This window comes from Artibeus jamaicensis, unplaced genomic scaffold (assembly GCF_021234435.1).
Source record: "Artibeus jamaicensis isolate MK-2021 breed Jamaican fruit bat unplaced genomic scaffold, CSHL_Jam_final contig_864, whole genome shotgun sequence".
Classification (NCBI taxonomy): domain Eukaryota; kingdom Metazoa; phylum Chordata; class Mammalia; order Chiroptera; family Phyllostomidae; genus Artibeus; species Artibeus jamaicensis.
The window spans coordinates 1-1,002,889 of NW_026521992.1; the positions used below are offsets into that span (position 1 = coordinate 1).

Consider the following 1,002,889-nt stretch of genomic DNA (forward strand, 5'->3'; position numbering starts at 1 on the left):
CCCTTAGTTCTCGTCCCTGTGTCCTTCATATTTGTTCCTTCAAATCCCTCCCCCTTTTTCCCCCTTAAATTCCCTTCCCTCTCCCCTCTGGCCACTGTCCCCTTGTTCTCCATTTCAGTGTCTTTGTTTTTATTCTACTTGCTTATTTGTTTTGTTGTTTAGCTTCCTGTTAAAGGTGAGATCACATGGTATTTGTCTTTCAACACCTGGCCTATTTCACTCAGCATAATGCTTTCCAGTTCCATCCATGTTGTTGCAAAGGGTAGTAGCTCCTTCTTTCTCTCTGCTGCATAGAATTCCATTGTGTATATGTACCACAATTTTTTGATCCATTCATTTACTGATGGGCACCTAGGTTGCTTCCAACTCTTGGCTATTGTAAATTGTGCTGCTATGAACATTGTGGTGCATAGGTTCTTTGAAATTGATGTTTTAGGATTCTTAGGATATAACCTAGCAGTGGAATTGCTGGGTCAAAAGGCAGGTCGATTTTTATTTTTCTGAGAAAATTCCATACTGTTTTCCATAATGGTTGTACCAGTCTGCAGTCCCACCAACAGTGAACTAAGGACCCCTTTTCCCTATAACCTCTCCAACATTTGTTGTTTGTTGCTCTGTTTATGATAGCCATCCTGACCGGTGTAAAGTGGTATCTCATCATGGTTTTAATTTGCATCTCTCTGATAGCTAACGATATTGAGCATCTCTTCATGTGTCTGGATATTCTGTATGTCCTCCTTGGAGAAGTGTCTGTTCAAGTCCTTTTCCCATTTTTTAATTGGGTTAGATATCTTCTTAGAGTGGAGTTGTGTAAGTTCTTTGTATATTTTGAAGATTAAACCTTTGTCTGAGGTATCCTTGGCAAATATGTTTTCCCATACAGTTGGTTGTCTTTTAAATTTAATACTGTTTTCTTTAGCCATGCAGAAGCTTTTTATTTTGATGAGATCCCATTTGTTTATTCTTTCCTTTATATTCCTTGCTCTAGGGGACATATCAGTAAAAATGTTGCTGCGTGAAATGTCTGAGATTTTCTTGCCGATGTTCTCCTCTAGGACTTTAATGGTGTCACGGCTTATATTTAAGTCTTTTATCCACCTTGAATTCATTTTGGTGTATGGTGTAAGTTTGTGCTCAAGTTTCATTTTTTTGCACGTAGCTGTCCAGTTCTCCCAACACCATTTGTTGAAGAGGCTATCTTTACTCCATTTTATGTTACTGCCCCCTTTGTCGAATATTAATTGACTGTAGAGAGTGGGTTAATTTCTGGGCTCTCTGTTCTGTTCCATTGGTCTGTGTGCCTGTTTTTATGCCAGTACCAGGCTGTTTTGATTACAGTGGCCTTGTAATACAGTTTGATATCAGGTATTGTGATCCCTCCTACTTTGTTCTTCTTTCTCAAAATTGCAGCTGCTATTCAGGGGTCGTTTATGGTTCCATATAAATTTTTGAAGTGTTTGTTCTATGTCTGTGAAATATGCCATTGGTACTTTAATAGGTATTGCATTGAATCTGTATATTGCTTTGGGTAGTATGGACATTTTGATGATGTTAATTCTTCCAGTCCATGAACAAGGTATATGTTTCCATTTGTTTGTGTCTTCCTTGATTTCTTTCTTCAGTGCTGTATAGTTTTCTGCATACAGGTCTTTTACCTCCTTGGTTAGGTTTATTCCCAGATATTTTATTTTTCTTTTTGCTATATTGAATGGGATTTTTCCCTTGATTTCTGCTTCTGCTGATTCATTGTTAGTATACAAAAATGCCTTTGATTTCTGGATATTGACTTTGTATCCTGCTGTTTTGCCAAATTCATTACTTAGTTCGAGCAGTTTTTTGGTATAGTCTATAGGATTTTCCATGTACACTATCATGTCATCTGCAAACAGTGATAGTTTTGCTTCCTCCTTTCCTATTTGGATGCCTTTTATTTCCTTTTCTTGCCTGATCGCTGTGGCAAAAACTTCCAAAACTGTATTGAATAGAAGTGGTGAAAGTGGACATCCTTGTCTTGTTCCTGATCTTAGTGGAAAAGCTTTTAATTTTTGCCCATTGAGTATAACATTGGCTGTAGGTCTCTCATATATGGCCTTTATTATATTGAGGAATGCTCCCTGTATTCCCATTTTGCTGAGTGTTTTTTATCATAAATGGGTGTTGTACATTATCAAAAGCTTTTTCTGCGTCTATTGATATGATCATGTGGTTTTTGTCTTTGCTTTTGTTTATGTGATGTATTACATTTACTGATTTGCGAATGTTAAACCATCCTTGCATCCCTGGGATGAATCCCACTTGGACATGGTGTATGATCTTTTGGATATATTGTTGGATGCGATTTGCCAATATTTTGTTGAGGATTTTAGGGTCTATGTTCATCAGCGATATTGGCCTAAAGTTTTCTTTCTTTGTTGTGTCTCTATCTGGTTTTGGAATTAGGATGATGCTGGCTTCATAAAAAGAATTTGGGAGCTTTTCATCCTTCTGGATTTTTTGGAATAGTCTGTGAAGAATAGGGGTTAGCTCTTCCTTAATGCTTTGTAGAATTCTCCTGTGAAACCATGTGGTCCAGGGCTTTTGTGTGAGGGAAGTTTTTTGATTACTGCTTCAATTTCTTTTGTGGTTATTGATGTGTTCAGATTTTTTGTTTCTTTTTCATTAAGTTTTGGAAGATTATATTTTTCTAGAAATGTGTCCATTTCCCCTAGGTTTTCAAATTTCTTGGCATACAGTTCGTCATAGTAATTTCTTACAATCCCTTCTATTTCTGTGGTATCGGTTTTACTCTCTCCTCTTTCATTTCTGGTTGTGTTTATTTGTGTCCTCTCTCTTCTTTTCTTGATGAGCCTACTTAAAGGCTTGTCTATTTTGTTTATCTTTTCAAAGAACCAGCTCCTGCATTCATTGATCCTTAGGATTGTGCTTCTAGTCTCTATGTCATTTAGTTCTGCTCTAGTCTTGGTTATTTCCTTTCCTCTGCTTGCTCTGGGCTGTCTTTGTTGTTGTTCCTCGAGTTCTTGCAGGCATAGGGTTAGGTTGTTTGTTTGAAATGTTTCTATCTTCTTTAGGTAGGCCTGTATTGCTATGAACTTCCCTCTCGGGACTGCCTTTGCTGTGTCCCATAAGTTTTGGGTTGTTGTGAGTTCATTTTCATTTGTTTCCAGAAACTTTTTGATTTTTTCCCTAATTTCATTCTTGACCCATTCGTTGTTTAATAGCATATTATTCAGTCTCTATGATTTTTGGTGCTTTGGTTTTTTTCCTTTGGGGTTGGTTTTCAATTTCAGTCCCTTGTGGTCAGAGAAAACGCTTGGTATGATTTCAATTTCCTTGAATTTTTTGAGGCTCGTTTTGTGTCCTATCATGTGGTCTATTTTTGAAAATGTTCCATGTGTGTCTGCAAAGAATGTGTATTTAGCTTCTTTGGGATTAAGCTTCTCTATATATATCAGTTAAGTCCATTTCCTCTGGGGTGTTGTTTAATGCCCCAATATCTTTGTTTATATTTTGTTTGGAAGATCTGTCCTTTTTTGATGGTGGGGTGTTAAAATCCCCTACTATAATTGTGTTTCTGTCTATATCTTTCTTGAAGTCCTGTAAGATTTTCTTGATATATTTGGGTGCTCCTATGTTTGGTGCATATATATTTACGATGTTAATGTCTTCTTGGTGGATTCTTCCCTCGAGTATTATGCAGTGACCTTCTTGGTCTCTCTTTATGGCCCTCTTTTTGCAGTCTATTTTGTCTGATATGAGAATTGCTACCCCAGCTTTTTTCCTTGTCCTTTTGCTTGGTAAATTTGTTTCCAGCCCTTCACTTTTAGTCTGTGAAGGTCTTTTGTCCTGAGGTGGGTCTCTTGTAGGCAGCATATGCGTGGGTCATGCTGTCTTATCCATTCAGCTATTCTGTGTCTTTTGATTGGAGCATTTAATTCATTTACGTTTAAGGTTATTATTGATAGGTACTTATTCATTGCCATTTTTGTACTTGTGTTCCTCTCTGTCTGTCTCTTTTCCTTCCTTTCCTTAAAGCAGACCTTTTAGTATTTCTTGTAGGACTGGTTTGGTGGAGGCGTATTCTTTTAGGCTTCTTTTGTCTGGAAAGCTCCTTATTTGGCCTTCTCTCTTGATTGAGAGCCTTGCTGGGTAAAGTAGCCTTGGTTGTAGGCCTCTGGTTCTCATTACTTGGAATATTTCTTGCCATTCTCTTCTTGCTTGGAGTGTTTCCACTGAGAAGTCATTAGCTAACCTTATTGGGACTCCCTTGTATCTTACTTCTTTTTTCTCCCTTGCTGCCTTTAAGATTCTCTCTTTGTCTTGGAATTTTGCCATTTTGATGATGATGTGTCTTGAAGTGGGCCTCCTTGGGTTCCTCTTGATTGGGACTCTCTGTGATTCCTGGATTTGCGTGACTTTTTCTCTCATCAAATTAGGGAAATTTTCTCTCATTACTCTTTCAAATATGTTTTCTATCCCTTGTTCTTCTTCTTCTCCTTCTGATATTCCTATTATTCGGATATTATTACGTTTCACATTGTCTTGCATTTCTCTTAATCCCTCTTCATTCTTTCTGAGTTTCTTTTTATTTTCCTGTTCTTTCTGTGAGATGCTTTCTACTTTGTCCTCCAGCTCGCTAATCCTATCCTCCGCCTTATCTATTCTACTTTTGAAACTTTCTACTGTGTTCTTCAATTCAGAAATCATATTCTTCATTTCCTCTTGTCCCTTGCTGATAATTTCTATTTCCTTTTTCATGTTGATATAGTTTGCGGTGAGATCATTGTAGCTACCCTGTAGTTTCTGGTAGCTCATTGTGAGCTCTTTGAACTTCGTGATAACCAGTGCTTTGGATTCACTATCTGAGAGTTGATTAGCCTCTATTTCATCTAACATTCTTTCTGAAGCCTTAGCTTTTTCTTTCATTTGGGGATTGTTTCTTTGTCTTCCCATTGTTTGTGAGAGTCTTCTTGTTAGCCTCAGCTTCTAAAATTGATCTGTTTTGACACCCTGGGTTTATGTTGTAAACCTCTGTGGTATAATACCTGTGAATTTCAGTGGTATAGACTGCTTCAGGTATCTTGATGTTCTCCCTTTCCACCTAGTCCTTTTATCGTGTATGTGTAATCAGTTGTAGGAGGAAGCAAAATGGTTTATGACAGCAGAATAGTTTTTTATGATATTTACAGTCACAGCTGGTAGAGAAGAGATAGGCGATCTTTAGGCTATATATAGTGTTACCCGTATTCTTCAGCCCCACTTGCCACTTTTACGAGAGGATGGACAAAAGATAAGCCTCTTGTTGGGGAGGGAAGGGTTTTTAGTTGGAACTAGAAAGCAGTGAGGTTTCAGACGGTCAGATTTTGAGGTAAGGTGAGTGTAAGGAACAGTAAATAGGTGTAGTGTGTGAGCAAATAGAGTTAATCACTACAGTGATAGAATTCAGGGACCTGTACAATGGGCTAAGATCTGGAGAGGTGTTGTGAAGTATTTACTGTTGTATAGATCAGCTGTTATTTACACTAATATTATAGCAGCACTCATATAACAAACTCTATGTGATCTGTCTGAGTAGGGGGTATAGAGGTTTAGGTAGTGTGCTAAAGGAAAACAAGTGGCATGGAGTATAGAGAATTAGCAAAGCACTGTAGAGGAAAGAATAGGGGGAGCCTGTCTAATTAGATAATATAACTACTCAAGACTGAGAAGCCTCTACAGAAAGAGGAGGAATGCAGAGATATTATTAAAATATAAAAGAAGCGAGAATAATGAAAAAATATGCAACTCTTTCGTGGCTTCTCTGCTATAGGAAGGTGAAATTTGTCTCTCTGTCTCTACTGTTGAGATGCCCCCTCTTTGGGTCCCATTCTGGTCCTTTCATAGTTCCTATTTGTTTGTGTTTCTTATGGGTAAAATAAAACGAAGCCACAAAGAAACAATCAAACAGAAAGGCAGGAGGAGGGAGGCGAAAGCGATGAGCTTAAGAGGAAAGGAAGAAGGATTAAAATGGAAAAAGAAAGGAGAGGAACAAAGTATAGAAAGATAGAGTGATAAAATTAAAAATATATAAGATTACTAAACAAACGCACAAAAAAGTTACTAAAAAAAGGGAAAAAAGAAAAAAAAGAACCCCCCCAAACAAACATACAAACAATAACAACAACAAAAAACAATAACAACAACAATATCAACAACAGAGAAACCCTTCCCTTATTGGTTTCAAACTGTCCAGGCTGGTGTTTCTGGTTGCAGCAGAATCTCTGTGTGGGCTGGGATGCCGGCGCAAGTGCGCGTACCAGCCAGGCTGCCAGATTGGGTGTGGGCGCTCGCACACTCACCAAGATGCTTGGGTCCCACGGATTCTGGTAGGGTCCTTCCCAGTCCTGTGACAGGACTCAGCCGCTTGTGTGCCTCTGCACATCGGCCAGTTGAAAACCGGCAGGGTGCTTCCCAGTCCTGTGGTGAGTCCCCAAATGCCTCCGCTTTCCCCCTGGCTCACTGCAAGGCCGGGTGGGAAGCAAGCCAAGCTGTCCTGGCAGGAGAACACCTCAGTCCACTTTCAAAAGAAAACCAGAACTCTCCAGACAGCCTGCCTCTCAGTCCAGCCCAGTCTCTAGCGAGACCAGTGAGGCCAATGCATCTCTCAGTTCTCCCAGGCTTGCGACCACAGAGTTTGCAGTCGAACCGGGCCCTGTGTCTTTGTGACCCTCCCTGATAATGCAAGCAGGCAAGCAGACAGGTCTCTGCCCGGTGTTGTCCAGTTTTGCTTATACGGGGAGCGGGGGAGCTGGTGGCCAATGGGGCTGCTCGGTGCCCAGGCTCCTGTGGTAGACACCTCTGGTGTTGGTCTCAGACCAGTGGCTCTGGTCCCTGGCCGTAGAGGCAGCACTGGGGCCACCTGGTGGGGGGGGGGGCGCCGGCCCCTGCTGCCACTTTGTCTTTACTCCGGTCCCCAAGACCCCACTGACCTGCTGCTTTCTGGTGTTTCAGTGTCCGTCACAATCTCTGTTCTTTTAATTTCACAAATGCTGGATAACCGATGGATTAGTGCGCTGCTTCTCTATAGATCTGCCAGGATTTTCACCCATGAGTACGGGAGCTAGAATCCACTTTGTGCTACTCTGTCGCCATCGTCCCAGCACCTCAATGATTAATTTCTGAAGATAGGATCTCTGATTGTGGCTTTGAACTGACTCACTTCAGGTGCGTCCTCACTCTGCCGCCCTCAGGGAGCAGAGTGGTCTGGTCTTTAGACTCCCAAGCTAATGTCATTTTCATCAGAATCTTAATACATTGTGAGATAGATTGATTAGGAGGATGCTTTACTCTTAGTTGAAAACATGTTCTCACCCTAGTGTGCCCAGAAATTTGGGTTATAAGGCCTTGACTTGAAACCAGTAAAAGCTTACAGCTACAGTCTTTTGGAGATTAGGGTTTTTATAAAACAGAATCAGTGTTGGAGATGTGATAAACATAAACCAGAATAAAGCATGAACCTACTAAAAAAAACTTAGAAGGGGTGTGTATGTTTGTTTTAAGAGTAGAAATAACTCCTGAGAACATGTATATTGTGATGTGTTCAACATGAAGGTCTCTTCAACCTTTTCGTCTCTGTCCCAGAGCTGGCCCTGGCTCCCTGCTTCCTGCATGGGGCTGCTAGTCCTGGCCCCTTCATGGGACACATCTCCAGACACTCCAGCCAACTCTTGCTTTCCTCCCCGAAACCACTGGTTGTCTTCTGAACCAGTTTGTTTGTTTCAGCAGATGCTCCCATTTCCCTCACTAGATTTTAAGTTCCTTGAGAGCAGTGCCATCTTGTTTTTCTGTATTACTCATTTTTTCAAGTAAGGTGGTGAATGTATACTAGAAGTCTTATAAATATTATGTTTTTTATTTGCTCTCAGAAATATATTTTGTATTCTAAGGCTTACGGTAGGCTCAATTACATTTAACTAGTTCTTCATTTTCTTCATCATATCAAAATTCCTACACTGTTAACCCACAATGAAGTGTGTATTATGAAGGAGAGAGGTTGCCTTAAGTATGAGTTTTACCTCAGTACATTTAATTTGTCTAATTACTAGTGTGTGTATTTATGTACGAGTGTGTATTTAAGTTTGACATTTGATTTTTCCTAATTATCCTTGGTGACTTGTTATAAATGTGATTCAGAATATCCTGTAGTATCAGGAAAGAAAGGAAGGAACACAGAAAGGCTTAGTTAATCCAAAACCTCTGTACGGGTATACTGCGATGTGATTGCTATCCCATAACAACAGAATGTTTAAGTTCTCTAAATTAATAACATGTACACAGCCCTGGCTGCGTAGCTTAGTTTGTTAGAGTGTCATCTACAATATGTCAAGGTTGCAGGTGTGATCTCCCATCAGGACCCAAACAAGAGGCAACCAATGAATGCATAAATGCATGGAATAACTAACTGATGTTTCTCTGTCTCTCTCCCTTTCCCTCCCTGTCTCTGAAATCAATAAATAAAAAATAAAAATAACATTCACAGATCTTCCAGATATTAACAATACAAATGTATACACTTTTTTATCATACCCTATATATAAACACAGAGGGAGAACATGAATCCTGAGAGGGGGTAATTACAAAGCTGTGTTTCTGTATCTGATGGATAACTACAATCAGTAAGCTTACTTACAGGATTTGATATGATACTGAGAACACAGGGGTTAATCCAAGGTAATGTAAAAATGAAAGACTTTTATTAATAGGCAGTAATTTGTTAGAATTAGAGAATAGGGCAGTAAAGAATAGGTGAAAATTTTGTCAACTACTTACTCTGGGTCAAGCACTATTCTTTATGTGCAATCTTATTCATCTTTACTTCCATACATGAAGTGAATGCTGTTGTATATATTCTACTTTATAGAAGAGGAAACTGAGCCTTTGAAAAAAGTCAGTAGTAACCTGAGGCAAGTCTGGGTCTGACCCCGTGCCTTTGGATACTGTGAGGGATGTAGAGCACCGTCCACATAAGGTGCATGTGGAAAGGCAGGCATCTGGTTTTCTAAACATCCATTCTGCCTGTGTCCATGGTAGACACTACCCCAGATATCTCAGAACCTAGAAGCAAGTATAGTAGCCCCCCCCCTTATCTGTCGTTTTGCTTTTCATGGTCTCAATGACCTACAGTCAATTATGGCCTGGAAATACTAAATGGAAAATTCTGGAAACAAACAATTTATAAGTTTTAAATTGTGCACCTTTCTGAGTAGCATGATAAAATTTTGCACTATCCTTCTCCTGCAACTTGAATTGTAAATCATCCTTTTGTCCAGCATCTCTACCCTGTATATATCCCCTGCCCATTTGTCACTTAGATAACCCTCTAGGTTTATCAGATCAACTGAGGTGGTATTGTAGTGCTTATGTTGAAGTAACTCTTATTTTACTTAATAATGGACCCAAAGCACAAAAATTGTGGTGCTGGCAATCCAGATATGCCAAATAGAAGCCATAAAGTGCTTCTTCAAGTGAAAATGTATGTATGTACGTATGTATGTATGTATGTACGTATGTATGTATGTATAGGAAAATATAATAGATACGGGTTTGGTGCTATCTGTGGTTTCAGGCACTCAGTGGGGATCCTGGACTGTAACCCCACAGACAAAGAATATTATAGCTATGCTAGGCTGTTGACTCCTGTTTCTGTGAAGAAAACTGAACACCGATTTCTGAGGAAAATTGAACCAGAATAGAAAGTGCCCTTAAATTTTACTGACTTTCAAGAAGTGTTTTAAGCAAGAAGAATTTCCACCTTTTTTTCCCTAAGAAATGCTCCGTAGCATTTTCCCCGGGAAGAACAGAATGTACATTAACTTCCCTTTAGAGAATTGTTCGTTCTTCTTTGGAAATCTGGTCTTAAACATTGGTGGACTTCATATCTAATTCTTCTCTCATTAGAATTTCCTACCCTAATCCTAATCCCCTCAGAGATTTTATTACATTGGTTGGTGGCATTAGCCTGTCTAAAGCTGGATGAGACAGAAGTTAGAGAATGGACTTTCAAGGTTAGGAAGCTAAGTAACCGGAAGAACCAGTTTGTCAACTTGCATCATCCTGGGAATGGAAACAAAATCATTCTACAGGGTGGGATATAAAAGACTGCAGTGAGCCCCTGTTCTGTTTTTTTCTTTTTCCATTTTGATCATGTCCTGAATACAGTGAGTGTTAACTCTCTTGGTGAGAAGCTGTGATAATGTTTACATTGTCACCTGGCATGTTTATTTGAACATTTATCACAAAAATTGTGGGCAAGTTTTACCCTTCTGGCTTAATTACCTGAGGCTACATCAACCTGAAAACATTTAAAAGGTAAAGGGGCCTGAGACTTCAGGAACAGCCTCTCATTATTTTATTACTTTAAAAATTTGTAATTCTTGTATTATCTTTTAATACTGATAATCATAATAAATTTTCCCTATTTGGAAACTTGATAGCATGTAGGGAATAAACTTCACTTGCTGGTTTTACATAACATATATGAATATGAACATATTATATATGTGTGTTACATATATAAATATGTAATATTTTGTATTACACATAGAAAATCTATATTTTATATTATATATATAAATATTATAAAATATTCTTCCACAATATTTAGGAATATAGTATAGTATTTTATAAATTTTAAATTTAGTTGCATTTTTTAAACATAGCTACTCTTCATGCTAGGCCACCAGAGCAGAGACGTGGGATTCCTCTGTGGGATCATGAGAGGGCACCACTCATGACAGAAAACACGTGTTTCTCTTGAGTGTTGGCTGGGTGCCCACTTTCAGTGACTTGTGCTCTGTTTCTCATACTATAATTCTTTATAAAAAAGAACTTTATATATTGACATGGCATGAAATAAAAGCCATTATTGGAAATTTGTTTCTTAATAAGACTCAAAGCTACATTTCTTTATTTTTAGTGTGAATACATGTTTTTTAGGTTATATCATTGGACTGTGAAATAGAAATTACATTCTTTAAATAGTAAAGCAAATATGCAATTTAAAATAACCTTGCCTTTTTTTTAAAGCAGCACAAAGAAAAGGTACTAATTTTTACTCAGTTATCTTTTATTTTCTTTTATTGCATGGTACATATAAACACAATTCTTGAATGAGTAATCCATTGATTAATTTCAAAATATTTTATTAAAAAAATGCCAATGAAATCAGTTAAAGTGTTAAAAGGCAAGAAAACTTGTAATAATCAGGCAGCACACATTGAAACATAATAAATCTGTTATAATTTAAGCAAATTTCAGGTATACTAGTATTATAATAGGAATATCTTTCTCTTAAAAGTAGCATATTAATCGAAATGCCATAAATGTAATATTTCATAATACTTCGAGGGTTTCCACTTGCTAAAGATTTTCTAATATTAATTTTTTTGGAAAATGAGTGAATTTTAAAAATAAGCACTGTTCTTTATGTTTATAAACTTATTTGTTGTATACTGTATTATTCGTTCTTAGTGTGAAAGACACTTGCATTTACTTTATTATCAAATCAGACAATCTTTGTTAAATGTGCAGTCATTTTTAACTGACGCAGTTGATCAGCTAATATTCTTCATTACTTCTGTAAAACATGCTGATTAATGTATATTCCATGCTGAACACAGTAAAATTGTATGTCTAGAAGAGTCAATTGTGTATGTCCTCAACCCTGTTCATGCTGATTGTATTTGTACTTCAATTAATTAAAAACTTACCCTACAAGAAAATTAATGAAAGTAAGTAGGGGATAAAAGAGTTGTCCTATAAAAGCTTAGATGAATCCTTTTGAAAGACTAAAGGTGAGCTGCTATAGGGAAAAAAATGCTATTGCACTAAGGTAAGCAAGCCAGCTGAGAATTAGAAAAGAATTAGAGGAAACATTAAACTGTGAAAATGAGCAAAAGCAAAAATGGTTGAGGTTTATTCAGGACAGATGAGTGCTCTCATCAGCTGACCTGTTATTCTGAGAAAAAATTTTGGCCAAACATTACATCAGAGAAATGATATATACTTAGATCACTTACATTCAAAATAAATTATTTCACTTATTTATTTTTCTTTAACTCTTATTTTGAAACTTGTTTTCAGTTAACCAGAAAACTATTCCTTAAGGTTGAATGAAGCCTTCTACTCTACTAATTATTATTCAATATTCAGTATATATTTGCTTCATAGATTATATTTCAGTTTACATAGTGTATGTCTATGTAAAACTTTTGCCAGCTATTTCAAACAGATACATATCTTCTGTCCTGTGAAAGTAAATAGAGAAAAGAATTTGTTTTTCCCTAAAACTCTGTAAAAATTTTTGGGGTTAAACTTTGGAGTAGTTCTGCATAAATAATATGTTCTTAGGTAAAACTCAATGAGTATTTAATTAAACGTTAAATACTTAATTGAAATAAAAACCAGTTTTTAACTTTATTATGTAAAATTTAAATGTAAAAACCCACCTATTTGACAATGTTTGCTGGGAACAGTTCAGTGTCAGGTGCATTTTTGTGCCTGTGGTCTAACCATGTTGCAGTTCCACTTGTGTGACCTAACAATTCCAGGAAAAGCCTGTTTAGAAATGAAATGGACCCATGACCCACCTGTTTTATCAAAATGGTCAGCTTTGGTTTTCTTTTGTTTGGATCACTTCTAGTCCTGAAAAAATAAAGGACTTTTTGAGAAACCATTTAGAAATAAAGCCATTTTTAGTGGTAGGATACTGAAATGCCTCTTCATTGTTGCAAAGCATTATAAGCACAAATGCTAAACATAAACCATATAGTCTCAAAGGCACTGATTGCTTGAGCTGTCTTCTCTGCCACTATGAAATGCTGCTTATTTAGGCCATCAGACCAATGATAATTTATTATACAACAGAGATAATGACCAACCCATGGTGCTGTTCTCTTCTGGATGTATAACACCTGTGGAAATTGAAAGAAAACTCCATCTGGTGAATGTAGAGGAATAGACTGTTCAGCTACTCAGATAATCCTAAGAGGGTAGTGTCTCCTTTATGAATTTGCTAGATCCAGGGTCTGGCCTTAGGTTTGAAGAACTCAGGTTTTGTGAGCTTACCAGGAATGGGTCTCTCCCAAATAAGAATCATATTGGGATTCTATTTGCAATGAGAAAATAAGATAGACTTAAAAGAACTGGGTGCCTGCTACCTTTGGCCAGAACAGCTTTTCATTGTTGGCAAGTTCTTGGAGAACCCATCATAATCACCCGGTTCTTGATAGGCCTGGAAGCAAGGATGGATTGTACTGGAAGATTTCAGTGTCTTTTGTAAAAATAAGCCCAGGTTTTAAACTTGGGCTATGTTAACATTAACAGAGGTGTAGTCTTGTCCCTGCCTATGTCCTCTACATACTGATCAGCGCTGCAGGCCCCAGTACTATCCCATAGAGCTTGGAGTCTAGAGACGAGGCATCTTGGGCACACATTGAGGCTCTATAAGAGTATGAGATGGGGGATTAGATCAGGTCTGGGATCCTTGAGGATTTAACACCCATTGGAGACCAGAAGAAAGATTGGGGTTACTCACATTGAACGAGGGGCAAAGAGCAGGGCAGGGAGAGATCCCTTTGTGTAGAGGTCCTGAGGTGAGGAGGAGAAGATTTCTGAGGATGGGAGAAGGCCAGTGCTGAGACTGACATGAGGGAGAGTGGGCAGGGCTGCAGAGGCAAGCCAGTGCCTGTTACCCACCTGGATGTCCCTGTGCTCTGCCCTGCCTTGCCTGCTCGGCACTCCATTTCCTCATTGGCTGCCCATGTGCCCAGCTGACGGCTGCTGTCCTTCAAATGTCCCTTTTCATTAGAGGGGTTCCAAATCAGATATGTCAGTAGCCAGAGTCGTCAGTGACACAGTCTTTGTTTTCAGGTTTGAACTTTCTTTGCGTAGAATTTGGCCATGAGTGAGTGGGGTATTGAATCAGAAGGCACGTCCCAGCTGCTACGTCACAGCAGCAAGAACTGTTTCTCTGTTCCGATGATGAAGGTGCCATCAGCATTTCTTCATTCTTCAGCCTTCCTATGGAATAAGTTTTTTTTTTTTATGCAAGTAGATTTTAGATGGGCTGCCTTTTCAATCCACAGTAAAATATTTTTGGTGGAGGGGGAAACATAGCTTTAGTTGCACCTGAGATCCTTGTTAGAATGGCCTCATGCATCCATTGTCTGAGTAGGACACACCTGTGTTCCCCTACAGGCCATGTGCAACTAGGGGCTGGGGCATCACCCTTCTTGTCCTTTGGCCTTGATGGATATTTCTGGGGTTTGCCTTGAGGCTCTTCATGGATAACAGGGTAACAACAGTGGCTCAACATGGTCTTCCCTTGGATGAATTTCTTTAAAAGGTTATTTTATCTTTGTGATCCATCATGTTGAACTGTAAAGTTTTTAACTTGCAGGTGGCAGCCTCATTTGTTCCACCTCACAGTTCTCAGGCTTCCCTTCTTTTAATGGCAGGGTTATGTCCTCACCTTCATCTTCTCCTTGCCGGTTGTGGTATCCTCTTGATCCTCCAGTTTCTGTCTTGAAACAGAACTGATCAGGTAATGCCTTATTTATAGATGTTACTGGCTCCTTACTGCTCAGAAAATAAAGGTATATTTTCTTTGGCTGGAAGCCTTCCAAAGGTGGTATTTAACATTTATGTTGATTTAAACATACTTACTGTTATATATTAGCACTTCTGCTTATTAACATCAGTTTTCTAATCTGTAAAATGGAAAGTTCCAAATTTTTCCAGGCTCATTGTAAAGCTCATACAACATAATATATTAAAAACAAGTCCACTGAAATGTTTGGGGATAAATGTAAATATTCTGCTTTTTTCAAGGCTTTTCTAGTGACACCACCTTTCTGTGGTTCTGACTTCATCTGCACTTGTCCCGCACACCCTAGTGACTTCTCCTTCCCAGAGGAGGCTGGAAACTTTAGCTTGTTCGTTTTTCATTACCTGACTTTGTGTTTCACTACATGTACCTCTCAGCTGAGTGCCTTCCTCTGCCCTCCCTGTGCGTAACTCTTTACTTCTCCTTTAGGTGGCAGCCCCCAAGTCATCTTCTCTGTCACACCTGAGCAGGACTGACAGCTTTTCCCGTGGTGCGCTAAGAGTGTATGGCTGGTGATTCTAGGCTGGCACTGGCCTCTTCATTACACTGTGGCAGTTATTCGCATGTCCTTGGTGGATTGAGAGCTCTTCTGAGTGGCCTTGTGTTTTCTTCATTCTTGCTTTCTCTAAGTTGGGGTGTTTTGGGGAGTTCTCTGTTCGCATGTTCTTAGGAGTAGTGAGGACATCCTTGAAGGGGAGAATGGCACAAATGGAGGAGTAATAGACTTCTGTTCATTCTTTATAATGTAATTGCTAGAATTCTTGTGCTTTTTACTATGTCTTGTATCATGAATACTTTCTGGACCACAGCAAGCCCCCTCTCTTTTTTAATGATCTTTTCTATTTTTTAAAACAATTTATTGTTGTTCAATTATAGTTGTCCCATTTTTCCCCTATTACTCTCCAATGCAAGCCCTTTTTATCTTAAGCAACTTGGTTGTGAGACAATACCAAGGATGGATAAAATAAATTTAGGGTACCATTTTCTTCCATATTTACAGAAATAATTTTTAATTCAGAATTTATTTTAAAATGCACATTGAGGGGAAATAGTTATCCTTAAAGCAGCCAAGCAAAGGATATGTGAAATATGAATCAGCAGCTCTGGTTGGTGTGGCTCAGTGGATTGAGTGTGCCAGCCTGTGAACTGAAAGGTTACCAGTTCAAATTCCAGTCGGGGCACATGCCTTAGGCTGTAGGCCAGGTCCTCAGTTGGGGGATGCGTGAGAGTCAATCAGTTGATGTGTCTCTTGCACATCAATTTTTCTTTCTCTCTCTTTCTTCCTCCCTTCTCCTCTGCCTAAAAATAAATAAATAAAATCTTAAAAAAAAAGAAATGTGAGTCAGTAGTTTCCTGTCACATGCAAGAGTGATATTGAAAAACAATCTTACAGGGTAAATTTAGATTATTTCTCTGATGTGTCAAAATAAAATCTGGGCTAAAAATTTTGAGTTAGATTTTTTTATTTTTTATTTTTTTAAAGAGAGGGAGAGAAGCATCAGTGTGTGGTTGCCTCTCATGCGTCCCCTGGTGGGAACTGGCCTGCAACCCAGGCATGTGCCCCAACTGGGATCCAAACCTCGACCCTCTGGTTCGCAGGCCCACACTCAATCCACTGAGTCACACCAGTCAGGGCTTGAGTTAGATTTTTAACTATTTCTATCACTAATATGCTGATAGTTCTGGGCTTCTCCCTTACTTTCTGTAAAAGTTAGGGTGAGCAGATTATAGGTAAAATGTCAGTACCCTCAGGCAGCATTTCAGATAAAGGTTCATTCTAGGGAAGGGATGTTTTTCATAGACTATGAGAGGACCCATGAAATCCTGAAGATACAGTCTTTTACATGATATTAAAATCTTGATTCCATTTTAATTTTAGCTTAGTAAACACACCTGGTGTAGTAAGAAGTACCTTTGATTTATAAGGCTGCCTCATATGTCCTGGCCATGCTACTAGCCTTGCCTTTTTTGAGCCTGTCTCCTAATAGATTGGAATCTGGCAAATGGTGTAAAACGCTTGCTTCACTGACTTCAAAGAATGGTTCAGGTGTTCACATAGATCAGTCGTTCTCAGACTTTAAAGTGCATCAGAATGACTAGGAGAGCTTGTTAAAACAGATTTCTGGGCTCCATTCCCCAAATTAAGGTGATGCCTAATAATTTGCATTTCTAATGGGTTCTCAGGACATACTGATTTTGCTGGTCTGTGGATAACCATTGGCATAGATAGGTATGTTGAAATTTTTATAAGCCAATTTTCTATGATATTGTAAGAATAAAATATGGATTTTAATTTCCCTAAGTTAGCCCTATACTTCTTTATGAATAGAAGGGTAAAAGTGCTTAAGCCAAATCATCAACTGTGTCTGGAACTAATGATTATGTTGGTTGATGAAATTTGTAATGAGAAAAACTTCTTGTTTGTATATTCTGGCCCTTACTGAAACAGCATAGAAGTTTTGAATTCACCTAAGCAATATTTTTTATGTTTTTTTGGCAAGAAGACTTAGACATTAATAGAAAACTCAGCTATCTTAGTATAAAAATATTAATTTTTGGAATAAAGATTAGCTGCAATGGGTGACGTTGTTTACTCATATTTGTAACCTGCTAATATGTCCTTAATACTAGAAAGCAGACTCTTTGTATATAAAGTACCACAGTGTTATAGAGATTAATGATCCAGACTGGGCTGAAACACCTTAGAGCATCGTGTTTATTCATCCACTATTTGAAGCAGAAAAAGTTGAAGGGACATAATGAAAACAACAACAACACACGAGTGTTTTTAACAAATGGTCCTGGGGCAGGCGGACATCTACATGCCAAAAAATGAATGTAGACACAAACTTTATAGCTTTTGAAAAATAACTCAAAATGAGTCATATACCTAAAGTAAATTGCAAAACTATAAAACTCCCAGAAGATACCATAGGATAAAATTTAGGTGACCTGGGTCTCTCACTGTCTCACTGTCTTAACCATAGTCTCTCAGTAATATATTGATAGTTCTGGAAATTATAGCAGGATGAGGGTTTGGAGACACTTTTTCAGATACAACACCAAAAACATGATCCATGAAAAGAAATGGATAGGTCGGACTTTACGAAACTTAAAAACTTCTGCAAAAAGTATTCTCAAAAGCAAAAAAAAAATCTTAAAAGAATGTCAATACAAGCCACAGACTAGGGGGGAATTTTTGCAAAACACGTATCTGATAAAGGATTAATATTCAAAGTATACAAGGAACTTTTAAAACTCAATACAAAAGCAAACTATCCTATGAAAAAGTTGGTAAAATATCTTGAGAGATGCCTCACCATGGAATATATTCAGATGGTGTAAATAAGCATATGAAAAGATGTTTGAGCAATGTATTATATAATTTGCAAATTAAAACAGCAAAAGTACCATCATATACCTATCAAAATGGCTAAAATCCCAAACACTGACAACCCTGAAGGCTGTCAAGGATATGGAGCAACTGGAATTCTCACATGTTGCTGGTAGGAATGCACCGTGGTACAGCCACTGTGGAAGATAGCCTGGCAGTTTTCTACAGAGCAGAGCATATTCTTATCAAATGGTCCACCATTTGTGCTCCTTGGTACGAGCTGAAAACTTATGTTCATACAAAACTTGCACATGACTGTTTATAGCAGCTTTATTTATAACTGCCCCAAATTGGAAACAACCAAGATGCTCTGCAATAGATGAATGGATAAACAAACTGTTATACATCTGTGCTGTGGAATATTATTCAGCAATAAAAAGAAATGAGCTTTTCAACCACAAAAAGACACGGAGGAGTCCTAAATGCACTTTTCTAGGTAAAAGAAGACTGTCTGTAAAGTCTATGTACTATGTGATTCCAACTAATGACATTTTGGAAAAGGCAAACCTATAGAGACAATAAAAAGATCAATAATTCCTCACACCCTTTGAGACAATTACTATTCACCTTGAAAAAAATAATAAAAGTGTTGGTGAGGATGCAAAGAAATTGGAACCCCTGTGCACTGAGTGGGAATTTAAATGGCATAGCCATTACGGGAAATAGTATGGTGGTTCCTCATAAAGCTAAATATAGAATTACCGTGTAATGCAGCAATCCCACTTCTGGCTACATACTAAAAAGAATTGAAATCAGGGTCTCGGCAGTGTTGCGACTGCAACACCTGTGTCTCCCCACTGGGATTTATGGACTATTCCTACCCCTGGTGAACTTCTTGGGCCAGAGTTTCCTTCAGATTTAAGGATGAAGGTGAGAAGAAATAAAATACAGGTCCCAAGCTTTAGGAAGTTGCTTAAAACTAGTAAAGTCAAACTTGGAAACAAGCTAAAAATAAACAATTTAAACAACAAGAAAATCTCAAGAAGTACCAAAAAGATCAGAGGAAACCAAGGCAAGCTGTAATAAGAAACCCATTCTCCTGGAGGACCCAAAGGAAAAGGATTCCCTGGTCAGATAAAAGGATTGAGAGGGAAGAGGAGGAAGAAGAGGAAGCCCTTCCTTTAGTTATGATGGATGAAGATGACTTACAGTTAATGAAGGATTTAGGACAAAAAACATCTTTTCTAAAGAGAGATCTTTCTTCTAGTGAGCCTGTTCATGTCAAAAAAATGAAAGCATGAGCATATTATAGATAAATATGAAAAAATACAAAGGTCTCTGCAAAATGTATGACAAGGAATTGATTGACCTGCTTTCTATCAAAGATAGAAGTGCTGTAATCCCACAGAGCAGGGACAAGCCAGTTACTGACACTAACCAAGAAGAAGAGGATCCAAAAGGAGATGGAACCTGAGGAAGAGATTATTGAAGATCCTGTTAGAGAGTGCACCATAGAAGAACATTTAATTGAGAGAAAAAAGAAAATATGGGAGGAGAAACTTCATATTGCTGCCTTAGCTTGTACTATTTTATTAGATCCAGAAAATAATGTTAAAAATGGAAAGAATTACATTCAGTGCTGATGGAACAGGATCCTATTGTGGCTGTTACTGTTTGAAAGCTGGTGATAGTTTTTCTGATGGAATTATTTAAAGATACTACACCTTCATATAAAATCTGACCCCTAACAGAAGCAGAAAAATCTACCAAATTCTGCAAAGAAACCCAAAAGTTAAGAGAATTAGAAGAAGGCCTTTTTAGGTAATATAAACTTTATTTGGAAATTTTGGAGCAAATGGTTAAAGACTGGAAGCAAGAGAAGCTGAATAAAAGTCATATAGTTTCCTTAAAAGCACACAAAGTATTGGCCAAAGTGGCTGTGAAGAGCCTGTGTGAGCCGTTGGTGGCACTACCTCACTTCAGCTTTCACAACAACATCGTTGTGCTGATTGTCCTTCTCATGAATGGCATGTCAAAACTGGTATATCTGACATGTGCTGTGAGGCAGTAAAGAAACTTTTTAAACAAGATAAATTAGACCGAGCATCCCTTGAAATAATTGATTTCTGGTTTTTTGAAGGGCAGAAATTATGACATTAGGCCAGAGATGTTAAAAACATTTGTGTGCCTAAGAATCAAGGAAATAGAAATGAAAAAAGATACAGAGGACATTAATAAACTGAAAAAGTTCACTAAAAACATGCAAAAGTTCCTTTTTCAAGGAAAAGAGAAAGTGTCAAGAATGTAGAGAATGTGGAAAAAAGCAGAAGAGAAACTAGAGTGTGAGCTTCAGGAGGCAGAAGCTGCAGAAAGTACTGAGAAAAAAATTGCACATGGAAGCTTCAAGTATCGTTTTTGTAGTCTACTTCAGAATATTAAAAAAGACTCAGAGGTCACTTCTTCTGCCAGCAGTTCTGGAAGGTCTTGTCAAGTTTGCACACCTTATAAATGTGGAATTTTTTGATGATTTATTAGTAGTTCTACATAACCTCATTGACTCTGGTAACCTAAGCTATCAAGAAAGTCTTCATTGTGTGCAGATTGCTTTTCATATTCTTTCTGAGCAGAGTGATGTTCTGAATATTGATCCAGTGAAATTCTATAAACATGTTACAAAACACTGTTCAAGTTACATGCAGTTGCTACCCGTGTAGGGGATTGAGATTGTGCTCCAGTGCCTTGATGTCATGCTAAGTGCAGAAAGCACTTTTCTCAGCAGTGAGCCCTTGCCTTCATCAAGTGCCTCTGTACCCTTTTTCTTCATGTTCTTCCAAATTCAAGCATTGGCATTTTAGCAACTAATAGAATGTTAGTGCATACTTTCCCCAAGACAGATCTGTTGCTTGACAAAGAATCTCAGGGAAGTGGGGTTTTCCTTCCTGAGCTGGATGACCCTAAGTAATAGGTTTGTCCTATTACTTAGTACTCAGAACTGTAAATACTCAGAACACTGCTGTTTTGGGAACTGCATGCAGTACTGTGACATTTGTATCCCATAGAGCAGAGATTTGCAGCTCACCTCATCGCTGGAGCCCTTTTGGAAGGCTCTGAAGCACTCCAACCAGAGTTGAGCTGAAGTCTACTGTAGAACTTTTTGAGGCTTATAGCATTGCAGCAATGACATTTAATCCTCCTGTTGAAACTTCAAGCCCCACCCCCATCCCACCAAAAGATAAAGTTTTGCAAGGGGGTTCCTTTTTTTAAAAAAGATTTTATTTATTTATTTTTAGAGAGAGGGGAAGAGAATGAGAAAGAGAAGGAGAGAAATATCAGTGTGTGCAACCCAGGCATGTGCCCTGACTGGGAATTGAACTGGCAGCCCTTTGGTTCGTCATCCATGCTCAATCCACTGAGCTATACCAGCCAGGGTGGGGATTCATTTTTGAAATAAAGATTTAAATCAAGTAAACAAAAGACTGCAATGAAGTTGTTAGTCATTTGCCTTTCGATTTCACCAAACACTTTAAACCATCACTGCAGTAGTAGAAGAAGGAAGAGCCAGTGGACTTTCCTGTACATTAGAGTATTTGTGCAGATGCACATAAAGATAATATTTCACTTATGACCTTCTCTTTTTTTACAAGCAAAACCTCCTGAGAAAATTAACAGAGGAGGAATTACCCTTTGCATGGCACAGGATTGTGTCCTAATTATGAAAATGTCCTTTCATTCAGAAAGGATAATCAAAAGCCTTTTCTTCCCCTTATATTTGGAAACTTCTTTTTTAATGATGTTACCTTTTAAAGATTTAATATACCTTATTTTGGGGGTTATAAGATGCACCCCCCAAATTTGGGATGAAATTGGGGGTGCATCCAAATGTAGCTTACCTTGCTTGCTTTGGGGGGCTGGTGGTAGAGCGGGGTCACAGGTTATGAAATATTTTACCACATTTTTTGCTTCAATTTTTTTCTGATTTTCCTTTAAAACCTTAGGTGTGTCTCATCGTCTGGTGCATCTTATAGTCCTAAAAAAATGGTACAAGTTAACTAATTTAGCCTTTGGAAAAAAAGAATGAGTGTTCATTATGGCTACTTTCAAAGAAAGTTTGTCATTCTAGTCTCTCAGAAGTTCTTCACATTTTCTGACATGCTCTGGAGGGTGATAAGGGAAGAATAACTCCAGGGTGGAAAAAACCCAGCCCCAGGTCATACTATTCTGTTTTAAGGATAGAGGGTAGCCAGTGAAGGTCTTCTTTTCCTGTACATGTAGAATGCCATACCAATGGCATATTTCATGGATCTAGAACAAATATTTCAAACATTTATACGGAATAGAAAGAGACCTCAAATAGCCTCAGCAATCTTGAAAAAGAAGAACAAAGTAGGAGAGATCATAATACAAAATATCAAACAATGCTGCAAGGCCATTATAATCAAAACAGTCTGGTGGTGGCATAAGAAGAGACACACAGATCAATGGAACAGAATAGAGAGCCCAGAAATAAATCCAAGTCTCTATGGTCAATTAATATTTGATAAAGGGGGCATGAGCATACAATGGATAAAGATAGCTTCTTCAATAAATAGTGTTGGGAGAACTGGACTGGTGCGTGTAAGAAAATAAAACTTGACCACCAACTTATAGCATATACCAGAATGAACTCAAAATGGATAAAATAATTAAGTTGTGACACCATAAAAGTCCTAGAGGAAAACAGACAGGAAAACTTCAGATGTACCATGCAGCAATATTTTTGCTACTATATCTCCTAGGGCAAGGGAAGTAAAAGAAAAACAAATTGGGCTACATCAAACTAAAAAGCTTTTGCACAGCTAAACAAATGATCATCAAAATGAAAAGGGAACCAACTGTATGGGAGAACATATTTGCCAGTGATACATTGGACACAGGTTTGATCTACAAAATATATTAATTAAGAACTCATACGGCTCAACACCAGGAAGACAAACAATCCAATTAAAAAATGGGAAAAGGATCTGACTAGACACTGCTCCAGGGAGGACATACAGATGGCCCATAGATGTATGAAAAGTTGCTCAACATTACTAGCCACCAGAGAGATGCTAATTAAAACCACAATGAGATATCACCTCATATGTGTCAGAATGGCCATCATTAATAAATCAACAAACAAGTGCTGTTGAGTATGTGGAGAAAAGAGAACCCTAGTGCATTTTTGGTGGGAATTCAAAATTTCCTTAAAAAACAAAAAATGGGACTGCCTTTTGACCCAGAGATTCTGCTGCTGGAAATATACCCTGAGAGTCCCAAATCACAAATTCAAAACAACTTACGCACCTCTATTTTCATAGCAGCACTATTTACAATAGCCATGTGCTAAAAACAGCCTAAGTGCCCATCAGTAAATGAGTGGATCAGAAAACTCTGGTACTTTTACACAGTGGAATACTACGCAGCAGAAAGAAGGAAGGAACTCCTGCTTTTTGTGACATCGTGGATAGAACTGGAGAATATTATGGTAAGTGAAATAAGCCAGGTGAAAAACAAATGCCACATGTTCTCACCTACAAGAATGATTTTTTAAAAGATTTTATTTATTTATCTTTAGAGGGGAAGGGAAGGAGAGAGGGAGAGAAACATCAATGTATGGTTGCCTTTCGTGCATCCCCTGCTGGGAACTGGCCTGCAGGGAACTGGCCTGCAACCCTGGTATGTGTCCTGACTGGGAATGGAACCACGATTGTCTTGTTCGCAGGCCCGTGCTCAATCCACTGAGCTACACCAGCCAGGTTCTCACCTACAAGAATTATTTAATTAACAAAATTAACTAACCAACAAACTAGAACTACAGGCATGGAAACATGGAACAGACTCAAATTGACCAGAGGGGAGAGGAGAGGGGGATAACAGTGGAAAGAGAGGGGTGGGACTAGGCAAAGAATGTGTATGAATGACCAACAGACATGGATAACAGTGTGGGGCTTGACTGTGGGAATGGGGGGGTGTGGTGGGTGGAGGAGGACAAAGGGGAAATTGGAACAACTCTAATAGAATAACAATAAAAATGATTTAATAAAAAAAGAAATCAGGGTCTCAAAGAAATATTTGTTTTCCATTTTTATAGCAACAATATTTATAATAGATGAATGGATAAATAAAAATATGGTATGTGTATATGTATATGTGTGCATGCATGTGTGTGTATAGAAGGAAATTCTAACATGTGCTGCAATGTGAATGAACCTTGAAAACATTGTACTAATAAGCCAGATCCCCCAAAATAAATACTATGTGATACCACTTATATGAGGTACCCAAAGTAGTCAGTTTCATTGAGACACAAAATGGTGGTTGCTAGGGGCTGTGGGAAAGATGGGAGGAATGGGGAGTTAGTGTTTAATGGTTACGGAGTTTCAGTTTTGAAAGATGAATCAAATTCAGGAGATTAGTTGCATAACAGTGTGAATGTACTTAACACTATAGAACTGTACACTTAAAATGGTTATGTTATGTATATTTGACCACAATTTAAGGAAAGAGAAAAAGATCAGTGGTTGCTAGGGGTTGAGGTGGGGGATGCATAGATGGAGTTCCGTAGATATTCAGGGCACCGAAGCTGCCCAAGGGAGAATCCGCGTTATTACACATTTGACAAAACCGGTAGAACTGTACAACACAAAGCTGAACCTCATTGTAAACTACAGACTTAGTTAATAATAAGGTATTGGTATTAGTTCATCACTTGTAACAAATGTGCTTGTACCAATGCATAATGTTGATAATAAGGGAAACTGAGTTTGGAGAAAGGGAGAGGAAAGCAGTGGGAACTCTGTACTTTCTGCTCAGTTTTTCTATAGACATAAACCTGCACTAAAAAAATAAAGTCTATTAGTTAACAAACAAACAAACAAACAAACAAACACTGACAAAACGTATGGGGCTAAAGAACTCAGTATTTCAACTGGGACGGAAGTAGTATCACTAATATCAACTGCCTGGGGTTATTGAATTATTAATACTTAATAAACGTTCTCTCTTCCCCATCCCACCTTCTCCACCACTACATACATCCCTATTAAAGAATTCAGCATCACACTGGAAAGAGGACAAAGGCCCTGTTTTTAGCTGACGTGTTAAACAGGGACATATATTGACGAAAATATATTGGTGGCTCTGCATGAAGAATGTTTTTGGAGGTAGGTTGCTTTGGAGGGGCTCCATCTCTTTCTTGCCCCCTTTTTTTCAGGAGTGATTGGTGGCACTTCTGTAGTTCTTCTGAGAGGACTAGGAATGTTTCTGTATTTATGGAGGGGATTCATTTGTGCTAATAGTTTTCTCTGAAACCTTAAAACTCATCCTGCTGAGGGGTAGTCAGCTTGTAGTAGCGACAAATTTATCTTGAGCGTTTTGAGCTTCTTTTCATGGGCTTTTCCCACCTTTCACTACTCTAAGGTGGGTGTGGACTATATGAAGCAGAGACAACTCAATTTTTCTTTCATTTCCCTTGGGAATCCCTCCGCTTCTTGTTAGCCACCTATTTTCAGATAAGGGATGAGTCTTTTGCTGAAATTTGGATTCTTAATTGAACAAACGATTGAGATAGCTATGTCCCTATCTATCTACTTGTCCTTTAAAAGCTGCTTAAAATCATCATACTTCCCCTCTGATTTTAGCATTTGCCAAATGGTGAGCAGGGTGTGGAGGCCAGGAGTCCTGTGTGCTGCTATTTCTGGATTTCCTGGTGACAGCAGCCAGGTTACCGTGAAGCCCCTAAACTGACAGTTTAGGGCAGGCTTGCTATTGCCGCAGGCAGTCAGGGACTGCAGGCCTCTCCCTCCTCCTGACTTAGGACGTTCATTCCTCCTGAGGTGGCGTGTCCTGTCTGATGATAGATTGAGGGAGACAGGCAGCACATGGGCAGACAAACTCCCTGTCCAGGCATTTGGTGCCATTTAACAGTTTCCTTGTGCTCTTGACATTTTCATTTCCCTCCTTCACCTCGCTCATCACTAACTGTTTGCATCTTTTTTTCTCTACACCACAGTAATACAAAATGACAGACTACACATATGAGCTCCATTATTCATTTCATATGCTCTATTCTAGTCAGATTACACAGTGGGTTTTACACGTGCTGAGCCAGGAGAGGGGCATTAGGATTTTAATTGTGCACAGGCATTGTGCAGGCGTTGTTCAAGATGGACTGAAATTTTCATGGAGTTGCTGCTCAAAGCGGTGGCAAAATGAAATGTATTTCAGGCATGATTAAAGAGGCTTGCCCTGTGTATCAGGAAGCCTCTTTCCGAGGAAAGAACAATGAAGATTTTTAGTCCCTTTGGGAAGGGTACCCTGACGTTTGCTATTCATTGTCAAATGCTGTTTGGGGCTGTGAGGCAACTCAAATGTAGCCACACAGACTTTGCCTCTTTATCTCCAGAGCCACCTGAAGGAGTCCTGAGAATCTATTTAAAATCTTGAGACCTCCTTAAAAATTGTAGCTTCCTTTCGTGAGACAAAGTGGAGCAAAAGTAGGTTTACAGTTGTATGTCAAACACAGTTTATTCTGGTATTATTTCCATATGAACAACTGTAAACCTACTCTTTCCCCACCCTGTATATTTACTTAACAAACTAAGCGCAGAGGGCAGCGGAGTGCTCAGTGACTGATGCAGATACTTTTTAAGGATTTCACCTTAGGACTGAGTTTGAATCAGCTGGCTTCTTTACTTTCTGTTTCCACATTTGTAATCTCTAGTTACATTAGGAACTGCATGCTTAGGCTGTTTAATCTATATTGAATGCTTGCTTTCTGCTCCTTATAAAGTGTTTTTGTTGGTGGGATAGGAGTTGAGACATGAATCCCTGACATGGCTTACAGAGAAAGGGCTCTGCACAATGTCTTACTTACGTAGTAGGTGCTCAGTTTATTATTCGGTTGACTCAGTGAACAGCAGAGGGCATGAGAATTGCTGTTTATGTCATAATGAAGTTTTCCTGTTAAATAGACTGAATAGTGAATATGAGCAGACACTGAATCTTCTTTTTCTGCTGGCTGCCCTGCTTTGGCTTCTCGGAGTGCTTTTGTGTTGCTCTCCTCTCTGGCCTCATCTGCTTCCCTTCTCCTCATTCTTTATGCTTCTGTCACACTGATGACATTTCCAATCTTGTTTCTGCCTCATGGTCTTTGCACTTCCTATCCATCTGCTTTACTTTTTTCAACAGAAGCTACTCCATTTTACTAAACTTTTGGTTTATTTGTTTGCCTCCTGCCAAAGTGTAAGTCTATAAATTCATGAATCTTTTTGATGTGTATTCTCTCCTCTGAATTCACATCTGTATTCCCAGGGTCTACAACAATGCATGAAACTTAGGGAAATTAATAAACATTTATTGACTAAGGGAATATATGGTGGCTGTCCCTGGCACCCCATCCACAGCATAACCTTCTCCATATTCTTTTTCTGCACAAGCCCTTCACTACAATCTGATGTTATCTTATCCATTTATTTGTTTCCTTAATTATCACCCCTGTCCTTTCTCCAAGTGAAAAGAAAGCTCCAAGTGAGGAAAGGTCTTATTTACCTTACTTAACTGATGTTCTAGAACCTACAGCAATTCCTGGCAGATAGCTGCTCAGTCAGTAAACAGCAGGATTGTACAGGGACAAGCAGAATTCTTAAGTACAACACTTAGATCAGCTTCCCTAAACACCTGGAGATCTGTCCTCACCAGGGCCAGGACTTGAGGAGAGTCTCAGCTTTGTGCTCCCCTCAAAGAGTGCCCACTGGTTTTCTGAGACCACCACCAGGCACACTTTGTAACATGCTCCTGCCAGCTTGCTGGCAAGATGAGTTCACTGGGCAGCAGGAGGAGTGTGTACGGGAGAATGAGAGTCTTTGCACAGGGCAGAGGGATGGACAGGTGAAGTGAAAGATCTCTTTAAGAAAGCATTGATGCTTGGCAACAAAATTTTATTTTTAAAAAGTGATTTTCCTTTTCATGAGAAATGACATTTAGCATCTATCTTCATTTAGTTTTCTGACACTCAGAATATTCATAATGCCAGCTAATGCAACACCAATGTGGCTTTCAGGAGCTCCCATTACAGATGTGGTTCAGTTTCTGAATTCCACTAAGAGTAAAGAAGACCCGAGGTTGGCAGTTAGTTCTGTCTCTTGCATTGGCTGCATCTGTGGGCCATTTGTACTGCTCATGTGGGATTCTTGCCAGTGAGTTTGCTGCTGTAAAGATCTTGGCCCTGAGTTCTCAGTGGCGAAAAATTGGGAAGAGTCTTTGGGAAGGTAGTGACAATGAATGTGCCAAGAAAAGAAGAAATCTGTCTCTAGCCAGTCTCCAGGCTAGTAAATGGAAACGTGATCCACATTTGGTCAGGAGAATATCTTTCACCCAACCATTCGTAACAATGAAGTCATAGATAAAAACAAGCTGGGTGGTTCAGAAGGATCCAGTGATGCTGCAGAAAGGTGAGCATGTTTCTGCTACAGAATTGTAGCTCCTACTACATGGAAAACCACGTACACTGCCAGCATTTGGTACTCCTAGTAGACTCCTGGTTTATACCTTCTTTGTCCTGACTGGGTAACTACTGAGTGACATCTGACGTATCATGGAAAGAGCCTGAATAATCATCTTTACTAACACGAGTGGTTTTCTTTGCAAGTGGCAGGATCGTTTGCCAAGCACATTCATATATATAATCTTAATAAAATATTAATGCTAAGGGCCATGTCTTGTTCATATTTGCATCTCTTTTAATGACCTGGAATATGTCTTTGCACCTAGTAGGTACTATGTCCATCTTTGCAAAATAAGTGCATTATGCCCTCTGCTTCTCACAGCAGGCCTATGTGGTGCGCATGGTGGTCACAGGCCATGGCATTGTTTTCTGAGGGACAGTTGGCTGCCCAGGGAGGGGAGGGCAGTCCTGCATGCTGCTGTCTTTCCAGAATGACCAGACCACTAATGGCTGTGGGGGAAAACCCCACTCTTCCAGAGCACACTGGCTGCCAGCAGGTTTACACTCTCCAACTATTTACCCCTCAGTATTTTATTATTATTATTTAAATTTTTATTGTATTTTAGAAAGAGGGGAAGGGAGAAAGAAAGGGAGAGAAATATTGACTGATTGCTTTCTGCAAGCACCTCAGTGGGGACCCAGCTTAGAGCCTACCATCCATGCGGGTCCTCTGGCCTGGAAACAGATGTGTGACCTTTTGGTTTGCAGTGTGATGCCCAACCAACTGAGCCACTCCAACCAGGGCTACCCCTCAGTATTTTAAACTAGTAAAATTTTCCTGTAGTGGTGACTGCTTATTTGTAGCCCCAACTAAAGGTAACATTTCATCAGAATGGGACATTTCAGTTCATTGAGTCAATATTTATTGGGCAAGAATTGTGTGTGAGATACTATTCTAGGTGTTGGGGATACAGAAAGGAGCAAAACACCCTCAAAATCGCTGTCTTCACAGGTCATGTGTGTGCTCTTATGTGGGTATATGGTGAGGGGAGGAGTCAAAAGACAAATAGCTAAGTAAGTGTGTTAGTTATCTTTTGCTGAACAGCTAGCCACCCCCAAACTGAGCAAATTAAAAGCATAGTAACTATTGCTTTTGGTCAGGAATCTGCAGTTAGGACAGGGCTCAGTGGGGGAAGGCTCATCTTGGTTTCATGTGGCATCAGCTGGGGCAATTCATGTGAAGGCGGGAGCAGGCCCAATGCACAGTGAAAGTAAGAGGCCTCTTGTTTGACAAGTAGAAAAAGTGCTGTTGAGGGTATTAAAATACAGGACATTTTCCTTCATTCTGTGGTCCTTTTCTCAATATGTCATGTGTCTTTATTTGCTTTGTATTGACGGGTTCCCTTGAACTTGGGGATATTTGCTGGGCAATGCAGATCATCACTGGCACCTGGGGTCCTGGCTTGCAACTCTGCACAAGTAGCCCACCAGCTGTCAGCCCCAAGACAGATGCTCTGTGCCCAGTCAGGGGTGCCACCCTGACCTGCAGTGGACTAGAAACTGTCAAGGGAGGGCAACCTTCATGACGGATGTGCTTGGCACCTGGATTTGGGGTAGATGAGGGCTTGCCCACATGGAGTCCCTTGAGCCATTGCTGCCAGCTCAGGATGGGGAAAGCCACATTGTACCCTGAAACACCACAGGATTCCCTCCCTGTGTTTGCACCCAGGCTTCTGCCTGGGACAGAGGAGGCAGTGGTCACTGAGCCAGGGTGGGTAGGGAAGCTAGGCACTGGGGATGTGGGACCATACAGGAACCAAGGCTCCAAGTGGCTGGTGCCTGTTCCATTGTCTCATCCAGCTTCAGGTACAGAATCTAACTTCAAAGGTAAAATTGTTAGGAATTTCAAGACTTTGACCACAGATCTGAACCCCAAATTAAGCCTTTGTGAGCACAGGGCCTTATGGGGCCACTCTGGCCCCACATATATGGCCCTGTGCTTGAAGAGGTGCTTCCAGGTGACTCACTCCTATTGCAAGCAGGTTGACGCTGGCTCTGGGTTGGGAGCTCAGTCCAGGCTAAGATGGGTGGAGAGAGAATTGGCTTTCCTCTCTATGGGCCTCTTTATGTGGCCTGGTTTTCCCTGTAGCCTAGAAGCTTGATTCTAAGAAGGAGTGTCCCCAGAAAGTTATGCAGAAGCTGCATTGCATTTCATGCTCTAGCTTTGGGAATTGCATGGAGTCACTTCCACTGTACTGGATTAGTGGAGGCGATCACAAAGGCCCACCCAGGTTCAGGGGAGAGCATATAGACTCTTGTTTTGGGAGTGGCAAGTTTCTAGAGGAACATGTGGGTCTGGACATATTGCTGGAGCTGTATTTTTAGAAAACATAATCTGCCACTCTAAGTTAGTATAGAGATGGGGACAAGTGCTATGGGAAAAAAAATCAGAGAAAGGCAAAAAAGGAACACTGGTGAAGATGAGATGGTTTCAGACGTGAAATACTGTGGTCAGGTCATGCCCCCTGACATTTGATGAAAGTTAGAAAGGGAGCCATGTAGGTAGTTGGGGAAGCAGTGTCTAGGCAGAAGAGTGAGCCTGTCTGGAGTGAGTCGTGAAAGCAGAGCAGCAGAAGCAAATGAGAGTGAAGGAGAGTCATGGGAGAAGGGTTCAGAAAGGAACAGGGCCCAGGTTTAGTAGGGTGCTGGAAGGCTTCTACTTGACTGTGGGAAGCCGTTGGAAGTTTTTGAGCCATAGTGTCAAATGATCTGACTCACTTTTTTAAAAGATCACTCTAACTGCATTTTGTGGACTAGACTGTAGCAGGACAAGGTGGAAACAGGGTGACTGACCCATTGGGAAGTTACTGAAATAGGCAGTGTAAGAATTTTAGTTGGCTTGGACCTGGTGATAGGTAATGAGGACCAATCAGTCTCTGGATATATTTTGTAAAGATAGAGTGAGTAGGATTTGCTGAAAGGTGACATTTGAGTTGGGAGGGGACAGGTCAAGACTGACTACGAAGTTTTTGACCTGAGCAACTGGATTGATGATGTTGCCATTAACAGAGATGTTGAAGACTGTGGGAGGAACAAACAGGTTTGGGACATGGGGTATGATGAGGAATTTCAAGCTTGTCTTGGGCATTCTAAGTTTGAGGTGACAAAGACATCCAAGTCAGGATGTTAAGGTTGAAACTGGATATGTAGGCTGGTGGCTGCAGAAGAGGTCTAGCTCAGACATAAAAATTTTGAAGTTGTTACCAAGATATTAATAAGAGACTGAATATATTTACTGGGAAGAGTCCCTGCATGTATAATTTGCCATCGAGGTGGAATATTCCTTTTACATTTAGATGGACGATTAAGTAGGTGTTATTATCACATTTTCTCAGCCTCTATCAGCCAGACAACCAATTTTCCTTCTAAGGAGTGGAAGTGCATGTATTGCTTTGTAGAAATCTCAGGCACAATCTGTTTTTGAGATATTGTATAATTTATGGTTTAGTTTAGCTTATCTGTATTTTTCATGATTCTGAATCTGTTCGGATTTTCATGTAAGTGGCTGCTTTATGTGTGTTTTATTTATTAACTTGCACATTTGTTTAGGCATTTCATAGTAGAACTCCACTCCAGTTTCAATAGTGTTTCAAAATTGGGAGACCAAATTATGCCCATACTGTCTTCCAGTGGTCCACTGCTTTTTGAAGGTGTCGTGATTCAAAAGAGCACTTAAATTAGGATATTTGGAGCTATTTCCTCAAGTCAGTATGCTTACCCTACAAATGATCGAATCAGAATTTATAGAATAAATGCATTTAAATTTGGTTAATATTCTATGACTCATAGGTGGCAAATACTCTATTAGATTTAAAAATGAGGTATATTGTTGTATGGCAAAATGACAGGATGTGTTTTGATCTTAGGAGAAAGACACGCCACAAAATATTTTAAAGACATATTATTAAAATAACATTTTATGAAATAATGTTTTAATTAAGAAAAATAAGAGGTAAAGCTATTAATGAAAGTTTTGGTAAAAAAATTTATTCCTGGGTTTAACATTTCTTTCCTTCCCTTCTACTCTTTTCCCCTTAACCCCCTGTATATATGCTTTATCTCCCTATTTATTCCTGTCTTCCCTTCTCTTCCTTTATCTTCTCTTCCCTTCCTTCCCCAGAGCAAAGGCCCGGATTCTTGTTTGCAGGGGTAAATTGAAAAGCAGATGGAAAGGAAAACCCAAGCTAGATCTGTAGTAACACTCACATCTGTGTTAGTCTCGCCTTTTACCATAATTGAACCTGAAGAGAGCAGAGTTAGCAGGGTGCTTTGGCTTGGATAGACACTGGGCAGCCCGATGCTTTGGCTATCAGTTCTGTTTTAGTTTAATGAAGGGAAGGGCTCCAGTGACCAGAGGATCTTCACAACATTTTGTGCCAATACTCAGGCTATCATACAGATCTAATTCCACTTCCTGTAGTTATAGGCTGAGTCTTCTGAAACCCACCAGCTCGTTTGGTCCTGGTCTCATCATGTCTCAGTCCCATTTCTCAGGAACACAGCCTTCAGATGAGGACCCTAGTGTTTTTGGCACAGAATGCTTGTTTTATTTATCCCCCCGATCAAACTCCCCCACTATTTTCAATATAGACAATTTGCATAGTGGTACACAAAGGGCTTGTAAATATTACTGCATTTCGAGGTTCCATGGCAGTCATCAGACATTTTGAGGGGGGCGGGGTGCTGGGCAGAGTGGATAGGAACATATTAAAGGGAAGCCAAATTCAGGGACTAATGGTTTTATTTTAGGAATGACCTGGGAGGCTGATAGGGGTACCTAGTTTGCAGTGCTAGGCCATAGTTCAAGTGCACATTAATTGCTTCATATTGAAGACATTTTCAGTAAATAATACTAGGGACCAACTTATTAATATGCTCAGCTGAGAGGAAATTAAGAAGAGTTACTTGACTGATAATGATGCCAAACAGTTTCAGGTGTTAGGATTCATTAAGACTATGTGTTGTCTCTCACCATACCATTTACATGTTGTCAGGTATTTCAAATTAATCACAAGCATAATTAATAGTTGTAGTAATTAGATTGCCATTTTATAATGATCTTCAGTGTAACAGAGAACATGAAACAGCAAGAAAAATGAGGAGGCCCACTTATTCTCTGCAGTTAAGGTTCTTCACAATGTGAGACTTACCAAAACAGGTCACCTCTAAGGATTAATGAATTGGTGCTGCTTTGTTTATTGGTTTACTATAGCAGCAAAAAGTGAGGACAATTTTAATGTGAAGTGGAACTCTTCTACGGCCTTGAGTCCCAAACCACCAAAACGGAATTGTTTTAAGAGGATAATATTGTAACTATGATTTTAGTTGAAATGTAGACTACTTCTGATAACTGCAAATATATGGTTTTATATGCCTTAAAAACTTGAGTTAAGGGTCAGTATGTATAATCTAAAAATAAAAGGAATTTTGGCGTTTTAGAGCTTTAATGAATCATTGAACATATTTCAGGTAGATTTTTACATAGCATTTTTAATAGCTCTTGTTAACCTGAGAGACACATTTGGTTAACTATCCACAGGCTGATAGGAAACACGTTTGCACGGAAGTCCATTGTAAGCCATGGTTTGCCCTGGAATGATTTCAAATAATTGCATAATGAGGGCAAAGTTGTGGGACTACATATAAACTGGATGCTACTTAATAAATTATTAATGGTAGCCCAGAGATATAATTATTCAGTGAAATGGGAACTAAAATTAGTTCTGTGTTAATGTTTATTTATACTGTTAATTTTTTCCTTTACATGCTCCCATGCCTTGAGTCCTGCTCAAAGGCAACCTAAAGGCAATCCACACAAAATGTTGAGTCAGGTTGGAATTACCAGGGTCAATTTTGTTCATTTTTTTTCTCTTTCTGTTGTTGTAAGTTGTTTGCTTTTAGAGAAAGCATTTCTTTCACGTGAAAAGGAAAGCCAAACTTGTGAAAGCAGTCCTTTGTCAGAGGACAAGAGCAGTGAGGAGCTCGCTCCAGGCATGTGTGTGGACACTGGGCCCCACACCCGGTCTTGAGTGAACAGTTGGAAAGACACCTTTTCGTGTCCTGGCAATGTGTGCTTCACCCTCTTCTTCCACTTCACTGCTGGTAACCTTTCCCTCACACCAGATCAGAAACTGCGATTCCTATTCTTTTTTAATTTCTTTGTTGTTGTTTTGCTTTCAATTGCAACAGTTTTTAACACATTTTAGTTAAATAGTTCCTGCTTCTACCCTTGACCCCCACTGTGTCCGCAACAAGAGGCAGGGTGATTCCTTCAAAGCAGATGTCAGAGCAAATCATTCCTCTGCTCAAAACCTACCAGCAGGTTCTCGTCTCAGAGTGAATGAAGTCCTCACAATGACCTTGAGTCCTGCCCTGTCTGGCCCTGTCACCTCTGTGTCCTCTTGTCAGTTTACCCCTCGTCCAGCCATGCTCCTCACTTAGGTCCCTGCCGCCACAGCCCCGTTGCAGGATGCTGGTCTGCCCACCTCCTCATTCTGGAAGGTCTTCCTGCCCTCTCAGTGAGGCTGTACTGGGTGCCCTATACAACTGCTTGCTCTGTGCACCCCCAGTTCCAGGCCTTCCCTTCCCTTTCCTGGCTCTGCTTTTCTTTGCTCAGCACTTGCCACCTTTGAGAACGCTGTGCAATTCACCTTTCTTTTATGTTCCTTGTTTCTCTTCTGTCTACCTATTTGAACAGGGGATCTTTTTTCTGTGTTTTTGGTTCAACAATGTGTGCCAAATACCTTATAACAACACCAGGCACATAGTAGGAGCTCTGTAAATAGTTGTTGAATGTATGAATGAGTGTCTGTGTATCCTGAAACTGTTCCAAGAAAATGCTATGTCTGTTTTCCTCAAGGTATGTTAGAGATTGCCCATGTGCCATGCTGTGAATGTTCAATGACCAACATGAGTTTCCAATTATCGTGGAAACCCAGGGAAGCAAGGGCAGGAAGATGGGAAGCAATTGAAGCAGTGGAGAGCTTTAGTAGGTTTAGGGCTAGAATTCAACAAACCGTTTTCCTACCCCTTCATGGTGATCATTCCTCTGTCTGGTGGTAGTGCTAACAGGGAGTGCACACATGTGGGCAGCCTGATGTGTGTTGAAGTCCTGCTGTGTGTTTAACCTGAGAGAGTTTCATGAATTCCTACAGGTACCTGTCTATTCACATGCCTCTTTGGATTCAGAATTTCTAGAGCAGTGGTGATCACTGGAGCTTAACTGATCTAAGTGTACGATTGCTTCTTGAGAGACCAGGTTATGGTTTGCTTGGAAACTTTTCACAGGGAGAAGCACTGAAGTAGAGGAAATTGGGGGAGAGTTAAATGCCAGAGATAAGGTTAATGCAATGGGCTGAATCTTTTGTTTCAACAACCCTCCTGATTGAATGCTTTGCTGTTCCCTCTCACTGCCACACTCACAGGAGAGAGGTAGGGAGAGAATGCATGCTGTCTTACATCTGTGTTTAACCTGATAGTTGGCTGAATTGCCTCATAGACCACACCAACATTAGTCTGTAACACCACACTGTCCAATAGAAATACAATGTGAACCATAATTGTAATTTAACATTTTCAAGTAGCCACATTTTAAAAGTAAAACATCTTAATATAACTTAATTACATATTTTAATGTATTCCATTTAACCTAAATATCCAAAATAGTATTATTATTATTTCAACCTGTCATCAATATAAAATCTATTAATGAGATATTTTACATTTTTTTAAAAACTACACTTTCAAAATTTGTTATGTATTTTACACTTACGTCACAATTTGGAATAGCCACCTTTCAATTGCTCAGTAGCCATATGTGTCTGGTGGCTACTGCACTAGAAAGTGCAGCTAATTTATAAAAAGTTGGTAATACAATGGAAAGCTTCCTATGTATAGGTTTTCTTCCTTTCTCCTTCCCTCTCTGTTAAAGCTTACTTTGATTCAAAGTATATTTTTGACCTGTAAATTATGTTGTAGCATACTTGATGTTATAAAGTCAGACTATGGAACACAGAAAATGTGTATTACTCAAAGATGATCATGAACATAGTTATTAGTTATGACAATAATATTTTCTCATAATAATTGGTGAATCAAGTAGCAAAGTTACATTCAATAGAAGAAAAGAACTGGGATCTGTATAAACATTCATGTAGCAGTCTGATAAAGTTTCCATTGTGGATGAAAAAGGGGCCACACACTGAACCTGACAAAGTCATGGAGACCTGCATGGTTTCTAACTCAGAGAGCTCAAACAATCACATAGGATGGTCTGAACAAAACACGACTAACTGAAAGCAGGGCACGACGAGTAGTTACGTTGTAGGCCTGTAACTTTCTTGACAAAAGTCAGTCTTTAAGTGAGCCTGTCTATTTTCTTTTGTACCTAACCTAACTTTTTTCCCCAAAATCATTTATATTTATTTATTTTTTACTTTAAATAATTTTTATTTTTCAAATATAGTTGACATACAATATTATATTAGTTTCAGGTGTACACCCCAGTGACTAGACATTGTAAGTAAATCATCATCCTGATAGATCTTGTACTCATCTGACACCAGGCACACCTTTGAAATGTCAGAGTAATTTCTTTTTCCAGCCCCCACAGGGCATGGCCACTGCCCCAGAGCCCTAGGCCATAGAAACCCTCATTGTTATCTTGTGCCCTCAAATAATACCTCTATGTACTTTAAATATCCACTATCCTGTACCTACCAATGTCAGAGAAGTGTGTATTTCTCTGTTTTACTTCTTATCCAGTCCTAGACATTTCCCCTCTTTGCTTTCTCCTGACCCTTTAATCTACCACCAATGGATTTCATGTAACCCTCCTTATGTTTCCTCCTTTGATTCTAATCTAATGTATAAAATAAGCTCCCAAACTGCCATGTTTTGGAGCATTTTCTCAGTTCGTTGAGATTTTGTTTCCTTGGCAATCGTTGCCAGTTTGCCTCAATTAAACATAAAAATTCTCTACTGGTTTGGACGTTTCTTACATTGATGCTTTTGCTACATGAGACTTGGTCTGGCTTAGGGGTTTATGTACTGTTGCTCTTTTGTATATCACAATTTAGCTAAGGTTCATACAAAGTAGTTATATATCTTGGACCTCTTCTAAGGAATTTTAACTACTGACACCCTCAAATAAATTCTGAATATTCTAAGGATGTTTGTGATATGGCAGGTAACTTGATTGATTATGAAAGATGACTGGAAGTGATTAATAAGATGAAGAAGGTAGCTCTTCAGCTCAGAAATAAGTAGCATTGCATTTTTGTTCCTAAACTTCCAAGCAAAACAAAGGTAACAGCCTTTAGAATCAAAACAAACAAAAATGTTGCTTAAACTCGTTACAGTAAAATTAAAACCTTTTTATGATGGAACGAATCCCCCAGGCTCAGCTGCCTTTAACAGCAGGTCTTTTACTTCATTCTCTTCTGTAAACACTTTGCTGTCCCTCGTGATGTTTTCCACCCCCCACCCCAACTCAGAGAGACAAGTAATTATATACACACCAGTTAAATGCCTGGCAAAGTCTCCGGGCAAAACTGAGTTGACTTGTGTGGAACTGAATTTAAAAGTACTGGATGGAACATTGCTCCAGTCTCTGACGACGTGTCAGGTTGCATTTCCTGCCTGGCCGGTGTTAGCAGGAGGTGTGCCCTGGTCCGAGGGCGGCTTGGCCTGCCTCTCCCCCTCCCTCCTGACTACTGCCTGCCTGCAGCTCTGGAGGGCCGATGGTCTAGCAGTTCTTCATTTTGCCACTCTCAGAAAAAAAATGTATATAATTTAACCTAACTAAAATTTGTATTTCTTTTATTCCCAGGTAACTTTTTTTAAATGAAGAAAGTTCATTATACAATAGAGGAGTGTTTTTATTTGTTGTGTTAAGGAATGTATAATAATATGGAATATAAAACAATAATCATTTCTAAAATATTCTCTCAAAATAAAGTAAATGGAATTGGAGAAAGTCAGTGATCATTTGTCATTTGTAAGTCACAGAAATGTGTAATTGGCCATCATAGTTGATCTTGGTTTGCATTTGAGGTGGTAATAGCTGGAGCAGGGAGAGGGGCACAGGATTTGGGGGTAGAAGAGAAAACGAGACTTTTTAAGTCTTTTATCATTATGTTTTATCCTTACCAGGGGACATGCTCATTGACTTTAGAGAGGAGGAAGGGGGGGGAATCAGTCAATTGCCTTTCACATGCACCCCGACTAGGGACTGAACCCATAACCTAGGCACACGCACTAACTGGGAATTGAACCCATGACCCTTGGTTCATGAGACCATGCTCAACAAACTGAGCTACACTGGCCAGAGCTTTTAAACGTCTTTTAAAAGCTCATATACTTTCTTCAGTTTTCATTCTTTTTCCTTGATTTGAAAAGGAAATAAGCAAATAAAACACTTAAAACATAAATGGAGAGTGGAGAGGGGAAAATGGAGATAACTGTACTTGAACAACAATAAAAAACATAAGTGGAGACAAGATTAGAATTTTATACAGTAACCTCTTCTGTGGCTGGTACACAAGGGGTAGAGTTTATAAAAGCTTCATTCATACTTAGCAAGGTTGAGAGAGGAAGGTGGTCAGCTATAATAAATATTGTTAGTTTTTGAATGTAATTTCTCAGGGAAAAACCTCCCTCCTAAAGCACTCAGCCTGAATTTATTCAGAACTAAGTTAAATGAAAAGTAATCCTTGGCATTGGTAAGAATTGGTAAATTATGATTTTTTTCAGGTATGTCTTTCAAGGACCTGTTTTTTAAATGGCAGTTCACAAGCTCAACGAGTGTTGGCCTCCATGGTTACTGAAGTGGGCAAACCGCTGCCTTATGGGGATTGTTAATAAGTAGAAAGCGAGATGCATATTTGTGATTTTTGCATAAGGCAACAGTGAAACATAGACAAAAATAATAATTTGTCTTTTATAAAAGAGCACCAGTCTTCGGAATGGTAACTTGAAGGGTAAGCCATTTTTCTCATAGTTTAATCAACTTAGTAAGACTTGTGAGATAGTTAGTATTTGGTCTTTACAGAAAAATAATGTTTATTGGCCTTAGTTTAAACTGTTTTAAAATTAAACAAAGATGTATTTAAAGAAGGTGAAGTAAATCATTCAGTTTTTCTGCCCTGAAGCCCCCAAAAGGAATAAAAAGAATGAAACACAAAGAAGGAAATGCTGTCTTCTGTTAAACAGCTACATCCTCAAACCCCAAACTATAAGGAATACCTGCCAAATGTTATCTTGGGACCAAAGGAGAGAAGATGCTGTGAGTGTACGCAGCACTCAAAACTGGGATGGATACAGATTTCTCAGGTGGTCAGGCCTATAGAAATTAAATGGCTTCACCGAAACGGTGGTGACTTTCTGTCTCAAGTCTACCATGCATCACAGAAAAGTTGAATCAAAATCCCAAGAAGATGGTAAGGAATTTGATGCCAAACACAGGTAGAAGGATTACCCCAAGCTGGAGGGAATGGCAGAAGCACTTTCAGGGAAAGGCATACATTTGAAGATGGGAGCTGAAGGGTTCCCTGCCGTGGCTTCTGTTTCTCCTGTGCAGGGGCGGGAGGTGGGACAGTGTGTGGGAGTTTGGGAGGAAAATGGGAAGGCACAGAGAGGAGAGGAGCAAATGCGTGGCCCTCTTCGTGGAGAAGGAGAGAGAACGCTGCGGAGGAAACAAAAGGAAGGCAGGGCAGCGTTGAGGGGGCTGAGGTTTGAGATCCTAATTTTATAGAGGCGGTTCTTTTCCTTACTAAGTATGGATGAGGGGGATGTGAAGTTTTCCATCAAGTGTAGAGAAGTTGCTAGTGAGGTTCTTGTACACATCATGGAGAATCGGTCACTGGTAGAAGTAAAATAAGTAAATAAAGATAATGAATTAGATTAAATTCTGTCTATATCTGTTGGGTAGACTCTTCATTCTGGTTTTTTGTAGAGATGGAGAAATGAAGCCAAACATGGTTATTTTGCTAAAGTAGCAAAGAGATGACTCTTAGTCTTAGTAGTTACAAACACAAACAGGAAGTGCTAAAGGCCTTAGCTGTCTCCCTAAAGCAGCGATTTTCAACCTTTTTCATCTCATGGCACACGTAAACTAATCACTGAAATTCTGCCACACTCCAAAAATACCTATGTGTTTGCTGATCTGACAAAAATAGGTACAAAAATTTTGATTCACACTGGATGGCTATTTTTCTATTGGCTATTGCGACTTTTTATATGACAGTTTGAGAGAAAAGAAGTCAGTCCCCCTGACTAAACATTCGGGTAATGAATGTTTTAGAAATTCTCGAGGCACACTGTGTGTGCCTCTTGTAGCACTCACCAGCTGAAAATTGCTCCCCAAAGTGATGCATTTGTCCCAGATCTGGTGTGGGACTGCAGTAAAGGGAGGTGCGTGTTGACATGGTTATCGTTAAGTGTGGAAACAATGTGCAGGCTCACTTTGCATTTTGGAATACAATTTAATCATCTTGGAGGAAAATATAAACTAAATCAGTTTTAATAGAATAATTTTACTTTGTAAATACTGGAAGTAGAGGTTTCTTCTTTTTGGGTGTTATTGGTGAGGTCCTTGGATTAGAGGTTTGTATTATAGGTTAAGGCCTTGATCTTTTAGTGTTCTAAAAACCCCATTTCAGTTGTGCGGACAGTTTGTGTTTTAAATCATCTCACGTAACTTGCTGGAAGCTGAAATCAGTGCTGAGTGCATTGTGATGTTTTACGGGGAAACTGAACAGTGTGTGATGGCCTCTCACCCAGAGGGCCGTCTGTAAGAACACTGGGGCTTAAATTCAGGAAGAGCCTATTGAGAGATCAAAAATGTACCTAAAAATAAAATCCTAAGTGTCCAGTGTAAGTTATCTCTGGAAGTTTACTCATGTCCAGAGTTCCCTTTGTTCCATCACTGAGGATGGGATGAGCACTGACTGCTTGGACAAGTTTTCAGAACTGTTTCCTGACCCTCTTTACTTGGTGAAGAGTTACTGGCGCCACTTACCCTGCGTTTGACCCTTGTTCACACACTAACCCTTGTGGATTAGTCAGTGGTATGTGAAACTTGGCAGTTGATGGGGGAAGTATTGTTTACTATTTCATTCAACATATTTTTAAATGTGAAATTGCTATTCACGTGGCACTGTGCTAGGCATCAAGGAATAAATTATGTGCTAGGCGTAATTCAGACTTGGATCTTGTTCTCAAGAAGTAAATTCTAAGATTTTATAAGCTCAGGGTGGCATACATTTGTCTCGACTTACTTTTTCAGTATTTCCATAGCATTCTTTTTTTTTTTAAAATATTTTATTTATTTATCTTTAGAGGGGAAGGGAAGGAGAGAGGGAGAGAAACACCAATGTATGGTTGCCTTTTGTGCGTCCCCTGCTGGGAACTGGCCTGCAGGGAACTGGTTTGCAACCCAGGCATGTGCCCTGACTGGGAATTCCATAGCATTCTTGTCTATTGACAAACAGAAATTAGTGTTGCAATTGTTGGAAAAATTCATTAGTCACTTCTGCAGTGACAGGTGAGTAAACTGATAACATTTTGGTCAACTTGGAGACCCGGCATTAAGGGAAAAGTTTGGTGACTGCCGATCAGTTTCAGCTGCGGCTACGTAGTCGCCTGTTTCTAATGCTTTGCTGAGCTTGAACTGCCTGCCTCGTCCTTGTCCTTGAGCCGGGTTTACACTGTAGCCAGCTTACAGTTGTCAACTGTGAAAGATTAATATGTAGCCAAAATCACTACTATTTGTTTTTATAACTAAACTGTCATCCCCCCTCACTAAAATTTCATGTCCCAAAACAGTTGATTTATGTCTCATCTGGGAAAGTTTTCCGTCAGCTGGAAGATGATTATTCTAGCCTAGAGTATGTAAAGGATTAGTGTTAAGAAACCACTGAAGTCTAATTTTACTGTGCAGATCTTATTGACAGTCAATGGACTGATTTGAATGTGGCAGATTATTTAAAAGCTAGAACAGTGTAAACGAGATGATTTTTGTTAAGTCCTGCAACTATGAAAATACTTTTTAGAAAGTACTTTTTTAGTTCTTTGAGAGACGCTTATAAGTCTTTAATACTCATTTTCTTTGATTTGCAGATTCACCTGTGAAGTCACTGATAAGCCATGTCTAGGCTTATAAATTATTATAAATTTAAATTGTAATATAAATTATTTGGGAATTTAATTCGGTATTTAAAGAGGGGCATTTTCTCTTAATTTTATTACAAACAACACTTTTTATAGGCAGATTACACCTAACAGCTTATTCATTCCAAGTGCCCTTCTCTTTTCCTCTTAAAATGAATATTATTTCCAATCTGATAAAGTAGTTGTGTAAAACCTACTGTTCCTTCCAGAGTTGCTTTGAGGCAGCCAGTGATTACACATTCCTTATAGTTTATGAAAACCCACCAGACACTTCTCTGAACATGAGCTCTTAGAACTGTTTGGGAATTAATGAATGGATCGTGTAAGGGAACTACTTTACTTTTTCTGTGGTAATAATGGTTATTTGCAGCTAAAAATGACGAGTGGTAACTGGTTTGACAGTTGTGTGTTTCAGCAGCTATAGCCAAACAGCAAGTTTCAATATCTGCATGTAGGGCTGGCGACCCTCCAGAACATGTTTTTTCACTTCTCTTTAGCAAGAGAAGCAGACAGACCACAATTTCAAAGTGAGTTCATGAGAGCTGCTTTCCCAAGAAGGCCTTTATTTCTCTGGTTGATTAATAATATCTTACTATGCCCCTTAGACATTAATTCTGTTAAGACAGAGGCCGCATGGTTTCTGGTGTGGTAGAGTTGTTGGCACGTGTCACTTAGCCCATTTCAGAGTAATGGGCTCAGTAGTAACGGGTTTACTAATTCAGAATAAACCCAAAGTGCACCCCCAGATGATCAAGCCCACGGCTTCCCGCGTGCTCACTCCCTGAGCGCCACGTTCTCCCTTTGGAGTCCTGTCCTGCCATTTCTCCTGCCCCAAACGCTCTGCCTCTTACTCCTAGATCTCTGAATGCTTCACCTCACACTTCCTATGTCCCTAACATGTCTTATTTCTCCAGCGGGACTCATCACTCAACCTACTACATATCTACCTATGTATTTATTTGTTTTCTGTTCGCCCCAAGCAGAATGTGACCTCCACAAAGGGTCTCTCTGCTCCTTGCTGTTGTATCCCTGGTGCCTGGGTGTATGGCAGGCACTTGCTGAGGAGCCAAGGGAGTAAATGAAGGAGCAGAAGTACTCGGTGTATTTGTGAGATGCCCTGGGGAGGATGTGGTACTTGTGGTGTCTACATGTAGAATGACTGAAGGCATTGGCCCTTAGAAAGCAGATGGTGATTATAGTGGATAAAGGAAGACACTCATTCCTGCCAAGGGGCCACTGTGAGGAAAGGGGGTGGTTAGCCAGTCATGGCCCAATGCTCATGGATAGGGTCACTCTATATCTGTTTAATTGGGATAGTCTCGGCATACACCTTTTTCTACAGCCTAGTACTTAGCAGTATCCTCTTTCATTCTCAGAATTTTCCCTGGTTGGATAATAAAATATGTGAAAATGTATGGTTATCCTACTTAAGAGATTTGACTGCATTCAGCGATGTAATTCTGTGTATGAGACCGGAAAGTGGGAAGCACTAAGAGAAGCAACTTTGGGGGCACAAGCATGGTGCCTGCTTTACTGGACATGGCTTTAAGGGAATGGGATGGTCCTTCAAAGAACCACTGAGCATGTGTGGTTCTGGACCAGCTAATGTGATTGTACTGTCTGTCAAGTCGTGTTGAAGTGGACTCAGTAGTGACTCAAGAAAGATAATGATCTGGGGAGATTCCAGACTGTCTGCATGGCCCATGGAAGCCCCCCCCCAACTCCCTCACTTTACTCCATCCTTCAAGCCTCTGCCCTGCCAGCTTCAGCTGTGGGGCCTGGGGCAATTTGGCAGTGGTAGTAGGAGTAGGTGTGCCGATAGGACACTGTGACACTAAGTGAAGAAACTAAGATATGACTAGGAATATCCTGAGTTTGAGGAACAGTTAATATCAGGTAGATATTTAAAAAGAATATCAAATGGACCATGTTTCTTACAGGCAGCAGTTAATGATATTTAACTAAAAATTATATCTGTGTATATTCATGTGTAATAAATGTAGTAAGTCAATCTAAACTTTATCCTATAGCTTTCAACTGTTCTTATTTTTATTACAAAAATAATTCAAGCTTGCTGTTAGAAGTGTTAAGACTTCTTTTCTTTTTAACCTAGCCTTCTTGAGGTTTATGTCTGCTACATACTTTTTAAGCTTATGCAATAGTATATAAATCTGTACCTATACATAAATCCACCTCTCTTTTTATTTTACAGATATGGTATTATGTCATACCCAATAATTAGAGTCATTTTCACTCAGCACTTCAAAACGTGTTTGCTGGTCAATATGTATTGATCTCCTTCATTTTCTTAATTGCAGAGTAATATTTTATAGGTGGGTATGCCATAAGTTATTCAGCCATATCCCCCATGGTACTTCCAGGCTATTCTCATTTTTTTTTACTATTATGAATACTTTTTACACAAAAGTGATTTGTACGTATCAACCCATAAATGTCAATGCCTTTTCCCCCAAGGAACAGACTCCTGAGAGCAGGATTGCTGAATCAAAGGGCGTGTGCATTTTAAATTCTAATTGTCATCCCCAGGTACTTTCTCCAAGGACATACAGCTCATCCTCCCTGTGGCAACGCACCGCATGCCTGTGTCCTCAGACCTTCGTGGCAGTGGGTGCTCAAAGTTTAAAAATTGTTCTAGTCCTTTAGGTAAAACAATGAGGTCACTTCTACTTTTGCCCTTTACTTTTGAGTATGTATTTTGTCATGTATTTGTTGCAGTCAGCACCCCAAACGTATGTAGCACTTGCTAACTGGTGGTGTTCACACAATAAAATTCAGACAATTAGGAATATATACTGTTCAAATTTCTCAAAAATTGATTCCATCTTTCGACTCTATTTTCTGTTAACTTGTTTCATACATAAGGTACTTTTGTATATGTCCAGGTTTGATTTCTAAGTATGGCTAATAAGGAACTTTTAGATCAGGGTTCATAATTATGAGTATTTTCAGTTTCTCAGAGATCTCTGTATGAAGCATTCCGAGCTTTATAGTGAATTATAACTGTCTAGGAGATTTTATGTGCCTAAAAGTGATATGAAAGGGTCAAAGACCTTAATAGACATTTCACCAAAGAAGATACAGAGATGACAAATAAGCATGTGGAAAGATTCTTCACATCGTATTGTCATGGGGGTAATGCACATTAAAAAAACAAAAGTGAACTGCCACTGGACACCTGTTAGAACGGCCAAAACCCAAAACCCCGACAACACCGCGTGCTGGTGAAGATGTGGAACAACAGCAACTCGCACTGATTGGTGATGGGAAAGCAAAATGGTGGCATTTCGTACAAACCTGAATGTACTCTCACCGTATGGTCTAGCAATAACGCTCCTTTGTATATACTCAAAGGAGCAAAAAACTTACAATCAAAAACCTATCCATATATATTTATAGCAGCTTCACTCATATTCACCCAAACTTAAAAGCAACCAAGATATCATATCTTCAGTAAGTGAACAGTAGGTGACTGGATAAACTGTGGTACTCTGCCCTCCAGACACTGGCCTGTTACTCAGAGCTTAAAAGAAATGAGCCATTAGGAGACACAGGGGAAACTTAAATTTATATTACTTAATGAAAGAAGCTAATATGAAAAAGCTATGTACTGTATGACTTCAACTATATGACATTTTGGTAAAGGCAAAACTATGAAGTCAGTGAAATAATTACAGTGGTTTCCAGGGGTGGTGGAGGGAGGGATGGACAGGCAGAGCACAGAGACTTTTTAGGGCAGTGCAACTATTCTGTGTGATATAATGATGGGTACATGTTGTACTTTTGTGCAAACCCATAGAATGTAGAACACCAGGATTGGGTCCTAATGTAAACCGCGGACTCTGGGTGGTGACGATGTGTCGGTGAGGGCTCCTCAGTTGGGACACATGTGCCGCTGTGGTGGGGGATGTAGATAATGTGCCAGGTTAGAAGTGGGTGAGGGCAGGGGGTAGATGGGAACCCTTGCACCTTGTTTTCATTTTGCTGTAAACCTAAAGCTGCTCCAAAGAAATAAGATCTTTTTTTTTTTTTAAAAGATTTTATTTATTTATCTTTAGAGGGGAAGGGAGGGAGAGAAGGAGAGAAACATCAATGTATGGTTGCCTTCATGCGTCCCCTCGGAACTGCCTGCAGGGAACCAGCCCCCCTCTCCCCCTATCCACTACTACACCAGCCAGGGTAGAAATAAGATCTTTGATTAAAAAACACAACAGTGTGGAAGACTGGGATCCATTAATTTGTCGTCTAATTCTTAAGTTAATAGTTAACTTGAGAATAGACTTTTTTACCCATGTTGAAGTATAATTCAGTAGAAACTATAAATTTTAAATATTTCAAGTCTGAATGGAGCAAATGTGATGGAGACAGGCACATTAACGAGCAGTGGTGCACTCCGGCAGTGTGTGATTCTGCACTGTGACAGTGGCATTTCTGTCCCTTACGCCAAAGGCAGCTATATACATAGCAGCTTGCTTATAGTAATGTGCTGTATTGATGGTGGCAGGCTTCTGACTCCATGGGTCTTCGTGTATTGTGGAAACTTCATTGACTGATGCTCAAAATGTTGCAGCACAAAATAAAAATACATTGTTGTCTGGTAGCGAATTGTGTTACTAAACCTCATGCTTGTGAGAGAGGACATTTTCTAGTATAGGTAGGAAAAATGTTCCCATGTGTTAAAACTGTTGTGTACTTTGTCCAAATGTGCATACACAAGGGACTAATGTATGGGGCAAATGTTTCTGTACTGCTCTACCTGGGGAATTTCCATGTTTGCTTGCATTGGCAATACTGAAGATACCATTTCTTTTACAACTTCATAGTGTAATACTATCTAAAAATAAGGACATGTATCGTTCTCTTTGGTCCTCACACCCTACATTCACCATAACCTCATCTCACTGGGTGCTGTGTGGGGTATCATCTTTCATCTGCCACCCCCTAAAAATAGCCACCCTTGATTTCAAGTCTGCCTTGGGTGACTGGCTCAGTCCATACAGAATCTGTCTGGCCCCAGGAGGGGTAACTGTGTCCGGTGTTGTCTGCTGGATGCAGACAGGCATGTTTGGATCCTGGAATCCACCATGGGAGGTTTGACGGAGTCAAGTGGGAATGTGTGTGGGCGGAGTGCAGAGGTCATTTGTGAGCTCAGAGCAGTGGTTGGACACTGTGCTATAGAAATCCCTTAACTTGAAGTTATTTTGTAGAAAAAGGAATTTAGCTTGAGGGTTTTTTTATTCTTCCCACTTTTGTGACAGGTTGTTTTTTTTAAATGTGAATCTCAGAATGGTCTGAATAATAATGGACCAACTTAAAGAGCTTTTCTTATCAACTGTTGTACATTATCTCATTTAATCCTCAGATAAGTATGAGTAGGTACTCACATTATCCTTTTTGTTTTTAAAGAAATTGAGATTTAGTATGTTTAAAGTAGCTGGCCAAGGTTAAGCATAGCTAGAAAGTAGAGGGTCTGTCTACCTATAAAGCCCACATTTATAGGACTTTGCTAAAAGCAGTTTCTCTTAATGAGCAATTTTGTAATTGTTGTTTAATGGGTGTGTGGAACCCACTGGCATATGCCATTAAGTTATCTCCTTATAATTTTGTTTTTAGCATCAGTTTGTTGATGCATTTCTCTGCCCACTACTTTCTCACTCCCTGTGTTTTGGAATTAAAGTACTGTTACATTCCTAAGAAGAATCCTTATTTGTGTTCTGCTGGTTTAACTACTAAAATGTTGCTAATTTGCATTGCCTGCTAGATAGTTGCAGCCATATTACTTGCCACATTACCTACTTGATTCTTGATTACTGGTACTTTCCCCTTAATAACAACTCTGAAGATTTCACATTTATTTTACAGTATTTAAAATTTGTCCTTTATTTACTAAAAAATGGTCCTTTCATACCAGTGGCTGGAGATGAGTATTTTGTGGTTTAATCGGGCAGATGTGTAGGGATGGGGGAGCTGGAAGAGCAGCTCCCAGAAATCTCCCTTGCTTATTCCTCATGTGTTGATAATGGATGTGCAGGAAAGTTTGTGAATATAACAGAGCAAAACATTTGTTCGAGCTGGCACTTATAACTGTGCCTGGCACCTAGTTAGTATTACGGAAAGGCATTATGTGTGTTCGTTCATTTCACCTCTACCGCTCCAGGTGGTTACTAGTATTACGAGCTGCATTGTCCAGAAGAGGAAGCTGAGATTATTTATGTATGGTTCTCCAGGCCAGGTGGTTCATAAGTGGCAGAGGTGAAGTTCCAATTCAGTTGATCAAATTCTTGAGTCCCAGTGTGTATCTATAGGCTAGATTTTAACCTTATTCTGGTTCATGTGTATTTACATAGTCTGGTTGGAGGGTGTCTCAGCTAGTGCTATTTCAAGGGAGTGCCTGATAAGGTATATGAAACATCATAATTGAGAAACTAGCATTTAGAAACATACTAACTGGCAATTTTATTTAGAATAATTTGACTATGGGTTGGTTCTATGCCATTATGATTATAAATGTTCTTGGAAAAATATATATTAAAAAATAATAGCCTTAAGTTTCACTAGTTCTGTTCCCTGACTTGTATTAGTCTATGCCTGATCTATTCCAGCCTTCTCAGGATTAATGGCCAGTTGTTACGTGATTGGCAGTGTCTGCTTGGTTTGCACTGGGTGGTAGAAAGCATTGCAACCGCTCTGTGAGAAACGCCAAAACAACAAGACCCACTGTGGTGTAATTGCAGGGTAACTGAAATAGAGATCTCTTCAGGTTTGTTTTAAAATGTAGCTTACAATTAGACATTTATTTATTGATAAGAAATCACAGATTTTTAAGGTTCACATATAACTTGCTTAAAGGGCTCTGGGGAAGTGGTTTAGAGTCTTTCATTTTAAATGGCACTGCAGACTACCTTTTTCTCCTACCTCAGGCATTGTGAGGTGTGAATTTTGTGGCCCAAGTGCCCTGGGACTCAAGCCTGCTCTGGATTTCTTTAGCATCCTTGGGGCTTGGTGCCTATGCAGGACTTTTTGGCTATGTGTAATTCAGAATAAATTTAACAGTAAAAGCCCAGTTTAGACAACTGTATGTTCCTCGTTTGCTTTTGCCTACTGCTTGTAACTTTGAGCTTCTATGTAACCTAATGTCTGTGGGGATTAATTTCTCCTTCTGTGAAATGCGGGTGCACTCATTGCCACCAGGATTGTTGGCATGTTAAATGGAAACTCTGGTGACATCCCTGGTACTGAATCTTCATTAATTGTTTCTCTCCATTCATCTCCTTCAGTGACAACTAAGAAGATCCTATTGGGCAGGTGAGGTTGGTAGTGGAACTTGGAGAATAATGTGCGAAAGACACCCTCTTTTCCATAGGAAGAGACGTAAATTTCTTTGTGTGAGAAGTAATTTCAGCTAAGTTTCTTGACTGAGGGATGTATTTGCTTTTTGTTATTGCCTAACTGTTCTTCACAGATTTAGCAGATTAAGACAACACTCAAGAGTTCTAAATTAGAAAGCAGGGCTGACTCGCTATGCTCAGGGATAAAATCACAAGGCTAAAATCAAGGTGTGCCTTGGCTGAGCACTTATATGGGGGCTTCTGGGGAAGAATTCACATCCAGGCTCATTCTGGTTGCTGGCAGAACCCAGTCCTTTGAGTTCCCCATAGCCTTGCTGGTGTTCAGCAGGGGGTCCCATGCTGCTTCCCTTAGGCTATCTACATTCCTTCTTCTGGCCTATCTTCAGGGCCAGCAAGGGCTCCTTCAGTCAAATCTCCCTGACTTCCTCTTTTGCCATCAGCCTGAAACTGCTCTCTACTTCTGAGAGCTCGAGAGATACTGGATCCAGAGACTAGAATGCCCGACTCTTAAGGCAACTCTGCCATATAACAACGTGGCAAAATCATTCTGTCATAATCATAACTGTGCATATAATGGTAAGCACAAAAATGAACATAATTACAGGAGTGATACATTTTTAGAATTCCATCAGCCCTTAGGGATATCCCAGAATGCCTCCAAGTGTCCCTGGCTCCGTGCGAACCCTGTTAGACAAGTCCAAGCCTACACCATTATTTGGTGGCCCAGCAGACATCTTATGTTAGTACGGATGGCTAATTTCATTCGATTTCAAGAAATTTGTGGGCAGAAATTTTAGTTGTAGTGTGATCATCATAGTTTCATGCCTCGAAGGGTGTTAGAGGTTCCTAAAGATTATAGTAAACATATTAGAGAAGGAGAAAATATTGTTCAAGGTTTTTAGAACTGCTTTTATCTAGACTCTTAATGTGTCTTACTGATCAATTTATTGTGGGAATGAGTCTGTGAAATTGGGTCACTTGGGGTTCCTATAAACATTATTGCGATTATAGGTCATAAATTGGGAGGTTTATTATATTAATGGACAAAAGTAGCATTATTATGTTGGTCAGTTACCAAATCCTAGGGAGACATAGCAACATCAAAACAAAAAGTAATTCTCCTAAGACTATTGATATTTTTTAAGTTTACCTGCTAAGGATTCCTCAGGACCACCACACAAGGTCAGGTAATTATTCATTTCTGGGAAGAGGACCTGATGTTCATTACTTTATCATAGAGGTAATCTCACAAAAGGGCACTTGTATCAGTTAGAGTTCTTTGGATGCAAGCAATAAAATTGAAATACAGTTAATTTAAAGCAGAAATGGAATTTATTGTAAGGACATCAGAAAGCACACAGAATCCAGTGGCAGGCCAGAAAGCTGGGCTCATGTAAAAATCAGGAGAGATCAGGCATACTTTCAGAGAGCAAGGTTTATTACCTATCTACAGCCCCATCTTCTCAGGATGTGCTGCAGGAGCAAGGCAGAATTCTTTTCTCTTTCTGGCAACATACTAATCAAGACTCAAAGCCCAGAAGACACCATCCCATGGACCTTTCTCCAGAAAGGCAGGAACCCCAAATCTGTACCCTTGGATAGAGGAATACATACATACCTTCAAAGGACTCAGGGTGCAGTGACCAAGCAAGGAGGCAGTCGAAGCTGGGGAACACCCTAAAACCTTCACCCTAGAAACTGCTTAAAATGCTTTCTTAAAATCTATTTTAAAAAACTGTATTGGGTGGTGATTTACAAAACACACTTCTGCCTTAAACAAAATAGTCTTTTATGTTACACAGTTGCTCAAGTCATAGAAATCCAGTAGTCCCCAGGTGGGAAAGTTAAATTGGGATATTTCAGGCACATCCCCTTATTTGCATAGTATCAAAGAAATCCTTTGACTAGGTGGATAAAAAGGGTCCACTAGCATATCACAGTGAAACCTGTGGCAAAAAAAAAAATCTGCCAGCAAATAACACAGGACTATAAAGCATTGTTTGTTGTCCTACGCTCACGTTAACTGATTATTTGTAAAATGAATACAAACTACAAAAATAATCCTCATTTTATTTGTTGCACAATAATAGCTTTTAAAACAAACATTTGTGTCTAACATGAAAAACCCTCTGTATCTGAAAATTTATGGGTAAGTGATCATGTTGTAATAGCATTGTATCAAAAGCTGCTTTTCTTTATAAACCCCTGTATTTAATCCCTCCAACCATCCAACAAGCTACATGCTTCCCTGGGAATTAATTTAAGACTGAAGATAAAAATAAAATAAAATAAGAGGCCAAAGTTAATGACATCAAAGAGAAAGCTCTTGAAAGATGTAATAGTTTCAAAAAGATTTTAACCAAAAGATTTGTTTTTATAAAACAAATATAAGCTGCTCTAGAAAGAATTGGTATAAAATAAGATTACTGCGTCTGACTTATTCAAATGACTTTTTGTCATTTTTAACCTCAACTAATCTTGTAGTAAAGTTTCAATGTGTGCATTGGAAATAACACTGGCCAGTTTTATAATTAGATTATAAAAAGTATCTTAAATATTAATGATATAATTTTGACAAGAGCAAATCATTGCTTTTGATAGCATACAATTTTTATTCTTAAAACATGAGACTTCTTAATGGATATACAGGCAAAAGTGGGTTTGTGAGTGAGTTAGATAAAATCTAAGATTTAATTATATTTTGGCAAGGAAATAAAATAATGGCATACAACTACCAGGGAAAATAAAAAATAATACTTTTGGTGAATGTTCTTCATTTTAAATACAAACCTTTTCATGTAAGGAGTTGCACCTATAGTAGAATCGAAGCAACACATTATTTATACATTTAATCTTATTTTGATTTACTCTGATTTATTTGATATCAACTGCCTGTTAGATGATAATTTAAAAATTTGCTGCAATTGCGTTAGGAGATTTTCCTAGTGATAATTTTATTCCCTAGGATAATTTACCTTTCTATTTAAAATGCACATCTAAACATGATAGTGTGTATAGAGGCAACAGAAGATGTTTGTGTTCATGTAGCATGACAATTTTCTAAATGGACATCGGTACTATGTTTCATATTTTATGGCTATGAAGATGGACTGAAATAACTTTTACTACATGTACCTTCTGTGTCTTTGTATAGTATAAACAAGGAGATGTAAGAATTTAAAACATAAAAATATTCCCTAGAAGTGCCTTCATGGGGGCAAACTGAGACTGACATCACACTTTGTTAGCTCTCGCATGTACTCCAGTTTGAGCTACTTCTCTGGCACAGTATCACTGGAAAAGCTGTGTTTGGCTTTTTTCCTGGGAAGATGCCCAGGATTGTTTTTTTCTGAGAATCTATGATGTTGTGTTTCTGAATCGGAGCCTCACACATGAGAGAGAAGCCCTTTTCTGCTTATGGCTGTGGTTTCCTGCAGCAAGCTTTATTCCCCAGGGGGGAAATGCCAGAGAAATCCTCAGGTGTACCCTCACTAGGAAAAAGGAGAGGAAATGATGGAAAATCTTCAAAGGAAAGATGGGAGTAGAAAAATAGTGGTAATCCTTCCAAAGTCTCTGGGAATAATGTTACCCCAAGCTTCTGTGGATGCTTGAAATGTACAAATTTACATCTCATTCCATGTGTGTATAGTTTAAAGCATGATGAATTATACATGAAGTTTATAGATGATATTTAGTTTATAAAAGCTTAATCTTGTCTCTCATTTTTTTTTGCATGTGGCTAGCTAGGTAATCAGGAATTTATCATCTGATGTTTTTCCTCACACTCCAAAGCCCTTCGTTCAAGAGGGGTGCGGATACTGATCACATACAGAATCCAACACGAGGGCGGAATTCCGCTGATATCCCTTTGCGTAGGGAGAAGGAAAGGTTACTGAATGAACTAGCCATGGAGACATTGAGCTATAATAACTTTTCTTCATCCCTTGTTGCCATTGTATTGCACTTTCAAAAGGTGTGAAGTTACCAGAAACGTGCCATGGTAAGCTTTAAAATGCAAAGGGATCTTGTAAACAAAACAGGACCATAACTGGGCCATTTAAATGGAGAACTGAAGCTCTTAAGTTGGAGACAGAGAGACACAGACGCCAAGCCTAAGATGGTTACAACTTTACTCGGTATGCAGTGACTCAGTTTGTCTACTCATAGATTGTTCATAATAGAGATTCCCCCGTCTTTACTTCCAGTATTTATAGGCACACTTTTAACTCGGAGTTTTAATATATTAGTAGAATATAATGGGTTACTTAAAATTTCTGAGGTGCTACAGTAAACTATTTTTTTTAATTTAAGAAACTGAATGTAAAATGTTCTCAATATAACACAAGGGAGAAATATTGTTAGGTAAGTTAAGCATTCTAGAAACATCTGAGGACATGATAGAGTGGTATTAAGGTTCTAGAAGAACATTTTTATTATTCAAAATAATTCCTGAATAGTTTAACTTTTAAATACATGGTAATAAAAATATGATGCTAATAATGTATTACAAAGAAAATAATGCCAGTGAGGAATCACAGAGGAAAGCCTTATACTTCCAAGTGGAATGAACCCAGCAAATGCTGATTCCAGGAGGGTATGATGAAAACAGTTACTTTGTTTTAGGGGTAAGGAAGACTGTTACAGAGGAAGGCAGCCGCTTGTCACCTTTATCCTAAAAGAAAATGTTATATGGTTTCAAGTAAACTTAAATAAAATGTATGTACTCATCAGGTATTTAAATAGAGAAATTTTAAAACAAAGAATGTGATATTTAGCTTCTTAAATGTTGATAATTTGAAGCTGAAATAATTGTTGCATTATGTAGATTTAATACAAAATAAGGTGTGTATAACATCTGATGTCTATTAATCTTCCTTTGCTAAAAAAAGTATATAGATATATTAAAGGACACAAACTTGTACATAATTGTCAGAAAAGTTGGTAAATAATTGTTTTAAAAAATTGTGTATGTGTATATATTCTCACAAAGTAAGCCCAATATGATTTTGTTGGAGTATTTTCTGACTTCCAGCTAAAGTCAAAGCAGGTTCAGTAATAGTGCTTGTACTTTCACTGCTTTTTCTACAATCTTCTTGATAAATCTAAACATGTAGACATAGAAGAGGTCTCATGTTATCTTGGGCCTGTTTGACTCACCTTGGAAAGTCCCAGGGAATGGAGGGTGCACGTTAAGTGTACTGAGGATTGTGGTCATCTCATTTATATAGTACAGATCATAAAACAGGAAAACATTCCAGGGAAAAATATGACACCAAACTCTCTCTTTTAATTGTTCGTGCTGTCATCTTCTGTAAGCCTAAAGCACTATTTTATAATTCTCAGTGTGAATAAAATAAAATGATCAGAGTAATTTTCCTGTTTAAAGGTGAGCAATTGACATGGTATGGATTTTTATGTAACTATTATTGGGCTGGCCAAAAAGTTTGTTTAGTTTTTCCCATAAAATAAAAGACACATTTTTTTTCATTTTCATCAATACTTTATTGATTTGAACAGTTTGAATATGTCAGCTATCTCCTGTGTGGTATAACGTTGATTGTTCTTAGTTAATGCCTCAGTTTGATCATCATCAACTTCAACTGGTCTACCTGACCATGAAGAATCGTCCAGTGAGAATTTCCAGCACAAAACTTTGCAAACCATTTCTGGCATGTTAGATCAGTCACAGCACCTTCTCCACACACTTTACAAATCTTTTTTGTGTGTGTTTCAGTTGTGGTTTTATCTGTCATGAAATAATAGAGCATAATATGCTAAAAATGTGTTTTTTCTTCAATCTCCAGTATTAAAATGGTTATACAAAAATTAATCAATTTTAATGTTTTTTAAATGCATGCTGTGATAGCTGTCACAACACAATCTAACAAAATTGTTTCAATGAAGTTAAAGACAACTAAGTGCTCCTACAGCCATATTATGGGGGAAAAAACGAAGGAACTCTTTGCCAGTTCATTACATTTACATGAATCAGGCTTTAGTGAGCCAGTGTGTTATTAAATTGTTAAATTAATCTCTGTCTTATTTTATTTAAATTTTGCTATATATGTTCAGTTTTGGTGAGTACTGCTCATGGAGAAATAATAGATGCCAAAAAAGAACAGCAAATTAAAAGAAAATTAATTTAGTTTTTAAAGGGAAAAATTATTTTCCCTATTCATTCCACTGATGGACCCAGCATGACTGAATTCAGTTCTACTTTCAGTGGGATTCAGAAACTCTATGTTTGTTGACTAGACACTGACCAGTTTCCATCTTTTATTATTACCAAGTGATGAAGCAGTGGTTATACAAAGTGCAAAGAGCTTGAGGGGATGAATGAAAAAGGTGAAGGGAATAAAAAGTACAAATTGGTAGTTAAATAGTCATGGGGATGTAAAGTACAGCACAGGAAATATAGTCAATATTCTGATAATTATGTATCGTGTCAGATGGATATGAGACTCATTGGGGTGATCACTTAGTAAGTTATATAATGTCTAATTACTGGGGTATACACATGAAACTAATATAATATATTTTAAAAAGTTCAAGAACCTGAGAGGTCATGAGAGAACTTATGAAGCAGGAATGGTGAAATATAAAAATACTTTAATTGCATTTGTAGGCAATAGGCTTTGAGTTGAGGGAAAAAATGGCTTATATACTTACCTAATCTTCATAACAGCCCATGTTTTATAGATAAGGAAACAATTTGACCCGGGATTAAAAGTATGGGAAATCTGAACTTGACCCAGATGGTCCCACTCTGCACCCCATGCTCACAGCAAGCACATAGCTTGGTGCCTCTTCATGCACTTTGAGAATACACTCCATATTGTTTCCTTGTGGCAATCAGCAAAGGAGACTGACACAGACCAGCAACGCTGACGTGCACAATTCTCCCTTGAGGGAATTGAGTGAGCCACGCCAATGTAAAGCTGAAATTTAATGATCTATAGAAACTTTTATGGACTGATATCAGGAAACAAGCAATCTGTGATTCCTGCTGTGTGAATTTACTTTCTTTATCAATTGATGTCCCTGGCTTTATTCTTATTTATTGAACTCATTAAAGTTTTGATTAGTACTAAGTACCTTTTAAGTTTTAAAGTAATATTTTAGTTCATATTGGTGGTGTATACTCAGTCAGCACTTTTATTGAAAAATGTGCGTTCCTAAAGAGGCTTTCTTTACCTTGAAGGTTGTAAATCATCACACTGCAAAGAGCCCTGTTAAATTATTGTCAAATATCTTTAACAAATACCTAATTGTTAATTATCTTTAACATTCAGGTTTGGTAGGTTTGTGCACTATATGAAGAGACTATTGTATCGACACTTTGTTGGTCAAATATCAGCAGAAATCAAAGGGAGGGAGTCATGTGCCAAATGGATAAAGATCTTTTATTAATAGCTATAGAAATTAATGTCATTCAGTAGCAAACCCTGAATTGTGATAGATGGACTAGAATGACAAAGGCTGCTGGAGGCTAGACCTCTCTGTGTTCCCATCTGGAAAAGCACAAGGTAAGTACACGTAGATTTAAATGGCCTTCTGGTCACAGGCAGACAGCCCTCAGTGTGAAGCAGAAGACTGCGTTTTTGTGAATAATTTGTTTGTTAGTGGTTTGTAATGATTTATGTAGAAAACCATGTTTTAAACCGTCATTAGGCTCTGAGGCCAGTTCCCAAAGTGCATATAAAACCACTGTGTATTCTTCCATTGCTCTGCCTTATCAGTTATTATCTTACTCTATTTTGTGCATCACATTATACCTGCCTTTATTTTTTGATGTTGCTTACTGGGCTGAGAGTTCCTTATGAACAGGGATGGTGTGTCTTTGAAAGCACTCCAGCCTGTTTGGGCACAGGTGATTTAGTATAGGGTTTTTTCTGTTTTGTTTTGTTTTGGTGAATGAAAGTATAAGCTTTAATTGGTTCTAGGGAACTCCATGTCTAAGTGCTTTCAAGAAAGAAGTCTATTCAGAATTCCAAGTCTGGATGCCAGGAAATACCCCTGGCAACAGGAAATAGGTAAATTGAGGAATGTCCACAAGCAGTGTAGCTCAGAATTTTAAAATTATGTTTCTTACCTAAACTTCATTCATTCTTCTGGCCTTGGTAAAACCCTTTAGGAAAAGTCTGTGACTTCTTTAGCTGCATAGTGATCAGAAATAAAGTGTTTGTACTGGGCTTCAGGACAGGCCTTCTTCAAGTCTACAATTTTTTCTAATCCAAAGGGAAATTGAATTATGATTATATGTTGAGTTGTTTTCTGGAATTTTAATGGAATGTGAATAATGCTATTACAGTGATTCTCAAAGTTCTAGTTCTGTGACCCAGGAAAATATTTACCCTTTTTTACTTTGGAAAAAATATTTCTTAGATGTCACATCTCAACTGATTAATTTATTTTATTTATTTAATTTTATTATAAACTGATATAAAAATTTTTTATTTGACTTAAAAATTTAACTTAGACAATATATATCATTGGCATAAACCTGTGATATTTTTGTTTAATTTGGAAATTTCCTCCACAACATCCCTCAACTTCTTTTTTTCTTCATAATTCTAATTTTTAAATTAAATTATTGGGGTAACATTTGTTAATAACATAAGTTTCAGATGTATAATTCTGTAACGCTTAATCTGTTTTAGGTGTACAGTTCCATAATACATCATTTGTATAAATTTAGATAGCACTGAATTTTGTGATGTTGACAAATATTTACAATGGAAATAAGAATTATACCCAGATCATAATTTTCTATGCAATTCCCCTATTTGAGAAAGTGGACTCCATGAATAATTCCAGCAGGACTATAGGACCATTCTAGACACACCAGTGTGTATGTCTGTCCTCTGTTTAAGAAACATTTACACTATGGAAAATGTATAATGATGGTTCAGACACAAAGAAATAGTTGTTGGCATTAAGGAATAACAATAAAAATTTTAAAGAAAATGTAAAGTTTTTTTATCTTGTTTACACAAATGCAATTTTTCTGTATCTTGCTTTTTGTTACTTTAAGGCTGTAATATGATTAATTCATTTAAAAAAGAAAATTGTTCAGTAAATGTTTTCCTTATATATTTTTGTATTTTTAAGACCCCTAATTACTTCACCAACTTCTATATAGGGGAAATATAAAACCAGAGCACTTTTTGTTTGGACATATTGGAAGCAAAAGTTCTAAAATGTTTGTGTAGAACATATGGGAAACAAAATGGGGACCTTTTTGAGCAGTGCTATAAATAGAAACTTGAATCGGGTTATATGTTTATATTTAGAGATTTGGGTCTCTGTTAGACTGGACACCTTTTTGATTGCACTGCAAGCCCCGTAAGGAGAGACCTTGTCTTAATTTTTTTTAACCCATGTGACTTTCACAGCGCCTCACACATACAGTAATACAAACTATGTTTGTGGAATGAATGAATTATGAAAAATGAATGCATGTTAAATACCATCCGTGTTAAGTAATTTTGCCTCCTCTTTCTGGGATACTGTACCTTATGCAGTCCTAACTATACAGGCATACCTCAAAAGATATTGTAGGTTCAGTTCTGGATGACCACAATAAAGTGAGTATTGCAATGAAGTCAGTCACACAAATTTTTTGGTTTCCCAGTGCATATAAATCATGTTTACACTATAGTCTAACAAGTGAGATAGCATTAGGTCTAAAAAACAATATGCTTGTATTTTTAATTATTTTTAAATGAATTGTTATTTTTCAGTTTCAGTTGGCATGCAATATTATACTAGTTTTAGGTGTACACCCCAGTGATTAGGCATTATTTAACTCACTAAGTGAATTTTTCATTGCTAAAAACTGCTAGCTGTCATCTGAGCCTTTTGGAAGTTATAATTCTTTGGTGATGGAAGATTCTACCTTCAATTTGTTTAAAAACAAAAAACAAAAAACACAGTGTCTTTGGAGCACAACAGGGCAAAGTACAGTGAAATGAGGGATGCCTGTATTCAGATCCATCATAGTACCTTTGATTAAGCTTGAAGGGTATTAAATAGTTTTTAAACATCAGAGTGTTTTTTTAAAATTTTTTTATTGATTATGCTGTTACAGTTGTTCTATTCCCCCTTTCATTCCCTTCCACCCTACCCCCCCATCCCCACCATTACCCCCCCTTTAGTTTATGACCATGTGTCTCAATTCCTTTAGATTCTATATTTCCCATGCTATTCTTGCCCCCCCATCTATTTTCTATCTACTGTCTATGCTACTTATTTTCTGTACCTTCTCCCCCCTTCTCCTCCTCCCACTCCCCTGTTGCTAACCCTCCTTGAGATCTTCATTTCTATGTTTCCACTCCTGATCTAGCTGTCCTTTTAGTTTGCTTTTGTTTTAGGTGTGGTTGTTAATAACTGTGAGTTTGTTGTCCTTTCACTGTTCATGTTTCTTTAACTTCTTTTTCTTAGATAAGTCCCTTTAACATTTCATATAATAAGGGCTTGGTGATGATGAACTCCTTCAATTTGATCTTATCTGAGAAGCACCTTATCTGTCCTTCCATTCTAAATGAAAGTTTTGCTGGATAGAGCAATCTTGGTTGTAGGTCTTTGGATTTCATGACTTGGAATACCTCTTTCCAGCCCCTTCTTGCCTGCAAGGTCTCTTTTGAGAAATCAGTTGACAGTCTGATGGGGACTTCTTTGTAGGTGGCTGTCCCCTTAGCTCTTGCTGCTTCTAGGATTCTCTCCTTCATTTTAATTTTGGCTAATGTAATGATGATGTGCCTTGGTGTGTTCCTTCTTGGGTCCAACTTCTTTGGGACTCTCTGAGCTTCCTGGATTTCCTGGAAGTCTATTTCCCTTTGCCAGATTGGGGAAATTCTCCTTTATTATTTGTTCAAATAAGTTTTCCACTGGTGGCTGTGCTTTTTCCCCCTTCTGGTACCCCTATAATTCGGATGTTGGAGCGTTTAAAGATGTCCTGGAGGTTCCTAAGACTCTCCTCATTTCTTTGAATTCTTGCTTCTTGACTCTTTTCTGTTTGGCCATTATTTGCTTTCTTCTGTTCCATTCCATTGATTTGAGTCCCAGTTTCCTTTTCATTGCTATTGGTGTCCTGTGCAATTCCCTTCATTTCAATTAGTTTCGCCTTCATATATTTGTCTAATTTGTGGCTATAATCAACCAGTTCTGTGAGGATCCTGATGACCAGTGTTTTAAACTGTGCGTCTGAGAGTTTTGCTATTTCTTCATCGCTTAGATCTATGGGGTCTGGGTCTTTGAGATCTTCTTGCGACATTTTTGGTCTGTTCTGGCCCTTTAAGTGTGAGAAGTGGTGCCTTGGACTCCCAGGTCGCTGGGTTATGACACTGCATGTGGAGGTGGGGTCAGAGCGGGGAAATGGCGACCCCCTCTGCAGTTTCTCACAGCTCGGTGAGGATTAGTGTCTTAGGTGGTTCACCTGGGCCGGGCCACTCAGAGTCGCTGGGTTATGACGCTGCATGTGGAGGTGGGGTCAGAGCGGGGAAATGGCGGCGCCCTCCACAGCCACTGACCCCGGGGACCCACCGGGCCCCGGTCCAACCGCCAGCTTCCTCGCCTGTCCGCCCACGCACAAATGCTCGACCACAGTCAACATGCAGCACCGCTCCCCCGCTGTCTCCCCAGTGGTCGCTCGCCTGGTGGCTCGCTCGGTCGCTCACTAGGTCCAACCCTGCGCCTGGATTCCGCGCGTCTGGATTCCGTGCCTGAGTCTGGCTGACCGAGTCCTCCTGTGCAACCCCTCACCAGCCGCTGGTTTCGCCCCTTACCGGTCAGGCTGAAGAATTTGTTGTTAACGGACTTCCGAAAAGTTCAATTTTCCGTGTTCTGGCTGTGTTTTCTGTTGCTGAGATTTAGTTATCTCTAAACTTGGTTGTGTGAGAAGGCACGGCACATCCACCTATGCCTCCATCTTGGCGGAAGTCAATAAACATCAGATTGTTAATAGTTGAACATTAATGAGAGCAGAAAATCTATTGCTGTAATAGCATTTTATTTTTTATTAAGATTATTTTTAGTATATAACTCATTACTTTATTTTTTCTTGTTTTTTAAAAATATTTTTTCATTACTATTTAGTCCCCTTATATTGCCTTTCCCCCAGCAATCACCTCACTGTTGTCCATGAGTCCTTTTTCCTTTTTGCTTGATCCCTTCACCCCCCTAACCTCTCCTTGCCCACTAACTGTCATCTGCTCTCTATCTATGAGTCTGTCTCTATTTTGCTTGTTAGTTCAGTTAGTTCATTAGGTTCCACATAGGAGTGAAATCACATGGTATTTGTTTTTCTCTGACTGGCTTATTTCACTTAGCATAATATTATTCAGGTCCATTTAAGCGTTGCAAAGGGTAAAATTTTCTTCTTTTTTACAGCCGAGTAGAATTCCATTGTGTAAATGTCCCACAGTTGTTTTATCCACTCATCTATTGATGACTACTTGGGCTGCTTCCATAACATGGCAATTGTATATAATGCGCCAGTGAGTGTAGGGGTGTTTATGGTCTCTTCTTTAGAATTAGTGTCTTGAGTTCCTTTGCTTATATTCCCATAAGCGGAATCACTGGGTCAAAAGACAGACATTTTTAATTTTTTGAGGTATCTCTATACTGCTTTCCACAGTGGATGCACTAATCTCTATACCCTCCAGCAGTGCAAAAAGGTTCCCTGTTCTCAAAGGCCTCACCAGCACTTGTTGTTTGTTGATTTATTGATGACAGCCATTCTGACAGGTGTGAGATGGTATCGTTGTGGTTTTAATTTTCATTTCTCTGATGAGTAGTGATGTTAAGCATCTTTTCATATGTCTATTGGCCATCTGAATATCCTCTGTGGACAAGTGTCTATTCAGGTCCTTTGCCCATTTTTTATTTGGGTTTTTTTTTTTTTTGGTATTGAGTTTTGTAAGTACTTTATAAATTTTGGATATTAACCCGTTATCAGTTGTTTCTGAGACTGTGTTCTCCCATTCTGTAGGTTGTCTTTTTATTTTTTGTTGGTGATTTCCTTTGCTGTGCAAAACTTTTTAGTTTGATGTAGTCCCATTTATTTACTTTTTCTTTTATTTCCCTTGCCTGGGGAGATATATGTGATAAAAAATTTCTATGAGCAGCGTCTGAGATTTTGCTGTTTTTGTTTTTTTCTAGCATTTTGTTTTAATGCTTTATGTCTAACATTTAAGTGTTTGATACATTTTGAATTTATTCTTGTGTGTGGTATAAGAAGGTGGTCTGGTTTCAAGACCACCAACATTTTCATTTTGAATGATAATGTGGAACAGTTGGGTAGTTAGAAACTTTCAGGGGATTTGTGAGTTCAACCATACTTATTCCTGTGTTTCACACATGGGTTTCCCGGATGGGTGCAACTAGTTTTATCAGCTCTATCGCACTCTATTTTTGCTGACTAAAAACCAAGTCATCTAGGTATTCTAATGATATCAGGAACAAGCTCTAACTGTGTCCACCAAAATACACAGGTTATTGGATGATTGGAAAGAAATGCAGTGACTCCAGATACATCATTATGCATAGTATGCGTACATAAGAGATTTGAGTGGGAGGAGATACAGTTATCCTTCCTTGATTAACTTGCCAGTAAGAAAGAGAGTTGCAGGGCAAAACCCTGAAAGTTATAGAGGAACCTGAAAAAAATAAGACTTTCTGGAATTAGTATGCTTATATTTTGGGATTAGTTTTTCTGTAGTATTGAGTTCATACCAACATCTTATCAGATACATGTTGCCTAGTATAAATTCTAGAACTAGTGTGAATCCTCTGAATGCTCACTCTGAGCATAGGCTAGGAGAACTGTGCTGGCGGGCAGAGGTGAGCTGCAGCTTGCTTTGACATTGCTTATTTTATTTTTATGTGAGGGAAACTAGTGCTCTGCATGAATGTATTTTCACAAAAGTTTTAATAGCTAACATTGAGAGGTACCCTTCACATGCATGATCTCATTCCACGTCCCATGGACTGTGTGAAGGTGGGAGCTGTTACCATCCTCTATTACATGTGCCTCATTTTTGGGGGGTAACTTTTCCACAGACTCCTAGTTATTAATATGGGGTGGAACTGGGGTTGAAAACCAAGCAGTCTGATCCCAAAGACTAACCTTCCTACTATTTAATAGTGCCCTTCTGTTCTAGGAATATTAAAAAGGCAATGAACAGAAATAAATAGAAATATATAGCTTTAAAATTGGAAAATATTTAACTAAATTCACTCCTGCCAAAAAGATATTGACTGTCTACCATGTGAAATGCTTCATGCAAAATATAAAGATGAATCCCACATGAGGCTTTTTGCTCAGGGAGTGAGTAGAGGATAATAGAGGCAATTTAAAATATCCGTAATGAACTCTAATTCAACGTGGAAAATGGGTGCTTTGTAAAGAAGAAAGTAACTGTACCTAAGGACCATGTAGGAAGGAGTCGTAGAGTAAGTGGATTTGTACTGGGCTCTGGAAGACCAGACGGCTATCAGAGATGCAGGCTCTAGGTCGGAGTGGGGCTGGGGATGGAGATTGAGCTTCAGGAGATGGGGACAAGTATGAATACATACAGAGGAAGGGAGAAATGGAATTGGTGTTTTTAAAAATGAGAAGTGTAATTTGAATAATAATGTGTTATGGAGAGAGATTTGATGGGGCCAGGTCTTAGAAAGTATTAGGCTGTGGGGTGTCACAGAAAGCCTTGGGGCTGAGATGTTTCAGGCATGACTGGTTTCTGCTGCACCAACCTAGTGGTCAAGCACAGGACAAGCAATCACAGAAGTATAGTAGTTTGCATTCTGGAGGCGTGGTCTTCCCGAAGCACATAATGTCCTTTGTGTTGTCACTTTCCCTAAAATTCAAGCACTCATGTGCCCCAGAGCATGGGGGTCGGGTATGTGCATTCTAGTCTTAACACATTTCATTATCTCATGTTTCTGAAATCACTTTCCATTATTGATGGTATGTAATGGTGATTCTTCTTATTAAAAAATAATGCTTTGGAAAACACTTTGATCAGGTGTGGACAGTTAATAGTAGCAAGCACAGGGAAGTCATTTCTTTCAAAGCAATAATATTAAATATAAAGAGAAGGAATAGGATATAAGAATATATTCATGAAAGGTTACAGTGCTTTTACAGAATGTGGATAAATAAGTTTACAACAGTGTTTTTTTAAAGTTGAGATTAAAACATAAACCCTTAAAGGAAGCAGCAACAAAGCTTTATTGAAGGCTTACTGAGAGCAGCCGTTGTGCTAAGTTTTTCCTAAGTATCGTCTCAGTTAATCCTGACAGTAGCCTGAGTTGGAGGGGTTGTTATTATCCCAGTTCTGCAGAGGAGGAGTCAGATGCTTAGATCATTTTAGTGACTTCACCAGTGTGAAGTAACTGCTACCCGGTGGCAGAGTGGAGGTTTGCACTCAGGTCAGCCTCACTCCAGAGGCTGCTGCTCTGTTAGGCTTCCCTTGTATCAGTGTGGAGTCAGAGCTCATCATGTTAGTAGAACGCATTAGCAAGACATACAAACCAAAAAGGACTCATTGTCTTTTTGGTTATTCCTGACATAAAAATGTAATTACAGTGTCAGGTGGGTTTGTGTTTACATGAGTGTGAGGAAGCATGTGGCATGGATTTCTTTCAGCCCACAAAGGTGGGCTGCCACTCAGTCATTCCTACTACTGCAATGTGTGCCAGTCAGTGGCTCTTTATGCTTAAGTGGGGTGTGCAGACACTGCTAGGGTGGCTGCCCCGCCATGCGGTCGTTTCCGAACACGCAGTGCATTCAGCAGTGCATGCTATTCAGTAAGTTCATAGCAATTTACTTGATCTTCTGTGCATCGCCATTCAATTTTAAACCCTTGCCTGTCTTTGATATGGAATTGTTTATTTTTTATTTACTTGGTATTTCTTGGTTAGATTTTATTTATATCTGAGGACTTTTATGTAGAATTAGCTGGTCTGACATTTGGGTTCTGGCAAGTTAATAGAATAGTGGGGTCAGTGCCATGCTGCTTATTATGGCAGTTAAGTTGCCTGACCCACAGTTTGTGGCTAACTACCCATCAGAGTGTAGTCTTCACTTTATACCTTCAGTGGAGCAAATGGGTTTTGACAGGAATATTGACATTGCTCTCATGATGGTTTGAAGATGAGCAGGTAAATATATTGCTTATGATCCTTAATATAAAACTAGTTCTTATAAAAGGTCCTTTCTCAGTGCCGTGATGACACTGATGGCATTGCTCATCTTCCAGTATTCTGATGTCAGCAATCATTTGCTATCAGTTTAAGCATTTTACTGGTTACTGTTGGCTTTTTAGCATGATCATTTAAAAACTCCCAAAGATAGGGTTGATTATTCCTCACCAAATGGATTCATTTTATTGTGAAGAAAACTGCATTAGTTGTATCACTCACTAGTTACGACTTTTCAGGGTTTTTCTTAAAAAACCCTGAAAATTTCTTATGACAATTTGATTTCTTAAATTGTCATAACTTGTTCTGACAGTTATAGATCTATTATGACTTAGTTCACTTCTCAATGTGATCACACCGAAGTATTTTAGCAAATTAGGTCTTTGGAAAATGAAAACATTCACGTGTTTTTTTCTGATTCTGACAATACTGTTAAAAGTTTAGCACATGGTATCTCATTTATACTTTTCCTAGAAAAAGATTTCCAGAATAGATTTCTTTTCATACACAGGAGTCTGTTGTATCTTGCCCACAGATAGTTGTTTGAATCAGATCTGCCATTTTCTGGCATGTTTTGAAATAGTAATGCATTGGAATGTGTAAATGTTTCATTAACAGCAAAGGTACAAAATGTACCATATAAGAATCATTTGAAAAGTTCTACTGCATCTCTGTTTTCATAGTTACCAGTTCACGCTGGTCATCTTATTTCTGGGTCTTTGTTTATGAACATTTCTATGCAGTGACTGTTCATGGGGCTGTCTTAACTGAGCAGGCTTTATGTTTGCAGATGATCCATGGAAACACAAACAAGGAATGTAGCATCAGTATTTCATTCCTAAAGCTGAGTGATGGCAGGCATAATTACCGAGACTAACATCTGGAGTGGTTTATTAAAGGGAATCCTGCCAAGATTGTTAGCATATACCGAACAGCATTATCCATATGTGCTGTTTTATCACTACTGAATGTCGGTGTATTAGTATGAAGGGAAATGAATACGGTCTAGCAAAAAATCACCACTGACACATTATCTTTCTAGAGCTGATTTTTGTTTAGCTTGACAGAGCAGTTTGCTACTGATTTTCAAGATCCTGAACTCACCCATCTGGAGAGTTTCTAGATAGAAAGGTACCTGGTTATTTGGTCTTGCCAGAATTAAAATGCACCCTTCATTAAATTCCTGCTAAGTTCTTGTTTTTTTTTTAATGTTCTCCAAATCCTAGAAATGAGAAGTTGTTAACAAATAAAAAGATAATAGATACTGAGGGCCTACTATGTGTTCAGTCTTGTTGAAAGGTTGGTACACACAATTGAATTTAATAGGGATCGTGTCCAGTAGGGTGATAAAAGAACACTATGGTGCAATTTTCAAATTTCTTGGAGTAGTACTGAATTACTGTTCACCGTTTTCCTTAGTAGACATCTCTGCAATTGAATAGAGGATATTAAGTCAGCACATTGGTCCTCATGAAATATGAGTTTCTATTCTTAGGAATACTGTAATTCTAATAAGGTTGCAATTCAGTTTATTTAAATAGTAATCTAGACAGCTACCCCACCCTGGCATATTGTTTTCCTTAGGCAGGAGTAGAAGGTAGAAGGCCCTTCTGCATCCCAAACATAGGAATAGGGGCAAAGACCTGGATCTTCAGGAATCGTAGTTGGGTAGTCTTGGATGGAATGGAGAAAAAAAGGCATTTCCAGAAATGCATCTGGTTTCTTCTCTGTACCAGTCCCTGCCAAGTGCTGAAGACAAAATAAGTAAGAACATCATTACCCTTTAGTTTTGTTGAAATGTGGGTGACTGATTGTGTTAATAAAGAGTATTTGCAAATGGTTCCCGAGGTGTGTGGTGGAGGTACATGCAGGTACAGTGGGGCCGCTGTGGAAGAGATGTGCGATTTAATGTGCTTGTTAGACAAATTGAAGTTGTCTGCCACAAAACCCCATCATTTCCCTTTGAAACAAGGGCAGCAAACTCTCTCCCAACCCCCCCAGGTGGTCCGTTGTTCCTTCAACCTGTGCAGATGCTCCCTTTACAAAGTCAGAACTGAGAACAAGTCCCCCTTCCCCCAGGAGTCCTGCTGCCTCCCCCGTTCTCATCTCCTCGTGGCTACTCCCTTCCAGCTGCAAGTCGGGGCAGCCCCCTCACTGCCTGGGCCTTTGAAGTCATCTCTAACTGGTCTTTTGCGTTCAGTCTGTGTTTGTTCCAGGCTGACTGCCATACTGCCATCATGTGTGCAGTGCCCATGTCACCGTGTACAGAAAACCCGCTTCTCAGGAAGACCCATTGACTTTCTGCCATTCCTTTCATAGTCTGACAACAGGCCACTGATGTTCACCCTCTGTGACCTGCCTGAAGCCTTTCATTCACCTGGAGGGCTCTTCCCCTTTGGTGAATTCATTCAAAATGAAGGCCAGGGCTGCACGTTTCAGCTTCTAGGCGACAGAGTCCCCTCCTTTATAGTCTCTAGTACTTTCTGCCTCCCATGATATTCTGTGAGCTCCTTCAGGACAGGGATTTGTTTCACATGTTGAAGGTGTGCAGCCAGTGTGTGTAGAGTAAATGTGTGGTTGAGGTGCTGATTGAACTTTTTTTTGAAGGAGGAGTAAGATTTATCAGTGATGAATATGCATTCACTATAAGACAAATTTAGTAAGATCCCTCACTTTTTAAAAAGGTGTTTTAGCAGAATAGACTTCCTGCCAGTAGATTGAAAAGTGGGTCACAGGTTATCCCTGAAGGGAGACATGGGAGGTTTGGCACTGTTGTGTCTGTGAAAAATTACAAGTGTCTGTCTTAAATGCATGCAGTTTTTAAAAAGTCAGTTATATAACAGTGTTGATTTGAAGTTTTTTACTCATTCTTGGATATTTGGCTTATTTGATTTCCAGACATTTTTTAAAAAATTTCTATTCAGCTGTTTTCGAATGCATCAATAATCAAAGCCTTAGTGGTTTCCATACACGTACACATATGTGTATATGTGTGTGTGTATAGAGGTTCATAGTCAGTAAAAGCATACATAATGATTGCTGTGCTTTTGGTATGTAACTCTGTAGCAGGAGAAGTTTGCTAAGATCATCTGACCTCAGGTGTCATCCTGAAGATACAAATGCACAATTAAAGAAGAACTAAGTCAAGATTTAAAGCTTGTGGTAATTGGGGCATAAGAAGTTATGGGCATTTTGCAGTACCCAACAATGGGCATCGTTTCTGCCTTCCTTTTGGACTTCATGCTCTTTCCTTCCCCTTGCCACCTCCTCCCCTTCTCTCTTCTTTACTTGACCCTGACAGTGGTCTGCCCCATCCCCAGTGTTGTCTGTTGATGCCTAGTAAGATGATAGCTGAGAGGACTCTGGCTCAGCAGTCAAGTCTGACCAGAAACAATGCTGCTTGCAGGAGGACTTCAGAAAGCTCACTATTGACTACTTACGGACATACAGATCAATGACTGTGGAATGTTGGAATGTGTCCAGGGAAACCAGAACACCAAATAAGACTATATCTACCACTGAATGTTTGTTCTTGGAGTAGGTTTGTGGAAGGGGGTTTATTTTTTTGTTTTTGCATTGAGAGTAAGTTTGAACATCATCCGACCTTTTGATGTTTATTTGTGTTTCTTATTTTGAATGTCTTTTGCCCATTTTCTATGTGGCTTCTTTGATTTTAGTAAAAGAAAGAACATTAGGATTTCTTACAAAAGGACAAGTTGCTTGGTATATCCTTTATAATCATAAGTAGCTAGTTACATGAGGTGACTGGAGCAAAGTGTCACCTGGAATGGCTGAGGATAAAATAGGATTTTTGAATTGTCTGAATATTCTTCTTTGTTGATGTTTAGAAGTCAATTGTAGAACTTTGGTGGAAAATATGTTCATATTCTGCCTTTCCTGCTTCTACTTCTACCTAGAAATATACTGTGTAGTGCTTTATAAGATGTGTCCCATATTCTGTGTTAACTCTAGTTTAGCGAAAAACAGAGAAAAAATGGAGTTTGTATTTGAGTGGAAAATCTTCTACAACTACTTCTGTCTTTAGCAATAACTGGACATGTGGCTTAGAAAATCACTTAACATTTTTGAGTTCAGTTTTTCTCTTTTATTGGAGAGGGTCGAATGTATTAGTAGGTGAACTTCAGCGTCCTTGCCACTGCAATATTCTATTGGTGTGTTCAGACATAGTGATCCCGAAAGTTAATACCCTATCTATTGACTTTTCCAGTATTCTATCGAGAATTACTTCAGCACTAAAATATGGGAGAATATGCCGTTTAAAAGTGTTTTTGATTATTTATATCCAGCTGCTTTATTCAGCTCTTGAGTTGGCTTTCAGAAAGCACAGTACAGTAAGATTTTTACATAAAGTAAATATCTGGGCTAAGGAAATATAAATTAAACAGTGGATTAAGAATATATATATTTGGTAGTATATCCAACTTCTACAATATCATATTGAGAGCCTTAATTATAACCAAATAATGTTTTCCAGTCTGTATTTAGCTATGCATCAACTCAGTGGATGATTCATAAAGAGTACAATTGACAGCTAGTAAAACCCTTACAAAAATGAATCAGCTTTTAACTTCATATTAAATTATCCCTTTCTAAAAGACTGAAAACTATAATCAAGTTCTTTCTGTGTAATTTGCTATAGATTACTGCTTTAAGAGAATAACATCCTTTGTTAAAACAGGCTTTTCTATTATTGGCTGACGGTGTCCCCTTCTTCTACTGAATTAAAGCTTTCAACCTGCTGTTAGATGCCCTGAGCTTTTCACCTGAACATTTTTATAATGAGAGCATAATGAATGTTGAAACTTGTATAGATTATTTAAAATAGACTCAGATTAGCTCTCCATTGATGCTTTGACCTCCAGAGAGAGAAGAGAAACAAGCTCCTTAGTACAGAGAAAAATTTTTACCAAATGCGTTACAGCTAAACTGTGCAGGTGAAGTCTATAGTCTTTCACGGCTAGTTTTTCTTTATTTGTTGGGAGCACTTATTAGATGAGCAAGTAAAATGTACATTTTTTATGTCTGTTATGTATTATAAACACTAAAAACAATATAATATTATTATATAGAAGAATTAGCAACTTAAAATTGCTCATTTATTGATTTATCTAAAATAATACTAAGCTTTTTATATTAACATTCTGGAGATAGAGTGTTGAAAAATGCAGCCAAGGTTTGTGCCTTCATGGAGTGTATGGAATTATGATCCAGACCTTTATTGTAATTCTTTTTATAGATGCTCAGAAGGCCTTTAACAAAATTTAGCACCTATTCCTGACTTTTAAAAAAACACCCAATAAAACAGGAATTGGTGAAGAGTTCTTTAACATTAGCTGAAATATTCAGACTGCAGAAATAAGGTCAGCATTTTACTTAATGCTGAAATATGAGAAGACTCCCCTAGTCCCAAAATGAGGCAGGGATGACACCATTCTCACTTCTGTTTAGCTTTATATTGGAGGTGTGCATCAATGAAATCAGACAAGGAAAGATAATTAGAAACATAAGAATTTTGCAAGAGGAAGTAAAACAATCTCATTGCAGGTGATACCTGGAAAATCCAAAGAATCACTGAGAAAACTAAAACAATAAAATAATTCAATAAAGTACTGGGATATAAAATTAACTTAGAAAATCAAACAGAAAATGAAATTGAATGAAAAATTCTATTTATGACAGCAACAACAATAATAATAAGAAAATAAAACACTTGGGAGTAAAATTAAGTGTATATGTACCAAATCTGTATAAGAAAAATTCTAAACCTTTCCTGGAAAATCTAAAAGCAGACTTGAAGAAATGGGTAGTGATAGCCTGTTCTTGGATAGGATGACTCAACCTCATAGAGGTGTCATTGATTCTCAAATTAATTTAATGTACCTGTAAAAGTGACAAGTTTTTACTTTGAGCTTGGCAGTTTGATTCTAATATTCATATAGTAAATAAACATGCAAGAATGGAGAAGGATCATAGGGTACTTAATTTTTCTGATATTCACACTCTAGAACCTCAGGGATGACATAATGTGACTAATACACCGGTTGTCTTTTGGAGGAAAAGTAGTCTGGAAATAGACCCAAGCACACATGGGAATTCAGTATAATGAAAGGGGACTTTCAGATCAGTGGGAAAAGGTAGACATTTAAAAAAATTAGTATACTTTATTTTTAATAGTGGTAAAATATTTATAACCATTTTAGGTATACATTTTAGTAGTGTTAAGTACTTTTACATTGTTGAACAATGAATATCCAGAACTCTTTTCATCTTGCAAAACTGAAACTCTGTAACCATCAAACTTTAATGTCCCATTTCTCCCATCCGTCCCCCAGCCCCGGCACCTACCATTCAACTTTCTGTCTCTATGAATTTGACTAGTCTAGGTAATAATTCATGTAAGTGGAGTCATGCAATATTTGTTCTTCTGTGTCTTGTTTATTTCACTTGGCATAATATGCCCAAGGTTCATTCCTGATACACATTTTAGCATGTATCAGAATTTCCTTCCTCTTTAAGGCTAAATAAAACTCTATTGTATTTATATGCCACATTTCGTTTATCCATTTAGCCATAACTTGCATCACTTCTGCCTGTTAGCTATTGTGAGTAATGCTGCAGTGAACATGAATGGAAAAAATTTTTCTCTTTGAGACCTTGATTTCAATTTTTGAGGGTATATGCCTAGACATGGAATTGCCAAGTCATATGGTAAACTCTCTTTTTATTTTTTTAGAATCCACCATACTGTTTTCCACAGTAGCCACACCATTTTACATTTCTACCAGCAATGGACAAATGTTATGATTCCTCTACCTCATAACCAGTACTTGTTAAATTTTTAAGAGGAGGCATATTTATGGGCATGAAGTGGTATCTCATTGTGGTTTTGACTTGCATTTCCCTGATTAGAGATGTTTAACATCTTTTCATGTGCTTAATGGCCATTGGTATATTTTCTCTGGGGAAATGTCTATTAAAGTTGTTTTGTTTTATGAATTCTTTATATAGTCTACATATTAACCCCTTATTAGATTTATGATTTGAAATTTTTTTCATTTTTTGTATTGATTTTTGTGCCTTAATCCACAGAAATTTTAAATCTTGAAGCAGTCTAGTTTATCTATTTTTTCTTTTGTTTCCTATGTTTTTGATGTCTATCCAAGAAGTCATTGCCAAATTGACACATTTTGTTGGCAAAGCTGAGGCAAAGCAGGCCCTTGTGTACATTGCTGGTGTGGGTGGGTGCAAGATGACCCCCACCTTGTGGCGAGAGACTTGGCAAAGTTTAAGAGAATCACCGTAGCTGGCTCTGTCCATACTCCTCACTTCCCTCTGATCTTTCAGTATACTCTGTGGTTTTCTGCCTCGAACCTTGGAAGTTTCTTCTGCCCACTATCATGGCAAGCTGGAAATGCCCGGGAATTAACATTATCTGGGTGAAGCTCTCAACCAATGTCTCTTGAGCATTGGTATAATTCCTCAAATGGAATAACTGATGTAATTCCCCAAAGGTTGCACCATTGCACCATTGCTTAGCATTACTCCGCAGCATTAAGCTCCTGTCTCCATTAGCAGCAGGCTGGGTATAGCATCCTTTCTTGCCTGGATTTTCTCCCTGTGTCACCAGTGCTCCTTGCATTTCTCAAGTAGACACTTGGGATTGCATCCTGGTCACAAGATCTCCTTTTGAAGAAACCAAACTAAGATTATGCCACCTGGGTCTAAAATTTTACCCTGAAAATGCATCTCTCCCAAAATAAAAAACATACACTCAAGATTACTCATTGTAGCATTATTTTAAACAATAAAATGGAATCAAATTAAATGCCCAATCCTAGAAGACTGACTGAGTCTGCAAAACAAAATATTGTATAGGTGTTAGAAGTAAATCTAAATGTCACTTTGGACTGCTGTGGTGTGGCTTCCAGGTTATAGTGATAAGAGAAAAGAGAAAGTAATTAAAGAGAATATGTATTTTCTACCTTCTATGAAGGAAAGACAAAGGAAAAGAAAAAATGTATATCTATGTTCTATTTTAATATAAACACTGGAAGGATAAACCATTAATTATTACACACAATTACTTTGGAAGATAGGTGGAAAAAATCAGAATGGGATTCAGATTTCTCTTAGTGTATCTTCTACTCCTGGCCAAGATGAAATAACAGAAACTGGATTTATCCTTCTATTTGAAACACCCCCTACCCTCAAAAAAGAGAAAATACAAAAGTGCAACAGAAATAATACAAAAATACCAAAAAACAACAGAACGAATCAATGGTTTCAAGACATGGACAAATAACAACAAACTACAGTGGTCTCCGAGGGAGAGAGCAAACAAAAATGACAAGCCTTATGATTGCTTCTGCTTCTTCTCGGGGAGAATTTCCAGACCACAGTGCAAGTAAGGGCAGCCTAGGCAGAGCACAGTGGAGTCCCTGAGTTGAGAGAGAGTCTGAGGACACTTAAGGTGGTACAGCTTCTAGCACAGTGCACCGGATAGGAGAGGGCTGCCCAGAAGGAGGACCCTGGAGATGCACAGTGTGCCTGGAATGTGCAGCAGTTCAGCACACACAGGTGAGGAAACTAGCCCAGGAAAGGAACCAGCAGGAAGCATTGGAGGGAACAGTGCCTGAAGTGCAGAAACAGGACCATTCCCATCAACTGAGAAACCGGCTAGACTCAGGAGTGGGGAATCATTAACCCTAGGCCAATCTGGATTTCAGACCTCCTAACAAGTCAATCAAGCAAAATCTGAAAGGGTCAAACTGTCCAAGTAATTTAACTGTGTTCCAGAACAGAAGGTCTATGGCAATATTTATACAGTTTTGAGTTTTGATGTTTTAAACATTCAACTTTAAACTTAAATGAAGAGGAATGAGAAAAGCAAACCAGAATATTGAAATCAAGGAAATGAACCTAATGACAACATAAATACACAGAAAAAAAGGCTAAATCAGGTAATTTTTTGGCTTCATACACCACAAAACTGCTAAGGAATCTTGAACTCTCCTTATTGGTATTTATGCAGACATTCTGAACTATACTTGTGTGCCATTAGATAGAGTAAATGAGCACATTCATTGATGTTGTTGAGAACTAGGGTTGTCACTTTAGGATAGGGAAGATAAGAATGTGGAATGAGAGGGGAGAGGGAAGGGAACTTAAGGGGAAAAAGGGGGAGGGATTTTGAGGAACAAGTATGAAAGACATAGAGAGGAGGACTGGGGGGGGGATGGGAGGGAGGGGGGAGACCGGGGGGGGGCGGGTGGGATGGGAGAAATAGATAAAAAAAAAATGTACTTGAAAAGTAACTAAATAAAATTTAATATTAAAAAAAAAAAGAATGTGGAATGAGTAGATTATGGTATGTTAGAAAGCTACTCTGAGATTATCAAATCAATGCATAATATGAAAATATTGAGGAATTTTGAATTGTCTAAAGCAGTATACATTACAGCTTCCTTATATATACCTTCTAATGATCGAAATTGAAATTAGTGTTCTGTGACTCAAGGCTCTACTCCTGTGATCACGCCAAGTGATCTGTTTCTGAATTCATTGATTTACCTATATATTTCCTGTTTATTTTCAGTAAAATCAATAAAATATTTTCATTGATTGCCTGATTATTTTTGTGAAACTTATTCTAATGTATCCTCTATTATATTATAGTAATTTATTTCTTAGTTAAAAATTTTAATCGTGGTATAAATTTCTGAAAGACAAAAACTGTGACCCTCCAAGGATCTGGTACTGGGCTTTGCACAAAGCTGTTACTCAGTACATACCTGCTGAATGGAAAGTAGTAACACTCTTCTGCTTTTTATCGCTTCATTCTTCTATACAGTAGTATGATATTTAGAAGGATTTCTTCTCCTTATATATTTTCTGTGTTAATCATCATGGTGTAGGAATTGCTTATAAAAACATAACCATGATGGTTTCTGTTTTTGGAAAAGTGACTTTAACTATTTTTCCCACTTCTAATTTTAAAACAAAAAATTGAAAGCAACATTGACCCAGTAAAACCTGATTTAAATTAGATCAAGCTGGTAAAAAACCTGGCCCTCGACAAGCAGTGACTGTCATAAAAAGAAGACGACCATTTACACCATCATCACACCTGTAGACCTGCACTGTGTTTTTCCTGCAGCGTGATTTTCCACAAGGATCAATTACTTGACCTTCACTGCAAAGATATTTGAGAATCTAGCTATGAAATTTTATTATTTAACTTCATTATGGATACATAGGACACATATAATTTCCAGTGGTCAGACATATACACTCAAATAAACTTAATAGTGAGACTGAAGGCAGCTTAGTGTTCAATTCAAAACAGGGAGATTAGCCAAGAATAAGAAAATAGTATAAAAGTTTATTGGATGCTCCTGGTATATACATATATTTGGAATAAACTTTAAAATTTGTAGGGTGATGGGACTCTGGCTTTTAATATAATTTTTACTTTAAGTTATAGGTAATTATAGTATTGCTATTGAAGAATAAGTATTGAATTAAAATGTGCAGGTTCTTAATTTTTCATGTACTTATCAGTTACATAGACTGGTGGTATTTTAGAGTTACATTTGACCCTGGATTTCAAAAGATCCAAAGATTTATCTCTACTGCAGGCGTTCCATCTATGGCAGTGGCAGCTGGTTCAGAAGCTTATTCAGCTTCTCCCCGAACTTGCAGTCTTCAGCAGTGAGACAGCTCATTCTGGTTATTGGCCCCATCTAAGTGATGGATTGTGACACTTTATTCTGCCCACAGATTTACCTCTCTCATTCTTTTAAACATTGATGTTTAGGTCTGCCTTCTGAAATGATAGTGTCAGGGTTTTTTCTTATTTTTAACAACTTAATTGATATTTAAATCACACATGCCACAATTTACTGACTTACAATGTACAATTCAGTGTTTTTTATATATCCACCATTGTACAACCATTGCTACAATCTAATTTTAGAGTATTTTCATTACTCATTTCTGAATTCATGAGCAAGCAATTTCATTTCCACCCCTAGCTCTAGCCCTAGGCAATTACTAATCTTTCTTCTGTCTCTTTTGATTTGCTTACTCTGGAAAGTTTATATCAATGGAATCACAGGGTCTTTTGCGACTGGATTTTTTTCATGTGGCCTATGCTTTCAAGGTTTATTCATGTTGTAGTATGTGTCAGTACTTCAGTCCTTTTTATAGCTTTATAATAGTCCTTTGCATGGATATACCACATTTACATATCCATTAATCAATTAATGGAAATCTAGATTGTTCCCTCTTTTTGTCTTTGTGAATGTTATGAACACTCATGCACAAGATTTTGTGTGGATGTATGTTTTTATTTCTCTTAGTTATATACATAGGAGTTGAATTCCTAGGTCATATGGTAACTCTATGTTTAAGTTTTTGACGAACTGCCAGACTTGTCTGAAGAGGCTATGTCATTTTCATTCCCACTAGCTTTGGTAAGGGTTCCACTTTCTCCACACCCTTGACAGTTCTTGTTATTGTCCACCCTAATGGGTGTGAAGGGATACTTACTGTGGATTTGACTTGTATATCCCTAATGACTAACAATGTTGAGTACCTTATGTATGTTGGCCATTTGTAATCTTCTAAGGATTATTTCTTTAGATCTTTTGCCCATTTTGAGTTATTTCTTACTGAGTTTTAAGAGTTCTTTAGATATTATGGTTCTAAGTCTCTCATCAGAGTGAAAATACTTTTATTCTGTGGGTCGTTGAGAGTATCATATAAATTTAATTTTTTAGCCCATATAACCCAATTGTTTAAGGATTACTATTATGTGACTTGCACAGTGTCTAGAACATAGTGGTACATGCCTGGTACCTAAAAGGTCTACAGTAGAGATTTTATAGGTAAATGAATTACGTATCTTTACCTACATTCTCAGCCTGCCAATCATAGTATATCTTATTTCTCAGTTGAGTCTTATATTCTGCCATCTGTTAATCTCTCACTAAGAGTGGGGTTGGCCTTTCTCAGGAAGTCTGCTGATTGCCGTTGTGCCTGACTGAGGAGTGGTGCTCTAACTTGAATCTAATGCAGCATCATGGAGGTGGGCACGCTGGGGCCATCACATCCTTTAACTTGACACTACTTTTCGATTTGCTCAGCCTAAGGTTTCATGACTCTTTAAAGCAACTCTGTTGTTTTCAAATAAATGAACTATAATATTCTATCTTGGAATAGTGGATCTAAGCAACACATAATTGTGCCTTTAGTTTAAGGAGAATCTGTACACAAGTGAAGAACAGAGGAAATCAGTCTTGACTCCAGTTCATGTTAAAAGACCGAAGCTTCTCAGTACCCAGTTATATATAATTCACAAGTAGGATAAAGTGGTTTATTTTTCATTTTGTTTTGATTTTGTTGTTTGGGTTTTTGGTGGTGCTATTTTATTTATTTTTTATTGTTTATGTTATTTCAGTTGTCTCCACATTTTCTCCCCTTTGCCCACCTCCACCCAGGCCCTGCTCTCCTCCTGCCTTTCCCTTAGGCCATCCCTATACCTTTGTTCATGTCTGTGGTTCATGCATATATTTGATTGTTTTATTTTTAATGAAAAGCTTCCTGTCAGTTAGAGAGGTGAAACAGTGGAATGGGTGACTTGAAAAGTACTAAACTCCTTACCATTGGTAGTATTTAGGTACAGTCTGGTTGAACACTGGAATACGATAAAAGGGACTCTCGACTGGAAATGACTGAGTAAATCTTAAGATCAACCTCTTTCTCCTCTAATTCTTTTATATGCCAAAGATACATATGAGAAAAATCAGTTCTTTCTGTGTTTGCATGCATTCTGAGATTGTATTTTCAATTTAGGTTTTTTAATTAGATGCTTTTAACTTTAAAATACTGCTATGTTCCTTACTTAGTGATTGTGCTGTATAAGGAAAATATGCTGTCTTTAGTATTAGTCCTTTATGAATTTAAAAGTACAATCAGATAAATTTTTGCTTAGTTGTGTATTCTCACAATTTTTTTGGTCATTAAGTTTCACAGCTGTATTTAGTAAAGTCTGTTGAAAGACAGCCAAGTAGCTGGGGGTTTTTTTGCAAGCCTATGGCATGTCATATTTGAGTTTATGTTGGAAAGCTGTTTTGCAGTCATAGAAGTCCAACCAAACAGCCAAATTACCATTTCTCCCCAATTTGGATATAAGAAGTATGTGTTTGGCTTTTGTTTCTAGATAACTTGAGAATGGATGAATAGGTTTTCCTGTGTGCTGTGTTAAGACAATTACAATTTTGCAGCAAATCCAAATGTGAGAAAATTAACCCCAAAGAATTATGTTAAGTGGTTGAAAAATATCTGTTACTTAGGATCATCTTTTGTGGGCCAGGTGTTTTACAAATGTTATCTCACTTAATCCCCAAAATAGCACTGTGGGTATTACAGTCATTTCTATGTTAGAGGCACTAAAATCAAGGGCATCAAAGTTTAGGTTGGTTTTGGTCAAGGTAGAGACATTAGGTAAGTATGAATAACAAATTTGGGATTAGAACTCAAATCTTCTCTTCAGCCTCAGGCCTTTCCTTTTAAGGTGTCTGCAAGTTCTTGTAGTTTCAATTATTTTGTTCCATAATATGAGCTGCTACTTAACATTAAGATATCTTGATATTTAGGAATATTATTCCCAAATTATATTACAGTATTTCAGTATGCTTAATATTGTGCTTTTTCATGGCTACCTAACATACAAAATATCAGCACTTCTGTATTTTAGTTGACGAAAACAGAAATAATTCACTTCTGTCCTGTACTATTTGTGAACCCTACCCAAATTTAAATAAATATTCAAAGAGTAACAAAAACTGAAGGATCATGAAGAAACCTTCTTAGTTACTTTGAAAATTGATTTACCTCCAACTCTGTTTATGAGATATTCCTGAACAAAATGCTTTAACTTTTGTTGTACATCAGAGAAATTGAGAAATGTTCCCCACTTATGGCTTAATTTTTGTTTTCAGAGGATTTTGCAAGGATGTTAGTGAATCCCTAGGGCAAGGAATGAGGAATGAAGTGAAGATCATCAGGGTGGAATGTAGAATCATGCTTAAGGCTAGGCCCTGGATGGAACATCATCTCTTCCCCTGTTTTCCCTTTATACTTCATTTTTAAAGATTATTTATTTATCTGTTTGTTTGTTTGTTTGTTTTTAGAGATAGGGGAAAGGAGGGAGAAAGAAAGGGAGAGAAAAAAATCAATGTGTGGTCACCTCTCACATGCCTCCTACTGGAGACCTGGCCTGCAACCCAGGCATGTGCCCTGACTGGGAATCTGTCTGGAGACTCGCTGGTTCATAGGCCCACATTTAATCCACTGAGCCACCGAGCCAGGGCCTGTTTTCCCCTTATACTTTAATTTTCTGCTCCAAGCAGAACTTCTACCATATTTAAAAACACCATTTATTTTGTAGTAACTCTAAAAGAAAAACAATTGTAGCCCTGACCAGTGTGGCTCAGTTGGTTGGGTGTTATTCCACAAAGCTAAAGGTCCTTGGTTCGATTCTCAGTCAGGGTACATGCCTGGGTCATGGGCTTGGTTCCTGGTCTGAGCACATATGAGGGGCAACTGATCAATATTTCTCTTTTGCATCAGTGTTTCTCTCCCTCTCTTTCTCTCTCCCTTACCCTCTCTCTGAAAATAAGTAAATAAAATCTTAAAAAATAAATGTAAAAGATTCAAAAGAATACAGTCAAGGGAGAGTTCTTCTCAGAAGGAATTTGTAGCATTCACTGAAGTTAAAGCAATTAGTAATGGTCTTGGGACTCTTAGTTTTTCTTTTCATGCTCTCTGTTTTAAAACCGCTCTTAGGTGTTTTTCCTTATTATCCCAAAGTAGACACTTGAAAATTACTTAAGTTACTATCCTTATTAGCTGCCTCGATGCCTTAAACACCTCTGACTTCAAGGATTTTTAAAACCTCTAACCTTGTAGAACCATATAAAGCTAAGGTAAATTTAAATCCTAGGCTCAATTTTCTCTTAAAGGTAACATAATGATTGTAAATAAAGATTTTAGGCATTCTGTGTTGTTGAAGTTTTCTCTAGTACATAATGAAATGTTTATACTCCACGAGTGAAAAAATATATGTAAAGGCATTTAATGTAAATATATTAAATGCCTTCCACATTTATAGTATTTATAGAAAAAATCTGCTTTGACCCTAAGTCTTAATTATGTCTGAAATCTTACTGTGACATTGTCTTTAGATTGTGCAGGTGTGGGGGCCTCATTATTATAATTACTTGGCACTTATTTAATAAGACCTATTTTGTAAGGACCAAGATGGACTTTTGTAAATAAATGTGAACTCCAAGTTAATATGCCAAAACATGTAACTTTAAAGAAACTTTACTGCCAGCTTATTGAGAGAGTGTCACTGTGACATGATTGATGCTGACAGTGTGCCTTGTTGTGCCCACTTGTTCTCCTCTGAGCATTTGTTTACAAACTATTTATGCTGAAATGTGATGCATAGACTATCTTCTTAGCCTTTTGAGTGTTTAACTGCCAGTCATTTCTATATTAGTTATATTACCTCCCAAGTTATAAATTTTTTATTTTCATGGGGAAGTAAACAGGTATCTATATTATCTTAAACCACACATAATTAAAAACATAAAGACAGAATAACAAAAATCTTTTTGTTACCTAAAGTCCAAATGATTATTTTTGGATTACCTACAGTGTAGCTGCTTTGTATCACTCTTCATTCACATTTACATCAGTTAATTAAATTATCTGTGATTGTATCACTCAGGAAACAGGGTGTATAAAATTACTGTATCAGTGTGCCATAGCAAATAAATTCTTTCCCTACAGGCAAATGATTGTGGATCCAGAAGCATTTATTTCCTGTGGTGGGGCAGGGAGAGGATTGCTTAGGAAGCTTAGTTAAAGTCCCAAGTAATCCAAACTTGTTGAGAGAATTTTGCCTCACTGGCATGTTGGTTGCGCTTCAGGTCGCATACAACACTGAGGGGCTTACTCTGTGAGGTTTCCGGCCAACCCCTTTCTCATAATTATGGAGTGTTGCATTGGCCCAATGGATGCAGGTTTAGATTGGAAGCAGTTGTGATTGGAAGCTCTCGATAAAGACAGGGAGTTCAGACACACAGTCTGCCTGGAAGTTCAGCAGTGAACATCACTCATCTATCATAATTTAACAAATGGAAAAGATGGAGACAACCTGCCATCCATCACATCTATTTTACTATACTCCAGAGTGGATTAAAATGTATTTAACAACTCTTATCTTATCTTATAGGATTTACACTTTAAAACAGAGTAACAACATTTCTTCATCAAGATTTTGCTTCCTGTTTATCTATTTCAGATTTTGAAGTTTGTTCCAAAACATCTGATATTTAATAAATTCTTTTCAAAGTCTTTATGATCCTTAATATCCCCCCAATTTTTTAACAGTAACAATGAATATCAACTCAGTAGAATAGCAATGAAAATGTATTCTTATGATACAATGTTATAAAAATAGTAGCTTATTTTTAAATACAAACTTTCTGAATTGAAATAAACTTAGTTTGCATTCAAAGTATTAATTTGGAGCCTTTTAATGAAGTTTATGTGATATTATTTTAAGACTTTGAAATCCTAGAGTTAGAAAAGCTGCTAAAGTTTACAGCTAAAAACCAAGAAAACTGGTTCCTAAGAGAAAATTGACTGTCACAAAAAAAGTCACCTCAATTTTTCATAGTATAGTAATACCCCTTATTTGTGGTTTCACTTTCTGTGATTTACCTCAGTTCACAAAAATATTAAATGGAAAATTCCAGAAATAAACAACTTGTAGATTTCAGATGCATTCTGAGTGGTGTGATGAAATCTGCACCATCGCCCCATTCCACCCAGGACACGAATCATCCGTTTGTCCAGTGTCTCTGCAATGTACATGCTCCTGGCTCCTTACTCACTTAGTGGCCATCTTGGTTATCACATATCTTAGTGTTTCATTCAAGTAATCCATGTTTTACTTACTAATGGCTCCAAAGTACCCTACCCTAGGGGCTTAGTTGTTTGCAGTGTTTTCCATGGACCAAAAGATTGCTGATTCAATCCCTGGTAGGGGTGCATATTGGGAGGCAATAGATTGATGTTTCTTTCTCTCTCTCTTCCCACCTGATCTCTCTCTACAATTAGTAAAAATAAAAAATATCCTTGGGTAAAGATAAGAACAAGTAAATAATAACAATAATAGCAGCAAAGCACAAGATTAGTGATTGCTGGTGATTCAGATATACCAAGTAGAAGCCATAAAGTGCTTCCTTTAAGGGAAAAGGTGAAATTCTCAGCTTAATATGGAAAGAAAAGTAATCATATGCTGAGATTGCTAGCATCTAAGGTAAGAACGAATCTTCTATCTGAAATTGTGAAAAAGGAAAAAGAGATTTTACTAGTTTTGTTGTTATACTTCAGGCTGTAAAAGTTACCGCAATAGTGCTTGGCAAGTGTTTAGTTAAGATGGAAAAGGCATTAAATTTGTGGGTGGAAGACATGAACAGAAAATGTGTTTTGACTGAGGGCATTGTCTTGTGCCAGAAAACACTGAGCCTGTAGGAAGACTTCAGCAAGGCATCCCCTGGAACTGGCGAAATGAAGCCATTTATTGCAAGTAAGGGGATGTTACTGAGAGAGAAGGAGGCCATATGCACATAACTTTTATTACAGTAAATTGTTATACTTGTTCTATTTTTTATTATTGTTATTCTCTGTGCCTAACTTATAAATTACACTTTATTATAAGTATGCATGTATTCAGAAAAATAAAGATTATATAAGGTTTAGATACTTATATGATCTTTCAGGCATACACTGGGGTCTTCAACCATACCCCCTGTAGATAAGCAGGGACTACTGTCGTGCTAGTTTGAGAAGGCAGGGTTCCTGACTCCCAGAAACAGCTTTTCTTTCCATCCCCATGGTACATTTTTGAATGTTGATTCTAATCTACATGGGTTGGATTCTGGAACCTCAAGTCGTGTCAGTGTTTTGGGGGATTTAAAGGCAAGAGGAAGGATGATCATGGTGAGAGTAATAATATAACTGACTCTTAGAGTCTGATGCCATCAATTTTGAGTCAAGAGATGAAGTATGTGGGGTAAAGTAAGAGAAAGAGATTACTGTCTTTTCTTGCTTCTCTTAAGCTTTCTCAATACTTGTGAGCTGATGAAAAATTCGTCCATGAATTTTGCTAATAGAGTTGCTATGCTTTGTCATCTCGGATAATTTCTGCATCTGCAGAGGCAAAGACTAAATACTTAAGTTTTCTTTTTGAAGAACAAGAAAATGCAGTAAGAAAATGTTTTAGAACATCTTCATGGAAATTATTGTTATACAATGTTATTTATTACTTGTGATTGGATTCAGCCCACAGTGATAAAAAACACAAAATAAGAATGAATGTAAGTAGAGTTTTATTTCTTTCTCTCAAGTAAAATGACTGAAGAGATAAGTAGAACACAACTAATGTGGTAGGTTCTTTCTTTTTTTCTTTCCTTTCTCTACCTTTCTGATGTGGTAACTCAAGGTTAAATATGGCTGTTCAAGATCCAGCTATCACATTCTAATTTCAGGTCGCATGAAGGAGTAAGTAATGAAGAAGAGCAACAGGGGGAGGGGAAGCATCTTGTTTCATCTGGCATGTAAGGTGTTTTCTAGAAGCAACCACATAATACTTTCACTTATATTTTATTTTCATTGCTCAATATTTAGTTATGAGAATACTTCTTGCTGCAAGGAAGCCTGGAAAATGTATACTGATTTTGGAAAATGTAGTTTATATTCTAGGTGTCAAGGAGTTCAACTAAATTGAGATTGCATTGCTATATTTGATTTTGATAAATTGCAGTACTTGAATTTGAAGGTTTAGTCAGGCATTTTTTAAGCTGAAATGCATTTATTTATCTAAGGTGGAGCACAAAATCTCCCCAAATACATCTCTATGATTATAGGCATGACAATTAAAATTGGTAAGCAAATCAGAATAAGAGAGAAGCTGTTAAATTTGAACTGCTATATGAGGAAGGACCCTAAAAAAACCCCTGGAATTTATTTATTAAAAATGCATATTTATTCTTACATGTTTAAATTTCAGTCACCTTAATTTTTTTATTGTTGCTCATTACATTTGGCCCCATTTTTGCCCCATATTACTTAAATTTCAGTCACCTTCAAAGTACTCTCCCCTTGATGCAATATACCCTTCAAGACATTTTTTCCACTGTTCAAAAAACAGTTTTTGAACTCATCAGTTTTGATGCTTTTTAGTGCTTCTACCATTTTTTGTTTCACCTTTTCTCCATCAGCAAAATCTTTCCTTTTGAGAACATTTTTTATCTGTGGAAATAAAAAAGAGTCTCTCAGGTGAGACTGGGTGAATAGGGAGGGTGGGGCAGTGGGGTCATGCTACTTTGGTAAAGAAAAAACTGCTGAACACTCAGTGGGGCATGAGTAGGTGCACTTGTAAATTACCCATCATGAAATGAGCAAACACATTGAAAGTTTTCAGAAAAAAAATCACTGAAACCTAATGCAGCCTCTCACCACAACACCAGCTGGTACACTGATACAGGTGGGTTCCTAGAACACTCACCTAGCAGAAGAATCCAGTACCACAAGGGTCCTACCCTCCAGAAGATAATTCTGTTTTTTGGGGTCCCCCTTGTATATAGAGAAATATGTGGTATCCAGAATAATTATAATTAGTAGAAGCTTTATCCTAGACCTAGCTGATGACTTCATAATTAAGATGGGGGTTTTCTTTAGAAAAGAAACCCCTGTTTTAGTTACAAATATACACACCTACTCCCTCATGAAAAGGACTTTTATAAATGTAGTGCTTTTTTTTAACATTTGGGCTTAAAACATTTTTAATTGAATTTATTGTGGTGATATTGATAAAAATTATGTAGGCGTGTCCCTTTTCATATTGGCATACGTTTGGGCTGCCCTGTGGAGACGGCACTATTTGTGTGCTGTAGTTCTGTTAAGGGTCTCACTGCTGACCGCCCCCTCCATCCCACATTCTCTCTGTGATAAAGTCCATGTCTGTAACCAGTGCATTCTTCCTTGACCACTCTTTTTTTTTCTCATGGGCCTAAAGAATGCAAGTACTTTGCAAATGCCCCTAGAGCCTTCTATCAAGGCCATATCGTTTTGGGGCACCTGTACTTTTCAGTTGTCTTTGATGTCTGTTATTTGAAATGAATGGTAGAATTCATTGAGATGTCACTTTGGGGAGAATTTCCAGGTCTGTGCTCTCTGCCATAGCCCGTTACTAAATAGACTTATGTACACAAGATACAGGGCTTTCAACAGAGTAGAGGAAGAATCTCCGTGAGGCTCTGGTTTGTTATGGAGTGTATCCTCAGGCATCTCTTCTCCCCAAACAGACCCTTGTTTTCTCTTCCGCTCTTTTCATACATGGCCTTTCGAATATACCTTTGGCCTCTGTGGTAGCCTTAACCCAGCTGCTCCTTGAGAGGTGATTCTGAGCAGCTCAAACCAGTAGGGAATATTACTTCTTTAATCTCCTTAATCCTTAGAAACTCCTGGGAACATACTCACAGTGTGGATTCTTGTGTCCTGTACCTGAACCACTGAATCAGAATCTCTGGGTATAAATCTTATAGGCTGGTTCCCAACAAGCTTTTCTTTTCTTTTTAATTTTTTAAATTTTGTTGTTCAAGTACAGCCTTCTGCCTTCTACTCCCATCCCAGCCTGTCCCCCCAGCCTTCCCCACCTCACTCCCATTTCTATCCCTGCCTTGTTTTTGCCCATGAGTCCTTTATACTTGTAAACCCTTCCCCTCTTCTCCTGAAATTCCCTCCCCTCTCCCCAACAAGCTTTTCCAGGGCTCCTCAGGCAGCCGGTTTCCTGCCGCATTTAGGAATCTTTGCGCTATAATATAGGAGTTAGATAAAACCCCCAAGCACCACCCCCCAAAAAGGAAAAAAAAGCTTTCTACAATAAACAGTTCACACCTGTGGAAGGCTCAGAACTCCCAATCTTATGTCCCATATGAACATCCAAGTCAAATGAGGCCCAGTTCAGCTTTGTATTAATCCTACCAAAGTCTTCTGTGAGCTATCTGTGCAGATGGGCCCGAGAATAAATGATTAGTGTTAATTTCAAGTACCATGAAAGACAGATGCTGGGTGCCCCTGAATCAGTTGTGTCAGGGGCAGCCTTTCCTAGGGAAAGGCTTCCATAGGAAAATAGGAACAGAGTTTGCAAATGAGGCTGCAGTACAAATGCAGTGCATTTGCTCACGTTCTGTGATATTTCAGCTTTAATTAGGTGTTGGCTTATCTAATATAAATCTGTGATATGTTTATATAATTGTAATTTTTATATACTTAAGTGTTTAATTTTATAAGTCACTACTAGTGTCTTAAGTACTAAGTCAAGAGTATCACTGTAATCCTGTGAACAGATAAAAATTTGGGGGAGAGGGTGGGCAAACCTGGATTCTCATAGAGATAATCTTTAAAATTGATCGAAATTACAGTTTTCTTAAGTGATATAGACTGCAGATCTATCAAATGTATTAATTAGAAAAGGAGAGGAGATTGTATGGGATTTTACTACTGCTTGAAAAAGCCTATTGTCATTAGTGTTCTGAGAGGTTTTAAGACATCGTTCGAGTTCAGTTGAAATTAGTCTGTGGTAGCCCCATTGGTATCCTCGGGAAGAAAATTCTCTGAAGTGTGATGGTTCCAAATTCATTAGGACAGAAATTACCTGTCTTCCTTTGGGTATTTATTTTTGCTTTGGCTGAGGCTATCTGAGCTGCAATATCACGTGGTAGCATAGACACCTACAGTTTCATGGCAAGGACCACAAACTCAAATGACTTCTTAGGTGAGGGACGGGTAACATTAGGGAGTGAGGCAGGCCGAGCATAAGAGGGGCTGCTGCTGCTCAGGTGGGAATGAGGTCCCAGTTTTGTCAGATCTTCTGAGTTTTCATAAAAACCCCAAGTCTGGAAGTTTTAAAAAGAAGTTTTCCCATCTCTTTATGCTGTCAATAACTCAGATGAAATAAAATACAGATCATTGGGTGTTCAGCACTATGTGAGTAAAATGAAACTTGAATGTGGCCTTTAGGCCCCTGTTTCCTGTCTCTCTGTCTTGTGCTATCAAGTTTAGCTTGACCCCACAGATTAGACGAGACTCCAGACCTCATATTCAGCCAGTGTACACCCGGTTTTTAAAATGTTAACATACCTGTGGATTTGTTGATACGCAGCCACTGCCTTGTTCTGGTGCTCCCGTGTGGGATTGACACTGGGGCCTGCGCCAGTCCCTTCTCTGCCAGCCCCCAGCCCAAGTACTCTTTTGGTTAATGTGGACCCAGACCCTGAAGGGGACATGGCTTTCCCAGTGGGATGGCAGTCAGATTCATCAAAAGGCAAACCCCTGGTGCCCAATAGGTCTTCTGCTCTCCCAACCCCAAATGATGGCTGTGGCTGGCCACTGGCATATGTCAGTGTCACCCTCGTATGGCCAGTCTTAGGCACTGTCATGTCCCTAGTAACCACGTGCATAAAATATTTTGGGTTTCACTCTGCTTTCTTCAATGCATGCTTCTAAAAATTGCTCTCAATATACAGGGTCTGGCACAAATAACGCCCCCTTTTTTATTATAAAATCATAAGCATGTAATTCTGTAACATAACACTGTCACACTCAAGCACACCATATGACATTTTAGGTGAAATGTTCAAATTAAAACTATAAAGTATTATACCCATGTTATTACCTTACCAACCACACTCAAGCAGGCTACTTCTGTCAGACCCTGAATTTTGCCCTTTACTTAGAATAATCCTTTTCCGTGGACTCATAGTTCTGTTTTTGTTTGTTTGCCTTTCTGTTGATTAGTAGACCATTTTCCTTTTGCTTTCTCACTCTTCATCCTTACGAATTAGTGGAGAATGCACAACTTATCGTCTTAACAAGTAACTACGATTTTCCTCATTTGTCTTGTCCCATGTCCTCCCCTTTGTGATCTTACCACGCTTTCTAGTCCAGCCACAGGCTGCTTGTGACAGTTCTCCTGCCCTTGCTTGCAGTGTCCTGGGCTTTGCTTCTGTTGCTTCCTGTTTAGAAAGTTCTTCCTGCTTCTACCACCTACATGCTACTCTGGTCAAATCAACTTTGGTTTTCTGTAACCATAGGTAAAGTCTCTTCCCTGAATTTTTAAAGGAAGAGTCTCCATCTGAATGTCTTTCAGAGAATTTACCACTTTATATGGCCTCTCCTGTTATTGACACAAATGAGAAAAAGTCTTTTTTCTCTTAAATGAAGGCTATACTTTCTGATATAGTAGCTGTTAATACATTTGGCTATTCAAGTTTAAACAAATAAAAATTAGGTAAAGTTGAAAATTTAGTTTCTCAGTCACACTAGACATGTTTCTTGTGTTCAATAGCCCCATGTGGCTGGTTGATCCAGTACTGGACAACTCTGAACATTTTCATCATTGGAGAAGGTTCTATAAAACAGGGCTACTCTTTGGTCTGTGAATGCTTAGATTGGTTTCTCCACCCCATCCTGAGCTCCAAGAATGAAGTATCATGTCTCTAGCCATCCCTATGTTTAGTGGGACTGCAGAAGATGGGGTAAAAGTACACGTCCAGCTGCCTAGCTTTGTGAACTGGAGCAAGGCCCTGACCTCTCCTAGCCTCAGTTCTTTGTTGTAGACCTCTCTGCCTAGTTTTAGGAATTGTATCTCTACCCTTTGTAGCTAATGGCGAGAGACGACCTCTGGTTTGCCAGCCACAGGAGACAAAGCCTGTCTGGTAGCAAACGCTGCCTCAGTTCCTCTCCCAGCCCCCAAGTTGGTTGGAAGTCAATGACAGGTAAGACCCCTCACAGCAGGGGCAACCTAAGCCAGACTCAATAACTTGGAGGCCTTCATGGAAGGACTGGGGGGGTTGGGCTGCAACAAAGGGATAGACCTTCCCCCCCCCCCCCCCCACACACACACACACAGCTTGACAAAGCTCGAGTCCCCATGTTCTCTGGGAGAAGGCTTCCTGGCTCTAATCCCCTTAAGCCTGAATACCTGATGGGGAGAGGTACAGCTCCTTGCCTGGCCAGAGTGTGCCCTGGGGAAAAATCTGGCACCACAAAGACTTGCCGATAAACCTGTGAAATCTGCTCTGCTAAGAGTGCTTTCATTCATATGATAAAGGTCCAAGAGGAAATGAGTATGTCTCCCAAAGTTTCTGCAACTCTCTTTCTGACAGACACTCACTCAGACTGAAACCCTCAGATTTCTTTGAAATGTTACCTACTGTTTGATCCTTGCTGCCCTGTATTCCTGTGTATTACAACCCAATAAAAGGCTGTGGAAGAGGGCGCTCGAGGACTTTTTCTCCTCGGAGAAACTGGCCGCTGCTGGCCTCTGTCTCCCCTGAGAAACTGGCCACAGCCCACTCCTCCATCCCCAAGCAGATCTCAGCATGTCTCCCCATATTTATTCACTCACACGTGTCCGTGGCACCGGGGGACCTCGCGAAAGAAGTCGCCCCCACAGTTCTTCATTAGTAAATGGGAGTAATCGTAATATATATAATGCACTGCAGTATTAGTATAAAGTGAGATGTTTCATAAAAAGTTCACAGCATAGTGGTGGCCATACAATGGGTAATTAGTGAATGTTCTTTGCATACACTACATGTTCGGTGGGCATCACTTCTAGGGGGCACACCTCCCCACCTTGGTTGTACTCAGGCTGGCACAAGGAGGTGGGCAGCCATCTGCCCAAGGTGGGCCACCTTATAGCCCAAGGGTGGCACTTAGTTTTATTGGGGGCATTCTGCAGCTGCCATACCTAATTTCAGGTATGTGTAGCAAATATTTTTTGTTGCCACTGAGAAAGGGCTCCCAGACTGGAGCATTTTAAAACATTCACAGCAAGAAACTAATTTTCTTGTGCCCAGTTTCCCTTGTGATTTCTAATGAAATGTTATATTTGTCAGTCACTAATATTTTCAGTTAATGAAAATGTACAGGAATAGCTTTGTTTTTCCCATATGGCTTCTGTGAAGCACTGAAGGTGGGCATTTTTGACAAAACTGTTATAACTCTTAATAAGTGGCTTGACCTTTAAAGCTGAGGAAACTAAATCTTAAGGGTTTTCATCTCATAAATTGCCTGTGCCTCTGATTAGATTGGTTTCATCTTTCAGGGTTCTATTCTGAAAGTAACCAACAATTCCTTAAGTCTAATGAAACCTTCTCTTTGGCTTAGCCTCTATAGATGCAGGGGAAATCAGCCTTTTTGTCCTGTAATTGCTTTCCTCAGTTCTCTAAGGCAACAGCCAAATTATAAATCCCAGGGGAGGAAGTTTTCCTGTAGGGAAGTTCCTGTTTACAGGAATGACTGTACACCCATTTATCAAGAGCAATTCTTATTCTGATGTGCTACCTTCTATTCCTCCCGGTTCTGTAAAAAGCATGACATCTTTTAGAACCTGATTACCTATATCATTAACACATTGTTCCCCACTGAAGTTTCCTAGAGCTTGAAAGCAATGGGTAGATATCTTTAAATATCTAAAACTAAGGGAGTCCTTCATACAGTTTTCATTTTCTCATTTTTAAGGCACTGTAGACATTTAAGGCAGAATTTCTTTTGAGTTGCAGTGAGTGAAAATCATGTTGGCTATTCTCAATAACTTTAAGGAAAAGTTCTCATGCAGAATTTTGGATATATGGATGCAGAATTGGGTTTTTAATTTCTTTTCTTATATGGTGCATAGGCTCCTGCAGTTTTCTCAGTCAGATTGTGGAAAATAGTTGAGTCACTGTATTTTTCCTATCCAGTGATATATCTTTTTATTCATCAGTTCACCTATTCCAGCTGTCTATTTACCATTTATAAAGGCACTGTATTAAGAAATTAGATGGATAAGGAGATGTATTTGTATTTTGAGAAATGTAGTTCTGTCTTTGTAAAGAACTTTTTGGTTTGAAGGAGACCCTGAGATTCTGTCTAGCAGGTCACAGTTCAGGCACTTAACACGAGTCTGAAGCATAGTTGAATTTTATAATAAATAGAGTCCTGGGAAATGGCCAGAAGTAGATTATAGTAAGCCTCAATTTATAAAATTGTGAATTTCTACCAAATTTGAAATTTGACTTTAAACTTGGAAATCAAACTGCATTGCTTTATATAGAATATTTGTCCATTACAGCACTAGTCCCAATGGTTTTATGTGCTTTTCTTGATTTAACTCTGATTAAAATGTGGTGAAATTGAAACCAGTCAAACTGAGGCCCATCGACTTGGTGCCTTGATGCATGACACAACAATTTGTGTTGGAAGAAACAGATTTTATTAATAGGGTTCCAACCTCAGGAGGGGCTGCTGAGAGCACTCCTGTTTAGAGCCCTCCTCTTCCACCCTCCCACGAGACGCAGCACTTCCCTTGTTCCCCACCAGGCTATAAGGGAAAATCACACCCTGAAGTCCCCCATTTCCTTATCCGTCCTCAAGCTGGCCGTGCAGACAGGACTCCATCCCCCTGGGAGTGTGCACTTGTGGGCTTCAGAGTCGCCGTCCTCCTGCAGCAGCTCCTCCTTCAGCCTCAGGATCTGGGGTGTGTTGTCCTCCAACTCCATGTAGTGGTTCAGGAAAACATACGCCGTGTTATCCTGGATCATGGTGGAGTCTAGGGAAGCACATGTCCCAAGACAGTGACTTCTCTGTGTGTCCTTCAGAGAAGCAGAAATCTATAGCTCAACATTCCCAGTCACAGTTCAGTTCAGCTCCAAGCAGGTCTCATGAATCTGTGGTTAGGCAGGACCCCGCCCAGCTCCATCAGCTCTCTCCTCACACCCTTTCCTCCTAAATGGCTTCTTCCTCCCCTCTTTCAGCCCTCAGGATAGAATTCCTCCTTACTACCCCAGGCTGCATGGCAGAATCCCCTTCTCTCTCAGCCCACTCTCATTATAAATGCTTGGCCCAGAACTTCCTATGTGACTTCATATCTGGCCACTCCTATAATGTGCTTTTGCCAGTTCCCCTATATCTTTTACCTTCTTCTGGTTATCATCTTTAGTCAGGGCAAGAGTCGCTGTGACCCAGGGGCATCCAGGGTGGGCATCCATCTCCCCTGGCTATCTCACGAGTTATGATACACCCTTAAAGTCACATACATCTTTTTCCTGGGGCAGCAGCACAGCTATTAACTTGCTATGGTTATGCAAAGTATCTTAAGTGCTGGATGTTCACTTACTCCTTTCTCCAGTGCAGGTTTGTGGGGAATATTCTCCCTTTTCAGGCGACTCTCACTCTGCACCCCATTATAAAACCAGTGATCATATTCCCATTGGACTAATAAGGAAGGGAGGGTGCAAATACTGGCTCTGTCCAGATGGTATCCAGCCATGTATTATGAAAAACAGACATTTATTAAATAAGAAATAAGATATGAGAAACATTGTACATAGGACAATGATGCTTTAGTCTCCTTCAAATTAGGCACCTTAGGACCTCACACAGTTCTCCCAATTGCCATTGGCTACCCCATCATATTTTCCTGAATCTCATCAACAGTCTGAAATCTCTTCCCTTTCAAAGTGATTTTAGTTTTGGGAAAAGCCAGAAATTGCAGTGTGCCTCAAATCTGGGCTGTAGGGGGGCTGAGTAACCTGGGTGATTTGATGTTTTGCCAAAAAACTCTGCACAAGGTGTGGTACATGAGCAAGTGGTAGTCATGATAAAGCTGCCAGTCACCAGTTGCTCATAGCTGCAGCCTTCTTAATTGTCCTAATAGTTTCCACTAAGAAATGTTCAAGCTTATCACAAAATAGGATGCAGATCTGTTGCTCAACTTGATCAGTCATTTTGAACACAACGACCACACAATACACATGCTCATTTAACAGTGTCTCCTGCTCCCACTGACTAATATAGAAAAGTCACTGTTCATGGACATTCCAGTCCACTCTCCTTGGCTGCCAGGTTACATTGATGTCACACAAACTGTTCTTGTTATATTAACAATGGCTGGAGGGGAATGAAGGGGGGAATAGAACAACTGTAACAGCATAATCAATAAAAAAATTAATTAAAAAAAAACAATGGCTGGACTTTTTCTGGACAGGCTTCTCATATGGTACTTAATATGTTCAACTGTCACCCAACCATAAACATTCAAACCTAGGTCACAGTTATTAGAGCCCAGTGCTTAGCTAAACCTTATCTTGTAGTGAGTAGAAAGGTAAAGGGTCCAAATATCTGATTCCATATTACCACCTTGTATGGCCACTGATTATCTCCTAAGTTTTCTTTGCCTAATTTTATCACCTAGAATAGTGGGAGTTGTTACACTTGTGTTATCAAATGTCATACGCTATGTGAAAATGTCATAGAAGAATGCATATGAAAATACATGGTGCAATGTTTTATGCTCTGTAAGTGAAAGTTAATGTTTTTATGCTTATTTTTATCACATTTTTAAGTGGATTCTTTCAGAACAGTCTAAGACATTCTTGTGTCCTAGCTAATGTCAGTGAGTTGTCAGTTTGCTCCCTAGTGTTTACAGGGTGATTACTGTGGAATGTTAGAGTGATAGAGAGAGAGACAATTGCTTGAAAATTTTTGAATGATATTAGATTCTTTTTAAGAAAAGGGAAAGCCTGGCTAAAACCTTATATTTTAACAAACTAGAAAAATGAAATTCCTGACAAATTTAAAAATAGATGTAGGTCTTTATCACTTTAGGACTAAGTATTTAGCTGGTTACTGTCAATGAATTTTACCTTGAATATTTTGGACATAAGACAAAAAAGGGGGACTTGTATATGTAGTATAAATTATCCCTTACATATGTGTCAATTTGTGAGCTAGTTTATACAGAAACTCATGCTTTTCACTTAAATTGTAGATTAAGAATATCCATAGAAGCTATTAAAATTAATAATACTTTTGTTTATATAAAAGCAGGAATACATTATTGAATAGCTCTTATTCTGGGCTTAGTATGTTCTTATCTGAGTGGCTTCATGAGTATTTTGAAATAACTGTAAAACTCGTCAGACAAATGGCAATGATTACCATGAAATCAGGCTCTGACTTAGATTTCTCTGCAATTAGTGGGAAAGCATCACTCTTGGATTTATGTTATTTAGATTGACTGGGAAAATCCGTTTTAAAGCCTAAACCAGACTATCTACTTTGAAGAATTACTCAATAGAGCCTCTTTAAAAGGTCTTGTGAAAAATAAGTAAAATCAGGTTTGAAAATATCAGGCCCCATTTGTCTGTAGATTTGGGGTTCAAAAAGGCCATAGTGTGGAGAATACCAGATTCTGTTGCAAAAGAGTAATCAGTGTATTTGTTTTTCTTTAAGACATAAAGATATAATAGTTATTCACAATGAATATTGCATGCTAAGGTTTTTGTCCTAGGGCATTTAAGGCTGATAGAAAAATGAATTGGCAGGTGAAAAAAAAGTTCAGTTATTCTGTAAAGAAGTATGTCTTTATGATGAATAGAGTAGGTGTGAGGTGGGGTCATTATCAAACATATTTTTTAGAAAATATTACATAAAAGTAAAATCTTGCATCCTACCCTTTATCCCCTGCCCTCCCAATGCTTTTACATAGTTCTGTGACTGAGAAAACTGGGGCACAGCCAGCTGGTGCCTTTACATATGACCAGCTGTCATATGTAATTGTTATTGTATGTAATATGTGTTATATGTTATATAACACGTACAACACGTATGTTATATGTATGTAATTGTTACATACTAACAATTAGTATTAAAGGAAACAGGTTTTTATTAATAGGATTCCGTCCTTGGGGATGAGAGGGTGAGAGCACTTCTGCTCAGAGCCCCCCTTCTCCACTCTCCCATGAGACCTAGAACTTCCCTTGCTTCCCAAAAGGTTGCAGGCCAAAACCATGCCCAGAAGTTCCCCATGTCCTTACCTTTCCATCAGCCAGTCACACAAACAGATCTCCATCCCCTCTGGAATGCACACATGTGGGTTTCAGAGTCACCATCCTCTTGCAGCAGCAGCTCTCCTTCAGGATCTGGGTTGCACTATTCCCAGTCTCCATGTAGTGGTCTGGGAAAATATGTGCCATGTTACACTGGATCATGATGATATCCAGAGAGACACATGTCCCCAGAGAGTGGCTTCTCTGGATGTCCTTCAGAGAAGCAGAAGTCTTCAACTTAGCACTTCTGGTCACAGTTCAGCTCCAAGCATCTTTCACAAATTTGGTTGACCAGACAGGTCCCTGCACCTCCATCAGCTCTACTGGTAGACCTTCTCTCACTGCAGAACTGGTCGCTCTCTTTTTGCCTTTCAGACCTGCTGACGGACCTTCTCTCCCACTCCAGACCTCATGGCTCCTCTGTCTTCTCTTTTTGCCTGCCCTAATTTAAATGCTCGGTCCAGAACTTCCTGCATGACCTCATATCCAGCCCTTCCTGTAGTGTGGTAGTGTCTGCCATTTTAGCCAGTTCCCCAGTGTCTTTTACCTTCTTTTGACTGCCATCTTTAGTCAAGGCAAAAACTCCCAGTGATGCACAGGGATCTGGGGTGGACATGCTCCCCTAAGGTTATGTCGCCAGCCGGTGAATGTTTTCGGTCAGGTACACAATTCGCCCTGGGCATCAGCCGTCTTCCCTTCAGGAAGACACAGCTATTAACTTGCCATTGTGCAGTGTATCTTGAATGCTGTATCAGCCTTTCTTCCATTCCCCTAATTAAGGATTCTGGGGGTTAATCTCTATACCCCATTACAGTTCTATTTTCCTCTGTAAAACTTAGACTTATGTAACTGTTTTATTTATGATGTTTATGTTTACATTCTCTTTCATCTATTAAAATACATCTCAAGTGCCTAGAACAGTAGTTGGCATGTATTAGGTAATAGATAAATATTTTTTGAGTGAGTAAATGAACCAAAAGTCAGGATCTTTGTCTTTGTGGTCTTCAGATTATTTGCCTAAAAAATGAGTACTATATTAGACACTCCCCCAACATTTTTCCAGAGCAACTATGAAGATAATTATGATAGACATTATCTTATTTTTAATTGAGATGTTAGTGCATCTCCAAATGTCATTTGTTTGAAGTTCACATTTATTTATTTTCCCATAGGAAAAAAACCAAAAGCTAAGTGTATTTTGATTCCAAACTCCAGTAGAAAGACCTTTGGAATGATGGAATTTTGAAGTCAGAATACTAGCTCTAAACCCGAGCATGCCATTTTTTTGTGTCTCTCTATCACTTAGGTTGTATTAAGGATCAAATCAGAGAAAGTATAATCAATAGTGATAAAAATTCTGCTCTGAATAGATTTCAGCTCTTAATTCTATTAAACTGGGCTCAAATCCTGACTTAGTATTAGTTTACTAGTCAAGTTTACTAGTTCACCAGTTGATGACAATAGTACTAAGTTTTTTAGGCCAACTCTTTTGCTGAGAACAGTTGTAGAACTATTTGAAGTCATCAGAGACCTGCTAAAGAGTAGTTGCATGATCCAGAAAGCCCAGAGCTGTGAGACTGTCTCAGCCCCCAGCTTGTGCTTTGATAATTGGCAGTAGATATCAAAACCCAGAAATTTCAATAAGATTACAGGGCTGGAGGTAGGGCAACTGGATTGGATCTCTGGGTCTGACGAAGAGAAGGTAAATACCCCAGGCTTCAGAACCACAGCAGTTACACCTTAGGTGTTAGGGTGACTAGGAAGTAGGCCAGCTCAGATCAGCTCAGTCTCTGACTGGATTAAGGCAGTCTGGAATTGCCAGTATCCCAAGACCATCTGCTTGTCAGAAACCCATCAGAAATAACCAGGCTTATGGAGAGATGGCAGAACTATGACCAAAAACCAAGGGAAATACAGACAGTAAAACTATCTGCAGGGTTATCTTGAAAAAGGAGTTGAGATGTATGTGCTTTAAAACAAAACTATGTTGTAACATGTTAGAAGAATTAAAAAAGACAAGTTTGATAATTTTGATGTTTGTTACTAGAAATTCTAAAGCTTAATAGTACAGTAGCTAAAACTAAAAACTCAATAGATGATTTAAGCACACGAAGAGAAACTTAGTGAAATGAAGACAGTGTAAAATGTCCAAACTAATGCTAAGAGAGAAGAAAAGGTGAAAAATAAGGAAAAGAGCCAAAGAGAAATGTGGTCGTGATGGGTACATGTATATTACCACCAGTTTAGAAGCCCAGAAATGTCTGAAGAGGTGGTACCTGAGAATTTCCAAAATTGCTACAAGATATCAGGCAGATTTGAGAAAATTACAAACTGCAACAAGATAAACTCAAAGGATGTTGTACCTACACACATCGTGGTCAAATTGCTCAAAATTAAAGACAAAGGGAAAATGCTGGAAGCAGCCAGAGAAAAAAATGATAATGATATTCAGAGAAGCAGCAGTAAGATTTTGAGTTGACTTCTCAACAGAAACAGTGGCATCCGGAAGACAGTGACATGATATTTTGAAGTTCTATAAGAATTCTGCCAATTTTGAATTCTATATCCAGTGGGGATCATGAAGACACAATCCAGATATATTCAAACATCTACAAATTTATCACCCCACTAAATTCTTTAGAGCCCTCAACAGAATACCCAAAGAACCATAGTTTAAGTAGAACCTGACCACCTTGTACAGTGATCTTTCTGTAAACTTACGTGCTTAGAGTTCCGATTGGATATGCCTAGAACATCTTTTCCCTCTACCTTTTCACCCCATTACAACCTTGACAGTAGGATGAAACCCCCTTTCCATATTTCTTTTACCAGCTTTCTAATGAATGTCTTGCATTGCCATCCTGTAGGGCGTGAGGATAGAAGGAGGTACAAAGGCACTAGGGGCTGTATATGTATACTCAAGGGAGAGAGGGAAGATAATGAAGACCTCTATGGATCCAGGGTTTCTTAAAGGCAGACATGAGTCTTCAGTTGCCAGAGCTTCCTGTGACTAGTAGTGCTGAATTGAACAGCCTGGGTCTAGACAATGTACTGTGTGTGTAAGTGCTGTGCACAACTTTCACCCAGTGTCTTCAGAGGAGAGACACTCACCTCCCCCCTCCATCCTCTTCTGTATGTAATTTGAATATGCTGGAAGGAGCCCCATATCAACAGTGAGGATCAAGGCTACCACTTTGGACTGTGGAACCAAGGGCTGGAGGGATTTGAGTTCTCTGGAAACATTGTGGAATACAGCTGCCATATGAGCCCCAGGCTACTTACACAAACTTCATTTTGGGGGAAAGAAGTACTCCCATGTCTTGTTTAACCCACTGACAGTTGAGTTTTTCTGCCCTTTTTTATTAATTTAATCCTAATTAATACAGGAGGCAAAAGCCAAATATAATTTGCCAGCATCATCAGTGATGGTGATACATTAATACTTACTAGCACCCAAATCCTTGCTGTTACCATTAAAATGAATCACTCTGCAAGCAGGGGCAGACTTCTTGACTTAGGGAGCCCCAGCTTCCTAGTCCAGTGATTGGAGACAGTGCCATGAAGGAAGCCCTTTTTCTCCATCCCCACTGGAAGCAACCCTCAACACTGATGACATGTCCTGGAAATGTCTCTTCAGTAAAAAGTTCAGAAGTAATTTGCCAGTGTTTCTCTCAGGGTTAATTTTAGAATTCCTCAGTTGGTCTAAGTTTGCTTAGGATGAGACCACTTGCATTTGAGGAGCAATTTCACTTAGTGTGACATGCTTTGAAGTCTGGTAGCCATTCCAGTATTTGCTTTTAGGGTTATTTGCTGTAATAGGCCCCCCAAGTGGCCTTGGTAAGAACCAGGGAACTAAGGAACAGGACCGGGATGTGGTCAGTTGATTTGGAAAGGGAGTCTGTGGGAGGAGCACAGTGGTTCTCCCCACCCTGCCCTCACTGCAGCACCACTTTAGCTGGCAGAGTTACCGCCTGCTGTTTCTGTTGGCAGCACTGCTGCAGGCTGTGTGTGTTAAAAACCACCATTTTTTTGTCAAGCTGTTTTGACAGGGATTTGGTCTTTAAATAGTAATTGCTCATTAATTGCATTTCTCTCTACAACCCAAAACCTCCCTTGGTCTCCTTGTATACTTTGGAATATCCAGAGATGTAAACCAATGCATTTTTATTTTCTACTGAGATTATGGTTGTTACATAAAAATAAAATAAAATAAAATAAACTTTTTTGGGACCATGTGGGAAAAATGCATGGTGCAGTTGGTCTTGGAGCCCTATTAAGTGTAATTATAGTCTGACCCCATTTTCTTGTAATAGCCTGAGCCCTCCTAATGAGGTTGCATATGGTTTGTGCTTATGGGGTCGTGGGCAGAAAGATGGGCTTGCTGGGAGATTCACTAACTTTAATGATGATTTACCTGAATCAAGCACTTTGTCATTTATAGAGCATGGACATATATTCTCAATCCCCATGTTAGGAATATTTAAAAAACTATTTTCAGAAATCCCCAGGGTTAAACTGTTCTGTTTTCAAGTGAAGTTGTTTGCTTTGTAAGGCCAGATATTCTTTGCTTTGTCAAGCATTTAAAAAATTCATTTAAAGCAAGTTGGATAAAAGCCTGTGTTTGCAGATGGCTTAAGAAGCTTGCTATCTAGTGTTAAAATGACAGTTAATGTCGGTTAACTGCTGCTTTTTTGACTTCTTAAGCAAGATTCCTTATCCACTTTAGGTTTTAAGACCTGGTATTCTACTTGATAAGGGTTTCCATACAAATTCCCAAATACATAATATCTTTCTAGGTTATGCTAAGAAAATTGGAATTACAGGATAGTTTTGTGACTAAAGGACATTATTCTCAGTTATCATTTTAATAACTGTAAAAGGAAATACCATGAGTATAAGTTTTGTTCTGATGAAGCTAAATTTAAATTTATCCTTTGTTCACTTTTACATTCTGATTTAGTTATTCACTCATTCATTCATTCACTCATTCATAAACATTAAAATGATTCCTAAGCCTGCTTGTTATGGGCTATTTTTAAACATAACATCTTTTTTATAAAGATTTTATTTATTTTATTTTTAGATCAAGGGGAAGGGAAGGAGAGAGAGAGGGAGAGAAATATCAATGTGTGGTTACTTCTGACATGCCCCGTACTGGGGACCTGTGCCCCACACATGTGCTCTGACTGGGAATCAAATTGGCAACCCTTTGGTTCGCAGGCTGGCATTCAGTCCACTGAGCTACACCAGCCAGGGGTAAACATAACATCTTTTATTTTGCCAAGTTGTCATCAAAAATACTTTACAGATTTAACCCTTTCTCCTGATTTTGAAGCTTCCTATGTGTTCATTTGTGATAGCTAGTCTTTTTCTTCTTCTGGTTCATACTGTGCAGCTGCAAATTTAATACTGTTCTTTGCTCCAGAATGGGTCTTTATGGGCCATTATCGCGAATCAAACTTTTTCTGTTTGGCATTTCAGATGCTCTGACACTAATTATTGCTATTTTTATCTCGCCTGTGCCACACCCCACGTCATCCTACCCACTCGTTGGTCACATCTCACACAAGTCTTTTCTGCACAGATCTGGATGATATTGTGCTATCTCGTGAGCACTTTATTTTTTCTGGTTTCTTCAGTTTAGACAAGTGCGTATCTACCTAGAATTGCCTCCCCTAAGCCTCTGTCTCCAGCAAAACTGAACTCTTGGCATCACTGAGACTTGAAATATCCAGGGTTGAGCATCCAAGGCCTGAAATGATAAGATGGAAGCAAGTCTCCTCAGAATACAGACAAAGGTAGTTTCTTCTTGGTGCCTATGGTGAAGCAGAACTCTCCAGCCTGTGTGAAGTCCTCCCAAATGGGTTTCAGGTGTTACTTCACGCCCTGGAAGGGCAGAGACTGGGCTTATTACCCTTGACCCCAGTGACATGTATAGATATTTGCTTTCTCGTGTTCTGTGATGTGAGGTGAGGAAGGCTGGATGCCTGGCACTGAAGGCTAATATCAGTTTGTGTTCAACTTACCTTTCCAAATGGATCTGCGCACCCCAAGAATGTCTGTGCTCCTTGACTTACACTTGTCCTCACACTTTTGAGATGAATCTGACATTGCTAATTGTCTGCTGGATGTATCTAACGTCATCTTCCATGAGCACCACTCCTGACTCATTTAGTCTCATAAATAGCCCAAAATGTTAGAGTCACACTGGACTTTTCATTATGCCTCCAGCCCTAGATTTAACATGGTGGGGTTTTCATTCCCACTGATACTCACTTCTGTTCCTTTCTATTCATTGCCACTGCAATCATATGCCCTATTGTCTCTGCTACTCCAGGTAAGTGATTTCATGGCCTGGGGTCTTGATTTTCTCATTTAAAAATAAAGGGAATCAGGAATAAGTTTTTTTCACATGTAATTTTGCAATCAAACCAGTGTCTGAAAAGACAACTTTTTATTCATAAGTTCTTTCGATAGAAAACATATTTGTTCCAAACCACAGTTTCTTCATTTGTGAAGTACATATGTACTTTTTCCCTGATAGAGTTGCTCTGCTCTGAACGTGAAGTGAGATCTGTCTTTGCAGTGTCACTTGTACAGTGCTAAGCACCAAGGGCACTTCTGGTAGATACACCAACTATTGCAAAAGCCTCTAACCTGGTCATTTCACTCTCTAGTACATGATTCTTCCTCTGTGAAGAACTTCCTCACAACTGCCTCTCCAGCTATTAGTCACCTTTACTTAACTTTTTTATACTTTACACTGAATAAATAATCACAAGTTTATTGTATGCCATCCATGTGAAGTATAGTTTCATTGGGAGTGTTGGGGAAACTTCATTGCTTGGGGTGGGCTTGGCTGACCAGTGACACCGTCATTGAGGTGGTGAGAGCTTAGGGTTTTAGGAGTATGATCTGTGATAAGATGCTTGAAGAGTATTCAGGGAGGAAGGACATGTAAAGAAATGTGAAAACCCTTGGAGTAACAATTGTGACGTAGGCCAGGACAGCAAAAGGCCACTATGTTAGTCGTGGTTTTCCAGTCTGTCTGTCTGTATGTCTGTCTGTCTATCTAGAGATTTATTGTGAGGAATTGCCTCACACAATTATATAGTTTGACAAGCTCCATGATCTATCATCTGCAAGTTGGTGACCTCAGAAAACTGGTGGTATATTTCTGAAAATGGGAGGGTCAAATGTGTAAATCCCATTCTGTAGGCAGGAAAAGATTGAAGTTCTAGCTCAGCAGTAAGGTACAGACAGAAAATTCTTTGTTCCTCCACTTTGTTGTCCTATTCAGGCCCTCAGTGGATTGGATGATACCCACTCACATCTTCTCTACTCAGTCTACTGATTCAGATGCTAGTCTCTTCCAGAAACACACTCATAGATGCACCCACAGGTAATGTTTAACCAAATATCTGGGCACCCTGACATCCAGTGAGGCTGACCCATTAAATCACAGCCAAGTACAGTTGCCTCCAGGAGTGGTAGTGTTCTCTCACTTCTTTGAACTCGTTTGTCATATATTATCCTTTGAACAGAGCACCACATCTTCAAGATTATAAACCTTTCAAATAGAGACTGATGAAGTGTGCTTCGTTTCCAACATTTATAAAGAAGTCCAGTCCTGTCAACTAGGTAGTAGATTCTGGACATCGACCATTGAGCTCCATGACAGCAGACACTGTGTTGACCACCATATCCCAACACTCAATACACAGAGCTCACACACTCGGTGTTCATGCATATTTGCTGAATGAATGACTTTTCTGTCTAGCATTTACCAAGCCTAATAGCCTGTTTAAAAATTACTCTCCTCCTTCTTCCTCCCCTACAGCTTTCACACATATACATTTATAATGAAATGAATTAAATGTTCTTTTTTTGTTTTCACCTTTTAATGAACATCTTATCCTGTGAGGATTAGCCAAGTTTCCTGCCCAAACTAATAAATCGAGGTGAATTGTGCTGAATACATTTCTGCTTTTTTCTGGATTTTATAATCTGCTGTCATTCTGGCAATTTATGCTTAGATTGTATGACATTTTAGAAAAGTATATATTATAGGCCTTGAGTGCTTTTTTTAAAAATATTTCTGTGATTTCTGCAAGTAAGAACATGGCAGTAATAGTTAATTTTAGATTTTATTTATGCTTGGCATGCACTCGTGAGCCATGGAAAAGATACTCAGTGAAAACTCCACTCAGATGTCCTTTAGCTTCTTAGTTGCAGCCACTTGACAAATAATTTGTTTTATGTATTTATTAATTACTTTGATTGATGCTCTTGGCTTACAACCTGTTATGTTTATTTCTGTATGTATTCTTAGCTGTCTAACCTCTCTTGAAAGTAAAAAGTCATTTAAGAGTCTAATGATTGGGAAGAAGTAGAATCTGGAAAGGTTATTTATGATGGAAAAGACATTGAGAGCAGTCTTACAGTCTTTGGTTTAGTGGATTATTGAAGCCAATTTGGAAGGGGATACAGAAGTGTGATTGAGCATGTTTGAAAAAATCAGTAATTTTGTAAAACATCCATTAAGAAGTAGACAGTAATCTCTGTATCTTATCCATTATTTGTGAAAGGAAAAATTATTGAGGTGGATATGTTTTGAAAGCAGGCATATCTGAATTTTGAGTGCTAGTTACTGTTATTACCTTGGTTCTGTAATCTTGAGAAACTTATCTGTGCAGGCTTTGGTTTGCTCATCCGTTAAATGAGCACAGTACTTCTACATGATCAAGTTTTATGTATGAGTGTTAAGTGAGGTATGTTAAGTAACTGCTACATAGCTGATGATTAATAAGAATCAAATTCCCTTCTCATTTCCTGTAAGTAATATAACCAGAGTTTAAATCAACAAACTGTTCATATACTACAACAGACTAGACTTGCCATACTGCCTTTAAGAAGATTCAAATGGTTAAATTTGCTTCTCTTTAAAAATACCATTTTGGGGGGACTTCTGGTCAAGATAGTGGCATAGGTAAGCATGGCTCACCTCTTTGCACACCAATCAAAATTACAACTAAACTACAGAACAATCATCATTCAGAACTATCAGAAATCAAGGTAGTGGAAGTGCTTACAACTATGGAATTAAAGAAGAAACTACATAGAAACTGGTAGGAGGGGCTGAGACACAGAAGGGGTCTGTACATACCCACATATGTCAGATAGAAACCAGAAAGGATATCTCAGGAGCAGGAGGTCTCCGCCCCACAGGAGGCTCCCCAGCCCAGGGTCACAGTACCAGGAAGATAACTACCCATAACTTCTCACTGTAAAACCAGTGAGGATTGAGGCTGTGGAAGACAGAAACCACTGGATTCTCAGGCAGTTTCTATGAAAGGGCCCATGTACAGACTTACTCAGACTCACTCCCTCTGTGCTCCAGTGTGAGGCAACAGATTGAAAGGCACCAGAGACATATGGGGAGGAACTGAATTGTCTAGCATCAGGTTGAAAGCTGGGGTCAGGAACAGGCCACTGTTTTTTTCCTAAGCCCTCCCCACATACAGCCACAGAGCTGGCAAGGAGTTGCCATGTATGACACTATCAACCTGGCTCACACTGTTTGCCCCACCCTGATGATTCCCTGAGGCTTGGCCCCACCCAACTTTTGGGCCCACCTAAGCTGTTCCTAGTGGCTTTTCCATACAAATCACTTGTCTTGGCCCATGCTTCAGATTTTCCTAAATCATCTCAAACAAGCAGCATCTGGCTTCAGTGAGGCCCATCCCTCTTACTAAGTTGCCCCAGACCTGGCACTCACAGCAGCTGGCCTTAGTTTTCAGCTTGGCCTTGCCTGTGTACCTCCAAGCTCATCTCAAGTAGCAGCCATCTGCAGATCACTTTGTAGCTCATTCTGTGTGACCTAGGACAGAACACAGTCAGTGTCTGACTTTGGATGTGCCAATAGCAAAGAAGGCTCAAGTACAAGAGGAGGGTGTACTCAACCCACATGAATGGCATGCCTGGATTACCCAGCTTGCGTAATAGGGAAGGTTGTGCCACTGGACCCTACAGGACACCTGCTACATTAGGCCACTCTACCAAGCCTAGGAGATATAACAGCTCTACCTAATACATACAAATAAACACAGGAAGGCTGCCAAAATGAGGAAGCATGGCTCAAATGAAAAAACAGAATAACACTCCAGAAGAAGAACTAAACAAAATGGACAAAAGCAATCTACTAGATGCAGAGTTCAAAACACTGGTTATAAGGATGCTTAATGAACTTAGTGAGAACCTCAACAGCCTAAAAAAGATCCAGCAAGAAACAAAGGATACACTGATTGACATAAAGAACAATTTATAGGGAATAAACAGTAGATGGATAATGCTGAAAATAAAATCAGCAATCTGAATTATAAGGAAGCAGAAACCAACCATTCAGAACAATAAGAAGGAGAAATAATAAAAAAAATAAGGATAGTGTAAAGAGTTTCTGGGTCAACTTCAAGTGTACCAACATTCACATTATTGCGTGCCAGAAGGAGAAGAGAGAAAGAAATTGGAAACCTATCTGAAAAAAATGATAGAAAACTTCCCTAACTTGGTGAAGGAAATAGACTGACAAGTCCAGAAAGTACAGAAAGTCCGAAACAAGATGAATGAAAAGAGATCCACACTAAGACACATCATAATTAAAATGTCAGAGGTTAAATACTGAGAATTGTAAAAGCAGAAGAGAAAAGCAGTTAGTTACCTATAAAGGAGCTCCCATAAGACTGTCAGCCAATTTTTCAAAAGAAACTTTTCAGGCTAGAAGGGATTGGCAAGAAATATTCTAAGTGATTAAAATCAAGAACCCACAGCCAAGGTTATTCTACCCAGCAAAGCTATCATTTAGAATCAAAGGGCAGATAAAATGCTTCCCAGACAAGAAAAAGCTAAAGGAGTTCGTCATCATCAAATCAGTATTATAAGAAATGTTAAAGGTTCTTTAAGAGGAAGAAGACGTAAAATATGAACAATAAAATGCCAATAAATACATGTCAACTAACAATTGATTCTAAAAAACAAAATAAACAAAGAGAATAGGAACAGAAATCATAGATAGGAAGTTTTGATGATTACCAGATTGGGGGTGGAGTGGGTAATGGGCAAAAACAGTAAAGGGATTAAGGAGTACAAATTGGTAGTTACAGAATAGTCTTGAGGATGTAAAGTACAGCAGTGCAACATAGGGAATAGAGTAGCCCAGGAATATATATGTGTGAGACATGGACATGGACAGTGGTGCAGGGATTGCCTGAGGGAGTGGGGATGCAAATGGGGACAAACTGGGACAACTGTAATAGCATAAACAATAAAATATAATCTAAAAAAATTAAAATGCCATTTTTTTCATGTTCATGTCATTTTGTTTTGGCTGTGTTTGCTAAATTTTTGGTGGAATCATACCATTTTCTGTTGGCTTCATTTATAATTCTATTTTCTTTTTGGCTGTATGCCTGCTGTTTCATTTTGAGACCCGTTACACTGTTGGGTTTTTGGATTTACTAACCTTTTTTTCCTTCTTCTCTTTGGCCTACTTCCTCCTATTTAGTTTTGGCATTACTAACTTAATGTGTGTGCTATAAGTCTACTCAATACATTTTTAACAGTGCAATATTCTTTTTTATTTTTTTAAATTACAAGCTTGTATTTCAAATATGTGAAAATGCTTTAGAACTTGTTGGATATATATTAGTTCACATTTTAAATCTTAATGAGGACTGTGTAGTTGTGTTTTAGTTTTCTGTTTCTTCTTTATCCTTTTCATCATACTCTTTATAGTTTTTGTGATCAGTGAATGATTATTAAGGGTCCTAATTTGTATAGCACTGTGTTGGATCTTTCATGGATCAGTTTAAAGAGACCCTGTGCATTCAGTGCCCCTTCCACCACCACTCACCATTCTGTGTGCATATTTCAGGCAGAATTTTATAGCATACAACTTATCATTTCTAGGTGTTTGAATCTAAAACAAACATGGACACATAGTCCAGGCACATATTTGAATGAGAGAGTACAAATAGTAAACAAATAGACATGAGCATCCTTTGCCATAGATTAGACTTTTAGCTCTCAAGATGTTACCTCCCTTTACTGTTTCATTTTCTTTTAAGTGTTGAAATGGTCAGGCTCCTTTCCACATTGCCTGAAATAATTGCTAGGCAGTTGTGCTGCTTGACACTGTTGCAACAAGTCCTTTCATATGGACTGGCAGTTGCACTACCTGTGATAATATTTTTGCAGCAGTGTTGCTTTATTCTTTCCACAGTCTGTTCTCTTGAGAAATAATCAGCAGGAGTGGACAGCACATGGTTCAGGGAATCTTGGGACAGGTTGGAGGCAGGAGACCTCCCTCTCTCTGTGAAGGCCAAAGAGAGATGGGGAGTCCCTCTGTCTTACTCCTGGCAGCTGTAATGTGGATCTGTGACTACAAGTAGCCAGAACTAGAAGCTTAATGCTGGAAATGTGAACCTTGAGGGAATGAGCAGTGGGGTTAGAGATGATTCACTGTGTGGCTTTGACAGAGGGCAGGGTGACAAGAACATCCAGTGTTCCTAAGCACACTGCTCCTGTGGCCTCACCCTGTCTGTGTCTGTCCTTTCTAGGTCACTGCCAGAGCATGGTTCTCTCATACACCACTTATTAGCTACCCTCCTGATGAATTATTCTTCTATGTAAATAGACCACTGCATACCCTGTGATATTTGGAGCCAGAAATCTAAAGATAATAATAATCAGATAAACCAAACAACTAGTAGCAGGAACATGCACCTCTACAGGAAGGGGAAGAATTACAGTGAAAAAGAAACAGACAAATCAGAGATTGGCCTGGAAAAAAAGACCAACCACGAAGAGCCAGGGTAGATCTACTCAGGGTGAGACTGGAAGGTCAGGGCTGGAAGTTAGAGGACACACAAAGAAGAGAACAAGCTTGGTTTTTCCTTTGAGGAGTTGGATGTTGTGATATGTGCAATCAGCATGGCTATTTTTCCTAGTGAGGAGGAGGACCAGAAGTGAAAAGAGGAGGAGGAAAGCGGCAGCACATCCTTTCAGAGTACATTTAAGGATGGTCTTCCTGCTGCTGCTCAGAAGAGCACGAATGGCCCAGACGGAGGGGTAATTGAACTGCTTAGTAGCTGATTGAATTTGGGTCCAAAGCAAAAATAGGATTTGAAGACAGTGCAAGAATTTTATTCTGTGCACTGTGTGCCATTTGGTTTTTCAACTGACTCAAAATAAAATGAGATGAAAATAATCTGCCTCCATATTCTGTTTCTTTTCTTAAATATTGTTGGCCCAGTGTGTGACCAAGACTTCTGTATGGAAATTGTGCTTCCAAAAAAAGATAGTATACAACAATTATATTTGTGTTCCTCTGCACATTTTTAAATTTTTTTGCACTGGGTTCTTTCCAATTATCTGCCACCCTCTGTGTGGGAAACTGAGGTAAGGGTTTAAAAAGTACTGAGTTTTAAGCCAAGAGGCTGCTACGGTCACATTCTTTTCAATGCAAACCTTGCTTTCCCTCTCTCATTTCACTTTTGCAGAATTTTGTTCATTTTAGATTCTTTGTAAGAGTTGTCCTCATTTCCTCTGTTCCTATCAGACCCCTGTATTTCCTTGTGCTATTTGGCCAGACACCATCGTTTTCATCTTACTGGGTGGAACAGTAGATGCTGTTCCAGCTTAGATATTAATTTCCTTTCTAGTACAGTGGTTCTGAGCTGGAGCGCATTAGCATTTCTTTTTAATTTTGAAAGGAAATTTGATCTCTCAGCACGCTGCCACAGTGTCTGTGTTTTCTTGATGAATCATTGTGGCTGCTTTCAGTGTAAGGTCAGGTTTCTGCTGCAAATAGAAAAGCAAACAAGCAGTTAATTCATTGCATCCTTGTATTTTCCTGTACATAGGCCCATCGCAGTATTATCTCTCTCAGTGCTTTTGCTTAGCATGCTTTCATTTGTAAAGGCTTGATTTGTTTGGCAAAATTCTTAGTAGTTGGTTCTAGGAGTAAATTTTCCCTGGTATCTATTTGAGAAAATAAATTTCATCCATGCTTTTTAAAAATTAACTTATTTTTGTTGTCATCAAATCTTGATTTAATATTTGTGCTTTTCTACACAGTAGTGTTAAGATATCAATGCTGTTTGGGGATAAATTTCAAGGATGATCTCTAACCTGCCCATTTTAGTAAAAAGATGCAGTTCACTTAAGTAGTAGACATGCAAGCAGTATCTACAGAATAGTCATCTTACTGTAATTATGTATAACAATTAGATTGTAAGAAAAGCATGCCTCCTAGGGGTTAGGAAATCTAGGGTCAAGTTCCACCTCTGCTGTCATCTGCCTCTGTACTGTAAGCAACTCTGACCAGCTTTTTTACTGTTTTCCTTGTCTATAAGATGGAAAGACATTTTTGCCCTACTCTTTTACCAGACTGTTTTGGATGGCCGTTTGGAATCTTGACTGTGGTAGTGTGGTAATCCCACCCTTGCCCAGGGTGGGCCACAGCCTGGGATTATATTGCTCTGGCTTGCCTTCACATCCTGGTCTCCAGCCCTCCTTTATTATTATTCCTAACTGCAGTGAGGTTTGATTCCGTGCATACATAGTAGCTTTCTCACAATGTGCACTCTCCCCTCTGTGTTTATGTTCTCTGGAATCTCTGTATCTGCCCCTTAAGACTTAACCTGTGTCCCCAGCCACACCTTAAACTCCTTTTCCCCTAGGAATTCCCTCCTGTTCCTTCTAATATGCAGTAGCTCCTTAGTAATCTTTGATACTACATTACCTTGTCATCACATGGCTGAATTATATAGTTGGTCACATACATGTCCTGTATTGCTAACTAGATTAAAACCCTGTGTTTTAGCATCTATGTAGATCTGTAGATCTGTCGATTTGGCTGTCCTCGTGTAGATCTGGATTATGGGATGCTGACCGACATGCCTTCAATCAATCAGACTAAAGCCCCAGCCTCAGTTTTTCAACTTGCATACTACTTTGGATAATCTCTGTTCCCATGTACAAGTGCAAGTTGGACTATCATCCTGTCTTACTAGAAACAGTAAGAGAATGGTCAGTCTGGGCAGCCAGGCACCAGGCATTTCTTCTGTGATAACATCTGTGTTCTCACCACATAGTCAGGAAGACCAGTGCACCAACGCACGCTGCCCAGAGGTAGAATAGGGATAATCTTACTCATGTGAGAATTATGGGCATTCTGGGAAGTACTAATAAAGAGGAGAGTGAGTACATTCTGTGAAAATGGGTCTTAATGGATGAGTGAGCCAGAATTCGCTGGGGAGTGGAGTGGGGAATGCCTCCAGTTAATGCAGGAACCTGCTGTACAGGTGAGCCCGGAGAGGTTGTGATGTTTGGAACCCCATGTGCAGATCATGTGAGAAGTGACCTTGAAGATGCCCTCTGATCATGTAGAAGTGACCTTGAAGAGCTTGGTTTCCTCAGGAGAGAGGGAAATGGGTGCCAGAGGAGCATGTGTTTCTGAACCAGCTGATGCCATGAAAGGCTAGGAATATGGCCATAACAGAGCATCTTACCTGCCCAGCAGCAGAAACACTAGGAAGCGATCTAAAATTCAGAACCACACTCCCATTCCCAACAACGCTGATTCCATATGTGTAGAGTAGCGTTCAGGGCCTGCTTTAAGAAATCATCTGGGTGATTTTGGCACAGGTGGTCAGTGAACTGCCCTTTGAATAAGTTCTGAATTATCCCTAAGAGTTTTGTAAACCCAAGGAATTATAAAATCTGTATGTTATCTATTTGTCGTGGGGAGACACATCATCAATGCTCTGTTCAGAGTCTCAAAAGGATCTATGAATTCTCAAAAGTATATAAATCACTGAGTAAAAGAAAAGCATGTAGAACAGAATGAGGATAGTGCTATGGCAGGAATACTGGAGAACAGTAATCTTTAAAGAACCGTTTTTTGATGAAGGGAAAGTTGGTGTTTTCAGGAGCCCTGTTGTAAACACATTAGAAAAGTGAAGTCTTGCCACTCAGTTTATGAGTTAGAATTTATGTTTGTGTTAATATCTCAATGGTTAAAGGAGATAGTATAATGTTTGGTGGATCTAGACATTTAACAATTTATCTTCTATAGTTTTTTTGTTGAACAAGTTTTTTTTTTTCTGACCTAATTAAATCTTTTGATTTCCCCTGGGTTTCATTTTTTAATTTTGAAGTTAGCAATATATAAAAGTTCAGTATAATGAAGGTCTATATTGAGAATTATCAGTAATGGTGTCACATTTTGCTCTCCTGTGGTTAAGGCCATGTCTGCATTTCTATGATAGATATTTTATGAAATTTATGGAGGAAAATATGGTCTTGCTGCAACTTAGTTTTTACTCACAGCTCAAGAACTTTCGTGTCAGTCAAGCATACTGCCAAAAAGTGATGCCTGCTCCCTCTTTTTCCCCTCAACCCAGGAAAAAGTTAGCATATTTTTATACTGGCAAATTCAGCACCGCAAATGGGGTGCAGTAACTCTGGAGGAGGGCACTGATCAGAGATGTGTTTCCCAGCATGGCTGAGGCGGAGCATCCTCTGGGAGCCTTGGCTCGTTCAACAGTGGGGTTTGGCTCCCAGAGTTCCACATTTGTTTTTTAGCTTAAACATTATAGAATTAACCAGGGTATGAAGTTTTCCCTAGGCAAATTTCTGGACCCATGAACTGTTACTATTTCTTAAGCCTAGTTAATATTATGTTTATCCACAAGGGTTTATTCTCAATTCACAGGTACCCAGTGCTAGGCTAGATATTGTTAAAAGTAAGTATTCAGCTGGCTAAGGGCCAACAATAAGCTCACTGAAGGACCATTCTGTAAGAAAGAGGGATCCAGGCCTTCTATAATCAAGTGTACAGTTATATACTCAGATGATTGAAACCAACTTTATGGAGACACTTTGATTAACCCCAGTAACCACAGCTTCTTACAAAAAGTCAGCCATATGGGGAGAAACACCTTCATGAGAAGCAATGCTGTCTACTCTCCAGGCATATTATGAAATCATTGAATTTGATGTTTTCTTATTTTGAAACTGTTTCCCATCAACCTTTCCTATTCCGGGTGTTTTAAAGTTATTTTTTTTGTTATATAATATGTTTTTATTTTTATTTATTTATTTTAATTTTATTTAGTTATTTTTCAAGTACAGTTTTTTTTGTCTATTTCTCCCATCCCAGCCTCCCCCACCCCTTGCTCCCCACCTCCCTCCCATTTCCACCCCCCTTAGTTCTTGTCCCTGTGTCCTTCCTATTTGTTCCTCCAAATACCTCCCCCTTTTTCCCCTTAACTTCCCTTCCCTCTCCCCTCTGGTCACTGTCCCCTTGTTCTCTATTTCAGTGTCTTTGTTTTTTTTTTTTCTGCTTGCTTGTTTGTTTTGTTGTTTAGCTTGAACAGACACTTCTCCAAGGAGGACATACATAAGATGCTGAGACACATGAAGAGATGCTCAATATCGTTAGCTATCAGAGAGATGCAAATTAAAACCACAATGAGATACCACTTTACACCAGTCAGGATGGCTGTCATAAACAAAGCAACAAACAACAAATGTTGGAGAGGTTGTGGGGAAAAGGGGTCCTTAGTTCACTGTTGGTGGGATTGCAGACTGGTACAACCATTATGGAAAACAGTATGGAATTTTCTCAGAAAAATAAAAATCAACCTGCCTTTTGACCCAACAATCCCACTGCTAGGATTATATCCTAAGAATCCTAAAACATCAATATCAAAGAACCTATGCACCACAGTGTTCATAGCAGCACAATTTACAATAGCCAAGAGTTGGAAGCAACCTAGGTGCTGGTCAGTAAATGAATGGATCAAAAATTGTGGTACATATACACAATGGAATTCTATGCAGCAGAGAGAAAGAAAGAGCTACCATCTTTTGCAACAACATGGATGGAACTGGAAAGCGTTATGCTGAGTGAAATAGGCCAGGTGCTGAAAGACAAATACTATATGATCTCACCTTTAAAGTTATTTTTTATCAAAATAAGAACTATCTCATATCTAGTTATTTGTACTTGTGTATTGCTTGCATGGGTCTGTACATTATAGCTCTAAAATGTTTTGGAGTGGAAGTGGCTAGACGACTGATTATATGAATCCATATTAATACAGTTTTTTGAGTTTTATATTTTGATCCTCTTTGTATATACTAAAAAATGTAAATTGATTCAAATGGTTGTTAATGTTAGTAAACAGATGCTGAGGAGGGTGGTGGGTTTAGAAGAGTCCTTCTGAAATTGTGTTAGATGCTCTCAAAGAGTGTTCTGGCAAATTTGAAGTAACATTGAATTGAATGTTAGGACTGATTGTCCCAGCTTGCATAGGATCGGTAACAGTGGGTGCCCAGTCTCGTGATTTTTGTTGCCCGCTCCTCCTAGGACAGGTACCGTTGAGCCAGTGTTCCTGTCAATAGGGTTCCTTCTACCTCCTTACTGTGTCTTCCTCAGCCTTCTTTTCTCTCTTTAACATTGAGCTCAACCATCATTTTTGCTTGTTTTATTTAAGTTTTATATTATAATCAGTCTCCCCAAACCATATATCTGATACTGAACACACTGAAACCATTATATTCCTTATAAACAATTATTGTACTTAAGAGAAGGGAAATATAACAGAATGTATAATCTTAAAATGGAAATATTACCTTAGAGATCACCTAGACCTGAAGCTGTCAAACATTGTTAAATAATAACTTTTTGTGGTACAAGTCCTTTTTTTTTGCTCGAGGAACCCCAACATTTAAATGAGAGTTGAACACATCAGATTGAAGTAGGGTTTTAGGAAGGCCAGCAGGGGGCTCACCTTTACTATCTGAGGGTATCTGAGGGTTCTAAGGATCAGTCTGAACAACTCAGTTTGGAAAACCAATGATCTATCTCATTCATTCATGCTCTTTTATATAAATCAGGAACTGAAAATCAGAAAGAGAAGGGCACCAACATTTACCTATTTACTATATAGATAGTGGATAAATAGGTAGGGATGTAGGTAGGTAGATCAGTGGGTAGTATAATATATTAATATTTAATATATGTATATGTATAAACATACACATATGCAAGTCTTTAATCCTTATAATATTCTAGAAGATAGATGGTTTTACAGAGAAGTGGATGAGGAAAACTTTTGAGTTGATAGAGTTGGGACTCACTGTCGGCGTTTTGATGGCAAATCACATTTTTTCCGTCATATCTTCACAGTTGTCAGCTGGTTGCCTTGCCCTACTCCACACACGGGAAGGGGCGGGACTGGGTTCCAGACCGTCTGCTTCCTGCCTTGCGGTTGTTCCCTCAGACCACACGTTCTCTTTAGTGAGTGGCAACATAGCACTTTCCAAAAAACTGAGAAAACGCTCAGTTAGAAAAGGAAGGACGTTCTAGTTGTATTGACCTTGAGAAGGGTTCATTTTCTTAGTTCCCCATTTTTTAATAATTGATTGGTCATGTCAGATGATTGGAAGGAAAGCCAATTTATAAAAATTTTGTGCTATATAAATACTGCTCTTAGCTTGGAGAATTTTGCATGAAATCCAGCTTCCTAATTCAAAATATCATATGATAAATTATTTATCCTCAAAGTATACTTTCTTTATGACCTGAGAATTGAAGTTTGACATTGATAAGTATTCACTATTTTTTATGCTTCATAAATTTGAAAGATATATGATATGTAATCATTAACATTCTTTTCACATTTGGAACATAAAATCAAACACAAACAACTGAGACATTAAAACACAGTTCTACTGTGATACACAGAAAATATGTATGCTTTGGTTGACTTATGCTGAGGTCTGCCAAATAACAGCCTTATTATGCAGATTCTTAGAATAACAGGCCATGGATAGCTTAGATTCTTGCCTCTGGTTGCTGACACTCTGGGTTTTTGTTTGTTTGTTTTGTTTTGCTTTTAATCTGGACCATTTACAGACAAATTTTCAGGATTTTTTTCTTCTTGGTGCCTATGTTATTTTTCACATTTCTTCCTTGAACTCCTTCCTTTCCTCCTCTGTGTCTCCTCTGACTCCCTCCCCCTTGTTCCTCGGGCATTATGCCTGAGGCATTATGTCTGGCACTAAATGAGTAGGGGGAGGAAAGGTGATGACTGTGAGTCAGATGAAAAAGGCAAGATTTACTCTAGAATCAGAATTTTTTCTTCCCTTAGTATAGCCAGAGTGGTTAGTGAATAGAGTTCATTAGTCCTTTTTATTCAGTGCTGTTTTCTAACAAAGATAGAGTGGTAAACTGTTTTCATTATTATCTTTATATAAAACACTTTACAGTAGGTACTTAATGAGCAGCAGCACCTTTATAGGGCTGGGGATAGATAGGCGAAAGGAACATTGTCCAGGCGCTAGGAGCTCGTGGTGCAGCAAAAAAGACAGCATGCCCACACTCATAGTAAGGTGGGAGGTGATAAGAACATCTAGAAGCCCTATGTATTTTGCAGTGATAGTACAAAGGAAGTAGTGATCGACTTTTCCTGTGAAAAGGAATCAGCAACAGGTACCCAGGAGAGGTGGCATGTGAGCTGGGATTTGCCAGCCAGACTGTGGGGTGGGGGTGCAGGGACGGCACAGGCAGACATGTGGCATGTGGGCAGCATGGTTTGGGGGTGAATCTACAGATGGTCAGGAAGTACCAAAATATACTATAAGAGGGCAGTGGTGCCAAGTAATTAAAGAAGTAGACAGGGATCAAATCAGGAAAACTTCATGTCATAGAATAATATTTGAACATTATCCCATGGGTAGTGAGGAGCTGATGAATAGTCCTAAGTAGGGAGAAACTATTTTCAGCTGTGTGTTTTGTAAAATGTCAATTTTTATTACTGTGTAGGAAACACTGGAGAGAACAGAATGTAGAGTGATGGAGTGGGTCAAGTTCAATGAGGACATGACATGAAACTCAAACTGTGATATTGCTGGGAATAGGAAACTGATAGGAGACCCATTTAGGAAGTTGTTGGTGGGGTGAGTAAGGGGTTGAATGGAGAGGTGGTGAACTACCAGGTTTTTGGCTTGAGCCTCTGGTTTGTGGTGCTGTCCATCAATATAGGCAACATTGATAAAGAGATCCTATCATTTTAATTTCCTGTTTCAGATAGTATGCACCACACACAGGTGTAGCTCTATTTGAAGTTCATCATCTTGAAAAAGTGAGTACACTTTTACATTCACCAAGTTCAGCCATCACCACCAACCTGGGAAATAGGTAATAAGCATTACAAAAGAGTCATATCTTTTATAGGGCATTAATTCTCAGGTATTTGCTTTCATTCAAATTTGCCCCCTGAAAATCTTTTAGGGAACTGTCGTGTTGAATACCAGCATACTGTTTCTCAAAAAAATTCAGGTCTTTAAACTTGAGAGGCATGCTGAACCCAATGAAATGTGCACATTGAGAGAGGCATGAAGGAAGAAGGAACGGTGACTGACAGGTTGGAGTGGGAGGTACCAGTTCATCCCTTTCGTTTCTCAGTTGCAGCTCACTGGGGCATTTGCTCGTTAGGCTCCTGGACGAAATGAAAGACTTCCTTCCATTGTCATTGTTGAAATCATGTATATTAATTGCACTGATGATATGATACATGCATATTTCCTTTTCATATTTCATATTTCATATTTCCTTCAAGGAGCAAGGCACACAATCTGTGATTCGTCCAAAGATAGAATAGCTAGCCGACAGATCTAGGACTTAATGTACCTAGTTCTCAGATTCCAATTAAGTACAGTCACCCTTACAAGTTACCAATTTTTTGTTGTAGAATAAGTACTCCGAATGATAGGAAATGAGAATGAATGTTTTACCAAGAGGATATAGAAAATTACATTTAATTTTTTTATAATTTGATTCTATCAATGAATGTGATATGTAGAAGAATTGTTCATTGAGGGGAATGCACCTAGCTGCGTTTAGGTTAATCAGCACCCAGTGAAAACAAACGATTGGCTGGCTGTCATAAGCTGAAGAGCATGGCTTTGCTCTGCGGCATATTGGTTGGTTCAGGAGTTTATTTTATCAGCTGTCCCAAATAATGGTTTTATGCTAATAAAATCATCAGAAGATGGATTTTTGTAAATCATACCAAGCTGGCGGGTGTGCTACTGGGCATAAAATGAAAATCTTTTTTTTTAAATTACTTTTTTGAGTATTCTGACTCACAACCAGGATTGTTTTCTACCCAGGGTATCTCTCCTTGTAGTAGTTCAACTTGGATAAAAATTACAGTTGGAGAGTTTCTTAGAATGAAGTTACATCATGGAACACTCTGATCAAGCAGTAGTATTCTGTTGCCCTTATTCACCTGAGAGATATTTATGACTAAAAAGAGTTATTTAGAGCAGCGGTTCCCAACCTTTTTGGCACCGGGAACCGATTTTGTGGAAGACAATTTTTCCACAGAGCTGGGGTTCAGGGATGATTTAGGGATGATCCAGGTGCTTTCCATTCAAGTTCACCTCCTGCTGTGAGGCCAGGCTCCTAACAGGCCTGGAGGCTGGGGACCCCTGGTTTAGAGTAGTAATTTCCAAAGGCTTTTTCCAGGCCCTTTTAGGAGTATAGTACAATCTGTTGATGTATGGAAAAAATATATGAATATCAATTCATATTTACATTCTAGTTTGTCCTTTTAAAGATCAATTTTATGTATATCTGTAATAATCTGCATGCATAGAGTACTACATTATATAATTTATAAATGAACATACTATGGTTGTACCTTTTAAAAACTTGGTTCCTTCTTTAAAATGTTTGAAACTACCCATCTAGAGCACTTCTAAAAATAGGTCAATGATTACATTATTCTGGGAACTTTTTTAAAACCACAGATTCCTGTGGCTGCTCCCAAAAGATTCTGGTTAAATGGGTCAGTGTAGAATGGCACCTATCAAACATTAGTATGCACTGCAAAATCACCTGTAGATCTGGCTTGTCAAAACTCAGATTGCTAAACACCCCCCCTCCCCAGAGCTTCTGATTCAGTAGTTGAGGGTTCGGACCTGATAATTTGCATTTCTAGTATGTTCCTAGGTGATACTGCTGGTTCATCTTGAGAGCCACCTGTCCGTTGTGAGACTCAGGACACAGGCCTGTCTCTGAGATCAGTAGGTAAATACTGATATAGATTTGATCATCTACTCTCCTCAACAGTTCTCGCAGATATTCTGTCATTTTGTTTCCCATTTTTACTCCTCTTGTTATGATAGAAGCAAACATCTGTTTTTCACACTGTAGTTTTCAATATTGGTGTGGAGGGTAAGAGCGTGGGTGTTATATTCAAGCAGATGCAGACTTACAGGGAATACATATGAGTGGTTTAACTCAATCCTGTAGCAACAGTATGAGTACTTATTTGTACATGGAAAACCGAGACAGGTCCCTAATCATTTTGCTATATTCATGTGATGTATAGGAATAGAAGTAAAAATATTATCCATTAAAAATAGATTTTTTTAAGTCAATATAAATATGGCTATTAGCTATAATCAGGTCTTTTTTTAAATCAGGAATCAATAGATTGTTATAAAATGAAGTACCCAGTAAGTATAAAAGCCCCAGAAACTTTAAGAACAAGCCAACTCATTTTCCTTGAACTATATAAAATATGTGCACTGGCAAATAGCACTTTTACAATAGCGCATAACATTAGGCATTTAAATGCCTGTGCAGTGTGTAAAAACTGCTTGCTAGATTAAATTATGTGGAAGAGCATTTCTATAATGCTTAGTGTCTGATTCACTAACCATCACTGGGGTGCTCAAAGTTGAAGAGGCATTATATACTTCCATTGTTTGGCAGGCAATGAAATGTAGATTTCACTGGGATTGATTTATAAGAAGAAAGCAGTGGCTTTGCTGTATTGGTGCTGGTTTGTACTTTTTAACTCTTAAAACAATAATGTATATTATAGCTCACTTTCTGTTTACCCTTTGAAATGTGTAGATTATTGCCTTTTATCTCACTGTTTTAAGATTGAAATAAATGGATAGGGCCACCTGAGATTACATGTATTTTAGGAAAATGGAACATATAATAACATCAAATCTTTTGGGGGGTACTTTAGCACTAGTTTTTGATCTGCCCTGTCTGTAGAGAGACACATTTAATACTTTATGCATTTGATAAAGGCTGTCTTAAATGGGGTCATTCTGTATTTAGAATAAATGAGAAATATGTTCCAGAAATCTCCTCAAGGAGTATTACAGTCTTTTTACAAAATAGCTTTAAATGGACTGTAATTATAACAAGAAGAACCATTGCTAGAGTATGTAAGTCAATTTAACCTGTTAAAGTTGGAACTCAGAATGCATTGTATTTTAAAAATAATTTTGTGAAATTAACATTTGATTGTCCTCCACTGACTTTTTAGAATCAGGGCCTTATTTGCAATGCAATTCATATGACAACCAGTACGTAAATAGTGCATGTTGGTTTTTACTTACTTTATAAAGGTGGGTTAAGGGTGATACTGTGTAGGCTGGAAAGAGTGATGAATTTTGGACACAGACCTCAGTTCAACTGCTGGCTTTATGCCTAATTCAGTATGACTTTAGGCAAGGTATTTGACTACTCCAAATGGCCATTTGTAAAAATAGGGTGTATCAATCAAGGTCCAATTAGAAAACAGAAACCACATGATAATTTCAACAGGAAAAGTTTATTATAAAGAATAATTAACAATGGATTAGAATATAAGAAATTGGCTAGTATGAAGTGACTTGAGCTCTAAAGAATAAAGGAATAGCAGATGTGAGGAGCAGCTACTGCTTCAGTCAGTACAGGAGAGCTCAAAGGAGGAGATCCTTCTACAGCCGAGATCCCAGGCATGACTGTGGCTCAGTGGGTGACACAGGTCACTGTGGGGACACACTGATAACAATATGGAAGAAATGTGCCCTCTAAGGTGGCTGGGAAAGCTGTACCTTTCCCAGGTACAGCTGTACCTTTGGAGGTGCTACAGCATCCACTGAGAGGGAAGCTGCTCTCTGCCGGCCACCGCACACCAGAGCAGTGGAGCGCTGGGAAGACCTGCACATTGCGAGCCTTGTGCTAGAGAAGCCTTGAGTGTTGAGGAGACTTCAAGGGAGGCCTGACAGCCCACTCCTTCTCCCTGCAATGCCTCTCCAGAACTGTCTACTGTCAAAGCTTAACATCTTAACGACAGGGACAGGAAAATTACAGGGCCTGGACACATTTTTTGCAGAGCAAGCAAAGAAATGTGAATTTAGAGCTGAGGGAATATGTTGATAACTGGCACAAAGAATATTGATTGGGTTTTAAAAAAGATTTTGTTTATTTATTTATTTATTTTAAGAGAGAGGGGAAGGGAGGGAGAGTGAGAGAAACATCTATGTGTGGTTGCCTCTTGTGTGCCCCCTAGTGGGGACCTTACTGTGACCCAGGCATGTGCCCTGTCTGGGAATCGAACTGGTGGCTCTTTGGCTCCACAGGTCAGCACTCAATCCACTGAGCCATACACCAGCCAGTGCAGAACATTGATTCTTGCCCTTAGATTTTTTAAGATTAAGTAATATATGTAAACATTTGCATGGTTTTTGTTATGTAACTCGTTCTTTGAATCAGACATACTGGTTGTGAGCAATAAATGGAATGATTACTATATATTGCCTTAATCAGAATCTGGCTGGCACATAACAGATATTCACGAAGTGGTAGCTGTTAATGCCAGAGAACCTTGTAAATCACAGATTGTACTCTGACTGCCTTAGTAGGACTTTCACATTAGCAGTATTGGTTGGTAACTTCAAGCTGAATAAATTGCACTAGGTAACGGATCTAACCACAAATCTTAGAGACCACAGGTAACACTATTTGAAGGACTGCGAAGTCAGAATAGATCTAGACTCACCTTTTACAAACATACAAACATAGATCAGACAGAAATGAAAAAAAATCAGTGTATGCTAAGCCAGTATAGATAAATTTGGTTTGTAAAATGTACATATGCATTTCCTGGGTCAAGGAAGTGGGTCATAAAAATTTTTTAAGTACTGCTTTAAATGGTGTCCTCTAATCTTCTATTTGTTTTACTTTATCTTCTCTCCATGCCTGGGACTTCAGTAGGATATAGAGTGGTCATAAGAAAGATCTTAAAGGTTTTCCTTGGGGGAAATGTGGACCATCCTCTCTTTTTATAACTTCAGTGTTAATTATGTCATACTATTCTTGGATCTACTGAATAATTCTCTGCTACTGTAATACAAGGAGAAAGATAAATTCCCTCCAATATGCAAATGACAATATTTTATTTTCATAAATGAAGAATGACCTTTATAGACAACTAGCCTTACTATCTAATTATTGCCAGGAAAAAAAGAGTTCAACTTTTCTAAAGTAAAAGCTATAATTTGTGAGCACTTCATTAACATTTAACTGGCTTATACTTTTCAACAATAAGAAAACATTAACATGTTCAGTGATTTAGTCACATTTATTTGTCACTGATTCATTTTGGAATACATGCAGGTAGGGCTGGATGTTTTGTGAGGTTATATTAAAACTGTTTTCATTGTTAAATGGATACCACATTATATATCTTTAAATTTTTTTCAGGCCAAATTATTGCAGCCAAATTCTGCATAAAATTTTGGGGAGGGAATTCATTACTCATTTTTCTAAAAAGCATTGATTGGGAGCCTGTCATGTATCAATTCTAGGGAATACCAAGATGACTAAGATTCAGTTATAATCAAAATTACCTTTCAGCAGAATTCCTATCCTGCCTATAGGTTTACATATACCTGTTCTTTCAAAATCTTAAGTTTTCATGAAAAAATATCTGGCCTACCCCATTTCATCTACTTTCAAAAGCACATGGCTCTATGCTTCAGCAATAGCATAGACCAGTTGCATTTTTAGTTGGGGAGTAAATACATGAACTATAGCAGCCCCCTAAGACTTTGTTGGGAGAAACAATATTCATAAATGCCATTTTGAGGGATGTTACAGTTTTAATCTTAGAATGCACTGAACTCTCACAAAATCAAGTTTATTGAATTAAACTTGGATGGCGTGCTATCACATCACGTTACTAAATTAGGCCCTAAAACCTATTACTCTGTTCGGGTAGATGCTGTCGAGGGCTCTGTTCAGCAACTTATGTTGATTGTTTCTTACCAGGGTCCTGGGAAGATAGTTCTCTCTGGATTAGGAGTAGTTATGTTTGTTTTCTTTCTTATTTTTTTTTGTCCTTACCTGAGGACATTTTTTTCATTGCTTTCAGAGACAGAAAGAGAATGAGAGAGACATTGATTGGTGTCCTCCCGCATGCACCCCAACCAGGGATCGTGCACGCCTGGACTGGGGGGTCACACCCACAACCTAGATATGCGCCCTGTCTGGAATCAAAGCCCTAGCAGTTTGGTTATGGGATGATGCTCCAACGAACTGAGCCACCCTGGCCAGGGTGGTTGTGTCTTTTGGACTTTTAGCTTGGAACATACTATCACATAGTGTTAGGAATATGGGCTTTCAAAACAGGATGCCTGGGTTCCGATTGCTCCTTATTATCTTCCAGCTTTGAGACCCTGTGTAAGCTGTGTAATCTCTGTGCCTTAGTTTCTTTTCTTTCATTTCTTTCTTTGCTTCAAATAGTATTTGTTCAATACTTATGATTATTACCAAATGACATTTTGATTCTAGGTTTTGTTCTTTTAAGAGTGCTAGTGCCCCCAGAGCTCCTATGTCCTTCACCTGCCAAGAGTAAAACCCTAAATCTTGTTAATTTAGCAAAATTTCTTCTGCTTAGGCCTGGTCAATCAAGATACTTTCCTGAATAAGAGGATCCTTAATCCCAAGATGAAATAGGCCTCTTCATTATAAGGCATGCAAAATTATTGTCATGTTTTGTTGCAAATAGGTTTCTCCCCCTTTTTCTTCTTCTAATGTATCTTCATCATATATTTTATTATTTTATTAATTGAATTTATTAGGGTGACAGTGCTTTGCAAAACCATGCAGGTTTCAGCTGCACAACTCATTAAAACATCATCTGCACACTGCATTAGGTTCCCATGGCCCCACGCAAAGTCGCTTTCCATCGCCATTTTCCCACTGTCTCCGACCTCCAGCTCCCTGCATCCTCTTTCCCTCTGGCTATCACCACACTGTTGTGTGTGTGTCTGTGTTATGTATATGTGTTTTTTCTTTGCTAATCCCTTCACCTTCTTTTATCTATTCCCTCTTCCCCCCTCTCCTTTGACAGCTGTCAGTCTGTTCCATGTATCCATGCCTCTGTTTCTATTTTGTTCATCAGTTTATCTTCTCCATTAAATCCCACATATAAGTGAGATCATATGGTATTTGTCTTCCTCTGACTGGCTTATTTCTTTTCGTATAATAATCTTCAGTTCCATCCATGCTGTTGCAAAGGGTAAGATTTCATTCATTTTTATGGCCAAGTTATTCCACTGTGTAAATGCACCACTGTTTTTTATTCACTCATCTGATGATGGGCACTTGAGCTATCACCAAATCTTGGCTATTGTAAATAACCCTGAAGTGAACATAGGGGTGCATATATTCTTTTGAATTAGTATTTTGGTATTCTTGGGACATATTCCCAGAAGTGGAATTGCTGGGCCATGAGGCAGTTACACTTTTAATTTTTTGAGGAAACTCCATACTGTTTTCTATAGTGGCTGCGCCAGTCTGCATTCCCACCAACAGTGCACTAGGGTTCCCTTTTCTCCACATCCTCACCATCACTTCTTGTTTGTTGATTTATTGATGATAGGCATTTTGACAGGTGTGAGGTGATATCTCAGTATAGTTTTAATTTGCATCTCTCTGATGATTAGTAACATTGAGCGTCTTTTCATATTTCTACTGGTTATCTGTATGTCCTCTTTGGATAAGTGTCTATTCAGGTCCTTTGCTCATTTCTTAAGTTGGATCGTTTGTCTTTCTGGTGTTGAGTTGTGTAAGTTCTTCATACATTTTGGAGAGTAACTTCTTATTAGATATATTGCTGGCAAATAAGTTTTTCCATTCAATGGGTTCCCTTTTCATTTTGTCGATGGTTTCCTTTGCTATGCAAAAGCTTTTCAGTTTTATATAGTCCAGTTTGTTTATTTTTTCTTTTGTCTCCCTTGCTCGAGGGGATAAATAAGCAAAAATATTTCTAAAAGAGATGTCTGAGATTTTACTGCCTAAAGTTTTACTCTCTATATTTTCTTCTAGGATTTTAAACAACTTTCTTTTAAAGATTTTATTTGTTTATTTTTATTTTTTCTGTAATTTTGAAAGGATCTTATTCATTTATCTTTAGAGGAGAAGGGAAGGAGAGAGGGAGAGAAATATCAATGTATGGTTGCCTCTGGTGTGTCCCCTGCCAGGAACTGGCCTGCAACCCAGGCATGTGCCCTGACTGGGAATCGAACCTCAATCCTTTGGTTCCCAGGCCCACACTCACTCCACTAAGCCACACCAGCCAGGGCTCATCTAGGATTTTTATGGTTTTGCAACTTACATTTCAAACTTTTATTTATTTTGAGTTTATTCTTGTGTATGGTGTAAGTTGGTAGTTTATTTTCATTTATTTTGTATATATCTGTCCAGTGTTCCCAACACCATTTATTGAACAGACTGTTTTTGCTCCACCGTATGTGTCTGAGTTTCTGTATCTGTAAAATGAAGATCATAGTATCTATCTTCTATGGTTGACATCAGGATTAAACTACCTTATGTGGTTAACATCACGATTAAACAAATCCTTAGTAAATATTAGCCCCTAATCGTAGTTTTAATATTAATATTATTATCTCATAGATACTGTGAATTATATAATCAATCATATTTTTCTCTTTGCCCTGGCTACCCCAAACTCGAAGTGAAATTTGTGGCTAACTTCCAGTTAATGAACCTGGTGGCATTTTTTATTACTTGGTTGTGAAGGTTGAGTCCTCCCTATATTCCTGGTATAATGTCATTCTTACTTTTTTATTTGCTCACCTTTCTTGCTTTTTAACTTTAACTTATTTTTAATATTTGTTCTGTTATGTCACTGTGTAGCAGAGAGCATCCTGGAATAGGCCGTGCAGTCATCATTCCAGTACAGAGGTCACCATTATTGTTGACTGCCTGAGAATTTGACATTCACTGATACTTCCTTTTGCGTAACAGTTCAGTATTCACTCAGCACATTGTAGTGTGTTGCATTCACATTTTGCTAAGGAAAAGTCTTTCCTAAGGACCGATGGAGGAGTGTGAGTACATACACGTGCGTGAGTGTGTGTGAGAGAGAGAATATGAATGATGCAGCCACTGCCCCACCCTTCTTTCATCACCTTTTCTCCACCTTATATATGACTTGGTATGGAGGCTTGAATTCCCTCCATAAAAGAGAAATAATTTACTTTAATTTGACAGAGAAATATAGTCCATCCATGAGCTGTTGGGCATCAGTCCAAGTAAGACAATTCAGTGCAAACCTTGTCAAGCCCGCTGCTGATCGCATTCCTGTGTGTGATGGCAAACTGTCCGTGTTATTCTGAAAGCCAGGAAGAGTTACTTTCGGAAATACTCATTCATTTCAGTGAGTTTCAGCAGACTTTGCTTCCTTATCATATTCTCACTGGCCCCACAGCATTTACAAAAACCTGGCCAGCACTCTGTTCTTTGCTCCCACATGCTCCACAGAGGAGCCCACAGGAGTGTGCTGCAGGAATGCTTGGCTCTCTTTACCTTTGTATGAAATACGCTTTGAAACTTCCAATTATATATTCCAACTATTTGCAATGAAATGAACTCATAAGAGTAATTTCTGCATGAGGTATATATGGTAAGAAGGATTTAAGAACTAATGATAAGTGATATGGTTAAATGTGCTTGACATTGTGTTGCACTAACTTTACATTTGCTGTGTGACTGAATGATTAGAAATACCACACGAGATGCATGTTATTTTCATTTTACAAGTAGAGAAATCAGAGTTCAGAGTGCCAAGCGATTTGTCTACAGTCACAAAGCCAGGAGAGGAAGGATGGGGATGTGCCAGGCATTTGCCCCTGGAACACATTCACTTCCACCAGCACACACACAGAGCTGCTTTAAAACCCCAAAGTTTAATTTGCTCACTCTCAAATTGGTTATTTCAATTCTGATATCTTTTACCTTAATCTCATCTCATTTAGCTCAATAAACCACCTTTGCTATTTTAGGGTCTCTCATCTGTTGGATGAATGCCAGTAGATCTGAAAATCGGTATACAGGGGGATATAGCTTAAGGCAATAGGAAATTCATAGTCTGTCCCATTTTTTAGTGGTTTGATAACCATACATGGGTCCAGAAAGAACAATATCATACTTTTTATGTGTCCTTTCAAGTGATAAAAATAGCTGCATGTAGTTGGAAAATTATATCCCTGCACCAGCATTGCTTAGTTTTCGGAGTTGCTGTCAGCTGTGCATTTCTTCCCTTTATATTTGGTTGTATCTGCAGAGCCAAGAGTTGCTCCATAAACCAGATCTTTGACCAGCCTTGAGTTGTTTTGTGGGTGCCTACAGCTCTTTCTCACTGTTGAAGATTTCACTGCAGGACTTCCATCAACACGTTATCTGTGTTTTCATGGAGCGGGCTCCTTCTCTGTCAAAATTCATGGTTATTTTCTTGAACATTATTAGTGTTACCCGATGTTTGGATTTATTGCTACAGTACAGAAGCTGTTTTCTATATCAAATCTAGGGTTTGCAACCAAGGGAAAATATTTTTCATACATGTTTACATAGTCTTCTAACATTTCTTACCCCAAATTGGAAAGTTGTTAGTATTATGTCCTTTAAACAAATCCACTATGTTTCTTTGAACTTGTTAAAACTGAGTGAAAGGGAAGTTTAAATTACCACTTACTGTCAAGCTGAAATACTGACTTGATGCTGTATTTTTGTAGTGTGTTTCTGTTCCCAGGGGATTGTTTAATTGACCGGTTCTGTTAAGTGTGTTACAGAAGACAGTATCCAAAGCTGCTAATTTCACCGTCATGCCTGGAGCTACCAACTAAGAGAAAGTTAGAAAGCTGGAAGAGGCCTTTTAAAAGGGTCTGAGGTCCCTTGACTCTGCCCTTTCCAACAGTAATCAGTGATTTGGAGGAAGATACAGGAAGCATGCTTATCAAATTAGCAGATGACCCAAGTCTTAGGAAGAATGGCTAACACCTGAATGACAAAATCAGGATTCTAAAAACTCTCAACAGGATGGAGTGATGCACTGAAAACAGGAGATGGGGTTTAGTGAAGATAAATGCATGTCCTATGTTTGCATTCAGAAAGTCACTTACCTACACAGGAGAGGAGAAGTGGCTCAATGGCAGTGATGGGAATTCTAGGCTCATATGGGGATGGGGGGTCAAGCTCCTAGAAGCTCAGAAGGTACCAGCACTGTCCTCAGACTGCTAAAAGAGCATGAGGTCCAGGGGAGTAGCCAGATGAATTTAGTTCTTGAAGTCCTTCTTTAGGAAAAGTGCTGATAAACCTGTGAGTATTTAGAGAACACCTGCCAGGATGGTGTCTTCGTGCATTCCAGTAGGACGAAATGGGGGGAGAAAAGCATGTTTTGCCTGGAGAAGTGAAGACTTAGAGCATGACAACTCTTTCCAAATAATCACCTTTCCTGTGTAAGAGCTGAATTTTTTTTACTATTTCTTCAGGGGGTAGAGCTAAGATAAATGAGTAGACATTTAAAAAAGCAGAGTTTGGGCCTTCATAAAGGGGGATGGTTCACATGGTAGAGATGCTTTTTAAAATTCTAAGTGCCTCACCTGTTCATAGCTGTCTGTTTGTCTGGAAGGTTGTAGAACTGACATAAGCATTTGGATGGCAGTTGGCCAGGTGACCTCCAACATCTGTTTGACCTGAGGTTGCGCAGTTGCTCTTTTACTTATCTTCTTGCTGCCAGGGCATACATTGCAGAGGTAGTGTAATATGCTCATATTTTTGTGTGTTCTTTACTAAAACCCTTAATTTTTACCATTGGCGAGTAATTATAATTCATATAATTAATAGCATTTTACATAATGGATAGCAGAGTTTTCATAATACACTGTAATTGATATGGTCAGTGTAATATTTATTTTTGAACTGTGAAACACTGGGGGAAAGATTTAATACTATAAGAATTCAAGGAAACAGGAGACATTTAAGGATGTAGGTTGGGACTCAAACTCATCAGGGTGCCACAGGACGCTGAAATAGCTGAATTTCTTTGTATGTGCTGCATTTTATTTTATTCTTTTTAAAAAAATTAAGTAGCCTCATTTCTAGCACCAAAATTTAGCAGATGTTTACCATGTTTCGTTTTTAATTTATAATTTCTTCTTGCCTTTAAAAAGTGTGGACAATAAGCAAATTTATAATCTCTTTTAATTTTGAGAACCCAAATATCTAAAGTATTAATATAAAACCAGTTTCTAAGTTTGATTTAGAATAATCCTTAGAAAAATATATTGCAGTTAATGTCCATGATCTCTGTGCATTTTGTTTCCCTACAATTATGCCAGGGTTGTGCTGAAAACATTTCTCTTTTAATTTGGGGGGCCAAATTATAATGGCTTTTTTATTGAAAATACATTGAACATTTTGGGTCGTTCTATTAAAGTTTTGAACACAAGATCAATTATTTCAAATTCCTATGAATCTGGAAAATATGAATTATAAATTTGCTTAGGTATTACTTTGAATTGGATTTTACAAATATTGGTTCTTCGTGGTGAACAGTATAATACAGTAGTCAAGACATGGTTAATACCAGGCTAGTGCTTAGCAAGGGTACAGTAGGCTCAAGTTCCACTTTCCAGAACAAAGGTCAAATCGAATTTAGTTAGCATCAAGTAAGTTTATGGTTACTTGTCGTCATCATAGATTTTTCCAGAGATTTGGTGTTATTTACATTACTTTTCATTTTATTACATTTTAGGAGGTTGCCTCTTTGATGAGCCATATAGCACCTGTGGATATAAACAAGCTGAAGATGATGACTTCAACTGGGAGCAGGTGAACACCTTGACCAAACCAACTTTTGATCCATGGATGCCATCAGGTTTGCATTTAGTTCTGAGGTTTTTCTTGTTGTTTGATCAAAAGTTCACAAGAGTCTTAATCACAGTAAATATTCACTGGGTATTGGTTGATGAGTAAGGGTGTTGGTCTTTGAGTGTGGCGGTCAAGGGCAGATTAATGAAAATGCTACTACAGTTAAGAGGACCAGTTACAAAGATTACTTTGTCTCTCTTTCTTTAGAGACTAATTAAACATTACTTCCTTTACATCTGAATACACCTGAGCTAGATCAATGGGTATTTCCCAAGTAATCCTTTCCCAAACAGCAAATACAGGAACTAAATTGATGTCTCTGCTGGCAGGTGTGTTTAGTGAATAGCACTCTAGGTGGGGAATTGAAATTACAAAATCTCAGCCACAAATTGGAGACCTTGGGGAGTAATTTAAAACTGTCCTCAGGGGCTCACCTGGCACCTGGCAGATCTGGGAGGATGCCAGTGATCTGGAAAGCATTCTGCAGGCAAAATGATGATGCACACATGTGGATACCCTTACCCCTGTATAAGTGCTTAGTAAATTTTTTGATGAATAAAGGACATTTTGTTCCACTGAAGACCAGCAAGAGTTGTACCTTATACTCAGAAGGAAGAGTAAGAAGATGATGGTTAGTGATTTCGAATTACATTGGAGCTTGATCATTTTAATGGACACCCTGTTCAGGATGGAGTGTTGGACATTTTTTTAAAATTTTAGATTTGCAGATTCATTTTATAAATGGGGTGAAGAATGTGCCCCATTCTGTATTCAGATTGTAAAATATGTTATTCTGATTTGGATTTTGGGTAAAATATTTTTGTACATTTTAGTGATTGTAAAGTTCTCTATTAATTCACCGAAATGTAGCAATAATTATATTCAGTAATTTTGTAAAGGTAGCTTTAAACATGAAATAGAGTCCACTGTTGTTCTTGACTAAGCTTTAACAGTTACGATACCCACCATGTTCTTGTCATCTCTTTCTCACATTCAGTTCCTTAAAATTTCAAAGAAAGGGACATTGAGCTCTTTATGGATTTACCGAACTCCAAAACCTTTCTAGCTCTTCGTTACCTACCATGGCTGACAATCTCCGGTTTTTTTGGTCTCTCTTTTCTTCTTGTGCATATGTGCGCTTTTTGAATATGACTTGTGTTTAAATCAGTGGTAGTTTAGTTGTTTTTTTCTCAGGTTCCAGTTCCTGCTTTTGTTCTTGTCGGCCATGGGGAAAGGAAAAAAGATCAGAACAGTGCTCCCCTACCGAGCTCTGCTTTTCCAAACAGGCTTTTCACCCTGAAGGCCTTTCAATCAGTGTCCACTGTTCTCTCCGGAGGATCCAGCCCGCACCCAGAGAGGCAGGAGATGGATGAGGCTGTGCTCCTGAGAAGGGTACTCAGATTTAGTCCTTACAGATTTCTCCACAAGAGTTCACACAGGCTTTCTTTACTGTCTTCTAATTTGGAGAACAATTTGTAATTTTTCATGTTAGGTAGTTGATTTTATTATTGCAGTCCTTTAGATCAGAGCCTGACTTGGAAAAATTGGCTTTTACACAAGACCCCCATATTGCAATATCTTCTTCAGCTTCCACTGGTTCTGTTTTTGTTAGACGATTACAAAATTCCTCTTGTAAAGGAAGGGAAAGATTCGCTTCTCATCACCATCTTGCACTTTTCTTCCTATGATGTCCCATAATGCAATATCAAGGCCAAGTTGTCCAAGTTTTAAATACAGGAAGGATGGGACCCTAGCAGAGGCCATTACAAAAATGGTATTAAAGATAAAAAACCAATTATATTCTGAAACAATCAGTTGGGTAATTGGGGGAACAGAGGGGAAGCAATTTTCCAAATCTGGACTCTGAAGGCTCTCTGGCTTGTGGAAGAATGAAGTAAGGGTATTTAGATGTTATACTTAAATTTACTCTTATCTGTTGACTCATAGAATAGGCTTTTGTAGCTTAGTATCTCTTAATGTTACATATCTCTGAATTCTAACACTTTTTCAGTTCCGTATCATTTCTGGTAGTTGCAGATGGTGTGCCTTCAGCCCCTACTCCCGAACAGGTTGTAAGTCATTGTTGGGATGTGCGGGTGGTTTGGATCTCAGCAGGAAGACGGGGAGAGATGAGTGGTCCAGTTTCTCTACCTCTCTGTACCTGCAGGCATGGCCCAGATAAAACACATTTTAGTTGAAATGTGATAATTGTTCCATTGATAATTATTCCATAGGATTAAATTTTTGCCTTAATATAGAACTTCAAATGCTAGTATTTTTCCTTAAACAAAGTTTAGACATTAAAAATTTTTTGAGCCCTAATATTTGGTAATCATGATGCTAATTACTGTGGAGTATGAAGTATTATAAGAAATTATTCTTTCTCCCTCAGAACTTACCTGCTTGGGAAAAAAGTTACAAAAATGCAATTAGTGAACAATCTGAAATGGCATATAGTCTTATATATACACACAATATATATACTATATATAATATATTATACATACCATATAATAAATATATAAACATTTAATATTTTATATAAAATACATTATTTATTATGTATTTTACATATTATAAATCATATATATTATATATACATACTATATATATTATATATATGGCTTAAAGTGTTCTAAGAGCTGTCTTCCTACCATAAGCCCAATATGCTATAAAGGATATGAACTGGTGCCTAGCTGACCTATGCACCTAAAGTGAGAAGTTAATTCTCAATGAAATATCATTGTTAGAAGTAAGTAAATATCATCTTACAAATTAGCATACGGTATCCTAAGGTATGAATTTTAAACTGAGTTTTCGTAATGTGTATATAGTCTTGAGTTTTAAATAATATTAGGTTCAAGGGGTTCTCCTATTCCTTCTCCTTCTTTCCTCTCATCTTTTTCCTCCTTCCTTTCCATCAATATATAAATATATATAACACAATTTATTCATTTCCAAAACACACTCCAAAGGTGGTCCTTTTACATTAAAACAGAAACTATTTTTATGAATTTCTCAGGATAAACAGGTGGCAAAGTCAAATACCAGTGTAACTCTTTGAGGTTAATATTTTAAACCTTTATGTAAAATATTATTGGATTTGTTCTTGCACATGTATTTGTACTTGGTCTCACATATGTAGGCTGGTTCCGTGGTGCCTTGGACCAAGGACTGGCAAGCTGTGTCCCGAAGAGCACATCCAGCCTGCTGCCAGTTTATGTATGGCTTGCAAATTAAGCATGGTATTTACATTTTTGAATGGTTGAAAAATCTAAATAATGATAATATTTTGTGACACATGAAATTTAGACTTCAGTATCCATAAGCAACATTTTATTGGCACACAGCCATACCCCTTTGTGAAACGTCGTCTGTGGCTGGTGTTAAGCTCCCGCAGCAGAGTGCGTAGTTGCAGCAGACGCGGCAGTGTCCACGAAGCCGGGTATTTTCTGTCTGGCTCTTTACAGGAAAACTGTTAACCTCTGTCTTAAACCATTGTGGCACCAGCACATATATGTTGCTTTGGACTCTTCATGTATATTGTTACTGTTTTCTATACTTATATTGATTATTAACACGCAAACATTATTTCACATTTTGCCTCACTTTCATATTGTATGTTTTGCAAACATTGGGCTATTAAAATCAGTAAGAAAAAACATGATGATTAGGATTTTCTCTTTTGCATAAATTTGCTATCTATTAAAAGCATCGTGATTTTCTTTATTGTTTTAGTAACATAATTCCTATTGAAACTATTGTGATTCTAAGAATCAATCTTATCAAGATGAATTTAACAATTATGACAGTGAGACTAAAATTTTTATACTAATTTTTAAATTTATTCTAATTAAAATTTTACTTTTACTGTCTACTTTGAAATAGGAATTCCAGTGTGTAGGGTTTTTTTCTTTATCTTCCTGTGTGAGGTTAGTTTTAGCCACATTTTAAGAATTTAAATTCAGTCTGGAGCTTTATACAAGCTCACTGGATAACTACTCTGAGGCTGTGACATTGGCTCTGGAAATGCATATACAGGGCAGATAAATTCCAAACCATTTACATTTCTGTATTTGAAGTCAACATTTATGTTGTAGGTTATACTTTTTCAGCTAGGTTTGAATCATGCAGTTTTTCTGATGGTGAAACTATGCCATACCTGGTTAATTTACAATTAATTGATCTCCATCAGTGGGGGGGGGCTTTCTTACATTTTTTCATAAGGATTACCACTTTGAGCACAGAAACCCTTGATGTAGTAACCAGTTAACAACCAGGTACATTTCGTTAGTGCCGGCTCATGCTGGCACTTTATGTATTATACTATACATATTAATTATCAGATTAGATTTTATGACACAAAAACACCTACATACTTTGACAATGGTTGATTTTTTAACATTCTCAAGTTATTTACTTAGATCAGTTAAAAGATTTTTATCTTACAAAATTATGGATACTTCCAAATTCAAAACCTAGTGTAATAAAATCAATAGTTTCCTACATAATAAGGCCTGTCACCTTACTCTACATGACATATGGAAAAGAAGGCAGACTTCAAAATGACGTTATTCTAAACTTGACTGTTGTATTGACATTCCTGAACCCTTGACAGAACTTAATTCAATGCTCATTTACTGAGAAGTTCTGATATATCTGATTTTGCTCCAGACTATAGGAAACTTACAGTCTGGTACAAAGGGCATCCTTGTATCCTCAACAAACAGCATTTGTACAACTTAGTATGTTTTCAGAATGAGAACAGAAAGTGCACAGGTCATGCATCCAGGGGGCTTACAGTCTAGTGAGAAAGATAGATGTTAGCCCAGTGAGACCCATGTCAGACTGAAATGTATAGAAATGAATGTATAGAAATGTAAGATAATAAGTTTGTTATGATATGGTTGGTGTTTTTCCATTATATTAAACTATGGTGATATCACTTATTTGTCATGATATGATTGATATTTTTATATTTTATTAAACTATAATGGTAACCGAGTGTTTGGTTCTATAAAATGGATATTTTACAAGTCCCATGGCTTATGTACAAGAATATGTGACTGTGTTTTATATTTAAAAATAAACAATAAGTTTACTTATAATATAAAAATATAAAATAGCTTATGGCCAGAAGCATTTGATACCCATAAAATTGATATTTATTTCTGCCTACATGGTCCCCTTAAGATATCATGCCTCTAAAATGGCTATAATTAAGTGAATTTGGATCCTAGTGCTGGGAAAATGAAACATTGTGCTTTTCTGCTAGCATAGCATGTGTCTAGAGGAAGCTCATTTAGCCTCCCACATCTGAGCTTTACATATTGCAAATTGGGAATGGTGTTGTCTCTGATCCTTATGGAAATGGTATGACTAAGGGTTGGATCATCTCTCTGGGAGGCCATATGAAAGGCAGAGAGAGGGAGGTGCTGGGATAGAAGAGCACTAAGCACTCTTAGTATGATGACCCAGAAAGTGGAAAAAAATGACTGTCTGTGTTCTTGTAGAGTCAGTGTCACATTTGGGAAAATGATGGATTGACAGACAGAGGAGTTGAAGTTTTCTCTTTGGGTGCATCCATCATGCATATTCCTCCTTGTAGGGAAGATTTCCCTACTTATTTATACTTTGGGGCTTATATAGGGCTTACTGACTGAAGAAAAGGCTAATAAAAAAGGCTTGAAAAGATAGTTTCCCTACTTAAATTTCAATGCGTAACTAGTGAGTAACATTTTTGGCACAGAATATTCAGACAGTTGTCTAATTACCTCATTCATGCTTAGAATTTTGTCACCATTCAACAAATATTTATTAAACACCTGTTATGTGACAGGCACCGGTGGAGATTCTTAGCACTCATCACTGAGTGAACCAGATAGGATCCCCTCCCTGGCGCACTGCATGTTCTCAGTGTGGTGAGATTGTCCTTGGATTGCCAAAAAATTATATCCTTTAAGAACATGTTTTCCCTCATTTTTAATGACTTTCTGGAAATGAATACTTAAAAAGTAATACAAAATTTAGTTCATCAGACCCAGCACAGTATAGCATCAAATTCAGCTTTCCAGTATACTTTACCTTTTTTAAAAAGAGCAAAAAACATCTAGATTGCACAGTGTAGCACCTTATGGTCATGCTCCTTTATAAACTAAAGTAATCTGGTACATATAAGTGGCTTCTAGCAGTTGACAGAGTTTGCTTTTTTGCTGTGTATCATTTGATCCTCATGGTGACTGTGGGAGACTGGGTGGCATTACCTCTCTTTTATACCTTAGGAGACTAAAGATCAGAGGGATTAAACTTGTCTCAGGCTTCTAGGTAAGAGAAACAGCCCCTGTTTGTTGTTCTTCTGAGCACCATAGAGTGATCTTCCCACGTGGGCACATCATCTGCAAAGGGGGTTGGTCTCCATCCCAGGTGGCAACTCTCTGGATCTTGAAATGCGCAGGAATGGTAGTCGGGGCTGCTGGCCCAGCCCGGGTCAGATGCCTGCTCTCTTGTTTCACAGCTATTGCCCTTGAGCAAGCTCTGAACCTCTCACCGTCTCAGGCTCCTCATCCATTAACCATCAATGTATATAATGTTAGTAATCTATGTTTGTGGAGTGATGGAGCTGCAGTAGTAGAGTCTCTACCTGCCTGCCAATTCTGTCCTGTAGAGGAGACAGACAGTCAGGTAATATGCAGAGAGACATGTAATGCAGTTGTGGACAGGCTAAGGGCTGTGAAGAAAGCCTGAATCAGGATAAGGGCTTAACAAGTGATGGGAGCGGTAGACAGGAACAGGCTCTCTGAGCAGAGACTGGCATCCAGTCAGGGACAAGTTGGCCATAGAGGCTGAGTTATTGGGGTGGAGGGAAGAGTAGGTACAAAGACTGAGGCAGGGATGAGCACTCCTGAGGGAGTAGGGTGGTGGTCAGTGAAAGCTATAGGAAGGTGTTAGAACCTGCCTTGTAGGGTTGTGACCGGGTGAGACAAAAGAATCCACTTTAGGAACTTAGCCTTGGACCTGGCCCAGTGTTCAGGAAATGTCTTCCTTTTATTACCGAGTAAGCTGCAGAGTAATTTGGTATGAATTCATCTTTTAGCTTATTTTGTACTCTCTGTGGGGTCTAATTATTTTTTCTTTCAAATGATACCAAATAAGAAACAGAATATATAGATCTTTATATAATATTTGAATGGATTAAAAAAGCAAGCTGAAAGAAGTCTATTAAAGCACCAATAATTTTTGTCATCACAGTAGGATTTGGGATAACTGTCTTACATTTCTATTTTAAATATTTTTTATGATAAAGCACAACTTTATAATGAAAACTAACACTTAAAATTTGGGGGAAGTCATTGAATTTGGCGTGATTTTAGTTTATTTTTGGTATTTCCAGTCACTGAAATCAGGAATGGAAAACAGTTTAGCTGCCCTTCAGTATTTCATTCAGGTGTCCCACACGTAATGAGGGGCCGCCAGACATGCAGCTGTCAGACAGTCCCTCACGCATGCTGTCCCTCACGACATCTCCCTCACACGACTCTGCCGAGGCTTAGACTGGGTTTCCAGTTAGCTTTTAAACAGAGAATGCTGAGACACAGTGAAAAAAATTGAACTAGAATTGTATTCTGTCAGCAGTTTCTAAGGTAAAAAATTTAGAAAAATAACTATAGGTGATAATAAAAGATTCATTTTGGATGAGTTCTTAATTAAACAGCACACGGGTCTGGATAGCCTCATTTAACATAGTCTAAATAATTTGTTCCACTCAAAGGTAAAAACGTAACAAAATTTACCCTCTTTAATTATTTTTAAATGTACAGTTCAATGACATTCAGTACATTCATATTGTTGTACAACCATCTCTACCATCCATCTCTAGAACTTTTCTTCCCAAACTGAAACTCTGTACCCATTAAACACTAATTACCCATTCTCCATTTTCTCCTTTATAAGCTGGGAAACTGGATTTCAGCATTTTGATGCTCTTATATGCATACACATGAATCTCACATGAATCAGTGATTTGTGTTGGAGGAAACAAGTTTTTATTAACAGGGTTCCCACCTTGGTGCTGAGGGCACTCCTGCTCACAGTCTCTCTGCCACGAGACCCAGAACTTCCCTTGCTCCCCAAAAGGCTACAAGCCAAAACCAGTCCTAGAAGCTCCCCAGGTCCTTACCTGTCCTTCTCTGCCCTTAAGCCAGCCACACAAACAGATCTGCATCCTCTCTGGAATGTGCCCTTGTGGGTTCCAGACTCACCATCCTGTCAGAGCAGCTTTCTCCTTCAGGATCTGGGGTGCTCTGTTATCAGCTTGTCTATGTAGTGGTCCAGGAACCATGTGCCATGCTACACTGGATCATGGTGTCTCAGACGCTGGACACCATGATCCCAGGGTATGGGCTTCCAGGAGTTGGCTCCCATCCTCTGTGGGCTCTGAGCCCCTGGTGGGTCCTGCATCTCCTGGTCTTACAAGCACTCCCGTTCATGTGGGGAGCCCAGAACTTCCAAATGCCAAAAGCCCAGATGGAAAGAGCTTGCACCAAGCATCAAATTCCTGTATCAAGAGCCTCTGTACCAAGAGAGTGACGTCCTTCAGAAATGCGGAAGTCTACAGCTCAGGACTCCTGGTCACAGTTCAGCTCCAACCATCTCTCACAAGTTTGTATGTACCAGCCTGAGCCATTCTCACAGCATCAGTTTCTCTCCTCTGCAGCTGCCTTTACTCCAGCCATCTGCTCACCAGTGAGTCTGTGTGTTTAGCTAGGCAGGTCCCTGGCAGCCAACTCTGTCACTGTCTTCTGTGTGGGAAGGGCTCTGAGGATGTTTCCAACAGGTCTCCAAGACCTCCAGCCCTTCAGAGAGACGCAAAGACAGACTTCATGTTGTTCTGGTGTGTTCCAGTTTTAAAGGCTTGGCTCAGAACTTCCTGCTTGGACAAACACCCAGCTCTTCCTATGGTATGTTAGTGTCTGCCATTTTTGTCAGCTCCCTAGTGTCTTTGACCCTCTTTCTGCTGCCATCTTTAGTCAGGGCAAGTGTTCCCAGCCAAGCACCCACAGGCAACTAGGGTGAGCGTCCAGCCCCTACAGCTCACGCACAAGGCTCTATATGAGCTCCCCCCCTGGCCCCCGGCTATGTTATGAGTCACTCTGCCAGAGCACTTTCTCACAGTCACGTACACAGTTTGCCCTAGGCAGTGGCCTTCTTCTGTAGCTCTCTCCTTTAAGAAGTTAATCTTGTTGAGACCAGCTGCTAATCTTCCTTCATTATGTAATGTGCCTCAAACATTTTGCTTTCTGCTCTTTGGGCATCCTTCCCTGCCCGCCTCTGCCTTCTTGAAGGATTTGGGAGGGATGGTGGGGTTCCCCTGATTTCCATGAACCCATGCTCTGGCCTACCGTGTTACACCATCCTCTGGTAACCATCACTCTACTTTCTCTCTCTGAATTTGACCTCTCTAGGTACCCCCATATAAGTGAGTTTGTACAGTGTTTGTCCTTTTGTATCTGGCTTATTTTACTTGTCATGTTTTCAGTGATTCAGTTTTTACATGCAAAAACTTTCAAGATCAGGGCATTTTTTAAAGCATCTTGATTTTCAATAGTTAAGTGTTTCAATGGGGCCAGTATATTATGTATGACAACTTATTTCAATAGTTTATATTCAGTGTCCAAAATATGCTCTTAAATTTGTTCTTATTTCCTGTCTTGGCTGATCGAAAACTGTTACAAAAAGAACAGTGGCTAAACTATTTTTAAATATTTGCTAAAAAGTATACAAATGAGCCTGTATATATAAATACATGTTTTTTAAATGGGTTTATTTCTTGCTTAATTTCCCGTAGAATTGTACAAGGACATCATAAGAGTAATGTGAGGTCCAGTAATGGAATAAACAGGCTGGTCAATCATGACAACATTGTAATCTCTCAGAATCTGAGTTGAGGAGGAGGTGATAAGTGCAAGAGGCAAGGTCCAGGGTTCTGGGATGATGTAGTTCTTACAGTGAGCCAGAGAAAATGGCACAGCACTCACATATCCAGGATTTGGCCGGCACTCACATATCCTGCATTCTGACTATTATTCCCCTAGTGCAAGGCACCTCCAGCTGCGTGGGCCTGGTCAAGTTGTTGGAATGGAGAAACGCCCTTTGGCAATAAAAGTCAAGAGAGGGGACACTGGGTTTTGATATAAACCTTGGAAAGTCTTACAGTCTTCTAAGCACAAATTTCTCCTTGGATTGCAGAAGGGTTGGGTGGGATGATTTGAAGATGATTTCTTTAAAGACCACAGAGCCTAAGGCTGAAAAAGACTTGTCACTTGGGTCTGGGGCTGCCCAGTAGCAGCCTGTCTTTATGGAGGGTAGGATCCGGGGCCAGATGAGTTTTGGATGACCACTGATAGTAACAGCTTGCATAGCCAATGGCAGACTAATGGGGGCATTAAAGCTACCCTCGCACAGACACCCACATGGGGAAGGCCTTAGAAATATTGTGTGGCCTCAGGCTCCTGTTCCCCATTCTCCTGCTTGAGTCAGGCCAAGTCCCCACAGGCCCAGGCTCCTCTTTAAGCACCTTCAGGACTTTCCTTATTCCAAGAAATGGGAGAGCTGAATAAATTAAAATAAGAAATGGTTAATTCTGGGTTATTTTTTCACCTAAAGTTGGAGAAGAACTCAAAGTCCATTTTGAGAGCCCCAGCTGTTGTGAGGCACTGGATACGTGTGTTCCAGACACTGGTGGTGTGGTGGTGAACTGCCTTCAGTCTTGCAGGAAGGAGACATACGAGCGGTGTGGCCATTGCTCTGGTGGGGCCAGGCTGCTGCCCAGGCGGAGACTAGTGGGCGAGGACCAGTGGAAGGCCTCTTGGAGAAGGGGCTCCTGATAGGGCCCATGGCAGTATGAGGACAGAGCCAGAGCAGGTGGGCATGCCAGGAAGAAGGAGGGAGCGTCCTGTGTTCTGAGACAGTGAGTGGAGGGTGGCAGAGCACACGGTCTGACAGGGCTGCTCAGAAAGCTGCTGAGATCAGGAACTACAAACGCCCACCGCAGACTGGGGAGGGGGTGAGGTGGAGAGACGAGCTGGAGGAGAGACTCTCCCCAGGCCCCAAGGGTGTGAAGCCAGGAGGTTCTGACTGTTGATATCTGGCAAAGAGAGGGGGAAAAAAGGAATTATTTGACCGTGTATGCATAAAGAAAAATTCAAAGTTTCTCATGAAAGGGTCTCAGGAAAAGAGATATAAGGAAATTTGGTTAGTAAATAAATGCCACAAAGCATATGAATACATAGGAGAATGCCCTTGTCATTAGGAGATTAATGCTCAATTATTTAGTGGTAAGTTCCTGGATGATTGTACAGAAAAAAAAGTGTGTATGTGTGTGTTGAGAGAAAGTATGTGTGTACAAATGTGATGTTAACGATTGTTAAGTCTAGGGTAAGTATATATAACATTTATTAAACTAGTTTTTCAACTTCTCTATAGTTTTGAAACTAAGCAAAATTTGCTATATATGTAGGAAAACAAAAGACACGTGACTGAGGTACACCAACGTCATGCCATGCCACTGCAGTTCTTATCTATGGGTGCATTTTAGGCAAAATGCCATCCTGTCAAATCACATTGAAAATATTTACATTTAAAAACCTGGGTTGAGCCATGTCTTTCCTTTCTGAGCACATTGGGATGATTCCTCGGTCTTTGCTGGAGAGCTTTAGTGAAGCCGATGGACCGAGTTACAGTGACTGACTTCAGGGATATAATTTTAGGACTTTCTAAAATAGGACAAATGCTTCCTGCTATGGTCCTATGCCTCAGTGGGTGTATCAAGTATAAAGATCTTTAACTATTGGTAGATATTTTGGTGACTAACGGAAACTTTGTAAGAAGATCCATAAGGAATTATTAAATTTTATATTTGGGTCCATGCATACATTCATTCATATTCAGTGTAAATTAATATAGAAAAAATCATATAGACTTTCTTGGCAAACTCCATGAAATGATTGTGCAGATTGTTATTTTAAATAATTGGCCCCTAATGCATAGACTGATACTTTATTCTAGGAGATTTGTGATAAATTATATCTCAGTAATATTTAAAAGCTTAAGTGGTTGAAAGGGAAATAAATATGTCTATTTGATTAACTGTCAGCTGGACAGTCATAAAGCCTCTCTGCCGGGGGGCAGATGAATGGAGACAAGTGATCATGTTGTGGGCGAGTGTGCAAATCAGATGTGCGGTGCCGCGTGTGAATGTAGTGGCACTCTCACCGACGTCTGTTTTTCAGCTGACCTGTTCTTATTTGTATGTTAGGTTGTCTTGATAGTGGGCTGTTTTTAATTTCCTTTTTCTGGTTCCTTTCAGGGAACTTGAGACATCATTTGTATTTATTCTGTTACCCATAGAAAATGTACTAAATATTGAAATCCTTGGCATAAGACTAGGAGACAGGGTTTGATCCATTGCTATTTAAAGCAAATATCAATCAATGAGGATTCTGGAAATTATGAAATTTCTCTTTAGTCATGGTGCTCCCTCTTTTTGTCTCCATGGAACGTGACACCTGGCCTGTTAAACACACATTTTATGAAATGGGTGTCACCTCCTCAATTGTATTCTATAAGCACAGCGTGTCTTAGTTCCTCCTGATGGTCCTGGCTCTGTGAAGTGACAGGCTGCAATTTGCAAGCAGGACAGACACTGAGTTCAAGACAAGTGACCTTTCTAACACAGCGATCAATGCTTGTTGTTTGGAAAACACAATGATACAGTTTGTATTTTTTAGCAAATAGGTCACTGGGGTCAGCCCATCATTGACACGTGAATTTGCTACTTGGGCTAGATGACTCAGTTCTGACAGGAATGTTAACTTATTTGAGTTGATCTGGTTCTTGCTCTTATAAAAGGGTATTGGACATTTGTTAATTTGTAAATTATTAGAAATAATTGGTTTTACCCATCAGTCAAACAAAGGCTTTTAGAAAGTGCATTTTGAACAGTAGTGCTACTATATACTAGCTTTGACAAGAGTTTACCATAATATATTTTGTTCATATTTTATTAGTCTTAATTGTTTTGAAAACAAATTTTAAATATGTGAATTTGCACATGTCATATTTAAATACTGTCTCTCCACATGTTTCCAAAAATGTATATTGTGAGGCCCCATGAATATATTATCATGAGGGTGAATAACTTTTGGAAAAGATGCTGGGAAGAGATTAGCTGACCAAGGAGACAGCCTTTGTGGAAGTTTTCACCTTCTAGAAACATGGGAGGATTGTGTCCCTTTTGGTGGAGATGTGGCCATTCCTGATCTGGCTGGCAAAATGTGAGTAGAAGTGGCATGTGTCACTGTCAGGCAGCAGCTTCTACGGCCAGGTCCCCATGTTCTCTTCCCTTTTTCCTGCCTCAATGTGGAAGCACTGAGATGCTTTTTTTTTAGCCTAATTACCTGAGTGAGGAAAGTTGAACTTACTTCTCTAGACCCTGCCCCCAACACACACACACACACACACACACACACACACACACACACAGCTGACTGCAGGGGCATGTATGTGCCTGAATGAGTGAGAGAGAAAGCTCTTTGTGTTATGTCAGGTTTGAGGTGGGGGGTTGTTTGATGAATGGTTCTCAAGCACTTTGTTCTTAGGATTCTGTTACACTCTTGCAACAATATTTTGAAACATCCTAAGAACTTTTGTTCATGTGGGTGATGTCTATTTATATATTCTGGATTAGAAATTAAAATGGGTCATCAAGAAACATGTGTAAAGGACCCATGGACAAAGCCAAGGGAGGAAATGATTGACAGTGGGAAATGGGGGTGGGTGGGTGGGGGAAGGAGTGGTAGGAAAATGGAGACAACTGTACTTGAACAATGATAAAAGTTAATTAATTAATTAAAAAAATTAAAATTTGAGAAGAGAATACATAAGCATTTATTCCACTAGCCATCAAAGCAGTGATATATACCTATTAGTAATTGATAGTGAAATGGGAATAATAAAGTTAAATCATGTCATACTGTTACCATGAAAATAGTTTTGACCTTGTACACTCCCTGAAAAGTCTTGGAGATTTCAGGGGTTCTTAGAAGACACTTTGAAAACCACTGACCTAGACCTTCTTAAATGATATGTCTATGTTGATTTACAATTAAAGGCTTGGAGGAGTCAAGAAAAAAATAAAGAAGGGACAAAAATTTTTGGAAATATTGCAAAAAGGATGTGTCTGAGTATTATAATTCACTTTTATTTTTGTATAAAGATAATGTAAATAATGCATTCCTATTGTTGAAAGCTATTTCTTTTTTATACTAATAAATACCTATTTTAAACAAAATAATATATATATAAAGTTGTATAAAGTCAGATAACTGTGAATATTACCAACTCTGTAGGGGTTGAGTTTATTAAATCTCATGCTCCAGAAAAAGAATGAAAATAGGATTCATGTTCATTTGTGTCAAATTGTTTGGGTGTAGGCTTTTTGGACAGCAGGGGTTTGGATACAGTAAATTATCTAAATTTATTCATAGATGGTTGAGCCTTTATAAATTCATTCACTAGTGTTGCTTCTGAGACTTTTAACTGTGGAATTGTCATATGTATATTATCATGATAAAGTAATTTCAAACCCTTTTATTATGAAGTGTATAGTGACAAAATGACATAAAGATGACTGAACCCTATTCAGGGAGACTTGGAAATTGTGCTTGATAGAAATTGCATATGAAGTGATAACAAACCCTGTAGGTGAACTTACCATTCACATTATCTTCCTTCAATAGCCCTATTATGTGAGATACATTTATTTCTAATGATATGAGTTCCAACAGAATTTGCTAGTATTTGAAAGACACACTAGATAAACATTTTCTGAGTCCGACGTCACTATAGCCATGGAAAGGGTTACCAGGGGAATCTGGCAATTTTTGTAAATTTGTCCAACCATTATAGATAGTTAATACTTAAGCTTGAGGAAGAAGAAAGAAGTATATGACCTTTCTAGCTCTTTCTAATGCTCGGAACTTTTCTCCTTTTTCAGTAAACACTTATAAAGCACCTGCTGTGGGTAGGCAGTTTTTTATCCTGAGAGATAAAGAACATCACAGATGATCTAAATACAAAGAGGTGATGCTTACTTGGTAGAACAAGCATTAAAATAAAATAATGCACTGAAAGGGAAAAAAGAAAATGAAATTCATGAAGTGACAGATTCACTAAGGCTTAATTTCATCTACTAATTGCTTATCCATTATGGTGGCTTTTGAAGCCTGGGGCTCACTTTAGAAAGTCCTTGTTATTTGCAGACCCCCGCTAGCTGAAAACACTTCAGCTTCCTAAGAAGATTTGATAGATGTAATCAAGAGTCTGAAGTAGCCATCTGCCCGTTGGCTGTTGCTGACATCCACAGCTTCCCCAGGAGGCTGAAGATGCATCCTTCTCCTTTCTCAAGTAAAATTGTATGGAGCGAGGGGCTGCCTTCAGTCAGAGAGAAAGAGAGTTATGTCCTTTTTAAAAAACTGATTAATCTTGATTGTTTTTCCACTACCATTTAGAGTATGTCTTTATAAAACATCTCTACTTGGTTCATACATTTTTACACTGACCCCGAAAAGAGAAGTGGCATGTAAGTTGGTTCATTTAAACTTTTAAGTAACAAAAGTATATAGTTGGGACTGGTATGGCCAAATTTTCTTTAAATTAGATAGTATTTTCTTTTCTTATTTAATTTTTCTTTAATATTTTTAAATATATATATTTTTAAAGTCTTATTTATTTTATTTTTGGAGAGAGGGGGAGGGAGGGAGATAGGAAACAAAACATCAGTGTGTGGATGCCTCTTGCATGCCCCGCGCAGGGAACATGGTCTGCAACCCAGGCATGTGCCCTGACTGGGAATTGAATCCGTGACCCTTTAGTTTGTAGGCCAGTACTCAGTCCACTGAGCCACACCAGCCAGGGCTTTAATATTTATTTTTAACAAGCATTAAGCTAAATTTCTAATCTGAGTAATTTTTTCAGTCCCCCAGATTTGCTGTTCTATTGGATGCTGAGTCTCCGCCCCAGGTGACATTGCTCTACCTTAATTAAGATGCAATGTCAAGTTTTTGCAGATGACCTAATAAATATGCCCTCTGCACTCTCCTCCTCCTCCCCTGTGGCCCGTTTAAGGGTTCTTAGTTATTCTTGCATTCATGAGGTCTTTATCATTAGTAACCTTCCCTAGTAGGTAAGAACAATATTTTCTTTGACGACATATCTGCTACAAAGGAAAGAGCAGAGAACCTCCTGAGCTCCAAGGCAAGCAGATTTCTATCCAATATGATCATTTCACAGGCCACAGCCTCCCCGTGTTATGATTCTGAGTAACTCCCAGAGGTCAGATCTTTGTCAGCCACAGATTTTCTGAGGTCAGTGGAAGGAGTAGAGAGAGGCTATCTATCCTCATTTGCCTGTTTACATGCCCATTCAAACAAAGAAGGAAGTTTTCTTTTCTTGTTCTTTAGCTTAATTGATTGGAGTGACATTGGCTAATAAAATTATATAGGTTTTAGGTGTACAGTTCTATAATACACCATCTGTACATTGCATTGTGTGTTCACAACTCCATGTTAAGTCTCCTTCCATCACTATTTATCCCTCTTTACCCTCTTCTACCTTTCTCCTCCTCTCTCTCCCTCTGGTAATCCCCATACTGTTGTCTATGTCTATGAGGTTTCTTATTTTGTGTAGTCCCTTCAGCCTTTTTTTAACCCCAACCACCCTCCTTTTTGATAGCTGCCAATTGTGGGGGCGACTTTCCTCGCAAGTCCCCTGTGTGTCATGGATGAAAGCAAACACTACCAAGACATGATCTGCTTGGGGAGGAAAGGTGGCTGATCCCTCAAAGGGGAAGGGCCAAGAGCCTTCTACTCAAGGGGCTTTTATTCAGTTCGTTTGCATAAGAATACAGGTAAGGATCAAACAATAAATAGCATTCAAAGAACTATGAGGGCTTATTCTCAGTCAGGGTCAGATAGCTAACGAGCCATAAAACTTTGAGAAACCAACTTCTTGCTTGGACCCTTATCATTTAAATGAGAGCATTCTAAACAAAGCAGGTTTCACAGGGTTTTTACATATTCTTTCTTATGCCTGATTTACCCCCATACCCGTCCTTTCCAGCACAGGGCTACACTGCCTCCCCCATCATTGGTTTTTAGGTTTAACTGGATTAGAACCAGGAAGTACTTCTCCCAGATGGAAATGGGGACTCAGGCTATGTCAGAATAGCTGGGGGGCAAGGGTCCATCACTCCCTCTTTGTCAAAGACCCCCGAGTCCTTCCATGATGGCCTCCCAAGTGATCGTGTCTGGCTTAGGTTGCCCCTTTTTGAGGGGTTGTACCTGCCATGGACATCGACCATACTTTGGAGGCAGGGGAAGAAGCAGAAGCAGTGCTTGCTGCCAGAGACAAGCTTTGTCTCCTGTGGCCCGAATTCTGCAGGTCTCTCACTTAGCCATGGGGTGGGCAGTTACAATTCCTGAAACCAGGCAGGGCAGTTTCCAATAGCCAATGTGTTCTCTGTATCTATGAGTCTGTTTCTATTTTGTCTGTTAGTTTATTTTCTTCATTAGATTCCACATATGAGTGAAATCATATGGCATTTGTCTTTTTCTGACTGGCTTACTTCACTTAGCATAATGTTCTCCAGGCCCATCCATGCTGTTGCAAAAGGTAAGATTTCCTTCTTTTTTATTTTTTATAGCTGAGTAGTATTCCATTGTATAAATAAATGTACCACAGCTTTTTTATCTACTCATCAACTGATGGGAACTTGGGTTGCTTCCATAGCTTGACTGTTGTAAATAATGCTGCAATGAACATAGGGGTACATACATTCTTTCAAATTAGTGTTTCAGATTTCTTTGGATGTATTTCCAGAAGTGAAGTTGCTGAGTTCTAAGGCAGTTCCACTTTTAATTTTTTTGAGGTAACTCCATACTGTTTTCCACAGTGGCTGCACCAGTCTGCATTTCTACCGAGGGAACCAGTGTGCATTCCCTCCTGAATGCAGGAGGGTCCCCTTTTCTCCACATCCTTGACAACAGTGGTTGTTTGTTGATTTATTGATGACAGCCACTCTAACAGGTGTGGTGATATCTTATTGTGGTTTTAATTTGCATCTTTAATCTGTTCTTTAATGATATTGAGCATCTTTTCATCTGTCTATTGGCCATGTGTATACCCTCTTTGGAAAAGTGTCTATTCACACCCTTTGCCCATTTTTAAATTGGATTATTTGTTTCTTTTGGTATTGAGTTGCATAAGTTCTCTATAAATTTTGGCTAATAATGCCTTATCAGATATATCATTGGTAAATATCTTTTCCCATTCTGTGGGTTGTCTTTTCATTTTGTTGATGGTTTCCTTTGCTGTGCAAAATCTTTTTAGTTTGATATAGTCCCATTTGTTTATTTTTTCTTTTATTTTCTTTGCCTGAGTAGATGTATCAAAAAAATATTGCTAGGAGAAATGTCTGAGATTCAACTGCCTTCATTTTCTTCTAGAATTTTGTGGATTTGAGTCTAACATTTAAGTCTTTAACCTGTTTTTAGTTTATTCTTATATATGATGCAAGAAAGTGGTGTAATTTATTTTTGCAGGTATATATGTCCAATTTTCCAGTACCATTTATTGAATACACTGTCTTTACCCTATTATGTATTTTTGCCTCCTTTGTCAAATATTAATTGACCATAGAGGCATGAGTTTATTTCTGGGTTCTCTGTTCTGTTCCATTGGTCTATGTGTCTGTTCTTATGCCACTGCCATGATCTTTTGATTAGTATGGCCTTGTAGCATAGTTTGATATCAAATAGCATGATTCCTCCACTGTGTCCTGATTTATCAAAATTGCTATGGCTATTTGGGGTCTTTTGTGGTTCCATATAAATTTTTGGAATGCTTGTTCTATTTTTGTGAAATATACTGTCAGTATCTTGATAGGAATTGTGTTGAATCTATGGATTGCTTTGAGTAGTATGGACATTTTAATGATGTTAATTCTTCCTATCCATGAACCAAAGAGGAAGATTTTAAAGCAGTTTTAGTTTCAACATGTCTTCTGATACAAGTGATTTTTTTCTTCCTTGGTTAACTTATACCATTAAGTTCAGGTGAGGTAAAGAAGAGAGCTCTAAGACTTCATCCTTTGAATTCAACAAAATTTTTCAAAATATTAATTGTTGTGAAACCCTTTAGAGGCACAATGAATGTGATGATGACTTTTTGTCTTTAAAGAGTGCCATCTTTAAAAAGTTCGGTTATTTGACTAAAATAAGTTTTGAGAGTTAACTTTAACTTAATGATATTTTGATATAAAAGTCAGTGAAGAATTAATCCATAGCTGGTAAATCTTAACACACCTAAAGCCTTTCTCAAGCTTTATATTATTAGACTATATCCTAATATTTCTATAAAACAGGTAGTCTCTTACCTTAACGCTGAAAAGATAATTTCCCAGATATAGCAGAGATATATGAGTATATGTTTCTACTTAATTTAGTAAAGTAAATATTATTGAATAAATGTCAGCTTTTCCAGGGAAATCATTTTATATAACCTCTATGGATAATATATTTGTTAAAAAATCAATACTAAGAGTAAACAGATTTTTAATACAACTGAGGGAACTTCCTGGTAAACCAATATGCCAGCCCATGAGTTAAAGCTATTGATACCAGTAGGTCTTTACAGATGACTTCATCATAATTTTTGTAGATGATTCTTCATAGTGGTCTAATGTGATATATCAACTCAGTTTTAACTGAGTACCTTCGGCCTGGTACAGTGGTTTATTGTAGAGGTATGTAAAGACTATTTGGGCTTCTCCTTCTATAGAGAAAAACTCCAGAGGGTGCTGAGCCCATGACGGTCTTTGTTTTCTTGCCTTCTTTTTTTCTGTTCAGTGCTCTTTAGTTTGTGCCCCTCCTGTCTACCATCCCTCTGACAACACCGGTGCTCAACTTCTGGGGCCCCTACCTCTCATTCTATGGGCCTGCATTTCTCAAACTGTTGGTGCCCACTGATTATATGACTGATGCATGATACATTTTTAAAAGGTCACTTACATATTTTAAAATAATATTTGAAGGGTTGTTTTTGAAATCAACAAAAAGAATAAAAATGGTTTCTTTACCATGAAAGAATTTTTTTAAATTTTTATTTTGAAGTTATCTACATAGCTGGCCCACGGGATTTCTTCCTGCAGTGTATGTGTGCAAGGACCACCTCAAGGAGCATCTCACATTTGAAAGCTGGAAGCATATTTATTGCAACTTGGAGATAGTACTAAATAGATTCCCAAACCAAAATTTGGTTGCATTCTTTAGCTTTAGAAAACACCTTTTTATTCTACCAAAGTATTAGGGTATGAGCTCTAAGTATATGTCCAATAGGAAGTTAGCTGTTGGCATACTTACTAAGCGATTCCTGTCTTCAGCACCTCCTACCTTTGGGACCTTTTTCAAGTTAGTTGACCCCTCTGAGCTTCAGTGTCTTCATTTGTAAAATGTTGAGGACATTATTCGTGTCATAATGTTGTTGTAAGAATTAAATGAGAGAGAATGTATACAGAGCTTATAACAATGTCTGATGCAGGGCTCAGCTACATGCTGTCTCCTTTTCTGGGGTGTGCTTTTGGTGATGGATTGAGGAATAGAAAGATTTTTCAAATGTTTTTCTCCTAAAAGCTTTACATTTGTTCTTGTCCTAAAAGTCTGACATTTAGGTTCAGGATCCATTCAAATTAACTGTTACATATGGTTATGCAAACTTACCCGGAGGTAAGGCTCTAAGTTTATTATTACTACCATTTTACACATTTATATCCAAAAGTCCCAATCCCCTGTGTTGAAAAGACCACCTGTTGTGCAGTGAATTATGTCGCCCACCCACAAATCCATATGTTAAACTCTGAACCCCTACTTGTAACTGTATTTGGAGATTAGGCCTTTAAGGAGGTGCTTAAGTTAAGTTGAGGTCATTAGGGTGGGCTGTTGTCCAGCGTGACTGGTGTCTTCAAAGGAAGAGGTAGGGACACCAGCGGTGTGCATGTACAAGGGCAAGGCCACATGAAGACGTGGTGAGAAGAGGGCCATCTGCAAGCCAAAGACAGAGGACTCACAATAAAGCAGCACTGCTGGCACCTTCATCTCAGATTTCCCAACTCAGACTGCAAGAAATGTTTTCCTGTTGTTGAAGGCTCCCAGTTCATGGTATTTTTAATGGCACTTCTAGCAAACTAATACACTGTCTTTTTCCCATTGAATTATCATGGCATCTACGTGGGTTTATTTTTATCTCCCAGTTGTAGAGTGACAAGTGGTTCAACATACTGAGTATGTTGCTGAAATGCATGAGTTGAACTGGCCTCATGGAGTCATAGAGTGTCTTTACTAGCATTATCTCTGACCAGCCAGAACATTTCATGATGGCAAGCAGTTCTCTTTCTCCATGCCCAGTGTGCTGAAAATTTAGCTAGAATTTGGTGATTTCCCCATCCTCACTCTTTCATTTAACAGTGACTCAAGATCAGGAGATTTATGATGTTGAGTCTGCACAGTGTATCATGGGGTGAGGGTGGCAGGATTACAGGACCATGGGCCCAAGCCTGTCTCACACTGGGACTGTCAACATTATCTTTAAAAAAATAAACTTTATGCATAGAGACATCTGAACAATATTGAACATAGAATGTGTTCATCATATGGCCAAATTTATGTCTCATTGCTGGATCACACTGCTTATAGTATATCAGAAATTAGTATATTTTATCTATTTTATTATCTTATGAATAACATAACTACAATGCATTATAATATTTTATAATGTATTATAATATTGTTCATACATTAAGCATGTAATATAACACCATTTTAAAAAGTTATCTTGGTATCTCTGCATTTTTAATATAGTAATATAACGTAATGCCAGAGATCTCAAAAATAGCATTGGCATTGAACTATTTGATCCTGACATGCACTGTGCCAACTGTTGCCCGTGAGTAAATCAGGGAGTGGAGTGGTAGCCAGATGCAGCTCTGAACTCCTTTGATGCAAGCCTGGCCAGGGTGCCAGGAAGACAGCCTCAGTGCACTTTTCCACATCTACATCATGCCTTCTAAACAAGCCTCAGATGCATTAAGGAAAATTCTCTGTTCCTGTCAAAACACCAAAAGCTGTAGAGCAATTCTCCCTTCTAACCCCACCTGTTCTAAGAGCTGTTTCACAGATTGCATTCAGTGGTTATCTGGCAGGTATGGTGGAAAGCAAATCTCATTCCCTAGACTTTGATTTTCTTTTTCTTTTTTTTACTTTTTATTGAATTTATTGGGGTGATATTGGTTAATAAAACTATAGGGCTCAGTTTTTCATCGACATTGTTTTTTGATATTAGATTGATGGCCAGAATGCCACTGATGTAGGAATTCTTCCAGAAGAATCTTTGTTCTTCCTGTGCTTAATATGGTTCGTCAACCTGGCTTCAGGAAGGTCTCAAAGTGTGATTTGTACATTCTTTTTTCCTTGGAGAACAATTTTGAATGATGCCTCTGTGACTGAGGGCCTTCTTTTACTTTCATGACAACATTTTTTTTAGGTTTATAAAAGAAATTAATGTACTTGTTCTGGAAATACCTATTGGATTACTCAAAGATGCCACTTGGAAAATTTTGCAAAGTTTTTGTTGTGCTACTGTTAAAGTTTTGGTGATAGTTCACCTCCTGGGAACTAGAGGTAAGTACATTGCACACAGAACAAGTCAAACCTGACTTTTAGATACTCATTATCTTTCTTCCTATCTGCACTTAATCTGTTTTGACAAATTGTATAAAACCGTCATTCTTTTAGATGTTCTTATACCAGCACATCCTAGCTTACATTGTACATTTGCACTATGGTTTTGTTCACCAAGATGTTACTATTTTCAACTATAAATTTTGTTATTGTTTTTGTCACTACTTTTACTCTTAATAAAAACTTTTGAAGCCTGGATGCATTATTGCAAATTGGTCTATAGTACCATACAATAGTAACAAAGATGATAGATTTAACAGATGTGATCAGTGGCATGATGATAATGTAATGGCATATTAACTCATATGAGATGCAGACTTTGCTGAACTTAGCAGAGAGGATCTGGCACAGCACTTGTGGGCACAGGTACATGTGGTAGTCATTCAAGTCTGAGGCAGGACTGTAGATCAGGTACAGGTCCCTTTGAGTTTAGAGGGAGGAAGAACATGCACACGCATGACCTTTCAGATTAAGCAGAGTCATCCATGCCTATGTGTACTCTGACCACCAAGTTTAGAAAGGCTGGGTGGGAGCTGACTAATCTAGGTGAAGGGAAGCCAGAGCTCACTGCACTTCTTAAAGGAAGTCCTATCAAGGACGCTGGTGTCACCCACCAATGGAGTTTCTCTGATGCCCTGGACCATTTGCAGGAGAGGAGATCAGACCAAAGGCCTCTGCCTTTCATGGAGCTAATATGTGCAGCTTATTTCAGCAGTGTCCAGACATGTCTGGATGCTGTTTTCACCCTCCAGTCAAATCAGAGTATCCAAATCCAGACCCCCATCAGTGTTACCATAAAACAGTGGCCAGGCTTTCCTACCTGGTGACCATCTCAAGGGACTGTTGTTACTGAGCCTGAGAATGCCACCCCCAAGGGCTATGTTCCTGTGATTCCCTCTGGATGTACTTCCATAGCACATATATTACTTTCAGGAACCAAGTAGATATTAGTGTCCTAACAGGATAAACTGTAAACAGCATCATTATTCTTCTATTTCAAATATATGAAATGTACATAAATAGCTTCAGCCCCCTTTCTTCTGCTATTGACATGTCATCCATGGGTCACTTTGGCGGGTCACTCACTGGGGATCTCCAGTTGAGTTCAATGCTTCATGAGGCCAACTGTCAAGAACAGAAGTGCTATCACTCATCTCCCTGACCTTTTCCTGACCTGAGTCACTGGATTTTACGCTCTTTAAAAGGACTATAGAATGCCTCATACTCGTGTTGAGTGTCCAAGGCTGGGCTTTAAGCACTGCAGGTGGCCTTCTCCCTTCAGTCCCTCCTGCCTGGCCTAAAGTGCTTGCAGGTACCTGTCCTCACCTGTGTCCAAAACCTTTGGTACTCAAGACACCTCTACTGTGAAGTCCCCTCTCCTCTCATGATGTCCATAGATACTTGCTTTGTGTGCTCTGTGCTCCTGCTGCTTCTTCTGGAGATTTCTATGGTGTTGTCCTTCTGTCTTTGTTGTCTGTGATGTTCCCACATCTGATGTGGTCTTTACCTAAGATCCAGGGTGCCCTTCCACTCAGAGAAGCCTCATCATTTGGCCTTTTGTTTTGTTTGTTTAGCACACAGTGGTCCTCTGTAATTGAAGATGACAGCTTTGAGAAGAGTTAATTATGTACATCATCCACAGTGGCTCATCAGCTTCTGAGATGTATGTGAACTGTGGTAGGTTTTGGGCTCTTGTCTGGTACCTTGGAAAATACTGAATGGAGCATAACCCTCACTTCCTTTGGCCTCCAAACCTGAGTGAGCACCACCAAGGTGAATGCATACAATCTCAAGTTCAGCAGAATCCCTGGGACTTAAACTTCTAGAAGCCTGCTTTTTTTCCTGGCAAGGGTCTAGTGGCTCCTGCAATATGCTGGGCAGCCCGGTGGGTTTGTTAACCAAAGTCTTGGAAGTGGTAATTCCAGCAGGGTCAATGGCTGCTGTTGCCACAGCTGTCAGTGCTGCCATTGACAAGAACTCCCTCTGACTGAGTAATCTCAGCATTGTCATGGGGGCTTGATTTTGACATTGCTGTCTGCCTTACCTGCAGATGCCTGGTGCTACTTTCACGGAACCAGGTGTGGACTCCCCCATTCAGTTTAGGACTCTAGTTAGGTTCATAAATAGGCCTCCCTGTTCTTTTTTGCTGCTTATATTTACCCTAGGGTTAGAACTCTCATACTTGAGTGACAGAAATGCATGAATTTGTGATGTACAATCTTAGCATATATAAGGGGAAATAAAACACCCATGATGGTTGGTAGTTAAAAAAATCATGGGGGTTGGTTGTACAACAATGTAGATATATTTAACACCACTGGGCTGTACACTTGAAAATGGTTAAGATGGTAAATTTTATGTTTTTAATTTGTTCATTTTAAAAAATCACTTCAAAGTATCTTCTAGGCTTCTCATGGTTAGTGATGAATTAGAATTCAGAAACACATTTATTAATCATCTCAGTGGGCTAAAAGTTGGTTCTCCAAAACCAGTCAATCAATATGCATTTTAAAAGTTCATTTTTATACCATTTTCTCATAATAATGTCAATAGTTGATTAGTAAGGATTTATGAGATAACCATAATAGATAATGTAATATTCTATAAATATTCTTCATTGTTTTTTTATCACCAGTAAGCTTCTGGTTTTCACTTATAAGTATTTAGTCTATACGAGTATTTCCTTTGTAATCAGACATATTTTTAGCAGCCAGCTAGACAGATAATCAAAACTCAAGATGTTCAACATTGAACTTAAGTTCATGTCTTGACTTTGCAAGTCTCTAGTAAATTTACTAAAAACACCTCAGGTTCAAGACAACAAAATAATTAAAAATTAATATTTCAAGTATTCATTTTTTGTTTCAATGTATGAAATTAGAAGAATGTGGTTAAGAGCTTTGGAAATATTTTCTTATAGTGTTTTTTTTTCTTGTGTTTACATTCTAGTATTACTTTCATATTGGGCAAACTATATTAACAGTGTTGTGCAGTCCCCACCGCTATCTACTTCCAGAACATTCTTATCACCCCAAATGGAAATTGTATTTACTATGCAGTCACTTCTTCCCTGCGCTACCTCACCCCCTGCTCCTTTCTGTGTGTATGGAGTTGCCTATTTTGTACATTTCATACAAATAAATAGTATTACTTTTAAAACAAAATTTAGTCTTTAGACAGTTAAACTTGTGCATTTTTTTGTGGTTGTGATATTTTTACAAAATCTGATGTCCAGCAACCTTGGATTAGTTATACTCTGCATTTTAGAAGACTTTAAAGCCATTAAATTGGCTTTTTTTATTGACTTTTAAACTGTTTATAACATTAACTAAGGGAAAGGTCAGATTACAAAATCAGATTACAAAAACCCATGGTATAATTGCATTCTGCAAAAATACAGGAGCATAGACAGTGTCTAGAAAGATAGTTAAGGTAGTTGAGTTTTCTTTATGATCTTTTTATAGGTCCCTATTTTCCGATTTGAGAAAACATTTGTTTAAATGAGAAATAAAGACTTATCTCTTGCCTTAATCATTACTAAAATGATTAATGTAAGACTTCATGGTGTTTTAGAAATCTAACAGAAGTCCATTAATACTCTTCTAATTAATTATGTTAGACAAAACTTCATTGCCCATACAAGCTTGAGAATGAAAATATTGCAAGTGCATTAGCACTGAACCTCCTCAGTCTATCCTCACAGAATGCAGTGGTGGCAAAATCAGTGTTTCAATTTTTAGAAATGTTTTTAAAATTGATGTGTAGATTAACTTGAATAATGTAATTCTTAGAAAAGGGCAGACAACTCAACCAAGCAGTAAAATAGGGGAGTTGGATTAGATATTTAAACATCTTTAATTCTGCAGTGATGTGGGGTAGTAATTTTAATGCTTATGTTACCTATTTTTTCTGACTATAAAAAAGGCATCTAAATGTGCGCCTTATACCATAGTTCATAAACCTGCCAAAATGATTAAATTAAAAGAAAAATTAGTCTACAAAACTATTAAATGATCCCTTTATGTTACCATAATGCAAATGCAACATATTTTCAGAGATGTATTTAAGATGAGAAATTCATTTTAGTCTGGAACTTATGTTCATTATCTGTCTTTAAGCTTATTTCATATATTCTCAGATTCACGACAGTGTTAGTATTGAATAAATACTAACCATGCCTGTCTTAGGCTAATTTAAATTGATGATGTGTAGCATTCTGCTGTGAATTATTTTCAGCATATAATATTTAGTAATGATGATAGTAAGATCAGATATACTTCATGTTTTCCATGTCTTCACATTCTGTGCCTGGTTTGCCGAAGACCTGGCATATCAGCTACTTGGTAGTCACGTGCTGCCCATAATCACACTTGTATGATCACTCAATAATATTTTATGCATGTTTTAACTATTTTAAATTTCTAGGTATTTTTGAAAAGAAAAAGGATGCACTATCCAAGGTGCCTTGGTGTGGGATCTCACCAACAGAGCCTACATATTTATGTCATTCATGGAAGTTTTGGTTTTGTAAGGCATTTATATTGTGAAGTATAGTTAGGATACGGTGAGCAAAATATCAATATACAATTAAATAGTTGTGATGCTAATCTCTTTTTAGCCATCATCCAGGTCAAGAAAGAGAACCTTGCCCATACTGAAGAAACCCCAGCTATCTTTTTCCAATTGTAACTGGCTTCCTCTCCCCAGAGGTAACCAGTATTTTGACTTTTACATTAATAACTTCATTGCTTTTGTAAAAATAATTTTAATACTTATGAATACACTAGTGATCTTCAGCTTTGCCTACTTTCGAACTTTATCAGAAGCATAGTCCTATATTAGCTTGTATCTTAGTTCTTTTTCTAAATATGGTTTTAAATTTCAAGAACATTGTGACTAACTATAGTTAATTTACATTGCTTAGTGATTTTTCTGTATGTATATATTTCATTTTGTTTATACATTTACTCTTGCTGGACATTCAGATTATTTTTGTTTATATTTTGCCATGGAAAAATGCTGCTTATGGATATTCTTATATATGTATCCTCATGAACATACATTGTAAAGATTGGAAATGAGTATTGGGTATGTGTGACTGCTACGTTATATTGACACTTACAAATATTTTAAAAGATGGTTATACTGATTTATGCTCCCAGTAACAGTGTATGAGAGTTGCTGTAGTGCCTCATCTTTTTAATGCTAGGTACTGTCAATGAAAATTGTCAACATAAATTACAAAAATGACAGGTGCTCCATAGAATTTCATTGTGGTTGAAATTTGCATTTCCTTTATTACTAATTATTTGAATGCAATTTGATGCTTACAGCCATTTGTAGTTCCTTTTTTGTGGTTCTGTTTCTCATTGAATTATACTAGTCCTTTAAATGTTTTCCATAAGTCCTTTGTTAGTTGTGCATTAATTACTATTTTGTGGCTTGTTTTTTACTCTCTTCATGGTGTCTTTTAATGAATAGAAGTCTTACCTTAGGCAAATATTAATTTTTTCTTTTATGGTTAAATGTTTTCTCTATTACTTAAGAAACCCTTCTATATACCAAGGTCTGGTAGATATTCTATATTATCTTATAGAATCTTTTAATATTTTTCTCTCAGTTTTGTTGTTTAGTTTACTTACACTTTATTTTTGTGCTTGATATGAGTTAAAGGGTATTTCCCCCCTCCTTTTCTTTCTTCCTCTCTCCCTCCCTTCTTTTCTCTTTTCTTTCTGTCCTTCCTGGAACTTCTAGTACGCCCCATTATTTAAAAGACCATTCTTTTCCCTCTGTTCTGCAGTGCTGCCTTTGCTATGAATCAGCATGAGCTTATACCTATGCTCACATGTAGTTACACATCTGGGCTCCCCATTGTGATTATTGGTCAGCCTTACCTTCCCTGCACCGGTAAGGACAGTCTTGACTCTCAAAATTGTGTGTTTGTTTCTATATGTGCTACAAGTCCCACCTTGTCCTTTTCCAAGTACTTAGAGAGTATTTTAGATATTATTTTAGGCATATTTCTTAAGCCAGCTTGTCAAGTTCTACAAAAGTACTTGCTGAGATTTTGATTAAGATTATTTTAAATCTGTAGATCAGTTTGGGAAATATTTAAAATCTTAAATATATCATGTCTTTTAATCATTGAATACTATATGATACCTCCATTTATGTAGACCTTGTCTATTTTTGCTCAGTAAAGTTTTATAATGTACCTTGAGAAGCAGGCCTTGAACATCTTTGGTTCTAAGTACTTGATATTTTTAATGTTGTTATCAATGTTGTATTTAAAAAATTCATTTTTAATTATTTCTGATACATAGAAATATGTTTCTTTTCATATGTTGACCTTGATTCCACTTACCTTGTTAGATTCACTTATTAATTCTGAGGTTTTCTGTATTTTTTTAAAAATATTTTCTATATTCATAGTGACCTTACCTTGCTCACAGTAGCCTTATCTTTCCTTTTAAAAGGAAAGACTGGAACGTATCTTCATTAGCCATTGTGAAAGCGGTGGTCATGAGGAAACAGGCCAATGGCAGTATCTGTGAATATGAGATGAGCTACCCGACTCTAAATCATAAGTGCGAGGCATGTTTGGATTAGGACATTTTACAAATACCAGTCTAACTAGATCCTAATCAATAAAATTGTCCTAATTACCTCAAGCTCTTCGATCATGCATATTATCGATATGATGATAAACTGTTTAAATCCAATATTTAAAACATTAAATTCTCCCCACCCCTAGTTGGTAGTAGTTACATTCAGTAGGCAGGGTAGCCTACAAGCATATACAAAACCTGTTACAGTGCCACCCAACAGAGCCTCTGTGGTGGTGGAAATGTTTGCTCTCTGTGCTGTTGAATGTGGTAGCCACTAGCCATGTGGTTTTCAGGCACTTGAAATCTGGCTAGTAAAACTGAGGAATTAATTTTTTCTTTTAATTCATTAAAGTTTAAATGTATATAGATAGATGTGGCTAATGGTTACTGATTAACAGTATAATAGAGAACCTACATTTAAAAGTATTCTTTTTCTTTCCTTCTCTTAAGTCTGACACCTGTTCTTTCTACTTGACTGTCAGGATGGTGCTTTCTTCTACCTTTTTCAGTTCTCCTAAACTTCATTTGTTGGCCCCTGTCTCCTGAGGACTCTCACCATGGGCAGCTGGCTACCCATTTCTGCTTATGGTCTGACATCTGTGTGACAGCCCACTACTATTATTACAGATGTGCAAATATTTAATCTTTATTTCAATTTGTAAAGACTGAACTAATCTGAGTCCTTGATTGCCATTGATGTCATTTCTGAACCCAGGCACATTGTAAATCGAGTTCTGCCTATCATAAGAAAGCTAATCTATTTGAGTTCTACAGAAAGTACTATAGCTCTTTACTGATTCATTGGTTCATTCATTGATTATGTTATTCATTCACTAAAATAATTATTTTTTAAAAGATTTTATTTATTTATTTTTAGAAAGGGAAGGGAAGGAGAGAGGTAGGGAAATATCAATGCGTGGTTACCTCTCACATACCCCATGCTGGGAACATGTCCCACAACCCAGACATGTGCTCTGTCTAGGAATTGAACTATGACCTTTTGGTTTGCAGGCCCATGCTCAATCCACTGAGCTACACTAGCCAGAGCCACTCAAATAATTGTTGACAAACTATTATGTATCAGGCACTCTGCTACATAATGCATGTTCAAGAAGAAGCAAAAAGGAAGTTACAGTTTATAGACAAGTATAGAGGTAATTCCAGTTGTGTAATAGCAGAATTATGGAAAACAAATAGCAGGAGTGCAGGGTAGTATGAAGGATATCTAATGTAGGGTGCTCACACAATGCTTGAGAGAGAGAATGATACCTAATCTGAGATCTGAAGGATGGTTAGGATTCATGGTGAGAGGATGGGGGAAGGAAGAATATTTTAGACAGATATATTAGTGTCCTGTTGTTGCTGTAGTAAATTACTGTAGATTTAGTGGCTTAAAATAAGAAAATTTATGTTACGGTTGTGGAGGTCCAAAACCCCAAAATGGACTTCATTGGGATAAAGTCAGAGTGTGAGCAGGGCAGCATAAATTATGGAGGCTCTAGAGGAGAATTCATTTCCTTACTTTCCCCATCTTCTAGAGATTGATTTCTTTCTTTGGCTTGTGGTTTCTTCCTCCATCTTCAAAGCTAGTAGACTGGCATCTTCACATCTCTAACTATGGCCTCCTGCCTGCTCTGCAGCTTGTAAGGGCTTTTATGAGGGCATTGGGCCCACTGGATAATCCAGGATAATCTTCTGTCTCCAAGTCAGCTGATCAACCTTAACTCAAACCGTAACCTCAATTCCTTTTTTCTATGTGATTTAACATATTCACACAGCCTAGGGATTAGGGGTTCTTGGGAATAGGTCATGGACATAATTGGGGGATGAAGGGGGCATTATTCTGTCTACCACAGAAAAGAACAGTGTATTTCAAGAGCTAAAATTCAGAAAGACTAAAAGCATAGCACATGGAGGAACAATACAAGATAAGGGACCAAAGGGTGAAGCCATTAAAATGTAATTGAATTTCATCATAAGGAAATTGGGACACCATTAAAAATGAAATAATTAGATGTGAGTTACTGAAAATTTCCTCTACCTGCACTGGGAACACTTAACTGATAACACAGTGTACTTTATTAACTATAAATTGAATTTTATAAATTTAGAATTATCAACTTAATTTGAACTATGAAATATTGAGGAAAAATGAATATTCTTATATATAGGCAGAACACCAAAATGCAGTTCTGAGAAAGAATTTCATGGCAGGCTATTAGGAATATTGATCAATATTTAAATTAGGACTCTCCCATCTTGTGAATACCTATCACAGGTAGATTCAAACTAAGAGAAGGATTTTTTGGTTTACATAAATGAAAATTTCAAGGGTAATCCTTCAGAAATAGCTGGGATCAGGGGTTCAAATAATGGCAGCCCTGCTTCTCTTCATGTTGCCTTTATCATCTGTCCAAGAGGCTTCCCTTATTGTGAAGACAGTAAGGGAACCAGTCCAACTAGAACTCTTGGCTGTAAACCCCCTGGATCAGTCACCTCAGCACCAAGAGGGGCCAGGAGTTTAGGTAGAAGTTCTAGAATTGAGCCCCACTGAATCCCATTTTCATTCCCAAAATAGCCATTGTGGCCAAGGACATGCGATATATGAATTGGACAGGCCAGAGTAATAGTTGTTTAATCTGGTATTTAGGAAATGATACTTAGAAAACTTGCTTCTGAAAATAACAGTTTGTTATGAGAGTTGGGCTGGGCTTTGTAGCCAAATTTCAGTTAAAACTGCTCAGACCAATCTAAATTTCTTTGTTATACGTCATCATCAGTATGGATCTGAACTCTATCATGTTATTACAGGTCTGTGATTGGTCTCTATAGATTAACCCAGATTTGCAGTCTTAGAATGTCATGTATATTCTGCAAAATTATCACTTAAAATAAGCATAAAGGCTTTTGGTAATTAATATCATTTGCTCGACTTTGAAACTGGAAATATTTTATTAGACTTCATATCAAAATTAAATAAAATCATTCTTTTTTTTTTTAGATCACATTCCTCTCTTAAGCAACTGTCTCTTTCAGGGTGGACTGTAAGTTCTTGGTGGGAAGAAAGTGTGGCTTATGTTTACTGTACAAAGTACGTACAGAAACGAGTGCTAATCTTTATAAAAGGTAGATGCTCAGTAAATTTAGTATAAGGATGATAAAAGAGTTTTGAGGGTAGATGGGAAACTTGTCTTTTCTTTAAGATGGCAGAACCAGTCGATGCGAGTAGCCCCTTTACTCCTATTCAAAGGAAATACTAGAAAAAAATGCCAAAACTTCAATATTAAAAGTATTTAAAAAATACATACTCAGGCTCAGTACCAAGAAAGTGAAATCTTCGAGTGAAGATTTGCCACAAATGAAGAAGAAAACTAGGGGATGACTTGAGCAGATATGTGATGTAGGGTCTAGAGTGTAAACCTTGGGCTGCAGGCTGCATGCCTAGTGGTGCACTGGAAGTGGGTTAAGCTGGGGCAGGAAGATCCCTCTTATAAACTCTTAACTCAGTCCATGTTGGAAATTGGACCCCCAGTTTGCCCTTTCATGTTTGATGAGCAAAATTTCATTGTGTAGAAGCTCCAAGGTTAGAAACTAACATAAACTTTGGTCTGCCAATTATAGTGTACCCGCTAATGCCTCCATATCTCCAAGACGCTCGTGAGACCTCCAAGGGAAAAACAGATTCTGAATTATTATGAGCTCTCAGGTGGATATTATGAACACATCTAAAAATCCACTGTCATGAGGTATACTCAGCAGAGACAACAAGATCAAACTAACCAGTTAGAGATAATAAAAAGTAAATAATACAATCTTCAAAGAACTATAAGGGCATTAAAAATAAATTACAGAGTAATATTCGGGGAAGGAAAATCTAGAAACAAAAATAAAACCATTAGAAATTTTTAAATATTTAACATTTTTTTCAAGAGCAGACCAAATATAGTAAAGAGGGGATTGGTGTATCCCAAGACAGATTTGAGTCCACATTAGTATTGGTCTGTGCAGAACTGGGCTGTACTTGGAGATGGGGCTACACAATAGATAAATGGTGCTGCCTGGGGGTATTCATTCTTTGCTTATTCACTCCCTTGTTCAGAGGACCTAAGGCATTTATTTGATAGGCAAGGTTCAGATAGACTTTTTTTGCCCCTTTTCCTTTAAATGTAGGTGACATTATTTTTATTTCCTATGGATATGGAGGTGAAGTTGTAAAGCTTGTTCATAAGGAATAAGGGCTACCATGTTGGTAAGATGATGTGGCACCCAGAATTGTTCCAGTGATGGAGGGATGAGATGGAACACAAGGGCTTTCCGGAGAACTGAATGTTATTTTCTTTTCTATTATTTTTTCCTTTTACCTTGACTGCAGTATTCTTTGCCAAGTGTTGTTTACTGCCCTTACAAGTCTTTCCTCCTTCACTGGCTGCAGGTGGTATCTACTTCATCTCAGGTACCTAGGGAGTACCCTTGTTGGGAGTGCCTTGGACAGGCACGCCCATCATGAGATAAACACTTTTCTTCCAGTAGTCTCAACTTTTCCTCCTCTGGTAAACTCAAGTCTGCTACCAGGTGTTTGTCTCTTCACAGTTTCCAGTTTTCAAAGGAGAAATTGTTGATGGTGTCATTGTTTTTCTTGTAGCGCTAAGAGTAGATTTTGTAAAAAAATATCTGTAGACATGTCTTTTTAGGAAAGATTGTTTCCTTTTATACAGCTTATGGAACATTGGCAGCAAAAATGAAAAAATGAAAAATCAAACTTTTGTAAGTTGACTAAAGTTTAGTGAAACATAGGATATTAGGCAGTCCTTTAATACTTTCTCACCTTAAACTTAAACAAACAAACAAACAAAAAACCCCTGATACTGTAGGCTTTTAAATGCTTGTTTGCTACCTACACACATATCTGATCTCCCCACACATTTTATTCATCCCACCATCAAAAATTTGTGGATATCCAGTTAAAGTGATTATTTATATATTAAAAAGGCATCGGTGCCTGCAAATTAGTTACATTTGTTTTTTTAGTATAATTCTAGTTATTTTTGTAATTTTAATAGACAAGAAACTGCCCTAGTGAACAAAAAGTGCACCATACATTGAGAGATGAAAACAAACAGCACAATCTGCTGAGATTCTGAACATTGATTTTCAGTGATTTTATGTTTAAGGAAATAGGTATAAATATTTGAGTATATGTAATTTCTTGACTTAATTTTTACATTTGACTGCATATGGGTGGTGGCTATGCAGTTTTACTATTTTTTAGATGGGCAGTATAGGTTTTGTCTCCCATAATTGTACTGGAGGTACAGGCATGGCCTTTTATTTTTTTTATCTCAGATTTCTAGCACTTTTTGTAAGTTTAAAGATTGGCTGCACAACAATGTGCATATGCTTGACCATAATGAAAATGCCGAAGATGGGAATTTTTGTGTTATGTATGCTTTTCCATAATAAATAATAAAAATATCAAAAAGATAAAAAAGAAAGCTTAAAGTAGTAAGTCTTTTCAGCTACCCTAGAAAAAGATGTGTTGTCATGCATCCCAACACCTCATGCATATTCATAACACACTGAAATCTGTCTGTCATGTGGCCTGGGAGGAGCTGGAGCAAAGGCATTTCCAAAACCTCATATTTGCTAGTATTTCTTCCTTCATTTCTATTTTATTAAATCTGTGAACTAGAAACAAAATTGACAGAGTGGAATTTAATTTTCCTGTTTTATGTCTTTTCACACTCCCTGAAAGAATTAGAGATGTGTGATGAAGTAATTCAAAAGCAGACAACAGAAGGCAGAGAGGAGAAGCCTAGAGAGTAGGTGTACTGGCCTGGGAGGCCACCACCCTGGACCACAGCAGAAAGGGATTTGGTACTGCTTCGAGGGGAAATGGAGCCCCTTCACAGGAGCACAAGGAAAGTGTCCCAGGGACCCATATGGAAAGCAGAGTCATATGGTAAGATTTATTTGGGTGGAAGGCTGCCCCTGTGTCCCATCTCCATTTGTCCATCCATGGAAAAGGTCCAACCATGTCTTCAGCAAAGCCAAAACAAAGGCCAGTGTTCATAGTTTCTTTGTCATATTAAGGCTTGGATCTTTGGAGCCTGCAAGTGGCTGCCAAATGGTTTCAGTCCCCATTCAAGTTGTATTCCAGGCTTAGCTTGTGTTCCAGGCTGTGCTATGCTGCTGTGCCGCAGTGTCAGCTAGAGCCATGTTGTTGTGGAGAGAGAATGCGTGAGTGCAGAGGGTAAATGCAAGGGCGAGCACTAGTCACAGAGCAAGAGAGAGAGCTTCTTACTCTCTGGGATTACATTATCTTGGGAAGGACCAAGGACCAGGAGCTTTTTTCAAAATAACCAATTGACTTCCAAGCTTTTGCAGGCTTCTTATGGGTCTGCCCATTAGTTAGACTGACAGTCCTCTGTGATCAAGCACCCCCCCCCCCATTTTGGCTTCTGTTGCTCTTGTACTTAACCTCTCCCCCCAGTAATCCATTACCAGTGTGGGTAGTGGAGGGGGGTAAATCCTTGGAAGGGCAATGCTGTGGTCCCCTGGAGTGTGTGAAGCTGTAGTTTCCTAGTGAAGCAAACAAAATTATGCTCCCTGGTTGAGTATGCTCAATAATATCCAACTCCCTTTGCTCCCTCCTTATTAATAATTAGCTATCTATAGGAACAGTGCCAGTGACAGAATACATCACTGTTCATTGGGAGATTCTAAGCAGTGATTTCTGGACAAAAATTTAACCACATGTAGAAAATAGAGCCTGCATCTCTCAAGAAAACTCTACCTTTATGATGTTTCTTTGGATGCATTTAGTAGAAAATGAGCCTGAATATGGTGACGTACTTCAGGTATTTTTCCTACTCTGCTCAATCTTACTGTTTGACAAAGGACTGAATTATTGAAATTATATGTATAATATCAGAAGATTTCAGAAGATCAGAAGATTTTGATCAGTAGGATATACGATTAAACTAAAAATTTTAAAAGGAGAATTTTTTAATACAGGGTATTTTTTTAGCTTTGTGAGTACTATGTTGTAATTGTCTTCTAAGTTTTCTTCAAAATGTAAATCTCTAATATTCTATAATATTAAAAGTGAATATAAACTGAGTACAAGGATATTCACTTCTAGTTCATAGTATTTTCCTAATTGGAAGAAGTGGAAACAATACTGAGACTCCCATATTTAAATAATAATAGTAATAATAACAATAATAGTTGTCACTTATGGATATCTGCTCTAAATTTGACTGGTGTTAATCTTTGCCCTTGCATTTACTTCTTAGTAATCATTAGACAATAAAGGAACCTGGAACTTAGGAGGTGAACCCGTAGTCTTTAGTCCACAGAGCTGGCAAATGGCAAGGCTTCTAACTTTCTCTGAGTTCAGCCTCCTGGAATTATCTGTGTTCTCTGGGGTACCTGTGAGATGGGAATGAGTGAGAGAGCAAAGTCCTTCCCAAGTAGGCCTGGATTCAAGTTTGTGCTCCGGAGCTTGGGCATGTTACTAAGTTTCTTTGTGCTCATTTCCCATCTCTAAATAGCAGTGCCTGCTTCTTAATTAGAGTGCACTGAGTCAAAATGAGCTGTAAAGGGTAACCAGGCACCTAGGAAACACTCTCTTCTGTGGCCAGCTGCTAGCACCCACTGGCTCTTGGCCCCACTGGCACCACTCCTGGGTCAGGCAGAGTGCAGGGTGCACAAAAGTGGGTTTTTGTCTGGAGCTCCTCTATTCTAGATGCAGCCACTTTACTTCTGTTGTTACACACCCATGTCCTTGTGCCCACGTCCACAGTTCCTTGCCTCCAGTCCTACATCCTTCCCTTCTTCACCTTCCCACCATAAACCATCCCTTTTGTGACTAAATACTCTGGGAAAGATGAGTGCATGTTAGTTTTGCAATGAAGGTAAGTTTTACTAGAGCCCTTGGTAGAATTTCTGTCTTTCCCTTAGAGTTTAGAATGGAAGGGGAGTGCGTATCACAGGCAGAGGAAAGGGTGAGGGTTAGAACAGAAGGAAGCAGCCTAAGGCTACTAGCCATGCATTTCCTAGGAAAACCTCAAAGCTGTGGGCTGGCTTTAGGTGTAGACCTGCCACAGTACATTTTTGGCAGCAAGTTTTCCAGAGAGAGTCAGTAGTCCTGAGCTTTGGACATGGTGACTTTGGAATTACAGAAGACAGGTGGAGTCTGGACAACCAGCTGGAATCAGAAATATCTATTCTTGAGAATCTGTAGGAGCAAAAGACCCCGCCACATACTTACTCCCTTTCTTACCCCATCTGGCTTTCCTTGGTTCTGGCCCCTATTCCTCTGGGCCTTAAAAGCTGCCCTTGGGAAAGTTGGAGTAGAGGTATGGGTAGGCCTCCAATATGTAAGACAAACTGCGTTTCTCCTAGTGGAATTGTAACCTATTATAGTAGTTAGGTTCAGTAGTATGCTTGTTACAGTGCTAACCAGGGAGTCACAGTATGCTGTGTTGACTCATTACGAATAGCCTGGGGATGCAAATTAGTTGAAGTATGTAGTTTCCACAAGAACATTCATTATGATTCTAGATAGCCTGCTTACAAATAGATTTCTTGAGCAGCTGGTTTGTTGCACTTGACTCAAAAAACATTAGAGGTGCAATGGAAATAGTGTGAACTAAGTGACTTACTAGCCTGAAAGACATCTATTTAATATTGTGTGTGCACACAAGTGTGAAAGAGAGAGAGAAAGAGGCAGAGGAAACGAGGGAGAGATTGTGATTTGAACAGACACTTGGAAGGTACAGTCTCTGGAGTTTGGTGGAGGGCATTAAATTTGTGGACTGACTAGCAAAATTGCTAAAGTCCGTACCTTAATAAAATGCATTGTACTTGTCAAGCCTGTCTTACATGAAATAGGCTTCAATTAGAGGGTTTAGTTTATTTAGCAGGTTTTTTTCCAATTTAAAATGTATAGGTTTTTTACCAAATCAGACTCCATTTTTCAATACCTATAGTAGTTTCTGCTTTTTGAGTTGATATTAATTTAACTTCATTTTGAATTATTAAAATCAACAGTTATGTGTGGTTTATATTTTTCCTGAAAAATTGAATGCTTACTTGCTCTAGTGTATATTCCATGCAGTGATTTTTTTTCAGTCAATATTGGGCCAGTTGCCACAAGTCATGTTGCAGCATAGGCAACCGGTGTGTGTCCTGTAATGATCATCAGGAAAATGAAGTATGCAAACATCAGTGAGGTTTCCTAAACAGGAGGAGAGGAGCAGAGGAGAGGCAAGCATAACTCCATAAAGTATCCACCACCAGTGACAGCAAGCCCGGAAATGGTGTCCATGAAAGCCACCCTCTTTCAGAGCACAGGAAATGTCTCCCCGAGGCAGGAGCGATTGGCCCTGATTGTACATATTCAGAGAGGGGGCTTTGCGTTGGCTTTGCAGAGGATGCAGGAAAGACTCAAAGTCACGATGTCTGTGCCCTGGCTGCAGAACAAGCTGCTGCTGCAAAATGAGGTCCCAGAGCCAAAGGCAGGGGCACAGGGGCTGGCTTCTCTGTGGTGCTGTTACACCAGCCAGGCCTATTGTGGAACTTCATGTCCATCAGTTATAATCTGCATTTTGAACACTTGAAAGAGTGCCTGCCTATAGCCAGGGCTTCTGGGTGATTTTTGCACATTCATGGCAGTGTCTGTTTTCTGAGAGACCCCAGATTAAGATCTGGGATTACTTTTTATAAAATAAAGTTCCAGGGTAAGTCATTTGGGTAAATGTCAACACTAGTTCGTACAGCTTCTGTGTGATTGTTTTTGTCCATCAAGCACCTTGCTCACTGATTCATAAACAAGAAAAAAATGAATTAAATCCAGATTCAATTTAGTGTATTCTCATTAGCAGTCCTGTCTCTGTGATAACATTGTGAGGTAAATGAGGCCCTACTGAGTGACTTGAGATTTCTTCAGTCCTAGCTCCTCTATGGTCATCTTTCACATTCTTTAAGGCTTGCTTTTTGTGTTATTTTAGCTTTTCTAGTGACTTTTAACCTTTTTAAAAATTATTTTAATGAGGTTGTAGGTTCTGTTCAGTCCATTGTGTGCTGTCCTTGCTCTTTCTTTTACTGCGTCTTTTCCATAAACAGGAGCATTTCTTGTCAGTCACCTTTTCTCTTTCCAGTTACAGTAGCCAGAGGTGGCCCATTAATATTTGTGGGACCACAGGTGAAGGATGATCATTCACAGTGGGAAGTGAGCCTGTTCGATCTCACACTCCGTGGGTTTAATGCAAGAGAGGCATGATCTGCCCCAGGAATCTCCTGCAGCTCTTTATAAAATGCTGGGCTCTTCCTCTTCCCCAGGGGGAGAACACTATGGATTGTCCTGGCACTGTGTGCAACTGACACTCTGCAAAACAGTGTGGGAGAGCTGTGTAATCTGTCCAGAATTTGAAATATCCAGTTACCAACTTACTACTGAATGTTCAAAACAGAGACTTGAAAAGGGTTTTTTTTTTCCTTTTACAGTGATACTTGTTCAAAGTACACTTGCTTATAAAGGAGAAATTGGGTCTAGATGGTCTAGCTCTTTGAAGAGTGAGTTTAAGTATCACTGCACAGAGTGTGAATGGGGTGTGAAATGAGAAAGCACAGCAGGAGCGCAGAGGTGCATGGCAAAACTTGTCAGCCTGAGGTTGGACTGAAGCAGAGAGAAGGGTGTTTCTAAAACTTGATGGATTTTATTTGTGCTGTTCATGTACAATACAGCTAAAAAGGTTTTAGCCACCTCTTTCTATGAGACATTATACTGATGAATTAATCCCGGTGACTTACATGCGATTGTAGATTATACCTATTTTGGTGCGAGTTCCCTCTCAGAGTCTCTTACTCGACTTCCCCATAAAGTAATCATATGCCAAAACCAGGTTCCCATGGCTTTGCATGGACATGAAAGTAGCAGGGAGTAAGGGCAGAGAGAGAAGGAGAGAGAGAAATAGGAAACGATAATGATATCTGTATGCAAAATAATATCCTGGAATATGGTAATTGGTTTTGTTTCTAAATATAAATAAATAATTGAATTAAAAATTAAAACAAAAGGTATTTTTCCCCGAAAGTTTAGGCCAAAAACATGGGCGTGCACTGTGTACAAGAGCACAGTATATAGGGCAAAATATGGTAGCTTCTCGGACCATTCTTTGGCTCTGTCTTGTAGATTACTGATACATTCTTCAGCTGTATCCCTTTTTCCTATTTAGATAGAACATTGTATTTTTCATTTCAAAAATATTCATTTAAATATTTTCAAAATATTTAGCACTTTTTTACTGCTACTTCTATTTGTTTTTGTTTACTGCTTCTCTATCTTGGTGTTTGTTTTCTTCAAATGTTTAATAATTTGTGGGTTTCTGTGCATTTCTGTACTTGAAGTTTGATACTGCCCAATTCATAAAGCAGTATTTGTTTTCATCTATTTTTCTCCAGAAATTTTGGGGATGGGTACTGGGAAGGGCACTTGGTAGCTGCTGTGCAGATCCCTGTACCTCCAGGGTGTGGGCAGCCTCTGTGGCAAACTTGCTAAGACCTGCCATGTGCATGCATTGTGCCTGGTGGGCTTCACATCCTTGAAGGTGCCCCGGGTTGCATAAGTACCATCTTAAAATTATGGTTTTGTGTTACATCAAAACAAAAGGACACCTTTTGGGGGATCCTGAGACAGGCCTTGAAAAATGGATGATGAGGGAGTGCAATTCAAGTGTAGGCAACTAAATGGACAGAAGCAAAACCTGCATCATCTAGTTTGCCAGAGAGGGATAATAATATTGATGATGATGATGATGATGATGTAATAGTGACGGTGGCAAATGAAATCAGTTGAGATGTGTGTCTGACACAGAGAAGCTTTCTTACTTCACACTGTACCACCATTTATCCAATCACTGAAGATGGAAATCAGTATTTCCAGCTTCTTCTCTGCCCTCATCCAGGCAGATAGCAGTTCCTGTACTTTCTTCTTCCTAAATATATTTCATATTTCTTCACTTTTCTCTATTCCCATTTCTGTCACGCTTGTCTTGGTCATTAGTGAAATAGTTACTAAATTATATTTTTGTTCTGTGAAGACAGGAAAATAGATTGTGGAGTAAAGTAATACCTTTGGTTGGGGTCATATTTCTGTCTTATTGATCGTGAGTTTTCTTCATAGCAATGACCAGTTTGTGGTTAGAAATAGAGGTCTAGTATCTGAGAAAAACTTAAGAGCAAAGCTAGTATGTATAGAAGAGACTATAGTTTAAAGTGTGGGAATAGACCTAACGCTTGAAGGGAAAATCAGTGAAGAGAAGTAAAATGAAATTTTTGTACAAAACCAAAGAAAACTAGATATAAGGGAGCATCTGCTTGTGGACTGTGCTACCCTGTTTGAAGGATGTCAGTGTATAGTAGGTTCTCTTCTTTTGAAGGAGTTCTAGTTTAACAGGGGATATAAGACATGCCTGAATGAAAATTTCATTAACACTGACTACTGCACAGTGAGAGGTATGAACTTTGGGGTCCCAAGTTATGTTCTGCAACATTTAATCACTTCATCAAAGCCAGAGCATTTTGGGGCAAAATGGTTTGACACTTTCTTTACTCTAGGATTTTCCAAAGTTAATTCATCTGAATATATACAATGCTTCCACCCCCCTCAAAGAACTCCTCATTTAGTGGCATCCTGCAAATTTTGATGTGTATTTTGATTTTTGCTCAGATCAAAACACTTTATAATTTCCCTTTTGATTTTTTTAGCACTAGGTTATTTCAAAGTGTATTAGTATACTAGAAACATACAAATATTTAATTATTTTCCAGGTATCTTTATATTATTGATTACAAATTTAACTACGTGGTGGTCAGAAAATATTTTGGTATTTTTGAGTCCTCTTTAAATTTATTTAGGTTTAATTATAAACTGGAATACATGCTATTTTGGCAAATGTTCTGTTTGTATTTGGAAAGAACATGTATATTGGAGTTATTGGGCATAGTGCCCTCTAAATGTCAATTAGGTCATTGATTAATAATGTTTTTAAAATCTTATTTATTAATACTGATTTTCTGCCTACTTGTTTTGTTAATTATTGGGGAAGACATATTGAAATTGTGATTGCTAATGTGGATTTGTTTATATCTCCTTGTAGGACTACCAGTTTTTGCTTTATATATTTGGAAGCTCTGTTATGGGGTACAAAAATGTTTAAGGTTGCTATATTTTCTTGATGAGCTGGCCATTTTATCATTATGAAATAACTTCCTTTATCCCTGCTAATAATATTTCATATTCTGAAATCTGTTTTATAGCCAGTGTAGCTTTCTTTTGATTAGTATTAGTTATATACTAATGTAGCCAATTATATAATTATATATTTTTCACCCTTTTATTTTAACCTGCTTCTATCTTTGTATTTGAGGTACATTTCTTGTATGCATTATGTATTTGGCAGCTGCTTTTTTAAAAATCAAATCTGGTACTGTTTTTTAATGACTATATTTAGACCATTTACATTTAATGTAATTATTTATATGGGTACATTTAAATTTACCATCTTGTTGATTTCTCTTTGTTCCATGTATTTTTTTGTTGACTTTCTTTTTTTTTTTTGCATTCTATTATATTGAGTATTTTTTATTATTCTTCTTTGGCCTCATTAGCTATAACTCTCATAGTATTGATACACATAATTATTATAGGCTGCCTTCAAGTGATAGTATAGCACTTTAAGTACAGAAATAGAGCCTTCAGTGGTGATCTTCCATTTCTCTTCCTGTAGCCTTGTACTGTTACTATCATACCTTTTACTTTTACATCTTTTGTAAACTCCAGAGTACATTGTTATTACTTATATTATACAGTTTTCTTTAAAGAGATTTAATAGGAAAAGTATTTAATATTTATTCTTGTTATGACATTTTTTAAAGATTTTATTTACCTTTAGAGAGGAAAGGAAGGAGAGAGGGAGAGAAATATCAATGTATAGCTGCCTCTCATGAGTCCCCTGCTGGGAACTTGCCTGCAACCCAGGCATGTGCCCTGACTGGGAATCGAACCGTGGTTGCTTGGTTCCCAGGCCCGCGCTCAATCCACTGAGCTACACTAGCCAGGGCTTTAATATTTATTCTTATAGTTACCATTTCTGGTGCTATTCTGTCCTATATGAATATTCATTTTTTCCACCCTGTATCTTTTTTTTTTCTGCAAAAAGTACTTTATCTTTCAGAGTTCGTAGTTGTGGGTAATGAGTACTTTTAGCTTTTGTATGTCTGAAAGTGTTTTATTTTGCCTTCATTATTTTTGAAAACTATTTTTGCTGGATGTGGATTTCTAGCTTCACAGGTTTTCCTCAGTATTTTAAATATGCTGCTCTACTGTCTTCTCTCTTGTAGTGCATTTGATGGCAAGTCAGCTTTCATCTTTTTTAGCTCTCCATAAGTATTATCTGATCTTTTCCTCTGGCTGCTTTTAAGATTTCTCCTGCTAACCACTTATTTGATGCAGCGTGATTATGATGTACCTTAGCGTGGTTTTTATCTTTTTTTCAGATTTCTTGTGCTTGAGGTTCATGAGTTTTGGGGGGTCCCTGAGTTTTTAGTTTTTATTAAATTTGAAAGCTTTTGCCATTATTTTTTTAAAATTAATTTTCTGCCTGTCCCTCTTTCTCTTCTTCCTTGGAGACCCCAGGTATATATTTATAGGCCTCTTGAAGTTGTTCCACATGTCATGGGTGCTCTGTTAATTTTTTTAAATCTCTTTTCTGGCTATGTTTTATTTTGGGTAACATCCATTGTTATGTTCTCAAGTTCACTGATCTTTTATTCTGCAATGTCTATTTGTAATTATTCTAGTCCAGTGTAGTATTCATGTCACATTGTGGGATTTAGCTCTGAAAGGTCTCCTTGTTTTCTTTAAGTGTCTTCCATGTCTCTACTTAACTTTTTGAACATGCATAGTTATAATAACTATTTTAATATCCTTGTCAATTAGTTCCATTATCTATATAAGTTCTGGGTTCACGTGAACTGATTGATTTATCACCTCATTATGGGTCCTATTTTGTTTGTTTGTATGGTTGGTAACTTTTGATCGGATGCCAGACATTGACTGGATGTGTTATGTCAAAACCAGTTGATCCTTTTACATCTTGCTTTTAAGATTAGTTAGGCAGACTTGAGCAGTGCACAGTCCAGAGCTAATTATTCCCCACCAGAGAAGCAAGACTCTGTTGAGTACTCATGATACTCTGAATTAAGAGTTTTTTTTTCCAGAATGGCTAGTGGAAACATGTGCTATTCCTGGCCCCATGTGGACATTGTCATCTCTAATCCTTTTGGGTAATTCCTTTTCCAGACTTAGGTAGTTTTCTTATGTGCTTGTGCTGACGAGTACGTCACACTTCAGGGGAAAGCTCTGCAGGTTTCCAGAGCTCTGTGTGTTTACAGATCACTCGTCTCCAGCACTCTGTCCTGCAAGCTGTAGCCAATTCACCTCTAAATTTTTTCTGCTTAGTCCCTTCAACCCAGGGATTCTGCTGGGGCTCTGCCTGAGTTTTCCTTACTTGTTCAAAGCAGGCAGACTCTCTCAAGTGAGTAGGCTGGGGTAATTTTAGGGTTCAACTCATTTGTTTCCCGTTTTTTAAGGATCCAGTGTCCTGTAAACTGTTATTTTGTATATGTTGTCTGCATTTTGTTTGTTTCACATGAAATGGTAAATGTAGCTGATGTTTTTCCATTGGTGTGGCAAGCAGAGTTTCCCCTTTGCAGTGTTTTTCAGATTTTGAACATAGAGCCGTTTTTCCAAAGAGTGTCTAATTGGACCAGCATTGACTTTCAAAAATGCCAATGTAGTAAGAGAGAAACTTGTGTTCTGTTACTAGAGGAGTATACCTCTGATGCGGTAGTCCTTAGAAGCTGGGGAATTACAGTTGGCATGGCATGGAGGGTTGACAGAGATCCTCTAGTCTCACTGTCTTCAACTAGAAGAATTCTTTAAATTTGAGTATACTCCTCTCATGCACTTATAAACTAACATGCAAAGTTTTCTTTCATATGATTATGTTGAAATATGTATAAAGGATCTAATTTTCAGTAAATAATAAATATCAACATTCTAACATGTTATAATTATTCTCTAACATATATCAACTGGAATCTAAATAGCATAGTAATTTGAGGCCCATATTTCTCATTTTTAATTATGAGGAAGTTATTCTTTAACATTTAGAAATTTTATATTATTCCTCTTTCTTCTGGGTATCATAATTTCATTCTCGTTTCCTCACTGAATTTGTTTCTGATGTCATGTGTTTGCTTCTTTGACACATTTATCCACATCTAAAATAAACATATGAATTAAATTAATGCTTTAAAAGTTTTCTCATATTTTAAAATCAAGTTTGTCTGGTTTGAGTTAGCATTGTAGTTATCAGCAGGACATGGTGGATCCAAACAACATAAATATATAAAGGACTGGTAAATAATGTTTCAGCAGAATGATTGAAATTTTATTTGAAATACATCTCTTTGAGAAGAGAGGGTATTTTATTTTTTCTAGTTAGTTTATTTACCTGTGGGTGATAATTATTTATTTCTAGAATAAAACCATATGAATAGATCATATTGATAATGCAAGGTAAAGTTGACATTAAGGAAACACTCAGGGGTACTGCCTAAAAAGTTATGTATTGTGTGAAATAACTATGTAAACGTAATGACATCTGATTTCTATACTTAATATATTTGAAGTTTTATGAATGTCAGAGGCAACTGCACTTTCTGTATGGGGCAGATAGACAACAGAGCATTAGGTACCAATTTGGGCTGTTTTTGTACTACCTCTGCTCATTTTTAACAATGAGCCTAAACTTGTACAGTGGGTAAAATATAAATATGTTTTTTTATTATAACAAAAGTATTCCTAGCTTTGTGAAGGATTTTAATTGACTCAGTTTATGAAATGATTTCTCTGCTGTTTTTCACATCTACTCTGTGAAACAATACACACCTGCATAGAGATACACCCTGCCTACCCTGTTGTCCTAGAACAGGATGATGGATAGAAGTATCCCTGGTAGGATCATTGGGGTCACGTTGTAAAACTGGACTTGTCTTTGCACCATGTGATTCTCAGAAGTAGAGGAATTTGGGCCCAGGTCCAGGGTGGCCTGCCCTGTGCTTCTCTGTGCGGTATTAGTCACACGGCTGGTTTTCACTTGGAGTGAGTTGCCAGGAAGCCAGGAGGGATGGAGGCTACAGATCCAAATACTTTAAGGATGAAAAGGCTGCATGCCAGAAAAGAATGCTCTGCCTGGCAGGTGGTATGTGTAGAAAGGGGTGTCTGTCCTTAACCCCACACCACCCAATCAAATAGGCTGTGGGATGTTGTAAGTTATTCACTCATTCCCCTGGAGCTAAATTTACTTGCTTTTATCTTGCCCAATACTGTCTTTGGAGGGAGCTTTTAACTACAGGTGTCAGGAGCTTAATTTCTAGGGAATGTGATTTCATACAACACTTTCTTACAACTTAGATATTTTTTAAGAGACAGGGTGAAAAGTAGAAGAAAGAGTAAGGAAAGCATTACCAATTGACCAGATCTGGGTATTATTGCTTCCAGGTGAAAGCTTTAAAATTCACCCAAGCACCTTCACTTCCTCTACTTTATTCAGCCATTCAAGAGCAGTTTTTACTTCATCCTAAGATAGATTTTTTTGTGCCTTATCCTTCCAGCACAGAATGACATCCTAGTCCAGCAGTCCCCAACCTTTTTGGCATCAGGGACTGGTTTTGTGGAAGACAGTTTTTCCAAGGACATGGGGCGGGTGAGGGGAGACATGAGGCGGAGCTCAGGCTATAAGGTGAGTGAAGCTTCACTTACTTGCCTGCTGCTCACCAGCTATTGTGCACCCAGTTCCTAACAGGCCACGGCACCAGTCCATGGCCAGGGGTTGGGTCCCTTGTCCTAGTCCCTATGGCACTTAGTTGAACCATTGTACCTCTTGTCTTCACACACTGTTCTTTGGGTTCTATCTCTCTTTGTATCCACCTCAGAACCTGGCACACAGTGCATTCTGGGAGAGAATAAAGCATCCTAAGCTCTTCTGAAACCTTACTTATATTTAGTAGCTATGATATCTTGCAGGCAGTTATCTGCTCTCTGGTCCAAGTTTCTGTACCCCAAAATGGAAACAATAGTAAACTCTACACACACAATTGTGGCCAAAATTAAATGCCTTTGAAGTACTTACCTGGTGCCTGTGCCAGTGAATGCTTGATTAACATTAACTGCTGTTGCTACTGTTTTGGCTGGAGTGACTGCAGGAATGTGCACGTGTGCAGTTGCTGTCATCGTGCTAGAGTATGAAGACAGTAAGCAGACCTCCTGCCCACAAGGAAGTCATGTTCCAGTAGAGTGACACACAGAAGCTCATGGCAAAAGCACAGCAGGGTGAAAGGCTTCTATTAGGAACCCAGGAAGATTCAGGAATGAAAGGTTTAATTTATTTTATTTTTTAAATTATTTTATTGTTGTTCAAGTACAGTTGTCTGCATTTACCCCTCTAGCTGATTTTAATGTTAGGGTTGAAGAAGTATCTCAGGAGAGACAAGGCCTGGCAGAGATTTGAGGAAAGAATACCAAAGTTTTCCAGACAGCAAGGTAAATAGGGAGAGTCTGTGAGTAGGATTTCAAGTGGTTTAGTGCTTCTGAGGTGTGACATTGAGAAGGGGACAGAGATTGCAAAGGCGAGGAGAGGGGATTAGAGGGGGAAGCCCCTCCAGAAAAGGCGGTGGCTCTAGTCCCTGAAGGGTTCTGTAAAGCAGAGGGTCATAGTCAAATATTGATTTGTGAAAACAAATAACACGAGTAACCATCTCTGTTCATGAAGAACATTGTCAGTTTATGCTTACCACTCTACCTTAAATTAGGGTGAACCTCTGCAGGATCTTTCTGCAAGAGAACTGGCGGGTTTCCTACAGGATCCTCTGGTACGTTCACCTGCCCTCACTAAACCCACGAAGTTGACCACATCCACGGTCGTCTAGTCTCTGTGCTGCATGGTCACAGGAAGTGTTCTCCTCTAGAACGACCTCTTGGAGCCCTGCGGCAGGCAGTGTGTCTCCAGGTGTCCCTCTGTGTCCCTCCTGCTATCTCTCTCCGGGTGAGCTCTGCTGTGCTGCCACCACCCCTCTGGTGCAGGCCTGCGTGGTTTGTAGTGAAATACCTGGATTTAAGCTGTGCCAGCTCACTCATGCCAGTCTTTAGTTGGTATCACTGACTAAACCAAAGGTAGTTATCTTAGAATTCAGCCTCTGCTTCTTCAGATGGTAACCCCAAAGTTACTCACTCTACACAGTTAAATGTTCTTTGCTTGTATTTTCACGTGATCCCTGAGGAAGGAACACTTAGAAACTGTCTGCAACAAACACTGATATTGAATGCCGAGGAAATTATGATGACAGAGTCCCCAGGTTTCCTGGTGGAAAGTGGCTCCTTTAGGGCGTCCCCCAGGTTCAAGAGTTCCATCCCTGGGGAGCCCTGCCACCTCTGAGCAGAGTTTCCCCTCTGAAGACTCCAGACGTCTCACATTGCCAGGCTGCTAGTCCTTTGGGCGCAGCCGCCATCAGTGACTTCTGCTGTGACGGCCACTGTGGCCTGTGGGGATGGGCAAGTGCTTTCCCTTTGTCTCCTCAGTCTCAAGTGTCAGTCAGGCCCTTCCTGCTGAGTTTCAGCAGTCTGCCTTTGCCAGAGGTTCAGCTGCAGTGGAGGGAAGCGCAACGTGGAAATCATGCAGCCTGTCAGGTCCTACCTTCAAATCCCATCAGGTTGGCGCTTGGATTAAAAGTTCTCCCAGAATTTATATTTTGAAGCCCAAGCACCAATCTGATGGTACTTGAAGGTAGGACCTCTGGAAGATAGTCAGTTTTGGGTGACTTCCTGAATTGGAGCTCCCATGAGATTTGTGCCTCTATAAGATGAAAGGAGAAGAGCTTGCTCAGGAGTTCTCTCTCTCTCTCTCTTTCTCTCCCTCTCCCCTCCTCTCCCTGCCTCCTTCCCTTTTTCTGTCATGTGAGGATGCAGCAAGAAGTCTTTGGTCCCTCTGTGTACCAGGAAGAGTCCCATTAGGAACCGAATTGCCTGGCACCTTGATCTTGGACTTCAGAGCCTTCACACCTGTGAGAAATAAATGCCTGTTGGTTAAGCCACCCAGTCTGTGGTGTTTTTGTTATAGCGGCTTGAGACAGATACTCATGGGGTGGTATCCAGCAGGCAGTTGTGAATTCAAGCTGGACCAAAGGGGCTCCAGTCCTTGACCCTCCAGTCCAGCCTGCTAGGTGGATTAGTTTGTGTCACCTCTTGCATTGGGCCACTCCAGAACTACAGCAATAAAGTCCTTCCGTCTCTGACAACCAGTCCCCACTCCTGGGCCACTTCCACTTTACCTCTTAGACAAATTCCCATCTCCCACGCAGGCCTCATGTGGTTCCTCATTCTGTTTCCGTGAGACCGAGCTGTGGTTGTTCTTCCAGCACTACCTAGACCTTGCTGAGGGTCTGGCCCACTTTCCTGTGAGCACTTGTGTGTGTACTATCAATTGTCAGAATAAGCTGTCGCAGAGGTGTCTAACCTGTGGCCCCGGTGGCCCAGGATGGCTATGAATGTGGCCCAACACAAAATCATAAATTTACTTAAAATATTATGAGATTTTTTGTGTGATTATGTGTCGCAATGTGTTTAATGTGTGGCCCAAGACAACTCTTCTTCTTCCAATGTGGCCCAGAGACATCAAAAGGTCTCCCACTCTGATAGGCGAAGCAGAATTCAGACTGTTCACAAGGCAGTGGCATTTGGAGAGTCACTTCCCAGTCATGGTGGAGGCACATGAGCAACCCCATGTTGGTTTAATGGTCATCGCCAACCAGCCCAAGAGCATTTGCAAGCTGTTGTATATTTGTGATCATGGTTGTTTTGCTTTGATTTTGCTGAATAACATTCTCTGTCTTTGAGAGATGAGATCCTTTAGTGTGTTCTTTTTAATCACTTTTATTGCTCATATCTTTCTCCATAACTTTCAGGGTTTTCTTCTTTTTCTCCTCACCCTCTCTCTATTTTTTATCTTATCTTTTTCTTTCTGTAACTGGTAAAATAGTCCTATCATGAAGGTAGATTTTAAAATATAATTGCACTTTTTATTTTTCTATTCAATTATTGAGGTTAAAAGCTTTGTCTTGCCATTTCTAATAAAACAAAACTTAACCTCTAATACTCTCTCACTCTTGGGATGCGGTGAAAGGAGAAGAACCTCATTGCCCAGAATGCTTTCTCCATGCTATCTTAGAGCATGGTAGGCACAGCCTGTCAGGGGAGTGGCCTATGACCCCTCGGAAGCTTGCAGGGGAGGGTTGAGCTGTTCAGGACGGCTCTGGCTGCTTACTGAATCTCCTGGGTGCAACTTGATCACTACTGTGCTTTCTGAACTTTAGTAAAAGTAACGTCTTTTTGTTTTTAAGATTTGGTGCCATTGGTCTTTCTCTTGCTTCCTTTGGTATGAGGCTTGCTGTCATATCACATGCAGTGACCATGAGTACTGCTGGGACTAGAGTCTCTGCCCAGCTATTAACTAAGGAAATTGGCTAGGAGCCAGGATGCTTCACTAAATGTCATTCCTAGTTTAGCAGTATTTTATCCTGAAGAGAATAGAGGCTAAAAGCCTTGTTCCCAAACTATGTGCCAAAGCACCCTGAAGCAGACTTACAGGGGTGTGGTGGGATGTTTATATTTTCAAAGGAAACACAGCGATGTCAGCTGGACACCAGGCAAACAACTACTCCTAAGTTGTCTAGACTTAGCTATTTACTAAACAGAATAGTTACCTGTTATTTCGGCCTAGGGATACCATTGGTGTTGGGAAGGGTGAAACATTGAAACACTAACAGTACCATGACCAGAGAGAGCTTGAGAGCTTCTGCTCTTTAGCATCTTTAGAACTAGATGTTTGTGAGCAATGGTGGAGTGGTAGGGAAGAAGGCAAGAAAAGAGAAGAAAATGCAAATTTGGAAGTTGGGTAATTGGGTCAAAATGACTCAAATTTAAAAGACTCCCAGGTTGGCTAGTAGCCACTGATCTCTGTAGCACTCTGAATGGGAGACTTCTTGCATTTTATCTGATATGCAAGTTCTGATGTCCTACTCCTCCCAGTCACCAGTACCCTAAACCCAACCCATGAAGCATTTTGCCTCTTTATGCTTACCCCAATACTTGTGCATTCACAAATATGTATTCGACAACACCTGTGCGAAGGAGCGGGCAATACAGCAGTAAAACAGATGAAAGTTCCTCGTGCCTTAAACCTTATATTTTTCTGGAATAATATCAAGTAGGTTACAGCTGGTACTCACTATGTGCCAGGTTCCAAATTCCAAAAATTCTGCTTTTATTAATTCATTTAATCCTCACAAAACTTGTTCCATAAGTGTAATTGTTATTGCCATCTATATGTGTCTGACATAATGGTAACTCTCAGACACCTTGCTGCTCCCACACACTAGATCGTCATCAATTTGATATCAGCCAGGCATAAGAGCAACATTTAGAATCTAGATAACACAGGGCTCCCTTCATCCAGACACACGTTTCACTAGGTGATGCTCTGATAGGGTGATGCGAGCCTGTTCTGTATTAGCCCACAGCAAACTATGTGCTTTACAGTGTCTGCATGTATTCTGATCTCCGTGTGTAAGATTTCTATTTCAGACTTAATGGAAACTCCATTAGCAAAATGTTAAGCCTTTCTGTGGGCATGGCCCCTATTATGTGCCTTTCTAGGACTTGTTCTTAACACCACATGCTGTGGTGGATTAAAAATGGCAGTGCCACCCAAGCTCTTTTCTGATTATAACAAAGAGGGGCTCACTTGCAAGCTATGCTGTCCAGGGAAGTCAAGTGCTGTGACTTCAGAAATATAACCTGGACGTATTAAATGGCCTCTCTCCATTCGTTGCTGGGCTCAGTTGTTTCCTTGCAAAGCAGAAGTCAGTAGAAACTCATGAAATTAAAGATGTTGAATAGTTAGTGGTTATATCAAGTGAAATTTCCACTTAATAAAAAAGCTTATATTGTTATTCTCTTTCCCAATAATGAAAGTAATACTTGCCCATCATGGAAAATACAGAACATTGTTAAACAAAATAAAAGTAAATTTAACCATACCATCCAAAGAAAACAGCTCTTTACTTTTTGGCATATTTGTTTTAGTCTTTCTCTGGGCATAGATATGCTTACATTTCTTTAGCAAAACCCTACTGATCATTGCCTGTGTGCATGGCATTGTGGTTACCGTTCAGTGCAAAATAGAATGTTCCCCGTTAATACAGGTATAAGGAAGGCAAATTATTATCTTCTTAATCTCAAAAGCAAACAAACCCATTACTTCTCCTCAACCATACATCCCCCTTGGGTTTCTTCTCACAGCTGTGGAACCGATTTCATTAAAAATGGCTGTGTCTTGTAGCCCTTCTGAATTTTTTTATTAAAACTCACCTAATGGAAGAGGCAAAAGAAAATGTGTCCCATTTTGACCCCTTTGCTCTGGCACTCCCCTCAGCTGTGCTCTGGTTTGCAAGTTTCTGGAAAAGGATTCTTTGAGGTTAGGGACTCTGGTCTACCCATCTTTTTACCCTTGGAAAGTAGTAAGTGATCAACATGTTTGCAGCTCCTTCCTGCTAGAACCTTGCTCCAGGGCATCAGTGATTTTGGTCAGACATAATCTCTGAGCACCAAGCATGGTGTAAACTTTAACAACAGAAGATAAAGGGGAATTCCTCCCTGCCCCTCACAGAGCATTTAGGGAATCTGCTTGCCTCTTCATCAGGCCCCCTCTGCACTGTCGTGCTGGTACAGTTCTCATTTCCCCCATGAACCTGTGCCCACAACAGTGTACGCATATCCATAGTGGACATGTGTGTCCTGAGATTGTCAAGAAGCATGGTTTTCTCCTGATTATGGACATTATCAATTACTTGTCAAAAAGTCAGGAGAAATATCTGCTTGTATTGTACAGGGTGCTGTACCAGATGCTTCAGGAGTTTCAGAGGGCCAGATAGAGCCCATGTCCACTGGCAGTTTATAATACAGCAGGGTGATAGTGGCTGGCATGTCCTGCAGGAAGATCGGAATCATTTGGGAATTTTTAAAAATATTGTGTGTATAAATATGTGCACATGTGTATAATGTGTATACTTGGTCCCACCTCACACTTACTAAAGTCAAATGTGTGTAGGAATCTGGAGTTTTAAAAGCTTCTTGTGTGGTTCTGATAGTAACCAGGTTTACAAACTACTGAGTTAGAATTCTTAAACCAAGAAAATTTTGTCAGAAGGGATATTGAAATCTGAAGGCCACAGAACTGTAAAGCCTTTAAAGCAGAGCCAAATCTTACCCTCCCACTAAGCGCAGAGTCTGGTCTAGGTCCTGTCTTCCTTGCACTGGAAAGGCACTTTGTTCGTGGATGCTGTTGAACTGGGCTGACGGCGATAGAAGTGCTCAATGCCACACATCTGTCGGCAAGGATGCAGTTTTTTTAGACTGAATAAGAAACTGGAAAGACTGCGGCGAAAGGGATTATTCCAATATAATGGAGAAACTGTTTTGAAAGCCATACAGGGAAACCGGATTGTGGAACCAGCCCTGCTGCTACTACAGTTGATAAATCGTGTATGCTGATGGTACATAGTATTCTTCAAAGGATAAATGAAGTAATGGGGGTAAAAAACATTTGTAAAAGAAAAACTTGTTCCACAAATGGATGATGGCATTCTCTAAGTATTTCCATAAAGAACCACTTTTCATCTCTTTGTTGCCTGGCCTCCAGCGAGTCCCAGCAGTGCTGCGGTGCAGCTGCGTCCCACAGCACCAGAGAAACGCGGTGACTGTGAAGACCAAATTGTATTTTGAAACCAAACTGAAATGACTTTCCAATTGTCTGCCATTTGGATTATCTGAACCATTTTTATCATAAATAATGAAAACCTGAATATAGATGATAATAATAGTGATATCTTTGTGACAATGTGTATGGTTCAAATCACTTCTATGCTGAGAAGAACAGACAAAATAACATATATAAATGTTAGAGACATTTATTTTTGTGCATAATATTTTCAGGAAACCTGAAAGCCTGAATACATAATAATTATATATTTGCCTGCCTTAAAATTCAAGATGATACTCTTTTCACATTCAAGATAACAATAGATACATATTTCATTTCTGGGAAAATACTAGTATATTCTGCCTTAGCTAACCAAGGTATTTGTATTCCAGAGATAGGTGGCTGAAACTAGATTGCTAATGTAAAATGGCATTTCATGTCATAGGTTTGTAGATATGTGGAATATTAATTGAATAATTATATGTATAAGTAATCACTACATGTGTTTGTGTTATTTTATTGAAATTTTAAAATCATGGCTATGAGATAACCCTTAAAGATACCTTAAGTGAATGTGCTATGTAAATCTCAGAGTATCAGAAAGAATCCGCAAGATGATTTGCAAGGCCCTTCAGCAGATGTAACTGTGGGCCTCATGAAGTGGAACTCCCATTTGGTTATAGAAAGGAAGAAGGAAGACTTCCATGTGGCATTTCTAAAAGTTTTCTGTTTAGTGGAAACCACACTGCTCCTTATGGGGACAGCACTGCCTAATCAGCGTCCTTCTGCCCCTAATGATTGGTTCAGAGCGAGAACCTGACTTTGATATTGCAGGTCTGTGTAACCCCGTCTCCCTGACCATTATTATGTATTAGAGACAGAGTTCACCCAGTAAGAGCGAATCATGAGACTTACGTCATCCTTGCTGGGAGGAGGTATGCTCTGTTTCCCATGGGCCTTGAACACGCAGGATTCATACAGGCCCATTGCCGCTGCCAACTGTCCTGGCTGAGACGAAGGCCACCGTTGGAGGGCAGTGCTGCTGGATGGAGACTTGAGTCACGGCATCATCTGAAGCCTTCTTTCACTCTGCACCTGAGAGCATTTTTATCCTGCATCTTTTAATTATATGAGGAAATATATTTCCCTTTTGGATTAGCCTAGTTTGATTGAGTTTTCTTTCACTATGGAACAGAACAGACTCTGAATTTTGTTTGTTTGTGAGATAGGTTTTAGAGTTTATTTTGAATTTCTCATCTCACTACTTTAAAGTACAGTGATAGGAATTATAAGGAATTTGCTTGAATATATTTTATCAAGTCCCAGAATAACCTGTAGGTAGACTTGTGATATAAGGTGGGGAGAATTCAAGTTTCTTAAAAGTTCTGGACAATCACAATCTCCAATGTTACTACACTTTGTTTTAAGGAAAATACATATTGCTTTCATTTTCAACAAGGGCTAGATTGCAGTTGTCAACTATTGATTATCTTTACTGGGAATTAAACAGTGTTCTTAATTATTGTCAAAGGTTATTTATATTTTACTTTGAAATAAAGCCCTTGAGCAGCAAGTCTACTTTCCTTATCATACTAGTTTTATAACATCACAAAATTATATTTATTTTCTGAACATTTTAATTCATTGTGCAGGCAGGATCACTGGCTGACAGAGAAAAACTTTCTGAGTTTTAAATTTTGTTCAAGATACTTTGCAAGGAAAAATTATACATGTGATTGAAGAAATAAATTAAATTTCTTATTAGAAGACACATAGATCTGTGTATGGTCATTAGGCAAATTCTTACTTTGATGGTTTCAAATTCTGAAGCTCTTGGGGAAGATGCCTGGGAGCAGTGAGAATCACTGTGTAGATCTTTCTCTGGAAGTTGCCAAAAGAAAGTAATCCAGATTACTGTCTGTCCGGCTGTGTGCTACAAAGGCCATTGGCAATGTGTCTATTATTTTCAGGCAGGATTAGCTTCCTGTTCAAACTTCAGATCTTGCTGTGGCAAGAAATTGACAAACGGTCAGAACTGTGCCTTTAGTGACATGCCTCTGTGATGTTATGTTTTGTTCAAATGAAAAAATTGGCTTTATGTAGTAGGAAAGCCATTAGAAGCATATGGTGTAACAGTTGGCAATTTGTTTGTTTGGTGTTTTTTTTTTTGGAATTCCAGAAGCTGCTACTCTCTGGCTTTGACATGCCCTTGAAAGGCCAAGATGCTTTGGTCAACCCACTTGTCATGTTGAACTTAATATACATTTTATTGGGACTTTTGTCATATAAGACAGGCTTTCACTTCATTTTTACATTTTTAAATTGAGCTGAGATGAAAGGACAGGATGCAATTTGTAATGTATCACAATGAAAGTAATTGGAGAAGCTACATGCAGAAGTCAGGCTCATTATTTCATAGTCACATGACATTATTAAGTTCCTTGAGCCGAATTCTTTCATAAGAGAAGGAATTTCTGTCAACACTGAAGCTGCTGGCAAATTGTAAGTGGTCATAATGTAACCAAAATTGTATAATTCAAAAGAGGTATAGGGGCTATTCCGAAGCTTCTATTCTGCTTAATGCTTCATTACAAGAACAAAATGGGTGTATTTCTAACTTTAGGTCAGACAGAGTAGGGCATTTGGGACTCGAATCATTGTCTAATGAAAGGCATGGTCAGCACTTGATTATTCAGAGAGCAATTTGTAGATTGTCTAGCACCAGAGTTGCTTAAAATACTCTGGCATTAGTATAATCATGAAAATAGCCAGTTGCCTAGAAGGGGAAGTGACTTAATGCTGTTGATGCTATGAATGGCTTTTGCTAAATGACTTGAGAATTCTATAGGATGCCAAATTGACTGGTAGATTCAGAATGTTTGTAAGATGAGTCCCTTGACTTAGGAGTGGGAATTTAGAAAAGAGTAGACCTAAAATCTACTTAACTTACACTTTGAAATTCCTGTTCTTTGGACATAGAAGGATGACATTTGCACTGTTTCTTTTTTTTTACCCTTTACTATCCTAGGTTAATTTAAACTGTTTTTGATGTTACCCAAGTGTATACTACTTAAGCTTTCTAGAACCTGAGAAAGGAGTCACTATAATGAGTGTTTAACACTTAATAATTAGCATATATGGAGCTCTTAGTCCCGCATTGTGCTAAGCACTTACAGGTATTGTTTCACTTAAGACACACAAAGACCTGATACTAGGTCATCTTGGCTAATGTCAGCTTGGCTGGGTGCCCGATTGTTGGGTCAAACACCAATCTAGATTCAGCTGTGAAGATAATTTTAGAAGTGGTTAACATTTAAATCAGGGGACTTTGAATAAAGATTACCATTTAAATCAGTAGACCTTGAGTGACAGGTCTCCATAGGATGCTGAGCCTCATTTAATCCATTGAAGGCCTTAAAAAACTAGGCTGTCCTGAATAAGGAATTCTCCTCACCACTGCCACAGAGAAACCCTGCCTGAGTGTCCAGCCTGCTGCCCTGCGGGATTTGGGCTTACCAGTCCCCACAGTCGCATGAGACAGTTCCTTAAAATTTCTCTCCAAAATATGTTATTATCAAACCAATAGATAGTTCTGGTTTTGCCTCTCTGGAGAACTCTGACTCATACAGCCACAGTTCATAAATGAAAACCATGAGATTGAAACCTAGATTTTTAGACTCGGGCTCAGACTTTTTACTATTAAGCATTCTTGCCTCTTAAAAACAAACAATGGTAATGAAAAAAATGCAATAAAAATAAGTGAAAAACAACAACAACAATTATTATTAAAAACCCTAATGTGACTTTTGTTTCAACTGGCTTTCTCTTTTCCCAAGTCTCTTTGTTGTTACTGACAGTTTTTGCTGTTACTGAGCTAAGCCGAGGCCTTTTTGACGATTGGTATTATAGTGGATCACAGGTACTTCTTGTTAAGACTGTGCGTTCTTTGATTTCCCTTATACAAAGTTTCTTTAGGACATATGAATAAATATTCCTGTGTATTTTTAGAATTTATTATAGGTGTTTTAGGGGAAGACCTACTCCAAGCCTACCAATAGATTATCAGTGTCATCATTAGCACTAATTCAAACATGTAATGAACTGGTGTTTCCCAAACCTGCTGGAATAGGTAATTTTCTGAACTTAACACTGTGCAAGGCATAAGAAACATTTACACTTTCATTTTACATCACAGTGAGAGGTAAATGTCTCTGGAAACTAATCTCACATTAGTGTGTAGGATGTCTCTTAGGGGCTCCTCTTGGAGTCAAAGTCTGGGGAGGGGAAGGAAGCCATTCTCTCTGTGTCCAGTTCTAAGATACAGTTTTAACAAAGTCCTCATATGACTCCGTCTGAAGCCTCTGCCATTCCTCCTGAAATATCTGATGATCTGATGGCCTTTCATAGTTGTCGTGAGTTGGGGTGAGGAGGCTGCCTTCATACCCCAGTGTTGACCTGTCGTTGGATGTGGTTTACCCTACATGAGGTGGCTCTTCAGCTAAGGCAGTCCTGGGGGCTGACAGCTGATGAGCAGCAGTGTTTGGGGCAACAGGGCAATATGTCTTCAGTTCCAAAGGTAGAAAGGGATCTGGATAGCACATCACAGTATTCACTACACACATCTAAAGTGGCATAATTTGGAGGAAGACAACACAAATTATTTGTATGTGATGTGGTAGATCTCTCGTGAATTAGAACACATAATCTTTCTGGTTGACTTACTTATACTAATAAATCAAGGAATAATGGTTTTATACATCATGCAGTGAATAAAACAATGACTTTTCTATGAGAATAATATATAACTAGATATGCTTTTGACTGTTTTTCTATATTTTCCAAAACTAGTAAAAACTTTTTGTCTGGGAAGTGAGTGTATCATCTGTAGCAACCACTGCCCTTTGCTGTGCTCTCATGCTTCAGTCTGAGACCGGGAGCCTCTCACACGTGTTTGTCGTCTGCCACAGTGACCTGTACCCGGTATGATCATTATCCTTATAGGTTGCCGTTGGTTTTCAGGTCTTTGTCCCACAATGGACTATAAGGCTGGGACCATGTTTTATTAATCCCATGTTATTTGCATAGCAAAATGTGACATTCTTGAAGGCACTCACTGAATGCTTAGTGACTGACTCCTGCTTGCTGTTCCCTATGATAAAGTTTTATCTTTCTTCTTGTCTTTGGGACTTCACTCAGCTATTCTTATAAGTTGTCTGTTCCTAAATCTAATCCCTAATCTTACTGGGCTTTATGGACCTGTATCTGATAATGGTCCTTCTTCCAAATACTTTCATTTTTCCTTATTTCTACCATATTTTATCTGACCTCAGGGACTTTCTGGATAACTTGCCCTCCACTCAATCTCTCTACCTATTTCAGAGTATCACTTTATTTTCTAGAATGGAGCAATGAAGCACGTCTAAACTAACAGCCTTTGGAAGGCCCCTTAGAATTTAATATGTAGCTGCTTGTCCAATAGTTGCTTCTTGATTGACAGAGTGCTATATAAAGTGGGACATAGAAGGGTATTCTAATCAACTAGCTTGGTTGTAGTTTCCAAAACTCACATTTAGCTTAATCATAAAAGATAATTTACTGGCTTGAATAGTTGGTGGAGGGTGACAGCTGGATCCAGGGTCTGCCAGCCAGGCCCTCTCTGCCTTTTGATACCTCAGCTTACTTCTCCCTGTGCTGTGGCTTCATTCTCAGACAAGGTGCTCCCTATAGCATGAGAGATGACTAATGACAACCTCAGCTTAGCTTTCTACAACTCAAAATTGAAATGGAAAAAGGACCTCCTTTCTTCCTTTCAGCATCCATATTACACATTTCATGGGAAGGTCATGTACCCAAATCTAAATGATGCACTCACCACTAATTCCCACTAGGGGATAGGGAATTCTCAACTGCCAGCCTCGGGCATCTACTCATCTTGATTGACGGATTGACCCAGACTCTGTGCAGGTGGAAAGTCCTCTCAAAGGAGGGAACATTGGGTAAACACAAGTATCCTATGTCCCTGAAGAGGCAGAGCAGCTAGTCATGTATAGAGGGAGAGTTCAAGAAAGAAGTAAACAAAGCACAAAATAGACAAAAGCTTCACATCACAGGTCCATAAGATCAATGACTTAATGAGTCAGAATTTGCACCCAAAATACATTAACTTTCTAAATATGTTCACACAGGGTGGTTTCATAGTCATACTGTGTTTATCTTTCATGTGAGTTGGTTTCCTTCCATTACCTCTCCTCTTGGCAACATGCCCAGCCTATAGGAGGCATTACATCATGGTCTGCTGGAGTAAGCTGCAGCCAGAGTATCAAGGCTTTTATTTGCATCCTTACTGAAATAAGTGGAGTATTTCAGAGTAAGATTGGCCAGGCATCTCCGAGAGATTTTTGTCTTTCTGTAGTCAGATGAAACAGTATGAAAATGCTTTATTTAGTTTAACGGTGCAGGCAGGCTATCTCGCTATTGATAAACCTTACTCATGCAGTCAAAGGCAAACCAGCATACTGCACAAAGAAAAAAGGTGTGGTTTACTATCTTTGTTTTCATTAAGTTCTGAATGACAAGGAATTGCTTACAAATGAAATTTGCTTTGGAGTGTTCCCACCTTATACCATAGGAATAAACACACTGTTTCTAAAATGAAATGTTTCCATTTTCTTTTAAAACTGTGGTGATTTATTGTGTGAAGGAGCACATTAAGTCCTGGAAGTTAAATAACTTTCATTTATTTATGTGGTAATTTCCTTATATTCAATAAATAAATTATCGAGTATGATTTAGCCTTGATTCTGGTTTAGAAATTTGAAAGTTCTTTCCCTCTCCAGTGCCACAGGGGAGCATGTGGCTGGTTCGCTTGATCTGAGATGGCATCTGCCTCATTAATATATATATATTTTTTTGGAAACATTGCACCCAGAATGATTTTGACTTTCCCTTTTTTTCCTCTGTGAAATGAATTTTTCTCTAGCGGCCAATTGTTATGGCTTGCTCATTTCATTTTGGGTGAAAACCATATGTCTGTGATTACAGACAAAGAGTCTTATGGATTTCAGTAAGGATACAGAGTGTTTCAGGTTGTCAAGAAAGTACTCATCTCACGGATAAGTCTGGTGCGTGTTTTAATGAATTTCTCTCCCTGCCTCCCTCATGTACCCCATGCTCACTTTCTGCCTTTGCAGTCTTTATTAAGCAAAGAGAGTAAATCCTAGATCAGTCTGTTTTAGATGTAAGTAGTTGAAATATCCAGATTCAGTATAAATATACTCTAGCTCCTACTCTTGAGTAGGCAGTAAAAGTCTGTGCTGTCTGATTCATGCTCTAGGCATGCTGGTACCAACTATACCAACTACAAGGTGGTTTTTGAGCATTCAGTCTGTCTTGGTATAAATGAAATGAATTGAATTGAGTTGTCTTTTACTCTATTTCTTTGTGGCTATGATACGTAGACTTTTTAAACGTACCTTAAAATAATGAAGTGCCAGTGAAAACTGTGGAGAAATAACTTAAAAGAACAGACTGGCTACACTTCAGAAATCAGGCATTGAAACATGCCTTTACTTGGCAAAGATCAAAAGAAAGTGTGAGAATGAGAAGTGATAGGCTCAAGAGAGAAACTTCCAGGGTAAGCCATGGAACTGTCTTTAGGAGGACATGGTATGCAAAATACTACTAACATTAATATTTATTCTCATCATCATTATCATAAAAATTTGCGAAGCTTATTGAGGTTTTACCACATATAGTAGGATGTACTCTCCTAAATAATATACTTTCATGTGTTTTATTTATATCCTCACAGCTACCTATGGCATAAGTACTAAAATTATCCCCATTTGACAAACAGTGAAATTGATGCACTTCAGTTGGTTGAGTTACTATGAAACCATAGAAAGTAGCTCACTGTGGCTGAGTTACTTTCTAAGGTCTAACAGCTGAGATTTGAATCCATCGTATGTGGATAGTTCATCTACCCTTGCATCATCTTGAATAAGAACTTGCATTATATATGCATATTTATAATAACTTTGTACCGAGATACATTTAAAATTATATGTAATTTGGGAGAAAATGAAATGGCAATGTAAGACTCTGAGGTTTGTTCATGAGCTGTTAAATAACAGTGTAGGGATTCCATTTCCAGCAGTGGCCAATTAGCTTGTTTAGGATCATTGTTCATTTAGAACAACTAGATTGTCTGGAAGGGACAAAGGATATCAGTTTGAAAGTGTTAAGCTTGCTAAGGTACAACATGAATCTGTGGGGTTACTATCCCAGACAGAAGGCAGCCCAAAAAGAGGAGCTCAGTCTTTGGTGGAGCTTTTCCTTCAGGCATTTACTAAGTCCGAAGTGTCATCTCGGATCCTGAGCAGTGAACTGGACCTTGGAGAAGACCATGACACTCAGGAATCCAGGTCCTGCCAAAGAAGAGGGTTCCTGGGAAACAACTCAAGCTTTCCATGGGGATCTCAAAGAGTACACAGAAGAAGTAAGAGTGAACCTGGAAGAGACCAGTTCTCACAGTGATTGAAACCCTGGAATAATCTCTTCTTAACCAATTCATCTCCCGGAAACAAAAGCAAATCCTCCCTGGAGGATGGTAACATCAATTGCAGCCTCAGATGTTCTCTATAATTTGTCATTTACACTGTTACGTGATTAAAATAACCAGGTAGTCCAAAAACACAGGATTTAACTGAAAATCAATAGGATAAAAAACCATAACAATAGTAATACTTAGGTGATCCAGACATTGGAGTATTTTAACTTTAATATGATGTTAATCAAAGAAATTTAATATATTCTGAAATTCAGAAAGGGAAAAAGGATGGAAAACACAAGATTTAAGAAGTGGAAGGTCTAGTTTATGTAATTGAAGTTCCAGAAAGAAGACAAATAAAGGGGCAAGTGTAATATTTGAAGAGCTAATGATGGAAGTTTGTCCAAACTTGACAAACAGCATCAAGCTACAAGTGTGAAGATGATTTATGAACCTAAGCAAGACACATGCAAGGAAAGTATAAGCACACTGTAGCCAAAGTGCTAAAAACCAAAGACAAGAAAAAGTCTTAAAACTAGCCAGAGAGGAAACATATGTCATCTTTAAAAGAACAATAATATGATGGATAGCTGCTTCCCAACAAAAATTACAGAAGCTAGCCCTGGCTGGTGTGGCTCAGTGGACCGAGTGCTGACTTGTGAACCAAAGGGTTGCTGATTCAATTCCCAGTCAGGGCACATGTCTGGGTTGTGAGCCAGGTCCCCAGTTAGGGGGACACAAAAGGCAACCACACATTGATGTTTCTCTCCTCTTTCTCCCTCCCTTCTCCTTTTTCTAAAAATAAATAAATAAAATCTTTTAAAAAGTGACAGGAGCTAAAAGTCAGTGGATTGATATATTCAAAGTATGGAAAATATTTACCAAGTTAAAGTGATGATAAAACAAAGTTATTTTTAAACAAGAAGAGGCCTAGGAAATTGATTACCAGCACAACTGCACTAAAGGAATGCTAAAGGGAGTACATTAGGCAAAAGAAAAATGATCCTAGATAAAGCATGAGGATGCAAGAAGAAATGAGGAATAATGGCAAGGATAAATATAGATAAAAACTGTGAAAAATAAAAATAGTAGTACCTGTTGGGGTCTCACCTAGAAATTTAACATGCATGACAGCAGTGGCACAAAAATCAGGAGTTTAAAGTGTTTTAAGTTTCTTGAGTTTTTAGGAGGTATTATCAGTGCAAGTTGATCCTGAACTTCAATAATTCACGGAGCCATATCATAATCTCTAGGATACTAATGAAAAGATTACAGAAAAAGGTGTAAATAATAAGCTATTGGCATGAAAATTCAAATAATAAAAACACTCAGCCCAGGAGGGAACAGTAAAGGGGAGAAAAAGAAACAAAGAACAGGTGGCTTGATAGAATGTGTAAGCCCAAATATACCTACAGTTATACTATATATACACAGAGTACAGCTCCACTTCCAAGACAGAGACTGTCAGATTGGATAAAAAGGACAGGGAGGGAAAAGCCTATTTGGTGCTATGAATCTTAAATATAAAGATAAAGAAACTGTGAAGATAAACAGTTGCAGCCCCTAAGTCTAAGAAAATCTGTCATACTAAACTGAAATCAAAAAAGTTAAGGCAAGAAGCATTGGTACCAATAGGGAACTTCATACTGCTAAATGATTCCATATAACAGGAAAATAGTACCCTTCGAAATGTTACCTACCTGAAAGCATAACTTCAAAATTTGTAAAAGACAGCATATTACCTAATACTCTGGCAGCTTGACTGATGCGAATAGAATTTGCCAAAGGCCGTATAGATAGCTGTCAGGGTATTGGGAAAATACTGATACTGATCCATCGTTCTGTAGCTTTCACATTCAGCCTATACTGGTGTCATTCCTTTCCACACTTTGTTTCAAAGAGTGATGTGTTCTGTCACCTCACTTGTGTAGCTGAGGGAATGGAACATAGAGATCCGTGTCGGTGGGAGAGAACAGACTTGGTCTGCCTTATGCAGGGGTTGAAGTTGATGCTAGGGTGAGACACACCTGGAAGCTTCAGGTAAAGTCAAGAATTAGTAATAAAACTGTTTGCTTTTGTGCCTTTAGTGGAAGTCTTACCAGTAGTACATTGAATCTAGAAGTAAAAAGCTAAAGCATCCAAGGTGAGTGGGAATCCCACTTTCCTTCCTTCTTTGGTATTTCACACAGTGCATCAAAATATGTCAAGAAAATAGCACTGGACTTCTGAATCTTGACTTCATTTTGTTTCCCATATTCCAGTTATTCATTGCCTGATGAAACATCTTACTAGATGTGATGGCAACATGTATGGCCTTTGGAAAGAAAAATAGGACTTGAAAATAAGTGTTCTTTGAAAGAGATTAAAGTAATATTCTTTACCAAAATGATTCTCATTAGAACTGCTGTTGTCCACCAAGACAAAACAGTTTCCACCAGGGAGCAGTTTTTCTTCTAATCAGGTTCACAGCTTTGAACGTCAATGAGAACTGATTTTGTAAATTGTTAGTCAGTGGGATTATGTTTTCAGTCTGGTTGTCTTTTCATTTGAAGAAGCCTAGCTAATGAGAGCAGGTGTTGGAGAGAAAATGAGCCATAAAATTCTCTTTCTCTGGCTGTTGGACCTAGACTGCTGAATTGGCCATTTGTTAGGATGCATTTCAGGATTTCCCCCTGACAGTCCACAAAACTGAAAGTATAAACAGCAATATTTGTTTTTATGTATCCTGGAAGAATGAAGGAACATAATTCCTTTAGCTAAAGAAGTAATTCATATAGTTGCTTTTAAAGAAATGGTTGTCTACAATTTTTCATTAATTATCATTCTTTTACTATGCGACCTCTGGTTTTTATTGCTGACATATAGGAGGAATAAGAGCATATTAAGGAAAGAATTCTATGAACTTTCAATTCTGGTCTCATGCTTTCTTTTTCCTCTCTTGGCTGAAGTAGAAATAATGAGGATCTAGTATGTTTTCCCTTTATACTTCAGCATAGGTTCTTCTTCACTTTCATAAAAATCAAGTGAATTTTCCATGTAATATCTTGACAGGTCTTGTCAAAAAAACTTAGTGTGAAAATGGTAATGGAGCCTAATTTCATTTTACTTGAAATGCACTATAGAAGAAAAGTTAGTAGTAGAAGATATTTGTAACTTCATGAAACAGCAGGTATCAGAACAGAAATAATCTTTGATTCACTTGCTAACCTTAAAATACTATTTAAAGATGAGTCTGATATCTAGGAGTGCACATATGAGATTGTTAGCCTTTGATTACCTCTGAGACATGTATTTAAAGGTTTGCAAGAATGGGAGACTTTTTATTTTTACTCTTCGAACTTGGGAAATGATAGAATTTTTTACACCGATAAGTAATTTTTAAGAAGGGGTTTTTTAATGACCCAGAAGTGTTCTTTGTAAACATTGTATTATTAAATAAGGAGCGTTCAGGAGAAGCATCATTTCTTATTGCTTCATTCAGCAGACCAGACTTTTGATCTTTGTTTGACAGATTTGTTTCCAAGGCAGTAATTTTCAATAACCATTTACGTACATGTCCTTGGAGGTGACGTAGGAATATCCCTTGCCTTCAAGCACAAGTGTACCCACCAACTGCCCTAGGCAGATGAGCATTTTATGCTGAAAAGTTTTCAGGGGAGAATTTTTAGCATTGTCTGCTATGAGGATATTCTGGAATATTCTTGTGCCATAATATAAGCCATTTTTCCCCTTCTTCTCTTAGTGGAGAAAGAGAAGATCTGGTTACTTGTCTCTGTGTACATAGCCTCTTAAAAGTATTAGAATGCTATGCATTAAGGTTCTCACTTAAAGTTCAGTTGTACTGAGCAGTGTTCTAGACATTATATGACATGCTTGGCAAATGATAATTAGTGAGACATGGTCTCCTGTAGTGCTGTAGGCATGGGGCTTAGAGTTAGCGGCTTGGGCAATGCTGCCTCATCCATACCTCCACTTAGCACCCCTCTGTTTTATGGGATTACTCCCTACCTACAAAGGTCCCCTTGTTTCTTTTACTTTTGTGTCTTTCATACTTGGCAGTGAAGTGGGACCCACACAAGGAGGGAAGGTGGCCATGATGTGGTCCTAGTCACAGATACTCAGACACTGGCTTTCCTTTGTATCCCACATCCATGTGGCCAAGTAACGTAGGGGAACATACTTCCTCATTGTACCATTTATAAAATGGAAATAATAATACTGAACTCACTTTGAAGTTTCCTGTGAGTTTTTGTCAGTAAAGTGAGAATAGATCAGCTTCTCAGTAACCAAGTTCTCAAAAGAGTTACATAAAGTTAAATTCCAATTTATTACTTTGCAATGATAAAAAATATAACCATCTATCAGAATACTAGGCTTGTGTGGCTAACAGATTAACTACTGGGAGAGATATTGATGTAATTTAGGAACACAAATCATAGTAAGGAGAATTAGTGACATATTTCAAATATTTAACATTGTCTAGGAATGTGGCCAAAGCAGCACCCCCACAGTGAGTAGGTCACAGTAGAAAAAGTACTGTGGAAAGTACTCTTGGAACTCAGATGCACCTGGGTTTGGATACTACTGGCCTTGGTGAGTAAGAGTAAGTTACTCACTATTTCTCAGCTTCTGCAAAACAGGTATATTATAGCATTGACTCCAGTCAGATTTTCCTCGCCTTTGCTCCTAATATTGTGTTTTTTGTTTTTGTTTTTGTTTTTTTTGAGAACCTGTGCATTCGGGTTACTTTCACAGTTCCTCTGCACTTTCCTTCTCATCTTTCAAGCTCAGGTGCCATCTCTTTCTGGGAAATGCTTCTTGACTCCTGCTGAGAGAATTAGTGGCTGGCTTCTCTCTGCTGTGGGAGATCAGCCAAGGTCTCCGTGCTGCAGAGCAGTGTAGAGACCCAAGGCGGATGGCTGACAGATGCTAATACTTAATAGGCAGGCCAAGCCCAATTTGAAGGGTCTCCTGTGTCATGCCTAATACATTGGACTCCATCTTGTAAGCAACTGAGAAACTAGATTTTTAAACCTCAAAATAAACTAACCAAATTGAATTTTTAAAAATTGAGTTAAAATTTTGTTAAAATAGTATCCTGGATCTGCTAGGCACTGTGACCTAATAATCATACTAACAGGTACACTTACAACTGGGACACCAGCTTCAAGAATCCTGCCTGGAGTAAATCTTCATGTAACAGTATAATATTATGATTACAACAAATACATGATTAATTCACCGAAAGAAAAATTAGACTCTACCTGTGTTTACATTTCAGGTCGGGGTTTCTCTGGCTAGAAAAGGGGGCCTTCAACAGCAAAGCTCTGTCACATTCTACCTGCCCGCCCTTCTCTACCTGCTCGTATTACTTCTCCAGTAGTATGACTGATATTTGGCTTATTTGTAGCTGTTGCTGCAGTTAGCTTTTCTGTTCCAATATAGCACTAGAACAGTGACCTGCAATATAGTCATTGGAGGCATGGACCGGAATAAATCTAAGATTACTTCATACTGTTCATTCCTTAAAGAGCTACGGATAGAGATGGAGAAGCAGATGATGAGACCCTCACAAAAGTGGAACTTTTAACTGCTACTAGAAAAGGAAGAGTAGAAGAATCTTCCTTTTGAATCTCTAACTTTTCATGGTATAAGGCTGCTTTTGCTTGTCCCTGAGTATTCCAGCAATCAATTCAAAGCCAACTAAGCTTAAATTCATTTCAGATCATATTAAGAATTTAAATCTTGATGTAGACTTCACTTTTCTTATCAAATAGGTTAAATAAAGGTGATTTTAAGGGTAGATAACATTTTGAAGAAGTACAGGATTCCACCACCAATGCTAATTTGAAATGCAGCACTTACAAACTATAGAATTAAATTCTGGCATCAAAATCTATTTTTATTGTGATGGGAGTTACCAGTGTAATATCTGTGTAAAATACTTAGCACAATGTCTGGAAATCTTTTGGAGAGAAATCTTGAAGTAAGAATAGGAACCACAGCTATCATAAAGGGGAATCACATGATCCTTGTCAGTCAGCCCCATGTGTGCCATACACTAAAGAATGTGACATTGTTTCTGAGCACCTATTAGGTGCTAGATGGTGCTAGATGTTAAGATGATGAGGATATCCATGAACAAGCCCTCCAGGAGCTGACATCCCAGTGGATAGCTGGCCAATCAATCTTCAGACAAGAGAGGAACAATTCATGGTTGAATTTACTTGTTTACTCTAATCATATGACTGCTTAAAAATACTGCATCCTTTGTTTACAGAAGGGAGTCCCTGAGCAGTTAGTGAATTCTGAAGTCTTGCTCCAGACTGCAGGAAATGTGAAATCCAGGCATACAAGTGAAGTTTGAGCAGTTTCACTTAGTTCAGAATTCTAATGATGCAAATCCAGGCAGAACACCTCCACTACGTTCTCCATTGTGTAAATCTTGAAAATTAATTCCATATAAAGGTGAAGCCAAGTGTTTAATGTCTGTTAGATCTATATATATGCATAGATATATGTGATAATACATTAATGTGCACAGTGTGCTGGACCCAGTAGTTGATGCATCTTCCAGGAACTTCCTAGCCATACATAGTTTTTCTGCTTTGGTTTGCGCCTGGAGAACAGGTTTCTACTGTGCTTCTTTTTATTTTATTTATTTTTTATTTTTAATATATTTTTTATTTTACTGATTATATCATTACATTTGTTCTATTTCCCCCCTTCATTCCCCTCCACCCTACACACCCCTCCCCCACCATCCCCCCTTTAGTTCATGAACCTGTGTCTCAAGTTCTTTAGATTCTATGTTTCCCCTACTATTCTTACCCTCCCCCCTATCTATTTTCTATCTACTGTCTATGCTACTTATTTTCTGTACCTTCTTCCCCCTTCTCCTTCTCCCACTCCCCTGTTGCTAAACCTCCATGTGATCTTCTATGGATCACTTCTGATCTAGCTGTCCTCTTAGTTTGTTTTTGTTTTAGGGGTGGTTGTTAATAACTGAGTTTGCTGTCCTTTCACTGTTCATGTTTTTTATCTTCTTTTTCTTAGATAAGTCCCTTTAACCTTTCATATAATAAGGGCTTGGTGATGATGAACTCCTTGAATTTGATCTTATCTGAGAAGTACTTTATCTGTCCTTCCATTCTAAATGAAAGTTTTGCTGGATAGAGTAATCTTGGATGTAGGTCTTTGGATTTCATGCCTTGGAAGACTTCTTTCCATCCCTTTCTTGCCTGTAAGGTCTCTTTTGAGAAATCAGCTGACAGTCTAATGGGAACTCCTTTGTGACTGTCCCCTTATCTCTTGCTGCTTCTAGAATTCTCTCCTTCATTTTAATCTTGGCTAATGTAATCATGATGTGCCTTGGTGTGTTTCTTCTTGGATCCAACTTCTTTGGGACTCTCTGAGCTTCCTGGATTTCCTGGAAGTCTATTTCCTTTGCCAGAATGGGGAAGTTCTCTTTTATTATGTGTTCAAATAAGGTTTCCACTCGTGACTGTTCCTCTTCCCCTTCTGGTACTCCTATAATTCAGATGTTGGAGCATTTAAAGATGTCCTGGAGGTTCCTAAACCTCTCCTCATTTTTTTGAATTCTTGTTTCTTCATATTTTTCTGTTTGGTCAGTTTTTCCTTTCTTCTGGTCTGCTCCCTTGATTTGAGTCCCAGTTTCCTTTCCATCACTATTAGTTCCCTGTGCATTTCCCTTCATTTCAATTAGTTTAGCCTTCATATGTTCCTCTAATTTGTGACTAAAATCAACCAGTTCTGTGAGGATCCTGATCACCAGTGTTTTGAACTGTGCATCTGAAAGTTTGGCTATTTCTTCATTGCTTAGATTTATGGGCTCTAGGGCTCTGAGTTGTTCTTGAGCCATGTTTTAATCTGTTTGTGCCTGTTATGTATGAAAAGAGGCGCTGTAGATGTTCACCAGGGTGGGCAACCCAGGTTGCTGGTTTGTGACAGTGTATGTGGGGGCGGGGTCAGAGAGGGAGCAATGGTGGTCTTCTCTGCTTACCTGGTCCACCTCACCGCTCTCCCCCGTTTGTTTATCTGAGAGCAAACGTGCGAGCCTGCCGCCCTGCTCCAGGGCCTGCGGTCTGTGTCAATGTTCGTGTCTTCACTGGTTTAGCTGTGTGCAAATGTGCGACCACAGACAGCCAGCCGCCTTGCACCTTCCCCAGGTCCTTCTGTAGCTACCCTGCACCTGGGATTTGTGCCCTCTGCAGAGCCCAGGTCAGGGGATCTTTTTTGCCCGACCTGCTCCGCTGCTGGCTTCGCCCCTCTCACAGGTTTAGCTGAGCGGTTATTGTTTTCGGACTTCGTATTGTTTGATTTTCTGTAGTTTGATTACGTTTATTGTTGTTAACATTTTGTTGTTTTTAGATTTGGTTGTGCGAGGAAGCAAAGTGTTTCCACCTACGCCTCCGTCTTGGTGGAAGTCTCTACTGTGCTTCTTCAAAGTGGCAGCCATGTCACTATGGTGACTCTGCTCAGCCAGCTAGGCCTGCTAGTATGCCTGTCCACACTCTGATGTCACTTGTGATCAGGAACGAGCTTTCTTATGTCACACACCAGGGCTTGCCTGTGTGGCTGAGAGTCAGTGCTCCCGAGACCCCTTGACACTCCTTGTACCTTTGATCCTGGCCACTCCTTTGGTGGGACTTGGCCAACAGAAGAGCTGAGGACCAATCAGAAATACAGTGGGCATGCCCATGAGGGAAACCTTGTCCATTGGAGGAGACAAGAGCTAGTGAATAAATTCTTTCTCCATGGCACTCCATGGCAGACTCTCCACTACTCAATATACTGTGCTCATGAGAACTCTTTCCAGGTCAGCAACAGCTCCCTTCTCTTTACTCTCGCTGGCCTGCGTTTCCCCCTTATGCCTGCTTTCTCACTACCCTTCACATGGAAGCCTTCCTGGCTTCCTAAGCCTTTCTAAGGCCCTGTTTTTGAGGGAACCCTGGACAAAGTGGAGGTGGAGGACTCGTGGAGTTGAGATTCACCTTTGAGAAGTTTATGGAGAATTTTCTCACTCTTGTTGAACTGTGAACATTTCTATCATATAGCTTAGGTTTTCTTCTTTTTTAAGATTTTATTTATTCATTTTTTAAAGGAGAAGGGAGGGATAAAGAGTGGGAGAGAAACACCCCCTGGCCCACAACCCAGGCACATGCTCTGACTGGAAATTGAACCAACGACCCCTTGCTTCACAGGCCTACACTCAATCCTCTGAGCCATACCAGCCAGGGCAGATTTTTTTCTTTTACTTTGGAAGAGAAAAAGCAGAGTCAGGTGCACAGATGATTTTAAGTGCTCAGCGACAGCAAAAGAGGTGTCTGTCTTATCCAGCTTCACATTATAGGCAAAGTACCTAGTACACATGACTTGGGAAACCCAACTGCTAAAGTCATACAGCTTGTGAGCCTATCCAGACCAGCATCAGACCTGCTCAGCCTCTTTCCCCAACCAGTTATCCATTTTGTCACTCTGGAATGCTTATATCTTAGCAGAAATAAGGTTTACCCAGCTCTGGAATGCTTATATCTTAGCAGAAATAAGGTTTACCCAATATTCAGGGAAATTATCTAAAGTATATTCTGTAGAGGAATAATTATATTTGACACATAAGGATCTGTGATTTGTACCAAAGTTGCAAATGGATTGTGATGCACTTAACCATGGTACAGGCCTACTCTTTATCTCAATGGCCATTCTTTATTTTATAGGCTATCTCTGGTTCCTACCCTTGCTACTTCAAAGGAATTAAGCTGACCAGGACTCTCAGTTGTGTTCCACTTGAATCTTTTTTCTTGTTAATGTTTGGCTCAGGTAGCAAACACATCCTTTACAAATATCTCCTCTGAGAAGGAAGCTGTTTCTGATCTGACCTTCCAATTACATCCCTCCTCAATTACTCCCTCCTATGTGCTTCCCTATGCATTTTACGTTCACACTGGTTTCTTAGTCATGCCTTAAACACACCTGCATTCCCTGATAGGATGCAACTAAGGCCCAGGTCCCTAGCTTTTTGTCTAGACGATTAAGAAATGCATTCTGAGTGACTGAATGTATGGTTTCTTAGCCTTTCAGCCTTCCCTACAAATTTGTTTAAACTGAAGGTTTGCAGTTTTATAAATGCCCTAAAAATTTTATGCTTTGTGCTTTTAAGTTTCTGCTTATAAAGTAAATAGAATAATGACTAAAATGAAACATACTCAGTATTTATAGTAATATGAAAACCTAGTGAGATTAACAATTATTCACTGATAATTTTCACATCTTTAATATTTGAATGCAATCTGGGTTATTGCAGCAGAGCTTGCAAGTGACAGTGTAATATTTTTAAATATTTATATGTGCACCTAATAAGCATTTTCTACACCTTATTTTGGATAAATTGAAGTGAGGCTAAAAACTCTGTAAAACATTCACAAAACAAATCTAAAACTATCACATTATGAAGGCTTCTGCTAAACAAACTGATGTGTTGAGAGGTTGGATTCTCCTTTTGAGGATGTGGTACATTTTGATGAAGACACGACACAATGAGGCATACACACCTAGATCCTCTGGTGCAGCAGTCTCCAGCCTTTTTGGCACCAGGGACCGTTTTCATGGAAGACAGTTTTTCCATGGACAATGTAGGGGGGAGGATGGTTTGGCGATGATTTAAGCACATTACATTCAAACTCACCACCTACTGTGAGGCCCAGTTCCTAACAGGCACAGGCTGGTCCTGGTCCATGGCCCGGAGGGTGGGGACCCCTCTTCTAGTGGACAGAGAATCTACATATAAAGGTCTTCTATCTTTTACTTGTAACAATGTACACCCTTCTTCCACAGAGGAGATGGTAGGATGGATGGAGACTGTTTGGTGTGCGTGTGTGTCTGTGTGAGATGAACTGGGCACTTTTGCTGGGTCTAGATCTGCTAAGACTATTAATGCTGTCCTTATGATATTAGAATACAGTCTAAGTGCACTTACTCAGTAAATGTGACTAAGTCTCTGAATAATTTCATGTTCATTTGGCTATAAGAGGAAAAGATTCCCCTTTCATTAAATATAGAATCATGATATGCCTAGCCACAGGCCTTGGTGTACAATTGGCCTGGATAAATTGCCTGGGGCTTAGGGAGGCCTGTGACCTCTTGAAGTATATTAAGTTATCAAAAGCCCCCGAAGTAGAAAGTGGCCAGAAAAAAATGAATCATGCACATGCGTACCTGTTCAAGGAGATTTCTATGGAAACTGTTCAGCTTCCTACAGTCATACTTATCTTTTTGTCACTCGGTTTGTAATGGGGAAAAGTTTAGCATAGCATTAGGCATCAGAATTTCACCACCTGTTTATGTAAGTGCTTGTGGGTTTGAAATGGTTTTATATGGGTAGATATATGATGAGGCTTTATGTTGTTTTAGATTTTTAAGCTACCCTAGGTAAGAAATTATACTTACTTCCTAAAATGGCCAGTAAGGAGCAATTGTTAAACCAATGGCTTTTTTAGGAGTTCTGATTTCTCTGAGCATGTTCTCATGCAAATATTTATTGCATGCATTCTATGGTTTAAGTACAACTGATATTTTGGTTATCCTACAACTGGTAACATTTCATGGCTATGATTTTATGAACTCTTTTACTTAAAATCTCACAGACAAGAGAAATTGTTTCTAACTCTTGATTTACTTATGTCATAATTATTTGACTTCTCTACTAGTTGTATATATCTATACATACACACTTAAGGGAGACTTCGGATTATTATCCTAATATCCAGGCCCAGATTTGTTCAGGGTTGTATGATAACTTTGCGACAAGCTGGGCCTGGAACAGAGGGATGTGGGTTTCAGCTGATTATGGTTTTAGCACTACCCATGGCTAGGGAACAAGCTAAGAGACTTCAATGTCATTCATTCAGTGATTTCTCCACCTGTCCTATATTCTTGGCAATGTGGCCAATAGAGATGGTGAAAGACAAGTCCTGTGCCTTTAAGGCATACAGACAAGCAATGTGAGATGGTAAGTGCTAGTGAGGGCTGTTGTGGGAACTGTGTGGTGCCAAGTGGGAAGAAAAGATGACCCATAAGACTCCATGAGAATCATCCAGAGGGTGCTGTAAGGAAAGAATAGGCATTCTTCAGCAGTATTAGGGTAGAACTGGAAGAAGGAACAAGATATACATGGCTTTGGAGGTGTAGCATGTTAGGTAATGACAAAGAGTTTTTGTTGATGGAACAGAACATGTGAAGGAGGACTAGCAGAAGCTGGAGCTAGGTTGGGAAAATAGAATACTGTACAAAAGGTGCTTCTTTTTTCTTTGTTCATTCATCTCAAGCATAAATAACTTTTCTATCTATATGAAGTGGAAATATGTTTGGCCCTTCAGCTGAGTTTTAAAGGAAGAGAGTTTGTCTCACATAGAACAAGAAGAATGTTGCAGAATGATGTGTGCAAAATCTTGTAGACGTGTGAGCAGGACACTTGGGGAATACTGCAGTGGTTCATATTGTAACTTGAGGAGAATGAATGGCCACAGAAAAATAGGAGCTAGGAAAGAGGGCCTGCTTATTACATACTAACACCAACTCTCTAACGCCAGCCAGGTACCCTACAATTAAGTTCACACTGGCTCTGACTTCCCCAAGTTAGCACAGACTCACAGATTAGGGGCAAAATCCTTTGATTCCGACACCAGCGACCCACAGTTTTAACATCAGATCCCACAGGTAAAAAAACCAATCCACCCCCCAAAAAGACTGGCTTTAACTCAGAGACTAGCTGTAAGTAGGGTCCCCAGGTCACCTACATTTGTGTTCAACTTGGCTACAAACTTGAGGACTCCCAGGATCCCTCTTTAGGTTCAGTAATTCTTAGAATGACTCACAGAACACACACACACATACACACACAGTTGTTCTTACAATTAGTTTTATTATGAAGGATATAACTCAGGAAAAGCCAAATGAAAAAGTGCTAGGGCAACGTTTGGGGGCAATGTGGGGGACTTCCATGTCCTGTGCTCGTAGGATCCAGCATGCCACTTCCAAGCACATCACTGTGTTTAGCAACTGGGAAGCTCCAGTGAGCTTTGGTGTCCAGACTTTTAATGGAGGTTTTGTTACATACGAAGGACTGATTAAACCATTGGCTGTGAGATTGAACTCAGTTGCCAATCTCTCTGAAAACATCAACCCTTTAGTCAGGTGGTTTGCTGTTCTGGTGACCAGCCTCCATCTAGAACCTATCTAGGGGTCCCTCCCTGAGTCAACTCATTAATATCACAAACACACTGCTGTCAGGAAATTCTAAGAGTTTTTGAAGCTCTGTACCAAGAACCAGGGACAGAGACCAGGTATATTATTTTATCATATCAATGATAAACTGTAGGTGCCATTCTATAACAGTCTATATGCTCAGTGTAAAGATGGTCTATGCATTTGCCAACAAAAATGTTAGCATTTTATATGTTAGTGGTTAACAGATTACTCCAAAATGAAATGTGCAGAGTCTTTCAATAAAACCTTCCCAGTCAAAAGTTATGATGGAAAAAGCAAATGGTATTTCTTGGCATTCTTTTTTAATAAAAGTAATATATGCTCTAAATCCAGTTTAAGATTGGATTTATGACTTTATTTCCTTAAAGAATAAAGCAGCCACCCTGTCTGGCATTCTTTAATTTGTTGATAGGAAGTAAGTTGCTTTTCATCAGGAGTTTTCACCCTGTGTCTGGGACTCTTTTAAATGTCAGATTTTAGCAACCTCCAGCATTTTGATATCAGTAATGGAGCATTTATAGGCAACTCTTGGGACCAGATGACTTGCAGCAATCTAGAAGGGAGAATAAACTTTTACTTTGAGCCTTTTGTCTAGAGCTCTTCAAAGCACGATGAAACTAGTTAATACTCCATATTCTATTTAGTAAGTTAGTTTTCAGTAGGAAACTTTCTGGACACCCTTGTGAGGTTGTTTGTCTGGGTGAGTCCCCAAGAACTAAAAGGACTCATGAGCAGCTGGAGGACCTCTGGGCCCATGAATGTCAGCTGACTTGGTATCAGACCGTGTGCAGTTGTTCAATATGTTCCTAGTTAGAGCTAACATCAGGAATATTCTAAAAGCTAAGGGTTTAGTGTCTTCCCAAGGACTAGAGATTGGGCCATGTGCAGGTTAATCTTTGCCATGTCATCATGAAAGCTAATGTCCTCGGATTGAAAGGGAAACCGAAGTTGAAATGACAATACAGCTTGGCTATCCTTAGCATGAAGTTTGTCTGGAGAATTTTCAAGATGGCTGACAATGGACCTTCTTTATTACCAGGAGTTGTTTCACCACTTGTAGATGAAAATCATCCCGAACTCTACTGGACATAAATCATTCTGAAGTCTTATGCTTTGCAGAGCATAAGCTGATGTGTTGGTAGTCAGTGAAGGTCCTTGTGAAGAATTACAAAGGTTTTCTTATTAGTACTGCTTCAGAGTAGTGGCATACATGTATGTACCCACAACTGTGGTGCTTGACTTGTCTCGACTGTCTTTTATATTTTATAGTGTCTTACCTTTTGGCAGCTCAGTTTCCTCATTGTCGTTTGCTTTTAGTAATCCCTTCCTTTCTTGTACATTTTTGAAGATTCAGAAACCAGGTAACTTGATTTTTGTGTGTATGTGAAGTAGTCATCTGATTCATCTGATTAAGTTAATGGACTTGGGAAATTCCGTTTGGCTGTTCAGGGGATTTGTGTTTGTTATGTTTTGTTTCTGGTTTATTTGTTTTGGGTTTTTTTCTGTGTACTTATTCTCTAGGACTTAACTCTTCATGTTGCTGCTAAATAACTGAATTCTAAACAGATAGTACCCCATCCTCTTACTTCTTTATTTCACTGCCTACCAACAAATATTCAGTCTGATAGATAACTAAATATTAAACAAACTGATTTTTATTTTAAAATATTACAAAAATGTTATTTTTTTCTGAACAACTTTTAAGTATTCTTTGTTGCTAGTTCAGTTTTCTCCTCTGAGTGTGGAAGTAATTTCACCTAATGAAAAGGTTTAAAGATGCTCTCTAAAATGCCCTCTGGAAGAACTGCATCTCTGGCAGTTAACTCTCACGGGGGTAAAGTAGCTTTCAAACCCCTCACAGTTATGGTTAGTTTTAAAGTATCTGACCTGTTTGTGTGCCAAGTGGGAGTTCAACTCCCTGGAAGACCACTTATGGCAGCAGTGCAGCTCTTGAAAGAAGTTTTATAAAAGCAAATCATCAAGCTGTAAAGTATAAAGCATTTTAATAGTTCTGGAAGAGCTCAGTTGGTCTCCTAGACATACTGTGATTCCTAAAGCAGCTGTTGGAAGTGCTGCTCTTCATGCAGTCAAATCACCTCTCGATTTCAGTTGTCGAGGACTGGTTAATCCTTCTAAAGTTTGCACAGTGAATAAAGCAAAGCACAAGTATTCCTCCATCCTTGTATTTGTGTGGGGCTTTAAAATTTCTCAGTGACAGACCAGTTTACTTCTTAATTTACCCTGATAATAATTCTAAAGTTGCATTAACTTCTCTTTTCTGCAGTGCTTCTCTTAGTGCTTCTGTAGGTCTCTGACATACACTTCTAACTTTGTATTCTAATTTTTTGATTATGTGGTGCTTACCCTGCTAGACTTGAAGCATCTGCAGGACTATGAACCTGTCTACTGTGTGGGAGCTCTGCCTGCAGGGCCCCCCCCCCCAGCTGCCACAGGTGAGAGTAAGTCTACCAAGACATGATCTGCTTGGGGAAGAAAGATGGCCAATCTCTCAAAGGAGAAGGGCCAAGAGCCTTTTCCTTTAATGGGCTTTTATTGGGTTCAATTTGCAAGGAATATAGGTAAAGCTCATAGATCATTGTCAAGCAGTAAGGATCAAACAATGCATAATGTATAAAGAACTACCAGAGCTTATTCTGAGTCAGGGTCTGATAGCTAAAGGACTATAAAACTTTGGGGAAACAAACTCATTTCATGCTTAGACCCTTATCAGAAAACTGAGGGCATTCTTAGCAAAGCAGGTTTCATAGGATTTTATGCATTCTTTCTTAGGCCTGATCACCCCGAGGAACCCACCCTTTCCAGCACAGGGCTGCATCACCCTCTGTCATTGTTTCAGTCTTAAGTCAGGCAGAGGAAGTAAGGCAATCAAGAGATTAGGAGACTTCACGTAGAGAGAATGAGGACTCAGGCTATGTCAAAGCTGAGGGGCGAGGGTCTATCACCCCCTTTTGCTGTAGCCCCTTGTGACCATGCCTGTCTTAGGCCATCCCTCCCTTGAGGAATCTTACCTGTCATTGCCTAACCAGTCAGGCTTGGGGCCAAGTAGGGTGAAGTAAAGGGGGCAGAGTCAGTGCCCCTGACAGGGAGATAAGCTTTATCTCATTAGTGGCTTAGGGTCCTAAGATCTCTCACTCAGCCTTAGCCATGGGGGGTTACAGCTTCTGAAACCAGGCAGGGCAGTTCCCAACAGACTACATTATGCCCAATGGGTCTGTTACCTCATAAATGTTTTCTGAATAAACAAATGATAAACCCCTAATCCATTTTCCTTCCACTGCTGGCCTGACTAATTACTCATCCTGGGAGACTCAGCCTACAGATCACTTCCTCCAAAGAGTCATCAGTGACATCCGCCTCCCTGAGCTAGCTTTAGTGCCCCTTCTCTATGCCCTAAGTGACTGTTGGAATAGCTCTATCACTGCTCACACCATTACAGTGTAATTACAGGCATACCTCACTAGAATTAAGATGGGGCTTGAGTCTTACTCAATTTTGAATCATTGGTGCCTGCAGCAGTCCCTGGCACACAGTAGTCACTCCATACATGTTTACAGATTTAAGCTATAAGAGAAGATAAGGATGTAATTATAGGCTGATAAGACCGTGAATGACTTGCTTAGAAATTTGGAATGTATCATGGAGGTACTTGCAAAATACATACAGTTACTCTTTCTTCCTAATGTGTTAATTATATAAATGATAAAGAAGAATTAGTGAAAAAATAACCCTACCAGTAAGATATATAAAGTGATTTTAAAATACATTCATTGCCATTTCTTGTTTCTAATGCATAAAGGGTACTTAATTCAGCAGCTAAGTGAGTGCCTGCCATATGCCAAGTAGCGTGCCAGATTGGGGGTATAGAAGTACATAAAATATTTACTGTGCTGCTTTTTTGTCAGGTAGAATTCAGTTGCCAGAATAATACTGAATCACTGTTCTTCTTCATCATTTCAGCTGAAAATCATATTGGACACCATCAGCTTCCTAGCCTTTCAGTATCTATTTAGACATAAAATTATTCAGTTGTAACTCGACATCTCCCTTTTATTTTTCCTCACTTCTCCAATATCACTGCCCTAGATTGGTCTACAAGTCCTAATATTCCCCTTGTGTGTTAACATAAAAAATTATATGATTATGCATTTATACTTATATTGCCTTGTAGTTCTATTCAGTATGTTTTTGTCTACATGGTCTGTTCTTCATGAGGATTGAGAGCAATGCTTTGTATGAGTTATTCACCAAAATGTTGGTTAAATGAAAGAGAAATTAGTGTTTGTTAAAAATACCTGCAATGATCAGTATATTTTTTTCTACACTTCTTCCCATTTCATTACTGGCAGCCATGAATGTTTTAATTGTATAGTAATGAATGTTGGGAATGATGCTGGTGGTGTCTCCTGACAAAAACACGTGAAAGGAGCGGTCCTTGCTGAGGAAGAAAACGCAGTTCACTTAGCACCACCAAGCGCCTCTACAATTCATCCCAAACGTTTCTAGCCCCCAGGTTACACAACACTGAGAGGGGGATGTTTGTCTTCTCTAGGCTTGTGTAAGCTATGGGAATAGGACATCTGTTTTTCAATAATTTGACCTTAAATTGCACTTTTTAAAGAGAAGCCACATGAGTGTTACATCATTTTACTGCATTAGTAATCAACAAGAATTAACGATATCCTCTGGGCTTCTGGAGAGATCCAGGAGTTGATCTGACTGTTTATACTATATTAAATGTCTCATTTAAAATTCATGTTTTTCAGTGACCTTGGTAGTTTTTAAAGAAATAGATTTATTCTAATCTTCTTATCTTGTATGTTGTCACTAACTATTTTGTTTACTTGAGATAAAATAACAAAACTAACTTTGGTTCCACACTGTTGTCTTAAGCATGGTGGGTTTCAATTTTTTATTCTTAATAGAATAGCTCTGTAATTGAGAATAAACTAATTTTTAAGAAGTTGTAATTCAAAGCTGAATATGACCCTAATAGCTTCTAGTGTATTTTTTGTTCCTCTATTTTTAATGTTCTCTAGAGAGTATATTCCACAAATATTTGATTATCTGCCTTTGTGATGTGTTATGAAATCTTGATTATATGTTGGGTTATAACATTAACCCTAGAATGAGGTTGATTGGATTAAACTTCTATTTTTCTGTGTGACTTTGGGGAAGATTTTTAACCCTTTTTTGAAATGATCATATTACATTTCCCAGTGGGTTCTTAAGGTAGATCAAATAAAGGAAGAGAAATAAAGCACTTAATAGAGAGTGGCACATAGCAGATAGTTAGTAAAGGTGCAGTGACAGCAACAGCACTACTGACATGCACAGGAAGTCATAATGGTGGGCCATGCTTGGAGCAGAGAAGGTTGAGCGACCGCTTCCTCTAAGCTCACACCCACTTTCACACTTCCCCATCTGCTATTTTCTGAAGTCACTGGACCACTTTGTGTGAACCACTGACCATTTATCATTGATGTGACTGTGTCTTGGCCAGAAGTGGCATTACTCCTCATATTAGTACTCGGTATATTTATCTATTAAACTACTTTAAAGTGTTAAATAATTTTGTAACTACAATTAACAGCTTTCACAATCACCATGAATTATTATATCATTTTACTCTTGTAATTAAAAAGTACATTCATAATTCAATGGACTCAGTAAATTTTTAACATTTAATCACATTAGATTTTTCACCCTTAGTTGACTCTAGAATGATAATGTATAGTATCTGAAAATTAGTCTTCATATATTTAAATAAATGCAAATAACATACCTGGTTTGGATTACTGGCCTTGTTATGCTGAATAGATATGGATATCAGTAGCCTTCATAATTACATTATTATTGATACATATAACTATAGGGTTTCCAGAAATTACCTAGATGTGGGCATTCAACTATTTCTCTTTCCTAAAGCTAAGGCCAAATACATTTGGATAACAACCAGCACCAAATCTTAACTTTGACACATGCTACAATGTGCCAGGCAGTCTTCTAAGAAGCGTTCTGCAGTAGCCTCTTTGAAATGGGCACAATTTTATACCCACTTTCAATAAATACCTGTGTCAAGAAGCAAAAACAGGCTGCCTGGCGGCAGAGCCCCGCTCTCCTCACTGGGCTCCAGGAGCCTGTGTCCTGCCCCCCACCACGATGCGTGCTCCCCCACTCTCATCCTTGGAGCCCTCAGATCTTTCAAAGTAGGCATTCTTCTTTTATTATCTGACAGGTGAATTGATACGTTTTAGAGTGATTTGTAGGTGAGATTACTGTCCCAGCCTACTGTAGAGTGGCAAAGAGCATGATTCTCTTTATGGTCTTTACTATTAAGTGCTGTAATGAATTGTCATGCTTCCCTCTCGAACGCATGAAGGAATTTTGCCACAACCTCACAAATGTTTGGTTTTGAAAGTTTTAGATATTTAAGAAATGTACTCATGTTTAAAACTATACCTGATGTTTGCTTTAATTTAAATGACTTGATTTAGTGGTGAAGGTGAATATTTTCCCAAGCATCTCTTTACTAATTGTATGCTCGTTAACACAAATTGCCTTTTCAGACCATTTGCTAATTATTTATTTGTATCTTGAATCATTTTCTGATTAACTAATCCAATAGATTCCTTAAATTCTAGACTACTTTGAACATTAATAAATTTGATGCTGTATTATATCATTAATTTAATATAGGGATCAGTTTAGTTTCCCTTACTGATTAACCTTGTTTTCTTTTATATAAAATAAAAACTTGGTCATTTTACTTTTTTTATTTTTTGATTACAGTTGACATTCAATGTTATATTAGTTTCAGGTATACAGCACGGTGCTTAGACATTTATATAATTTATGAAGTGATCCAAGTAAGTCTAGTACCCCTGCTGACCCCATATATAATTAGTATTACAATATTATGGATTATATTCCCTATGTTGTACTTTACTGCCCATGACTATTTCTTAACTGCCAATTTGTAATTCGTGATCTGTTCTCCTTTGTCACCCAGCCCCCAACCTCCCTCTCACCTGGCAACCATCAGTTTGCTCTCCATGAGTCTGTTTCTGTTTTTTTTGTTTGTTTGTTTTTTTAGATTTCACATATAAGTGAAACTATATAGTATTTGTTCTTCTCTGTCTGACTTATTTTACTTAGCATAATTCCCTCTGGTTCCATCCGTGTTGTTGCAGATGGTAATATTTCATTCTTTTTTATGGCCAGGTAATATTTCATTGTATATATGTATTACAGCTTTTTTCTTTTAATCATCTGATCTACTGGTAGGTGCTTTGGTTACTTCTATATCTTGGCTATTGTAAATAATACTGCAATGAACACAGGGGTGCATATATATATATATATATATTTGAATTAGTGTTTTCAATTTCCTCAAATAAAGACCCTAAACTGGGATTGCTAATTCATATAATAATTTTATTTTATTTTTTAAATTTATTTTTTAAATTTTATTTATTTTTAGGGAGAGGAGAAGGGAGGGAGAAAGAGAGGGAGAGAAATATCAGTGTGTGGTTGGCTCTCCCATGGCCCCCACTGGGGACCTGGCTCACAACCCAGGCATATGCCCTGACTGGGTATCAAACTGGCAACCCTTTGGATCACAGCCAGGGCATAATTTCATTTTTAATTTTGTGAGGAAAGTCCATACTACTTTCCACCGTGGCTGCACCACTGCATGCCTCCAATAGTGCAGGAGGGTTCTACTTTCTCCACATCCTCTCCAACACGTGTTGTTTGTTGATTTATTCACGGTAGTCATTCTAACAGGTATGAGCTGATATCTCACTGTGTTTTTTTTTAATATTCATTTCTCTGATGATTAGTGACATTGAGTATCTTTTCCTATGTCTGTTAGCCATCTACATGCTTCTTTGGAGAAGTGTCTTTCAGGTCCTCTGATCATTTTTTAATCAGATCATTTATCTTTTTGTGCTACATTGTGTGAGTTTCTTGTATATTTGGGGTATTAACACCTTACTGGATGTGTCATTGGCAAATATCTTCTCCCATTTAGTTGATTGTCTTTTTGTTTTGTTGATGGTTTTCTTTTCTATGCAAAAGCTTTTTAGGTTAATCTAGTCCCATTTATATATTTTTCTTTGTTTTCCTTGCTCGAGGAGACACACCTAAAAATACTGATGAGCATCCATTTATGATTACAACTCTCGGCAAAGTGGTACTGTTGCAGAACGAGAGGTCGGAGGGGGGGCAATACAATATTTGGCCCACCTACGGATGCCAAATATTGCTACATAACAGGGGCCCCTCCCAAGGACATAATACTGAAATCTACTGGGCTCTTCTGTCCGCTGCCAATTGGAAAGACATCTCTCAATGCCAGAGATTTGTGAAAAGGAAACAATGTTTATTTAATGCTATTTAGGCTTAATGCCTCCACTAAAATATCAAAGTCCTTTAGGGTATACACCTACACCCACACAGCTCCCTTCTCCCACTGTCCCAACTCCGGGTACCGTAAATCAGGAAAAGAGCACACGTCTGTGTTTTAGGCTGATGGCACCATCAGCTGTATCACCATGTAGGCAGGATCTCTCCAGTTAATCCAAAAATCATATGGCACCTTCTCCCGGTCCACTGGCAAGAGTTCTTTCTTCCAAGTTCTAGTCAAAGTCTCTCCTGCTTTCCAGGCCCCGAGGCCAAAGGGGGCACACCAAAGCCACGTGGGCCTCTTCTACCAAAGCTGCAGGGGTCCGCACTCCACCAAAAGCATGTGACTTTCTTCTTCACCTGGCTGCAGGGATCTCCATTCTGGCAAAGCTGCGTGGTTTTTCCCTTTCACCTGGAAAGAGGGGGTCCACACTCTGCCAAAAATACATGGCTCCCTCTTTCACCTCACCAAGAGGGGACCCTCACTCTGCTGAAACCGCGTGGCTCTCTCACTCAATGGCTGCTGTGTCTGGCTTTTAAATCCTCGCACCCATCTACCTCTGTACCCCTATTTCCGACTCCTCCCCAAATCAGTTACACCTGCCAGTATTTCTGTATTATTACAAATTTACTAGGCTGCCGTCATTAGTCTGGGCAGGTATGGCCCCATGTCCTAGAGCCAATCTTCTCTAAGCTCCCACGCAGGCGCTATAACTTGGGGGACCTGCCCCCAGGTACATCTTGGGGGAAGTGACTTCATCCCCCTAGCTCCAAGCCTGGCCACAGCCATTTAACATATCCAAGTGACCTGCCAAAGGCTATAGATATGTTAAAAGACAATGCCACGGATTAGCTGCAAGGCTATGGCTGTACAAAACAGCCCTGCATGTTCCTGTTCCATGCATCCCTTCCCCCCAACTCACACCTGTGGGGGGAGGGAGGGGTGAGGACATCTTATATGTCTCTCCATTATTCCTATACACTTTGAATTCTGGGCACCATTCCAAATCTTTTTTGGGGGCCCCCCGGCTGTACCCTGTAACAGTACTAAAGGGAACATACCTCAACATAATAAGACCAAATATGACAAACCCATACCTAACACCGTATGCAACAGTGAAAAGCTAAAAATTGTTTCCTTAAGATCAGGAATGAAACAAGGATGTTCACTCTTACCATTTCTGTTCAACATAGAATTGGAAATCCTAGCCACACAGTCAGACAGGAAAATGAAATAAAAATTATGCAAATTGGAAAGACATGATGCTGTATATAGAGAACCCCAAAGAGTCCACAAAAAAACTGTGAGAACTGAAAATGAATTCAGTGAAGTAGCAGGATACAAAATTAATACTCAAAACTTGGTTGCATTTTTATATACCAGTAACAAACTATCAAGAAAAGAAATTAATAAAATAACCTAATTCATTTCTGATAATTCCTTCTTTCCGCATTTTGACCCAGGAGTGCAACCTCTGTGTGGCTCTGGCTTCTGACCCCAGCCAGGCTCATGGAACATTATAAGCAAAATTTGTGATTTCTTCCTCAGAGATATGGGTAGCTCGCAATTAGGAACATTAACAGAACCCTTGGAGTTTTTAGAAGAAATTATTATATTTATTTATTGATTGATTGATTATTTCTACTATGGTTTATTTTTTTCCTCTTTTTTATTTTTTTCATTGTTGTTCAAGTTGTTTACATTTTCCCACCACTACTTTCCTCCACCCACCCTCACTCCTTCCCCCCTTTGGCTTTGTCCATGGGTCCTTTATACGTGTTCCTTGACAACCCTTCACCTTCTTTCCCCCATTATCACCCTCCCCCCTCCTCTCTGGTTACTGTCAGTTTGTTCATTATTTCAATGTCTCTGCTTATATTTCGCTTGCTTGTTTGTTTTGTTGATTAGGTTCCACTTATAGGTGAGATTGTATGGTGTTTGTCTCTCACTGCCTGGCTCATTTCACTCAGTATAACAGGGCACCACTGTTTTGTTTTTGCTAAGCTGAAAAATGTCTAAGTGATACACTATTAAAATGTTTAAATTTGGTTTATACTTTATATAGAAGCTAAATATATAATTTTTCAATGCAAGATATAGTTTAGCTGGTAGACTATCACCAGTTATATATGTGAAGAAGAAATCATCTCGAAATCAACAGTAATTTAGGAAAAAAATAAGCGGAAGCTTATGTTGTGATGACTTGTGTCATTCTGAGATTTAGAACAAAATGAACCAGTTCCTAAAGATGCCAAGCAATAAAAATTCTGACATAGGAAATTAATCAGTCTCTTAAGAATGTTTTAAGCATTCTACCTGTCACTCTCCATTGTTGTACTTGTGGCTCATTTCCTAAGATACAGTCATTAGTGTCATCAGAGAGTTAAAAGAATGTGTTTGCTTTACTCTGTTTATTCTTTACTTATGAATTATAAAACACACAGTATTCTTCAGCTAAGTCACTGAAGCTGTTTGTTGAGATGACGCACTGTCATGTAGTTAGTTCTCACGAAAGCTTCATTTTTCTTATGAAAGGAGAGCACGTTATTTTTCTCAATGGAGCCCCCAGGGTTTCTTCAGTTTTCCATGAATCTCTTCATTTCTTCTTCGTCTCATATAACTGTGTCACAAAACTCTTTTTGAAGAGTTATTAGTTGACACTTCTAAAATCACAAATTTTATAATACTTCAGGTTGTAGTTATGTAAATGTTGCTAAATTTAATGGATCTGACTTGTTAATTTTGTGATATTTTCTATCTGTGCTGAACACAGAATATTTGAAATCCAGCTAATCGGTGAGGTTCTTGCTAGAGGAATTGGTCCAAGTTTTACTGTGTTCTCAAAATGCTCAGCACATGTGGACACTCAGATGAGCCCTGCCATGGCTAAAAGTGATTAGTTAAGTTGAATGAATCTGTTTTGGCCAGTTCAGTATTTTTGTGAATAATAAATAATGAAAATAACCATTCAGTTATGCTGTGAGTCACTAAATTGACAGAGGTAATTTAATGTAAATGTCTTACAGAAAGAATTTTATGAACATTTCAGGTATACAAACTGTGCTTGTTAATAATTTTATAGCACTTAGATTGATGCAGAATTTCCTCCAGAAGAGCAGAATTCATGTACTAACTGGTATGACTTGTAGAAAGTCCTATGTCAGATGAACCCATCAACTCTCTCCCAGTGAGAGCTCCAGCTGGACTCTAGGAGTAAAGTGTTCGAGAATGATGCTCATTTTTTGTCTTCCTACTATATTTTCGGGAGCATAGTAGGAACAAGGCAGAAATTAGTACAGCTAACAAAGGGTCTTGCCTGGTAATTGAGAATGCACAAGAAAGACAAGAAGCCATAGGGCAAAATAGAAAGGGTCATAGGACATTTAGATGAAGAGACAGAATTTTTATTAGAGTTTTATTCTCTAGTGATTGCAAAATAAGTATTGTTTGTGGTAGGGTGAAGTTTTTGAAAGGGACACAGAAGAGGCATTAGTTTAGGAAGGATGTGTGACATCTGGTCCACAGAATGTCAGTGTGGCTCTGGAGACAGCTGTTTGTTAAGGCTGAAACGGGTGCTAATAAGTATTTTTAAAGTGATGATGGCACCTCCCTGCAGAAGCTTTGTTCCCTTTGAGCTTTGGTGCCTGAGTTCATTTATTTCTCCACAGGTTTCATCTTCCCTGTTTCATGAGATCTTTCATCAGAAAATACATATTTTTAGGACCATTGTTACTACTGCCTGAGGGAGCAGGAGGAGGGACGAAACCTGGTATCTTGGGGGGGTTATTGTTGTTTTTTTTAAAAATTTATTTAATTGTTGTTCAAGTACAGTTTTCTGTCTTTTACTCCCATCCCAGCCCATGCCCCCAGTGCTCCCCACCTCCCTCCCATTTCCACCCCCCTTAGTTGTTGTCCATGTGTCCTTTATACTAGTTCCTGTAAATCCTTCCCCTTTTCCCCTGAAATTCCCTCCCCTCTGGTCACTGTCAGGCTGTTCTCTATTTCAGTATCTTTGGTTATATTTTGCTTGCTTGTTTGTTTTGTTGTTTAGCTTCCTGTTAAAGGTGAGGTCATATGGTATTTGTCTTTCACACCTGGCTTATTTCACTCAGCATGGTATCTTGTTATTTGAGGGATGAGATCAGTTTGAAATTATGAATTAAAAATGAAAAGCTTTCTTACCAAGGGGGCAGAGCACACATTAGATCTCATTGGTTTGGGTTATTGGGGAGGAGTTGCAGTATATGGCCTTAAACCACTCATGGGCTGTGGAATCAATTGGGGGTTGCACCCAGCATTCATTTACTTATTAATGTTGCAAAATGAAATAGGGTAGAACAGGGAATATGGATATCATACAGGTGCACATGGTAAGAAGTATAGTAACACATTTTTTCATGAAAGTTTGTGTCTGAATATGTGGGTAAGTGTTATGTATGCACATATAACATACATGTATATTGAGTTGCAAGATACAATACATTTGGTATTATACGGACAAACTACTTGAAAAATATTGGTTTTAGAGAATTGCATTTGGAGCTTATATGTAAAAAATTCAAATTCCCTTTCCTTTATCAAATACTGTCATTGGGACTCTTTGGTGAGTTAATTTTTCTCTATGTTTCTTCAGGTCATTCTTGTCTGGGAGAGTTAATGAGATGGAGTATATGGAGCACCTGGCCTAGGCACAGGGTGACACAGTTTACCTTCCTGTGTTTTCCCCTTTTCCTTAAACACAGCCAAGCTGTGCCGTGATTCTGTGTGCCCTGGCCTACTGAGCTCTCTCCCTTTTCTCCTTGCCTGGAAGCCAGTTCTTTGCTGAATTCAGAGTCTCAGTGCTGTCATTGCACTCACTCACCATGGTCAAGTTTGCCTCTTCTCTGTTTGTCCACTTGCTTCTTATACGTCATCTTTATTTTCTTCTCCCACTTTCTATCATAGCCAAAGGCCTTGGCTTTATAGCCATTAGTGTTTGGTTAAGAAATAGAGTTCCTTTATTTTACATTTGTTTCTTTCAATTAACCTGTCTCAATGTTTCTCTTATACTGTTAAGAAAAAAATATGTATTTGAGTGCCAAGAATGCCATACCTTTGTAACTTTAAGGCTATGCCACTCAGTGTGGTCTGCAGATGAGAAGTGGTCCATAACCAGTACAGAAATTGAGAGTAACTCTTTAGAAATTTTTAGAGTAATTTGACAGAGTAATTTTATGTTTATTTAATCTAATAACAAATTTGTGCTTGCATTTTACATGTATTTTATTTCCTTTTTCTAAAAAAAATCTATGTTTATTGTGCTTTATATAAGATTGATCTGAGATGTATCAGAAATTTAAAAAACTGCTCCTTCATCATAGATTGTTTGAAAAGCACTGCTCTAGATACAAGTGGTATATTTCACTGGGTTAGAAGAAGCACATGTGAACATGTAAACTAGAGTCGGATATCTAATAGCAGAGAGGGAACTTGCAAACTCTGTATGTGGCTTTTGGATCTTGAGTTCATAAATGTGAAGGTCATAGAGGGAAAAATGAAGATGAAACAGCCAAAGGGAGTGAAATGATCTGTGTGCTTTTATCAAAACTAAGAGGCTTAAAAGGTGAATTTTATAATGGCCTTAAAATTCATAAAATGCTGCTTCTCTTCCAGCCAAAGTACTTAATAACACACATAATTCTTTCTTCCTGCTGGAGGATGGAAAACACTCCCTTTGTTGTTGTTGTATGCACAAGGTTTCTCCAATGTAGGAAGAGAATTCATACAATTTCCTTAGCCTTTAAAAAGCTAGAGCCTCTACCGCACCAGTACAAACGTCAGTGGTGGGATAGAAGGGAATAACTAATTACACGTACTAATTGCTGCTGTTGCAAACAGTGACAGAAGTAGTCTAGTCAAAAGCACTTGCCAGTGGATGTGATTAAGCTGAATTTAATTCACCCAAAGATTCAAGAATCTGAATATTGCATGTTCTCTTAGCAGAGTTTTTATTTTTAAAAAGATGAAAATAATTATTCTTAACAACCGTCCCAGTTTTTATGGAAAGACTGCCCTTTTGGAAGCCCACTCCATTATGTGGACCTTTCTCATTTGCCCGAGATGTTATCTTCTCTTCTTCCATACTAGTGATCAAAACACAAACAGAATTTCTGAGGTAATTTGAATTCTGATTTCTTTTATTTATTTGCCCAGTTGGATTGTTTTTTTGTAGGGGGAAAAACGTTGAGGTAAGGAAATACTTACCAAGGGAGACCAAATTACTCTTTGAGAATTCATTTCCTCACAGTCAAAACATTGAAGTGGAAGGTGAAAATTAAATATTCAGCCATATAGGGATATTTTAAAAACCAGACTTAATCTAAAATTGAATATAAATGTTTTGAATTTTTAAAACATCCATCTGGTGAGTTGACTTTACTTTCATAGCAAATTGGTGATAAATTCAAACAATTAAAAGGTATCTCTTCCCTCCCACCTCCTATTCTTTATGCACAACAATGAATTTACCTGAGGATTCTAGGTTGCTAGATTATGCTAACCATAAATGTTCATACTTTCTTCTGTAAACTCACTATAAGAGAATGTGCACTTATGTCAGAAAATGCTATTGGCTGAAATGTTACATCCTATACTTTAAAACCATGAAATAAATTTTCATGGTCACACTGAAATAAAGCTTCCCTTCCCAAAGCTTAAATGTAGGGGCAAAATTGAGATAAATAATCAGTTAATTCAGTCTTGTAATACTTTAATACCAGTGGTATGCTCTCATCAAGAAAAGAAACTTAAAAAGTATCACTTGGGTGAAATGAGATAAGATCAGGAAGGCTGGGAAATGAATAGATGGCCATCGATAGAGCTAACTGCTAAGGGATTGCAGAAAATTTAGAGAATTCATGCACTTAGGAGATGTGGGGAAACAAAATAATCATAATGATAATCACAAATGGTATTTGAGCTTATGCTACATGGTAAATATTGTCCAGGTACCTCTATAAGCATTGATTGTGGGAACTGCATAGAAATACCAATTTGGAGACTCTGGAGGAATAAAAAAGGAGGCCGTCTCAGGGAAACATCCCCAGGAACAGATTTACAGTGAAGAGAGACTTTTCCTCTAAGAAGTCGTGTGTGTGGACATCAGAGTGAGGCTCAGTTGGTTTCTGGACAGTGGGAAGAAGGATAACTTGCCCGTGAGTGTGGAGGCAGCCCAGATGGATTGCTTTCTGAGGGCTAGAACAAGTAAAGGAGGAAGACAGTGTAGGTAGAGCAGACCTTTCCACCAATACTACACACATGTAATTGGAACATCTCTGACTAATTTCACAAAGTCACACACAATGATAGATCTTGTTTGAAAAATGGGATTGGAACAGACCACTCACAGTCTATGCAGTTCTGCAGCCATAGAACCAGTAACAACTGTAATCAAATCAAAACACAGACCCTGTAACTCCCACCTGGCATTTAGAATCCCGGTAAATCCATCTTAGCCCTGTACCCTAGGGCCCCAGCCTCCTGCTCCTTACTAACAGGTCCTCGAAGTCATTCCCTTCTAATGGAGACCACCTTCTCTGCCAACTTAAAAACACGACCCAGGGCTTGTCTTCATCAGTCCATGTTCTTTCCTTTTACACTCAGAAGGTGCGCAGAAGATCCATAGCTCCTTTAGCTGTTCCTGCAGTTTCCCAGACAGCTTAAGAGGGAAGAAAGAGGCACGGCTCTAGAAAACACTAAACTTCTTGCCACTTTTTAGACTAACCAAAGACAATCTGGCAGGATCTTGAGCTTTGTTTAATAGCTATCGAATACCCTTTTATTTAAGAAAAATTGCCCCTGATCACTGTAAAACTTTAATGTCCAAAAAAATAAAATCACACCTGAACCAAAGAGACTACTGTGTTATCTGCATGTCACTCCGAGTTTTGCTAATCCTATTTGAGCTAATCTGCATTACAGAAGCATGCCATGTAACAAAAGAGACTGAATTCTGGCTCAAAAGGGAAAAAAAGAAAAATGGAATATAAAAATTAGAACCATTTGCATATGTAACTTAGAATGTCTCATTTACCTTAACATAAATAATTCTGTATATTTTCCCCCACCTGGTGTGGTTCAGTGAATTGAGTGCTGTCTTGTGAATCAGGGTGTGACTGGTTCAATTCCCAGTCAGGTCACATGTCTGGATTGTGGGCCAGGTCCTCAGTTGGGGACACGCAAGAGGCAACCACACACTGATGTTTCTATCCCCCTCTTTCTCCTTCTTTTACTCCTCTCTAAAAATAAATAAATAAAATCTATTTTTAAAAAGAATTATCTATATTTTTAGCAGCTCAAAAGGCTGACAGAGCATTTTGTGCTGGGATGGAGCATTGAAGTATTAGAGGATAGATAAACAGTATTTTAGGGAATTTTGGTAATTTCCTGAACAGTATGGTAGGAAGTTACTAAGTTTATACCAATGTGTGAAAAGGGACTCATCTGTTTCAGCTTCACTTAAGCATCCAAACTAGACTTCACAGGACTTGGGAAGCACAGACTTTTGCCATTCTTCACATATTGTCATGTTTGCCACCCATGGTCACTCAAGTTTAATTGATAGAAACACTGCAAGAAATGATATTGCCAGTGCAGCAACACTAAATTTAGGTCTTGGGGATTCAGAGTTGGCCTGAAGGCCGTGCCATGCCTCAGTGTACAGGGTAGCTATATGGTAGGTAACAGAGGCCCACATGACTGAATATGGGGAAAAAACTGCTTGTTTTACTAAGAGCTGTCAAGTGCAATTTTAACTAATGTTATAAACACCAAAAGCCTGTTTTAGTAGTCTTATGGAGTTGGTCAAGCTTTTTTTTTTTACATTTTGTAGTATTTGGCTAACCCAAGTCATTTCAATGGAATTCTCTTACCACTTGTTCCATTTCTCTGTCCCCAACTCTTTCTAAAATCACATTTTAGTTTTTCCTTATTACTGGAATAAATGTTCCATGGATAACCCTTCCCTTGTGGCTTGGCTTTCATATTACACGTAGATAACATTCATCTCTTGAAAAATTGTTCCATTTTCAAATAGCTGCCATAATTTCCCTCTACTGTTGGGTAGGGGGTGGTTTTTTCATATATGGTCAGACAGCACACAAAGAAGCACGGGGTTGTTGGACTATAGCAGGATGAGAAATGGGCTGAAACTCAGACGCCCAAAGTTCTGGTTTTGCCACTAGCTCATCCTAAAGTCTGGACAGGCTGCTTCCTAATCGCTCTGTGAGACAGTTCCTATTTATGTTAAATGGTGTTAACACTAGCTCACCTCATATAGTGACACTGTGAAGGGGACAGCCATAAGCAAACACATTAATTTAGAAGGAACACACCAAGGTACATCATCATTACATTAGCCAAGATTAAAATGAATAAGAGAATCCTAGAAGCAGCAAGAGATAAGGGGAAAGTCACCGACAACGGAGTTCCCATCAGACTATCAGCTGATTTCTCAAAAGAGACCTTGCAGGCAAGAAGGGGCTGGAAAGAAGTATTCTAAGCCATGAAATCCAAAGTCCTACATCTCTCCAGCAAAGCTTTCATTTAGAATGGAAAGACAGATAAAGTGCTTCTCAGATAAAGTCAAATTCAAGGAGTTTATCATCACCAAGCCCTTATTATATGAAATATTAAAGGGACTTATCTAAGAAAAAGAAGATAAAAAAATATGAACAGTGAAAGGACACCAAACTCGCAGTTAGTAACAACCACACCTAAAACAAAAGCAAACTAAGAGGACAGCTAGATCAGGAGCAGAACCATAGAAATGGAGATCACATGAAGGGTTAGCAACAGGGGAGTGGGAGGAGGATAAGGGGGGAGAAGGTATAGAGAATAAGCAGCATAGACAGTAGGTAGAAAATAGATAGGGGGAGGGCAAGAATAGTATGGGAAATACAGAATCTAAAGAACTTGTGAAATATGGACATGAACTAAAGGGGGGGATGGTGGGGAAGGGGGTGTGTGGGATGGAGGGGAATGAAGAAAGGACAACTATAATGGCATAATCAATAAAGTATTTTTAAGTGAAACAAAAAAAAAAAAAGAAAGAAATTACCTATGTGTGTGTTCTATTTAGTCCTGATAATCCTCTGGGAAAAGTGGTCTCCTTTTGTTGTTTAGGAAATTAGACCCTATAGACAAGATAAAAATTCCACAGTTTTTCTAGTGTTATGTATTTATGTATGTATGTTTATACATATGCTTGATGTAAACTAAATATATATGGGTGTGTGTATATACACATGCACACACAAATATACATACATATACCTCCTTGAAAATTATGGTTCATAAGAGTTTTAAAAGGAATAGTCAAGGGTAATAGTCTCCTCACCTACTACAAATCATTATTTCAACCTGAGTAGTATCTTGTTTGTCATCTTTATACTCCAGGTTTAGCTGTTCCACAGCAGAGTCAGTACATTTTTCTCTCTGCTGAAGAGGAGTTATAATGACATATTTTCCCTCTCATTTTAGAACACTTTGATTTTATCTTTACAAGGTATATAAAATTCATATAATTATTTTACTTGCAATTTCTGTGGATCTTAAACTTGGGGATGATCAAAGGGACACAATTAATGTCAGAATATCTGGTAAGCTTGACTCCACACGGAAATGCTTCTATGGGCGGGTTAGTGCCATGATGTAAAGACAGGAAAAAGCTCCGGATGCTTTTGAAAATGACCATCCTCCAGTTGGAGCAAAGCTTCTTTAGTATGCCCAGTCATGAAAACACCCCCACTGTCAAGAAGCCAGCTGTTACAACAGTGGAGGAGGGGTGGTGGGACTGAAGTGCAAGAATTTTATTATATTGACCATGAGGAACAGCATAGGGCTAATAAAGCTTTCTAAGATTCCACAAATCGGACCAATCTGTTATCTTTCTCTAGGTCATGTGAGAATCTGAAAGTGGATCTGACTGGCAGATGATGGTACCATTATAATATAATGCTCTTCAATAGAACTTTCTGAGATAATGGAACGGTATGATAGTTCTGCTGCCCAATATGGGACAACTAGCCACATGTGGTGATTGAATACTTTAAATGTGGTTAGTGTGACTGAGGAACTAAACTTTTAATGTTATGGAATTTTAATTAATTTTAATTTAAATAGCCACCTTTGGCTAGTGACTACCAGATTGTTCAGTGCCTGCCTGCCAATTATGCATATTTCTGTTGCTTAGGAGACTAATCACCGTGACACCAAAGGAATTTCCCATTCACTGATCTTGAGAATATTTTGGGGTGAAAGTGTATGACAGAAAGGGGATTTTCAAAGCCTAAGTATGTGTGGAATTTCAAGATCAACCCATATAATGATGGTGCCTTTTCAGCAGTGACGAGAAAGTTGTATTTCAGATTGTGACTCTTCTTTTTCTTTTCCCAGGTTCTTTCATGTTGGTGAACACATCTGGGAGATCTGAGGGGCAGAGAACCCAGCTCCTCTTACCACAGCTTAAAGAAAATGATACTCACTGCATTGATTTTCACTATTTTATATCCAGCAAGAGTAATTCTGCTCCTGGGTTACTCAATGTCTACGTGAAGGTCAATAATGGGCCTTTGGGGAATCCTATCTGGAATATATCTGGAGACCCAACACGTACATGGAACAGGGCAGAACTGGCCATTAGTACTTTTTGGCCCAACTTCTATCAGGTATGCTCTTTGTTTTCATTTCATGTTGTGATACACCCTCTAATTTCTAAAAATCTAGTTTTCTGTTGTATAAACAGAATGTGTAAGAAGTGTTGATATTTTTTATACCAATGTAAGGAAAGTTTCACTATTTGAAAGCAAGTGTATTTAGGATTTTTTTGTAATATTACCTTTAGAAAGTAGTAAAAGACACAATTCAAATTTGTTTATGTGTATATTGTTATTAGAAAAAAGAAGCAGTAACCTTGCTGCAGGGTAGGAAGTGCTATCTGCAAGGATATTTTACTTTCTATATTAAGTAAGCAAAAATCTCGGCCAGGGAGTCCTCGCACTTCATTCTAAAAGAACAAGCCCCTTCTTCCATCAATGGATCTCAGGAGTAGATGAGTCATTAAGAAGTGAGCCCTTGTGGACTCAGCTCCCACCACATAAGCAATGGGAAGAAAATACCTCATGTAGGCTGTCCTTGCTGCAGTCATTGGAAATATTCTCTTGAGACCCACACTGCCCACTCTGAGTTCTCACTTAAACTAACAAAGGAGGAGGTCCAAGAGAATTAAGAAGTGGTACAAAAGAAATCTTGCTGTCACATTCTGATTGTTGGAGAGTTCCTGTAATGCAAAAGCATCCTGACTTGGGGTTAAAGGTGGAAAATTAGTGACAGTGGCATTTGGTGCTCTTTTTCCTTTTGTCCACAGCACCTTTAAAAACAACTTGATTTTTAAAAACAACTCAATTTCTAGCTAAAAGGACACATTAAGAGGATTGTGATAGTTTGCTTTCTCTTAATTCCTTTGGCTCACTCAGGAGCCAAATGGAACATGTTTCAAACCAAGGTCATCTCACCTCTTGTGTTTAATTGAGGTGCTCAGCTAGTCAGGGAATGGAAAAATGGGTCTTCTTCAGGACTGCTTGCAGTCTGAAGGGTGTGAATGGCGCCCAGGAATCTATTCTACAGGTTTGATGTTTATTAGGAAGAGGCTTCAATGGGAGTAAATGGGCTCTAAGTTCCTTGCTTTATTTATTTTTGTACCCTCATACCTATACAACATCTGGTATTTAATGAGTGATAAGTGTTTCTTAAGTGGAAATGAAGGGGTAGTGAAAGCTGTAATTCACATGTAAGTTGTTTTAAATCTTTATTTAATAGAGTATACTTTGGCAATATATTTTAAAGGTGATGAATTTTAGACATATCTAAGTTTAGTGATCTATTGTTAGGAATTCATCCTATGGAAACAGTGAAAAGTGGTTGCAAATAATTAACTACAAGGGTATTCATGGCAGTTTACTTATAATAATTGAAAAATTAGAAACAGTATTATTTCTAATAGTAGATGATTAGTTAATATATGCTACCTCAATAAAAAATTATTTTGTAACTATTAAAAATAATTTTGTGGAGGACCATTTCATGATGAATTTAAACTTATGTTGTTAAGTAAAAAAAAATTTGTATAAAGCCATATGTTAAATCCCATTCTTTAAATATATATTGTACAGTATATGCTGAAATAAATATATTTAAAAATGCTATCTCCCCAGCTAGTGATTTGATTTTTTTCTTTCTTTCATCTGCCATATTCTGAAATTTCCACAATGTACATGTCTTGTTTTTACTTATGAAATAAAAAAGAGTAAAAACTATTTTTTTCTTCCAGAGGAAAATATTCTATTTAATGAATAACCTTATTTTTGTATGTCTGTGGTATAATTCCAAAATATGGCCTCCGGGGGGGAAGTTTCGTCTTTCATAGATTAAAATGGAAGCAGGGGAAGTGGGTTTGGTGAGCCTAGGCTTCAAAGGGCTTTTGTATGGTAGACTAGGCTTAGAAGCTGAGTGTTTTTAGAAACTTCTTTTGGAGGAGACTTTCCAAAAGGAGATAAGGGGTAGTACTGTTACATTCCTACCACTGGCCCTCTGGAACTTGCACTGAACTCCTTCTTAGGCATGTGCTGGGTAGAGGCCAGTAGAACACAATTGTAGACAATGTCAGAGGGTATGTCCTGCTTGCCTGTACCCTGATTTGCTCCCCTTTCTTTTTGGTGAGGGCGCTCTTTCTGGCTTACAGATGACTGCTTCCTCATCTTCTCCTGTGCTCATACGGCCTTTCCTCCACGTGTGGGAAGAGAGAGTGTGTCCAGGTCTCTCTTCCTCTTACTATACATACACTAATCTCATTATGAGGGCTCCATGTTCATGACCTCATACAAACTTAATTACCTCCTAAAGTTTCATCTCAAAATACCATCACATTGGGGTTTATGGTTTAACACATAAATTTGGGGAGGTGGTTACCACACGCAGTCCACAGCAGCCTTTAATACAGCTAACTCAGACCATCAAAATTAAAGGAATGATTTAATTTATGAAGTCTTAGATTAGCCTTTCAGAAGGAATGATCAACTATATTAAAAGAAAGGTAGTACTATATAGCAAACCATTGTCATTTTCTTTTTTTAAGATTTTATTTATTTATCTTCAGAGGGAAAGGGAAGGAGAGAGGGAGAGAAATATCAATGTATGGTTGCTTCTGGTGCATCCCCTGCTGGGAACTGGCCTGGAACCCAGGCATGTGCCCTGACTGGGAATCGAACTGCGGTTTTTTGGTTCATAGGCCCACGTTCAATCCACTGAGCTATACCAGCCAGGGCCCATTGTCATTTTCAATAAATTCTTTTTTATTGATCTCTTTTTTATTGTTTTTTATTACAGTTATCCCCATTTTCCCCCATTACTCTCCCCTGCCCTACCCAACCTCTACCTCCCACATTCAGTACTCCCCCCTGCTTTGTGTCCTTTATACACATTCCTTGGCTTGACCCTTCCCCTTTTTTCCCCTATTATCCCCCTCTCCCCTCCCCTCTGGTCACTGTCAGTTTGTTCTTATTTCCGTGTCTCTGGTTCTGTTTTGCTCACTTGTTTTGTTAATTAGGTTCCACTTACATGTGAGATCATATGGTACTTGTCTTTCACTACCTGGCTTATTTCACTTAGCAGAATGCTCTATAGTTCCATCCATACTGATGTGAAGGGTAGGAGTTCTTTCTTTCTGCTGCATAGTATTCCATTGTGTAAAAGTACCACATTTTATTGATCCACTCATTTACTGATGGGCACTTAGGTTGCTTTCAGCACTTGGCTATTGTAAATAATGGAGATTTGAACACTGGGATACATAGGTTCCTTTGAACTGGTGTTTCAGGATTCTTAGGGTATAATTGCAGCAGTGGAATTACTGTGTCAAAAGGCAGTTCCATTTGCACTTATTTTAGGAAATTCTGTTTTCCACAGTGGCTTCACCAGTCTACATTTCTACTAACAATGGACTAGGGTTCCCTTTTCTCGATAACCTCACCAGCACTTGCTGTTTACTGATTTGTTTATCATGGCCATTCTGACCAGTGTGAAGTGGTATCTTATTGTGGTTTTAATTTGCATCTCTATGATGGCTAGTGATGCTGAGCATCTTTTTACATGCCTCTGGGCCATGTACATACCCCTTGGAGAAGTATCTGTTCAGCTCCTTTGCCCGGTTTTTAAATTGGGTTACTTGTCTTCCTGGAGTGGAGTTGTGTGAGTTCTTTATATATTTTGGAAATCAAACCCTTGTCTGAGGTATCATTCACAAATATATTTCCCATACGGTTGGTTCCCTTTCCACTTCACTGATGTTTTCCTTAGCTGTGCAGAAGCCTTTTAATCTGATGAAGTCCCATCTCATTATTCTTTCCTCTATATCAGTTGCTCTTAGGCTTATATTGGTGAAAATATTGCTGTATGGAATATCTGAGATTTTCCTGTCTCTAGAATTTTTATGTTGTCATAACTTATATTTAAGTCTTTTTATCCATCTTGAGTTTATTTTTGTGTATGGTGTAAGTTGGTGGTTGAGTTGCACTTCTTTGCATGTAGCTATCCAGTTCTCCCAACACCATTTGTTAAAGAGGCTACTTTTACTCCATTGTATGCTCCTGCCCCCTTTGTCAAATATTAATTGACCACAGAGAAATGGATTTATTTCTGTTCTCTCTATTCTGTTCCATTGATCTATATGTCTATACCTATGCCAACACCAGACTGTTTTGATTACCGTGGCCTTGTAATATAGTTTGATATCAGGTATTGTGATCCCTCCTACTTTTTTCTTCTTTCTCAAAATCGTTGAAGTTATTGGGGTCATTCAGAGTTCCATATAAATTTTTGAAATGTTTTTTCTATATCTGTGGAATATGTCATTGATATTTTAATAGGGATTGTGTTGAATCTATAAATTGCTTTGGGTAGTATGTACATTTTGATGATATTAATTCTTCTAATCCATGAACACAGTATACCCTTCCATTTGTTTGTCTTCCTTAATTTCTGTCTTCAGTGTTGTGTAGTTTTCTGAGTATAGCTCTTTTACCTTCTTGGTTAGGTTTATTTCTAGGTACTTTATTTTTCTTGTTGCTGTAGCAAATGGGATTTTTTTTCTAATTTTTGTTTCTGATATTTCATTGTTGGTGCACAAAAGTGTCTTCAATTTCTGAATATTGACTTTTTACCACACTGTTTTGCCAAATTCACTTATTAGGTTGAGTAGTTTTTTGGTGGAGTCTATAGGGTTTTCTATATACACTGTCATGTCATCTGCAAACAGTGACACCTTTACTTCCTCCTTTCCAATTTGGATGCTTTTTTTTTTTGGTCTGGTCACTGTGGCTAGAACTTGCAATTCTATATTGAATAGAATTGGTGAAAGCAAACACCCTTGTCTTATTCCTGATCTTAGTGAGAAAGCTTTTAGTTTTTGCCCATTGAGTATGATGTTGGCTGTAGATTTCTTGTATATGACCTTTATTATGTTGAGGAATACTCCCTCTACTCCTACTTTGCTGAGTGTTTTTATCATAAATGGGTACAATACCTTATCAGATGATTTTTCTGCATCTATTGGTATGATCATGTGATTTTTGACTTTCCTTTTATTTATGTGATGTATTACGTTTTTTGATTTGGGAATATTGTACCATCCTTGCATCCCTGGTATGAGTACCACTTGATCATGCTGTATGACCTTTTTAATGTATTGCTGGGTGAAGCTTTCCAATATTTTGAGGATTTTAGTCTATGAACATTTTATTGAACTATTTTGTCTATGTTCATCAGAGATATTGGCCTGTAGTTTCTTTTTTTGTTATTGTATCTTTATCTGGCTTTGGGATTAGGATGATGCTGTCCTCATAAAAAGTGTTTTGGAGTCCTCTATCTTCTTGGATTTTTTGGAATAGTTTGAGAAGGATAGGGGTTAGCTCTTCCTAAAATGTTTTGTAAAATTCTCCTGTGAAACCATATGGTCCAGGGCTTTTGTGTGCCAGAAGTTTTTTGATTACTGCTTCAGTTTCACTACCTATTTCCAGTCTGTTCAGGCCTTCTGCTTCTTTATTCAGTTTTGAAAGATTATACATTTCTAGAAACTTATCCATTTTCTGTAGGTTTTCAAATTTTTTGGCATATAGTTATTCATAGTAATTTCTTATAAGCCTTTGTATTTCTGTGGTTTCAGTTGTAATTTCTCCTCTTTCATTTCTGATTTTATTTATTTGGGTCCTCTCTCTTTTTTTCTTGATAAGTCTGGTTAAAGGCTTGTCAATTTTGTTTATCTTTTCAAAGAACCAGCTCCTAGATTTTTTTGATCCTTTGAGTTGATCTTTAGTCCCTTTGTCTTAATCTGCTCTGATCTAGATTATTTCCTTCCTTCTACTCTGGGCTTTGTTTGTTGTTGTTTCTCCAGTTCTTGTAGCTGTAGGGTTAGGTTGTTTATTTGAATTTTTTCTGCCTTTTTTTAGTCAGGCCTGTATCACTATGAACTTCCCTCTCAGGACTGCCTTCTCTGTGTTTCATAGGTTTTGGACTCTTGTGAGCTCATTTTCATTTATTTCCAGAAACTTTTTGATTTCATCCTTGATCTCATTATTAATACAGTCATTGTTTAATAGCATGCTATTCAGGGTCTATGAATTTCAATGTTTTTGAGTGTTTTCCTTGAGGTTGGTTTCTAGTTTCAAGCCCTTGTGGTCTGAGAAAATTCTCGATGTGATTTTAATATTATTGAATTTGATAAGGCTTGTTTTGTGTCCAGTCATATAGCCTATCTTTGAAAATGTTCCGTGTACATTTGAAAAGAATGTGTATTTTGCTTCTTAGGGATGAAAGGTTACTGATCTCTTTTGAATAAAGTATTCTGTTTCCTAATTGTGAACTGTGACCCTAACCTGCAAGTCCTCCCACTTCCCTCTGACTTCTGTCACACTACTGGGCAGCCCATGATTTATCATATTGAACTAGAACTTAATTCTCATTCTAGATTTTTGTTTCAGTGGGTGATTCATTAGAAATAGCTTCATGCTTTGAATTTAAAGGTAGATTTGTAGAGACTCTTTAATATAGTGTTGTAAGTGTTGCAGAACCTGGTGATCAACATTTTTAAAAGGTTTGGATCCACTAAAAATGTACTTGTTCATTTAATTTTTGAGCACTTCAACCAAGCAGCCTTTAAAGTTTTAAAAGCATAGTTAAGATAGTACTTACCTTGTATTTTCCCTTTATCTGCTGAGTAGTAAACATACTGAAGTCATTACCCTAATAGTAATGTAAGCTGTTAGGTAAATGTAAATGGCACTCTAGATGATAAAAGAGAGATGTCAGCAGGAAACTTACAAACTCTGAGCAATAGGTCTTAAAATCATCATATGAGACCTGAATGATGTTCCCCAGTTGGTTTGAGAAAGACAAGCTATAATAACAGAGCTGAAAAAGGAAAACACCTACCAAATCCAATTTCCACCCCTGGCCTAACATATCACCAAAACATGAAATGGTTAGAAAAAAGTCAGAAACACCCCTGTTTAGGTTGCAGGCTGATTAATGTGTATCTCTCACACATCGATGTTTCTTTCTCTCTCTTTCTCCTTCCTTTCCCCTCTCTCTATAAATAAATAAATAAAATCTTTTTTAAAAGTCAGAAACATAAATTTTCTGTGTTCAAAAGCACCACCCTGGGGAGGGGCTCCCCTGCTGCACCCCTCAGTCCCCCGCCTGTGAGGCTGGAGCACCCTTACTGAGGTGTGAACATGCATGAGTCTGCCTGCCTTTGAATTCATTCCCCATATAGATTTTTCTATAAGGAGTTCTGCACTAGCCTGAGTAAGTCTATTTTATGTGACTATTATATTTCTAATTGCAAGATATTAAAAAATGTATTTTTCTGGTATCACATGTGCATGTGTGTCTGTGTGACATCTTCCCCTGTGAACAGGGCTCATCAAAGTTAATATCCAAATGGCACATGCTTAGGACATAGATAGGCCACTTTTGAGCCCAAAGGCTGAGGACACAACATCTAAAGGAGGCAATACCCTTGAGAAACCACCTCCCATTGCACAGGGAGTCAGCTTAATCCAGATATCACCCATATGTTGATATTGAGGTCAAAATGTACATTATAGAGATCTAAGAGTTAATATAAAATGAACAGATACTTAAAATACTAGTATGTTAATTTATATTCATACAGCACTTTTCTAAAACATGTGCTTTGCACTTTTTAGAGTAGTTTTGATATGATCAATGAACTAACTCCTTTAAAGGAATTTCATATTGTTTGAAAATGGGCAGCATCATAGTGTCGTAAAAGAACATATGCTTTAGGTCAGACAGACCTGGATTTGGATATCAGCCCTGTTTGCTTATAAACTCAGGCATCTGATATAAACTTACTGGAACTTCCCTAATTACAGGACTAAATATAAAGGCTGTGCAGGGCATAAAGATGAAGGAAAAAGCTAGGGTCTCAATAAATGTTGGTCATTTATTGAGATTAAGATTTGTGGAAGACAGTAAAAGGAATCAACTATTAGTTGAGTGGTGTATCACACCTTAAGTGTGTTTCACGGAATGAGAAAAGGTGTTCAGTGCAAAAGAGTGTCAGGAACAAATCATTTAGTGAAACACTGAGTGGAGTGAGGTAAACCAAGTTCCTTTGCTCCACAACATTCTGGAAGTACTATCATGCAAAAATGTGAGGTGTGGTTTCTGAGGGTTCACAGTGTCAGCCTTTCTGGACTCTGACTTCACCTTGAGGAGCAAGTGCTCAGGGCAACACAGGATTTCTGTTCTGGGTTTTTCCCTCTCTGCTGTCCCTCACCTGCCTGTGTTTTTGTCAAAAATATTGATTTCTCTCTCAGGTTTGGCTGCAAACTACTGAGTGGTTTTTACCTTGGTCAGAATATGAGGTTTGTAATTGTTCAATTTAGGAATGTTTTCAGTGAAACTGGACACAACCACCCTGTGTACTTGCTGTAATCTTAGTGGTATGTTTTGGGCATCTTTTCATTTTGTAGTGTTTCCCCCAGTGCTGTCTTTATTATGCATTTACAGTTTCAAAACACATTTCTTAAAATGTTCTTGGCACAGTCGTTATTTTATGTAGCTTTCCTTATTTATAGGAATGTATTCTACAGGTACAAATCACAATGGTAACCTGCACAGAATACAGCTAATTGCAGGTTAATTACTATTCATTAAAACATAAATTGTCAACTACCTAGTGATTAACACGTATTTAATTCCTTAATTAATGTTTGTCCTAATTACAGCCACTTACAACCTGCCCCTCTGCTGGGTGGCAGCAGTGGGAAGTGAGAAGTACCTGCTACCTGCTTACAACAGGCACCTGGGCTGTAGCACCTGCTTCCTTTGATTTAGACATTGACTTCCTGCCATTTTAACAATAATATTTTACTCTTGCACCCTCTTACTTATTCTGTTCATTTATTTTTTAAAAAAGGGATGCTGCTTCTTCCTCTCCTCTTTACTCTGGGCCCCACAAGTTTCCAGAGGCCAGCCATCCCTCAGCTTGTCCGGGTTACTATTCCTGAATGCTCCTGGAGAGGCTCCTGGAATCCCACAGTCCCTGTCTTTCTCTCTGCCTTGGAGTGTGGTTATTCTGAATCCACTCAGGCCAGGAAGGCAGTGACCTTTAATGTAAAATGGCTGCTCTACAGAGAGAAAAGTGCAGAGATGGCCTTGAAATCTCTTCCCACAGGCCTCTCAGTAAAGGGGCTGGGCTTTGGGCTGGTGGGCAGTGACAAAAGGGACTGTGAAGGATTAAGTCATGGAATGATGAGAGTCTTCTTGTTTCTCTAGAACCTCCCTGTTAAAACAAATTTCTTAGATGTACTGAAGGTCCTGGGAGAAGAAGAGGAGTGCATTCCAGCTGAGCCCTGCTCAGAGCCTCTGTGCAGGGAGAACATGCCCTTTGGTGGAGGCTAAAGCCAGATTTGCCCTTGACCATTCTGACATCTTTCCTGGTAAATGAGGTGTTGAGGGAATAGTCAACCTTTACTCATTCAATAGCCACCTTGGTTTCTTTGCTGTGTTTGCCTGTAGCTCACTTATTTTTCTAAGCATCACTAAATCCACCCTGACAGAAATCAGCTCCTCACACGTTTGCTGCTCAGAGACCGTTTTAGATCTGAATAGGTGAGTGTTTTCCAAATTGTGTTCCACAAATCCTAGCAATATTGAAACACATTAGTTGACAAAATGGAAAGAAGCACTGATTTCAACAAAGCTGAACATACTCTGTGCTGCAAGCCATTTTGGAGTCAGGGTGTGTTTCCAAATCTCCAGGAGGGACAAATGGCAAGTACAAGTGCCCAGGTAGAGTTTTGGGCAACAATTTAGGCTTTTACAGAGCATCTCTTGAGTCTAGTGTTCCCCGGAGTGTACTTGGGAAATACCAATATGTACAAATAGAAAAATACAATGTTCCCCAACTCCATAAATTTCTTAGCTTATGGCCCTTATTCCAAGTGCAAGACAATTGAATTGCCTCCCTCCTCAAGGCTGACATTGGGAATTAGATGTGGCAGTGAAATACAACTCTGTCTCAAGCAGGAAAGCTATTCTAAGCAGTTGCTCCTGTGCTCTGCATTTTTGTGCTTTAAAAAAGATAAATAGTATGTTTTAAAAACTCAGTGGGGACACAGCAAGCTGCCCATTAGCATGGACCCTGAGCTGCATTTAGAAAGCAGACTGATTCACGTGATGGTTTTTGTCTTCTAAGACAAGAGTTTTAAAAATGTATGTATTTAAAATTTATCAGGAGTTGAAACATAGAAATGAAGATCTCAAGGAGGGTTAGCAACAGGGGAGTGGGAGGAGGAAAAGGGGGGAGAAGGTACAGAAAATAAGTAGCATAGACAGTAGATAGAAAATAGGGGGAGGGCAAGAATAGTATGGGAAATATAGAATCTAAAGAACTTGAGACACATGGTCATAAACTAAAGGGGGGTAATGGTGGAGACGGGGGGTAGGGTGGAGGGGAATGAAGGGGGGAATAGAACAACTGTAATGGCATAATCAATAAAAAATAAATTAAAAAATTAAGTGTGAAAAAAATTTTAACCTCATCTCTAAGTTTTATTCTCAGCTTATACTTATTTGATGATCAAGAATAAGTATGTCTTCTGGGTACACTTCTTTATTTGTGTTACTTCTGGCTTATCAGCACTTTTGCTGTTTTTCCCCCACTCTACCCTATTTTCATTCCATGTTCCATTTTATAGAATGGGTAGTTAAGCTATGATTGAAAAACTTGAAAAGAACATTAGCATTTGTCAAAATTCAAAGGGAAAACAAAAAATAAAAGTGAGAAAGTCATGTTTATTGGTCAAAAAGAAAAAAAAAGATGAAGTCATTGAAGAATGCCTTTACCTTTGGGAAAGTGGCAGGTTTTTATTTACTTTGATAACATGTCCATATAAACCAATGATTCAGTATTTTATTTCTGATTTTTTAAGGTCACACAGTTTGTGGATTTGCTTTGGCTGTTTATCATTATAGAAACATTTCTCTTACTGTATATGTTTTTGTTTCTTATTTAACTCATTTGGGGAAAAAGCATCGGTTTTTATAAATGGGTATGATCTACTTTAACTATTTATTTAAATAAAAACCAGAAAGGATATACTAGGTTATATATGGGGGGACAGATATATACCATTTAATCCCCTTTGTTCTAAGGAATTGACAGAAGACTTCCACCAACACATTTTCCATGATGAGTCCTTGTATTGATAAGCAGCCTTCTTCTCTCACACATAGCAAGGGAAAGTGGCAGCAAGGAAAGCTAATTTTACTCTTCACTGAAGCAGGGAGGACCGTAGATGCTGCAGCGTTAAACGGCTTCCTCTCTCCTGTTGGGCAGGCATCCGAGGATAGCACGATGTCAAAGCCCTCAGGGGCCAGCATCCAGGATGGTTTCTACTGAGCAATGAAAGAGTCAGTGGTTAACTGGTTGATTCTGTCAACAAAAGAATGCCCAGACATTTAGAAAGCTTTATAAGAGTTTTGTTTGAGCCAAAATTTTAAGGATATACCTGGAAACAAAATTTCAACAGATTGAGAGGGTGCTCCAGAGAATGACAGTTTTGCAGTTCCTTTCATGTATTTAGAATCAAAGAAGAAAATGTAAGGAGGGTACCTGTAGTTCTTTGGTGGGTTATTAAGGAGATAGGAGAAAGCAAAGTGAAAAATCTCTAGGACTGAATAAAAGGAGAAATGGAAAAACACATACTTCTTTTATATTGGTGAGTACAGGACAGTAATTAACATTTATTGCACATAGAGGTGTTAAATGCAGGCAACAAACTTAAAAGAAGGGGTTCTGTGGTCTTGTGCTCATGTGCCTGTGGTTGTGCCTTTGAGAGGCCTAACAAAGAGAAGTGTTCTGGTATTTTAAAGGTGTGTTTTGTCAGATGTGTAAGACTAGTGGGCAAGGCTCGCTGAAGGTAAAGGTGGACATTGCTAAGGAAGCTGCAGGCCTGGGATGGCTGCCCAGTTAGGGGTTTGTGACCGGACTGTCCTGTGTGGTTACTTTTACTCACTGAGTTTGTCAGGCCTGCCATGTCTTTCTCTCCCCGGGCTTGTTGGGTTCATCACGTAGCCCCGTTTTCATTCACATTTCCTACCTGAGAGCAAATGGCTTTTCCCAAACACCATGTGGATACAGCATCTTGTCTCCTGAGATGTTATCATGTGAGTGAGTGAATGGATATTGATCCTCTCAATTCTACATTTCTTTACATCCTGTGGCTAAAAACACTATCTGGGAACCATCAGCACAACTAAGTATTGAGTCCTTCCTTGAGTCTTTCCTGTGTTCAAGTACTTGATAAAAACAGGGATTCAGTGAACTAAAACATGCTTATACCATAGGTTCTCATTACCCTCAGTTGTTATGTTCTGTATCGCAACAGCCACTGGACTAATGAACACTAAATTGTTGCTTCTGTGGGAGATACAAAGCTAGTTCTGCAAACCTTCAGTCAAACATTTTCATCAAGCAATCAGTACTAACCTTATTTTATGTGAGGTTCTCCTAAAGACACTTTATTTAATTAATATATATTGTTGATTCTTAACATTGAATACAGCCAACAACACTATGGCTCATGCCTGAATGAAGTTTATCTAACACATTTTCTCCATAAAGCACATTATAGTGTTCTTTCACTTAGGAACGCTGCATAGCACTTCAACACTGCACATGCGGCCATTATAAACAGTGACATGACCCATAAAAGGCAGACAGTGTAAGCAATGTGGCATCACACAGACTGGAATAAGGACACTTGTTTACAAGAGCTGAAACAAGAAGGCAGAGCGTTGCCTTGTTCAACCTCGGTTGGGAAGAGTGTGTTGCACAGCTCAAATTTTTGACACTGTATACTCATTCACAAATGACCATGAAAGCTTTCCAAGTGTTGATTTGGGAGTTTCAAAATATTAGTGAGCAGTCAAATTCACAAATACAAAATCTTCAAATAGTGAGGATTAATTATATTTCCTATCAAGCCAGATGCAAAAAAAGGTTTTGCAAGATTGAATATTGTGTTGTGGCAAAACTATTCCAGAATAAGATGGGATGACTTTGTGATTCTGTCATACGGAGCCACTACTTTAGTTTTCACTTTACAAACTTAGTCGAGGTAGTTCTCCCTTATCTGTAGTTTCACTTTCTGAGACTTCAGTTACCTGTTACCCATGGTGAACTGCATTCTCAGAATATCAAATGGGATATTCCAGAACCAGACAATTTATAAGTTTTAAATAGCGTACACTTCTGAGTAGCGTGATGAAATCTGCAAATGTGCCCCTTGGCCCCACCTGGGACATGAGTCGTCCCTCTGTCCAGTGTGTCCATGTCCAAGACGCTCCCTGCTAGTCACAGAGGAGCCATCTCAGTTGTTAGGTCAGTTATCAGAAAGAGAGACCACATTCAACTTTCTTATCTTTAATTATTGTTGTTAACCACTTACTGTGCCTAATTTATAAAGTAAACTTTATCGTAGGTGTGTATGTAGAGGACAAAAGGTACACAGCGTTCAGCATTATCCACAGTTTCAGGCATCCACTGGGGGTCTTGGAATATATCCCTTGTTAGGAGGAGGGGAACTACTGTAATCACGTTAGGCTTGGCTACAGAGCAGGGACATTTTTTCTAAAAATGTTTGTATTTTAGTTAAAACAAAACCATTTAACTGGAATCTCACTAATGCCAGAGAATATTGTGTAGATGAGATCTAAGCAGGGATCAGGTTTCAATAGTCAAGTGTTACAAATTTTTAGCAGTGAAGGTTTTTATAGAAGCTTTGGCTGCTAAATGAGTGGGTTTTGTTTTATTTACATTTAATTTATTTTACACAGTGTTTTGAGGTTTATAAGATAATTCGTTTCTATGACTTTCTTTTGGTATATTGCAATTATGCTTTTTAAAAAAATGGTACTACACATTTAAGTGGGCATTTAAAATAGGACCTGTGTAATGCAGTCGAAACAAGCCATGCAAGCCAGGGTTTCTTCTCCCTGCCATTGCTGCATACAGGATTCTCACACTCAGTGACAGGCATGTTATTTTTGGCTGTGACAGACTATTGCTATTGACAAACACTTTCTTGTTATCCGGAGTAATGGCAGTTTGTTGGTGAGCCAAGCATGAGCTTTCTCTTAAAGCAGGAGTCTGAACAGTAAATATTTCAGGCTTTGTAAGCCACACGGCCTCGGTGTCAACCTTTGGCTCTGCTGTTGTGTGCATGTCATCATCGACAATGGGTAAATGAATGAGCATGGCTGTGTTTCCACAGAGCCTTATTTACGGGCATGGGATTCGAATTTCATAAAATTCACATGTATCACAAAGTGTTATTCTCTTCTTTTTGATGTTCTCCTACCAATTGAGAACCATAAAAACCATGTTTAGTTTGTGGGCAATAAAAAACAGAAGTCGGTGCAGATTTGGTCCATTGGCTATAGTTTGCTGACCCTTGTCTTAAAATTTATGTTGTTAAAACTGTCATATAACCATTCCTTGCATCTACATTTCTAGGTCATACAGATGGCTACTACATTTCTTACTAAATCTGAAAGTAAAAAAATTAGAATATGAATATATACACACATGCACACACATATATGCATTAAAGAATGTATATATTTGTGTATATGCATGGTTGTGTATTTTATATGTATGCATGTATATATACTCTACATATCTAGATCCTCCTATACCTCCTAGGTCAGACACTTTGGTAACATGAAAAATCCAAACTTGGAAGTAAGATAGACCTAGAATTACACCCTGACTGTAATGTGCTAATTGTATGACTTCAGAAAAATTACTTAACCTTTCTGAATCAGCCTACTCATCCTTAAAAGGGAATTAATATTACTACCTCATACGGTTGACTGGGAAAAATTAGATCATATATACAAAAGGTATTTGGGACATGATGTATACAATATATAAGGGTTTTTGAGTTGAATTTTTTCAAAAGAAAATACTTTGTGCAGCACCCTCAGGAGACCCACGCCTCACTTCTAATACAGATTTCCAATGTATTCTGTTCTGTTTGATAAGCACGGCCACGTCCCAAGTCACTTTGTTACACCTTTCTTTTGTCCTTTTTCCTTTTTCCATCAGTGTTCTAGTGTTATTGTTTCCTCTGACCTCAATCTTTTTGGCCCTAGATGCCGGCATTTTCAGACATTCCGAGGACTCCCACTGGGTTCTGCGTGCACTTGTACCTCACTAGAGCAATACCTGTACTTTCAATAGAGTAGTCTCTTATTTGACCAAAGACAAAAATGTTTTTACTTTTGAAGCTTTCTTGGTAAGTACACTGGCTAGAAAAAAGTACGAAATGCAAAACGTGCCACATAACAAAAGGTCAGGATGCAGAAACCTTTTTATGGGATGCTGAAATCTGTTTTTAAGAAAGCTACTTCAGATACGCCTCATCTTTTGAGCTGCATGTTTTAACTCTCTTGTTTGTTGAAAACAACAAAGTAAATTTCTTAATGGCAAGATGTTAAAATCAAGTTAGTAGTCAATGTAAGATTGTTCTACAGCACTTAAACTCAGATCTCTTCATTTAATCATCTTTATTTCAAAATAGCAAACTTGTCAGTACAAATGATACTTTTTGTAGTATGTGTTGAAACATTTATATACTAAATTATTAACTTGATGAAGAAACTAATAAAACTTGTACTAATAATTCCCTAATTGAAATTGCTAAGAAAGAGCTGGGAAATGGTCTTTTGAAAACCTTGCTTTAATTTTTTGAAGAAATATTGAAATTATTGCTTCAAACTTGTAACCTTCTTATGTAAAAACACCTAAATATGTCACATAAAATTTTGTTATATATAAGTATATACGTCATGCTTGTGTGTAGACACACACACACAAACATGTCTATAAAAATTGTTTTTCTATTTTTGTTTCTACATTTAGCTGTAAGTTAGTGCTAGCAACTCACATTGCAGAAGTTTACATTTAAAAGAGTTTAAAGAACTAAAAAGCATAGTCAGTTGTTCTCTTAATGCATTTGTAATTAGATGCTGTCTTTCTTTGCTTCTTGGTATTTCTGTTGGAGGACTAAGGGGAGCTAAAATAGTTTCAGAAATAAGCCAGTGTTTAATTCTTTTAAAAAAAATTTTATCGTTGTTCAATTATTGTTGTCCTCATTTCTCCCCCAATTGAATGCTTGTTCAATTACTGTTGTCCCCATTTCTCCTGCCCTACCCACTTCCAGCCTTCTACTTTCAGTCCTCCCTCCACCCCCATTGTCTTTTTCCATGGGTCCTTTATACATGTTCCTTGACTTAACCCTTTCCTTTCTTCCCCTTTTATCCTCCTTCCCCACCCCTCTGTCAGTTTGTTCTTTATTTCCATGTCTCTGGTTCTGTTTTGCTCACTTGTTTGTTTTGCTGATTACGTTCCACTCATAGGTGAGATCATATGGTGTTTGTCTTCCACTGCCTGGCTTATTTCACTCAGCAAAATACTCTCCAGTTCCATCCATACTGTCACGAAGGGTAGAAGCTCCTTCTTTCTTTCTACTGTGTGTATTCCACTGTGTAAATGTACCATAGTTTTTTGATCCACTCATTTACTGATGGGCACTTAGGCTGTTTTCAGCACTTGGCTATTGTAAATAATGCTGTTAGGAACATTGGGGGATATAAGTTCTGCATATGTCTAATTCTTTCAAGGAGGCCTCATTGTTGAGTATCTTGCTGGGAAATTTGGAGTGCTTGTTGCAAAGTTTCTCTCTACTCTAGTAGGGACACTGCTTAAGTCCTTGCTTTGACATGTATGAGTTTATGCTAACAGGTCGGGAAATTAGGCTGAAGGTTGTATTGGCTACATGATAGACTTCCTGGTCGGTCTGGGAAGGAGGAGGGACTCCTGCAGTCCTGTGGTGGAGAGGGAGCACGGTCATGTGAGTTTGTAGTTGTCCCCATCTGTCATTTGGCTATTGTTTTCTTCTTCTATTCTTCCATTTTCTCACCAACTGAAGTATTCCTTATTTTTTCACCTACTAAAGCTTAAATTTCATAATATCATCTAATATTTTGAATCTTCCTAGAGCATATAGTAAATATTCTATAAATATTTAGATAATAAGATTCAGAATCTTTGATCACTGAGTGATGGACAAAAAAAGAGATTTTAAGGTGGCTTTCCTTGGTCTCTAATTTCTTCCCCTCCCTCCTCTGTCTCTCTTTTTCTTTGGTAGGGCCATGGTCCCATGTTGCTCTAAATAAAATAGTGTGCATTAAATGAGCACATATCAGCTTCAAAAAATAGATCTACATGAGCATGTGTTACATGTATGCTGTAAAGATTATTCCATTTTTATGAGAAGCTTTAGCCCCTACAGTTGATAAAGTAAAAATATAACTTTCTATAAGAAGGACAACTTTAATGGGGAAAGGGGCCTTCATCTGTTCTGTTTATGATCTGTTCCAAGTGCTTATCTCAATGCCTAGAATGGGGATGATACTTGGTGGAACCATGGTTTGAATGAATGAAATGGAGGGAGGTTGGGAAGAATGAAAGGAGGACAGATGAGAGGAAGGAATGATGGGTAAATGTTTCCAGGTTCAGCTTTCAAAATACCTTTTTCATGATCAGGGTAATGTTGTTCTTGGGTAGCTGGTAGTCGTGGACATCAGTCTATGAAGTGGCCACTCTGACCATGACAGTGGGCCTGTTCCTGCGCAGCCTCCTGTTGCTGACCCCGGCCAGGCAGCCTATGACTCTTTCCAGAGGCCCCTGTTTTCAGGAAGTTTTTTATTCTCTGCTGCTCTCAATGCTCATCAACTGTTTGTCTCCACAACTGTCCTCTTATAGACTACATTTGTAGAAATATCTCACATTTAGGAATATCCCTGCATGTCTTTCTTCCTGGGTATTGTCAGTGAACAATATATAATAAATTTATGAACAGGACAAAGTTTTATTTCTGTTCTCCCACTGGTCATCTTCCTAGTGTGTTTTGTATTTCAGTTTGAATACAATGTGGTATCCAGTCTAGCAGGTGTATCTGCGGTAACTGCTCATCTAGGAGGCCCCTGGAACACTTCCATGTGCGGCTCTGCTGATTGCTTTCTCTAATTACTCATCTGCTGCACAAACAGATAGTGCTAGGGTTGATGTGTTCATTCAGGCAACACGTACTAGCAAAAACATCATGATATTTGGAATCAGAAAGATTGGGTTTTAAAGTTATGTCTATGATACACTCACTGCATATTCTTGAACAATTAATTACTTTGTATTTAAATCTCTTTGTTCTTGAAATAGTTCATTCCTGAGGGATTTTTGCATGAACTAATAAAATAAAATAATGGTGTGATATCTGTTTGTTGTATATATTGTATTATGTAAATAGTAACTTATAGTTACTTTTTAAATTGCAGTTTTTATGGAGATAATTGTGGAGTCTGGTACAGTGGTATAGATTCCTGTGTATACTTTTGCCCAGTTTCCTCTAATGGTAACAATGTGCTAATTTAATGTGTGTAATATGACAACCAGAAATACTGACGTTGTTGAAATCTATGAAACTTTCTCAGATTTCTCCATCTAACCTGTATTTGTGCATGCATATTTAGTTTTTAGTTTTGTGTGTGTGTTTAGTTTTATATAATTGTTTTCACTTTTTTATTGTTGTAAAATACAAATACATAAAATATATTATTTTAAGTTGTCTTAAATACATTCATACATAATATTGTACAACTGCTGCCACCATCCATCTCCCAAACTCTTTTCATTTTATAAACTGAAACTGTAAAATGGTAACATCCTAATCCCCCTTTCCCTTAGTTCCCAACACCCACCATTCTATCTTTGTCATTATGAATTTGACTACTCTGGGTCCCTCATATAAATGGGATCATATAGTCATTGCTCTTCTGTGACTGGCTTGTTTCACTTAGCATGATGTCCTCAAGATTCATTCATGTTGCAGCATGTGTCAAAATTTCCTTCTTTTTTAAAACTGAACAGTATTCCATTGTATGTATGTACCATCTTTTCCTTCTTCATTCATCCTTTGATGGACACTTGGGTTGTTCCCATGTTTTATCTATTGTGAATCATGCTGCTATGAACTGTACAATTGTATTACTGAGTAGGCGTATAACTACTGCCACAGTGAAGGTCTTAATGGTTCCAACATCATGAAGATTGTCTGTTTTGTTCTTTTGTAACCACACTCATCTCCCTCCTTCTCCCTCCACCCCTCACCCCTAGCCATCAGTAATCTGCCCTCCCTTTCTAAAATGTTGACATTACATAAACAGAATCATGTAGTAAGTAATCTTTCGTGATTGGCTTTTTCATTCAGCATAATTCTTTGGAGATTCATGCAAGTTTTGGGGTATGTCAATAGTTCCTTTCATTGCTGAATAGTGTTCCATGCTACAGATGTGCCATAGTCTGTTAAATCATTTACCATTTGGGTGACATCTGGGCGGTTTCCAGTTCAGGACTGCTATGAATAAAACTTCTGTAAACATCTGTGTGCAGGTTTTATATGAATGAAAATTTTATTTCTGTAGGAGTGCAATTGCCAGGTCATATTTTAAGACTTACCAACTTCATATTGCCTAGGCCATGGTCTTCCCAGTGATATGGTTTCCTTCCGTGTATGTATGGGGGTTAAAATAATGTCATATGGAGTTTTTTTTTACTCATACCCTGACAATGGACACCTTTAGATAGTCATGTTGAGAAAATTGCTAACCTTCTTACTTTTTTTCTCCTTTAGCTTCAATTTCTCTGAAGATGCTCTACCGTCTCAGAAATGCCATTTATTCTAAGATCCCCAGAGCATGTTGCCCCTCTTCTCTTGTCCAGCTTTTCCCATGATCAAGCAGTTGCTACAGCCCCTCTGATTTCACCACTGCAGAGATTTTTATATCATTCCCCTCTGCCATCTGAACTTCAGCCTTAGCATAGCCTTTTCTCTATATTATTAATAACAGTGCCTTTTCCGGAATCTTCTCTGTGAGTAGAGCCTTGGTAGCCTGGTCAGAGCATATCTTCATAGCTGTAGGTCCAAATTCTCCTCTTCACAGCCGTGGTCATATTCACCGTGGAGTTCTGCACATGCCCTGGAAGGAGCCTTACTGTCTTCACGCTGTGCTGGATGACAGTGCAGTGTGAAAAGAGTAAGGCACAAATGCTGCCTCCTCGTGAGAGGGCCTGTTGGTGTATGTTCTTACAGCGTTCTGTACTTTTCTTCCATAGCACTTATGGTGGCTTTTAAATTTTACTTGTTTAAAACCGAAGGTCCCACCTGGCTCAGTCTGGTCATAGAGTCCACTCAAAGGAGTTGACCAGGAGTATGTTACCTGAAAGCCTCCAGCAGTGACTTTGAGCCTATGTCTGCCAGTGATCAGCTGTAAACCACGGTGCCCCCTCCTTCCTTCGTAGGTTCTTGAGGGGGGTGCTATGCTGACCCACCCATTCACATTCACCTCCCTGAAAACAGGGTGTGGGTCTTACTTATCTTGGTAATCTTGGAACCTAGAGCATTGTCCAGATATTAGGTGTTCCCTTAATGTTTGTTGGAACTATGAATGAATGAATGAGTGAAACTACCTATCTCTCTTTTGGAGACATTTGGTAAAAGTCTGACAAAATAAGTGAATGATGTAAATTTTCTTCTTAATTTTCCAGGTGATTTTTGAAGTAATAACTTCTGGACATCAAGGCTACCTTGCTATTGATGAAGTGAAGGTGTTAGGACATCCATGTAGTAAGTTCTCTTAACCTTTAAACATTCGGGTACGTTGTTGGGGGAATACTTACCTTACAGACTAAGAGAAGACACAAAAACCTGGGGAGCAGTACTCCTGCTGAGAGAGTTCCCTGACAAGTCTCTAGGTGTTGCTTTGCCAGCCCAGAAAGCCCCAAACTTGTATTCTATGTGCTATGTCATCAAATTTATCTCAGTGTCTTTAAAATGAAAATCAGGAACACAGACTACTAGAGTACTTTGATATGCTCACACATCCTTGTGAAGACTTTTGGATTTCCCTTTTGAATAGTAGCACAATTTTGACATTGAGAATCTGTGCATTTTTGTCCTAATTCTACTATGATTCTGGCATAGTTCCAAACAATATAGCCCAAGCAGGCCTGGGATCTGGTGAATGTAAGAAATCGACCCAAACCACCTGGGGACCCCAGCAATGAATGGCCTGTTCTTCATCTTTTACAAGTTAGTTCTTTAAAAGAAAGTCCAATGAGTGATAACACACACTATTGTTTTTACCACCCCATATGAACGAATAGCTATTAATACTTTGCTATATTTGCAACTGAACTCTGTCCTTAAATCAATAAAATACTGCGAATTGCCAGCCCCACTCCTCCCTCACATCCCCAAGGGCCACCACAGTGGTGAGGTTGCTGCTGCCCCTCTCTATCTGGGAGGTTTCTAGTCCACAAGCTGCAGAAACAGATGTAGCTGATTTAGGAGAAAAGCTTTGCGTTGACAGGGAATTGGATGGCAAAAATATCACTGGGAACATTGGTGATCTGTGCTCAGATGATGGGCAGGAACTGGAAGGAGGTTCTGCAGGTACAACCGTGGTGACTGATATGCCAGACAGCTGCCCATGAGGACAGGGTGCTTCCGCCTGCTCCTCTGGCCCCCTGACCTTTGCAGAGTGTCCCTAGCCACCTGCCCGAACATTTGTCACTGTCCCTGTGCCTTTGTACCCTCAGTCTTTGGCACAAAACCCTGAGTGGGATTGTCAGGGTGAACAAGCTAAATCATGTGCTCATTCTCCTGCTAGCCAAACAGTTATCTAGAAAAGGAAACTGGCTTTTACAGCTTCTATCATGGGAGCCATGCCTAGAATTTACCAAGAAATATACAGGGGGGAATTTCCCAGTCCCAGAATAGAGGTTTGGGAGCTGAGCAACCAGCAAGCTGCATGTGTGCGTGTGTGCCTGCATGCATGTGCACTGTCTCTCACACTCACTGTGTATTCATAAAAAGAAAGAAAGTACTGCTTACTGTTTGTAAATTCCACTGAATGGTATCCAATGGTACAAATTGCTCTATTCTTTCCCCCCATTTGGCATTACATGTTTTAGGTTAATCTATGATATTTTGTCATATCAATGTAATACATTTTATTTTTTTATTCTTCTAAAAACATTTATCCCCCCCCCCAGTTTTTCCCCAGCAGACAAACACTGCTGCAGTGAACATCTGTGTGCACCTCTCTGGGTGCTGTGTGTGAGAGCAGGGTTTGTTCTTAGAAGCAGAATTGCTGGGGTGTAGGGTAGAAACGGTTTTAGTTTTACTAGATGCTGCAGAATTGCTAAGAAAAGTGTCTGAGCCAGTTATAGTCCCACCAGCAATGAATGGAAGCTTTATTTTCCCAATATTCTTGCCCAAAATTGATGTCAGACTTTAAATCTTTGACCAGCTGAGAGATGGAAGCTTACTTTATTTTTAGGCTCCCTGGCATTAAAGAGAAACTGGCTAGTTCAGACATCCCAGGATCTCTGATGATGGTCCAACCAAAATCCACAAAAGAAAGATTATATCTAAATGGTATTAGAAATATAAACACTGCTTTTATTGCATGGATTGACTAGATCATGAGATCATTCCTTGTACTAGTTCCTGAGAAGCCCTGTGTGGTAATGTGGGTATCACGATAGTCATCTGATTCCATCCACAGGGGTTTTACTCTCTCTGCAACCTTTACCTGGTTACAACACTGAACTTCAAGCACAGAAACCATCTTGCTCATTGCTGTGGCAGACATCACTTTTATAATACTTTGCATTTGCCTTTTTTTGTGTCACCAAGACCAGTGAGTTCAAGAAGAATTTGTGCCCCCTTGCCTTTATAAAAAAAAGTTAGAAAAATAAACAATTCTGTACCAAATTAAAACACCAGGAAAAATTTAGTTGCTCATAATTACCTGAGTTGATGGCTAAATCCTTGGAGTAATAGCCTTGGGCTTAGAGGACACACATGGGGTGTTCTAATGTGCAAAAACATTGCCTCTGACTCACCTCTTACCAGGAAGTAAAAATCCGAGACAGCACTAGTGAATGCCTACTATGTGCTCAGTGCTCCCTGTTTCTCAGAGCAAATCTGCCACAAGGCAGATGTTATTGCTGCCCAGGGAGCAGATGCAGTAGCCAAGGTCAAGTTTTGCACAGGTCTTTTTGATAATGAACCCTGACTTTCTTCTATATCTGACCGCTGGCCAACAAAATAACTCTTAAGTGTAGCTTCTCCTATTCCTTAGGCTTTGAGTCTCTCCCTTCAGTCATATGAAAAGATTTAATATGTCCTTCTTTCAGAGCCTTCCTGAAATGCGTCTCCTGCAGTTTTGTTCATTCCTTCCAAGCCCAACTGCTTATGGTCATATAAAGGTGTTTATGGTCTCTCCTTTGGAGAATACTGGGCTAATACCTAATTGGCTTTGCACACTGCTGTTAGGAGACACAGAATTGCAAAGTGTGCTCTGTACCAAGGTGAAGTATGGTACAATAGCATTTTGAACTGTAAGCTCTAAATGGCTTTCATGATAGCCCTTCTGTATTTTTTTTATGATCTCTAAGTTTATGGGGAAAACATGCAAATAAAGATTTTAAAGAAAGCAATACTTTGGTCATTAAACGGAGTACTTTACAGGTAATATTTTAAGGAATTTCCTATCAAGGTTTATAAATAAAAATCCTTATTTCATATCCAAAACTTTCCTTTTCAGAAGATACAAACTGCTGAACTTTATTTATTTCACTCTAAGGACTCCTGTTTGGATTCATGTAGGTTTATGAGTAAACGTTACAACATTTTTAAAAAGTATCTGTCCTGTCATGAATATGTTGCTCATTAAATCGATTCTAGTCTAGTGACAGATGCGGGATCAGCTTGGAAATGCAGAAATGGCCACGCAGACCGCAGTTCTCTGGCTTCAGACCACTTCTAATGAACATAGATAATTTTTGTGTTTGGTATGCAAACTAAAAATATATTTTGAATTTCGTTCAATAATCCTAGTAGGAGAAACTGAAGAAGCATTTTATCAGCTTCATACTGCTGTTTCCTATTTTTAAGTAGGTTATAAACTATAAATATATGGGTATTTCTATTGTTACCTGTGGTGCTGATGTGTATTTTTATGTCTGTTAAACCATTCAGCATTTTAACGGATTTATTGAAATATAATTCACATATCATACAATTTACCAATTTAAAGTAATCTATTTAATGGTTTTTAGTCTATTTGCAGAGTTGTGTAACCAATCCCATGATCAATTTTTGAACATTTTCATCACCCCAAAAGAACACCTATACCCATTAACAGTCATTCTCCTTTGCCCCGGCCCTACCCCAGCCTGAGCCACCCACCAATCTACTTCCGTCCGTCTTCATATTTCATGTAAGTGCAGTCAGACAATATGCAGCCCCTTTGTCTGTCTTCTTTTGTTTACATAACATTTCCTGTTTCATCCATGCTGTGGAGTGTGTCAGTACATCATTCTTTCTCAAAGCTGGGCAATATTCTGTTGTATGATATACCACCTTTTCTTTATTCATTTATGAATTGATTGTCATTCCAGTTGTTTCCAGCTTTTTACTATTATAAATAATGCTCTAAGAACATTTATGTGCTGACTTTTACTTGACATTCATTTTTAGTTCTCTTTTGTATACTTAGGAGTAGAATTACTGGGTTACCTGGTAACTTTTTAAAAATACTTTGAAGTCCCTTTATTTTTTTTTACTGTAGACACTATTACAGATGTCCCCCATTTTCTCCCACTTTGCTCCACCCCCCCTGGCTTTTACCGCATTATTGTCTGTGTCCACGGGCTGTGCATATATGCATCCTTGGAGATTATTATGCTGAGCAAAAAAAGCCAGTCAAAAAAAGACGAATACCATATGATCTCACTCATATGTGGGATCTAATTAACAAAATAAACTTAAGAGCAAAGTAAAACCAGAGACCTGAATACATGGAACAGACTGACAGATCTCAGAAGGGAGGGGTTGGGGGTGACGAAGAGATCACCTGGGAACTTCCATGTTTAGCACTTTAAGGAAATGCATATTGCTTTTCAAATCACCCGTACCCTTTACATTCCGAAGAGCAGAGTATGAGGGTTCCAGTTTCTTCATATTCTTGCCAATATTTGTTATTATCTGTCAACTTTATCATGGCCATCCTAGTGGATTTGAAGTGGTAGCTCTTTGTGGTTTTGATTCTTTAATTGCTAGTGATGTTCAGTATCTTTTTATATGTGCTTTTTGGCTACCTGTATACCTTTTATAACTATTCAGATCTTTTTCTATTTTTAATTGATTTATTCATTTTTTTATTATTGAGGGTTTTTTAAAAGATTTTATTTATTTATTTTTAGAGAGAGGGGAAGGGTAACAGAGAAATATCTTACCAGTTTCCTCTCCCACACTGCCAACTGGGGACCTGACCTGAAACTCAGCTGTGTGTGCTGACTGGGAATCGAACCAGTGATCTTTGGTTCACAGTCTAGCACTCAATCTACTGAGCCACACCAGCCAGGCATTATTATTGAGCTTTAAGAGTTTTTATAATATATCTGGTTATAAGTTCCTTATCAGATATATATAATTTGAAGATATTTTTCTCCAATCTGTGGTTTATTTTCTTCAATTTTTTTGATGACAGCATTTGTAGCACGGAGTTTTTAAGTTTGATCAAGTCCCATTTTCTATTTCTTTCTTTTGTCACTTGGGCCACTTCTGTCATTTGTTGTTATAAATAAGAATGTTTTACTACTATAATTTATGCTAAGAGTTTTATAGTTTCAACTCTTACATATAGGTCTCTAGTCTATTTTGGGTTAATATTTGTGTATGATAGAAGGATATGGTGTAACTATTTTTTTTTTGCATGTGGATATCCAATTATTCGAGAATCATTTGTTGAAAAACTCTTCTTTCCTCATGAATTGCTATGGCATCTTTGTTGAAAATCAGCTTAATGAAATTATAAAGGTTTATTTCTAGACACCCATTTTATTCCATTGATCAATTTGTTCTCCTAATACCACACTGTCTTAATTCTTTTAGCTTTATCATGAATTCTCTATTGGGATCTGTGAATCCTTCTACTTCATTTTTTAATTCAATATTGCTTTGTCTGTTCTAGATCCCTTGCATTTTCTTACATTTCTTAGGATGAACTTGTCAATTTCAGCAAAAAAAAAATCTAGATGATGTACTGACAGTGACTGCCTTGAATCTCTTGATCACTTTGAGTCAGAGCCTATGTCATCTTTATTTATTGAATTTTTTAGAAAGAGATAGATAAGCATCAGTTTGTTTTTCCACTTATTTATGCATTCATTGGTTGTTTCTTTATGTGCACTGACCTAGGATCGAACTTGCAACCTTACTGTAACAGGACAGTGCTCTATCCACTTGAGCTACCTGCCAAGGGCTGGGAGCTGTGTCACCTTAAAAATAGTAGCTGTCTTTTTCTCTTTTTTTAATCATTTTTTTGTTGTTCAAATACAGCTGTCTCATTTTCCCACTATCTCTTTCCTCTGCCCCACCCACCTCCATCTTCCACCCTCAGCCCTTACCCCCTTTGGCTTTGTCCATGGGTCCTTTATACATGTTCCTGGATGACCCTTTCTCTTCTTTCCCCTGTTATTTCCCTCCTCCACCCCTCTGGTTATTGTCAGTTTGTTCTTAATTTCAATGTCTCTGCTTATACTTTGCTTGTTTTTTTGTTTTGTTGATTGGGTTCCACTCATAGGTGAGATCATATGGTATTTGTCTTTCACTGCCTGGTTTCACTTAGCATAATGCTCTCCAGTTCCCTCCATGCCGTCATGAAGTGTAGGAGCTCCTTCTTTCTTTCTGCTGCATAGTATTCCATTGTGTTAATGTACCACAGTTGTTTACACTTGGTCTTAGCCAAAAGGCTGAGAAGCAATGTACCACCATTTTTTGATCCACTCATTTACTGATGGGCATCTAGGCTGCTTCCAGCACTTGACTATTGTAAATTTTACTGCTATGAACATTGGGGTGCATATATTCTTTTGAATTAGTGTTTCAGGATTCTTAGGGTATAGTCTTAGTATTGGTATTGCTGGGTCAAAAGGCAGTTCCGCTTTTACTTTTTTGAGGAAATTCCATATTGTTTTCCACAGTGGCTATATCAGTCTCCATTCCCACCAACAATGTACTATCCCTATTAAAATACCAATGACATATTTCACAGATATAGAACAAACATTTCAAAATTTTATATAGAACTATAAATGATCCCATATACCTGAAGCAATTTTGAGAAAGAAGAACAAAATAGGAGGGATCACCATACCTGACATCAAACTATATTATAAGTCCACAGTAATCAAAACAGTCTGGTCCTGGCATAATTACAGACACATAGATCATTGGAATAGAATAGAGAGCCCAGAACTGAAAATAGTGGCTGTTCTTATCCGTGAACATGGAATGTCTTTCCTTTTGTTCTGGTCTTTTAAAAATATCTAGTTTTCAGGGTACAAGTTGTATACGTTTTTCCTTAAATTTGTTCCTAAGTATGGAACTGTTTTCTTAATTTCATTTTTGGGTTTATTGCAAATGCATAGAAATACAGTTTATTTTTTATATTGATCATATACCCTGAGACCTTGTTGAACTTATTTATTACATAATCTAGTTGTTTTTCTTAGATCCTTAGGAATTTCTATATATAAGACTGTCTCATCTTTAGTAAAGATAGTTTTACATTCTATTTTTTAATCCAAGTGTCTTTTATTCTTTTTCTTGCAAAATTTCTATGGCTAGAATCTCTAGTATAATCCTAAGTGGAAGTGGAAAGAATAAATATCTTTGTCTTGTTCTTGATCTTAGGAGGAAATCTTCCAGTCTTTTACTGTTAAGTATGTTGTTAGCTGTGGGTTGGATTATTTGTAGATGCTCATTATCAGAAGGGACATTCTCTCTTTTTCTTCTATTGTTGAGTGTTTTTTGTTGTTATTTTGTTTTGTTTATCATGAGAAAGTGTTGAATTTTAGAAAACTTCTTTTCTTTAGCAAAAAAGTACATAGCTTGTACCCTCAAAACTGCATACGTAGGAGAGGAAAAACTTTTCCTCAACCCTCTTCGGATCCCTGGCTAGGTATGAAACTTAAATTGACAAAGACAGATTAACAGAAGAATAAACATGCACATTTATTTAATATACCATTTTCATGATTCTGGAGCCTTACTATGGAATGAAGACCTGAAGAGACAATTACACCTGAATATTTTTATGCTAGGTTTGATGAAAAGTGGAGAGTTGAGGAGAAATATGATAGGTTAAAAAATATGAGGTAAGTGTAGTAAACTGAAGGAAACTTGGCAAGGCATGCTTGTTTAGATTCTTTTCCTAGTCCTTCTGTCTTTGGAGATAAGGGAGAACACTTTTTCCACTGAGAGTTTTATGGCTTGTTTCAGGAGAGAAGGGTAGAGGAAGGTCAGAGTTTGCTTCTTGCTTCTACTATTTTACTCTAACACCTTCAGCTTAAAATATTCAGTATACCGTGGTGCCATATTTTGGGGTCGTGTGTTCTCAATACCATCTTCTATTGGATTATCATGTGGTTTTGTCTTTTATTCTATTGGTGAGGTATATTATATTGATTGATTTTTGGATGTTTAATCAACCCAGTATTCTTTGCATGAATCCCACTTAGTTATGGTATATAATCTTTGTATATGTTGTAATATAACACACTAAATAAAAATTATTTGCATATATGATGCCTTGATTTCTAAAATCTAAAGATTACACAGAATCAAATTTTACTATTTTTCTGCCAATTTAAAAACATAATAATATAAAATGGTGGTGGAAGGAGACTTAACTTGAGGTGCTGAATACACAATGCAATATACAGATGTTTCATAAAATGTACACCTGAAACCTATTTAATTTTATTAACCAATGTTACCACAATAAATTTAATAAAAAATAAAAAACATAATATAATAAAAAGGGTTAAAAAAACCTTTGTTCCATATTGTATAAAGTGAGTACAAAATACAAAACTATTCTGTATTGCTAGTTTGCAGTATGAAATGTCACCAGTTTCTTTCAAATTTAAGAAATGTTGTATTAAAATGTGGTTCAAAATAATTTTTATTTTATAAAACAATTAATTTTTTATTTATTGATTTACTTGAATGCCTAAACATTGCTTGCTTACTCCCAAATTTAGATTGTGTGTGTTACAGGCATTAAACAATGTGACTAAAGTAAGAATAATAGTGTGTTATGAATTATGTTCTGTTGAAGAAATGTAGATCCATGTGCTTTGGTTGAGAGATGCATAGGACTCAGAACTGACATTTCATTTTTTAATTTCTACATTTAAAAATGTAGAAACTTGGGGTTTTCTCCAAAGAAATGTCATTCTTCTTTAATATACAGGTGACTTATAAAACTTTTCTATGATACAAATGTTAAATCTATTTTTCCTCTTGAAAAATTGTTCCATTAAGATCCATTTTAAATTTCAAGCAAAAAATAATACTTTTTTGTCCCGAATCATGTTAAGAGCAAGACTTAAATCTTCTGTATTTATTTGGCTCCATACCTTAGATTCACATAATGAGATAATAATAACACTTTCCTCACAGGGTAAATACAGGGATTAAATGAATTAATGCATAAGAAAGAATTTAGAGCACTGCTTAATACATTCTAAGAGCTCATTACTTATTATTATTATTATTATTGTTATTATTAGGCACTACATCTGGACAGGCCCACTAGAATGAGTCAGCTGTAGATTGCAACCCGAAGTAGCTAAATTGATTGACTTATTAAATGGAGTAGCTTATCAGTGTCCATTTTTAAATTTTTTTTAAAAATGGTTTTTGCAGCTGTTGTTTTTCTTATTTGTGATGATATGCAACACAAATAGAAACATTGGCTATTTATTCTGGCATTTGGGCATGTCTCCAGCTCATTTCAACCTATGCCATCACAGCAAAATATAAATAAAAATAAAAAGGAGTTAGCACATAGTCCTCTTTTGTTTCACTTCAGTTTGCACTTTGATCTCACGAATTACTGTTCTCTGATTTTTGTAATTGATTTTAAAGAGAGAGAGGAAGTGGAGGAGGGAATTGAGAGAGATTGATCAAGAGAGATTTGTTGTTCCACTTATTTATGCATTCATTGGTTGTTTCTCAGATGTGCCCTGACTGGGGATCAAAACCACAATGTTGGCGTATCCAGAGGACTCTCTAACCAGCTGAGCAACTTGGCCAGGGCTCAGATTTTTGTTGTTGGTATTTTGATGCAGGCTTTGAAGAATCAATAAGATGAGACATTTAGCAAAAGATTTGCATTTTGTTCAATGAAAATTCCCAACTTTGGGATCAAAGGCTGATTTGAGATAACTTAATATCTCAAAACATCCATTGTTTGCAAAATTGTTTTCTTTGTAACAAGCAACAAAATATGTTAGAAAAGAGAAAGTAGGAGAGGTATACTAAAAAACTATTTGAAATTCATGGAAGATAGTTTTTAGAACTCCTGCAGATTTTAGAAGAAAGCTGTCACAGCATTTTGAAAGGGTATCCAAGAGACAAATGGGCCTATGAATTTGGAAAGAGCATTTTTCTTTTTGAATATGGGATAGATTGAAATTTTCTACTCTTAACAGTACCCTACCTGGTGTTACAATTAAGGTAGTTTGGCAGGGTACAGAGCATACAGCTCAGCATGGGATTGAAATTTTTCTGGCTGTAGAGCTTTTTTTCTTGGGATCTTTTCCAGTTTCCAGTGATAAATCAAGTCTTTTAAATAGTAATGAATATTTCTTAGGGTAAGTACCGGGCCTGGCATATGCCTTCCCTACATCATCTTATGTAATCTTTATCCCAACTCTTTGAATAGGTACTTTTTGAATTGCATTTTACAAATTTTAGAAAATCACTAATTAGGAACTTTTGCTTTTATTCAGAGATGGTAATGGGACGAAGTATTGAATCTTGAACACACATGTGCTAAAATCCAAATTTAAAATATTGTCAGTCTTAATCTACTTCCCAACTGAAAACAATTGTGGGATTTACTGCACTAGACAGGGAGGATCCAGGCACTCTAAAACTGGAAAAGTTATATAGGCTTTTAACATTTATTTTTAAAAAAACTTAAAATTCCATTAGTAGAAATTCCGACTCTCATATTCTTCAAGGAAATTGATCTGGAAAATAGAATCCTGCAGCTCCTTTGTCTTATTCATCCTGGTGGATGAGTTACCAGCTTCCATTCAGGTCAAATAATACTCTTTCATTTGAAAAGGGTAATTTGATTATATAAGTGTTTATGCTTAATATGTTTGTATGCCTTCATCTGGTTTCCATTTGAGGTGGAGTTTTTTTATTATCTCAGCCAGATAATTTTTTCCACCAGTTTTTTCTCAACTAAGCAACACTATTTCCCAAAGCAAAACAGTTGGTCATTTACACAAAAGGGCCCTCCACAAAACACAATTTGGGCATAGATATAAGTTCCTGAGGCCATGACCCTCACTGTACAAGGAATATGCATTTGCATTTTTTGAGAAAGCCATATTGAAGATCTAAAGGAAAAGTGTTAACTTTCATCCTGTGCAATGTCTTTATTAAGAATGAGGTGAATACAGAAAGACTATAACACAATCATATCTTTGGACTCCAAATTAATAATGCTAGTTATATCGCAACACAACCCCCCTGAAGACAGTAAGTGTTAGGAGATTACATTGCTAAATGAGTTTTGCTGCATCTTTCACCTGTGGTCCAGGGAGCCACTGTGAGAAACAGGGCCCTTGGGAAGCAGTCTATCCAGGGCAGGCTTTCAGCACATGAACAGACTGACAGCAAAACCAGTGACAATCCTGAATTTCAAGTTATCCACTATTATTAACTTAGCTGATAGAGCATATATATTTCATAAATTTATCAAAAAAGTTTATCAAACTTTTTTGTTCCCAACTGAAAACAATTGGGATTTTTTATATTGATCATATATCCTGAGACCTTGTTGAACTTATTTATTATGTAATCTAGTTGGTTTTTTTAGATCCTTAGGAATTTCTATAAGACTGTCTCATCTTTAATAAAGATAGTTTTATGTTCTATTTTTTAATCCAAGTGTCTTTCATTCTTTTTCTTGCATAATTTCTATAGCTAGGCACTACGTCTGGACAGGCCCACTAGAATGAGTCAGCTGTAGGTTGTAACCCTAAGTAGCTAAATTGATTGATTTATTAAATGGAGTAGCTTATCAGTGTCCATTTTTAAATTTTTTAAAAAATGGTTTTGGGCAGTCGTTTTTCTTATTTGTGATGATATGCTACACAAATAGAAACACTGGCTATTTATTCTGGCATTTGGGCATGTCTCCAGTTCATTTCTACCTATGCCATCACAGCAAAATGTAAATAAAAATAAAAAGGGTGCAGCCTCTTTCAACCAAACTCAGGAGAAAGAGAACTAGGGCTGGGGGATCAACTAGGGCTGTGTCCTCCTGCCACAAAAAAAAAAAAATAAAACAGTTATAGAAATTAATTCATAACATTATTGAGCAGGTGGTAAGAATGTTACCAAACAAGAGGTCTGAGGGGGGACAATACTTGGCCCACCTAGGGATGCCAAAAACTGCTACAGAACAGGGGTCTCTCCCAAGGACAGAATACCAATATCTACTGGGCTCTTCTGTCCGCTACCAATTGGAAAGATATCTCTCAATGCCAGAGATTTGTAAAAAGGAAAGGAAAGGTTTATTTAATGTTGTTCAGGTCTAACACCTCCACTAAAATATCAAAGTCCTTTAGGGTATACACCTACACCCACACAGCGCTCCCTTCTCCCACTGTCCCAACTCCGGGTACCGTAAATCAGGAAAAGAGCACACGTCTGTGTTTCAGGCTGCTGGTATTGTCAGCTGTGTCAGGTATGATCTCTAGTTAATCCAAAGTACTGTGGTACCCGCTCATGGTCCACTGGCAAAAGTTCTTTGTACCCGGTTCCAGTCAAAGTCTCTCCTGCTTTCCAGGCCATGCGGCCAAAGGGGCATCCCAAAGCTGCATGGGCCTCTTCTACCAAAGCTGCAGGGGTTCACGCTCCACCAAAAGCATGTGGCTTTCTTCTTCACCTGGCTGCAGGGATCTCCATTCTGGAAAAGCTGCGTGGTTTTCCCTTTCACCTGGGAGAGAGGGGGTCTGCACTCTGCCAAAACTATGTGGCTCCCTCTTTCACCTGGCCAAGAGGAGACCCTCACTCTGCTGAAACCGTGTGGCTCTCTCCTACATGACTGCAGGGGTCTTCACTCTGCCCCAAACCGAGTGACTCTGTCTTCACCTGGCCAAGAGGGGACCCTTACTTTGCTGAAAGGGCGTGGCTTTCTCTTTCATTGGCTGCAGGGGTCTGCACTCTGGCCAAAACCTCATGGTCCCTCCCCCTTCAACTCGGCAAGAGGGGGTCTTAACTCAGCAGAGACCGTGTGGCTCTCTCCTACATGACTGCAGGGGTCCTCACTCTGCTCCAAACCGTGTGGCTCTCCCCTCACCTGGGCAGTTATCCCCTCATGTCCTGGAGCCAGTCTTTTCCAAGCTCTCACACAGGCGCTCTCACTCAGGGGCGCAGCCCCCAGTTACATCCTGGGTAGAAGCCACTCCCTTTTCCCTGGCTCAAAAGTTGGCCACAGCTATTTAATGTATCTATGAAACCAGTTAAAGGTTGTAGATATGTTAAATAATCATTCCAGAGGTTAGCTGCAAAACTGTTGCTATGCAAAACAGCTCTCAATGGCCCTGGCTCTATTTGTCTCTTCCCCCTTGGGTGGGCAGTGAGGACATCTTATATGTCTCTCCAACATTCCTATACACTTTGAATTCTGGACACCATTCCAAATCTTTTTTTGCCCCCCCTTGGCCGCACCCTGTATCAAGAAGAGCCTCTTATGTACCCTGCTGGTAGAAATGCAAATTGTTATATGCTTTAAGGAAAGCAGTTTGGCAATTTGTGTCAAAAGTCTTTTTAAAATACCTATTTTTGGTTTTAGTAATTTGTTTTCTAAATTTTATCCAAAGGAAAAAACAAAAAGTCTATGGGACAATTTAATTATGAAAACTTTCATCTTGGTATTGTTACCGAACAACAAGAGATCCGAGGGAGGGGCAATACAATATTTGGCCCACCTAGGGATGCCCAAAACTGCTATACAACAGGGGCCCCTCCCGAAAACAAAATACTAAAATCTACTGGGCCCTTCTGTCCACCGCCAATTGGAAAGACATCTCTTAATGCCAGAGATTTGTGAAAAGGAAACAAAATGTTTATTTAATGCTATTCAGGCCTAATGCCACCACTAAAATATCAAAGTCCTTTAGGGTATACACCTATACCCACACAGCGCTCCCTTCTCCCACTGTCCCAACTCCGGGTACTGTAAATCAGGAAAAGAGCACACGTCCCTTTTTCAGGCCGCTGGCACCGTCAGCTGTGTCACTGTGCAGGATCTCGAGTTAATCCAAAGTACCGTGGTACCCTCTCATGGTCCACTGGCAAGAGTCCTTTGTACCCAGTTCCAGTCAAAGTCTCTCCTTCTTTCCAGGCCACGCGGCCAAAGGGAGCACCCCAAAGCCGCGTGGGCCTCTTCTACCAAAGCTGCAGGAGTCCGCACTCCACCAAAAGCATGTGGCTTTCTTCTTCACCTGGCTGCAGGGATCTCCATTCTGGCAAAGCTGCGTGGTTTTTCCCTTTCACCTGGGAAAGAGGGGGGTCCGCACCCTGCCAAAACCACGTGGCTCCCTCTTTCCCCTCACCAAGAGGGGGTCCTCACTCTGCTGAAACCGCGTGGCTCTCTCCCATCTGGCCAAGCGGGGACCCTTCATGTCCTGGAGCCAGTCTTTTCCAAGCTCCCACCCAGGCCTTTCTCACTCAGGAGTACAGCCCCTAGTTCCATCTTGAGTCCCCCCTAGTTCCATCCTCCGACCCTGCTAGTCCCTTCTTCCTGGCTCCAAACTTGGCCACTGCTATTTAACATATCTATGAAACCAGTTAAAGGTTATAGATATGTTAAATAATCATTCCAGAGGTTAGCTGCAAAACTGTTGCTATGCAAAACAGCTCTCAATGGCCTGGCTCCATTCATCTCTTCCCCCTGGAGGGGGGGGTGCGGTGAGGACATCTTATATGTCTCTCCAATATTTCTATACATTTTGAATTCTGGACACTTTTCTAAATCTTTTTTTGGGGGCCCCCCTGGCTGCACCCTGTATCAGTATTATGTGTAAGAAACTTCGGGTTCAGTAGTGTAAGAATGTCTCAGTAAACTCCTCTATGTCCATATAATGTAGGCCAGGATTTCTCAGCCTTGACACTGTTGACATTTGGAGTCTGGTAGTTCCTTTTTGTGGGTGCTGCCCTGTGCCTTGCAGGATGTTTAACACCATCCCTGGCCTCCTCTTGAGCACTAGATACCAATGGAGCCCCTACCTTCCCCACCCTTGTTGTGACAACCAAAAATGCCTCCAGGACATGGCCAAATGTTCCCTGGGGGGCGACATTGCCTCTGATTGAGGACCAATGATGTACCTCAGGCAGAATTTCAAAACAGTTTTAAATGAATATTTAACAAGGGAAAATACCGAATATCTTGTTAAATCTTTTAAAAGGGTGCATAGTTGCTACAAAAATGTGAAAAATATCAATAGACCAATTTAGAGGATATAAAGTTTTCTTTAATGACAAAGGATTGCTCTGATGGTTCTCTGCAAAGTCAGACACTCCCATCAGATCTCTCAAACAGTCCTGACTAGCACAGCCACCCATGAGCCCACATGAAAGGATTCTACCAGGTGCGGGAAGCTTTCCTTTTTGGTTCCAATTCTAAAAATACCAATGGGGTATTTTTAGTTTACCCCATCCCCCACCCCACCATTCCTATCCCATTTTCAGCTGTTTTAGGAATTAGGCTTTTTATCTGCCTGCTCACCGAGTATAAATAAATAATACATGTTATTTTATTATAATATCTATTTCTGAATTCACTCTGAGCCTAGACACACCAAATTTTAATTTCCCAACCTCCCTCAAGAGGCCCAAGCTTTAGGTCAACATGCTATGTGTCCTCTCAGCTGGTTAACAGGTGTAGGATCCCTTCCATTAAAAAAAAAATAAGTGTGCAGAAATATGTGCATATTTTAAAAGTTGCTTCTTAGAAATAAATTCATATATGATTAAAAAATTAAGTACTTCTTACCCTGGCCTGGTGACTCAGTCCGTTGGAGTGTTGTCCAGTACAGCGGAAAGTTGTGGGTTTGATTCTTGGTCAGCAGGAGCGTACCTAGGTTGCAGGTTCAGTCCATGATCAGGGCACACATGGGAGGCAACCAATCAATTCTCTCTCTCTCTCTCTCTCTCCCTCTTTCAAATCAATGAACATATCCTCAGTGAAGATTTTTAAAAATTAAGTACTTGTCTATTTTTAATGTTTATTATTGAAAATATTTTAAAAGAAAAAAACTATTTAAATCACAAATCTTAGGAAAAAGAATTAAACTGATTTGAAATATCTTGGACAGGTTTTATTAGTCCTGTCAGTAGGAGGAATATGTAAATGAAGATAGTCTAGGTAAGTTGTTTGAGGAAGTCATTCAGGTTTTGGGGGAAAGTAAATTATTTCTCAGATAGTTCAGAAACATTCTATGTAATATTTTTAAAGGAAAAGAAACTACATGAGTAGTCCACTTTTGTTCTTCCAAAATAAGTTTCCTGACATACTTGATAAGCAGTGAACTTAAAATTTTCAAGAAATGAATTCATTTTCTCTCAACGATTTTAGTCCATGGGAAACTCACTCTTGATGTTACAAACTAAGTATATTTTAGCTTTTCCCATGTGCCCCTCAGAAAGTGTGGGAGGTTTTCAAGGGGTGGAAATCTGAATTAGCAGGAAAGGAAAGGTAACTACAGGAAAGAAAACCTACATCTACAGGAAAAGAGGTGGGTGCAGAGTTCAGTTGTTTCCACAGCATCTTGGTGATCCTTCTGGTGGAGGAAAGTTCAGAGAACTCATTCGTAATGCATAAGAAAAGCAAGAGGGATTTTGAGAATTATGGCAGCCTGAGAGTTGGGGGATAAGAAGGAAGAAGAGGGAATCATAAGTGGGATATAGGGTAAGAAGTCAAGGCCTAAGACATACATGAAGAGCGCATAGAGATTTTGCAATCGATTTTTAGGAGAGACTTTTAATTTTTAATTTTCAGTAACTTAACTGTGAGGGATATACTAGAGTCGATGCCGAAAATATTCAACAACTTTTCAGCACAGACGTAACCTGGATTTAGCCAAATGGGGGTGAAACTGCAGAAGAGCAGCCTTAGTTGTGACATCTCTTTAACCCAAGTTATAATGAAAATGACTACACACCCAGACACCTGTGTTAGAGATGCAACTTCACCTGCAGCCAGAGGCAAGAAGAATTAGGAGACTGTGAGATGGACAGGAAAGGGCAACGTAGGTGAGATGTTGTGCTGAGTATTCGGGATAATCTAAGCCACAGGCATGAGCAGGCTGCCTCACTAGCCAGCTCATACCATGTCTGCCAGTCTAAGGGTTAGGAAATCCTTCTTTACCTCTAGGGGAACATGCCTCTCCATAGTTCTTGCATGCTATATCCATCTCACAAATTGGAAGTCAGCTCCTGTACTCCCCTGCCCTACCAATCGCCCCTACCCTTGCCTTATGTCCCAGTTTTTTCTTCATTAGACTGAAAGGTCTGCTTTAAAAAAACCTGCTCCTGATAGGACAAGAGTACCCTGTAGTATTTATCACTCTCTGACCACAACTGGCTTGTCAGCTTTCATCTTGGTGACTCCAGCAATGGACTGTGGCTCTAGGACACAGCTGACCATGTGGGCTGTAGTGGCTGTTGTTTTCCTTGGTCTGGCTGCCCTTTGCCTGGAGTGCAGCATGATGTCAGGTTTGACTTTGGAGGGGCCTGTCTGCCCTTGCAGGGCCACACAATTGTCTTCAGTGGCTCCAAGACTTCTAATAATCAAGAATTTACCTTGTTGCTGGCAGGAGTGTAGCCCACTGAGACTTTCACGGGTTCCTTGTTTCTGGGAGCATCAAACATGTTTTCTGTTTCATTATGTTTTTACTAGAGCACTGAGGATATGACTTGGGGAGTTCTCACTCTTCCCTGGATTGTTGACTCTATGGAGACAGAGGCATCTACCAGGGAGGACACACATTCTACAAAGGGAAATGATCCAAGTTCTAGTTCTGGGACAAATCCACGTTTACAGGAGGAGCACAAAGAATGGACAAAGGAAAAAGCTGCAGGAAAATGATTTGGAAAGGAAAAATTTAGAAGTTTTTTGGGAAGTTTTGAAAAATGATCAGAGTGGCTGAAAGCATGCCTCATCATTGCGAAATGAGAAATGAGAAGAGGAGTTTCCATAGAGGGGTGGAAGCTTTGAGAGTAAGTGGGATATCCCTTAGGAAGCAGACCACTGGTGGCTCAGGATGGTCGGAAGGAAATGGACCTGGCAGCTCCTTGAGGAGTCACAGTGAAAGCTACTGTGTGTCCTGAAAGACTGCAGACCATACGCCACTCCAGTCAGCGCCTTAGAATTCACATGAAGTAGCTAAAACCTACCTTCATGCAAGTGCCCTGGTGAACACAGGAGTTCCACTTCCATCCTTTCTCTTTTTCTTTTTCTTTTTCCTAATGGTGTGTACATATTGTAGTTCAGTGTCCATGTGGCTAGGGGTAATGTGCTTAGAATTACAGGGGAAAACCATTTGAAAAAGTTCCCAGTTGATGACATTTGTACTATAATGAACATATTGTATTGAATTAGAAGAATAAGAATACTCAGTTTTGTATGAATTTCCTGGACAAGAAAAGAACTTTTCAGCTTCTGATGTAATCCTATTAACTTAGTCAGATCTGAAATCCTTTTTTAAAAATAGGTTCTCTCTCTTTTTAAATACTTTATTTATTTTTAGAGAGAGGAGAAGGGAGGGAGGGAGAAAGAGAGAAACATCAATGTGTGGTTGCTTCTCACGTGGCCCCCAGTGGGGACTGGCCCACAACCCAGGCATGTGCCCTGACTGGGAATCGAACTGGCGACCCTTTGGTTCACAGCCCGCACTCAATCCACTGAACTACACCAGCCAGGGAAAAATCTCAAATTCTTAATGATTTCTATTAATTTGGGGAATCTGTGATGTAGGTAAGTGTACAATAGTAATTGTCACAAGTTTTTGTGTAGTGAACTTTGCTCATTTGCATCAGAGCTGATGAAGGAGAGTAGAATTCTAAAGAAACTGAAATCACAAGTGCAGTTGACCCTTGTACCATGGAGCTTGGAACTGTGTGAGTCTGCTTATACACAGATTTTATGCATTTTTTATGATTTTCTTAATATTTTCTATTCTATAGCTTACTTTATTATAAGAGTACATATATAATACATATAACATACAAAATAAGTGTTAATGTACTGTTTACCTTATTGGTAAGCTTTCTGGTCAACAGTAGGCTATTAGTAGTTAAGTCATGGGGGAATCAAAAGCTCTATGTGGCCCTGATCCATGTGACTTGGTTGGGCATCATCCTGCAGAGCAAAGGGTCACCAGTTCGATTCCCAGTCAGTGCACAAGCCTAGGTTGGTTGTGGGTTCGGTCCCCAGACAAGTCCTGTGAGAAAGGCAACTGGTCAGTGTTTCTCTCTCACACCAGTGTTTCTCTCCCTCTCTTTCTCCTTCCCTTCCCTCTCTCTAAAAATAAATAAATAAAAGTTTTAAAAAAGCTGTAGAGGATTTTCAGCCAATGTCACCACAATAAATTTAATAACTAAAAAACTGTGGGTTTTTGACTGGGGGTCAGCACCCCTAAATCTGTGTTCAAGGGTCAACTGTAAACAATTTTCAAGGGTATATGTGTAAGTTTATTAATGTTAAATAATATGAATCCAGTTAAATTATGGTATTGAGTGTCAGCTATCTGGAGGCATTAATATTAAGTGCTATTTACTGCACATACAAGTGATTAAAACAGCAGTGAGTGTCACCCCAGTTACTCCAACTGGGATGTCACCCCAGGAACAGCAGTCCCTCCTTAGCCACAGTTTTATGCTCTGCAGTGTCAGTTACCTGTGGTCAACTGTGGTCCAAAAATATTACATGGAAAATTTCAGAAATAAACAGTTCATGAGTTTTAGATTGTGCGCCATTCTGAGTGGCACGACAGAGTCCCTCACAGTTCCGCCGGGCCCACCTGGGGTGGTCGTCGTAACCACACTTTACATCCTGTTACTTTTTAGTCACTTAGCAGCCATGTCCTTATCAGATCAGTCATTGGATATTTTGAGAGAAAGAAAGACCACATTCACAAAACTTTTATTTATTACAATACGTTGTTATAATTATCCTTATATTATTATAGTTGTTGTTAATCTCGTACTGTGCCTAACTTATAAATTGAACTTTTTCCTAGGTATGTATGTATAATAAAAACATAGAATACATACGATTCAGTAGTATCTGTGGTATCAGGAACCCACCGGATGTCTAGGAATGTACCCCCCCGACTAATGAAGGCGAACTACAGTATATGAGACAGAGGATATGTAATACTGGAAAGGTCTAACAACAAGATAAGAGAATCCATGGAGGCTTCATGAAGAAATAGCATTTACAAAGGGCCTTGAAAGAAGTTAAAACCCCAGCCATCAGACAGGGAGCCCCTGGCAGTGGGCTGAAGGGCGTGGGAATGGCCGACCCAGGGCGGTGAGCCTTGCTGAGGCAGTATGGCTCCGGGGCCATGGGTGGGTGGCCCTGTGGGCCTTGCTGAGGCAGGGTGGGCTGTGGAACTGGGTGAGCAGAGTCTGCACTCTGTTTCTGATACTCACTAGCCAAGTACCTCCAAGTTCCCTGTCCCCATATGTAAAATGGAAAAAATACCTACTTCATAGGACACTTGTGATTATTCAGTGGAAGAGTGTCTGGCACAGAAATGCTCAAAAGTGTCCCCGTTTTATTTTTTGAGGAAATTCCATACTGTTTTCCACAGTGGCTGCACCAGTCCGCATTCCCACCAACAGTGCACTAGGGTTCCCTTTTCTCCACATCCTCTCCAACACTTGTTGTTTGTTGATTTATGATGGGCATCCTGACCAGTGTAAAGTGGTATCTCATTGTGGTTTTAGTTTGTGTCTCTCTAATGGCTAGTGATGCTGAGCATCTTTTTGTATGCCTATGGGCCCTCCATATGTCCTCCTTGGAGAAATGCCTATTCTGCCTTTTGATCCAGTGGTTCCACTGCTGGGACTATATCCTAAGAATCCTTTTGTACACCCCATGTTCATAGCGGTGCTGTTTACAATAATAGCCAAGATTTGAAAATAGCCTAAGTGCCCATTAGTAGATAAGTGGGTGAAAAAAACTATGTATATTTACACAATGGAATATTACGCAGCAGAGAGAAGGAAATCCTACCTTTCGTGACAGAGTGGTTGAAACTGGACACTATTATGCTAATTAAAATAAGCTAGTCGGTGAAAGACAAATACCATATGGTCTCACTACTAAGAAGAATTTTAATGAACAAAATAAAGTAATGAACAAAACAGAACCAGAGCCACAGAACCATAGAACAGACTGACAGCTGCCAGAGGGGAGGAGAGAGTGGGGACTGACTGAAAGAAGGTGAGGGGACCAGTCAAAGAACATGTATGGAGGACCCCTGGGCAAGGATAATGGTGAGGGGACTGATTTTGGAATTCGGGGCTGGGTGGAGGGTGGCAAAGGAAGAAAAATGGGATAACTTGAATGGTGTATATAATAAAATATTTTTAAAGAGATGCTCATTTGCTAAAAACGGTTGGTCTTTTAGCTTTTTGAGAACAGAAAATAGAAAAGAAATTTGATTTAGGGACTTTTTACAAAGATGTATGAAAACCATAGAATCATGTTATTCTTGCCCAAGGGTAATTTGATTAAGTTAGTAAAAATTAGTTCACAAGGTTTTAAATTAATATATTAGTATTACAAACAGTGACCTGTAGTTACACTGCTTTTTAAGAAGTTCTTTGGGGTATTTTGCATGCTAAGCATCAAGAATACATTGTCTGAATTATTAGTGATCTCCAAATTAGTAATGGGGCTTTCCTGTGTCTTGTTCATATTAAAATTCATTTTTTCTTTGTTCTTGGTTAGTAACCCACTTCCATTCCTAATTATGTTCTTCACAGGCTGATATTAGTGCTCGTTTATCATCTTTGGGTACCTAGTAATTGGGCACAATTCTTTGAAATTGTTAACACATGACCTAAAGATATGCTGGCTGTGAGGGAAAGCTGGCATGCCATAGCGATATTCTAGTGGTTGTCAAGCTTTATCCATCATTCCCAGAAAATACTGTCATCCTGTTGTCTCCATTTTATACTCCCTACCCTTTTCTGTCCCCGCCCCTTTTACTCTTTCACAGGATCATCACTGTGATAGAGAACTTTTTTCTTAAAAGTAGAAGTTTCCAAAAAATTTAATTCCCAACCTACTATTCCAGTTACCTGACACATGTTTTCAATGTGCTTTAGAAACTGGCCTATGATTCTCAGAATTAACTTTTATTTAAACAGCTATCTTTGTGGACAATGTATGTAGGAGACTTAATGCTTTTCAGCATTTGGAATCATTATTTCTTCTTGAATGGGAAATACAGTCAGCAAAACCACCATGGTATGGCAGTCCCAGCACAATTTCAGAGCCTGTCTATAGGGATAGTGTTTTTGGTGGCTGGGGAATATTATACTAGTTATGCTGCATACCAATTAGTTGTATTGAAATATATATTTTGCACAGCTCTGTACTTGGCTTAAAAAGTTTCCTTGACAACATCATTTAACTTCTTACTGTTCTTTTCATGTTGCTAGTATAAATATCTAATATGTTTTTGTTCAAAACATCAATTAGGCTTCAGTATAATCTTTATTAATACAGATCTGTTATTACAAGAAGACTGCCGAGCTGTGATAATTTGCACAGCAGGAACAATAAAATATCTTCTTTCTGTTTGGTTCCATCCCAGAACACTGGGTTTTTTATTATTCTTTTTTATAGAGAACACCAAAGCCTTCCACGATCTCTTTTACAATCATAATGAAATCTTTAAAGCTCTGATAAGCAAAAGCATTATTTTGTTCAAAGGTAAACAAAATGGAAAGGCCCAAAATTGCAGATAGAGTCAAAGAGACACAAATTAGGTAAAGGTCTCCACTTTTAATATCTTTCTTTGTTTTTCTCCATGTAGCCAGGACCCCCCACTTCCTGCGAATTCAGAACGTGGAAGTGAATGCTGGCCAGTTTGCCACCTTCCAGTGCAATGCCATCGGCAAGACCATGGCAGGGGACAGGCTCTGGCTGCAGGTACAGTAACTCGTTTTCATCAATTTATTGAAAGTCCAGTGGGAAGAATACACGCCCTCAGGGAGGGGCCCAGTGGATGCTGTGGGTAGTTTTCCTGGTTCCTTTCTTTGTTTACTGAGTGGCCAGATTACTAAGAGCTTTTAGGTAACCTTGTTATTGTTCGTTACAGACCTTAGTTTGAATTTGTTTTTTTCCCTTTACTTCTGCTTAGGCATTTTGCTTTGAAGAGCTGATTGTCAAATTACTTTAAGAGCAGTATATTAAAGCACAAAATAGTACCCTTCCCCTACTCTTCTTTTAGAGAAAAATTCAAAGATTCTCTTTCTCTCTTTCACACACACATGCTTATAGGCCTTTTTATCAGTTGAATTTACACAGCAATAAGCCTAAACTTAGAAAATTAATACACATCTTTTACCTTTGAGAATTTTAAGTAGATGTTCTTAGGGTGATCATAATTTACATGTTTTACAATCTTTCAAATATCTCCATATGTGTTTTGCATGGCAAATAATTTCAAAGTTAGATCCATGGTCTGAATAATTCTGACAGAATGAGTGACCTACACCCTCTAACCAGAGTGCTACCCACTTCTTTAGCCTCTAAGTTTCATTTCCTCTCCCACAGAATTCTCCAATTTTGTTCTTGTTTCTTCATTTCAAGCATTGATCTTCTTCAGCCTGCTCGTTCTTCACCCTGAGTATTGTTGACTTTCCCTCTCTTTCCTTATAGATCCTATAGTTGGTTTTATTTTGATTTGGTTAATTATTTACTTACTGCATTTGCTACTGAACTGCTCCATGGTTTAACCCATCTGTGAATCTTTTCCACTTCACCTTCACTTCCGCTTCCTGCATGCTAACTTTTCCTCCCTACGCATCACCTCTCCAACTCTACTATACCTCTTCTTTTGCTGTGTTATAATGATTATGAGGTGTCACATTGGCATGATGCGCTACAATTTTCAAATCCCTTCTCTCTTTTCATCATTGCAACTGAAATAAATGGCCATTTTTCATCCTTTGTTTCCAGAGAAAAAAGGAAGGTGGCCAAATGGGCTGTACAAGATTAGTCAGTGAGGTGTTAGCAGATGGGAACACACTCTGGAGCAGGGTTCTGAGACAGAATTGGGCCTCCGCACAATTCCTCACCTTCTTCTTTGATGTCACTCTCTTTTCTTGTGTCCTGCTGTCCCTGTGCATGTCCTCTTGCCCAAGGAAGGAGAAATGTATGTATGCAGAGGACTGAACTAATATCTACCAAATTCATCTTTACTGTTCCCTTTTTTCTAAAAATTGTATAATTGCTACTTTAAAAGCTCTTGCAGTGTGTGAAAACTGTGTGTGACTCTATTCCTCAGTATTCAACTTTTTTCTTTTATCCCACTTTCCAATTATTTCAGATTTTTGATGTTAGTGATTGAGAATTATTTTTTTGGTGGTTATTTGATATTAAATTTTATCAAGATTATCTATCTATGATAATTGATGAGACATTTTAATTGGCATTTTCACAATCCATGTCATCTTTGATTTATCTCTAGAAATGTTCATTTTTCATGGAAAAATTTTTTGTTCCTGATATTTGTATTAAGATTACTTGAAAAAATACAATAGTAAGTCCAAACTGTCTCCTCAACAGTCTTAGATATTCCCAAGAGTTTATAGGCAAGTTGAGGATTCAATTTGTTTTTTATGTTTTTACAAATATCTTGGACTTAGGGTGCTCATGCTTAAACTTAAACTTGAGCATTTCCTTGGGCATTATAGATGTTTATTTCCTCTTACAAAGTGGGAGACTATTTTAAAGAAAATTCCTCGTGTCATAGGGAGAAAGCTGCTACTTTGGGAAAAAATGGAGTCTAAGTGCAGAGTTTTCTACCCCGACTCCACTCCTCCACATGGAGAGTTTCGCTCATTTTTTAATGTCTGGTCTATACCAGGATTCTGATTTAATTGGTCTGAGTTAGAGCCCTGCCTTCAGTACTTTGTTAAATTATTCCCAGGTGACTCTAACGTGTGTCCAGGGTTGACAATCATTAGTATGAACCAAAGTGCAACACATGTTCCAAGTTAAGGAAAGTGAAAGGCAGACATAAGTTAATAACTGGTACCTGTATTCGGTAGCCTCCTTCTGAATTTCTCATGTACGGGGGTCTCTCTTGCTTTTGTTCTATCAAATTTGATTATTTGCATTGGTAGTTTTTTTATCCTCACACAAGGATATGCATATTGATTTTAGAGAGGAGGGAAGGAAGGGAGAGAGAGGGAGAGAGGCATCATTGTGAAAGAGACACATCGATTGGTTGCCTCTTGTACATACCCCCATCCGGTACCAAACCTACAACCCAGGTAAGTGCCCTGACTGGGAATGGAACCTGTGTCTTATTAGTGTATGGGATGAAAGACCAACTGAGCCATACCAGCCAGGGCTGGTAAATTGTTTTTACAGTCCATTCAATAACATGGTTCTTTATCTGTTGCCCAGTCCATTTTTTTCCCTTGTTACCATTATAGACTGCATAGTGCCCTGCAGATTTCCACATGGCTGTACCCAGAACGGGATGACAAAGATAGAACTGTTGTGACTTTGAAATTCTGAGTGAAGCTTGGTTTGTCCTGGACTTTATATTATGCTATTTGGTTTGTGAATTTTTGTGAGGTTAAAATAACTTTACTGTTAAATATTTCCTGTGGTTGGATAGTCAATTTGTGGAGACATATTTTTATTAGCTGATGAAATAAGACTAGCATCTTTTACTTGCAATAATTATTTCTATTAACCTGTATGTGAGGAGAGACTTCCGCTAGTCATGAAGATTTGCAGCAGCTGATGGTTTTGCAGAGCCCTCCCCCCTCTTGTGCTGTGGCCTAGTCCTTTGCCTCAAGCTATTCTGTATATGTTGTAGAGAGAAGCAAAGAGCAGTTCTGTCTTGTCTAGAGGTATAACTATGGGCATTTCTTCCTTATTATGCTAATGCTATAGCAGTTTCAAAAATTCTTTCTTGCATATAAACTCATTTGGATCCTGAAAATAATTCTGAAATCTAGGCACAAAAATGAATTTAAAAAAATTTTTAGATTTTTGTATAATATGAATCTTCCCAATAGTAAGTCAAGATTTAGAAATTACTAATACATCTTCATTTGAGGAACATCAATGATTTGGAGCACCACCATTTGCAATAATTTGTGTTACTTGTGTTACCATCTTTTGAATTCTATCTACCATATGCATTTTGCATAGGGTTTCATATGTCTATCACATGGTCTTATCATTCTTCCATAGATGAAGAGGTTGAGGGGCAGCATTGTCCAGGGTCACAAAGGTGAATAGCATAGCTGGTAATAGTACACCTCTGTGTCTTCACTGTTTCTTTACTGCTGATTAATTCCACTCTACCTTACCATCTTCTCATACCCCAGTACTGAGGAGACAATATGCACTTGCCACTTAGTTACAAAAATTTGGATGTGACTGATATTACATGATTAACAGCAAGGAGCTGTCCTGAACAAGATTTAAAAAGTCCAAATGTATTTCATGTACATATTGAGCCACACCTAAGAAAAATGGCCAATGGTTAGGTTTTTTAAAATTTTATTTGATTAGAGAGAGAAACATCAATTTGTTATTCCACTTATTTATGCATTCATATGTTGATTCTTGTATGTGCTGCAACCTTGGCATGTCGAAACAGCATTCTAACCAACTGTGCTAACTGTCCAGGGCCTGGTTTGATTGTTTTAAAATATAGATTAAATATGATCACTGTCAGCACTGTCAGAGTCTTTCACAGAAATATAACACAAGTAAATCTGATGATGACACTAATGAAGAAATGTTTATGATTAACAGATGTGTCCCATCTGCTTACATTTTCTTCATTGTATCTATGGCCACACAGGTTATTGCTAATGCAGAAACAGTTTTTCCAGACAACAAAATAAAACATAGTTCATGGACATCTATTATTATAGCTGCAAAGTACTTCAGACACCTTGCAGACAATGTTCAGTAGAAAACAGCATCTACAAAACTTTTTATTGTACAGAACAGATGTGAAACGGATTTGTTGAAGATCCTTGCTCTATGCTTGCTGTCAGGTACTGCAGTCTCTGCATACAACACTGATGTAATCGGGGGAGATAGTCAGATGAGATGTATTTGTAAATGCATTCAATCACCCAAAACATGACCATATTTTTTGTTATATTAACCTTCTATTATTTGTAAAGCTTATATTTTGAAAATATTTTAGAGTATATTTGCATGCATGTATCTATATTACTGAGAAGAGAAAATGGAATTGAAGATGAAATGAGACTAATGTCCTTCAGTTGCAATAATGGTTTCTGTTAACCTGTATGTAAGACAGGAATTCCACTAGTAATGAAGATTTGTAGCAGGTGATGGTTTCACAGAGTATTTAAATTTTATTTTTCTACATAGATCTGTCTAGAAAAAGTCTTGCCATTGGTAATATAACCAGAATGGTTTGCGTGACATCAGTGTAACTTGACAGGCAAGGAGAATGGACTGGAATGTGCATGTGTGAACAATAGTCAGTGATGGTGGCAGACATTAGACAGTGAGAGTGAGCATGTGTACTGTGTGGTCATCACATTCAAAATGACTGGGCGAGTACAGCAATTAATCTGCATAAAATTTTACATTAAGTTTGAACAATCCTCTGCAGAAACTATGTGGATGATTCAGAAGGTTTTCACAGATGGATCAATGAGTGCAGCACAAATAAAAGTGTAGCACAAAGCTTCAAAGATGATTGAGAATCTGTTGAAAGTGATCCATGTCCTGGAAGGCCTGCAATAAGCAGAACTGAGAATGTTGAAAGTGTACAGGCTGCAATCAACAGAGAAAGGCGTCTGAGAGAGCAAGAACTAGAAGCTGATATGGGGATTCCAAAAACTTTGTCTGGGATTTTGACACAGGATCTTGGCATGAAATATGTAATGGCAAAATTCATTCTGTGCCTTGTGCAACCAGAGCAGAAGGTACATTGTGCTGCAGTCTCTAATGACTTGATTCAAACCTCTACTAATGAACGAGATTAAAGAAGTTCATAACCAGAGATGAATGCTGGGTCTACAGCCATGATCCAGAAACAAAGGCCCAGTCATCCCACTGGAAGTCACCTGATTCTCCATGCCTGAAGAAGGCCCAGTGAAGTCTCAGCAAGATCTAGACCATGTTAACCATATTAACTGTGTTTTTTTTTATTGGGAAGGTATTGTGCATCAAGAGTATGCCTCTCCAGGCCAAACAATCAATATGGAGTACTACCTCAATGTTCTTCCTTGATTGAGAGATGCAATAACATGAAAATGGCCATAGTTATGGGCAACTGGTGATTAGAAGCTTCATCACAACAACACACCAGCTCATGCATCACATCTCATGCAGAGATTTTTGGTGAAACATCAAACCATCCAGGTGACTCAGCCCCTCTACAGCCCAGATTTGGCACCCTGTGACTCCTGACTTTTCCCAAAATTAAAATCACCATTGGAAGGGAAGAGATTTTAGACCATTGACGAGATTCAGAAAAATATGACAGAGCAGCTAATGGCAACCAGGAGAACTGTGTGAGGTCCTAAGGTGCCTACTTTGAAGGGGACTGAGGGGTCATTTTCCTGTGTACAACATTTCTTGTATCTTGTACCTTGAACAAATGTCTCTAAGTTTCATATTATGTGGCTGGATACTTACTGGACAGGCCTCCCCATACTTTTTTTCCTTGAGAATTAATATTTATAATACCTCTTTCAGTCTTTCAATAAGTAAAGATGATCTCCAAGGGAAGTGTTGATGTTTGTAAATCTAAAGATGGCTTGTGCACATTCTTTTCCAGGGATGGTAGGCACCTTTGGGGCGTTTTTTAATTTCTACCATTTAATTCACTTTTGATACATTGCAGAGGCTCCTCCATTCATTACTCCTAGTGTCTTAGTCATCTTGGGATGCTATAACAAACTACCATAGATCGACTGGGTGACTTAAACAACAGACACATACTTCTCACACTTTTGGAGACTGAAAGTGCAAGATCAAGGTGCCAGCATGCATTATGGGATTCTTGGTGAGGGCCACTCCCTGGTTTGCAGGCAGCCATATTTCTTGCTGTATTCTTAGGGAAAGAGGGAGGGGGGAGAGGGAAAGGAGGGAGGGGAGGCAGGGAGAGAGAGAGATAAAGATCTGGACATGTCATGCCGCATAAGTACACTAATCCCTTCATGGGAGAGCTCCACTCTAATCTAAACCTAATTATCTACCAATGCCTTACTTCCAATGCCATGATATTGGGCATTAGGGTTCATCATTATATGAATTTGAATTTGGGGGGAATATAAATATTTGGTCTGTGGCACTCAGCTACAACATCAAACTCAGAATTGGGTGAGAAATGAAAGTGGTTCAGCCTCCAGGACAAATGGCAGAAGCAAGGAAGAAATGAAGGGGGAAATGCCTTTTCAACAGTACATGAATGGCATCTTTGTTCAAGCTGGGGATTTACATGGGCTGTTTGGGTGAATAGCAGCTGGTGAAGGAAACCTGGAAAATAATATTTTTTATTATGAAGCACTATTATTATTAAATGGCTTACTTTTTAGAATCACAAAATTATGTAACATCTGAGTTTGGAACAGTCTTTAAACTAAATTCCTCATTTTATTAATGAGAAGACAGAAGCCCAGAAAAAACAGGAAACTTTAACACAGTCATATATTATGTATTTATCATGATACTTATTTGCTGGTGAACATAAATTATAATATAAATATCTTTGCTTATTTACAAATTAGTAAATTTTGTCACTTGGACAGTTTTCTTCTGATTAACCTTTTTTCTACTGATTAACTTTGTGTCTCAAGTAAAATTGGCCTTTGGTCCACATATTCTCAGATTTACTGTGAAAGTATGTGATAACTTTAGAATCATCATAATAAAATATACTTGAGTTATACTCTTTTAGAAGACAGCTTGGTATTTATTAGAAGTAAGGCATAGATTTGATTTCATAACATGCATCAATTTGTAGAAATAGAAAAGGGAATCAGATGACATTACTGTGAAGTACCATCAAAAACAGTGGTTACACAGCAAGGATGGAACTGGAAAGCATTACGCTAAGCAAAATAAGCCAGGTGTTGAAAGACAAATACCATATGATCTTACCTTTAACAGGAAGCTAAACAACAAAACAAACAAATGAGCAAAATAAAAACAAAGACACTGAAATAGAGAACAGGGGGTAAGTGACCAGAGGGTACAGGGGAGGGGATTTCAGGGAAAAGGGGAAGGATTTATAGGAACTAGTATAAAGGACACATGGACAACAACTAAGGGGGGTGGAAATGGGAGGGAGGTGGGGAGCACTTGGGAGTGGGCTGGGATGGGAGTAAAAGACAGAAAACTGTACTTGAACAATAATTAAGTTAAAAAAAAAACAGGGCTTGCAACACAGCATCTAGAATACTGCCTGCCATACAATAAACCCTCAGTAAATTCCTGTTCATGGCACTCGGCCTATTGACTGACTGAAAAAAATTATGTGTCTCCTTCAGGTGACTCTCCAGGGCCCATGTTAGACCAGGAAAACAGGCACAAACTCTGTCTTTCTGGGATGATTGCTTTAGGTTCATTTTCAGAGGGATAGTCTTTGATGAGAAGAGGGACATAGAGAACCTAGTGGCACCTCATGCTATTTCAGAATATATAGCAAATTTCCCTCAAAGCCAGGGGAATTTTAGAAGGAAATGCAATCAACGTATCACCTTTCCAAGGCCTTCACTTCATGTACCCCTTTCCTAGGCACTTTCATTCTCTGTTGTAAAATTTTGTTCTTTAGTTTCCTGTCTAAAAAAATTTTTGTCATAGGACCTCAGTGAATACACCCTATGAAGCACAATCCATTTGAGTTCTCACCATGACAATAGACCTGCATCGCAGCAACTGATGAATAAAACCCACCCCACTCACTTGGTTTGTATGACACGTAGTTCAGGATGAGCTCTCAATTTGGGAAGCTTCGTTTTTTGAAAATAATATTCACTTAGGATCAAAAGTTTTTAGTTGTTGGTTCAGAGATTTTTTTCATTTGAGAATTTGATATATAATTCTACTTAATGGTATTAAATTACCCAATTGTAAAAAAAAATGTTTTTTACCAGCCTAATAAATTTCTCATATTTTTTTCTGAGCTCAGATAATTTTAGGGCTGTTTTTTGAGAGCAAAGGGAAAATCTTGATATTTTGTAACTTAAAATGATTTTCATAAGAATAGGTCTTCTGACCTAGAGAATATTGCACATAAATGATTAAATTATAAACTTTTGTAACATCATTTACATTACTGACTTCAGTAGGTGTGTTTGAAATAAAATAATTACAACTGCGTTTTCTGAATACTGCTGTGTGCCAGGTACTCCACTAGGCTAGGTTATAAATCAGGCATTTTGTTAAAGATTTTATTTATTTATTTTTAGAGAGAGGGGAATGGAGGGAGAGAGGGAGAGAAACATCAGTGTGTGGTTACCTCTTGTGCACCCCCTACTGGAGACCTGACCTGCAACCCTAGACTGGGTTGCGTGTGCCCTAGACTGGGAATCAAACCAGCAACTCTTGGGTTCTTAGGCCGGCACTCAGTCCACTGAACCACACCAGCCAGGGAACAATTTTTTTTTCCTGAACTGATCCTTAGGAGAACTCTCTTATACACCCATTTAGAGAAGAAACCGAGGCTCGAGCGGTTTCAGTGATTTTTTTTTCCTAGTAACCCGTTGCTGAGATTTCAACCAGGACATTAAGTCCAGAATCTACATTCTTAACCATGCCATCTCTTGCACAGTACAAAGACACAGGTATTTCCTCATGGATTCATAAACCTCATGTATTGATTTAAGTGATAATTTTTGTCAGAATTTAAAATTAAAGTTATATTCACATGTGTGGAATTTTTCCTTGGCTTTGTTTTAAGGAATATGTACATTTAGTCAACCTTTCTTGGTGACTTTTAGTTTCATTTATAGATATGATGAGAGGAAAAAAATCACAACTGTATATGAGAACAATTTTGCTATTAGATATAAAAGCTACAAAATGATTTGGAAAGGAGTAAAATTATGGTTCCCTGGGCAAGCTTAACTTGGGTATTTTATACCATATATACTAAAGCATAAATTTAACATCACTTATCATCACGGAAAATACCAGGAATGCATAAAAAGGACTGTCTACGGTTGCTATAGGAACCATTTGCTCCTTAAAATTGAGTTGTTGAAATCACATCCATTATTGTTTTAGTTTATTAAATATATATATGTATTATATATATGTAAGAAAATATTGAACATTCATACTAATGCCATCAAAAGCCTTGAAGCATGTATTTTAATTTGGTATGATTTTGAATTACCTAAATTTAAAGGTACAGACTTATTGTATATTGATGAAACAGTATGGCATGCTTAGGGAGATTCTTGGAGAAATTAATATATTTTACTTTGTGATATTACCTAATTTAGTCAAAAGAGATACAAGCAGCTGGTGTTTTGAGCAGGATGCACTAGGTAAAGCTGGAGCAGCAGTGGATTTCTCCTCCATGGGAATCTGAATTTCTCGAGGAAAATCGCGGGTCAGGGTGGTTCAGTTTGGAGAGCAGAAGAGAAACATATCAACTAATTTTAAGGACTGCTTTCTTTGGACTCAAGAACCACCAAAGCATTTATTCTGTTTCTTTTCTTGTTTTATCAAAAGACTCATTTGTTTTTCTTGCTTCCAAGCCTGCACAGCTCTATGCTAAGAAAGAGAATGGAATCTGTGCTTCAGAGTTCCGTACTGAGGCTGAGGGTACTAACACTCTGCCTGTTCTGTCTCCTTTTAGTTCCCCAGACCTTGCAGAAAGGGTCCTGGAAAGTTTGGACACTGTTAGGATCTGCAGGTTTTTCCTTGGCCAGGAGGTTTATGTATCTTCCTTAGGTGTGGTTGGAAAGTCCTAGAAGATTTTCATTCTGCTGCTAGTCTGGAATTATGTGCCAAAAATAGAGTGAGGAAAATTTACTCAGGTCCTTCCTTGATATGGAAAGAAAGTTTGACAACTTTTGATGGGTTTTAATATCAAAAATTTTTTCAGGACTGTACAAGTAGAATGAAAACAAGCCATGCTGCGTTTACTCCCAGTGTGACCCAGTGTGCGACGGGATCATAGAAATCTCTGTGTGGCACACAGCGATGGCCAGGACGTGTCCACAGTGGATTGTCTGTGTTATACAAAGTGATGTCCTCTAAGCACAAAGGCAAAGTGACAAATTGATATTGATTCTGTTTCCTCTTAGCATCTGAAAGCTGATTATTACTTTCATTCAAGAAATGTATATTATATACATTCTGTATGCTGGGTATGTAATTGTTACTTATTACTAAAAATGTTGCTACAACCCTGGCCGGTGTAGCTCAGTGGATTGAGCCCAGGCCTGCAAACCAAAGGATCGCGGTTCCATTCCCAGTCCGGGCACATGCCTGGGTTGCAGGTCAGTTCCCAGCAGGGGACACATGAGAGGCAACCATACATTGATATTTCTCTCCCTCTCTCCTTCCCTTCCCCTCTAAAGATAAATAAATAAAATCTTTTTTAAAAAATGTCACTACAGAATAAGGCTGCTACCCCTGGGATATGGTTGCTTTGCCAAACTGTATTTTCTCTTCTACTCTGGTGGTACCTTTACCATACAAATGGCTATATTCTTAGACAGAATGGTTCTCTGATTCATGTAGCACTGGACTATGTATAAGCCAGCAGCAAAACCATCTCTTTTCCTAGAGAAATCACCGTGGTTAAAATAATCATTCAAAAATACAAAAATGGGTGGTTACTTTCTAATTGCATCTTTGAAGAAAACTTTCCTTTTACTTTTATTATAGAAACTGTAAATTCATTCAGAGGTAGAAGAATAATATACTGAACTTAACATGTTAAACATCCAACTTCACCAACTAACAATACATGGCCAGTTGCTTCATCTGTATTTCCACCTGCTTCCCCCCTGATTATTTTGGAACAGTCTCATTCATCTTATCATTTAACTTGTAAATGTTTCTATGAAACACAGGTCGGCAAACTTTTTCTGTAAAGGACCAGACAGCAAATTTTGCAGGCCAGTGGGCTTTGTCTCAGCTATTCAATCCTTCCATGTAGCAAGAAAGTCCCAGACAGCCTACAAAGAGAGTGTGACTGTGTTCATTATAGCTTTATCTATGGACACTGAAGTCCAAATTTCATAGAAGTTTGATTGTCACAAAATACTATTATTCTTTTGATTTTTTCTAGTAGTTAAAAATATATAAATTGTTCTTAGCTTGCAAACTGTACAAAACAAGGGTGGGAGGTAGATTTAGCCTCAGGCCCTGCTCTAAAAAATAAGAGCCCTTAAAATAATAGTAATAATCACTATGTAAACCCTAAAATACAGTCAGTGTTCACATTTACTTGACTGTCTTATAACTTTATTTATTTTAGCAGATTATTTGAATTATCATTGCAATAAAGTTTATACTTTACAAAGTATAAACCCTGATCCCCTAAGTCCTTATTATCTTAGTTTCTACACCCATTTACCTCTATTTATGGTGGCTGTTTTTGCTGAAACTATGTTTGTCCTGTGCATATCTTGAGTTTTGCTCATTACCTTCCAGTAGTGTCATTTAATGTGTTCTTTTGGCTAGTATTGTGTTTCTATCAAATTGTGTTTCTTTCTGTGATCCTATCAACCATTGATGATTATTCCTAGGTTTATTCATTCATTAAGGGTTGGGTTGCAGACTGCCTCTATTATGTCAGTCCTTTGCTTAGTGCCTAGAGTACTTTTAAAAAAGAAGAACTCTTTCATATCAACTGTTTAGTACCCTGACATATAAATCATAAAAAGAAGATGGCATAAATACTTGATACTTTAAAGGTCTTTTTTAGTAAGTTTCCAAAATAATGACATAGCTCACCAACATCACCTAAAAGTTACCAAGGTTATATTAGTATTAGTGTTGTTATTTTTATTGTCATCATCATCAAGTTGACCATTTAAACACATTTGATGTGTTTTGATCCATCATATATATTATCTTCACTGCTGCTCAAATCTTCTGCCCCCAAACAGTGGGGCTTACTCAGGGTGAGTGGCTTTTGCTCTGGGCCATGTCAGATGGCTTTCTTGCTTTCTGGTGCAACAATATATTCTAGGCTTATATTTTCAGATTTTCCACCTTAATGACCTAGAATCAGCCATTTCTTCATGGAGTCATGATTGTTTTTTAGTGGGAACTGGTAACCAGGAATTACAGTCTGACCACAGAGATACTCATTACTGCTATTTGATGTTTCTGAATCTTTCCATGAGACAGAGCTAGGATATGTGCCTATGTACACACACACAGATTTAAAAATAAAATGCATGTCTCGAGATCATTATGACAATTATAATACAAATTCAGAACTACGAGGCTTTTAGCCTTCATTGTCTGGCATCTTTATCCTTTTTCCATTACGTTTCCAGAAAAAATTGTGTGTTTTCAGACATATTGACTGGGAAAAAGTGATGTTCTTAGCTGGCCATGTTTATGATTAGCTTAGTCTTTTAGATCATGAATGATTACACAGGCACTACCATCTTACTCATGTAGAAGTGCTGTGATTATAGTTCTGAAATAAATAGGGTCAAGTCCTTGCCTTCCACACCCAAACGTGTAGCCCAAAAGGAAATGTGAGTATTAGGCTCCCCAGTATGATGTGCCTGGGTTAATTCAGTCAACAGTTGGGTATTTGATTTTAAGACTAAAGAACTTCTAATTTTATTGGTATTTATAATGACTACATTTATTATGTATATACTACATTTTTGGAAGAATTGATAAATAAAATCAAAACATAAGTTGCTTAAATAATATTCAAGTACTACAAATATATAATTAAATGAACCATGTCTAAATATCAGAATGAGGTTCTAAATTTCTATAATCAAAATTTTTTACTCAGATATTCCTGTAAGACTTTTATATGTTCAAATAATTTATCATTTTGGATAGCTGCATATTACTTGGCAAACTATATATCCATTAGCTAACTGAAGTATACTCATGAATATTCAGGGTCTGGCAGAAGTAACGGCAGCTTGAGTGTGGTCAGTAGGGTAACAATATGGGTGTATAACTTACAGTTTTTAATTAGAACATTTCATATGGTGTACTTGAATGCGATATTGTTATGTTACAGAATTACATGCTTATGATTTTCTAATAAAAGATTGTGTAATACAATAGGGATGTTATTTGTGCCAGACCCTGTATATTTATAATATATAATAATATTAGTATGAACTCCTGGTTCTAGTATTCCAAATTGATAAATATTTGTGTTAGCTTAGCTATAGCCTTAGAAATCTAAGGTTGGCACTATCTTATTTTTTATTAAAGTAAATATATATGGGTTCCAGAAAGTAGATTTGTTGAGGTATTCAATAATTATTATATTTAGATTATATGAAATGTTTTAAACAAAATTATTTCAGGCTCTGCTGATATTATTAGTAACCCGAGTGTTAAGAATTTCCATCAGTATCTTACAAATGAGCATATTTGAAAGTGAGATAATAGAGGCTATTTTCCCTATTTAATAAATGAGAGCTCAGTTTAATCCCCATCTGTATGGCTAAGGAAGGGTGGCTGGTCCGTACATCCTCTAAGCTTGTGCTCTCAGAAGGGCTACAAAATGCCTGGAATTGATTAATTTGCTCCAATTGCTGCTAACTACCTAGACCTCAATTTTTTTTCAATCATTGCTATGATTATTTTGAAACTATTTCTGAAAGACTTAATATGCATCTTTTTGCTAGTAAATTACTGTTCATTTAGAAGTCCTAGCATTAGTCCACTACATAAAGAAGGCTCCAAGTCTGAGTTAAATAACTTTAAGTATTTTTTCTAGCTTGCTCAAATTGAAATACATGCATGTTTAAAGATACTGTTGTTTATAAAAAGCTGTATTTAACCCACCAAGGTCATTTTCTCTCAGATTATAGCCATTAGGGTGGTTTCATTAAGCTAACAGAAAATGGGTCAGCAATTTTTTTTTTAACAACTATGGCCATTCAAGTGCCATGCTCTTCACTGAGCGTGAGTTTCTTTTTCCTCGACAGTTGGGGAGTTAGGCTCTCTCTCCCAGGGAACTAATACTGTAAAGAACAATACGAATGCCCCTCCTTGGCGATTTTTCACTGTCCTGCTGTAATGATATTAAGAACATAGAACTCTTTGCCCTGGCTATGTGGTTCAGTGGATTGAACACCAGCCCATGAACCAAAGGGTTGCTGGTTCGATTTCCAGTAGGGCACAGGCCTGGGTTGTAGGCCAGGTCCCCAGTAGGGGTCATGCGAGAGGCAACCGCACATTGATGTTTCTTTCCCTCTCTTTCTCCTTCCCTTCCCCTCTGTCTAAAACTAAATTTATATATATATATATATATATATATATATTTAAAAAGAACATAGAGCTCCAGTCCTTGGCAGGACTGTTCTAACTCTGTAAAAAGTGAGAGAAAACTGGTAGATAAATTTGCTTTCTCTACCTAAGTGTATATCTTCCTCATTTTGTTCTGCAAGAATAACAAAACATTTCCTTGTAGGTTCCTAGATGCTCTAGAGTATACTGGAGGTTCTGAACACATTGCCCTCTCTGGTCACCACTGTCATGTGGAAAGGCACACAGGGAAAGAGACCTATGTGTCTTTCATACCTCCTTGCATCAGAGGACACTGGCTGGCCACTGTTCCCCATACATCCCTGTTTAATTCTGACCTGAGGGAGTGTATCTGGGGACCAAAAGTCATCTTAAAAATCATCTTGTTCAGTCATCCATTCAGTGCCTAAATCTGTTTTAATATTACGACCAACCCTTCCTAAGATGTACCAGGCATGGTTTTCATGCCAGAGAAACAGCAATAAAAAACGTGGCAACGATCCCTGCATTTGCGGGACTTCTTCCAGTAAGGGGAAGTAAACAATGGCCATGACGAGGAAGCACATAGAATTCAATGTTAGCAAGTGATCAGTTGCATTTAGGGGAAGCTATTCAGGAGATAGGGGATAAGCAGTGGCATGAAGGATCAGGTTTCAGTTTTAAATCTGGGGTCTGGGTAGGCTTCACTGACTGGAAGGAGATGAAGGGGAGTCAACTGTGGGGATAAGTTAAGGAGAACATTAATGGAGAAGGAGGAAGAGGAGGAGGAAGACAGAGGATTCCAAGGAGGAGTGTATGTACTTGGGTGGTTAAAGAGAGGAGTAGGGTATGGCTGGAGCTGAAATATGGAGAGGAGTTGGGGAGTTCACGGCAGAGGGGTGTGTCAGAGTGTGTGTACCGGGGAAACAGTGGTGGTGTGTGCCGGTGGGTAGGACTGGTTGTGTACATTCTTAGAGATCACTCTTTTATTCCCAAAGCTAAAAACTGAAAAATTTTTACATATAATTTATAGCAAAACCTGCCTATTTTTATAATTCATTTATTGACAAATCATGGGCTGAACTGATATGAAGCTATTAATGACCTTTGATTTTTCCTCCTTATAGTCAATATTCATATCTTTTGATGCAGAAATATCAATATGTCTGGTAATAGGGTGCTGACTCAGTCTCTCCTAAGGGAATCACACAATAAATAATATACATAACTTTTAAAAATTAAAAACCTATCTGAATTCTGAGCCCCATTTTACCTCCAGAGTTTCAGATAAGTGATAGGGCCCCATGGCCATGACATGCACGTGCAGTTCTCATTTTACACTCCTTGTGTTTTAATATTGGAAGACAGATGTGCTCTCCCTCTTGAGTCAGCTGTTTCTAGGCACTGAGCATCTCTTCACCTGTGGAGAAGAGGAGTTCTCCAGTGTCCTGTTCATGTTCTTCTGAGCAGGACTTCTTCTCGTATGCTCCTTAGAAAGTGGGGTGCCAGGAACATACTGCTCTCTTCTGGGGGTGTCTCCATCTCTCTAGTTAATTTCTTTCTATTAACAAAACTGAAAATTGAATTAGGTTTTTAAAATATCCACTTTCCAATCTTCATATATCTTTGCACGATAAAGGTACTCCTAAGTCACTTCTCCAGTTACCTAGTTGTAAAATCTGACTTTATAAGGAGGAAGTGCACGATTGATTTACATTTACTTAGAATGATGTTTACATTGCTAATTTCAATTCATTGTTAGGCTTTGTTGAAGTCTTTTTCTTTTATTCTGTTTTATTCATGGATGGGCTGGTTCATTGTCACTGTACATTTCACAAACACAGTGAAGACTTTGTCCAAGGTACTGATAGGTATGCTGGAGGAATCAAGGAAATGACCTGTGCCTAAGCTCCAGAAACATACTCCCACCCCGACTCTGACAAGCAGCCATGTGACCAGGTGGCTCACAGGTTTCTTCTGGTGCATCAGACTTGCCTGGCATTTGTCCCCTATTGCTCTCCTCTTGTCCACAATGATATCATAGCGATCTGTCTGATGTCTTGCCAACAGTCCTAAATGCAGTATCTTCCTCCTTTTGTAAATAAATGCTCAAGAGACAGGATTTGACACTAAACAAGTGAGGGGTGAGATCTCTCTCTCCACTCAGTGCTCTGAGGACATTCTCTTCTTTCTCCTCCATTAACCCACCTATGGATTACTTCATTATGCATGTTATCTGATAATGACTTTTGAACTGATATAGAATACAAAGTTACTTTTGGACCTAACACATTTTTCAGCATCGAGAAATAAGGGGACTATTTTGAAAGTGTGAATGTCAGGATTTCAAAGGAAAAGAATGAGTATTGTTCAGGGACTGGCTCTCCTCGTGTGATTTAAGTCCCGTCTAGTGTTTAGGCTGTCAGTCTGCTCCCATTCCTGGGCCTCCCCCCACCTGTGTCTCTTCTGTCTTCCAGCCTTCACTCTGCCCTGCTCCCCCTCCCTCCTGTGGCTTATCCAGTACATCTCCATTCCTTTGCGCCTTTGCTTCTCTGCTGTTTCCTCCCTCTTTTCTACTTTGTATGTTTCACTTTTTCCTCCTTTTCCCTCTTATTCTTTCATTCTTCCAACCATTCTCCTGCTGTTCCCCTGCTTTTTTATACTTTCGTGGTTTGTCCTCTGCTCATTTCATTCATCTTACATGAGCCTCAGTGATTGCCAGTCTTTTGGCAGCTCTGCTAGATCTCATTTTCAAACTGGGAATCTCTACTTGTCTGAAATTGCTGGTAATGACACAAATTTAACTGATATATGTCAGATTGATTAATCTTATAGATATTTAAATATTGTTATGCATACTAATTCTAAGTATACATTTAGTAGTGCTATATGCTTTTCAGTTAATTATCTCAGCACACTTAATCTTACTTACTTTGGTTTATATATTCCATTTTTAGAAATATTCACTTATGGATATTGAAGGTGTGAATTTCAAGGAATATCTTTGTCTTGTGGAAAGAGGCCAGTGTAGACTGCATCTAGGAAAATTATAGGGAATTTATCATTCTTGAAAATGTTAAAAATGAGTTCATTTAATTTTAATATGTGATATAATAAGAGAATAACTGACCCCTTTATAGTGTATAAGCAATGCAGTACCACCAAAAAACAAAATTTCTTCTGAACGTTTGATCTTTTACCCAAGGTAAGGTGTTTTTTCTTCCTATTATATGATGTTTGGGAAATATTAGTAAGAAAAGGTCAATTATTTAGACCAGTTTTCTGTCTCGTTTGATCTGTTTGTAATATTTCAAAAGATTTGGAAACTAAGTTGATTTTAGGAACTATTTGGTCTCTCATTAAAAAACACAATTTGGGCCTGTGAATCAGACAATCGCGGTTCGATTCCCAGTCAGGCACATACCTGGATTGCAGGCCAGTTCCCAGCAGGGGATCCACGAGAGGCAACTGTACATCGATATTTCTCTCCCTCTCTCCTTCCCTTCCCCTCTAAAGATGCTCAGAGAATTGATTGAGTCCAGTCACAAAATGAAGGAAGAAATGAAGGCTACACAAAGCGAAATAAACAAAAATATATAGGAAACCAACTGTGAAGGGAAGGAAACCAGTACTCAAATCAATGGTTTGGAACAAAAGGAAGAAAGAAGCATCCAACCAGAACAGAATGAAGAAACAAGAATTCAAAAAAGGAGAGGTTTGGGAACCTCTGGGGCAATTTTAAGCATTCCAATATCCAAGTCACAGGGATGTGGGAAGGAAAAGAGGAAGAGCAAGAAATTGAAAACATATTTGAACAAATGATGAAGGAAAACTTCCCCAATCTGACAAGGGAAATAGACTTCCAGAAAGTCCAGGAGGCTTAGAGAGTCCCAAAGAAATTGGACCTAAGGAGTACCACACCAAGGGATATCATAATTACACTACCCAAGATTAAAGATAAGGAGAGCATCTTAAAAGCAGAAAGAGAAAAGGAGACAGTTATCTACAACAGAGTTCCTATTAGACTTTCAGCTGATTTCTCAGAAGAAACCATTCAGTCAATAAGGGACTAGAAAGAAGTATTTGAAGTCATGAAATGCAAGGACCTGCATCCAAGATTAGTCTATCCAGCAAAGTTATCGTTTAGAATAGAAGGGCAGATAAAGTGCTTCCCAGATAAGGTCAAGTTAAAGAAGTTCATTATTACCAAGCTCTTATTATATGGAATGTTAAGAACTTATCTAGGAAATAGAAGATCAAAAACTATGAACAGTAAAATGACAACAAACTTACAACTGTCAACAACTGAACCTAAAAAATAAAAACAAGTAAACAACTAGAACAGGAACATAATCACAGAACTGTAGATCACATGGAGGGTTATCAGTGGTGGGGGGATAGAATGGAAGGAAAAGGTACAGGGAATAAGAAACATAATAGGTGGGCACAAAATAGGGAGTGGTTAAGAATACTATAGGAAATGAAGAAGCCAAAGAACTTATATGTACAACCATGGACATGAACTAAGGAGGGGGATGCTGGAGGGTAAGGGGATGGTGCAGGGAGTAGGGAGATAAATGGGAGAAAAGAATTGGGACAACTGTAATAGCATAATCAATAAAATATACTTTCAAAATAAAATTAAAAGCTTAAAAAGATGTAATTCTTGTGAATAGCTACTAACTCACTATAGAGCCTTTTATATTATTCATCAAAAACTTTAAACATATTTATTCTCTTTCACTTAATAATTTTAGGAAATGGGGATTGTCCTTAAATCATTTATAATAGTGAAAATGTAGATAATTTAAATGTATAGCAATAGAGAAATAGTTACATAAATAATGGCTATAGCCCTAAAGTAGGAAACATTAAAAGCATGTTTTTTTAAACATTTTCCATGCTATGGAAAATTCTACAAATGTCACAAGAAACTTAAGAAGATAAAACTTCATGTGCACTTTGGACCACTATTTCAAGTTTTATTTAAAGTAAAATAATATAACCCTGGCTGGTGTGGCTCAGTGGATTGAGCACCAGCCTGTAAACCAAAGGGTCGGCAGTTCAATTCTCAATCAGGGCACATGCCTGGGTTGCAGGCCAGGTCCCCAGTAGGGGTGTGCGAGAGGCAACCACACATTGATGTTTCTCTCCCTCCCTCCCTCCCCTCTGTCTGAAAATAAATAAATAAAATATTTAAAAAAATAATATGTAACAGAAAAATAAAACTAAAATACCGCAAAGTTTTTATTTCTGTATGATGAGCTTATGTAGTTTTTCTACATGTTCATATTTGTATTTTCTGTATTTATAAAACAAGTTTCTATAATATTTGAATTTGAAAGTCACTCTTTATTTTCCTGAAGCACATACTTTGTGCATGTTTTCAACTGGGTGGGGTGTACCTGTTATGTTGTAGATGTCTGTACCACTCTGCTATCTGGATTCTGTATTTGTTCCACTCCACCTGGTTGACTAGAGCTTTTCTCCCTTGCATTTCGCTTTTGAGCCTACTAGGACGTATCACATTTGCTTTGTGTCTCTCATGGTATTTTCCATTCAGCTCACCAAGTACATTTTACCTCTTCTTTCAAAAAATTTTCCTCCTGCACTCGAGTTATTTTAAGGTAGTCTTCAAACATAGGTGCAAAAGCTGCATTTATGCTGCTGAATTGTTTTAATATACGTAACATGAAATTTACCATTTTGATCTTTTTACGTGTAAAATGCAGTGGCATTAAATACATTCACAAAGTTGGATAACTGTTTCACTATTATTTATGAAACTTCTCATCACATGAAACAAAAACCATTAAGAAATAACTTCCCTTCCTGCTCTTCCCTGGGCCTGATAACCACCATTCTACTCCCTGTCTCTATGAAGTTGCCAATTCTGGATACCTCATATAAGGAGAATCGTACCATATTTGCCTTTTTATGGCTGGTTTATTTCACTTAACATTGTCAAGGTTTCATTTGTGTTGTAGCCTATGTCATGATATCCTTCCTTTTTAAGGCTAAATGATATTCCATTGTATGTATAAACCACAATTTGTTTATCCATTGATTCCTCCATGGGCACGTGGGGTGTTGACCACCTTTTGGCTCTTGTGAGTAATGCTGCTGTGAACACTGACATTCTGTTTGAGTCTCTGTTTTTAATTCTTTTAGGTCATATCTAGGAGTAAAATTACTGACTACATGATAATTCTATGTTTAACTTTTTGAGGAATTGCTAAACTTTTTCCTCCAGTAACTGCATCATTTTACATCTCCACCAGGAACACACAAGGGTTCCAGTTGCTGTATGTCCTTGCCAACACTTGTTATTTTTTTTCTTTCTTTCTTTAATTTTTTTTACAATAGCCATCCTACTGGACATGAAGTGGTATCTTACTGTGATTTACATTTGCATTTCCCTGTTGATTAATGATGTTGAGCATCTTTTCATGTGCTTATTGGTCATTTGTTACTTTTTTAAGGCAAGTGTCTACTTAAGTCATTTGCCCATTTTAAAATTGGAATGTTTGGGGGGGGGTTTGTTTGTTTTTATTATTATTGAGTTGTAGGATTTGTTTATGTATTCAAGATATTAATCCTTTGTCAAATGAATAATTTGTAGGTATCCTACTCTTGTCTTTTCACTCTCCGAATAGTGTCCTTTGATGCACAGTAGGTTTTTTTTTGATGATTCTAGTTTATATCTTTTTTCTTTTGTTGCCTATGATTTTGGTATTATATTTAAGAAATCAATTACAAATTCAAGGTCATGAATATTTCTCCCCTACATTTTCTTCTAAGAAATTTTTAGTTTTAGACTTTAATTTTTTTCATTTATTCAATTTTGAGTTACTTTTTGTATGTGGTAAAAGATAAAGGGCCAGCTTCATCATTTTGCATGTGAATATATTGTTTTCCCGCCACCACTTGTTGAAAAGCCTACTGTTGCCTCATTGAATGGCCTTGGCACCCTTGTTGGAAATCCACTGACCACACATCTGGGGGTTTGTTTGGGGGTTTTTATTCTGTTACATTGGTCTGTGTCTGTCCTTATGTCAGCAGCACACTATACTGTTGTTTACTGTAGCTTCCTAGTAAGTTTTGAAGTTGAGAAGTGAGTCTTCCAACTTTTGTTTTGGCCACAGTGATAACTTTGGAATAGAATTCTTGCTAGCCAATAAGACCTAAACTGGCCTTAAATATTTGTACTGTAGGTCTGACAAATCAGGACATATGACTACAACACTGCAAAAAAACATTTCAGTCAAAACAGACTACATAGAGGGAACTTCCGCCAAGATGGAGGCATAGGTGGATGTGCCGTGCCTTCTCACACAACCAAGATTAGAGAAAACTAAATATTAGCAACAGAAAACACAGCCAGAACACGGAAAATTGAACTTTTCGGAAGTCCGTTAACAACAAACTCTTCAGCCTGACCAGTAAGGGGCGAAACCAGCGGCTGGTGAACCGGGATTGCACAGGAAGTCTCGGTCAGCCGGACTCAGGCGCGGAATCCAGACGCTGGGAATCCAGGCGCAGGGTTGGACCTAGTGAGCGACCGAGCGAGCCACCAAGCGAGTGACCGCGGGGGAGACAGCGGGGGAGCGGTGCTGCGTGTTGACTGTGGTCGCGCATTTGTGCACGCGTGGACAGGCGAGGGAGTGGGCGGTTGGACCCGGCAGGCCGGTCCCGCGGCAAGCGGCAGTGGAGGGCGCCGCCATTTCCCTGCTCTGACCCCACCTCCACATGCAGCGTCATAACCCAGCGACTCTGAGTGGCCCGGCCCAGGTGAACCACCTAAGACGCTAATCCTCACCCAGCTGTGAGAAACAGCAGAGGGGGTCGCCATTTCCCCGCTCTGACCACACCCCCACATACAGCGTCACAACCCAGCGACCTGGGAGTCCAAGGCACCGCTTCTCACATTTAAAGGGCCAGAACAGACCAAAAATGTCGCAAGATCTCAAAGCCCCAGAGCCCATAAATCTAAGCCATGAAGAAATAGCAAAACTCTCAGACGCACAGTTTAAAACACTGGTGATCAGGATCCTCACAGAACTGGTTGATTATACCGACAAATTAGACAAATATATGAAGGCGAAACTAATTGAAATGAATGGAATTGCACAGGACACCAATAGCAATGAAAAGGAAACTGGGACTCAAATCAATGGAGTGGACCAGAAGAAAGCAAATAATGGCCAAACAGAAAAGAGTCAAGAAGCAAGAATTCAAAGAAATGAGGAGAGTCTTAGGAACCTCCAGGACATCTTTAAACACTCCAACATCCGAATTATAGGGGTACCAGAAGGGGGAAAGGCACAGCCACCAGTGGAAAACTTATTTGAACAAATAATAAAGGAGAATTTCCCCAATCTGGCAAAGGAAATAGACTTCCAGGAAATCCAGGAAGCTCAGAGAGTCCCAAAGAAGTTGGACCCAAGAAGGAACACACCAAGGCACATCATAATTACATTAGCCAAAATTAAAATGAAGGAGAGAATCCTAGAAGCAGCAAGAGCTAAGGGGACAGTCACCTACAAAGGAGTTCCCATCAGACTGTCAGCGGATTTCTCAAAAGAGACCTTACAGGCAAGAAGGGGCTGGAAAGAGGTATTCCAAGTCATGAAATCCAAAGACCTACAACCAAGATTGCTCTATCCAGCAAAACTTTCATTTAGAATGGAAGGACAGATAAGGTGCTTCTCAGGTAAGATCAAATTCAAGGAGTTCATCATCACCAAGCCCTTATTATATGAAATGTTAAAGGGACTTATCTAAGAAAAAGAAGTTAAAGAAACATGAACAGTGAAAGGACAACAAACTCACAGTTATTAACAACCACACCTAAAACAAAAGCAAACTAAAAGGACAGCTAGATCAGGAGTGGAAGCATAGAAATGAAGATCTCAAGGAGGGTTAGCAACAGGGGAGCGGGAGGAGGAGAAGGGGGGAGAAGGTACAGAAAATAAGTAGCATAGACAGTAGATAAAAAATAGATGGGGGGGGCAAGAATAGCATGGGAAATATAGAATCTAAAGGAATTGAGACACATGGTCATAAACTAAAGGGGGGTAATGGTGGGGATGGGGGGGCAGGGTGGAGGGGAATGAAGGGGGGAAATAGAACAACTGTAACAGCATAATCAATAAAAAAATTTTTAAATAATTATAAAAAAAACAGACTACATAGAACACAAGGGTTCCATGAGATTTTCATGGAGCTTAAAAATTCCTATCATTTAGTGATGTCATAGCCATCATAATGTTGCATAATACATTACTCATGTATTTGTGGTGATGCCGGCATAAACAGATCTTCTGCTCTGCCGGTCTTTAAAAGAATAGCACATACAATTACGTACAGTATACGTTTGATAATGACAATAAATGACTATATTACTGGTTTATGTATTTACTTTTCTATGTTTTAATCATTATTTTAGCATCTATTCTTCCTACTCTTAAAAAAAGTTTGCAGTATAATGGTATGTGGTGTTACACCAGCAGCTGCCCCATACAGCATGAGTTTCCAGTGGCTCTCAGTTGCATTGTTCTCTTTTATGCCCAATTTAATCGCGTGTTGTTTTATAAATTTAGAGTAGCCTAAGTGTAAAGTGTTCATAAAGTCCACAATAGTGTACAGTAATGTCCCTGGCCTTCACATTCACTCATCACTCACTGACTCACCAAAGGTAAGTTCTAGTCCTGCAAACTCCATTCAGCGAAAGTACCCTATATAGGTGCATTATTATTTTATCTTTTACACTGTGTTCTTACTGTGCCTTTCCTATATTTAGATATACAAGTATTACCATTGCGTTACAATGGCATACAGTATTCAGTACAGTAACATGTTGTGCAGGCTTATATGTAGGAGCAATAGGCTGTACAGTGTAGCCTAGGTGTGTAGTAGGCTATACTATCCAGGTTTGTTTAAGTGCACTCTATGAGGGGGGACCCCCAAAATAGAATTTATTTATAAAAAATTGTTTCTTTAGTCTAACATTTAAAAATTTCAGCCACCCTCAAAGTACTCTTCATTCGATGCAATACACCTATTGAGACATTTTTTCCACTGCTCAAAACATTTTTTGAATGTGTCGATTTTGATGCCTCTTAGTGCTTCTGCCGTTTTTTGTTTCACCAGTTCCACATCTGCAAAATGTTTATCTTTGAAGACTTTTTTCAGCTGGGGAAACAAAGAAACAAAAACGTCACTCAGGGAGAGAGCAGTGAATAGGGAGGGTGGGGCATGGGGGTCATGCCATTTTTGTCAAAAACTGCTGAATACTCAGTGTGGTGTGGGCAGGTGCATTTGTAAGTCACCCAGCATGTAATGGGCAAATGCAATGAAAGAGTCTTCAAAAAAATTTCACTGAAGCTAAATGCAGCCTCTCACAACAACACTGGCTGATACACTGATACATATGGGTTCCTAGAACACTCATCTAATGGGGGAAACCTATACTACAAGGGGCCTGCCCTCCAGAAGATAATTTTGGTTTTTTGGGGGGGTCTTCCCTGGTGTGATGTTCTCACAAAGATGAAATTGCCTAGTGAGACATTTCTCAGAATGTATCCCTGGTATTAAGTAATGCACTTAATTTTACATCTTTGTAAACTCCCAGCTTTTTCATTAACCCGACGGTCATTGTATTAGTGTGCTATTGCTGCTATAACAAATTACCACAAATTTAGTAACTTCATTATCTTACAGATCTAGAGGTGAGAAGTACTAAAAATGGTGATGGTAGGACTGGTTTCTTCTGGAAGCTATAGAGGAGAATCCGTTCCATGACTTTTACAGTTTCTAGACACCTTCTTCGTAACTTTGCTAAGGGTCTGTTTCTCGGTCTTCAAACTGATCACTCCAACCTTTGTTTCTGTGGTCACATCTTCTGTATCTGACCCCCCTATCTTCCTCTTACATTATTATGGTGTTGGACCCCTCCCCCCGGTTCACCTAGCTTAGTCTTCCCATCTCCAGATCCTTATTTTAATGACCTCTACAAGCTCCCTTTTGCTGTGTAAGGGAACACATCCACAGGTTACAGGAACTAAGGAACAGACATCTTTGACGGCCGTTATTCTGTCTACTGCAACCACTGCGAGTGGGCAATGTTGTTGACTGAAGGACACAACAAAACTTCTAAAATATCCTTTTAGGGCAGACCTTGGCCTGCACCACCTGGGAAACCCCAGGGCCAATGCACCCAGTGGACAGCTATAGACCATGTCAGAGAACCACTACCCTGCCCCTGCACAGCTGATCCTCCACAGAGGGTGGAGGTAGGTGGTCAGTGGTCACAGCCAGTCCTTGCAGCTGGCTGGTTTGGGTAAATCCCTCCTATTGATCTCCAAATAGCAACCAAGACTCAACTACAAGAGGAGGGTGTACTCAGCTCACACAAAGGGCACACCTCGAATACCCAGCTTGGGTGATAGGGGAGGCTGTGCCACTGGAAACTACAGAACAGACTACCAAGACACAGAGTCAAAGCAGCTCTACCTAATACACAGAAACAAACACAGAGAGGCTGCCAAAACGAGGAGACTAAGAAACTAGACCCAAGTGAAAGAACAGATCAAAACTCCAGAAAAAGAGCTCAATGAATTGAGATAAGCAATCTATCAGATGCAGAGTTCAAAACACTGTTTATAAGGATGCTCAAGAAACTTAGTGAGGACCTCAGCAGTATAAAAAAGACCCAGTCAGAAATGAAGAATACACTAATTGAAATAAAGAACAATTTACATTGAGTAGGCCAGGGGAGAGTTACGAGGGGGAAATGGGGACAACTGTAATTGAACAACAATAATTTTTTTAAACCGACAAAAAAGAGCAATTTATAGGAAAACAACAGTAGAATGGCTGAAGCCAAGAATCAAATCAATAATTTAGAACATAAGGAACCAAAAAGCAACCACATAGAACAAGAAGTAAAAAGAATCCAAAACAATGAGGATACTATAAACAGATTCTGGGGCAACTTTAACAGCCTCATAGGGGTGCCAGAAGGATAAGAGAAAGAATAAGAAATTGGAAATCTACCTAAAAAAATACTGAAAGAAAAATTCCCTGATCTGGTGAAAGAAATAGACATGCAAGTCCAGGAAACGCATAAAGTCCCAATTATGATGAATGTAAAGAGGCCCACTCCAAGACACATCATTATTAAGATAATGATGCCAAAGGTAAAGATAAAAAGAGACTCTTAAAAGCAAGAGCAAAGAAGTTAGTTCCTGGAAGGTTGCCAGATGGGAGAGTTCAGGGAGAGAATGGGTGAAGAGGTGAGGGGATTAAGAAGTACAAATAGGTAGGCACAGAATAGCCATGGGGATGTAAGATACAGAATAGGAAATGGAGTAGCCAAAAAACTTATATGCATGACCCATGGACATGAACAATGGTGGGGGGATTGCCCGAGGGAGAAGGGGGACAAAGGGAAAAAAATCAGGACAACTATAATAGCATAATCAATAAAATATAGTTTAAAAATAAAATACATTTTTCCCTATTGGTCACCCTTGTAAATCAAGATTAGTGGTCCAGTTTTAGGGTCCTGGGTATAAATCTGTTAATTTAACAACCTTGTATTTCTAGTCTACCTATGGAACATTTTTCACACTGAGGCTATTATTCCTAATTCAGCAAATAATTACTGGGTTCTATTTCTTGTGCACCCATGTAATGAGCTAGCTATGTTTCTTGACTTGTGGATGTTATAGTGTGCTAGAAGAGAAAGATACTGATTTTTTGTTGATTTCATGTTGTTAATATCTTCTTTTTTTTGCTTTTCCCCCCTCAGGTTTATTGAGGTATAATCGACATATAACAGTGTTCTATTTTAAGGTGTACAATTTGGTAATTTATTTTTTTTTTCAGTTTAATTCCTTTTCTTTGTATTTAGTTATTTTTCAAGTACATTTTTCTGTCTATTTCTCCCATCCCAGCCCACCCTGCCCCGTGCTCCCCACCTCCCTCTCATTTCCACCCCCCTTAGTTCTTGTCCCTGTGTCCTTTATACTTGTTCCTCTAAATCCCTCCCCTTTTTTCCCCTTAAATTCCCTCTCCTCTTCCCTCTGGTCGCTGTCCCCCTGTTCTCTATTTCAGTGTCTTTGTTTTTATTTTGCTTGCTTGTTTGTTTTGTTGCTTGTTTTTGTTCATTTTGTTAATATCTTTAGAATTCTTTCCTTCTCCTATCTTGTCTCTATTTTGGTCATTTGTTACTATGATTTCTGAAAAATACATAACAAGTGTCCCCTGATATCAGTTGGGCTGCCACACTCTTTCCTTCAGTCCATTACCATACCCATAGATGTGTTCATGTCACCCTTTTGCCTAAAGTTCTTCCTTCCCTGGCATCAGTATAAATGATAATGATCAATATGTCATATTACTGGTGTGTTCTATATTGTGTTTATCTTTCTAGCCTTATCATCTGCCATTCCTAGAAATGTTTTTGCTCTAGCCACGTGGAATAAATTTTCTTTTCCCCATAGTTCCTTGCTGTCTTGGCTTTTGACCGTTGCAGAGTTCTCCTCTGTCTCTAGGCTTCATTTCTCCTCTGTCAGTGCCTGAGAATCTCCCATTAATCTTCAAGCCTGGCCTAAGTAGCTTTTCTGCAAAACCAGTTCTTATACCCCTTCTGCAAGGCCCCCTTTTCTAGGGTTTACTGTGTTAGTCAGTTTATTGCTATGTGCTGTAATGATTGCCTTACTCATCTGTTTTTCTAACAAGACTCTAAATTCAGTTAAGGGATTGTTCTTTCACTCCATGCTCCCTATATAGTAACTGACTGTGTGCCTCATAAATTTTTTTTACTAAATGTTGGTTGAATGAGTGCTTGGATCACTTATATCTGAATGATTTGATAGAAAATGACCTGCATATTTGAACAAGATTTATGAGTTGTCATGGATCCTAAATTAAAATGATTGCTAGTTAGCACTTGGTTGCTCCTTCCTATATATACTAATTGCTCTTTAAGAAGCTGAATCTAACTTTCTCTGTGATTAAATACATGAGATTTAAAAATACATTTATTCCTTAGAGTTCATGTCACTTATTAGAATAGTGTAGAGTTTTTAGTTTGAAGTGTTTTTTTTTTATTTTAAAGGAGAAACCTATGGTATAAAGATAAAAACTATGAAGTAATACTCCTTTCAACATATGTGTAAATTCAAAACAGAGCTTTTTGTAAACTTGAATGTCCTCAGTAGACCCTGGAATATTTGTAAGTGATTAATAAATATATAATTTAAAATTCTTTTGAATGAGAATTTTTTAGATAGGCTTATTCTATTATAAAAAATATCACAGGATTACTATAGAAGTATATTCTTACAAGATTCATGCCACCAGTAAGTAAGTCTTTTTTGTTATTGTTGTTGTTATGAATAATAAAAATACAGATATGAAATCTGCCTTTCTTTAGGGCTTATTTTTTTCCTCAAAGCTGGAGGTTAGTTTTTTTCCAATTTGAAAAGAGACCAATTTAATTTTTTTTGAGTGGTGATCTAATATTACTCCTACTGTTACCAAACAAAGTGGGATTCAGCTGCTTGCTGCCAGACACAAGCACAACACCTTAATTGGTGGGGAAGGAAAAAGGTTTTCATTAACAGAGTGCTCAATTTTGGGGAGGTAAGGACTATCCAGCTCTAAGCCATTCTCTTCTGCAAAACAAAGAAATCCTTGAGTTCCCAAAAAGACTGAAATTCAAGCCCATGCCTAGAGACACTCCCTCCACTCTTACCTGCCTTTTGGAGCCTGAGGCTGCTACACAGAGTGGTATCCACCTCTCCAGCTCCAGGCTCTCTCTACCTCTGGAGTGCACACTTGTGAAGCCAGCATCTCCATTGTCCTGCTGCAGCTTCCTGCCTCTCCTGGGGCCAGAGCACACTGCCAGATGACTACAGCGGGTCATGGTAGGTAGGGGCCCTGTTCATCGGGCTCCAGTGTCTATGCTGACTGTGTCCCCGGAGCTGGCAAACTTTCCTGGTCCACATGTCTGTGTGCTGCTCTCAGAGTGAGAGAATGGGAGCAATTCAAGATCCATGCACTGTGTAGCATGGGGTCTCAATGGTGAGGTGCTAATTTTCTGTGGGTTGCCACTGGCAAGGTGTGTGTCCCCCACAGATCTGCTCCTGACCATACTGGAAGGGCAAAGCAAGAGTCGTGAGCATGGCCTGCGTCTACTGGGTCCTGCGAAGACCCAATCACCCGCCTCTGACTGGGTGGGATGAAGGGAATGCAAAAAGGGTCAAGTTTCTGTGTGCCTTACATTTTAAATCTTTCACCCCCAAATCCCACATGAGACAGAAGTGTCCAGATTCCCAGCCAGTCGCAGCTGGTGTCCACTGCAGACATCAACCTGCTCAGCGTCTTTGCCCCTCCTCTGGTTACCATGATCCAGAAGCTGGTAAGGGGCACAGTGACTCTGCCCAGGGGACAGTATTGCCATGCTCACCTTTACAATACACTGTGTCATGACCTTTTCAGCCCATGCAGGCTCCGTGCAAGCGGTGTCTTGAGCTTACCCTTCCCTGGGGTTTGGAAGCCTGTCACATGGTGTAGGTTACGATTTCATCCGCCACCTTAGGCACTTCCCGACCCCTCTCTGGTATCCCTCCCCTGTGCTCAGTGTTTTGGCCAGACCTCTCTGTTACACTACTAGTAGAATTATATTATTTATGTATCTGGGGGAGAGGATGGGAGACTGAATGTATAGAATACAGAAAGGAATGATGTAATTAATAATGCTAGATACTGTTTTGTTTTTCTAACTTCTCCATACCCTCTTCAGTCCAAATTTAGGGGATAGACATCAAATATATACGGCATATATATAACTTCAGATTCTGATTTACGACTTTTTAAGCTGTTAACAAAGCTGTTTTGACGGGTAATACTTAAGATGATGTTAGTGGAACTCTTCTTCCCCACTCCTGATGTTTCCTTCCCTCTGGCAGGAACTTTACTAGTGCAGCACTCCTGATGTCTTTTCTCTGCCAAGCAGGAGCTGCCTGGGAAGGAAGCTCTGAGCATGCACAGCCCAACCCCTTCTTTGGGAGCTAACTCCCTATTTAAACCTGTTCCTCCATCCTGTGAGTTTTACAGCAGCTCCCAACATACAGAAGGCTTTGTGATTTTCTAGTGCAGCCTGTGACTATGTAGGTGAGTCTTTTTAATTCTGTGCTTCAGTATTAGCCAAAAGATTGCTAACTGCACATCAGCCATATTCTGCAGCATCAGTAAAAAGGTGGTATTTTGACAGTCTGTCTGCCTTTCTCCTCGAACTCGTGTGTGGTGTTAGTCAGTATACCAGTGTCCTAGCATACATCTTTAAGTTCTCACAACAGCGTGAAAGTAAGTGGGATCATTTTCTCACTGCAGATGAGCAAAGGGAGGTTGTAGGAAGGTAAATCACTTTGAAGTTAGGTTTGACACCTGGTAATTTTTACTCCTAAAAATGTGTCCATTAGGATACACTGTCAAGGAAAATACCACAGATAAAAGCTTTTATGGGTTTTGCATTATATATATCACCAAGGAATACAGATGAAATTTATTGTTTTGTAGACAGTATTTTAGGAACTATAAATGCAAGCATTGTAATATAGCCTGCAAGTCCATGAATGCACAGGTGCTCGCCTCCCTCCTCAGTTCTGCCAGCTGTCTTAAGCATCCAAGTCCTTCATCTCTTTTTAACACTTGGGCTTCCTGTCCTATTTCCTCTGATGAGAATGCACCTTTTCCACCCTCCCCCTCTACCTGGTTAGCTTCTAGTCTCACTCCCAGAGTCACTTCCTCTAACTGACCTCACATTGCCACCATCTCTAAAGTTGGTCCACATTGTGATTTCTGCCAGCCACCTGATCGGTCCACTCGCCACTGTAGCCAGTATTTGTGGCCTATACATCTCACTAAGTGAAACTCCATGAGCACATCAACCATTTTTCTTTTGTTCACTGTTGTGAGCCTTTTGTCCTAACACACTGACAGCTTGGGGTTGGCACCCCAAACTGGTTGCTAGGTGAGTAAATGGATATTCTGTTTGGCATCATGCATTGGCCTTAAGGTCTTTGCTCATTGTTTTCTACTTAATACTTGCAAATAACATTTTAAACATAGCCTCTTTCCTGATATTTATAAAAAGTACAGAACTCAAATCTGTAAATTTCTTTTTGGGCTTTAAACTATAGAAAGCATAGAGTCGATGATTTCCAGGTGTGCAAACTACTTACTTCATGTATCAGGGATAATATAAGACAAAGCTGCCCCAGTTGTGGAACCTGTGTTATGTGCTCCTGCACTATGGTGTAGTGAGAGGGACCGCTCTTTGCGTTTCAGTGTCATTGTGCTTGGATTTTGTAACTCATATATTCAGGAGGAATATCATAAAGCTTGGATTTGTCTTTGACACCTACTCAGTAGGGAATATGTTAGTGCCTACTTACATTTTTAATGTAGTTCTTGATAAGTTGTTTATTGTTCATATATAAAATAAGGTCAGTAGTAGAGTAGTGTATGAGTTAATTTTATTTCCTAGTCAAGCATGAAAACGAGGATAAGGTGTTATAAAAAGATCAAATGTTGATAGTTTGGGACCAAAATAAAGAATTTTTCCGTATGCTTTTTCTCTTCTGTTAATCTAACATAACATAATTAATGTCTTGAAGGGGAAAAACCAAGACATTTCTACACACTTAATTTTGCATCCCTCAATCTTGAAATTGTTGATTGCAGCAGAATTTCAGTTTCCTGGACAGCTGTTCTGGAACAACTGCCCACGTGTAATAAACAACTGAACCAAGATCTGTATGGAAATAACATTGATGAGGTGTTGTCAAGTGTCTTACTGTTTCACTGTGACAGCTGATATTGTTTTTTTTGTCTTCCCCACCCCCATTTATGCAGGGTATTGATGTACGAGATGCTCCTCTAAAGGAAATAAAGGTGACCAGTCCCCGGCGATTCATAGCTTCATTTAATGTCGTAAATACGACAAAACGAGATGCCGGGAAGTACCGCTGCATGATTCGCACGGAAGGAGGTGTTGGGATATCAAACTATGCAGAGTTGGTAGTTAAAGGTATTTAATGTATTTTTATATCCCAGACTAGTCTATTAAAATTGATATGTTACATGATTATGAGTTCATTATTTGCTTAAAGCTCAAACTTATCCTTGTCTATTTCTGAGCAGTAGTTTAGTGGCAGTCTATATTGATGTATTACATTTTAAGTACAAATTTTGTATGTGAGCATTATTTTTGAAAAATATATTTTGCTTATGCTGGTTTAGTTGCATACAAAGCAACAAATGTGCTCTTGGCAAGTTCTTCTTCCAACTCTATATACAGAGATTATAACCTATAAATTTTTTTAAGGAATGAAAATTTTTTACTGATAGAAAATCACTTAAAATGCAAATATTCACCAGCCAGGGTGTTTATGATATCAGGGTGGGTAATAAAATGAGGCACTGTCAGTATAAAAGTGCTCACACAAGTCATATTAGTAATTCTGAGTTAATATTTATAATGTTGTGATTAAAGTTCTATTACTAGATTTGGCATGACTGAAAAATTGAGCCATTATATTAGGGAAGGTTGTAGATAGGGAAAAAAAGGGGGGGAGTAAGTTTTCTTTACCTGTTTTATTGTGTGTTTTGCAGGGTGAGGGTTATGTGTGTGAGCAGAGTCGTTTATCATATTAAACTGCCAAAGCAAGTCTCGGTCCCAGACAGAATAATTTGGACTTTTAGATGTACTGTGAGGTGTTTTTAGAGAACTTGTGGCAGGCCACTGCTCTTTCGTCTTGGCAGAACAGAATGATGCCAATTTTTTAACTCTTTCCCTTGCTAGATATGGGACATAAAAGTCATCTCTTTTAGATGAGCTATTTCTTTTGTCAGCAAATTTCTGTGTAGGCAGTTTTAAATACTTCAGGGTTCAAACCCCAGCACTAGCTCTGTGGGTGTGGGCCAGTACCCTCTCTGTGCTTCTGTTTCCCCATGTGCAAGGTAGAAATAATAGTATTACCTATCCCATAGGTCTGTCAGGAGGATAAATGCAAGAAGTATATGAGTAGCACATTGAACTGTATACCTAGTAAGCAGTCAGCACCTGTTCGTGCTGTGATGGGAAGGAGGGGCGGACATGGTGATTCCTACTCTTTGCTCCAGTACATTAGTTATTTGGGAATGCATGTCAGCACAACCTCTCCAAATTTTAAAAAATGTAAATGCCTGCCCACCCATTCTCCCCTCCCTCACCACACCCATATTGAATCAGAAGCTTGGGGGACATAGTCTGTTATCAAATCTATAGGTAATCTGGGCATGTGCTTCCATGGCGGAATCACTGCTGCCAATGCCAGTCACGTCTGGCTTTTGAAAGAAAATGTTGATCAGTGAGCCTTCCTCAAGCAGTGTTCTGTGTCAGGAAGTGCACGTCAAACTATCTGCTTGAAAATCCATTTGCCATATCAGATCCATATGTATTTTTCTAGTGAATCTTTAGCTTGTCTAGCTAGTGTTTGAGTTTAGGTTTGGTATCTATAAGGAACCTGAAACTTTTCATAGGTGTGCTCAGCAGACCCTGCCAGAGTTCTCAGAAGAGAGGAGTATTGGTGTAGAAAGTGGACACTGTTTACCAACAAATCCAGTAGAGCAGCCTCAGTGTTCCCACAGCTGAGTTCCTTATTATCATCATTATTATATAATCTTCATCGTGGTGTAGTTCCTTGTGGTTTTTCTGAGTTATGTTTGCTGTATGAGCTTCGCTGTAACCAGCCAGTGTCTGGGTTCTTGAGGCATCGCGCTTCAGGATCAGTATGATGCAAATCAATTCATTTCTCTAAAAATTGCCACTGTGGGCAAGTTAATTTCTTGGGAGTTACAAGTGAACTAAAAATGTCTTGTCTGGCAGAACAAGCATAAACACAAGAATGAGTGGTTTCCTATTCACCCATATGCAACATGTTTTACTTTCTTATGACAGCGTAGTGGTACCACAGCTCATTGTGATAAAAGTATCCAGGCTCTTCTTTCTGTTGCTGCACACCACCAAAGCCAGTGACAATTGGCTTGAAGTCACAGCCCAAATATGAATCTTGACTTTTCCTCCATTTAGAATTTTATAGCCATATTTAGAATACATTTTATTTTAAAATGAGATAACATACTGGATTCTACTCATTCAATAATTACTTTGAGATGATTACTTTAAAATATACAATAACATTTTTAGGCCACCTGTATTTATTTAACAGTTTGTTATATGCATGTATTATTTACAGCTCTAGTTTTTTCAATGGGAAAAACTAAACTCCATAAAGTTTATAGCTTTCTTATAGCTACACACTGATTTGGTGCTAGCTTTCCAAGTGAAATGCAGGTCATTTTTTGTAACTCTTACTCTGATCTTATTGATGTCTACCATTTCTTTCTTTCCCTTCTTTTTTATTGCATGTATTGGAGTGACATTGGTTGATATAATTGTGTATGTTTCAGGTATGTAATTCTCTAATAAATCATCTGTAGTCACCTCCTTCTACCTCAATTTACCCTCCCATACCTTCTTTAACCTCCCCCAATGTCCTTTCACTTTCACTTGAATTAAATATTTTAAATTGCTCTTTATCACTTAGTATAGATTTTTCTCCCTTCTTTCCTTTCAGGAAAATGTATCTAAATTTAAATATTGACTTATTTTTGTGCTGGTGCTTTTAGCAGCCCACAGTTTCTTTTGAATATCCGTCTCAATTATGTCCAGGTTCTAGTTGAATCCCTGGCTTGATTTAACATAGATGGTTCTTTTCTTAATAGGGAATTAATTCTCAGGACAAACAAGCACTGAAGATATATCTATTTTAGGATATGGATAATGATATCCCAAATGAACTGGTGTACTCACTAACCTCTGTGCCCTTGCCCCTGAGTTATATTTTGAATGGCAGTTTAGCAATCCTTGCTAGCATTTTGCAGCTTCTGTGTAATTAACTGCTCTTTCGGTCTAGCTGCATGAACGCCTTAGGATGCACCATAAAAGGCCCATTCCATGTCTTGGTTCAAGGGATCACCCTCATGAAATAAATTAATGTTGAATCATTATGAGTTGAGTCAGAACTATTTAAAAAATGAACAGTCAGCACAAAATTGTAGTTTACAAACAATAGGAATAATATTTTAGTAAATTACACTAAATTTGTATTACCTTAAATAAAACGAATCCTTTAGTGTTTTATTTTGATTCCCAAGCTACTTTAGAAAGTCAGAATGATTTATCTTACCCTGAATAGAGAAAAGATCAAAGACTACCGCCACCCCAACAAAGGGATGTTGCTGGCATTTTAGCCAGTCTGGGTATCAGGGTCAGGGTCAGATGGTACTGGCTGCCCTGAGGTCCTGTTCAGCAAGAAACATGACCATCACCAATTAGTTGCATGTGCCACTGACAGAAACTGTATCGTGTAAGCCAGTGTAAGCATAGTGGGACATAGCAGGCTCTGTTTTCCATGCATTCACATGAGCTAAATGAGGACTTTAAAAAACAAACAACAAATAGGCACAAACCACTGCAGAAATATTCTTGAAAAAATTCATTGGATCTTACTTTTCTTTTCAGATGGAGATTCATTAAGATAGACACATGTTATTTTGTACACTTACCTCCTTTCCTGATATAATGTGTTGTTCCTCTCACAATGACATTGGCATATAAAATGCTTCATTTCCTGTCTGAAGAGCCATTCAACCAGCTCCTCAAAAGTATATTGGGAATACTATTTAAAACAAGATTATCTATCTCTCCCTTCTCTTCTCAATGATCTGGAAAAAGAATTGGTCTCAGGTTTTAAACAATGAGAGACTTTCTTGGGTTGTAAAGAGTGTTTGCTGTTGATTATTTAGAATTTTATCAAGCTGGACATAGCCTGTGCTTTGCTTTCTTTCTATTCACTAATTTATTCTTTTTTTAATTTTATTTAATTATTTTTCAAGTACAGTATTCTATTTCTCCCATCCCAGCCCACCCCACCCCGTGCTCCCCACCTCCCTCCCATTTCCACCCCCCTTAGTTCTCGTCCCTGTGTCCTTTACACTTGTTCCTCTAAATCCCTCCCCTTTCTCCCCTTAAATTCCCTCCCCTCTCCCCTGTGGTCACTGTCCCCCTGTTTTCTATTTCAGTGTCTTTGTTTTTATTTTGCTTGCTTGTTTGTTTTGTTGTTTAGCTTCTTGTTAAAGGTGAGATCATGAAGAGATGCTCAATATCGCTAGCCATCAGAGAGATGCAAATTAAAACCACAATGAGATACCACTTTACACCAGTCAGGATGGCTATCATAAACAAAGCAACAAACAACAAATGTTGGAGAGGTTGTGGGGAAAACGGGACCCTAGTTCACTGTTGGTTGGATTGCAGACTGGTACAACCATTATGGAAAACAGTATGGAATTTTCTCAGAATAAATAAAAATCGACCTGCCTTTTGACCCAGCAATTCCACTGCTAGGATTATATCCTAAGAACCCTGAAACACCAATCTCAAAGAACCTATGCACCCAATGTTCATAGCAGCACAATTTACAATAGCCAAGAGTTGGAAGCAACCTAGGTGCCTGTCAGTAAATGAATGGATCAAAAAATTGTGGTACATATACACAATGGAATTCTATGCAGCAAAGAGAAAGAAGGAGCTCCTACCCTTTGCAACAGCAAGGATGGAACCGGAAAGCATTATGCTGAGTGAAATAAGCCAAGTGTTGAAAGACAGATACCATATGATCTATTCACTAATTTAATATGACTCGTTAATGGAAGTGCCCTGAACAGCACGGGTGGTGGACTTAATTATCCAGACTGCTTGCTTCTCCTGAAGCTAAATGAGTCCATTGTGATAGTTTTTTGGGAAATGAGTCTTCCTGGATATGCATTTATAATTAGATAAACTATAATTTTGGCCACATCTTTAAAGTGATTATGTCTGGGATATAAATATAAGGAAACTAAATCTAATGATATAACTACCACCTTTGATGATTTCAAAGACGTTTTTTTCTGACACTTTTTCAATAAGTAGATTGACAATAGAGTGCTTCCTAGAGCTTAAACACTACCATGTGAGGGAATTTTAAAGTTACTTTTAGTGAAAAAAACAGTCCTTTGAAGTCTGTGTAGCTGTCTGAGAAAAAGGAGTGGTATTTTAAAACAAATTGGAGGTATACCTACTTTAGTAAGCTTAGGTTTTTTAAATGGTTTACTTCACACATTTGAATGTTGTCAATGCCTATATCTCAGTGTATTTTCATTAATAACATAACAAAACCATTCTAATCAATTTATTCCAGAAATGTTAATGTATTCTATATTTTAATAATTGATTTGCACTTAGCTCTTTCAAAACTGAAGAGCAGAGTGTCTGACAGATGGTTCTTGGGTTTACTTTTCAGAACCACCTGTACCAATCGCCCCCCCTCAGCTGGCCTCAGTGGGGGCGACCTATCTGTGGATACAACTCAATGCCAACTCCATCAACGGGGACGGACCCATTGTCGCCCGAGAGGTGGAATATTGCACAGCAAGTGGGAGCTGGAATGACCGGCAGCCAGTGGATTCCACGAGTTATAAGATTGGGCACCTCGATCCAGATACAGAGTACGAGATCAGTGTGCTCCTCACCAGGCCAGGGGAGGGCGGCACTGGATCTCCTGGGCCAGCCCTCAGAACAAGAACGAAGTGTGCGGGTGAGTATGGGAAACTTGGGACTACTTGTCATTGTCTTTCTGGGCATGGACCTGAAGCATTGGTGTTCATCAGGTGGCTAACACACTCCCCCAGCTCTGGCCGCCTCCTGTAAGGGAGCAATTAATTCCCTTCTCCTGTGAACAGTAGCCCAACAGCCTGTGTACTTTGGTACCTCGAGGCTTGGTGTCTCTCAGGCAGCTCCCACCCCTTTGTCCCCTATTCTTTATTTACACCTTCCTGTGAATATCACAGAGTTCAAGTGGAAATTACCCCAAAATGTGACAGAATGATCTGCTTTAATGATGTCTGTTCACAGGTCAGATCCTTTCATCCTGGTCCCTTTCTTTTATGTTCACAGTCGATGTGCTCATAGCCTGGAGGAGCTTTGGAATAATGGATTTCATCTAAGAGATAGCTTTAAAGCTGTGTTTCTATTGATGGATATTTAATGGAGGGCTGCTTGCCAATGACATGGAGCCCATTTGTAAAATAAGCAAGGGTGATTTGTGGACTGCATGCAGTCTTTAAGTTTAGATTATATAGTTCTAATTAACTGCTGAACTCACTCTGCAGCTTAAATAAAAGTAGGGAGAGAAATTCTGAGTCTCATAAAAATTAAAACCTGACCTTAACTCCCACTAGAGAGTATAGTGTTGTTTCTATAAAGCTCCTTTTTGGCCAGAAGTAGAGAAGAATAGTATATTGGGATACTGAAGTATTCTTGTATCATTTAAATAAAGACTCCTTTATTGAATTGTGGGTTCAAGTGAAGAGATTCCGTAACTTTCTATGGAGTTAATTGATTCTTCAGAAAGCATTATTTAAGAAGGTACATGTCAATATGTTTCATTTCTTTTTTAAGTTTTAAAAGTACTGAGTGCAGCCTGACCCTGTTAGGTAGGAAAAATGATTAAACATCAACAGTTGGAGATATTTCATTTTTTTCTTTATAATTGGGAGTGTACTGCTTTCACAAGTTCAAAACTCATGAGGAAAAAATCTGTTTAGGTTTTTTTTTAAGTTTTTGTTAGGGGAACAAGTAGCGTTTTCATCTGGGGACACATGGCGGGCCTGTTTTAGCTGGTCTGCACGCGTTGCCCGTGTCCACACCTGCGTGCACAGGTCACTGTCCGGGCAGGGTCTCTGGAATGTGGACTGCTGTGCGGACCGCTAGTCCCCACAGTCGTGATTGGCAGTTCCTAGGAGGAAGGTGTTTGACAACCCTTTCTCCTCCTCACTTCTGTAAGTCGTGTCATTTCCTTGCTCTTTTTAGTTGAATAAATTTCTCTTCCTTTTTGTGAAATAATTTATGTTATCATCTGTTGCAATGCACACAATAGGTTAGGGGAACACTGCACATACCATTTTACAATCTACGGATTGCTTTCAAATCTGTGACTTATTTCATAACTGCCTTGTGGAGTCTCCAGGGCAGATATTGTGATCCCCTGATTGTGGTGAGATGAAGCCTGTATGATCTCTGTCCTTCTCTGAGCATGCTCTGTAAGCAACACATTTAGTATCGTTTTACTCCAGTGTTACTTTGAGGAATCCTGTCTGGGGCCTGCCAATATACAGGCACACAAGCGGGCACACTCTTTCTCTCTCTTTCTCTCCCCTCAAAAGAAGGTTAGAATTCTATTTCATAAACTGGAGAGAGCATATAATGTTTCTTTCTAGTCACTAACAACCCCACATACTTTTATGTTTCTAGTTCTGTTCTTTTTATATATTTTGTCTTTTCTCTTGGTTTGTTGCCTGTACATTTCAGCTGTTGATGCAGTTACTCTATACATTTTCCCTGAATACAGTGCATATATTTCTTGTTTTCCAGAATCCTCTGTTATTGTTGCACCATGTATAAATATATAAATCTCAAAGAGACAGTGAACCTTTATAGTAGCTCGATAGCCTTTTTTTAAACATCAAAACCAATTCTGAACCGAAATTTGCATGTCAGCACTATGCCTTGAAAGATTAAGCCTCACTTAAGCAAGGAGCCCAGGGGTGAGGCACTCTCTTCCCCTTGCCATTTGTGACCTGCCTTTGACAGTGTGTCACGCACTGGCATTAAATGTTTTTGAAATCGCTGTAGTTGAACAAGTCAGTCTTAGGGAATGTTAGTTAAGTGAATCAAAGCAAGAAATAAGAGGTGGAGTCATGGTATGTGGGTGAGGAAAGTGAAGTCAAACAGGACTTTTCACTGTCAGGAGAAATATAGTTTCACCCTCTCTTGACCTGAGGCTTTTGAGAAAACGCAAAGCTGAGACAGGTGACTGCTGTTGGTGAGCAGTGGGACACCGTGGAGAGCAGACTCAGTCACAAGGAAGAAGACAGCTGTTGCAAAGTAGAGACTGAAAAATTGGATAGTGGTCTCAGATGGTTTGTGAGCCCTAAGGGTTCATAAAGAGCAAGGCATGGGTTTCATAAGCTGGGAGGGACTCTAAGCATTCTTGCAAGATTGATGGAAAATGTCTTTGGCCAGTTTGAACCAATGGATGAGTCTATTAGGGTGCTATGTAGGAGGAATAATTCCACATCCATCTGGTATGGTTTAAAAAGCTGAGAATACTAGTATGGAATTAGAATAATAAAATCTAGCAACAACATATATAAAAAAAACTGATTCAGGGCTTGCTTAAATGCATATGAATCTATAATATTATTCATATTGTATTAATTATTCTATAATGCTATTGCCTCACCCCCTCCCCAGAAAAAAAATCTAATATAACCCTAGGTTGCATTAAAAAAAAAGCAAAATGCTCATGTTGAAGGAGGTGATAGCTTTATTCTATGAGTTCTAGTTAGCCTCCCTAAAACTATTGCATTTATTTCTGTTCCTGCATTTTAAGAAAGTACAAAATAGATGGTGCTCAGGGCATAGGACCCAGAAGAACAGAGGTTCTGGAACCTTGCTCAACCAGTGAGCAGCGATGGAAAGAAATGAGAAAGGTAATAGAGAAGAGCATTGTCTATGCAAATTTGTCAAGGCTGAATCGTGAATAGTGAGTTTCTGATGGCTTCTTCATTCCAGCAGAGCCTGACAGTGTAGAAGGGGATTTCTATACTTAGCAGAGGATTGAGCTGGTTGAACCTGAAGAATCTCAGCATGAAGATTCTATGATTAATGTGTTGTTCCCTTTCTAATGTGATGACCCATCATATGTTTCTTCCCTCATACTCTGAGTTTCACTTTATGTTATTTTTGTCCAAGTACCTCAGAATCATGCTTGTCAATCCCTGCTTTGCAGGCCAGGGAAGGTTTACAAGCAGCTGAGCAAATGGGGAAAAGTAGTGAATATTTAATACTGCTAAATAGATTAAATTTTAAGAAATTACTTTTATTCTGAGATACCCTGTCTGGGATTAGTGTGAAAATATCCTTTTGTGCAATGATGATGTCCAAGTACTAGAACCAGAGTCAGCAGGTGAGAACAGAGGCTCTGGGACCTGGCTTCCCAGATTGAGTTCTAGCCTTGCTGGGCTATATGTATGGCCTGGGAACACTGCACACCTTTTCTGGACTTCTGTTGCCTTATCTATAAAACAGGGGTGGTAACAATAATAATATGTGTCTTGTAGTCTGGCCATGACACCTTAATAAGCTGATGGAAATAAGGTGCCTTGAAGAGAACCTTACATATAGCAAGCAGTCAATGCAAGTTAACTGTCATTTAAATTTTTAAAAAATTCTTTAACATTTTAAATCAAAAGAGTTATGTGTTGGCAACCTCATTTCATTGCCCAAGATGTTTTATAAATATTACCTGTCTGCAAATCTGAGCACTACTGTTTTATAATATGGGCTAGTAGAATTTCCAGCAGTTAAGTATTCCATTCATGAGAGGTGTTATTCTCTTGTGGGTCTTTTAAAATCAAATCTGTTTTTTAATTTTTTTGACAAGATTTCTTTTCATTTCTGTGCTGAACCAATGAGATCTGTCGTATAATGTTTTTAGTGACACCTATGAAAATGTATTTCACTTTTTACATTAAAATGGCAACATCATTATTTATTGTTCTCTGCACAGTGGAATTGATTTTCATGTGTAGTTAGTAGATGCTGTCTCATTACCTGCTCTGATTTCATTCAAGAATTTTATTGGAGCATACCTCCAGAGTTCTTGCTTCTTATGCATCTGAAAATTATTTTCAAATACATGCACAAGCTCCCCCCATTCAACCTTGATCAAATCACTTAGCTTTTCTTGTTCTACCTCCTCATCTTTAAACAAGGATAGTGACAACTACCCTGTCAGAGTGCTTTTGGAGATTAGGTTAGATATTATCTATAAAGATATTTTACAAATTATAAAAGTGCTCTAGCTATATGGGGTATTTTTTAATGATTTATAGTCAGGATCTAGTTTCAGGAATTAAACACATATCCAGTTATTTCCCAACTTTGTAGTTCAGCTATAGTTGAGTAACCTCAGAGAGTTGGAATTACTTTAGTATTCAGTTACGCCAAATGCAATTTAGTTCATGTTTTCTATTATACCTCATATTCTTATGATTATGTGCAGCCTGTGTATCACAAGCCATTAAGTGGTAGCTACTTGAAAAAGAAAAACGGGAGGTGCAGTTAGATTAATTTTCACAGTGGACTTTTTATGTGTTTTATTTTGGGATATTGCTTTTTATGTATCCTAGTTATTGTTTAACTGTGGTTAAGTGGCTTGCTAATAACTGGCCCCAGGAGTTAAAGAAGGGGGATGATAAACTAATGACTTAACGATTAAGACTGTTGAGAGTGAAAAAAACTAAACCGAAATGTGTTTTTTTAGAATTACTGTAACCAAAAAGCTTTGAAAAAAAGAATGATTATACCTTTTTAAAATTTATTCATAAAATATTTATTGAACACCCATATTTGCAAGAACCATTTCCAGGTCCTAAGGGTACAACAAGAAGACAAGATCCTGCGTTCAAAACTGATAAATTTGGGAGTATTGGAGGGAGGAAATATACAGGCAATAAACAAGACTGTACACATGGGTATATAATACGATCAGTGCCATGAGGAAAAATAGAGAGATGGAAAGTGAGCAGGCAGGAGACTTTTTCAAGGTTATTTAAAAATTTTTAATTGTAGTAAAATATACTGTCTTAGCTATTTCTAAGTGTTAAGTTCAATAATATTAATTACATTCAACCAATCTCTAGCATTTTTTTTTATCTTGCAGAACTGAAACTCTGCACCCATACTAACTCCCCATGTCCCCTTCCCGGGCTCTGTCGACCACCACTCTGTTTTCTGTCTCTGTGAGTGTAACTGCTCCAGGTACCACAAATAAGTCGGATCATACAGAAGGTGCCCTTTTGTGTCCAGCATATTCTAGTTAGCATTACGTCCTCAAGGTTCATTCATGTTATAGCGTGTGTGATTGCACCTTTTTAATTACTTTTAAAATTGTGTTACATATACTTAGTTTGTGGGATTCTTTGTAAACTATATTGGGAATTTAAGCACCAACATTAGCTTTCAATTAAATTTATTAATTCTCAACATTTAAAAATTCTTTACCTTTATGACTTAAGGAAATCTCACCTACTAAGGCAGGCAGTATGGCTGTGTTGCCAGAGAGCCAGCGTGCAGCACCTGGAAGTTCTGTGTCAGAGTGTATAGCCATCCCACCCCTGGGCAGCTTCTGGTCATCAAGAATAAAGAGTGATGTAAGAAATTAGAGGAATTTATAAATAATATGCCATTCTTTTAAACTAGTAAGAGTGAGAGAATTTAATACCTATTTGCAGAGGTATGTATTTTTTATTATATGCCTAATTAGAACCTTTTACATAACTGTAATAAAAACTTCAAATGTGTGTTACATTAAAATTCATTTTTGTTCTCAGTTGTTTTGATAACATGCAGTTATAGACATTTTATCTGTGATTCTTTTAGTGACATGAGAGATGGGACATATTTTTCATCTACTTCCAATCAGTCCACCTTTCAATTCTCCTTGGTCTGAGAGAGACAGAGTCTGTGCCAACCCATTATGTATATTTTCCTATATCATCAGTTCTTGTATCCAACATAGTAGTTGTACTGTTTAGCTAGAACAGATATATCTGTGTAGCCCTCTTATGTCCTTGCCATGCACTTTGTTGAACACATACATATATGAGCAGGGGATCGGCTGATCAGAGGTCCTTCAGGGCAGAGGCCCAGCATCCTTGCCTATGGAAAGGTCCCACTAACTACAAGGTTCAAGTTCTGTGTTGTCTTACCATATACCCTGCTAATGCCTCTTAGTACAGTTTGTATAGCAGCGCACTCTTTCCTACCAGGCCCATTCTAAATTTCGTGAGATTTAGTTTAATATCGGTTTTTTAATTTTAATTCACCCTATTTTTGAAATGTGACACTGGAGTGACTCATTTTAAATACGCCTGACTGTGAGTCACATATGGGAAATGAGGAGTGAATAGGTTTCTTGGCAAGGTGGCTTTACATGGAGCCCAAATTGCATGATGCCTGCATTCCACCAAAAGCTGACCTGTGTTTGTTTATTTATTATTTTTAGTCCCTCTTGTGGAAGAAAAAGAAACAGTCTGGTTGGAATGGGGCTGATCTGAAATTATTCACTACCAAAACCAGATTTGTTTTCTTCCTAAATCAAAGATGGTCAGATGTATCTTTTCTTGACAAATCTGCTACCAGCAATGCAATATGTATTTGGACTTACACAGCTGGCCCATATGCATTTGGGAAGTTGGAAACTGGTCTAAGATCTAACAATGGCTGTTATTCAGAACGAAGGACCTCATTGAATGGAACGTACTGTATTTTGCTGTGTATCATGCATACCCACATTTTGATCCCAACTTTCAGGAAAAAAAACTTTTGTTTTAATTTTGAATCAATTTTTAATATTTATATTTGGATACTTGTCTTTTGTATTATAAATGAATTTTAATATTTTTAACATGTTATGGTATAAGAAATTTTATGTAATGAATAACTACAAAACACAAGAACAGATACAAGGTACTTCAGGTACTACCCATGTATATATAATATGCACCCTTGTTTTTTCCTCAAAGATTTGAGCAAAAATGCATGCATTATATACAGCAAAATACAGGGTAATTTATTTTTGATACAATTTGTTGACCAGGGAAAAAAGTTAAAGTGTCCTAGTTCTAAAATAGCTCTGCCAAAGTGCAGTATGTTTTCAATGCATTTCCAACACATCAAACCATTAAGAACCTTTTAAAACTATAAACATTAGGAGGGCATGAAAAGTATCTTCCCTACTATACTATAGAGGTAAAGACATCCCATTGGGCAGCATTGCCTTTGGGCAGAGGACAAGAACACAGTAGCAATGCGGCACTTTTTTCATTATAATACATGTTCCTCATGCCCCAGAGGCTTTGTGATACCCGAACCTCAAATCCAGCTGCCTTTAAACATTGAGCCAGCACCTTCCCCAGTCCGAACCCTGAGGTCACATGGAGAAATCCTGTGTGAGAGGCTTAGAAGTGCCTGAACCAGTGTCATCCCAATACATTCAATAAAAGGTAAAGAACCCAAAATTAAAAAGACCAGACAAATGGACATGGTTGCTTTTAGAGTTGCCCATTGACTCTTAGAGTGCATGATAGTTCTTAGAAAGGTGTCGAGCAGGGTCCTTGGCTTTGAAGAATAAGCATATTAACAGTCCTTCTAGGCCTGATCTGGAAGGCTCATAGGCAGCTTTCTGTGGAACTATGAATAAGCCGAGGAGTTTGAGAAAATTAAGAGCAGGATCTAGAAATTATCAGTGGCCTCTGATGGGTCATTTAATGCTGGGGAAAAAAATCACAAAACTGCTCTGGGCCACATTTTAGACAGTATGAGGCAAAAGTAGGTTTACAGTTTCTCTTATGGAAAATGATACAGTAATTAATAAATAATACAAAAATAAACTCTGTGTTTCACATACTCACAGCTGTAAACCTTTTTCCCCACCCTGTACGTCTATCAATTTGGAGCTTGAGCAAATCCCTTGTTCTAGTGCTGTGATTCTGTCACTCTCTGTCAAAGGGGTTTTTCTATCACAGTGAAGCATCACCATTATCAGTATTAGTCCCTCACTGAGTACCAGCTACAGGCTGTTCAGCGCAGTCCTAAGGCCACTGACATGCTTAGGGGTGCCCACGCCTCCCATGGCAGTGTTTTCTAGAAGAAGGACAACACTCACTACATCCTTGCAGTTTTTAAAGAGACCCAAAATCATCTAAATGTTCCCCCAAATCTCATATATTTAGCCAAAAAAGTATTATGAATTAAACTATTAAATTTTTATTAGATCAAATACCCTCACTCCTTATCAAATGTATGAGGCAGTAAAGTTGTATTTTATGGTCTCTATGTGAGCATTTATAATTCCCTGGGGTGCCCTGTATAATCAGTATGCACTGCATACTTGTGTTTTTTTAGGAAACTTGCAGTATGATGACCATTCTAAATTATCATAGAAGTTTGTACTTTTATCACAGCCTTTGTGAATATTTTGGACATATTTAGAAAAGATAAATGGCTAACTTCCTTCACTTTAAAGTCTGATTCTCTTGGGCTGAGTGCTGGTTCTGACATTAGTATCTAGAAAGTACCTCAACAAATTACTTAAATGTCCTGAATCTAAGTTTTCTAATAATTCCAATAAGTTTTCTACTAATACTAGCACCTTCTTTACAGCACTGCTGGGAGTATTAAATGTGCTAAGCCATGAAAAGTGGTTAGCAGACTACTTTGTTTACCTGATGGACACTGAATTTTAAATAGACTTGCTAGCAAATTCTGATTCATTTATAAATTTAATAAACCTGTTACAGCTGAGGATACTACTATGGCATAATCTCCCAATTGAACTGTTAAGCTGAGTAGATTGTGTTTTGTTTGACACACACACATCAAGTTGCAGTTTGTCCTAAATCATAAATTTTTTTAAAAACATGTATGTTATAGAGCTAATGTCAAGAAAATGATTATAAGTTTAGAATGTGGGAGAACTAGGTGGCAAAGAAAACAGAATGTGAATGTGTTCTTTAACTGTAAGACCTTGTTATTCTGTGACAGAGGACATATTACAATTGTTAGCAACTTGGTGAATATTTTTGACAGTTTAATGCTTTCAGGAGCACTGTCCCACACCCTGATACCTCTAAGTCTGTCCAGAACATACAAAGCTTGACAACCACAGTTTGATTTGAGCAGCAAGGCAGCCTATAGGATAAGACCAAGATGTCTTGGGGGCACATCTTTCCTTTTGCTCATTTACCTACAGATCTCAAGAAGGCAGAGGTCTTACTGCATGAGGTGGATAATGAGGTGGTGATGCTGTACACCTAAGAATTGAAATACACAGGTAAAATCTTCCACTGGGAGGGCTGCTTCTGAGACAGGCTTGTATTCTGTGTCCCTGATCCAAGAGCAAAAGACGTAGTTTCCGAATGGCCTTTGTCTTGAGAACATATTAGAAAAAATTCACTCACTCTTAACCAGCAAGGTATGCTGTTTGTCCCTGGAATCTCAAATGCAGCATGTCCAAAACCAATTGTATGAATTGGGAAGCAGAATTTTTATCGTTGATCTCACACATCCTGTGTGCTTCCATCCATTACTCCATAAGCATACTCAGATTTATTTTGTTATCAAGCCTTCTCTCAGCTTATTTGTCCCCATTACATGGACAGAGAACTCATCTGAACACATGTAGTGACATGTGGCCTCCAAGTAGAACTTGCCTACTTCATATGTGAGGATAATGCTGTTAATGTTCTTAAAACTAAATTTATAAGAAGTAAAATGGGGCCCTGGCTGGCGTAGCTCAGTGGACTGAGCGCGGGCCTGTGAACCAGAGTATCGCGGTTCGATTCCCAGTCAGGGCACATGCCTGGGTTGCAGGCCAGTTCCCAGCAGGGAGCACATGAGAGGCAACCATACACTGATATTTCTCTCCCACTCTTTCTCCTTCCCTTCCCCTCTCTCAAAAAAAATAAATAAATAAAATATTAAAAAAAAAAGAAGTAAAATGAATGAGAGCTAAAACCTCCAGAGTAGTAACAACAGATTTTAAAAGGTTGATATGTCAAATTTTTAGTTTATAAAGGTTAACCATGTTCCTTGGTTTGCATAATACTTTCTATAAATTAATTTTTAAAATATAAAGAACTGACGAGTCTAGTATCTATCAGAAAAAATTACAATAAATAGGAAGCTTTAAAAATGAATCATGCATATAAATGAAATTAAAACTACAAATACAAGAAATTTTATTTTGAAGTATCATTATTCCTATTATTAAAATAAGAAAGGTAATAACACTGTTTGATATAAAAATTACTGATCTTTCATCCATGTTATTACCTTTGTAGAATGAGTAGTATAACTAATATAACTGTTCAGGTAAAATATTTCTATTGACCAAATAGCAGTATTTCTATCATATAGATCTAGACAAGAGACAGTAAACCATGATTATACTGTAATTGGCATTGAAAACCCTTTCTAGTGTGAATAATCAGCAGAGAACATACAAGTGTTAAAATATATTTCCATTAAATATTATATATTGTTACTTCACTGTTCTTTAGATAGAGTATATGGCCCTTAATTTGAATCATGAATTTATCATAACATTTGTTTTGTTAATATTTATTTCTTGGTGATGATCCATTTTAATTACTGAAATCAGAGATGCTATATGAGGCAAAAATGCAGAAACATATGATGTAGTACTTATTAGAAGATTCCCTTATCTTTCTCCAGTTTCTTTCCTGGAGATAATACGTAGGCACTTATCCTTCTGTGTCTCTTTCTATGCCCATTTAGATATATCACTGTTGATATATCCCAGATCTGTGCCTAACTAGTTATAACAATGAGATCACATTGTATATACTATTCTGTAAATTTATTTTACATCTCTTGATATTCTCTGAACATCTCTCTAGTTGCTATAGTCTAGAGCAAAATACACAGATTTAACTCATTTTTAGTAGTAGCTGTTTATTATTCTGGAATATCTATACCCTAATTATTCAGCCCTCCTTTTTTTTTTTTGATGGATAGGTTCTTGTTATTTTCTATTGAAAATAATATATCAATAAATATCTATAAATATATTTCTTTCTATTAAAATAGTATATTTCTATAGGTTATAGTTTTGAGGTAGAATTGGTGAGCCAAAGGGAAGTGCATTTAATGTTATTTTTTTAATTTTTAAAAACTTTAATGAATTGAGTTTAGAGAGAGGGATAAAGGGAAGAAGAGAGAAAGAAAGGAGGGAGCAGAGAGGGACAAACAGAGAAATGGCATTTGGTTGTTTCACTTATTTATACATTTATTGGTTCATTCATATATATGTCCTGACTGAGATCAAACCTACAACTGTGGGTATTGGTACTATACTCTAACCATGCTAGTTACCTGGCTAGGGCCACATTTAAGATTTTAGTAGATGATACTTTCCAGAAGGCTAGCAAGTTAAATTCCATCAGCAAGACCTGAGAACATTAGTTTCCAAACATGTTTTTGAGCATTGAATATTAATGCTTGTTTAAAATTGTTGCCAGTTTATTGGTTTAGAAATGCTATGTTACTTTTTTAATTTGCATTTTACTTTTTTTCATTTGTTTATTGACTTTTCATATTTTTCACCATCAGATTATATGTTCTATCCTTAGGATGCCTTTTCAATTTGTAGGAGTGGTTTATATTAGTAGGCTTATTTGTCTGTCATATGCTTTATAAGTATTTTCCCTCATTTTACCATTTGCCTTTTTATTTTATTCATGGTACACTTTGTTAAAAAGAATTGGTTACATTTCATAGTTAAATTTATCAATCATATCCTTTAGGGCTACCCATATATATTAATATAGGATAAAAGTTTCATTACAATTTAAATCAATCTATTCTAGGTAGATGGCCGGATATGCAGTAGCATTTGCTAATTAAACCTTTGTCCTTCCTTGTCGCTTTTCATTTTCCAGTCTTGTTTTTGAAGGTATTTTTCAACATGTTCTTTGACTATTTTTAAAGAGTTTATTTTTTTTCCTCTTAGGTCTTTAGTCAGTGAAATTTTGGTCAACAGTCTTGTGGGGAGTCTACAGGGCTGGGAAGCCCTCTGGGAAAGGTTTTGTTCATTCCGTAAAGATGAACAAACAAAAATGGCCTTTTCTCAGCTCCGCCAGGGGGCGGTGCGTGGCGTGGTGTCCAGGAGTCAGCAGGCCTCCCGTGCCCACAAGGAAGCCATTTAAAACGGCAGCAGTGTAAGAGCTGATTAGACATAACCGAATTAAAATACCTTCACACCTAATCTTGGCTCGCTTCATTTTATTCATCTATTAATGTAGTCAACAAATATTTATTGAGACTATTAGTTGAGAGTTTCTCTCCTAGGCTTTGGGAATACAGTGGTGCGTAAAACAAATGAGTTTCCTGGCCTCGTGGACATCGCGTTCTAGTTTATATTTCTCCATTCTTTTGCAATGTTGTACAGATGTACATGAAGCAAAGCTTGAAGAGTTTTGTAAAGGACCGTAAGGGAGGAAGTTTTAACAGTAAACATAAACATTAGGGCAGCCTTTACAAATAAGTTGTTTTAACCAGGATGTTTTAGACTGCAAGTCTCTATAAAATCAGTTCATACAGACTAAACAATAAGGGAATTTATTACATGTAGTAACAGGAAGTTCACGGATAAGTCACAATTTACAGTTTGTTGATCCATTTTAGTGGCTCCATAACATTATGAGAGACATGAGTTCTTTCTGAATCTTGCCTGGATTGGCTTTACCTCAAGGCTGATCCTCTTCATAGTCATAAGGTGGCCTTTAGAAGCAACTAGAAAAACGTACTTTGCTCAAACCTGACAGAAGGGAGAGAGAAACGTTTTCTCAATCCTCAAATGTAACTCCTTTCTTTCAGTTTGTTAGGCCAATTAAGTACCAGTAATAATAACTGGGAAATGTTTGTGAACTGATTGACTTAATGCCCTTATTCTCAAACTTGACTGTGCTGCTGTGATGTCAGTTTACATCAGAATCACCTGCGAGGCTTGGTAAGCGATAGATTGCTGGGTCCCACCCCAGAGTTCATGATTTAATAGGTTTGGGGTTGGGCTCAGAAAATTATATTTCTAAAAAATTTCCAAGTGACGCTGATGCTGCTGGTTAGGAATTCCTGATGTGGAGTAATAACGATGCATCCTTGCACTACAAACCTGTTAGAATGGCCAAACTCTAGAACACTAACATCCTTGCTGGTGAGTTAGTATAGCACAGGAACTCATTTATTGCCACAGACATGTGAAAAAGTACATTCACTTATCAAGACAGCTTGGCATATTAAAAAGTGAAAGAAGTCAATCTGAAAAAGCTACATATGTATAATTCCAACTGTATGAGATTCTGGAAAAGGCAAAACTATACAGGCAGTGAAAAAGACCAGCAATTGCTACAGGGGAGGGAAAGAAAGATGAATAAGCAGAACACAGAGGATTTTTAGGGCAGTGAAAATACTCTATATGATATAATGATGGATACCTGCCATTATACATTTAAGCAAGCCCATCGGCTGTACATCACCTAGAGTGAACCCTAGTGTAAACTGTGGACTCTGGGTGATGATGGTGTGTCCGTGTAGGTTTCTCAGTTGTAACACATGCACCATTCTGGTGGGGGATGTCAATAATGGAGGGAATTTTTTGAGGGATGGGGGTATAAAGGAAATCTTTGTACTTTTCTGCTCAATTTTTCTGTGAACCTGAACCTGCTCAGTGAAAAACAGTGTACCCTTGTGCCTACAGATGGGATCAGCTGCCTCTGACCTACCAGGTCTGAAGAACTAAATAGCTAAATGAAATCAGGGATTTGGGGAGCTACTGGGAAAGAAGAGAGGAGAATAAATGCTGCATAAGAATTAACAGTTTCTCCTTTTGTTTTTTTTTTTTTTTTTTAGCAGTGGAAAATTGATTTATTTTTTTTCAATCTTTTATATATATATATTTTTAATTTTATTTAGTTATTTTTCAAGTACAGTTTTTTGTCTATTTTTCCCATCCCAGCCTCCCCCTGCCCCTTGCTCCCCCCCCCCTCCCATTTCCTCCCCCCCCTTAGTTCTCGTCCCTGTGTCCTTCCCATTTGTTCCTCCAAATCCCTCCCCCTTTTTCCCCTTAACTTCCCTTCCTTCTCCCCTCTGGTCACTATCCCCTTGTTCTCTATTTCAGTGTCTTTGTTTTTTTGGGGTTTTTTTTTTTCTGCTTACTTGTTTGTTTTGTTGTTTAGCTTCCTGTTAAAGGTGAGATCATATGGTATTTGTCTTTCAGCACCTGGCCTATTTCACTCAGCATAATGCTTTCCAGTTCCATCCATGTTGTTGCAAAGGGTAGTAGCTCCTTCTTTCTCTCTGCAGCATAGAATTCCATTGTGTATATGTACCACAATTTTTGGATCCATTCATTTACTGATGGGCACCTAGGTTGCTTCCAACTCTTGGCTATTGTAAATTGTGCTGCTATGAACATTGTGGTGCATAGGTTCTTTGATATTGATGTTTTAGGATTCTTAGGATATAATCCTAGCAGTGGAATTGCTGGGTCAAAAGGCAGGTCGATTTTTATTTTTCTGAGAAAAATCCATACTGTTGATATGAATTGAATGTAGTACTTGTAGTCAAATTATTATTGAGAAATTGTATAAAGTCTTTCTAATTTTGAGTAAATGTGTTCCCAATTAAGCACTTATATGAGTCAAAACTGAGATCTTCAAAGAACCTTAGTCTTCATTTTTAAAAACCCTTGATTTTAGTAGAGATACTAGAAAAATTTACTATAGGGATTCATTGAAAATCCATTCTTCGTATTCAGCACAGATCTAACCTTGAATGCAGTTACAGTGAGAGAAATATATAATGCCTGAATTGCTAGAGAACATTGGGACGCGGTTCTTCATGGGCCTCTCATACTTTGGCACATTTTGCCTGCAGAAGCGCTGATGGCCTTGGTTCTGGTGCTTGTATAGTGAACAGCCTTGGAAAACAGGAATAGTGCTTCCCACTGGAGCAGAGGACAAGCTGTCTTAGAGTTTGGTATGATATAATAAAGATAACATCTCTCTGGAACGAAAGGCAGACAGGTTTGTTTACACCCATAGTAAAAGATTTGGATTTCCTAAACTCACAGTTCTTCATATGCGGCACAAATGTATGCCATTCGCCACATGGAACTTTAGGGGCAGAGGGAACCAACAGCAACTCAAGCTCATGCTACTTGCTGTGTTGTTAGTCCTTTGTCTCTGACCTATGAGTCTCACATCTCCTTCCAATATTCTTGAATCTACAGCAGGTAACTTGTTAATTTGAAAGTTGGGTAAAATCTCAGACCCTTCACAGTTCTTGACAGAATATACTTACAAGGAAGAAATTGAGTGTTTATAATTTCACCTGACTCCTACATTTTCTTGACTGAGAAGTTGAGACCTCGATAACTGGAGTGAGTTACAGCACTAGTCTATTTTCACAAGTGCACTGCCATTCTTTGACACAGCACACAGATAGTCTGTTTGCACAGCAGGTGCACAGGGAATATATTTGCACAAGTGCACAGCCAGTCTACTTACACAAATGTACAGCAGGTATTTTCATAAGTGCACACCCAGTCCGTTTACATGGGTGCATTCACAAGTGCCCTGTGAGTATGGGAGCACAGCGAGCTCTCATAGCCAGCACTTTCTCAGGGTGCTTTGTGCTTTGCCTCACTACAAAAATTCTCTCTGAGTAAAGCCTATAGCCTTGATTTAGAGTTGATTTAAGGATGTGTTTAAGCATAAGAACTTCTCATTTTAAGATAAAACCAGATAAAATTGACATAAATTGAGAGGGGTAGTTGGTTGTATATAGCATACAGATATAACCTGATGAGGCTATATCAGCCCGAGGAGATACTTGGAAGAATGAGAGATAATTATCTGTCAGAGTCATTTAGTTGTAGCTCTGCTAAGTACCATGTGCGATTAGTTCACCTTCTCTATTATTTCTAGATTTGTGTTTGCTTATTGCTCCAATTCTGAGTCTAGGTGTCGGTTCATTTTAAATTACAAAGTGGAATTCTACTTGACCACCAGATATTAATATGCCTCTAGCTAAAAGGATATGCAGACTTAGGAAGGTGCCACATTGACTGCTTTGTTTTTGGTTGTGCTCCCACATTAGCAAGTCCATCCTGCTCACTTACTAGGTGTACATTGATAACTTTTTTTTTGTTTTGACACACTAGCATATATCTTTTTCTCTTTAAAAATAATTTCTAGTACTGTGAAATTGGAACTCTTTTTACATCTGTTATTGACTATTTTTAAAAGTATATTTTATTGCTTATGCTATTAGTTGTCCCAGTTTTTCCCCCTTTGCCTCCCTCTACCTGCTAGCCCCATTTCCTCCAACAGTCCCCTCTCTTAGTTCATGTCTATGGGTCATGCGTATAAGTTCTTTGGCTTCTCCATTTCTTATATTGTTCTTAACATCCCTACCAATTTGTACTTTTAAAATCCTGCATCTTTTCCCCCATTCTCCCCCTTCCCTGTCCCAGTTGAGAATCCTCCAATGATCTCCATATCTATGCCTGTTGTTACCATATCTATGCTTGTTCTGGTAACAAGTGTAGATATGCTTACTATTTCTTGTCTGCATATCTATGTTCCTGTTCTGCTTGTTGGCTTTGTTTGTTTTTTATATTCAGTTGTTAATAGTTGTGAGTTTGTTGCCAGTTAATGTTCATAGTTTTTATCTTCTTTGTCTTATATAGTTCCCTTTAACATTTTATATAATAAGGGCTTGGTGATGATGAATTCCTTTAGTTTTACCTTGTCTGGGAAGCACTTTATCTGCCCTTCCATTCTAAATGATAACTTTGCTGGATAGAGTAACCTGAGTTATAGGTCCTTGCTTTTCATCACTTTGAATATTTCTTGACAGTCCCTTCTAGCCTGCAAAGTTTGAAGAAATCAGCTGACAGTCTTATGAGCATTCCATCGTAGGTAACTCTGCTTTTCTTTTGTTGCTTTTAAGATTCTATCTTTATCTTTAACCTCTGGCATTTTAATTATGATGTGTCTTGGTGTGGTCCTCTTTGAGTCCATCTTGTTTGGAATTCTCTGTGCTTCCTGGACTTGTATGTCTATTTCCTTCTCCAAATTAGGGAAGTTTTCTTTATTATTTCTTCAAATAAGTTTTCAATTTCTTGCTCTTCCTCTTCTTCTTCTGGCATCCCTATGATCTGGATGTTGGTACATTTGAAGATGTCCCAGAGGCTCCTTATTCTATTCTTGGTTTTTTAATGCTTTTTTTCTTCCTTGTGGGTTCCCTGTACACTTTATTTTACTTAATGCAGCCTTCATTTCTGCCTGGGTCTTTTTTATGCTTGTTGCAGTAACCAATGATTACTTTGAGCATCCTGAAAGCCAGTGTTTTGAACTCTGCATCTAATAGGTTGCTTGTCTCCATTTCATTCAGTTTTTTGCCTGGAGTTTTATTTTGTTCTTTCATTTGGGCTTTATTTCTTTGTCTCCTCGATTTCGCAACCTCCCCGTGTTTGTTTTTGTGTATTAGGTAGAGCTGCTTTGAATCCCTGTCTTAGTAGTGTGGCCTTTTGTAGAAGAGGTACCTGTAAATTGTGTGAGGCAGAGCCCTCGGTAATCAGCAGTGCAGAGTAACCCATTTCACTGTTCTGTGGCTCTGTATGGGAGAGGGCTCAGAAAGTGGACAGTTCTGCCTGGCCTCTGGAAATTGCCCTGGAGGAAGCTGTCTTTTGGCACTTGCCCTGTTGCCAGTGACCTCACTTTCTCGTCATATGCCACTTGTGGCCTTCTAGCTGTTGCTCTGGAGCTCAATCCCAGAGAGGGTGGGTCTGTGTGAGTCCTAAATGGATTGTGGGCCCTTTTAGAGAAGTCTCTTGAGAATCCCACAGTTTCTTCTAGCACCCCACCCCTCCTTGGGTTTTATAGTCAAGATATGGGGACATATCTTCCTGGCACTGGAACCCTTGCCTGGGTGGTCTGCTTTGGGGCTGGGATCACTCACTCCCAAGGTACCCCTCCTGATTTTTATCCAACACACATGAATGTGGGACTGCCTGTTCTGCCTCTTCTCTGTGCCTCCCCCTGCCTCTCTGCGCCTCTCTGAATCTCTGCCCCTCCTACCCATCTGGATAAATGTGGCTTCTTTAAATCCGTGGTTGTTGAACCTTCATATAGCTCAATATTCTGATGAATCTGGGTGATACTTGTTTTGCAGTGTAGTTGTAATTTTTGCTGTAGTTGTGCGTGGCGGTAAAGTAAGTTTACCTATGCCTCCGCCTTGACCATGTGAAATCATAACTCTTCTGTATTTTATCCATATTATATCTGACCCATATATAGCATACCAATCATATGTCAGCTTTAATTATTAAAAAGGTTTCTATCATAATAGTAATGTTCAGATATTGTTATGAAAGGTTTGTGAGCAGGTGACAGAGTATTCTCTCATATCAATTCCAATACTATTTCATAATTTTTTGAAAACAAAGACACTTCTTTTCACCCTTCGAATTGCCTATAGCAACTTTTGAAAAATAGTGCTTTGGCATGGAAACTAACAGAACATGCATGGTTCTACCTCAACACCTGTGTTTTCACTCAGCCATATGTCCATGTCAAAGAAAATTGAATGTTCCCTAGGTGACCTGTCTGTAAGCTGGGCCTTTAATTTCATTGTGGCTATTGAAGCTCTCACTGCAGCCAAAGTGAAAAAGGGTGGGCAGAGAAATGATTTCTACAGATGATCTGTATCCAGCGAACAGAGGAAATCATTGACCTTCCAGTGTAGGTTCCTTTTCTGGCCACCTTTGTCTAACCCTGTCTGAGTAAATAAAACACACAAGCATCCCATTCTAGGGTAGAATACTGGATTTCTACGGATGATTTTTAAAGAAAGCAGCAATGTAGTTTAGTCTGTATATAAAAGTATTGAGGGTTTAGGAAGCAGAAATTCCAAGTTAGCAATGTATAATTCCTCCTGACGAGTTCCGCAGTTAAGCGCCTTTGGAAACATTTTAATAATGGGTTTAGAGGTGAGCCAAAGCTGTTCTTTTGGACAAACTATGTATCTAAGGTGTTTCAGTTGAGACACATTGGTAACATGTTATGTGTTGTATCTATTAGTCCAAATTAAAAATAATTTAAGTTAAACTTTTTTTCCTAAAGAGAGTATAGAGCACATAATATATTTGCATTACTTTTCTTTATTCAGCAGTTTATGCTCAGAAACTGATGTGTTTTTAAATAATTAATAGCAGAATTGAAATATAAATTAAGAAATCAGAGTGGGAAACCATAGGCTCCAGTGTCTTGGTATTGTGGTTAATGTCCCCTTGTCCCCTTGAAGTCTCGTGCCAGTGTGGAGGGCACATTGGAGAGACTGTGATGGGCTGCACTGGCCTTTCAACTGAAGCAGCTTTGGATCCATTTCCTCATTCTGACTGAGGAGGACTGAGTGGTCCACAGCAGGCTCAGCCACACCCTGGGTCTGACTGCTCCCAGGGTGTGCTCTTGTCCTCAGCCCAACGCAGAGGGGGCTCCAGGTGTTGTCCACTAGGCCTACTGCTGCCTTAAGCATGCTGTCTCCTGGACATCTTATTTAGTTTACCTGGGTATCTCTAACTCCTCACTCCTAAACGGCAATTGAGCGTCTTCCCCTGATAGCCTTCCCTGCCTCATGCCCCCAAGAAAAGCATTTGTCTTCTAGTGCCCTTTAGCTAAATAAATATTTCCACAAACTTCCCAGTCCTTCCAGCCAGAAACATATGACTCACCCTTGACTCTTTTCACTACTCCACTCCCTACTGCATCAGTCACTGAATCCTGCCCATTCTGTTTCCCAGATGCCTCAGTGTTTAACAAATGTATCTGCAATGCCATGCCCTAGCCTCAGCCACCCACCATGGTTCACTGTACATCCTTCTAGCTCACCGCCCCAAATTCCTCTTGCTGCCCTCCAGAGTTTCTCTGTCCTACAGAGAGAGATCTTTTCGAAATGCAAATGAAGCAAAAAGACCACAAAATACGGACTCCTTCCCATGCAGCTGCTCCTGGTACTTGTCCCCTCCGCTGATTCCCTTTCCAGCACCACTGTTCTCACAGTCTGACATGCCAGCTATGGACTGGGTGTGTCAGTCTGTCTCCCTCCAGTAGAACATAAGTTGCAGGAGGGAAGAGCTTTTGTCTGTCCGTTTGCAATGCCAGGGCCATGGAAGGTCTCCCTTTCCATCAGCTCTCCACACCAGTGCCTTTGCTGACTCAGCTTCAACTGTATTGCATTTCTTTCACTTTCTTCAACCCAAGCTTCTTCCTAAGAAACACCTTGAAGGTGCTGTCTCCCTGCCACTGCGCACTCCCATTCTTGACCCTGCATTCCTCTTCCTTACGTCCCTGCTGAAAGATCCCTGCCTCGTGCAGGTTTCCCTAAACTGCCATCAATGCCAGGCATGTTATTCTGACATGCTCTGTCATACCTCCATGCCTTTTCACATGCTGTTCCTTGAACACAAGGCAAGAGAACCATGTGTTCCCTTGTAGTTACTTTTGAATGTCAGATCTCTCTGCTACACTGGAAGCCTTAAATTTTCAGGAATAATGTTTGTCTCATTCATAGATGTACATGAGCGTCTGCCCAATATAGGCTCTTGACAAATATTTGGTGAATGAAACCATGTCACTAAGAATTTGTATTAGCATCCAAGAAGCAGTGAATGTTGGGGTTTTTTTTCCTCAAAGGAGCCACTGTGGCATAGTCTAATATGTACCTCTCAGAATCCTTGACTTACCTGCCTGATAGGCCAGCTGGAAGCCTCCACCTTCCAGGCATGCTCCTGGGCAGGGTCATGGAACAGTACTAAAGCACAAACAAGTACTAAGGATACAGGCAGCTCTCTGGGAGTTGTTGGAATCAGGGGGCATTGGGAAGGCCTGTTAGGGTCATGCTATTCAGGACTCAATACTCCTGGCCAGTTCCTGCTCCACCAGTTTACATTTCAGTCACGTGGGACCTCCTCTGTTTTCCTGAGCACATTATTCTGGCATTCTCTGTCGTACCTCCATGCCTTTTCACATGCTGCTCCCTTTCTCAAAATCTTCTTTCCTCCTCTTTTCAGGAAGTGTGTAAAGGAACTGTGAGGCTTTGTCTTATTTACCACACAAAATGAACGCCCTGTCTCCTATCCTACCATCACTTTGAACAGATCTTTTTTTTTTTATTCTTGCTTTCAGGAGACTTTATTTTATTTTATTTTTTAATTGTTGTTCAAGTATAGTTTTCTGCCTTTTACTCCCATCCCAGCCCACTCCCCAGCCCTCCCCACCTTCCTCCTGTTTTCACCCCCGCCCTTGTTTTTGTCTGTGTGTCCTTTATACTTGTTCCTATAAACCCTTCCCCTTTTTCCCTGAAATTCCCTCCCCTCTTCCCTCTGGTCAATGTCTGCCTATTCTCTATTTCAGTGTCTTTAGTTATATTTTGCTTGTTTGTTTATTTTGTTGATTAGGTTCCTGTTAAAGGTGAGATCATATGGTCTTTCACCACCTGGCTTATTTCACTTAGCATAATGCTCTCCAGTTCCATCCATGATGTCGCAAAGAGGTCTTTCTTTCTTTCTGCTGCATAGAATTTCATTGTGTAAATGTACCATAGCTTTTTAAAATATATTTTATTGATTATGCCATTACATTTGTTCTATTCTCCCCCTTCATTCCCCTCCACCCTGCACACCCCATCCCCCACCATTCCCCCCTTTAGTTTATGACCACGTGTCTCAAGTTCTTTGCATTCTATATTTCCCATACTATTCTTGCCCTCCCCCTATCTATTTTCTATCTACCATCTGTGCTACTTATTTTCTATACCTTCTCCCCCCTTATCCTTCTCCCATTCCCTTGTAGCTAACCCTCCATGTGATCTTCATTTCTATGGTCACTGATCTAGCTGTCCTCTTAGTTTGCTTTTGTTTTAGGTGTGGTTGTTAATTGTGAGTTTGCTGTCCTTTCAGTGTTCATGTTTTTTTATCTTCTTTTTCTTAGATAAGTCACCTAAGAGGGATAAGTCCCTCTTAGGTAAGTTCAATTTTTTGTGGTTTGGCTGCGTTTTTGTTGCTAAAACTTTGTTGTTTTTAAACTTGGTTGTGCAAGAAGGCACAGGGTTTCCACCTATTCCTCCATCTTGGCAGAAGTCCTATACCATAGTTTTTTGATCCATTCATTTTGAACAGATCTTTTTAATGGCATTTGTCTCATATACTCTGAAGATGGTTTCTGTCTCTAGCTCCATCATTAGGCTATAAGACAAGGAAACAAAAACATGGATACTCTGTATTTCATGTGCACCAGTGTCAGGCACATGCTAAGGGTCAGATATGTTTTTGACATTTAGAGAATTGCTCCTAGTTCTGTCTGGGTCAGGCTACTTTCTCCCTTTAACACATTTTCCAGACATCTTTGCCACCAGCCTTCTTGGAGAAAATAACGTGTGGAAGGTCATTATCAAGTTATCTCAGCACTTATTTAATATGTGTTTAGCTGCATTACTGTCACATAAAAATGTGTGGTAGTAAAATAAAGTAATTAAACTGTCAATAAAAGTTCCACTTGTACTCAGTATTTAATGCTAAAGAGCAAAAGACATTTCAGACTTTCATCTATAATAATAAATTGACATTATCAAAGTTGGTAGGCAGTCACTTTGCCTTGAAATATTATTAACTTGATGAATAAAAATTACATTGTTAGAATATAGTGTAATCCAAAAGCAGTGTGTTTCAGTGTTCCACATGGAATGGTTCCCAAATAAAGTCCAGACATGAAGTAGCCCTGGGCCACATGTCCACCCTAGTGCTTTTAAACAAAGAAAGGGCAGTGTTGACTGCTCACCAGCAATTAGTCATTGAAGAATCAAGAAAAATGAACAATGCCCACAGTGACACCATCATTAGCACATATAATTTATAAAGTACTGCCACATCTATTTTCTCATCTGATCTCCAAAATGTTTGGGAGAAAGATAACAGTATCATCTTCCAAATCAAGAAGGTGAGGTTCTGAGATGTTAAAGGGATATTCAAAGGTCACACAGAACTGAGGTACAGTTCTACTTGTGTCTGAGTCCAAATCCAGTTCCTTCTGTCACGGTATGTTACTTCGTTGCTAGGCAACTAAAAGTGGTACAGCTTTTGGACTAATTCAAATTGATACAAATGTAGAATATATTTAGAAAATCTACAATCATGATTACTAATCAAAGAGCAAATCCGTGATGTGTTCAGGGGCTGAGTGGACTCAGAATAGTTGTAGTCCTAACCACCATCTAAGGGGGAAGATGCGGAAGGCAAATGAAAGTTCCTTAAGAGTGGGGATGCAGGCCCAAAGCCTTAGACCCACTGTTCCTGACAGTAAATCTTTCAGATTCACAAGAAAGAAAACCTTTATTTCAAAATTATGTTTTGAACTTTAAAGATAAAAGAAAAGCTAAGACCTAGTGCTCAAATAGATGAACTAAGAACATATTTGAAAAATTCTAGAGAGCTTCACAGAATTTGAAATGAATGTGATAACAGGTTCCCTATAGTTCAAGTCTTCAGTTCTGTCTTACAGGGTATAAACACACAAATCAAAGACTTTTGTGGGGTTTTTGAAATGTGTTTTCATTTTCTCAGGGAAGATAAAAACAGATTTCTTACTTTTATGTGTACCTGATTGCTGAGGAATATTTTCTAGTCTGTGCTTCAGGTCCATTCTTCGACCACAGAGAAACACAGTAGCACTTATCCAAATCTGCAATTGGCCAGCTATCCCCTGGGCAGTGTTTCACATCACCTCCATGTGCCAGAAAAAGTGAGCACTGTTCTGGGGGAGGTAGGATGTTCAGGCCCAACACTGGGAACAGTGGACACACATCCCCAACCAAAGTCCCTGCGTGGAGGTGCTCTGATTTGTTAGAGATTGAGAGTGGGCAGGCACTGGAATTAACTCAGCATCAGTAAGTTAAGTGGATACTGGAATAGTCCAAATTGAGCAAACATTTTAACCTTGGGAAATATCTTTAAACACAGTAATTTATAGTGGTGTTCTGAATTAGTGTTTTGGGCAAAATCGTATTCTCCCAGAATTTATATATTGAAATTCTAAACACCAGTCCTCAAAAATGACTGTATTTGGAGATGGGGTCTTAAAAGAAGTAATTAAGGTAAAATGAGTCCAGTAGGTTGAGCCCTGATCCAATATGGCTGATATCCTTGTAAAAATCGGAAATGAGGACACAGAGAGAAGACAGTGTGAGGACACAAGGGAAGACAGCCATCTACAAGCCAAGGAGAGAGGCCTCAAGAGAAACCAACCCTGCTATTACCATGATCTTAGACTTTTCTGCCTCCTGGATGGTGGTAAATTTCTGCTGTTTAAGCCCCCCAGGCTGTGGCATGTTCCTCCAGCAGCCCTAGAAAACTAATCCCACAGTTGTTAACGCTAACATACAACTGACAGCTAACCAAGCTCTTCAAGCTATGACTGTACCCCAAATCTATCTTTATTTCTCTACTCCCCACAGTGCAGTTCTTAAGAAACACGTTAAAGTTTATATTAACACTTGCTAGGTTGTGTGCAAATATGATTTTATAGGGATTATTTTTACATTGTTAGAAACAGACTCAGTTGAGTTTATGTAAGTTGAAGCTGGCTTAGCCATTGGCAAAGGAACAAGTAGAGAAAAATCTTTACTAATTGTTGTTAAACTATTAATAGCATACTATCTCTCATCAAAACAGTTACTGTATAATAGATGTCAGAATCAGTGTTTGGTTCCCAAGCCATCCTTCCACTGTTTAACAACTGGACTGCAGTGAGTGGAGGGCAGACCAACAGCCAGAAGTGCCAGGGACGCTCTGGGGAGCAAAGGGTGAGGAGCGGTGAGAACCAGGTCTCCAGGACACAGTGAGGGCTGCTGTTCATTTAGAGGGTGAAGTTTTGATTTCTGTTTTACATGGCTTATAAAAACCTATGAAAAGTGAATACATTTAAAGCTCTCAATATCATGCTATCTAATTGTGAAACATATTAAATATTGCAAACAAAATTTTCAGAGTCAGCATTGTTATGATTCATTTGTTTTTGTTCATAGTGCTTATTGAATTATTTTGAAATTTTAAGTAAACAAAAACTTTTCAGTTATCCTTGATGTCCTTAAAAAGCAAGTATGTATCAATACTTGAAAATAAAATAAAAATGATTTACAGTAATCCGAAATTTTTGGTAAAATAAATGTAATCCATTAGTGTATTACATGAAAAAAACGAATAGAACCTTTTTATTTTTGATTAAAAGAAAAGTCATAGGAGTCCCTAGTGAGGTCCTAAATTTTTTACTAAGTATGCATAACAATAGTTATCATCTGAATCATTTGTAAATACACAATTAACTGTTGTCATATATACTCACAATGTTGTATAAGCATCACCACTAATCTATGCTGAAAACATTTTCAAATAAAATTCTGTACCTATTAAACAATAATTCCCATCCACCCCAACTCCTGGTAACCTTTATTCTCCAGGGTCGGGCAGGAGTAATGCCTGCTTGAGTGTGATTGGTAGGGTTATAATATGGGTGTAATAATTTATAGTTTTAATTTGAACTTTTCATCTAAAATGTCATGGTATTCTTGAGTGTGATATTGTTATGTTACAACATTACTTGCTTATGATTTTGTAATAAAAATGGGTCATTATTTGTACCAGACCCTATATTTTCTATCTCTTTGAATTTGCCTCTTCTAGGTACTTCATATAAGTAGAACCATACAATATTTCCCTTTATGTATTTGACTTATTTCACTAAGCATGATATTTAAAAATTCATCCATGTTGTAGTATATGTCAATTTCATTCATTTTTATGGCTAAATATTTCATTGTATATATAGATCATATTTTGTTAATCATTCATCTATTGATAGACGTCTGAGCTATTTTCAAAGCTGCTATGAACATTCATATAATAATATCCATTAAAATTCTAAGGGATTTCGATACAAGTTGGATTTGGGCCCCACCACATCTTAGGTTGAAGGTGAAGTTCAGTGGAAGCATGGGGAAAATCACAGAGAAAATAACTACTGCTAACACCTAAAGGTTAGAGAAAATGGCTACTTTTCTTAGATGTCTATATATACCTCACCTATTATATTAATATGTATTCAACAAATATTTTTTAGATTTACATAAGTTGAAAGTTCACTTGATATTATTTATCAGTTATTATTATATATTTTAATAGTAGGTAATGTTTGGGTGAGCCAATTTTGTAAAGTAATTGGTCTAATAGATCAAGTGGAGTAAATGTTTAAACATGAAGGAGGTGGCACAGTTTCTGTGGACTGAGAAACCTGCTTTGGATTCTGGCTCTGCCCCTCACCTTCATGGACAGCCTTGAGCAAAGGCCAGTAAATGATGATTCTCAGGCCAAAGCCAGGCTGCCTCCTCATTCTATAAGGCCTAAGAACCATATAATGGTTAAAAAATTCAAAAGGAAAATGATATTTTGTGACACATGGAATTATATAAAGTCAACTTCAGTTCTCATATACAAAGCTTTGTTAGAACATAAATCCACTCATTCCTTTACTTACTGTCTGACTGTTTTTGCATTTGCAAAGTTGTTTTGATGGAGACTGCCCTGCAAAGCCTAAAATATTTACTCACTGGCCATGTGCAGAAAAAGTTTGCCAAGCCCTGACCTTGAACAAGTTGTTAAACCAGTCTAGGCCTTAGTTTCCTAATCCATCAAATGGAATTAAGAATAATTCCTCCTCACTGGGATCCCGCAAAGCCTGATAAGATGGGGAATGTTATCAACATCGGTATAGTCTGGATCATAGCAGACACACAACTACCCCTAAGAGGAATTTTGTTTTGTGGTTTTTGAGTTTATTAAATACAGTGACTATTAACACAGACCTGAGAGATCAATGTGATTAATGTAGCTAACTTACCCTAACTGCAAGCAAAGTAATAGTAAAAAAGAAATGAATGCCTCTAGTAAACAGCACGATTGTCCTGGACCATGGGCAGTGTGCCCCAGGCCAGAGGGCTCAACTGAAATCTGTGCTTGTCTTGCTTACTTATTACTCTTCTCCCTAAACTAACCCATCTTGATCCATCTTATTTTTACAATGCATATCAATGTTCACTTTTTAAAGTTTAAGAAGTGAAACATTCTCCTTGTGCCTGACTTCAGTCACTAAGAAGCACTTCTCTATCTTCTTACCTCCTGTGAGAAGGAGCAGGCTTCTCTCCACCCATTGTGCATGTGTGTCCCTTCACTGCATCCTGCTGGGTCATCTCCTATCATCTTGTTGACTTCAGTCTTCCACCATATTCACTCAGTTCTTCTTGGTCAACATTTCTTTAAACTTCAGTTTGTTGAGGTATGATTGACATAAAAAATTGTAAGATATTTAAAGTATACATTGCGATAATTTGCTATGTGTATATATTGTGAAAGGATACCCCCACCTAGTTACTTAACACAGTCATTACCTCATGAATTAACCTTTTCTCCCCAGTTAGAACATTTAAATTTTACTGTTAGCAAATTTCAGTTATTCAGTGCAGTGTTATCAACTATAGCCACTGTGTTTTACGTTAGACCTTCAGATCTGAATCCTCATAGAGTTGAAATTTTCTATGCTTCTCCCTGATTTCCCCATCCCCCCACCCCATGGAAACCATTTTTCTACTCTCTGTTTCTATGAGTTTGACTTTTTTTTTAAGATCCTCATGTAAGGGATATCATGCAGTATTTGTCTTTCTGTCTGGCTTTTTTCACTTAGGATAATTCCCTCAAATCCCACTCATGTTGTTGCACGGGAGAATGACCTTTCTAATGGCACGATAACATTTAGTTGTGTAGGTACACACCGTATCTTCTTTATCTAAAGTTTGTTGGTGAACGTTTAGGTTGTTTCCATATCTTGACCATTGTGAATGATGCTGCAGAACATGTTAGAGTGCAGGTATCTCTTTGATATCCTGTTTGTACTTCTTTTGGATAAATACCCCAAAGTAGAATTGCTGGATCAAATGGTAGTTCTATTTATACTTTTTTGAGGAAATTCCATACTGTTTTCCATTGTGGCTGCACCAATTTACATTTTTACCTATAATGCCAACATTTATTTTTATCTTTTTGATACTGGCTATTCTAACACATGGAAAGTGATACCTCACTGTGATTTTGATTTGCATGTCCCTGATGATAGTGATGTTGAACACCTTTTCATATATCCGTTGGCCATTTGTATGTCATTCCACAATTTTAATGTTGCATTCATTCACTCTCACCTTTCTGTAAGGTTATATTTTATGCTTTGAATATGTAAGCCACATTTCTACGTTATGTACCTGCCACTCTCTACTTAATCTTCACTTTTCCTCCACAGGCCTCACTACTCTCTCTTCCTTCAGGCAGCTCTTCTAAGTCTTCTCTAACTTTCAAGATCATGTTTTCTTCTGATCTTACCTTTTCTGAATATGTACCTTTCACATTTATCCTGACACTAACCATCATTCAAATGCACCAGTGTCTTTGCATTTTAACAGTGTGAAGTATTGTGTATGTGTGTGATTTTATGTATGATACAAGTGTTTTGTTGATTTTTTTTAGATCTATTTATTTGTAGCCAATTTAATTGAGATTATAGTCTCCTCATAAGGAGAGGACATAGTTGATTTTCTTTTAATAATGTCACATATAGATTGCTGTCTGGTAAATGGTTTCAATGATGGTATTTTTGTAATAAACTATTATAATAATTAAAATTAATATAAAATGTACATCTAAAATATTTTAGTATTAAAAGCTTCAGTTGCATTATTTATTTTTAGGATTCAGTAATTCTTGTAGAGGGTTGACAATGCTGACTAGCACTGACTCACAGGTATGAAACGTTATCCTTCTGTCCTTGAAGAAAAAGCACAGGAGGCTCCCAGGCAGGCAGACTGCACTGATCACCCAGACAGAGGAGTGCCTTCTCCCTTCACAGCACCTCTTTATAAGTTGTATATCCCCTCAAGAATATGCTCTGTGTTCATGTCAGCCCAGTCCCATGTATATAAATGATGGTGGGACCTTGGGGGGAGGGGGGTGGGTAGATTGCAAGAAGCTTGTCTCAGTGTGCCAGGTTTTACAGGTGACAGGGTGTGTTTAATGGTTTCTTACATGAATGATTTTTGTAGCTAATGGAGGCCTTGTGGAAATGATTAAGATTAAGCTTCTCGTTTGCTTGAAGCTTACCAGCCCTGTATAATTGAGTGTAATTCAGCGGAATCAGTAAATTTATATTCTTACAGTTCATATCAATATGTTCTTGAGAATGAAAAAAATGAATGAATGAGGTTCCCAATTTACTTTTCCACTTGTGCCCTGACCTTAGGGAGAATATCCTGAAAGCATTGGGGAATTTTTTTTAAATCCTCTTCGAAAACCCTTCTCACATCACCCACTATTAAAGTTAAACACCATGCTCAGCGGTCACCATTCTTAAGTGAGGAATTACGTAAAATAGAAGATGTAGGTTTTATTTTAGTAACACAGTGCTTTTAACCACCTGAGGATTGTGGTGACATTGGCAGTAGTGTTAATGGAATGACTATTCTTTGTGCCTAGAAAATGGCCCATGACTGGGAGGGAGGGAGGAAGGGAATGATGGAAGGAAGCAAGGGAGAGAGAAAGGATACAGAGGCAAATCTAAGGCAAACTACACAAGTAATTATTTAAGAAAAACAGAAATATTTTTGCAAGGCAATTGCACATAACAGAATCCCAGGGTCTTAATTTCATTAACATCTTTGAAACAAATAATTTCCCTTAAAGAAAAAAAAAGCAGCTGTACCCGGCAGATTTATATTTTTTTGTAGCAACCCATTCTCAAAATTTTATGGGAAACATCTTTGGTTTGGTTCATTTTTAAACTAAAAAATATCAAATGCCTGATTTAGGAGAGCTTATTTCTGTTAACTGTTTTGATATTAAAACTTCTGTTAATAGCCCTTGTGCTTTCTGATTCCCAGAAAAACATGACCGGTGAAGGTTAAAAAGGCTCCTAACTTAAGGGATGTGTGTAGGAAATTCATAACTTGTAGGGGTTAATAGGAAAGAACCCACCATGGGATGTATGGGTGATATTTTAGATTCTCAGGATCAACAACTTTTATCTATCTATCCACCTCTCTATCTGTCTATCAGTTTATGACATTACAGATGTCCCCCGTTTTCCCCCTTAGCCCACCTCCACCCAGCTGCCATCACAGCACCTCCCCCAGGCTAACACCTGCGCTTTGTGTCCATGGGCTGCGTATGCATGTTCTTTGGCTAATCTCTTCACCTTCTCTTATCATCTTCCCCCACTGTCCCTTCCCTTTGCTCTCTATCAGTCTGTTCCATGTGTCCATGCTTCTGGTTCTATTTTGTTCATCAGTTTATCTTGTCCGTTAAATTCCACATATAAGTGAGATCATATGATATTGATCTTTCTCTGACTGGCTTATTTTGCTTAGCATAGTAATCCCCTTTTTACAAGTATGATGCTTGGCCAAATGTCTGGTCATCCCATGGCCCAGTCAAGTTGAAACAAAATTAACCATCACAAGCCCTGGCCAGGTGGCTCAGCTGGATGGAGCATCATCCCGTGCACCAAAAGGCTGTGGTATGATCGCCGGTCAGGGCACATAAGGAAGGCAACCAGTCGGTGTTTCTCTTTCATATAAATGTTTCTCTCTCTCTCTCTCTCATTCTCTCTCAAATCAATAAACACATCCTCAGGTAAGAATTTAAAAAAATTAAACATCATAATTGTGAATGCCAGAAATTTAACTTGTAGTTACCTGAAAATGTGCTGTATTTCAACAAAAGTTCATGAGATAAACTACTAGCAAATATATTTATTAAAGTGACATGTGTATGTTATTAATCCAGTTCATTTGTTTATACCACTGTCTTTGGTTTATTATGGTCTTACTATGTATTGTTAAGAAATAACACAATTAGAGTTTTACAAGTATATTTGACTAATAGAAATCTCATTTCTTGGGAGATCCTCACCTCATTTCACATTTTTATGCAAAAATTTACAAAACCTTTCGAAGCAAAGATATGATCACCCTTTATAATTGAGCTGGGAATAGGATCCTTAGGAATGAACACTCATGTTTATGAACATTAGTCTATTGTGGGTCTTAGACCAGGTTCAATAGAAACATAGAGGTGTTCCTTACACAGGCCGTCTCATCCATTGCAATCCATGCACTGTGAAGCCACAGGAAAAGGGAAGAAAACAGTCAGTTCTGGATGGCAATGTAAGCTAAATGTACACATACAGGAAGTCAACGGAGTTGGCTTTCACGATTGTTAATGTTTCTTTGTGCTTGTCCAAAGACTTATTTACCTTCTCCAGTTGTGGCAGGCACTTGAATAAACTATTCAAGTTGGAACACAGCAAATGACTTCAAGAGATATGAAAAATGGTGGTTGGGATAAATTGGTGAAACATTGTGGGCACCTAGGAAAAAGAACAGCATTTCCAAAATGTTTAGTGAAAAATGGCATTTTAGAGCAAACTGAAAATATGTTCTGAGGCAGAAGCGTGAGCAGCCGAAGCTTTGAAAGAGAGCAGACTAATGTACTTGATCCAGCATGTGCTTGAAATAATCTGCCAGGCAGTTACATCCATTGCTCACTACCTTTGACAGGACTGCTGTGTGGATGAATCATCAAAACTCTGCTGAGCAGGGCTGGCACTTTTCATCCTGTGTCCTCTACTAGGGAATACAGTTGTGAACCTCTCAGAATTCCCTGCTTATGCCTCCAGGTGCTGGTGCCTTTGCTGCTGAAACTGCTTGAATAATTTCTACCACCTTCTCAGTTTTAAGTGGTCATCATCACTGACCAAAACCATAGTGAAATTGTGTGTGTATGTGTTTGTGTGTGTGTGGGGGGGAGTGGCCTGATAGGTTTGCAGGAAGTTCTGCTGGAGATGAACAAAAGCTACTGAGACATTGGACTCAGGCTAACAGTTTCCTGGTGAGAAGTCTGGATGAAAGGTGTGGGTTTTGATTTGCCTCTCTACCAGCTTTTATACACACATGACATTCTTACTTCAGAGGACTATCCTCGGATATATATTCTAAGATTAGGAATAATTATAAAATGACTCCAAGAATCCAGTAGTCAAGTTTCTTTGCTCATAAACCTTATGACCCGTTCTGGACCTGGAGGGTATTATGCTAAGTGGAATAAGTCCGTCAGAAAAAGACAAATTTATATTATCTCATTTACATGTGGAACCTAAAGAATAGTTTAGATGAATAAAACAGAAATGGACTCATAGATAAAGAACTGACTCATGGTTGCCAGAGGGGAAGGGGTTTGCTGGACTCAGTGAAAAACATGAAGGGATTTGGAAGTACATACTGGAAGTTACAAAACAGTACATATTGGAAGTTACAAAATAGTCATGGGGATTTAAAGCACAACATAAGAAATATAGTCAGTAGTACTGTAATAACTCTGTGTGGTATCTGGCAGATACTGGAAATAGCAGGGGGAAAACTTCATAAAGTATAAGATTATCTAACCACTATTCTGTACATGCGACACAAGTACCAGATAATATTGAATGTAAATTACAATAGAAAAACATTAAATAAATTGTCCTTATGTGTTGTTTAAAAAAACTATGACCCATTCTGTGCACTGATATTTTTCAAAGAAAAGTTGTCAGCGTCCCAGTTGATTGCCCTTCTTTGCTGAGGTCCCGCAGCAGGTTGGCCTGATGAAGTTGGCTTCTTTCCAAAGGCCCTGCCAGGCATTTGGAAAACCTACAGGTAGAAGGCTTTAAGACTGGCCTTTCTCGTCAAACAATATTCTGCTAATGTTAACACATAGTTATGTCTCTTTAGCGCAAAGTTTACTGTCAGCACCTCCTGTGCGTTGTAATTGATGCTTTCCTTTGGTTTCCTTGGGCAGTTCTGCATCAGCTAATGTCATTAAAATTCAGAATTTAAACAGTTATTGTTAAATGTTGGAACTGCTACTGATTATTTGGCCATCAATAAACCAAATGGGATGAGATAGTAGAAGAATTGCAGGCTAATCTATTTACTCACATTCAAATTGCATTTAGATTTACGAAGCCCTACCCCAAGGCAGAAACTCCGCACACCTGGAATACGTGGCTAGTAGACATTTAGGTGTCTGGATGCTGAGTGTGTATGTGTATGTATGTATGTATGTATGTATATATATACACACACACACACAGTTTCTGTCCTTTTTTCTTAATTGAGCTTGGTTTCTAAAAACCTTGATAACATTGAAAAGTAGATATTCAGAAGGAAATTAATATCCTGCTCTCAGGGTGATACATTTAGGTAGCACAGTGAGTAACTCCTTACTAGTTATGATTTGACCTAAAATATGCTAACTCATTAGCAGCTATCAGCGCCCATTATTGATTAAGGAAAAGTCAAAGCCACTGGCAGAAAATACACAACATCATTGGATGCTTGGCATGGGGTGAAAAATGCTGGTAAGAAAGATCAGTGAGTCTGGGAGAAGCTAGGCATAGTTGTTTCTCAGTACTTGTGAGGACCAGCTGTATGTCAGGGGTTCTCAAAGTCTGATCTCTAGACCAGCAGCATCAGCAATGTGTTATAACTTTCTGAGAATGCAAATTCTCAGGCCCCAGCTCGGATGTGTTCAATCAGAAACTCTGGGTAGTGGGACCCAACGATCATGTTTCAGCAAGCCCTTATGGTGATTCCGATGTGTTTTAAAGTTCCAGAGCCAATAACTAATCATCTCCCAAAGGGCATAAAGTGAATTTCTCTTCTATCTTCCCATGGTCACAGTCCTCAGGCTGAGAGGGGGTTAGACATGCTGATACATCTCCGCTCACTAAAATGACATGCAACTCAAGGTACTGAAAGTTTTGAGAAGTAGTTATTTTAAAATTCCAAGTTTTCCTCTTCTATGAAAAACTGGAACATTAAAGAATGCTCTAAACATTCTCTCTTAGGACCAAAAATAAAATAAAATATACAGAACAGCCTACTGTTTGTTTTTGTGCCATATGACCCAGAGTGCTTCCTACTTTGCCATGGTTGGGAGAAAGAGTCGACAAAGTGGGAATCCCATTTCAGGTTTAGATGACAGAACATTCTGCAGATTATGGACAGAGAAGGATGCTTCTCAGAGCACATGGTTTCCACACTTGCAGAGGATGTTTTCCAAGCCTTTTTAACATCTGCTGAATGAAGGAAGGGTCAGCCCCTTTCCTCATGCCATCTTGAAGTTGTGGGGCCAAAGCAAGATTTTAACTTTGCAAAACAGTATAGCCTTGGCTCAAAGCCCTAAATTGAATCTCTGGATATTAATTACATTATATACATTAAAGATTTTAAGAGATGGTGTATTTCTTTGTTGTATATAATTGCACTGTTAGTTTATAAGCTTCATTCAATACTGCGTAGATGTCATTTCTTAATTAGGCTCTCCTGTGCTGCCTCTGGCCTTCTGCCTGTGACCACTCTATTTAAGGAAACTTAGAGAAGACAGAGAAATATTCCCTTTCCTTTTCTTCTCTATAGGAGCACCAAGTCCAGTTACTCATTTTCTGCAAGATGCTCCAAGAGTACTCAAGAGTGCTCAATTAATAGTCTGGCAAAGGGGAGCTGAGTGAATTCTTTCAGCCATGAAAAGCACTTGTTTTAACTTTCCTGGTGGTTGGGTGTTGCCAGGACAGAAGGTACAGACTTCTTGAAAGAAATGGAAATTCTTTCTTCATGGACTGACCTATTAGCCTCCATAAACCCTTATGGTTTGGGGGAGAGAGTGACAGAAGGGAAATCTCAGCTCTGCACTGAATTTCTCTAATCCAGATTATTTTCTTGGCTTTGAGGGTGAACTGAGGATTGATTTGAAGTCTAATAGTGATTTGGGCTTTAAATTGAAAGCAACCCTCATTTTAAATGAGGGTTGAGAAATTGCATGTTGGATAAGCCCCTTGTTTTAAAATAACAAAAGAAATCCCAAAAAATGTAAATTTGCAGTTTGTGGATTTTTTCCAGTTTTTATGTAAATTGTGTGTGTGTGTGTGCCTGCCATTTGAGTAGTCTGTCTTGTAGGGAATTACAGAGAAAAATTGCTTAGACATTCATATTGATAATATTCGGCACTAGTTAGCATATTTTGACTGGCTGTTTGCCTGCCTCTCTGGTGGACTTTAAAGAAAGAAAAGATAATTTAACAGGCTTGGAACTGAGTGATGCAAAGATAAGATGGGTGTGGGCCTGAGTTAGCAGCCTCTGCAGCCCCTGACAATTCAGTTTAGAAAATGGCTGACCTCTTGCACAACAGAAGAAAGTTTTAACAAGCAAAAGACTATAGCACCAGGAAAAGAAAAGATACTCGGACAGCTAATTACCATGGATTTCACAAAACTGGAAAGAACTGTAAGGAGAGCTCATGGCTTAGGGCTTAAGTCAGAATAAACAGAAACATAAAGAAAATCAGTCCCCATTCTACTTTTATAGAAAACTTGAATTTGTTTTTTATTTACTTAAGGTTTGGATTTGTCGATATCTCTTTTCTCTCAAATGGTTCCCACTCATCCTTGCATTTCAGTGAAGAATATTTTTCAGTGCATTTAAGTAATGACAAAATTTGCATTTCTGTGGACTCCAGCTGTCTGGTTATGTAAATGATAAGCATACCCTATAGTGTATTTTCCAAAAGTGCTTTTGTAGCTTGTATAGCTGAGTATTAAATTTATTCCTGGGCTTGTTTAAAGAATTGTCCTTTGGGCGTGGCTGGTGAACTGTTGCATGGAAATATAATACCTAAAGGCAGGGAAACATGGCTGTGGAAAAGGTATATCTCAACCAAGAAATCCCCATTGATAATCAAGTCAGTTGTGTTATAAACAATCCAAACCATTCAGAAATCCTCTCCAGTAGAACTACCTGACTTCGTAGCTGCATCTCCAGAACAGTTTCATGTACTGTGTCTCTGTTTTTATCCCATTAAAAAATGAAACAGTTTTACTTTGGACAAAGTCGAGTCTCTGGGAGGTTTTTCTTTTCTGGCCTTAGGCTTCTGATGCACAAATATGACTTTACTTTGATACATGGCTATAATACATTAAAATGCTTTTGCATAAGTAATCCTATCTAATGCCAGAGCAATAGTTGAAGTGACATCATTTCCATTTTACAGACGGGTAAACCTCAGTTCAGCAAACTTAAGATAAAACTGGAATTTTATAGCAAGTGGACAGCAGGACACACGTTTGCATCCAAGACTCCTACCCCCTCCTCCACCAGCATTTGTCTTTGTAGGCAAGTGCTGTTTTGTCACCTCAGGGGTTGCCTTTCCCATTTCGGGAAACTAGGACTTTCCATGGTGTTCTCTTCCTTCCTCCCTCCAATTACAGTTCCCAATAATTTTGTTATTATTATGTTATTGTTATTGCTATTTTACAGCTGAAACTCGTTTATATTTAAACACTACCTCAATCCATCTCTTGTATTTTAAGCCTTTTAAATTCTAATTATGGAATAAGTGGCTTTTTTTCTTATTAAAAGTTATTTTATGAGTGACAGTGCATCAGCCTGTATTGGAGATGGGGATATTCTTCAGAGAGTCGCCAGAATCACTCTGGATCTATGGAGCTTGACCTAATTTATTTGGTGTTAGGGTGACTTAGAGGAATGTGAGGCAAAAGGGTTTGTGATCTCCTTCCGATGGTTGCCCGTGGCTGCTGAAAGCCCAGTGGACGGTTTGTGGGAGCAGATGAACTGGAGATCATCTGAACTAGCTCCTGCTAGGCCCGCTGCCAGCCAGCATACGTATATGTGTATTTCGATCGCCAATTAGAAAAATCTAGTTTTACGTGGCTAACAGCTACTGCTGTGTGAATTACTAGCTCATGTCCTTTGTCTCAAACAAACATTCATAAATATTTTGAAGAGGTATCAGGGAAGTTTAAACTTACTCACAAAACTTTATCTTAAGGATAATAGTTGTACAAGTCATGCAAAAAAAGAAAAAGAAGCTCATAGCCAGGATCAGTGATTGTATGAGAGGCACATGAGTTGCCATGGTCCTGTTGGAATAATAAATATTTAACAGGAAACATTTGCATAATATGAGTTTTCCTGCCTGGCCTTTCTATACTTGATTAATTACAAAGTGTTTTGGAAAGTCCTTGCATCAAAAACATCATTGTAAATATAGGTCCAAAGACAATTTCTGTCCTAGTTCTTTGTCTCATCTCTTATCCTTCCTGAGGACGGAATCTGGTATCTTTCTGGCCCTGTTTCCAGAAGATGAGAGTTAAATCTAGAAGGATCCTTTTTCCCCTAAAATCACGGCAGCCCTGGACAAAGTCCGCTCACTCTGGTGTTCTGAGTCCTCGGCAGGGAAGTACCTGGCTTCCTGAATCACACCAAACAGTGTCCCAGTTCTGGTTCTTGACCTTCGTTATTGTCATCCAGAACACCCAATCATGTCCTCAAGAGATGGGCCAGAAATAGTACCTGGGAAAAAGTGTTTTTTGTATCAGTTCTTGCTTCTTAATGTGGATTTTAATGTAGATATTCTCTGAAAAGTCATCCCACCCTATATGAGGTTGTTTGAAGTCCTACTGAGGGGAACTCACCTCAGATAACAAATATATATATAATACTATGTATTATATATATTATATATTAGTAGTAGTATTATATATATTATATATATGTGTATATATATATAATGCGTGTGTATATATACACAATTCTTTTCATTTCACTTCTCTATCAGGTAATTTTCAACTTTACACAAACTGGATCCTAATCTCTCCATCCCCAAATTAAACAATATCACTCCAAGTGAATGACTATATTAAATTCTGTAAGACCCAATGCAATGAACTGAACGAAAATGTATTTGTCTGTCTATCTCCTTTACAGTTACTCTAGTAAGATTCTGACTTGCATGTTCTGAGTCTCAGGGGTCAGACCCAGGACTCCACATGATCACAAGTGGGAGTGAACTTTATGATGAGGCAGGTTTGGATAATGGAACTTGTTTCTTGAACAAACATTTGTTACCTAAATAATACCTGGAATTTTACCTACTACCTTGTGCCTCTCACAGTACTTTTCTCTAATACTAGAACATTTTTCAATAAATCAAATAATTACCATATTTTGCCACTTATAATGTACATTTTTTGCCCAAATTTTTGAGAGAAAAATAAGGATATACATTATACATGGGTAGCACCTGAAATACCTTGTATCTGTTCTTGTGTTTTGTAATTATTTGCTATATAAAATTTCTTATACCATATGTTCAAAACTAAATACTAAAATTCATTTATAATACAAAAAAACAAGTATCTAAATAAAAATAAATAAATAATTGAATTGAAAAATTAAAATGAAAGACTTTCTTTCTGAAAGTTTGGGCCAAAACATGAATGTACATTATACATTCCAAAATACAGTAGTCAACCTCTTTTTCAAGGGGTATTAAAAAACAAGTTCGGACTTGTAGCCAAGATATACTTTGCCTCCTCACACAAACCAAAAGAAGGACAGCAACAAATTTAAAAGCAAAAAATAATCAGAACTGCCAGAAAATCGAACTGTATGAAAGTCCAACAAACAAGGAGTTAAAGAAACATTCACCCAGACCAGCAAGAAATTGAAAACTTATTTGAACAAATAATGAAGGAGAATTTTTCCAATCTGGCAAAGGAAATAGACTTCCAGGAAGTCGAGAGTCCCAAAGAACATTACCCGAAATTAAAGATAAGGGGAGAATCTTAAAAGCAGCAAGAGAAAAGGAGATGGTTACCTACAAAGGAGTTCCCATTAGACTGTCAGCTGATTTATCAAAAGAAACCTTACAGGCAAGAAGGGGCTCGAAAGAAGTATTCCAAGTCACGAAAGGCAAGGACCTACATCCAAGATTACTCTATCCAGCAAAGTTATCATTTAGAATGGAAGGGCAGATAAAGTGCTTCCCAGATAAGGTCAAGTTAAAGGAGTTCATCATCATCAAGCCCATATTATATGAAATGTTAAAGGGACTTATCTAAGAAAAAGATAAAAATATGAACAGTAAAATGACAACAAACTCACCACTATCAACAACTAAACCTAAAAAAACAACCAAAAACTAACCAAGCAAACAGCTAGAACAGGAACAGAATCACAGAAATGGGGATCACATGGATGGTTATCAGTGGGGAAGGGGGGGGGAGAATAAAGTGGGAAGCTACAGGGAATAACAAGCATAAATTGTAGGTAGAAAATAGACAGGGGGAGGTTAAGAATGGTATAGGGAATCTAGAACCCGAAGAACTTATATGTATGACCCATGGATATGAACTAAGGAGGGGGAATGCTGGTGGGAGGTGGGTACAAGGCAGAGGGGAATAAAGGAAAAAAAAGGGACCACTGTAATAGCATAATCAATGAAATATATTAAAAAATAAAATGGCTGCATAAAAATTCAAAAAAAAACAACACAGCAAATTTGAGTAACTTGCCTATGGGTGCTTCCAGAAAGCCATCAGGTGGGGACAATTTCCAAAGGGTGCTCCTTGACCAGTGTTCATCCTGATTTAACAAGTAGGAACAAAACTGCAACTGATCAAATATTTGAGACCCTGTGCTTGAGGCCTGCTATTGTGGAGGGTGAAACAACCTAACAGGATAAAAGACTGGTGTGGACCCAGTGTTTGAGATTCAGTAGTAAATCTGCCGTGGCCACCAAGTCTTAGTTCTAAAAATTGAAATGTTAACATTGAATGGGAAACTAGATATTAAATTACTTTGTACATTGTGATTGTTTCTGGTAGTAGATTCTTATCTAATAGGTAAAGGTGTCAGAAGAATAATTGATCCTGATCCTTTTTATTCATTTAAATTCCTCTAGGTAACTAACTGCCTTCGATGCCTGGGATGCCAGGTGCCTTCCTCTTGTGTGGCTGTCCTCACTTTTAAGGTGACAGCACATTTTTGCCTATTCTTTAGGGCCCATTTAATACCTAAGAAACATTTTGGTGGAAATTACCCCTGCACTACACATGAAGTATTTGCAGTTGGACTGTTTGAAGAATAGGATATCAACTGAAGTGGCACTGTGTTAGACACAGTGCCTGCCTGATCACATGCTAATGCAGCTGCCCTGCTACCGGCCAATCTCAGCACCCCGCCCGGTGAAATTGCAGCGTATCAGATGTGTACAGTGGGAGGTCGGCAGTTCAGGTCTGTACTTCACAGAATAAATTTCTGAAAATCAATATGTAGCAGCTGACAAGACTAACTATGGGAAAATTAAAGGCTGACAAAGAAGGTTGGTGAAAGATTACATCTTTCAGCTTAAAAATCTTAAAATAAAACCCCCCTTTTTGTTTTGTGTTTTTAAATAAAACACCTTTACTTATTGTTTTTAGAAATAGACCATTAAAGAGTCAAAGAAGAAAGTCTTTTCTATCCTAGCACTTGAATATCGTGGTTCAAAACTTAAATAACAAGTAATGTTACTTCTTTGCATTTTGGGTGTTTTAGGGTTGAATAATGTGGTTGGTTGGCAGAGAAAAAACTAATGGATTTTTCTGTTTGACTCCACAAAGCTTTGGATGTGAATGTTGTTTTTTCTTTCCTCTGAAGTTTTGGAGGCTCCACAAAGAAGTGCTGTTCTTAGAAGCTACTTCTTGGTACTCAACTCCATAGAAAGGAGCAAATGCCTGGACACCTGCACTGACATCACTCCCTTCCCTGCAGTAGTTTCTGTGCTTATATTCGGCAGGCACTGGGAATATGAGAAGATATAAGAGCTAAATTCTACTCACTCAGACTTTAGAGTCTAGAGGAAAAGCAGAGTAAAAATTAAATGCTTAATAAGAATGGAAGGAGGGTTCACATCAAATGGATGAATGGTGGTGTTCCACACACAGGGTTGGGCACCAGCCCTTCACTGGACGTGCTTAGGTCGGCAACGGCTGCAGGAGAAGGCTTCCCAGAGGATTTGGAACTTAGGCTGAATTGTGAAAGGCAGGCAATGCTTGGAGAGGTATGGGCCAGGTAAATGGAGGGGAGGAAGCAAGGGTATTTCAAACAAATGTCTACTATAGCCTTCCTTATTCATAAACTGATCTTGTGCACTAGATGAGACTTCATGCTGAAATGTGTGCAATAAATATTAACTGTTGCTTTGAAGAATAGTGGTTTAAAGATGAGATAGGAGATAATGAATAAAGCAATTGCATTACCTTTTTTATTTTTAAATCCTGGAGTCTGAGTCAGTTCTTACTCTAGTTAGAATCCTGATTTTGTTGCAAAGTAGTTTAAATAATGCTTGAAGCATCACTTTTTCTTCTGTGTAAAGTATGTCAGTTGAACTAAATGATATATACTGTGACTCTCACTTCAAGATACAGCAAATTTACTTTGCTATAATAAGTTAGGGAAACTGGTACGGAAGATAATAGAATTAAACTGTTTTGTCAATTCTTTTTCTGATTTACATTTTTTTCATTTAAAGTGTAATTTGCACTTGAATACAAACTTACTTTACCTTCCTACTAATAGTAAAATACTAAATTATTTAAGAGTTAAATTTTAAGAACAGGTAGATTAGAGTTGGCTGGGTATTTCTTATATGCAAGAATCTGTCCCATCCTGAAACAAAGAAAGTAGGAAATCAGAGAGTGTCTACTTTTATAACAGATGTCACATCTGCAATAACATGTGATGCAGAGATAGGACATTCCATACTAAGTGACTTTTTAGTGTCAGTTCATTATTTCATTCATGATTCCTATTGTTTTTCTTGTTCTCTATTCTATTACCAAATTAATTTTCCTTGGTAAAGTTACTTCCTGCCCAAAGTCCTTTAGTGACTTTTGCCCAGGCTAGATTAAAAAGTATGAGTCTTTCTTGTCTGGGTTCATGTTTTGTTTTCAGTGTTATTGTTTACTATTTTCCTTTATAGAATTTCTGTTCCTACTAATGTAGTTGACTCACATACCTCAAATACGTCCCATTTTTTTCATACCATTCCAGTTTTGTTGTCAGCCATCTCAAGGCCTAGTGAAGCTCTCTCCTTTACAAAAAACTCAGCTCAAGAAAGTAGACTCACCATGGTAAGAGCAGGAACTGAGGAAACATACTAACATGTTTGTATTGTGAGCCTCACAAGGTTGGTGGCAACATGTGAACTGGGCAAACAAACACAGAGGCTCAGAGAACTTAAAGATTCATCAAAAACAGGGAGAGCCTGAGACCAGAGAGGGTAAGATCTAATTGAAGATGTTGGTGGCAACATACTTTGAGACTGGAATTATCCTGAAATGGAAGGTCAAAAAGAAGGGGCAGAAAGGGGCTTGGGATTCTTAGAGCCAGATTACCTCCTGATGTGGCTCATAGAGATTCAAGTACATGTGTTACAGACTATAGGAGGTGAAGGGCAAGAGAAAGCTGTGAGCTAAATGTGAGGCTGTGGGAAGATGTTTGGATGCCATGGAGGTAATTTGGCCACAGTACCTCAAATTAAATGGTGTTTTTAAAAAACCCTTCATAAGAGGCATTGAAAAGCCCAACCAGAGATCCTTTTCAATATTTCAGAATATTAGAAGGAGGAAAATGCATTTGGATTTCAGAATATCTAGATGACAATAAAAGGAGTATCTGCTCCCAATAGAACTGGCTATCCAGCACAGACGAGGGGGATGTTGGGGCCTGTGGAGCAAGACCAGACTTGATTTGGGTTGAAATTGTTCAAGGAGAGACAGGAGGGAGTAGAGCATGGATCGGATCATGTGTGCTCAGCTTGGAAGGTAGATGGTTCTTCCATCTTAACTTTCAAATGCAAAGGCAAACTTTAGCTGTCAGAAAAAGTATTACAGGTGATGGGCAGGACTTTTGGTGGCTAATGACTCAGCTGGAATATTAGTTACAAATTTAAAGTACCATATTGTAACACAACTAAGAATTAACATTAACTGTTGGTTTTCAAAGGGATACCTCCTGTGCTTTTAAAAGGAAGAATATAGCCCTGGCTGGTGTAGCTCAGTGGATTGAGCGCGGGCCTGCGAACCAGACAATCACAGTTCGAATCCCAGTCAGGGCACATACCGGCGTTGCAGGCAGGTTCCCTGCAGGCCAGTTCCCAGCAGGGGATGCACAAAAGGCAACCTTACATTGATGTTTCTCTCCCTCTCTCCTTCCCTTCCCCTCTAAAGATAAATAAATAAAATTTAAAAAAATAATAATAATAAAAGGAAGAATATACATTTATTAGCACTTAAAGGCTTTTGAGTAAAATGACCAAATGATAAGAATTGGCATAAAACGTAGTGTTTTCTGCTACATTTTTCTTTCTCATATTTCAGTCCTCCCTTCCTTGGCGAAGAAAATCAGGATTTACTGTTGCTCTGGTTTCCTTTCCTGTATTTGTGCTAACTCTCTAGTGGATCAGTCTAGTAAGATCATGGTTGCCCTGGGTGAGGAGACAGGCCTGTGAGATAACAGTAATCTGTGCACTTTACAGCACTATAGTGAATTCTCACCTCCTTCAAAACAGTAATTAGACCTTTGGTAGTTAAGTTGTGTAGACACATAGTTTTCTTTATTGATTCCATACAACTCTGGGAAATAGTACGTCTGCTTTTATTTCAAACTTAAGAGTTATTTTAGAAGTACTTTCTTTTGTTTGTTTCCTGAAACTCTAAAGGACATCCATTTCTGTGATAGATTGACGGTGTCTAGAATGGTTATTGTGCTCCCACCAGTTGTCCCTCTGGCATTCCACAGCCTTCCAGTTACATCTTTGTTCTTTACAAGAGCACCTTCGTCATATTTGGAAGTGCTCTCAGTTAACAGAGGGAATCGTGATTCATTGAATGTTGTGTCTTTCAAATAAAGTATGTTTTTTTTTGTTTTGCCCAGAGTGTGCATGAGTGGGAAACACATGAAGGAGCTGGACTACTCAAGGATGAATGGGGGAGTCTTTCAGCTGCTCCTTAGGGATGGGGAGGGTGAAGGTATGCATGCCATTCTTAGTGTGTTTGTGTTTATAAGGACTGGTTCAGTGTTCAACAGCATGAGCACCTTCAGAAAGCAGTATTAAAGTAGTATTAAATAATAGAATACTTTGGTTTGTAGCAACCAGAATCCTCGATTTCAGTCCCTTTTAATTTAGAAAACACTGTCCTCTGTGGCACCTCTCTTTGTCGGCCCCTCTGACAGACAAGTGATGTTAGTGTAGGAATAATGGATTAGATGAAATGGGTACATATTCATTTGAAGGAGAAAATGCATTTGGGCTTCTAATAGTTTTTCTACAGTTTCAAAGATACAAAACTGTAGGAGTTATATCACTCCACTTATGGATATTATACTTCTTAGCTTTAAAAATTTAGGCCTTTCTTGAAAAGAGTACAAATATATGTTTTAGGCTCAGAGTTCTTTTACATCCATTAGTGAAAATTATATCTAAACATGTCTTGCTGAAATTGAAGATTTCATCATAAACAAATTCAAGTTAAAATGGAAAAAAACTTAAGGTATTCAGTATCACTTCCAGTTTTTCTTCTTTAACACAGGCAGTATAAGAATGAGATTTTATTCTGGTGTAGATGATTTAATTAGATTTTGAAGGAATTAGGTACCTTTTTTCTGTTAGAATATAAGAAATTAGTATTGGGCTGATTTTTTTTAATTAAAAAAACTTACCTGTCACCAGGAATTTAGATAAGCTTTTAAAAATATGTAAAAATCCAGGGATTCAGTATTTATAATAATTAAGCAATCTTTTGACTAAAATTTTTTTTTCATATTTTGTCATAGCAAAGACTTTTTTCTGAAGAGATGACATTCTCCTGGATTAGTGAATTGTTAAAAAGAACTTCATTTTTTGTGTGTTTTCTTTCTTAAAGAAAGCAAACACTTGTGTATCCACATGCTTAAAGAACAAAGAACAAGCATTATAGTATAATTAGAATTGTTAGCATAATCGCCTTTATGGGTATATTATTCTTCAGTTGTTTACTGCTAAATGAAATGTAAAACTGTATATTAAACTAAAGAATAATGCACAAAATAGATCTAAATACAAGGAAAATTATGTTTTATCTGGAAAGTTGTAGATTGGTCTACATTAAGAATAAATTAAGAAAAATATGTATACACACGCCTATATACACATATGTCTGTGTGAGCGGGAGGGGTGTGTATATGTGCATCACATATACACACAAGACTTACTATATACACACCCAGTACACTGAAACAAGTCTATACATAGTGTCAAAATTTGTGTTGAAAAAACGAATTTATTCTTTGTAGTAGCTCTTCCTTTTGGTTGCATTCTAGTAATGCATTATTGAGAACCCAGAGGAGGTTTGTCAATTACAGAATTTATTTTTCTTGCTTCAGTATTTATATGGTGCCTCAGAGAAGAGATCTTGCTCATCTCTGCCCCTCACTTTGATGTTTGATGTTATTGGGGCTTATCAGCTCAACTTATTCTTGATGAACTCCCTGAATTTCAGAAGTTGTCCTTTTCAGTGAGTCCACACTTATGCAAGTAGTGGAGGGAGCCCATCACTGACTCAATCTTAGCACAAAAGCTCTTCCCAGTTCTAACAACGACAAGTACAAGGGTCGCAGACTGTCCAACACTGACCCCAGTGTCTGCCCTAACAGGAAGGCTCTCTCCAGAGAACAAGTACAAGACAAAATGAAAAGTTGCTCTTACAGTAGTTCTGCAGTTAGGTTATTTCATCTTATTTTGAAGATGGCAGAAAATAAATATGCTTCTGAAACATCTATTTTTAAGGAAGTCCCCTTCTCATTTGAAGTTCTTCATATTCAATTCAAAATGTGAAGCATAACTTCAAATTCAACAGGTAAAAGTCCCTAACCCTTTGAGTAACACAGTAGGACTTTAATCTCTGGCCTTCTGACCACTGTCATTGACAAACTAGCTTAGTTTGATTGTTTACTTCATTTAGTATGATACTTTTTAAATTAATTTAAACTAAAACTTTCCCATGGGATCTGTGACAAGAATGCTTACATGATTAAGTGACAGAGAAGGAAATTATCTTTATATAGATGTCCCTAAGCTCTGAAAGGATTATTATCTATTGTTTTAAAGATAAGTATAGAATTGAGAAGAATTTAAGGCCTTTTAAATTAGAATTATAATAGAAAATGTCACCCCTTCCCCTAAAAAAACCTCACAAATTTTTAGGAGCCCAGAGATAGGAAAAATTTTGAATTTACTAGAATTACTCTCAGAATGAATGCTAAGGTTAGTTGGACAAGCCGCTGAGATGGATGAGACCTGAAAGTATAATCAAGTAACCTAAGGTGGTACCTGGAATGCCATCTGAGACATACAGCTGATTAACTGAGATCCCTTATTGTGCAGTGTAAACACTGAAATGAGATTTTGAAGTAAACTTGAGATGGTCGTGAAATGCTGTTATTAGGAAAAGAAACAATTGTGGGTGGGGTGGGAAGACAGGGAAAGAAAACTAGAACTATACTGATGGATGAAAGAAAACAATTCCTTCTATAAGCAAATTCTGGAGCATCAAAAAGGTACTGATTTCTGCATTTGGTGGGTATAGGGTAAAACAGAAACTAAAGATATGGTCACAGAAGCTAGAGAACAAGAAGAAAATTGCCAACAGGGTTACTTAGACAAAGAACATGTAGTTAATGTAGCTGTTGATAGTATTTGATCACTAAAAATGTACACTAATTTTTAAAAGAATATTTCTGTCCACATAAATAATCTGAAGGTGATCACACATTTTAAACAGAGTGTATGTGAGAGCTTTAAGTAATGATTCTGCCTCTCTTCATTTTCTTCTGTCTATGTTGCTATCTAGTATTCATGGATTTGTAGATATGGTTACGTTCTGTTCCCAGCATTTATAGTCACCATAGTAGTTGTGGTAAAGTGCTTGCAAGTTCATTGCATAAAACTCATGTATACAAGTGTTTTTGTTACATTCATCTGTAAGTTAGATACCAGTTGGGTAGCTCTATTTCCTACTGATTTCTGGAGTATTCGCTTTAAGCATGTTTTTAATTGAGATGAATCAAATACTAAGGTCTGTCCAGGAAAAGTCCAGCCACTGTTAATATGACAACAGTTTACCCAATATCCATGTAACCTGGTAGTCAAGGGGAGTGGACTGGAGTGTGCATGTGTGAACAATGATGAATTCACTGTACTAGTCAGTGGGGACAGTAGATGCTGTTGAGGGAACATGTGTACTGTGTGCCTGTCACATTCAAAATGAGCAAGTAGAGCAATGAATCTGCATCAAATTTTGAGGTAAGCTTGAACTGTCTGCGGAAACTATTTGGGTGATTCAGAAGGCTTTCAGGGATGATGCAGTGCGTGCAGCACAAACAAAAGTGTGGCACAAACACTTCAGTGATGCTCAAGAATCTGTTGAAAGTGATCCATATTCCGCAAGGCCCGAAATACCTGAGAATATTGAATGCGTATAGGCTGTAATCGATAAAGATTGATGACTGACAGTTGGAGAACTAGAAGTTGATCTGGAGTTTCCAAAAACTTCTGTGTCTGAGATTTTAACACAGAATCTTGGCACAAAACATGTCATGGCAAAGTTTGTTCTGTGGCTTCTGATACCAGAGCAGAAGGAACATTGTACTGCAGTTGCTAATGACATGATTCAAACCTCCTACCAATGAACCAGATTTCCTGAAGAGGTCATAATTTTGAAAGGGACTGAGGCATCATTGTCCTAGGTACAGTGTTTCCTGTTCCATTTATCTTCAATAAATATCCCAATTCGTCATATTACATGACTGGATACTTTCTGGAGAGACTGTGTATGTTATCAGATTGACAGTGATTCATTATTTCAAATGCTTTAAATAGTATATGCCATTTCATATTACAAAAGTACATACACATGTAGGTATGCTACTTCATACTTATACAGCAAAACACAATTTACAAAGCATATTTTGAATTATGTTCCAGGGTAGGGAAAACAGGTTCCCAGCTACAGGGGTTATTAATCTATTTTATAGTGAAGTAACTGAAGTGGGTGGTATCACCTTTTTAAGACTAGGCCCAAACACTTTATAGCTCAAGGGATTTCTGCACTGTATTTGCCAAACATTCATGGTCCAGGTATTAGAAATAAATATGGAAATGTACAGAGGTAAGTACAGAGCTAAAGCAAATCCTGTCCCACCTCCCAAGGAGCTCACAACCTTAGAAAAAAAATGGGCATATAAGCTTTTAGGTAGCAAACTGGAAATGCTGGATTAATAAGGGAAGCACCACAATGCTATTTAACCCAGGAGGAGGCGATGTTCTAGCCCAAAGTGTGCCAGCAAAGGTGGACCTCAGAAGTTACACATTTGTCAAACCTTAAAGGAGAATTAAGATCCATCTTGGTAGAGGAGAAAAGCAGGAGAGTGTGGAGGCTGCTGAAGGAAGGGTGTTCATGGGGACACAGGGGTTAAGATACTTCTTAAATTTTATTTCAATTTTGAACTGGTCAGGTGACTCCGTGAAGTGAAATGGATGTGTCATGTGCTGGGAGTTTACAGCCTGACCTTTCATGTGTGTGTGCTTCTGAAGTCATTTTTATTTTTGCTAAGAGACCAGTTTAAAAATAACTTCTTGATGAAAATAAAACTAAAATAAGAGGCTGATAATTAATAATATTAGGAATAATTGAGAAATCTATAGGCGCCTTTTTAAATGGCAGCTTTTGTATTTGCTATGCATTTGTAAAAGGAAGCAATAGCATTTTGAACCCAGAGACACAGTTTGTTTTATGGTTTTGTCATGCTCCGCAGTTGTCACAGAGCATTAGACTTGTCCTCTGGGCAGAAGTAGACATCTGCTACTGATGAATAGGAAAGGAAACATTTATCAGAATGACATTGTTTTTAAAGAATTCTTTAAGGAAAAAATAATTAACCTACATTATTAGGGGATTGACTCCTTAAAGAGAGCAAAAATGTTTGAGTGTAAATTGATTGAGAAATTAATTTTTTTCTCATGTAAAATTGTTGTGACATGTTAAAAATAATTTGTGTAATTATAGAAGGAAATTGGATTTCCTTTCAACCTTTATATATGAATGTGTGGTCTTAAGATTGAACATATACCAAATATTAGGCTAGAAACTGAATGATGATTCAGAGTAGTATAGTTGACATTTGGTTTCATTAAAGATTGATAGCAGCATGGCCTTGTGTGTTTTACCATATCCCAAAAAGCAAGATTTAGTGGCTAGGTCTCTGGATTATGTATTAGGTGGCAAGACTTCTAGTCCCAACTGCCACTCACTCGCTGACATTCCTGCTCACCAATGCTCACTGTAATTTTCCCATCCGTAATAACCATAGTAATAACATCAAAAGCCAATGTACCCAGATCAATGGAAAAGATGAATAAGGTAATATCTGTGACAGGCTTTAGGCTTCTTAGAAAACTACTGAATACAAACACAACAGAAAGGCTTCCAGAGAACATGTTATCAATTCTCTTCACTCTTCTCAGGAGGACCACATGTAAACCCTGCTATACAGTGTGAATCCCATTTGCAAACATGAGTTACTGAAGGAGGAAGAAGTGCAGTGGGGAGCAAAGTGGATTGATTTTGCTGCTCATTATTTGGGTGACTTTGGACAAGTTACTTAATTTGACAGTCTGTTTCGTGCTTTATAATTAGAGATTCCATGCATTGTTCAGACTTGTGAGAATTAAATGAGTTGATTTATTATACTGTTTAGTCGCCTTCACAATCAGAAAAGCCTGTCTAAATTTCTCTCAAGTTTTGGCTCATGTGGAATAGAAAGCATTATTACCCTATATCTTTGAGAAAATGGCATAGTAGATGAGAGGATGCTTTGCTCATATTTTTTAAGATTTTATTTATTTATCTTTAGTGGGGGAGGGAAGGAGAGAGGGAGAGAAATATCAATGTATGGTTGCTTCTCATGTGTCCCCTGCTGGGAACTGGCCTGCAACCCAGACATGTGTCCTGACTGGGAATCGAACTGTGATGCTTTGGTTCCCAGGCTCACGCTCAATCCACTGAGCTACACCAGCCAGGACTTCCATATTTCTAATTCAGTCATTATTTCTAGTAATTTCACCATCCCTAGTCATTCAATATTTTTAAACTGTGCAACAGTGGAAAAGAAAGCACTTTTTGTCCTACCTCCTGTTTCTTGTTGCTCGTTGATTGACACTGGAATTAAATGAGGGTTAGAGGTCATGTCTTATTTTTGTAAAATCAACTTAAAGTTCATTATATATCTAAATGTTGAGCGGTTGAGATTGTTCTCATGAGTTAAATATCTGAAAATCAAAGTAACTAAAGAAAAGATCACCCTAAGAAACTTGATGATTATTTTATAAGGAGGCATTATTCCTGGTTCCAATAATGTAGGATAACAAGAATTAACACCTTAAAAAACCTGGTCAAGAAAGTCTTGAAGATAAGTTTTAATATATATGTTGACACTGATCCGCATTAGCTGTTTTTATTGAAGCATCTGTGGCAAAATGTACCCGATGTATCTGTGCTCATCACTCTCCAGTTAATAAAAGCCCACCGCACCCATCCTTTGTTTCAAGCATACAACAAAGTCATCCCAATCCCTCGTCCAAAAAACCTTCATTTAATTTGAAAAACACATGTGATTCTCATTGTTTGAAGATTCACATGTCTTTATGGAATGAAAAAGGAGAGAGTCTTCTCAGTGTTTTTATAAACTATGAGTCTCAAGGCTAATGCATGTGATTAAAAGAATTTTCCTAGTCCCTTGAATATTCAAAATTTGAGGGGGGAAAAGTCTAAGACTTACAATATGCTCCACATTATGCTTTTTTAAAAAATGGCATTTTAGCAGGATGAAAATACTTTCAAAAATATTTATAGATCCCATGAGAATTTTTAAAAATATTTTAGAACATGGAGCATTCTCTGTGCTACACAGAGTTTGGGGTGTCTTTGCCTAATCAGCTGAATTCTTGGTCTCCTAGTACTTGGTGTGTTGGCAGCCCAATTATGGTATATTTATACTATGCTGTGCACTATTCTGTCAGAGTTTTTTCCTCCAGTCTTGCTAGACTTTTTTGTGTAGTGGTGGTATTAAAAGAAAAAGATGACAATCAGCCAACACAGTAAACACCCATTTTGCATATTGTTTCTGTGCAGCAGATAAGCTCAGAATCTGAATGTGCTCAACAAAGTGCTATTTGGAATAGTTCTATATAGGACTCTGATTTTTTTAAAGCTCTGGCACTTGTGATCACCAACACTTCCTGGGCACAGTCCCAGTGCCATTCTCTGAGCCTTTGGTTTCCAGCGCAGTAATGGGACTTGGTTGTAGTTGGATACATTCTGATAATAAATGTATAGAGATCCTAGCCAGAAACACCTGTCAGCAGATCTCAGAGGAAGGTTGTTAGAGGCCAACAGTCTTCCAAGAAGCAATACCTAGTTACCGTCTTGCAACATGCTGGTGGGAATATTGCATTGGGCAATAAGAAATGCTTACTTTCTGTGCATGGTGATGGCTAAGCACTTCTGACTTAGGCCTTGGTGGATATGAGGAGGCTGCTTCAAGCACAGCTGTGGTGTCATAGTTGAGCTGCTTTGTTTCTGTGACAGAAACAAAGTGATACATACTTAAGCATAAAAGAGATAGAGATGGTAAGACTACAGACATGGTAAGGAGGGCTGTAACCCGGTCTGAAATGTAAACCAGAACTCTCTGCCTTGCATTTGCGCTTCCCATCTCCAGTTTCCTCCTCTCTCTAAAGCCCCATATCCTGCCCTGTGGGTCAGGTGAAAGGTTAAAAGGGTCTCCAGAGCTCCCAAGTGGTGCTCCCAGGGACAGGGAGGTTTTAACTAAAATTACTTCTGAGACTTAACTTCTGTCGATGAAACAACCGGTTAAAAAGACTAATTGTGAGTTGGGCAAAAACTCCTACAGCCGTCCTCATATGCTGATAGGTCGCTCCTGGTATTTCTCATTCTTCCACTCCACTTCCACTAAACATAAGCAGGAGCTGAGTACTGAGCTATTTGGGGCAGCAATTCAGAAAAAGCATAGAATTCTTTTCTGTTACTACTGACTTGCTCGTTGCTCTCCATGCATAATCCTTATCATTTCACAGCTCATGGCACATCTCTCGAATCTGAATCTTGAAGGTACCTTTAAAGATCATCTTCTCATCTCAGCCTTCTGCCAAAACCCATAACAAGTGTCCACTCACCACTACTGAAGGACATGTGTGTATGAGGAGGAAGTTCACACATTATGAAGTTAGTAACACTTAAGCAACTCTTTTTTATTTTTTATATCTGCACCCAAAGATACGTTTGTTGATTTTAGAGAAAGGAACGAGAAAAGGGTGAGGTGCAGGTAGAGAGAGAGAGAGAATGAGAGAAAAACATTGTTCAGTTGCCTCCCATACATGCCCTGACCGGGGTTCGAACACACAACTTAGGCATATGCCCTGAATGGGAATTAAACCCACAACCTTTTGATATATGTTTCAATGCTCCAACCAACTGAGCCACCTGGCCAGGACCTCTTAGGCAGCTCTTTCTAAGTTCATTTCTCTGCAGCTTCCCCCCAAGGCCTGCACTTTCTCTCTGGGACAATATGAAATCAATTGTGCCCTTCAGTTATATGAGTGAAATTCAAATCCCTTAATATGTAAGAAGTTACTGTCGTTCACTTAAAGGTAGTTAAATGCCTATAGTTCACTGGGTATTGTGTAAGTGCTTGGATGTAAAATGTTTGACAGACATTCAGAAAAGAAACTGACAAGTTCCTGAGGGAGTGGGAGATAACAGAAGATAAGTGGCAGTTTTCCATAATGTCTGTCTCAGGAAGATTGGCCATCTTTAATCTCTTATAGAGTCATCCTCTTACTCAGAGATAGCCAGCAACTTACAAAGTCTTTGGCAAAGAAATAGGAGTCAGAATATGAAAGTCTAACACAGGAATGTAGGGTCTGCTCTGTGGGACAATGGAAAACTAGGGCCAGGTGTCATGAAAATGAGACTGTCTGTGAGGATGAGGCAGGACACCCCAGCCAAGGGGCGAAGGAAGGAAAAGTGAGAGGAAAGGGATAGATGGCCTTGGAGAAATGGGTAAATTGAAGAAACTGAAGGTTCTGTCAAGTTTCAGTTTGGAAGGGACATTAATTCCAAGTAATAATAAAGTACCTATATGAACTCAGGAGCACGAATTGCTGAAATCATGCACTGATGTAAAAGACATAGAGTATCTTCTGATTGGTTACAAGATAGACTGTATTATTATCTATATTTAGCTAAAGATAATAATAGGCATAGTTTTATTTTAAGTGAAGCTGGTGTACACGTTTGCATTCACAATTTGACAAAGAATTTTATTCTAAGAAACTACTAAATTTTTTATAGTTCATTGCAGTAAATTGGTATATAAATGAGCATTAGAGCTCATTTTAGAGAATTCTGGTATTTTTCTCAGAATTGAATGAAGTGATGTGAGGAGAGTCTTATTAAATGAGAAACTCAAGGGAAATAACATAATAAAGATGACAACATCGGTCATTCCCAAGTTCAGTGCCCCTCACAAAAAGACCAACTAGCCACTATCCATAGACAAGACATCACTGTGAAAATCCCAATCCCAGAACCCCAGGGGTGAGGCTGAGGCAACCCCTGGGAAAGAGAGACCCAGAGAACCACATAAAAGGACTAAGGGGAGTGACTCCACTCTTACTGCGACACCCCTCTCCAGGCCAACACCTGCCATACCCAGAGGGCCCTGCCTGCACTACGGTTTCTATGGTGGGATAAACAGAACCAGGTGGACATCCAGCTTCCCCAGTATGATGGACTGCTTTCCGGGAGACCCACTGAAGTCTCACCTCCCAAACATCATTGGGGCAGTTGCTGGAGCTTGACCCCTGGGTATCAGATAGACTTGGAGAAAGGGGACTGGAGTAATAGCAAACAGCAATCAGTTCTTAGCAGACTATATTCCTGATTACAGTGGCACCCAAGCAGAGATGCCAGCCACTGGCTACACCCACCTGCAGAGATGAGTTGGTGGCCTTATCTTCCAGGTAGCTCAGTGCTGCCTGATTTGGATCCCCAGCCAATGCACCATAGCAGTCATGAAGTATATACGAAGTCTGACCCCACCCCCCAGGCAAGGAGTCAAGCTAGCAGCCCTGCCCCAAGTCATTGGCACTGCATTTTAAAAACTTTAATGGATAATGAATAAAGTGAATAATTGATCATTAGTTATTTACCAATTTATAATGGTAAATTATCAGAATACACACACCCATATGCACACATATGCACATCTACAAGTGAACTGTTTTCAGACTTTTTTCATCAAGGGATTGAGAGCCAAGTCGGTCATCAATATGACTGCTTCAGCTTATTATGTTTATTGATAAATGAGGTAGATTTAAGTGATTTTTCAACCCCCAGGAGGCACTCCAGTGTGCTACAAGAATTGTTAAAATACAGAATACCTGACTGTTTAATCAGAGGCACTGACCTCTTTTCTTCTTAGATTGTCAAATTTAAAAAATTACAACAGCCAACACAACAATAGCCATCTGTGTGAATGTATCAAAATGCTTCAGAATTTTAGTCATTGGTTCATGCATGCCATGAAATGGAAATGGTTAAAAATCACTAGCCTAGATGCATGCCTTTATGTTGACACTGTGGATCCATATTTTTAAAAAATGTGGAAGAGACTGTACTTTGCCCTTAGGAAATCTCATGTCAGTCTTGTGTACTTTAAGGGCGGAAATGATTTTTCATATCTGATAAATGATGAGCTCTGTTTTTGTTTATTTCTTTGTTTTTGTTCTGCCTCTTTTTAGCATTAGTGATCTTATTCATTGATTTGAGCATTGCTGATTTTCCTTTCATTTCAGGTAAATATTTTAATGAAATATTTAAATATCAGAAATCTGACAGTGTTACCTTTTGGTTGATCTCCACTAATTAGTTTCAGCTGGGGCCTGATAGAATTGTTCACAGTTTTGGCAATCACTCTAATTGTCCCATGGCTGTGGGCATTTCCACCAAAGATAACTGTGAGTCTAGAATATGGTGGCAGTTTCATGGCTGACAGGCAAGGTTGTCATCTGCTTTGTCATCCAAACCCCAGTATGTTTGGCCAATAATAATAATGCCAGAAGAATGGACTGACTCCCAGGACTACCTGTTGTAAACCAGGGCATATGAGCACTCTACTTAGAGATAATCATCTTTCTGCGCAAAGTCCTTAATTATTCATGATTTCACAAATCATTTACACTTCTCAAAACAGGAAAACTGCATTCTACTTTCCATATAAAACTATGGGGTAGAAGTGGCAGGTTTTAATATAAGGCAAATGTACTCACTAAAGGAGGATATTCATTTAACAAACATTTTGTGTTTGTTATGTTAGTATTCCATATAATATGCAATACTTTACAATCACATAAACATAAGGCAATGAGTTATTTCACCAACTGGTACTAGTTTAGGAAAGGCACTTTGTTTGGGAAAATGCCTTGGAAAACTGCTTGGTATGACAACAGAACCTAAGACCTTGGGTTTTCAGGTACCAAGGAAACAAAGATAGCTGAACCATGCCAAATAAAGACAAAATTTGAAGATGAGAGGAGTGAAAGGAGATAGGGTTAAGCTTCAGGGTAAAAAAGGGCCAAAGACCCTTTTTTCTTCAAAAGCCCTTTTTTAATTTTTAGATATCTATTGCATGGACCTGTCCTAAAGTCTTTCCTGTTCACTTCCTGAGAACTTCAGTAATATCTGCTGCACATGTAAATGCCAATGAGAGAGAGATTTTCAAGGGAGTACAAGGAGAAAAGCGTTGTTCAGTGAATGGCTGTGCAGCACTCGTGCACTTGGAAACAGTCACAAGCCTCATCAACAGAAGGAAGTTATCAAGAGCTCAGAGCTGAAAGGAAGAGAAAATACATTACTCCTTCCTCAAGAATTCTTAGAGAAATTGCTAGCCACAGACACAGGGCACCCTCAGACTAAGGCACAGGGCTGAAGACAATTTCTTTGGCATTGAAGAGGCAGGGTAGCTCAGCTCACTTCTGAGTTACAAGTTCATATGATGTTTTTGCCCACTTGGATGGTGGGTACAGTCTGAGAACAGCGTGGCCATCGTGGGGGGTGAAGAGGGAAGGCAGTGCAGATGCTATGGAACACTGACTTCTTCTTCTGTTTGCTTAGCCATATGCAAGACCTCAAATCCTTTCCCAATGCTTCTTGATGTGTGTCAGAACTCTAAACTGAATGGTACATATGAGTTAAAATAACTCTTGTGAGGTATCATTGGCAAATATATTTTCCCATACAGTTGGTTGTCTTGCTAATTTAATACTGTTTTCTTTAGCCACGCAGAAGCTTTTTATTTTGATGAGATCCCATTTGTTTATTCTTTCCTTTATATTCCTTGCTCTAGGGGACATATCAGTAAAAATGTTGCTGCGTGAAATATCTGAGATTTTCTTGCCGATGTTTTCCTCTAGAACTTTAATAGTGGCTTATATTTAAGTCTTTTATCCACCTTGAATTTATTTTGGTGTATGGTGTAAGTCGATGCTCAAGTTTCATATTTTTGCACATAGCTGTCACAGTTCTCCCAACACCATTTGTTGAAGAGGCTATCTTTACTCCATTTTATGTTATTGCCCCCTTTGTCAAATATTAATTGACTGTAGAGAGTTGGGTTGATTTCTGGGCTCTCTGTTCTGTTCCATTGGTCTATGTGCCTGTTTGTATGCCAGTACCATGCTGTTTTGATTACAGTGGCCTTGTAATACAGTTTGATATCAGGTATTGTGATCCCTCCTACTTTGTTCTTCTTTCTCAAAAGTGCAGCTGCTATTCGGGGCTCGTTTATGGTTCCATATAAATTTTTGAAGTGTTTGTTCTATGTCTGTGAAATATGCCATTGGTACTTTAATAGGTATTGCATTGAATCTGTCAATTGCTTTGGGTAGTATGGACATTTTGATGATGTTAATTCTTCCAATCCTTGAACAAGGTATATGTTTCCATGTGTTTGTGTCTTCCCTGAAATCTCCAAAATATACAAAGAACTTACATGACTCCACTCTAAGAAGACACCCAACCCAATTAAAAAATGGGAAAAGGACTTGAACAAACACTTCTCCAAGGAGGACATACAGAACATTCAGAGACACATGAAGAGATGCTCAATATCGTTAGCTATCAGAGAGATGCAAATTAAAACCACAATGAGATACCACTTTACACCGGTCAGAATGGCTATCATAAATAAAGCAACAAACAACAAATGTTGGAGAGGTTCTGGAGAAAAGGGGTCCTTAGTTCACTGTTGGTGGGATTGCAGACTGGTACAACCATTATGGAAAACAGTATGGCATTTTCTCAAAAATAAAAATCAACCTGCCTTTTGACCCAGAAATTCCACTGCTAGGATTATATCCTAAGAATCCTAAAACATCAATATCAAAGAACCTATGCACCACAATGTTCATAGCAGCACAATTTACAATAGCCAAGAGTTGGAAGCAACCTAGGTGCCCGACAGTAAATGAATGGATCCAAAAATTGTGGTACATATACACAATGGAATTCTATGCAGCAGAGAGAAAGAAGGAGCTACTACCATGTTGTTTGCAACAACATGGATGGAACTGGAAAGCATTATGCTGAGTGAAATAGGCCAGGTGTTGAAAGACAAATACCATATGATCTCACCTTTAACAGGAAGCTAAACAACAAAACAAACAAGCAAGCAGAATAAAAACAAAGACACTGAAATAGAGAACAAGGGGACAGTGACCAGAGGGGAGAGGGAAGGGAATTTAAGGGGGAGGGGGGAGGGATTTGGAGGAACAAATGAGAAGGACACAGGGATGAGAGCTGGGGGGGTGGAGATGGGAGGGAAGTGGGGAGCACGGGATGGGGGGGCTGGGATGGGAGAAATAAACAAAAAACTGTACTTGAAAAATAACTAAATGAAAAAAAATTAAAAAATAAAATAACTTGTGAGTATAGTGTAGTGATATACAAATATATTAAATACAAAAAAAACAGGATAAAAACTCATACATTAAGCATCTCAAGAGAGGTAAAGGGAACAATAATAGTAATTATGTTTACTTAATTTCATTCTAACTTCCTAATATATGGAGTATATATAACCAGTATTTCAAATTTCCAAATTTGGGCATACTTAAAGCATGTCATTTAAAAATACAACTTATAGCCTTTATTGAGTGTCTTATATCATAAGGTACTAAACTCCTGATGCTGATAACATATCCATAAACCAACTATATCTCCTGTCAAAGGAACTCCTTAAAATATAGGTACCAAAGGCTCCAAATTATTGCTGGTTATTAGTGCAGAAATAGATAATCATTGGTATCAATTTATAGTCTTCTGTAATGTGCGTATGAAATAAAGAGCCTTTGCCTGATTTTGCTAATACTCATTTCTTCATCCAAAAAAAATTTACTTCTAACAAATCACTATAAAATTTATTAAAGTTGATTAAGTTTTGATCAACACATTTAAGCATTAGTTTTTAAATATTTGACTGACACATAATTCAATCTTTTATTATCCTAGTATAAATTAGATGATTATATTGTGTTCCTAGTTACATCAATTTTTACTTGAGAGATGGCTTGATAATTAATTCTGTTATATTCTAGAATGAGAAAATTTATCTCTTAAGAAAATGGAAGTCCCTGCAGCTTTGACATATTAGAGTTATTAAGATTTTACATTCCTCTGGAATATATTTTGTATGGAAATGTGTAAACTTGTGAGGTAATTACCTTTGTAAATCATTTTGAAATTTCTATTTAATCAGGTTCTGCACACTTCTGCTAACACTTCAGAGTCAAATAGATGTGTATAAAATATCTATTTATTAGTCAAACACTGAAGAGATTTCCCATTAGCAAAATAAAACAAAACAACAACAACATAATCTAAGCAACCTAAACAGGAAGGAATTTAACCTATGAAAGTTTGATTTTAAAAGGGCAGCATAATTTTGAATTAGTATAGAAGAATCAACAAAGCAAAACCAAGGAAGAAGTGATAGGTTTGCACCAGTTTTAGAACTGTTGGCTAGACACAAAAACAAGTCTTTAAAAACTACAAATAAAAAATGGCATTATCTTTGGGTTCCTTTCCCTCTGTTTATCACTCCTTTTACCTCAAGCCCCATTGTCTCTTATCTTTCCCTTTCCACCCCCTCCCTTCCTCTGATCTTTTACCACAGCTCTGTACTTGGTCGTCTTTATGCTTCTTGGCAAGGCCATTCGCTCTTTGTAAACACCTTATAGTCTGATTATCCATCCTGGCTACCATTCTTTCATGCATAGATCCCTCATCTTTTCACCTATTTTTTCTTCTTAACAAGGACCAAGTAGATTCTAGCATAATGACCTTAGTATCACTACAGGAAAACTTATTAAATACATGTAGCTACAACATGTGCGTTTTATATTTATAAGTAGCACCTTCAACCTGTTTTTAATTCATAGGCATGATCAGTATGACTTACTTGTCCAGAACTTGCCCCTAAAATCTATATGTACACTATTGTCCATGCTACCTCCTACAACCCTACTTAGCAGTTCCCTTAATAAAATATGGGAGAGAGGGAGAACAATTGTTTTCGTTCGAGCACCAGGCAGGCTACGAAATTTTGAGGCGCTCAATCCACTGAGCTACACCAGCCAGGGCACTAAATTATTCTTGAATTAAACTAATATTTATTGAGAACTTTCTATATCAAATACTGGACTTAAGAGTCATTGCAGTAATCTAAGCGAAAGTTGGTAGCTTTGTCTGTGGTATTAGAAATGGAGATGGTGAAAAATTGATTAATTCAAAAGATATTTAGGAGATAAAACACAGAACTTGATGAGGTATTGCCTCCAAGGGGCAGAAAGGAGGGACACAAGTAAGGTATCAAAAATAACTTCTCCATTTCTAACATATTCAACTAGTTAAATGGCAGTAAAATTTACCCAGAGGTTATGATAGAGGAACACAAAGTGTACAAAAGAGATCAGGAATGTAGTCAGAAAATGAGCCCCCTTCACCATTACATCTTTTAATGGTTTAGCAATTACATCTCAAATGCTGGCATGATCAATACAATTCAATTCATGATCTCTGATTTTTAGTTGTAGAACATTGTAATCCAGCTAAATCCTCCAGGAAATGAGAGTGAAATCCTGTTTTCTTCTTTTCCCCAATGCCCTGGACTGGGCCTTCATTATACAGAGGGTTAGTCTGTATTTCCCAAAAGGCATATGAAGTTACTTCTTATCTGGTCCTTCCTCTGAAGTGGAGGAAAACATACGGTTTCCTCCACTTCAAGTTCACCTCTACCTTCTTGACATGTTTGCCCTGCTTGGAGGGCCCGTCTCAGCCGTGCATGACTGGCTGTCATCCGTCTGCTGTCCTCCTAGCTCCCGTGTCACCAGCACATCCTTCGGGAAGCTCTCCTCGCACTGACCCCCTACCACTATTTTCTCAAACCCACATTAAGAAATTATTCATTTCTTACCTGTGTTCTCTCATACCTTGAATATATTTTTATTATTATCCTGATAGACCATTTTATAATTCTTACTAGTTTCTATGTAAGCCTTCACCACTGAATGTGAGCTTCTTGAGTGGAAAGATTATTTCTCCTTCAGTTTGTATCCCCAGCATCAATATAGTGCCTGGCACACAGTAGACCCTCAGTAAATATTTGTTGAATTGAATATTTTTCTTTTTATGTCTTTCTTATGTCTAAGGGATGAAGGTCAAACTCTGCTACAGCCTTTGGTGATCTGATCTCACCTGTCGTTGAGCCAGCCTGTCCACATGGCCTTGGCCCTTGACCCAGACACATCCATTCCACTTGAAGCTTTTGCTAATGATGTCATCTCCTTGCCTCAAATGCGTTTCTTCTTTCTCCCCACCTATTAAATAATTCAGACCAGTCTCTCATTTGAAGATCCCAGCTACCACAGTATTCAAAAAGTATATAGCCAACATCAGCCTGTGTGGTGTGTCTTCTCAGAACCTCAGAGAAGAAATCGTATCACCTTTGTACCATGCAGTGTGGCCATTATGTGCCATCTTCATTAGGTTCATAGCCACCACAAAAATAACAAATTTTTTTAGTAATAAGTGTTATATCTTATTTTTTGTTTTATTCCCAGCAATACTGAATACAGTATTGGGCTTAATTATGTGAGTAATCAGTAATTATTTCTATAAGAAAATAGAATAGAAAGATATTTGGGGACCTAGAACCTGGTACACTAGCTTCCCAAAGTCACTTCTGAATAAGTGCCCAATAATTCTTCCCTTGTCATGTTGCCTTAAAGTGAGAATTACTCAAAACCACACATATAGGATACTTTATATTATGTTAGTGATGTTTCCACAGTGCACATTCTTAGAGAACAGGTTAGCATGCCAACCCTGGGGTTCTCTTAAAGCTTGTCTATTTTATATTATAAATTTTGAAATATTACACCTTTCAATTACATTACCAAAAACTTTTTCTCTGTGTCTCTTCTGTGTAGAACAGAGTGAATTCCAGTGCGAGATCTTCCTTCTCAAAAAGTATGGATATTACTGCCAACCTTATGAGTAATGCAAGGACAATATGAGGTGACTCAAGTGAAATTCTTAATATAGTAACTAACACCTATTCCTCAATGTATTATTGTTGAATGATGAATGAGATCATTAAATCTAGGTAACACTCTATATTATAGTTTTATACATAAAGTGATAAATTCTGTGTCGTAAGATTTTGCAACAGAATATTTATCCTTAAGCTTTGAATAAATGACCTGCGACTCCCCACTCTTTTGTTCCTAAATTGCAACATGGAATACGTGCAATTTCTTTCTGTTTTGGATCTCTTTACTTTGGATTCCTTCCTTGGAAAACAGTGGCCATTTCATCTGATCTTTGAGAAACTTCATCAAGCAATTAATATTTATTTCTCTTAAAATTTTTTCATAAGTTGCAAGTTGTGTAGGCTGTTCAGTAGTTAACATTTTACTTAATACATTCTGATCACATTCTTAAATCTTCACCCACTCAGAGATCACTGACATAACCTGCTAAAAATTAAGGCTGTAAATTTTCAGGTAGGGATTTCAGTGTTACTGCAATCAATACTTTGCAGATAGCGCTAACAGTTTTTTCTATGAAATATGTTGGCCTGTGAGTGGAAAATCAATGCCTGGGAATGAAAAACAGGTGTCAAGTTTGATAGCAACATCATGGGTTTGATGTTTGGAGACCAGAGGGTTCTGTCAACAAACATAGCAGTAATTCTGTCAGATGCAATATGCGTGGAATTAATGAAAATGCCAGAAACAAAACAGTCTGGACAGCAAGCCAGTTCTGCAAAAAAAGTTGGGGCAAAAAATGTGTCTTCCTCTTGCATCTGAAGTGAATGCATCACAGAAAGACAGCATGGTGCAGTTGAAACGGAGCCACATTTACAGTGCTGTGGCCCCCAATTCCAAGAGGGAACATAAGCAAAGGAGTAATAGGTGGCCTTGCCATCAGAGGGACTGCAGAAAGCGTCCAGCTGATTGATATGTCTGCCAGATCTTCGCTGGTATCTACCACAGAGACACTGATTATTGGATTTAGGGTGTGCCCACAAATCCAGAGTGATTTCTTCAGTTTTTGATTTGTAACTAATCCATAAAGACCCTTTTTCCAAATTAGGTCATATTCACAGGTTTGGGGACATAGACATTTATATTTAGGGCTTTCCATTCAATCCAACACAGCACACCACTTGGTCCCAAAACATTCACACCCATCCCAGGTGCAAAATATATTTGTCTTAACATCCTCAAAAGTCTCAACCCATTCAAATTTTAAAAATAAGATTTGCAGGACTTCCTCACCCTTCGAATATGGCAGGATACCCCTGGGTGGCAGAAGGATAGAAATTATTTTCACTGACTTCAAAGGGAAAAAATGGGTTGATTCGAGGAGGCTTTGTGACACAGGGGAAAGAGTATTCTATACTTAACATTTGTCCCAAACAAACCAGCTGCCTTGAGGCAATGCATGCTGAGACAGAAAGATTTTTAAGAGGTATTCATGCATTGGGTAGGAAGTAGTATGAAACTGTCCCTAGTTCCTTTTCAGTGCTAAACAGTGGGAAGCCAGGCCGTAAGTGGACGATATCCTTTTGTAACTAGCTTCTCTAACTTTATACTTGCCTATAGGATGGAGGAACTAGCTAAGCTGGGAAAATGGTAAATGAAAAACAGTTTTGAAGTGACTTTATTATTCTCAGTGCTTAATGCAATTAGTTTGTGTGGACAGAATGTACATAATTTGTTGGCACTCAGATATACAGAAATTAAAAGTTACACTTTCTCAGAGTTATTAACAACTGTGGAAAGATGGAACACCCGTTCACATGGAAGAATTAGGCACTTCTCTCAGGCATTGTCTGACCTTTGCTTATTTCTTCCACTGTTCCCTGAGCTTCAGCAACACTGAAGAGACATTTGGGTGGCTCACCAGAGTGCAGGTTTCGCATGGGTATGTCTAAACTGACTATGCACTCTCCCGTTTCAAAGATTTCCACGTTGCAACTGACAATGTAAATGTGGCTCTCCTGTCTCCTCTGTTTGCAGTGCTGCAACTCGATAATGCAGAGGAAGTTAAGTTGCCCTCCGTGGGGTGTTAAAAAGTGCCGAGGTCTGTGCTTGATGATCCTTCTCTGAACTGGCATTGTGAGCTCCTTGTTTTATTAAGAACACATACCTACAAAAGAGAGTGAGACTTCCAGCCAGATAAGTGATCTGAAAAAATATGGACATTGTGGATAAGTAAAAAAATGAAATTGAATAAAACCCTCCTAGAATAAGGGAAAAGTCCCATTTTTAGAGCTGTCTTCTGAGAATAGATGAAGGATTTTTTGAAATTGGTGTGCTTTTGTGTGCTGTGCCTCTCCCACACTCAGTGCCTTCATTAGTTAGAATCACCAAATTACTGTCTCATCTGCTTAACAGAAAATAAATTTCTTACATCTTTATTAATTTTCCAGGCTCTCAGAAGGTACTTACGAGGAAAAATGTTTTGTGCCTCAGATAATGGTTTCTTTAGGTGTTTGAAAATTTCTTCATTGCTTTTTAGGTGTGTTTTTACTGTTTAATCACTGAAGCAGCATACGGTCATTTTTCTACTGATGATTCAACATTGTAAGTGCAAGAAGTCTATATTTAGTTAACTGCAGTTATTGAAAAGTGTCCATTCCCTTGATTTATTAAATTTCTCATTTTGAGAAATGAGTTAAATGTATATGTGAAAAAAGAAGTTTGAATTCTCCACCCTTGTAAGTGCACCTTCTCTAACGTAATAGCTTCACAAATATTTTTAGGTTCTAATTCTCTGGTTATTTTTTTTAATCCAATTCAGATTCATAAAATTTTAAAATAGGTTATGTTTTCTTCAGTCCGTTATGGGGAGGGCTTTTTAAAAACTGGTTGTGAACTTGGCAGTGGTGCCCTCCTAGTCTGAGGAAGAGGGCATCTGGAGTAGTGCCTGGCCCCCAGAAGTGCCTGGGATGGTCCTAATGCCAGAACTGTGTTGTTGGCTCAAGGTCACTGACATTTGCCTGCTAATAGTTTTGGATTTCTTTTCCCCATTATGTATCACCGTTGAAAAAGCATGATTCTACTTCTGAAGTTCTTACTGTGTTCTGGCTGATGTCATAGACTCTGAGCTCCTTGTATTCCTCATAATTCAATGATACAATACATGCTCATTCACCATTCATTGAGTGACTGAAGATTTTCCCGAAATACCACTTGGGAATCTTTAGAACAGAATGAGATGGATGTCTACCTCTATCTCCTACCAGACTCTGATGACATCTCTGGGATTTAAAAATAAGTTTAATTTGTCATGTTAATCAAATTGTCATTGGTTTTAGCAGGAGGGAAACAGCTGTGTGGATAGAAGGGAGGAAGGAGCCCAAACGGTTTTGAAAATATACAGTAGCGTTCTGCTTTCTCCCCCCTGTGCCATTAGCTCCTTGGATGTTTAGTGGGTAGCCATATTTCTGATCACAATATCGTCACAGTGTTGGTAGTGTTTATGGTAGCCATTTACAGCCTCCTGATTTTTGCCATGCAAGTCTTCCTCTCTAATTTGAGTTCTGAGAAACTGTGAAGTGACCAACATTAAGCACATAGCCAGAATTAGGGCATTTGCTAGAGTTATTTCTAGCAATATAACACATGGTTAAAAACATGTCTTCAGAATGTTTTAAGAAGGTCTTAATATTAATAAATACCTGGAACTACTTTTTGCAGTTTTTTACTAGAATTATGTTAGAGAAAGCCTGATATATTTTATGATTTCATGCAACTCAGAAGTAATTACCAAATTCATAACTCTGTAAGTAGCATATTTTAATACCTACATTATTAGAACACACCAGATTTATTGTCTAGAAGCCAGCCTTTGAAGTGAATAAAATGCAATTGTCAGTGTTGAAAATACCCATTATATCTTGTATATTATTTTGTATGCATATAAACTATCATGAGGAACTGAAGCCTTCTAAGAAGTTGTGGGAACTTTTAAGAATTACTGTATTTCTCTCCACAATAATTTGATACTTATTTAATGCTGCTTCCTTATTTAAATTAAAGGACAATTTATTTTAATATTATATTTCCACAAAGTTGTAAGTGTAATTTTATAATCATTCCTTGTACATTTAGTTAATAATTTTGCTAAAAATGTGTATGTATACTTAGAATACTATTTGGAACATAAGTATGCAAAATGCAAGCTATCATCTTTAATGTTATGATTTAAAATGCGGTATTTGATACATGGTTAGATCCATATTTATTTTTTCAGGACAGAAGATATTCAGAAAGAGCAGGCAATTGAGATGAAGCTAAAGAAGGCTTCGAGGCTTTGAAATGATTGAAAGCACTTTTCCTATGGTGTGGATACCCACACCGGTCAAAAATAATAATTGAAGCCCTCAATTAAAGAAAAAACTTTTGGGGTGATTTCAAAGTGAATATGTTACAAATTGATAGAACATTAGGGTTAGTAATTTAGATCTTTTTCATTCATAGATTTACAGAAGAAGTAAAAATTTTCATGAGGTGAAAACAATGAAACCTTTTTCAGTGGGAAATTTCCCCGTAAGCTGAGAGCTGGATGCATGCATTGTGGGTCCATCTCCCCAGCCTGACCACTCGCTCCCCCACGTACAGCTTTCTCAGGCTCTGGTATCTCTTGCATCTCCCCAACACAATTCAACATCCTCTTGCCCTAAGAGCCCTAATGAGTGATGATGTGGTGTCTTTGCTACTCACAGCTGTCACTTTTTAAAATTTCAGGCTCATGAATGACCGACCCATCCAAAGCTTCCAGATTTCAACAATAACTCAAGACAGTGTGTTTCAGCTTATGAAAAGTGGGCAGATGCTGGCTGGCATGCTTTATCTGACAGCACCTTGCTGCCTTCATTCTCACCCAAAGAACATTCCCATTCAGAATTATTTTTGTACTTGGGTGCTTCCTTAGTTCCAGAGCCAGCTACTCCTGAATGCTGTATTGTAGCTCTGTACAATTAAGTATTATGGTTGCACTGGGCTAACAGTATGTGTGCTATTATTAAAATAGCAAGTCAACCAAAGGCTGACTTGGAGTTGAAGGAATAAGATATAGTTCAAGGTCATTGGTAGTGATAGGATGTAGAAGAATCACAGGCTTTTGGAAAACAATGATATGTATTATTTATATGGGGAGATGTAGAAAGAATATGATTCAGTCAGAAATTAAAAGGAAATTTCATTTGTTACCTTTTAATCTCAAGTCTCTCTATGTTCACATCATCCTCTATTCTGTCTCGTTTCCATGTGTTTAAAACAGTTAATGCATAACTACTTGGTAGGAGAGTGGTTTCTGTTCATTCTAGGCCAGAATGCACTGAGCAGTTCGAAGTTTGTTTCACTAGTTGATCTGGAGAATATTGTTCACTTATCAGTTTTTGCATTTTAAAGTTAATTTTACAAAGTTAATTTCGTTCTACATTCCTTAATTCAGGTTGATTACATGTATCAGACTGTATCAATTTTGAAAAAAATTAACTCTGCTATATGGCCATGTAGCGTTAATTGATGGCATCTTTAGCATGGATTTATATGGCCACGCAGTCTTGTCACTTTGGTTCAGTCCTATCTTAAATTCTTAATTTACTTAACATTTTGGGGGATAATGACTTAGAATTCATGCTATTTGTTAGCAGCAATAGACTGTAGTGGTAGCAAGCCTGCTACATCTTCTTTAGGCTAATGTATGAAAGAGCAGACCCACTTATTTTTGTAAAGCATTATAAACAACATGTGTGCCTGTGCTTTCATGGAAAGGATAAAGCTGCTAAAACCTGAGAAGATTTATACCAAGGCTTATCATCCTACCAGTTGATTTTCGTGGCAACCTTAAAAGCTTAAACTGAGAGATTAAAGTATTGGTCAGGTGTGGACCATGGATTGGCTTAAATAATGCCTTGAAAATCAGTTTGCTCTTTCAGCTCTTTGGTGTATATAGAGACACATTTGACACTTGGTAGGGTTTTGCATTTAATAACAAGCATCATAAGTCATGACCTTGATGAATTTGTCTGCATCAGAATGCCCTTTGTGTGAACAAATCAACATAGCCAAGCATATTTGTCATTACTGATACAGTGTGGTTATATTTGTGCCTTACAGAATGTGTAAGCTGAAGTTCTGCATTGTGTTTACACAGCAATTGAACCCAAGACCTCTTATGAAGATCCCATCATGATACTGTCTTTAAGTCCAAATGTGGCTGGGATCCTGAACCTCTGCATTACAGCTCCTTGGCTTGGGTTGAAGAGTGTTGTCAGCCTAGTTACTTTTTGTTGACTTAGATACATAATATAGCACTTGGGGTGCATTTGGGGCAAATTGTCACTGACATACGGTGAAGTGAAAAATATATGTCTGTACTCTTTTATCTTTCATTTAACAGCAAGACACATGTTCCCTTCACGCAAAGGAAAGAAAATCACAAGAATCCATGCTTGTCTCTCGTTAGAACTCTCTAGAATTAGCTTGTCATGAAATGCAAAACTAATGTGCAGTTGTAAAAACTGCTGCCAGCTTTTCCTCACTGCTGCCTGATGGCAAAGTAGACTTGGAAATGAAAGGGGTTATTATAAAGTGATTACTGAATAGCTAGGTATGTCATTTTAAACAAGCAGCTAAAATCTCTCTCCTAGACATCCAGGCTGCAGTCTTGTTTTGTATCATTCATATTTAAGACATGATTTTGATTGTGGAGGAGTAATCAAGCACTAGGGGTAATTTAAGAAGAAAAAATATGCTGGATGATATTTTCTTTCATTCCTTATTAAAATACATTAGAATTTAAATGAGGCATTCTTTAAAATGTATAACTATTAATATGTATCAAATATAAAAATCCAAATACCAGTTGGCTGTTCTTGTTCACAGCTGAAAATTCTTCACTTGACTAAAAACGTATTTATCTTCTTTTAAAATTCTATGAAAATCTATTACAAAATAATGTATTGAAAATGGCATATATCAAAGAATGAATGGCTTAAAAATTATAACTCTTAATATCTTATTACTGTCAGTTTCATCTGGGAGGGCAGATGCCTTGAATAATCTTTAAAAAAACACATAAAATCAAAGTAAATGAAGTTCAGCTAATGTGATCTTCTCATTATTCCTCTCTTCTTTTAAAATGCTTTTCCTTGAAACAACCATCTATGCCAGTGGGTTGGACAGTCACATAACCTCCACATCTTCCACCCTGACCATGAGCTTTACATTTATTTTAAGTGGCATGCCAGGTATCCCTTTGTAGATATTGCACAAGCAGCATAGAGTCCAGTACATCTCTGTCCAAGCTCTTCTCTCTTTGTGCTATGGCTTGGCAAGACTGTCTTCAGTTTGAGCCATGTTTCCATTCTTTTCCTGTCCTTTGCCCCACCCTCCACTGACCATCTAATCAACCACATCCCGTGATTTGTGTCTCTAAGACATTTCTCACATTGTCAAATTTCCTGGTACAGGCTTAGTTTGCCATCGCCAACACAGTCATCCTGTGAGAACCTCCAGCTCTGACACCTTTCCTCCAGGCTTTCTCCTTTCCCATATGTCCCCCTGCTGCTGGCAGGTCGGTCACCTGTGTCTGCCTCACCAGCTCATCAGATCTCCTCTCTGCATTGCTAGGGCCACTTGAGCCCATGTGTATTCCTAATCCTGTACTGTGTCCAGAACCTTTACTGACCTCATTCAGGGGAGATTTGAAGAGGGCATGAAACTCAGTATGTAGTCATTTTGCTTCCTGCTGCCTTATAATTTTCTTTTATCCCACTAATAACTGAGAGAATTAAATGCCAATTTATATACCATGCCAACCACCTAGGTGCCCATCTATTGCAATACCTGACCTTTTTCCTTATTAATATGCCTATTATTGTGTCTTTCAATGCCTAGGACCTTGCTAGTTGTTGATAGCATTTCCTAATGCTAACCTGACATGACACCACTGTCTCAGTCTGCTGAATAGACTGATCACACATGTGGTGTGATCGCGCGACATTGTGACATCACTGATTTGGTTCACTGTTCCTGGAATAGTTCTTCTGTCGCTCTGTTATTTGGTTCCATGGTAATGTTTCTTATAATATATACTTTACTATTCTTGTTTACTTTAGAAATAAGTATTGCTGATTTTTTATTATATATTTAGTTTGGGGTTTGAGGTGGTTTTTTTTTAGTTTTTTTCACATCATTGTGTTCAGGGAATGCTTCTTTTCTAGTCTTTATGTTTCCATGACTAGTAAAGGACCTTCTCTCCAGCCCCACCTTCTTTTGCCCTCTATCAAAGCTAAACAAAGCCAGACACTAGTTAAAGTGGTAAAGTCAGATATTAATCAATAGTAATTATTGAAGTAGGGAAAAGAATTCAGTGTGAACTGAACTCAACTTTTATTTGTATAGAAGTGACTGGGCATTTTAAAGGGAGAATGACGGAGTAAGAAAGAGGCAAGTGGGGGGCTTAGTAGAGTCAGGGAGGTGAAAATCAGAGAAAACTGGAAGGGTGTGTTGGTCCAAATGAAATCCATCTGGTGCTTGTCAAATTTAGGCTCCTCCCCTCCCAGCAGAGGCTGTGAGACAAGGATGCTATTCGCTAAAACAAACAGTGCTTTGGGCAGCAAGGACTTTTCTCAGGCAGACACTGTAAGGGAGACTAGGGTCACCTAGGGGTGAGACATTGAGCCATTAGAAACTGTGTTAATATTTGTTCAAGTCTTTATTGATCAAGGTTGAGGTCTAGTTGAGAAAGGGCTCAGAGGAGCCTGGCTAGAGTTTGGCTCAGGAGAGAATGTTCATCACTTCTCACTCCTTCCCTTGTGAAGAGCAGTGAATTATTGGATTGATGACATTTGAAAAAGGAAGTGAGGATATTTGATCAACTTCTTGTCATTGTCATCAGGACAAAAATGTTCTTTTCTACAACCACAGATAGGTTGTACAGATAGGTTGTAGAACCTAGGTGAGGTTAGAGAGCGCTTGGATCTCATAGTGAATAAATGGTGACATGTAAATTTAATTTTTAAAGAATGGATTCAGCCCTGGCTAGTGTGACTTAGTGGATACAGCACTGGACTGTGGAGCAAAGGGTCACCAGTTCGATTCCCAGTCAGGGCACATGCCTGGGTTGTGGGCCAAATCTCTAGTAGGGGGTGTGCAAGAGGCAACCACACATTGAGGTGTCTCCTCTTTTCTTTCTTCCTCCCTTTCTCTCTAAAACTAAATAAATAAAAGATTTCTAAAAAAGATAAAGAAACAATTAATTCACTATACAACCGCAGTCATCAAGGTGGTGTGGTATTGGCATGAGGATAGGCATATCAAGGAAATAGAAAGTTTAGAAATAAGGTTTTATGTTTATGGTCAGCTGATGTTTAAAGAGTGCCAAAATCATTCAATGGGAAAAGAATACTATTTTCAACATATGGTGCTGAGGCAACTGGACATTCACATGTAAGAGAGTGAAGTTGTACACCTTTCCTATTATATCATTTGCAAAAAATTTTTCAAAGTGGATACTATGCCTCAATATTAGAGCTAAATTATAAAACTCTCAGAAGAAAACGGAGGTATAAATCTTTGTGACTTTGGATTAGTCAATGGTGGTTTTAGGTATGACACTAAAAGTACAGGTGAAAACAGCAGGTAAACTGAACATAATTAAATTTAAGGTATTTGTGCTTCAAAGAACACTATAAAGAAAATGAAAAGACAGAGCACAGAATTGGAAAAAGTTTTTTCAAATCATGTATCTAATAAAGGACTGGCATCTAGAATATTTAAAGAACTCTTACAACTTCATAATGAAAAGGCAAATAACCCAATTTAAAATGGGCAGAGGATTTGAGTAGCTCTTTCTCTAAAGAAGGTATACAAATAACTAATAAGCACAGGAAGAGATGCTTAACATCATTAGATATTAGAGAACTGAAAACCAAAACCATGATATGATACTACTTCACACCCACTAGGATTGCTGTAACAAAAAGATAAAATAAAACTTTTTTAAACCCAAAGAAGTTAACAAGTGTTGACAGGGATGTAGGGAAAGTGGATCCCTAATATACATGGTGAGGCAGAGTAGATTTACAGTTGTTCATCTGGGAATATAATACAATAATAAATGATAATACAAAAGTAAATTCTGTGTTTCACATACAACTGTAAAACTACTCTTGCCCCACCCTGTACTGCTGGTGGGAGTGTAAAGTGGTGCAGACACCATGGAAGCAGTCTCACAGCTCTCAGATGGTTAGACATAGACTTACCAAATGACCCAGCAATTCCCTCTCCTAGCCTTCCCTCACCAACCAAGAATATACTTAAACTACACTGACCTTGTGGCTCAGTTGTTTGGGCATCATCCTGCAAAGGAAAAGGTCCCTGGTTTGATTCCTGGGTCAGGGCACTTATGAGAGGCAACCAATCAATATTTCTCTCTCACATCTATGATTCTCTCCCTGTGTTTCTCCCTCCCTTCCCCTCAGATAGACAGATGAGAACTTGTGCATGAGTGTTCAGGGAAGCTTTATTCACAATAGCCAAATAGTGGAAACAACCTACAGTTCCTACCGTACCTATCAACTGATGAATAGGTTTATTTTTTTTAAAAGGCCATGTATCTATACCATGAAATATTATTTGGCAACAAAAAGGAGTGAAGCACTGATATATGCTATAGCCTGGATGAGCTTTAGAAATATCATGCTCAGTAAAAGGAAGCCAGTTACAGAAGACCATGTATTTGCCCTGGCCAGTGGGGCTCATTACTTGGGCTTTGTTCTGTGAAGCAACGGGTCATCAGTTCAATTCTCCATCAGGGCACATGCCTGGGTTGCAGGTTCAGTCGCCCTGGTCACAGCAGGTGCATGAGGCAATCGATCAATATTTCTCTTCCGCTCCTTCCCTCCCTTCCCCTCTTCATAAAAGTAAGTAAATAAAATCTTTTTTTAAAAAAAGACCACATGTTGTATATTTTCAGTTATGTGAAATGTTCAGAATAGGCAAATCAATAGAGATGGGAGAAGATTAATGGGCACCCAGGGCTGGAGGTTGTGTTACTGATGGGCAGTGGGAGCGACTGTTGAAGCACATGGAGCCTCCATTAGGGGGAATGGAAGTCTTTTCAATGTAGATTGTGGTTGCACATCTCTGTGAATGTACTAAAAACATTGAATTGTACAATTTAAGTGGTTAAATTTTGTGACAAGTGAATTAGAGCTCAAAAAGGATGTTAGAAAAAAAGAGCTTAAATAAGGAACAGTAAGAATGAATGCAATAGAAAGCCACAGATGTCTTTTTCTTCAATCATTTTTATCAGTAATGAACCTGACAGTATGATCTTTACTTGTCTGGTCCCTAAGTCTCATTTGAAAACAGGAAAGGGAAGGCAGACTGTCAGGTATTGGCCTTCCAACACCTCAGACAAATTTATGTATAGCTGAGAATACCTTATCTCATATCTTATCTCAATCTTGTCTCTATCTTGCATATGTATTTTCTATTATATCCACTTTGTATCTAGACTCATTTTTTTTAATTTGGTTCCCAAATTAGTGTGGGGGAACAGTTGGAAAGTATTTATTACTACCCCTCCAAGACCCCCAGTCTGTGCAGCTATTGGTCCTCCATGACATGGTTTCCTTGCTCAAATCTGTTTTTCATAGATACCATTTATTGTATTTTTTTAACCTGCCCCCCCTAGAGATCTAGTTTTCAGGACCCAGAACTTCCCAATATTTTCAGTGATGTCAGTTGACTTTGTCAAGTTGTTACAGTCACAGAATTGATGTGATAATATTAAACAGCTGTGCTCAAAATCGAGCTCCCAGGACCACCAAATCAAAGCTAAATATCACCTGCCCCTTACCCTGTCCAGGTACCTCAGACCCACATGTGTTCCTGGTACAGGTTAGTAGGAAGTGAAAAAGTGTCTGGAAATGCATGAGAATGAGCAGCAAATGAAAGACAGGTTATTTTTAATTTTGAAAAACAATTCACTAAGAATTTATCTTCAGAAAGGATGATAATACCATATTTTCCTGTTTATTATATCAAAAACCCATTAGAATTATCTGTGATCCTCATGAAAATGTCTAATTTTCAAAATATATAAATTGAGTATTTTATTTTTAAAAAATATACTTTTTATTGATTATGCTATTACAGTTGTCCTATTTTTTTCTTCCCCTTATTCCCCTCCACCCTGCACCTCCCTCCCACCAGCATTCCCCAAATTTAGTTCATGTCCATGGGTTTTACATATAAGTTCTTTGGCTTCTCCATTTCCTATACTATTCTTAACCTCCCCTTCTCTATTTTGTACCTATCATTTATGCTTCTTATTTACTGTACCTTTCCCCCATTCTTCCCTCTCTCTCTCCCTGCTGATAACCCTCCATGTGATCTCCAGTTCTGTGAATCTGTTCCTGTTTTAGTTGTTTGCTCACTTCATTTTTGTTTTTTGGATTCAGTTGTTGATAGTTATGAATTTATTGTGGTTTTACTGTTTATATTTTTATCTTCTTCTTTTTATTAGATGCGTCCTTGTAGCATTTCATATTATAAGGGCTTGGTGAGGATGAACCCCTTTAACTTGACCTTATCTGGGAAGCACTTTATCTGCCCTTCTATTCTAAATAATAGCTTTTCTGCATAGAGTAAATATTCCAAGCCTTTAATGACTTGGAATATTTCTTTTCAGCCCCTACTTGCCTGTAAGATTTCTTTTGAGAAATCAGCAGATAGTCTTATGGGAACTCCTTTGTAGGCAACTGTCTCCTTTTCTCTTGCTGCTTTTAAGATTTTTTCCTTCTGTTTAATTATGGCTAATGTAATGATGTGCCTTGGTGTGTGCTTCCTTGTGTCAGCTTCTCTGGGACTCGCTGGGTTTCCTGGACTTCCTGGAAGTTTATTTTCTTCACCAGATTGGGGAAATTCTCCCTCATTATTTGTTCAAATAAGTTTCTAATTTCATGCCCTTCCTTTTCTCCTGGCACTGCTATGATTTGGATGTTAGAATGTTTAAAGTTGTCCCAGTGGTTCCTAAGCCTCTCCTCATTTTTTTGAATTCTTGTTTCTCATTCTGTTCTGGTTGAGTGTTTATTTCTTCCTTCTGCTCCAAATTGTTCATTTGAGTCCCAGTTTTCCTCCTGTCACTGCTGGTCCCCTGAATATTTTCCTTTATTTCACTCAATATAGCCTTCACTTTTTCCTCTGTTTTGTAACTATACTCCACCATTTCTGTGAGCATCCTGATTACCAGTGTTTTGAACTCTGCATCTGATAGGTTAGGTTGGCTATCTCTTCATTGCTTAGTTGTATATTTTTCTGGAGGTTTGATCTGTTCTTTCATTTGGGCCATATTTTGTCTCAGTGCTCCTGATACGCAGTAAGTGGCAGAGCCCTAGGTATTCACCAGGGCAGGGCAACTCAGTTGGCTGTGTTGTGGTGCTGTGTGTGGGGGAGGGGTCAGAGAGAGAACAGTGCCTCTTGCTCAGCTCTCCGCCAGCTTTCAGTCACCTCTTCCGCTACCCATAGCAAATCGGGCCCTTCTGGTGCTAATTTCCAGGTGGGTGGTTTTGTGTACATTCCAGGACCCCGTGAGTCTCTCCAATAAACTCTCCTGTGAGGCTGAGAGTTTCTCCTGCCACCTCAACCCCCACAAGCTTTTCCAGTCAGAGGTTTTGAGGCTTTATTTTCCTGAACTGAGGGAAATAAAGCCCAGATCACCCTGGGCTGGGCAGTCTATCTCATTCCCCGTGAGACAAACTTGTTCCTCCCAGTTTATCTGCACATGAATGTGGAACTGCCCTCTTTGCCAGCTGCCTTCTCTCTTGTTGCGGTCTTCCAGCCACCACCTTGTCACAAGTCCTCTCAACCCTGGTTGCCCATCTCCACCCCTCCTACCAGTCTGAATGCGTATTTCTTCTTTAACTCCTTGGTTGTCAGACTTCCCTACAGTTTGATTTTCTGGCCATTCTGATTGTCTTTTGTTTTTAAATTTGTTGTTGTCCTTTTTTTGGTTGTGTTAGTAGGCAAAGTGTGTCTACCTATGCCTCCATCTTGGCCAGAAGTCCAAATTATGAGTATTTTAAACTGAACTGAGCACTAGGTAGCACATGAAGGATATATATACCTTATTAAGATTATTCAATATATTCCATAGTTTTTAAGCCATTTATAAGCAATATTTAATTAATTATACTTGTTGGTAATTTTTTTAAAGTTTCTATGGCAAATAAGCAGAATTAAAAATGAAAGAAATGTATATCAATGAACTGCAATTTATTTTCACAAGTTGAGTAAGTAGTTGGCTGTTATAATAATCCTTATTTGTGATAGTCCTATTATTTTATTCAAGAAAATGATAACTGAAATATACAGCCCTGATTGGTGTAGCTCAGTGGATTGAGCATGGGCTGTGAACCAAAGGGTTGCTAGTTCAATTCCCAGTCAGGGCACATGCCTGGGTTGCAGACCAGGTCCCCAGTGAGGACCACATGAGAGGCAACCACATACTGATGTTTCTCTCCCCCTCTTTCTCCCTCCCTTCCCACTGTCTAAAATAAATAAATAAAATCTTTAAAAAAAAAAGTTTGAAAAAAACAAAAGTTAGTACCAAACAACCTAAGAACAAAAGTGTGCTGTATTATATCAATCACTTAGTGCACTTTTCCAGGTGGTAAATTAATAGCCTATTTGTGTACATGTTTGTAATTCAAGGAGTCTTTACTTGATGGGAGAACGGTGGTCTCCAGATCACATGGGGGGCTTTATAAAGCTTTGCTTTTCCCCAATCCCTAACCCCCACCACTACCCTCCCCAAGATAGCTGATTGTCAGGATCCAGGGAGGTGGGAGCAGTGAGGTCAATGCATGAAGTGGCAAGGGTTCTCTGGGGGGCTTGCAGCCCCACCCCTCCAGATGTTTGTGGGCTGCAGAGATGAGGATCTCTAGAACTTTTGCCAATTGAATGTTATGAAATCTGGAGAGAAAAGTTAATTTGAAAGAAAAGATTGGGGTAGTTATTCATAAATTAATATAATAAACTACCCTTCAAGGGATATGGAGCAGATAGATTGATGGGCCACTAAGAGTGCTGAAATGAAAAATGAATGTGAATCAGTATATGTTCAAAAAATGATTGATTTTTCTGGAGTCTAGAAAAACAACAAAAAATTCATATCGCTCTTTCATTTTTTAAATCAGAAAATTGAGCATTCTCATATTACCTTAATATTTGAGAGGGTTAGAAAAATAATATAGCAAAATCAGAAAGGTGGGAAAGTGGAGTTGATCCCACACAAAACTACTTTTAGGGTAAATTAACTCTAAACCTGTACTAATTTAATAGCAAAATATGGAGATAATTCAATAGAGAAGTAAACTACTCTTGACAAAAGACCAAGCCTTTTTTTCAATTGCTTATTGTTTCAGGAAATAAAAAATATCAAGTTTGTACCTTTGTTTTTTCCTTATCTTTTTGAAATAAAAGAAACTGGCTCATAATAGACATCTGTCTCCTGATATTGAAATTCTCAGTGGGATTCTGGCAACATGCTATTTGTCCCTCTAGAACTGCATTCTCTACCCTTTCATTCTTCCACTTGCCTAGAAGACGTGAAAGATGGAAAACTTGGGTTTTAAATACAAACTTATCAATCATATGCAATTTTAAATTAAGGAAAGCTCTTTTTTAAACAAGTTGTTGATAAAAACACAGAAGAGTAATTATAGTATAGTGATCAACTTAACATAGTTGAGTGCGGTCTGAAGCAAAACCATTTGCCCAGACTCATAGTCAACTTCAAACAGAAACTGTTCAATGATAAGATCATTATAAATATCAAAATAGGAGTCTCTAAACAGATAAAAATGTTAAATAAGATTTATATGTTTAGTGTTCATTAGAGAGAATGGTTACTATAAGTAAAGCTAAATTGTATTTGATTTGCTTTTATCCAACACTGATCACATGATTTCTCTAACAAAGAGTGAATGGTTTGAATGCTCTTTTGCTCCGGGTAAAATATCAGATCCAAACTTCCAAGGTTTTTGTGGGTAGCACAGCTCCATGAGGGTTAGAAAAGGTCAAAACCCATTCTAATCCAATTTCTGACACTTCTGAACAACTCCGTGGAAATCATTTTGCCTCTTCCTATGTTATATGGTCTGAAATAAATATCAAGGAAATCTTTTACTGCAGACTCATTTTCATCTCATACAACAGTTTTCTTGTAAAGTTCATCTATAGGATGAATTGCAATTTGTTCATCCCAGTGCTTTGAAACAACTGAAGGTTCTAATTTTGCTGTATAGCTGTAGTGTTCCTTCTACAGTGATGACCTTTACACTTTGGAAATGTCACCAAGGAACTCAGGCAAAAACAGACCATTCCAGTGGTTAGTAGAAACCACATTTGACTTCTTTAAAGAGATAAGTAAAAGTGATATAAGTCACAACACAGAATTTGGAAATGCTTCCCATATAAAATGGGTAAATACTGGAGAATATGAGCTATTTCCTGAATTGACTTAGGAGAACAAGGGAATTGAGCTAGATGCTTGATATTTATTATTCTATGTTACTATCCTTTCAGTAAATGTGTTGATTAGCAGATGTAAACATCTTCTAAAGCATTCATAATAGGTATGGTATCACTATTCAATGAACTTCTACTGACACAGTAAATCTTATGGAAACGTAATCAAAATATGGGCATCAGGATTTTAACCATGTGGGTCTATGAAAGTCTCTCTGAGTTTTTATTGTAACTAATAAGAAACAGTCATAAAAGATTGATTTTGAACCCATATGAACAGAAATTAAAAGCTACTTTGGGGCAGATGAAAGGTGACTATTTCTTCATGTGTGTGGGTCAATGAGAGCAGAGAGATTAATTTTGGAGGGCCAGCTGTACCTGGGACACAGCAGATAGAGACACTTGACTGGGGCAGAAAGTAAGAATGATTGTGATCTGCTTGATAGTTGTGATTTACTAATGGAAATATTTTTTATTTGATTTGTATAAGGAGGCAACATTTTTTTTAAAAAGGAGGCAACAATTAAAAGTCCTTCGATTCAAATGAATGTCACATAAGAAAGTCATTCTCACAGCAGCATGAGGGACTTATAAGAATAGGGAGGAGTTGCTAGAACTGGCACCTTCATGAAAATGCAATTTAAGTACTTTACATGTATATGTGAATATTGAAGTCTAGCAAATGAGTAAATGGCATTAGGTTGTTTAAAAAAATCCATCTACCTCTGTCAGCGTGCTTACCTCACAGCACATTTACTTCCAAAGTGATTTATCCAAAGTTTTGAAATTGTTCATTAAAAATGTCTCTCTTAAGAGTTTTTAGCATGTGCCAACATATACATTTTTATATACATATTATGTTATTATATAACTATTATGTGTAATATACATATATAGCTTTCCACCTGAGGCAACACCCCAAAAAGCAGAATAATCTTCTGACAGGTGAAATCCTTGTAGTACAGGCTTCCCCTACTAGTTGAGTGTTCTGGGAACCCATCTGTATTAGTGTACCAGCTGGCATTGTTGTGAGAGGTTGCATTCGGCTTCAGTGAATTTTTGGGGAAGAGTCTTCCAACACATTTGCCTATTCCATGATGGGTGATTTACAAGTGCACCTGCCCACATCATGCCCTACATTGCACCAGGTGTAGGGACCCCCATGCCCTACACCACCATTCACCTGATCTCACCCCATACAAGTTTTTTTTGTTTCTCTTGATGAAAAAAATCCTCAAAGGGAAAAGTTTTGTCAACATGGAAGAGGTAAAACAAAAAATGGCAGAAGCATAATAAGGCATCAAAGTCGATGAATTCAAAAACTGTTTTGAGTAGACGAAAAAAATGTCTCCATAGGTGTATTCCATCAGATGGAGAGTACTTTGAAGGTGACCGAAGTTTAAACATGTAAGAATAAATACACCACTTTTTGTAAGTATTTCAGGGTTTTTTGTGTCCCCTCTTGTATATATTTCTGATATTTGTGTGTGTATCAGTGTGTGTATGTGATATACTTTCTACCTGATCTACCTGGATCATGCATTGCAGACACATACAATGCCCACTCATAGCATAAGCCTCATAGATTTTCACTTGTATTGTGGCATTTTTCCAGGTGATAAGGGGCACTCTTTCTAACCACATTATAAAGATACCACATGGGCTTGCCATGGCCTTGCAGTTGCCTTCCTTGTGCCCTTCCCCTCCTGGCATGAGCACCCTGAGTTCCATTTTGGAGCTTGCTGTAGAATAGAAGAAATCGAATAAAAGAAAATGAGGTTCAGAAGTTTGGACTGTGGTAGGGGAGCAATAACTGTATCTGAGTGTCAGAGCCAGGCTGAGCACCAGGCCCTGCTCAGCCCTCAGGATCCCAGTGGGTCCCTGTGGTGTAAAGCCTATTACATCTGGTGAAAAGAGGGTTTTCAAATGCTTTTTAAAGTCTACACCCATATGTGGGTGTAGATCCATGCAATTAAGTCTTTAATGAGATATTATTTTCTTCCCTTAAGTCTGGCTGGTAAGTGAGCATTGTCTTTCTCTCATAAGAACTGAAGGTAGACTGTTCTTCAGGAAGGAAATTGCAAAGTGCCAACAGTGTTTCTGAGATTGTCATGCCTTTCCTATAAAAACCTTTTTTGAAGTTATTGTGTAATATTTGCATTAAACAGGAGAATATGTCATTATATATATTGTACATAAATTGTGCAGCATAACAATAATTGACTCCTCAGCTTAAAAATAGAACATTCTTAAAAACTTTGAATTTAACTACATGCTTCTTACCCTATATTCCTCTCCCTCTAGGATAGAGGTAACCAGTGTCCTGAGTTTTCCCCTAATTTTCTTCTGCTCTTCTCTCAGTTTGTTCTTGAAATAGTTTTATCACATATGTATATATTCTTAAACAATTTTCTTTTGCCTGGTTCTCAGTTTTTTAAATTGTGTTATAGTCTTTGAGTTTTTCATTTAATTTTGTGATTCTAAGATTCATTATTGCTTTATTTATTTTCACTGTAGGATAATTTTTGGACTATATTTTCTGGTCAGCAGATATTTGGGTAGGCTCCACACAATTCTTTCTTACTCTTTTGTCAACAATGCTGCTAAGGACACTTCTGTATGTCCTTACGCCCCAGGGAAGATTTCTCTAGGAAGGTGTTTTCAAACTCTTGTACTGTACCAGGAAATATATTTTACATTGTGACATAATTATGAGTATTTATGTATCCTAAAACAAAAAATGCACAACATAATTTTCACATTTTGACCTAAAATTGCATTCTAATGTTTTCTTTCTATCCTTTTTCTTTGAAACAATGCTAGTCTAAGACCCAGTCTGCACTCTGAAAGAAAAAAAAACACTCTTCCGAGTCATATTCTCAAATGTTAATGTGCAAATACAGATTCTGCTTCAGGATATCAGAGATGGAACCTGGAATTCTGCATTTCTAATAAGCTTCCAGGCTGTGCCCCTGCTGCTGGTGTGAGAGAGAACCTGGCTTTGAGTAGCAGGTTTTAGGCTTTCTCTCCCAAAATTTTCTGGTGGTAAGAATCACTTGGATTGCTTCTTAAAAATGCCAATTCTGTGGCATCAATAGCGGACCAACAAATCAGAATCTCTTTGGAAAAGGCCCAGGGAGCTTAATATTTGGAAAGTCTTCCAAATTACTCTTATCATTAAAGTTTGAAAGTACCGTTCAAGGATATATATAACTGCTGGGTTGTAGGGCATTCAAATGTTTATCTTACAAGATGATACCAAATGTTTCCTTTTGGGGCTGAACCACTTCACACTCTTATTAGAGAAGTATATACGTAATACTTTGCATTCACCTACATCTTACCAACTGATAATTGTATATCAGACTTCTTAACTTTTGCTAATTTGATTTGTATAAAGTGGAGCCAACTATGACCTTAAGTTGCATTTCCCACATTAATGTTAATCATAAGCATATTTTCATATGTTTAGTGTCTATTTCTCCTCTTCTGTGAAATGCCTATTCTTAGATTTCACCCACTTTTCTTTTGAATTCTCACCTTTTTCTTGTGATTTGTAGATAATGTGTATACAAGCTCTGTCCAGAAGGCATCCAGCCATGTACTATGAAAAATAGAGACATTTATTGAAGAAGATGCAAGATACAAGAAACATTGTACATGGGACAATGACACCTCAGTCCCCTTCAAAGTAGGCACCTTGGACCTCACACAATTCTCCCAGTCACCATCAGCTGCCCTGTCATATTTTCTTTAAATCTCATCAATGGTCCAAAATCACTTCCCTTCCAAAGGTGAAGAGATTTTTAGTTTTGGAAAAGCCAGAAGTCACAGGGTACCAAATCTAGGCTGTAGGTGGGATGAATCACCTGAGTGCTTTGATGTTTCCAAAAAAAAAAACTCTGCACGAGACATGATGCATAAGCAGACATGCGTCCTGATGAAACTGCCTACCACCAGTTGCCCATAGCCAAGGCCTTCTGAATCATTTGAATAGTTTCCACAGAAGAATGTTCAAGCTTAATGCGAAATTTGATGCAGATTTGTTGCTATTCTTGCTCAGACATTTTGAATGAGACAGCCACATGCTCACTCAATGGCGTCTACCACCCCCTGTGACTAAGTACAGTGAAGTCATTGTTCACACATACACATACCAGTCCACTTACCTTGGCTAGCAAGTTACATTAAGGTCGCATTAATAATGGCTGGACTTTTCCTGGACAGACCTCTTGTATATTCTAGATACCTTTCCTTTGTTAAGTGGTTGCTAGTGTCTCATGCCCTGTGACTTGCCTTTTTACTTTTCAATAAATGTCAATTTATATCTTTTATCCTTATTCTATTTAGTTACTTTGCTTTTCCTTCCAAAAATAAACTTATGTCTTAGTTTTTCACTTTATTTATAGTACAACTTAATAAATGTATGTTCTTAATTTTAATGTAGTATAAATCATCAAGCTTTCCATTGAAACTTGGTGCTTTTTGTTTCTTATTTTTTAAATACTTTCTTACCCTAAAATCAAAAAATAATCCCCCACATACTTTGGTAAAAGTTTTAAATTTGTTTTTACATGTTTGTGTCTTTAATTCAGTAGGAATTGATTTTTGTGTGAAGCACAGAGTAGGAATCCACCTGCCCTCTCTTTTCCCATCTGAATGCACAGTGCCCCCAGCACCATTTGTGTTTTCTCTAGGAGTCAGAATCAGAATTTCCACTTCTGTCACGTACTAGCTTTCTCTTTTGCTGCTGTGTTTATTCTTTTCAACAATACTATACAGTTTAGTTACTATAGTTTTTTTAATAACTCTTGCCTTCTGATAGGGCAAGTTTCTGCACTTCATTTTTCTTCTTTTTTTTAATTTATATTTTTATTGTTGTTCAATTACAGTTGTCTCCATTTTTCCCCTACCCACCCCCACCTTCCACATTCAGTCCTCCCCTTACCCCGTTGTCTTTGTCCATGGGTCCTTTAGGAATGTCATGACTAGCCTCTGTTCTTCATTTATTTTAGAATCAACTTACCATGCTTTTCAAAACTTTAATTAGATTTGACTGACATTGTGTTGATTTCCTACATTACCTTGGGAAGAACTGATACCTTCATAATATTGAATCTTCCTATTGGTGACCATGGTATAGCTCTCCAGTTACGTCAATCCTCACTAATGCTTTTGAATAAATTTTTGAATTAATTTTTATTCTCTTGTAAGATTTATTCCTGAGAGCCTTATACATTTGGTCATGTTGCGAATAGTATTTTTTAATTAGCATTTTAGTTTAGTACTCATATGTATAGAAATACAAAGGATTTTTATATCAATCCCATACTCAACCACCTTGCTAAACATTTACTGTTTCTTGTCATTTGTAGATCCTGGAGGTGCACTAAGACATTCACAATGTCTGTGTATAATTAGAATTTTTTTCTTCCTTTTTGCTTCTTATAACTTTTATATCCTGCTACACTGGCTAGAACCTCCAGGAAAATACTCACATGCTTTTGTTGCTTCTTAATGTACCACCATTAAAAACAGTGTTTGCTGATAAGGTTTGTGAAATTTCATTCTAGTCTTAATTTCCAAGAAGTTTTTATATGAGGAATGGACATTTTAACAAATGCTTTTTCTGCATCTGTTGAAACAATCATGTTTTTTTTAAATTTTATGAATGCGATGAATTACATTTATATGTTTTTTAATGTTAAACCATCCTAATTAAGTTAACTTGGTCATGCAATAGTATCACTTTTATATATACATGGCTGGATTTGACTGTTTTATTTGGAATTTACTCATTGAAGCTTGTGAATGAAATATGTTGTTTACACATTATTTTTGTTTGACTTTGTATTAAGATATAAATTGCTTTATATATTTTAACTCTAAGTTAATGGTGCATAAAAATTTACAATTATTGTAACTTCTTGATAAATTGAACATTTTATCATCATTAATGATTCTCTGTGTTCCTTCATGTAACTACTTTGTTTTTCTTCTAGTTAATTTTTGTCTCCTATTTTTTTATATGCTTTTACTTTCAACTTTCCATGTATAGCCTGGTCTGCCTATATTGCTTTTATTGTCAATAGTTTAATTTTGTATTATTTTTAAAACCTCTCAATTTATACATTATTAATATTTTACAAATGTTTTTGCTTATCATTTCTCCTAGTATCTGAGACCTTCTTTCAAATATCTTTTTTCTTTATGAAATTTCTCCTTTATGGTAGGTTATTAATAGTAAACTCACCCAGTTTTAGTTCCTTGAAACCAACTTTCTTTCACCTTTATTTATTGAAAAATTTTTTTGCATATACAATTCTTATTCATTATACATGTTTTCTCTCAGCACTTTTGATATGTCATTCCCCTGTTTTCTGCATTCTGTGGTTGCTAATGAGAAACCTTCTTTTAATCTAATTGCCATCACTTTGTCAGTGATGCATCTTTTCTGTCCAGGTGCTTTTAATGTCTCTTTGGTTTTATCTCCTGTTGGCCACACTATATCCAAGTAAGGCCTTAATTTTTTACTTATTCTTCTTTGTATATGTTATACTCTTTGTATCTTTAATTGATATCTTCTGTCACTCCTGGAAATTCCTCAGGCATTATCTATTCAGGTAGTACCTCACCTCTATCATCTTTGTTCTCCTCCTGGAATGCCAATTAGAGATGAGTTAGATCCTCAGATTCTATTCTCTATCTTTCTTTTCTTTTTTGCTTTGCTCTTTCTAGTTCTCTATGGTGCATTCTAGATAATTTCCTCTATTCTATCTTCTAGTTTATTCATTCTCTCCTAAGCTGTGTCTAATTTTGCCATCTTTATCCATCCATTATGGTTTTTCTACATTAAAAAATTTTAATCCTAAAGGTTAAATTTAGTTTTTAATAGACCTGGTTATTTTTCATACTGGCATATACTGTTTTGTGATACATTTTTAAATTATATATTCTGCATCTGATGATTTGGGTATCTAAATCTGCTCTTTCATATTTCTGCTTACTCTTATTCATGGTAATTTGTTTTCTGGTGGCATTGGTGATCTCTACTAATGAATTTGTATTTTGCTGGTCTTTATTTTTAAATGAAGGTCTCTTAATTTAGGAATGATTTTGTTCAAGGGTTGTGTTTTTGTCTGCTGAGATCTAGGAAAAAGGACAGTACTTACTGTGGATGCTTAGACACTTCAAGTACAACATCTGGTATTAACCTGGGAACATCAGGTTTAGCTTCCCCATGCTGCCCCTGACCCAAAGGACAGTGTTGAGATTGGAGAGCTATCAGTTGAGCTTGTACTTTGTTTTAGACAAGGAATAAGATATAAGGTACCACTGGCAAGATATCCCATCTTGTGCAATAAAATAATTATCGTAGGCAAAAGCTAGTTCTTTTAAAGTGGAGAGTCAGTCCTTCATGGTAAATGATATGTATGCTATTTTGCTGTAACCAAAAATATTAATAATTGTTCTAGAGATATATTAACCATCGATTTCTTAATTTATCTAATTCTTTTTGATAAGTCAATTTTCTATTTTATTTTGCTTTGATAATGACACATAATGATGTAATATGATGAGTGGTTATTGGAAGAGATTCTTTTTTATTTAAGATTTTATTTACTTATTTTTTAGAGGAAAAAGAGGGAGAGAAACATGAATGTGTGGTTGCCTCTCATGTACCCCCATCTAGGGACTTTGCCCCTCAAGCCAGCCATTTGCCCTTGACTGGGAATTGAACCAGTGACCCTTTGATCACAGACTGCCGTTCAATCCACTGAGCCACAGCAGCCAGGGCAGATTGTTAATGTAAACACTTGGTAAATAGTTTCTATGGCTGAGGAAAGAAATAGGCCTGTACATAGTACATTTTTATTTAAAAAGTTATGTCAAATAAATGATGCCATTCATCAAATGATACCACATTAGACTTTGTTTATGTACATTTTGCTGAAACCAGTACCAAAATAAGAGATCTGCCCTCAAAAACTGATATTAGCTTAGAGTCTTGAAATAAAATCTCTTTGGGGAAAAAGGAACATCTGAACATTGTTTTCCTTTTGGAGACCAATCTGATATTATCTAGAGCACTTAGAGATGTACAAACTGTAAAAGCCAGTAGTCTTACTTTTTGTATTTACCCAAGGGAAACTATAGCCAAGAGGATTTCATTGTGTACTATTTGTAACAGAGAAAAAGTAGGCTCACCCTATCTGTTTCTCAGTAGTGGAATGAAAAGTAAATTATGGTTCATATATTAATGGCATTTTATATACCAGTTAAAATCATAAGATCTCCCTTTTGACCTAAACTAGATGGAACAAAATACAGAGCCCAGAAATAAACCCATGTCACTGTGGTCAATTAATATTTGACAAAGGGGGCAGGAACATAAAATGGAGTAAACATAGTCTCTTCAATAAATGGTGTTGGAGATCTGAACATCTACCTGCAAAAAAAAATGAAACAACCACCAACTGACACCATACACAAAAATAAATTCAAGGTGAGAAAAGACGTAAATATAAGTCGTGATACAATAAAAACCCTAGAGGAGAACATTGGCAGGAAAATCTCAGGTATTCCACACAGCAATATTTTCACCAATACCTGCCCTAGGGCAAGAAATAGAAAAGAAAGAATAAAGAAATAGAAATAACATCAAATAAAAAAGCCTCTTCATAGCTCGAGAAACATCAACCAAACACAAAGAAAACCAACTGTATGAGAGAACATATATGCCAATGATATATTAGACAAGGAGTTGATCCTGAAATACATGAAGAACTCACACAACTTCACACCAGCAAGACAAACAATCCAATTAAATATTGGGCAAAGGACCTGAACAGACACTTTCCAAGGAGGACATACAGAGGGCCCACACACACATTAAAATGCTCAGCATCACTAGCCATCAGAGAGATGCAAATTAAAACCACAATGAAATACTACTTCACACCAGTCAGAATAGCCATCATAAACAAAGCAACAAACAAGTGTTGGAGAGGATGCACAGAAAGGGGAACCCTAGTGCACTGTTGGTGGGAATGTAGACTTTTGCAGCCACTGTGGAAAATAGTATGGAGGACCCTCAGAAAACTAACAATAGAACTGCCTTTTGATCCTGCAATTCCACTGCTGGGATTATACCCTAAGAATCCTGAAACACCAACCCAAAAGAACCTATGCACCCCAATGTCCATAGCAGCATAATTTACAATAGCCAAGTGCTGAAAACAATGTAAGTGCCCATCAGTAAATGAGTATATCAAAAAAACTGGTACTTTTACACAGTGAAATACTATGCAGCAGAAAGGAGCTCCTACCCTTTGCAACAGCATGGACAGGACTGGAGAACATTCTGCTAAGTGAAATAAGCCAGGTGGTAAAAGACAAATACCATATGATCTCACCTATCAGTGGAATCTGGAAAAAAAAAAGACTTGGTGAAATTATCCTGAAACTAGGAACCTTGGATGACTACCCTGAGGCCTAAAAATGTATTCTTTTATTATATTTTTAAATGTACACACCAAAGTAAACACAGCTTTTGTACACACTGTTCTTGCAGGGTCACCTAGCACTGCTACAGAATGCTTCCTGCAGGGTGTCACTCACTGCTCCTGTTCAGAGTGCACAGGCAGCCTTATTCTCTGTCCTGAGAGGGTCTGCGTTCTCACCAAAGTGTGTATCTTAGACATTTTGTTACGTAAATAATTTTTTACATTTCCCACAAAATGCGAATAGGAATTCTAGCTTCTCCTGTGATCAAATTAAAATGATCAATATAATTGACCTATGGATATTTCATTTCACAAAATCATGAGGTAGTAGGTTATTTACCCACTACACCAAGTTAAACTTATACCAAGTGCAAACCAGCTCTTGTAAAACCTGAAAAACATTGTAAAGAATATGTCTATCATAACTGAAGAAAACAATGTAGAATATCTGATTCTCTATAAGGCTTGGCATTCCTGCAGTTTCATTTTCCATCTTTTAAACTAGTACGATTTTTGAAATTCAGTTTGTTATTTAGGAAGAAATTATTCTTTGGTATAGGATTGTGTGACATAGTTAAGAGAAAAGAGACTCTTCAAGTACTTTCTTATTCTAATTATGATACAATATAAAAACTATTAATGCACTATCTGTGAAAAGTAATTTGGTAAAAGGGACTATTCAAATTCATATAATTTTATGACAAGTTTTAATTTATTCAACTATATCACAGGTATATGCATGCCTCTATAGGGTGGCATAAATTAAGAATTGGTATATTCAGAATTTTCAACTTCAATGACAAAGGGCACTTTTTAAACCCTGGAATAAATTAACTAACTCAAAAATGATAGTTTTTCCACTTAAAAACAGTGCCATCATGTACCTGGAATTCAATTTCTTGATGCTTAGGAACATTGAACTATTTGGTAGGCTAGGATAATATTAGTTAATCAGGTCTTCGCTTTGAATTAATGGAATCGTGAAGTAAACTAAGCTATTACTTTATTATTTTGTCACCTTCTTTTGTGTAGCTGGCAAAGCAGAAATACGGTAGCTGCAGGTGCCAAAGGGGGTTCACCATTCTGGTGGGTATTCCTATTATTGTAATAGACCTCCAGATAATTCATGAAGATGGAGAAAAGAGAAAACTCTTAGCAGAAGCATTGGTTGTAATCTGTGTTTTTGATTATCAATGACAGGATCCTAAAAATTAGACCCAGATATCTCACAGATTCTAAAATTGAGTTTCTGGGCGGGGGCGGGGGGGAGCACTGTGTATTAGTAACAGAAGGTAAAAGTGCAGAGAAATGAGCTGTGAATTGAACCTGCAATGGAAATTGGTCCTATCAGTCAGTTTCTTCTCTGATTCATAGAAAAACAGGGAATGAATGTAGAAGGAGCCAGGATCACTGATTTAAAAGGATGCTAAAGGGCTGGAGGCTAGAACCCAGCTTGCTGGTCCTTCAGGTCAGGACTGCAGCTGTCAGATTTATCTGCTTGAAACCTGGCTCAAACTGGCAGAAAGAGAATGGAATGAAAAATGCTGCCAGCCAACAGGGTAAGAACTCTCTGACTAAGCTTCGGGAGCAACAGCCATTGTATTCCTTTGAAAGGATGTTCTAGTCTCTTATCCTAAGTCATTGGGCCCAGTAGATGGGGCCTGTCACTATGCCCATTCCAGTGTGGGCCCAGGGTGTGAGTGTGAACAGACATGGCCTTGCAGTCCACTCAGGTCCTTTTAGCATCTTTAGTATTGTGAGGAAAGAGAAGCAAATACTCTACAAGTAGTGGTCCTGTGAATATAATTTATTACTCTGTTATCTAACTCAAAAAGATTTATTTTCCACACACAGAATAGTAGTTAACAGTATACCAAGTTGTTTTTTTGTTTTGGTTTTTGGTTTTTTTGGCACTCCATATTCTTTATTTAAATTGTTGTTCAGGTACAGTTTTCTGCCTTATCCCCCCACCCCAGCCAAACAACCTAGCCCTCCCCACCTCCTTCCCCTGTTACCACCCCCTCCCTGTTATTGTCCATGTGTCCTTTATAATTGTTCCTGCAAACCCTTCACCCTTTTCCCCTGAAATTCTCTCCCCTCCCCCCTCTGGTCACTGTCAGCCTGTTCTCAATTTCAATGTCTTTGGTTACATTTTGCTTTTTTGTTTGTTTTATTGATTAGGTTCCTGTTAAAGGTGAGATCATATGGTATTTGTCTTTCACCACCAGGCTTATTTTGCTTAGCATAATGCTTTCCAGTTCCATCCATGCTGTCACAGAGGATAGGAGTTCCTTTTTTCTTTCTGCTGCATAGAATTCATTGTGTAAATGTACCATAGTTTTTGGATCCATTCATTTACTGATGGGCACCTGGGTTGCTTCCAGCAATTGGCTATTGTAAATTGTGCTGCTATGAACATTGGGGTACATAGGTTCTTTTGGATTGGTGTTTCAGGGTTCTTAGGATATAATCCTAGCAGTGGAATTGCAGGGTCAAAAGGCAGTTCCATTTTTAGTTTTCTGAAGAAATTCCATACTGTTTTCCATAGTGGTTGTACCAGTCTGCAATCCCACCAACAGTGCACTAGGGATCCCTTTTCTCCACAACCTTTCCAACACTTGTTGTTTGTTGCTTTGTTTATGATGGCCATTCTGACCTGCGTGAGGTGGTATCTCATTGTGGTTTTAATTTGCATCTCTGATAGCTAGCAATACTGAGCATCTTTTCATCTCGACCCTCTGTATGTCCTCCTTGGAGAAGTGTCTGTTCAAGTCCTTTGCCCACTTTTTAATTGGGTTGCTTGTCTTCTTAGAGTGGAGTCGTCTAAATTCTTTGTACATTTTGGAAATTAAACCCTTGTCTGAGGTATCATTGGCAAATATGTTTTCCCATATGGTTGGTTATCTTTGTATTTTAATACTGTTTTCTTTAGCCACGCAGAAGCTTTGTACTTTGATGAGATCTCGTTTGTTTATTCTTTCCTTTATGTCCCTTGCTCTAGGGGACATATCAGTAAAAATGTTGCTGCATGAAATATCTGAGATTTTCCTACCTATATTCTCCTCTAGGACTTTAATGGTGTATTGACTTATATTTAAATCTTTTATCCACATTGAATTTATTTTTGTGTATGGGTTAAATAGGTGCTTGAGTTTCATTTTTTTGCATGTAGCTGTCCAGCTCTCCCAGCACCATTTGTTGAAAAGGCTATTTTTACTTCATTTTATGCTTCTTCCCCCTTTGTTGAAAATTAATTGACTGTAGAGACTTGAGTTTACTTCTGGGCTCTCCGCTTAATTCCATTGGTTTATGTGCCTGTTTTTATGCCACTACCAGGCTGTTTTGATTACAGTGGTCTTGTAATACCATTTGGTATCAGGTATTATGATCCCTTCTACTTTGCCCTTCTTTCTCCAAATTTCGGCAGCTATTTGGGGTCATTTATGGTTCCATATAAATTTTTGAAGTATTCGTTCTATGTCTGTGAAATATGCCATTGGTACCTTTGTAGGTTTTGCATTGAATCTATAAATTGCTTTGGGTGGTACGGACATTTTGATGATGTTAATTCTTCCAATCCATGAACACGGTATATGTTTCCATTTGTTTTTGTTTTCTTTGATTTCTTTCTTCAGTGTTGGTTAGTTTCCTGAGTACAGGTCTTTCACCTCCTTTGTTACGTTTATTCCTAGGTATTTTATTTTTCTTATATGAAATGGGATTTTTTCTTTGATTTCTGCTACTGATGTTTCACTCTTGGTATACAAATATGCCATTGATTTCTGGACATTGATTCTGTGTCCCACTGTTATGCCAAATTCCTTTATTATGTCAAACAGTTTTTTTGCAGAGTCTATAGGGTTTACCATGTACACTATCATGTCATCTGTAAACAATAACAGTTTTGTTTCCTCCTTTCTGATTTGGATGCCTTTTATTTCCTTTTCTTGTCTGATTGCTGTGATTAAAATTTCCAATACTATGTTGAATAGAAGTGGGGCATGTAAACAACCTTGTTTTCTTCCTTATCTTAATGGGAAAGATTTTAGTTTTTGCCCATTGAATATGATATTGTCTGTAAGTCTCTCGTGTATGGCCTTTATTATGTTGAGGAATGCTCCCTGTGTTCCCACACTGCTGTGTTTTTATCATAAATGGGTTCTGGACCTTATCAAATGCTTTTTCCACATCTATTGATATGATAATGCGATTTTTGTCTTTGCTTTTGTTTATGTAATGTATTACATTTATTGATTTGCAAATATTGCACCATCCTTGCATTCCTAGGATGAATCCCCATTAGTCATGTTGTATGATCTTTTTAATGTATTGCTGGATGCAGTTTGCCAATATTTTGTAAAGGATTTTAGTTAGACACTAAAATCAATTATATTGGCCTGAAGTTTTATTTCTTCGTTGTGTCTTTATCTGGTTTTTGGATTAGGATGATGCTGGCTTCATAAAAAGAGTTTGGGAATCTTCCATCATTTTGGATTTTTTGGAATAGTCTGTGAAGGATAGGGGTTAGCTCTTCCTTAAATGCTTTGTAGAATTCTCCTGTGAAACCATCTGGTCCAGGGCTTTTGTGTATAAGGAGTTTTTTAATTACTGCTTCAATTTCATCTGCTGTTCTTGGTCTGTTCAGGCTTTCTGCTTCTTCTTCACTGAGTTTTGGAAGATTATATTTCTCTAGAAATTTGTCCATTTCACTTAGGTTTTCAAATTTCTTGGCATATAGTTCTTCATAGTAATTTCTTGCAATCCTTTCTATTTCTGTGGTATCAGTTGTAATCTCTCCCCTTTCATTTCTCATTGTGTTTATTTGGGTCCTCTCTCTTCTTTTCTTGATGACCCTACTTAAAAGCTTGTCAATTTAGTTTTTCTTTTCAAAGAACCAGCTCCTGGATTCACTGATCCTTAGAATTGTGCTTTTAGTCTCTATGTCATTTAGTTCTGCTCAGATCTTGGTTATTTCCTTCCTTGTACTTGCTCTGGGCTGTCTTTGTTGTTGTTCCTCGAATTCTTGTAGGCATAGGGTAAGGTTGTTTATTTGAAATGTTTCTATCTTTTTTTAGGTAGATCTGTATTGCTATGAACTTCCCTGTCAGGGCTGCCTTCACCTGTGTCCCATAAGTTTTGGGTTGTTGTGAGTTCATTTTGTTTGTTTCCAGAAACTTTTTGATTTCTTCCCTAATTTCATTCTTGACCCATTCATTGTTTAATAACATACCATTCAGTCTCCGTGATTTTGGGTGCTTTGGGTTTCTTCTTTGGGGTTGGTTTCCAATTTCAGTCCCTTGTGGTCGAGAAGATGCTTGGTATGATTTCAATTTTCTTGAATTTGTTGAGGCTCTTTTTGTGTCCTATCATATGGTCTATCTTTGGCAGTGTACCATGTGCATTTGAAAAGAATGTGTATTTAGCTTCTTTGGGATGAAGGGCTCTATATATTATCAGTTAAGTCCATTTCATCTAGGGTGTTATTTAATGCCGCAATATCTTTGTCGATATTTTGTTTGGAAGATCTGTCCATTTTTGATAGTGGGGTGTTAAAATATTCTACTATAATTGTGTTGCTGTCAGTATCTTTCTTGAAGTCCTCCAAGATTTTCTTTATGTATTTGGGTGCTGCTATGTTGGGTGCATGTATATTTACAATGCTTATGTCTTCTTGGTGGATTCTTTCCTTGAGTATTATGAAGTGACCTTGTGGGTCTCTCTTTATGGCCCTGTTTTTTCAAAGTCTCTTTTGTCTGATATGAGTATTGCTACTTCAACTTTTTTTCCTGACCATTTGCTTGGGAAATTTGTTTTCAGCCCTTCATTTTCAGTCTGTGTAGGTCTTTTGTCCTGAGGTGGGTTTCTTGTAGGCAGCATATGTGTGGGTCATGCTTTCTTATCCATTCAGCTATTCTGTGTCTTATGATTGGAGCATTTAATCCATTTATATTTAAGGTTATTATTGATAGGTACTTATTTATTGCCATTTTTGTGCATGTGTTATTCTCTGTCTCTTTCTTTTCCTTCTTTTCCTTAAAGCAGTTCCTTCAGCATCTTTTACAGAGCTGGTATGTTGGAGGTATAGTCTTTTAGACTTCTTTTGTCTTGGAAGCTCTTTATTTGGCCTTGTATCTTGATTGAGAGCCTTGATGGGTAAAGTAGCCTTGGTTGCAGGCCTCTGGTTCTCATTACTTGGAATATTTCTTGCCATTCTCTTCTTCTTGGAGCATTTCCTTTGAGAAGTAAGTAGCTAACCTTATTGGGACTCCCTTGTATGTTACTTCCTGTTTCTCCCTTGCTGTGTCTAAAATTCTCTCTTTGTCTTGGAATTTTGCCATTTTAAGTATGATGTGTCTTGAAGTGGGCCTCTTTGGGTTTCTCTTGATTGGGACCCTCTGTGTTTCCTGGATTCATGTGACTTTTTCTTTCATCAAATTAGTGAAGTTTTCCATCATTACTTTTTCGAATAGGTTTTCTATCCCTTTCTTTTCTTCTTCTCTTTCTGGTATTCCTATTATACGGATATTATTACATTTCATATTGTCTTGCATTTCTCTTAATCCCTTTTCATTCTTTCTGAGCCTCTTTTTCTTTTCTTGCTCTTTCTGGGTGTGTTTTTCTAATTTGTCCTCCAACTCGCTGTTCCAATCCTCTGCTTCATTGATCCTCGTTTTGATTCCTTCCACTGTGTTCTTCAGTTCAGAAATTATGTTCATTTCCTCTTGGCCCTTGTTGATAGTTTCTGTTTCATTTTTCAGGTTCATATGGTTTTCAGTGAGTTTGTTGTAGTTTTCATGTAGTTTCTGGTAATTCACTGTGAGCTCATTGAGCTTCCTGATAACCAGTGCTCTGAACGCAATATCTGATAGTTGACTTGCCTCTATTTCATTTGGCATTGTTTCTGAGGCTTCCTCCTTTCCTTTCATTTGGGGATTGTTTCTTTGTCTTCCCATTGTTTGCTTCTTACATTGATCTGTTCTGACTCCCTGGGTTTCTGGTGTGAACTTCTATGGTAGAAGATCTGTGAGATTCAGTGCTACAATCTCTTTAATCTTCTTAGCTTGCTGGTCTTCAGCTGACATTTATGTTGGCTGTCTGTATGTCTTTGTGTTTTGATTGTTGTTGGATCTTTCTTTGGTGGGTCCCTCCCTCCAGCTGGTTAACTGAGGGTCATTCCATTCACCACTTTTTGTATGCTGTTGTACAGGTGTGGACAGGTTGTGTTGAAGCTGGTTCTTCTGTGTGTACAAGGTTTCGAGCCTTCTCTCTCACTCTTGCTCAGTCATTTGTTCTGGGTAACTTCTCCACCATTTAGTTGTATTTCCAGATGATCCTGGATTGAGATTAGTGTGGTGTCTACTCTCTCCTTCACCTTCTTCTGTTGTTACCTGTTGGTGGTTCCTTTGTTGGTGGGTTTCCTCTTCCAGCAAGTGTCCTGGTGTTCACAGCTCCCACCTTGCAAGTGTTCTGGAGTAGCAAAGTGAAATTTGTCTCACTGTCTCAGTTCTTGGGATGACCTCTCTTTGGGTCTTACTCTAGTCTTTTCACAGCTCCAGGTTTTATTGTCTCACCTGTGGGAAAAGAAGGAAAAAGGTGGGGGAGGAAGAAGGAATAAAAGAAGGAAAGGAAGGAAGGAAGAAGGAGTAAAAAAGAGAGAAAAATAAAGAAAGGAAGAAGGAATTTAAAAAAGAAAGAAAGATGAATAAAGGAAGAAAGAAGGAAGTTTAAAAATTAAATTAAAAAAGAAGAGAGGGAAAAGGAATAAAAAAGGAAAGGAAGGAAGAAAGGAAAAAGGAATTAAAAAGAAAGAAGGAAAGAAAGGAAGAAGGCATTTGAAGGGAAAAAACCCCTTTGATGGCTTTAAACTGGTCAGGCCAGTTCTGCTGGTCTTCCTGGCTGTGGCAGGCTGAGGAGGAATTGCTTTCCCTCTTCTCTTTTCCTGAGCCACACTCTTCGCTGTTTTCTAGCCTCCAGCCCAATTCCTCAATTCGCTCTCAGGTCCCCAGTGCCCTTCTACACCCAGCCAAGGCCTTGAATCCACCAGTTGCACTGTTTTTGAGGTGCACCAATTAGGGGCAGCTCACACACCACCTTCATGCTCTTTGCTGTCCTAGATGTTAGGGACTCTCAGTGCCCCTTTAGGGTAGTTTAGCTCCCCCAGAGTCAAGTCTTTCAGAGGACTGCTGAATCCACTAGCCATGCAGCTCCCCCCTGTGGGGCGTTTCCACCTTCTAGAAAGGCAGTAGCCCTGCAGGGCTATGGGCCCAGGGGTCGGGTGGGAAGTGCTCCTTACCTGGTGCTTCAGGCATGGGTGCAGGTGGGCAGCCAATGGCAGCCAGTCAGGTGCACACAGTCTCTGGGGGCTGCAGGGTAGGGGCACAGAAGTTGGGTGGCTGTTCCGGAGAATTCCCCGAACTCCCACCGAGTGCCTCTTTTTCTTTTTGAAAAATTTCTCCTATTCCCAGCCCACTGGTCCAAACAAGCACCTGGTCACGCACAGAGCCCAGTCTGGCTCTCTCCCAAGAATTCTGCGGCAGAACCAGCAAGCACCAGGCCTGGAGCTACAGTCACCCTTATCGCCCCCCGCTGGTCCCTGGGACCTTATTGTCTGTCCTTAAGCACTCTCCTTACCATCTGATTTTTCAATGTTCTCTACAATTTTTGGTCTCCAATCTTCATAAATGCTGGGATACCTTTGGCTGTTCTCTCTTTTCCTCAGAAGAACTGCTAGGTGTTTCACCCATGTGCAGAGGCAAGTGGACTCTGCTCCCACCTGTCTTGCTGGCATCTTCCCGACAGTATGTATTCTCCCAGAAATGCAGTATGAGCTATAATCAGCCTACTGAAATTACACATTTCTGATTATGAAGTTGCCATTCATTTCCTACAGTATAATATACTTCTGCAATGATGCCCCTCAAAGTTTTCAGTGATCAGTGGTATAACTCACTAGAGTAAATGTCCCTGCGGAACACCTCGTTCACATTTAGCAGCATACTAATAGAAACAGTTCCAGCAGAAACACTGAAGATACAAGTACTGTAAAACACTAACTGTGGATGTAACTATTATAAACCATTGCTGGATCAGAGCTCAATTTTGTACAATGACAAAATAAAAGGAAAAAAGAAGGAATGAAATCAGGCCATTTGCTAAGGATGGATGAGTTGAAAGGATTGTCACATTCCCTTAGTCACTGGACTCAACCTGTCAGTGTTATCACCAAAGGAAGATATTATTGCAGGTACTTGATTCTCTATTAAGCATTTGACTGATGGGTGAAGTGTTTAGGCATCTGAGTCAATGAAGAACTTATTGCCCCTGCCATGTTGATATTGATATATTAGTAGGTAGAACAGTACTATATCCTAGACGAAGGCCCCTTAAGGCCACAAAGGAGATACTCTGTTTGGAAAAGCTTCGGTAACATGGTTTATTTTAGTTAGAAAGTAGAAGCCAGTGAGCACAAGCCTCTTTTCATCTGAGATGTAAACCTCATATACACAGCCTCTTTCTCAAATCTGTTAATTACCACTCATGACAATTGGGACTCTGGAACCTTGATCACAGAGATGGTTGTTTTGTGCTAAGTTTGGCTGTTGTGCTCAGCAAATTTATGGGAAGTTTGAAACATAATTTCACCATGATGGAATTCCAGCAGGTAATAATAAAGAGGAAGAAAGTAGGCTTTTTAAGAAAACAATAAGTAGACAGGTAGAACCTTTGTGTTTTTTTTTTAAATCCTGGGGCCTAGTTCATGTGTATATTCTCTTGGCTAAGAAATACTGAAATGATATAGGCTTATTTGTACAGTGAAAAGTAGTTTTCTATTGAAATTAAGTTAGAACTGCATTGCTTGTTTAAACTAATATTTGAAGCACTTAGTCATTTTATTATTAGTAAGTAAAATTGATGAGAAGCTTGGGGAAATGCTTAAGAATAGTCCTTGCGGAGACTTGTGGTTAATAAGAAAAGGGGCAAAGAGATGCATACTAATCTGTTTATGTATTAGGGATCTGGAGCTTATTAAAAGTTTTTACAAACTAATGAAGCATTATATAAAATTAGACATTTCCTCTACAGTGTGAAGTCTATAGACTGGGGAAAAAACCTTCAATGTTATTGCTAAATAATTTATGATATGTTCCCTAACACTAGTAACTTAAGTATAAAAAATTGTTTATAAAAAGGAATATTCCATTAGAATGCCACTCAAGTTTTTCTCTCTCATTCTTGGTTTCTAGAATTATTACAAGATGGAGTAGCATGAATAATCATTATTAACTGCATTTTTTAAATTTTATTGATTATGCCATTACATTTGTTCTATTCCCCCCCTCCATTCCCCTCCACCCTGCACACCCCTCCCCCACCATTCCCCCCTTTAGTTCATGAACAGGTGTCTCAAGTTCTTTAGATTCTATATATTAACTGCATTTTATGGTCTAAGCAGATATCTGGCCAATTAATCTCAACTACTATATAAAACACCAAAACATTATTTCACTTTGAACGTTTTCATTTTTTGGAGGTCTCAGGGAAAGTGGATGGTTTCAAGTTCTCTCTAGGTCCTAAATGATGAGATAATATGTAATGTATACTACACAAATGCAAATCAAGAAATGAATATCAGTAATTATCCGGACAAATATCTAGTCACTGCAAAGTGTAGATAGGTCGGGTTGTCTGGGACAGCTGAGCTGGGGAACATGGCCGGGGACCCCTCTTCTGTGGAATTAGGAGAAGGAAGAAGGATTGTTTCCAGCATTTTTAACCCAAGAGTAATATACATGGGATACTTAGTACATTCTGTGATCATGTTTTAGGTGTCTTTAACGTTCCTAATTTCTCTTTATCTTATTTTCTTCATTTTTGGTAGAGACTGTGCAGTAGAGTTGAGGTTGCATGTGTTTACTTGTCAGATGGAGAGGAATTCAAGTGCCACAGTCACATCTTGATCCTCATCAAACTATTGAACTAATGTTGGCCACAACTTTTTTTCATCTGTATATTGGAAAAAATAGTACTTAATCCTCAGGATTGTTTTGAGGAATAGAGAATATATATAAAGGGACTTACACATTCTGTAAGTGCACATACAATAAATGGTAGTTATTTCTCAAGTTTTCATGCTTATTTTCTTTTATCAGTTGTAGATCACTTACAATTCATATATGATAACCACAATTCAGGAAAAGAAAAACCAAAATATATAGGTCAAATGTATTTATGAGTATACCAAAGCAAATCATTTTCGATTATGTTCTCCCAAAACCCAGGAAAAGTAAACTTTTTAGAAACGTCTGTAGCATATAGTGCTCAATAAATATTATGTATTTAGTATTATTATATTTTCATTATCATTTCACAAACAAGTTTAAGCTTTCTCTGTATACTTTCTTTTAAACCATTCAAAATGTTTATATTCTCTGAATGTCATTTAAGTTTCTAAGCTTGAAACTCTATATCTAGAGCTCAGGCTAAGGGATAATAATGCTAAGACATTGTGAGGGATAGGAAAGAAATATTTTAGCATTGATTGTATGGAATCATATACGAATGAAATCTCAAAAAGACCTGGAGTTCTGCTCAAAAGTTTATGCTTCTTCATCAGAAGTTTATGCACAATATTATTTCATGGTGGATTCTCAAGCTTTTACTCTTATGTTTCCCAACTATATAACTATAAATTAATTTTCAAAGATATATATCCTCTCATTAAAATTGGTTTTCTCACTCATATGTGGGATAGAAAACTGAAAGCAGCAAATGAACAAACAAGAAAAAGAAACAAAAATATACAGACACATAACAGTATGGTGGTTACCAGAGGGGAGTGGGGTGGAGAATAGTAAAGGATAAAGGGGATCAAATATATGCATTGGGTGGTGGCCACACAGTGCAGCATACAAATGATGTGTCATAGAATTGTATACTTGAAACCTATATAATTTTTTAACCAATGTCACCCTAATACATTTAATTTTTTTAAAAGATTGGTTTCTTATATTAGAGACCAGGGGAAAAGAGGCTTAAATAAAAACATTTTATTTCTCTCTAATGAAAAATTTGGAAGTGGGCAATTCAAAGCTGGTATGGCAACTCAGATATCAGGAACTGTAGCACCTTCTTCATTTTTGCCTTCCATTCTTAATACATAAGAGTCTCATGTTTCATCGTGGCTGCATAAGCAACAGGTATCCTATCCTCAATTTAGCTAATAGAAAGGAAGACCGAACAAAGATGGTGAACCCCTTCTTTATAAGGACACCTCCCAGAACCTGTTCTTGACTTCTCACCTTTTCTGTCCTTCACCAGAACTTAGGCACATGGCCACATCTCACTGCAGAAGAGCCTGCACATCTTATTTAGTCTTTATTCTGGGTAGCCTTATGTCCTGGTGAAATTTACAGATTTTATTATTCCCGAAGATGAGGAGACCAGATATGAGGGACAAGTAGGACTCATTGTGATATCTGGGCTTTACCAAAGCTTTTAAAATTCTTTTCTCTTAAGCTTCCTTTCTTCTTCTTTTCTTTTGTAAATAGATCCAATGCGGGGGCCAAGAAAACTGGAAGTAGTAGAAGTCAAATCTCGACAAATCACTATCCGCTGGGAGCCATTTGGCTATAATGTAACTCGTTGCCATAGTTACAATCTCACAGTCCACTACTGTTACCAAGTTGGAGGACAGGAACAGGTGCGAGAAGAAGTGAGCTGGGACACAGATAATTCACACCCTCAACATACGATCACTAACCTCTCACCGTATACCAATGTTAGTGTGAAACTCATCCTCATGAATCCTGAGGGGAGGAAGGAAAGTCAAGAACTGATAGTACAGACGGATGAAGATCGTGAGTACTTGTTTTAAACGTTCTTTTCAGATTGTATTTTTTTAATTTATTGTATTTTTTCCATTACCATTTAATCCCCTTATGCTCCCTCCCCCCTGAAAATATGTTTATGTGAAATCTGTATCCTTTCAAAAAAGCAGCTTTTTAACCTGAGATCTTTATAATGAAACTGGAAGGAAGAACTATTTACTATGTTGAGTAATAAAATGAAAGTATGTATCTTTGCTTTTGAGGACACTGATTAAAAATAGTATGGAGAATAAAGATGTAGAATTTTATTTGAATTCATATTATGAGTCATATAGTTACTTGTCTGTGTATAATAATTCTATATTGCTCTAAATAGTTTTTGGTTCAAGTTTTATTATCATGTTGGACTGAAGACTTATTATTTTGGGTGCTAGATCATTTTTATGAAATGTTTATTTTAATATATTTAAAGGAGTATCTGAAATATTTTTCATAGTTCGGATAAAAATCCAGCTGAAAATAGAGGCTGCCCTTACTTTTCAGTGCAGTGCTGAGAAAACAACTCATTAGGTTTGCGGTCATGAAATAGATCATCTTTTCTCATAGGAACAGTATTATAATTGGGTATTACCTTAATAGACAAAATTTAGCAAATAAACTACACACATTACCATGACTCATCAATAAAAGTAAATATACAATTGCAATTAATCTCTAAAATAATTTTAAAAAGTGAAATTACATCTCAAATCTGATAGCATGGATATAAACGTATTTTTATGTGGATTATACAGGGGATATACAATCATGTACTCGCACAGCATGTAAAATGCAGTGGAAGTGTATCATATATTTGACCTAAAATTCATTTGACAGGCATCAGTGTATGTCTCCAATGAACTTGGAAAGCTCATAAAATAAATGTACTTACTTATTCTTGGGGATAAAATGTACATGTTTAATTTTTTTGTTTCTTCATGTAGCGGATTATGGTATTTGATCATTGATTATAACAAATTAAATATTTGTAACACTTTATTATTTCATTTGAAGAGCTAACAAATTATTTTAAGTATTTGTTGTATTGCCTGTACAATACCATGTATATTGCTCAAGAAGAAAAGCATGGAAATAGCCAAAGTAAGTGAGGGACTCACCGCACATCCTTCTGTTTTGTTTTGTTTTGTTTGGTTTGGTTTTGTTTTGTTTTTCTTGTATTCATTTAAAGTCCTTCCATGCTTAAAATAGTTGGTTGCTGTCAAATAGTTGTTTTGCTACAATTATTTTTGTTTAGGAGTATTAGTTTTATAGTAGTTAGGGCTGAGACTGGAAACCCTATCTCTGTTTCTTCCAACTCTTCCTCATCTTGCAGGAAATAAGAATGAAGGTGTCAGTATTGTCAACAGGTTATCCCTCAACCCTTTCTCCCCTGCATTTCAATGTTTAATTTGATTCTGACTCCTATTATACCTACTTCCATGATATTAGACTGTTCTTTTCTCTCAACTTCTACAGTATATATATATATATATATATATATATATATATATATATATATATATATATATATATATATTCAGATTCTCATTATTTTATACTGAAATTTCTGTAATAGTTCCTACCCTTTCTTTTCAGTTCCAGCTTTTCCCCATTCTAATATCACCTTACTCACTCACTAAACTAATCATTAAAACATATTTGCATCATGTCACTCTCTCCACAAGAATCTTCAATGACTCTTTATCCAGTTCTTGACTTCCAAGGTCTTCTGTGTTCTTGACTTATACTCTAAAACTAAAAACTTTCTCCATTGCAGCTCATTCTGCAAAAATGTCACCTCAGCATCTGTCCTTTATGCCACACTTGTTATATCCCTGGCTCCTCGTCATCTCCTGTTGTCATCCACCACCTGCCCTTCTACCTGGCTGCCTTTCAATTCCATCTCCTCCACTACCCTCGAAAGATCTCAGGTTTCAAGTCCTTCATAAAGCTGTCTCCAACTCTTCCAGCCCTACTTTTCTCTCATCCTTCAGACCTTTTTTGCATTTATTTGGTCTTTAAATCTCTGAGCCTTAATTTCCTCATCTGGAAGGTTGAGAATAACTATAATAATCAGGCATATTAGGGTTAGAAGCAATTTACATAGACAGCTTTTGTAGCTGCCAGATAGGGTTCATTAGTTGATGAGTATACTTATTGTTGTAATAATTCAAAGCAGCTAATCATGTCCCTTCCTTGTTCTCTCCTTGTTATATACAATATTTTTCTCTTAACTATAAACTACTTGAGAGAAGAAGCCATCTGTTTTTCTTTTATAGCAATATACATAACATAGAGTAAGTAATAAATGCTCAAAGATTTTTATTAGTCTTTAAATAAAACAATAAAGATTGTTGATAATCATTTAATTTATATTTTAATCAACAGTAATGTTTTAATCAATGAGAGAAGGTTATATATGCAGTCATTTCTAGAGATGAGCAGATATATCTTTCTGAAGCATAAAACCACTCAATATGTTTAGGTTTCAAATTGAGAACAAACATGAGCTAGAAATGGAATGACTTAGTTTTTTGTTTGTTTAAATGATCTTGCTAGTCTCTGAACTTAGGACATGTATTATTTGCCACATAAAAATATATTATTTTTATAGCACATTGGCATCTTGTTAATTAGAAAAACTTTTTATTTTTAGTTTTTTTATTGTTCTTCCTCTCACCACTCATCTCCACCTTCCACTCTCTATCCCATTCCCCATTGGCTTTGTCCATGAGTCCTTTATGCATGTTCCTTGACTACCTTTCTCCTTTCCCTGTTATTTTTCTCCCCCACCTCTGGTTACTGTCAGTGTGTTCTTTTGTTTTCTTTTTTCCTTTTTTATCTTTTTTTATTGTTGTTCAAGTACAATTGTCTTCATTTTTTTACCACCACTCCCCGCCTCACCCCAGCCATTCCCATCTCCCACCCCTTTTTGGCTTTGTCCATGTATCCTTTATACATGTTCCTCATGACACATCCTCCTTCCCTCCCACTATCCCCTCCCCCTCCTTTCTGGTTACTATCACTTTGTTCTTTATTTCAATGTTTCTGGTTATGTTTTTCGTGCTTGTTTATTTTGTTGATTAGGTTCCACTTAAAGATGAGATCATATGGTATTTCACTTTCTCAGCCTGGCTTACTTCACTTAGCATAATGCTCTCAAGATCCGTCCATGCTGTCAGGAAGAGTACGAGCTCCTTCTTTCTTTCTGCTGCGTAGTACTCCACTCAGTTTGTTCTTTATTTCAGTGTCTCTGGCTATAGAAAAACTTTTATTTCAAACTATGTTTCCTAACAACAACCACAACAAAAATACTGGAAAAAATATAGAGAAAAGAATAATGTAAATAGAATAATTGTCAACAATACTGTATTTGAAGAGAAAAGAATGGTGTGGTCACTACTTATATACCAACATTGTCAATTTTATTTTTATTTTTTAATATATTTTATTGATTATGCTATTAGAGTTGTCCCATTCCCCCCCTTTATTCCCCTCTTCCCTGCACACCCCTCTCCCACCAGCATTCCCCACCTTAGTTCATTTCCATGGGTTGTACATTTAAGTTCTTTGGCTTCTCCATTTCCCATACTATTCTTAATCTCTCCCTGTCTGTTTTCTACCTACCATGTATGCTACTTATTCCTTGTACTTTTTCCTCCATTCTTCCCCCTCTCTCCCCCTGTTGATAACCCTCCATGTGATCTTCAGTTCTGTGAATTTGTTCCTGCTCTAGTTGTTTGTTTTTCTTTTTCTTTTTGTTTTAGGTTCAGTGGTTGATAGTTCTGAGTTTGTTATCATTTTACTCTTCATATTTTTATCTTCTTTTTCTTAGATAAATCCCTTTAACATTTCATGTAATAAGGGCTAGGTGATGATGAACTCCTTTAACTTGACCTAATCTGAGAAGTACTTTATCATTCTAAGTGATAGCTTTGTTGGATAGAGTAATCTTGGATGTAGGTCCTTACCTATCATGCCTTGCAATACTTCTTTCCAGCCCCTTCTTGCCTTTAAGATTTCTTTTGACAAATCAGTGGATAGTCTTATGGGAGCTACGTTGTAGGAAACTCTCTCCTTTTCTCTTGCAGCTTTTAAGATTCTCTCCTTATCTTTAATCTTAGGTAATGTAGTTATGATGTGCCTTGGTTGTGCTTCCTGAATCCAACTTCTTTGGGACACTGAGCTTCCTGAACTTTCTGGAAGCCTATTTCCTTGGCCAGACTGGGGAAGTTACCCTTCATTATGTTATCAAATAAGTTTTCAAATTCTTGCTCTTCCTTTTCTCCTTCTGACACCCCTATCATTCACACGTTGGAATGTTTAAAGTTGTGGCAGTAGTCCCTAAGCCTCTCCTCATTTTTTCTGAATTCTTATTTCTTCATTCTGTCTGGTTGACTATTTATTTCTTTCTTCTTCTCCAAACTGTTCATTTGAGTTCCAGTTTCTTTCCCATCACTGTTGGTTCCCTGTACATTTTTCTTTATTTCACTTTGCATAGCCTTCACTTCATCCTCTATTTTGCAACCATACTCAACCATTTCTATGAGTATCCTGATTACTAGTTGTTGTGTTTTTTTTTACTTCTGCATCTGATAGGTTAACTGTCTCTTTATCACTTATTTCTATTTTTGGAGCTTTGATCTGTTTTTTCATTTTGGGCCATAATTTTTTTTTTGTCTTGGCACAGCTATTATGTTGTAAGGGGCAGAGCCCTTGGTATTAGCCAGGGCGGGGCAACCCACTTGGTAGTTTTGTGGTGATGTATGTTGGGGAGGGGTCAGAGAGGGAACAATGCCACCTGCTGGGCTCTCAGTTAACTTCAGTCACTTCCTTTGCTACCCACAAGCAAATTGGACCCTTATGGTGCTGATTCCTGGGTGAGTGGGCTTGTGTACCTTATAACCTTGTAGACCTCTAACCAATGAACCAGTGAACTAACCACTGAGGCTAGGAGTTTCAGGGCTAGGAGTAACAGAGGCTAACCAGTAAACTCTCCTGTGAGGCTAGGAGTTTCTATCACTGCCACAACCCCAACAGGTTTTTACAGTCAGAAGTTTTGAGGTTTTATTTCCCTGTGCTGGAATGCTTGGTCATGCAATCTGTTTTGCTCCCCAGTTGTGTCTCTTGGTTTATCTGCATGCAAATGTTGGACCTCCTGGTCTGAAAGCCACTGCCTTGCTGTAAGCCCTCTCTCACCTGGCTGCCTGTCTCTACCCCTCCTACCAATCTGAATGAATTTTTGTTCTTTAACTCCTTGATTGTTGGACTTCCATACAGATCGATTTTCTGGCAGTTCTGGTTATTTTTTGTTTTTAAGTTTGTAGGTGACCTTCTATTGGTTGTGTAAGGAGGAAAAGTATATCTGCCTTTGCCTCCATCTTGGCCAAAAGTTTCCAACATTGTGAATTTTATTATAGTATAGTATTTTTATTGAAATATTATTTATTTCATGAGAAAGTTTATAGAATAGATTTATTTTTATTACCATTTAGGGTATCACAAAGCAGAATAAGGCTCACTTCCAAAAACTTAGGTCTTAGGACCAAATATCCCAAATCCTGAAATCCTAGAACTTTTAAAATAGGTAATAGACTTAAGTTCCCATGAGGTACCATATTCTCCCTAAGAGTTCTTTCCTAATCCAAGATCATGAATATTTATACCTATGTTTTCTTCTAAGAGTTTTGTAGTTTTAACTCTTACATTTAGCTCTTTAATTTTGATATATTTTTTATACATGGTATGTAGTAAGAATCCAACTTCATGTTTCTATATGTGGATATCCAATTGTTAAACACCACTTGTTGAAACATTAGTCTCTCCCCACTGAATTTTCCTGGCACCCTTGATAAAAATCAATTGACTGCAAGGTAGAATTTTATTTTTGTACCTTCAATTCTATTCCACTGATCTATAGGTCAGTTCTTAGGCTAATAACACAATGTCGTGATCCTGTAGCTTTATAGTAACTTTTGAAATCCAGAACTGTGAGTTCTTCCCAACTACTTTTTCATTATTCTCACCATTACAAACAATTTTGACCATGATCCCCAAATATATGTACATTTGTAAGTAGTATTTTTATACTGGTTTATAAATAGGGTCAAAACACTAATATACTGAATCATGTATAAAATAAATCATACTTAATATTGAATTTATATAAAGATGAGATAAACATATCTTTAATGTTAAATGTTATTTTTTAGAAGGTTGGCAAGTAAGTTTCTATCTTACCTTATGTCTATTAGATTTTCTTATAAAAGAGTCAAAAGGTGTTATAATTTTAGGTTTTAAAGAAACGGCATCAAACTTTCCCATATCTCTTATATTATAAATAAATAAATAAATATTTTAAATATCTATATCAAATATTTATAAAGCTTCTAGTTAGTGTATATATTTTTCCATGTGTTGTTTTTCTTCTTTTTTAATTTTAATTGTTGTTCAAGTACAGTTTTCTGCCTTTTACCCCCATCCTAGCCCACCCCCAAATCCTCCCCACCTCCCTCTCATTTCCACCCCCCCTTGTTATTGTCCACGTGTCCCCCATACTTGTTCCTGCAGACCCTTCACCCTTTTTCCCTAAAATTCCCTCCCCTCTCTCCTCTGGACACTGTCAGCCTGTTCTCAATATCAGTGTCTTTGGTTATATTTTTCTTGTTTGCATGTTTTGTTGATTAGGTTCCTGTTAAAGGTGAGATCATATGGTATTTGTCTTTCACCACCAGGCTTATTTTGCTTAGCATAATGCTTTCCAGTTCCATCCATGCTGTCACAGAGGATAGGAGCTCCTTTTTTCTTTCTGCTGCATAGAATTCATTATGTAAATGTACCATAGTTTTTGGATCCATTCATTTACTGATGGGCACCTGGGTTGCTTCCAGCAATTGGCTATTGTAAATTGTGCTGCTATGAATATTGGGTTGCATAGGTACTTTTGGATTGGTGTTTCAGGGTTCTTAGGATATAATCCTAGCAGTGGAATTGCAGGGTCAAAAGGCAGTTCCATTTTTAGTTTTCTGAAGAAATTCCATACTGTTTTCCATAGTGGTTGTACCAGTCTGCAGTCCCACCAACAGTATACTAGGGATCCCTTTTCTCCACAACCTTTCCAACACTTGTTGTTTGTTGCTTTGTTTATGATGGCCATTCTGACCTGCATGAGGTGGTATCTCATTGTGGTTTTAATTTGCATCTCTCTGATAGCTAGCGATATTGAGCATCTTCTCATGTATCTCTGGACCCTCTGTATGTCCTCCTTGGAGAAGTGTCTGCTCAAGTCTTTTGCCCATTTTTTAATTGAGTTGCTTGTCTTCTTAAAATTGAGTCATATGAGTTCTTTGTACATTTTGGAAATTAAACCCTTGTCTGAGGTATCATTGGCAAATATGTTTTTTCATATGGTTGGTTATCTTTGTATTTTAATACTGTTTTCTTTAGCCATGCAGAAGCTTTTGATTTTGATGAGATCCCATTTGTTTATTCTTTCCTTTATGTCCCTTGCTCTAGGGGACATAGAAGTAAAAATGTTGCTGCATGGAATATCTGAGGTTTTCCTGCCAATGTTCTCCTCTAGGACTTTAATGGTATCAAGACTTATATTTAAATCTTTTATCCACCTTGAATTTATTTTTGTGTATGGTTTAAATGGGTGCTTGAGTTTCATTTTTTTGCATGTAGCTGTCCAGCTCTCCCAGCACCATTTGTTGAAGAGGCTATTTTTACTACATTCTATGTTGCTGCCCCCTTTGTCGAATATTAATTGCCCATAGAGAGTTGGGTTTATTTCTGGGCTCTTTGTTCTTTTCCATTGGTCTGTCTGTTTTTATGCCAGTATCAGACTGTTTTGATTACAGTTGCCTTGTAATATAGTTTGGTATCAGGTATTGTGATCCCTCCTACTTTGTTCTTTCTCAAAATTGCAGCAGCTATTTGGGGTCATTTATGGTTCCCTATAAATTTTTGAGGTACTTGTTCTATGCGAAATATTCCATTGGTACTTTAATAGGTATTTCATTGAATCTGTAAATTGTTTTGTTTAGTATGGACATTTTGATGATGTTAATTCTTCTAATCCATAGCACAGTATATGTTTCCATTTGTTTGTATCTTCCTTGATTTCTTTCTTCAGTGTTGGGTAATTTTCTGAGTACAGGTCTTTTACCTCCTTTGTTAGGTTTATTCCTAGGTAGTTTATTTTTCTTATTGCTATATCAAATGTGATTTCTTTCCTGATATCTGCTTTTGATGTTTCATTGTTGGTATACAAAAATGCCTGTGAGTTCTGCATATTGACTTTGTAACTCGCTGTTTTGCAAAATTCATTTATTAGGCCAAGCAGTTTTTTGGAATAATCTATAGGATTTTCTATGTACAAGATCATGTCATCTGCAAACAATGACAGTTTTGTTTCTTACCTTCTGATATGAATGCCTTTTACTTTATTTTCTTGTCTGATTGCTGTGGCTAAAACTTCCAGTACTTTGTTGAATAGAAATGGTGCATGTGGACAACGTTGTCTTGTTCCTGATCTTAGTGGAAATGATTTTAGTTTGATTCAGTGTAAATTTTAATGATACATTCATAAAAGTACAGTAGGTCATCTATATTCTTGGACATGCTTTTGTCACTCATGTTATACTTGTCATTTATTTTCAATCATTTTGCATTTTATTGTTTTAATATTAAAAGGAAATAATTCATTAAACTGATTGGTTTATCTCAATTTTATTAGTTTTATTTTAAAATGCTTCTAGTTTGACATCCTAGTAGTATATGTTTCCTGGAACATATGTACAAGAACATTACTAGAGACTATTCCTGGAGATTGGGTTATTGGATTGTATGATACATGCTTCTTTAACTTTACTTAAATACAGCCATTATTTTCTAAAGTGGCTGTACCGATTTATGCTCTCACAAGCAATGTGTGGGAGTTCTCATTGCTCTACAGCCTTCTTTGTTTGTTTTTGAAGAATTAAAAAGTTTATTTAAAAGTCGATTTCTGAGTTTCATCTAATTGATTCAAACCTTAAAGAAAAAATGAGAGAATTTTGTTTCTTTATAGGAAAGTGTAGTCAAATGGTTTTGAATTTTAGATTTTTTAAAGAAAATTAAGTATATCTATGTATTATTAAAATCTTATGCTTCAATAAAGAGTTAAAAATCTATCAAGTCTAGAAATACCTTTTTTTTGCTTTGTTTATTAATCATATATTGATTTCTTTTTTCCCCTTCTAGTGCCAGGTGCTGTTCCTACTGAATCCATTCAAGGAAGCACCTTTGAAGAGAAGATATTTCTTCAGTGGCGAGAACCAATTCAAACATATGGTGTCATCACTTTATATGAGGTAGTTCATGCATTCGTTAGTCACTTAATTTTTGTTATATTTTCTATGGCAGCTAGACTATCTAGTATTTAAAAATTCATAATAGCATCATGTCTTTTAAGAAGTTTAATACTTTGAACAGTTATAATGGTGACTGTGTAGGAGAAAAAATAAAAAATGAGGTTTTGAATTATGTGTATTTTCAGTACGCATATTTATAATGATTCAGATGTTTCCAGATTATATATTATACATAAAGATACAAGGTAATATACTTTTCAATCTTTATTAAAAACAATAAGTATTTTGAAGTATACATTGATTAGGAGGCAACCACAGAATCCTATTCTTGCTGAGTATAAAGTAGTTTACTACTGAATTATAGAAGAATGCCGATTATTCAATTAGGAAAGTCAATAGATCTTGTCTCAGAAGTAACAATAGAATAATGTCTTTTGGTTTCTTAGTATTAGGAAAACATATGTTAGACATCTGTGACATAGTTTGTCTACTGAGGCATAGCAAATAGTTGAATGATAGATAACAAAGAAGAATTTGATGAATTGTTCAAGGAAGAAAATAATAGCAATAATGGGGTGACAGTCATCCTCACATCTGTATGAGCATCATTTTGCGGTGCTTATTGTCATAGAAACAAGAAGGTGCATTTTTTTAAGCAAGCATTTATCTGAATGCAAATTCAACAAATTATATGTTGTTAGGTTTCTAAAACTCACGACAGCTATGTCTGTGGCATCTCTGCTTGAATACCTCTTAGAACTACTGACAATAGCCTGAGCAGATTAGCTGTCAGACAGTAATTGCTGCTAACCCCCTTTCCTGACCCTCCTAGCCTCACATTGACTTTGCCTCATACCTTTTGAAAATTGGTATTGAAATGCAAAAAAATTGCTAATTGAAAGCCAAACAAAGTAAGGTAAGAGATGAAAGAGCTATCATGTTAAGTTATATATGCTTCATTGTAAAAGAATCAATGTTATGGAAATTTATGTCTTAAAAGAGTTAAGTTTTATAATTAAATCAGACAAGTTCATACTTTTTTTCTCCGTGAACAGAATCCTTTTCTTTAACATTTTTGACCCATGACCATTTTTTGGTCTCAGTTTTGGGAATTCTTGCCATCACGAATAACTGGGTTTTTGGTTTTTTTTTTTTACCAGAAAAGATACAGTCTTTGAAGTCAACTTAAGTTCCAAGAAATAAATTCACCTCTCCAAGGGCTGCATGTTGGTATCTAGACAGACAGAAAGAAATATCCAGATTCTTTCTTTCTGATCCCACTGAAATATATCTTTGTGTAATAAAGTAACTTTAATGTGGGAACAATAGGAATAATAATTCAAAAGAAGACCCCATTAATCTCTCTGCTTCAGCAGCCAGGATCTCCCAGCTGAACACTGATCTGAATGTTCCTACAATGCATTGAGGGATGTGTGGAAATGTCATCAATCAGAGTTTTCAAAATCAGATGTAGGCTAGTAAAGCAGGTTGTTTCATTTTTCTAGACACCAAAGAGAAAATGTCAAATATGTGTACCAGGCTTAAGTAATTAAATATAAGTTTTCTGACCACCAAATTTTTCTTTCCCTTTTGTCCATGTTTTTTTAGAAATAGGAAGGAGGGAGTTCCAGTTTTCTCAAGGTAGGCCTTAGATGGGGTCTCAGGAGGGAGCTGTTCTTTAGGGAAGAAGCACTGCTTACTGTGATTCACTCAGCCTGTGTCAAAGTCAGCGATAGACAGAGCTTCCTCCTGGAGCCAAGCACTGATGTTGAACCAGACTCGGTTCCCTCTCTGGATGGCTACAGCCTCCTGAGACAGACATCATGTTAAGGAAATAGAAGAGTAACCCAAAGGGAAGCAGGGACCTTAGGAACAGTGTATTATGTCATAGAAACACATTTGCCTACAGGTAAAAACTGGAAGGAGAGCTAAATGATCATAGTTGGAAAGAAGCTTAGCAATAAATGACACAGGTGTTTCTTTGGCAGGGAGCCCACTTAGTGTTTGAAGGGGAGAAGAAAAACAGACTGAATGGTATAGATGTTAAAAATGAATATGCTATAAACTTAGGTTATTCTCAAGTTCTCTCTTTACTTACCAACCATTAGTAAGTGAAAAATGCTGACATTGTCATTTTTCCCAGGAGTTATAGCAATTAACAGCATTAAAGCATTCTCCTGGCCGTATTCTTTGTCCTCTCCTTTGTGTTCCTGTGATGTCCACCTTCAACATCTCAAACTAGGCTTTCCTTTCCCTTCTCCTTGCCTTTCTTCTACCTCCAACCCCTCTCATAGCTTACATCCTGATCACCCACTTAATTTTATCAGTTATCTTCTAAAACCTTGACTGATAATTATGTTCTTCCTTGATAGCTATCAAAATTTTTATTTTTATGAAATTACAATTGTAATATTGATCTCTGAAGGGAGCAATAAAATATCCTTGCTTCCCAATTTCACTTTTCAGAGGTAACTACTGTTAACAACTGTATGCTCTTGCAAAATTATACCAGGTAGAAATTACAGTGTAAGTTTTCATTTATAAATATAGATTGGCTAAAATTTAATGAATGTTAGTAAACCAGCATTTCATTACAAAAATAATATGCTGTGCCCTGGCTGGTGTAGCTCAGTGGATTGAGCATGGGCCTGTGAACCAGACAATTGCGGTTCGATTCCCGGTCAAGGCACATTCCTGTGTTGCAGGCCAGTTCCCTGCAGGCCAATTCCCAGCAGCGGACGCACGAAAGGCAAACATACATTGATGTTTCTCTCCCTCTCTCCTTCCCTTTCCCTCTAAAAGATAAATAAATAAAATTTTTAAAAAATAAAATAAAATAATATGCTGTGTAAGAACCCCACCTCACATCATACCAAAAAAATGCCACATACATTCAGGATCTAAACACAAAAATTAAACTGTAAGAAAACATGGATGACATTTTTGTAATACAGTCAAACCTTGAACAGCAGAGGGTTGAGGCACTAACCCCCCACACAGTCAGAAATCGACATGTAAATTTTGACTCTCCCAAAACGTAAGTCTTCCCTTGGTATCCACAGGGGATTGGTTCTAGCACCATTGTGGACCCCAAAACCCTGAGATGCTCAAGTCCCGTATATAAAATGATGTCAAACAATGTATACAGTTAGCCCTCTACATCTGTGGATTCGCAATCTACCTCAGATCAAAACTACTGTTTTTAATCTTTGGTTGATTGAATCCATGGATGAGGAACCTGTACATACAGTGGACCAACTATATATTTATTGACAAATATCCACATGTAAGAGAACCCATGCAGTCAAACCCATTACCAAGGGTCAACTGTTTATCTTTCTGTGTTTGACGTAAAACCCATTAAGTCTTTTCAAAAGATTGACAAACTTGTTTACATAAGAATTTAAACTTCTGAATAATGAAAGATAGCATGAAGAAAGTCTAAACACAAACATAAGACTTGGGGAAATTATTTTCAACATTTATAGCAGTCAACAGGCTGGTGGCTATCACATATGGACTTGATGTAGATTTAATAAAACAATAGACAAAACACTCCATTAGAAAAAATAAAGAGGAGGAAACTCATAGGAAAAAATCCAAATGGCATGTAAGTACATGAAAATATATCTTCTCAACCTTACTAATGATAGAGAAATGAAGTAAGTGTTACAAAAAGTTTAAACTGTAAAGATCAAGTATTAGGCAGCAGCTTGGGGAAATGTATTTCTGCATAAACTGTTGATGGGAGCATAGCACTTTGCAACCTCTTATATAGTATCTCATCAAAATTTGAACATTGCATATCATATCAAGCTTATTTCTAGATGTTTGTCAATCAGTATTACTCCCGAATATGCAGGGGTATATTTCCAGCCATTTTCATTATAATTCACACAGCTCTTGGTTGACTAGGGAGAAAACTCCAAACTCCTGGTCATGGGAGTAATACATCAACCAGTTTGTTTTTTAATTCGGTGTGTGTAAGGTGTTGGAAGAAGACAAAAGTACAGAAAATACTGCCCTTTCCTACTACAAGTAACAGTTCTAACAGCAACTAACTATAGAGAGAATGAAATTAGTGCCGAATGTAAATCAGTTTAACATGTGAATAGAGTATAGAGTGGAGTGTTTAGAGTGGAATGTTTGCTTGGGCCCAGAGTAAAGCAGAATGTCTGTCTGGACTTCCTAGCTGAGTGGGGCACTGATGGATCAAGAGTTGAAGAAAGGCGCTTCAAGGTCCAGCACATGGGTAACTGGGCTCAGTTAGTTCATCACTGTTGACTGAGATAGGTAGTAGTGTGGAAAGAAGTAGAATTTAGAGGCCACGTTACAAATTTTCATTGTAGTATCCAAGGTCTTCTGTGATCTAATGCCAATTTATATTTATTACTGCAACTCCCATTATTTTTCTCCTGGAATTTAATAAGTGTGTCTATGGGATTTTTTTTTCTCCAAAACCCTTCAGAATTATCACAGCATCTTGCTTTTACTTAATACAGCAGTCCCCCCTTATCTACAATGAGTACATTTCAAACATCCCCAGTGGATGCCTAAAAACATGGATAGCACCCAACCGTACATATACTGTGTTTTTTCCTATGCATCACACCTTTTCACATAAAGGAAGCACCTTAAGGCTTCTCTGGCACACCTGATCGCCAGTATCACTCCTGTGCTGTGAGTAAGGGTGACTTGAACACAGGCACTGCAGTCCCTCAACAGTCAATCAGATAACTGGGATGGCTGACTGAGTAGTGGCTAAGCAGGGTGTGCGTACAGCGGGGAGACCCTGCACGGAGGGAAGATTCATGTCCCCAGACGGGATGAAGCAGGACAGTTTATATTTCATCACACTTCTTAGAACAGCATGCAGTTTAAAACTTATGAATTATTTCTGGATTTTTCCATTTAATATTTTCAGACTATGCTTGACCCTGGGTAATGAAACTGCAGGAAGAAAAACTCCTCTGTTACCCACCCCCCACCAATATTCTTTAGCTTAGCACCCCTGTCTATTTCTTCTATAGAACTTGGTGTTTTAAAATTAATTTACTTATTATCTTTTTACCCATCTGCACTCACCCCAGATTCTCAGTTACCTGAGGGCAGGGCCCATGCCCACCTGCTGACCACAGCGCTCCCAGAATGTGTGCTAAGCGCGTCAGTATGTGAACAGAGTGAGTGGAGCTGCAGAAGGAAACAGGACAGAGATAACCCTATGGTGTTGCAGGCAGACAAAAGTTAGTGAGCAAAAGCAGTCAGAAAAGCCCAGTACCTGTTTGTAGCAGAGTAACCAGGACAGAAGGTAATATAATGTCATCATGTCAAGTATTCAGAAATAAGTTTGGGGAAGATGTAGGCAGGTCTTAAACACAAAGTTGGGGAGTCTGGACTTTGTCTGAAATACAAGTACATTCGTGTCTCATTAAAGTGTTTAACGAGGCAGTAAAATGAAGATTAACCTAGCCCTGGTGGGCAGTGCTAGTGCTGATTTGAAGTACACTGTCTCATAATTATTGAATTGCTTCTCTCCTTCCCTCAGACTGTTACCTCCTCCAGGGCAGGTATCGTGTCTGAATCACCATATGAGACCCTAGCTCAGAGCACAGTGCCTGGGGCATAGGAAGCATGCAGTTAACAAAGGAGTAAATGAACTGAGCACACAGCAGGACAGTACTCAAGTTCCAGCCACAGCAGCTGTGCGGTAGATGTGGTCTTGTCTCTTGACTCAGAGTAACCTTGTGAGGGAAACTTGCCAGAGGGTTAACAACAGATGCACAGCCTGGCTCTGAGAGTGCCAGTCATCGCAGGGATTAATATATATAGCAAACGTTTTCTTGCCAAAGCTTAGTTGACTCAATCTAAATATTCTTTCAGAGAGGTCTCCTTAATTATAACGATATGGTATAAACAAAGAAGAAAGAATGTCAATTATCACTTCATATAATAACAGTGTTAGTGTTCTTGCACGTAAATTATATGTAAGTTTGCCTATTTAAAAGCAAGGGAAGTGTTCAGTTTTCTAATTTAAAACTTTTGAATATTTCACATTTAAAAATTATGTCATTACAATTGGTAGAAGTTAGTAATCACCTCTAAAATTGTATGCTCTTGAATAGTTGATGAACTGCTTATAGTGAAATTCTTTTAAAATTCATTTAAAAGGCACCTACATCATATTTATGTTCACACATTCCAGACCCCCCAGCATGCTTTGAACACCTGTCATGTGGCAAATATGGGGAAAGCTGCTGGAGTCTCACTGTTCAAAGTGGCAGCTCCTACTCACAAGTGGCAATTTAAATTTTAGTTAATTTAAATTATATTAAATTACATTTTAAGTTCCACAGTCTCACTAGTCACATTTCGAGTGCCACAAAGCCACTCGTGGCTAGTGGCTACCATATTCCAATAGTGCAGAACAGAACATATCCATCATGAGAGAAAGTTCTATTGGACAGCTATAAATAAAAGATGTAAATACGACCCAGCATGAGGACTAGTCACAGCATCAGGAACTACTGACACTGTCTAGGATTTATTTTTGGAGCAGATATCTTTGTCCACAGTGGTAAAAACACTAAAAGTATACTCGTTTCCAAGAGACGGTAATCTGCTCAGTGCTAAATCAAACTGTGGCCACTACATGTGAGATGAGGCCTTACCCTTGTCAGGTTCTTATCTATTTGAGCTCATTGCATATTTTATTATTTTGTTTGAAACCAGCTGTAATGTGGTTTTCCAAAATGACATTTTGAAGACAAACAACTTCAAGGTATTAGCTTCAACCTAAACTCATCCTTTATGTTCTAATCTACTGGCTTTAAGTTCCTCTGTCTTTAAAAGTAATAACTCATAACAGTTTTGGCTGAGTTCCTGTGCCCCTTCACTGGATCTAGGATTTGAAGAGTCTAAGTGAAAATGAGAGCTTATCATAAAGTGTGTAACAGTGCATTCACCAAGGGGGTTTATTGGATAAAGATGCAATCCTGAACTATCTGCTTCAGATACTTAGTCACATTCTTATTCTCTTGCAGATCACCTACAAAGCAGTCAGTTCCTTTGACCCAGAAATAGACTTATCTAATCAAAGTGGAAGAGTTTCAAAACTGGGAAATGAAACCCACTTTCTGTTTTTTGGACTGTACCCGGGGACAACATACTCCTTTACCATCCGAGCCAGCACAGCTAAGGGGTTTGGACCTCCAGCAACAAATCAGTTCACCACCAAAATATCAGGTATTTCATCAGAGTTACATCTTTTACCAAAAGTGGCATTTTGTACTTTTTTGTTCCCATTGTCAGGTATGCAGAGCTCACCCAGATTTATACATTATATTCAGATGAATACTTTCAGATGTCTGAATATCAGAATTATGGAATTAAATGAAATATTACAAATATTATAGCTTGGGAGCTTAAGGCCCTTCCATATTAAGAAGTAGCCACTGTTTCAACAGTTTGTGTTGGAGCACTTGGACATGAGCAGAAGGTTCTGTTCTGCTCACTGTTACCCCCTTCACAGTCCCGATTACCAGAACAACACTGTTGAAACAACCTCTGTAATGATTCATAAATGATTGAGTGCACAACAGAAAGACAGCATTATATAGAGTTCAGTGCCAGAAGGATCAGCCAGCCTTCTCTGGGACCTTCACCATCAGTAGTTTCCTGTTCTAAAGAGAAAGGCGACTACAGGAGAGTTGCACCAGGCACTTATAGCCTCTAGCTTTTTGCTTGTACAGACTCAATTACACCATCCAACAAAAGATATCATTTGAGAAATATTTCTGGGCATATGCAACTGTGCAGAAAATTTCTTTGTGCTTTAGACTAGAGGAAATGGAGTTGCCATCTGGTGTGGGATATGTAACAGCACTAAACACATTCCATGGACATTTTCTTTTTCCATTTTTCCCCCATGGGTATGAGTAAGGGAAGTATTTGACTTTGGGCTTAATTGTTTTGGTTGGGGGTAGATGAACAGAAGGCGGGTGAGGGAGGTGGTAACTTAGTCAGGGGTAGCTATGTAATATTTAGCCTGATTTCATAGATATTGTCCCTCATTCCTAGTTTTACAAGTTTTGTTTGGAAATGAAGGAAAGAAAATAAAACTAAAGTAATGTAAGTGTTTTACTAGACTTTGAAGGAGGAAGGCTTGGAATTTTGTTTTTAAGCAATTATAACTTAAATGGAATTTTTTCATTGTGTAAAATTTGATTTATGAGCATAAACTTGACTTGAAGTTTAATACACACCTGATCCTTGATATGAAGCATTAGGTTATAAGAACAATGGAGATTTGGGAAAGAGGAAGAAGTCCTTGGGACGTTAGAAAAATGACATAGGGTACAGATGAGTGACCTGAGAGGCTCCTGGACTTGGATTCTGAAAGTATGGGTTCTGGTTACAATTTTCTATGTACTTCCTCTCTGATTTTAATCAAGTGAATTTACTCCCCGATATGTATTAAGATGACAGTATCTGGCGCAAGGATTTATCATGGAGATTTAAAGAGGAAATGTGTATTAATGTCTACTCCTCCAGGGCCCCTTTTATTTGTAATTTTCTCCTGTGATTACCATATTTCAAAAGATTATTATCTTAAAGGATCTGTTCTTTCAGAAAAACAATTCATTTTTACTATTTTTATTAAATAAAAATTCTGGTCGATATAGGCCTGAGCACTGTGCGCCCACCAGGTTCATACAACCCTATCCAAAAGCAAAGATAGTTGACATTTTAATTAGCCTAAACAGCCTAAATTAGCCTATTACATCAAGAATAAATGTGTAATTTTTATAGTTCAAAAAAATTGCAATTTATGGGCCCCTACTTTCTATGTTCATGGATCTCAGATAATTACACTCTATACAAAATGTAATTCTGTATTATGAATTTGAGTTGATTTTTAATGGAACTGGAGTTAATTTTTAATGCTGAGAAAATTCAATAAATGGAACTGAGATCTAGCCCATGTCTTTTACATAAAATCTTTTTATATATCAGAGATTTTAAAAACTATATTCGTAGAAAGATCTCTAGTGTTCTCATCAGGTTCCTGTAACCTGTGGGTCATAAAGAGACCTTGTGCCCTCTCACATCCCAGCCTTTATTAAACGATTTCCCTCATCCATGGTGGTGACAGAATTACCCGAGAGCTCTGTTGTTGTCTTCTCACAGTAAGAATTAACCATCCAGAAAGCAAGTAATGCCGTGAAATGGCCTTGGAAATAGGATTCACATTGGAAAACTAACATTTATAGAATTGTATTTTCTGGGCTCTCTTTATATATTGTTTTGAATTTTTATAATAGTCATAGAGGATAATTTCTCCTATTTTAAAGATGAGTAAACTAAAAGTTCCTCAAATAATGTGCTGAAGCTCTTATGCTGCTTAAAACACAGCACAACAAAAAGTCAAACCCATGACTTTCTTATTTCAATTCCCATATCTTTCCCACTTTGTGCTTTTCATGCCAGCCCACCAGTGGTCACTGATTTCAGCACGCCTCTCTGGCTCCTACCACCCCCCTCAAATCCCTCGACGGATCTTTGCCACACACACACACACACACACACACACACACACACACCCAACCTAGATGGAAGAACTGTAAAGTTCAGTTTTATGATCCCACTAATTATTTCTTAAATATAGCTTTAAAGTATGTTTTTGAAGAAAAGAACACAAATTATAAGTGTACAACTCAGTAGATTTTCACAAGCTCACTACAGCAAGAATCCAAACAAAAACTCCAAAAACAGAATATTACTAACACCTCACAAGATTTGCTCCTGCTCTCTCCCAACTTTGATCTTTGAGATCAAAGAAGACAGCATATACTAGTCTTAGCAGTTGTCCCTGATATTTTGTGTAGGGTATGTGCACAAAGGCTGCTCATGCTCTGGTGATATCTGCAGTTTAATCAAAATGCACTGTGTTCCTAATGTTCTTTATTAAAGAAAGTAGACAGAAAACTGAAACGATAAACCGGAAATAATGAGTCTCCATTCTTATGCATTTTCCCCCAGCACCCTCTATGCCGACTTATGAACTTGAGACCCCTTTGAATCAGACTGACAATACAGTGACAGTCATGCTGAAGCCTGCACACAGCCGAGGCGCACCTGTCAGGTACTGAGCAGGGAAGGGGTGGGCTGGCTCTACAGAGATGAAAACTGAAATCAAATTGGTTAATTTCTCGACTGTGTTTTCTGGGGATTTGCTACAAACCTCAGTCAGCATGTAAATCCATATCTTTATTAATTCTAATTAAAAGAAATGATTAAGGAAAAGGGAAGTGCTTTGATGTGGGGTGATCAAGTATTGTGTAGAGTTTGATTCTGAATGTAAGCGGGTTGATCTTTGAAGATAAGGAACAAAGCCCCAGTGTGTGAGAGGTGGCTTTACTTCTCCAAGGTAATCACCTGCTGCAGTTTACCCAAGGGCACCTGACATTTTTAGCCTGAGTTCTCTTCTTTAAGTGGACCTTGTGTTCATTTGTTTGTGTGCCTTGGGTTTAAATTTGGTTAACTTTCATAAATTGCCTAATTTCTCAGTTAAATATGTGGTGCATTTTTTTAAAGTAGACCAGTGATTTTCAACTGCTGTGCCACAAAATTTTTTTAAGTTTTTAGTATATGACTATTATTTAGTCAGGGGCACTGACCTCTTTTCCCTTAGATTGTCAAATTTTTGAAAATGACAACAGCCAACACAACAATAGCCATCATAGTGTGAATGAATCAAAATTATACCTATTTCTTGTCATATTGGCAAAAATATATAATTTCTCGATGTGCCATAGAATTTTAGTAATTAGTTTATGAGTACCACGAGATGAAAAAGGTTGAAAATCACTGCAATACACAATTGGAAAGAACATTGTGAAGTCTTTATTTGAACAGATTTAAGTTTATTGCCAGCATGTAGGTCTCATTTCTTATTCCATGATGATTTATATAGCTAGGAAATTACAAAGTGTAACTTTTACAGTGAATGAATAAAATAAATTTATTCTTCCTAGGAAGGAGCAAAGGAATGCCTGAATAACTCTTGAATATGAACTTGTCATAAGCTCATTAATCTGTATAAATGAAAGTTCTACTTGTTTCAGAGGAACTTAGATATTGTGTGCCATCAGAATTGATTCCCTTCAAAATAATATATTACTTTCAATAACATATTCAAAGGAAACATTTACATTCACAATTAAGGCTATATGGGGTTTGTTTCCACATTTCTTTTGTGGATTTTTGTTTCATTAACCTTTTGGACCCTGGCTCTTTTTTAACACATTTTCACGACAGTATCCTGCAGTGCTCAGCTGGACTTCTGTATCTCTGATGAGATGAACACAAAGTTTAGTCTACACAGTGAAAACAGAATGGCACTAGTTGACGGTGAAGTCAAATTAGGGTGGAATTACAGAAATTTATACCTGAAAAATCTACAAAATTACATGAAACAATTTTTTATTTGCTTCGTTGACTCCTCAATGTGATCGCTCACATAAAGGATTTAGGATTGCCGTTCATGAGTGCAGTTTGTGAAAACACCATGAAATGTGTAAAAGCTCTATTCCAGATTTCAGATATTACTTCTGTTAGAAAAGAAGTAATCCTTTTCTCACTCCACAAGGCTCAGTTATTGTTCAATGAAAATTGAAGCTCTGACCATGGCCTTGAGGAAAAAACATCATTTTTTTCCTGACCAATTTAACAGTTGCCCAGACTCAGCAGTAGTGGGCCATTAGGACAGGAGTCGGTTTTCTACAGTAGAAGCACCAGGATGAATGAAAGGGCAGAGGTCGCTCAGTGTTAGGTGCCTCCACAGCGAAATCCTGGAGATGCTGAAACCCTAACCGGTTGTTCCTCCAAGTAGGCAGATATTCCCTATTCTACTTTATTCTTATGTAAAATCATTTTACACGTTTTTCTCTTCTTGTTGCATTGTTTCTTCAAAGATTTTTCTTTCCGTTCTTTGTTTAGATCATTCCAAGTCTAAGTTTTCAAGTAATATTCCTTTGGGCATCCACATTAACCCTCTTCCCAATCCTCTTTCCCTTGTCTTCTTAAACTGTCCCTTTACTGTTCATATTTTCTATCATTGGTGTTGCTAAAGCATAATTTTATTGTTTTTATTTATCCTTTCTAGCTGTTTTCAGAGACTTTGAAGACTTACTAGTTCATTAATTATAGATATCCTCAGACTTCTTACTCTTATGTCTATAAAAATACAGATTCAGACACTTGTCAGAGTGTCCAAACTACATAGCATGCACCACAGGTCTTACATCATTTCATCAGACCCAACTCTCTGCCTCTGCTAAGATTTCAGTTCAGGTTGTCACATCCACTTTCACAATTGTCATAGTGCCCTATGTTTCAAGTTAGCACTGGTCTGCTTTGATGAAACATCATCTTGTTATTAGCTAAACATTCCTTGAATTTGACAGGGTCACTTTGCAGTCTGCCTCTCTGTATTTTCATCCACAAGGTTTGCATCTTGAAGTTAATAAATGTACTATTTATGTTCATTGTCTAAATCCATAATACTAGAATGAATTTCATTTCTTGTGGGGCACCATTCAGTAAGCATCACAGGGAAATCCACTATGAACACCACCTTTAGTGGAAGGATGCTTGTCTTTTTTTTTTAGATTTTATTTATTTATTTTTAGAGGGGTAGGGAGAGAGAAAGAAAGGGAGAGAAACATCAATGTGTGGTTGCCTCTTGCACTCCCCTTACTGGGGACCTGGCCCACAACCCAGCATGTGCCCTGACTGGGAATCGAACCAATGACCATTTGCTTAACACACCAGCACTTAATCCACTGAGCCACACCAGCCAGGGCAAGGATGTTTATTTTAAATGCATAAATTTTATTGCACAAATTTGAGAGTAAATTATTTCAATCTCATCTATCAAAAGATTTTTTTTACAGAAAAGTAAGTACAGGGTAGGGCAAAAGTAGCTTTACAGTTTTTTGTATGAAAAAAGACACAGGCTATGATTATTCCAGTAGTTTTAGTAACTCTGTGTTCCACGTACTCACAACTGTGAACCTACTTTTGCAAACCTGTATTCTCTTCCATGAATTAATGATTGTAGGACAACATAATGGGACTGATTATGTGTTGAGTATATGGAATACCAATATATCTAGAAAGACTAGTTTGGGAAAAAAAAGTCCATAATACTCTCAAACTAAATAAGATGTATGAAAATTTTCTATTTCATTTGGTGTTTAGAGAAATAAGAATGCTGATTAGGGAATCATAGAGACCTAAAATATAAAGCCATAGTGTATATTAAAACATTTGAATACATCTGGAGGATTGCAAAATGCACATGTAATCAAACTGCAATACAAGAAAGCTTTTTCCAAATGATAAGATAAATGCTAGAACAAAGAGTAGAAATGGAAGTGAACATCTGTTTGCTTTTTTGGGTTCTTTTTTTTTACAGTTTTTTTTGTGTGTGTTCAAAAATACTGTCATGTGATTTCCAAAACCCATTTTTTCAAATGATTTGATTTTTTAAAATACATATTCATTGGTGTTGAAAATGCAGTCATACTTCATTTATGGACTTCACTAAGCAAGGTGGTTGCATATTGATTCCACTACAAGCACTCAGCTTTTGTTAATGCAGATTCGTGAAATCGCACTAAACTCAGAGTGTAAATAATTGTTGTCTTTTGATTGATCAACACGTCAGCTCTGTAACATAAAATTATTTAAATTCTAAAGTGGGCAGGGAGAACACAGATTTCATCATTCCAGCTGGTAAACTAGCACCTGGGACAGAACTTTAATATATGTTCATAGGATCAATTTTTTCTTTAATAAGACATATAAAAGCTTAATTTTATTCTACTCATTTAGAATCACCTCTTTTCTCTCTCTTCTTTCCACTATTCATTACATGCAGACACAACATGGCAGTAAAAACCCTTGTAATTTGCTAGTAAAAGAGTAACTTTAAATAAAGAATGAATTTTACACAAACTTTACCCAACAAAAATTCTCTCTGTGAATTTATTCTTGATGTATATATATTCTTTCTACTGCCTGCAACATCTCATTAATAATGTATTATACTTTCTGTTCATTTATAAGCTTGAGACTTAATCACATTTTTGAGCCTTAGGTGATGGTGTTTTCAAAAGACTCTCATTTTAAATCTACCAACATTGTTGCTTTAATTTGTTCATAAATATTTTGTAGCTACATGTCTTCTTAATTAAAACTCAGTGCTTGACTATATTGATTAATTAAGCATTCTCATATTTATTTCAGTGAAATGTTAAAAGATTAAGTTCTTATTTTTTGATTTATTCATTCAGGAGATATTATTAAATGGGGCAAGCATCTAGTACAGTTGTCTGTCCCAGGAATGGAAAGTGAGCAGCAGTCACATCAACAAGCCAGACATTAAAACCGATGGCTAAACACATGAATGTAACCTTAATTTATGGTAGCCACTGTGTTGTTTTTCTAATAAAGGTAGCCCCAGTTATTTTAATATTGTGCTTATATTGTCATTGGTAACTTATCATACTATGGTTGTCCTTACAACCAAATGCTTGCTTCCTCAGTGGTTATATTTCAAAAACAATTTCTGAATAATTTTTGTAGCTGAGAATCAGGACAGCAAATAGGAACCTTACTACATTATGAATAGGGAAGAAAGGAGGGCATAAGGAATGGAAGAAATATTTTGCCTTTTGTAAGGTTGTGTTCTAGTTAAGTAAGATTTCAAATGAGATAAATATTTCCTATTATGTCAAGCAAAAATATTTTATTCATATAAGACACTTATGATTTAAAAAAGACTTGTCTCCTATAATAAATACAGTTTTGTACACAAATCAAGAATTGTTTTTTATATAGTATGTCCAGAATTTTATTAAATGAATTTTGCCTTGAATTTATTATTGTAACAGCCTTTGAAAATGTCTGCTGTTTTCATTTACCCCTCTATATCATTTTTTCCTTATTCTGCTTTTCCTCTTGTAGTTAACTAGGACAATGTCAGCACATATTAAAGCCTCATTATTAAATTCTAATACCTGATTTACTCAAAGTACTAATCAAATATCTTTGTAACAAATTAGAAAATTAAGAACGTGTTAAAGGATACTATTTTTTCTCATTATCAGGTTCTTTGTGCTTGGAAAAATCCAATACTGTGTTCTTAGAACAAGGTGAAGAACAAATTTTCATTCCACTGAGGATAAATAGGCAGTAAAGAAATTGTATTTAGCTCTGGCTGGTGTGGCTCAGTGGACTGAGTGCCAAGCCAGACTGTGAAGCAAAGGGCCACCTGTTCAATTCCCAGTCAGGGCACTTGCCTGGGTTGTGGGCCAGGTCTCCAGTTGGGGGATCATGAGAGGCAACCACACATTGATGTTTCTCTCCTTCTCTTTCTCCCTCCTTTCCCCTCTCTCTAAAAATAGATAAATAAAATATTTTTTAAAAGAAAAGAAATTGTATTTTCTTTAAGGTGATTTGTCACACTTCCTAAAACTGTTTGATCCTGGAGCTATACGGGAAGTAAAACTTTTTCTCCTTGTGGTCCATCAGCCTGCACTCATGCACCTACCTGGTTATCACACAACAGTTTTTGTTAGAAGGACTCAGCATGAGACTGGGAACCAGGGTGTCTGTGAAGTGTTGCACCTCTGAGGGGACAGTGAAACAAATCTTTTGCAATAAAAGCAAGGAAAGAAATTATTGTTAATGAAAGGTAGAGATAATCGTACATTTTGATTTAAGAAGCTTTCTATACTAGGAATTATAATTGTTGGCATATGATTGAATATGTTTTGGAAGTTTGATGTTATAAAGTATGGACCAATTTTTTTCTTAAATCAGCAATAATCTTTAATATGGTCTACCACCTGTAAGTCCAAGGAAAAACTTGTTCACTCCATCAACAACACCTTCTTGGACATACCATTCTCTTTTGCTTTGTACAAGGAGCCTCTGACTATATCAACATTAGAGGGTTCTTGTGAAGATTATATGATGTCATATTTTTAAAAACACTTTAAATCACACTCCACACATACCAAGTACTATATAAGTGTTTCTTCTTGTGTAGCATTCTTCAGACCATGTCAATAGGTGGTTTATGTTGTTTTTTTCCAAAGGACCAGCTCTGGTCCTCTAACTTTTCCCTTTTGTGTGTTTCATTTTATTATTTTATTCAAATCAAATATCATGAAAAATAAATTAATGACTTAAAATTTTTATCAATAAAATCATAAACAGAAATCCTGTAAATTCTGATACCTTCACTGCATTTTAATTTTTTATTGCATGTGGGTACATTTACTTATGCATTTCCAAGGCTTTAGGAACTTTCTCAATACCTCAATTCTGTAAAACACTCTTTGAAAAAGTTACTTGTAGACCTCTGGTCAAGATGGTGGTATAGGTAAATGTGGTACTTACATCCTGCCACAACTTTATCAAAATACAGCTAAACTACAGAACAGCCATCATTCAGAACCTCCTGAAATCTGGCTGCATGGAAGTCCTACAACTAGGGAATTACAATAATAAAAAGGAAGCCACATTTACACTGGTAGGAGGGGCAGAGACACAGAACAGGCTGGTGTCACACCTAAGGGTGTCAGATGAAAATCAGGAGGGATATCACTGCTGGAGAGGTCCCCGTAAGGATCAAGGGGTCCCCGCCCCACTCGGGGCTCCCATTCCCAGGGTTCCAGTGTTGGGAAGACAAGTTCCCATAACTTCTGGCTATAAAAATCAGCAGGAATTGAAAATGAGTGAGCTAGAGGGTTTCTGGCGTCCCCAGACAGTTCCTCTTAAAGGGCCCACACGTGAACTTACTCTGATTGACTTCTTCTGAGCTTCAGCACTGAGATAGCAGCTCCAAAGGTACCAAGGACATGTGGGGAGGAACTGAATTGTCTAGCACTGGCAAGAGCTGGGGAGGCAGCTTTCACAGGCAGAAGTGCTGGCAGAGTCCATTGTTCTTTTGCTGAGTTCTCCCCCCACAGCAGGCAAGCACCATATCTGAGTCTCCATTAACCTGGATATCATTGTTTACATCTCCCTGGTGATTTCCTGAAACCCCTCCCCACCAAACTTGCAGGCCCACCCAAGGTGTTTCCAGTGGCTTTTCCTTACTAAAGGCCTGTCTTGGCTCAAGCTTCAGTCTTTTAAAAAATCTCTCAGGGTGTTTCCTAAAATCTTTCAGACAAGCAGCATCTGGTCTCTGCATAACCCATACCTCCTACTAAGTGGCCCCAGGCCCAGCACTAGCAGTAGCCATCCTTGTTTTGCAGCTTGTCCTCTCTTGGACACCTTTCAAGCCCAGCAGATATAGTAGTCATCTTCATATCTCTCCGTAGCTGGTGTCAGGTGGCCCCAGGCAGGACACAGACAGTGTTGACCTTGTACCTCCAGAGACCCAGGCCAGTGCACCTGGTGGACAGCTTCAGACCACACAGACTATATCCCTACCACCACCATAAGCCACACACTCAGGGGCAGACTCAGTGAGCACCAAACCTCTACCAAAGCAAGTCCTGCTCCACAGGGTCAAATCCAGCCCAGCCACTCCTCTGCTGTAGTTGTAGCCGGTCCCCTCAGCTAATTGGTTTGGGGGTTAATCCCTCCTGGTGACACCAACAGCAATCAAGGCTCAACAACAACAGGACAGTGTACATTGCCCACAGAGGGCTGCACCTGGAGCACCTAGCTCAGGTGACTGGGGAGGTTGCACCACTGGGCCTTACAGAACACCTACTACACAAGGCCAGTCTACCAAGTCTGGGAGACATAGCAGCTCGACCTGATGCATAGAAACAAACACAGGGAGACAGCCAGAATGCAGAGACAAAGACATCGGTCCCAAGTGAAATACATTAGAATTGATGCATAATTTCCAGACCTAAACAGTACTCTCCTCTAAATTGATTAGAAACTCCTGAATCTATCAATAATTAATAACCAAGATCACTATGGCCCAAATTAAGAGATAGTGTCAGGTGTCATGTGTAACCTTTTAGACAGGCAGAATCTCTATTTGGCATATTCTAATGAGGAAACTAATTTAATATTGAAATAATTAAGTAACATAATTTGTGAATATAACTTTATTTTTAATTGATTAATTTTATTGTTCTTGTTGACACTAGTACAGATGTACCCCATTTTCCCCCTCTTTTCCCACCTCCACCCCCACCACCACCCATCACCACACTGTTGTCTGTGTCCATGGGCGATACATACATGTTCTTTAGCTAGTCTCTCCACCTTCTTTAATCCAGACTCTCCCACAGAGTCTGGATAACTTTAAATCCAGAGTCTGGATTTGACCCTGTGGAGCAGGACTTGCTTTGGTAGGGGTTTGATGCTCACTGAGTCTGCCCCGGAGTGTGTGGCTTATGGTGGTAGTAGGGATGTAGTCTGTGTGGTCTGAAGCCGTCCACCATTTAACTTCAAAATGAGCCACATGAGTAGGGACAGAACATTCTCTTTGAAGTTAAACTTTATTTCAAATTCCAGCTCTCTCAGCCACTCGCTATGTGACTGATGACTGGTTCAGATTTCCTTACATGTCTGAGCCTTAAGTTCCTCATCTTTCCGAAGCAGAGATAATACCGTATTATGTAATGAAGTTCCTGGGATTACATTTACTATATACTCAATAGGGTCCGAGCACTGCCTGAGCACTGAGGGTGCAGAGGAGCTTGTTAAGGCAGTGAATAAGCCATTTCAAGGTAAGGGGAAAATGTAAGGAAGATCAGCACAGTGGCAGCAGCGCAGGATGGACCCATACGGGCAGGGCACGGGGCGGGGTTAATGGAGGCACAGCCTGCAGGTCTCTTTCCTTTCTTTCATTTCCATTGCGCCCAGTCTAGATATAGCCAACTCTTAGGCCTTGAAGGGAAGGGTCTGATAAATTCCAAATGCTAATTTTCATTAGAAGCAGGATTTAGAGAAATCAAAATCATTTACTTTTTTTAGAAGACAAAAAGAGAATGTATTTACTAATCAAAGTGATTGATGATATTAACTGTTTAAAGTACTGTTCAAGTGAATACTAGAACACTAGTCTACTTATCAATCCCTCTGATAATGTATTTGAAATCACAAATTATATGAGTATTCGCAGTAAACATATGGCATTAGTTGTCCCTCTTGCTCAAAAGAACCATCTGGACCTTTCTCTTTCTGTTCCTCTCTGCCTTCCTTTTACTGCATTACCCTCGCCACTTTGCCTGGATCCTGTGCCAGTCACTTTTGTCGTGACTGTTGCATGTGTTGGGGCATGTGTGCAATGGCTATTGAGTGGATGTGGCAGGGTGTTTACTTACTGAAGGCCAGAGGACGAAGCCGCCTTTCAGCTCATTAAGGAATGCCACCGGTACACTCAGTGGATGCTTGTGGCTAATTCTTGACTGGGAACAGGGAAGAACCACGTTTTTGGTCACACTATTTTTCGTTCCTGCCATGCCCAAAGGAACCCATGCTTGTTGCTGAAAAGATAAATGTCTGGAATTGGAACTAGAGATTATGTGAGCGCCCTTGAGCGTCATTTACAGTAGTGGCCATCCATTCTGCACCTCTGCCTCCCTGGAGTCAAGCAGGTAGAGCTGGGCACTCCCTCTTCACACTGACCAGCAGCCCAGACGCCACCCATTGGGAGGGAGGTGGACGCAGGAGTTGATTTAATTTTCCATTGACAATAGAAGAAGTTACAGGCTGTCTCTTCCCTGCCCCCCCATCTCTGTTAATGTTAACAGTGAAATAATTTTAAAGCAGTTTCCATTTTAAACACAGAGCACCAAAAAGTTGCAAATGCCTTGAACTGAACAACGTATTGCCTCATGACTCTCAAAGCTGTTCTGCCATTTTCTCTCAGGAACTGCTGCTGGGTCTTCCTGATCACAATTATTGATTCCAGGGACTTCACAGGATTAGTTTCTAGAGATGTTCCAGGCTAAGACTGATAGCCTTTGGGAGAGAGGATCTTGGGAATTTTGACAAAGACTAACTGATTTGACTATACAAATACCTCATTTCACTTTTTTAAGGTGTTAAAATCACATGTATACACAAGAAAAGATTAAAAATTCTAAGAGACTAATGAAATCACCTGTGGGGAAGGTAGTGAAAGCTAACGGACTGTGCTGCTTAGAGGCACAACTGTTTAGCGCCAAGGAACAACTCAGAGAGGATCTGACCGCTTGCCCCAGGTTACACTGCTTCTTGATTCTGTTTTGGGTGGAGGGCAGTCATATAATGAACTCTGTTTTATGTCCTTCTCTTCAGCAGAACATTTTCTCAATCAGCACTTACGAATATATTCAAGCTCTGTCCAAAAGGGTCCAGCCATGTAGTATGAAAAACAGACACTTATTGAATAGATACAGGAACATTATACATAGGACAATGCCTTGGTCACCTTCAAAATAGGCACCTTGGGACCTCACACAGTTTTCTCAATTGTGACCAGCTGTCCTGTCATATTTTCCTGAATCTCATTGACTATCTGACTGTTCCCTTTCAAATGTGATTTTAGTTTCAGGAAAGGTCAGAAATTTCAGAGCACCAAATTTGAGCTCTATGAGAGCTGAGTCACCTGGGTGATTGGATGTTTTGCCAAAAAATCTCTGCATAAGACGTGATACATGAGTGGGCATATTGTTGTGGTGAAGCTGCCAATCAGCAGTTGCCCGTAGCTGCAGCCTTCTGAATCATCTGAATAGTTTCTGTGGAGGAATGTTCAAGCTTACTGCAAAATCTGATGCAGATTCATTGCTCTACTCACTCATTCATTGCTTTTCATCACTCAGTCATTTTGAATGCGACAGCCACACAGTACACATGCTCCTTCAGTGGCATCTACTGCCCCCACTGAGTAGTAGAGTGAAGTCGTCATTGTTCGTGCATGCATATTCCAGTCCACTCTCTTCAGCTGCCAGGTTACATCAGTGTCACACAAACCATTCTCCTTATATAACAATAGCCAGACTTTTTCCAGACAGACCTCAGACAATGTAATTATTTATGATGAGAGCACATAAATGCTGATTGGCCTCAAGTTTCATTAGCGATTAAGTGTTATATATATATTTATGTTTATATTATACATATAGATTATTATATTACCCATGTGATGGTTATGTGTATTAGTTTTCAGTTGTTTAATTGAATTAATACTCTTATCTTTCAACCTGTAAGTAGTAAACAAGTTAGGAGGGGATGTCAGCTTTTTTCATGTAACCATATCCCTTTTGAGTTGTTCTCTATTCCTAGTTCTTTCACTTCTCCACTTTTACCTAAACGTGTTTTCCTCTCCAGAGTCAGTGGTTTTCCTGCTCAGTGAGAAGTGGTAAGAGCCCTATGCAGTTATGAGAATTGCATTAAAATTCTTTTTTTTATAATATTGAAAAATCCTATAGGAAATTTTAGGGTCGACATTTGGCTATTACTCACTCATTCTTCTTGATTCATTCACCTAACACCCATTGAATACTTTTCTGTTTAAGTCACTGTGCGGGGATGGTGGTTAGTGCTGCGTAGAAAAGTCCAGGTACTCTAGCAAAATACAACACAGGGCTGAAATCTCAACAAGGGCATCAGGGTGTGCTATTTAAGCTGAAATCCAAAGGAGAAGTAGAAAGTAGCCACTTAGGAGCTGGAACACAGGGATAGGTCCCCCAAGGAGAGCAGCAACCTATAGAAAAGCCTAAAATAATAAAGTGAAGAGGTAAACAGTGGTTATCCTAATAAATACAATTAAAAAAACATATACATAATAAATGAGTTTTGACCAGCACTCAAGGACGTTAATTAGATTTATGCATTTAATGCTGAAACTGAGGATTTTCCTGGGTTAACAATTTTGTGAAGTTATGTAAATTTAATAGTAAAAGCAAAATGATTTTTATAATTTAGTGTCTGATTATCATTCAGTACCTCAAACCTAATTGAGTGTGCAATAAATGTTTATTGAATTGAGCCCATTCATTTTCTTAGCAGACATAATTATCACTGAAACTTTAACAGATAAGAAGCTAAAGGTCTGTAAGTGCCTTTTAACTAGTCAGAATATCAGGAACAAGAAGGACTTTAAATTCGTATTTTCATCCCTAAATAAAAGTTAAATACATTGACCCTTCCATATAATACATATGCATAAAAGATACCCTGCCTTTGTTTATTTTGTTAAGTGAGAAGATAAATTCAGAAAGACTTCTTCAAATAAGCCATTGCTACAAATGCAGATTCTGCCGGGAAGGTGACAGGACCTTGCACACCTGCACTGACTCCGGTGAAGACTGACATTGCTCCTCACCTCTGTGGGTCACTAACCACACCCCATTTTGTCCTTTAATTTTCTTCACCTCCATTGCTGCCTTAGTTCATGCTTTTGCTTTTTCAGCACTCCAGTCTATGCTCCACACTGGGGCAGCAGGGATCTTTCATTGTACTTAATAATTTATCAGTTATACTCTTGCCCTCAGGGTAAATCCAGGCTGCTTCCTCTGTAATGGAGGTGTCCATCATCTAGTTACTTCCTGGGCCAGCCTCTCCTTCAAGCCATCTGTCAGCTGTGATCATGTAAATATATACCGAGTACTGAGAATATGCCTGGTTGCATTCTGTTTCCTTAGCATGCAGCCTTCTCTTTTCTTCCTGCCTCCCCCCAACACACATAACACACGCATACTCAAACACATACACACACTCTTCTCTCACTTACTGTGACCCTCCCAGGCGTAGCCCTGATTCCCTGGAGAGCCTTCTCTGGCCTTGCTGCTCCTCTGGCCCACCTCAGACTTACTGGCCTCTCTGTGTGCTGATGGCCTCTCCTACTAAACTGACAGCCCCTTTAGGGCAAGGACTGCCCTCTGTGATTGAACCTCTGTATTCCAACCCTGGTTCTGTCCTGGACACAGCCATCGATTCATGTTTTGCTTTGTTTTTAAAGAAATAATTGGATGGTAAAAGGATTTTTAATGGGACAAAGATGTAATTGGATTTTAATTTAGGTCAGTCATTGGGGCAGGGACAAGAAAGAAGTGAATGGATTCCAGTGAATCCATTCCAGGGACAAGAAAGAACTGAATCTGTGGCTTCCAGGTGGAAGGTTAATGGGTCATTATAGGTGGGGACTGCAAGGCTGTATCCCACACAAACCCAGGGTCCTGGTGGGGAAGAGGCTTACAGGTACTTAGTTCTATGGTGTTCTCTTCAAATGACTGAAATTTACCTCCAATGAGTGGAATCTTACCTCCCTGCTGTAAATAATTAATTCACGAGACTTCATCTTTTGTGGTGTCACAAATTAAAAGAACACAGAGCATGGACCAGAAGCCTCGGGCTGGCCTTTAGGCTGTGTTATGGACTCTTGTGTGACATGGGGCCACGCTGAGGACTCTGAGTCTTTCCTCATCTCTGTAATGAGAGTTCCGCATGCAGTCCACACGCCTCCCAATGCTGTCGGCGAGACTGACACAAGTGCAAGTTCTTTGTAAACTAAAGTGTTAAAAAAAGGGGGGCAGCCCTGGGTGGTGCAGCTCAGTGGATTGAGCAAGGGCCTGTGAAGCAAAGGGTTGCCAGTTCGATTCTCAGGACACATGCCTGGGTTGCAGGCCAGGTCCCCAGTGGGGGACACATGAGAGGCAACCACACATTGATGTTTCTCTCCCTTTCTTTCTTCTTCCCATCCCCTCTCTCTAAAAATAAATAAAATAAAGTATTTTAAAAATACTTTATATAAAAATACTTTATATAAAAATAAATAAATATTTTTAAAAGGGCAAAACTAATATCATAATTTGCTTAGCAAAACATGTTGACCATATTGCTATTCAGTCTTCATTCCCTTTATTCCTTGGGTTTTGTAATGTGCTTACAATGTCTAATTATTACTGCCCTTTAACTTATGCCAACACGCTGCGATCCTCATCACTTAAATAGTAACTCATATGTTGACAGTAATTTTATGGAAGCTGTAAGAAAGGTGTGTTTGCTACTAATATTGTCTATTCTGTAAAACCATCAAAATCTTAGAAGATCTTTTGTTTCATCAAAACAGCATGGAGGTGAGAAGGCATTGTTGGTTCAGGTAATTACAAATAATAGCTCTATTCTGGAAAGAAAGGTACAGAGATGTTAAGGCCATAAACATGCAACCAGCCACAATGTGGAGTGTGGTGATCTTGGGTTTAAATCCTGGCCCTTACTTGCTCTGAAACCTTGTACAAGTTTTGTAACTCTTTGAGTCTCATTCTCCTAATCACATAGATGTGAATAACACTAATGTCTACCTCAGAGGAGAGAATTAATGAGGTGTAAGCAAAGCTCTCTCTCAGGACAGCATCCAGCACAGGTGTTATCTGCTCAGTGTAGGAAACCTTTCCTATTTATTGTTGACGCTACTCCAACCTGTGATGATGGCAATGGCATGTAATACCATGTGTCTCTTTTCTTCCATCCATGTCTGCGGAAATTTTCCACGTTCTAGTACAATATTTCTGAACCTCAGTTATAATCTTCTGAGCAGTTTGTGTAGAGGAATAATAACTATGATAATAAAAAATAGTCGTTGTTTCTTAGATTGAGTAGCTATAATGTGCCAGGCAGGCCCATGATTGTTTTTTTTTATGAAATGGTTTGTAGCCATGCAGACTCGATCCCCTAGTCAGTTGCCAGGATCCCTGGGCACAGATGAGTGAACTGAGGTCTGGGCAGTAAACAGACACGCTTGCTCTCACCTCGCTGCTGTGCTCTCTGTGCAACACTAGGCAGCGCCCTCCTGGGATGCCCCACACCCCCGCGGCTCACGGACATCTCTGCCACAGACTCTCTTTGGAACCAAGGTAGTCGCACCTTCCTTTGCACGTACAGGCCATTCTGAGAATCTAAACTAGACTTTCTTCGGTAGTCCAACTCCATTACAGAGTCTGCTTAATGTTTAGGAGTGAATTTTTGAGTGCTTGAAGAACTTGGATTAAACAAAGTTGTTTTAGTATATTGGACTATTTTTATCCAATTAATCAGTCTTTCTGTTGTTGTTTTTTATATGTATGTTCTGTTTTTCTTCACCCTTTTTAACAGTCTGCAGAGAGTCAAGAAAGATAAAACCAGTTGTTTTTAAATGCTTATTAGTAGCTTTTTAATTGTCCCCTCTTACTTTTTGAACAAATGCAAACTGTAGGAACCTCTTAAATCTTTTCGGTTAAATATTCCTTTGTCAACAGTTCTTTAACCATTTGGAAAGGTTCTATCCATGACTAAAATTGTTTAAAGAAAGGATTTCTAAATATCTGACTTCCAACCTAAAATTTTTCCGTTCTCATTGGGGTACACACAATCACAAAAACCAAAACATCATTCCGTGGTGAAACTTCAGTTTTACATTACTACATTGATTTGGGTTTTTTTATTACTTATTGTAGCCGAATTGCTACAATGTGTATTAACAAAAGGTGCTGAATTTCTTATTACCACCACCACCACCCTTCCCCTACTTGATTTTAGGTGAATTTTATTGCATTAAAAAATAATACTCTGATTCCTTAACTGCCAGGAAACAAAGATCATTTTTATTAATGTCGCTTCCAGGATGATCATGTCAGTCATCTCTTTGAAATTTCATTTTGGAAACTAAGTTTTTTCTGCAAGACCCTTCAAAAGAAGCTTTAAAAATGGAAGATAATAATAATAGACTAGATGTATTTGAGCTTTTATACAATGAAACTTAACTATTCCTCAAACTCCATTTCAAACTTGCTTTTGTGCATGAAAATATGGTGCATAGCTTTTCTGCCCTGATTTTTCAAAAAAAAAAAACCCCAACAGGTTTTTTTCAATATAGTGTCCTCTGAAGGATTTGATGCATAAGGTCAGAGTGTCAACTCATTCCCAGGCCTCTGTGGCAGGGTCACGGGGAGCACAGGCCCGTACTCAGGGTGCCAGCCAGGCCCTCTGTGCAGAAAGCTGAGCATCCAGGCTGTCTGTGGGTGGGGGAGGCAGAGCATGGCCAAATTCTACCCCCAACACCTCCACCACTTCCAAAAATAATGAAACACATCTACAATATTTTGATTTGACCTTAATAATTACAGTGGGTATCAAATGAAATGCTACAATTGAGAAACTATGGATCTTTGTATGGAGAAGTGATCACAGAAGGTAGAAAGAACAGCTCTCAATTTACCTGACAGATTTGGTGACAGACAGAGGGAGACAGAGACCAGGACTCTGTATCAAGGCCTCCATTCTTGCTCCTCACCTCAGGCTCACAGGCAGTGGTGGGAGTCAAGACAACTCACCCTCGTTGTCATGCCCTCCGTTGTAGTTCTGCCAGGGGTGGGGCAGTAGGGAAATCATGAGGGAAACCTTACGAGTCTAGGGTTCCTTTTAGAGTCATCCAGGGGACTCTTGGCCTACCTGCTAGGACTTCCTCAGGTACCTGAGCTGAAGTCCCACCCATGACATTCAGTCTTCTCTATTGATAAAGTGTCCTCCTGGGTTCTTAGAAGCTCAGCTATTTTAGTGAGTCGTCTGGAAAAATGTGGGTACTTCGGTGGAGTTTTGTTTGCACGAAGGGTTGGAGTCAGCAGAGGCTGCATTGGGAATCTAAAGACATCTTTAATTTGGGGAGACAATTGGTGGCTGTAGGCAGTGCAGGAGCATCCTTCAGATGTTACTGACCAGAGGAATGTCCTATGGGCACTAAGTTCAGCACAGATGTCCTCAAGGAAGCAGATGCTACAAGAGATTTTGAGTAGACATTGACGTTCCTCCCCTGTGTTCCCTTACACGTTGTACAATCCCTTACCAGATCCCCATCACAGTAGTTCTTTGTTTGAGTGACCTCTTTCTAACTCCCTTACCCTGGGCGCCTCAAGAGCAAGGGTAGTCTAGGCCTAACTCTTGTTTTTACTCTTCCCCTAAGACTGGCACAGGGCTTGACACCTGAAGAATACTTACTTGAGAGTGCAATAATGGAGGAAACATGAATGACATGTTTCTAATGTTCATTTGTTGATCTTACAGCTTGCCTGATCTCATAACAGCAGTTATGAAATATTAGACCTGAAAAAGGCCTTAGATGTCAGTCAGCGATTTGGCAGCAAAGCTGGAACCAGTTGCTGGTGGTGTACGACTCCTGGGTCAGCGTTCCATCCGCAGCACCTGCTTTGGTGCACCTGCCTCTTTGATGGTGGCGTTTGCATTAGCTCACCCTGTGTGCAGTACCACAACCTGTAGGAACTGCAAGATTCTGAATTAACACAAACATATAATAATTAAGATATTTAATGTGGCTTTCATAGTATTCCATTTCTCTTTTTATTCAAATCACTACAGCTATTTAAGAGAAAATATTTTAATAATAGTAACTGACCTTGAATTACAATTTTATAGTCATGCTTATGAAATTGTGATGAATAAATTATACATAATGAGTGAAATAAAATGCAAAGAAAAATGTCTTCATTTGTTAAGAAGGGGAGAAATCACTCTTAAAGATGTTTTGTCTAGGACTAATTTACTAGAAATTTGGTCCCTGTTGTGAAGATTAATAGCAGGTGGACTTTTACAGAGTTTCTCAGCCTGTGTCTCATGTTCTAGTTCTTTTATTATCACAAACCTCCATGAGCAGATGATTGTTTCTTCCTGCCCTTCACTCACAATATAGAGCTGTAATTGAGTTCATATTTCTCACCCAACCTTTCAGCTGTAATTAATACTTTATTGTATCAGATTTTAACACCAACTAGCCGAGCAGCAGGATATTGGCCTGCATTCTCAGGCATGCTTCACATGCACACATGCATGTGCACACACACGTGCACACAGAACAGTAGTAATTTACAGCTGCTAGGCAAGCTCCTTGTGCTGCATTATTGCTGAGAGAACATAAAATATATTTGTGGTGCCCTGCAAATATTCCACAGCAGTTAATGGCTAATCTCAGCTAGAACAAAGCAGGACAAAGAGAAATGACTATTGCAAACTAGGATATGCAATCCCACAGACCTGTTTACACTGTGTATGCGGTGCAGTGCCCTCGGTGTGTGTAAAACTAGTCATCAGTCCTCTTGTATGATTCCATGAGTGCGACCCTGCTAGATCAGCAAGTCTCAGTGCCAGTGTTACCCAAAGGATCTAAGGAATCTTAGTTGTGATGAGTAGTGTGTGAACGTATTGAACTAACCTTTTCAAAAATTTTATTGTATTTTTCCATTCCCATTTAGCCCCCTTATACTCCCTCCCCTGTGACACAATCACCACACTGTTGCTCTTCTTAGTTCAATTGTACCAGGTTTTATGTACTAACAGGGTGTCATTTCAGTAAATGCTGACAGGTTTAGGAAAAGGATGTGACTGAACACAGAACAAGAAGAAAATAAATTCTGTGTTGTTCCATGGCAATAAACTTCCATTGCATATATATTTTACATGCTTTCCATATAATTTATATCATTTATTATTTCATATATAATTGCATATATATTTTACATGCTTTCCACATAATTTATACTTTCATTTTCTCTTGTCCCCAAATATTAATCTTCAAGAATGAAGATATTGACACTGACATCTATTTTTTATACACTTAAAATACGTGGTTTTTACCAAAAATTGCAAATTAAGATAATGGTCACTATTTGGTACCATGAAATGAACAATATTCTAAGTACTTGAAATAATCAGAAGTGCCAACATTAAAGGGTTAGCAAAAGCAACAATGAAGTGATTGTTATTCTTCTCCTTCATTCCTTTCCTTGTTCTGTTATCCAGTTGGGTAGCCATCCAATAGTTTATGCTGACAAGAAGTGGAATAAATAGATAAGAAAAATGGCATACAACTAAGGGTTTAATCTGGAAATGAACTAGGGAAAAAATGTTAAAGTCAACTTCAAATCTGCCACAGGCTTTACCTCAGTCTTCAAAGTTTGAAAAGACCAAAACATTTTATCACATTTGAACTTTCAAGTTTAACAAAGTACATGAAAGATGTTCTTTTCTAGGTTATACTTCATGTGCTATTCTATATAAATGCAGACTTCTTTTTCTCCTTGTAAAAAGCCTGAGAATTTTGTTGGAGAAAAGCATGGCATAAATCAAACTTTAAATTAAATTTCATTCCATAAGAAAGTTATGATATAGTGATGTCACATTTTTGGCAGGTTCATCTTCACTATGGAGTGTGCCTTCTTATTGCAAATGCCCTGGGGAGATTTCACGTTACCCTAAATTCAAAAACAATGAAACGAGGTGTGTCTTTAATAAACAATGGAAGAATAAGTAATACATTAAAAGCATAGTAGAGTTTAATTCAGCTAACCAAGGTAGAAATGTCTGCTTGATTTTCCTTTCTTAAGGATTTTTAAAAATCATTTTTAAGAAAAAATATTCAAACAGTGAGATTTTCAAAGCTACTTTTGATATGACAGTTGTGGTTGGGAAGATAATATGAAATTCATTAGTGAAATGATGTTATTTGAACAAATGAAAAACATGTCTATCATAGATCTGGTAAGGTACTGCTGACCTAGGTGCCAATGATGTGTTAATTTCCATCAAGAAGATGGCAGTTTGTGGCAGTTGGTCAGCAGATAGAATTTAGCTATTTTTCATTAGCACTTGGACTTTGATAAAGGGGAATAGAAAAGAACTGCTTGACCTTTCAGTGCTTAAATTATTAAAGAGCAAATAGATTTGAGGCCTGGGTGCTTGCAAATCTAATTTGTCTTGTGGAGCAAAGATGAAAAGACATTTTGAGTTTGAAATTGCTCTAGTCAGCTTAGATTTTCCTTTAATACATCTGAAGATGAGTAGATGGTAGCCATTTAAAAAGTAATGTATCTGGAATAAAGTATATAGTGTAACATATCAGCTGGCTAAAATGGAGACCTATTGCAGGATCATTTAATTCTCAAAGTTTCATCTAATTCTCATGAAACTGTTGTTTGGAAAAATTAATTTTTCATCCACAGTCAAATGGTATTTAAATTACAACACAACATTTTCTTACATTAGAGAATGTCAGATATTATGTTGCTCTAGTTAAAGTAGGACAGTGGCTGTCACATAGCAGGTGCTCAAAAATATTTAGGTAATAAATTAGTAAATGGACACACCACATGACACACGTAACAGCAAAGTTGGGGAAAAACAGGATGGAAAGTGAGAGATGGAGGTGAGTGAGGAGGGTGGAGAACGCAGATGCACAGCTTTTGATACTCTCAAGGTTCATTATCTAATTGTAGGTCATCTAGGATAAATTTACAACCATGTCAGCATCCTCTTACCATGAAACTTTTTTCATGGTAATTTTTTCCTCTATTAGTTTTTTGGTAATCAGGAAATGAATATGAAATAAACTTAGTATTAAATTTCAGTAAAGCAATATATGCTTGCGAATACCAGTGTATTTCCTCCACACTACTACATATAATATGTAGAGAATAGAAATTACTTCTTGATCATATTATGCTTTCAAAAATATGTACTTTATGGCCCCTTCATTCTAAGTGTCATGACAGAAGAAATGACTAAATAATAGCCCTCCTCTTTACATAAAACATATTTTTGTGAGTTTGGAGCAGAACAAAAGTACACCAAAAGTGGGGAACAGATTGTAAGCCCCTGTGAGAGGGTCTCAGTCTTTTTCATGAGGTAAGGTCTTCTGTTGAGAGTGATAAAGAAATTGGTGTGTTGGGGAGAACAGCATTTAAATAACAAGCTAGGGTTCAGGCCAACATGAAGTAATAAAGGAAAAAGATGTTTTTAGTAAGAAAATCCAAGATCTTGGCAGTTGGACAGTCCAGAAGTGGCTTTCCTAACCTTTTATCTAGCAGAGTTAGAATCAGGAGGGAGCTCCTTCAGGTTGAGAAGTGGGCGATCAGTGTCCTCCATGCCATCGATAAGGAGGCTTCTGGGAGAGATCAGGAGTTGGAGAGGACACTAGCCAGTTGCTAATGTCACAGCAGAATCTAGGAGTGTCCTAACTGGAAATCATTAATGTCACATGAATACAGATGGGAAAAAAAATTTAAGTCAAAGATATAATTACCATCTGTAGTTCTTGTGATGCAATAAATGAGAAAGAATCTTCACACTATACTCAAAATGAATCGATTATGGGGAAGTAGATGGAGACTGGTTTGTGTGTTGGTTGTGTTTGCATTAGCAAGTGAAGATGCCTATGGTGCAGACATTTCACATGAATGTCCTCACGAGGAATTTTTAACATGTGATGATAGTACTGTCTTTCTGATGGTTGAGATGCCTTCTGCTACTTAATTAGCTTTGTGCCCCAGAAAGAATGAGCATTTCACCTCTGAACCTCAGTTTTCTCATCAGCAAAATGGAAAAATAAAACCTGCATATGCAAGGCACCCGGCCTAGCTTCCCTACATAGAGTAATTCCTGTAATTTTCCCCATGTAGCTTCATATTTCCACTTTGTATAGTTTATGGACTTTCCAAAAGTTGTTTTTAAAGTGAAATTTTGGAAATCATGTCATAGAGCAAATAAATTGGAAAAGCTGACTGATAGGAGGAGGCTAATGTTAAAAATTATTTCTTTTAATAAAGAATCTCTTGGCAAGGCAGTTGATTTCTTTGCTGTATCTCTTTTGTGATAGTAGTTCTTATATGCTAAATAAAATTATGAATAAAAATAAAAGAGCATTAAAGAGATCCATCTAATTCTCTCATAACAAAGGAAAAAATAAGAAACAAAGAAATTAATTTAGAACCTCTGTTTTTTGAAGGATTAGGATTAGAGCCTAGATTGATGCACATGCCTACTGCCTTCCACCCCTATTAAAGGCATTTCAATAGAAAAGTCACACTTCTTCAGTGTTGTTTGTGTTCATTGGCATACTGATTAAAAGTCTTCATAGATCAGCTCTCATCTGTGGTAGTACTATGGTCTTTTGCTTTTTAAAAAAATATATTTTATTGATTATGCCATTACACTTGTCCCATTCCCCCCTTCATTCCCCTCCCCCCTGCACACCCCTCCCCCACCATTCCTCCCTTTCATTTATGTACATGTGTCACAAGTTCTTTAGATTCTATATTTCCCATACTATTCTTGCCCTTTCCCCTATTTTCTACCTACCATCTATGCTACTTATTCTCTGTACCTTCTCCCCCTTTCTCCTCCTCACACTCTCCTGTTGCTAACCCTCCATGTGATCTCCATTTTTATGGTCCTGCTCCTGATCTAGCTGTCCTCTTAGTTTGCTTTTGTTTCAGATGTGGTTGTTAGAGTTTGCTGTCCTTTCACTGTTCATATTTTTTATCTTTTTTTTTAGATAAGTCCTTTTAACATTTCATATAATAAGGGCTCAGTGATGATGAACTCCTTGAATTTGACCTTATCTGAGAAGTACTTTATCTGTCCTTCCATTCTAAATGAAAGCTTTGCTGGATAGAGCAATCTTGGATGTAGGTCTTTGGCTTTCATGACTTGGAATACTTCTTTCCAGCCCCTTCTTACTTGTAAGGTCTCTTTTGAGAAATCAGCTGACAGTCTGATGGGAACTCCTTTGTAGGTGACTATCCCCTTATCTCTTGCTTCTTCTAGGATTCTTTCCTTCATTTTAATCTTGGCTAATGTAATTATGATGTGGCTTGGTGTGTTCCTTCTTGGGTCCAACTTCTTCGGGACTCTCTGAGCTTCCTGGATTACCTGGAAGGCTATTTCCTTTGCCGGATTGGGGAAGTTCTCCTTTATTATTTGTTCAAAGAAGTTTCCCACTTAGGGCTATTCTTCCCCTTCTGGTATCCCTATAATTCAGATGTTGGAATGTTTAAAGAGGTCCTGGAGGTTTCATAGCCTCTCCTCATTTTTTTGAATTCTTGTTTCTTCATTCTTTTCTGTTTGGTCATTTTCATCTTCTTTCTGGTCCACTCCATTGATTTGAGTTCCAGTTTTCTTTCCATCACTATTGGTTTCGTGTACATTTCCCTTCATTTCAATTAGTTTAGCCTTCATTTGTTCTTCTAATTTGGGACTAAAATCAACCAGTTCTCTGAGGATCCTGATCACCAGTGTTTTGAACTGTGCATCTGAAAGGTTAGCTATCTCTTGGTTGCTTAGATTTATTGGCTCTGGGGCTTTGAGCTCTTTTTCTGCTTGAGCCATAATGTTTTGGTCAGGTCACACCTATTACGTACAAGGGGCAGAGCCTTAGGTGTTCACCAAGGTGGGACAACCCAGTTGCTGGTTTTTGACGCTGTAAGTGGGGGCAGGGTCAGAGAGGGGCAATGGTGTTTGTTCAGCTCTCTCAGATTTCTGTCCCCTCTACCGCTTCCCACAAGCAAATTGGGCCCTTCTGGCGCTGGTTCCCAGGTGTGTGGGCCTGTGCACCCTCCAGAACCCTGTGAGTCTCTCCAACAAACTCTCTGTGAACCGGGGAGAGCACCTCAACCCCAAAAGTCTTTCCAATTGGTGCTTTCAGGCTCTAATTCCTGTTGCTAGGTCCCTGGCCTGAGCGGTCTGTCTCGCTGCTGCTCCTTCACTTGGTTTATCTGCACGCGAATGTGTGACTGTGGTCAGCCAGCCACCTTCCGCCCATTGCCACCCCACACTTGGGATCCACCAACTGCCGCCTGGGCTCCCAAGCTCCTGGGTGCGTCCTTCTGATCTTTCCTGCCCAACCTGCTCCACCGCTGACTCCGCCTCTCTTACTGGTCTGGATGAATGGTGTGTCATTGTCAGACTTCCATGCAGTTCAATTTTCTGTTTTTGGCTGCGTTTTTGTTACTAAAACTTTGTTGTTTTTAAACTTGGTTGTGCAAGGAGGCACAGTGTTTCCACCTACGCCTCCATCTTGGCCAGAAGTCTGGTCTTTTGCTTTGACCATGACCCCGTATTCATGCTCTTCTATAACCCAATACTTTTGTTAATATTTGCTGCATATCCAGAATTTGGCAGTTTAGAACAACCTTTCTATTTTGTCATGATTTTGTGGGCCAGCAAAAGATTGGCTAAGATTTTTTTGCCTGGCATCTTCAATGGCTGCCATCACCTGAAGGCTCAGCTGTGTAGCCTTCCAATATGGCACATGCACATGCCTGTCAGTGATGTTGGCTGTTGGCTGGGAACTATGGCACATGTCTGCATGTGGCCTCTCTAGCATGGCCAGTTCAGGCTTTTTTTCCTAGCTAGCTTCCCTGGGAAACCAGGCTGAAGATGCATGGCCTTCTGTGATCTACACATTGTTCCTCTGTTACATTTTGTTGGCTGAATGTAATCATTAAGGTAGACCAACCTCATTCTTAAGGGGAGAAATTTCAAAGAATTTTGCACATATATTTTAAAATAGCTACTTCTGACTGTAGCTGTAAGAAGTCAGGAAGAAGAGGGCTAGAACTCAAAGTCCATGTTACCTCCATCATGTTCCTTTCACGTTGGCTCTATCATAGAGTAAGAACTCTACCACATTTGGTAGACCCTTGTACATGACCATAAGTCTCTGATGTTAAGAAGTAAGAGTTGTATTTCTTTTTAAGTTTACATCACTGCTCAGAATTCTCTTTAGTATTACACCATAAACCTGCTGGACTACCTGTCTACTGAGCAATCATTGCAATGTTCTACGACAATTGATTTTTGTTTAAACAGAATTATCAATACAAACTGAACAGAAGCTGGATTACATTACACTAACACGCTAAGTAGTTGAAGTCTTAGAAATAGCTGATTTCGCTGAGTGCAAATTCAGAGTACACACAGACAGGAGCCCCAGGCTGGCGGGCCTGGTACCCAATTCTGAGCAACTCTAGAATTACAGCGGTGTTTGGAGGAGAAACAGTGCTTTTTGACGTAGTAAGAAAAAGATGCATCTCACTGCAGGACTTTCAGTCTAATCTGGGTTCAGTTTTTGAAAGCTGTCATCAAAGTTTAGTTTTTCTCAATATTAGAAACTATTTTTTAACAAAACTGTACAAAATATAGCAAATGTATATATCTTAGTAAATAACAAAGTCTGTCTCTTTAAGATTTCTTTTACTCTCCTCAGGTTACTTCAGAATTCAAAGACATTGGAGGAGTGGGAGGGGAGGTGGGAGGTCCACTCCATAGGGACATCATGCTGTGCAGCATCTTTGAAGGATGATCATTTCCCATCTTATCTTTATATGTAATTGAATTAGAATTGTTCAGAATTTACTCCTAGGAATTTCTTATAACTCCAAGGCCTTGGCTTTTGAAATCCAATCCTGTTTCCCTGCTTTTCTTATGCCATCTCTTTCCACTGACTGAATATGGTGAAGGGGAAAGGAGTATGAGGAAACATCAAATATACCATGTTCATATATTGGAAGAATCGGTATCAATAAAATGTCCATAGTACCCAAAGCAATCTATAAATTAAATGTAATTCCTATTAAAATACTAATGGTATATTTCACAGATCTAGAACAAATACTGCAAAAATTTATATGGAACCAAAAAAGACTCCAAATACCTTCGGCAATCTTGAAAAAGAAGAACCAAGATGGAGGAATCACAACACCTGATATCAAACTATACTACAGGGTCACTATAATCAAAATAGTTTGGTTCCGGCATAAGAACAGACACATAGATTAATGGAACAGAATAGAGAGCCCAGAAATAAACCCATGTCTCTAAGTCAATTAATATTTGTCAAAGGGGGCACGAGCATACAGTGGAGTAAAAAATAGCCTTTTCAATAAATGGTGCTGGTAGAACTGGATTGGTACATGCAAAACAATGAAACTAGAACATCCACTTACAGCATACACCAGAAGAAACTCAAAATGGATAAAAGACTTAAATATGAGTCATAATACTGTGAAACTCTTAGCATAAAAGATAGGCAGTAAAATTTCAGATATCCCACATAGCAATATTTTTTAGAGATATATCTCCTAGCAAGGAAAATAAAGGAAAAAATAAACAAATGGGAATACATCAAACTAAAAAGCTTCTGCATGGCTAAAGAAGTCATTATCAAAATGAAAAGAGAACCAATCATATGGGAAAACATACTTGCAAATGATAGATCAGACAAGGGTTTGATCTCCAAAATATATAAAGAACTCAAACAACACCAAGAAGACAAACAGTCCAATTAAAAAATGGGCAAAAGACCTGAATAAACACTTCTCCAAGGAGGACATACAGGTGGCTCATGGACATGTGAAAAAGTGCTCAGCATCACTAGCCATCAGAGAGATGCAAATTAAAACCACAATGAGCTATCACCTCACACCTGTCAGAATGGCCATCATTAATAAATCAAACAACAAGTGCTGGCAAGGCTGTGGAAAAAGGGAAACAAACCCAAGTGCACTGTTGGCGGAAATGCAGACTGGTGCAGCCACTATGGAAAACAATGTGGAGTTCCCTCAGAAAACTAAAAATGGAACTACTTTTTGACCAGGCATTCCCACTGCTGGGATTATACCCTAAGTATCCCAAACACCAATTCAAAAGGACTTATGCACCCCTATGTTCATAGTAGCTCTGTGTACAATAGTCAAGTGTTGAAAACAGTCTGAGTGCCCATCAGATGAGTGAATGAAAAAACTGTGCTACATTTATACAATGGAGTAGTATTGCACAGCAGGAAAAAGAAAGAATTCCAACCTTTTGCAACAGCATGATTGAAACTGGAAACTGTTATGCTAAGTGAAATAAGCCAGTTAGTGAAAGACAAAGACCATATGATCTCACCTATAAGTGAAACCTAATCAACAAAACAAAAAAATGAGCAAAATCAATCCAGAGGCATAGAATCATAGAATAGACTGACAGTGGTAAGAGGAGAGGAGGGAACTGACTATTTCAAAGAGGATGAAGAGAATAGTCCAAGAACATATAAGAAGGACCCATGGACATTGACAATGGTGTAAAGACTGACTATGGAACAGAGGAGGGCTGAGTGGAAGGGGCCAAAGGGAAAAAATTGGGACAACTGTAACAGCATAAATAATAATAAAAAATAAAATCTATTATATCAAAAAAATATCAAAGTCAAATCTTACTTAACGTGAGTCATTACTCATTGTATTTTGTGGCCTGTTAAAGCTTTACATGTATTTGTACAAATGTCATAGAAGAAAGTAATACATTGCCTTTTTAAAATTTATAGTTAGTATAATTTTATTTATTACATAAACTGTTAATTGTCTACAAATTCATCTTCAATTTCATTTGAGAAAAATATTATTTTAGTGTTCTACTCCCATAAATAGCAAAGATTGCTATATAAAACTTTTGTAATTATGTGAATATTATTTCCTCAAAAAATTGTATTTTGGAGGATGAGAGAGCTCTGTGACAGGTTCGGCACTTTGCCTCTGTCATTGAGCAAGTGTCTTGTGAGTGTATATTATGTACTAAGCGCCTACTGTTGACTAATCCAGTGTATTCTTTGTTTTGGATACCCTTTATGTCCATGCAACTGCAGGCAAAGGGCATCGGCTCAGTTATCATAAAATATCACTGATAATCCTTTTTCTTCTAGTGTCTACCAAATAGTTGTTGAGGAAGAAAGTCCTCGAAGAACAAAAAAGACAACAGAAATCTTGAAGTGCTACCCAGTGCCAATACACTTCCAGAATGCTTCCATCCTGAACTCACAGTACTACTTCGCTGCCGAATTCCCAGCAAACAGCCTGCAGGCGGCTCAGCCTTTTACTGTCGGTGATAACAAGACATACAATGGATACTGGAACACTCCCCTTCTCCCTCATAAAAGCTACAGAATTTATTTTCAAGCCGCTAGTAGAGCCAATGGGGTAAGTCTTATAGATGGCCGTCTTATAGATGGCTGTTTACTTAGGCTATTTAAGGTTATTAATGGAAACATAGATTAAATAAGAAAGTAGTAAGAAATAGTCATTCTTTTGTGTGGTTTTTTACTTGGAACAAGTGTGGTATTTTTTCTCTTTTGAAAATTATATACACCTAGAGGAATTTATGGAAAGAAATGAATATATTCATATTTGTTTTGGTGGAAAGACTATATTGTCAATATGATGGTTTTTATTTTCAGTTTTTACTTGTTACCAAAAGTTGGCTAGTAACTCTGCTTAGCTTACTGTTTTACAGGAAAAGACTATAGCTACCACACATACATTCAGCTCATTTAAAATATTGTGAGATTCACAACATCTGTCTTTTCAGCATATTCTGTCCCATTTCTTTGTTTCCACAAGAGTTTATGCTTCCTATAACTGTGACTAAATTAGCTATCTTTTTTCTTCAAAGAGAAAACAGCTTTAGAAAGACGGGATGTTAACAAAATAAAAACTATCGAATCATTCCTAATTTTTTTCCCTATTCTGTTCAGACCAACCCAGAACTCTGATAAGATAGCATCATATCCTTAGAAGGGCAGGTTTTCCCAACACAACAGTGGTTTGCCTCCTTCATGGCATGCATCTGGGTGTCATTAGTAACTTGACTTTTACCGGCGAGAAGGGAGGAAATCTTGGACAAAATGTGTCTGCCTGGCAGCCCCTGGCCTCCTTCTACCAACCCTTACTTGCTACCTGTGAAGGCACATTTTGTGTTCAGCTCCTCACTTCTAATCTGCTCCGGAAATGCCCACCACCACTGGTACTGGAAGCTGGAAGGTGCATCTGGGCTTAATTCAAGGAGTAGCCGTCAGGTGATTAACGCCCCACTTGGAGCAATTCGACCTTTCCTTATCAGTATTTAAACAGAACTGCAGATACTTTTGTCTTAAATAAAACATGAATAGTGATTTTCCCCCTCTTTATTTGACACAGGAAACCAAAATAGACTGTGTTCGAGTGGCCACAAAAGGTAGGTTGAAACTGTGGGATGTTCTCCTGACTTGTCCTTTAAGACTTTAGAGGGTATTTAAAACTTCTTGAAATATTAACTTCATTGATGTGAGTGGGTGTGTGTGTGTATGTATGTATGCCGCAGGATCTAATGTCAGCTAACATTGGCAGTTAAAATCAACGTTGACATACTTTTAAAAATATGTCATATTGCTCTGTTCCAAGCAGTTTTCAATGGTTATCTTTTTTAAAATTCTTTTAAAATAAAATTTTATATGATCTCAGCATAGATTTTTGAAACCATAGTACCACACAGCGCTCCTGTAGCTGGTGTGCATTCACATACAAAGTAGTTCCATGGTCCACATGTTTTGTTTCATTTTTTAACTGATAATGTGTGTGTCTCTTTGAACCCGGTAATCAGGTGGTGTTGTGGAACCTATTTCCCAGGCCAGTTCAAATATGCGCTCGAGAGTGAGCTATAGAAATGGCTGGGCAAGCCGCTGGGCTCACCACACAACGGCCCCTAAACAAGAAAGCGCACCGTGTGCGCCAAGCTCTCAGGTCATCCTGTCAACTTTGTAGTGTGATTCCAGCCCTCACGTGTGGAAGTGTATGAGAAAAAGGTTTGAGAAGTGTAAAATAGCGCATTGAAACAAGGCATTATAAATTAACACTTGTAGCTAAATACACTCCTTCCAACACGGGAGTAACCGTGCACACTGAGCAAGTTCTGTGTGGTTTAATTTCGATGCGATGGTAAAAAGGCGTCATGGGGTCTGTGGCACCAGGTTTGATCAGGTCAGAGGCAGTGGTCTCTCCATGGGATCTGTGGGATATAAACACCTTGCTTTCATTGTGTAACTGTCAGGTGCCAGGATTTCAATATATCGTGGATGACCATCTGCATTTTCAAAATTCTCATTGAACTCTTTTTATGAAGATACATGAACTTCATATTCAGATTGCTTGACAAATATTTCTTGGTTTCATGTTATGTGCCAGGCAGTGTGTGAGGTATTCACCTCATTTGTATTTTGTCCTATGGGCTCATAATTTTATTTCCAAGAATCAATTTATGTTGATTTTAAAACACTCCATCTTCATGTATTATACCTGATTAGTGCTTTTACTTATAGGGATAAATTAATAATAAATGAAATTAAAGATATCAATGAGTTTTGTAAACTGTAATATGCTATTAACTACTAATTATTACAGTATTATGAGGCCCTTGAATGAGATATTGATGTTCTTAGACCTTCAGGTCATCGCCCCTGTTCAGATTGCTTTATTGAATTCTACATATTGTTGAAGTCTCTAAAGTAAATCCAGTTCCAAGTGCCTAATTTGTAATGCCTTATGTTTAACATCACAGCTAAAAATCACTTTCATACATGTGTTCTCACTTATTTCCTTAACATTACTGTGAGAAAGGAGACAGGTACTGCTATTGTTATTCTTAAGATGAGGAAAATGCATATTTTGGGAGACAGACTGACTTACCAAGGTCCCTCAGCTACTAATCCTCAGGCCCAGGCTTGACCTCAAGCGTTCAAACTCCTCTCGGGTGTTTGTCACTCCTGGCTGTCACCCAGAGGAAGCTCTCTCCAGTTAGAGTATTGCACAGCGTAGGTGTCTGTTTTCCTCTTCGTTAGAATTAAGTCACTGCCCAGTTTATTCTAAAAACAGTGAAATATCTGTCAGCATGTTTATTTACATACTCAAATAATTATACAATATAAATAGCACACTAGTAAATAGGGAAATCTGACGTTTGCTGTTTTCACAATAGAATGAATTAGATAGTGATTTGGATCATTTTCTTCCAACAGCTAGATTTAATCAATATTGTAATTTGTTTTTAATTCACCAAAGGATGATTAAGCAATCAGATGACCTGATTGACTATTCCCCACTCATATTTTCTGAGTCATTTGCAAACATTTACACAGCAACAAACTCTATCCAAATAACCTCTTTAAGGGTAAGAGGGGAACAAATTTTAATATTCATTACATAGCATGGTAATTTCTATTCATAAAATCCTAATGCAGAAGGAAACTACACTGTCCGTACCGTTTTATTTTGTTAATTTCTGCATGTGCATGTGCAGGGGCAGAGACCGCCCTTCACAGCACAGTTGGATGCTTTACCACCTTTACAATCACGATGCTTTTCCTCACCCACACTAAGCTTTCTTTCTGCAGTGGGGGAAGCATTTCCGTCTTGACTACTTAGTCATAACAGAGAAATAGTCAGGTCTAATAACTTTATTGGTGCCATATAGTACAGAGGTTTGAAATTTAAAGGAGTTCAAACATCCTGACTTTTTTGCCACATACTGCTGACAGTGTGGTGGCTTAATTGGATTTCCAGACACTGAACCATTTTCCTAAGCAATGTTTTGAATTTATAAAGATTTCAGTGTTCTCATGACAACTATGGACAGGTATCTTTACATAAAATGTTTGGAGGTGGGTATTTTTTTCATAAGGAACTAATTTGTAATTCCAAGTACATCTCTTAAAGATATATTTCATATTATTTATAAATTTAATGTTTTGCTTATTTAACCATATTCCAAGGGTATATTTTGACACTAATCATCTCAAATATAAAGCCTCATAAAAATAGACACAGGCCAAAGCCTAAGGTATGTTATTTCATATTGTTAGTGTGGGGGATTGCCTGTATTTTTATGTATCCTCCTTGACTTTACACACCTAGTTTCCTCATAGATGTATGTCACGGTATTTTTGCTGTTTACTTAGGCAAGCTCACAACAGAATTCTGTCTCCCGAGGTAAGATATGACGACACCATTCAATGGCCACAGACATGAGCTTGGCTGTACCCTCCCAATCACAGGCTTCTTCTTTATCTCTACAGTGCAGTGAATAGTAACTTCTAGTTATTCTTAAATTCTCCTAACTTTAAAAAAATTTTAATCACATTCACATTTTTATAGTTGAATCTTTTCAAGACCACTTGGTCCAACTGTGTCTTGGCGATCAGTACTTGTGTTTTCTTTAACTCTGACATACCTTACAGCTGCCTTGTGGTAACTGGTAGGGTTGAAATGCTTTTTATGCTAGTTTTGGAGTACTTTGTCATTGATCAGTTCTAAACTGACAGGGTCCACTTAAAAATCCATGTTGCTTATTAAATGAGATATATTCATTCCAAATAATATAACAATCAGTTTAAAATGTTTACTTTTCACCAGTCACAATATTTTCCATACCATGATGCCAGCTGTGTTTCTCCTTGACAATATAGCCATTTGGGAGTTTTCTTATTATACATTTATTTTAAAAATTAATGTTAATCATAGTGTGTTCTATAAGATTTCCAAGCACAAATACATAAATATATCACCTTTTAAATTTGGAGGTTTTCAGTTCATAAAGGTTTTGAGGATTGTTGGGGGTTTTGTTTGTTTACTTTTTTTCGTATGAGGATTAGAATCATATAATTCATTCCTTTCCTCGCTAAGATTTGGCTAATCTCATTGTAGCTAGAAATTAAAACAAAAACTGCATGATAACATATGCTAAATTCATTTCAAACATGTTATAGTAGTTAGACCATAAACCTTAAACAAAAAGAAAACAAATCATTATTCTAATAGCATATTTTAAGGCAAATTTTCTATACAAAATTTCACTGTTTTGACATTTAGTGTCTCATTGAACTTACGTTTGTACTGGAATGTGCACATGTGTTCTGGGAGATCCTCAGGAAACTTTGAAGGGTTTCCATTGTTCTGATATGGTTTCTGACTATATTCAGAAATTTGAGTGTTTCTTTTTTTAATCACTATGCTCTATGAGAAATTTCTCTTTTTTTCTGTTCACCATTTTCTTTTTAAAAAATAGCATCCTTTCTAAGCTGCAATGCTACAGAATGAAAGTACTCTGACAAAACAACTGAAAAGAATATCTCAACATAAACCTATGAATTCCTTTTAATTTCTCATGTTCAATGCAAGAGAAAACAAATTGTGTAGTGAGACCACTCACATATGCTAATCTGCCATCACTGAGCTATGGATTTAGAAATGGAAACATAACTATGATATAGATTTGTCATTCAGCATTTTATGGTGACAATATTTTCTTTTCTTGATCTGAAATAGTCTTTATAATGTACATCATGAGTACACTAGGGCCCCTAGGAAGCTCCTAAATGAAAAAAAAAAGACCTTTTTTTTTAAATTCTTAAAAGACCTTTTTTTAAGAACTTTTTCAGCCCTACATATTGCCCAAATTTACTTGACACAAATTCATTTTTAAAGGAACACTGGAGTCATGTAAAACTTAGTTGAACAAATACCGGTTCATCAAATTCCAGAAGATCCCACTGCATGCAACTCAGATGGCACTTGGGAAGTCTGGTTCCTGGAATGCATTCTTCACTTTTCCCTGCATACCTTTGTGCCTAAGGGAGACCCGAAGTTGATAAAGCACAGGATTGGAATTTCTGACTTTATTTGACCAAATTTAGTGATTTTGTCTTTAATGCATTTCTACTGATGTTTTAAGACAGAGGACAGCAAATAATTTTTATGTAAAAGGCACATTGTAAACATTGTAAATATTTTAGACTTTGTGAGCCAGATGGTCTCTTTCATGACTACTCAGCTCTGACATTGCTGTGCAAGAGTAGCCACCAACACAGTGTAAACAAACAAGCACAACTGCGCCAATAAAACTTTAGTTGCAAAAGCAGGCAGGAGGCTAGCTGACCGCTATTTTTAGGTAATGAAGTTTTTTACTTGTAACTAGAAATAATAATCACAATTGAACACTTTACAATACAGAATGTAAACATCATATAGAAACCCTTCCTGATATCTGTAATGTGCTTTTTTATGGGAGTTTTGAGCCTCAGCTTTCAGTGAGCCTTCCTTTTAGTTGTGAATACATGTCTACCCATCTTAGCCATTTTCAAGTAACATTTTAGTCATTTTGTTTTACATCTTTCAGTATTGTATAGTTGCTCTGTTTTTGTATAAGACAATATAATGCTTCAAAAGTATGACAGGTACAATTTTCCTAAAACAAAAAATACATATAGGAATGTTGGCTGAATAACTAGTCTATGACCATGCAAATGTTGTATGTATGTATAAGCTTGAAATTGGTACCAACTTTGTAATGAGTCTGACAAATAGCATTTTACTGTTCACAATTTATTATATCAGCATGCAAAATTGCATACCATATCATATCAAGAAAATTATCTTTGTAATACCCTGGGAGTTCTCTGTTTTCTGACCCAACTGTTAGCTTATTCATCTAACTTAGCAAGACTAGAAAGTTTTCATTAATAATGTGGAAAAGACAATTATACCACTTTAAACCCAGTTGTTGCAGTTGTCTAGTTACAAGGAGCAGCACTGTTTGAACGGTACAGGGGGATATTTCAAAATATTATGCAGCAGCAGTTTTGGGTTTAATTGTCTGCAGATGGTAGATGATCTATTTTCCTTACTCGCTGCCACATTTCTAATAGCACCCAGGCTGTTCCCTGTAAATTAGCAATCTTTCATGTAAGCCTGTCCTTAATTTTTCAGTATTTTTTTCTTTGCATCATTTTCCAGCTGTATCATGTTAGAACTGATGTTTTAATGTTCTATTTTTTTAAATATCTGTGTGTCATAAATGTTAACCATTTAAACATAACTACTGAGCTCTATAGCCAAACCAGAAGCCCACCCCGTCCACTTCAGGAATCTAAATTATGTCTGTGGTCACATGTTAACCAAGACAGCTGTAGCAAAGGCAGTGGTTACTTTTAATTTTTCTCAGTAATGCTTTCAGATGCATTTTTTCATTCCCTTAATGTGACAAAATGAGGTTCCTAATAGAAATGTTCTACATGAAATTTAGTTATCAGAGAGGTTTTCTACATAAAAAAAAATCTTAGTGAAAAAAGATAATGTTCTTCACAAAGACCATTTTTGCAAGAAGAGAAAATATTGTGACTTGAGCAGCAGAATTTGAACTAACCGAATAAATTTTGAAAGCCTATAGTTTTGATGATCAGAATTAGCAATGAATCTTTACACATCATACTCAATAGCTATTGGAAACATTGTTCAGTCTAGAGCCTTGTCCAGGACTAATGTGTTTGTTTTCACTTTTTTCTTCAGTTGATCTAGCCAGAATTTCAGCTAAAGCTTATTATGACTGTGTCATAGTTAGAAATCTAACTGCCTGACTAAAGCTTGTTTAAGGAAAAAGAATTTAGAAAATTCAACACCTTGCTATGGTTTTTTTCCTTCTCTTTTTGTTGTTGTTGGAACAAAGTTGAGACAATGTGATATACTGACCGAGATTCTCCTTGCTAGCCTAGCTTCAGTCTGGCTTTTTCTTCCCTCATGCATGCTGACCTGGGAATCTTCCTTTGCCATAGCTGCGATAATCGTGACTCAGCTTACAACACCTTACATTCGCATCGCCCCTGCCGCAGGCGACGACCAACTGACAGGTCAGATGTTCAAGTATAGATGAGTCATCTTGCCCATTTCCTGCTCATTTTTTCTCAGCTTCCTTTCCCCTCTACATTTCCTCCTTTGCTTAAGACTTGTTTACAATGTTTCAGATTCTTGGTACAGACCTGTGCCCGCATTAAATGAAGTGATGTGCTTGGCCTCTTCTCTGTGCACATTTATATCCATGCATAAGCACAACTCCACTGCATGTTTCCATTGTGTGTTTGTCTGTTGGTGTGTTCCTTTCTGGCCTAATGTTATATAGAAATGAAATTTGCTGGATTTGCAATGGCAATGACATCAAACAGGATTTCCAACAAAATCCATAAAGATGGATTCACAGTAATCTAAATTAAGCTAAAAAGGTGTCGTGATTTGAGGGTGAAAGAGGTTTATTTTTCACCTTGTAGGATCTAGTTTGCACACAGTTAGCAATACACTGAGCCTGTCTGCCAATGTTATAAATTGAAACCACTGAACACTGTTTGGGGGGTGCTGTTCTAATAGTTTTTCATGTACATACAACTGGAGCAGGACTGATTACATTCCTTTTAGATCCTTGTTTCAAAGCAAAGTATTTATATGAAGCAGTGGCACATCTGCAAGTCAAATGCATTGAATAATTTAGGGAAGTTTTTAAAAATCCACATGGCTTAGAGTCATGGATTTGAACTGTGTTCTTCTTTATACCAAGAGAAAGTAGCTTGTCCATCCATACTCCCCTTAAAGGCCGTCCGTAGAAACTCATCTAGGAAAAGAGTCCAGTAAATGACTCCAAATTGAAGGTGAGTGGTCAGAAAACCCCAAAAGACAAACTTTTGTCCTGCAACAAAAGCAAGCCATTGTCAAGGTTTCTAACATAATTACAAGGACATGACTGAAATTCAGGTTTCCAAAGGATTGCTGATGTCATAGTTTCGTTGCACGTAGTATAAGCATGATTAAAGCTGAGTAATAAACAGAACGGCTTTCCATAAAATTTCTACTCCAGTTGTTTTGTATGTATGAAATTAAGGAACATACCCCTTTTCCGACATTTTGGCACAAAAAAGTAAAGCTTAACTCATGGCAAAATTTCATGAGTGTTTAGGTTGTTCCATGAGATTATTTTGAAAAGTAATGCAACTGAGACTCAGACAAATTATAGACTAATCTTTGTAAGGTAAAGAAATGTAGGCTATTCCACTTCTTTCTCTGCTGGAATTCTCTACATATTTTCAGTCCTCTGTTTCGGGCCTACAAGCTATAAACGTGTTATTAACAGTTTTGATTCCCTAGCTTTTAAGTTTGTTTTAAGCATATTTCTTTTACTGATTGAAGTTCTGCTTGTTACAGGCCCTCTCTTACCCTGAACTTCTGAAATGTTTTTCCCAACAGAGGTACTTAAGGGATAGTGTCTTTCTTACATAAATCCTCCCCTTTAAAACCTTTATATTTCAGGACTGGCCCCTGGCACTGTGTAGAGTTAGGTGTCGACCTTGTAGGTAATCTGGGACCCTCCAACAAGTCTGAGCTAGCACCAGTTTTGCCAGGCAATCATTAAAAAATGGATTGCCCCCACTATCATAAAATGAGTATTTATGGGAAATGTAGTTAAATAGCCTCTTTCTCAGGCCTTACCTTCAGATTAAGCATGCTATTATGAGACATGAAGTAAGTAGAACTTCTGAATATAGCTTCTCTCAAAGTTGCATGATTAGGAAGAAACCTCGTAAATTAGCCTCCTACATAAGGCTTTCAGATTCAGTGTGTGTTGTGATTTTGGAGCTAGTCTGTGAAGGACACATAGCTGAAGTAGATGGCTGTCGTTCCTTTAAAGGCTGCAGATGAGCTCCATCATTTACTTTGGTTTATTAGGAATTAAAATGATCAAGTGTCAGAAAAAGCCTCAAAAACCAGGGAAAAACTACTTTTGTTCTTTTTTCAGTATTTACTGATTGTTTTAATGGTGGTTAATCTGGTTAATCTTATCCAGATAAATTCAAACTCAAGTAATATTTCTTTTGCATTTTCCATGTGCATCAGCCATCAGCTTTGATAACAGTAACACTGTCTTTTTAAATAGATTTATTTATGAGTCATACTGCAAACTTGAGAATTCATTCATTCAATCACTGATTTGTATTTATGGAGCACCTTCTGTGTGCCTGGTATAGGTCTTCTAACTCTGATAAAGAGTTTCACTTTGTGGTTGCCCAGACTCTTGCCATCAAGCAGATTTGTGTCTGTAACATCAAAACCTACATGTACACATGCTCATATGAATGAAAATTTTTTATAATACTTGTCATTTAGCAATTAAGAAAAGACAGCAGTTATGCAGCTAATGGGGGGGTGGAATATATTTCCAAACCTTTCCCATTGTGTCGAGCAGCTTAAAAACAGTCAGTGGGACAGGTCTGAGCATTCGAAACCTATAACCCATCGGACAGTTGGGTCCTTCCCAAAGCAGGAGGCACATGAGAGAGAGGTGCAGAAGTGTCTTCAGCAATTTGTTTATTTTTTAAATTGTGCTGATATCACACTCTGACAAACGCTGTTTGGGGCTATACTTATTTACACTAGGAAGCTTTGATAAGATAGTGAATCCCCTGTAGTTCTTTTGTCTCACAGTGCAGTATGTGCTGGTTAGGTTCTCCTTGCTATAGATGGGACCTCCCTTTCTTGTCTAATGCCAGACAAAAGTAAGCACCCTGGTAAGCTGACCCCAGGACTGTGCTGGACACAACAAAAAGTGTTCTAAATATTGGCTGAATTCACTGAATGAATGCAGCTCAAGACTGCAGAAGGCTAGTGTGTTTGGTTAAGAGGTCTTGTCATTGCACTGGGGCGTGTTTCCTAAACTAGTTTGTCTTCAGTCAATGGTAAGAACATATCATCACCCAATTCACACACACACACACACACACACACACACATATACACAGGTAAATTTAGCAGAAGAAGAATCTTTAGATATTATATTACCTATTCGCTTATAGATGAACTCCAATTTGTTCTCTTTTGTTACATCTTATTCTAATCCATCTTTAGAAAAAGTCTAACAACCAACTAAATTGATTCATTCCCCACTAATGGGCATGAACCCAGGTTTTCAAAATGCCTTACTAAACCACTAGATTTAGAGGATGATGAAGGGGAACAGAATATATAATTGGCATAAAAGTCCTATCTACCTCAAAAATCTCACTCTCAAGAGCACACAGAAAATTCTGGAAACTGGAAATGCTCTGGTTTCTACTTCATTCTTTTTATTTTGTTATTAATTGCATTTAATATAGAACTGCCTTGGGAAGAAAATTAAAAGATGTACATGCTAGAAATTTCTAGCTAGGCTGTTAGGATTTCTAGTTAATTTTATAAATATGTCTGGCTATTTATTTTATATTAAGATATTTCTATTTATGATCTGATAACCTAGCCAGCTCAGAGATGCTGTGATGAATGATTTCCTAAACAAACTTATCATCTGTTTTGGTTAACCTATACATCTAATCTGATAAAATCTGTATCCCAGAGTATTTATAAACAAAGTTACTCCTTGGGCTCAAGTACAAATCAGATATATCAAAGCATGCAGAATTACTTGCTAGATATAATTAGTACTTTAAAAATAAATAAATAGCCAACAATTATTATTCCCATATAGAGTTTCAAGTTTGGAGAAAGATACAAGGAGCATATGTCTGTACTGTCAGAGATAAACACAGCCAGATGTTGGTTAAAGTGGGGAAAAGAGGTTTTATTCACTAACTGCTGACAGTAGGTGATGGCGCTGAGCTTCACTCTGAGTGTATAGTGACTGGGCATTTTCACCAGAGAATGAAGGAGAAGAGGGCTGGCAAACAGGGACTTCATGGAGTCAGGGAAGGGAAGTACACAGAGAGCTAAAAGGGCGTGTTGATGTGTGTGAAATCCATCCAAGTTTGCGAACTGGCCCTCACTGAAGACAGGCGCTCGTGTGCCACGGAGGCTGGGGGACGGGACCTATCAGTGCAACAGGCAGTTCTGGGGGCAGCAAGGACTTTTCTCAGGCAGACACTAGGGAGACTAGGGTCACCTAGGGTGAGACATTGAGCCGTTAGAAACTGTGTTAATATTTGTTCAAGTCTTTATTGATCAAGGTTGAGGTCTAGTTGAGAAAGGGCTCAGAGGAGCCTGGCTAGAGTTTGGTCAAAGAGATAATTTTCATCACTTCTCATGCCTTCTTTTGTGAAGAGCAGAGAGCTATCGGACTGATGACATTTGAAAAAGGAAGTGAGGATATTTGATCAACTTCTTGTCATTGTCCTCAGGACACACATTTTCTTTTGTGTCAAAAAGGGCTCCAAAGAGCCTGACTAGTTTGATTGCAAAGAGAAGCTTTGTCAGCACGAAAAAAACTATTATGAAAAAAAAAATCCCAAGGAATGTCTTTTTCTTCTTAATGTGACCCTTAAACAAATACAGAGCTTTTTCGTATAAAATCTAAAGCACAGAAGTCACTGCAGTGCATCCCACTGAGGAGGACAAGCAACCGCAGTATTTGCAGAAAACTTTCGTGTTCTGGGTGCCGTGCTAGAGACTTCCACACGTTCCCTCATAGACTCTTCACGTCAGCCACCTGAGAGAGTCACTTCCCTGAGAAAAGGAAACGACACCTGCATGGGCCCAGAGGTCTGATAATTCAGTTAAGGGACAGATAGAAATCTGATTCCAGGCTTTGCAGCTTGAGCCCCGTGGTCCTTCCACCTCAGTGTCTGTTTGAGCATCCACCCCCCTTTTTGCCCTCAGTCTCCCCCCTCCTCCTGGGCCGTCCAGGCCCACCCAGTCCTGACAACCTATGCAGCCCTTTCGGGTGGGTTCTCACGAACACCTGGGCCCCTCGGCTCCTGCCCGCTTGCCTTCCACCACACATCCTGCTGATCCTCAGCCCTGAGAAAACCCCATCACCTGCCTTCTGAGCTCCTGTTGCCAGACTTCCAGTCACTGCTGGAGAAATGGCAGAAATAGGCACGTCAAGTCTACTGAGGGACATGCTTTGTCTCCCGCCCCAGGTACTGTCTCAGCCTGTGGGGCAGGAGGCGGTGGTACTTGGGAAGGCAAGAGCTCCAAACCCTTCACTCCACAAACGCTCATTCATCACTTGCCATGTCGTACGGACCGCCATAAGTAGAAGTCCGATACAGTGACTGGCCCAGTGGTTCTCAAACAGTGCTCTGTGGGTTCCATGGAAAAGCCTCAGGACTATTTTTCATCCAAATCCCAGCCATGCCACTGACCAGCAGAATGCCTTTGGGCAAGTTGTTTTGCCACTCCACACCTCAGTCTGCTCATCTGTGAAATGGGAACTGTATTTTTACACTCAAAAAGTTGTCAAGATAAAAATGAACAAATAAAATACTTAGTAAGCCCTTGATAAATGTTAGATATTAGTGTTTTCTTACCTTTATTAATTATGGGGAGAATGCAGACTCTTTTATTTCTTTTTTAAAAGATTGTATTTATTTATCTTTAGAGGGGAAGGGAAGGAGAGAGGGAGAGAAATATCAATGTATGGTTGCTTCTCATGCGTCCCCTGCTGGGAGCTGGCCTGCAACCCAGGAATGTGCCCTGATTGGGAATCAAACCACAGTTGTTTGGTTCCTAGGCCCATGCTTAATCCACTGAGCTACACCATCCAGGGCCGACTCTTTTAGTTCTTCATTGAGTAACTGAGCACATACCACCTGAGTGCCTGCTGTATGCTAGACCCTGCACTCGACTCTGGGAGTATCTTAGAAATACTGAAAAAGTTCACGCTATGTCCACACTCATCTAATCCATGTTCTGAACCTTCCACAGCTTTCTCTCTCTGTATGTAAAAATATACAAACATATACATACACAATTTTTTCACTACCATTTGTATACTTAACTATGCAACTTACATTTTTCACTTACTGTGCCATAGATTCTCCTTCAAGCCAACACATAACACTCTAAGGAATTCATTGTAATACTTGACTATTGTTTCTCTGTAAATTATGGATACATATTAGGATCTATTTACCCAGACTTTTGTTAATGGGCATTACATCAGTTTTTTTTCCTACTAACAACAGACTGGAATAAACAGCCTTCTATATATGTTCTTTCTGTTAGAACTTTTGTTTCTGAATTATTCCCAAATGTGAGTCAAAGGGCAAGTTTGTTTCTTTATGGAACTGAGCAGATCACCTTCCTGAGAAACTGCAGCAGTCCGTGCTCCCACTAGTGTCTGTTAAGTGTCCCTCGCCCACAGCTCCACCTGCCCAAGACGTTCACAGCCTGGTGTGTCCTGTACCAGGTGACAGTGATACTCTAATGTCCTTTACCAAAGGCGAGGATCTTTGCTTGTGTCTATTAGCTACTTACATTTCTTCTTCCATAGCTCTTCATAGGTATACCTGCCAATCACTGTTCTTTTGACTTTATTATCTTTTGACATAAAGATGTTTTCATTTTTAGATAATCAAATATGTTCCCATTTTCCTCTTTTTTTCCAAGGTTTTTAATTGGAGAAGTACTTCACATATTTCAGGTTATTCAGCCATTACCCTGATTTGTTGCTCTTGAATCCTTCTAAAGTTACCACTGATATGGAATGGAGTGTTGCCAGGAAAGATCTAGCGTTTTTTCCAGATAAACAAGTTAGGCCACTCTAATTATTAAGTGAACAATTATTTTCTCATACAATGTAAATGCCATATTATCACATTTAAGTTCTTACATTTAAATCTGTATGGTCCTCTTTGTCTTTTCCCAGGCTATTATCATAATCTGATAACACTGATTTGCATGATAAGACTAGAATTCTCTCCTAATCGTTTGACAAAAATTCCTCACCACTTCTGTTTCCAGGTCTACGTATCAGTCCTTATAGTGGCCTTAAATGACTGGCCCCCTCTTACCTTTTTGAGTCCTCTCCTCTGCTTCTGCCTCACTACACACTCGTCACCCTGACCTGCCTGTTCTTTGGACGCCTCAGCCAGGCTCCTACCTCCAGCTTTGGCTCCTGTTTTTCCTTTGTTTGGGATCGTCTTCCCCAAAGAAGACCGTGCACTTGACTGACGTCCTCCTACAGTCTGTGCTCAGATCTACCCTCTCACTGAAGTCTGCCTTGAGAACTTACCCTTCTCAGCAGCGCAGCCTCGCCGTCCCTTCCATGCACCGCTGCTTGCCCCTTGTCGATGGCACTTTTACCCTCTGTGCTTACTTGTTACATTTGCTACTGTCTTTCTCCTCCTCCTAGAATAGACACCTCCTTAGAGCAGGAATCTTCATCTGCTGAGTTCTGCTATATCCAGGCACCAAGAAGGTAGCCCAGTCAGTGCACCCTAGGCAAAAAATGCCCCTGAGATAATAAAATTTATACATTATCATAACTGTGTAAAACCTGATAAATTTCTCCATTTATTCCTATCTTGTGAGATGACTTCTAATACAAAGTTAGAGTTTTTATATAAGCCTCTCTTGTCAGGTCTCCCTTCAAAACATATTCCAGGTTCAATGACGTCTTGCTCTCTCACAGCCACCACCCCAGCTTAGACCCCTGCAGAAACATTTTAGCTGGTTTCTGATTTACTCTTGCGGCTTTCTATTAATTCATTTGCCAAAGAGCAGCTGGATTGAGCTTTCCAAAACCGAAGTCTGGTTCCCTCACTCCTCTTCTTAAAGCCCCCAACATAGCTTTCTACTGCACTTAGAATCAATTCCAAACTTCCAGTCACAGCAGAAAGGGCCTGCACCATCCCTGTTCTTGCACTCGGTCCTCAGCTCACATCACTCTCACTCTCGGCGATATCTTCTTACTGTTTCTCCAGATCCCCACACCAGCTCACGTGCCAGATGCTTGCCTTTGCCGTTCCCTCCGACCAAAACCTCCTCCCCCCAGACTCCATGTGACCAGCTCCTTCCCAACAGTCAGGATTTTGCACTGAGGTCGTGTTCTCAGAGAGACCTACCTAGCCCTCAGTGCTTGCAGGGTGGTGGCCTTGTCAGCTCCCCAGGCACTGTCTAGCCCACCACTCTGCCTCTTTCTGAAGTTCCCTGATGACTTTATGTTTGCCTCCCAGAACGCGGTTGGAACAGGCTTTGTCCATCTTATTCCCAATGCAGCCCCTTAGGTACCCAGCAGGTACTCAGCATTATTTAGTGAGTAATGAACATTTGATTATCTTTCTTGCTAAATTTATTCTTAGATATTTTATAGCTTTTATCACTATGATGAGATTAATTTTAACTCAATTGTTCCAGACAGTGGCCTACCCACTTACACCAACTTTATCTGTGTTCTGCTCCCACTCCCAGACCGCGTCTGCTCACCCCTCATCCTACACCTGTCAAACCCAGTCAGTGGGTCCTTGGGACTCCCTGTGAGCAACAAGCTGTGACAGGGCTAAATGCAGATTGGTGATATTTGTCCTTCTGTGGGCCTCGGGCTCTCTCTTTGTAAGATGAACACATAAGTTAAGTCAGGTCTTAGTGACAATGAGTAGCTCAGACAACTGGAGGTAGTTTGGAGATGGTAGGATTGTTCTCTGGACTTTCGCTCAGTTGGTGGTGGGAACAGCCAGTGCAGAGGTCCCATGGTGGGAAGTAGCATGCCCAAGAATAAAGAACCACACGAAGGCTGTCGTGGCAAAAAGGGTGCCTGGGGAGTGGTCAGGGTGTGCAAGCAGAAGGAGGCCGACATTAAAGACATCAGTCTTGATCCCAAGAGCAGCAGGCAGCAGTTGAGCGGTTTTTCAAGAGTGGCAGACAGGTTCAAGTATGAACTATGTACTCCAGACGTACCAGAAGCATTGGAGGGGAGATGCAAGAGGCCAAAAGACTGAAGTAAAATTAAGAAATGGAGGGTGGTCCCCCAGAGTGAATGGACAAGAATAGAAGAGCTGAAAGCTAGGAAATTAATGCAGTTGAAGTACTGGCCCCAGGTTATCAATAATATACAATCAGCATGGAAGAGCACATGATAGGGAATTTAAGGCACAGGTTCAGCATATCAAAGGCCACTTTGAGTACCTTAGAGATGGAATGACTTTATTCAACCTCTTGCCTAAGATATCTGCTTCATTTATTTTGAGAGCTATTTCCTGGAGTGGACATATGAGTCAAAAATGACAAAGAGCATAAATGGTAAGACTCAGCCATATTGACTGAATATATGGGCACTGAGATAAAATCTCACCACTTCAGCTGCAGTTATATTTTGCCCTTTCAGTAGTTCAGTGACTAGACCCATAAGGTTTTGCATTAGACATTGTTCATTGTGTCTACTATGAAATAAGTATAGAAATATTTTATCTACTACTACAGGGGTCATATTTTTCATGTCTTTATACTTTTTACAACCTGCCATTCAGCCCTTAATGCTTGAAAGGTACTTAGAGGCCAGCAATAATTTTCCAATACAATGAATTCATTTATAAAAAGATAAAATTGCCTTAAAGGTACGGACTAATTTCCACACCACTTTTTTAAAAAAGTAACACACAGGAGCTCCCAAGTGTGACAGCCTTCAGGAAGAGTGGGGCTGCAGGAGGTGCAGCAGGACCGTGCCACCAAGTCTGGGGTCCACCCCCCCATCAGACCCTGTAGGAAGTGCAGAGGTCCTGCAGTGGGAAGTAAGAAGAAAGTGCTGATAGAAATACAAGTGACCTCTCAATCTTTGAAATATTTAGCTGCAGGGAGCTATACTCCACAGTGCTATGCAAGGTTCGTTGTCCCTGCTCTAGGCGGGAAGTGTTCAGGGTTCACTCGGCCATCCTGTGTGTGAAGAGTTTCTCGTGTCCTTGAAGACCTCTGTCTGTAATTATCAGCTGTGTTAAGAGATGAAAACTCAGAGATGTATAACTGGTGCTCTTTGCTCTCAAGGAACTCACGTCTGTCATCTTTGTTAAGACCAACACAAACAGCTCAATAAATATTTCACTTCTCAGATGCACCAGCATCATGAACTGTTTGTAGCAAGTGCATGATGAAGCTAACAGAAATGTAGCCACGCTCTCAAATGTCACATCCATGTGACACCAGAGTCACTTTCAGTGTCAGGAGCTTTGATTTGACTTTTTAAGAGAATTTTATTTAAAAAATAAGGGAAGAAAATCCTGCCTTTAGTCTTCCTTATAAGTAATAATGGCCAGCTCTTCATTTAAGCGGATAATCAGTTTATTGGAAATAGTGGCTGAATTGGAACTACCATTTTCCAACTATGTACCCTGGTTTTTCAAATGCAGTATTACATAAAGACAGGATTAGCAATTCATGTGCCCCAACATGGCATTTCTTATTAAGCAGTAAACAGGAAGGTATCAGTGCTATGTATTTTGGTCATGTAGGCCCATATAGAAAGATGGTGTGAGGAGAATTTGGTTTAATTTCCTATAAAGGTTGCTTGAGGATTCTAATGTTTCCTTCTCAGCTAGAAAGAATGTAAAGTGAGGGGAAATTTTTATTCTTCCTGCAACACCAGCTGAATGCATTTTAATGGGCTGTACTGTCACTTGTGATTTATTGCCCTTTTTTTGTTCTTTTATGCGTTATATTTGTCATTTTGCTGTGGCAGTTTCATCTATAAAACAGTATAGTTACAAGAAAACGGTGAGAGGATGTGGGACTGCCACAGGAGATTCTGTCTGTTTTCCATTGTCACTTTTTGGAAGGAGATACTGAGTCAAATGTCAAGCATTTGGTTTCAGAAATAATGTATTTTAAAAGATGTGTACGCACTGAAAAATATTGTTTTCTATTTTTAATACATACTTCAGGATTTTTGTGTAAAAATTTTTTTAATTAAGACAGCCTTTTGATTTTTCAATTTTTTTTGTGTTTTCTCTATCAGCAGTGTGGTAAGGGAAAATGAAATGATGTATCTAAGCATAGAGGTTTGTGGCTTGCAAAGCGTAAATTGAAATTTTGTATTGTAAGAAATCTACCTTTTTTGTTAATAATCTGGTACATGGCCAAAAATAATGTTCAAACTAAAGATCTGAGCTCAAAATAGACCAAGGTTTCAGTAAAAGATGAAAAATACTGGGAAGAGAAAATGACTGTAGTCTAAAAAATAGCTTAAGATTTTTGTATGAAAGAATTTATACTAATGAGTTTAATCATTTTGACTTTTCTGTAAGGCAATATATTGTTTCAATATTATAATGAAATTGAATTTTTGCATTTTCAATATTAGTAAGCATGGAAAAAACATGGGTATTTGTAAAATATTTATTAAAACTGAGTGACAATATCATTTCACTTCTCTTTACCCCAATGGCTAGTTTGAAACTCCACCCTACTGTTGATAGGTAACCAGTTATGATATTTTGGGTTTTATCCCTTTACTTGCTTTAAAAAACTGTTACTGCAATTTAGGATAGAAGGTGAGTTTGTAAGCAAAGGGCCCTGTTGTACTTTATGATATTTGGTTGAGTTTGAACTAGTCTCTCTTATAAATAAGTATTTTTAGAATACTGTAAAATACTTAGTATTTATAAGAATTGTTTTTAAGTATTTATGGGCATGATCTAGTATATTTAATCAAAATGGAAAGGAAATAAGAATTTTCTTCATTATCTTAACTCAGCCAGATGTTGAAAAGGAGCAGATCATGAAAATATCAAGGGTAGATCTAGCATAAATGAAATTCCTTTTTGAAAAAAAGAATTCTTATCTCAAATACATTACTAACCTTATAAATGAATCAGGGGGAAATCAGGGCCAGTGAGTGAAAAGAGAGAAAACAGTTGTTTTGATGAAAGCACCTCATTTTGCTTGCCCTTCTGACAGTATCAGAGTCCAAACTTTTTCATCATTGTCTCCAGTGTGCTGAGAGGAGGGCCCAAAGATTGTTAAAAGACTGACTTCTAAAATTCTAGCCTGTTCGAATTACATAACCTGTCTCCTTGCCACCCCGACTCTTCGGGGACATGCTGCTTTTAAAATTATCACTGTTTTTAATGTGAGGGGAACTGGGACTTGGCTTTCGATGGCTGCTTCATTCACAAGCCATGGCGTTTCTAGCTTAGCTACCATGTGTGACCTCTGTCTCCCTGGGAGGGCTGTCCTAAGGGCAAGGGGAAGAGAGAGGTGGCTCTCTGATGTGAAACTGCCGTTCCTGCCCACCTGCTTTCCTGTCCCCTGTGCTTGTCAGACTGGAGTCCAGGCCTTCAAGAAGGGAGTATCACTCTCCTTGACGAAAATCATTTTAAATGTTATTTTTATTAAAAATCAATATATTGTGAAATAAAATGCAGCATTTGCCTGCTTTATTTAAAAAGCTCAGACAAAAGACTTAAAAGAAGTTTCAATCTAGTGGTAGGCCACTTGGGATAAACCTCAGTTTGGTGTGGCCTGACTTCTGCCCTTAGAGGGACAAATGACCAGCTCTTAGGGGAAGGGAAGTTTATACTCCAGATCATTTTCTGAACCACATGGCACACTTCCTAGGGCAGTTCTCAAATATGTCAGACAGGAACCTGGGCCTAAGGAATCTCCGCACCAAATTTTAATGGGTGGCTTACATGGACATTGGATCTCAGGACACATAATTTAGAAAGCATTTACTTTAGAGAGAAGGTAATGAGTTCAAGTCCAGACCCTTGGGAAGCTGTCTTAAACTCTCAAGTTCAGCTTCCATATCTGTAAAATAGGGAAAATAGTATTTATTAATTTCATAGTGGGCAGTGGGAGAATGAATACAGTAATGTATATGTATATGTATATGTATATGTATATGTATATGTATATTGAATTCACATAAAGCTAGCCCAGGCTAAAGGCAGAAGTTGGAAATGGCAGTTGCTGGTAACTTTTTGGTGGTTTTGTTGTTGTTATTCTAATGGAGGATTGCTTTATACAGGGCCACCGCCAGTCCCAAGTTTGAATGCCACAGCCCTCCAAAGAGGTGCAGTGTTGAATTTCTGGGAGAATGAATAGATTTCTAGATGCTACAGAGGGTATTACTTATATGAACACAGTGTGGATGGCACGGTCTCCAGGAGCACAGGGGCATGGGAGCAATATTATTATTCTCTCATATGTCAGAGCCTGTAATGAGTCCCCCACAGATAATATTTTCCATTTGCCAGTCTTGGGGACATAAACAGCGGCAGCATGACCCAGGCTATTTATTATCTTGCTACTGGCAGTGATGGTGATGATGATAATGATGAAAAAAGTTACTGCCTTTTCAAAGACAACTACTTTATTCGAAGGACTGTGTAACCTATTCTGTGCCTCCTGTAGCCTAGGACAGGGAATGAAGTCCTGGCTCCCTTTGTTATCCTGGCTCTTTGGGGTTCCTTTGTTCCTCACTATCCTTGGTTTAAATGTGGACACCCTTCTTTGTGTTGGTCCTTCAGGAACATCACTTCTCAAGGGAACTGAAAAGGATGCTCTTTAATAGAACTCTGTTATGAAAGATTATACATTATCTCATTAAATAACTTTTTCAGACACTGGTTATGTAGTTGGAAAACACGGAGTGGTTTGTGAGGGGATGAGATGCATCACATGTTTTCATTTGGGAGAGTAAAAACCATCTCTGAGAAACTGGCTTTGAAAGTGAGCCTGGCACCTGCTAGGCCAGATAAATGACATCTGCTCGGCCCGTCTATCAGTGTCTCTGATGAGCTTTCCCATCTACTCTAGTAAAGATCCAAGCAGTCCATCACTTCGGCCATGTAATTGATGTTCAGTTTGATAGCTATAGTTCACTTATTGGTATTGCTCATGATGCAACTACAAATTATGGTTTATTATTGATAATAACAACGTATTCTTCATGTTGAAGCTCTAGTAAAAACACATTTCAGCAGACCAATTTTTGTCCAGGAATTTGCCTAGGTGCTGTCTTATTTACTCAAGATTATTAACCAGTGTGGTGGGTTCCTCTGTGTTTTCGAAAAATTTCTTTACCTAATTGTGCATATTTATGTATAAATGTGCATGCACATGGGTAAAGGTCACATAAGAGGGAGTTACATGTCCCTTTTGACTACTTTAGGGGTTTAATAAAGGTATTTTTTCAGATTTCTACCTTATTTCTTCTGTGAGTAACAAGGAACTTAGAGCATTCTTAGCAGGGTCCTAAAAATGATGTAATTATTTTATTAAATGAAATCATTCTAAATAATTTGAATCCTGTTAGCATTATCTTAGTAGAAGTTTCTCCTTTTTGCTTTCTAAAAAGCCCTAGATCACTGGAATTACTCTGCAGCAAAAACTCTAGTTACTTTAGCGACTTCTAAACAAATTTCACATATGATCATGAAAGCTGGTCTCTAGCCACTTAATTGTTCCAGGTATTGAGTTCATAACACTTTATCCTTGATGGATACTCACTTCCTGTCTCTCTGATACGTGCCCAGTTAACTTTCTCGTCATCGATAGATGTATATTACACCACAGCGGTGCTGAAAATATAATAGCATTTCACCACTAGTATTTACTTGTATGTTCCTTCTTTCCATTAATCTCATTTTACCACTGATGAAAACTTGGTCAGTACGTTTGTTGGGGAAGACTTTTATGTGTCCTCAACACACTGAGAACCCCCCCTGTGTGCACTGTCTCACGGTGCGTTCAGTGGGGCCAGGGCTCGCACGTTGCCCTCCTTCCTCCACATCTTGTCCTGATGCCCGTGCCAGGGGCCTCTCCTCTCAGTAACCCCCTTGCTGAATACTGGGGGTTCGTGGAGGAAAGTCCACAAAATAGAACCTGTTGTCTTTACTTTTCACTTCTCCTTTTTCTTTCCCTCTATACCCATTTCCCCGTCTGAGAGCTTTAACATAAATGGAAAATGAAGAGTTAGGCTCTGTAAAGTGTGCAAATGAGAAAGACAGAAAATTTAAATGGGATTTATTGTGAGAAATCTTTGATTCAGCAAACGTGTTTCTGCATGCACTGTGGACACATTATCAGGTACGAAGCCGGTCACGTGAGGGCCAAAAGTAAAGCCAGCTTTTTCCCAAGGGACTTACGTCAGTATAGGATATCAGGAATTTATGAAAATAACTGAACTCAGGACTGAAAATAGTAAGTTCTGTACGAGGGGGGTGAAACAAGGCGCTGTAGCACTCCAGTAGGAAAGAGAATACTTCTAAAAAAACAGTCAGGAACAGTGTTTGAGCTAGGTGCGCTTTGAAGAGTGATGCTATTTAAATCTGCAAAAAAAAGTGAGTAGGGGAGTGCTTCCATGCCGAAGGAGCAGCAGGAGCAAAGGCCCTGGGAAGGAGAGATGTTGGATGAATGAGGTAAATTGACCGTTTTCAGTGGGTTGAAACATAGGCAGGTGAAGGAGGACAAGCAAAAAGTGAGGAAAGTGGTGGAGCCAGCTCATGGAAGACCTTGATTGTCTTTTGAAATAAGCATTAGAAAACTATCGTTTGTTTGTTTGTTTGTTTGTTTGTTTGTTTAAATGAAAGAGTGACCTGATTAGAGCTATTCTTTAAGATCAGCAGGGCTGCAGTAAAAGAGACTGGAGGTGATGTCCACTTGAGAGCCAAGTACAAAAGTCCTGAAGAGAAGTAAACAGGCTCGCGGCAGTGGGAACGGAGAAGGGATGAAGAAAGAATAGCATTTTTTGACTTTAGAGTTTGGGCAGGGAGGTGAATCTGTCTGTCAGGTGACTACTCTCTACCCCAAGGATAGAATGAATAAACCTCCTTTGTAGCATATTTCATTTCCATGTGCTCAGGGTCAAAATGTTCTTTATGTACAAGAAAAATTTATTTACATGCTCTGGCTTTTATTGCCTACCTAATGTATTCTGAGCACTATGGAGACAGGGAAGAGATGCAGCTTTTCTCAATAAGAACTAGAACTCCTGTTCTTTAAGCCTCTGTATGTATGTTCAAAAATATTCTAAGTTCATACACAGATCACTCATGATAATTGTCCTCTTTATAAATGCCTCCTACGTGTCTTAAGACATTCATTCAGTAAAGATTTACTGAGTGACCACTATGTCAAAGCATTGTGTTAATAGCAAGATGTCAAAGGTGGACAAGAAATAGACCTTACTCTTGAAAACCTCCAGTGGAAGACAGTATCAGGGACCTGCTGGGCTTGTCCTTGGATAGATAAATGACCTCAATTTCTTTTTTTTATAGCTTTTTTTCTGCCCTTAGATCATTTGTATTTCTTTTCTTTGATTCCTTTTAGCATTTCTACTTTGAGCAGCCTTTTATACCCTGGAAGGACTATTATGTGCGTGTCCCTCCTCTAGTACATTTCCAAGCCACATTGACTACACTGCTGGGCCTTTCTTTTCTGCACTCAGGCCCAGGAAGTCCTTTGTCTTATGTCTTATTTCTTCCAGGATTTTAATTTCCTTATTACATTGTCCTGTGCTTCTGTTTGGTTGATTGGTTAGGCTCTCCTCTTTACAGCTAACCAAGATGATTTTAAACTTGAGCCTTGTCTTCCAAAGTCTTGACAGTAATCACCCAGGTTTACTGAATTACTGGAGAAAGTTGTGATACACTGAAACAAGAGTGGGCTTCACAGACACTCCCAGGCCCAGAGTGCAGCCCCTCACTCTCCTCCTCACTGACTGAGAAGGGAACCTACTCATCCTCCCTGCTTCTGCTGCCCCAGTCTCCTCATTTGTAAAATGGTGTTAAATAAAAGTTGTGTAAGATATCTGGCTTACAAAGTAGATCTTCTAAAATGTCAGCCTTGTTCTTATATAACTTAGTGGTATCTGGGCAATTAGTCAATATGCTTTAAATCCCTTTACAATTAAATAAATCTTCTGATCTTCACATATTGTGGGTGATTATAAAAGTAGGGTTTTATTCCACCAGGTTTGCCTCCCGCTTGTGTAAAGATACTTAAAATGGTGCAGTGGAAGAAATTAACTAACTAATAATATATGAGAATGTGTTTTAAAAACAAGAACCCAATTAAATAGTATTTTTCCATTTGCCATTGTCTGGAAAAAAGTCCTCACAGATTTTTAGGAGCAATGGTTCTTTTTTTAGATTTTAAGTTTTCAATTACAGTTGGCATATATTGTTATATTAGTTCCAGGTGTACACCCCTATGATTATAGACATTATATAACTTACTAAGTGATCATCTCAGTAAATTTCATACCAGTCTGACACCATACACTGTTATTAGAGTGTTGTTGACTGTATTCCTTACTCTGTAATTTATATCCCCAGGACTATTCTGTAACAAACTATTTGTACTTTTTAATCCCCTCACCTTTTTCACCTATCCTCACTAACCCCCTTCCATCTGGCAGCCATCAAAACATTCTCTGTGTCTATGAGTCTGTCACTGTTCTGCTTATTTGTTCATTTTGTTTTTTAGGTTCAGTTGTTGATAGATATGTATTTATTGCCATTTTATTGGTCATATTCTTTACCTTTTTCATATTCTTCTTAAAGAGGACCCTTTAACATTTCATATACTATTGGTTTGGTGGTGATCAACTCCTTTAGCTTTTCTTGTCTGAGAATCTCTTTATCTGTGATCTTGGTTGTAGGTCCTTGCTTTTTATCACTTTGAATATTTCTTGCCAATCCCTTCTAGCCTGCAAAGTTTCTGTTGAGAAATCAGCTGGTAGTTGACTCCCTCATAAATAACTGACTGCTATTTCTCTTGCTACTTTTTAGAGTTCTCTTTTTGTCTTTAACCTTGGGGTTTTAATTATGATATGTATTGTTGTGGGCCTTATTAGGTTCATCTTGTTTGAGACTCTGTGGTTCTGGTCTGGTATGTCTGTTTTCTTCACCAAGTGAAGGACATTTTCTGTCATTATTTTTTAAATAGGTTTTCAATTTTCTGTTGTCTCTCTTCTTCTGGCAGCCCCAGGATGCAAAGGTTGGTACACTTGACGTTCTTCCAGAGGCTTCTCATATCTTCATGTTTTGGGATTCTTTATTCTTTTTGCTGTTTTGATTGGGTGTTTTTGCTTCTTTATATTCCAAATTACTCACTTGATTCTCAGCTTCATCTCCTCTACTGTTGATTCCATGGAAATCACTCTTTATTTCAGTTAGTGTATCTTCATTTCTGACTGGTCCTTTTTTATACTGTTGAAGTTCTTACTAAGTCCACTTAAGATCCTTATAACCAGACTTTTGAACTCTGCCTCTAGTAGGTTGCTTAACTCCATTTTATTTAGTTCTTATTTTGGATTTGTCCTGTTCTTTCATTTGGGCCATGTTTGTTTGTTTTCACCTTTTGGCAGCATCTCTGTGTTTGATTTTTTTCTATTAGGTAAGAGTTGCTGTGTCTCTCAGGCTTGATAGAGTGGCCCAATATAGTAGGTATCCTAAAGCTTCCAGTGGCACATCCTCCCCTATCACCCAAGCTGGGCACTTGAGGTGCACACACCCCATGTGGGCTGTGTACACCCTTCTCTTGTAGTTGAGCCTTAATTGCTGTTGGCATATCAGTTGGAGGGATTTACCCTCAAGCCTGTCAGTGGCAACAACTGGCTGCAACCACTAACCTCTGACCACCATGGAGGATCATCTGTGCAGGAGCCTATCCCACAGAGCAGGATTTATTTCAACATGGCTCTGGTGCCTGCGAGTTAGCCCCTTCAGTGTATCACTTGTGGAGGTGGTTGGGTGATGGTGCTTTAACATGGGAGATGCCCAGTGCTGGCTCTGGGGCCTCCTGGGAGGTGCAGGCCAAGGTCAGCCACTACCTGTGCTCTGCCCAGGGCTACCTGGTATAAGCTACAAAGTGATCTGCAGATGGCTGGCACTTGCACTGGGCTTAGAGGTGCCCAGGTGAGGCCAAGCTGTGAACCAAGGCCAGCTACTGCTAGTGCTTAGCCGGTGACCACCTAGTGGGAGGTACAGGGCACGGTACAGGTACTGCTTGTGTGAGAGATTTTAGGAAAATCTAAGATATGACCCAAGATGGGCCATTAGTATGGAAAAACCACTGAAAACAGCTTGGATGGGCCCAGAAGTTTAGTGGGGTAGAGCCTCAGGGAATCATCAGGGCAGGGCAGACAGTATGAACTAGGTCAGTGGAGTCTCAGATCTGGGTGCCTGCCAGCTCTGGCTCTTTGGGCGAGGGCTCATCAAAGAAACAATGGCGTCTCTAGCACTTCTGTCTGGGAGAAAGCCGTCCCACTCCAAGCTGTCACCTTAGTGCCAGATGATTCAGTTCTTCCATGTACATCTCAGGTGTCTTTCAAGCTGCTGTCCCAGTGCTGGAGCTCAGAGGGAGTGAGTCTGAGTAAGTCAGTGCTCAGGCCCTATAAGAGGAACTGCCTGGGACTCTAGCAGCCCCAGGTCTCAATCAGACACAATCCCTGCTGGGTTTTAATCAAACTTATGGGGACTTCTCTACATGGCACTGGAACCCTGGGCTGAGGGCCCTGGGACCCCTCTTTCCTCAGGGGTGACCTCTGCAACCAAGACATCCCTCCCAATCTTTATCCACTACATGTGGATGTGGGACCAAATTGTTCAGCATCTTCACCCCTCCTACCAGTCTCAGTGCGGCTTCTTATTTATTTATTTTTAAAATTTATTTTAAAGAGAGAGAAAGGGGGAGAGAGATAGAAACATTAATGTGAGGGAAAAACATTAATTGGTTGCTTACTGTATACACCCCAACTGGGGATGGAACCCATGACCTAGGTATGTGCTGGGTTATCTATAACTGGATATAGAATGGGCTACTTTCTGACATATGGAATGGCATTTCAGTGAACTGAGCCACTTAGCCAGGGTTCAGTGGGGCTTCTTGTTTAATTTCCTAATTGTAGAACTTCCATTCAACTCCATTTCAGGCAGTTCTAAATGATAGTGGTTCTGTATTTTAGTTGTAATTTTGATATTAGCAATGGTTCTTGAGTTGAATTTTTCTTTGCAATGTGTAGAGAATCATCTAAGGTGACATACATAGGTTCCTGGGTCTTACCTCAGACCCCAGAGCTGGAGTCAGTGGGAAACCCAGCTGTCTGCTATTTCAAAAATTCTCCCCATGATTCTTAAAGTCCCTTTCATTGGAGAACCTCTGTTCTAGAACAGAATGACACAATCAATATAAGCCTTGTTTATTAAAGAATTTCATTGAGGAAAAATTATATGTTTACTAAATGAGAATCAGTGGGTTATATGGCCCCACTCTCTCCTAAGACCCTGGGAATCCTCCGTGCATTTCTAAGGGCCACCTTCTGTGCACGTAGCTTATTGGCCTGGGAGACACGTCACGCTTCTGCATGCATTTTGCTAGACTACAATACATTTTTTTTTGAAACTCAGAAATACTGATTCTTCTAGTGAGCACAAAATTTATTAGGTATCTCTCCTTACTTTCTGATAAGACAGTGAATGGCATATTTCAGGCAGCAGACAAAGCCACCAGGGTTTTTTACAAACAGCTGCTACTTTGTTCGGGATGCTGTGGTGATTCTTTCTCCCACGGGAAGGATTTTTGAGAGCTAAACATAAGCTAGACTATGATCCAAAGGCACAAAATCTGGAAGAAAATTTGAGGGGCAATGGTTTTTATGTTAATGCCTTCAAACTTAGTTTCAGACAAACTTAGAAATGACCACTATTATGGAGCATCCTCAGAAACATCTACTCCCATTCCCTATATTGATTATTCACTTTCTATTAAAGGTGAACACAGTTGATACCGTATTACTGACAAGTTACTCTGTCATGTTATTACTTGACCACGATTTAAGAAATGCAAATGGAAAACATAAAGCTATTTCATCAGAATAGTAATAGCACTAGTCATTCTCTTGAAACATTTAGCACCCAGATAGTAAGTGATAAGGCTTGGACAGATCACCTTTACCAACAGGGTATTGGCCACATCAATAAAGGAGAAAATTAATTGTCATGAAATTAGAACAAAAATTAAAAAGTAGACTAATTTTTTAGAGATGGCATATATCAAACAATCCACTATCTCAGTTTTATGTGAAAAAATATGTTTCTGATTATTAAGTCATACATGCTTTGCATGTCCTACAGTGGAAATTAGAGAAGGAAAAATGATAAATTCAAAAGCATAATCAGGTCACAAATAATACATAAAGTGTGACTGTAGATTATTCCAGCAGTAGTGATTGACTTGCATTCTAAGAAAGAAAAACAATGAATAGACAAAAAACTGTACTTGAAAAATAACTAAATAAAATTATTAAAAGAAAAAAAGAAAAACAATGATATATAAGTTAAATGAAAAATTTCAGAGATGTTTCACAATTATGTATAATGTTGAGGTCCAAGTGAAAAACCTAAACACAGACTGCAAAGAATTCAAAATCTCTGAACATCAAGACATGAATGAACTGTCTCACAGTAATGTTTAAAACCAGGGCATTTCTATTTTTAAGAAAAAAAATCTTCTTCTGGAAAAGGTAAAAAATAAAAACGTATGAAAATAACTCCCTATTCTATAAAGTCATAAAAATGCTATTACAGAGTGTCTGAGCCTCCTTTTTTTTGTCTGTCCTCGACATCCCTGGCTTCCCCTCTCTCACCCTCAGAGTCACCTCTTGACCCACCACTGCATTAAGATTCACACCGTGTCTAAGGCTTCCTTAAATGAAATTTTACAGTATCTTTTGGGAGCAGTAATCTTTGAGGCACACTTGGAAGAACAACGTTTTCATATATTTCCACAGCTTCCAATTTATTTTCTACTTTACTCTCATGTCTCATTTCATTTTCTCAAACCTCCCAGTTTCTCTTTTCAGCAGTACCTGTGGTTGCTGTCCCCACCGTTTTTCTCTCTTTCCCCCCCATGTACCAGAAGTGATATTCTGGTATTTGTTTTGCCCCTGAAGCATTTAGCACACAGTGATATGAAGTATATTGTTGCTTGGATTCCGTTCAAGCATTGAACCAAAACACATTGCTCCCAGCAGGAGCCAGCCGTGTATTTCCATAAACGGCACCAACATCCACCCAGTCCCTCACACTGAGACCTGAGCGCACCTTTGTGCAGCCATTGGGGTGCCTTCTGTGAGTCCTTTTTGTCCTTTCAGTTCCTGTCACCCTCTTAGATGAGACATTGGAGGCTCCTGGCCTAGAAAAAGCAGTAGCCTTCCCGTGGCTCTCTGAATGTCCCTTCTTTTCTTTCCTCAGTCAGCCTGGGTTGCATTCCCATTTATTCTCAGGGCACTGTCCCATTATCTTCAGTGGCATCTCATTTCTTAAATCTAGTACAGGCTGTTCTAGCTGGCAAGCAATGCCCATCACCCCATAAGCTTCCGTTTCTCAAGGTCTCTCTACTACTTCCCCACCTGCCCCAAGCTATACAAGAACATTATCACAAAGATCTCTTTGTGCTTCCTACCACCCTCTCTCGGTTCATGAAGTATCCTTCCCACCCATCTATTGGAGTCCTCACCATCCTTCAAGTGCATTCGTGTTGTGACCTCTGACAAGGAGCCTTTCCTAGTCTCACTTTCCCCTCTTCCCCAGCTGGGTTCTCTAGCTCTTCTATGCACTTCATGTGGCTCCTTGTCTTGTGTACTGAAGGATGAGGGTGTCGAGTCTTCTCATCTTGAATTTTCTTGGGGAACCTAGTTACTGTGCCCTGAGCATAAAAAGTACTCAGTAACAAGCTGTTAATTTGAAGACTGCTGAAAACCAAGACCAGTCATGTCATGTGAACAGGACTGCTGGAGCAGATGTCCTTTTTAGGAAAGCTTCTACCCTAATTTGACCACTGATCACTCCCCACTCACCTTTAGGCTGTAATTCTGAATAATATCGCCTTATGCCTTTTTTCCTCCTCTTTTCCTTCTACAACCTGGTTGTGAGGAGTGAGGAAAGGGCCTAGAGCCCTATGTTCCTGGATAAACCCACAGTCCCTACCCCATTCTTCACATCTAACCATCACTATCTGCTTTGAGATCATTAGGGTTCATCTCATTGTGCCCCTTTTCTCAAGATGCCCAGGTGTGTAGTTCCTTCTTCTTCCCGACCTTGACCCCCTACCACTCTGCATAGCCCTATCTCCTTCACCTCTCTCCACCTCTCAAAGCCCTTCTGTGTCCTCTGAGACTCAAGATCAGTCATCAGCAAATCCCATTCATCAGCAGCCTTGTTGGTTCACTTTCCAACTGTCTTAGGCAGCTATTTCAAAACTTTTCTTCTTTTCTTTATTACAGAATGTCATTTATGTAATTTAAAAAACACAAGCATACAAAAGGTATTTTACAAGGCTTCATGCATACACATTCCAGGACCTATATCCAATATAGAGTGTGGACCCAGGACAAGGACTAGGGAGAGGAAAGGATGCAGGCAGCAGGATTAAAGAGCAAAGGGAAGAAATTAAAGTGAAAAGAATAAGAAAAGGAGAGGCCTTGCATGGGCCAACAGAGAATGTGCTATACTCTGAAGAACAGTAAATAACATCTAAGATCCTTTACAAAAGCAAAAGTCAGATCTGAGTCAAGGCAGACGCACAGCTCACTAGGCACCATGCAGTGTGTCTCGCATGCTTGGAGCATATTGGGGGCTGGGGTTGGTGATTAATACTCAACAAAACAATGGAGGGAGGGCAGTGGGTGGATCCCCAAGTTTCCCACACTTCCTTCCTCATCCACAGTCACACCTGATCTTCTTGATCACTTTATCACTTGGAAAATGGAGCAATCAAAAGACATCACTCAAATGTTCCTTTGCCAGACCACAACGTTTACTCATTCTCAAGCCTTTGTGCCCATGTGCTTGTCCTTCCTGTTCCTCCAGGTAAAATATCTGTCCTGTGACTGCAGCCAGAGCCATCTTTTGTAGCAGGGGCCCATTCCCGTCTGCCCTTCAAGAACATTGTTCCAGCATCATCAACTTTCCCCTCTCCATTGAATCATAAACATTAGCATTCAAAGATGCCCTAATTTCTTCCATCTTGGAAGGAAGGAAGGAAGGAAGGAAGGAAGGAAGGAAGGAAGGAAGGAAGGAAGGAAGGAAGGAAGGAAGGAAGGAAGGAAGGAAGGAAGGAAGGAAGGAAGGAAGGAAGGAAGGAGGAGGAAGGAAGGAAGGAAGGAAGGAAGGAAGGAAGGAAGGAAGGAAGGAAGGAAGGAAGGAAGGAAGGAAGGAAGGAAGGAAGGAGTTCTTTTATCCCCACATTCCTCTCTGGAGCCTCCACATTGCTGCTCTTTGTCTGTATTCACACTGACTTCCTCCTCGCTGATTTCCCTCATTTGGCAGGGAAATGCTCCTGCCTCATGAAGGTCAATCTCAGTCAGTCTCTCTCTCTCTTCACTTCCAAAGTCTCATGCAGTCTCATAGCCTTAAATACCATCTTCTTGCTGACAACCCCAAAACATATGCTGCAGACTTTGGTATCTTCCTTTTATTTCCAACTGCCTACTTGCTATCTCCTGTGAATGTCTAATATTTCTAAAGTAACTTGTCCCAAACCAAATTCCTAATTTCCCCACCTACTTCTCAGATCTCTACATTTCAGTAAAAGACAACTCCATCTTTCTAGTTATTCATGCTGGAAACCTGGATATTATACCTACATCCACTTCATGGGCAAATGTATCTCAAGTCTATCTCATGTCTTATCCCCTCCATTGCCACCATCTTATCCCAAAGCATCTCGTCTCTTGTATAGATTATAGCAATAGCCTCAAAACTTGTATTCCTGTTTCTACTATTGACCCCCACAGAGAGGCTGTTCTGAAAACTGCGGCCAGTGCGATCCTGTTAAAACATAAGCCAGATCACACACTCCTCCACCCAGAATCTTCCCACAGCTCCCATGTCCTGCAGAGAAAAAGCAAAGTCTTTCTAGTGATTTACAGAGGTACCCCCTCCTCTGACACTTCTCCCATCACTTTCCCTGGCTTGCGGCTCTCCAGTCACACCTCGGTATTCCACAGTCTCATCTTGGACGTTTGGCTTTTTCTTCCCGCTGTCTAGAGTGCCCCTTCCTGAATGCCAGTATGTTTCACTCACGCTCCTCTTTCAGGTCTCGGCTCAAGTCTATGTTCTCAATAATCCCCCATCTCAGATCATAATAGCAACTGCCTGCCCTCACGGCCCCCACTGCCTAGTGCCTGTTTCCCGATAGCACCCACCACCCATTTGCATCCTGCCCAGGGTATTTGTTTACATCTGAGTCTGTCTTTCCTCACGAGAATGTAACTTCTGTGAGGACAGAGGTTTTTATCTTACCCACGAGTTCACCGCCATATTGCTAAAAGAGTTTATGGAACATACCTGGGTATTCAATAAACACTTGTTGAATAAGTGAAGAAAATTGCTGATTTTCCCCTGTATCCAAGGATAGCATTGTACTGGTCACCCTTAAGCAGAGATTCTGTCTCCTTCATGCTTCCTTACCTCCCTCTTCCTTCCCTTTAGGAAGGCTTCCCATTGCCTCAAGGTGAGACTGCCCCAGTGCTGTGGCAGGAGGGTGACTAGCTGCAGGCTGCACTGATGGCTCCACGGCCTTCTGGGTTTGCACCCTTACATCTTCTGGGAAATTTGGAGCAGACAGTTCGGTAGTCAAAATTGGACTCAAACCTCAAGCCACTGGCTGAGTCCCTCATGCTCTCAGCCTGGCATGCTGCTGTTATTGAACTTAACATCGAACAAAGGGCCAAGGCTGACTGTTTCCTGCCAAAATGAAAACCAGCCAAATACTTATGGGATGACCAGGTTTTTTTGAGATTCTTCACATTAGACGTTATATTTGAAACCTTAGATAATTCAGGTTCACTGGAATACCACTCTTTTTTAAAAAACTTTTTAGCATCAAAACAAAACAAAAAACCCAGAGCTTTACTAGGAGTGAGTAGAGTGGGTATCTGTGAAGATTATGTTCCATAATTTTAGCAGCCTCTCCTCCTCAATATTGTGGAGATATTTAGTTTATTCATCATTTTAATAAATATGTTTAAGCCTAAATGATGCCTTTTGTTAAATGTATACACTTGAATTTATTTTCTTTAAATGGACTTAAATATGCAGTAAACTCTAAACAGAATGCACAGCAGAAGAGGAAAAAATATCTTTCCATGAAAAATCACAATATATAATGCCCCCCGCCCCACAAAAGAATAAAGTCATGCCATTAGAAACCTGGCAAGAAAATATAAGACAGAGGGGCGACTATTATGAAAACAACTCTTTTGCCAAGCAATTTGTAAATTATACTGTGAAATTTAGAGAGATTTTTTGGTGGGGAGGGAACAAGCTATCACTTGCAACCATATTCTGTCACTAGATCGTCCTCTGTCTGAGGCTGGCTGACAGCTCCCAAGCACATGTTTCCACAGAAACAAAGTGGAGAAAAGAGCATCCTGTGGAAGGAGAACATGCAGATGTCCATGTCGGGAAGGGCCGGAGGGCAGAGCGGGCAGACTTTGTCTAGTGAACCTGGAATAAATGACACACACCTCCCTGAGGTTCTCTCAGGGCCATGATTCATTTCACCCCACGTGTTCATGACTCCCCAGAGTAGCCAGAGTAGCTCAACCCAGACATCCAAATCAGTCCCTTCATTCAGGGACCGCTCCCTGTGGCAGGCAAAGTGCAGGGTGGCTCGCAGCACCAAGCAGCCCTTCTAGCCCTTTTTTAGCCCCCCCCCCACCATCTTGTATGACTGCCACCCTAATTACATTGCAGCTGAGTCCTGCAGAGATAGAACATTTCATTTTCTTGACCTGCAATGTGAAATGAGTTGAAAGTAAGTGCTAAAGAATATAATACTAATGTTACATTGGCTGCGTAGCGATGTGCTTGCCTGCTTCCTAAGGGAAATGAAAGGCCGTGGAGGTGATCTCTTTTCCTAACCCAGAGTCGTGCAGAGCCATTCGCCAGTCCTCACCCAGCACGAGGAAGGCTGAAGGAACACGTCAACTAGGCGCCTGACTCACAGAAGCAAACACGTGACTGTGGTCAGGATGCATTCTGATTGGGTGTCTACAATGCATGGCTTCCGGCCATGTTCTCTTTTTATATTCAAGTTTTTTAGGCTAAACTAGGTTTTCCAAAAAAATGTTTTTTCCCAAGTAGTATATTTACTAGCATAATTTAGTTATGAGAAAACTCAGTGTCATTTATGTATTTGGAGAGTTTACAATCTATAACTAGTGAAATATATGGAATTGCTCACTATATGCCAACACTTAGAAAAATAAAGCCAATTTTATTTTATTTTTTAAGTCAAGATTTTTTTCATTAGATAGAAAAATCAAAATTAGAAACATCTTCAGTTTTGCAAACTTGAAATATGTTATTTTTACATGGATTACTTTTTTTTTACTTTTCATTCATTTTTTATAACATATACATTTTATCTTCAAAATTTTCCTAGCAATTTATTTAATCTGACAGTGTCCTCCAAATCTACCACTTGGTTGTATGTTCCAGTGGCATATTGGAGTAGTATACTTAAGGTGTAATTACAATAAAAGTAGTAAACATTAATATTTTTAAGATTTATCTGGACAATATCACTGATGTGAGGGTTATTCATTCAAACAAAATAGCAGGACATCCTCCTGAAGTTGTCAGAAATAAAAATGACCTGTGAAGGGTCCAGAGGGGTTTGTTTTAACAACTTGTGATTTTTACATCACCGCTTCCATTGCAGTTGTGGCTTTGATTGGAGTGTGCACACAGAGGAAATATGCAGGGGATCATGGCCCTCTATGGGACCTCCTTCTCCATGTGGTGGCCACAGCTGTGTCCTGGCTGCAGAGTCACCTGTGCAATCTTAGTGTGAATGCTTTTGGAAAGAAACATTGTTAGTTTGTTCCCAATGCAAACAGATGAAGAGCTTGACGCTCTCAATTTCTCTGAGATGGCTCATCTTAGACTAAACCTCCTATAGACATGATAGTGGTGAAGTTTTTCAAGAACCAGATGAAGCATGAAAGGGTACAAAGGGGTGGTACCAACATTCAGTTTTAATTACATTTTTGCCAACAAAAACAAGAGGAAAATTTTAAGGGGAGAAACTTAAACATAGTTTTCCTCCTTTCAAGTGACTTGATGGCTCAGATGCTGAGCACTATCTCACTCCGATTAAAAAGGTCAAAGCCCTTTTAAGAATTGATTCTATTGAGTGAATCGACACTACCTTCCTAATATTTTTCGTCTTGAGCTCATTTAGCAGAGGAAATGGATATTTCATCAGACGTTGCTGTGACATTCCATCACATTATGCCATGAACAGGACAAATGGCGTTGTGGAAATGGGAAAGCCAGAGAGCTGGGACAGCCGCCCCTCCAAGGCTCTGCTTATCTCATTTAAACAGATATTAAATGTGGTGCCAGTAGTGTGATCATCAGCTGCTTCCTACTTTGTATAAATTGCTTACAAGGAGTCTTTTTGCCTACCAGATGTGACCTAGATTTAGATTTCCAAAGGCAGGGGGAAAAAATCTCTTGTGTTAAAAACAGTTGCTGGTAAAATGCATGGTAAATGAGCTTATCTCACTTTTCCAGGTGTTTGGGTTAATATGTTATGGAATTACTGCTTCATTTATGAAAAATAATTGAGAAAAATGTCCCCGCAAATCAAATTTGGATAAAAGCTTCGGGTAGGTATTGTGTTAGCAAGTTTTAGAATGGCAGAAAGAGCAGGGAGCCAATAGAGATAATAAAAATATAAAAAACTGTGTTTGAGAAGAGTCTCTTATAAAGGGGTCAGTTATGTGTGTGCCATCCAACTCATGCTGTAATTTAGTGAAATATTGAAGAACAGTGGGAACAATTAGAGTCCTTTCAGTGCATATGAACGCTGTAGGGAGAGTCAAAGCTTGTCTGTCTGTGGGCTCTGACAAGTCTTACTACTCTCTTACATGCAGCAGAAAAATTTTTTAATGTAACATCTTTATTCTCACTCACCCATTTTCTTTTTCATTTCCTTTCCTCTTTAGGAGCTGCTACTCCAAAACCCGTCCCAGAACCTGAGAAACAAACAGATCATACAGTTAAAATTGCTGGAGTCCTTGCTGGCATCTTGCTGTTCGTTATTATATTTCTTGGAGTTGTGTTGGTGATGAAGAAAAGGTGAGCTCCTGGCTATTGCCAAAGATGTGGTTCTACCCATTGTTGCCAAGTTGCTTAATGTGTGTGAAAATATCCAGTTACTGAAGTGGCTTTGATGATTAAGACACATCTGTGACTCAGTTGACATTTTCTCATCACGTGGCACTCAAGGTTATGGGATAAAAGTTAAAGTAAATGGTTGTTGTTTTGTATGAGTATGCAGAGTAAATCATCCAAGATAACAAAAATTGTGTGTTTTTCCACAAGTCAGTGCATAAAGCTCTGCAGAATCTTTAAAAACATTTTATTCACCAGGAAATTTTTCGTACTTATTACTGACATGCTAACACACTTGGTATTCTTGGTGATCCGAGAAAGAAGCCTTCCTTCTCATGATAACAAAGATAATGAAGCTGTTCCTTTCTACTTGTCGTACATCCTCTATTCCTTTCTCTGTCTTTATCACCCATCATTTGATCACTATTGTTTTTAATTTTGTTCCTTTCCATTTCACTTCTCCATACCTCTTTATGCTTTTATCTTCTTTTTTAGCTATTTATCTCTATTTCTTTCTCCCTCCATGTATCTTTGTTTTTCGTTTTCTATTTTACTTCTGTCTCACCTCTCATATATTTTTCTCCTGGAGTTACTTCATCTCTTCCCACTTTGATGTCTATATAGACATCTTATCTTTGATGCCAGTGGTGTGTACAGTTGTTTTTCAGTACGATTCTATATAAATTCTAAGCATCACTCGACCCTTCCATGCCTGCATACTAAAACTGAACATTTTGGAGACATTTATTTGAAGCTGTGGGAATACGTGGAGTTTTGTGTGACCTGGCAAGCAGTTACCCTGTGACCTCAGCTAAGCATTAACTGGTCCTCCAAGGGTCAGTTCTGCCAGGTTAACTCATTGTTCTACCTGGGTCTCTCAGGTAGTCATGGAGGCTGTGTGATAAAGTATGCACTGGAAGATATTGCTTACGGTATCATATGGTCTTGATACAATTTCTGACTAAATACCAATGACTCATAACATTTACATGATTATTTACTAGATAATAATCTCACAGCATCTGCCAATTCTGTATTTAGTTTTTTTGGAATATAGAATATGCTCTCTGTACGGCAAATTTGCCAATACACTAATGCCCATAAATACAAAACTTTGATGATTCAGACCTGAACAGTAACGTGGTATAACTGTTGTATTTAATGGAAATTCTTAAAAGTTAAAATTTTTCAGGGTTTTTCTCCCAAATTTAAATTTATATTTTAAAGTTTTATTTTTAAACAGAATAGTTAAAACATGATATTAATCGTGGATAAGTTGCTGGAGTGTTTTTGATATGTAATAAGCTATGTTGTTCGGTTACAAGGAACACTGAATATATTTTTATTGAGGTGTAATTGACATATAACATTCTGTAGTTTCAGTTGTAAAAGCATACAGTGGGAAATGATTATCTAGTTAACACCTGTCACCAATTACATAGTTACAAAAATTTTTTTTCTGGTCATGAGGACTTCTGAGATCTGTTCTCTTAGCAGTTCTCAGCTATGCAGTGCAACATTATTAACCTAAGTCACCATGCTGTTCATCTCCTCCCCACAACTCATTGTAGCCAGAAGATTATACCTTTTGACCTCCTTCACCCATTTTAGCCGCCTCCTAATCCCTAGTAGAACACTGAATTCAGGCTGGGAATCCCTAGATCTGTATTTTAACTAGCTTTGTGAATCTGAATTTCTCTAGGCCTCAGTTTCCCTATTTGTAAATCAAAGAGATTTGTACTACATGACCTCTAAAATCCCTCTTATTTGTAAAGTGAGGGATTTGTACTAGATGATCTTTGAAGTTCCAGTTTTCAAATATTGTGTAGCAGGGTATGGTAACAGCCCTATGCATTTGCTGTTCTAGAAGTACAGTGTATTTCTGTATTTCATTATGTAAACATACCCAGTGTCTCTTCCAAAAGCTCTCTTTGTTCAGTCAGCTCGAGTCTAGGATGTCAGTTGATGAGTGGTTTATCTCTCAGCCACGTTTCCCACCGCCACATAGCAGGCACTCGACTAAAAGTGGGGAGCAATGGGGAAATGAAAAGAGAGAAAGAAATAGAGGGAAGGAAATGACTTACCTCAGGTGTGGATTAAAATAGTACTAGTCATTTTGCTGATTAGAGCCTAATGCTAATCCAGCTTTGAATTACTGTTCTGTAAGGGCTTGTTTCTTCTTCCCACAGCACAGAGTCAGCCAATGCAAACATGTGCCATGGGCCTTAAAGACAGACTGGGCCCAAGGGAAAGTGTGGGTGAAACAAATTCATTAATATTTCTTGAAATACAATGGGAAGTCCACTCTGCTGAGGAAGAGTCAGTAGTTACTGTCCGTGTTTCTCAGCAGGCCAGACAGGAAAAAGGAACAGCAAATTTTATTGGGAGGCATTTTCAATTATCAGCTTAACTAAGATTGTGTTATCTTCTGTAAGAAATAGTTGCTGAATGTAGGCCTGTGGGGGAACGTGGCAAATCTGTTCAATTCATACTAACTCGTGGAATTCTTTTATATCTAGGCAATAATTACTAAAAACTGAAATGACCATCAGTTATATTTGGCTAGAATGTTTTATAAACCTGTCACAGGTGAATGACTAGCTGTTGATTTATTTATGAATATTAATCCATTTGAGCCTTGTCTGGGCTCATTTGAAATCTTCTTTTCCTTAAAAACTGTTAAAAACCTTTACATTCATTTTTTTATTCCCTAATTAAAGCAATTTCTTATTATTTTTGTCTGTCCTAAAAACATGCACTGTTTTGAGGGTGCAATGTTTCAATGCCACAGGTGTTAAAAAAGGGGATGAGACAACTATAAAATAGAAGTTCTGTACATGACAAAACATTCTCAAAACTAATGTAAAATAAATTAAATAGGAGATACCTATTTATCATGTTTCATCCATGTATAATTAATAACATAGTGTGTACAATATTAAATACATTGTGTAAATTAAAATACCTGCATTTTCAACATTTTTCATAAGGAATAATTTATCTCAATAACGTGTCTGACAGAATTTAGCATACGGGCACCGTCAATTTTATCCTGATTAATTATATTTACTATTGTTCCTAAAATTGCTATAGATTTTTTAGAAATTTGAGAAAATTTATATTAATTACAGTAAAATTCCTGTCTTGGCCATTGTGCTAAACAGAATTACAGAAGTTATGGCTCTATGGAAATAATTAAAGAGGTATGCATTCTTGATCAAAATAGCAAATGTTAGGTATTTGACTGCATAAGCACTTGTTATAGGTAAATATAACTATTTCAGTCCTGAAGTACTATACCTCTACCTCCCTTCTATAACATATTTTAATAGATGTACATTTGTCATTAAATGCAAGTGCATCATATGTAATTAAATATTTGATTATATTTAAACAATACTAATGCCTCCAAGAAAAAAAAATCTCAATGAAAACAGGAAGTATTTCCGAAGACATCATGAAACAAAAAGGATAAAAGAAAATTTGACAAAATCCCTATTTTCAAAGAGATGCCTGTAGCGGGTGGCTGGAGGCAAGATGACATTCACTGTAGTCCCCTTATTATTTAGACTGTGTATACTTAGTATGCGTCCATATTAGCCAGATGCTGAGACTTTTCTAGTCGAGCTCAGGCTTTGGCACCTATGAATGAGGCAGGAAATATGTACACACAAATGGATGTGGATATGTCGTTCTAATCTGCAAACCAGCTTATACTTTTCAGTTTTCTAGATGTTGATAAGATGGGCTTGTTGTGCAGGGGTGAGTGAAACCAACTGACCACTTTACGGCCTCCTCTGACTTCATATGGCTACCCTGTTAGCCCCTGCATGAGCCACCATTTCTGGATTCAACCTAATGGGTTATTTATGTTTTATAAAGGACTTTTTGGAAACTCTTTATAAGAAAGATTTTATTTTTAAAAAGGTGTGTAAAGAATATGGGCTCCAATTTTTTCATTTTATAGAAGAAAAATGTTAGAGAATGCTAAGGGGTAGCCACCTGGCCTTTGGAATCCTACAAACCAGGTTAGAATGCCAGCTTCTACACTAGATGAGTTACTTAATCTCTCTGAACTCAGTTTGCAAGTGTGAAATCTTTTGATAATGTGTCCTTCCTGAGGGGAGCACGAACATTAAATGTGATGACTCATAAGCATAGTGGGTGCTTGATAAATAATAGCTTAAGAGCATTATTGAGGGTTGGGAAGTTCAAGGTGACACAGGTAGTAAGTATGTGCAGAGTCCTGGATAAATTCATGTATGTCTGATTGTTAACCACCTTGCTACACTAGTCGCTCCTTAAAGCCCAGAGATGCCTGTTGCTCCATAACATTCAAATGCTCTGTAATCATGAGTGGGAAACACCATGTAGTCATCAGCTTGTTTCAGTTCACTGTTGCTGTACGTCTGCAAATACTTGAAACTCTGCCAGCATGTTTCAATCTTCTTTTTTAGCTTTCATTGGAGAATTAGCTAAATAAAAGTGTTTCTACTTCCTTCATTTTTTTCTCTTTTTTTAATTTTTTTTATTTTATTGATTATGCCATTACAGTTCTTCTATTCCCTCCCTTCATTCCCCTCCACCCTGCACCCCACCACCCCCCCATTCCCCCCCTTTAGTTTATGACCATGTGTTTCAAGTCCTTTAGATTCGATATTTCCCATACTATTCTTGCCCTCCCCCCTATCTATTTTCTACCTACTGTCTATGCTACTTATTTTCTGTACCTTCTCCCCCCTTCTCCTCCTCCCACTCTCCTGTTGCTAACCCTGCATGAGATCTTCATTTCTATGTTTCCGCTCCTAATCTGGTTGTCCTCTTAGTTTGCTTTTGTTTTAGGTATGGTTGTTAATAACTGTGAGTTTGCTGTCCTTTCACTGTTCATCTTTTTTATCTTCTTTTTCTTAGATAAGTCCCTTTAACATTTCATATAGTAAGGGCGTGGTGATGATGAACTCCTTGAATTTAATCTTATCTGAGAAGCATTTTATCTGTCCACTTCCTTCTTTACAAAAGTATTTTTAAAACTTTTCAAATATGTATATTTTGTGCATTCTTTGAATCGTAAGTTTATTTCTGATAATTCACAGTGGTGAAGATCCTGTATCCTTGTCTGGTTTAGTGAATGAGAGAACTTTGTGAAAGTTCCTGTGAGCTGTGAATCACGGGAGGCTGTGCTCTTCCCCTTCCTCCTCAGAGACCAATGCTAGAGTCTGGGAGCCGTGGAGGTAGGAGAGGGAGCCCTGGTGACCACTGCTGGCAGGCACACCCTGGCTCTGTCACTTACTAGCTGTGTGACCTTGGGCAAGGTACTTAGTTTTGTCTCCCTCATTTTCCCTAAGTGTACTAGGGCATCATGATAGCATTTACTCCATAAGAGTGTTAGGAGATGAAAACAAGTTGTTACCATTGAAGTGCTGACCCTGATAGATATTAACTCTGTTATTAACACCTGTAATATGTCACTTTAACATATGATCTGTAGCCGACTCCAGTTTCAGGGGCCATTGTGTACATGCCTCAGTGTCTTTGTTTCCATACTCAGAGGAGCAAGCACAAGGAACTGCTTCTCCAGAGTGAGTACACCTCTCCTTGCCCGTGGAGACCAGAGGTCTGTAATTATGAGAACAGCTAGGAACAGGTGCCTGGAGTCAGACAGTTCACTGTCCCCATCACTTGCAGCCATACCTTGGGAAGGTGCTAAAGCTGAAAGCATGAAGGAGAACTGCTCTTTGGCCACACTCACCCCGCAGTGCTCCTGATGCAGAGGCTCCTTCTCAGGCCAGGGAATGGCTGTAATATGGAAAAATATTCCCTGCAGAGAAGTAAACCAAAGTCCTCTACCATCCACGGGGGCTTCCTCTAGGCCCCCATTTTTTTGAGTGAGCATGGCCTTGACATTCACCTCAAATATATACTTCGGTGCATCAAAATCCATCTGACTCAGGCCCAGTAAGGGGCAAGTCTGACTCCTGGGGTCAGAACAAAAGGACAGCATTACTCTCTTCAGAGTGCTTAATAGTCTCATGCATTTATAGGGACTCCCTGAGCCTGTCTGAGATCACCAACTATCCCAACTGCAAGAGGCCTCCAGGGCCTCTGGGGTATGGACCCAGTTGCCATATGACCAGGCACCAGCCCCAAACTTGCTGGGCTGTCACCGGCCAATTCAATGTACAATTGTCCTACTGATTTCTGTTTTTCATGCCCTTTAACTTTCCAACACCGTTCATTTTTATCCTATATCTGTTAGCATAATGTATTAAAATGTTCTTTCGGTGTTTCTTATCTCTGAAGTTCGAGTATAACAGTATGTACAAAGGTGTTGAGGGGGGTTGCATATTTACCACTAAAATCAGTGGCTCTCCACACTTGACGTCTGCGAATGGTATGTGTCGACATTCCCAACTTAGCCCCACCTGGGCTGTTCCTGTTCTCTAAAGGGTGTATATCTCTATTCATGTTGACATGACTTCACTGGCTACAGGGTTGGGCAAAGTCAGCTTACAGTTGTGAGTACACAAAATGAGAGTTTATTCTTGTACTATTACTTATAACTTAGTTTATTTATTTATTTATTTACTTACTTACTTACTTATTTATTTTTAGATAGGGGAAGGAAGGGAGAAAAAGAGGGAAAGAAAGCTCAATGTGTGGTTGCCTCTACTGCGCCCCCTACTGGAGACCTGACCCACAACCCAGGCATGTGCCCTGGCTGGGAACTGAACCAGCGACTCTGTTCACAGGCTAGCACTCAGTCCGTTCAGCCACACCAGCCAGGGCTATTCTTGTATTATTATTTATTAATTATTGTATTATCTTTCGATTCAAACAACTGTAAACCTTCTTGTGCCCCACGTGTAGTTCGTAGAGTGGGAAATACCCAGGGCCTGAAAACTAGCAATGTTGCTTTACTTGAGATCATTGTCTAAACCTGTCTTCTTACTTTAGTGAATCCAGGAGTTCAAATGTGACAGTATAATTTATTCAATTCTCACTACTTTTGTATTATGAGTGAAACATTAATGAAAAATACATAAATTATAGGGTGAAAAATATACTTTCCAGCAGAAGTAACGCCTGCTTGAACGTGATTGGTCAGGTAATATTATGGGTGTAATAATTTAGTTTTAATTTGAACATTTCGCGTAAAATGTTAGATGGTGTGATTGACTGAGATATTTACATAATTACATGCTCATGATTTTGTAATAAAAGATTTTGTGATAAAAAAGGGGTGTTATCTATGCTGGACCCTGCATGTACGAATTTCTACCTGACTTCCCTGGGCAAGGTTCATGATCCTTCTTCTGCTAGCAAATCTACATTTCTGTTTAACAAGACAAGGAATTGTATGTGAAATCTTCAACTTAGGTTCATTTATAGAAAGTCACATAAAATTCATTTTAAAAACAAGGGACTGGAGCTACTGCGTTAATTAAGGGAGGTGTACTTTGTTTTGGTAGATCTCCGCACTACAAGATGCGACACTGTATTAAATCACCTACCAACTGGAACAGGGAGGAGTCATTATTGCCCACTGTCCTCCCAGGGCATACCTTCGAAAGTCAGTAATGCTTCACCAGGTCTACTGGATGTCATTTTTGTTATTTTCATATATACTATTTTCTCATTGGCACTGCTGTGGTGAAACTAAAATGAAGTTATTTTTATGAGTTTCACTGAAACAAGTAAAAATTGACTCATTTAATAAGTTCAGCATACTTCTATTGTTTGTAAAAACAACACAAAACAAAAAATGGACAAAAATGTAGCCCAGGATATCCTATTTAAGAATGGCCCATTTTCTCTCTCCTGCACACACATAGGCATGAATACGACTCTGTGAAGTTAATTATGTTCTTAAGTGGCATGAAGCAGCACCTGCCTGAATAGCAGAATTCCAATTTGGATCCAGATATGTGGTACTTTCCTTACTTACCCCTTGATTACAGAGCTCACAGGACACTCTCCTTGCATTCAGGCTCTTGAATTATTTGGCTACCACCTGTATTTTCTGTTAAATTATAGCGTGTTAAGGGCTGCAACATGATTGTTTTTAATCATCTTTCACTCCCAACTTCCCACACCTAATACAGTGCTTTGCCCGGAGTAGATGTGTAGTATGTTTAATAATTAAAGACAAAAGATACTTCTTTAATGCAAGCCATTGAGTGCAACATTGGACCACTACATTTCAAATTACTTTGGCTGTTTATTTAGAGGGATATAAATTTTTATAATATCATAAGATATCTTACTAATTTTTCTAAAGTGCAGGAATTCTGGTGGACAGGTTCTCTATTTCAAAGAGTATAATTTTTGAAAGTTGTATTCATTAAGTTTTTAAGTTGAAATATTAAACTAGCTTAAATGAGTTAAATTTAGATATAGCTTAGTTAAAAGAAAAATATGCTTAGAACTATCATTAACTTAAATTATCATTTATTTTTAAAACTCCTTTGAATCTTTTTTATATACTCTGTTGTGTGTTTTTCACAAGCAACATCAAATTAGATAAAAATTGTTATATTCAAAAAATGAATAGCCTCAGAATGAAATTTTCTTTATGCTATGAGCATTGGTCCTAAATAAACTAAAACATCCAGTGTTTCGGCTCTTGCATTCAGGTGGTTTACAATGGAAATGTTCAGGCTGACGCCTGGCTGTGCCAGGGCTCTTGGTAATTCATCCAGGTCTTCTCATTTCTAGGCCAGACCACTAATAGGTCTCTCCCTGAATCCTTGCATGAAATTTTTCCACTGAGTGTGTGTGTTTGATAAGAATTTATGATAAACATTAGTTCATTGTTCTTTTGTTAGAAAGAAAATATTAATAGAAACAAAATCAGGAAAAGCTATATGCTGAACAGCCTAGTGTAAGTGTATAGTTATTGGGAGCTATCAGAAATATCCTTTGTCTTTTTACCTGCTTTGTCTAAAAGCCTGCAGGTTGTGGGTTTGGAGTCAGCAGTGAGTCTTTGAAGAAACTGGCAGTTCCTCAAAGAGAATGGTCAGCTATTCATGCCTAATTGTTAGGTACAGTGTTACCCTTTACTAAAGGGAGGGAGGAAATATCAGAAATATGTCACAATCTTAAAAATGAAGTAGCAAATAGTGTTAACTGAAATTCTTAAATCAATGGCTGTCATTGGGGAAAGGTATTGCCCACTTAGAGGGCACTTGAGAGTGCCTAAGGGAATCTTACTGAAAATTGATTTATCGTAATTATGTCTGTGGATTGCATAGTTTTGTTGCCCCAGTAGTCAAGATTTTTTCTTTTCTAACTTGTCAAGCTAGGGTTGACTCAGAATTCTGTCCCTAAAAGCCATCATAAGAGCCATAATCAGAACTCTCTATAGACCCAGTAAAGATGATCCAGCTGATTAAAGGGGAAGCCCTGGTGAAGAGTCTGTCTTGAGAAGGCATCTGTTGTTAAAGTTCGGTCAGGTATACTCCATCATCATTGATCTCCCTGTCCCCACCCACACAGGAAAGCAAGGACCTTGATTTATTTTAATAAATTGTCTATTTTTTTATCACTGGCAACTAACCAGTTTTTAAATGGTGTGTTGGCCACACAAAATGGGTACCTAGTGACCAATTTGTGATTCCTAATTCTAGTTTAAAATAAACCAAACAGAAGACATGTAAATGATGACATTTTAAAATTCTTTTATCACCTACATGTTTCTGGCTATAAATATTGTCTCATACCAGAAAAGACAATAGACTCTCTTTGCTTAATCTTCCTTCCTACCCAGGTGTTCTTGGTACTATGATGCTATCAAACAGAAAAACTGGCCTGCAGGTTACTTTAAGAATAGGTAGTTCCTACTTAGAAATACATGATGACCCAAGCTTCACTTATCCTGGTGTTGATGTTGCTGGGCAGTTTGGGTTATGTGTTCTTCCAGTTCACCGGTGAGCCCATCCCTGCTTTCTACGCTGACTCCCGATCTCTCCCTAATCGCTACTGACTCCTGAATCTCTCCATAATCCAGGTTGGAACCTCTGGACTCCAGATGAGCCTCAGATAGTAACTATATCTATAAGAGTGCTCTCCTCATAAGATTAACATTACATTTTTAAAATTCTGTTCACATTAATCATATTTCTGGTCTTTTAAGACAGTTCCTCCACTGTAGGAAAGAGTACTAGGCTGCCCCCTGGCAGTGTTCATCTTTGGGGGTGGACTCTAGGTGGACCCTGGCCCACACAAGCGTGGCCAGCCTTCCTGAGGTGACTTGCTGATGGGTGGTGCCCTGTTGACCAAGTCACAGCCCTGAGTGCTGCAGGTCCTCCTGCTGCTTATTCCAATGCAGGACATAAAACCAGGAAACCTGGAGGTGGTGTGAGAACAGTCTGTTTGCTAACAAAGTGGCTGTTGATTTCTGTGTGGTGGCTTTGAGAAGGAGAGAAATTTATCAATCTGCTGTAACCTGAGAATAACCAGATAGTATATTTTTCTATATATCCTTTAGACTCTGCTCTAACATACACACACACACACACACACACACACACACACACACACACCCCTTTATAAGAATTCAAATTTAAACAATCTCCTGAAATGCCCCAGGGTCTAATCCATAGCTTGGTGACCTCACTTGGTCTTGACATCAGCTACAGTTATGAAAATGTTCTGTCAATTTTGCTGAAGTGAATACTGGAGCCCTGTGAGCACATCTAACAGACCAGACACCACAGCCTTGCCACCCTCTCAGCAACATCTAGCATCCTCTCAGGAGCCCACAGAAGCCCAGGAGCCACTGCCCAGCCTCCCCACAGCCCCCTCCCCAGGGCCAGGCCAACCTACTTTCATTCTTTGGCAGGAAATTGCTCAGGTGCGTGAGCTGCACAGGCTTCCCTTCAAGAGCAATTTAATTTTCTGCTGTCCTAGTTGCTGGGCTGGTGCCTGGACTTAAATGACCCATCCATTTGGATCTTCAAACAGCTTCTAACTCTTGTCCCAAAACTCATCCTAAATCCTAAAATTGTGGGATATTTTTATAACCTGGAACTTGGAGGTGCTAGCCTGATTCTCTACACCTTGCCTACCTCTAGAGTCAGTCTAGCATAGTGAATGTTCCCTCAAGTAGCTACACACTTGTCCGTGTTGCAATGTCAAGGTCTAGGCACTGTCACCCCATAATTAGTCTGAGTGCCCCTCTGCTGTCCAGAGCTGATACCCAGGGCATAGTGATTCTCCCAAGGGAAACCTGCCAAACACAGAGCCCAGGAACAGAACATGAGTAAGTGGGTTTTGTTCTGTGTACGTTTTTACTTTTTTTTATTTCACTTTTTCCTTTACCATTTATGCCCCTTTTACCCCCTGTTGTCCATGTCCATGAGTCCTTTTTCCTTTTTGCTCAAACCCTCCGCCCCTTGACTACCCCCTGACCACCCCCTATAGCTGTATTCCTGCTCTCTACCTATGAGTCTGTCTCATGTTTGCTTTTTAGTTCAGTTTTTCATTAGATTCCACATATGCGTAAATTCATATGGTATTTGTCTTTCTCTGACTGACTTATTTCACTTAGCATAATGTTCTCTAGGTCCATCCATGCTGTCACAAAGGCTAAATTTCGTCTTTTTATAGCTGAGTTGTATTCCATTGTGTAAATGCCCCATAGTTGCTTTATCCTCTCACCTATGATGGACGTTTGGGCTGCCTCCATATTTTGGGGATTGTAAATAATGCTGCAGTGAACATAGGGATGATTTTTTCAAATCAGTGGTTTTGGTTCCTTTGAATATATTCCCAGAAGTGAGATTGCTGGGTCAAAAGGCAGTTCCATTTTTAATCTTTTGAGTTATCTCCATACTGCTTTCCATAGTGACTGCACCCATCAACACTGCATTCCCACCAACAGTGCAAAAGGCTCCCCTTTCTCCACATCCTTGCTGGCAGTTGTTTGTTGATTTATTGATGATAGCCATTCTGACAGGGGTGAGATGGTATCTCACTGTGGTTCTCATTTGCATTTCTGATGATTAGTGACGTTGAGCATCTTTTCATATGTCTGTTGGCCATCTGTATGTCCTCTTTGAAGAAGTGTCTCTTCAGGTCCTTTACCCATTTTTTAAATTGGGTTGTTTGTTTTGTTTTAAGAATTTTTTTAAATTTTTAAAAGATTTTATTTATTTATCTTTTAGAGGGGAAGGGAAGGAGAGAGGGAGAGAAATGTCAATGTATGGTGTCCTCTCATGCGTCCCTGCCAGGAACTGGTCTACATCCCAGGCATGTGCCCTGACTGGGAATTGAATCGCAGTTCTTTGGTACACAGGCCTGCGCTCAATCCACTGAGTTACACCAGCCAGGGCAGGTTGTTTGTTTTTTTAGTGTTGAGTTTTATAAGTTCTTTATCTCTTAAGATTTACTGGAAGTTCTAGACACAGCAGTCAGACAAGAAGAAGAAATAAAAGGCATCCAAATTGGAAAGGAAGAAGTAAAACTGTCTTTATCTGCTGATCACATAATACTGTACATAGAGATCCCTAAAGATTCCATCAAGAAACTACTAGAATTGATTAATGAACTCGGCAAAGTAGCAGGATACAGAATTGATATCCAGAAATCAGTTACATTTTCATATGCCAATCATGAACTATCAGAAGGGGAAATTAGGAAAACAATCCCATTTATAATTGCTGCAAAAAATAATAAAATACCTAGGAATAAATCTAACCAAGGATGTAAAAGACCTGTACTCATAAAATTTTACGACACTGAAGAAATAAATTGAATAGGATACAAGTAAGTGGAAGCACATGCTGTGTTCATGGATCGGAAGAATGAACATCATTAAAATATCCATACCACCCAAAGCAATGAACAGATTCAGTACAATTCCAACAAGATACCAATGGCATTTTCACAGAACTAGAACAAATATTTGAAAAATTTATTTTATATGAAACCACAAAAGGCCCCGCATAGCAACAGTGATCCTTAGAAAGAAGAACAAAGTTGGAGGGATCACACTACCTAATATGAAACTATACTGTAAGGCCATATTAATCAAAACAACATGGTACTGGCATAAAAACAGATGTGTAAATCAATGGAACAGTATAGACGGCCCAGAAATAAACCCACATCTTTTTAGTCAATTACTATTCTACAAAGGAAGCAAGCACATACAATGGGCTAAAGACAGTTTATTCAATAAATGGGGTTGGAAATGGATGGACACAGGCAGAAAAGTTAAATTATACCACTTTCTCACACTACACACAGAATAAATTCAAAATGGATTAAAGACTTAAATGTTAGACCTGAAAACCATAACAGTCCTAGAAGAAAACATAGGTAGTAAAATCTCAGATAGTGCTTGGACATTTTACTTGATACATCTCCTCAGGCAAGGGAAACAAAAGAAAAATAAGCACATGGGACTACCTCAAACTGAAAAGCATTTGCACAGCAAAGGAAAACCATTGACAAAGTAAAACAACAACCCACAGAATGGAAGAACATATTTGCCAATATATCTAACAAAGAGTTAGTTACTTTTATGATTGACACTGATGTAAGTAAAGAACAACAGCAACACAACTGAACCAAAGTTAGAAAGTCATTAAGTAAAATGGTAATTCATTATGTGGGGAAGAAGCTAACTCTAGGTAAAATATGGTTGATTAATGAGCATCATTAACAAGTTCACAGTTTCAAAGGTCAAAATTGTAGATCTGATTATGTATAATGCAATACTCTCCATGGATGTTCAGGTCCTCTTCCTAACTCAGAAAGTTAAAAGACATTACCAACAATTATCTTAACACTGTGTGTTCTATGACTTATAATATTTTGAGTCCTCAAAATATATTTTAATTACTATTCTGACCACTGCATTAGCTTTGTGATTTTTCAGTTCAAATTGAAGTTACTCAGCAATCATTTCTCTTTTAGATGTTACACTGCTAATTTTAGTGATAATAAGTAAAGAAGTTACAACAATTAAACTGGAGCGCCAAACAAATTATGAACAAGCTAAGCTAAGGTAATTGAAATAACCATATGGAAGATCTGTAAATTAAGAGAGAAACTAAGTAGAGTATCAGAAAACTAATTAAAGTAGATTTTTGGTTTTTAAACTGTTGTTTATTGTAATTGTCTTAAGGAGCCCACTGGAGGAGGCTTTGTTAGTCAAGAAGTCTCCTACTTAGTTAATTTTTCTGATTTGGCAAACACAATATATTAAATTTATTTGTCTGGCAACACACAATACCTTTTTAGGTGTTTATGAAGTGAAAAACATACAAAACTGGGACCCAGAAATACAGCACTACTGTCTTTATTTACGTAAATGTCTTTCTCAGTATCTACCCAAATGAACTGAAAGCAGGGTCTTTGAGAGATATTGTGTATACCAGTGTTCATAGCAGCATCGCTCACAACAACCAAAAGGGGGGCAGGCAACAAAATGGATCAACAAAATGGGATCTATATATGCAATGGAACACTATTTAGCCTTAAAAATGAAGGAAATTCTGACACATGCTATAACATAGATGAACCTTGAGGACATTATACTATGGGAAATACGCCAGTCACAGAATGACAAATACTATCTATAGGGACCTAGAGTAGTCAGATTCATCAATGGAGAACAGCAGAGGCTGAGGAATGTTGGAATGGAAGCTTTTAATTCAGGAAGAGCTTGGGAACATGACAGATTCTGGAGATGGATAGTGGAGATCATTGTCACTGAACTGTACACCTAAAAATGGTTGTTAATAAATTTTGTCATGTATATTTTAAAGTTTTTTAAAAAATGTTAGTATTGGTGGGCAGGATGATGTTTAGACAGGTTTTGAACACTTACTACTGCCCTCATCATTGTAATCAGTGGTCAGCCCCAGAGCCTTGGACCAGCCTATGATAATTGTAGACTTGCCTCATAGCGGAGTGTTTGTCTTTCAGACTGTTAGGCCTGGGCTGGCTAGGAGAGTGACTCTGTCCAGCAAGAGAGTACTAATGAGATTGGGACATGTTTACCTAGGCTCTGAGGGCTACAGAAATATGGGTTGGCCTAAAGGTTCATTTGATTTTGTCCATAAGATGGCTCTGGTAGCATTTAGTTGTCTTTAGCGTCATTCAAAACAGTTTTGTTAGATTGTATTGTGACAGCTGTCATATCAGCATGCTTTTTAAAAAACGTATCAAAATTTGTGTAGCCATTTTAATATTGAAAATGGAAGAAAATACACAACATTTGGCATTGTGCTTTATTATTTTAAGGAAGGTCAGAATGCAACTGAAACACAGAAGAAAGAGTTGTACAGTATATAAAGAAGGTTATGTGACTGATCGAATGTGTCAGAAGTGGTTTGCGAAGTTTCACGCTGAAGACTTCTTGCTGGATGGTGCTCTGCAGTCAGGTAGACAGTTAAAGTTGATACCAATCACACTGAAACATTAATTGAGAACAATCAGCATTACGCCATGCAGGGGTAGCGGACATGCTCAAAATATCCAATCAAGCATTGAAAATCATTTGCACCAGCCTGGTCATGTTCATCACTTTGATGTTTGGGTTCCACATAAGTTAGATTAAAAAAAAAACCCTTCTTGAACATATATCCACATGTACTTCTCTTCTAAAACATAATGAAAACATTCCATTATTAAAATAAATTATGACCAGTGATAAATTAAAAAGTAGATACCTTGAAAATTGTGGCATGGGGGAGGTCATGGGGCAAGTAAAATGAACCATCACCAACCCCAACAAATGCTGCTCTTCATCCAAAGAAGGTGATGTTGTGTATATGGGGGGATTGGGAGGGAGTCCTCCACTATGAGCTCCTTCCAGAAAACCAAACAATTAATTCCAATAAGTACTGCTCCCAATTAGAGCAACTGAAAGCAGCACTTGATGAAAAGTGTTGGGAATTAGTCAACAGAAAATGTATAATCTTCCATCAGGATAATGCAAGACTGCATGTTTCTTTGATGACCAGGCAAAAACTGTCACAGCTCGGCCAGGAAGTTCTGTTTCATCCACCGTATTCACCAGATATCGCACCTTCAGATTGCCATTTTTGTCAGTCATTACAAAGTTTTCTCAGTGGAAAAATTTTCTGGAAACTGTAAAAGGCACCTGGAACAGTTCTTTGCTCTAAAAGATAAAAAGTTTTAGGAAGATGAAATTATGAAGTTGCCTGAAAGATGGCAGAAGTTAAAAACAGCGAATATGTACTTCAGTCAAGTTATTGCTGAAAATGAAACATGTCTTTTATTTTTACTTAAAGACCAAACTAACTTTTTGGCCAGTGCGTACATCGAGCCACATTTGAAGCTTGCAGTCTAAAGTATTCCAGCATTGTTCCCGACAAGGGTGACAGTGTGCACACCAAACCGACTCCAAAAAGCTCCTCCTCGGTCGTTACCATAATACTCTGAAACAAGGCAGGATGGCCATCTGCCTGGAACCAGTGAAGCGTGTGTGCTCACGGATACTAGTGATGCATGCGCTTCAGTCATAAGTGAAGAAAACAATGTGTTCTGCTGCATTATTTCTACACTTCAGTATGTGAAGCCAGTAGCTTTCTCAGCTGTCAATTTCTTATTTTCTTTACCAATAACAGTAACTGTGGCACAGATCATCTACAAACAGGGTACAAGTGTGTCCAGCATCGCGGTGCTTTAAATGAAATGCCCATGCTACCACATGGAGGCCTCAGAGGGTATGCAGCTAGTCTTATGGGTTTGATTTTTTTTTTTAATTAAAAAAATTGAATTCAGTATATGCCCCCTTAAGCTTAACATGAGAGAAACCCCAGCTTCAATTGGTGGATTCTAAGTTATTCTCCGGGCTGCCTGTTTCAGAGTGGCCTTTCTATACAGAGCAGACTTGGTGGCCCTGAGTTGAGTGGAAACTCTTTGCGGGCAGGAACCATGGCTTAATCATCTTTGTCCCTCACATTTCTAACCCAAACTACATAGCTGTTTGTAGATCATTGAGTAGCTGAATCAGTAAACAGCCCGTCTTACCGCATGCGGGTCCCTGTGCTCTTCCCATTAGCTGCTAACAGAGGCTTGGCTGCCCCCAGACTAGTTGGCTTCATGTCATTACTGAGGCAAGGACCAAGTCTTCTCACCAAACCTCTTCGCCTGAACTGAAGGCTTCTTCTTGTAATTAGAGTCATCACGTGGAGGACAGTATCCTATGAATAGAGCTTGCCACACTATCCTATTTGAGGCACTGTGTGTTTATATACATTATGTATAGCATTTGTAAGAAGCTTCTTACAGAGCCCCTCTTTCCTCCAAATAAGGTAATTAACCAAAAGGATGATAATGACTAAAAAAAGAATAAAGCAAGATTTACCTTGAATAATCTAAATGACTAATTAAACATCCATGAATGAATGTGAACTGAGTCTTCTAAATGGTCTTTCCACTTGTATTGTTTATTTTTTAATAGTGATGATGATGATGATGATGATGATAACTTGTGTGTAAGCATTTGCCTCATTAGGCACTGTTCTAAGTTTTTTACCAGTGTTATCACAGTTAGGCCTTGTAACAACTTTATCACATATGTACTGAGACCCTGTTTTTACAATCAAGGTATCTGAGACAGAGAGAAGTAAACTGTTTAAAAAACACAGTCAGTAAGCGACAGCCAAGGTGAGCCAGCTTACCTCCAGAGCTACAACTCTGGACCAGTATGGTTCTTTAGTTGAAATGTAATAGAAATAGAAAAAAAAAGACAGCTACAGTACCTACCCATTAGCTGGAAAGTAGCCACAAGAAAACCCCATGACCTATATTGTAACCAGCATTCCCATAGACTTCACCTCACACATTTTACGAAAGAAGAAAAAGTGTACCCTGTGTGAAGGAGGAGCCCTGCCATGCCAGGCAGGCGGTCTGCACACTGCTGCCGGACACCAGCTCTGCTCCCTCAAGGGCAAGAAACAGAGAGGGCCCCTGGGCAACTCAGCTCTTTCGAAGTCTGACAAACCAAGAATCTCTAATGAATGGCCACCTTTATGCATAAATGATTTTCAAGCCCTATGGCACATACACACATTGTAAAAATCAAGTTAGTTTGGCAGCCCCTCTTACCCAGAATGCAATGAACACTTGATTTTCATTCCTCTCCTAACACTGTATGGCATTAGGCCCTTGACTCCGACAAACAGAGCCTGTTGTTGCAAAGCCAGGCTTGCTGCTTCCCAACGTTGCCCTGATCAGCTGGGCTCACCTTTGTGACTCAGAAGTCCATAATTAATACACTGTTTCCAACTCACAGAAAAGACTGTGCCTTGAAACTCCAGCTGTGTTCTCATTTCTTCCACACTCACTTGTCTGAGTCTGAGAGGAGAATGTAAGGCCGCCAGTCTTTGCATGGAACATATGCCCTGCATTTCATCATTGCTGTGCCTTCGTGGGACTAAGGAGGAGGAGGAGATTGCTTGTTTGGTGGGGAGCAGGTGTGGTTCGAAGGCAAGAAGTCTAGTGCCCAGAGTGAAAAGATGCCAAGCAGTGTGTGATTTGGACTTTAGCAACAAGATATAGGCTCTGAACAGGGGACCTGCAAACCCTTCCTTCAGAAACACATAGGGTTTGACATGCATTTGTGGTATCTGGAAGACTTGGGGGAGAGAAATGCGGGTCAGCAGCTCTTGTTTCTTTTCGTCTCTGCTGGCATAGTGTGGCATCTTATACTGAGGTAAATATTACCTTCCATTGATGTAGGGAAATGGACGTGAAGCTTTTAAAGTGATAGCCAGGCTCTGGCCAGGTAGCTCAGTTGTCTGGCACGTCATCCCCATGTGCCAAAGTTGAGGGTTTAATCCCAAGTCAGAGAATCAACCAGTGAATGTATAAATAAATGGAGCAAATCAATGTTTCTCTCTCTCCTCCTTCCCTCTCTCTAAAAAACAAATAACTAAATAATAAATAAAATGATTTATACCTTGCCATTCTGGCTAGCATTAGGCCTGTAGACTGCTTTTCATACCAGCTTCCCACCCTTGCTGGCACATTCCCGGTTGTAAGCATTTCCCATTCATAGTATCTTCTGCTTCACAGAAGTGGTCTCTGCTCTCAGCTTCGAACAGCACTGAGGATGTTTCTAGCACTCAGCTAAAAATATTTGCTGGCATCTGTATGCGTTTTTCATCTTTTTTAACATTATTTCACAGTATTAATCTTTAGCCTTAATCTGGTAGTTCCTGCAAACAATTAAATATTTTCAAATGAATCTGACAAAGACATGTTTTCATTTCTTATCACATCTTATCTCAATTTGATGCCAAACTGTTTGGATTTTACATTAAACCTGACAGCCCCAGACCACTTTATGGCCAAGACGAAGTCATAGGAAACTATGGAGGGTCTTTATAACATCTTTTGTAATTCTTAAAAATAGGAGTCATCATAAGTATATTAAATTAAACTTAGCAGAAATAATGCATGGACTACAATTAATATCTACCATTTCTTTTTTCTCACTACCAATTTTGCCTAATTTGATAATTTGCAAACTTTTTTCTTTAATAGTGAGAAAAATAAGTTAGTTTCATATTCATTTTTCTTAAAATAACTGTTTTCTAAAGTTTCCTTTATACATAGAATTAACTATCAGTTATTTGTATTAATAGAAGAGAGGGACAATCCTGATAAAACAATAGGTAATCACAGTGTTTGTATCAGGGAAAGTGCTGACTGTTGTGGAACAAAGCTGATTCCTGGACCGCTTACTCCTCTCATTAACTTTCGTGGAGCAGGATGTGACCAGTGCAAATCTCCGTAAGGACAGACACCGAGGCACTGGATCCCCTCAGTGGGTCACACAGCTCTGTGCACAACTTCCCGGTAGCACAGAGCCCTGTCACCACAGACTGGTTATGAACAGGAGCATTTGCTGCTCCACAGTCCAGTCTCTCTAAGGCACATGTACATTCTGCCCAAACTCAGTAGAAGAAGATAAATAAAGTATATTGCATCCCTGTTTGACTTTTGAATTAAATTTCTTTATAAATATCATGTCAGCCCCACTAGAAATCATTTCCTTAAAAAGGGACTATTGTGCAGAAGGAAAATGAAGACTGAAAAGGATAAATTGTGCCACAGTGTGGAACACAAGACAAGATGTCCATCTTCTAACATTGTGCCACAGTGTGCCACTGTGAGGAACACAAGACAAGATGTCCATCTTCTAACATTTTACATTCATTATTTTCCTTTCCATCCCCCCCAAAGTGTGAATTTAGAAAGTCCTATTGCAATGTATGACAGGCACATGTTAGCAATGGCTGCCCCAAAAGTTACGTCTCCAAATATATCATGTTGGATAAGGCAAATATTGTTTATCAAATTAATAAGACAAAAACTTTTTGCTTGTTTTTGGGGGAGGGTAAAGGAAAGGTGAAAATAATAGATTTATTTAAAAGTACTTCCCCCACCACTGAGTGCACTCTGAACACTTTATAAAGTGTACCTCCATGCAGCTTTTTCAGATAGCTGTGATTTAGACATAAAAACATTATCAATAGCTGAGAAGAAAACAAACTCTCTAATCTATAGCTATCATCAGATTCCATGTGATACATAGGATTAGTAAGAATTTTACCCAAGGCAGGTATTTACTGTGGTATGTGCGTGTACTTCTATTTAGTCTTGAGAAATCACATGTTAATTACTAACGTGTCTTCTTTTATTCTGTAAAACATGTATATATTCATCCAGGCTAAATGGATAAATTTTCCTTGAAATTTAAAACTTCCTTGAAATGTGACTTTTTTATTCATTTTTTTTGTTTTCTGTAGATACATATTCCTGAAACAACATTCTAAGTAATTTGGAGAGATGCTTTAGTATGCAAGTATTCACTTTACACCCCTATCATTTGGAATGCATTTAATGTATAAGATTGTTCAGACTAAATGATGCATAGAATTTCAAGAGCTGCAAGGATCCTTGGAGTTCATCTAGTCCTAACCTCTCATTTATAGATTAAAAAAAAAAACCAGAAGCCCAGATAAGTTAAATGCTTTGGTGGGGGGAGGAGGAGTCCACAGCTGTGAATCCCAACTTGTGATTTCTGCACAGATTGCTTTAATGTGACTTTTCTGGTGACTGCTTAACTGAATGATGTCAGCTATACTAATTTCATAACATGTCACTGGCTATGCAAGAACCACATGATTAATCTGAGAACGTCTGTATTTTTCTAGTATAGCTAGGTGAGCTCCACTAAGCAAGAAGTCTTAGTCCATGACAGTCCCCAGATGCTTGGAAAAAGTGCTCAGCCCTAAGAGGCCCCAGTGTGGTGTGATTGATTGCTGTGCCAGCCACCCAATTATAGTCAGTTACAGTCTTTGCTCCCCCAACTACCAAGCAGTAAATTCGTAAATGAGCTGAGCGTTTGTTGTTATTAAAACTTCATTTTAGTGTTTTCTCTGTGCAACAAACATTTAACATTAAACTAAAAAAAAGCAGTTCTGAAAATTACATCTAGGCAGTCTTTGGTCTATAACTAGTTTTGGGGGAGTGGAGGACTTAAAAGTAATGTGGAAAGATTTGCCCACTTTTCTGTTGATTATTACAAATAAAAGTTTACACTCATGGCCTGGGGTAGGAGTAGAAACTCATTAAGGAGCAAATTACAGGAATTCCCCTGAAGAATCGATCTCTTGGCCAGTGTAGGCACCTTCTGTCTCCTCTGGCAGTATTACTGTAACTGAAGAAGACCTTACCATCCCTGCCGATAGCCATCAAAGGTGTCCGAGCTTCTGTCACTTTTAAAGTGACAACTGCATTTGAAGCTTGTGTGGACTGACCACCGATTGTCAAAACTAGTCCAGAATGAAACTGTTCATCCTTACTTCTGAGTCACATAATTTTCAGATGCCCTGCAGCCAAAATAAATTAGCTCTAAATTTTCTGTTAAGCAAAGCCCTCTGATGGGGCTGTCATGTGAATGCTCTCCAGTCATTTGCTAAGGATGATGAGAGCAGTGGAAAATCTTCACACTGCAGGGGGGGGGGGGCGCAAGTCATATTCCCAAGAAAAGATTGCATACTAAATTCCTCGATAATTAAGGCAAAACACAAAAATCATTCATTCTAGACCTAAACAGACTTTTCTTGCTAAAATTTTTTTTTTTAAGTTTCAGTGTTTCCTGTCTGAGGGAGGCGTAGAAAGGTGTTGCTTCTTGCATCTAGAATGTGTAGGAAGTCTACGGCTGTAAGTGTCTGCAGCAAATGGGCTGTGCAGTGTGCTGCAGCCACAGCCCTTGGGTAATTTATGTTGCTTAGGGACCGTAGTTTTCTAAAAGATTGAACTGTTAGTTTTCAGGAGGGTTTAATGAAATATTGAACCAGATGCCACTGGTCTGCATGGATGTGGGACTGTGAGAAATGAGGCAACGTTGCTTAGTAAACAGCTCAGACCTCTGAGAGGGGAAACCAGTGGGGCCTTGGTGACAGAGACTCACAGCCAGGAGGAAAGTGTTGGCGAGTTTCATTTAAATGTGTTTGCATCGATGTCCTGTGCTCATTTAGAGTAAGAGGTTCTGTCTAGCTCGGGGTCCTTTTGATTATCAGCAAAATTGTCTCAATCTGGAGGTAGATAATGAGACAGAATTTTTTCTGTGTCATTATTGTTGCCCTGTTAACCCTCTGAACATCCCTATAATTCCACCAGACATGCTTTTGTGTCTGTATTCCTATTTTCAACAATATGATTAGATAATTGACATCAGCTTTGAACTAGCAGATTTTTTTGCAAAGAAAACAGTCTCTTCAGAATGAAATTCTTATGTCATTTTGAGAGTCCTGACAATTAGACTCTTTCCCTAACATCTTAGAACTATTCCCTTTGTTCATTACCAACCTCAGGACAAGAAGTCATTCCTCCAGTTAAAAAGAAAAAGTATTCAACTTGTGAGTTCAAAGTTTGACTTTTATCTTTAAGAAAGACAAGTATTATTTGAGAGAGATTTTTCTCTTCTCTATAAGCAGTTATTTCAACTTCAAACACATTTTTGAGCATCATTTTGTTTATTTTGCTTAAGATTTTGAAAGTTGGCATTTAAAATGTACCTCTAGTTGTCTTACTTTAGAGAGCCTTCTTGTTTCTGCACGGTCCAGCCTAAACCAGTGCCTAAGAGCACTCAGCAGAGGGCCGCAGCCCATGAGAAGTGTCCTGCTTGGTTCTGTGTCTAACGTGCAAATATACTTGCCAATAAAACAAAAAAAAATGTGGATTTAAAAATAAATAGTCAAGTCCATAAAGATTCACGTCCATGGGGACATTCCTTGTCTAAATAACTAAATGTCTATCTGGTGTAACCTGGATTAGCTTTTAACAGTGTACAACTGAAAGTCATCAGTTTTCTATAAACACTTCTGGGTAGAAGTGGACAGCTCAGTTGGAAACCTTGCTAATGTAGTTCTGTCTGGTCCTAGGCCAATCCGTCGTCGCTGATCCTAGAAAAGAGATTGAACGCTAAGGGAAAGAAGACACCCATTCTTGACAAGTTCCCTATAAAAACCATGGTGACTGCTCTACACATATTGATCTGTACCCATTTTATAGTACCGTCGTTACTTCTTGCAGTCTGTTCAGGGGAACCCTAGTGGAGTAAAAATATTTAGATGATTCCGAAAACGATTAAGCTCGTTCTGGTTTGGAAGAGGAGGCATTGGCTGTGTCCAGGGACCTGTGCAATAGCCCCAGCAGGGCCACTCAGTCTGTCGGTGACCTTGGGGAAGTCCGGGGACCTCTGTAGGCCCCACTTGTTTGATCATTTCAAGAACTGCCAGGTAATGTGTAAGGTTCCTTAGCACCACTGATATCTGATTCTGATATTACCAATCTGAGCTTTATGACAAAGAAACAAATTGGATAAACTAAAAAGCAGATTGCTTCTGTGAGAACTCTTGTCCAATTATTAGATTTATTTATTTCTATGACAGTCACTCTCCTCTGTTAGACCTGTAGCCTGAAATTAATAGGGAAACTTGTTTCCTGTTATATTTATTCCATGTGCTACAAGTAAAATTTTAAGCTTATTCATTATATTCTACCCTTCACATGATCTTACCCTCAGCCATTCATTTAAGAACTTAGTATTGCCCAGCATCATACACATCACTTCATTGGCTTAAAGGAAAACATGAATTAATAAATTTAAAAGGATTACAAGTATACTTTCAGGCTTTTTTCCTCACATCACTCAGATTTTTATATTGGACGAAAGACAGCAAGCGGTACAAATAAACCTGGCTGTTCTATGGAACAGTTCAAGTTTGACCCTTTCTTTGTAGGCTAACCCACTCCTGAAACACTACATGTGACGTGTAGACCACCCCAGTTTTGTTTCACAGTCTTGCTGCTATGGATAGCTCAGACTTCAGCTCACTGGGCAATTTATTGTTTTGCGGTCAGAGCTGCTTCAAAACATTGAATATGTTCCTCAATGTTTAGTCCAAGGACGTGCTACCTCAGAATCACCTTGGGTGCTTATGAGAGGGAATACTTGTTAATCACACCCTCGGGCATTGTGGTGGGGGGAGAATGTGTATAACAAGTTTTTAGGTGACAGAGTGAACCTTACTGATGTTCAGAACCACTGCCCTAGAGGGCTGGGCCAGCTGCTGACATTCCTGGTATATGACAGGACCCTAATTGTGAGGAATGCTCTCAACTTTAGAATGGTGGCTTAATTACCACAAGAACCAAATGCTTAACCTCAGGATAACCTACAGGAACAAAGGGACATTTCAAGGGAACCACATTCTGTGGTCGTGCTTCTGCTGGTCCTGTGTGGCTGGCCGTGCTGTGGCCAGCACCTTTGGGTCAGGCATCGACTAGTCCCGAGTGGCTCCCAGAGTGTAATGGTGGACGGAACAAAGATCTGTGTGCATGTGTCCATGCACGTCTGTATACACACAAACACATACTTCTTCCTTAATTTACGATGTATTTATTTTGTCACTCTCAGTAAAAGATCGTGCTCTGTTCAAGGGTTGGGAGACCCAGTGACACATCGATTCCTTCAGTGACTGCTTGAGTGCCTGCTTATTAATGGCACTGAGCTAGGTGTCACAGGACAACACATATTAGACTCACCCAAGGATCTGAAGAGCATTATAGTCCAGTAGGAAACAGAAGCCATGCACATAAAGACAATATTAAGTTGAAAATGATAAAATACCATAGGATGTGTAGGTAAAGGCTGTGCAAGTTGAGAGGGAAAACTTGCTTTCAGCTGGAGGAATCAGGAAAACTTCAAGGAGGAAGTGCAGTGATGTTGAAATGCTCAGATATAAAAAATATAAAACAGGTAGTATATGTGTTGGAGGAAGTATCGCCATTATTGATAATTATTGTTTTCATAATATGTCATGGCATTGGCTCTAACAGAGCACCTAGCTGACTTATTTCATGTCAGTATGTCCTGAGTGCTGGTCAGCTCAGAAAAAGACTGCTTTTCAACAAAGAATATTGGTCTGTTTACAAAACAAGCCAAGTAAGTGTGATTTTGGAAGGTATCTTAAAGATCAAAGCAAAACCAGGTGGGTTTGAATTTTCACAACATAAGAATTGGTAATATGTTATAGTTCATTTGATTAATTAAAGAAATTATCAGCCTAATGTAGAAATCTAGTACTGAGGAAGTGTAGAGAAACAGCTCAAAAATAGTATAGCAGCAAGAAGGTAGGAGAAAATGCCTATGGAAAAAGTGCAATTTGTTGTCTCTTATTAAAATAAAAAGTGAATTGCTGCATAAGTAAAAATGAGCATACTTGCTCATTAGAAATATCTTATGATTGCCTGCTACTGTCTGAGTCATTACTTCCACTGCTGCTTTCATTCAAAAGAAGCCTTAAACTCAGTGTACTTCCTGAATGTGCCCAGTGTGTGAAAGCTTTAATTAAATCTACAAGTAGAACCTTAAAAGAACAGGAATCAAATTAATTGCAACATGGGCCACGCATTTGTTTCTCTGACAGCCCCTGTGCTTTGGAGAAAAGGCAATCTGTGTGCCCTTATCTGAATTAGTAAACTCAATATCACTTTCCATTAGCATGGCCAGTTGGTGCCTTGCGTCTTCTCTCTGGTGCTGTTTACATGTTAATGCCCTCACAAATAGAGTCTGTTCCAACTGGTTTGCTCTCAGATTCCAAAGCAGTAAATCTGTGAGGTGGACTGAGTGGTCTTCTGCTCTTGCAGTCCTGGCTTTTGTGAGTTCTTCTCTAGATGGAATTTCATAGTTAGACTGTGGGGCAATTAAGGAAAATTCAACACATGCAAATAGGGCATAGGATTTGCTGCTAGTTTGGGTTTTTATACCATAGTCAAGAAAAATTAATTTATAATATTTTTAACATTCCAGTGACTTCCAGAAATCTAATATAAGGAAGAAATGGTTTGTGCTCAGACAGATTTCTACACTGAAGTTAATATATAGTCTTCATGAGGAAATTAGAGATAAAAGCTATATATTTGAAATTTTAGACCAAAAATGCTTTAAAATTCTATAAAAGCTTTAATGTGTATTTCCTTTGTTTTTATTTTTGTTCTCTTTGCAGAAGGTGCTGTTTTTTTTTTAACTATGCCCGTGTTAGAACGTAACCGCACCAGCAATCTATAAATACCCATTTCCCATACCAACTTGCATCATTTGCAACTGGGAGTTTAATTAGACAGTATGTAATTTTCTTGTTTTAAGGTCTGCATCTATTAATACTTTCGGTCAAATGTTTAAAGCCAGTGAACTGTGACTGCTTATATACATATTCAGCTTTTGTGAAGAATAGTCTTAAGCAAGGGTGGCCGGGAAAGGCATGCTGAGCCAAACAGGTGTCTTGAAGATAATTTTGTTCATTGCACATAGTTTAGAATTACAGTTGCAATTTCTACTTTGAAATGCTTTAGCATGAAGATTGTTTCACAGGCAGAGAATTACATTTTCTCCCTGAAACACACACACACACACACACACACACACACACACACACATACACACAGATTTATTTGTGGGCTGTCTGTCCCTTATTGCTCCAAGTTTTCTTGTTTCTCATTTCTGTGATGTTGAAGGACAAGCACATATTCTTCTTATGAGTAAAAATGGAGGAAGCAGCACTTTTAAGAGTTAAGGGCTTTGCATGGTAATTAAGAGAAGCAATATTCACAAAGTCTTAAAAATTAAAGATTTAGTCCATCCAGGGTCAAGTTGGGAAATTTAAAAATTTATGAGCTTATTTGGTTAATAGTTTCCTGAGGGCAAATTCATCCAGTATTTTGAGCTACTAATGAATTGCTTGTTGTACAGCAGTATAATAGAAAGAGTACAGTTAGACATAATCTAAAGTTCTTTTTGGAAACTAGCTAACAAGAGAGGCTGTGTAATCTCCATCCATTGCAGTCTCTAAAAATAGGTCCGATAACCATCTGTCTTCAGAGATTTCAGAGTGATGTGCCTGGAGGCAAGGAGTGAACTGTTGACTTCTTAAGTCCCTCCACCTTTGTAATTCCCATGATTATTCACACAAATATAAATACAGACAACGTGATTTTCTTTATTCCAATTTTCATTGTAAAAAGAATTCAGCACTTTCAGTAAAGAACATTGCTGTCGATTATTCAGCTTAACCCCAAAGTTCTATCTCTGTTAATAAAGGGAACCCAAGTGCACATCACCACCAACAGGATGGTAATTTGTGATGTCTTTGGAACATCCAAGTGAATGTTGAATGAAAGGCCAAGGCAAAGGTCATCCGAAGACTAGCTCCAAAGACACCCAGTTGTTCCCCAAGATGGGTTTTGCTCTGATTAGCAAGACACCAACAGCCAGTCAGGGAGAAAAGATCAAGGCCAGTAACCTTCTGAAAGGGAAGTCGACCTCGATAATAAACAAAGGCTGCCACTCTCTATCAGCATTCCGAACCCAGGCAGAATTGATTAATAATACCCTTCACTGTGGTGTGACAGCCCCGTTGACAGTTTTATTTCTAATTATTTGTGGATCAGCTTGAACAGAGATGCATCTGTTTCTTTTCTGTGGTGCTTTTGCCCTTTCTCTCCCCTCCTCCCTTTTTTGCCTTCTGTTTGTGTATGTGTTCATAATTTTCGCTTCCTTCTTTTTATATTTTTTCTATCAACTCCATTTTCTCCTGCCTTTCTAAGGAGATGTATTTTATTACTATTCATTCAAATACTGATAGTCTCTGGAAGAAGCTACATGATTTTAAGTGTTTTGCTTTGTTCTGTTTTTCCTTTTTGAAAGTATGAGAAGCTTTTTCTTAGACTTGCACAGTGTATACTTTCTCAACTCATCATCCACCCAACAAAATAGTTTATTTAGTAATTCTTTATGAAGTTTTCTATGCCTCTTTACTTACTTATATATTTATGCAACAAATTTTTGAGGCCCTATCACATGCCAGAACCTGTTCTAGATATTGTGAATATAGAAATGAACAAAATAAACAAATCTTGACCTTTCTGGAGATTCAAAAATTACCTCAGCAATTTCACTCTTTGAGCAGAAATCAAGGAGGGAAAGTGAGAGCTGGCTTGCTTTCTTTGGTGTCTTTGGCCCTGTGCACCCCATTCTTCTTCATTTTGTTAATGCTGAGTGAATGACCAGCCTGCCAAAACCAGCCCAGAAGAGACATGGAAGTTGCTAGAGGCAAATATGCATCAGAGCTTCTGCAGGGCTGAGAAGGAGCCCAGGAATGGGGGGAAACGAGGAGTGGCAGGTCCTCCCAGCAGTGCTGCTCCTTGCCCCACACAGCCCAAGCAAGAAGGCAGCAACCTCTGTGGACAAGACATAGGCTCGGTGTGACCTGGAGCCTCAGAGAGGCGTGGGGCCTCCCAAAGGATAGGAACTGTCCGTTGGAACTTGTTTGTCCTCCCCAAGTGCACGGAAGCCTGCACCGGGGCAGTGGAAGGAAATGAAGCTGAACTTGGCTAAGTGGAGAAGGCAAGTAGCCTGATAGGATGGATGTAAGTGACTGCCTTGGGCAGCTGGACTTCTGCCTGGCTTAACGTTCTTCTCTGCTGCTGTGTGTCTTCGAAGACTAAAATTCTACTATGAAATAGCTCCATTGGCTGCTTATCCTGACATCCAGTTGAATCAGACAAACTAAACTGAGGGCCTCTCAGGGAATTCGGACCTGTGTTCGGCTTTCCCCAGATTAATAATTCAGAACCCATTTTCTTTCATCACCACCAGCAATTTCTCTGTTGTTGGCCATCCTAAAAGTAGTTCAGCCTTTTAATACATTTAAAAAAGAAACACTGGGCATCAAGGGGAGCCTGTTCCTTTCATTGTTTGGTTCAATTTTAGGATAAAGATGAATAGCATTAGTTTGGGGGCTTTAATTTTACTGGTTATCTGACTCACCTTATGAGCTGCCGTTGATATTTTTAAGTTCTCAATTCTAACTTAGTTATTTTTATGTGCCATGATTGCATCATGGAAGGAAATTCCTCACATCATTCAGTGTAGGGCAGAATTGAACAAGAGTGTGAATATATTTACAGTTAGTAAATATATTAAAGAATCTCATTTATTTTAAGTAAGTTGAGTGATTGTTGCTTTTTTGGTTTTGTTTTGTTTTCCTTAGCTGAGGAAAATGAGGCACAGAATTACTTGAGGTCACACCAACATGAAAAAATAGCTAAATTGTAGCTAACTTATAAATATGGGCTCATTCATAAAGCAATAATAATAATTTAAATCAGTTTTAATCAAAGTAATCAGCAAGCACAGGCACGAAGTAAAAAATATATAAAGCATCTCCTCAGTTACTTCTTTGTTCCTGCATACACAGATCCATTCCCCAGAAAAGGAATCTTGTTCCTAAACATGAAAAATGTAGTATACTATTTTATATTTGTCATAAATTGAATCACCTCATGCTTATAGTGTATGACTTCTTATTTTGTCTAATATGTCTTAGGGCTGCTCATATCAAGCAGGATATATTGATCTGCATTATTCTTTTAAACCATTGCTCAGTGTTTTAGGATTCCTTTACTAGTGTAAATACGGGTGACTTCCAGAAAGTCTGTTGGCTTTCTCTCTGCTTACATGCCTTCAGCTGCCCTCAGATCTGCTCTCTGTGGTCAGCTCTGCCCTCCACCTCCACAGCAGTGACGTTTGTCCCTCTCTGAAGGAATATGGACCAAAGTATATTCTGTGGTCTTTCAGAATCCCCTAAAAAAACATTTATTCATTCAGTATCTATAGTGCCTTTAATAGTAGTAATGTGGTAGAGCAGTGGTGGCTGCAACAGTAATAACAAACACATATAAGACTCTGGACCAGGTACCATTCTAGGTTCTTTGTGCAATTATTTCACTTAACCCTCATAACAGCTCTTTTTTTTCCACTTCATAAATGGAGAAACCTCAGTGCTAGGAGGTTAATTAACTTGCAAAAGTCACTCACTTAACAAATGGTGGTGCCGAGATTTACACTGAAGCCAGAATGTCTGTTTAACTACCATATTACACTTACTGGGCCAAGCACAGTGCTAGGTGAAATACAGTAAAACCCTAAGGCAGCCTTGTGCCTGCCTTCCTAGGCCTTTCACAAGTACTAGTAAAACAACCACAAGGTGACTGTGCAAATGCTCTGTGGCAGGTGTAACCGAAGGTGGGGCACAAGGCGTTCTACCTACAAGCCTCTAATAGGCGAGTGACTCAGCATGGTCCAAGAAAGGCTTCCCTTTGGAAGAGACTCTAGTGAGATCTACAGGTTGAAAGAAGTTGATGAGGCGAAGTTCCATTAATGAGATGAAGCTGAAGGCAGAGCATTCTAAGTGGTGGAAGCAACAGCTGCAGGGGGCCCTGTGGCAGGAGGGAATGCAGTCAGTGCAGTGACTAGAGGAAGGCCGGGAGGCAGGAGAAACAGCTGGAACCAGACCACAGAGTGCCTTCAAGGTCGAGGAAAGAGTCTTCATCTCATTGGAAGAGTACCAGAAGCCATTATTGTATTTTAAGTAAGAGCATGATGTGATGGGGATGTGGAAAGTTGATTGAAATGGGGCCAGCCTGGCTTCCAGAGACTTGCAGGGGAGCAATCACAAGAGAAAATGGAAGCCTAGACCAGTTGGCAATAAGTAGATGGAGAAAAGTGGACAGATTTATGAGGTGAAATTAGCAGGACGTGGATATTAGGGGGTTAGGGCAAAGGGGATGTACAGGAGGCATGGTGGTGCTCTTCACCAAGTTGGCCAACATACGGTGGCGAAGTGGAGCACCAGGTGTGCAATCTGCACCCATCTGGAGAGTGGTGGACTGAGGTCGGCTGTTGTAAGATTCTTGTTTTTCTCTGAGAGCCGCTTTACCGCTGAAGAGCAGCTCTCCTGTGTGTACTGAACAACACATCGTGCTTTCCTCCATTTGCCTTTTGGAGATTTACATGCAGATGGCAATTTTAGAGGCTTATATTTGAGATCATATTTTTTGTTTCTTTTCAGCCATTCTTAAAGACATACAAGCTTTTCACCCCATGAGCTAAAAATATATTCCATTTCATTAATAGGAGAAACTCTGTCAGAAAGTGTAAGTTCTTAAATCCAAAAAATAAATAACATTAATTATTGCTCAGATAGTGGTAGAGAGGTGGAAAGGAAATGTTGAGCAGTGTGTCTCATTTTTAAGAGGTTAAACAAAACAAAAATAAGTCTAGAAGGCATGCAGTTCAGCATGAAGCTAGCCACAGTTGTGCCTAAAATTTGAGTACCATGTAGTCAGAGGAAGGTTCCCCCCTGTGCTTTATGCAAAGGATATGCACAGCTGGAGTTTTTACAGCCCTTCATTGTAGCAGCAGCCAACATTTTTCTGCATGCTATAACACTGAAACAACTCATAATTTTGCAGCAAACTGGAGGAAGGATTTAAATAAATAATGCTGTTGTCTAATGAAGTGAATGCCAGATGCTTGCTGCATGTAATAGGCAGTGCATTGCCATAATGTTAAAGAAAGTGTCTGTCTTAAGGATCCTCAGGCCATCATGGTTTGCATATATTGTTTACATTCAGCCCTTAAAGGACAATACATAAGACTCTATTTGTTTAAATTTGGTAAGCAACAAATGACTTAACAGTGAAGATCATTTAGTTAATTGTCTTGACCATGAAGTTTTCTTTGTTTCACTATAACTAATTTAATGGACAAAATATAATTTTCTTAAAATGTAGAGGTATCTATTAGAAGCACCTGGAGAGGTTTTTTTATTTTTTAATACAGAGATTCAGACTTCACCTCAAACCTACTAAGTATCTAAAATGGTGAGATACAAACACGTTTGCCTTAAAAATATATAACATTACAAAAAAAGTTACACTACTTCCAGCTAAAAGCCATTGGATTAATAAAGTAAGAGTAGTGGCCATATTCAACCAATTTTTCAGAAAATGCATTTCTGAAAATTGCTAGGTATAAATTATTTTTGTTTCATTCATTCATAGGTCTCAGGGTTGAAAGGTAAATGGAGAAAGTGTTTCCTGTTTTGGAGAGAGATCATCTCAGGGCGGTCACTGTGATTTCTAAGTGGTCAAGGCAAGGACACAGTGACCCAGCTCAGCAGGACATGACTATGGACAGTATCTTGTCAGCCCATTTCTCCTTATGGAAACTAAAACATTCCTGCTACTAAGTAAGCTGATTTTCTTAATGTGTCCTCAGCCTAAAGTGAGATAACGACAAAGAAATTTTGGAGACCTGTTTGTCCGACCGAGATTGGCATCCTTCAGAGCTACTATGTGAGGTCTTCACCTGCCTCTTCCTTGGTGTGGGATGGAGGGACAGGTAACCCACTTGGTGAGGAGTTGGTGCTTGCGGCTGCCAGCAGGTCACCTCCTCAGCTGGCCCGGCACATCAAGGGGAAATGTTCATCCTGGAGACCTGACCCCAGGGCGACCAGGGTATTGCCCATCACCCTGATACTTTAAAGAATTACCTTTTAAGATGCAGCAAGATATTGTTAGTAAGTTTATTTTATTGGTATATAAATTGGTTGTGTTATAAATTGTTAGGAATATGCCTGTCTTTTAAGGTGCTTTTTTTACTTTTAATTATTTACTTAAAAATTATAGTTAATAATGCCATATTTTCAACACACAGTAACACTCTAAGACTGGGTTTATTTTATCTCATTTTTCTGAAATGAATTCACAGTTGCCAATTACAGCTGCTAACATGCTTTTTATAGTGGTTGTTCTAATTCTTTGGCTTTTGAAAAGGCAGAGATAATATGATTGTGTTTAAGAAGCAGTAATAAAGTATACTTTATTTGAATATCTTATATTTTAGTCTACCCTATTTGAAAATAATAAATTCATGTTCTACCATTTAATTGTAGTAGTTTCATATAAAGCTAATTTACCAGATGAATTAGTTTTCAAATACATAGGGGTTAAAAGTAATAGAGAAGATGATTGCTTTATTAAATGCACATAGTTGTAATTCCAGAGAATATATGTAGAAAAAATTGGAAACTACTTAGTCATGACAGATTTTTCCTGACAAGATAACTTAACTAAATTTCCTCTTGATGAAAATAATTGTGTTGGTGGAGATGTTACATGGGATAGGTCATACCTTATCTGTTACAGGCTGGCATAGCAAAGATGACTTAATATTTTATTAGGTAGAAACCTACTAAGAGCACAAGTAGGAAAGTGGGCAGACCTCTGGAGAAGGCTGAATCTGTTGTGGAAAGAATTACCAGGGAAGTTGCTGGGTTGGTGAGAGTCCACAGTGAGACTAAGCCCATTCATAGCCTTGCCGGGCAAGTGAAAGAAGCCACCTGGGGTTCATCTGTGGTCTCAGCTCTCGTAGAGGGCTGTTCAGGCTGTTACTGTTAATGTAGGCTGTGTCACCTGATACTTAACCAGCGAGTCCGGAGGGTGAGTTAAGGGAGAGATTGGTAGAATACAGGAGACACGTCTGAATGCCCCATTTCATTGAAAAGCCATGAGAAACTCTGGAACACATGCTAGAGCACTGCACAGCTATAAAAAGAGATGGCAAAGACACCTCTGAACAGAGCAGAGTGGTTTCCAGAGAAGGAGACAGGCAGAAGAAAATCTCTTCTTTAGGGAAGAATGATAACTAATAAATATGGAACAGGTGGTAGAGGTAGAATGCCACCATTTTGAAAAGGCAAGTAAAATATGCAAATAATTATAAATGTATTGACAACTTTTGAGTAAGATAGAAAGGGAACTAAGTAAATATATGTGCATGTTTGTCTGTTACCACACACACACACACACACATTTTTACAAAGAGAACCCAGAATGGATAAATCCAAAATACTTGAAAATGGTTACCTTTGTGGATAGGTAAGTGGAAATGGGGTAAGAAACAAATAAAGGATGATGAGCAAAAGATTTATCTGAGTATAATTTTTGTAGCTCTTATATGAGGGGGGACCCAGAATTTTTTTAATAAAAAGTTGTGTATTTATTATTGCGTATTTAAACTCCAGGCACCTTCAAAGTGCTCTCCATTGGATGCAGTACACTATGGGGACTTTTTCCACTGCTCAAAGCAGTTTTTGAACTCATCGATTTTGATGCCTTTTAGTGCTTCTTCCTTTTTTTGTTTCACCTCTTCCATGTCAGCAAAATGTTTCCTTTTGAGGATTTTTTTAATCCAGGGAAACAAACAAACAAACAAAAAAGTTGCTCCAGGCAAGATCAGGTGAATAGGGAGGGTGAGGCATAAGGGTCATGCTGGTTTTTGGTCAAAAACTGCTGAACACTCAGCATGGTGTGGGCAGGTGCACCTGTAAATCACCCAGCATGAAATGGGCAAACAGGCTGAAAGTCTTCAGAAAAGATCACTGACGCCTAACACAGCCTCTCACCACAACACCAGCTGGTGCACTGACACAGGCGGGGTCCTGGACACTCACCTAGCGGGGGGGGGTCTATTCTAGCAGGGGCCTGCCCTCCAGAAGATAATTTGATTTGGGGGGGGATATCTTGTAAATGTTTTGCGTATTCAAAGAATTAAATTAATTAAAAATATAAAGCAAGCTAATCCCAATGTTGAATATTGGTGGAAACAAATTAATCTAAGTATATATCAAATTAAAAATTTTGCCACCTTAAGAAAAAATAATAATTCAAGGAACTTTTGAACACAAGTTTCTGACTACATATTCTTAGTCAGATATATTCTAAGGTCAAAAAGAACTAAAGTGAAACTTAATCTTTATTAGTAGATTTATTTTTATAGTAATATTGGTATTCTAAAATTATATATATAATTATACATTTATTTTCTATAACATATATAGTAGGGTAAAGCAAATTAGCCAAATCATTAATATATTAGGGACCAAAATTTACACTCTAAGTGAATAAATGCAAATAATTTTTTTAAAAAGAAATATTTTTGTAATGTTAAATTTAAATTGGCACTATCAGTATGAAGTAAATCATGATTTAAATATATACAGGTAAGCCCTGGCTGACATAGCTCAGCGGATTGAGCATGGGCCTGCGAACCACATGATCAAAGTTCGATTCCCAGTCAGGGCACATGCCTGGGTTGCGGGCCAGTTCTTGGCAGGGGACTCACGAGAGGCAACCACACATTGATGTTTCTCTCCTTCTCTCCTTCCCTTCCTCTCTAAAGATAAATAAATAAAATCTTTAAAATATATAAATACATATACATATATATACAGGTGTGAGCAAAAGAAGGTTTACAGTTGTGAGAATGCAAAATACAATCTTCATTCTTGTATTATTATTTATTAATTATTTATTACTTTCCATGCAAATGACTGTAAACCTACTTTGCCTGCCTCTGTATAATATATAATACATATAAAATATCCTAAGTTATGTTTACTCAAATGAGCTAGAACTAATGGAACTCTAGTTGCAGTAACATACATAACACCAAGGTTTTGTTTTCCAAATACTATTCCTCAAAAAAACAAAAACAAAAAACTAGCAACTTCTTGAAGAAATAACTAAACGCATGTTTAAGTCAGAGGAAAAAATCCAGGTGAGCCTGTGGCATCTTACACCAGAAAGCAAGGTCGTTGCCAGCATTGAATGGAATAATATCACAGGACACAGGGGCCAGCCTGCAGGGGCTGTCGGAGGCCAGAGCTGGTCAACCAAAAGAGCGATGTCAGTAATCGATTATAACACATTGAATTTTTTAAATTTATGTATCTATGGTAAACTTCTAAAAATAAAAAAAAATTCAAAAGAAATAAAGAGAAGGGGACAAGGGATATTTCTTCCTTACAGAGTAATACCAATGAGTAAATGTAGAAGTGAGAGGATTAAAAAAATCACCATTTGCAAAACCCAATGTAATAATTGATTTAGGTAAGAATCATCCATGTTTGTTAAAAGACAGGGTGAGAGTTAGTCTGGCAGTCAGAATATTCACTCAGTCTGAAATTGCCACCACACCGAGACTTTCCAATGGAAGAGTCTGGTGGTCAAAGCCTTACTCATCAACTTTAGCAAAGCCAATTGTGTACAACTTAACACTATGTGCCTCCTCATGTGACCAGTCAGAAGGGTACAGAATCAGCCTATAGTAGTTGTGACATAAGTGTTTAATCTGGAACAGTTGGAAATATCTACCTAGCATGTGAGATGTTCTGCAATGCAACTAGCCTGAGCTCCTCAAAAAGTCAATGTTGTTTAAAAACAAAAAGGTAGACTATTGTAGATTGTAAGAGACTAAAAAGACATGACATAACCAGAAGCAATGTTTGAGTGAAGAGCTCTGCGTTGAGTGAAGAGCACTTCCATAACCGGAAGCAATACATTCACTCTGAATGCAGAGTGAACAAAGAAACAAAAAACAACTGGGGTATTGGCAATATGGAGTGACTGTAGAGTGCATGCCCAGTGACATCATAGAATCATCATTTTTCTCAGTTGTGAGAATAGTATTGTTGGAGATGCTTGCTGAAGTAGTATTTAAGGATAAAAAATAGCATCTAAAACTCACAATCATATTCTTCTGGGGAAAAAACATGTAAGATAGATATATATAAGCATTGAAAAAGAGAGCAAGAGAAAGCAAATACTCACAACTGTTGAATCTAAATGAAGGATATTTGGATGTATATTGTTCTATTCTTGTGCCTTTACTGAAGACTTGAGAAGTTCAAGATAAAAAGTCGTGGGGGAAGAAAGCTATCAAGTAGCACAGTAACACAGCTGCATTTTCTCTTCCAGATGCTTATAAACTGATTTCATGTTATTTTTACTCTTCCTTCCAGTTTTATACTTTCCAGTATAAAAGTTGCATCAACAAAATGTTCATAACTCCCAAAGCTCTTTAAAAAATATGATTAGACAACAGGATAAGGGTTTCCTGCCCCCAGTGAGTTACGGTCAGCTGTCAGTGTAAGCGGCCAGGCTACCGTCCTGCGCCTGCGGCCAGGCACCCTCCCCGGAGCATCCTCTTCTGCAGACTCAGGGTGTTCTTATGAGGGGGCTCAGCATGTGGGGAGCTGGGAGGCAGAGAGCAGCACCTCTGCTTTGATTAAGATGCAGAATGGCAGGGAGGTCAAAGACCAGGGCTGCACACCAGCCAAGGTTTAAAGGGAAAGCACTGAGCTATGACTGTTCCAAGATCAGAGGCCACAAGGACACGGCTTTTGGCCTGTGGCCCACTCTCTGTACCTTGGCCTATCTTAGGAAAGTGTTGTGGGGTTTTTTAAATTGTTTCAGACACAGCAGGTCTTAAATTTTGAATCACCATAGATGCACGCCATATTTAGAAAAGCATCAGGTCATACTGATATGGTACAAATGGCTTGTAGTAACATTGAATATTTTCTCTTAACGACTCTCTGTAATGTCACAGTCCTATAAAAATCCTCCTTTTTATGAAAGGCCATTTTTGAAACCAAACAAAAATATATATTTTCAGACATTTGTTTCTACTATTTAAAAGCTTGCTGTATCCGTAAGAGTTGCATAGTCCATGTGATATCCTATGGTAACCAAGTGACCAGGTTGTTTTAGCTGCAGAGTTTTGAGATTAATGAGAGATGAAGCACGAGAAAGTTGTTCAAAACAAAGAGATCATGTGAAAAATGAGAAAAATTAAAACTACGTACTGTTTCTAGGAAGTTCTTCTGTGGAAAGTTATCCATAGAGGAACACTGCTCAAGGCCCTGTATGAGCAACAGCTGAGCACACTGGCCTCCAGATTAGAAAGAAACCAGCCCCTTGATGGACTCACCTGTGGTAGCACTGGCTGTGCCTTCACTGGTCCTTACTGTTGTGATTGCAGCATCAGAGTGACTGTGGTGTGGGCTCTGGAAACAGTGCAGCCACAGCTGCATTCATCCAACATTGTCTGTCCAAAGGAAATAGAGAATCCCACTTCTCGATGACATTTTTGTGCTGCCTTTTTGTTTTTCTTGCTTTTGAAGTAGCGTGTTTTTCTGGATATTACTATTTGGAATGCACGTACTTAGAGTGAAACAGTGTCAGTCAGCCCAAGATGTGGGTCACTTTCTCTCGTCTGTTAGATCAGAGCTGCCAGAGTCCTTTTATTACCGGGAGTACCGGGCATCCAGAGACTTCCTCTGGGAGACAGAGCTCTCCTGGGACCTGCCCTTCAGGCACCTGAGAGCGCAGCCGCCCCAGGGCAGGACTCATCCTGTGAACATACTCCATCTTGACTGACCTTGATGCACAAAAACCTCTCAGAAGCTGCAGAATTGTTGTTACACATACATTGGTCAGGGGTACTGAGACGTTGCCGGGGTGGAAATGAGTCAAATTCTGAACTCTGCAAATTTAATTTTTTGTGTGTTCCAAGAAAGCCAATGCAGGGCCTTTCAGATGGCCTCCACGGGCAGATTCTGCTCCCTGGCTCAGTATGTATTTGCTTTGTGGTTCAAACACACATGAAGTCAGCATAAGGTTGTCAAGTGATAAGTACCTTTTAACAAAGCTTAGCAGTTGTTGTAACTTCCAGTACCACCCTAGATCATCCATTTTTTTAATGCTCACCCAAAGACATACTTACTGATTTTAGAGAGAGAGGAAGAGAAACATTGACTGGTTGCCTCTCACATGTGCCATGACTAGGGACTGAACATGCAACCCAGGCTTATTGTACCCTGACTGGGAATCAAACCCTTGACCCTTCGGTTTATGGGACAGCGGTCCATCCAACTGATTCACACAGTCAGGGCTAGACTATTTATTTTGAGTTGGCAAAGGGACAGTAAAAAAGAAATATAAAATCAACCTGACACATACAAGAAAAAAATAAGTGTCCATTTGAATCCTTACCTAGACTTGAATAATGTCTTGTTACTGGTTAGTATTCCTTTTCAGTTAAGCAGCTTGACCAGCTGGTGGCAGACTTCAGGAAGGTTTTCAAGAGCTAGAATTACTGAGTTCCTGCTTCCAATCAATAGCTGTCTCCTAGAATTTGAGCCATAATTGGGGTTGGATATACCTGATAGTCAGGGAGGCTGAAAGGATCACCTTGCACCTCTCAAGAACTCTAGTCTGGCCCTTCCCATCAGTCTTTTCTACTGTGTGGGGGTAAGCCTGCCTTATGATACCTTAGGTCGGTCAAGGTTTTTACCACAAAGGCAGCAAAAGCTATCAGATACCATCTTCTTTTTCTGGGTAAAGTCTTATACCTCTGCCCCTTGGTGCTGTTACTATAGAGAGATGGAAGTAGGAAGGAGATAAGAAGTATTGGTTCCTCGAAGATAGTGCTGTGTTGGTACAGGGAGAGTTGTGCAGAGAGACGATGCATCAGCATGTGGTTCTGCAGTCCTCAGAAACGATCTTGTGTGCCTGCAGCGTTGGCCTGCACCCTTCCACTATTCGGGATTAGTGCCCAGTGTGGGAGTTGATAGGAAAGTTCTCGCTGCACTTGGTTCTCATATTATTTTTCACATTTGACAGAAGCTCTGTTAAGAAAGATCTTAGATTAACATCAAAAAGCAGTTTGGAGAAACATTTGTCAGTTGGGGGACCCCAGCACTGATGTCCCCAAGTGGTGTGCCATGTGGCCATGCTCCCATACTGGCCCTGGCCTTCCCTGCCATAAGCTTGGGTTAGAAGCCACTGTTCTGGACCATGACGTCACTAAAGGAACCTTCAGGGAATTCTCTGGGCACTCACAAATTCAGAGTTGCATGACGTATGTGGTGGGGTGAAAATAGTCAGTGTATCTGGATCACACCCTGAGGGTGTGGAAAGAAGCAAACCAGAGGGTCACTAATAATTCTAAATTTTGATCATCTCTAAGTGGTTAATTAGGACTATATTATGTAGAAAGCAAAATAAGTACACATTTCAAGCACTTTGAGGTAAGCACAATATTCGATTCTGGTTTGAGGAACTAGAATAGTTTGGACATGAAGTAAGTGTTCAAAACTGTTGAGTATTTGAGTAAATTTGAAGGCATTGGATAATGTTGCAGTCGTGGTCTTCTTTACCAGCTTTAGGCCAGTGATCTATGTAAGAAGGCAGATCCTTCAAGGCTCTTACCATGAATTATTTTAGGTAGCAACATTTCTCTTTACCCCATATATGTTTTCATGGAAAAAAAGTTACACAGATACTGTGTCTCTACTAGGCTACCATCCATGGAGCATGGATAGACACTCAGTTGACTATATAATGTAGCCATAATTCTTAAATTGTTGAAAAATGCATTTACAATGAAAGAATGGGAAAACTTTAAAAAAGCTACTTTTAATCACTTTGTGGCATTTCATGAGTTTCTTCCTTGGCATTTAGTTTCTGTTCTCATGACAAGGTTAAGAGAAATAGAAGTAGGAAGTTGCTTAGGAGTGAGCTTTTCTGTTTATGGGGAGTTGGTGTTGTACATTCATAAATTTATAATCTGCATTATGTTCCAGCGATATGTTAATGCTGAGTTCATAAGATTAATCAGGCCACATGCTGTCCTGTGGTTTCACTAATACAGTTCTCAGTTACATCAGCATTTTCTCTTCCACACCACACAGAAAAGTTCTTACAGAGCAGTATGTGAGCTGTCATACCAGGCAAATGTTCAGACATAATTAAAGATGAAGTTTAGCTTTTCTGTTATGGTTGGTGAGCAAGATAATATTCTTTAACTGTACAGTAGGAAAATAGTGGAAGCCAAGGCATTTGGCTGCCAGACACATTCTCACTGAAACTTCATGCAGGACTTCACCAATTGCTAGAAGTTCATTCTAGGAATTCCAACCCCTAAGGAATCACTAAGAAACCTGGTAGAATGAGAACTTTCCAAGTCTAATGGGTGGAAACAGGCCATCCCTGCTCTTCGGCCACATTTTCTAACGTGTACCCTGTGCTTATGGAATTTGGGGGGAGTTTATCTGTTGGGAGGTCAATTCCTTTGGCTAGATTGAGTTAGGCAGATAGGTGCATGCATTTCACTAAAGTAAAACTTTGCCACTGATTGATAGAAATGGCACTATAATTTTAAATTGAAGTTGTATCTTCTTAAAGACAGCCCCAGGTTTATAGCAAATCAGCTGCAATAATCATTTCTTTAACAGGTATTACTAAGCAACCAGCTTTTGCCAGGCACTCTGCTCAGTGCTGCTTCGGTAGTGGTGAGAGGACCAGTTTAAGTATAAAGTAGTCCAGAGGGTTATACCTGTTGCCCTGCATAGTGAAACGAGAGTTTTCCGCCTGGGCCTTGGGGCTGTGACCACTTACACAGTCTTTTCATTGTCTCTGTTGCACATAAATCTGCCCAGTTAGATAGGCTGAAGTGCTGACATTCCCTAACAATGCTGGATTCCAGATCATTAAATGATGTATTTGCCTGGGCCGGCTGAGTAGACTTGTCCAAATCACCAGTACCGCTGAGGTGTGTAGTGATGGCAGCAGAAGAGGATCTGAGCCTACCTGGAGGAGCAGGACGCTAGCCCCACCCTCTTCAGATGGATGGCTACTTCAAGGTAAAGATCCAATCACACCTGCTCCAGTCCCAGCCACCTCATCTACCACACCCACCTCCATTCTCTTTGATTTTTTAAATGTAATAAGAAGAGTAATTTGCCCTAGTTGGTATGGCTCAGTGGATTGAGCACCAGACTGTGAAGCAAAGGGTCACCAGTTCGATTCCCAGTCAGGGTGCATGCCTGGGTTACAGGCCAGGTCCCAACAGGTGGCACATGAAAGGCAACCACACACTGATGTTTCTCTCCCTTTCTTTCTCCCTCCCTTCCCTTCTCTAAAAATAAGTAAATAAAAATCTCTGAAAAATCAACAATGACAGTAATTTCATTTTCCCAGCCCTCCCATGATAGCACAAAGTGGTCCTATTTGAAAATATTATACAAACCAGTTTTACAATAAATAGCCATATTTTGAAGTGATCCTAGAACAAGCAAGTGCCTCTCCATGCTATATTATATTTAGCATATTCTGTTTTTTCTGTATTCTATTTGGCCCCAAAGAAGACTGAATAATGTGCATTTAGTAATTAAACACCTCTACTTTCTCTCCTTTTTTGCCTACTCTTTGGCTTATATCTAGAAATTTGTCTGTATGGAAAAAAACCCACATTTCTGCATATATCTCGAATAACCCTACCTTGTAAGATATACCTGGTTTCAGTCAAGTTTATAAATCTTCCTTCCATCTTCCACTTGTTCTCATTTGGAGATGATGAGTGGGCACACCTTTCCCCAAGCTCCCTGCCATTAGCCTGCTGCTGGAGGTTCCTGTGACCAGGCCTATTTCACTTCCTGGTCCCGGAACAGCGTTTTATGTCTTCACAGATCAAGGCCATCAGGCTATTCTGCTAAGTACTTTTCTTGACTCTGTCTCAGTTGTCCTTCCCTTCCTCCTGCTTCTAGTCAATCACCTTATCTTAATAAAATAAAATTAGGCAGCACATAATTCCAGTAGGCCTTCCTTTAGACTAAAAAGCTGCCCAGTGTAGCTCAGCAGCTTATCTCCCTGCCTGGACACGCGTCCTTGGCAGGCCTCCTCTCCCTGTGTGAAGGGCCTGCTCTCCTCAGCTCAGACAGTGCGGAGCTGTGATTGCTTTCCCATTCGTCACCCCTAAAAGTGAGTTTGCACTTTAATCTGCAAGTAGAAAACATATGTATTTGTATACAGTGAATTAAACTGAATGGGCGTCTGTAGAATGCCAGTTCAGACTCTTCGTGGGAAATGCAGGACAGCACTCTGTCTGAATTCAGTTTTTGGTACAGCCCCTAGTACTGCACCATTTAGGTTTTGAAGGTAACATGATATTATAATATTAATATGTATAGAATTCCTGTGTATTTTAAAATAACTGGAACTCAAAGAAGCATGGTACAAATGACTGCAAAGTGCATTCCTCCATATAGGTCATATTCAAAAAATACACATAGGTTTCAGGAAGTTTGTATGAAACAATTGGCCTGTATTCCTCAAAAAGATCAATATCATGAAAGGAAAAAATTCAGAGTGCTGTTCTACATTAAAAAGTCTAAAGAAACCTGACAGGTAAATGTAGTGTATAATCCTTGACTGATTCTTCAGCAGAACAAAACAAAACACTGTGAAGAACAGTACTGTAACAATTTGGAAGGCTTGAATATGCATACATGATATTAGATTATACTTTTGTATTATTATTAGATTTCTTAAGTAAATTAGAAATAATAATGTTATTACTGGGTTATATAGAATTTCTTGTTCTTAGGTGACAGGTGCTAAGGGATAAATTCTCATAATGTTTTCAACCAACTTTCAAATGGTTCAGCAAAATGCTTCACACACGTACCTTTACACACGTACCTTTACACAGAGAAATATAAGTTGCAAAGATTTGTTCTTTCCACTCTTTATTTTTTCTAAGTGAGTAAAAGCTAGTCTGCTATATTAACTTTCCTACTGGTAATTATAGATGTTTTTTCATACCCTGCGAGGCAAAATGAAGAAGGGAGAGAGGCAAGAACTGCCGAGCCCTTTTCTCTCAGGGTGTGGGGTGGAAGACACACCTCAGTAGTATTCTCTGTGGAGTCGTCTGTTCGTATGTGCAGGATTGAACCAAACCACCTGCTTACTGTAGGAGGTTTTCTTGAAAGAATGAACCCAAGAAATTTAAATCACTTGATGTCAAATGAGCTCAAAAGGATTACTAAGCTTTGCATGTGATTTTCTTGGGAGAGGAATGGGGAGAGGGAGGGATAAACCGCAGTCATTGTTGTACACTTCTTTTTTTTCCTGCACTTTCAGCAGTAGAATGTCCCCCAGCCCAAACGTGGCAGTTTTTATTTATCATCGCTTTGGGGGGTAGGGATTAAGGGATGTATTTGACCCTCTTCTTTATGTGTGGTGTATTTCATGGGGATGTGAACTGAGTCTTGACATTTTGAAATAAAATATGCTTGTTTTCTTTTTAAACCCCTCTAGTAGTAGTTAGCTGCATTTAGACTTGGAACAGAAAATGACTGGATTGAGAACACCTCTTCACAATTTTCTTTACATGGGAACTAAAAAACAAAACAAAATGAGAAATCAATACCAAATATTTTCTATTATAAAACAAGAATTTTTTGAAAAAAATTTTCTCAAATGTATCAGATTTTGATTTTTCTGGTCAGAAAAGTTTTGCTTTATCAGCATGCACCATATCCTATTTGTTTAATATGCATTTGCAAACTTAAAATGATACTTCACTTTGTTTCTAAGTGCTTAGTTTTTTTTTTTGCAGAGGTGCTCTTACATTATTATTAGCCAAAATATTGTATGACTAAATGATTTCGATTTATCTAACTTGCTTGACAATTAGACAACCATTCTAGCTTTGAGAACAAAATATGTTCATCATAAAAAATTAAGGATGTGATCTAAAGTTCAAAGATGAAGTATTATACCATTTAGGAAATAGAAAGCTTTAAGAACAATGCTCTTAATAAGCAAAGAAACCATCATTCCTCACTGACTTTATTTACTAAAGGAAAATACAAGGTGGGGCAAAAGTAGGTTTACATTTGTCCATATAGAAAATAATACAATAATTAATAAATAATAGTACCAGAATAAATTCTTTATTTTGCATACTCACAACTTCAAACCTACTTTTGCCTTACCCTGCTTAGCCAGTTTAATGATTTCTACTAAAAAAAAAAATTCCAATTGGCTGCCTTGTGGGTTCTTCAAACACCCCTATTATTCTTACGTGTATATATGGACTTAGGTTATGTTTATGTGACATCGTTTTTAGAAATGTTTACCAAGTATCCATATGGTTTCCAATACTACGAATAGACTAATCTATGTTCTTTGGATGTGCTTTCTTTATTATTTATTGTATGTTTAATTTGTCATGTATTTTATAACTTTCAATATTTTGGCATTTTAGAATACAGCAATATGTTGTGTTGCTGTGATTCGTATATAGTTATATTTGGAATATGATATGCTTGAGCTATAAAAATAATTTGACACATTCACTATGTTCAGTGGATAGCATGTCTGCCAAAAATATTTCTATTTGAACACTACTAGTTTTCATACATAATTACTTACTCATCATAGGACATACTGTCAGCTTGTTCCACATAATATAAAAGAATCTCATCTAGGTACATAATGAATTTCTGTTATCTAAGAGTTGTTTATATTTCATGACACTTCTTCAGGAAAATATATTTTAGTGAGAAGAAAACTGCAAACATTTAAAAAATCCACGCTAATTTTTTTTGGCATTCCAGTACATTTGGAGTGCCCTGTGATTAAGATCACTGTTTTTTGTGGGAACATACTAGGGCTAGAAAGTGTGAGAAATGGTTTATTACCTCCTGGACCTCATAGGGCATTATAGGTATTGAGAGATAATTAAATAAGACAGCATTAGGTGAGGATAATGATTGCTCTGGAGTGCAGAGAAAAGTAAGGTAACCATTGACCGAAACGTTGGATGTAGCAAGGAACTGAGACTTGGAAGACGGAAAAAATGTAGTTGTGGTGAAAAAAAGAGGGCAAAGGCAGGATGAGATAATGGAGAGAGAACAGTGGAGGCAAAAAGAAAGATATCCAAGTTCGACATTTTGTAACAAATGTTATACTGATATTCTTAATTTACTCCATCAAATCCATGAATGATACACTAAGATTTTAGTAGAATAATGGACAAAGGATATGAACAGCCAGTTTATAGAAGGGGAAATGCAAATGATCAATATATATATAAAATATATATATATCTTCAACTTAATTAATAAGCAATGAAATGCAAATTTAGAAAGTAAAATACCCTTAATTTTTCACATCAGATTAACAACTACTTTTAAAATGCATTAGGGTATAATGAGTAGGGTATCCTCATATATTTTCCGAAGAGAGTAGAAATTGGTAGCAAAATTTTTAAAAGCAGTTTATAAGCCTATAAAAATGAGACATTTCTATATAGTTATTTTGTATTCTGCTACGTTACCAAATTCATCAATGAATTCTAGTAGTTTTTTGGTGGAATCTTTAGGATTTTTTGTATACAGTATTATGTCATCTGCAAAGACAGTTTTACTTCTTTCTTTCCACTTTATTTCTCCTTCTTGTCTGATTGCTGTGGCTAGGATTCCCAGTACTATGATGAAAAACAGTGGTAAAAGCAGACAATCCCATCTTATTCCTGATTTTAAGGGGAACATTTTTAGTTTTTGCCCATTGAGTATGATGTTGGCTGTGTGCTTATTATATGCGGCCTTTATTACATTGAGGTGTGTTCTCTCTATTCCCACTTTGCTGAGAGTTTTTATCATAAATGAGTGCTGTACTTTATCAAATGCTTTTTCTGCATCTATTGATCTGGCCACATGGTTTTTATCCTTCATTTTATTTATGTGGTGAATCATATTTATTGATGTACAGCTATTGTACCAACCATTCATCCCCAGAATAAATCCCACTTTATCATATAATATATGGTCTTTTTAATCTATTGCTGCATTCAGTTTCCTAATATTTTGTTGAGGATTTTAGCATCTGTGTTCATCAGGGATATTGGCCAATAATTTTCTTTCTTTGTCATGCTCTTATCTGGTTTTAGAATTAGGATAACGCTGGCCTCATAAAATAAGCTTGGGAGTCTTCCCTCCTCTTGAACTTTTGGGAACAGTTTGAGAGGAAGAGGTATTAATTTGTCTCTGAATGTTTGATAAAATTCACCTATGAAGCCATCGGGTCCGGGGCTTTTATTTGTTGGAGTTTCTTAATTACTGCTTCAGTATCACTGCTTGTAAACTGTCTATTCAAATTGTCTGATTCCTCCTAATTTAGTTTTGGAAGATTGTATGTTTCTACAAATTTATTCATTTCATCCACGTATTTTTATTTGTTTCCATCATCCTTTATACCCCCATAGCCTCTTTCATGTCCACCCACCTCTCTAACCTCTCACAATCACCACACTGTTGTTCATATCCGTGAGTACTTTCTCTTTTTTTCTTTTTTGCTCAATCCCTGCACCCTCTCAGTCCCTCCTCCTAGAACTGTCAGCCTGCTCTCTATCTATGAACCTGTCTGTATTTTGCATGTTACTTCAGTTTGTTCATTAGATTACACATATGAGTGAAATTATATGGCACTTATCTTTTCTGTGATTGGCTTATTTCATTTAGCAAAAAGAAAAAATAAATAGATAACTAAAGTAAAAGCTATTTATAATTTGCATCCCTACTATTTTAGCTTTTAGTTTTACATTTTTTTTTCATTTTGGCATTGGTTTAACTCTCTTTAGTATTTATTTAAATTTGTTTTTATATTTAGTCTTCTTCTATTTAAACTGCTCACTCCCTTCTTTTTTTCTTCATCCCTCATCTAAGGATATGTTTATTGATATTAGAGAAAAAGGGAGGGAAAGAGAGAGAGAAACATTGATCCTTTGCCTCCCATAATGTGCCCTGACCAAGAATCAAACCTGCAACCTTGTGAGTACAGGACAATGCTCCAACCAGTTGAGCCACCTGGCCAGGACATTGCTACTATTTTAAATAGATTTGTCACTTAGTCCAGTACTGTTTAGAATGTCTTCTAAGGGACTTTTCAGATTTATACATAAGGATGTCATCACGGGATTACATATGACAGTAAAAAATTTGGAAGTTACTCAAATTGCCAATAGTGCCATAACTAAATAAATTAGATAATCATTTGATTAATTATTGTTTAGTCATTAAAGCCTATGTTTTCATAGAATTTTAGTGACGTATGGAAGTCATAGAAATAAGTGGTACCATAAAGTCCAAATGTTATTTAAAATATGTATGTGTTAAAAAAGACTGGATTAAAATACTGTGACTGTTAGCAATTATTATTCTGAGTGGTAAAATTACAAGAATTTTTTTTAATTGTCTCTATAAATTTTATATTTTCTTTAATGAAAATGCATTTTTTTAGAAACATATTAACTTTTATTTATTTTAACAAAGTTTGTTTAAACAGGACAAATAAGATAGGGAAAAGTCTCAAAGAGAGGGTTTTATAAATCAATAAGTGCCAGTGTTTTTCCCAGATCAGCTAATGAAATGAAGTTGCTTAATAAAAGGTATGTGCGTGTGTGCACGCGTACACATGCTGGAATATTGTACGGCTAAGGAAAGTGTTTGAATGGAGCCTATGGTGAGAAGAGCCTGGAATTTGTCCAGAGTCTGGGGCTAAAGAGACACCCTTACACACCTGGGCCAAAAAAGTTAGTGCAGGGTCAGAATAGCGTGGGCATCAATATACAAGATCAGCATTATTTAAAATGACTTAAACATAATATAGAATAGCCAGGTGTATAATGGTACCCATTTTGTGTAGTAAGGGTAGGAATTATAAAAAGAAACAAAATACTCTCAAATAAATCTAAATCCTGAGAACTAAGTGTCATGTTCATGGCTGTTTTGGCCCCCCCGTCCTTGGCCTGACCTGCCCCAATGCGAACATGTCACATCGCCTCTCATCAGTGTGACAGTGTCACTGACTAGTGAAGAGATCCATGCCTGTGTTTCAGACGTATCAATTGCTTCTAAGTAGTCACTATCAAACATTAGAAAAATCCTAGATGAATGAAAATCCCTTCAGGGGCTCTGTTTGAAATTCTACCAGTAACTTTAAGTAAACTTCTATGTTTATAATAAAGAAGTAAGAAATGATCCTAATTAATAATTACTGTGAATGTTGTCAACTGTATAAACACAATTTGAAACTTTCAGATAGATAAAAGCTAAAGAAAAGTAAGAACTTTAGGATACACCTTATAATTTTGCTCTAGCAAATATTTATAAATAATAAAATGATAATGAATAGCAGAATGGAATTCTAATATCTGTATCATTGTTTGGTTTGCAAGCTTTCACAATAATGAAATCCACAATAAAGAATATAATAACCTTTTACAGAACGTTTGGCAATTTGAGAGAAATATATTTGACCAACATTCAGAAATTAGATATTATGTCTAAAAACCACAAGCATTACCTATGGGAAGAAAAACAGAAAGCACTAAGTTCAGAGGAAATGAGAAGAGTTAAAACCTTAGAGGAACAACAAATGGTAGGCACTGTCAACAACCATCGTCCCAGGTGAAGGGCTGTTCAAACACACACTGGGCTAGATAGACCTCATGTGCACCCATTGTACAGCTGCTTCATCCATTGACAATGTTAATCCTATAATAAACACCCTCACATAAGCTAGTACATATGGAGATGCTGAGTATGTTTCTTCATTCATTTAAGAAATACCAAATGAGCAGCTGTTAGGAGCCAAGCAGTGTTCTGAGCTCCAAAGAAAACATTTTTTTTTCCTGGAGAGCAAAATGAACAAAATTTCTTTTCCTGTGGAGCCTGCTTTCTGATGGGAAGAGATAGATCATAAAGAAATTAGGAATTTATTCATACTATCAAGAAAAAGAAAAGCTGGGGAAGTAAATAGAGAATGAAGGAGAGGGGATAGAAGTTGGAAGAAGTTAGGCTTGTAAATAGAGTGGGCAGTGGAGACCTTAATTCTGAGTTCATGATCAGAGGAAGAGAGGAAGTGAGCCTTGACAGGGGGAAGAGACCTCAGGCAAAGGAAACGGCAGATGTAGAACTTGCAGGAAAACACACCTGGTGTGCGAAGGAACAGGGAGGATCCCGTGTGGCTGGAACAGAATGAGGAAGAGGGTAAATGTCGGGAAGCAAGGTCTGAGAGTCAGTGGGAAAGCTAAAGAAATCCTGTAGGGCCCAGCAGCGGTCATAAGGGCTTTGGCTTTTATTAATTTTGAGGAAAGGAGGGACATTCTACTTTCTATATATATAGAAAGTGGTTTTTTATATATTTTTAGGAGGAAAAGCAGAAAAAGATAGTTCCCAAGTAACCAAGAGGAAAGGACTGATCATCTTGATCAAAAGCTGCTGATAGGTTACGTAAGATGAAGACTGAAAAAAAAAGACCTTTGGATTTAGCAACATGGCAGTGACAAGAATACTGACTAATGGTTTCTGGTAGAAGCACAGTCCTTACTGTAATGGAGGTGGAGCAATGGGATGCAGCTGGAGTAGGACGCAGAGTAAAGATAGGATGAATGACAGAAGGAACATCGGGCATGCAGAGGAAGAGGGGAGAATTGCCAGGGCAGTGTCCTTGAATAATATGAAAGGATGGGACATGATGCACAAGGGGGAGGATTCATCTCAGAGGCACATTTTATCCCTCAATAAACAGGATGGAAGGTAGAAATTAAAGGAACAGGTGCATGACGTAGGTTTCTTTTGTTTGCCTCATTGTTCTCAGTGAAATAAGAAGCAAAGTCATCAGCTGAGAATGCAGATGGAAAGATGAAGATTCAAGGAGAAAGGCTGAGCTAGAAATTGTTTTATAGCAGAGAGAGAAGGCAGGCAGTCCAGGGAGACACATTGTGATTGACAGGTGGCCTTAAGAGCTAGCTGGAGGTTAGCAATCCCAAACTTACCAGATCGTTTTGCATGCTTTTTGGGTCATGTCCACCAGTGTGCATGCAAACCAGGGAGGTGGTGAATGGACTGAATGCAGGTTTTTGTGCTGTGACGGAGGAGCTCAGGAGTTGATTGTTTCATAAAGGAGTGATTGTCAAGACTGGCCATGGGGTGGGCACTAGGTAGGAAGAAAAGTGAGGATGTGAGATCATATAAAGATCTTATTAGCCCTGGCTGGTGTAGCTCATTGAATTGAGCATGGGCCTGTGAACTAAAGGATCACGGTTCGATTCCCAGTCAGGGCACATGCCTGGCTTGCAGGCCACTTTCCAGCAGGGGATGCACGAGAAGCAACCATACATTGATATTTCTCTCCCTCTCTCCTTCCCTTCCCCTCTAAAGATAAATAAATAAAATCTTTTTTTAAATCTTATTAAATAAATGGGAAAAAATTAAAAAGAAAGAAACTATCATCTGAAACAATTTACAATTCATAGTATAGCAAAGAAGAGTCATAAAAGCAGTGCTCAGGGCTACAGCAGAAGACCGCAGAAGAGACAGAAGGAGGCTTCCCAGAGCAGGAAGCGTCACCTATCCAGGGGCAGGGACTTCAGGAAGAAGTTAGGAAGAATGAATGGAAAGTTGACAGACGGGCACGTAAGGAATGGGCAGATACAAAGAGAAGAGAGAACATCGTGTGAAAATGTGAACCTCAGGGATGACGCTGAATGGATGGTCTGAAATTGATGCCTTTATTAATAGCCCCCAAAACTGCCATCTTCACCATCTAGGATTATGAATAGTAATTATTATATTTCTTAATTATAAACTTAATTCTTCTTTGTCACTCACCAATATATATGTGTATACTTGTGTGTGTTTATATAATTTTTACATATAACATAAAAATTTGTCATATATAAGATTTTTAACTGACGTGTACATCTGATAAACAGAAAACACCTTGCTTCACTTCCCCTTCCTCCCATCAGCCTCCTTTATTCTAAATTCCTTTCTCTGTCCTCCTGAACATTCTTCCTAGTCACTCTTAGGCCAATCCCCTTTTTTCTAGTCTTCATGCTACTCTCTCAAAATCCCAGAAGGCCAGTTTGAAATACAGAATTCAGGCTCTAGTGTGCTTTGTTTGGGTTCCCAGCGAATAACACACACCAATATTAAGAACAATATGACAGAGCCTAATAGGACTTGACATCCTTGGCTGAGAACCACGAACATTTCAATTGGGGCTTGAAGTGTTTTGTTGTAGATTGTTTAATCACTAAGATAACAGAGATCACTTAATGCCAAGTATATTCTGTGAGGATAGTTCAAACACATAAATGTTTTCTTAAATGCTTAAGCAGTGATAACATGACTTAATATGGTGGCACCTCAGCATGGCAAAACTCAGCCAGCTGCAGCATGTAATCAAACTCCAGTGACTTTCCCGGACCCCACAGCATGCTGGTTGCAGTGCTCACAGCCAAGACAGGAAAGATACTGTACCCAGTTATCAGTTGTCCTCACTAATTACCAACCTAAAGAAACTCCACTTACCAAAGTCCTATGGACCAGAGAATATTTATTGGAACTGGGGGCCAAACACACACACATCACTGAGGCAGAAGCGTATTGTGGGAAGAGAAGTAGCAAAGAGAGCAGGTGCGCTATTGGAGCACCTTCTCTAATAACAGCATGTTTGTAACCATTGTGTGAAGGACTCTATTGATAAGACAGTAGTAAAGGATATGATGATGATATTAAACACTGGGAGAGGGTTGTCAAAATGACACTTTTTCATTCATTCATTTGTTCAACTACTATTTACTGAATGCCTCTATTGTTGTAGTGACCAGAACTACAGTAGCAAACTAGAAAACTTGCGTTTTATGAAGGGAAGACAACCTAAAAGAAATGAGTGTATAAAAGAAATATAAGGTGGCTATGCATAAAATTTTAATGGAATAGAGAATGTTTGGTGACTACTCTGGGCCTCAAAAAGACTTAATATCTCTGAGGCTGGGTTCAACATGAAATATTCGGGACGGTCAGTCTCACGTTCACCTAGTATTCACAAAAAGCACATATTCTATGGCAGGCCTTCAGCAGGAGATATCAGTAAATGGATTCATTTCATCATTCTTTTGATACTGCATGAATGGTACAGGTCGTCATCAAAAGAATTCTACAATTTAGATATTTTCACCCAAATTGATATTACTCTAAATTGGGTTAAAATTTGGGGTGGAAATTACTCTTATTACACTATAAGTTGAGACCCAAAAAAATATTGGAGTCTGAAACAATTCCCAAAGCCCCTGGGATTCTCCCACATTTGGAATATCAGCCCCACCAGTAGAGGGCTTCTGGTAGTGGCAGTTGGTACAACAACAGCCAGGATACCATTATGAGCACAGCTTTGTGAAAGGCATACAGAAACTCTCAGTAATGCAGGCAGCAGGTGTTAGTATGTCACTGGATGAAATTATGACCCCTGTTACCTATAACAAAGGGTGTGCTTCTGTTTGGTGGTATATCTGTAATGGCACTGACATTAGTCAGCAATAACTTTTGGTAGCTGTTTCTGAACCACAGCTTTAAAAATTTGAGCAGTGATTATTTCCAATTTTATTTATTACACTGTTATTAAGAAGTTTGGTTATTACCCATGCTGGCAAACGAAATTCAGGCGGCACTAAGTGATAATTTTGTATTTTTTAGCATTCTCGGTTTTCTTTATCAGTTGATATATTCATAACTGCAGTGACTCTCTTTTAATTTTAAATACCGGCTTTAATTGGGTTTTCAGTGGTCGGTTTGTGTTTTTCATATGAAATTCAGAACATCCTTGTTAATGACATGGATACATTTTCAGTGAGATCAAGCTTGATTTTCTTTGACTAGCATCATTTTGACCACCTCATTAAACCCAGCAAATAGGATGAAATTTGAATGTTATACTCTTTAAAAGTAACTTCTCTATCTCCAGAACTGAATTTCTGAAAAATCATGTTTTAGGAAAATTCATGGTTGAGGAACAGATTGTGAAGTGATGGGAAGAAAAGAACTATGGCATCCCTGAAATAGTCCTATCTCCATTCTATAACACAGTAAAGATGAAGCACCACACAAAGGGGCCATCAATTGCATAAATATATTTTAAAATAGTAATAGCCATTATTATGCAATAATTGTCATTTACCATCTCTTGCTTGGTAAAAACTTTTCAAGACCTTCCATTCCCCAAATTTCAGGAAGATAACTTGTACTTGTAAACGCATTTCCCCTTATTCTTGGAAATACACATATTAAGAGCCATTTTCCCATGTGTCCTGTATTACACACAATTCTTCAAAGTCTTTCAGATTTTAAGACTCAGTTATTCTCTTCTTTAATACTTTCCTTAACCTTTCCTCTTTGTGTAGTTCTCTGAGATACAGATAAACTTGGCTGATTGGAATAAAACAAGACTTGGAGTTACAAAGTCCAAGTTTGACCAACATAACGTATTTCACATAACGGCTCCCCATCTCCCAACAGCCATTTACTTAGCCTCAGCTGAAGCACGTGCCTAGAGGCCTTTGTGCTTAAGAGTGCACTTCTATGGCCCTGCTGTTCCTTCCTGTTGACAAGTTTTATTGCAAAAACCTCTTTTTCTGCTTTGTTTTTAGCTTTTGGTTTTCTATTTCAGACCTTGTATCTCTTTCTCTTTACTTATTCCCAATAGGATTGTCTGTTATTCATATCTTCTGTATCTGAAATTCTCCTGATGATTGGAATATTGGAGATATAAATCATGTACACTAAAATTTTGAATAGACAGAATTGGTGATTAAAAGATATCATTATATCCTGTTTCAATTGATTTCAACATATAAATAAGTTATTTCTAGAACCACAGACAGTCATATCTTAATTATAGTAATAACAGTTCAGATTTCTAAAACCTGTTATTAATGTTCATAATAATTTTTCTTGTTGTTTTTTTGGGAGCAGCAGTTTGAAAGGATGTTTTATGAAAGGCCAAACCTCTCATTTCGTCACTAGTTCCCAAGTTTTTTTTTTTTAATTACAAGTATGTTTTGATTTAATTTTTTGCCCAACTAGTTTCTGCCCAACAAAACATTTCTGAGTCACATGGTGACATAGAATTTCTGTGGAGTATACCTAAGTATTCTGTGGGAAATGATAGGCATTTTAAGAAATGGATAGTCTTCTGTACAAAGAGCTGGTAAAGATTTTTATTTTAAATGCTAGAAACCAGGAGATCCAACATGGTGGAGGGAGAAGCAGAATCTACATTAACCTATTCCCAAGGACAAATCTGGACTTACAACTAAATTGTAGATAAATCATCCTGAATAGCCAATTGAACACTAGCAGGAGAGAAGCCTTATAAATAAGAACAGGCAGAAGAAACCACTTCATCACAAGACTGGTAGGCAGTGCAAAAGTGGCACAAGAGGGCTGCTTGGCTTCCATGGGGGGGGGTAGTACCTATAGTTCTAGAGGGATATATCAGTGGCCAGGGGGTTCACCCTAAGAATTGTGGGATCTAATCCCCAAGCTGAGCTCCCCAGCCTACAACACCAGAGCTGGAAAGGAACCCAGATAACATCCAGCTGTGAAAAGCAGCAGGGATTCTATCTGTTGGGAAACAGCTGTAGATACAGAGAGCCTTTAAAAAGGGGAAAATGCACAAAATTTCATATACAGCCACTTAACCTAGACTCTGGCAGAGCACAAGAGAAGTAGACTGAAGATGCTTGAGATGAGTCTGGGGTTGGTGGCTCTGGGGAGAGATCTGAAGAAACAGCCACCAGGATCCATGTGCTGAATCATTCCCCACACTGCAGGAGCCATCTTCGTCAGTCAGAGAATTCCTCTCTGAATGGCAACAGCCTGAGGGGAAGCAAGAGCCCCACCCACAGGAATTACTCTGCCCCACCCTGTGGTTCTGATTACAACTTGATTAGATTAACAGCTGATCCGTTTGATGGCTGAGTAGTTTAGCTACTAGGCATAAAATACAAAGCACCCAAAATGGGAAGAAAAGTAAGTAGATGACAAATGAAAGAACAAAGAGAATTCTCCAGAATTCTCTAGAGAATTCTTCATCTCTAGATGAAATGTAGGCAAGCAATTTATCATATAGAGAGTTTAGAGCAATGATTATAAGGATACTGAACAGCATGAAAATAGACATAGAAACCATAAAAACGGACCAGTAAGAAATAAACAATGCATTATCTGAGATAAATAATACACTGGAAGGAAAAAACAGAAAGTTAGATGAAGCAGAGTATCAAATCAGTGTTTTGGAAGACAGGTATAAATAAACACCCAGGCAGAGCAGCAAAAAGAAAAGAGAATTTTTAAAAATGAGGAAAGCTTAAGAAACATTTTGAACAATATGAAGTGTAACAACATCTGTATCATGGGAATACTGGAAGGAAAAGAGAGCAAGCAAGGGATCAAGAACCTATTTGAAGAAATAATAACAGAAAACTTCCCTAATCTGGTGAAGGAAAAAGGCATACAAGCCCAGGAAGCTCAAAGAATCCCAAACAAGTTGGACCCAAAGAGGTCTACACCAAGGCACATCACAACTAAACTGACAAGACTTAAAGACAAGGAGAGAATCCTAAAAGCTGCAAGAGAAAAGCAGGTAGTTACCTACAAAGGAGCACCAATTAGACTGGCACCTGATTACTCAAGAAACATTTCAGGCCAGAAGGGAGTGGCATGGAACATTCAAGGTGATGAAGAGCAAAGACCAAAACCAAGGCTACTTTACCTAGCAAGGCTATCATTTAAAATGGAAGGAGAAATAGGAGCTTCCCAGACAAGAAAAAGCTAAAGGAGTTTGTTTACACCAAACCCAGTACTGCAAAAAATGTTAGAGGTCTTGCTTTAAGCAGAAGAAGAAAAAGAGAAAGAAAATTAAAAACAGAGGAAAAGAGTCTTAACAATAAAGTGGCACTACACATACATCTATCAATAATCACCTTGAAGGTGAATAGTTTAAATGCTCCAACAAAAAGACATTGGGTAGTTTAATGGTTAAGAAAATAAGACCCATATATTTGTTTCCTACAAGAGACCCATCTCAGATCAGAAGATACAGACTAAAAGTAAAGGGATGGAAAAAGATAGTTCATGGAAATGGGAAAGAAAAAAACTGGGGTAGCAGTACTTATATCTGACAAAATAGACTTTATAACAAAGTCTATAGTAAGAGACAAAGAAGCACACTCCATAATGGTAAATCGGACAATCCAACAAGAGGATATAACCCTACTAAACATTTATACACCCAACATAGGAACCTAAATATATAAAGCAAATCTTGATGGACATAAAGGGAGAGGTCAACAGAAATGCAGTCATAGTCAAGGACTCCAACACCCCATTGACTTCAATGGATAGATCTTCCAGGGAGAAAATCAACAAGGAGAGAGCTGCCTTAAATGATACACTACGTCAAATGGATTAATTGGTATCTTCAGAGCATTTCACCCCAAAGCAGCAGAATATACATACTTTTCTTTTTTTTTCTAGATTTTATTTATTATTTTTAGATAGATGGAAAGTGGGGGGAGAAAGAGAGTGAGACAAACATCAATGTGGGGAAGAGATATCTATTGGTTGCTCTTTGCACAACCTGGTGCTTAACCCAGGCAGCTGCCCTGACCAGAAATTGAACCAGCGACCTTTCAGTCACAGGCCAGTGCCCAGTCCACTGAGCTACACCAGCCAGGGTGAATTTACATAATTTACAAGTGCACATGGAACATTTCCTAGGATAGACCACACGTTAGGACACAAAACAAGTCTCAATAAAATTTTTTTTAACTTTTTTATTGATTATGCCATTACATTTGTTCTATTCCCCCCCTCCATTCCCCTCCACCCTGCATACCCCTCCCCCACCATTTCCCCCTTTAGTTCATGAACACGTGTCTCAAATTCTTTAGATTCTGTATTTCCCCTACTATTCTTACCCTCCCCCTATGTATTTTCTATCTACTGTCTATGCTACTTATTTTCTGTACCTTCTCCCCCCCTTCTCCTCCTCCCACTCCCCTGTTGCTAACCCTCCATGTGATCTTCATTTCTATGGTTCCGCTCCTGATCTAGCTGTCCTCTTAGTTTGCTTTTGTTTTAGGTGTGGTTGTTACTAACTGTGAGTTTGCTCTACTTTCACTGTTCATCTTTTTTATCTTCTTTTTCTTAGGTAAGTCCCTTTAACATTTCATGTAATAAGGGCTTGGTGATGATGAACTCCTTGAGTTTGGTCTCATCTGAGAAGCACTTTATCTGTCCTTCCATTCTAAATGAAAACTTTGCTGGATAGAGCAATCTTGGTTGTAGGTCTTTGGTTTTCATGACTTGGAATACTTCTTTCCAGCCCCTTCTTGCCTGTAAGGTCTCTTTTGAGAAATCAGCTGACAGTCTGATGGGAACTGCTTCGTAGGTGACTCTCCCCTTAGCTCTTGCTGCTTCTAGGATTCTCTCCTTCATTTTAATCTTGGCTAATGTAACGATGATGTGTCTTGGTGTGTTCCTTCTTGGGTCCAACTTCTTTGGGACTCTCTGAGCTTCCTGGATTTCCTGGAAGTCTATTTCCTCTGCCAGAATGGGGAAGTTCTCTTTTATTATTTGTTCAAATAAGGTTTCCACTCGTGACTCTTCCCCTTCTGGTACCCCTATAATTCGAATGTTAGAGCATTTAAAGATGTCCTGGAGGTTCCTAAGCTTCTCCTCATTTTTCTGAATTCTTATTTCTTCATTCTTTTCTGTTTGATCATTTTTTTTCTTCCTTCTGGTCCACTCCCTTGATTTGAGTCCCAATCTCCTTTCCATTACTATTGGTTTCCTTTGTATTACCATTCATTTCAATTAGTTTAGCATCCATATGTTTCTCTAATTTGTGACTAAAATCAGCCAGTTCTGTAAGGATCCTGATAACCAGTGTTTTGAACTGTGCATCTGAAAGACTGGCTATTTCTTCATTGCTTAGATCAATCGGTTCTGGGGCTCTGAGTTGTCCTAGAGCCATTTTTGGTCTATTCGTGCTGTTAAGTGAGCGGAGCGAAGCCTTAGTTGTTTACCAGGACGGGGCGACCCAGGTCGCTGGTTTGTGAGGCTGTGTGTGGGGGCGTGGTCAGAGAGGGAGCAATGGCAGTCCTCTTTGCTAGCCCAGTCCGTCCAGTCACACCACTCGTCCCCGGCCTGTTTATCCGATCGGAATTGTGCGAGCCTGCTGCCCCACGCAGGCTCCCCTCCTCACTGGTTTATCCACCACAGATGCGCAAGCAACAGCAGACAGCCCGCCGCGCCTCTTCCCTGTGTGCTCCTGTAGCTAGCCCGCGATCTACGCCTTCGGCTGCTCGTGCACCACCCGTTCGGGGATTTTTTTCTTGCCAACCTGCTCCACTGCTGGCTTCGCTCCTCTGACCGGTTTAGCTGAGCATTTCGTTGTCTTCGGACCCCGTATTGTCGATTTTCTGTGTGGCTTGGTTGTTTTTATTGTTGTTAAAAATAGTTGTTCTTAGATTTGGTTGTACACAGAGGCAAGGTGGTTCCACCTACACCTCCATCTTGGCAGAAGTCCCCCAAGTCTCAATAAATTTAAGAATGAAATCATATCAAGCATCTCTCTGAACACAATGCTATGAAACTAGAAATCAATCACAAGAAGAGCATTTAAAACACGCAAAGACAAGGAAACTAAGAAACATGTTATTTTTTAATTATTTATTTAATTGTTGTTCAAGTACAGTTTTCTGTCTTTTACTCCCATCCCAGCACCCCCCCCAATGTTCCCTACCTCCCTTCCATTTCCACCCCCCTTAGTTTTTGTCCATGTGTCCTTTATACTAGTTCCTGTAAATCTTTCTCCTTTCGCCCTGGAATTACCTCCACTCTCCCCTCTGGTCACTGTCAACCTGTTCTCTATTTCAGTGTCTTTAGTTATATTTTGCTTGCTTGTTTGTTTTGCTCTTTAGGTTCCTGTTAAAGGTGAGATCATATGGTATTTGTCTTTTACTGCCAGTCTTATTTCACTCCACATAATGCTTTCCAGTTTCATGCATGCTGTTGCAAAGGGTAGTAGCTTCTTCTTTCTTTCTTGCATAGAATTCCATTGTGTAAATGTACCATAGTTTTTGGATCCATTCATTTACTGATGGCACGTAGGTTGCTTCCATCACTTGGCTATTATAAATTGTGCTGCTATGAACATTGGGCTGCATAAGTTCTTTTGGATTAATGTTTCAGGCTTCTTAAGATATAATCCTAGCAGTGGAATTGCTACATCAAAAGGCAGATCCGTTTTTAATTTTCTTAGAAAATTCCATACTGTTTTCCAGAGTTGTACTAGTCTGCAATCCCACCAACAATGAATCAGGATCCCCTTTTCTCCACAACCTCTCCTACACTTGTTCTTTGTTGCTTTGTTTATGATGGCCATTCTGACCGATGTAAAGTGGTATCTCACTGTGGTTTTAATTTGCATCTCTCTGATAGCTAGAGATATTGAGCATTTTTCATGTGTCTCTGGATCTTCTGTATTTCCTCCTTGGAGAATTGTCTGTTCAAGTCCTTTTCCCATTTTCTAATTGGGTTGCTTGTCTTCTTAGAGTGGAGTCATGTAAGTTCTTTGTATATTTTGGAGATTAAACCCTTGTCTGAGGGATCACTGGAAAATATGTTTTCCCATACAGTTGGTTCTCTTTTTATTTTAATACTGTTTTCTTTAGCCACGCAGAAGCTTTGTATTTTGACGAGATCCCATTTGTTTATTCTTTCCTTTACATCCCTTGCTGTAGGGGACATATCAGTAAAAATATTGCTGCATGAAATATCTGAGATTTTCCTGCCAGTGTTCTCCTCTAGGACTTCAATGGTGTCACGGCATATATTTAAGTCTTTTATCCACCTTGAATTTATTTTGATGTATGGTGTAATTTGGTGCTCAAGTTTCATTTTTTTACATGTAGCTGTCCAGTTCTCCCAACACCATTTGTTGAAGAGGCTATCTTTACTCCATCTTATGTTACTGCCCCCTTTGTTGAATATTAATTGCCCATAGAGAGTTGGGTTTATTTCTGGGCTCTATGTTCTGTTCCATTGGTCTATGTGCCTGTTTTTATGCCAATACCAGGCTGTGTTGATTACAGTGGCCTTGTAATACAGTTTGATATCAGGTATTGTGATCTCTCCTACTTTGTTCTTCTTTCTCAAAAGTGCAGCTGCTATTTGGGGTTGTTTATGGTTCCATATAAATTTTTGAAGTGTTTGTTCTATGTCTGTGAAATATGTCATTGGTACTTTAATAAGTATTGCATTGAATCTGTAAGTTGCTTTGGGTAGCATGCACATTTTGATGATGTTAATTCTTCCAATCCATGAACATGGTGTGTTTCCATTTGTTTGTGTCTTCCTTGATTTCTTTCTTCAGTGTTGTGTACTTTTCTGTATACAGGTTTTTTACCTCCTTGTTTAGGTTCATTCCCAGATATTTTATTTTTCTTTTTTGCTATATCCAATGGGATTTTTTTCCTGATTTCTGCTTCTGCTGTTTCATTGTTAATATACAAAAAATTCCTTTGATTTCTGGATATTGACTTTGTATCCCGCTGTTTTGCCAAATTCAATTATTAGGTCGAGCAGTATTGGGGTAGAGTGTATAAGATTTTCCATGTACACTATCATGTCATCTGCAAACAATGACAGTTTTGTTTTTTCCTTTCTGACTTGGATGCTTTTTATTTCCTTTTCTTGTCTGATCGCTGTGGCTAAAACTTCTAATACTATATTGAATAGAAGTGGTGAAAGTGGACAACCTTGTCTTATTCCTGATGTTAGTGGAAAAGATTTTAGTTTTTGCCCATTGACTATGATGTTGGCTGTAGGTCTCTCATATATGGCCTTTATTATATTGAGGAATGCTCCCTGTATTCCCACTTCACTGAGTGTTTTTATCATAAATGGGTGTTTTACCTTATCAAAAGCTTTTTCCGCATCTATTGATATGATCATGTGGTTTTGTCTTTGCTTTTGTTTATGTGATGTATTACATTTCCTGATTTGCAAATGTTGAACCATTCTTGCATCCCTGGGATGAATCCCACTTGGTCATGTTGTATGATCTTTTTTATGTATTGTTGGATGTGGTTTGCCTATATATTGTTGAGTATTTTATCATCTATGTTCATCAGCAATATTGGCCTGAAGTTTTCTTTCTTTGTTGTGTCTTTATCTGGTTTTGGGATTAGGATGATGCTGGCTTCATAAAAAGAGTTTGGGAGTCTTCCATCATTTTGGATTTTTTGAAATAGTCTGTGAAGAATAGGAGTTAGCTCTTCCTTAAATGCTTTGTAGAATTCTCCTGTGAAACCATCTGGTCCAGGGCTTTTGTGTATAAGAAGTTTTTTAATTACCACTTCAATTTCATCTGCTCTTTTTGGTCTGTTCAGGCTTTCTGCAGCTTCTTCACTGAGTTTTGGAAGGTGATATTTTTCTAGAAATTTGTCCATTTCACTTAGGTTTTCAAATTTCTTGGCATATAGTTCTTCATAGTAATTTCTTACAATCCTTTGTATTTCTGTGGTATCAGTTGTAATCTCTCCTCTTTTATTTCTGATTGTGTTTATTTGGGTCCTCTCTCTTCTTTTTTTGATGAGCCTACTTAAAGGCTTTGTCAATTTAGTTTATCTTTTCAAAGAACCAGCTCCTGGATTCATTGATCTTCAGAACTGTGCTTTTAGTCTCTATGTCATTTAATTCTGCTCTGATCTTGGTTATTTCCTTCCTTGTACTTGCTCTGGGCTGTCTTTGTTGTTGTTCCTCAAGTTCTTGTAGGCATAGAGTAAGGTTGTTTATTTGAAATGTTTCTTTTTTAGGTAAGCCTGTATTGCTATGAACTTACCTCTCAGGACTACCTTCTCTGTGTCCTATAAGTTTTGGGTTGTTGTAAGTTTGTTTTTGTTAGTTTCCAGAAACTTTTTGATTTCTTCCCTAATCTCATTCTTGACCCATTCAGTGTTTAATAGCGTGCTATTCAATCTCCATGGCTTTGAGTGTTTTAGGTTTTTTCTCTGAGGTTGGTTTCTAGTTTCAGTTTCTTATGGTCAGAGAAAAGGCTTAATATGATTTCAATTTTCTAGATTTTGTTGAGGCTTGTTTGATGTTCTATCATGGGGTCTATCTTTGAAAATGTTCCATGTTGGAGGAACAAATAGGAAAGACACAGGGACAAGAACTAAGGGGGGTGGAAATGGGAGGGATGTGGCGAGCACGGGGGGGGGGGTGCGGGTGCTGGGGTGGAAGAAATAGACAAAAAACTGCACTTGAAAAATAACTAAATAAATTTTTTTTTAAATGTTCCATGTGTATTTGAAAAGAATGTGTATTTAGCTTCTTTGGGATAAAGGGCTCTATAAATATATATCAGTTAAGCCCATTTCATCTAGGGCATTGTTCAATGGCACAGTATTTTTATTGATATTTTGTTTGTAGATCTGTTCCTTTTTGACAGTGGGGTGTTAAAATCTCCTACTATAATTGTGTTGCTGTCAATATCTTTCTTGAAGTCCTCTAAGATTTTCGTTATATATTTGGGTGCTCCTATGTTGGGTACATATATATTTACAATGTTTATGTCTTCTAGGTGGATTCTTCCCTTGAGTACTGTGAAGTGACTTTCTGGGTCTCTCTTTATGGCCCTTTTTCTGAAGTCTATTTTGTCTGATATGAGTACTACTACCCCAGGTTTTGGGGGGGTTTTTCTGTATGTTTGCTTGGAAAATTTATTTCTGGCCCTTCACCTTTAGTCTGTGTAGGTCTTTTGTCCTGAGATGGGTCTCTTGTAGGCAGCATATGTGTGGGTCATGCTTTCTTATCCATTCAACTATTCTATGTCTTTTGATTGGAGCATTTAATCCATTTACTTTTAAGGTTATTATTCATCAGTACTTATTCATTGCCATTTTTGGACCCGTGTTCCTCTCTGCCTCTCTCTTTCCCTTCCTTTCCTTAAACCAGTCCTTTTAGCATCTCTTGCAGAGCTGGTTTGGTGGAGGTGTATTCTTATAGACATCTTTTGTCTTGGAAGCTCTTTATTTGGCCTTCTATCTTGATTGAGAGCCTTGCTGGGTAAAGGAGCCTTGGTTGCAGGCCTCTGGTTCTCATTACTTGGAATATTTCTTGCCATTCTCTTCTTGCTTGGAGCATTTCCATTGAGAAGTCAGCAGCTAATCTTATTAGGGCTACCTTGTATGTTAATTCCTTTTTCTCCCTTGTTGCCTTTAAGATTCTCTCTTTGTCTTGGAATTTTGCCATTTTAATTATGATGTGTGTTGAAGTGGCCCTCTTTGGGTTCCTCTTGATTGGGTTTCTCTGTGTTTCCTGGATTTGTGTGACTTTTTCCCTCATTAAATTGGGGAAGTTTTTCCTCATTACTTTTTCAAACAGGTTTTCTATCCCTTGTTCTTTTTCTTCTCCTTCTGGTATTTTTATTTTTCTGATATTATTATGTTTCATATTGTCTTACATTTCTCTTAATCCCTCTTTATTCTTTCTGAGCCTCTTTTTTTCCTCACTCTTTCTGGGAGTTTTTTTCTACTCTGTCCTCCAACTCACTGATCTGATCTTCTGCTTCATCGATCCTGCTTTCGATTCCTTCTCCTGTGTTCTTCAGTTCAGAAATTGTATTCTTCATTTATTCTTGACCCTTGCTGATAGTTTCTATTTCCTTTTTCAGGTTGATATAGTTTGCAGTGAGTTCACTATTGCTCCCCTGTAATTTCCGGTAGCTCACTGTGAGATTTTTGAACTTCCTGATAACCAGTGCTTTGAATTCAATATCTGATAGTTGACTTGCCTCTATTTCTTTTCACATTCTTTCTGAGGCTTCCTCCTTTCATTTGGGGATTGTTTCTTTGTCTTCCCATTGTTTGTGAGACTCTTCTTGTTAGCTTCAGCTTCTTAAAGTGATTTTTTCTGGCTTCTCGGGTTTATGTTGTGAACTTCTGTAGTATAATACCTGTGAGCTTTGGTGGTGCAGTCTCCTTGATCTTCCAAGCTCACTTGTCTTGGGCTGTCATTTAAGTTGGCTCTGTGTTTGTCTTTGAGTTTTGGTTGTTTTAGGGTCTTTCTTTTGTGGGTCCTTCTCACCATTTGGTTAACTGAGGGTCCCTTTGTCCACCACCTGTTTTAATTTTTTGTATTGGTGAGGGCAGGTTGTGTTTAAGGTAGTTCTTTTGTGTGTACAAGGTTTTGAGGATTCTCTTTTGCTCTTGTTCAGTTGTTTGTACTGGGTAGGTTTCTCCACTATTTAGTTGTATTTCTAGATAGGTCTTATATTGAGGTTTGTGTGGTTTTTACTCCTTCCTTCACCTTCTTCTGTTATCTGTTGGTGGTTCCTTTGTTGTTGGGTTTCCTCTTCTAGTGGGTATCCTGGTGTTCTCTGCTTCCACCTACACCTTTTTTGTGTGTGTATGATCAGTTGGAGGGGAGGCAAAATGGTTTATGAGAGCAGGAGAGTATTTTATGATATTTACAGTCACAGCCGGTAGAGAAGAGATAGGAGATCTTTAGGCTATGTATAGTGTTAACCGTAATCTTCAACTTCACTAGCCACTATTAAGAAAGGATAGACAGAAGGTAAGACTCTTGTTGGAGAGGGGAGGCTTGTGAGTTGGACCTAGAAAGCAGTGAGGTTGTGGGGGGTCAGATTCTGAGGTAAGGTAAGAGTAAAGGATAGTAAATATGTGTAGTGTGTGAGAAAATAGAGTTAACCACTATAGTAATAGAGTTTACGAAACTGTGAAGTGGGCTAAGATCTGGGAGGTGTGTTGTGAAGTATTTACAGTTGTATAGAACAGCTATTATTTACAATAATATTAGAGCAACAATCATATGACAGATTCTTTGTGATCTGGGTAACATGAATAGGGGGTATAGAACTTTGGGTAGTAGGCTAAAGGAACACAAGTGACATGAAGTCTAGAAAGTTAGCAATACACTGTGAAAGAGAGAACAGGGAAAACCTGTCAAGTGATACAATATAACCAGCCAAGGCAAAGAAGCCTATACAGAAAGAGGAGGAATACAAAGATACTATTAAAATATAAAAGATGTGAGAATAATGAAAAAATAATAATACACAAGTATTCAGCAACTTGTGTCTTCTCTGCTGTAGCAAAATGAAATTTGTCTCTGTCTCTACTGTTAGGATGCCCCTTTTTGGGTCCAACTCTGGTCTTTTCACAGTTCCAAGTTGTTTGTGTCACTTGTGGGTAAAAGAAAAGAAAAGGCAGGAGAAGGGAGGAAGAAGCGATAAGTTTGGAAAGAAAGGAAGAAGGAATAAAACAAGAAAGAAGAAAAGAGGAAAAAGGCATTGAAAGATAAAACAATAAAATTAAAAAGGTAAAAGATTACTTTAAAAAATCTCTTGTTGGTTTCAAACTGGCCAAACCAGTTTTGCTGGTCTTGCTGGCTGCAGCAGGCTGAGGGGTGATTGGTGTGGTCTTTCTTCGAGCACTCTCCCAAGAGCCAACCTAGCACCTCTCTCCAGCACCCCATGAAGGGGATCTAGGTCCTCCTGAGAGCACTCTTCTCCCGGGGATCATTCACCATGAGCTGGGGTGCGAGGCACGTATACACACCAGCCAGGCTGCCTGGGTCCCATGGGTTCGGGCGCAGAGCCTTCCCCGTTCTGTGGGAGAACTCCAGTACCTCTACCCAACCTTGGGATCACTGCCAGGCTGAGTGGAGAACAGGCCAAGTGGCTGTCACAGGAGAATCCTTCAGTTTACTTTCCAAAAATTTTCTCCTTAAGAAAGCCTGCTGCTCAGCACAGCTCCATCCCCCAGCCAGACCAGTGACTATTGGGGTCAGAGCCCCGCACTGTGCCTCTCAATTCTCCCAAGCAGGCGACCACAGACTCTGCAGTTGATCGCAGCCTTTTGTCTTTATCACCCTCTCTGTAAACTCAAGCAAACAGGTCTCTCCTAGTGGTGTTGCCCAACCTTGCCTGGCCAGGGAGAGAGGAAGCTGATGACCCGGCTCTAAGGCCCAAGGCTCCCAAAGAGTGTGTGGTAGACCCACCGGGCGCCGGCTCAGGCCGAGACTGCCGCCGCTCCTGTCTCTGAGACCCTACTGTCCTGAAGCCATCTCCTTACCGTCTGGTTTTTTAGTGTCCGCTACAATTTCTGTCTCTTATTTTCATATATGCTGGGGAACTGTTGGCTGTTTGTGCTGTTCCTCTGTAGATCAGCCAGGATTTTCTCCCATGTGTACGGGGAAATGGAATCCACTTCATCCTACTTCATCGCCATCTTCCTAAGTAATATGTTATTAAACAATGAATGGCTCAACAACAAGATCAAGCCATTATATTTGGGACCCTGGAAAAGCAATCCTAAGAGGAAAATTCATAGCATTACAGGCCTATCTCAAAAAATGAGAAAAAGTCCAAGAAGAAACAAATAAGTGGAAGTACATACTGTGTTCATGGGTACGAAGATAACTTCATTAAAATATCTATGCTACCAAAGCAATCGATAGATTCAACACAATTCCTATCAGTTTCCAATGACATATTTCACAGAACTAGAACAAAAATTTCAAAACTTTACATGGAACCAGAAAAGGCCCTGCATTGCAACAGCAATATTGAGAAAGAAAAACAAAGTTGCATGAGTCATGCTACCTAATATCAAACTATACTACAAAGCTATAGTAATCAAAACAGCATGGTACTGTCATTAAAACAGACACCTACATCAATGGAACAGAATAGAGGGGACAGAAATAAACCCATATTTTTATAGTCAACTAATATGTGACTGATGAAGCAAGCACATACAATGAGCTAAATACAGTTAATTCCTTAAATGGTGTTGGGAAAGTTGGACAGATACATGAAGAAAAATGAAATTAAACCACCTTCTTATACCACATGCAAGAATAAATTCAAAATGAATCAAAGACTTAAATGTTTTTGCAAAGCAAAGGAAACGATCAACAAAATAAAAAGACAACCTACAGAATGGGAGAACACATTTCCCAATAAACTGATAAGGGGTTAATACCCAAAATTTATAAAGAACTTAAAAACACCACCAAAAACCAAACAAACAAAAAAGCAACCCAATTAAAAAATGGGCAAAGGACCTGAATAAACACTTCTCCAAAGAGGACCTGCAGTTGACCAATAGACATATAAAAAGATGCTTCAAGTCACTAATCTTCAGAGAAATGCAAATGAGAACCACAATGAGATACCATCTCACACCTGTCAGAATGGTTGTCATCAATAAATAAACAACAAGTGCTGGTTAGGTTGTGGAGAAAGGAGAACCCTTCTGCACTGTTGGTAGAAAACAGTGGGGAGATACCTCAGATGATTAAAAATGGATCTGCCTTTTGACTCAGCAACCTCACTTCTGGGAATATAGCAAAAGGAACCCAAAACACTAATTCAAAAGAACATAAGTGCCCCGATGTTCATTGCAGCATTATTAACAATCACTTAGATGTGGAAGCAGCCCAAGTATCCATCAGTAGATAAGTCTGTTAAACAAGTATGGGACATTTACACAATGGAATACTACTCAGCTGTAAAAAAAAAAAAAAAAAGAAGAAGAAGAAGAAGAAGAAAATTTTACCCTTGGCAACAGTATAGATGGACCTGAATAACATTATGCTAAGTGAAATAAGCCAAAGAAAGACAAATACCATGTGATTTCACTCATGTGGAACCTAATGAACAAACTGAACTAATAAGCAGAACAGAGACAGACTGATGGAAAGCAGATGACAGCTAGTGGGGGTGTGGAGGTTATGGGTGGAGGGATTGATGAAAAGTAGAAAAGGACTCTTGGACATGGTCAACAGTGTGGTGATTGCTGGTGGGGGGCAGTATAAGGGGATAAAGGATACTAGAAAAATACAATAAAGATTAAATTTTAAAAATAAATAAATAAATAAATGTTACAAACCAATTTAGTATTGATGTTCATCAAAGACCATTAGTAACTCCTACAATGTTGCTGAGATGGGATGCTAGGGAGAATAACTGACTTCTCTCTGGAAAATTAATCTTGAGGGGCTCTTTAAAATACCCAGGTAAAAGGGAATGGATGTGCTTAACTCTAGAGTTGTGCTGGTTATGGAAACAGCTTTGTTATGTTTGACTCTTGGGCCTTTGGAAACCTCTGCCTTGGTAATATGTATATTTCTCTTTCATTTCATACTGTGGCAAGGTTAATGCTATTTACACACACTTTTCTCTGTGTTACGTGATATTAGCGTAAGTTGTAACTTGCTGCTTTGTTGTTTTCTAAAGTGAATCAGTTTATCTTTAATTTAACCCAAAATTGCAGCAGAGAGTATGTTTCCTCCTGGGATATGAATGTAAAATAACTGAAACAGATTGAGGTTGACAGTGACTAATGAAGTCTCATGCAGAAGTCTACCAGGCAGTGGGTTTCTGCGTATCACGAAGAGCAGAGCGCAAGTAGCCAGCTCTGCTGAGATCAAGGCATTTCTTCCCATCCTCCTGAGCCCAGCTCCAGTGGAGGAGGGAGACTTAAATATTCCTCCTATGTTCTTTCTAAAGACATTGCATTCTTAGTATACAAATTGGTTACATTACTGATAATTCCCAGATAGCTTCCTTGTTTAATGAGCCATTTTAGCTGCCTGAAGGTATTCTACATGCAATAATTTTAATCAGTCACATAAAATTTATGAACCCAAGATTCTAGTGAAAATTAGCATGTATTAAAATAGTGATAATGCTTCTTTGAGAACTTCTTCAGCAATCCTGGCCACCTGGTTATGCCTTTAGTCTTCTGGAAGACCCTTGCTCAGCTCAGTATTCAGGAATGTGGCTTTGTTGTTGGCTTGTTTAGTTTGTGGTCAGTATCTGCATATAATTTCATATATTCCTTCTACATACACACCGTTACCTCAAAAAATACCAGAGTAATTTTTTTTTGTTTCTCTCTTGAAATGTTTTATTTTTGCAGCTGTGTATTTAAAGCTTTAAATTGTTTTCAGGGGTCCATAGTATCATGTTGCATTTACTAGAATACACGTATACAGTTTGTTTGGTGCATTCGGAAATATGTTTTGAAAAAAATTGGTGCTCTCTCTCTTTGGTTCATCTCTTATAGTCCGTGCCCACACGGAGAGCAGCAAGATTTGTGTTTTCCAGCTCATTAAACTGACAGCAGAAATTAGTTTGTGGTTTTAAAAACTAAAAAGTTAAATTACAGCTTCACGTGTCCTTTATGCAATGGGGCGTGTGTAAGATGTTTGATTTTAATGTTTGCTATAATGGAGAATTTAAATTACAATGTTTGTCAAATCTCTAATCTTTGTTACAAAGCGGAATATTAATTACGCTTTTAACTATGAGAGGTAAATAAAATGAACATCCACTGCACGCCCAGGGGTAAATTGCAGATTACCGACAACGTGACATACTGCACTAAATGTCAGTTTTGTCAAACAAATTTAGAGGAACAGTTAAACTATTAGCTTCCTGTTGTTCTAGGGCCTTTCTTGTAGCAAGTGACTGTTTTGATTGAGCAGCAGGAACACTGTGCCTTATGGACGACTGAGGGAGTTAAATTGAATAAGCAAGATGAATGAGGAGTCTCCATCACAGCCGCACTCAATTAGTTTATAACTGTCTATTAACTTCTGTGGGTGGTTTTGAATAAACAGCAGATTAACTGTTGTAGTTTGGTGGGGGACGTGGGGAGCCCATGGCAATGGGGCAGTGTGCCACTGAATGGAAGAAAATTTCTCTGATTCTCATTTCTCTCCGTCTTCCGCTTTCACATTTTGTACTTGAAGAAATGCTAATGGTTATCAGCCTTCTGTGAGTTTAAAGGAAAACATTGAGGAGTGGCACACAGCCTGGCATTTCTCCTGGAGGTTCTTGCATGAAATAGTGGTGTGCTGCCCTAAACGGAATAAGTAGAATTCAGATCTCCACGAATCCGTCCTGGGGAGGAGAATTGACTTTTAGTTTTTAAGATTTAGGAAGAGAAAAACTTTCCATAAATTATCAAAGCCAGGATTTCCTTTTTTGAGAGTGGAAAGGGTCCTGAGCAGTGGAATTTCTTCTCTCATTCACAGTAAATATTAACCTCACAAGAGGTTTGAAGTCACTCTTTCTTCCAATGAAGGCATTATTTTTCATTTCAGTTTTTATGCAAATTCTACTCTCCTGATGTTCACCATGTACTACATTGAGGAAGCATTGCACAGAAAGATGACTAGATTATTATCAAGAACTGCTAAATTTAGTATGAAATTATTAAAGAAATAGTGAGAATTAAAGAAAAAGGGGGAGCCCTGACTGGTGTGGCTGAATGGATTGAATACCATCCTGCGAACTACAGGGTCAGTGGATCGATTCCAAGTCAGGGCACAGGCCTGGATTGTGGGCCATGTCCCCAGTAGGGGGCATGTGAGAGGCAGCCAGACACTGATGTTCCTCTCTCTCTCTCTCTTTGTCCCTCCCTTTCTCTCTCTTTAAAAGTAAATAAAATGAAAATCTTCAAAAAATTAAAATTAAAAAAATAGAAGCCAGAGATAAAACTTTAGAGAGGCAGGGAAAAACAAGACCAACACAATGTAGAAATTGTGAGTGATGATTTTTGTAACTTTAAAGTATTTCTAGCAGTTCAGAACTTATGTCCTTCAAATGTGCATACCAACTTGCTTTTTGGGGGGCATGCATGTTACGGAATGGGCCCATGGTGGAGACAAGATACTGTTACCAAATGGACCCCCCTCTCCTGGGGTCCCTCTGTACTGGGTTTGCCTTGCCCATCGCCCTTAGGTATTGTGGCTCTCAATGTCAGAATTTACTAAAAAGAAAAAGAATGATTTATTTTAAAGTTATACAGATTTAGAGTAGTGGTAGAATGTCACTGTTTAAAATCTCAAAGTCCCCTAAAACACCCACAAACACACAGAGTCCTTCCTTCCACCCTCTGCTCAGTCAGGCCAGTCAGAGGTACCATGTGTCAGGGGGAAAAAATAGAAGTACGTGGCTCAGCTCCCAGTTCTTCCCAGTAATCTGAGCTCAGCTGGCAGGCCTCCTGCGGTTCCCAGGACTGTCAGCTGTGTCCCACTGCGATCTCCAGTTCTTAATCTGAAACCATGGGGCACCTTCTCATGGCCCACCAGCAAGAGTCCTTTCACCCCTTTCCTTCCCACAATGTCTCTCCTGTGTTCTTCCAAACTGCTAAGAGAAAGCTCTGCCTGGCTGGTACATCTTGCTTTCCTGCTTCCTAAGCCATATGGTTTGAGCCCCCAAAACCACATGGTTCAAACCCGTATGGCTGCCCACCTGGGTTTAAGTCCCATCCCAGGGTGAATCTTCCTCTACAACCCCATTTCTGACTCTTCCCACATTCAGCTACACCTGCCAGCATTCCCACAGTTTTCAGCCTTTCTGGGCTGCCATAGTAAGTCTGGGAAGGTGTGGCCCTATGGTGTGGAGCAACCCATCTCCAATCTCTCAAGCAGGTGCTATAATCAGGGGGAGCTGCCTCCCAGTTACAGAATAGGTTAAAGTCATACCCATCTCCCTGGCTCAAAGTATGGCCACAGCTACTAAATGCATCTATGAAGATAGCCAGCTGTAATAGATATGTAAAATAAGCATTTTTGCATATCAGGTGTGCAGCTGGCCAACTCTTGATATGCAGAATAACTCTAAATAGCCCTTCTCCATGTGTCCCATCCCCTAGTGCAGACTTGTGAGGGTAGGGATATCCTATATTTTTATATATCCTGGACATCCCAAGTTCTGGACCCCGTTACAAGCCCCTCTTTGGGCGGTCTTGGCTATACCCTGTTACATGCAGACATTATATAATGCAAGCCATTTATCAGAATCCCTTTAGGTAGTACAAAGCAATCATACAATATTGCATACTGCTTTTCATTACATACCACACATACACAATGATTCTTTTTTTCCCCCCTCTCATTTGGAAAAGCTAAGAAATTTATGTTCAATGCTTTCTTTGGCCAGGCTGGACCATTTCCCATATCAGCCTGCCTCACTAGAAGCAATTGTCAAGAGAGAATCAGGAAAAACCACAATGTGTAATGGATGGGTCCACTAAATCCATATTATCATTTTGAGTTGGGAAAGCTATAGTTTCTTAATGAGACTCTGGGGAAAAGAGACAAGTCTTAATAAATCATTTGGGTAACTCTTTTAACACTTGTGACTATAATTGTTGATTGACTTCATAATAGGAGTGTTTTCTTTGCTCATCCCTTGAATTACCTATCCAAAGATCATTGATTTTTTTTAATATCTGATTTTACTTTGGACTAAGTGTAAGCCTTTATATGCTGATGGATGTTATTAAACATATCTCCTTTATAATTATTAATGAGAACCATGGAGTGAGGGCAATTTACTCATTAAATACTTCATAAAATCATTAGGAGATAAGATCCCAATGAACAAAGTGATAATAATCAGGTGAAATAATAGTCAAGTGATTGCCCTTGAAAAATAGAAGCAGTTTGCTTAACTTGAACATGAATTCTTTTTCTTCTGTTTATCCCCCTCCCCTAGCTGACTTGAGAGGGAGTTTATTTTGCAAACTATAATTAGAGGAGTAAGATAGAAACAGACAAGAAGAAAAGCATTTTCCAAATGCGAATCGAGTTTCTTTTCTCATTTGCCTGTGTTCCCTGGAACTTGACAGAGCCTGTGTAATGACACACTCTGTTGTTACTGCTATAGTTGTTTTTACACACCCATCCATCCTAGTAGCTCTGAGTTTCTCAGAAGCAAGGGTCGTCATCTTCAACCTGGATTCCTAGCTCCTAACACATTGCTTTACTCACAGAGGGCCACTCATGAAATGCTGAAAGAATGAATACTGAAAGAGTAAAAGACATCTTTTATGGATGCCCAAATATCCAAGACAGAGCAGCACTGTTGTTTAAAGCAACAGTCAGCTGGTAGAGAAGGGTTCTGTCTCACTTTTCCCTCATATCTAGTGAGTCCTTATCAAGTATCAGGAAGTAAGCTTTACCTGTATCTCATTTAATCCTCATATCATCCTATGAAGTTGGTGATTTGCTTTCCCCTTTATTTATATAGCAAACCAAGACTTACAAGAGTTTTTTTGTCTTTCATATGCAAAGCAAGAACTGACTGGGGTAGGAGAGGTACTCTGCTTAGTGCTCTTTACTCCGGGAACTCAGAAGTATTCATCTAACAGAGGAGAGGGAGGGAGGGGCTGATGGAAGTATAAGGAGATAAGAGAAAATGGAGAATTTGTTTCCCTAAAATGTACTCCCTATCATATTATTTACTGCTCAGTGTAACTCTTCTTATCTAAGCATTACATCCCAACTTTCAGCTTCACCTCCAAAGCCTTCCACAGAATGACACCAGGGCTTCCCTATAGGCAGCTCATCATACCTTATGTGCTTTCCTAAAAGTTGGTTAACTACTTATAAACAAACTCTGAAATGCATAGCCATATAATAGTAATTGTAAGAGTTCATTATTGTACCTAGTCAGAATAGAGTGTTAAGCGGGCTTTGTCAGTGGCCTAGAGTAGGTGGATAGAAAGTCAACCTATTTCCCAATGTATAGTTTAATGAAAGAATTTGAACTCTCTTAATCTTAATATAAGACAGCCTCAAATATGAGACATTTCTTATATAATTTTTTTAGTTCTAAACATCATTAGTGGAATGACGTGCTGAGCATTCTCCTCATAATCAATCCAGGGAACAGAACCTTCATGGTAGAACATCCCCTTACCCAGCCACCAAACTAATTCAAAGTTACAGAACTGAAAAAAATCTCCATGTGATTGAGGATGATTTGGGCCCATTTTTGCTATTTTCCTCACCGCTAGGAGTCTTCGCTGTTCAGGCTGCTCAAGGCAACAGGTCACGCAATCTACAGGTTGTGATTTATGTTAAATGTCAATATATGTCTGCTGTCATGCCATTTAATATGTGGGAAAAAGTGGGTGTTTTAGAAATTAAACAAAGCCATAAATATCTTTTCTGTACAAATAGTCCTCCCATATCCATGAGACCCACATCCCAGTTTCAAGCAACCTCAGATCAAAAATGTTCAGAAAATACTGTTTCTGTTGCTGACGTATACTGTGTAGTTATATATCTGCATTAGCTGTGCCTGTACTAAACCTGTACAGACACCTTGTTCTTATCATTATTTCTTACACAACATAGCATAACAACTATTTATATAGTATTTACATTATAGTAGGTATTAAAAGTAATCTAGAGACGATTTAAAGTGTATGGAAGGATGTGCATAGGTTATATGCAAACACTACATCATTTTATGTGAGTGGCCTGAGCATCTGAGGATTTCAGTATCCATGAGCATTCTTGAAACTAACCCTCCCTGGATACTGAGGAACGACTGTGTAAAGCAAATGGGGAGCTTTCACATACCTTCTACCCGGTGTCTGTTCCCCCTCAACTCTTTGATGTGAGTGAAGGACACCATAGCATGACACAACAGGGTCATTATTTTTGAATTAGTTGGTAGTATGCAGGGGGATAGTAGAGTTTGTCTCTGTGCTTCAGAAATCAAAAGAAAATATGGTGCCTGATGGGTGCATATCCCCTGAAATTTGCCAGCACGGTTCACCAGACAGCTGCCACATAGGCAGGTGGCTTCTTTAATGATTAAACTCAATTTTTCTAAAATGCTAATTAGTTTGAGAAAGATAATTTAAAAATCTGTCATACATTGTAGGAAATGTCTCTCATGTCTGTTATTTGCTCCTAAGAATCACAGGGCTATCAGCTGAACAGTCTCAGTTTCTCTCTTTTTATGTAAAGCACGTGACTCTTTGCCCTGGCAGGGTGCTCAGCTGGTTAGAGCACCATCCTGATATGCCAGGGTTGCATGCAGCTCCATCCCAGGTCAGGGCACATACGTGAATCAATCAATGAATGCATCAATAAGTGGAACAACAAATCAGTCTCTCTCTGTCCCTCTCTCTCCCCCTTTTTCCCCCTCCCTCTCTCTCTAAAATCAATTAGTAAATTAAAAAAATTAAATAATGTGACTCTTTAATCGCAAGAAAAGGGTAAAGACAATCAATGAAGAAAAGAAACCTTTTCAGTATGAAATGCTCAATTAAAAAGAAAGCTATTATTTTTTATTTTGAAAATCTGCCCTATTGTTGCTTTTTGAACAATACATTTGGAACAAGCTTCTCAATGGTTTCATAGGACATGTGCATCTCAAATCATTTTTCCAATGAATTGCCATCGGAATGTGGAAAACCAACTTGCCCATGGGAAAGTCAGTTCTCACTGTCAGCTTGTCAAGCTATAGTGTTTGGTCAAAATGTCCTGCAAAAATGAATTAAAGTCATGGAAACCTGGGTTTTTACTCTGATTCTATGACAGCCTAACCTCTCATAAATGATTCCTCATTCGTACCATGGAATAATAAATTCTATCCATACCTCACTTATTTATTGAGTAAAACATCCTACAGAATTTCCCACATTCTAAACTTGGTAGATGCATTCTTATAATGTCATTTACAGTGTCCTTCATTATCTGTATTTCCCCGTGAGCTAGGACAAGAACTGGAAGCTTAACCAAATTTAGGTTTCTTACTTTGGTAAGAATAATTCATAGGTGCTTTGTACGCCCTACGACATTGTGTCAGGAAGCACGTAATGCTCACACTGATCAGTGGATGGCGGTTTTGCCAACCCAATTCATCCATTATTATGTTCCACACCAGCCAGTCACTTAATGGCTTTGTTAAGCTACTGATGATGATAGCCTAGATCTGCTATTTTATTGGGTGTTTCAAAGTGGTGATGTCATTTTTCTGTATTTAGTAAATGCCATTTTCTTTTCAAATGTTCAGTTACCCTGAAATCGGAACCTAGAGATAAATGTTTGGAATGTTTGGTTTATTTTTATTTTTATTTCTGTATTTTCCAATTTCAGAATGAATTGGTGCTGTAATGACTTTATGCAGTGACCGAGAGTGTCATTGTAGATTTAGGGTTTTAAAGTATTTGGTATGTTTGAACATATCATAGTACTTAATGTTTGGGTTTTCAGAGTATCTCATCTTTGGCTGACAGGAGTCCTTTCCTGTTTTCTCTCGTTATTTTGAGTCCAAAACTCTGAAAATTTCTTCTATTTTTTATACAACAGAATGTCTCAACTCAGCTTGTGCTCTGTCTTCTCCTAGACTAGAATTAACCATTTCTCTAAGAAATTCTGGCTTCTTTTAGGGCAAAATGGCATTTAGAGATCACATTGTAGCTGCAAGGGGTTATCACCGAGCCAGCCCAGCCACTGCATCTGGACCTTCCCAACTGCGTTTAGCACTGTTGTCTGCTTATCTTCCTGCCATTTCTGACAAGCCAGCATCTAACTCATCCCCTTTGCCTTGGTCACTGGAAGAGAAAGGCCATTGGTGTACAATAATAATAAATAATATAAGAAATAGAGAACAAGGGGACAGTGACCAGAGGGGAGAGGGAAGGAAATTGAACGGGGGAGGGATTTGGGGAAACAAATGTGAGGGACGCAGGGACGAGGGCTGGGGGGTGGGGGGAGGTGGGGAGCGCGGGACGGAGGGTGGGGCTTGGATGGGAGAAATAGACAAAAAACTGTACTTAAAAAATAACTAAATAAAAAAAATGAGGAAAAAAAAAAAGAAGTTCATTCCAGAGCCTGTTAACAGCTGTTGTTTCCAGTAGGGATGGGTAACAATACAACGTTCACTCAAAGAGAACAATAAATAACTCAAATACAAAAAGAAAATATCTTTATGGCCTCAAGGTAGAGAGCCCCCTAAAATCTTAATAGACATAACTGATAAGTTTGAACATATCAGAATTACAAACTTAGATATATCTAAAGACACCATAAAGGGAATTTTAAAACAAGCTATAGATTAGCTTAAAATATTTCTAATACTTATATGCCAAAGTATCAGTGACCTAAACATAAAAATTATCTAGACAGCAACAAGATAAATAACCTAACTAAAAAAATTTATATAAAATATACCTAAGCAATTTGTAGGATAGCAATGTATGACTAAGTAACATTTAAAAAGCTGTTGAACCTCACACATAATAAAGTACATGCAAATCAACATAGTGTGAGATGCCACCTGAATTCAAAATCAGAGGTCAAGTCTTTTAAAATGTGATTTTTATATTTTTCCACAGAGAAAATGGTACTTTTGACAATGAAGTAGCAAACATTTAGGATAAATTAAGGAGAAAATGTGGTCAGTCCTCTGTTGGGGAGAATGCTTGATAGATAAATAGTTGCTTTAGAAAGATCAAATTATCTTAAGAATGGATCACCCTGATAATTTAGGATAATCTCCCTATTTTAAGATCAGCTGATTAGCAGCCTCCATTCCATCTGTAGCCTTAATTCCCTTTGCTATGTAACCTAACATATATTCTCAGTTTCTGAGATCAGCAGGCAGACATCGTCAATGGGCCATTCTGCTTAGGGAATGAGATCTGCATCCAAGCACAGAGGGGCACCCCTCCCTGGGATAACACTAGTGCTTCAGGAGCGATCTTTTAGTTGCTGTGTTCCATGCAGGTTGCTAGAGCCCCTAAAGAAATGGGTTGTATTTGTTCCTGAATAAATTAAACAGCAGCTATATTTTAAACTTGGAATAGAATGATTTTTTAACTTTCATACTACATGTTTATGAGATCTTTGGATAATCAGCTCTGCATATCCAAGGGGTCACCTGAATTTTATGATTATGTCACTGTTTAACTTAGGATTCAGAACATGTGATATTCTTGTTCATTGTGCTTCTTATGTACCGACACCAGTGGGTTCTGATTAGGCAGAGGAAGTACAATTTTTAAGCGAGCTTAACAAACTTCAAGAGGAAACTGCAGACATTACTTCAATATGACATGCATTAAAAAGCCCTCCCTTTCTCACTTGTATTTATTGCCTGATAGAGGATCAACAGTATACCACCGATCTAGTCTTGCTGCAGAGTGACATTTTTGAAGCCATTAAATTTCAAGATAATGTGCACACACGGCATTCAGCAACATAAGCTGACTGTGAGTGGAGAACTGCTATCACTAATGTCACTTTATTCCCATTTTGCTCGGTTGTGGATTACATCTGTTTCGTATTTTTTGTGCCATCGCTGGTCCTAATCCCTCTGGGTTCATATTGCCCTGATGTGAGAAATAAAACTAAACAAAATATCACTAAGAATGACAGATATTGCATCTATTATTTTTACTGCTGACTTTTTTTAGTGTTTAAAAATCTTTGGCTGGTTTGGGAAATTGCCTTAGGTGCTAATGTGAGCTGTGAGTTATTCCTGAGTGGAAGATATGTTTGTCAGGACAGCTCTATCTGCAGGTGGATCTTGGAGAGCAGGCTGTGTGTGCATTTCTTGGTTTTTTCTACAGCATGTGTTTGCAGGAGCCCAGCTTAAAACAGTTATAAGACCTGGCTCCCACCCTTGGGGCACATGAGCAAAATGTAGAATTGGGGGGAAAATAGGAAAAGGGGAACTCATAAGGAATTTCTCCTTGGTAGGAAAGATAACCCAAGGAAGTGGGGAAGGTGCCCAAGCACATAGGTAGAAATGAAGGAGGGTGATATAACTAAGTGCATTTCAGGATTGATCCCAAAGCTTTTTCTCCGAGGCTGTTACATGAGTGATGTTAAATTCAAGTTTCACACACACACACAAAAGTTATGTGGGCTTTTAAAAAAAATTCTTTTCATCACTTAGAAAAATTCAAAGACAGAATATCTATACCCATGAACAGGTTATATGTTTTCAACTGCCAGGATCTTTTTCATTTTTTCCACAAATTGAAAAGTTTATACCATGGGATGAAGCCATGAGAAGTGTGCATCTCCTCCAAGCACAGACTCGGCGACCTTCAGAATTGGTAGATGTGCGTCAGGGCCACTGTCTCTCTGTCTCTCTCACACAATAATGACCACCAAGTATTTTCTGTGAGCAGGAAGTGGGGTGTTATGATTAATCAGAATAATGGGAAAATAGAAATATTTAAGTGCCTACCACATCCCAGACACAGTTCTAGGACAGGGAGCATGTCAAACAGCCGATGCCCGGCCCTCATCCCACAGACACTGGCCCTTGCCCGGAAGCACAGTCAAATAAATGCCTGTTGGCCGAGAATGGCAGCAGAGGCTCTGAGAGCATACATGGGTGTTCTAATCAAAAGCTCCTTTGAAATTCAGGAGTGAGGAATAGTCTCCTTTTAATCCATCTAACATTGTACAATTAAAAACTTTACATGCTTGGGATCCCTCCGGAAAACAGCAGACTCTATTTTTAATTTTGTTCATTTCAAAAATAAATGTTTTGATATATAAGGATATTGAAATTATTTTTGCTTTAACATGTTCATTTAATCTATGAGTCTATGTTGCAATAAATAACGTAAGAATTCCAACCCCCATATTTATTGTAACTCATGATAATAATAAGTACCATCACAGTTATACAAAAGATGTGTGTCATGGTGTTGAAGTGATTCTGTGTGCTAATACAGATAATTTCAACTTGTTTTACAGGAAGGTCAACCTTTTCCAGAAAATCAGAAGATCTTACTTTCATCTTCTAAGCTTGAGAAAGACTATTTTTCAATTAAATTTGTATAATATAACTGTTATTTCAGCCTTTTCAACATGAAATGCACGTGGTCATATGTGTAGGTACATGTGTACAAAGAGATAGCCTGACCGATAATTGCCTAAGAGGTCCACATGGTTCTTTGCTTCTTCTGCCCTGGTGTGTGTTTATTTGCAGACACCCAAGTTGCCAGTGAAGCATATTCGAGGGCACCTTTGCCACTAGGTCACCAACATAAAGCTGTACCTGAAGTTATATGTTAATAAAATCTGTCCCCACCTCTCAGTTGCCCTCCTCCCAGTCTTCCTGTGGCCACGTCAGCCTATCATTTTATCTCATCATGTGGTCAAGAAAGAGCACACCAACAAAGATCAAAATCTTTATATCTTAACACTAAACTCTATTCTTTGTGATAAACATATGCCATGTTTTCTAGTCAATGTTTACTAATGAGTGAAAACCAGAAAGCAGCTGGGTAGGTAATGAGTATGCTCCGTAGTGCTGTGTCTGTAAGAGGCTAGTTGCATTGGTTACTTAAGTGGTGATACAGTTACCAGCAATGTTAGAAAAACACTCTTCCCTCTGCCAGCAACTCTAAAGTCCCAGCCAACAAAGCAGAGTAGCCTTTATTTTCAGTGTTCAGACTTATGCAACCAAAGTTTGGCCAGTTAAGCCAATGACCATTTCATGGAGATGTTTTTATGTCCACATAGGAAAACAATGCCAGATGTCAAGAGTTTTTTAGCCACATGGCCTTAGGCAATTTAATGCCACTGTGCCTCAGTTTCTCTCTCTGTAAGATAGGGGAAATAACAGTAATTTCTTCACTGGGCTGGAAGAATTAAGAGAGTTCATGAACATAAAGTGTCTGGCTAATCTGCCTACATAAGTTTTTGTAATTATTATTGTCGTTTTTCTATCAACTCCTAGTGCTAGTTCTTTTGAATTGAAATAATTAAACATCAGACCACTGGGAGTTTCTTCCTTTGAAATTCCACTTTTAAAAACATTACCTGGCAATTCTCACAGATCCGTCTTTAAGGTGACAGCCCCTTCCTTATTTATTTAGGTTTATTCTGCTGGATCTTGGCAATGTGGTATAATGTATGAATTCTTCCACACAACCAGTATCTGTTTTACCCCTACTGTGAGAAAAATTAAATACTTTTTCTTGGTTCCAGCATCTGTTCCAGTCCTTTAATTAAGCCTTATCACACACGTAATTTTAGAACCCAAGACCAGAAAGCCATTTTTCTTTTTATACTTATGTCTACATGTGATTCACAAATCCTTAAGTGTTGCCCCCTCTGCAGAATTTTAAATGACATACTTAAAAATGAAGACACCTTTTCTGAGATCAGCAACTGACCTTTAGTTCAGTGCAACTAAGTCATTTTTCTGACACAACCTTTGTTGACATAACCCAATGTGTCAGGGCCTCTGATGGGGTGGAGGTGGGGGGTAATAATGCTTTGTGGTGAACCATGTTCTATAACCCTGAGTTGCAATAAACCAGGAATGTGATTAGTGTCAATCAAAAGTCATCATTGCAGATTCAACACCAACAGGAGTAACCAGTTAGGGGTATAGTGAGGTGGGACAGGCTTTCTTCAGTGGAGACAGCACAGTGGTCAAATAGCTAGGCTGTGGAACAGCTAGTCTGAAAACAGCTCAACTGTGGAGCTGCTTGGCTGTGGAAGAGCTCAGCTGTGAGACAGCTCAGCTGAAGTGGCTGGGGCAAGGCAGCTCAGTTCAGGTGTTACAGCTCCAGCCAGCAAAACCCAGTCTTCACTGGAAAAGTGCACTCCATGGTGGCAGAAATGAAGCTGGCTTATACAGAGAAGAGTACCTGTCCCTGGTCCCTGAGTCCCTAATTGGCCCATGTCTATACGAAGGAGGACTCTAAATCCTCATAGTTCAGTTGGTCCAAATAGCATCATCCTAATTGGTTAGAATAGAGTTGCTCTGATTGGTTGGTGAAGATGCAAATGAGGATATGGCTGCACCACACCTATTGACCCAAGCAAGTCTTCAGCCCATTGGTCGATTTATGAGCCTAGCAGTTCCATTTTTTTAATCCTCACCTGAGGATATGCTTATTGATTTTAGAGAGAAGGAAAGAGGCGGAAAAGGAGGGAGAAAAACATCAATCCGTTGCTTCTTGTATGCACCCCAAGTAGGGACCAAACCTGCAACCTAGCCACGTGCCCTCACTGAGAATCAAACCTATGACCCTTCAATTTATGGGACAATACTCCAGCCAGCTGAGCTACACCAGCCAAGCCACCTATTTGTAAGGGTCAGCTTAGATGGCAGGAACACAGCACAATATGCAGCTAGCTCAGTGCTGCTTCACCATCAAGCACAGAAAGCATGAGAAGTTTAACAATGACTGCTAAACTCTGTCTATAAATTTGAGCCTAGTTAGCCACCAGGAGTCCTTAACAAGCACGTTCATTCTAGGAGTTGAGATGGTCCGTGCTGAGGTTGACCCTCAGATTCCTTCCCCTTGAATCTGCTCAGTGCCCATAATAAACAGGCCCTTTTACCCCGATCCTCGCACAGTTGCCACCCACTCTAGTTTTAGAGGGGAAAGCAGGAGAGAAGTTATCTTCATTTTGCTTCCAGCCATGTTGCGCTCAAATGACAGCCATTTGTCCTGCGGCTTCCTCTCCTGTACGACGCATTCCTGAAGAGCTTGGTCTTCACCATTATTTCTTTACCCATTCTGATTCCTATCTGTGACTTAGGTAACTTAACAAAAAGCTTTCTTCCACATTTCTCATCCCAATTTCTGCTTTTTAAAAATTTCTAGACTAGAAAAGAAATATAAGGGAAATACTAGAGTATAATAAACATGAAGGACCATACTTTAATTTGAGTTTATTCCACATTTCTGTCCTTTCCCACTTTTAATCTAGCTTGGAAATTTAAAGCTATAACATTTTTTAATCAGGTTGTTTATTTTCTTACTGTTGAGTTTTAAGGATTTATTTTTTTATATTTTGGATAGCAAATCTTTATCGGGTATGTCTTTTGCCAATATTTTTACTCAGTCTGTGACTTGTCTTCTCATTATCTTGTGTCTTTCACAGACAGGAATTTTTTAAATAAAAAATAACTTACTATTTTACTTATGGCACTGATGTTTTATCTAATTAGTCACTGCCAAATACCAGGTCATCTAGCTATTCTTCTTTGTTATCTTCTACTTAACATGATTTACATTTAGGTATATTATTCTTCTTGAATGATTTTTTATAAAGGGTGTAAGGTCTGATGGCCAGATTCATGTTTTTCATGGAGCTGTGCAGTTGGTTCAGCACCATTTGTTGAAAAGACTATCTTCATTGTATTACTTTGGCTTTGTCAAAACTCAGCTGATTGTTTTGTATGTCTCTTTCTGAGCTCTCTTTTCTGTCCCATTGATGTATTTGACTGTTTTTTCACCAGTACTACACTATCTTGATTATTGGTACTTTATCAGTCCTCCAGCCATATTTTCCTCCATTAAAATGGTGTTGGCTAGTCTGGGTCCTTTGTCTCTGCATATGAACTTTAGAGTGAGTTTGTCAATGTGCACAAAGTAACTCACTGAAGTTTTTACTTAGATGGCACCGAATCAATTGATCAAGTTGGGAAGAACTAACATCTTGATAATATTGGCTTCCAACCCATGTACACTGATTATCTCTCCATTTTAGTTCTCCTTTGATTTTCTTCAGAGTTTCATAGTTTTCCTCACGTCGACCTGTATATACAGGGCAGGACAAAGGTAGGTTTACTATTAATAATACAAAAAAAGGCTCTGTTTCACATACTCACAACTATAAACCTACTATTGCCCCACCCTGTAGTTGTTAAATTTATACCTGAGTAGTTCTTTTTGGGGTGCTAATGTAAATGGTATTGTATTTTTTATTTAAAATTCTACTCCTCCATATCATTGCTTGTATATAGGAAAATGACTGACTTTTAAATTATAGCCTTCCTATGCACTCTTAATTATGCAACCTTGCTTTAATCCCCTGTCAATTTGAAGAACTTTTTTTGTCAGTTCTTTCATATTTTGCTAATAGGTAATTATGTCATCTGTGAAGATGATTTTATTTCTTCCCAAACAGTGTACCTTTTATTTCCTTTTCTTGTCTTATTGTGTTAGCTAAGACTTTCAGTATAATGTTGAAAAGGAATAGTAAGAGGAGACATTTTTGCCTTGTCCCGTTTGTTTAACTTTTATTACCTTTGTTCAAGGAGATATGTCAGAAAAAAATGTTGCAAAGAGAAATGTCCAAGATTTACTGCCTAACATTTCTTCTAGGATTCTTACATTTTCAAGACTAATTTGTCTTTAATACATTTTGGGTTTATTCTGGTGTGTGGTGTAAGAAGGTGGTCTAGGTCCTTTTTTTTTTTGTACTTATCTGTTCAATCTTCCCTACACCATTTACTGAATAGACTATATTTAGCCTGTTGTATATTTTTGTCTCCTTTGTCAAATATTGACTATAAATGTGTGGGTTTATTTCTGGGCTTTCTATTCTGTTCCATTGATCTATTTGTCTGTTTTTATGCCAGTACCATGCTGTTTTGATTACTAGGACCATGCAGTATAGTTTGATATTAGGTAGCATGATTCCTCCAACTTTGTTTTTCTTTCTCAAGATAGCCGTTGCTAATTGGGGGTCTCTTGTGGTTTCATATAAATTTTTGAAATATTTGTTGCAGTTCTATGAAGTGGATGCATTGGTATCTTGAGAGTAATTGTGTTGAATCTATAGATTGTTTTAAGTAGCATGGACATTTTTAATGATGTTAATTTTTTCTATCCATGAACATAGTATATGCATCCACTTATTTGTGTCTTTTTCAGTTTCTTCAGTCATATAATTTTCTGAGTACAGGTATTTTACGTTCTTAGTTAAATTTATTCTTGAGTGGTTTAGTTTATTCTTTCTGAAGCAATTATGATTGGGATTGATTTCTTAGTTTCCCTTTCTGATAGTTCATTATTGATGTATAAAAATGCATCTGATTTTTGGATATTTATTTTGTATCCTGCTACTTTGCTGAATTCATTTATCACTTGTAGTAGTTTTTTTGGTGGAATCATTAAGGATGTCGATATACAGTACCATGTCATTTGCAAATAATGACAGTTTTACTTTTTCCTTTCCAATTTGTTGCCTTTTATTTCTTCTTCATGTCTGATTTCTGTGGCTAAGACTTGCACTATAATATTTCTTTATTATCCTTTTGATGCCTAGGGGATCTGTAGTGATATCCTCTCTCCCATGTCTGATTTTAGTAATGTTTGTATTCTCCCCTTTTTTCTTAGTCTGGCTAGAGGCTTATCAATTTTATTGATCTTTTTAAAGAACCAGCTTTTGGTGTCATTGATTTTCTTTGTTGATTTCCTGTTTTTAATTTCATTGATTGCTGTTCTAATTTTTATTTCTTTTATTCTGTGTAATTTGGATCTAATTTGCTCTTTTTTATTAGGTGGACACTTAGATTGTTTATTTTATTTTTTAACTTAATCTTTATTATATTTTTCCATCACCATTTAACCCCATTATAACTCCCAGCAATCACCACACTATTGTCTATATCCATACATCCTTTTACCTTTTTGCTCAGTCCTTCTACCCTCTAAACTCCCCCCCAAACTAGCTGTCATCCTGCTCTCCATCTATGAGTCTGTCCCCACTTTCCTTGTTTGTTCATTAGATTTCACATATGATTGAAATCATATAATATTTGTTTTTCTCTGACTGACTTATTTCACTTACCACAGTGTTCTCCAGGTCCATCCATACTGTCACAAAGGGTAAAATTTTCTTTTTTATAGCAGAGTATTATTCTATTCTGTAAATGTCCCATAGTTGTTTTATCCACTCAACTACTGATGGGCACTTAGCAGCTTCCATATCTTGGAGATTGTAAATAACACTACAATGAACATAGGGGTGTTTATGTTCTTTCAAATTAGTGTTTTGGGTTCCTTTGGATATATTCCCAGAAGTGGGATCACTGGATTAAAAGGCAGAGACATTTTTAATTTTTTGAGGTATCTCCATACTGCTTTCCACAGTGGCTGGTCCAGCCTGCATTTCCACCAACAGTGCAGAAGGGTTCCCCTTTTTCCACATCCTCACAAGCACTTGTTGTTTCTTAATTGATGATAGCCATTATGACGGATGTGAGATGGTATCTCATTGTGGTTTTCATTTGTGTTTCTCTGAAGATTAGTGACATCCAGCATCTTTTTATATGTCTATTGGCCATCTGAATGTCCTGTTTGGAGAAGTGCCTATTTAGGTCTTTTACCCATTTTTTAATTTGATTGGTTTTTTTGGTGTTAAGTTTTTAAGTTCTTTGTATATTTTGGATATTAGCCCCTTATCAAATGTATTGACAAATATGTTCTCCCATTCTGTGGGTTATTTTTTATTTTGTTGATGGTTTCCTTTGCTGTGCAAAAACTTTTTAGTTTGATGTGATCCCATTTGCTTATTTTTTTCTTTTATTTCCTTTGCTTGGGGAGATATATCTAATAAAATATTGCTGTAAGCAATGTCTGAGGTTTTGTTGCCTATGTTTTCTTTTTTTTTTAAGATTTTATTTATTTATCTTTAGAGGGGAAGGGAAGGAGAGAGGGAGAGAAACATCAATGTATGGTTGCCTTTCGTGCGTCCCCTGCTGGGAACTGGCCTGCAGGGAACCTGCCTGCAACCCCGTCATGTGCCCTGACTGGGAATTGAACCGCGATTGTCTGGTTCACAGGCCCATGCTCAATCCACTGAGCTACACCAGCCAGGGCTGCCTATGTTTTCTTAAAGGATTTTTATAGTTTCAGGTGTAACATTTAAGTTTTTGATCCATTTTTAATGTACTCGTGTGTGATATAAGAAGATGGTCTGATTTCATTTTTTTTTGCACATATCTGTTCAATTTTTCCAACACCATTTATTAAGTAAACTGTCGTTAGCCCATTGCATGTGCTTGCTTCCTTGGTCAAATATTAATTGACTATAAAGGTTTGGGTTTATTTCTGGGCTCTCTATTCTGTTCCATTGATCTATGTGTCTGTTTTATGCCAGTACCAGGCTGTTTCGATTAGTAACAAAGTTGGAGGAATCATGCTACATAATATGAAATTAGACTATTCATTTTAGTTATGTATTCCTTTTTTAAAAAGTTTTATCCATTTATTTTTAGAGAGAGGAGAAGGGAAGGAGAAAGAGAGGGAAAGAAATATTAATGTGTGGTTGCCTCTCATGTGCCCCCTACCAAGGACCTGGCCCACAACCCAGGCATGTGCCCTGACTGGGAATCAAACCAGCGACCCTTTGGCTCACAGCCCACACTCAATCCACTGAGCTACTCCAACCAGGGCCTCATTTTAGTTATGTATTTCTTTTCAAAACGTGTACTCAATACTATAAATTTTCCTCTAAGCACTGTTTTTACTGCATCTCTGAAATTTTAATAAGTTATATTTTTATTTTCATGTACCAGTAATTAAAAATATTTTTTTAATTTCTCCTGAGATTTATTTTTGACTCATGTTAAGAAGTGTACAGTTTAATTTCCAAATACCGTGGTTATTTCCCACTATCTTTTTTTTTACTAATTTGTAGTTTAATTCCATCTCGTCTGAGAGCATACATTGCATGACTTCTATTCTTATTTATATTTTAAACTGTGTTTTATGGCCCAGAATGTGGCCTATCTTTGTGAATGTTCTCTGTGAGCTTGAGGAAAATGTGTATTCTAGTATTGTCAGATGAAGTGTTCTATAGATGTCAGTTATATCTAATTGATTGATGATGCTCTTGAGTTCAACTGTGTTCTTACTGATTTTTCTGCCATATGGATCTGTCTGTTACTGATAGAGGAGTGTTGAAGTCTCCAACTATTATACTGGATTCATCTAGTTCTCCTTGCAGTGCTATCAGCTTTTGCCTCACATATTGAATAGTTTGATGCTGTGTTGTTATACACATACATGTTTAAGATTGTTAAGTCTTCTTAAAGAAATGACTCCTTGATCATTATGGAATGCCTTTGTTTGCCCTGATAACTTTTCTTGTTCTGACATCTGCTCCATCTGAAAATGATATAGGTTCTCCTGATATCTTTTGATTAGTGTTAGCATAATTTATCTCTCGGTATCCTGTATTTCAAAATGGGTATTTTCCTCCATCTTCTGCCAGAAGCCTTAGGGGATTTTTTTCTTTCCTGTGAGGTTGTGGTAGGACTCCTGGGGGTAAGACTGACAGAGGTATGGGGGACCCCTCTGGAATTTATAAGTCTCAGGCTTGTCCACACTGAACCTCCAGAAAGTTTTCAAGTGCTGTTTAGGTTTCCTACCCCATTACTGGTTCTCACAGAGATTTTTGCTCACGAATTTCTGAAGTGGTGAGTTATGATTCTCTGGATCCACCTGTTTGTCTCTGTAATTTAGATGGCAGTGGTTTGTTTCATGACCTGAATTATCTGATGAATCTTCTCATAAGAATTGTTGATTTTTGGTTTGTTTAGCTTTTTACCTGTTGTGAGGATGGAGTGATGACTTCTAAGCTTCTCCCATGCTTGACTGTAAACTGAAAGTTCTCTCTCTGATTCTTTATGGTTCATTTTTAATATTAGTAGAAACTTTTTTATTGTTACTAAGGGCTTTTGAGATTCATGTTTGAAGTTTTCACTTGCACTTCAAGTTTGAAGATTTTGAGGTTAAAATATTTCATGCAAACCATTTGGCAAAAATCAAATGGAAAATAAATTTATTTGTGTTTTTAGATAAGATTGTAAAGAAAACTGCTTTCATTTTATGAGTTTCCCTGTACAAAATCCTTATTTCATTAGGTTCACAAAGTTTTCCTAACAATTTTCAAAGTTTTAACATGAAAACTTTTCACAGATCTGAAACAGAAAGCCCCTAAGAGAAACAGATCAAAAGAGTAAAGGTTCAATGTATCCAGAGTCATTCACAAGCCTCAATTCCAAATCTGACATTTCTCAGCCACCTGTAATTATGCACTAATGCATATGGCTGTGTATAAGAACATACAGAAATCCCAAGCAACAACTTAAAATGTTCAAAACCAGACAAGCTACTTTTGATAAGTAGGTAATAGAACAACTCTCCTTACTAATGGTTTGTTATGACAATAATTACTTCAGTTAACAAGCCTATTGGATACCACATGCTTTGTATAAAGCATCAAGTAGGTGCTAGTAAATTAATCCTACCCTTTCAAAACCTAGTATTTAATTTTGGAGTGATATTGGATTATTTAGATATGGAGTATTTATATTTGAAAGCAATTTGGTGATAATTGTATGTAACTTGTAAGGAAATGTAAATTAGTGAAATACCTTACTAGAGATAGGACACACTGTTCTTAAGATGAATATTTTGAGGTCAGAGAGATCTGGGGTGCAATTCCAGCTCCACCATCTGGACAAGTTGCCTAACTCTCTGAGATTCAGTTTGTTCATCTGTAAGCAGGAGGTAAGAATAGCCCTTATCAGGTTACTGGGGTTAAATGAGATAGCACTGATAGGGTGCTATCATACAGTAGTTGTCCACTATAGGTTAGTTTCCACTACCTTCTATTCCAATACGATTTTCTAACTGCCATTACTAATAGAGAGCAGAAATATTCACAAACATGCTGTGTTTGGACTACATAGTATTTTTTTATTTGAATTATTTGACAACACTTAAAGCTTTTGAAACCTCACATAAAATCTGGATTTCTGGTTTCTCCTGAAACTTCCAATGTCTGGGCCCCCCCCCACCCCCCATGGGGCATCAGTCTTTTGGAGTGAGTGACACTCCCCCCCTTCCATTTCTGCAGTCCCCACTGCTCTTTATTGTCTTACATGTACTTCACTCACTTATGTGACCTTCCTGGCCCTGGTGAGATATCTGTGTTTGTGACATATGATGCAAGTAAAGCTGGGGTGAGATGGTAAGATTAGTGCGGGAAGGCTTGCCGAGCACATTGTGAGCTGGGTTTTAAGGAAGGTTCATGGACATAGAGCACGTGCCTAATGGACATGGTGCAAAGCTGTAGGTCTGTGACTGGGCCTCTGTTTGATTTGAACAGTTTCTCTTGAGTTACTAAGAGGCTCCTTTTATCCTTAAAGTGTCACCAATAAAGTTGCAGTGTGACATCACAGAAATTAGTTCACATACACAGAGGATGTAAAAGGAGAAAGTGCTTTACCAGTACAGGCTTAGCTCTTACTGGTGCACACATCCCGCCAACCACCACCACCTCCCACCAACACCACGACCAGTAAGTTCACTGTCATTTCCTAACCTGGGAGTATCAGAGGAATACAAGCAAGAAGACAAAAAGGAAAGTCCGATGAATTTGTCTATGCCTTTCTTTATAGGCAGAACAAAAGAAAATATTGAGGCAATTATCAGCATAAATCAGTCTAAAGCAAATCAAAGGAATTCCAGCCAAATGAGAATATTTTGCCTGAATTATGGAGCTAATTATCTCAGTCCTCCACTTCAGTGTTCCTGGGGAGACCTGGCCTAAGAATGCTTTTCCAATGAGCTGGCAGATTCATGAGTGAAGAGAGGATGTATTATTGTAACCACAGCTGTGCAGCCTGAGCCTGGTGCTGCTTCCGTCCAGAACACCTGTTGAGAACATCTAAGCATCTCAGCCTAGCACGGTTGGCCGGATGAGAGAGAGGGCTCCAGGGAAGACGACCTTGGTCTGCAGACTGGAGAGAGGAATGCCAGCACCCAGAGCAGTCACGCTGGCTCACTTTTCAAAATCTTTGTAACTTTAACACTGTCATAGGAGTTACAGATGCTTTTTATTTTTCTGTTTAAAAATGCATCTTTTTTCCACTAACTTTCAGCAACACAAGGGACAGCTTATTAATAAAATAGCTCTGCCTTCAAATTATGATATTAAAATATTATTATAACCACAGGCAAGAAGGCATTTGGATTATGTGCCATTTGAAAATGATAATAAGGAGAAGTGTCTGTTCAAGTCCTTTTCCCATTTTTTAATTGGGTTAGTTGTCTTCTTAGAGTGGAGTCATGTAAGTTCTTTGTATATTTTGGAGATTAAACCCTTGTCTGTGGTATCATTGGCAAATATATTTTCCCATACAGTTGGTTGTCTTGCTAATTTAATACTGTTTTCTTAAGTCACTCAGAAGCTTTTTATTTTGATGAGATCCCATTTGTTTATTCTTTCCTTTATATTCCTTGCCCTAGGGGACATATCAGTAAATATGCTGCTGCGTGGAATATCTGAGATTTTCCTGCCTATGTTCTCCTCTAGGACTTTAATGGTTTCACGGCTTATATTTAAGTCCTTTATCCACCTTGAATTTATTTTGGTGTATGGTATAAGTCGATGCTCAAGTTTCATATTTTTGCACATAGCTGTCCAGTTCTCCCAACACCATTTGCTGAAGAGGCTATCTTTACTCCATTTTATGTTATTGCTCCCTTTGTCGAATATTAATTGACTGTAGAGGGTTGGGTTGATTTCTGGGCTCTCTGTTCTGTTCCATTGGTCTGTGTGCCTGTTTTTATGCCAGTACCATGCTGTTTTGATTACAGTGGCCTTGTAATACAGTTTGATATCAGGTATTGTGATCCCTCCTACTTTGTTCTTCTTTCTCAAAAGTGCAGCTGCTATTTGGGGTCATTTATGGTTCCATATAGACTTTTGAAGTGTTTGTTCTGTGTCTGTGAAATATGCCATTGGTACTTTAATAGGTATTGCATTGAATCTGTATATTGCTTTGGGTAGTATGGACATTTTGATGATGTTAATTCTTCCAATCCATGAACACGGTATATGTTTCTATTTGTTTGTGTTTTCCTTGATTTCTTTCATCAGCGTTGTGTAGTTTTCTGCATACACTGGGAAGCATTATGCTGAGTGAAATAGGCTAGGCGTTGAAAGACAAATACCATATGATCTCACCTTAACAGGAAGCTAAACAAGAAAACAAACAAGCAAGCAGAATAAAAACAAAAGACACTGACACAGAGAATAGGGGGACAGTGACCAGAGGGGAGAGGGGAGGGAATTTAAGGGGAAAAAAGGGGAGGGATTTGGAGGAACAAGTATAAAGGACACAAGGACAAGAACTAAGGGGGGTGGTAATGGGAGGGAGGTGGGGAGCACGGGGCAGGGTGGGCTGGGATGGGAGAAATAGAAAACTATACTTGAAAAATAAGTAAATAAAATTTAAAAATAAAAAAAGGAAACAATAATAAGGATTATCTAAATGGTCTAATATGGTCAATGCCTTACATTGCATTAGCTATCACCTAATGCGAGGGTGATTTTGATTATGTGGTTTATTTTAAATTTTGCTGTGTCCTAGTCAATCAGAGTCAAGATGATTTACGTGAAATACCTGTCATTTTCTTTTGTAGATATCGCTAGGCGCATAGGCAGATTTAGAATATTTTAGGACAGAATATTTTAGGCATTATGGCATCATGGTTCCCTTAAACCTTCTTACTTTATACCATCTACTTAAGCATCTCTAATTCTATTCTTGTCTGTCTTGCATGCATAAAACTACCTTCGGTAGCAACAGCTATAAAAAATGTGTTTTATCTGTTTATTTGAATGTCGGTTTCCCTTAGGTTTATGGCTTTTCTGTAACTTTGATTCATGAGCTTTTGGTGGTCAGTGAGAAGGATGTAGATGCCAGTGTTAAACTATGTCTCCAAAAGAACTGGAAATCTCTGCCTTTCTCAGCCTTTTGCATCCTCTTCTACTGAGTGGGGCAACGAGGAGACCTACTCTGCTAAACTTTCCAGAGTAGCCAATAGCTTGAGGTTTCCTTTTTGTCTTCTGCTCTGTGGACAGACCTTGATGGGGAACTAATTTGGGTTCATTTGGGATTTGGTTCCATGTCATAGCTGCCGGAGAATTTAGAACATGAGCCCCTGAGGCTCCCGAGGCCCAAGCTCCCCTGTCACACGCGGGCTCCGCTTCACAGCCTGCTCCCTTCATACACTCCCCGCCTCGCTCTGCTCTTTAGTTCTGCCGCGTGCCTCTTAGGTTCTTCATTACATTATGAGAGTTTGTCTGGCAAATATTTACTACGGGGATCTACTCTTTGCCACCGATTATGGATAGAAAAATAATTTAGTAAAAAGTTAGTAACTGGAAGCATATCAATAAATGGAAAATTATTCTATTTGTATTAAATTAACATGATCATTGTCCTTTTAAATTTAGCTTATAGTAGCAAGAACAGAAGCTAATGTTTTAGGCTGTACATTCCTAATATCACTGTGGATATATCTGAGGACATGCAGCAGGTCATTTTCATCTCTGTCTCTGCAGCCAATATCTAGAAGGCACAATAAATCAATGTTATGGATGAATACGATCAATTCATTAGAAGTTATTCCTTATTATTTGTCAGTAGGCATGTCAACACCCAATTTTCTATTCACATGCATGCCTACATAATGAACTCTTTTTCCCAAGGAAACTAGCCAAGAAGCGGAAGGAGACAATGAGCAGCACCCGGCAGGAGATGACTGTGATGGTGAACTCCATGGACAAGAGCTACGCCGAGCAAGGCACAAACTGTGACGAGGCGTTCTCATTCATGGACACGCACAATCTGAATGGCAGATGTAAGTGCATGTTTTCTTGCATTCTAAGGCGTATCTCTGGTTTTCCAGAATTCCAGATAGTACTGGAGAAGCAAAAACAAAAATACTCCCTAAGGAATTCTTATGTCTCATTGGTTTCTCCAGTCCCTTCAGACAGTCCCGGAAGCTTCTCCACGCGCCACGGGTCGTTCCATGAGATGGTACTGTGAAGGTGACAGGGCCGGATCAGAGAAGACAGGAAGCCACAGTTACATTTCTGTGACACTTAGCAACGACACAAAGGCTTCTGCCCTCCCCAGGAGGGCCCCTGCCTCTCATCATCCTTTTTGTTGTTTAGATCCTGTTTGTAAGCTAGACAAGGGAATTACACAAGGGAAGCCTGTTATAAAACAATTCATTAAATGGCAGTAACAAGTTAATTGTTTATTTGTTTAGCTGACAGGTTCTGCCTTTATTACAGGGCCACCCATGGCAATTAATAAGTTAAACTGTATTTCCACTTCACAAGTCTTATATTTCACACCAGGTGGGTGAACCAAGTTCAGCTGATATCTTCCCATACTACCACCTGTGATTCAGGTACAAGGCATAATTTTAGGAAGCTAACAATTACACTGATTATATGAAATACAAAAGAGCAGTTGTTGTGTCCCTGGTGATCTTCTCAGAAACCAGAAGTAAATCCCATGCTGTATGCCTGACTGTGGTTCACAGCCCAGCTGGGTTCAAGGTCAGAGGTTTCTCTATCATGTGAAATCCATGCCACAGACTGCTGCTCACCCTGGCTGCGTAATGAGGATGTAGGACAGCATGGGGATGGCGTAAAAGCTCACTCTCGCTGTTACCAACAGAAAATATGTATGCCCTGGTTGGAGTGTCGTCCACACACCAAAAAGTCGAGGGTGCAATTCCCACTGGGCACATACCGAGGTTGCAGGTTCGATCCCTAGTTGTATGGATCGGAGGTAACTGATATTTCTCTCTCATATTGATGTTTCTTTCTCCTTCTCTCTCCTTTCCTCTCTCTCTAAAATCAATAAACTATATCCTCAAGTGAAGATTTTTAAAAAGTGTAAAGGCTAGGAACCTCGTGACTGAGAAGTACAGAAATCTGATCTCCGTGGGGAGAGGGCAGATAGTGGACGGCATGTGCTGTGTCCTGACCACCCCCGACCTGTTCTGCGGCTCTGCCCATCCACTCCTCCGCTCCCCACCTACCACGTGGTCGCTGCACTTGCCTTCTTCTGTGCCTTGCCTTTCTCCTGCATTCCACAAAGCTCCATAGAGTTCAGTTATCTACTTCTTTCTGCTTGTAGAGTCTACAGTTGTCCACCTGTTCCTACTACAAGTGCTAATCTGTTTACTCTACATGCACAACTAGCCAGGGGGAGCAGTAGTTCAGCAGACACAGCTGTGACCCCAGTGGGCAGCCCAGCACACATCATCCTTGGTCATTGTGCTTAGCCCTTTCCTGTCATTCTCATGTAGGTGACAGAATCTGTGGTGCCTCAGGGCACCACAAGCTACATATTATATTTTTCACTTCAGGATGCATTCACTGTGGGCTGAGATAGGAGTCCTTCCCACCCCGCTCAAGGTTAGGATTTTTGTAGTTGCAGTTATTTCTTGAATGGCAGTATGTAAAGGACCATGCAGGTATGTTCTCACTTTGTAGGACAACCCATTAATGTCCCCAGTTTTCTATTTCATGGTAAAATTCCTCACAAATAAATTTGCTTGGAATTACCTGCCCAGAGGGCAGAGACCTACATTAGCAGTATCTGGGCTTTTGAAGTTTGAACAACAGGGAGATATTTGCCTCTGGACAGGAAATTTAATTTGACACTTTTTAAAACAATGAATGTGTCTATGGAAACCAGTAACGCTCATGCGAGGAGGACGCTGCGCAGCCGGCGTCAACTTCTAGCTGCTTCTCCTGCTGCTGGGCATTCCTTTTTCTTCCCACTCTGTGAACAATGAGTAGGTCTCATCAGATCCCATCTATCAGCAGTGATCCTGGTGGTAAACTTTATCATAATGCTTTCTTAATGTCTCTGAAATAAGAGAGGAGGAAAAATGTTCATTAGACTACCGAGCTTCCAGCCCCAACCCTATTACAAACCTGAGAATGTTTGAGACCTGTTAAGGTTGGAGAAAGTGCTAGCAGTTGGGAGGTGAGTAGCTTTTAGAAATGAGAGAGCAGAAAATGAGGTTGAAGAATTTAAAAATAAGCACAAGGGTGTAGAATCTATTCATCAAAGCAAATGGGAGTACATGAAAAGGGGGAAAATAGATATCAATAGTGGAAATGGGTTTAATTTTTATACTAAAAATAAGTATTTAAAATACCTTTTTTAAAAGGTGAAAATAAATGTAATTATTTTGTATCTGCGTTGCACATTTTTACCAACCACATAAAAACATCTGCATGTAATGGGTAGTATTCTTGCTGGTCTTGGCATATTTTATAGGTACTCAGGTTTTTTTGTTCTTATTTCCATCAATTGCTCTCTTTTTTCCTGGCAGCTTACCATAAATATGTATTATAAATGGGATACTTTTGGATTTTAGAAAAACAGCTTATAAATAATAGGCAGCCTGGGTTGTGTTTCTCGCTCTGTTATTCACTAACTCTACACTCTAAAAACATAAACACAGGTAAAACACTGTCCCATAAGGAACCTCTCCAGGAGAGCTAAATATATTAACATGTCATCAGAATAAAGAGAACATACAATATCCATTGGGATTTGGTAGTGGTTCACCTAATACACTGATGTAACTGGGTCAGGAACTCAACATCTAATAAATCATGTACCTGCATCAGAGGAGTTAAAATGTAGGCTTATATTAAACCTGCCTGAGCACATTCAAATTATTTATTTGTAAACATTAATGAAATTGAAGTTAATGAAATTGATTAAAGCACTAATCAATTAAGGTGTTGAAGAGAGTCAACAAACTACTTTAAAAATTGGAAATACCCACTTTCAGTGGGATTGGATAAATTGGATGGGATTAACTTTCTTCTTAATAACAGAGAGGATGTGATAGTTAAATCTTGAGTCTTTCAGAGGAGTAGTTCAAATAAAAATTAGCATTTGATAAGGATTGAAAAGACAATAGAATAATATGTAGGCATGCAGATTTCATCTAAAATATAATACACATGAAATATCACCTTTATTTTTCATAAACCAGGTCACAACATTGTGGAAAATTCTCTGAATATCCAAAATATGAGGAAGGAGAGGATTTTACAAACTACAAAAAGCATGCGTAGACACATTATCATACTCCTGGTTGTGAAAAATCAGTTCAGCATGATACTAGAATTCACAGATAAAGGCTAGAAGTCAAAATGGAGTCTAATGAATTTCTTTATTTAAAATGGCAGCTGTGATTATTGGGTTTTTTCTTCACTTGTGGGATAAGAAAATATTTTAAGTGATAAAAAGGTGCTTGTCCTCCAAAGGGTCAGCAGCTCTCCAGAGGTGGTGGGTATGGTACTATTTACCATGCAGACTTCAGGAGACCTCTGATGTTTTCTTCAGTCAAGTCTGCGCAGCGTGGGGCCCCTGGGAGTGGTCTCAGAGCGCCATGTCTGCAGGTGCTGTCGCCTCTCTGCAACCACTGACTAGCCTTTCCTCTCATTTGCAGCCGTGTCTTCACCATCGTCCTTTACAATGAAAACAAATACACTGAGTACGTCAGTGCCTAATTCCTATTACCCAGGTAACAGATTTTTCCATTGTTTCACCTTTTCATAAGCCTTAGCAATCTGATTCAATCAGTGCTCACTTTGCTGTCCATGATGCTTTAGGAGCTTAATGTGTTTGACGTCTTATAACCCAATGCTTTCAATGGCTTTCTATGGGAATACTGGTGGGCTTTCGTCAATCATTTACTGTTCTTTCTCTTTTTACTTTCTCTGCACTGACCTGCTTATGATGTATGACAGACCCATTTGTGCCAACTGCAATTTTAGGTGAGAACATTTCCCTTTATCATAGTTTATTGCAGGAGTAATTTAGAGAGTCAGTAGCCACTCTGCAGGAGACTGAGGTTTTAATTTTGTATGATGCAGTGATTGCAAGCAGGACGTGGGGTGGGAGGGGTGGGTGGCCTGGGGCAGGGATTAGAAATTGGGGGCACAGATAATAAAAAGACTTTCTCCAAACGGTCTCCATTGGTAGGACAGATTCACCTCATGCATGTTGGGAATGATACCAAGAGGTTCAAATGAACAATTTCAGCTCCAGTGTTCTCCCTTTCTATGTTCCAAATTTAAAGGCAGGTCTGATCCCTGGAAGAAACACAGTAGGTAATCACTCAGCTGTGTGCTTCCACGAGATGAGTTCTGTCCAATGTGTCAGTAATAAAAGTGAAAATAGCTTGTTATTTTCACTTACTGCTAAGCACTAAAAACTTCACTTTTGAAAATAGCATTTTTCTAATTATACCTAATGTTATGCAGAAAAAATGATAACAATGGAGTGTTGGCCCCTAATCCCTCCTCGGAGACACTCAGGGCACCCCCACATTCCAAAGTGTCTATTGACACAGGAGAATCTCCAAGGAGCTGATGTTTCCAACAACAAAATGACAAGATGGCACTTTATAATAACGGTGAATTATGTGTCAGATGTCACTAGAAATGAAATAAAAAGTTAGAAATAAAATGTGGGGCAGAATGCATTGAAAGTATTAAATGTTCCCAGTGGGGAGAGAAAGAAAAAAATCCTGTTTGTCCAGTGTAAGAAGGTGAGGAGGAATGGCATTACCAAACACGCATGAGCTGCTGTTGCATTTGAGACACACACATGACCTGAGTGTGTCATGGCTGTGTTCTCTTTCTGCCACTAACCTTATGGACAGGGAGCCTCGCACAAAGGACTTCCAGGTCTATCACAACTCCTTGTAGCAAGAGCTCCATCCTCAGCTGTTTGACTTCTGCCTTCTAATTCTCTTTACAAGGGTTTATATCTTCACAACATAATTTTCCCCCTGTGCTTCTCTTTTCTCTAAGTTGTTACAATTTTTGTAGAGGGTGATTTTTTTCTTATGGTGTTTTCTGAGCTTAAGGAAATTCATTGCTTGAGGAAAAAAATGAACTCAGAAATTTAAGAATGGTCATAAGTCAAAACTTTTGAATTTGTATCATTTTGATGGCTAACAAACAAAACCCACTAAAACTCTCACCTTTTAATATTAACTACAAGGAGAAAAAGCTGCATTTTTATTCTTTTCATAAGTGAGGGACTCAGGCTAATTTTGGGCTCCCAAACAATGCAGTCTACCTGCAGATGACATTTGCAAACTCTTTTGCTAGGCAGATTTGCAGTTTCTTTGTGTGCAGTGGCATTCATTCCCGGGTGCCTCTAGTAGATGTTCTGACCTTGGGGGAGTGATGAGTGGAGAGGGCCGAGGCTGCATTGTCAGAGGGAACAAAATGTTCAGGTTGCACAGCAGGATTTAGATAAGCTTATTAAACAAATACCTTTTTTTTAAAGTTGCTGCTTGCTTATTATGAACACTAACGACATCTTTTAAAGTTGGTTAGGCTTCTTTACTGAAAGAGCATCATTTGAACAGGTAATTCAAGGAGCAAAAATGATGTACATTGTGAAAAAATAAGTCAGCCAGATAAACAAATAACTGTTATCACATCTTGTTATATGTGTGCCAACATAGCACATGGTAGTGATTGGAAACTGTTCCTTCCACATTATGTGGTGCAAATGTGAATCTATATATTGCGTACTAAGGACTAGTGACGTTATTACTTGAACCTGGAAAGAAAATAAGCTGTATATCTACTCAGGTACTTTTTGAAAATAGTGCTATTATAATTTAAGACAAAAGAAATGTTTATTGTGACTGAGAGCTTGGCACAATTAAATTCTCTAATCCCTCTAATCCCTCTTTATTCTCATAGGCTAAGGTGCTAGTGTACAGAGCTTTAGTATGGCTTTACATTATATTCTTGCAAAAAATAGATGACGGATGGATGGATGGATGGATGGACGGATGGATGGATCATCCCTTGCCTCAGAAACATGGCATTTATTTCAATTCAAGAGTTTTTAGTTGGCTTGTTGAAAAGTCAAGATAGTTATTAAAGAATATAGGTAGAATTTATTCTCAGTTCTTAGAAAACCATCAGAACTGTTAGCAAGAAACATTATTTCTGATTTCCTCTGATGCATAGTTTTTAATTCAAAAATGTTGGTGGGTAATTTTTAACAAATATAGGAAATTAATGGCAATAATGTGTTTTATCAGTAATAATTCTTTTTTAAGAAATTAGAAGAAACTAATTAATTACTAATTTGGGTGGAATCAAGAATTTCTGCTAGTAAGGTGACCCAATTTCATAACAGATACTGCACAAGAAACTTTCTATTCCCTCTTTGATAACCTAAGTACTGGATAATAGTACACTCTTTTCTTAGTCTAAGTAGTGCTTGAATGCTTTAGGACACGTCCACACTAGCAATGAGGCCAAGGTGTCACATGCAGCAGAAGATGATACGTACAATGGTGACAGTGGTTGCAGCTTCCACATGGTTAAAATTTCCAGGAATGTGTAGCCCTGGATTGGAGCATGCTCAGGTGCCAGTGTGTCCACTAACAGGCCCAGATGCTTCATTTAGGGGAAGTTTAGAAAGTCAGTCTGCTACAGAGGGCATTTACTCACGTTCATCCCAAACAGTGAACTAAGGGAACGAGAGAGGCACAGCGGGGAAACTAATGTTCCATTTACTTTAGTGCAAAGAACAGAACTTCCTACTGAAGTAGCCACAAGCTATCCGGACTCAGTTCTTCAGTGGCAATCCTGTATCCCACTTTCTGAGCATGGTGGTTGCAACCCAGCACATCTGATATGAAAATTCCCCAGTTTATTTGTGACTGTTCTAATAAAATGGGAGCAAATGGATTTCTGAATTTCAAAGCAATTCCAAATGAAAAAAAAAAACATAAAATCAACTTACCACCCTTTTTATTTTGTCTTTGTGTCTTTAGCCACCTTGTAGTGATCCAGGTGCCATTTCAGCAACAGCAACATAGCTACACACTTGTGTGCCACCTTTCATACCATGCATCCCCAGGTGCTTTGCGATGCAGATACAAGTGAGGTTTCAGAACCAGGCACAGCTAACCAAGTGCCCCCGAACTAAATTCCCTCTGGACCTGAACTTAATTTAAAAACAAACCCAAGAGCTGAGTCCCCTGTTGATAAACAACCTGGTAATTTTTTAAAAAATTGAACAAATCCTTCCTTGTGTGTTTTATTCTTTACACCTGAAATCAGTTTTGATTTAATATCCTCATTTAGAGTGACTTGGCATTATATTTTGATGAGACACATCCTCAATCATAAAACAGCTAAAGGGATTCAGCGTTATAATGAGTTAAGCTGTAGAATGTGGATCTCTTAATCTAATAGCACTTTCCTACATAAGACATTTTTAATAGCTACAGTTTCTGCAGTCCATTAATCTAATTTACTAGTAGTCTTCCATTAAAAGACAGCCTCTTTAGGCTTATTGAACCAAATCTTAACATTAATTTTATAGTACAATTTGGTTGACTTGTTCAAGAAATTCAAATAAGATGTGTCAAATACAAAAAAGACTTATTTGGTCATTAACTTGGTTCATGAGGGGTGGAAAACAATTACGATACTATCTTAACCTCCTTTTTGTTATAGAGCACTTAACACCTCCATCCTAACCTGATGGGAAAATCGAGGCTTTGCCCTTGATCACCTTTGTATGGAAAAGTTAACCGTAAAATTAAAGCACAAAATAAAAACTACCTGTAATTATTCACACAGAATTATTGCTTATGCCCTGTTTCCTTTTTCTCCTCTTTTCTCCTGATATGTATCTTCTTAAAAGTGCCAATAAATGGTAAGTTCCCCCATCACCCCATGGAGAAAGTGTGGAGGGAGTGGGAGTGTGTGTCTCACCCGACAACGCCAGCTGGCTCTGCTGTGTGTTGGCCTGCATGTTAGCTCCTGTAGAACATTCCATGTGTGATGTGTTGGTCCACAATATTTTGTCAAGCTTTCTGATACTGGAGCATGCAAAGTGATTCATCAAACCAAGTTCCTTTTTCTTTTTCTGCTTTTCTTGGGTTTCATGTATCGAGTCCACATTTCCATCACTAGCTATATAAGCCAAACCATTTTGTGCACTTTTATTTTGCTCACAGAACATTTGTACAGTTTATTCACTTCATCATAAAAATTAGTTAACTAATCCTTGGAAGAAATATAAAACTGGTTTTCTACCAGGCCTTGCTGAAGTTTCAGACAGAAACTTCTATGAACTTTAGTACCCAAAGGCTAAAGGATTCTTATCAACCAGCTTTATGAAAGCAATATATCGTTTGGACTGCTTTGTAAAAACCAAGATTCCTGCCTCATTCCTATCAGTATTGCCAATCCCATGTAAATTTCTAAACATTTAACTTCTTTTTTGCTAAGCCATCATAGGGATTATCGCAGCTATAGGTTGAGGGGATGTCAGCAGCAACGTCCTAGCATTCTCGGTGACTTCGACCCAGCCTGCCGGTTGGCCCTCACTTTCTCCACGCCTTCTCTTCCTAGACGAAACCCACACGATGGCCAGTGACACCAGCAGTCTAGTGCAGTCCCACACATACAAGAAGCGCGAGCCAGCTGACGTGCCCTACCAGACCGGGCAGCTTCACCCTGCCATCCGAGTGGCAGACCTGCTTCAACACATCACGCAGATGAAGTGTGCCGAGGGCTACGGCTTCAAGGAGGAATACGAGGTGAGCGTGGTGCTGGCGCCAGGGCCTCCTCTCAGCTTTCCTGGACATCATGCCAGGAACTGTACTCACAACCCACCCTGCCAGCCAGTGGGGCTCCACGGGGGCCACCAGAAAGAGGCCACGAATTTTAGCCATGGTTCCATTTTCATCTGGAGGTAAGATCTATTACCAGGAAACTAGCATATGTTAAATGGAAAAAGGAGGGCCACTTCACTGTTTCCCTTATTCTGCATGATGCACAATGAAAACAGCCCTACCAGCTCTCTTCCTCATTGTTGATCACTTTGTTGGCTTTTCCTGTGATTAAGTATGATGTTCAATCCTAATAATTTTATGTGTAGTTATCTCAGGAAGAGACTGTCCACTCAAAACAATTACAGACCAACCAGTGATGTCATGTGGTGGAGATCAGAGGGACTGGCTAGTGTCATAGTTGTGACAGCTGCTATGTCCTGCCAAACCAGAGAGTATGTCAGCATCCTGGGAACTCGTGCAGACAGCTTTCAGGGCATCCCAGGAACGGTGATATTCTCTTACCCTCTGCAAAATGCAGGGCTCATCTCTTTCACTTTTTGTCATTAGCTAATTCTTTTGGAAAGTCATTCAAGAACTGAAATGAATGAATTGATTTGAAGAAGTCTGATTCAAAGAAGCTCGAGTGACTTGAGTGTATGAGTGGGAGGAGTAGTTTTCTCTTTTTACCTCATCAAAATTAGTTCACAGTCATTGCTGAAGAAGAAGTAGCATGATTATAGTAAAAGTAGGATTATATAGCTATGTGGGGGGGGGGTTAAATCTTAGAATATATTTCTGGTTGTGTATCCACCTCACTAGCTCACAGTTGGAAGACATCTTGTCTGTGATAATGGTATTTTTGAAGTCAGTTCCTACCATCTACATAGCCTACAACTTTCAAACTGCTTCTTTCTCCTCCTAGGGAATACTCATGACACTTCATTTTAGGTCTCGGATGCTGTGTTGTCCTTGGTTTAGTTCCACTTCTAAGCTTAATGGCCAGATTCAGTACAGCAGTGAGAGACATGCACTGCAATGGCTTGTCTTCTTTTAAGACTAGATCTTTGGGCCAACACAGACAAATACACACACTTTGCTGACCTGTACATTCTCCTGTGTTGCTAATGGACCTCTCTTCAGAAGAGCAAAGCCAAGGAAACTAACTCCCACCAGCCCCCAGGGTTTGATTTAAGTCTGTGGAGATATTTTCAGATGAGTTGTGCATTTTAGCAACCCTGAAATTCTTATTTAGCAGTTATTTTAGATTTACCTTTATCACTTTATAACTCAGTGAAATTGACTGCCTTTGCGTATTTCCTCATGCACTTGTAAAAGCTAGCATAGGAATTAATAGGATTAAGAGTAAGACTTCCAAAAGCATTAATATCTTATGAAAGACAAAATTAGGTTACTGAGAAAATATAAGCCTAGTGAATAGAGGTGATGTCTGAGTTCTATCCAATATTCTGAATGCAGATATTGCTTAAATGTTCATTAAAGATATTAATGTCAGAAAGATTAGTTATAGGCTTAAATAACAATTCATAAAATAACCTGATTCTAATTTTCCATGAATTATTTAAAAATACCTACCTTGGAACTTCCCGTAACACACTCTAGATGATACATATTTGAAAGTGCACATAAAAATATTTCCTATTCATGGTATCCTGCAGATACATGATTTGTAGTTGTAAAATGAAACAATTTATACTTATTCTAAGCATATTATAATTGACAATTCAATGAGTTGTTATACTTTGAAATAAAATGGTAATTAATTATATTTCAAAATGCTCATTTTCTCATCTAGTTGCTCGGTGAATTAGAGCGGACTGCTTAAAAATATATATACAAGTGTATCAAATTATCACATCATACACCTTAAACTTACATGTTGTATGCCAATTATGTCTTCATAAAGCTGAGGGAAAAGTTAATACTTTTAAACACCAAAGCCGTTATTAGTTTTTAAAAAAGAAAAAGCAGGAATGAAAAAAAACATATTCTACGGAGGAAAGTAGGAACAAATAAGAAGGTGCTACCAGGAGAAATATAAAATAGAAAATTTTCTGAATAATAATCGTAGCGCTGAATAACTTTCTGATGATGAAATGCCCCTCCCTGGGGGCAGGTGCTGATGTTGGCAGGAGCACCGTGGTGGGGCCGAGTGAATGGGACTGAGGAGTGACACTGTGCGTGGGTGAGCCACACAGTGGCTGCAGGGAGCGGGGAGGCTATCGAGCGGTGCGCCGCCTCGCACCCGGGCCGTACCTTTGGCATCCTCGCCTGCATGTGTCGCTGAACTACATGCCCAGATCTTTTCCAGAGGCACAGCCACGCTGATGGGCGTTACAGGAGCACTGAGAGGTTCCCGGCTGTTTTTGCCCTGCTCTGCATTCTCTAACCCCAGGGAACATTTATTCTGATGTGAATCTGGAAAGTCATAACACAGTTAGTTTAAGTTTACTGGCTTTTCGAACTTTACACAAAGGTACTTTGAATCAGGAGGTTCGGTTCTGTCCCTCCAACCTGCACCAAGAGTCAGGAGCACAGTGGGAATCTCTCAGGGCACATGCTGAGAAGCCATGGCCTGCGACACAGGCCCAGGCGCCAGACTGCCCGTGATGCAGCTCAGCTCTGCTTCCTACTACTAACTGTGTGACCTTGTGCAAGTTATCTAACCTCTCTGGGCCGTCTGTAAAATGGAATAACTGTGGTATCAACCTCATGAGGATGAACCCACTTAATGCATCATAAGTGCTAGACTTGTATCTGGCATTCAGTTGTAATGTTAACTAGTAAAAGAGAAGAATACTAATACAGAGTGGGGCAAAATTAGCTTTACAGTTGTTTGTGTGGAAAATAACACAATAATAAATAGTAAGTAATACAGTAATAAGCTGTGTTTTATCTACTCACAATTGTAAACCTATTTTTGCCTCAACCTGTAAAAGACCCAAGAATAGAAGTTCACAGGGTGTTCTTTAGCGGGAAACTGTCATACTGCAGTTCAGTACGTCTCTCATTTCTTGTGTTCAGCACTCTGAGGAAAGGGCTCAATACATTTTTACTTTAGCTCTAGGGCTAGGTAATTTCCTTACTACATCTCATATGTCATCAGAAGTCCCCATTAAAAAGAAACTTACGTAAGTAGGTAGGTTTGATTCTGTGGATGAAGTTTAAGGTCTTAGAAAATAAGAATTTTTAAATATGCTATTACCTCTCATTGTTAACATTATTTTCATATCTGGTAGGAAAGCTTTAAGGAGTGGTATAACTAGAGACCACTCAGTAATCTTTTAAGAAAAGGTTCTGCTGGTGTTTTCAGCAAGGCAGACTTTAGGAGAAAGTTTAATGAATTGTACTTAATCCACCAGAGACCATTAACCACATGCTGTGCCTCTGACACTGCTGGACGCCCTGCCCTCGGGAAGCTCACTCTGAAGGAGGAAGCAGCCACGTCGTACCTGAAGCAGGCTAAACCCCATAACGAAACTTTGCAGTGGTGCCCTTACGGCCTCTGGGGGCACCTGAGCCATCCTAGGGTGCAATACTGGGCAAGGATGAGTTTTTCCTTGAAGGGTGAGCAGGAGTTGACCAGAGAGTGAAAGAGGGCAGATTTCTTGTGGATACAAAAGACAACAGGGTGCACTGGGAAATTAGCCTGAATCCTAGGAGGGGCTGGCAGGTGCGGATGTCAGGGCTCCATCACAAAGGGCCCTGTGTGTCTTACCAAGGAGCTGAGATGCCATCTAGAAGCCATGGGAAGGGAAGAAAGACACAGCTAATATGAGTCTCATACCTGTACTTGGATGCTGATCTGTTTAGTGCAAACTGCTTAGTTTTTAAACATTATTTGTATAAGACGCATAGGAATTCATTGATTTAAAAAAATAATCAATACCCAAGAAGGAAAAGGACAGAAGGAAAATGTATCACTGAGGAAGTATACCGTGAACTGCATTGCGCTGTCCTTGTTCAAAAATGCTACCGCGTGCTTGGCTTAGGCACTGGTTAAAAGACTGAACCTTATCTGGGGTCGCATGTCAAGAAAGTCTCCAGTTGCTTCTGTGACTCAGTATAATCATCCTGTCAGTCTGTCTGGTCTTCTTCAATCCAGGTATGTTGGGGAAACCAGCCATCTAGTTGTAAAATAGTTTTGAAACAGTGACTTTTTCTCTGTTGACAGTGTTTCAACCAATTCATCTTTATCTTTTTCAAGACAAAATTGTCTGAAAATTGGCTTAAACACTGGGAGGATTTATTACTGCTCAAGTAGATGACAGGAGTGTGTCCAAACAAAGGGAAAACATGTGGTGGAGTTGAGACAGAGCAGCACTCGGTGCATATTTTGTATTTGATTTTGTTCTAACCAGATCGTCATATGGCACATCTCACCAGGGAAATGCAGTAATTTGATTCAAAAGAAACTCAGACATGAATCACAATAAAAAAGTAAACATGCTGAGTTGAATAGAAAATGGCATGTCGTCTGTGGCGAGTGGATCAGGGATCTGGAGAAAGACCAAGTAGAAAGGGCAAGTTCGCTGCACAAGAGGAGCTTGCTCTTTCCCCCAGCAAGCAGAGTGGTCTGCTGTGGGTTGACCGAACATGAAAAAAGGAGGTAGCTGCACCCAAGGGGAACTGTGTACGACTGAGTTGTCCTCCCCTACAGACTTCTGGACCTAAGTCAAAAAGGGAGATTGCCATGATGCTATAGCTCTGCCCTGAGCCCACCACTTCTCATTGCTCCTGCGGCGTTAGAGCCGGCCTGCCCCACACTGCCATGGGTAGTGGGACCGGAGCGGGCCCCACCTCCCTGGTGGCCCTGCCGGGTTGGAGAGTGAGTTTTTCCCCCTGTCTAGTCTCCCTAAGGCCTTCTTTGGTCCTTGGTTTGGGGTTTTGTTTTGTTTTTTTAATTTATCCTACATTTCTAGGGATCCAAGTAGAAAGAGATTAACCTTCAGCACAAAAATAGTCATGTGATTCTGAAAGAATACAATTTGCTATCATTGTAAAATTAAGATGAAGGAAGGACAACAATTTAAACTACTCCCAGGTAGGGAATCCAGAAAAACGTGGATGTAGCTGTTTCATTAGCTAATAATCAATGACACTCTGGGGCACAAAAATTCATTTTCCAATTACTAGAGCTGAAACTTATAAACCTAAGTCACTTTTGGCATCCTACTCTCAAAAAGCATGTATGTGTGTATCTAAATAAAATAAATAAATATACTTAGAAAAACATCATCTTTTATACCCCACCTATTTTTAGCCTATGTATATCTCCAGTGTACAAACAATGGTGATTAACTTTGTAATTGAATGTGGAGATTGTTTTTTAGCTCCTTAGTAAAACTGAGGAGTCCAAGACATTATGCAAAAATCTTCAGGCTTAAGTACAACCATGCATTTTTTCTAAGGAATCTGATTTTCTTTAAACATGTCTTATAGCTCCTTGTAGATCTTTTTTTGTAATGTATGAGTTATATGTATATTTTGCCTCCTCATCCTTTCCCGTTTTCTAAGTAAAACAGCTGACGTTGTTAAATGCGAGCACAATGTTATATTCAACACCTTTGCCTACAGGAGTCCCTCCTCATCCACAAGGGATGCATTCCAAGCCCCCAGGGGATGCCTGATACTGTGGAGAGTACCAAACACTTTATATATGATATTTTTTCCTATACATCCATACCCATGATAAAGTTTAATTTATAAATTAGGCACAATAAGAGATTAACAACAATAACTAATAATAAAGTAGAACAGTGATAACAATATACTATAATAAGAGTTATGTGAACGTCTGTGGGGCCACGGTTAGATAAAATAAGGGTCACTTGAAGGCCAACACTGCAGCGCTGGCGTGTGATCACAGGATGGCTACCCAGCGCCTCGAGTGCAGGGACCTGCACGGCCTGGAGACACTGCACAAAGGAGTGAGTCGCGCCCAGGTGGGATTGAGCGGATGTGCGTGATTTCAGCACACTACTTAGAACAGCGTGCAACTTAAAACTTGTGAGTTGTTTATTTCTGTAATTTTCCATTTAATATTTTTGTGGAAAGGAAACTGGAAACTGTGGATAAGGGAGGGACTACTATATATTTGACAACATTGTGTGAAGTTAAGAAGGAATTATCTTTAAAACATCTCACTTGGCCACTAAAATCTGCTTTTTATTTACTTGCCTCCCACTCCAGGGAAGCCAGTGAAACCTTTAAAAAAAACCACTCGCTGAAAACCACCTCTTCTCTGTGGAGGCTGCAGTTAACAATTCCCCTTTCAGACGCCCTTAGACAGGACAGGCCTTGGCTGAGAAGACACGACCCAATCTTAGCGGCGCTGGCAGCAGAGCACAGAGCAGAGGACCCAGGCACCTGTCTCTCCCCCCTGGGAAGTTAGCTGGCAGAGGGAGAATGGCATGTACCTTTGGAAAAGTTTTAAAAGCAGAGCACATCAGCCCTTTGTTGAATTTTGAAAGAAGGGGCAGGGCGGGTACAATGAAAGTTACTCCGCGGTTCGTATCTGACAGAACCGTCACAGCCGGGGCAGAGGGACCCCCTTCAGCTCACCTGCAGCCCACACACTTTTCAGATGTGCTTTTCAGTTCCCAGTTCACATTCTCAGGCACCAGCTGAGTGGATCAATTGCCACAATCAATGCAGGTTATTTTCTATCCCACAGGATACAAAACAAAACCAGTGAAGCTAAAGATGGGGCGCTGGGGGGAGCACTGGCAATCACCGTAAACGAACACATTGAGAATCACAACAGCTGCGCCTCCAATGGCTGTAGCAGTCGAGTGAGTTTTGACATGTTTTTTCCTATAATTATTATGGTGGTGCAGAGCCAGGTCCATAACAAAATGATAAAAACTCCTGATATTTTGAGGCTTCTTCAAGCTGTTTGGGACAAGTCAATTGTGTGTGATACTTTCTTGGAACTAAAAGTTTCTGCATGTTTTTAAACAGTGCAATAGAGAGGGTTGATTATACCATTAATACTTGGTTTATTTTTTTTCTTAACTACAAATATGAGAGTCTGTTTAATTTGTTACTTGCTCCATTTTGTCATGGTAGCTTTCAGGACCTCTTAGGTTTTAGCTGGTTTTTTAAAATCCAATTTCCTTTTGCCATGACCCTGATAATATCATGTATAAGCTCAAACTTCAGAAAATTTGATCAAAAACTGTTATTTCCTATGACTCTCCATCCTCATTCTGATGATAGTTCATGACGATAGTTCTGATGAGGTAGACATTTTCCAATTTGTTCGAGACACTTCTAGTCAGTGAACTGTCTGGTTTTTTATTTTGAAGCTGGTATTAGAATTTCTCCCTGTGCTGGGAGGTTAAGAATTTTTCCCATTTGTTCACATGCTTTTAGTGTCAGATGCCAGCAGCCACAGGGCCCGGCCCAGAAAGGACTGTAAATGTGCTGATGTCCTAGCACCTGCTGACCTCATGGGTATCGGGGACCCCTTGAATGGTGTCACCTCCCACAAACATGGTCTGGCAAGTTTCGGCCCGGTCTTCATTTCCCCCTCCCTTCTCCCTCACCTCTACATCAGCAGATCACAAGTCCTGGCTACTTCCTCTACCCTCCATTTTTAGTTCCATCCCTTCCTCTCAGATCCCACTCGCATGGCCCTCATCTCTGACCTGCTACATTGTAAGACTCCTCGATTAACTGATCTCTTGACATTTAGTCTCCCTCGTCAAATCTGTCCTCCACTCTGCAACCAATTTTCTCTGTAAAGCTCAGATGTTATCACATTTGACTCATGCTCAAATATTGGCTGTGGATCCTTCCAAAAATAAGAAACTCTTATGCATGGCATACTCAGTCCTCCATGACATGCACTCAGTCCTCCATGACCTGTATCCTGGGCTTTTATTTTAATTACAGCTACTTTCTTTTTTTTTATTTTTATTTTATTGATTATGCCATTACAGTTGTTCTATTCCCCCCTTCATTCCCCTCCATCCTGCACCTCCCTTCCCCACTATACCCCCCCTTTAGTTTATGACTACGTGTCTCAAGTTCTTTGGATTCTATACTTTCCATACTATTCTTGCCCTCCCCCTATCTATTTTCTACCTACCATCTGTGCTACTTATTTTTTGTACCTTCTCCCCCCTTCTCCTCCCACTCCCCTGTTGCTAACCCTCCATGTGATCTTCATTTCTATGGTTCTGCTCCTGATCTAGCTGTCCTCTTAGTTTGCTTTTATTTTAGACACGGTTGTTAATAACTGTGATTTTGCTGTCCTTTCACTGTTCATATTTTTTATCTTCTTTTTTTAGATAAGTCCCTTTAACATTTCATATAATAAGGGCTTGGTGATAATGAACTCCTTAAATTTGATCTTATCTGAGAAGCACTTTATCTGCCCTTCCATTCTAAATGAAAGTTTTGCTGGATAGAGCAATCTTGGATGTAGGTCTTTGGTTTTCATGACTTGGAATACCTCTTCCCAGCCCCTTCTTGCCTATAATGTCTCTTTTGAGAAATCAGCTGACAGTCTGATGGGAACTCCTTTGTAGGTGACTGTCCCCTTAGCTCTTGCTGCTTCTAGGATTCTCTCTTTCATTTTAATCTTGGCTAATGTAATGATGATGTGCATTGGTGTGTTTCTTCTTGGGTCCAACATCTTTGGGACTCTCTGAGCTTCCTGGATTTCCTGGAAGTCTATTTCCTTTGCCAGATTGGGGAAATTCTCCTTTATTATTTATTCAAATAAGTTTTCCACTGGTGGCTGTTCCTTTCCCCCTTCTGGTACCCCTATAATTTGGATATTGGAGCATTTAAAGATGTCCTGGAGGTTCCTAAGTCTCTCCTCATTTTTTTGAATTCTTGTTTCTTCATTCTTTTCTGGTTGGTCATTTTTATCCTCCTTCTGGTCCACTCCTTTGATTTGAGTACCAGTTTCCTTTCCATTACTATTGGTGTCCTGTGTACTGACATTCCTTTCAATTAGTTTAGCCTTCATATGTTCCTCTAATTTGTGACTAAAATCAACCAGTTCTGTGAGCATCCTGATCACCAGTGTTTTGAACTGTGCATCTGAAAGTCTTGCTATTTCTTCATCACTTAGATATATGGGCTCTGGGGCTTTGAGATCTTCTTGAGCCATTTTTTGTCTGTTCATGCCCATTAAGTATGAGGAGCAGAGCCTTAGGGGCAGGGCGGGGCCTCCAGGGCAGGGTCGCTGGGTTGTGACACTGTATGTGGTGGCGGGGTCAGAGTGGGGAAATGGCATCCCCCTCTCCTGCTTCCCGCTGCTAGGTGAGGAGCAAAGCCTTACTGTACACCAGGGCAGGGTCGCTCAGGTCCCTGGGTTGTGACACTGTATGTGGGGGCGGGGTCAGAGCCGGGAAATGGACAGCCGTCTCTGCTGCCTCCTGTCGCTGGGTCCTGTCTCACTGCCCACTCCCTCACCAGTCTATCTGCGCAGGAATGCGCCAGCACAGTCAACCGGCCGCCCTTCACCCTTGCAGGATCTGTGGGTCGCTCACTGGGTTGGCCCTTTGCAACCCCACGCCTGGGATCCGCATGCCTGAGTCCATCTGACCAAGTTTTCTTGTGCAACCTCACTCCGCCAGCTGCTGGTTTCACCCCTCTTACTGGTCAGGCTGAAGAATTCGTTGTTACTGGACTTCCGAAAAGTTCAGTTTTTTGTGTTCTGGCTGTGTTTTCTGTTGCTAATATTTTGTTGTCTCTAAACTTGGTTGTGTGAGAAAGCCCGGCATCTCCACCTATGCGTCCATCTTGGCAGAAGTCCTCAAATATCTAATTACAGCTACTTTCCACCATGCACCTTATGGTCTAGCTCCTCTAAATTACTCTTCGTCTCTCACACTCTAAACACCTTATTGTCTCTGAGCTGTGCTTCATGTTTTGGCTCTGCCTAGGGTGACTTCTAGCTCCTTCTTCACTTGCCAAGTTCATTCAGATCCAACTCACATATCACCTCCTCCTGAAGCCTTCCCTGATCTCCCTGTTAGAAACCACCATTCCCTTCACGTTTTCATAGCTCTGTGTTTGAATAGCATAGCAGGAAACATATTAATTAACAATACATTGGACAATAAATATATTAATGGTAATATAGTAGACATGTTAATTGATAGAGTGGATAGTACATTAATTGATAGTACAGTAGACAATATATTAATTGATAATATAATAGACAATGTATTAATTGATAATACAGTAGGCAGTATATTAACTGATAATATAGTAGGCTATATATGTTGATTAACTGATTCAATAGATATTTGACAAACACTGTTAAGTTACTTTACATTTGCTGAATTGATTTCTGTGTATTTAAACACATATACCACCTAGAAATGGAAATGAATTTAAAGATAGATAGAACTAGTAAATCTATATATATGTTCAGAATGGTGCAGATGATCAGGAAAGCTCAAGTGAGTTAATGGCTCCTAGGCAGAAAAAAAAACACTGCTGACCACCTTGAACCTTACCGATACTGATCATTTAAAAATAGCAGGAATGGATGTGGTTCTGTTTGATCATTTTACCCATTGAATGCCAACCATATGTTTAAAAAATTCAGGATAAATATTTGTTATCCATGTTTGCTTTAAATTTGATATGTAATTACTAATAAAATAATAGAAAATTATTTAGGCGAAACTCAGTACAGTTCATAACATAATTATTCCAAGGGAGGGACTGTATATCATTATACAGTTTCAAGGCTCAGAAAGGGAATTTGTGTTATCACAGACCTATTTTAGTGGGAAGCAAGGTGGTGAGGAATAAACATTTCATAGTCTTGCTTGGCTCCTAGAATTTTGATGATGGTGTTGTTGGCACTACCTTCACCTGACACCTAATCTGTCAACACTGAACAAGTATACACACACACACAAATGTATAGAATTCTAACCACAGGTTATTGCATTATCATTATACCCATTTTACAGATGAGGAAATGACTCCAAACTTAAGTAACTTGTCCAAGGCCATCCTGCTATGGAGTAGTAGAATTTATTTCATAGTATATTGACTCTAAAGTCCATGTTCTTTCCACACATGTCACTTCCTATACAACACCACAGGGATATAGACCTATGGAAATTAACCTTGTGTTTTATTGATTGGACTTGTGATTTCATGGTGAGAGTGTTATTTTTCTTCTGTGTGGTTTTGTGCCCTTTGAATTGTTCTCTCCTTTGGCAGAAGCCCCACCCAGCCCTTGTGGCTCCATTGACAGTGCCAGCTGTGGTGTGTTTTAACATCTCAGCTGCAGCAGGTACTGCCCATTAACCTGACTCAGTCCCCAGCTCTGAAGCAAGGTCATTCTGATGTTGCTCCTCTCCTGCTCTGATTTTGCATTGTTGAGAGGTGAAGGGAAATCATTCTGCAGATATCCACCAGCCTGGCTCATCAAAACCCACCAGGACCAGTTATAAGCTGAAATCAAGCTATAGCTCTTGAGAGTATAGATTCTACATGCCACCTCCCTGGATGGTTACTGTCAACCAACCCAGTAGAGGGAGAGAAGGAGAAGAGGGGAGAAAAGTGAGGGTGTAAGCTTGAGTTGTGGGTAAAGGCCAAGGTTTTCTAAAAGATCACTCTGGAATGGTGACTGTTATGTTACCTGGACCTCTGTTACCTGTGATAACAGGATATCCTCTGTTAATTGTATCACATTAACTAGATTTCTGGCCTCCAGGCAGAACCAAGGTAATATCTTTAAATTTCAAGTAACTGATACAAAAAATAACCAACTGAAAAGTCGATTATTTTCCCCAAACAATAGTGTAAAGGACAACAGATTAATCAAAAGACTTGGATCCCAAGTCTTTGACCAGCCAAGTCACCAAGAAGTCCCTGCTGAGACCCTAACACTGGACTCTTGAGCAAATCACTCAACTTCACTGAAGCAACTCAATCAGTCGTGAAGACCACACGTTCACTAAATGTCTCTGATACTGGTGGTGTCGTCACCTCAGCGATGCCAGCCTCCCTGTTTGGCTGACGTGGTTCCCTGGACAGGATGCATTCCAGTGGGTGGCCATTACTACTGCATAAAGATTGTCACTGAGACCCACAGGCAGTTCTCCAGCTTCCTCTTGCAGTTTTGAGTTTGTTCAGCATTTCTCATCCTTTTTATCTTTTCCTCCTCTCTCTTCCCCATTTTAACCCATTCCCTCTCTCCCTTCTAACCCCCACCCCATCTCCACACACTGGGAACTCTGAGCTGAGAGGATATGGTAATGAAGTTAATATATATTTGTATCAAGCCCTCAAGTGTCTGAAATGTGCTTATGATCATAGTTCCATTACCTCTCAAATCCCCACTATCCCAGTTTTTACAGACTATGAATAATAAGGAAATAAATGGGTTAAATGTTTCAAATTACTTTATTTAATATTTTATAGTGTATAAATTCACACTATTGCCACATGTTTTATTCAGACCAAAATAATATTGAATCTGAGCCCATAATCTTTTTGACCTGTCATATCACTGAAAAGAAAGAGAATATGCTGACTTTTTCAGTTTCTTCTATTGAATCTTCTGAAATAAAAGTGGTTTTATATCCATAGTGGAATTCATCTGTATTATTCAATATCTTAACAATTTAAAAACTTTCTTCATCTCCTTTATCTTCTATTGTTGCCCTTTAGGGACACATGGAAAACCTTTTATCTGTTTACTTTGGGGAAATTATACAAGAGATATTGAATAATTATAATGTATTCATTGTTAATTATAAATACACAGCATATATTTTTATATGTATTGTATTTATAAGCTTTAGGTAATTATGCATTTGAGTTCCTTGCCAATTTTATGGCCTCTTGCCAATTTTATGGCCTAAATATTTTACTTGGCTGATTACTAAGTATATTTTAAGCTTACTTCTTAAAACATGAAGAGAATATACTATAAATCCAATTAACATAATTTATCTGCCTGATGAGAAGGCTTGCTTTTATTTTTTCCTCTATTTTAATAATGAGATACAATTGTAAGGACAAAGAATAACAAAATATTTTTTTAATTTATTTATGTAATTGTTGTTCAAGTACAGTTTTCTGTCTTTTACTCCCATCCCAGTCCACTCCCCCCAGTGCTCCCCACCTCCCTCCTATTTCCATCCCCCTTAGTTTTTGTCCATGTGTCCTTTATACTTGTTCCTGTAAACCCTTCCCCCTTTCCCCTGAAATTCCCTCCCCTTTCCCCTCTGGTCATTGTCAGCCTGTTCCCTGTTTCAGTGTCTTTGGTTATATTTTTGCTTGCTTGTTTGTTTTGTTGTTCAGGTTCCTGTTAAAGGTGAGATCATATGGTATTTGTCTTTCACCGCCTGGCTTATTTCACTCAGCATAATGCTTTCCAGTTCCATCCATGTTGTTGCAAAGGATAGGAGCTCCTTCTTTCTTTCTGCTGCATAGAATTCCATTGTGTAAATGTACCATAGTTTTTGGATCCATTCATTCACTCATGGGCACTAGGGTGCTTCCAGCACTTGGCTATTGTAAATTGTGCTGCTATGAATATTGGGGTGCATAAGTTCTTTTGGATTGGTGTTTCAGGGTTCTTAGGATATAATCCTAGCAGTGGAACTGCAGGGTCAAAAGGCAGTTCCATTTTTAGTTTTCTTAGAAAATTTCATACTGTTTTCCATAGTTGGTTGTACCAGTCTGCAGTCCCACCAACAATATTCTTTTTAAGGTTTGCAAGTCCTGATTTATTTGGTTTTTTTTACTTTAAAAGCAATACATAATTTTTAAAAGAAATTTGAAAAATTTAAGCAAACTATAAAGAAAGATAAAAATCACCCATACTGATTTGGGTGATTGTTATCCAAATTGTTATCAATTTTCTGTAAGTTTCCATCCAATATATTAATGCATTGAAATCTTCATAATATTATATAACAAGTGTTTTCTATGTCTTTGCTGTGGACACTGCTAAGAATAATTCTTTGAATTTACATTCATTATTTTCTATGGATGTATTTCAAGAGGTGGAATTACTGGTTCAAAATGTATAAGACGCTTAAGGTTCTTCATGCATATTCACCACTTGCTTTCTGGAAAGATACCAGTTCACATTAGCCATCATCTCTTTCCCCAAGAATGCTTATCTCAACACACTGGCACTAAAATTAGCTTTTAAAAAAAATTCTTGCTCGTTTAATAGGTGAAAAAAGAGTATCTCATTATTCCATTTGAAACTAGACATGTTTCCATATGTTTACTGGCCATGGGAAAATTTTCTTTTCTGAATTGTTCATGAGCTTTGCCTCTTTTTTTTTAACTAGTTATTAATGTCTCTTATGGACTTGTATGACCTCTTCCATGGACGGCCCTGCTTTTTCTTTAGAAATATGTTGACTGTCCTTAGGCTCTCTGCTTCCATAATTTAGAATCACCTTTTACACAGAAAATGTGCACATTCCATATAGTCAGCTCCATGAAAAACTGTGTAATTTTGTTTGGAATTGCATGGGATCCATTTATAAAACTTGGGAGAATTACTTCTTGGTAATATTGGGTCTTCCTATTTGTTCATGGTTTCTGTTTCCATGAACAAATTTATTGGATCTACTTTTATATTTTTCAATAAAGTTTCAGAATGTTCTCATAAAATCCTATACACCCTTTAGTTATGTGTACTTTTTTGTTATGGCAATAGTATCTTTCAAAGTTATATTTTCTTTTTATTGCAGGTGCACAGAGTATGTGTACACACATGCTCACTATTATTTTTTACGTATTGCCCTTCTGTCCAGAACCATGTTTTGGCAGTCTTTATCTCAGCCATTTTTCTGTAATTTTTCTGGAATTTGCTCTACAGCAATCATGTCAATTCTCACTAATGACTATTTTGTTCATTTTTAATCCTTATGTAATTTATTTTTTCTTGTTTATGAAGCTGACTGGAACCTTCAGGACAACACTGAATAAACCTTAGGGTGGCAAGCATCATTGTTTTGGTCTTGATTTTTAGAGAAAGGGCTTTAATGATTAATAATTACTTGTTCTTAAATTAAAGATATTCTTTCATTCCTAGTTTATTAATATTATTTACCATGGGTAAATAATCAATTTGATAGAGTAACTTTTCAGCATTTATTGTTATACAAATTAATGATTTGATTTCTCTTCTTAATATGTTAGCATGGTGAGTTAATTAATGTAATCAATATTCTAATATTGAACCAACCATTCATTCCTAAGATATGCCTAAGATAGATATGATACATCAAATGTTTCTGAATACTGCTCACTAATGATTTTTGCACCAATGTGTGTGAGTGACTAGTCTTTTAATTATCTTCACATTTCCATTTTCTCATTTTAGAATGAAAAGTATATCTGCTTTTTAAAGTGAATGAATAGCATTCTGTAGTTTTTCTAACCTCAAAAGAGTTCATGTACAATTCAAATTATCTTCGGAACTTGCCTGTAAAACTGGCTAGGTTGAGCAATTCCCTCATAAAATTTTAATTACTAATTTTAATAGATACAGGACTATTCTGGATGTCTAGTTTTTCTTAAGTTAATTTTTAGTTAACATAGTCATAGGAATTTTTTATTTTAGAAGCATATTGTCTTTTTAGTTTGTATTCATGTTCTTTTTTCCTTTATCGTCACTAATATTGTTTATCTGTACCTGCTTTCTTTTTTCTTGAGTATTCTTGCCAGCAGTTTGTTGGTTTTATTAGTTGTTTCAACAAAATAACTTTTGACTCTGTTTATTTTTCATATTACATTTAAATTTTTTCCTATTTCTGTTTTTTATTAATTTATTTCTACTGTCTTTGAATTTATTCTGTTCTAATTCTTAAGTGGGTATTAAACACATTAATTTTCAATTCAATTTCTTCTTTGACCCATAAATTATTTAGAGCACATGAGTACATGAGTGTTAGATTTATTTATCAGTGCACAGGAAAAATTTTAGTTGGCTTTTTATTAATGATTTCTAACTTAATCACGTGATCAGAAAAAATCACTGAAATTGGTAGACACTATTCAGAGCATTACACATAGTCAATTTCCTTAAATATTTTACATATTCTTAACAACATCAAGTAAACTTTTCTATGTATTCTTTATATCAAACTTTAAAAAAAATTGTTGTTCAGATTTTCTGTGTACTTACTAGCTTTTTGTCTATCAGTTGCCAAAGGAGATAGGTTGAAGGAAGGCATAGACTTTGAAGTGGAGCTGTTGAGGTGGGACAAGTTCAGAACTGTCATCTCTTCCCAGTGGACTGAACATTTCATCACTAGGCAGTGATACCATTGGCTTTAGCAATGGTTTTGCTTTACAGTTTGTTTTCTCTAATTTTAATTTATCTATGACAGATTGCTTCTAATTATTAGTATTTTCCTGAAATATATTTTCAACCTCTCATCTTAATTATGGCTCTTGTAATTAAGCATGTAGCTGGATTTTCTTATTTCTGCCAAGTCTTAGAGCTTTTACCTTTAAATCTGCTACTTAGTATATTTTTAATTTGTGGTTTTTTACTTGTATATTTGAATTCATTTATGTAACCTTATTTTATAATTTGTTTCACTTTTTCTCACACTTCTTTCCCAAACCCTCCTTTTCTTGCCTATTTTTAATTAATTGAATTTTTATCTGTCTCATTCTATTTTTTCCTCTACTAACTTAGAAATTAGACACTCTGTTTTACTAGTAATATAGAAATGTAAGAGCACATATTTTAAAATCCAGAAAAAATTTAATTGTATAACCTTCTTTGCATAAATATCTTTCTTCCTCTCTAAATATCTCATGATAAGGGATTCCCTTATAACAAAGTTTCCATAGAATTTATAGCATCTACAAGGTAGTATTTATTTCATTTGCTCATTCATGCATTCAGCAGATGTTTACTGAGGACTCCCAGTGGTAGGTTCTAGGATTTATTTATTTTTTATTTTATTGTCATTCAAGCACAGTTGTATGTATTCACCCCACACACACACACCCACCCCAGCCATCCCCACCTCCCTCCCCTAATTCCACCCCTCCTTGGTTTTGTCTATGTGTCCTTTACAGTTGTTCCTGAAAGCCCTTCCCCCATCCCCCACATTATCCCCTCCCACCTCCTCTCTGGTTACTGTCAGATTGTTCTTAATTTCAATGTCTCTGGTTATATTTTGCTGGCTTGTTTGTTTTGGTGATTAGTTTCCACTTATAGGTGAGATCATATGGTAATTGTCTTTCACCACCTGGCTCACTTAGCATAATGCTCTCCAGTTCCATCCATGCTGTCACAAAGAGAAAGAGCTCCTTCTTTCTTTCTGCTGGGTAGTATTTCACTGTGTAAATGTACCACGGTTTTTTGATCCATTCACTTATTGATGGGCACTTGGTTTCTGTTCTTAAGACCACCTGTATCTATTTTCTCCAGGAGTAGTTACGAATCTACCAAAGTCTCCATCTGTTTCTTATGTCCTAAAACCATGCCTTCAACCTGGTTGTCACATAGTCCCAATGGTTTTGACATGGACCTCTGCTACCCTTTGCTCTTGATACCCACCACGGTTGTCATGCTCGGCCACCATCCTTCTATTATTGGAGATGCTTTCTGCAACAGCCAGTTATTGCATTTCTCTCATCTAATAGCAGACCGCTCGCCTCTGTCTTTGCCCTCCAGTTTTTTGCCTTTTTGCATTTCCACATAGGACGTATGTATAAAATGGAATGGACATTTTCCCTATCTAATTTCCTTTACTACATGTATCTCTCTAGCCTTGATCATTGGTGTGAGCCCCTTGCTAATTTGATTTTCCTCAATGAATTGTAATGGTTTTGAGAAATTGGATTCTATATTCCAGTGCTCATTTCCCTCTTCTAAAATGCTTCCCTGGGCTCATCACTCACCTTCCTCACTCTCGTCACTGCTCTGGAGCCTGGACTCCAGCTAGGCCCACACATCTCTTACCACAGCTCCCATTTCTTCTTCCCTTCCTTCCACAGGTGAGCCTTTGAATCTTTGTCTAAAAGCTCTAATTTTTTAAACAAGTTGTCCCAGTTTAAACAAGTCATCTCCAGTGTCAGTGGTTGGGGGCATCAGCAGGTACAATGGTAATAATTGATATATATGGGTCTTTGATAAGTATACTTGTAGTTCAAGGCTGCCTGTATTTAGAAACAGTACAACTTGTCCTGTAAGTCTGATGAACAGAAAGAAAGAGAAACTGAAACTGGATAAACAATTTAAAACTGATAGAAAAGTACTTTGCTGAGAAGCCTCATGTAGTTAGCCCATTTTCCTCTGCCCTTTCAGAATTCCTCCGAACGTTAATTTTGACTGTGAGCCTGCAGGCCTGTAATATTGCCCTTCTGGTCCCGCATCTCCCCATGTACTCGAAACCGTGTCACTGTGCTTGGAGCCCGGGTGGCTCTGGGAGACAAGCTGGCTGGCATTGCTCATTGTTGCGCTGCTCCAGGCTTCGCTGGTAGGGAGTAAATCTGTCATGGAGTCTTCATGGCTTATGCTTTGTTGAGGATCTTGATGTGCAATTTGTCCAACTTTTTGTTTATGGCTTGGCACAGATCTTATTAATATTATTGACCCCTAACCCATTTGAAAGAGCATGGGGTGGGTTGCAGAACATGGAATTTGATCTATTTTTCCCTAAATAAAAATTTTTATTTATTTGTTTGAGTTCCAGCCATGATTACTGCTTTGGTCAGATAACTTTAATGCTTTTTTTTTTTAATGCCAATAGGTGACATCAGTGTTCCCTTAAATAAATGACTCTTCATAATTGCTTTTCCAGTGCTTGTCCCACATGACTCTTTCCAATATTTCTGCCTCCAAAATGTTCGAGTTGTGGCTGTCGTGATTCTTGTGAACTGGCAATTATGTCAAAACAATTTAATCAGTGCTTGAGCTGTGCTAGCATTGCTCTGGGAAGACCATTTTTCAGAATGCCATCCCTGTAAGCATTTGTTAAATAATTAGACCTACACACACTTTCCCACAAGGTCTCTAGAAGTATAGTTGGACATTCAGAGGCTTCCAGACAAAGCCTGTTCACCACTGTGAGTGCCAGAGCACCCTCTAAGGAAAGAAAATTTGGAGCAAAGGTGAATAAGAATCAGAGTTATTTTTCCACAGGAATATTCCTGCAATCTCCTTGTCAAGCGCTTGCATACATAATTAATCAAGGAAGAGCTCCTTGGGATTTTGATTAACAGCAGACACCATTCCAGCATCGAAAGTTGAAGGATCACTGGTGGGATCTTCCCTTAATTTCGGGGACGTATGTGATTATCCTTCAGCCTGTAGTCATTGTGGAAAACATGTTTCTCTGCAACCTGCAACTGGTAGATGCTGTCAGAAAGTGACTGCATAAAAAATTAGTACAAGATTTTTAAATTGTGATTAAATGGATAATAAAAAGCAAAGCATCCTCTTTCAAATAATGTCTATTTGATTTATGAGAAGGCCGATAATGAAAAAGTAAAAACTTTAGTGGCTCCAAAAGACTCTCTTATATTCAGACCTTTGCTGAAAAACAACCATAAAAGCAGATAAGTAAAGGAATTGTTCTGTTGTTTAGATGAAATGAATGTGGGCAGAAAATCTTAAAATCTCAAAACATTTGAAAGAAGACCCCTGTTACTTCTGTTCAGGCCCCTCGTCATCCAAGCCTCCCATTCAGTCAGCTTTGCTGTGGTGGTTATGAAATAGGTGGCACACACATTTAAAAAGAGGTATCTCCCGTGTCCTTGTACTGCCTGACGTAAGGGTGCACTTGGCTGTGGATGCCCTTCCTGTGCACCTCTGAGAACCTCCAGCTCCTTTAGAAAAGGGGATTGGTATCTGCCTCCTAGGGCTGTTGTGAGACTGGTAGTCTGTGTATGTATCTATGTCTGTGTGTAAATATATAAGTAGATTTTTTCACTTTGTTACAGAACTGGTCTCTCTATTTCTGGATCACTGCCAGAGACATCAAGCCAACATCTCTGATCAAATCAGTTATTATACCACTGCCAGGCTTTGCTTTTTTGAGACACATTGAAATCTTATTCATTCTCCTGTTAACAAACCCCGTATCTAAAACACTGGGTGATTATCACCTCCCCCATTGGTGAGTTCCATCTCACCTCTCATTCTCTTTCTTTTGTCGTAAAATGTTTTCACTCAGATCAAATCACCTCCTCCCTTCCCTCCCCTCATTTCCACACCTCTGTCTTTGTGGTGGGCATCATTTGCCTGTGCTGGGAGTTCATTTCTGTCTCCCACCCCCTTTTCAGGTTTTCTTAGTTGGTTCTTCAAAGACCAGGTCAAGCCCTGTCTCCACGAAGCCTTCCCCCATTCACCCATTCAGCCCTCACCGGTCTCTCCTTTCTCCAAAACTTTATAGCACATGAGAGTCCATACTGTATGATTTAGCCTCTATGTGCTGCTCTTTACTGTTTGCTTTCTGATTCGTGATTGTTACAACTGGATTGTATCTCCTCCAAGAAAGAGGCCTTCTGTTTTTTGGTATGGTCTCCACAATGTCCAGCACTATCCTTAGCACCTAGAAGGAATAGTGGTTAACTGTTTGGGGCACAGAACTCTTTATTGGATGTCTTATGATATGTTAGCAAAGGACAATAATACTGAAGTTCAACAATCGATTATTATAATTTCATGGTTTTGAAAATTAGTAGAACCACATGGTGGACCTCTTCATAGTGGCAGTAATAATTGGTTGATCAGCAGCCATGGGCCAGGCACTGGGCTAAACACTTGCACCTTGCACGCATTATCTCATTTGAAGCTCACCACACCCACCCCATTATATACAGGAGGAAGCTGAGGCTTAGAGAGTTCAATCTCATATGCATGTCAAAAGGCTTATGAAGGATGCTGCAATTTGAACCCAGGACATCTGTCTCCAGGGCCCATGCCACCTTCTGAGTACAAGAAGGAAGGAGAATATTTCCCATCAGTACTCTGTGCTTTGACACTATGAGACCTGAAGGACTGGGAAAGATGAGATGATCAGAAAAGGGATTCCGTGTATATCAGATACCCCCAAAGCTTGACGACTTCTAACTGTGAATGATAGATCACAATTTTCCAAAATAATAAGAAATGGTAGTAATGTTGGAAATTAAGTTTATGGATAACATAATTGTAGTTGTTTTTATGTAAGAACTTTAATCTTACAAACTTTATGTGTTTTGTGTATACAGTTGCCACTTTGTTTCAAAATGCCCAGTCAGACTTAAGTGCAGACGTGCTGCAGAGAGTGCTGGGGAGGCAGCGGAAGGAGGCAGAGAAAGCCAAGTGCAGTAGTCCTGTGGCGCCAGCACTGATGGGATGCCATAGTGCACTTAAAACATGTAATTTTTTTTACAATAAGTGAAGTACATGTGATAAGTAAAGGGGCAATAGAAAAGAGACACAAATTATTTGTCAATGTTCAATATGTAGAAATAAACATGTTTCAAAAAGTCAATCTCCCAATTATACAAACTTTCAGAATCCAACTAATTAAAATCCTCCAGAGGAAAGGCAAAGCTTAACATGATCACAGTTTTTAAAAGCTTCTTGTTTTTTCTGTGTTTGTGTCTGTGTGTACATATCTTTGTGTCTGTAAGTCATGGTGAGCTGGACAGTAGTCCACTGACTATCACAGGTGTGCTACCAGAAGAGCGGCACATTTTCAAATTCTGTTTGTAGCACAGTAGGTGCTATTAAAGACTTCAGAGAATAATGATTTAAATGGAAGAGCCAATATATTTTGTGTGCTTGCAACTTCATGTAAGTAAGAGCAAAGTAGGATAGAAGAAGAAATTATGGAAAAACATGAGCATGTCTGCACAGTAGGATTTTGGTTTCCTAATATATAATATTTTATTTCAGTATTCTGAATGGGTGACACACACACTTTGTCTCTCTTTTTTTGCCTAATACCCCATAAAAATAGCCAATAAATAATCTGAGAAATTACCTAAATTAATGTATTGAATATAATGGATCTAATGAAAAATAAAAGCCTGTAGTCTTTTTGAAGATATTATTTATATAACAGACAAAGTGTCCTAAAAAATTTATTTGGGGAGAAATGCAAATCACAAAAGCATCTGCTACCTCCTGGTCTGAGCTTTTGTAATAGTTTACAGCACCTAATTTAACTTGAGTGCATAGTTCTAATGAAAGAAGTTGTAGGATAACACTGCCAGCCAAGATGGAGGCATAGGTAGATATACTTTGCCTCCTCGCACAACCAAATGAAGGACAACAACAAATTTAAAAACAAAAAACAACCAGAACTGCCAGAAAATTGAACTGTATGGAAGTCCAACAACCAAGGAATTAAAGAAGAAATGTTCATCCAGACTGGTAGGAGGGTCAGAGATGGCCAGTATGGGCAGAGACGATGTGCAGCAAAGCAGCGGTCCAGGCAGTCCCACATCCGAGTACAGGCAAGCTGGGAGAAACAACTGGGGAGGAAGACAGACCATGCAACCTAGGGTTCCAATAAGGGAAACTAAAGCCTCTGCCTGTGAAAACTTGTGAGGGTTACAGCAGGGGAAAGAAACTGCCAGTCTCACAGGAGAGTACGTTGGGGGGGGCCCACGGGGTCCTAAAAGGTATACAAGCCCACCCACCCAGGAATCAGTACCAGAACGGCCCAATTTGCTTGTGGGTAGTGGGGAAAGTGACTGAAAATGGAGCAAGAACCAAGCAAGTGACATTGTTCCCTCTCCGACCCCTCCCCCTCATGCAGCACCACAAAACAGTGAAGTGGGTTACCCTGCCCTGGTGAATACATAAGGTCCCACCCCTTACAACATAACAGAACCACTGAGACAAAGAAATATGGCCCAAATGAAAGAACAGATCAAAACTCCAGAAAAAGAGCTCAGAAAGAAGGAGAGAGCCAACTTATCAGATGCAAAGTTTAAAACAATGGTAATCAGGATGCTCACAGAAATTATTGAGTACGGTTGCAAAATGAAGGAAGAAGTAAAGGCTATTCAAAGTGAAATGAATAAAAATACACAGGGTACCAACAGAGAAGGGAAGGAAACTGGGACTCAAATCAATGATTTGGAACAAAAGAAAGAAAGAAGCATTCGACCAAACCAGAATAAAGAAAGAAGAATTCAAAAAAATGAGGAGAGGCTTAGGAACCTCTGGGACAACTTTAAACATTCCAACATCCAAATCATAGGGGTACCAGAACAAGAAGAGTTTTCCTTCAACAAATTAAAAACTTATTTGGAAAAATAATGAAGGAAAACTTCCCCAATCTGGCAAAGGAAATAGACTTCCAGGAAGTCCAGGAAGCTCACAAAGTCCTGAAGAAATTGGACTGAAGGAGGAGCACACCAAGATACATCATAATTACATTAGCCAAGATTCAAGATAAGGAGAGAATCTTAAAAGCAGCAAGAGAAAAAGAGACAGTTGCCTACAAAGGAGTTCCCATAAGACTATCAGCTGATTTCTCAAAAGAGACCTTCTAGGCAAGAAGGGACTAGAAAGAAGTATTCCAAGTCATGAAAGGCAAGGACCTACATCCCAGATTGCTCTATCCAGCAAAGCTATCATTTAGAATGGGAGGGCAGATAAAGTACTTCCCAGATAAAGTCAAGTTAAAAGAATTCATCATCAGCAAGCCCTTATTAGGTAAAATGTTAAAGGGACTTATCAAAGAAAAAGAAGAAGATCAAAATTATGAACAGTAAAATGACAACAAACTCACAACTATCAACAACTTAATCTAAAAAACAAAACCTAAACAAATGACTAGAATAGGAACAGAATCACAGAAATAGAGATCTTGGGCAGGGGGAGGGGGAAGAATGGGGGAAAGGTACAGGGAATAAGAAGCATAAATGGTAGGTACGAAATAAACAGGGAGAGGTTAAGAATAGTATGGGAAACGGAGAAACCAAAGAACTTTTATGTATGAGCCGTGGACATGAACTAAGGGGGTGGGGGAGGTGGTGGAAATGCTGGAGGGATGGAACAGTTTAGGGCAGGGGGGAATAAAGGGAAGAAGAAAATGGTACAACTGTAATAGTATAATCAATAAAATAAACGTTAAAAATGAAGTTGTAGGATAACAAGGTAGAGCTGAAATATATATCTTTGGTGTCCTTGTAGATCTGACAAACTAACATACTTTCCTAAGCTTATGCAAAACAGAAAGTGAAGAGACATATTGTAAGAAACTAAATTATACATAAAGTCATTAAACCTCAACCTTCACTTCTGATTGAGAGATTGCTGCTGTAGTCAAGTGGGAGCAGAGGCAAAATGAAAAAATAAATAAATGAAAGACCTGATCACATTATACACTTCAGTGGAAATGTAATTGCCTATCAGTTTCCTTGAAGTCCTTGGGTATGTGCAAAATTACATGTAGCTGCTAAATTAAGAAAGGGGCATGCCAAATGGCATCCTTGTGAACTCTGAATATCACCCTCAGATGCGAGCGGGGTAGTGGGGAAGAAGTAGATTCGTCATTGTGGCTGATACCTAACTCTGCATGTGTTGCGTAGCCTGAAAATCTCCTGCCCATTGAAATGTTCGCTCTTTTTCTTGACCTGGTTTTCCACCCAGATACATATTCATGTAGGTAACATGCACCTTTTAGGTTTTTTTAGAGTGTTTTTTGTAACTGGTTTAAAGGCAAAGTGGTTTTGTAACTTGCTTTAAAATCAAGCCTAAATAAACAGACTCTTTAGGATGCTTGTGAAATCCCCCTTCTCAAAGGTCTTATATCCTGGAAAATAGTCTCTTCTGTCAAGGATGATCTAAATATGAGCATTTGGGAAGGATGGCAGTGCAGTAATGATCTCTCTGGAGGTCATCTCCTACCACTGGGAATGTGAAATGGAAAAGGCATGAAGTTGGCATGTGCATAAGACTTCATCGCTCTGAGGCCCAGCAGAGCAGGCAGAGCTGGAGAAAGCAGAAGACCCTTTCTGACCCTTAATTAACTGCCAAGACTCTGCAGATTGCTGCTGGCTCTTCAGCATCCCTGTATAGTTCTTAATTAATTCTGGCTGCTGGGGTTGCCCACACTAAATCATTACAAAATAAGTCCTACCTGAGGAGTGCGTTAATGGCCACGGTGAGCCCTGTGAACCACATTTTCTTTCATCTGACGCTGTGTCTTGAAGGCTTTGGCAGTGAGGTTGTCTGCATCTGTGAGTGGGTCTTTTATCACCACATCACAGCACTACAGTATTGAGACAGAAAGTCTCCCTGCTTGCATGAACTGTGGCTGGACTAAGAATTCAGTGATAATACCACCTCAAGAAATGAAGGCTACGAATGTTCACTATGGAAAAGATTTTCAGAGGAGCACATGTGTGTGCACACCCAGCACTGAGAGCCGGCCAGGGAAGGAGCGCTGGGTCTGCCAGAGCCCGGTTTTCTGTTTCCACACTTGGGTGACTCACTCCCACAAAACATTCCCCTTAGCTTACTCCAGCCCAGTGTCCACCAGCTGGTGTCAGCATAATGCCCTGGCTTTCTGGCAGTGCCACTGCACGCTGCACCACGGGCATGGTGGATACTTGGGAAAAAAATTTTCATTTTAAATTAGTGCATTAGCATCTGAGGTTATGCATCAGTCACTTCAGTTTAATATTTGTGCATTCGTGACCAGAAACTGTTTGTCTCTGTGTGTGCTAAGTGTATTAGTTTGCTAGGACTGCCGTGACAGAGCACTACAGACTGGGTGGCTGTAATAACAGACATTTTCTTCCAGAGGGGAAGTTTCCTGTGAGGATTCTTTCCTTGGCTTGCAGTTGGCCACCCACTTTGTGCCGCTACATATGGTCATCCCTTTGGGCAATTCTCCTCAAATAAGGACACCAGTCACGTTGGATTAGGGCCAACACATATGATCTCATTTAACTTACTTACCCCTTCAACGGCCCTGTCTCCAAATACAGTCACAGACCACATTCTGAGGTGCTGGGGGTTAAGGCTTCAACATATAAACTTGGCAGGGGGTGGGGATTGGGAAGATGAACCCACCCTGTTAGGGGAGAGAATTCAGCCCTAACACTGAGAAGAAATATTTCTTACTTAAGAAGGCTGAGATCTTCCAATCTGAGAGTCAACCACGAGTTCCCTGAGAGGTTGGGCCAGGCAGTCCTCCAGCAACTCCTGCCCATCAGCCCCAGTGGTGTTTCCCCTATAGATCATAACCTGAGCTGTCCGGTATGGCAGCTACTAGCCACATGTGGCTATTCGAATCTAAATTAATTTAATTTAAACAAAGCTTGAAAAAATTCAGTTCATCAACCTAGCCTCGTCTCAAGTGCTCAGTAGCTAGTGGCCATTGGAGTGGATAGTGCGGTTGCAGAAGATGCCCATCATCCTAGAATTGCCATTACTGTTCATGTTCCAGAAGGGTCATGCTCAACGGCTTTGTCCCATTAAGGTAGTTCATGAAAGGAGCGTCCTGCAGCCACCCGCTTTGTACTCAGCTCTCTGCCGCGTGGGTGTAACACGGGAATGTGGGCCTCTCTTCAAGTGCACATAATTTAATTGTGGTAAGAAACATAAAATGTTACATTGCCAATCTGTAAAGAAAATGTAAGTGGCATGTACATATACCTACAATAGAATTTTGAAGGACAAAAATGATCATTGGAAACTGGAGAAGAAAACACATGGAAGAGATGGGTTTGAGCTGAGGTACAATAGATCAATTTTCAAGGCAAGGGAAGGAAGGGCCACCCCGCTAGAGCAACGTCACATCCCACAAACATAGAAAGTCACAGAAGAAAACTGTCATTTTGACCTTTATCTTGAACTTACCTTAATGTCAATGCTTTCATTCTCTCCATTTTACTTCTTAGTAAAGAAGTAAACACTCCTTTTTCATTCAGCTCCTTTTCCACTCAGCCTTTCCTAGTGATTCATTGGTACAGCCTTGGGCTCTTGTGCATCCTGGAAGATCCACAAAGATTTCCTTCATTCTACTGTCTGCCTCTAGAACTGTTTTGTTCCTGCTGTCTGTTCTTCAACCTACAGTAGGACGCTTGCTGCAGGAACTACTGTCATGACTGCCAGATCTATCGAGCATGGTCCCCCCTCTAAGGACAGCAGTCTTTGTAATACCAGTCATGGTATTTAATACCATGGCCACGAGCCACCTACACTACTGAGCACTTTCAATGTGGCTGAGGTGAGTGAGGAAGAGAGCATCCAGGCCAGAACCCCTTAAGGTTGTTCAGGGAGCTCGAATGAGCCATGAACTGAGCAGCTTCTTTGCCTCAGTCTTTTCAGCAACCCCATCCTTTCTCTAGGGGATACATGACACATTCAGTAACCCTGGAAGCTGGGGTGATCTCCCAATTCATTCCAAGGTAAAAGTGGAGTAAGGGAAGAAGAACACCTAAGAGTCATCTTGGAAAGCCTCTCTGACAGGGGTCCACAGGTGTGTTTATGAACGTGTCTCCTAACGGCTTAAATACTGATAGTAACACTGTAGTCACTGATTCAGTGTTGATTACTTCATTATAATTATTCCAATTTATTAATTTAACTATAAGACATTAAAGACTTTTACAGTGTTTTTAGTTAAAGTTACTTTGGGGGAACTTAATGCTTAGTGAAGACTTTTTGGCCATCTCACCAAGAGCATGATCCATAAAAACAAATCAAGAAATTGGACTTCATGAAATTAAAAATCTGTGTTCTATAAAATATTGTGTTAAGAGGATGAAACAAGCAAGCTTTAAACTGGGAAAAATAGTTGCAACCCACATACCTGCCAAACGACTTATATCTAGGAAATATAAAAACTCTTAAAACACAACAGTAACAATGCATATCATTCAATTAGAAAATGGATAAAGACATGGAAGATACTTCATCAAAGAGGAAAGGGTGTAGGAAGGGAAAATAAATACAGGAAAAGATATCCAGCATGATTAACCATTAAGAAATGCACACTAAGACCAAAACGAGAGACCACTGCACAAATACTGGAGCATCGAACATAAAGCACAGGGACAGCAGTAAACTCTGAGAATGCGGGGACACTGGTCACCCATAAGTTGCTGGTGAGAAAGTGAAATGTAGAGCCACTCTGGAAAATAGTTGGCAGTTTCTCAAAAAACTAAATATGTGCTTACCATATACCACAGCCACCCCACTCCCCAACTTTTATGCCAGAGAAATGAAAACTACCACCCCTCCTCCCACAGAAGAGCATAGAACTGCTTCGACACATGGGACCGATTTCCATCTCCTGGTTTTGATCCCGTACTGCAGTGCACAGTGACCACTGGTAGCCCCGGGGGAGACTGAGGAGTACTTAGGATCTCGCTGCACTGCCTTTGCAACTTCCTGTGAACCTATAATGCTTCCAAATAAAAAGGCTTTTTTAGTTATTCTTTGGCATATTTCAAAATTTACTTCAAATGCACTTGTTACCAACATAATGATTTTTTAACTCATTGTGGTGGTGATGATTATACATGATAATAATAATCAAATGGTTAACCTATTCCTTAAATATGCTGGAATCAGTTATCATGAGCATAAGTTACAACTATGACAAAGAAAAAATTGAAGAATTCATGTCTGTTATAACATCAATGCAATCAATGTTATAAATAGCAGGTATACAATAGTGTATAATAGTATTTAGCATTTGTATTTAGTATAGTTAGAATATTATTTGGAATCTGTATTTAGAGTAATACTTAGAAAAAAGCATGTATGCTGCACTTATCTTGTGTTCTTAATAATGTCATCTATTATTAATATTCTCTGTTCTTATTAATACTCCTGAACTGATAGCTTATTGTGATTTCACAAAAATAATTCTTAGGTAATCAAAATCTTTTGAGCCAAAGTTTTTTCCTTATTACATTTCTTGGCAAAAGTTCAAATCCTCTCTCAGAATCTTCTTTGCTGAACCAACAGTCTCGGGACAGTGTGTGCAAGTTCGTTCTGTTTTGTGATGGCAATGGAGACAAAGGGCCTCCGAGGGCATTAGATCTTTGTTGTTTGCATTTCAAAATTGACCCTGAAGTTTAATTTCAACTCTCTTGCCTGGTCTAAAATGTTTTAAGGCAGTACTTCTAATAGCATGAAGTATCTTATCTTAGTTTACTCCCAAACCTTGTAATTCTAAATAAAAAGTTGAACCATGTGCCCCCACGGTTTTAATTTAATATCTGATTCCTTGAATTAGGGCCAACTCTTCATTTTTTAGAGCATCAGCAGATTCTAAGTACAAGTTTTGGCCATTTCCTTTTAGCATCTGACCTTAGTTCACTTAAACTAATTATTATCCTTTCCTTCAAATCATGACTACAAAAAACAAAAACTATACTATAGAACATTAGAGACATTTTTTTACATTCTGAGCACAGTGCACTCCATGTAAAATATGCCTTTTTGTTATTACTCTCTCAATCATGGCAGCAATTTATTTAAAAACTACATAAATCATATAATTTTAGAACCCTATTTAAGAACCAGACCTCAAAAATTCAAGTACACTTATGATTTAAGAATCTTCTGATTTATAATTGTCATCAATTTATTCACTAATACTTACAGAGCTCCGCCTACGTGACATGCTGGAGGGGGCAGGGGGCAGCCGGGAAGCCCCACTCACCCCGGCAGGGCTCGTGGTCAGGGCGCAGACAGGCCTCCTGCTCTGGTGCCTTGCGCTCCCAGAGGTTCTACGGGTGATGTGCATCACACTGGTAACGTGCCAGTTGGGTGGCACTTTATATGTACTAGTGCCTTACATGTTCTTTTCTGATATTCATTGGTTTTAATTACTGAAGGCCATTCTATTAAGCAATGTAAGTTATTATAGTGTTTCTATTGAATAAATTAAAAAACAAATTCAGTAACTGACTGGTGGCCACATCCCTGGGATCAGTCAGAGCTGGTATTTAAACCCAGGTCTTCTGGTCCTAAATACCCCCATGCTCTTCTTCCTGCTTCTGTACCTTGTGTTGTGAGCCAGGACTGATGATGAATCCGTAGTTCTCCCCACATGTGCTAAGTAAACAGCTGATCATGTACAAAGTCATTTTTTTAGGAGGTCCACTCTCAAGGAGTAATAAACAGCACTGAATTACAGGAGCAAGAAAGTGATTGCCTGTCCAGTTAGTTCTTTCAGTCTTTTCGTTCATCAGTGAGCCTCGGTTTGGCTCTCACCCAGCAGAAGAGGCCTCGGGCTCAGAACATAGACTAACAGTACAGCCCATTGTTTGATTTTGGTTTTTATTTACCTTTTCTATTGTCATTACCTGTGGTAAATGTTTTAGCTTTCAATTTACTACAATGATATGAAATGTCTTCTAATTAGATGTATTTAAATTTACAATAAATTTAAATCCTTGGATGAATTAGAAACAGTAATGGGCCGTGGAAAATGGTGAAGATGGTACACAAGTGATAACATTTGGGGAGAACTTGTGTGTAGCTGAGGAGGCCTCAGTCTTTATCACCTGCCTTCTGGATTCTTGTTTCATCTTTTCCTTCACCTCCTTGCAACTTCCCAGTCTCAAGTTATCTTAATAAGGCAATGACAGTTCATAGGAGCACATCGGATGAATAAGGCATTCCACCCAAGGTCTGTAGTAACATGATTAACGTTGGATCTGTTTTAGGAGGTAAATTAGTTCTTTCAAGACTCCGCACAAAGGCTGTCTCTCTGGAGGGGTGATTGGCAACTCTTAGGAACTTCGACCATGCCAGGGTTTCTGTTCCGTGCCTGGGGCAGGCTCTTGGTTTTGACTTTGTTCAGAATCTCCTCCTCATGCCCATAGGCTGAGGCTAAGAGCTGAGGCTTTCCTCACAAGAAGTAGCCTGTGGACCTCTAATGCACAAGTGGCAAACACAAAGCCTGCGGGCTGAATCCAGCCCTCCGCCTTGTTTTATCCAGCCCTCCGCCTTGTTTTATCCGGCCAGGCACCTTGTTTCTACCCAGCAGCAGTGCCGAGCTCCCTAGTTAAGGAGTAGATGCATTTACACAGTCCTAAAGTTACACTGGGCCCTTTGAAGGCAACTGGGAGGCTGATGTGGCCCCCAGTGAAAATGAGTTTGACAACTCTGCTCTAAAGTGACGGTGTCCAAAACCTTCAATAAGACATGTTTGGCTAAACATCAGTCAGTAAAGGAGAACAGCTGTGACTAATTTCGTCATTGGTTCTAATTTTCAATAAAAGTGTTTGCTTTTAAGAGTAGAAATTGAACTTTCTGACACCATAAATTAAGATGCAATTATTCCTCACTAAACTGTTTGAAAGGACATTCCTAACCTTGATTTCCAAATTTCTAAAATACTTCTTCCTTCTAAATTTTTATCTTTCATTGTCATGACTTCATTCTGTAAAAAAAGCTTGGTAGTTATGCTGATAGGTTTTATTAATTAATCAGTGTCAAAGGAGAGTCACAAATCTCTTATTAAAATCTCTTTTTCTGCTACACTTACTCATTTCTAAGTCTGTCATGTCTAAAAAAGTATCCTTGGATCTTCCATCACATTTGATGGGGCTGTGATTTCTGAGGTGAGGACATTTTAAAACTACAGCTCTCCAAAAAATACTTTGGAATCTTTGATTTTTGTAAGAGAGAGGCAAGAACAAAACAATAATAACCCCACTTCTCAATATGGTGTAGAATCGGTGGAGGAAAAATATAGAGCCATAGAGGAAAATATCAAAAAGGACTATTGTCAAGGAAACAGTAACAAAACTGGCAAGCAAGTCAATAGGATTTCCTGTCATCGAAGTCTCGTGCGTCAGTGCTGGAACAAGAACAGTAATTGCTGGTCCTATGAACACTTCCCGAGTGTGCACTGGATGTGTTGCACAAGTTGAGCCCTGCAGTCCTTGTGACAGCCATGTTGTCAGCAGGGAGACTTGCTAGGTTTTCCAACAGGAAAGTGGCAGGTACCCAGGTGTGTTTTTAAAAGCTCAGTCTGGGAGAAGTTTATAAACTGGAGGGAGGTAAAGCAACCAGGTAGGAAGCTACTGCAATAATGATAAATAGGAACCCACTTTTCTGACTGCTCTCGGAAGGAAAGGAGCAGCTACATGTCTACAGAAACACCCATTTGTTCTCTAGGTGTTCTGGGAAGCTGTTTGCCAAGGAGAGACTCCTGTTCATCTCTAAAGATCTGGGCACATTTAGCTCAATCTCCCTGACAAATCACTCCTCTAAAGCAGGTGTAGATAGGTGGAGGAAATTACAGTCCTTGGGTGATATTAACATCTCAAACCCTGGCAATATCTGTATCTGAGGGGAGATGAAAGTCGCTCTCTCTCAAATGTGGATGGCAATCCCAGAGGTAGGACTCAACCCAGAGTGACTTACAGAAACTGCAGAGGAATAGAATCAGATATTTTCACCCGCCTTTTAAACAGAGCAGCTCTCTTTTGGTACCATTTGTGACAAGCTGCTCATTGACATCACTATTTTGACACCCCATCCAATTACTGTGGCCTCCTTGGAGTTGTCAGTGTAATGCATGGTTAAAGGGCAAGTCCAAGTTCCTGCATCTTTGCACAGTTGGTTAATCTCATGACACACACCATGATCATGAGATAGGCAGTGTCCACACCCAAAAATGAACTTAAACCAAATTTTAGATAATGAATATTAACATGGCTGTAAATTTTTGCAGTCCAGCCCCTTTACTACCCCAGTCTTCATTGCATAATAAGCAGCAGAGACTCTATCAGGACCTTCTAGAAGAAGGAGTTTGCAAAAGCAGCCTTAGAGTTTCAAACTGAGGAATATCCTTCTCATGATGGGCCCTTTGAAATCATCCTTCAGGGGCAAGTGCCAGGGAACCAGGGACTCCCCAGAACTCTCAGCTGCCTCTGCAGCATCAAGGGGTGGGAACTTCACCACTTGTAGAGAGACAGAAGTGTCCAGCCCGGAGAAGGCGTCCAAAACATGAGGAGGCTGGGCACTGCTGGCACTTGGGCCCTTCGTCGTTAAGCTTTCTTCGATGTTCTCTTCGGGGAACAAAGGGAAGAGGAACACAGGCCAGGAGAGGGCTGACCGTCCCTGAACAGCTACTCTGCTTGACCAGATCTCACCCCAATTATATCAAAATAGCCCTCTTCTTAAAGCCAGTTGCTGTGCATCCATCTCAACAATTCAGCAGAACATTGGCCTTGGCCAAGGAAAGCGCAGCCACAGCCAGTGCTCCTCAGTGACCATCCTCATCACTTTTCCTTCTGTCACTCAGTTAAAGATGGCTTCTTTCTCTCTGGCCGCTTGATCAGTGGTTTGCAGATGTTGTCTGCTTTGATGCACTTAATGGATATGTCACATCGTTAGTGGAGCTTACTGCTGCAGCGATATACTTTTTAACACTGCAAAAAAGAGGGGGCTTTGAAATTGGGAAAACTTGAAGAAAAGCAGGTATTCTTCTTCTCCAGCGTGCTCATGGCTTCACATTCCCTGAAAAACCACTGTGCAGACAGTAATTGAGCGGGCTTATTCTATAAAACTCAGAAACCAGAAATGCTAGATGGCCTATGACCCATGGCAAGGGTGACTTCAGAATGCCACATGTGCACAGTGCAGTACAGTGGAAACAAAGCCATGTGTCTGTGGCCAAGCTCAAGGAGCACTAAGTTGAGAGCTAGACGGCCTTGGTTCTGGGTCTCAGGTCCTCTGCTTATGGTTGGCATGATCTCAGGCAAGCCACTTTATGGCTTTGAATTTCCTTATCTATGTAATAGGAATAAAAAGCCTGACTTGACAGAGCTTCAAAAACCCCATAAGCATATATGACTCAATAGGAAGAATATGATATTGCTGCGAAAAGTCATTCATTCTCAGTAATAGTCAGTAGAATAAAAAAACATGTTCTAAAGCTCAGCCAAAACATCCAGGGGGTGTAATGTTTCTGGGCATGAAAATATCAGGTGATTTTTTAGGCTGCAAACCTCAGTTCAGTCATCAAAAGAGAAAGAGATGTTAGACAAAGGAAGGCAATGTGACAGCTAGTGCCAAGGCCATCACCTGCCCGGATCCTGCAAAATAGAAAAATTCTGCACAATTTGGAGTTGGCTTAAGTTGTAATAAAACATGGCCATTTGAAGTGCTGAGGTGGATAGCAGCTTTTTAGAGATATCACAATGTTTATGCCCTGGCTGGGTTGCTTTGTTGGTTAGAGTGTCACCCCATGCACCAAAGCGTTGTGAGTTCGATTCCCAATCAGGGAGGGTACTTACCTAGGTTGCGGGTTCAAGCCCTGGTTGGGGTGCATATGGGAAGCATCCAGTCAATGTTTCTCTCTCTGTTCCCCCAACCCCCTCCCCCTCTCTCTCTCTCCCTCCTGCCCCCAATCCTTCCCTCCCTCCCCCTTCCCTTCCTCTCTAAACAGCTTCCAGTGAGGATTTAGAAATATAAATATGTCAGAATGTTCGCATTTAGGTTTTAGTTTTTATAGCAGCACACAGTTTGTGTATCTAGAGTCCTGTTTTCACCCAGTCACCACTGCTCTTGCCCTTAAAGCATTACACACTGTCTTTGGCTGCCTCCTTCCAGGACACTGGGTGATGACAGTGACTGGCGACCACTGCTGCCCCTGGGCTGAGCTTCTGGGGCCACCGTCTCTTTGGCACTCCACTCTGTGGCCCATCAGGCCATTGTAGGCATCTTCAGTTGTTTAGTATGGCAGCAATAAATAGTTTATATGGACATAGTAAAATGCAGCACTGGGAAGAACCAGAGGAGAAGAATGAACAAAACACGGAGACAATCCAGAGGCTTTGCATGCCCCAGTGAGTTCATCTTCCTTCTTTCAGGATGAAGATTTTAGTCATTCTGAGTGCACGGTTTTAGTCATATGAGAAAGGGAAGAAAAATTCCACTTCGGAAGCTTCTAAAAAACTTGACCCTGCACTGCCTCAAAGCACACGGTCCGTTATGTACAGGCTTGACCTACAGCCTTTGCTTCCTGGCAGCTTTTCTGTTAAATAGAATTTTTTTCTCCCTTTTTAATATCTGGGAGCTGTGGCATTTTTAACAGACTACATCATTTTGGAGTAAGGTTCTCTTGAGGTGGGGAACTGAGATGTGTAATTATATGCTGTGGAAAATGACAGTGGTGTGAGGGGTAGGGAAGGAGGTTATTGAATCACAGGAACATGTTTCTTATTCAGAAATAAATGACAGTGTACAGGATGGTCGATTTCCTTTTGCTCTGTGCCCATGGAGACTGCAGCTTCCTCAAGTGGAGGAGTCGTTGGTATTCACCGGAGCTTGCCTGGTTTCATTTTTGTTGTTTCAGAGACTTATTACTCTTTCATAGTTGTTCCCAGGTTCGAGGCCTTTTCTCAGTACGTATGAGCTAAGGTAGTGAGAGGAAACTCTTTAATTACATTTTAAGCAGCATCAAACATAAGTATATTTATGAAAATTCTAGCAGAAGGTACAGTGAGACCATTAACTCAAATCCCCAAAATACATAAATTGTTCTTTAATAATAAAAAGTCCATAGTTGGTGTGTTAAATTGTATCTGCATATTAAAAATATGCCCTAAACACTAAATATTGACTAAATGTACATATCATGTTTCAAACCCCTCCTATAAAAAGTGCACTGGAGTGTGGGACGTCACCGTCTGCCTCCCACGCTGTCCCTGTGTGGCCCGTGGATGGCAGGCCACCCGCTGCCGCACAGTGAAGTTAGCGGTGCCTCTCTCCGCCAGGTCTGCTCTTTCAGGAGCCTCTTTTTCAGAGCCATGCCTATGCACCGGTTGAATTTGATTTTAGTAAACCTGCTCATACTTTTGCCAAGCAAAAACTGAAAAATTAAGGAGTTAGAGATTGTTCTTAAGCCTGAACATAAAAGTTTGTTTCGGGCCTGGGGGATGGCAAGGAACAGGCGAGTAGAGTATCCCCAGTGGCCAGAAGCCAGTCGTTGGCACATGCTCGGGACTCAGTCTCCTGATTCCTTTCGGGAAGAGAGTTCTCTCCTTCCCAGCACTAGAAGGACTCAAAACCTGCTTGGCTTTACTCTCAACAAATGTGATAGGACCGGCTCTTCTCTAGATACTTCATAAAATATGTGGCAGTTAACTTATTTCCCAAGAAAATTGGTCCTACATAAAATTCTTAATGCATTCATAAATTCTCCCTGGCAAGGTGGCTTAGTTAGTTGAAGTGCCATCCCATACACCAAAACATGGGTTTGATTCCCGGTGAGGGCCCGGGGCACGTACCTAGGTTTCAGGGTCAAGCCCCAGTTGGGGTTCACAGGAGAGAAGGCAAGGTATCAACGTTTCCTTCTCCCTAAAATCGGTAAGAGTATATACTTGGATGAGAAATGTTTTTAAAAAAACAACATTAAGAAATTCAATGCACATAGTTTTAAAGGAACACACACAACTTTAGGTTTTCTTGAAGATAAAATAGCTAAACAGCCCCAGCGACCATCAGTAGATGAATAGATTAAAAACCTGTGGTGCATTCACACAGTGGAATGCTATTCAGCCATAAAAAGAAAGAACTCTTGCTCTTTGCAATAGCATGGATGGACCTGAGAGTATTATGTTAAGTGAAATAAGCCAATTAGAGAAAAACAAAACCTTATGATCTCACCTCCATGTGGAATTTAATGTACAAATAAACTATCAGAGTAGAAATAGCCTCATAGCTGTCAGAAGGAAGAGGGCGGGGGACTGGGTGAAAAATGTAAAGGAATTAAACAAAAAAATCATAGATAGCAGCAAAGTCATTAGCAGAGGGAAAGGGGAGCAGTGGGGGGAGGGGGGAGGTGGTAAAGGGGGTGAATGGTGACAGAAGGAGACATGACTTGGGTGGTGGATACACAATACAATATACAGATGAAGTGTTATAGAACTGTACACCTCAAACCTATATAATTTTATTAAGCAATACATTCCATTTTTAAAAAGGGAAAAAAATAATAGCTAAAGAACCTTTTATTCTTTTCCAAAGAAAAGATGCACAGGATAACATTGTTTAAATGTGTGTTTATTTGTTTAATTTATTAAAAGATATTTAAAAGCTAAACAGGATGTGAAATAAGACATAGTAGGATGATTGCCTAGCAAAATTACCTAATTTTCTTTCAGGCGTATTTTGCTTGTAGGTTTATTAGTGACTATCTGTTTATCTTATGGTCTGCCCCAAAAAAACAAAGGAGGCGGGTCACAGGGTAGTTAGAGAAGGCTCAGTTTCTTCGGCTCCCAGGAGGACAGAGTGGACGTACCCCTGCCACTGTGGTGTGGCACAGCTGCCCAGGCCTCACGGGGGACCAGACAGGAAGCGGTGTTCCATAGCACTGAGGACCTGTGTCCCTGCCCTGATTGTTATTCTTGCTTAGAATTCCCAAGCCAGGAAAGCAACCAGGGGCTCATAACGCGAAAGACCCACATGTCATGTCACAGCTTCTCCGCGTGCCTAGTGGTCCTAGAGCTGCAGATAAAGTTTTGTTTTCTAACTAGAAATATACACCATTAACTTTTGTACTATTTCAGGCACAAGAAGGAATCTAAAGTCTAAGGTAAATGTTTTGCTAGATATTTTCACAATATGCTAACAGAAATCAATAACACTTAAAACTGGATCCATCTTTAAAAATTTTAAATCTCCATATCAAAAGGAAACAAGGCCAAATTGCTCGATCTAGAAGCTCATATTTTTTCTTTCTGGGCTCCCCCAAGGCATACTACTTATTTTCCAAGCCAGGAATAAAGACACATGGTCTTGATCATGCAAATGTGTTTCTGGGGAGATTGGCTGTGTAATTGGAAGCAGAACTGTTCCAGAGAGTGAAAGTCCCGGCCACCGTGTCCACAGGGGGTCAGGAGACTACGAGGGCACTAGTCATCTGATCTTTTTCTTGGAGCAGCTCTTTCTGTTGGTTTGTTTTGCTTTCATTTAAAAAAAAAATACATCTTTCCACTTAAGGTGACTCACATGACACCTGCGTGGGAAGCTGGGAGGTGCACGGCAACAACTTCCTCTTCTGCGGGCCCTCCTGCTGCCATTGCTTCCCTCAAGGATCATGTTATGTTAGGAGATAAGAAATTGTCCTATTTTGTAAAAGTAAGCAACAGCTAAGCAAAGTTTACTTGATATCTTTTACATTCTTCTGTTGTAAAGCTTCGTTTAGAAACAAGGAGAAGCCCTTGCTGACGTGGCTCAGTGGACTGACTGCCAGCCGGCAAACCCGACAGGTCACCAGTTCCATCCCCAGTCGGGGCACAGGCCTGGGTTGAGGCCCTGGGGTGTGCAAGGGGCAACTGATTGATGTATTTCTCACTTCAACGTTTCTCTCCCTTTCTTTTTCCCACCCTACCTCTCTCTCTAAAAGTAAATAAACAAAATATTCTTTAAAAATTAAAAAAAGAATAGAAACGAGAGATATGTGATCAATATGTAGAAAGCAATTGTTAGCCACATGTATTTAAGAAGGTTTAACACTGGTCTCCTTTCAAAGTCCTTGTCAGGTGAGGTGGTTCCAAAAGAGCAGTGGACTAAGAGTCCGGAAATGTTGAGGTCTGACCCAGGTCAGCCTGGTTTTGAGCTACTACTGGTCGTGGTCTGTCTGCATCTCTGTACCTGACTGCTCGATGGACTGGTTCATTCTGCTGGCACTTACTGGTGCATAATTAGTACTGGGAGGTAGCACTTGGGCCCCACCCTCATGAAAGCATGCCAGGAACTACATGGAGTGCCCAGATGTAAGGAGTTTTGTTTTCATGTCATTGTTGATCTGTGTCTGTTTCCTGGTCATCAATTAAATGAAAGCAATCAGATTAAAATAACTTGGTAAAAAGCAGGGCTAATTAAAGTCCTGTCGTTACCACAAATGCTAAAGAAACACAGCTGCGATGTGGGCACTGTCCTCCACAGGAGAGCATCAGTGTGTCGAGTGTGGGCAGGGACTCATGTGGCTTTGCCTCAGGTGACTTAAGAGCATTTTCTTTCACTCGTTGAATGAGTGACTGTTCCCTAATTCAGCACTGACCCCTCCCCCCACTACACACATATGCTGTGGGACTGTTGGCTAGTGGCCATGGACCTGCTGAAGATACCAAGATCCCCCTCAAAGTCACTGACCTTCTTCATCTTTCTACCAAAAAAACAAATTTGAAAAATTTTATATGGATAGAGAAGACTGAGGGAAATGAAATTGGTAATTACATCATGACAAACTCAAAGTAGAATTAAATTGTTATAAGAAAAGTCAAATAATAGTTATTACTCAACTATAAAATAGTCATTCACAGAATAACAAAGACACTATTCAGGAAAAAAGTATAATTTTAAAATCCCTGAAGCTATTTTTAAATGCACATTGTATAGCAGAATCAAAGTTACATGTTTCAATAAATCCCCTGATGATATAATGGTCTTGTTCTAGATGGAATTAACTAGTGTTTTAATGCTAGTATTTCTATTTACTTAATGTATTAATAACGTGAAAATGTTTTAACTTGTATTTGTCCTGCGTAGTGTTTTACCCTTCAATTAGCAGTGTGTGGCATGGACCTATTAATGTAGCCGTGCATGTGTAGGATCTGGGATCCTGGTCGGCCCGCATGCTTTTTTTCTAAATGATACAATATGATGTAAAAACCATTATTCTGAGAAGGTGGTGATGGTGATTACAACTCAGGTGCCTTACTTTAAGGTGTCCAGTTTAAAATCTAACTGCATGTTGAGCTGAGAGCGGTATGAGCTTTTTCACTCCAGTGTTGTTATGAGACGGCGTGTCCTCCTGCCGCTCTGCGGTGTGGAAGCGCTGGTTCCAGTGGCACTGCTCCCTTCCAGCCGGACTCTGCTGAGGGCTGAGCTGCATGGTGACCACGGTGTCACACAGCCGGTCATGAAAAAGGTGTGGACGTTACAAACTGTGGTGGAACGAAATCTGCCAACTGTGCATATGCGGGTTTTCCAAGTACTCAAACCCCTCTCACATGAAGCCACAGAAGGAAGGTTTTTTTTTTTTTGAGATCAAAGCCACACAAACTGTCACCAAACTCCAAAACTGATCACTCATTTAATAACTAATGACCAATTCCTGCTGTGAAGCGTGGTCTCTGTGCGAACAAAACGACACGCAGTCGCTGTGCTCAGGGAGGCCGCAGTCGTGTGCAGAGACAGCAGGACCTGTGTGGCCAGATCTGCACGACGTGTGGGCGGGGCGGGGCTCCCCGTGAGGTCTGTGAGCAGGAGAGCCCTCCCTACTGCAGCAGCGCCGGAGAGCAGTGGAACTAACAAGGCATACCTGGGCCCTTAAAAAGGGAATAATAACCAGAGAGTAATCACCGATTTTTGGTAATTGATGGAAATGATCTCAATGGCCAAACACCACAGGCAGAATGGAGATTAGGGAGGGTGCAGACCCAGCAGATAAATGAGCACCGTCCAAAAAAAGTTCCATTTCTAAAGCGAGTGTTTGGAAAGCCATCTGGGGCTGTTTGAGGATGTGGGTTCCTGGCCCTTTAAGCATTTTGGACGGTGCTCATTTATCTGCTGGGTCTGCACATCTCCTTCCTCCTCTTCTCTCCTTTCCTAGTTGGTGCCAAGAAGTATAAGAGTAGCTGTGGCAAAGGCAAGAAATCAGTTTCATAATAAATGTTTCTTGTACCATCCTTCTTCTCATTACCTTCTTATGTAGCTGGGCACAGGAAGGAAAAATGGGTTGTGGACTAAAATGGAAATAAAAGTCCCAGAAGAGGGACATTTTCATTATAACTTCAACAGAAAAAAATATATATCTGTCTAATAACATGAAGATTAAAGGCCCAGGGTATAATAATGCCAAATCCCTAAATAAATGGACATCTAAGCTCCATTAAAAATGAAGAGAAAACTCTAGCAGAATTTATTAAAATATTTTAGCCTTGAAGTTATAAAGTCTTAGCTTACCTACTTTCACAGTTTTAACCAAAAATAACCTTCTTTCATTTAGCAATTGGGAAGAAAAATGATATTTTTATATCTCTTAGGAGAATATTGAAAAAATGGTAATATAATTCATAAATTGAAAAAATATTCCATCTTCTGTGTTAAATACGAAAGTAGGATGGGAGTGAGCCACACACCATTTTTAATGGACCATATTAACAGACTGTGCCAATAAATTGTGGGCTCACTCTTCAGCCCTGTGTGTGTTTGCAGCATTTACCTAAAAGAAAACAAAAAGCTGAATGAAATATTTAAAATACAAAATACTTGAATAGTCAATCAGTATCATTTTGTGAACATTCTTTTTCCTTCATAACCCCTGTACATTTTTTAAGACCTCCCTCCATTGTTAAGATATGTGTTTACTGCACCAAATTGTAATTCTTCCTGTCACTTTTCTCCTTCCCCCAGAGCTTCTTTGAAGGGCAGTCTGCACCATGGGACTCTGCTAAGAAAGATGAGAACAGAATGAAGAACAGATATGGGAATATCATTGCGTGTAAGTATTGACAGTGTAATTGTGCTGTGGTATAACTTTATTTCGCATCTGCTAAGATTGACCGCCAGCCTCACATGGCAAGAATTTATAGTGCAATTACTGCCTTCATCCTGATGGAAAAGCTGGTGTCATGTTCCTATTAAAGGAAGGAAAAACTACCTAAATACCCCCACTATGTCAATGTGTCCTGCTTTAGGGCTAGTTTTACCTGTAGACTTAAGGTTTGGGTAACATGGGTAATGTTAAAATGCTGAGAAAGAAAATGCATTGTAGGAGTAAACGTAACAGCGCTAATGTTACACAGCTGCTACATGGGAATAAATAGAAATAATGATGTGCAGCACGCCCTACTGCAAGGAGCTCAGAGTTCTCCGCACACATTAACTCGTTAATCCTCCAGACACTTGGGTTAGGTAGGTCAGTAATAGCCCCATTTTAAGGACAGGAAACTGGAACTCAGAAGTTAAATGATAGTCCCCACATCACAACACTCATTAGCAAAAGAGCTAGGATTATACCTCAGAAATTCCCAGTTCCTACGGAACTGAATGTTCCCAATCCATAATGCCTTGGACGGTTTTTAAATTGAGCCCAACCTCATTAATGTTCCGTAACGATGCTGAGACACGTGGTAGATTGATGAGCCTCCTGCTCCCAGGGCTGAAGCCATCCATCCCCGGCAGTAAATTGCTCTAAGTCACACAGTCTGCACCAAGTGCTCACAAGGCACTAACAGAATTAATACTATTTCTAAATATATGTAAATTAAAGCAAAAAATGTGGAAATGGACACAGAAAGCATCTAGCTCATCATGTCTTCTTACAAAAGAACAAACTTGAAAGGTTTGGACAGTCTAAGGGAGCAATATATGAGCTTTATTGATAGTGGAAGTGCAATTAAATTTTATTCGCCTGAGTAACACTTTCTAGTAGGGCTGTGGAGATTCCGTGGCAGCACAGCACGGCGATGCTGTGGCGAGCAGCCCGCGTCCATGCTGTCCTGTGGCGGGCAGCCTGTGTCCACGCTGTCCGATACAGTAGCCACTCACCAGGTTGAGCACTCAGACTGTGGCTGGTGCAAGTGAGGAACTGAGTTCTGGGGTTTATTTTTAATTAAGCTTTTTCTTTCAAGATAACCGCAGAGTTACGTGTGGCTGTAAAAATAATACAGAGACAATGTATATGCATTACACACTTCCTCCCGATGGAAACACCTTGTGAAACTATAGTATATAGCAAAAAATATGTAGTTAATAATTGGGGTACTAACACTGATAACAGTCAAGGTAGAGTACATTCCCATTCCCACAAGAATCCCTGATGCTGTTCTTTTATAACCACATCCATTCCCTTAATCCTTAGAAACCATTCATCTCTTCTTCATTCTTGTAAGCTTGTCATTTCAAGCATGCTATAGAAATTGTACATTATGCAACCTTCTGGAATTGGCTGGTTTTCACTCAGCAAAATTCTCTAGAGAGGTATCCAGGTTATTGCACATATTCATTCCTTCTTTATTACTGAATAATATTCCTGGTATAGCTGTACCATTGTTTATTATTTTTTTTACTAAAGTATAGTTGACATACAAATTGTGTGACTTTCAAGTGCACAACAGGGTATTCAGCATTTTACCTTACAGAGTGATCACCCTGATAAATGCAGTAATCATCCATCACTCCACAATTATTACGCTACTGACTGTATTCCCTGTGTTGTACCTTACAGCCCCATCACTTCCGGATTTTATAGCTGGAAGTTTGTGCCTCTTTTTCCCCTTCACCTTGCTCACCTGTCCCCCACCCCCTTCCATCTGGCAACCATCGCTTTGTTCTCTGTATCTATGAGTATTTCTCTTTCATTTTGTTCAGTTTCTTTCGTTCTTTAGATTCCACATATAAGTGAAACCATATGATACTTGTCCTTCTCTGTCTTACTTGTTTCACTTGACATCATAACAACACTCTAGGTCCATCATGTTGTTGCAGATGACAAGATTCCATTCTTTTTATGGCTAGTATTCCGTTGTGTGTATATATATTATATACATATATACACAAACATGCACCGCATCTTTATTCGTTTGTCTATTGGTGATGGCTATGTTGCTTTTATGTCTTATCTGTTGTGAATAATGCTACAGTGAACATAGGGGTGCAGATTTCTTTATGAATTATTGTTTTCATTTTTTTTTTCAGATAGATACCCAGAATGGAATTGCTGGGTCATGTAGTAGGTCTATTTTTAGTTTTTCCAGGTAGCAACTGAGCTTTGAATTGTATTTGATCTAGTCATTTTGCATTTAAACAGTATGAGTCTAGTGACTCCCAAATTGGACGGTGAAAGTCTGCAGTGTATCTGTATATTTTATTTTTTTTAAAGGGAGCAAGGCTTACACACAACATTTGTGAACCATCCTGATTGCTCATGAGCACACCCTGCTTTCCCTTTGGCTACTCATAAAGCCAGATCAGTGGTTTTGCAGGGGACAAGTGTAACTTCGAGTATTTTGTTTGTTTGTTAGCTGAATGCTTCATTTGGTCATATGAGAATCCTTTTTAGATAGAAGATGCTTCCCTGAGATCTAAGGCTTAAACACTTCTCCATGAATTCAGTCAACACTACAGAGCACCAGACACTGGCCCACACTGAGGATTCCGAGGTGATGGAGATAAAGTCCCTGCTCCCAAGACAGAGCAGACCGGGCCGTAAGAGTGCTGCGGCTGTAGTTCAACACGAAGAGCACAGCTCTGTGCTGGAACCGTGTGCACTGCTCTGCCAAGGCTCAGCAAAGGAAAATGTTGTTTCTTGCCAGAGAGTGGTCATGGGAGAATTAGTTGACCAATACAGATATTCCAGGTTCCTTCATATTCTCTGGGAGCCCAGTGAAGGTTTGTACTGGTAAAAGATTACAGATTTGATATAATGGCTTAGAGCAGGGTGTTAAACTCACTTTCTCTGGGGGCCACATCAGCCTCGCAGTTGCCTTCAAAGAGCTGACTGTAATTTTAGGACTGTATAAATGTAACTACTCCTTAACTAGGGGCAAGGAGCTCGGTGCTGCTGCTGAGTAGAAACAGGTGCTTGACTGGATAAAACGTGGTGGAAGGCTGGATATGGCCCGCGGGCCTTGTGTTTGCCACCTGTGGCTTAGAGAATGCTTCCCAGGAGTTCCCTCAGTTCTGCAACAAACTCTAAAGGGATTCATGGAGGTGAAAAGGGGAATTCACAGCAGTCCCTGGCCCCGCTCACACACCAAGTAGAAGGGGATGTGGATGAGCCTTTGCCCTGAGGTTGCTATATCCTGGATGTGGGCCTGAGGCTGAGCGTGAGGCAGTGTCAGCGGGGTGTGATTTGAGGTGTGCTCAGGGATCCAGCTGGCCTCGTTTAGTGTAGCTTTGAGTCTGCTCCTTCCCGGGGCATAGTTTAATGCCTGCACTTGGTAGACACTTGAGAAATACTTTTGAATGATTAATGAAAACAATAAAAGCTACCATTTGCTGAGCATTTCCTATATGCTAGATACCACTCTAAGCACTTAATACATATTAACTTACATGCTCCCTATAACAATACCATGAAAGAGATATTATATCTGTTTTACAGTCAAGGAAATTAAGGCATAAAGTAAAATGATTGCACAGTTAAGACACAGAGGCAGGATTTCAACCCAAGAGAAGCTTTTATAACCGCTAACAGTTGGTCCCCACCAGCTTGCCACACTGCCTGAACGTCCTGCCATCACCGCTGTGGTATGCACAGGCCAGTGGCAGTGATGAGAGACAACTTAAGGAGACTTTAGTGCTCTCCCTTCCCTTCCTTCATCTTTCCAGGCCAACCCAAATTTAAAAACTGTACACTCGCTGTTGAAAGGTAGCTCGAGCTAAGTCCGGTAGACCCAGACTGACCCTCGAGTCCCCTGTACAGAAATTTGAGAGCTGTCTTCTACAGAAGTTCTTCTTTGATGTCTATTGTCTAAGAAAGATAATGAGGTCAGCATCTAATTTGTAATAATTGTTCACCTATCATCGCTCATTGACACCTAGTGCAGAATGGGTGCTCAGGGGAACAGGATGTCAGAGGACATCTAGTAACAGGCTGGGTGTGGGAAAGGAAGCAGCGACGGGACAGTGCAGCCTGCGGCCTGGTGGTCCGGTTCTGCGGGATGGCTGGGGGGAACTGGCGGGCACATTGGAGTGCTGGGTGGGAAGGGGAGCCCAGCGAAAGACATGCATGGCCTGACCTACCTCCAACACTATTGTAATAAAAGTTTTTACTGTCTTTTTCTCATGAAGACATTTAAAACCCACGAATTCTATATAAATATAAACTACTTCAATTCTCCAAGTGTTGTCCTCATTTTCAAGTTGAGGCATGGAGAGATGATGTGACTTTGCCTGTGATCACATGAATAGGTAGGAGTCATTTTGTGACTAAAAAAATGATATTCTAGTTTAATTATTTAGAGAAGCTTGTTTTTATAGACTCAAGTAGAGGCATCGGCCTCCAGGCAAACACAGATTGCTTCCTTTCTGTGGAGAGTCTGCCAGCTCACCGAGGCATTCCAAGCAGGTTCTCTCCTGTAAAGTTCCGTTCAGCCTCCAGACCTCCTGCCCCCTGCCCTCCACCTGGGCCTTCTGGGGACTGGCCATACAGCTGTTTTCCACAGAAATATTTAATCTCATTATTCAACCTTATTTTTCCTCACAGCTGGACTAAAAAGTATGTGGTTAAGTAGATCCAGTAATTCATCCCCTCATTCCACAAATATCTATTGATCACTTACTGTTTGCCAGACACCATGCTAGGCACCATGACAGAAAGATGATTGAATACAATCAGGCACTCCCTCCTATCAACACATCCAAGCGCAGGGCCGACACACTCATTCTGTAAAGGGCCAAATAATATATAGCGTGGGCCTTGCAGACCTGCCGTTCTCCACGCAGCTCCTCGGCCCTGCTGTTGAAAGCCTCCATCAACAATACATGAATGAATGGACTGTCTACATTCCAATAAGACTTTTTTTTTCACATCAAGCAAATGGCTGATTCAAGAGAGGTGGAGGAGAGATCCCTCGTAGCCATGACTCTGGACTCCATTTCCGGGTGGTCTGCCCAGCTGTCGCCTCTGCTCCTGATCTCCAGGGCTGATTTTCCAGCCCTCTCCTGCTCACCATTCTTCCCCTCCCGGGCTCAGTCAGTGTTGCTCCACCAGGTCGCACTGTTTCAGTGCCTACCTGGGAATAATGTCCTGAGAGGGAGAGGCAGACCTCTCTGCCTGTTGCACTGTCCATTTTTTCAATGCGACCTCTCCACTGCCATAGCATCCCAACGCCTTTCCCTGTGCACACATGTGCTTCTTTTTTTCCACATATTTTTTAAATAAAAGCTGTACATAGTTAAGGTACATAACATGATGATTTAATATGCACAGTGAAATGATTACTGCAGTCAAGCTAATTAATGTATCTTCTCTGCACATACCGGTAGTTGCAGTTGCCGTGCATGTGGTAAGAGCACCTGAAATCTGCTCTCTCAGCCTATGTCCGTTTATTCACCACAGTCATCTGGCTGCAGGTTAGATCTTGAGGTTTATCCATCCCACGTAACTGCAGCTTTGTACCCTGTGATGAGCATCTCCCGTTTCCCACACCCCAGCCCCTGGCAAAACCATTGTTGTGCTCTCTGCTTCTTTGTATTTAATGTTTTTAGATTCCACACATAAGTGAGATCGCACACTTTTTCCTTCCTATGCCTGTCTTCTTTTACTTAGCATAAGTCCTTCTAGGTTTATTCATGCTGTTGCAAATGGTTATCTTTTCCTCTAGTTTCTGTTTTCCAAAGTCCCTTTTGAGCTGCCTACGGTTATTAATATGACTCTGTGTAAGTCTCTATGCTGACATAAACTGAAGTATCACTCAGACCACCTCCCAAACCATTATTTCTGCTTTTAAAAGAGGGGATCCTTAGATATTACTGTTGATCCACCCCCGCTAACTGGGATGAGTTTAATACCACACATGGGTTGCAGGTATACACTACTGTTGGCTTAGTACCAGAGCTCTCTGGTACCGGCCCTTGCCCAGTCTTCACATCAGACCACTCAGGCCGAGCGTTACCTCGCTACAGAGTGGCCCCAGTCAGGTGTGAGCTTCCCAGGTGACCCTGATGGAGCCACTGCTGTGCCTGGAACTGCTCTGAGAACCGACATCTGGAACTGGTTCCTTTGAGATTGTCTATGTGGCTTTAGTTATGGCAGTGGAAAAATATCCTCAGTATTGTTAGAGTTGTGGAAGGATTTGAAGAATTTAAAAAAATGAAGGTACTTATCTTAATCATGCTGATGTATATACCCACATTGGCTGTGTAAGTCATAGGGAAGACGAGTGCTCTCACCATCTCCCCTGACCCCCAAAGAAGTATGTAATTGTGGAAAGAAGATTTCAGTAACTGGGAAGCCCGCTCCATAGCACCTGGGCCTTGGGATTAACATCACTAACTAGGATGAGCAATGGGGGGATTCAGTCAGCATCTTAAAGATTCCTGATAGTGCTTTCAGAGAACATAAGAAGAACTAGTAATGATCACATTCCCTGTTTTGCAACAGTGTTTAAATATAAAATGCTTTCAGTGGTGCTTAAAAACTGTTTATTGGCTTTTGCTCTTAAGTAAGTTAAACTTTTTTCTTATTTATACTATAAATTTGCTGAGCTAGCCCTTTCCAAATATAAACTAGTACCCAGTCCACCATTAGCATACCACACACACAAACATAGCCCTCCTGGTACTCTCAGCAGTTCCTAATTATAATAAACTCAGAGCTTAAGACATACACCAAATCTCCCAGCTAACAGCAGCCCCTTAAATTGGGGGACCTCTTCTCCAGGGACAGTTGATTAGAGATAACAGCCAGAACCTGCAGACCTTTCCCAGGCTCCCTTGCCCCTTTCTGTGGTCCAGTCAGCAAAGACATATTGGTCCTACATGTGCCAGGCTCCGGGTCAAGTTGAAGGAAGCATAAGAGACCATAAGATGCAAACAGTAGCTGACGCAGGCGAGGAAGGGAGCTGGGTGAAGGCAGAGGCCCTGAGGGTGGCCCTATCTCAGCGGGGTGTCCCAAGGAGCCACGTCACTGGAGCAGAGTGAGCATGACCAAAGGGAGAGGTGGGAAATGTGCAGATGCTGGGGTGACCCGCAGTAAGTCAAAACACAGCCCCTGCCCTCAGGAAACTGACATTCCCTGTGGGTGGGAGGAGAAAATTAAGTGATTATACTGGACTAAATGGTTATACAAATGAGGGAAGTAAAGTTAAGAGCCACAAAGAGAGAGACACATGGGACTGTGAAACCCCATAATGGCAGTTGACTTATTCAGGGGGTGTGAAGGCTTCCCTGAGGACATGAAATGGAAGACCACGTACATTATGAACAGACTCTTCACCTGAGAGAACCCTTGAGTTTGTGGAACTGAAGGAAAACCCAGGTTGGAGCTGGGAGGCCTGGGTGAGGGCAGTTGGCCAAAGAGGGAGGGAAGTCCGAGCGAGACCTGCAGGGCCTTCTAGGGAAGATTAAGGATTTTAGTCTTCATTACAAGAACAAGGAAAACCTCATTAAAGGGGTTTTTGAGGAGAAGAGGTGAGGGTTGTTAATTAAATTTGCCTTTGGAAAATTTAATCCAGCTGTGAAGTAAAACATACTAATTGGAAGGGAACACTAGCTAAGAGATTCAGTAGCCCAGGTGAGAAGCAATGATAATGCAGACTAGAAAGAAAAGATGTAGATGGATTCAAGAGACGTGATTGGCCAAACAGAATGGATAGGATGTGGGGTAAAGAAGTCAAGAGTCAAAGGTGTTTCTGACTTTCAGAAGGATGGATGGGTGGGTGGACAGACGGACAGATGGATGGATGGACAGACTGTTTACTCAGATGGGTAACCCTGGAAGGGAGCCATATTTGGAGTGTAGCTCACAGGTAGGTAACAGGTTGGTGGTAGCAGGGAAGACTTCTGAGGGGAATCTGAGGACACTGAGATGCCTTTGAAACATTCAAATGAGATGTCAAGCAGGCAGTTACATAGACTGCTGCGGAACCAGAAAGAGGAAGGTCTGGACCCGAATATAGATTAGTGAATTTGGGGCATTTAGATGTGGTTGAAGCCATTGGTGTGGTGAGATTATCTGTGCAGGGAATATAGAGGGCATCAAGAGTCTAGAGGGACTTTAATGAGAGAAATGCTGAGACAGAACTACCTAACACGTACAAAGGAGCATTGCACCATGGAGCACAGGGCATGTTGCTGTCCTGCTGGAAAACTAGTGCAGAGAAGACTATGATGTAGCAACCTGAGGATAGTTCATGAACTTAGTAAGAGCTGCTTGAATGGAGTGAGTGAGGACTGAGAAGGCAAATGAGTGAAGACAGTGAGGAAAGACAGCAAGGATAAACAGCTTTATTAAGGGGAACAGAGGGGGTATCTTCTGAGCTTGGTTTTCATCTTGATTGGGTCCCTCATGCCCTCCTACTCCATTTCCCTGGCAAATTGTGAGGTAGCTAAGAGGAGAGTGAAAGCTCTGCCCCACCTGATACTTTTAATCCATAACCCAGTCTTGATGCCCCTGCTGAAGACACATTTCCAGAAGTTTGTTTCAATAGCAGCATGCTTCTCTCTGCTAATTGAGTGACTCCTACAAGTTTTACTTTTCAAGAATCTACCTCTGTTATGACCCAGCTTAGGTATAAAGGCAGGTGACGGGAGGGAGGGTGAACAGAATTTAGTTACATAAGAACAAACAATCGGGGAGAGCTTTTGGCATTAAAATTCAGGTGGATGAGAGTAAGGGAGAAATAGATTGATACACAACATTTAGAAAGGCAAAAAGTAAATCTAGAAAAAACAGGTAAAATAAAAGTCAGGGGTTCTACCAAGTTTCCGAAGAATGATGAGTAAGAATCTTTGACAGAGCATCAGGTGAAAAAAAGACACAAGGGGAGACTAAATTAGGAATACCTAAAACCAACTGCAAAAATAAAACTTAACACAAGCTACCCACCACCATGCTCAAAGGTTCCCTAATTGCTTCACATTCAGAACATGCATGGCCTGAGCACCATGTGGGAACAAGCAGGGGTGTCGGGCTGGAGTAGGAGTCAACAAGGGATCAGACACCAGGCACTCCCAAAGGTCACTTGGTTTTTCTGCATCTTGTACAGCGAAACCTGTGTAGCAGCAAGCATGTAACCACAGGAAGAGCAAAACCCCACTATTTGAAGATCATTTGTAATTAAAATTAATTTTGAATCTCATCTCAGTGGGCAAATGTTTCTCAGATCACTGTGATTCCAATTGACCTTAAATATGCCATCTACATTTAGCAGAAAGAGTGAATAGGTAGTAGGTGGAAGATTATAAATGACATACTGCACTACTGCACTTCTGCTGCTGTAGTAATATCGAATCATGTGCAAGCCAGCCTGTTACCTGTATCTGTTATGTTCAATATGAAAATCTTAAAATATGTGAAGCTACTTAGTGGTATTTCAGAGATAAGGTTACTTGAAGAAAAGGGCATAGGTAACACATTTTAGGGGCTTAGAGCATAGAGACCTGTTTTAAATCTCAAATTACCCCACTTCTATTGCAGGAAGCAAACATGCACCCATGCACACACACAAAAATTCATGCACACATGTACATTCATAAATACCAACATGCATGCACATATGCATGCTCATTCACAATGCAGGCACGTATGCCTATATTCATGCATCATAAACACATGCATGCATGCATGGATGCAAACATACATGGAGGAAGCACCAGCAGATTATAATTTCTCAACAGTGAGCAGTGGTTAGTTATGCTTTGTAATATGTTTTTATGTGCCTGTTTCTTACCCCCCCAAATATAATATACAGGAAAGGCATTATTGAAATAAATGTGAGGAATGGCAACACGGCCTTGATGCAGATTATTTCTCAACATGTCAGATTTTTGTTACCTTTCTTCAGGGGTAACATTGAGCTGTGATTATAATATAAACTTTGGTTGGATTTTGATCACATTCCACTCATCCATGGCTAAATAGGTTACTTTTTCCACAATTATAAAAGCAATGCACACACATTAAAGAAAAATGCGCACTAATGAAAACTTGTAAAAAATTGCCCAGAACCTCACCAACCAAATTCAAACCCTGCTAATTCTTTTTCTGTTTCCTTCAAATCCCTTTTTAGTTTTCTGCTTTGAAGTTGATGGCTTTATTTTTTTAATAAAGATAGGTCTTTTGTTTTCTTGCTGATTATGAAGTTAGCATAAGCTATGTAGACAATGGAAGTAGCACACGTAATCACAAAGATAAAAGTTAGACATCACTCCAAACCTTACCACCAGCAGAAACCCCACCTTTCAGTTACCCCACCGTGCACTCCTACACACACATGCAAATATGCAGGGCATTGCACAGGACAGACTCTCATGAGACATGCTGCTCCGTAACCTGCTCTACTTCACTCTGCAATATGTCACTGGGATCCTTCCAGGTAAAGACAGAGTAATTCTTTTTAAAAAAATATATTTTATTGATTATGCCATTACAGTTGTCCCATTCCCCCCCTTCATTTCCCTCCACCCTGCACACCCCTTTCCCCACCATTCCCCTCTCTTAGTTTATGTCCATGTGTCACAAGTTCTTTAGATTCTATATTTCCCATACTATTCTTGCCCTCCCCCCTGTCTATTTTCTACCTACTGTCTATGCTACTTATTCTCTGTACGTTCTCCCCCTTTCTCCTCCTCCCACTCCCCTGTTGCTAACCCTCCTTGTGATCTCCATTTCTATGGTTCCGCTCCTGATCTAGCTATCCTCTTAGTTTGCTTTTGTTTTAGGTGTGGTTGTTAATAACTGTGAGATTGTTGTTCTTTCACTGTTCATCTTTTTTATCTTCATTTTCTTAGATAAGTCCCTTTAACATTTCATATAATAAGGGCTTGGTGATGATGAACTCCTTGGATTTGACCTTATCTGAGAAGCATTTTATCTGTCCTTCCATTCTAAATGAAAGTTTTGCTGGATAGAGCAATCTTGGATGTAGGTCTTTGGATTTCATGACCTGGAATACTTCTTTCCAGCCCCTTACAGCCCCTTCTTGCCTGTAAGGTCTCTTTTGAGAAATCTGCTGACAGTCTGATGGGAACTCCTTTGTAGGTGACTGTCCCCTTAGCTCTTGCTGCTTCTAGGATTCTCTCCTTCATTTTAATCTTGGCTAATATAATTATGATGTGCTTTGGTGTGTTTCTTCTTGGGTCCAACTTCTTTGGGACTCTCTGAGCTTCCTGGATTTCCTGGAAGTCTATTTCCTTTGCCAGATTGGGAAAGTTCTCCTTTATTATTTGTTCAAATAAGTTTTCCACTTGATGTTCTTTCTCTTCCCCTTCTGGTACCCCTATAATTCAGATGTTGGAGCATTTACAGATGTTCTGGAGGTTCCTAAGCTTCTCCTCATTTTTTTTAATTCTTGTTTCTTCATATTTTTCTGTTTGGTCATTTTTTTCTTCCTTCTGGTCCACTCCTTTAATTTGAGTCCCAGTTTCCTTTCCATAACTATTGGTTTCCTGTGCATTACCATTCATTTCAATTAGTTTAGCCTTCATTTGTTCCTCTAATTTGTGACTAAAATCAACCAGTTCTCTGAGCATCCTGATCACCAGTGTTTTGAACTGTGCATCTGAATGGTTGGCTATCTCTTGGTCGTTTAGAATTATTATCTGTGGGGCTTTGAACTGTTCTTGAGCCATAATGTTTTGGTCTGTTGGCACCTGTTATGTATGAGGGGTAGAGCCTTAGGTGTTCACCAGGGTGGGGCGACCCAGTTGCTGGGTTGTGATACTACATGTGCGGGTGGGGTCAGAGAGGGGCAGTGGTGTTTGTTCTGCTCTTTCTTGGATTTTGGTTCCCTCTGCTGCTTCCTGCAAGCAAACCTGGCCCTCCTGGTGCTGGCTCCCAGGTGTGTGGGCCTGTGCACCCTCCAGGACCCTGTGGGTCTCTCCAACAAACTCTCTGTGAGCCTGGGAGCTTCTCCTGGCACCTGGACCCCAAAAGTTTTTCCAATTTGTGCTTTTGGGCTTTAATTCCCATTCCTGGGGCCCTAGCCTGGGAGTTCTGTCTCACTGCTTGCTCCTTCACCTGGTTTATCTGGGCATGAATGTGTGACCACAGTCAGCCAGCCGCCTTGCGCCTCCACTGGGTCTGCCCATTGCCACCCCACACCTGGGATCTGCCAACCACCGTCTGGGTACCTGAGTCAGTCTCACCACTTTTTCCTGCACGACCCCGCTCTGCCAGCCACTGGCTCTGCCCCTCTTACCAGTCTGGCTGAGTGGTTCATTGTTGTCGGACTCCGTACAGTTTAATTTTCTGTGTTTTGGTTGCATTTTTGTTACTAAAACTTTGTTGTCTTTAAACTTGGTTGTGCGAGGAGGCACAGTGTTTCCATGTATGCCTCCATCTTGGCCGGAAGTCAAGACAGAGTAATTCTTTGTAATCCTTTTTAATGACTATATCATACCCTTCTTTTGTAAGACTACTGATGATCAGTGCTCTATTGATATCATTGAATGGTTTAAACGAGGTGGGGCTAGAATATATTTTGTTTTAGAAAAGAAGGTCTCAGCGTGGATTCACTAGAGAGGGAGGTGTCTAGAAGTAAGACTGAAATAGTCCAAGTGAGACTTTATCAGGTCTTGAATGAAGTCATTGGCAGTAATGATACAAGTGACAGCTCACTTTCACTTAATTAGTACCATGTACCACAATTTTATCACTGAAAGAAAAAATACCCCATAAACCTCATTTCAGTAATTCTTAAGCACATCTACTATGTACACATGAATAATGTAGGACAGTTGTCCTTTTGTAGCAACTGTAGGGCCATTTGCCAGCTCAGCCTTTATTTCATCAGGGAACGGGAACCAGCCCAGCAGAGGAACTCTGGGACACTCTCAGTCTGAAATCCATGAGATGCCCTTCCATCCTTTGAAAGAATATTTCCCTAGGATATCTGAGGCTAGAGAGGAACATGAAGAGCTGTTCTTCAAGGGAAAGGGTGGACTCCTGATGTTTTTAAAATGTGGTAAAATAGTCTTCTGCCAAGATGGAGGCTTAGGTGGAGACGCCGTGCTTTCTCACACAACCAAGTTTAGAGACAACAAAATATTAGCAACAGAAAACACAGCCAGAACACAGAAAATTGAACTTTTCAGAAGTCTGATAACAACGAATGCTTCAGCCTGACCAGTAAGAGGGGCAAAACCAGCAGCTAGCGGAGCAGGGTTGCACAAGAAAACTCGGTCAGATGGACTCAGGCGCACCGATCCTAGGCGTGGGGTTGCAAAGGGCCAACCCAGTGAGTGACCCAGTGAACGACCCGTGGATCCAGCGAGGGTGAAGGGTGGCGGGTTGACTGTGCTGGCGCATTCCTGCACAGATAGACCGGCAAAGGAGTGGGCAGTGAGACGGAACCCAGCGGGTCCCAGCAACGGGAGGCAGCAGAGACGGCCACCATTTCCCAGCTCTGACCCCGCCCCCACATACAGTTCACAACCCAGAGACCTAAGCAACCCTACCCTGGTGAACACCTAAGGCTTTGCTCCTCACCCAGCAGCGGGAAGCAGGAGAGGGGGACGCCATTTCCCCACTCTGACCCCTCCACCACATACAGCCTCACAACCCAACGACCCCACCCTGGAGTCCCTGCCTCGCCCCTAAGGCTCTGCTTCTCATACTTAACGGGCATGAACAGACCAAAAATGGCTCAAGAAGATCTCAAAGCCCCAGAGCCCATAAATCTAAGCGACGAAGAAATAGCAGAACTTTCAGATGCACAGTTCAAAACACTGGTGATCAGGATGCTCACAGAACTGGTTGATTTTAGTCACAAATTAGAGGAACATATGAAGGCTAAACTAATTAAAATGAATGGAAATGCACAGGAAACCAATAGTAATGGAAAGGAAACTGGGACTCAAATCAAAGGAGTGGACCAGAAGGAGGATAAAAATGACCAACCAGAAAAGACTGAAGAAACAAGAATTCAAAAAAATGAGGAGAGACTTAGGAACCTCCAGGACATCTTTAAACGCTCCAACATCTGAATTATAGGGGTACCAGAAGGGGGAAAGGTACAGCCACCAGTGGAAAACATTTGAACAAATAATAAAGGAGAATTTCCCCAATCTGGCAAAGGAAATAGATTTCCAGGAAATCCAGGAACCTCAGAGAGTCCCAAAGATGTTGGACCCAAGAAGGAACACACCAAGGCACATCATAATTATGTTAGCCAAAATTGAAATGAAGGAGAGAATCCTAGAAGCAGCAAGAGATAAGGGGACAGTCACCTACAAAGGAGTTCCCATCAGACTGTCAGCAGATTTCTCAAAAGAGACCTTACAGGCAAGAAGGGGCTGGAAAGAGGTATTCTAAGTCATGAAATCCAAAGACCTACAACCAAGATTGCTCTATCCAGCAAACTTTCATTTAGAATGGAAGGACAGATAAAATGCTTCTCAGATAAGGTCAAATCCAAGGAGTTCATCATCATCAAGCCCTTATTATATGAAATGTTAAAGGGATTTATCTAAGAAAAAAATTAAAAATATGAACAGTGAAAGGACAGCAAACTCACAGTTATTAACAACCACATCTAAAACAAAAGCAAGCTAGAAGGACAGCTAGATCAGGAGCAGAACCATAGAAATGAAGATCTCATGGAGGGTTAGCAACAGGCGAGTGGGAGAAGAAGGGGGGAGAAGGTACAGAAAATAAGTAGCATAGACGGTAGGTAGAAAATAGATAGGGGGAGGGCAAGAATAGTAAGGGAAATATAGAATCCAAAGAACTTGAGACACATGTTCATAAACTAAAGGGGGGGAAATGGTAGGGGTGGGGGTGCAGGGTGGAGGGGAATGAAGGGGGGAATAGAACAACTATAATGGCATAATCAATAAAATAAAAATTTTTTAAAATGTGGTAAAATATATGACACATAAAAGTTAACCATCATAAGTATTTTTAGGTGTAGAGTTCAGTGGCATTAAGTTCATCTACACTGTTGAGCAACCACCACCAGCACTATCTCCAGAACTTTTTCATCTTCCCAGACTGAAACTCTGCACCCATTAAACAAGTGACTGTTCTCCCTCCTCCCAGCCTTGGCGCCCACCATTCTGCTTTCTATCTCATTATTCTAGGTTCCTCATCAGAGGAATATGACAGTATTTGTCCTTTTGTGACTCACTTAACTCCACTTCCCATAATGTCCTCAATGTGAGCTCTTTTATTTTTAAATAGTGAAATATTGGTACAGAGAGGGCCACATAACATCCACATACAGTTTAATAGATTGTTGTAAAGCAAACACTCATAAAACCACTAACCAAGTCCACAGTAAGACCCTTGCCAACACCCTGGGAAGCCTTAGTGAAACACCTTGATTCCTACTTCCCCCTCGAATGCCGGATTGGTGACTGTTCAGACGCCCTATTCATGAGCGTGGGAAGAGTTATGTACGTACTTGTGCTCATATGCTGTGTATTAGGCAGGACCACTGCGAATGGCAGTGCTTCCTGTGCTGAGGTCGGGCTGTACAGCCTGGTGAAAGGTACTCTTGTAGAAATTGAGAGTGGGCACTATGGGCCTGTTCTCTATTTGAGTGTCTTTGGTTATATTTTGCTTGCATGTTTGTTGTGTTGTTTAAGTTCGTGTTAAAGGTGAGATGACAGTGAGCAGAGGGGAGAGGGGAGGGAATTTCAGGGGAAAGGGGGAAGGATTTACAGGAACACGTATAAAGGACACGTGGACAAAAACTACAGGGGGTGGAGATGGGAGGGAGGTGGGGAGCACTGGGGGGTGGACTGGGATTGGAGTAAAAGATAGAAAACTCTACTTGAACAACAGTTAAATTTTTTAAAAAACAGTAAAAAAAAAAAAGAAATTGGGAATGGGAACTCTGTGGTCTCTGGCCACAAGAGCTTATAAGCTAGTAGAATCAACTTTAAATAAGAGAAATAAAAACAATCTCAGTCTGCCTAGGAAATATGTTGTACATGTGTCTGGCTCCATCATCAAGGGAGCAGAGCAATTAAATTTGGAGAAGTAGCAGCCGAGTTTTAAAAATTTGAGGGGTTTACTGAATGAATGGTAGGAGATGATGGTGAAACTCTATTTCAAAAGCACTGTTTATGGGAGATGAGAGAGCAGTCTTGTAAGAGATTGAAGTCCCTGATGAGAACATTCCTGAACAATTTGAAAAGCCCAAGGATGGTAAATCATGGGGAATGGGTGACATTTATCCTGAAGGTCTAAAAGAAATAAACTGTGACAGGGGATTCTGACAAGGAGGTGTAATAGATCCTAACACAGCCCTGCTTCTAAAGATTGGGAGGCTCTAATGCGGCACCTGCCTTTTAAAAAACTGCCCAGGGAAAGCCAAGGAGTACAGGGAGGTAAACCTAATCTCCCTCCAGAGGAGCTGACTAAAAGCCTTGTCTGTGTAGAATGGCCATGATTCAGTTCTATTGTAGCATCCTTCATGCAGGAGGCTCAAGTGGCTTTACCAGTGGAATTGCTTATAGCTCCACTCTGAAATAACTGTGTGTGTGCACTGGCTCTCCTAACAAATACAAAAGCCATAACAATCTACACATACCCTGTGCCTCAGTGACTCACAACTCAAGCAATCTATGGACAGGAAGCCTAAGGTTTTAAGCAAAATATATTCTAGGAAACTAGTTCTTAAAGCAGATCACCAGGAGAAAAATTCTGACCACTTACGTGTCCATTCCTGAATTACTATTGTCTGTTTGGGCACCAACTATAAAGATAGTGAGGAGAAAAATGTGGTGTTTCTTATGCAGCACATGAAAACAGCAACAACTGACCTTTATCCGTCACTTACTACATGCCTGGCTTTTATCTAATCTCTGTCTGTGTTTTACTTCAATGCTCACAATAATCCCATGAGGTAGGCACTTTCCACCCTCACTTTATAGATAAGGAAACTAACACACAGAGAGATTAAACAACTTGTGCAGAATCAGGAGTGAGGGGTTGTAGCCTGCATGCCAACCCCGGAGCTCACGCAGGTAACCACTCCCGGTATTATCCTTTGAGCAGAGCAGGAAGACATGGCTTCTTCCAAGTTTTTCTCCTTGTCTGACCCACTTTGTCACCACATTCCAGGTAAATTTATTGAGCCCTGACTAATTATTAGGCACTGACATGACATAATATGACTATCAATCATGAACTAAAGTGAAAAGTCCCACCAATGAAGGAAGGTTAGAAACTGCACATAATTTCCTCCTTGAAAACAAACAGAACATTCATCCACAGGGGTTGAACTTGAGGGAACAAGATGAAGTGTTCACTTGTACCCATTAGGAAGTTTCAAACCAACCCTTTGCTCCAATGGCTGTGGATAAAACGGTCTGTCACCTGCAAACCTTCTGGCCCTTACCTCCAGCTGGGGTGTAATTTCTCACCCACTAACCCTCGTAAATTGTTGAGAAGAGTTAGCGGCTGAAAGGCAGGGCCTTCCACTGGCCCAGCACCACTGGAAGTGAACATTGGCAGCCTATCTCTTTCATGCCACTCCTTGGAAGCCAGAAGTGCTCCCTTTTCAGAGCAGCTAGCTTTTATCTATTCTAAATATTGCGTTTGGGTGTAAGCTTTAATTGGAAGGAAATGTTCCTCTGCTAAAAACAGCATTAATTTAGGGAAATAATTTTTAAATCACATAATTTTTCAAAAACCAAAAGATTCACTTTTTATTCACTTAAAAAAATTGGGGGGTGGGGAAAGGGACCAACTATATTCCAGGTCTTAAATTAGAGGTCAGGAGTAGAGCAGTGAGGAAAACTCCTGCCTTCACAGGATCTTCTGAACTTTGGTTTTTAAAATATACTTTTTCAAGGAAATAATTGAGCTATCTCAGTGGTATTTTTGGAGAAAATTTTGCATTCAGAAGTAAATGTAGCTAACTAGTCCTTCAGATGCAGCCCTGTGCAGTCCTTGCTGCATGCCGGACAGTGTGCCTGACGATCTTTGTTTCATTTCACCCTTAAAACAGCATGTGTGGTCATTCCCTCCTCCAGATGTGTTGCTCAGGCTTGCTGGCATAATTGAGTGGCAGGTATTCCCATGACTGATGGGAAACAGCCTTGCTCTACCTGCCTATGCCCTCCGGTGCAGAGGGAGGGCTCAGAGAAATCACGGATGATGACTGAGGTTAGAACCACGTCCGCACCTCCCAGAAGGCTGGGCTGTGGTTTATAACCATCATTTGTCAAGGTGGTTGTCATAAGCAACCTTCAAAATCTCAGGGCTTGTATGTGATTTACTGAAGTTACTAAACTTTCAATCCAAGAAATAATTCTGGTGTGATTCACAGGACTCTTGTGTGGAAGTTTCAGACCTCTGCCAACTCTATACATTTGTAGATGATCAAAGAATAGTGAATGGGATTTACTGAAATGCAAAGAATTATAATTCTTCAGTCTTAATAGAAAAATAGGAAGTATGGAAACTGTAGTATTTAATTCTTTATCTTTAAAGCAGAATGGATGTGGATGATTTCCATATAATGTGCTTATATTCTGGGGCTCTGAGCATCTCAACAGGTTGCTTTGTTCATCGTTTTTCTTTTCTTTTTCAGATGACCATTCGCGTGTGAGGCTGCAGACCATAGAAGGAGACTCCAACTCAGACTACATCAATGGGAATTATATCGATGTATGTACCTAGAAACTGTCAGCGAGCCCACTGTTCTGGCACATACCACATGGTGCGTCTGCCACAAGACTGGTGGACACATGTTGGTCTAGCACCAAAAGCAAACACATTAGCATTGCCCCATACACACGCCATGGAACTTTAGGGGAGGTTATGGCGACTCCTTTCTCTTGCCAGCCTATTGACTGGTAACTCCTCCGTAGCGTTCAGTGCCATTTTAGCCATCCCTTTCTGTGTGGACTCGGAAGATGCTATTTCCATTTTTTGTCAACAACTTTGATTATTCGACATGTTAAAAAATCTGTTTGCATATTAATAGAACAAAACTCTCTAATTCCTAATTCAATGATTTGACATCTCTTGTCATCACCACACTTTCAAGTTGCCTTCAAAGTAGTCTGCAGCTGTTAACCAGGACTTCTAATGCACGCAAGACATGCTATTAAATATGCAGGCAGTTTAATTATTGAAGACTGCTTCTTTGTTCATTCCGCATCGTCTTAACTTAATGTCTTACATTAGAATAAATTCTTTAGGAGACAGCATGTTTTCAGTTGAAAGAATGAGTCAAATCAAAAGTAGACTAAAAATCGAGGGAAAATTGCTGTTAACTGTGTGGCCCAAGTGTTTACATTAAACAGATTTCAGCCTCTAATTTACAGTTCCCAAGCCATTCTCTGCTTGGCCATCACACTACTTCCTTGTCCACCAGTATTTTCATGGGCAGGCTTTATATTTTTTTCTTTTATTTTCTTGGTTGGTATTACTCAGGTGCCACTAAAAGTCCTTGTATCACAATCTCGAGGATTCACCTAAAAATAACTGTAAGATTTTTATTTTTACTCTTACTTGGAAGAGGTTGACAGTTTGGTTTTAGATTTGAGTATGGGGCCTGGAAGATTGTTTGCAGAATAATTCATATCTCATTCCTGAAATGAAGATCTCTATACAATTTTGATAATGACCAAAAACATACTCAACACAAGTTACATTTTTTTAGTAAAGTGCATTGCATTTATTCTTTTAATTCAGTAAGTGTTTAGTGAGTATCTTACATGAGTACCCAGAGGTGTGCGAGACATGTTACCTTGTCCCCAAGGCCTCACAATTTAGAAATGCAGTAAGAAACTTCTTTTTAATAGCACCCCTGCTTTGGGGATATTCCAAGGGAATCTTCTTCATGCTCCACTGTCGGCTCCTGCAACCCCTGCCAGGACTTTGAGCACAGGAACAGTGTCCTGCTCATCTCTGTGTCCCTGCACATGATACATGCTCGAAATATTGTACGCACTTAAAAGTGTTTGATGAATCTGACTGAAGAAGTGTATGTGTTTAGATTGAGCATTATAGTAGAGTAATTGGAACTAAGCTTTAAAAAAATGAGTGGGTAGCAAAACAGAGGAAGAAAGACATGAAAGTAATGAAAATACCAGATTAATTGGTTTTAATTTTAACAAAGAAAAGAGTCAATATTCAGGGTGATATTCTTTGTTACCTGTGTGTAACTCTCTCTAAATTGACTTTACCCTTCCCAGATGCTGATTCTAGTGTTCGTTGTGCCCTTTTTATGTGGTCTCAGTTTTCACCTTTCCTCTTCTTATAGGGTCATGATAAAAGGAAGGGGTCTTATAGAATTTCTACCTCTTTAAATTTCTGGCCAATGCTACAGCATCATGTCATGGCACTAGCAGTGTTTAAGAATGATGTTTAGTATTGCTATTGATAGAACTGCCTATACCAATATAACAGAATATGTGTTAAAACCTTGGCACATTGCCAAAAACACCCAAACATAAATGAAATTCTGTTGTACATTCCCCTCCTGTTTGTATTCTAATAATAGTCATGGTCATGTAATTTTGGAGAATCCCTAAATTGTTGGTGTTCATTACTCATCTATTATCCCACAGCCAGCGTGCGGTTCAGTTACCCACACCCCCTCTGCAAGCATCAGAACTGTCATATTTGATGCACCCTCAATTATTAAGAATTCAGTAGTACTTGGTCTGATTACTTAAGTGATGCACATGTTAGTGTTTGTGAGTGCATTCATTTTGGCAAACCTAGCATGTGACTTCTGTGCTGCTTATTGATTTTAAGTTTGTCAAATATTTTTTCTCATTTATTTTTAGGGCTATCATCGACCCAATCATTATATTGCTACCCAAGGTAAGTTTGTTTCTGCTTTGATGTCTCTCTTTGGTAATTTGCCTGGTTTCTATCATCTCCACCCTCCCTCAGGATGACATTTGCATTCTGTGATAGCATCATTCATTGCAGTTCTAGCCACCAATACATACACCCTGTTTCATCAGCAGAAGTTCCGATAATGTAATGGTTTAGCTAGAACTTCAGGTTGAGATCATTACAAGAATTGTGCTCATCAATTCATTATTGAATTAAATCTGTCTACCTTAGGAATTAATCTAACATTTGCAAAAATATATACATGTATATTTATTAAATAAATACATACTGAATACCCTCTATTGCAAAGCCCAGTGTTGGCTGCTGCCAGAAATGCAGCTGAATCAGCAAGCTGCCTTTCTCACACTGGCTGTGGTTTAGTGGGGAGGTCGTGAGGTGACCTACATACTAGAAAGGATGATACCAATTAAAAACCTGTGTGAGAGGTACAGAGAAAATGTTAGGGAAACTTGGAGAAGAAAATATATTTTGGATCAGATGCAGTGATCCGAAAACAGCTTTGTGGCAGAGGTGAAACTGGGAGAACTTCTAAATGGTGGGGACACCCTGAGCAAAGATCTGAGTTCAGGAAATTAATACTCATCGGTGGAAAGCAGATGGTGAACCACTTTGGCTAAAGGAAAGCCAAAATAAAGCTACAGGAACATGTTGAGGAAGTTCGTGGCCTGGTTTTTTGTATCATCTTCCCCACCAGCTATGAAGTGAGTCATCTATGGAGAATGAGAATCATGGGAATTCTGAGGTTTTCAGGAACAAGGCATTATAAAGGAGGAGTTAGTGAGTCAATGTAAGATGAATTAAAGAAGTGCTGAGGGGCAGAGAGGACCCAGTAGGGTTAAAGGACACCCATTCTCTCCATTTTATTATTTTATCACTGTGTCCGGTAATGCATTACATCTTGGAAACAGGAGCAGGAAAATCAAAAGGGTGTGACCAGCCGATGGCCAGGGATTAGCAGGGGGCTGTACACAGAAAGTCAAGAAACAAGGGAGTCAAGGATGCCAAGAAAATTGTGGTCGAATGTCTAGGCTTGGTGGGAGAGGGGTCAGAGGTATCTGATGGACCACAAGGAGAGGGAAGGAGGCCAGGTTCAGTTAAAGAGTCATAGATAGAAGAGGAAGTTGTGGCCAGAGAGCAGAATTCCAATAGAAATTCCTGCAGTGGTAGAAACTGTCTGTTTCTGTGCTGCCCAATATGGTAGCCACTGGTCATGTATGGCTACTGATCGTCATAAAGTATCTACTATGAATGAGGAACTGAATTGTAAATTTTAATATTGATTTAAATAGATGCATTTGGCTATTCCCTACTGGTAATGTTGTACAGCACAGCTATCGGATGGAAAACTCTCAGTAACAGGGCCACCCTGGAGCCTTATCCTAAGCCTGACAGCCTCAGCCAACACCCATGTGGCACCATTTGCAGAGTCTAGCAGGAGTGTCCAACCCACCGCCCGGGACAGCTATGAATGTGGCCAACACAAAATCATCATTTACTTAAGCCCTTTTTCTTCTGCTCATCAGTTTTCATTAGTGTTTGTGTATTTAATGTGTGGCCCAAGACAGCTCTTCTTCCAGTGTGGCCCAGAGATGCAAAAAGGTTGAACATTCCTCTACACCAAGTGTAGAGGCCACAGTCACACGTCACCACTGACGGGCTCTACAACTGCATCTAGGTAACCTGCTTGACCTCCAGGCATTTCCCCCTCTGAAATGAAGTCAGTAACGGCTCCTTCCAAGGTAGCTTTGCTAGTCTGAAGAAACGTAGCATGCAGAGTACTCAGCTTGAAAAGGTCCTTTCATAGGAGTTTCATAGGTCCCTTCAGGTCACAGGCTTTTCTGGTTCAAATTCTTACATCTGAGATGCAACAAAGACATGTGCCTAGTCCAGCACAAGTGCCCTCTCTTATATTCTGCTACTTCCAAACTGAACCAATTGATGTCTTTGGAGAAACCCTTTTGTTAGTTTTTTACTTCCATACTAAAAAAAAGCTAACCAACACCTGAGCCTACTGGGAGTCATCTTTTTGCTGATGAAGGGTCTTGCTTTGATCTTGATGACTGTTAACAGATCAGGGTGATGGTTGCTAAAGGCTGAAAGCTTGTGGCAATTTCTTAAAATGAGAGCAATAAAGTTTGCCAGATCAATTGACTCTTCCTTCATGAACAATCTCTCTGTAGCATGCAATGCTGTTTGATAGCATTTTACCCATAGTAGAACTTCTTTCAAAATTGGAATCATTCACAATCCTGCTGTGATTTATCAACTAAATTTATGTAAAATTCTAAATCCTTTGATATCATGTTAACAGTCCTCATGGCATGTTCACCAGTAGATTCCATCAAAAAAAAAAAAAAAAACACTTTCTTGGCTTAATCCTAAGCAACCCCTCACTCATTAAAGTCTTTATGAGATTGAAGCAATTCAGTCACATCTTCAGGCTCCACCGATGATGGTCCTGATGATGGTGATGACGATGATAATGATAATGACTCCCTAAAACAACTAAAATAGTAACATCAAAGATCATTAATCACAGTTCACCATAAGAATATAACAATGAAAAAGTTTAAAATATTGCAAGAATTACCAAAATGTGACACAGACACAAAGTCAGTAAATGCTGTTGGAAAAATGAGGCCACCAGACCTGCTTGTTGGAGGGTTACCACAAACTTTCAGTTTGTAAGAAACACACCACCTGCAAAGTACAGTAAAGCAAAGCACAGTACAGTGAGGTGTACCCACGTGGCATGCTCCACGCCTGACACAACTGGTGGTCTCAGGTGGCCAGTAGTGAGGATTTCCGATCCTTTGCAGTAGTTGGCGTGGACGGGCACGACGTGCACATGGATCGCCTTCGCTAAACTAAAAATGCAAACACCTGATTCTGAGTCCAACAAAATGGGTGATAAAACGAATAGATAAATGCAGTTTTTAAATCTCTGCTTTTTTTCCCCTCTGTTTTGCATGGATATAATTCCTTAAAATCTATTCACAGTAGAAACCCATGATACTATATAAATGGTCTAATTTACTGACAACCACTTATATTCCCAAGACTTCAAAATACATAGATTTTCACCAAGTTCCTTCAATGCAGAGGGCATGTCATGAATTTATCTATTCAACCTCTCCCCATCCCTTGACTTTATTGATTTTTCTACCAGGAATTGATTTTACCTTTGATAATGATGGTAATGTTTCTGCAAATTGAAAGTACCACATTGAAGCCAGATCTGTGGCTTTTTCTTCCTATCTCCCTTCCATTGAATTCTATTTCATCTGCCAGCCAATACATTGATGACCCAATATTCACTTCGTCACATCTTTCTCACCAGCCATTAATACAACTGTAACATTTAAGATTCATGATTTGGTGTAGTAGGGATCAAAAGAGAGAAAGCACGTCTGTTACTCCATGTTCACTCTCAGAGCCAGGCAGAGCTGGGATTTCAAAAGCATGGTTCACAGCGAAGGGCAAATGAGTAACCAAGTCAGTGGGATTGCCCAGAACTTCCCCTATTTCACAATGGCAAAATACCCAGACACCCCACAGGGACTGCACAGGCCCTGAGCTGGAGACACACATTTAGAACCACTCATCCAAAATGATTCGGGAGAACACCTGCCAGCCACATGGTGTGCAAACAAGAGGACCCTGGAGAAGTGTTCTTTTTATTATTGTTTAGTTTCATCTTTTAAACTGACTTCCTCTTTAGAGAACTCAAGAAAGATGATGAAAGTTCACTGTGGAAGGACAGGTCATTGTGTAAGTCTGTGACGAGCATGGCCTGCCCAGCACTGAGTCCCTCTTCCTCACTTTCAAGTTCATCTGTGGGTTGAGCACAGAGAAATATTGGAAGATCCTGCCAGAGGAACTTGCCTGTAATTCCTTCAGGGGGAGCAGCCATGCCCCATGACATCTGGAGGACACATCACAGTCAGGTGGCAGAGAGCCAGCACTTGGCTGGGATTTCCAGGAGGCGAGGAAGGGGTGGAAGGCATGGGGCTGGAAGGTGGAGGTGAGGAAAGTAGGACGCATCTTCAGCCAGCCTTGAAGCATGGGTTCCCTGGTCAGAGGCCGGGCCAGTGGGAGGGCTGCAGAGGTGGGGAGGGTCACGGTCCCCTGCAGAGGGTGTGAGGTGGGACAGGTCTTCACCCCTGTGGCATTTTGAGTCTTCTTAATCACTTCTTGAAATGTATCTTTTCTCAAGAAATTCACATGTACACACACACATCTTTTACATAGGTGTTCAGGCATTTACAGACTTAATAAAGCCCAGCCTAAAAAACCGTGCCCCCCAGCTAACACTCCTGTGGTAGAGGGGCCAAGAACTAAGTACTGAGAAGTAAAGTGAGGACACTTTTCAAAGGCTTTGAACAAGGGGTGTTATTTAAAGAAAGGCAGAAATGCAGGGAGAAAGGCTGTTTCTAACTAAGCCTCATAGTGGTGAAAACAGTGCTTTAATAAGTAGATTAACTAGCATGGAATTATCTTGGAGAGAAAAGTAACGAACATAATAGAGAGTAAACAGAAAAATCTGGAATAAAAATGAATAATTCAGACAACAATAAATGTAGTGGGCTAGTTGTAGGTTTTATTTTATTCAATAATCTAGGTTACGTATGACTACAATATGTTTTCTAATATTAAATACAGTGCCCCAAATGTTGATTTTTAAGTGAGCTTCCTTCTCATTTAATAAAAAGTGATATATACATTTTCTTTTAATATTAGTAATTTGGGTTGATACTTTTCTTTCTGAAACTTGGCATTTTTATTTGTCTATTCAATAAATACTATGTGCCTATTATGTACTAGGCTTGGTGCTATAACCAATTTAATGTATTTTCTATCATCTGACTATTTTGGTATTTATACCTCTTATTTCATAAGTAGAAGAATTGAGACCCCTGAGGAGAGAAGCAGGGGTTGAAAACAGAAGTGACGTGTATCTGCGTGCCTGCAGCGTGTGGACAGGGACTCATAATGCATGAGAACATGTGATTCTTGCCTTAAAGAAGAGGCTCAGGCTTGTGTTGCTGCCCATGTGTTGCATGCTGCCTCTTTCACAGGCTTTGCAAAGCACACCCCTCAAAATCACATGGTTAATCTTTGATAAAATGAAATCTAGGGTGCAACCCCTTCCTTCTAAGTTATGATGCTTCTTGAAAAAGGCAAATCTCCAATGATATAGTCATATCTGACAATACCTCTTAGTTAAAATTGTCTTAGATGTCCTCACACATGACATGAAGCATCCAGAGTCTCCTTGTTCTTACACAGGCATCCGGGCACCTGTGTGGGTACCGACTAGTCCAGGGGCTCTGCAAGGATGCTGCACAGGGCTAACACTGATGGTGACAAAACAAGATCCTACTTGGCAAGATCAAGGCTAAGCTCAGAACTCCAATCCAGCAGCCAACGCTGTAAAGTTAGCACAATTCAGACAAAAGAAATGAAGTAGATGCCAAGGCACCTATACTCAAGAAGAGTAAAATGTGTGGATTTTAACAATATAGAGTGAAAATTACAACTGTGGTGCTCAGAGCCTCTGGATACTCAGTGTCATGTTTTAGGACTTCAAGTCACACTGGCATAGACCACAGGAACTATATAGAAAACCAGATATGAGATAGTTCTTTACAATGAGAAATGTCACCATCCATCAAAGAGAACTGCCCTCAGCAGCATGTTGCCTCATAACCTGGCATCAGAGGAACACCAGGGTGCATTCATTGATTCAACCAGTAGCTACTGACTGCCTGGTAGAGAGCTAGCTAGGAGCAGATGCACACTAAGAACACAAGAATTAGAGAGCAAATGAATAAATGAATGAACTGCGTGTTACTGTGTGCCGGAGACCAATTAAGCAATAGAGTAGTCCAACTAGGCAAAAAGGATATCTCATGTTGGCCCAATAAAGCATCTACTCACCTGGGTGAATTTGAGGATTGTTGTCTCAAGCACCTGACTATTTCTTTTCTAATATAGGAGTTAGTCATCTCCTATTTTTACTAATGCTTTTTCTTTAGACAAGTTAGTAAATCAAGGCACTGGTTTTGAAGATACTCCATCTTGTTAAACTAAATACTTATCTCCACACTGACCAACCTCTTCGCTCATAAACCCCAACTCCATACACACCGTGTGTTCATAATTATAATTTGCGAAAGAAAAACCTAAAAGAAATCTCCTCCAGAGACTTTCACCTCGGAGCAAACTTTTATATGAAGCTAATAAAAATGCAGAAAGTGAAGATGTATAGTGGAAACACCTCCAGAACCTCAGCTCCACACAGGAGTTGAAACTTTCCAATAGTGACTTCCTTCTGTTTGCTGCTCATCTGTTTTTCTTCCGCACTTCTTTCACATAATCTGTGTGGTATAAACATTTTTAATCAAAATTTTTAGAAAGATAAATATGGTTTATATTTTTGTAGCACAGAATTCCCTTCAGGCCTCTGAAGCAGTAAGTAAGAGTGCTGAAAATAAGATACAACTTTCCTCAGCAAGTCATGCCTCTAGCCAAGACTCCTAGAGCATCTTTGCAAGTTCTCCACACTCTATAAAGAAGCTTTTGTCTCCTGCATTCTAGTCTCCAAATAGGGGTGAACACTTCAAATTACCTTTCAGTAGAATTGAAAGAAAAAAAGTTTTTAAATCAAAAGCTAAGCCTTCCATAAACCCCTTTTGTTTTATTCCTCCAAGCTCCAGTGCAGCTCACTCCGGAAGTACAAATTCTACATCAGCTGAATTTACTGTTCCAGCTAAGTTGTCCCCACATTGTCAGGAGTGGTGGAGAATGTTTGGATTTACTTACTCAATCCTATTTGATACTGATTTAAAAGTATTGCCTTGTAGCATATTCTCTAGGGTCCAAATTTAAACGGAGGATGCGAGGGAATATGATTTAGACACAGGCAAAGAGCAGTGACCCTCATGAGGTAGGTCTTAACTATTCTAAATTACAGGGCCAAGATCTCCCTGCAGGGCCTCCTCGTGCTTCACTATACATCTCTATTTTTCCAAGGAAAAAATAACAACTGCAATCAACAGCTTATCTACAAACTTATTTTCAAAGAATAGTTGCTTTTCACCAAGTTAAATTTAAAAGATACTGGCCAATTTGCTAAAAGATCATATCATAGACATCTTTCATTCCTGTGCTCTTAATAAATTTGCTTATTGGTAGTGAGAATGTGTAAAGTCAGGTTGCAGATTAAAAGATAAAACCAGAAAAAGGTGACATTAGTAACATCCACTCATGTTGTGATAGATGCTGTAGCAGGAATGCATGTCCACAGAGTCCAGGGAGCTAACCTAACGCACAATAATTTGAAGATGAACAATGCCCTGCTGTTAAGCAGTTACCTAGTTTTAGACTGTCTTAAAACAAATACTTTTTAAATCTTTAAGAGTACTTTAGAGATGTTTCTCATTTGAAATAGAAAAGTATAAAATCCTTTTGTGCTGGTAGAAACTTTACAAATCAAAAGCCCAACTCTTCTTTTTTGTAATTGAAACAATTGAAATTTAAAGCACAAATTGATTTAAGTGATCTTCATTCATGTAAGTTCAAATGAATCATGTAAACAAAAGTATTTGTACCCTGTATGGACTAACATTTATATTTTAATAGAGTGTATACAATGTTCAACCAAGGAGAAACATCATGTTTCTGGTGTCCTCCGGGGCCTTTTGTTAAATAGCGAGGAAATATAGGAGGTCACATCTTTCTTTCTTCCAGGTCCAGCTCTTTGAAAGGATAGAGCTGTAGCTAAGTACCCATGTAGTTTCCCTGGTACTGGCTTCCCCAGACCACCTGCATCACAGACCCTTACAAAGCAAGCCATTTCTTTGAGGCCTAGTTTATTCAAAACTAATCAAACATTTCTATGCACCTACCAGGTAACTGGCTCAGTACAGGGCCTGGAATACAGCAGCAACTTCAGGAATTACACAGTGCTGGTTCCTATGTGAACAGCCAGCTCTTTTTCTTTTAAATATATTTTATTGATTATGCTAGTTCAGTTATCCTATTTTTTCCCCTTTATTCCCATCCACCCTGCATCCCCTCTCCCACCAGCATCCCCCACTCTTCCTTCAAGTACATGGGTCATACATATAAGTTCTTTGGCATCTCCATTTCCTGTACTATTTTTAACCTCCCCCTGTCTATTTTGTGGTTACCAATTATGCTTCTTATTCCCTGTACATATTCCCCCATTCTCCCCCTCCCCACTGATAACCCTCCATGTGATCTCCATTTCTGTGATTCTGTTCTAGTTGTTTGCTTAGTTTTGTTTTGTTTTTATTTTTAGGTTCAGTTGTTGATAGCTGTGAGTTTTTTGTCATTTTACTGTTCATATTTTTTATCTTCTTCTTTTTCTTAGGTAAGTCCCTTTGACATTTCATATTATAAGGGCTTGGTGATGATGAACTCCTTTAATTTGACCTTATCTGGGAAGTACTTTATCTGCCCTTCCATTCTAAATGAAAGCTTTGCTGGATAGAGTAATCTTGGATGCAAGTTTTTGACTTTCATGACTTCAAATATTTCTTTCCAGCCCCTTCTTGCCTGCAAGGTTTCTTTTGAGAAATCAGCTGATAATCTTATGAGCACTTCTTTATAAGTAACTGTTTCCTATTCTTTTGCTGCTTCTAAGATTCTCTACTTATCTTTAATCTTGGGTAATGTAATTATGATATGCCTTGGTGTATGCTTCTTTGGGTCCAACTTTTTTGGGACTCTCTGAGCTTCCTGGACTTCCTGGAAATCTATTTTCTTTGCCAGACTGGGGACATTCTCCTTCATTATTTGTTTAAGTAAGTTTTCAATTTCTTGCTCTTCCTCTTCTCCTTCAGGCACCCCTGTGATTCAGATGTTAGAATGTTTAAAGTTGTCCCAGAGGCTCCTAAGCTTCTCCTCATTATTTTGTATTCTTGTTTTTTCATTCTGCTCTGGCTGAATGTTTATTTCTTCCTTCTGTTCCAGATCATTGATTTGAATCCCAGTTTCCCTCCCTTCACTGTTGGTTCCCTGTACATTTTCCTTTATTTCACTTTGCACAGCCTTCAGTTTTTCCTCTATTTTGTGACCATACTCAATCAATTTGATGAGCATCTTGATTACTGGTGTTTTGAACTGTGCATCTGATAGGTTGGTCATCTCTTTATCACTTACTTGTATTTTTTCTGGAGCTTTGATCTCTTCTTCATTTGGTCATTTTATTTTGTCTTGGCATTACTGTAGTAAGGGGTAGAGCCTTAGGTGTTCACTAGGGCAGAGCAACCCACCTTACTGTGTTGTGGCACTGTATGTGGAGAAGGGGTCCGAACAATGCCTCTTGCTCTGCTCTCTGCCAGCTTTCAGTCACTCCCACTGCTATCCACAAGCAAATTGGGCCCTTCTGGTGCTGATTCCTGGGTGGGTGGTTTTGTGTATGTTCTAGGACCCTGTGGGTCTCTCCAATGAACTCCTCCGTGAGGCTGGGTGTTTCTCCTGCCACCTGAAGCCTCACAGATTCTTTCAATCGCAGGTTTTGAAGCTTTATTTCCCCATGCTAGAACTCCAGGTTGTGCAGTCTGTCTTCATCCCCAGTTGTTTCTCCTGGTTTATCTGCACTCAAATGTGGGACTGGAGAGATGGGCCTTTTGGAACCTATATAATCATAATGATAATAAGAATGTAGCTAATATTTATTTAGAGGGTATTCAGAGCTGGTATATGAGCCTAGCCAGTCTAACTCTAGAGTCTACACTCTAATTAACCATACTGCTTTATGGCATCTTGGAGGGAAAATATCTTATCGTAGTTACTGACATAAAACATGTTTGTATGTGGAAGAAAATTCTACAGCCAAGTTTCAAAGAGTTTATTGTGACCATGTTGCATAAACAAAGAAATATTTGTATATAAAAAACAATTATGGGGTGACTGACTCCTAGCAGGACTTGAAACTGAATGTCCCAAAGCATTTCTGGAAACACCATCTATCTACGAGAACCATTATGTGGATTGCATTCTTTTTGGACTATATTCAGCCCTCCCTGGCAGCTAATAAACATTTCCAGCTTGCAGTGGTACCACTGTGAATGGCAATGCAAAGGCTGCTATTATGCTTGACATAGAAAGCAGAATAATAAAGGCAGACAAATCAGACTGAGTGACAGGGTTAAAGAATAGGCCTCTGAAGAGAAATTCGTACATAGAAAACAATGAAGGGGTTAGTAGACAGTGTGTGGCAACAATCTGCTGTATGATGTAGACATGGAGATACCACTACCATAGGGACCGTTGGTACTCGGTCCCTGAGACAGGTTGTACAGCAATACTGCATGAAGAGCTACAAAGAGACGTACACAAAAGTGTTTGTAGCTTCGGAAGGGAGGAACATGACAGATGTTCACCCCACAAGATTCTCCTGCTGGCTGGGTCACGGAGCATTCATCAGGCCTGTCTCCAAAGAAAACCCTTATAAACCCATCCTGTGTACTTTTTGATGCTGTAAAAAGAGTAACAGAGACAAAGCAACTAAGAAGAAAAAAGTGGCAGCCTTCAGAGTGGAGGGGTTTGGTGACCCAAAGGATCTGGTTGCCTTCTGTCAAGGAGAAGGAAAGCAAAGGGAAAAGCCTATATTCACATGCCTCGGGGACCACTGCCAGAGAAATAGAAGCTTTCATTAATCTCCATCTTCTTTAATTAAGATTTTCTCACTATACAAGTGGGATTGCTTTTATTTAAGAAAAGAGAGAATAAATCTAATAAATGAATAAAATAGAGATATGTTGACTCCCTAGACATAGCTCAGTGCACGCAATCTCTGATTTTTAATAGCAGTAAGGGGCATTACATCAGGAAACTTTCAGAAGCATCCTTTTGGGTGAGAAGGCTAGAAATGAAAGTAACTGCCTTGAAAACTTGTTCAAAATTGTGTCCACGTGTCTTGAGATACAGGAAAAGTGGTCCTAGGTTTCATTAGGTTTCACTTTTTCACCTGCTAAATAGGGTAGGGATGGGGAAAGAAATGGCCTAAAGTAGTTCCCAAATATGGCGTTGAAGCAAAGTCACATATTAATAAGAGCTGGGCTGAGAACCTAGCAAGTGCCATTGTTCCCTTTCTGATCCCTCCCCCATATACAGTGCCACAACACAGCGACACATGTTGCCCTGCCATGGCAAATACCTACCCCTTACAATGTAAGAGGAGACCAAAAAATATGGCCCAAATGAAAGAACAGATCAAAGCTCCAAAAACAGAACTAAGCAATGAAGAGATAGCTAGCCTATCAGATGCAGAGTTCAAAACAGTGGTAATCAGGATGCTCACAGAAATGGGTAAGTATGGTCACAAAATACAGGAAAAACTGAAAGCTATGCAAAGTGAAATAAAGAAAAATATATAGGGAACTTATAGTAAAGGGAAGGAAACCAGGACTCAAATCAATGATTTGGAGCAGAAGGAAGAAACAAACATTCAGCCAGAACAGAATGAAGAAACAAGTGTGGGGGCAACTTTGCCAGCAAGTCCCCCCGTCCACCACAGATGAAAGTGATACTGCCAAGACATGATCTGCTTGGGGAGGAAACGTGGTCAGTCTCTCAGAGGAGAAAGACCAAGAGCCCCTTCCTCAAGGGCTTTTATTAGGTTCGTTTTACACAAGAATACAGGTAATGAATACATTCAGAGAACTATGAGGGCTTATTGTCAGTCAGGGTCAGATAGCTAAAGAGCCATAAAACTTTGAGGAACAAACTTCTTGCTTGGACCCTTATCATTTAAATGAGAGCATTCTAAACAAAGCAGGTTTTACAGGATTTTACATATTCTTTCTTAGAATATCACCTGGAACCTGCTCTAGCCGGCAAAGAGCTGCACTGCCTTCCCAGTGTAGGTTTTTAGGCTTTAAGTGGATTAGAGCCAGGAAACACTTCTCCCAGACAGAAATGGGGACTCAGGATATGTCAAAATAGCCAGGGGACCAGGGTCCGTCACTCCCTCTTTGCTGCAGCCCCCTGACTCCTTCCTTGGGGGCCTCCCAGGTGATCATGTCTGGCTTAAGTTGCCCCTCCTCTGAGGGGTCTTATCCGTCTCTGACTAACTGACCAAGCACTGGGGGCAGGGGATGAAACAGAAGCAGTGCTGCTGCCAGAGATAAGCTTTGTCTCCTTAGTGGCTCACAGTCTGGAGGTCGCTCACTCAGTCTTATCCGTGGGGGCAGTTACAACTCCTGAAACCAGGCAGAGAGGTTCCCAACAAACAGAAATTCAGAAAAATGAGAAGAGGCTTAGGAACCTCCAGGACAACTTTAAACGTTCCAACATCTGAATCACAGGGGTGCCCGAAGGAGAAGAGGAAGAGCAAGAAATTGAAAACTTACTTGAACAAATAATGAAGGAGAACTTCCCCAATCTTTTTACCAACAAATTTCATCCTCCAAAGTACAAAGATTATCATCATTGCTCAAACTTGTCAACAAAAATCAAACATAGGTTAGAAAGGCAACAAACTATATTATAAACTGGGAGAAGCATATATTCCTTTGAGAGTCTTGTAGAAATTGAGCACTTACGATAACAGCACAGGACATCAACCTTTACATGTGTCTGAAGCTTTCCTAATGCACAAAGTTGGGTTACACATAAATGGAAACGGCTTAATTCTATTGACCAGACAGGTCCTTCCCAAGAGGCTTTATAATCAATTTATAAGAGTCATGCAACGATATTTTAGAGAGGAGCTTTGGAAGGCTCAGAAACCACTGGAGAACTATATGGGGCTGAGAAATGATTTTATAGGAAAGAGAATAATGACAGGAGCAAAGGGGGAAGTAAAGAGAAAGATGTGTGCTCTTGGCCTGTTTCTGCAACTGATTTGTGTTGGGTGAAGCTGGTTAGGCAGGCATAGTCTTCTGCTTGGCTAGTGGTTACCAGATGCCTAAAAGTTGCCAATCATGATCTATATCAAGGAGGTAGTAGATAGAGTGAGTCTGACTTGAAAGAAATTCCTACAGACCACTTCTGAGGTCAGTTTCACACAATGAAGTCCCAGAAAATACAGATGCCCCCCAATCACTGCATGTCAGCTTAGGAAAAAGACCACAGTGTAATAGTTAATGGGTGTACAATATTTTAAACAATTATTATTCTGTTTAAAATGATATAATAGCATCATGGTTATGTTCTTAAAAATAGATACCCAGTGAAATATTTACATGCAGGTGATAAAATGTGTACACTGCACTATGAGTAATCATGTCCATGGCTTCAAATACTTTCAGGTGACTCCCACCTTGATCCACACCCAAGCCTCAGTACTCACACAGGAGAAAGTAAAAAGGATATTAAGAATTATAATCAATAATTTACTAACAAGTTTCCAAGACAAATCTTCTAGCAATACAATCAGACCAATCTTATTGCACTTCTATTTTACAAATAGGAAGATTTTTTAAGTTTTCTTAACACTTAGAATATTTTCATTACTTTCAAGAAACTTAGTTTTGAGTTTGAGCTGATGTTTTTATAGATTAAAAATATGTTGTGTTTTTCTAACAAAACCCATAATTGTGATTTAAGTCATCATATGGCATAAGTGGTATGACAGCAATCAAAGTTATCTTTTAAATGAGTTTTTAAATTTTTTATTTGGAATTTTATTAATACACAAGTGTATCTAAATGGCTAGGAGTACGTATGTGTTTGTGCATAAGAAATAATTTATTTTAAGTCTCCCAAGGGTAATCTTTTATTTTGATAAGGGTAGGTTTTTATGTTGAAATGCTTAATTGAATTAATTTTAACACATGTAACTTCTGTTTAAGAAAAAAGTTCTGAAAATGTTTTGACAAATTTATGTCTCAAAGCCACTATCTTCATTTTATTTCCTTATTTAAAGATCTTAAAACTCCAGGTATGGGAAAGTAAGAAAGCACTCAGAATACTTGGACCATTTTATTTTCAGTTTATTTTTTTAATGTGCTTCTTTATCCATTTTTGCTGTGCTTTGAGACAGAGTTAAGAATAGTGTGGAAGTGCATGAACTTTTTTCTAGAAAAGGTAAATTAAGAAAAACCACAAGGTGCCAGTCAAAGCATAAGTAAACCATCCCACAACTACAGCAAAATTACAACTAAACTACAGAACAGCCAGTATTCAGAACTGCCTGAAATCTAGCTGAACTTACATAAGGATATAAAAAATAAGCCACATCAAGTCTGGTAGGAGAGGTAGAGATGGAATAAACTAGTCCCACGCCCACATGTGGAAGACAAAAATCAGGAGGGATATCTTGGCTACAGACATCCTCCCTGAGGAGCAAGGAGTCCCAATCCCACATCAGACCGCAATTTTAGGGTTCCAATTGCAGGAAAAGAAGTCATCATAACTCACTTGCTCTGAATTCCAGTGCTGGGGCACCAAGGACATGCAGGGAGGAACTGAGTGGTGTGACATCAGAACAAGAGATGGAGTGCAGCTTTCTCCCAGATGGAAGTGCTGGCTGAAGCCATTATTTCTTTTCTAAGCCTCCCCCTATAGAGTCAGCAGGTGGGCACCATATTTGAGATTCTGTCAACCTGAATAACACTGTTTGCCCAGCCCTAGTGATTTCATAAGGCCCCACCCAATTTGTGCACCCAACCCAAGCCACTTCTGGTGGTTTCTTCATACAGACAGTCTGCCTAGGATCATGCTTTAGACTTCCTAAAATCTCTCAAACAACATCTGACTTTATCACGCTGTATAACTCTCACTAAGTGGCCCCAGGCCCAGCACTGGCAGCAGCCACACTTGCTTCATAACTTGGCCTCTCCTGGGTACCTCCAAGGCCAACACAAGTAGCAACCATCTGCAGATCACTTTGTAGCTCATGCCAGTTGTCCCCAAAGAGAGGACAGATGGTGACCAACCCTAGCCTGCACCTCCCAGGAGGCCACAGAGCCAGTGCACCTGGTGGAGAGCTTTAGACCACATCGAAGAACTTAGAACATTGACTCACCTTCATAAGGGGCACACCAAAAGGACACACTCAGAACACACCAGAGCTCTGCTGAAGTAAGTTCTGCTCTGGGGGCTATATCCTGAACAGCTGATCCTCCACCACGGTCAAAGCCAATCCTTGCAACTAATTGGCCTGGGGGTAAATCCCTCCTGTCGATGTGCTAAAAACAGTCAAGGTTCAACTACAAGAGGAGGGTGTACACAGCCCATATCAGGGGCACACCTCAAGTGTGCAGCTTGGGTGATTGTGGAGACTCTGCCGTTGAATCCTACAGGACACCTACTACATTGGGCCACTTTACCAGGCCCAGCAGATGTAGCGGCTCTACCCAATACATAGGAAAAAACACAAGGAGTCTGCTGAAATGAGGAGACAAAGAAATGTGTCCCAAATGAAAGAACAACAAAACTTCAGAAAAAGAACTGAACAAAATGGAGGCAACCAGTCTCCTAAATTCAGAATTCAGAACACAGGTCTTAAGGATGCTTATTAAACTTAGGGGAAGAGTAGATGAACTTAGTGACAATTTCAACAAAGAGATAGGAAACATAAAAACAGAGGTAGAAAACATAAGACAGCCCAATCAGAAATGAAAAATACACCGACTGACATGAAGGGTACATTACAGGGAATTAACAGTAGAGTAGATAAAGCAGAGGATCGAGGGGGGGTTTGAGATTTATCAGGATGAACACTTAGTAAGTTATGTAATGTCTAATCACTGGGTTGTATGCCTGAAACTGACATAATAATGCATGTCAGCTATAATTGAAAAATAAAAAAAAATGTTTAAAGTTTAGAAATTAAAAAAGAAAAACTACAATCAAAGCTATGAAGGTATATAAAAATTTATAACAGAAAAGAATCAAGATAGGATGGACTCACATTGGAACTAAGATAGATACTAGACAGTACAGATATGAAAACTGGAAAAGTGAAGATTAGAATTGAAAAATACTAAGTTTCTTGTATTTCCTAGGAAGAAAATGGCTACTGATAAAATTTATCTTTATTAAGACATAGTAAATAATACCTACTATATTATTCTTTACTTTTTGTTTTTAAACATTTCATAATTATTTTAATTGAATAAGTGAGTAAGGTGAAAATCAGATTGTTAACCAAAAAAGAGATAATGGATGAAGAGTTATGACTTACACTATAGAAAGTGGTTTTCTGAGCTATTCTTTCTTTTTTTTAATTGAATTTACTGGAGTGACATTGGTTAATAAAACTATACAAGGTTTGGGTGTACATTCTATAATACACCACGTGTATATTATATGGTCACCATGGTCGGCTTCACCACCCAAGTCAAGTCTCCTTCCATCACCATTTATCCCCCCTGTACCCTCTCGTACCTCCCTCAAGCCCCTCGTTCCCTCTGATCATCACAATACTGTTGTCCGCGCCTATGAGGGGTTTCCTTTTTGTGCTTCATCCTTTACCTTTCTCACCCGGCCCCACAACTGCCTCCCCTCTGACAGCTGTCAGTCTGCTCTCTTTCTGTGTCTGCTTCTATTTTGTGACTTTATTTTGTTCATTAGATTCCACATACGAGTGAAATCATATGGTACTTATCTCTCTGACTGGCTTATTTCCCTTTGCGTGATGCTTTCCAGGTCTATTCATGCTGTTGAAATGGGTAAGATTTCTTCTTTTTTACAACCAGGTAGTATTCCGCTGTGTAAATGTACCACACTTTTTTATCCACTCATCTACTGAGGGACGTTTGGGCTGCATCCAGATTTTGGCTATTGTGAATAATGGTGCAGTGAATTAGTGTTTCTGATTTCTTCAAATATATTCCCAGAAGTGGAATCACTGGATCATAAGGCAGACCCATTTTCAGTTTTTTAGGTAACTCGATACTGCTTTCCACAGTGGCTGCGCCAGTCTGCATTCCCACCAACTAGAGTGCACTAGAGTTCATTCTCTCTAAATCCTCATCAACACTTGTTTGTTGAAGCCGTTTTAGTGTTTGTATACACCCTGTCCATTAGTGTTCGGTTTATACCAATTTTCTTTTAACTAAATTTGACATGACCTTTTGGTGTCCAGTCAGCATTTCATATGTTCTTTAATGCACCTGGAAACCAACAGTCAATGGAACTAGTTACCTAGAGAAGGCCATGAATATTTACAGTTAACAATGACACTTTTTATTTCAGCCCAAAAAGGGAATTTTAGGAAATGATATGCGTGCAATGTAAACATCAGCATGCAGATTGTGTTTGAGAGGAAATGTTATTCATGGATGGAAAAGAAAGTGTATGCCTAGTTTTAGGTTATAAGAAGAGCACATACCTGTGAGCCAATTTAGACGGAATAGGGTAATCAGCAAAGGGCTGCTAACCAGAGCAAGCCAGGTGAAGGAAGAGGGCTCGTGCAGTGGGAAAACTGACTCCAGAATATGAAGAGAGGTATCATTCAGTGTGGGGACCACAGAAATTTATTAACTGAAAACACTTAAGTCGCGTTTTTGACACTGCTTCTAAAAAGGTGTATTTTATTACAGCTCCAATGCCTATTCTGTCCTCTTTTACTGTCACTAAATTGAAATGTCAGTGGACTGGTGAACAGGGCTAACCCAGGAAGTCCGGAAGTGGAGGGTGCCTCATGTGACAGCGACCCTCGGAAAATGCTACTTTAACATGCTGCCTGTTACATTGCTGATAGAACGATTTCCATCATAGAATGATTTCCATCATAGAACGATTCTCAGTGTTTGCATCTAACTCATTAGTTGATTTTTATTGTTTCTTTAATGGGGAAAGTGGGGGGTATTCTTAGCAATCCAGGAAAATGAACAAATCACATTGTCTGTACCCAGTAGTCTCAACTTGGTTTTTTTTTTCTGCAACTGAAACCAAAAATTATTCATAAAAATTCCATGATTTTAACATCAGTAGCCTCAGGGGAGAGCAAATGCTCCTGTCAAGTAAGTGTTGTTAAGGGTTATTAATGCAGAAGCCAACTGTTTTCTGTGTCACCATTATCACTTTGGTGACACACAGGCAGATTCGGTCCGTAAAGCAAGGTGGCATTATTTTACCTTGTAGATTTCACTCCTGTAAAAATGAAAAGCCACTTAATGTGAAATTATAGACATGGGTGTTATGGAAGCATCATATTGATAAATCACATAAAGTTTTTTAATAAAAACTTATTCAGAAACCATTGAAGGGACATCTAATGCCCTGAATACTGAATCTCTGACTTCATAATATTCATTGTAGATTATCGCTGGCAGCAACAGCAACAATAATACATCAAACACACCGGGTCATTTTTATTTATGAACGAGAGCTTTAAATAAACTCATAAATCTTAGGCTCATCGTTTTCCACATCCGTATTCTACCTTCAGTGGTCTTCAGTGCTGGTGGGGTGCACTGGATGCCAAAGAACCCGACTGAGCCCAAGGTAGGCCAGTGCCCAGAGCAAGGACTTTGAGGTTTTCCACAGCTACAGTGCCCACAGGGTCACGGCCCCTTCCCGCCGCACTTCGACACTCAGCGTGTACCCCACAGTGTACAGTCACACCCCCCACTCACAGGACTAGTGATCACATATAGTGTTAGAGGACCAATGTGCACAAACAAGGTTCCCAGTCTGTTCAGGTCATTCTGAAATTTAAAAAGGCACCTGGGCTGGAATCCCAGCATTAAAGTCTCTTAGTCTCCTAAGCCTTTCTCACCTGAAGATGGAACCGTACAGTGGCAGTGGTGAGTAAATGAATCCGTGCATGTAAAACACATCTGGCCCACAGGACTTAGTAACATTGTGCCTTATTAGCCCACCATCCTTGTCACTCCTCCTGTCAGGCCCCCTTACTTTCCATCCCAGAGCCTTGGCTGACAAAGCAATAGTCTTGCACTAGGGACAGCAAGAATCCTGCTGGTTTCATTCAAAACTGCCCACCAAGGGCAGCTCCTTCCCCAGTCAGATTTAATGTAAGCCTGTCATCCATGACCCACCTAAACCTCGCTCCTGTCCTCAGGGAGCCTTGGGTGTGCCATCTGTGTGAGGCCAGCTGGGGCCCGTCACCCTGCCCAACGCCTACCCCCGGGCTGCCTGTGCCTCTCAAACAGACCCACTACCCGGGCCCCCAGAGCCACTGCACTTGGGATTCCCGACATCTCAGCCTGGACATTTTCACTGCTGGTCTCCACTGGCCATTTGGATGCCCAGGGAGCCATCCTCAGAATAGGCCATTTTAACATTTTTAAATATATCTGGAATAAAATATTTAAAACATTTACCTCTCAATAGGGAGCACAGCATGATCTCTTTACTGTCATTTTCAACATATTTCTAGTTCTTGGGAGTTTTTGTTCAGTGACTAGAATGGATCCTTCCACGGTGGAGACTGACATCCATCTGCATCCCACAGGAGAGCTCGGCCTCCCTCGCCTCCTTCCCTCCCTCCTTCCCTTCTCCTCCTTCCTTGTGGCTGCGGACACCTCATGACACCTGTAAAACATGAGCCCACACCTGTGGAAGCCTCTGCAGGTCCCGTGCCTCCCCCAGGGCCTGTTCAGACCACCAAATGCTTCTTCCCCGGATTTGCCCAAGCTTTCAACCAAAGATTTCTTTCTAGCTGTGTCCTTAATCTCTTTCTTCTACTCATTAAATACAAACCCACAATTTTTTTAAGTGTCACGTTTTCTCACGAGATGGCTCCACGTGCATCCCCTTCCCCACTCAGGTAGCGCTGAGTCACTCCTACTGGATATTCTTTCTGGGGGACCTGCCAACCCACCTTTCACCCTCGTTCCTACCTGTCAGTCATGTCCACTCATTGGAACCTATCGCACGTGCCCATCCTCAGCTACGCTTTTCCTCCTGCCTCCTCACCAGCTGAACACAGTCTCTCCCTGACTATGACCACCACGGTGTACTCGAACCTTTCTGATGGTGCTCTTCAAAAGGTTCTGCTTGTGTATCCCCAAAAGAGGCTTGAAAAAAATTATGTACTGAAACTTTTAAGTTGCTATCTAAAACTTTTACCACGTGTTTATGTAAGTTTATTTGTTAATAGAAGGTAGACTATATTAAATATTTCTGAGATAAAATGAGAATGGATATATTTAGAATAAATATTTTATAACATTTGATCAATGTATTTTAACTACCTTACAGATTAAAAGCATATCAGACATGAAATAAAATACATGAAACCATGTCCATGGGTTTCATCCAATAAAATTTGGCATCCTGAAAAAAATTTCGGTTCCATTTAAAAGCAGAAGCATTACCAGCCTACACCACTTTGAGTGTTCTGAATTCAGAGCATCCCATCCTGAACCAAATACCGCATTCCTAACACCCAACTTTTACCCTTAACAGAAAATACAGGAAGCTCTGTGAGTTTCTGGAGTCCATATTTCAACCTATCTCTTAGTTTCAGAATTGAAGGTTCTTTTCACCTAGCTCGTACCTTGTGTTAGTATTTGAGATGGGTTTTGTCAAGTGCAAGAAAGACCATTGTGCATGGGGGCTTCTCAGGGAGGTCCATTTTGGCAGAATCTATGTAGATGTATCTGGAAATTAAAATTTTTAAAACTACTCATACTCCTTAGAAAATCTCCATGGCTCTCCAGAGGTGTGCATGTCTCAGTTTGAAGTTCAAGGGTCCTAAGAGGCTTACCTTACTGCATTTTATGTAAATGTATTATGTCCTTGCCTATCTCTACTTTATACAACTACAAGCTTCTTGAAAGTAAAGACTGGATTCCTATTACTCACCTTTGCACCCCTCACCATACATCACAGAATCCTGGCACATAGCGGGCTAAGTGCTTACCTGTAAATGTGGGCTGCACACTCGAATTCCTACTGCCCAAGAGGGAATTCGAATGAACAGAGTTAGGTATGTGTGAGACCAGAGGGCACAGAGAAACTGTGTGACGAGATAGGTGGGCAAATCCACATCACAGACCACCGAGGATAACATGCATGAGAAACACATGGGCACTACAACATCAAATGTTATGAAGAAATAAGGGTCACGACATGGGTCTTGGAAAACTTGCCTGAGGGAGTGGCGTTTAGTCTGCCAAGCTGAGACCAGCAGGACACGTGGGCTTGAACCGAAGCATGAGTGGGAGGAGGTCTCAGGAAAGTGGCTGGGAGGTGTGGCCTGTGGGACAGTAACAGCCAAGACTGGAGGACCAATCCAGGCACAGAGTGTGAAGGGCTACATTTGCCTTTGTGAAGAAAGCAAGTTTTACTCTATGAGCAATGGGGACCCCTTGGAAGATCTTTAAGTGGGAAAATGATGTTTTTCAGAGATGAGCTGTGGCAGGTTGTGAGGCTCGTCTGGGATGCAGGAGATTATGTGGCTTGGGCTAGGCCCGTGGTGGCAGCTCCACACGTGGTCTGGATGATGGAGAGGCTGCAGGTGGGCAGAGGACGGGACTGGGGAGCCGGCTGTGGTCATGAAGCTGCATTTTACTCTGCAGCTGTGGGACCTTGAGAGGTTTAAAGGAAGGAAGTGACCTGATCCTAAAACACCTTTAAGGAGGTTGTTTTCAGTGGTTAACATGGGTTTTCTTCTATTTTTTTGTTATTTTGTTAATTTAGTTATTTTTCAAGTACAGTTTTCTGCTTTTTACTCCCATCCCAGCCCCCCCCCGCCCCGTGCTCCCCACCTCCACCCCCCCCTTAGTTCTTGTCTCTGTGTCCTTCATACTTGTTCCTCCAAATCCCTCCCCTTTTTTCCCCTTAAATTCCCTCCCCTCTCCCCTCTGGCCACTGTCCCCTTGTTCTCTATTTCAGTGTCTTTGTTTTTATTTTGCTTGCTTGTTTGTTTTGTTGTTTAGCTTCCTGTTAAAGATGAAATCATATGGTATTTGTCTTTCAACACCTGGCCTATTCTTCACAGACTATTCCAAAAAATCCAGAAGATTGGAAAACTCCCAAATTCTTTTTATGAAGCCAGCATCATCCTAATTCCAAAACCAGATAGAGACACAACAAAGAAAGAGAACTTCAGGCCAATGTCACGGATGAACATAGACACTAAAATTCTTAACAAAATATTGGCAAATTGCATCCAACAATATATCAAACAGATCATACACCATGACCAAGTGGGATTCATCCCAGGGATGCAAGGATGGTTCAACATTCACAAATCAGTAAATGTAATATATCACATAAACAAAAGCAAGACAAAAACCACATGATCATATCAATAGACGTGGAAAAAGCTTTCGATAAGGTACAACACCCATTTATGATAAAAACACTCAGCAAAATGGGAATAGAGGGAACATTCCTCAATATAATAAAGGCCATTTATGAGAGACCTACAGCCAATATCATACTCAATGGACAAAAACTAAAAGCTTTTCCATTAAGATCAGGAACAAAACAAGGATGTCCACTTTCACCACTTCTATTCAATATAGTTTTGGAAGTTTTAGCCACAGCGATCAGGCAAGAATAGGAAATAAAAGGCGTCCAAATCGGAAAGGAGGAAACAAAACTGTCACTGTTTGCAGATGACATGATGGTGTACATGGAAAATCCTATAGACTCTACCAAAAAACTGCTCGAACTAATTAGTGAATTGGCAAAACAGCGGGTTACAAAGTCAATATTCAGAAATCAAAGGCATTTTTATATACTAACAATGAATCAGCAGAAGCAGAAATCAAGGAAAAATCCCATTCAATATAGCAAAAACAAAAATAAAATATCTGGGAATAAACCTAACCAAGGAGGGTTTTCTTCTATTTTATCCTCACTGGGAACGTGATGACTGTACTCGCAGGCCTGACTAGTACAGAAGCAGGGTGACACTGGGGTCAGACCTCAGGGCTCTGCTCCACGCTCACCAGCCCTGTGACCTTGGATTACTTACCTGACTTTTCAGTAAATGGGGAAAACAATAGCACCTATTACATAGGATTATGGTGTTTAAATTGAAAGAGATTCAAACAGAATCTGGGAAATAATAAGTGCACAAAACAAGTTAGGAATTATTCTATTTATGATTGAGTACCAGTTCATATTTGTGCTATCTTTCTTGCCTTTAAAAAAACCTGTAATATACCACTGCAAGCTTAAAGGACCTTGACTTCCCTGAGGCTCTAGTTAACACACAAAACATACTGCATAGAAACCAGAATGTGAAAAGAAGGGGTACAAGTGAACTGTTCAAGGTTTGAAATTATAATTTTTAATATATGTCACTTCTCATGAACTAGAGAATTCATCTACACAATAGAGCCCATCCTTGAATATCTCTCACTTATGCTTTTCATTCCTTTAAATTTTTCTGTATTGTGTTCGGCCTCTGTCTGCCCTGTTCTGCTGTTGTTCCTTCAGGCCTTGGTGGTGGTGAGAACGGCCGCTCCACACATTTCCTTCTCAGCAGAGGTCTGTGTGTGCCAACTATTGTGGAGGAAATGGAATGTATTACTGGCCTGATACTATTGAAATTTCAAGACCTTACCTTTCGAATGCTTCCATCCCATAGGGGAAAGACTGCTGAGAATAACCTTCCTGCCTACTGTGCAAACATCTGTAAATGCACAGGCATGGCAATTGTGGCAGCTTCCACCCAGCCAGAAACTGCAGACATCAAATACTGAGGCTGCAGATGGCAGCTGTTCACACCTTGGGGGAGGGAGATCGTTCAGTCCTTTGCCTGCTGTTTTGGATTCCTTGTCTTGGGAGTTCAGTTGTCTGTTTTCTGTGAGCAGTCCCCAGTGATCTTTCTATCGATTGTTCTCCTCATGGTGAGGGTGCCTGTCACACCAGGCCTGGGATATGGACATTGGGGCAGAGGAGAGCTAGCCCTCTCGTGGTCTGCCTCCCCAGTTTCAGCCCTGCAAGGGCATGGGTGCCGGCAGGAACCACCTTGTGTGCCAGGCCTGCAACCGCAGACTCAGTGTTGGCTCCGACAGCCGGTCTCAGAGACAGACCTACTAGGAGTTGCTGAAATCAAATGCAGTAGCCTTAATGTCAGTCAAGTCTGCCTGCTCAACCTGCATTGTGCTTTTTGATGTCAGAATACATGTATTTCGGAGTTATAATTTATTCAGATCTCAGGAAATAATCTGAAATATGTCAAAGAGAAAAGAAATCAGGCCCAGGCCTGAAAAGTTTTGTTGTTGAAATGCCACAGTAGCCGGTCAGGGCGAGGCCCTGCGTGCGGAGAAGGGGGCCCACCCTCTCACAAGTCGACGGTGCACCATGCCCCACGGGTGAAGGAGAGGAGAGGGAAGCAAAAGGCCAAAGTGCACCAGGGGAGTTGGGGACCCCTTTCCTGGCACTTATTTTGCCTTTCTGGGATCAACTTAGAATAAGCTTTGTGTTTGAATTCATTTTCAGATTTTAACCCAAGCAGTTGTAGTTTTTCTGGATACCTGTGCCTAACTTTAGCATTGAAAACAACCTACATAATTCATTTTTCTAGCCTAATATTTTTTTAGTCCAGGTCAGTAGGTAAAAATCATAATGACTATGGTATATGTCTTCACCTATGGGAGCCACTAATGCTTATAAATAGCCTTTATTTTAAAGCTAACTCAAATTTAGCTTTGTAAATATTAAAAAAAAAAAAAACCCATATCACCTTACCTGATTCTCAGCCCAATGGCGAGGTGGGACAGCTGTGTTCTTAGATGACATTTTAGGAGTGAAGTTCCTTGTAATTCAGAAAGAAATGGGATTCCTGGATACAAAGACCTTGTATTAGGGTTTGACTATTCAGTAGATTCAAAACAAACAAATCCTTGGTGTTCCACAACTGCACTTCAGAGGAGACCTCCAAGTGGTGAAGTCGGAAAGTGGAGTCACATGCCCTAATGCTGCAGATCCGAGGTTCTCCACCAGGGGAGATTTGAAAACACACCCAAGCCAACTAAATTAGTCTCTTGGCTTAGAATTTCTCAAAATTTCAGAATTTCTCAAAAGGTCCACAATCATTGTCATATGCAGCCAGGACTGAGATCCACTGCCCCCAGCAGAGAACAGTTACCGGGAGCCTAGGATGGCACTCTGGGGACCTAGGGGAATGGACTGAGTTAAGCTGGGAGGCAAAGCCTCGGGACAGGGACACTTAGATATTACAGAAGATACCCTCCCCCCTTTTAATGGGTTGGAAAGGAATAAGGGTGATGTGCTTGTAAGCTTCTACAGATAATACAGATAATATAAGTCAAGAAAGGGAACCATGCAAATATTATATACTGGTACTATTATGTAACTCTTAAATATATTTAGTGAAACATTCTAATAAAAAACAATACAGTTTAGGTATATGCACGCAGATGTATCCATTCATTCATTTGTTCATTGAGCTCCTGCTATGGGCCAGGTGTGCCATAAGAAAACTACAGTAATACCAGCCATGTTCCCCTCCAAGGGAAACTTGAAAGTAATCACAAGGGAGTCTAAACCTAAGAAAGAGCAAGTGAGTTGCACTGATAGGGCACCCTGGGCCCTATAGCCTACAATGTCTCTGGGAAGACTCCTGTTGGGCATTGAGGGGAGACATAGCTTTTCTTCCTAACAGCACAACACCATCCTCCGTGATGCTGGAACATCTGATTCATCCTCTGTAGCCATTGTCATCAAAACTATTCCTGGAAGTTTCAGAGTAGGTGGCAGTGGCCCATGTATCTAATGAAGGAGTCAGAAAGTATCTGAGCCACTCCTTTATTTCATGGGTCACATTGGGAATATCTTCACAAGGATGAACTCAAGGCATTTTATATCTTGTGAATAAGTACCAAGCTGTTAAGTACACAGTAGATGTACCTCTCTTCAAACTAGAAATGTAGTGATTGATGGGTCCAGTGTTTACTTGTCTCCTCTGTGACCTTAGATTTAAGTCACAGAAATTTTCAGCCTACACATCAGGAGAATGGCATGTGCGTGCCAAGGGACCGGGACAGAAATGGCAGGTACAGCTTCCTGGGAGTTGGTATATACAGTTCCATACAGGCAGTAGACACAGCAATATCAGGAAGTGGAGTAAGTTTGGGGAGGGTGAGAGTGCGTGGCCAGAAGCACGTGGAGGAATGATAGAGTTTTGTACCGTGGAAAGGAGGCTTTGACAGTGAGGAAGAAGAAAGAAATTACATGAGAACCAATTGATAATTGGTCAAGAGAAATGGAAGATGACTGAAGAGACCCCTCAACTGTGCCACCATTGCTCAATATACAAGCCTCAGCCAAGGAATAGCCATTAATAAATACCTTTCAATGCACCTTGGTTTTAGTTCTAGTGCTTTGGTGGTATTTATGAAATTCCTAAGTGTGAATTAAGTCCATGAATTCTCAAAATAACCCTGACAAGTGTTATTGAAATCAGTATGTAGATGAAGATGAAGACACTGAAGTTCACAGTGGCTGAGTGACTTGCCCAAAACCACAGTCAGTTAAAAAGGCAGAAGCAAATCTCAAATTTAAATATTGAGCTCCAAATCCTGGAGCCTGTAATGTCAAGACGCTAGAGCACGATGGGTTCCGGTCCCGGCCTGTACTTGGATATTTGTCTGACGCCACATACAGCATGTGGCCCTCCTCCATGCCTTTGAAGTGGGTTCCTCTCATTTCCTTGCATTTCTTCTCTTCTTGTAAAGATTTATACTGTACATTCAAGCCCCCAAATATTTATGATCATCAAAAGGAAGTTTGGCATTTTCTAAAATATGGCTTAAAAGAAATTTTAAATTTCAACTTTTTGTACCTGCTAGTATATATAGCACAGGTATTTCATAATACATATTTTCTCACTTTTTTTAGGCAAGTCCATTAGAAAGGGTTTTTAATTTTCAGATTTTCCAACAGCTAAGAAAGGAGATGCTGATCATGTTCAGTGACAGGAAGTACAACTGCTTAAAACTCTAACTTCTCTCTCACTCTAGGAAGCCAGGCCCCCAAAAACGGATCGACAGACTAAAGAATATTAGAAACAAAAAAGGACATTTGATCAACAGAGGCTTATTTCATTCATATACATACCATTTCCCTGGGATATCTGCCAGTTGTTAGCAGGAAGAGAAATGTTTACCATGGTTTAAAATTTTACTCTCATGTATTATGGAGATAAATAGCTAAATGAGGAAAAAAGTAACTTTCTTTAATGGCAGTAGTTTAAAGAGGTAGAAAGAGCTCAAATGCAGATATGTTTGATAACATGAGAAAATTCAACTATGAGTGAAAAAATTCAGTAATTCTTCAGAAGCTCTTCCAGAAAGAGTACCCTGTTGTATCAACACTAGAGAGGAGAGCTAAGTCCACCTGTAAAATTGAGAGAACTGCATGTGATTTGTTTGCAAGCCCAGACATTTTCCAGTTGCAAACTTGCAAAGGAAAAAAAAGTCTCTGTTCTGCTTTGCTCTAGGACCAATGCAAGAGACCATCTATGACTTCTGGAGGATGGTGTGGCACGAAAACACCGCAAGCATAGTAATGGTGACCAACCTTGTGGAAGTGGGGAGGGTAAGTAAGACACCTACATGTCCGTTCGTTCTTTGCTTAGCTGGTAATATGAAGCAAGGCAAAAGCAAGCTTTTGAAGTAGTATTTTGTGTACTCCAGAAAACATTAATTACTACAGCTCCTCCTACTGCTTGCCGCACTTGCTTATAAATTATCAGTAAACATTGTCTGAATTGCTTTCATTTGTTGCGATAGCAACAGACAGGAAAGGCATTCAGGATTTAAAAGCAGTTGTCAACTGGCTATCCTGAGCAAATAAATACACCTCTAAGCATGAATGCTGTTTGTCAGGTGTCAAAACTCAATGGGCGCCGCATTACTCATAACTGCATTCCCTGATTCTAGAAAACAGACCCTAGAAACAATGGTGTGCAGCACTGGGTTCAGTCCTTAGGTTAGGATTCCAGCCTCCCTTGCTTGGATTTTACTTCCCTGCGCCTCCATTTTCCAGCCTGCAAAATGGAGGTCACATCTGCCCCAAGGAATCAACTGTCTATGAGTGCTGTTTATGTTTAACCAAGAAACTAAGAGGTTCTCATCCCGGGACTGGCGTGCTGTAGGATTACTTCCAACATGAAATTCAACAATGAGAAAATGCACAGAGGGCAGTTCCTTTGCTTTGTAGTAGGGTCAATTCTGTGGTTCTGCCCAACTCAAAAACCCATTACTTCTTAGAGAAGTTGACATTGTGAGATATACCCTCAGCAAAAGAGCCTAGAGATCAGCTTAGAATTGACATATTGGGGCAGAAACCATAAAGGTGTCATTTCTTCATCAGCCTTAAAAAAGAAGAAAATCTTGCCATTTATGACAACATGGATGAACCTGGAGGACATTACACTAAATGAAAAAAGCTAACCATAGAAGAATACTGCATGATTGCACTTATACGAGTTACCTAGAGTAGTCAGCTTCATGGAAGCAGAGGACACAATAGTGGTTGCCAAGGGCTGGGAAGAGGGGGGGATTCGCAGTTGGTGTTTAATGGGAGATACTGTCTTGGAACTGTGGAGTGCTAAGAATTAGAACTGACACTGCCACTTACAACCTGAACCTGCAAAGAAAGGGCAGATGGGAGGGGGGAGGGAGTGCGGAAGCAGGAAGGCGGTGGGCACCAGAACGAGGAAATAACAAGGAGGTGAACTGATCTTCACTTAGGATCTGAGAGAGAAAGCACTTCCACTAACTAATGGGCCAAAGTAAAACACCCTAACATAAATCAGAAAGTATTTAGAACTGCCAATCATAAAGTACCATACAGTAAACTTGTAGGATGCAAATAAAGTGGTACCTAAAAGGATATATATATGTTCTTAGATGCTGTTGTTAGGAGACTAAGCATCTAATTCAAAGAAACACATGAAGAACAGAGTAAAGTAAAGAAGGAAAAGAGGAAATAAACAGAAGAGCATAAATTACTAAAGAAAAAACAAAGAAAAATCAACAAAATCAAAAGGCTTTGTGAAAACACTGATAAAGTAGACAAACATCTGTCAATCGGAAGAGAAAGAAAACTAAAAGCAACCAATATTATGAATGGGGCAAAGATTTTTTATCACAATAGATAATATGGATAACTAACAATGAATTTGAAAATTTAGATGCATTAGGCAGTTTTCTAGACAAATATGATTTTCCAAAACTGATTCAAAAAGAAACAAATTCTGAATAGACAAAAATTGTTTTAAGAGTGAATTATGGTTAAAACTTAACTCACAGAAAAAAAACAGTCCCAAATGTATTTACACATATGTTCTACCAAATATTCAAGGAGTGAATAATTCAGATCTTACAAAAGTTATTTTAAAAGAAGAGAGAAAGACTGCTCCCCCGTTTTATTTTGAGAGGCTAATATAACCTTACAATCAAAACCAGACAGGGGCATAAGAAAGGGCACCACAAACTGGGAAGAGATTAGTAGGACAGCAGGTGAAAACAGAGAGCCTGGGTGTTAACTGCAGGCAAATGTGGGAAAATATGTAATTACTGGTACAGAATGAGCTTTTCAATCAATTGGGTTATCCACACGGACAAAAAAAAGCCATCTCCATAGAGCACCCCAAAATGAATACTGCATAAAAATCAAAATATAACCAAGCTTTACAGTTTTTAGGAAAAAATATGGGGGGAAATATTTATGAATTTTCTAAGAATGCATCAACAATACCAAAGTATTAATGTACATTTGAAACCTGTATAATCTTATTAACCAATGTCATCCCCATAAATTTAATACAAAGAAACGGATAGGGAAATCTGCCTGTATTAGAATATAAAATTTTCTCTATGATAGAGGATTTAAATAAAGTGACAAGAGAGGGACTTCTATGAGACCATTATGTAATGTACAAAAACTTACAAAGCAATATTTTATGTACTAAAAGTGTAAAAACCGCTCATGTTTGTCAATCCTCTCTCTGCTGGGAGACAGTGAGGGCAGGGTTGCCGGCCTAGAGCCTGGGGCAGCCCGGCTCCCTCAGTGACTGGCCTCGCTGGTCGCCGAGCCTCTTCACCACTGACCTGTCACCTCAGCACCTGCCTTTTAAACTTCTTGTAAAAATTAAATGATTTCCATATATTGGGTGGTTAGGAAAGTTCCTGCCTCATTCTGAAGACTTAATAAATACAGGTATTAATGTAAGCCTTATCTTTCCCCCAACAAACCTGAAACCTACAGTGGTGTTGATCATTCTTTTTCCCAGTCCAAATCCACCTTCTTTTGCTAGGAAAGCAGTAAAAATTATCAACCTCACCAGAAAGCAAGCTCCTTTAAGGAAAGAGACGGGCTCGTGAATTTTTGCTCTCTCCCTCTCGGCATTCAATAAATGCCCAAGGAAATGAATGAATGGGAATTCATCCCACTTTGTGTCAGAGAGCATAAGCTAGGTTCACTATGAAACAGTGAGGCTCAATATTTTATCTGTTTTCATGTTCTTGGCTTTCTTCCCCTGATATGTATGACTCATTCTGAACCCACCATTCACTTCACAAATACGTGTTGACTGCCCATGTACGATAAGAAGGAAAAGGTACCTGGAGACCGCTCCCTCCACACTGCACTTTCAGAACAGCTGTGTTCCTCGAAAGTTAGTCACAAACTCAAAATGTTGTATGTTTGCCTAAGAGCTCACTTAAAATAATCCCAAGGTAAATTATTTTGTAAAGTAAAAAGTCATTGAAAATAACTGGATTTTTAAAAAACGTGTATTTTCATTGCTTAGTTGAAATTCTAAAGTATATAAGCTCCAGAATCAGTGTCTTAGTAAGGAAGCTACTTTTAAATAATAAACCTTTTTTGTTTAAGGAAAGATGAGACAGCATAGTAGCCCAGCCTAGACCAGTTGGCTAAAAAGTAAAAAGAAGGTTATACAATAAAACAAATAAAAAATAAAAAGCTCCTACACTAAACCTCACTGTCTCGTGGACACAGCACACTCTGCGGAGAACCAGGTTTCATTTCGAGTTCCCTGAGTTTAGAAATGTCAAAAGTACAAAGGCCGTGCAGGGGTGGTCTCTGTTCCTCCCACCAGGTACTTGGCCCTGGCCCACACAGGGTGGTCACTACTGATTTTAGCATGGAAACTATTCCTTCTGACAGTAACCGTGGAGACTCCAGCTGAAACCGTGGAACACTAGACCTCGGAATTAACTTTCTAATTCACACACAAGGGAAGTGTCTGCAGATTCCAGCGCCCCTTTTGAACTCCACAAAGAAGGGCAGAGAGTGACTGGGTTGCGTGTTTACTTGTGAATGGAAGCACATAGGCTTAAAGTAACTCAACAATTTTAGGTCTAGTAAGCTCTTTTAAAAAAAAATCCTTCTAAATCCTTACCAGGTTTGTGGGGACGATAGTAAGCTCTGAAGAGTCCTCGCCATGTTACCATCAGCCCCTTGGATGGGCCTGTCTTCAATTAGTAATGAGTTTAATGGCATCCGTCCTTAAAATTTCTGGTGTGATTTGGGGGGTTTGACAAGAGGTCACATTCCCTCCAGGACAAGGTGATGACCTTATTCCAGTCTGTTTCCCATTATTAATGTTGCACATTTGTCTAGAGATGACTTCCCCATCTTCTGTGCTTAAAAACAGCAACAACAAACCACTGAAAAAATCAAAATGACATGGTTTTTCAGGGCAACAACTACCTACTTACATGTTTACTGCACATGGTGTGTCTTTCATGAATTAGGCATGAGGGAGCTGGATGCTGGTTTGTTTACACAGACTGGCTGCCGATTCATTAAGTCAGTGCTGGGAACCGCTTTCCCCTGATTTTTGCCCCAAGCATTCTGCATCAGGCGGCAGTAATTGCCAGTGTTGGAGCCACTGGGAGCCCTTCCCTGCTGCAGCACCTGGTGCAAAAGACACAGACGCTGCACTTCCCTCCAGCGGGGTCCCTGGTACATCTGCCAGGACCTGTCATTATCTAAGACTTCCTTGTCACCACTGAGCATCCTCTTTCAGCCGAGTGTTCTGGGAAGGGACCCTTGTCAGTTTTCCTGGCACCTGCCCGACGGCTGCACACCTGGCATTTAAATCGCACTGGAATGTGTTGTGACTGTTTTCCCTCTTTAATGAACCCACCCGAGGGACATTTAACTTTACATCCAGTCACCGGTTTCTCAGGCATTCCCATTTACACTGTTTGTGTGGAGATTTGCAAACTCTGTTCTGTTGCTGTACTAATCCATCTGCCAAAAGTCTTATAACAAAATCAGTGGGACTCCCAAAGGAGATTTTGCACCGGTAATTTAAGCTAATGATATCTAAACATATTTAGTCAGTTTTATGAAGACCTCATTAGAATGTGACTATGTATTAAAAATCCAAATGAGACCTCACAGTCACGCAGAAAAATTTTCATGGAGTTGCTCTGAGTAGTCCTTCTAACAGGTGAGAAAGGGTTTGGAAACTAAAAGAAGTAGGGACCCAAAGGTGCACCTCTATCAGTGCAGAGGATGCAGGGAGCCACCTACGTGGGTGCTCCAAAGCTTACTGCCCCCCCAAAGAGGCTGACGTGTAATTACTTTCACAACATTTGTCACTAAAAGTGATGGCAGAAAAGTTTGAGTGGAACACACTAGACCTCAGAATTAACTTCTAATTCACACGCAAGGGAAGGGTCCGCAGATTCCAGCACCCCTTTCACACACCACAAAGAATGTCTGCTTTTCTGCACAGGCCACAAGATGCAGGATCAATGGAAGAAGCAAGAAAGAAGCAAGGTTGCCCCTTTATAAAATGCGGGAGTACTGCTTAATTTTAAAAATAATGTAGGCAGTGCCTAACAGCACAAAATAATAATATTTGCTGCAAAAATCTCTCAAGTTGTTCCAAGATATCAAACCCATCCACAAATGGGAAGAGACAAATTCTTCTCATAGACATTGCTGAAATTCTTCTTTCTTCATTTTTTTTAATGAACTGGCTATTTCAGATGTATATTTTGTGACCTTAGTAATTATAGTCCTAACTTTGATTAATTTGTATTTGTTCAACAAACATTCCTCTCCATTTCAATCTACTGTCAGCCATTTCAATGAGCATATGAGTGTACTGACCCAAGCCTCACCTCCCTCCGTAACCCCCTCCCAGGCCCTGCCGCCCTTCAGGTCACCTCCCCCCAGTGTTTCACTCAGGAAACAAGGCACTCACCAGGCAGGAGAGGGTCCCTCCACTGACTCCTCCACAGCAGCCAGCTCTTCCAGAAGAGACAACCTTTGAGGTTCTCCTGCTCAAAGACCTCAGTTTCCCTGTGTAAAAAGTTAGAAAATCAACCAAAGAGCCTGATTTGCTTCCTTCACAAATTAACTCTGATACCTTTGTCATGCAGTGTAGCCAACTTAATGATGCACTTACCATATACCTGGCACTAAGAAATATAAAGATATTTATAATTCACTTGCCCTCACAGAACATGGACTGTGGGCATGGGCAACCATTTAAACAGTTAACTGCAGTGCATGTAGCTCAGAATGATGGCAGCACTGGGGACTGAGGGACTCTCAGAGGACCTCACGGGGAATGTGGTGAGGAGCTGGACCTTAAAAAGAGGAAGCTTTAAATGGCAACAATGCGACAGTAATCTCTTAAGGGAAAAAACAAAACAGAGCAAGGAGAGTAAAAGGCAAGACGGGGAAAGAGCGAGTGGCCGGCGAGGCTGTGCTGGAGAGTTGACGGGGAAGCATAATGAACTCTGCGGCTGGAAAGCGTGCCCAGGCCTTGGCAGTGGGAGTCTTTCTCAGAGTAAGCAAAGGTAGACGCAGGGAGGGGATGGTGTTTGTGTTTATTGTAACAGAAGGCACTGAGCTGGTGAATCATATTTTCTAATTAGTGTGGCTAATAGTCGGTTCTAGTGGCCACTAAAGAAAGGTTTATCAGAGGGCCCCCCCAATTCTTCCCACCTCTCCTTCCCTTCCCCTCTCTCGAAAAATAAGTAAAGAAAATATTTAAAAAAAAAAAAGTTACAGAGGGCGTGGGGATAAGTTAGGTTGGAGCAAGACTCTAGGTGAGAGATGGCGTGGGCTAGACTCATACAGTGACTCTGGGAGCTTGTGGGGCTACATAATTTGGGTGTTATTGCAAGATACCGATAAGGGGAAAGAACTTGAACATGAACCAAGGCTTCTACCACTGTGACTTGGATTGATGTAAAGGCTATTAACCATGAATGAATATCCTTTCCCTCACATCCCACATCCCCCCAAAAGAGCAGGAATCAGAAAAAGGCAACAGGATTCATTTTTGACATGCTGAGTGTGAGATGCTGAATGAACAATGATGTGCGGCTTTCCAAAAAGCTTGGGGAGGAAAATGAGCTGAGGACATAAAAACAAACTATGAAATGTGAGATTACCCCTTTGTTTACTGAGCATCTACTGTGTGCTAGGCTTTGGAGTAGACTGGGGATAGCAAGATAAAAAGCCCTGACACATTCTAAGGCAAAGAAAGACAGGTGAACAAACATGCATGATACAGTGGTACTCACAGGAGCAGGGGCGTGGCCGAGGGGACTGGAGACAGGGCACTGGAGACTTTCCTGGGCTGGCCAAAAAGTTCATTTGGTTTTTCCCGTATTATGGCTCTAGTAGCGCTTAGTTGTCTTAACTTCATTTGAAGCAATTTCATTAGATTGTATTGTGACAGCTGTCATATCAGTGTGCGTTTAAAAAAACTTATCAAAATTGGTGCAAAAGTTAATATTGAAGATATTAACTTTAATATTGAAGATCAAAGAAAATATGCAACATTTTCAGCATGTTATGCTTTATTATTCAAGAAAGGTAAAAATGCACTGAAACACACAAAAATATTTGTGCGGTGTATGCAGAAGGTGCTGTGACTGATCAAATGTGTCAGAAGTGTTTTACGAACTTTCATGCTGGAGACTTTTCACTGGGCGGTGCTCCGTGGTCTGCAGACTGGTTGAGGTTGATAGCCATCAAATAAAGACATTAATTGAGAACATTCAATGTTATGCCACAGAGGAGGTAGCCGACATGCTCAGAATATCTAAATCATAAATTTATTAGTGAAAATGAAAAATGTATCTTTTATTCTATAGAAAAAAACATACAGATTTTTGGCCAACCCAATGTATCTAGGGGCAGGTAAGGGCACAGCTAGCAATGGAGTGTGAAAAAGAAGAGCCTGAGAACTACGGTGAGGCACCAGAACCATGAGAAGAGGAGACAGAGTCTCCACAAGACGTAGAAGGGAAGCAGTGGGACAGCAGCTGTGTGGGGGCTGGTGCATGGGACTCGGGAGAGAAGGGCAGGGAAAGTGTACTGCACACCTACTGTGCCGGGCATTCTGATACATGGTCGAACAAACTATACTTCTCTTATCACAGCTATCTAATAAGATACATAGAAAGAGTCCTATTTTTAAAAATTAAGAAAGCAAGGTTCAATCAGTGAGGTTAAGTAATTGGGCCAAGGGTGCAGAGCTAGAATTCCAATCTTGGTCTGGCTAGTTCCAAAGCCCATGCTCTCTCCACGATCCCACAGTGCCTCCCTGCGAACGACTGAGAGGCCTTTGGTATATACTAGGTTTCAGTGATGTGATAGAACAACAAACCTGAGGACAATGGAGTAGTGGCTGCATGTGTGATAAAGACAATAGTGTAGCTTGTTCTTGGAGAAGTGAGTCAAAGGAGGAAGACGGAGCAGCCCCAGAAGGGAAGCAGGGTCAAAGACGTGATTACAGAAGTCTACGTGTGCATGCCTGTGTGTTGTTAGGGCAGGCGTGAGCGTAACTGGGAATCTGAAAAGGAGATGCAGTTGGAAGCAGAGATTGAAAGTGCAGGAGAGAGGGGGGTAAGTAACAGAGGAGCATCACAGCTAAGACGGGAGGGCATTCCTTCAGTTAAGGAGCAGGCTACACAGAAGTCAGTACACAAGTCAGTGAGTGCAGGTACAAAGGTCTGGGGCACAGAGAAAAATTAAGCATATCTCTCTCCACAGGAATGGAGAATGAAGCCAGGTGATTAAATTGTGTGGTAGATAGACTTTATCAGGTTTCATAGAGTACTATGGATTCATGAAAGAAGGGAGTTGCAGTTGGAGGTGTTTGTTAATGAATGTGTCCTAGAGAAAGTGAGGCATGGGCTCGGTGTAGAGGAACAAGTGGGATTTAATCAGCAAGGAAGGGAGGAAAGGGTGTTTGTTCCAGGCAGAGGCAACCACAGGACCCGCAGGGAAAAGGCAGATGTATGCAGAGTGGACGTGGGGAGAGGAGGAAGTGTGGCAAAAACTGTGGCTTTGTCACCGAGGGCTAGAGGGCATGTGAGGAACTGGGCTTCATCTTGTACCAGAGAGGCCCCGAAGGACCGAGGGCAGGAGTGACGTGGAAAAGGGACACAGGGGAGATGCTGCAGAGAGAGGGTCTGTAATCCACCAGCAGATCTAATCTAATCTTAAAGTCATTGGATTTTACACAGAAAATGTCATTGGTAAGCTTTTGCCTGAGTAGTTTGAAAGGAATGACCTATCCGGGTTCTATGTCTGTGTGCAACAGAAATCGACTCGGGCTAATTTAAGCTAAAGGGGGATTTATTGGAAGGAAATTAGGAGCTCAGAGTGTTGATGTGAATAATAAGGCTTGAAAACAGACTGGGGGAAAGGCACCAACTCCAGACTGCCAGGGAGTGGAGGAGCCTCACGGCCAGACACTCTGGTCATGGCGCTGGCACTGGTGCTGAGTACCAACAATTCCCAAGCCTTTCACTGTGCTCATCCCTTGCTGTCCAGAGCCCCTAACTGACAAGCCACACACCGTGGGGGAAAAGTAATTCCTCGAAAGGAAGTCAGGGATGTGCTAGAAAGGATGAGTGGATGAAGTGATGTTGAGTGACCAAAACACAACGTACGTTCTCTATAAACGGTGAGGACTGAAGGCAGTCTGTAGGGTCAAGGCAAGAGCAGAAAACACAGATGTATAGACTGAGCTTAAACTTATCAGCAGCTTAGCCGAGAAAGGAATAAAACAGTTTATTTTATTTTAAATAAAATAAACTTTATTTGCAATCAAAGGCTATTTCAAAGGTGGAAGACCTCCAAAAATTGTATGTGTTATGGAAAGAATCAGGAGCAAGGGAGAGATTACAGCGTTAGAAAGCAGACCAGTGGGGAAGCATGCTCCAAAGTGCAGGTGTGCAGCTCAGCCTTGTGAGGGACATCTTTCCTGAGCCTGGAGAACAGAGACAGATGAGGGTTCAGTTAAATAACTGTCACCAAACCATACACAACAGATGTGCACTGGCACCCTCTCCTATAACCTCAGTTTTCCTGGTGAAGATAAAAGCAGGTCTGGACTGAGAGATTTGGGGGGAATGGCACTAGCAGGGAGGTGTCAGGGACACAGGTGAAGGGGTTAGCCCAGAGCGGGAGCTGGCTGCTCCTCTCTCAGAAAGAAGATAAGACGAGGGAAGGGTGTAAGTCACACTCAGTCAATGGCAGTGGGACCTGGGCACAGGGGGTCTTGGGACCACCAGTAGCCAGAGTCCTCACGGAACTGACTTTGATGAGGACAAGTAACCACAACTAGGGCTGAGTGTGGCATTCGTAAATGAACTCTCACCTCTCAGCCTTTGTTTACACATCCCCGGAATGAAGCGAAATTGGATGAATGAAACCTAAAATTCCATGTTTATATAAAGAGTTTTTCTATTTGTTGTTTCCATTTTGGCTCAGAGACCCATTTAAATCACAGACGTGTCCGCAGCATTCCCCGCACATGGTCGCCGGACCCTCCTGGGTCTCGTGGTGTCTGCACCGAGCACCAGCCCTGGGAAACAAGTGTAGAGTCTGGATTTGCAAAAGGGAATGAGTCAGGAAAAGGACATACATGCCCCTTTCTGAGAGAGCATCCATTTTTATTCCTTCTGTGCTATTTTGTAGAAAACCTGGAGCAGAATATTGCAGTGTGTGATTAGATACCAGTGGGATGAATTCATTCAGCATGCTATCTATATTCAATTTATACAGACTGTAAAAGATGCTCGGTCTATAATTTACAGACCTTCCTTTGAAAATAGCTAATCTGACTACAGTAAATTATGATTTTGAGAAAATATCTTCTCTTCAAAATTCCTCAAAATTGCTCATGACAACTTACTGGTTTAGCAACTAGCACAATCAAGCAATCTTACCTTCCAGGCACGTGCTGTTTCTGAAAGCGATGATCAGCAGCGGTGCCGCAGCTGTTTCCTCCCTGCGCAGGGAGGGGCCTTGGGGAGGACCAGCTCCTCTGCAGGGCTCCTGCAGTCGTTTAATAAAGATGTCCGCGCACACCCACCATGTCCGTGTAACCGCACGTGGGGCTTTTGCTTCTAGAAGAAGATCTACCTTGCACAGAAAGTTCTTTTACCACCACCCCCCAAAAATCAATAGAGAGTCTTCATCATCACTTACTGTCTGTCCCTCAACCCAATTTGGATAGCAAATGTGATCGAAAGGTAAACTGTGGTAAAAGGGACATGCAAAAACAGATACAATTGTGAAACAAATTGATTTAACTAGGAAACACTTCACTGACTGCCAAATTGGGTGCTGATTTTGAATAATGTGAAACTAAAGGAAAACAAATACTCGCAGAATAAAGCAAGGAGAAAACCACATAACTCACACACATGCACACTCACACTCCCTTGCTCACACATCCTTGCAGTTTTAGAAATGTTCTTTGCCTTGTCGGGAACAGTAAACTGCTATTTTTGCTGAACGCAGACCATGATCTCTTTTTTTCTGAATTCTGCATGAGTTGCCAGAGTGAATTAATGAATGTCCTGGGGGAAGACAGGGTCAGCCTCCTGTCTTCTGCTCACACCTCCTGTTCTCTGGTTGTCAGTACGAGAGACCTTAACCCCTTGGAGTCTGTTTCTCTCTCTTATGGCTTTTCTGGTTATGAAACTAGTTACCTAGTTACCAGAGGACCTCTCAGCCTCCCATCAGTGAAGGCCAGAAAAACAGAAGCACAGATCCCTGATTTTGAGATATTTATAATCCACACGACTTACAGTTGTGTACAAGAAGGATCAAAACATTTGGGGGGAAGATGTAGGGATAGGTAGATACACGGTGACTCCTCACACAACCAAAAGAAGGACAACAACAAACTTAAAAAACAAAAAATCAACCAGAACCGCTAGAAAATTTAACTGTATGGAAGTCCAACAACCAAGGAGTTAAAGAAGAAACATCCATCCAGACTGATGGGGGGAGGAGTGAAATAGGCATCTGAGTGGAGAGGACCAGGCACAAGGCCATGGCTGGAAGGCCAGGCCAGGCAAGGTGGTGGCTGGCAGACTGGACTGTCCCACATTTGCATGTGGAAAAAACAGGAAGAACAACTAGGGAGTGAGACAGACCACACAACCCAGGGTTCCAGTGCAGGGAAATAACTCCTCAAAACTTCTGACTGAAAAAACCTGTGAGGGTTGTGGTGGCAGGAAAAACTCTCCCAGCCTCACAGGACAGTTCATTGGAGAGACCCACAGGGTCCTAGAATGTACACAAGCCCACCCACCTGGGAATCAGCACCAGAAGGGCCCAATGTGCTTGTGGGTAGCAGGGGAGGTAACTGAAAGCCAGCTGAGAGCCGGGCAAGCACCACTGTTCCCTCCTTGACCCCTCCCCAACAACACAGCAGTGTGGGTTGCCCTGCCCTGGTGAACACCTAAGGCTCTGCCCCTTACGAGTAACAGGCATGCTGAGATTAAAAAAAATATGGCCCAAATGAAAGAACAGATCAAAATTACAGAAAAAAATACAACTAAACAATGAAGAGATAGCCAACCTACCAGATGCAGAGTTCAAAACACTGGTAATCAGGACGCTCACAGATATGGTTGAGTATGGTCACAAAATAGAGGAAAACCTGAGGGCTATGCAAAGTGAAATAAAGAAAGATATACAGGGAACCTACAGTGAAGGGAAGGAAACCAGGACCCAAATCAATGATTTGGAGCAGAAGGAAGAAATAAACATTCAGCCAGAATATAATGAAGAAACAAGAATTCAAAAAAATGAGGAGAGGCTTGGGAACCTCTGGGACAATTTTAAATATTCCAACGTCCAAATCATAGGGGTGCCTGAAGGAGAAGAGGAAGAGCAAGAAATTGAAAACTTATTTGAACAAATAATGAAGGAGAACTTCCCCAATCTGGCAAAGGAAATAGACTTTCAGGAAGTCCAGGAAGCTCAGAGAGTCCCAAAGAAGTTGGACCCAAGGAAGCACACACCAAGGCACATCATAAGTACATTACCCAAGATTAAAGATAAGTAGAGAATCTTAGAAGCAGCAAAAGAATAGGAAACAATTACCCACAAAGGAGTTCTCATAAGACTATCCACTGTTTTCTCAAAAGAAACCCTGCAGGCAAGAAAGGGCTGGAAAGAAGTATTTCAAGTCATGAAAGGCAAGGACCTACATCCAATATTACTCTATTCAACAAAGCTTTCATTTAGAATGGGAGGGCAGATAAAGCGCTTCCCACATACGGTCAAGGTAAAGGAATTCATCATCATCAAACCCTTATTATGTGAAATATTAGAGGGACTTACTGAAGAAAAAGAAGACAAAAAATATGAACAGTAGAATGGCAGCACACTCACAAATATCAACAACTGAACCTTAAAAAAAAAACAAACACAAACTAAGCAAACAACTAGAATAGGAACAGAATCACAGAAATGGAGATCATATGCAGGGTTATCAGCAGGGAGAGGGATTGGGGAGAATGAGGGAAAAGGTACAGGGAATAAGTAGCCTAAATGGTAGGTACAAAATAGACAGGGGGAGGTTAAGAATAGTATAGGAAATGGAGAAGCCAAAGACCTTATACGTATGACCCATGGACATGAACTAAATGGGGGTGGGAGGGAATGCAGGTGGGAGGAGGGCACAGGGTGGAGGCGAATAAAGAGAGGGGAATGGGATAACTGTAATAGCATAATCAATAAAATGTTTTTAAAAAGAAAACAAAAAAAAACATTTGGGGGTCCCTTTTGGCCTTCCCCTACCAGAGGCCTCTGTGAGTAAAGACCAGGTTGTTTCATCTGTGAGTCCCGGAAGGCTGGGCACATAGCAGGTGTTAGAGGGTATTCAGTTAACATTTTTTGAAGAGTTGGAGAATGATAACAAAGGAACGCATAAGCTATGGAAAATAACTTATTTCATACAAGGGACTATTCTGTTCGCTGCTCTCCTGCCCCTGGTCTCTGATGCACTGGGCGAACAGACTGCGACCTAAAGGCGCACACGCACATACAACACAGTCTTTATGCTGTGAGTGAAGTTCACCGTGGCTTTGTTTGGTGTGACAGGAATCTCTCTATATTTAGCCTACCTAATTAACCCTTTTGTATTACATTCTTGGCAATTCACTAGGTGTCTTTTTTAAAAAGCCGTCATTTTTACCAGATATTTATGACTTATTAAATAGGCTCGGAGACCATTCTTTGTGTGCTACAAGTCAACTGATGCTTTCGTACCAGACACCCCTAATAGTGCCACAGTGGCAGGGCCTTGCAGGATCAAAGCGATCTGCGGGTCTGAGTGACTGGTGTTTCTTGAAACACACTCTCCTGGAGCCCCAGGTAACTACGAGCTGCGTGCAGCTCAGCTCTTTAACATTCTGTCGTTAAACCCAGGTCGATGACTGTGTTGGGGTGCCCACTCCTGTGGTCACCACAGTTGTGGTCACCACTGTCAAGCCCTGGTGCTTGCCCTCAGCAGACGCTCTTGCTACTGTGCCGCAGTTGTCTGGCCCTGGGAAAATTTTCTGGTTCATCAGTGTCTGGGCTTCCTGTGCATTCACGGTTTTACCGGCCTGAGCTTGGATCCTTGGCTGTCTTGTCACCTCTAACTTTACCTGCCACTGTCTTTGGGATGCATGGAAGTGGGCACCTGCCCTCGTGTCTTTAAAGCACTTAAGAGGGTAAGGACTGGAAGGTGTAGCACCTGTGACAAACACACAGTGGCCTGAGAGCTTTTACTGCTCAGCCCCAGTCACGCTCACACCTGCTCGGGGAGCATCCATCTGTAGTTTCTTGAAGTGTCATCGGAGGCAGTGAGGGATGACCTGAAAGCTGCGGTGGCCCTCCTCCTTTGTTCTGTTCACATGAGCTTTTGAAAATTGGGGTTCTTCTCCCTTCACTTTGCACACTACAGGTGTATCCTCTTCTTGAATAATGTGTTGGAAAAGAGTAAATAATGTCCCATGTGGAGTGCAGAATTCTGTTTTCCCTCGTCTACTTTCTAAATCTGCTAGCTTCATCTTCTGCCTCCCCCTGAAGGCTCGAGGTTATCTGGTTAAGTAAATATGTGAGAAAATGCTGGGGGCTTCCCAGGAGAAGAGGGCCAAAGAGGCAGAGTAATCCAGTGAGTGGTCTTGTAGTCTGTATATGCATCCTTTCAGATTAGCCAAGTGGCAAGACACCAGTGTCCTTACTTTAGTTAAACTAATTAAGGGATTTAAGTAGAGAAGAATTTAATGCATTTAGGCTAACACACCAACAGAATTCAGCACCAGATGTTTTCTCTGACCATCTGCCATATGTTGAAGACCAGAGTAGGACAGCATTTTATAGCTTAAGCCACTGCTCCATTTCTCTGGGACCAAGTTTCTAATGATGAGAATTTGGGGCAGCTCAGGATACTTCTTTGATGAAAAATCCAATTAAAGAACCCCCTTCACACATGTTAAGAAGACATCACATAAATTGCTTCCTTACCCTGTAAAAGTGAGGATCAGGGAATAGCATTTGGGTAACATGATTAGAAAATTGTGGGGGTGCTGCTGGGTTACAGAAGTGAACTGGTCACACAGCTAACAATGAGCATAGTAACAACATGAGTTCACTGCCCAGGATGTCACTCGGTTGCCTGGCTCCGTTGGCGAAGCGTCATCCCATTCACCGAAAGGTTGTGGGTTCAACCCATGTCTGGGCACAAACCTAGGCTGCAGGTCCAGTTCCCAGTGAGGGCGAATGTGGGAGGCAACCAATGGATGTTTCTCTGTTTCTCTCTCTCTCCCTCTCTCTCTCATCAATAAACATTTTTAAAAATTAAGAAATATTCCAGAAAAGGCGTCAGGCCACATGGTTCTTTACAGCTGATAAAACAAATATTATAGATGTGGATGTTACTTTGTGTGTACTTCGAGTATTATATGTCCATCGATCAATAATATTAATTAATAGATGCCATTGGACTACCAGATAGGAAACTGGAAACCATGGGGAGGAACTTCAGGCAGGAGCCCGATGGTGTGGAAGCTGGACCTACTCAGGCCATGCAGTGATTTTCCCAAATTCAAGCCATCCACACTTTCAGAAGCTCTTGATTTTCTTTTTGCATTTGTATACTACCCAGAAAACACTGTTTTGCATGTCCCTCTTTTTCTTTAACCCAAAGGGAGGCTCTTGATTTTGTGCCAGTTTTGAAATTGGCTTCAAGGTTGGTGCCCAAGAGACACAGCAGGGCCAAATGAAACAGGTTTGGAAGGAACACGCTGGAAAGCCTGTTCTAAGCCAGGTACTCACACCAAGTCTTTTCACATATTATCTCGCTTAATCTCTGCAACCTCCCAAAGAACTCATTGGTATCACCCCATAGCACGCATGACAAAACTGAGGCTCAGGGGTTTAAGTCACAAGCTAGCAAATACAATTAAAGAGCAAATGCACTTCTGTCTTCTTCATCAAACAGAGACCAAATAATCTGTATTTTCAGGACATTTAAATGAGTGAATATTTTTATTGGTGTGAGAGCTCTGTAAATAAAAAAAAGACTTTGGATACAATAACTCTGTTCTCTTGGAAACCCCTCTGGCAGTTGCTCTTGGCTGGGGTTCCTTTTGGTAACTTCACTTCCTAGCAAGCAGCTTTGTGCTCTTGCTGTCTCCCATCAGAGCTGTACTCAGCTGGCCCTGAACGCAGCTATTAATAGAACTGCAGTCACTCTTGTTGGATGTCTCTTTTTAGGAGAGAGAGAGATTGAGATTTTTGAAACCCCTTAGAGGTATCAAAACTCCTACCAGTGCCTTTTATTCCCCTCCTCCATTCTGCCCCTTTAAAGTAATGTTTATTAGACCACACCACAGTGGCCCCAACTGAAGAGCTAATATGCAGTTCCTCAATCCTTCTTAATCATGGGTTTCTTAGTCTCCGGACCGCTGCACATAAACAGACCTTCACATTCTGCCCCAGGATCTTCTCTGCAGCTGGTGCAGTTGATGCAGGAGGCACCACCAGGAACAGCAATTTGTGATCAGTGACAAAAATGAGTGATGGTCTCCGAGTGTGCTTCTGTTCTTCTTGCCCATCCATCCCATGTACTGTCTCTCACACACACAAAAGCAAAAAAGCTCAAGTCATTTTAAGGCTTTCTACTTGGCATCTGTTCCTGAAGCCAGACTTGGCAAGACTGAAGAAAGGATGAGAGGCCTTGAGTTCCATCCTCCCAAAATGCCCTGCGCTTGGAGCCAACCCTAGATCAGCAGCCTCCCCCTCAACACCATGTAGCTTATTCCCTGAAGCAAGTCGCTTGCCCTCCCTGGGCCTGTCTTTTGCTTCTTCATTGGCAGATGCGAGGAAATGGAAGGAATAGAGAGGATGGTGAGCAGCCCTGGCCAGAGCTGGCTCTCCGCACAGGCCGGTCACTTGCCCTCCCTAAGCCACCAAATGAGGCCCAGATGTGAGAAGGCAGAGATTCCAAACAGTGAAATCCAAGCATGAAAGGCTTATGTACGGCAGTTATACTGATCTTGAAAATGAGTGTTTGGAATCCGGCTGTCTCTGTGATGCCTCACAGCTACATTTTGATATGAATCTCCTTCCCGCAAATCGCAGGCACCATTTCCTAAAAACCACCCCAGTGGGACAGCACTCCCGCTGACCGCTCTCTCAGGTCTCCTCCGTCCCTGGAATAAGGGTCACAGGAAAGAGACTTAAAAGAAGCACTAGAGTTTCCCTTTGTTTTGTTTTTGCCCGTGTTTTTCTCCGCCATAAACCATGCATAGTTGGTGATGCTCAGTGTACCTTCTTCCTTCTCCAGAAAACTCTGCTCAACTCCCTTCCCCCTTAATGGGCCCCTTGCCCTCTACATTTCTGTGCTCGCCTACAGTCCAGATCACAAAATTATCACTTAGTAGAAATACAAACATCCATTTTGTGAGCACTTGCAATGAGCCCACACTGGGCCAGATGTTTTCATTGCATTCTGTCACTTAATCCAGTAGTTCCCAAACTCGTCTGTTTTGGGGAGTCGCCTGGGCAACTATGAGAAACTACCAATACCTCTGTCTCACCCCAGAAATTATGATGCATTTGGCCTGGAGTGTGTTCTGGGCTTTGGAATTTATACCCCACCCCCAAAAAATGATTCTAAGGGACAGTCAAATTTGGTAACCCCTAACTTAATCTTAGATCACTTTGACCTAGGAACTTAAAATCATTCCCTCTTTCCAGGTGAAGAACCTTCAGCAAACTTGAGAACACTTACCCAGCTCACATCAGCCTTAAGGAGAACCAGACTGCAGTCAGGTGTGCTAAGTCCCTGCTGCCGCCAAGGGTGGTGTGCAGGCCAGAGGCATCGCCTGGCAGCTGGGTTGAAGTGCAGACCCTGGGGCCCTGCATCTTCAGACCTCCCCCCACCAGAAACTCCTGGAGCGGGGTACTGGGCTGTTGTAACAAGTCCTGCAGGGGATCCTGCCGCCTGATGGAATTTGACAGCCACAGCTCTAGGGATGCGGGGATGCCCTGCAGGTCACAGTACTGTACTGCCAGCCTGGGAGCCGCAATCCAGGCCTGCCGGGGTTCCTCTGACTTTACTGTACCAGGGGGTCACCTGGGCTGCAGTTCAAAATGACCCACCTCGAAGAATTTTTTCAGGCAGTTAGAAATCCTGAGGTTATTCTGCTTTCTGTGATGTTTCATATTTATGAATTTTAAAACCAACAACGACCCCCCTTTGGAGGCAAGGGCCACATCATGCTACCCCACAGCCCTCCACTGCCATGGCTCACGGGCTCAGTAGCAGGTGCCTGGTTGATGGCCCGAGTGAAACCAGTGCTGGGGCACCCACGTAATGAACCTGATCAGGGCCTCCCTTTCTGGGCCGAAGGCTGCTGCCTTAGAGTCAGGATGTGTGGGAGGCACGGCCTCTCCTAGATGTTGTACAGGTAGTGCAGGGCTGCAGAAGGGCAGCCAAGCCTGGCCTTCATGAGAGGTGTCACAAAACCACTGGTCTTAACATCTCTGTGTGTAGACCGTAGCAGCTGGGAGGCAACTCACGCCTGGAACTCGCCAGGCATGGATGTCTGCATCCAGAAGAAGCCTGCATTCCTCCTCCTCCTCCTCCTCCTGCTCTTTTCTCTCTTTTTTAAAGCAAAATAATAACTTGACACAAATCCAAGCAGTTAAAAAGATACTAAAAGAAACCCAATTTAGAAGGGTTTTTAGTAGGCTGAAAACAGATGTGGCAAACCATTTCAGGATATTCTGGGAGATGAAATGAGGAGGGCAGGACTGGAAATAGCTCAGCTACCTCTTCTGGGTCCGCCTACACAGGTGCTCTGCACAGGAGAAGTCTCTGTCCATAAATACGTTCTGGAAGGAAGTAAACCCAAGGCTTCCTTTCACTTAATTACTGCTCATTTTAGGCAACCGGGTGGCGCAGAGTTAGCATCTTACCTAGTGTTTCCGGAGCAGACCAGGTTTCTTCTCATGGTTCATTCGCTTGGTTGAAAGAGCGGCATGGCACCTGTCCCACAGGTTTCTGGCTGGCCCTTTGGCAACCTCTGGATCTCGTGGCCACTTCCGGCTGTCAATGCGAGGGGGCGTCCGGCTGCGTCTGGCTGGGGACGATGCGGTAGAATCAGATTTCCCTGGGAACCCAAGCTCTAGCCCAAGGGAATTAATTGGAACTCAGACTTAGATAAATGACAGGGGCTTTTGCTTTCCCTGGACTCCAATATGTGGAAGCACCCCTACACATACATATACATATTTATTGAAAATTGGGGGCAGGGAGAAGAGGAGATAAATTAGAAAGTTGTATATGTCCTTTATGAGTATCAGTTGCATCCTGATAAAGTACTTATATAAGATACACCTAGTATAACATAGCTTGCAGGTGTGTTTGTGTATGTTTTGTTCTCAGAATTTTTAGGGAAATACGTAGGTTTTTGAACTGTATATTCATTCCATGGGGAATTGTTTAATTTTAGAAGTGCACATATATGCTCTATTTGTAATTTTTATATCTATCCACTATCTTATGCTTCCATAATTGAAGTCACAAAAAGGTAAAAACAAGTCCCCCAATAAGAAGAACCATGGAAGCATCTTTGTTAATTAGCATTGAGAAAGTAATTAGACATTCTATAAATGAAATTAGAGTTATCAAATTAGATGTTATAACATTCGATGCCTAATATTATCAAATTAGACATCTCCACAAATATGCATGCTCTTCTCAGATTCACTTTGCATCCAGGAAAGGAAGTGAAGAAATTAGAGCTCTCTCTTGTTCTGGAATATTTTAGATCCATGATGGAAATGGAAATATTATGGATGGGTCATAATATGTATAAGTATTTATACTTTCTAAAGTCACAGATAATATTCTCATGAGAAGAAAAGATTCCCAGTGGAAACTAAAAATTTAATGAGGGTAGGGACCATCTCTGTCTTATGCTGCACTGTATCTGCAACTCCTACTATGTCTGGCTTACATCTGTCTTGCCTAGTTGAGGTAGTGAGGCTAATCTAAAACCTCACTGAATTGGCTGCCAGAAACATTCATAAGGAAGCGGCTTAGACGATGGCCAGACAGTACCACACTGGAAGCATTAGAGTACTGAGGTACTTAGCATTCTGAGAAAGGTCACCACAGTCGATATTTCTTTTTGTAAACTTTCCCAATCTGGAATTTTCCTTCCCACACTGACCCTATGATTTTCTCCGTGAAATTCAGTTCTCTGTGTAACTATGGCACATCTAGTGTGTCTGGGACACAGCGGTGGGTGTTGCAGGGTGTGCAGAAATAAGCAATATAATGACCCATACATACTGGCAGGTAATAGGCAGGTGTCAAGCATCCTAGCAGAACACACACATGTCATCAAGGATCAAAAAGAGAGAGGGTTCCCATCTATAGAGGAAAGACTTTGAAGGGGTGTGGCTTTTGATATATACTTTAATGAAAGGATGAAATTCTCATCTGTGAATGTGTGGGCGTGAGGAGACCATTCTAACCAGAAGGGCATGAGTAAGAGCCTGGATTGTGAGGTCCGTTTGGGGATCATGCAAACCACTTGTCTTTGAACATAAGTGTATAGAAACAAGAGTAGTAAAAGATAAGGCTAAAAACAGTAATTGTAGAGAAATCAAAAAGATCCTTACATGCTGGGCCAAATGTAATTTCTATTTAATTTGAAGAGCAGTAGTTGGAAATAGAAGCTTATGGCACAAAACAAGCAAATGCCATTGGCATTACCCCTTGGAAGGGTTTTCTGGTACTCACGCATAGAACGTACACGCAGAGCCTGAGCTAAGATTGTGGCAAAGGGAATGAAAAGTGGGAACACATATATGAGATATTTCAGAAATGTCTTACACTTGGCAACTGGTTAGGTTTTGAAGACAGAATCACTGATTTTGTGCCTGGGTGACGGGGGATTATAGCATCATTAACACAGGGAATTAGAAGGAGAGCAGTTGATGTGGAACAAAGAATTAGCAGGAGCTGCAAGGGTGATGCCCACAAAAGAAGCAAGAATCTAATTCAGCACTTGGAAAAATGGGGCCAGAGGTACAGAAGTTAATCGTGGAGAAGTGCTTGCAGGAATTCAAAACAGACCAGCACAGGCTACGGGCGGAACCCTGGGACAGCTCCACCGCCCCACCCCGCCTCCTGCTGCTCTAAAAGGAAAAAATTACTAGGAGTGACCAAGTCTATCAAATTTCTTCCACCTGAAACATCCTTAGATTAGAGGTTTCCAGTAATATGGGGAGACTGTGTTCCTCTTTTACCAAATTCTGTATATTGACTTTACTTAGATTAAAATGAATCTGTAACTCTAACTTGGGAAAACCACAGAGCTCCTTCCTTTTTCAGGAAAAAAAAAATCTAGTCTTACAGTTGGTTTTGACTTCCTGCTCACTCCTCAAAAATGTTCAATCGATTCCTGAAATGAGAAGGAACTTAAAATTCTAAGGAGCTAAAATATTGCAAGCTACCTTTCATAGTTTATTCTTCCAGGCCATGCCCCAAGTAGAGATAAACAGGAAATGAATGGTTACTGTAACTGGGATATTTGCAGTATAAATACAGCTTGTTAACTTTAGACCATTTTCCTAGGCTTCACTCCTATAACTCAAATTTTGTTTTTTCTGGAGAGAAAAGAAAAGCGTACATGATCTAAAAAAATAAACCTTGCTCTGTAGTATACAGCTTAAATTCTGTTTTGTGTGCAAATTTTGTCATATAAATCATACTGTGACCCATCATCTGGGGAACTAAAAAAACACCCTAAACCCTTTATTTCCTTTGTGTTTTCTAAAGGTCAAATGCTGCAAATACTGGCCAGACGACACAGAGATATATAAAGACATTAAAGTTACCCTAATAGAAACAGAACTACTGGCAGAATATGTGATAAGAACATTTGCTGTTGAAAAGGTAAGTTTTCACACTACCTACTTTGAAAAGCCATGGTCAGACAGTGGTACTAGCCTTATTAACTCATGAGGATAAGTTGTACATGGTCACACCTGAATGCAGGTAGGCTCTAGCAGTAATTTCTCAAGATTGCATCTCGCTCTCTGATTCTATAACAGCTCAGTTTCATCTTTGAAACAAATCATTCCCATTTCATGAGTCTATATTTTACAACCAAACAAAAAGATAATGCCTATCTATTTCCTTTTTCTTTTTCACCTGGTTGGTATTGTTCAGCCGTCTCTCTCTCTTTGTCCACAGTTTGATAAATGTCTTCATGTTGTATGTGCATATGGGTTTCCCAGGAGTGAGTTAGTATCAGTATTGAGACTGAGGCCCTAACTCCTCCTGGAATCCCTCTACTTTTAAGGCTTTTCAGGCCTCTGGCTTCATATGGATGGGTGGATTTTCCAGGTAGCAGTGACTTATTTGGAAACATAAAATACTTCTGCATGAACCAGAGCCTTCATCCATACTCACTCCCATGCTGGTTTCAGCCTTTTGTACTTGCTGGTGTTGGGTCGTGAATGCTCTGCTTTGGCTCTCCTCTGCCTCATCCCATGTGCATGGATGGGGCTTCTTCTCTGGGAAGCACTGTAGGGCATAACAGGGAATTTCCTTATTCCCCCTCTTTCTGCCGACATAGGGAGGGGCCGGAAGTGAAGCAAACGGCAGTCCATCCAGAGAAGTGTCACAGGTAGGCTGTGGGGAAAGTGGAGGTGATGTGGCTGAGAAACTCTGCCTTCCAGTCCTCATCCCGCCTTCAGTGAGGGGCACACATTATTTTGTGTCTGAGGTCCACAGACTTTTCTATCAAGAGCTGATTCTCCAGACCTGAGCCAGCACTGTTACATTTGACATAGCAATTCTGTTGCACATTTGTTCAATGAAAGCTTGTGCTCATTTAATAGTAGCAGGTTCCCTTGAGAACTTGGGTTTCAGGGGACTGCTGGGCAGTTGGCTCTTGGCCACCTCTGTACTCTACATTCGCACTGCACCGAAGTGCACTTTTTGGATCAGCAAGGCCAGTTTAGGGAATCAAGGAAATTGCATCTGCTTATTGGCTAATTTATGTTTTGAACTACCTATCTTGGGTTTCAAATTCATATTTGTCACAGAATCACAAGGCTGAGAAGACTTTATTTTAATCTCTTTCTCATCATACTATTTTTTCTTAGCCTGTCATTTTTAATAAGCAGGCAGGAGGCATGGGAACTTCAAAGAATGTGGAGTTCTACTTGCCTCAATTCTTCAAGTTCTGAACCTCAGACTTTGATGTCGGGTTTTTTCCTTTTTAGGCAGGACTGGGGCAGGGGGAAATATGGATGATTTCTGTATGGCTGTTGGCAAGAGCACTTATGAATAACTGCATTAAAACAGAGAGCGATAAAAGACCCTCGATATTTTTTCTTTTTTAAAAAATCATCCAGAGTCATCACTTAAACATGGAGTTCTTTGAACAGTAGTCAGCTGTTTTCTAATAAGGTGAAAATGCATCTCTGATGCTAACAGAAGGGTTTGTTTCCTTGGGGTTTTTTAAACTTCTTTTTGTACTCTCCTACATCGCCAGTTGCACAGAGATGGTTTAGAAACACCCAGTTATTTTAGTCATCGGACTAATAGTGAAGAGATGGTGAAGGGAAGGACAAGGAGCTTATTCTGGAACGTTTGGGAAAATCAAAATGACAAGTTTGTGATTTTCTAACTGGGCAATTGGAATCTTTAAGGAAAAGAAATCATTAGTACTTCCACGGAGCCCGTCTTGTAAATTCAAAACTTTCTCATTAGAAGGGGGGAAAATAGTGGAACATAAACTTTAAAAGTTCTGCAAGGGACTGTTTTGAGAGTTTGTTGCATCAAGGGACCTAAGGTGAAAAATGTATTTGGGCTCCACACTGCTACACAAGCAGACATATTGCACTTTGAAACTGATGAAGTCCTGTTTTGCCTTATATTCTCATCCTTCCTGTCCCATGTTGCTGATGACTCAAAGTTCACCAGATATTAAATAAGGTATAGTGTCCATTGTGTCGGGGGAAACGGCTCAAAAGTCTCCATGGATCTAGGCCATCTGGTGAATCTATCCCTTCTACCCTGGCAGAAAGGAAGTTTGTCAATGGCCACTGAATTCTCTCTACCTAGGAGGTGTTTGGGGCTCAGAGAAGGCACTGGGAATGCATGCACTTAGCGATTCATTCTTTCTGCAGATTGAATGAATATTCAATCTAGGCACTATTGCATGTCTTCAATTCTTCTTTCCAATTAAATTACATGGGAAGATGAGGTGAATATAACTTTTTATATTGCATTAATACTTATTATAATGAAAAATAAAAAATATAATGATACCAAATTCAGAAGTATTTGTGCTATGATCACAAGTCACAGAAGCAAGTTCCTTTGCTAATCTTGAACATATAAGAGGGTGAAGGTTTATTTTGGGAAAAGATTTTCTGTATCCCAGAAACTGACATTTAACTTGCTCAGAAAGTGAGACTTAAAGAGATTGATCGGGGGCCCATCTCATGATTGATGGAATTTGGGACTTGAGGATGCTGGAGCTGAAATCTAGCAAAGCTAGAACAGAAAGTTTTCAAAAAAAAATAAAAACAAACAGTATATATGAGGGCAGGGAAATGCCCACTGGTGGTCTTTGGAATACAGATGCGTTTACAGGCTTCCCCATTGTGCGGGACCACCACTGGCCCAGTGGTCAGACATAAAGCCAGGGGAGCTCTCTAGGGATTAGGAGGGTGACCCAGTTCAACCCTTTGTCTTCTGATGGAGACTTTGGGATTAACAATTGTGGCCATTGTTACTGAACCTAAAACAAAAACAAACTAAGCAAACAACTAGAACAGGAACAGAATCACAGAAATGGAGACCACATGGAGGCTTATCAGCAGGGAGCAGGAGAGGGGACAATGGGGGAAAAGGTACAGGGAATAAGAAGCATTATCGGTAGGTACAAAATAGACAGGGGGAGGCTAAGGACAGTATAGGAAATGGAGAAGCCAGAGAACTTAAAAGCATGAACCATGGACATGAACTAAGGTGGGGGAATGCTGGAGGGAGAGGGGATGCAGAGGAGAAGGGGGGAAAGGGGAGGAAAAGGGGACAACTGGAACAGCATGATCAATAAAAAAAGAAATGTGGTTTCCTAACCACCTCATAATGTTACCCAGGGGTCACAGAACATATTCAGCAGATAACAGTTTGATTTTCATTTGTGACTACCTGATGGCTTAATTCCTTAATGCTTAAACTCTATTAAAGAATAGCATGGGTTTTGCCCTGGCAGGTGTGGCTTAGTTGTCTGGGCATCATCCCTCACACAGAATATAAAAGGCAACCAATCGATGTTCCCCTCTCACATCGATGTTTCTCTTCCTCTCTTTCTCCCTCCCTTCCCCACTTTCTGAAACTAATGGGCGTGTCCTCTGGTGAGGATTTAAAAAGAAAGAAGTACATGATTTTCAAAGAGTAATAAATAAAGTTTCCACACTTGTAGTTTAATAAACTAAGACATATTAATATACTTATAGCAATCAAGCCTTATCTTAAAATCTGCAACTGCTGGCCTCTTCCAGTCTTTCAAAGCACATAAAATTCTGAATTTCTTCTTTGCTCACTAAGTATGTGTGAACACTGACTGATGGTGAAGGTGATAAGGTTAGTGGATATTTAATGTTAAAATAACTAAAACCAAACCCAGGCCCTAACACAGAAATGATGTTCAGTAAACAGTCATCAAATGAGAGAAGGGAGAAAATTTAATTTGGTCTCAAATTTACATCCAGCCTTGATTCTGGAAGTAATTTTTGTTTTCAAAATAGACTTTGGCTTTAAGACTCAGTCTTATTAGGTAGGCTCATAGCTAGAAAAAATAATGGACGTAAATCAACTTCATTATTCTAAAAAAGCGTAAATTTTTAAAAAACAAAAGTTACTTCAACTTACTGGTCCAACATAGAATTCCAGCCAAGTCTGATTTCCATGGTATCTACCATGGTTTTTTTCTTACCATAAGACGCACCTAGGTTTTTTTACAGGAGGGAAATAGGGAAAAAAATTCTGAAGCAAAAAATGTGGTAAAATATTTAATAACATAATAGATCACCAATGTAAATGTAAACAGAACTCAACAGCAGTATTAACAACCATTATTCCTCCCCAAATTGAGGGAGGTGGTGCATCTTTTAGTCCGAAAAATGTGGTACATTTGCCCACATGCTTGCTTCCTACACGCCAGCTGCAACAACCTGGTAAGGGCAAGAGGCCCTGTCTGTCTCTGAGGCCCTAGCGCCCGGCAGCTTACTTGAAGGAAGCATCGCACTCACTCAGAAGGTCAGTGAATGGATTAAATGTTGACCTGATGTAAAAAGAGAAATCTATTTTTAATTTTTTGAGGTGACTCCATACTGCTTTCCACAGTGGCTGCATCAATCTGCATTCCCACCAACAGTGCAGAAGGGTTCCCCTTTCTGTTTGTTGATTTATTGATGATGGCCATTCTGACAGGTGTGAGACGGTATCTCACTGTGGTTTTCATTTGCATTTCTCTGTTGATCAGTGACATTGTGCATCTTTTCATATGTCTCTGGCCATCGCATGTCCTCTTTGGAGAAGTGTCTATTCAGGTTCTTTGGCCATTTTTTAATTGGATTTTTTGGTATTGAGTTATAAGTTCTTTATAAATTTTGGATATTAACACCTTATCACAGGGGTCCCCAACCCCAGGCCGAGGATTGGTACTGTTCCGTGGTCTGTTAGGAACCGGGCCACACAGCAGGAAGTCAGCAGCGGGCAAGCAAGTGAAGCTTCACTCACTTTACTGCCTGACCTCCACGCTCCTGTCTCCAGCACCCCTCTGCCCCCAACCCCGGTTCATGGAAAAACCGTCTTGCATGTTACCGGCCCCTTGTGCCAAAAAGGTTGGGGACCGCTGCCTTACCAGATGTATCATCAGCCAATACGTTCTTCCGTTCCGGGGTCCTTTTTTCATTTTGCTGGTAGTTTACTTTGCTGTGCAAAAGCTTTTCAGTTTGGCGTAGTCCTGCCTGTTTCCTTTTCCTTTCATTTCCCTTTTGCCTGAGAAGAAATATCAGAAAAAATATTGCTACAAGCAATGTCCAAGATGTTACTGCCTATGTTTTCTTCCAGAACTTTTATGATTTTGAGTCTTAACACTTCAGTCTTTAATCCTTCTTAAATTTATTCTCGTATGTGATAAGAAGGTGGTCTAGTTTTATTTTTCTGCACGTATCTGTCCAATTTTTCCAATACCATTTATTGAATAAACTGTCTTCAGCTCACTGTATGTTTTTGCCCCCTCCATCAAATATTAATTGACCATAGAGACTTGGGTTTATTTCCGGGCTCTCTATTCTGTTCCATTGATCTATGTGTCTGTTTTTATGCCAGTATCATGCTATTTTGGTTGCTTTGGCCTTGTAGTATAGCTTGATACCAGGTAGCATGATCTTCCAATTTTGTTCTTCTTTCTCAAAATTGTTGTGGCTATTCAGGGTCTTTTGTGGTTCCATATAAATTTTAGTGTGTGAAATACACCAATGGTGTATTAACAATTCTAATAGAAATTGTACTGAATCTATAGATTGCTTTGGGTAGTATGTACATTTTAATAATTCCACTTCTTAGAATTTATCTGAAGAAATCTGAAACACTTATTTGAAAGACTATATGCACCCCTATGTTCATTGCAACATTATTTACAAAAGCCAAGATTTGGAAGTAGCCCAAGTGTCCATCAGTAGATGCATAGGTAAAACAGCTGTGGTACATTTACACAATGGACTACTACTCAGCATAAAAAGAAGAAAATTTTACCCTTTGTGACATGGATGGACCTGGAGAGCATTATGCTGAGTGAAATAAGTCAGAGAAAGACAAATACCATATGATTTTACTCACATGTGGAATCTAATGAACAAACTGAACTAACAAGCGAAGTAGAGACAGATTCACAGATAGAGAGCAGGCTGACAGCTCTGGGGAGCGGATGTGGGAGGTGGAGGGGTAGAGTGAAAGACACAGAGAAAGAACTCATGGGCACGGACAACAGTGTGGTGGTTGTGGGGAGGCAAGGGTGGGGGAGGTGGGAGGGGGTATAGGAGCATAAATGGTTATAGAAAAATACAATTAAAATGAACTGGTAAAAAATAAAGTAAAAATAAATGAAAAGAGAACTCTGACAAAATGAGTTGCAAATGAACAATAGTTCTCCTGCATCTGCCGTTGGGGAGTAGCCCTCATCCCTTCTTCTAGTGGCATCTCTGTGCACCCAGTGTGCGCCGCTCACGGGCCTGGGACGGAGGAAGCAGGCTGTGGAAGGGAGGGAACAAGGGCCTTGCATTTTAATGGCTGATCTGTTGAGCACATAGATACTATTCAATTCCTTAGGTCCCTGGTCTGTGCCTCCTTTTCTGTGAGCTCACACCTCACTCAGTAGGAATGAAGTGATACATAAACTGTTAACCGAATGTGCTTTTTAGAAAGGAATTTCAAAGAATCAAAGAGATCCATCCTTTTGCTGGAATTATGCTTGTCAATTAGCATTTCCCCAAACATCACCTCCGCTATCAGCCCATAAGTATCTTCCTGCCTGCTATAAAGCTTTCAAAGTGTGTGTGAAATCTAAGAATGACCTTGTCCCCAGCAACTCATAGGTTCTAACCCTAGGCTTACTGACTGCGGAGGCTTACTGAATGCTCTCCCGGTTGCTCATCATGTATTTTCCTTTGTTCTCTTCCTGCATTGTGCTGACCGATAATGGCAGAGGGGCATTCATGAAATCCGAGAGATCAGACAGTTCCACTTCACTGGCTGGCCGGATCATGGGGTCCCTTACCATGCCACAGGACTGCTGGGATTCGTCCGGCAGGTCAAATCCAAGAGCCCACCCAACGCAGGCCCATTGGTGGTGCACTGCAGGTAGGTAGCGCACCTGGGGCCTCTGGAAGGAAGCACAATGGGCAGTGGGTATAGGTATCCTTTGGGTGGTGAAAATGCTTTGGAATCCAATAGAGATGATGGTTGCACAACACTGTGAATGTGTGACATGCCACTGAATTGTACACTTGAAATGGTTCACTTTATGTGGTGTGGTTTCACCATCCTAAGGTTTTTTTTTAAAGCAGTGGCACTAGAGTCCTTTTCCCTCCTCTAATAGACATCTCTCCCCATTTAGTGCTGGTGCCGGGAGGACTGGCTGCTTCATCGTTATTGACATCATGTTGGACATGGCGGAACGGGAAGGGGTGGTGGACATCTACAACTGTGTCAGGGAGCTGCGGTCACGGAGAGTGAACATGGTGCAGACAGAGGTACTGTGCTCCCTGTCAGCCCCCGTCAGTTCTTGGACTGGTGCCCGGGGCTTCTGCATCGCCCCCCACCCAGAGCCAAGGGGGAAAGGAACAGTAGCGGTTCTCTCTCCAAAAGTGCCTAGAAGAAGTAATATTCCTGGCAGCCTCTCTTTCCTTCCTCCCTTCTTCTTTTTGTTTTTTTTTTTTTTTTTTTCTAAACAAACAGAAAGGCCATGGGTCTCCCAGGTAATAGAATCTGCAGCCATGAGCCTAAATCTGCTGTTGCTGTGTCAGGGAGCCCAGTGGAGTCTCTATATTTAAGGCTTCAAGTGTCCAATGTCCTTTCTTTTTATTACATTTTTAAACTAGCAGGTAACCAGAGCAAGACGACTTCTGAGAATAGCCAGGCATTTGCCAAGTGGCCAAAGGCTAATCTCCATACAGTTTGTTCTTCTCCTGGTCCCTGGAAGTTCTGCCCAGTGGCCGGCATTGTGGGGAACTCGCCCACTTAGTAGAAGCGCTCTGTGCCAGCTAGTATGATACTTCCATCAACTAGAATTCAAGGTGTACCAGGAATTTAAGTTTTTGAGGAAAATTATTATATCCTGCTCCTAGGAGATTCATATTTTTACAAATGTTTAATTGTTTTAAGTATGATTCATGAGGTAGAAGAACAGAAAGAAACCATTGCATTTTGATTATGCATACAGTTTACATAAGCCACTGAGAAACCTAATTTCTTTTTTTTTAAGGTAACATAAAGAAAAACAGCAGAAACTATAAATGCTGTGTTCATGGGGGGTTGCTTTAGAATAGGGATTCTTTGTCGTAAGTATAATAATGATATTGATGTAGTCTGATATACTTTACAGTGTATCAAGCATTGCCTCATTCACTTTCTCACTTGCTCCTCTTCTTTGAGGTGATATTTAATAGCAGTGGGCTATTTTGAGAAGAGTCCTGATTATTTATAGAAATTAAAGTAAAAAGTAATGAGGCTCTTTCACATCTCATATAATTTAAAGTTAATAATACCTATGGTAAAACTTCAGTAATTAATTGTAGGGAAAACCAGTGCCATTTCTAAATCAGAGGACCCACTTTCAAACTGTGAGCTTACTGTGTATACAAACAAGAGCTCCTCTCTGGACATGTAAGGACTTTCGTAATTATCACATTAATTAAAGTTTCAAAATAAGTAGTTCTAAGTGCTCAGAACTGTTTGTTCAGTGATGTCAAGTTTGCCTGGACCTTTGCATTATTAATTTGGTTGGTCAATTTTTTTATTATTATAGATAGATAAGATTCTGCTTATTTCCTCATCTAAAATATTGAGTTTCAAACTCATGGGATCAGAATTACAAAAGCATTTTGGCCACAGTTACTGTAGTGTTACTGTGCTTGCTCCAGCGTCTGTCAGTGTCTGATCGGTTTTAACCAGTCCATACAGTGCTCATGCGCGGTGCCCTTTGTCTCCTCCTCCATTAAGTTGTCACACGTGCCCACTCAGCAGCCTGCTGGCTGTGCCTTGGGGGGAGCACCCCCTCCTAGCAGTCAGGCCCTCACACTTGATTTCTCTCCGTCGGAACACTGCTCCATCTCCTTGACCATGAGGGGCTGTCTTGCCTCCCCTGGATCTCTCCGTTGCCTTGGCTTGTCCATGACCACCTTGTCCCATCTGCATCCCTAGGAACAATACGTGTTTATCCATGATGCCATCCTAGAAGCCTGTCTTTGCGGAGACACCTCCATCCCTGCCTCCCAAGTTAGGTCTCTGTATTATGACATGAACAAACTGGATCCACAGACAAATTCAAGCCAGATTAAAGAGGAATTTCGGGTAAGTTATGCTAACAGAAGAGGCCAGTGCCTGTGACTTTGCTCCTTAAGAAATGTATCTAAGTCAGATCTTAAACCACTGAGGCAATACAGGGTTTCTCAACCTCTGCAATATTGCTATTTGGGGCTTGGTAATTCTTTGCTGTGGGGACTGTCCTTTAGGATGTCACAGCATCCCTGGCCTCTACTAACTGGGTGCCAGAAGACCTCCACCACGTCAGTTGCTACTAGCAAAAATGTGTGTGGACGTTGCCAGTGCCCCACAGGGTCAGTTGCCCAGTTGGGAACCACTGCTCTAGCAACACCATTTCCCCACTTTAAAAGCAGACACCAGGCAGTCCCACAATTCCAGGCAGGCGCAGCCAAAACAAGCAAGATACACTCAGAGCACTTGCTTGGAAAGAGTTGCTTGTACTCACATTCAGTCTAAATGTCCCTGGCCCCAGACCAAACCCTACCCAGCCTCCTTCTTCTGAGTGCCTGGGTGTCTGGCCCTAGTAGGCACTGTCTGCAGACAAAATCCAAAGAGAGAAGACGGAAATTAATAGGTAACTGTGTGAGTGGGGCTATGGGGCAGGTGGGGGAGGGGACCATCTCCTACTCAGGCTGTGAGAAACTTGGATGTGAAGCCTGAATTGAGGCAACACGCTACCCAGCATTCCCTTCCCCATGTGCCTGTGCTCCCTCCCGTAGACCCTGAACATGGTAACGCCAACGCTGCGTGTGGAAGACTGTAGCATTGCACTCCTGCCCCGCAACCATGAGAAGAACCGCTGCATGGACATCCTGCCCCCAGACCGCTGCCTGCCTTTCCTCATCACCATCGACGGGGAGAGCAGCAACTACATCAACGCCGCCCTCATGGACGTAAGCCCACTGACCTTCCCTCGGAAGGAAACGGGGAGACTCTTCTCAAGGGGCAGCCACTGGGACGATGACCAAATGTGGCCTGGGTCTTGGTCGACTCGTCCGCCCTGGGTTTGGGGTTGTGTTTTGGTTTTTTTTAAGACAGAAACTATTTTTTCAACAAAGTGCATTTCTTATTCCACATGTGTTTTTGTGCCAGCACCAACATTCTTGGTCTCTTGGAAACCATCAGTCCCAAAGTATTGAAAAATGAAACATGTTCATTTACTCTCTGAACACTTAAATTTTTAACCTGCTGGCCAGAGAGCAAGAGATAGCTATTAGGTCACTAAGGCAGTGAAGTGGGGTAATATGGTTGGCAGCATTACCTGAGTCCCCTTTCCTCTTAATTTAGGCAGTAATCACCACGGGGGAAAATTGCCTGTCAGTACAGAGAGTACACAACTCATTACTTCCTGTCAGTCAATTTACTCCTAATTGAATGAACATTTGCTATTCAATTGATGGGAAAAGTGAATGGATATTTTTAGTGCTAATATGGAAATTTTATTCTATTGGTGCAGTATCAGTAACAGGGCACTTGAACTTGTTTGAAGCCCTCCAGAGCTATAAAAAGCACGTGTATCCTTCTAATGCAAACATAAGTAACACCATCACACATATAAATGAGTAGGGAAGATTGTTAGGAAAAACAGAATTGTTTCCGTTGTACACATTTTTAAATTAAAGTTAAATTTTCTTTATTAAATAATTATGTATAAAGCCAATGTTGCTTTTCTACCAGATATAGCAAAAATTTTATAAGATGATATTGTTTTCTTAGTGTCAGAGTGAAAATCATTACCATCCTGCAGAGAAGTTTATATTTAGTCTATTTTGGCATTGACAATGATAATAGCATTCAACAATTGTTAAATGTGCTCAGTGTTTTTTATGTCACAAATTTGTATGTATACAGAATAACCTTAGCTTCTTTCCTTCACATTTCCTGGTATATTTGGATCTTTCTTGTGTGTTTGCAGAGCTATAAACAGCCTTCAGCTTTTATAGTCACGCAGCATCCTTTGCCAAACACAGTGAAAGACTTCTGGAGACTGGTCCTGGATTACCACTGCACATCTGTAGTTATGCTGAATGACGTAGATCCGGCCCAGGTGAGACTCGTGAGTTATTACAGCCAGAGCTCCTGCCCAGGGTTAAATCTGTCTGCTTACACATTGAGAAGTGTGGCCTTCTGTACCAAGTCACAAAAGCCACGTGAGGACTGAGAACTAGAGATGCTGAAGCACGAATGTTAAAAATCAGATGGAACTAGGGATTGGGGCAGAAAATCTTCTCAAACCATAATGTCAAACTGGAATTATAAATGGTGGAAGTAAAGGGCAAGACAGGGTAAGAAAGGATGGAAATACTGACTGGAGGGAGACACGGGTAATGGGCGCGTCAGAGCCGAACAGAAACATGGACATCATCGCAAAGCCAAAGTCACTGACCAGCAAACCAGAGACGCAGGAAGGACGTGAGCCAGTCCTTGGTCCCATCAGGGTGATTGTCCTGCGGAAGTGACAGTGGAGCCCTACAGGTGATTTTAAGAGACAGCAATTAGTTTTATCAACTCTCTCATAAAAAAATTTAAAAAATAAAACTGGGACTTGAAGATAATAAAAGCTCAGAATGATAAATGGGGTTTCCTTACAGCTCCTCTTCTTAAACATCAAAAGAGACAGAATGGACAGTAATGACCCAATATTAGTAATGGGGTTAAAAACCATTTTCTTAAAGAGACTTGCCAGGCGAGCTTTAGCACCGTGGCCCTTTAGGAGCTCTCGGGCATGGCCACACAGTTGGGGGCTTCACGTCTGGACGGCTGTGCTGCATTTGAACCCAGCACGTGCTGAGGTGAACCGGTTCAGGAGCTGAATTCATTTCTTACCTGCTAGAAACATAAATTATTTTAAAAAATAAGTTCTGAAAATATGAATGGTTTTACTTTAATTCATTCACTTATAGTTTTAATTTTTAACAGAAAAATATGAGTTTAATTTTTTAGTGTTAAGTGCTATCACTTTTTAAAAATACTTTTCTAAAGTTATAAACTTTGAATAAATGTCATTTTAAATTTTCATTAAAATAAGTTTTTAGATTATTTTTTTTAAAAAAAGGTCTGAGGCATTTTAGCTTTCAAACTGGATAAGATTTTTTCTTCCTAAAATCTACTTTATTGCCATCACTCTACCATAAATGGCATGAACATTCACTTCAACTCCGTAATGTTTTTCATTATGTTTGACATCTATATTACATTGTTAAGGCTCTAGCCTGAAAGTTAATGAAATATTAATGATAATCCTTGTCCTCATCTAGTCCCTTTGCTTAAGAAGCTTAAACGTTTTAGCACCTTCCCCACTGACCCTCTCTGGGGGACAGATCGCAGCCGTTTCTGGACAAGCAGAAACCACACCTCAAGAGCTTCAAAGACACAACTTAAAATAGAACCAAGGATCCTGGTTTTCTAACTTGCAGTGTTCTGGGTTAAATTTCACTAATTCAAGATTCCTTAGTCAAAGGCAGTTATAGAATAAGGAACTTGTTGCCTCCTCAGAATCATTCTTTTTCCCCTAATGTGAATCCCAAAATGTACTGATAATACTCTTTTGTTCGTATTAGAGAGCCAGAAGTTCGTGATTTTTGTGTGTTCTTTCTGAACACCAGTGTTTGAATTCTAAAGCAGAATTCTAAACCCAAACTGTCTGGACTCAAACCAAGCCTTGCCTGGCCAGTGGTAGGAGAGACAAAGAAACTGCAATTCCATTCAGCAGTGAGAGTGATTTTCAGAGTGAGAGAAAAGAGGCTCCTGGGAGTCAGTCTTTTAGAGAACATTAAACTGAGCATTTGAACTTAAAGGCTTTGCAATTGTACAAGAATAGCACTCAACTATTTTAAGTATTTATAGGTCCAGTTCATGGATGTGTTATGCACCATTTAAGCCATTTTCTACATGGTTTACTTGGGCAGAGTGCAGAATGCACTGTGCCAAGAGCCAACGCCAGCCAGGCCCATTCATATTTCTTTGGTGTAAGTGACAAGCTTTTGATCAGGGATTGAACTGAGAGAGCAAGCAAAAAGCAAAGCTAGCTAAGTCAGGAGTAAAATGGGCAGAAAAGTTCAAATGTGCATGTTAGGGCTTTTATTACCATCTCAACTTCCCATCCCAATGCCTATTAATTTTAACAGTTGGTACACTTGGATATCAAAAAGAAAATAAACACTAGCATGCAATAGCTTTGGTAAGGTGGTTTTATAACTTGTCACCAGCAAGCACTGGTGAGGAAGGAAAAATTTAATGAAAATATTATTTAAGAATAAATAAATGTTTGGTCAAGATAGTGTCATGGGTAAATACAGTACTTGAATCCTCCCACAACCACATCAAAAGTACAACTAAACTGCAGAACAACCATCATTCACAACCACCTTAACACAAGTCCTACAACTGAGAATATAAAGAAGCCATGTGGAGATTGGTAGGAAGGGGGCAGAGATACCAGAACTGGCTGGCTCCAAATCCACATGTGATAGATAAAAACTGGGAAGGATATCTCAACTGCCAAAGGTCCTTTCTGAGGAGCAAGGGGTCCCAGCCCCACACAAGGCTACCCAGCCCAGGGTTCCAGTGCTAGGAAGAGAAGTCCCTGTGATTCTGGCTATAATAACCAGCAGGAATTGTGGCTGAGTGAGACCAAGGGCTACTGGAGTCCTAGGAAGTTCCTCTTTTTTTTAAATCCTCACTTGAGAATATATTTTTATTGATTTTGGTGAGAGAAACATAGATGCGAGTGAGACACATCTATCAGTTGCCGTGCATACGCACCCCAACCGGGGATCAAATCCACAACCTTTTGGTGTACAGGACCACCCTAACCAACTGAGCCATCAGGCCAGAGCCCAGGAAGTTTCTCTTAAAGGGCCCATGCATGGATCTAGTCAGACTTAGTTGCTCTGATCTTCAGCACTTATTGGGGCAACAGCTTGAAGGGCACCAAAGACATGCAGGGAGGAACTGAAGTGTCTGGCATCAGGGCAAGTGCTGGAGAGGCAGCTTTCTCACACACAGAAGTGATGGTTGGTGCCACTGTTCTTTTTCTGAGCCTCCTGCAACAGCATCAGCAGGCGGGCAATGTATATGAGACTCCGTCAACCTGGCTCACACTGTTTGACCCACCCTAGTGATTCTATGATGTCTTGCCCCACCAACTTGTGGGTCCACCCAAGCTGATTCCAGTGGCTTTTTCATACAAACAGCCTGTCTTGTCTCATGCTTCAGACTTTCATAAAATCTCTCAAACAAATGCCATATGGCCTCAGCATGCTCCATACCTCTTGCTGAGTACCCCCAGGCCTGGCACTAGCTGCAGCCAGCCTTGGTTCTCAGTTTGGCCTCTCCTGGGCACTGCCAAGCCCAGCACAAGCAGCAGCCATCTGCAGATCACTTTGTAACTCATGCTGGGTGGCCCTGGGCAGAACACAGGCAGTTGCTGACCTTGGCCAGCACCTCTTGGGAGCCCTAGAGTCAGCAAAACTGAGTGGACAGTGTCAGACTATGATAAAGCACCACCCAGTAACCTCCACAAGAGACGCACTCAAGGGGAAGACTCAGCAGGCACCAAGCCCCACTGAAGTATGTCATGCTCCGTGGGCGGGCCCCTACACAGCTGATTCTCCAGTGGTCATAGCTGTCCTTGCAACCGGTGGCCCTGGGGATAAGTTCCTCCCATTGACACGCCAGCAATCAATGCTCAACTATGATAGGAAGGGGTACACAGCCCACAGGGGAGATGGGGGCACACCTGGAGTGTTCAGCTTGGGTGAATGGGGAGGCTGTGCCACTGGATCCTGCAGGACACTACTACTTAAGGCCACTCTTCCAGAACCAGGAGACATAGCAGCTATGCCTGGTACATAGAAACAAACAGAGGCAGGCAGCTAAAGTGAGGAGACAACGAAGCATGTTCCCTGCCTCAGTTGGTTAGAGTGTAGCCCTGTGAACCAAAATATCACAGGTTCAATCCCAAGTCCAGTCAGGGCACATGCCTGGCTTATGGGTTCAGTCCCTGGTCAAGGCATTTCTGAGAGTCAACCAATCAATATTTCTCTCTCTCATCAGTGTTTCTCCCTCTGTCTCACCCTCCCTTCCCCTGTCTATAAAATCAATAAGCATGTCCTCTGGTGAGGATTAAAAAAAATTCATGTCTCAAGTTAAAAAAAAAAAAAAAAAACCAGAACAAAACTCCAGGAAAAAAAAAACTAAACAAAATGGAGAGAAGCAATCAACTGGAGGCACAGTTCAAAACACTGGTTCTAAGGATGCTCAAGGAACTTAAGGGAAGAATAGATAAGAGAGAACTGCAACAGCATTAAAAAGGTCATGGAAACCATAAAAAAGAACCAGTCAGAAATGAAGAATAATTTACAGGGTATCAACAGTAGAGCAGACAAAGCTGAGAATCAAAAGAGTGATCTGGAAATATAAGGGAGCAAGAAACATTCAATCAGAGCAACAAAAAGAAAAAATAATTTTAAAAAATGAGGAGAGTGTAAGGAGACTCTGGAACTTCAAGCATACTGACATTCACATCATGAGGGTGCCAGAAGGAGAAGAGAGAGAACAAGAAATCAAAAACCTATTTTTAAAAAGAATGACAGAAAGCTTCCCTGACCTGGTGAAGAAAATAGATGTACAAGTCCAGGAAGCACAGAGAGTCCCAAACAAGATGGATGCAAAAAGGCCCATTCCAAGACATATCATAATTAAAATGCCAAGGGTTAAATACAAAGAGAGACCCTTAAAAGCAGCAAGAGAAGGGCAGTTGGTTACCTACAAGGGAGCTCCCATAAGACTTTCAGCTGATTTCTCCACAGAAACATTGCAGGCAAGAAGGGACGGGCAAAAAATATTTAAAGTGATGAACAGCAAAGACCTACAAACAAAATTACTCTTCCCAGCAAAGCTATCATTTAGAATCAAAGGACAAATACAGAGCTTCCCAGACAAGAAAAAGTTAAGGAAGTTTATCACTACCAAACCAGTATCATGTGAAATGTTAAAGGGTCTTCTTTAAGAAAGAAAAGGAAGGAAAAGGTTGAAGAAGAGAAAAAGAGAAGAGGAAGAAGGAGGAGGAGGAAAAGGAGAAAGAAGAAAACAGGGTCAGGGATGTGAACAATAGAATGGCAATAAAAACATATATATAAATAATTAAATCTAAAAAAACAAAATAAAAAAGCAGAACAGAAACAGACTCATAGATACAAAGAACATTTTGATGGTTGCCAGGTGAAAGGGGTGTTGCGAGGTTGGGTGAAAAAAGGTGAAGGGATTAAGAAGTACAAATTGGTAGTGACAGAATAGTCACAGGAATGTAAGTTACAGCTTAGGGGATATTGTCAAAAATATTTTGATAACTATGAATGGCGTCAGATGGGTACATGATTTATCAGAATGGTTAGTTGGTGTGTTATAAAATGTCTAATCAGTCGGGTTGTACACCTGAAACTAATATAACTTTAATAAATAAGTGTAATTTCTAACTACTATTTTTAAAAAGTACCCTTAGTTATCCTACTTTCATTCTTGATCATAAAGTCCGAGTCTCCAACTTCTTTATAATACAAAGAGGAAGATTGCTCTTTAGATTGACCTACTGGTAACTGAAAACTGTCTTGCAATCTTGCATATAAATCACCCTTTGCCAATGAGATTTTAGATCTATTGAAAAATAAAAGTCATCAAGAAAAGGAAAATCAGCTAGTGAACTCTGTTGTGGTTCATCACTCTGCTCAAAATGAGCTGATACGTTTTTCATCTGCTCTTGGCCCAACAGAAATAAGTTCTAAAGTAATGAAGTAGTTTCTGTTTCCTCAGCTCAGCTATTTGTCCCTCGGGTAAATCAGAAAGATAAAAGGTGCATGATACTCCCCAAGGTGTCACTGGAATATCAAATCCAAAAGAAGTCTAATTTCCAACTTTAAATGCCTCTTTGGGTCTTAGGGCTTAGGATAGGTTGGTGAGGAGAAAAGCTCTTGGGTGTTCTCTCACCTGTCTGTGAATTCAGTATTTTGGTGGGGTGTCGCAAATGAAAATGTCTGAAAGTCACCTTGCTCCTCTGTACATCGAGTTGTGTTTCACATTATGTTTGTGCAAAAGTTCTAATTACCTAGTGTCACCATACTTGGAGTGCAGGACTCTAGGAAATTGTGTTTTTTATTAAAACCACCTTCAGGTAAAGCATTTACTCTTATTACACCAGGTTTTCCAGATCACAGCTGGGGGCGTTTGGATCAGAGCGTGAAAATGCAACCCAGCATGTATCAGCATCTTGTCTCAGAGTAGCCCTGTTCCCCACAGGGATCACCATTCTGTGCAAGCCCAGGGGAGGGAGGAGGTTTGGGTGTTAGCAGGTATGTGTGCCATCTTAAGTATGTTAGCTCTTGAAATGGCAACTACTGACATCCCCCCAGGGCCTGGTAATAGTTCCTGTCAGCAGCAAAAGGAATCTCACGATAGGTGTGTCAAACAGCATCCACGTGACCTCCTGGGAAAACAGGAGGTCTAACAATGCTTTCTGCTCAGGGCCTAACAATGCTTTCTGAGAAACTGAAGGGAAGAGAATTAGAAGAACAGGTGGAGCTGAGGATCAGCCCATAAGAAAGTCCTCAGGTCTACTTTCTTGAAAGAAAAAAGAGAAAGGAAAGAAAACTAAGTGAATCAAAGAAGTAGTAAGAATTACTGAATGTCAATAGTGACCTTATCCAGACTGTTCGGAGTAAACTTATTCTTATAAATAACATCGTGTTTCTCCGTTTTGAATTTAGTTGTGTCCACAGTATTGGCCAGAGAACGGAGTTCACAGACATGGCCCCATCCAGGTAGAATTTGTTTCTGCTGATTTGGAAGAAGACATCATCAGCCGGATATTCCGTATTTACAATGCATCCAGAGTAAGAATCACGGCCAATCGCACTTACATTGCCGTTTCATTATTTCCTCATTCATTGAATGTTTAGTGTGCTCACTCGGTGTCAGTCACTGTTCTGGGAGTATGGAATACAGAGGTGAAGAAAACAAAGCTCCCTGATCTTATGGAACTTGCATGCTAATGGGAAATGACAGACAATAAATAAGAGATATAACAGGTATAATGAGATATGTTAGAAATTGATAAATAATATAGGAAAAAAGTGGGGAGGTAGAACATGCTAGGACATGGACAGGAGAGAGAGCAAGGCTCTACTTAAGAATGTGTGCAGTGTGAGCAGACCTGATGGAAGTGAGGGAACAGCCGTCCACCGTTCTGTGGAGTCAGGTCTGGAGGCAGAAGTGGTGGCCGGTGCAAAGGCCCTGGTGTGGGGTTCTGGCCACAGTGGAGAGGCTGATGTGATTGGAGCACAGTAAGCTAAGGTCACCTAAAGGGAAGAGGGGTGGGGGTGGCAGAGATCACGCAGGGCCTCGCAAGGCCACTGCAAGGATTTGGGCTTTTGCTCAGAGGAAATAGGAGCCAGTACACCATTTGAGTAGAAGAGTCACATGTTATAACTTACCTTTTAAAAGGAGCACTCTGGCTTCTGTGTTGAGAATAGACTGTAAGAGAGGCCATCAGGAGGCTGTTACAACAATCCAGGTGAAAAACGACAGTGGCAGGACAGTCACACGTGGAAGGAGGGTCGAAAGTTCCGTTTGAAACGTACTAGGTTTGACGTGACTATTAGATGCCTAAGTGGAAATACCGAGTCAGCATTTGAATCTGTGAAGGTGAAATTCAGGACAGAGGTCTGATCTGAAATATAAATTGGTGACTTACGGGAATATTTAAAACCATGAAGTCATCAAATGAGAGACAAAAGAGAAGGAGACCCACGGACTGAGCCCGGGGCTTCCATCCGCGAGAGGCCTGGGAGAAGGGGAGGCCCAGGCAGGGGAGGAAGTGGAGAGGGAGAAGCAACAACAGCCCAGTGAGGACCGTGTGCCAACCAGAAAAGCGTGGTCACCTTTCAGATGGTTTAGTCAGAGCAGGGTTAAACTGTTGCCTTTTTAACACTTTCTTGAATACTGCAATTTCATTTAACTGAGAGTAAAGGTAAATCAACTATTGATATCTTAGCAAGATGTACCCCAATTAAAAAAACATATTATTCTCACAGGAAAAGTGCAGTCTGTAACACCCTAAGCTCACAAACATCTCCTAATTATAATTTATCTGTTGCCTTTAATTTACCTGTAATTAGACTAAAGACATGTTACCAGTTACTGCACAATGTGGTCCATGCTCACGTTGTATGTTATTTTGCCCTTGACTTTTGCAAAATTATAAGACCTCTGCTTCACTTTTATCTGTCTGGTCTGTCATTTAAAACACCTGGTTTTTTATAACAGCTCAATATTAAAACTCATAACTCTCAGGCCAGCAGGAGCGCCCTTTGTTATTTATAGGCAGGCCTCCCCTGCAGCAGTAACGCCCTGCTCCAGGGAGAGGACCCGGTGGGTGGGTCTGCCCTTGGGAATTCAGTGCAGTAAAGAATGCCTGTTTTCTTGCCCTCCCTGACTCTCCCTAGCCCCAGGACGGGTACCGGATGGTGCAGCAGTTCCAGTTCCTGGGCTGGCCGATGTACAGGGACACACCAGTGTCCAAGCGCTCCTTCTTGAAGCTCATTCGCCAGGTGGACAAGTGGCAGGAGGAATACAACGGCGGGGAAGGCCGCACGGTCGTGCACTGCTTGTAAGTGTTAGTGAGCGCTGCGTCGCAGAAGGAGCAGCTGACCCTCATTACCTTCTAATTCACTATCTTGTTTTACTATAAATGGGAAAGTAATAAGTAGGTGTGAGTGAAAGGAGGTGGTCAGTCTACTTGATGAGGGTTGGGTTCGCTTTGCAGAAAGCAAGACAGGCGCTTGGATGGGCCGTCACTGCTGTAAAAACAAGCCCTGACCTTGCGATTGGGAACCCTTTCCCTCCCAAAGGAAACCCCTGGGTGGGCTCTGGTGGGCTCCTACCAGCTCTTGAGGGCCAGTTGTTAACATTGTGGGGAATTTTCTGAGCTGGTTGAACTTTCTAAACTGTTGGCAGCTTCAGAAACCATCCATAGTAAAGTTTTTCACATCACAGAAATCAGCAAACACCACAAATCAGGGCTGCCTCCCACCCAGCAAAGCTAGCTTACCATCACGCCAGTGGATGATTCTATTAGAAATCATGTCAGGAGCTTCAGAGACACTATCTCTTTTTCCTTTGTGGTATTAAAGAGAGTTTTCTGTTGCTTTGTTTTGTTTGGGGTCTGGAAACACACATGTTGGGGAGACTTAGAGCCTTGGTTGCCAGAGGTGTCCCCACAGCCACCAGTTTAAGCAGGAGATGCAGTGGGAGAAGTTCTGCAGCAGAGCAGCGACCCCAGCCTCGGCTGCTCACTGGGAATCGTTCGGGAAGTTTAAAAACAAAAATATCTATGCCCTGGCCACAGACAAGCCCAATTAAATCAAAATTGCCAGGGACAGGGTCCTCAGGTCAGTGCTTTTTAAAACTCCCACGTAGTTTCAACATTCAGCCTAGATGAAGAGCCACTGAAAAGAGACTTCCAGGTTTTTCAAAGCACTTTCACCTGCATTTCCTCATTGATGATGATATGTAGCTAATCAGCCAGCTGGAATTGGCTTAATGGAGCAGGCAATTAGAAAGTCATGGCAATTAGGGAAGATGTTTAGAGAATTTGTGGAAACTTAAAGTATTAAGTTTATGGCTCTTTTCAGTGGAGTGTGATTAGAAGTATACAATGAGCTCTCTCCCAAATTGAAGGAAAAATACGGGTTTAGTCTGAGCCCACTAACCCTACTTAAAAAGACAACTTGGGTGAGGGCCTGGGTTACTCTTTCCCCGGCGCCAGTATCTCACCAGTGCCACCCCCACTCAGGGCCCCGGGGGACCTTCCTGGCAGCCTCAAACCCCGCCCTGCCTCTCAGCAAGTCAAAACGTGGCCTGTCACCCTGCAGGGAACTGACATTCGCTGGAAAAGAATCTCATGAGCCTACTCAGACTTAACCCTCCCCCAGAAGTCCTGGAGTTTTGCCCCCTGAAAAGCTGGTTTATAAGCCCCTCCCACTTTACTGCTTTCCCCTTCCTTTTCTTGGACCCAGTTCATTATAAACATCTCTACCAAGAAAACCCAGAAATGAATAATTAACAGGTCACATCCCCATTTTTATTAATTTTAAGTCCAGATGTGAACTCTGATCAGAATAAGATCAGAGGGTCACCAGTGGGAGCTGATACAATCCTAGCAAAGAAAATTGACATTTTAGTTAGAGTTTGTAATATATCTATTAAGTTTTTTTTGAAAAACTGAAAGTGGTTTGCAGATACCCATTTCTGCATCTGGAGTCCGCCAGCATCTAGAACCAGAAGCATAAGGCATAGTACCCCATTTGATTAGTAGGTGCCTTACAAGGGCCAGTGGTTTAACCCAAAGGACTAAGTCACAGTAGAGGAAGCTGAGGCAGCAGGACAAGCCTCAGGGGAAGATACAAGCACGCCTTACATCAGGTTACTTCATAGACAACCACCACTACAATCTTCTAGGACACAGCTGTGGCCCTAGAGGGAAACAATCACATCACCTTCCCAAAGGTGCCACTTCAAACAGAGGGCTGTGATTTAACTGTAGTGGACAGTAGCAGGCATCCGCTGTTTCCACCGATGGTGAGGAAACACTGATTTTCTCTGAGAATCATTCTCTCCCATTATGAAGTCCTTGTAGCTCCTATGCAGCTGCCTCTTACTCTCTTGATATCCAGGTGGCAATGAGACCCATGCCTGGTGAGAGTGTTTATTGTTGTTTAGGTTTATAAATCTAAATCTAAGATTTTTAACTGTGAGAAACAAAGTTAGATAAAATTAGTGTCCTCCAGTACAGGCCAGCAAGGAATGCTTTGAATCACAACAGCTCCCTGCTGGTCATCTCTGGCAAGGACATCTATTCAGCTTAGTGTAGCGCCACCTAATGGCTGTGGGCAGAGTGTCCCGTCCCAAGACACCTCCAGATGCTGTGAATCGAATGGTGCCTTGAGCCACACAAACTGACAATAAGCGAATAAGGGATTTTTCTTTATACATATCTTTCAGCCAATAAAACCAGAATAAATGTCAGGTATCACCATTTTTGCAATCCTTGATGGAAGCGATGGATGTAGACAATGGTCTCTGACAGCTGCTGAAAACCATGAGGAGAAAAGCAAATGGAGGAAAAGTAGTGAGGTGTCAGTGCAAAGACAGAAAATAGACTGATGGGGCAGAAAAGAAAATCCAGGAAATCAGCACACCTCGGGGCTGCCTGCTTACAACGAAGATCTCACAGCAACACACCTACCGCAGGGCAGCGGGGAAAGACCACCCGCATCCTGGTGTCCCTCCTCAGACGACACACAGGAATTATTCCAAATGGATTGGAGACCAGAATGTGAAAAAGAAAACAATGATGTTTCTGGGAGAAAATCTTTATGGCCATGAGGTAACCAAAGACGTGTTTGTTACCGGAGACAAAGAACACTAGCCATGAAGGAACGTTGATAAATTAAACTTAATTAAAGTTAAATATATTTCATTTCATCAAAAGACACCAGAGTGAAAAAGCAAAACAGAGCTCGTGAAGAGTTTTGCAATGCATACATCTGACAAAGGACTCGTGGCCAGAATACCTAAGAACTACCGCAAGTCATTAGGAAAAAGATAGACAGCCAAAATGTTTGGGCATTAACACTTGACAAGAACATCATTAAAAAAAAAAGAAAAAGAAAGAATATCCAAGTAGCTAATAAGCTTAGAAAAGGTCCTGGGACTTCCGCCAAGATGGAGGTGTAGGTGGAAACACTTTGCTTCCTCGCACAACCAAATCTAAAAATAATAAAGTTTTAACAACAATAAACGCAACCAAACCACAGAAAATCGAACAATACGGAGTCCAAAAATAACGAAACACTCAGCTAAACCGGTGAGAGGGGCGAAGCCAGCAGCAGAGCAGGTCTGGCAAAAAAGATCCCCCCGACCTGGGCAGCGTGCAGACAGCCAAGGGCGCGGATCCCAGGTGTGGGGTAGCTATGGGCGGACCCAGGGAGGGCGCAGTGCGGCTGGCTGTCTGCGACCGCGCATTTGCGCGCAGATAAACCAGTGAAGAGATGAGCATTGAGACAGACCTCGAAGGCCCCGGCGCAGGGCGGCGGGCTCCCACATTTGCGCTCAGATAAACAGGCGGGGGCGAGTGGTGAGGCGGACTGGGTGAGCTGAGAGGACCGCCATTGCTCCCTCTCTGACCCCACCCCCACATACAGCATCACAAACCGGTGACCTGGGTGGCCCCACCCTGGTGAACATCTGAGGCACCTCTCCTCATACATAACAGGCACAAACAAATCAAAACATGGCTCAAGAACAACTCAGAGCCCCAGAGCCAATAAATCTAAGTGATGAAGAAATAGCTAAACTTTCAGATGCACAGTTCAAAGCACTGGTGATCAGGATGCTCACAGAACTGGTTGATTTTAGTCACAAATTAGAGGAACATATGAAGGCTAAACTAATTGAAATGAATGGAAATGCACAGGAGACCAATAGTAATGGAAAGGAAACTGGGATTCAAATCAAGGGAGTGGACCAGAAGGAAGGAAAAAATGACCAAACAGAAAAGAAAGAAGAAATAAGAATTCAAAATAATGAGGAGAGGCTTAGGAACCTCCAGGACATCTTTAAACACTCCAACCTCCAAATTACAGGAGTGCCAGAAGGGGAAGAGGAACAGTCACGAGTGGAAACCTTATTTAAACAAATAATAAAAGAGAACTTCCCCATTCTGGCAAAGGAAATAGACTTCCAGAAAATCCAGGAAGCTCAGAGAGTTCCAAAAAAGTTGGATCTAAGAAGGAACACACCAAGGAACATACCATAATTATGTTAGCCAAAATTAAAATGAAGGAGAGAATCCTAGAAGCAGCAAGAGATAAAAGGGGACAGTCACCTACAAAAGAGTTCCCATCAGACTCTCAGCAGATTTCTCAAAAGAGACCTTACCAGGCAAGAAGGGGCTGGAAAGAAGTATTCCAAGTCATGAAATCCAAAGACCTGCATCCAAGAATGCTCTATCCAGCAAAGCTTTCATTTAGAATGGAAGGACAGATAAAGTGCTTCTCAGATAAGGTCAAATTGAAGGAGTTCATCATCACCAAGCCCTTATTATATGAACTGTTAAAGGGACTTATCTAAGAAAAAGAAGATAAAAAAGATGAACAGTGAAAGGACAGCAAACTCACAGTTATTAACAACCACACCTAAAACAAAAGCAAACTAAGAAGACAGCTAGATCAGGAGTGAACCATAGAAATGAAGATCACAAGGAGGGTTAGCAACAGGGGAGTGAGAGAAGGAGAAGGGGGGAGAAGGTACAGAAAATAAGTAGCATAGACAGTAGATAGAAAATAGATAGGGGGAGGGTAAGAATAGCATGGGAAATATAGAATCTAAAGAACTTGAGACACGTGTTCATGAACTAAAGGGGGGAATGGTGGCGGAGGGGTGTGCAGGGTGGAGGGGAATGAAGGGGGGAATAGAACAAATGTAATGGCATAATCAATAAAGTAAAATAATATATTAAATAAATAAATAAAAAGGTCCTCAGTACCATTAGTTTTCAGAAAGATAAACACTGAAATCAGGATCCGGTGTCAGTGCTACTCACCCAAATGGCTGAAATGTACAAGACAAGCAAATGGTAATAACGTCACGTGTCAGTGAAGCTGTGGAGGTCCTGGAACTCCCACACACTGCTGGGAGGAAGTAAATACACTACAGCCACTTTGGAACTGTTAACAGCATCTACTAAAGCTAAAGTAAATCCATTCTCTGAGCTCTTCCACTCCTAGGCATACAGCTACGGACCTGAATCATACCTGCACCACAAGACATGTGTTATAGCAGATTTGCTCATAATATCAGAAACTAGAAACAGCCCAAGCATTCATCAGCTATTAGAGAAATAAATTACACAGTAGTATATCCATTCAGTGGAATTATTTTCAGGAAGATAAAAGAATATTGGTACAATGGATGATTCTCACACATATAATATTAAGTGAAATAAGCAAAACTCAGAAGAGCATGTAGGGTATGATTCCACTTACATGAAACTCAAAATAGACAAAAGAAGTTTGCAGTGCTGGAGATGAGAGAGAGAGATTATCTTTGGGGTACCGATGGTGTCGACAAGGAAGGGGGTCCAGGGGTCTGAATTTCCATCCGAGTGGTAGTTACATGGTATATGCATTTGTAACAACTGAGATACATACTTTCCATTTGTGGACTTAATTGTAGGTAGGTATATTATACTTTGTTTAAAAAAACTGATTTGGAACTTACCAGTGGACTGATCAAGCCAACATTTGATTTCTTGAGGAAATGAAATCATAATGATTAACATTAACATCATAAAAAAAGGAGCAATTTGATATCTGTGCCTGCTTTGCAATGACAGTATGCTTATAAGTTGTCCTGGTCCAAAAAAAAAATTCTTATGAGGCTCTGGAGCTAACTCCCAATTTTCAGGAAATATAGGGTTGGGGAGCAACATGTTAAATTATTCAGAGACACAATGATACAGAGCTCCCAAAAGGAAAAATGACCTCGTTTCCTCAAGAAATAAATTGCCAAAAGGGAAAAAAAGAGGAACTTATAGATTAAAATAAACTTGCAAGACATCTGAACCAAATGCAATGTACGGACTTTGCTTGAATATGGATTGGAAATAGACAACCATAAGAAAATGTGAGAACCAACCTGAGAAATCTGAACACTGTCTAGAAAAATACTAAAACAGTAATGTTTATTTATTTTAGGTATGATGATGGTATTACGTTTTAAAAAAAAAAGATTCCCAGCTTGGTTAAATCCACAGCTGGTATAGAAACAGCACGGAATGGCCTGGAACAGCTCGTGGTTCCACAAAGTAAGGGCAGGCTCGGGAAGGAGGGAGACTTCCCCCAAGCACACAGGCACCGGCCTGGTGGAGTGCCCTGTGGCCTGAGCTGGAACAATTTCGGCAACAAAATAAATGGAATCTACACTCCTGGACTTTAGCTCATAAAATAAAATATGCGTAAGTCTAAACTGACCTAAGTGATATAGAAATAAATAAGCAAATACAAATTTTAACTGAGGGAGAAGAGACAGCTCTTTCTTAAAGTAGAATGCTGGAGGAGAAAGGCAGAAAATCAGTGCGGCCAACACCACAGTGATCGTTAGGGCCCGACCAATGTATGCTAAAATCAGGAGGTGAGACTTTGAGGAGAAATAAGATATTTGCATAATGCCAAAGTATCTATCCCAGCTGTTTATTAACTACAAAGAGAAAGGTAATATCTACACAGGAGAAAATATCTGGGCACACACCATCTAAACAAGTGACCCAGGTCACCATCGCCCGCAGCAGACAACTCGTGAGGGATGCAACAGCCCCTCTCTGGTTTCTGTGCCCCGGTGTATAACCCTGTTTCCAATCATGAGAAAATGTCAGACAGACCCAAGTGAAGGGGCATTCTGTGATTCGTATTTTGTAATGATTTCTCAAAGTATGGATAGGGATCATGGCTACTTTCCACATCTATGTTCCACTTTGTATTCCAAAAAATAACTGACCAGTACTCTTCAAAAGTGTCAAGGTCAAGAAAGACAAGGAAAGACTGAGGACCTGTCATGGATTGGGGGAGGCGAAGGAAACAAGACAACCGAGTGCGAGATGGGCTCCTGGAATGGATCCTGGACCAGAAAAAGGACGTTGATGACATTGGCTAAGGTCGTGGTGTCGGTGATAGTTTTGCAGCAGCGCTGATTTCCTGGCTTTGGTGACGTACTACGGTGAGGGAAGATGAGCCCATCGGGCAGAGTGGGCATGTATGCAGGGTAACTGCGCTGTTTTTGCAAGGATCCTGTATGTCTAAACTTGGATATTTTTAAGGCCAAGTTCGTCTTTGAACAGAGCTCACACCCACCACCAGTTTTCCTGGCAGATACAAAATGAGGTGTTTGTTCATTGAAAATTTTCTGAGGCAGGATCTCTCAATAAAAGTTGATAAGGTGCTGTATTAAACTAACATAATGTAGGGCTGGGGTGAAGCTGGGGGAACAGGATGTGCCAGATGGCGCCTCCAACCAGGGGAACCTCGGGGCTGGCACTGAGGCTCAGGTGCTCCATCCACTGCATGACAAGGACTGGCCCCGGTGGCCAGCTCCTGGCCTGGGAGGCTTCGCCAGCCCGGCTCCCGAGGGTTAGGTGGCGGGTGCCGCCCATAGTGTGCAGTGTAAGGACAGACGTAGTCCAACCAGCCCTCTGACTCCTCTCCCGGCAGGAACGGGGGCGGGCGCAGTGGCACCTTCTGCGCCCTCAGCATCGTGTGCGAGATGCTGCGGCACCAGCGGACGGTGGACGTCTTCCATGCGGTGAAGACGCTGCGGAACAACAAGCCCAACATGGTGGACCTGCTGGTAGGTGCCCCCCTCCCCCGTCCCCTCTCCCCTCTCCCCCTCCCCCATACCCTGACCATGACCGTGAACCAGGCTTTGTCCCAGTTCTCAGGAGACCCCCGCGTGGCGGTTAGTCAGGGAAACTGATTCAGAGAGGAAGAAGCTCATTTTCAAAACCCTAATATAATCACTTCTCTTACGAGGGGTTTTCTCCCTCTTCACCCCTTTGCTTTGTCACAAGGAGACTTTGTCTCAGTGCATTTGAAGTGTGGAAAGAGTTGGGACTCACAGTGCGCTTCTTACTGGTCTCCGTTCCACGTGACTAAGCACTTAGTCTTCACAGAGACAGAATAATCATAGCACACGCAATGCCAGATTTTCAAATTGTGTATCTTATAAATAGCTTAATCACCTAATATTTGTAAAATCTGTGAATTTAGTTTGACATGCAGAATACTGCACTTAATTATGGTGGCCATAGCTGAGAAAAGGATTAAAGCAGTTGAGAAACAAAGGACTCTGCAATTATTTTCTGGAGTGTTTCATGAACTCTCTTGTGTGTGTGTAGCTGTTGCAGTGCCAGCCAATAACTCAAGAATAGTCGAATGGTGTAAAGGAGGAAGGTTTTAGATTAGGTTTCCTACTTCTCTGTCGGTGGAGGAAGGATCTGAAGGAAACGGGAAAAAATTCTAAGGTGGAGAGAATGGCCGCCCAAGAGCGAGGAAGGTCGCACTGCCAACAAGTTTTGAGCCTCTGTTTCCGGGGCCACAGCACTGCAGACGTGGGGTAAACTTAAACTAGCGTAAAGAGACTAAAGAGAGAGTTGAGATATAAGACACAGTTGAAGTAGCCATGGTCCCCAGTCCTGACTACAGCGGTACCCGCAGCTGAGTGATGACAGTGACCCAGGACGCTGACTCTGGGACACGCCCAGACCACTCCACAGAAGCACCTGCTTTCCGGGGATGCGTGCCTTGTGTCTGAAGAGCTGCTCTAGTCCAAGCAGTTTGGTGCTGGCCGGGGAGCGTCGTACCGCAGGGCTGTTCCTCCAGGTGCGGACTCACAGCCATCGGCACCACGTCGGCTTCTGTGGAGAAAGGACTGTGCCCCCAGCCTCCCCCACTCTTGTCCTGCTCGGGGAGAAGCCGGTGAAAACCCAAATTCTAGTGTCAGCTCTGCTACTACCTCAAGTGTGGCCTCAGACAAGTTAACTTGTCAATTTAGGTTTCCTTGGGCAAGACACTTAACTCTCTGGGGGCCTGAGCTGTGTGAACTAGGGATAGTGTTGGCTTATGGTAGTGACCCCTCGTGATGATGTCTGTGAAGGTGTTTTGGAAACTGCCAAGGTGAGAAAGCTGGTTCTTGACAGTGTAGGTGTCCACAGGGCACCGGGCAGCCAGCAGCCCGTCTGAGGTAGTTATGCACAAGCTCTGGCCTGCAGCAGGGGGTGGTGGCTAGCTGCCAGCAGGTCCATGGTGCTCAGTGTGTGCCAGAGCCGCTCCAGGTGCCTTCCCATGTCACTGATCTCATGTGCATGGCTGAGAGGCTGATAAGACTATCTGTGGTCACTAGAGCCAGCCTCTCCCAGAGGTAGGGCCACCATGAATTTTAAAGCATTCTCCATCTCCAGGGCTGGGAGCAACTGGGAAAAGGGCAGTCGGGGCGGCCAAGGGGAAGACCGATAAGAAGGCTGGCAGAGGATAAAAACAAACACACACATGTAGATTAAAATATTCTGTCACTTCATTTGGTATTTCCCTGATTCACAGACAGAGGTATAGCTTCCAAACTTCATTTGGTACCTGAGCAAAGCTGACCTTGGGGGGAAAAAGTTGTTTCCCTCTTAGCACAGCCTAAATTAAACAGATCATTAATTAGGACAGACCCTTGCAGCCCTTTCCTCTGGGGCTCTGGCTGTGGCTTTCATCTCCCACAAGTTTTCATGGACACAAACAACACAGTTTTTCCCAGTCAGCGGTGCCAACGGCGGGCTGGGACAATCCTCTGTGAACTGAATGGACACCTGGGTGGCTGGACCGGACGGGAGCATCTGATCCCACCTCAGTACTCAGAGGCTTCTCTCATTATGTGTAATTCAACCACAGAGAACAGGATCCTTGAGTGCCCAGAGCTCAGAGGGTCAGCCCCAGTTTTAGGGTAAGGTCAGGGGCTGATAAATGTGGAAAAGTTTTGCAATTTCCTGAGAAAAATGTCTGATAAATTCCTCACAGTGGATATTGGCAGAATAATACTGATGACCAGAAAGAATGTCACAATGCTCTTTGACCTGTGCTCCAAGCTTCCTGAATTAAATAAGGATTCTTGTCACTTGCTTGGTTTTTGCCTTTAGGTACAGTTTCTGTTTAGTTGGCACTCACGTACTCATCCGTGTGTATATTGGCAAAGGGGACTAATTCAAGTCAGGGTGACAAAGCCTGATACAATTCCATGGGGCCTAAAAGGCCATCTGAGACCTGAGTCCCTCCTGAGCACAAGACGTTGTGCCAGCACCAAAAGGAGCCGAGTGCCGAATCTTCTTAGCTGCATCTTCACAGAACGGGGCGTGCGTGCCGGGGAGCTCTGGAGTGCACTCCCGGCCGCCCGGGCAGCCAGGGCGATGCACCGGGAGAGCCCCCACTGGGCCTGCCCAGGTGTCACAAGCGGAGGCCGAGTCACACAGTGGTCCCCTCCTTTCACAGCGTGGAACGCCTGCCCCGCGCCCTCCGGTCACAGTGGGATGAGCGTGCAGGGAGGGGTCCGTCTGTAGCTCCCTCTCAGGCGCTGATGTTTCTAAATGACTTCCGAGTTTGAAAATCCATCCATCCGTTTTGAATCATGGCACTTTCAACACAGATATGGAAAGCCGTAACAGATTTATTTCTTCAAATTTTTAGTTTTGGGGGCTCTGGAGAAAAGCCAATTGATTGCTAGGAAACAAAATAATTTGTAACACAGAACTAGATTTTTTAAATATTAGCCCTTATTTTTTTTAAGATTTTTTTATTTATTTATCTTTGGAGGGGAAGGGAAGGAGAGAGGGAGAGAAATATCAATGTATGGTTGCCTCTTGTGAGTCCCCTGCTGGGAACTGGCCTGCAACCCAGGCATGTGCCCCAACCGGGAATCGAACTGCAATCCTCTGGTTCGGCAGGGTCCACAGCCCGCCCCTTCCAGCCAAGCCCACCTCCCCCTTCCCGGCCCCTGTGCTCCCCTCTTGGCCGGTATCTCCTCACCATGAGGCAGAGCCGGCCACCCAGACTCAGCGCCACTTTCCTCTCATGTCACACATACCGTGAGCTGTGCAAAATGGCACGTGCTGTGGGAATACAGCTCCCCCCATGTGGGGGTCTGTGTGTGTAAGGATGTGGGTGTCTGCCTGTGTGTGTAGGTGTGGGTACGTGTGTAAATATAGGTGTGCGTGTAGTTTCCGGGTGTATTTAGGTGTATGTGTCGGTATATATGTGGGTGTATGCTGTATGTACAGGTGTGAGTAGCTGTGGGTGTCTGTATTTTGGTGTAGCTGTGGGGTGTGTACATGTGTACAGGGGGTGTAGGTGTGTGGTTGTGGGTATGTGTATGTGGGTGTAGCTGTGGGGCGTGTGTAGGCGTGTGTAGGCATGTGTGTGTAGGTGTGGGCACACATGCTGGAGTGGAGGGCGTGGGCTCGGGCGGGGAGTCAGAGATGTGCTCTCAGGCCCTGAGCTGTGCCCCGCGGGCTGCGGCTGGCGATCCGAGGCGGCATCCCACTTCTCTCGGGCCCGGCCCTGCCACTGCCACCAGGCCCCCTGGGGCCCCCAGCCCTGGAGGAGCAGCCCAGCCTCACACTCCCGTTAAGACCCCTGGGGTTGGTCCTCCTGCATATCAGGGCAGCAAATGGGGTGATCTCTGTTCGTGCCCAGTGCCCTCCCTCCGCCCCAGACTCTGATCTCTTTGAGGCAGGAGACAGCAAAACCACTCAGCACCAGCTCCCAGCTCCAGGGAGGTGCCCAGTGGCTATTTGCTGAGCAGCTGGACATTGCTTCTCTGCAGCAAGACCCACATCCATCCTGAGCCGCCCCTGGCCGCCCTCTGGAACCTGGGGGAGGCTGTGGCACCAGCTGACAGGGATGAGCAGGAACCGGGCACAGACTGCATGGTCTTTAAGGGAAGAGGTTTGCTGTGCATTTTTAAAGGTACAGGTGGGAGTGATGGCCTGTCTGCTCCTTGTCAGAGGCACGTGGCTGTCTTACCCCGGGGGCTGCTGCCACAGCACTGCTTGCCCAGTTGACCTGGCCGGGAACCGTGAACCCAGTGCAGGCAGGGGCATCGGTCGGGATTTTTCCCACACAGAAGGGTCTGTCAGCACAGGGCCCAGCTGAAACTGTGTCCTTGTCTCAGTTTCACAAAGCAGGTGCTCCAGGGAGGGCAGCTTTGCCACAGGTGAGCCAGCAGACCCTTCTCTCTGAATCATCTCAGGCGTGGATGTGGGCTTTGAAGCGCCGGGCTGCCCGAGCCTTCGGGAGTCTCCCAAAGCCACCTCGTGGAGCAGGCGAGGGCTTCGGAAACGTAACCTCACTTTTAGGTGCCCTTTCAGATTTCACTGTCTCCCTCTTTGTGGGAACAGGAAGTGTGGTCCAGAGTGAAAGGGGGTCAGGTCTCGGAGAGGACTAGCCGGTCCCCCTGGTTACCATCCTGCCCAAGGATGAGACCCTTCTTCACACCCAAAGCCAGCTAATGCTGCCCGAATCATGAGTTTGGGACCAAGACAAAAACATCTTTTCCATGAAGCACGGAGATGGCTCGTGTGGTTTCATTATTCAGTACAAAAACGAGTGGGGTGATCCCATGTAATCAGTTTCCAACGCAGGAAGATTCGGGCATTTCCTGAGTTGCTTGGGGGGAGGGGACATGACAATTTCTGATCATTCTTCTCATTTCTTTTATTTTTCTGCTTCAGAAACCAGTCATCACAGAATCTGGGGATAGACAGCTTGCTTAGGAGGGATGAGCTGAGAGAGAGAGAACTCATTTTGGAAATGACAGTCATGCCCATGACAGGGCAGCCTCAGTGACCAGCACTGCAGCCCCTTCAGCAAAGCCAGGACCCTTTCCTCGGCAGTGCTGGGGCTCAGGGCCAGCAGCCAGGTCCCCCACTAAATGAAATATTAGTTAGTATCTTCATGTGTCAAAAGGATGGGCTCGTAGCAGGTACTGAGATTAGTTGCACAATTAGGTTTGTACAAAATTATGTTTATCCAATAAGGAATTAGATCTCTTAGATTTCCGTTTAAAAAAAAAAACAGTTGTCTCTGTGATTCACAAAAATAATAATAATAAAATCAGGAGAAATTAGTGGAGTGCTTCATAGCCAACAGGTCAGCTCCGTGAAACTCAAGTGATTTCTGAAAATAAAAGTACCAAATCCTGAAATAAAAAATACTGGAATGTGAATCAGAAAGCATTTGTGTGGACATTATTTTCAGTTCTCTTGGGTACATACCTGGGAATGAAATTGCTGGACTGTAGAGCAAGTCTGTGTCTAACCTTTTGGGGAGCTGCCTGGCTGTTTTCCAAAGCGCCCGGGGCATTTACACGCCCACCAGTGTTGTGTGAGGGCTCCAGTTTCCCCACATCCGCATCAGCACTTGTTATTGTCTCTTCTTATTTTAGCCATCCTGGTAAGTGTTACTGTTACTGGTGTTTGATATTGTGACACCTTCACTACATGGAAATGAACTGTTTACCTTCTGCCTTCACCTCTAGATTGTAGTCTCCCTGAGGACTGTGACTGTCCCTTGAAATCCCAGTCTCTAGCCTTTGACGTTGGTTGGGTTGAATCAAATGCTGCTAAACCTTTTGCCGTCACTTACACATATGACCAACATTTAACTCTCCCAGCTGTAGGTCAGGTTCTGCAGCAAAGACAGGTGTCCTGTACACAGACAGGTAAGCTATGGCCTTTGTCTGCAAGCAAATGGATTAGACTAGCAGAGCATTTAGAGAACAGATAACAGGTGAAGAAACGGAAGCTGCAGTGACTAATTAGGAGGCACATATCCAAAAAAAAGTAGAAATTTATTTTTAATTAATCTGGAAAACCCAAAAATAAAAGACCCAGTCGCTTGGTTGTGACCATCTCGTTGGGTGAGGCGACAGCAGTGCTGACTTGTACAACTCACCGAAGTTCGGGTCCCTCTGCAGAGGCCACACCCACGAGCATCCGCCAGCGCAGTGCACACGCACAGGTGTGGAATGCCCTCCCCCACCACCTGCAAGCCCAGGTGGGTGGCCCAGGACCTCACAGGGAGCTTGATCTGGCCAAGGTCCGAGATCTGAGAAAGCTGTGCTCGAAGAAGATGAAGTCAGTGCCTGAGTAGGAGCTCGTGTCAGACACCGCCTCTCCGCACCTTTCTTCGTCCCATAGCCTCTACCCGGAGTGCCCGTGTTACTGCGTCAGGATGGCCCTGTACTCGGCCATTCAAATTGGGGCGCTCTCGAGGGTACAAAGGAGGCTGCTGATGCTTATGCCGGCACAACAAGCATAAACCAGTGTTCTGTCCTGGGCAAACCACAGCCCACAGCCACCCACCCCAGCTCCATGCTTTCACTCTCTCCCTGCTGTTACCTACCTGCTTCTTTCCAGACCTCCCCTGAGAAGTCCCCTGTCTCTTCCACCACACCCGTGTCGGAGGACCCTTCACGGGCCCTGCTTATCTCTGCCCCGCGGGTGGTTGTGGGTCCCTTGTCTCATCCTCCTCGTTGGACTATGGACTTCTCAAAGTCAGAGTCCAGATCAAAGAGGCTTTTAAAATTTCTCTTTAAATGGAGGAATCCTGATGAACAAACATGGAAGGTAAACCTGGGCCGGGAGTGAAGCCACATGTACTTACCGAGGGCCGTGAATGAGCAAGTCAGGAAGGCATTCCCTCCAGCACTCACTACCTTTCCTTCTGTCGCCTGGTTGTCCCATGCTTTGTGCTCAGCGTATCGATGTGCAGGTAAACACGTATGTGTGGACAGATACATACGTGTGTTTCAGTTGTCAGGAACTTTCCAGGAATTCTAGCGAGCAGAGGTAGCAGAACACCTTCCATCGGGCTTTGTGGAGAACATCCGTAAACAATGAACATTTACAGTTCAGAGCCATGACGTTCTATTTACCTCTGGTTCAAATTCTTCTCCGTTTGATTTCTCCCAATTAAACTCCCAGTCGGGCATAACTGCTTTCCTAGAAACCGCCTTTAGACATTGAGGAGCTGACATTTTCTCCCTTCTGTTTTCCAGGATCAGTACAAGTTCTGCTATGAGGTGGCCCTGGAATACTTGAGTTCCGGCTGACGACACCACACTCCACGAACAAGCCCTTTCATCCCGAAAAGCCAAGATGTTCCCTGGGTTTGTGTAGATGAGGTCGAGACTTCCCAATATGCTTATTTTGCTTTGCATAATGGGCTCTTTTTAAGAGCCCAGGAAAGTACGTAGAAAACTGCTTGCACTGCCCAGTTCCCAGCAATGCTGCTGCCCGTCGGAAGCGCCGCGGCACACGTGGCGCTGTGCTGCGGCCTCGGCTGCTCAGAGCAGGGGAGATGCCTGGGCGACTCAAGAGCACAATTATATTCTTATGAAGGAATTTGTACCTTTGGGGTATTATTTTGTGGCCCGTGAACCTTTGTTATTGTTACAATCGAGTGTACATTTTTGTTCTGTGGAGAATGCTACCTGGCATTATGATAATATATTATTTTAGTTAATATTTGTATTTTAACATGTTGCATAATATAAGCTTATGTAGCTTTCCAAGACTAACAGATAAACATACAATGAACAGAGATATGTTGTAGGAGTTGTTGTTTCTATCAGATTTGTATCGTTTCCACGGGGAAAGCTTGGGAGGAGTTCAGTTCAAAAATGCAAATCTCAACGATCGGATCCATGGATCGAAAGCTTTTCCTTCTGTTTATATTGTAAATATTTTTGATTTCATCAAAAATTATTTATTCATTAAAAGAAATTTTTGTGAAGCACAGTGAGTGACAATCATTTTTATTAAGCCCAGGAAATGGTTTACTGTGTAATGTTAAGTTGTGTGAATTCTCAACTCAATAAATAAAGAGCGGTGACCAGTCGTGGTGTATTCCTAGTGCCCCTGGGGCCCAGGAAGAGGGAGCAGCTCCAGTCTGTCCTGGTAACTCCTTGGTAGCTGTTGGCCCTGAGCAGACAGAGTTGAAGTATTTGAGACAGAATTTTCGTCGGTGAGAAGCCCAGGCCCATCCTGGGAGCCGCCCCTGGTGCTGAGGAAACATGAGCCGCAGCGTCTGCCCCAGCACCCAACTCTCACCCTGTTCACAGGCCATGACAGAGGGCACCGGGCCGGACGCTGAGGCAGTGACTTTGTGACCGGAAGCCACCTGTCCTCCGACTGTTTCAGCTTAGTTACCTAGGCCAATTCTGCCCTCTCCAAGCCTCGTTCAAACCTGAAACTTGCTAAGAGAACACTTTTTAAAGGGTCTGGAATCGGTGCATTTAGGCAGAACACAAAGCTAAACAGACCCTGGGGAGGGAAATCCCTGCAGGGCAGCCAGCTCTGGTCCCCTCACGGGCCCTGCCTGACTCTGAAGGAGGATGAAGCTACGCCGTGGACTTACAGCATGAGTTGAAACTGAGTTCCAGTCTATGTTAAGTGATACCCGGTAGATGATGCGGACAAATCTTTACGAAATGCCAGTTCTCTGCCTGAAACTATGCAGTTTCAGGTCTAATTAGAACCCCAAGTGGCAGCAGATCCTCCCTGCCACAGGAGGATCTGGGTACAGCTACAGAGCATTCTCACAGCTGGAGGAACTCAGGTCAGTAAACAACCTGTCCAGAGTCATCCCGGGTGGTGGGTGCCAGGCGCCTCCAGCGCCCAAGGAGGCAGAGGCACAGCAGCAGTAGCACAGGCACCCTTGTTACAGCACCTGGGGCAGGAAATCAAACTCCTGTTGTAATAGGGAGATGAGCCCCTCACCAGCTCTGGAAAGGCGGGAGGCCTGAGGGTGATGTTCCTGCCTGCTCTGGGGATCTTGGTGGGCAGAGATGCCAAGGGTGGAGGTTGTCCACCAAGGACACTAAAACTGACATCTGCATCTTAGGCCCGCACAGCTTCACTGCACTCAGTGTACAATCCACAGGGCCCTGGCCGATGTCAGTTTCCCACCTGCCCCGCCCTGCCCCGCCCTCCAGCCCCAGGGGGGTGGAGCTCCACACATGCTCAGGAAGAGTTGGCTGCGCTGAGCCGAATCTGGGCTAAATGCCTCACTTGCTCAAGCTTCTCTAGGACAATGGCCTCTCACCATGTTCTCTTTGATAGGCTCCTATAAGATTAAAAACTGCTATTGTGAACCTCATCATAGGGATGAAAAGCCATACCCACTGTATGCCAGCTGGCCCTTGACACGAGGGAAGGGTGGTGGCCCTCAGTTCTCCTTTGCATGATCATAGATGGCTCTGGTCTTCATTCCTTTAGTCGGGGTGAAAGAGAAACCATTTTAACGCGCTGTCTGAGCAGCTCTGAGTCCGACAGCACAACTCATTTCTAGTCAATACCACCCCCTCATTATCAACGGGCGGACCCCACCGCGGCTCACATGGGAGCCAATAGTTTCCTTACTTAGATTGCTTAGGGTTTTTTCTTTCTTTCATTTGATCCCACTTCTTAGAAGAAATAGTGATAGAAGAGAAGGGATATTGTGTGGCTTTGGGGGATTTCCCATGAGCCCTTGCAGCATGGTTGAGATTCTCATTTCCTTCAATACACAGTGAGTTGCTGCCCCTTGCAAACAAAAGAAGATAAACTCTCAGCTCAGTGTCCCTTCTCTGTATTCTCTCCATACTTTCTGAGCTTCCTCCATTGTGGCAGCCTCAGCTTCCCAGACACTTCCATGTCTGTGACTGCTGTGAAAACCAGATAATCCTGCCCTGACTTTCTGACGTGGCCCTGAACTAGGATAACTTCTTTTTTTATGTTAATGAGTTTGAGGTATGTGTGTAGATATCAGCAATCAAAAGGTTGTTTTAACTTCTATGATAATTTTTTATTTTATTGTTATTCAATTACATTGGTCTACATTTTCCCCCCTCCACAGACCCCCCCAGCCAAACCCACCTCCCTCCCCTGCTTCCACCCTCCCCCTTGGTTTTGTCCATGTGTCCTTTATAGTAGTTCCTGAAAACCCTTCACCCCATGGTCCCCACCTTCCTTCCCTCTGGCTATTGTTAGACTGTTCGTAATTTCAATGTCTCTGGGTATATTTTGTCGGCTTTTTTCTTTTGTTGATTATGTTCCAGTTAAAGGTGAGATCATATGGTATTTGTCCCTCACCACCTGGCTTATTTCACTTAGCATAATGCTCTCCAGTTCCATCCATGCTGTTGCAAAGGGTAGAAGCTCCTTCTTTCTTTCTGCTGCACAGAATTCCACTGTGTAAATGTACCATAGTTTTCTGATCCACTCATTTGCTGATGGGCACTTAGGTTGCTTCCAGTACTTGACTATTGTAAATTGTGCTGCTATGAGCATTAGGGTGCATAGGTTCCTTTGGATTGGTGTTTCAGGGCTCTTAGGATATAGTCCCAGCATTGGAATCGCTGGGTCAAATTGCTGGGGCAGGTCCTTTTTAGTTTTCTGAGGAAATTCCATACTGTTTTCCACAGTGCTGTACCAGTCTGCATTCCCACCAACAGGGAACTAGGGTTCCCTTTTTCCCACAACTTTTCCAGCATTTGTTTGTTGATTTGTTTATGATGGCCATTCTGACTAGTGTGAAGTGGTAACTCATTGTGGTTTTCATTTGCATCTCTCTGATGGCTAGTGATACTGAGCATCTTGTCATAGGTCTCTGGGCCCTCTGTATGTCCTCCTTGGAGAAGTGTCTGCTCAAGTCCTTTGCCCATTTTTTAATTAGGTTTATTGTCTTCCTGGAGAGAGGTCATGTGAGTTCTTCATATATTTTAGAGATCAGACCCTTGTCCAAGGTATCATTGGCAAATATGTTTTCCCATATAGTTGGTTCTCTTTTCATTTTAATGCTGTTTTCTTTAGCCATGCAGAAGCTTTTCAATTTGATGAGGTCCCATTTGTCTATTCTTTCCTTTATGTTCCTTGCTCTGGGGGACATATCAGTGAAGATGTTGCTGCATGGAATGTCTGAGATTTTCTTGTCAATGTTTTCTTCTAGGACTTTTATGCTGTCATGACTTATATTTAAGTCTTTTATCCACCTTGAATTTATTTTTGTGGATGGTGTAAGTTGGTGACTGAGTTTGATTTTTTTTGCATGTAGCTGTCCAGCTCTTCCAACACCATTTGAACAAAGATAACTTCTTAACAGCATTCCATTTGGATGCAGTGGTGGCTTTGCATCATGTCAACTTAGAGTCACTGAGCTACATTTTCCAGAATTCCATTCTATAGATATTTATTTCCATTTAATCAGGGCCTGGCAGTCATTTCATGGAAAATATAGAAGACGAGTGAAGTGGCAGCTGTATTGTGCTCACACTCAGAAGGTGGACAGCTACAGTTTCAGCTGCTCCCATGCCAACAAGGTGAACCAGCAGGTAAGTAACAATGTGCATGAGCTGCCCATCAGTGCTCTCCTCAGAGTCTTTCTAGCTTCTGCTCACTGTCTAGATGCAAATCTATGACCATGTTTTAGGTTTTGTTGAGCAATCCAGTTCCTTGTGCCAAGTCAGCATTAGTTATTTACTGTTGAATAACAAATTGCCCCAAAAGTTAAATGTTAAAAACATCAATAAGTATTTATTATCTCATGTAGTTACTATGGGTTAGAAATTCAGGGGCTGTGTGGAACAGTTAAATAATTCTGACTTGAAGGTCACTGAAAATAACTCAAAATGTTAGGTCAGGGCTACAGTCATCTGAAAGCTTGAGGAGGGCTTGCCCATGGGGCTTCAAGTGTCCTCACAGCATGATGACCTGATTCTCCTAGTGACTCAAGAAGAAAAGTAAGACACCATGATTTTTTTAAGACCTAACCATGAAGGTTATACTCTGTCATTTCCACCATATCTTATTGGCTACAAAAGTCTTTCCTATTCAGTGTGTGACAGAATACACAAGGGCACAAATCCTTACATGGGGAGATCACTGGAGCCGATTTGGAAGGCTGGCTGCACCTGCCATCCTGCTTCAGACCTCCCACATCAACTGGCACTGGTTAGCTGAAATAGCCTGTCAATCGAGGCTCACTCCTCTCCTACGCTGACCTCTCCATACTGCGATTGATTCTTGTCCTAGCAGCTTCTGCTGACAGTGTCCCCAGTCATTTTTACTATGCCCTAAGGAAATTATCGGTTGTAAATAAACTTTCCCCACAGCTTTGATTAACATAAGGCTTTTTTTCCTCCACAACCAGGGTAATGGACCCCTCTGAAATTCTCTCAAGCAGAGAAAAATAATTCTTTCACATTCCAAATACTTCCTCAGTTTCAACAAGTGCCTTTCATATTCCACTAGATCTGATGATCACACACTATAGCTATCACCTTGAATTCCTTCACCTCTGAAATATTTTTTAAAAAACATGCCAAATTCTGACCTCAGCCTCTTCAACTGCTAGTTTTCTCTATAACTTTTTCATGCCATCCTTGTTTTTTAAATTTATGAAAATGCCTGGTCCATTCTCTGAGTGAGTTACAATCCCAGAAAAGCTAGACTAATAAATACCATATTTATCCTCCTAACCGAATCAACTTAAAAACTGGGGGGGTGAGTGCAGGCCTGTGAACCAGAGGATTGAGGTTCGATTCCCAGTCAGGGCACATGCCTGGGTTGCAGGCCAGTTCCCTGCAGGCTATTTCCCAGCCGGGGAAGCACTAGGGGCAACCATACATTGAGGTTTCTCTCCCTCTCTCCTTCCCCTCTAAAGATAAATAAATAAAATATTTAAAAATAAAAAATAAAATAACCGGGGGAAATATTTTTAAAGTGATTTTCAAGAAACTGACCATCAAGTAATGAAGGAAACAGAAAACAAATTAGGTGAGCCCTAGAATTGCCCCAGCTTCACAGCCTGTAGAGACTTCAGACCATGGGTATGAAGAGGGGAAGTTCAGCTGAAGCCCGGTGGTCTTCCTGATTTGAAATGACTGTTCCTTTTTTTGAGCTGAGAATTTGAAAAAGCCCAGGTGGCTAGAGTTTGCAGAGCTGAGTAGTGGACACGAGAGAGCTGCACAGAGAAGGAGTTCTGAAGACCTGCAGTGTCCCCTCAAGTCTTCAGCTAAGTGCTCATCAGGGTAAAGTACCTGAGGCCAAAGAACCCCCCAAAGGATTAGAGGTAACAGCATCTGGAGTTCACCTGGGGCCAGAACTGTTCCTGTTCTCAATGGATAGAGAAACCAGAAAAATTTTGCCTCTGTAAGAGGCAAAATTATCTCTAAACTAAACACAGCTGTGGTTCGGCCTTACAAAGTAATACCGAAAAAAATCAAACCAATTCCAAGTAATTTGACTGCATCACAGAACAAAACTCAACATTTATAGGGTAACAAAAATATCCAGTCACCCAACAGAGTAGAATTAACAATGTCTGGCGTCCAGTCCACACAAAGAAGCATGAAATATGACAGAGAGTGAGGAGAAAAATAAATCGGTTGAATTTGACCCTCAGATAACATGGATGGTAGAATGGGTATATAAACACATTAAAACAATTATTTTATAATCATACGCCAAATGATAAAGAAGCTAGAGAAAAGACTTAGCACTCTTAAATGAAGACATGGAAGATATTTTAAAATATCCAAATAGAACTTCAAGAGACGAAGACTACAAAGTTCAGTATGTGCACACATGCACACACACGTGCACAATGGGGTTAACAGCAGATTAGACTGCAAAAGAAAAAATTAGTGAACTTGAAGACACAAATAAAAATTATTCAAAAATAATACAGAGAGAAAAGATTGAACAAAAATGAACTGAGTATCCATTAACTGTTAAAGACTCCCCAAAGTAGAAGGAAAATGACAAAAAAATTTTGAAACTTAATATAATTATAAATCTACAGATTCGAGAAGCTAAATAAACCTCAAGCACCAGAATCATGAAGGAAACTACATCAAGATACATCATAACTGAATTGCTTAAAAACCAATGACACATGGGAAATCTTGAAAGCAGGCAGAGGAAAAAACATGTGTGCAGAGAAATATAAGAATTACGGCTAAAAGATAATAAAGCCACAATTTAAAGTACTGAATGACAACTTGAAGAACATAATGGCAAAGAAGGTAGCAGTTATACTCACTTCTTCCCAGGTCCAAATGGATATTACAGCTAAATTATAGAACAATCCACCTGAAGACTAGGTGAACAGAAGTCTTATAAACAAAGATTTACAATCCTTGGTTGGTGTAGCTCAGTGGATTGAGCACGGGCCTGTGAAGCAAAGGGTCATCAGTTTGATTCACGGTCAGGGCACATGCCCGGGTTGCAGGCCAGGTCCCCAGGAGGGGGCGCATGAGAGGCAGCCACACATTGATGTTTCTCTCCCATTCTTTTTCCCTCCCTTCCCTCTCTCTAAAAATAAATAAATAAACTATTTTTAAATAAATAAATAAAGATTTACAAAAGAAACCACATCAAGACTGGTAGAAAGGGAAGAGATGCAAAAAGTGTGGCTAAGAATCAAAGGGATATCCCAACTGCAAATGTCCCCCCTGAGAAACTTGAGGTCTCAACTCTATGCTGGGCTTTTCAGCCCAAAGAATCAGAGATGGGAAAAGGCAACAACATGACATCTAGCTGTATCAGTGGGATTCTCTCTACCATGGAGAGATGGAAGTCTGCTAAAAACCCAGGTACCCTTTTGAAGGGCCAGCACACAAAATCTCATATTCCCAACCACTCACCCTGGGCTACAGCAGAGAGAATGCAAATGGAGTGCACTGGAGACATACAAGGACAGACTGTGTTGTGTAGCTCCAAAGAGAATGCTGAAGGGACAGCCACCAGGGTACCTGTGCTGAATCCTTCTCCCACACCACTCACAGACACCATCTTTTCTAGATCATGCACTCTCCTCAAAACTGCATCAGCCTGTAGGACAGCATTAGCCCCACCCTTCCAACCCCCTGTCAATTCACATTGTTGAGCTCATGCCCTGTGGAGGAGTCCAGTGGTAATGAAAGATTTGACCTCTGGTAGTGAACATACCATACAATATACAGATGATGCATTATAAGATGGCACACCTGAAACCTATATAATTTTATTAACCAATGTCAACTTGATAAATTCCATTTTTTAAAAAATGGAATTTTTAAAAAATTCAGGCCAGTTCCAAGCAGGGGACAGACAAGAGGCAACCATACATTGACATTTCTCTCCCTCTCTCCTTCCCTTCCCCTCTAAAGATAAATAAATAAAATCTTTTTAAAAAAAAGATTTAAAAATGGAATTTAAAACAACCTACTGAATGGGAGAACATATTCACCAATGATACAACTGATCAAGCATTAATATCTAAAATTTATGAAGAATTCATGTTACTCAACACCAAAACAACAAACAATCCAATTAAAAAATGAGCAGAGGACCTCAATAGACACTTCTCCAAAGAGGACATTCAGATGACCAATAGACATGTGAAAACATACTTAACATCACTGATCATCAGAGAAATGCAAATTAAAATCAAAATGAGATACCATCTATACCTTCAGGGTGGCTATCATCAATAAATCAACAAATAACAAATGCTGGTGAAGATTTGGATAAAGGGGAACAGTTTTGCACTACTGGTGGGAATGGAGATTGGTACAGACATTGTGGAAAACAGTATGGAGTTTCTTTAAAAATTCAAAATGGGACTTTCCAAATGACCCAGTGATTCGACTTCTGGGTATTTATCTGAAGTCTATAACACTAATTCAAAAGAATATATGCTCCCTATGTTCATTGCAGCCATTTACAATAGCCAAGATAGGGAATCAGCCAGAGTTCTCATCAATACATAAGTTAATAGAAAAGTGGTGGTACATATACACAGTGAGTATTACTTGGCCCCAAAAAAGAATGAAATCATACCATTTGTGACAGCATGGCTGGACCTAGAGGGTATTACACTAAGTGAAATAAAATCAGTCAGAGAAAGACAAATACCAGTGATTTCACTTATATTTGGAATCTAGGGAACAAAAAATTGAAACAGACTCATAGACACAGAGAGCAAATGTGTTTGCCAGTGGGGAGGCAGTTTGAGGGACTATGTGAAAGACTAAGTACAAACTGGTAGTTACAGAATAGTCATGGGGATGTAAAATACAGCATAGAGAATACAGTCTATAATATTCTGATAACTACATAGGTGTCAGGTGGGTACTGAATATATTAGGGGGAACACTTTGTAAGGTAAATGATTATCTAACTACTCTACAATTAATCTGAAACCAATACAAAATGATATTTAAAATAAACTGTGATTTTAAAAATTTAAAATAAATAAATAAAATAAACTGTAAACCCCTCAGTCTCATAATCAGTATGGAGGTTCCTCAAAACATTTTAAACAGAACTACTATATGATACAGCAATTCTACTTCTGAGTATTTACCTGAAAGAAATGAAAGCAGTATATCAAAAAATATATTTGCACTGCCATATTCACTGCATAACTATATGTACAGTGGTCAAGACATTGAAGTAAACTAATTGTCCATTGACAGATGAATGGATAAAGAAAATGTCATATGCACCATGAAAGTCCTAGAGGAGAACATAGATGGGAAAATCTCAGATATTCCATGCAGCAATATTTGCACCAATATGTCCTACAGAGTGTTGTAGACCACTCTGCCTGGTTTTAGGAATTGTATCTCTACCCCTTGTGGCTGAGGGCAAGAGACGACCTTTGGAATGCCAGCCGCAGGAGACAAAGCCTGTCTCTGGTAGCAAACGCTGCCTCAGTTCTTCTCCCTGCCCCCAAAGCTTGTTCAGAAGTCAATGACGGGTGAGACCCCTCACAGCAGAGGGCAACCTAAGACAGACTCAATCACTTGGGAGGCCTTCATGGAAGGACGGGGCGGGGGGGGGGGGGGGTGCTGCAACAAAGAGGGAGTGATGGACCCTCACCCCCTGGCTATTCTGACATAGTCCAAGTCCCCATGTCCTCTGGGAGAAGCGCTTCCTGGCTCTAATCCCCTTAAGCCTGAATACCTGTTGGGGGGAGGTGCAGCTCCTTGCCTGGCCAGAGTGTGCCCTGGGGAAGAATCTGGCACCACAAAGACTTACTGATAAACCTGTGAAATCTGCTCTGCTAAGAGTGCTTTCATTCATATGATAAAGGTCCAAGAGGAAATGAGTACCTCTCCCAAAGTTTCTGCAACTCTCTTCCTGACAGACACTCACTCAGACTGAAGCCCTCAAATCTCTTTGTAATGTTAATCTGCTGTTTGATCCTTGCTGCCCTGTATTCCTGTGTATTACAACCCAATAAAAGGCTATGGGAGAGGGAGCTCAGGGCCTTTTTCTCCTCGGAGGAACTGGCCACTGCTGGCCTTTGTCTCCCCTGAGAAACTGGCTGCAGCCCACCTTCTCCATTCCAAACAGATCTCATCTTGTCTCAGCCATATATATCCATTCACGCATGACTGTGACACTGGGGGGACCTTGCAAAGTAGTTGCCCCCACACCAGAGCAAGGGACATAAAGGAAAGAATAAATAAATGGGATCTCATCAAATTGAAAAGCTTCTGCATGGCTAAAGAAAACATCAGCAAAATGGAAAGGGAACCAACTGTATGGGAAAACATATTTGCAAATGATGCAAACCTTGGACAAGGATTTAAGCTCCAATGTATATGAAGAACCCACATGACTCCTCTCCAGGAAGACAATAAACCTAATTAAAAAATGGGCAAAGGACTTGAGCAGACACTTCTCCAAGGAGGACATACAGAGGGCCCAGAGACCTATGACAAGATGCTCAGTATCACTAGCCATCAGAGAGATGCAAATGAAAACCACAATGAGTTACCACTTCACACTAGTCAGAATGGCCATCATAAACAAATCAACAAACAAATGCTGGAAAAGTTGTGGGAAAAAGGGAATCCTAATGCCCTGTTGGTGGGAATGCAGACTGGTACAACCAACTATGGAAAACAGTATGGAATTTCCTCAGAAAACTAAAAAGGACCTGCCCCAGCAATTTGACCCAGCGATTCCAATGCTGGGACTATATCCTAAGAGCCCTGAAACACCAATCCAAAGGAACCTATGCTCCCCAATGTTCATAGCAGCAAAATTTAAAATAGTCAAGTACTGCAAGCAACCTAAGTGCCCATCAGTAAACGAGTGGATCAGAAAACTATGGTACATTTACACAGTGGAATTCTATGCAGCAGAAAGAAAGAAGGAGCTTCTACCCTTTGCAACAGCATGGCTGGAACTGGAGAGCATTATGCTAAGTGAAATAAGCTAGGCAGTGAGAGACAGATGCCATATGATCTCACCTTTAACTGGAACATAATCAACAAAGCAAACAAGCAAGCAGAATACAACCAGAGACATTGAAATCAAGAACAAACTGACAGTGGCCAGAAAAGTGATAATAGGGGAAAATAGGGGAAGGGTCATCAAGGAACATGTATAAAGGACACAAGGACAAAGCCAAAAGGGGTAGGTTCCAGGGTAAGAGGCGGGGATGGGGGGAGGCAGGTGACATGGTGGGGTGAAAACGGAGACAACTCTACTTAAACAACAATAAAAAAAGAAAATTTCATGTGGATATATACAATAAAATATTATCCAGTCATAAAATGAACGAATGAAATTCTGCCATTTATAACAGCATGGATGGAATTTGAGGGCTTTATGCTAAGTGCAATAAATTGTAAAAAAAAAAAAAAAGACAAATACTGACAAAAATTGACAAAAGAAATTTATGTATAGTATCAAAAAAACAGCCCTCATAGATACAAAAAATAAATTGGTGGTTGCCAGAGCTAGGAGTGGGGGAGGAGCAAAACTGCGCCAGATGGTCAACAGGTACAAACTTTCATTTCTAAGATTAATAAGTCCTGGAGATGTAATGCACTGGCGAGTGCTCTTAACAATACTGTACTCTATATTCGAATGCTAAGAAAGTAGTTCTTAAAAGTTCTTATCACAAGAAAATAATTCTAATGATGTGTGTGTATGGATATTAACTAAACTTTCTCTAAATTATTTCCCAATATATACATATATCAAATCATTATTAACTAATACAATATTATATGTTAATTACATTCTTGATAAAATAATTACAAAAATAGTAAATAATAAAAATAAAGTACTGAATAACATTGAAACTGTCAACCTAGAATTCTATACCTACCAAGATCATTTACCAAAATAAAAATAGAGCCACTTTTTGACGTACAGAAGCTGGGAAAATTCCTCACCAGAACAGCCCTGATACAAGAAATTAAGGAAATGTCTCCAGTGGAAATCTGCATCTAATTAAAGAAAGGAAAAATGCTGGAAAGTGTAACTGCATGGATTAATACAAGACTCTCTTTCTTCATATTTAAATGATAATGGTATCTTTTTTTGCTTTTTTATTTTTATTTTTTAAATATATTTTATTGATTATACCATTACAGTTGTCCTGTTCCCCCCTTTAATTCCCCCCCACCTTGCACACCCCTCTCCCACCATTCCCCCCCACTTTAGTTCATGACCACGTGTCACAAGTTCTTTAGATTCTATATTTCCCCTACTATTCTTGCCCTCCCCCCTATTTTCTACCTATGGTCTATGCTACTTATTCTCTGTACCTTCTCCCCCCTTCTCCTCCTCCCACTCCCTTATTGCTAACCCTCCTTGTGATCTCCATTTCTATGGTTCCACTCCTGATCTAGCTGTCTTCTTAGTTTGCTTTTGTTTTAGGTAAGGTTGTTAATAACTGTGAGTTTGCTGTCCTTTCACTGTTCATCTTTTTTATCTTCTTTTTCTTAGATAAGTCCCTTTACCATTTCATATAATAAGGGCTTGGTGATGATGAACTCCTTGAATTTGACCTTATCTGAGAAGCACTTTATCTGTCCTTCCATTCTAAATGAAAGCTTTGCTGGATAGAGCAATCTTGGATGTAGGTCTTTGGATTTCATGACTTGGAATACTTCTTTCCAGCCCCATCTTGCCTGTAAGGTCTCTTTTGAGAAATCTGCTGACAGTCTGATGGGAACTCCTTTGTAGGTGACAGTCCACTTATCTCTTGCTGCTTCTAGGATTCTCTCCTTCATTTTAGTCTTGGCTAATGTAATTATAATATGCCTTGGTGTGTTCCTTCTTGGGTCCAACTTCTTTGGGACTCTCTGAGCTTCCTGGATTTCCTGGAAGTCTATTTCCTTTACCAGATTGGGAAAGTTCTCCTTTATTATTTCAAATAAGTTCAAATAAGTTTTCCACTTGTCGTTCTTTCTGTTCCCCTTCTGGTACCACTATAATTTGGATGTTGGAATGTTTAAAGATGTCTTGGAGGTTCCTAAGCCTCTCCTCATTTTTTAAAATTCTTGTTTCTTCATTCTTTTCTGTTTGGTCATTTTTTTTCTTCCTTCTGGTCCACTCCCTTGATTTGAGTCCCAGTTTCCTTTCCATCACTATTGGTTCCCTGTGCATTTTCCTTTATTTCACTTAGTGTGTAGCCTTAATTTTTCCATCTAATTTGTGACTATAATCAACCAGTTCTGTGAGCATCCTGATCACCAGTGTTTTGAACTGTGCATCTGATAGACTGGCTATCTCTTGGTCACTTAGAATTACTGTCTCTGGGGCTTTGAGCTATTCTTGAGCCATAATGTTTTGATCTGTTCATGCCTGTTACATATGAGGACGGAGCCTTAGGAGTTCACCAGGGTGGGGCAACCCAGTAGCTGGGTTGTGAGGCTGTATGTGGGGGCAGGGTCAGAGAGGGGCAATAGCAGTTTCCTCTGCTGCTTCCCACAAGCCTCTGAGACCCGTGTGGTTCATCTCACTGTCCACTCCTTTGCCTGGTTTATCTGCGCACTCCAGTGTGTTACTGCGGTCAGCCAGACACCTTGCACCCTCACTAGGTCTGCACGTTGCCACCCCACGCCTGGGATCTGCCAACCACTGCCTGTGCGCCTGAGTCAGTCTAGCCGATTTTTCCTGCCCAGCCCCACTTCTCCAGCCACTGGCTCCGCCCCTCTTACCAGTCTGGCTGGCTGAAAAGTTCATTGTTGTCGGACTTCCATACAGTTCAATTTTCTTTGTTTTAGTTGCATTTTTGTTACTAAAACTTTATCTTTAAACTTGGTTGTGCAAGGAGGCACAGTGTTTCCACCTATGCCTCCATCTTGGCTGGAAGCTTGATAATGATATCTTTAAAAGATAATTGACTGTTCAAAGTTAAAATAATGTGGTTAGAAGGAAAGGCTAGGGCAACAACCAGTGCAGAGGGGGAAGATGCGAGTGTGCTGCTGTAAGAGCCCTCTAGTGCACGTGAACAGGCAGAGTCGTGAAGGTCGGCAGTACGAAGTTAAAGCTGTGTACTGCAGACCACCACAGCAACCACGAAGTGACACAGTAATAAATAGGGCTACTGAGCCCACAAAGGAAATGAAAATTAAATAATAAAAAATACTCAATTAGTCCAAAAGAAAATTTTTTAAAAAGGGAAGAACAGATGGGACAAATAGAAAACAAAGAGCAAGATGGTAGATTTAAACACAACTATACCAATAATTACATTAAAATGTAATTGGGCTAAGTGCCCTAATTAAAAGTTAGAGGTTGTTGGACTGGATAAAAAGTAAAACCCAACTATGTGTTGCTTACAAGAAACCCACTCTGAACATAAACAAGTAAATAAACCTATTCATCTGCTTTCTTTTATGCACCCAAATGCTGAGACCTGCTAGAAAACAAATTACACAAGTGAGCATATCATTGCTGCTCTAAATTCATGAGGTACACCTTTCCTTTCCAACTCTTCCTGGCAAATAATCCGACTTTCCACATTCAAGCTACCTATGCTGCAACAACGGTTCTATTTTCTATCCCACACACCTTCATCCTCACACCCATCCTCACCTCAATTTTCCTAAATTCAGAGAAACTCTACTTCACAGACCAGTTCTGAGGGGACAAACCACAGCCAAGGCCAAGGACGGGGTTTAGGACCTTATCAGGGGATAAACAGGTGGGTTTGCTTTCTCTCTCTTCTTGCATATCTTTCTCATTGCTTCTTTATTCAAAATCCTTTCCCCAGATGCTTAATTAGGAAACCTGAGCATTTCCAGACAATATCTTAAAAATCTCTCAGATCCATTCTTGTCTCTCCATCCCTACCAAAACAACACTCTCCCAAAAGCCATTTCTCTGAGGTCTGCCACAGCCTTCAAACTGCTCTCTGCTGTTCCAGCATGTCCCTCACCCCACTCCCCACCCAGCCCACACCCAGAGTGATCTTTGAGAAAGCCAAAGGTAACCCTATCACCTCCTCCCCACCCCTGATCTCATTCCTCCTGCCTCCCAATTACATTGCTTTCCAGGCAAAGCCCTGGCTGTTCAATTGGCCTCCTGTTACCTGGTCACCTCATCCCCCTCCTACCTCTCTGGTCATCTGGGCCACAGTCACCTTCTACAGCGCAAGTCGAAACAGTCTCATATGCTCCTCCCACCACCTGTGACTCCTCCTGGGCCTGTCCTTCAGCTCTAAGCTTTGTTTTAAATGTCCCCACTCCATATAGCAGAATAACTCAGACTAAAAACTCAGGGCATGCAAGAAGCTTCATCCTATTTTCTTCAAATCAATTTACCTCTGACTCCAGACTCTATCATGCCAGGCTGAAGAGATATTAGACCTGAGACTTTCTGGAAGCTTTTCTCTATCCCACCCCTAATACTGTGTAGAATCCCACATCTTGGGTAGTTAGGAGACCCCCACCATCTGCCCCTCTGACAGCCAGGAAATCGTGTCCAGCCCACATGGTAGTCAGATCACATTGCTCTGACCTGAACCACAGGACATGGAGGGCTGGGCAGCCAGGCATCGAGGGCTCTGTGCTCTGGGGGCACCACACAGCCATCTCCTCTGGAGTCTTGCCACCTCCCTGGGGTGGAACCATGGACTGGTGCACTGTTTCCCCCACTCTCTTCAGGAGTCCAAACCTCTTTCTGCCCACCCAGTCCTGAGACATTGTTCCTTCTGTGCTGCTTCTCTCAAATACTCTACACACCCTACACCCCACCCCAGGACACCAATAATGACTTCAATGGAAGGGTCTCAGGCAACATCAGCTCTCTTTCCATCCATGAAGATCCTCCAAGGCCAGGGGATGGAGCCTCTATTCCAACTTCCATGGGGAAAGGGAAATGGTCGCCTACCAGAAGGAAACCCCAACTCAGAAACATATTCTGCTCATCTAGAAAACCTTCCCTGGCCCTGAAGACTAGAAATGACTAGTCATGACCTTTGGGATGCACAGGTGAGTCACATATACTTGGAGAATCTGTTCTGTCTTGACAAACTCTGAAACATCCAAAAACCTTTGTGCTCTTACTTGAGAAACTGCTAGAAAGCCTAATTCATCTGTGTTAGAAGGAAAGGAATTGGGTATTCACCTTGGTCCTCACAGACAGAAAAGAAAAAAAGAAAGCAACATCAGTGGACCTGCTCTAAAGGAGTAAAAGTTAAAAGTGCAGACAATTTGAAGACAATGCATCATTTCACTGTGTGTATTCCAACTAATGGTGTTTAAATGACTGTGCTGACTCACAGTGTGTCAGCTCTGCATGACACACACTCTAAAAGGAAATCTGAAGCGTAGGAGCAACATCTGCACAGGTGATTGGGTTCCACATTCATAACAACAACCCTACCTTCATCCTCAGTGCTCATGCTTGGAGGGAGCCAGTGTAGTTTTAAAAATAGGTCCACAGATTCTCTGATATCTTCATGCAAGAAGTGGAGTCTAATTCTTCTTTTCTTGAGTGAGGCTAGAATTAGTGACTTGTCTTTTACAAATGGGATGGAGGAGAAGTAAAGTTGTGTATGAAAAGTTACCACGGGGGCCTCAGTCTCTCATGGACCCACTCATTTGGGAGTAAGCCAGATGCCATGATGTATACCTCTTTGAAAAGGCCCAACTGATAAAAATCTGAGGCCTCTGACCAACAGCCAGTGAGGAACTCAGTCCTCAGCCAACAGTCACTAGACTAAGCTGTAAAGAGGATTTTCTGGCCCTGAGTAAGCCTTTAAGTGACTGAACCACAGCCTACACCTTGACTGACTTCATGAGAGAAACTAAGCTGGAACCTACTGCCTAAATTTCTCCCAGATTTCTGACCCCTGGAAACAATGGGAAATAATAAATGATTATTTTGAGTTGCTAGGTTTTAAAAATAATCCTCTATTTCTGACTTAGGTTCTACTTATGGTACCTTATGTGGGAACTTCCAAAAAGAGGCACTTCTACTCTAGAAATTTTTTTATCCTCACCCAAAAGCATTTTTTCATTGCTTTCAGAGAAAGAGGATGGGAGAGAAAGAAACATCGAGGTGAGAGAGAAACATCAATTGGCTGCCTCCCATATGCCCTCAGACCAGGGATCGAATCCACAACCTAGGGATGTGCCCTGACTGAAAACCAAACGACAAACTTTTGGTTACAGGATGATATTCTAACCAAATGAGCTACACTGGCCAGGGCAAGCCTAGAAATTTAAAGGTAGAGGTCAATGCCCTGGCCAATGTGGCTCAGTTGATCCTGGAACCTGAAAGGTCATGGGTTCAATTCCCAGTCGGGGCATGTACCTAGGTTGCAGGTTTGATCCTCAGTGGACCACGTAAGAGATGCAACCAATTAACATTTGTTTCTCACACTGATGTTTCTCTCCTTCTCTCCTTCCCTTCTCCTCTTTCTAAAATCAATAAGCATATCCTTGAGTGAGGATAAAATAATAATAATAATAATAATAATAATAATAATAATAAAAGGTATAGTTCAATTCTTTTTATTATGCCCCAGGTTCTGGAATCTTCTGTCTGAGAGTAATTTCCCAATGTTGACATGCATTCCACAGATGGTTCATGAAATTAATTATAACTGGTAAAACATGAGCATTTATTTTGTATAGGATTTCTGAATTTGTTTTATTGTGTGTTAGAGAAGTGCTGGCTTCCAGTCAAAATAATGGCATAGGTAAATATTTATCTAGTACCCAAAAAAATATAGGTAGTAGAATCCATAACCACATCAAAATACAACTAAACTACAGAACAACCATCATTCAGATATGCCTGAAATTTAGCTGAACAGAAGTCCTACAACTAAGAATATAAAGAAGCAACATGGAGACTGGTAGGAGGGGTGGAGATGTGGAGTGAGCTGGTACCACACCTAATCAGAACAGCAAAAAGAAAAAGAATTCAAAACATGAGGATGTTATAAGGAGTCTCTGGGATAACGTCAAATGTACCAACATTTGCATCATGGGAGTGCCAGAAGGAGAAGAGAGAGCAAGAAATTGAAAACCTATTTGGAAAATAAAATGAAAAAACTTCCCTAACCTAGTGAAGGAAAGAGACGTACAAGTCCAAGAAGTGCAGAGAGCCCCAAACAAAATGGATGTAAAGAGGAACACACCAAGACACAACACAATTAAAATGCCAAAGGTTGGACTTCTGCCAAGATGGAGGCATAGGTGGAGATGCTGTGCCTTCTCACACAACCAAGTTTAGAGACAACTAAATATTAGCAACAGAACACAGAAAATTGAACTTTTCGGAAGTCTGTTAACAACAAATTCTTCGGCCTGACCAGTAAGGGGCAAAACCAGCAGCTGGTGGAGCAGGGTTGCACAGGAAAACTCGGTTGGAGGGACTCAGGCGCGCGGAATCCAGGCGCAGGGTTGGACCTAGCGAGCGACTGAGCGAGCAACCAAGCAAGCGACCCCAGGGAAACAGCGAGGGAGCAGGGCTGCGGGTTGACTGTGGTCGCGCATTTGTGCGCGGATAGACAAGCGAGGGAGTGGGCGATTGGACTGGAACCCAACGGGTCCCCACAGCAAGCGGCAGGGAGGGCACCGCCATTTCCCTGCTCTGACCCCACCTCCACATACAGCGTCATAACCCAGCGACTCTGAGTGGCCCGGTCCAGGTAAACCACCTAAGGCGCTGCTCCTCACCCAGCGGCGCTAAACAGCAGAGGGGTTGCCATTTCCCCGCTCTGACCATGCCCCCACATACAGCGTCACAACCCAGCGACCTGGGAGTCCAAGCGCCGCTCCTCACACTTAAAGAGCGCGAACAGACCAAAAATGGCTCAAGAAGATCTCAAAGCCCCAGAGCCTATAAATCTAAGCGATGAAGAAATAGCAAAACTCTCAGACGCACAGTTTAAAACACTGGTGATCAGGATCCTCACAGAATTGGTTGATTATAGCCACAAATTAGACAAATATATGAAGGCGAAACTAATTGAAATGAATGGAATTGCACAGGACACCAATAGCAATGAAAAGGAAACTGGGACTCAGATCAATGGAGTGGACCAGAAGAAAACAAATAATGGCCAAACAGAAAAGAGTCAAGAAGCAAGAATTCAAAGAAATGAGGAGAGTCTTAGGAACCTCCAGAACATCTTTAAATGCTCCAACATCCGAATTATAGGGGTACCAGAAGGGGGAAAGGCACAGCCACCAGTGGAAAACTTATTTGAACAAATAATAAAGGAGAACTTCCCCGATCTGGAAAAGGAAATAGACTTCCAGGAAATCCAGGAAGCTCAGAGAATCTCAAAGAAGTTGGACCCAAGAAGGAACACACCAAGGCACATCATAATTACATTAGCCAAAATTAAAATGAAGGAGAGAATCCTAGAAGCAGCGAGAGCTAAGGGGACAGTCACCTACAAAGGAGTCCCCATCAGACTGTCAGCAGATTTCTCAAAAGAGACCTTACAGACAAGAAGGAGCTGGAAAGAGGTATTCCAAGTCATGAAATCCAAAGGCCTACAACCAAGATTGCTCTATCCAGCAAAACTTTCATTTAGAATGGAAGGACAGATAAAGTGCTTCTCAGATAAGATCAAATTGAAGGAGTTCATCATCACCAAGCCCTTATTATATGAAATGTTAAAGGGACTTATCTAAGAAAAAGAAGTTAAAGAAACATGAACAGTGAAAGGACAACAAACTCACAGTTATTAACAACCACACCTAAAACGAAAGCAAACTAAAAGGACAGCTAGATCAGGAGTGGAACCATAGAAATGAAGATCTCAAGGAGGGTTAGCAACAGGGGAGTGGGAGGAGGAGAAGGGGGAGAAGGTACAGAAAATAAGTAGCATAGACAGTAGATAGAAAATAGATGGGGGGGGGGCAAGAATAGCATGGGAAATATAGAATCTAAAGGACTTGAGACACATGGTCATAAACTAAAGGGGGGTAATGGTGGGGATGGGGGGTAGGGTGGAGGGGAATGAAGGGGGGAATAGAACAACTGTAACAGCATAATCAATAAAAAATTTTTAAAAAAAGATTATAAAGATTCCGCCCTCCTCAAAAAAATAAAATAAAAATAAAAAATAAAATAAAATAAAATGCCAAAGGTTAAATACAAAGAGAGAATCTTAAAAGCAACAAGAGAAAGGCACTTAGTTACCTATAAGGAGCTTCCCATAAAACTGTCAGCTCATTTCTCAACAGAAACTTTGCAGTCCAGAAGAGATTGGCAAGAAATAGCCGAAGTCATGAAAAGCAGGGACCTACAACCAAGATCACTCTATCCAACAAAGATATCATTTAGAATCAAAGGATATATAGTTTCCCAGATAAGGAGAAGCTAAAAGAGTTCATCATTACCAAACCAGTATTACATAATATCTTAAAGGGTATTCTTTAAGAAGAAGGAAAAAAGATCAAAATATGAATAATAAAATGACAATAAATACATATCTATCAACAAGTGAATTTAAAAAAATTAAAATCAAGCAGAATAGAAACAAACTCATAGATACAGAGAACATTTTGGCAGTTGCCAGATAAGAAGGGCTTGGAGGATGGATAAAAAAGGTGAAGGGACTAAGAGGCACAAATTGGTAGTTGCAGAACAATCATGGGGATGTAAGGTACAGCATGGGGATAGAGACAATAATATTGTAATAACTGTGTATGGTGCCAGGTGGGTATGCGATTTAGAGATCATCACTTAGTAAGTTACATAATGTCTAAACACTGGGTTTTACATCTGAAACTAATATAGTATTGCATGTCAACTGTAATTGAATAAATAGAAATTAAAAAAAGAAACGTGCTGGTTTTCCACTTCCGATACTGACGAACTTTTTGGCGTCTGAGGGTCACATGTGGGTGGAGAGCAGCGCTCACTGCTGACTGTTGTGCAGGCAGTGTCCTGGTTAGGGACCTGCTTGACAAGTAGCATTCTTTTAGATTTGAGCAATCGAAGCTGCCCTAAATATTTACAAATACTTACAACTACTAAATTAAAAATCACGGATTTAACAAAACATGTTACTAATCAATGAAAAACCTAGATTACAAACTTATCCTAGCAATTTTTGGGCATTTAATTAAAATCTCAAATCTAACATATTAATTTCCTTCAATGTTTTAAGATTCTTTAAATGCAAAATGGTCACATCAAAAATATAAAAACTGCAAAATTGATTAATGCCCTTACACCAAATGAAGTAACAATGATAATGATACTGTGTCTTTAACGTGTTTTCATTTTTGATATTCACTCTTATTCTTGCACATTTCCCTTGTCATATGTTTTTTCATGGTCCTAGGATTTCAGATGTATAAAATAACTGATATTTTTACACCTTTCTAGAATTTTAGGAATTTTACTAGATTCCAAAGTAAGAGAATATTGCCTTGATCCAGCTGGGAGATGGCAGGTCTTGGGTTCTGTTGCTTCTTGGTCAGGACGTAGCTGGACAGACCAAGGTGATTCAGACCTGAGCCACTGGTCATCAGAGTGAGTTTCTTTTTATTGAAAGGAAGCTGCAGTTGTTATATCATGGGACTTTAGGTTCTTATCTTTAGTGTTGTAGACTGAGAGAGAGTTGGAGTCTTTTCCAGGAATAAAGTGGTTTCTGAATTTTATATGTGGCCTCTGCTTAGTAAACAATTTTGATGATTGGTTAGTCTTGTCTATAAGCATATCAGAAGCTCATGGACATATGTCTTATTAGTATCTCATCATGGATGGAGCCATTCAGGGGGTTCATTTTGAGAAAAGAGGGAGTCTTTCTGGGAGTCCTTCTGTCCTCTTCTCAGAATATCTGACTGATTCATTATGGGAGAACACATGTTCAGATTGTCCTTAACTAGTTTCTCTGTGACATCACTAAAGCTCACCAATGGCTGCTTCACTGTGCACTTGCCATCTACACTGTCTTGCTCACAGCACAATTTCTTTTTGAACTAAGATTATTTTAGCTGACTTGCCAGTTTCAAGTCACTCCTTCCTGCTTATGCTGGTCCATATCTGTATCTGCTTACCAAAGAGACATGATTTCCATAGACAACAAAGACAGAACACTTTTCTCACAAATAACGAGGATGAGGGAAAGTCTACTAAATCCACCCTTTCTTTGAATAACTCCAGTATTTTATTCTTTATATTACCTGTCCTGACATTCTTTTCTTGCTCCAAAATATGCGTTCAGTCCCCAAATTTTTTTTTTGTTTTAATTAGAGTATTACAGACCAACAAGACTGTCTCTCCAGTGTTGCTATACTACAGGGACATATAACTTCCTCTGAAAACATACTCATTTAACATTTTAAAATGAGGCGATTTAAAAATACATTGTTAGTTACAGTTCTGGGGTATGGCGAACACCTTCAGCATGGACTGTGAATGAGTGGACCTCTGAGCTTGCCCACTGGCCTGTCCACCTGTGAGGACACCCTAACCAGCGCAGGGGAATTAGGTTCCTAGCCCCGCTGAAACACAGCACCACAGACTGGGGGGCTTAAAGCAATAGAAACATGTTACCTCAGTGCCAGAAGCTCAAACTACAAAATCAAGTTGTTGGCAGGGCCACGGTCCCTCTGTAACCCATAGGGGAGGATCCAGCCTCCTCCAGCTTCTGACAGTAGCGGGCCATCCTTTGGGGTCCTTTGCTTGCAGTTGTAGGACTTCAATTGCTATGTGTGTCACCACATGGTTGTCTTCTCTAATGTGTCCATGTGTCTTTGTGACTCTTCTCCTATAGGGCTCCGCTCGTATTAGGTTAAAGACGCACCCTACTCCAATATGACATCATCTTGACTAATCACAGCTGCAATGGCCCTATTTCTAAATAAGGCCACATTCACAGGTCCTGGGGTCCCGGCTCAAACATATCTTCCAGAGGACGACACGCTACCTATAGGCCTGCCAAGAAGCACAGCTCAGCCATGACCTGGTGGACATTGTAGCCTGGCCTTTCACTCCAGGTGACTGAGAGCAGAGGCTGTGGGATACTGGAGGCAGCAACGCTCCAAATGTAAAGGGCGCCTGGTCCCTTATAGCCCCAGGCTCACCAAACAGACCTCAAACCTGCTTTTTGCTTTGGTCATCAGGGCAGAATCTCAACCAGAAGGTTGGTAGGTTGATCAGAATTAAACGTGGGAGTGGAGTTTGGAAGAAATGAGAATAGCCTTATTACTAACTTAAGTTTCCTCAACTATAAAATGGGGAGGTTGGGCTAATTCGGAGGTTTCTCGACTTTGTTCCAGGGAGTTACCTTGGGCCCCGTGAGTAAGGGAGCTGCTGTGGCCCCCTGGGGACCATGCTCCGCAACAGCTCTGCTTTCATTTATTTATCTTTACCATTTCTAATGCCACTGCTTCCTCTGTGCCCAGTAAAGATCCGCCTCCTTATGCATATTGCTTATCAGTTCTCTTTTCTTTTTTGGTGGGAAGATATACATCACATACAAGTTACCATTTTAATCATGTTTGAAGGTAGTTCGGCAGCATTACGGACACTAACACTGTCATAGAACCATCACCACCGTGGGGGGGTGTGGGGAGGGGTGGGGAGGGGAAGGGGGTCAAAGGTACCAACTCCAAGTTATAAAATAAATAAGTCTCGGGGATGCAGTATAGCCTGGTGAATAAAGTTTATACTGTGCTGTACATTTGAAAGTTGTTAAGAGAGTAGATCATTAAAGTTGTCAACACAAGAAAAAAGGTTTGGGAACTTTGTGTGTCGAGGAATACTGACTAGACTTGAGCCCCTGTAGCAGCACATACGTGGAGCTGTGGTGCCATACACCTACATTATCATGTTATGTGTCATTTTTAAATTTGTTTAAATCTGAATTTTAAAAACTCCCAAAAACCAACCAAGCAAAAAACAGCTAAAATGGTAAATTTTGTCATGTAAATGTTAACACAATAATATAAAACAAAACAGAAAACTCTCCTCCTTCCCTTTCAGGGGAAGTAGACGGCTCAGTGGAAAGAAGAAACCTTCCAGCCAGCAGAGCCTGCACCTGCGCACCACCGGGCCTCTTGCACTGGTTGGGCCTCGCCCTCCGCTCTGTCCTCCTGCCCTGAGCCAGGCTCAGCCATTGCCTCGGCAGGGCCCCGAGTGCGCTGGGAAAACACTTTGAAAATCCTGGCCCAGGAAGAAAGGAAGAACAGAAGAATGGAAGAAAACCCTGGCCTTGGATTTCTTCCCTACATGCAACTCCTGCGGGTTTCAGGTTTACCTTCATAAGATTTCAAGTGGGAATCAGAGTGTTTATTTTTTTCTTGACAGCATGAAATGACAAAGGCAGATGACTCACAGAACAATGACAGAACATTTGCTTGTGTAAACCTCAAAGCCAGCTGACCAGCTCTGGATGCTTCCAGCTCACTGCAGCGCACAGAGCCCCCACCCCTCTGCCCACCCCCACACCCCCAGCCCTCACTGCGTCTCTCTCAGTGGGATCTCATCCTTCAGGAAACACCCATGTCAGGCGTTTATGGGAGCATCAGCCCACAGCAGACTGGACAATAGGTCTTAGGACAAACCCTTCCCATCCCCGCGGGGCCTCTGTCCCATGCCTCCTCTCCTTAGGAAGGTTGGGGGAGCTGCTGCAAGGAAAGGTCTGGACCAGATCCCTGTCTCCCACCCCACCTTGAACTTCCTGTTCCTTTCTACTGTGCTAGTGCTGAGCTGGAACCCACTCAGTAAAGATGCAGTTTCTCAGAGCCACTGTATTTGATTGCTTAATCGTGTGCTGGTGATGGCGGTAGGGGGAGCGCAGCTGTCTAACCCCCTCATTTTTTCCTGTGAGAGGAACAGTGCAGCCCCTCAGGCCTCTCTGCTTGTGAAGGTCTCAATGCACCATCCAAGTCACAGGTGATCTTACAAACTCGGCCTCATTGGACGTTCATCAGGTGTGTTTGGAAAAAGAACAGGACAAAGATTCGCTCCACTTTCTCTTCCCGTTTCAGGGCAGAGACCGTTCCGAAGCCCTGGCGCCCCCATCAGATAGAGACGAAACTGAACCAGCCTCAGCCGGGAGGGGTCTGCCCGGCCGGGCCCTGCCGTCCTCGCTCCGCTCACCCGGCTGGCGCGGCAGGCGTTTCCCTCTGTTTCCCCGCAAAGATGCGGTAAGACAAAAAGTAATAGAAAGGCGTGGCGGACATGAAAAGAGCCACACAACTGTAATATACAGCCACTGCGGGTTTCAGCCGTAAGGAATCCTATTATCAAAACAGATTTCACGCGGATAGAGTAAAAATTGCGGTAAATAAAACGTTAACTGGTATAAATAACTACAAGGGGCAGACACAGGAAGACCCTGCTGCTCGTCGCCGCGTCCGGCAGCGGTGCCCGCGTGGACTCGGGCTCCCCAGCTGTCCGCGTGACCGAGGTGGGCCCCGCCTCCGAGCCGGGAGAGCAGCCGCGGGCCGGACACAGGGACAGCGCCTCCGCAGGCAGGGAGGCTCGGCCGGGCAGTCCGCGGAGGCCGCCTCTCGTTTCATTAAAGCAACGTTAAGATGCCCCCTTTTCCCTCTGCGTTAATATAAATAATGAAGTGAAAATGTAATTACCACAGCTAACTTAATTACGAACAATTCGAACAGCTGCTCCTTCTTCCTGATGTAGAAAAGACGATTTGGAGGCGTTTTCCTCCCCCACTGCACCATTTCCGCCCCACCCCCACCCCCAGCCCCAGAAACCATCCCAGGAGGCTGTTTAATTAGACCCGTTTTGGGAGCAAAGAAACTGACCAAGGTGGAGTTAGCGGGGGCGTGGCTCCCTAGAGGAAGCGCCAGCGAAGAGAGGTGTCTGCGGGACTTGACCTCAGAACTAGCTGTGCCCACAGACCCCTCAGGCACTTGCTGGAGGATCCGGGCTCGGAAGCCAACCTCCAGGGCGCACGCCACAGCCACCCAGCTCTCTCACCGTTGGGTCTTGGGCAATTTATCTAATCTCTGTCTTAATTTCTGCACCTGGATAACTCAATCAGGCGCTTTTTGACAACTGGTATAGTTCTGGGAAATACATGGGTCCTTTTCTTCCTTTCTTTTTTCTCCCTTATTGAAAATGAACCGCTGTCTAAGCCCTGAATGGTGTGTGGCTCTGTGGGTTGGGGCATCATCCTGCAAACCAGTAAATTGCTGATTCAATTCCTGGTGAGGGCACTTGCCTAGGTTGTGGTTTCTGATGGATGTTTCTTTCACACCACGATATTTCTGTTCCTCTCCTTCTCTCTTCCTTCCCCTCTCTCTAAAAAAAAGTAGATAAAATCTGAAAATGAACTGCTGTCCTCTGACAAGTCTGGACTTGGTCGTCCTACTCTGGGGCATTTCCACTGAGGAGCCTCCCTTCACTCACTCCCACACGGCTCCCACACGGGAGACAGAAGGTTTGCGGACAATTCGTAGCATGAGGGGACACACGGACAGTCAGTGGGCCTGTGAATACGTGATGCAGGCCAGAAGATGGCTTTGCTGTAGCATCGCTCAGAGAGGGCTTGGAAAACAGGCTGGACGAAACCTGCTGAGAAGACTGGGGTTCCCCAGTGGGAAACCCACACCCCTGATTTGTAAGGACTCTGAGGCCCCCAGAGTAGGCACTGAGCCAAGGTCTGCTCTGAACTGCTCAGGGCCAGCTCAGCCCCCGACACACACGACAGACACACAACTGGGCCCCACACGCTCCTGAGCCTCTGCCCCGGGCCCCTGGCCACCTGGAATGAGCATCGAAAGGTGGAGGCTTCACTGGGCCACCAGCTTTGTCCTCTGAGGACACTGCACTGCAGCATACAGAGGCCTCCTGGGCTTGGAAGGCTGAGTGGCAACCTCCACTCCTATACACCCACTGGCCAGCCACCCTTGGCTCCCACCCTGGCAGCCCAACATCCTTTTGCCCCACTAACCTGGCAGAAGGATGGAGAAGTGGGGGCCTGTGGGGAGTGCTGGGGCTGAGGCCTCCTCCCTCGCCTGCCCCCCCTACTGCTGAGTGAAGGCATTGGGGTGCATCCTGCTCGGTAGGAGGAAGCCCAGGGACGGGCTTCCCTACCCACAGGCCAGCAGAATGCAGTGCCTGTGAGTCAGGGAAACCCAGCCCTGTGGCCTCGATCACAGCACCTGAAGATGGGTTATGTGACAGAGTGGTCCCCAGGCACACACTGAACCACAGTGGGCCCAGCACAGAGATGGGGAGTGGGGAGCCATCTCTTGGAGGAGATGCAATGGCTCCTTTCCTGAGAGTCCAGGCCCAGAGTGCAGCTGGCATGAGGGAGCACCCTGGCCTCGCGGGGACAGCAGGTGACCACTGCTTCAGGATGGCTTTTGGGGCCCACTTGCCATACCCCTGGAATTTCCTTCCTTTTTAAGGCTGAATAATATTCCATTGAATGCATTTACCACATTTTATTTATTTGCTCATCTATTGATGGCCACCTCCAAGGATTGTAAGCAACAGGAGAAAGGGGTCTCGAACTGTCAGCAGGGACCAGGACTAAAGGACCAGCAACTCCCAAGGGGACCCAACACTCCAGTCACCTCAGCTCTGCAGCCAGGCCACAGAGAGCTTAGACCAGAGGGGCAGCTGCGGGGGCCTGAGGGTCTGCTGCAGCCTGGCAGGGAACATGTGGTGCGGCTCGGGAGCTGTGCCGTAGGGTTTCTGCATCCACCCAGCATCATTAGATCCTGGGCATCAGCCCAATAGCTCCCGGATGGCTAACAAAAGGGGGAAGCTAGCGGCATCCTCTCGGGGTTGAAGGGAGATTTTCCTGGTGCTGAAAACCTATTGGATTTGGGGTGTGTGGGACCCGAGGACTGGCACCTCCCAACCCGAGGCGGCATGCTTGCTTTCCAGCAAACCTGCTGATCTAATGAGGGGTCTGTGTCCATCCAGCCAAGTCTCCCCCTCTTCCTCACACTATCTCAGTGTCTCCATCTATTTTGTGAAGCACCAATTTATCGGATATTACCCTCATTTTAAATTATATAGATCAGCTTAAACATAATTCACTTCCTTTTTCCTAACCCATTAGCTTATAAAAGCATTAGCAAATTGTCACACGTTTAAATGACCATGTAATAGGTATTGGTTTTAATTGTCAGTGCTTAAGTGGCCATTATAACAAAGTGTTTTGCCTCATAAGTCAGGTAAGCCCCTGAATCTCCGAGGAAAAATGCTTGAGACTCAGCTGCAGAAACGCTTGGAGCCAAATTTGTAATCCAACAGTAAGAGGTATGCGGGATGCTGGTATTTTGACCCTGGCCTCAAAAGTCTTCTTACTGTTTTTCCACTTTTTAATTGTGGTAAAATATACATAACATAAAATTTATCATTGTAATCATTTTAGGTATACAGTTCGGTGGCATTAAACACATCCACACTGTTGAGCAATCACCGCCACCACCTCCAGAACGTTTTCTTCTTCCCAGACCAAAATTCTGCACCCAGTAAACAGTAACTCCCCAGCCCCGCCCCCGCCCACGGAGACGCAGCTGCCTTTGTCTCTGTGGCTCTCGCACTCCAGGCGCCTCACGTGAGTGGACTCATGCAGTATTTGTCCTTCTGTGTGTGGCTTATTTCACTTAGTATTTTTGTCTTCGACGTTCATGTTGTGGCTTGTGTCAGAATTTCCTTCCTTTTTAAGGCTGAATAATATTCCATTGGATGCATTTACCACATTTTATTTATTTGCTCATGTATTGATGGACACTTGGGTTGTTTCCTCCTCTCAGCCATTGAAAACAATGCCTATATTGGCCTCAAGAGCCTCAGGTTTTTTAATGTTCCAGCCCCTGTGTTCTCCTTTTTCTTCCTCATCCACTGCTGACTTATGCCTCCCTATGTCTGACACTAAATTCTGTCTTGGCTCCTCAGTAAATTCTGGTAAACTTCCGAAGCAACACGATGAGTTCTAACGTCAACATGGAACGCAAAATTCCAAACTACAAAAGGGGTCTTAGCCATTTTTGGACCACCAGCCCGTTAGAGAATCTAGAAAAGGTTCAAACTCTCTCCCCTTTAAAAATTGTGTGCACTCCCACAAGCATTACGCTTCCCATTTCTGTGGGCACCCTGAAGCCTATCTTCAGTCCTTCGGGTTATCTCTGCTCTACATAATTCATTTCTTTCCCCAAAAGCAGTAAATTGAAGGTTTCCAAACAGAACATGGTAGAAATACACGAGTAAAGCAGGTAAATGCTCTGGTTTGACAATTATAGAAAGCCGAATATCTGGACTGGAACTTTCCCAACGTGGAACCCAGGACAGGAAGACAACCTTGGGCGTTAAGAACCTGGGAGGTCAGAAGCAGACACGCGGTCCCCGTCCGAGATGCCGAAGAGCCCCAGATGCAGAAGAGATCGTGACAAAAGGAACAGAGAGGAACGGGGTGGAGAAGAAAGCTCGCCAGGGCAAGAGGCAGAGACTCTTCACTCTTTCCTATGCCTCCTCCTTCCCTTCTGATCACTGGAAGCTCTGGCCTCAAGTTTACCCCAACACTCTGTTAAGTATCAATAATTGCTCAGGCCTGGGAATCACTTAGGGAGCTGGAGAGCCTGGTTTCCAACTTAGCCCCACATGAATCTGGGCTCCCCGCCCCAGCAGGGACTTCAGTGGGGCTGGGCGGCACCCACAGATGGCCTGGCTGCTGGTCTTACGTGGCTTCACTGTAGAGCACTGTGATCAGCCAGCATCGTCATCTAAGGAGGAGGGGAGTGTCTGCGGCAAACCTGCCACATCCAGGCAGGAAGCACAAGGTCTGACTGGACTTAACACGGAAATGGGAAGGGGGAACAGATGAGAACCTCAGAATGTCTCCTATCTGGTTCCCCCTGGAGGGTGGGGCTGCAAAATAAAACCTAAAGACATATTGTCCTGGCACACCTGTTGCGCTCCTCAGGGCAAGAAAAAGGGACCATCTGCATTCTCCCTAGGCCAGGCCATCCGGAGGGGCCACAGCCACGCATGCCCCTCCAGGGTCTGTGCTTTGGCAGCACCGCAGCAGGGACTCAGTCAGCTCTGAGGACCCAGACAGCTGGGACAGCCCTGAGGGGAGCCACCCTCCTCTGTTCTTAGAAACCTTGGAACCTCATGGCAAACTGACATATTAAAATCACCTGGAGAGCTTCTAGAGCATTTTGATACAGGAGCCTCCATTTCAGACCTATGATTGTATAAGCATCTCTGGAAAGGTGGTCTGGGCATGGGTCATTGTCAAAGTCCCCAGGGATTTGAACGTGCAGGCCAGATTCGCCACCCAGCTCCTCCCCTTCCACCTCCGCGGAGCCCTCGCCCGCCTCTGGTCCTACACACCTACGTAACTGTCACACTGGGTAGGTTCTAAGATGCACATTTTAGGAATAAGATAGGGACACTTCTTACAATACTGCCAGGCAAGTGACAGGTATGACAGCCTGCTGTGGCTGTCATTAACTCTGAATGTGCTTACTCCGTTAAAGTACTTCATATAAGTTGTCATCACTTTAATCCAGTTATGGGCATTATTGGCTGTACTCAGTGAGTTTAATTGTTATTTATTTATTTATTTATTTATTTATTTTAATCCTCACCCCAGGATCCATTTATTGATTTTAGAGAGGGAGGGAGGAAGGGAGAGGAAGAGAGAAACATCGATGTGGGAGAGAAACATTGATGGGCCGCCTCCTGTGCAGGCCCTGATCAGGAACTGAACCTGCGACCTTTTGGTGCACAGGATGGTGCTCCAGCCAACGGAGCAACCCAGCCAGGACAATGGCTATTTTAAAATATCCCCCAAAATTTCACACTATGATGTGTACTTAAAATGAAAAATATTGTGTTTGGGATGAGGGTGGATACAAAGCCACGGGGCATAAATTTGATGTGAGCAAAGCAAATACTTCTTGCTGCAGTTTCATGTTTTCCTGCAAAGCAACAGCTAAGTGACATAACGGAGGCAGATACCCTCAAAGTGTAATATGTCAGGAAGAACTGCCTGTCCCTGTTAGAAATGCCACCAAAGGACAAAAAAGTCCCCAAACCCCAAAACGCCTCTACAGGAAATGTCACATCTCTACAGCTTTTCATGGCCCGGTCACCACGGGAAACACGGGCCCATGCCCAGAGCCCAAAAGAGCCCAGAGTCCTAATACTTTCATGTAGATGCTGAATGGGGAGTTTTTTTAAAGGCCCTAACGAACATATTTCACAGGTTTCTTTAATTTTTAAGTAAGCACAAGAGTGAAATACGATAAAAATGCATGTCTATAAAATCCAAAGGTGCTCTTTCAAAAATATACAGAAGATTTTGCAGTGCTAAAAAGCACAGTCAGTCTTATTAGCATTAATTTTTTTCCTGAGTGATCCACAAAGTGGGTGCATCTTAGAATCGATGGTTTTCTCATTTCCATGAAATAGGATACTTTGTTACGGGGGATGAACACCCAGCTCTCAGGTTTGACCTGCCCACTGCACAGCCACCAGGACTCTAATACCGTGGTTCCCGTCTGGACTCCAATGGACACCCTCTCCCCGGGCCTTTCCCCTTCACAGAGATCCCCGAAGTCAGCCCCTGCTCTCAGGCCCTTCTCACCTCACCCCTCCTCAGCAGGGTCTTGTGGCTGCCCTGCCCAGAGGTAAGCCCTCATTCTTGCTTTCACCACTTTTCCTTTTGTTAGTGCCTTTTTCTGTTTAATTACAGCCTGTTTCCAATCAGCCATGCACTTAACCATCTCTAAAGTGAGAGGCAGTGAGATACAATGATTGAAACATGAGCTGGGGAGTTGCAGACGTGTATTCAAGTCAAGCTCTTCACTAATAAGAGAAGTGATCTTGCACATTACTTTGTCTGTGAACCTTAATCTCATCATCTGCAAAAGTGTAATGACCATATCATGGGGTTGTTAGGAAAATTACATGAAATATTATGTTGAAGACCCTGTCAATGAGAGTTGCCTCCCTGGCATTCTTTCCACATGTGGCAGCCGTGGGGTTTGAATGAGACTGACCAGATCAGTGCTTGATTGGCTTAATCTTAATCATGTGACCTAGGGCATGTGATCTGAGTTGGTCCAATCAGAGTGAATTTCAGGACTTGGAAGATTTGGGGAGGAGAAATTTTGCTTCTGTGGCAAGTGAGCCATGGGCCACTGAGGAAGCCAGGGTGAAGAGCAGGGCTGGCCATGGGATGGGGGGTGGGGGGAGTTGCTAGAAACTGAGCCAGAGCCCACATAAACCACATCTGGTCACTACACTATTTTAGTTATGTGACCCATAAAATCGCTTTTATTTAAAAATTTCAAATGTGTTTACTGTCATTTACAACCAAAAACATTTTGATTTAGTATGAAAATCACCTAACAAGCACTTAACAAATGGTAGCTATTGTTATCCACTCAAGTGTTTTTAAAAAACCATGTAAATAAGATCACATAAAACCTGTACATTAAAGAGATCATGCAAATTCTGCCCTCCATCCCTTTCTTTTGCCCTCCCTTCTAACTCTTCGGGAACAACATGTCTGTCACTCAAACTGACCTTCTGTTCTGTTGCATCATATAAGGCTCTGTGCCCTGCTCTGAGATTCTGCCCGTAGCCCTCAGTCTCCACTGCACCAACCTGAACACTCCAATCTCCACATTCAAAGTCAGTCACTCAGGCAAACCCTTTTCCTATGAGACTGGGGTGAAGGGAGAAAAGGCCTGTGCAGTGATCTCCCACACACACAGAGCCTGCCCACCTCTCAAGGCAAGGCACCCTATGTTCAACCTCTTCCAGGAGGTCCTCCAGCTCACTCAGGCCATCACCTCTTGCTCCTGTCAAGTTGCACCACTGGCCACTGGGCAGATATTTCCATATATTCCTGTGTGCTGCCTGTGCGTCACTGGCATTGTTTCTTTGGTGTTCATATGTGTGTGTCTTGGGGCTCCTTAAAGTTGGGGGCATATTGACTTCATTTTCAATTTCCCATAAAGCCCTGTAGGATGCTAGGCACATAATGAGCACCCAGCATCTTTCTAATAATTGATTGTGTCTCATTAAATGAAGCAAAGTTGTAATATGATAGTAATATAAAAATTGACTTCAAACCTTGTCTCTCCCCTGAATTAAATGTAGAAAATAGGGAGTTCTCTGTGGCTCCATAAAAGCCCAGCGCAGCAGGACTCCTCCCAGACTCAGAACTGGACACCCTGCACGTTTGCTGCCTGAGCAGGCGCCTGGCGTTGGTTTTCCAGCCCAGGAGGGTGTACGTCCGTCTTCCTGGAGAAGAGTGCTCGCCAGCGAGCAGGACATTCAGGACCTACTTCCCTAGCTGCCCCTGTCTGGCCTGGCAGACAGAGAAGAGCCCTCAGCTTCTTCTTTTCACTCCCCACAGGCTGCTGACGGTTCCTGCTTGGAGGCCGCACCAAGCTGCGGTGGCAGAGTGCTCTGACCCCAATCAGAGTATGGGGCGCATTCCCAAGGCAGGAGCTGGCGCCTCCTGGCCCAGCCTGCTGTCCTGGGGTGACATACCGGGTAGCCCCCTTCCCAGTCACGAAATTGCCTGCTTTGATGAATTACAGCAGTACACTCTGTCCGCCACTTGTCACAGTGTCACTGGTGTGACTTGAAATCCAATTCCTCAGGGGGGGGGGGGTCAGCAGCGGGGGGACTTCAGCTAGCAACAGCCGGAGCCTGACTGACTAGAGCAACCATGAAGGCAGGACTGCCAGTATTAAATTCTTCCATCGGCAAGCACAAAGCATGCCCATAACTTATCATTGTGCCCAGGGCTCAGCTGTAATTCCTATCTGCCTTGTTGTTGATGGCATGTTAGGTTACCAACGCCTCGTAACACACTTCACTCATCTGGGGGGAGGCCCCTGCTCAGAACTTGAGAGCCAATTTGTAAGTACAGACTGATGGATTTTTTTCAAGAAATTTATATGAGAATGAGGCACTAACATTCCCACACAAATTAATATGTCTTAGCAGATATTTAATTTTTGAATATCCTGCTTTGAATACATATTACCTGATAATGTATATACACTGAAAGCATTTTTTATTTCTACTCGTTCAATCTCAAACTAGTGAACATCCCAAACAGCAGAGGCACAGAAATTCCACTTCCTTCATCAAGTAGCCACAATTTATTATAGTGCAAAATAAATGAGCTGCTAACACAATGTAAACAGAACAACAATAACCAAGCCGAAGGTGCCACGCCTCCAGGTAGAGAGTGCCAGGCAGGCTGGGCACGGGGGCCGCGGCCGGCTTGGAGTCCAGCTCTGCCCCTTTCTGAGTGACCTTAACCGGTTGCTTCATCTCGCTGGGCCTCCATTTCCCCTCCACAGAAGAGGGTTAACTTCATGCTGCCTCACAGGGTTGTGCAGAGGGTTAAATGTACTAACATGTGTAGCAAGTTTGGAACCTTGGCTGGCATTACACGTCTGCTCTTCTTATTATTATAATCTCAATGGCAAAAGAAAGGAAGAAGCAAGGAAAATACTTCTTCATGCATGGTCCCAAGTGCCAGGAACGAGGCCAGAGCCTGTGTCCAGCCTTCTCCTCCCGAATGTTGCTCAGTAGGGAAGGCGGAGCTTCAGGTTCCCCGAGAGCAGGCACAGGCGGACGCCCTCACTCCCTGGGGCGGCAGAGCCCACGGCCAACAAGTTCTCCCTGAAGCCACCATTGCCAGCTAGGAAACAAAGAAAAATGAACAGACTAGGCCCCTCCCCCAGGACAGAACTGGGTCTGACGGCAGCTCCTAATGAGAGGAAGCATACGGCCCCACGTGTGGGCTCCGGACTTCCACTGTCCTCCCTGCCCCCACCCCCACCCCCACCCCCACCCCCGCCGCACAGCACTGGCTGCCTTGGCCGCCCGTCGGGTCTCCCATCTCTCCCTTCCTTGTCGCCTCATCGCCTCTCATTCTGTTACTTCTCACTCTTTCCCTGTTGTCATTTCTGACATTGACAGCTGTTCTTCACTGACTTTCCTTCCCTTTGTTTCATCTTTTCTGGTGATCTTACCTGGACACTCAATCCCAGAGCTGTTACTTCCTAAAGGGCTGGTCGAACTTTGGTCTGGCTTATACATTCACGGTGGGGCTATGGGTGGAATAGAAGGTAGGCACAGAATGTGGGACTGGAGCAGGGGCCTCACTGAGTCCTTCAGTGAGCAACACCTCATGTGGTCATTCTCCCACTTGGCTGAGCTGGGTGTACCCACCCAGCTCCAGCTCCAGCTCCAGAACTGGGCTCCCCGCCTACAGTAGAGATAAATTGGGTTGGACTGGCTGTGAGGTCGTTTCAGGATGACCTTTGAGTGTCTACCACATGCCAGGCATGGTGTAGGTGCCCCAATGCTCTCAGAAGGCCAAAGTCAAGGTGTTGGCTGGCAGGGATCCTTTCCTAGAGGGGCTAGAGGACGACACGCTTCCAAGGTCATTTAGTCTGTTGACAGAACTCAATTCTATGTAATGTAGGACTGTTTTCTTGCTGGCAGGGGACATTTCCTTGCTTGCAGCCAGAGGTGATGCTCAGATTCTAGAGGCCACCACATTCCCTGGTGCCTGACCCCTTTCAAGCCAGCAGTAGCAAATGAGTTTCTTGAAAGCTTGGAATCTCATTGACCTCCCACCCACCTCATCTCTCCCCCTGCCCTGTTTTGCCATGTCTCATGGACTCCAACCAGAGAAATTTTCTGCTTTTAGGGGCCCAAGTGATCACATGGGACCCAGTGAAAATCCTGGATAACCTTCCTGTTTTAAAGTCAGCTGATTTAATTACAACTGCAAAGCTTCACTAGGAGCCATGTCTAGATTAGTGTTCAGTTGGTCAATCATGGATGGGAATCCTGGGGGGGACTTTTTAGAATTCTGCTGACCTCACCTGGCAGGGGACTAACCTGGGAGTGATGGCTCACTCTCCCCACAGAAGCAGGAGGGGATGCACGAGGTCTCTACTTTTCCCAAGCACAGGTGTCTGGAGGCCATCAGTTCAGGCAGCAGCTCCCTTGGGTGGCTAACATCTCTTCCAACAAGGGCACCCTCAAGGCCACAAAGACCCTCACTATCCTGGCTTGGTCTGGTGCTCTCGCCCTGCAAAGGATGGATTAAAAAAGGGAGCACAGCGGGGAGGCTCCTGGACAGCTCCCCATGTGGTGGGCTGGGCCTGGTCCAAACACACTTCACGTGAGGAGAGGCTGGCTGCCTTATGTGCTTTTCGCTCTGGGCCTGAGCTGTCTGAATTCATTACTTCAGTTAATCCTCACCACCATTCTGAGTCAGATGTGAGTAGCCCTATTTACCTACTTACCCTAGCCCTACTAGGGTAGTAGGTAACCCTACTAGATGTAATTAGCCCTACTTGCAGATAAAGCTGTATAAGTTTCCAAGTTCCCCAGCAAACTGATATTTGAACCCTGGTAGTCCACTCCAGAGACCATGCGACTCATGAACATTTTACCAGAACATTCTCCAAACACCATCTTGGCAAGCTGGAAAAAATGTCAGAACCAGCTCTCTAAATATGGGGAATATGGTGCTTTGGTTTCCCTGGCTTATTTTCCATAATGATTGTCTTAGTACAGGAGCATTCCCGTCTCAGGCTGCCCTCAGGCCAGGCAGCTTTAAGATTCGGCTCTTTCCCAGCACCTGCGAAGTTCCCTGTGGGGAGCAGTGGGAGGATGAGGAAGTAGCTGAGAAAAGTCCAGACTCTGAATATAAAAAATGCCTGTTATATTTGCAAGAGATTAATCCAAACAAATTCATTGCACTTTGTGCTAGTTCTTGGTAAATGGATGTAAACAACTCTTTTTTCACCTCTGTTGTGCAGAGAGTTCAGGGAGAAAGAAGAAAATATGAAGAAGATGATTAAAATATCATGGGAGCAGGAGAGAAACTTCAGAGCAAGTGGTAACTGAATGCATGAATACTGACCATCACTGCTGATATTAGAAATTTGTGCGTGCTCCCTAACAGTATGGCAGTGCTGTCAAATGACTCCACAAAACAACTGTAATCATTCGTTTTTTTCATTCAGGAAAGTTATGCATCTGATAGCCTTGACCTCACGCTACACATTAGAATTAGGCCAATAAAAGGTGAGACCAGCACAGGACAGGAAAGGATAAACCTTATATTATAACCCCTCGAGCCGTAAATGTCAGTAAAACTGAGAGTGGGCAGGTCTGGGTAGGGGAAGACACGGAAGGGGAGCTTCTTCCTGGGGAGGTGGTGAAAGCGGTGCCCATCAGCCTTGTGCCGACCTCTCCTCCCACCCCAGTGGTGTCAGCCAGTTTGTCAATATCTCAGGGAGCTATTGCTCCTATGTTGCTAGGACAGCAGCAAACCCCCTCCATGTCTTCATCTGCAAAGCAAAGGGAATAATCACGCCTCACAGTCTGAGATCCCTAGCTTTCCTGAAATCAGCCTGTGTTCAATATCTTAACATGGTGTAGGAAAACCATGTAGTGAGCCAGCGGGGCGCTGATACACACGAAGGCCCTGTGGCTGCTCTGCTTATCAATGGGAATCAAAGACTTTCTCTCCCCGGTATTTTGGTAGATTTTGTGTAATTCTGTAATGATTTTTTTATTAAAAAAAAGTTTTGATACAATTTCACACTTCCTGGAAAGTTGTAACAATAGAATAAAGAAGTCTCATATACCTTAGTCTAGTAGCTTCTCAGAACAGAAGCCTGCTGACAACCACATGAACAAAGGAAGCAAATCCTTCAGCCCCATGGTCTTACCAATGGAATGTGTCATTACCCTGTTTAGTCCACTTGGAGGGTTATAACAAAACGCCATAGACTGGGTGGCTTATAGACAACAGAAATTGATTTCTCACCGTTCTGGAGGATGTCTGAGACCAGGGTACCAGCCTGGCTAGGTGAGGCTATTTCAGATTGCAGATTTCTTGGCATATCTTTATAGGGTTGAAGGGGAGGGAGCTCTCTTAGGCCATTTTCTAAATATTTATTTGTTTATTTGATTTTTCTCCATCAGCCCACTCCACCCACCCCACTCCTCCCCACAATTACCATACTATTGTCCATGCTTTCTTTCTCTTATTTTGTTCCATCCATCCACTCCCCAACATTGCCCCCAGCACTGTCCGCCTGCTCCCCATCTATGAGTCTGTATTGTGCTTGCTAGTTCAGTTTTTTCATTAGATTCCACATATGAGTGAAATCATACAGTATTTGTCTTTCTCTGACTGGCTTATTTCACTTAGCATAATGCTTTCCAGGTCCATCCAGAATGTTGAAAAGGGTGACATTTTCTTGTTTATTTATAGCCAAGCAGTATTCCATTATATAAATGTGCATACCTGTTTTATCCACTCATCCACTAATGGAGACTTGGACTGCTTCCATATGTTGGTGATTGTAACTAACACTGCAATGAATATACGGGTACTTACGTTCTTTCAAATTAGTGTTTTGGGTTTATTCAGATAAATTCCCAGAGGTAGAATTGTGGAGGCAACTTTGCCAGCAAGTCCCCCTGTGCACCACGGATGAAAATGAAACTACCAAGACATGATCTTCTTGGGGAGGAGAGGTGGTCAGTCTCTCAGAGGAGAAAGACCAAGTACCTCTTCTTCATCGGCTTTTATTAGGTTGTAATACACAGGAATACAGGTAAAGCTCGCCAATCAATGTCAGGCAGCAAAGATCAAACAGTAGATAAGATTTCAAAGAAATCCGAGGGTTTAGTCTGAGTCGGTGTCTGTCAGGAAAGGGGGTTGCAGAAACTTTGGGAGACATACTCATTTTCTGTTCGGACCCTTAACATATGAATGAAAGCACTCTTAGCAAAGCAGGCTTCACAGGACTTCACAAATTCTTTCTTATGCCTAATCACCTTGGATCCGCGCTAGCTGGCAAAGGGCTGCACCACCTTCCCAGTCATAGGTTTTCAGGCTTGAGTGGATTAGAGCCAGGAAGTGCTTCTCCCAGAGGGAAATGGGGACTCAGGCTATGTCAGAATAGCCCAGGGGGAAGGGGAGCGGTGAGGGTCCATCACTCCCTCTTTGTTGCAGCCTCCTGAGTCCTTCCATGATGGCCTCCCAAGTGATTGTGTCTGGCTTAGGCTGTCCCTCCTTTGAGGGGTCTTACTCATCTCTGACTAACTGACCAAGCGTTGGGGGCAGGGGATGAAGCAGAAGCAGTGCTGCTGCCAGAGACAAGCTTTGTCTCCTTAGTGGCTCACAGTCCAGAGGTTGCTCACTCAGCCTTATCCATGGGGGGCAGTTACAACTCCTGAAACCAGGCAGAGCAGTCCTCAACATAGAATTGCTGGGTTATAAGGCAGTTCTGTTTTTAATTTTTTAATTTAACTCCATACTGCTTTCCACAGGGGCTGCACCAGTCTGCATTCACACTGACAATGCACTAGGGTTCCCCTTTCCCCAAATCCTTGCCAGCACTTGTTTGTTGATTTATTAATAGTAGCCATTCTGACAGGTGTGAGGTGATACCTCATTGTGGTTTTAATTTGCATTTCTCTAATGATTAGTGACATTGAGCATATTTTGATATGTCTATTGGCCACCTGTATGTCCTCTTTGGGAAAATGTCTATCAGGTCCTTTGTCCATTTTTAATTGGGTTGTTTGGGAATTTTTTTTGTGGTGTTGAGTTCTATACATTCTTTATAAATTCTGGATATTAACCCCTTATCAGATATATTGACGAATATCGTCTGCCATTCAGTGGCTAGTCTTTTTACTTTGTTGATGGTTTCCTTTGCTGTAAAAAAATGTTTTAGTTTGATGTAGTCCCATTTGTTTATTTTTACTTTTGTTTCCCTTATGCATAAAGATATATCAGAAAAAAATACTGCTAAGAAAAATGTCTGAAAATTTGCTGCCCATGTTTTCTAGGATTTTTATGTCTTCTAGTCTAGCATTTAATTCTTTAATTTATTTTGAGTTTATTCTTGTGTGTGGTATAAGAAAATAGTCAAGCTTTATTTTTTTGCACTTATCTATCCAATTTCCCAAATACCAATTATTGAGTAAACAGTCTTTATCCCATTGTATGTTTTTCCCTCGTTTGTCAATATTAATTGATTATGAAGTGTGTTTATTTCTGAGCTCTCTATTCTGTTCCATTGATCTGTATGTCTGTTTTTATGCCAGTACCATGCTGTTTTGATTACTATAGCCTTGCAGTATAGTATGATATCAAGTAGCATGATTTCTCCAACTTTGTTCTTATTTCCCAACTTTGTTTTTGTTTCTTGGGGTCTTTTGTGGTTCCACATAGATTTTTGGAATATTTGCTCTACTTCTGTGAAATATGCCATTGGTATATTGATAGGAATTGTATTGAATCTGTAGATTGCTTTGGGTAGTATGAATATTTTAATGATGTTAATTCTTCTGAACCATAAACATGGTATATGGTTCCATTTACTTGTATCTTTTTCAATTTCTTTCTTCTGTTTCTTATAATTTTCCTAGCACAGGTTTTTTACTTTTTTGGTTAAATTTATCCTACGTACTTTATCCTTTTTGAAGTAATTATGAATGAAATTGTTTTCTTAATTTCCTTTTCTGATAGTTCATAATTGGTGTATGAAAGTGCAACTAATTTTTGGATATGTATTTTATATCCTCTTATTTTACCGAATTTATTTATCAGTTCTAGTAGTTTTTTGGTGGAATACTTAGGGTTCTCCACAGAGTATCATGTCATCTATAAATAAGACAGTTTTGCTTCTTCCTTTCCAATTTGGATGCCTTTATTTCTCCTTCTTGTCTGATTGCTGTGGCTAAGACTTCCAGTAGTACTATGTTGAGTAAGAGTGGTAAAAGTGGAAATCTCTGTTTTATTCCCCCCTGAAGTAGAACACTTGTAGTTTTTGCCTATTGAGTATGATGTTACCGGTGAGTTTGTCATGTGCAGCCTTTTTTACATTGAAGTATGTTCTCACTTTATTCAAACTTTTTATCACAAATTGGTGCTGGATTTTATCAAATGCTTTTTCTGCACCTATTGATATGATCATGTAATTTTTATCTTTCATTTTTATGTGTTATACCACATTTATTGATTTGCAGATATTGTACTCACCCTGCATCCCAGGAATAAATCTCATTTGATCAAGGTGTATGATTTTTTAAATATGATGATGGATTCAGTTTGCTAATATTCATTTGAGAATTTTAGCACCTATGTTCATCAGGGATGAACCCTATATCCCATCAGGGATATCGGCCCATAATTTTATTTCTTTGTAGTGTCTGGTTTTGGAATTATGATAATGCTAGTCTCATAAAATGAGCTTAAGAGTCCTCCCTCCTCTTGAAGTTTTTGGAAAGTTTTGAGAAGGACAGGCATTATTAGTCCTTCGAACATTTGGTAAAATTTACCTCTAGAGCCAATAGGTCCAGTGCTTTTGTTTGTTGGGAGTTTTTCTGATTACTGCTTCAGTTTCACTAGGTATAATCTGTCTATTCAAATTATCTGACTCTTCCTGATTTAGTTTTAGAAGATTGTATGTTTCTAGGAATTTATACATTTCATCAGGATTGTCTAATCTGCTGGCATATAGTTGTTCATAATATTTTCTTAAAATCCTTTGCATTTTTTTTTTTGGTGTTAAGGTTGTTACTTCTCTTATTTCATTTCTGATGTTATTTATTTGAGTCTCTTGGGTCTTTTTTATAAAGGCACTAATCCCACCCAAGAGTGCTGTTCTCTTGACTTAATCATGTTCCAAAGCAATCCTTCTCCCCACCAAGATTATCACCTTGAAAGTTAGGTTTCAACATGTGACTTTTGGAGAAACACATTCAGATCACAGCATACACTTTTTAACTTGCCAGTCTTATAGGAGAGAAACGGTATATTTTAGTTTCACTTTGCCTTCCTCTTATTAAGACTGATATTGAACTTTTTTCATATGTTCAAGAAACATTTTTGTACATTTTATATATTTTTATTTTTATATGTTTATATATTTATATGTGTGTTACTCATATTTATTGCAAATATTTTCTCCCAGAACTCCATCTTCTTTTTATATGCAAAATTATTTTTTATGTAGTCAAATTTATTAGTCTTTTATTTCATTTAGATTTTGAGTAACAGACAGCTTGTCCCTATACCCAGGTTATAGCTTATTGAGAAACTCATCTACATAGGTTTCCTTATCATTGTTGTGTGGTTTAATATTTTTACAGTTGGGCCCCCAACACAGATTCTTTTTTTGTATGGTGTGGATGTGGATCTGGTTTTTATCTTTTCCCAAATGGTTAACCACTACTTACTAAGAAGTCCATTTTTGCTCCAGTGATTTAAAATGTTGCCTTTATCACATACTAAAATTTCATATGTCATTGGGTCTACTTCTGATCTTTCTCATCTACTCTACGGCATTTTTTTGTTTATTTATATACCAGTGTAATAGCTCTAATTAGAGAAATTTTACAGCATGTCTTAATGTCTGATATGGTTAATTCTCTTTATTTAAAAAAATGTTCTTGCTACATCTACCTCCTTATTTTTCCATATAAATTTTAGTACCAACTTGTCTGCATTTTAAAAGTTTGTTGGTATTTTTATTAATATTGTATTAAATTTATAAATTAAAATATAAATAACTGACATCTTTATCTTGCTGAGTAGTCCTATCCAAGAACAAGGATGTCTTAATTTTTGTTCTGGATGCTAGAAGTCTGTGTTTGATCTCAAGGACTTCAGAGTGTTTTATGTTGAAATTAGCCCATTATGTTGAAGGTACTATATTTCTTTGTATATTGAGATATGTTTTTTGATTTCTGATCAAGATGGAGGCATAGGTAGATATGCTCTGCTTCATCACACAATCAAAAGAAGGACACCAGTCAATTAAAACAAATTTTAAAAAAAAGAACTTTCAATAAAGCAAACTTTATGGAAGTCTGACAACCAAGGAATTAAAGAAGAAACATTTATCCAAACTGGTAGGAAGGGCAGAGACGGATATCTGGGGTGGAGAGGACATACAGCAAGGTGGTGCCTGGTGGACTGGGCAGGTGAGGCAGTGTTTGGGGGACCACGTGGTCCTACATCTGCAAGCGGATAAACCACACACAACAACTGAGAAACAAGACAGACCACAAAACCCAGGGCTCCAGGGTGGGGAAATAAAGCCTCAGAACCTCTGGCTGTAAATCCTGTGGGGGTTGGCAGTGGGAGTAACTCCTAGCCTCACAGAAGAGTCCATTGGAGAAACCCACAGGGTCCTACAATGTATACAAGCCCACCCACCCTAGAATAGGTACCAGAAGGGCTCAGTTTGCTTGTGGGTAGCAGGGGAAGTGTCTGAAAGCAGAGTGAGAGCCAAGCAAGAAGCATGGTTCCCTCTCAGACCCCTCCCCACATACAGTGCCACAACAGAGTGATCTGGGTTGCCCTGCCCTGGTGAATATATAAGGTTCCACCCCTTATAACATAATAGGAGCACCGAGACAAAGAAATATGGCCCAAATGAAAGAACAAATCAAAACTACAGAAAAAGAACAAAGCGATAAAAAGATAGCCAACCTATCTGATGCTGAGTTCAAAACACTGGTAATCAGGCTGCTCACAGAAATGATTGAATATGGATACAAAATAGAGGAAGATATGAAGCCTATGCAAAGTGAAATAAAGAAAAATATAGAGGGAGCCAAGAGTGAAGGGAAGGAAACCAGGACTGAAATCAATGGATTTGGAATAGAAGGAAGAAATAAACATTCAACCAGAACAGAATGAAGAAACAATAATTCAAAAAAAAAAATGAGGAAAGGCTTAGGAACATCTGGGGCAACATTAAACTCTTCAATGTCCAACTTATTGAGGTACCAGAAGGAGAAGAGAAAGAGCAAGAAATTGAAAACTTATTTGAAAAAAATAATAAAGAAAAACTTCCCCAATCTGGTAAAGAAAATAGACATGCAAGTGCAGGAAGCTCAGAGAATCCCAAAGTTGTTAGATCCAAGGAGGAGCACACCAAGGCACATCAAAATTCAATTACTCAAGATTAAAGCTAAGGAGAGAATGTTAAAAGCAGCAAGAGAAAAGAAGAGAGTTACCTACAAAGGAGTTCCCATCAGCCTACCTACCAAAAGGAACCTTACAGGCAAAAAGGGGCTGGAAAGAAGTATTTGAAGTCAGGAAAGGCAAGAACCTACATCCCAGATTACTCTATCCAGCAAAGCTATCATCAGAATGGAAGGACAGATAAAGTGCTTCCCTGATAAGGTCAAGTTAAAGGAGTTTATCATCACCAAGCCCTTATTATATGAAATGTTAAAGGGACTTATTGAAGAAAAAGAAGATGATCAAAACTATGAACAGTAAAATGACAACAAACTCACAACTATCAACAACTGAACCTAAAAAATAAAAACAGAAACAAACTAAGCAAACAACTAGAACAAGAAGAGAATCACAGAAATGGAGATCACATGGAAGGTTATTGGTGGAGAGAGGCAGGGAGTTGAATGAGGGAAAAAAAGCTTCAGGGAATAAGAAGCATAAATGGTAGGTACAAAATAGATGGGGAAGTTAAGCACAGTATAAGAAATGTAGAAGCCAAAAAACTTATATGTATGACCCTGTGGGAGAGCTTCATCCAGGAAAGCTCCTCTGGCCATTGTGGATCAGAATAAGTCTACCAAGATATAATTTGCTTGGGGACAAAAGACTGACCAGTGTCTCAGAGGAGAAAGGCCTTGAGTCTGTTTCTCAATGGGCTTTTATCCAGTTTACTTTGCATAGGAATACAGGGCTTATACTTAAAGCTCATCAATCATTGTCAGGCAGTAATGATCAAACAATAGATAACATTCAAAGAACTGTGAGAGCTTATTCTGAGTCAGGGTCAGATATATCCAGTGATGTCAAAGGGCCATAAAACTTTGGGAAACAAACTCATTTTATGCTGGGACCCTTATCATTTAAATTGAGGGTATTCTTAGCAAAGCAGGTTTCACAGGAGTTTATGCATTCTATCTTAGGCCTGATCAACCCCCACTCCCACCCCTGCCAGGAACTGCCCATTCCAGTGCAGGCCTGCACTACCCTCTGGCATTATTTCAGGCCTAAATCAGGTGAGGGATGCAGGCATCCAAGAGATTAGGAAACTTTTGTCAGATAGAATGAGGACTCCAGCTATGACAAAGCTGAGGGGTAAGGGTCCATCACCCCTTTTTCTATAGTTTCCTAAGTCCTTCAGTGATGGCCCCTTCATGACAATGCCTGTCTTAGAGGAATCTTACCCATCATTGACTATCCAGCCATCCTCCAGGGGCCAAGCAGGGTAAAGTAAGTGAGGCAGAGGATTTGCCCCTGCCAGGAAGATAAGCTTTGTCTCCTTAGTGGCTTATGGTCCCAAAATCTTTTTACTCAGCCTTAGCCATGGGGGGTTACAGCTTCTGAAATCGAGCAGAGTGATTCCCAACACAACCCACCAACATGAACTAAGGGAGTGGGAAGACTGGAGGGAGGGGAGATGCAAGGTGAAGGGGGATAAAAGGGACAAAAAAATGGGACAACTGTAATAGTATAATGAATAAAATATGCTTAAAAAAGATGTTTTCTCTGTTTAGTTTTTAATTTTCTTTTGGTTTTTAAGAAAGTTTAAAGATTATTCTAGATCAGGGTCTGAGATAATGGAGGAAGAAGTGGAACCTACACCAACCTCTTCCCAGGACCAATCCGGAATTAAAACTGAATTGTAGAGTAATCATCCTGAATAACCAACTGAACCTAGCTGGAGAGAAGACTTGTAACCATGGACAGACAGAAAAAAATCACTTCATCACAACATGACTGGTAGGGAGTGTGGAGACACAAGAGGGCTGGCTGGGTTCCCATGGGCAGCAGCTGAAGTGGCAGGTGGGTATTTCCGAGGCTCTGGTGTTCACCTGAGAAGTGTGGTGTCTAAACCCCAAGCTGGGCTCTTCAGACTACAGAACCAGAGACAGGAAGTAACCCAGATAATACCCACCTGTGAAAAGCAGCATGGTCTGCTGGATATTCAGAGAGCCCTTAAAGGGCCAAGGCATAAAATGTCATTTGTAGTCTCTTACTCTGGGCTTCAACAGAGAGAGGGCAGAGTGGAGTAGAGATGCTTGAGGAGAGTCTGGAGTTGGTGGCTCTGGGGAGAGAACTGAATGAACAGCTACCAGGATCCATGTGCTGAGTCATTTCTCATAGTGTAGGAGCCATCTTTCTCAGGCAGAGCACTTATCTCCAAGCCGCCTCAGCCTGAGAGGAAGCTAGAGCCCCGCCCACAGGAATTAGTCTTCTCTACCCTGTGGTACTTAAGACAGGCTGCTGATTACAGACTGATTACTTTAACAACTGATCTGTCTAATGCAGGGGCATCAAACTCATTTTCACCAGGGGCCACATCAGCCTCCTGGTTGCCTTCAAAGGGCTGAATGTAATTTTAGGACTGTATAAATGTAACTACTTCTTAACAGTTAAGCAAGAGGTCAGCACTGCTACTGGATAGAAACAAGACGCGGGGCCAGATAAAACCAGGTGGAGGGCCGGATTCGCCCCAAGGCCTTGTGTTTGCCACCTGTGGTCTAATGGCTCATTACTTTACCAGCTAAAAGGGAACATACAAAGAAGCAGCCCAAATGGTAAGACAAAGAAACAGACCCACATAAAAGAACAAGAGAATTCTCCAAAAGAAGAACTAGATGAAATGGAGTCAAACAATTGATCAGATAGAGAGTTTACAGTGATGGTTATAAGGATACTAAACAGCATGAAAAAAGACATACTAACCATAAAAAGGGAAGAGTTAGAAACAAAGAATGCAATATCTGAAATAAATAAGACACTAGAAGGGATAAACAGTAAGCTAGATGACACAGATCACATCAATCATTTGGAAGATAATGTAGAAAAAACACCCAAGTAAATCAGCAAAGAGAAAAAAGAATGTTAAAAAATGAAGAGAGCTTAAGAAACATTTTGGACACCATGAAGTGTAACAACATCCCTATCATGGGAATACCAGAAAGAGAAGAAAGTAAGGGATGAAAAACCTATTTAAAGAAATAATGACTGAAAACTTCTCTAGTCTTGTGAAGAAATAAAAACACATAAGTCCAGGAAGCTCAGAAAGTCCCAAACAATTTGGACTGAAAGAGGCCTACACCAAGTTACATCAAAATTCAAATAACAAGGCTTAAAGACAAGGAGAGCTGCACCTACAAGCTGCAATAAAAAAGAAGGTAGTTTACCTAGAAGGGAGCATCAGTTAGACTGATTACTCAACAGAAACAGGTCAGACCAGGAGCAGGTAGCATGAAATATTCAAGGTGATGAAAAGCAAGGACCTACAACCAAGGCTACTTTATCCAGCAAGGCTATTGTTTAAAATTGAAGGAGAAATAAGGAGCCTCCCAGACAAGAAAAAGCTAAAGGAATTTGTTAACGCTAAGCCACTATTGCAAAAAATGTTAAAGAGCTTGAAGAAGAAGGTGGAGAAGAAGAAGAAGAAGAAGAAGAAGAAGAAGAAGAAGAAGAAGAAGAAGAAGAAGAAGAAGAAGAAGAAGAAGAAGGAGGAGGAGGAGGAGGAGGAGGAGGAGGAGGAGGAGGAGGAGGAGGAGGAGGAGGAGGAGGAGGAGGAGGAGGAGGGGAGGAGGAGAGAAAGTTGTTGTTGTTGGAGGAGGAAGAGAAGGAGAACAGAGGAAAATAATCTAACAATAAAATATTACATACACATCTATCAATAATCACCTTAAACGTAAATGACTTAAGTGCTCCAACAGAAAGATATATGCAGCTGAATTGGATAAGAAAACAAGACCTATATATATGCTAGCTCCAACAGACCTGTCTCAAATGAAAAGATATACCCAGGCTAAAAGTAAAGGGTTGGAAAAAGATATTTCACAAAAATGGTGGGGGTGGGGGAGTAGCTGGGGTAGTGATACTTATATCTAAATACACTTTCAAACCAAGGCTATAGTATAAGACAAAGAAGAACATTACATAATGATAAAGGGAACAAGCCAACAAGAGAATATTACTGCATAAACATTTACATACCTGTTGGGAACTGCCCTGCCTGGTTTCAGGAGCTGTAACCCCACCATGGCTAAAGCTGAATGAGTGACCTTCAGAACATAAGCCACTAAGGAGACAAAGCTTATCCCCTTGGCAGGAGCACCACTTCTGCTCCTTTTTCATAATTGGCCTCCAATGCTTCATCAGTTAGCCAATGACAGGTAAGATTCCCCAAGGGGGGAACCACCTAAGACAGGCATGATCACATGGAGGCCCCAGGAAGGACTTGGAGGGCTATGGAGAAAGGGGGTGATGGACCCTCACCCCTCAGCTTTGACAAAGCCTGACTCCCCTGAGTCCGAGAGAAGTCTCTGAAAATTCCTTGGCTATCTGCCTCCTCTGCCTGACTTAAGCCTGAAACAATGACTGAGGGTGGTGCAGCCCTGTGCTCGAAAGGGCCAGCTCCCCAGGTCATCAGGCCTGAGAAAGGATATGTAAAATTCTGTGAAGCCTGCTTTGCTAAGAATGCTCTTAGTTAAATGATAAAGGCCCAAGCAGGAAATGAGTTTGTTTTCCAAAGTTTTGTAGCCTTTTAGCTGATAGACCCTGACTCAGAAGCCCCAATAGTTCTTTGTATACTATCAACTGTTTGATCTTTACTGCCTGACAATGATTAATGCGCTGTACCTGTATTCCTGTGCAAATTAAACCCAAAACCTGTCTAGGCAAGTGTCAGAGTGCTCTCCCCTTGAGAGAGTGGCCAACCTGTTCTGAGGCACTCCCCACTTGAGGGAGTAGCCATGCCATCCCTTTTCCTCCATAGGACTTGTTAGTCTGAGTAAATTTGTCTCATATCTCATCCATGATGCCAGGGGCACTGCAGGCTGGTACACATGTCACACACTCAACATAGGAGCATCTAAATATGTAAAGCAAATCCTGACGGACATAAAGGGAGAGATCAACAGAAATACAGCCATAGTCAGAGATTTTTAACACCCCGTTGACTTCAATGGATAGATCTTCCAGGGAGAAAATCAACAAGGAGATAGCTGCCTTAATCGACACACTAAATCAAAAAGATTTAATTGATATCTTCAGACCATTTCACCCCAAAGCAGAATAATAGACATACTTTTCAAGTGTATGCAGAACGTTATCTAGGATAGGCCATATGTTCGGACACAAAACAAGTCTCAGTAAATTTAATAAGATTGAAATCATATCAAGCATCTTATCTGACCACAATGCTATGAAACTGGAAATCAATCACAAGAAGAACATTGAAAAACACACAAAAACATGGAAGCTAAATCACATGTTATTGAACAATAAATGGGTCAGCAATGAGATCAAAGAAGAATCAAAAGATACCTTCATACAGTGAAAATGAGGACATAACAATTCAAAAGTTTATGGAACACTAGGAAAGCAATCCTAAAAGGGAAATTCATAGCATTACAGGCCTATCTCAAAAAAACAAGGAAAAGTTCAAATAAATAATCTAATTTTACATTTAAAAGAACTTGAAAAAGAACAACAAAATAGCCCAAAGTAAGTAGATGGAAGGAAGTAAAGATCAAAGCAAAAATAAATAAAATAGTGTCCAAAAATGATACAAAAGACCAATGAATACAAGAGTTGGTTCTTTGAAAAAATAAACAAGATTGACAAAACTTTAGCCTTACTCATCAAGAAAAAAGTCAAAGACCCAAATAAATAAAATTGGAAATGAAAGAGGAGAAATAACAACTGAATCCAAGGAAATGCAAAGGATTGTAAGAAAACATTATGAACAACTACATGCCAACAAATTGAAAACCTACACGAAATGGATAAATTCTGTGGAAAATATAATTATCCAAAAATAAACCAAGAAAAATCAGAGAATCTGAATAGACAGATTACACCTAATGAAATTGAAGCAGTAATCAAAAACTCCCAACAAATAAAAGCCCTGGACTGGATGACTTCACAGGTGAATTTTACCAAACATTCTGAGAAGAGCTAACCTAAACCCTCTCCTCTAACTCTTTCATAGAATTTAAGGGAAGGGAAGTCTCCCAAACTTATTTTATGAGGCCAGCATTATCCTAATTCCAAAACCAGATAAAGATACTATAAAGAAAGAAAATTACAGGCCAATATTCCTGATGAACAAAGATGCTAAAATCCTCAACAAAAGGTCAGCAAACCAAATACAGCAATGCATAAAAAGATCATACATCATGATCAAATGAGGTTTATCCTGGGAATGCAAGGTTGGTAGAACATTCTCAAATCAGTAAATGTGATTCACCACATAAACAAATGGAGGAATGAAAACCACCTGTATCATATCATTAGATGCAGAAGAAACATTTGATAAAATCCAGCACCCATTTATGATAAAAACTCTCAGCAAAGTGGGAGCAGAAGAAACATACCTCACTGTAATAAAGGCTATATATGACAAACCCACTGCTAGCATCATACTCAATGGGCAAACACTACAAGTGTTCATCTTAAGATTGTGAATAAGACAGGGATGTCTGCTTTCACCTCTCTTATTCAACATAGTTCTGGAAGTCCTAGCCACAGCAATCAGACATAAAGAAAAAATAAAAGCCATCCAAATTGGAAAGGAAGTAGTAAATCTGTCTTTATTCACAGATGGCATGATTCTGTAGATTGGAAACCCAGAGATTTTACCAAGAAACTACTGGAACTGATAAATGAATTCAGAAAAGTAACAGGATTCAAATTAATATTCAGAAATCAGTTTTATTTTTATATGCCAATAATGAACTAACAGAAAGAGAAATTAAGAAAACAATTCTATTCACTATTTCTATGAAAAGAACAAAATACCTAGGAATAAACCTAACCAAGCATGTAAAAGACCTGTACTCTGAAAATTATAAGACACTGAAGAAAGAAATTGAAGAAGATATAAATAAGTGGACTTACATATTGTGTTCATGAATAGAAAGATTTAACATCATGAAAATGTCGATACTACCCAAAGTAATCTATAGATTCAACACAATTCCTATCAATATTCCAATGATGTATTTCACAGAACTAGAATATTTCAAAAGTTTATATGGAACCAAAAAAGGCCTCACATAGCAACAGTGATCCTGAGAAAGAAGAACAAAGTTGAAGCAATCACACTACCTAATATTAAACTATACTGTAAGGCCATAGTAATAGAAACAGCATGGCATTGGCATGAAAACACACATATAAATTAATGGAACAGAATAGAGAGCCCAAAATAAACCCACACCCTTATAGTCAATTAATATTTGACTGAGGAAGCAAGTACATACAATGGGCTAAAGACAGTTTATTCAATAAATGGTGTTGAGACAGTTGGACAGATACATGAAAAAAATTAGACCACCTTCTTACACTACACACAAGAATAAATTCAAAATGGATTAAAGACTTAAATGTTAGACCCAAAGCCAAAAAAATCCCTTAAGAAAACTTAGGCAGAAAAATAGACCTTATTCGTACCAATTTTTTATTGGATATTATCACCTCAGGCAAAAAAAAAAGATAAACAAATAGAACTACATCAAACTAAAAAGTGTTTGTACAGCAAAGGAAATGAGCAACAAAATAAAAAGACCACCCACAGAATTGGAGAACATATTCACTGATATGTCTTATAAGGAGTTAACATCCAAAATTTATAAAGTGCTTACAAAACTCAACACCAAAAAGACAAACAACCCAATTAAAAATGGGCAAATGACCTGAATAGACACTTCTGCAAAGAGGACATACAGTTGACCAACAGACACAGGAAAAGATGCTCAACGTCACGATCATTAGAGAAATGCAAGTTAAAACCACAATGAGATACCATCTCACACCTGTCAGAATAGCTACCATAAATAAATCAACAAACAAGTGCTGATAAGGATGTGGAGAAAGGGGAACCCTTCTGCACTGTTGGCGGGAATACAGACTGGCATAGCCACTATATAAAGCAATACAGAGTTAAGTCAAAAAATTAAAAACGGTTCTGCGTTTTGATTCAGCAATCCCGCTTCTGGGAATATATCTGATTGAATGCAAAACACTGTTTTGAAAGGACATAAGCAACCCTATGTTCACTGCAGCATTAGTTACAGTCACCAATATATGGAAGCAGTTCAACGGTCCAAGAGTAGACGAGTGGATAAAACAACTATGGGACATTTACACAATGGAATACTACTTGGCCATTAAAAAGAAGCCAATTTTACTCTTTGCAACAGTATGGATGGACCTGGAGAACACGATGCTAAGTGAAATAAGCCAGGGAGAAAAATACAGATTCACCCATATGTGGAATCTATTGAAAAAAACAGAACTAACAAGGAAAATGGGGACAGACTCATACATAAAGAGCAGGATGACACCTAGTGGGGGAAGGAGTTTAGGGGGTGGAGGGATTGAGCATAAAGGAAAACGGACTCATGGACGTGGACAACAATGTGGTGACTGCTTGGGGGGGTGTATAAGGAGACTAAAGGGTAGTGGAAAAAAATACAATAAAGATAAAATAAAAATAAATAAATAACATTTATTGTAGTGATTAACTTTATATCTTTTACTGGTAACTGTCACTAGTCTCTAATTACTTTACTTTTATCTTTTACCATGTCTCCTATTAATCACACATAAAACAATCAGTGTGATTATTCTGCTTCTTTTCTGTTCCCTTCCCCCACTGTTGGTTGATTTCTCTTTTGTGAAAATATATAAAACATATGACATATAGCATAAAATATTATTCTTTCACCCTTGTTCTGACTTATTACAGTAATGGATTTACAATTATATGTAAGTCCTTTTGTTGAAAAAAATTTCCCTTCATTTTTTTGAAGACCACACACATTTTTGTTTGTTTGTTTTGCATTAGTTTGTGATAAATTGTTAAGTCAGAACCTTTAAAGCATCCTGTGAATGGGAAAAAGACCTCTCTTGCATTTCAATTGCTTTCTCTTTGAGCCATTTTTTAAATTCTTTCTTTATATCACTTAAAATTTTTAGCTATCTTCCTACCTTTTTTCAGTGCTCCTTCCTGTCTGTTGCAGGTTTAACTTTTGAATTTCTGAGTCTAGGTGGGATTTTGTAACCTAAAATGCTTGCTTCAGTTCTGAGTGTTACATTGCCGTTAGCTCTGCTTTGTGACTGGGGGAAGTAGATTTCTATCAGCTCAAGGGTTCTCTTTGTTACAGTAGTTTTGTATAGCTTTAGTAGTTTCCCTATTCATTTTATTGAATGGCTTAAAGATGCCTCCTGCAGGGTACCTCTTCCATCACTGTAGGGAAGTGTTGTTTCTTTAATGGCTGGAATTGGGGCAGGGAGAGGGAGCATGGATGATGTTTTTTGCTTTTCTCTTGACCTACAGATCCCTACAGCTTCTCTCTTTGGTTTCTTTCCTCTAGATACCCATTCTCCAAAGAGCGTGCATCTTCCTTCCTTTAGAGCTTCTCCCCCAGCAAAGTGATGTTTTCTGAAGACCTCCCGCTCAATCGGCATGATTTCCTCTAAGTGATTTCAGCTCAATCATAGTCCTACCACAACTTTATCACTTCTCTTTCATTCTGTTTTCCCAGGCTTCCTTTCCTTCCACCGTCTTGCCATGGGAACATGAAAAACAGCCTGCTGAGGTTTGGCGTTTATTTTTCTGCTGGCTGGCGGTTTAGGCTCAGGGTTCTTCATCTTCCCACACTGTGGTTGCGCTGGTGCTTTCTGCTGCCTTCATTCAGTGTTGGAGTATATGTTGGGGGACTCAGATTTATGCAGCTGTCATTGTTTAATCTACTGAGAGTTATTGATATGTTTTGATTACATAAAAGGAGAGAGATTTACTTCATATTTTTAAAATTTCAAAGACCTAACAGCAAAAGGAGATGCATTATAATAAATTTCAAATTTAGGGGGTTCTGGAGAACATCTTCAGTTCTAACCTAATCCTATGCGATTATTTTTCTTTTTTTCCTTTAAAAAATAGAAGACCATTTAATATGAGTCATATGTTATGAAAGATTGTAAACTCAAGGTTTCATAGAAAAGGGAACACCAAGTGTTTGTGAAATTTGTTGATGAAAATCCTGTGATCTAATTAAATGCATTTGTCCATTGGCAAGGCAATTAATGCTCATACTCAAAGCTGAAAGAGAAAGGAAAAGCCAGGATATTTCTTTTTCTTTTTCTTTTTTTTTTTTTGGTTCTCTCTCTTTTTTTTTACTTTAAACTATTTTATTGTTGTTCAATTACAGTTGTCTGTATTTTCTCCCGACACCCTCCAAACACACCTCCCTCCCTTGCTTCCACTCTCCCCCTTGGTTTTGCCCATGTGTCTTTTATAGTAGTTCTTGAAAACCCTTCTCCCCACTGTCCCCTCTCTGCTTCCCTCTGGCTATTGTTAGATTGTTCCTTGTTGATTATGTTCCAGTTAAAGGTGAGATCATATGATATTTGTCCCTCACCACCTGGCTTATTTCACTTAGCATATTGCTCTCCTGTTCCATTCATGCTGTTACAAAGGGTATAAGCTCCTTCTTTCTCTGTGCTGCGTAGAATTCCATTGTATAAATGTATGATCATGTGATTTTTGTCTTTGCTTTTGTTTATGTGGTGTACTATGTTTATTGATTTGCAAATACTGTGCCATCCTTGCATTCCTCAGATGAATCCCACTTGGTCACAGCGTATGATCTTTTTAACATATTGCTGAATGCAGTTTGCAAATATTTTGTTGAGGATTTTAGCATCTATGTTTATCAGCGATATTGGCCTGAAGTTTTCTTTCTTTGTTATGTCTTTATTTGGTTTGGGGATTAGGATGATGTTGGCTTCAAAAAATAATTTGGGAGTCTTCCATCTTCTTAAATTTTTTGAAATAATCTATGGAGGATGGGGGTTAGCTCTCCCTTAAATGCTTTGTAAAATTCTCCTGTGAAACTGTCCAGCCCAGGGCTTTTGTGTATCAGAAGGTTTTTAATTACTGTTTCAATTTCATCAGGTGTTATTGGTCTGTTCAGGCTTTCTGCTTCTTCTTCATTGAGTTTTGGAAGATTATATTTTTCTAGTAATTTGTCAACTTCATCTAGGTTTTCAAATTTCTTGGCATACAGTTCTTCATAGTAATTTCTTACAATCCTTTCTATTTCTGTCGTGCCAGTTGTAATCTCTCCTCTTTTATTTCTGATTGTGTTTATTTGGGTCCTCTCTCTTCTTTTCTTGATGAGCCTGCTTAAAGGCTTGTCGATTTTGTTTATCTTTTCAAAGAACCAGCTCCTGGATTCCTTGATCCTTAGAATTGTGCTTTTAGTCTCTATGTCATTTAATTCTGCTCTGATCTTGGTTATTTCCTTTCTTCTACTTTCCCTAGGTTGTCTTCATTGTTGTTCCTCGGGTTCTTGTGGGCGCAGGGTTAGGTTGTTTGTTTGAAATGTTTCTACCTTTTTTAGGTAGGCCTTTATTGCTATGAAGTTCCCTCTCAGGACTGCCTTCACTGTGTCCCATAAGTTTTGGTTTATTGTGAGTTCATTTGTGTTTGTTTCCAGAAACTTTTTGATTCCTTCCCTAATCTCATTCTTGACTCATTCATTGTTTCATAGCATGCTATTCAAGATCAATATTTTGAATGTTTTGGGTTTTTTTCCTTGAGGTTGGTTTCTAGTTTTAGTTTCTTATGGTTTGAGAAAAGGCTTGATATGATTTCAATTTTCTTGAATTTGTTGAGGCTTGTTTTGTGTCCTATCATGTGGTCTATCTTTGAAAATGTTCCACGTGCATTTGAAAAGAATGTGTATTTAGCTTCTTTGGGATGAAGGGCTCTATATATATCAGTTAAGTCCATTTCATCTAGGTCATTGTTCAATGCCACAATATCTTTGTTGATATTTTGTTTGGAAGATCTGTCCATTTTTGACAGTGGGATGTTAAAACCCCCTACTTTAATTGTGTTGTTATCAATATCTTTCTTAAAGTCCTCCAAAATTTTCTTGATGTATTTGGGTACTCCTATGTTGGGTGCATATATAGTTACCATGTTAATGTCTTCTTGGTGGATTCTTTCCTTGAGTATTATGAAGTGACTTTCTGGGTCTCTTTTTATGGCTCTTTTTTTCTGAAGTCTCTTTTGTCCAATATGAGTATTGCTACCCCGGCTTTTTTCCCTGTCCATTTGCTTGGAAAATTTGTTTCCAACCCATGACTTTCAGTTTATGTAGGTCTTTTGTTCTGAGGTGGGTCTCCTGTAGGAAGTATATGCGTGGGTCATGTTTTCTTATCCATTTTGCTATTCTGTGTCTTTTGAGTGGGTCACTTAATCCATTTATGTTTAAGGTTATTCTTGATAGGTATTTATTCATTGCCATTTTTCATACCTGTGTTCCCCTCTTTTTCACCATTTTCTTTCTGTTCTTAAAGCAAACCCTTTAGAATCTCCTGCAGAGCTGGTTTGGATGAAGTATGTTCTTTGAGGGTTCTTTTGTCTGAGAAGCTCCTTATGTGGCCTTTCATTTTAATCAAGAGCCTTGCTGAATAAAGTAGTCTTGGTTGCAGACCTCTGTTTTTCATTACTTGGAACATTTCTTGCCATTCCCTTCTGGCTTGGAGTGTTTCCATTGAGAAGTCAGGTGTTAGTCTTATCAGGGCTTCCATCTATGTTACTTCCTGGGGTTTTTTTTTTGCAGCCTTTAAATTCTCTCTTTATCTTGGAATTTTGCCATTTTAATTAAGATGTGTCTTGAACTGGGCCTCTTTGGGTTCCTCTTGATTGGGACTCTCTGTGTTTCCTAAATTTGCGTGACTTTTTCTCTCATCAAATTAGGGAAGTTTTCCATCATTACATTTTCAGACAGGTTTTCTATCCCTTGCTCTTCTTCTTCTCCTTCTGGTATCCCTATTATACAGCTATTATTACATTTCATGTTGTCCTGAATTTCCCTTAATCCCTCTTCATTTTTTCTGAGCCTCTTTTCCTTTTCTTGCTCATTCTGGGTGTTTTTTTTATATCTTGTCCTCCAGCTCGCTGATCTGATCCTCTGCTTTATCAAGCCTGCTTTTGATTCCTTCTAGTGGGTTCTTCAGTTCAGAAATTGTATTTTTCATTTCCTCTTGGCCTTTGTTGATAGTTTCTACTTCCTTTTTGATATTGATATAATTTGCAGTGAGTTCATTGTAGTTTCCCTGTAGTTTTTGGTAATTCTCTGTGAGCTCATTGAACTTCCTTATAACCATTGCTTTGAACTCAATATCTGATAGTTAATTTGCCTCTATTTCATTTAGCATTCTTTCTGAGACTGCCTCCTTTCTTTTTATTTGGGGACTGTTTCTCTGTCTTCCCATTGTTTGTGAGACTCTTCTTGTTAGCTTCTGCTTCTTAAATTAATCTGTTCTGACTCCCTGGGTTTATATGTGAACTTCTGTGGTAAAATACCTGTGAGATTCAGTGGTGCCATCTCCTTGATCTCCTGAGCTCACTGGTCTTGGACTGTCATTTATGTTGGCTCTGTGTATGTCTTTGGGTTTTGATTGTTGTTGGGTCTTTCTTTGATGGGCCCTTACAACCAGCTGGTTAACTGAGGGTCACTCTGTCCACCACCTCTTGTGTTCTGTTGTACAGATGTGGGCAGATTGTGTTGAAGCTGGTTCTTCCATGTGTACAAGGTTTTGAGGATTCTCTCTTGCTCTTGCTCAGTTGTTTGTTCTGAGTAATTTCTCTACCATTTAGTTGTATTTCCAGATGGTCCTGGGTTGAGTTAGTGTGGCTTCCACTCCCTCCTTCACCTTCTTCTGTTGTTATCTGTTAGTGGTTCCTTTGTTTGTGGGTTTCCTCTTCCAGCAGATATCCTGGTGTTCACAGTTTCCACCTACTCTTTTTTGTGATCAGTTAGAGGGTGAAGGCAAAATGGTTTAAAACAGCAGGAGTGTATTCTATAATATTTACAGTACCATCCCGTAGAAAAGAGATAGATCCTTCAGATACATATAGTGTTAACCATGATATTTCATCCTACTAATCACTTTTTAGAAAGGGTGAAAAGAAGATAAGACTCTTGTTGGGGAGGGAAGGATTGTGAGTTGCATCTAGAAAGCAGTGAGTTTGTGGGAGGTCAGATTCTGAGGTAAGATGAGAGTAAAGGATAGTAAATAGATGTAGTGTGTGAGAGAATAGAGTTAACCACAACAGTAATAAAGTTCAGGAAACCGTGAAGTGGGCTAAGATCTGCGAGAGGTGCTGTGTAGTGTTTACAATTGTATGGAACAGCTACTGTTTACAATAATAGTGGAGCAACAATCATATGACAGAATCTATGTGGCCTGGATAACAAGAATTAGAAGTATAGGACCTAGAGTAGTGTGCTAATGGAACACATGTGAAGTGAAAGACACTAAATTAACAATACACTGTGAAAGAAATAACAAGGGAAACCAATCACACAATGCAATTTAACCAGCCAAGTGAAGAATACTAAACAGAAAAAAGAGAAAAACAAAAATACTAATAAAATAAAATATGTAAGAATAATGAAAAAATAATATAAATATGCAATAACTTGCAAGTTCTCTAGTAGCGTTAGTGAGATTTGTCTCACTGTCTCAGCTGTCGGGATACCTCCTCTTTGGGTCCAACTCTGGTCTTTTCACACTTCCAGGTTTTATTGTCTCACTTGTAGGAGTTTTTCAAAAAATAACTTTTTTCATTATTTTATATATCTTTAAATATACTTTATTGATTATGCTATTACAGTTGTCCCATTTTCATTCCTTTCTCCCTTCCTGCCCAGTACCCCCATTTACTCCACCACTCCCCCCTTTAGTTCATGTCCATAGGTTGTACAGATAAGTTCTTTGGCTTCTCTATTTCCTATAACATTCTTAACCTCTCCCTGTCTATTTTGTACCTACTGATTATGCTCCTGATTCCTTGTACCTTTTTCCCAATTCTCACCCTTCCCTCTCCCCACTGATAACCCTCCCTGTGATCTTCATTTCTGTGATTTCGTTCCTGTTCTAGTTGTTTGCTTAGTTTGTTTTTGTTTTTGGTTTGTTCTTAGGTTCAGTTGATAGTTGTGAGTTTGTTCTCATTTTACTGTTCATAGTTCTGATCATCTTCTTTTTCTTTAATAAATCCATTAAACACTTAATAAGGGTTTTGTGATGATAAACTTCTTTAACTTGACCTTATCTTGGAAGTACTTTATCTGCCCCTCTATTCTAAATGATAGCTTTCCTGGTATAGTAATCTTTACTCTGGTAAAGTAATCTGGTAGAGGATGTCGGTCCTTGCCTTTCATGACTTCAAATACTTCTTTCCAACCCCTTCTTGCCTGTAAGGTTTCTTCTGAGAAATCAGCTGACAGTCTTATAGGCACTCCTTTGTAGGTAACTCCTTTTCTCTTGCTGCTTTTAAGATTCTGCCCTTATCTTTAATCTTAAGTAATGTAATTATGCTGTGCCTTGATGTGTGCTTCCTTGGGTCCAACTTCTTTGGGACTCTCTGGGCTTCCTGGACTCCCTGGAAGTCTATTTCCTTTGCCAGATTTGGAAAGTTTTCCTTTATTATTTTTTAAATAAGTTTTCTATTTCTTGCTCTTCCTCTTCTCCTTCTGGTACCCCAGTGATTTGGATATAGAAGATTTTAATGTTGTCCAGAGGTTCCTAAGCCTCTCCTCATTTTTTTTTTGAATTTTTGTTTCTTCATTCTGTTCTGGTTGAAAGTTTATTTCTTCCTTCTGCTCCATACCATTGATTTGAATCCCAGTTTCCTTCCTGTCTCTGTTGGTTCCCTGTGTATTTTCTTTATTTTACCTTGCATAGCCTTCGCTTTTTTCTCCATTTTGAAACCATACTCAATGATTTCTGTGAGCATCTGGATTACCAGTGTTTTGAACTCTGCATCAGGTTGGCTCTTTATCATTTAGTTCTTTTTTTGAAGTTTTGATCTGTTCTTTCCTGCTATATTTCATTGTCTTGGACTGCCTATTACTTACAAGAGGCATAGCCTTAGGTATTCACCAGGGCAGCAACCTACGACACTGTGTTGTGGCGTGGTATGTTGGGGAGGGGTCAGAGAGGGAACTATGCAGCTTACTCAACACTCTGCCAGCTGCCGGTCACTTCCTCCACTATCCACAAGCAAATTGGGCCCATCTGTTGCTTATTTCTGGGTGAATGGGTTTGTGTATGTTCTAGGACCCTTTGGGTCTCATCCAACAAACTCTCTTGTGAGGCTGGGAGTTGCCCCAACCCCCACAGATTTTATAGCCTGAGGTTTTGAGGCTTTATTTCCCCACTCCAGAACCCTGGGTTCGGTGGTCTGTCTTGCTCCCCAGTTGTTCCTCCCAGTTTATATTCAAGGAAATGTGGAACCACCCACTCTGCCAGCCACCACCTTGCCCACCCTGGTCCACCAGCTGGTGCCTTGCCATGAGTTCTTTTCACCCAAGGTGCCTGTCTCTGCTTCTCCTACCAATCGGGATGAGTGTTCCTCATTTAATTCCTTGGTTGTTGGACTTCCATACAGTTCAATTTTCTGGCAGTTCTGGTTATGTTTTATTTTTAAATTTGTTGTCCTTCTTTTGGTTGTGTGAGGAGGGAAAGTGTATCTACCTACACCTCCATCTTGGCTGGAAGTAACTCTTTGCAATTTGATAAACAAAATCTTTCAAGATGTAATGTCCTTGGAGTGAAAAATAATAAGCTGTGTCCCTGGTAGTTTTCCTATCAGGAATCTCTAGAGTGGCTTTTCCTGAGCCTAAAACTCTATGACTCTAATCACACCCCAGTGAAGCTGGTGAAGGATATCACAGGCCCTCAGCCAAGGGGAGTAAGCAAGACCCCTTAGATGCCCTCCACTCCTAAACCCCAGTCTCTGCTGATTACAGCCCTCCCTGCAGGTATGGCTGGGGTGTTTCTGCTTCCAGTCACCAAACTGTAACTCACTACATTCTGGCATTTTTCTCCATCAAAGAAAAGAAAAAAGGTTGAGTTTGTGAACAAGTGCAATAAACAGTTCTTTGATTCCTTTGCCTTTCTCTCCTCACCCTGAACTGTCCTTTCCACGTGACAGACACATGGACAGAAATGCATGCGCAGGGACTCAGGTGCAGAGCAGACCCACACTGTGCCAGCAGTCCAATCAGGCCTCTTGTAAGCCCCCTTCAGGTACGGTGGAAACCTGGGGCCTAACGGTCTTTATTCAAAAGGGAGTTACTGATAACTGCTGGCACCACTTCTGCCCTGCATGGCTCAGGGTGACGAGGCCCTGCACCTCAGCCTGTCAGCACCACTAATGGTTTCTAACAACCAACTTACCCTCCAGGGGCCTAGGTCACAGTCTTTATTAGAGAACATCGATCCTCGTAGAGTTGTCATGCACTGTTGTAAGGAGCATGCATAGAATATTAGCCACTGCAAACATGTTTCAGGAACAAGTGATGAGCATGAGGTTCAGAGCTTGGGAGTAGCTCGCAATGAATACCAGCCTAGCCCTCCTCTTGTCTGGTTTTCCATGGAGCCAGTCAGCCTCACATTGCACCCTTCCCCATTTTCTGTGAGCAGCTGAGTTCTCAAGAGGGGGGCAGGGGAGAGAAAATTATAATAAGGAATGTCTTTCTTCTCTGTTTTGCAGTTTTTCTGCAACTCCAAAGATTTCTTTTGTGTAAAAACAAAAAGAAAAAAGTCTTTCATCTGCCAAGATTTTTACTTATCACATATGAAAGGGTATTGTCTTCCACACATTTTGAAATGCCTTAAAAACGAATATCAAAGAGTCCAAGGCCCATTAATCTAAATTGCTTTAACACTTAGAGAAGAATAAAAGGCACTTTCTAAAATCCACAAATGAGTATAACCTACAAAATTACAGATTAAATGCTGGGTGGAAAAAAACTTAGATTCTCCACTTGGAACAAGCATCTTTAAAGGGAAAAGGAAATATTACTTTACTATTTTAAAATCGTGTTTAAAAATAAATGAGGAAAAGAAAGATACAGACTTAGACACAATTGAAAAAGACAGGGAAAAGAATTCTATTTCAGCTAAGACTGGTCTCCATTAAATTTCATTCAATAAAATTTCCCAAGAAGGGATCACTTCCATAAACTATTTTTACTACCATTGCAAAAACCCTTATGCATGAACCTAAACTGCTAAGTCATTTTCCCTGTCAAAAAGATACAAAGTTCTCAGGGTTTAGACCTGAATTGTCAACTGGTACAGGTCGTCTTACTTTTAGACTCTCCCACTTAAATTTACTATCCACCCTGGTTGGTGTAGCTCAGTGGATTGAGCACAGGCTGCAAATCAAAGGGTCACCAATTCAATTCCCAGTCAGGGCACACGCCCAGGTTGCAGGCCAGGTCCCCAGTGAGGGCCACGTGAGATGCAACCACACATTGGTGTTTCTCTCCCTCGCTTTCTCCCTCTCTTCCCCTCTCTCTACAAATAAATAAATAAAATTAAAAAATAAATTTACTATAAGTACTTTAATAGGAAAAATACAATGAAAGACCTATAATATTTGATAGTTTTAATTTTGTAGCCCCAGCCCAAATGGCAAAACTATAATAATGTCACAACACCTTGAATTTATATCCTGCATATATTTTTAAAACTAACAGAGTTTTACCAGGCAATTTTTTCGAGCTAATTCCATCATCATCCCTGACTGGAAGGTCCTGTGGAGTTGGGGTCAGCAGGGTCCTCCACTTATCAGGTAACAAAATGTCATAGATGAGGAGGGCCAAGACTTACTGCATACCTACTATGTGTCAAGCTCTCTGTTCAGCCCTTTGCATTTGTTCCATATTTAACCATTGTTCCATCACTATATGGTTGAGATTTGGATAGATTGTAAGGACACCCACAAATGAATAAATTTTTAGAGACATACAGTCTCCCAGAACTGAATCAACAATAGAAAATCTGAACAGATAGATTACAACTAATTAAATTAAAGCGGTAATCAAAAAAACTCCCAACAAACAAAAGTTTTGGACTAGATGACTTCACAGGTAAACTTTACCAAACATTCTAACAAGAATTAACAACTATCCTCCTCAAATTATTTCCAAAAATTTAAGAGGAGAGAAGACTCCCAAGCTCATTTACAAGGGCAGAATTATCCTAATTCCAAAACCAAATAAAGATACTACAAGGAAAGAAAATCATAGGCCAATATCCCTGATGAACATAGATATAAAAATCCTTCACAAAATATTAACAAATCAGATTTGATGATACATTAAAAAAGATCATACATTATGATCAAGTGGAATTTATTGCTGGGATGCTCTGAAAATCGATTGATATGATATGCTACATAAAAAAATAAAGGCTAAAAATCGTATGGTCATATCAATAGATGCAGAAAAAGCACTTGACAAAATCCAGCATCTATTTATCATGAAAACCCTCAGCAAAGAAAAAAGTGGGACTAGAGGAAACATACCTTAACACAATAAAGGTTATATATGACAAACCCACAGCTAACATCATATTCAATGGAGAAAAACTAAAAGCATTTTTCTTAAGATCAGGAACAAGACAGAAATGTCGCTTTCACCTTGCTATTCCACATAGTACTAGGAGTCCTAGCCACAGAGATCAGATGAGACGAAGAAAAAAAAGGCATCCAAATTGGAAAGGAAGAAGTCATTATTTGCAGATGACATGATATTGTACATAGAGAACCTTAAAGATTCCACTAAAAAAAACTATTAGATCTGATAAATAAATTCAGTCAGTCATTCAGAGCAGACAAAAGGATTGGCCAAAGGAAATAGGCAATTTTCTGGCTCGGATAGAAGCAAAATACTGGAAACCTTCCAAACAAGGAGGGAAAAAAACAGCTCTCAAGAAAGAAAACAATTAATGAAATTTTGTCTTCAAAAGTCTTTAGGTGTTAATTGATGGCATTGTAGGAAAGGTACAGTCAATGTCTGAAGACAAACATCAGTTCAACCCTTGAGAAAAGTTGTCTTTCCTGCCTGAGTTATTCAGATTGAGTAGATAAACCAGTCTCTCAACCTGATCTTAGTATGTCCCAGAAATCCCCTAATATTCTATGAAGTCTTCCTACGAAGGGATTTGATGGTGCTCACTGAGGGGAGTCGGGGAGGTTTCTATACTTCTGACAGCACTTGCTTCTGTGGATCTTCCATACAAGGAACTTTATCTAGAATGTGGACTGTCCATACTTCCTTTACCAGCTGTCATATTGCCACACAATAGTGAGCTGCAGAGTATTCAGAGTGACATGGGTGTTTATCAGGATGAGCATTCTACCTAGTTAGAATGCCTTCAGAACACGTGCTGGACATCTGTCTTCCAAATACTTGACAGTTTGCTTGAAGTCTTAGTGTTCTTGAATAGATCCTCTTTTTTTGTTTTGTTTTGTTTCACTCAAACAGGCTTTGTACTCTCTGCCTAAGTATAGCAGAAACAGGTGTTCACATTACATCAAGCATCTTTATAAGACTTAACATGATTAAACTAAACAAGAAAACAAGAAAAAAAGAACTCATACAGCCCCAAACCAAGAAAAACCAGACAATTCAATTTAAAAAAATGGGCAAAGGAGCTAAATGAACAATTCTCCAAAGAGAAAATACAGATGGCCAAGAGACCTATGAAAAAATGCTCAATGTCACAAATCATCAGAGAAACACAAATTAAAACTGCAGTGAGATAAAATGTTTTAATTTTTAATTGATTTTTAGAGAGAGAGAGAGAAACATCAATCTGTTGTTCCACTGATTTATGCATTCATTCATTGCTTTTTGCATGTGCCCTGGCTGGAGATCAAACTTGTAACCTTGGCAGTCTAACCACTATCAGGCTAACCACTATCAGTGGCCAGGGAATGGCCACTGGCCATTTTCCCTGGCCATAGCCACTATGGCCAGGGAAAAACTACAGAGACTTCACCTCACAGGTATCAGAATGGCTATCATCAATAAATCAACAAAATAACAAGTATTGATGAGGATGTGAAGAAAAGGGAACCTTTACGTACTGTTCGTGGGAATGCAGATTGACATGGCCACTATGGACAGAAGTACGGAGGTTCCCCAAAATTTTCAAAATGGAACTGCCTTATTACCCAGTGGTTCTTCTTCTGAGTACATGTCCAAAGAAATCTAAAACACTAATTCAAAAAAATATATGCATCCCTGTATTCATTGCAGAATTATTTACAAAAACAAGCTATGGAAGCAACCCCAGTGACCTCAGTAGACAAGTGGTAGTACATACATGCAATAAGTATTCCTAGGACATAAAAAAGAACAAAACCTTACCATTTGTAATAGCACAGATGGACATAGAGGGTATCATGCTAAGTGAAATAAGTCAGAAAAAGACAAATCCCATATGATCTCACTTACAGGTGGAATCTAAGGCACAATAAAGTCAACGAACAAAACAGAAACAGGTCCAAAGTTACAGATAAGGAGAGAATTTTGACGGTTGCCAGAGGGTAGGGGGTTTGAGGAACTAGGTGAAAAAGGTGAAGGGATAAAGAGGTACAAATTGGCAGTTACAAAATAGTCATGGGGATATAAAGTACAGCATAGAGAATATAGTCAATAATATTGTAATAAGTGTGTATGGTGCCAGGTGGGTACTTGAAATATCAGGGGGAACACTTTGTAAATTATATGATTGTCTACCACTATGCTGTACACGTGAAATTAATATAATATAATATTGAATGTCAATGATAACTGAAAAAATAATTAATTTTTTTAAAAAGATCCCTACAATTCTCCACCCTTTTTGTAAAGAAGCTGAGTCCACTTCTCTACTCCCTGAACCTGGCTGATCATGTCACTTAATTGGTGAATGGGATGTTAGCAAATGGGATGCAAGCAGGGCCTTTAAAAAGGTGTGTTTATTGCATCTGCTTAGAACATTCGCACCATACAAACAAGACCAACCTGGGAGACATGTGGCCCAGTCTTACTGTCAGGTCTGACTGCCACCCTGCACCCACCAGCATGCAGCCAACCAGTCAACTAGCCTCACACACACGTGCAAGCCGATATTAGCTAACCCAGCCTAAACTGGGAGAACCATCCAGAAGAATCATGAACCTAAATAAATATTTTTAACCCATGATATTTTGCAGTAATATATAATCAATACAATACTGCTCTTCTCATTTTACAAAGAAGAAAATTTGGGCTCAGGGAGATTGGCAATGTGCCCAAGGTTTTCAAACTCAAGATTATCTAATGCAAAAACACAAGCAGAATCCATGCCATGGGAAGAATTTGTGAAAACTCCATGTGTTAAGGTTGAAAATGAAAACATTGAAACATTGCTGTCCTCAAAGATTTGAAAAACATTTGAAAAGAAGACAAAACAGACCTTTATTTTGGGTTTATTCGGTAGGGACAAGGAATAGAATTTTCAAGAAAGCACAATGTAAGTCAAAAGAGAAAGAATGTGTTGACATCCAGAGTGATTTGCAGGGGTGTCCAACTTTTTGGCATCTTTGGGCCACACTAAAAGAAGCAGAGTTGCCTTGGGCCACACATTAAATACATTGTGACACATAATCACAAAACAATCTCATAGTGTTCTAAGTAAATTTATGATTTTGTGTTGGGCTGCATTCATAGCCAGCCCGGGATGCATGCGGCCTCTGGACCGCAGGTTGAACACCCCTGCATAGAGTATCAGTCACACAAGGGATTCCATTACAGGCTAAAAGACACCCCAGAGCAGTGATTGACTCTTTGGAATGATGCTGGCCTAGGGCCAAACATGGTCCCTTCCCTACTCCAGGGTTCCAGAGTGACATGACGCTTCAGAACTTTTTTTTTCAGTGTTCACCTGAGGATATGTGTATCGATTTGAGAGAGAGAGAAACATCAGTGTGTAAGAGTAACATCAATTGGCCTCCTCCCACATGTACTCTGACCAGGGATTAATCCTGCAACCTAGGTGTGTACCCTGACCATACATCGAACCTGCAACCTTCTGGCGTACAGAATAATGCTTCAACCAACTGAGCCACCCCGCCAGGGCTAGACTGTCTGTGGGTGTCTGAAACATCCAAAGTCATTGTGTATAAGGCCTCTGGGACTTCCATTGATAATTGGCCAAAATGGAAATATATGTCACATCTGATGTGGTCATTTGCCTCTGAGATGTCTTAGCACTCAGTTCCTTTGGTTTTTCTGCAATCGAGACTTCTGTATTTGCACAGGTGAAATTTGGCCATATTTGGACTGAAGTTTTGGTCCTTCCAATTATAGGAGAACCTTGTAAATTCTGCCCTAACTCCAGCTTGTTGAAGGCAATAGTGTGATTGCTGCCATCATAAATGCTCCCTGTTAGGGTTGATCCCCACTTTCCTTTGTCTATACACATCCACTGCAGGGTCTCTGCAGATCAGAAGTCTCTGGACCTACACTGGCACGAATAGATTAGGACTTGCTTCTCGGGATGGGGGCGGTAGTCAGCTTGACCTTCCAACCATGGCTGTCTGCTTTCCATAAAAGACCACCTGATAGCTCTGTGCGGAACCTAATCAGCCCTCCTCACTAATGGCAGTTTCAATGACTTGATGATCTACACACCTCTCATGCCCATTTGTGTCACTATGTTCCAGTTTAATTCCGTGTCACACTCAGTGTAACTCTTTGTGGAGGGAGGATTACGTAATGGTTCAAAAGAATTATCATTGTCAACCACAGACTTGATAATACATGAAACGTAAGTGAAATACACCTTCCAAGACTGGGTTGAGAATTTTGGGAAAAAAGCACCACAACTACGCCTTTTGGTAAAAATAGTTATCAGTTAGGATATTGTTTTCTTTGCACTGGTTTATGGAGGAAATCCGCATCTACAGAAATCCTGGTGAGGTATGATTCAACCACTAAGAGGGCTTGAAGTTCACTTTTAGTTATTTTGTTCAAATTTTTATTTGATTGAAGTTTACCAACACAGCCAAAACAATCAACACAGTCACCTGTCCTGCTTCCCAGTAAGTTTCTCTGTTCTATTCTGTTTTTAAACTCTGTCCATCAGTGGCAATAGCTCTGGGCATCTTCTGGGACCTTGTATTTCATGTTCATGGTTGCTTGAGTAAGCTGGTTATTTTTGGTGTTAAAAAAATGTATAGATATCATCAGCAGCACAGAAGCGTGGTGTCATCTTGGGTGGACACTGGAACGAAGCACATGCTGAGAGTGGCTCAGAGAAACAGAGCCCCCACCCCTGCAGCTCCCCCTGGAGGCCACTCTTCCCCACTTCCCTCCCGCTGGAGTACTTCGGACTTTACCCCCCACCCCTGGGTGTATCCCCAAGACCAATGTGGTTGCTGCTGAAAGATGTAACTTTTGGTGATGATTACAAACAATGTGGATATTTATCTAGAAACTAAATTATAAAACAAAGCATAATCTTAACAATTTTCTATACCATTTTTAGCTGCCAGCGGCAGTAAAGTAGACATCACCACTGTTAGATCCTGGTTGGGGGTCTCAGAAGTCTGCCTCTTACATGCAGGTGTAAGAACAGCAGGGCTGGAATGCAGACTGTCGCTTTGGTTCATCTCTAACGGTCCTTAACACCAGAAAAAGCTGCTTTTACATTCCTCTCCTAGGTGACTGTTGTTTATTAGATCTGGTGGTCCACAACTTCTCCACTGTCCTGTTGTTACCTCAAGACAGGTAGAATCCCCTCAGCAACTATTCTTCCCCCTAAGCCAGCACACCCACCCCATCCTCCTCATCCTTCTTTTTGGGCTCAAAGTAGAGAACTGCTTACATCATGCTGTGACAGGGCTTCTTTCTCGAGAGCAGTGAGGGCTGGTCCAGCATCAAGGTCCCAAGCAAGAGCTGAGAAGAGGGAGGAGCAGAAAGGCATCCAAGACAACGTCAGCCTGAAGATCTAGCTTCAGAATGAAAAGAGCAAGTGGATAATGAACATGAGTTTAAAATGAGAGTTTGTCTCAGTAACTTCCTCATTCCAAAAGAAGGTGAAGGGAAATCTATACTCTGCAGTCCTTACCTCGATACCCACTTCAAAGGTGAGAGTTGTTGCAACGTAAAGATTAGAGGGAAAAAAGGAAGCGTAAAGGTGCATTGCTGGCATCGTGGGAGAGAGGGGGTACTTTTCTTTTTCAAATCTAGTGAGGAGGTTTTATGAAGAATTTTCAAAACGCTTAATCCTCCACGCTGCCTTCTAGAGTTGTGCAGACTGACCCTATATGAGGAACCCTGACCAACAGGTCAATGGGGGCTTAAATCAAGCCCTGTCCACTCACCAAGCCTTGCACATCCACACTCAGTTTACACTCACCCAGGACTAGAGTCCTCGAGTGAGAGGTGAGCTGGGGAAGCAGCTGCCTGTGACCAGGGCCAGGTCTAGATGTGGGCCTGGCTCCGGTGATCTCCAGCCTGCGGTTGGTTCAGGCTACCTGAGGGTGTGATGTGGAGGTCCGAGCAGACCCTGCAGAAAATGCCAGCTTTCCCAAGAAGGCAGACTATTGGAAAAGAAAGGAAAAATGCTCTGTTTACAGAAGACCCTTATTTGCCCAGTTATTTTCCTTAGCCCTGTGCAGAATAAAAATATACAATCTAGATCTCCTCTTTGCTTGAATTTAAATGCAGTGTATGTTGCCATATTTCCTGCTAGTTAAAGTTGTTTTTTTGTTTTTTGTTTTAATCTGACAGGAGGATGGGGAGGGAGGCTATTCATCATCAGTGGCTATTTGAAGTTTAGTGATTGCTCAAAAAGGGGGGAAAACATTCAAAAGTTATTTTTGAACAGTGAATATTTTTCACTCTCCTAAGAAATTACTGCAATTCGACACATGAAATCTAAGGCATAGATAAGTGTGATCTTGAAAAATTGTCTTTTGTTGTCTTTATGGAACCAAAAAATGTCAGTGCTACATGTGTCTCCCATGGATCGGTGGGAATTCGGCCTTTGCCGCGGAAAACGGCAGGGCCCTCGTCTGCATTGTTACAGGGGAGAAAGAGGGCTGCCTGCTGGAGGTGACAGCGCGGCCACGCTACCCAGGGGCAAGGCAAATCATGGTTGTCACTTCGCAAAAGAAAATCATTTCAAATGACTTTCAATTTAAGATGGATTACACATTCTGACATACTGAAAATGCTGCCTCTTTATGAAAGCTATAGAATTACCCAATTAGCGCTCTTTTTCTGGTTTTGTTTTTAAAAGAATCCATCTGTCCTCTAAGTTATAGTGAACACATTCGAATTATATATATGTGTGTGTTTTCACTTACCAGTGCAAACACTAGAACCAATCTCTGGATATGGATATAACTTCAGCCTTTGAAAACTCTCCCAGCAAACAGCCCGCTGCGGGGTCGTGTGGGGCCGTGGCTCCGCAACAGCGTCTGACAAAGGGTGTTGATCTTGCAGCTCCGGACCTCAGAGCGGAAGTGAATGACGCTGAACAGATGTCTGGAGACAGCATCCTTACCTGTGGGGTATGGACATAAAGGACACAATATCCTTTTTAGATTTGGAGAACTCTTACAGAGGGCATGAATATGCATCTGAGTGTGTAGGAAAGGGCCGTTTTGGGCTAGTGTCACAGGTAGAGTCAGTTCTTGTGAAAGTAGCTCCCTGCACTGCCTGCTGGAACCTGGCCTGATGGGGAAGGAAGCACCGAATGCATATTCTCTGGTGACACAGGCCTGAGGAGCAGGTCTGGCTCCATGAGAAGTGGCTGGCCCTCTAAGTCAGTCCCCTGGACTCTGCCGCAGGCCTCAGGACCTGCCCACTGCAACAGAAGAAAGCACCTGTTCCAAATGGCTGATGAGAAGCTGTGGCTCTGCAGGCACGGCTGCGTGACAGACAAGTAGAGAGGGTGAGAGGAGGCAGCGGATGGCCCAGGAGGCCTGAGGATGACCTGGAAGAAGGGAGAGCAGGGTCAACCAGCAGGGGAGGTGGCCCTGGATGTCTTTCAGTAGTTTATCGGAGAAACACAGCTGGAACGTAGGATGGGGAGGGGCACACTTGCTTCTGTTACTGCCTCCCACCTGCTGGCTGCTTGGGGATGTCCGCTTACCTCTCTCAGTGCCTCCACCCGGTAATCTGTGAAATGGGGATACCAGCTAGCAATCCCGCCCACTCGCCCACCTGCTGATGGTCACACAGAAAAGCATCAAGGGCGACATCCAAGGCACTACGACAAGGATGCTTCTCTGGTGCTGATAGCTCCGAGAGAGGAGCCAGCTTCGAAGATGAAGTGTGTTTCCTCTTTGACAGAGAGATGTTCTGGGTTATGGTGCAAAAAATAGAAGGGCTGGAACTGGAATGGGGCAGGGGGCAGTGTTGGGGAAGACCAGCAGGGCTAGACTGCATTCGTGTGTTTCCTGATTAGCATTCTAATGGGCTTGTGCTAATGGTGGCCCAGCGGGTCAGATTAATCAGAGAGGAAAGCATTTCTCTCTCAATTGCACTTACAACCATTATTTATGTTATTGAAATTAATCAGTCACTATTGACGGCCTTTACTATTTTTACATCACTTTGGGAGAATGGTACAAACAAATCTCCAGACCCTTCTAGGGCAGGCAGCCGCTCTCCAGGAGGAGGGGTTGTTCTCACAATGTAATGAAAGAAGTAAGGAGGGCTATGTGGTTATTAAATTTTTAACATGCAATTTCTGTGTAAAGCAACATGTGATTTATGTTCTCACGTTTTCTTGTCCAAGAGCTTAGGTACTCTTGAATAGACCCATACTCTCCCGCCAGTCACCACGTCAGCACCACGCTGGGGCGTGCCAACAGAACTGGTTAACTCGACGTGACCTTTCTGCTGCATGGGTGTGTTAGAACTCCAGGGCTGACCCCGCTCCCAACCACCCTCAGAGTTGTCTGTATATAAACTGCAGAACCAGCCCCCTGGTCTCTTGCTAGTTGTAACACGTAGCATTTTTCCTTAACGCACAGACACACCTCCCAATGTATAAGACTTTCTAAACATGTGTTTACTTCCAGCATCTCCTTTCATGCTCACTGCCCTCAGCGCTGGGCCAGGTAGTTACTCAGAAGCTGCAGGATACGGCAGAAAGAGCAGGGCTTCGGACAGCAGAAAGACATGTGCTTAAATGTTTGGTCAGCCGCCGTCTATGCTACATGGGAGAGGACATGCGAGTCAACCTTGTGTTAGGAGTCCAAGGCACAGGGAGAACTTGGGCAACCAAGTCGCCCTGCTCGGCCAGGGACCTCCTGGGTGACAGCACCGAGAGGCCCTTGTCCAGGCAACGCGCTCAGGCCAGGGAGAGCCCGCACTGTTAGTCACACCACAAGCAGGGGAGTGCGGTCAGTATTCCAGGAAGAGCAGTGGGTGAACCTGCAGTCTGTATTCATCCCGAGCCTTCCTGGGAGAAGTCGGGTGGTGGCAGACGGTGCTGGATATAGGGAACACACTGGGATGACCTGTACTTTTTAGGGTATGCAAGGCAGACTGTGGAAAGGGGAGGGGCAGGGTGGTTGTGGATGTTGGCATCTCCCTCTGGCTGTGTGTGGAGGGTGTGTGGGAGGCCAAGCTGGTTCACGAAAGTCAGGTGGCAATACCTAAATGAAGCTCTGGCGAGCTCAATAAGCAAAAGATGACTTCCATCAGCATGTTTTGGAGGCAAGAAAAAACCCACTAGAATCAGCCTAAACAACTGGATTTTACTGGCCCATATCAGTGAAAAAAAGAACCTGTGAAGACTCTGGCTTCACCCCACCCTGGGGACTCTCCTGGCTCCGCCTTCCCCACGGCCTCATTGGGACCTGAACTCAGCTGGGAAGCTGGACGGCTGGGAGGCTGCAGTAGGTTCAGGCCTCACCCCCCAGCCAAGTCTCCCAGGAGAACGAACATTCTTCCTGCGGCTCACCCTTAAGAGCAAAGACGATGCTTTTCCTCAAGTGCCATTGAGTCTTCTTGGGCATTCGTGGACCTTGGTGGGCTTCCTGGCCCGTTCTAGGCAAGGGGATTCACTGAGCCTTAGATCAACCAGGCCAGCTTTCCCTGAAGCACATGGCCTGCCAGGTGGAGGGGCAAAAACTTGAACAGAACTTGGCCTGCTCTGGGAAGGAACACATGGGCTCCAGCGTGCCGACCACCCAGACAACCAGAGAGTAGTGCAGGGGAGAGTGCAGGACATCAGTGATCACTCGGGTTTGGAGATGGACGGGCAGGAATAAGCAGAACGCAGGCCTCTGGGCTTCTGGCTGCTCCCTGACAGTTCAGCTGAGCTTTGCAGCCCCTTGCAGTGAGTTAGGTCTGGACCCCTGGTATTGCCATGGCCTAGGCCCCTTCCTTAGGCCTTCCTGGGGTGAGGTTCACATCCCAGGAGCTGTCTCTATGGGAAAGCCCTCATGAGTGAAGGTGGAAGAAAGCCAAGCCTGGACTGGCCTAGGCGAGGAAGTTTTTGTCCCCACTTCCAGCCAACTCACACACACAGAGGGTTCTCAGACCCCACCACACAGCTCACACTCAGCCTGTCCAGGGGCCTGGAAGGCAGAAGAGAGAGGCCCAGGGAGCCTGGCTATTTTCCAAAAGCTCAAAGGCAAACTGCTTCTAAAGTTCTGATTGGAGCTAAACTGTTCTAAGTTGTTCGCTTATAGCCTCACTTATAGTTGGAAGGTCTTATCGGGAAGAAGACAAACTCATTGTAGCGTAGCAGTATCTCATCTCGATGTGTTGACTCTTCCCATAACCAGCAGCAGTTCTGCCCTCCGTGAGGATTTCCCCAGAACTCCCTCACCCAGCCCCAGTCCCTAGACCTCACAGCCAGTTCCAGAAACCTGCACACCTGGCTGCACCCAGCTGGGCTAAGCAGCAAGGGCACTGAGTCTCTGCCACCCCTAAGAGGTCTGACTAGGCCGGCCAGAGCCAGAAAACACCCTTCCAGCCTGTGGCCCAGAATCTTGGTGGGTATAGACCCATACTCAGCTTAGCACTCATCTTATGCAGGAGGATTTTTCTAGTCCCAGAGCAAAGTAAGGACTGACAGAGCCCTTTGTGAATACCATAATTGTGTTTCTCATTTTACTGAAATTATGTTTTTAAGTGTCTGTTTACCCTCCTCCATCAGCCTATAAACCAGGAGGTTTCAAAACCCATCTCGGGCCCAGCAGAGTGACTGAAATTTCGCAGATTCTCAGTGCGTTGAACTGAACTGAACTGAGCTCAGATACTGTGTTCACAAACATTGAGTCTGACTGCCAAGACTCCCAAGCTTCCTTCAGTGAAAATAAATGAATGACCCACTGAAAATGAGATGAATGGCAGGATCAATAATGGCCTTGTGGAACAGCGTATCCCTGTCCATCCACTGACGTCCAGACACCATGGCCATTTCAGCATTAGTCTCAGGCCCAGTTTAACTTTGCAGATAAAAAGATTTCTCAGCTCTCAAATCCTATTCGACTTTTAAAGCTCCTGCTAGGATTCTTGGCAGAGCAAAATACATTTTCTGATTTTTTGTGGAATGTGTTATATTTTGCTGTTAAGCCCAGAGAAGAGCTTCCTTGAAATTATTGATGACCTAGTTCTCTATTTCAGTGTCTTTATTTTTATTCTGATTGCTTGTTTATTTTGTTGTTTAGCTTCCTGTTAAAGGTGAGATCATATGGTATTTGTCTTTCAACACGTGGCCTATTTCACTCAGCATAATGCTTTCCAGTTCCATCCATGCTGTTGCAAAGGGTAGTAGCTCCTTCTTTCTCTCTGCTGCATAGAATTCCATTGTGTATATGTACCACAATTTTTTGATCCATTCATTTACTGATGGGCACCTAGGTTGCTTCCAACTCTTGGCTATTGTAAATTGTGCTGCTATGAACATTGTGGTGCATAGGTTCTTTGAAATTGATGTGATCAGAGGGGAGAGGGAAGGGAATTTAAGGAGAAAAAAGGGGAGGTATTTGGAGGAACAAATAGGAAGGACACAGGGACGAGAACTAAGGGGGGTGGAAATGGGAGGGAGGTGGGGAGCATGGGGCAGGGGGCTGGGATGGAAGAAATAGACAAAAAACTGTACTTAAAAAATAACTAAATAAAATTTTTTAAAATGTGAAAAATAAATAAATAAAGCCAGAGTCTCAAAAAAAAAGAAAGAAATTATTGATGACCTAATGCTGACACCTGGAAGCATTTCTTGGCTTCCCCTTCAGAACAAAGTAGCAAGAACCAAGACCTCTGGGCTGGATGAATTCATTTGCCATCCCCACATTAACTCTGTTTTAAAACTCTACGGTTCACAGAACAGCATTGTCTAAAGTCTCTGAAATCTAGTGCATCTCCCATCACAATCGTGAGCAATTCTGCCCTGATTGCTATAACCTAGATGACCGTGCTTTTTGCTGTACAGGGAGAAACTAATGAGATGGAGAGCTTTCTAGGATGTGAACCTGCTGGCCCAATGCCTAATGCGCCGTACCAGGGACCTGTGGGAGCCCACCTCCCAGACTGCCGACGTGCCTGGCTGCAGCAGAACGTGCTGATGTGTCTATTGATTGCAATAGGATGTAAGTGGACTGTAAAATAGAACAGCGGGTGAAAGGAGACCCTGCGGGGAAATGACTAAACAGTCCCTCCCAGCACACTGGATATTAGCATTAGCGCTGGAATGGCCTCTTCGGATAACAGGGCAGGTTAGGGACACAATGCCATGGAACCGGGCGGGGAAAGGGACAGTCACTGGTTGGGGATGCCCAGCTCTCCACTCACAGGCACCAGCCACAAAGCTTCAGGCTAGAAACCTGCATCAGGGAGCAGAGTTGTCTTTTATTCTCAGAAGCGATGCACCTCACAGCAGCTGGTCTGCACTGCTGTTAACATTGTTAAGGTGAGTCCAGGTTGTGAAAAGAGCTGATGAGTTATTCACAGAACTCATTCTTCTCAGTTCAAAGCAGAGGGGATGAAACAAGCAGGAAATAAGATCCTCGATGATTTATTTCTCTGGGAGATCTAAACACTGACAAAAGAAAAGGTGGAATAGTAAGAGTTTTGACAGACAGCCTGAAGGTTCTCCAGAAAGGATGAGAAGCTTCCAGAAGAGAACACCCACCTGGCTGTCCTGTGTGCTCTGTCAACTTTCCTGGCAGAGGTGCGCAGGTACCAACACAGACAGTGGGTCCCAGTTGTGACAAGTGACGGAGCTGCAGCTAGCTTTCCCTTTGTACCGGATTTGACATACCTTCTTATCCACTTTAGTTCTTTCTTAGGATCAAGGTGGGCTAACAAATAGGAGAAAAGAAATGCTCTGCTTTGCTCTAAATTGCTTTGCCCTGGCTCTTTCCTAACAAAGAGCCACCAAAACCACTTCTCCATCCTATTTGCTCAATTCTGACAAGACTCGACGGGAATGTCAAACCCCACAGCTGTCTTTCTCACATCACTGTCTGCTGGGTTATGAACCAAATAGAACACCTGGGGAGAGAGTAGCCATGACGAGACCCAAGGCCGGGTCCTGCCTGGAAGTGCCTGGCACTAGAACCCACTTGGTTTGTGGGCTTAACTGACCTTCCCCAGATCACACAGTGCCTCACAGACAAACAAGCCTTTGGCTTCTGTGCTCTCAGCTCCCCACTTTTGGCTACCATTCTGGATGCTGTCACTGGAATACAATGTGGTCAGCCTTGTCATCTGAGCTCGAGTAGGAATGTGATATTCTGTGTAAGATAAGATACAAAACAAATCAACCCCACAATACACACCCTGGGCTCTGCTGCGGAAACTGAGGCATGCCAGGGCTTGACTCAATGTCAAGTTTTGCATCCCTTTTCCCAGGATCTCTTCTGATCCAGGAGTAGAATCCCTGCCATCATCTCTGTGGAGACCAGCTGCAGGCACTTGTGTTTTTTAACAGTGGTCTCCTACCTTGACACCAAGCTGATTAGATCTAGCAGTTGGCAGAGGATCTAGAGAGCTCTGCTCTCTCCCAGCTTTTTCAGTCCTCATTGCACCAAGTTCCAGATCACTGCTTCCTGCTTTGTGGTGGGCACCACTATGACCCTAATCTGGGGACTATTGCCTGCTGGGTGGTTCCTAGGGATGGACATCTGAGCCTGGGGGAGGGGGGCCAGCCTGGGCACGGGGCTTGCAAACACTGAAGTCACCGTGACCCAAGCTATCACCCAGCCAAGATGACCTCTGCGTGCTGTGATCTGGCCCTCATTACAGTGGAGAGAGGTTTTTCCGTGCACGATGTTTTTTAGCTGGAAAATTGAGGACATGATAAAACCTCTCTGGGGCACCATCCAAACTGGAAGTGTGCTATTGAAATGAGTGCATGTACTTTGATGGTCCAAAACCATATTTTTGAGCTCGTACTTGGTGCAAGAAGCTGAGCTGGGTGCTCAGAGGCTGATTCTCTGAGTCCCGCCAAGGAAGTTGGGGTCAGAGGAAGGGATAAGCCTTCAGCTCTGGGAGATGGACACTAAAGGGTGCGTGAGAGAATCGTCCATGGATAGCAGGATAGAAGGTGGAAAAGGCACAGGAGCATGGAGAGGGTTTGTCGCTGGGTCTCCTCTGTTTTCCTGGGCTTGGCAGCCACCTGCGTCATTGTAACTGGCTGCAGAGTGCCCTCCATGAGGCAGTAAAATCTATCACTCTTACATAACACCAAGTCCTTTCAGAAGAAATAAAATCCTGTTAGCCTTGGTTATCATGTGAACGTAGAGAAACAATAAATCTCTGTTGCATAAATTAGGGAGTTACTAAACCTTCATTTCTGCATCCTGGGGAACTGCTCTAGATACTGGCCTTGCCCACACTGAACCCGCGTCTGTCTATGGACAGGGCCGTACAGTGTGGTGGGCTTCAAGGACTACGCAGAAGCGCCGTCTCGCCGCAGCCAGGGTTGTGCTGGAGCTGGCTCCGTCTGCTTGGGGGAAGTGATGGTTAAATACGCATTGGTTTTCTGAGCCAAGGGTGAACCCTTGGTACCTTGAAACTGACCAGAAGGGTAATATTATACCACAGAAATCCACAAAGACTAACATCAAGGTGTCTTGTTTTACTGTATATTTTTCTGTGTCTCCACACTACTGGTTTGGCCATGTGGCTTCTCAACGCTTTAGTTTCTTTTTCTGTTAATCTATATAATGACACCAATCTCACAGGTGTGTTAAGAGGTCTAAGTGAGAAAATGCATAGTATGGTGGCCAGTACATGGGCACATCTCACTAAGTTGGTCTGTATATTATATGAAGGGACTCATCCTTCCCCATAGTCTAAAGAGGATTGCTTCAGAGCACAATGGTTTTGAAAAACCCCATTCTCTCCAGAGGGAAAAATACCACTATTCTAGTGGACCCACGGCATCTTCTAGGACATGCCAAGCTTGAGAAGTCTTCCCATATCCAAAGAAACCACATGGGTAATTCCCGTGACCAAGGCTGGCAGCTTGAGAGCTCCCATCAGCAGAACCGAAGGATCAAGTGAGTCAGGGCGTGCTTGGAAGCCTCGGGGGACTCAGACTACTGATGCTCTGACCGATCAACAGGAAAGACCTATAATGTGCCCTTTTATAAACTTGGGCTGGTCTCTGCTCAGCTGACATCTCCCTGTGGTCTCACGCTCAGCCAGCCTGATGTAGCTTTCCCTGTACAGTTCTATTGGGTGCTGCTGATTGACTAAAGGTGGGAGTTTATTTCAAGTTTCTTGGAAAAGGCATTTGTATTTCATATTGAAAAAGTATACTCTGATCTGCTTTAATATATCAGGAAATACTGTTCAATATTTTACATTAAAAATTGCTTTTTTCCTAATACAAAACCCACAGAGTTCTCTGTAAAAAAAAATTAGGAAATTGGCCTTCACCTTAGAACTGATGATATTTGTACTTTGAATTTGTTCAAATCTAGCCATATAGGTCTACATCAGCAGTTGATTAAGTAGGAAAGAAAGAGGCTACTGCAGTTGCCTACTGTTCAGAGGCCTTTCTAAGGGGGGACAGGAATGAGCTGGTAAGTTTGGATACTTACTTTGAGGATGGAGGATGTAATGAATATTTTTCCAGAAACTTTGATGACAAATATAGTGTCAAGCCATTTAAACCTCTTCTCTTCATTGGTGAAATCTTCCATCAGATGCAACCTTCCTCAATGGGCGCCAGGAGGTAATGAAAACCTGAACATCCTTTGCACTCAGGAGTACATTTTCCTCCCGTCATCAGAAAACTAGATTCATTAAACTAATCAGAGACTGGAGGCTGTGATATTATATCTTCAAATATGCAAGTTAGTCAGCTAGGGTAGCCTAATTCTGATTATTTGCATCTTCAACTCCACTGTCATCACCTTGGAAAATCAGGTTGAGCGTTTTGAGGGCAAGAGCCAAAGCAGCAGGGAAATAAACTGAAGGCTCCAGGAAAAAGAATTATCTGGATTCATACAAAACAGGCTGTGAGTTTGAAATTTTTTTTTTGCTAAATAATTCCTGTAATGTGGTACTCAAGAGTGTTGATGGAATGAATGAGTAAACATAATGAGTGCCTCTCTGGATTGACCCTCAGATCCAGACAGAAAGTTCTCTGTTGATGAACATTGTTAATGACAGCAAAGCCCTACGATGTCCCAGTCATTCCTCACGTCACATACCCAGTAGGGGCCAAATCTCAGGCTCGGGCAGTTGTCTTTAGTCAACCACACCAGTGGCCTGGAATGAAATTCCAGCCCCCGTCTCTCTCCTCTGCCAGCATCCTTGTGCCATTTCCTTAAGTTACTCTTCTTCATATAGTCTCACTTGCTATCTCCCTTTCCTTATTAGCAAGGATGACACTGAGGACCTAAGAAAGAATGCAAAATAATCATCACTTTCCCCCTGATAAACACAGGAATGCTAAGGATTAGAGACAGTATTTTTTTTAATTGGCAATTGAAAAGAAGAGTTGACAGAGATTAAGACTTGATCATATTTAAGAATTTTTTAGGGGTGGTTACTGGTGGTAATGGGCCACCTGCCTTCTTTAGTCCTACCTCTCTGGGTGAAATAAAACAAGCCACTTTTGGGAATGCTGGGGACAACTGTAGTCTGGTCTCATGGGAAGGTAGTAGAATGTGATGTGTCCTAATGTAATTGTCCCATTAAGCAAAAAGAAGTGAGTCCATCACATCTCTGGTAATTTCAGTACTATGCACCTCGGTTCTATTCGCGTATTTTGAAAGGTGATCGAGCAAATCTAACAGAAAAAAACACTTGACTTTTGTTGTTGGGAATGTCCTTAATCTGAAAAATAATTCACACAGTAGTCATTATTCGAAATAACTTTCGTATACTCGTTATCTCTGATTTACTTTTATAACAGAGCTATATGTAATGACTTCTTACCATTTGTTTCAAGATTTGAGGTTTGACTCAGTTTCCATTTATTCTTATCATTGTTCATTACATTTAGAGTTCTCTGTACATCTATGACAGCTAGTAATAAAAATGTGGTTTAAAATGAATACATTAAAGCCCTGGCTGGTGTTACTCAGTAGATTCAGGGTCAGCCTATGAACCAAAAGGTTACCATCTCAATTCTCAGTTAGGGCATGTGCCTGGATTGCAGGCCAAGTCCCCAGGTGGGGGCATATGAGATGCAACCAGTCCATGTTTCTCTCACACATCAATGTTTCTCTCTTTCTCTTTCTCCTTCCTCTCTCTCTAAAAATAAATAAATAAAATCTTTAAAAATAAAAAAAATGCACAAGATGCATATTTTGAGGTTTATAGGCTTGACTCATGATAATATCACTATGATGCTCTATCCTTATGTTACATCTTTCAAAAACAGGTTAAAAAAGATGGAGGTTTAGGTGGAAACACTGTGCCTCCTCACACAACCACCTTTAAAGACAACAAAGATTTAGTGACCAAAACACAGAAAATTGAACTGTACAGAAGTCTGAAAACAATGAACCATTCAGCCAGACTGGTAAGAGGGGCAGGGTCAGCGGCTGGTGGGGAGCAGGGTCATGCAGGAAAAATTGGCCAGACTGACCCAGGTGTGCAGGTGGTAGTTGGCAGATCCCAGGTTTGGGGTGGCAAGGGGCAGATGCAGTGAGGGCACAGGGTGGCTGGCTGACCGCAGTCACACATTCACACTCAGATAAACCAGGCAAAGGAGCAAGCAGTGAAACAGACCACCCAGGCTAGGGCCCCAGTGACAGGAATTAAAGCATAAAAGCACCAACTGGAAAAACTTTTGGGGTTGAGGTGCCGGGAGAGGCTCCCAGGCTCACAGAGAATTTGTTAGAGAAACCCACAGGGTTCTGGAGGGTGCACAGGCCCACACACCTGGGATCCAGCACGAGGAGAGCCTGGTTTGCTTTCAGGAAGCCTCAGAGGGGACCAAAATCCGAGAGAGAGCAGAACAAACACCCTTGCCCCTCTCTGACCCCACCCCCCCATGTAGTGTCACAACCCAGCAACTGGGTCGCCGTGCTCTGGTGAATACCTAAGGCTCCGCCCCTCAGACATAACAGGCTCAAACAGACCAAAACATTATGGATCAAGAAGAACAGTTCAAAGCCCCAGAGCCAATACTTCTAAGCAACCAAGAGATAGCCAACCTATCGGATGCACAGTTTAAAACACTGGTGATCAGGATACTCCCAGAACTGGCTGATTTTAGTCGCAAATTAGAGAAACAAATGAAGGCTAAACTAATTGGAATGAAGGGAAATGTGCACAAAACCAATAGTAATGGAAAGGAAACTGGGACTCAAATCAAGGGAGTGGACCAGAAGGAAGAAAAAAAATGACCGAACAGAAAGCTATGAAGAAACAAGAATTCAAAAAAATGAGGAGAGGCTTAGGAACCTCCAGGACATCTTTAAACGCTCCAACATCAGAATTATAGGGGTACCAGAAGGGGAAGAGGAATAGCAACAAGAGGAAAACTCGTTTGAACAAATAATAAAGGAGAAATTCCCCAATCTAGCAAAGGCAATAGACTTCCAGGAAATCCAGGAAGCTCAGTAAGTCCCAAAGAAGTTGGACCCAAGAAGGAACACACCAAGGCACATCATAATTACATTAGCCAAGACTAAAATGAAGGAGAGAATCCTAGAAGCAGCAAGAGATAAGGGGACAGTCACCTACAAAGGAGTTCCCATCAGGCTGTCAATGGGTTTCTCAACAGAGACCTTACAGGCAAGAAGGGACTGGAAAGAAGTATTCCAAGTCATGAAATCCAAAGACCTACATCCAAGATTGCTCTATCCAGCAAAGCTTTCATTTAGAATGGAAGGGCAGATAAACTGCTTCTCAGATAAGACCAAATTCAAGGAGTTCATCATCACCAAGCCCTTATTATATGAAATATTAAAGGGACTTATCTAAGAAAAAGAACATTAAAAAATGTGAACAGTGAAGAGACAACAAACTCACAGTTATTAACAACTGCACCTAAAACATAAGCAAACTAAGAGGACAGCTAGATCAGGAATGGAACCATAGAAGTGGAGATTACAAAGAGGGTTAGCAACAGGGGAGTGAGAGGAGGAGAAGACGGAAAAAGGTACAGAGAATAAGTAGCATAGACATTAGGTAGAAAATAGGAGGGAGGGCAAGAACAGTATGGGAAATCTAGAATCTAAAGAACTTGTGACACATGGACATAAACTAAAGGGGGAGAATGATGGGGGAGAGGTGTGCAGGGTGGAGGTGAGTGAAGGGGGGGAAATGGGACAATTGTAATGGCATAATCAATAAAATATATATATTTTTAAAAGGTTAAGAAGTCTTAAAACCATAATAATTCTTGTGGTGTCTCTATAAGAGAAGCATTATAATGTCTGACTTATAACCAGGGAATCTAGGATTTAAAGTCCTTAGATAATAAGCCGTATTCTTTTACAGTCTCATGTTCAAACTCCCAATATAAAAAGCCCAGAGTATTTACACACACAGTGCACACACTACACACACACCCAACATGGCATTAGGGTAAAGAAATGGAAGCTTCTGCTTTTCTTGATTAAACAAAGATATGTTACTCACACATTTTCCTAAAGTTCACCTCATATTGCCCTCTCCCTTGCCATTCTTTCTCTCCCCATAGAGCAAAACGACGATTTTCCCCTTCCCCTGATGGCCTGGTAAACAGACCCTTCCCCACAGAATCTAGATTACACCCACATGAGTTATAATGCTTACTGAGTGCCAGCCACCAACTACCACGCATCAAGCACTAACTCATTTAACTTTCTCATCCCATTTTATGGGTACAGAAATGAAGACTGAAGTCATCTAACTGTGAAACTTCAGAGCCACAGTTATGCTATACAACCATTTGCCTTCAGTATTCCTGATTAGAGCTGTTTGTTGAGCACTTATCTGGTACTAAGCTCTGAGTCAGGCAATGATGATGCAGAATCCCCAAGGAGCTCAAGGGACTCATGGCATCTATAGGGGGTGGGGTGGGGAGGAGGAAACACGATTTACAATGCAATGCTTTAAGAGACATGCTAGACACATATACCTGGTGCTGGGGGCGGAGGGGATCAGTAAGGAGTTACCCAACTCAGCCCGATGGGGCCCTGGGAGGCCTTCACAGAGGAAATGGTGATAGGATGAGACTTCGAGGCCACATGAAAAAGGCCATACTGGGCAGGATCAACCACCTGAGCAAAGCACGGCAGGCCCAAAATCTCAGCCTGTAGGTGAACCTCAGGGGCTCCCATTTCCTAGGGCATGAAAGCTCAAGTGGCGGTGACTGAGAAGAGGCCACACAGATAGTTGGACTGAATGTCATGGTGCCCCTCAAACCCCATCCTACACTGATGTAAGTAATGGGGAGGTGCTGAAGCATTTCCTCTCTGTTGGTGTTTGAAGGTGGCGGTATGGGGGTAGGCAGAGGTCGAAGACAGCAAGGTCAGTTTTGGACTCTGGTTGAGGTACCTCTGGGACACCCAGGCAGGGTGGTCCATAGCAGCAGGAGTTGTAATCTAGGAGGGAGAGATTAGAGGGCCCTGTCCACGGTCTCGGACCATGGGCAAGGAAGTCTGAAGAGGGAGCAGGAGAGGACAGGCCCCACTCCAGAGAACACCTGTACCTGAGGGTCACAAAAGAGAAAGGAGGCTTCAAGAGGTGGACAGAAGGAATGGTCAAGTAGTTCTCAAAAGGAAAACCAGAAAAAGAAACCAATTGAACTGACCACCAAGCAGATGGGTTGGGTCAAATGTTGCAGACTTGATAAGTTAAGATAAGCACTGAAAAATGAGCACTGAATTTAGCTACAAGAAGGGGTAGCTTTGGTGAGAGCAGTTTCAGCTGAATGGTTAGACCTGCAGGCAGGATGCGGGTTAAAGAGGAGATGGCAGGAGAGGGAGGTGGGAGGGTGGATGTAGGCGGACAGCATGCGCTTGGCCAGGCTGCAAACAGAGGAGAGGCACATCTAGTAAACGCTGTGGTTTGGGGTTCCTTTTTCCTAAGAGGAAAAGACTAAAAGTAATATTTTAATTAGATATTATATCAATTAAATGATAGGAAATTAGATAAATGTTATATGTTTAATAAATTTATATTATATACACAAATATTAGAGATATAAATGTTGCAGGAAAAGAACCTGCAGGAAGGGAGAAGATGAAGATGCATTTAGGAGAAGGGATGATTGATGGAGTTTTGTTCCTGAGGAAGGGGGAAGGGACAGGATCCAGGGCACAGGTGGAAAAATTAGATTGGTGGGCTCCTGGGAAATGTAACTTGTGATGGGGACTGGGGAAAATAATTAATCACAGCCCTGTGTTCCTTCCCTCCCTATGAGGAACCAAATGAGAAATAAGGAACCAGAGACCAAGCAACCTGATTTATTGTGCTAAGAGAGCTTTGTTTAGATACAGGGCCCAGGGCCTTTCCTCTCACTCTGCCCCACCCCCCACCCCACACACACCCTCCTGACTTCAGCACTGAAAGAGGCATTTTGTCCTCCCCCTTCAGACACAGAACCAGCCGCGGATCACAGCATCCTGTGTCAGAGAAAGTCAATGGTGTGGTCAAGGAGAAGAGGTTTGGCTTCTGGGGACAGCAACTCCACGGAGAAAGAAATGAGCAGGGCCCCTGGACTTACTCCTTCTCCCAAACTCCCCACCATGGGAGTGAGTGAGGGGGTGGAGAGAAGGGCAGAGAGCTTCTTCCCAACTCCTGAATTTGTCCAGAATGATAACGTTTCATATTTGATAGACCTAGGCAGAAATGACAAGAAGAGATTATATTTATTCTGACACTTTCATAAAAATTTGGAGGCAGGCATATAGGAAATTGAGGGGTTCATAGCTATTTATGCAGTTGGTGGTGGGACCCTTTATTGAGAATAAGCAACAGCACCATAACCCAACACCAACGAGACTGTGGGTGAGTTCCTTGTATGCCTGGCACTGCACCATCATCTGTAACCCTGGGAACACCCTCTGACAGGACAACTGAGGCTCAGAAGTTCTCTTACTGCTGTCCTGCTACTAAGGCGGAGGATCAGAGGAGCCAGCAGGAGAGTTGTCACAGGGACAGAGAGAGAGTTGACGAGGGACCCATCAACAGACTGCTGAGCAGCACTGAGTACCCAGCAGAGAGCAGAAGCTCTACACTTGTAATGGTCCGAATCCGTGTGATCGTGCATGCTCAGCAGCCCAGGCCTCGAAGCACAAAGTTGGACTGATCTGGGACTGCAATTTTGCTAAGCAAGGCAAGGACTGAGACAACAGACGTGGCTGGAGACACTTAGAGCAGTATAGCTCCATGCTGACTGTACCCGGGAATCACCTGGGAGTTTTAAAGGTATGGAAATGCCCCACCCCTAGAGATTCTGGGGTAATTAGCCTAGGGTGGAGCCTGAGCATAGCTGGTCTGTAGGGTTCCCTAGGTGATTTGAACATGCTCTCAGGGTTGAGTGGGCTCAAAGCAGAGCTTTCCAAGTGTCGTCAGCAGCAGCAGCAGCAAAATTCAGATGGAGCCTGCAAATTCACAGGCTCCATCTCGGACCTCCTGAATAGAAATCTTTGGGGGGAAGGTCTAGCTAGCTGTGTTTAACTGTCCCCTGGGAGACTCTGATATATACCCTAAAGTTTGAGAACTACCAGCTTAAAGGATCTGAGAGGGACCAGTGGAGTTTAAGATCCACAGAGTTGGAGCCAACTGGGTATTAGAAAAGTCCAGGATATTGCATGTGACTCATGTGGAATGAAGACTGAGGTCACTGGAGTTCAGGGCACAGGGACACTGGAGACAGTGAGCTCACTCAGGGTATGTGGGACTTTTGATAGGCAGAGAGTGCCAGAGCCTCCGCCCCCGAGGGGTATAGGCAAGTGAAAAAAAATAAATGGCAGATTCTGTGAGGAGAGATTTTATTTTCAGCTTTTAGAAACTGTTTATTTTCCACCAACCTTATTTCCATTCTGTTAAGTTTGTGAAAGACCAGCTTAAGACCACTCCAGGTTGTTCCCACCCATTCCATGGGCTGCGTAGTGGGGGCTGCAGAGCAGTCTTCAGTGGCAGCTGAGCACTCCAGTCTTCAGTAGGGAACTGCTGAGTCGGCACAGTGACCTTCAAACTAGTCAGTGACCTTGGGCTGAGCCACAGTGAACTTGGGAGTTGGATCTGTCCATTTACCCTGCAATGCCTCCTAGGTCACAACAACAGCCTGCTCTTCCCTCTCAATCTCGTTAAGTTCTCCGTAGAAGTCAAGATCAGGTGTTTGCGGAAGATGTTGCTGCACATGCGCAGAACTTCCGGGCTAGCATCCCTCACTAGCACACATCGGACCCACTGAGTGATGCCCCGCCCCCCTTGTTGTTGCAAAGGATGGCAATGTCCACATAGCCTAGAGGAGAGTCTGTGTTACACAGAGCGATGGTGGGCAGGTTAACACACCACGCCTCGGTGAGAGGTTGTTGGTCAGCCCTGGGATCAGTAACCACCAGAAGTCTCGGCCACTTGGACGTGGTCAGTGAAGGTGCCAGGAGTGACGCAGCCAGCAGTGGCAGTGGCTCCAGTGGCAGCCACAGATTTCAGCACAGCTCTCTGGCCAGTGTTCCTGGATGACGTGACACTGACATCAACAGGGTTCTCAATGGCAACAATGGGATGGGCTGCCAGTGAACTTCTTCCAGGTTCTATGCAGATTTATGATGCAGATGCCATCACCTTTCCTTTTGTAGATGTCCCGTTCCATTTGGAAGTCAATGTCAGTGCCACCTAAGTGGGTTCCTGCCGCAAGGAATCTGAGGACATCTTCCTCCTTCATTGGCAGGACATCGAGGCCTCTGAACCTTGTGAAAGTTTCCCTTTAAGTTACGTGGGAACCGAGAACAAGGCCATACTGGCCCGTCCTTTGGTAGTGCAGAAAGCTGTGAGCAGAGATTTTTGAAGGGGGAGAAGTTGGTAATCCCACAGAAACAGCTTAGAGAACAGGCGAATGCTGACCCCACCTCCGGGCTCTGTGGTGCTGGGGATGCAGAGTGGGCAGGCACCCCTCTGAGAGGCCTTGGGGAGAGTTGGGGTTCGGACAGCCAGCCGGTGGAGGGGTAGAGATTGAGGGTGCTAAGAGCACCTGCAAAGCAAAGGATCCAGAAGGTGAAGAAGAAAGGCTTCTAGAAGGAAAGGAGCTCAAAGTCCTGCAGGGAGGGAGTGAGGATGTCTAGTGTGGCACCTGAGGCCACATCCTGGCCCAATTGCTCTTTCTGTGGCAGCCTGGGGGAGTTGCTTAACCTCTCAGAGGCTCAGTCTTTCTATCTGTCAAATGGGAACCCAGGCACTAGGACCTAGGCCAGGTCTCCAGGCACAGTGGGGGCCGCTGCTCTCAGGGATGAAGTCGCTTCCAAGTCTGTGCACTGAGGCTAGGTGTTGCTGGGGCCCGACACCCCTTTGCTGGCTGGCGCCAGTCTCTGTTTCACCATCTGTCTTCTCCAGGCTTCCTCTTCCTTTCATCCTGGGCTTGCTTTCTGTGGGGGCCTCACCTCTTCACTTTGTTCCTGTGTGACTCTGGGCAAAACAGAGAATCACCAAGGGATGCTGATCTTCACCTGTAGTAAATGGGGGCAATACCTACCTTGCAGGGCAGTGATGAGATTAAACTCAGTAGCACAAGTGCAGGTGCCCTGAGGATCCCGACTGTCGGCATTGTTTCTCTCTCTCCTTACCCCACACTCAGGGCTAGATGGGCCCAACACTTCCTGCAGAAGTTACCTTATCTGTCTCCAATAACCCAAAGCTGCTGTTACAAACCCTGTCCTCTCTGTCTTCCGGGCGGTCTGAGGTGCTGTGGGGCAATCTCTCAAATACTGGCAAGGTGCTAAGTGGGGAGGGAGTGACAGGTGTGTCTCCTGCTCCAGTACCCTCTGTCCAGTTAAGTCCCTAACCCATTGGTTCTTTATCCTGTCTTCACCTGAAAACCACCATGGGTGGAGGGCATCAAACATCACTGTCTGTCCTCACCCTACACTATAAATCCATACATCAGAACCACACGATGTGATTCTAAGGTGCCCCAGCTTGCAACTCTCTCAGTTGGCTCTGAGTACCTTGCTGGTCATTGCCAAGGTAGGATTGTGGAGAAGGTATGGTGGGTCCTTTCAGAACTTCTCAGGTCACATCCACTTGGAGAGATAACCACCTACCTCCTCAGTCTGAAAGTCCCCTAGGCTCCTGCTTCATACTCTGCAACTCTACTGGACCCAATGAAAATGTCTCAGATGCCATGGTCATGTCTTGGAGCAAAGGTAACTTTGCCGAGAACAACCCACACAAACATGACCACTTATGTTACCGCAGCGCTGCACCCAGTTTGTTCAGGAACACGCTGTTCTCCATGAAGGATGCAGAGAGCTACCTGAGCCCCCATAAATTGTGTGCCCTTGAGACCTTGAATTAAGTGCTGTTCAGTTAAGACAGGCTATAAGGAACAGTGTGTTTCTTGACTATTAATAGCAGAAACCAATCCATTTGAAAATTGCAATGAGAAATATCTTCTTGGGGATTTATAGGACAAAAAAATGTTCTGTGGTCTTTAAGCACAGCTTATTTTTCCCCTATTAAACAAAGTTCATAAGAAAAAGATGGTAGTGCCTGAAATAGCCATGTAAAACATATCTATTTACAAATATGCTTTTATATAGTGTCAGTATCCTGATTGTTAAAACATTAAAGTCACCGAAGTAATAAATTAAGAAATCACTAAGTAAAAAGGGAAAAACACTGAACTTATCCAGGATGGAGTAGTTGTCACCACCAACAGTGCCACATACAGGTACGATGAGCATTTGCCGCAAGTTGAAGATTCTTAGCGAGGAAAGTTTCTGGGATTTACCAAAACCTTTGCTGTAGCTACAGAGCCACCTTGTGGTCCTGAGCAGTATTAGTTACATGGAAATGCACGTACACAGCCTGTTTCTCAACTATCAGCACTGTTAAAATGCACCTTGGGACAAGAACTTCTTTAGGATCAGTGGAACCCGTCCCTTCACATAGCACAGGGTAAGTGTCTGTAGCATGTTTCTGAATAGGGAAATGTAAATAACATGTAAAGACTAGGTAAAGGGGGGCAGGCTTCAAGCTGATAAGACTCCGAGCTCCAGGGAATCTCTAAAGCTTTAGGAATAACAACATATTCATCTGTCTTCCACAATCCTACACAACCAGTTTCCTGGTGAGGTGAGGGGAAAGAGCCATCTACCCTTTCCTCAGTGACAAGAAAACAGTAAGAATAGATATGAGACATTTCAGAATTTTCAACAATTCTCAAGGCCTGGAGCCTGGCTACTAAACTTTAGGAAAAGAAATTTCAGTAGAATGTGTCAGATCTCTCCTTGTTTTAATGTTTCCGCCAGACAGAGTAGCTTGGTGGTGGCCCTAGAACGCACTGTCGACAGGCCTCCCTCTCGCCTGACGTTACCTTGCCTTCGGGGACATGCGCCCAGCATTGCTGTGAACACGCTCTGTGGCCTTTGGATCCAAAGTATTTCAGTTTGAATGACAGCTGGCTTTGCTCATTATAACCACAGTGTAGCCTGTAGAAAATCTAATAAAAATCTTTATCAAATGATTTAAAAGGAATAGTATAGTAATTTTTTGAACCACTGGGAAAAAGCTATTCACTAGCAGAGAATATGCAGAGAAACTTTACATACACGGTAATTCTATAGATAGAGATGTGATTAATTTTTAAATTCAATATTTTATATAGTTGATCAGAAACAAAAGTAGCTAAATATGTTAGAGAGGACCTCAAATCTTGGGATATTTCTGAAGAAGTTGTATATTACCTCATTTCAATGATACAAATCTGTCAATGTTATAGGACCTTTGCGTCCAAGCATTTATTATACTTTCAGTTATAAAGCAATTTGTGTTTATTATATAAATTTGAAAAAGAGCATGAGAATAGAAAGAAAACAACTCATATCTATTGCTGTTAATATTTCATTGTATTGCTTTTAGTTTTTCTGTCTTGTCATACTTTTTAAAAATAGACTGTGATAATTATATATTGTTTAATTTTTCCTATTATTTAACACAGTATCTCCACATTACCAAATTCTTTTTAAACATCATTTAAGAGCAGCTCAACAAATGTAACATAGACAAAAAGTTAGGCACAGATATACATTCACATTGTTATTAAAAATGCACAGAAAAGAAGCAAATATGTAAACCAAGATTATTTCTTATTCCTTACATTATAAATAACACTGCAGGGTGAGTCTTTGTGCCAAAATCTGTCTAAATACGGAATTATTGCTTCAGGATACAGACCCAGAAATAAAATGGCTGCGTGAAAGGGTATTAGCATTTTCATAGGCCTCTATTACCATATTACTTTCCAAAATGATATACCCATTGGCAATTTTACAAGTAATATCTGAGAATGCTTATCTTACCCATATCTTCTGCAGGAGACACACGAGTTAGTAAAGGTCTCAGAATTCCTCCCAGATCATCACCGTCCTGTTCTTGGTGAGTCATCAAAACCTCTGGCTCCTGAGTTCAACTCCCAGGCCCTCATAATAAGCACCTCCACCCAACCCCAACCAAACACAAGCACACACAAGCAAACGAACATAGTTCCAACTGTTACCTGTCTATACACAAATCCTCTTCCGGATCGGGCCAGGTACTTCCCTGAACCTCCCACTCTCGGGCTCCGGGCTCTGCTCCATCTTCCCAGTGCTCACCCACCTACGCCAGGCTGTAGGGGTACGGAGATCAATTAAGCTTCCTTAGTTCTCTCACTTCTGGAATCACTTCCCTTTTTCTCCAGCTACCCAAGTTCTGCTCCTTCTTCCACATGTGGTTTCCAAGCTGCTGGGTCATCTCAGTTCACACAGCTCCCACGTGTATCCCCCATTTACTTATGGGGCCTGATTCGTTTTCTTGGGTTACAGTGTAAACAGATTATCTTGTCACTTTTTAAAACACAAGTGCTCTTGGGAACGGTAATGTGTTAAGCTGTTATAGATCATAATTATCTTAACATAAACTAATTTATGCGTTCTTCCCTCCTCTTTCCTTTCTTTCTTCCTCTCCTCCCTTCTGAGTAAAGTTTATAAAACACTTTAAAAAGCTAAAACCCTTTATAAGCCAAATGGTGTATAAGGCTTATAACAACGATGACACAGAAGTCCCCTCTCCAGCCTTTCCCCACTGCCAGCTCTGACTCCACAAAGGCAACCTCTCTTTCAGCTTCTTCTGTTCTTCGCAGTCATAATTCTAAATAAAATGTGGATGCTGTGATTTCTGGATCTTTCTCTTAGCTTTTAGATAGTGCTTATTGGTTTCTGTTACAGAAATGAAGATATAGCTCTTTTCTACCCAACCCACAAAAAATATACGTGTGGACATGCACTCACACGTGACGGTTCACATTCTCATCATAAACATTATTCACAGCTGAGCCATATATGCACACTAGTTAATTTTTCCTTTACCATTTTATTGTTGTGACTCTTGTTGGTTTCTTTGTATCTATTTTTTAATTTAACATCAAATTCTCTACCATTCATATGCATACAATCTCTCGGCATGTTGCAATACTTCAGATAATCCTATCGATTTCATCTTTTTCATAGGACCTCCTTCTTGGAACCCCCTGTCCTGTTCTAACCAGGGGCCTGCTGGTCACGGGCCTTTCCCGGTGCTGCCCTGCTGGACCCCCTGCAGGCCCTGCGCCTTCCCCTCTGGGCACACTCTCAAATCTGATGAAGGACCTCTTCTAGGAGCTTTCAAGAAAAGAACACATGGAGAGTAAAATTTGAGACCTTGCACAACTAATATGTCTTTTCCCTGCCCTTATTTTGGATCAATAATTTGAGTAGATAATAGAATTCTGGGCTGGGAATTATTTTCCCTATGAATCGAATAGACACTCTTCATTGTTTTTCTAATATCGAGTGTTGCTTTTAGGAAGTCTCTTGCCATCTATGATTCCTGATCCTTCTTTCTAGTGCCAGATTTTTATTTAGAGGATTCAGGAGTCCATTCTTTTTCCTAGTGTTCTGAAATTTAATGGTAAGTGACTTTGCGTGGATCTTTTTTCATACATTTTTAAAGTATATTTTATTGATTATGCTATTACAGTCATCCTATATTTTCCCTTTTGCCCTGCTCCATCTGGTAACCCCCATTCCCACTATCATTCCCCCCCCCCGCCATCATCATTCATGTCTATGGGTTGTGCATCTAAGTTCTTTGGCTTTTCCATTTCCTGTATTATTCTTAACATCCCTCTTTCTGTTTTGTACCTACAAATTATGCTCCTTAATCCCTGAACCTTTTCCCCCAACCTGCCCCCTCCCATTCCTCGCTGATAACCCTCCAAGTGATCTTCCTTTCTATGATTCTGTTCCTGTTCTGTTTGTTTGCTTAGTTTGTTTTTTTAGAATCAATTGTTGATAGTTATGAATTGATCTTCTTTTTCTTAGATGAGTCCCTTAACATTTCATGTAATAATGGCTTGGTGACAAAGAACTCATTTAGCTTTACCTGGTCTGGGAAGCACTTCATCTGCCCTTCTATTCTAAATGATAACTTTGCTGGATAGAGTCATCTTGGTTGTAGGTCCTTGCTTTTCATCACTTTGAATACTTCTTGCCAGTCCCCTCTTGCCTACAAAGTTTCTTTTGAGAAATCAGTTGACAGTGTTATGGGAACTCCTTTGTAGATAACGCTCTACTTTTCTCTTGCTGCTTTTAGGATTCTGCCTTTATCTTTAACCTTTGGCATTTTAATATGATGTGTCTTGGTGTGGTCCTCTTTGGGTCCAACTTGTTTGAGACTCTGTGCTTCCTGGACTTGTATGTCTACTTCCTTCACCAAATTAGGAAAGTTTTCTTTCCTTATTTTTTCAAAGAAGTTTTCATTTCTTGGTCTTCTTCTCCTTCTGGATCCCTATGATTTGGATGTTGGTATGTTTGGAGATGTCCCAGAGGCTCCTTATACTATCCTCATTTTTTTAATTCCTTTTTCTTCTTTCTGTTCTGGTTGAATGCTTATTTCTTATGTTCCAAATCACTGATACAAACCCCAGCTTCATCCCCTCCACTGTTGTCTCCCAGTGGATTTTTCTTCATTTCATTTAATGTAATTTTCACTTCTGTTATGTTGTTGCCATACTCAATGAGTTCTTTGAGCATACTGATCACCAGTGTTTTGAATTCTGCATGTGATAGATTGGTTATCTTCATGTTATTTAGCTCTTTTTCTGGGGGTTTATTCTATTCTTTCATTTGAACCATGTTTCTTTGTCTCCTCAATCTGGCAACCTCCCTGTATTTGTTTCTATGTATTAGGTAGAGCTGCTTTGACTCCCTTTCTTAGTAGAGCAGCCTATTGCAGAAAAGGCACCTGTAAATTGTGTGGGGCAAAGCCTTAGGTAATCGCCAGGGAGGGGCAACACGCATCACCGCTTTGTGGCTCTGTGTGGGCAGAGGGCTTGGAGAGGAAACAATGCCACTGCCTTGGCTTCTGGAAGCTTGCTGGGCACTCACCCTGTTTCTAGTCACTTTACCCACCATATATGACTGGTGTCCTTCCAGCTGTTGCTCCTGTGGTGTATTCCAGAGCAGGAGGGTTTGCATGTGTTCTAAATCTGTGCAAGTCCTTTAAATGGAGTCTCCTGAAAATCCATCAGTTTCTTCCACTGCCCCAACCCCTACTGGTTTTTACACCTAGAAGTTATGGGGATTTATATTCCTGGCACTGAAACCCTGGGCTGTGCAGTCTGGCCTGGGGCTGGGATCACTCACTCTGAAGGTTTCCTTCCTAACTTTTATCCACCATATGTGAATGTGGGAACACCCATTCTTCTGCTGCCGCTGCCCTCCATGCCTCTCCATCTACCTTCATGACTCTGCCCCTCTTACACCTCTGGATGAATGCAGCTCTTTAAATCCTTGGTTGTCAGACTTCCATACAGCTCAATTTTCTGAAAGCTCTGGATGTTATTTATCTTGAGATCTAGTTCTACTCCTTTCTATGGTTCCATGAGAAGATGAAGCATGTCTCCCTACACCTCCATCTTGACTAGAAGTCCCTCATACACTGTGTTGATTAGTCAATGAACCCTTTATGCTCGATACTCCTATCTTTCAGTTCTGATAAATTATTTTTCTGATCCATTTCTTCCATACATTCTCTTTAGTCTAGTTCTGAAATGTCTATTTGTGGGACCTCTGGGAATAACTGTTTAATTTTCTCATTATTTTTCTCCTATATTACATATTTTGTTGTTGTTCTAAATTCTGAGAGATTGATCATCACTTTACTATCCAACCCTTCTATTCAATTTTAATTCCTCTATCAGAGTTTTACCATCACCTGATGAAGGATGAACCCATTATCCTTGACTCATGGAACTATGAAGACTTAAATTCTCATTTTAAAAAACTTATATTCTGTTTTTTATGTTGTCACTGTCTCCTCTGGGTTCCTTATTTTCTGTCTTAGTTTCTGTCTTTCATGCGGAAGGGGGTTTCTCAAATGTCTGGTGATCTTTGGCTGCCTTCTTTAAGGGTGCCTTCTTTAAACCTCACCCTTAAAGAAGTTTCACTTTATAACATATATAGAAGCTCTATATGTGTGTGTATGTGGACGGGAAATTATTTATTGACACTTAGGCTTCACTGTGCATTGAGTGGAGTTAACCACTGCATTTGAGGGCCCACAGTTACCAGCATCACTAGGTGTTTTCTCTTGCTATGGTCACGTTCCCCAAGGAGGACCCTGGGAGGTTTGGGTCTGGCTGTGAACACTCTGAAGTTACACAGGGGAAGGGAGCTTAGGTTCTCATCAGTCGGCACATACTTTTTCATCTAATCACCCTCTTGTCCTCTGGTTCTGCTCCTCTGAAAGCAAGACCGCAGCCTGCTGAGGGGAGGGAGTCACTCAGTTACGTGGAGTGGGGGTGGCCTGTTGGGTTGTTTCCTATGCAGACTCACACAGCCCTACTCTCAGCTCCACTCGCTTCCATTTTGCAAGGTTCCTGACACTCACAGTTCCTGAGGCTTTCTTATTTGTTTGTGTTTCTTTTCTGAATCAAGCTTCTCTAAGCATCCCCCATGGGTGACATAGTTTTTGACTTTCTCTAGTCTGCTAAGCCAGGTCCCACTTTCCCCTCTATTTTCCAGCACCCAGAGTTTGTTGTCCTCTCCACTCCTGATTTCTTCTCCTTGGTGATTTCTGCCAGGTGAGGGAGGGGGTGTTTGTTTGTTTGTTTGTTTGTTCTCTAGATATCCAATGGGAAAGTCAGTCAGGTCCTTTTCTTAGTCAGTCAGTGACTAAGAGGAGTTTTAATGGAAGCAGGAGGAGAGAAGTTTGCAGCATTGGTTCTTGCCCACACCGGGCTTGGGAGCAGTTTTGGAAATCAGGGGGGTCTTTGACAGCGAGGCAGCAGCCTGCATACCCCAGGCTCACTGAGGACAACGGCTGCCAGGGCAGAAAAAAGGGTAGAGAGGGAAAGTGAGAGAGTGTCAAAGAAAAACTGTTACCTCAAAAGTATACATCAGGACACCCAGGGCCGCAGTGAAACTAAGCAGCATTAGTTTTGGCCGCCAGGAATGGCCTTGAGTGTGAAGTACAGAGCAACACAACCCCAGCGTGACCTGCGCCACAGGCTGGGGAAGAGACAAAGCTGGAAAGAAGCACAGTGATCATTCATCCAGCTGTGTCATTGCCAGACTCAGGCAGGGTTCATGTCCATGTCTAGGTTCATATAACTGGGGAGTGACACAGTGGTACTGCACCCTCGATAGGCACGATGACCAACGAGGCCCAGCACTGAAGCCCCCATCACAGAGGCCGCACTGACTGGCCTGGCTTCAGGCACAGGCGAGCTGGCAAGTCCCCAACAGGTGCCTGCCTCCCCCCACTGTAAATCTGTGCTCCGTCAGCTCCTCACAACACATCTGCCAGCCCCCAGGGTCCCTTTGGTTCTTCATATTCACCATCACCTTTGCTTCTCTGAGCCTTTGAGACGCCCTTCTAAGTCCCTTTGGTTCGGAGTTGTACTTTAACATGGTCACTTTTGCAGCTTTTTGGCAAATAGGCTGGAATCAGGCAGGAGTGAAAGAAAGCTGCTATACTGGTCCAGGCACCGCCTGACAGAAGCCCGGACAAGGTGGGGACAGTGGCCATGGACAGAAGTGCACTCACACAAGATGTGTTTCACCAGAACTGAGACTTGCAGATGGATTAGTAACAAAAGTGAGGAACCCCGTATGATTCCTAGGTTTTGGCTTCAGTAATTGGGGGATCATGGTGCCATCTGCTGTCATAAGAAAAGCTGAAGTATAGGGAGCTGGTTTGGGGACCAAATCAAGAAATTGTTCAGACATGTTAATTTTGCCATGTTTCCGACAAATGTAACTGACAGTTCTCTGAAAATGCCAAGTAGACATAACCCTGAATCCTTTTTACCCTCAGGTTCCTCCTCTGTGAAGTGAAGAGATTGAGTAAAATAATTTCCATTGCTCCCCCAGCCCCCCCAGCCTCATTCTGACACTGTAGTCCAGGGTGGTGTCTCTCTGCAGAAGTTGGCGTTGGGCTTGTTGGGTCACATCTCAGAGGAGCAGTCTGAGGCAGAGACATGCTTTGGGGAGACAGCAGCCTAGATGGTACTTAAACTCAGAACTTACGTGATCACCTGGGAAGACAGCGTGAAAGGAAAAGAGAAGGTGGCTGAGGGCTGCCTGAGCCTTGGGGCCCCAAATTAAGTGTAGGGGAGAATAAAAGGCCTGCTTATTTCAGTCTATTTAGCAGTTCTGAAAGAAGGTAAACAGAGCAATAGAAAACCTGTTAAAATGCAAACAGATTTGAAACCCCAAGGAAAGGGTTTTTGAAAGAAAGGAATTTATATTAAAAACACTGCCAACTAGAGATGAGATAAAATTGTCTGACAGTTGATTTCATGATGGAATGTGTTAGTGAGGCACAACAGTTAGTGACAGAAACCATAATCGTTTGTAGAGAAGGGAATTACAGAGTTACTTGTGCCTCAGTAATTCTTCAGGAGGCACCACACATCGACTAATGGTGAGCTTGCCCACATACACTGAAGAGTGGAAAGTATGAATAAAAACAGTAAACCCAAACAACAGTGACTATAGTTCCAAATTAAGTAATTCATACAGTAAGCAATTTGCTCGTTTTTTAATGTAACATTGGGCAGCTCCCACAGTATCTTTCTTTTTCTCAACAAGATAAGTGTTCTGCCCCATTGGGTATTAGGCTAATTTCCAGCTTCTTTGTATATTAGCAGTAAATTTAGAAACTATCATAGGATTAAAAAGAAGACATGGTGCTTACTCACATACTTTCATCGTAAACAATTTAATTTCTGAAACTGCCAGACTAAAATGAACAAGATAATTTTAATTTTCAAATTATATGTTTTTAAAAAACACAACCCAGTAGGTTACAGCTCAGGAAAATCTTCTTACTGTGAGTCTCAACCAATCATTTGTAACATGAAAAAAAATGCAAGTTAAAATTGAGGGTTTTTTTTCAGACTCCAAGTGCTACTGCAAGTCTTTGTCCAAAAGTAACCTCAGCTGTATTATGTCCATCAGAATAATACATAGTTTCCCTCCCCAGAATCTTTCCAGCATCAGTATACCAGACACCAGTATAAATAAGAGTGTAATTTTAATGTAAATAATTGAGGTACTCTTTTTAAAAATTAATATTCGACTTCTATTGTGTAGCATCTTTCTAGTATTACTTTAGTTTGTTGCAAACTAGACTATCATACATTCTACAAAAATTCCTAATACAATGGAAAATAATTTGCCCAGCTTTATAGTTTAGGAGAAAGATGTATTACATGCACATTGTAAAATAAAATGTAAACAATATGGAAAACTACAAAAGGGAATACAGATCATCTTCAATTGTATCATCTAGCGATAGCTACAATTAATATTTCTTGGGCATATTTCCAAAAATTTTTCCTCTGGTGTCTGTGTTACTAACAAAGTGGGATTCAGCCACCTGCCACCGTACACAGGCATAACACAAAGGTTGATGGAAAAAGAAAAAATCTTTATTAAAATGTTGCCCAATTTGGGGGAGCTGGGGACTCCCTGGCTCCAGGCCAACTTTTCAGCAAAACACAGGAAGTAGCCAGTCACCCTCAGAGCCAGAGTCAGTGTCCAGACACCCCGCTCCACTTTCATCTGTCCTCCTGGCCCGATGCTGCTATGCAAACAGTGATAGCTCTCCATCTTCAGGTTTTCTTTCCCTGGAGGGCACACTTGTGGGACCGGTGTCACCATTGCCTTGCCAGAGCTTCTTCACCCTCCCAGGGCCTAGAGCTGCTGCCAGACCACTGCAGCCAGTGGTGCAAGAGGGTTCCACTTGCAGGGCCCTGGGCACCTGAGGCTACTCACACCCAGGCCAGTGAGCATTCTGGCCCATGTGTCCAAGCACTGAAAAGGAGCGTGGTCTGGGCCTGTGCCAGGAGCTGCAGCATCCCAGGGGCTGCTACCAGCCAGACCCAGCTCAGGGCTCAGCTTTCACGAACTGGCTCCCTACCGGGAGAGCAAGGGCGAGGAAAAACGCCACAAGCCTCCATGTGCTGTCTGTTTAAAAGTCCAGGCCCAAAGTCCTACACACTGCAGAAGCCAGTAGAAGAGTCTTTTTCCTCGTCTAAACATTTCACTAGCCTGGCACCTATTTGGTGTGTCATGAGCTCTGCTAGCTTGTCTACTCTTACCCAGGGGACTGAAAATCTATCCTGTCGCTTCCAACGGGCTGCCTCCAGCACTTCCCAGCTCCTCCCCCACTCTGGGGAAGGCAGGCTCTCCCACACCTTCAGAGTTACCTCCCTATGCCCAGTGATCTGGCCAGATCCCTCCTGTAACACTTGTGCGCTCCACGCCACATGCACACATCATCCCACAGTGAGATGACATTGTCGATACTGCCCTTTGAGTATTGCCTTAATGTAGCGTGAACAATTTCTTTTGTGTTCCAATAGTCTGCTCATGATTTTTAATGTCCACATAGTATTCCATCACATAGCCATACCAACATTCACTTAACATTCCAGATCATTGCACATTGGGTGTATATTTTTCCCATTAAAAATAATGGTGCCACAAATAATCTGCATCTATAAAGTATTGTTTACATCTCTGTTAACTTCCTTAGAATAAATTTCTAAAAGAAGACTGTATCAGAGAACATGTTATACACATTACATTTTTTTTTATTATAAGACTACTTTTTGGGGCAATTTTAGGCTCACAGAAAACTTGAGAGGAAGGCATAGAGATTTGTTATATGCTCCCTGCCCAACATGCACACACCTCCTCATTATCCATTTCCCTCACCAGAGTGGTGTGGCTGTTATAGTCGATAGACCTCCATCGACACTTTGAATCACGCAAACTCCATGGTTTACATTAGGGTTCACTCTAATGGTGTACATTAAATGGGTTTGGATAAATGTGTGACAACCTGTATCCACCTTTATGCTATCATACGAAATAGTTTTACTGCCCTAAAAAATCCTCTGATTATACACATTTAAAGGCAATTTAAAAATTACCTTGGAGTATACCAGTTCTTACTCTACCATTGTGTATGAGACTCTCCATGCTGCTGAATTCTTGCAACTTTAAGAATTATAAGAAAAAGGACTTCCACCAAGATGGATGAGTAGGTGGAAACACTACCTTCTCGCACAACCAAGTCTAAAAACAACAAAGTTTTAGCAACAAAGAATACAGCCAAACCACAGAGAATTGAACAATATGGAAATGCGACTACAACAAACCAACCACTCAGCCAGACCAATAAGAGGGGCAGAGCCAGCAGCGGAGAAGCAGGTGGGGCAGAAAAGATCCCTTGACCCAGGCACATGCAGAGGCAGCCAAGGGCGGATCCCAGTGTGGGATAGTGACAGGCAGACACAGTGAAGGCCTAAGGCGGCAGGCTGACAGAAGTCACACATTTGTGCTTATATAAACCAGTGAAAAAGCGAGCAGTGAGACAACTGGGCAGGCTCCAGCGGCAGGAAGCAGCAGAGGGGACTGCCATTGCTCCCTCTCTAACCCTGCCCCCACATACAGCATCACAACCCAGCGACCTGGGTAGCCCTGCCCTGGTGAACACCTAAGGCTCCACTCCTCATACGTAACTGGCACGAACAAATCAAAACATGGCTCAAGAAGAACTCAAAGCCCCAGAGCCGATATATCTAAGCAACCAAGAAATTGCCAACCTATCAGAGGTACAGTTTAAAACACTGGTGATCAAGATGCTCACAGAACTGGTTGATTTTAGCCACAAATTAAAGGAACATATGAAGGCTAAAATAATTGAAATGAAGGGAAATGCACAGGAACCCAATAGTGATGGGAAGGAAACTGGGACTCAAATCAATGGAGTGGACCAGAAGGAAGAAAAAAATGACCAAACAGAAAAATATGAAGAAATAAGAATTCAAAAAATGAGGAGAGGCTTAGAAACCTTCAGGACATCTTTAAACATTCCAACATCTGAATTATAGGGGTACCAGAAGGGAGAAGAGGAAGAGCAACAAGTGGAAAACTTATTTGAACAAATAATAAAGGAGAACTTCCCCAATCTAGCAAAGGCAATAGACTTCCAGGAAATCCAGGAAGCTCAGTCCCAAAGAAGGTGGACCCAAGAAGGAACATACCAAGGCACATCATAATTACGTTAGCCAAGATTAAAATGAAGGAGAGAATCCTAGAAGCAGCAAGAGATAAGGAGACGGTCACCTACAAAGGAGTTCCCATCAGACTGTCAGCTGATTTCTCAAAAGAGACCTTACAGGCAAGAAGGGGCTGGAAAGAAGTATTCCAAGATATGAAATTCAAAGACCTACGACCAAGATTGCTCTATCCAGCAAGGCTTTCATTTAGAATGGAAGGGCAGATAAAGTGCTTCTCAGATAAGATCAAGTTCAAAGAGTTCGTCATCACCAAGCCATTATTATATGAAATGTTAAAGAGACTTATCTAAGAAAAATAAGATAAAAAAGATGAACAGTGAAGAGACAGCAAACTCACAGTTATTAACAACCACACCTAAAACAAAAGCAAACTAAGAGGACAGCTAGATCAGGAGCGAACCACAGAAATGAAGATCACATTGAGGGTTAGCAACAGGGGAGTGTGAGGAGGAGAAAGGAGGAGAAGGTACAGAAAATAAGTAGCATAGACCATAGATAGAAAAGAGATAGGAGGGAGGGCAAGAATAGTAGGAAAAATATAGAGTCTAAAGAACTTGAGTCACATGGTCATAAACTAAAGGGGGGAATGGTGGGGGAAGGGTGTGCAGGGTGGAGGAGAATGAAGGGGGGAAATAGAACAACTGTAATGGCATAATCAATAGAATATATTTAAAAAAATAAAAGAATGAAAAAAAAGAAGTATAAGAAAAAAATTTCTTGCTGGTTTGATAACTGAATTTGATGCCTCATTTTTATTTTTTAGGGACTTTTACTGGTTCATATAGTTATTGGTTATTTGACTTCTATGTCTGTGTATGCCCTTTACCTATTTTAAAGTTGAGCATTTTCTTCTTTTTGTGATTTAAAAGAAACATTTATATTACCCATATTTATGTATGTTGCAATAATTCTTTCCTAGTTTAGAGATGGACTTTCACTTTCTGTATTTAGTGATGGTATTTTATTGTTCTTTAACTTACAGACATTTTAATGTTTATATAGTCAAATCTATAGAAAATAAATTGATTCTGATTTTTTGAAACTATAATTTCTAAATGTTGGCTTAAAAAAGAAATACAGATTGCCAACAAATATAAAAATGCGTACCCTTATAACTAAAGAAATTCAAACATACAACAGTAAAATGCCATTTTAATCTGTCATATTAGCATTAAAATGCTTTATTATATGACTTGGTGAAAAAGTAGGAAAATAAGAACTCAAACCCTATTGGTGGAAAAACAAACTGAACAACTTCTTTGGTAGGCAGTTTGTCAATCTTGTTCTTATTTAAAATGTACCTGCTCTGGCTGGGTGGCTCGGTTGGTCAAAGTGGCATCCTGTGCATCAAAGGCTGTGGATGTGCTTTCCCTTCAGGGCACATAGGTAGGTTGCAGGTTTAATCCCCAGTTGGAGCGTGTATGGGAAGCAACCCATCAATGTTTCTTTCTCACATCAATGTTTTCTCCCTTCCTCTCTCTCTAAAATAAGTAAGCATATATTCAGTGAGGATTTTTTTAATAGGAATTTCACAGTGAGACACATTGTAATCAAACTTTCAAAGGCCAAAAATGGAAGAATCTTTAAAACAGCAAGAAATGAGAAAAATCACCAAACAAAAGGTATACTCAGTATGATTATCAGCAGATATTTCATCAGAAACTTTGGAGGCCAGAGGTAGTGGGCCGATATATTCAAATGCTAGAAGAAAATAGCTATCAACCAAAAATCCTGTATCTGGCAAAATTATCTTTTAAAAATGATGGAGAAATTAAGACATCCCTGGATAACCCGGAAGCTGAGGGACTTCGTGACCACTGGACCTCCCCTGCAAGAAACGCTCCAGGGAGTCCTGCAGGGTGAACCAGTGCCTTTATTTTTCTATATTGAAAAATAAAGATCTCGGTTTTTAAAAATACATACATAGGCAATCATAAAAGCTAGAATTATTGCAACAACAGTTTGCAACTGCACTGTTTGTTTTGACATGGTTTAAGTAACTAATACATTTTTTAAAATATCAGTCTAAAAGCTAGAACTATTGTTACTTTAGTTTGCAATTCCAAGTCTTGTTTTCTATAAAATGTAAGACACCAGTACATCTATTTATTTTTAAATTACAGTTTACATTCAGTATTATGTTGAATTAGTTCCAGGTGTGCAGCATATACTTTACCAGTGTTTCTCCTAATATTTCTAGTACCCACCTGGTACCACACATAATAATCGCAATATTATTGACTATATTTCCTATGTTATATTTTACATCCCCGTGATTATTCTGTAACTACCAATCTGTACTGAGAACAATACATTTAAAAGAATTATTAGTTTATGTTTGGGGCACATAAAATGTAAAGGCAGTAATTTTGTGAATCAAGAAAGATAAAGAACAGCTATGAAGGAACAGAGATTTTGTGTGTTACTAAAGTTAAGCTAATATAATTTTAAATTAGAGTGTGATAACTTTAGGGTGTTCCATTTAATCTCCATGGTAAGCACAAAGAAAACAGCTATAGAATATACACCAAAATGAAGTGAGAAAACAATTTAAACATTTCACTATTAAAAAAACCTGCCTTACCACAAAAGAAGACAGTAATGCAGGAAATAAGCGACAGAAAAGCTATAAGGAATATAGTAAATAAAAACAAAATTATGGAAGTAAACCCCTTTTTATCAGCAATTACTTTAAATATAAAAGACAGTGATTGACAGACTGAATAAAAACACATGACTCAATTAATTATATGCTGCCTACATGTGCATACTTCAGATCCAAAGCCACAGCTAAACAGAAAATAAAAGGATAGAAAATGATAGTCTATGCAAATAGTAATTAGAAGATAGCAGGAGATATATATCTAGTGCATATAATGTATATTATATGTAGTATATATAAAATAGAACAAGAAAATATAACAATTATAAACATTTATGCACTAATGACAGACCATCAAAATATATGAAGCAAAAACTTAGATAATTTTAAAAAGAAATAGTTTCACAGCGATAGCTGGAGTCTTCAATATTCCATTCAAAATAATGACAGAACAACCACACAGAAGAAAGCAAGGAAATAAAGGGCTTAGGCAGCATATAGATCAACTAAACCTAGCAGACATATGAAGAACACTCTACACAACAACAATAGCATCCATATTTTTCTCAAGTACACAGGGGACATTTTCCAGGATAAGCCATGTTAGGCCATATATTAAATATAAATCAATTTAAAAGATAGACATAAAAGTATCTTCTCTGACCACAATGGGATGATGTTAAAAATTAGTAACATGTAAAACTGAAAAGGTCACAAAATTGAGAAAAAAAATCTTAAAGTATATTTTGATTATGCAATTAGTTTTCCCTCTTTATACCCCCTCCACCCTACACTCCCCAACCCTCCAGCATTCCTCCCCCTTAGTTCATGTCCATGGATTGTACATATAAGTTCTTTGACTTCTCTGTTTCTTGTATTCTTAACCTCTCCCCACCTATTTTGTGCCTACCAATTATGCTTCTTATTCTCTGTACCTTTGCTCCCCATTCTTCCCTTACCCCTTTCTACTGAAAACCCTCCATGTGATCTCCATTTCTCTGATTCCGTTCCTGTTCTAGTTGTTTGCTTAGTATTTTTTTTGTTTTTGCTATTGGGGTTGTTTTTAGGTTCAGTTGTTGATAATTGTGAGTTTGTGATCATTTTACTGCTCATAGTTTTGATCTTCAATTTCTTAGATAAGTCCCTTTAACATTTCATATAATAAGAGCTTGGTGATGATGAACTCTTTTAATTTGACCTTATCTGGGAAGCACTGCATCGGCCCTTCCATTCTAAATAAAAGCTTTGCTGGATAGAGTTATCTTGGATGTAGGTCCTTTCCTTTCCTGCCCTCAAATACTTCTTTCCAGCCTCTTCTTGCCTGCAAGCTCTCTTTGGGGAAATCAGCTGACAGTTTTATGGGAACTCCTTTGTAGGTAACTCTCTCCTTTTCTCTTGCTGCTTTTAAGATTCTTTCCTTCTCTTTAATCTTGGCTAATGTAATTATGATGTGCCTTGGTGTGTGCTTCCTTGGGTCCAGCTTCTTTGGGACTCTCTGAGCTTCCTGGACTTCCTAGAAGTCTATTTCCTTTGCCAGGTTGGGGCAGTTCTCCTTCATTATTTGTTCAAATAAGTTTTCAATTTCTTGCTGTTGTTTCTTGCTGTTGCTCTCCTTCTGGCACCCCTATAATTCAGATATTGAAACATTTCAAGTTGTCCCAGAGGTTCCTAAGCTTCTCTTCACGTTTTTGAATTCTTGTTTTTTCATTCTGTTCCAGTTGAATGTTTATTTCTTTCTTTCGTTCCAAACCATTGATTTGAATCCCAGTCTCCTTCTTGTCACTGTTGGTTTCCTGAATATTCTGCTTTATTTCATTTTGGGTAGTCTTCATTTGTTCTTTTATTTTCTACCAAGCTCAATCAGTTCTGTGAGTATCTTGATTACCAGTGTTTTGAATTCCACTTCAGATAGGTTGGCTATCTTCTCATTGCTTAGCTCTTTCCCTGGAGTTTTGCTCTGTTCTTTCATTTGGACCCTATTTCTTTGTCTCAGCACACCTGTTAACTTGTAAGGGAGCAGGGCCTTAGGTATTCACCAGGGCAGGGCAACCCTCTTTGCTGCATTGTGACACTGTCTGTGGGGGAGGGGTCTGAGAGGGAACAATGCAGCTCCATTGCTGGGCTCTAGCCCCACTTTCCAAGAAACTCTTGTATGAAACTGGGAGTCTCTCCCACCATGGTAACCCCTACCATAGAACACAGTCAGCTCTGAGTCTCAGTTACCCATTCAGCCAGCTCCACCCACATGGTCTGCCACCTCACTGGGGTTCCTTTCAGCCAACCCCACCTGCACAGTCTGCTGCCCTGCCCTTCCCTCAGCCAGCCCTTGCCTTGCTGTGGGTCCTTTCAGCCCCCCACTGTCCACCACCTTGCCCCAGGCTCTTTCTTTCTACCCATCTGCCTGTCTCCCTCCTACTGGTCTGTTTGACTGTTTCTTTAATTCCTTAGTTATCAGAGTTCCATGCAGTTTGATTTTTCTGGCACTTCTGGTTGTTTATTGTTTTTAGATTGGTTGTTATCCTCCTTTTGGTTGTGCGGCAAAGTGAAGAATTTGTACCTATGCCTCCATCTTGGCCGGAACTCCAAAACTGAGAAAATTAAACATGTTTTTATACCAATGGTAACAAGAAGAAATTATAAAATACTTAGAGACAAATGCAAACACAATATACCAAAAGTTATGAACACAGAAAAAGTGGTAGTAAGAGGAAATTAATACTTATAAATGCTTATATCAAAAAACAAGAAAGTCTAAAATCAACAACTTAACCATTAGCTAAATAGACTTAACAAAAGAGAAAGGACTTAAATTACTGAAATCAGAAATAAAAGTGATATTACTACCATTTCTACAGAAATAAAAAGGAGCACAATAAAGTACTATAAACAATGGTATGTCAACAAATTAGATAACCTAGGTGAGAGGGAAAAATTCCTAGACACAAACCTACCAAGATTAAATCATAAATACAGAATCTAAATAAATAGACTCATAGCTAGGAAGGAACCTGAATCAGTAATTTAAAAAATCTCCTAACAAAGAAAAACCCTGGATCTCATGGCATCACTGGTGAATTCTATTAAACATTTAAACATTCTATTAAACATTTGTATTAGGAAAATGAATACAATTTCTTCTCAAACTTTTTCCAAAAAAAAATGAAGAGACTGAATGAACACTTTTTAACTCATTCTGTGAAGCCAGCATTATACTGATCCCAAAGTCAGACAAAGATACTACAAGGAAACTACAGAGCAATATCCTTCATAAATGTCAATTTCAGAATCCTAAAAAAAAATACTAGAGAACTGAATTCATGAACATACTAAGAAGATTATACACCATGACCAAGTGGTATGTATTCCTGAAATAAGGATGTTTCAACATATATTGATTTATGTAATACAAAACATTAACAGAATGAAGGGGGGAAAACCACATGGTCATCTCAATTTACATAAAAAAAAGCATTTGACAAAATTCAAGGTTGTTTAATGAGAGACACAGTAAAAAGAAGTAGAAATAGAAGGACAGTACCTCAACATAATAAATGTCACATATGAAAAACCCACAATTAACCTCAGATCAAAAACAAGACAAGGATGCTTGCTTTTACCACTTCTATTCAATATACCGCTGGATGTTCTAGCAAGATTAATTAGACAAGAAAAAGAAATAAAAGGCATCCAATTTGGAAAGGAAAAAGTGAAATGATTCTGTTCACAAATGATATGATCTTATAGGTAGAAAACTAAATATTCCACAGAAAAACAATTAGAACTAAGAAATGAATTTAGTAAAGTAGCAGGATACAAATTTGACACACATAAAAAAATTAACTGCTTATCTATACATTAATTAAACAGTCTAAAGAGGAAATTATAAAATAATTATATTTATTATAGCACCAAAAAGATTAAAAACTTAGAAATTAACTTCACCAAGGAAGTAGAAGTCTTGTACATTGAAAACTATAAAGCATTGTTCAAGGAAATTAAAAAGATGTGATTAAATGGAAACAGAGCTCATGTTCATGAATTGGAGGATTTGCTATTATGAAGATGTCAATACTATCCAAGGCAATTTACAGATTCAATACAATACCCATCAAAACTTCAATGATTTTTTTTTGCAGAAATAGGAAAACCCACCCTAAAATTTATATTTGGACCATGAAATGCCAGAGAAATCTCTAAAAATGGCAAAATTAGAGATGTCACATTTTCTGATTTTAAAACTTACAACAAAACTACAGTAATCAGTATAACATGGTACTGGCATTACAGACAGAGATATGGAGAGAGTAGTTCTGGTCAAGATAACAGAGTGGGTAAATGCTGTACTTGACTCATCCCATGACCACATCAAACTTATAACTAACCCACAGAACAACCATCATTGAGAACCACCTGAAGATGAGCAAAACAGAAGTTTTATAACTAAGAATATACAGAAGAAGCCACACCAAGACTGGTAGGAAGGGCCATACATGGAATGGCCTGTCTTGCCTCATTCTGGGGACTTCCATAAAATCTCTCAAAGGTTCACAAACCCCAAAAAGCAGTATCTGGCCTTGGTGTGCACTAGTAACAGCCAACCTCACTTCACAGCTTAGCCTCTCCCAAGCACTTCCAAGCCCAGCATGAGTAGCAACAACTACAGATAATTTAGTACTTCATACCAGGTGGTCCTAGAGAGAACCCAGGCAGCAGCTGAACATGGTTTACACCAGAACCCTTCCCAGTGGGCCCCAGAAAAAACACACATGGTAGCCAGCTTCAGACCACCCTAGAGAACAACCCAACCATCTTCACTAATGACATACCCAAAGGGAAAACTCAGCAGGCTCTGGTGCACTACACTATAGATACGCTAAAGTGAATCTTGCTTCTTGGAGTCAGCTGCTGCACAACAACTCCTCTGCTGTAGTCATGGCCAGTCCTCACAGCCAATCAGCATGAAGTTCATTTTCTCCCATTGACATTTCAGCAACAATCAAGGTTCAGCTACAACAGGAGGGGCACACACACCCAAACAAGGGACATACCTAGAGCACCCAGTACAGGTGACCAGGGAGACTGTGCTACTGGACTCCACAGCACACCTACTATATAAGGCCATTCTATGAAGACCAGGAGACATAACAGCTCTACCTAATATGTAGGAAAAAACACACAAGGAAGCAACCAGAATGTGGAGACAAACAGTCCCAAATGAAAAAAACAGAACAAACCTCCAGGAAAAAAACTAAACACAATGGAGGCAAGAAATCTACTAGATGCTGAGTTCAAAACACTGGTTATAAGGATGCTCAGTGAACTTAGGGGAAGAGCAGATGAACTCAGTAAGAACTTTAACAAAGAGACAGGAAACATGAAAACAAAACTAGAAAACATAAAAATGCATCAGTCAGAAATAAAAAGCACAATAACTGAAATGAAAAATACATTAGAGTGAATCAATAGGAGATTAGATGAAGCAGAGAATCAAATCAAAAAGGTAGAGGAAAAAGTAGCTTAAAACACCCCATCAAAACAGCAGAAAGAAAAAAATTCAGAAAGCAATAAGGATAGCGTAAGGGGCCTCGGGGACAACATCCAGTGTAACAACATTTGCGTCATTGGGGTACCAAAAGGAAAAGAGAGAACGAGGAACTGAAAACTTATTTGAAGTAGTAATGTTGAAAATTTTTCCTAATCAGGTGAAGGAAATGGACATAAAACTCCAGGAAATACAGAAAGTCCTAAACAAGATGAACCCAAAGAGGTCCACACCAGGACCCATATGATTAATAAGACAGAACAGAAAAAAAATTTAACCAGCAAGAGAAAAGCAGTTAAGTTACCTCAAAGGAGCGCTCATCAGACTATCACGTGATTTCTCAACAGAAACTGCAGCCCAAAGGGATTAGCATGAAATATTAAAAGTGATAAAAAAAACAAGGACCTACAACTGAGATTACTCTATTCCACAAAGCTGTCATTTAAAATCAAAGGGCAGATAAAGAGCTTCCCAGACAAGAAAAAGCCCAAGGAGTGCACTAATATAAACAATGTTACAGGGTCCTCTTGAAAAAGAAGGAGAAAAAGGAGGGGGGAAGGAGAAAAAGGAGGAAGAGAAAGAGAAGAAACAAATGCATATCTAACAACAATTTATTTAACTGCAAATGGATTAAATGTTCCAATCAAAAAGCATGTGGTGGCTGAATGAATAACAAAACAAAACTATTACATATGGTGCTTACAAGTTACCCACTTCAGATTGAAAGAAACACACAGACTAAAAGTAAAGAGATTGAAAAAATACTTCAGGCAAATGGAAATGAAAAAAAGCTGAGGTATACAATACTTAGACAAAATAAACTTTAAAACAGAGGCTATAACAAGAGAAAAAGAAGGGCCCAGCAATTCTACATCTGGATATTTACCCAAAAAATTCCAAAACACTAATTTGAAAAGACATACGCATCCCTATGTTCACTGCAACATTATTTAAAATAGCCAAGATGTGGAAGCAACCTAAGTGTTCATCAATAGATGAATGGATAAAGAAGAGGTGATACATATATATTTACTCAGCCATAAAAATAAGAATGAAATCTTGCCATCTGCAACAACATGGACAGCCTAGAGGATATTAGGCTAAGTAAAATAAGACAGACAAAGAAAGACAAATACCATATATTTCACTTATATGTTGAAACTAAAGAACAAAGTAAATGAACAAACAAAATCGAAGCAGCCTCATAAATACAGAAAACATTTTGATAGTAGCCAGGTGGAGTGGTGGGGGGGGTTGAGTGAAGAAAGGGAAGGGATCAAGATGCATGAATTGCCAGTTATAAAAACAGTCATAGGGATGTAAAGTGCAACATAGGGAATATAGTCAATAGTATTGTGGTATCCGCCAAGATGGAGGCATAGGTGGAGACGCCACACTTTCTCACACAACCAAGTTTAGAGACAACAAAATATTAGCAACAGAAAACATAGCCAGAACACAGAAAATTGAACTTTTCGGAAGTCTGATAACAACAAATTCTTCACCCTGACCGGTAAGAGGGGTGAAGCCAGCAGCTGGCGGAGCAGGGTTGCACAGGAAAACTCGGTCAGATGGACTCAGGTGCGTGGATCCCAGGCTTGGGGTTGCAATGGGCGGACCCAGTGAGCAACCCAGAGATTGACCAGTGGACCCAGTGAGGGCGCAGGGTGGCAGGTTGACTGTGGTTGTGCGCAGACAGACCGGCGGGGGAGTGGGCGGTGAGACAGGACGGAGCAGGCCCCAGTGGCAAGAGGCAGCAGAGGGGGCCGCCAATTCCCTGCTCTGACCCCGCCCCCACATACAGCATCACAACCTAGTGACCTGAGTAGCCCTGCCCTGGTGAACATCTAAGGCTCTGCTCCTCACCCAGAGGCAAGAAACAGCACAAGGGGCTGCCATTTCCCTGCTCTGACCCCACCCGCACATACAGCATCATAACCCAACAACCTGGGTGGTCCCTCCTGGTGACCACCAAAGGCTCTGCTCCTCATACTTAATGGACACAAACAGACCAAAAATGGCCCAAGAAGATCTCAAAGCCCCAGAGCCCATAAATCTAAGCGATAAAGAAATAGCAAAACTTTCAGATGTACAGTTCAAAACACTGGTGATCAGGATGCTCACAGAACTGGTTGATTTTAGTCACAATTAGAGGAACACATGAAGGAACATATGAAGGCTAAACTAATTGAAATGAAGGGAATTGCACAGGAAACCAATAGTGATGAAAAGGAAACTGGGACTCAAATCAAGGGAGTGAACCAGAAGGAAGAAAAAAAGGGCCAAACAGAAAAATATGAAGAAACAAGAATTCAAAAAAATGAGGACAGACTTAGGAACCTTCAGGACATCTGTAAATGCTCCAACATCCAAATTATAGGGGTACCAGAAGGGGGAAAGGAACAGCCACCAGTGGAAAACTTATTTGAACAAATAATAAAGGAGAACTTCCCCAATCCGGCAAAGGCAATACACTTTCAGGAAATCCAGGAAGCTCAGAGAGTCCCAAAGAAGTTGGACCCAAGAAGAAACACACCAAGGCACATCATCATTATATTAGCCAAGATTAAAATAAAGGAGAGAATCCTAGAAGCAGCAAGAGATAAGGAGACAGTCACCTACAAAGGAGTTCCCATCAGACTGTCAGTGTATTTCTCAAAAGAGGCCTTACAGGCAAGAAGGGGCTGGAAAGAAGTATTCCAAGTCATGAAATCCAAAGACCTACATCCAAGTGTGCTCCATCTAGCAAAGCTTTCATTTAGAATGGAAGGACAGATAAAGTGCTTCTCAGATAAGATCAAATTCAAGGAGTTCATCATCACCAAGCCCTTATTATATGAAATGTTAAAAGGACTTATCTAAGAAAAAGAAGATAAAAAAGATGAACAGTGAAAGGACAGCAAACTCATAGTTATTAAGAACCACACCTAAAACAAAAGCAAACTAAGAGGACAGCTAGATCAGGAGCAGAACCATAGAAATGGAGATCACAAGGAGGGTTAGCCACAGGGGAGTGGGAGGAAGAGAAGGGGGGAGAAGGTACAGAGAATGAGTAGCACAGATGGTAGATAGATAATAGATGGGGGGAGGGCAAGAATAGTATGGGAAATATAGAATCTAAAGAACTTGAGACACATGGACATAAATTAAAGGGGGGAATGGTGGGGAGAGGGGAGGGGAATGAAGAGGGGAAATAGAACAACTGTAATGGCATAATCACTACAATAAAAAAAATAGTGTTGTGGTAACTGTGCATGGTGTTTCAAATGGGTGCTAGGCTTGGGTGATCACTTTATAAATTATGTGGATGTCACTGTTTTGTATACCTAAAGCTAATAAATATTAAATGTCAACCATAACTGAAAAATAAAACATGTTTTTAAAGGGCAGACATATAGATTAACAGAATAAAATGGATAGCTAGAAGTAAACCCTCACATACATGGTCAAATGATTTTTGACAAGGATGCCAAGCCCACTCAATAGGGAAAAGGAGAGTCTTTTCAACAAACAGTTCCGGGAAAAATGGATACACAGGGATGGGCAAAAGTAGGTTTACAGCATGCCAAGAAATTGATGACAATAAAGATCTCTGTGCCAAAATGTGCTTGAGTATAGCAAGTGCACTCCAGGAATGTGTAAATAATGATGACCAGCAATTTGAGCATTTATAAGGTTGTACCTAAGTGCTCTGTGCCATCGTGACATACTTTTGAGTTAATAAAGCTATTGTAGTCATCATAACCTGCAGTCTTTTTCCACACAGACAACTAAAAACCTACTTTTGCCTACCAGTGTACACATGCAGAAAAATGAATTTGAACACTTACCTTACACTATATACAAAAATCACACAAAATTGATCAGAGACCTAAACATCAGATCTAAAAATATAAAACACTTTGATTAAGCATAGGAGAAAACCTTAACATCATTGGATTTGGCAATGATTTCTTGGATATGGTGTGAAAGGCACAAGAAAAAAAAGACAAAATATATAAATAAAGCTTCATGCAAATTAAAATTTTGGGGCATCAAAAGACACTATCAACACAGTAGAAAAGCAATCTCTATAATGGGAGAAAATATTTGCAAGTCATACAAATGGTAATGTATTAATATACAGAACACATAGAGAACTTCTAAAACATAATGATGAAAACAAACAACTCAGTTTAAAAATGGCCAAAAATTATAAATAGACATTTCTTCAAGAAAGATATAGAGGACTTCCGGCCAAGATGGAGGCATAGGTGGAAATACTGTGCCTCCTCACACAACCAAGTTTAAAGACAACAAAGTTTTAGTAACAAAAACTCAACCAAAACACAGAAAATTGAACTGTACAAAAGTCCGACAACAACAAAACATTCAGCCAGACTGGTAAGTGGGGTGGGGTCAGTGGCTGGCAGAGCGGGGTCACACAGGAAAAAGCAGCCTGACTGACCCAGGCGCACAGGTGGCAGTTGGCATATCCCAGGTGTGGGGTGGCAATGGGCAAACCCAGTGGGGGTGCAAGGCAGCTGGCTGACAGCAGTCACACATTCGCATGCAGATAAACCAAGCAAAGGAGCAAACAGTGAGATAGACCACTCAGGCTAGGGCCCCAGCAACCGGAATTAGAGCTTGAAAGCACCAATTGGAAAGACTTTCAGGGTCAAGGTGCCAGGAGATGATCCCAGGTCCACAGAGAGTTCATTGGAGAGACCCACAGGATCCTGGAAGGTACACAAGCCCACACACCCGGGAACCAGCACACCAGAAGGGCCCAATTTGCTTGTGGGAAGTGACAGAGGGGACAGAAATCTGAGAGAGAGCGGAACAAATGCCATTGCCCCTCTCTGACCCCGCCTCCACATATAGCATCACAACCCATCGACCTCGGTTGCCCCACCCTGGTGAACACCTAAGGCTCCACCCCTCATATGTAACAGGCCAGAACAGGCCAAAACATTATGGCACAAGAACAGCTCAAAGCCACAGAGCCAATAATTCTAAGTGACAAAGAGATAGCCAACCTTTCAGATGCATAGTTCAAAACACTGGTGATCAGGATGCTCACAGAATTGGTTGATTTTAGTCCCAAGTTAGAGGAACAAATGAAGGCTAAACTAATTGAAATGAAGGAAAATGCACACCAATAGTGATGGAAAGGAAACTTGGACTCAGATCAAGGGAGTGGACCAGAAAGAAGAAAAAAATGACCCAACAGAAAAATATGAAGAAACCAGAATTCAAAAAAATGAGAGAGGCTTAGGAACCTCCAGGACATCTTTAAACATTCCAACATCTGAATTATAGGGGTACCAGAAGAGGAAGAGAAACAGCCACGATTGGAAAACTTATTTGAACAAATAATTAAGGAGAACTTCCCCAATCTGGCAAAGGCAATACACTTCCAGGAAATCCAGGAAGCTCAAAGAAGTTGGACCCAAGAAGGAACACACCAAAGCACATCATAATTACATTAGCCAAGATTAAAATGAAGGAGAAAAATCCTAGAAACAGCAAGAGATAAGGGGACAGTCACCTAGAAAGGAGTTCCCATCAGACTGTCAGCTGATTTCTCAAAAGAGACCTTACAGGCAAGAAGGGGCTGGAAAGAAGTATTCCAAGTCATGAAATCCAAAGACCTACATCCAAGATTGCTCTATCCAGCAAAGCTTTCATTTAGAATGGAAGGGCAGATAAAGTGCTTCTCAGATAAGGTCAAATTCAAGGAGTTCATCATCACCAAGCCATTATTATATGAAATGTTAAAGGGACTTATCTAAGAAAAAGAAGATAAAAAGATAAACAGTGAAGGGACAGCAAACTCATAGTTATTAACAACCACACCTAAAACAAAAGCAAACTAAGAGGACAGCTAGATCAGTAGCAGAACCATAGAAATGGAGATCACATGAAGGGTTAGCAACAGGGGAGTGGGAGGAGGAGAAGTGGGGAGAAGGTACAAAGAATAAGTAGCATAGATGGTAAGTAGAAAATAGGCAAGGGGGAGGGCAAGAATAGTATGGGAAATATAGAATCTAAAGAACTTGTGACACATGGACATAAACTAAAGGAGGGGAATGGTGGGGAAGGGGTGTGCAGGGTGGAGGGGAATAAAGGGGGGGAATAGGACAACTGTAATGGCATAATCAATAAAATATATTTTTTAAAAAGTAAGATATAGAGACTTCTGGCCAGGATGGAGGCATAGGTAGACATACTGTGCCTCCTCCCACAACCAAAATAAGGACAACAACAATTTAGAAACAAAAAAAACAACCAATACCAACAGAAAAATTGAACTGTATGGAAGTCTGACAACCAAGGAGTTAAAATAGACACATTCATCCAGACCTACAGGAGATGACACAGGAGGGGTGCAGTCCAGCGGCCGAGCGAAGAGTCATGGCAAAGCAGTGGCTGTCGGACCCCAGGCATGCAAGGCAGCTGCTGGTGGATCCAGCAAGGCAGCAGATTGTGGAGTGGGGCACGATGCACAAGGTGGCTGGCAGACCTGGTGGTCCCACATTCACATGCAGATAAGCCAGGAGAAACTGGGGAGTGAGACAGACCGCACAACCCAGGGTCCCAGCGCTGGGGAATAAATCCTCAAAACTCTGACTGAAAACACCTGTGGGGGTTGGGATGCTGGGAGTAACTCCCAGCCTCACAGAGGAGTTTGTTGGAGAGACCCACAGCGTCCTAGAATGTACACAAACCCACCCACATGGGAATCAGCACCAGGAAGGCCCAGTTTGCTTGTGAGAAGTCGGGGGAAGTGACTGAAATTTGGCAGAGAGTGGAGCAAGCGCCACTGTTCCCTCTTGGGCCCCTCCCCCACATACAAGATCACAAGCCAGCAACGTGGGTTGCCCCGCCCTGATGAACATCAAAGGCTCTTCCCCTCACTGTTTAACAGGTGCGTCAAGACAAAACAAAATGGCTCAAACAGAACAGATCAAAGCTCCAGAAAAAATACAACTAAGTGATGAAGAGATAGCCAACCTATCTGATGCATAGTTCAAAACACTGATAATCAGGATGCTCACAGAACTGGTTAAATTTGGTCACAAATTAGATGAAAAAAATGAAGGCTATGCTAAGTGAAATAAAGGAAAATGTACAGGGAACCAATAGTGATGGGAAGGTAACTGGGACTCAAATCAATGGAGTGGATCAGAAGGAAGAAAAAAATATCCAATCAGATAAGGATAAAGAAAGAAGAACTCAAAACAAATGAGGAGAGGCTTAGGAACCTCCAGGACATCTTTAAACATTCCAAACATTCCATCTAAATTATAGGGGTGCCAGAAGGAGAAGAGGAAGAGCAACAAGTGGAAAACTTATTTGAACAAATAATGAAGGAGAACTTCTCCAATCTGGCAAAGGAAATAAGACTTCCAGGAAGTCCAGGAATCTCAGAGAGTCCCAAAGAAGTTGGACCCAAGAAGGAACACACCAAGGCATATCATAAATACATTACCCAAGATGAAAAATAATGAGAGAATCTTAAAAACAGCAAGAGAAAAGAAGACAGTGACCTAGAAAGGAATGCCCATAAGACTGTCAGCTGATTTCTCAAAAGAAACCTTACAAGCAAGAAGGGGCTGGAAAGAAGTATTCCAAGTCATGAAAGGCAAGGACCTACATCCAAGATTGCTCTATCCAGCAAAGCTTTTATTTAGAATGGAAGGGCAGATAAAGTGCTTCTCATATAAGGTCAAGTTAAAGGAGATCATCATCACCAAGCCCTTATTATATGAAATATTAAAAGGACTTATCTAAAACATAGAAAATAAAAAACATGTACAGTAAAATGACAGCAAACTCACAATTATTAACAACCACACCCAAAACAAAAACAAAAGCAAACTAAGGAAACATCTAGAACAGGAACAGAACCACAGAAATGGAGATCACATTCAGGGTTAGCAACAGAAGAGTGAGAGGAGGAGAAGGGGGGAGAAGGTAGAGAGAAAAAGTGGCATAAATGGTAGGTAGAAAATAGACAGGGGGAGGGTAAGAATAGTATGGGAAATATAGAAGCTAAAGAACTTATAACACATGGATATGAACTAAAGGGGGGAATGTGGGTGGGAGGGGTGTGCAGACTAGAGGGGAGTCAAGGGGGGAAAATGGGACAACTGTAATAGCATAATCAATAAAATATATTTTAAAAAGATATACACACAGTGTATAAACACATGGAAGATGTTCATCATCACTAATCGTTAGGGAAATGCAATATATCAAAATTACAATGATATACTACCTCACACTCACTAGAATAGCTAATTTTAAAAAAAATCCACCAAGTGTTAACAAGGATGTAGAGAATTTAGAACCCTTATGCACTATTGGCAGGAAGGTAGAATGGTATAGCCACTCTGGAAAACAGGATGGCAGCTTCTCAAAAAAATTAAAAATAGTACTATATGGGCCAGCAATTCCACTTTGGGGTATGTACCCAAAAGAACCGAAAGCAGTTTTCTGGAGAGAAATTTGTCCACCCATGTTTACAGCAGCATTACTCACAATAGCTAAAATGTGGGAGCAATCTGTGTGTCCTTGGATATATGCATAAATAAGTGAGATGTGGTCTATACATATGATAAAATATTATTCAACTTTATGAAGGAAGGAAACCTTGCAATATGTTACAGTGTGGAAAAAGACAAAACAATATAATTCCACTTATATGGATACCTGAAGTAGTCAAAATCATAGAGACAGAGAGCAGAAGGCTGGTTGCCGTGAGCTGAGGGGAGAGGAGAATGGAGAGTTACTGTTAAATAGGTGCAGAGTTTCAGTTTAATAAGATGCAAAGGATTTGGAGTGGGGGGGTGGTGACAGCTGCACAACATTAGGAATATGTTTAGTGCCCTGAACCGTACACTTAAAAATGATTAAGATGGTAAATTTATGTTCTGTGTATTTTACTACAATAATAAAAAATGAGGGGAAAAACAAGATAGAGCCATATGTGGCAACATGGGAAAATCTCTAAAATGTATTACAATTTTATTAGAAGTTGAAGATGAGTGAGTATTATTTGGTAGAAATAGAAACATAAATAAATTGTGCCTGGATATGCAGAGGGAATTACTGGAGAACATACAAGAAATTATTAAGAGAAGTTACTTTTAAGGGTAAGATTAATATTAATAAGATGTAAGAAAATGATGAGAGATAAATTTGAGTTTTAGAAAGCATTTGGGATTACAAAACAGTTTTCCTTGGAAGGTGATAGGCAGAATAATGGCCGTTCCCCACCTGAGACCTCTATGTCCTAATCCCTGGAAGCTGTGTATGTTTCTTTACATGTAAAAAGGGACTTTGTAGCTGTAGTTAAATGAAGGATTTTAAAATGGAGAGAGTATCCTGGATTGTCCAGGTAGGCCCAATGTGATCCTACAGGAAGTCACAGTCAGTGTGAGAGAAGTGAGCAGAGATCAGAGTCAGAAAGAGATCCAGAGATACTTACTACCTGCTGCCTTTGAAGGTGGAGGAGGGGAGGTGCACGAACCAGAAGGGAGGGGGCCTCCAGAAGCTGGAAAAGGCAAGGCTGTGGATGTCCCCAGAGCCCCTGGAAGAAACACAGCCTTGCTGCCACCTTGATTTTAGCCTGCTAAAACCCAATTTTGACTTCTGACCTCAAAACTACCAGGTAAAAAAGTTGTTTTAAACCACTAAGTTTGTAGAAATTTGTTACAGCAGCCACAGGGAACTGACACAGAAGGGAAATTTTCATTCTTATGCTGCTAAATTAATTTTAAGTGGAAAATCTAGTCTCTTTTTCCAAAGGGGCTTAAGAAAATGTATTATTGACCTCTGAATTCCTGTTATCAAATATTCATAAAATAACCCTGGCTGGTGTGGCTCAGTGGACTGAGGGCAGGCTTGTAAACCAAAGGATTGCTGGTTCAATTCCCAGCCAGGGCACATGCCTGGGTTGCAAGCCAGGTGCCCAGTAGGGGGCGTGTGAGAAGCAACCACACATTGATGTTTCTCTTCCTTTCTTTCTCCGTCCCTTCCCCTCTCTCTAAAAATAAAATTAAAATTAAATAAATACTCATAAAACACTTTTAATAGTTACATAGAGCAAATTATCTAAGTGCAAAGCGCAGCCTTGTCTTCTGTATGGATAATAATAGTTGCTGGAAAATATGGGCTTTGGATTAGACAGATGTGGCTCCTCATTCTGCTTTCAACACTTTGTCTGTGACCTTGGATGGGTAACCTGTGCTCCTATTTATCTAGGTGGCATGATAGTGCTTCCTCTGAAAGACCAATGAATTACTGTGTGGGAACGTGCTTGGTATGTTGTTGCCTCAGAGTAAATGTCATTTTCTTGTCTCTGCTTCACATTAACCAATTACTCTTATAGCACATATAAAATAATATTTATATTCCATCTGTACAATTTGAGTTCCATGATGTATTTAATATATAATTAATAAGTGAAGGGAATACAGAAACATAAGGGAAAATAGAACCACACCTGCCCTTAGCAAATTTAAAAATATACTAGGAATATAAGAGAAGCATCGTAAATACTAGTTGACCCCACAAAGTACAACAGGAGAAAGGGAGGGAGAGAGAGAAGGCAGAGTTGACTCCAAGGGTAGGTCAGAAATAACCATTTCTTTATGTTCTTCAGTGAAATTAAATGCAAATCAGGCCTTCATCCCCCTAACTAGGAGGAAATTTCACCCCAAATATTGTTCATTCCTCTCCCACCTTTTTCTATCTCAGTAAATTCATCCTTCCCTGTGCCCCAACCCCTGAGTTGCTTAAATCTAAACTCCAGCCTCATTCTGCCACTCTCACATCACACCTCTGATTGTGAGCAAACCTGATGGGCAGGTTTGCCCCAGGCGGGCAAACCCAAGGCCCACCTAGGCCCTGTGCAAGCCCACCTGGCCCAACACCTCACACGCTGGACCGCTTCCCTGACTGGCCTCCCACAGTGCCCTCTAGCTTCGTCTGATCCCTCCACAGAGCACCCAGAGTGATATTTTAAAGGTTCTCTCAGGTCACGGTTATTCCTGCTCAGAGCCCTCCCATGAGTCCCCACTCCCTACAGACCTACACACAGTCACTTATCCTAGCTTACAAAGCTCTCATGCTCCTGGCCCTGCCTCCCAACTCCCCTCCTTCTCACTGCCCCCCTCCACAGGGCCCTCCTTTCGGTCCTTCAGATGTTCCCAGCTACATGCCGTGGCCTCTGTCCTAGCTGTCCCTCTGCCTGAGATGGCCTTCCCCTGTTATCACGTGGCCACCTCTTCAGCTGAAGAGTCATTTCCTCTGAGGTCATGCCTTATCACTTCAGCAGAGTTTAATTCTTTCTTGGCAGTGTTTATTACTCCCTAGAAGATGTCTTTTTCTTAATTGATTCTGCCTTCCCCACTGAATGATACGCTCTGTGAGAAAGGGTCATTTATCTATGATCTTATTCATCACTGAATTTCCTGCCCCTGCCCAGGAAGTATTTTGTTAATAAATACTTCCCTCTGATACTCTCAGGATCCCAGCCTGCTCGGTCCCTTAAGGCCCAGCAGTTTCGCAGCAGCTATGCCATCCTTGGGGGTTAGGAACCCTGGTGAGACAGGGAGCCCTCTATTGGCCTCCAGCCTTTGGAATTGCCCTGAGCTGGCAATAAGGCACCATCATCTCCCCAGCAACTGCCCTGGAGCAGGATGGAAGCCCCCTCCTAACTCCCACCTTGCCCACCCAGACCCCATCAATCTAGGCAGGGCTCCAGCTCTCCAGTCAAGGCCCAGAGCCCAGCCTCCTCTTCCCTTAGCATCTGAAGGCCTGCTCAGCAGCCGGTCCTCAAACAGCCCAACATTTACTCTAAATATTCATAGTGTATAAGCAGCTTTGCATTTTTCCTCTGGGAAAAACCCTTGATATACACAAAGAATGGGGAAAATTTTGAGCAAACATGAATTACCCCTGCCACATGATAGAAAGTAAAAACTACTGAATACAAACTTATGTAAAGTAAGTGATTATACTGCTTCTGTAATACATTGAAAAAAATAAGATAAAAAGAAGAAAGTAAGATAAAAAATTACCAGTGGTTGTTTTGGTGGGGGAGAAGTTATTATAGGTAATACTGACTCTTTTCTTGCATGTATTTTCTACGTTATATATAATGAGTGTATTGTTTTTATAATTATTTTTGAGGTTTTTAAACTGTGCTCCAGAATTCCACATATGGTGATTTATCATTTGAAAATATTCATGAATGTGCATGTAGATCATGTCACAGATTTTTTACTAAATAATTCACCACTATTATAGTGATCATTTAAAAAAACCTAAACATCCAAAAATAAGAGATTACTTACAATGATGAAATACAAGCAGACCTCAAAATGTTGTTGTAAAATAATTCCTCATGTTATAGAAAGGTGTTCACTCCCTGGGTAGCTTTTTGAAAAGATTACAAAACAACATGAGCACATTCTGTAAATATGCATACATACTTAGGAAAGAACACACTTCAGAGTATAAAACCAAACATTAGCCTTAATTACTGCTCAGTCATGGTACTGAATATGATATTAATTTTCTTATTTGTGCTTACGTTTCTCTCTTTTTCTTTTATTAAAAGAGAAAAAACAGGAAAATTTATATTACATTTTCAGAAAGGAAAAAGACTATATATATATATTCTTTTTTTAAAGACCCTGAAAACTGTGGCCATGTGGAAGAGCCAATGTCCTGGCCGAGGCCCTCCAGGAGCCCTTTGCTGAGGCAAGAGCAAGGGACTGGCCCAGTCTGGGATGGGGTGGACTATGGTTTTCTGTTACCTAGGACAGAAAGTTGTAAGGTTTTTTAGAATCTCTTAGTTAGAACTTCTTCCAGTCCATGTATTTGGATGTTTTGGGGGGCACATTACATGTAACAAGTTTTTATTACGCAGCTCCCATGTGCTTTGGGCAGGTGAGATGCGGCCCGCTGCCAGAACTGGGCAAGCCAGGGAGCGTTGACTGGATGTTGAGCGAAGGGAGCAGCCAAGCCCACTGCGATCAAGGCTAGTGAAGAAGCAGAAAGTTGGACGACAGTTCTCAAGACAGAAACAAGAATTGATTTAGGGTCTCAGTATTTCGATCTCGTGTCAATGTCGTGATGAAGTAAAACACGTGGCTTTTTTTGGCCATCTGAGTTGGGGACAGCAAGGGTTGTGCAGGCAGAGACCTGGGTTCACTAGTGCAAGTGTTCATTTTGAGACCCAGACATTGCATTACCTCTGCATGTTCTCAGTTTTTACTCCTATAAAATGAAGCAGTGATACCTACTTTAGAGATGTTAGGTTGCTTGCATTAAACAAGGTGGCCTATGTGACGTGCTAGCAGATGTATTACTCATGGTGCATTAGAAGACAGTGACAATAACAGCATGATTATCTGGGAAGATTCTCAGGGACCCAACTCTAACCAAAGGCCAATGCTTGTGCTGGGGCTAGGCGGTGTGGTTGCAGGTCCGAGGCCGGTAACCTCAGCCAGCTGGGAGCCAGGAAGGTCCATCTGGTCTCAGTCTCGGAGATGACCTTCCACACGGCTTCCTGGAGGTCAACCACTAATCTACTATCTGTCTCAATAGATTTGCCTTAAGAATCGTTGCTTTTTTGTTGTGGGGGTAAAATTTACAAAGCAAATTGTACCATTTTAAAGTGTACAGCTCAGTGGCATTAAGCACATTCACAGTATTGTACAACCGTCATCACTGTCCATCTCCAGAACCTTTTATCATCTCAAGCAGAAACTTTACCCATCAACTCCCTGTCTGAACCCAATAACTCGCGATTTGCCCTCCGCCCCAAGCCCCTGGCAACCACCACTCCACTTTGTCTCCATGAATTTGACTACCATAGGTCCCTCATATGAGAAATATGCAATATTTCTAATTCTTTAATCTTGCTTATTTCCTTAGCACGTCTTCAAGTTTCATTCATGTTGTAATATGTGTCACAATTTTCTTCTTTTCTAAGACTGAATAATATTCAGTGCACATATATGCCACATTTTGTCTATCCATTCACCCAGCAATAGACTCTTGGCTTGCTTTCACCTCTCAGCTATTGTGAATAATGCTGACATGGACACTACTATATAAGTATCTGTTCAAGTCCCTGCTTTCCATTCTTCTGAGTACATACCTAGAAGTATGACTACTGAGTCATATGGTAATTATATTTTTAACATTTAAACAAAATTTTAAAGATTTTATTTATTTATTTATTTGTTTGTTTGTTTATTTATTTATTTATTTTTAGGCAGAGGGAAAGGCGGGGAGAAAGAGAGGGAGAGAAACATCAATGTGTGGCTGCCTCTTGTGCACCCACAACTGGGGACCTGGCCCACAACCCAGGCATGTGTCCTGACTGAGAATCAAACCAGCAACTCTTTGGTTCACGGGTCGGGGCTTAATCCACTGAGCCACACCAGCCAGGGCTGTATTTTTAACATTTTGAGGAGCCACCATATTGTTTTTCGGAGCAGCTGCACCATTTTATATTCTTACCAATAATCCAATTTCTCCCCATCCTTACCAACAACTTGGTATTTTGTTGGAATTTTTGCTTCTTTTTTGAAGAGTTAAGATTATTATTAAAAGAAAGGGCCGTCCAGCGTATACCAGCCAGGGCAATTTTATTTTTGTTTTTTAAAGTATATTTTATCAATTATGTTATTACAGCTGTCCCAGTTTTCCCCTTTTACCCCTCATCACCTGGTTTCCCCCTTCCCTCCAGCATTCACCCCTCTTAGTACATGCCCATGGATTATGCATGTAAGTTCTCTGGCTTCTCCATTGCCTGTACTATTAACATCCCCCCGTCTATTTTGTACCTATTCAATTATGCTTCTAAATCCCTGTACCTTATCCCCCACTCTCCCCCTCCCCCTCCCCACCGATAACCTTACATGTGATTTCGATTTCTGTGATTCTATTTCTGTTCTAGTTGTTTGCTTTGTTTTTGTTTTTGTTTTTAAAAGTCAATTGTTGATCGTTGTGAGTTTGCTGTCACTTTAATGTTTATTGTTTTGGTATTCTTTTTTTTTTTAAAGAAGTCCCTTTAACATTTCATAGAATAAGGGCTTCGTGATGATGAAATCCTTTAGCTTTACCTTATCTGGGAAGTTCTTTATCTGTCCTTAAGTTCTAAATGACAGCTTTGCTGGATAGTCATCTTGGTTGTAGGTCCTTGCTTTTCAATACTCTGAATACTTCTTGCCAGTTCCTTCCTGCCTGGAAAGTTTCTTTTGAGAAATCAGCTGACAGTCTTATGGTCACTCCTTTGTAGGTAACTCTCTGCCTTTCTCTTGCTGCTTTTAAGATTCTTCCTTTATCTTTAAGATTTGGCATTTTAATTATGGTGTGTCTTGGTGTGGTCCTCTTTGTGTTCAACTTGTTTGGGACTCTCTGTGCTTCCTGGACTTGAATGTCTATTTCATTTGCTAAATAAGGAAAGTTTACCTTCATTATTTTTCCAGATAAGTTCTCAATTTCTTGTTCTTCCTCTTCTCTTTCTGTCAACTCTATGATTTGGATGTTGGCCCTTTTGGAGATGTCCCAGAATCTTCTTAAACTCCCCTCATGTTTTTTGTTTTCATTTTTTGAATTCTTGTTTCTTCATGCTGTTCTGGTTGCATGGTTACTTCCTCCTTATGTTCCAAGTCATTGATTTAAATCCCAACTTCCTTCCCCTCACTGTTGGTTTCTTGTTGATTTTCTTTATTTCCCTTAGTAGAGCCTTCATTTCTTTCTTTATGCTTTTGTCTCATTCAATGAGATCTTTGAGCACTCTGACCACCAGTGTTTTGAACTCTGTGTCTTATAGGTAGGCTATTTCTGCATCATTTAGTTCTTTTCCTGGGGTCTATTCTGTTCCTTGAGTGGGGTCATATTTCTTTGTCTCTTTATTTTGGCAACTTCCCCATGTACTACGTAGAGCCACTTTGATTCTGTTTTAGGGCACCTGTTCAGTCAAATGGGGTGGAGCTTTTGGTATTTGCCAGGGCGGGGCAACCAGGGCTCTGTGTGTGGGGGAGGAGTCAAAGAGGGGACAGTGCTGCTGATGGCTGACTTCTTGGGGTTTGCCTAGCCCTCACTCTATTTCTAGTCACTTCACTCACTTCCTGTGTTAGACTGGCCCCCCTTCAGACTGGCTCATAAGGTGTCTCTCTGATTTTTATCCACCACACAGGAATGTGGGGCTGCTGCCTTGTTCTGCTAGCTGCTGTTGCCTCACTACCTCTCTGCCCCACCCCTTGCCACCCCTACCTCAAGTTCTCTCCACCCCGACTCCATATCTCCACCCCTCCTATCTGTCTGGATGAATAGAGCTTCTTTAAATCCTGGGTTGTTAGACTTTTGTGCAGTTCTGAGTGTTTTTCTCCGTGATTTTCTGGCAGTTTTGGGTGTTTTTCATTTTTTAATTATTTGTGTTCCTTCTTATGGTTGTACAATGAGGCAAGGCATGTCTACCTATGCCTCCATCTTTTGTGAAAGCATACAGAGATATATTTCTGCTTTTGTTTTTTTTATAATAACTAACTTAATATATGTGAAGTGGCATCTCATTGTGGTTTTGATTTCCCTTTCCCTAAATATTAGTGATGTTGAGCATCTCTTCATGTGCTGGTTTGCCATTTGCATATCTATTTTGAAGAAATGTCTGTTCAAGTTCTTTGCCCACTTTTAAATTGAATTGTTTGGTTTTTGTTGTTGAATTATAGGAAGTCTTAATATATTCTGGATATTAATTTCTTGTCAGAACTATGATTTGCAAATATTTTCTCTCATTCAGTGGTTTGCCTTTTTATTTTTTTGCTAGTATCCTTTGATGCACAAAATTTTTAATCTTGGTGAAATCCAATTTATCTATTTTTTCTTCTGTTGTACGTGCTTTTGGTAGGAGAAACATTGTTTTTTGCTTTTTAAAACTCAAACAGTGTGGGAGAGCTCTGCCTGCAGGGCCCCCCCAGCCACCAAGGATGAGAATAAGTCTACCAAGACATGATCTGCTAGGGGAGGAAAGGTGGCCAATCTCCCAAAGGAGAAGGGCCAGGAGCCTGTTCCTCAATGGGCTTTTATTGGCTTTATTTGCATAATAATACAAGGAGTATATGTAAATCTCATTAATCATTGTCAGGCAGAAATGATTAAACAATAGATAACATTCAAAGAACTATGAGGGCTTATTCTGAGTCAGGGTCAGATAGTTTAAGGGCCATAAAACTTTGGTAAACAAACTCACTTCATGTTTGGACCCTTATCATTTAAATTGAGGGTATTAGCAAAGTAGGTTTCATAGGATTTTATGCATTCTTTATTAGGCCTGATCACCCCAGGGAACCTGCTCTTTCTAGCACAGGGTTGTGCCCACCTCTGGCACTGTTTCAGGCTTAAATCAGGCAGGGGAAGTAAGGCAGCCAAGAGATTAGGAAACTTTTTGCAGACAGAATGAGGACTCAAGCTTTCAAAGCTGAGGGGCAAGGATCCATCACCCCCTTTTTCTATAGCCCGCCAAGTCCTTCCCTGATAGCCTCTTCATGACTGTGTCTGTCTTAGGTCATCCCTCCCTTGAGGAATCTTACCTGTCATTGGCTAACCAGTCATGCACTGGGGGCCAAGTAGGGTGAAGTAAAGGGGGCAGAGGTGATGCCCCTGCCAGGAGATAAGCTTTGTCTTCTTAGTGGCTTAGAATCCCAAGGTCTCTCATTCAGCCTTATCCATGAGGAGTTACAGCTTCTGAAACCAGGCAGAGTGGTTCCCAACAAAACAGAAAAAACTTATCTGTGAAAATCAAAGAAACAAAGAATTCTTCTGCTACCATAAAAGGCATTCATATCTTCTTCTAGAAATAGTTGGTTGTTTTTTTAAGTAAGAATTCACAAATATTTAGTTGTTTCAACCATGTGACTTGGCATATGGTTAAGCAACAGTTGTTGATGTTACTGAATATTTGTTATGCACCAACAACTTGTCAGACACAATCAGAGGAGACACAAGCAGTTGTCAGCTCTGGAGTTGTCTGTCCTAAGTGGGCTGAAAAGCATATTGATTAGTAAAAACTCTTTCAGTTGCAAGTGACAGAAAACCAGTTTAAAATTGTTTAGACAGAAAGGGAATTCACCAGAAGAAATTCCTTCTGGAAAAGGAGAGGAATATATTTATTTATAATATTTCTTGTCTTAAAAAAATAAAGTGAATATGACAAAATATTAATGTGTTAATCTGAGCGATGGGTAAATAGATGTGGTTTTTTAAAGTATTTATGCATTAAGTTAATTTCCCTTTTCATTGGAAAAAGTACCCTGATGAGTATTTACTTTATTTCCTTAATGCTCTAATGACATGACATGCCACCATTACATGATATTAAAAACTAAGGGAAAAGGATTTTTAAACTATTTTTCCTTTACAGACAGATAGACAGTACTGGCAAAAACAAAAGAAAAGGGTGAGGGGGTGGTTACTGGCTCATGTAACCAAAATGGTGGCAAGTATTTTAACTAGACCGAGAGGCTAGATCACAGTATTCTCCACCCTCCTCTCCTTCTGGAGAAGAGGGGAATATATTTACCTATAATGTTTCATGAGGCTGGTTTCACACAGCCATCTTTTTATGAGCAGCTACTGTTATGACTGTGGGGCCAGGTGCCACTGTCCTTCCCTCCAGCACTCTCAGTTAACCTTACATGTGGCCCAGTCATGGGTGCTAACACTCTTCAGACTCTCCAGGACAGCAGTGGCCTCAACACTGTCTTTTCAGACCATGGCTCTGGGTTCAGAAACTGATTCTCAGAAACTCTAAAGGTTTCAGTAACAGAAGTTGAGAAAACCAATGTGCAAGTGCAGGGAAATATGATTGCTGGGTTGAGAGAAACCTTCCCAGGAAAGACAGCATTTCATCAGACCTCCAAGATTAGATTTCTGACAGTCTGGGGAGGAGAGAGCGAGCATGTTCTAGCCAGGGAGGAAGGGAAGAAAGGCATGTTAAGGGGAACAGCTGAGTGTGCACCCAGGTGGGACTTGATGCTGGGAGAGCCATGGGAGACAAGGCCATAGAGGGAATGGAGCCAAGTGACCAGCACCCTGAAGGGCTGATCCTAGTGGGAGACAAGAAACTACTGGAGGTGTTGAACATAGGAATGACATGCAATTTGTGGCAGTCTTTGTGAAGAAGAGACTGAGGGCACAGAGACAATCTTGTAGTAGAGGGGAGAGAGGCAAAGGCCTGAATTAGAGTTGGCCAGGGTGTGGGGGGCAGTTATGGAAAGGAGTTGATTCAGAGGTTGAAACAATGGGTTCTGGTGGATGAGGAAGAGAGCTGTATTAATAGAAAAAAATACGAAAACATACTCATAAATGGCTCTAGTTGAACATTTTTCTGTACTAGCTTTCTATAGTGAAGTCCTTTCCAGTGGACTGCAGATCCTGTTCCATTCAAACCTTGGCTGATTTGGTCCACTCCATCCCAGTCTCCCAGGAACACAACCCACAAAAGTCCTCCCTGCTTCCAGAACATGGTCCTCCTCTACACAGCAGAATTACTCATAGTACTCAGGAAAAGAGAAAAATGATCTCCAATTGGCTCTGAAGAGAGTCCAGGGAAGAGACTGCAGAAATGCTGAGGGGGAGGTCCATTCTGAAAGTGCTCCTATCCGTGGATGGCAGGGCCAGTTCCAGGAATGCCAGCATGACCAGTTCAGTCCACTGACACCATCAGGAGGCAGAAGTTGCTTGAGGGAAGGAAGCACAAGATTAGGATGGCAGCAGGGCATCACCAAAAGAGTGTAGTTCCCTTGTTCCAGAACACTTCAGTGGTTATCTAGTTTTGTACCTCTGTTTCTTGGTGATGACACTTGTGCCAGGTGGGTAAGGTGACCAGCTTAGAGCAGTGCCATGGACAACATTAGAGAGGATGTTGCCCTGTAGAAGGTGTGCAGGGGTGTCTGCATAGAGAACTTCTAGCACATCATCCTGTTGGGCATCTTGATAATTGATGGATTGAGGTACTTCAGAGGTAGCTGCAGAGCCCCATTTCCCAAAATTGGCCATCTCTCCTTTTCTGACTTCACATCTTGATTGAAGAACTGTGCATTAGATGCAAAATACATATTCTTAACACAGTCTTCCTAAAAATGTGATTTTTTTCTAGTATTTTAAAAATCCAGTCCATCTCATCATCTATTATGTATTTGTCATCATATATACTTAAGCACATTCCCTTAGTGGGTATAAAATGCTTTCATTTTATTCCCTCAGTAAATATTCATTTCAAGATGACAGCCAGATGGACTTTAGGTAGAAAAATTAGTTTATCCTTTGAGCAAATTTATTATTAGTGCATTTTCTTAAATCCAATCAAAAAGGCCAGTCTCTTACTGCATATTAATTTTATGACTTTATTTGTACTTTACATGAACACCAAACTCCAAATCATTTTTCTATCTATTCATGGGCTGAATGGTTTTATTTTCCTTTGCAGAAAAGAAATATTATATCATATTAAGCCTGAATTTATAGCAGGCTTGAATTTTAGCTTACTGGGAGATCTCTTCCAGGAAGCAATGTTGGTAAAAAATGAATTCAGCTTCACAGCAGGACAAGAGTATTAGTATTTTCAACTGTGGAGTTTCCAGTGAAAGCCTTTATGTCTTTGTTTATTAGCTGCATTCAAACTAACTATGATACCAAGTACCTCCTAACCTTTTCTCTACCAAGGCTCAGTATCTCATATCCATTTCCCATCCTCATTCTGTTCCATCTTTTGGGTAATGATGCCAGCAGTGGTAGGTGGAATAGAAGTGATTTGTCAATGGCAACCTGTTTCAAATAGACCTCAGGGTAGGGGGTGTATAGTCATCTGTGTATAGCTGCTTTATATATACTACCGACTCCAGATGCATCTCTGGGTAACTTAGATTTGGATCTAAAATTGAATTTCACTTCTTTCTCCTAAACTAATCTTGCTGAATAATTTCTCCAGCTTCAGACTTCTATATCATATAGGCTGCAATAATTTGTGCTCAGAAGAATGGTTATTTATTATTAAAATGGATATTAGATTAATGACAATGACAAATAAAGTATACCATTGCATTTGAACCAGGCTTTTAAATCTTGGGTTACATTATTGGTGTATGAGAGAAGGTCAAAGAGAATACCTAAAACCTTAAAATCTATAAAACTACCTTACAGGGCAGAGTTTGTTCTCACAGTGTGTCAACTGAACCTCCTCTGGTCGTAGGTAGCCCTCCCACCCTGCTCTGCCTCCTTGGGTTTTTGCTGTTATCCCATTCCTGAAGGGAGGAGGCATGTGCAAAGCCTGCCCCCATCCCCCTACCACCCCTTCCCACTCCCTCAAAACACTCAAACCTCCAATTCCCCCTGAGCTTTCTGAGTGTGAGGGCAAAGCAAAAATGTGATGAATGGGGGGGAGGTGGCCAGTGTCTGGAGTTTTAGCGGGTTCGGGTCAGGAAGTAAAATGAAAAGGGCAGTTATAAGAAGGCATGGGAACAGTTGGAACTGAGGCCTTCTACAGGCTGATCTCAGAGACAGCTCCTATTTGAGAGAATTGGTACTCCTCAAATTAAAAATAAGGCTTAAAAAGGGAGTGATGTCACCTGTCAATGGCCAAGGTCCAGGCAGGTGGGGGTACGCATGGCCTTCAGGCAAAAACTCTTTGGTGAAGAAGAAATCAATGCAGCTCTCAGTCTCCAGTTAAGGGGGTAGTTAAAGAGCAACAGACTGGCCAGGGCTGGTCCAGGAAGCAGGGCAGACTGTAGCTGGAAAGGCATCTGAAAGGCTGAGTGTCCGTGGTCCACTAGATTGGAGCCATCCATAGGGCTCAACCTGCTTAGCCATGTCTCTCATAGAGGCTGCCCTCTCCTTCATCTAGAACCCTCACTCTGGACCCGACTGGATGGTTCTAGGGTTTTTTCGAGAAATCCAGGGAATATTCTTTGTGGATGCAAGTAGCCTCTCTAGGACACTCTGGCTGCTCAGTTCTCCCTCACCTGGAACTGAAGTTAGGGCCTCTGTCTTGGCTTCCAGTATGGCACTCAAAGACTGGTCACTGATAGACAGTAGGCTTTTGCTTTTCTTAGATTTAAGAACTGTTCATTAGACATGGAAAACGTATTTATAAGCCATATGTGATCATAGAAAACCTTTTAAGGGCACCACTGAAACTGCACCCATACTAATAAACACTTGAGTATTTAGGGATTTCAGATTTGCAGTATATATTTCTATATATTCTGGGGAAAGTGTTTTGAGCTGAACAAAAATAATACCTTGTTTTGTGTGTGTGTGTGTGTGTGTGTGTGTGTGTGTGTATTTTTAAGATCTCACCAGCAGCATCCATCCTTTGTTCCTTTAATCCTCACCCAAAGATATGTTTATTGATATAGAGAGACAGGAAGAGAAAGAGAGATAGAAACGTTGACATGAGAGACAAATATCAATAGGTTGCCTCCTGTATGTGCCCTGACTGGGGATCAAACCTGCAATCAACTGAGCCACTCGTACCTTAGTTTTTTAGGCTTAAAACAATTTGCATAACACTCTGACATCCCTGGTCTCATTTGACCCTCAAATTTGATAGGCCAAAAGGCCACTTTCTGATTTTATAGATAAGAATAAGCCTTAATTAATCAAGTGACTTGCCTAAGAAGCAGCAGGTCTGATTATCAGGTCTCACTTCCCCACCCTGGAGATTCTGGTCTCCCCAAACTGGTCTTCCCTTCTCCATTGTATCCCTTCTAGAAAACTGGTGTGTGTGTGTGTTTGTTTATTTGTTTGTTTGTTTCTCAGCGGCTCAACCACCTCCCCCAAATCCTGGATCCAGTCTACAGTAACCCATATTTCTTTCAATTTACCATGTTTTTTCAAGTGAATTTTATGTCCAAGTTGATACCCTTTGAGTTTAATTAAGAACATTTTCACTTATCAACTTCTTACATTCTCTAGGAGTTTAAATGACCATGCCAAGATGCTCCTAAATATTGTCAGCAGTGAGACTCTTGATCTGAATATAACAATTGCACCAAAAGTCATTTGTGGTATTTATATGAACACATTTAGGAATCCCTTTAAAAAGAATAGACTTCAAATTCGGTTTTCAGGAATCAGTCAAATTTAGTCAGATTCCCAATATTTTACTTTAGGGTAAGCCCTCCTCCCCAGTTCCATTCTGGTAAGAATTGCTACAGCTAACCCTGATCTCATTAAGTCCTTATATGCTCAGAAAGGCTTAAGGGTCTGGCTCAGTTTGTATTCTTCAGATACAAGCCAACTAAGAGAATTATGTCCCTGTTGCCCATCAAAATGACATATACAGTTAAAGTGCCTTCTAATAATTCTGAAATTTTAATTTTTTAATAGAAGATTAAAAAGGAAGGAGTAAGAGATGATGGCCCAGCCACTTAACTGTGCTACATATGTTCATTCTTTTTATCACTTGCTTAAAGCCATTTTCCATTTAGAATTCTTGAAGTTTAAATGAGCATGTTAAGATATTCCTAAAATCATAACCCTAGCAATGCATTGTAATTTTCATCTTCACAGAGAATTTAGCAAGAGAAATCTCTTCTGCCACATTCACACTCTGATTAGCTCATTTACTTCTCCAGAAGGTGTAGTAGAAAGACATTTAACTAAGTGCTAAAGACTGAATTTTTATCTTATATCTGGTCCTTCCTATCCTTCCCTGAAGCAAATTGCTTAACCATCTCTGTGGGATGTCTTTCATTCCAGCCCCACTAACATCTCCCCTGCCCTGCTCTGGCCCTAGGGCTGACCTGGAGGCATCAACCAGCCTCACTAGTCTAGCTTCTGATTAATTTCAGTGAAGAAAGGGAGGTTACCATAGGTCAGAGGGCCAGGAGAGGGAGGTGGGGTATGTACCCTGCCAAAGCTACTTGCTCTGAGTTCTAATTGCCTCCTTTTGCAGCTTCAGACTGAAGGAGGGTAGCAGCTCCCAGATTTTGCTTTTCCTCTACCCTGCACATGCATTTAAAAATAGTTCCTTCATTAAAGGCGCCTCAAATTACCCATTTTGAATATATCATTTAATTCCTCCAGGAGCCGTCTGATCCTTGATTTTCCTGTCTATACAATGGAGAAGATAATAGCTCCCCTGACAGCCCCCAGAGGTAATAGAGAATCAATGAAAATCATGGTTGTGAGAGTTGTATCATCTGTAACAAGTTTTAACTTTGCAATGTGAGACATTATTGCTCAACTAAGAGCACTTGTTCTTTTTAGAATGTATACTCTGGAGTCATTATGTTCTTTATAATGAATACTATTTCTAATACCTACCTGTCGGTTATGTAACAGGGTGCAGCGAACCCCCGGGGGGTGGCGTGGGGGAGCAAATAGGGATTTGTAACAGGGTTCAGAACTTGGTGTCCAGGAAATATTACAAATATATATATATATATATATATATATATATATATATATATATATATATATGATGTCCTTACACCCACAAGTCTGAGCTGGCAGATGGAACCTGGGAGCAGGGCCATTTAGAGTTGTTTTGAATAGCAAGAGTTTTGCAGATAACCTCTAGAATGGTTATTTAACATATCTATAGCCTTTAACTGGTTTCATAGATATGTTAAATAGCTGTGGCCATGCTTTGAGCCAAGGAGATGGGAGTGACTTCAAACCATGATACAACTGGGAGGCAACTACCCCTGGTTACAGCACCTGCACGAGAGCTTGGAGATGATTGGCTCCACACCATGGGGCCATGCCTGCCTGGACTTACTATGTCAACCCAGTAAAACTGGAAGAATATGGGAATGCTGACAGTTTTAACTGACTATGGGAGGAGTCAGAAATGGGGCTGCAGAGGAAGATTGGCAATGGGATTTAAATCCGTCTGAGACAGCCATACTGGGACTTTTTGGGACCACACATTGTCGGTGAAAGTTGGGACCATGCAGCTTTAGGATGTGCCCTTTTTGCTTAATGTTTATGAGCTAAACTTAATGCCCTTTGCCCTTAATGTTTATAAGCTAAAAGTTGAAATTTCAAATGTGGGCTGAAATCTGTACTATTCTGAAAAATCTGAAACAGTGCCTGTTGTAACCTGAAGCAGACCAGAGCAACTGGCCTTGCTGAATAACACTGTGGCAGATAGGCATAACCCTTTGCTTGTTGTGTTCATTCTGGACACCAGAATCCTGACTCTAACATTCAGTTAAGATGTAAGTATTCCAAGTGCTTTATATCTAACATTAGATAGATTCTTTCATTACATTTGCAGGAAACATTGTTGGTGAATGCCCCCACACACCCACCCACCCACCCTTTCAAGTAACACACTTCAACTAACAGAAGTGCTAGAAGATGATAGGCAAGTGATGGTCCAGTGTTCAGTTCATCATCCCAGTTTAGTCACACTGGCTTCACATCATCCTGACTTCACATCATCCTGGCTCCACAGTCAAAGGTTAGCAAATTCCCAGAACTGGGATGCTTGAAGGTGGGCATGCCTCTGCAGTGTGACTTTGCCACTTGTCCCACCAAGAGGTAAAGTTTCTGCCACCTTTAAACCTAGATTGGCCTTGTGATTTGCTGTGACCAACAGAACATGGTGTGAGTGATATGTGACTTCTGAGGATAGACCTCAAGGAACCTTGCTGCTCCTGCTTGCGATCTCAGAAGGCTGCCCTGAAAGCCACACTGTAAGGCACTTGAAATGAAAGGCCACAAGACAGTGAGCTGCGGCTGTCCCACTGTCCCCACTAAATTGAGCTGAGCTCTGAGAAAACTTCCTCTGCATGAGTGAGCTCAGGCAAGACCAGCACAAGAACCACCTGGCCAACCCACAGAGTCAGAAGAAAGAAAGAAATCATTTTCTTAAGCCCCTAAATTCTGGATGTATTTTTCCCTGTGGCAGTGGATTACAACAACAAAGGTTGGTTTGAGATAAGATGTGAAGACAATTTTTGAAGGTACATACCTGCTGTCTTCTCAGACCACTAGCATCTGAATAAGGAACTCATAAAGTTTCAATCCTTGTCTCTTCTTATTAGTTCTGGTAGTGACAGGCAGCACAAACACCGACTATTCGGGTTTTGTATTCTGGTAAATCTGGTGGGATACCTTCAGGACTCTCCAATTCTCTCTGAGGAAGAGCTACAGGGAAGAAAAAGATTGTAACTATTCTTACGTATTAAGAAGTTCTAAGAAAGTTAGTCTCAATCTCTAGGAGATTTACATTCAAGAAGACAATACTAATCTAGGCTCTCAAGAAGTAATACCCAGAGTCAAGAAGGCAGCATAGGTAAACACAGCTTGCTTCCCCGCACATCAAAATTACAACTAAACTACAGAACAACCATGATTCAGAAATCAAGCTGAATGGAAGTCCAACAACTATGGAGTTAAAGAAGAAATCTCTATCACCCTGGCTGGTGTAGCTCAGTGGACTGAGCGTGGGCCTGCAAACCAAACAACCATTGTTTGATTCCCAGTCAGGGCACATGCTTGGGTTGCAGGCCAGTTCCCAGCAGGGGACGCATGAGAGGCAACCATACATTGATATTTCTCTCCCTCTTTCCTTCCCTTCCCCTCTAAAGATAAATAAGTAAAAATTTTTAAAAAGAAGAAGATATATATCAATACTGATGGGGTACAGAGATACAAAACAGGCTGGTCCCATACCTACATGTGTCAGATAAAAATTTGAAGGGATATCTCAGGAGCAAGGGGTCCTAGCCCCACAACAGACACCCCAGCCCTGAGTTCCAGTACCAATAAGATAAATCTCTATAACTTCTGGGTGTAAAACCAGCAGGGATTGAGGCTGTGGAAAACAGAAACTTCTGGAGTCCCAAGCAGTTACTTGTACAAGGCATGCACACAGACTTACTTGGATTCACTCCCTCTGACTTCCAGCACTGGTGCAGCAGATTGAAAGGCATCTGAAACATACAAGAAGGAATTGAATTGTCCAGCATCAGGATGAGAGCTGGGAGCAGCTTTCCCCCAGACAGAAGTGCTGGCAGAGACCACTGTTTCTTTTCTGAGACCTTGCCCACAGAGCCACAAAACCAGTGGGCGGGCCATATCTGAGACTCCATCCACCTAAATTACACTGTTTGCCTGACCCTGGTGATTCCCTGAAGCCTTACTACACCCAAATTGTGGGCCCACCCAAGCTGTTTCCAGTGGCTTTACCATACAAATGCCTTGTCTTGGCCCATGCTTCAGATTTTTCTAAGTTCTCTCAGTAACTGGCTTCAGTGGGCCCCATACCCCTCACTAAGTAGCCCCAGGCCTGGAACTACCAGCAGCCAGCCTTGGGTCACAGTTTGACCTCACCTGAGCACCTCCAAGCCAAACACAAGTGGCAACCATTTGCAGATTGCTTTGTGGCTTATGCTGTGTGGCTTCGGACAAAACAAAGGCAGTGGCTGACCTTGGATATGCCAACAGCAATCAAGGCTCAACTACATGAGAAGACTATTCACAGCCCACACAGTGGATGTACCTTGAGTACCCAACTTGGGTAAGAAGGGAGGCTGTGCCACAGGAACCTACAGAACATCTACTACATTAGGCCACTCTACCAAGCCTGGGAGATGTAGCATCTCTACCTAATATGTAGACACAAACACAGGGAGGCTGTCAAGACAAGGAGACAAAGAGGCATGTCTCAAATGAGAGAACAAAACAAAACTCCAGAAGAACTAAACAAAATGGAGACAAGCAATCTACTAGATGCAGAGTTCAGAACACTGATTATAAGGATGCTCAGTGAATTTAATAAGAACCTAAACATCATAAAAAAAGATCTAGTCACAAATGAAGGATACAGTAATTGAAAAAAAGAGCAATTTACAGGGAATTAACAGTAGAGTGGATAAAGCTAAGAATCAAATCAATGATTTGGATTATAAGGAAGCAAAAATAACCAATCAGAACAGCAAGTAGAAAAAAGAATTCAAAAAAATAAGGATGGTATAAAGAGTCTCTGGGCCAACTTCAAGAGTACCAACATTCACATCATTGAGGTGCCAAAAAGAAAAGAGAAAGAACAAGAAATTAGAAACCTATTTGGAAAAATAATGACAGAAAACTTTCCTAACTTTGTGAAGAAAATGGACTTACAAGTCCAGAACACCCAGAGAGTCCCAAACAAGATGAACCCAAAGAGGCCCACACCAAGATACATCATAATTAAAATGCCAAAGGTCAACTTCTGGCCAAGATGGAGGCATAGATAGATATACTGTGCCTCCTTGCACAATCAAAAGAAGGACAACAACAAATTCAAAAACAATAACGATCAGAGCTGCAGAACTTTATGAAAGTTTGACAACCAAGGAATGGAAGAAGAAACATCTATCCTGACCTGTAGGAGGGGTAGAGACAGGCAGCTGGGGCAGAGAGGACTCCCAGCAAAGTGGCAGCTAGAGGACTGGGGCAGGCAAGATGGTGGCTGGCGAACCAGGTGAGGCAGCGGCTGACAGAGTGAGTGTTCCCATATTTGCATGCGAATAAACTGAGGGGAACAACTGGGAAGCTAGACAGACTAAGTAAGCCAGAGTTCCAGTGCAGGAAACTAAAGCCTCAAAATTTCTGCCAGTAAAAACCTGTGGGGGTTGAGGTGGTAGGAGAAACTCCAAGACTCACAGGAGAATTCATTGGAAGACCCACAGGAACCTAGAATGTACACAAACTAACCCACCTGGGAAACAGCACCAGAAAGACCCATTTTCTTGTGGGTAGCTGGGAAAGTGACTGAAAGCTGAGCGAGCAACACTGTTCCCTCTCAGACCCCTCCCCTAGATACAGCAGCACAGAGTAGCAAGTGGATTCCCTGGCCATGGCAAATACCTAGGGCTCCACACCTTACTATGTAACGAGCATTCCAAGGCAAAAAACATGGCCCAAATAAAAGAACAGGTAAAAACTCCAGAAAAAATATAACTAAGTGATAAAGAAACAGCCAACCTAACAGATTCAGAGTTCAAAACTCTGGTAAGCAGGATACTCACAGAACTGAGGAGGAAGTGAAGGTTATGCAAAGTAAAATAAAGGAAAATATACAAAGAACCAACGATGAAGGGAAGGAAACCGGGACTCATATCAATGGTTTGGAACAGAAGGATGAAATAAACATTCCACCACAACAGAATGAAGAGACAAGAATAAAAAAATAATAATAATAAGGAGAGGCTTAGGAACCTCTGGGACAACTTGAAATATTCCAACATTCAAATCATAGGGGTGCCAGAAGGAGAAGAGGAAGACCAAGACACTGAAAACTTATTCAAACAAATAATGAAGGAGAACTTCCCCAATCTGGCAAAGGAAATAGATTTCCAGGAAGTCCAGGAAGCTCAGAGAGTCCCAAAGAAGTTGGGCTCAAAGAAGCACACACCAAGGCTTATCACAAGTACATTACCCAAGATTAAAGATAAGAAGAAAGTCTTAAAAGCAGCAAGAGAAAAGGAGACAGTTACCTACAAAGGAGTGCCCATAAGACTATGAGCTGATTTTTCAAAAGAAATCTTGGAGGCAAGAAGAGGCTGAAAAGAAGTGTTCAAAGTCATGAAAGGCAAGGACCTACAACCAACATGACTCTCCAGCAAAGCTATCATTTAGAATGAAAGGGCAGATAAAGTGCTTCCTAGATAAGGTCAAAGTAAAGGAGTTCCTCATTACCAAGCCCTTATTATATGAAATGTTAAATGTCCTTATCTAAGAAAAAGAAGACAATAAAAAATATGAACAGTAAAAACAAACTAAGCAAAGAACTAGAACAGTAACAGAATAACAGAACTGGAGATCACATGGGGAGTTATCAGTGGGGAGGAAGAGAAGGGAGAGAAAAGGGGAAAAGATACAGAGAATAAGAAGCATAAATGGTAGGTAAAAAATAGACAGGATGAAGTTAAGAATAGTATAGGAAATGTAGAAGCCAAAGAACTTACATGTACGACCCATGGACATGAACTAAATTGGGGGAATGCGTGTGGGAGAGGGGATTCATGGCAGAGGGGAAGAAAGGGATGGAAAAAACGGGACAACTGTAATAGTGTTATTAACAAAATATATTTAAAAGAAAAAAATTTTAAGTGCCAAAGGTAAAATACCAAGAGAGAATCTTAAAAGCAGCAAGAGAAAAGCACTCAGTTACCCACGGGGGAGCGCCCATGAAACTGTCAGCTGATTTCTCAACAGAAACTTTCCAGTCTAGAAGGAAAAGACAAGAAGTATTTAAAGTAATGAAAAGCAAGGACCTACAACCAAGATTACTCTACCCAGCAAAGCTATCATTTAGAATCAAAGGACAGATAAAGACATTCCCAGACAAAAAACAAACCAAAAACCAAAAAACTAAAGGGGTTCATAACCACCAAATCAGTATTATATGAAATACCAAAGGTACTTCTTTAAGATTAAAATTTGAAAAATTAAATTACAGCAAATACATATCTGTCAACAATTGAATCTAAAAACAAAATTAAAAAACATGCAGAGCAAAAATAGAATTATAGACACTGAGGCTGTTTTGATGGTTGCCAGATGGGAGAGGGTTTGGGGAATGGGCAAAAGAAGTAAAAGGATTAAGAAATACAAATTTGTAGTTATAGAATAGTCATGGGGATGTAAAGTATAGCATAAGTATTAGAGTAGCCAAAGAACTTACACTCATGACCCATAGACATGGACAATGGTGTGAGGACTGCATGTGGAGTGGGGGAGACTGGGTGAATGGGGACAAAGGAGGAAAATTGGGACAACTGTAATAGTAAAAACAATAAAATATAATTTTTAAAAAGAAGTGCTAGAAGAGAGGATGAGTATTACTCACACCCTCATGACCACTGCAGTGACAGTTTCTCTAGCCTTCTCCTTGCAAACTTTTACCAGGAAACAAGGATCAAGCACCAGAATGAAGAAACTGGAACAGAGTACAGTGAATGTAATGTGAGATACAGTGGATCTTGGCAACACAAGAGATGGACTGTGATGGACATTGTCCTTAGGACATCTCCTCAGACTCCTCTTCACTGGCCTCAGGATGCCCACCTACAGCTCTTCCTCAGAGGACTTCCCTCAACTACTCAAACTGGGAGTGTTGTGGATTTTACATCCTGCTGGGGGCTGTTAGCCAATAACTGAAGGTTAAGGGTGTCTGAAGCCCAGCTCCTTGCCCTGAAGATGGAGCTAAAGCTGCCCTCCCCAAGATTTGCTGTAATCACACCTATACTTGGCTTTTGCTCCTCTTCTGCCTACTCTCTCCACTCCCTTACTAGTGTCTCCTCAGACCTCATTCCTGATAAATCACTTGGACAGATATTCTAATCTCAACAACTGCTTCTGGGAATCCAAACCTAAAAATCCCCATTTAATTTAAAATAATTTTTTTAAATTATTGAACATTTATAATCTTCCCAGTCCTCCACCCATGTCTTATTTTTCCCATAGGATACAAGGTCTGTGCAAAAGGTATCCAGCCATGTAACGGGAATAATAGAGACATTTATTGAAGAAGATGCAGGATACAAGAAACATTGTACACAGGACAATGACACCTCAGTCCCCTTCAAAATAGGCACCTCGGGACTTCACACAGTTCTCCCAATCACCATCAGCTTCCCTGTCATATTTTCCTGAATCTCACTGATGGCCTGAAATGTCTTCCCTTTCAAACAGACTTGAGTCTTGGGAAAAGCTAAAAGTTTCAAGGCACCAAATTGGGGCCATAGGGAGGTTGAGTCACCTGGGTGATGTGATGTTTCACAAAAAAAATTCTGTGTGAGACATGATACATGAGTGGGCATGTTGTTATAATGAAGCTGCCAATCACCAGCTGCCCATAGCTGTGGCCTTCTGAATCACCCAAATATATTTCTGCCAAAGAATGTTCAGGCTTAATGCAAAATTTGATACAGATTTGTTACTACTCTACTTGCTCAGTCATTTTGAATGTGATGACCACACAGTATACATGCTCCCACAATGGCACTACTGCCCCCAGTGACCAGTACAGTGTAGTCATCATTGTTCACACAGGCACATTCCAGTCCACTCCCCTTGGCTGCCAGATTACATCAATGTCAAACTTTTCCTGTTATATTAACAATGGCTGGGGACTTCCAGCCAAGATGGAGGCACAGGTGGAAATATTGTGCCTCCTCGCACAACTAAATTTAAGGACAACAAAGATTTAGAAACAAAAACACAACCAGAACAGACATAAAATTGAACTGTACTGAAGTCCGACAACAATGAACCATTCATCCAGCCCAGTAAGAGGGGCGGAGTCAGCAGCCAGCTGAGAGGACTCCTGGTGGGAAAAGACGGTGGTTGGCAGATGCAGGTACAGGCGAGCAAACCCAGTGAGGCATGCAAGGTGGTTGGCTGACCAGGGACACACATTCACATGCAGATAAACCAGGCAAAAAATAAGCAGTGAGACAAACCATGCAACCCAGGGAACCAGCGCCGGGAAATAAAGCGTAAAAGCACTGATTGAAAAATCTTTCGGGGGTTGAGGTGCCAGGAGAGGCTCCCAGCCTCACAGAAGAGTTTGTTGGAGAGACCCACAGGATCCTAAAATGTACACAAACCCGCCCACCCAGGAACCAATGCCAGAAGAGCCCAATTTGCTTGGGGGAAGCAGTGGAGGGAACTGAAATCTGAGGGAGAACAGAACAAGTGCCATTGCTCCCTCTCTGACCCTCCCCCCCACATATAGCATCACAACCCAGCGACGTGGGTTGCCCCACCCTGGTGAACACCTAAGACTCCACCCCTCATATGTAACAGGCATGACCTGACCAAAAATGGCTCAATCAGAAGAACAAATCAAAGACCCAGAGCCAATACTTTTAAGTGACCAAGAGATAGCCAACCTATTAGATGCACAGTTCAAAACACTGGTCATCAGGATGCTCACAGAACTGGTTGATTTTGGTCGCAAACAACATGGAAAAATGAAGGCTACACTAAAGTGAAATGAAGGAAAATGCACAGGGAACCAATAATGATGGAAAGAAAACTGGGACTCAGATTAATGGAGTGGAACACAAGAAAGCAAGAAACAATCAAACAGAAAAGAATGAAGAAACAAGAATTCAAAAAAGTGAAGAGGCTTAGGAACCTCTGGGACAGCTTGAAATGTTTCAATATCTGAACTGTAGAAGTGCTAAAAGGAGAATAACAACAGCAAGAAATTGAAAACTTATTTGAACAAATAATAAAGGAGAACTTCCCCAATCCGGCAAAGGAAATAAGACTTCCAGGAAGTCCAGGAAGCTCAGAGAGTCCCAAAGAAAGTGGACCCAAGGAGGAACACACCAAGGCACATCATCATTACATTACCCAAGATTAAAATGAAGGGGACAGTCACCTACAAAGAGGTGCCCATCAGACCGTCAGCTGATTTCTCAAAAGAGACCTTACAGGCAAGAAGGGGCTGGAAAGAAGTATTCCAAGTCATGAAATCCAAAGACCTACATCCAAGATTGCTCTATCCAGCAAAGCTTTCATTTAGAATGAAAGGGCAGATAAAGTGCCTCCCAGATAGGTCAAGTTCAAGGAGTTCATTATCACCAAGCCCTTATTATATGAAATGGTAAAGGGACTTACCTAAGAAAAAGAAGATAAAAAAGATGAACAGTGAAGAGACAGCAAACTCACAGTTATTAACAACCACACCTAAAACAAAAGCAAACTAAGAGGACAGTTAGATCAGGAATGGAACCATAGAAATGGAGATCACATGGAGGGTTAGCAATAGGGGAGTGGGAGGAGGAGAAAAGGGAGAAGGTACAGAGAATAAGTAGCATAGACAGTAGTAGAAAATAGATAGGGGGGGGGCAAGAATAGCATGGGAAATGTAGAAGCTAAAGAACTTATGACACATGGACATGCACTAAAGGGGGGAATGTGGGGAGAGGAGGTGTGCAGGGCAGAGGGGAATGAAGCGGGGGAAATGGGACAACTGTAATGGCATAATCAATAAAATTTTAAAAAGTGGCTGGACTTTTTCTGGACAGACCTCAATATAAATTATTTTATTTATTCCCACCCCTAGCTATCTAGAAGAATAAAGCCTCCAATAGTATAAGCAGTTCTGTCAGTTTTATTCACTGCCAATTATTCATCACGCTGAACAGTACTCACCATATTATAGGCACATTAAATATTTGTTGAATGAAAAAAAAATTTGTTGAATGAATAATTGTGCCAAGAACTGGGGCACACACCACAAATGAAATGATAAGCTATACGAATGTGTCCCCAAGACCCAGAAAGCTTGCAGGGACAAGGGAAAGCACTTCATTAAACACAATGGTTTATTCTATTTCTTCTCATCTTCTTAGAAGTTTCCAGTGGCCCAGTTTTATTTTATTCTATCTTGGGATATCCCTTCTACATTCTAGTTTTGGGTCTTTGCCTTCTCAATTGATGCATCCAATAGGTTCTGCTGTGACATCTGTATGCACCAAGGATGGATAGTCATCCCTGCAGCTCTCTTTAAACATCAGCATCTTTTCCAGTCAATGTTCTCCCCTACCTTTTAGGTTGATTCTTCAGCAATTAGAGTAATTGGCCCTGGCTGGTGTGGCTCAGTGGATTGAGTGCCAGCCTGTGAACCAAAAGTTTGACAGTTTGATTCCCAGTCAGGGGACATGCCTGGGTTGCTGGCCAGGTCCCCAGGAGGGGGCACTAGAGAGGCAACCACACACTGATGTTTCTCTCCCTCTTTTTCTCCCTCCCTTCCCCTCTCTCTAAAAATAAATATTTTTTAAAAAGAAGAAATTAGAGTAATTGATTTTCTGAATTAATCAGCTATTAGATATAAACATAATCTCTAAATTTACAAAATAATCCTATTAAATAAAAGTAGCCAACTTCTCTACTTAACATTCACAGAAATCACCATTGACACACTTACTTATGAAATGTATCAATGTGTCATTCCAGAAAAATGAGTTTTTTTAATTCACATTAAATGCCTTTTGTTAGTTATAACTCTATTAGAGAAAGAAATAAAAGAGAGATATATCTCTATTGTTCTTACTGATTAGGCTAATTTAGTCTTATGTTTAATTATAAAATTTTGGCTCTGTTAATGAAATGAAAATGGAGATGGTCTGTCTGCATAAATCTAAGTAGAATTTAAGTATTGTACTTCAAATGTAGTATAATAAAAAATTATGCATTTGAAACCAGAGTAAAAGCTTGTTATTACAAACACAACAAACTGTGTTTTGGTGGCTTTTATAGATAAATAAATTGTCTTAAAGGTACTGCTAATTTGTGTTAATTCCTAAATGAAATTAATATCCACTGTCCTTCATCTCTTGCTATAGGAGCACCCTGCTATATAACTTGTAGTTTCTTAATTGAGATCAACTTTCTTTCTTTGCACAGAGCAGGGTAATCTATCTCCAAGAAACTGCCAAGGTCAAAGGCAGTGTAAAACCATACAAATCACCACTCCCTCTGATAGGGGAACTCAAGAGTTAAAGACTTCAGCCTTAGTTACATACTTTAGTGATTAATGCATATGAAAAATCATTGTTCCAAGAACTGGAATGCATGATGATATCACTACAGGAGGTCCACAAGCAATTCAATCAACCTTTGTGCCCCAGGTTGTCTGCAAGGGATGGAGATGGTATTTGAACCATTATGTTCAGGGAGAGAAGCCCTTGATGCAGATAAAGAATTGTTAATCAACAGATGAATAAGTACTAGGAAAATTGCCTCCAGACTGCAACTCTTATCCAATTACCTTTTCCCCAAATCCCCTACCATCTTTTCTTCTCCTTATAAAAATGTCAGCTTGAAATAAGACATTAAGATGGTTTTTTTTTAATTTATTTATTTATTTGAATTGATTATGCTGTTACAGTTGTTCTATTCCCCCCTCCATTCCCCTCCACCCTGCCCCCCAACCCCACCATTACCCCCCTTTAGTTTATGTCCATGTGTCTCAAGTCCTTTAGGTTTTATATTTCCCAACCTATTCTCGCCCCCCCCCCATCTATTTTCTATCTACTGTCTATGCTACCTGTTTTCTGTACCTTCTCCCCCCATCTCCTCCTCCCATTCCCCTGTTGCTAACCCTCCTTGAGATCTTCATTTCTATGTTTCCACTCCTGCTCTAGCTGTCCTTTTAGTTTGCTTTCGTTTTAGGTGTGGTTGTTAATAACTGTGAGTTTGTTGTCCTTTCACTGTTCATGTTTCTTTATCTTCTTTTTCTCAGATAAGTCCCTTTAACATTTCATATAATAAGGGCTTGGTGATGATGAACTCCTTGAATTTGGTCTTATCTGAGAAGCACCTTATCTGTCCTTCCGTTCTAAATGAGAGTTTTGCTGGGTAGAGCAATCTTGGTTGTAGGTCTTTAGATTTCATGACTTGGAATATTTCTTTCCAGCCCCTTCTTGCCTGTAAGGTCTCTTTTGAGAAATCTGCTGACAGCCTGATGGGGACTCCTTTGTAGGTGATTGTCCCCTTAGCTCTTGCTGCTTCCAGGATTCTTTCCTTCATTTTAATTTTGGCTAATGTAATTATAATATGCCTTGGTGTGTTTCTTCTTGAGTCCAACTTTTTTGGTACTCTCTGGGCTTCTTGGATTTCTTGGAAGTCTATTTCCTTTGCCAGATTGGGGAAATTTTCTTTTATTATTTGTTCAAATAGTTTTTCCACTGGTGGTTGTGTCTTTCCCCCTTCTGGTACCCCTATAATTTGGATATTGGAGCGTTTAAAGATGTCCTGGAGGTTCCTAAGACTCTCCTCATTTCTTTGAATTCTTGCTCCTTGACTCTTTTCTGTTTGTCCATTATTTGCTTTCTTCTGGTCCACTGCATTGATTTGAGTCCCAGTTTCCTTTTCATCTCTATGGAATTCGTGTGGAATTCCATTCATTTCCCTTAATTTAGCCTCCATATGTTTCTCTAATTTGTGGCTGTAATCCACCAAATCTATGAGGAAGGTGATGACCAGTGTTTTAAACTGTGCGTCTGAGAGTTTTGCTATTTCTTCGTCATTTAGATTTATCTCTGGGGCTTTGAGTTCTGCCTGCGACATTTTTGGTCTGTTCTGGCCCTTTAAGTGGGACAAGCGGCGCCTTGGAGTCCCAGGTCGCTGGGTTGTGACGCTGTATGTGGGGGCGTGGTCAGAGCGGGAAATGGCGCGCCGCTGCCGCCGCCAGGCCGGTCCAGCCGCCGGGCCGGTCCAACAGCTCACTCCCTCACTCGCGCGTAACCAGGCAACCACAGTCAACTCGTTGCCACCGCCTCCCCACTGTGTCGCTCCCCCGGTGGGCTGCTCGGCGGCTCACCAGGTCCAATCCTGGGTTTGGAACCCGCGCGACTGGATTCACGCGCCCGGTCCAACCGAGCCCTCCTTTGTAAGTCCTCACCCGACGCCGGTTTCGCCCCTTACCGGTCAGGCTGAAGAATTTGTTGTTAGCGGACTTCCGAAAAGTTCAGTTTTCCGTGTTCTGGTTGTGTTTTGTGATGCTAATATTTAGTTGTCCCTAAACTTGGTTGTGAGAGGAGGCAGGCACATCCAGCTAAACCTCCATCTTGGCGGAAGTCCCATTAAGATGGTTTTTGAGGGTACATAACCACCATTTCCCAAATTATGGCCATCTGAATAAAACACCCATAAAGATTCCATTTTTGTCTCTGCTTATTGGTCTGGTAGTGATAGGCAGCACAAACACTGGCTTTTCTGGCTTCTGAGCCAAGAAACCACAAGTTTTGTTTGCTTATTTGTTTGTTTTAATCAGAAACTTGAAGCAGATGGAAAGCTGTCAACACAGTGATTCCAGGAAAGCAAAACCCTATGTTATTCATTTTCTCTTATTCTGAAAGACAGATAAGAAGGTTAGAAAGGATTCACATGCAAGTTACCATAACATATAAGTTACATCAATATAAATTTTATATCTTGCCATGATAAAGTTGAGTTTTTGTTTATTTGTTTACTTAAAAGAGCAAAGAGCACCCTCACCAGTGTGTCTCAGTCATCCTGCAGAGCAAAGGGTCACCAGCTTGATTCTCAGTTGGGGCATATGCCTGCATTGCAGGTTTGGTCCCCAGTTAGGGTGTGGTATCTTTTAGAGGCAACTGATTGATGTTTCTCTCGCACATCAATGCTTCTCTCCCTCCTTTCCCCTCTCTCTAAAAATAAATAAATATATATATTTAAAAATTTTAAAGGAGCAAAGTGCATTTTTGTTTTATCAAAAGATATATTGAAACAGTTTCAAGGAGTACAGATGTGGGACCCGTAACGATGGATATTTGTTTTAGGTAAGTTACACTTGTTGCAAGCTTTTGATACAGAGGGGTACATTTGCTTACTGAAGGTTGAATATGCTTACGATGACCTCATGGATCTTGTTATGATTAATACAACAAGGACAAATGATTGTGCAGAAGGTACTGAACGCAGGAAAATATCTGATGCCCATCCACAACAAAAAATTATTTTGCAAGTAAAATAAATGATTGACTGTTTTAATCAATTTTCAGTCACATAGTGGATGTGAAAACTTTTTATAAAGTATAAAATAATATAGAAACAGAACCTATTATCATTATTATTAAGAAGAGTTGGAAAATAAAAATTTTAAGTAATGGTGACCTATGTGAGCATAGAAAGGCGAACATTTTAAAGTCGATCTTGATTTTTACCCATGACTATGGCTCTTAGATATTGATAAATGTCACCATTGTTGGAGGTGCGTGACTGTTCCTAATGTTCACTGATCACGTTCCTTCCCGTATCTACCCTTTACCTTTCCTTCAATATCACCCTTCCTCTCTTTCCTGACCCTTCCCCATTTCTCCTTTTTTCCACATACCAGAATCTCCAAATTCCACCTAGCAGGAAGAAATTGAATTTTTCAGGTTTTTGGTTCTGCAAAAATCTTACTCTTCTTGAACTCAGCCAACCCCTCCCAGGCAAGATGCAACCGGCCGTCAGTGGGCCCATCTCCCCACGACTAGTGCGGCTCCAACCTGATGGCAGAAACAAAAGGGCACTGAGAAGTGTGTTTGGCCCTTGTATTTTCTCTGAGCAAATCTTGGTGGCTCATGCTAGTGGATGGATGGTCTACTATGGTTTTGTAGTGATTCAAAATGAGCCACACCCAAATGTGACTCACTGGTATCTGGGTTATTTTGAGCTAAAAGCAACCAAGACCCTGTGGACTGAAGAGAAGCTTCTGCTCCACCCACTCCCTTAACTATCCTGAGGAATTTAAAGTAGAGATTTGACTCATGATAAGAATTTTCACCAGAAAATGACTTTTTATCTACCTATATGGCAGGGAAAATTACTGATTACTGAACCTTACCTCACCCTAGCTCAGAATGTCACAGAGACCTCAATTTGCCTTTCTGTCTCTAAACCTCTCACACATGTGGGGTCTATGACTCTCTCATCTTTGCAGGGTTCCCAAACGTATGTAAGAGGAGGGACCCAAAAAAACAAAATTTATTTATAAAAAATTGTGTACTTATTCTTACATGTTTAAACTTCAGTCACCTCCAAAGTACTCTCCATTTAATGCAACGCACCTTTCTAGACATTTTTTTCAAGTGCTAAAAATTTCTGCCATTTATTGTTTCGCCTCTTCCACATTGGCAAAATGATTCCCTTTGAGGACTTTTTTCATCTGGGGAAACAAAAAATAGTCACTCAGGGTGAGATCAGGTTAATAGGGTGGGTGAGCCATGGGCGTCATGCTGTTTTTTGGTCAAAAATTACTGAACACTCAGTGCAGTGTGGGCAGGTGTGCTCAAAATCACCCACCATGAAATGGGCAAACACATCAAAAGAGTCTTTAAAAAAATTCACTGAAGCCTCTCCCAGCCTCTCATAACAACACCAGCTAGTACAATGATGCAGATGGGTTCCAAGAACACTCATTTAGCGAGGGAGAGAGAGGGAAGCCTACACTACAAGGGGCCCACCCTCTGGAAGATAATTCTGTGTTTTTGTGGGTCCCCCACTTATATCTCATTAAATTTGGTCATTTTCCCTGTTACCCTGTCTCATGTCTATTTGATTACTGGACCAACTGAAGTAATCTTTAGAGAAAAGTTTCTTCGTCCCTCACAATTTCTCATATTTTGGTCACCCAAATGACCAAACTTCGAGAGCCCTTCCTGGCTCAGAACTTGGTATAGTGCTGCAGAGGATCTGGTCCCATGCAGAGGTGGAGGCAGGCAAAGCGCATTCTAGTCTGAGTGCTAGCATCAATTACACGCCTTTTGATCTGCCCCACTCTGAGGAAGGAGAAGGCTCTCTTACAGAACTTTCTGGTGTTGCAATAGTGACCTTAAAAATAGGTCTCCCTCGAACCAAAGGTCTTCAACACAATGTTTTTTTTTTTTTATGGTGTAGAATAATATAAGAGGAAAGTGAAAAATTATGCAAAGAAAGTGAAACAAGATGAAAAGACCAGGGAAAATCTTAAAATCAGTTGCTTTTAATAGAGATAAAACCATTTAGAAAGGTACAGAAATATGTGGAGTAGATGTTAATTGTCGGTTTTGAGGAAAAGGGGGATCTACTGCCTAAAGAAAGGAAAAGTCCTCAGGATTGACAAGGGGGGTAGCTATTTCATTACACTCAGGGAAAACTACATAGGTTGGCTAGAGTTGGGGTTGGGGAGGAAGTTGCAGAGGAGGAGCAGAGGCCAGGAGAGTGCCCATGCTGATTGTGGAGTGGTTTTCATTCTTGTGACCACAAAAGTGAGGTAAGCCAAGAGCAGACACAACTGGAGTTGGACCCAATAAAACACGGTGAGTCAGAGTTTAAACTGAACCTGCTCCACCCCTGGTTGCTTGGTTGCATATGAGACCCTTTCATGATGTTAATGAACTATAATGAAGCGAGCCACAGAGATCGAAGTAAACAGTAATTACAGGCAAGGCCATGGGGTTGGGGGTGGAATCTGGTTGCTCCACTAGGGGAACATCTGGAGAGATCAGTGGTAATTTGTCCCTTAGAAGGAGGAGAAAGGGAAAGGCTTTAACTTAAACTGTGCTTGAGAGAGCCACTGGTTTCTGCTGATCTGCTTTTTGTAGGCTGGTAAGCTACAGGGTTGCAAGTACATACATATGGCCTGGCCTGTTCTACTTCCTGGCCTTACCATCTCAAGGAAAACCTAGTCTCAAATAAAGCCAAAGTGCCCCCTCCTGGGGCCCAGATGAAGCTGTCCTGGGTTTGGAGTAATGCAGGCCTTATCCAAGAGGGCCTAGCCAAGCAGAGGGGAAAGCTGGCCCCAGGACATCCCCCTAAACTGTGGCAGCAGCTGCAAATTATTTTTTTAATCACATCCTTTTCCTTCTAGTTACATGTATAGCCCAATACACATGTACTCTATTTGTAGCTCTAATTTGCCACTTCAAGAATTCTCTGAGCTCTGTGTTCTTCTATTATGATGTTTTCAATCAGGCAGTCCAATTATACTCTAAGAGTAGACAAAATTGCTTATCTCCAGCAGGAAAATCTTCTCATTGTCGTCCTTGAATTAGAAAACTATTTACACCTCATTTATTGTGTCATGGAAGATCCCACAGAGCAAAGCAATATTCTGCTAAGTATTTACCATTTTCTTTTAAATTTCTGACATATTAGGATAAGTATAATTTAAATATATTCAGAGATCACACTTTAACGCTAAGCAAATCGAAAACATCTAAAAAGAACCCTTAATATTTCTCTCTTTTGCCAACATTTTAAACCTGGAATATCAATCATTTACACTTCATTCTGTGTAACTCAAAAATTCAAAGCACCCTGGGAAATCATTGTGAACTGCTTTTTTTTACATGTAACAATACCAGCATAAAGAGGTCAATTTTCTATACATCCATACATGGTATTTGTAAGATGCTAAGAACATTCATGGACAGCTTCTTAATAGATAGGTAGAGGATGTTTTTGAAAACATTCAAAAGGTTATATTCCATTACATACACTATATCCCATTAGAACTAATAAACAAATCAGCAAAGTTGAGGTTATGAAATCGACACTTAATAATCAGTGTATCTCTATACACTAACAGTGAATAATCTTAAAAGCAAATTAAAGAAAAACAACTCCATTTACAATACTATCAAGTAACAATAAATTAGTTAGGAATTAATTTAACCAAAGAGGCAAAAGACCTGTACACTGAAAACTGTAAAACATTACTGAAAAATATTAAAGACATAAATATATGAAAAGATATCCTGTGTCATGGATATGAAGACTTAATATTGTTAAGATGTAAATATTACCCAAATTAATTTATATGTTTAATATAATCCTATCAAAATTTCAATGATGCTCTTTGCAGAAATAAAAAAAAATCCAGATTTTAGAGAGTTCCAGCCAGGATGGGGGCATAGGTAGATATGCTTTGCTTCCTCAAACAATCAAAAGAAGGACAACAGCCAATTTAAAAACAAAAGATAATCAGAACTGCCAGAAAATTGAATTGTATGGAAGTCTGACAACCAAGGAGTTAAAGAAGAAACACTCATCCAAATGGGTAGGAGGAAAGAGATGGGCAGCTGAGGTGGAGAGGACACCTGACGTGGTGGCAGCTGGAGGACCTGGCGGGCAAGGCAGCAGCTGGTGGACTGGGATATCCCACATTTAAGTGCAGATAAACCAGGGGGGACAACTGGAGAGCAAGGCAGACCATGCGAACCAGAGTTCCAGTGCAGGAAACTAAAGCCTCGAAATTTCTGCCAATAAAAACCTGTGGGGGTTGTGGGGCATGAGAAACTCCAAGCCTCACAGGAAAGTATGTTGGAGGGTCCCACAGGGTTCTAGAATGTACACAAGCCCACCCAACCAGGCATTAGCACCAGCACAGCATGTGAAAGAGCACAATTCATGTTTAGGAAGGAGGGAAGGTGACTGAAAGTGGGATGAGAGCTGAGCAAGTAGCATTGTTTTCTCTGGACCCCTCTCCCATATATAGTGCTACAACATAGTGAGTAGGTTGCCCCATCCGATGTATTTGGCTCCACCCTTTACTACATAACAAGTGTGCCAAGACAAAAAAAAAAAATGGCCCAAACGAAATAGCAGATCAAAGTTTCATAAAAAATACAACTAAGTAATGAAGAGATAGCCGACCTATTAGATTCAGAGTTCAAAACACTGGTAAGCAGGATACTCAAAGAATTGGTTGAATATGGTTGCAAATTAGAGGAAAAATGAAGGCTATGCTAATGAAATAAAAGAAAATGTACAGGGAACCAACAGTGATGGGCAGGAAACTGGTATTCAAATCAACAGTTTGGAACAGAAGGATAAAATAAACATTCCACCACAACAGAATGAAGAGACAAGAATTAAAAAAAAAATGAGGAGAGGCTTAGGAACCTCTGGGACAACTTGAAATATTCCAACATTCAAATCATAGGGGTGCCAGAAGGAGAAGAGGAAGACCAAGACACTGAAAACTTATTCAAACAAATAATGAAGGAGAACTTCAAAGCACATACCAAGGCACATCATAAGTACATTACCCAAGATGAAAGATAAGGAGAGAATCTTAAAAGCAGCAAGAGAAAAGGAGACAGTTACCTACAAAGGAGTGCCCATAAGACTATGAGCTGATTTCTCAAAAGAAATTCTGGAGGCAACAAGGGGCTGGGAAGACGTATTCCGAGTCATGGAAAGGCAAGGACCTACACCCAATATGACTCTATCCAGCAAAGCTTTCATTTAGAATGAAAGGGCAGATAAAGTGCTTTCTAGATAAAGTAAAATTCAAGGAGTTCATTACCACCAAGCCCTTATTATATGAAATGTTAAATATCCTTATCTAAGAAGAAGAAGATCAAAAACATGAACAGTAAAATGACAGCAAACTCACAGTTATTAACCAAACCTAAAACAAAAACAAAAACAAACTAAGCAAACAAGTAGAGCTGGAACAGAATCTCAGAAATACAGATCACGTGGAGGGTTATCAGTGGGGGAGTAGGTGGAGAGAGGAGGGAAAAGGTACAGATAATAAGTAGCATAAATGGTATGCAGAAGATAGACAGGGGAGGTTAAAAATAACCTCCAGGGGAGGCAGGAAATGTAGAAGCCAAAGAACTTATATATATGACCCATGGACCCCCACAGGTTTTTACTGGCAGAAATTTTGAAAGTGGGGAATGTGGGTGGGAGCAGGTGTGCGGGGTGGAAGGGAATAAAGGGATGAAAAATGGGACAACTGTAATAGCATAATCAATAAAATATATATTAAAAATAAATAGATAGTTCCTTTGCCTTCTCAGATTATAATTACCAAGTTTAAGTTTATTATTGTGGTGCTTACGTATCTTAGCTTCTGATATCCAAATGCTGTAGGAATATATTTTAAAATAACAGAAGATGTTTGTGAGTACTAATTAGCAAATCCTGCCATGTGCCAGTCTCTCAGTCTCTGTTAGGTGCTTTGTGTTTGACATTTTAATTCATTTTTTCCCAAAAGTCCTATAAAGCAGATAACAATGGAGATTATTATCTCCATTTTATATGGAGATGTGAGAAAACTGGTGCTCAGAGTGTTCTAAGTCTCCAAGGGAGCAGGGTCTTCCCAGCTCTCAGTACATTCTCTCAATCCTACCAAGACCTGGCTTCTTATGAGAGAATATGTCTTTGCTGGTCAACTGATGCTTGGAAGGACATGTCAGAGCCTTTGGGTCCCTGCCAAAAAGGCTAGATGCAGTAACCAGTATCAGAACCTTTGGGTCCGGAAAAAAACACTGGATGAAATGATTAAGGGAGCTCCAGGCTTCCCAGCAGATCAGGAATGAGAGCTTCTTAGTAAAGGACAGATTTGTACTTTGATACAGAGCAGCGTCTCCACTCAACACGCAATGATCTTTTGTTGGCCAACAGCCCCTGGGGGACTGCCAGTTACTTCTGGGCAGCTTGACAGTTTTGGAGAACAAAATAGAAGAAAGAATTTGCTTATATACATTTGAATTTTGAATGTAAAATTAATTATAATTTTCAAAGAAATTCTACATATTCTAAAAACTACTTGGTTACAAACACTATTGGTCTAGATCATCTCAGCTATCAGTTTATAGTCTGTCTTTGTTAACAGAGTCTGATGTTATTTTAGTGATTTCTGTTCATTATATTGGTACTGTCTGTTATTTCAATTATGGGTCTTACATCTACAGTTCTCAAATGTGGAGCAGTGGTTGAAAAGTGGCTCATTAATTATAAAACTAGTATTGAAAATAATATGCTAAAACAACTCAGAATAATGTCTCAAAACAAATTTGGAGCATGACTTCAGTGAGAATATGAAAACGTGAATTGTACACACTAGAACAAAAGTCTCCAACTGCAGTAATTTTGCTTTAGAGGCCAACACTAAAATGTGCAAATGGATGGTGTGCTGTCTGTTATCGACTTTGCAAAAGAAAAGCACAAAACCCCTGAAGCTGACATATCATCTTTAAGACCCTGTGATCCCTTTGGTAAACTCAGTAAGTTCCCCTAGAAACAATTCAAAATAAGGATTTCTAGTAAAAATAAATTATGTTGTTTATGTAGAGCAAAAAAAAGACTTTTAAAAATGACTTAAACAGTAGAACCACATTTAAAGTTGCATTCCCTATAGCAAAAACAAGTGCAAACCACAGGATTCCTGAGAAGCTTGGAGAAAGCGGTGCCAAAGTTACTGATGAATTTTGTGCACAGAAAGAGAAAGAAAAATGACTTGGAATCTCCCTCCATCAGAGGCCCAGAGCTGCCTCTCCTGTAGAGAGAGCTGTGAGGGCAAGGCAAACAGAGGTGGGGTGCGGCTTTGGAAGAAAACCACAGAGCATCAGGAAATGTTCCCCCTGCTTAATGACTTCAAGGGATGAATTATGCCCCATTATTTGGAAAGGGAAAAGCAAACTTATTTCATTTTAGTTCTTTTCAAGACCATCTGGACTTACACTTAAATCATCATAAGCTTTAAAACAATTTCTATAACTGGCTACTTTAATTTGCTCACCAAAAAAACTAAGAGAACTTTTACACAATAGCATGGGCCTTTCTGGCCAGGGGCTGGAGGAGGGTCACTAGATTCCTTTATCCCTCACTTCAGTACTTTCTCTCAGGGTAGAGAAGGGGCCTTGTCAGCCTTCAGGGCTCAGCAGTTAGGAAAGACAAGGTATGCATGCGGTAGAGGAAGTAAGGGAGTACCCTGTCCTTCTAGAGGAGGACCAAGCAGGTATTTGGGTTCTTCTCTTCTATCCTCCTCACCACCTCTTCTTTGAAAGCAAGCTTTTGTGAGGGGACAGTTTTAGGACATACAGGAGTACACAGGATAACTCAGGTACAGGGAGGTATCTTGCCTACTTCCTCTCTATGAATTGCCCATGTTCTACCTACAAATTTCTAAGGAAATGCCCCCCCCCAGGCTTCTCCTTCACTATCCCTCTGTTATTGATAGCCAGAGAGAAAACTCAAGCTCCTCCTCAGAGTCATCCTTTGGACAAGGAAGGTATCCAGGAAAACCCATATGACTCAACCCAGAAGGTCATGAAGAGCAGAATGTACAGTTGTTCACGCTGTGTACTGCACAAGGTCACCGAATCCAAGGGGGGAGCTCTCACAAGACAGATATATGTACTGTTGTGGATTTTTGTGTTGTATTACACTTTTATACACTTCAAAGATGGGCAATTTATGTCATTATTATTACAATATTCCAGGAGATGGCAGTAACGTGTCTTGCTTAAACAAAGTCAGAATACATTGATAATTTTCAGTGGATAGAGAAGCTATTCCAAGAGCATAGAATATACATGATTCTTCATTGACTTGTGAAGAGGGAAATTGCCAATAATCAAAGACCTGTTGATCTGACCCATATAAACAAATATGTGCTTTAAACAAGGGAATGTTTTTCAGTCTCTTGTACTAATCCGTGAGCATCTTTAAAATTGTTATAAATCCTTCATTTCGATTAGTGACTGACTCCATTTTGCACTAACTACAATTTAAGTGATGTGCTGACTATTTACTATATCAGAATAATATAACTGGGTTCCCAATTTAAATTTATAATACTTCCTTAAGATACAAATACCTAAGAGCAGAAATAAAACCTTTTATTTTCCACTAATAAGCCACAAATGATCAGCTTTAATATTGTAATCGTTTAATTTGCTGTTATGAAATTTTGTGAGTTAAAAATTAATTGCTCTTAAAATTAAGAGGCTTATTAATCCCATATTATTTTTAAAAGTTAAAATTTCTAGGATAAAATACCAAACTACTTACTATTTTATTCTGAGATAACAGGAAAAAAATTGTTAATCATCAGGATCAGAAACAAAGACACCAATAATTAAAATTATTTTACTATTAATTAAATCTTTAAAGAAAGTAAGTAAAAAATATGGGAATAAAATGAAACAACTTTGGAGAAAACTATAACACAGCTAGATCACCAACAAGCAGAATATGATCAAATGCTTTAATTCAAAATCAACCATTACTGATGCAGTTCAAGAACTGCAAAAGAGATTTCTGTAGAAAAAGAATGCTTTATAAATTAAAACCATGATGAGATACCACCTCACACTGGTCAGAATGGCCAACATAAACAAATCAACAAACAAGTGTTGAAGAGTATGCAGACAAAAAGGAACCCTAGTGCACTGTTGGTGGGAATGCAGACTGATACAGCCTCAGAAAACTAAAAATGAAACTGCTTTTTGACCCAGCAATTCTGCTGCTGGAATTATACCCTAAGAGCCCAGAAACACCAATCCAAAAGAACCTATGTACCCCAATATTCATAGCAGCACAATTTACAATAGCCAAGTGCTGAAAGCAACCTAAGTACCTATCACCAAATGAGTGGATCAAAAAACTATGGTACATTTACACAATGAAATTCTATGCAGCAAAGAGAAAGGAGCTTATACCTTTTGCAACAGCATGGATGGAACTGGAGAGCATTATGCTGAGTGAAATAAGCCAGGAGGTGAGGGACAAATACCATATGATCAATCTCACCTTTAACTGGAACATAATCAACAAAAGAAAAAAGCAAACAAAATATAACCAGAGTCATTGAAATTAAGAACAATCTAACAATAGCCACAGAAGAGGGGGAAGGGGACAGTGGTGAGAAGGGTTTTCAGGAACTACTATAAAGGACACATGGACAAAACCAAGGGGGAGAGTGGAAGCAAGAGAGGGAAGTGGGTTTGGAGGGGGTTAGGGGAGGGGTGGGGAGAAAGTACAGATAACCATAATTGAACAACAATAAAATAATTTAAATTTTAAAAATGCATTAAAATAAATATATTTTCTGCTCATCCAAGTACAGAGCCATCTGATTTGAACATTACATACAAGATACTCATTCAAAATTCTTGCTAGAAACTATTTCAAGAAAAAGACTTTATCTTTCTATAAGTAGTGCAGATAGAATGTTCAGAATCTTATTACACACAAATTCTTCCTAAATGGAGAAAAGAAATCACCAATATTCATTACATTATCAAACCTTAAAAACTCAGTATATTGTCTATATTGGAAACTTTTTAGGGATGAAAAAAATCAACTGAAGAATGAAAATGGATGCAAAGATGGTCAGCAACTGTCACATGTGCTTCCTAAACACAAAATAAGTATAATGCACATCTTCAACAATATTAAGTAGTTAAAAGTAAAAATTGATTTGAAAAAAAATGTAACTGTCTATGCAACATGACAGAAACTATATGAAAACAAAAAAATTATGGGCACACTGAATGAATAATATACAGGAAACAGTTTTTCTGCAGGGAAATGTCTAATGTTCAAAGGATGACCTAGGAACCTTTATGAATCTGATGGTGGAAATTTCTCCAGTTCGCAGAAACTCTAGGAAAATTTAATAACATAACAAAAGAACATTTACACAGAACACAACAATCAATGTGAAATATTACACACTATTTAGGGAATGAAGTACAAAACCCCAGGGAGGTACAATGGATAGGGTGAATTAAATTGTTTTGAATAAGGTAAGAAATGCAAAATATTATACATTTGTTTTAGATAAAAGCCCATATATAATCATGTAAAGCAGATAATTATTGGCTTCTGGATTTCCAAGATGCAATTCTGTATTTGAATGTTTTGGGGGATTTTACCCAACAGATGACATGGCTGATAAGAATTTATGCATATTCTTCCACCAAGATGGAGGCATAAGTGGAGACACCGTGCTTTCTCACACAACGAAGTTTAGAGACAACAAAATATTAGCAACAGAAAACACAGCCAGAACACAGAAAATTGAACTTTTCAGAAGTCTGATAACAATGAATTCTTCAGCCTGACCGGTAAGAGGGGCAAAACCAGCAGCTGGTGGAGCGGGGTTGCACAGAAAAACTCGGTCAGACGGACTCAGGTGCACGTATCCCAGGCTTGGGGTTGCAACGGGCGGACCCAGTGAGCGACCTAGTGAGCGCGTCCTAGTGAGCGCGTCCCAGTGAGCAACCAGCGGATCCAGAGAGGGTGAAGGGCAGTGGGTTGACTGTGCTGGCACATTCCTGCGCAGATAGACCAGTGAGGGAGTGGGCAGTGAGACGGGACCAAGCGGGTTCCAGCTACAGAAGGCAGCAGAGATGGCTGCCATTTCCCAGCTCTGACCCTACCCCCACATACAGCGTCACAACCCAGCGACCTGAGCGACCCTACCCTGGTGAACACCTCCTCACCCAGCAGCAGGGAAGCAGTAGAGGGGGCCTCCATTTCCCCGCTCTGACCCCGCCAACACATACAGCGTCACAACCCAGCAACCCCGCCCTGGAGGCCCTGCCCTGCCCCTAAGTCTCCGCTCCTTCTACTTAATGGGTGCGAACAGACCAAAAATGGCTCAAGAAGATCTCAAAGCCCCAGAGCCCATAAATCTAAGTGACGAAGAAATAGCAAAAATTTCAGATGCACAGTTCAAAACACTGGTGATCAGGATGCTCACAGAACTGGTTGATTTTAGTCACAAATTAGAGGAACATATGAAGGCTAAACTAATTGAAATGAATGGAAATACACAGGAAACTAATAATAATGGAAAGGAAACTGGGACTCAAATCCAAGGAGTGGAGCAGAAGAAGGATAAAAATGACCAACCGGAAAAGAATGAGGAAACAAGAATTCAAAAAAATGAGGAGATACTTAGGAACCTCCAGAACATCTTTAAATGCTCCAACATCAGAATTATAGGGGTACCAGAAGTGGGAAAGGCACAGCCACCAGTGGAAAACTTATTTGAACAAACAATAAAGGAGAACTTCCCCAATCTGGCAAAGGAAATAGACTTCCAGGAAATCCAGGAAGCTCAGAGAGTCCCAAAAAAATTGGATCCAAGAAGGAACACACCAAGGCACATCATCATTACATTAGCCAAGATTAAAATGAAGGAGAAAATCCTAGAAACAGCAAGAGATAAGGGGACAGTCACCTACAAAGGAGTTCCCATCAGACTGTCAGTGGATTTCTCAAAAGAGGCCTTACAGGCAAGAAGGGGCTGGAAAGAAGTATTCCAAGTCATGAAATCCAAAGACCTACAACCAAGATTGCTCTATCCAGCAAAGCTTTCATTTAGAATGGAAGGGCAGATAAAGTGCTTCTCAGATAAGATCAAATTCAAGGAGTTCACCATCACCAAGCCCTTATTATATGAAATGTTAAAGGGACTTATCTAAGAAAAAGAAGATAAAAAATATAAACAGTGAAAGGACAGCAAACACACAGTTATTAACAACTACATCTAAAACAAAAGCAAGCTAAAAGGACAGCTAGATCAGGAGCAGAAACATAAAAATGAAGACTACATGGAGGGTTAGCAACAGGGGAGTGGGAGGAGGAGAAGGGGGAGAAGGTACAGAGAATAAGTAGCATAGACGGTAGGTAGAAAATAGGGGGGAGGGCAAGAATAGTATGGGAAATATAGAATCCAAAGAACTTGAGACACATGGTCATAAACTAAAGGGGGGGAATGGTAGGGGTGGGGGGTGCAGGGTGGAGGGGAATGAAGGGGGGAAATAGAATAACTGTAATGGCATAATCAATAAAATATATTTTAAAAAAGAACACATTTGTCAAGTATAAATTTGAAACCATTGTTAACTCTGAAGTGAGAAGACAAGATTCCATCAGGCCTCATATTAATGCACTTAGAAATTGTTGAAAATATGAAGAAAGATATACATTTTAGCAAGCCAACATTTTAAGATTTTAATCTTAAATACAAGTTCACTTGTATTTACTCAGTACTAATTTGAAATCATGTTTAAAGTAAAATTATAAGCAAAAGTAATGCAATAACAAATATTTAATGTACTAATTCCATGAAAGCATCAAAGTTATTAAGAAATTCTTTGAAAAAATGCATTGATTTTTAATGTTACTTAGGTGGAGCAAATTGCAGTCCTCTGACACTGAAATAAACTTCTCAAATGTACAATATATTAGGGAATAAGAGAACACTCACTTTGACTACAGGTCCTATCATTTATGACCCCAAACTGAATTCCCAAATTAATTTTTCTTTTTTCCATATTAGATACAACAATGTCGTTCAAAGCTCTATGGGAGACACAAAATGGTAGCAGAGTAGGTGGAAGCTACACTCACCCTCTCCTAGGACCATCAAGAAGTATAACTAAAATATAGAACAATATAGAATAACCAACTGAAGACTAGCTGAAGAGGAAGTCTTATAACCAAGTATTTACAGAATAAAGCCACATTACGACTAGTAGGAAAGGCAGAGACACTAAAAGGGTTAGCCCTGCTACAATGTGGCAAAGCTGAGATCCTGGGGAAATATGTCAGTTGCAAAGGTTTCCCCTGTGAGGACAGTGGGGACTCCTGGGCTCCCAGGTCTGGAGCACCAGAACTGGAAAGAGGAGCCCACTGTGAAAATCAGCAGTGATTCTGTTCACCAGGGAGAGAGAGGAGCCTGCTAGAGAAATAGGCAATCTCTTAAAGGGCTAACACAAAATCTCATTTGTAGCTCCTCGCCCTGAGCTCCATCAGAGAGAGCGCAGAGTGGACTAGAGGTGTGAGAGGGGGGTCTGAGGTTTGTGGCTGTGGGGAGAGAGCCGAAGTGTCAGCCACTGGAACTCCCTGTGCTGAGTCACTCTCCCACACTGCAGACACCATTTTCTTGGATGCAGCACTCTCCACATACAGCATCAGCCCAGGGGAAAGCAATAGCCCCACCCTCCGGCCTCCAAGTCTCTCCATCCTGCAGAGCTCACACCCTGCAGAGGAGTCAGCTGCCTGGGCAGGGTGTAGAGGTGCGGGCAGACTCAGGAGATATCAGTTACTAGGTTGTATGGCTCTGAATCAGAGACTCACTCCTTCCCACAAGGCTCACTGGCATTCCTTTTCATGGGAGATCCGCTAGCCCCACCCTGTCAATTCTGACAGCCTCGCCCTGCTGAGCTTGGGATCCTGAAGGATCTGCACACACTGAGTTGAATGGCTATAAGACGGGGGCCATTTTTTCCTTACATGCCCAACCAATACAGAGTCTTCCTTTCACACAACCAAATCATGGTCTTTTGGGGCCTGATATACTCTTCTTGCTTAATCCTGATGACTGCCTGGGACTCCACCCCACAACAAAGGTCTGCAGGCACCTGACAGGTGGCAGCTAGCTATGGTCTACCCGGGGGTATTTGCTGAGTGACCTCAGACCCAGGCCTGGCACTGAGATTGAACCTGTATCGATCTGGTGAGTACCACTTGCCCCTGCCTGGTGACTCAATGAGAACATTCGTCATGCAACTCAAGTACCACCAGAGACTGAGCCTAACAGGCAGCTGGCAGGTAAAGGCAAGTGAAGATGGACCGTGGGGTGACTTGGAACTTTTGCTGAACTGCCCCCAGAAATGGTGCTGCTGCAAGGGGGGGCCTTGGTGCACAGCTTGGTCCTTCTATGCACACCCAGATACAGCAGAGGCAGCCACAAACTGTGGATATCATTTTGTAGCTACAAACAGGTTGTCCAGGGTCAGTTACAGGCAGTGTCTGACATTGCCTACACCAAGTCACTCCCAAGAGGCCCCAGAAACAACTCATCTACTGGTCAACTTCAGACAACATCATAGTGGGATACAATAAGCTTCACAACAAGCATATCCAAAGGGAGATCTCAGCAGGCACCAGCCCTGCTGAGGCAAATTCCACTTAGTGTGGTCAGCACCTACTCAGCAGCTCATAAACTATGGTTGATATTGATCTTCACAGTCAGCCAGGCTAAGGGTGAAACACACATATGAATGAACCAATACCAATCAAGACTAAATTACAGCAGGAAGGCTCACATAACCCACACAAGGGACACTCCTTGAGCACCCAATTCAGGGTGATCTATAGATACACTGTCTACAAGAGACCCACCTCAGATGAAAAGATACACAGAGACTGAAGTGAAAGGATAAAAAAAAATATGCAAGTGGAAATGAAAAAAAGCTAGGCGGCAATACTTACATCAAGCAATAGACGTTTTATTTTTTTAAGTATATTTTATTGATTATGCTATTAAACTTGTCCCAATTTTTTCTCCTTTGCCCCCCTCTGCTCAGTTCCCCTCTTTCCTCAGCAATCCCCTCCTTTAGTTCATGTCCATGGGTTGTGCATGTAAGTTTTTTTGCTTCTCCAATGCCTATACTATTCTTAACATACCTGTCTATTTTGTACCTACTCAATTATGTTTCTAAATCCCTATACCTTTTCACCCATTCTCCCTCTTCTGCCTCCCAGTTGATAAACCTCCAAATGATTTCCATATCTATGATTCTATTTTGTTCTATTTGTTTGTTTAGTTTGTTTTTGTTTTTTAGATTCAGTTGTTCATGGTTGTGGTCTGTTGTCACTTTCTGTTCATAGTTTTGATCTTCTTTTTCTTAAATAAGTCCCTTTAACACTTCATATAATAAGGGCTTGGGGGTGGTATACTCCTTAACTTTAACTTGTCTGGGAAGCACCTTATCAGCCCTTCCATTCTAAATGATGGCTTTGCTGGACAGAGTCATCTTGGTTGTAGGTCCTTGCTTTTCATCAATTTGAATACTTCTTGCTAGTCCTTTCTTCCCTGGAAAGTTTCTTTTGAGAAATCAGCTGACAGTCTGATGGGAACTCTTTTGTAAGTAACTCTCTGCCTTCCTCTTGCTGCTTTTAAGATTCTCTATCTTTAATCTTTTGCATTTTAATAATGATGTGTCTTCATGTGGACCTCTTTGTGTCCAACTTGTTTGGGATTCTCTGTGCTTCCAGTACTTGTATGCCTATTTACTTCACCAAATTAAGGAAGTTTTCTTTTATTATTTTTCCAAATAAGTTTTCAATTTCTTGCTCTTCCTCTTCTCCTTCTCACATTTCTATGATTCAGATGTTGGCCCTTTTGGAGATGTCTCAGAGTTGTCTTAAACTCTTCTCATTTTTCTATTCTTGTTTCTTCATGTTGTTCTGGTTGAATGTTTATTTCCTCTTTATGTTTCAAATCGTTGATTTGAATCCCAACTTCCTTCCTTTCACTGTTGGTTTCCTGTTGATTTTTCTTTGTTTTTCTTAGTAGAGCCTTCATTTCTTCCCTTATGCTTTTTGCCATATTCAATGAGATCTTTGAACTCTCTTACCAGAAGTGTTTTGAACTCTGCATCTGATAGGTTGCCTATCTCCACATTGCTTAGTTCATTTTCTGGGGTTCTGTTCTGTTCCTTCTTTGGGGTCATATTTCTTTGTCTCCTGATTTTGGAAGTCTCCCTGTGTTTATGTAATAGGCAGAGTCACTTTGATTCCATTTTAGAGCACCTGTGAAGTCATATGGGGCAGAGTTGGGTCCTCACTAGGGTGGGGCAACTGTGACTGTGTGTGTGGCAGAGGGGTCAAAGGGAATAATGTCATTGCTGGATGACTTGGGGGCTTTCCTGGTCCTCACCCCTTTCCGGTCACTTCACCCACGTCCCATATTCAAGTGGTGCCCCTTCATCTGCTGTCCTGATTGTGGTTCTCAGTGCAGGTGGGTTTGCCTACTTACTGGCAGTTTCTTCTGCTGCCCCAACCCCCACTGGGGCTTTACAGCCAGAAGTTATGCAGCTTTATTCTTCCTGGGGTAGGGGCCCTGGAGTGCATGTTCTGTCCTGGGGTTAGGCTTGCTCATTCACAAGGTGTCTTCCTGATTTTTATTCAGCACATGTGAATTTGGGGCTACCTGTTCCAACAGCTGCCACCTCTGTGCCTCTCCACCTCCAGTTCACTGCCACCACCCTGATTACCAGAGTCCTCTTTTAAGATCTTTTTTTAATGAATTAAATAAATAAATGAATAAATAAACATTCATTTGTGAGCAGGCGAAGCATTTAATAAAACCTCTTCTGTAAGCTCTAAAAATCCCAAGTCAACTACCACCCTGCAAGGAAAAGTTCACTTGAGGCAGATGCAACAATTTTTCAGCCACAGAAATCTGTTACCCTGATTAGGCAACCAAATTTTCTACTAACAGGAGATCATGACACCAGGCTGTCTACAGATCGGGCTCTGAATCATATCTCTAAGTATACAGCTCACAGACCTTCCTAGTTATTAACTCATTCATGCTGAGATAGTGTCTCTACAATATTTCACCCCATCTTACATCTTAAAGACTTCTAATTTCTCTAGTTCACATGAAGTCCAAGTTTTGTTTCTATCTGGCCCCTGATCAAGCAGCCAAGCCATTTGTCTCTGTCCAGGAATATGCATACACCCAAACCTCTGATGACTTCTCCATACCAATGAGCACTGAAAAATATCACTTGTAGTTCCGTCCACTGAGAGGGATTTCCTTCACCACTGTCGTAGAGGCCAATCCTAAGCAGGGCTGTAGTATAGCAGCAATTCATTTATGGTTAGCACCAAAAATATATGATAAATCACTAGTAAGCAAAACCTGGTTTTTTTCCTCCTCTGCCAGCTAGTGATAGGAACCCTCCCTCCCACCCCACCTTCATTAAGCCACAGGCTTAAGTTGTAGCACAGGTGTTGTTGTCACGAAGATTGTATCAGATTTGGGGCCACCGGACTAAACATATGGATTTTCTATGCCTGCTTGGGGTGACCCTAAATGTAGCATTACCTTCTGATCTTATAATGTGGTGGGTGTGATAATGCCAGGTCACGATAGTCAGCTCTGGTCACACAGGCACTTAGTGTCTCTGATTAGGAAGTTGGTCACTAATAGAGCCTGGCAGAACACCAGGATTTGTATTTCAAATGGCAAATATATTGCAACAGTTTGAATGCAGAAGCACATATGAGACTCCAGCTGTATAAATGTAAGATGATGTCACTCATCACTACGTTTTGTTTTGAAAAATTAATTATTTTTATAAATGTATATTGTATGTTAATATTTGGTGAATTTATTAAGCATGTTAAGGTGGAAATTTAATTAAAATATATACATTTTTCAGTTTTAATGTCTAATCAGTAAATATTAATAGATAGAACATGTAAACAAAAGCAAAGACCTCAGAAATTTTTGAGAGTGCAGTGAAGTGCAAAAATAAAATGTCTGAGCACTACTGTTCTAAATGGTTGCTGTTATTGTGAAATTTTAATAATGCATGTAAGTATTAAATTAGCACTTGTTTATTTAAAAACAAATAATAAGGTTTTTCTAGATTTGGAGCAAGGAGAAGCAGGGGTGCGAGATGGAGCTACAGGAAACAAATAAATAAAGAGACAAATAAATAAATAAACCTTTAAAACAAAAACAAATGGCAAGTATTTCTCTGCTGCAAAACGTCATTTCTCCAGAACTGTAAGGATTTCCCATACAGCCTCCTTATTTTCCATGTATACCTCTAGTAGCATCAGCTCTGTTGAATATAATAGCCTGATGGAAGGGTAGCCTGTACCTTCTGCAAAGCCCTCTATTGCTCTGAGCCCCACTTGAAACTGGTAAACTTCTGAGTCAGCCAATAAGTGGGTCAGAGTAGTATTCCTAAGTGTGTGGTATGTGCTGTCTCCAAAATCCACATACTCTCACCAAGTGCCTTGTCTTTTTGTTTCATTTTTTTAATAGTTAAGGATGCAAGGTGAAACTACTTTCCCTTCTCCTTAGAGGGGGTTTCCCTTCTTTCCTCCAACCATTAGATTTCTAAAATCTTTACCAAAATGGCATATTCTTGCATCTTTATGCTGTTTACCTCTCATCCATGGCCACACTTGTATTTTACTAAGGCATCTAGAGTTCTGACCACTTTACACTCACCAAATCTAATTTGCATGATATTATCAATAGAGTGGATCAGTCTGGGGAATGTCAAGATACACTGAATTCTTGGTTTGGAGAATGTCAAGATAACCAATGCTCCTATAGATTGTATTATGACAAAGAATAGGAGAGCTCAAGAAATTACTGGTATACCTCTCTATAAAAGTAAACTACTTTTTATTCTTCTTATCAATGGCTATTGAGAGAAATGCATTTGCCAAATCAATAGCTGCATGCCAACTGCCAAAAGAGGAGCTGATCTTCTCCAGTAAAGTATGCATGTATTTAATTATTACAATCATTGAATTGTCTACCATTTATGCAGTTTTCAGTAACCCACTGGTCTCTGTCAGGATATATCTGGATTGTGTAGAAACCAATCAGAGAATTAAACAAAATATGATGGGGTTCAACCCCCTACATCTTTTATTCTTGACGATAGTGCTAATTGCTGTAATATCTCCCAAGAGGTGGTATTGCTTCTGGCTTACTCTCTTGGCCAAGCAATAAAAAGGGGAAGCTCCTGTCACCCATTGGTCAAGGGTACCCCACCAGAGTTAACTCCTGTATGTCCTGGTTACTCATACAAAGGTGCTAAGCAGGTGTCCATGGAGAAACCCAAGTTGACATTTAAGACACCATGGGGCAGTGAAAGGCTGTTGACATGGGCTCGTGAAGAGGCAAGACACTGTCAGGTTGTTCCTTCCGGCTGTTCAGAGCCTGCATTGTGTAGGTGGCTGCAGCTATAGTTGGAAAAGGATATGGCACCAGGGAGACTTGAAGTGGCTCCACAGATATTCAATACTCTGAATTCCCAGTGTGCTAGGAGGCAGATACATAAAGAGACATATTCTCTACAGGGTTGTGTGTTCTTTAAAGACAGAAATCCTTCTCTAGATCTGTATCAGCTGAAACAAGTGTCAGACAGACAATAACATTTGTTGGTTGCATAAACTAATACCTTAATTAAATGATAAAGCAACATTGAATGAAAAGATCCAGGTCAGGGTAAAAGGCGTGGCAAGGTTGGATTTGCCATACCTAACAACCCTGAAAGAGAAAGTACTGAAGTCAGTACTGCTGAGTCAGGCTTGCCTGAGCATGCCTGGGTGCAGGTTAGAGGAGGTGACAGGCAATGGTGGTGTCTATCCCGACACAGACTAAAGAACACAGCCCAGCCCCCAGACTAATGACTCCCAGGACTAAGAGGTTTTTGATAAGCCCCATATTACTGCTGGAGAAACCCATTTTCTCTCATCATATTCTTTAAATATGAAGTCAGAACTAAGAAATTGATATCAGGTATTGTGATCCCTCCTACTTCGTTCTTCTTTCTCAAAATTGCTGAGGCTAATTGGGGTTATTTATGGTTCCATATGAATTTTTGAAATATTTGTTCTATATCTGTGAAATATGTTATTGGTACTTTAACCAATAACATATAACAGGGATTGCACTGAATCTATAAATTGCTTTGGGTAGTATGGACATTTTAATGGTGTTAATTCTTCTAATCCATGATCCTGGTATATGTTTCCATTTATTTGTGTCTTCCTTAATTTTCTTCTTCAGTGTTGTATAGTTTTCTAAGAACAGGTCTTTTGCCTCCCTGGTTAAGTTTATTCCTAGGTACTTTATTTTTCTTGTTTCTATAGTAAATGAGATTTTCCCCCCTGATTTCTGATTGATATTTTATTTTCTGTATACAAAAACGCCTTTGATTTCTGAATATTGACTTTGTATGCCACCATTGGAACTGGAGAGTATTATGCTAAGTGAAATAAGCCAGGCAGTGAAAGACAAATACCATATGATTTCGTCTATAAGTGCAACCTATTCAACAAAACATACAAATGAGCAAAAAAGTACCAGAGACATGGAAATAAAGAACAAACTGACAGTGACCAGAGGTGAGGGGGAACATGGGGAAAACAAGGGGAAGGGCCAAGTCAAGGACCTATGGACAAAGGACAATGGGTTAGGGATTGTCTTTGGGAGTAGGGCTTGGACAGGGCAGGAAGAGCAATGGGAGGGAAAATAGGGGCAACTGTAACTGAACAACAATAAAAATTTTTTAAATAAAAAGAAATTGAAGAAGTCAGAAGATAAAGCCAAAAGTTAGCCCACTTCCCCAAAAGGACGGGTGGCTTCCTGTGGTGAAGTTCCTCGTCTGGGATGTCCAGTGGGGCTGTAGGTGACTTCCGTGTTTCCTGCATAAGTACAGAAGGAAGGACAATTGGAAGAGAAGGCAGAACTTAGTCTCTGACTGCCAAGGCTTTTAACCTTTTTTAGAAAAATAGGGGCTCAGTCACCAGGCAAATACTAAGACACACTTCCTCAGCTGGGTTAAACTTGGAGTAAATGTTTTATATAGAGAAAAAAATAGAAACAGAGAGAGGAGAGGAAGAGGGAAAGGGAGGAGGAGAAAGGAGAAAAAGAGAAAGAAAAGAAGATGAGAGAGACTTTTAAAAACTGGCCTTGTGTGTGTATGTGTGCAGCAAAAAGCCACAGTTCCATCATCAACAGCACTTCACTCCAGAGCAGATGACTAGTCCTGGTGGGGAACAATAACTTCACACTTAAAAAAACAGAGGGGAAGGGGGGAAGGAGAGAGGGAGAGAAACATCAATTTTCTTTTGTCCCCTGCTAGAACTTTCCCTCTACACCAGCAGGCTAACTTCACACTTTGAAAATGAAATTAAAGCAGCAGTAAAAGCAATGAGTATTGTCTGAGTAAGAAGTGGCTTGGGCCCTGGCCTTCTTGCAAGCACCTTGCTTTGGGTAGCCTCATTTGGTCATACAATGCATGTGTGAAACACTCCTTGAATGACAGCATTGCCTGTAGAGCAGTCATTTCACTCCATCAGCACCAACAAACATGTTCGATATTAAAATACATCATCAGCAAGTTTAGCCTTCACATTTGAATGCCTCCTTTCAAGAAAGAGCAGAAAAACCTGATTTTTTAACATGATCATCAATGAGTAAATTGAGAATATTTGAAACAAACAATGAAACGTAATCTCAATTGAGGTACGAATGTTCTGAAGTTACAAATTCCTTTATGTACTTGCTCACTTGCTTGCCTGCTTGAGATGGACACAGAGCGGTACATTAGTCATAACTCCATCTTTTTTTTAACAGTTCTTTTATGTCTCCTGACTCTGAACAGTTGAGTGCAGAAATAAGCAATTTGGAAGCACTTCTTTTTAAATTCCAAAGTGCTATATAAATGAAAAATATTATCAGTTCCAGTTTTAACTCTAAGGCAAAACATGATATATAAACCCCTAAGATGTTTAGTGCTTAAGAATGAAAGGACTGAGAACAAAGTATGGTTGCATTTTTAAATTTTCCAAACCCCCCCAAAAAAAACAGTTTTGAGGGGATGAACCAATATTTACTTACATATTTATTATTCGAAATAAAAAAAAGAAAAAGGAGCATTATAATAGGATATTAAAATGCAAGTTTTGACCCTGGCTGGTATAGCTCAGGGGATTGAGCATGGGCCTATGAACCAAGGGATCACGGTTCGATTTTCAGTCAGGGCACTTGCCTGGGTTGTGGACCAGTTCCCAGCAGGGAATGCACAAGAGGCAACCATACATTGATGTTTCTCTCCCTCTCTCCTTCCCTCCCCCCTCTAAAGATGAATAAATAAAATCTTTTTTAAAAATGCAAGTTTTGGCTGAAACCCTAAATTCAAGAAGATCATAGGCCAAATTGAGTTTCCAATTAAGAATGCTAACTTTCAGGGTAGTGTTCTTAATAAAGAACACTAACTTTTAGAATAGGTAGTGAGAAACTTTAACTCTCACCTACATCAAACGTCAGAATCGGTGGACACTGGAGAAATATGTGCAGGGAACTTTTAGAAAGACCTGTTCATAGACTAAGTTCCAGTCCCAGGATGATGCTTGCCCTCACCACAAACTACTGTGAGGCATGAAGTAACCACATGGAGAGCCCAGTTTATGTTTCATCTGGTGGGGGCCCAGAAAACTGGTGTCTGATTCCTGTTTGAGAAATCTAAAGGACAAGAGATGCAGTGGCTGTGCCGATGGCTGAGAGGACAGAGAAGTGGCTGTGTGGGAAGCCAGGATGCACAAGAAAAGGAGTATCAGTGTTTCCTGTGGGCCAAACAAGAGCCCACCCATGAGAAGGCCATTGTGCATTAGATCTTTGTTGGGAACCACCCTTCCTGGTTTCAGGAGCTGTAATTCCCCATGGCTAAGGCTGGGTAAAAAGACCTTGGGACCCTAAGCCACTAAGGAGACAAAGCGTATCTCCCTGGCAGGAGCATCGCCCCTGTCCACTTCACTTCACCCTGCCTGGCCCCAGTGCATGACTAGTTAGCCAATGATGGTTAAGATTCCACAAGAAAGGAACAACCCAAGACAAGCATGGTCACAAGGTAGCCCTCAGGGAAGGGCTTTTGGAGCTATGGAGAAAGAGGGTGATGGACCCTTGCCCCTCGGCTTTGACATAGCCTGAGTCCTCATTCTGTCTGCAAGAAGTCTCCTAATCTCTTGGCTGCCCGAATTTTCCTGCCTGATTTAAGACTGAAACAATGCCTGAGGTGGGCACAGCCCTGTTCTGGAAAGGGCGAGATCCCTAGGGCAATCAGGCCTAAGAAAGAATGCATAACATCCTATGAAACCTACTTTGCTAATATCCTCAATTTAAATGATAAGGGTCCAAGCCTGAAATGAGTTTGTTTCCCAAAGTTTTATGGCCCTTTAACTATCTGACCCTGACTCAGAATAAGCCCTCATAGTTCTTTGAATGTTATCTATTGTTTGATCATTATTGCTTGACAATGATTGATGAGCTTTACCTATACTCCTTGTATTCCTATGCAAATTAAACCCAATAAAAGACCATTGAGGTACAGATTCCTTGCCCTTTTCCTTTGAGAGATCGGTTACCTTTCCTCTCCAAGCAGATCATGTCTTGGTAGACTTATTCTCATCCTTGGCAGCTGGGGGTGCCCCTCAGGCAGAGCCCTCCCACAGATACACTCTAAGAGGGCCACCTGGAGGGGCAAAGAACCACAGGTATGCTGGGTTGCCATGATTCTAAGCAAAATACAATGAGCCAGAGGGAATCATCACCCCAAATCAGGAACTGCAAGTGGGAAATGCCCACCTTGTGAGCATCTGGAGGAAGACCTCTGAGGTGCCCACACAAATGCTTACAAAAGACAGAATCAGCCTTACACATCTGCCAGCGCCAGAGAGCAAGCAGCCAACTCATGCCAGTATCATTTAGTCCTGATCATTCCTTCTGCTGTCTCCCCATTATCCCCATGGAACACCAATACTGCAGGTGTCAGGAACCATGGTTAGCAAACTGCAGGGGTGTGGGAAGAAGTAGAACAGTGAATGGGGAAAGAGAGAAGTACTTCCCCTGACTGTAGGCTTCCCATCTGGTAGAGGGGAGACACCTCAATTAAACTATGTTTGAGTTTATAGAATTGCAGCAGACTGGAAATGATCATTTCTGTATTGAGACAATTTGCATTACTTGAGAGTGGCCTACAGAGTCATAGAATTGCTCGAATTCTTGTCCAGGTACATAGAAAACTAGCCCCATTGAATAAATTTTAAAAAGAAATGGGAGTTTGGGCCAAGATATAGGCATAAGTAGAAACCCTTCTTTTCCTTGCACAATCAAAAGAAGCATAACACAAATCTAAAATCAATGAACAACCAGAAGTGCCAGAAAAATCAAACTACATGGGACTCCAATAACCATGGAATTAAAGAAATAGTCAAACAGAACAACCAGACTTGTAAGACGCTGGTGAAGAGAAACCATAGCAGGCAGCGGACCATGTGTGTGGGGCTGGCTGCAGAGACACAGCCAGCTGCTTTGGCAGGGCTCACTTAAGAAGAAACTGAGACTCAGAGCTGGCTGTTGACCATGGCAGTTGCTGCCCTGGGCAAAATTCCCAGTCTCACACAAGAGGTTGTTGAGAAGTCAGCTAGAGATGAATAGGAGAGCTGCATTGTTCCCTCTCTGGCCCCTCCCCAACAGGCAGCACCACAGTGCGGCAAGGAGGGTTGCCCCGCCCTTGTGAATACCTAAGGCCCCGCCCCCTTACAACTTAACAGGTACACAGAGACAAAGAAATATGGTCCAAATGAAAGAACAGAGCAAAGCTTCAAAAAGAGATCTAAACAATGAGGAGACAGACAACCTATCTGATGGAGAATTTAAAGACCTTGTAATCAAAATGTTCACAGAACTTATTGAGCTTGGTTGAAAAATGAAAAAAACAAATGAAAGATACCCAAAGCAAAATATTCAGGGAACCAACAGTGACAGGAAGGAAAGCAGGCCTTAAAGCAATGATTTGGAACAAAAGGAAGAAACCAACATTACTCAATCAGAACAGAACAAAGAAAGAGAATTCAACAAAGTAAGGAGAGGCTTAGGAATCTTTGGAACAAACTTACATGTTCCAATATCCAAACATAGGGGTGCCAGAAGGAGGAGAAGAACAGCAAGAAATTGAAAACTTATTTGAACAAATAATGAAGGAAAATTTCCCTAATCTGGTGAAGGCAATATACTTCCAGGAAGCTCAGGAAGCCCAGAGAGTCCCAAAGAAGTTGGGCCCAAAGAGGAACACACCAAGGCACATCATCATTAAGTTACCCGAGATTAAAGATAAGAAGAGAATCTTAAAAGCAGCAAGAGGAAAGAGTTACCTACAAAGGAGTTTCCATTAGACTATCAGCTGATTTCTCAAAAAAACCTTGCAGGCAAGAAGGGGCTGCAAAGAAGTATTTGAAGTCATGAAAGGGAAGGACCTACATCCAAGAGTACTCTATTCAACAAAGCTATCATTTAGAATGGAAGGGCAGATCAAGTGCTTCCCAGATAAGGTCAAGTTAAAGGAGTTCATCATCACCAAGACATTATTATATGAAATATTAAAGGGACTTACCTAAGAAAAGGAAGATAAAAAATACAAACAGTAAAATGACAACAAACTTACAACTATCAATAAATGAACCTAAAAAATAAAAGAAAGAAAAAAACAAAAACTAAGCAAACAGCCAGAACAGCAACAGAATCAGAGAAATGGACATCACATGGAGGAATTTCAGTGGGGAGGGAGAAGGGAGGAATGTGGGGAAAAGGTACAGGAAGAAGAAGCACACTTGGTAGGCATTAAATACATAGGGAGAGGTCAAAAATGGTATAGGAAACAGACAACTCAAAGAACTTATATGTACAGCCCATGGACATGAACCAAGGGTGGGAGAGTTAGAGGGGTGTGGGGTGCAGGGTGGAGGGGGGATAAATGGGGGAAATTAGAAAAACTGTAATAGCATAATAAATAAAATATACTTTGAAATTAAAAATAAAAATAATACACTTAAAAGAACAGTGACACATATGATAAAATTATTTCATGATGACACCTCATAAATCATGTCTGTTCAATGCACAGGTTACAAATGTTCAGAAGACAAATATAACACTTTGAAAAACTTGATGTCCCTGATCTACTGCTCTTCTTACCTTTTAAAATAGGTTATTTTAAATGATAAAAGTAGACTTTATTGTGAATTTAGAAATTACATACAAATACTAAAAGAAAACTTTAGGCTTCTGGCCAAGATGGAGGCATAGGCAGGTATGCCTTGCTTCCTTGAACAAACAAAAGAAAGATAACAACCAATTAAAAAAAACCAGAACTACCAGAAAATCAAACTGTATGGGAGTCCAACAACCAAGGAATTAAAGAAGAGACATTTACCAGACCAGTAGGAGGGGCAGAGATGGGCAGCTGGGGCTGAGAGGACATGTGGCAAGGCAGCAGCTGGCAGACCGGGCATTCTCACTCCTATGCAGATAAACAAAAAGGAACAACCAGGGAGCAAGACAGACCACACAACCCAGGGTTTCAGCACAAGGAAAACAAAGCCTCAAAACTTCTGGCTGTAAGAACCTGTGGGGGTTGTGGCAGTGGGAAGAAGCAGCCAGTCTCACAGGAGAGTATGTCTGAGGGGCCTATGGGGTCCTAGAATGTACACAAGTCCACCCAGCCAAGTATCAGCACCAGGGCAGCAAGTGAAAGGGTGCAATTCACATGTAGGAAACAGGGAAAGTGACTGAAAGTAGGGTGAGAGCCAAGCAAGCAATATTGTTTCCTCTGACGTCTCCCCCACATATAACAACACAACATAGTAAATGGGTTGTCCCACAATGGCAAAGACCCAGGGCTCTGCCCCTTACTACAAAACAGGTGTGCCAAGACAAAGAAATATGGCCCAAGTGAAAGAGCACATCAAAACTTCAGAGAAAGAGCTAAGTGATGAGGAGATAGGCAACCAATCAGATTCAGAGTTGAAAACACTGATAATCAAGATGCTTACAGAAATGATTGAGTATGGCCACAAAATAGAAGTGAAGACTAAAAAGTGAAATAAAGAAAAATATACAGGGAACCAATAGTGAAGGGAAGAAAACTGGGATTCAAATCACTGATTTGGAAGAAAAGAAAGAAATAAACATTCAATCAGAACAGAATAAAGAAATGAGAATTCAAAAAAGTGAGAAGAGGCTTGATAATCTCTGGGACAAGTTTACACGTTCCAATATCCAAACATAAGGGTGCCAGAAGAAGAAGAAGAACAGCAAGAAATTGAAAACTTATTTGAAAAATAATGAAAGAAAACTTTCCTAATCTGGCAAAGGAAATAGATATACAAGTCCAGGAAGTTCCGAGAGCCCCAAACAAGTTGGACTCAAAGAAGAACACATTAAGAAACATCATAATTAAATTGCCAAACATTAAAGATAAGCAGAGAATCCTAAAAGCAATAAGAGAGGAGAGTTAACTACAAAAGAGTTCCTATAAGACTATCAGCCCATTTCTCAAAAGAAACCTCGAAGGCAAGAAGGGACTGAAAAGAAGTATTTGAAGTCAGGAAAGGCAAGGACCTACATCCCAGATGACTCTATCCAGCAAAGCTATCATTAGAATGGAAGGACAGATAAAGTGCTTCCTAGATAAGGTCAAGTTAAAGGAGTTCATCACCAAGCCCTTATTATATGAAATGTTGAAGGAACTTATCGAAAAAAAAGAAGATGATCAAAAATATGAACAGTAAAATGACAGCACACTCACAACAATCAACAACTGAAACAAAAAAAATAATAAACTAAGCAAACAACTAGAACAGGAACAGAATCACAGAAATGGAGATCAAATGGAGGGTTATCAATGGGAAGAGATAAGGGGGAAAGGTACAGGGAATAAGAAGCATAAATGGTAGGTAGAAAACAGACAGGGGGAGATTAGGAATAGTATAAGAAATGTAGAAGCCAAAGAACTTACATGTACGACCCATAGACATGCACAAAGGGGTGGTATGCTGGAGGGAATTGGGAGTGCCAGGTGGAGGGGGATAAAGGGGAAAAATGGAACATCTATAATAACATAATTAATAAAATACACTTTAAAAAAGAAAACTTTAAAACACCCACACAATTCTACACTATTTCTATCTTAAAGTGTGAGCAGTGTCCTTTTGCAGTGAAAAAAAAAAAGAAGGTATTTAAATGTTTTGAACTATTACCTTTAAATGGTGTGATTATAGATCTTTCTTCTCTTTTTTGCCTGTTTGTGGAACCAAGCATCTGTAATTCTGTCCCCCCAGCTCACAACCCACTGCACTCCAATCACCTGGGTGTGCTTTCCTGGGACCCACCTGCGCTGTGCATGAATCTGGCTAAGTCAGAGCAGATGTCTGAGCAGCAGAGTTCTTAGGTGATGTCCCTTGCATTGCCACTTTCCATTGTTCTAAAGATGGAGCACAGACCCATGCCAGGACAATCAGGGGCCTTCCCTGGGAATTTGGTGATAGAACAAAGAGATGTAAGTTTATATTCTTTCTTTCTGGGGAATGCTGATACCAACCTGTTCCTTTTCTTGGAACTGGGAGGCAGCATAACAAGAGATAAGCACAGGAATTGACACCCAAGAGGGGCATAGCTGAAAGGTGAGAGAAGCTGATGCCGTTTGATTCTGTTTTTTTGTTGTTGTTGTTGTTTAAATTAATTTTATTTATTTAGTTTTAGAGAGAGGAGAAGGGAGAGAGAAAGAGAGAAAAATCAATGTGTGGTTGCCTCTAGAGTGTTCCCTACTGGGGACCTGGCACAACCCAGGCATGTGTCCTGACTGGGAATCTATCCAGTGACACTCGGGTTCACAGGCTGGCATTCAATCCACTGAGCTACTCCAGCCAGGGCTCCAGTTCTGATTCAGAGTAGTCCCCTTGCATTTCTCTCTGTGAATTCTATGTGATGTGCATATAACCGAAAAAACAAATGTCCCTGTTTAGCTAAAGCTTGTCATGGTTAAATTTCTGTAATCTGAAACCAAGTACAATAATGAGTATATTTACATTTTCTAATTTTCCTTTTTTGAAAAAAAAAGAATACATATACTTATTTAACTAAAATTTTCTGAGGACATAGAACTATCTTTATTCAGATATGGGATCTGTTTTCACTTTTAAAAGAAAACGCAACAGAAAAAGCACACTGGGTGTTTCCTTTCCATTCTGTCCCTGAGTGTGCATCTTGTCTGTGTTGATAACAAAAGAACAGAATTAAGGAGTGAAGAAAGAAAAATCACAAAATGATAACTGAGGAGTGTGTGCATGTGTGTGTATGTGCAAAGCTCAGTCCTGCTCTTCCCCTGGTTTTGATTAAAGTCATCACTGATTTCTTACATGTCTAAAAGTCTTCAGGTTTTTCGGAATTAACTCCTAGGACCATCTCCTCTCTTCATTACCTTTCACTGTCCATTTACCCGCTAAGGAGTGGGAGATACAAGAAGTTTGGTCCAGCCACAATGTGCTGCCTGGCTTTGAGAGTTATACTTTCACCTGTCAGATTTGCTGAGAATAATGAGAGTAGCCTACCTCCCCCAGCCGCATATCAGGTGCGCATTACCAACATTGGGAGGGCCAGGTTTCTACACTGGCATGTGCGACTCTCCCCTTCCTTGTTATACCAGGATGGATATTCGACCCAACTTCATTAGTCATGTTCTGTGCTCTGGAGACTCCGGGTAGCTGGTATGCAGCAATGAAGCTGAGAGCAATCACCTAGAATCAAGGCTGGTGAGCTCATCTCCATGGGATGTTCACCACATCAGAGAAAATCATCTGTAGACACAGATAAGTGAGGCAATGGAGCTGAGGAGAAGAGAAGAGGGATTTTTGTAACTTTGTAACCCCTGTGTATGAGTATATTAGAGCTACCATAACAAAGTGCCCAGAGTGGGACAGGGGAGGGGAGGACTTAAACAGAAATATCTAACAGAAATATCTAACGTTCAGGAAGCTGGAAATCCAAGGTCAAGGTGTCACCAGGGTTGGTTTGTTCTGGCCTCTCTCCTTGGCTTGTGGATGATTGTCTTCTCTCTGTGTCGCACCTGGTCTTTCCATGTCGTGTGCCTGTGTCCTAATCTCCTCTCCTTAGAAGGACACTGGTTACACTGGATTAGGGCTCAGCCATACGACCTTATTATACTTTACCTCTGTAAAGGGCCTATCTTCAGATACAGTCACATTCTGAAGTACTAGGGGGTTAGGACAACACCATATGAATTGGGAGGAGGTGGCAGATGCAGTTCAGCCCAGCACACTCTGTTTCTTTTTTTTTTTTTATTGTTGTTCAAGTACAGTTGTCTGTCTTTTACTCCCATCCCAGTCCACCACCCAGCCCTCACCACCTCCCTCCCATTTCCACCCACCCCCTAGTTTTTGTCCATGTGTCCTTTATACTTGTTCCTGTAAACCCTTCCCCTTTTCCCCTGAAATTCCCTCCCCTCTGGTCACTGTCAGCCTGTTTTCTATTTCAGTGTCTTTGGTTATATTTTGCTTGTTTGTTTGCTTTGTTGATTAGGTTCCTGTTAAAGGTGAGATCATATGGTATTTGTCTTTCACCATCTGGCTTATTTCACTCAGCATAATGCTTTCTAGTTCCATCCATGCTGTTGCAGAGGGTAGGAGCTCCTTCTTTCTTTCTGCTGTTTCTGACGTTGCAGTACCCAAGTGGAGCACCTCCTGGGGCCTGTTGGTCCAAGAAAATAAATTCTTGAGGTACAAAACAACAAATCCTAACTTTGGATTTGTGATTATTTGAGTAGATTTCTGCCGCTTCCAACCAAATAATTCCTGAAAAAAGATAATTACTCTTGTGTAGCAAAAACTGCTCTGTGATTTTCCAGATTGTGAGAACCAGAAATGTTACTACTGCCTTATACACAGATTTTAAACAGTGACAATTTCCAGGTCACTCTTTGCATTTTGATTTTGAACTGAGCTGAAACTTCTTGAAGTTTCTCCTTCTTCTTGCAATTGAAAGCTTTCTTCTGGCTTCTGCACAATATACCAAATCTGAAATGCTGTCATTGGCAGTCCTGCCATTACTGAGGTCATCACAGACATTTCAGGGCCGCCTGTGGTTCCCACTTTCTGAATTTTGTGATGTTAGATGTACTGTCCTGGTTAGACACTTGACTTTCTTTTTTTGTTTGTTTGTTTTTCTTTTTTTTTTAAATTTTTTTTATTGATTATGCTGTTACAGTTGTTCTATTCCCCCCCTTCATTCCCCTCCACCCTACCCTCCCATCCCCACCATTACCCCCCCTTTAATTTATGACCATGTGTCTCAAGTTCTTTAGAATCTATATTTCCCATACTATTCTTGCCCCCCCCATCTATTTTCTATCTACTGTCTATGCTACTTATTTTCTGTACCTTCTCCCCCCTTCTCCTCCTCCCACTCCTCTGTTGCTAACCCTCCTTGACATCTTCATTTCTATGTTTCCACTCCTGATCTAGCTGTCCTCTTAATTTGCTTTTGTTTCAGGTGTGGTTGTTAATAACTGTGAGTTTGTTGTCCTTTCACTGTTCATGTTTTTTTTAACTTCTTTTTCCAGATAAGTCCCTTTAACATTTCATATAATAAGGGCTTGGTGATGATGAACTCCTTGAATTTAATCTTATCTGAGAAGCACTTTATCTGTCCTTCCATTCTAAATGAAAGCTTTGCTGGATAGAGCAATCTTGGTTGTAGGTCTTTGGATTTCATGACTTGGAATACCTCTTTCCAGCCCCTTCTTGCCTGTAAGGTCTCTTTTGAGAAATCTGCTGACAGTCTGATGGGGACTCCTTTGTAGGTGACTGTCCCCTTAGCTCTTGCTGCTTCTAGGATTCTCTCCTTCATTTTAATCTTGGCTAATGTAATTATGATGTGCCTTGGTGTGTTTCTTCTTGGATCCAACTTCTTTGGGACTCTCTGAGCTTCCTGGATTTCCTGGAAGTCTATTTCCTTTGCCAGATTGGGGAAATTCTCCTTTATTATTTGTGCAAATAAGTTTTCCACTGGTGGCTGATCCTTTCCCCCTTCTGGTACCCCTATAATTCGGATGTTGGAGCGTTTAAAGATGTCCTGGAGGTTCCTAAGACTCTCCTCATTTTTTTGAACTCTTGCTTCTTCACTCTTTTCTGTTTGGCCATTATTTGCTTTCTTCTGGTCCACTCCATTGATTTGAGTCCCAGTTTCCTTTTCATCGCTATTGGTTTCCTGTGCAATTCCATTCATTTCAATTAGTTTCGCCTTCATATGTTTGTCTAATTTGTGGCTATAATCAACCAGTTCTGTGAGGATCCTGATCACCAGTGTTTTAAACTGTGCGTCTGAGAGTTTTGCTATTTCTTCGTCACTTAGATTTATAGGCTCTGGGGCTTTGAAATCTTCTTGAGCCATTTTTGGTCTGTTTGTGCCCATTATGTATGAGGAGCGGAGCCTTGAACTCCCAGGTCCTGGGTTGTGATGCTGTATGTGGAGGCAGGGTCAGAGCGGGGAAATGGCGGCCCCCTCCGCTATTTCTCACAGCGGCCAGGCTGAAGAATTTGTTGTTATCGATACTTGACTTTCTTAAAAAAAAATAGAGGATAGTTTTTGGATAGAGTAACATGACAGGTTTGGTTAATTTCAGAGTCCCTAAGAAAAAAGACATGACCACTGCTAGCAGTGCCACACACAAACTTTATCCGGTGCCACTTTGGCAGGATTCTGGGTTTTCTCTGACCTCACAGCTAAAGATGAAATGGCAGAGTGAGAAGAACTAAGGAGATGAGCCACTGAATGATTATTATTTATGAACTTATTTTACAAAAGTTTATTCTTAAATATCCTACAGGCTGCAAGACAAAACCTCATTTTAGCTAATTGGTGATGACAGGGAATCCAGATGTAAAAACAGGAGCCTGGCTGGTGTGGCTCAGTGGATTGAGCACCGGCCTGTGAACCAAAGGATCCCTGGTTGGATTCTCCGTCAGGGCACATGCCTGGGTTGTGGGCCAGGTCCCCAGTGAGGGGCGTACGAGAGGCAACCACACACTGATGTTTCTCTCCCTTTCTTTCTCCCTACCCCTCTCAAAAAATAAATAAATAAAATCTTAAAAAAACAAAACAAGAATGGAATTGAGGTTCACCATTGCCCCAGGCACAGGGAACAGCTCACTTTTTGCCAGATTTCTTAATTCAACCTGTGGCCACAGGGCACTTTCCCAAAGTCTTCACTTTTAGCTTCTTGAGTTTCTTCTGCTCCTTCGTTTTTGCTTCTGCTTGAATTGTTCATCTTCCTCATCTATCTCCTTGGCTTGCTTCCTGGGCTTTTCAGGGGCTCCTTCTTGCCTGTGGCCCATTCCCCAGATCCTAATTTTAAATAATGTTCAGAGCATTTATCAACTTTTTACAACTTTATTTATTGGTACTTATTTTAATCATTTGAAATAAACATTCACTTTTTACGGAACATTTGTTAGGAGACAATTCTCCATGGGTCTCTCATATTTCTGCACATCTTGTAAACAGGGACGTTGGCAATTGTTGTTAGGATGATACTTTTAAGAATGTATAGTAAACAACTTTGGAAGAAGGAGAGTCCGTCTCCCTTCAGAGCAGAAAGAGATTTGTCTGCCAACCAGTGTAATAAAGGCAAGGACTTCCTTGTGGCAAAAGTTGGGCAGCAGCCTCATTACAGAGTGGGCTTTCCCAAGCTTGAGGCTCCTTAGCTGCGATGCAAACCCAGCTGTGTGTGGTATCCACCTGGGCCCAGCCCCACAGCACCTGTGGGACTTGGCAACAAAAGGGATTGAGGTGAGCCTGAAGCTCAAGCTGCCCACTGTGGTGTGATAAAGTAATACAATAAATCAATAAGGTGTGTTATAGCTTCCACTATTGGTAGGAATGTAAACTGGTGCAGCATCTATAGGAAAAAGTAGGGAGGTCCCTCAAAAAATTAAAAATAGAACTGCCATCTGATCTAGCAACTCCACTTTTGGATCTTTATCCAAAAGAAATGAAATGGCTATCACAAAAAAGATATCTGCACCCAAGTTTATGGAAGTGACCTAAGAGTCCATTGATAGATACACCAATTAAGAATATGTGATACAGCCCTGGCTGGTGTAGCTCAGTGGATTGAGCGTGGGCTCTGAACCAAAGGGTCACAGGTTCTATTCCCAGTTAGGGCACGTGCCTGGGTGCAGGCCAGGTCCCAGGTTGGGGCATGAGAGGGGCAGCTGATATGAGTTTCTCTCTCACATCGATGTTTCTCTCCCTCTTAATCTCCCTCCTTTCTCCTCTCTCTAAAAATAAATAAATTTAATATTAAAAATAAATAAAGAACAAACACACAATAGAATATTATTCAGCCTCAAAAAAGAAGGAAATCCTGCCATTTGCAAGAACATGGGTGGATCTTGAGGGCATTATGCTAAATTAAATAGACAGGGAAAGAAAAATACTCTATGGTATCATTTATAAAAATGTGCAAACTTCTAGTTATAAGATAAGTCTTGGGGATGTAACGTGCAGCATGGTGACTGTAGTTAACGGTGTTTTATATATTTGAAAGTTGTTAAGAGAGTAGATCTTAAAAGTTTTCATTACAAGAAAAAAATCAGAACTCTGTGAGATAACTAATGTTAACTAAGTTTATTATGGTAATCATTTTGCAGTATATGCATATATAAAATCACTATATTGTACACCTTGGACTAAAACGATGTTATATGTCAATTATATCTCAATAAAAGCTGAGGAACAGCCCTGGCTGGTGTAGCTCAGTGGATTGAGCACGGGCCTGCGAACCAGAGGATTGCGGTTCGATTCCCAGTCAGGGCACATGCCTGGGTTGCAGGCCAGTTCCCAGCAGGGGAAGCACTAGAGGCAACCATACATTGATATTTCTCTTCCTCTCTCCTTCTCTTCCCCTCTGAAGATAAATAAATAAAATCTTTAAAAAAAAAAAAAAAAGCTGAGGAACAAGACTGAGACCTGCTTGTCTCTGACCCAGGAGCCTCTGTCTTCTGCCAGCATCCGTGAACCTGGTCAGACTAACTTATTAGCTTGCAAGTTACATGACATCTCAGACCTTTCAAAGTTATTAATGGTTTTGCTGTTCTAATTTTGAAATTTCTTTAAAAAGGAGAACTCAAAATTGAAAAAGCTTTAAGCCCCATAAAACCTCGATCCACTCTGAGTTTATAGACAATGCTTGTTTATATGTCTCTCTATCCAATAGAATGTTATTTTGATTTCCAGCACTGGGAAATGTACTGAACTCTGTGTTCTCCTCTGGCTGCTCCTACCTGTTGTCTGCCCCTCAGGCTGGCACACAGCACAGTTCTGAACTGCAGCACTTGCGTGTTGCTGTCAGGGTCAGGCACATCACAAGTAATTTGTTACTGGTGATTAGAGTATCAAGGTTTATGAATTATATTTCTTAAAAAAGATTAGAGTTGATTCAAGATGATCTCTGAGACATATTTGTAAGGGTGCATTCCTATATTTGTTAGGAGTCTTTCATCCTCAAATATGAAGAAGCCTAACTCTAATACTTAGACAAGAGAATTCATTCTTTTCACAGGATGGTATTCCTGGATGTGGAGGGAGGGGGAAGCAGGTGTGTGTAGGTGGGGGGGGGGATCTCCATGGTTGGTTAATTTAGTGACTTCACAGCCACATCGAAGGCACAGGTCTTTCCCTGGCCGGTGTGGCTCAGTTGGCTGGGTGCTGTTCTGCAAAGCGAAATGCCACCAGTTTGATTCCTGGTCAGGGCACAAGCCTGGGTTGCAAGTTCAATCCCCAGTTGGATGCTGTGAGATGCAACTAATCAATGTTTCTATTCTCTCCCGCAGCACTGTTTCTCTTTTTCTCCCTCTCTTCCCCTCTCTCTAAAAATAAAAAAATATATAAAATCTTTTTTTTAAGGAATAGGTCTTTTCGGCCTTCCACTCTGTCATCTATCTCTCCTCAAAATGGCAGCAACTCCTATAAGCATTACACCCTTCAGAGGTAGAAAAGCAACTATCTCTTCCTTCGGTCCTTTTTGAAGAGCTAAGAACCTTTTATCAGCTCTATCCTCCGAAAGATTTCCATGCATGTCTCATTGACCAGAATTTAGTTATGTACCGTTTCCAAAGCCACCTACTAACAAGGCAACTAGAATCTGAGTGATTGACATAGACAAATCAAAATGTCCTCCTCCCACCCCATCTCGATGCTTGGGCAAGCTTTACCTGAAGCACATGACTTCACAGAGCAGTGTGAGTATGTGGACAAGACTCAGAGTTCTGTTAGCAGAGAATAATAATGCAATCTGATTCCCACCTCATTGTAATGAATACTTTTCAAAACAGTCCTCTCTTTGCATGGTTCCAATAAGCAGAAATTCCAATGACCACATTTTGGTTAAATGACACCATTTCCCCAGCCATTCAAATTTCCCTTATCATGGTATATTAACTATGAACGATTGCATAAAGTACAAACTTAGTCCACAGACTGAACTACATAAACACCAGCTGTGCTTCTTAGTCAGTTATCACCGTGTCTGTCACGAACACACAACTTTCACCAAAGTTGGGTGTATATGTCAAGACTAATGACATCATGCACAAGCCAAGAGAGTGTGTTTGTTATTTACACAATTGAAGCTTTCTGGGAAGAACAGAATGGACCTCCCAAGCCAGTTCTAAAGTGGCTTGAGAGCAGAGGGAAGGAGACTGGCCCGTGGGTTTAGTGCGGTCCAGGGATGGGCTCGGACGAGAGCTCCTGCACTAGGCAAGAAGGGGCTTGAATCGCCCAGAGGAGGCAGCACCTGGGCTTTCTTGTCAGCTCGTCCGCATGCGGGAGACGAGGGTAAGAGGGAGGGGTGAGGCTTAAAAGATGTCAGCGCTCACGTATCGAAACATGAGATCAGATTATTATTATTATAACATCACTTCTTTCCCAGTCAGTTGGCGACTGCTCACTACATGTGTTACTCAGTTCCCACACAGGCAGCAGAGTGCCACTGGGTCACCTCCTCGCCTCCCAGTGCTAAATCCACATTTTACTTTATTATTATTTTTTAATTAGTTGCCTATCATTTCAAACATTGTAATTTTTGTTAGAATTACAAACATTGTAATTTTTGTATGATACTTCATAACACATTGCGAACACAAAGAATAAAATGTTGGAAGCTGAATCAAACTCAGAAGTATAACAGTTTACTACCGCATAGGAAAGATGTCCACTCTGGGTAGAAAATTACATGACAAGAAGACAAGAACGGCTCAAGCTAGTCTTCATGTCTTCTACACGGGAAACATAATGTGCTCTAATTCTCAATGTTTCTGATGCTTTCAGTTAATGTCTTAAATACTAGTTTTACTATATTTTTCATTTCTTATAACTCAACAGAGTGTTTTTGATGTTTTGATAAAAATTGTGTAGGTCATAGGACAATCATTTTTCCCGTAGATTATGAGGACCATTTTGACCCTTTGAACTTGATCGTCTCTGTGGCCCCTCAGTGCCACACAGAGTGAGGAATACCCGTACTTATTTCACTTGACCATTGTGTGATGTATGACTCTTGGGATCCCTCCCGCCTCCCCTTTGCCCCATGACCCCATATCTTCAGTTTCTTCTCTTGCTTCCTGGGAAGCCCCTCTTCCTTCGCCTATCTTGTTAGTATTGCTGATCCCAAGATCCTGTCCTTGACTCTTTGTGTTTTACTCTATATCTTCTTCCATTTCCGGCCATTTGTAAAAGTTGCAACTTCTCTGTCTTGGGTGGTGATGGTGGTATTAAGGTGATCTCGAAGAAAGGGGGCTTTGCAAAACGGCAGGAAGGAATTCAGAGGGAAAATAGTAAGGTGGTGGAGTGTCACCTTTATTTTGCAACCTGGATTTAGGACAGACCCCTAATTCTTTTAGAAATATTTGCTGTATTGTACTATGTATCTGGTGTAGTTCTATATGCTGGAACACAAGTAGTGACTAATAGTTGGTGTAAAGTAGTGCATTGGATTTTAACTGTGCCCTCTGAAGGTACTACCTGAACCTCTGCCATTTAACCCGTGGGTTATCCTAATGGAAGAAATTAGAGAGCTGCTTTACTGAGAAGATATTTTATGCCGGGCAAGAAGTCTTCAACTTCACAAGACAGCCTCACAAAATCTGAAAACATCGTACTGTGATTGTTCTTGGAAAGCTAAGAATTCTCTTATAAATTAAACTTCCAGATTACTTCGTGGGCTATGCTACATTTTTACAAATGAAGTTTGTAGAGTAACATCCACGTGTACTATGCATTACTGAACCCAGTTCTAAATAAAGCTGAAATTCGGTTAGTTATGTGATCATCATCACCAAATGTGCCAGCTCCTATCATATTTAGAACCCTGTGTTCTGAGGTAGGCGCCCAAGTTTACGCTGAGGAATTTGCTAAATAAATTCCTGGCAAGAAATCAAAGCAGCGCTTTTCTGTATCCTTAAATCCTTTCAAACAGAAATGGCAAAACATACCCGAGTCCGTAAGTCCTAAAGTTTTGGAGTTTCATACTACTGTCTGAGTTCTAACTCCTCACTCGCTTTCCCAAAGGAGCAGTCCATTTATTTATGTTTAAAGTTAAACGAAATAAAAACTTCCTAACTTGAATGGGACAGCAATCGGGAGTAAAAATAGCTGTTTTTGTGTGTGTGTGTTTCTTGTGGGAAATGGAAGACATATGATCGGAAAAAATGAAGTCTACCGCCCAGTCGCGAGTGCGCGGGGCTTCTTCCAGTGAGTGGGATCTGCGCGAGTGCGGGTCTGGACAGGAGCCCCGAGTTGGCCGAGTGAGACGGTGGGGGCTTGGCTTAGTGACTTGCGAGCGTCCTGGTAACTCTGAGGGTTGCGACAATGACCTGGGAGAGACAACGTGAGAGGGTAACAGGTTTAGGGGAAGAGATGTCTAATAAACGGGCACGGTGTTTTAGGACTGCTCATTGAAAGGGGTGAAAAGGAAAAGGGGAGAAGGTGGGGGAGAGTGGAGAAATAAAAGAGCCGCCAGAAACAAAACAGAGGGAAGAGAGAGCTGGCGAGGTGAACACAGTGGAAGCCGAACAGCATCAGGCTACTAGAAATCAAAGTAGGTGAAGAGTGAAGCCCGCAGCAGCAGCGGAGGGGCGCAGGGCTGGTGGTCCTCCCGTCGGCAGGGGGCGCGCGTGCAATCAGCCTCAAATCCGGCGCGGCTCCCCCCACCTCCCGCCCCGCGCCTGCGCTTCCTGCCCCTCCTCGTCCGGGATGCTCCTGCCGCTGCTGCGGAGTAGCTGTTTCCCTTCCTCTTCTCCCGGCGGTGGCGGCTTGGACGCGGGCGCGGGGAGGCCGCCAGCAGCGCAGCTGCAGCGCGAAGCCCGCGGGCCGCCGGGGCCGTTCGAGTGGGCAGACGCCGAGCCCGGGGTCGACCCCTGGCGCGCGGCGGAGGCCGAAGGGGCACCGGAGCCCGGGGCGCGCGTCCGGGGGGCGGGGGGCGGCGGGCGGCGGGCCGAGCGGGAGCCGTATGCTTGCATGGATCCGGGCGCCGCGCTGCAGAGACGGGCAGGGGGCGGCGGCGGCCTGGTCGCGGGTTCGCCGGCGCTGTCGGGTGGCCAGGCCCGCCGGAGGAAGCAGCCCCCCAGGCCGGCCGACTTCAAGCTGCAGGTCATCATCATAGGCTCCCGCGGCGTGGGCAAGACCAGCCTGATGGAGCGCTTCACCGACGACACCTTCTGCGAGGCCTGCAAGTCCACCGTGGGTAAGGGATCCGGGGCTGGGCCCACCTGACGCCGGCACTGCCCTTCCCGGGTCCCCAGTGCCCCGGGGCTAGTGTCCTAGCTCAGTCGGCCTCGCTTTTCATCGCGTTTCCGAGCTTTTTCCTCCCCAAGTGTATGGCCCTACATTTGGTGGATGGACCTCTCGGTGATATCTAGGGGAGGGGGACGGACCTCGTGGAAGCCCTCGATTCTATTCCCAAAACCAGATGGAGAAATTTAGTGTGGTCTCCACGTATACTTGCTCATGGAACCTCCTCCCCCAGCACAAACCTCACAAACCCAGCACAAACGCAAGGGCCCGGTAGGAGCGGGTTATTGAACACAGGAGTCTTAGCGTCCCCTCCCGCGCCCCCCAAGGGCGGTCATGGGGTGGGATGATGCGTTGGTCCCGTTCAGCGCTCGGGCACAGTGTGAGCTTTTCTCCACGGAAACTTTCGACCCTTAACATTACTCACGCAAGGAAAAGGCGGTGCGATGGAGCAGCGGACAGGGGGTGTAGTGAAGTGAAGCTGTGCCCCTGGCTAGGGGCCAAAGTGGGTCGTCTACAGCAAGTTTTGGTGCCTTAGCTGTACCTCGCGAGTATTCCGTAAACCAGGGCTTATTCTCTAAATTTGAACTCACTTTTATGATATGCTGAAATAAGTTTAAAATTTCCTGTAGAGAATATCATTAAGATTAAAACTACACTAACCTTCTTACTTTAACTGTAAGTGCAGGGCAGAGGGACTTCAGTTGTACTTGTCCATGACCTCAAGTAACCCAGGGACTCACAAAAAATGGAGATAAGTCATCCTGTACGCCCAGATGGGTGAAGTACAACAATGAGGTAAATACAGGAACACTCAAGTCAGGGAGATTAATGTCCTGAGGACTTAAAATTGAAACTGCGGGGGAAATTTTTTAATGAAGTCAGAAGTAGAGGACTTGGCATTGAGGTCTGTCTGGTGGGTGTAGGTAACAGTTGATTCTATGGAAAACCCCTTAAAAGCCTTCACCGCTGGGGAACCACATAGATGAGGGAGTTCTTCAAAATAAAGGGCATTCACCGTTAGTGATAGGCAGTGATGGATTTCCCTAGAGGAGGTTCAGGAAACATCGCATGGTATTTAAATTAGAAATTCAGAGTTAAAAGTATTCTGTAGTCTTGTACATGTATTTTGTATTGTATCCAGTTTCAAGGAAGTACAATTTGGGGTGAATTGGTTTTAAATCGCCATGTAACAAAAAAGTACTACATTTAAAATAATGGAAAATAAACCCCTCAAATTTTGAATTGTCTTCTTGTTTAGTTTGTGAGAATTGGTTGCCCTTAATGCTTATTTTAGAATAGATCATTTTGGAAATACTTGTACTCTCTGTCGCCTGTTTGTTTTTTAAATGTTGGCCTTGGGACCATGATGTTAAAGTTCAGTAGCATAAGTTTACCTGTTTCAAATATCTAATGTTGGATCATATAAAGTACAGGGAGTTAAACCATCAAATGAGAGTTTATACTGGTACTTTAGTACCTGATGTATATAAAATAGAGGCAAAAGCAATTCAGAATTATCAGTCTTCTATGGCTCCACACTTAAGTATATAAAAATGAGGGATAATAAAGTTGTACTGTGTGATGGAAAGAAATCAGGCACCAATGGGTGGGTAACAGGGCTGGGGTGGATGGAGGTGAAATAGGAGGTGAGCAAAGGTATGCATTACAGTAAGGCAGAGGAGAGATGAGGAAGAGGTTTCTAAGCTAGGGCCATGATGGAGCAGCACCCCCATATTTTGGGAAAGATTTAATAGGGGACATCAGGAGTGAATGCCTCAAGACCTTGATTGTCATGCTGAGGAGCGTGGACCTTGTTCTGTAGCAAGTGGAGCCATAAAGCCTCAGAGTATGACTTCGGCATGAAGACAGTGAAACTGATTGGGCAGGATTCCATAGGATATTTGAGAATGAGAAAGTAGGAGGCACAGAGACCAGGCAGTTTGTTTCTCATCCCCTTAACAAACAAACAAGTACATACACATACACATGCACATACCTCCCCCAGCACCATGACAAGCTCTCTTGTGTGGTTGGATTCTGGTCTTGCTCATTTTGGTTTCCTCCATGCATAGCCTGTAGTACTTGACCTCATAAGTGTTTATTGTGGGAAGTTTAGAGAAAGATGATAGTTTCTGGTCTGATCCAGAGTGGGAAGACACTTTCAGAAAGCAAATTAATCCCCCTTCAGGCTCTCTTGCTGAGTGCTTTCTCCTTCCACTTACCAGATCACTTATTGAGCACTTATTGTGTATTGGGTGCTAACATACCCACTGGGGACCCCTCAGTGGTGAAAAGGATGTAATCTATCCAGATGTGGCCCAGAGTCCTGGGGAACAAGATGGTCCAGGTTGATAAGGGCAGTGGTAGAGATGCGTACAGAATATTTGGGGAACGCAGTGGTCAGGGAGGGTTTCCTCACCATTGGAATGCTGTAAAGATAAATTCATTCCTCAAGTTCCTTTAGAAAAATGCTATTTAAATATGGCGTTGGGTGTGGTGTGGAATTGTGTTTGCCTCACCTGAATGCCTGCTGTGTGAGCAGTTAGCTCATAGGTCCTTCTGAGGCCAGTCTGTCAAGTTTCATCTCCAGGCAGTATAGTCAGCTGTGTAGAAAGAAAGATTCTCTTCCCTGGTAGAACTTTTCCCTTACCCTGTCCAGACTTGCAGGTGTGTCTGCTCCTGACAGCAGAGTCTGGGAAAGACCGTGCGCCGCACAGGCAGGTGGGGAAGAGCCTGCTCCTGCGCAGACCACGGGGCCTCACTAAGTGATGGCCTGCGTAAGTCAGAGACTAGAAGACACTACCTCCAAAGTGCCTTTTAAAAGTGAATCAGACTCACCTGGACTTTTTGTACAAGATCATTGTGGAAAGTCTAAGACAGGAGTGTCAAACTTATTTTCTCTGGGGGCCACATCAGCCTCACAGTTGCCTTCAGAGGGCCGAAATAATTTTAGGACTGTATAAATGTAACTTCTCCTTAACTGTTAAGGAGTTGAAATTACATTGGGCCCTTTGAAGGCAACCACGAGGCTGATAAGGCTGATATGGCCCCCGGTGAAAATGATTTTGACACCCCTGTCCTAAGGGATTTGAGGAAACCTATTTTAAGTGAGCAAAAAGTTGATTTAAAAAAAAAATTATTAAGTCAGAAGTTGATTTGGTTGAGCTTAAAAGACTGTTTTTAAATAATTGACTTTAATGGAAATTGTCTTAGTGGAATATTATTCTCAAATAATACTTGGTGTCTTATACTCATGAAATTGTGAATATAAATCCCTGGCTGAAATGGCTGGCTGCGCGCGAGTCTGCCCTTGAATGTTAGGTGACAAGGTAGATGAATTGCAGTTCACCTGGTCAATTTAACCTAGAAGCAGTGGAACCACTGGTAAGGGACATTCATTACTCTTTCTGTCCTGGAAACTTAGGTCTGAGATTTTTAGAAAACTCAGTGTGAACATCTACTGGATTCACATTCTAAACTGTGTTTTATTTTGCTCTTATGCATTTGTACATAGTCTTCCAAGCCATCACTGATCTGCCTGAATGTTTCACTTGAAAGTATTAGGGAAAGTCGTCCAGAATTCCCACTGCAAAAGCCCAGCGCCTCGGCTGCCAGTGTTTCACTTCCCTGCCAGAGTGTGAGTGAGTGTGACAGGAGCTGATGCATCTTGGTTAACATCTAGTTTTTTTATGCCAGCATGTGCTGTGCATCGTGCGATTAGGTTTATTTCGTGAACTTAATGTGCAGTGATAGGCTTGTGCAAAGTGTGCCTGGTTTTTGTGAAATAAAGTAGCTATCTTTCAAAGAAAGTATGGAAATGTAGTTGTGGTGGCATTGTTTAATTTAGGTGGAATAAAAATCTATTTAAAGACCTGGCTTAGGTGCATGCAGCCTTTCTTTCACTGTTCTGCACGGCACTGAAGAAGAAAGGTTTCATTATGCCTGATAGAGATCCAGATTCTTAGAGATTGCTTCTCTCCCTCCAGCCTGTGGAATCTGCCAGGAGCAGTCTGTTAGCGATCTTGGAACTGGCTTGAGAAGACAGTTGGTTCCTCTGAGAGGTGCAAATTATTCTTCAGCCTTGGGTGCCCGATTCATTGTTCTAATTATTGGTTTGAATTTGTAAAGAAGACATAGCTTTGTACAGTAGTCAGCACAATATTTTTGAGAGGCTTTTCATATTAACGTTAGGTGCCACTCTGCCAACCACGTACAGGGCTTGCAGCTGAGGCCTGCTCACCTGGCTTGTCCCTTTCAGAAAGGGACGTGAGCCATGGAGGTAGACTGCTGTGCTTTCGTACTTCAGCAGAGGAAGAGATTGATTCTTCTCCTTTCGTTCTTTGATTGCACATCTCTGACATTTGGGGAATATTTAGAAAACCAGAATAGACCAAAACTAGTGCCCTTAAGTGAATGGGACTTTTTTTATCCTTTTTCTTTAAAATCAGAAAACAGGCTTAACAGAACACCATATTCCATAGAGGACGTTTCCCGCCAAATCTGACAGCCTCCACCGTGTGGTTTCTGGTGCCTACATAATGCCCTCTTAGTTTACAAAATAAAACAGCAGCCTGCCTTTCCACCACAGGCAAACTAATGATAGAAATAGCTGATAAACAAAATTCCCCTGGTTTTCCAGGCTCCACTTAATGCAGAAGCTTCAGGATCCTGCAAGTCAGGACTCAGGTGAAGGGACGGGCTGCTTGTAACTGAGGAGCTCTGGCCTCCTTACTGCTGTCTTCCCGTCTTCGGTCCTGCTACGCAGCAGGACTCCGCTCTCTTGTTGACTGATAAAGAATCACTCACCTATCATCACGTTTTCACTGAAAAGCACTTGCCCCTCTCCTTGGCCATCGCTCTCATCCTAGGAGCCCCTCCAGGTGATGGCATACTGTGGGGAGAACGAGGGTTTCGGAGGTGGGCACAAAGCCCTGGGTTCAAGTCCCACCTCTGCCACAGTGGTCAGTGTCTTTGGGCAAGTGACGTAACTTCACTTTCCTTATTTATAAAAAAAGAAGAAGAAAAGCCCGGCTTACCCTCTTTTCCTATCTCCTGGAATAAGTGGGGATAGGATATCTTACGTATCTGGCCTAGAAAAGGCAGTTACATTCCCTTCTGATTTATATTGTAGATGCAAAAACTCTGAAGTAGCCCTTTAGAGATAGATATGAAATAAAGTGTAAACACATAACCTGTGTAAAATACAATATCTATTTGACAGTCTCTCCATTTTTTAAATTTCACTCTTGTAACCAAGAGGTCAAAACGACTGCTTTTTCAGATGGGGGTCGGCGTAAGCAGGGAGCCAAGGGAGGCCGGCCCGTGTAGGGGCGGTCAGTCTGTCGAGCCAGTCAGCATCCCTCACTCTTACTGCTGTCGTTTCCCTGGAAATGCAGAACTCTTTTTTTTCGACATTGAATATATGTTTATAGCCATCTTCCAGCCATTCCCTCGCTCATCAGATGAGGCTGAGCAGGGACACATAGGCAGGGCCCCCTGGCCCGGGTCCAGATCTGTGCTCTAATGTCAGCCTGGTGACCTCAGGCAAGTAACTAACCTCCGACATGTTATTTCATCTGTAGAATGGGGACAGTAATACTATCTACTGTATAAAGTTGTTAGGAGTATATACTGCAGTGAGTTCACATACAGTGAATAAATATAAAGGCCTTAGACTAGTACCTGAAACATACTCAACACCATAAAAGAGTTCTTAATCTTTTTGTTACAAAGGGAATAAACCCCGATCTGTGGAATTCTTTTATACATGTGTGGTTCGTGGAAGTGGAACTGTCCGCCTGTTTGATGGGTTCCCCAGTGGCACGCACTCTGTTCCCCAAGCCTCTGCTTTGATCGCCTCAGACTCTTCCCTGCCTGATGTGTCTGCGGTTCCAGGCAAGTGCGAGGCTTTCTCCTCGTGCTCCTGCCCGTGCCAGGAACCGGAGACGTGGTCTTCGTGTGCTGCAGTGGAGTCCGTCCAGCCTGGAGGGAAAGAGACAGGTCTTTTAAACTTAAGATAGGCTTTGGTATCCTCAGGCCCGATAAGCATTTTTTAGTGACGTGAAATCATTTTACTATTTTAATGACACCTACTTCTGAGAATGATCAGGATATTTCACAGTGATAGTACTTAGTTTCTATTTCATTGAATACTCCTAACAGTGAAAGCAGGAAGAGCCAGATAGTATTTCAGAGTAGTTCTCAAGTTGGGTGTGTTCGGTACAGAAATCGAAAGGTGGTCCTACTGCCAGTCCGTTTCCATCGCGATTTCCTTTCTGCGGTGCTTTCCTGTGGGCACTGCTGCCGTTCTCTGCTCTGGTAGGTGGTGTCCGGCAGAAGACTGGCTTCATGGTCAGGCGCCTTGTTTTCTAACGTTCAATTTTCCTTTATGTGGCCCTGACACATTTCTTAATTTATTTTCTCGCTCTCAACTCTGAAAATGTTAAGAAATCTTCTCCCTTGGTAGAAATACTGTATTCCAAGTTGGATGACACTGCATACAGTGTATATCCTGGGAAGAAAAGCTGTACAAATTTCAGATAGTTATTATAAACCGGTAGTAACAATTGTGACCACTATTTCAAGGTCTGAATCCTTCAACTTTCTGAGAATGTTAAGTAAGAAAATCAGATCTTTGGTGGTGGTGTAGAGCAGAGAAGAAAAAGAGGGGACGTCTGTCCAGCTGTAATCATAGGCATGGCCAAGATGTTATTCTATATATATGGTTTTTTAGCGTTTGCTGGAAAGGAATGTGCAGAAAGAAGCCTCTCTTGATGTTTGGCTATTTTCACTTTTGTAACTGCTGTGGCCCAGCAAAAAAGAAATACAGTAATGTTTTGCCTCAAGGGAGGGGAATTTACAAATCTTATCAGTACTAAATATGGAAATTCTTCGTGCTATTGCTGCGATTTATGAAAGACGAATACAAAGAAGATGACACATTGCACAGTTACGCTCTGTTCACTCATGGCTTGATTGTGGAGATTCTGGCTCGTTTGCAGAGTATTTCACACTTTGTTTTCACACCTTGTTTTCAGGCATCCGACTTCCATTATAACAACTCTTCATTGTGGGCAGTATTATGAGTGTGAATATAGGTTCTGCCACTCAACTAGCGTGTGCTGTGACATTAATGCAGGTCACTTGTCCTCCCTGCCCTGACATTTTTCTCCAAGATGAGGATAACAGCACACACCTCTCTGGGCTGCTGGATTCCTTGTCTTGGATGTCAGGCACCGCATGTTTGACAAATGTCCACTGTTGTTACTATTAAAGGTCATTAAAATAAAGAAGACACGGTGCCTCACATTAGAGTAGTGCACACCTATTGATACAGGGATTACCCCCTGTGACCTGTGTCCTTTCTGATATAAGTATTTCTGGGAAGACTTCCACAACATTGGCTTGAAGAACGGTGAGCTCCCACAGCCCCAGCTGGTGTGGCTCAGTGGAGTGCCGGCCTGCGAGCTGCAGGGGTATAGGTTCTAGTCCCAGTCGGGGCACATGCCTGGATTGTGGGCCGGGTTCCGAGTAGAGGGCGTGTGAGAGGTAACCACACATTGACGTCCCTGTCTATCTCCTTCCCTTCCCCTCTCTCTAAAAATAAATGAGTAAAATCTTTTTTTAAAGGTAAGCTCCCGTTGTCAGAATTTTTACTCAGTGGACCACTTCCCACCTAAGCGACTCAGCAGACTGTTGCTGTAATTCCTGGGATGAGCATATGTAGGGAGAGGAGATGCCCATGGTAGGGCTTCCCAGTGATAGGAATTGCAGAAGAAATGAAGAGTTCCACCTGTGGGATGACGTGTGTGTGCTGGGCACCCCTGCGTTTCACTGCTCCAATTCCACACTGCCCACTGGACACATTCAAAACATCTGCCCTTTGTTTTTACTACCTAGGTGTTTTATTTGGGCTTTAACAACAACAACAAAAAAGTCCCAAATTTCCCTAATTTTTCTAAAAAACACTAGCATTCCTCCTTACATACCCAACATGTGATGGGGGGAAGAAGGGTTATTTAGCAGATTCATGGAGCCATGTAGAGCACCAGGCAGTATCCTAAGCTTTTGGGTGACTGTGTCCTCACGGGGACACCAACAACCAAGAAGGAACAAGGTGGTAAAGGGCTAGAGGAGAATCCCAGTCCAACGGGAAACACAGGTGAAGAATGAGGATAAGGGCTGGGGTTTCGGCGCATGGGGCTTCAGAGAGGACATCACTAAGGACTTAGAAGGTATCTGGGCAGACGAGGGGGCTTCTTTTAGAGAGGGCAGCAGAGAAAAGCATTTCTTTGCCAAGTGCACGGGGTGTTTCATTGACTAGGCCAGTATGGCCAAGTTCCTTAAGGGCAGGGGTCGTCCCAGTCAACCGATGCCGTAGTAGGCCTGTCGCTTTCTCTGTTAGTCAAGACGCCTGCAGGAAACTGGGTTTTTAGCACGGGCTGTGGATGGAAATGAAGTCGCCACCCTTTTTGTCCCCCGTTTATAAACATAGGTCCCAGGCACTCCTCAGTGAGGAGGGGCTTCTCTGTGCTTTGTCCAAAACTAATCTGAATATTTAAAGTCGTTAGTGACTTGTTACCTTTTTTTATGAGGGATTGTTATAATTTCTATGACATGCAAATATTTAAAACAGGCAACATTGAGATGTACTTTTGACTTGATGTAAGAAGGTTTTTAAGAATGTTCAGTTGTGTGCACTGATACAAGGATATATTTCTAAGCTGCGAACGGGGGTAAGTTTCCAGGCATTAGAAGGCACCGAGTGTCTGTTAGACGGAAGGGCTGTTTCATTTAAGAGAGAGGACTGTTTTAATGAGCTGTTGTTTCCTTTTATGGAGTTTTGGATTTAACAACAGGCTATTTTCATTTTTGTCGTTATTTACTTTTTCATTAATCTACTTGCTAAAACTAGACAGCCTTCATTTTGGCTAAACCGATTATTAATCCTGTTCACTGTCATATCTTTACTTTGTTTTCTTATTAAAGTCAGTAATGTATTTGTAAAACATGATGATAATTTTACAACTTATTACTTGATTTTGAATAATGGTGCCGTTTTCTTGTATTTTACTTACTAAACTTTGTGGTTACAAAACAGTCCCAGTGTAGGACTGCTGAAGTGGGATAAGTTACTTCAGTTGGTTGAGAAAGAGTGTCTGACATGTTCAGTCTCAACAGTTCTTAGCTGGAAAAACAAAAATTATTTGCGCTGGGAGTTTGTTTCAAAGGATTCTCTCCCCCGCCCCAAATATATTGTATTGATGATGTTATTACAGTTGTCCCATTTCCCCCCCTTCACTCCCCTCCACCCTGTACACCCTCTCCCTCCCACATTCCCCCCTTTAGTTCATGTTCATGTGTCACAAGTTCTTTAGCTTTTACATTTCCCCTACTATTCTTACCCTCCCCCTGTCTATTTTCTGCCTGCCATCTATGCTACTTATTCTTTGTACATTTACACCCCTCTTCCTCCCACTCCCCTGCTGCTAACCCTCCATGTGATCTCCATTTCTGTGGTTCTGTTCCTGTTCTAGTTGTTTCCTTAGTTTGTTTTTATTTTAGGTGTGATTGTGATTGTGAGTTTGCTGTCATTTTAGCATACATGTTTTTTATCTTCTTTTTCTTAGATAAGTCCCTTTAACATTTCCTAGAATAGGGCTTGGTGATGATGAACTCCTTCAACTTAACCTTATCTGAGAAGCACTTTATCTGTCCTTCCATTCTAAATGAAAGCTTTGCTGGATAGAGCAATCTTGGATGTAGGTCTTTGGATTTCATGACTTGGAATACTTCTTTCCAGCCCCTTCTTGCCTGTAAGGTCTCTTTTGAGAGATCAGCTGACAGTCTGATGGGAACTCCTTTGTAGGTGACTGTCCCCTTTATCTCTTGCTGCTTCTAGGATTCTCTCTTTCATTTTAATCTTGGCTAATGTAATTATGATGTGCCTTGGTGTGTTCCTTCTTGGGTCCAACTTCTTTGGGATTCTCTGAGCTTCCTGGATTTCCTGGAAGTCTATTGCCTTTGCCAGATTGGGGAAATTCTCCTTTATTATTTGTTCAAATAAGTTTTCCACTTGTGGCTGTTCCTCTTCCCCTTCTGGTACCCCTATAATTCGGATGTTGGAGTGTTTAAAGATGTCCTAGAGGTTCCTAAGCCTCTCCTCATTTTTTTTAATTCTTGTTTCTTTGTTCTTTTCTGTTTGGTCATTTTTTTCTTCCTTCTGGTCCACTCCCTTGATTTGAGTCCCAGTTTCCTTTCCATCACTATTGGTTTCCTATGCATTTCCCTTCAGTTCAAAGTTTATATATTCCTCTAATTTGTGACTAAAATCAACCAGTTCTGTGAGCATCCTGATCACCAGTGTTTTGAACTGTGCATCTGATAGGTTGGCTATCTCTTTTTCGCTTAGAAGTATTGGTTCTGGGGCTTTGAACTGTTCTTAAACCATAATGCTTTGGTCTGTTTGTGCCTGTTATGTACGAGGGGCGGAGCCTTGGGTGTTCACCAGGGCCAGGTGACCCAAGTTGCTGGGGTGTGATGCTTATGTGGGGGTGGGGTCAGAGAGGGGAAAAAATAGCATTTTGCTCCACAGTCTGTTGCACCTCAGCCTCTTCCACCACTTCCCCCAAGCAAATTGGGCCTTTCTGATGCCGATTCCCATGTGAGTGGGCTTGTGTGCATTCTAGGACCCTGTGGGTCTCTCCAACAAACTTTCCTGTGAGGGTGGGAGTCTCTCCTTGAGCGTCATCCCCTACAAGTGTTTTCGATCGGTGTTTTGAGGCTTTATGTCCCAGCACTAGGACCCTGGGTTGCATGATCTGTCTGGCTCCCCAGTTATCTGCATGCGAATGTGGGACTGCTGCCCAGTCAGCCAGCCACTTTGCACACAATGCCCCACTTCTCAGTCGCTGCCTCCCTGGGTCTGCCCATTGCCACCCCATGCCCGGGGTCTGCCACCCGCCGCCTGGGTGCCCAGGGTCTGCCTGGTGCCTCCTTGAGCACCTGTTGTCACCACTTCCTGTGCCCCGACCCCTCTCCACTCGGCCGCCCTGCCTACTGGTTTGGATGAATGTATCTATTTTAACTCCTTGGTTGTTGGACTTCCATACAGTTTAATTTTCTTTCAGTTTTGGTTGTTACTTTGTTTCTGAATTGTTGTCCTTATTTTGGTGGTTCAAGGAGGTACAGTGTGTCTACCTATGCCTCCATCTTGGCCAGAAGTCCTCAAAGGATTCTTTCTGTTGATTTGAAGCAGAGCTCAAGTATCACCTGCCAGTTCTTTTCAGTAAAGCAGCAGCCTCTGTGATAAATGTTTTACAAAAGTTGCAGGTCCCTTAACTAAAACTTAAAAAATAAAACTGGAAACACAAGTAAAATAGAATAGTCGTCATAACAAAAATATGGATTTCATTTGTAAATTGCCATCAGAGTAACGTAGTAAGGTCCCAACTTGGAGCTAATGTAAGGAGGACAGTATTTGGTCAGTAAGCTGTGCCTTCTTAAAATCAGGACAGAGCAGATGTGTCCGGACTGCTTTTTGTGCCTTGTCAGTGTCTCTTTAAGCTCTCTCCTCCCCTGGTGCTGATATCATTTGACTCCCAGAAAGCAAATTTGTTCCAGAACTGAAAGTGAAATTGAACTAACTAGGTTTCACTTTGTGACATTTTAAATTATATCTGATGTAAGAGATTAAGAATTGAAATGTAATACAGTATGCTCTAGCTTTGTTTTCTTGTGACATTTTATATTCAGGCAACTTCTCTGTGTTGTCCAGGTGAAGGTTACTGCCTCACCTCCACCTAAGGTTGTAAACATGTCCTTTGGTGGTGCACTGGTGTCTACAGTGTGTTACTAATTATAAAAACAGTCATATGCCTTTCTCATCACCTCAAGAACATCATCTGACTCTGAAGTGCTGCATCAGTTCCCTGAGATGAGAGCCTGGGAGTGGGTCCCTGCCGTCCGGCAGGTGCCTCCCCCTGCGTGTTGGAGGCCAGGCAGCGTGGGGGCCCCGGGTCCTCTGGAGCAGACAGGAGGTGGTTCCAATAAAGGCCGTGTTTCTAGTTCTCAGATTTAGCCAGCATTCCTTGGGTTTGTTTGTCTGCTTGTTTGTTTTAGTTTTGAAAATTGTGTAGAAAATACTGCCCGAAATACTTAACTTTTCTGTAACTGAGACGCATGTAAGGGAACATAGACAAATGAAAATTTGGTTTAAAAATCGTCTGAAGCTTTAAAGGCTGAATTGAAATGGGACAGTGATACATAATGGTTTGCTTATAGGTACTAAAATAAATAAAAGTTGGGTGTGTTAACTTTTATGTATAGATTTTTAAAAAATAATTTCTCTTCCACACTATTGACAACACAATAAAGAAGTCATGTTTATGTATTAACTAAATTTTGTACGAATGCTAAAACAGTTAATACAATTTCTAAATTTAGACTGAGGCTGCTTGAAATGAAGGTGGTTTCCAGTGTCCTGTAAAAGAATTTTCCCCAAGATAACATTCTCTTAAAGCCATTTATTTACTATTGTAATTATTAAATGTAATCTTATGGTTTTTAAGCTAAACTTATGGTAGTAATAAACTATATTATAATTAATAATATTTTTTAAAAGTTGTGTTATAAATAGTAAATGCTACAGAAATAGTTCAGGGTAAAATGTAACACAGATTGACTTACGGTCGTGTGGTGAAATTTGGAATGGGTAGTTACAGGTACTGGCACACTTGCTTTTCCCTTTTGAGATTTAGTGATAATGAGGGGGTGTTTGTTTTTTTCCAGTTTGTTTTGCTGATAATCATAAATTATTTTTATTGATTTTAGAGAAACACTGATTTGTTGACCCATTTATTAAGCTCTCATTGGTCGATTCTCGTCTGCACCCTGACCAGGGACCAAAAACACAGCCTCGGCCTGTTAGGACGATGCTCAAACCCACCGAGTTACCTGGCCAAGGCCCAGATAATGATATTAAAATGTACAAATGGGATGGTTTTTTTGACCGATTTGGTCTTTATTGTTTTTGCTTCATCTTCATTTGTTTTATTTGCAGGTGTTGACTTTAAAATCAAAACTGTAGAGCTAAGAGGCAAGAAAATCAGACTGCAGATCTGGTGAGTGGAGGACCTGTACCCAGTAACTGCCGTGTGTGTTCAGCCATCCACATGCTTGTCTAATACAATTAACCACGTGAGCTGGTTGGCCTCTCCTGCTTTTCCTCTCCTTTGCTCGTCTTTAAATAGAGTGAACGGTGAGAGAGAATTGAGAAGAGTCTACGTATTTCATACCCCGTACCCCATCTATGCACAGGGAGTTGTGCAGAGAAGAACATTAATGATAGTGAACTTGGAGACTTTATGCCTCTGTTTTCAAATCATTTGACAAAACTGTCATCACCAAAATAATGGCTGAAGTGCTTGTCTTTGTGTTTTTAAAGTTATTTTGTTTGTATTCAAAGAAAGTCCAGTATGTTTTTAACAGATTTGCACAGTTTAAAGCCAGATCACCTCCGGGTAGTTTGGGGGCTATCCTTGGTGGCACAGCGTGAATATCACTGTTGGGGGACACACACACACATACACTCCTTTTGGCTATATTGCTGATACCACATGACATAAGCACCCACTAACGTCCACTGGAAATGAATCCACAGCCACTTTCTCACTCTAATAATCGTATGAGGAACCAAACCAGCTGTGTTACAACTGTTTCCAGCCCTAAGAGCTCTCTGCTGGCTCTCAGCAGCCCACGGGGGGTCTTAGGAAACCGATCCAGGGGAGAAGGGATCAGGTCTGGTGGCGGTTTAAAAGTAACTGCTGAGGTGTTCTGAGAATGCCCTTTTGTTTGTAACGACACAGCTGCCGTGTACTCAGCTTACTAACTCCTCTCGGCAGGTCAATCTCAGCTCTGAGTGTTTGTCCACCATGTGTGTGTTTGCTTTCATCTGCGTTAATTGCTGCCTCATCTGTGGCATCATCGGTCACCTAATGCTTGAGTGTTAGTGCCATGCCTTCATTCTTCATCTGTGTCCCTGTCTGGGGCACAGCTGCAGCCGAACCAGCATTGCTTGCCCACCGGAGGTGTCTGAGGTAATGTCTTTATTTGGTCATCTGTGACTGTATAACCTACTTTTAGAATTCTTTTGGCTGTTATGGTTTTTGTTCTGTGTTTTGGTTTTTTATATTTTGGTTTTAACTTGATTGTGAAATATTAACATCTTGCCTACATAACTGATACCAGAAATAATGCATGTTTCTTACCACATTTGCCCATGATTGGAAGGGCAGCGAACTGTTTTGTATATTGCTGCCCATTTTTTGAACTCTGGAAATGACAACAAAGTATCTTCACTTGAGCTGCTGTTTTCAGTTTTATAAGCTCTTTAAGGTAAAGCCCATCTTTAAAAGTATTCATAGTGTGGTCCACCTATATACACAGTACCTGTGGGTGAGATGCTTTCTGATGGAGGTTGCCTCACAAAGGAGATATAATGAATATTAGAATGTTTGTGAAGCTTGCTCAGTGGATGACAGCAGTGTCTAAATGATGACGTGGTGGCCTGTGTTTAAAAACATGCCTTAACTAACACTAGTTTTCATCTCGGGCAGTAGTGATCTGTTTCACAGAAGTGTGTCCAAATGCCCCGTGCCTCCTAGAGCTCCACCCCCTAACGTCTGTGCTGGCGACACTGACCCTTCTGGAATCTCCCTTCAGCACTTTGAGTCTGATCTACCAGGGCCTACCTCATGGGGAAAAGTGTGATGGTGCAGTTCCAAGAAATGCACGGGGCACCTCCAAAATACTTCTTTCTTGGATGTAAAACAATGTATCAAATCATTCTTCCTTTGCTTTTCCTTGGTTCATCACTCCCCAGACTTTGTTCTCAAAATTTTTAAAACCGTACAACACTGGCAAGAGTATAACCGAAGGAATAAAGACAAGGTTTATTGATTTATTGAAAGGATGATTGCAAGTTTTCTATGGGGCATATTCCAGTGATTTAGCTAGATAGTAGGACTTGAAGACCTTACTGTTATCAAGTAGGCAGAAAGGAAGTACTGGAGTGTGGTTCATTATTTAAAGTAACACGTGGCTTATTTGGGAGTCAGCAGCCATCCTTGAGCTGTTGCTGTTGTAATTGCTTTGTCGAGGACAGACGGTCTTCACTTGACTGTTGTCACCGGTCAAGGGCACAGGAGGAGCCAGTGTAATTGGAAGGAGCTCTTCAGAGAGACTGCTGGTAATAGCTGTGCTCTGGCTTTGCAGATAGTCACCCCATGTGGCCAGTCAGTTCATAGAGAGGTGTTGTCACAGAAATGTACTTGTGATGATGTCTGGATATTACAAATCTAAAAAGAAAATTATTTACTGTAAATTCTTATAGCTTTAAGGTACCAAAAGCTACAATGTCATTGACACATTTTTAGATCACATTTTTCAGTTCCTTGATTTATCAGGGCTAGAAAAAGGACCATTTCCTCAAGTCTGTACTTAAAACGTTTCAACATGTATGTACATAAGAACTTAAAGTATAACTAAAATTAAAATGTTTCTGCTAGAATATAGTTTCACGAATTTACATCCAAATGCTATCCTGGAAATCCTGGAAGTGATACACAGTGACTCAGAGTCACTGCATTGAAATGGGACTTGAAGCCATGACGCGTGTCCTACCCCTGGGCAGACACAGCTCTGCAGTGCTTTACGGCAAGGCCCCTCGCTCTGTCCGTCCTGCCTGTCTTTCCTGTTGGCGAAGTTGCCTTCACCAGTGCTCTTGCAACACATCGAGCTCCTTTGCTTTCATTCTGTGCTTGGAAGGTGGTGTGGAGCACTTCACATACTGAAATTGGTTCCTGCCCCTCAAATTAGTAACTGTGTCATTCAGCTAGATATATTAAATACGGCAAATGGGAATCTGAGTGTTTTTAGCATCATTGCATTACCAAATTGGGGAAACAAAATTACAGGGGTTTTTTAATCTATACCAAAAGTGGAAGGAGAAATAATAGTAAAATCATGTGCTAACTATAGTGAATGATAATTTACCTGACATTAAAAAACTGCAAATCTCTAGAAGTCAGCTCTTTATCATCACAGTGAAAATTCAGATTCATGGAGATAACGGGTGAAGATTCTGCATCTTCATGGGAAGATAAAAGCATGATCAGATTGGCATCTAATCAAGTTTTTTGAAGAGAGGAAACTTGTGCAGGTTTTCTATGGTACTACTAGCCTATAGGAGGCATTTCATAAAATCTTGAACAGAACTGACATTTCATTTGTCTTGTTTTTTGAACATATATGATAGCAGATAATTTAGTAGGGGAAATAAATCAAGCAAAAGAACTTTTGAGACAAATAGAAAATGTTCAGAACCCGGATATTTTGGAAATAATAGTCTCTCAACAGAAGGTGCTCTTCCACTTGGAGCACTTAGAGCCAGTCACAAAAAGATGTAATTCAAGGAATGGCCTTACATGGAGAGTGGTGAACTAGTTAATGTTTTCTCATTGGGATTCTTTTTGTAAATCTTACTTAGTCATTTATTTGTGTTAGAATGATTGTCTCAGATTTTGCACTTTGAGGTCTCTCTCTTTTTGTATATCTGACTTAAAGTCAGCAGAGAAAGCCAACTTAATGTGTCTAGGATTCCTAAGTATGTTACTCACGCAGCAGGGTTTTAAAACTACGTAACAAATACCTTTTACCATCCCTGTTCTTTGACAATTGGGTTTTTATTAAAACCTCTTTTAGACGCCGGCTGTGCAGCATTGTGCCTGTAACCGTGCTGTGTTTTACACTGAAAAGTCCATGAAGAGGGCAGCTCTCCTGTTGTATACTTTCTACCATAAAATAAAAATATTTTTCAAAGAATTCTATTATCTCTAATGTCTCTGCTCTTGAGCCCCAAATTTCTGGATTCTAATTTATTGAATGTGTATATAAATGAATGTGAAGTTGATTTGCACTAAAATCCAACTGAAAAATTCTTCAAATAAAGAGTTATTCAAGGACATAATTTCCAAAATGCCCAATGAAGATCCGATTTATATCTGATTGGTGTTTAAATTTTTGGTGCAGCTATTATTATGCTAACCACCGATTTTAGAGTAGGAAAATGTGTTATTTTTGCTTTTTAAAGAAATGAGAAGTGCGCTGGCTGGTGTGAGTCTGTGCACTGAGTGCTGGCTTGCGAACTGGTCGATTCCCAGGCAGAGCACAGGCCTGGGTGGGGGGCCGAGGCCCCAGTACTGGGCGTGTGACAGGCTCCCAGCCGATGTTCTCCACACGCCGGTGTTTCGCTCCCTCTCTCTCTACCTCCGCTCCCCTCTGTCTAAAAAATAACTAAAATCTTAAAAAATATATGTAAAGAAACAAGTGAGACATGTTGTTTCTTAACAGTAGTCAAACATCACAGAATATTTTTTAAAACATTAAAAATACTATGTGGTGAAATCTCAATGTGAACAAGCCACAATCTGTGATCCGACAGCACAGCAGACTCTGAACATTTAATTCTTTCCTGCTTTGAAAGTAAACGCCTGGGATTCTAGAAATCATTGTATTCATTGATTCCCTGTGTAAATGAAATGGTATTTGAGTCCTCACCGTTCTTGAATGTGCTTATTGATGTGGTCTTTAAGTTGTTCATAAAATTCCTGAAGAATTCAGTCTCTGTCTGTCATTTCAGTTTTCTAATTCTTTGGCAATTTTGGATCAAAACATAAAGTTTATATGGCCTTGAAATGGCATCAACTTTCTCCATTTTAATCGTGTAACCTTTTGTGTAGCACACGTTTATTGGCAGCCGCTCTGGGTCAGGCACCCTGCTGGACTCTGATGGACAAAAACAGACCAGCCTTGGCTCTCCCGGGCCTTGCAGTCAAGGGCCACCTGGGATTCATATGTCTTCTGGAACAAAGCAAGTGGCTTTGTTTTTTATGCGAAATGAATTTGCTAAGGAGTTCTTTCATTTGTTTGGCATAACATCAGAAATGTGAACTAACTGGTGGTAAGTTCAATCTGAATGAAGCCATAAATTATGGCCAATACCACTGCCAACAGGTATTGCAGGGACACAGTCCTGCAGTTGCACCTCAGTCAGATGCACTGGAAATCATCGGCCACTGTCCCCCAAACACGCACATGCTGTCCTGCTAGAGGCTTTGGACAGCCTAGCAGTGGGGAACCTTATTTTTTTACTTCACTGCCCCCAGCTTACTCCACCATGACCCACCCTGACCCCGGGAGTATGCCAGCAGTTAGGATTTGGGGGAAAGAGTGATCTGAATTATAGATCATCTTTAGGGAGATTGTTTTTCTGATCATAAGCCATGCTCTGTTGAGTCTCATTTGTCCCAAGCAGTTTCGTGGGGTAGATGGGAAAAATAGGTCTCGGCCAACTTCTTTCCACTCTTAGTGTCCTTCTGTCATTCTTCATGTTGAAATGGTCAGCTTCAGCCTGGAGAATGTGTAGCTCTTAGATTTCAAAGTAGCAGTTTGTATTTGTAAACCTATTTAGTATCTCCCCTCCCTTTCCCTTTGACCACTGATTCTGTTTAGTAGGATTAAGAAAATAAGACTGATTCTACAGCATTTTTCAGTAGTGGAGGATTCTTATCAACAAAATCAGATATTAGCCATCTAGGCTGGTTAAAGAAGGGTTGTAGACTTAAATAGTTTAAAATGATTATCCATACATTTTCTGCAACCTTGAAACATCAACTTGAGCATAATACTTTATGACTTAAAAGTTGGATATTAGCCTACCACCAACTCCTGGTTCATTTTTGCTGTTCTTCGTACTCCCTCCACAACAGTTCTCATCACAGTGCAGTAGGCCGGACACTTGGAACCTGCTAGGACAGAGTTTATGGCTCTGTTGGGGGGGGGAGGTCCAGTGTACGTATGTAATGTATAGTATTAAGGTGCTTCACACTTGTAATTTTATTCTAGAATGTCAAAAAAATCATTCTAAAGTTAATATTAGCTTAAGTGGGCCACTTTTTTTGTTTGAATGTAACTAGCTCAGAAAAGTAATCCCCACTAGTAATGGTGAACATGCACAGAGGAGTTGCCTGGTGACAAAAAGAATCGGCCTGGTGGGGCCACCGCTGCTGTGTGGGCTCTGGAATGTGTGGGGCTTACTATGGTTATTGTTTGGGAACTGATTTTTTTGCTGCTATTTCTTAGGGACACAGCAGGTCAGGAGAGATTCAACAGCATTACCTCAGCTTATTACAGAAGTGCCAAGGGGATCATATTAGTGTATGATATCACTAAGAAGGAGACATTTGATGATTTGCCAAAATGGATGAAGATGATCGATAAGGTAAGTGTTGCGCTTTTCTCTCAAGATGTGAACTCTTTGCTCATGGGTGTTAATCCTTATCAAAGGAAGGGGAAAACATTTATGAAGTATATGCTTTTACATACTAAAGGTCATTTAATCCATATTAAAACAATCAAAGTAGGTATATATTTTGTTACTTGTGATTAGTTTATAAGTACTAAAACCAGGATTTTTACTCTGGTGCCCTGGGCTGTCTGACTTCAAAGCCCACACACTCATTTCATGACATGCGGCTGCTCCTATGGACTTGGATAAAGGGCATCTTGTTTCTGCAGAAAATTCAGATGGATGCTCTCATTCTGTGAGTGTCTAGTGAGAAACAATCTCCAGGAGATGGACTTCTCCACAGTCGGTGCCTGTGGACACTCCAAGGGCCTCAGTCGCCTACAGGACATCTGCCCTTAAAATTACAGGTGTCCTTTTAGGTTTTCGTTTTGAACAGGAAAATTTCTTTTTTGGCTCATGATCAGCTACATATAGATACCATTTTATATGTATAGTAGGCTGTAGGTTCCCCTCTAAGGTATGTGTGCCCAAAATATGCATTCAGAAGGCAGCAGTTTGGGGCGAGATGTGGGGTATACAGTGACCTCATTTTGAGTTTTCTTCCCCTTAATGCAATAAATTGATGTTTAAATCCTTTGCATAACAAGCACATTTAATGTATTATAAGTTGTATTTTTGTTTACAAATCGCATTAAACCATCTGTTAGATAACATTGGAGAATGTTGGCCACTTTTATCAAGCCCGCTGTCGGTGTCTGCCTCTTTGAAAATGTGTTAGGGGCCCAGGGTTACAGAAATGAATGGAGCTGGAGGCTGGTTCTGTGATGGTGTCGCTGAATACTTGCTTTTTCCCATGCTGAAGCCACACAGCATGCTGCTAAGGAAATTAGAAAGGGTCAGTCCTAATTGTTGGTGTAATTTTCCAGAATGTAATGAATTTAAAACCAAAAACAATGGCCTTGACCTTAAGCGCCCCATTAGGTACTTCATTTTGTGACTCTGCCCAGGTCTGAATGTCTAGTGCTCTCCTCTCTTTCATTCTTGACCCTTGCTTTTTGCTCTTTGCAGAAGTGCAGTCATTTCTTACGTGCTTACTGTGTAGCAGGCAGGCACTGTTCTTCCTCTGCACCAGCCTGTTCCTCTTACCTGTGCAGTAGTAATTAGGAGACCAGGACTCTGAATAGCCTAGCCAAGGTCCCGTCATTCCAGTGCCTTTTACTGCAGTCTATCTCAAATACTTTTTTAGAATACAAAATTAAATGAATTATGCAAGAGATTTTAACCCTTTTAAAGAGAGAATTATATTGTGCCTGTACATTTTTTTAAAACTTAGAAATGTAGCTTAACTACTATTTTCCTGATTGTAAAATTAATGATAAGACTCACATTACAGAGCACGAAAGTAAACTTTCAGATCTGTGATTCTGCCGTCCTGAAAAGCCAGCTTGGAGCTACGCTTCACTCCGTGTTGCATCCTGCTTATTTCAGGACGTAGTCTGTCCTGACAGCCTTCCTGTGGCATTAGAGGTCTTCCAAAGCGTGGTTTTTAATGGCTGCATTCTTTTATAGATCTTAACTTAGTTAACTCTTTGATATGTTGGATTTTTATACTTTCTTGTTAACATTCATCTTTTAAGTACTGTAGAGCTTTGCCTGTGTTCTGAATCATTTCCTTAGGGTAGATTCTGAGGAATTACTGGTCAGAGACTAAAAACATTGTGATTCAGAGTGCCTGTGAACACGCTGCTCCCTAAAAATGCTGTGAGCCTCTGACACCCACGCAGTCAGGTCCGCCTGGGACGGCGGGGCACTCAAAAGATTCGTAGAGTGAATGAACCCATGAGTGAAAAATATTGCATCGTTTTACAGTTCCTGTCAGCATATGACAATGCCCATCTTTGAAATGCAGCTTCTTTTAAAATTCCACAGTATGCTTCAGAAGATGCAGAACTTCTTTTAGTTGGAAATAAGTTGGACTGTGAAACTGACAGAGAAATCACCAGACAGCAAGGTGAAAAGGTGAGAGAAGTATGGGGAGCAAGGGGAAGAAGTCACAGTTCCCACACTTTGTACATTCAACAGTTGATACACTTTTTCTTTTAACAGATTATTTTTTAAATTGTGAAAAAGTTACATAGTTACCACTCAATCTCATCTTTCTTGTGTTTGCTTTTTAAAAAATTTCTTGCCTCCTTAAATTCATTTTGAAGTAGAAAAAAATATCACATTAGTATATGCTGCATTACTATCTAACCTGACATTTTATACAGAGAAACTTTTTCTTTAAATTGATTTGAACCCTGGCTGGTATGGCTCAGTGGATTGAGTGTGGGCCAGCAAAATGAAAGGTTGCCAGTTCAATTCCCAGTCAGGGCACATGCCTGGATTGAGGGCCATGTCCCCCATTGGAGGCATGCAAGAGGCAACCAATTGATGTATCTCTCACACATTGATATTTCTCTCCCTCTCTCTCTTCCTCTCTTCCCCTCTCTCTAAAAATAAATCTTTTTTAAAAAATTGATTTGGGAGAGACATCAATTTGATGTTCCACTATTCATGCATTCATTGGTTGATTCTTGAATGTGTCTTGCTTTAATTGAACCCACAACCTTGGCATACCAGGACAACAGTAACCAACTGAGCTACCTGGTCAAGGCAAAAAAAACACATTTTTTTAAAGCATAAAATTGCTTTCATGATTTTTTCTTACTCTAATGTATTTTAACTTTCCTTGAAGAACCAGATATACTCACATTTTAAATGACAGGTATATTGCAGTTCTAGAAAATTGAGCATGTATCACCCAGTATCACAGTAGAGATTTCATTATATTACTTATACTGGGGGGATTTGCTGAACTTGTGAATTTTATGATTAAGCATAAACAGGCTTTTACAAACCTTTAGTCCACCCCTCCCCTTAAAGCTGACGCCCAGAAGGTATGATTCCCCTGTCATAGCCTCATGCTTGTGCATGAGACTACATTGCACCCCACACAGAGAAGATTTTTTTTTCCCTTAGTTTGCACAGCAGATAACTGGGATGCGGTTCTGTGAAGCAAGTGCCAAGGACAACTTCAATGTGGATGAAATATTTCTGAAACTTGTTGATGATATTCTGAAAAAGGTAAAAAAAAAATCTACATGAAAGTATTTCATCTGAAACCTGTTGTTTCCTTTATTATTTTTTTGGTTCAGAATTACTTATTTTGAAAGAGAAGTACCGTGGGTTTTCCTCAGTGTCAGAAACCAGGTGAAGTTGTTAACTCAGCCAGTGGCATCCAGCCAGCTATTGGCAGCTTCTTCCCCACCCCATGGTTTTATGGTGTCCTTGGTATTGATGTCCAGTATATTTGCTTAGCCTTAAATACAGTTGGTGGAGTGACTGGAGCTGGTATACAATATGCCATGTTTATTTCACATTTGCTCTCCCCCCACCCCCCGCCCCCATTTTCCATGAGGATTAAGTTAGATACAGATGGCGGAGACCTAACAGAGTACGCAGGCATCTTAGCTAAGAAGCCCCTGGTTCTCACCTCACTCAACTCCTCTCTCCAGCGGGACGCTGATTCCGTTGCCAAAGCCTTTCCATGATGCTAAGTGCCAGGAAAATTGCTAGACAGCTTCACTTCAAGCATCTTTAGGCTTACATTCAAAAAAAATTTTAGTAAGAACTTTTTGTTACTATTATATATTACCTGTTCAGTTCAGACATAATTCGGGAGGTTCTAATAAAATGGTTGGTTTATGAGGTTACTTCTTTCTTCGGTAGTTGCTGTACCCACTTGTTAATGCCCTAGGCTTCCATCGTATTGGGTTGTGAAAAATACGGGTGTCTGAGGTCTGTCTTGTCCCTCCCACCACAGGGTGTAAAGTAAGCGGGGCTTGTTTGTGTTGTGACATGATAACACCTTGAACCTGGTTTTTGTTTCTTGGCTTAATATTTGAATGTCTAATTAAACTTTGATGATTAGAGAGCTTTATTTAAAAATATTCTTATGTAATTGTATGACTTGTAGAGCACTTAACATATACATTGTATAGTTAAAATGCATTTTTGTCTCCTGTTTATTCTGAAGATGCCCCTGGATATTTTAAGGAATGAGTTGTCCAATAGTATCCTCTCATTACAACCAGAACCTGAGATTCCACCAGAATTGCCTCCACCAAGACCACACGTCAGATGCTGTTGATTTGCTACTTTGGAGACAGTGGAATGGTTCCTAGGAAGGGGAAGATGCGCTATTCTGCACTACAATCATTTTGAAAATTTCCTTTCGCACTTTGTAATCCAAGTCAGAGCTATACACTAACTTGTAAATATGCAAATATGCAGTTCCTGGTAAGTTTTGGTTATAAATTACATGTATTCCTCCAAATTATTATATTTCATTCATTATCCCAGTGTCTAATGTACATACTGGGAAATGTAGTACTTCTAATATGAAGTGGGAGAGATGAAAGGTATAATGTTTTTTGAAATAAATAATATAATTGTCCTTGTTAATTATATTATGAGGACAGGAGATATTCTGATAAGAAGAAAGAACGTGGTGCTTTGCTTACTGTTTAAAGAAAATTTGTAAAACTGAAGATTTTTTGAAGAAAAAAGAAAGCTATCTTAAGTGCTTTTTCTTTATTTACAAGACATTTCCCCAGCTATAGCATCTTGCAAGTATCGGAGTGTTTCTGCCACAAAGCAAAGCTCCACCCATAGCCGCCATTGAAGGTCACTTATTACTGTTACCTAAGGGTAGAATGTTGCTGGTTAGAATGTAGGTTTGACTTGGTCCTGAGGCCAGAGTCTCTCGTAGTTTCTGAATGGATATACCTTTTGCTTTTAAGAACTACAAAGATTCAATAAAGAAAAAAAATGTTTTTGAAACTATAGAAGAATTTAAAACAACGCTGCTGTCGTAAACAAATCCTGTTTAAAGGAATTTTAAAGAGATACATTTTACTATATCAAAGAACATACATGTATTTGCCTAAACACTCTATACCTTTGTAATGATAAAACTTCTCCCCCTTATGATGAAGCTTATTCCTATTAAGCTTAGAGTGTGGTTTTGTTTTTTGGGTTTTTTTTTCTTTGGTCTGATAATGAATTTGTGAACTCTATCTTTGGTATACCTTTTATTAAACTGCACTGTTTTGTTTAGTCAAGATAAATAAGTAATTATGTATTTGAATAACTTGGTGTGTCTTGAGTGTTGTGATATGAAAAGCATTGTGGTCTTTCTACACTAATGAAGTGCAAATAAAATTTTGTATTTATGAATGATGGTTGAGTTGCTACATTTATTTGTGCCATTGTAAATTGAATATCTGACAATGTTCTTCATATACTCCACATCTTAATCTTTTCAGTGTTTGAGACAAGAATAATACAGTGCCCTTCATCATGGAAAAATAACTTGGCTGTTTTTTTTTTTTTTTTTCCAAAAAGTTAGACTACAGTGTGACCTGGCAATTTCGCCTCTGGGTATATTCACCTAAAAATTGAAAGCAGCAACAAAAACATACTGTACTTATAAACCAGTGTTCATAACAGCATTATCCATAATAGCTAAAAGGTGGAAACATACCAAATATCCATCAGTAGATAAACAAAAGTTCAAACAATGGAATAATCTTTAAAAGGAAGGAAGTTCTGGTACATGCTACAAAATGACTGAACCTTGACATTATTTCAAATGAAATAAGCCAGTCACAAAAGGACAAATAATATGGTGTGATTCCACTTATGTGAGGGACCTAGAGTTGTCCATTCATAAAGACAGAAAGTAGAATGGTGGTTGCCAGGGGCAGGAGGTTGGGAGGTGGGGATTAAGGGGTTAGTCTTTAATTGGGACAGAGATTCAGTTTGGGATGATGAAAATGTTCTGGAGCTGGCCCTGGTCGGCTGGCTCAGTTGAAACGTCATCCCCGTACACCAGAAAGGTGGTGAGTTCAGTTCCTGGTCAGAGCACATACCTAGGTTGTGAGTTTGAGCCCTAGTTGGGCCGTGCGTGCAGGAGACAATGGGTGTTTGTCTCCCACCTCCTCTCCAATCAATGGACGTACCCTTAGGTGAGGGTTTTCTTTTTTTTTAGTTCCTTAAAAAAAGTTGGGGGACTGGGTGGTGGTTCCACAACGGTGTGCGTGTACTTAATGCCACTGAATTGTATACATTTAAAAATGATCAAATAAAGCCCTGGCTGGTGTAGCTCAGTGGATTGAGCACTGACTGGTCTGCGAACCGAGAAGTCACCAGTCCCATTCCCAGTCAGGGCACATGCCTGGGCCATGGACTAGGTCTCTAGCAGGGGGCGAGCCAGAGGCAACCCATCCATGTTTCTCTCGAACGTTGATGGTGTTTCCCTCTCTCTAAAAACAAATAAATAGAACCTTTAAAAAAAACTAAAATGATCAAAAATATCATATTTTGCTGTATATAATGCATATCCACATTTTGAGCCTAAACTTGCAAGAAAAAAATCTTCCAATTCAATTTTTTATTTATATTTACTTACTTGTTTTTTGTATTATAAAGGAATTTTAGCATTTATTTTTAAACATATTATGGTACAAGTAATTTTATGTAACAAATAATTACAAAACACAAGAACAGATACAAGGTATTTCAGTACTGCACATGTGTAATGCACATCCTTATTTCTCCCTCAGAAATTTTCACAAGTCATATATGGTAAGAGACTGTGTGCATGTGTGCGTGTGTGTGTGAATATATAAATAATGTCCTCAAGAAGACTTTTTAGGATATGTACTGCCAAAGCACACAAAATTTCTAATGTGTGTACCTTTTATCACTCAACAGTAATGGATTGTGCCAGTTGTTTACCTGTTGTCTCACCTCCGTGCCTGTGCTCTAGTTCTGCTGTCTCCTCTCGGGGCTGGGACTCTAAAGGACTTGCCAGACCCTCCTGCTCTTCCTATTAGACCTGCTGATCAGAGATTTGGGAGGAGAAAAAGGAATTTGCTTGCCATTTTTCTGTTCCCATTAGCCCTGTGCAGTAACACCCTACAGCCAGCTCCAGCTTCCAGCTTCTTGGGGTTCCCCTGCCCTGGACTGCAGCCTCACTGCACCCTGCTGGGCATACCAGGGCTTTGGGGCTGGTCAGAGCTGCCCTCTGGGCCACAAACCCAGGCCATCCCAGCACGTGCCAGACAGCCCTCCTAAGTCCCCACCAGGTCCTGTTCCTCCTCAGTGCCCGAGCACCTGCCATGCCATGCCTCTCCTCAGAAGTGCAGGCCACGCTGTAGGATCCTTGCTGAGCTCCCGAGTTTTGGCAACACCCCCTCTCCATTTTTGCCCTCCAGCCCCCGGAGTAGGTAGCAGTTGCTTCCTTCAGTTTCTCTCACAGTTACCGTAGAATTCCCAGTTTAGCATCTTAACAACTGGCTGGTTCTCTGTATTAAATCCCTCTGTTTAATGATGCCTCTGTGTCTGTTTTCCTGACTGCTAGATTACTTGGTCTCAGGCGTGGTGTCAGGAAACATCATCAAAGATGAGTTTAAGAAAAACAAAAAAAAAGGGGCACCCCGACCGCCCGCCACACGCCCCAAAAAAAAAGTTTGGGAGGGAATTCCAGGAGAAAAGGGGGATGGATTTACAGGAACTAGTATAAAGGACACAAGAACAAGAACTAAGGGGGGTGGAAATGGGAGGGAGGTGGGGAGCACTGGGGGGTGGGTTGGGATGGGAGTAAAAGAAAACTATTTGAACAATAATTAAATTTTTAAAAATTGAAAAAAAAAGTCTGCTGTGGACATTTGTGGCTAATTCAGCAACCTGTGGTCTGTTTTCTATTTACAAGTCAATCTTAGCTCCTATATTTGTGCCTGTCAGCTGCAGTATCAACAAAAGTACCATCTTGTTCAGTAGAGTAGTTGGGGATTAAAGGTAGGACTTTGCAAGAAGTGTTCGAGTGGTTTATTTTAGCTCTTGAGTTTGATGACATTTTTGCTCTCTGGTTTCCCAGTATACTTGCAGGCTTTTCCTCCAATAAGTAGGGTTTTGTGACTACCACTAGGACTTCCAGCTTCTACAGTGTTATCCAAAATTTGGGGGGTGTTGGTTTGTTCAATACTAATTTTGCAGATGGCCCTCATGACAGGTGGCCTGTCTTGCCCAGGTCGTGACGCAATAGGCCATGGTGGGATAAGTTGAAACTCAATTTTTTCTCTCCTGAGTTTTAAATAGGAACTCTATGAAATAGTTGTAAATATACATTGTCTTTATAGCTCATTGTCTTAGGTTACTGGTTCATTTGATTCTGACAGGAACTGAGATGAGTAGATGCAGGTGTTAATGAATGTTGACTTACCCATGTAGATGGAGAAGAACAAAATCCAAGAAAGTATAAATAAAAATCCCTGAAGACCCCAAGATCTGCAGATTTTGCTATAGCTACAAAAATTATATTTTCAGTCTGTGAACTTGATAGTAAACTTGGCTGTAATTCACCTTCATGGAGAACTAATAGTGGGTTCAATTACTTTGAATGCAGTGGGGAAATAACGAGTTATTCTGCATGTACCAATCCCCATCCCTTCCCTTTTTTACTTTCTAGATCTGGAAGTGCTATGTCAACTTGGTAGGCAGTTAAATGGTTTAAAGTTCTGAATTTTGAAATTGAGGGGTGAGTATTAGTTGATGACAATAAAGCAAAGAGATTAGTCCTGTTTGTAAAACAAACTACCTAAAATTAGCTGTTTTGTTTTTTTTTTATGAGTGACTTGTATTACCAGGGAGAGAGGAAGTACTACATTCTTTGGACCATAAGATGCACCTAGGTTTTAGAGGAGGAAAATAGGGAAAAAATTTTGATGCAAAAAATGTAAAATAGCCCTGGCTGGTGTAGCTCAGTGGATTGAGCACAGGCCTGTGAACAAAAAGATCACAGTTCGATTCCCCGTCAGGGCACATGCCTGGGTTGCAGGCCAGTTCCCAGCAGGGGATGCACAAGGGGCAACCATACATTGATATTTCTCTCCCTCTTTCCTTCCCTTCCCCTCTAAAGATAAATAAATAAAATAAAAAATAAAATCTTTAAAAAAAGATTCAGTAGTTCAACTTTATAACAACATAAATAAACCTAAAAAATGTAAAATATTTAATAACATAAGTAACATAATATTTCACCAATGTAAATGTAAACGGAACTCAACAGCAGCATTAACAAGCATTATTCCTCCCAAATTTGGGGGGGGGGGAGGGTAAAAGAACAGATGATACAGTCCTGGGAAGAACAGATACAGTCCTGAAAGAACAGATGATACAGTCCTGGGAAGCAGAGGGGGCAGAGCCAAGGCCAGTGCGGGGAACAGTAAAATTGGGGGAATAGTCTTCCTTGGCCTTCAGGAATGAGTAGGCTATTGGCTAGTGGCAAGGCAGGCATGAGGAACAGTGTGTTCAAAACCCAAAGGACCCTTTGCTAAGAGGAGACTGTCCAAAGTGAAGCATGCATTGCTGCTGTCTCAATCAATTACACCTTCCTAATACTTGACTGCCTCCTGTAAATGTTTGATTAAGCCAGTTCTCACGATAGAGGCAATTACTGGAAACGTAGTTGAACTGTCTGCATGCACACGCAAAACGTAAAACATGTCTCATTCTAATACATTATTACTGAGAACAGTTCTGAAAATATGCCTTTCTACTTTTAGAAAGAGTGAACTGATGGGTTTGATCCATTTATGAACCAGTTATCTCTGTTCCATAGGCTTAAATCATAACCCTGTCTGACAAACTGAGTATAAACCAGCCCAAATGCACCTGCTTTGGCAAAAACAGCTCAGCATGCACACCCAGCGAGATGGCAAGTTCCCCAGCACAATGGCCTTGCTGAGACATCAGGAGCTCCCAACACAGGAGAGAACTTCATCACTATTATTGACTGCAGCGACTAGCTGTTTAACTTTTGATGGGCAAGATTAACAATAAAGCCCCTAATTTTACTAGACCTCTTTCTTTTTTAAAAAAATGCAGACCTTTCTGATGCCACCCCAAACACAGTTCGACAAATTCTTATGATTAAAATGGGGCACATTTCATGCTATCAAAGAATGTCGATTTGTTTTAGAGACAGAAATAAAGAATGCTGCCTCGTGGGACAGATTCTAGTGCTAAAGCTCAGAGGAAGACTGGTCTTGGTGTGTCTTAAACCTGTCAGTACTTTGGGTCACCAGCTTTACCTTTAGGGTCAGCTAGTTAAGTCCACAGTCCTCAGGGGCCCCTCAGTCCAATAATGATCTCTAGCCATCTTCTCAAAATATAACTCAGAAAACAGCTTTTCACTCCATAATTGAAAGCAAAAGGTTTCAGTATGGGTAACTTCCTAGTTTGGATTCCCTTCAAATTATAATCAGTCATTCACAAGTGCAAATAACTGGATGTTGGATCTTGCCGTGAATTGAACAGGAGAGAGCTGGGAGCAGAAGGGTGTTGAGTACCTGAAGGGAATCATGGCTATAAGGGAGGAAAATGGCTTAGAAGGAACGTGAAGCCAAAGACCACTGGGCCTACTTCCATTTGGCTGGAGTCTGCCTTCTGCCTGGCTGGGACAGAACTCTCAGGCTAACCACACGGGCGGTCTCCCCAAGGTCCTGCTGCCACTCCTCACTCTTAGGTGACTCGCCTCCGACCACAGAACATCAGGCACTGAGGGGAATGTCTGCCCTAAAAGTACACCGGATGGAAGTCCCTGCTTGTCACCCCAGCCGTGGCCCATCCCATCTCTCCCCTCGGTATTCAAGGTGGAATTTGCCCTTTAGGCTGCGTTCTGTTCCCTGGACCTAAATGAGCTCAGGTTTCCACCTGGGAGAGCTCTATTCTGACCCCAGCTGGACCCTGCGCTGCAGCTAGTCTTTTGAAGGATCCATTTACACTTGCTATCTCCACTCGCACACCTCAGTTCCATTTCCCTGGCTCCCAACCACAGCTCCACCAGCTCGCCAACACCGCTGACAGCCGTCTGTGCTGCAACCCGCTGGGCGGAGGAGCATTAGCGTGCTCGTCTCGCTGCAGGGCCTACGGAATAACCCTGAGTGTCTAGCTGACCCTTAAATAAGTCTCTTTTCATGAGCAATAGTGCAGCACAGTGGTCAGGAATGTGGTCTTCAAAGCTATATTGTACATGTAGGAATCTTGACCTGACCATTTTCCAGCTATGTAATCATTTGGTAGGTTATTTAATTGTGTGCCTCAGTTTCCTTACTCAAGAAATGGGGATTAATATTAGATGCTAGGAACTTCATAGGGTTACTGTGAGGATTAAATGAATATCTGTCAACTGTCAACTGGTAACAACTCTGGCCCACAACCAATACTCAGTAATTACCTATTACTGTTGTAAAATCTTAAAAAATAATTTTGGATGCAGCAAATTGCAAAAATAGTAGAGTTACCGTGTACCGTTCCCCTGGTGATAGCATCTTAAATAACTACCGTACTGAAACGGGGTGCTGGACGAGGGGGTGCCCTTTGGAAAATAGGAGAAAAAAACCCCACAAACCTTGGTTGGGGCTGGGGAAGCAGATGATGTGGACTGCGGTACTTTACATACCTATAACAACTTGGTAGCTACTTTAATAGCTGTGCTACCACCTGGGTGGGTGTGACTTTAAGGGTGTGTCCTGATTCATGACAAAGCCAGGGGAAGTTCCCCTGGATCACCGAGTCACTCCTGCCCTGTGTAGGGATAGCAGCCAAGTAATGTAAATTGTGCAGAAGACTGGCAAATGTGGCCCATCGTGGGAGGAGTGATGAAGTCAGGTAGGAAGTCCTGGGTCAGGGTTAAAACTAAGGAGGACACCCAAGAGGGATTCAGCCACGTGGCTTGGAAGAGAGTACACAAAGAGCCATGAAGAATGATGTAGCAGCCATGTGAGAGGGAGAAGCGAGCAAGCAACTATGTGGTTTGCAGTCAGGATCCAGCCATGCCGCCTGGTGCATAAGGAAGACGTATTGCTGCTCTGAGCGTACCTGCTCCAGCCGACTCCAAAGACTCTCCCTTGCAAGACGCTGGCCTGCTGCCTTGCAAACCTGGACTCTGTCTGGACTCTCAGGACTTAGGTCTTTCCTGAACTTCGCCATGATCCAGTGCACCACGGTACATGTATCCCTCCCTGGACTCTAACACGGAAGCTGATGACAACGTACCCCGGATCCTGAAGGAGAGAGCTGCTATGTGAGGATGACGACTTCGGTGCCTTCCAGCGGGACTGGAGAACCGTTTGTGCAGCTGGCCTAAGAATATGGGAGGCCTGCTGGTGTGGCTCACGGACTGAGAGTCGGCCTGCAAAGAATATGGGGAACTATTAGGTTTGCTTTTGGCTTATAGCCTTTTGGAGAATAAGGGAAGTGCTGGGTCTTGTGGGAAAGGAGGGCTCCCAGCATAGGGGCTCTGAGGCCCCCCCAAGGCTGGTATTGTAAATAAAGACCTGCTCTTTCCAGCATTAATCGTTGGGTCATTCACGAAGGCACCGTGTGAAAGGCTCCTGTCTGCTCAGTTACAGTACAATTATCAAGACCAGGAAACTGACAGTACAACTCTGTTAACTAAACTATAGACCTTATTCTAATTTCACCAGTTAATTTTTCTTCATAATTCTGGCCTTCTCCCTCCATCTTTGGCCTTTACCCTCAACCCTCTGCCTCCCTGAGCCACCTGTGCGGCACCACTTCCCAGCTCTCCTCAGCAGCTGCTTTCCCAGGGCTCTGCTGCGGGTCACTTCCAGCTCCACCCAGGCCTCCTCTCCTTCCTCAGCCTCCTCCTGTCTCTCAATCAAAAACAATCATCATAATTATTATGTTCTCTGTTGCCAGAGGGGAGAAGAGGGTTGGGGGACTGGGTGTAAAAGGTAAAGGGACTGGGCAGCATGGATTAACAGTTACAAGCAGTCATGAGAGTCAAGTCCAGCACAGGGAATATAGTGAGTAATGTTGTGATACTGTGTGGTGTCTGTTGGATACTGGAAATATCAGGGGAAACATTTTGTAAAAGTATGATTGTCTAACCACTATGCTATACACCTGAAACTAATACAAAATAATATTGTCAACTGTCATTGAAAAAAATTAAAAAATAAAATAATAATAGTCATGTTCTCTTTCCCAAATCCCTTCTTCTGTGGCTTCTGTGGCCCCCAATGACAGTGTCCTCAGAATATTTCTAAGTATCTCTTCCTCTGCTTGTCTTTCAGGCCTCTCGCCCCCCAGGGAGGGGCAGGCCTCTTGGCTTCTGCCCAAGTTATTTCCCCACTTCCTCCATTGTAGTCGGGCACCTCATGGCCACGAGCTTTAAGGGTGGCTGGCCTCTCTGCAGCCGGCGGGTGGGTGCACCCACCATGATAATTCCTTCTGTTTGCTGCTGACTGGATGAGCATGTGAGCACGGTCTCCCTGTTTTGTTTGTTTTTTCCCAAGATGACCTTGAAATCTATTTGAGGCGTTTCTTCTTTAATATGTCGGTTTCATTTGTAGGAAATTCACACCACCTAAGTCTTACTCTGTTCGTACCCATCCATCCCTCACCCAGCATCACCACAGATGAGACCCTGCAGCTACAGTTTTCCTCCTCCGCACGCCATCTCCTCCCCACAGGCGGCCATGATGGTGCTGCTGTTTTCCACTGCTCAGCAGTCCTTTCTCAGTGATCGAACTTAACCAGAAACTAGATGGTCTGACCCTTGGATCGCGCTGAAGCTGAGCCACAGACCCCAGGAGGTGGCTGCCTCGCCCCCACCTGTTCCTCCAGCCACACTGGCTGGAGGCGTCAGGGCGGAGTGGGGGGAGCCCCTAGTGGCACGTGTCCACGGTTTTGCCAACAAACAAAAAAGTTCAACTCCACGAGGTGGTTTCTGGGAAAGGCTTTTATTCCTAGAAAGACAATAACAGGTACCCTGATGCCTCTGGAATTAACCATCTTCATGGAATGCTTGGGCCTGCAGTAGCCATCTTAGAACTGGAGAGGCATCCTGCCTTTGACAGTCAAAATATCGAAGGCAGGTGAGAAAAAAGGAAAGAATCCAAGTCCTTCCATTTCAGGACTGAATTAACCATGACACGTTGCTATATAAGACAACAGTTTGCCCCACTTTTACTTGGGACTGTCCTTACTACGTGTAGAAAGCATGCCCACTAGCACCTCAGGGCTCAGTTCTAAGCCTCCTTTTCAGTGCCTGCACACACGCCACACCTGTGGTTCCACCTGTATGCCAGCATCTCCCAAATTTCTAGCCAGATCACTCCTGAGCCCCAAATACATTGATCAAGCCACCTACTGGTACCTCCACCTTTGCCTGCCACACACACCTCAAAACTCAACATTAATTAAAGCAGATAGTACCTTCTTATGAGCCAGTCCCCTCCAACTAGTCCCCCTGCTCTTCATATCTCTGGGAAAGGAACTGCAATGTATTAGTTTCCCAATTTTGAAACCTAAATGTGATCCTGGACCTCTCCTTTTTCCACTTTCTAAATCTGATTGGTCTTCAAACCCCATTGAATCGAATCTTCTCTCTAGCCTTCTGCATTAGTTGAAGCCTCATGGTTCCTCATTTGCATTCTTACAATATAGTCACTGATTTGTGTAGATATTCTAATTCTCTCTAAAAAATACTCTCAAGTCGACTATGACTATTAAATCCCCTGGTAACAGGGTGCAGCCAAGGGGGGGCCCCAAATAGGGATTTGGAATGGGGTCCAGAACTCAGGGTGTTCAGGAAATATTAGAGAAAAATATGTGTATGATGTCCTCACCCCCACCAGTCTGAGCTAGGGGATAAGACACATGGAGGAAGAACACGGAGAGCTGTGTTGTACAGCCACAGCTTTGCAATTACCTCTGGCATGGTCATTTAACATATCTGTAACCTTTACCTGGTTTCATAGATATGTTAAATAGCTGTGGCCATGCTTTGAGCCAGGGGGATGGGAGTGACTTCAACCCGGGATGTAACTGGGAAGCAACTCCCCCTAGTTACAGCACCTGCACAAGAGCTTGGAGATGATAGGCTCCACGCCATGCGGTCATGCCTGCCTGGACTTAGTATGGCAGCCTGGTGAGGCTGGAAAAATACAGGAATGCTGACAGTTTTAACTGACTGTGGGAGGAGTCGTAAATGGGGCTGCAGAGGAAGACTGGCTTAGGGATTTAAATCCAGGTGCAGCAGCCATACCAGGGCTGGACCACACAGCTATGCCAGGAGTTGGGGCCATGAGGCTTTGGCAGAGGGGGAAACCACATGGCTTTGGGGTGCTCCCTTTTGCCACGTGGCATAGGAAGCAGGAGAGAATTTGCCTAGAAGAAAAGGGGTGAAAGGACTCTTACTGGTTGGCCATGAGAAGGTGTCACGTGGCTTTGGATTAGCAGCAACACAGCTGATGATGCTGGGAGCCTGAATCACGGAATTCTACTTCTTTTCCTGAGATACCCCAGACTAGGGCAGAAAGAGAAGGAAGGACTGTGTGCATTTGTGGGGATTCTAAATAACTTTAGCATTTTAATGAAGACATTAAGTCATTACTCTAAGCCTGTGTAACTTTTAAATAAACAATTCCTTTCCTTTTCACTACTCTTTGGCATTGAGAGATCTTTCCTCTGGTGGTGGGCAAAGCGAACCTAGTATGGGGGTGAACCCCTGGAGAAAAAAGGAGGTCCTTTTGGTAATAGCCCCGGTGTCACAGGTAACCAGGTTCTTGGTGATTGGGACAAAGAATTGAACTGAACACCCAGAGTTTATAGCAGAGAACATGGGAGCAGGCCAACTCCAAGCAGAGATTGACCTCATGGGCCGGAAAGACTCTATTCTTATAGGGCGGATCCTTCCTGGCTAGTTTTGGCAGCTTTTATTGTGATAAGTAGTTGTAAAGCTACTGCACATGTGGTCTCCCATGGTTTCCCCGGATTGGTCGCCAGGGAAGGGGGTCCCACAATGTTACCTAGTTGACCTCCCTTCTCCTGGGGTCCCCCTGTACTAGGTTGACCTTTCCCTTCACCAGAGAATTATAACTCTCCATATTAGAGATTGGTGAAAGGAAAGGAATTACTTATTCAAGTTATACAGACTTAAGGGTAATGATTTAATGTCTTCATCAAAATCCCAAAGTCCCTTAAAACACCCACAAACACACACAGTCCTTCTTTCCCCTTTTGCCCATTCCAAGGTACCATATCTCAGGAAAAGAAATAGAAAGCCACATGGTGGTTTTCTGGTAAAGCTGAGGGATGATTCTTCTCATGGCTGCGGGGGCTGGGGAATTAGCCCCCCCCCCACTCTGACCAAGGCGGTGTAGTTCTCTTTGCTAAAGCTACATGGTGATTCTCTCTCACATGGCTGCAGGAGTCCCCATTCTGGCCAAAAGCACGTGGTTCTCTCTTCGATGGCTGCCATGTCTGCGTTTAAATCCCTGTACCAATCTTCCTCTGCAGCCCCATTTCCAACTCCTCCTACAATCAGTTACACCTGCCAGGACTCCCATATCCTCCCAGCTTTACTGGGCTGCCATAGTCAGTCCGGGCAGGCATGGTCCCACGGCATGGAGCCAGTCATCTCCAAGCTCTCACGCAGGCATTGTAACAGGGGCTGGGAGTTGCCTTCCAGTTATATCTTGGGTGAAAGTCACTCCCTTCTCCCTGGCTCAAAGCATGGCCACAGCTATTTAACATATCTATGAAACCCGTTAAAGGTTATCAATATGTTAAATGACCATTCTAGAGGTTATCTGCAAAACTGTTGCTATGCAGAACAACTCAATGGCCCTGCTCCATGTATCCCATTCCCTCAGCTCAAACTTGTTGAGGTGAGAGACTTCTGGCCAAGATGGAGGTGTAGGTGGAAACACTGTGCCTCCTCCCACAACCAAGTTGAAAGACAGCAAAGTTTTAGTAACAAAAATGCAACCAAAACACAGAAAATTGAACTGTATGGAAGTCTGAATGAACCATTCAGCTAGACCAGTAAGAGGGGTGGAGTCAGTGGCTGGCGTAGCAGGGTCATGCAGGAAAAATCGGACAGACTGACCCAGGAGCACAGGCGGTGGTTGGCAGATCCCAGGCATGGGGTGGCAATGGGCAGACTCAGTGAGGGCCCAAGGTGGCTGGCTGACCGTGGTCACACATTCGTGTACTGATAAACCAGTCAAAGGAGCAAGCAGTGAGACAGACTGCCCAGGCTAGGGCCCCAGTGACAGGAATTAAAGCCTAAAAGCATCAATTAGAAAAACTTTTGGGGTCGAGGTGCCAGGAGAAGCTCCCAGACTCACAGAGAGTTTGTTGGAGAGACCCACAGGGTCCTGGAAGGTACACAGGCCCACACACCTGGGAGCCAGCACCAGGGGGCCCAGTTTGCTTGCGGGAAGCATCAGACGGGACCAAAATTTGAGAGAGAGAGTGGAACAAATGCCATTGCCCCTCTCTGACCCCGCCCCCACATACAGAGTCATAACCTAGCGACTGGGTCACCCCACCCTCGTGAACTCCTAAGGCTCTGCCCCTCATATGGAGCAGGCTCCAACAGACCAAAACATTATAACTCAAGAACAGCTCAAAGCCCCAGAACTAATAACTCTAAGCGAGCAAGAAATAGCCAACCTATCAGATGCACAGTTCAAAACACTGGTGATCAGGATGCTCACAGATCTGGTTGATTTTAGTCACAAATTAGAGGAACATATGAAGGCTAAACTAATCGAAATGAAGGAAAATGCACAGGAAACCAATAGTGATGGAAAGGAAACTGGGACTCAAATCAAGGGAGTGGACCAGAAGGAGGAAAAAAAATGACCAAACAGAAAAGAATGAAGAAACAAGAATTCAAAAAAAATGAGAGGCTTAGGAACCTCCAGGACATCTTTAAATGTTCCAACATCCGAATTATAGGGGTACCAGAAGGGGAAGAGGAACAGACACAAGTGGAACACTTATTTGAACAAATAATAAAGGAGAACTTCCCCAATCTGGCAAAGGAAATAGACTTCCGGGAAGTCCAGGAAGCTCAGAGAGTCCCAAAGAAGTTGGACCCAAGGAGGAACACACCAGGCACATCATAATTAACTACCCAAGATGAAAGATAGTGAGAGAATCTTAAAAGCAGCAAGAGCAAAGGGGACAGTCACCTACAAAGGAGTTCCCATAAAACCATCAGCTGATTTCTCAAAAGAGATCTTATAGGCAAGAAGGGACTGGAAAGAAGTATTCCAAGTCATGAAAGGCAAGGACCTACATCCAAGATTGCTGTATTCAGCAAAGCTATCATTTAGAATGGAAGGGCAGATAAAGTGCTTCTCAGATAAGGTCAAATTGAAGGAGTTCATCATCACCAAGCCCTTATTATATGAAATGTTAAAGGGACTTATCTAAGAAAAAGAAGATAAAAAAGATGAACACTGAAAGGACAGCAAACTCACAGTTATTAAGAACCACACCTAAAACAAAAGCAAACTAAGAGGACAGCTAGATCAAAAGCAAAACTATAGAGATGAAGATCACATGGAGGGTTAGCAACAGGGGAGTGGGAGGAGGAGAAGGGGGGAGAAGGTACAGAGAATAAGTAGCACAGACAGTAGGTAGAAAATAGATAGGGGGCAGGGCAAGAATAGTATGGGAAATATAGAATCTAAAGAACTTGTGACACATGGACATAAACTAAAGGGGAGGAATGGTGGGGGGGGTGCAGGGTGGAGGGAAATGAAGGGGGGAAATAGGACAACTGTAATGGCATAATCAATAAAATATATTAAAGCAACTTGTGGTGGTGAGGACATCCCATATTTTTAATATTTCCTGTACACCCTGAGTTCTGGACCCCGTTACAAATCCTTCTTTTGGGGGGTCCCTGGCTGCACACTCCTACACCGGGACTGTTCTGTAACACCCCTTTATCATCCAAACACATTCAGAAATCCTATCATCTCTAGAGCATTTTCCCCAAATCAAGAGATTCTTTCCCAATTCTACCCAAGTTTCAGAGATGGTTCCTTAAATGGCTTGTAGAAGGTATGATGTTATCTATTTAATGAAGTCACAGGGAGATTAGGAACTTGTCCCAGTCGACAGAACTAGCAAGGAGTAGATCTGGGACAGAGCCCCAAGCCTTCAGACTTACTGTTGTCTCCTCGCACAGACTTTGAGAAAATTTACTGACCCTTTTTGTTACATGTTTCTTAACAGAGACAAAAGGTAAAATGGTGGTGGCCAGGGGCTGGAGGAAGTGGGGCGGGGAGTTACTGTTTGAAGGGTAGAGTTTCAGCTGGGAAAGATGAGAAAGTTCTGAAAATGTGTTCCACAGTGATGTGAATGTATACTTAAAAGTGCTTAAAGTGGTGAATTTATGCTATGTACATTTTACTACACCAAAAGAAAAAAAATGCAAACTACTGAAATGGGGAAAAAAGATATCTTTGAATAGATCAACAAAGTTTATAAACCTCTAGCCAAATTCATCAAGAAATAGAGAGAAGACACTAGTTACCCGTGTCTGCAATTGTAAGAGGGGACTTCATTACAGACACTTAAGACATTAAAAGAAAATAAAGTCAAACTATGTGCATGAATTTAACAAATTAGATAAAGTGAACAAAGTTCTTAAAAAATACAAACTGCCAAATCTTATTCAAAAAGAAATAAATATGGTACTTTCTCAACCTGCTAAAGGTCACCTATAAAAACCCAACAGTTAACCTCATAATTGATGATGAAAGACTGATCACTTTTCCTCTAAATTTAAGAACAAGGCAACAATGTTGGTACTTTAATTAACATCATACTAGAGGTCTTAGCCTGCAATGAGGCAAGAAAAGGAAATAAAATATAATCATCTCTATTCCCAGATGGCATGATTGTCTTCATAGAAATTCACCAAGAATTTATAACAAAACTATTAGAACTAATAATTGAGTTTAGCTAGGTCACAAGAAACAAAATAAGCAAAAATCAATCATACTTTTTTATTTACTAGTAATAAATGTTTGAAGAATGAATTTTTATAGTACCATTTAAACATCACCAAAAAAACAGTTCCTAGATATAAATCTAACAAAATGTATATAAGATCTGTATGCTAAAAACTATAAAATAGTAATGAAAGAAATTTTTTAAAGTTCTGAATAAATAGATATGACGTTATCATGGATTAGAAGAATCAATATTGTTAAGATATCCACTCTCTACAGATTTATCAATAGATTCAACACCAATCCCACCAAAATTCTAAGGACTTTTTGTAGAAACCAGCAAGCTGATTATAAATTTCATATGTAAAAGCAAATGAACTAGATTAGCCTTAGAAATTTTTAAGAAAAACCACACAGAAGACACACTACCTGATTTCAAGACTTACCTATACTTCTACAGTAATCAAGACATAACAGGGAAGAAAAAGGGTAGACATATAGATGAATGAAGCAGAATAAGATCAAGAAATAGACCCACATGTATTTGGTAAATTAATCTTCAACAGATGCTGGAAAGAAGCAATTCTGTGGAGAAGGATAATTTGTTGTTTTTTCTTGGTGGGGTTTTGTGTGTGTGTGTGTGTGTGTGTGTGTGTGTGTGAGAGAGAGAGAGAGAGAGAGAGAGAGAGAGAGAGAGAGAGAGAGAATGGTGCTTGAACAATGAGCTGTTTGTATAAAAAAAGAACCCTCAATCTACACCTCTTGTCCTATACAAAAACTAACTCAAAATAGGTCATAGACATAAATGTGACACCTAAAACTACACATCTTCTAGAAGAAGACAGGAGGGGAATCTTTCTCTCAGCAAGGTCCTAGCCCCTCTTGGCTGCGTGTAGCGAGCGGTTTGACAGGCTTGTAAAGAATAAATGAGGTAGCAAAATGAAGGTGGCAAATGCAGTTCTGCCCTTTTAAATGTTGGTTTCTTTTTTTTCCCTTAAGATTTTATTTATTTATTTTTAGAGAGAAGGGAAGGGAGGAAGATAGACAGGGAGAGAAACATCGGTGTGTAGTGGCCTCTCTCATGCCTTCACCTGGGGACCTGGCCCACAACCCAGGCCTGTGCCCTGAGTGGGAATCAAACAAGCGACCCTTTGGTTAGCAGGCCAGTGCTCAATCCACTGAGCCACCTCAGCCAGGGCTAAATACTGGTTTCCTTGTCACTTCTCTCTCTCCACCCTGACTGATCCCCAAAATAACTTACCACAGCCTATTTTAGAAAAGCCATTAAAAGTACTAAGTGATTACGCATAATCCGAATACACCAAGAATGATTCTGGATGAAACAATCTGGGTGCTATTCATTCAGTCTAGCATTTTTATTAGGCTTTTTATTTTTCATAAAAATAAAGGCAGCCCAACCATCTGGTTGGTGCTTTTAAAACATATGATCGTTCTTAATCAGCTACACAAATTACCCACACTTGAATCCATTAAAATTGAACACAAGCTTCAAATATCTGCTGCTCAACGTTATCCACATTTCTGTGGTGCGGAGCTCAGGAGTCGCACTCTCTGTTCTTTCTTTTCTTCTTTTTTTTTTTTTTCGTATTATTCCTCAGGTTAGGATAGCTCATAGCTGGGTAAAGAAACCTATGGTCTTGACTACCTGGAATTGTCCTCATGCTTTGAATGAACATGGAATAACTTGGGGAAGACTCTTATGGAATCCATTATTACCTTTGATGAGGGATGTTGTTGAGTATATTGTAGGACTAAATCTCTATTTTTTCTTTACTTTGTTGTAGAGTATATATTCATTAAGCCACCTCCAATCCCTTGGGAAGTTGTATGACTAATGAAATGTTTTAGTGGTCCTGAACAATTGCTGAAGTGCTTCTGCAATAATGCAAACTGTCCATTAGAGGGAGCCAGAGCACCACTGATAAAAAATGCAAGTTACAAATTGTTCGATTTCTGAATTAGTCTATTATTTTAACGTTTCTTATTATATAAAAGGCATATATAATTAAAATATATTATTTAATGTATTTTACATTTTAGTCTTCATAAAGCTGAAGATTTTAAACATAAGGAAGTATAAGAGATAAACAGTGCAATAACAGTTTTAAAGATAAGTATTTCGATAAAATTTAGTTTTCTTTTTAACCTATCTGCCACTAAAGGAAGACAAAACTGTATTTTATTCACTAAATTTACTTGGCATGCCTTTCTGGCACTCAGAGACTGTGACTTGTGGCTGTGGGCCGTGGCTGCGGGGTGGGGGGGGGGGGCGGGGAGAGAGGGAGGAGCTGCACTCAGCTTCACCAGGAGAAGTGTGGCCCGTAAGGAAGCCACAGGAGCATAAAAGAGACCAGACAGGGACCATTTTCTACAAAGTATGACAGTCCCAGCAAGACTGGAAAAATAATTTAAAGAGGACAGTCAACAACGCCAAGTGCTATGTGAGGAACAAGAGGCTGAAAGTACAAAAACTTTTTCAAAGGAAGAGAGAGGGAGAACTGGAATAAACACTATAATGAATGTTGTAAGTATGTATCCCAGCCCCAATACCTTGAAGAGATAGGATCTAACTCATACCAGCTGGAAGCAAAGCATGATTTCTCTCTCTATGTGATTGTGTTAGGCAGTGATTAGACTTGGGATGTAGCAAAATGGATACTGAATTTCCTTCAGTTTCTACCCTTGACAACTGGGGTTTGGCAGGGAGAATGCTAGGGGAGGTCATCGTGGGCCAAGAGGAGAAATACAAGGTGATGAGAAAAGGTTTTCTCCCGGCCTCTTAGAAGGTGGGATCAACAGCAGGTGGCCTGCTGTGACAACCAGAGGGCAGAGGATCCTGTGGGCTGGACAACAGTTTCTCAAGTCCAGTCTCTCCCAAAGGTTTTCTCATTTGGTTCTGTTCTGTTTCACTCACTTTTCATGCAGTACAACATACATAATGAAAAGAACAGGAATCATAAGTTGTATAGCATTTTTTCTCAAACTGAACAAGAGTAGCATTAAAACCTCAGAAGTTACCTCCTTCACACTATCCTAACTTCCAATGCCATAGACTAGTTTGCTGGGTTTTAAACTTTTTATAAGTGCATCATAAGGTACGCTTTTGTGCTAGCTTCACACAACATTATGTATGTGAATTTATCTATGTTCTTGTGGCAAGTCATAGTACATTTTTTCTTATTGTGTATAGTAATCCACTGAATGAATAAATGATCATTTATCTATTCTATTATCATTCATCTGTATTCTGAGATGAACATTCCAATAGTTTGGGGTTATTAAAAATCAGGCTTATAAACACGGTCTTGGTTTTTTGTTTTTCATTCTTTGGTGAACATAGGTATGCGTTTCTGTTGGGCACACTCAGGAGTAGAATGGCAGGTCACCGGTGATGTATGTTCAGTTTTAACAAAGAAGCTTCTGACAGTACTGGTACCTATTTGTGGTATATGTGTATACCAGCCATTCTATTACTAAACTGCTGGTATTTAATATTATTAAAATAATAATAATATCTTATTCCATAATAAAACACTAGAATCCTTAAAATAAATATTTAAATAAATAAATGCAATTATTACTTATAGCCATAATATAATTTTAAACAACTTAAAATTTTCTATCTTTTTTTTCATTTTCACCAACAACTTTATTGATTTGGATATCTTGCATATCCAAATCAATAAAGCCCTCCATTGGCTTCTAGTGGGTAGAGGCCAGGGGTGCTGTTAAACATCTTCCAATGCATAAGGCAGCCCCACAGCAAAGAATTATTTGGCCAAAATGTCAGTAGTACCAAGAAACTTTGCAAACCACTTTTGACACTTCGATTAGTCACAGTGCCTTTTCCATCCTATCTTTTCCATTCTATCCATTCTCATGGATATAGTGGTATTTCATTGTACTTTTAATGTCTTCCCCATCTTTTGCCCATTTTTCTATTGAGTTACCTGTTTTTTATTATTGGTTTATAGAAGCTATTTACATATACTAGATGTGATTCTAAAGTATCCTTATAGAGCTGTAAGTACTAACTCATGATATCAGAGAACCAGTGTCTCTGAGCAGATAGAGCCTCAGGGAAAAGGTTGTAGTTGATGAGCTCTTACCCAGTGGCTGCTGGTGCAATGACAGAACCAGCTCGGTTGGTCCTATCCCATTTGACAAGGCACTGGGTTGTGTTTCACAGAAGATAGGTCAAAACTGCAAGTCAGCAGCCAAAGTATCTGCACAGGAGAGAACTTTAACTCCAGCTGCATCTGGAACCAAAGTCTCACATGCATGCATGCATACACATGAAACCAAAGGACTGGGACATAACCAGAATTTGAACACCAGAAACCTTCTAGAAGCAAAGGGTCAGTTTTCCAGGAAGATCCAGTGCTAATGACCATAAATAGCCAAGCTCAGGATCCTGTAGTTAGAACTTATACCCCCCCCCCAACACTTCCACATACCTGTTCCCCCCTAACCTCTTAAAAACCACCTGGATCATGAAGTTTGAGTTTTTCCTGCACAAGCTGCCCATTATCCACTGTGTAGCACTATACAATAAATTGCATTTTATTTCACTGCACTCAGTGCCAGAATAATAAACTATCTGCAGTCCTGGGTGGAAGAACTTTTTGGTCAGTTATGCTAAGCTTCCCAGGACTGTTCAGAAAGCAGCAGATATTAACACCATTGATTGGGTGAATTGCAGGAAACAAGAGCATAAGTTAAACTCAATTAAAAGAATGGGGGGAAGGTAAGTGCAGACAACTGTAATTGATCCACAATAAAATAATTTTTAAAAATATATGGGTAGTGATCCAAGATGGTGGCAAAGTAGGTGGAAGTTACACTTACCTCCTCCCAGAACCAAACAGAATTACAACTAAATTATAGAATGATCAACCTGAACAATTACCTGAAGACTAGGTAAAATAAAGTCTTATAACCAAGAATTTACAGAATAACGCACATTGAGACTAGTAGGAAGGGCGGCAATGGGAAAAGGGCTGGTTCAGCATGCGGGTGCCTCAGCTGAGAATCAGGAGGGATATCTCAACTGGAAAGGTCCCATGTGAAAGGCAAGGGATCCCATCCTCAAGCCAGGCTCCACATCCCAGAGAACAGAGCGGGAAGAGGTGCCCACATAACATCTGGCTGTAAAAATCAGTCAGGATTCTATCTATCAGAGAGATACAGGAGTCTGCCAGAAACCCAGACACACTCTTAAAGGGTCACCACACAAAATCTCATTTGTGGGCACTCACCCTGGACTCCTACAAAAAGGGACAGTGGCTTGGCGTGGCCTGCAGTCATACAAGGACAGACTGGGTTATGTAACTTTTAGGAGAGGGTTAGAAGGACAGCACCATTATCCTTGTGCTGATGGAACAGTGGGGGATTGTGACGCACCGCACCCACCATTCTTTGGACATTTTTTCTATAAATTCTGACTGTATTATGTAGCTTATAGATAAACAGTGTCAGGGGAGGGGGCTTCCACCCACAGAGCTCCCTCTGACTGCTGTGGATGAGAATCAGTCTACCAAGCCCTGATCTGCTTGGGGAGGAAAGGCTGACCTGTCTCTCAGAGGAGAAAGGCCTTTAGCCTCTTTCTCAATGGGCTTTTATTGAGTTTAGCTTGCATAGGGATACATATCAAAGAAAGGAGGTATGGTTTACAGATAACATTTCTGAGACCATGGGGGTACTTTTGAGTCAGGGTCTGGTAGACAGGGTGATGCCAATTGGCTGTAAAACCTTGCGAAAAATTATTTTGTGTTTGGACCCTTAACATTTAAATTGGACATTCTTCACAAAGCAGGTTTCACAGGACTTTATGCATTCTTTCTTAGGCCTGATCGCACCCCTGCCAGGAACCACCAGTTCTGGCACAGGGCTGCACACCCCTTTGGCATTGTTTCAGGCCTGAATCAGGCAAGGGAAGCAAGGCAGCCAAGAGATTAGGAGACTTTTTACAGATAGAATGAGGACTCAGGCTATGACAAAGTTGAGGGGTGAGAGTTTTTTGTTCCTTCTCCACAATCCCTGAAGTCCTTCCCTGATGGCCCCTTCACAACTGTATCTGTGTTAGGTTGTTCCTTTCTTGAGGAATCTTACCCATCATTGACTATCCAGCCATCCTCCAGGGGTCAAGCAGGGTGAAGCAAAAGGGGCAGAGGCCACACCCCTGCTGGGTGGATAAATTTTATCTCCTTACTGGCTTATGGTCCCAAGGTCCCCTAGCCATGGGGCCTTTTCACCTGTTGGCAGGGTTACAGCTCCTGAAACCAGGCAGGATGGTTCTCAACAAAATAGCATGTTTGTATAAGAACCCTTGGAACTAACTTCAAAGTTAGACTCCAACCTTCAGTCATTCTAGCTCTGGGAGATTTACTGACCTTCAACCATAAAACCAGGATGACATAAAACCAGGTTAATGAAAACCAGGACGATGTACACCAGACCATCACTTCACCAGTTGGAGGTCCTTACAGGAATACACTCTGTCAGTCGCATGTCAGTTGCACTCTTTAACACCCTCCCCTTGATCTCTTTGTTCTTCTTTCCCTCCTTAGAAAAACTCTGCCTGCACAGAGATGTTAAGGTAGGCTTTGAGAAAAGAGTCTCCCAAATTATCAGGTGACCGGCACTTGAAAAACCACTTTCCTATTCACCAGCACCTGTCTCACCAATTTGGCTTTCACTGTGGCAAGTAGCTGAAATTGCATTTGGTCAACTGAGTACCCCTCCCACACTGCCCACAGATGCCATCTTTCCTGGGTCGAGTAATCCCTCACCTCTGCATCAGCCTGGAGAAGTGACCCTCCCAGCCAACTCCCTGTGGCCCTGCCCTGTCGCTCCCTTGGCTTTAAGAAGAGTCTGCTGCCTTCAGCCAGCTTTGACTCTCAGTGCAGCCTTTCTTGAAAGGCTTTTGAGGAAGTCCATTTTCCCCACTGAATGCCGGACAGGCACCAGAGCCCTCCCTCCACACAGCCAAATTTAAATCTTTTTCAGCCTGATGAACTCTGCTGCCTTACATTGACAACTCTCTAAGACCCCCACCCCAACACAAATGTTCAAAGGCCCTAAGCAGGGAGTGGCTGACCTTGGTGTATGCTGAGACTTGCTGAGTGCCCTAATACCTAGCACAAGCACCAAATCTGAACCTCTATCAACACAATAAACAGTACTTGCCCCTACCTGGAGATCCTACCTAATGCAACTACTGTGCCACCAGAGGCTCTTTCAGTGATAGACCCTAACAGTCAGCAAGCAAGAAGAGGCAGGTCTCAGGGTGCCTTGGGCTTTTCCTGACCTATACTCAAGCCTGGTGCTGGTAAAAAGCCAGCCTTGATATGGAGTTTGACCCCTCCCACATGCACTCAGGCCCAGCAGAGGCAGCCACAAATTGTGAATCACTTTGTAGCTTCTACCAGGTAGTCCAAAGATGGTCAAGGACAGTGTCTGACATTGACCTGCTCCAGAGTCTCTCCCAAGAGGCTTCAGAGCCAACACAGCCAAAAGTTTATTCAGACCACATTTAAGCATGACCCAATTAGCTCCCCAAGCAGCAAACCCAAAGGGAGATTTCAGCAGGCATAAGAACCTATTGGACAAAATTCACTCTGTGGACTTACTCCTGCACAGTTCCTGGTAAGCTGTGATTAGGGTCAATCCTCATAGTCAGCCAGCCTGAAATTCAACCGTAACAATGGATGGGCCAACAGCAATCAATCAGGAGGGCTCATATAACCCACCCAAGGGACATTCTGGAGCACCTAGCTCAGGTAATCAGACTGTGCCATCGAGCCCCACAAGACATCTACTACATTAGGCCAACATACAGAGACTGGAAGATGTAGCAGATCTACCTATTACACAGAAACAAATACAGAGCCCTGGTTGGTGTGGCTCAGTGGATTGAGTGTCAGCCTGCAAACTAAAGTGTCACTGGTTTGATTCCCAGTCAGGGCGTGTGCCTGGGTTGCAGGCCAGGTTGCTGGTGGGGGCACATGACAAGCAACCACACATTGATGTTCTCTCCTTCTCTTTCTCCATCTCTTCCCCTCAGTCTAAAAATAAATTAATAAAATATATTAAGAAATAAAGAAAGAGAGGCAGCTAAAATGAGGCGAAAATGAAACATGCCCCAAATCAAAGAACAGGAGAAATCCTAGGAAAAAGAACTAAGTAAAATGGAGGCAAGCAATCTGTCAGATACAGAGTTTAACACAATAATTATAAGGATGCCCCAAGAACATAGAAGAAGCATGGATGAACGCAGACGTTAAACAAAGAGATAGTAAACATTAAAAAAGAACATAGAAGACATAAAAATAACCAGTCAGAAATAAACAATATAACATCTGAAATGAAGAATATACTAGAAGAAATCAAAAGCAGGTTAGATGAAGCAAAGAATCAAATCAGTAATTTGGCAGACAAGGTAGCAGATAATATCCCTTCGAAACAGCAAAAGAAAAAATGTTTAAAAAATGAAGATAGTTTAAGGGACATTAGGGACAACATTAACCATAACATCTGCATCCTATGGGTCCCAGAGGGGGAAGAGAGAGAGCACAGAATTAAGAACTTATTTGAAAAAATAATAACTGAAAACGTCCCTAACCTGGCGAAAGAAAAAGACAGACAAGTCCAGGAAGTGCATAGAATCCCAAACAAGATGAACTCAAAGAGGCCTAGTCCTGGCTGGTATGCCTCAGTGATTGAACACCAGCCTGTGAACCAAAGGGCCACTGCTTCGATTCACAGCCAGGGCACATGCCTGGGTTGCAGGCCAGGTCCCCAGTAGGGAGTGCATGAGAGGCCACCACACACTGATGTTTCTCCCCTTCTTTCCCTCTGCCTAAAAATGAATAAATAAGAGGCCTACACCAAAACACATCATAATTAAAATGGCAAAGGTTAAAGACAAAGAGAATCTACAGGTAGGATTGGAGGCAAGGAAAGCAGATGGTACAGCCTTTAAGATACATTGCATAACCAAAGGCAAGTTAATAGCCATGCCTTCCTGAAAAAAAAGATCTTAGGAGATACAGAATTGTGTACCGGATGCCTGTGAGTCACTGGGAACTCTTGCCCTGACTGAAGATGACCAGCTGAAAGATGGTCAGACACTGGGGAGCTGACAAAAATGGCAGACACTAACACACCATAGGAAGAGCGGGATGTAGGTCACATAGGAAGTTCCACTGAGCATTTAAACTAGGGCGGGATGAAGGTCAGAGAAGGGAAAGACATGAGGAGGAGGAGGAGGAGGAGGAAGAGGAAAACTGCACAGGAGTCAGCCATGAGTTCTGCCTGGAGAAGACAGCAAAGCTGACGGAGCTTCGAGAACCTGCCGGGCCAAGCACAGACACACGAGAGATGCCTGGACCTGGACGGTGACCAGGGATGCTGAGTTGTAGACTCCTGCCTCTGACATATAGAGAAGGCACTTCTTGGTATGGGGGCTTTTGGTAAGGAGCTCTAGAGCTTGGTGTAAGTGCTCTCTCCCCCTGGGTTTTCAGCATTTGGACGTTCTGAGCTTCTGGCCCCGCTCCCTGCATGGAGAGTAGTGCTTGTAGGATCAGGAGCTGTGGGGCCCCCCAGGGACTGAGACCCCACAGAGGATGGGAGCCCACTCCTGAAGGCGGGGTCCCACACTGGGACAGTGCAACACAGCACATGGTTTTCCTGAACTGCTACATGGGGACAGGAAGCAGTGCACCCCAGATCCTGATGGAGAGAGTGGCTTCGAGAGGAGAGGTTGGTGACTCTGAAACCTGCAAGTGCACATTCCAAAGGATGGAGACCTGTTTGCATGAGCAGCTTAAGGACAAATTAGGACATGGGGAACTTCTGGGCATGAAGTAGCCTTTGTAGCCTTTGGGAAGCACTTGTAGTAGCACTTTGCAGTAGCACTTGTAACCTTTTGGGAAGCAAGGAATGCTCTGAATCTTATGGGAGAGGAGGGTTCTATGCAGGAGTGCTCTCGGCACGCCCCCCCCCCAGTTGAAACCCTGTTAATAAAAACCTGTTTCCTTCAGCATTAGTTGTTGAGTCATGTAGAACTGGAGCCACCAAGTGGCCGAGCTCTGGTTTGCATGGTGCCAGGTGGGTATTAGAAATATCAGAGGAAACATTTTATGAAGTATATGATTGTCTAACCACTATGCTGTACACCTGAAACTAATACAAAATAATATTGAAAGTAAATTGTGACTGAATGAAAAATTACCACTTAGCCTCACTGGGCCACACAGGATTGTAAGAGTTTCATACACAATAGCTGCACAATGTCTAGAGAACCAGACTGTTGGGAGCTGTCCTGCCTGGTTTCAGGAGCTGTTACCCCCCCCCCCCCCCCCCCGGCCCATGGCTAAGGCTGAGTGAGTGACCTTAGGACCATAAGCCACTAAGGAAACAAAGCTTATCTCCCTGGCAGGAGCACCACTTCTGCTCCTTCTTTCATAACTGGCCCCCAATGCTTGATCAGTTAGCCAATGACTTACCCCCTTGGAATAAGATTCCCCAAGGGGAGAAAAACCCAAGACAGGCATGATCACATAGAGGCCCCAGGGAAGGACTTGGGGGGCTATGGAAAAAGGGGGTGATGGACCCTCAGCCCTCGGCTTTGACAAAGCCTGAGTCCTCATTCTGTCTGCAAGAAGTCTCCTAATCTCTTGGCTGCCTTACTTCCTCTGCCTGATTTAAGCCTGAAACAATTATAGAGGGCGGTGCAGCCTGTGCTGGAAAGGGCAGGCTCCCCAGGTGATCAGGCCTGAGAAAGGATATGTAAAACACTATGAAACCTGCTTTGCTAAGAATGCTCTTAGTTAAATGATAAAGGTCCAAGCAGGAAATGAGTTTGTTTCCCAAAGTTTTGTAGCCCTTTAGCAGATAGACCCTGACTCAGAATAAGCCCTCATAGTCCTTTGTATGCTATCTATTGTTTTATCCTTACTGCCTGACAATGATTGATGAGCTGTACCTGTATTCCTGTGCAAATTGAAACCCTGTCAAGGCAAGGTCCGTGCACTCTCCCCTTGAAAGAGTGGCCAGGCTGCTCCAAGACGCTCCCCCCCCCCCAAGGGAGTAGCCGTGCCGTCCCTTTTCCTCCACAGGACTCAGTAGTCCATGTGAATTTGTCTCATGTCTCACCCAGGACACGGTGGGCAATGCGAGCTGGTGCACGCACCACCAGACCAGATGAAATTGTGATTTGTCTCTTTCGGGAAAACATGTTGACTGTATTTACGAAGGGAGTGTGTACTTTTGAAGGTATATTAATGGGATATAATTGAGTGTGAGTATTGAATAGTCAAAAGGGTGGGCTGTATAAATAGTTGTTTATGCAACTCACCATCCACTCATTTTGCTTCTGATAAAAAAAAACACTCCTTCAAATGTGTTTTGGTTGGCCTCAGGGTTCTGCCTTCAGATCTGTTGATAAATCTTGATTCTTTTTATGCAATTGGCATCTTATCCCCCAGATATATAAAGAGGGCCAATAAAGTTTGATGCTTGTGTTAAGTCTCGGAAAAAAGAGTTTATCACTCCTCTCTCTCTCTATCTCTCTTCAACAGAACTTACTGGAAAGCAAACCGCCCTTCCTCTATCAGGGGTATCCAACCCTTTGGTGTCTCTGGGCCACACTGGAGGAAGAGTTGTCTCAGACCACACATTAAATATACAAACACTAATGAAAACTGCTGAGAAAAAAAAGGTTTTAAGTAAATTTATGATTTTATGTTGGGCCACATTCGAAGCCATGCTGGGCTGCATGGGCCTGCAGGCCGCAGGTTGAACGCCCCTGCTAGATGGTATCTTGTTAAGACGTGACTTGCTATCACTGTGGGAGATGAGCGGGAAGCAGCCCTTGTTGCCGTTGTTTGAATGCAGCCCTTCCCTGGATCAGTTCCACCTCAGCCCTTTTCAATTACATAAGTCAAACTGCCCCCACGTGGTTTAAGCCAGTGTGAGTTAGATTCTGTCACAACATAAGAAGTTCTAACAGGTATATTAATAGGATTGGTGCTTTTATCTTTTAATAATAAAACCTGTTATTTATCAAGAGCTTTGTGGCTTACGAAGCATTTGCATAAAAGAAAAAAGAAAACAAAGAATATATGACTTTGTGTTTTACTGGATAACTTCTTTGCCACATCCTGTAGAGACAGCCACCGAGTGTTTGAGAGCAAGTTCTGAAAGGAGGCTCTCCTTCAAGTCGTGGTCTCCCTGATGTACTGGCAAAACTAGAAAGGTTCATGTATGGCTAATAATTTAATAAATTGTGATTTATAAATTCAAGTGAATTTATAAATATATACTGGCCATTGTTCCTCAAGAGTTTGGGCTTTTCAGGTTAGCCTCTGTGAGACAGTGTTGGGGAGGGAAATTTTACTGTACCCATCAAGCTCCTTTTGGCTGGACTAACAAGCAAGTTAACAGGAGACAGATTAGCAAGAGAAAACAAATTAAAGTTTAATAACATGGGTGCCTCCTGTCCACGTGGGAGGGACCCAGGAACCCTGAGTGAGTCACTGGGATGGTGGAGGACGTCACCTTAAATACCACCTTCCCCTAAAGACAAAAGAAGATGCTGAGAGTGGAGAGTCAGTTATGGGAGGTTACGGGGAAAAGCATAGCAAACAAGGGTAAGATTTAAGACCCTGCTTTCTGGGAGTCATTCTTACAAATGCAAGTGTTCTTTACAAAGTGTAAATTCTACCGGTTTTTCAGAGCTTCTCTCCGGCCTGCCATTTCTTAAAATTGAGCAGCCTAAAATAACTGGTATCTCAAAAGGCACACTTTGAGGCGGCAGTCTCTGCTCTCCTTTGTCTGATATGAGAACTGTCCAAACCACCCTGGCCAGTGGGGCTCGGTTGTTTGAAGCATCGTCCCCAGACTAAAATGTTGCAGGTCTGATGACAGTCAGGGCACACCCCCAGGCTGCTGGTTTGATCCCCATTTGGGGTATGTGTGAGAAGGTAACTGAAAGGATAAAGTCGGTGCCATTTGCTATCGTGGCACCATTTTGCCCAGCAGGCCTATGACCTTGTTAGACATGGTTAGACATGTCTCATTCTTCTGAGCTTCTGTCCTCAGGACTGGAAATTACTAGAAAGCAAGAACAGAACGTGACTGAATGCCTCCCACAGCCACAGGCAAAAGATAACATTGGAGCCAACTGCAGCTTGTGCAAACCCCCCCAAAACCGCCTGTGTGCCAAGGTCCCCAACAGCCCAGGGGCCACATGGCAGCAACTCCCCACCTTTTTATAATCCAGTGAAGGCCAGAGCCACACCCCTCAGTGCTGGTGTGTCTCCCACACCTCAGCACTCTGAAAAGAGAGGGGAAACTCTACATTAGACTGTACATTAGACTAAAAGGAGGCGGCATGAGGAGGGTTACATGAAACTCCCTGGTGGTAGGTTAAGGGGGTGAGAGAAAGCAAAGCACAGAAATCCTTGGGACTGGATAAAAAGTAAAATGAGAGACACATCTTTTACATTGTTGGGTGCAGAATAGTTAATATTTAACATTACAAGCAGATAGAGATGAATTTGGGGAACAAGACAACAGCGAGGTATCTCTGGCTTTGCTCTCTGGTGGGAGATTGTGTCCTGAGGGGTCTGGAGGAGAATATAACTGACATTTTAAAGGTACGTTAGCTTAGGTGCAAAAGACAATAGAAAGGCTCGCTTAAGGTAAAGATGACCTTTGTTTCCTTTGTCTTGGAAGCCACAGGTCTAGAACATGGCTACCTGCCACGACTCACTTTTTGTTAGGAATCTTTACGTTCACACCATCCTACGTGGTTACTTTCTCTCTGTGAGTTTGTAAGCCCTCTGTGCAGTTCTCCCCCGAGTTTGTCAGGTTTAGTCCTCGGGCCCTTTTCATCTACACGTTCAATAGTCAGGAGGGCTGGACACGGGGTTTGGTGCCTGTGCGGGCAACTCCTTAGGTGATGTCCTGTGAGTCCTGTTATTTCACCTGACTGGCCACCTGGAAGAGCTCATCTCTGCCCTGATGGATAAGGGTGGTCATTGGAGAGCAGATTTGATAGGAACTATGAACCTGTTGCTTTGGCCTAAATTAACCATAAATCATGCCTGCTCAAAATTAGCCTGACCTTTTTTTTGCATTTTGCCCTGGCCTATAATTTAAGTGGCACAAATTGCCATTTAAATTAAGTCCAGTTTGACATTACAAGAAAGGTCTGATTTTATAGAAAGAAATACTTTAAATTCAAGGCTGTGCAAAACCTCTAGCCATTACCAGCACTGATATAAAACTGTTGGTTTTGCCCTGCCCGCTGAGGGCGGCTGCAGCAGTTCCAACTGCAACAAAAGCCTGGCTTTATCATTGCCAAGGTCACTCCCTGCCCCTCCCTGGTCACTCACTGTCCCCAGCTGCAGGCTGAGGGAGGTGCCTCCCAATCTCATTCTCTTTGTTCCTTTTTTCCTTTGCCTTTTCTCCTTGGGCAGGATTGCTAGCTCCACCATGGCACTGTTTCCTCACCATCCCATGCCTTCCTTCATCCTGCCCAGCAGCTGCTCCCTTTCAGGTTTTTAGTGGTATCTTTCTTTTACTCCACCATCACCATTTTATGTTTTTTTTTTTCATTCATTAGGGGGGAAAATGCTATAAGTCTTACTTACATACACCTGAAGCTCTTTCCCAAACCGCTGAACCCACCATGCCCCTGCTAGCAAATTTAACAGCTGCCCCTGGCCTTCCGGTTCTTAGAACGCTCCAGAGGAGGGGAGGGCAATGTAACTGTTCTGTTGCCATGGCAACCACCGGCCTGCTGAGTCAGCGGGTTCAGGGTGAGCTTGCTGTGGCCTGGGTGCTGGCCCTGCCATCGGCATTACAGAGACACCCCATTCGGTGCCCTCCAAGTCCACGCAGGATCTCCCAGCCCTCTGTGCTCACCTGTCTTGGCAGCTACTCAGGAAGTTTGTGCCTGATGAAAGTCCACAGAAACTGTATATTTTCTCTTCCAGGAATTCAGCCATCTCTATGTCCTCAGAGTAGGCTTATCGAAAATCAAGAATGAGATGTCTGAAGCTGAAATGATGCCACCCCCCCCCACCCCACTTGGTCTTGGTGGCTGATTACAGGGAAGAGGCTTGAGAAATTGGAGAAAAAAAAAAAAGACAGATTTTGTATCTCATTCACAGAAGCAATTTTTATTGTATTTTTAACATCTTGCCATTTTTCCCATGAGCAGCTCCTCCTCCTAGGGAAGGGTTCCTATGGCGCCCTGTGGAATTTCTTTCTTGAATGCCTCTCTATAAACTAGCTTGCACACAACACAGAGGGATCCACAATCATCTATAAAGCACTTTGTAACAAAAGATCGCTGGCGCTAGTCTCCAGGAGCGCCAGCTCGCTGAGGCAGGAGCAGGGAGGGGGGAAGGAGCCGGGGGAAGGGGGACTGCTGAGCTGCCGCAGCTGTGTGGGTCTCGCCTGTGGCCTCAGCTGCAGAAGCAGCCAACCGTCTGACCTTAAGATAAAACCCTATTGATCAGCGGTTGTCTGAGCACTTACAGCTCATGAAGTAAAACGGGCTTTTTTTGTTGCCTTGTGTGACTTTGCCACTAATGATGCTGATATTAATAACCATGCTCAAGCTGAAACTCAATTTCCTCATAGGCTGCAAAGGGAAGAAGTAGGGACTGGAGACTGGGTGGCTGGTGATGCAGCTGCCTGCCTGGGGGTGGGTAAAGCCCCTCACCCGCAACATCCACTGCTGCACTAGGAAGAGGTAGGCTCTGAACTCCAACAGATCTCAATTTTAGATTTAAGCATGCAACTTACTATGAATTCAGTAAATTCATCAGACTTCCCACGGTCTCAATTTTCTTTCGTGTATAAAATAAGATTCTGAGGATAAGAGCATATATATAAAGGTCTTGAGACTCTGGTTGGAGTGTTCAAATTTCCCTCATTTCATGCCAGAAAAAAAAAAAAAGGCCTGTTTCCTGAGAACCAGGCAAACTCGCAGAAGCCGGGCTGGATTCTTGCTGTCCTGCACGCCCCTGACCTTTTCAGGGGTTAGGAATCTTTCCCTCCCCACCCGCAGGTGACTGGCCCCCTCTCCTCAACAAGAAACTGGAGTTGCCCTGGACTTTCAGGGATTCACTATTGGCCATGTGCAGGCTCTTCAAAGATGATTCTGAAGTGTCAGAGGAGGAACAATGTGACTTGCTGGAGCTGGAATTGGAGACTGAGCACAGCTGTAGTGTACTCAGTGCCTCTCTGGCCCTCTGCTGAACTTCCTGTCACTGAGCCATTCAGAGAGAGAGCCTTGTGGATGGACAGGTAACTGAGCCCACTTCACAGTGGAGGACACTCACACTCAGCACCCCTGTGGTGACCAAGACCCAGAGTCCCAGCTCAAAGGAATATCTGCAATGCTTCCCTCCTTCCTTCATCTCCCCTGGTATTTCCCACCCCAAGGCTAGTTTCAGCACTTTGCACTTCTGTGGAAGCTTTTATCTAGGTCCATTTTGCATAGCTTTTCCCTTTCCTCCAAAGACACCACCTGCCTTCTACCAATGCAGACCAGCTTCCCAGTTTTGAATATTATACAAATGATCGCATAAGGTATCCTACTGTTGGACTTGTACAAAACTGGCTTTGTTTCTATCAGCTCTGGTATTGGAGACTGGTGAGCTTCAGGAGCAACTTCTGAAAGAGAAGCCTTGCGGGGGGGGGGGGCAAGGGGGGGGCAAAGCTTTCCTACCAAATGCCTGAGAGGAACTGTACTTCTGTAACAGGGCATAGCCAAGAGGGGAGCCCCCCAAAATAGGATTTGGAATGGGGTCCAGGACTCAAGGTGTCCAAGAAATATTAAGATGTCTTCCCCCCACCCAGGTGTCAGCTGGGGGAAGGGACAAATGGAGCAGGGCCATTGAGAGTTGTTTTGCATAGCAACAGCTTTGCAGCCAATCTCTAGCATGGTCATTTAATAGATCTATAACCTTTAACTGGTTTCATAGACATGTTAAATAACTGTGGCCATGCTTTGAGCCAGGAAGAAGGGAGGGACTTCTACCCAGGATGTAACTGGGGGCTGGTCCCCTGAGTTATAGTGCTGTGAGAGCTTGGAATTGATTGGCTCCACACCATGGGGCCGCACCTGTCCAGACTCAGTGTGGCAGCCCAGTAGAGCTGGGAGGCTATGGGAGTCCTGGCAGGTGTAACCGACTGTAGGAAGAGTCGGAAATGGGGCTGCAAGGAAGGACTGGCTCCGGGATTTAAACACAGACGCGGCAGCCACTGGAGGGAGAGCCATGAGGTTTTGGGCAAGGTGAGGACCCCCTCTTGCCCAGGTGGTGGAGAGAGCCACGCAGTTTTGGCAGAGTGAGGACCTCCTCTTAGCCATGTGAGGAGAGAAAACCACGTGCTTTCAGCCAGAATGGGGACTCCCTCAGCCATGTGAGAGAGAATCACCATGTGGGTTTAGCAGAGAACCGCCACTCGGCTTTGCCAGAGTAGTGACCCTACCCTCTCCACAGCCATTTGAAGGAAAGAACCATGTGGTTTTGGCCAGAGTACAGACCTCTGCAGCTCTGGTAGAAGAGGACCACATGGCTTTGGGGTGCTCCCTTTGGCCATGTGGCCTGGGAAGCAGGAGAGACTTTGCCTGGAAAAATGGGTACAAAGAACTCTTTGCCAGTGGACCGTGAGAAGGTGCCACATGGCTTTGGAGTAATTAGAGATCCAGCCTGGACGGTGACACAGCTGACGATGCCAGCGGCCTGAAACACAGAGTGTACTTCTTTTCCTGAGATACAGTACCCTGAATTAGGGCAGGGGAAAAGGAAGCACTGTGGGCGTCTGTGGTCATCCTAAAGGACTTTGATATATTAATGGGGACATTGGGCCACTACTTTAAGTCTGTGTATAGCTTTAAATAAACCTTTCCTTTCCTTTTCACAAATCTCTGGCATTGAGAGATGTTTTTCCTCTGGCGGCGGACAGACGAGCCCAGTAGGTATTAGTATACCATCCTTGGGAGACGCCCCTGTTTTCTGTAACAGTTTTTGGCATCCCTGGGTGGGCTAAATATTGCCACTCCTCCCCCCCTTGGACCTCTGTTCTGTAACACTTCCTCAGATGGGCCTTTGAGCTTGGCCTCCAGGTATCTCAACTTTTATAAGACTTCCTATACTATAACATGGTACAGCCAAGAGGGGGGCCCAAAGTATGGATTTGGAATGGGGTCCAGAACTCAAGGTGTCCAGGAAATATTAGGAAAAAATATATAGGATGCCCTCACCCCCACAGTCTGAGCTGGGGGATGGGACACATGGAGCAGGGCCATTCAGAGCTGTGTTGTATAGCAACAACTTTGCGCTAACCTCTGGCATGGTCATTTAACACATCTATAACCTTTAACTGGTTTCATAGATATGTTAAATAGCTGTGGCTATGCTTTGAGCCAGGGCTATTGAAGTGACTTCCACCCAAGATATAACTTGGAGGTAACTCCCCCTGGTTACGGCACCTGTATGAGACCTTGGAGATGATTGGCTCTGTGCCATGGGGCCATACCTGCCCAGACTTACTATGGCAGCCCAATAAAGCTGGAAGAATACAGGAATGCTGACAGGTGTAACTGATTTCCGAGGAGTCGGAAATGGGGCTACAGAGGAAGATTGGCCTGGGGATTAAGCCCAGGCTCAGTAGCCTTAGGAGGGAAGAACCATGTGGCTTTGGAAGAGTGGGTACTTCTCAGCTTTGGCGAGAGAGAGTCAGGACCACCCAGCTCTGAGGTGCTCCCTCAGAGCCACATGGCTTAGGAAGCAGGAGAGACTTTGCCTGGAAGAAAAGGGGTGAAAGGACTCTTGCTGGTTGGTCATGAGAAGGTGCCACATGGCTTTGGATTAACTGGAAGTCGTGGTGGTGACACGGCTGATGGTGCTGGGAGCCTGAATCACCGACTTCTGCTTCTTTTCCTGAGACACAGTACCCTGGACTGGACAGAGGGAGAAGGAAGGACTGGGTGCATCTGTGGGTATCCTAAAGGACTTTAATATTTTAACAAAGACATTAAATCACTACTCTAAATCTGTATAGTTTTTAAATAAATAATTTTTTTCCTTTTCACAAATCTCTGGCATTGAGAGACATCTTTCCCTGGCAACGGGCATAGCAAACCTAGTGGGGGTTCCTTTCAGTAATAGTGTATCGTACACCCCCTTGGGTGTGTTCTGTAACAGTATGATTTTCTTACATATTGTGAAACATGTGTTCTCTAGGGAAAAAAATCCATGTCTGATAATCCAAACCAAATAAAGTTGGTTAATCACGATCATTACAAAATGGTGGTAATTCCCTTGCTTTACAGAATGATCCAGTATCAGATTGCTTTAAGTAGTAAGGTCCCTCTTTGCATTTTAAAATATGTGATTTAAAATGAATCCATTTTCAGGGACATATTCATACCTACAAAGGTGGGCAAAAGTAGGCCTACAGTTGTTGGTATGGAAAATAATACAATAAATAATAACACAAAAATAAACTTTCTCATACTCCCAGCTGTAAACCTGCCTTTGCCGACCCCTCTATATGAAGACATACCTGATTGGAGTATATTTACATTTTCATTCATTTATTTGTTCATTTCTTTGCTCATCCTCCTTTAGCTGTCAGCCCCTGGGAGGGGCAGGAAAGTCGGGAGGAAGCTCTGTGTGGAGGCAGGGGCAAGAACAGGAATTTGGGATTGCAAACATTATGGTGACTTTCTTGATTCCACAGGTTGGTGAAAGCTATTTGATATTTGAGTTACAATTGTATCTGCCTCCCCAGCTAGACTGTGAAGTACTAGAAGGCAAGGGACATGAGTCTCTGACCCAGAGCCTCGTGACACATTCACTGAACGTATGCCGACAATAAGTGTGCCTGGAAAGACAAGGGTGAGGGTGGGGGAGGAGGGGGGAGCAAGCAAGTATTTTTAAAAAATCCAGCCTAGTAAATTTGAAGATCTAAGTGGCTTCAAGTGCTTCATGAATCTGTGGGGGGCGGTTCTTTAATACAATGTACTTGTATATAGCTGTGTGTGTTTCTGTGTAGGTGTATGATTTAAGTCATAGATAACATTTAAACCACAAATTTACAAGGTTATTGAAGAATTGCTATTTCTAATTCTGAGGCAAAGAAGTCTTTTTTTTAAAGATTTTATTTCTTTATCTTTAGAGGGGAAGGGAAGAAGAGAGGGAGAGAAACATCAATGTATAGCTGCCTCTCATGCATCCCCTGCTGGGAACTGACCTGCAACCCAGGCATGTGCCCTGACTGGGAATCGAACCCTCTGTTTCGCAGGCCTGCGCTCAATGCACTGAGCTACACCAGCCAGGGCCGCAAAGAAGTCTTTATACCCATTCAAACTTCATTGTTATATTGTAACTTGAGAATTTAGCATTAATTGCTACACAAAAAGCAACTGTTAACTTAGTTGTGAAAACACAAATTGCTCTGTTTCACCCATTAACACAAATTGAATAATAAATGCTGAATAATACATCTTGCCATTGATGATATTGATTGGAGAGAGGATTACGGAGGAAAAACAGATTAGAATCTGGTCTGCAATTCTCAGTGATTGCTTGTAAAGGACAAGCCTTTACTGGTTAACAAGGTTAGTTCATTGTTCAGGCTCTTTTTTTATTTTTATTTTTACTTCTTCCTCTCTGTGATTTCACCCAGGAAATTGGCATCACCTGTGACTGAGGAAACCGTTTCTCACTCTGGCTGGTAGAGATTGGAGACCTCGCCCTTTCTCATTACAGATTTGCATTTGCAGCTGGGCTCCCAGTGACCTCTCCTGAGGACAGAAAGCTAATCCGATCGTACAGATGAAGGAGGGTGCTGAGGATCTGCCTGGGCCAAGCCTGTTTAAACTGTTAAGCATACCCACCTATTACTTTCCTAAAGGAGGAGGCTGAAAAGTATTTTTGTTTTGAAATGACTTTCATATAATAATAATCTCCCTAGAATGTAACTGTGCATGGACCCTGGTTTCTAACTTTAACCACTTTTTTTCCCCCACTGTTTTTCCAGAGAGGTTGCAGATTAACCTTGAACTAGAAATGGATGAAATGAAGACAGGCCCCAGATTCCTAGTTAGTTGTTGGGGGTGGGGGGCGGAGTGGTGGGAGTGTGCTTGAACAATAGGTGTCCGCACTGCATTTGTCAGCAGGGTAAACCTTTATTCTGTGGCTTTGGCAACAGCGGCTTTTTTCTCTGCTCCTTTGTGTGCCAGTTGGCTTCTGTGGAGAGAGACTGTGCTCCAGCTGTATGCAAAGTGTGGGGTCCCCGGGGTAGGCGCTGAGCACATTATTTCTCTAGTACTAGTTTCCTCGACTTCCTCCCTCCTTACCTACATGTAATAACCACAGCTAGCTAACACCTTTAGCTATCAGGTGCTATTCTAAGCACTTTGTATGTGTGAAATGACTTCATGCTTACAACAACCTATGAGATGGGTACTGTTTGTATTCTGATTTTAGACATGAGGGAGGACCCACAGGCGCAGAATTGTCAGAATTTGTTCTGGCTCCACCCTCAGCCCCCTGCTCCTAACTCGTGCCCATGCAGCCCAGGTGAGAGGTTCAACCCAGAACAGGAGTCAAAGGTCTGGACTGCAGGTGCAGGAGCTGAGCTGCCACCAGCCTGGGCCAGGCTGGCTCTTCACCAACATGCCTGGGGTGAGCCCCCTCTCTGTCCCCTGCTGTCTAGTGTAACCCGGGGCCTGAAGGAAGAAATGCCACTCCTCCCCACCTGGCCACTCCTGGTCCTCGATGTTCCCCCTGACCACAGGCCCACTGTGTGCAAGGCCAAGTGCAGCACCAGCCTGTGTGGACAGTTGGAATCCAAGTGAAAAAGCGCTTGTCTAAAGAGAGAATTTTGTATGTCTCATACTCATGAAAACAATAAACTAGTTAATGATTTTTTTATTCTCAATTTTTTATTTTTTAATTTTATATTTAGGTGTAATTGACATATATTACTTTCAGGTGTACAACATAATGATTCAATATTTGTATGCATTGCAAAATGATCACCATAATGATAACTCAATACCAATACTTCACATAGTTGCATTATTTTTTTCTTGTGGTGAGAACTTTTTTTTAGTAGTAAAAACAGCATTTTATTCCACACTCTCCCACCCCCGGCCCCCGACAATCCTCCGTGTACTTTCTCTCTTTCGTTCCCACAGCAACATTAGGATCAGTAAAAATAAGTTTCATGGGGCAGGATTGGGGGTTTCAAAACAGGTTGTCCACTTAGTCATTGTCTTCTCCCTCAGCTCGAGGTTCTTGTCTTCCCTTCTGACCCCTCTCTTCTTCACCAAGATCTTCATCTTCCTTGTCATCTACTTCCCAGTCATTATAACCTTCTTCTTCCTCCTCCACCTCTCCACTCACAATCTCCTCTTCACCTTCCTCCTCCTCTTGCACTACCTGAGCCTTCCTCATCCTTGTCCTCATTGCTGTCCAGGCCCTCTACATAGCCCTGGGCGTCTGAGCCGGCCTCCTTGTCAGTCTGGTGGTAGCCATGGAGATAAGCAAATTGCAGGAGGAGCCTAAACACGTTTTCTAGGCGGTGGTTCAGGTTGGTTACCTCACAACTGAAAACTTCTAAGCTCTTGATGTTTTCTTTTTAGGTGGCTCTATTGTGCTGAGGCCTTTAACTTTGTTGCTACTTAAATTTAGATGTGTGAGATTCGGACACTTTCTGCCAATATGTCCAGGGCCCCTGAGATTCTGTTATTGCTTAGTTCAAGCTTCTTAAGTTTGTTTTACATTGGTAAGTTTGCCATGGAGCTAAGGCCTACCTGGACTGTAGTTAAGAACTCGAGATTCTCCTGGCCAATGTGGCCCAGTTGGTTGGAGCATTGTCCTGTCACAGAAAGACTGTGGTTTTGATTCCTGGTCTGGGCCCATAGCTGGGTTGCAGGTTCCATCCCGTCTTGGCACATGAGGGAGACAACCATTCAATGTTTCTCACTCCCTTCCTCTGTCTTTATAAGCAATTTTTAAGAAAATGTCCTCAGTTGAGGAAAAAAAGACTCTAGTTTTTCAAATTTACCCATCTGTGAGAACTTTGATTTTGCCTTCATTCCAACAACAGTTGTCCAGGATGAGCTCTTTTATATCAGAGGGTGTCCTGTCCCGCAGCTTTAAAATAAGTGGAACCTAATGAAACAAATGAGCAAAATATAACCAAACATTGAAATAAGGAACAAACTGACAGTAACCAGAGGGGAGGGGGGAAGAGGGCAATGGGAGAAGGAGGAGAAGTGTCATCAAGGAACATGTATGAGGGACCCAGGGACAAAGCCAAAGTGGGGTAGGATTGAGGGTGGAGGTGGGGAGAGTGGTGGTTGGAAAATAGAGACAACTAACTGTACTTGAACAACAATAAATTTAAAAAAAAAAAAAAGGAAAGGATTTGGTACGCTCAGTTGGTTTGTCGCCATCCTGCAAAGCAAAAGGTCACTGGTTCAATTCCTTGTCCGGAAACATGCCTGGGTTGGGGCTCATAGGTGAGAAAACTGACTGGTTGCCCTCCCTCTTTCTTCCTCTCTTCCCTTCTCTCTACAAAATCAATCAACCAACCAATCAATCAATATGGATTTTTAAAAAATAAATGAATGGATTTGTCCATGTCCATCTTGCTAGTGCTCTCCGCAGAGGCTTCCCACTGGCAGAATTCAGTCAACAAATGCCGCACCCTTGGCCCTGAGTTTTAGGACTTTGGAGGCTCAACCAGCTCGGCTCAAGTCTTGTGATGAGAACGTTAATATTTACTGTCTTAGCAACTCTAAAATATGTGACACATAGTTACCGTGCTGCACATTATGTCTCATGACGTTTACTTTATAACTGGAAGTTTTTTATGACTGTACCTTTTGACTAGCTTCACCCACCCCTTCACCCTCAGCCCCCACCTCTCACAACCAGAAATCTGTTCTCTGTGTCTACGAGGTCATTTTTGTTTGGTTTTGTTTTTTAGATTCTACATATATGTGAGATCATGCTGTATTCGCCTATCTGTCTGCCTTGTTTCACTTAGCACAATGCCCTCAAGTTTTATCCACCTTGTCACGTGGATGAAAGTGGCACGATTTCATTCTTTTTTCACAGCTGAATAATATTCCATTGTAGCTAGTTAATAACTTTAGGGGTGTTTTGAATGCCTGCCAGCGCTCAGCCCTGCTCTGAGCACAGGGATGCTCTGCTAAAGAGGCAGGGGGGCCCTACCCTGTGGGCTACTTTTTCATGCAGTAAACAAACAGAGAAGTTACAAAGAGGTGTGAGGAAAAGCCAAGGTGGTCGTAGGACAGACAGGGAAGTGGAGGCGAGGGGGCGCATTCCACTGGGTGCTCAGAGAATGCCTCTAAGAGAAAGGTCCAAGAGCTGAGACACAGGGACAGGAGCAGCCTCCAGGGAATCTGGGGTCAGGCCCTGGGAGGGACATTGGAGTGGGGATGAACCTGATGTGCTGAACAAGCAGAGGACGGTGGGACAAGGCAAAATAAGCAGCTTACACAGGGCCCTGCCGCCCGGGGAGAGGGATCTGCATCCCATTCTAACCCCACTTGTTCACCTAAGAGGAAGGAAAACAGCGTGGATGGTGAAGGATCCACTGTGCAGTCAGCTGGAAGGATTAGAGCTGATTATGCAAATTTGTTGACACATAGCAGTAGATTAAAAAAATAGTGCTTCTTGGGGTTGTACCTAATCTGCATCCCCCCCTGAGCCTGCTCAGCCTCCTGAACCCTTGGGCTGGACCCAGAGATGGGACCTGACCCAGGCCCATGCAGCAGCTGGTGGTCTCCTCGGCCACACACTGCCTCAGTGGGTTCAGTTCAGTGGGTGGCACTACTATGAGAGTAGTTACCATTTACTGACCACGTGGCATTGGCCAGGCATTGCTAAGGGAAGTAAATCAAATGTGTGATTTGAGTAGTATAGTACTGTATTTGAATTCATATTGAACTTGATGAAATCATTTTCCTAAACATGATTGATCTTATCTAATCCTGCCTTTTACACACAAGGCCTGCTGTGGACATTACTTCCCAAGAATTACACATTTAGTACACGCAGAAACTGAATTTGAAAACAGTTAGTTTGGCCCTGGCCAGTGTGGCTCCATTGGTTGGAACATTGTCCCCTACACCAAAAGGTTGCCGGTTTGATCCCCAGTTGGGGCACATATAGGAGGCAACTGGTTCGTTTTTCTCTCTCACATTGATGTTTCTCTCTCGCATGTTCTCTCTCCCTTCCACTCTAAAAATCAATGCATATATCCTCAGATTAGAATTAAAATATATAAGTTGGGTGGGTGTTCCAGTTTGGTATAAAGAGACGCACGGTGAATGGGAGAGCCACGTCATTAGTACCACTAGCTGAGCATGGCCCTGGGCCAGCCTGAAGAAAAGGCTAGTACAGAGAAGCAACCGATGTGTGTGTGTGTGTGCTCTCATATTTCAATGCACTTACAACACTGAAACATAACAAATGAGTTGAAAAGGGGCACGAAGAAAAGGTAAGCATTTGGAGTGTTAAGAATTTTGAGAGAGGGAGAGAAACTAAGAGAGAACCAAAGATAGGAAAGAAGAAATATTCAGCAAATTAAGAGACCAGGGTTTTATTTGTTTTTACTATGAAGAATAATCAGTTATTTTTTGCATCTCAAAGATAATGAGCCCAAGTTCCCACTGTGAAATCCAGCACAGTTGTCAAACATTTGAAACACTTTTTATTTAATAAGAGATGCTCAAGGCTGTGATGAAGATGGGACTTCCAGAACGCCATGCACAAGCATAACTCAAAATGGACCACAGACCTAAATGTGAGAGAGAAATGCAAGAATCACTGAATTTTTTGGACTGTAAGCTGCACTGGACCATAAGAAGCACCTAGGTTTTAGAAGAGGAAAATAGGAAAAATAATTCTGAAGCAAAAATTATGGTGAAATATTTAATGACATAAATAACATAGGCCACTGCCCCCCACCCCGCAAGCCAGGTAAGCTACATTCAGATTATAAGATGCACCCCCCTTTCCTCCCAAATTTGGAGGGGTGTGTCTTATTGTCCAAAAAATATGGTAAAACTATGAAACTCTTAGAACATAATGTAGGAGTAAATTTACAAGAACTTAAGTAATGGCTCCTTAGATGTGGCAACAAAAGCACCAGCAACAAAAGATAATTTCAACTTTATTAAAATTAAAAACATTTGGCCCTGCCTGGTGTGGCTCAATGGATTGAGTGCCAGAATTTGAAGCAAAGGGTCACTAGTTTGATTCCCAGTCAGGGCACATGTCTGGGTTCCCTGGTGCAGGGAGTGTGAGAGGCAACTACACATCGATGTTTCTCTCCTTGTCTTTCTCCCTCCCTTCCCCCCTGTCTAAAAATAAAATCTTTTAAAAAATTAAAAACATTTGTATTGCAAACAATACCGTCGAGAAAGTGAAAAAATCCATAAAATGAGGTTACCTATAAAAAATATTTGCATTGCTTCTCAGCCTTTTGGCTGAGACCAGTGTAGTGTAAAGATAATTGCAACACATTTCTGATACAAAACTTACACCCAAAATATATGAAGAACTTTTACAACTCAATAATGAAAAGACAACCCAATTAAAAATGGCCAAAGGATCTGAATGACCTTTACCCAAAGAAAATATGCAACTGGCCAATAAACGTATGAAGAGAAGTCAACATCATTAGTAATAGGGAAATGCGAACCAAAACCACAAGGAAATACCCCTTTACACCCATAAAGATGGCTGTACTCAAAAGTATGCACCATCCCAAGTGTTAGTGAGGATGTGGAGAAATTGGAACCCTCATACAATGGTAGGGATGTTAGGTGGTGCTGCCACTTTGGAAAAAAAGGTTGGCAATTCCACAAAAAGTTAAACATGTAGTTACCATATGGCTCAGCAATTCTACTCTCTTGGATATATACCCAAGAGAAATGTGAACACGCCCACATAGGAGCATGGATGTTCATAGCATACTTCATAATAGCCAAAAAATGGAAACAACAGGCCAAATATCCATGAACTGATGAATGGATAAGCAAAATGTCATTTATTCTACAAAGCAATATTGTTTACCCATAAAAATAATAAATTCTACAACATGGATGGACCTTGAAAACATGCTGAGTGACAAGAGCCAGTCACGAAAGATCTGCGTATTGTGTGGTTTCATTTACATGAAATGTCCGGAAGAGGCAGCTCTGCAGAGATGGAAAGTAGGTAAGTGGTTGCTGGGGCTGGGAGTGAGGGCGCAGAATGGGGGAGGGCTGCTGATAGTGGGGGGCCCTCTGAGGCTCATGAGGGTTGTGGTGATGGTACAATTGTACACTGTAGATGGGTAAATTTTTGGTATGTGAGTTGCATCTCAATAAAGCTGTTTATAATAAAAAGAAGTGTCTGAGGGAAAGGAAGCTTTGAAGAAGACAGTGAAGTGCAGACTCCTTGGTATGGCCCCCAGTGTCTTTGGGGCCAGGCCATCACAGGCAAACTTCTAGTCTGTATACACCTCCCCATCTCGGTGAGCGTGTTCATCTCTAGTCTCTTCCTCTACACTGGATGCTTCACTACACTGGCATCCTCACCACTCCTCAAACATGGGCCCTGCTGTCTTCTGTGTCCCTGACCTCACTCCTCCTGTTCCCTTGCATGGGAGACCCACACGCAGCCTCGAAAGCCACTGCTTAACCAGGAGCCTACTGTTCTCACTCTGAGTTTCCCTAAAACGGCACTAACCTCAGTTATAAGTAGATCACAAGCAAATGGAAAAGCAAATCTACATCTCATTCAGATGGAAAATCATCAGAAAAGAGCTAAGCCCTCTCGCAGAATGTGCACACACGTGGCAGAGCGGAGGCCCCTCACAGCTGTCAGCGGAGGTTAGGTCCGGAGGAGGAAAGGAATGAGCAGGTGGAGAATCAGGGTGCCCTCTGCTCCATGTGCTGCGCTGTGACTTATTCATTTAGTCTTCACAACCCTGTTAGGATTAAACGTGTGGATGTTTGTGAAGCGTCTACACCACTACCTGGTGCATCCTACATGCTAAATATTTTCTCGTTAAACCAAATAAATACATAAGTGGAAAACAGGTAGCATTATTATCATTATTCCTATTTCATAGGCACAGAGAGGGTTAAGAAGTTGCTCAAAGATACATGCTAATAAAAAACAGAGGCCCTTGTGTGGCCCACACCTATATAAAGAAAACAGGAGAGTTCCCTCCAAGATGGGGGCCTAGGTAGAAACCCTTTGCTTTCTTGCACAACCAAAAGGAGGATAACAACTAATTTAAAATCAATAAACAACCAGAAGTGCCAGAAAATCAAACTGTATGGAACTCTGACAACCACAGAATTAAAGACGGAGTCCAACAGCACAACCAGACCAGTAAGGCCAAGGACCTTGAGGACCGACTCAGAAAAACCAAGGTGAGGTGGTAGACCAAGGGGGTGGGTCTTGGCTGTGCAGAAGGGGCTGACTCAAGGGGAAACTGAGACTCAGAGCTGGCTGTGCACTGCGGCGGTTGACACAGTGGGAGAAACTCCCAGTCTCACACAAGAGTCTGTTGAATAGTGTTCTAGGGACCAGCAGGCAAGCTGCACTGTTCCCTCTCTGGCCTCTTCCCCACAGGCAGCACCACAGCACAGCAAAGAGGGTTGCCCTGCCCAGGTGAATACCTAAGGCCCCACCCCCTTACAACTTATCAGGTGCACCAAGACAAAGAAACATGGCCCAAATGAAAGAACACAAAAAAACTTCAGAAAGGTAACTAAGCAAAGAGGAGATAGTCCACCTATCCCATGGAGAATAAAGCCCTGATAATCAAAATGCTCACAGAACTGATTGAGCTTGGTTAAAAATGAAAAAAAAACAAATGAAGGATCCCAAAGTGAAATAAAGCAAAATATTCAGGGAATGAACAGTGACAGGAAGGAAACCAGGACTCAAAGCAACAATTTGGAACAAAAGAAATAAAATAAACATCCACCCAGAAGAAAAGGAAGAAACAAGAATTCAGAAAAATGAAGAGAGACTTAGGAACCTCTGCGACAACTTGAAATGCTCCAATATCTGAATTATAGGGATGCCAGAAGGAGAAGAACAACAGCAAGAAATTAAAAACTTATTTGAACAAATAATGAAGAAAAACTTCCCCAATCTGATGAAGGAAATAGACTTCCAGGAAGTCCAGGAAGCCCAGAGAGTCACAAAGAAGTTGGACCCAAAGAGGAACACACCAAGGCACATCATCATTAAGTTACCCAAGATGAAAGATACAGAGAGAATTCTAAAAGAAGCTAGAGAAAAGGAGGTGGTTACCTACAAAGGAGTTTCCATTAGACTATCAGCTGATTTCTCAAAAGAAACCTTGCAGGCAAGAAGGGGCTGAAAAGAAATATTTGAAGTCAGGAAAGGCTTTATTTTGGACCTACCACATTTTTCGGACTATAAGATGAACCTTTTTTTCCCTGCCCCCAAATTCGGGAGGAATAATGGTTGTTAATGCTGTTGTTGAGTTCTGTTTACATTTACATTGGTGAAATATTATATTATTTATGTTATTAAATATTTTACCACTTTTTTTGCTTCAATTTTTTTCTATTTTCCTCCTCTAAAATCTAGGTGTGTCTTATGGTCTGAAAAATATGGTACATCCAAGATTACTCTATTCAGCAAAGCTTTCATTTAAAATGGAAAGGCAGATAAAGTGCTTCTCAGATAGGTCAAGTTAAAGGAGTTCATTATCACCAAGCCATTATTATATGCAATGTTAAAGGGACTTATCTAAGAAAAAGAAGATAAAAAATATGAACGGTAAAATGACAACAAACTCACAACTACCAACAAATCAACCTAAAAGAAAAGAAAAACAATGAAAACGAAAACTAAGCAAACAACCAGAACAAAAACAGAATCAGAGAAATGGAGATCACATGGAGGGTTTTCAGTGGGGAGTGGGAAGGGAGGCATAGCGGGGAAAAGGTACAGGGAAGAAGCGTAACTGGTAGGCATAAAATAGACGGGGAGAGATAAAAATGGCACAGGAGACAGGACTCAAAGGACTTCCATGCACAACCCATGAACATGAACTAAGGGGAGGGAATGCTGGAGGGTTGGGGGCACAGGTGGAGTAGGGATAAAGGGAGAAAATTGGAAAAGCTGTAATAGCATAATCAATAAAAATACTTTACAAAGAAAGAAAATAGGAGAAAAGAAAAAAATTCAAAAGTGAGATACTCAGAAACTGAAAAAGCAAAAAGCTTTTCCGATTTGAAGCAACCCCAAGGGCTTGTTTTCTGTGGCTCTGAGATTCAATACATACAGGGAAGAGTCTCCTCTGTGGCTTCCTGTTTAGAAAATGTTTTAAAATAATGTTAAAAATAAACACAATTTAAATAATATTTTAAGTTTACATAATATCCAAGAAAACCGGCTAGGTGGTTTAAGAATTTTAAAGAAAAATTTAAAGAAAAAAAACAAAAATTTAATTGACATAGTGTGATAATAACTATAGTTACAAAAAAATGCAAGAGTCATATAAACAGAAAAGGCTGAAGAGGATTACATTTGATGATAGTGTTGCTTTCAGCAGACCTTCTAGTTTCTTCTAATTTGTGGTTGTAAATGATACAAAGTAATGTGTATTCAAAAAGGGTTTTCTTTGTTGAGTATGTATTATTTCAATGACAAAAATATAAACACGAAGTATTTCATTTATAAAAGGAAAAAAATAAACCAGTGGGATGAAATTTGGAAGGGTCTTTGCTCCTCCAAGTATTGTGAATTTAACAGACTCCTGCAGATGACTTTCTAGATTTTGCAGAAATGCTTTCCAATCCTGTATACTTTTTCACTCAAAGATGGTCCGCAGCCCTTGGCCAACACAGCTGGTTTTCAGCCTTCTCTGAGCATCAGAATTACCCAAGGAAACCAAGGAAATTGGTAGATTTAAGAATCTACCAATGCATGGCTCTTCTCCCAAGACATTGATTTAATTCCACTGGCTCAGGGCCAGCCATGAGTATTTTGAGGATTCTAGTGGGTGGCTCAGGCAAGGGCTCTGCACCAATTTGACCCTCCCCGCTGGCACATGATTTCTGACCAATTGTTTTTCTCCTAGAAATGTGAACATTGGGGAATAATTCCCTTCTTGGAAATGTGGAGATGGGAAAGAAAGACTGAGCCAGCTTGGTGGGTGGAGTGTTGGAACTCTGGGCACCATGGCTATGTGTGAGTTAGCTCTACAGGCAACACCAGCTGTGAGAGAGCAGAGCAGAGGCAGGGAGCAATGAAAGAGACAGTCGGCAAGAGAACTGGCTCTCAAGGTCATCCAGCTCCCACTGCCAGTGGGAGGCTGAGCCTTGTCTCCTTGAAATGAGGTATAATTCTTTCAAAGGAAAAAGTTGTGAGTTTCTCCACTGGAGTCAAGGAGGCAAATGAAAAGGCAGGAAATAAAACAGGAAGATCTCTTGAGAGTAGTTACTCTGCTAAAGTCAGTGCCTTAAGAAGCAGTCCTTGACCTTGTCCAGGAACTGAAGGGCTTCTGGGGGCTGAGTCTTCTCGGTAGATCAGGTAGAATTTTATGGGCATTTGTGCATAAATGCATTTTACACAGAAGGAGGGTTGTAAGTTTTATTCTTAAAGGGGTCCATGAACTCAATGATTAACAACAACCTTATGAAAATAGAACATTTCAGAAACATCTCTCCTTCCAAACCTAGGTAGGAAATTGAATATTTTAAAAACAAATACTGATAATGTTAACCCTACAGAAAAGAAAAGAGAGCAAGAGAGGGAAAGATAGAGAGATCGGTATGTTCAGTGTGAATTTTAAATAATGCGTGTGTATTCTGTGGGGACATGTGTTTACTGGAACTTGAGATGGTTTAAATTCATATGGGAAAATAATGCCATATATGGAATGACAGTAACTCTTGTACACTTTGGCAAGGTTGCAGTTTGGCACAGACATTTTGGAAAATTATTTTGCAATATCTACTATATTATAGCCCCAGACTGCATATGCATGTGCATCGGAGAATATTCATATAAGCATTTTTGTGAATAGTGCCAGAATGTAATGATCACAGAGGAATTCTGCGATAAAAAAATCGAGGCAGTCATACAATGAAATTCTATGCAGCAGTGAAAGTGAGGTTATATATGTCTCATATGTATATATGAGACATAGCATAATGAACAAATGAAACAAGACACAAAAAGAAATACACTGAGTGTTTCCATTGATGTAAAGTTCAAAAGAGCCCAAACCGAACTATGAAAACAGGAGAGGGCCCTGAAATTCAGGCCGCCACAGGGGCATAAGCAGGCTTCTGGGGTGCTGGTAAGGTCCTGTTTCCTGATGCTTGGATATATTCAGTTTGTGATGATTCATCAAGATGTACACTTATGGTTTGTGTACTTTTATCTCCAAGTATTATACTCTAGGAAAAAAAGTTGTGCTGGTATATCTGTAAACACACGCACACAAAATTACATTTAAATAACAAAGGTCTTGCATTCAGAATAT

General features: G+C 40.1%; 2 protein-coding genes and 3 pseudogenes across 5 annotated transcripts; 3 read left to right on the plus strand and 2 right to left on the minus strand.

The window, feature by feature from the left end:
• The first annotated feature begins 18,899 nt into the window (after window positions 1-18,899).
• LOC119050939 (nucleolar complex protein 3 homolog) lies at window positions 18,900-21,721 on the plus strand (annotated as a pseudogene).
• Window positions 21,722-130,292: 108,571 nt separating this feature from the next.
• PTPRM (protein tyrosine phosphatase receptor type M) lies at window positions 130,293-743,695 on the plus strand. 4 transcript variants are annotated; one of them, XM_053673443.1, is made up of 31 exons: window positions 130,293-130,386; window positions 226,472-226,743; window positions 247,332-247,410; window positions 270,009-270,124; window positions 302,555-302,729; window positions 308,089-308,382; window positions 408,869-409,177; window positions 418,433-418,542; window positions 425,583-425,784; window positions 428,581-428,683; window positions 456,074-456,347; window positions 457,344-457,380; window positions 463,784-463,858; window positions 492,718-492,850; window positions 587,029-587,180; window positions 595,777-595,964; window positions 637,339-637,426; window positions 656,139-656,215; window positions 658,348-658,384; window positions 685,800-685,897; window positions 707,967-708,083; window positions 708,769-708,819; window positions 714,922-715,076; window positions 715,333-715,468; window positions 717,138-717,287; window positions 717,980-718,153; window positions 719,176-719,307; window positions 726,023-726,148; window positions 727,760-727,923; window positions 735,581-735,716; window positions 742,959-743,695. In XM_053673443.1, exons 1-31 carry the CDS (start codon window positions 130,377-130,379, stop codon window positions 743,010-743,012), a joined length of 4,224 nt encoding a protein of 1,407 aa, XP_053529418.1. In that variant the 5' UTR covers window positions 130,293-130,376; the 3' UTR covers window positions 743,013-743,695. The 4 variants fall into 4 exon arrangements, with proteins under 4 accessions (XP_053529418.1, XP_053529419.1, XP_053529420.1 ...); XM_053673444.1 differs by lacking the exon at window positions 708,769-708,819; XM_053673445.1 differs by lacking the exon at window positions 463,784-463,858.
• Window positions 743,696-777,719: 34,024 nt separating this feature from the next.
• LOC119050936 (40S ribosomal protein SA-like) lies at window positions 777,720-833,043 on the minus strand (annotated as a pseudogene).
• A 97,399-nt stretch (window positions 833,044-930,442) lies between these two features.
• On the plus strand, window positions 930,443-955,646 carry RAB12 (RAB12, member RAS oncogene family). Its single transcript, XM_037147468.2, has 6 exons — window positions 930,443-930,950; window positions 944,061-944,121; window positions 950,201-950,339; window positions 952,296-952,385; window positions 953,388-953,492; window positions 954,445-955,646. The coding sequence occupies exons 1-6, from the start codon at window positions 930,461-930,463 to the stop codon at window positions 954,556-954,558; spliced, it is 999 nt and encodes a 332-aa protein (XP_037003363.1). The 5' UTR covers window positions 930,443-930,460; the 3' UTR covers window positions 954,559-955,646.
• Window positions 955,647-992,586: 36,940 nt separating this feature from the next.
• LOC119050935 (acidic leucine-rich nuclear phosphoprotein 32 family member A-like) lies at window positions 992,587-993,976 on the minus strand (annotated as a pseudogene).
• Between the last annotated feature and the right edge of the window lie 8,913 nt (window positions 993,977-1,002,889).

What these genes read in the sequence shown, in the direction of transcription:
- PTPRM (XM_053673443.1), top strand. An exon ending in GTGTTGGTGATGAAGAAAAG is followed by an intron (nt 492,851 to 587,028) that starts GTGAGCTCCTGG and finishes CTTTTTCCCAAG; the next exon opens with GAAACTAGCCAAGAAGCGGA. An exon ending in GAACATTTGCTGTTGAAAAG is followed by an intron (nt 708,084 to 708,768) that starts GTAAGTTTTCAC and finishes CTGCCGACATAG; the next exon opens with GGAGGGGCCGGAAGTGAAGC.
- RAB12 (XM_037147468.2), top strand. Translation starts at nt 930,461, where the DNA reads ATGCTCCTGCCGCTGCTGCGGAGTAGCTGTTTCCCTTCCTCTTCTCCC. An exon ending in AAAATCAGACTGCAGATCTG is followed by an intron (nt 944,122 to 950,200) that starts GTGAGTGGAGGA and finishes GCTATTTCTTAG; the next exon opens with GGACACAGCAGGTCAGGAGA. An exon ending in TTGATGATATTCTGAAAAAG is followed by an intron (nt 953,493 to 954,444) that starts GTAAAAAAAAAA and finishes TTTATTCTGAAG; the next exon opens with ATGCCCCTGGATATTTTAAG.